Source organism: Dromiciops gliroides, chromosome 6 (assembly GCF_019393635.1).
Source record: "Dromiciops gliroides isolate mDroGli1 chromosome 6, mDroGli1.pri, whole genome shotgun sequence".
Taxonomy (NCBI): Eukaryota; Metazoa; Chordata; class Mammalia; order Microbiotheria; family Microbiotheriidae; genus Dromiciops; species Dromiciops gliroides.
In genome coordinates, this window is record NC_057866.1 from 55,003,550 (window position 1) to 56,156,982 (window position 1,153,433).

The 1,153,433-nt window shown below is 40.8% G+C and overlaps 8 protein-coding genes, 1 non-coding gene and 2 pseudogenes across 20 annotated transcripts in view; 2 read left to right on the plus strand and 9 right to left on the minus strand.

Moving 5' to 3' along the window:
• Positions 1-88,562: 88,562 nt before the first annotated feature.
• Positions 88,563-91,292, minus strand: ADM (adrenomedullin). The gene is made up of 4 exons (XM_043971414.1): positions 91,168-91,292; positions 90,415-90,533; positions 90,070-90,219; positions 88,563-89,814 (listed from the first exon to the last, which is right to left on the minus strand). The coding sequence occupies exons 2-4, from the start codon at positions 90,510-90,512 to the stop codon at positions 89,520-89,522; spliced, it is 543 nt and encodes a 180-aa protein (XP_043827349.1). The 5' UTR covers positions 90,513-90,533; positions 91,168-91,292; the 3' UTR covers positions 88,563-89,519.
• An 8,297-nt stretch (positions 91,293-99,589) lies between these two features.
• Positions 99,590-596,027, plus strand: SBF2 (SET binding factor 2). Of its 4 annotated transcripts, XM_043970029.1 has the most exons (42): positions 99,590-99,825; positions 169,691-169,776; positions 297,690-297,827; positions 320,827-320,949; positions 322,344-322,454; positions 326,830-326,935; positions 357,726-357,858; positions 358,123-358,231; positions 358,763-358,876; positions 361,542-361,619; positions 362,561-362,674; positions 365,133-365,261; positions 368,246-368,344; positions 395,538-395,742; positions 409,059-409,168; positions 412,548-412,697; positions 467,563-467,631; positions 497,684-497,854; positions 501,188-501,450; positions 504,263-504,435; positions 505,158-505,231; positions 506,295-506,490; positions 509,404-509,531; positions 513,712-513,887; positions 515,010-515,155; positions 518,195-518,393; positions 525,052-525,248; positions 534,928-535,068; positions 535,960-536,055; positions 538,037-538,111; positions 540,240-540,424; positions 544,595-544,771; positions 549,251-549,352; positions 551,570-551,755; positions 566,835-566,961; positions 579,476-579,603; positions 580,940-581,173; positions 582,312-582,416; positions 589,143-589,336; positions 591,799-591,886; positions 593,852-593,983; positions 595,270-596,027. In XM_043970029.1, exons 1-42 carry the CDS (start codon positions 99,771-99,773, stop codon positions 595,366-595,368), a joined length of 5,721 nt encoding a protein of 1,906 aa, XP_043825964.1. In that variant the 5' UTR covers positions 99,590-99,770; the 3' UTR covers positions 595,369-596,027. The 4 variants fall into 4 exon arrangements, with proteins under 4 accessions (XP_043825964.1, XP_043825965.1, XP_043825966.1 ...); XM_043970030.1 differs by lacking the exon at positions 538,037-538,111; XM_043970031.1 differs by lacking the exon at positions 535,960-536,055.
• On the minus strand, positions 246,978-247,911 carry LOC122730731 (annotated as a pseudogene).
• Positions 596,028-688,489: 92,462 nt separating the features above from the next.
• Positions 688,490-762,793, minus strand: SWAP70 (switching B cell complex subunit SWAP70). Its single transcript, XM_043971973.1, is given in 13 exon segments — positions 688,490-692,148; positions 692,671-692,767; positions 695,752-695,950; positions 700,834-701,000; positions 702,489-702,596; positions 708,785-708,966; positions 712,523-712,631; positions 714,177-714,323; positions 716,392-716,410; positions 716,412-716,617; positions 727,524-727,697; positions 741,617-741,757; positions 762,679-762,793. Coding segments are annotated over 13 exon segments (1,755 nt in total). The 5' UTR covers positions 762,778-762,793; the 3' UTR covers positions 688,490-692,041.
• A 43,997-nt stretch (positions 762,794-806,790) lies between these two features.
• Positions 806,791-825,100, minus strand: WEE1 (WEE1 G2 checkpoint kinase). 2 transcript variants are annotated; one of them, XM_043973284.1, is made up of 11 exons: positions 824,410-825,100; positions 822,546-822,751; positions 821,182-821,248; positions 820,925-821,097; positions 819,175-819,296; positions 814,593-814,739; positions 811,986-812,078; positions 811,808-811,893; positions 810,276-810,446; positions 810,007-810,152; positions 806,791-808,006 (listed from the first exon to the last, which is right to left on the minus strand). In XM_043973284.1, the coding sequence occupies exons 1-11, from the start codon at positions 824,992-824,994 to the stop codon at positions 807,853-807,855; spliced, it is 1,950 nt and encodes a 649-aa protein (XP_043829219.1). In that variant the 5' UTR covers positions 824,995-825,100; the 3' UTR covers positions 806,791-807,852. The 2 variants fall into 2 exon arrangements, with proteins under 2 accessions (XP_043829219.1, XP_043829220.1); XM_043973285.1 differs by lacking the exon at positions 824,410-825,100 and adding an exon at positions 824,041-824,057.
• Positions 825,101-860,466: 35,366 nt separating this feature from the next.
• Positions 860,467-908,329, minus strand: ZNF143 (zinc finger protein 143). 4 transcript variants are annotated; one of them, XM_043970759.1, is made up of 16 exons: positions 908,246-908,329; positions 887,690-887,808; positions 886,474-886,566; positions 884,542-884,625; positions 883,937-884,020; positions 881,966-882,162; positions 880,070-880,144; positions 878,683-878,802; positions 877,332-877,407; positions 876,635-876,760; positions 872,349-872,528; positions 870,506-870,733; positions 868,072-868,220; positions 865,626-865,787; positions 863,370-863,516; positions 860,467-861,500 (listed from the first exon to the last, which is right to left on the minus strand). In XM_043970759.1, exons 2-16 carry the CDS (start codon positions 887,799-887,801, stop codon positions 861,417-861,419), a joined length of 1,917 nt encoding a protein of 638 aa, XP_043826694.1. In that variant the 5' UTR covers positions 887,802-887,808; positions 908,246-908,329; the 3' UTR covers positions 860,467-861,416. The 4 variants fall into 4 exon arrangements, with proteins under 4 accessions (XP_043826694.1, XP_043826693.1, XP_043826696.1 ...); XM_043970758.1 differs by lacking the exon at positions 908,246-908,329 and adding an exon at positions 906,824-908,105; XM_043970761.1 differs by lacking the exon at positions 908,246-908,329 and adding an exon at positions 893,275-895,660.
• A 15,422-nt stretch (positions 908,330-923,751) lies between these two features.
• On the minus strand, positions 923,752-977,889 carry IPO7 (importin 7). Of its 2 annotated transcripts, none has more exons than XM_043970094.1 (25): positions 977,661-977,889; positions 950,555-950,636; positions 948,738-948,891; positions 947,395-947,553; positions 944,367-944,523; positions 943,808-943,897; positions 941,549-941,643; positions 941,357-941,441; positions 939,834-939,968; positions 939,350-939,449; positions 937,909-937,985; positions 937,577-937,693; positions 936,621-936,710; positions 936,047-936,212; positions 935,020-935,180; positions 933,550-933,678; positions 932,789-932,855; positions 932,561-932,686; positions 932,022-932,119; positions 930,844-930,939; positions 930,545-930,765; positions 930,255-930,460; positions 928,063-928,266; positions 927,185-927,301; positions 923,752-924,935 (listed from the first exon to the last, which is right to left on the minus strand). In XM_043970094.1, the coding sequence occupies exons 1-25, from the start codon at positions 977,742-977,744 to the stop codon at positions 924,838-924,840; spliced, it is 3,114 nt and encodes a 1,037-aa protein (XP_043826029.1). In that variant the 5' UTR covers positions 977,745-977,889; the 3' UTR covers positions 923,752-924,837. The 2 variants fall into 2 exon arrangements, with proteins under 2 accessions (XP_043826029.1, XP_043826028.1); XM_043970093.1 differs by having other exon boundaries at positions 928,063-928,269; positions 977,661-977,888.
• On the minus strand, positions 936,352-936,534 carry LOC122733149. Its single transcript, XR_006353742.1, has one exon. It is a non-coding gene; the product is annotated as a small nucleolar RNA SNORA23 (small nucleolar RNA).
• Positions 977,890-1,023,834: 45,945 nt separating the features above from the next.
• Positions 1,023,835-1,056,567, plus strand: TMEM41B (transmembrane protein 41B). The gene is made up of 7 exons (XM_043970577.1): positions 1,023,835-1,024,113; positions 1,038,003-1,038,120; positions 1,041,349-1,041,477; positions 1,048,681-1,048,774; positions 1,049,576-1,049,680; positions 1,052,676-1,052,814; positions 1,054,156-1,056,567. The coding sequence occupies exons 1-7, from the start codon at positions 1,024,014-1,024,016 to the stop codon at positions 1,054,323-1,054,325; spliced, it is 855 nt and encodes a 284-aa protein (XP_043826512.1). The 5' UTR covers positions 1,023,835-1,024,013; the 3' UTR covers positions 1,054,326-1,056,567.
• A 30,624-nt stretch (positions 1,056,568-1,087,191) lies between these two features.
• The window catches only part of C6H4orf19 (chromosome 6 C4orf19 homolog), a 99,922-nt gene continuing 33,680 nt past the window's right edge, over positions 1,087,192-1,153,433 (minus strand). The window contains exons 1-5 of one of the 4 annotated variants that reach the window (XM_043971376.1): positions 1,127,100-1,127,219; positions 1,116,793-1,116,984; positions 1,104,586-1,104,635; positions 1,090,116-1,090,169; positions 1,087,192-1,089,325 (exon numbers count right to left, since the gene is read on the minus strand). In XM_043971376.1, the coding sequence (XP_043827311.1) occupies positions 1,088,425-1,089,325; positions 1,090,116-1,090,147 (933 nt within the window). In that variant the 5' untranslated portion in view covers positions 1,090,148-1,090,169; positions 1,104,586-1,104,635; positions 1,116,793-1,116,984; positions 1,127,100-1,127,219 and the 3' untranslated portion in view covers positions 1,087,192-1,088,424. Of the gene's footprint in view, positions 1,089,326-1,090,115; positions 1,090,170-1,095,486; positions 1,095,554-1,104,585; positions 1,104,636-1,116,792; positions 1,116,985-1,127,099; positions 1,127,220-1,153,433 lie in introns of those variants that run through there. The other 3 variants (XM_043971375.1, XM_043971377.1, XR_006353588.1) reach the window with 3 other exon arrangements.
• Positions 1,111,015-1,112,294, minus strand: LOC122731342 (annotated as a pseudogene).

Below are 1,153,433 nucleotides of genomic sequence, written 5' to 3' on the forward strand. Positions count from 1 at the left end.
CTCTCTCTCTCTCTCTCTCTCTCTCTCTCTCTCTCTCCCAGAGAAAGTAACTGAGGCCACCTTCAAGTAGGAAACACAAGGGATGGGTTGTATCTTCCATGTTTGTGGCAGTCCTAGCTTATATAGCACTTGGTTTTGTAAGGGCCTAAAATTCTAGCTATGATGTCTAAAATCTAATGAGTGGTTGCCTTAAATGAGAAGCTTTAGCAAGAGTTTAGACTTTTAAGTATTTATCAAAGTGCATCAGAAGTTAGTGAAGAAAGAGAGAGAGAGAGAGGTAAAAAGCAAACTTCATTTAACTAAGAGAACCCAGTAATTGTCCTCCCGCCAAGCCGAGGTCCCAAAACAAAAAAGCTTTGCTCTTCCCAGAAGCCTCCTGTGACACAGGAAACAGGGCTGTCACAGCTCCAAGCTAATTGGTTGGTAGCACTGATTGACAGGACCCACGGGTGGCAAACATCACTTCCTGACACCAATCTGACCTTCGAAACCCCAGAAAAGGTCACTTCCAGATGCTAACTCACATGTGGATGCCAAGGCACATGCTTTCTCCTCATGGCAGGGCTTCCCTGCGATATTTTTCTCAATAGGTTGGTAGCACTCCAATTCTCACAGTTTGGTTGTTCACCAAACCAGTGAGTGAATCCAGAATGTCTATTGTTTAAAGCCCAGGGTAGTCTGCATATGGGGAAGGGGTGTGTGTGTGTATCTGTGTGAGAGAGAAAGAGACCCACCTTGTGTCTAGGGTCCCACATTTGTTATCATTGATTTCCCCATAGCCTTTAAAAAATTTTTTTGTGCAGGGTAATGAGGGTTTAAGTGACTTGCCCAGGGTCACACAGCTAGTAAATGTCAAGTGTCTGAGGCTGGATTTGAACTCAGGTCCTCTTGAATCCAGGGCTGGTGCTTTATCCACTGTGTGACCTAGCTGCCCCCACCCCCCCATAGCCTTTCTTAAAACTAGTTAGCACAGTAGATAGAACACTAGACTTGGAGTCAGGAAGGCCTGAGTTTGAATCTTGCCTCATTCACTTACTAGCTGTATGACTCTGGGCAAGTCATTTGATCTCTGTCATCCTTGGTTTCCTCATCTGTAAAATGGGGATAATGATGGCACCTATTTCACAGGGTTATATGTAAGAATCAAATGAAATAACATATGTAAAGTGCTTTGCAAACCTTAATATACCATATAAATGCTATCTATTATCTGCTCTCATGCACATCTTAATGCTTGTGAGGGTGTGGGGGGGAGGCAGGTGGACATGGCTCCATCTCTGTAGGTAGTATTCCTAGATCACCAAGGCTGGCATTTGTTGAGGTACTAGTATATTGTCAGGTACATGGGATCATAGATATAGAGCAAGAAGGAAAGGTGGAATTTCCCTTCTTCATTGAGAACAAACCCCAAACTTAAGAAAGGTTTTTAGAAAGAACTTTATGAAGTCATTTGATAAAGGAAAGAGCTAGAAAAAGGTGTGGTTCCTTCTCAAGTCTCTGTGAGTTTTACATTCTATAGAGTTCAAACAAGGGTATAAACTGAGTAGCTGGCTTGAGATATAAGTGATCAGGTAAATATAAACATTCAATAAAACTTAAATAAAGTCAAAACAAAAGTGTTTTGGGTGGACCCAAGATATGGGTGAGTTTTTTTGTTTTGTTTTGTTTTGTTTGCAGGACAATGAAAGTTAAATGACTTGCTCAGTTAGTAAGTGTGAAGTATCTGAGGCTGGATTTGAACTCAGGTCCTCCTGAATCCAGGGCTGGTGCTTTATCCACTGGGCCACCTAGCTGCCCTTTGGGTAGGGTTTAAACATTCCTTGCAGAGACCTCCCTTGAAAGGTCATTGAGATCAATACAGTCCACTCCTCACATTCTGGGTTAAACCATACCCAGTTAAGTAAAGCTAGGTTTAAACAATATTAATAAATAATGAAATATTCTGTCCACCACCAATCCTCAAAGGGATAACTATTTATTTATTCATTTGTTCATTCATTCATCCATTTATTTATTTATTCATCTATTTATTTATTTGTTCATACATTCATTCATTCATTTAAAGTTTTGAGTTCCAAAGTCTATCCCTCTTTCATTCCCTTCCTCCCTACCCTCCCCCCTTCCTGAGGTGATAAGCAATCAGATATAGGTTATACATGTGCAATTATGCAAAACATTACCATATTAGTAATTTTATATAAAAAGACTCAATTTACAAAAAAAAGCACAAAATAGCATGCTTCAGTCTGTGTTCAATCAATATCAGTCCTTTCTCAGGAGTTGGATAGTATGCTTCATCATTAGTCCTTTGGGATTGTCTTGGATCATTTTATTGTTGAGAGTAGTTAAGTCATTCACAATTGCTCATAGAACAATAATGCTGTCATTGTGCACAATGTTCTCCTGGTTCTGCTCACTTCACTAAATATCAGTTGATAAGAATCTTTCCAGGTTTTTCTGAAATCATCCTGCTTGTCATTTCTTATAGCACAGTAATATTCCATTACAATCATATACCACATCTTATTTAGTCTTTCCCCAATTAATGGGTATTCCTTTGATTTCTAATTCTTAGCCACTGGGGGCAGCTAGGTGGTGCAGTGGATAAAGCACTGACTTTGGATTCAGGAGGACCTGAATTCAAATCCAGCCTCAGACACTTGACTAGCTATGTGACCCTAGACAAGTCACTTAACCCTCATTGTCCTGCAAAAAAACCAAAAACAATTCTTAGCCACCACAGAGTTGCTATAAATTTTTTTACATTTTTTTCCTTTTCTCTTTTTCACAGTTACTATTGTTAACTGTTTCCCTCCATCCTATTCCCTTCCCCATGACATTTACTCTATTATCTATCTTCTTTCACATTATCCCTCCGCAACAGGGATTTGCTTCTGACTGCCCCCTCCTCTAATCTGCCCTCCCCTCTTTCACCCCTCCCTCCTTATCCCCTTCCCCTCCTACTTTCCTGCAGGGTTAGATAGATTACTCTCCCCAATTGAGTATGTATGTTATCCCCTCCTTGAGCCAACTCTGTTGAAATTAAGGTCTTTGAGTCAATTCTGATGAGTGTAAGGCTCATTCACTGCCCTGTTCCTTCCCCGTCTCTTCCCCCACTCCATAAGCCCTTTCCTGTTTCTTTCATGTGGGATTTTACCCCATTCTACCTCTCCCCTCTCCCCTTCCACCTCTCCCAGTACAATACTCTCACCCATCAATTTTACCCTAAAGATGTCATCATGGGGCAGCTAGGTGATACAGTGGGCAAAGCACTCACCCTGGACCCAGGAGGACACAAGCCCAAATATGGCCCCAGTCACAAGATACTCACCCACTGCTTGACCCCAGGCATGTCACCCAACTTTGACTACCCCACCAAAAAAAAGATAAGCAGAGGCAGCTAGGTGCTGCGGTGGATGGAGCACCAGCCCTGGATTCAGGAGGACCTAGTTCAAATCTGGCCTCAGACACTTGACATTACCAGCTGTATGACACTGGGCAAGTCGCTTAATCCCAATTGCCTCACCAAAAAAAAAAAAGATAAACAAAAAATAAATAAATGCTTTATAGATATCATCCCTTCATAATCAATTCCCACTTGTGTTCTCTGTCTAAATTTATTTCTATCATCTGCCCTAATACTGAGGAATTTCTTATGAGTTATACTTATCATCTTCCCATGCAGGAATGTAAGCAGTTTAACCTTTTAACATCCCTCTTAAGTTCTTTTTCCTGTTTACCTTTATGATAAATCAAGACACAATAAAGCAAATCCAAATGAATAAAAAAAATAGAGGGCAATGTAAAATATCTCCTTGGAAAAACAGCTGACATGGAAAATAGATCCAGGAGAGATAATTTAAAAATTATTGGACTACCTGAAAACCATGATCCAGGAAAGAGCTTAGACATCCTCTTCCAGGAAATTGCTAGGGAAAATTGCCCTGATATTCTAGAAGCAGAAGGTAAAATAGAAATTAAAAGAATTCACTGATCACCTCCTGAAAGAAATTCCAAAATGAAAAATCCCAGGAATATTACAGCCAAATTCCAGAGCTCCCAGGTCAAGGAGAAAATATTGCAAGCAGCCAGAAAGAAACAATTCAAGTACTGTGGAGCCACAATAAGGATAGCACAAGACCTAGCAGCTTCTACATTAAAGGATAAGAGGGAATGGAATATGATATTCCAGAGGGCAAAGGAATTGGCATTACAACCAAAAATCACCTACCCATCAAAACTGAGTATAATCTTTCTGGGGGAAAAATGGGACTTTAATGAAAAAGAGGACTTTCAGGTATTCTTTTTTTTCTTTTTTTTTTCCTTTTGCAGGCAATGAGGGTTAAGTGACTTGCCCAGGGTCACACAGCTAGTGTCAAGTGTCTGAGGCCGGATTTGAACTCAGGTCCTCTGGAATCCAGGGCTGGTGCTTTATCCACTGCGCCACCTAGCTGCCCCCATCAGGTATTCTTGATGAAAAGACCTGAACTGAATAGAAAATTTGACTTTCAAATACAAGACCCCAGAGAAGCATTAAAAGGTACACAAAAATAACTAGAATTATCTGTTCCCATGTGGGTAGAATTGAGAGATTAGTATGAAGTATGGAAGATTCCAGATTGCCAAGAGAAGAGGGTGAAATTTCAATAATAAAAGTTCTCCCCACTCTTTTCCTGACGTCCTCCAGTACCCTAAACCTCTCATTCTGCTCCTCTGAAGCAAACCTTCCCAGCTGCCTTCAGTCCCTTACCCCAAAGTTAAAAGAGATGAACAAAATTACTTCATCAGGGCCTTCCATTTAAACTCCACCTGTTCCTATTTTTTACAACTTCCTCATTAGTCCCAGTTGCTTTTAAAATATCTAGTAGGCCTCCACCAGTCGCAGACGACCGTGGATCAGCGCCTTGAAGAGCCACAGGCCACAGTGTGGCTGTGCAGTCCGATGTGGGAGCCACAGCTCCTGAGTGACTTGTAACCAGTAACTGCCACATCCCATGTTGTATGTACCCCATGAGGAGTAGCTGGAGTGTCCTCTCCAGGGCGCTGGCCTGGGCGGATCAATATGGAAAACAAGCTGTTGCCCATGCAGCAGGTTTTCTCTCTCCGTGACACTGGTGGATCCAAAGGAAAGGAAGAGCCAATACAGTTTGGCACCAGTGCCACCACAGGAGTTGCCAGAGGGATGTGATGTCCAACGTCCAACTGCCTAAGGTACTCCAACTCCTGATTTTTCCTCAGGTTTAACTCCCGAAGCCTTTCCCATATATGGGTATAGCTGCAAGGCAGCAGAGGTTTAAAATCAGGGTTTCCTTCCCCTAGGCGGGTTGCCTGCCAAGGCTAATGAGCCCCACCTGCCCAGCAGTTTATAGGGGCTATCTAAAATGGGAGCAGGACATTTCCCTCCTCATTCTCCTTATTTTCTGGGACCATGATAATGATACCTGGCCTAGACACTGCATGTTTCTCCTAAAGAGTTCAAAATTGATTTACAGAGATTTCCTCCATCTTTTTAACAGTCACAGAGGCAAAGAAGTATGGGGTTTTGTCTCTCTGTTTTACAGATGGAAAAAAAGGACACCCCACCCCCATCCCCAATGAAGTGATTTGTATGTCAGCCATGGTATGGATTCCAAGATCATATGGAGTAATTTTGTACAAATGAGTCTTCAGAAATGAAGATAGGAGCCATACAAATGTGACTGAGTGGGCAAAGACAACATGGTATGGTAGAAATACCCCTAGATTATTCAGGAAATCTAGTTTCCAGTTCCAGCTTTGCTACTAACTTGGACAAACAGCCCTTTCACTTCTCTGAAAAATAAGGGGAGTAGACAGCTGAAATCTAAGATTCCTGCTTACTCTAATGTTCTGTGTTTTAAATAACCAGGGCCAATGGGGGAGGGGAGAAGACTGGAGAGAGAGGAAGAAAATATAGAGACTTTGGCTGGGTAAATTCCCTAGTGAGATCACAGCCCTGTTCGCCTCACAACCCAATGCCTTTTGTCAAAGACTAGAATGAAAGCCCAGTTCTGTTCAAGTCAGGAATGTAGGGATCATAACATAACAGACTCAGAGCTGGAAGAGACCTTTAAGACCATCTTGTTCAACCCCCTCGTTTTACAGAAAAGGGAACTGAGGCCAAGGAAGTGAAGCGATTTGTCAAAGATCACACAGTGGTAAATCTCGGGCAGAATTGAATCATGGCGCTCACTGCAAAAACTGGGCTCTTTCCTTGGTACCATTTTGGATGAAAGCAAGAGATCGTCACAAGCTGACGGGTTAGTAAAGAGCTCATGTAGACAAGGAATTAGGTTTTATGGCACAGGAACCAGGCTTAAGAACTGGCCAGAGAAATCAGCAGGTAGATCTTGTTGATAGTAACTACCAGATGTGGAAGTTTTGCCCGCAAGTCATTAAGAACTCCTGGCTGGGAGACTCTTCAAGAAGGCTCTTAGAGTTTATCTGACTAAACCCTGCTGAGATGACTCATTGTGTCTCTCTGATAAGCATGCTGAGGGAGGTGATATCGTGAAATATTCAGGGCTTCCCCTTGTGAATGTCTCACACTCTCTATAGGTCAGGCAATACTCATAGCAACTACCACATATTTCCTATATGATCTTGGTTAAGCTATTCAGCCTCTCTGGTCCTCAGTTTCCTGATACGTAGAACAAAGGGGTTGGATTAATTGGCCTCTGTGGTCCCTTCTCTTTCTCTTTTTTTTTTTAGTGAGGCAATGGGGGTTAAGTGACTTGCCCAGGGTCACACAGCTAGTAAGTGTCAAGTGTCTGAGGCCAGATTTGAACTCAGGTACTCCTGACTCCAGAGCCAGTGCTCTATCCACTGCACCACCTAGCTGCCCCTGTGGTCCCTTCTCAATCCAGATCTATGACCCTATAACCTTCAGATGCTTATGGTTTCTTTGTTCTAATTCATCATTCCCACTGGAGCCAGCTGATCTCCCCAAACTTTCCATTCATATCAGTAAGTCAACAAGTATTTATTAAGTACTGTTAACCTGGAAATTAAGGAAACAATCAGGATAGGAGAAAATAAGGTCTTTAATCAAGGCAGAGGAACTATAGCTCATGGTATCACAAAGCAAAAAGCTAAGAATACCCAAAGATGGGAACCGGAGACAGGGTTTTTATGGGGTAACAGAACAAAGGGAACTAAAAGTCTGCTCCAAATCATGTGAAGAAACATGACTTAACTACTTAATGCAGATGAACCTTTAACAAAAGGAATTATAGGACTGCTCCTGAGTTAAGTATAGAAGCTACTTAACTCTAAATAGAAACTACTTAATGTAGGTGGACCCTTTTACATAATAACATAAAGTCCAGGGAATAAGGTGGGGAATCATTTGGAGGGGATATTTTGTTTGGGGGAGATCCATAAGTTAATCAAGAGTTTGGAATTAGGAGCAGCTAGGTGGTGCAGTGGATAAAGTACCGGCCCTGAATTCAGAGGACCTGAGTTCAAATCCAGTCTCAGACACATGATACTTACTAGCTGTGTGATCCTGGGCAAGTTACTTAACCCCCATTGCCTTGCCAAAAGAAAAGAAAAAAAAAAGAAAAAAGAAAAGAAAGAAGAGCCTGGAATTGACCAGGATTGGTTAGCCCCAGGCAATTCATTGGCCTCGGTAGGGGGACTGGGTGAGGATCAGTCAGTTCTCAGTAAATTTGTAGTTTGGCTTTCCAGAAAGGCTTCATTTCCAGAGCCTGGACTAGAAGAGAGTAAAACTAGCAACTTCCCAGAACACATCACAAAGAGAGGAGCCAATAAAGAATGATATGGGGTTTAGGACATAGCTAGGAATTAAGCCTATTAAAGTTTAACTCAGCCAACTAGATATCAGGACAGATACACCTAAGAAGTCAGGGGAGATAAAATTTTGTAGCAGGAAAGTCAATCAGGCACGGCTACTACCTAAGGCACTGCCAGGGGACAGAGATAACTGCGAAAGTCAGGACCACCACTCCTCATTCAAGCTTTCCCCACCCCACCCCCAAAAGGAAATTTCTATTGTCAGGTGGTCACCCCATCTATCCTCTATAAAAGCTCTGGTCTTTCTTCTGTTCTCAGAGAATGTTTCTAAACCATCTCCTTCCCTTGAGGTGAAGTCTTCTGACTTTCCTCTTGGTCATTTTCTCTGATGCCCAAATAAAAGACCATTTTCTTCTTCTTCTTCCTCCTCCTTCTTCCTCCTTCTTCCTCCTTCGCAATGAGGGTCAAGTAACTTGCCCAGGGTCACACAACTAGTAAGTGTCAAGTGTCTGAGGCCACATTTGAACTCAAGTCCTCCTGAATCCAGGGCCAGTGCTTTATCCACTGTGCTACCTAGCTGCCCAAGACCATTTTATTCTAATTGGAGTGTGTGTGTGAGTTATAATTCTTTTTTTTTTTTTTTAGAGAGGCAATTGGGATTAAGTGACTTGCCCAGGGTCACACAGCTAGTAAGTGTTAAGTGTCTGAGGCTGGATTTGAACTCAGGTACTCCCGACTCCAAGGCCAGTGCTCTATCCACTGCGCCACCTAGCTGCCCCTTATAATTCTTTACAGAAGAACTAAGATCCCCACCACCCATTTTCCCCATGACAAAAAACATTTTACAATATAACTTTTTGGAACATTGAATCAAGCCAATGGTGGAGGACCCTGCTCTCCTGGCTTCCCTGTGGGGGGAAAGAATTGCCTTTGTGAATGGTCAAGTCACATGTGTTACATTAAAGGTGCAGAGCATCCCAGGAGAGTAACAGCCATTAACTGTCAGGACTTTTTTCCTTTTATCAAACATAAATCTACTTCTATGCAATCCCCACCCATAGCTCCAAATCTAATCTCTCTTCTATTCCATTACCCTTCGAATATTTAAGACAGCTACTATGCTCCTTCACCCAGTCTTTACTCTAGGTTAATCATCTTCAATATTTTCAATCAATTCCTTTGTTTCTTTTCTTTCTTTCTTTTCCTTTTTTTTTTTTGTTTGTTTCAATTGGGGTTAAGTAACTTGCCCAGGATAGCACAGCTAGCAAGTGATTGAGTTTAAATTTGAACTTAGGTCCTCCTTACTCCACTAGCTTCCCCTCAATCAATTTTTTTCCCCAGGGTAATGAGGGTTAAGTGACTTGCCCAGGGACAAAAGCTAGTAAGTGTCAAGTGTCTGAGATTGGATTTGAACTCAGGTCCTCCTGAATCCAGGGACAGTGCTTTATCCACTTTGCCACCTAGCTTCCCCTCAATCAACTCTTTTTTTTTTGAAGTTGTCCAGATTCCTTTATTAAATAGTTAATATTTTTTTAATTAATAAAGTATTTTATTTTTTTTCCATTACATGTAAAGATAGTTCTCAACCTTTGTTTATACAAGCTTTACAATTTCAGATTTTTCTCCCTCCCTCCCCTCCCTCCCCTCTCCCCTAGACAGCAGGTAATCTGATATAGGTTTTATATATATATATATATATATATATATATATATATATATATATATATATATATATATATATATATATATATATACACACATAATAACATTAATCCTATTTCTGCATTAGTCATGTTATAAGAGAAAAAAAATCAGAGCAATGATGGAAAACCTCAAAATAGAAAAAAAACAACAGCATCAAAAACAAAAGAAATAGTATGGTTCATTTAGCATCTATACTCCGCAGTTCTTTTTTTTTTTTTCCTGGATTTGGCGATCCTCTTCCACCACGAGTTCCCTGGAACTCTTCTGTACCATTGCATTGGTGAGAAGACTATAGTCCATCACAGTAGATCAACACTCAATGTTGATGTTACTGTGTACAATGTTCTTCTAGTTCTGCTCATCTCACTCATCATCAGCCCACGCAAGACCCTCCAGGTTTCTCTGAACTCCTCCTGCTCATCGTTTCTTATAGCACAATAGTATTCCATTGTATTCATATACCACAACTTGTCCAGCCATTCCCCAATTGATGGGCACCCCCTCAACTTCCAATTCTTTGCCACCACATAAAGAGCAGCTATAAATATTTTTGTACATGTGGGTCCCTTTCCCCCTTCCATGATCTCTTTGGGAAAAAGATCCAAAAGTGGTATTGTTGGGTCAAAGGGTATGCACAGCTTTATCGCCCTTTGGGCATAATTCCAAATTGCTCTCCAGAATGGTTGGATCAGTTCACAGCTCCACCAACAATGGATTAGTGTTCCAATTTTCCCACAGCTTCTCCAACATTTATTATTTTCCTTTTTTGTCATTTTAGCCAATCTGATAGGTGTCAGGTGGTACCTCAGAGTTGTTTTTATTTGCATCTCTCTAATCATTAGAGATTTAGAGCATTTTTTCATATGGGAATAGATAGCTTTGGTTTCTTCATCAGAAAACTGCCTGTTCATATCCTTTGACCATTTCTCAATTGGGGAATGACTTGGGTTCTTATAAATTTGATTTAGTTCCCTATATATTTTAGAGATGAGGCCTTTATCAGAAGTACTGGCCTCAAAAATTGTTTCCCAGCTTTCTGCCTCCCTTCTAATTTTGGATGCATTGCTTCTGTTTGTACAAAAATTTTTTAATTTAATGTAATCGAAATCATCCACTTTGCATTTTATAATATACTCTATCTCTTGTTTGGTCAAAAACTGTTTTCCTTTCCAAAGATCTGATAGGTAGACTATTCCTTTCTCTCCTAATTTACCTATGGTATCACCTCTTATGTCTAAATCATGTATCCATTTTGACCTTATTTTAGTATAAGGTGTAAGATGTTGGTCTATGCCTAATTTCTGCCATACTATCTTCCAGTTTTCCCAGCAGTTTTTGTCAAATACTGAGTTCCTATTCCAGAAGCTGGAGTCTTTGGGTTTATCAAACACTACATTACTAGTGTCATTTACTACTGCATTTCCTGAGCCTAGCCTATTCCATTGATCTACCACTCTATTTTTTAGCCAGTTTTGATGACTGCCGTTTTATAGTAGAGCTCCAGGTTTGGTACCGCTAACCCACCTTCCTGTGAATTTTTTTTCATTATTTCCCTGGATATTCTTGATTTTTTGTTTTTCCAGATGAATTTTGTTATTATTCTTCCTAGCTCTATAAAATAATTTTTAGGTAGTCTGATTGGTATGGCACTGAATAAGTAAATTAATTTAGGCAGTATTGTAATTTTTACTATATTAGCTCTGGCTATCCATGAGCAATTGATATCTTTCCAATTATTTAGATCTGATTTGATTTGTGTGAAGAGTGTTTGGTAGTTGTGTTCATAGAGTTCCTGGGTTTGTCTTGGCAAGTAGACTCCCAAGTATTTTATATTATCTACTGTTACTTTAAATGGAATTTTTCTTTCTATTTCTTGCTGCTGGACTTTGTTGGTCAAGTATAGAAATGCTGATGATTTATGTGGATTTATTTTATATCCTGCTACTTTGCTAAAGTTGTTAATTGTTTCAAGTAATTTTTGACTTGATTCTCGAGGATTCCTTAAGTATACCATCATATCATCTGCAAAGAGTGATAGTTTTGTTTCCTCCTTGCCTATTCTAATTCCTTTAATTCCTTTCTCTTCTCTGATTGCTAAAGCTAACATTTCTAGGACAATATTAAATAATAGGGGTGATAATGGACATCCCTGTTTCACCCCTGATCTTATTGGGAAGGCCTCTAATTTATCTCCATTGCATATAATACTTGCTGATGGCTTTAGGTAGATACTGTTTATTATTTCAGTCAACTCTTAAATGAAATTTCACCCCACCCTTTCTTCAGTAGAGACCCTGAGACATACAAGTAATTTGCCTAAGGACCAGAAACCAGAATCACCAATTTTAAGAGCTGGAACATAGCTAAGAACATTATCTGGATACACTTATTTCACAGACCAGGAAGAAGCAAAACTAAGGTGGGAGTAGAGACTTATCCAGAGGCACATAAGCAATGGAAGGGGAGTGAGCTAAGGCTCTACACCAGATTTCATTCATTCTTGTCTGTGCTTGTTTGTTTGACCAGTAGCAAGCAACAAGGCTGATGTCTTGACTTGCTTGTGAATTGAATTCAGGTGAGGCAGAGTTGCACTGAGTCATTCTCCCCCCACAGCAAGTTGTGGGGCAGGGGCGGGGAGGGGGTGTCATCTTTGTCCCTCTCCTTCAACCCACTTAGCAAGATAGGATTCAGAGGACCTGCTGCAAAGTAGACTTGAGGTTTCTCTTGTCTTTTGGGGCTCTGGACACCCTCACTTTTTGTCACATATGGCGGGGGGGGGGGGAGGTCTTTTTGGTTTCTAGGAGTTATCTCAGCTCTGATTTTCGAGCTTTGAAGGTGTCTTCTGGCTTTAACCCTATGGACATCTGCTGATAACAAGGCCATGTGAGATTTGGAGTGCTACCAACCTGTTGAGAAAGATACTGCAGGGAAGCTCCGCCACAAAAAAGAAACCATGTGACTTTGGCATCTAGAAGTTGTGTCTGCCAGTCTGAGTCCTGAGTTCTACAAACCAATTAGCATAGAGCTATGTGTGAGGATGGCCCGGCTTCCTGTGTCAGAGGGGGATTCTGGGAGAAGCCCCTAAGGAAGGGCCCTTTCACTTTGGGGACTGCAGCTTGGCAAGAACACAGATTCTGGGCTCTCTTAGATAGTTAGATGAAGTTTGCTTTTTTACCTCTTTCTCTCCTCACTAACTTCTGATGCACTTTAATAAATACTTAAAAGTCTAAACTCTTGCTAAAGCTTCTCATTTAAGGCAACCACTCATTAGATTTTACACATCATAGCTAGAATTTTAGGCCCTTACAGCCGGATGGTCCATGCAGCAGCCCTGGCAAAAGGCATAAGTGATTACAGAGTTGGTAGGTCTAGGAGCGGTAGAGGGGACAAATTGAGTAGCTGATTATCCCGTGAAAATTTCCAAGGGAATTCATTCCTCTTAATGGGTTTCAGTTTCTCTCTCTGTAAAATGGGGGAAGGCCATTTAAAATGATGTCTAAGGGCCCTTCCAAGTGTGAGGTTCTGTAAATGGACCAAGTCCCAGCCCATTTGGGAGAAGGTAAGGAAGAAGAAGCAATAAATCCATGCAGAGCTTCCTAGGTTGGGCAAAGTTAGCTTCTCAAAGGATGCAAATATGCACATGCCTCACCCTCTTCCATACAAGCCATCATCCTCTCCTCCCTAGCTGGAATGTGTTCCCCGCTCCTAAATCCACCCATTCTTCAAGGCTCAAGTCTCCCCCATCTCCCAAACACTAGCCCTGAATTCCAAAGAGTAAAGACAACTCACTACCATGTAAGGGAAGGGGTCTGGGATGGGGATCCACAGGGTAGCAGTGAAGTTCAAATCAGATGCATAGGGTATTTTACAAACTTTAAAGCACTTTTTATTTTTATTTTATTTTTTATTTTTTTGTGGGGCAATGGGGGTTAAGTGACTTGCCCAGGGTCACACAGCTAGTAAGTGTCAAGTGTCTGAGGCTGGATTTGAACTCAGGTCCTCCTGCCTCCAGGGCTGGTGCTCTATCCACTGCGCCACCTAGCTGCTCCCTTAAAGCACTTTTTAAATGCTTATTGTTATTAGGCAGTACCCAACACAGTGCCTGGCACATAGTAGGTTATTTATAGCACAAATACTTGCTTTTAAACGATTATGATTTTTATTATTATCATCTATTAGCTCTATGACTCCAGACAAATGCCTTCCCCTCTAAGGATCAGTGTCCTTATCTAAAAAATGGGTACAACACTACTTTCCCTACCCTGTCCTCACTTTAACTATAGTGGAATGTTCTGCTGCCTCCCTGTGGCCAGCCAGGAGCTCCAAAAAGCTGCTCTCCTTCCAGAATGGACAAGGCTTTTTTTTTTTTTTAACTATCTGTGTAAATTGACTTTCTTCCTTCTTTCCTTCCTTCCTTCATCTACCCTCCCTCCCCCCACCCTTCCTTCCTTTCTTCCTTTCTCAAACCTAAAACCAGAACTATCTGGGAGAGGCCTATGGGAGGTGAACTGGCTGAGAGTATATACAGAGGCCCTACTAAATGGGAAGTTGCCATTTCCCAAACTAGTAACCCTGGTTCAGAGGGTGAGTGTTTCTTAACCACAGAACCTTTGGCTTGGGTGTGGCATGAGAGCCATGGTGGTCAGATCTTGGGCTCACTTTCCAACCTCTCTCTATTCTCCAGAGGTAGGGCCATATTTCCATGCTGGGTAGCTCCAGGCCAGTCATCTCAAAGACACTGGGGAGCATTTGGGTTTTGTGTCCCCACACTCAGCCTTGTTTGCGTGGACCACCCATGCTGAGTCATACTCCACTCTCCCAGCCATACTGGCTTGCTTCGGTTTCATGGAAAGTTACAGAGAAATTCTCCCTATAAAGTTGCATGGAAAGTTACAGAATTTCACTGTGGGAAAACTACAACCCTCAGGAGCACATTGCTTGGCAACATCACTACCCAGGGTAGTGCCTGCTTGATACTTGCCAGTCCTAAATTGCCATACACCCAGGTAAGCCAGCTCTTGAAGCACCCTGGGTGAATTGGAGAGTTCTCTTCCCATTTTAGAGAAGAGAAAAGTGAGGCACCCTACAAAGTTGACTTGGGAATTGTCCACTTTGCAGTGAGATCTGACCATTTTTCCTATTAAGCTAAACTGCTCTTGGAAAACTTTATTGAGTGATTCTTATCTTAGTGGTTTCTAATAGAATGCAAGGTTACATATAATCCTTTATTAATAGTCATGTGAATACAGAGAGGCAGCTGGTATAATGCATTAAAGTCCTATTTCCATTGCTTCCTGGCTGTGTGCTTCTGGGCAAATCACCTAAGCTCTCAGTGTCCTGGGTAATTATTTAAGACTGTAAAATGGAGAGTGTGTGTTCATCTTCTTGCATTACTAGGGAGAGGTTGTGTTTTTTTAATTGAGAGCTCCCTATGTCAATGAAATCACAGGTCTGGGAAAAAGAAAGAAAGGAAGGAAGAAAGAAAGGAAGGAAGAAAGGAAGGAAGAAAGGAAGGAAGAAAGGAAGGAAGGAAGAAAGAAAGAAAGGAAGGAAGGAAGGAAGGAAGGGAGGAAGGGAGGGAAGAAGGAGGGAAGAGAAAGAAAAGAAGAAAGAGAAGGAAGGAAAAAAGAGAGGAAGAGAGAAAGAAAAAGAAAGAGAGGAAGAGGGAGGGAGGAAGAGAGAGAAAGAAAGAAAAGAAGGAAAAAAGAAAAGAGAGAGAGGGAGGGAATGAGGAAGGATGGAGTAAGGAAAAGGAAGAAAGAGGAAAGAAAGGAAGAAAGAAGGAAGTGGAAAGAAGGCAGAAAGATAGAAACAAGCAAAACGGAAAGCTCTGTGCTCTACATCTTATAGTGTCCTTTCAACCACATTGATTCAATTGGTCTTCATAATGATTCTGTGAGGTAGATAATGAAGCTATTATTATTTCCATTTCACAGATGAAGATAGCGAGGCTCAGACTTGCCCAGGATGATTTGTCACCATCACACAGCTTGTCAATGGCAGAGCCAAATTTGAACACAAGTCTTCAGACTCTAGGTCCAGTGATCTTTCTACTCCTGCCAAAGCATGATCATTGAAATCAAACAAAACACTATAAAACCCCCGGGGGCCACATGGTGGCAGTAGAAGAGCTTAGCAGGGATAGAAAGGATGCAATAACCAGAGGAGGGATGGGACTAGATGTTCTTTGAAGTTCCACCAGCATTCTATGATTTTGAAACAATAAGTCTCAAAATTCTACCATGTTTGTTTCTATGGTGGAATCCATGGATTCACTGTAATCCTTGGGAGCATCAGCCTGCTTTCCATTCCACCCAAGTTGGAGACGAAAGGTGATAATTATCTAAACCTTGGTGTGTGAATCTAAACTTGGCATCTTTAGACATTGCTTAGCACTGACCGCAGGTCCTCTGGCTCAGTCTCAGGAAGAGGGGAGGGCGTGAGACAGTCGATATGAGCCTAAGCTATAATTTCCTTGGAAATTTATGGACCAAAAGTTTCCAAACAGCCTCTAAATTATGGACTGGGGTCCCTCACACAATTTTTCTTTTTTAAAATTAAATTTCTTTTCAATGAACAAAAAATCTAATGTCTTCTTTTCACCTTACCTCGTCCTCATTGGGAAAAGAAAAAGAAAAGCTTGTAACAAAACCACTGAGTCAAATCAAATTCTTCCATTGGCCATATGTCTTGTTCTGCACCCTGTGGCCATCACTTCTCTGTCAGGAGATAGGTAGCATGTTTCACTATACAGTTGTTGGAACGATCATTGGTCATTGCCTTGATCAGAGTTCTCATGTCTTCCAAAGTTGTTCATCTTTACAATGTTGTTGTTATTTAAATTGTTCTGGTTCTGCTCACTTCGCCCTGCATCAGTTCATATAAATCTTCCCAGGTTTCTCTGAAATCATCCATTTTGTCATTTCTTACTGGACAGTCATTCCTAAATAGATGGGCACCCCCTTAGTTTCCAGGGTTTTTGCTATTATAAAAGAGTTTCTATAAATATTTTTGTACGTATGGGTGATTTTCCTCTTTCTCTGATTTCTGGGGTATAGGTCAGGTAGTTTTATTCATAATTTAGTAACTTTGGGGGCATACTTCTCATCCCCCCTATATTTTTTAGATAGGCTTCTGAGTCCCAACCCTAGGCACAGAGAAAAGCTGGAAGCTCAGACCTAGCACTCCAGCCTCCCCCTTGGGTACAAATGTGTCTTTGCTCATTGGATGCTCCCACACAGTCCTTTCCACAGACATCTCTTTACTTAAGATTCTATTTTTCCTTTTTTGTTGTTTGTTGTTGAGTCATTTCAGTTGTGTTTGACTCATGACCCCATCTGGGGTTTTCTGGGCAAAGATACTGGAGTGGTTTGCTATTTCCTTCTCCAGATCATTTTATAGATGAGGAAACTGAGGCAAACGGGGTTAAGTGACTCACCCAGGGTCACAAACTAGTAAGTGTCTGAGTTCAGCCCTGACTGTGCCACCTAACAGCCCTGTTCCTTTATTTCAATCCTTCAAAGGAATTCTTGGTGTTGAAGACCTGAAGGAGACCTCAGACTTTTTAGCTATGGGCTATACCAAGCTGAAGAGTGAGTTGTGCCAGGCTTATGAATTTGAGTGTCTGAACATGAAAGAGCATCTTTTAAAATTATATTTGTTGCTAGGGGGCCTCCATTAAATCCACATCTCCTCATTCCTACTTGGACATTATCCACAAAAACCTCTGGTTCTGGTGGGGTTTCCTTTTATCTATTCTGTTTCAATGTCGCACCTCCCTAGTATTGTTAAGATAGTTGAGATGCCCTGGGTACAGAGGAAGGCGCTAAGACAAAGTCATGATTCCAAAGAAGTAGCCTATTCTTGGGGCAATTCTGACTTGGTCATTTGAATGGGAAGTGTGATGAGGAGGCCAGAGAGCCTTTAACTCTCAGTAAAGGAGGCTTATCAGCAAACCAGGGGGCCAACCCCGGATAAGCAAGCAGCACCTTAACTGGAGGTTATATTCTGCCCTTTGATTAAAAAAAAGAGAGAGAGAGAGAGAATGGGGACCCGCTTTTTAAACATTTAAAAATCAAGAAATATTTAATATAGTCAAAACAATCCCTCTGAGGAATGGATCCTCTGTTAGGACAGAAGTTTCCATGTTGGAAGGGCAGTGGAGGGAGTACAAAGAGTAACACACTTGAAATCAAGAAACCTGCTTTCATCTCCGAGCTCTGGCATGTTAGCCACGTAACCTGGTCAATCAATGCCTCCATTTTCCTCTTCTGTAAAATGGGAATCACAATCCTTTCATTATTTAAGTCATAGGGCTGTTGGAAGGAGAGCACCTCTCATCAAGAGGGAGTAAACCCTGGTAAGTCCTGCTAAGCCAAAAATATGAACTGAATCTGCTGTCCAAGGACCAGCTCAGGTAAAATAGTAAAGGTTCAACTCCAGAAAGATAATGGTGGTGGTAGTAGTAATAGCAGGAAGAGGAGGAGGAGTAGAATTTGGCTAGAATTTATTTAAATGTAAATCATTTAAATTTAAAATTTATTTAAATGTAAATCACTTAAATTTAAAATTTATTAAAATGTAAATCATTTAAATTTAAATCACTTGAATTTATTGTTTAAAATTTAAAATTAAATTTAAACCATTTAAATTTATTATTGGAAGTTTGCAAAGCTCTTTACAAATATCTCATTTCATTCTCATGACAAATCGGGGATATAGGGGGCATTATCCCATTTTGCAGATGAGAAGATATACAGAGGTTAAATGGATTGACCAGGATCACATAGCTAAGTAAGCATATGAAATTAGATTTGAACTCTGACTTTCCTGACTCCATGTCCAGAGTTTTATCTGCTGTGCTACCTGCCTCAAGATAGCCACAAAGGGATCAACATCTGGATCTAGTGAGATTTATATTTATGTATTTTTTTTTAATATTTTTTTTTTTTGCAGGGCAATGAGGGTTAAGTGATTTGTCCAGGGTCACACAGCTAGTAAGTATCAAGTGTCTGAGGCCAGATTTGAACTCAGGTCCTTCTGAATCCAGGGCCGGTGCTTTTATATATTTATGTATTAAAGCATTTTTATAAACCTTGAATCATTGTATAAATTTCACTATTAATAAGCCCCTTAACTTTCTCAGCCTCAGTTTCCTTACCTGTAAAATGTGGATACTAATAGCACCTACCTCATAGAGTAGGTCCAGTGGATGGAGAGCACTGGCCCTGAAGTCAAGAGTATCTGAGTTCAAATCTAGCCCTAGATACTTACTAGATGTGTGATCCTGGCCAAGCCACTTAATCTTGTTGGCCTCAGTTCCCTCATCTGTAAAATGAGCTGGAGAAGGTAATGGCATCATTGGCAAGAAAACCCCAAATGGGGTCACAAAGGGTTGGACAAAAGCCAAACAATTCAACAACAGAGTTCCTCTGAGGGTCTAATGAGATGACATATGTAAAGGTGTTACAAGTGCTATATAAATTTGAGCTGTTATTATTCGGTCCTTTCCAGTTCAGACCTCCTGTGACCTCCCAGGCATCCAGTGGTCATCCAGACTGGCAGGTTGGAGGGCTGGGAGAAGCAGACCGGGGACGTTCAAGATCTGGCTCTGCCTGATGCCTCAGAAGTCAGGATGATGATGATCATCAGCTGGGGGTGCCTGGAAGTTGGTGTCTGCTGGCTCCCTTAAGCCACCAAACACAGGGAGAGGCAAGGCAAGCTTTCCTTTCCCCGGGAGAGGCAAACTTTCAGCCCTGCCTTTCCCACAACAATTATCACGGTCTAGCCCCCAGTGGCGGAAATCTGGGAGTTGTCAGAGTCCCTCCTGAGAGAGCTCCAGAGATGGAGGGGTGCTTGGTCTCTAAAGCTCCCTAACTAGGTCCCTGGGGTTATGGAAAAAAGCCATCTGAAAGAGCCCGTGGCAATTTTCTTCCTGAGAAAAGCAGAGCTGTCTCCTCCTCAGAGGCTGGGAGGAAATGAGCCAGCCCCTCCTGCCTGGCATCCCATCCATCATAGGGTCTCTTTGGCCCTAGGAATCAGGAACTTCTGGAACGGCACCCCACCAAGGGTTGTTGTTGTTGTTGGAGAGTGCTAATCTTTCAGAGCTTGCTGTGAGGAATAGAGTGAGGGGAAGCTGGACTTGTGACATTACTGGAGTAGGAAAGAAGAAAGGAAGGAAGAAGGAAGGAAAAGGAAAGAAGGAAGGAAAGGAGGAGGGAAAGAAGGAAGGAAGGAAAGAAAGGAGGAAATGAAGGAAGGAAAGGAGGAAGGAAAGAAAGAAGAAAGGAAGGAAGGAAAGAAGGAAGGAAGGAAAGGAAGAAAGAAGGAAGGAAAAGGAAAGAAGGAAGGAAGGAAAGGAGGAAGGAAAGAAGGAAGGAAAGGAGGAAAGAAGGAAGGAAGGAAGGAAGGAAGGAAAGGAGGAAAGGAGGAAAGGAAAGAAGGAAAGGAGGAAGGAAAGAAGGAAGAAAGGAAGGAGAGAAGGAAGAAAGGAAGAAAGGAAGGAAGGAAAGGAGGAAGGAAAGAAGGAAGAAAGGAAGGAGAGAAGGAAGAAAGGAAGGAAGGAAAGAAGGAGATAAGCATTTATATAGCACCTACTATGTTCCAGGTACAACGTTAAGTGCTGTACAAATATTGTCTCATTTGATCCTCACAACAACCCTGTGATATAGGTGCTATTGTTACCCCCATTTCACAGTCAAAGAAACTGATGCAGCTAGAAGTTAAATGACTTTCTCAAGGTCACACAGCTAGTATCTGAGGCTGGATTTGAACCCATCTTTCTGATTCCAAGTTCTATCCACTGCACCATCCTGCTACTTTTCTTTAGTCGTTTTCTATCTCTTTTTACACATAAAAAGAGAGAATTGTGGAGTCTAGTGATCAGTGTCCAACCACAAAATCAGGAAGCCCTGGTTCCAGATCCTGCCTCTGACATGGGCCATCTGGTTGACTGACCATTGAGAGATTGACCACAAGCTCCGTGACCCTGGGCAAGTCACAACCCCTCGGGGCCCCAAGCAATTCCCTTAGGCTTTAGGTTACAGGTCCAGTTGCCAGTTATGCATGGCTGGGGAGTTTTCACACCAATAAAATCACAGGTACAGAACACTCCCTAACCCTCCCTCCCTCCCCATTAAAAAAAAAAAAAGAGGTCCCAGGATGCAACCAGCAAACCCATCCAGATGCTGCAGTTCTCTGGGAGCCAAGTCCTAGTTCAACCTCCTGAAGATGAGCTGCCCCAAGCAAGTCCACCTTTCTCACCCCCCTAGAGGTCTATGGTGGACTCTGGTGGCCAGGCTCTGTGAGGTGTCAGGATAGACTTTAATGATGTGTGGTGGCTTTCTGTCCCCTTCCCACATTGGGATAGAGGGAGGAGAAATATCTGGGGATTTCAGTCATTGTATGGGCAGAACAACCAAAAAGACTCCTGCCATCAGAGGCTCTAAGACAAGGAACCTTCTTATTCTACAGATGAGAAAACAGGTCCAGAAAGGCTAAATTACTTGTCTAGGGTCACACAGTTAGTAATGGTCAGAGGCAAGATTTGAACTGAGGTTTTTCAAGTCCAGTAGAGCAGCTTGGTGATGCAGTAGATAGAGCACTAGGCTTAGAATCAAGAAGACTCATCTTCCTGAGTTCAAATTTGGCCTCAGACACTTACTAGATGTGTGACTCTAGGCAAATCACTTTATGCTGTTAGCCTCAGTTTCCTCATCTGTAAAATGAGCTAGAGAAGGAAATAGCAAACTACTCCTTTACCTTGGCCCAGAAAACCCCAAATGGAGTCACCAAGAGTCAGACACGACTGAAATGACTGAACAACTTTCAAGTCTAATGCCCTATCTATTCAGCCACACTGTCTGATTGAGAGTGATCTTGGGGGGGCAGCTAGGTGGCGCAGTGGATAGAGCACTGGCCCTGGAGTCAGGAGGACCTGAGTTCAAATCCAGTCTCAGACACTTAACACTTACTAGCTGTGTGACCCTGGGCAAGTCACTTAACCCCAATTGCCTCACTGAAAAAAAAAAAAAAAAGAGAGTGATCTTGGGGACTAAAGAAGGAAACAAACGTTTATTAAGTACCTCCCAGGCTAAAGGCTTTACAGTTATTATCTCATTTGATGCTTACAACAGTTCATTTTATGGTTGAGGCAACTGAGGCAGACAGAAGTTAAGTGACTTGCCCAAGGCTACACAGCTAGTAAGTGTGTAAGGTTGGATTTGAACTCAGGTCTTCCTGACTCGAGGCCCCACATTCCACTGTATGGGCTAGCTGCCTAAAGTTAAGGAGAATGGGTTAAGGGACTTAATCCAGCTTTCCCACATAGACTAATTCCTTGAATCAGTTTGGGATTGTTTTAGGGCCAAAGATGTCACTTTCTCTTGGTCTAGAGAGAATGAGGATCATTGAAATGTAGATTTAAAGTTGCAATGCACGTGCCTCAGGGGTCTTCTAGTCCAGCCCCTTTGTTAAAATATATTTTATTAATGTTTTTGACATCACCTTCATTTCCAAATATAGTCTTTCCTTGCTCCTACCCATCAAGCCACCCCCTGCTACAACGAGTAAAAAAGAAAGAGGGAAAGAAAGCAGTTTAGCAAAACCAACCATTATATCATTTTTCTGCTGATATTGGCAACATTCCATAGTTCCTCGCCACCCCTTGCAGAAAAGGGAGAGATTCATTTTCTCAACTTTCCTGGGGGTAAATCTTTAACTCCATCATCCCAGGGGGACATTCTAGGTGGACAGAGTGCAGGATTTGGAGTCAGGAAGACCTGAATTAAAATCTAGCCTCAAACATGTATTAGTTTGAGGCGGCTAGGTGGCACAGTGGATAAAGCACCAACCCTGGTTTTAGGAGGACCCAAGTTCAAATCCGGCCTCAGACACTTACTTGACACTTACTGGCTGTGTGACTCTGGGCAAGTCACTTAACCCTCATTGCCGTGCAAAAAACCCCAAAAAACTAAAAAACAAAACAAAAAACCAAAAAACATGTATTAGCTGTCTGACCGTGGGCAAGTCATTTATCTTTCCTGCCTTAGTTTCCTCATCTGTAAAATGGAGTCAATATAATAGCCCCCCCCCCACCTTACAAGTTTGTCAAGTGGCTCAGATGAGGTAACATATGTAGAGTTGTGAACCTTAAAATACCATCTAAATACTGATAATTACATCCTCCTTGCTAGACCATGAAAGCAAAAAAAATCTTCTTTACCATCTCCCCAGCAAGTATTCTACACATAAAAGGAATATGATAATTGTTGAATTAATAATGACAATAAAATAATTAAAGGTCACATGGTATAGAGGGCAGAGAGCTACCTTAGGAGTCAGAAAGACCTGGGTTCAAGTCTTGCCTTTAACACATAATGGCCGTGGCTTTCAATAAATCATAAAATGTCAGTGCTCCTGGCAACCTTCTCAGACTATAAGTAGAAGAGAAGGTTTGAATTTGCATTGGCAAAGGGACTCCTATCATCCAGATGTTTCCTTTATCAATGAAGTCATAGGCTCAGTCCCTATAACAACAATAACAACAACAACCTTTTGTATAGCACTTGATGGCTTACAAAACATTTTCTTTATAACAACCTTGAATGGTAGATAGCATAAGCAGCATTGACATTTATTTTTAAGTGAGGCAATTGGGGTTAAGTGACTTGCCCAGGGTCACACAGCTAGTAAGTGTTAAGTGTCTGAGGCTGGATTTGAACTCAGGTCCTCCTGACTCCAGGGCTGGCGCTCTATCCACTGCACCACCTAGCTGCCCCAGCATTGACATTTTACAGGTTAAAAAAACCTGAGACTCAAAGAAATTAAGTGCTTTGTTCAAGATTGTGAAGCTAGGGATACAAGTCTAGTTCTCGGATGGATAGATGGATAGATAGATACTGCTATTAAAAACGATGTCAGAAGAGGGCAATGTTTACAGCAGCAGGACCTAGGGGACCTGTGAGATAGATCCTGGAGCCTACAGAACCTGGGATCATAGAATTACAGTAAGTCTAAATGGCTTCTTTTTACAGGTGAGGACCTGAGACCAAGAGAGGCTGCCCACCCAGTGACTTGCTTAGGCATGCACAGCTGAAATGATGCATTCTTTAGTGATGGGGTGGTTGGAGATGGTCTCCTGTGACCACAGGAAGGATAAGATACCCTTACCAGAGGGGAGTCAGATATTTTGTTTTGGAAGGGCAGAGGGAATCGGCATGGTCTGAGTTCCTAACACCTTCCCAGTATTTTGGGGTGAGCTTTTAAAAATATTAGATATATGTCTTCAATGAACAAAAATCCACCTTATTTTCCCCAGCCCTCCCCCCCCCCCGTCCCTGCTCCAACTGAAAAAAATAAAGGAAAAAAAAACCCTTTGTAATAAATATGCATGTTGTTCGGTTATTTCAGTCAGTCAGACTCTTTGTGACCCTATTTGGGGTTTTCTTGCCATTTCCTTCTCCAGCTAATTTTACAGATGAGGAAACAGAGGCAAGCAAGGTTAAATGACTTGCCCAGGGTCATACAGCTAGTAAGTGTCTGAAACCAAATTTGAATTCATGAAGATGAGTGTCCAGCATTCTATCTACTGTACCACCTAGCTGCCCATAAATATGCATAGTCAAGCAAAATTATTTCTCACATTGCCCAAAAATATATGTCTCAGTTTGCACCTGGAACCCATCACCTCTTTTTTAGGAAGTGGGTAGCATGTTTTATTTTGAATCCCTTGTAATTGTGGTTGGTTATTGCATTGGTCAGAGTTCTTTCTTTCTTTTTTTTTTTTTGGTGAGGCAATTGAGGTTAAGTGACTTGCCCAGGGTCACACAGCTAGTAAGTGTTAAGTGTCTGAGGCCAGATTTGAACTCAGGCCCTCCTGATTCCAGGGCCAGTGCTCTATCCACTGGGCCACCTAGCTGCCCCTGTCAGAGTTCTTTCAAAGTTGTTTGTCAAAGTCTTTCAAAGTTGTTTATCTTTACAGTGTTGTTATTGCATAAATTCTTCTTCTGGTTCTCACTTCATTCTGAATCAGTTCATGTAAGTCTTCCCTTTTTACTTTTGTCATTTCTTCCATCGCAATAGTATTCCATTACATCCATATTTAGCCATATGCTCAGCCATCCCCCAATTGATGGGCACCTTCATAGAATCCAGTTCTTTGTCACCACAAAAAGAGCTGTCATAAATACTTTTGTACATATGGATCTTCTTCCTCTTTTATTTCTCTGGGGTATAGACATAATATTTTTTGTTATTTCTGGGTCAAAGTGGGTCACAGTTTAATAAATTTGGGTGCATAATTTCAAATTGCCTTTGAGAATGGCTGAACCAGTTCACATCTCCATCAACAGTGCATTCATATGCCTATTTTTGCCCTGCCCCTTTAGCATTTGTTAATATTTTATCGATTATGCCAATCTGATGGGTGTAAGGTAGAACATCAGTGTTGCTTTAATTTTCATTTCTCTAATTATTGGCATTTGAAGAGATTTTTTCATATACTTATTTATAAGTATGAATTTCTTCCTCTGAAAACTGCCTGATTATATCCTTTAATCATTTATCAATTGGGGAATGGTTATTATTCTTATAAATTCAAATTAGTCCCCTATATCTCTTGGAAATGAGACCTTTATCAGAGAAATTTGCTCCAAAATGTTTTCCCAGTTACCTTCTTTCCTTCTGATTTTAGCTATTTTGGTTTTGTTTGTACAAAAAACTTCTAAATTTCACATATTCAAAATTGTTCATTTAATCTTCTGTAATCCTCTCTATCCTTGATGAACTCTTTCTCCATCAACAGATCCAAAAGGTATTTTTTTCTTGATCCTTTATTTATGATAACATCATTCATGTCAAAGTCATATAGCCACTTAGAGCTTATATTGCATGAAATGCTGGACTATACCTAGTTATTGCCAGACAGTTTTTCTGTTTTCCCAATAGTTTTAATCAAATGGTATGTTCTTACCACCCCTGACCCCCAATTAGCTGGCATCTTTGAATTTATCAAACACTAAGGTACTATGCTAATTTTTTTCTAAATAATGAATACCTAATGTGTTCTACCAATCAACCTCTCGATTTCTTTGCCAGTACCAAATTATTTTGATGATTACTACTCTATAGTAGGGGACAGCTAGGTGGCTCAGTGGATAGAGTGTGGAGCCTGGATTCAGGAAGACTCATCTTCCTGATTTCAAATCTGGCCTCAGACATTTACTAGCTATGTGAGCCAGGGAAAGTCATCTAACCCTGTTTGCCTCAATTTCCTCATCTATAAAATGAGCTGGAGAAGGAAATGGTAAACCGCTCCAGTATTTTTGCCAAGAAAACCCAAATGGGGTCACAGAGAGTCAGACAGGACTAAAAAACAACTGAATAACAACAACAAGAGTTTATAGTATAGTTTGAGATCTGCCCCCTTCCTTCCAACTTTTTCCACTATTTCCCTTTGAGATTCTTGACTCTTCGTTTCTTCTCAGGTTGGGAACTGACTTTGCTACCCTGCTTCAATAGCCTTCTTAATCTGGAAGATCCTGATGCCTCTGGAACCCCCTTCCTTTGATTGATCATTTCTTTTTACAACCTCTTTACTCTTGATCTTATTGTAAAGACCTCTATTTTATCCCCATTACATATAATGCTGGCCCCTGGTTTTAGATAAACATTACTTATATTAAAGAAATACTCATTTATTTCTATGTTTTCTAGTAGAGTGTTTTTAAATGGAAATGGGTGTTGTATATTGTCAAAAGCTTTTTCTGTATCTGTTGATATAATCATATTTTTCATTGTTCTTGTTATTAATATGGTATATTATGTTTATAGTTTTCCTAATATGGAACCAGATCTCCATTCATGGTATAAATCCTGCTTGGTCATAGTGTATAAACTGTGATACTGTGGTGTGATTCCCTTGCTAATATTTTGTTAAATTTTTATATTCATTAGGGATATTGGTTCTATAGATTTTTTTTTCTCTGTTTTGACTCTTCCTGATTTAGGCAGCAAGATCATAGTTGTATCGTAGAGGGAATTTGATAGGACCCTTTCCTATTTTTTTCCCAAAAAGCTTATATAATATTGGAATTAATTTTCTTTAATTATTTGATAGAATTTCCTTTCCAAACCATCTGGTTCCAGGGTGTTTTTCTTTCATAGTTCATTTATGGATTGTTCAGTTTCTTTTTCTTTCTTTCTTTCTTTCTTTCTTTCTTTCTTTCTTTCTTTCTTTCTTTCTTTCTTTCTTTCTTTCTCTCTCTCTCTCTCTCTCTCTCTCTCTCTCTCTCTCTCTCTCTCTCTCTCTCTCTCTCTTTCTTTTTTGTAGGGCAATGAGGGTTAAGTGACTTGCCCAGGGTCACACAGCTAATAAGTGTCAAGTGTCTGAAATCGGATTTGAACTCAGGTCCTCCTGAATCCAGGGCCGGTGCTTTATCCACTGCACCACCTAGCTGCCCCCTTCAGTTTCTTTTTCTGAGACTGGGTTATTTAACTTTTTTATTTCTTGCATTTATATGTTTATAATTGTGCATTTCATTTAGAGTATTAGTTTTATTGATATATAAGTAAGCACAATATTATCTAAAAATTTCTTTTATTCCTTCTTTGTTATACATTCCCCTTTTTCATTTTTTATGTTGATATTTTGATTTACTTCTTTCTTAAAATCAAATTAGCTGGGGCAGTGGATAAAGCACTAGCCCTGGATTCAGGAGGACCTGAGTTCAAATATGGCCTCAGACACTTGACACTTACTAGCTGTGTGATCCTGGGCAAGTCACTTAACCCCCATTGCCCTGCCCCACCCCCAAATCAAATTAGCTAATGGTTTATTTATTTCCAAAATAATCAGCTCCTTGTTTTATTTATTAATTTGATGGGGGGTTTTACCTTCAATTTTGTTCATCTCTTCATTGATTTTCAGAATTTCTATGTTGGGGGGATTTTAATTGGGGAGGGTATAACTTTTTGGTTTTCTAGGTTTTTTGGTTGCGTGCTAATTCATTAGTCTGTTCTTTCTCTCTTTTATTGATGAAAATGTTTAGAGAGATAAATTTTCCCCTAACGACTGCTTTGGCTGCATCCCAAGATTTTTAGTATTTTATCTCATTGTCATTATTATCTTTAATGAAATTATAAATTATTTCCATGATTTGTTCTTAGACCCACCCTTTCTTTAGGATTAAGCTACTTAATCTCTGGTTCATTTTCAATCCATTCTTCAGGGGTCTCTTTGTTGGATATACTTTTATTTTACTGTGGTCCATAAAAGATGTGTTTAATATATTTGTGTGACCTTTTCAGGGAAGTCTGGCTGACCCTGCATCATTGGTCAAAAACAACAGCAACAACGACAACAGGTCCTTGGACCATTCCAGTGTTTCAGGGAGACAGAAAAGTTTCCTGATAATAACTTTACAGCTAGAAGAGTCCCTAGGGATCATCCAGTCCAAGCTCTCTGTGGAGATGAGGAAACTGAGACCACACAGAGAGATAGGAAGGGGCATAAGCAGAGCTCCATTCAGGTCCCCGACTCCAAATGCAGAGCTCATTCCGCTGTACTAGGTGTCCCCAGAACAACAGCTTACAACCATACGGTACCTTCCTTGCACCAACCCATAAGTTGGATAGTACAAGTATTATTACTATCATTTTACAGCTGAGGAAACTGAGGCCCAGAGGGGTCAAATGACTTGGCCAAAGTCACGCAGTCAACAAGTATCAGAGGTGGGCTAGAAAGCCAAGGAATCTTGTTTGTCCAGCAGGTAGTGGCTCCTCTCCCAGAGCGGGGAGCTGATCCAGGGCTCCTCCTCACTTGGGCCAAGAACAAGAAGTCCAACCTCTGCACACTGTGCTCATAACACAAACTAATCATCAATGAGGACTGAAATTTGGGAAAGAGGGACTTCCTGCTCAGCTTCTTGGGGGTAGGACAAGGTGACCTCCAGGCTCCTCTCCAACACCAAGATTCTGGAACTCTGTGGAAGCTTAGAAACACCCCCTGGATCTGAAACGAGGGTGAAACAAGTGAAAGTTTTGGGCTTCTCTGATGATAATTATGAGGCTTTTGTGCTAAACAAGTGAGAAGCTAAGACAAAGTTCTTACCATTCCTGAGGTCTTTGAGGACCATCCACTCCCTTTCAAAATGCCCTCCCCACTGTGATCCCTGCTTTTTGGAAATCTACCCCTTCTATCAAGGCTCAGTTCACAGGGTGCCCCTCTCTTCTCCTCCCCTCCCCTCCCCTCCCCTCCCCTCCCCTCCCCTCCCCTCTCCTCTCCTCTCCTCTCCTCTCCTCTCCTCTCCTCTCCTCTCCTCTCCTCTCCTCTCCTCTCCTCTCCTCTCCTCTCCTCTCCTCTCCTCTCCTCTCCTCTCCTCTCCTCTCCTCTCCTCTCCTCTCCTCTCCTCTCCTCTCCTCTCCTCTCCTCTCCTCTCCTCTCCTCTCCTCTTTTCTCTGTTCTCCTCTCTTCTCTGTTCTCCTCTCTTCTCTTTCTCTCTCTCTCTCTCTTTCTCTCTTCTTTCTTTCCTTTCTTTTCCTCTCTCCCTGCTCCCTGTCTCTCTGTCTCTGTCTGTCTCCCTCTCTGTGTCTCTGTCTCTGTCTGTCTGTCTGTCTCTGTCTCTGTCTCTGTCTCTCTCTGTTCCCCAGCACCAATTCCTATAGAAGCTATCCAGTCATTCAAATCCAGTCTTTTCTGGGCTTGGGCTCATTTGCCTCTGGCCCCACAGATTCTATTATCCCTTCTCTGTCTACTTCTTAGCTTCCATTCCTGATCCAGGCTGACCATTTCTCTCATTTCTCAGGAAGAAATAATTTCCCTAAGCCCCTCTTTCTTCCCAGACTCATGCCCCCTGCCCCAGCTCTACTGACTTCCTGGATAGCAAGCATATTCTGGTATCTGGCTTCTTCTGCACTTCTCTCCTGCTTTTCCTTTCCTCCCCTCTGCCTCCCACCTAGGGGCCCAGGGGCTGGTTTTCCTCTGCTATCTGAACAGATATCAGGACATTTAGTTCTCTGAAAAAGCTCTTGTCTTCTAATTACCAATCACTAATTGCTTTGCAGGCTTCCCCCTTTGAAGCTTTATCTTTAGAGCAGAAGTAGTTTAACACAAGCAGGTGGCATCATAGGTGAAAAGCTGACATTGGGTGAGTGTGCTGGGGGCCCAGATGTCACCTGAGTATTCTGGGGAAAAGAAGTGTGCGTGCTCTCTCTCTCTCTCTCTCTCTCTCTCTCTCTCTCTCTCTCTCTCTCTCTCTCTCTCTCTCTCTCTCTCTCTCTCTCTGATGTGTATGAATGAGGCTTAGGGGAGCTGAACAACCAGTGGCACTCAGGATCCTAAATACGAATCAGTGAGGAGCCAGGAACAGTGGTAAATCCTGGAATCTCTGTGCTGGGGGAGGCTGAAGCTGATGGATTTCTTGAGTTCCGAGCTACAGCAGGACTAAAGTTGATCAGGTCTGAACTTCATCTGGAACCACTAGGGTGAGTACGCGGGGATGCCACCAGGATGCCTAAGAAACTGATCCAAGTTGGAAAAACCAACCATGTTAAAGTTCTGTGTTGATCTCTGTGTTGGGATCAGGCCCAGGAATGGCCAACATGCTTCCAGCTCAGGTAAAATAGGAAGACCCAATCTCAAAAACAAACAAACAGGGACAGCTAGGTGGTGCAGTGGATAATGCACGGGTCCTGGAGTCAGGAGTACCTGAGTTCAAATCCGGCCTCAGACACTTGACACTTACTAGCTGTGTGACCCTGGGCAAGTCACTTAACCCCAATTGCCCCACAAATAAATAAATAAACAAACAAACAAGAAAAATCAGAGAATTGGGAGTGGGGGACAGTATCCTATGATAAATGAAAAGAATAGATGGGAAGGCCACTGTGGGTTTTTTCTTCCTCTTTCCCACTCTGAATCAGTGTACCACTTCCATGTCTGTGTTCCTTGGCACCCCTATTTCCTCCAACCAGAACTTAACTGAAATATGTAAGACCCCTAAAGACCCCTCCCTGATTTTTAAAAATAAATTTTATTGGTAATTTTTATATCACCTTCATTTCTTTCTTTTTTTTTTTTTTTAGTGAGGCAATTGGGGTTAAGTGACTTGCTCAGGGTCACACAGCTAGTAAGTGTTAAGTGTCTGAGGCCAGATTTGAACTCAGGTACTCCAGACTCCAGGGCCAGTGCTCTATCCACCACGCCACCTAGCTGCCCCCATTTCTTTTTTTAATAAAGTATTTTATTTTTTTCCTGTTACATGTAAAGATAGTTCTCAACTTTTGTTTATACAAGCTTTCCAATTTCAGATGTTTTCTCTCTCCCTCCCCTCCCTCCCCCCCTCCCCTAGACAGCAGGTAATCTGATATAGGTTTTATATATATATATATATATACACACACATACATACATATATATATATACACATACATACATACATACATACATATATATATATATATACACACACACACACACACATAATAACATTAAACACATTTCTGCACCTTCGTTTCTGACAATATCTTTCCCCCATCCCTTGCCTGGCATGCCATCCCTTGGTACAAAGAATGAAAAAGAAAGAGGAAAAATCAGTTCAGCAAAATCAACCAAAACATTAGCAGAGTCTGACCGTATATGCAATATCCCACACCTGTTGTCTCTAACTGTTGAAAAGAAGGGTCCCTTCTTTTTTTTCTTTTGAAATAGTATTTTATTTTTTCCAATTACATGTAAAGACAATTATAAATATTTATTTAAAAAAATTTCGAGTTCTATATTTTCTCCCTCCCTTACCTCCCCTGCCCCTAAGGCAGTAAGCAATTTGATATAGGTTATTTATGTGCAATCATGTACAACATATTTCCCTATTAGCCATATCGTGAAAGAAGAAATGGACCAAAAGAAAAAAAAACATGAAAATAATTAAGTGGAAAATAGTCTGCTTCAATCTGCCTTCAGACTCCATAGTTCTTTCTCTGGATGCAGAGAGCATTTTCCATCATGAGTCTTTTGGAATTGTCTTGGATAGTTGTATTGCTGAGATGAAGCTAAGTTAATCGCAGTTGATCATCCCACGGTTTTGCTATTACTATGTACAATGTTCTCCTGGTTCTGCTCACTTAACTCAGCATCAGTTCATGCACATTTTTCCAGGTTTCCCTGAAATCTGCCTGCTCATCATTTCTTATAGCACAATAGTATTGCATTACATTTATATATCACAACTTCTTCAGCTATTCCCCAATTGATGGGCATCTCCTCAATTTCCAATTCTCTGCCACCACAAAAAAATGGCTATAAATATTTTTTGTACAGGTGGGTCCTTTTCCCTTTTTTATGATTTCTTTGGAATACAGGCCTATAAGTATAATGTTGGATCAAAGGGTATGTGCAATATTGTGGCCTTTTGAGCATAGTTCCAAATTGCTTTCCAGAATGGTTGGATCAGTTCACAACTCTACCAAAAGTGCATTATGTCCCAATTTTCCCACATGTTCTCAACACTTGTCTTTTTCAGAAGAGTCCCTTTGCGATTCACCAACATACATCCCCTACTTGTTTACTTGTAATTATTTTTGTTGCTCTCAAAAAGGAAGATAAAGAAAGATTTGTCTTTGGGACAGAAGCTCTAGAGACATGTTAATTCCATTTAACAATAATTTATTGAATGCCTAGTAGGCATCAGGCACTATTAGGTGCTGGAGATACAAGATAAGAAAAACACTATTCCTTCTCTCTTAGAGCTCATATTCTCTTGGGGGATTTGGGGAAAGGGGAATGACAAAATGCATGCAGATCATTCAATACAAATATATAGAAAATAAGTACCAAGTAATTTGAGGCAATAGGGAGAACACTAATAATTAAGGTAATCAGGAAGGCTTCTTATAGAGGAGATGCTTCAGGTGAGTCTTGAAGGGAGCTAAGGACTCCAAGAGGTGAGGAGGAAGAGCATTTCAAGCAGGGGAACAGCAAGTAAAGTTCTTTGACTGAAACAGACTAAACGAGAGAGAATAGAAGGAAAGAGAAGTTGGAGTCAGATTGTGAAAGGATCTAAATATTAAATATAACAATTCATACTTGTCACATCCACCAGGTTTCACTCCATCCTTCGAGATCCAGCTCCTTTTGTGATCTTCCCAGATGTCGGTCAACAAATATTTACTAAGCACTTACTATGTATCAGGCACTGTGCTAAGTATTGGAGATTTAAAAAAGGCCCAAAATGTCTCTGCTCTCCAAGATCTCACAGTCTAATGAGAGAGACATGTAAACAAATATGTACAAACAAGACATATACAGGATTAGTTGGAGATAATCTATAGAGGGAGGCATGAAGATTAAGGACTGTGAATAGCTTCTTGTAGATGGGGAGATTTTATTTATTTATTTTTTAAATTTTTGGTAGGGCAATGAGAGTTAAGTGACTTGCCCAGGGTCACACAGCTAGTAAGTATCAAGTGTCTGAGGCCAGATTTGAACTCAGGTCCTTCTGAATCCAGGGCTGGTGCTTTATCCACTGTGTCACCTAGCTGCCCCCAATGGGGGGGGGATTTTAGCTAGGGTTTGAAGGAATTTGAGGAAGACTGAGATGAGGTGGGAGAGAATTCTTGGTGGGGACTAAGTCAGTGAAAATTCACAAAATCAAGAGATGAATTATCTTGTGTGAGAAAGAGGCCAGTGTCAACTATATAACAGAAGATGTTGGGTGGGTGGGATGCAGGCAGTAAAGTTTAAGAAGAGAAAGTGGGGCAGCTAGGTGGCGCAGTGGGTAGAGCACTGGCCCTGGAGTCAGGAGGACTTGAGTTTTCAAATGAAGCCTCAGACACTTGACACTAGCTGTGTGACCCTGGGCAAGTCACTTAACTCCAATTGCCTCATCAAAAAAAAAAGAAGAAGAATAGAAAGTTAGAAAGAGGCCAGATTATGAAGGACTTTAAAAGCCAAGTAGAAAGTTTTTTCTTTGTTCCTAGAGTTAATAGGGAGCCACTGGAGTTTCTTAAATAGGGGCATGACAAGGTTAGACAAGCTCTTCCCTTTTGCTTTAGGAAGATCAATTTGACAGCTGAATGGAGCATGGACTAGAGACTGGAGAGCCTTGAAGTAGGCAGACCAACCAAGAGGATATTATAATAATCTAGGTGTAAGGGTACAAGAGTCTGTATCAGGATGTTAACAGCATCAGAGGAAAAAGGAGTACACACATGAGAGATATTTGGTAGAATTGACAGGACTTCACAAGAGGATGACATCTAGGCTGTGAGCCTGAGTTGACTGGGAAGATGGTGGTACCTTCTACTATAATAGGGAAATACAGAAAGGAGGAGAGTTTATTTAGTTGGGGCTTGTTGAATTTAAGATGTCCATGAGATACCCAGTTCAAGATATTCAATAGGCTGGAAATTGAGGGGGTGACCATCAATTGGGGAATGGCTAAAAAAGTTGTGGTATACGAATGTAATGGAATGCTATTGTGCTGTAAGAAACGATGAGCAGGCAGATTTCAGAAAAATCTGGAAAGACTTAAGTGGACTGATGCTGAGTAAAGTGGGCAGAACCAGGAGGACATTGTACACAGTATCAATAACATTGTGTGATGATCAACTGTGATTGACTTGGCTCTTTTCAGCAATGCACTAAGACAATTCCAAAAGTTTCATGATGGAAAATGCTATCCACATCCAGATTGAAGCATACTACTTTTACTTTATTTGTGTTTTTTTCATTTTTTTCCTTCTGTTCTTTCTTCTTTCCCAACATGACTAATGTGGAAATATGTTTTACATAATTGCACATGTATAATCTATATCAGATTGCTTGCTGTCTTGGGGAGAGAGGAAGGGAAGGAGGAAAATGTAGAACTCAAAATCTTATAAAAATGAATGTTGAGGGGCATCTAGGTGGCGCAGTGGATAAAGCACCAGCCCTGGATTCAGGAGGACCTGAGTTCAAATCTGGCCTCAGACACTTGACACTAGCTGTGTGACCCTGGGCAAGTCACTTAACCCTCATTGCCCCACAAGAAAAATAAAATTTAAAAATAAAAGAATGTTGAAAATTGTCTTTTACATGTAATTAGAAAAAATAAATTATTACATTTTAAAAAGATATCCAATAAGCAGCTGGAAAGCAAGACTGGAGGTCAGGAGAGAGGTTAGGGCTGCATAAATGTGAGAATCATCTGCATAGAGACAACAATTGAATCCATGGGAACTGATGAGATCACCAAGTGAAATAACATAGAGGAGGAAGAGGTCTAAAACACAGCTTTGGGAGCATTTGGTTAAAAAAAATTGGTGTTATCTTTTGCCTTTATCTCACCTTTTCTGAATATAACTATTTCAAGATGTCCTATTTGCAGTTGGAGATGTGAGTCTGAAAGCCAGGAGAGAAGTTAAGCCTGGATAGTCAGATCTATGAATCATCATATCTCTCCCTTTCTCTGAATTTCAACAGCAGTTTCTTGGTACCATTGCCAGCCATTCCAGTCTAACCTTTTATGGACTCTGGACCATCTGTCCCCCTGTCTATATCCCATATTCTTTTCTGAGTATAGTTTCACACTCACCTGAATACTCTGAAAGAGCTTCAGCTGTGGACAGCTCCTGCCCTCAATAGCTGTTAGTGTTTCTCACATACAAAGCAGTTGTGTTTGGGTAGTAGCACATGCCCTGACTCTAGCTTGGGTGGCCTCGGCATCTGGCCCCAGTGTCATATAATCACAGTGCAGACCCAGGTCCCTGGGTCCCACTCACAGTGACCCATTCAGTCCTTCCATTTTCTTCTAGCCCAATTTCAGCAGCATTTTCCCACGAGCATCAAATAAACTTCTTTGTTTTGGCTTTCCCCCCTCCCTGATCTAAACCCCATAAGTATTTAAATCACCACTAAAATGATGTGGAACAACTGATTTGTTTAAGGGCCATGAAGTCAAATGAAGCATCCAGTGGAAGGTGAGTCATCTAAGCCACACACATTGTTCCCAGCACTTTGGGGGGGGGCAGGAATCCCCCTGGGGATCACCTCTGCACCACAACAGCTGGGAAGCCCAATAAATACTCTTTCTGCCTTAGCCATATCCAGTCCCAAGATGGTACACTGGTGATTTATCACTTCCTAAAGAAGAAGGCATTCCTATCAAATACAATCACTTCTGGTCCAAAGTAACCTCAACTATAAATGGGGATAATAACAACACCTACCCCATGAAGCTATTGTGAAGATCAAGTGAGATAAAGCACTTACCACATCGTACAAGTACACTGTACTTGTATATAGTATATAGTGGGTGCCATATATGTGCTTATTCCCCATTACTTTCCATATTTCAACATAGTCTCTGAATCCATTTCTCTTTCTACTATACCATAGGGCCAAGGGCCAAAATTCCTGGGAAGTAGTCCTGGCTAGGCCACTCACTGTGCTACCTTAGGAAAATCATTTTGATCTTTCTGTGCCTCAGTTTCTTCCTCTGAAAAATGAAGATAATTTGATGCACTACCTACCTCGCAAAGTTGTGAGGATCAAATGGAGAGTGTAGCATTTTATAAACATTTTCTTCTGGTGGAGACATTATTTCATTGATACATGGAACTCCTGGGAGGGAAATTACCTCTATCAATGCAGATTTGCAATTGTTTTGCAGTAATCAGAATTCCCTGGGGGGGGGGGGCGCGGCCTAGGTCAAATGACTTGTCCAGAGTCACTTGGCCAGTATGTGTCAGAAGCAGAAATTGAACTCAGGTCTCTCTGACTCAAAGGCTAGTGCTTTAATCCACTACTCCATGCTATCTTCATTTTTTGTAAACATAAAGTGTTCTGTAAGTGCATACTGTTGCTAGTCTTATTGGCTATAACAATCACACTAGGGACAGCTATCTATAGAAAGCCATGCAATGAATTAACTTAGAATGAGAGCAAAGGCCTGGTCAAGTTTTTTCTCATCACACAGAAGCATTTTGGAGTCCCCTTTTCCAGAGTTTTAAAATATAATGTAAAAAAAATTAAGGTTTAAAGCTATCACATTGCTTTAGGCATGACTCAACCGGACAACTGGAGGATGGATCCGATGACCTCTCAAGGGCTGTTTTGCTTCCAAGAGTTCATGACCCAATGTGAGCCATGGACTTGATCTGTGATGTAGAATGACCAAGGCTTCCCAAGCTTTATTTCCATTAACCCAACTGGAAACCTGGATGATGCTCAGGATTTTGCTGAAAACCAGATGCTGTAACTGGTCTCAGGTTTCCTAGATAAACAAATTGCATAAATAACCACCTACCCATGAAATGTTCTCCACAGCAGTGTAAAAATCAACTTTCCAGAAGAGACACAGTGTAATAGCTGTTTCCTCTGTGGCTGCCCACATGCTTCCTACCCCAGAAACCCTCTCCTAGGATTACAATAGTGCTTTACTTTCCACCTCTCTCTCTCTCTCTCTCTCTCTCTCTCTCTCTCTCTCTCTCTCTCTCTCTCTCTCTCTCTCTCTCTCCTCCAAGCTGTAGTTTCCTCATCTGTAAGGGTATGATTATTGTATTTGCCACTATATTGTAAAAGCGTTCCCTAAGATTGTCCAGTACATACAGCATAAATTTCAGCATGCTTTAACAAAATGGGAAGATATTAAGTGTAGAATTCCATGACAGAATGAATCTTTGATACCCAAGGAAATTTTTTGGCCATAATAATTCTTAACACTTTAGTTAGAATAACTGTCCACTACATTACAAAGGCATAGCAATGTCCAGGACTGTGATGAGTACCTAACTTATGAAATTATAAATTCCTGAATTATTGAAGTAAAAACAAAAACAAATTTGATTAGCTTTCTTTTTTTAATATTTCTTTCTTTCTTTCTTTTTTGCGGGGCAATTGGGGTTAAGTGACTTGCCCAGGGTCACACAGCTAGTAAGTGTTAAGTGTCTGAGGTTGGATTTGAACTCAGGTCCTCCTGAATCCAGGGCTGGTGCTCTATCCACTGAGCCACCTAGCTGCCCTGATTAGCTTTCTAACATAATTCATGAGAGATTCTGAATAGAAGAATATATAAGAAAAAGACACCCTTAGGGAGATGATGTGTACTTTGTCTAACATGAGTTAGATGAACAAAAGACAAAAACTCCTATTTTTCTAACTAATGACATACTTATGTTTCTGCTACTCTGGGCCTACCACAGGCCATTTTCACAGCTTATGTTTGTTTTTGCTTATACTCAGTTAGTATTCAGGTTATAAGTGATAACTGTCTCCTCTTCAAACATAAAAATTCTAGCTGGGAAGGGCCTCCCAGATGATGTAATCCAGCAGTTCTCAAAGTGTGGTCTCAGAGACCCTGTTGAGTCTCTGAGACTATTTCAGAGAACCTGTGAGGTCAAAATTATTTTCATAATAATACTAAGATGTTATTTGCCTATTAATATACTCTTTCCTTTTCCAGTTACATATCTGTGTGAGGCCAAATTTTCTTCATATATTTTAACCAAAACAACATATCACAATGAATTGAATGCAGAGGCAGATATGAGGATCCAGCTGTCTTCTATTAAGCTAGACATTAAAGAGATTAGCAAAATATGTAAAACAATGGCACTTTTCTCAATTTGTTTTGGAAAATATAGTTATTTTTTCATAAAATATGTTATTTGTTTTAACATAGTGGGTTTATTATTATTATTTTAAATGAATTGTTTTTTAAATTATCTGTTTTAATTTCCAACGCAGTAAATATTGAAAAATCCCAAATAAACAAAAACTCTTGGAGGCCCTCAATAATTTTTTAAGACTTAAAAGGGTCTTGAGACCAGAAAGTTTAGTACCACTGATCTAACCTTTTGAAAAAATAATAATTTATTTTTCCCAATTACGTGTAAAGACATTTTTTTTTGCTTTTTTTGTTTTGTTTTGTTTTGTTTTTTGGTGAGGCAATTGGGGTTAAGTGACTTGCCCAGGGTCACACAGCTAATAAGTGTTAAGTGTCTGAGGCTGTATTTGAACTCAGGTCCTCCTGAATCCAGGGCCAGTGCTCTATCCACTGCGCCACCTAGCTGCCCCATAAAGACATTTTTAACATTAAACTTTTTTTTTAATTTTCAGTTCCAAAATTTCTCCTTCCTTCCTTCACTTTATCCCTCCCTAATATGCCCAAAGGACTATGGGACTGTGCATACCTTTGACCCAGTAATACCACTACTAGGTCTGTATCCCAAAGAGATCATAGAAAAAGGAAAAGGACCTACATGTAGAAAAAAAATTAATAGCAGCTCTCTTTGTGGTGGCAAAGAATTGGAAATTAAGGGAATGCCCATCAATTGGGGAATGGCTGAAAAAGTTATGGTATATGAATGTAATGGAATACAACAATAGTAATTGTAACAATAGTAATTGTGTTATAAGAAATGACGAGCAGGCAGATTTCAGAAAAACCTGGAAAGACATAAGTGGACTGATGCTGAGTGAAGTGAGCAGAACCAGGAGAACATTGTATACAGTAACAGTAACATTGTGTGATGATCAACTGCGATAGACTTGGCTCTTCTCAGCAGTGCAATGACCCAAGACAATTCCAAAGAACTCATTATAGAAAATGTTCTCCACATGCAAAAAAAAAAAAAGAATTGTGGATTCTGAATGCAGATTGAACCATACTGTTTCTACTTTTTGATTGTTGTTTTTTCTTTTTTGAGGTTTTTCCCTTGTGTTCTGACTCTTCTTTCCCAATATGACTCATGCAGAAATATGTTTCATGTGATTGCGCATGTATAACCTATATCGGGTTGCTTTCTGTCCTGGGGGGGGGGAGGGCAGGGAACTAAAAATCTTATGAAAAGAAATGTTGAAAACTATCTTTACATGGAACTGGAAAATAATAAAATACTTTTATGATCAGAAACAAACCAAAAGTTAAAGGGGTCCTGAGACTAAAAAGTTTAGTACCACCGATCTAACCTTTTGAAAAAAAGAATTATTTTTTTTTCCCAATGATATGTAAAGACATTTTTTAACATTAATTCTTTTTTTTTTTAGTGAGGCAATTGGGGTTAAGTGACTTGCCCAGGGTCACACAGCTAGTAAGTGTTAAGTGTCTGAGGCCAGATTTGAACTCAGGTACTCCTGACTCCAGGGCCGGTGCTCTATCCACTGTGCCACCTAGCTGCCCCTAACATTAAATTTTTAAAAAATTTGAGTTCCAAAATTTCTCCTTCCATCCTTCACTTCATCCCTCCCTAATGTGGTAATCAATTTGATATAGGTTCCATATGAGCAATCATGTAAAACATATTTCCATATTAGTCATATTGTGAAAGAAGACACAGACCAAAAGAAAAAAATTTAAATTAAAAAGTAAAAATAGTATGCTTCAATATCCATTCAGACTCTATCATCTCTTTCTCTTGATATACATAGTGTTGTGTTTTTTTTTTTAATAGGGCAATGGGGTTAAGTGACTTGCTGATGGTCACACAGCTAGTAAGTGTCAAGTGTCTGAGGCCGGATTTGAACTCAGGAACTCCTGAATCCAGGGCCGGTGCTTTATCCACTGCGCCACCTAGCTGCCCCATACATAGTGTTTTTCATCATGAGTCCTTTAGGATTGTCTTGGACATTGATTTAATGTAATGCCCTTACTTATTATAGATCATCATGGCATAAAAGTCTCAGGCAGATCAAATTCAAAGAATCACAACATTTCCAATTTGGAAGGGACCCCCAGGGCCAACTAGTTCATGCCCTACCCGAACCCTTCTATCCAGCAGAGGCTGAAGGACTAGTTGTTGGGGATGTTGTGGAGATATTTGAGTTTAGATATACGTTAAATGTTCTCCAGTTTCTTTTGACTCTAAGATTCTATGATTCTTTGATAAGTGGTCCTTAAAGTCTTCTGCTCTGACCTTGTGTGATTCTCTCTTCCTTCTCATGTCTTTCCATAGACTTCTTAGGATCTAGCCTGGAAGGGAAGTCAGAGATCATCCAGTGCGAGCTCCTCATTTTCCCTCTGCTAAGTTTATTCTCCATCAAGGACACCGTTGTGGTGTGTTGCCCATAGCCTTGGTTAGAACTCAATCAGGAAAATGAATCTGCTGTAGAGAATAACATTACAAGATGGACTGCAGAGCAAACACTGATCCTGCCAGGAGTCATTTATATTTCTATTGGAAAGGGAAGGAGGAGGATCTGTGTGTGTGTGTGTGTGTGTGTGTGTGTGTGTGTGTGTGTGTGTGTACGAAGAGTTCAGATGGCCATGGACACCAGAAAGTTCAATTCTCTGGCTACATTCCCTGTAAAATATTTCTCCTTGGGGTTAAAAGGAGGGTCATTGTGTTGGAATGGAGGGGTGGGGAGACTTTTAAAGGTATTGAACTTGAAACATAAACATACAAGAGATAAATGAGCTTTCATTTGCTGCTCTACACCACCTACTGCTGTCTTCTTTGGCCCTGAAGATTTCTGGCCTGGGATGGCAATCCTTTCCAGGGACAGCCACAGCTGCTTCAGACCTTGGATAGAGCACAGGGAAGCTGCCCCCTGAGCTGACAGACAGGAAGAGTCCCATAATAAAATTAGTGCTAAGGAATGTCATCTTTGGGAATGCAAAGGAAAGATGGGAGATAGTATGGCCTGTTAGCAAGAACACAGGACTTAGAGTTTGAAGACTTGGGTTCTAGTCCTTGTTCTTACAGGCTCACGGTATATCCTTGGGAAAATCACTTCATTTCTCTGGGCTTTAATTCTTTATCTTTAAAATAGTCCCAGTGATTAAAAAAAAAAATTCCTCCTCAGACACTCCATGCCCCTCTAGCCTATAGGGTAGGACTTGCAATATAGGCAAGGGCATGGCCACAGAGAATTATTCAGGTGAAACCTTGTTGGGGGGGCAGGGAGAAGGAGAGAGACTAAATGAGCAAGACCAGAAAGCAAAAGAACAAAGTAGCCAAGTTTTTGATAAACCCCAAAACAAAACTACTTGGCAAATAATGTTAGAAAAACTCGAAAGTAATTTGGTAGAAAATAGGTCTAAAAATCTACCACAACTCATTTAGCTCCAAATGGATGCCATCTAATTATAAAATGTCTTATCATTAAAAAAAAAGTTAGAGAAGAATAGAAAGACATAGATGCCATTATGGTTAAGGGAAGAATTCATAACCAGACAAGATAAATACAAAAGGCAAAACAGACAATATAAATTATTTAAAGACTGTTGCACAAGCAAAACCAATGCAACTAGCTTAAGAGATACTATAATACTGGGGGTGGGGAGGAAATCTTTGCTACCAACATCTTTGACATCTAAGTTTTATAAGGAAATTGGCACAAGATCAAGTCATTCTCCAATAAATAAGTAGTCAAAGGAGATAAACAATTTTCAAAAACAGATGTAATTGGCAACTTTATGAAAAAAATCCTAAATCACCAATAATTAGAGAAATTCAAATGAAAAGAATTGTTGAGGTATCCACTGACTCTTATCAAATTGGCAAAAATGACAGAAATAGTAGATGTTGTAAGGTCTGTGGGAAGACAAGCATGCTTATTCACTGTCGTTGGAGTAGTAAAATAGTCCAACCATTATGGAAATCAATTTGGAAATTGACAAGAAACATTACTAAAATATTACTGAATGATCCCACTAGTGAATATTTATATCCCAACAAGGTCAATGATAGGAAGAAATGTCTCATATGAGTTCAAAATATTCATTGCATCTGATAAAACTAGAAACAAAGTATGTGCTCATTCATTGAGGACTGACTGAACAAACTGATATGGGAATGTCATAGAATCTTAAGAAATTATGAATGGGAAGACATATTAACTGGTTCAGAAGAAAATAAACAGGATCAGCTGAAACATATACACAGAAACTAAAATTAGGTAATTGAAAACATTAGACGACAACAGAAATCAGATCAAACATCATGATCAATCTTCTGTAAGAATCAGATACTGAGGACACAGAGTCTAGGAATCAGGAAAGATACCAACATTAGGTTGCAGGGTCTCAGCCTAGACTGAGCTATCTCTTGCAGCCACCCTAAGTTATTGCAGAAGTAGGGTCCTTTCCTGCCTGGACTGTGGGTCTATGCCTCTTGGCTTTAGGTCAAAATTGCTCCCCCAGGAAGCACTTGTCCCTTTGAATCAGCAGCTTTCCCCTGGGTTCTGACCCAAGTTTCTTCTGATGAACCTTCTGTTAGCCCCTAAGCTAAACCTGCCTCCATCTTGATGGTTATTCATGGACACATACTCAAAAGTCCTGGGCTAGAGTCACTGCTCCATAGACCCATGGTCTCCCAGCAGGGCTGTCCCTCTAATGTCAGCATTAGCATCACATTGGCCTAAGCAATTTTATTCATAAGCATTTATTTATTCATTCATTCATTCAACAAATATTTATTAAGTCCCTTCTAAGTTCCAGGCATCATACTACTTGGGGAACACAAAGACAAAACCAGAGGGCTTTCATTCTATTCAGGTCCCTCCTTTCCAACCACTCTGTACCCCAGACCTCCACAGTTCTCTCTGGATAAATTGGATGTTGTAAATACTCCTCACAACCCGGTTCTCAATGCCCTATCAAGCACCCTATTGAGTGCTTAGTAGGCATTCCATCTCACTACATCTCAATCCTTTCTTCCCTCCCCACCACTCATTCATGCTCACCCAGGGCCAAGAGGGAAGTACTCCTTGTACTTTGGGGGATGGGGTCACTTTCAAAGGCTTTTCCTCTGAGAGCTGGACTGAAGTCTCACTCCCTATAATAGTTGGGCGTCTCCCCACTTCACATCCTTGAGACTCAGTTTCTTCATTGTACATTGAGTTTCTTTTTGGGAGACTTAGTCAAGAGCTAAAACTAAGGTCTAAGTACCTATTTCCTAGGCGCACCAAGGTGGGGATTCATGAGCCAAAGAGTCAGAGGAAAGGGAGCCCAATCCTTCCTATTAGATGCAAGGCAGTCCCCCAAAACTAAATCCATTCAGACAGTGTATGGGTCCAGAGCACGAGGGAGAAGGTGCACTGTGCCAGCCCCTTGGGCTCAGCAGTAGGTTTGTTTGTTTTTTTGCAGGGCGGTGAGGATTAAGTGACTTGCCCAGGGTCACACAGCTAGTTAGTGTCAAGTGTCTGAGGCTGGATTTGAACTCAGGTCCTCCTGAATCCAGGGCCAGTGCTTTATCCACATTTTTGTTTTTGTTTTTGTTTTTTAAGTGAAGCAATTGGGGTTAAGTGACTTGCCCAGGGTCACACAGCTAGTAAGTGTTAAGTGTCTGAGGCTGGATTTGAACTCAGGTACTCCTGACTCCAGGGCCGGTGCTCTATCCACTGTGCCACCTAGCCGCCCCTGTTTTTGTTTTTTGAACAGATAATTTATTTTCTTTTTTTTTTAAATGATAGTAGTTTCTTAATGTCATCATGCACATGAGTACCAGTTGTCCCTCCCATTGGAATGACAACCCCCTTGAGGACTGGAGCAGCTTTCACTTTTTCTTCATATGCTTAGCACAGAGTCTGAAATATAGTAGTTACTAAATGCTACATTTAAGAACTTCTCTAATTCTCCAAGATTTCTTATAGCTCTAAATCCCACGATCCAGAAGTCAGAAGCCTTCTGCCCTTTTCAGGCCTTGGATGGAACAGAGTTTAGTGAAAGATGCTGGTGACCACCTGTCTTCCCTCCAGGCAAAGCTGCATTCCCAGGAGTGGTTGGAATAGTCCTGTCCCTGGAACCTGCCTGCAATTCTCCCACATGAACACAGAGGGGAGCCAAAGCACACAATTTCTGAATCCAACAATTCCCGGGTTAAGTAATTCTTATGTAAATCATATTTAGTATCATACATTTTGATTTCATCATCTCCATCATGCTCAAGGTCATCCTTGAATCCACCACCACCACTCTTTATGGGAAGGGAAGGTTCTGGCCATTCCCGAGGATTCCAAAATCAAAGATTGTCTACTTCTCAGTGGGGGACCTTTCTCAGAACATATTCTGCCCATGGGATTATAGATTTAGAGCGGGAAGGTATCTTAGAAGTCACTTAGGGGGCAGCTAGGTGGCGCAGTGGATAAAGCACCGGCCCTGGATTCAGGAGGACCTGAGTTCAAATCCAGCCTCAGACACTTGACACTTACTAGCTGTGTGACCCTGGGCAAGTCACTTAACCCCCACTGCCCTGCAAAAAAAAAAAAAAAAAAGAAGTCATTTAGTCTAACCCTCTCATCTTACAAGTAAGAAAACTGAAGCCCAGAGAGCTAAATACGTTCGAGGTTACCAACTAGCAACTCAGGGCCAAAATTTGAACTCAAGTTCTCTCACTTCAAATCCAAGGCTTTCTTTCCACTTTGCTACATTGAGTTATTGCCCGATAATTATGTAACAAAGTAGTTTTGTGTGGCTGGGTTCAGACACCAATATCTGATCATTTATTTTTTCATTCGTTCATTGGTCTTAAAAAAATAACTTTGGAAGATCTACTCTGGGTGGGACCCTATACTATACACTGAAGGAGATAGAGATGAATGCAGCATTGTCCTTAATTCTTTGGTTTTTTGTTTTTGTTTTGGTGAGGCAATTGGGGTTAAGAGACTTGCCCAGGGTCACACAGCTAGTAAGTGTTAAGTGTCTGAGGTCAAATTTGAACTCAGGTTCTCCTGACTCCAGGACTGGTGCTCTATCCACTGCGCCACCTAGCTGTTAAAGTCTTGATTGTCAGTTCTAATTTGCAGTCTAGTTGGAAGGCTGACATTCAAATAACTCTGATAGAAGGTGGAATGTGATCCAAAGGGCAGTCTCTCAGTCTTCATAGAAAGGAGATAACACTTCTGCTTGGGAAACAGGGAAGGTTTCCTAGACAGGGCAGCATCGGAGCTGAGCCTTGAAGGATGAGGTTTTAGTAGAAAGAGATAGTGGAAGGGGGAACATTCCAGGAAAAGCCTAAACAAATGGATAGAAATGGGAAGTCATTGGGCGTGTTCAAAAAAAAAGAGAGTTGTCCAACTTGGCTGGTATAGACTATGAAAAGCAGGAATAAGACAGGAAAGGCAGATTAGGACCACATCTCAAAAATGCCTTGAATGTCAGGCAAAGGAGTTGCCTTGATTTTAAAAAGGGATTAAGAAGAGAAGGGTGGATGGATCGAGCCCAAGATCTTGGATGATGGCAGCAGAAGAGGCATTGAGAGTACCTAGACTAAGTCCAGCAATTAGATGCATAACCCATTCAACCCAGGTATTTGGGTTTTGTCAAAGCAGCACAACAAACCCCAGAACCGGCCATGGAAACAGCTCCTGGGAGCTGAGGCCAGGAAGCTGGCAGACCCAACAGGCAGATGTGAGCTATTAGGCCTCCATGATGGACTTTATTTGAATTGGATGTCATTCTGTTCCTGTCCAGATCATGACTTGGCCAATAAACCCAGGGCAGGTTTATCCAGACTGAATGCTTGACCCTGGTTTCTGGGCCCCCTCTGCCCAGCTGGCCAGTCCAGCAGTGATCAGCAGCTGGGGAATAGCCAATACAACTTTACCATTGGCAGAGAAGAGGGACCTCCTGGGCAAAGACACAAGTTCTCCCGGGCTCTGACCTGTAGAACTAAGCTACATTCCCCAGAAATGAACTGGGCTGTGCTTCCATTCATTCTGCAGAGGGGCCAGAGCTTAAATCACTTCCATTCGGTGGTTAAAGGAAAGTCAGTTTGCTACACCCCCCAAGTACTGACTCTCCTGGAATGATGCTCAGCTCATTTTGGCACCCCTGAGTAGTGTTTCCAAGAAGCAGAAGGACAGCAAAGAAGATCAAGAAGAATCCTTGGGCTGAAAGAAATTTAAGCAATTGCCTGGTTCAGATTCCTCATTTACAGAAAAAGAATCTGAACCCCAGAGAGATGAGCTGACTAAGAATTAGTGGCAGAACCTGGAGAGGAACCCAGGTCCCCTGACTCCCAGGCCACGGCTCTTCCACTAGAAGCAAATGCCAAAGTTGAGCTCACAATGAATGGAACATCCACGTGGAAATGTTTCACAGGCATTTGGAATTTCAGAATTTCCACTTAGCTGAAAGGGCAGGACTAGAGGAGATATGGTGGCAAAGGACAGGAACGATGCACTTCGAGTTTAAGGACTTAGATTTTAATCCTGTCTCTGCCGAGAGAGAGACAGAGAGACAGAGAGACAGAGAGACAGAGACAGACAGAGACAGACACAGAGAGAGACAGAGACAGACACAGAGAGAGACAGAGAGAGACAGAGAGACAGACAGAGACAGACACAGAGAGAGACAGAGACAGACACAGAGAGAGACAGAGAGAGATAGAGATGGAGAAGGGGGAGAGGGGAAAAAGAGGGAGAGGAAGAGGGGAAAGGGGGGAGAGAGAGAGAGAGTGCTAGATCTCATCAAGCTCCCCAAGGTTTCTAGTGTAGGAAGATGAGGGTAGGGACATGATGGAGACTGCCAGCTCTTTTCAGGTTGGCTTCTTCTCGAAGCTTTTTCCTTTAGCAACTGGAAGTGAGGTTGGCACACCCACTTTCTCTCTTGAAACTTATATTCAGGGGCAGCTAGGTGGCACAGTGGATAGAGCACCAGCCCTGGAGTCAGGAGGGCCTGAGTTCAAATCTGACCTCATACACTTGACACTTACTAGCTGTGTGACTTTGGGCAAGTCACTTAACCCCAATCGCCCAGCAAAAAAAAAGAAAGAAAGAAAGAAAGAAACCGGAAGCCAGAAACACCTGAAGCAACTGCAAAACACAAAGAGACTTGGGTCCAAAGAAAACTGAAGAGCTTTCTTTATTTCTTTCCCTCCCTCCTTCCCTCCCTCCTTTCCTTCCTTCCTTCCTTCCTTCCTTCCTTCCTTCCTTCCTTCCTTCCTTCCTTCCTTCCTTCCTTCCTTCCTTCCTTCCTTCCTTCCTTCCCTCCCTCCCTCCCTCCCTCCCTCCCTCCCTCCCTCCCTCCTTCCTTCCTTCCTTCCTTCCTTCCTTCCTTCCTTCCTTCCTTCCTTCCTTCCTTCCTTCCTTCCTTCCTTCCTTCCTTCCTTCCTTCCTTCTTTCCTTCCTTCCTCTCTCTTCCTTTCCTTCTTTTTTCTTTCCTCTCTTCCTTCCTCTCTCTGTCTCTCCTGTCTCTGAATGTCTGTCTCTCATCTGTCTGTCTCCCTCCCCCTTTCCCTCCTCTCTCTATCCCCCCAACTCCTTTATTCTGCTCTTCCCAGACCCTTCATGCAGACATGGGGCATTAATCTCCACCAATAAGGAAAGAGTGGGCTTTGACACTGGTGTTATTCTGACCCTGAAGAAGTCCCCTGAGCCCTCTGAGCCTCAGTTCTCTTACCTGTAAAATGAGGGGGCTGGATCAGATGACGTCATAGGTCCTTTCTTGCTCTAGCTCTCAGATCCTATATGCCCAAAGTCTGACTCCAGGTATCTCCATGAAGTTTTCAGAGAAATGGGACTGTTCTCCCCTCCACTGGGAGAAAGTACCCTGACTGGGCACAGAGAAGGCTCTTTCCCCTCCATACCCAAGAGCCACTCATTTTTCTAGCACAAGAGACCATTGAAATAATGGTGACTGTCATAAAAGTTGAGTTTTGGGGTTTTTTGTTTTTTGCAGGGCAGTGAGGGTTAAGTGACTTGCCCAGGGTCACACAGCTAGTAAGTGTCAAGTGTCTGAGGCCAGATTTAAACTCAGGTCCTCCTGAATCCAGGGCCAGTACTTTATAGACTATGGCACCTAACTGCCCCGAGTTTCTAGTTCTTCATCCCTAGTGAATCCATCTTCTCCCAGCCCCCTTCTCTCTTAGCTCTGAAAAGGGGATATTTAATTATTCTATTATTCCCAAATATCTTTCTATTGCCTTGTCCTTCCAGTTTAAAACATTATCCTAATTAAGGGCTGACTTTCTGGAAAAAGGAGAGGGACACAGTGACTTTTAGCCCATTATAAAAATGAAAGATTGCAATAAACATTTACTTTAAAAAACATTGCCCTGTCTCGTTTGCAATGCCAGCTTTTCCCTTTAGCCCAACTCCCATAGGATACTTTCACACTGAGCTCTAGGCCCTCAGAGACAGAATGGCATAATAGAGAAAGAGCAAGCCTTCAAGTCACTTGAGGATCTGGGTTCAGGTCCTGCCTCGACACATTGATTGTGTGACTCTGAGCCAGTTATATAACCTCTCAGTGCTGCCACCACCCCCACCCAAAACTTCCCCAATGCCCTAAGACTAAAAATAACAAAGGTATCACTGCCATGTCAGTGGAAGAAGCTTCCACACCGATGAAATCACTGCTCTGAACCTCTTCCCTAACCCCAACCCCCATATGGGTATACACACATCCACATTTGTACAAAAAGTACTTGTACTGATATCAGTGACCTGGAAGGGACTTTGGAGATTTTCCAAACCTCATTTAATAGAGGAAGAAGTTAAGGCCCAGAAAAGGGAAAGGACTGGCTCAAGGTCACCCTGCAAGTTAGCAGTAAGCCTGACCCAGGCTTTTCTGACTCTCTGGCCCTTGTTCTTTCTGATACACGATTCTCTCTCTCTCTCTCTCTCTCTCTCTCTCTCTCTCTCTCTCTCTCTCTCTCTCTTTCTCTTTCTCTTTCTCTTTCTCTCCCCTCTCCTCTCCTAGGAGATCTTTCCCTGGTGGAACAGCCCCTATCAGACAAATAGCTTCATAAATAATTGCCCTGTTCAAGAAATTGGTTATGAAATCGCAAATGTACCATGTGATCCTGCAACATGCCCTTGGGAGAGCTGCCTGCTGCTCCCCATCCCGACTTGACAGTGTTGGAACTGGCCATGTGGCTGGGTAGCTGCACCAGAACTGGCCTGGTTGTCTATTCCTGCACTCTGCCTGGAGCTAATGGTGTTCCCCAAGTGGCCCTCTGACCCCAGAGCTCCTCTCACCAAGCAGAGAAGGGATGGGATGGAGGCCCTGATGATGAAGCTGAGTTGCCCAGAAGATTTCACACCAGGGGGCTGACAGCCAGCTGAATTCCATCCCCATAAAAATGTACTTTTATAGCCAGAGCAGATTCAGCCCTCTGGATGGAGCCCATGGAAAAACAGGCCCAAGCAGCCAACACTCACTCCTGCTCTGGGGCTCCCGCTGGGGCAGCAGGGGAGAGAGCACCCCAGAAACAATTTGGCGCTTTCATATAGTTCTGAGACTGCCTCCCTCACCCTCCCAGAAACAGTCATTCCCCCAGCATTGGGCAGTCAGTTCTGGGGCACTGGTGGACCCTGGGGTGTTTCTTCTGGGCTGCATTCTCCCCCTCAAGAGCTCCACTCTGAGCTCTCAGCTCTCTTCCCCCTTGTCATGTTTGTGGTCAAGCTTCTGGGGCATAATTGGGGGTCCGTGGTAGTGTGAACGGTAAATCTCTCCTCTCCTCTCCCCCAATTCCCATCCTCAAACCCATCATGTTTGGCCAAGTTCAGCTGCACAACTTCAAAGCTAGCAAATTCCTCAAGATGCTTTTTGTAGCATTTGGAGAAAACAAATGACATCAGAACAAACTCTTAAGCCTCCCAAACAGGCTAAAGGGTGGCTTTCTGATAATGAATTTGTGTACAGTGGGCAAATCTCCTGTTGAATTTGGCATGAAGAAACCTTGCTTAGAGTGGAGTGGAGCAAAAGTCTCAGGCTTTTTTAACTCCAGGAAAACTGGGCGGCCATGGGGCACTTGCCCCAGACAGAGTCTGGTACTGAAGCAGGGCCAGGGTGGTGATGACGGTCTAGGGATGGGGGTTGGAAGGAGAGTCAGGCAATATGCATTTAATAAGTACCAACTATGGGCTTGGCAGGGACAGGGGTGTCAGGAGAATGACGAAGGGCAAGAGGGGGAAGACCAAAGGACCCAACAGAAGAGATGTCATTGTGTGGGCAACGCCCCTGGTGGGTGCCCAGTAGGTACACGACAAATGTGTGCAGCTGTACACTGCTAGAGGTGCTGCTTATTTCTTGGGGATCGCTCTAGGGCCTATAGGATCATAGATTTAGGGATAGAAGGAACCTCAAAAGTTATCTAATCCAACCTCCACATTTTGGAGGCAACGAATGAAAGTGGAGTCTAGGGAGATTTTGTTACTTGGCCAAAGTTACATGGGTTACAGTAGGTGAGAGAGCAGATTCGAACCCACACCCTCTGATTCTGAATCCAGCTGTTTCCTCCATACTACTTTGGCTCCCAAATTCAGTACTCTTGGTACTCTCTGGCTGGGCCCATGTCATTTTTTTTTAAAAAGTAAATTCAGTGAAAAAACCCAGTCATTTTGATGGAAAAATAACCACTGCTTGAAGATTTGTGTGGAAAGATGTGGGTTTGTTTGTGTGTTGTTTTTTTTTAGTGGACTGCACAGTTGATACGAGCCAACTATGTGACACGGCATCCAGGAAAGATGTGTAGGGCCAGACTGCATTGACAGTCATGGTAACCAGACCAAGGGAGGGTAGAGTCCTGCTGCATCCTGTCCAGGTCAGGCCATATCTGGAGCAGTTTTCAGTTCGGGGTGCCATATTTTAGAAAGGAGACTGAAAAATAGTACTTCATCCAGAGTCAGGCAACCAGGATGATAAGAGAACTGGCTGATCCCAGATGGGCATCAGCTGAAGGAACTGCTAAGTTTAGCCTGGAGAAAAAAAAAGACAGGGGCAGGGGGAGGACATAATAACTCTCTTCAAGCATTGAAAGGGTTGTCATGTGGTTGAGGGATTAACTTTGTTCTACTTGGCCCCAGAGGGCAGAGCGATGAGTGGAAGATACAGAAAAAATAGAGTTTTGTCTTACTGTACAGAAAAACTTCCTGACAATTACAGCTGCCCACAAGTGGAATGGACTAACTTGGGAGGTGATGGGCTTCTCCTCACTGGAGTTTTCAGGCATACATTAGACAAACATTTCTTTTAGAAGGTATTTCTGTTCAGCTCCAGGTTGCACTAGATGGTTTCCGAGGTCCCTTCCAACTCTGAGATTTTGCAACACATCTGTGACACAATATACTTCTGTGATAACAATAACAATGTAATGTAATACTCGTAATGTAATGTAACTTACATTTTCATAGCACTTTAAGGTTAACAAAACACATTCCTCACAGCAGCCATGTGAGCTGTGTAGTACAAGTATTCTCCACTCTATTTTCTAGATGGAGAAACTGAGGTTCTGAAAGATGAAGTGACTTGTCCAAGTCGAGCTGGGATTCAGACCCCAGTCTTCATTTGTCAAGTCCACCATGATTCTCTTTCCATCATGCTCTATACTTTATACTTTCCAAAGTGCTTTCACATATGTTATCTCATCGGATCCTTCAACTAGTAACAGTGCTAGCAACAAGGAACCAAAACCAAACAGCTTGTAGGTAATAGGGTCAGGGTAGAAAGCAGGCAGAAACTGGAGAAAGAGGGACAAAGTCAAGATTCAGAAGTCCAGACCATGGAAAAATGTTGAAATCCAAGGGGCAAAACCAGCAAGAATGATCTACAGGCAGTAAAAATCCAGGAAACCAGGTGTCCAAACAGATTCAAGGTCACAGAAGAGGGTTATTTTCCACTCTAATTCTCTCATTGTGGTAAACCTGAAGCTCTTGTACCCTAGTGTTTGGGGTTAAACCCAATTCTTTGATCTTATGAAGAGTTTCGGCTGTGAACAATCCCCCACTCTCTCCCCATCACTCATTAGTCTTTCCCACCTTGGAAAACCACTCTATCCTCATGAGGGGTGGCCACCATTTTTCTCTTCAAGGATTGATTGACTCAGACCCTCATGGTTTGGCTTGATCAGTTCCATGCCCAAAAGGAATCCCCACTATAACAAAATGGAAAAGAAGCCCTCTATCCTTAGTTTAAAAACTCCAATAAGAAGGGATCCACTAATGGAAGAAGTCCATTACACTTTGAGATAGCAATGAATGTTGGAAATTTTTTTCTTATACTAGTCCTAAACTGACCTCTTTGTAACTTCCATCCATTATTTCTGGTGCTGTTCTCTGTGACTAAACAGAAAATGCATTATCCTTCTTCCATGGGATAACCCTTCAGATACTTGGAGACAGCTGTCATGGCAGCTCCTCCCCCCACTCCTGCCCCACACTTTGCCAAATCTTCTCTACTCTAATCATCTCCAATTCCTTCAGCCTCTTGGCTGGTCCTCAAATAAGATACTCCATTTTCTAACTCTGCGCTGTCTCCCATTTGAGGGATTCTCTGCTTCCTCATCTCTGCCTTCTGGCCTCTCTGGCTTGCTGCAAGTCTCAGCTAAAATCTTACTTTCTGCAAAAACCTTTTCTTGGTTCTTCTTAATCTTGGTGCCTTCCCTCTGAGAGTATTTCCAATTTATCCTGTTTGTATGTTGTTTGGAGATAGTCGTTTGCTTGTCCTCTCTCCCAATAGACAGTGAATTTCTTGAGATCAGAGACTGGGCTTGGGGTGGGGTTTGTTTGTTTGTTTTGCCTTTCCATGACTTAACAAGCAGAGAATGAATGAAAAAATGAATTTTTTTTCTTTTTGGGGAAAAATGAATTTTCTGAAAGGATTTATATGAATATCTAAAAGAAATGAAGAAAAAGGTTAAAAAAGGAAAGAAAAGTTCTTGAGGAAAGGATTGGAAGGAGAATAAATAGTTTTGGAGAGAAAGTGATAATCCCTGCCTAAGTAATTGACTCCTTTAAAAATAGAACAGACAAAACAAAAATCAACAATTTTCTGAGACAGAGAGAAATATTAGAATGAAACCAAAAGACTGAAAAAAGTGGAAGAAAATGTATGAAGGCTGATCTAAAAAACAATTCACTTGGGAAACAGTTCAAATAATTTAAGAATCCTTGGACTCAATGAAAACTACAATTAAAAAATAAAGCACACCTTGGACACCATATTTAAATAAATCATAACTGAAAATTTCACAGATTTATTAGAACCAGAGGGCACAGTAAAAATAGAAAGAATATATCAAATTATATCCTGAAAAGAACTCCAAAAAGTTTCTGGAATATCATCGTCAAAATCCAGAGTTCTTTTGTCAAAGAAAACATACTACAACCATCTAGAAAGAAATTCAGGTACCAGTCAGGATCACACAAGACCTGACAGCTTCAACTATAAATGAGAGGAGATCTCAGAATACAGTATTCCAAAAGGCAAGAGAAATAGGTGAACAACCAAGAATAACTCTGCCAAATAGAGGGACCTTTAAAAAATACAATAGTTTTCAAGCTTTTTTTAAAAATTAAAATGCCAAAGCTGAGTGGGAACTTTGAAATACAAACATAAGAAGTCAAAGACATTTATATTTGAACAATTGAAAGGAGCTATGATGATGTAGTGTTAATATTATCTGGGTGGGGTGGGAGGGGACAAGGATACCTTTAGAATTCTAATATCTTCAAAGAATATCAGGAGAGTCAATGAGAAAAAAACAGGTCTTGGGAGAAGATTGGTTATATTCTGAGGGTTTTAAAGGTGGAAAGAAAAGGAAAATAACAGAAAAAGGAAAGAGAAAAATAATTAGAATCTAAGGAACTTTAGATGCCTCTCAGACAATTGAGGAATGGCTAAACAAGTTGCAATAGATGAATGTAAAGGAATGTCATTGCACTGTGTGAAAATATATACAAAAGAGATTTGGGGGGGGGGAGGTGGCAATCAGGGTTAAGTGAATTGCCCAGGCTCACACAATTAGGAAGTGTCTGAGATTGGATTTGAACTTAGGTCCTTTTGACTCCAGGGTTGGTGCTCTATCCACTGCACACTTAGCTGCCCCAAAAGAGATGATTTTAGAGAATCCTAGGTAGTATGAATTGATGCAGAATGAAATGAGCAGTACTAAAAGAATAATTTATATGGCAAAAAACAAGTCTGAAAGACTTAGGAACTCTAATCAATGCAGTGATCAACCATATCTTCAGAAGAAATTTGATGGACCATGTTAACTACCTCCTGACAAAGAGGTGATGGACTCAATTTGCAGAGAGAGAGAGAGAGAGAGAATGGCAGAGACAGAGAGATAGAGAGACAGAGATAGAGACAAAGACAGATTGATTTCAGGGCTTGCCTGTGATGTGGATCCATTTTGCCTGGTTATGCATATTTCTTTCAAGGTTGTTTTTTGCCCCTTTCTCTTGGTATTTAATGGGAGGGGGGAAGATTGGTTGAGAAGTGCAAGGAAATAAGCAATCCTGATGGCAAAAAATAGGGGCACTGAAACAATTTTTTCAATGCATAGAAGGGAAGAGAAAGAAGTTCAGAAGGAAGCACAAACATAGGACAGTTTTGAAAGTAACACATGGAATTTATTATACCCTCTTTTAAAAAGCAAGCAATCTGGTGTTCATTGATGTTTTCATATACAGTTGTTCTTTCTTGTGTTCTATGCATATTAAAATGCTTTTTTGGTGTTTAAGTTCAGAATAAAAAACTAAAAACAAAACAAACTAGAAAGAAAAAGCAGTTGATTAGTGACTGTCTTTCCACAACCCCTCCAATATTGACTATTCATATCTTTTGTCATTTTTCACCACTTTTCTTCCTTGGTAATCAAAGACAAAAACTATGAAGATTCTTGAATGCTTAAATACATTTGGAAAAGGTGCCCCTGATATGTAAAAATGAATCCTTATTGGTGAACAATTAATAATAGGGTGGACCTATTAATGAGGAGGTGAGATAAACGTCTTCAGCTCCCCCTGCTGAGACAGTGACTTGATCAAGAGACTCAGCCATCCCTAGCAAAGGAATCCATCTCTAAACAGACCACTATGGTTAGTTTTCTCCTTCATAAGCTGGGTCATCCTAATTACTTCTTTTTTTGTGGGGCAATGAGGGTTAAGTGACTTGCCCAGGGTCACACAGCTAGTGACCCTGAATCCAGGGCCAGTGCTTTATCCACTATGCCACCTAGCTGCTCCACCCTAACTTCTTTTTTTTTTTTTTTAGTGAGTCAATTGGGGTTAAGTGACTTGCCCAGGGTCACACAGCTAGTAAGTGTTAAGTGTCTGAGGCCAGATTTGAACTCAGGTACTCCTGACTCCAGGGCCAATGCTCTATCCACTGGCCATCTAGCTGCCCCTCCACCCTAACTACTAATGAAAGGTTCCAAGGACAAGGGATTATTTCCTAAGGACAAGAACAAGGTGTGAGGTGAAACCTTAGAGTTGTGTTGATTTGCACTTTTCTTATTATTAATAGGATTCTTTCATCTTGTTTTTAATCCCTTGAAGTTCTTTTTTGAGAGCTGTTTGTTTATATCCTTTGTCCATGTGTCTATTAAAACAAAACTTTTGGTCCCAATAAAACACTGAAAAAAATATGGGGTGGAAGAAGAGATCTGACTTGGAAATAATTCATGTAAAAAAATCTGATCATTCTAGTGGACCACAAGTTTTTGTGTTTAGATTTGTTCTGTGTGATTTTGTTAGTCTGGACTTGAAATTTTACCAGTGTGGGCAACTCCATGCATGGAAGCAGATCAACAACTCATTTGTAACTTAGCACTCTGGAAGGCTGCCTTAGCAAGGCCAGCCCTTTCTTTACTACGATATACTAACTCCCCAGTGTTGAGATATGAATATTTATTCCAAAGGGGACACAGTGCCCTGCACTCCTGAAGGCCTTCAGAGGCATACTTGGGGGTTGGCGAATGTTCTAAGTCACGCTGGACTGATCTCAAATAACTTATTGAAACTACATTTGCTCCTGTTTCCCTGGAGGCTTCCCGGGAAGTTCAAGAAGGGAAGGGGGGAGGAGTTGAAGAGAGAGGATAAATGAATCCTTGCTTAAGGTCCTTTTTGTGTCTTGTAGGGTGGTCAGTACAAAATGCCTAAGTTTGCTTTTTCGGCAGCTGATGTTTTTCCTTCGGGTTAGGGTCTTAATACAGAGCATCAAAAGATCCAAGTGCCATGATGAAGAGGGGCCAGGCTCTCCTGGAGGATTTCTGGGATGTGCATTTAAGTAACTTTATTGGTCATGGTCTTGGCAAATGGGATCGTTTTCTGACAATATTTAGACTCTGATGTAAGTGTGAACCAGCAAATGACCTTTAAAGTAACAGCAAGAGCAAGATGTGTTTAAAAGCATCCAATTCTCCCTTGGAGCATCTGCAGACTTTTACCCTTTTCATCACTGGCTAAATGAGACTCCCCAAGAGGACTGCCCACTCATGGAACTTAACACCAGACTCTCCCATCTGGAAGGGACCTCAGGAGTCATTAAGTCCAACCTGTGCCTAGAAAAGAATGCCCTCTACTCTGGACCGAACAAGTGATCATCTCACCTTTACTTGAAGATGACCAGTGAGGCAGAAGCCACTACTCTCAACCATGTCAACTTCCCAGCTTGATGAGTTTCTGTAATTCCCAGTTACTTTCAGAAGCAAATAAAAACTCCTCAGTTCGATATTTAAAGACCTTCACAGGGGCAGCTAGGTGGTGCAGTGGATAGAGCACCAGCCCTAGATTCAGGAGGACCTGAGTTCAAATCCAGCCGCAGACACATGACACTTACTAGCTGTGTGACCCTAGGCAAGTCACTTAACCCTCATTGCCCTGCAAAAAAAATCAAAACAAAAAAAAACCCTTCACAAACTGACCCCTTCCTACCTATGCAGTATTCTTGTGCGTTAGACCCCTCCACATACTTTGCTGTTTCTCCAAAGTTATGCTTGCCATGTCCTCTGCACTGGCTGTCTTCTATGCCTGGATTGCTCTGTCCTCTCACCTTCTTTGGGCTTCCTTCAAAACTCAACTCAAATGACACCTTTTGCAGGAGGTCTTTCCCAGTCTTCTCAGGTGCTAATGACTTCCCCTTACAGATTATCTTACATACATACATATGCATATATACACACATGCACACACATGTATATGTGTGTGTATTGTGACAAACGAAAGGTCTGACGGTTTCTGTGTAATTCATAATCAATTTATTAATTAGGCAAGCAAATAATCAATAAATTGATGGTCAATGATCTCTTGTGGTAACCAAAGACAGAGACCATGGAGATCCCTGAATGCTTAAATACCTTTGGAAAAGGAGGTGCCCCTGATAGGTAAAAACGAATACTTATTGGTGAACAATTAATAAGGGGATGGCCATATTGATGAGGAGGTGGGCTAAAAGACCTCAGTTCCCTCTGCTGAGACAGTGACTTGATCTGGAGACTCAGCTGCTCTAGCAATTTGGACAAAGGAATCCATCTCTACCTAGACCACTCTGTTCAGTTTTCTCCTTCATAAGCTGGGTCACCCTAACTTGTGGAAGGTTCCAAAGATGGAGGCTTATTTCATAAGGGCAAGAACTCACCTAGGCTGGATTCTGTTTGTAAGGTGTTCTAGTTGGGTGGGGTCTCCCCACCCAAGATAGAGAAGCATATACTCAGAGGATTTGGGCAGTCTTGTCTATCAGCAACGTCCTTCAGAGACTGGTCCCTGAATGAGGAAATAGAAAGGAAAACCTAAATCCTAATTTAAAATTAGTTATTGATATGAGAAAAGCAATAATCTCTCTATACATGCATACTGTGAGATTCAAAATTGGATATATGGAACATTAAACTCCTCCTTTTAACTTTTCCCACATATATATATATCCCAGACCACTAAGAAAAAGAAGCCTCTGAGCTTTAATCTGTGAGGGATTACTTGTGTCAGAAAATATTTGCGGATTTCTGGCAGTGAATTATAAATAAATGTGTTGAGAACAATATAGGAATCCCTTATATCTATTGGATCCAATCTGGTATATTGCCTGGTGGTCTCACAAAGCCTATTGTAAAATCTGTTTGGTCTTTCGTTAGCCTCCTGAAGTATGCTTAAAAATTTCTTCTAGTTTATTGCTTGGGAATTAATTAGACAACAAAAGATGATACCAATTAGGGAAATAGGGAAGTAGAAATACAGATGAATGACCTTAGATCTAAACTTAGTCTATTTTCCTTTATAAAACTCACCAAATCCCAAACTGCCCGCCAGGCTGAGAACCAGCACACCCAAAGCTAAACACCAACCACATGTTTCTGAAATCCTCTCGCCTGCTCGCACTACCATGGCTAAATTTAACAGCCAAAGAATGCCAACTTCAGTGCCTGCCCTCACTTTTAAGTCTGCATACTGGAAGTTCCTCGCTTTCTCCTCTCCAAAAAAGGAGGTCCTTCAAAAGCTACTTCGGTAGCATGCACAATCTCTCAAATGATTCAGCTAAAACTTCTAATAAGCTGGATTCTCTATATCTTTACCACAAATAATTCTTACCACAATACATATACACATACATATATATTTATACATATGTACATACATCTGTACATCCATACACACATACACCTTGTATGTATCTAGCTATTTACATATTGTTTCTTCCACCCCATTAGAATATAATCTCCTTGAGGGCAGGAACTATTTTTTGCCTTCCTTTGTATCTCGAACCCTTTGCACAATGTCCAACACATAATAAGCATTGTTAACTATGAATGAATAAGTGAACTCCCTAGGTCATCCATGCCACTTGTGAATGACTCTAATTATTAGGAAGTTTTCCTATATCAAACCTAAATCTAATTCATTGTAACTCCCACTCAATGCTTCTAGTTCTCCTATCTAAGGGTAAGCAAGAAAAAGAAAATCTAATCCCTCTTCCTTGTGACAGCCTTTCAAATACTTGAAGACTGATGTGTTTCCCCAAATCTTCTCTTCACCTTGCTAAATATTCCCCAACTAGTTCCTTCAATGTGTGTAAATATAGTATGAAGGTCCCTTCATACTCATTGTTGCCTTCTAGATGTTATTTATATAATGTATATTTCTATACTTATTGGTATTGCCTTTCTTCTTCTTCTTCTTCTTCTTCTTCTTCTTCTTCTTCTTCTTCTTCTTCTTCTTCTTCTTCTTCTTCTTCTTCTTCTTCTTCTTCTTCGGCAATGAGGATTAAGTGACTTGCCCAGGGTCACACAACCAGTAAGTGTCTGAGACCAGATTTGAACTCAGGTCCTCCTGAATCCAGGGCCAGTGCTTTATCCACTGTGCTACCTGGCTGCCCCCCTAGATGTTATTTAGACTTACAAAACAATAGAGCTGAAAAGGACATCAGACATCCCCCAGTCCCATCCCTTTTTCTTACAGAGGTCAAAACCAAAACTCAATAAGGGGAAGTGGTTTGCACCAGGACTTGACCCCAGGCTGTAGATGCAGAGATAGCTAGGACCTTCCAGGTCATCTAGTTCTCTCCTACTCAGAAGTTCCCTTCTATCCAAGGCTATATCCTGAGTTCACAAATGACCATGATTTCATGGGATTGAAAGGGACCTTAGAGGCCATCTTGTCTTACCCCCATCATTTTACAGATGAGGAAATGGAAGGCCAGAGAGATGAAGTGACTTTTTTTTTTAAAGGTTGTTTTGGTGAGGCAATTGGGGTTAATTGACTTGTCCAGGGTCACATAGCTAGTACGTGTTAAGTGTCTGAGGTCGAATTTTAACCCAGGTCCTCTGACTGCAGATCCATCATTCTTTCCAATGCAATAATGTGTCTCTCCTAATCTGCAGTGAATATGCTTTCCACTACCATATACTGCCTGTGATAGAGGCAGCTAGGTGGCACAACCCTGCGTCACTTAAATCCAATTCACTGCATTGTCTTCCAGAATGAAGGACAAACAACTACTGCCTGTGACAGCTCCTTAAAGCCTCTTAGAACAGGCATCTCAAATACTAGAGTACAGTCCCAACCAGAGTAAAATGGAATTGGGAAATATTTAAGAAAAAAAATAAAATCCAGTAGAACATAGATAATGTTAATGTGTGGTTTTCTAAGTCCATAGTCTGCCCACAGGGATTCTTTTTTTTTTTTTTTTTTGGTGAGGCAATTGGGGTTAAATGACTTGCCCAGGGTCACACAGAGGGATTCTTATATAGGGCTCAGTGCCCCTTCCTTTGCTATTTGAGTTTGACACCACCGTCTTAGAATACTTGTGGTAGGGATTTAGGCCAATGGAATTCTTTTTCTTAGAGGCACAAATGGTGAGAATCAGGGAAAATATCTTTGAGCCAATATAAACAAGTCGACAGCCACTTGCTGCAAGGCAATAAATACAAAATTACTTAGTCTACGTGCCCAAACCAACTAAAACAGAAATCTTCTGTAGCTACTAGAAAGTGGTCTTCAGATTTTGCTAACATTTCAGATCTCTTATACTACCAACTGTCCTGTTGACTGCAGCCTAGATACTTCATTCTCTGCCTATCTGAGCCTCAGTTTCTTCATCTGTATAGGTAGAGATGGGACTAGGTGATTGCTAGGGTCCCTTACACCTCTGTACCCTATAAGTCATTCCTGCCCCTATTTCACATACTGAACTTAAAACCCTGTGGAAATATCATTCAAGGTGTTCACTGGTCTTTACCTCTGGAGCTCCTTTGGGTAAAAGAGACAAAGGAAAGGACAAGAACAGCTTCATATGACCAATAGTTGTCCTCCGAGACTGAGAAGATGATGTGGTATTTAAAATTGAAATGTGTGGTTGCCTTAAATTAGAAGCTTTAGCACCAGTCTTTGGGCATTAAGGATTTATTAAAGCATAACAGGTATTCATGTGGAGTTCAGAAAATTAGGAAAAGGCCTATCTAGCCTAGAGTTCCAGCCTGGTCGGGTTCTTCCTCAAGTCCTCTGCCACGAACCTGCTTCAACCATGAACGCCTCTCAAACTGAGTGTGGAAGCTTTTTATAGGTCTGGAACAGAGGCGGTCCTTACTGCTTCAAGCTGATTGGTATGTGTCATCCAAATTCATTGGTTCACTGGACTTGAAGGTGGTCTCATGTTTAGTTCAGAGACCTTAGCTTCTGAGAACAATACCTTCTTAAGGGCTAGCCAGGTGTGGTTACAATCTAATTAACTTGAAGTAGGCTAATCAGCAAAGTCAATCACTCTCACTTAATTCAATCAGTTTAGATTAATCTCCAGGTGAGCCTTTGAGTATCTGCCAAATCTCATTGTTTTCTCACAATGACAATCCCCATTTTTATTTGGGAGAAGCTGCAACTTATTTCAAAAGGGCTGGGCTTGGGGCAGCTAGGTGGTGCAGTAGATAGAGCACCTGTCCTGGATTCAGGAGGACCTGAGTTCAATTCCGACCTCAGACACTTGATACTTACTAGCTGTGTGACCCTGGGTAAATCACTCAACCCTCATTGCCCTGCAAACAAACAAAAAACAAAAACAAAACAAAACAGCTGGGCATGGTCTCATCCAGGGAGGCTGGGCAGGCAGATTGCTTGAGTTGGGGAGTTCTGAGCTATGAGTGGGCTAAAAGGGTGTTCACAATAAGTCTGACACCAATATAGTGAGCTCCGGAGCAAAGGGACACTGGGCAACCTAAGGAGGGCTGGGCTGGCCCAGCTTGGGAAAATGGAGCAAGTTAAGGCTTCTGTACAGATTAGTATTGGGATCAGGTCCAACATTTGTTTGTTTGTTTGTTTGTTTGCAGGGCAATGAGAGTTAAGTGACTTGCCCAGGGTCAAGTGTCTGAGGCCAGATTTGAACTCAGGTCCTCCTGAATCCAGGACTGGTGCTCTATTTACTGTGCCACCTAGCTGCCCTTCAGGTCCAACATTTGTGGCCAGCATGCTTCTAGCTTGGGCAAGATAGCACCCACTCTCAGAAAACAAACCAACCAACTTTCAAAAGGGACATGACTTCATCAGTCCTCTCTCCACCAATATAAATAAAAACCTCCTCCAGACCTTAGTAAATGGTACATCAAGAGTTGCAGTCTTTGAGGATGAGAGACAGCAAAGAGAAATCTTCATAAGAAAGAAGGAGCACTTGGATAGAAAGCTAGGATTAGACACTCCTTCTATCCTTCACAAGGAGAATAAAATGAATGAGAATCCCCCCCCCCCAAATACTGATTAAGCAGTTATTAGGTGCAAAGCATCAAGCTAAATGCTGGGGGCACAGGTGGGAAAGCAAGACTGTACTTACTCTCATTCTCAAAGGTATAAACAACCTGCAGTCTTCAACTATGTCAACTGGAAAGGTCTCATTGGTCTGCAGGGGGCAGTAGACTACTATCTACTAATGCATCTTCTTTTGCATCATTTCCACTGACAAAAACATACATTTATGGTGCTGAGCCATTTGACAGTGTCTGCCCTCAATCAGCTTATTGTCATTACTTTCCTTAGAGCGATTTTTGGGGGGGGTGGGGCAATGAGGGTTAAGTGACTTGCCCAGGGTCACACAGCTAGTGTTAAGTGTCTGAGGCAGTATTTGAACTCAGGTCATGCTGAATCCGAGGCCAGTGCTTTATCTACTGTGCCACCTAGATGTCCACTCCCCCCCCCCCACACACACACACCTTAGAGCAATTTCAAGTATTATCATTCCCGTTTTATGGAAGAGAGAAGTGAGGCTTAGGTGAATTCATGACCACATGGCTAGTGAGCTTGGGTTTGAACTCAGGTCTTCTGACTTTTTCCATTAGAGGAGATTTCCTAAATGAACAAATCAATAATCTTGTACAGATAAGGATAAATCCAGTGTTATAGGGGACAAAGTGATTTTTAGAGTATAGGAAATTTCCAATTGAGGGAAACTCACTTTCCCAATGCAAGTCAATATCTTCTCTTTGGCTTTAAGTCTTTAGAGAGTTGTCTAGACTTGTAACAACAAACTCAAACAAGAAACAGATCCCTGTGCACCACTTATTGACTTGGAAAGCCACAAATTAACATTATCTATCTTGTATTGTATTGGGGTGGGGGAGTTAGGTGTGTCAGTGGATAAAATGCTAGACCTGAAGTCATGAAGACTCATCTTCCTGATTTCAAATCTGCCTCAGACATTTACTGACTGTGTGACCCTAGGGAAGTCACTTAACCCTATTTACCTCAATTTCTTCATCTGTAAAATGAGCTGGAGAAGGAAATGGCAAACCACTACATTATCTTTGCCAAGAAAACCCCAAATGGGGTATTAAGAGTTGGACACAACTGAACAACAACAAAATTGTTGTACTGTATTTTTATTTGTTTTGTTAAGCATTTTCCAATTACATTTTAATCTGTTTCAGCTGTGCTGGGGAGTTTTACAGGCCCTGCTGCAAGTTTGACACCTCTGGAGAAGCCTGAGAAGCAAAGTAACTAGCCTAGGGTCAAATGGTCAGTATGTTAATAAGCATTTACTAAACACATATGTTTGCCATGAACTGAACCAAGTGCTGGAGATACAAAGGAATGGGGAAAAAAAAATAGTCCCTGACCTCAAGGAACTTACTGTCTAATGAGGAAGACAAAAAATATACATATAAGATAATATACTGTGAAAAGGGGGAGGTGAGCATTGGGAGACTAGGGAAAGTCTTGTACAGAAGGTGAGTTTTAAGCTGAGATTTGGAGGAAATTGTGACAGCTAGCTGGGGAAGTAAATAGAGTGTAGGGCCTGGAGTCAGGAAGACCTCAGGTCAAATCCAGCCTCAGACGCTAGTTGTGTGACCCTGGGCAAGCCACTTAAGCCTGTTTGCCCTCAGTTCCTCATCTATAAAATAAGCAGGAGAAGGAAATGGCAAACCACTCCAGTATCTTTGCCAAGAAAACCACATGAAGAGTCTGACATGACTGAAATGATTAAACAACTTATTGTGTATGGTCAAACTTTTACTTTAGGAAAATCAAAGATAAGACTTGGTCCGCAGGTTCTTCCTGTATGCAGTGGCTTAAGCTCAAGGAAAGAATGACAGTAATGAGTGTGACAAAAAATAAATTATAAAGGCAATAAAGATTTGACAAAAGATTAGTTTTCTAAAAAGGGAAGAAAATTTGAAGAATCAAAGGAGAGATAAAATAAAATTGGAAGAGGACCATTATACTGACAATTCAAAACTTTTATTTAAATAACTGACAAAAATCAGCTAACTTCATTTTTTTACAAATAGAAAAACTGAATGACCCAGATAAAAATTACAGAATTCACATGAACTGAAGAGAAAATTCAGAAAATAATTAGAAACTTACGGACCCAGTTGTATACCAAATTATAAAACAAAAAGGATGAATGTCTACAAAAATATTATATTCCCAAGATAATAAAACAGAAAATAGAGAATCTAAATAAGTGGATCTCATAAGGAGAGAATGAACAAACTATAAATTAACTCCCAAAGGAAAAAAAAAAACCACAACCAAAACCAAACTCCTGGTCCAAACAGATTTACAAGTCAATTCTGTGAAACATTTATATAGCATATAAGCCTAAAGCTACATAAACTATTCTCAAAAATAGAAAAAAGAAGGTACCCCATCAAATTCCTACTATGGTATAAACATGGCCTTATATGAAATGAATCATAGGATCATAGATTTAGAACTGGAAAAGAACCTTAGAGATTGTCTAGTTGAACCAACTCATTTTAAATAAGAGTAAATTGAGTTCCAGAAAGTTAAATCATTTGCCTAGAATCATAATGTAGCAGGTGGCAAAGCCCATATTCAAATCCACTTCTTCTGATTGTAGAAGCTAATGCTCCTTTTACTATATCAGGTTTCTCCCATTCTGACCTTAAACATTCTATAAGCTATGACTTAGGTCAAAGAGTCCTGTGCTTGGAATTAGCAGAGGGCTTCAGTAGGAAGGAACCCTTTTCGAAGAGTTCTGGGAGAGTGACCAGTAAATAGCCCCAAGGTCAAAGTAAAAAAATCCATGAACAGATCCAAGGGGCTCCAGAAGAGAACAGAATTGTGGTCTGGGTCCAGGAGCAACAAGTCCAAAGCCAGGGCAGTGAGAGTCCAGGAGACGGTGTGTATGAGGAAGGGAATTCACATTGAACTAGGTCAAGAAAACACCAATAGATGAGAGAGGTGATAGAGTGGGGATTTAGAACCGAAAGGGACCTTTAGAAGTCATTGAATCCAACTCATTTGGGTTTTATACTGGAGAAAACAGAAGAAAAGGAATGCTAAGGGACCTGCCCAGGATCATACAGTTAACAACCACCTCAGGTATGATTGGAACTCAGGTCTTTCTCACTATATGTCTACTGATTTGTACCATTCAAAGAATCAGTCTAAGGTCTTTTATAAGTCAGGTAGGGGGGCAGCTAGGTGGCACAGTGGATAGAGCACTGGTCCTGGATTCCGGAGTACCTGAGTTCAAATCCAGCCTCAGACACTTAACACTTACTAGCTGTGTGACCTTGGGCAAGTCACTTAACCCCAATTGCCTCACCAAAAAAAAAAAGGTCAGGTAGGTAGTACAATCCCCATTTTATAGGAAAGGGAACTGAGGCTCAGAAATTTGTCCACATTGGCATAGGCAATATGCATTTGTCAAAAACAGATAACCATCCCCCACAAAACCAGAAACAGAATGAAGTACTGGGATAAAGACAAGCACCCATGATTTTTTGTTTGTTTTGTTTTTGCAGGGCAATGAGGGTTAAGTGACTTGCCCAGGATCACACAGCTAGTAAGTGTCAAGTGTCTGAGGCCAGATTTGAATTCAGGTCCTCCTGAATCCAGGGCCAGTGCTTTATCCACTATGTCACCTAGGTGCCCCCAAGCACCCATGTTTTATTTTGATCAGCAACCAAATTACACGCATTGCAAGGGAAACCTCTCAAGAGGTTCCACCCAGAATTGGGGAAGGAGAGTATTTAAGCAGTTGAGCCACATAATTGTTAGAGAGGGCTCTGCAGTCCCTGGACAACTAAATTTTATGTCTTTATTATCAGTCAGGTACAGATTGATTGACTCCCTTGTAACTGATTAAGTCCAGCACTCTATTTATTATACCACATACCATCTCAGGGAGAGGGAAGAAGAGGGAGGAAGAGAGAGAAGGTTGGAATTTGGTACTCAAAACATAAATCATCTTGTTGAGGTTTTTTTTTGGCAACAGGATGCCCATAATTCTATTTGCATAATGCAAATCAGCCTGAGATATAGGACGTATAGCAGGAAGTCTCTGGGAATCTTTGCAGAGAATGGTGTCTCTGGAAGAACCATAAATTCCCAAATGTCTCAGGAGAAGTGTGCTTGGCTTGTGCTTTTATTGTCCTCAGGAATGTCTGACTGTTTGCATCAGCCAGGTTCAATCTCTGTTATCATACTTATGATTCATTAGTCCAGGCTTTCATACAGTTCCTCTTGAAAATAAGGGAATTCTACACATTATAAAGGGAATTTAAAAACAGATCTTCCTGAGGTTAAGTCCAACATTCTATCCACTATACCACACAGCTTCTTTGAAGCCAAAACAGACAATATATATATATAACATTGAGTATTTCTAAGAAAATGTATACCTCCTCTAGGAGTTGATACTTTCCTCATCTTCCAAGAACTTCCTAGGGTCATAGATTTAGAGATGGAAGAGACCTTAAAGGCTATCGAATCTTTTTTTTTTTTTTAGTTTTCAACATTCATTTTCATAAAATTTAGAGTTCCAAATTTTTCTCCCTCCCTCCCTCCCTCCCTCCCTTTCTTCCCCCCTCCACAAGATCGCAATCAGGTTATAAATGTACAATCCACAAGTGTTCTGTTTATCAGTTCTTTCTATAGCAGTGCATACTATGCTTCCTCATTAGTTCCTTGGGATTGTCCTGGATCATTGTACTGCTGAGAGTAGCTAAGTCATTCACAATTACTCATTGAACAATACTGCTGTCACTATGCACAATGTCCTCTCAGCTCTGTTCACTTCACCATACATTGATGTTCATTAGTCTTTCAAGGTTTTGGGGGGATCATCCTGTTTGTCATTTCCTATAGCACAAGACCATTCCACTACAATCATAACACAGCTTCTTCCATCATTCCTCAATTGATGGACATTCCCTTGATTCTCAATTCTTAGCCTCCACCAAGAGTTGCTATAAATATTTTTTGTACAATTTTTCCCCCTTTTATCTTTTTCATGATTACTAATGTTAACTGTTTCCCTTCCATCCAATTCCCTTCCCCATGATATTTATTCTATTATCCATCTTCTTTCAATCCTATCACTCTTCAAAAGGGATTTGCTTCTGTCTGTCCCCTCCCCCACTCTGCCCTTCCTTCTTTTGCCCCCCTCTCTTTATCCCCTTCCCCTCCTATTTTCCTGAAGGGTTATAGAGATTACTCTACCCAATTGAGTGTGTATATTAGTCCCTCCTTGAGCCAATTCTAATGAGATTGAGGTCTTTGAGCCAATTTTAATGAGTGTTAGGCTCATTTACTGCCCAGATTAAATAGATTACTCCATCCAGTTGGGTGTGTCTATTAGTCCCTCCTTGAGGCAGCTCTGATGAGTTTAAGATCTTTGAGCCTTTTCTGATGAGTGTAAAATTCATTTACTGCCCTGCTTCTCTCCCATCTCTTCCCCCACTCCATAAGTCTTTTCCTGTTACTTTCATGTAGGATTTTGCTTCTGCTCTTCCCCCTCCCCCAATGAATTCCCTTCACTCCTCAATTTAACTCTAAAGATGTTATCAGCTAGCTAAGTGACACAGTGGACAAATCACCACCCCTGGACCCAGGGGGATCCCAGCCAAAACCTGGCCTCAGACACAAGACAGTCACCCACTGTACAACCCCAGGTATGTCCCCCAGCTCCAATTTTTTTTTTTATGGTTCTCTAGAGTTTTGTATTTGAAAGTCAAATTTGCCATTCAGTTCAGGTCTTTTGATCACAAATATCTGAAAGTCTTCTTTTTCATTAAAGTCCCATTTTTTCCGCTGAAAGATAATGCTGAGTTTTGCTGGGTAGGTGATTCTTGGTTGTAATCCCATTTCCTTTGCCCTTTGGAATATCATATTCCATGCCCTCCGGTCCTTTAATGTAGAAGCTGCTAGATCTTGTGCTATCCTGACTGGGGCTCCACAGTACTTGAATTCTTTCTTTTTGGCAGCTTGCAATATTTTCTCCTTGACCTGAGAGCTCTGGAATTTGGCTATAATATTCCTAGGAGTTTTCTTTTTGGGCTCTCTTTCTGGAGGTGATCAGTGGATTCTTTCAATTTCTATTTTAGCTTCTTCTTCTAGAATGTCAGGGCAATTTTCCCTGAGAATATCTTGGAAGATGATGTCTAAGCTCTTTCCTTGATCATGGTTTTCAGGTAGACCAATAATTTTCAAATGATCTCTCCTGGACCTATTTTCCAGGTTGGCAGTTTTTCCCAGAAGATATTTCACATTGCCCTCTATTTTTTATTCATTTGGATTTGCTTTATTGTGTCTTGGTTTCTCATAAAGTCACTGGCTTCCATTTGTTCAATCCTCATTCTTAGGCAATTATTTTCATCAGAGAGCTTTTGTACCTCCTTTTCCATTTCTCTTTCCATTTTTTCCTCTACCTCTCTAACTTTATCTTCAAAGTCCTTTTTGAGTGACTCTATGGCCTGAGACCAATTCGTATTTTTCTTGGAAGCTTTAGATATAGGGGCCCTGATGTTGACATCTTCCTCTGAGGGTGCCCCTTGGTCTTCCTTGTTACTGAAGAAACTTTCTATGGTCCTCACCTTTCTCTGTCGGCTCATCTTGCCTTTCTTTTACTAGACTTTTAGCTCCTTAAAGTGGGGCACTGTTTCCAGGCTGCAGTATCCCAATTTTAAGAAGTCCCAGGTGGTATGATTTAAGGAGAATCAGGTTCTTCCCTCACCCGGCCTGTTTCCTGGTCCTAGATGACCCCAGACCGACTTGCCAATCAACCAGCTTTGTGTGTTGTGGTTGTTAGCTCTGAGGAGCCTGTGCCCCTCCCCAACCTGGGCCACTTCTACTCGAGCCTACCACCTGGTTCTCAGTAGGCATGTAAAATCTAAGTTCTGCCTTAGCACCAGCATAGACCCCTGTAGTCTCTCCCCTGCCCAGGGCTCAGTCCACTCACCAGACTGTGAGCTTAGTTCCAGATGACACTGGTGCTTCAGCTGATTCAGAGGCTCTAGGGGTCTCCTTCTCTGGTGAGGACTTCCTGAGACTGGATCTGTGTCAGGGTGACTGTGGGGTTGGGCCTGACTCCTGTATCAGCACAGCAGCTCCCTCCTTCTGACCTTCCAAGCCGTTCTTCAAGGCTATCAAATCTAACCCCCTAATTTTACAGATGAGGAACCTGAAACTCAGAGAAGTTAAAATGACTTGCTTAGGGGCACACAGCCAGTAATGCCTGAAGCAAAATTCTAACTCTTTTTGATTTCAAGTCCAGTGCTGCATCCATTACAACACACTACCTCTCTGTCACCCCCCCCCCACACACTCTTTAATTTTTTTTTTTGCAGGGCAATGGGGGTTAAGTGACTTGCCCAGGGTCATACAGCTAGTAAGTGTTATGTGTCTGAGGCCAGATTTGAACTCAGGTACTCCTGACTCCTGGGCCAGTGCTCTATCCACTTCACCACCTAGCTGCCCTGACTTAGCTATTCTTAGTAATACAATGATCTAAGAAAATCCCAAAGGATTCATGATGAAACATATTATCTGTCTCCAGAGAAAGAACTAATATTGTTTAAATATAGACTGAAGCATACTATTTTCTTTCTCTTTCTTTCTTTCTTTCTTTCTTTCTTTCTTTCTTTCTTTCTTTCTTTTCTTTCTTTCTTTCTTTCTTTCTTTCTTTCTTTCTTTCTTTCTTTCTTCTTCCTTCCTTCCTTCCTTCCTTCCTTCTTCCTTCCTTCCTTCTTCCTTCCTTCCTTCCTTCCTTCCTTCCTTCCTTCCTTCCTTCCTTCCTTCCTTCCTTCCTTCCTTCCTTCCTTCCTTCCTTCCTACCTTCCTACCTTCCTTCCTTTCTCTCTCCCTTCCTTTTTGTTTTTTCTAAACAAAATGAGTAATATAGAAATGTTTTACATGATTACATAAGTATAACCTCTAACAGACTGCATACCATCTCAGGGAGAGGGAAGGAAAGGAAGAGAGAGAAGGTTAGGATTGGGAACTCAAAACTGTAAAAAATGTTTTAAATTATTTTTAACATGTAATTGGGGAAAATAAAATATTGTTTAAAAATTTTTTAAAAGCAAATTAAGGTAAACTAAGAGACAAAACAGAAGGCAACAAGGTGGTATAGTGGATAGAATGCTGGGCCTGGAGTCAGGAAGACTCATATTCCTGAGTTCAAATCTAGCTTCAGGGGCAGCTAGGTGGCGCAGTGGATAGAGCACTGGCCTTGGAGTCGGGAGTACCTGAGTTCAAATCCAGCCTCAGACACTTAACACTTACTAGCTGTGTGACCCTGGGCAAGTCACTTAACACTGTTAGTTTCTCATCTTTATAATGGGTTGGAGAAGGAAATGACAAACCACTCCAGTATCTCTGTTAAGAAAACCCTAAATGGGGGCAGCTAGGTGGTGCAGTAGATAGAGCACCGGCCCTGGAGTCAGGAGGACCTGAGTTCAAATCCGGCCTCAGACACTTGACACTTACTAGCTGTGTGACCCTGGGCAAGTCACTTAACCCCAATTGCCTCACTAAAAAAAAAAAAAAAAGAAAGAAAACCCTAAATGGAGTCATGAAGAGTCAGACATGACTGAAATGACCAGACAAGACTAGCAGTAATCAATAAATTAGGTCTATGGTCTATCAATAAGTGACAGGATCTTTTATAACAATTAGCAAGATGACAGAAAGAAATATCAGGCAACATAGGTGTCTTTTTCTAACTAGGTATTGATGACATAGAATTCAGTTTATTATCATTTGGACCTCATCTTCTAAAACTCCTTTAGACACAGCAAAGAGGTGATTGGAGTCACAAGACTCAGGTGATGGGATTTGCTCTTAAATTGATGACCTTTTAGGTCTGGAAAGTGGGTGATAGGTTAGGTTACAAAGATGGAGGCAATTTTGACTTTTAGGTAAGTTTCTATTTTTTTTCAGGGCAATGAGGGTTAAGTGACTTGCCCAGGGTCCACAGCTAATTAAGTGTCAAGTGTCTGAGGCCAGATTTGAAACTCAGGTCCTCCTGACTCCAGGGCTGGTGTTCTATCCACTCCAGAATGTGAGTGGTGGGTGAATTTGTACTAGGAGAAGGAACCCTAAAAGGGAATATTAACTCTATCTTAAGTCTTAGCAAAATAGAATTAAAAATCAATTTTCAACTATACACCTGAATGTAAACCTTTTGATTGGGAGGGTTCTTCAAGCCTAGCTTAAGCTTATCCTCAGACACTTCCCTCAAGCCTTTTCACCTTGATTGAATCCCACATCCTTATCACACTCTTCCAGTGCTCTTCCACCTCAGGAATCGGCTGCTCCCAGAGTAGGGAGCAGGAAATAGGAGTTGGAGGGGGGAGGATATTCACTGGGCAGCTGGTGGTGAAGTAGAGTCAGCTATTCTCATCTGCCTGGATTCAAATCCAGGTACTTCCTAGCTGTGAGACCCTGGATGAGTCACTTGATTCTGTTGGCTTCCATTTCCTCATCTGTAAAATGAACTAGAGATAACACTCTAGTATCTTTGCCAAGAAAATCCCAAATGGGGTTATGAAGAGTCAGACAAAACTAAAGAAGAACAAGGGCTATGCTAGCCCCTCTTTAAGTATTTTCCAAGTGGGAAGGAATCCATAAAATCTGAGTTTGAAGGAACCTTATAGATCATCCAACCCAGCCGATACCTGAGCAGAAATCCCTTTAACAATATCCCCATGGGGCAGCTAGGTGGCGCAGTGGATAGAGCACCGGCCCTGGATTCAGGAGGACCTGAGTTCAAATCCAACCTCAGACACTTAACACTTACTAGCCGTGTGACCTTGGGCAAGTCACTTAACCCCAATTGCCTCACTAAAAAAACAAAAACAAAAAACAATATCCCAACAATATCCATCCAGCAGTGGAGTTAGGAGGGAAAATGCTGGATATGGAGCCAGAAGACCTTAGTTCAAATCCTAGCCCCAGCACCTACTACTTATGTGAAGATAGGTAAGTCAATTAGCCTCCTTGGGCCTCAGTTCCCTCATCTGTAAAATGCGGGAGTTGGTTTGGCTATATCTAGCTTTGGATATTAAACTATATAACTTTTTATATTAACTATATGTTCTACATATTATATATAACATCAAACTAGATATCTAACTTGAGATATTAAACTATATATCTATTTTAAATTTAGAATTATAATTTAATCTAATTTAGATATTTTGGGATATTTTAAATCTTAAATTTAGGTATTAAACTATATATCTAGATGTTCCAACTCCAAAGTTTTGACCCTATGACTTCTTGAAGACTACTGGTGTTTAGGGAACTCCCTCCTGAAATAGCTCATCCTACTTTTGCTTAGTTCTAATTATTAGAAAGATTTCCCCCTTAACTGAGTCAAAATCTACTTCTTTACACCTTTCTTTCATTGATCTCAGTTATGCCTCTTGGGCCAAGCAGAACAAATCTAACCCCACTCCCATACAACATTCCTCCAAATATGAGAAAACAGTTATGTCCTTTCTAAGGCTAGTCTTCTAGCCCCAGTTCCTTGAACTATCAATAGATTGGCTTTAAGTTCCTCCTTCTTGTTTGCCCCTAAGGATGCACTGACCACTTGTTTCCAAAATGTGATGACCAGATTTGAACACAATATTCCAGATGTGGTCTGGCCAAAGCTGGCTCCATCAGGCTTATACATCCCACATTCTATGCAATGTGCCACTTTGAAAGAAACCTAAGAATTTTATGAGACAGCTGGATAAAATAGTATTGACCTACAGTCAGGAATACTGGAGTTTGAATTCTGCCTCAGATACTTAGTAGCTGTGTGACACAGGGAAAGTCACTTAACCTCTCTTAGACTCTTAGAGGATAATAATGACCCTTAACCCATAGTTTTTGTTTGGTTTGGTTTTGGGGTTTTTTTGGGTGGGGCAATGAGGGTTAGGTGACTTGCCCAGGGTCACACAGCTAGTAAGTGTCAAGTGTCTGAGGCGGGATTTGAACTCGGGTCCTTCTGACTCCAGGGCCAGTGCTTTATCCACTGTGCCACTTAGCTGCCCCTCCATAGGGATTTTTGAGGATCAAATGAGATAATAATAAAGCATCTTGCAAATCTTAAAGCGCTATGTCAATGTTAGCCACTATTATTTGGCAATCATGCCATAATGTTGATTTATTTTAAGATTTCAGTCTACTAAAACCCATGGCTATTTTCTTTCTTTCTTTTTTTTTTTTTGCAGGGCAATGAGGGTCAGGTGACTTGCCCAGCGTCATGCAGCTAGGAAGTGTCATGTGTCTGAGGCTGGATTTGAACTCAGGTACTCCTGACTCCAGGGCTGGTGCTCTATCCACTGTGCCACCTACCTGCCCCTTGCTCTAACTTTCTTAGCAAGCAGTATCAGTTTCTTCTACTTTTCATCCCATCACAGAAGAACAAATATCCCAATTCCTCTCCAAGTCTTCCCTCCTCTTCACTTGGGATTCAGGACCTTTGTCAGATGAGACAAAAATCCCTCTCTCCTACTATTGATCTCTGTTTTCTCATCCCTGTTCAGCTCAGTCCTATGTCACCGTAATCCATAAGCTCGGCTTCCTTCCTTTTCTATTCAGCCCTCTGCATCCCTGCTTTATTGATTTTATTTTAATTTTTTCCCCTGCTTTATTGATAATGAACTTTCCTCCATCCTAAATCTCATCTAATGCTCTTTCCATTTTCTTGTGCTCTTGGAACCTTGACTTTGTCCAGAAGGCGAGACTGCATTGCTTGTCACCCTCTCTAGTATTGAGATCTGTTCTGATGCTGTCTCTTTCATGAACCAGAAGAATAAGTAAAGAAAATCCTTGCTCCCTGTGGTCATTTCCAAACTCTGCCTCTCCCGCCATCACTCAGCAATCCTGCCTCCTTGGAGGCTGACCCCATGTGTCTTTATTACCAGGTCCAGATTCTTGTTGCAGCCCATTACTGGCTACGAGATCATCCTCTCTCCTTTCTCAAAGAGTTCAGGACATGGCTCATAGGCTTATTCTTCCTGAAGCCAGACATCCTCTCAAATGGACTGTATTCCCAGTTCATCACCCTCCTCAACTTTCATAGTTTATATCTTCATTTCATCTGAGCAGCCCCCAGGGATGGATACACCATAGAGTTCACCATCACCCATATCAGTGTTGCTGTTGTAACACTGAACTCTGAAATCCTTCTCTGCTCATCATCTCCTGTTGTACCAACTCTTCTCTTGCATCACTCTTGCTCCATTTATTTTCCTCCTACATTATGATTTGTCATCCCTGAATTATACCCTGTACTCCCATCACTCTTGCTGTGGCTTCATTTTCATCCTTTCACAGTCTCAATTCTATTGTTGATCAATTATAGCACACCCTCAAAGCTCACCCTTTAGGGCCCATTCACACTGTCAGGTAGCGTCCCCATAAGGTTGCTGCAAACTACTCTCAGGGTCTGGTGGTAGCCTTGAGGGGGTTGTGTGTTTTCTAATACCATCACTCATGAACCCTCATCTGGTGTGCTCTCCAATACCAATCAATGCACTCATATCAAATAGCTTTTGTAAATTTTTTTTTGCTGAAAAGATATAGCAAGGATAAGAGCTACCAAAACATTCCCCCTTACTAGGAAGCACATTGTCTACTTACACACACACACACACAAGGTGCCTGAGGAGAGTGGGATCAAACTTAAAATATAAAGGTAGTGGGATCCATGGAGGAGCAAAGCAGTTCCTCTTAACTCTTGGCTCTGGGCATCTCCACCAAGTTCACTTTGGAGCATTGTGTTAATAGTAGATGAATTGCTCCCATACTTATCTAGGATGGTTCCTGCAGGATGCAAGAGTGCCTTGGCTAATGATGAGTCAAATCTGCCACTGGGCTGGCTCAAGCAGGTCACTCAGCTGCTATACTGACTACTGTGGCGGTTATTATCATATAACCCTAACTCTGACTAATCATGACTGAAACTGGCTTTCCAAAATTCCACCTGTTGAATCTGCAGCAGGCAGAAAAATCTTCTGTAGGTTCTTATATAAGTTTAATGATGTTTGCCCTAGAGGACCAAGGATATCAGGGGGGTGTTTTGACTTTTAAGTGAAGTGGATTTAAGTGAGGCAGGGCTGTGCAGTCATCATCTTGTATAAGTGAACCACCAGGAAAGTCAAATCTGAACATAATCCAAAAACTGAGCTCTCATTGTCCAGTCTCCCTTTAACATAGATATATACAGTATATATTATACTTTGGGGGAGCAATGCTCAGGGTCACACAGTAAATGTATGAAGCAGATTTGAACTCAGGTCCTTCTGAGTTCAGAGCCAATGCTCTATCCACTGTGCCAACTAGCTGCATGTCTATGAGTCTATATGTGTACGTATATGTGTATATATGTATGTGTATGTATATACATATGTGTATATACCCTTGAATCTCTTGTCCCTTTGTCCTATCAACCCTCACACCTTCCAAAATCTCAACCATCTACTTTCTCTGACCCTATTTCCTAGACACCACTGGAGGAAATAATTTATTCATGCTGATGTATCCACTACAAATTATGATATCTAATTGCAACTGGGCCATCACTGCAACATGGAAATCCTGTTATTTTCCCCTGATTAACTCCTAGGGTTTTGTCCTAGATTTGTTCCTCTTTTCTTTTTTCTTCCCTTTCTCAATGATCTTGACAATTAATTAATATTTAGAATTTTATTTTCCCAAATTACATGTAAAATACAAATTTTGACATCAATTTTTGTTTTTTTTTGTTTTTTTTGGTGGGGCAATGAGGGTTAAATGACATGCCCAGGATCACACAGCTAGTAAGTGTCAAGTGTCTGAGGCTGGATTTGAACTCAGGTCCTCCTGAATCCAGGGCCAGTGCCTTATCCATTCTGCCACCTAGCTGCCCCTTCATCTTTATATTTTTGTCCGCAGAGCCTAGACCAGGGCTTTATAGTAGAAGGCATTCAATAAAAAATGTATTCAATTGGATTGAAACTACGATTCTTTCGTTTAGCCTAACCAAGAAAACCCAAGAAGACAGCAGGGGGCAGCAATGCTTTAAAAACAAACCCACTTGGGTTCCATGCATGTTATGAAAACATGCATGTTATGGAATAATATTCTCATCTCAGAGGCTGCCAGCTGGTCCTAGTAGAGAGATTGCAAGTCCCTGGCTAATGGGCCAAGTTCATTAGTTGGGAGAGTTCATCACTAGAAGAATCTCCAGTGACCTAAAAATGACTAGAGATGGAAGGAATTTCATCTCTACCCTTCCTAGCACCTCCACCGCTCTCTATACGACTGGGTCACAAAGTCTTAGAGTCCTGGGATCATGGGTCTGGAACTCAGAGGCACCTCAAAGGTCATTGGGTCCAATCCCCTCATTTTACAGTTGAGGAAACTGAGGCCTAGAAACTTGCCAAGAATCACATAATTAATAAGTGTACAAAGCAGAATTCAAACCTAGGTCTTCCTGACTCTAAATTCAGTACTCTACTGAAATGCCTTCACTAGTGTAGTTATTTTAGGACACTGAGGTGGTTTTTATTTATTTAATTAATTTTTTTTTTTTGCAGGGCAATGAGGGTTGTGACTTGCCCAGGGTCATACAGTAGGACACAGAGAATAACCTGTTCATTAGCAAAACAAAGAAACAAACAAAAAACCCCAACAACAATCCACAGTTGGCATATCCTTCCCTTCTTTATAGAGATGGTGGAGTATGGGTGTGGGGCATTGTATATTCTGTCAGGTTTGATTGATGTATTGGTTCCTTTTGTTGAATGTTTTTCCCAATTTTATTCTTTGGTACAAGGGATGGCTCAGTGAGTAGGAGTGGGGAGGGATATATTAAAAATTAAGGTGATGTTAAAAACCACCAAAAGATACCAATGAATAATTTTAATTAAAAATTAACTGGAGGGGCGGCTAGGTGGCGCAGTGGATAGAGCACCGGCCCTGGAGTCAGGAGTAACTGAGTTCAAATCCAGCCTCAGACACTTAACACTTACTAGCTGTGTGACCCTGGGCAAGTCACTTAACCCCAATTGCCTCACTAAAAAAAAAAAAAAAATTAACTGGAGCCCTAGTGTTTAAGATGGTGTTCTTTGAGGGATAGAGGAAGAAGAAGGTAACAGTTCTATCTTTGACACAGGGGCACTCAAGTCATTAAGAGCTGCAGAGGTAGATTATTACCCTGTCAATAAAATGGGGTTTGAGGATCATGTTAAAAAACAAAACACAACTAAGCCTATATATAATCTCTCCAAAAAGTTGTGGCGCATTATGCCTAATATCACAGCCCAACAGGAAAAGAAACCCAAAATGTTAGAAGGCAGATGTCTCAGAGATCATCTGGCATCCAACCTGTTCATTTAAAAAAAGTATTTAAATTTTTTTTCCAATTACATGTAAAGATATTTTTTGAGTTCTGAATTTTTCTCTCCTCCTTCCTCCCTTCCCCCCAAAGCCAGATATAGGTTATTCATTACAATCATGTTAAACATATTTCCACTTTAGTCATGTAAGAGAAGAATCAGAACAAAAGGGAAAAAACACAAGAAAGAATAAACAACAACAGCAACAACAAACGTGAAAAGAGCATGCTTCAATATGCACTCAGACTTCATAGTGTTGTTGTTTTTTAATGTGGAGAGCATTTTCCATCATGAGCCTTTTGGGTTAAGTGACTTGCCCAGGGTCACACAGCTAGTAAGTGTTAAGTGTCTGAGACCAGATTTGAATTCAGGCACTCCTGACTCCAGGGCCGGTGCTCTATCCACTGCACCACCTAGCTGCCCCCTGCCTATCATTTCTTACAGCACAATAGTAGTATTCCATTACATTCATATACCACAACTTGTTTAGCCATTCCCCAATTGATGGACATCCCCTCAATTTCCAATTCTTTGCCACCACAAGAGCAACTATAAATATTTTTGTACATGTGTATCCTTTTTCCTTTTTTATGATCTCTTTGTGATATAGAATTAGTAGTGGTATTGTTGGGTCAAAGTGTATACACAGTCTTATAGCCTTTGTGGCACAGTTCCAAATTACTCTCCAAAATGGTTGGATCAGTTCACAACTCCACCAACAATCAACCCCTTCATTTTAAGGGATGAGGAAACAGTCCCGAGAAGGGGATCTTTCTTGGCCAAGGTTATACAATGGTTGAAGTAAGACTGGAACCTAAGTTTCATGTGTGGAGCATCATTACACCATAAGAAGTAGTTCATGGTTGACCTGGCCTCGGTTACCTCTTTTCCAGTGGATAGTCTGTCTCTCTGATGGGCCCAAACTCCTATGCTTGTTTAAACATTCACTTTACTCACTCAACAAGCATTGAAGTGCCTACTATGTGCCAGGCATTGAGGATATAAATTCAAAGAACAAAGCAATCCCTACTCTCAAAGAGCTTGCATTCTTGTTTTTTTGTTTTTGTTTTTTTGTTGCTGGGCAATGAGAGTTAAAAGAGCTTGTATTCTAATAGAAGAGACAATAACTTCTTGTGGAAGTTTATACAGAATACACATACATCGGACATACTGATTTTCCTCCTTTTTAAAAAAATGTATAAACTGGATCCAAAAATCAGTTACCAAAATGTGCTTAATTTTTCAAATCAAAGATTCTCTTCTTCATCAGTTATCAAGCAATAGCCTTGCAGTGATGTTAATAAGACACAACTTCAATGAGGTTACTTGATCTCCCACTTGGAGGAAAAGCCGATATGTGTTAGAAGGATTGGTTAGATAAGAACAATGTATTGGTTCAGGGGTAATTTTCTCTATTTTTCTCCAAGACGCTTGGAGAGTGAAAGGGTGTAACACAATTGTATTTGCTCCAGGACCCAAAATAACCCTCCTTTGAGGTAAACAAAGGCTAGTTCTGTAACTGGAGATTACTCAGAGCCAGAGACATGCTCCTTCTCCTTCTTAGAGCAAGTGCCAAGGACCAAGGTCTCACATGCCCAGAACTCTTTGAGCTGAAAGCGCCCTTTAAAAATATTTTGTGAGGAAAACATTCTAGAATTCCTCGGCATGTGATAAACAACATCTATTTGGGCAATTAGGAGCTGATGTTCCAGAGCTCTTATCAACATTTTATGTCCCCCACGACTCAAAAAATGATGTGAAATCAGTCAGAGTAGAAAATTGACAGCACCAGGAAACTATTTGGAGAACTAACTGTTTGGATTTACCATTATTGGCTTTAATTATGACCTAGTGGCTCTTGGGTCCTGAAGCAGCCAGAATAGGGACTGTTCCATGCCAAAGTATTCATCAGTATCCCCTTTTTGGTCATCTGTTTCTGAAGAAAAAGTTTCACTCTGGCCCCTCCTGACATTTTTTTCTAGGGAGTCTTATCAATGTCCCCAGATTTTTTTAGACATCTATCAGAAATTGTGATTGTGTGCAAAGTGTCTGTTTTCAATGAAAGAACATGTTTTGGGGAGGGAGAAGTCAGATTGCCCTTGTCTCTCATTCCCTAACAATGGAAGAAGAGAAGTTTATTTTTTTTTCCAGTTTTTAGGTTAGGTAGGTAACAAGCACTTTTTCAACATTTTCTATGTCAGGGACTGTGCTAAAAAAAAGGTTAAAAGTTTATGTTATTCACTACCATATGAAACAGGATCAAATACAGCTTACCCCTTTGCCAGTCTCTAACCTGAGTCAGCTAGGTGGTGCAGTGAATAGAGCACTGGCCCTGAAGTTGGAAGGACCTGAGTTCAAATCTGACCTCAGACACTTACTAGCTGTGTGACTCTGGGCAAGTCACTTAACCCCTAATTACCTTAGATATTCGGGGCCATCTCTAGTCCTGTTATTTATCTTGCCATGGGATCTGGATGGCTCTGGTGGAAAGAGTGAGGTTAATGACTTTTCACACTTCTTCCTCACTTAAATCCAATTCACTGCAAGTCATGACATCACCCCAACATTGTGGTCCTCTTCAAGAGTGAAGGACAGGGGGCAGCTAGGTGGTGCAGTGGATAAAGCACCGCCCCTGGATTCAGGAGTACCTGAGTTCAAATCCAGCCTCAGACACTTGACACTAGCTGTGTGACCCTGGGCAAGTCACTTAACCCCCATTGCCCTGAAAAAAAAAAAGAGTGAAGGACAAACAACAACAACAATCTCTAACCTCACTAGGTTAGATCAGAAATCTTGGTGGGGCATCTTGGCTTTTTGAGAGTATAGATCAGGGAAAGAGGTATGGACATTTGATTATCCCCAACTCTCTCTTGTCTCTAAACATAACAAAGCAACATGGGTCAGTACTGTCTTCTGGAATGAAATATGAATTAAAAGTAACTGCAAAAAAAATTTTTTTTAAAAAAGTAACTACAGACTTTTTGGAAGTTGCTCATAGTCAATTAAGAATTGTGCCTTTCCCCCAGCACATTGGGTGGACCCTGTGTGGTGAACTGATGAGACATGCATCACTGGAAGGAATGTCCACAGCTCTGAGATCACAGATCCATTGGATTCTTTTTCTATTTGGTATTTACTTGTATGTGTTGGTGTTGTTTCCTCTTAACAGAATGTACAGGCTTTGTATTGCCAATTTCTGGCACAATGACTGGTTTACAGGAAATGCTTAATAAATGTCTGATGAAGGAAAAACAACAATAAAACACAGAAAAGATGAATTGTGCTTTATTGTTATGGGGCCATAAGATATGACCAATATGAGGAATTCAGAGAAGTATGGGAATATATAGTATGGAATTCTTATGAAGTATAGATTGGATTAAATGACACCAACATATTCATTGGAGGCTAAAGGGCTGTTCAGGTGGTTCAGCAGGGGTCCAAGGGCATAGAATTGGTAGAAAGTGAAGTAAGTAGAAGCAATAAGATGGTATACAAGATGAATATAACAACATATGTAAGTGGAAAAAACAGAATAATGAAACTCAAGGCTATGTAATTAACAATGAGCAAACATGGCCCCAGAGAAGAGCTGAGAAAATGTATCTCTTCTTATTTGGACAAAAGGAGAGGGGCGTGGTATGTAAAAGGCATGGTTGGCACTGCTAGACTTATATCCCAAAGACATTCCCCAAAAGAGAAAAAAACCTATTTGTACAAAAATATTTATAGTAGCTTTTTTTGTAGTAGTTAAGAATTGGAAATCCATGGAATGCCCATCAATTGGGGAATGGCTAAACAAACTGTGCTATATGATAGTGATAGAATATTATTGTGCTATAAGAAATGACAAGCAGGATGATTTCAGAAAGGCCTGGAAAGACCTGTATGAACTGATGTGAGTAGATGAAGTGAGTAGAACCAAGAGAACATTGTGCACAGTGACAACAATATTGTTTGATGAAGAATTGTGAATGACTTAACTATTCTCAGCAATGCAATGATCCAAGACAATCCCAAAGGACTAATGATGAAGCATACTATCTGACTCTGAAGAAAGAACTGATATTAATTGAACATAGACTGAAACATGCTATTTTTTCACTTTCTTTCATTTTTTTCTTTTATTACAGTTTTCGTGTACAAAATGACTAATATGGCAATGTTTTACATAACTGCACATGTATAACCTATATCTACTTACTACCTCGGGGAGGGGGGAGAGAAGGGAGGGAAGGAGAGATAAAATTTGGAACTCAAAACCTTAAATAAAGGAGTATTGACTGGGGGAAAAAATAAAAGGCATGGTTGGTGGGTTGGTTGGTTTTTCTGCTCTACTTTTCCCCCCTTTTCTTTTTTATTTATTTATTTTGGGGGGGAGGGTGAGGCAATTGGGATTTAGTGACTTGCCTAGGGTCACACAGCTAGTAAGTGTCAGGTGTCTGAGGCCAGATTTGAACTCAGGTCCTCCTGACTCTAGGACCAGTGCTCTATCCACTGCACCACCTAGCTGCCCCTTTTCTTTTTTATTAATTGTTACATGGCACGCTAGCTAGGCAGAGGATTATATATAGGTGGGAATATATTTGGAAATGAAGTTGATACTGTTAAGGGCTAAAATTCTAGCTAGTCTGTCTAAAATATCCAATGAGTGGTAGCCAATAAATTATAAGCTTTAGCAAGAGTTAGATTTTTAAGCATTTATTAAAGAGAATAAGAATTTGGTAAAGAGAGAAAGAAAGGCCTAGATTCCTATCTATTAAAGGGAGAGCACATTTCTAGCTCCGCTCTCCACCAGAGTCCAAAGGAAAAAGCGAGAGCGAGTGCCGGTCTCTTCCTTCCTCCTCCCACTAGCCCACATCACTTCCTCACGCCAAAGAAAAGACTCCTGGTCCTGCCCTCAAAGACCTTCGCTTCATGGGCGGAACTCTTCTACAGTAAGTCTCCAGCAGGTGGCGTCATTCCAATTGTTACAATACCAAAACAAAAGAACTTAATTCTTTAGTTGTGCCCTTGCCTTGTGGGTGGATCCATCTAGATAATGGGTATGTAGGGCAATAGTGGATAATGGAGCTACATCCTTCAAAGTTAAATGTAGCCTGGTGAATGGCCCCTACATGGTGGAGTTCTCTCTCCAAATTTAACACTGAGCACTTTCAAAATAGTCTTTCTTTTCTTCCTTTGTTTTAAAATTGGGAAGATGATGGCAGAGAACTGGGGCAAAATGCTTTCTTTGGCAGCCTAATTATTTCTATTCCCCCCCCCCCCCAAAGGAGCAGAAGATATAAAGAACAGAAGAAGCAAGAGCTAGTAAGTTCACCTGGCAGCTGCCCATAGTGGCTCAGATTGTGGGCGGCTCCATGGGGATCCTGAGGATGACAATCAGAATTCCTTCCTGATTTTCAGGTAATGGGATGCAGTTTAGATAAAATGAGAAAACCATGAGTTTTAATTCTGTACAACATCATATATCAAATGCAAAAATAAAACCTATGTGGACTTGTGTGTATAAAATGTAGAAATGCCAAGCCTATTAATCTGGGCTCTAGAGGGAAAAAAATGTGTAAATTGTTCATCTGAATAGGAGACAAATAGACTGCTCAAATGGCTCACAACCTACCTCTGTGTGGCTTCACCTCTTTGGGCCTCACTTTCTAGATCTGTGAAGGAGGTTGGATTACATGACCTCTGGGGTCCCTTCTAAATCTGAATGTATGATCCTACAGACACTTCCCCAATAAGAGTGTCTCTCACACTAAGCCCTGACTAGGAATTTTTGTACCCATGGCAAGAAGTATAAAACCTGAATTTGTATCCTAAATTTGCATTCATGCAAATGGCACAAATCAAGCCTTTCTTTCTTTCTTTCTTTCTTTCTTTCTTTCTTTCTTTCTTTCTTTCTTTCTTTCTTTCTTTCTTTCTTTCTTTCTTTCTTCTTTTCTTCCTTTCTTCCTTTCTTCCTTTCTTTCTTCTTGGTGAGGCAATTGGGGTTAAGTGACTTGCCCAGGGTCACACAGCTAGTAAGTGTTAAGTGTCTGAGGTCAGATTTGAACTCAGGTCCTCCTGAATCCAGGGCCGGTGCTCTATCTACTGCTCCACCTAGCTGCCCCCCAAGCCCTTATTTGTAAGGGGGAGAGGACAAAATAGCAGCTTTTCGAGGGGTGGGGGACACCAGTGCAAGGTCATTGCTTGGGAGGCTGTCACAGAAGCAGGTGGAGAGCAAAGCATGATGCATGTGTAACTCACCCCAGTTTACAACAAGCATTTTCCTAATTTAAAGAATTAATTCTTACTAGGTACTAAGCTCTGTTATTTGTAGCTGCTAAAGGACTGCATGTGCTGTCAGTGTTTTCCAAATTTAGTGCCCTGAGGCAAAACGCTGGTTACCCAACCATAGATAGGGCTCTGCCCCTACACCCTTTGCCTCTGTCAGCTGAATAACCAACAATATGCTTCTAAAAGACCAGCAGGTGGAGACCAATTCCAGCTTAAACCACTGAAGAATTTTCTAAACAACCAAAGTTGCCCCGGAATGGAATAGATTTACCTTGTAATGAGCACCCTGTCTTTGCATATGTTCAGGTAGAGCCTAGGTAAACACCTGTTGGGGTGTACCTGCAGTTCAATGTGGCACCTGATAATTTCTTTGATCCCTTTTAATCCTCAGAATCTATTAATCTACTTCTGTATGAGACACGAGGCTCTTCTTCCCCATCCTCCATCCCCAAATGAGTTTCCCTTGGGGTAGTTCAGAATTTAGTGACCTTGGACAAGTCACTTAATGTCCCTAAGCCTCAGTTTCCTCATCAGGAAAAGGAGTTAGACAAAATGGCCTCTGAGGTCCCTTCTAGCCCTAAATCAATGAGCCTATGAGGGAGAGAGAATAACTTCTCTAAAGTGAGATTAAATGGGAGCCAGCCACCTAAGCACAACAAGAGATGGTGGAACCAGGGTCTGCTCTTTTCAGCCAACTCGTTTCATTTCTCTGGGCCTCAGTTTCCTCATGTTGAAAATGAGGTTTGCTAGTTTATACATCATGTTAATAACTATGTTTGTCCCCATATCAAGCTTCCTTCCATCTCTAAATCTATGAAAACAAAAGGCTTTGCCCCAAGGCCAGGTGCTCTTGTGTCTAGACTTTGTAGGTCTAGGATATTCTCTGGGGCCAACACTAGCAGCAGCAGCAGAGAACTGTAGCTTAGACAAGGATCACTCTGTGTGAGAGAGGCTTTCACTCCCTCCCACGCCAACCCTTAAAGTCTTTAGTGTATGTGCTAACTATATTTGGTCATCCACACCAAAGTAAAAGCCCAGTCAGGGTGCTCCACTGAGGGAAAATAAAATGACTTGATTTATGATGCCTGCTTCAAACAAGGACCAACTGGCTGCCTTTGGTTTGTTTAATCGTGCTGTGTAAAAGGTGAACAGCATAATGCCTTGAGCTCATGGGCAATCAATACTCGTTAGGTAAACCAAGAGATGAAAGAACAGTTTTAAGGAGACTTTCTCTCCTTCCCATAGGAAATCATAAAACATTTTCCAGAATCCTACCCAGGTGGCCTTGACATTCCCAGGATCCTTTGGGTTTTTTTGTTTGTTTCTTTTGTTTTGTTTCGTTTTTTTACTCTGAGGCTCCTTTTAGCCACTTGCAGATGAACTGGATGAAAATAATGACTCCCCTCCCCTCATTATCATTTGGAGTTTAGTTAGGCTCCTTATTTCTTTAGAAATCACTCAGCTACCTGCTTTAGAATTAAAGTCTAAAAGGGAGGGTGCAAAATGAACTAACCTTACACTATAACCTCATTGTTAGGATCAAAAAAGATCAAAGAATTTGAGAAAGAAAGAGATCTTAGGCATCACCTAGTCTAAACATATCATTTTAAAGATGAAAAAAGAATGACACAAGCATTGGTAGTGACTTGTCCAAGGTCACACAGGTAATAAATAAGTGACAGGACCAGAATACTAATCTAAGTTTGTTTATAAATTCAGTGCTATTTCCCCTCTGTCATAATATTATATACTGTCTTCCCACAAGTGCTTTATAAACATAAAATGATAAGTAAAATATGTTATTATTAATAATCAGCAGTATGTTTTAGTCTGCAAGTCCATCCAGAAGCCCCACCTCATATTAGCCATCCATTATTAGGACTTAAATATGAGCTGAGCTAGTTAATTCTGAAAGCAACAAGGGATTTATTTGGAGCATTTTCCTCCATTGAAAGAAAGATACTTAAGATGTCTAGGGGTGGGACATGAATTGAAAACTGGGACAACAGGAGGACACTGGCAAGGAAGGAGTACAGCTAGATGTCCTGCCATACCAAAGTCTTCAGGTCAAAGCAGGAAAGAGTTCAGGAAGGTTGAGAGGATGCCCTCAGGCCTTGTTTTTGTTGTTTAGTTGTGTTTGACTCTAGAGGACCCCATTTGGGGTTTTCTTGGCAAAGATATCGGAGTGGTTTGGACTTCCTTCTCCAGTTGATTTTACAGATGAGGGAACTGAGGCAAACAGGGTGAAGTGACTTGCCCAGGATCACACAGGTAGTGAGTGTCTGAGGTCAAATTTGAACTCAGAAGAGGAGCCTTCTAGACTCCAGAATCGCACTCAATCCAGTACACCATGATGGCAAACCACTGGAAGGGTGGGACACGACAGGAAAACAACTAAACAACCACCCCCCACCCCAGGCTACTTGTTATCCAAAGCTCTCTGAATCCAGGTCCTGTTTCACGGAATACCTGTTTTAGACCCAGACTTTTACCACACCCTACCATGGAAGTAGTGATCTTCAAGTCAATTGGTCTACAAATAGCTAATAAATCAACCTGATTAAGAGGGGAAAAAAAGACAAGTCTATTTTCCTCCATTGTGACAAGAACATAGTTTCAGAGCTGGAAGGGGATCTTAAACGCCAATATAGTCATTTTACAGATGAGGTTAACTGAGTCTTAAAGAGGTTAATTGACGTTCCCAAAGGTCAGCGGGGATTTGAATCCAGATAGTCAGATTCCAAATGCATAGCCGGTTCCCTGGTATCTCGTGCCTTCCAGGTACACGGCTCTGCTTCCTACCTCCCATCCTGGGAATCCCCACCCCCGCCCCAACCCCTTCCCCCCCATTATCATCTCGAGCGAGAGGGGTTAGAAAGAGACCGGGAGAGAGAGAGAGACCGAGAAAAGGGGGTGGGACCTTGGCAGGAGCCCCTGAAGTAACCAGACCGTAAGATCCCGCGGATAGAGCAGCCGCCCGAGGGAGGCGTTTCTATTTTTGGAGCTCACCTTCCTTTAATCCCCTATTACCTAAAGGGTATTTTTCTTTTCTTTTCTTGCCCATAGGTTATTTTTCTTTTCTTTACCAACCTGAGGATCTTTTAAGACGAATTCAGTTTGGGACCACAACTGAAAGGCGGGGAAATTTCTGAAGGTCGGTGAGATAGCTCTGGGTAGGAGTGGGGCAGGGTCCTCAGGGTGAAGGTGACCTTATTAAGGGAGTAAGTAGAGAAGCTGAGTACAGGCCGGGGACCTGGGACCCCCACCTCCCAGTGTGGGGTCATTGGTTCCCCTTACCCATCCACTCGCTTCATCATGGGCAGGGGTAGGTGCCGGAACTTGGCGACTTTCCCTTCCAAACCTTCTTCAGTGTTCCCTCGGTTTCCCCATCCCCGGTCACACAATAGAGAACGGAAGCCACGCTCCATCCTGGAAGCTCAGGCAGCACTTTGAAGTTAAAATCCCGAAGGAAAATGAAAAGACGAAAAAAGGAACAGGGCGAGAAGAAAGGGGGAAGGCGGTGGAGGAGACAAAGAGACAGAGGAGTAAAGGAGGAGGAGGGGAGATGGTGAAGGAGGCCGGCGACAGCCAGGTGTTTCTGGGGGACCCGGCGCTGTTCCTGGGCACGTCCCGTCCTGTCCCGTCCCCTCCCGCCCCTGGCTGGACGGAGCAGCTGCTCAGCACAGCGTGAGGCCGCTGAGTCACTGTCCCAGCGTCGGGAGCTACCGCGCAGAGCTTGGGGGAACCGGCCTCGGTTGGCATCCGAGAACTTTTTTTTTTCTCTTTTCTTTTCCTGGTTAAAGTTGTGTGCCGACTCCCACGTACGAAGCTGGATCAAACCGCACGTACCTCATGACGGCTCGAGCTGAGGTGTGCCCCTCGCGGCTACCCACAGGTGGCGCTGCAGCCCCGTCCAAGCCAAGCCTCCGCCGGACTTGGCTCCGGCCGAGTTAGTGGGGGATGTTCTGTCTTTTCCAGCTGTGCTTTCCCGGAGGTGCGCGGGCAGGGCGCACAGATCCGGTGCCTTCTAACTTTTCCTGTGACCCTCGGCCCGGGAAAACCCCTCACTTAGAGACCCTTGAAAACCACCGACCCTTCTCTTTAGGTCACTTCTCTTGGCCTTGGGAGGGCTACATCCCTAAATCCCGGGCTCTGTTGCGCAACGCTGAGTCGACTTCGCGTCTGGTCTCGCACCCACCAGAGCTGTCCAAGTTGTGACAAAGGGCCGTGAGCTTGGGCGCGGGCGCCCGGACCCAAACCACGGAAGGAGCACGTGCCGGGGAGAGGAGAGGGCGCCCCGGATTGATCCTTGACCTTGTGATCCTCTAAGCCATTATGATTCTGGGTTGGGAAGAATGAGGCTTGTGGGGGCAGCGTGTCACTTGACCCTCGCACCAGCTAAGGGTCCAAACCGGAGAAAGCCAAGGAGTGTACGAGGGAAAAGATTTCTACCCAGTCAAGAGAAGGGGGAGTCGGGAAGGGGATCTCCACTTGCACCCCTCCACTACCACCCATTAGAGTCCAGTTCTCTCCAAAGACAACTGAGTCAAGAACCACGTACATCAGTATTGTAACTTTATTAGTTCTGCGATTCGCCATATCACCACCCCTTTTAAGAAAATATAGTATACAGAGACGTGGAATTTTCTTTTCCTACCAGGACGGAATGTCACACACTCACACTTTCTCAACACACTCACTCATTTCACACACACCCGCAACATGGCTGTGAGAGGGTTAGACCAGGCTGAGACCAATTTTGTGACATTCTCATATTAAAATTAACACGAGGGGAGGAGATATACACTACTTTAAAATGCCCTTATACAATATATAACGTACAAAAATAACTCTGAATTTACAAAAAACAAAAACCTGACGGTAAGATAAATATCAGATAGTTACCTCTCTATGAAAACACATTTTAAAAAGCCACCATTGCACTTTTCCTCTGTTATGAAAAGATCTAGTAGTTCGAGACTCCCGCCCGACAGGGGGGAGAAGAAGCCGGCAGACTCTCAGTTTGGGCCCCTTCAGAAAGTCCAAGTTCCCTAGATCTTCCGTTCTTCACACGGCGCAAATCCCGGGCATCTTTCTCCCAAGCCCTGGCCTTCTCTGAATGATTCCTCAGGGGACCCTGGGCCCGGCCTGGGTCCCCACAACTTGGATGCTGGTTGGGGTCTCGGTGAAGCAAAGGGCGTGGGAGCAAAATGTGACCGCGGACGGTTCCCACTTGGAGAGGACGCACTCCTCTCCAAGGAGAGGGATGAGGGAGACTGCAGGAGCTCCTCTTGTAGACCTTACATCTGTTGCGCCCAAGTTCTCCATCCCGCAGGACTGGCCCTTTCCCCACACGTACGGAGGCCGGCCGGCCGGCGCCCATTGGGTGCAGTGCTGTGGTTTTGCCGCGGCTACCGCCCCCCCTACGTCCAGAGGAAGACGGCCCCTAGAAGTGGCGCCGGGCGCAATCGGCTCGCAACGCAGGCTGGCTCGCTGAGCGACCAGAGGCGCGGCTGCCGCTACTGCCGCTGTGGCCGTCTTGACATGGAAGAGGAGGAAAAGAAGGGGAATGTCCGGCCAGGAGAGTCCTTGGCAAGCGAGCGCCTACGCCGGCGCCCGTAGCCCTGGGGGCTGATTTTGTTGGGGGGCGCCGAGCCGTCCTTATCTTTGTCCGTGAGCTGGTAGATCTGGTGCGCCAGGTTCTGCAGAGTGCACGTCCCAAAACGGCAGCCGATGCGCAGGCTCTGGAAGTGCGGGAAACTGTTCATGCTCTGGCGGTAGCGCTTGACGCGTATGCGGGCTGCCTCCGGGCTGCTGTGGGATAGGAGGGACGGAGAAAAGTTAGATAACTCGAAGAGCTTCCAGGAGCCGGCTACCGGCCTGCGCCGAGTTACACCGGAGTCTCAGCCCATCCCCTGGACGGGGATTAGGGAAGTTGCTCCGTCGAGGAACCTTTCTTAGCTCCATCCCTTCCCCAGCTCTGGACCTGAGTTGGGGCGGGGCGGGTGGGGGTGGGAGCAGCAGCTTTGGAGAGGAAAGGGATTCCCCAGGAAGGACCCACAAAGTTACCTGGGCTGTGGACTGCGGGAAGCGCCCTTCACGTCCTGGGTCCGGATAAATGTCTGGATAGGACCAGCCTTCACTTCGGCTAGGCTAGCGAGGGGATTGCTCGGCACCCGCAATTCCCTCTTTCCCCGGCTCAGAGCCCATTTGTTCCATCTGGAAAGTAACCAACAGCGACGCCATTAGCACCCCATGGGACGAATCCCAGCACCCTCTCTCCTTGGTGAGTGGTAGCGTCAACACTGTGCCCTTTTCTCCAGTGCCCTGAGCTAACGGAGGATTCCCTCCCTCCAGAGAGTCTTTTAGCCCCTGAACCCAACTATTTGGGTAGAGAATATTGTCGGGACTCACTTTTTTCTGAACTCCGAAGCCAAATCGAGCCGCGCAGAGTCTGCCCCCAGGAAGGCGAAGGAGCCCAGGTAAATTAGGGCGACTGGCATCAGCTGCATTCCGGCGGCGATCCGGTCACCCTGGATGAAAGAGAGAATCGAAAAAGTCAGTCTGGCTCTAGTCCTGGCTTCGGCTCTAGCCCCTTCCCTGACCCCGCAGCAGCTCTAGTCCAGCCCCCAGCTGGCTGAGCGCCGCAGACCAGTGGCCCCAGAAGTGTCCTAAGCAAGTCCCTGCTCTTGTTTGCTCAATCGCTTATCGCGCCAGGGCAGATAAAGGCGCCTGCAGGCTTTGCATCAGTCAGCCAGCTGAACTGACAGGCTGAGCTGGGAGGGGGAAGGATCCCCTACCCCGCCAGGCAACACTCCCGAAATTCTGAGGTTGAGACTCACTTTGAAACTTTTCTAGGAGCTTACTATCTTCTGGGATAGAAGAGGGAAACTTTCCCTTGGGAGGGATCCAGAGCTCAGAGTAGCCCCAGAGCTCATTCGCAAGGCATGGGCTCACTTCAATATTTTCTTCCCCCCTCCCCCCCTCCTTTCTCCCCCCGTCCAGCTCTCAGTTCCAGCAGTTTCAGCAGGGTTGTCTGCAAGAGGCACAGGGAAAGTCGGTGCAGGACCTGAAATTTCTGATCAGCTACTTCAGAGATAACTAAAGCCCATTCCCCTCTACCCGACCTCCACTGCTGCCCCTTCAAGCCCGAAGGTCCACCCTTACCTGCCACTGAAGGTAATCCAATGAGAGAGTCAAAGAGCCCCACCACCAGTAGAAGTGCTATTAAGAGCCCGACGTAGGAGTCGAAGAGAAGGCGCAGGAGCAGCAGGAAGTCTTTAGGTCTCCAGTTAAACCTCTGAAGTGTCCTGCGCTTGCCTCCTATTTTTATAGGAGCGCTCAGCGGGGGCGGGGCTTGCTGGGGGTTCCACTGCGGCCGTCGCTGGCGCTGCTGCTGTTAGTGCAATCTCTTCCTCTTGCTCCGTGCGTCGAGGGCGCCAACACTCGTACATTTCCTGCCTCAGCCCCCCCCCCCGCCCCAACACCCAGTGTAAGGCGAAGAGCTATCCTTTGGGTTAGGGTAGGGTGGACAGCAGTGCTTCCACAGCACCCAGGCTGCAGGAATTATCATTCATGGGCCGGGGGGCCTGCGCGTGCCCACTCTCTCCCCGCCAGATCATCTCCTGGCTAGCCCCTGACTACATTGATGCCCAGGCGAGTTTCTAGCTCCCGCCCAAAGCGACTGGGCTAGTCCTCAGGAGCCGAGGGTTCAAGGTCATTGGGACTCTTTTGGGGTCTCCCTCTCCTCCCACCTTGCTGTCTTGAGAAGCACTTGAACTCGGCCTCAGGCATGGTAATGAGGGGAGGGGATGGGAGTGAGGGAGGTTTGCTAGACATCACCTAACAAATGTCTGAGACGCCGGAGTTCTGGAAAATACTAGATGGGTTTGTCAATGGGCACGAGATCAGGAAAGCTTGGGCAGGGGCTTTTTCTGTGGGGAGAGCTTGTTGAAATTTCAGATGTTTTACTCGGGTGTGTAAATCTAAGACCGAGAGAGCAAGAACCCTGCCTTCGGATGTTAAATTTGTGGTGTTATTGTGGTGTTGTTCTGTGTTTTGAACGTTTAGGAAGGAACTGGTTGGCTTCTTGCCAAGAAGCTTCCGACTACTGTTGGAACCCTAATGCCTTCCCTCGAGGTGAGGGCGAGATGGGCACCAATGCGAAGACCCCGTTGACTGGGCTAGGACCTCTCCCTGGGGTTAGGGGTCGGGGCTGGGTGTTTGTGGGGACACGAAGATTGTAGCCGCGGAGTTGAGTAGTTTTGCAGGCCACTGTAAATCTTTATAAAATCTTTAAAGGCTGCAGCGTGATGTAATGGAAAGGAAGACCGGACTCCAGTACTTCCCAGCCCTGTGACCTTAGGCAAGTCATTCGTCTCTGAGTCCCTACTTTCCCCTTCTAGAAAATGGTCGCGATATTAATACTGACATACCCCTCTTGTCTGTGAACTCTATTTATATCCTGGTAACTCAGTTGACTTTACTTCTATCTTCTCTTCTGCAGGTGCTTTAGGTCCGAGTCCCGGACTCCTCACCTCCTGTGTCTGGTTGGCGGCCAATCAGGACTTCCTAGCCCTCTGGTTGAACAGGTGCCTTTGTGGTCCAGAGCTCTGGGAGCCTGGGCCACTCCCGACCCCTCTAGGAGACCCGTGTGGCAGCCGCTTTTCATCCCTCCTTTCATGTCCCTCGCTTCTAAGGTGTGAGTGGAAAGACCAGCTGGATCGAGGTCGCATCAGAGGGGGATCACCTTGGAGTGAGTCACTTGAGCACGGAGGAAGATTTGTAGTGGCTGTGGGAAGGTTGGGGATGTCCCCCGAACCCCCGCCCTCCCGAGCTAGGCTCAGCAGCAACCTCTGGATTCCCGCCGCAGCTATGGGAGAGTGGCTTCCCCGGTGCGCTCGTGGCGAGGGTTCTCTGGGCTGTCGACTCATTAACTTGGACCCGGCTTAGAAACGCCTAGCTATGCAGGTAGGGCAGGGACAACACTCACTGTTCAAATATTTATTGACTGCCTGTATATGTGTTAGGCGGGTTCATCCCTTTAGCTTCTGTCATTTTGCTCATCTTCCTCCCTTTTAAAAATATCTCACTTCCTCTCTCTGTATCCTGCTCTCTCTGTGTCTCTGTGTCTCTGCCTCTGTTTCTCTCCCTTCCTTTCTCCCTCCCTTTTCTTCCTCTTCCTTCTCCTCCTCCTCCTTTTCCTCGTCCTCCTCCCAGAATCCAACGCTTAGCAATAGACTTTTCATAAATGTTTATTCAACTGAATTATAGAATGTTAGAGCTAGAAAAGACCATAGAAATCATGTAGTCCACCCCTCCCCCCACCTATTTTACGGAGGAGGAAACTGAAGGTCTAGGAAGTCAAGGTGCTGAGCCAAGAATCGAGTTTAAGAATAGCGATTGACTCCCAATCTCTTTCAGTTCCCTATTTGTTTTTACTGCTTTCATCTCTGTCTGGTTGCTCCAGAACAGGTTACTTTCATTTGTCCCCTTCCGTCGTCCGTGCTCTGTCGTCATCCTTGGGAAAGGAAACTTTTCCTTTGGGGAACTGAGTGCCTGGACGCTACCTGAGTGTGCCGGACAGAGGGGTGGTTTTATGCCCACCTTCCATGGAGGTTGCTCCTTGGAGTAGCTAGTAAGGAGTCTGTAACGCGTCATGCTGAGCTGTCAAAAGCCAGTCTGCTCACCCCAATCCCCAGTCCGCGGTCCAGAACTCTTTGCTCCCTTCCAACCCCGCCACTCAAAGACAGTGGATTAGAGCAGCTAGCTCTCCTGGAGTTAGAGCGAGTGCCACAGAGAAGGTTCGTGGCCAGAGGTGGTGTGAAGTCTCTCGGAGTCTGAAGAGTCTCAGTTCTGAAACGAGCTGGGCGATCCTGGGCTACATCTCTTCAGGTATCAGTTTCCTCATCCATAAAATGGGGATAACAATGCTTGACCGGGTTGAGAGAAAGCGCTTTCTAATCAGAAGGGTATAAGGATGTAAGCCATTAATCTGCTCCCAGCCCCCAAGAGGGGAAAGGGGAGGGGGGCGGCGGCGGCGGGCGAGACCTTTTAGGACAAATGATGCTTTCAAGTGAGGGCTTCCCCTCCCATTCCCGCCAGGAGAGACCCATGTTCTGGCTGAGGCTCAGGGCAAGCACTTTCTTCCCGCCCCGATCCCTAGCAGGGGGTCGGCCGTCCGGGAATGCCAAACAGCAAAGCTGAAACTTGGCACGCCTCTTATCAGCCCAGGTGCACTTGGCTGCTCCTGGGACGTTAGATCTGAGTCTAGGAAAACACTTCCCCGGCCCGCCCGGCCCCGTCCTGCCCCCGGTCCCCTAATTCAGATGCTTTCCTGCTCTAAAGAGCGAACCAGCTCTGCCTGCTTTGTTTGCGGGAGCTCCCGCTGCCTTCTGGAGTGAGCTCGTGTTTTCCAAAACGCCCTGGAATTTACCTTGGCAGAACAGGCACACCATGTGGGATTTATTCCTCTGTGGACATTCAACGAGTTTAACCACTTCATATCTCTCCTGTTCTAGGAAATCTATGATGTACAATTTTTTTTTCTGGTCACATGCCAACTGAAATATTCCTTGGTAGAATTCAGATGTTTCTTTTTCATGTATACCCGCTTTCCATCCATTTAGGTCTCTGTGGGTTTGAATTCAGACTGAGCAGAAAGTCTCCCCCTGAGACTGCCCAGGTCTTGGGAAATGAAAAGAAGGAGGAAAGAGGTAAGATGGAAGGAAAAGTTGGAACCCAAATAATGTTTTTCAGATTCATGTAAAGAACCATATGCTAGTTTATACATATCAGAGCATCAAGAAAATTAAAGAAGAAATCCCAAGTAGATTCCCACCCCCTCCATGTGTGGGGTGGGGGATGGAAAAATATTTCAATTTAAATTATAAGTTCTAAGGGGGCAGACCCCTGAATTTTATCTAAATATTATTTTTATCTCCTTTAGTGCCCATTGAAGAACTTCTCATTGGCAATAAAAAAATGCTTGTTGAGTTGACTTAACGCTAATCAGCCAAGAAAAGAGCTTTGGAGTGTAAGACTCCAGAGGCTCAACAGTTTAGATGACAAATCAGTGGGGACAAGTTGCAACGAGTATGTGTATTTAACCCTCTCTCCCCTACCTAAGGGAGCTACAAGTAAGTATTTGGTCTACACCTGTTATTTTGATCATTTCAGAAACACTCGGTATGGAAAAGCCCTACCTTAAGGGCAGATCAGAAATTCCTTGGGTCTGTAACCCTTAGAATTAGAGTTACTCTGGGGCATTAAGAGGTGAAGGCCCTTTATTCCCCGGCCAGTGTGAATCAGCAATATCATTTGAACCCAGGTATATATGAGAGGCAGGATTTCTACCACTATACCAAGCTGCCATATCTATATCTCTATCTATCCATATCTATACCTACCTCTCTTTATATGAATGTACACACAGATTTATATACACATATGTATATGTATGTGTATACATATACTACTTGTGAAACTTTTACAGGTGTCCACAGTGCTTAAACTACCCTAACTATCCCTTTTCTCTGTCTTCAGTTAGACACACAGCAAAATAATGTTTAAAACATCTGGCCAGGGGGCAGCTAGGTGGCACAGTGGATAGAGCACCAGTCCTGGAGTCAGGAGGACCTGAGTTCAAATCTGACCTCAGACACTTAACACTTACTAGCTGTGTGACACTGGGCAAGTCACTTAACCCCAATTGCCTCACTAAAAAAAAAAAAAAAAATCTGGCCAGCACCTTCCTCTCTGTCTTCCCGTTGAATGGAGAGGAGGTGAAGACTGAACATCGCCTACACTTGTGACATCGCCTACACTTTCTCTAAACTCCGGATTAGAAAAATATTCTCGGTCACTTCCTTAAACTGTTTTCCAATTGAATTTTGAGAACAGACCCTGCAGAAAATATTAGGCTGAATAATGTAATGCTTAAACTATGTGTATGAAAAGAATAGAATGTTTGCTTCTTTGAAAAAGAAGCATTTGATGTTGATTGGTTTCCCTTTTAATTTGACATACAAGGTTTATACTAACTTTTAGGAGGCTGTTTGAAGGGAAGTGTATTCAAGGTGTTATATATAAAGCTCTAACAGAAATTTTCAAACTGAGAATAGGGTCAAGGATAGGATAGTAGATGGAGAGGCGATCTGTGATTTCACTGGTAAAGTGAATTCTCCCCTCTACCAAAACAAGGCAGCAATCCTCAGCAATTTAGGGCACTGAGAATTTAAGTGACTTCCCCTGGGGCCTGCTAGTAGAAGTGTCAGAAGCAGGAACTGAATCCAGTTTTCTCTAGTTTGGATCTGTAAGACATAATTATTCACACACCGGAGCCTCGGGGTGAAGAAAAAGATTCCACTTTATACCCTCTTAGTTACAACCCCCTTCCTCAAAACCCATTGAGAAATTTGCTTCCAAAGTCTGATTCACCCCATCAGTTTAGTGGAATAGGGTGATTCTCTGAAAGTCCTGCCTAAAACAAATGGAGATCTTAAGTCTCTTAATCCAGGTATATTTTGTCTTATTTTCCTCTGATATATAGGATTATGGAAACTTGTTCATAATTAAACTAGATAAGGAGCCACCCTCAAAGCTTAAAGGAGACGCTGTAGTGGGGTTTTTTGTTTTTGTTTTTTAGGACACGTACAAGCATGGTCATTCTTGACATAGCAAGCAGTCAACATGAACATGTGAAACTCCTTATGTCAAGAAATGGAACAATCAGGGTAAACAAAATGCAGATGGGGTTATAGGAAATAAGTGGATCAGTGGACAATATGGCCGAAAGAGTTTATTGAAAGGAGGGAATGCAATTAGGATGTGCATCTCCCCCTCTAAGGATGAGGTTAGGGAGAGCAGCTTCCACCAGGCCACTAGATTCCACCAAATGGGCTATTAGGGATATCATACTGGGCTGAATGAGCTATTGATTTGATCCAGTGCAACTTTTCTTATGTGCTTGTGTCTTGAATGTTATATATATATATATATATATATATATATATATATATATATATATACACATATATATATATATACACACACACACACACACACATGTATATATAGGTATATATTTAGGTAAATGTATATGTATGTATACAGCAGCTAGGTGGTACAGCAGATAGAACTTCAGGCCTGGAATTTGGAAGGCCTGAGTTCATATCTAGCCTCAGATACTCTCAGTTTCCTCTTCTGTCAGATGGGGATAATAATAGCACCTTCATTCTAGACTTATTGTGAGGATCAAATGAAGTAATATTTGTAAAGCTTTTAGTACCTACTTCCTAGGGTTGTTGTGAAGATCAAATGAGGTAATAATTGCAAAGTATTTAGCACAGTGCCTGGCACATAGTAAGCCCTATATAAATATTAGCTATTATTGTTATTACTATTATTACTCCTATTACATAAGTCTGATAAATTAGAGGTGAGGCTAACCAAGGCAGGATTGCAGTGACTTTGCAAAGGGCAGGTCTCAGCCTAGTACTCTCTGCCAGTGTAAACCTCAGCTCACGAATTTGTTCAGCAGACACAAACCACAGGAAGTACTTTGAATGATTTTTAGAGAACTAGCCACTTTACCCACAAAAGGCAGCAGCTCTGCAGCAGTGGGAAATTGGCACGCCTCCCTCCTTTCTTTATCTCTTTGCCATTTCCGCCCTGAGATGAGGAAGGAGATGCTTTGGGTCTTGGACACTGTTGCCGCTTTCATCCTTTGCTTGGCCCTGGAGTTTGTTCGCCAGGCTTTGGGGGAAACAAATCTGCGTTTGTTCAGGAGCTAGTGAAAGGTAGTGGTGTTTTTGTTGATCTCAGGGGATTTTCTGGCCTTTGGCCAATTCGACTAATCAGGCTATGTTGTCAGAGTCTTATCAGCCTCAGCTTCCAGGCAGCTGTTGGCTGGGGAGCAAAGGCCAAAGCTACTTTATTTGTACATGAAATACTTGTATGTACACGGAATGGATCCTCCTATTAGGTACATGTGTGTGTGTGTTACACAGCTATGCCACACGATGAAACCAGATTCTGCAAATTGCTATGTAGGACCTTGACTGGGTTATTAAAAACAAGTTATTTTAAAATGATACTTTTGAATTCAAAAGCACCGGACTTAGAAATAATTGGGTTAAACGAAATATTCTTAACAATGTCTTTTACAAAGCAATTACATCTTAGGAGAGCCTTAGGAAGGACACCACCAAATCTTAAGAGTTGGAAGACACCAGAGGTCATCTAATCCAACCCACACATTAAACAAAAAACCGTCTACAAAAACACACCCAGCAAGTAAGTGACTACGTAGCTTTTTGCTTGGAGAACTCGATTCAGAGGGATCCGGCTCTCTCCTAACGCAATCATCCCACTTCTGGATAGCTTTAACTGTCGGGAAATTTTACTTAAAAAGCCTAAATCTGCAGCTTTCACCTTTTACTCCTAGTTCAGAGAATATCACTTTCTTGAAATATTTGTTATGTGGAAAACGAAGCAGACACGGTTTGTAAAGCATCAAAAAACCGAAGCAGAAGCTGTGGGTGGAACTTGGGGGGTGGGGGAAGGGGACTGGGGTTGGAAGAGTTCAATTCAATTTGTGGAATGAGGAAGAGAACGGTTGTGAGCTGTCGCAGGAACAAGTACACCAGTTTGGGCTAGATGATCTTTATTTAAAGCCCCTTTCAAGTCCAAGAGAAAGGCTTTAAAGAAAGGCTTTCACTGATTTGGGAATAAATTAAATCAAGTCGCACCCTGCACTGAGTCAGCCCCAGTCTGACAATTGCGAATTCTGCAAATGACATGGTTTGGTGTAAATATCCGAGCAGCATCATGCTTGTCGAACTCAAATTGTGGTTTGGTGATAATGAAGAAGGGCAAAGTCCCAGACCTTAGTTTGTCCCAGAGTTTTAAATCCGAGATCCGACTAAACCGGACTCCAAAGATTCTGACGACCCCTGCCCCTTTTCTCCTGGGCCTCTGGGATCTGATGGAAGTGCCCAGGCCAGTAAAATGGCCCGAAAGCAGAGGCCACAGACGGATGCCGGAGGGCTCAGTGGAGGGCTAACTGGGCGGTGGGAAGTCTGTGCTGTCCGTCACGCGTGGCCCTCAATCGCTCCTCGGGGAGCAGACGGGCACACAAGTGCAGTCCGGCGCCCTGGCACGGCCGGCGGCTGCTGCAGCCCGCGGGGCCTCCCCTTGCAGCCGGGTCCGGGACGGCGCAACTCCCCTCCCCGCTCGGAGGTCCCTGAAAGCTTAACCGCGCAACATAAACAGGAAACGAACTGCAAAAGTCCTGGCAGGGCAGATTCCAGGCCTCTGGCCGCGGACCTTTCGTGAGCCGTCCGCCCGCGTCTTGCTCTACAAGTGGGCTGGGGGAAGGAAAGGCCCGTGCTAGCCGCAGCTGCTCGCAGCCCGGGCGGGGGAGGGGAGGGGAGGGGAGGGGAAGAGGGTGAGGGCGGGGGAGGAGCGCAGACGGCGGCGGGAGGGGAAGCCGCCGAGGCCGAGGCCGCGTAGCTCCAGGGAAGCTCTGGGAAGCGGAGAGGAGGGAGGAGCCGGGAGGAGGAGCGAGTCTCGCGCGGCGCGGCGCCGCACGCAGGCGCAGAGCGCGCCTCGGTTGTCAAACATGGCTGAAGTGCCGCCGCTGCCGCCGCTGCTGCTACCGCCGGTAGAGGGAAAATGCTGAGCGCGCTCGGGCCGGGCGGGCGGCGGCGGCGGCGAGGGCGGCGACGGGGACTGGGTCCCGCTTCCCGGGCGCGGGGGCGGCGGCGGCGATGGCGCGGCTGGCGGACTACTTCATCGTGGTGGGCTATGACCACGAGAAGACAGGTAAGGGCGTGGGGCCGGCGCGGGGCGGGCGGGTGCCGCCCCCGGCCCCTCCCCGCCTCCTCCCCTCGGCCGCCGCCCCCGCCCCCGCCCCCGCTCGGGGCAGAGTCCCGGGAGCCCGCGCGGGGCCCAACGGCCCGTCGGGGTGCCGGCCCGCCTCCTGCCGGGCCCGGGAGGGCCGGGGGCTCCACCTCGCCGGCCCCGCATTTGGCCCTTCTCGAACGGGCCGGGGGCCGGGCCGGGCCGGGGCGCGGGGCTGGCCGGCTGGGCCCGGGGCTGCGCTGACCAGCCGGGGAGGGGAAGGGAGAGGAGGGCACAGCCTGCCCCGCCCTGCCGGGAGGGATGGAAGGAAGGAAGGATGGAAAACGGGGGTTAGGCCAGGCCGGGTCCCGGCCCCGCACGGGGCTGGGGGGGGGGGGCCGTATTTCCCCTGCTCCTGCGAGGGAACTGGGAGGCTGCGGTGGGACGGGGGCCGGCCGGGAGGGAGGTGGCCTCTCCTGGAAAAAACCCATGTCCCGAGTCCCGAGTGAGTGATGATGAATGATGCCGGAGGGGGTGGCCTTTGCTCCCTGGAAGTTCCGATGGATCCTTGTTGCAGCCTCACCCTTCCTTCTTGGTGGCCTTGTACTTGTGGGGACCAGAGGATGGGAAGCGGTTTAGGGATAAGGGCTGGTGGGTGGGGTTACCTAGTCTCCCTAATGAGCATCCCTGAGAAATGGCCCTGTCCAACTCTTTCAAGATCGGGGCGAGAGGTTTCCAAAGTGAAAACAATTGAATGTCACTTAACTAGGGATAGTAAGCTGGACACTCGAACTTTTAAACGTGTTTTCTTTGTTCTTCTATGGGAAAGTATGATTTTTTTTTTGGTAAAGAATACCTTCCTAAACATAAAGCCGAGTGATTTTTAAATTCGTTTTTCTCATATTTACACAATTTAGAAATTTTGTGACATTCTCTCGTTTATGTTTGTGCTTTTATGTCTATAGAAATATAGCAGTAACAAGAGGAAACACAGAAAGCTCTTTTATTTTAGCGTAATGTTAGAAAGGGATCTTAAGGATGATTTAGTCTAACTCCCTCCTTTCTCATTCCCCCCAGGTTAGAACAGACGGCTTTCTCCAGCTGTTACTTTTCCCATTAAGATGTTTGTCCCTTAGTGTAATTTCCTTGTTGGAGCTTTCCTATGACTTCCTTGGTGGCTTTGTGGCTAGAGGGTTAGATTTGGAGGCTGCAAGACACAAGTTCAAATCCTACCTTAGGTACTTCCAGCCGTGTAACCTAGGTTAAGTCATCTAATTTCTCTCTCAGTTTTCTTCATTTGTAAAATGAGGATAATAATAGCACCTATCTCACAGAGTTGTTGTAAGGACCAAATGAAATACTACGAGTTTTAAGCACTTTGCAAAAACCTTAAGAGTGCCATAGCAATGTTAGCTATTATTAACAGTAATAGTCTTTCATCACTCCTTGTTATCCAGATCTTTATAAGAATGTTCTCTCCTCTCTAAAAAGAAGGGTTAACCTAGTTTGCAGCTGGTGAGAGGGGGGAAAGGAATAAGCATTTATTAAGCAACTACTGTGTGCCAGTCACTGTCACCTTGATACAGTGCAAGTATGGAAGTTCTGCAGTGGTAAGAGAGCATAAAGTGGCATCAATTTCTTTTTCTTCCATGTTTAGTTTTTAGCCACATTGTGTCATCTTTCAGCAACTTAAATTCAAGCCTATATTTAATTGTCTAATACAGAATCTTGACAGTGAACAAAATATTTTTCTAGATTGTTGGTCAACTAGTTGTCTATATTTGATATTAATACTTTCAGTAATATATTTTAGAAATTTTAAAGAATAGATTTTATTGCAATGAAAATCCAGCCCCATTGGTTAAATTATTAGAAAATTATTAATCTTTTAATGAATAAACCTTAATTTTCTAGGCCTTCACCCCTTCCCCAAGACTTTATTGCCTAAATGCTTCTAATTGCTAAACACAATTTAAAGGCTTCTATTACTGATTATATATCGAGACCTTGATACAGATTCATCTGTGTCATTGATCACTTAGATTTTCCTAGTATTGTAAACTACAAATCCACTGTATCTTTTTCTCTAAAGTTACTTAGTAGTTAAATATACTTCTATCCTGATTTTAAAAAATGTTATAACTTGATAAAACTTGAGTAAGATATAGCCCCCTTTCTTTAAATGAAACTCAGGTTCCTCATTTCAGTGTTCAGATAGGCCCTTTTAAAAAACTTCTGTACCTTAGAGAATAGAGCATTGCAGTACTTTTATGCAGGTTGGCTGTGTTTCCTTTGTGGCTGTAAAACATACCCCCTCCACTCCCCCAAACAGGGGAGTGAGCATCTCTCCCAGATAGCAGATATTGTCTTCTTGTTGAATTGTTTTATTAATTAGAATACACCTTTAGTATTAATTTATTTCATGTAATTTAAGGGTTACATTTATTATTTCCTTTGTCATAATTTTGAGTGTAAAAGCCAGTATAGTCTTTATTAAAGTTTTGCATTGTACTTTTGACAATATTTTGAATGTTGATTGCTTGAAAAGTTTTGTCATACTCTACTAATGTATTTATTCAATTTAATATAAAGAAGTCCATATCTTATAGAGGGAGAAAGCATCAAAATTAAAATTTATGACTGTGAATGGAATACTTCATCCTTGATTTTTTGTTCTCAAAAGATATTTCATTCAACTATTTGAATGACAGTTAAGACATGAATTTCTGTCATTTCTAATGATAAGCTACACTTTGGGGAGGATATAGTTTCTAAATGTTCATTTACACCGGTACATTATATTTACTCAATTTTTACTGTAACAGTAATTTTCTCATCATTTCCTTGAATTACATGCAGAGCAGATGGTGCCTGACTTAGTTTATTAGTGGATTATTACCCATTAAAGAGCATTCATAGGATTTTAAGTTTTAGAATTTAGTTTGGGTCAATGTTGCTCCTTCCATGAAAATCCTATTCTGGCTCATGGTAATCTTGAATTCAAAGGCTGTGGAATATCCTCTCAACCTGGGAAGAATTCAAGGCTATTCCTGTAGTTTCAGGACCAAACCTAACTCAATGCAGGAAGGTTATTACCACGAGGTTGGCCCCAGCAAATGATGACACTATCTACTAAGTGATGAAGGAATTTTGGTCTTCATTGGTGGAACATGTGAAAATCACAGATCTTTTGAAGTGTCAAGGTTTAAGAAGATGAAATGCTAAAGGGAGAAGAATGAGCAACTGCCATATACGTTTATAGTTTGGCAATAGTGTTTGGATTTAAAACAAACAAAAAAATCTACCCTTAGTTTTCTTTTGGATTGACAGCTGAAAAGTAATTCTAAGTATAATGCTTATAATTGCTGTGTATCACAATTTTCTGTGTATTTTTCAAATCTCTGATCAGTTGCTATTACCTCATCAAATGGGCATAATAGTACCTCACGGGAGTATTGTGAGACTCAAATGAGACAGTAGAGATGAAATCTTTCAAAAACTATAAAGTGCTCTTGTAAATTGTTGTTATTCTTAATAAAGTCTATACAGTGAAATATGAGGTTCCAGTCTGCTTTTTATCTCAAAGTACTTGGGACTTCTTCCATTATTGTTCATTTGTCAACTATTGAAGAGTAATATGTGGTTTATTTGTGATGTTATCACTCATTTTAGAACATAGGATAATGACATTTTTAAAATACGAAAGCCAAGTTGATGTTGATGAGTAATTACATACAAAGCATGATAGAGGTGATGACAGAGTCCAGTGGTATCAAACTCAAATAGAAATGGATTCCTGCGGGCAGTATACTGACTTAGAATACCACAAATAAACATTGTTTATGTTTGTTTTATTTTTATTTTCTTTAAAATTTCTCAATTACATTTTAATCAGGTTCCTTGGAATGCCAGCTACTTGATCACTTGTAACCTGTTGGGCCTCTGACTTAGACAAATGGAGGTGCCACCGAAGTTGGGAATGGGGACCTATTTGGTGGTGGGGGTCAGGGTTTGAGGTTTGCTGTGAGAACTCAGTTCTGCACATGTTGATTTTGAGGTGAATGGAGTCCTTTTGGTGGAAACTTCCTTTAGGATGCTGAGTAAGGACAGGTTAGAATTGGAAATAGAGGTTTTCGAACCATTTCAGCAATTAAAATATTAAGCACTTACTGAATCAAGGCACTATTTCTAGGCTCTGGGAAAGGTAAACTGTTTGGGTAATCGAACTTTCATAGAGTTTAGACTAGGATATAAAAATTACACGGGCAGTTGGAATGTATATTGTTAGTATATATATATATATGTATATATATATATACATACATACACATACACACACACACACATATATATATAGCACATATTCAGAAGAATATCTAAATATGTGGGTGATCAGGCATAAAGAATGCAGAGGAAGAAAATTGAAAAGGCCATGGAATTGGCATGTTGCAGTAGAAAGAATTTTGGGTTTAGAGTAAAAGGTCCTAGGTCCTTAGCTGGAAGAATTCTTACAAATGTGGAAACCAAGACCCAGAGAAGTTAACTACTGCACAAGGGCATATAGTTAGTAAGTAGAAGCGCCATAATTCAGATCCTGGTCTTTTGAGTCTAAATATAGTGTTCTTTTCAGTACTCATATAAATCCAGTGTAATGAACATTTATTAAGCTCCTGCATGTACTGCATCACTGTGTGAGGTTGGGGTGGTGAGAAGAATGCTAATGATCAGGGAAGACTTTGTGGAAGAGGTGGTATTTGAGTTGAGTTTTAGGTCTGGGTAGAGATTCAGCACTCAAAGAGGGGAAAAGAGATCATTTCACAACCAGTGTGAACGACGGTGCCAGAAAGAGGTCCAAAAGTGCATTTGTCTAGTTTGACCAAAGTGGAGAGTACTTGGAAGAAATAGCTGTGAAATAAGGGTAGAGAGGTAAGATGTTACTAGCTCATGAATGACCTAAAGTGCCAGGCTAAGCTTTCTACATGTTTAGCTATCCTCTTCTTTGGCTCCATTTCCTGAGAAAACTTTACTTGCTCTGTACTTGTGTCCTTATTCCCATAGCCTCCTGTCCCCCCTGGGAGCTTACTCCTTGAAATTTTCTTCCCTTTCTCATTTAGTTACTGGTTTCCTCCTTATTGCTTAACAATATGCCCAATAGCTCTCTTATCCTTAAAAAACATAATTGCACATGTATAACCTATATTTGATTGCTTACCATCTCAGGAAGCGGGGGAGGGCAGGGAGGGATGGGTAGAATTTGGAACTCAAAACTTTATATAAAAATGTTAAAAATTTGGGGAAAAAACATTCATTGACTGCCATTTTCTTAAAATGTTGCAGCAGGAGTCTCCCCCTTCTTTACCCCCAAACTTCCACAAAGCTTGATCTATGGCAGAGATGTCAGACATGGTGCCCAACATTCTCAAGTGCAGCTGGAACCAGATTAAAATGTAATTGGGATGTATTTAATAAAATAAATGGAAAAAACACTAAAGCATAAATAACATTGCCATTTCCAACTAAATCAGTATGTAGCCACAGGGATCCTTATGTCCAGATCAGTGGTTTTCATTTCTACTTGAGTTTGACATCATTCACTGATCTACATTTGCTGACTCACTTCCTTTACTTCTTCACTGTGAACTCACTCTGATGGGACTTCTTTTTTGTTGTTGTTATTTGTTGTTTGATTTGTTTTGTTTTTGTTGAGGCAATTGGGGTTAAGTGACTTGCCCAGGGTCACACAGCTAGTAAGTGCCAAGTGTCTGAGGCTGGATTTGAACTCGGGTACTCCTGATTCCAGGGCCGGTGCTGTATCCACTGCGCCACCTAGCTGCCCCTCTGATGGGACTTCTAACCCCATTACTTTATTGAAATGGCTTTTTCTAAGGTTATCAATGATTTCATAATGAATAAACCACAGGATAATAGATTTAGGTGAGAAAAAAGCTTTAGATAATTTAGTATTCCTGACTCCCCACCTCCTCCCATCGCTTTTTTTTTTTTTAAACAAATGAGGAAACAGGCAAAAGTTTAGAGATTAGGAGATTTGTTTAGGGTCATACAAATAGGTTTTAAGGGAGGATTTGAACCAAGGTTCTTTTACTCTAAACCCAAAATTCTTTCTAGTGCAACATGCCAATTCCATGACCTTTTCAATTTTCTTCCTTTGCATTTTTTGATGCTTGTTCACCCACATATTTAGATGCTTCTGAAAATGTGCTCCTTTCTTAGCTTACATGATGATGCTCTTCTGGGTCCCTTTCTACCTGATTATTAGTTTCCCTTGATGGATTGTCTTTCTCTGCTTCCAAGTTTGGACTTAACTTCAAAGTGTCTGTCCTTCCTCCAGCTTGCCACCAAATTTGTCCTAGTTCTCTTCTTTGTCTTGTGAGATTTAAAATTGGATATTAGATCATAAATCTCCCCTACTTAACCCTTCCCTTAATTCATCTCCCAGACTAGTAAATGGAAGAAGCTTCTGGTTTTCTAGATAGAGCCTTTATTGTATATAAGGTGTTGTTGATTAGAAGGATAGGAAAACAGAAATACAGTACAAATCGTCTTAAATCTAGGCTGTCTATATTCCTTATAAAAACTCACCAAACCGATTTAGGCCACCTTTGGAGTGAGTCAGATCGTCTGTGCCGCGCCGCCCGGAGTCCCGCCAAGCCGGCAAAAAAGGCTACTCCCGTTCTCTCCACCCCGGAAGTCAAAAAAACCCGGCAGGCAGTCTGACATGCGCAGCAGGCGCACTGTACCTGGCAGGCAGTCTGACATGCGCAGCAGGCGGACTGTACCCGGCAGGCAGTCTGACATGCGCAGCAGGCAGACTGTTCATCTCCTCCCCAAAAGGGTGGTCCTTGAAAAACTGGCGTCTTTCACTTATCCTAACCGACTGTTAAAAACTTTCATATTTTACCACATTTCCCCCCTTTGCTTCCTCAAGAAACGGAATGTTTCCTTGATGGAACAGTAAAAAGAATATAATAACTTTTGCTGACTAATAATATGCGAACAACAATACAGAAAAGGAAGAGAGGAAAGTTTTGTCCAGAGGGGCGATTTTTTTTTTTTTCCTCATGAACCGACGCTTTGACATTAGTCTTGCAAAGGGAGAGCCTCTGCAGAGAGTACATGTTACAGATAGTATATAACAGAAAGGAGATAGTAAAAGCTAATAAAGCAAAACAGTTCATATAAAGTCTCTGAGTTCTCTTGTCTTCTTGAAGTGGTAAGATGTCATCAGGAGGAAACTGGATTCTGGGCTGGAAAACTGGATTCTGGACTCTGGTCTGGAAAGCTGGATTATCTTCTTTAACTGTTTGAATTGCTGTATTTTTAAAACCTTAGCATAGCATTGTCAATGATCAAATTAATAAATTCCATTACATTCCCTCCTTTATATGGTTAGACTTGTAATAGAGGGTTGAGGTAGTTATGCAATGTGTAACACTTTTTACCACCATGTGTCTGGATCAAAGCCAAATTTAGTATGTGTTCATGACACCTGAAAATGTTATGGAAAGGTTATCATACCATATCTCATGGTTCTGAGACAGCCAGTGATTGTGCTAGGCCACAGGTGAATTCAACTGAGTGAGATAAAAAGATAAATAAGTTCAGTTAAATTAGGTTAAATTAGGAGGGAGAGAGGATGAATACTGGACTGTGCCTAGTAATTGTGCTCTACATAGTCACCATCATAAGCAAACCATGGACTTACGTATACCTGTCTCTCCTTTTGTTGCACATATATTCTCTCCAGGGCCTGCGTCAGAGTTCACAGCAAGTTAGTCTCTGAAATGATAAGTTTCCATATTTCTGAAATCTCATTAATTTCACCAAAGACAATATGATGGTAAAAATGTGTGCTATGCTGCATAACTGAGAATATATTAGTGATATATACAATAATTCCAAACCATACCCAGAGTATAATGACATATAAATAATAAACGAATGTAAATAGCTGATTATATTAGACATTGTTACATAATCTTCTTTTAGACATTATTACATAATCTTCTTTTAGCAAGTAGACCACATCATCTTATACATGAATTCTCTGGTATAACAGTAGCAGATACTTAAAGTGGTGATTAATTCATCAAAAAGAAATAAGACTTCAATTAGCAAGATTCAATATTCAATGTTTTCAGTGAGGTATCAGGCAATTTCTGGTACTTTTTAGTTAAACAGAACAACATACAAGAGAAAGGAGAAAAATAAATAAATAAAACAAAACTCATTAGAACTCATGGTTCTCTCAAAAAGAAAGAGTAAATAAAAAAAAAGAAGAATTCTGGTAGCTTCTGAGGCCCGATAGCCTCACCCACAGCATATACTTAAAATGTCTTTGAATAATCACTTAGTTTACAAAATTTAGTTTTAAAGAAAAGCAAAAGAAACAAAAGTAAAAAAAAAAACCAAAGCAAAACCAAAAATAAAAAATAAAAAGCAAAAGATTCGCTAAGCACCCTTTTGTGCTCTTAAAGAACTTAAAGGTGCAGTCAATTCCAGGTCTTTTCAGTGCCTTTCAAAAGTCAAAACAAAAACAAAAAAAACCCAAAAATTAATAAAAAAAAAAAAATAGTTGAGGTAGGCCAGAAAACTAGGCCATGTACTTCAGTGCTTTTGCCTGTAGAAGGAAATGCTTGTTAAATTATAAGGTATTTAAGCTGCTAGAGTTTGGGTTATGCCACATTGTTTTAACTGGTTCCCCAATTCTCTGCATGCCAAAGTGGCAGGGGTTTCTGAATTGTCATTGATCTTTCTAATGCTGTCATAATGTTCTTTATGGTAGAAAATGTGGAGTTCTGTAGCATCAGTTTTGTCTGTGCCACTGATTTTCAATAAAGGCTGATTTAATTGATGAACCACAACATTCAGCTGATGCTGCTTAGCAAATGCTACAATTGTATCATTTCCTCCCCACTTTCCAAATTTCTTTAATTCATCAACATATTCTTCAAAAGGGGAGTCATTTACTATAAAAGACTCAAACTCTTGTCTATGGTTAATCATATAAGAAGCAGCTTCTTGTCTGTGTCTGAGATGATTTCTACAGTGACCTTCTAGCTGGTCTGCTAAAGCCCTAAAAAGGCAATTTCCGTCTCCTGATACTTTACGAAGACTGAGTCCCAAAGCATTTAACTGATCAGTGGGATTCTTAAATGGGAACTTCCTGTTTCCTCTGAACTTTCTTTGCTCTTTAACAGTTGCTATCGTTAGGGTTTTTACCTCTTTAGCGTCTACCTCAGGTCTATCTGAAATCTCTTCACCTATGAATGGTGCAGGCTTTATATGAGAGCAATGAATCCATGAGTCTTTTTCACCAATTTTAATGGCGGTAGGAGTTGTCAATAATACCTGAAAAGGTCCTTCCCAGGCAGGTTGAGTTCCACTGGTTCTCTGAAAATTCTTCACATATATTTTATCTCCTGGGTTGAAGTTATGCAATGAAAAGTCTAATGGTCCTGCCTGGACCACAGCTCCTGCCTCATGGAGTTCACGTAGCCTGGTCTGTAATTCCTGTATATAGGAAGCAACAGAAGTATCACCTCCCACCAGTGATGTATAAACTGGGGAAAAAGTTTTAGCTTGGATAGGAGGGTGACCAAAAAGCATTTCATAAGGAGATATATGAAGTTCTCCTCTTGGTCTACTTCGTAGATAGAATAATGCCAATGGTAGAACATCAGGCCATTTCAAATGGGTTTCAGTACATAATTTGCCAATCATACTCTTAAGCTCTTTATTCATACGTTCGACTTGGCCTGAACTTTGTGGATGGTAGGGCGTGTGGAATTTTGGAGTCACTCCCAAGAAAGAGTAGATTTGGGATAAAATCGAATCAGTGAAATGTGTGCCTTTGTCAGAATCGATGCGGGCTGGTGGGCCAAAACGAGGTACTATCTCTTTAAGAAGAATTTTGGCAACAAAGGCAGCTGTGGCTCGGGGGCTGGGAAAGGCCTCCACCCACCGAGTGAGCTGATCAACTATAACAAGGCAAAATTTATAATGTCCTGCTTTTGGCATAGTAATATAATCAATTTGTAAGTGCTCAAAAGGTGTATATGCTAGAGGACGCCCTCCATAAGCTTTGACCTTAAAAGCATACTGATTATAAGACTGACATGTGGAGCAGCCCGAGCAGATTCGAGATGCTGTATTAGTCACACCTGGTGCTATCCAGGTTCTCTTAATAGAGTCTACAATGCCTTGTGTACCAAAATGGCCTTTTCTGTGAACAGAGAGGCATACCTGGTGGTAGAATTTCCGGGGAAGAAATGGCTTACCTTCCGGAGACACCCAGATGCCATTGATCTGTTTCGCCTTAAATTTCTTTTTCCACTTTTCTACTTCAGAATCGTCATAGGTTAGGTTGGAAGGAATATCCTCAGAAGGTGAAAGGTTAAATACATGTTCAGGAGCTTCTAATGCAGCAAGCTTGGCTGCAGAATCGGCTCGTGCATTTCCCTTTGAAACAGGATCACTATTCCCTGTGTGGGCAGGGCAATGTACAACGGCTAGGGAAGAAGGCAGTTTTAGGGCATCTAAGAGGTCCTTGATAAGGTCCCCATTGGCAATAGCCTTGCCCGAGGATGTTAGAAAGCCTCGTTGACGCCAAATCATACCAATAAAGTGGCATATGCCAAAGCCATATTTCGAGTCAGTAAAAATGGTGGCACTCTTATCTTTAGCTATATTACAGGCCTGTGTAAGAGCCACAAGTTCAGCAGCCTGTGCACTAAAATGGGAAGGCAGAGAAGCTGCCCAGAGGGTGTCATAATCAGAAACTACAGCAGCTCCAGTAAAACGGGTTCCCTCTCTCATAAATGAGGAACCATCTGTATAGAGGACAAGATCAGGATTTTCTAAAGGTGTATCAAAAAGATCATCACGGGGTTTTTCAGCCATATCAACTAAAGAAGCACAGTCATGCAACGGTTCCCCCGAGAATGGTAAGTTAGGGAGTAGTGTTGCTGGATTAAGAACTGTGCAGCGTTTTAAAGTGATATTCTCATTACCTAACAGGGTTATTTCATACTTAGCCAGCCTTTGATCTGAAAAGGCTTGTGTCCTGTGACGTAGTAAGAGAGCCTCCACTTCGTGAGGGCATTGCACAGTTAGAGGGTTACCTAGGACCAAATCAGAGGCTTTTTCTACCAAAAGCGCTGTGGCCGCCACTGCTCTAAGGCAAGGTGGCGCTCCAGCCGCTACAGGGTCCAGCTGAATTGAATAGTAGGCTATAGGACGTTGGTTAGGCCCCAGTGACTGAGTCAGGACTCCAGAAGCCACCCCCCTTTGTTCATGCACAAAGAGAGTGAAAGGCTTACTATAATCTGGCAGTCCTAGGGCAGGTGCTGATAACAAGGCCCGTTTTAATTCTTTTATGGCTGAGAGATGCTGGGGATCCAACTGTAAACTGTCTGGAACAGAACTTTTTGTAAGAGCTATGAGGGGTTTAGTAATTTCACCAAAAGAGGGTATCCATTGTCTACAGTACCCAGCTGCTCCCAGAATGGCTCTCAACTGCCTCTTAGTAGTGGGGGCAGAGAGTTGTTGAATGGCCTGGACTCTCTTAGAAGAGACAGAGCGAGTTCCAGCAGCCAAAATAAATCCTAAATATTCTACCTGGGGCAAACACCATTGTACCTTTGTCTTGGAAACCTTGTGTCCTCTCTTGTGCAGCTCCAGCAGTAAGTGACGGCTATCTTCCTGACAAATTTCAGCATTAGGAGAGGCCAAAAGTAAGTCATCTACATATTGTACTAGTGTGGAGCCCTTAAAGGTAATAGAGGCCAGATCCTGCTGTAAAATTTGGGAAAATAATGTGGGACTGTCTACAAATCCCTGTGGGAGTCTAGTCCAGGTCCACTGTCTATTTTTCCAGGTAAAAGCAAATAAATATTGGAAGTCCTCATGTACTGGTATGGAGAAAAAGGCAGAGCAAAGGTCTACCACTGTGAAACATGTAGATTCATAGGGAATTGAGGAAATTATCATAGCCGGATTTGCGACTATAGAATGTCTAGGAATAACATAATTATTAATCGCTCTAAGATCTTGCACAAAGCGATAAACAGGTTTACCATCTGGCCCAGGCTTGGGTTTTTTAACTGGCAAAATGGGAGTATTGCATGGAGAGTGATGACATGGAATAATAATACCCTGGCTTTTCAAAGCCTCAATTATAGGGGTGATCCCTTCTATTGCTTCCCTAGACAATGGATACTGTGGAATGGAGGGGGGTGGTCCCCCCTTAACTTTAAAGGTAACAGGCATGGCAGACTTAAGGAGCCCCACCTCATTAGGGGATGAGGCCCATAAAGACTCAGGAATGTCAGAGGGGATTTTGGATACCTCCCCTGCTGTTCCTTGAGCTTCTGTAAGTAAAATTGGTAATAAATGAACAGTATCCTCTGGCAATTGTAAGGAGACAGCCCCATCTGGAGCACAAGATATGGTTGCTCTAAGCTTGCAAAGGAGATCACGACCTAATAAATTTACAGGGGCATCAGGCATGAGTAAAAATGAATGTTCCACTGTTAAGGGCCCCATAGATACCATGCGAGGATTCAATTTTGCCACTCTCTGGCTCTTTCCTGAGACTCCCACTACATTCAAAAATCCTACAGGTCTACACCCAGCATCTGGTTTGCTTACTAATACTGATTTAGAGGCTCCTGTGTCTAGCAGACAATCATAATAAGTCTCCCCCACTTTTAAGGTGACATGTGGTTCATTACTCTGGGGAGGTGAATGGACTGGCACAAGTGCATTCAAAAAATCTGGATCTGGGAATATATGGCTTTCATTATCTATGTTCCATTCCTCCCCAAGACACCATCATTCCTGTGTCCTCTTCTGAGGGGGGTCTTGGTTACCATTATTCTGGTACTGCCTTTCTGTATTCCTCCAAAAAGATCTATTTCTATTTTGATTTCGCCTGTAATTAGAATTAGAATTTCTTCTCCAAGTCCTACATTCTCTCAATTCATGCCCCTCCTTACGACAGTAACAACACACCTTAGTGTCCTTGTTCCGGTGTCCACATGGCTGACTAGGAATCGCTGGTGCCAGAATGCTCTGTTTAGGGTGATCTGGATCTTCCTCACGTGAGTCAAAGACATAATTTGCAAGTTCCTTAATTCTATCTACTGAGAGATTTCTCCAGTCTGGACATTGTTTCAGAAAGTATCTGCGTATTTCTGGCAGTGAATTATAAACAAATGTGTTGAGAATGATACAGGAATCTCTTAAATCTACTGGATCCAATCTGGTGTACTGTCTAGCGGCCTCACAAAGTCTATCATAAAATCTGTTTGGTCTTTCATTAGCCTCCTGAGGTAGGCTTAAAAATTTCTGCCAGTTTTCCGGTTTTCTAGAGCAAGATTCCATTCCCTTCAGAAGTGTTTCTCTAGCATCTTTTAATCTTTGGAAATCCCTATCATCATTATAATTCCACTCTGGATCCTTTAGAGGCCATTCCACATCGGCCTTACCTTTCGCAACAAGGGCATTTCCTGCTGAGATAATATCTGTAATCTCAGTTGGGGACAGTAAAGTTTCCAAAAGGCAAGTAACATCAGCCCAACTGGGTTGATATGCATTAAATATAGTCCTTAACTGTGAAATTACAGTGTTTGGATTTTTCTCAAAACTAGGGATGATTGATTTCCATGCGCTCAAGTCACTTGGTCTAAAGGGGCTATATTTTCTGACTTGAATTGGCACTCCCTTCTTACTATGTTCTATAGCTTCCTGCAGAGGGAGTAGTTTCTGCTGATCTGATTCTGAACTTGGATCATCTCTAGTAGAAACAGCCATTTTGAGGTCTCTCTCCATATGTGAGAGTTTCCCCCACATCATAACAATGATAATAACAAAAACAATGATAATAACAAAAACAAAAAAAAAACAACAAAAAAAAATAAAATCCTTAGTCGTATGAACTATGGATGTGGTATTAAAAGGTATTTCAATTGCAGGCATAAAATTTCTACTTATATTAAACGTATTTTCCCAAAGATTCTCACGTATACTATTATACAAAAAACTTTTTGCTGCCTGAATGAGGAAAAAACCAATAATGTTATGAAGGACCATTGAATAAACTATTCCTCTAAGTCGGGATGTTATGCTGTCCCAATACATTCCGATGAGAAAAATCAAAGGGATGGTAGAATATTCGAGCATCTTGCCCTTTAAACTGGGCTGGCTTTTCTGTTTAAAGCAAGACTTTTAGAGGCTTAAAGTCTTTAAGGGAGATTAGACAAAGGGAAAGTCCGCGGGGGGGGGGGGGGGGGTATTTGGAAAATCCACCGAATTAGCCGGCTTATGGCCAAACTAGGGAGGGTGGGAGGGTCCTTAAGGTCCCTTCGGGGTCGCCAAACTGTGAGATTTAAAATTGGATATTAGATCATAAATCTCCCCTACTTAACCCTTCCCTTAATTCATCTCCCAGACTAGTAAATGGAAGAAGCTTCTGGTTTTCTAGATAGAGCCTTTATTGTATATAAGGTGTTGTTGATTAGAAGGATAGGAAAACAGAAATACAGTACAAATCGTCTTAAATCTAGGCTGTCTATATTCCTTATAAAAACTCACCAAACCGATTTAGGCCACCTTTGGAGTGAGTCAGACCGTCTGTGCCGCGCCGCCCGGAGTCCCGCCAAGCCGGCAAAAAAGGCTACTCCCGTTCTCTCCACCCCGGAAGTCAAAAAAACCCGGCAGGCAGTCTGACATGCGCAGCAGGCGCACTGTACCTGGCAGGCAGTCTGACATGCGCAGCAGGCGGACTGTACCCGGCAGGCAGTCTGACATGCGCAGCAGGCAGACTGTTCATCTCCTCCCCAAAAGGGTGGTCCTTGAAAAACTGGCGTCTTTCACTTATCCTAACCGACTGTTAAAAACTTTCATATTTTACCACAGTCTAAAGTCAGAATCTCTATGTATCCAGTCCTGAATCAGCTGCATGATGTAACCTCTACCTATATGGCCTATCAGCACTTTGAACTCCATATGTCCAATGCTAAACCCATATTTACTGCCAAAATCTTCCCTTCCCACCAACATCCCTACTTTTGTTGAATGCACCAACCTTCTAGTCATCCAGATTTAAAAGCTCCCAGTTAGCTTTGACTCTTCTGACTCTCTTCCAGTTAGTTGCCACATGCTATCAATTCTATCTCTGTAATATCTCTTGCATCCCTACCCTTTTCTGTACTCAAATGGCCATTAGCCTAGTTTAGGGCCTCATTATGTCTCACTTAGACTATTATAATAGCTTCCTAATTGCTCTCCCAGCCTTCCATCTCTCCCTGCTAACATCCTACTTTCTATAGGAAGCCTTTCACAATTTCTCTGAATTCTACTCCCTCCCCCTGTTGATTATTTCCAGATTTTCCTGTATGTAGCTTGTTTGTACATAATTGTCTGCATATTGTCTCTCCTTTTAGATTGTAAGCTCCTTTCTGGCAGGGACTGTTTTTTTCCTTTCTTTGGATTCTCAGTGCCTTTGTATTGTTCTTATCCTGAAATAAACACTTAATGTTTAAGTGCTTGACATATTCCAGTCTATATCCCTAACATAGCTTGCCACATTACCTTTCTGTGGCACAGATTTCACCATGTCACCTTTCTGCTCAAAAATCTCCCTATTGCCTCAAGGATAAAGTACAGCCTAATGAAGGCCCTCCATAATTTGGCTCCAGTTCACCTCCAGTTTTATTCTCATTACTCCTCTTCATGCACATGGCTGATGCGTGTACAATGATACAGGCTGCCCTCAGAGCTTATTATGTACACCATTTCTTCCTCATCTCCACCTTTTAGAGTCCTTCTCTTCAAGACACACTTCAAGCCTTACCTTTTTTATGAAATGTTTCCTTATTCACCCTGTTAGTGCCCTTCCTCTCAAACTACTTTGTACTTAACTGCTTCATAAGTATTTGTATTTATTTTCTTTATATTTATTCTGCATGGATATATACACATATATTCTTATCTAGCCACCCACCCATCCATCCATCCATCCATCCATCCATCCATCCAATCTCCTTGTAGTCTCTATTTAGAATGTAAGTTCTTTGTGAAGGAATTCACTATATTTGTATTTTCAACCCCTAGCACAACTCCAACTTAGTAGGTGTTTTAATAAATTTTTTTTTATTGACTCAGTGATTTCCTTTTTTTTTTTTTTTGTGGGCAATAAGGGTTAAGTGACTTGCCCAGGGTCACACAGCTAGTAAGTGTCAAGTGTCTGAGGTTGGATTTGAACTCAGGTCCTCCTGAATCCAAGGCCAGTGCTTTATCCACTGCGCCACCTAGCTGCCCCAACTCAGTGATTTATTTTCCTTCAAGGAATAATTCAATTGCTTCCTCCTCCTTGAAGCTTTCCCTGACCCCTCCAGTTTTTATTGTTTTCTTTCTCTCCTTACATTTTTCTTTCTTTTTTTTTTTTGGTGAGGCAATTAAGGTTAAGTGACTTGCCCAGGGTCACACAGCCAGTAAGTGTCAAGGGTCTGAGGCTGGATTTTAACTCAGGTACTCCTCAATCTAGGGCTGGTGCTTTATCCACTGTGCCACCTAGCTGCCCCCTCAGTTTTGTTTTAGTGTTCTTTTCACATGGAGTTTTGTAGTCTCTGTGCATATTGTTACCTTGGTTTTGCTCACTTCACTTGCCCTCTTTCACAGAAATCTAAGGGAAAATATTCTCACAGCAGTGTGAAGAATGGAGTTGTGGGGAGATAGTGGAGGTGGGTTAATAGAAAGAGAACCAGATCTGGAGACAGAAACCCTGGTATGGAATGTCAGCTCTGCTGCTTATTGCAGTGGAATGCTGAGCAAGGCTCTTTATCCTTCTTTATTTTCCTCTGAGTTGAACATGATGATTTTTTAGGCCCCTTCCACCATCCTTTCTTCTGAAGATATTGTGGTAGTCCAGAAGGTGGTCATGGAAGACCTGTATTAGGGGAATGGCAGTGGTAATAGAAGGCAATCTCAGGACAGAGATTTTGGGATCAAAAAAGACTGGTAGGGGACAGCCAGGTGGCTCAGTGTATAAAGCACCAGCCCTTGATTCAGGACGACCCAAGTTCAAATCTGGCCTCAGACACTTGACACCAGCTGTGTGACCCTAGGCAAGTCACTTAACCTTCATTGCCCCCCCCCCCCGGAAAAAAAAAAAGATTGGTAACTAAGTGCATATGAGAAGTAAAGGAGAAAGAAGAATGAAAAAAGAAACAGGGAGATTGGGTAGTGCCAGGGCTGTAGACAAAGACAAATAGTGAAGTTGGAAGAGGAGCAGGTTGAGAAGGAAAGATATATTCATTTTGGATATGTTAAGTTTGAGGTGCTGGTGAGCATCTAGATAGAGCTATATTGTAGATATTTGGAGAGGCAGACCTGGAGATCAGAAAGGTGAGGATGTGTATGCTTGTGTGTGCACACACATTGGAGAGCATGCACTGCCTGCCTGAATTAACTAGATGCAGGTGGTAGTTGAAGCACTGAGTATGCATTACGATTTTTTCTTAGCAAATCCACTACAAGAATAGGAGAGTCAAGGACTGAACCTTAGGAGATATCCCTTAAGGAAGAAGTGGAAACACAAGAAAGGGGGGTCTGAGGAGAGAACCAGAGAAAATAATGTCACAGGAACTAAGGGAGAAAATAGTTGCAAGGAGGAGGGAGTAATTTTCAGTGTCAAATGAAAGTTTTACTATCCCAAAGAGAAAACATTTCACAGATGAGGAACCTGGTACTCAGATGAAGTGATTTGCTGAGTTGCTCCTATCAGCTAGTTACTAGGAGAAATTAGACCAGAACCAAATTTCCTTGCTTTTAGTCCATATTCTTCTTCTTTTTTTTTTTTGTGAGGCAGTTGGAGTTAAGTGACTTGCCTAGGGTCACACAGCTAGTAAGTGTCAAGTGTCTGAGGTTGGATTTGAACTCAGGTCCTCCTGACTCCAGGGCCGGTGCTCTATCCACTGTGCCACCTAGCTGCCCCTAGTCCATGTTCTTTAGAAGGCACTTGTCCCTCCATTCTGAGAGTCCAGGAGATTGTTGATTGTCTTAAAGCAGCTTTGTTGGAATGATACCTAGACCAGTGGCCTTCTAACTTTTAAAATTTCATACTCCGATCAGTAAAGTTTTTTGAGTGTGTGCCCCCACTGTGTCTATTTATTTATAAATGACGTCATATGTTGTTGTACTAATTAGTTATGTCGTTGTTTGTCCTTTGTTTTTTAAGAGGACCAATAAAATAATGAATGATGTCTTGACTTACACATGGATTGGGTTTAAGTGAGGCAGAGTTGTGCAAAGTCGGCAGGAAAAAAGTCAAGACGACTGGCTATGGCCCAGGATACGGTGGTAGATCTTGGCATCTTTGATGCCTAACCGAGCTCCACAGCACTTGCTTCAACTACCTTCATGGCTGTTGGAACAAATTGTTCTCATCTGCCCATTCCACCAGAAAGTCTTTACATGCTTGGGCTAGACATCTCCCTACCTCACACCCAGATTTGCTGCCTGTCAGTTACCCTCAACCTGATCTAGCCTGTCTGCTGAGACAGTTTACCAAGATCTAGCCACTGTACAGCTTCTTGGAGCCACAGGTGAAAAGTTGGTTGAATCAGGGAGACACCAAAGGTGGATGAGCACCCATGAAAATGGCTCAGCAAGCCCTCACACCAGAGATGCTGAACACCCTATATGCATTATAATAAGTTATGTACATTATGATGAGGTGGAGGCAGAGCACTGTTTTTAGAGGTCAGGGTGAAGCCTCATTTTCTTAGGGAAGAGAAGAGCCCAAATAGATATCAAAGGCTCTCTTCCCCATTAAGTACACTTTTCCCCCACCCCACTTTGGACCCAAGTTGTGGAAGACATATACCATCCATCCTTCCATAAGGGTGAGACTCTGGAATAGTCCTTGCTCCTAGGGAAGTCAGATTTACCTGCTTGCCCCTACTGTAGCCTGTGTCTCTGTCCACTGGAGTATGTGTAAGAGAGATGTTTTAGTAAAGGGAGACGTCCAAGAAGCACTTATCCCATCCATTTTCCCCCAAGCTGATGTCTTAGAAGGGTTCCTGCTCCCCAAGAAAGCAGTGTCTGTCTGTCCCCATTGCAGGCTGAGCTTTCTGAAGGCCTAAGTGTACCCTCAGTGCTTACTTTCTGAAGGCTGGAGCTAGGTGTGTGGGAGGCACATGCCATCCATTCCTTTTCCTCCTCCTTCCTCCACCCTCATCCCTCACCATGATGCCCAGGTCTTAGGGAAGACATGTTTTGTGTCCAGCACAATATTGTATGGGTGAGCCAGGAGCAAATAGGGGCTTGTTTTGTTTTGTTTTGTTTTGTTTTGGGTAACTTTCACAGCATCATAGATTCACTAATATGATTTTTCAATACTTGGGAGAGTAATGTGATATATACTTTTAAAAGTCCTTTAAGAAAAATTTACACATCAGAAGATGTAGATTAGTTCTATTTCAATTTACCAATATTATAGCTCCTTTATTAAAAAAAAACCCACAAAACTACTTCTGATAGTAGACCTCCCAAATTGTTAGAGTAAGAGAACACATACATTTTAGTGTACTTTAACCAATAAACATTTCTTTGTTTGCATCCTAATGGTTTAAATATTTATTTTAATGAATATTTGTTTTGCATGCAGAGTGCCTCAAAATGAAACTTCATTTGGGCTAAACAGTCATTTATTTGGGAGCAATGAGAGAGAGAGAAGGGATGGGGGGTTTGCAAGTGTTTTTGAAAGTCAGTTGTTTTTCAGTATGCCTTTTCTAATCTCTTCTTGACCTCAAGCTGCTTTTCTGTTTAATTGGAATTCCAGTGGTAATTCAGTAGCTAATAGTGGAAACATCCGTAAATACCTACATAGAGTCTTGGTGGTTCAAAAATGATACTGTTAGCGGGGGTTGTGGTTTTTTTTTTTGGGGGGGTGGAAGATAGGTGGCATGCTAAGCTGTTAATGGAACTGTGTATAGCTAGAGGTATTCAACTTAAGTGTGTGATGTATCCTTGAAGAATTCTTTCCTTTTTCCTAAAAGAAGGTTCTTTTGCAGAAAATTAGCATTAAAGAATCAACAGAAAAAAAAGTTTTGCTATGTTTGGAGTTCCATGTTATTGGAATTATATCTATGACCAGAACTTGTATAGGAGCTGGAAAATTCTAAATCTTGCAAAAACTTGGAGAGATAGTAAAGCAATGCTATTTCAAGTGCCTAAAAAACCGTTGCAGGGCAGTTAGGTGGTGCAGTGGATAGAGCACCAGCCCTGGAGTCAGGAAGACTCATCTTGATGAGTCCAAATCTGGCCTCAGACACTTCCTAGCTGTGTTACTCGGAAAAAGTCATGTCACCCTGTTTGCCTCAGTTTCCTCATCTGTAAAATGACCTGGAGAAGGAAATGGCAAAACAGTATCTTTGTCAAGAAACCCCAAATTAGTCAAGAAGAGTCAGACACAACTGAAACAACTGAATAACAACAACAAAACTGTTGCAAAAGTAGGTCTTTGAATGTAAACATTTTGGATGTTCACATGTATAAAGCTGCTATAGTATGTGTATACGGCCTGTACCACTTCATTTTATATTCAAAACATATTTTGAAACAACAAATCATTAAAATATTACGAGTTCTATGAGCAGCTTTTGTTTGAACCCATTCTGGTATACTATTTCTGGGTTTTTAAAAAGGTGATACTGTCTAAATCAAGGTACTTCCACGGAAAAAAGTCAAAAGCCATATTAATAAAAATTTAATTTAGTTTTTTAAAAGTTTTTAAAATTAGAAATATAAAATGTTCTGTTTACCTTTTAAATTAATTTTAAAATTATAATTTACCTTTTAAATCAAGTACAGAAAACAGAAGGCTTTATTCAATAAATATAGCACATATAATAATTAAATAGATCTGTGATCTTATCATTGTTGGTGTTCCCTTATAATGGTACAGATTGCAATCAATCCATGACCCCTTATCCTATATAGTTCTTGTCAGTGTCTTACCAGGAAGTCTATCTAACATGTTGGATCATTCCTTAGATCTTTTAGGAAGATGACTGGCCTGTTTTTGGTGACACATTTCTTTGATAATCTCTTTTATTCTACTTCTTACATGCACCTGTTGATGCCTCTTCTATGTCTCTCTGTTGCCTTTTGAGTGACCTGAAATTTTTATTCTTTGTACATGGTGGTGTTCCATTATTCCAACCATATAACACATAACATAACCAGAAAAATGATTATGTTATTGTGTTGGTGTAATGGTGATGGTTTTTTGTTTGTTTCGGTGAGAAAAGTTAATATTGTTGAAAGTATGGTTCACTTTTTAAAATGCTATCCAATCTTCTATTTCTGGGCCCCACTTCTTTGCCCATGTACAATGATTCCTGCCTTCAAGGAGTTCGCGTTCTAATGGGAAGACAAAATCATGTATAAATCAGACGTACAAAATAAACAGATTGGATGGAATGTAACCTTAGCAGGGATGGTACTCGAAACAGAAGGGAACTTCTTAAAAGGACTTCTGGAGGAAATTTCTTTTGATCTGAATCTTAAAAGAATCCAGGGACTCTAATAGTTAAGAGGGAGAACATTCCAGGCATAGAGAACAGTACAAAGAAATCCCAAGGGATGTGTAAGAAACAGCCAAGTAGGCCAGGATGGTTAGGTCAGTGAGTGTATGGGGAAGAGTAATGTTTGTTTTTGTGTGCTTATACCTCAGCCCAGGCTTTAATCTGGTTTTCTGAGCCTGTCATCTTATCTGGATTTTGCTGCTTGTCTGCCTTATTGTTTGTTCTTGTCCTGGTGTTTCCATACTTGACCAAGAACCAAAGATGGATAACTACCCTTACCTGTTTTGCTTTGTTCCGACTCATAGCTTGTTCCAATCTTCATGTTTCCACGGCCCCTTTCTTTGACTGATTTGTGTGTTATTGACACCTGGTCTGCTTCTTCCTTCTGGCAGTCCTGTCCCTGCACACTTTGCCAAACTTTTTGTCCCCACCTTTCCATCTTTTTTTTCTGTCACCTTTCCATCTTGCACTTATAGTTTTGCTGACCAGAATCCTGGAGATAATGTCCCAACCCTATGATATCATCTAGAAATGTGCTTATAATAGGTTTAGTTGAAATTCAGGGCACTAATAAAACAAATATCACATTTTTCCTTCTGTGATATCGAAAAGAATAGAAATGCTCTGAAATCTTGAATTCATTTGTGGTAAGAATTAAGACTTTAAACAATATCTCTTCTTACTTGAAAATCATCTGAGTAAATTATAATACCAGTTCTGTTAATAAATTTATGAAATCAATTAAAATAAGTGTTTTGAAAAGGATTGGTTTGGGATTCTGCTATATTTATGCTGATTCAACTTAATTTGTATATATTGCTTGTTTTGAATTTTAAAAATATATTTTGCTTTGATACAACAGGTACTTTTCAAGCAATACCCAAACAACCCCCCTTATAAATTACATTCCTTAAAAATACCTTTTCAATAAACAAATAAAAACAGTCTTTTCAATTGTTAACAGAAAATAAGGATGTGACTTTTAGTGTTAGATAATTTGTTCAGTAGGTGTATAGGTAAAATATGCTTAAGAGTTTAGACAAATTCATTGGTGATAGAGCCATAATAGTTGAAGGGACATGAAGCATATATTTAGAGAGAACATCTCCTGCCTTAAAAAAAAATTTATTCTGAATGTAAACACCAAAAAAATTATTTTCACAGATGTAGCAGAATACATTTTAAAAAATCTGCATTTTATATAATTTGATTTTTAAAAAATATATAATAGGGGCATGTAGGTGGCATAGTGGATAGAGCACCAGCCCTGGAGTCAGGAGTACCTGAGTTCAAATCTGGCCTCAGACACTTAATACTTACTAGCTGTGTGACCCTGGGCAAGTCGCTTAACCCCAATTGCCTCAATAAAAACAACAACAACAACAACAACAACGACAAATATATATATATATATATATATATATATATATATATATATAAATAAATATAAAATACAGATATTATTTTTAAAACTTGCCTGTTTAGCTTTGCTTCCATTTGAATTTCCTTCTTTCACCTCCAGTGCATATTTAATAGTGTTTATGGTGACCCTCCTGTTTTTTTGGCACTATGATTGCTAACTTTCACAGTCCCCCATATCTGTCCTCCATTAACCAAGAGAAAGGAAAAACAGAAAGAAAATCCCTTATAATGAAATAAGCACAATTAAGTTAAGTGAATATCAGTACAATAGCCAAAAATCTATGTCTTTGCACCTCATGTCCATCATCTCTCTGTCAAGTGGTGGGTAACATGCTTCATCACAGGTCCTCCAGAAATATGGTTGGTCATTGTTTTGATCAGAGTTCTTAAGTCTTTCAAAACTGTTTGATTGTCTTTTCATAAAATCATCTTTTATAATTTTGGGGGGGGTATATTATTATTCCCTTATACTTACATACTGCAATTTGTTAAGCTTTTCTCCAGTTGTCCAAGAGGTTCAGTGGATAGAGTGCTGGTCCTGGAGTCCAGAAGACCTGAGTTACTACCTGTGTAACCTTGGTTGGGCAAGTCACTTAACCTCCAACTGGCCCAGTTTCCTCAAGTGTAAAGTGGAGATCATGATAGCACCTTTCTCAGTTGTCCTGAGTATTTGTCAAGAACTTAGCCCAGTGCCCTGGCATATAGTAGATACTTGTTCCCTTCTCCTCTACCTTTTAAAACAATCCTTCGTGATAAGAAGTTTGTTTTGCTTGTAACTATTCCCTCTGCAGTAGTATTATCTTCCCTCTTAACCTAGTGTTGCCCAACCCTATCTTGCTTGTTTCCTTTTTGAGTTAGATGTACTTCTATGCTAAATGTGTGTTCAACCCCCTTTATCCATCTCTGATAAGAGTGAGGTTAATCTGGTGGCCACTCCCTTCACCCCTTTAGCTCCATGTTTATATAGTCTTCTATCTTCCCAATTATGAGAAATACCAAGTTCCATCATCTTTTCCTCTTTTTTGTATTATTGTTTTCCTCTTCTTACCTTCTCTTCTCTCTTCCCTCTTAATACCCTCAGAACAATACCAGCCTACTTCCAGAATATGTTTTTTGTTATTTAACTCCTTCAGTATACTTTGAAGACATTAAGGTTTTTAAGGGACACTTGTTTCTTCTCCCCCTATTAGAATGTTAGCACATTCTTCCAATTAACTTACCCTTCAGAATTTTTCTGGACTGTTTTCTTTTTGTATTTCAGTATCCCTTGCCTTTTCAAGAATACATATTTGAAGTCCATTACCAAAGCTTCCAATCAAATGTCCCATGGTGCCAGTCAAAACACTGCTTCAGCTAGATTATTGATTTCATACAGAAAGTTATCCCTTCTGTTTTTTTTATATTGATTGATGGATTTCATTTCTGGTAGAAAATAGCTCAATTTCATAGCTACATAGATGTTGGGAAATGCTATATAGTAGTATTATCATTATTATACAAAATCAGAAACAAAAAAAAATACACCTCAGTTTTGAAAGAAACTCTGTATCCCATCCATTCTTGCCCCCCCCAAACCCCCCCTCCATTCTTTTCCTTATTGGCAATCCCTTCTGTAATTTCTTTAAAATGTTGTTGATCATCCAGATGCTGCTTGAAGACCTCAAGTGAGAAGGAACCCACTATTTCCCAAGGCAGACATTCTACTTTTTGATAGCTTTAATTGATAGGAAACTTTTCCTTTCCTAAAGCCCATCTGCAGTTTCTACCCATTGCTCCTTCTGGTTTTTGGAGTCAAGCAGAACTACTCGAAAGTCTCTGCCATATGATAGCCCTTCATATATTTGAAGGTAGCTCTCTTGTCACCACTGAGCATTTTCTTCTTTAGGCTAAACATCTGTAGTTCCTTCAGCCTTCCTATATGAGTCACAACATAATCACAAAGCCCTTGCCATCTCTCTGGTAAAATAATAGTCGCTCAGATTACGTAGTGCTTTCAGGGTTGCAGAGTACTTTACATGTTATAATATTTGGACTAATTGTATCAACCGCATTTCTCCATCTGATTCACATGACTGTGACCTCATCATCAACGTGTATTGTCTATGCAATGATGCTGATCATAAATCATCCATGGCTGTCTATCCTATATGATTCTTTTTTTTTTTTTTTAGTGAGGCAATTGGGGTTAAGTGACTTGCCCAGGGTCACACAGCTAGTAAGTGTTAAGTGTCTGAGGCCGGATTTGAACTCAGGAACTCCTGACTCCAGGGCCGGTGCTCTATCCACTGCGCCATCTAGCTGCCCCTATCCTATATGATTCTTGTCCTTGATCATATATTATTCTTTATTAATTTTTTTTTAAATTGAGAAGTAGAAGGATATATTGTATTCAGGTATTTATTATTAATAATCAGTTGTCTGTCTTGCATCTCATTTCACTCAGGAACACAGGATTTGCTGTAATTTTAAACTTGAAGTTTAGGTATGTTCTAAGGCTTGTGAGGCTGCATCTTCTTTCCTGGGTGTAGTTCCTGGAAAGTAGAGAAAGTGAGCCATACTGTTAAATAATCCAAGTCCTTTCTGTTAACAGGCACAGACTATCAGGGTCTCTATATAAGTATCTGTCTTTCCCAAGAACACAAAAATAAGGACACATTTGCATTGTGTTAATCACTAATGACTGAACCTGTAGGAAGATGTACAACTGACTAGAATTGACCCAAACTGGTCAGATTTCTGAGCTCCTAATGAGAACTATACATAGACTAGAATAATTAAACTTGTAGGTTAAAACTTAGAAGGATGAGGGGCAGCTAGGTGGCACAGTGGATAGAGCCCTGGCCCTGGATTCAGGAGGACCTGAGTTCAAATGTGGCCTCAGACACTTGATACTTACTAGCTGTGTGACCCTGGGCAAGTCACTCATTGCCTCGCAAAAAACCAAACCAAAACAAAAAACTTAGAAGGACAACCGGACTGTCTTATGGTATATCTTTTGGTGCCACTATTAGTAATAGCACATTCAGATCAGTGGTTCCATCTTATCCAGGATAACAAAAATGTATTCCCAAATCTAGTTGGGGGATCCCCAAACACTGGTAGGGAGTTCCTTGGTTTGCACAGTCCTGTGTAGGAGTCTTACCTGTAAGACTGCACAGAATCCTAGTTTTTCCATGGTCTATCTCTTTGAAACTGAGTTGGGCAGGTAATTCAGATCTCCAGCATCCGTAGCAAACTGCTGCTAATGATGACTAACTACAGCTAATGGCCTCCCTTGGGAGTGGCAGATGATAAGAGCACTTCCCTTTTGGCTGCCTAAGGGCTTACTCTCCTGCTGCACTAGTTTTTTCCTTGTCTGTTCTCAGCCTTTCTGTTTGACAGTTGACTCTGTAGGTCATCATTGTACTGATTCTAAAACTTTTTTTTAAAAAAATCCCTTACTATTTCCTTTCAGTTCTACCATTCAGTTCAACAGATCTTTCTTAAGTACTTTCCTTGTACAGTATGCTGGGCTGGGTTTCAGGCCTGCACAAACCAAGGAGCTTATGCTGTACGATGCGCTGACATGGATAAGGAAGTGCTTGATACGTAGAGGAGGGTAAGAGGATTTATCTTAATAGGTAATGGTAATTTCATCTTCCAAGCAGTGAAGTAATTGGGGAGTGGAACTTCTATTATGGATTTGCTTCTACTCTGCTAGGAGGACTATGGGAACATTGGCTAGAGGTGATCGACACATCCTAGACTTTGTGAGAAAGGGCAGGAATGTGGGCACGCATCCTAGATTTAAGATCCCACGGACTAAAATCCTCTAAGAGAAGTAGACTCGAGCAGAATTGGGGGTGGGGAGGAGGAAGCATGTGCTCAGGATGGAACCTCTAAAGACTCAAACAGTTTTGAGGAGGAGGAGGAGGAAAAGGGAAAGTTGTTTGAAAAGGTTGATGGAGATGTATCAGCCAGCCTATAGTTTACACATACTTGTAGGGAAGATGGAATGGAGGGTGTAGTGGGGGAGTACAAAAGCATGGATGGTCTAATCCTGTAAGACAGCATCAGGAATGTTCAAATTCAGAATAAGCTGAAACTAGAAAAATTAGGCTATGTAATAATGATGATGATGATGAAAATGAGAGTTTATACAATATCTACTTTGTGCCACTTCAAGAAAATACCACTTTAAGAAAAATTAAGGATAAAAGATATCTATAAAACCGTATTAAAGAAAATGGAATCAAAATGACAGGATTTCTGCTTGAGGTCAATGGGACAGTGACAACAAAGAGAAGACATTGCTGCTCAAGCAAAATGAGTCAAGCAAAATAACTGGAAAATGGGAACTGAAAATGGCTAATTGAAACTTGCTATTTAGGATAAGAAAAGATAAATGTTGGAGTACCTAGCTGCCCTTGTCACCAGGCGCAGGCAAACTGTATCTCAGGGTATGGAAAGAACTGGGGAGATAGCCTGGGGTCATGGAAAGTGGGCTGGATTTCAAGGTAGGAGACCTAAGTTCATATCATGGTCTGCCAGTTACTACTGGTATGACCTTGGGTAAGTCACTTGACTTCACTGGCCCTCAGTTCTTTCTCTCTCTGCAGGGCAATGAGGGTTAAGTGACTTGCCCAGGGTCACACAGCTAATAAGTGTCAAGTGTCTGAGGTCAGATTTAAACTCAGGTCCTCCTGAATCCAGGGCTGGTGCTTTATCCACTGCACCACCTAGCGGCCCCTCCTTTTTTTTTTTTTTTGGCCCTCAGTTTTCTCACTGTAAAATGAGGTTTTGGGACTAGTCGATCTTAAAAGATCTCTTTAAATTCTAAAATTTATTGTCCTGTGATCTGTGATCCTATATCTACTACTAGTGACCTTTGACAGATGGAGCAGGGGAGGTAATGCAGAACTAGAAAAAGACAATTGTTGTTCAGCTTTTCAAGAGGGAGGAGAATGAGGCTGGCAAATTCCAAAGGTCAGTACTCTGGACTTTGATTCCTGGCAAATTTTAGAAGCTACTATTAAGGGAATACTTAGTGTACATCTAGAAAATAACGTGGTCACATCCAGAGTCAAAAGGAACAGGTCATGCCAAACCAACCAAATTTCCTTTTTTGACATGGAAATGCAGATAAGGGGAATGTTATTGATAAAATATATGGAGCAAAGCATTTTTGACCAAGTCTCTCGTGCAGTATATTCTTTTTTTTTTTTTTAGTGAGGCAGTTTGGGTTAAGTGACTTGCCCAGGGTCACACAGCTAGTAAGTGTTAAGTGTCTGAGGCCGAATTTGAACTCAGGTCCTCCTGAATCCAGGGCCGGTGCTCTATCCACCATGCCACCTAGCTGCCCTTCTTGCAGTATATTCTTGAACAAGATGGAAAGACGTGAACTAGATAGCAGTATTGTTAGGTGGATTTTGAACTTGGTGAATTACCTTTGTGGCAGTTGGTCAGTGGTTGGCATTGGGTTGTGAGAGATGGTGAGTCCCCTTCCCTACAAGGATTGCTTCTCTCAATGATGGCTGCAGGAACCAATGTTGAAGCCGGGATGATGGTATAATGATTAATGCTTTTCCTAGAGCTTTTGGATCCTGAGCTATCTCCACTGGAGTCTGAGGGGAGGGAGGGGTATTTTGACTTGCTTTGCAGATGCTGTCTGCTGTCTCTTCTTCTGGAGGGTCTACTCAGTGGGTGGCAGTTGGACTGCAGTTGCTAAGAGATGGCTGGTCTCCTCTCCACAGGAGTTGCTTCCCAGGATGATGGTTGTGGGAGCTGGGCTGGAAGCAAACTGAGGAGCATTACTACTCCCAGGACTTTCAAGCTTAGCTGCCAGCAGTGACAGTTGGTCAGAGATTAGTGTGGGTGGAGATAAGGAAGGTGGGACCCTTCTCTATAGGGCTATGGTTGTAGGAAACATAATGTCTGGGACATTGTGGTGATAATTCTCTTACTGTACTCTGCACTCATCAGACTACATTTTGTAGTACTGAGCTCCACATTTTAGTAAGAGCATTGATAAGGTAGAGAGTGTCCAGAGGGGCTTGACCAGGGTGGTGAAGGGCCCTATAATTATGCCATATGAGATTCACTTGAGGGAATTGGGATGTTTTATCTGGAGAAGATATGATTGAGGAGGGATGAATTCACTGCCTTTCAGTAGTTGAAGGGCTCTCTAGAGGAACAATTATTGGACTTAGTCCATTTGGCCCCAGAAGGCAGAGCCAGGAGCAATGGCAGAGGGACAGATTTCAGCTTGATTTCAGGATGAGCTTGCTAACGAGGAGCACTGTCCCAAAAGGCCTTCAGCTAGGCAAGATGATCACTCATTGGGTATATTATGGATTCCTTTTGTGTATGGATTAAGTTAGATGACAACTGAGGCCTTTATGCCTCTCAAATTCTTCTGTGATTCTTCTGTGTTGATGGATAGGAGAACTAGGAATCATGAGCAGAAGGAGCAAAGAGACTTATTTAGATTTAATATAAAAAGAAACCTTCCTAATGGAACTATTATAAATAGCCTCTAGAGGTAGTAGGTTTTCTTACCTTGAAGGTCTTCAGGCAGAGACTGGGTTGGACATGTTGTAGAGGAGAAACTTGATGTGTAGACTGGCTAGATGAGTTTTCAGCTTCTTTATAATTCTGAGATTCTTTGATTGTGTAATTCAGAATAAAGGACCTTTCAGAGAAAGGGACATTCAACAAATGGCAGCATTGTCCCTTGGTCTAGCTTTCTTTCTTTTCTTTCCTTCTTTCTTTCTTTTTCTCCCTTCCCTTCCCTTCCCTTCCCTTCCCTTCCCTTCCCTTCCCTTCCCTTCCCTTCCCTTCCCTTCCCTTCCCTTCCCTTCCCTTCCCTTCCCTTCCCTTCCCTTCCCTTCCCTTCCCTTCCCTTCCCTTCCCTTCCCTTCCCTTCCCTTCCCTTCCCTTCCCTTCCCTTCCCTTCCCTTCCCTTCCCTTCCCTTCCCTTCCCTTCCCTTCCCTTCCCTTCCCCTTCCCTTCCCCTTCCCTTCCCTTCCCTTCCCTTCCCTTCCCCTTCCCTTCCCCTTCCCTTCCCCTTCCCTTCCCCTTCCCCTTCCCCTTCCTTCCTTCCTTCCTTCCTTCCTTCCTTCCTTCCTTCCTTCCTTCCTTCCTTCCTTCCTTCCTTCCTTCCTTCCTTCCTTCCTTTCTTTCTTTCTTTCTTTCTTTCTTTCTGTGAGGCAATTGGGGTTAAGTGACTTGCCCAGGGTCACACAGCTAGTAAGGTCACTGCGCCACCACAGTGGATAAAGTACAGGCCTTGAATTCAGGAGGACCTGAGTTCAAATTCAGCCTCAGACACTTGACACTTACTAGCTGTGTGACCCTGGGCAAGTCACTTAACCCTCATTGCCCTGCAAAACAAACAAAAAAAACCAAACCAAAAAAAAGTGAAAAAACAAAAATAGAAAAATTAAGGTAAAATGTGGGTCAGATGTTGGTTATATTAATACAGTAAAGAAAAATAGTTGCAGACTGTTCTGGAACTTTCAAGCCTCAGATTACTTCTTGTTTTACATAAATATACTCCAAATAAAACTCATTAAAATATAAGATGGAAAAACATTGGAAATTCAGATCTTGTATTTAAATAAAACTGAATTTTTCAATAGTAAGCTTAATGCAAAATAAATATTTTAGGATTTAGTAGCACCCGTTAATGTATGCAAATGGACCTTTCATTTTTCTTAGCTTAATAAAGATCTAGTATCATTTAAGAAAAAGCATCAAGTATCCAAACAAATGTAGAAAAAGAAGATAGTATGAAAATTAATTTGCGATGGAAAATTTGGAAATGCATTTGGGAGCAGAGTGAGTTGTACTAATACTTGACATAATTGTCCCACACAAGCCTGGGGAATTTGAAAAGAATGCTGGCTGTTTTCTTTTGAGACAGATGCCATGCCAAATAATTATGTCCTTGCTTTCATACACAAAACTAAAATGTATACAGAATTAATTGTAGCAAAGGAAGCTGATGAAATAGAAAAGGGCCAAAATGAGGAAGAAAGAAATATACATGTAGAGCTCTGAAAGTTTCTGCTTGTCTTTTTTCCTTCAAATAACAAGGGTTACAGAAAAACAAAAACAACATTTTTAATGATGTTATAGAGATTATTTGAAGGCTCAGTCTGGGCAGGCACATATCTAAAGATTTTTGGAGGTAAAAGTAACTTTAGAGTGTAAAAAATTTAATTATTAATAAGTATATCTAATCTGGAAATTTTATATAATTTTGCTTATGTAAAATTATAAGTATATGAAAAATTATAAGTTTAGAGAAATTATAATTGGGCCATAAGTCCCATCTGGGTCGCCATTAAAATGTAAGAATATTTTTTATTACTAGGGCTAATTTTGGGGTTAATCTGACTGGAGGACTAATCTGGGGACTTTTGACTGTTTGGCTATCTGACTGTTATTAATTTAACATGGGCCATTTATAAAGTTCCACCACACTGCTCCACTCCCAAAATGATAAACAAAATATTAAGAAGCCTCTTAACTAAATAATCAAAGCAGAGTTTATTTATGAGATACTATTTAAAATTAGGAATACAGGGAAATAAAATGTACAACCTGACTGCTTTCCTGTTTTTCCTTTCACCTGCTGAGCCTGGAACCTTTTTAATACAATAAGGGCTTTAGCCACCTCTCGCCTCAGGGCACGCTACACTGCTCAGCTACTTTCTTCTAACTCCTCTTAATCTTCACTTTCTCCACCCTGTACCCTGTGCTGACCCTTCTGTGCTCTCCGCTGCTTCCTGGTCCAGTCTGTCTGTCTGCTCCGTCAGTCTGCCCTCTGCCGCCTTTGCCGCCCCTCTAATCTTGTCCGCCTCTCTTAATCTTGTCTGCCAGCCTTTCCTCCTTGCTCCTAGTCCTGCGTTATTGTTCCTCTGGTCACCCCCTAATCTAACTCCCACGTCTATATATACCTTTTCTTCTCTCCACTCAAATCTCGGGGCTTCTTGAGCCCCCACAGACCAAGCTAATCCACCAGCCAGGGCTGTGGCTGGGGGGAACCTCAAGCATCATGTGCCTCAGCACAGGCCAGAGCCGGGCCGATAGCTCTGCTCTGGTCGGAGGGAGCTGGGGGCTTTTTTTCCCCCAGCTGTCTGACCTGGCATCTTGTACAGCCCACGGGGCTTTTTGGCTGGGACACTGCAAATTTAAATGACTTGCCCCTGCCCATACGTCTGGAGTGTGCCCGAGGTAGGTTCACCTGATACCAGTATTGGCCACCAGTATGCTTTAGATGTAATAACACTAGTAATAATAATGGTACAATTCAGTATGTCATACTTGTAGTTGGCATCTTCCACAGTAGCTGGATGGTAGGTTTTTTTTATTTTATTTTAACCTTTAGCTTAAAGGCCCCAGAGACCATTGAGTTTGTCTTTTGGATTCTTGGAGAACGCCCAAAGCTGAGGGTTCCCTCTCATCTGTCAGAGGTTAAAGTAAAGGGATTGTAATGAAACAGAGGCCATTTTAATTTTAGATACATTTATAGTGTATCCTGTCAATTTCGTAATGGGAGTTGTGTGACATCCATGCTTTGAACAGTGTGTTAGCTGGAGATGGGTAATGGTGGTGCTGGTGGGGGGTGGATAATCATGGGTTGAGCCTTGCGAAGGGATCAGGAGTGATAGATGGGAAAATGAGATTGGAGCGGGGCTAGTAGACTAAGAGGGGTGGAGTATCACAAGGAAGATGCAGAATAAGTTTGGGTTTTTTTTGTTGTTTTGTTGTTGTTTTGTTTTTTGCAGGGCAATGAGGGTTAAGTGACTTGCCCAGGTTCACACAGCTAGTAAGTGTCAAGTGTCTGAGGCCAGATTTGAACTCAGGTCCTCCTGAATCCAGGGCCGGTGCTCTATCCACTGCGCCACCTGGCTGCCCCCCAAAATAAGTTTAAGAGGAGTGAGGCAAATGGAAGGCCATCTGAGAGAGGAATTTCATAATTCTAGGTCATGAGGACATAGAGACTGAGATGATGACCATGCTCTTGCCTGGGTTTAGCTGAGATAGAGCCAAGTTGAAGCTCATGGGAATTTAGGAGTCTGATGAATTAGTTAGCCAGGATGTTTGAGGAGACAGGAGCATGCCCTTCAAGTATGAGGGCAGCATGGTGTCGTGAGGGGGTAAAGAACCAGTCTTGGAGTCAGCAAGATCTCTATTCATGCCCTATTTTTCCAATTCATTTTTCAGGCGTCTGTCAAAGTGCTATGTCTAAAGCACAGAGATGACCATTCCTCTCTCCTACTCGATAAACTCCAATGACTCCCTGTCACCTCTAGGATCAAATACAAACTCCCGGCTTTGGCATTTAAAGTCCTGAGCCTTTCACACAACCTGGATCCAACTTACCTTTTCAGCCTTATATGTATGTGAATATGCATTTTTGGCCTGATAGAATGTGTATTTCTTGAGGGCAGAGACAGTTTCATTTTTGTATTTATATTTCCATCACCCAGCATAGTGCCTTATACATAGTAGGCAGTTAATAAGGATGTATTGATTGACATATCCTGGCACTGTGACCCAGAAAAAATAATTGAACCTCTTAGGGCCCCTGGAAATTCTGTAAAACTGTAAGTTATAGAACCATTGCTGATCATCATTGGTAAAGGGTGTTTCCTCACTGCGGAGGCCCTATTCCAGTGAAATTAGAGGCCCGTGAGCTTGTGATTACAACCACACACATATACACACAAGTTGAAGAGAGAGATTGTGAGTCAGATACTTAACTCCTTGGGAATGGAGAGACAGTGTTCTAGGGGCTAGTAAAGTTAAGATACATGAGAGCAGCCATGATCTGGATATGGTGATATTTAAGGATGTAGTGAATCTAAAAGGAAGTGAGGTTATTGAGATACAGTAACACGGGGAAGTAGTGGTTAGGCTTACTGTTCCTCCTGGTCAAGTGTGTTAGGGGGTGGTTCCTCTAGAGAGAAGGTGAGTCTAGTGTTAGAGAATGTGACCAGGGGTGTAAGAAGTATAAGGTTAAGTAAGAAGATGGGAGGGAGCTAACAGGTCTGCTACAAAGGGTAATTTGTGAACTATAAGAGGAGGACATACTAGAAGAGAGGAGGGTAAGAAAAAAGTATCTAATGCTCTGTCTATGATGCCAGTGATCCCAGATGTGTGTAAGAGTATATAGGACAGGGCAGCTAGGTGGTGCAGTGGATAGAGCACCTGCCCTGGATTCAGGAGGACCTGAGTTCAAATCCAGCCTCAGACACTTAACACTTACTAGCTATATGACCCTGGGCAAGTCACTTAACCCCAATTGCCCCACCAAAAAAAAGAAAGAAAGGAGTATATAGGACAACAGCTGTTACAATTCGGACAGACTTACAGCTTTTGCTATTAGGAATTAATTTGATGGAACTCAAATATTATTAAACATTTCCAGAAAAACCTCAATTTAGTGGGATTACGTTTATTTGTGTAAAGGTCCCATTTAAGAGGTAATTTTTAGAAAAGGTTATACTTTTGGTTTTAATTAGTCTATTTGTTGGATATATATATCTTTTATTCTAGAAAAAATGTATACATATATACACACATACCCCATTGTTAAAACGCAGTTTTCTAACTAAAATTTAATTTTTTGGATGTTTTAGCTTCTTTAAAAACCTGATATTTTAGTTAAGAGATAGCTCATTTTGATATAGTATTTTTAGAAGTGTTGTATAAAATAATTTTATTAAGTTTAAAAATATTATTGCAGTGTTATTCATTCTTCAGGAAGTACAAAAGGTGAGAAATTCTGTAGTGACTATCAGGCCATCAGCTGTGATGTACCTCTGCGTGTTTTTAGAAATTTTACCAGCTGTTTAAATCCAGAAATAACAAAGGGAAATTTTGTTCTCTGTTGATTATGTCCTGAGGCAAATGTTTTCTTTTTATGTTGTGTGAAGGGAAATTAGGGAATATTATTTTATCTTCAGTGAAATGGTCTGTGATCATTTGTATTCAGTCTGGCACAATTGAAATACTTATTTAGGTGAAATTCATTCAAAGGAAAACTTAGGTAATTGAATTATGTGCTAGTCTTCCTAGTACTATGTAGGCTCCTTGAGGGCAGGGACTATTTCATGTTTTGTTTTTCTTTCTCTGAGCACCCAGCACAGTGCCTGAAACATTGTAGCCACCTATTAAATGCTTGTTGAATGAAACTGAACAGCTTAAGGTGTAGATTTTCTGTTGGAGGATTGGTTAGTACCCCAACAAAATATTATAGGTGAATCTACTTTCGAGCCATTGTTATCGTCATCTAATTTAGCACCAAATCAAAAATGCTTTTATATACTTCTTAGATTTAGAATAAGGGAGCAAATAGCCTGTATTCCTATGACAGGAAAATATGTGACCTTGTCTTCAGTAGTGCTACCTAGCCTAGTCCTTGGGCCTTTTTTCAAGTCTCCTTTGATCTTTAAGTGTGTTTCTTCTCTTATTAGGAAAAAAAAAGATCATTGAGCATTTACTGCTGCAAGATTTTTTTTTTAATTTAAATTTTTTTTTAAATTTAATTTTTAACTTTAATTTTTTAATTTTTAACTTTAATTTTTTCTTTCAATGACAGTAACTAATTGTTCTGTATTGGGTAATTGGTAATTTTTTAATCATTTAATGTTAGCTTATTTTGGATGTTGTTTCAGAAGGGTTGTTGTAGCGTTTTACATCACCATTTTAGGATCTGTTTATGCTAACCATAAATGAATCTTTAAATGCTTATTGAGTAAGTGAAATAATATTGTACTTAGATGACCTGTAATGTTCCTTGTAAATTTTTTTTTTTTTTGGTGGGGCAGTGAGGGTTAAGTGACTTGCCCTGGGTCACAAAGCTAGTAAGTGCCAAATGTCTGAGGCTGGATTTGAACTCAGGTCCTCCTGAATCCAGGGCCAGTGCTCTATCCACTGCGCCACCTAGCTGCCCCAACCTTGTAAATTTTAAGACTGATTTTACATTGCACATGGCTTTTCGTTAGGTATTTAACTGTGGCATCAGCTTTGGCTTCATTGGTATTCAGAAGAAAAAAGAAAACCCACAACAAATCCTGTAATCAACTGATCATCATGCTGCTATTACTTTGATCATATAAAATTTAATAAATGTTTAAAAATAAAGTAACATACAAAAGAAGTTTATTTCCTTTGGAAAATGGAAAACTCGATGTTTTTATGTCAGTTGTACTAATGAAATTTATAAGCTTAATACTTTCAGATGGTAATTATGTTGTACTTTCTTCTTGGTGCTATAAATTAAATTTGAATTTTGGAGGCTTAATGCTATAGTTATGGCTTTTTTTCAATCCTTTTTCCAGTAGTTTTTTCTCTAGGGTCGTTAAGGTAAAATTTCTTGATATTACATTCATAGAATGCTAGTGATGAGAGATCGAACTTTAGAGGTTTTCAGATTCATTCAATCAATCAATCAATCAATCAATTTATTTATTCATTCATTCATTCATTTTGGTGGGGCAGTGAGGGTTAAGTGACTTGCCCTGGGTCACACAGCTAGTAAGTGTCAAGTGTCTGAAGTCGGATTTGAACTCAGGTCCTCCTGAATCCAGGGCTGGTGCTCTATCCACTGCACCACCTCGCTACCCCTCCCTTTATTTATAGAGGTGGAAATTGAGAGGGGAAGTTCATTGAAGTTCCCAAGTTCATGGAGATGTGATTTGGACCCAAACTCTCTGAGTCCAAATCCAGGGTTCTTGCTACTATTTTATGTTGCTACCATTGTGTAATTCCTTCAGTTTATAGATAAAGGATCTTAGGGCAGAGAGGGGAAGTTACTTGCTCAATTAATCATTTCCACCCCCATTCCCACTCCACCTCCAAAAGCATTTCTTAGCTGCCTTTGTGACATTTAGTATAAGAATAAAAATAAGATATGATTTATTTCCCAAATGGCATTGTATGCCATGTATGGTGTGACTGTAGTTATGGAAAAAACACTGGATTAGGAGGGGGGAAGTTTGGGTTTTATATCTATTCATGATATAATTCTGGGTAGCTAACTACTGTCTAATTTGCTGTACTTTAGTCTGAAAATTTTATCAGTTGAAGGCTTAGTGTTATGTAAAATTAGTTAACCTTTATTCTACCTTAATTTTTTACACTGGAAAAAATGGGTGGGTGGAGAATTGCAGTTGTTTAGAATATGATATTCAATTGGAGGGACAACCCCAGAGAATTGGTTCTTAAGTGCATAATTGGCTAGAGATGATCAATATCTTGGACTGATATTGTGTGTGGACAGTAATCTGGTACAGGGATTGTAAGGAAGGAGAGTGGACAGGATTCCCTTTGAGAAATTGCTCAGGTATTTTAATGACCTCAAGCTTTTACTTGAAACAGGCCTCTTTTTAGCATTAGTATTTTTCTTGATGGTGCACTATGACTTTGAATCATGGAATGTTACAGTCTCCAAGAATTAAAAGTTGAAGGTCATCAAAAAAGCAATAGAGAAGTGCATAGTTGGCATGAATAGGCTGAACTGTTTTACTAAATAAGAATTGTACTGGAGTTGTGTTTTTAAAAAATGCCATTAAAGAGCTGTATATATAGAAGAGAAAGGAGTACTCGTGCAGAGAGTGAGGGGTAACTGGTAATAAATGGGTTTCTTGCTCTGTTGATGTATACCTACTGTCAAAAGCTCCAGAGCATGGGTTCTTGACCTGTACTCTAAGAACCTTTTTTTAAAAAAAATTGATAACTGTACTTCAATATGATTGATTTCCTTTTATAATCCCATGTTTTTTAGTTTAGGCATTTAAGAACATTGTTTTGAGAAGGGGGGTCTGTCAGTTTCAGCCTAAGCTTTCTGTGACACAAAAACAGTTAAGGAGCTCTGTACTACTAGAGGAAATTCTCCAGTACATTAAGAGTAAACACTCCCCCATCCTGAGGGATTTACAGGAGGACAAGGACAAATCTAATAGAATGAGAAGCATGGATGAGTTGTGATCGTCATTGTCTGTATTAATGACATCACAGACCTATTGAAGTATCCTTAATGCAGTAATACAATTTGAAATTCTGACTAGTAAAGTATCTTAAAATAAGGGATTATTTGTGTTAAAATACATGGATGTTTAGAAAATGTAGGAAAAGTGTATAGGAATTGCCTTTAAAATGCAAATATATATTGCAAATCTATCTTAAGGAGATATTGTAAAGGCATATGATATGTGCATTTTAGGGGGGAGGAATAGTAAATTATCACTGCCTAGTGTAGACCAGTGTGCACAGCCCCACAAAAAAGAACTTGAAAAAGGAGAAAAGGAGAGAGGAGTAAAAAGCTTGGCCAAGCGTCAAGGGAAGAAGTCCAGAGGGGATCATATAGGACCATAAATTTAGTGTTGAAAGGGATGTTTTATTGATGATGAAACGGAGGCCCATAGATTTGAAGTCAACTCAATTGCATAAAGATTTTCAAGTGCTTACTTTGTCCAAAGCACTGTGACTTGCTGGAAGTAGCAGAGGGAAGTGATGTGAAGTGTGGAAATTAGAAATGCGGTCTTTTGAGTTCCAAATCTAGTGTTCCTTCTACTACATCATTTCTATCCATTCGCCCTAGTTCTTATCATTGTAGACAATTCAGAATAATGCTTTTCCCTATTCCAAATGTGCTTCTTCTTTTGTTCAACTACCATTTATTGAATTCTTCTTAAGTGGTACAGTTGTGGTCACTGTGAGAGGAGACAGAAAAACAGAATCATAGAATTTAGAGCTGGAAGGTTCCTTTTATAGATTATGTAACTCAACCCCTCATTTTACAGATAAAGAAATTTAGATCTAGAGAGTTGAGAGAGTCCCTTGATTTCTCGTTAGGTACTTTTCCCTCTATGCCAGCATTTTTGAGGATGAGCATCCCTTTTTTTAATATAAACAATTTCATGGGCCCTCATGTAATAATATTTGTACAATGAATGTCTGTTGATTGACAAAGTGCATGATGACAAAAGTTACTATGACTTCAGTAATATTTTAAAATTTATTTGCATTTTAATCACTATAGCATTTATATAGATCTTATTCATTTCCCATGACCCCTTAGGTAACATCAGAGATGGTGATACTCCTGATGTAGCCATCACCCCCATAATTGCACCATCTCCATATTTGTGAACTCTTAAGTTCCCTTTTCTGATTACAAACTATCATTCTGCTTCTCTCTTTGCTTTGCAACCCCAAGCCCTCTGTAACCTCTTCACTTCACTCTTTGTCCTCGCTGTAACTTTAAATTTCTCAGAAGGTAGACTTTAGCTGAGATGTGAAGTAAACAAAGGAAGCTAGGAAGTAGAGATGAAGAGGAAGAGAGTTCTAGGCATGGAGTCAGCCAAAGCATTTGGAGGCTGCAGATGTGGTGGTGGTGGTGGTGGTGGTGGTGGTGGTGGTGGTGTTTGAGGAACAGCAAGACCAGTGTCACTAGATAGCAGAGTGGAAGGAGACAGTGGAAGGTGTATAAAGATTGAAACAGTCAGAAGGGACCAGGGTTTTTTTTTGTTTTTTGTGGGGCAATGAGGGTTAAGTGACTTGCCCAGAGTCACACAGCTAGTAAGTGTCAAGTGTCTGTACTTAATTCTTTTTTAACCAGTTCCAACCAGAATTGCTTGTGCTTTATCCAGAGGGCTGGGGATCTACTGAAGCTTCACCAAGGGAGTAAAATGGTTAGACTTGCATTTTTGGAATATCATTTTGACAGCTTTGTGGAAATTGGATTGAAGAGGGGAGATGAATTAAGAGTCAATTAGTCAATTGCAATAGTCCAGAGGAGAGGTGATGAGGTTCTGGATTCAAGTTAAGGTGTAGGTAAAGTGAAGGAAATGTATACAAGAGGTATTGAGGAGGTAGAATTAACAAGACATGGGGAGGGAGGGAGGGAAGGAAGGAGGGAGAGAGAGAGAGAGAGAGAGAGAGAGAGAGAGAGAGAGAGACAGATAGACAGACAGACAGACAGACAAAGATTATTATTGCATTGAAAACTTAGATACCCAGAAAGAACAGCAATACCCTCAATAGAAATAAGGAATTTAAGAGAAGAGGGCCTATAAAATACCTTCCATTTCTAAATCTAAGATCCTAAATTCTCTAAAATGGAGATTATATCTGCACTGCTTCTTGTTACAGGATCACTATGAAGAGCAGGTTAGAAAATGTATATGGAAGCACTTTGAGAGCAGTTGTTCATTCTTCATTAGCAAAGGGGACACTGATAATATGGAGTGATGTCTTGGCTTGCCTGTGAATTCGATTTAAGTGAGGCAGAGTTGCACAAAGTTGTCACCCTCACTCTCTCTTCCAGAGTCATCAAGGTCCAGTGGCCAGACCAAAGTTGGCGACTGGCTCTGGCCTGAGATGTAGTGGATGACCTTGGAGTATCTGATGTCTGACCAAGCTCTAAGTGTTCCACAGTGCTTGCTCCAGCCACCTTCATGACCTTTGGAACAATTTGTTCTCATCTGCTTATTTTGCCGGGGAATTTGAGAACATTAAAGTCTTATGCAATGTGATGGAGACAGGGTGCTAAATTGTATGTGCCAAGTGGCATGCTTAGAATCAGGAAAACTGTAATGAACTCTCAGACACTTATTGGCTATGTGACCATGGAAAAGTCACTTAACATCTCTCAGCTTCAGTTTTCTCATCTGGAAAAGAGGAATAATGAGTGATAGCATTTACTTCATAGGGTTGTGGTGAGAATCAACTGAGGTAATATGTGTAAAATTATTTTCAAACCTTAAAGTGACATTTAAATGTTTGTTATTATTAATTAGTAATAATAAGGTAGCATCATTTCTTTTACCAGTCACTTAAAATCATTGTGTTTTTGTTTGTTTGTTTTTTTAATTCTAGTCAATTTGTGTATTTCTTATATGTGGTTTATTTAGGATCACTGCCATAGGTTTTTTCCCTCTAGTGGTAAAATAGGGGCATTTCATCTTTTGGCTGATAATTGATAGTTGTTCACTGACTTGGTTGGTATGGGGTGTGTGCTGTTAGATTGGTTCATTTACTGGGTTTGTGTAATATTTGCTTTCCCACTTAATTACTGTTACCATTTCTTGTAGTGAGAAAATCTGAGAAAAAATATGTAGTTTTACTTAAGCCTGACAGAAAGAGAAGATAAGAGAAGTGTTGGCTTCTTTTTAGCAAATCATCTTGGGCATCTAGGTGGCACAGTGGATAGAGCACTGGCCCAGAAAGTTGGGAGGACCAGAGTTCAAATTTCATCTCAGATACTTACTAGCTGTGTGATCCTGGGCAAGTCACTTAACCCCAATTGCCTTAAACATCTCGGGCCATCTCCACTTACTTGTCTTGATATATATCTTGCCAATGAACCCAGATTCCTCTGGAAGAGAGAGAGAGAAGTTGGTGACCTTGCATAACCTTCCCTCTAGTTTACTGAAAGTCATGACATCACCTCCTGATGTCATGGTCCTCTTCAAGAATGAAGGACCACCACCACCTCCACCACCAGCAGTCGCAGCCGCAGCCGCAGCAGTAAATCATCGTAGCTAAAATCATAGAAACAGCTATTACTTGAAGGATTTTACCTTCTGTATTATAAAATAATTTTCTGCCTCGAATTCACAGGACATTCTTTTTATCTCCTTATTTCTTGATACTTTTAACCCCTGAAATTATTAATAGTATGTTCTCTGCCCCCCCCCCCCCCCCATTGCTAGTTAGGGTTTGCTGATCTGGTTTTCTTTTGTATTACTTTGCATTCTCATTTGGAGGAATTCAAGGTCTGACCTATCAAATACATAACTACTTTTCATAGATGTCTAACTATAGGCAACTGTGTATCCCATATGCAGTTATTTAAACCAGTGTAGTTTTTCAGTAATAACTTTAATATGTTTTAACCATGGTAACTTAATTTGACTGAATGACCATTTTGTTGTTCATTTGTTCAATCTGTCCAACTCTTTGTGACTATAGACCATAGCACACTAGGCCCTTCTATCCTCCACTACCTCCCAAAGTCTGCCCAAGCTTATGTTCATTGCTTCTATGATAGTATCCATTTCATCCTCTGCCACCCCCTTCTCTTTTTGCCTTCAATCTTTCCCAACATCAGGGTCTTTTTCAATGAGTCCTGTCTTCCCATTATGTGGTCAATGTATTTAAGCTTCAGCTTCAATATTTATCTTTCCAATGAGTATTCTAAATTAATTTCTTTAAGTATTGACTGATTTGATCTCCTTGAGAGTCCAAGAGAAGTCTTCTCCAATGCCACAATTCAAAAGCATCAATTTTGCAATGCTCAGCTTTCCTTATACTCCAACTCTCACAGCTATACATTATTACTGGAAAAAAATAGCTTTGACTAATATGGAACTTTATTGGCAATGCAATATCTCTTCTTTTTAGTAGCTGTCCAGATTTGCCATAGCTTTCCTTCCAAGGAACAAATATCTTTTAATTTCATGATTGCAGTCACCATCTGTAGTGAGTGATCTTTGAGCCCAAGAATATGAAATCTGACACTGCTCCTATTTCTTCTCCCTCTATATGCCAGGAAGTGATGCCACAAACTTAGTTTTTTTAATATTAAGCTTCAAGCCAGGTTTTACACTCTCCTCTTTCACTCTCATCAAGAGGCATCTTAATTCTTCTTCACTTTCCGTTATTAGAGTGGTATTGTCTATATATCTTCTGGCTTAATTATGGATTTTGTTTCTACCAGCCTGGCATTCTGCATGATGTACTCTGCATCTAAGTTAAATAAAGTTAAAACATATAGCCTTTTTTGTACTCCTTCTCCAATCAGTTGTTCCATGTTTGATTATAACTTTTGTTTCTTGACCTGAATACAGGTTCCTCAGGAGACAATTAAGATGCTCTGGCGATCCCATTTCTTTGAGGACATGCCGCATTTTGTTGTGATCCATACAGTCAAAGACTTTAGTGTAGTGAATGAAGCAGAAATATGTTTTTTGGAACTCCCTTGTTTTCTTCACATTCCCTTGAATGTTGGCAATTTGGTTTCCAATTCCTCTGCCTCTTCAAAAACTAGCCTGTACTTCTGGTAATTCTCTGCTCACGTTCCTGAAGTCTTGCTTGCCGACTATTACACATAACCTTGCTGGTGTGTGAAATGAGAGCAATTGTTTGGTGATTTGAACATGCTTTGGCATTGCCCTTCTTTAGGATTGGGATGTAAACTGATCTTTTCCAATCCAGTAGCCACTTTGTGTGTTCCAAATTTGCTGGCATGTTGAGTACAGCACTTTAACAGCATCATCGTTTTTGGTTATTTTAAATAAAAGACAGCAATTTTTTGGGTGGTGTAATGGAATACCTTTTTTTTTTGGTTTGGGGTTTTTTAACATCATAAAAGTATTTTATTATTTTCTAGTTACATGTAGAGATAGTTTTCAATATTTGTTTTTATAAGATTTATAGTTACAAAATTTTCTCCCTCCCTCCCTTCCTTCCCCCATCCCCAAGCCAGCAAGCAATCTGATATAGGTTATATATGTACAATCACATTAAACATATATTTCTGCATTAGTCATATTGTGAAAGAAGAATCAGAACAAAAGAAAAAAAAACTCAAAAGAGAAAAAAAAATAGAAACAGTATAATTCAATCTGCATCCAAATTCCACAGTTCATTTCTCTGGATGTGGAGAGCATTTTCCATCATGAGTCCTTTGGAATTATTTTGGATCATTTTGCTGAGAAGAGTTAAGTCTATGACAGTTGATCATCACAAAATGTTGTTACTACTGTGTACAATATTCTCCTGATTCTGATCATTTCACTCGGTATCAGTTCATGTAAGTCTTTCCAGGTTTTTCTGAAATCAGCCTGCTTATCGTTTCTTACAGCACAATAATATTCCATTACATTTATATAGCACAACTTGTTTAGCCATTCCCCAATTGATGGGCATCCCTGCAATTCCCATTTTATTGTTTTCTGTTTCTTTGCATTGCTCATTTAAAAAAACCTTATCTCTCCTTTCTATTCTCTGGAATTCTACATTCAGTTGAGTGTATCTTTCCCTTTCTCTTTTTCCTTTGGCTTTCCTCATAAGAGAAAAGCCTCATGAGATAGCCATTTTGGTTTTGTGCTTTTCTTTTTCTTTGGGATTTTTTGTTGCTTTGTCCTGTCCAGTACTGTGTTGTTGGGTTTTTTTTTTTTTGGTGAGGCAATTGGGGTTAAGTGACTTGCCCAGGGTCACACAGCCAGTAAGTGTTAAGTGTCTGAGGTCAGATTTGAACTCAGGTATTCCTGACTCCAGGGCCGGTGCTCTATCCACTGCGCCACCTAGCTGCCCCCTGTCCAGTACTGTGAACCTCTGTCCGTAGTACTCAGGCACTCTTTTTTACCAGATCTAATCCCTTAAATCTATTCATTACTTTCACTTCATATTCATAAAGGATGTTATTTAGGTCATACCCATATGGTCTGATGGTATTCTCCACTTTCTTCAATTTAAGTCTGAATTTTGCAATAAGAAGCTTATGATCTGACCCACAGTTAGCTCTAGGTCTTGTTTTAACTGTCTATATAGATCTTCTCCACTTTGGGCAGCAAAGGATATAATCAATCTGATTTTGATATTGTGCATCTGTAGAGTTGCCTTTTGAGTTGTTGAAAAAGGGTGTTTGCTATGACCAGCAAATTATTTAGATTAAACTCTGTTCTGCTTAATTTTGTACTCCAAGGCCAAACTTGCCTGTTTTTTAAAGTTATCTTTTGATTTCCTACTTTTAGCATTCCAATCCCCAATGATGAATGTGACCTTTCTTTTGGTGCTATTTTTAGAAGATCTTGTAGGTCTTCATAGAACTGAGCAACTTTGGCCTCAGCATCAGTGGTTGGAGCATAGACTTGTGATGTCAAATGGTTTGCCTTGGATTTGAACAGATATAATTTTGCCATTTTCAAGATATTACAGTATTTTTTCCCTCACCTTTTTATTTATTATGAAGGCTACTCCATTTCTTCCAAAGCATTCTTGCTCACAGTAGTCTATGTAATGATCACCTGAATTCATCCATTCCTGTCTATTTATGTTCGCTGATACCCAAAATGTCAATGGGTAAACTTTCCATCTCCTCTTTGCCCACATCTAGCTTACCTTGACTCACAGGTCTTACATTCCTGGTTCCTTTACAATATCGAGCTTCAGACTTTTCTTTTGTCACCAGACACACCCATAGCTGAGCATACTTTTGGCTTTGGTCTAACAGCTTTATTCTTTCTGGAGCTACTTGTAGTTGTCCTCTACTCTTCCCCCATAATGTGTTAAACACCTTCTGACCTGGGAGGCTCATCTTCTGGTGTCACATCTTTTATTATTTTAATATTGTTGATTGGCTGTTTTTTTTTTATTTTTGGCAGGGCAATGAGGGTTAAGTGACTTGCCCAGGGTCACATAGTAAGTGTCAAGTGTCTGAGGCCAGATTTGAACTCAGGTCCTCTTGAATTCAGGGCTGGTGCTTTATCTACTGCACCACCTAGCTGCCCCCATCCATTGGCTTTTCTTGGCAAAGATACTGGAGTGATTTGCCAAATGCTTCTCTAGTGGATAACTTTGTCAGAACTCTCCACTATGACCTGTCTGACTTGGGTAACCCTGCATGGCATTGCTCATAGTTTCATTGAGGTACGTAAACCTCTTCTCCACAACAAGGCAGTGATCCATGAGGGGGTGACCATTTATATTAATTATAATATTGTTGCTCCTTTTACCTAACATCCTCTTTTCTTCCTAACCAATATACTCTCTATTGCATCTAAATCTTTGGGGGGGGGGGGACACAGGGCAATGAGGGTTAAGTGACTTGCACAAGGTCACACAGCCTAACATCTTCTTTTTATAGGATCAATAAATATGTCAGGGCATTCCTATAATCATCACATCTGTTTATGGCCTCCTTCTCACTTCATCCCTTTGTCTGTGATTATTCAGTCCACTACGAAGCTATACCTTCCCTGATTGCCCTTCCCACTCCCCCATCCCTGACGTTTGCCTCAAAATCTCCTCCCTGAGTCCACACTCTTCCACTTCCTCAGGTGCCAGTTTCCTTGAAGAGTTTCAACTTCCCCCTTCCAATGTAGGACCAGTAGACTTTTCAAGTACCAACTTCCCCAGGCCACACTCAGTGTAAGGTTCCCATCTCCCTTTGTATACTATCTTTCTTCACCCATTAGAGCATTCATCATAGAGCATTCAGTGGACCTTCATGCTACCACCAAAGTAAGGCCTCCTTCCTTTCATTCCTGTTTCAGTTCTTCCTCCCTCCTCTTCCCAGTTCCCTGTAGGCTTTTCTCTGTTTGAGACAAGAGAGATCAACTCTCTCATTGCAAACCCTCGATTTGATGTTGGCACATCATACACTTCTCTCTATCCCGTTTCCCTCTCTACCCGCCTTCACATACCCCACCGTATTGTAATGTAGTCTCACACACACACGTACAAACCCCCAAACAACTCCCCAAACATTGATTCACCTTTAAGCAGGGCCTCTTTTCATAATGTCTCCTGTCCAACTCGTCACTGTTACCCCTACCAGATTTTTACCTTTACCTCTGTCTCCTTGTGTACTTTTAGAAAGAAGTCTCTTACTGGTCTTTCTCTTTTTGCTCTGTTGCTGTCTTTGCCTTTTGCAATTATTCATTCCTCCTATATTTCTATTGTTTGTAGTGTTGAAGAAGGAAAAAATTTCTTCAGTTGTGGTTTTCTTTCTAAAAAATGTTTCAAATGCTTCTTTCTTATTGAACATCCATCTTTTTCATGAATCATTTAGCTCAGATTTGCAGAGTAGGTTACCCTGGACTGCATCCTGAGCTCAATTGCTCTTTAGAACACATTATTCCATTCCCTTATATGTTTTCTAGTGGGTTCAGAGTAATAGTCTTACATTATTTGAATTTCTTTTCCTTTCTGTTTGAAGGTCTTTCTCCTGACTGCTTGCAGAACTTGTTTCTGAATTGAATTGTTAAGTTTAAATACTGTATGTCTTGGAGTTTGCCTCCTTGAGGTTTTTTTTGGAGGTGATCTGTGAATTCTTTCAATTAGTATTTCATTTTCTATATTCAGAAGTTCTGGACAGTTATATTATTTCCTGTATTATAGAATTAACATTATTTTTCTTTTGGGAGATCCATAATCCTTAGGCTGTCTCTGCTTATCCTGTCTTTGAGATCAATATGTTTGTTTGTTTTGTTTTGTTTTGTTTTTTTTGCAAGGGGCAGTGGGGGTTAAGTGACTTGCCCAGGTTCACACAGCTAGTTAAGTGTCAAGTGTCTGAGGCCAGATTTGAACTCAGGTCCTCCTGACTCCAGGGCCAGTGCTCTAGCCACTGCGCCACCTAGCTGCCCCTGAGATCAATATGTTTTTTATGCATAGTAAGCATATTTTATTTTGATGTTATTGGTTTTTGCTTCACTTCTGTGTATTTGCATTTTCAATTTATTGTTCTTTTGTTTCTTTGGTGAGGCTTGCCATTACATATTTTGTTGTTCTGTTCTGTTCATTATTTTTGCTATAGAGGCCATAAATTCTGCTCTCATAATTCTAATTTCTCTTTTGAACCAACCAAGGAACAAAATGTTCTCTTCATATTCTATAAGGACCTTTGTGTTATCAAGTGGTGGATCATTTTCCTTTGTTTTGCAGTTTGTATTAATAAATGCCTGAACTTTTTTTTACTAGATCTCAAGGACATATTTCCTCTTGTTATTATTTTTCTTGTTGATTTATCTTCCTGTGTTTTAGGTCTGTTGAGTTTCCTTCTTCTAGAAATCTTTGGTCATTTCAACCTTTCCTCCGCATATTTTCCTGTATCACTCATTTTCTGATTTCCTCCCCTCTGGTTCTGGTTTCCTCAGGAGCTGGATCTCAAAGTGTCTCAGCCTTTTCCCAAAATAGGCAATTGATAACCTTGTTCTCTTCCCCAAGTGACTTTTGGGTAGTCAGAACTGGTCCCAGCTGGATGCTGGGCTCTTTCCCTCAGCCTTAGTGGAGTGTTGCACTCCCCTGTCCCCCAATATTCCTACTTGTACAATATCCTGTCCTGGTGTCCGGTTCTGCTCCCTCTGTTCCTTAGTTCTTTGTCCTGGCACTGTAGCATTTCTGCTACAGGGTTGTGGCCCCTGGCAGAGGGGTCTGAAGGTCTGAAGGCACCCTGACTGTTTGTTGAGGCCAAGACAAATTTCTGTAGCCTGAAACTAGGGTCTCCAAAGTATTGGAAAGAAGGAGGGGGAACTGGGTTGCGAGAGTGGATTTTGTAGTATGTCTGTGGTATGTCTTTGGGTCTGCTACTGCAGCCTTGATTCTGGTAACATGGGAATTAGGGGAGGTGCACTGAGTTAGCTCAGGATTGGTGAGCAACAGTTCATAGGTTTTTGGATGTTATGGTTTTTTTAAAACCTTTTTTTTGGATTCTGATTGTCCTAGACTATGGAAACAGCCAAAGTTGCTTTATCTTTTGTGCATAATTTCTGTTTTGGAAAGATTTGAGAGGTTGTGGGGATCAGAGAAAATGTCTAATCCTCCATATTGTTGCTCGTGTGACCCAGAAGTTCTTTTTTTTTTTTTTTTTAAAGTGAGGCAATTGGGGTTAAGTGACTTTCCCAGGGTCACACAGCTAGTGTTAAGTGTCTGAGGCCGGATTTGAATCCAGGTACTCCTGACTCCAGAGCCGGTGCTCTATCCGCTGTGCCACCTAGCTGCCCCACCCGAAGTTCTTTATGAAGGATTTAAAAAACTAAACAGAAAATTTTATATTTGCTTCTAGAAATAGTAGGGAGGCAGTGGGCATGATTGAGTAGGAGAGTGATATGGTCCAAGGTGTAAAATCCTTCAGAGGCTCCCTATAATTTCTAGATATTTGGTATTTAAGGTCATTCACAGTGTTTCTTCTACCTATCCATTTTTCTAGCTCTTCTCTATTATATATCCTACTTTCTAGCCAAATTGAACTCCCAGCTATGGGATAGTGGCTTGAGGAGAGGGTAAGGTCAAGTAAAAGTTTTTAAGATTGGGAGATATTTGAAGATGTAGGAAAGGAACAGGGAAGAAGCTTGTTCAGGGAAGATTGAGACTGAGATGGCTTTAGAGGCAAGCTCTCCAAAACTAAAGGAAGAGATACTACTAAGGGCAAATATTAGAGCCTTGGTGAAAAGGACCGCCTCTTCATCAGATCCTAGAGGAAAGGACAAGAGTTTGAAGATGATGTCAAAGGAGTTTTCAGTGTAGACCAGGAGAGAAGAGGAAACTGATAGCAAAAAGCCTCTTTGGAGGACAAGACTTCTGCTTAGACCGAAGCAGATATAATGGTATGCAAGGCAGTGAGTTGAAGCAGAGACTAGATCAACCAATCAAGCATTTATTAAGCCTACTATGAGTCAAGCACTGCTAGGCCCTGGGTACACAAATACAAAGACTGAAACACGCTACTCTGAAGGAGCTTATACTCTTGGGGGTTAGAGAGAGAAAACTTGTACAGATATAGGGTGTCTTTAAAAAATTAACACAATTTTAATCTATTAAACCTGTTAAAGATGAAAACTTTACTAAGACTTTTTGGGACACCCTGCATAAATATATACAGATATATAAATATATAAATGTAATATGGATAGAGTAGGCATACCAGTAGGGGGAATCAGGAAAGGCTTTACATATACAGTAGCAGAGCATTGCTAGAGCCTCATCTTTGAAGTAGAAGTGAGGAAGGAATGCCTTCCAGGTATGAGGGATGATGAGGACAAGGTATGGAGATGAAAGATGGAGTGCTATGTGGGGAAAAGAGAGGAGGACATTTTGCATGGATCATAGAGTAAATGATAAAGGTAATCCAGGATTGGGGTTTGGCAAGTGGCACTAAGACAAGGGGACAAGGGATTTACATATAAAGGAGTGTATAGTTGAACTGGTCATGCCATTAAGATAGAGAAGAGAGGCAAATGTAGGCCGTGCAGGGGTGTTAATATACAGGCATTGCATCAATGAATTATATAAATATAAAATATGTGCAGCATAAATATAAAAGTAGTAACCATAAATATATGCAAAGTAGTTAAATACAGGTTAGTTAGAGAGGAAAGGCACTCACACAGTTGGACCACCCTTCAGAAAAGGCTTCATGTAGAAGAAGGTGGTGCCTGAGTTGTATTTTTGGGCTGAAAGATTGAAGTGACCTCCTCAGAGCCACATGCAGGGAAGTAGGAAGACAGGCGTGACTGGAACAAAAGCTATAATCATGGGGCCTGTTGGCAGTAGGGGGCTTGAGAGTTTTAAAAGTAGCAGGCAAGATCAATGGAGCTCAGTTTAGCAATTGTGGAGTGTTAACTCATTTGTCTATAGGACTTTAGTGATACAGTCTTTTGTGACAGTAGCCTCTAATATCGTTGATGACTAATTAGAAAATAAAAAGAAATAGATGTCAGTGGTAAGAGTTAGGAGGAGTGGCATGTTTTCCATAGTTTTCCTGGTTGTAATACTGTTGCGTTTGAGGTGTAGACAACACACACACACACACACACACACACACACACACACACACAATTGTTGTGAACACTAAAACTCATTACTCATGATATATAATTTCATAGCTGAAGATATTTAATGAGGCAGTCCACTATAGTATATGAAGTTCTTCATATTCGACAAGCATTTACTGACTTCCTTTGTGTAAGACCTGTAGCTAGCTACTGAGGAAATTTTTTTGATTCATTAAAGATTTATTAAACTCCTACTATGTGTAAGTCATTGTGCTACATGAGGGGAACAAGGAATATCCTATTTTGCATGTGATTCTAACCCACCTATAGGCATTTTAAAGCACTTAACCATGTGCCAGACACTGTACAAAAAAGATAATCCCTTCCCTAAAAGAGTTTACATTCTAATGGGAGAAGGTAACACAGAACTGAAAGGGGGCTAGGGTAGGTACCTGAATGGAGTGTCTGGAGGCCAAGTCTAGAGAATGAAGTATGGCTGATCTGGGTCCTTTCTCAAAATGGAGGTTCCAGGAGGAACTTACTAATTGGAGAATGTAGCTAAGGCCCTTGGTTTTAGGAGAGTAGATTTCAGAGCGTTTAGGGGGAGTTTATGTAGAATTCCTTGGAATGAAATTATTCATTAAAAGCCAGTCCAGGAAATTATTATTCTGTTCATCAAAAGAAAGGATAGTTTTTCTTTATGAGGTAATAGAAAATCATAGTGTCTTCTGAAGACCTCTGAAATCTACTTTGGATAACAGATAGGTTGGGTTTCTTTTAAACCTGTAAGCATATAAACCATAAATTTTTACTAGGTTATAAAAATCTTAACAGTCCTTATCTGGTGCAAAGTTGCATTTAATCATCCAATAAACATTTATTAAGCACTGTGCTTAAAGACAGGCCAGTGTGACTTGATGTCCCTGGAAGAAATCAGTAGTAATGCTATGGACCAGCTATCAATTCAATTGTTACTTAAATTCTTAGTTTCTATCAATCTTGTTTCTTTTAATTCGGTTATTAATTTTGTCTCCCAGATGAAGGAACATGTATTGCCGAACTTTTGCAGTTCTATATAATAGCTGTTTTCTTATTCTAGTGGACAAATCACAGTTTCCTTGGTCTTCTCTGCAATTTTAAAGTAAATTACTTTGCAGTTTATCTCCAAGGTCCTTTCCTAAATATAATCATGAAAAAAATGTTCACAATCCCCAAATAAACCTTTGGAAAAATATGAGATTATACTGGAAAATGGGAGAGCCCTTGGACTCCTACAGCAATTTTTAAACAAAAATTCATTTCCATAGAAATGAACAGACTTCTTTCATTATTTTGCTAAATGGACGAAATATGAAAGCCTTTTGTAAAATGATTTCCTACACTTTGTTTTAGTGAATGAATAGTTTTTATTTTCCTCATCCTCTAAAGTTGCCTTCTATTGGCCTCATTACAGATGCTTATTTGGTAAAGTTCTAATTGAGTAGTAAATTGTCTGAACTTTGTAGTACCTGTCTTCTCAAAGAAAAAAATGGAAACAAAATGTTTTAAATTCTTTTTTGCTAAAAATGTTTTATCCATATTAATAGGAATATTATATATTGGTAGGAATCCTTTATGGGCAGCTAAGTGGCACAGTGGATAAAGTGCCCAGTCTGCAGTCAGGAAGACTCATCTTCCTGAGTTTAAATCTGGCCTTAGATACTTACTAGTTATGTGACTCTGGGCAAGTCACTTTACCCTGTTTGCCTCAGTTTTCTCATCTGTAAAATGGGTTGGAGAAGGAAATGGTAAACTACTCCAGTATCTTTGCCAAGAAAACCCCAAATGTGGTCATGAAGAGTTGGGCATGACTGAAAAAATGACTGAACAGAACAAGTTTACACAAAACAGGGTGCTATAACCCATAGTTTGGATGAAAAAAATAGGGATTAAAAATGACACTGAGTTTGAAGTATGATGGTCTGAACTAAATTTAATAGGGATGAATATAAAGTTCTTCTCAGGGATTAAACACACACACATCATGCAACAAGGAAGACATAGCCTAGTTGAATTAATTTCAACAACTGTTTATTAACATCAGTTCACATGAAAAACACGTGGGAGTTTTAGTTGATTGAAAGCTTGTTGTAAACCAAAAGTGTGATATAGCTGCTAAGAATACTACTGGGTTATTAGGTTGCATTAATAGAGTGGTATCCAGAACAAGGGACTTTCCCTGTTCCTACTCCTCTGCCTTGGGCTCAGTTGTGGTGCCTGAATTTTAAAAGGTCCTTGTACAAACTAGGGTGGGTTTGTGGAAGGCGTCCCACATGGTGAAGGGGCTGGTGGTCATGACGAGCATTTTCAAAGAAAGTATTTGAAAGTAATGTATTTTTTTTAATGGTAGTATGCATTTTCTGTGGCTCCTGTGAACAAAATTAGAATTAATGGGCAGAAGTTGTAGGAAAGGCAGACTTCAAAATAAGGAAGAATTTTCTGACAATTACAAGAGGTTTCCTTTTTTTATTTTGACATTGTACAGTTGTTTTTAAATTTAACTTAATTTTATTCTCAGTTCTATGTTCTGTCTTTCCCTCTTCCCCTTCCCTAACCCATTGAAAAGGCAAGAAAAATAAAACCCAGTATAAATCTGCATAGTCAGACAAAACAAATTCCTGGATTTGCCATATCTGGAAAAAATAGGTTTCATTTTGCACTCTGAATCCATCAGTTCTCTGTCTGGAGGTGCATAGCATATTTCATCATGAGTCCGTTGGGATTTTCATCATGAGTCTTTTGGAATCAGGTTTACTTTTAAGGTAGTAAGTTCCCTGTCACTGGAAGTGTTTAGGCAGGGAATGTGTGGCCCCCATTAGTGATACTGAATAGAGGATCTGTGGTTTGGGTAAGAGTTTAAACTAGTTGCTTTTCCAAGGTCCCTACGAATCTGAGATTTTATGAATGTAATAATACTTGAAAGGTGTTGCTACTGATTGGTACCATCCTTTGATATGAATGGGGCTAATGAGACTTCTGTGTATTTATATAACTGGTTACTTTTCTGACCTCTAAATTACACTAGAAGCCAAATGGGTTGTTTTTAGGTTTTAATGTCAGCCTGCTATTTGGGTTGTAGTCTCAAAAATGTGGCAGGTGGCCAGCAAATGCATAATTAAATTCCTTGTATTATTCAGTAAATTTCTTGGCAGTATTAAATGTCAGCATTAAGTTTGCCAGATGTGTAAAACATTTAAAAAAGACAGCTACTCTGAGAAGAGTTTATCATACATTTTTGGTTAACTTCTGTGATTTGGGTCTAATGCCAAGAAAGAATTTCTGTGTTTTCTGATTTTTTAAAATGATGAATTGTTTATATAATGTAGTTCTAGAAAATCTGGACGTCCTATGAAGACCTAATACTTCTATAGTTTAGCTATTTATCTCCTAAATAGTCAATGTTCAGTTGGAATTTATTAAAAACCTATTTGTGAAAAACTGTTTGGCAAGGAATACAGATTATATGTGTGTGTGTATTTTTTTTTAAATTTGGGGCAGGGCAGTGAGGGTTAAGTGACTTGCCCAGGGTCACACAGCTAGTAAATGTCAAGTGTCTGAGGCTAGATTTGAATTCAGGTCCTCCTGAATCCAGGGCCGATGCTTTATCCACTGCGCCACCTAGCTGCCCCCCTGAGATGAAATATTTTTTATGTAGTCACTGCTTTCAAGAAACTTGTTTAGTGTACACAGATAGTGGTAATACAGTTTACATTATATTAAGAGCATAGGAGATTTCAAACAGATTGGTATATTTGTGGACAGAAGATCACTTTTAGCTGAAGATATCAATAAAGACTTCATGGAGGTCTTAAAGGAAAAAAAAAAGATTTCAACAGATGTTTGGGAGACCATTACAGGTTTTTGCAAAAGCTTGGGGAAAGGATTGAGCAAGATGAGATCAGGGAGTGATGAGTAGCCCAGTCTGGCTGGAAATATTGTGAGATATGGGCAAAAGGCTAAGTTGGAGTCTGATTGGAGACCTTGAATGTCAAGCTAAGGAATCTGTCCTTGATTCAGTGGACAGCAAGGAACTGTTGGGAGTTTTTGAGCAGAGGATGATCAGACAAGCACATCAGGATGATTATTCTAAAAGTAGCATGAGATAATCATTGTTTCTTAATTTCCCCATGTATGTCAGTGACTTTGTTCCTTTTGTCTCATAGCTTAGAGGAAAGGCAGGATAGAGAAATGTCAGTATGTTGGACTTAGGGTCTGAAAAGCCAGGTTTGAATCCAGCTTTTCTTATGCCTGTCATTCAGCCTCTCTCTGCTGAAGGGAAACTTCTTTCCCCTGTATTCTCATTCCTATTCACTTCAGCTCCTGCTTCATAGTCCACAACTACCTCAACTCTCCTATCACATCATGTTGTCTGGAATTCCCACTCAACTGTTAACAAACTCCCCCTCATCAGACATTTCTTCACTGTATGTTTTCCCCAAACCTGATTCTCACTGGAAGACACTGTAACCTTGACTATTTTCTCCCTAATTAGATGTCCCTCCTTTAATGCCTCTATATACACTGGACCAAAAGAAGAAATGGGCATACTTTTTGCACCTCAGTAATTCTAGATTATTCCCTTGCTAAAATTATTCAGCAGACTATTGTCCTTTGAGTTTTACCACTTGTATCTATATTAGCAGGACAGACCCTTACTTCAATTACTTACTGGCCTCCAAATCCTTGTTTCTCCTTTTCTTTTCTTTCCTTTTTTTTTTTTTTTTTTTTTTTTTTGCAGGGAAATGAGGGTTAAGTGACTTGCCCAGGGTCACGCAGCTAGTAAGTGTCTGATGTCTGAGGCTGGATTTGAATTTAGGTCCTCCTGAATCCAGGGCTGGTGCTTTATCCACCGTGCCACCTAGCTGCCCCTGTTTCTCCTTTTCTAAAGGAAATTTCTTGTCTGTCTCATAGTTTTCTCCACCTGAATATTTACATTACTACTTTAGAATTTCAACCTACAGCTTGATATACCTTCAAACACTTGACCTCCCAGTTCATCAATCCCATTTACCTCCATGACCTATATTTTTATTCTCCATCAGCTACCCACAGGAATGGTCACAACATTATAACTCATCCTTACACATAACTATGCTTCCTCCATGACCTTCAACTCTAAAATTCTTCCCTCTGATCATAATCACCTATCCTGCTGTTTCTCTCTGTAATTTATCAAGCGGCAAGGTGGATAGAGCACTAGGCCTGGAATCAAGAAGACCTGAGTTCAAATTTGGCTCCAGGGGGTGGCTAGGTGGCGCAGTGGATAAAGCACTGGCCCTGGATTCAGGAGTTCCTGAGTTCAAATCCGGCCTCAGACACTTGACACTTACTGGCTGTGTGACCCTGGGCAAGTCACTTAACCCCATTGCCCCATTAAAAAAAAAAGAAAAAAAAAAGAAAAAAAAATCTGGCTCCAGATACTCAGTAGCTTTGTGACCCTGGGCAAGTCACTTAATAACTGTTTGCTTCAGTTTCCTCAACTGTAAAAAGGGGGAAATAACAGCATCTCCCAGGGTTGTTGTAAGAATCAAATGAGATAAAAAAAATGAGATGTAAAGTGTTTAGTACAGTGTCACATACATAGTAAGCATGTAATAAATGTTTGTTTTCTTTTTTCCTAAAGACAGAACATTCAGAGTTCTAGTCTTGTATATTCTATTTTGAAAGACAGCTGGGTGGTGCAGTGGATAGAGTACTGGGTCTGGAGTTAGGAAAACATGAGTTTAAATCTGGCCTCAGATATTCACTAGCGGTGTGACCCTGGACACATCATTTATCCTCTCTCTGCCTCAGTTATTTTCAACTATAAAATAGGTATAATAATGGTACCTGCCTCACAGAGTTGTAAGAATCAAATGAGATACCATTTGTAAAGCTCTTCCAAATTCTGTTCACATAGTAGGTGCCTAATAAATGCCTGTTCCTTTACCCCCTCCCCCCTTCTCTTTAAACAGTTGCTCTGGGGCAGCTAGGTGGCGCAGTGGACAGAGCGCCAGCCCTGGATTCAGGAGTACCTGAGTTCAAATCCGGCCTCAGACACTTAATACTTACTAGCTGTGTGACCCTGGGCAAGTCACTTAACCCCAATTGCCTCACTAAAAAACCAAAAAAACCAAAATAAACAAAAAATAAACAATTGCTCTTCCTTCTCATCCCATTCTCTACTCTTACCCTCCTGGATGATCACTTCAGCCTCATTTTCCTGCCTTTTCAGTCTTAAGCCTATGATTACTCAATTTAACTCCACTAAATCACTTGCCCTCTTGGATCTGCTACTGTGTGTACGCATTTCCAACTCCCCAACCTTGACTTAAGCTCCTTGTTTGCCTACTTTCACTGCCAAATACTGCTGGAGAAAAGTTGCTCATGTCTCCTCCTGTCTGGCCCTTTCAGTTGTAAAGTCCTGGAATGAATACCTTCATAACATGGTGCCTGTATTCCCCCTTCCCTCTTCCAACACTCCTATGATGTAGGCTCTCATCACCTCATGCCTGGCCTATCCCACCCTGCTGCTTGGTCTCTCTGCCTCAAGGTTCTCCACTTTCTGGCCAAGCACAATTCTAACCATGTCACTGTCCCATTCAGTAAATTGTAGTACCTCCCACTTAGCCGAGTTTTAAAGCCCTTCATAGTCAGACTCCTTCCGCTTTTTTCAGTGTTTTTTTTTCCTCCTTTTTTGAGGCAATTGGGGTTAAGCTCAGGGTCACATAGCTAGTAAGTGTCTGAGGCTGTATTTGAACTCAGCTCCTCCTGACTCCTAGGCTGTTCTATCCACTGTGCCACCCAGCTGACCCCCTTTTCAGTCTTTTATACTTTAATCCTTTCACCCCCATCTACTCTGATCCAGGAACATGGTCTCCTTCTGATTTCTTGCAAAAGACACTCCCATCTACTGATGTACTTTTCATTAGCTGTCCCCTATTCCAGGAACACTGCCCCTCTTCATCTCTGCCTCCTAGTTTCCTAGGCTTCCTTGAAATCTCAGCTAAAGTTCTACCTTCTGCAAGAATTCTTTCTTGGTTTTCCTTAATCTTAGCACTTCTCAGGGGCAGCTAGGTGGTGCAGTGGATAAAGCACCGGCCCTGGATTCAGGAGGACCTGAGTTCAAATTTGACCTCAGACACTTGACACTTACTAGCTGTGTGACCCTGGGCAAGTCACTTAACCCTCATTGCCCTGCAAAACAAACAAAACAAAACAAAACAAAAATCATAGTACTTCTCCTCTGAGACTACCTTCCATTGATACTATATAGAACTTTTTGTACATAATTGTTTGCATAATTTCTTTCCCGTTAGTCTGTGAGCTCTTCGAGGGCAGAGACTAGGCTTGTTTTGTTTTGTTTTGTTTTTGTTTGTATGGCTTTCTTTGGTTTTTTCAGTGCTTAGCATAGTTCCTGGCACATAGTAGGCACTTAATAAATGCTTGTTGACTGACTCTTGCTGAATCATCAATGTATCTCTGTAAAACATTTAACATATAAACATTAACATTTAATGTCTACAGGCAGATGTTCTCCAAGACTCTTTTCCCCCTATACTATATGTATACTCCCATGAGTATAATTGAGCCTATCTAGGCAGAGGAGTCCTAGATCTGTATATTAAATTCAAACAACCATTCTGGTCCTTCATCACAGACTGCTTGTTGGGAACTTTTAACTGGATAGTACATTGATGTCTCAAACTCAGAAACCTCATTTCTTCTCGTAAGTGTCTTAATTTGCTCCCCTAATTGCTTCTAGAATGGTTTTCCAAAATGTGGAATATGTTTCCCATGGGGAGAGGAGGAAAGGGAGATCAGAGAAGCAATGACTGAAATTATGGGATATTTTTTAGAACAACTGCATGAATTATATTCACCTTTTCCAATGAAAACAAAATTTACAGTAAAGCCAACATTTCAACTAGCAGTGATGCCTGCAGTGCAATAATTATTTCATATGTTATATCTAAACCAGATCAAACTTAAGTTTGGACAGATAGATTTTAAGTTCTTTGAAGCCAGAAACCTGGGCTTGTTCATCTTTGTATGCCCAACAGAACTTAGGATAGTGGATAACATGTAGTCAATAAATACTACTTTGTTGATTGATCAGAAATTATATTTCATCTTTCTCAAAAATATTCAGGAAATGAGATTTACAAGAAGTGTTTTTCAAACACTGAATAAAGAATTGCTTTAATTGTTAAAATTTGCAAGATTATTTTCTGACTTGAAATCTTTATTGCTTGAGAATTTATAGGTTTCTATTGTAGAGGTTAGTTTAAGGTTTTAGAAAAATGCTTTTTAATAAAGCAAGTAGTGGAAACATGACAAGCTTGCATTTAAAGAGGAAAAACAAAGAGTTAACATAGCTCAGACACAGTGTTATCAATAGTTTGCAAGTAAAGAAACAGTTTATCATATTTCTCATTAATTTGGAATGCAAAATGCATTAACAGTTCACTTCTGGAATTTAAAGGGCATGAATAGAGATGGCATTTTGACCCAAAATGGGACAAAGATTTACGCAAGAAAGTTGATGAAGGGACTGGGGTTTAGGAACTGATCTTTTTGTAAACAGTGCTTAAAGGGGAAGAGTGATTTCTGTAGTGGGATTGCCAAGGAAAAATGATGGATTTCTTACATGCTCTTATTTAAAGGGAATTATTCTTTTGTGTTGTGAGAGCTAGCAGGGCATAGTGAATAGAGAGCCAGCCTGGAAGCCCTAAAGACTTGTTTTTAAGTCCTGCTTCTGACACATACTTTGGAACCCATGACAAGTCATTTATTCTCTCAGTGCCTGAGGTGGCTCTTTAGGCTATAAGTTGTAGAGAAGGTAGAGGGAGTTAGTTCCCTATACTAATGAAATCACAGATCCTGTCCCTATCCTTATCTGTTGATAAAATTCTTCAGTCAGTTCATTTAACATGTGTTGCATCACCTCTTTATTATCTGCATGTTCATTAGTCATTTAAAAATTCTTAAATCTTTTTGCAGTTCTTCCTAACATTTACACTTGCAGGAATTGCCTTTCCTCATGGTTAAGTGGTGTTTGTTGAAAGAATGAAAATTAACTTTAAATTTACTATTAAATATTTATAAAGTGAATCACATGATCTAGAAAGAACAATTGTGGCATTGCCGGACTTGGAGCCTGCAAAACCTGGGTTCAAAATCTGCCTTTTCTGCTTTGGCTCTATCACCATGTGCATCATGGAGCTTTCCCTGAGGCTCAGACGTCTGTAAGGCTTCATTCCCTACGTGGTGGAATGGCTGTGATCTCAATCTGTGTAGACAGTTCTCACACCACTGAAATCATATGGCAAAACAGGGTATGGTTGTTCTCGGTATGTCCCCTTTTTGTTACCCCGTTCCAGGACAGAAAGAGGGAGGCATCCTTAGCTACATCACTTGATCCTTGGCTTTCCCCACTGCCATGTTGCCTTTTCTCTGTCAGTGCCCAGTTACTCTCAACTTTCACCCTTTTCATTGTATTCCATCTCACCAGGTTATTTTAAATGTACAATTCTATGTTGCAGCCTGCTACGTTATGTATATATATTAACAGGTACACGTTATAGAGGAATCCTTATTGGGAGAAATGCTATAGGGATATCAATCAAGAATAAATGTATGGGGGGCAGCTAGGTGGTACAGTGGATAAAGCACCGGCCTTGGATTCAGGAGGACCTGAGTTCAAATCTGGCCTCAGACACTTACTAGTTGTGTGACCCTGGGCAAATCACTTAACCCTCATTGCCCTGCCAAAAAAAGAATAAATGTATGCCTGGGAAAAAATGATGAGATGCTTGGTAACTTGGTCAGATCTCTAGGGGTAATTTACAGACAGCCCAAGTGCTCCATTAGTATCTATGTAATGTCAAAAGAACAAGAGGAAACTCCCTAATATGTAGAGTGGGCCCTCTGTGGCAGATTTTTGAGGTGATATGGACAAGAGTCCAACAGAACAGGCAGGCAGGCAGGCATGGGATATGATCTGCATTGCTGAAGGAAGTCCTCATATTGATAAGGTCACAGATAGATTGGAGTTTGGGGCTTTATGTGTGTTTGTGAGCACATTTGTGTGTGCGTTTGTTTCTTTGCATGCACATGTGTTTATCCCACAGTAGGATATAAACTCTTAGGAGCAGTGTCTATCATTTTAAAAATCCTTCCATGTCTACTGTGTAGCACAGTAAGGCACTTAATAAGTATTTGTTGAATTAAACTGAATTAAAAGACTCACAACACACATGCATGTTAAATGAAACTCTCATTGGTTTTCATTAAGCATTTAAAATACTAAAGCTCAGCATTTTAACGTCATGGTTGTGGACCCCTGCCACTCCTTATTCTCTTTTTGGAAGGGCCCATTCATTTGGCCTAAACATAATAATGCAGGTGAATACTCAACAAAGTATTTCTCTTGTATGTCCAGGAAAGCTGGCCTACAGTCACCCTGCTGGCCAACATTTCAGTTCCACGCTTTTGTACAAGCTTCTTCTCCGTGCTTGAGATGAGCGCCCTCCTACCTTCTGCCTTTTAAATGGTGTAGTGCTTAGCACTCCCATCGTTGGCACTCATTGCTAGGTACGGATTGATTTCCTAATTTTTGAGGTTCCACTTGGGTGCCATTCTGATCCCCCAGTTGCTAGTACTCTCTCCCCCTCATATTCTTTTGTATTTTCAGAGATGCAGTCAATCTGCAAACATTTATGGGACATAATACTAGCATACTAGGCATCGGTGTTACAAATACAGATAGTCCCTGCTCTCAAGGAGCTTATGTTCCAATAGGGGGATATAGGGAAGTTTTTGCTAGTAAAGGAAATTTTTGTCTAGGTAATCACTGAGTTTATGAGTGAAGCATTGGGGCAGTTGATTATGACACCTTTGCTAGGAGTAGTGATAACATAGATTTCATTAGTATTCCCAGAACAAGACTGGGGCTGGAAAGATAGTGAGTTGAGACAAATTTTCACACACTTAGCAACTGGTACAGCATCAGCATCCCAAAGTTCTCCCAAGGTAGGAATCTATTCCTGCTGGGGAAAATAGGGTCGGCAGCAGGCCACATGGTAAAATATCCCTGCTATCCTGGGGATAACTGTGTGGGACTTGGAATGAGCCATAAGGCCTGTTGAAGATATCCCTTCCTCACCCCATTTCCTCTCCCTACCCCTCAGCCCCTTGCCTTTGTATCCTCAGTGCTTTACACAGTGTCGTCTTGATAGCAGTAGGTGCTAAATGAGATAATACTTGTGAAGTTTGGGCCCATTGTAGGAACTCAAAAGCTCATTCCCCCCCTCCCTTTGCTTTATAAATGCTCAATTGAATTGACATTAAACTTGTATTAATGCAGCCTAAAAATCACATTGACTTTTTTTTAGCAGACACATCACAGAGCTGACTTGTGTTTAGGTTGTAGCCAATTGCCCTCCTCCCCTTTTCATATAGACTGAATCTAATCTGTGTCCGGCTTATCCTGTATTAGTGCACTTGTGCTTTGGGATTTGGGGGAAGCCAAGTGTAGCAAATATACTTTTATCACTTTTAAATTTCATCTTCTTGGATTCAGTTTCTGTTGTATGAGCTGTCCCTCTCAGCTTTGTATTCTCTGCAGATGTGATTAAACATGACATTTTCATTTTTACAGTATACAAATCACTGATAAAGACAGGGCTGAAAACAGAGCCCTGATGCATCCCACCAGAGACCCCCCTCCAGACTGATAGGGCTCTATTAATCAACTTTATTTGGATTCAAGAAGCTATGACTTAAACTAATTATATAACCTACAGTTTTACCACCAACATTCTGTGAAAAACTTTGTCTTCATGACACTGAGCATTCTTCCCTTTTTCTTTCCTTGGAACGCTCTCCATTTCCCTCTATACAGTGTCAAGCACAGTGCCTTGCATAAAGGGAAGGAAGCTCATTTGCTGTTTGTCCTTTGTTCTTGAAGAGGACCATGACATCGGGGCATGACTTGCAAGTGAACTGGATTTAAGTTAGGGAAGGCTGTGCAGAGTCACCAGCCCAGAACAACTGGTGATGGCCCTGGATGCAGTAGGAGACATTGGACTTTTTAAGTTAAGGTTTTTCCCAGATTTTAGTTTGACTGAAGCAACACCCATTCAGTGATTAGAAATTGAAGTTGAGCCATACAAACAGATTATATTAATATGTATTCATTAGCTCCCTTTTCATTCAGGAAACATGCTTACTCTGTGCAAGCTATGGGGACAAATGACAAGAAGAGAACAGTCTCTGACTCCGAGGAATTTATATTTTCTTGAGGCAGGAGTGGGGTATGTGACAAATACATAAATCTAATAGACATAATTGTGACACAGAATGTTGCGTGATGGGGGAGTGCAGTGAGGCAAAGAAGAGAGAGAGCCAGACTGAGTACTCTAAGAATACTTGAGGGAGAGAATGCTGTGAGCTAGAGGTATTTGGAAGGTTTATGTGGGGAAAAATAACAATTGAGCTGAGCCTCCGAAGAATATCAGAATTTTTCAAGGTGATGAGGAGGGGGTACATTGCAAGTTTGGACTGCATAGAGGCAGGAGATGGGAATTAGCAGGACATCTAGTGTGGCCAGAACATGGAAGTACATGAAGAAGAAGAAGAAGAAGAAGAATGTGAAATAAGGCTGGAAAGGTGGGATAGAGCCGAAATGGGGATGGCTCGATGCCAGATGGAGTTTGTATTTTATCCTAGAGACAGTGAATGAATCAGTCACTGAAGGGGAGTGATGTGGCCAGACCTGTGTCAAAAGATTATGTTATCAGTTATGTAAGAAGTGAATTGAATAGAAGGAAGGTCTAGAGACAAAGAACCCAGTCAAAAAGCTATTCCAATAATTCAGATGGTGAGTAATGTGCAGCTGATCAAGGATCGTGACCATGTGAGTACAGATATGTTGTGGAGGTAGAATATCTAGAAAACTTGGGAACTGTCTCCATAAGGGGGAGAAGGAAGGGTCAAAAAACTCATTGATTTGGATCGATATGAGTACTGGCAGGCTCAATTACCAATAGATTCATTCCTTTAAATGGTTTTTGCAATTCTGAATTTAAACACAAAAAAGTAACATGCCCGTATACACAAACACAAAAAGAAAATTCTGCATGAAAATATGAATCTTAATTTCATATTACTTGTTTTTTAAAAAACATATAATAAACATGTTATTTTCAAAATTATTCTGCTTTATGCTTCTTTCAAATGGCCTTTTTGTCTCTTCTGTGCATTTTTTGAAATGTTTCAATAGATCTATCTTTTTTTGGCTATTACTATTACTACTATTGCTAACTCTCTCTTCCTCATATTTCCCCATCCCCTGCCAGTTAAAAGAAAGGGATGGGGTCCTTTGTAATCAGTAAATGTTGACAAGCAAAATGAATCCATGTAGTAGCCACATCAAAAAATCACTTTGTGCATCTTATGCCTATCATCTCTCTGTTAGGAGGTAAGTAGCAGGCTTCATCATAGCTTCATCCTGGAGACAGTTATTATTAGCATTCTTAAGTGTTTCAAGTTTTTTATTTATGTTATCTTTGTATAAATTGTTCTTCTGGTTTCACTTCACTCTGCATTAATTCAAAGCATTTAAGATAACTTGAAACAGTCTTGTTCCTATTTTATTTTCTTATAGAACAAATATATTCCATTGTATTTATATACCACAGTTTATTCATCCATCCATTCCCAAATTGTCTAAGAGGCAATCTAAGGCACTCCTTTAGATTCTAGGTCTTTTCTTTTCTCCCTCCTCCTTTTAAATATTTCTTCTTCAGAATCAGGAATTTTGTTTTGCTTGTGAGTTTTCCATCCCTGGTATTATCCTCCCCCTTAACCCCACCTCTCCATCACTGCTTCTTTCTGTTGTGAATTTGATGTATTTCTGTCCCAAATCATGTGTATGTATGTGTTCAACCTTAACTTGGTCTGTTTCAGGTAGGAGTGACATTTATCTGATGCCATTCTTCCTACCCCTTTCTAAATTTTTTTCTCTTCCTTTTAGTGTTTTGCCAGCAGTTGTTATGGAGTTATTCTCTTCCATTGGGGGGAGGGCAATCTCTGGATCCAAAATTATTTTTAATAGTAGTTGGTACCTTCTTTAGTTTATTCATCTCTCCAACTTTTAGTTCCTGAATTGTGACTTTGTGCCTGAGCCAGGCTCTAACCCCTGCTTTGCTTTTGTTTGGGATATTCAATTCTGCTTGATCTCACCCTGTGCCAACTGGGTTTCTCTGTACCTCTGACCTCTATCTCCCAGGATTAGGTCCTCCTGGATCTTGGAAATTTAGAATGTTGCATCTTCATATTCCTCTGTGGTGTCTCAGGACAGAGTGCTAGGTACCTTGGAGCACTGGGGCCCATGCTGTCCTGGTCTGAGTGCTACCATGCCTTTTTTGCTGCTGCTTCCTGCAAGGACAGCACCCTGGGACATTGTGATGGCCTTGGGCTTTCTCTGCTCTTACTGAATCTGGACACAGAGCCTTGAAGGCTGTAGTTGTCTCTGGCTTATCACTACTTTGATCTGTTGATGATCAAGCTGGCATGCCTCTGGCTTGTTTGCCTGTGCTGTTCCTGGCTTTGCTGCTGGTCTCCTGTCCTATGAACTGTAAGGTTCTGGCTGACTTTTTGTGAAGATTTGGGCGGAAAATAGTCACTTACTCTAGTTTCTTATTGAATTTCTTCCTCATTATTTGGTCAAAATAATGGGTTTTCACTAGAATAGGTATGTAGGAACTGTGTGCTCTGCCTCCCAGTCGGGCAGCCATTTTGGCCAGCAGTCCCAATAGATTCATTCTGCATACTTAGGTTTTGCAATATAATCAAACCTTTTTCAAAATACTGACTGATATAAATTTGTGTTTATCTCAAATTTAGTCAGTGAGTGCTGTTGAATTATAACAATAATGAGCTGGTTATCAGATGAACTTGAAAAATTGCTCAAAATAGTTTGCAGAAGTTCAGACTAAAATTGTCAGAAATATGAAATATCGGCCAGAAAATTTTTATGGTTTATTTTTGCTTCTTTGTGTGGTTAGGTTGTTGAATATTTAAAAGTGAAGCAGTTTTCTAAAGGTATTTACACATTTCTTCCATTTAGGATGGCCTGCTATTTAAGAACAACTCTTTTTTTTTTTTTTTTTTGCTTTACCACTCTTGTGTTTCTATTTATACCTTATAAAACTTTAGAATTGGATCACCAAGTTTATTCCTTCATTTAGTCACATAATAAATTAGTGTCACAACTGGGACTAGAACTTTGGTATCCTACATCAAGTCTGTTCTTTCCACTGTGAAGCTTCCTATCTCAACAGTAACTAAAGAGTTACTATTCTATTGCACAGGGAGTTTTATTAAAATTAGTATCTAGTGTATTTGAAGTCAAGTCAACAAGCATTTATTAAGCACCTACTATGTGCCAGAGACTGTCCTAAGCACTGGAGACACAAGGAGGAAACTAAAGCTTAATTACTTACCTGTGTCAATTTCTAACATTAAAAATATTTTAATCAAAAATAGTTATTGGACTTCTGTTACATGTTTTTTAGAGTGTTAGACAGGTACCATATGAAAGGCAGAAGAATAAGCAAATTTCTACCGTTAAGGAATTTACAATCTTAAAAGAATGCAGGGCCAAGTCAAGTCAACAAGAATGGAAGGAAAGTGAACAAAGATTCATTAAGGACATATTCTGTGTCAGACATTATGTTAAACACTGAAAATACAAATACAAGCAAAAAGAAAGAGAGCCCTTGCCTTTAAGGAGCTTATATTCTTTTTTTTTTTTTTTTTTTTGTGGGGTTAAGTGACTCACACAGCTAATAAGTGTCAAGTGTCTGAGACCAGATTTGAACTCAGGTCCTCCTGAATCCAGGGCCAGTGATTTATCCACTGTGACACCTAGCTGCCCTCAAGGAGTTTATATTCTAATGGGGGAAAGCCAGCACACAAAAAGGAGTGGAAAATCAGAGACTGAAGAGTGGTGATGAGCGGAGGGAGAAGGGGAACCATAGGGGAAGAAGGTGCTTGGCATGGCTGCGTAGTTTTGAAGTACATGAGAAAGAAGCTGGTCTGCCTGGGACCCCTTCTTAAAATGAAGGCCCCAGGAGGAACTCACCAATGGGAGATGAGGGCAGACCTCATGGAGGGATATTCCAGTGTGAGAATACCGTAGAAGTGTCTGGATGGTCCCACATGAGGAGGCTTCAAGTACTGAGGGAAATATTTTATTCTTTTTTAGAGATCATCCCGTCTCATTCAACTCACACCCATGCCCTCTGTCTATGTATACTCTAACTACCCTAATAATGAACAAGTTCTTAGGAGTTATATGTATCATCTTCCCATACAGGAATGTAAACAGTTTAATTGTCCCTTAGGATTACTTTTTCATGTTACCTTTTTATGGTTCTTTTGACTCTTATGCTTAAATGTCATATTTTCTATTCTATTCTGGTCTTTTTATTAGAAATGCTTGAAAATCTTCTCTTTCATTGAATATCCATTTTTTCCCCCTGAAGGGAACCAATTTAGCTGAGTAGGTGATTTCGTGCTTGTGATCCTAATTCCTTTTCCCTCCTGAATATCATATTCTAAGCACTCCATTCTTTTAATGTGTAAGCCGCTAAATTTTGTCTGATCCTGACTGTGACTCCATGGTATTTGAATTGTTTCGTTGTTGTTTGCAGTATTTTCTCCTTGACCTGGGAGCTCTGGGATTTGGATATGATATTTCTGGGAGCTTTCATTTGGGGATCTGTTTCAGGAGCTGATTGGTAGATTCAATTTCTATTTTACTCTCTGGTTCTAGAATATCATGGCAGTTTTCTGTCATAATTTTTTGAAATATATGCTGTCTGGGTCCTTTTTTGATCATGGATTTCAGGTAGTACAATAACTGTTAAAAAATTTATTTAGTTTTTGTTGTATACAAACACAATTCTTTTTCTCCCCCCCCCCCCCCCGCAACTTTGAGATAGCTACCATTAGACATAAATCTGTGTGTGTGTGTGTGTGTGTGTGTGTGTGTGTGTGTGTGTGTGTATGTGTGTTCTTTTTTCTGTATTTGAGCAGCTTCTTCTTTCATAGAATCTTTGTGGTAAATTTGAGTATTTATAATAGAGTAACCCGATTGCTCAAAGTTGTTCTTAAAACAATACTGATGTTACTGTATAGAATGTTTTCACTCTTCATTACTTCATGGAGGTCTCTCTATGGTCTTCTAAAATCATTGAGCTCATTCTTTTCTTTTCTTTTCTTTTCTTTTTTTGGTGGGGCAGTGGGGTTAAGTGACTTGCCCAGGGTCACACAGCTAGTAAGTGTCAAGTGTCTGAGGCCGGATTTGAACTCAGGTACTCCTGAATCCAAGGCCAGCACTTTAACCACTGCGCCATCTAGCTGCCCCTGAGCTCATTATTTCTTATAGCAGAGTAATATTCCATCATGAATGTGTATCACAATTTTTTCAGCCATTCCCCAATTGATTGGCATCCCCATGATTTCCAGTTCTTTGCCACCATAGAGTGGCTACAAGTATTTTAGAGCATGTAGGTTCTTTTCCCTTTTCCCTAATCATCTTGGGAAACAATACTAAGAACGACATTGCTGGGTCAAAGGGTATAGGCAGCTTAATAACTCTTTAGGCATAATTTCATATCTTTCTCCAAAATGGTTGGATCAGCTCACAGATCCACCAACAATTAATTAAGGTCTAAATTTTTCCACATCCCCTCTAACATTTGTCACTTCCCCCTTCTATCATTTCAGCCAATCTGATAGCTGTAAAATGATGTCTCATTCTAATCAGTAATGATTTAGAGCATTTTTTTCATATGGCTATCAATGTTTTTGATTTCATCAGTAAACTACCTCTTCATATCCTTTGACCATTTATCCATTGGGGAATGACTCACATTCTTATAGATTTGACATAGTTCTTTATATATTTGAGATCTAAGACCTTTATCTGAGGAACTGTCTATAAAATCCCCCGACTTCCCCAATTTTCTGCTTTCCTTCTGATCTTGGCTACATTTGTTTTATTTGTACAAAACCTTTTAAATTTAATGTAATCAAAATTATCTATTCATATCTCACAATGTTCCCTATCTCTTGCTTGTTCATAAATTGTTCACCAATCCATAAGTAATATGTTCCATGTTCTTCAGATTTTCTTATAATACCATCCTTTATATCTAGGCCATATATCCATTTTGACCTTATCTTGGTGAATGGTGTAAGATATTGGTCTATACCCCAATAATTCTTAAAATATCTCTTCTTGATCTGTTTTCTAGGTTAGTTATTTTTCCAATGAGATATTTCACATTTTCTTCTATTTTTTCATTCTTTGGACTTTGTTTTATTGTTTCTTGATGTCTCATGGAGTCATTAGCTTCCACTTGCCCAATTCTAAGTTTTGAGGAATTATTTCTCAGTGAACTTTTGTACCTCCCTCCTCTCCCCATTTGACTAATTCTACTTTTTAAGGAGTTATTTTCTTCAGTGGATTTTCATACCTGTTTTTTCATTTGGTTAGTTCTGCTTTTTAAGGAGTTCTTTTCTTCAATGGATTTTTGTGTCTCTTTTACCATTTAGCCTATTCTGTTTTTTAAGGTGTTATTTTCATCATTATTTTTTTGTGCTTTCTTTATGAAACTATTGACTTTTTTTCCTCATGATTTTCTTGTATTACTCTCATTTGTTTCCCCCATTTCTTTCCTCCTCTACCTCTCTTATTTGATTTTTTTAATCCTTTTTGAGCTCTCTCACAAATTCTTTTTGGGCCTGAGACCAATTCACATTTTTAGACTAATTCACATTTTTTCTTTGAGGCTTTGGATATAATAGTTTTGACTGTTGACTTCTTGTGATCTTTTCTGCTTTTCCAAGTATTCACCAACCATTTATTTAATGGTTTATTTTAGAGTTTTGTTGAGAATTAATGTCAAGGTCATTAATCTATAATTTTTGAAACCAATTTTTAATAATTTTTGAGAAATTGAGATATTTACAAAATATATTTTCTTAAGTCAAAGATTGCCTGGAATTATAAAACTAATTATATAATTAACCTCTTTTTTTAATATCCTATAAATAGTCATAGGAACCTGTATAAGTGAGTTGTGTATAAGCATGGTTAATAAATATTTGCTGAATTGTTTGTTGAAAGTTAGTCATAAGTGGTTTGTTGAATTGTTTTAAAAATAGTTATTTTTCTAGTTGGTATTTTACATTATAATTACAAATTCACCTTGAATTTCTTTACAGGGTCTGCAGAAGGAATGGGAAAAATAATCCAGAGGTTTCCACAGAAGGATTGGGATGATACACCTTTTCCACAAGGAATCGAATTGGTAAGGTGTTGCTTTATCACTTTTTTTTCTTTACTGTAATGTAAATTATTAAAAACATGTTATCACATCTAATGTTAATTAATTTGATCTTTTAATTGTAGCAAACTCCATATTACTATAATACTTCAAAAATATAGTTTTATCTGTATGTCTATCCTTTATATAGATAAAGATTGCAGCATCTTGATAACGTGGGAGATAGTTTTCATGAGTAGTTGTTTCCACATTTTACCACCTAGTGGTGAACTTTCTGTTGAAGAGACTTTCCTAACTTCAGGAGTTTGTTAGGGCAGTAACTCCTGGGTTCCTATTTGTAGCTTTTCCAAGCTGTTTTCAAACTTTGTGCTACTTTAGAACAGTCTTTGAGAACCCTGGGTTATTTTTATGTCAGAGGAAAAATTGGAGATTTGTTGGCAGCTACTCCTAGTAATAATGCTCAAAAAAAAAAAAAGGCAAATGATTTGATTCAGTCTTCTTTTGCTGCCTTGTTCTCATTATTAGTTTTCTTGTAACAAATCATGAGCATTAGGAATTGTTCCTGGTCCTTCTTTTTTTTTTTGAAACAGACTCTGTATTTGCCTGCCATCTCCTCAACTGTAACAGGTTTACAGAAATACCAAATCTCTGAATTAGAAGGGAACATAGAGGTTATCCAATCCAACCCGTACCTGAACAACATTCCTCTGTCCAGTGGACTTGATAAGTGGGCATTCAGTTTCCAAATGAATTCTCCTCAGAGAAAAGAAGCAGATTGTCCTTCTATACTATTCTGTACTGTCTCTGGAGTATTATATTGTGTTCGCTTCTATGTAACATGTTTTGGGAATGACTTTAATAACCTTGAGAATGTCTAGAGAAAGATAACGAGAATTGTGAGGACCTTCTAGAACTTGCTATATGAGGAGCCATTACTTGAAGGCCCTGGGACTCTAGTCCTGAGAAGAGAAGTTTTAGGGGGGACATGATAGCTGTCTTAAGATGTTTGAAGGGCTTGTATATATGGTAGGAGAGGGATGATAAAGACTTGTCCTTGACTCCAGAGGCCAGAACTAGGAGCAGTGTGCAGAAATGGAAAAGAGGCTGATTGAAGCTTCATGTAAAGAAAAAATTCCTAATGCATAGAATTATTCAGAAGTGGAATGGTTTTTGTTGTTGTTGTTGTTTTTCTTTTTGTTTTTTTGTTTTTTGTTTTTAGGAGGGTAGAGGGTTTTCCTTCATTGAAATCTTAAGGGAGGGGTTGTGGTGTAGATGACCAAATTTGGGTTCTCAGAGTTGAAAGGGCCTTTAATGGCTCTCTCAGTTCTCTGGTCTAGTATTATTTATTTATTTATTTATTTTTTGGTGGGGCAATGAAGGTTAAGTGACTTGCCCAGGGTCACACAGCTAGTAAGTGTGAAGTGTCCGAGGCCAGATTTGAACTCAGGTCCTCCTGAATCCAGGGTCGGTGCTTTATCCACTGTGCCACCTAGCTGCCCTCTCTCAGTTCTTAAAAACAATTCTCTCTACGCCATATCCCAAAACTGGGGATCTACACCCCTGAGACTCTATTGAGTCTAAGGAAGTGACTAAGATGTCAGTATTCTTTTTTGTTTTGTTTTGTTTTGTTTTACGGGGCAGTGGGGGTTAAGTGACTTGCCCAGGGTCAGACAGCTAGTAAGTGTCAAGTGTCTGAGGCTGGATTTGAACTCAGGTACTCCTGACTCCAGGGCCAGTGCTTTACCACTGTGCCACCTAGCTGCCCCCAGATGTCAGTATTCTTTAACCCCCAAGTTCCAGTGCTAAGTACATACTTCAGAGAGTTTGTTGATAGCCACAAAGTTCCTTATATACCAAAATAATCATAGTAGCACTTTTTGGGATAGCAAAGAATTAGAAACAATGTAGATGCCTGTTGATTAAGGAACGACTAAAGAAATTATAGCACATGAATGTAACAATACTACTGGAGAATAAGACATGACTAATAAGATAAATTCTGAGAATTATGGAAAAATATATGTGAACTGATTCAATGTGAGACAAACAACTGGGAAAAGAATCTATGTAACAACAATGAGTGTAAATAGAAAGAACAAAAAAAGTGAAACTGGATACTGGGTAATTTTAATGACAAATAGTGGCCCTCAATGAGGGGTAAGAAAATGTACCTCTGTCTCTTCTTTGTAGAGGGGGGGACCTAAGGGTGTAGAGAATATTGTACATATTTTCAGACTCAGTTGATCTGTTGTTTGGTTCTCCTGAACATCTTTTCCCTTTTTTTAAACCTTTTTTTTTTTTTGGTGGAAGAGGGAGAAGTTATTTGGGTGGAAATGAAGGTGAGGTGAAATGAAAACTGTCAATAAAATAAAATTTTTAAAAAAGAAAATGGTAGAGTATGTATGTTAGAATAATTTTTGATTTGCACTCTTCCGATTGATTTCCTTTTTCCTTTTTGTTCCCACCTTCTTAACTCTTCTACCATGGTGAAACACACAAGCAATTAGCACAGTTTAATAGTCCGCCATTTCATATCGCCTAACTTTCCCTTCCTTACCTTTGAATGTGACTCCCTCCTAGCCTGTGGCTTTCTGCTGAGCCTTGTGGGAGTATAGAGAATGTGTATTGCTATGCTAAATATTTGAAACCTGACCAAAATCTATGACTGTACTCTCAGTGTCCCAAAGGGTCACCTTCAATTCTTGCTGCAGTGGTATGGAACCCTTGCTAAGTGATATACCACATAATGAAATAATCAGTGTTCTTTTTCTTTAGAAACTGCTGTGCTAATGTATTAGAAGCTTTCCTTTCAGCTACTTAGGCTGTCAAGAGCAGGGATATTTGCTGCTGGGAGCAGGGCAGTGAAGGACGACACTGAAACTGGCCCTATAGTTAGATAAAACCCTTCCACAATCATTAATTTTTACTTCTGCAAAACTGCCTGAAGACTGAGCTCTGCAAATACTAGTTAATTGCTATCATATTGATAGGAGGCCAGGAGTCCTGGGTTCTAGTTTTGGCTGGTCCACCAACTAACTGTATGACCCAGGAGATGCATCAGAGGCTCATAGGATTTAAAGCTGCAAGGCACTTTTTGGTTCATATATAGTTCAGGGGTTTGTAATCTATTTTGGTCACGGACCACTTTGGCAGTATGGTGAAGTTTATAGATCTATCTCAGAATAATATTTCTTTTTTTTTTCAGTGAGGCAATTGGGGTTAAGTGACTTGCCCAGGGTCACACAACTAGTAAGTGTTAAGTGTCTGAGGTTGGATTTGAACTGGTGCTCTATCCACTGCACCACCTAGCTGCCCCCAGAATAATATTTCAAAATGCATAAAACAAAAGTACATAGGATTACAAAGGAAATCAGTTACTTTGAATAGTTATCAACATATTACAAAAACATTCATGGATGCCAGGTTAAGAATCTCTGACCTAGGGGCAGCTAGGTGGCGCAGTGGATAGAGCACCGGCCCTGGAGTCAGGAGTACCTGAGTTCAAATCCAGCCTCAGACACTTGACACTTACTAGCTGTGTGACCCTGGGCAAGTCACTTAACCCCAATTGCCTCACCAAAAAAAAAAAAAAAAGAATCTCTGACCTAGTCCATTCTTCTTTTTTTTTTTTTTAATTTTTTTTTTTTTTAATTTTTAGTTCGGCATTTGGGGTTAAGTGACTTGCCCAGGGTCACACAGCTAGTAAGTGTCAAGTGTCTGAGGCCGGATTTGAACTCAGGTACTCCTGAATCCAGGGCCAGTGCTCCATCCACTGCGCCACCTAGCTGCCCCTAGTCCATTCTTAACATTTTATAGATGAAGAAACGGAGGCCCAGAAAACTCAATTTTCTCTGGGGAAGATTTTCCCTCTCTGGGTCTCAGTTTTCTCATCTATAATCTGAGGGATTTTGATTAAATGATCCATAAAGTCCATTCTATATCCAGCACTCTGTGATTATAAAATATTTTATTTATTTTTTCAAAATTTGGTCTGTCTGATGTTTATTTTTTTATAATTTATCTACCAATCTAAATTATCTGAATCTGTTGTCAAAAATGTAATTTTTAATCACTAAAGTTATTAAAGCCACAATTTCTTGGCTAAATGAGTTATTTATTGCTAAATGTTGTGGTCCTGCTTGACTACAAATACGATTCTGTGTAAGGCCTCTATTAATACAAAGGTTGCTTCTTTTCTGAATATACTGTGAAGTAATAGACATATCTATAGAATGCTATGCAATCTTTTGTTTCTTTCATAAACCCTCTAAGTTCCCTTGAGGGCTGAGACTATTTCATTTGGGTCTTTGTATCCTTAGCATATAGCATAGTACCCTTAAAAGCTTATTCATTGATTTTCTTTTTTTGTTTGAATCTAGATCTAGAATTGGAAAAGAACACAAAAAGTACTAGTACAGTTCCTACCCACATCTGTATTGACAGCAAGTAGTGCTGCAGTGTGTGTGTGAGGACTTGCAGGAAGAGGGATCTCGTTGCTTCCAGCAGCCTCCCATTCCATTTGGAATGACTCTAACAGGGAGCTTTTCCAGACATTGAACTGAAACATATTTCCTTATAACTTTTGCTTTTGGTTCAGTTCTGACCCCCTTCTGTCAAGCTAAACAGCTTCAGTTCCTTCAAAACATCCTTATAATTAAATTCAGTCTCTCTTAAGCCCGGGCTTTGGAGTCAGAGGCATTGAGTTCGTATACTGACTTTGCTTCTTGCTACCCCTCTGACCTTAGGCAAGACATTTAACTTCTTTGGATTTTCATTGCCACAAGCATTGATTAAACACCTATGATGTGCCTGGGACTGTGCTAGTTGCTGGGGATACAAAGACAAAAAATGAAACAGGTCCATGCATCTCTTCAAGAAGCTTCAATTCCGTAGGGGGGAGAAAGCGAGTGTAACCTGGACACATCAGGATAGACAAGAAATTCACAAAGAGTATTGGAGGAGGCACTGGAGACTGGAGCTGGGAATCAGGAAAGGCTTCATGTGGGAGGTGGCACTTGAGCTGAGTCTTGAAGGAAGGTAGGGTTTGTAGAAGGTGGAAGGGAGAAAGAAATCCCTCTTGGCTCTGGGTGGCAGCCCATGCCATGGCAAGGAGGTAGGAGCTGGAATGGGTGTCAGGAACAGAGTGGGGAAAGACAAAATGTAGAATAAAATTGGAAAGGCTGACTAAAGCCAAACTGTGAAGGGCGTTTAGTGCAAAAAAGAAGAGTTTATATTTATGTATGTTTTAAATATTTATTTATCCATGTATGATATCTATATCTGTATTCCTATATCTGTATCTGCCTGTCTATCGATGAAGAGTTTCTATTAGTGATAATAAGCATACATTGGTATTATTTGGTCAGTCTAGTGACATGGTCAGAGGTACTTTAGGAATATCACTATCAGCTGAGTGGAGGATATATTGGGGAGGTGAGAGACTTGAAGTTGGGGAAGCAATTAGGGGATTTTTATAATAGATTAGGCAAGAGATAATGGGGGTCTTAACTGAGGTGGGCCCATATGGTGAAAAGAAAGGGTTGGATGTGAAAGATGTTTGTGGGGGTAGAACTGACAACTGATTTGGCAACAGATTGGATATGGGGGGGTGGAGATGTTGTTGTTGTGTAGTCATTCAGTTTTGTCTGACTCTTGATGACCCACGGACCAACTGTCCATGGGGTTTTCTAGGGAGAGTTAAAAGTAGAAAATGATATTTATGTTGTAAATTTGAGTGATTGGAAAGTGGTGATGTGCTCAGCAGTAATAAGGACATTCAAAAGAGAAGTGGGTTTAGGAGAAAAGATAATGAGTTTGATTTTGGATATCTTGAGTTTGAGAAGCCCATCATTTTTCTTGTTTGAAGTGTCCAGCAGGCACAGGGCTAGAGTTCAGTGTGGTATTTAAAGTCTTTAAACTCTGAATCCATGATCAATAGACCCATCATATTTTTGATATCTAGTGCTGTCCTCAGATTCCAGAAATAGAGTGTGTTATTTGAAGAATGGGATGGCAGTAGTACAGCCTACTTAACTTTGGGCAGTGTATTTCTAGGACCTTACTGGCAGTTGCCAAATAATAGGTGCTTAGGCTATATCTGTTGAATTGAAGTGAAGCCTTCTCTTTCCTAGTCTTTTTTTTTTTTTTTTTTGGTGAGGCAATTGGGGTTAAGTGACTTGCCCAGGGTCACACAGCTAGTAAGTGTTAAGTGTCTGAGGCCGGATTTGAACTCAGGTCCTCCTGAATCCAGGGCCAGTGCTCTATCCACTGCACCACCTAGCTGCCCCTCTTTCCTAGTCTTTAACCCATTTGCTTATTCAAAGAGGACCTAGACTAGGAACTTAAATCTCCACACCCCAAAAGAAATTCTCTCTCATTCACTAGCTAAGGAAATTCTATCCTTTAAAATCAGAATTTTTTTGTTGTTACTAAAAATAGATAATTTCCGTGGAGAAATAATACTTTGTTATTATTAATTGCTTATACCTTTGTAGGAATGAAGGGTCTGGAAACAACTGTTGTTAAGGGGGAAGAAGAACTTGTGTGAACTTTCTACCTAAAGGGGAAGGCTGAGTTACTTTTTTTTTTTTTGGTGGGGCAATTGGGGTTAAGTGACTTGCCCAGGGTCACATAGCTAGTAAGTGTCAAGTGTTTGAGGCTGGATTTGAACTCAGGTCCTCCTGACTCCAGGGCCAGTGCTCCATCCACTGTGCCACCTAGCTGCCCTGGCTGGGTTACATTTTAACAGTTTTCCCTAAAGACAGCCCTTGCATTCAAATAATTTGAGTATATTGACATTATTTTTAAATGACGCTGTCCCTGTCCATGCAGAATATACCCAGTGTTTAAAAAAATCTATATTATATGTAAATTATGTCAGTTCTCTGTGGTTAAAGTGTAAGATCCAATATGAAATAGGCATGGTGAGACAGCATTTTATCATATCACCTACCTTCTAGGGATAGAGACTGTATCTGTCCCCAAGGAGCTAATGAGGGGAGATAATGAATATAAAGGGAATAGTGGCTAAGAGAAGGTATTTTGGCGTATGGGAAGTCACAAAGACAGGCATGGAGCCACTGCCAATAGAACTAGCTATTGATCATCAGCCTTTTGGGGAAAGTTGGCTTGTAGTTGTTTGTAGTGTTGATTTGATTACTGCTGAATAATTGCTGCTCTGTGTTGGTAGATAGAAGGGGTTTTCCTTATGAGAGTTCCCTATACCAGTGAAATCACAGGTCTTGACCAAAAACATATCTTGGAATATGAAGGTGATGAGTGGGTAATCTTGGTCAGGCTACATCTGGAATACTGTGTTCTATTCTCAACATCACATGTTAGAGAGGTTCTTGATAATCCAGAGAGGATCCATTGGAGGGCAATCAGAATTCAAATTCATGTCAGATGAAGAGTGGTTGAAGGAACTAAGAATAGTTAGCTCAGAAAACAAAAGGCCTGATGGGGGGCAGTATTTGGAGAGTGATGGAGAATAGCTGTCAAGTACTTGAAAAGCTCTGGTTTGATTATATGGCCCTAAGATTCCTTCCAACTCTGAAATTCTGTTTTTCTGAAGAGGAATGATTTTTAGACTTTCATATTCTAAATTTAACTTTTTAATTTGCCATTTTCCCCCATAGTAATTACCTTATGCTTTTGCTTTAGTTGTCCCTCACCAAGAAATGGTGAACTTTAATTTGGTTGTATTTTTAAAATAAAAATATGAAAATAAGCTTAACCTTACATAATGACTGCTCTTCCAATTGGAAGTTATTTATTTTTTTTTTGTATATTTTAGTCATACAAGGAAACCACAGACAGCCATACAAATAAATCTGAGTTAATTTTAGGGTCCACATTCAAAGAACAGTAGAATAATGGTATTGCAGAGTCATTCTATGGCTTGTAGTTTATTTCTGGACCATGGGAACAAATGTTTGCTGGGGCCAAGTCTTGAAGCATCAGCAAATATAGTTGTTTTAGCCTCAGTTAGTGTTCAGATGTCTTGAGCTCTGAGACATTTTGTGAATGGAGCAGTTCTTCGTAGTGTATTGGGGGTTGGGGGCAGAGTAGGACATAATGAGTGGCAGGATAAATAGCAGGTCTCTCCTGGACCATTGTGACTAGCGTATACTCCATGGAGTGTTGAGCTGGCACCTTGGCCACTCAGTGTTCCATGTAGCCTGAGCTCCAGGGGATACCCTTGAGCCAGAACTGAATGAGCTAACACCATCACCCCTGTGACATTAGAATGGCACACATCAATTTTATGTATATGAAATTTTATAATCCATTTAATCAGAGACCCTGTGTCTCTTGTGTGCAGATCATTGTGTGAGGCCAAAGGGAGCCATGAAGTCTGGATCGGACAGAATTCTTGTCCTCATGGGCTTATGGGTTGGTGGAATGTGACACCAAATCACTTCTAGTGGGCTTCAGTGCTCATAAAGCTCTTTCTCTCTCACACTCTATGATATAGGGAGTGTAAAGTAGTATTATCCCCATTTTATGAATGCAGAAATGAAGGCTGTGGTCCTGCAAAGGGTGATCAGGAGGCAGTATCTTCAGAGGAGAGCCAGGTTTGTGAGACTGCAAAGATATTCAAGGAACATGAGAGGAGATTTAATAAAAAGGTCAGAACGAGGGTCTCACAAAGAACAATGGCAAAGGAGGATTGAGTTGGATTGAGTTGACATGAAAGTGCATAAGGAACTAGGTAGTGGTAATCAGGGATGGCAGCTTTGAATCACCGAGATTGCCATACTTTTTCCAGGAGCCATGGTAAGGTTGATTTGATTATTATTCCTTGAGCAAGATTTGGAATACCAGAGGTAGGGGTAGGGAAGAATGGGTAGCATTCTTTGCTGGCTAGACTCTGGTGTCCTGCATGGGATGAAGCTTAAATTGGAGCCAGCTAGGAGGGCTGAGGTGGTTTGACTTACTCTTCAATTAGACATATTTTTGGTTTGGTTTGGTTTGGTTTTTCAATTAGAAATTTAGACAGTAGTGACCCATTGCAAATATCAAAGTGTATTGGGTGTGGAGGGTAGAATCTCTTGAGGTCCTGAGAATTGTTGCTCCAGCTAGTGAGAGGTTGGCAGAGATAGGATAAATGGTAAGATGCCTGTACTGGTTATATCATGGTTGAATGGAATTTAGAAGCAGCTGAATGATTAGATTCAAGGTTGGTCATTAAAGAATCAGTATCATCTTGGTGAAAGGGTTCTATTCTTGGGTCTATGTAGCTTGGTATTTTTGTCAATGACTTGGATGAAAACCTAAAAGTATGCTTGTCAAATTTACAGATGAGACTTACTTATCTGTGTTTTGTGATCTCAGTGTCATTCTTGACTTTCCCCTCTCATCCCACATATCTAATCCGTTGCCAAATCTTGTTACATGTAACTTGAAAGCATCTCCTATCTCCTCTCTACTTACACACTTATCATGCCTTCATCCCCTCTCATGGACACTATAACCATCACTTTCAACTTGGTTTTCCTGTTTCAAACTCTTTCACTGCTTCAATCCATCCTTTGCCCAGATGCCAAAGTTGCCCTCCTCAGTATACTCTAGTAGCTTCCCATGCCCTCCAGGATCTAAATGTCTTTACAACCTGGGTCCTTCCTCTTGTTCCCATTCTCTTACACGTTACCCCTCTCCACACACTCCAGCTACACTGTCCTACTTGCTGTTCTTTGGTAATAACATTCTATCTCCCATCTCTGGGCCTTTGCACTCACTGGATCTCTTGCCTGAAATGCTCTCCTTCATCCCTCCACTCTGTAATTTTCCTGGTATCCTTTAAGTCTCAGCTCAAATATGACCTGTAAGAGGACTTTCCCTTCTGAAATAACTTGCCATCTAGTCTGTATGTCTTGTATGTACATAGTTATTTCCATGTTGTATCCCCTATTACAATGTAGTGCTTTTTAAGGGAGGAACCACTTTTGCCATTCTTTATATTTCCATGGCTTACCACAGTGTCTGGAACGAGTAATGGCTTAATAATTATTTTTTGACTGATTGGTTTACTCATTTGTAAAATGAGGAGTTTGGATGTGGTGATCTCTAATGTCCTTTCCAGTTCTCAATCTGTGATTCCATGTGGATAGGAGGTTGGGTTTCTCATTACCTGCTTCTGTGAGTAGAAGTAAGATTAATAAGTATTTGTGAATTGAATTTAATGATATTGGTGGTTACTGGGGGGCAGTTAGAGAGACATTTCATAGGATCACAGATTTAGAAGTGGAAAGAACCTTAGAGGCCATCCAGTCCAGTCCAGTCCAGTAAATCTGTGTTATAGTTGAAGAAACTGATCCTCAGAAAGGGTAAGTGACTGGCCCAGGGTCACACAGCCTAAGTCTTCCTTATTCTAGGTGCATTGCCATTGCTACTCTGCCGTGCTGCCTTTTATTTCAGGTCACTATAAGAAAGAGATTTCTAACAATTAGAGTTGTCCAAAAATGGGGTGAAGTGCTCTGAGAGTAGTAAACGTCCTATATTCCAAAGTGTTTCCGCAGAAGCTGGAAAGGACTTTCTCCCTGGGGTGTCACAGATCCAAGTTGTTATTTACAGACTGCGAACAAATGACTTTATCTTTCTAGCCCTGAATTTTCTCATTTGTAAAATGAGGTTGGACTAGGTGACTTCTAGAGTTTTTTCTATGGTCTGATGCAGGAATTACTGCACTGGCTGCAAGATTAGACTAGATGACCTTCAAGGTATCTTCCGATTCTTTTTTGTTCCTATAACTCTACTTGATGATTTTTTTAAAGTTCATTTATTGAGGGTGGATTTCCCTCAATTTGTGTGATAATTTTGAGCAGGTCCTTGTGTTTTCATTTAAGCACATTCCGAACTGTGAATAAAATTTTAGACTCTCTTAAATCATTACCATGATTTACAACCTCTGTGAAGAGTGAGATAGAAAGCAGGAAATTCCCTTTATGTTTGTAGTGTATTATGTTGCAATAAGATGTGAGTTACTAAGTAACACTGAAAATCAGATTTTGATTACCCTTTTAAAATAAAAAAAAAAGATTATGAATTACATGACTTAGCATTTTCAATTCCCAGATGAACATGTTTGGTATTCTATTCTGTCAAGCATGAGATTTGGGGCAGGAAATTCTTTGAATTACTTCTGAGACCCCAATCAATTATTGGTTCTTACATAAACTGACTAGTTGTTAGACATCAGATTTTGATAATTGTTTTTACAAATGAAATAACAGTAGATATCTAAAAGTCTTGGTATATTTCTTAATTGATACTTCATCTTAGAAACTAGTATTCTAACAACTATATTATATGATCGATACATGCAAAAGAATGAATTGTTTGGGGGGTGGCTAGGTGGTGCAGTGGATAAAGCACTAGCCCTGGATTCAGGATTGCCTGAGTTCAAATCCAGCCTCAGACACTTGACACTTACTAGCTGTGTGACCCTGGGCAAGTCACTTAACCCCCATTGCTCTGCAAAAAAAAAAAAAAAAGAATGAATTGTTTGCATTCTATTTTTGTGGAAGGCAATAATGATAAATCATACTTCCTTAGTGTATGACAGTTTACAAAATGCTTGTTTCACAGCAACCTTTTTGAGACAAGATAATGTTAAATTGTACCCTCCCCCCTTTTAATTGTAGTTGTTACCAGAGGCTTATGAAAGTTAAATAACTTGTCTACAATAGTAAATATATGGAGTGTCAGATCTGGGACCCAAGTCTTTTGGTTTAATTTTTGTATTCTCTTCCTCCCCCCTCCCCCCCCTTACAACCCCCCCCCCCCCAGCTCAATACATTATGTTGCCTCCCAGTACTAGATAGTCTTAGGGGAAAAATCTTTGAAAAGTCAAGTCACAGTAGCCCTCTGGTGCAGTGGACAGCACTGACCCTAGAAACTGAGGACTTGGGTTCAAACTTCATCTCTTACATTCACTATGTGTTTGACCTTGGAAGTCACCTCCCCTCCCTGGGCCTCAGACTAGTCACTTGTTGTAAGAATGAAGGTGCTGGGGTGGGGGGCAGCTAGGTGGTGCCGTGGATAGAGCACCAGTCCGGGATTCAGGAGGACTTGAATTCAAATCAGGCCTCAGACACTTAACACCTACTAACTGTGTGACCATGGGCAAGTCACTTAACTCCAATTTGCCTCACCCCCCCCAAAAAAAAAGAATAAACCTTTGGGGGCAGCTAGGTGGTGCAGTGGATAGAGCACCAGCCCTGGATTCAGGAGGACCTGAGTTCAAATCCAACCTCAGACACTTGACACTAGCTGTGTGACCCTGGGCAAGTCACTTAACCCTCATTGCCCCACCAAAAAAAAACACAAAAGCAAAACAAACAAACAAAAAATGAAGGGGCTGAATTAGATGGTCTCTTTGTTGTGTTATCCTGATTTTTATGGGTATCCTACAAGTAAGAAAAACTGTAGTAGAGTAGAAAAAGTGTAGTAGAGTTCTAAGGTGAAAGTTATTCTAAATTTACACATACACACACGTATATACACACATTTGACAAGATTTGGCTTGTTTGCTTTTTTTTTTTATCATGGACTCATTTCATTTTGTCAGCTTCTCTTATATGAGTCCCCAGATTCCTTTGAGTCTTGGCTATATTGGTTATATTTATTTCATGATATAAAGCTACAGTTAAACTACAGATAAATTTTCTTAATCATTGCTTAGGATATTTTCCATACTGAAAGTTGAATTATATGTAATTACACCTAAAACAGTAACTCTTCAATTGTATTGGCCTCTCAGTTGGTCTGTGCCAAAGTCTCATATATGATGGTATGTGTGTATAAAATTTTGCTTTCAAACTGAATTGGTCATTTATTTTTGATGCCTTTCGTTGATGTCTTGTTAAACACAATGACTTTCTTCTCATTTTTATTTTGAATAGTGCTGTGAGGGGTAGGTAGTTTTATTCCCTCAAAGTAATTTTCAGAGAGCAAAATTCATAGAGCCATTGATTGAAATCTTACTCTACTCTAGACATTTTCCTTGAGTAATGTTGTGATGTAGGGAATAATTTCTAGTCATATTAATATAAGAATTTTTGAGCAGGTGATTTTTTGGGGTAGTGTGATTTCATTTCTACAGAGAGCTCCTAGGGAGGGACTTCTTCTAACAATGTAGACTGGTTCCTGCTTTGTAGACAGTTGTTTGGGGGCACTCTGAGGTTAATTGTCTTGCCCTTGTCTCGACTTGTCTTGACAGTCACACAGTATGTCTCAGTGGCAGAACTTGACCCCAAGTCTTTCTAACAGCTCTTAATTCACCAAGATACACTCTTTTGACAGTTCTTTGAGTCAAACATGATCCTTAAGAAAAAAGATTTACCATTATTTCTAACAGTGATCTAATGATGACAACTTCCAAATTATAATGTTTCATCATTGTTATCAACAAATCATTGATAAAGAACCTGTATACATATGATATTGTGCTAGGTTCTGTATTGTCTCAGTTAAAAACATAAGCATCTATGAGTATAGGTATGACCATTCTGGAACAGATCTATAATCCAAGGGAACATGTGATCTAGGACAGGTTTATCCTTCTGGACATCAGCCTGAAAGGTTATATCCTTTGTACATCCTAATTTTTCTCTGTAGTCACTGAAACTTATCAAACTCTTCTCTCTTCAGCCACATTCTGGGCCTCATCGTATTTAAATGAAGTATCAGGTAGAAGAGAGATTAGCCTTGTTCCACTTCAAGTTAGTAAGCATTTATGAAATGCCTACTATGTGTAAATGCTCTATACTGAGAATACAAAGATTAAAAAAAAAGATATGGCCCATCCTTGTCATTACGGAAACTTAATATTGGTGGGGGTATGAGAATATGTGGGATGTATGCTGATATAGATGACAGAAAGTAGTGTGTGATAGGACCATAGGAGAAAACCAGATAAAGTTCTCCAAGAATCTTGGTGGAGGGGAAAAAACAAAACGTTTTCCATAATCATGGAGGAAATAGGTTCTAGGTTTGACCCCAAGCTCAGAAGTAGGGGTCGTGTATGGAAGTTGCAGGGGGACAGATTTAGATTTGTTATAGGGAGAAATTTCCTAACAGAGTTGTCCCCAAAGTGGAAAAAGGCTGTTTTAGGAGGTGATAAATGTCCTTTCACTGGAGATTTTCAAATAGCGGCTGGATAACTACTTATTGAGGTGTTGTTGAAGTAATGTAAATATGATAGAGCTATTATGGATTTAGAGCTCGGAGGATCTAAAAGTCAATCAATAAAGACATATTCTTAAGTACTTACTACTAAGTGCCAGGCACTGTACTAAGTGCTGGGGATCCAAAGACAAAGCAAAAATACTCCCTGCCGTCACAGAGCTTATTATTATGATGTGCCCATTCTAACGGGGGAGACAACATGTACACAAACAAGTGTATGTAAGATATACAATACAAGGAAACAGGACCAGAGGAGTTCAGTGACAGATGTGAGATGAAGACTGAGGTCTTTTAAATGCCTTTTCCATTGAACCAGATTCTTTCCTGTATGTGTTGAACTTAAATGAACTTTGAGGTTTCTTCCAACATTGAATTTCTGTGATCTCAACTTTCCGTATTCTTCCTTTCTGACCACCACCACATTGCTTCCATGATTTCTACCCACAAAGTCAACAGACACTTTGGAGACAATCAATTCCAAAGCATATCTGATTATGGATTCTTCCTACAACATCTCAAACTAGTCTCCTTATGTCTGCTTGTAAACCTCCAGTAGTCTGAACTCCCAGACCTCATGAAGCAGCAAGTTTGCCTTAGATGATACTTGTTAGGGGGCTTGTCCTTATGTCAAACTTCAATCTTCTTCTTTGCAGTTTTCATTCATTGCTCCTGGTTCTGTCTCCATGGGCCAAGTAGAACAAATCACATTCTATTCTCTTGCTAGCTCTTCAAAAACTTTGGAGATAGTTTCCTCTAAGTCTTCTCTTTTTCTGGCTCTAGTTTTTTTAAAGCATAGAATTCCTAACATAACATAATTCTGAGGCCTCAGTATCCTTTACAACCTGGTTCTGGTCACTTTCTAGCTTATCAGTGGCCTTCCTTAAACGTGGCACCCAGAAATTACTCTGAGCAAGGCAGAGGACAGTCGGACTCTCACCCTCTAGTCCTAGACACTGGGTCTCTCTTAATTCAGGCTAAGAGTTCACTAACTTTTTTTTGGCTGCCATATCACATTCTTGACTCATAGTGAACTCATAGTCCATTCCTCTCTGGTCCCCCCCCCCCCCAATCTTTTCCAAATGAACTGCTCTTTAACCATATCATCTCCATCTCATATTTGTAAAGCAGATTTATGGTATCCAGATCAAAGATTTTACTTTTATCCTTATTAAAAGCAATACAATTTACAACATTTATTAAGTGCCTGCTGTGTTCAAGGCACCTGAAATAAGGACAACAATTAATTAGTCCTTGTGTGTTCTGCTTAGGAGGGTGATAGACTGTGGAAACAGATGGGACCTAAGACAAGGCAGTTGAATGTGGGGCAGTGAACACTAATTAGCATCTGGGGAAATCAGGTGAGTCTTCATGGAAGCGCTGATAACTGAACTGAGACTTGAAGGAAGATAAAGATTCTGCAAGGTGGCTCTTAGGCAGGAAGTACATTCGAGGCAGAGGGAGATGGTTCATGCCAGTGCCCTGGGGGACATTCAGTGTGGAGCTCAGTTTGGATGGAATGGAGACTTTGTGAAAGGAAACAATCAAAGGTTATTGTCATAATCACCAAGCATTTAGCACTTACTTTGTGCCAGGCATTGTGTTAAGCACTGGGGCTGCAAAGAAAGGCAAAACAATCCCTGCCCACAAGGAACTCTCTTAGAAATGGGGGGGACGACATACAGACAACTACATACATATAGGATATGTACAGTGTAAATAGAGGAACTGGAAAAGGCCTCCTACAGAAGGTAGGATTTGAGCTGAGGTTTGAAGGAAGAGGCAGTAGGTAAAAGTGAGGGTGGAGAGCATTCCAGGTATGGGAGACAAAGCCAGCGAAAAGGGACAAAGAACAGCACCAGCGTCTTCCAGCAGTTAGCACAGTGCCAGGCCCTTGTTGGACTATATATGTACATTACTGTTAATGTGTTGTGTTCTACTGCTCAGATATAACCCCTTTTGGAAGGCAAGGGATGTGGATGTCATGTGGATATACTGCACTTGGATACTCATTAAATACTAAAAACAACTTTCTTCTGATGATTTAAAGTTATTTTCTTAAAGTGTGTTTAAGGTTAGAGAAACATCTGTGAAAATCACACTTCTGTTGCTTCATAACATGGTCTTTGTGGGCCTTCCAATTTTCATATACTTAGAAGATTAGCCAAAGTAAGCATTCCCAGCTACTGTCAGTGTGGAGTGAATTTAGCTGTGGAATAATATCATTTATAATATTTATATCTTCATAATCTTCTTATAATTTACATTCACATATTTTTTAGTGGTTTGTTAAAAAATACATGCAACATAGCTAAGAAAATAGTATAAAGAAAAAGTCTGTATTTTGTTTTTTTAAAAGTCAATCCAATTAAAATTTTATAGCTATATGTAAAACTGTGAGTGTCTGCTGGATTTGCTGTGGGGAAGAGCTCAGTTTAAGTGCTGCCGAAGACCCCTGCTAGCTGTGTACAACTAGCCATCTCCTCTGTCTCCGGACTCTGCCTTTTCATTGGCAGTCTCCCTGTTAGATGCTCTCCAGGTCTCTGTGCTCTCAGGCTTTCCTGCCTTCCTTCAAGAATGGGCTGAAATCTGATCTACTTAACTTTAAGAAACTTGTCCCTGTCTCTTCCAGTGCTCACGTCTTTCCTGAGTTACCTCCAATTTACCTCGTCTTTATATTGCATGAGCATAGTCGTTTTTGTGGTGTCTACCCTATTACAGAGTGAGCTCCTTGACAGCAGGGACTGTTTTTGCCTTTTTTTTTTTGTATCCCCATGGCCTAGGACAGTGCCTGGCACGTTGTAAGCACTTATTAAATACCAATAGTGTTGTTTACCCTGAGTAAGTAACTTAACCTTTCCTAGTCTCAGTTTCCTCATTTTTAAAAGTGTTAATAATAACACACAATTCATGAGGTTTGTTGTCAAAACCAAATGAGATGTTCTATGTAAAGTTGTATTTACAAACCTTAAAGTGCTATATAAATGTTAGCTATTATTAGTATTATGAAAATCACAACAGAGTATTTTTGTGCATTTAAAGGAAATTGATACAACTACCCTTTAAATTTTAGAGAATTCAACTTGGCAAACATTTATCCAGTACCCACTGGGCAGAGAGAACTGGGCTAGATGCTTGGAGCACTCCAGAGTATAAATACCGTATGTCTCTTGCTCTTTTTGAACTGATTGTCTAGGAGAAGGATAACATATGTGGTGTGAGGGCCAAAATTTGATATATGGAGCGTTATTTGGGTGACTCACCTTAATATTGGGGTCCCAGAAATATGAGGGACCTTTTAGGTTTAACCCTCCCCTCTGAACTTCCCTTTTTAGATATTTCTCCCAGGCCAGTAAGAAAGGAGCCTCTAAGCTTTAGTTCATAAAAGGATCAGATTTTATTACTTGGGAATTAAACAACAAAGGTGAAACTAATAAAAATCAAAGATAAGGAAATAGGAAAATAGAAATACATCGAAATGCTCTTAACTCTAAACTTAGCCTATTAGGGTTTTCTGTAATTAAACTCGCCAAACGCCTGAACAGCCCACCAGTCTAAGGTTGCTCACGCACCACCCGGGCCACAGTCGCCACACCAAGAGCATGAACACGCACCAGAACAGCGGTCGCCTGAGACAGCATGAACACGCGCCAGCTCAAGGGCCCAGAAGGAAAAAGATCGAGTTCCGGAAAATGCCTCACCTTCCGGAAGTAGCCTGCCTCCCTTCAGCAAGTGTTCAATCTCTCCTCCCCCAAAAGGAGAGGTCCTTCAAAAGCTGCCTTTCCGAGCTCAGTAGCATACATAACCTGGGGGTGGGCCAGATGTGGCCCCTCCCAAATGAGTTAGCTAAAAATGGGAATATTAATCTTTACACAAATAATTTTTTACCACAGTGGATAACTATAGTAATAATACATAAGTATATTTTGCTTATATTGGTAGTACAGCTCCATTGCTTCTTTTTTGTTTTGTTTTGTTTTGGGGTTAGGCAATTGGGATTAAGTGACTTGCCTAGGGTCACACAGCTAGTCACCCATCCCTTTGGAACGGTGCTCACTGATCTCTCAGGACTGACTGACCCATGTTCAACTGCTGTTTATCATCATGCTTAGGGGTCCATTGCTTCTTTAGGTAGATCTCAGAAGAGTATGCTAATTTGCTCACAAATTTACATTAGCGAATTGTTTTTCCTACAATGTGGCAAAAGCATATGAACTTTTATTTATGAGATGTTGACTTGGGAGATTCAGTGATAGGTAATTCTCAGGGAACTGAAACAGCACAGTTCAGAGAAGTTATAGGCATTTTGGTAAAGGCTGACAGAAGTAAATACAGAGTAAAGAATTAGCATTTTCCTTTTTAGATCCAGACCAGTAAATTCAGTAGAGCAGGGAACTTCCTGTATGGAAACTCCTCCCATTAATTCAGATCAGCTTTTCTATAGATTAGTCAGAGATAGTTGCATAAGACAGTGAGAAACTAAGTAAATAAATCAACTACAATGTTTAAAAGATATAGTAGGTGTAAATTATTGGGGATACAAAGATGAAAAGGATATGATCTTTACCATAATGGAGTCTATATTTTATTGTAAGAGACAGCATGTATACATATAAGTACATACAAATGAATACAAGTAGCTTAGGGAGGAGAGCACCAACAGTTGGGGAGGGGGGTTCAGAAAAGGCTTTGGATAGAAGGTGGTGGTGAGAAGGAAATGCATTGACTAGGGGATCAACCTGTTCAAAGTCTTGGAGATGGGTGATGAAGTGGTGTGTTTGAGGAACAGTAAGGTGGCCATTTATTGGATCATAAAGAGGAGTAACGTATGATCGATCTAAACCTGAAAAGGTAGGTTGGAGTTAGGTAGTAAAGGGCTTAAAATACTAAACAGAGGTGTTTGTATTAAAATATAGAGTTGATAGGGAACTACTGGAATTTGAGCAGGGATGTGATCTTGCTAGATTTCTGAGATGGACATGACACCACCTTGGACTGACATTTTGTCTACAGTATAGGAAATATTGGTATAGAACATTAGGGGATTATTACCAATAGTAATAACAATTTAAACTTATATAATGCTTTATGGTTTACAGAGCCATTTCATACAGTACTTATTTAATCATCATAACCATTCTGTAAGGTAAGTTGTAGAGATGCTATATATACAAACATACATTTATGCTCCTCATGAGCATAAATGACAGAGCTGTAAGCTAAAATTAGCCTTAGGCACCCCGAACCCCGGCCCCAGCACAACTGCTTTCCCCGAAACTGTCCCAGGCATGTAAGCCTTGAACCATGCCAAGCCCATGCCCAGCTCAGTGTGGATGCCCACGGGAGGCCTCAGGCATGCTGGAGCTTCCTCCACCCAGCCCCCAGCTCCGGGCTTGACCCAGCCTGTGGTTTGAGGGGAGAGAAGGGATATATAGCCTGGGGGGGGGATGCTAGGGGGTCAGTTGCTAGGAAAAGAGACACAGGGACACGCTATGGGTGTGGCTGATAGTGAAAGAGTGAAAGGAGATAGTGAAGAGGAGCATGGTTAGTAGTGAAAGCAGGTGCAGTAGGAGGAAGTGTGAAGGAGGATGCAACAGAGACAGATGGAGGAGCGGAGCAGTGAAAAGAGAGGGGAAGCTGCAGAGAAAGTTAAAACTCAGTCAGGTCGTATTTTACTTTTGTTATCCTTATCTTTAAGTTTATTCACCTCAATAAACTCTGGTATTTGATTAAATTGAAAAGAGGCTTCCTAATCTTTTTCTAATCAGGCTGGGAGAGGCAGTGGGGGAGGGGGAGCCTCCTACTTGGCTCTTCCCATATCGAATTAAACCCTTTACAGCTAAGTTTTCAGATAGAAAGTTTACAGATTAGTGATAGTTATGCTTTTTCAGAGCAAAGATATGAACCTAGGTCTGCTGACATAGTCTCCCCATTATAACATATCATAGTTGCCCCTGCCAGTAGGAAATTGAGAGGATTCTAGTTACATCTTGGTTTATGATAAAATTTTTCCAGTTATTGTATTTCTGTCTTTTCTGATTCTACCTTTTTCTTCTTAAAGTAGAATTTTGAGAGTTCTTATGGGTTTGAATTTGAGAGTTGGTGCTCTTTTAATTTTGCAGGGTTTTTTTGTTTTGTTTTGTTTTGGGTTTTTTTTGGCGAGGCAATTGGGGTTAAGTGACTTGCCCAGGGTCACACAGCTAGTAAGTGTCAGGTGTCTGAGGCCGGATTTGAACTCAGGTCCTCCTGACTCCAGGGCTGGTACTCTATCCATTGTGCCACCTAGCTGCCCCAATTTTGCAGTTTTATGTATAAATCTAGTTCCTACTCACTATAATTCTTAACAACAACAATAATAAATACATCGAAAAATGAGAAATCTTAAACCCTTTCTCCCAGAAATGTTTTTTCCTAATTTTTAGATATAAAGTAGCTGTGATTTCATAAATTTTTTTTCCAGCATGTTAACTATGGTTGTTCCAAAGTTAAGATGAATGTGAGTTAGTAGGCTGTAGTTCAAAGGTATAATTTTTTTTAATACATGGAAGTATTTTCTGAAAATGTGCTGTTTGTGGAGGGTCGGTTTTCCTGTTGCTAATTACAGAAGTAATTAAGGTTTCATAGAAATATTAGGTCATATAGCCTGCTCTCAGGGCAGTCCCTAAACAGTCTTTAATAGACCCTCATTCAATTCAGTTGTTGAACTAGGGTATCATAGTTACTACATGAATGTAATATATTCAAATCTTTGTGTTCCTAGGATAATAGCACTGTATTTTAAGAACTTTTATGGGACTTGAACCTTTAAGGAGTATAGTTGCTTCCTGCTTTTATATCCTGAAAATTAATTCATTTTTTAATGACCAAAAATTTATCAATATGTTTAATGAAGTATGGTGGCCTCTAGTGGTGCGTATGTTGATATAAGAATCACTAATATCATTACTAGGCACAACATTTTTGAATGAGAAATACATTGACAAAATTATTTTAGGAAAGTTATATGTAATGAAGGAAAAGTTTTATTTTTTGTGTAAGTTTAAATTTTATTCTGGAATTGGAAATTTTTCAGAGTATTATTGTGGTTGATTGTCAGTGCAGCTGAACTTTTTTCACATTGAATCACAGAATGTTATAGTTGGAAGGGACCTCAGGTGCTATTTAATCTGATCTCTGCCTGAGCTAGAATGCCTTCTACAACATACACAAAAAATGGTTACTTATCTTTGTTGGCTTGAAGACCTCCAATAAGAGGGAGCCCACCATGTTGCTAGGCAGCTGATTTCACTTTGGGATAGCTTCTTTAGGAAGATTGTATGTTTGTTTCATAAGGGGCTAAAATTCTAGCTAGTCTGTCTAAAATATCTAATGAGTGGTCACCAATAAATTATAAGCTTTAGCAAGAGTTAGACTTTTAAGCATTTATTAAGGAGAATAAGAATTTGATGAAGAGAAAGAGAAAGGCCTAGATTCATCTATCTATTAAAGGGAGAGCGTATTTCTAGCTCCCTTCTCCACTGGAGTCTTCAGGCAAGAGCACAAGTCAGAGTGCCAGCCTCCCCCTTCTTCCTCCCACAAGCAAATGTCACTTCCTGACGCCCTCAGAGACCTTCTTCTCATGGTGGAGCTTTTCTACGGTAAGTCTCCAGCAGGTGGCGTCATTCCAGTCGTTACAGTTTGCATCAAGCTTTAATTTTCAAATTCCATCTCTTTTTGCCAGTTCTTCCTTCTGAGACAAGCAGAACAAGTTTATTATGTCTTCCATATGAGAGCCCTTTAATTACTTTTAGTTAGTTTTCACATTTAGGTCCTTTGCCAGTCCATTCTTCGCTGAATACTCTTCAGCTTACCAATGTCTTTCTAAAAATTTTACACACAGAACTGATCCCAATCCAGATATATTCTGACTATGATAAATGAAACTGGGATAATCCCTTTATTCCTGGAAGCTGTGCCTTCTTGAATGGAGTCAAGCTTACATTTACTTTTTAGCTGCCACATCACATTTGATTCATATTGATCTTATAGTCTACTAAAAACCTCACAGGACCTGCTTCTGAGTAGCCACATCTGTTCCCACCTTGTACTTGTGAAGCTAATTTGTTTTATCTCAAGGCTAAGATTTAATATTTATCTTTGTTAAATTTCATCATCATAAATTTGGCTCCATGTTCTAATCTGTCAAGATCTTTTTGGATCCCAGCTGTCATCCAGTGTATTATTTCTCCTTCCCAGATATGTACCTGCTCATTTGATAAGCAGGCCACCTATATTTTTATACGTCATTGATAAAAATATCCTATGCCAGAAGAGCAAGCCTAGATCTCTGAGGCATTTCTCTGAAGACCTCATTCCAAGTTGACATAGAACCATGAATACCTGCTGTTTTGAGTCCAGCCATTCAACCTTTTCTGAATCCACCCCATTTTACTGCCATAGTCCAGCCCACATCTTTTTACATCTTACCACAGTCTTTTCCATAAGAATAGAATGAGAGACAGAGAAGAATCCTTTATGCTAAATTATAGTTTACAACGAAATTTTACTATGAAGTATCTATGAAGAGGGAGGGAAAGAATAATGGAGTCATTTTTAACATATTGCCTTGATACTTCTATTCATTTGTGATCTTAATGGTTTGAGTTTTCCCTCTACCAATGTAGGTTACAACCCATCCATACGCTTTCGACCTGTATAATTCTTGTCCCTGTCTTTTCTATCCATTCTACCAGTTAGAGATTGATTTAGGTTAATAATTCATCTTCTAAAAGACTGATGTCCCTTGGGTAAGTTAAACCTATATACTCATTTTTATTAATTACATTAATCAGATAATTAGATAAATAGCTGAAATCAGAGTTCTGATAATTTCATCTCTTAGAAGTAGAAGAAGAAAAGAAACAAAATACTCTATTGAGCTTGCTTATGACCAGTAAGGAAGAATTTATTGGCAGTGCAGAAGGGACAAGAAACCTGGGAGAAAACATCATCCATTTGTGTAGAACAGTAAGAGAAGTATTAGAAAGTGAAAAAAGGTAGAGATATATAGATCAGTAAGCATAACAATTTATCACTAGAGAAATATCAGCATGTATTAGGAAATAAGTTATTTTTCAGAATTTAGAATAAAGTACAGCATTTACTAAGGGTCACCATGGATTCAATAAAAAGTAATTCCAGATTCTTGACATTTTCTTTTTAAAAATTGAGTCATTAGGTTGATAGATTGGGGCAGTGTCGTAGATTTAGTATATATTTGATTTAGATAAACATTTGAATTTCCCGTTATATCCTTGTGAATAAAGGTTCCTGTATTAAGCTTATTGAACACTTTTACTGCAAGAATGGCATATAATCCCTGTGACAGCCTTCAGGGAAGGTCCAGTATTGGAATGCCACAGGGAACTAGCCATAACCCTGATTCCATCAACAGCTATTTAGCTTTTTAAATCAATGACTCTGACGAAGAAAGCATATTTATTAAATTGACAGATGACTCAAAATAAGAAGATATTGCTAATATAATAGGTGACAGTATCACAATTCAGTATCTTTTTGATAGGCTCAAATTCTGGAAGGATATCAGATGAGGTTTAACAGTATAAATTTGAGTTCCTTTATTTAGGCTAAAAGTTATCAATATTATAAATATGAGATTGGAGAAATCTGGTTCACATAAATGATTCTAGGGAATTTTAGGTGGCCAGAAGCTGAATGGAGTAATTGCTCACAATTATTTAGTGCTTTAAGGCTTAAAAAGTTCTTTCTTTATAACAAAGGCAATTTTGCCTTGGGCCCTGGCTATAATTTCTCTTACTGACAGTCTTTGCTGTGCTATGGATGGCCTGAGTTAAGATAGTCGACCTAGTTTGGAAAAAATAATCCTCAGCTTTTCTTGATTTAGCTCTATCTGAATTAGCCTTTGAATTTGGTCTAATGTATTTTCCTGTCTTCCTCATTTTCAACGCTATTACCCCTGGAATAATACAGTTATTATAGAATTCAGATCTGGAAGGGATCTTACATAGCATGTAGCCCATTTCTCTCATTTTATAAATTTTTTTCATTCAATCATTCATTCATTCAGTTATAATTTTCCCCAAGTTACATGTAAAAAACAAATTTTTTAACATTGATATTTTAAAACTTTGTGTTCCAAATTTTCTTCCTCCCTCTCTCCCTCCCCATCCCTCCCTAGAAATCAAACAATTCAATGAAAGTTATATATGTGCAGTCATGCGAAAGATCTCCACATTAGTCAGGTTGTGAAAGAAAACAGAAAAAATAACTTTAGAAAGAGGAACTAACAAAAAAATTATACCATCAGTTCTTACTCTATAGATGGATTGCATTTTTCATAAGTCCTTCTGATAGCATCCTGCTCATCATTTCTTTCACAGTTACTATTGCTAATGGTATCCTATCCCCTCCCCTTGATATTTACTCTATTTTCTGTTTGGTTGTTTGGTTGGTTTTTTTAGTGCGGCAATTGGGGTTAAGTGACTTGCCCAAGGTCACACAGCTAGTAAGTGTTAAGTGTCTGAGACCGGATTTGAACTCAGGTCATCCTGAATCCAGGGCCAGTGCTCTATGCACTGCAACACCTAGCTGCCCCAGACATAGGCCACCCCACCCTGCCTTCCCCACAGTAAAAAAGGATAAACAAAAAATAAATGCTTTACAGATATCATCCCTTTATATTCAATTCACACCTGTGCCCTCTAAGTATATTCTTTTCAGCTGCCCTAATACTGAGAAAGTTCTTATGAGTTAGAAGTATTATCTTCCCATGTAGGAATGTAAACAGTTTAACCTTTTAACATCCCTCATGATTTCTTTTTCCTGTTTATCTTTTTTATGCTTTTCTAGAGTCATATTTGAAAGTCAAATTTTCTATTCAGTTCAGGTCTTTTCATCATGAATGCCTGAAATTCCTCTTTTTCATTGAAGTACCATTTTTTCCTCCTGAAAGATTTTAATGAGTTTTGCTGGGTAGGTGATTCTTGGTTGTAATCCCAGTTCCTTTGCCCTCCAGAATATCATATTCCATGCCCTCTGGTCCTTTAATGTAAAAGCTACTAGATCTTGTGCTATTCTGACTATAGCTCCACAGTACTTGAATTGTTTCTTTCTAGCTGCTTGCAATCTTTTCTCCTTGACCTGGGAGCTCTGGAATTTGGCTATAATATTCCTGGAAGTTTTCATTTTGGGACCTCTTTCAGGAGGTGATTGGTGGATTCTTTCAATGTCTATTTTACCTTCTGCTTCTAGAATGTCAGGGCAATTTTCCCTGACAATTTCTTGTAAGATGATGTCTAAGCTCTTATTATTTTTTTTTTTCTAAGCTCTTATTTTGATCATGGTTTTCAGGTAGTCCAATGATTTTCAAATTATCTCTCCTGGATCTATTTTCCAGGTCAGCTGTTTTTCCAAGGAGATGTCTCATGTTGCCCTCTATTTTTTTATTCATTTGGAGTTGCTTTATTGTGTATTGATTTCTCATAAAGGCATTAGCTTCTATTTGCTCTATCCTAATTTTTAAGCAATGATTTTCTTCAGAGAGTTTATGTACTTCCTTTTCCATTTGGCCAATTTGGCTTTTCAAGCTGTTGACTTTTTTTTTTCATGACCCTCCTGCATCACTCTCATTTCTCTTTCCATTTTTCCCTCTACCTCTCTTACTTTATCTTCAAAGTCCTTTTTTGAGCTCTTCCATAGCCTGAGACCAATTCATATTTTTCTTGGAAGCGTTGGATGTAGGAGCTTTGACTTTGTTATCTTCTTCTGAGGGTGTATTCTGATCCGCCTTGCCACCAAATAAGCATTTGATGGTCTGCTGCTTTTTCTGCCTGCTCATCTTGTCTGCCTATTTCTTGGCTTTTAACTCCTTAAAGTGGAGCACTGCTTCCAGGACACACTGTCCCAAGTTTTAGGGGGTCCCAAGTTGTAAGATTTAAAGAGAGGCTCTTTCTCAGTCATCCTGGCCTGTAAGTAACCACGGCCCACTTGCTTTTTAATCTGGAAGCAGAAATACGATTGAAATCTGATTCTCTGTGGTCATGAGCTTGGCATGTCTGTGCCCCTCCCCCATTGGGCCACTTCCTTTCAAGTTCACTTCCTGTGCTGTGTGCTGAACTCCTCTCTTCTCTCACCCTGGTACAACAGACCTTCCCTGCTGCCCTTTTAAGCTATCTTTGTCTGGAAAATGATTTCACTCTGTTCTTTTGTGGGTTCTGGTGCTTCAAGAATTGTCTTATGGCATTTTTAAAAAATGTATGTGGATGGATCATGGTGGGAGCTCTGAAAGTTACAGCCTTTCCTCCACCATCTTGGCTCTGCCCCCCTCATTTTACAAATTTTTTTTTTTTAAAGTCAGTCAATAGCTCTTTATTTACATATCCAAAATTGAACTTACTATCTTTTCCCCTAAATGCTTTCTCCTTCCAAACTTCCCTATTACTGTTTCAGGTGCTATTATCTTCCCAGCCTTCCAGGTTCACAACCTAGATGTTGTCCTTGATTCCTCATTACCTCTCACGCCTCCTATATCCAGCCCATTGCCAAAGCCTGTAGATTTCACCTTTTCAACATCTTTCAGATATGCTTCTTTCCTATAATAACACCAGTGCTCTAGTATAAGTTCTCACCCCTCACACTTGGATTACTGCAACAACATTCTGCTTGGTCGGCTTGCCACAAGTCAATCTCCCCCGCCTCCAACCCCCAGTCCATTCTCTATTTATCCACCAGGGTGATTTTCCTAAAGTAAAAAAGTCCACCTATGCCACCTCACCCTTAACTAGTGGCTCCATGTTATATTTAAGATAAAAAACAGAATCAAGGCCCTTCACAACTTAGCACCTTTATTTACAGTTTTCTTACACCAATTCGTACCCCCTACCCCTTTTGACCCAATGATACTGGCCTTTTTTCTCTTCCTAGAACAAGATACTCTGTTTCTTGACTCTGACCATTTTCTCTGTTTGACCTCCATGCCTGGAATGTTCTCCTTATCTCTTCCTTCTTACTTCCTTTAAGTCCCAGCTAACATCCCACCTTCTACAGGAACCCTTTTGCAACCTTTTAATTCCAGTGCCTTCCCTCTGTTGTATATTTCCTATTTATCCTGTATATAGTTTATTCGTACATGTATTTGTATGTTGTCTTCTCCATTAGATCGTGAGCTTATCAAGGGCAGGGACTATCTTTTGCCTTTCTTTGTATCCCCAATTCTTAGCACAGTACCCAGCCTATACTAGGCTCTTAATTAATACTTATTAATGTAATAACTGACTTGTAAAGTAATAGGGTCTGAATTTGAACTCAGGTCTCCCAGTTACTAGTGCAGTATGCTGCCTCCTTAGTCCCTGAATGTTATAGTCATCAATAATGGGATTTGTAATAATTCATATTCTAATGTATTGGGTTAAATTGGGAAGAGTTTATATTCTGCATGATTATATTTATTTATATTTATATGCATATTTATTCTACTTATAATCATGGTTTGAATCCTGTTATTTGATATAAACTTTCAAAATATAAAATCAAAATAATGTTTTAAAGAGATAGTTTTGTTATTCCGGGGAAAATTTTGAAATAGGTGACTTTTAAATCCCCCCTCTGATATTTCCTGTGTGACCTCTGTATCTCTGGCCACTCTCTCTTTTTTTTTTTTTTTTTGGTGAGGCAGTTGGGGTTAAGTGACTTGCCTAGGGTCACACAGCTAGTAAGTATCAAGTGTCTGAGGCCGGATTTGAACTCAGCTCCTCCTGACTCCAGGGCCAGTGCTCTGTCCACTGTGCCACCTAGCTGCCTCTGGCCACTCTCTAGAACATCTTTGCTAAGTCACCATTTGATCAACTGCTGAATTGATGGAGGAAGTTTCTATGCTGCCAACTGTTTTTTTATTTTCAGTGACAGCTTACTTTTAGCTGTGATTATAGGAACTGTTATATAAATATATGGGTGTATATGAAATGACTACATGTAGATATAGCTTATATTTTCATTGAGTAATATGAACTTTATCAAATCTTTCTTTACCTTTTCTTTTTTTACTAAGAACATATTCATTCATTTTTTTTTTTTTACTAAGAACATATTCAACTCTTTTTCCTGGTATATAACATATCTGTAAAATACCTAGCCACAGTGAGAAATTAGCTATAATTTCTACAGTTCTTACCTGATCATTTGGCTTTTATTTATTTATTTTAATAAACATTTTTAAAGTTTTTAATTCCAAATTCCATCACTTCCTCCCTTCCTCTGTCCCCTACCCACTCCTTGAGGTGGCAAGCAATCAGATATAGGTTATATATGTGCCATTATGTAAAACATTTCTATGTCAGAAGACTCAAATAAAAGGAAAAAAATGAAAGAAAGGAAGTGAAAATAGCTTTCTTCAGTCTGTGTTCAAGCAATATCAGTTCTTTCTCTGGAGGTGGATAATATGCTGCATCATTAGTCCTTTGGATTTGCCTTGGATCATTTTTATTGCTAAAAATAGCTAAGTCATTTGCAGTTCTTCATTAAACAGTATTGCTATTATTGTGTACAATGTTCTCCTGGTTCTGTTCACTTCACTGTACATCAGTTCATGTAATTCTTTCCAGGTTTTTCTGAAACAATTCTGCTTGTCATTTCCTATAGCACAATAATATTCCATTATAATCATATACCACAGCTTGTTTCGCTATTCCCCAGTTGATGGGCATCACTTTAATTCCCAATTCTTAGCTACCATGAAAAGAGCTGCTGTAAATGTTTTTGCATAAATAAGTCCTTTTCTGGTGTTTTGGATGTCTTTGGGATGTAAACCTAGCAGTGGTATTGTTGGATTAAAGGGTATGCACAGTTTTATAGCCCTTTGGACAGAATTCCAAATTGCTTTCTAGAATGGTTGGATCAGTTCACAACTCCACCAACAGTGGATTAGCATCCCAGTTTACCCACATCCCCTCCAACATCCAACATTTTTATTGTATGAGGTGGTACCTCAGAGTTGTTTTAATTGTTATTTCTCTGAACAATGGTGATTTAGAGCATTTTTCATATGACTATAGATAGCTTTGATTTCTTTGTCTGAAAACTACCTGTTCATATTCTTTGACCATTTATCAATTGGAGAATGACTTGCATTTTTATAAATTTGACTCAGTTCTCTATATATTTGAGAAATGAGGCTTTTATCAGAGATACTTGTAAAAATTCTTTCCCAGTTTTCTGCTTTCCTTATAATTTTGGTTGCATTGGTTTTACTTGTGCAAAAGCCTTTTAATTTTATATAGTCAAAATTCTCCATTTTATATTTTGTAGAGCTTTCTATATCTTCTTTGGTCCTAAATTCTTCCCCTGTTCATAAATCTGACATTATTCCATGCTCTCTTAATTTGCTTAGGGTGTCACCCTTTATGCATAGATCATGTATCCATTTTGACATTATTTTAGTATATAGTATGAAACGTTGGTCTGTACCTAGTTTCTGACATACTGTTTTCCAGTTTTCCCATCAGTTTTTGTCAAATAAGTTTTTCTTCCAAAAGCTTGGATCTTTGGGTTTATAATTTTCTAAACAGTCATTACTGTAATAATTTACTATAGTGTAATTCATACCTATTCTATTCCATTGGTCCACCACTCTATTTTTTAGCCAGTATGTTTTGATAATTACTGCCATATAATAAAGTTTGAGATCTGGTATGGCTGGGCCACTTTCCTTTGCATTTTTTCCATTGATTTCCTTTATATCCTTGAGCTTTTGTTTTTCCAGATAAATTTTGTTATTATTTTTTCTAGATCTATAAATTTTTTTTGATAGTTTGGTATGGAATTAAATAAATAGATTAATTAAGGTAGGATTGTCATTTTTATTATATTATATTATATTTTATTATATTGGTTCAGCCTACTCATGAGCAATTAATATTTTTCCATTTGTTTAGATCTGATTTTATTTGTGTGAGTAGTGTTTTATAGTTTTGTTCATTATAGTTCCTGGGTTTGTCTTGGAAGATTTGGCAGTCTTGACAGACTTCCAAGAATTTTATATTGTCTATGGTTATTTTAAATGGAATTTCTCCTTCTATCTGTTGCTGCTGGACTTTGTTGATAATATAAAAATGCTGATGATTTATGTGGGTTTATTTTGTATTCTGCAACTTTGCTAAAGTTGTTAATAATCTCAAGTAGTCTTAACACTTACTAGCTGTGTGACCCTGGGCAAGTCACTTTACCCCAATTGCCTCACCAATCCCCCACCCTCCAAACAAAACAAAACAAAAACTTCAAGTAGTTTTAAAGTTGACTCTCTAGGATTTTCTAAATTTACCTGATTAGTTGTAGTTGATTAGCTTCTAAATAGGCAACACAACCAATTAACCTGTAGTTGCCTGTCAAACAGGTTTGTGTGTTGTTTTTGTTATTATTTTTTTTAATTTTATTTTTGGTAAGGCAATTGGGGTTAAGTGACTTGCCCAGGGTCACACAGCTAGTAAGTGTCAAGTGTCTGAGGCCAGCTTTGAACTCAGGTCCTCCTGAATCTAGGGCTGGTGCTTTAACCACTGTGCCATCTAGCTGCCCCTGTTTTTGTTATTTTTAAGGAAGACTATAAATGGTGGTTAGATTGGTTTTTTAAATCATTTTAAGATTTTTTTTTATTCTACTAAGCACACTGTAGCAGGAGACTCTGAACCCTTCCAAATACCATGTTGTAAGAACAATATATCTTTAATATAAGATAATGAAGGCATTCCTTTCTTTTTTTGTTTTGTTTTGTTTTGTTTTTTGCAGGCAATGGGGGTTAAGTGACTTGCCCAGGGTCACACAGCTAGTAAGTGTCAAGTGTCTGAGGCCGAATTTGAACTCAGGTGCTCCTGAATTCAGGGCCGGTGCTTTAACCAGTGCGCCATCTAGCTGCCCCAAGGCATTCCTTTCTTGACCTCAATCATTTCAAATTGCATGCAAAACCCATTATTTGTGACAATTTTGTATAACCCAGTTGGTCATCCACAGAGTAAGTGGAACAATTTGAATCTGAGGCAGTTTCTCACATCTTCACCTATACAATGCAAGGAAGAGCAAGAAAGGGTGGAGATATGTAGTCAGACATGTGCAATTTGCTCTTGAGTCAAGTGAGTACAAGTACAAAAATGTCATGCTATTTCTAAACTAATCCTCAACCTGAGTAATTATTTCCTTGATACTAGGTGCTCAACTTTGAGCTTATATGGAAAAGCATATTCTGTGTACCTTGTGACACCAAGGGCAATTTTGTTGATAATAAGAAAGTACTCAGGAGGATGAAAAGAGATTAGGAGTTATCCTTTTAATAGAATTTTTAGCCATAGGTACAGTTTTTAGATTAGGAAACTAATCAGCTTTTTAAAGGTAAAGACTGTCCAACTGACCAACAAACTTGATTTTTCCGTTAAGCATCTCTGCTATTGAGTAATGGCCCCCTTTATTGATTTGTATATATATGTTTATTGGATCTGTTTCACAAGAACCAGTGTTCCAAAGTCAACAGGCAAATATAAGGCTCTGTCAAAGGTAACTAATAGGAATTGGTCTATAATCCCTTTATTAGGATGGATTTATAGATACATAGAACATAACCTTCTTGTCTGTTACAGTATCAATTACAGTCTTCAGCTTTGCAAAGTAAGTCAATGACACATATTCTCAACTTGCTAGCCCTGTATCCTCTATCCAAGAGGCTTTGTAGTTTTTCTTAACTTCTAGCAAGTTTAAAGTATGAAAGCATCTTCAAATTAGCTTTAGTAAGCTAAAGATTGTTATTGTTATGTGCCAAATTTCTAGAGCACATTGAATCTTAAGATCTTTGTTAGAAGATCCCTGAAGTGTCATTCCATGATCCAGATGGCTGACAAACTGGCTATCTAGATGCATTTTGAAGATTTATTTTGATTAGAAACATACTGCTGCATAAAGGCACTTAAGTCCTTGAAATCTGACTGCTCATTCCAGTGGCTTTTCATCGAAGTGAAACTAAAATTAATTGGTAGTTTGATCATAGTTACACAGACACTTATCAGAAAACTTGAAAAAACAATGAAAATCCTGAAGAATGGATGAAACATAACTCCCTTCTCATTTCAGAAAATAGGACCTACCAGATCAGAGTATTGTGTACATTGCCAGAATTTGGATTTGGGAATAAAATAATATTGAATTTAAATGAAAAAATTCAAACACTTTGCATACATTATCTTATTTGGTCAGCTTGCCCCATGTTATTTTGTTGTTTGGTACTTACAGTCCTATTCGATTCTTTATGACCCCATTTAGGTTTGTTTTCTTTCTCTCTTTCTCTCTTTCTCTCTTTCTTTCTCTCTCTCTCTCTCTCTCTCTCTCTCTCTTTCTTTCTTTCTTTCTTTCTTTCTCTCTCTCTCTCTCTCTCTCTCTCTCTCTCTCTCTCTCTCTCTCTCTCTCTCTCTCTCTCTCTTTCTTTCTTTCCTATCCACTCAGCCACCTAGTTGCCATGCCCTATTTTACCCAGTATGAGAGCTGGGAACACACACACACACACACACACACACACACACACACACACACTATATCTGTATATCTACAAACATATACAAATTCTATGAATTCTCAGATATTCCCAGAATTCTTCTGTACTGTGATAAAAAGATTGTTCAATATTTTTATTTCTAAGACTTCTATCTATTACTTTATTTCTATAATTATCCAAGTTCAGTTCAGCAAGAGAAATTGATCAAAATGGTCAGCTTTTTTTTTTCCAAAAAGATGTTTGATATTGTAATATGGATGCTCAGTTGTGATGTGGATGTGACCCCTATGCTCTTTTTTTTTTGCAGGGCAATGAGGGTTAAGTGACTTTTCCAGGGTCACACAGCTATAGTAATTGTCAAGTGTCTGAGGCCGGATTTGAACTCAGGTCCTTCTGAATCCAGGGCCAGTGCTTTATCCACTATGTCACCTACCTGCCTGCCCCCCCCTTGTATGGTTTGCTTCCAAAAGCTTGGATCTTTGGGTTTATCTTCTAGGATTTACCAAGCTGGCAAGCCTTTGTGTTTAGGCTTGGCAATGGACTGTGTAGCTATCATCTGAGAATCAACCTAGCTAAGTTTGGAAGTGTTCATCTCCACATTGGATGCAGGTGATTAATTACCCCCTTCTCCCCCCCCCCAAAAGACTAAATACTTAATTGTAGAGGAATCTGCACTGGTGGAGGGAGTATTCACATCAGTGAAACCATGGATCTTTGAAGTAGTGAAATTTCTTAAACACTGTAAAGGAAAGATCCAAAACTTTAGTGTGACTTTATAATTCATAAAAATATTATTCAAGAATATATTATGTAAGAAAATAAAATCTAGCAACCCCTGCCCCCCCAATGAGAACAGATTGTTCTTCAAAACTAAACACAAAAGTAAACATGAGGGCAGTTACACTTATTTCTTTAGCCCAGGACATCAAATTAAATTAAGACCATAAGTCAATTTTCCCTTGCTCTCAGAGAATGTAAGACTAAAGTATAATTTTAAAAGACAAATTTTTCACTATTAAAAAATTTATTCAGCTTGTGGAATGTTCTATAGAGATATTTGTGGCTTTAGTAAGTATGGAGCTTGTTACCTAATTTCTTTCTTTGATTTGAAAGGATGGAAAATGTAATCCCAACTAGTCATATTTTGGAAAATGGAACTTTTATTGGAGTAGGGAGTAATACTGTTGTTTTGTCTTCAAAGCTTTTAAAACCTAAAGTGAGGGGCAGCTAGGTGGCGCAGTGGATAGAGCACCGGCCCTGGATTCAGGAGAACCTGAGTTCAAATCTGGCCTTAGACACTTAACTAGTTGTGTGACCCCAGGCAAGTCACTTAACCCCAATTGCCTCACCAAAAAAAACCCCAAAAAACCAACCCCCCCCCCCAAAAGAAAAACCTAAAGTGAGCTTCTTCACTGATAGAGTAAAATTTTGTGATATTGTAAAATATTTACATTGTCGACTGAGTACTGAGAACCTACTCAATAGAGTAGGATACTTAATCAATGGAACTTTTTTGTTGTTGTTTTGTTTTTTTTGTGGGGCAATGAGGGTTAAGTGATTTGCCCAAGGTCACACAGCTAGTAAGTGTCAAGTGTCTGAGGCTGGATTTGAACTCAGGTCCTCCTGAATCCAGAGCCAGTGCTTTATTCCCGGCACCACCTAGCTGCCGTACGGAACATTTTTTTAAAGTCATTGCTCACATTTATACACTGCTTTAATTAAGCTTTTCTTTATAAAGTGCTTTCCTTCCAATAATTCTGCCATATTGTCAAAAGATAGGATCCTTGATTCATTGGCCTTCAAATTTTTGAAGACATCTTTCATGTCTATCATAAATCATAATAATATTAATAACAACAATTACCATTTGCAAAGCATTTTACGGTTTGCAAAGCACTTTCCAAATATAATCTTTGATCTTCACAACAACCCTTTTGAGGTAGATACTGTTATTGTCTCCATTTAACATATGAGGAAAATGACACAAAAACACTAAGTGACTTGCCTAAGATCTCTGGAGGATAAAAGATGAAATAATTGAGGAAAACAAGGTTGGAGCATATCCACTGATTAAGCTATGCATGGCAATTGCCCAACAAACAAGTACCACACCTCCTCAGTTTAGGCTTGTCCCCTGATTACAGGAGGAGACAGACTTTTATACATTAAAAACAACTGGGGGCAGCTAGGTGGCACAGTGGATGAAGATGAAGCACTGACCCTGGATTCAGGGGGACCTGAGTTCAAATCCAGCCTCAGACACTTGACACTTACTAGCTGTGTGACCCTGGTCAAGTCACTTAACCTTCATTGCCCTGCAAAAAGAAAACAAAACCAAAACCAAAAAAACAATCAGATAAGACCGATTAATTAAAAGGAAACAATACAACTTTAGGTAATTTGATTTCTAATTGGATGCCAGATTAGGGACCTTACCAAATTGGGAGGGGGAGATTGAACAGGTACAATTCCCTGAAATCAAAAAAAGAGGTGTCCTATTCCCCCATGTGAGAAAACTCCTTGTACCAGTCTTTGAATCCGACTCGATTTCTGGTCAGCATAACCTAGGTTCTTAGTTAAGCATCTCTAAACAGCAGGTGTAGTGGTCTAGCTTCCCAGCCATATGGGGCTGGATTCAAACAATGAAACAAGGTTTTCTCCCAATTCCCACAATTGAATATAGTTTTCTCACAAGACAGAAATTGGACTAGACCCATAATTGGGTAGAAAAGGAACTCAACTAATTTCAGAATTGAGTCAGTGTTGTTCACTCAGTTTCCACAGTTCACCACTTGCTGTTCTTATCCCTTCAATTCCCTCCATTTTCTCAGATCACACTGCTAAATGTGACAGTAAACGATAGTAAATTTTGAAAATCATTTTGAATTTTGGAGGTTCCGTTGAATCTTTTTGCGTTTTTAGTGTTTGGAAAATTCTTTGTTTAGCTCCAGAGTTAAAAGCCCCTTCTGTCTGAGATGGTGTCTACTGGATGTACTGAGCTAGTACTAGTTTGTCTACAGTGCAAACTTGCGCAGCTGGTGTGCAGGATTCAATTCGAATTCCCAGTTCAGCACCGTGTTATTTAGCTCATCTTCTCTTCTCCATTCTGAACATCCTCAGTCTCTTAATATTCATATGCCATCAGCCAGAGCTCCTTGTCTACTTTAATTGCCTTCCTTAAATATGTGGAACTCAGCAAAACTGGTGGCACCGTGGGTTGAATTCAGTCCTGAGTCTGAATTCAAATCCCATCTCAGACCCTGGACACTTAACTAGCTGTGTGACCCTCGGCAAGGAGCTGGACTTCTTCTATAAAACGAGGAAAACAGGAGCACCAGCCACCCTTCCAGGGATATTGTGAGGATAAAATGAGATGGCATGTGTATGGCACTTGGCAGACCTTAGCGGTGCTCTATAAACGCTATTCTTGTTGTTGTTATTAGTTATTATGTTTATGACTGCTGTTAGATGTGATCTGACCAGGAGAGAGTAGTGGGACTACCTACTAATTCCTGAAAGCCAAACATCCTTTTAAAAGACTAACTGACATATTTTATTGATATCTTTGTTTTTATATTACCTACCACTCAGTATATACCCCTTTCTTCCTCTCCTAGAGATCTATCCTATATGTCAAAGACTTTTAAAAGGGGGGAGATTTTAGGAAAACTAACTAACATTTTTTAAAAAATCTGACTTTATATGCAGTGTTCCTGATTTCTGCAAAGAAAGGTGGGAGAAATATTCCTCATATTCCCCACTGTCTTTTAGATCATGTAGCTATACAGTCTTGGGATCATGCTCTACTCATAGGATATTTGTGAGTAAAAGTAATATTGCCAGACTTTGTCATTTCTATCTCCAAACAGCTCTACCAACACAATTTTCTTTCTGTGATCTAGCCACACTCTTCATCTCTCTTCCTTACACATAATACTGTCTCCTCTGTTCATGCCCTAGGCATCCTCCAGGCATGGCATACCTCCTCACTTCTGCCTTGTAGATTACTTCTTCTCTGTCATCTGCTGTTCAAGAACCACTGGAAGCCTTTCCTGATCACCTGCCAGGGCCCTTTCTTCTAAACTTTCTTAGATTTAGACTCTTTGTATTCATGCTCTTTATAATTATTTTGTGTATACTTAGGTATGTACTTGTCTTCCTCATTAGAATGTTAGTTCATTTAAAGGATGGATTATTTCATTTTTCTGTTTGTATCCCCAGTGCCTAGTATAGTGCCTGGCACCACTAAGTACTGGATTGTGGATAATTAGTTGATTGATCACAGATGTCTGGCCTCCACCTTAATTTAGGCCCTCATCACCTTTGTCTAAATTAAGGTGGTGGCTGTTTGAGTCTGTCAGTAGATGTGTGTGGGGTGGGTATGTATGCAAGTATGTATATAGATGCACACACATATATAATATCATCTTGTCATATTTTTAGTCACCTTATTTGTAGAATTCTAAATTTCCTTCCAGAAGGATTAGATGAATTCACAGCAATAGTAGTATTACATTTCCCACATTTCCTTTAACCTTTACTATTCCTGTCTTATATATGTTTCTCTTAAAGCAGCTTAAGATTGCAGTGGCTTTTTTGGCTATCATACCTATCATATCATATCATATCATATCATATCATATCATATCATATCATATCATATCATATCATATCATATCATATCATATCATATCATATCATATCATATCCCCTCCCCTCCCCTCCCCTCCCCTCCCCTCCCCTCCCCTCTCCTCTCCTCCCCTCCCCTCTCCTCCCCTCCCCTCTCCTCTCCTTTCCTCTCCTCTCTTTGTTAACCTCTAATATATTTTAATAAATGTTTAATACCTAAACTGTTAAACTGTTGTCCTAGTTAGCTTTCCCCACACTGGGCACAGGTGACCACACATTTAGTTTTACCTATCACATATCACACTGTTAACTCATATTGAGTTTATAGTTCATTAAGGCCCCCAAATCTTTTTCAGATAAACTGTCAGTCTTCTCTTGCTCCATCTTAGACTCATGTACTTGAGAAGATTAAAGTTTGTAACCCAGGTGTAAAACTTTACATCCAGCCCTATTAAATCTTACCTTATTAGATTCAGCCCAATGCTCTAGTCTGTCAGGGTGACTTCTGATTGTCATCCAGTGATCCTTCCCATCTTTTGCTATATGCAGATTTGGTGAACATGTCCTCTATATCTTTATCCATATCCTCGATAAATTTTTAAAATAGCCCCAAGTACTTGGCACTGATCTCTGGGGCATTCCATTGGAGATCTTTCAAGTTGATCATGAACTATGGCTCTTGCCTTTCACTAGTTCTAAGTGTATTTTGTTGCATAATAATTTCCTTCATGTCTTCTCTGAACTTCCCAAGATTAGAGCTGTCTTAAAGTGGAGGGGGCTGGGTTAGGTAGGGTGTTGCCCCACTTGTAGATCTTTAGTGCCTGGAAAACCATTTGTAGGGTATATTCTAATGGATGTTCTTTTTGTGTATGAGTTGGACTAGAAAATCTACTGTGGGGCCCTTGAACACTCAAATTCTGTAAGTCCATGATGACTGTTTTTCCCCAAGAGGAACATGAGAAATTTTATGAAATTCTTTGCTAAAATCCAAGTAAACAGCAACTCCAACATTCCTCTTATCATCTAGTTTTAGTCATCTTGTCAAAAAAGGAAACAGACACTGGATTTGCAGCTGGAAGGGAGCTCAGAAGCCATTTAGTCCAGCTCTTCTCATGGAGAGATAGGAAACAGAGGGCTAGAGAGAGAATACTTACCCAAGGGCATGCAGGTAGTAAACTGCAGAGTTGAGCCTAGTTCCTCTGCCTCAGAGATAGCACTTTCTCCTGCACCAAATGCTGTGATGTGGCGTTGGAAGGGACCTTAGAGGTCTTCTGCTCTTATTCCCACTGTTTACAGATGAAGGAACTGAGGCCCACTAAGAGGAAGTGGCTTGGCTAAGGGTATCCAGCTAATGAGCAGCAGAGCCAGGATTTTAACAAGTCCCCTGACTAGATCCAGTGCTTTTCCCACTCTACTGAACCTTTTTTTTTGGGGGGGGGGCTGGGCAATAGGGGTTAAGTGACTTGCCCAGGGTCACACAGCTAGTAAGTGTCAAGTGTCTGAGGCCGGATTTGAACTCAGGTCCTCCTGAATCCAGGGCCGGTGCTTTATCCACTGCTCCATCTAGCTGCCCCCATGAACCATTCTTTTCATAAGACGTTCTAGAATTTTGTCAGGAATTAAAGTCAATCTTACCGATCTAGAATTTATTTGCAGATTCCATTCTCTTCCTTTCTTTGAAAATCAAAATATCACTTTCTCTTCCCTTATCTTGTGACATCTTTCTTGCCCTTCACATTTTTTTAGAGATCATGGACAATGCCTCAGGACCTTAGGATATAGTTTACCTGGATCAGATGATTTAAACTTGTCAGTGGAATTTGGGTACTGTAAAAAATAATTATTAATAAGTATATCGAATCTGGAAAATTTTATAATTTGGGACTTATGAAAAATTATGATTGTACGAAAACTGATAAGTTTAGAAAAATTATAATTGGGCTGTAAGTTCCTTCGTGGTCGCCATTCAAATGTAGAAATATTTTTAAATGACTGGGGCTAATTTGCGGGGCTAAAGCTGACTGGGGTACTAATTCTAGGACCGTTGACTGTTTGGCTATCTGACTGCTGTTAATTTAATGTGGGCCATTTATAAAGTTCCACCACACTACTCCACTCCCAAATTGATAAGTACAGGATTAAGAAGCCTCTTAACTAAATAATCAAAGCAGAGTTTATTTACGAAATACTATTAAAAATTAAGAATACAGGGAAATAAAATGTACAATCTGATTGCTTTCCTGCGGTCTCTTTCCCACCTGCTTGCTTAGAACTTCTTGAATACAATAAGGGCCTTAGCTGCCTCTCACCTCAGGGCACTCAGGTACTTTATTCTAACTCCTCTTAATCTTCACTTTCTCCAACCTATACCCTGTGCTGACTGGTTCTGTGCTCTCCCCTGCCTCCTGTTCAGTCTGTCTTCCACCTTTGCTCCTAGTCCTACATTGCTGTTCATCTCGTTGTCCCCCCCCCCCTTCTAATCTTGTCAGCCCCCTGTCTCCTTGTCTGAACTGAACTCTCTGTCCTTCTCATCCGTCCTTGTCTGACCAAACCCCCTGCTGTCTAACTCCCAAGTCTATATATACCTTTTCTTCTCTCTACCCAAATCTTGGGGCTTCCTGTGCCCCCACAGACCAAGCTAATTCGTCAGCCAGGGCTGCAGCTGGTGCTGGGGTGGGGGTGGGGGATGCTCCAGCATTAAGTGTTAAGGGTTAAGTGACTTGCAGCCTTATCAGAGCCCAGCCTGGATGAGCCTGGGGGCTTCCCCCCCTCCCCCCCAGCTGTCTGACTTGGCATCCTGTACAGCCCACGGGGCTTTTTGGCTCAGCTGAGGCTGAGAAGGAAGGAGAGAGACCCTGAGGGCCTAAGGCTTTCTAATCTCAGCCTAAAGGTAGGGTCCCCAAATCAAAATAAATTTCCACAGTACCATTTAGGTATTGTCAAGTCCTGTCCTGTCCAACAAGTCTCATGGACACTCCCTTCTCTGCTCTGATATTGCCACCAGCCTGGTGCATGCTGTCATCACCTCATACCTGGACTATTGCAATAGTTGATCCCACAGCTTCAAGTATCTCCCCAGCTACATGCTATTTTCTATTCAGCTATCAAAACTGACCTTCCTGGGGCAGCTAGTGGATAGAACACTGGCCCTGGATTCAGGAGGACCAGAGTTCAAATCCAGCCTCAGACACTTGACCCTTACTAGCTGTGTGACCCTGGGCAAGTCACTTCACCCCAACTGCCTCACTTAAAAAAAAACAAAAAACAAAACAAAACAAAAAACTGATCTTCCTAAAGTGTAAGTCTAGCTATGTCAGCCCTCAGCCCCACTCATTCAATTCCACTGGCTCCCTATTGCCTCCAGGATCAAATATAAAGTCCTCTATAACCTGACCCCTTCTTACCTTTTCAGCCTTCTTACTGCTTACTCCTATTTCCATTCTCTGCAATTCAGTGACACTGGCCTCTTTGTTCCTCTCAGAAGACCCTTCATCTACTTACTGGAGCCATTTTCTCTGGCTGTTTACCATGCCTGGGACTCTGTCCTTCTTCTTCTTAGTTTCATGGCTTCCTTGTCTTCCATTAAGATCCCCTAAAACCTTTCTTTTTGCAAGAAGCCTTTCCCAGTGCTCTGTAAGTTAATAAAATTAAAGCCTTTTCTCTGTTGATTATCTTCAATTTATGCTGTACGCAGCTTGTTTGTTTTCAAGTTGTCTCCTCCAATAGATTGTAAGCTCTGAAGGGAATGGCTATCTTCTGTCTTTTATCCCAAGTGCTTGGGATAGTGCCTGACACATAGTAAGCACTATATAAATGCTAGTTATTATTCTTATTTTTATCTCACAGTGGCTGTTAGAATTTGAACTCAGGTACATCTCACTCTAGATTGATCACTTTTTGCATTGTGCTATAGAAAGATGTTCTTTGACACATGGAATTTATTTCACCATGTTTCAAAAAGATTCACAGGAGAGGGCAGGGTATGTGGGGAAGAGTTCTACTGCCATAAGTTAATGACACAGTAAATCTGGGAGAGCCAAATGGGACTGTTCTTTGCCTAAGATATTAGTTCTTCAGTAAACATGTCATTAGTCAGTAAGTCTAGTGTGTCTCTATTGATGAAAGTAGGCCAATATGCCATGAACATATATTATTAGATTCTCTATGAAAATTAAGCATTGCATTCAGGCACATGCATATCAGAATGTTTCCTGTTGATGACTTGAAGTATAAGTAGCCTTCTCAAATTGGATGCTTGACAACTTTTTGCAAAGAAAACTGGGAGGAACCGCCAAATTCTCTATGAGTCTTCAGAATTCCTAGCTATTGAATTCTCCAAGATGATTTCACCCAGTTCCAAAAGGTTTGAATCATCAGTGATTGTGAATTAGAATACATAATCTTTCCAATTCTTCTATCCTTACTTGGTCTTCTGCCTTCCTATTACATGCCTGTGCTTGTTTTCAACTCATTGTTTGCAAATAATTGCTTTAAAATATTCAAAAGCCTCCATCTTTATATTTATTCATTATTAATATTTCTACCCTATTTAAAAGGTCAACATTTTATTTTCTTTTTCTGCTTTTTCCTTTTCTGCTACTGTACACAGTTAAAGAATATTTTTTCCTTTTAAATGTTTTTATGGATGCCTTTTACATCATCATAGTTTTCCCTAGTAACTCTTGCCACATCTTTCACAGAAAGCCATCCCATGTAGCAAGTAATATTTTTAAAGATTAAAAAAAGGAAAAAGTCGGGAGGACCTAAGTTCAAATGGGACCTCAGACACTTGACACTTACTAGCTGTGTGACCCTGGGCAGGTCACTTAACCCTCATTGCCCCACAAAAACAAAACAAAACAAAAAACCAAACAAATAAAAAAAGGAAAAAGTCAGCACAAATAATCTATACATTGAAGAAGTCAGAAAAGATCTGTGGACCTCACATCTCCATAAAAGGGGTAGTTTGAGGTATCTTCATATCTCTCCATTCAAGTCACACTTACTTGTTTGTTTGTTGTGGGGGTTTTTGCAGGGCAATGAGGGTTAAGTGACTTGCCCAGGATCACACAGCTAGTAAGTGTCAAATGTCTGAGGCTGGAATTCACATTTGATCTTTATAATAATTTTTTTATATTCACTTTTGATTTTTGCATGTAATGTTCATTCCATTTACATTGTTATAGAATCATGTGTTTTGTTTTTCAGGCTCTGCTTATTTCACACTGCATCATTTAATGTAGATCTTGATCTTTCTTTGCTTCTCTACATTCATCACTTTCATAGATTCTTACCACACAGTAATATTCCATTACCTTCATGTGTCATAGACTGTCAGTGTGTATCTGCTTTGTTTTTAGTTCTTTGTTATAACAAAAGTGCTGCTATAGATATATGACAACTTTCTTCTTATCAGTGGCTTTTCTGAAATATAATCCCAGTCAATAAATCGTTAAACATTTATTAAGTGCCTCCTATGTAAGGCACTTATGTTAAGGCACTGGGAAGTATGTTAAGCACTGGGAATACAAAAAGAGGTAAAAGATAGTTCCTGCCTTCAAGGAGCTCACAATCTAATAGGGGAGAAAACTTGCAAACAAATGTATACAAAGCAACCTATGTACATAGTAAATAGGAAATAATTAAAAAAGGGAAAGCACTGGAATTAAGAAAAGTTAGGGAAGGCTTCCTATAGAAGATGGCATTTTAATTAGGAGCTGAAGGAATCCAAAGAGATCAGTACCCAGTGATGGAATTTCTGGTTCAAGGGGTATAGACATTTAGTCATTTTATTTGCATAATTCCAAATTGCTTTCCAAAATTTTTATACCAACTTACATATTTACCAACAATGACATCCTGCCTGCCATCCTATAATGCCTTCAACATTGACTATTGTCATTTTTAGGGTTATATTTTCAGGGGGCAAGGTAAAACCTCAGGGTTGTTTTGATTTGCATTTCTCTTATTAATTGTTTGTAACATTCACGTGGTTGTGAATACTTTGCTTTTCTCCTTTTGAAAACTTTTTGTTCATATCCATTGATCACTTATCTATTGAGGAATGGCTATTAGTCATATTAATATATATATTTGTTAATTGTTTATATATCTTACATACCAAACACTTAAAAGAATTTTTTCTATATCCTATTCATAGGTACTATAACCTCACTAGCTACCAGTTTAATTATGAGGGTAATTCAGTACATTTACTTAAAATAGTGATTTTGATTCAGGCTAAAACTAGATATAGATAGTTGTGAAATCACTGGAAGGTGAAACATTTCCAGTGAATATTTGAGAAATACCTTTGCCTCCCTATTAGGAGAACAGTCAAGATTAACAAGTCTTGTAAATGCCAAAGTGAGGAATTTGTATTTTATCCTAAAGGCTAAAATAGGGAGCCACTGAATTATGTGGAAGTAGAGTGGCATAGTAAGAGCTTTTCTTAAATAAAATTATTTTGACAATTCTGTGAAGGATTTATTAGTATTGAAAAAGGCTGGAAGCAGTGAGACAGAAGAGGTTTTTGAAATGGTTGAGAGGAATGATGATGTTAACCTGAACAAGAATGATAGCTGTGTTATTGGAAAGAATAAATTGGAAGCGAGACAGTAGAAGTAGAGTTGATGTGATTTAGCAATTACCTGAATAGAAGTGAAGAGCAGCAAGATGAATTTAAGGTTATGTATGATATAGGGTGACTAGTAAAGTGATGATATCCTCAGCAGAAGTAAAGAAGTTTGGAGGAGAGATAAGTTAAGGATGAGGAGAAGGAAGATAATGGGTTCTATTTTGAACACATTTAGACAAATATGTCACAGTTTTGTAGAGAATTGGACTCTTACCCTTTTGATTTACATCCTTAACTAAGAGATAAAGATTAATGGCCGACACAATTCATAAAAAAATTAGGATCTGTCTCATCATGTAATCTGATGAAATGCCTCATTTAAACTGGTTGGAAAGATGTTTGATGAGATTGGCTTATTACTTATTTCTTTCAAGTGATGTCATAATAATTGTTTTCAAATTTAGCATTTACAAGCGATTGCCTAGATTTTTATCAATTTCAGAACCTTGAAACACAAATAATGAACATTTAAGTGATTGTTTCTGCTCTACTTTTCCATAATTGACCTATCTTTACAGTAGTACTTAGTTATCGACTTCTAAAAATTTCTCAAAGAGCTCCAAATGCTTTACTAACACTGAGTTTCTGTGAACAGAAGTCTTTAGGAGTTTGCACTGTGTGTGAAAGGAAGATTGAAATATTAAAATAAGTGTCATCCTTTATCCATACCACTTCTAGAAGAAGAAAAGGAAATTCGGTCCCATTTTGTGCACTCTCCTCCTTTCCCCATCTTGATCCCTTGATGTACCAGTTTAACTCTACACTGTCCTCTTCTCTTGAGTCCCTTGCCATCTTATTATATTGCCAGTCTTCCATTGCTGGCTTCTTCCTTGTATCACCCCCTTGTATCACCTTTTTTCCTATGGAAGTGCTGCTTGACAAAGATTGAGAAAATCACAAAACCATGACAAATTAATTCACTACAAGTTTATATTTCATAATTTCAACTGGATCCTTATTGATGTTGGGCAGTCCTTCTACACTTTACTTATTGACTCTCTATCCCACTCTAAAAAGTGGCTCTTTCAAAAGTTTTTGTCCTTTTTCTCAAACTACCTAAGGCTCTTTCAACCTTCTCAGCTAAGAACCTTGCCTCATTTTGCAGAAAAAAGTTGTGGCCATTCACTGTGAACTCCCTCTTCTTCCCTATTCCTCATCTCACATCACTCATATTGCTTTAACTACTATCTCCTCCACCCCTGTTGCACATGAAGAATTGACCTTTTTACCAAGGCCCAGCATTCCACATGTACAAAGAATCCCATTCTATTCCATCTCCTCCCAACAGATTTCCCCCTCTGTCATCCCCACTGTATCACTTGTCTTCAGTTTCTTCTTGTCTCCTTTCATACTGTCTACAAAACATGACCATGTCTTCCCCATCTTCAAAAAATCCTCACTTGATTGGTCAATTCCTGGAAGCTATCATCTTATATTTCTCAGGCTTTCTGTGGTTAATCTCCTTGAAAGGACTTCCTCTAATGGGTACCTACACTTGCTTTTCTCTCAATCTCTTCTTAATTTTCTACAGTCTGGCTTCTGACTTCATCAATCACAATTTCAATTTAAACTGTTCTTTCCAAAGTTATTCATGATCTTTAAATTAACAAATCTAATGGCCTTTTCTCATTCTTTATTCATCTTCATTTCTTTGCAGTTTTTGCATTTTTCCCCCTGGGGCAATGGGGGTTAAGTGACTTGCCCAGGGTCACACAGCTAGTAAGTGTCAAGTGTCTGAGGCCAGACTTGAACTCAGGTCCTCCTGAATCCAGGGCCAGTGCTTTAATCACTTTGCCACCTAGCTGCCCCTTTCTTTGCAGTTTTTGACACTTGATCAGCCTTTTCTTCTTGACACTCTTTTCTTTCTAGGTGTTTGAGACACTACTTCTCATGATTCCCCTCATACCTATCTGGCTCCTCCTTCTTAGTCTTTCTTCTATCTTCATCTAGATCATGATCACTGACCTTGAATATACCTCAAAACTAGGTCCTTTGACTTCTTCTCTACTCACTCTATATCATTTTACTTGGTGAACTCATCAGTTTTATCCTGTTGATTCTCAAAATCTAATTATCTAGCCCTAACCTCTCTGCTGACCTCTAGCCTCATATCTCTAAATCCCTGCGTTGGACATTATTGAACTGGACATTCAATAGACATCTTAAACTCAGCATGTCCAAAACTGAACTCATTACCTTGTCTTCTATTCCCTCCTCACTTTCATATTTCCCTGTTACTATCAAGGGTACCACCATACTGCCAGTTACCTTAGATCCTAAGGAAGGTGTTATCTTCTATTCCTCACTCTTACCCCCTATATCAATCTGCTGTCAAGGCTTGTCACTTTTACCTTTGTAATACCCCTTTCCTATGACGTCTTCTCTCTTCTGATACTGCCACCAGCATGGACTAGGTCCTTATCACCTCACATTTGGACTGTTGCAATATCATGCTTCTTCTGCCTGTCACAAATCTCTCCCCACTCCAGTCCATCCTCCACTCAGCTGTCAAAGTGATCTTTCTAAAGTGTAGGTATGACTATGTCACCCCTCTACTCCATAATCTTTAATGACTCCCTATTGCCTCCAGAATCAAATATAAAATCCTCTTTTGGCATTCAAAGATCTTCATCCCTATCCTCCACCCCACCTCCCTTCCAGTCTTATGATACTCCCCTTGCCCCCCACCTCCCCACCCTTTACCCTTGAGTTAAGTAACCCTGATCTCCTTGCTGTTCCTCTCATAAAACACTTATCTCCTGGGGCCATTTTCATGGCTGTCCCTCATGTCTGGAATGTTTTCCCTCTTCATCTCAGCCTCATGGCCTTCTTGGCTTTCTTCAAGTGCCAGCTAAAGTCTCATATTCTACAGGAAGCTTTTCTCAATCCCCCTTAATTCTAGTGCCTTCCCTCTCTTAATGAACTCCAGTTTATCATGTATATAGCTTGTGTGTACATAGTCATTTTCATATTTTCTCCATTAGACCATGAAGCAGGGACTGTCTTTTGTTATTCTTTTTTTTTAAAATCTATAGCACTTAGCACAGTTCCTGGCACATAGTTGGAACTTAATAAATGTTTATTGACTCAGTGACTGGAGATAGTCAAGGAAGGTTTAAGGGATAAATCGAAGAAATTAGAGGAAAAGGGCATATGTTTATATCCCCCAACAATATTTGCCTCCAACAATATTTGAAGAAAAGACTGTGGCATACATGTCTCTGTGTTGTCTATAGCACTCAAGTGGGTGCCTTATTCCCAAATATTTGCCCAGTGAGTGTCTGAATGACTATCCTGTCCTTATTTGTGGTCTAGACTGTTAACACCCCCTCCCCCCCCAGTTCTGATGAGGGCAGAAGAGCCTTGTGTTGGAATGTGTAGATTTTATGAATCATGTATAGTTGAAATGCGTAACAGAAACCACCTGCTCCACAGAGAATAGCAGGAATTGAGCATGTGAATCTCTGCTAACCCGTAGGCAAATATTTGATTGGGAAAGTCATTCATGCTTTTGTTTGCAGAGAAAACCCAGATCTCATCATTAGATTACATTTTTCTGTTGTTGATGAAGCTACTTTTTAAACAGTATAAATTTGACTTATTAAGCCTCTTATTTATAATTGTCTTTTTAGGTTATAATTAGATAACTAATGATTAATAGACAAACATTACTTTTAATTGCCTATTTTATGTTAGGTATTTGAGATTATATTATATAAATTGCAGAGGATTAAATGCTAGACTGGAGTAATAAAGACCTGAGTACAATTCTTGCCTCAGACATTTGATAACTTTATTACCCTGAATAAATCACATTATAGCTCTTTTCCCTCAGTTTCTTCATCTCTCAAATGTAATTAATAGTAATACCTATTGCACGGGGCTATTGTGAGGATCAGATGAAATAACATATAAGGTGCTTTGCATGCCTTAAAGTGCTACATAAATATAGACAATTTTTATTATAAAGATAGATAAATGGAAACTAGGACCGCTTTATACATTTTATACTATTTTTAAAAAGATTTGCCGCCTGTTAGAACCCTAAAAAATGACTAAAATATAGCTATTTACAAATTCCTTGCTTTTGAATTTTGATATTGTCATTATTATCATAACTAGCAATTTAATCAGTAATCAGATGTAGAAAAACAGGTCTATCTAAAGATTTGTATTGTGCAGATTAAATTACAGGCAAATACCAGAAATCAAGCTTTGGATCTATCTCCAGAGAATCAGAATTTAAATCCAAACTTTGCTACTTACTGCTAGTATTACTTTGAGCAAGTCACTCAACCTGTCTGGGCCTTAATTTCACCATCTGTAAAATTAGGGAGGTGGATTAGATTAATTATGAAATCCCTGCCAGCCTTATTTCTATGATCTATGATTCAATTTCATGCAACATCTCCCAGTTGTTGAGCCTGTAGAAAACCATGGTATCCTAGTTCCTGGAGGGAAAAGGATGGCTGATTTTTCTCAAAGCATTCCAAGTTCTATTATATATAAAAAGGAAATGCACTTTCTGTTTGAGAAGTTTAAAAGGTAACTAACTGTATCAAACCTTTTATCATTTATTAAAAAAAGATAATTTATTAACCTTTTACAATGTGTTAAATTAAGCACATAAAGTGTTTTAAATACTGGGGATACAGATGCAAGAAAGCAAGACAGTTTGTGCCAATGAGCTTGCATTTTAAAGAGGAAGCCAGCACATAAAGAGGAGCTTGAAAGGAGGGGAGCTATTTCAGTTGTATGTTGCAGGGATCCTTAGGAAGATGGCAGAATGATTAATTTGAAAGAGTATATTGGTTCATAAAAGTTAAGATTTGGGGTAGATGTCCTTCAGTGGATCTGTGGCCTCATCTTTATGGGTATTTCTATCCTCACCATTACTTTTGTAGCACTTTTGCTAGCAGTTTGTAAATCATTTCACATACGTTTTCACATGTGATACCAAAAAGTCTTCTTATCTTCAGTTTTATCCATGAGAAATCTCAGGTTTATCATACAATTCAGAAATGTCAGTAGTAGGATTTCAATTCAAGTCTTCTTGACTTTGAGTTTCCTTCTCTACACATGGTACCATTCTGAAATTTCCTTATTCTGGTCTCTCTCCTGAGCTCTAGCCCTGTATCACCCATTACTTACTGGGGAATGACATGGGAGTGCCCAGAAGCTTCTCACATTCTACATGATCAAAGCAGAACTCATAATCTTTCCTCTCTCCCAGCCCCACCCCTATTTGCCCTTAGTCTTAACTTCCTTATTTGGAGGGGGGGAGGACTTGAGCAGGGAGCTAGGTGACGTAGTAGATAAAGCACTGACCCTGAAGTTTGGAAGACCTGAGTTCAAATCTCACCTTAGACACTTACTACCTGTGTGACCCTGGGCAAGTCACTTAACCCTAATTGCCTTAAACATCTGAGCTCATCTCCAGTCATCCTGATATATATCATGCCACTGGACCCAGATGGTCCAGCTAAAGGAGAGAGTGAGGCTGGTGATTTTACACAGCCCTCTCTCACTTAAATCCAATTCAGTGCAAGTTATGAAAGCACTTCCCAATGTCATGGTCCTCTTTGAAAATGAAGGACAAAGTGAAGCAGCAGCTGCTGCTGCTCTTGCTCCTGCTGCTGCCACCACCACCACCACCACCACCACCACCATCATCACCACTACTTCTGTCAAGGGCACCACTATTCTTCCTCATCCAATTTCACAACCTTGGATTTATCCTCAACTCTTTCTTCCCTTGCCCTTGTGCCCAATATCAATTCATTTGCCAAATCTTCTCAATTCTATCTCCACAGCATTTTCACTCCACATCCAGCATCTTAATATAGTAATTATATCAATATCACTAAGAAACACACAATCCAAAAAAAAAAAAAAAGAAGAATAAAAAAAAAAAGAAACACACCATCCCCTATTCGGCTGATATCTTTATTACCTTTTACTGGAATGTGTGAAATACTGTCCTAATTGGTTTCTCTGCCTCCAGTCCCTCCTCGCTAGTCTGTCCTTTGTATAGCTGCCAAATTGGTATTTTTGTAGCACAGACCTAACCCTATCATTACCCTGGTCAGTAAGCTCCTGTGGCACCCCCCCCCCCTTTAGGGTCATATACAAAATCTTTTGTTTTCCATATAATGGTCCTCACAATCTGTTTCCAGCCTACTTCTTCATATAATTTTCAATCAAACCAAATTAGTTTGCTTGCTGTATATTCCGCATACACAACATCTATCCCTTTGCACAGGTCATCCTTGTGGCCTGGAATTCTCTCCTTTCTAAACTCTGCCTAGTTTAAGTGCTACCTTCTACATTCCGCCTTTCCAGATCCTCTCACTTTCTCTTGCTCTGCCCTCCAAGAATTACTATGCACTTAGTTTGCATATAATTTGTCTTTACCTCTTCATAGACATGTTGTTTCTTCAGATAACATATAAGCTCCTTGACAAGAACAAGAATTTCACAGTTTTTCAAGTATGGCCCCAGTGACATATTTAACATATCCCTATCATCCAAAGATTTGTCCATGTAGGTTCGGATAGGCTCTTCCCCAGGTTTGCCATAGGGTGATACCACTTCTCAGAGGCTAGGAAATAAGTTATGGTGGGTGGGGAGAGTCCTCATACAGATAAAATCATAGGTCCTTGAAGTAGCACTGTGTTTTCTTTTTTTGCCTAGTTTTGGTGTGTTTTGTTGTTGTTTTGGGTTTGTTTGTCTTTTTTTTGTCTTAGCATGAAATAGCAAATTCAATTTACAGGCTACTGATAAAAAAGTTCTGACTAATTTGCATAACTCAAGTAGGTTAGAATGAGGTTAAGTCATTCAGAGAATTAAGATCTTTGTTAGTTTATTGTTTATTACTTTTGCTTTAAAAAGTTATACACACTATACTTTTTAAACTTTTCATTTATTTATTTGATATTAAACATTTTTATTTAAAGTTCTCCTCATTCCCTCCTTCCTTCACCCCTCCCTGAGGGAGTAAACAATCAGAAATAAGTTATACATGTGCAATTATGTAAAATATGACCATATTAGTCATTTTGTTCAATGTAGAAAACTCGAATAAAAGAAAAAAATGAAAGAAATAAAGTGAAAAATAACATGCTTCAGTCTGTGTTCAATCAGTATTAGTTCTTTTTCTAGAGGTGGATAGTATACTTCATCAATAGTCCTTTAGGATTGTCTTGGATCATTGTATTGCTGGGAATAGCTAAGTCATTAACAGTTCTTCATCAAACAATATTGTTGTCACTGTGGACAATATTCTCTTGGTTCTGCTCACTTCACTATACATCAGTTCATATAAGTTTTTCCAGGTCTTTCTGAAATAATTCTTCTTGTCATTTCTTATAGCACAATAATATTGCATTACAATTATATACCACAGCTTGTTCAGCCATTCCCTAATTGGTGAACATTCCTTTGATTTCTAATTCTTAGCAACCACAAAAAGAGCTGCTATAAATATTTTTATACAAATAGGTATTTTTCTCTTTTTTGGGGATGTCTTTGGGATATAAACCTTACGCACTATACTTTTTAAGTGAGTTATAAATCATTGCTAAATGTACTGTCAATAGCATTTTTTAAAAAAAGGTTTCTTTGGTATTTTCATCAAATCCTATTTTGTGTAGAAACTGAGACTGACGTGTTTGTTTGACTTGATTTCATTTGTCACTTTCTCCTTTCACTCACTGCCAAATTTGGTTTCTAAAGACTCTGGGGACAGTTTTTCCTTTACTAAGAATGCTATTTCATTATTGAAGATATTTGGTCTCTGGAAATAATTATTTTAAAGAATAAGTGATAGAAAGCCAAATGCCATTATAAAGAAATGTAATTTCAGTGACATTTTTAATTCTTTTACTCAGCTTGCAAAAAAAAAAAGTGAAATCATGAAACTTTAGCTACTTATTGGTCATCTTTAGGGGGTAAAGAAGGTCAGAACCATACTTTAGGAACATATTGTCTGATGTGCAATTTAGTTACAGAGTCGCAAATATTTTTCAGTTCTGGGCCAGAGTTCTCTTTCTTTCTTTGTATACAGGCAATAAACTGAAATTAATATAGCAATATAAGAATGTTTGGAGTTTGTTATATTGCCTTTTAATTTGAATGGCCTGAAAGATACTTAGTTGTTTCTTGATATCTCATAAATTCATTTAGTAAACTTGATTTCCCCAAACGTAAATCCCTTCAACATTCTAGTTGCCCTCCTTTGAACACTTTCCAGCTTATCAGTGTCTTTATTAAATTGTAGTGCCCAGAAATTAACACTTTACTCCAGGTGAGCTGTCATGAAAGGAGAGAGATGGTCCTCTTCCTTCCCCAATTGATAGGTGGTCAAATGATATGAATGGGTAGTTTTCAGAAGAAGAAATCAAAGCTATCAATAGTCACAAGAAAAAATGCTCTAAATCAGTACTGATTAGGGAAATGCAAATTAAAACAACTCTGAGGTACCACCTCACACCTACTAGATTGACTAACATGATAAATGCTGGAGTGGATATGGAAAATTAGAGACACTAATGCACAGTTAGGGCAGCTGGTAGCACAGTGGATAGAGTTCTGGGCTTGGAATGAGGAAGACTTATCTTCCTGAGTTCAAATCTGGCTTCAGACACTTACTAGCTGTGTGACTCTGGGCAAGTCACTTCATCTGTCTGGGTCCATTTCCTCATCCGTAAAATGAACTGGAAAAGGAAATGACAAACCACTCTAGTATCTTTGTCAAGAAAACCCCAAAGAGGGGGGGAAAGGGGAGGTCACAAAGAGTCAGACACAACTGAAAATGATTGAACAACAACAATGACAAACATGCTGTTGGTGGAGTTGTTAATTGAGTCTGATTGGGTTCAGTTGTTCTAAAGAACAATTTAAAACTATGTTCAAAGGGGTATCAAACTATGTATACCCTTTTATCCAGCAATACCACTATTAGGTCTGTATCTTCAAAGAGATCAAAGAAAAGGGGAAAGGACCTATATGTACAAAAATATTTATAGCAGCTTTTTTGTAGTGACAATGAATTTGGATATTGAGGGGATGCCCATCAATTGAGGAATGACTGAACAGGTTGTATAATTGTGGAATACAAGAAAAGACAAGTGTCATGTGTTCAGAAAAACCTGGGAAGATACATATGACTGATGAAAAGTAAAGTGATCAGAACTAGGAAACAGTACAAAGTAACAGCAACATTGTAATGATGATTAACTATGAAAGACTTAGCTACTCTGATCAATACAGTGATCCATGACAGTTCCAAAGGACCCATAATGAAAAATGCTGTCCACTGAGAGAGAGAAAGAGAGACAGTGATTGACCTAATGAAATCTGAGTGCAAATAGTAGGCTTAAAAATGTTTAATTGAATTGAATTGAATTGATTAGCCTAGGAAAGACTCCTCCGACTAGTAATTAGGGTGATGATGGACAAGGGTGATTGACTCCCTTTTAACAGATTAGGATAATTATCTGAAGGAACTACTAATTTCTTTGAGTACTTCAGTTCATGGAAATATCTGGAAGAGAGAATCCTAAAAGGGAATAATCCTATTCAAAGCAGGATTGAATGGTTTTGACCCTCCATGGGTTTGCTAAAAGTTGTTCTATTTGATCAAGCAAACTGCTAACTGAATTTCTACCTTAGCCTGAGTTCTGTTCCTATGTCATAACATATTGTGAAGTTCTCTTTGTTTAGAAATACTATAAATTATAATCTTGAAAATGGCTAGTCTAAGAAAGACTTTGAGGTATGAGATGGCTTTATTTTCTTTGACTTTTTCTCTAAGCAGAAGTGCTTAAGTTAGAATAATTAAAATGAATTTAAATTGTTTTTAGAAGGCTTGTTCCTAAAACAAAGATTATAGAATTTTCTTCCACAGTGATTTGCTCAGGATTCATAACTAATAAGTGTTTGAGGCGTGTTTGAGGCGTGTTTGAGGCAGAATTTCAACTCATTTTCTGATTCTTAAGTCCAGGGCTATCTACCATATGACCTAACTTCCTGTAAGTAGGTGGTAGTGACTCTGGTATGCCCTCATCTAAATGTGGTTCTGTTGTCACATTTCAGGAAGGACATTGATAAGCTGGAGAACATCTATTTTAGAGAAAGGCAACCAGTATATGTCTTTTCACGCACACATGTATATAAGAATACATAAATGTATATATACACATATATACATATGCATGTGCATATATACACATATACACACATATGATTTTTATTTATCCTACTGTTACTTCCAAAATATTTTCCCTATACAGAATCTGTTCTTTTAATTATGTTAATTTGCTTAAAACATTTGAATAAGCCAAAACATTACATCAACCATTTCTGAGAACATATGCAATGTTCTCTAACTGTAGTCTACCACCTTTCTGTTGAGTATCAGGAAGTGTGTTTCATGTGTGATCCTCTAGTTCTAAGACTGGTCATTACATTCAATTTAAATTGTGATTTCTTTTACTGTTGTTTTCATTTACATTATTGTAGACATTATATGTATTGATCTCTTTGTTTTGCTTTCATTTTTCATCAGCTCATACAAATTTTTATATGCTTCTCTGAAGTTTTTCTGCCCATTTCTTCTAGCACAGCAATAATACACATTCATATATCACACTTTGTTTAGCCACTCACTAATTGAGAGATACTTTGATTCCCATTTTTTTGTGACCAGCAAAATGTGCTGCTAGAAGTGTCTTAGTATATATGAGGCCTTCTGTTCTGTATTTTACTTCCATGGTGTGTGTGTGTGTGTGTGTGTGTGTGTGTGTGTGTGTGTGTGTGTGTGTGTGTGTGTGTGTGTGTGTGTGTGTATATATTTATTCTTGTAAATTCCAAATTGTTTTCTAGAATGGTTAGATCACTTCATAGCTTCATCAATAGAATATTTGTTTATCTCCAGCATTGTATAATTACATCTTTTATAAAGCCCTTTGCAAACTTGATGGATATGAGGTAAAACCTCAGAAAAATTTTCATTTGAAATTCTTTTTTGATTAGTGATTTGGACTATTTTTTCCATATGGATATTGATAGTTTGCATTTCTTCTTTTGAAAACTGTATAATTTAACAGTCATCTCTTTGTTTCTTAGTTTTATATATAAGAATTTTTATATATATTTTATATATAAGAATTATTTTTTTAAACTTTAATGAATTTAGCTAGATTTGGAGATAGGGAGAATAGTTTTTTGATTCTTTTACCTTTTTTTTTTTTTTCCAGGGCAATGAGAATTAAGTGACTTGCCCAGGGTCATACAGCTAGTAAGTGTCAAGTGTCTGAGGCTGAATTTGAACTCAGTTCCTTCTGAATCCAGGGCTGGTGCTTTATCCACTGGGCTACCTAGCTGCCCCTGATTCTTCTACTTTTATAGTATTTTTAGAGAAATGCTATTAAAATTCTTTCCAAATAAATATAATACTACCAATGGGGCTAGAACCTGCAGAGCAAGGTTATTTCCTTAGAGAATCTTATAAATGTTTTAATAAGTAGGTAAGGACCTTGTTTAACTAGCATACTCATCAGGCATGAAGCTCTTACTAAAGTGGCTTTTATGAGAGCTCATAAAGAGCTTCATTGTCCTAGGGAGTAAATATTCCCTCTGTTAACACTATTCTGTAGTTTGCTTAATAAGCTCTTTTTTATCTATACATAGTACCCCCCCAAAACAGCAAAACTTTGCTCAGCAGCTTAAAATGAGCACAAATTCCAAATTGATTTGCTAAACATTTATCAAACTAGCATAAATACAAATGATTCACCTACATTGAAATCTTTTTGAAAGGAAAAAAACGTAACCACACATTTAAAAACAACTATTCATGAATGTAAGGGAATATTACTGTTATAAAAATGACAAATATGTGGAATGCAGAGAAGTATGGAAAGAACTGATACCCAATGAATACAGCAATGAAAATGGAAAGAGCAACAACTACAAAACAATTAGAAATGAATGTTGCAGAGTTATAAAAAATAAGCTTGATCCCAAAAAAGAAATATGAGAAGATACCTCTATTCTCTCCTTTGTAGAGGTAGGAGATATGTTGGGAGAGGGAGAGTTAAACATTGCATATATTTTCAAACTTTTTGTTGTATTGATTGGGTTTGCTGGTTTTTTTTTTTCTCAAAATTTTTAACTATATAGGAAAGAAAAGGGATAGGGGTTCTGGGAGAAATTTAGGCAATGTAATATCATATGATATCAGTAAAATTTATTTTAAAGTAACATTATGTATAAGTAAAAGGAGAAAAATAAAACTATACATATTTATATTAAGATGTTCATTAGAGGAGGAATAGGGAGAAGTCCATATGAGGACTCTAGGGTTTGTTGGAAACAAAAAGGTCAGAAAGGAAACTTGCTGGTACCAGATTAAGGAGTTTGGTCTTTATTCTGTACAAATGGGAGAACCATAGATCTCTCTCAGCAAGGAAGAGTGTTATGTAAGTAGTACAATGCACTAAGAAGATCATTTTACCAGGGATGCTAATCATAATTTTGGAAGAGAGAGAATGGAGACAAAATCAATTGGGAGATATTTATGACAATGAGAAGAGTACCAAGTTTACTCTACAAGCCTTTTACCTATTTTTCAAATAAAGTTGGTTAGAATCTTTAAGTCAAAATTTGTTTTTATATTTGTATATTTTATATGAGTGCTTTATACCAACTAGAAAATTGATTTAAAATTTTATATTTGTTGTGTATGTATAAGAGCAGTTACAGAGTATTTTCAATCATAGTTATATATTATAATATGTAGTTATTTTAATAGTTATTATTATATGTGTGTGATAAACCTAAATAAACAAAAATTTTGTTGTTATGTCTCTTATTGACCAAACTGAGCCATGGCCATCTTTAAGTTATATAGGATCAGGGAAGAGAATTGACAGGGGCGGGTTTCATGAGTAGAGATGTCAGATTTCTTTAATGAATTCAACCAGTTCATCAACTGCTTTGCCATTAGAGTGCATTTGACTCTACTATTACTTGATTTGCAATGTTAAGGGTGTATTTTATTTCCTTTGTATATTAAACTGCATAATTGTTTTCTTAAGACAGTGTACTTGGTCCAAAGCAGTGGTTAAGTAACAACACTGGATAGACTTGAGGGAAAATTATCAGTAAAACACTTTTTTAAATGTACAGAAAAAAGTACAAATTTGGACATAAATAAAGTAGTTTTGTTACCAGTTTGTTAGACTATACATGTCTTTTTTTTCTTTAAAAGACAACTGTATATAACAGAAGTTTAATTTTTTTTACGATCCTCTTCCCTCTTCTTTGTACCTTGAAATATTTGTGCATGTTGATGATTTAAGTTCATATTAAAAATTAATTAAAACAGTGCGGCGTTGGCAGGATATTCCCTTGGAACAGATGGCTAAGTTTTTTATAGCAACCTTCCCTCTCTTCCCCTCTGACCCTCAGATGTAGCTAGAGAAGAGGAAGATTCTGGGTTTTTGTTTGTTTTTGCTGTAGCAGGTAATGCGATGGAAATAAAGAAAGAAGCCATCTGCTAAATGAGCTATTGTTAACTGTAGGCACGAGGGCGTTCCCATGAACTCCAGTGTTTCAAGTTGTTGTCATCCCTTCAAGTAAAAGAAGTAAAACTGTCTCTAACACTTTCTCTGTGCTGAAACTCACCTGGGACAAACCATTTAGGAATTAAGCTTTCTGTTATTAAAAACAGTTCTCCTTAATCTTCTTTGCTGTATCTTCATCCAGGCCACACCCACTAACCATGAGTGTCTCCCAAGGTTCTGCCTTTGGCTTTCTTTTACTCTCCTTCTATATTATTTAATTCAATGATCTTAGCAATTCCCATGGATTCAATTATCATCTCTATGTTGATATTTCTCAGATTTATTTATCCAGCCCTAACCTCCAGTCTCCTAGCTCCAACAACCTATTGGACATCTCAAACTGGATATCCCAAAGACATCTTAAACTCATCATGTCCAAAACTAAACTCATTCCTCCCATGCCTCTTCCTCCTTCATAACTTTCCTATTATTATTATTTTTTTTTTTAGTGGGGCAATGAGGGTTAAGTGACTTGCCCAGGGTCACACAGCTAGTAAGTGTCAAGTGTCTGAGGCTGAATTTGAACTCAGGTACTCCTGAATCCAGGGCCGGTGCTTTATCCACTACATGACCTAGCTGCCCACTTTCCTATTATTTTTGAGAGCACCACCCTCCTTTTAGTTACACAGACTTGCAACTTATATTCTCAGCTCTTCACTCTCTCCCACCACCACCCTTTCCCCTTCACCCCCATCCAATTTTGTTCCCAAGGACTGTTGATTCTCCCTTCTTAACATCTCTCATATATGCCCACTTCTCTTCTCTGACACTACCACTAACCTAGTATTTGCCCTTATCACCTCATATCTTGATGACTGCAGTAGCCTTTAGGTTGGTCTCCCTGTCTTGTCTCTTCCCATTCCATTCTGTCAAATTGATTTTCCTAAGGTGCAGTTCTGATCGTGTGACCTGTTCTTTACAATAAATGCCAGTGGCTCTCTGTTGCCACCAGGATGAAATATAAAATCCTCTGTTTGGCTTTTAAAACCTTTTGTAATCTGGCCCCATTATTCCTTTCTAGTCTTCTTACACCTTACTAGGACTCTACTATCCAGCAACATTGGCCTCTTTGCTATTCCTGGAACAAGACACTCGAACTCTGAGCATTTTCACTGGCTGTATCCTCATGCCTAAAATTCTTTCTTTCTTCATTTCCATCTCCCGACTTCCCCTGGCTTCCTTCATTTTCTAGCCAAAACCCTGAATTCTGCCAGAAGTCTTTTCCAATCCCCTTAATACTAAGTGCTTCCCTTTGTTAACTATCTCCAGTTTATACTGTATTGTCCTTTGTACACAGTTTGATTGTTGGCTCTCCCATTAGATTGTGAACTCTTTGAGAGTAGAGACTGGTTTTGGGGTTTTTTTCAGTGGGTGTTTGGACTTCTTTGTATTTCTAGCATTTAGCATAGTACACGGCACATCATAGGTACTTAATTAACTTATTAACATGACTTGTTGCTTGTTATCTTGAAATTTAGCTTTTTCTGTGGCTAGAGTTTTGGCACAGTGTTTGCCATAATTTTAACAAATATTTATTGAGCTGTCTGCCTAATCTAAGGCAATTATATATTGATTTTACCTTCCAAACTGAAGGGAAATATGAATATTATATTTCATCTTCCATGGCAAAATATATCTGGTGTATTCTAGAGTCAAGATATAGGCATTATTAAATTGTCGTCTTTGATTTTGTTTTATACAATTTGATTGCAAAAATAAATATAGCAATAAAAGCTTTCATTTATATAACAAACTTTATGATTTATGATGTGTTTTTCCTACAAAAATCCTGAGGAAAGTAATCCAAGTATATTACTTTTACAAATTAAGAAAGTGGACCTGTGAATTTATCAGGATAAGGAACTCTCATTCCCATTGTGATTCCTTCTACTTCCTCTGAGATTTATAGTCTTAATGAGTTGTCTAGATCATTGGCATTAAACTCAGATAGAAAAAGGGCCCTGCAGGTTATACATTCACTTAACATTATCTATGTTCTGTTATATTTTATTTTGTTAAACAATTCCCAATTACATTTTAATCTGGTTTGGGAATACTAAAACCCAGTGGACACCTTTGGTACAAAGGCCAGGGTCACACAGCTAGTGGTGTGAAAATGGGACCTGAATCTTAGTCTTCCTGGTTTCAAGGCCAGTTTTTTATGTCCTATGCAAGACTGTCTCTCAAGTCATCTCACTTTGATTTTTTGTTCTCTCCAGCACACCATATTGCCTAATGACATTCAATGTGATTTTCTACATGTGTGTGTACAGATACTATTATCACCTGTTCTAATCCACTCATTTTTAGATATTAACAAGAAAGTTACTTAATTGAACCATTGAATTGAATTGTGCTGTGGTTCCCTTAAACCATCCTTATGACATTCTTGAATAGCTTTATACATTTTTTCAAGTGTATTTTTCTTCCGTTTCTTTCTTATTTAGTGGAAAATTTGATCTGAAAAATAAAGGCAAGGATTTTTTGGAAAGGTGGATGAGAAACAGTTCTCCAATAGGTCCTCCAATGACCCATATATTTTTCTGGCCACTTATTTGGCAAGCAAGGTCGGACTCAACTCCTCTTGGACATAAATTTTCTAATAATGTTTTAAAATGACAAATAATAAAAACAGGATGGTTTCATTTTAGTTTGTATGTGTGTTTATGTGTATATACATACATACATACATACATACATACATACATACATACATACACACACACTCAGACACAAGAATTTATATCTTTTTCTTTTAAAGGAGGAAGTGGAGAATGGAAATTTGACCTATAATCACCTATGGATATATGCTTAAAACCATTAGGATATCTAACTGCTTGACTTTTTACATTTTTGTCTTTGTTTTACTCTGGTCCCTGTTGTAATCTGGAATGCAGCGTGAACTTCCGGGAAGAACAAAAGTGTTACTAAATAGGAATAGAGTCATCAGTCAGTGACTAAGGAAAGCTGAATTCACTGTAGCAAGTTGTTGAAGGTTTCTAATGTCCTGTCCTACAGTGACACAAGCCTTTGGCAGTCAGCTTTGGGGATTGTGGGAGAGGTGAAAGGAAAGGTGAATTCTAATAATGAATCCAGGCAGGAACTGAAGGAGGCTTTGTTTGTTTCTCTTACTTGTTTTGTAATGAGATCAGTTGTTTCAATGAATAAGTAAGCTGGAGTGACATGAAGAATTGCACGTTGCTATTGAAATGCTAAATGATATGAAAAAATGCCAACATTCTTTTCATTTATCATGAATTCCAGAATGAGAAGAGTTGACCAGAAGTGTCACATTCTTTTCAACATGTAATGTTATTTTTTAAGAGAACATAAAATCCTAGCTTTTCTGAAATCCTGCTACTGCTATGTAGTTGTAATCAGAAAAGTAGCTTGCACAAAGAAAAGTGGTTTTTTAAACCTCTTCAATTCAATAATCATTTATTGAGCACCTACTCTGTGCTAGAGTGATATAATGATACGGGAGGGATAACATATGCAAAAATAAATATAGTGTAGCCAAAATCAGGAGGAAGAGAACACTAACCATTTGAGAAATGAGGAAAGGCTTCTAGGAGAAGGTGCCATCTGAGCTAAGTCTCAAAAGGAGCTAAGTAGAGATGAGAAGTACATTCTCAGCATGAAAGACATCCTGTGCACAGGCAGGGAGATAATGGATAGAATCTCAAGTTTGGGCACAGCTGGTCGGCCAGTTTGGTTAGAACATGGAGTAGTACACAAGTAGGAGAAATATTAAATTTGGAAAGATAGGTTAGAAATATATAGTAAAGGCTGAGGAGTTTGTATTTTATCCTAGAGCCATTGGGAACTATTGAAGATTTTTGAGCAGGGGAATGATATGGTCAGACTTGTGTTTTAAGAATATTATTTTGACAGCTGCATAGAAGATAGATTGGAGCAGAGGTATATTGGAAGAGGATATCTAGATGGCATAGTAAATAGAATGCCAGGCCTAGAATCAGGAAGACTCAGTTTCTTGAGTTCAAATCAGACATCAGACACTAGCAGTGTGACCCAAAGCAAGTTATTTAACCCTGTTTACCTCAGTTTCCTCATTTGTAAAATGAGCTGGAGAAGGAAATAGCAAACCAGTCTAGTATCTTTGCCAAGAAAAGCACAAATGGGATCATGGAGAATTGGACATGACTGAAATGACTGAACAACATCATTCTAGGAAAGAGACTGAACACCAATTAGGAGGCTATGGCAGTAGCTTAAGAGAGATAATGAGGGCCTTTATTAGGGGAATGGTTGCATGAGTGTAAAGGAAAGGAATGAGAAATGATGCAGAGACAGATTTGATGACTAAGCAGCTAACTGGATATGTGAGGTGAGGGAGTGAAGAGACAAGGATGACTCCAGGTTTTCAAACCCAAGTGACTAGAAGGACAGTGATTTCCCCAACACGATTTCAGAATTTCAAGGGAAATAAAATGAGTTCTCTTGAGTTTGTTACCAGTACTGCATATTTAGGATATTTCACCAGCAGGTAGTTGGTGATAAGTGTCTGGATTTTAGGAGAGAGATTAGGGCTTGATATAGAAATTTGGAATATATAAACACATATAACATAGCATATTATAATAATATATATTATATAATTAATATAATTCGTATATAAATAATATATAGTATATAATTAATAATATATAGTATATAATTTAGTTATCACAATCTGCACAGAAGTGATAATTTAACCCATTGGATTTGATGATATCACAGAATGGGGAGAGAAATAGAGGCAAAGACATATGAAGAGACACAGGTAGGAGAATTAAGAGAAAGCTAGAGAAGGAAATGGCAAACCACTTCAATATCTTTGCCAAGAAACCCTCAAATGAGGTCATGAAGAGTTGGACATGACTGAAATAACTGAACAACAGTGCCATAGAACCTTTTTTTTTTTTAAAGTGAGGCAACTGGGGTTAAGTGACTTGCCCAGGGTCACACAGCTAGTAAGTGTTAAGTGTCTGAGGCCAGATTTGAACTCAGGTCCTCCTGACTCCAGGGCCGGTGCTCTATCCACTGCGACACCTAGCTGCCCCCGTTCCATAGAACCTAAGGGAGGAAAGCATCTAAGATAAAGACCTAATGAGATTAAGAAAACAACATAAGATTTACTAGTTCAAATTTTAAATAAAGTTGTGATTGTGTGATTGTGTTAGAAGCAAAATTATAAGGAATTGGGAAGTGGGAGGTGAGGTGAAAGTGATGAGCAGGTACAGGTTTTTCTGGGAGTTTGACTGTAGAAAGGAGAATAGATATAAGATAATAGTTTAAAGAGGCTGCAGGGTCAAGTGAAGATTTTTTTAAGGATCAGGGAGCCCTTAGGCATGTTTACTGGCAGCTAGGAAGGAGCCAGTGGATGAAGAGAGGTTGTAGATGATGTAGCTGATAAAGGCATACAGGAAGGGATGGGTTCAAGAGTTCATCTAGAGGAACTGGCCTTGGCAAAGAGAAAAACTAGATAAAGAAGGAAGAATGAAGTACTTTTTAGTGGAACTTTGAGGTAGAGAGTAGGGGTTAAGAAGGAGCTCATGGTAGAAAATATGTTTCCTTAGTAAGGCAGTTTCTTGCATTTCAATGGAGAATGATACTTAAAACAACCTCAGGAACAGGGCCAATGATGTGTCCGGGCCTTATTTCAGAGAAGAGGAGAATTCACTCCACCCTAGAAGAGAAAACACTACAACAGGCAATTGCTCATATAACATTTAGGAGTTGTTTGTTTGTTGTTTTTTTCTCCCAGGATATTACATTAAGCTTTGGCAGAAAGACATCTACATAATTTAGTTACAAAAGGGGTTTGTGCATTGGCCTTCTCTTAATTCAGCCAATGATTGAATTAGCTTTTGGGATTGTCATATCAAACTGTATACAGATACTGAGCTTGCAGTCTTGCTCCTGAGACCTCCAGATCTTTTTCAAATGAGTTACTGTCTAGTCATCCCTTCTCTAGTTTTTATTGGTGAAGCCAAACATACACTATTTCTTTTGGTCCTTCTTACTGTGGGAGCAAAAATTTAGCATATTTGGAAATTTTTAAACAAGCTTTTCAAACAATTGAGCTCATATTTTTATGTTGCTTTTGTTAAAGAATTTCCTATCTCTTTTATTATTTTCTTTTGTAATTCGTTTATTCTAAACACCAGGTTTAGAGTGACTTTGCCTCTTACAATGAGGATCTTTTTGTGTATTCTTTCATCAATGTTGCTAGATCTTTTTGGAATTTTGCTCTCAAAAGATTTGGTAATCTATTTTAATGAAGATTGAAATTATAATTACATAGTGGTATCTGTCAGATTCTCTGTTTTATTTTCCATTTCCCCCCCCTAAGTTTGAAGAGGGAAAGCCCAGATGTATTTTAGTAAGAAAAAGTTCAATCTTGTCATGCATGGAATGTGACATTTTACTTCATGGCTAGTTTCACTCATACTCTGTTTCTTGAAATTTGACACTTAAATTTGTGGTGACTCAAAAATCAACATTTATGGCATACAAATTCAAAATTGAATTGAAATGAAAATTCTAACTTGTTTCTTTTTTGAAGAATGGTAGGTTTTGCCCTTTTTAACAATAAAAGAAAAACATCTGTGACAGTGTGGAGTAATTTTTGTGTTTTGTTTATTTATATTTAAAATCTGACCACAGTTATTTGCCCTACTGCCTGAGAAGAAACTTTAAGAGAAAGTTGAAGAGTTGTTGGCATAACATCAGACTTGAGTGTTTAAGCATGTGTGGGTAAAAAAATTAATGCATTTTATAGTACAAGAAAGAAACAACCTAATTATTTTAGTTTAGTGGCCTGTACAGTGAACACAACCTGCATCAAATGTTCTAATTTACTGTTTAGTTCACATTCTTTTAATTACTCCTGAAGAATGAAACACAATCTTCATTTCTTTCATAGTAACAAAAGTGGTGATTATAAAATGTGTTACACATGAATTACAGCTCTGGACACATTCTCCCAACTTTCATTTACACTAATGAGTTTGGTTACCAGAAAGTAACTGACTGTTGCTTCCATCAGGGTTCTAGGGTTAACCCCTGGAAACTGGGGATTCTTATACTATCATTCATGAGCCCCCGTCTGGTGTGCTCTTTAGTATTGATTAATTAGTTGACATCAATTAGCTTTTATGAAAGGATTTTACTAAGAAGGTTGATTGATGATGTTTGTCCCTCCTTCCTGAAGAGGCCCATGACATCAGGAGGTGATGTCATGACTTGTAGTGAATTGGATTTAAGTGAGGCAGGGCTGTGCAAAGTCACCAGCCTCACCCTTTCCTTCAGAGCCATCTGGAGTCCAGTGGCAAGATGTACATCAGGACAACTGGAGACAGCCCTGGATGCAGAGACCTTGGCCTTTTAAGCTAAGGCCTTTCACAGGACTCAGTTTGTCTGACGCAGTGCCCACTCAGTGATTAAGGCTAGGTAAGAAATGAGGCAAAGAGTAGACTGGATATACATCAGGATGACTGGAGATGGCCCCGGATGTTTTAAGGCAATTGGGGTTAAGTGAGTTTCCCAGGATCCCACAGCTAGTAAGTGTCTGAGGGGAGATTTGAACTCAGTTCCTCCCAGCTTCAGGCCCAGTGCTTTATCCACAGCATCACAGTGCCAAAGGATTAATTGCTTCTTTGCTTAGCTAGGCTAACTCCTTGCTGCGCTCCATGTCCTGGCTGTCAGATCAGTCCACTGCTTCTCATTGCTGCTCCTCACCTCACTATCCCACTGGCTCTGGTATCTGAGAACATCTCTGGTGACTTTTGCAATTTTTCAAATCTCACAAAATGGTTACTTTTGTCTTTGGATACTCGTTCACTTAAGATCAGGAAAGAATAAACCCAGCTGACAGAGGCATCATGTACATAGAGACACCTGGTGGCTGGGTGGGGAGATGAGGCAGCCTTAGCAGTCGACTGACCGGGACTGACCGGGTAGTTGAAAGCCAGAGATCTTTGGCAAGAACCTTTTGTATGAACACTCATCTCTGGCTCAACCAGTTAAAAGATTTTTCCATTACTACATGGTATGCTCACAGGATACTTGCTCCTTCCGTGCAAAGGGGAAAGGGTCATTACACATGCCTGGAAGCAAAGCTCACCAAAGTCTCATTTGTTGGATTGTCAGCAGGCGGAGAGTTTTGCATGGGCTCTGGATACCTCATCAGGAAGAGTAAATCTCTGCGTGCTCTAAGGACTAAGCCCCCATTGATTAATTTCTCATTGTACAGAGCTTAACAGTAAAGTTTTATACTTATAAAATATATTTGTAGATATATGTATCATATATGAATTCATATTTATATACTTGATATGCTCAACATTTACTAAGTTAAAATGAAAGCCCTGTTTTATCTTTTATATTAATGTGTATAAATATGCAATGCAAAAAATATTTTTAGAGTTCTTGTTAAGGCTGTTATTAAATATATATAAGGAGCTAGGCAAACATGGAGTTGCTTTAGCTTGTGCGTATTTTCAATTTATGCAACAGTAATGACCCAACTAGAATATACAGGAAGACTTTCCTAATTTCCCAGCCACTGGTGTCTTTTCCCCTAAAATTACCTCATGTTTGTTCTATATGTTTGTTTTATGTAAATCTTTCTATATAGAATGTGATCTTCTTGAATGGGGGACTCTCCAGTGATAAAGATTAAAGCCCATCAATGTGTCCTCGTCCTGGGGGATGACATCATGTCCTCCTATAAGTCCTCCACAGGAGGTCCACCCAGTGGTATATGGGGGCCTTCTTCTAAATTTCCTGACCTTTCCTAGGTATTCTAGGAATATGTGAACTGACCACAAGTTATCCTTTGTTCTCACCATATGGCTTACTCTTCCTCTCTGATCATGTATCCGTCTTGTGACATCCCTCACATCACTTCTCTGAGCAGTTCTTAGAAGCATGTTGCCTTCTTACTATGCAAAGTGGTGGCCTCAGGGTGACCTGGAATTTTAATTTTTCTGAAAGTTTGGTATCCTATGATTGGCAGCCATATAACATTACCAAAAGAATGCTGTTATTAAAAGGATAGGCCTTAATGGGCTATAAAAATATGTATACCCTTTGACCCAGCAGTACCACTACTGGGTCTGTATCCCAAAGAGATCAAAAGAAAGGAAAAGGGCCATACACACACACACACACACACACACACACACACACACACACACACACACACACAAAACTATTTATAGCAGCTCTTTTTTGTGGTAGGAAAGAATTGGAAATTGAGAGAATGTCCATCAATTGGGGAATGGCTGAACAAGTTGTAGCATATGATCGTGATGGAATACTATTGTGCTATAAAAAATGACAAGCAGGATCATTTCAGAAAAACCTGGGAAGATTTATATGAATTGATGCAAATTGAAGTGAGCAGAACTAGAAGGACATTGTCATAGCAATAGCAATATTATAACTATGATCAACTGTAAAAGACTTAGTTACTCTGATCAGTACAATGACCTAAGACATTTCCAAAGGACCCATGATGAAAATGGCTATCCCCTTCCTAAGGAAGAACTGATAAACTCTGAGCACAGATTGAAGCATACTTTTTTCACTTATTTTATGTTTATTTCTTTTTATTGTTGTTATTGTTTGTAACCTGTCTAATATGGAAATATGTTTTGCATGACTTTATATCTATAACTGACACATTGCTTGCCTTCTCAATGGGTAGATGAGGAGAGGGAGAAAATTTGGAACGCAAAATGAAAATAAAGAAATGTTAAAAATAAATTTAAAAAATTTTAAATAGATGGTCATTTGTCTTCAGGGAGAAAAGAGGGTGGGGCGTGGGGGAGGTTGTGTTGTTAAAGGCACTTTGCTTTTCTCCCAGAAGTCAGTCCATACCACTTTTCCTCCTATTTCAATTTTGGGATTAGCTTTTTGTCCAAAATAGCTGTCCAAAGGATCCTACACCATGGTTGGTCTGAGGGCAGCAGGCTTAGGTTCATTTTGAAGTCAGAAGACCTGGGTTCAAATTCCAGCTCCATTTAACTTAGACAAGTTACTTAACCTCTCTAAGACTCTTCCTTCATTTGTAAAATGAGAAGGTTGGACTTGACCTTTAAGATCCCCTCCATCTCTTAGTTCATGAACTGTATATCATACTCTGAATAATAGGCATCTTTGATTTTCTTGAGTTTTACCAGGTGGACAGTTTAGTCACATTCATCTTAGAGATCACTGACACCATTAGAGAGTGGCTACCATCAGTGTTCTTGAGGTTGATGGGATCAGAGTAATGTTATTTCCCAAGAGGACCCTCACATTGAGTAGGCATATATGTGGAATGTATAGACTTAAAACATTGTGTAAATATGAATAGTAGTTGTTACATGTAGTATTTGATCTTCCTACCTTATGAATAAGATTGCATCAATAACTTAACCTCTTTTGTGCAGATAAGAAAGATGAGTTACAATGTTTACATGGTTAGTAAATGGTAAAGATGGGGCTTAGTTCAGCTAGTCAGGGTTTTTTCCCCGTGTGTACCATATGCTTTCTTTAAGTTGCTAATTAAATTAAAGTTTGTCATGACTCATTTATCTATCTATAATGATTCTATCTGTAAGATTTGACATAGCTCAAAGTCACAAGGTATACTAATTAAAATTTGCATTAAAAAGTGTTCCATAAAAATGTCAAAACAAGCTTTTAATTGGGGACTGCAATCAATATGATTGAGCATATGGAAGAGGATAAAAAATGAATTCTGAATTCTTAAACTGATTAAATCAGGACACTAAATTACCCTTGCTTTAAAGCAAATTCATAATATATTTGCATTTTTCTAATAATTCAATAAATATTTGCAGTGTCATGCTAGTTTTTGAATAATTGAAGAAAAAATTGCCAGATTTCCTCCTTGCAGTTTTAATCTTGGCATGTTTGTGAGTGACTAGGATGAATGAGGAGGGAAATGTTGTTTTATTTTTTCCTACATCTGGAAGAGTGAATTCACATCTGGTTCACGGATTTCCTCCATGGAGATAATCCAAATTCAGTGTCAAGATTAGAGCAAACATTTATGGGTGTTCAGAATTTTGTGTGGAATTTGAAATATTTTGTTTAGAAGCAATGGGCAAAACAATTGACTCAGATGTTTGTGTTCATATGTTCTAATTTTAGATATATTTCTCCATATTTAAAAGTAAAAAGTTTTGTACTTCATATCATACCAAGGGAATTATAAACACTTGCTGAACAAATCCTTTTAGGTGCTCCTACCCCTAAAATATCCTATGAAAGAAGCTATAAATTTACTTTATTTCCTTTCACTCTTCAAGTCTTTATCATTGTAAAAGTTCCCAAACTGTTCTTTTAAAAAATATACCATGTCAAAGTATTCTTCTAGTACATAGTTTCTGGCAAGATGAATTGTTGTTTCAATGTAATTATTAACTCTCTTCATAAGCTACATTAATCATTTTAAAATTTATTGTAATCTAAACCTATGTAAAATGATATTCACAAGTTTTGTATTTTAGAATGTGTCATTCATTATTCTGCATCTTTCCCATCACTATAATGGCTAACAAATGTATTTGTGTCTGAAAGGGGTCCCTTAAGCAATTAAAGTAAAAACATGTGTGTACCCAATCCCAGGAGTGTGCAAACTAAAAATAGCATTATTAAACTTTTCTGAATTACTAGTTTTATAGGGTTAGGTTGCCAAACCAAATTTCTGGTCATGTGAAGTAATCATGACATGGTGAGGTAAATGGGTGTGGATTTATAAATGTCCCACATTAGAGAAAATGCCAAACTTTTTCAAACATTATTATATTTTGGTTTCATTCTTAACATTTCACCATTATGTTCTTGTTGTCATATCACATTTTGTTTTATGTGTAAGAGCAGTCCTAGATATTTTTAGTGATCTCTAATTTTCTTGGTGTGGGCACTCCCTTCATTTGATTCATACCTTTTCATTGTACATAATTCTTATCTGTGTTTTTCCACAAGTTCTCTACATTGAATCCATTTATTGGATACTAGGGAACTTCTGTAGTTCTTTTAAGTTCTTTATCTTATCAATATAAGATTTGAATTTCCTATCTTTTATTTCATTCTTGTCATTTGCCTAGCCAAACTCCTTTTGTCATTGTACATATTATGGTTGATATATTTCATTCCACTTCTTGCTTGCAAATAATCTTTGTAACATTGGTCATCTTTGGTAATAATAGCTACTATACCAGATATTGAACTTTTCATTGCTGTTTGAGCTGTTTGTAGTTTTAATTCTTATGAATTTTCCCCATATTATGCAATCAGCATAGAATGAACTTTGGACCTGTGCAAAACAATACAATCAAATGAATTATCTGTATCTGGAAAGCACATTGAAGATCATCTAATCCACACTCCTCTGAAGGGGGCCAAGAGAGGGTAAATGGCTTCTCCAAGGTTACCCAGTGCTAAGTAGCTGAGCCAGATTGACACTCAAGTGTTGTACATCTAAGCCAGTAAGTGCTCTTTATACTCTGCCATGTGGCCTTTTATTACACCCAACTAGCTCACATGGGTTGCAGCAACTTGACATTTGAAGCATAAATTTAGCTTTAGACTTTCTATGGAGTCCTTCACAATTGTAGAAAAAAGCATTTTAGATGTAAAGTATAAGGGTTCTATCAGCTATTATTTGTATTTCAGCCAATTAATTTTTCAAAATGCTTCCACCATTTAGGTAATTTGGCAGTCCTTATAAAAATGCCATCCTTTAAGGTAGCTGACTGTTATTGTGTCTAATAACAATCAGATAAACGCTTCTTAACTAATGGATACCTTATGATGAAATAACCATTCCCTTAACTGTGGTAGAAATTGTTATCCTATTATTTTGATATTATGACATTTTAAAGTTGCAAATGGTTGGGAAGTGACTTGGGGCAGGTGCAGAATGTTTAATTAGACCCGGGTGGTATCCAAGCTTGCAAGTGGACTGAATTTGGTAGGAAATGATAGAAAGGCTATGGCTTTCAAAATGGAGCAGGGGAGTTGAGTCAGTAGGGAAAGCCATATAGTAAAGAGGCATGGTGATCAACGGTAAGGCAAAACTTAGGTAATGACCAATTAGCCCCAGAAGCTAACAGATTCAGCTGCCCACTCACAGATAAATCACAGCTGTGTTCTATAATATTCTAAAATAGCTCAACACTGGACTCTGTAAGGTCTATTTCATTTTCATGCTTCTGTTATAGTTCTGTCTCAGGTAGCTAGTGTGAGAAACTATTTGATAGAATATCCTTTCTTACTACCTCTTTTCTTTGCCCTAGGTGGATCTTGCCATGCCATGTATGCTTTCTCCTTTTCCTTTGTCTTTCATTACTAGTTAATTCTTCCTCTCCCTTCCCTTCCCTCCTCAAATATTAGCTCTAATATAAAACTGTCTCTAATAACTTCATCTTCTGATGATCTCTTCTCTCTGGGAGAAGGTACTTATATTAGTGATAATAAAGCCCTCCAGAGAGGCCTTACCTTCCTCAGTGCTTTGTGCCTTTAAAACTTTAGATGGTTGTTATGATGCACGCTGCTAGAATAACAAGTAAATGTCAAAGCAACAGTCCACTTCAGTTCCATGCTGACACCTCTTGATCGTGTGCATCAGGCTGCTTTATAGGTAAACATGTAATGACTATGACCTTTTGAATGGAGTCTTCCTTACACTGAATTCTGTTCCTCAGTGAATAATTTTTAGTAGTGTATCCTGTATGAAAAAGTCCTAAAAACCACTGTGACCCTTTGAGAACACCATTTAACAATTTTTTTAAAAGTTGGATTAGATGCATGATTAGGTCCTTACCAGTTCCAAATCTATTATCCTAGTTCAAATGTTCATATTATGGTTGAGAAAATTGAAATCCAGATAGGGGAAGTGAGTTGTCCAGGAACCCTCAACAGCCACACATCATTATTTGAGTTGTGGAGAATAGTGTTTGTGTGGTGCTTCATTTGAATTTTCTCTTTGTTATTGTTTTTTTCTTATCCTTTTTCTTATCTATTTATTTTATTTCCTTAAAGGAAGGAAAGGAGTTTGCTAAGACATATCATTTGGCTTCCTTTTTCACAGGAAGAAGTGTCTATCTATCAGTGTACCTTCAAGTCAATATAGCCAGAACTAAGTCAGGATGTTAGCTGCCTTTCTATTAATACAGGATGAAGGCATTTCTACCAGCCAGAGTAGTCACATAGTACAAACAGTTGTTTATGGATCACTTAAAGACTAAACTAAGCACCAGAAGTAACTGTTTTTAAAATTCTCAAATGTCTGAGTCATATCCTGTGATATATACATTTATGTTGACTACCCACTATGAATATGTGAAAATCATATAACTTTTATGAGCTTATGAGTGTAACCTTAGAGATAAACGTGATCTACTGAATATTAAAATCAAGTATGTATAAACCAGGAAGACATGTGCTCACTAAACGTATCCTTCACTGTCACAGAGAGTAACCTATCCAAAGTCCAAGTAAAAGAGGTATTGTGTGTTGTCAGTGAGGTTATTCAAATGTTCATATTCCTAAGTGGCATCTTGCTCATTTTATTTAGCTACAGAATATAATTAAGTCATCTTCAATTACAGTTATAGTAATTTTCACATGATAGGCTTAACTACCCATAGTAGTTAAACTAAGTGGATAAAGAATATAGTTTAATTTGCATATTGCAGTTTAGTGGGCAGCCCATGAGTCAGGAAGCACACATCTTAGATGAGAGTTCAGACACTCTTAGGGAAGCATTGACTCTGGAGTTTGCAGGTAAGCTGAGGTAGAAATGAGAACTATGGTATCTACATGAGCAAGAATAAAGGGAACAAATGGGAGGGACATTTGGAAGCCAAATTTATTTGACAGTTTGATTCTATGGGGGATAAAGTAGAGGGAAGAGTCAAGAATGACATTGAGATTGTTAACTTCAGTTATTGGAAAATGGTGGTGCCTTTGATAGAAACAAGAAAGTTGGGAAGAGGGATGAGTATTGGGGAAATAGAATTACTTCTGCTTTGGTCATACTGAGTTTCCGATGCCAATGAGACTGCAAGCAGAGACGTTCAACAGGCAATAGGTAATATGTGACTAGCCTTTGGAAAGAGATTAAGACAGGGTATATGTATTTGGGAGTCATCTGCATAAAAATTATAATCAAACTCATTCGAGCAGATAAGATTATCAAGAAAAAGAGCATGGATGAGAGAAAGAACAAGACAGGGGAGGTTTCATGCAAATTTAGGGTAGAGTTTGGGATACAATGATATTAGGATGAATTAGAATATTATATTGATATAGCCAAAAACAGCACAGAAAGGTATACCAATTCAGTCAGGGATAGCATTGTATGTGGCCTTCCTTGCCCTCACTGTCCATTGGAGCAGTATAGTATGGGTAATGGCCTATCCAGATGTGCAGTAGGATATACCTTTTGGTTAAAGGCAGTCACTGGGGGCCTGAGTTTACATAAGATTTTCAGATAAGGCCTTGGCAGCTGTCACATTGTCAGTGGGATGATAGGATGAGAGAATAAGTGCTAGTGTCAAAAGGAGGTTTCTGAAAATGAACCAGAAAGGCCTAATTCAGACTGAAGAAGGTAGTCTTAAAACTATTTTTCATTAGCAAGCTTCCTGGAGATTTTCAGCTGTCATTTCTAACTAGAATTGGGTACAGTGAAAGTCTTAGGTGTGCCAGAGTTATATAACAGGAAACAGACCTAGGAATGTAGGGTTATAGCTTCCTCACCTCCTGGCCTGACTCATCGTAAGCTTCACCTCCACCAATTGTACATCAGTTGGCTGAGGAAGTGTCTGTGGGATACATTTTAGGACATATCAGGCAGGCATTAATACTATGACAATATGAGGATTAGGACAGCGGATTGTAGAAGGCCATTGAGTCATCTTTCCTAAGATCCTAGGCTGGACCAGGAGAACAAATCCCATGGTTCTGCTTAACCTTGGAGAGCCAGGTGGCCTGGATCTCTAATCTTCTCTAGGGAATGTACATCTTCACTGCTGTTTATACAAAGGCAGGTGTTGGTTAAGGCATAGATACCTCCTTTACTATCTGGCAGATATTCTAGAACAATGTGGTCACATAAAAAAATTGCCCCAAATTACCAAGCAGGTAAATGCAGACCTTTGGTTTTATCCATTTCATTAACTATAAGACTTATGGTGGCTAAAAGTGGCATTTTTCTTCATATGTCCCTATTCATGGTAGAAAGATCCTTACAATTTAGTGGCTCATTATTGCATTTATTATAAAATACAAACTCCTTGACATGGCATTTAAAGCCTTCCAATCTGTCACCAAACTTACCTTTTCAGGTTTATTGTGTATTATGCTCCTTTATGTTTCAGCTAGATTGACTTCATCATCACTGTCATCATCGTTGTTGTTGTTCAGTCATGTCTGACTCTTCTGACCCCATTTGGGGTTTTCTTAGCAAAGATACTGGAGTGGTCTGCCATTTCCTTCTCTCATTCATTTTACAAATTAGGAAACTGAGGCAAAAAAAGCATTAAGTGACTTGCCCAGGGTAACATAGCCAACAGGTGCCTGAGGCCAGATTTGAACTCATGAAGATGAGTCTTCCTGATTCTAAGCCTCTCATTGTCTCAGATTGGCTTCATAGAGGGGTTCAATCTCCTGCCTCTGCCTGCCTTTTCCTAGTCCATTCCCTGTGTAGAAAATGCTCCGTCTCCTCACACCTGCCTTTTGGAAGTCCTAACCACTCAAGGCTCTGCTCAAATACTTCCTCCTAAAGGAGGAGGCCCTCAGGTTTTAGAACTTCCCCCCACATACTTTGTCTCTGTTTTATATGGATGTGTATGTACAGATTGTTTTTCCTCAATAGAGTGTAACCTCTTTGAGAGAAGAGACTGTTTTCATTTTTGTACCTGGAGAGGCAGCATCACAAGGTAATAGAGAAGTAGCTGGTCTCAGAGACAAGAAAACCTGAATTCAAAGCCTACCCCCAACACATATTGGCTGTGTGACTTGGGCAATGCCTTGCATATAATAGAAACCGAATAAGTGCTTATTGAATAAAACTGATTGTCCTCTAGCTTGTAGTTGATATTTATGACACTCAGTGCTGACTATAACAGCCTAGAAGTCATCCTATCATCAAGTAGTTTGAGATTATTCCTTGGTGGGAAGGCCATTCTGCTAAGGCATTAATTAGCTTTTCTTGGCAGCCATGATGCTGACAGGTGCTGAGCAGTGTAACGATTGGAATGACGCCACCTGCTGGAGACTTACTGTAGAAGAGTTCCGCCCATGAAGTGAATGTCTTTGAGGGCAAGACCAGGAGTCTTTTCTTTGGCATCAGGAAGTGACGTTAGGTAGTGGGAGGAAGAAGGAAGAGACCAGCTCTCTGTCTCCCTCTTTCCTTTGGACTCTGGTGGAGAGCGGAGCTAGAAATGTGCTCTCCCTTTAATAGATAGGAATCTGGGCCTTTCTCTCTTTACCAAATTCTTATTCTCCTTAATAAACACTTAAAAGTCTAACTCTTGCTAAAGCTTATAATTTATTGGCGACTGCTCATTAGATATTTTAGACAGACTAGCTAGAATTTTAGCCCTTAACAGCAGACAGTTAACTACTAAACAACAACAAATGACACTTATTGAAAGCCTCCTTTTACTGAACACTGTTAGGTATGGGAAGAAACAAGTTCAGCTCAAACATGATTCCTGCCCTGTCCCTGTCCCTACCTCCACCCCCAGCTTAAAGGTAGCAACACTTGCTATAAGAGAAAATATTATAAAAGAAATTCATAAAGACTTTGCAAAATAAAATGCTCTATGAGACCTAAGGGGGAAGATGGTTATCAACTAGAAGTTTCAGAGAAGACTATTTGGGAAGGTTTGTTTTCAGTTGGACTTGGATGGGTAGGAATTCAAAAGAGGAAAGAGATAGAGAAATCACTCTAGAATCTAAGGAGCAGTATGAGCAAGAGAGGTCGTGTATTGTATCAGAAAGAGCAGTGGATCTGAAATCCTTCACGTGTGAAGTTTGTGGTTTTGGTAGCCTGTCCTTTTTCTAGAATATTCTCTATCCAACTTTGTGTGCTAGAAACTTCCCTTCCCGAGGCTAATTCATTAATTGATGATATCAGAGATCACAAACCAACCAGATGCACCTGAGGGAGACCTTACCCCTCTAATAAAACTTCTGATCCTCTCATTGATGAGCTACCCTGTTGTGTGGCCAGTTTATCTTTTCAGTGGAAAGCTCCAAACTAAAGCTGAAATATCATATTCTATATTATCTTATTGTTCTGAGATATCTTTTATTTAGCTAATCATTTGTCAGGCTTGGCATTTCCACAGTATCTCTTTATTTCCATCCATTCTTTTTTGCCCCATTCACACGGGTACCATCCTAGTTGAAGCTATTATCACTTTTCATTTATGCTATATTTCAGTAGCCTCCTAATTTCTAAGAAATTTCTTGATTGTTTCTAATCTTACTTTATAATCCACCCCTCATATAGCTGCCAAAATAATATTTTCTTTTTTAAAAATTTAGGATATTATATTGTGTAGCAACCTAAAATATCCCAGACACAAATTCAATATTTTAACTTATTAGATAGACAGATAAGCATTTCAAAATTGCAATGAAATCCAATTATATAATACATAATATAGTGATAAAGGCCTACCTTATGTGGGCTGCTTTTCTCAACACAGCTCTTTTGCATGCCAACCATGCATAATTATAGTATTAAGTGCAGAATAGCTCTGTGGTACCTTCAACTGTTTTGAAAAATGAGACATTTGAAGTACAATAAACCTTTTACATGTCATCTCCTAGTTATTCTAATAATTTTCTTATATTGGTTGTTTTACATTTGTTTCCATCAAATAATCTAATGTGGAGGATGCATGTGATTTGCCAGAAAAAAATAAAACCCAAAACCCGGCACGATCTCAGATTGAATACATTTAAACATGTTATTCTCTTAGGAAGTGCTATCAGCATAGTCTTTGCAACTAGCCAAAAGCATATATTTAAGGAATTTTTAAAAAGCATTTGTATGTTGATATGTTTAATTTTTATGCCAACTAGTTTTCTGATGAAGACAGCATTGTGCATTATGCAACAATAGAAACTTCAAACAATCACTAGGAAGTTACTAAGACTTAACAGAGGGGCAGCTAGGTGGTGCAGTGGATAAAGCACTAGCCCTGGATTCAGGAGGACCTGAGTTCAAATCCAGCCTCAGACACTTGACACTTACTAGCTGTGTGACCCTGGGCAAGTCACTTAATCCTCATTTCCCTGGGGAAAAAAAAAAGACTTAATGGAGAATAAACTAGGATGGTCCACAGAGATAAGTTGAAATCCACGAGAGCCAGACTAGGAAACAAGCCCAAACCACCATCAGAAGAAGGAAATGGTTCAAGATGTATGCTTAATGTTTTGATTCAGCCCATAACCCTTAGTGTGAAAATTGGTCTTCAGTTCAGTCCAGCCAGCAGAAATAAACTGTGCAATTTTCCATTGTGTTTAGTGGACAGATTATGTGTATTCTAGGGTTCCTTTAGTGCTACATTGTTGTACTTCTTATCCCAGCAATTTGAGGGCTTGCAAATTCCAGTGTCATCAATAAGAACTGGCCATGCTCCATCAGAATTAGATATATTATCTGCTATCATTATCCTGAAGTCTAAGAGAAGATTCCAGGTATCTTTAGGTATTGATTGGGTATGTTTTCCAACAAAAATGTGTTCCACAAGACTAGAAATTTAAATTTCCCATTAAGTGCTAAATTCCAGGAGGCAGTGGCCATTTCTATATCTCGTCCTTTTTGTCCTGGCTTCTTTCCGAAATTGAAAGTAAACTGGCAAAAATCCTTAAATCATCCTGGCTCTTTCAATTCTTGTTCTATTTTGGGTATTTGGGCCTTCAGCATTTCTGTGCTATCACATCCTAATTCTGTCATGAACACCTGCTTTGAGAATTCACTATGTTGCTGCTCTGAACTTCCAAGCAGTGATTAGTACTCTAATCCTGACTTGGTCAAGTGCCAGGTCATCACAAAATTGCTGTATGCCATCCATACCAATTTTATTTTCATCTTGAGCATCTTTAAACAGGAATATGTATGACCTCTTTGTATTGATTGTATAATTTCTTTTTTTTTTTTGGTGAAGCAATTGGGGTTAAGTGACTTGCCGAGGGTCACACAGCTAGTGTCAAGTGTCTGAGGCCGGATTTGAACTCAGGTACTCCTGAACCCAGGGCCGGTGCTCTATCCACTGCGCCACCTAGCTGCCCTGATTGTATAATTTCTAGCTATTTTCTGTCTAGTGATCCTTTAGCCCTTTCTTGTATAATATAAATTACAGGATTTTGAAAAGAAAAATTTCTGTTGCAACATTTTCCAAGATAGACAACTCACAACTGTTTTTTTCACTAGATGGTGTGAAGACCATAAGCTGACAAGCCTTATCCTTCTGCAATGATTTCAACTTGTTCATGTTGGCATCCTCTAGGTCTCTGCTCTCCTTTACCTCCTCCCCGCTGCTTCTGCCGCCTCCTGGCTCTTCAGCAAATGGACAGCTGTGGTCACAACTTATAGTCACTCTCACAGCACATATCACTGTGGAAAGGAAAAAGAGGAGGTGCCCCAAATACTTTTTCTTAAACTTTTCTCTATTAACATTTTATTTTCTCTTCCCCCTATGACCCACCCTAGCCATTGGAAGAAAAAGGAGAAGAGAAAGTCTTGTAACAAATGTGTATAGCAAAGCAAAATTAATTCCCTCAGTCACCATATCCAAAAATGCATTTTTCATTCTTCGCTCACCTGAGTCCATCATTTCTCTGTCAGGAGGTGACAGTATTCTTCATCATTAGTCTTCTGGAACCACGGTTCTGCTAAAATTATCTTCATGAAGCACACACTGATGTCCCATTCAAGAAACTTAGACTTTCTTTTGTTGCCTCTTGAATAAAATACAGATTCCTCAGCCTGGCATTTAAAGTCCTTCATGCCTGGCCCAAGCCTACCTTTCCATGACTTTGCCCAAGTTTTCCCCCCATGCCTGAAATGCACTCTCTTCACCTCTACCTCTTAGAGTCCTTAGTTTCCTTCATGGCTCAATTTAGGTGCTTTTCCAGATCTTCTCAGTTACTTACTCCTCTGTGTAAAATATCACACTGTCAGAGTAGTTAACTCTTTTAGGGCAAGGGCTTTTTAAAAATTTTGTCTTTGTTTACCAGGTACCTTACATAATGCCTTCCACCTAATATGTATTTGTTGAATGAATGAATTTGTTACTATATAAGTGTCATTTTATTCTATTTAGCTCATAATCATAAACTGTCAAGATTATATGATCCTTATCGCATCCAGTATATTTGCTCTTCCATCCAGTTCTGTGTTATTTGCAAATTTTAGACATATGCCATTTTTGTCTTTATCCAAATCATTGACTCATATCCTTGAAGTATTTCTGTGGTTTTCTCCTTCCAAGTCAATAGCAAACTATTCTGAGAAATAATTATTAATAACTGATATCTCGGGTGGTATTCAGTGCTTTCCCATTTTTTTGTAGCCCTTTCTTCCTTCCCACTCAAAGATCCAGTTCTCCTTAAAAGTAATATTACATGTGGAAATATGTTTAACGTGATAGTAACGTATAACCTATATCAAATTGCTTGCTGGCCTCAGGAAGGGGGAGTGAAGGGAAGGTGGAAGAAAAATTTGGAGCTCAAAGATATCTTTACATGTAATTGAGAAAAATTTTAAAATTAAATGAAAAAAGTAACATTACATTGAATCTCTTCATCTTGGTCAGGCTCAACCTAAGCTTATAAGGAATCTTGGGTAGAAACAGATCTGGTTATCTAGATAACCAAAGGCTTCTCAGTCTAGGGTAGAAGTTACTAGAAGGGCCCCTTTTGAAGAGGAGGACATTCTTTGAATTGATAGCCCAAGACTGGAGATAATCTCTCTGTGCAGGGTTCAATTAGCGGCCCATTGACTACCTTCTGTTCCAAAGGTATAAAAACCCTGTGCACCACCACCATGTGATCTCTGGTCTGAGAGAGATGTCCATTGACCACCCTTTTATTGATAACCTGTTGGCCTTATTAAATAAAATGATTAAATTATCCAGGAACTGTTTCTCTCCTTTTTAATCATCACACCATTAAGTCTAGTCATTTTGAGTTCTGCCAATCAATCAGTCCTGAATCTACCTATGGTTTAGAAACATCCCTGCATCTTGTCCACAATAACAACATAACTTTGTCAGACACTTTGTTTAAATTTACATAAGCTACATCCTCAGCATTGGCCTTAGGCTAGTTGTCCTTGCAAAAAAAAAAAAAAAGAAGAAAGGAATTTAGCCTGTTATGCCCTCTTTTGATGAAACCTTACTGGTTGTTTGGAATTTCTACTGTGAGTTCTAAGACTAATCATCCCTTTAATACAGAACTTTCAAAATTCATAGTAATAATAGTTTGCATTTCTGTAGTGCTTTAAGCTTTGCAAATTTCTTTATTCTGAACAACCATGTAAGTTGGGTAGTGTAAATATTATCACCATTTTCATTCAGATGAAGAAACAGATTCCAAAAATATAAATAAATTTATCCATAATCAAACAGCTAATAAATGTCAGAGCCAAGATATATTTATTTACTAAGTTATATTTAGTAACAAATGAGCAAACTTATATGTTTATCTTTTTAATTATAATTCATATAGAGAAAGATATAAATGCATTACAGATTATGGTCTTTCAGGAAGATTATTTAATATTTCACATATATATATAAATATATATACACATACATATATGTATATATGTATATATATGTCTTGTTTCATTAACTACTGTAGGTAAACTCCTGAAGAAGAAAGACTATGTCTTTTTTGGGGGGGAGGAGGGGACAATGAGGGTTAAGTGACTTGCTCAGGGTCACACAGCTAGTACGTGTCAAGGGTCTGAGGCCAGATTTGAACTCAGGTCCTCCTGAATCCAGGGCCAGTGCTTTATCCACTGTGCCACCTAGCTGTCCCTAAGACTGTGTCTTATAGTTGGCTCTTCCAATTCTTCTGCCCCCCAGAACTGCACCTTTACATATAGTAGATTCTCAATAAGTACTTACTGAATAAATGAAAACTTCAGTAGGAAGTTGAATAGAAAAAAGGGAATCATTATAGCTTCAAGAAGAAGCGTCATCATTTTGGAAAATGCCTTTTCCCCAAGTAATGCATTTACATATACATTTTATATTAAAACATTTGGGACAGACACAAGGGGAAACACTTGAAATGATGATGAAGTAAGGGGTTGGAGACAAAACCCTTTAATCTTCTATATGGCAGCAATTGCAAGGGAATTGCCCATACTTGCCAAACTGTGTGTGTGTGTGTACACATGTGTGCACACATACATACACGCACACACACATACATACACACACACATATGCACACATACATACATGGGTGTGTGGATGCGACTTTTTTTGTTTGGTTGGGTTTTTGCGGGGCAATGGGGGTTAAGTGACTTGCCCAGGGTCACAGAGCTAGTAAGTGTCAAGTGTCTGAGGCTGGATTTGAACTCAGGTCCTCCTGAATCTAGGGCCAGTAATTTTATCCACTGCGCCACCTAGCTGCCCCCTTGGATGTGACTTTTAAGCTTAACATCCCAGAAAAAAAACCTTGGCAAAGAGTATAGGAAGATCCTGACCCTTGCCCTCTCTATCAAATCAGATGAGCTTCATTTTGTTCCTGTTCTCTTTGACAGAGTCCATGATTATAGATGTATGAGTTAAACATTTATCAGGATACTCAGTAAAACTATGAAGACATGCTTCCATAAATGTTGCTTATTTTTAGGAAGATTATTTATGAAATCAGTCATTGTTGATGACAAAATATGAATTATTTTTATTATTTCTTCATGCATTATGAACCCTTACAGTAGTCGTATTTTTCTTGCCAATTTCCCTTAGTCACAGGATTAGTTTACATGACTGCAAAAGTCATGAGTTGCCCTGGAAGTTCAAAGAAATGCGATTTTATACAAAAGCTACCTTGAAATGTTGTCTTGCTGTCAACTTATATCCATGAAAACCATAAGAATGTTTTCTAATGTAACTAAACTTTGAACAAGACTTTAAGATTCTTCTCTTCATTCTTATTTCTAGTGTATTGTCATGGCTTTAAAACTAGTGTTTAAATATATTTCTCAAGTACCACTTAAACCTGTGCAAGTCACTGAAAGCTATTTGCCTTAGTTTCTTCATCTGTAAAATGAGCTGGAGAAGGGAATGGCAAGCCATTCGGTATCTTTCCCAAGAAAACCCCAAATGGGGTCATGAAGAGTCAGACATGACTAAAATGAATGAACACCACAAACAACAAAAATTAAAAAGTTTTTACACAAAACCAATTCAGCCAACATTAGAAGGAAAGCAGGAAACTGAGGGAAAAGATTTTACAGCAAGTTTCTCTGATAAAGACCTTGTTTCTCAAATATATAGGAAAGTGAGCTACCCTTTCCAGTAGGACAGAATACAAATTCTTTTTTTTTTTTTTTTTTTTTTTTTTTTTGGTGAGGCAATTGGGGTTAAGTGACTTGCCTAGGGTCACACAGCTAGTAATTGTTAAGTGTCTGAGTCTGGATTTGAACTCTGGTCCTCCTGAATCCAGGGCGGGTGTTCTATCTGCTGCGCCACCTAGCTGCCCCCAGAATACAAATTCTTTAGCCTGCTATTTAAGGCCTTTCACCCTCTGTTTCCTACCTTATTTCATGACATTCCCTTTCAGAAATTCTGCATTCTGACCAAATTGAATTACCCATTGTTCCTGGAACTCAACACTCCTCTTCTCTTTCCATGTATTTACAAAACATGTCACCATATTCACTTGAAGTGCCTTCCTTCCTCCTCTTGCCTCTAAGAATTCCTTGTCTTCCTTTATGGTTTAGCTCAGGAAACAATTTGTTGTTGTTGTTGTTGTTGGTGGTGGTGGTGGTGGTGGTGGTGTGTGTGTGTGTGTGTGTGTGTGTGTGTGTGTGTGTGTGTGTGTGTGTGAATCCTTCCCTGATCCTCCATTTTTTTTGGTACTATTTTAATTTGTGTGTGTATATATATATAATCTCTCTCTGCCCTGACCTGATAGAATGGAAGCTGCTTCAAGGCAGAGACTATTTAATTTCACATCAGGCATATAGTGGATACTTAATAAATGTTGAATTGAACTTTAAAATGTCTCTTTTTATAAAAAATGAATGTGTCTTGATCCTTCTCTTTTCCCAATCCCCTCACAGAGAAAGTAGATTTATTTGTATTCAACACTGTATTACACTAAGTTGTAGAACAATGATAGGGACATAGATTTAGAGCTAGAAGGGACCTCAGGAGTCATCTAGTCCAGCAATCCACACCCGGAAGGATGAAGTGATGTGCCCAAGGCCACCCAGGTAATAAATGACAGAGCAGGATTTGAACCTAGATCTTCTACTTCAGTATTTCACACTGCCTCTCCAGACAGTATATAGACAAGAGTGAAGGAAAAGACTCTGGTCTGTTTGGGACAGAAAACAAGCACTGATAAGGGATGCTCAGTACAATGTGGAAGGTTTACATTCTGTTGGTAAAATGATACATTTTTCCATATGAAAAATGGATGCACAATATGAGACTTAATCTTTTGTTACTGACCACATCCCTCCATTCAGAAAAACAAGGCATTTCATAACAGATGTTGTGTAGCTGGGTGTCCAAGACAGTGGTCTCAGCCACAAGTGTTGGCCAAATATTGTTCTTGGAAGAGGGACCCTTCCCTTCCCTTCCCTTCCCTTCCCTTCCCTTCCCTTCCCTTCCCTTCCCTTCCCTTCCCTTCCCTTCCCTTCCCTTCCCTTCCCTTCCCTTCCCTTCCCTTCCCTTCCCTTCCCTTCCCTTCCCTTCCCTTCCCTTCCCTTCCCTTCCCTTCCCTTCCCTTCCCTTCCCTTCCCTTCCCTTCCCTTCCCTTCCCTTCCCTTCCCTTCCCTTCCCTTCCCTTCCCTTCCCTTCCCTTCCCTTCCCTTCCCTTCCCTTCCCTTCCCTTCCCTTCCCTTCCCTTCCCTTTTTTTTTAGGGTAACATGGCTTCCTACTGAGTACCTCATCCACAGATAGTGAGAGAATAGTTACACAGATTTTATTCTCATCATAATTTTATTTTATTTGAATGAACCCTAAGTTGTCATAAATAACTTGGTATTTCCCTTGTTTTTAAATGTCTGCTGTTCTTTTTGAAGGTCTTTAGTGTGTTTTTATGATGCCAGATGCTAGTTGAATGGGTTTTCACTATAGTATTTGTTTTAGAAGCAAAGTCATGTAAAAGAATGCTATAGACCATCTTCAAATCAAGTGACTTTTAAAAAAGTAAACATTTGCACTAATAGTGCTATCATTTATAGCCATGCTGCTAGGTATGGCCATTATGGTAAAAAGTCAGATTGAGTCAGCAATCATGTATTAAGCATCTACTCAGTACCAGCCGCTGTGCTAAGTGTTGGGGAGGCAAAAAAAGGCAACAACAACAAAACCAGTCCCTGCTCTCAGGGAGCTCGAAATTTCATCTTGGAGACGAGAAGGCATTAAGATTAAGGAAGACTAAGAAACTTTTTCTTGTAGAAAGTGGGATTTTACCTGAGGCTTGAAGGCAGCCAGGGAGGCTGAGAAGTAGACAAGAGGAGGAAAACCATTTCTGAGCATGAAGAAGAGCCAGCCAGAGAAAATGCATGGAGTCAGAAGATGAAGTATATTGCAAGAGGAACATGAAGTAAGCCAGTGACGCTGGATTTTAGAGGAGGCCACAGAGGGGACTAGGTGCGAGAAAACTGGGAAGATGGGAAGGAGGCAGGTTATCAAAGGCTTTGAAAGCTAGACGGTTTTGTATTTGATCATAGAGATAACAGGGGGCCACTGGATGTGATTGAATGGAAGTAACATGGTTACAGTGTTAGGAAGATTGATATTAAAGCCGAGTAGAAAATGGACTGGAGTGGGGAGAGACTTGAGACAAGGGAGACCAACCAGAAGGTTACTGCAGTAGTCTCAACATGAGGTGATGAGGAAATATTATGAAGTATTAGCTGGCAGACAATTTTAAGGATATAGATAACAACTTTAAACACAACAGAAAGATCACACCTATGCTTACTACAAGGAAACTGACAAGAAGGGCAGCCAAATAGACCCTCCTGGATCAGTTTCCCAGAAAGCCATCCTGTAGTGTTTCAGAATCCATTAACAGGGTGCCTGTCCATATCTCTACAAAGATGCCCTTTTGAATTTGATGACCCTGATTTAGTTCAATTCAGCAAGCATTTGATAACCATCTACTGTTTGAGTATTCTGTGTTGGACTTTACATAAGGGATAGTACCGTCCCTGATGACATACCTGCAACAGGTAACTGCTTATTGAAGATGTTCCTTCACCTTCTGGTTTGTGGTAGTAAAAATGTCAGAATTATGAAGATGTGCAATAAGAACTTTGTACTCTGATATTGCATCCCATGGCACTGCAAAGCAAATGATGATGATAATTATCATTTATATAGCACTTTAAGGCTTCCAAAGCACTTTTCTTATGTTACCTCATTTGATCTTCTCAATTGAACCTACCCGTGAAGTAGGTGCCATTATTATCCCCATTTTACAGTGAGGAAACGGAGGCTGAAAGAGGTTAAGTGACTTGCCCAGGGACACACAGATATTAAATGTCTGGAGCAAAATTTGCACTTAAGTCTGACTGATCTTAATTCTAACATTCCATCCCCTGGGCCACATAGCTGCCTCAGAATTAAAGTTTTCTCAGGGATTGAAAACAGACTCTAGACAACTGCAAAGTAAATAACCCACATGTAGATCATTGAGAGTATTTTGTTTGTTGATTTGTGTCCCTTTAGGATGATCCCTTTTAAGAGACTTTCCTACTAGGGGAAAAATATCAATGTTTGGAGAGAAGTCTGATAAAATTTAATTTGAGTAATTTATTGTGTATCCTCTACCACTTAATCAGCATTTCTTTGTGACTTCCAGCTGATCTGTGCACTAGGAAGAGATACAGAGAAGTATCTTTTTTTTTTTTCCTCGGGTGGGACAGTGAGGGTTAAGTGACTTGCCCAGGGTCATACAGCTAGTAAGTGTCAGGTGTCTGAGGCCAGATTTGAACTCAGGTCCTCCTGAATCTAGGGCCGGTGCTTTATCCACTGCACCACCTAGCTGCCCCCTACAGAGAAGTATGCTAATAAATCATTGCCGTTCAGGATCTTGGAACCATGATACCTATGTACATGAAGCAGTTGAGGGGCAATATAATGATCTAATGATCTAATTTCAAAATGTCTGGTGCATGTAATTGTTTCTGTGAATGGCCAGGAAGGGAAGAGAACATAAAAGAATGGATTGCTTCCTCTGTTCCACCATATCTTCTTACTGAGGGAGATAATGATATGAAGCTGCCTTGTAAAGTATAAAGCACTTCACCAATAGACAGTGGTTGTGGGATTCCCAAGACCTTCCCCTTCTTCTTTACCCCTAAGAAGCATACTCTTAACTCTTGCCTCCCAAGTGAACAAAGCCTTTATCCAGACTGTGATAAATACTTTTGTAATGAAGCCTGTATTTTTGTCATTGACTGTACAGGTGTATGTTACTTAAGTTCTCTTCTTGAAATGTACGTAAATCAATTAAACCAGCAATTATTAGACATGCATAATGTACTAGACATGGACATACAAAGACAAAAACGTCCTTGCTTTCAAGATGCTTGAGAGAGAGAGAGAGAGAGAGAGAGAGACAGAGAGAGAGAGAGAGAGAGAGTGTGTGTGTGTGTGTGTAGTACAAGGAAAATTGGAGAAGGAGAGCACTGGTAGCTAGGGATGCCACAGAAGGCTCCCTGGAGGGGATGGCTCCTGAAGTGAGCCTGGAAGGGGAAGACAAGGATTCTGAGAGGTGGAGATGAGGAAAGAGTATATTCTAGACATGAAGGGATAGCCTATGTGAATGCATGGAGTTAGAAGGTGCAGTGTCGAATTCATAGAATGGCTAGTAGTGGTACAGTTCTAGAACTAGTACTGAAGGGGAGTAATAGGAAACAAGGCCAAAAGGATAGCCAGATTTTAAGTCCTTAAATGTCACTTCAAGAAATTTGTATTTTGGGCAGCAAGTTGGTACAGTGGATAAAGCACCAGCCTTGGATTCAGGAGGACCTGAGTTCAAATCTGTCTTCAGACACTTGACACATACTAGCTGTGTGACCCTGGGCAAGTCACTTAACCCTCATTGCCCTGCAAAAAAAAAAAAAAAAGTATTTTGTCCTTGAGGCAATAAGGAGCTAATAAAGGTTATATCAAAGCAAATATTAAAATGCTATCCTTTGTCACTTCATCATATTAAGCATAATTTTCCCAGTGAGGCATAGAGCTGTGTCTCCCATTATAAGTTCATTGACTCTAGGTCAATCAAAAATGGTTTTTGCAAGACCTAGATCAATTCTTAGCTTAAAACAACCTCTTCATGAATGACTTGGTAACAATAACGACCAGAGAGATCACTTCCTTTTTTCTCTTTTGTCCATTGCTTCCAGTGCCCACTTCACCTCCTTTATGCTTCTTTCTAGGCAGCACAGTGTGGTCCAGTACAAAGAATGCTGCATTTAGATTCAGAAGATCCAGGTTCAAGACCTGTCACATACTAGTTCTGATTTTAAACAGGTCACTTAGCCTTCCTCAGATTCCCTTTCTGAGCCTGGAAAGTAGGGGAAAATGCCTGTATGCCTTACCCCAAAAGTCAGTATGAGGCTTAAATGAGGTGACGTGCAAGAAGCCACCGTCAGGCATTCAAATTAAACAAGTATTTATGAAGTTCCATTTGGGGGCCTAATCTCTGCTAAACTCAGAGGATTAAGAAGCCATAGTCATACATCAGGCTTCATATATGCAACCCACCAAATTGGAAGATTTTCTTGGTTTGTTTGACATTACCCCCTTATCACTGGCCAATGCTTTTTCTGGGTGTTCCATTCTCTACTGTGCTGGCAGGGACACTTTGTGACCCTGCATAGGGGATCCTCCTTTGAGTCAGAAGAATTTGACCTTCAGGCCTAGCTCTGCCACTGATTCAATGAGTGACTTTAAATGTGACCACCTTCTCTGTGCTTCATTTTTCTTGTTGGTAAAATTGGAAGCATGCCTAGGTGACCCCTGAAGCCCCTTCTCATTCTGACATTCCCAGATTCTGAATCTACAGGAATTTACTCTGGAATTACAATGGATCATCCTACTTCTGCCATTTACTCAACAGCATAGAGCCTTTCATCGAGGCAGAAACTCAGAGGGTCATAATGGCCAAATGTTGAATTTTCCCTCCCCCTTCACCTTACTGGACTGTACAGTTCATCCTAAGGGGAGGCACTATTCTCCAGGCCCTCCCTTTGGAATATAATCCAGTTTGACAGACTTTTAAATTAAGTGCCTGCTAAATGCCTGTATTCCCAGTATACTCCTGTTTCCACATACAAGCTTTTCTTCTCAGGTCATCCTTTCTCTCTGCCTACGAAGGTTTAAAAACAAACTTCAGAGTCCAAGTTTAGTGAGAAACAAATTGGTTTGCTTTACGAAATAATTTATCTCTGAACATAAGAACTATGGAAAAAACAGTGTTAGTGTATGAAAATACTCAGATCTTTCTTAGGCTCTCAACATCAAAGCAGTATTTTTTAAAGAAATTATTAAATAATTATTAAGACGATTAAAGAACAGCTGATTTATCTGTGAGATTTATCTTATAATAACTAAGAATTTAAGGAGGGACCTTAAAGATCATTTAGTTAAACCCCTTTCATATTATAGACAAGTAAACTGAGGTCCAGAGAGGAGAGAGGGATTTGTCCAAGGTCATCCAAGTTGTTAAAGTAAGAGCTGGAAATAGGACCCAGGTCTCCTCACGGCTGCCTAGTCTAATAACCTTATACCATCTCACCTCCAGGCTCTAAGCAATTTCATTATGTTGTATTTACATAGTGACCTTCATCCAAGCATCATAAAGCTCTTTACAAATGTGGCCATAATTTTCTTTTCAAATGGCACATAAAGTAGAGGGCAAGTATTTTAGATTTGAATAACTGATTGCCTGTGACATTCTCAAGGTTACTGTGGTAGCACAGCCAGGAATGTAATAAGGCCCTTTCAGTTCAACTCAGTTGTGTTGTCTACAGATATTTGAATTTTAAAATAAAACTGATTAATTTTAAGTGGTTTGAAAATGAGTGTTTATAGAAAAATTACAAGTTTTCACTTATCCTAACCATAATGTAATAAAAAGAATGATAATCTGCCTTAAACTTAATTTAATTCAAGGATAGAGAGTAATTTTTATTTCAAACCTTTGATTACTGAACATATTTTAAAATACAATAATGTTATGTAGAATATTGTAATTTTTAAGTATTTCTGATTTTTAAAAGTTTTTGATTCACATATATCTCCACCTTGGAAAAATCAGGGAGTCACTATATTTAAATATTTTTAAAATATTGAATATTGTTAGTGTCTTTTAGTGTGTTACAATCAAGTTTAACTTATTTGGAATAATTGGATGTTGGGAGAAATTCTATGATGGTTATCTAGTGTAATATAGAAATGACTTACTACTGCAAAATAACCTAAAGACTGACTGGAGGCAACTTGAAATAAAGATAAAGTTAACTTGTTCAAGTATCTGGCTCTGATCATAGTAAGAGATATTTTTCCTCTCCAATTTTACATGACCATTTTGGTTGGGACATTTTGTTCAACTGTGTAATAGTGCTACTTAAATCCAGTATCAGATAACAGTAATTTCTCCCCTCTTCCCCTCCCCCCCCCCTTCAATCTTTGTGGTCTTTGCTTTGTTCCAAGTTGCAGAAACTTACATCCTCTTCTGACCTTATTCAACTGCATCAAAGTGGAGATGTGTTGCATTTTTTTACTTCATCTTAAGAATTTGCCAACATGGAACATAATTCCTACAACATGTACTGTATGTTTTACCTATGAAGTTCATATATGATGGTGGAACTTTTAATGTTTATTAATCTTGAATTAGTTTTGAACTTAATTTTTGTAATGAAATTATTTTAACATTAATTATAACCTTGAAAGGTTTTCAGAAGCACTTTATTTGCAATATTTATAGCAGTTCTTTCTGTGATAGCAAAGAATTGGAAATTGAGGGGATGTCTATCAGTCGGGTAATGGCTAAATAAGTTGTGGTAATATTAATGTAATGGAATATTATTGTGCTATAAGAATTAATGAGTAGGCAGATTTCAGAAAAACCTGGAAAGACATGAACTGATGCAAAGTGAAGTGAGCAGAACCAGGAGAACATTATACACACTAATAGCACTATTGTACAATGATCAACTGTGAATGACTTAGCTGTTCTCAGCAATACAGTGATCGAAGAGAGTTCCAAAGAACTTATAATGAAAAAAGCTGTCTACCTCCAGAGAAAGAACTGATGGAGTCTGAATGCTGATCAAAGCATAATATTTTTCACTTCATTTTTTCCCTTTTCTTTCCTTTTGGTCTGTTCTTTCACAATGTGACTAATATGGAAATGTGTTATAAATTATTTCACCTCTATAACCTATATAAAATCGTTTACCCTCTTGGGTGAGGAAGAAAATTTGGAACTCAAAAAAATTTTAAAACAATGAAGGTTAAAAAATTGTCTTTACATGTAATTGGCCGGGGCAGGGGGATAAATACTATTTTTTAAAGTACATTATTTGCAAAACCACCTGCCCTTGTGACACAGTTTCTGCTATAGTATCAGCCATTTTCTGACCTCACCTCTGTCTTGATTCGTTGCAATCTTTGTTTTATAAAGGCTACTCTGCCGTCGCCTTGGATTGTATCCCATTGTTACCCTAAGGGATCTCTTTCTCTTTCCTCATATTTTTCATAGCCCTTTGCCTGGGCCTGCCATTTTACATTTCACTTACTGTCCTTTATATCATAGTTATTATTTTGCATATCACATTTGTCTTTGCAGTCCACAGTACTTAGAACAGTACACTTTCCACAGTACCAGGGGGCTCCAGATATATAGTAGGCACTAAGTAAATGTTTAGTGAATTAAAATAAATTCTCTACCTGTCTCTCCCTTTGGATATTTTAGTATCACTTGATTGCCAAGAGACTGGCTGCATTCCAGAACTGCTTTATTCAACACCCTGTCTTGCCATTTAGAGATAAATGTGGCATTAAAGTGATGTTGATGCAACTGATTAAAAAGCTGGATATCATTGCTATGCAGGCACACTCCTCATAGTCTTTATGAAACCTAACTACAAAGTGCTGGGAAATCGTGGCAGACAGATAACCCTGGCACAGGGCAATCTGGAATAGGCTGAGTCCCTGAGGAAAGGCGTGGGACAGTCTGAGAGGAAGAGTTGTAAATGACCCTACATTTCAAAAAATAGCTACTGTAGTCACAAGATAAATAGAAGCTTTATGTGTGTGTACTTTGGAAATGTCTGTTGGTCTTCACAAACACATATGTACCCAACTAATGCTGTCACTTATCAGTAAGCCATATCAATAATTTCATATCTTTAATCATGTTTTTTTAAAAATAATGTATGAGTATTTGAAGAACCATTTCAGAGACTTGAAATGTAAAAGAAAACCATTTTTCCCCCCCAGAATATTTCAGTGTGATATAAAAAAGAGCACTTGTCCAAGAGTCTGGAGACCTGGATTCTGGGTTCTGCTGCTTTGTCTCTGACAGAGAACAGGTCCCTTTTCTTCTCAAAGCTTGTTTCTTGAAGCTAAAAGGAAAAAGATTAGACTAGATTGCTTAGGAATCCTCCAGCTCTAGGAATCTGTGGTCTATAATTCCTTCTTTGGATGCTTTTTATGTCTCATAATTTTTATTTATTTATTCATTTATTCATTCATTCATTCAGTGAGGCAATTGGGGTTAAGTGACTTGCCAAGGGTCACACAGCTAGTAAGTGTTAAGTGTCTGAGGTTGGATTTGAACTCAGGTCCTTCTGAATCCAGGGCCGGCATTCTCTCCACTGCACCACCTAGCTGCCCCTTTGTCTCATAATTTTGACATTAGGTGAGATGATCAAGACTGCCTAAGCTGACAGATATTGTGGTATCATAGAACTTGAGTCACTGGACAGTTTTTGGTGAACTTACAGCAACATGGCACACATGATTCATAGGCAGAAGCCCCTCCTGCCTTCAGAAGCAGCTCTGCCACTTGCTAGGTGTGTGGCCATGGAAGGCTCACTCCCCTAACCTCTCCTAACCTGTTTCTTTGGTATGTAAAGACAATAATATGTGTGTCACTTATCTCACAGGCTTATTGTGAGGACAAATCAGCATAGTTTAAGTAAAAGCACTTGATAGACCTTAAAGTATTATAGAAATATAAACTGCTGTTATTATATTATTATGTTAGAGGTCTGTCATTGCATCATTGTGCTAACTCCCTCCATCAAGGTATATCATGACCTATCTTTAATTTTGTCGATAAGACTTAAGCATTGTCTTAGGCTCAGAGAGGTTGTGACTTGCCCTTGGTTGCACATTTGTGTCAGAGACGGTTTCTGCATCCAGGTCTTTCTGATTTTAAGTTCAGCACACACTCCATTATGCAACTGAGCTGTTGTTGATTCTACTGCTATCTTGTTCTGATCATTTCAGTAGAATTCACATACAGATAGTCCTGGAACAAATCACTATCATGCTATTACTCTTTTATAGTTGATGTTCTATGATCATCAACACACAAGAGGATAAAATGACTGCTTTTTTAATTAAATAAAAGTATTGGAATATAGACTGTAGAAACAGCAAAAGCATCTATGGAACAACTTCCATGATTATTATGAATATTGTTAGTCATATAATTTGATTATTGTCTATAAAAGAATGTGGAGACGAATCTTGCAAGATGATAAAGTGGGGACACCAATGGAGGGGAAGTACTCATGTAGATGAGATAACAGCTTTATTGAAAGAATGTGTGGTGTGGTTTGTTGTTGTTGTTATTAGGGTTTGTGTGACCTTGGACATAGACTGTCACTTCTCTGGGCCTCAGTTTCCTCATCTGTAAAACAAGTAGGTTGGACTAGATGATTTTAGTAGCTCGTTTATAAAGTACTTTATAGTTTAGAAGCGCTTTCTCATCTGTGAGGCCCTTTTCAGTACTAAGGTTCTGTTCTGCCCCCTTTTTATTAATGTAGAACCTTGGGACACATCTCCCTCTGATGGCCACAGATGGAAGTAGGATGCTTCAGACCGATTATGTTAGCTTCTTACCAACATCTTTGGCGAAAGAGCACCTAAACCCTACACTTGTTACTTGCAGAATTCTACTATAGTGGTGATAGGCTGTCTGGTCTGGAGGGAGGAGGAAAAGGTGTTCGATGGCTACTCTTCAAGAGAGGATAGAGGGCCATTTAGTAATGTCCATGGTTGAACAGTGATGACTTTTGGATCTGATGTTGCTCTTCTAGTGCTAGAAGACCCATAGCTCTCCCAGGGAACTGCATAGGTACTTCTGATGTGTAGCCCTTTCTAGTTATACAAGAGGCCATTTACTTCATTGGAGACAGATTTTAAGACCATTAGTATAATTATAATGTTAGTTTTTAAACACTTAACAAGTGGTTTAAGATCATCATAATTTTCAGGGCAAATATATTAAGCTGAGTATGTATACTTAGCTACACAGAATTAGAAGACCCTTCTTATGGCTTTCCTCCAGGGATTAGGAGAGAAGCAAAACTCCCTAAAACCCTAGTGAAGTTGACAGCTTTCTCTGGTCCAAATTCTTTTTTGCTCCATTAATTGTATCACCTTCTTTTTACAAACCACAAAAATGTATCCTGTATCATCTGTCAAGTATGGAAATTCCCTGAAATGAAAATACTAAGTTATTCCTTCATTCAACAAGTATCTATTAAGTGCCTCTTTATTGGCTTTAAGGACAGACCTAGGTACTCTTGGGGATACAGTGTTTATGACTCTGTTCCTATAATCTAGAACATAAAATAAGATAATCAAATGTCACTGATAGAAGGTTATTATAGATGAGGAAACTTGGGTTTAGAGAGGTAACCTGCTGATTACAATATTCTTTAAGTAAACCTTCTTTCCATTACAGTATCACTGTGTAGTACTGCCCTCTAAGAGCTGGAAGATAAATAGGTTTACTTCAAAGATTATTATTTATTTTTTTTAATTTTTGCAGGGCAATGGGGGTAAAGTGACTTGCCCAGGGTCACACAGCTAGTAAGTGTCTGAGGCCGGATTTGAACTCAGGTACTCCTGAATCCAGGGCCGGTGCTTTATCCACTGCGCCACCTAGCTGCCCCTACTTCAAAGATTAAAAAATAACACTAGACAGTTGCATTAAAACATGGAAGGGCAGAGCTTCTGAGTATCTAAAATCATCTGGAAATAGTAGTACTTCAAGAAACAATGTTGTCATCCTTGTGAGTTCTCTTTATGCCGATGAAGCTCATGATCTTCCCATGCCTAAGTTAAAGGGTCTTCATTAATGTGGCTGTCACCAAAAAGAAAGTCATCACTTGATGGCCAGCATTCATAACATAGCTAATCTGGTCTTCAGACAATACACATATTGCTAATCTACCACAGAGCTTATGTTCTGCTGGCATAGCCAGAGAAAATTCAAGATGACCTCCATCAGAGGAACACTTTAATGGAGGCATTTGGAATTCAATTTCAAGTCAGCAAATATTTATTAAGTACCTACCATGTTCAAAGTCCTTTCGTCAAGTCTGGGGAAGACAGAAACAAAGACAAAAATGAGAGTCCTTGCCTTCTAAAAGTTTATATTTTACTAAAGGAATGAAACACATACATAAAGAAGTGTGATACACTGGAAAGGGCACTGGTTTATAGTCACAAATCTTGGTGCTGCTGCTTATTACTTCTAGAATCTTGGGAAAATAACTTAAGCCCCTTTGGACCTTAATTTCCTCATCTGTGACATGAGCCAGTTGGATTAGATGACCTACATGATTCCTTCGAACTCTAGATCTATGACTCTAGGTATAATATAAGAAACTGGCAAGTTGAGAGATCAGCTAATTGTCCAGTTTATCTGGAATGTAGTATTTACTTACTTGCTACACATCAATCCAAAAGATATGATATTATAGTTAAGTGGAAGGATGACTCACAGGTTCACTTCCTAGAGGAAAATAAAGGAGTTGGTGGAATTGGTTTCATCATGTACCCTAAGACAATAAAGAACATACTTTCATGAAACAATTGGTTATCTCTGCTTTCAGTATTCATGATGAGCGTAAGAGATCACTGCGAATTTGAATGCAACTTATGAGCCAGCATCTTTTGTTGAAGATTATTAGAAGGTAAAGAAATTCTATGAGAAACTCCACAAAATCTTCCAAACTAAATCAACACATTGATTCTTGGTGACTTTAATTCAAAGGTAGGCATAAGGGAGTATGGTTAAAAAATTCTGGGAAAATATAGTTAAGGATTAATAAACAAAAGAGTATAAAAAATTTTAGACTATTTAGAAATGTATGCCTCTGTATTGAAATAGTATATTACAGTTCAATAGTGTATACAAATTAGGTATTTATTGAGCCAACTACAGTGTTCAAGACCTTGTTAACCTTAGCTTTCTAGGAACTAACAATTTAGTTGGGGCATCAAGAAATAACTAATGAACAGTATAAGGCAATATATGAAAATAATGTTAGAGATAAGTCCTCTTTTGGGCTGGAATAATCAGAGAAGGCTTCTTAGAGAAAGTGGGGATTAATCTAGGTTCAAAAAAAGACTTAAAATTCAAGACATTGAGAAATGAATGAATAAATATTTGATAAATTCTTACTGTTTGCCACACACTGCATTAAGCTCTGGGGATATAAATACAAAACCAAAGATAGTCCTTGCCCTCAAGGAGCTTATATTTTAATGGGAAAGACAACACATATAGGAGAGCTGCACTTTGCTCTTCCCAGTTATAGGAATGGTAAGAGAAGCCATTAGGGAGAAACAATTGCAAATTTGATTTGATCATGATTCATGGTTCTAGAACTAGAGGGCAAGAAAGGAGGACTGGGTAGCAAGGCAGTTAGAAAGTCTGTTATATAGAGGCCAGAAAATAGGGAATGAACTGAAGCATCATGGCCTACTCTATCCTGAAATTGTGATCTGGGAGTATGATAAAATAATGGGAACTAGGGCGGCTCCGCCCTGAGGAGAAAGCATGTGACTTAGCTATAGAACCGCCTGTAGTTGTGTCAATCAAAGCTAACAGCCAATTAGCTTGGAGCTGTGTGTGTGGATGGCCCTGCTTCCTCTTTCACAGAGAGCTTCTGGGAGAAGCTGCTGAGGAGCTCTTTTTTTTCGTCTGGAACTGGTGTGGTGGTAGCAGAGGGAGAAGGGGGGTGGGGGTGGGCTTTTAGTCATTCGGACACAGGCTTGGTGGTGAGATATTTCACGTGGGCTGTTAGGAAAGGAAATTGCTTTCTTTCTCTCTGGTTATACCGAATTAGATCTGAGCTAGGATTTCCATGCTATAAGGAATCTGTTCTCAATCCCTCTCTATTCATTAACTTAATTAATTAATCGTTAAATGCCTAAACTCTTGTTGAATTCATCAGTGATTTTAGCCAGCTTCTCCCCAAGACTGGGGTGGGGCAGATTAGAACCCACAATTTAGATTTTAAACAACACAAGGAGGTAGTTATACTCTCCAGAACCTGCTTTAGATTTATTTCCCATCTAAATTGTAAGCTGCATGAGGGCAAGAACTGGGTTTAATTCTCTTTGTATATCCAGAACCTGGCACATAGTAAATGCTTAATAAATTTTTGTTGTTAATTCATTCTTAGAGAGGTTAAAGGACTTGTTCCTAAGGCTACACAGTTTGTAATTATCAGAATTGGAATTGAAATCAGATCTTCCTATTTCCAAAGCTGTCAATCAAACCCCTGCTCCATTCTGCCTTTTAAGAACAAGAATAAGCAATATGTAAAGTTAGTTTGACCACGCTTTTAGTAGGTATGCTCAGTAAGTAATAATACTTATTTGAAGCTATTAAGTTATTGTTTTATTTGTTAGAGAGAATGAAACATAAACTAGAAATAATCCCCCTTTTCTATTTTTTGTTGTTCACATTTTTGAAGTCATTTGAAAATACATGCATGTGAGGCATCTATAAATCCAGGAAGAGATGTTGATTATCAAGTACAATCCAGTGATATACTTACTAATTTAGTTAATAATAAAGGTTATAGAATGAGTTTTAAAGTTTACTTTTTATAACAAATTTCTTTCCCTGTTCCCCTTCTCCTTTGAGACATGATATTTTGTTTTTGTTGTTGTTAATTAGTTTCAGTTACTCTGTGGGAGCATTTCTGAATCATTCATCACATAAGTGCTGCAAATGATAGCACTTTATTATGGAAGGAACTGAAAAGTGATTGGAATGTGTTTAAAGGTACTGCAAGATTGTATGGAGCCAAAAGAGAAAGAAAATGACTGAGAGTAGTCCTTTTGTAAGTGAAAGAATGAGCAATCACAAGTTTGGCAGAGAGACACTATAGCAGCTCAAGCTGCTGTATAATACTATACTGCTGGGGATCTCTCTCTCTCTCTCTCTCTCTCTCTCTCTCTCTCTCTCTCTCTGCCAAAAGGATAGATAGATAGACAGACAGACAGATAATTTATTAAGCACTTACTATCTGCTAGGCGCTATGCTATGTGATGGGGGTATAAAAAACAAGAAAACAAGAGAGTCCCTGCTCCTAAGAAGCTTATATTCCAATTGGGGAGTGTGAAATGTAAAAGGAAGCTGAAGAATGGTTGTGTGTGTGTGTGTGCTCGCATGCATGTGTGTGAGGGTGAAGACAAGGCAGCCAATGAGGAAGGAGGTGGAACAGATTGCAGAGTGAGCTAGAAGTGAAGTGAACAACATGGCTAGGCTTCCTCATGATATAGCAGTTCCAGGCAGTGGAATCAGTGTCATCCACTAAGTAGGACTGGGAAGGGGGAGGAATGTATGAGGTAAGAAAGGGAAAAGTCAACTGAAGTGGAACAGAGTGGAGAATGAGCTAGAAGTGAAGAGCAACTAATAATTTAGTTTTAATTGCATCCCTTAAAAGATGAAGGAACCAAAAAGGGTAAATTCTGTTCTGGAATGATTCTCACTAATAGAAAGGAACTGGTGAAGGCGGTAGAAATGATGGAAGTCCTGTGAGGGGAGAGTGAGCATTTCATCTTAAGAGTATATGGGGGGGTGGCTAGGTGGCACAGTGGATAAAGCACCAGCCCTGGATTCAGGAGTACCTGAGTTCAAATCCGGCCTCAGACACGACATTTACTAGCTGTGTGACCCTGGCCAAATCCCTTAACCCCAATTGCTCCGCAAAAAAAAAAAAAAAAAGAGTATATGGTAGCAGGGGGCCGAGGTGGGGGGGCTGGAGAGAGACAAGTAGGTAGCGCAGTGGATAAAAGCACTGGTCCTGGATTCAGGAGGACCTGAATTCAAATTTGGCCTTAGACACTTGACACTTACTAGCTGTGTGACCCTGGGCAAGTCACTTAACCCTCATTGCCCTGCCTGCCCCCCCCCAAAAGTATATGGTAGCGAAGAAGAAATCTGAACATAGTCTAACTTGAACCCTAGATTTTTAGAAATCAAAAACCACAGGATTAACGTCAAAGATAAAATGGTTTAGGGGAAGTCAGCTCAGAAGAAATGGGAGATACTAAAAAATGAAATTCTGAAGACTCAAAGGGAAACAATTCCATTGAAGATGAAAATCAAATTTGTCAGAAAAAACTGAAGTGAATGCTTGGGGTGGTCACCAACCAACCTAGATTTCAAAAAGAAATGTGCCTAAAATGAAACCAAGACTAAGGTAACAGAGGATCAATATAAGAACATGGCATCACCCTATAAAAATAATGTCTGATGAGGGAAGTGAATGGCAGCAAAAATGTTTTGTTTTTTTAAAGCAATATTCAAGGAGAAAGCAGAACTTCTCAATTCTTATTTTAGTTCTGTTTTTTTTCTGTAAAGGAGAATGACCTTTACACTGCAAATGACAAAACAAAAATGACTAACAGGGAATGGATACGCAGGTAAGAGGATACCTTTTTATCTTTGATGAAGTGAAGTCACGTACTGAAAGAACTAGCATATATGAGTGTTGACTCTCTATAGTGGTGTGTGAAACAGCTACCACAAGATTAGAAAAGAAAAGAGAGGTTGCAAAGTAGAGGTCAGTGAGTTTACATAATTTCCTGGGATTATTTCTAGAATGCATCATTAAAGGGATGGTTATTGAGCATCTAGAAAGAGAAACAGTGATTACAAACAGCTAATATGGCTTTGAGAGGAACGGTTATTTCCTTATTTGACAGGATTATTAAACTAGAAGACGAAAGGAAAGTTGTGGAGATAGTTTACCTAGATTTTAGCAAAACTTTTGATTAAGTATTTAATACTTTTCTATTAGAAAAGATGGAAAGATGTGGATTGGATGATAATATGATCTAACAGGATTCAGAAGTCAGGAAGCTCACTATGTTCCAGTCACTCTTCTAAGCACAGAGAATACAAATAAATGCAAAAGAAAGACAAATCCCTAACTGGGAAGGCAACTCATAAACGATAGCCAAAAGCAGGGAGGGGGGAAAAGTTTCTGTACAAAGGCACGATGGTGAAGTCCAGAGAGTCCGAAACAGAGCTGGGACGAGTGAAGGCTGGTTGTCCTGGTCTTTTCCTCAAAATAGAGGTTCTCGGAAGAACTCACTAATGGGAGGAGGGATCACAGGGGTGCAAGGATGTTCCAGCATGAGAAGGCAGCTGAGGCATCATGGTCAAGACCAGAGAGTCAGATATGTAGCGGGGAGAGAAGTAAAGACCTGGTTGGAGGGCTGGTCTCCAGGAGTGAGAGTGTGGTGAACTCAAGGAGTTAATAAAGGTTATTCACAATTCAATGTCACTGTGACCAAAAACCCTTGTATCGGTAAATGTTTTTATCAGCGATTTGGATAAAGGCATAGATAGTGTGCTCAACACATCAGCAGATGACATCAAACTGGGAGGATTAGCTAATGTACTGGATGAGGGAGTCAGGACCAAAAAGGATCTTGGCATGCTAGAGCTTTGGGTCAGAGTTAAGAAGACAAAATTCAAGAGGTATAAATATAAAGCCTTGTACCTGGATACAAAAAAAACTACATTCATAATTAAAAGATGATGGCAATAGAGTTAGAAAGCAGTTCTGAAAAATATTTGAGGGTTTTAGGAGACTGTCAGTTCTCTATGGGGTTTATGTATATATACATATGTCATATATGTAAATATGTATATATGAGAACAAATATGTCAGAAACAACAATCACACACATTTACTAGTGCTTTCTCCATCAATATAGACACACATACGTACTCATATATATACACACACACACTCAAAGCAGACATAAAGTAAGCTTGATTGGGGTTATTTACATATATACGTGTGTGTGAGAGAGAGACATATAACAAAGCAGATATGAGGTAATCTTGAGGGAGAAAGCATGAGCAGTTGGGAGGACCATGAAGAGCTTGCCAAAGAAGGGGTTCTTTTCCTGAATTTTGAAGGAAACTACAGATTCTAAGAGGTGAAAGTGAAGAGAGCAGACATGAAGGACAGTTATTCCAGAGATGGGAGATAGAACATCATTTGTCAGAAACAGTGAGCTGCTAGCACGACAGTACCAGAGAGAACACACAAAGGAGGAAAATGTTAGAAGACTGGAAAGATGGGAAGGCTCCACATTGTAAAGAGCTTTAATTGCCAAAAAGAAGAGTTTTTATTTTGTTCTAGAAATCATTTGGAGTTCCTAGAGATGAGGTGACATAGTCAGACCTGAACTTTCGGAAAATCACTTTAGGAGCATGTGGAGGATGAATCAGAGCAGGGAGTGTCATGGAGACCAAATATTAAGGGTGTTGCAGCAGACCAAGCAAGAAGTGATGTTGGCCCAAACTATGGTGGTGACAACATGAGCAGAGAAGGGGACAAAATGTGAGAAATATTGTAGACATACAAAATACAAGAGTTTACATTTGAGTGGCTTTGTAGAGTCAGGTGTCAGGAATGACACTGATGATGTGAACCTGGGTGACTAGAATTGGTAGTTTGCCCAATCAGTAGAGTAGGGACATCCAGAAGTGAGGAGAAATGAGTTCTGTTTTGGATATGTTATTGAATTAGGGTAGTTAGATTTCATTTCATTCCTACTATCAGTAAACCTTATATCTCATCAAAACTAGTCATGATGTGGATAAATAACAATCCAGGTCTATGTAGAGTCCGATTATTTGCTTGTCTTTTTTCTATTAAGTATCATTAATCTGAAGGAGGTGGGGATTACCTGGAGGCCAGATGTAAGCAAAGAAAAATAATCAATTTGAATTAACTTTATGTAGTGTATATGTATACATACATATTATACACATGCGTTCCATCAAAGTATTAGAATGAAGAGAAAGAGGGAGAAACAAAAAGAGGACTAATTTTTTCTTTTCATTGCTACAGTTGGTGAATAAAGAAGAGTCTGTCATGCCTGTCTGACGATTCTTTTTTTTTTTTTTTAACCTCCTGGAATCTGGTTTTACCCCCTCCCTCTAGGAACTGACCTCTTAAAATAATCATTGATGTCCTAATTGCGGAATCTTGTAATAGCCATATTTCAGCTTTCTTCCTTAATGAAATCTCTATAGCATTTAACACTGTTGACTGCACTTTAAAAAACAGTTCTACTGGTTTCTCTGCTACAATTACTGGGGGTGAGGTGGGAGAGTGGATGGGGATTGGGATAGGGGAGTTTTAATGATATTATATTATAAAATATTACATTTAATAATATTAAAACAGTAATATAAAATGAAATATCCTTTATTATAAAAATGAGATATTATTTCATTTATTTCAATGGATCTCATTAGTGAGGGTATTGCATATATTTTCGCAGATCACAAACTATGTCTTTTTGTAAACCCATCATAGAGGATCTATCCAATGTGCTGGAAGTCTACCTTTTGAATCTTTTCTTTTAAAAAATTGTCATAAACCAAAGAGATGCCACAGAACTCTTTTTCTGCATGAGAAAGGGACTGCAAAATTCTGGAAAGTGAGGAGAGCTTTATCTCCCTTCAACATTTTTACATTCTTACAAGGACTTTGCTGTGATATAAATGGGCCAGTAAAATAGCATAGCAAAATGGATCTGGATGTGCAGAGACTACATAAAAAAGACCCCACTCTATATGGAATACCACATGAAATACTATATGGAACAACTTTGACATAGAAATCACTTGAAAATTGAACTATTATGGTGTTTATTGATATCGTTTAATATTTAGTACCTGTTAAATGAATTGCTGTGTCTTTTGGTCCTTTGATAAAACTATATAAACTCCAGTGTAAATGGTCTTATGCTTCTAAAAATTTATGTTCATAACTTGTAAGACTGGCATATATATATACCATACACATACCACAAGTGTGTGCATAATAAAACACAAAGAAGAGGCATCTTTTCCATTTTTTTGAAAGTTAAAAACTTTTATTTTCAGTTTCAAATCCTTTCCTCCACTCCTTCCCCTAACCACTGAGAAAGACATGCAATATCCACTATACATATCAAGTGATACAAAACAGATTTCCACATTAGCGATGTTGGGGTGGGGTGGGGTGGGGGGGGTGGGGAGGAAAAAAGTATGCTTCAGTCTGGACACAGAGTTCATCAGTTCTCTATCTGGAGGTGGAGAGTATTTTTCATCATGAGTAATAGGCATCATTTTCAAAGGCAGGGATAAGAATCATAAAATGGAAAAAAACCCTAATATTTTATTTTTCCATTTTGACGAGAAATGATCTCGTCAAACCCCTTCATTTGACAGATGAGCAAATGACACTTGGAGAGGTTGTGATTCGCCTAATAAGTTTCAGAGGTGGACCACATATTCCTTTAACAAGTTAATTCCTGGGGGTGGGGGGGGGGCATTGACCAAAAAAATTATCTATAAAAGTTCTTGAAGGTTAAAAAGGAACTTTTATCCAGGTTCTGAGTTCTAGTAGGTCTAAGAAAAGGGCCTGAGTAAAAAAGCTGGTATTTCATATGTACCCCTCCTATCTGGCTATAGAGGCAAAATTCAGTGCCAGGATAGTAAAGTCAACATATTGCCGAAAACTGTTAGAGCTATGTAATGTGTGATAATGTCCATATGGAACCCAGTATCTTGTGATAATTTCTGCCCCCTCCCCCCATGGAGGAAACTATGCCACTATGTGTGTGCTGGAGTTTGTACTACCCAAGTGCTTCATTTCTAAGTTAACCTGATGGCACAAACCACTTCAGGTCCTTTCCTTTTTGTTTGATATATAGATTGCAATTTGACTGTAAGGGAGATTTAATGCCCAAGTGGTTGAAAGCTGGTCTCTTCACTCTTCCCATCCATTTGCTCTTTCTTCAACTTGCTTCTCGTTCAGCTTGTCCTTGGTCTGAAAGATGTATGTTAACGTTTGTGCTCACAAGAGAGAAATACTTTTAAAATCGATCAAACTGGGGGGAAGAGGAGAAACAGTTGAGTAAAATTAAATAAATTTCTGCATCTTACCTGAAGTAAGGGACAAAATTCCCTAGAACCTTAATAAGGTAGGAATGTGGGAAGACTTCTCCATCTAATCAAATCAATTAAAGCTGTAATTCTGTGTAAGTGTGAAAAATCCTTGTGTACATTGATTGTTCTCCAAATTTCATGTAAACTCCTTGAGGGCAAGGTCTGTATAATTTTTGTCTTAGTATCCCCAGTTCCTAGAACAGTGTTTGCCATGTAGTAGGCACTTAATGAGTGCTTTGTCAAGTGACTAATTGAATACTATAAAGCAGATTCCACCTCTTGATCCCTTCCCCTATATGTCTTTTTCCCCTGCTCCCCACACACATAGCACACTCGTTTTTCAAAGGCAACTCTACTGTAGAAATTCCTGAGAAGCTACAATTGATGCCATCACACAGTAATGTCCAACTGAGCATTGTTTTGCAATTAGAACATGTTGTTCTGTTTGCAATTGCTTTTTCGAGCAATAGTGAGAAACAACTTAAGCAGATAGCAATCTCTTGTTACTGCCTCTAACAATAATATTTAGCAGCCAGTGGATATTCTGCAAGTGTATTTCTCAGAAAAGCTGTGTTAAGTAAACAAACACTAAATACTCTGAATGACTGATAAATGATAGAATGAAAAGACAGTAAGCTGCCCATATCAGAGTAAAACATTGTTTATACATCATGGTAAATAATACTCCTCTTGTTTAGACAGGTCTTATCAAAGACAGTGTTAACATTTCATACCAAACATTTTTATAAAGCTCACGAGAACTAAAACTAACAAATTTTGAACAAGGCCGCCTCTAATCATATTTCATCAGTTTGTATTCGTTGTATATTTTGATTTATTTCCAGATTAGAAGTTATAATACTGTTTCAAAGGAGGGAAGATCATAACTTAGGCAGTATTTGAACCAGCCAACATTTACAATAATAACTGTATTTGGGGAACCCAGACTAGGTTCGTTTTGCCATTCTCGACAACAGGGAATGCCTTCACTTCACTTCATACAAATGTTTCTATCTTTTTTAGTCATTTTGCCTTATAGAAAAGAATTCAAAACAATGGGTATTTCTCTTTGTAGAGTGTGAATGTACATACCCATACTGGAAGGTGAAGCCTGACTTAGTTGGGGTTGAAGAATCACTAAATATTTTTGAATCGATGTAGACTAGGCATAGTCCTGTTAAATGATCACTTGGAAAAAGGCCTTCTTCACTTCACTTCTGCACAACTTTGTGCTCTGGTATTATGAGGGTTTCAAAGATGAATAAGGCACAGTCCGTGCCCTCAGAGAGCTTACCCTGTGTTAGGCAAGCTCCTTGTGAAGTACAAAGAGGCCAGTACTTGTCCCTGCCCTTAGAGTAGTTCAGAAAATAAAACTAATCTAGGGGAGACAGCATGGTGTAGTGGAAAGAGTACTGAACTAGGACGCAGGAGACGGGGATTTGAGTTCCAACTTAGCCACTATCACTGTGGACTTGGACAAATCAGTAAAATGAAGGGGGTAGATGAGATGATCTTGAAAGTGTTTTTGGCTCTAAACTGCTAATGAGAACATATATTTAACTATTTATTCACTTTTTTCATTTATCAGATATCTATTAATAGCCTATATGCAAAGGCTTGGAGGGACAATACCGTACAACGTACCAGGCTTTGGCTCACCGAGAGCTTACGAGAAAATAGGAAAGAGAAGACATGGGCAAATAGTGACACTCCATTGGCTGTGAAAGCCTGTTTTATTCTTGCATAACCAATCAGCTTAGATAGGAAGCGCAGTGTCCTGAATACTGATGAATGAATTTAGGTTATATGCTTTCATTGCTTTTAATGTGGTTATTTCATTTAGGGGACATTTTCTCTTACGAAGGCAAATAATATGATTCAAACCTACTCATAACATACTTCCGTTTGAGAAGTTGTTCCTTGTCTTGTGGGTATTTAGAAAGCTTTCCTTTAGGAACTATATATCCTGTAAATGATGCTCTCCTTACTGCAGAGATACATCACTATTGGTATATAGAAGATCCTCAACTTCTCTGTTTTTGTAGTGGCCACCAGCCAGTTCTCAAGTCAGTAAATACGTTTCCAAAGATAAGAGTTCAGTAGTTGAATTATTGTCATTCCTGGCACAATTATTTAATTATTTATCATGCTATTCCTTGTGTATGATGAGCTAGATGTAAGAGCAACATAAAAATAGGAGAACTGTGGCTTTTTTGGCATGTGTAAAAATTATAATGGAGTGGCATGGGAATTAAAAATGGAAAAGCCCCAAATTAAAGAATTCCAAATTGTCCTTGTCCAGGAAGTTAGTAAAATTCCTGTGTTTACAATTTACCAGAAAGAAAGGTCACACAAGGTCTTGAAAGGAGATCCACCTTACTTCCCATGTAAAAATATTGGTTTTGAACATACTTTTTAGAAAAGGGAATTTTTATGACTAACAGGAAATTTCTCTCTTTTTAGTATTCTTTATAACTGCTTCCTGAAGTTATTATGCAGGTATGTTTTCCTGAAATACACTGAGTTTTTAGAAGTGAGCAGGTTTGGGACACGTAGAAGAATTAAAAATGCCATTATACATGAAATATACAAAGCTTCTATTATGTATTTCCCTCTTGACTTAGAAATTGTTCATTTCATTTTGTATATTAGAATTATTTTTAATTAAGAATGTCGGGGCAGCTAGGTGGCGCAGTGGATAGAGCACCAGCCCTGGAGTCAGGAGTACCTGGGTTCAAATCCGGCCTCAGACACTTAACACTTATTAGCTGTGTGACCCTGGGCAAGTCACTTAACCCCAATTGCCTCACTAAAAAAACCAAAAAAATTAAAAATTAAAAAAAAAAAGAATGTCTACCTAATAAATTCAAACTTTGATATAAAATGATTCGGCATGCAGAGAGTCATGTAATGACGCGGGAGTTCTTACCATGCATTTATTTCTACCTTAGTTGTAGGTTGGTTTTAAAAGAAGCTCTGAAGAAAGTCTGTTGTACACTTATAAATGTGGCTATAATATAATTTGTAACAAAGCCACTGTATATTGCCAGGTAACTTCAAAAAAGAACTAATCATAGGCTAAGGCTTTCTTGTCAAAACTGAAAATAAACCTTTGACTAAAATGCTATTATTTTTCAGGAAAATACTGGCTTTAAATTTTCAGTTGAAGGTTATTTTACTGTGAGATATAGGAAATTAGAGAACCAAGTGGACAGCTAAACCAGGATATACTGAATGTCTTTCTTACTTCAAGAGGTTATCTGGCTTAGGGCTCATAGTATTTAGTTGTTAAAGAGATACATTTACCCTGACACTTGCTTTGTAGGATTTAGAGCTGAAAGGAACTTTAGAAATCATGTGACCCACAGTATCGACAACATTGTGTGTCGATCAACTGGGATAGACTTGATTCTTCTCAGCGATACAATGATCCAAGATAGTTCCAAAGGACTCATGATGGAAAATTCTCTCCAAATCCAGAAAAAAAAAAAAAGAGTTGAATCTGGATGCAGATCAAACCATACTATTTCTATTGTTTTTTTTTTCTTTTTTGAGGTTTTTCCTTTTAGCTCTGATTCTTCTCTCATAACATGTCTAATGCAGAAATATGTTTATTGTGATTGTACATATATAACCTATATCAGATTACTTGCTGTCTTGGGGAGGGGAGAGGGAGAAAAATTTGAAACTAGAAATATAATAAAAACAAATGTTGAAACTATCCCTAAATGTAACTCAAAAATAATAAAATATTTATAGGAGAAAAAAATCACGTGACCCAGTTCTCTCATTTTATAGATAAGGAAACTGAGGCTCAGACAGACAGAGAAGTTGTAAGTAGCAGAGCTGAGATTCTCTCAATCCAAATTCAGTACTCTTTCAAGTACACCCTGATTGCTGACTTTTGAAAGTTACTTTTCAATTATTTGAAAATATATTTTTACCTTTACCTCACTGCTATTTCACCTTCCCCCACACATATCCTCCAAATATAAGCCATCTAGCCAGGTAATTAATTCATAAAAATGTCTAGGTTAAGCAGGTTGTAAGGAATTGTGTTTTTGACAACATTCTAAACGTAAATTACTTTTATGCTAATTATTTTGTATTATCTGTACTTGTCTCCTTTCTTTGGAACAGGTGAGAAAAGTTTAACTAAATAGAAAAACAACTTTCTTTCAGATGCTAGTGCTGAGATTTTGTTTATAGAAAAAGCATTTTTTTCCATTTAATACTATTTCTTAGTATTGCAGCTATGACCTTTGCATTGGAGATTCTGTTGGTAATAATAATAAGAATAAGAATATCTCCTGTTAAAGGTGATTTAAGAGCAACAGTTGACCCAAGATGAGAATGGAGATTAATAGGTTCAGAATGTAAGTGCCATTCTCTCTGCTAGTTCATATGGACTGATAATGCCTGGATAGGAGTAAGAAGATCTTTTTGAAAAGAACATTGGGAGAAACACAAACCAGGATGAGCTGGTCCAGAGTGGGCAGGGCTAGGAGAATACTTTAGTGGAAATCCCAAAGGAAGGTGAATTCTTTGTGGCAGATAGCAGTAGGTAAGTAATTATTAGTTTTGTTTGTTTGTTTTTAGTGAGGCAATTGGGGTTAAGTGACTTGCCCAGGGCCACACAGCTAGTAAGTGTTAAGTGTCTGAGGCTGGATTTGAACTCAGATACTCCTGACTCCAGGGCTGGTGCTCTATCCATTGCGCCATCTAGCTGCCCCCAGTAATTATTAGTTTTAATCGAAAGCCAAAGGGAATAGACATGGAGAAAAGGTTTTACGTCTTCAGAGATCACCACAAAGCACTAAAAGAAGTAGTTTGATCTTCTAGACTAGAGGGTAGAAATGGGAGACAGATCTCTCTGTTTGGCATTTAAAGATTTTTATACTCTGGCTCCAACATATCTTTCCAGACTTGTTTCATATTACCTCTTCTTTCCAGCCAAACTGGCTTACTTGCCATTCCTTGTACATGGCAAGCACACACTCTCCCATCTCTTTGCCTTTATATAGGCTGTTTCCCATGCCTGGAATGCTCTCCCTCTTTCCTTCTCAGCCTTCGAATCCCATTTCCTCTCAAGGCTCGCTTCAAGTGCTGCCTCCTTCATGAAGTCATTCTAGATGCCCATGATCCTCTCCTACTACCTTGTTTATATTTAGCATTGATTTGCCTGTGTACCTGTTGTTTTCTCCCAGGAGAAAATAAACTCCTTGAGGCTAGGGACTGCTTTCATTTTTGTCTTTATAGCCCCACCTCCTGGTGGTGCCTGGCATACAGTAGATGTTTTATAAATACTGGTTTAGGGGGCAGCTAGGTGGCACAGTAGATAAAGCACCAGCCCTGGATTCAGGAGGATCTGAGTTCAAATCCTGCCTCAGACACTTGACACTTACTAGCTGTGTGACCCTGGGCAAGTCACTTAACCTTCATTGCCCAGCAAATAAAATAATAAATAAACAAACAAATAAATAAATAGATAAATGAATGAATGAATGAATACTGGTTTAACTGAATTAAATTGATGTACTAGCAAGCTAAAAATTTAAACAAGAATACAGGACTACAGAAGAAAAGAAAAGTGAAAACAGGCTAAGGAGCCTGAAGGTATAGTCCTAGTGCTGCCCACAATGGGTGGAACTTTCAGGTGCTTCAGGGAAATTCTCATGGTAATAAAAGGTCAATATACTTGAGCAAAAAGAACAAAGTACATTTTTATAGCTTTGAATAAAATTGGAACTCCAAATCCTGCATTCCATGGTGGCTTGACACTTGGCAATTGTTCAGCCCCGTGTTAATGAGTATATTTTCCTAAGTACAAGTACTCACACTGCATTAGAGAGGAGTGAGTCATTGCATTAGTAATCACCCAATCTCAATTAGAAGAGTAAAATATAACAGATTTTTTCCAGCTAATAAATGTCTTGAATGTCTATGTGCTTGTACTACCAAATAAGATATTGTATTAGCTTTTTGAAAAATATTAAATTTTAAATTATTAAAATGTAATTATTCTCATTTAAAAATTAGTCATTTACATAAAGCTTAACCTTGTAGTTATATAAAACCTATCTAGTATCTGGGCACACGAATACTAGATAAATAAACTTGTTTTCATAGGGCATTTTATGGTGCAACAACAATTTAAAAATACATTAATAAACCACAAAAGGAAGTGCAGACCTCCGTTTATAAACATATTTCTTATAAAATCTGCAAATATGAATGTATATCATTAACTAAAGAAAAAGAATGCCCACCAGTAAACTACTGTCCTACATTTATGGCTACCACAGCCTCTCAGTTTTATAGCCACAGTATATTGCTAATTTTGCCTCTTTACCCCAGGGGGTTGCACAAAGTCTTTGCTTTAAAATATTCTGCTAACTCTTTTATTAGATTCTTTGATATGACATTTTCTGTACCCATCAGTTTTGCCACACTGTTTGAAGTTATTCTTCAGAGTCTTTATCTTCAGTAATATCTACTTTATAGCATCAGCCCTTGCTGTATCATGGTCCATTCATTGTGCAGATGTGTGCCATTAATCACAAGAGAGTTGACTGTTGATGGATTAAGCCCAAATTCATCCCTTTGCTTAGAAAAACAACTCAGAGCTCATGCTGTACTTTTGGTGCATGATAGGTTCATAGAATGTTAAATCTAGAAGCATCTTGGGAAATATCTGACCCAGTTTGCTCACTTCACAGATGAGGAAATCAAAGAAAGAAGAAGTAACTTATCCCAAATGATTGGGCTTGAAAATAGCAGAACCATGACAAGACATTGGTCTTCTTGGCTAAATAGTTCAGTATTCTTTCTTTCTTTTTTAGTAAATTTAAAAATATATTTTAAACATATACAAAATAGGGGCAGCTAGGTGGCACAGTGGATAGAGCACCAGCCCTGGAGTCAGGAGGACCTGAGTTCAAATGTGGCCTCAGACACTTAACACTTACCAGCTGTGTGACCCTGGGCAAGTCATTTAACCCCAATTGCCTCACTAAATACACACACACACACACAAAATGGAAAAGGGGAAAAAACTTTGCCATGTACACAGCAGAACATAAAAGAAGATTCAATATAAAACAATAAATTTTCATTTCAAGAAAATTACTACACTTTGTTTTCAAAGCTGTCCAGTTTTTCTTTGCTTCCTTATTGATTTCCTTTGTTCTCTGCTGTGTACTTTTTACTTAATTTCCCCCTCCCCCAAGAAGGCTAAAATTAAGCATGGATATATGTACATGTACATAGATATCCATAAACATATACTCATATAGTCATACACACATTGCTAAATCTGCTTCATTTACATCTTTTCCCATGGTTTCTTTGAAGTCCCTGACCTTTTTTCTTCCAAATAAATTTTATTATTTTTTATAATTCAGTGAAATAAATTTTTTAGCAATTTGATTTAGATGACTTTGAATAAATAAATTAAGTAAAATTGTCATTTTTTATTATATTGACTTTATCTACCCATGCACAATAAATATTACTTCAGTTATTTAGATCTGACTTTGTATAAGAAGTGTTTTAGTTCCTGTGCCTATTTTGACTGGTATATTCTCAGGTACTTTATACTGTCTAGTTATTTTTAAGTGGTCTAAAACAATATTAATACTATTACTAACAGTGTAGTTTCTCTATTTTTCTCTTTTGATAAAATCTATTTGAACTTCAATTTTGAGATCATGATTACTATCCCTGCTTTTTTTTGCATAATAAATTTTACTCCTGCCCTTTATTTTATCTGTATTTCTCAATATTGTAATGTTTTCTGAAAGCAACATATTGTTGAATTGCAATTTTTAATCTACTGTTTCTGTTTAATGGGTAAATTCATCCCATTCACATTCTAAGCTACACTTACTTGTGTATTTTCTCCTTCCTTTTCCCCCTCACTATCCTTCTCATCCTATTTACCCTATCCCTCACTCCTCTGCTTTACTTCTACTCAGTACCTTGCCCTCCTCCTATTCCTTAACCTACCCAGTCCCTCCCTTAATCCTCTCCTTTTATCCTATCCTCTTGCCCTCTTATTTCTTTCTGAATTTAGAAGACTTTTATACCCTTCTAGATATATGTATTGTTCCCTCTTTGACCCATTCCCCATGAGTAACATTCCAGCACTACCTGCCTCCCTCCACTAGTTTCTTCTGTATCCTTTTATGTCTCATTTGTATGAGATAATTACTCCTTTTTCTCTCCCTATGGTTTTATTTATTTTTTTAGAATCATGCTATGATACTCAGCTCAGCCCAAGCCTTTCTTTCAAGCTACCCAAATAATGATGACAGTCATAAGAGCAGTACTAATATTTTCACATATAAGAAGTAAATGCTTTGTTCTTATAGTCTCTTATTTGTCTTTAATGTTTGTTATATTTCTCTTGGCTGTTATGTGTTGAATTTTCCCCTAAATTCTGGGTTTTTTGTCACAAAAACCTTAAAGTCTTTCATTTTGTTAAATGCAGCCTCCCTTTTTTTTTTTTTCCATTCAGGATTATACTTAACTTTGCTAAGATACCCTTGGTCATTACCCCAGCTCTTTCGCTCTATAAATATTGTATAAAATACTGTATTTCAACATAGTAGCGTCTAAGTCTTGTGTCATCCTTACTGTAGCTCCATGATATTTAATTTGTTTTTTTCTTATTGCTTCCAATATTTTCTCTTTAACTAGGAGATTTGAAACTTGGCCATGCTATTCCTTCAAGAACTCTTTTTGTGCTTGGAACCATTTGATGATTCTCCTTGAAAAGGGAGTGGCTTTTAAAGCTCCATTATTGTCCTCTGAATATGAACCCGGATCTTCTCTACCTCCATAGTAACTACCTATGGTTGGGTTCTTTCTCCTTTGCTTACTTATCTTTATTTGTTCATTTATTTGTTTTATTTTGCTTTTAGCAGCTATTTTTCTGAGGTCTATTTTGGGGCCCAATGTTGGGCTCTCCACTCCACTCCTAAGCCACAGCAAGGACCCCCAGCCATACTGTTCTACAATTGATCTTGATCCCTGTGGTTTCTCCAGGGTTTGCAAACTACAGCTGTCCTCTCTGCTCTCCTGCAAGTGCCCACAGCCAACAGGGTCCCCAGCCCTCTGCCGCTGCACTCACCAAGTGTATGCTAGCTGCTTCTCCCCTCAGCCACAACCTGGAATGTGTGGTCAGCACAGCTGTGCTTGGAGTCCCCTGACTTTCAGTCTTCTCCTACTCAGCCATCAGATTCCCACACTGTCTGCAAGATGAAAGTTTCTAAGGCTGAGGCTGCCTCTCATCCCAGCTGCTCCCCAGGGCTTGGTTGTTAATTCTGCAGCCAACCTGGAGGTGTTTGCACCTCATTCAGGCTGAACTACTTCGCCCCTGGAGGTTCGTTTTTTCCTGGTGTCTTCTCAGATTGTTCTAGGAGGACAACTGCTTTACCTGAGTTTATCTCTGTTGCTTTGGGCTGTGTTCTATCTTTTTGGTGGAGGAAATGTGGAGAAGTCAAAAGTTTTATGACCTACTTTGCCGTTTTCCCAGAATCCTCCTCCCAGTGTTCTTTCTGTTATGCCCTACTCTGGTAGTTTCATCTTAAGTTATAAAGGATGAGAGGGTTTTGGTGTGGCATTAGCAGGGTGCTTGGCGTGTAATAGATGAAATCACTCAGGAATGTCCATCTTTACATCATTGAGTCTTTGCCCTGTAGGAAGTTGAATGCTATTGTTTACATGTTCTACAGATCTTTCACTTTAGTGATTCCTTGGCACAGAATTCATAATATTCTGTAGCATATGCTGACAGTGACATCACAAAATCCTAGAATCCCAAAGACAGAAGGAAACTCAGTGACCCAACAAGTCCATTCAATAAGTAATCATCCAGCCTTCTCTTAAAGACTTCAAAATAGAGATAACTCACCACTTCCATAGGCAGCCCGTTTTACTTTGGGATTGCTCTGGTTATTAGCAAGTTTTTCCCTACAATAAGCTTATATTTGCTTCTTTGCAATTTCTACCAGCTGCTCCTAGATTTTCCTCTGAACCGAAGTAGAACAAATCTAATCCATTTTCCAAATGACATCATCTCAAGTAGTAGAAAATAGCTATGTCCCAGTGTCCTACCTATGGCTTCTTTTCTCCAACGTGCCCAATTACTTCAACTGGTCTTTATATGGTAAAACTTGGGGTTCTTGGTCATCCTAGTTTCTATTCACTGGATGGGAGGGGGAAAGAGAAGGGAATAAGTATCTATATACAGAATACTATGTGTCAGGCATGGTGCTTAACACTTTATAAATTTTATTTCATTCGATCTCATTTGCTTTTCAGTTTATTGTCCTTCCTAAAATTTGGCAATGAGAACTGTACATAGTTCAGATATTGCCTGACCAGTGCAGAGTACAATAAGACTATCATTCCCTTATTCCTGGAAAATATGCCTCTCACAGTAGCCTAAGATTATATTAACTTTCTTGGCTATACTGTCACACTATTAATTTTCTTTTTTTTCTTTTTTTTTCTTTTTTAGTGAGGCAATTGGGGTTAAGTGACTTGCCCAGGGTCACACAGCTAGTAAGTGTTAAGTGTCTGAGGCCAGATTTGAACTCAGGTACTCCTGATTCCAGGGCCGGTGCTCTATCCACTGTGCCATCTAGCTGCCCTGATTTTCTTTTGATAATAAACATTTTTATTTAAAGTTTTAAGCTCCAAATTCTGTCCCTCCTTCCCTCCCTCCCCTACCCCTCCCTGAGGCAATTATCAATCAGATATAGATTATACATGTGCAATTATGTAAAATCTTACCATATTAGTCATTTTGTAAAAGAAAACTCAAATAAAAGAAAAAAATGAAAGTAAAAAATATCATGTTTCAGTCTGTGTTAAATCGATATCAATTCTTTCTTTGGAGGTGGATGGTATGCTTCATCATTAGTCCTTTGGGATTGTCTTGGATCATTTTATTGTTGACAATAGTTAAGTTCATTCACAATTCTTAAACAATAGTGCTGAAACCGTGTGCAATGTTCTCTTTGGTTCTGCTCACTTCACTATATATCAGTTCATATAAGTCTTTCCAGGCCTTTCTGAAGTCATTGTGTTTGTCATTTCTTATAGCACAATAATATTCCATTACAATCATATGCCATAATTCATTTAACCATTCCTCAATTGATGGACATTCCTTTGATTTCTAATTCTTAGCCACCACAAAAAGAACTGCTGTAAATATGTTTGTACAAATAGGTCTTTTTCTCTTTTTTGGGATGTCTTTGGGATATAAACCTAGCCATATTATTGATTTAAATTGAACTCTCAGTCTATTTAAATAACCAGATCTTTTTCAGATGAACTACTGAGGAGCCATGCCTTTTTTATCTGGGAAGGGCACTCCATTAGACAAGAATCCTAGTTAAATTAAATTATTAATGACTATTCTTTGTGTCATAACCATTCATGGATTTATTTCTGATTCCATACAATCATACTATCAAGTTACCCACATTTCTCCATCCTTTTCACAAGAGTAACATGAGAATTTTTATCTTATATTTTACTAAAATTGAGGTAAGCTATATGTATGACATTCTTTGATCTACCTGTTTAATAACCTTTTTCAGCCCACCTTCCTCACCCCACCAAAAAAATGAAATGAAGTTAGTCTGGCATGACCTGTTATTGAAAAAGCTATGTTGACTCTTTGTACTTAGCTGTTTCCTTTTGTAGATGTTCAGTAATTATCCCTTTAATAATACATTATAAAAATTATGTTTAACCAACATCTTACCCTATTTAATACATTAAGTTTAAAATGGATATGTGGCCTGAATAGAAAGATCACACCATAAAAAAAAAAATAGAAAAGAACAAGATCAGGTACCTTTCAGAGCTATGATTGGGGAAGTCTTTAACTAAGCAAGAGATAGAGGTGATTCCAAAAGATAAAACAGGTAATTTAGATGAAATGAAATTTAAAAGCTTTTGCATAAACAAAATAAATGTAGCTCAGATAAGAAGAAAAATCTTTGTTTGCGTAAAAAAATTTGCATCATATATTTCTAATAAAGGTCTGATAGCCAAGTTTTATAGAGAATTAACATAATTACATAAGATGAGGGACTACTCAACAAGACAAAGTAGTCAAAGAACATGAATAAATGATTCTCAAAAGAATTCCAAACTATTAACAGCCCTTTGTAAAAGATTGTTCCAAATCAGTAATAAAAAAGAAGTGCAAATCAAAGCCAACAAATTTAAGAAGGATGGCATAAATGAAAATCATATTGGAAGGGTTGTGGGATGCCTAGAAAGGCACATCAGTATGACATTGGATCTGTAATTTTTCCAACCATTCTGGAAAACAATTTGGAATTTTGCTAAAAATGTGCCTATATTATCTTTATCCTTTGACACAGAGATGCCACTGCTCGGTATAGAGCCCAAGGATGTCAAAGGCAAAACCAAATGGTCACATATACACAAATATTCATAATAGCAATTTGTGTCTGTGTGTGTCTGTGTGTGTCTCAACGTAGACTGTCAATAAAATAGTTGTTCACTGATGGGAGAAGGGCTAAACAAATTATGGCACATGGATGTAATAGACTATTTTACTGCACTATAAAAATGATGAATGTGAGAACTTCAGAGAAGAATAGGAAGATTTGTATGAACTGATCCAGAGATGTTGTCAGAACCAAGAAAAAAAAATATATTATCATTACCACAATGTAATGGAAAAAACAAAAGAGAGGAAAGGAGAGAGACAGAGACACAAAAACACACACACACACACAGATGGAGTCAAAGAGAATGCTTTGTGATTAGAATGACTAAGAAGCTTGATCCTAAATATGGGATAAGAAAAAAAAAACCCTTCCTTCCCTTCATTGGAGAAGTAAGGATCTATGGGTATAGAACATTACAAATACTGTCAGACTTATTTGAAATATTAGTTGTTTTTGTAGAACTTTATTTTCCCTCTTTTACTCTTTGTTGTAAGGAATGGTCTTTAGGGAGCCTGGAGGGAGGAAGGATATATATTTACAAATGAAGAAGGCATAAAACCAAAAGATATCAGTACAAATTAAAAAAAAATAAAGCATTTTAGAATTTGAGCAGCATGTGAAGTCAAACTCACTGGCCTTTAGTTTGCAGACTTAGGATCATGGGACCATCATTCTAAGGCTGGAAGTGGTCACTAAGAGGCCACTGAGTATAGACCTCTCTCTCTCTCTCTCTCTCTCTCTCTCTCTCTCTCTCTCTCTCTCTCTCTCTCTCTCTCTCTCTCTCTTTTTTTTGCGGGGCAGTGGGGGGTCAAGTGACTTGCCCAGGGTCACACAGCTAGTAAGTGTCAAGTGTCTGAGGTCAGATTTGAACTCAAGTACTCCTGAATCCAGGGCCGGTGCTTTATCCACTGCACCACCTAGCCACCCCCAGACCTCTCTTTTTTATAGATGAAGAAACAGGCCCAGGGAGGTTAATTGATTTGTCCAAGGTAACCCAGGTAGCAAGTGTCAGGGTAAGAATTTTTTTTGGGGGGAGTGTTAATCTTTCTCCCCCCCCCCCACTTAATAGTATTTTCTTTTTTCTAATTACATGTAAAGGTAGTTTTCAAAATTCCTTTTTATAAGATTTTGAGTTCCAGATTTTTCTACCTCACTCTCTCCCCTCCCCCTTCCCAAGACACCAAGGAATCTGATATGGGTTATACTTTAACAGTCATATTAAACATATTTCTACATTAGTCATGTTGTGAAATCACGAGAAAGAAAAAATAAAAACAAAAGTGAAAATAGTGTGCTTTAATCTGCATTCAGACTCCATAGTTCTTTATGCGGATAGAATTTTCCATCATGAGTCTTTTGGAATTGTCTCAGACCATTGTATTGCTGAAAAGAGCCAAGTCAATCATAGTTGATCCATTGTCCTCCCGATTCTGCTCACTTCACTCAGCATCAGTTTATGTAAGTCTTTCCAGAGTTTTCTGAAATCTGCTTGATGATATCATTTCTTATAGCACAATAGTATTCCATCACATTCACATGCCACAATTTGTTCAGCCATTCCCTAATCAATGGGCATCCCCTCAATTTCCAATTCTTTGCCACCACAAAAAGAGCTGCTATAAATCTTTTTGCACATGTGAGTCCTTACCCCTTTTTATGATCTCTTTGGGATACAGATGTAGTAGTGATATTGCTGGATCAAGGGATGTGCATAGTTTTACAGCCCTTTGGGCATAGTTCCAGATTGCTCTCCAGAATGTTTAGATCAATTCACAACTCCACCAACAATCCATTAGTGTTCCAATTTCCCCACATCTTCTCCAATATTAATCATTTTCCAGAGTAAGATTTTAAATCTAGGGGCTCTGACTCCAGAACCAGTGCTCTTTCTACTACTACTACTTTCTGCCACACTGTATCTCATTCTCTTTTCTTTTTTTGAGATAGAAGTAATTTTTAAAACATTTGCCCTTTTGTAGTTCTTTGTTTCTCTTTCCTATTTTCCGTGGGTTTTTTTCCCCCAAAATATAACTGACAGTTCAGTAGGGTGGGCCAGGTGGCTAGAACTCATCTCTGTCTTACTTATTGTGGGTATCAATTCCCTATTATCCATTTTTTATTCTGTCTTTTTCAGCCCAAAACCTTGAGGGCAAGGACTAAATTATTTTTCTCTTTGTATCCTTATAACTTGGCATAGGGTTTTGTACATAGTAAGTCCTTAAGAAATGGTTTGTTTTTTTTCATTCATACATTGCTCATGAAGAAAGTTTTCAAGATATACAGATATGAGACTTTGAAACTGTGATAAGCTTTTCACTTGTTTCATTTCTTAAGTTGAAACATATTTTCCAGCTTTTTTTTTTTGCGATATTTTGTCATGCCTTCTTTCTTATGGGAATAACTGAATTTCAAGTCATAGAATTACTTAGGATACTCTTCTTAGAATTTTTTTATAATTTCTCTTCTTCATTCCTTATAAGTTTTGATGCTAAGATGTAGGCTTTCTTTCTTTCTTTTTTTTTTTTTTGCAGGGCAATGGGGGTTAAGTGACTTGCCCAGGGTCACACAGCTAGTACGTGTCAAGTGTCTGAGGCCGGATTTGAACTCAGGTACTCCTGAATCCAGGGCCGGTGCTTTATCCACTGCACCACCTAGCCGCCCCAGATGTAGGCTTTCTTAATGGTACTCTCTTTACTTATGCTTATCATGAACACTGAAAGATGAGATGAACAGTTTTCCTAAGGAATGATGTTTCTTTTTGCCTTTGGTTCATGATGGGGAGCTTTTGAGACACCTTTCCATTTAGATACAGCTTTCATGGTTTCTGGTTTCACTCATAGAGAAAATGTTACTTTAAGTGTTACTTTGTTACGAGTTCAGTTGTTTTAGTCATGTCTAACTCTTTGTGACCTCATTTGGGGTCATTTTGGCAAAGACACCGGGGTGGTTTGCCATTTCATTCTCCAGTTCATTTTACAGCTGAGGAAAGTGAGGGTTAAGTGACTTGCCCTGTGTTACACAGGTAGTAAGTGACTGAGGTCAGATTTGAACTTAGAAAGAAGAGTCTTCCTGACTCCAGGCCCATTCTGTATTCATTGCTCCACCTGGCAGCCATATTTAATTACTATAGAAGTATATAAACATTTTGGCCATTGGACAAAGATTTCACCTTAAGCATCAACATTCAAAGTCATCTTTATAGTTGGTATAAAAGCTCTTTGTGAGTTAGGTACTGTCTCTCACTCACTGCTCATCTTTACTGAGGAAGCACAGAAGGGCAATACAGACAATGTTACCTATTTCATAGTTTTCTAGAGCAAAAGAGTTTATCGACTATCGGCCACGCTGCTGATTATGACCCTCTTTGTTCTTAGGTGGGCTGATCCCTAGACAGCAGATAACCTATTGCTGGCACCTTATCAAAGCTTTTCAAACTTGGAAAGCTTGAGCTTTGCTTTCATAGCTTTCAGTCAACTAACAAGTATTTACTACATATTTACTATGTGACTGGCATCAGTGAGACAAAGACAAAAATGAAACAGTTCTTACCCTTCAGGATCTTACATCCCAGTGTCACTGTTATCATATTCCTGCCCTCCCCCACCCCGCCCACTTTGCTCAAAGAAATTGTATTTGTCTTTGCACAATCATGTGTCAGGCATTGCAGTTCTCAACCATTAGGATGACTAACAAATTTGAGTTTTTCACTATCATATGAAAACATTGAAATACAAAAATCTTACATTAATTAACTAGATGCACAAAATTTACAATTATGTAAGCAATAATTTTTTTTCAGCTTAAGATTTAGTGACTTACACCCATGACATTGAAGGAAAATAGTAGGTTGAGGAAAAACAAAACACAAAAACACTGGCCCCTATGGCTTAGACTTTAAAATATCTCTATGACAAATTGTCAATTCATGTATGAGTTCTTATTGGTCTCAGTAGAGAAATTCTGAAATAGCTGGCTCTTTTCTATTCTGAAAATCTGACCTTTTGATTCTTTGTACAAACCTGATGCTCTGCATAATTAAATTGTACAGCTGACAAGTGTCAACCAGTCAGAAAACCATGTTATACTACCAGGTCCATTCTTTACAAACAAATTAATCTTAGATTATTTGCCACTTGAAGTGTCTTGTATCAGGATTTAGATCAAAGATATGTATAAGATATGCTAAAATGTACGCCAAGGGAACGTTTAATTTGAATATGAGACCAAATCATTATTGGTTCAAAAATCTAAGAAGTGTTGATATTTGTTTAATATGAAATTCAAACTTCACTGAAAAAAGGGTTTTGTTTTTGTTTTTCCTCAAAGAATTCCAGTTCTATGAAGCCTAATATGAGGTTTATAGTTGCCATGGCAAATTTATTATTTTGAATAATCATGCAAATGCTACACATCTGCTGGAAGTCCATTTAGGATTATTTGCAAGCAGACATTTTCATAGAAAAAAAAGTATACTATGTTATGTATGAAAACAATCTTATTTTGTAACATGTGTCGTATTTTTTGATAATGAGGCACCCCATCAAAATATTGCTGTTCTTAATGACAATAAAGGGTGTAAGATTTGTGAGATAGTTTTGAATATCTAGTTTTCACCATTTTTAAGTCCTGCACCTGTGATAGCATATTTCTTCCTGTTTGCCAATAAAGTCATTAGGGGGGGAAAATCATGTTTTTATCCTGTTTGCTCAATCCTTATCATTCTATTCACAATCTTTCAGTGACCCTTCTCTTTACCAGCTGTGCAAACATTCTTTCATATCCCTAGCAAGATCTTATGTACAAATTCAAGAATTGTAGTGTTGAAATATCATACCCTTCATACATCTTTTAGGGAAAAAGAATAGATCTTATTGCTGAAATTCCTAGGTTGTTTAATATTTATGGTATTTAAAGATGAGTCCTATGATGAGTGGTGGTTTGGGGGTTTTGGGGGGTGGTTTGTTTTGTTCTGGTTTTTGTAATGATGAGTTGGATCTTCTGTATCTAAAGAAATTATTTTTGTCACTCAACAGCCTTGCATAAAAGGGCCTTAAGAGAGAGAATGGTATAATAACTAAAGATATGGGATGTCAAATCTGTGGCTGTAGTGAAAAAAAAAAATTTTTGGAGAAGGACTTCATAGAGAGGTATACAATGGAATACAGGAGGGTATAAACTGAAACTTACATTCAAAGGAAATTGAGGAAGCTGTAATATTTAATTGTCTTCCACCATCATTGACCTTTCTAAACTGTTTTAGATGAGTTAACAAATTTGAAAAGGAAATAAAGGTTAAATCAATTACTTTATGTCCTTCTAAAATTATTTGTTAAAGAAAGCTCTGCTGCATAATGGAAAAATCTTTATTCTACTGAACAAGTGAACTTAGCATCTTTAAATATGTTACTTGTATAGACATGATTAGTTTTGCCTCCATATACAGCAAACCACAAACGTGTAGACTGTAAGGCTCTTACAGAAGTCCTAGCAGCAAAAATCCAGAACCAGCCTCCCAACTTACATAACTTCTACCCTGTTATAATATGGAAAGTTTGAATTTTTTTCTTGGAAAAACTCTGAATTATGTCACCACAGTTGTCCCTGAAATTTTCCTTGACTCATTTTCTCTTCCTTCTTTCCTTCCTTCCTTCCTTCCTTCCTTCCTTCCTTCCTTCCTTCCTTCCTTCCTTCCTTCCTTCCTTCCTTCCTTCCTTCCTTCCTTCCTTCCTTCCTTCCTTCCTTCCTTCCTTCCTTCCTTCCTTCCTTCCTTTAGGGGCAATGAGGGTTAAGTGACTTGCCCAGGGTCACACAACTAGTAAGTGTCAAGTGTCTGAGGTTGGATTTTAACTCAGTTCCTCCTGAATCCAGGGCCAATGCTTTATCCACCATGCCACCTAGCTGCCCCTCCCCCCTTGACTCATTCTTGCTGAAAATCTTATGAGCTTCCCCTTTTGTACTGTAGACAAGACCAAAATATATCCATTGAGGTGAGGAGTCGTGGTTTAATTAGTCTGGTATTGGATGCAGGGTGTTCATTTTTATCATTAAAAGAAGGAATTGGGGCACAAACTTTCTTTTCAAATTTTCAAATTTGCTCATTTTTATTTTAAAACTTGTGAAATTCAGATTTTAAAAATTGGCAATTTGAAAAACTATTTTTTGGACTATAAATATGAGGAATGGGTGAAGTTCTTGGGAAATTGAATGTGGATATGATATCCAAAGAAAATTTGGAATGAAACAACTTTGTCATTAACTTAGAAGGCTATTTGTCTTTCTCTAATTTATAGCATAGGAAACATATTTCATGCTCTTTCAGTTTTATTTCTATGAAGCAATATTGATGCAGATAAATAGTGCTGAAACACTGGTTCTATCTTCTTATATGAAGTTATTTTGTGGTATCTATTATATGAACCTTCAATAGAATAAAATCATTTACAGCTGTACAAATTGATTTAGCTCTCTTTAAAAGTCAACAGTTTCTGTAATTTGAACAGTTTTACAATATATCTTATATGAACCTCATCGAAAACTTGAGAATTCATTGAAAGTGTGTGTGTGCGGGGGGGGGGGGAGGGGGGAAGGAGTTGGCAAACATGTCCATCATGGTTCAGGGGGTATCTTTGAGCTCCGGGAGTCTGTTAGGTCAGTGGTCAACTTACCTAAGGGGCCATTAAGCCTCTGAAACAGCTTGTACTATCCAAGCTCAAATAAAACCGGATTGATATCAAGTAATTATTTGCTTTACAGTGAAGGATATGAGTGTGTCATGTCTTCTGTGTAGACTCTTTTTTCCTTGTATCTAGGTCTCCTGGAAAAATGATGAATAATTAGAAGTTTAATGAACACAGAACAAAGCAAAGGGAATAAGATGGTGTTAAAAGCTACCCTGACGACCTCTTCCCATTAACCGCAGTCTAATATACTAGAATTCCTCAAACTGGTCCAAACATATGCTGTGCTATAAAATGAGAACTCTTTGGAAGGGGGGGAATACATATAGTACATATAATGTTTCTATACCACACATGTACACACGGGGGGGGGGGGGGTTGTTGGCTTCATTCAGGCTTAATCTAAACTAGATTTGTGAAAGTGGGAGGGGAGGAAGGAACATGTTCTTTCTATTCATTCTTCTTTTTCTTCCTCTCCTCCCCCTCTCTTTCCTTTTTCTTCCCTTCCCCTATTCTTTCCTTTCTGTCCCTTCCCTTCCTGGTTCCTTACATTTATGATGGACCTTTAGGATTCTGTCACCATACACCTGGAATCAGGAAGACTAATTTTTCTGAGTTTAAATCTAACATGAGACACTTACTAGCTGTGTGACCCTGGGCAAGTCACTTAACCCTGTTTGTCTCAGTTCCTCACCTGTAAAATGAACTGGAGAAAGAAATGGCAAACCACTCTATTATCTCTGCCAAGAAACCCCCAAATGGGGTAACAGAGAGTCAGAACTAGACTGGGCAACAGGGAGCTTCTGGTAAGGAGCATCTTCTCTACTGATACAGACCAGCCCCAGTTCTTCCCTCTTAGCGTCTTAGAGAGATGCTGAGGCACTGAGCAGTTATTTGACTTTCCTTAGGACTTGAACCCAGATCTTCTTGCTTTGAATCCATGTCTCTAGGTAACTAGGTGGTACAGCAGATTGAGCACTAAGTCTGGAGTTAGGAAAACCTGAGTTCAAATCCATCCTCAGATACCATCTGTGTGATCCTGAGCAAGTCATTTAAGCTCCCTCTGTTTCTGCTTTATCAACTGTAAAATGGGGATCTTAATAGCACCTACCTCAGAGTTGTTGGAAAGATCAAATGAGTTAATATTTGTAAAGCACTCAGCACAGTGCCAGGCACATAGTAGGTACTTAAGAAATATTTTTTCCCTTCTCATATTCTCCCATCCACTGTACTATTCTGTCTCACTCCTGTATTTAAACTAATCTAGTGATTTGGCCATGGAACACATTTGGACTTGAAATATATTGATGGAATCTATATATGTTACTGAAGGAAAGGAAGTCTGAGAAATGGAATCACATAAAGATAAAGGGGTTTGGGGGGCTAGAGGAACTGTCAGTGACATAGAAGAAATTCTCTTTTTATGCTAAAAACCATCAAGTGAAGGGGTAGGTAGGTGACCCAGTGAATAAATCACTGGATCTAGAGTCAGGAAAACTTGAGTTCAAATCGAGTTTCATTTACTAGCTGTGTGACCACTTAACCTCTGCCTCAATTTCCTCATTGGTAAAATGGGCATAATGATAGCATCTTCCTCCTTGGGTTGTGAAGATTAAATGAGGTGATATTTGTAAGGCACTTAACAAACTGCCTGGCACAGGGTATGTGCTGTATAAATACTAGCTACTGTTAGCATTATTACCTTTCGTGGAATGAATATTGTATCTCAAGTCAGAAGACCTGGATCCAAACTTGACTCTGTTATTGACTACAGATTTCTCTTCAGACAAGTTAGCCTTTCAGAGCCTGAGTTCCCTCATTTATAAAATGAAAAGACTGTATTAGAGAGTATCTAAAATTCCTTCTCACTCTAACCTATTTTGATCCTAATTTTTATAAAAGCCAAGATAACCTTGTGACTCAAAATCACAGCCCTCTGGGCCCGTGTGCTTTCTGATGTACTAATACTGACTCAGCTCACATCATGCCAGGACTTTGGCCAGCTCTTGAACTGGGAAATTCACTACTTATGAGGCAGACCTTTTCTAATAGCTCTTGATTTTTAACAAGTTTTCCATATACCAGGGCTAAATTTAGCCCCATCCACTTCTAACAATCTTTCTCATCTCTTCCTCCTGGGCCAAGTAGAACAGTGAAAGAAGCTCCGAATTTAGAATAAAAGAATCTGGGTTCTATAGCTTCATATCTCTGTGTGATCTTGGGAAGATCACTTTGCTTCTCAAGGTATCTTTTGTAAAACATTTGTAAAATAAGGGGCTGGGATGAGATGACCTCTAAAGTCCATCTCATCTCTAAATCTAGGATCCTATAGACTTGACTTTTACATGAGGACTTTGTAAATACTTGAAAGCAGTTATCCTTGCCTCCCTTTCCCCAATTCTTTTCTCCAAGTTGAACATCCCAGTTTTGTTTTGTTTTTGTTTTTAAACTGAGCCGAATTGGCATGAAAGCAGGTCCTCTTACCAACCCGATTTCCCTTTCTTTGGATGTTATCTGATCAATCAAAATCCAACCCACAGAACTGAACACAATCTTCTCCTTGTTTTCTGAGTAGATCAGAGTACAGTTAATTATGATAGCCCTTTCAGCATTGGGGGGGGCAGTAGTCACATCTCCCCTTAATTGTCTGTTCTCTATTCTGAATATTCTCTGAGTGCTCCAGCTATTTGTTTCCATTTCCCTTTTTTCTTTGGGTTATCTTCCTTTTGATGACTTCTGATATGGTACAACTCCTTTTAAAATGTAGTATCCAGAGCAGCTTGGTGGTGCAGTGGATAAAGCACCTGCCCTGGATTCAGAAGGACCGGAGTTCAAATCCAGCCTCAGACACTTGACACTTACTAGCTATGTGACCCTGGGCAAGTCGCTTAACCCTTATTGCCCCACAAAAAAATAATAATAATAAAAAATAAAATAAAATGTAGTATCCAGATTCAATATGATTTAAACAGAGTAAGGAATGATGATTACTTCCTATGATCTATAAAATAAAATTTAAAAATTCTTCTGCAGCCTAAGATTGTTTCAATTTTTTTCTGGAAACTGTATCATTATTTCATAAAAGCCTGTTGTCACCTGAATTGCTCATTTATTTTTCATGTGAGTTGCTCACAAACCATTTCCCCCCATCTTCTACTACCCTAACTGTTTTTGAACCTAAATGCAGGGACTTTGCATTTATTGTTATTTAGATTTGTCAAGCTGGGTGCTATTTGGGGACTTCCTTTCTTCATCATTTTGGATTGTTTATGTCACGTTGTCTAACACACATAAAAACCTCTATAAACATTGCATTGAGTTGTTTTTTTTTGTTTTGTTTTGTTTTGTTTTGCAGGGCAATGGGGGTTAAGTGACTTGCCCAGGGTCACACAGCTATGTAAGTGGTTTAGGTGTCTGAGACCGATTTGAACTCAGGGTAGCTCCTGAATCCAGGGCCGGTGCTTTAAACCACTGCACCATCTAGCTGCCCCCCATTGCAGTGATTTGAATAAAGCTGTTGTTGATATGCTATGGACAACATTTTGACAAGTGTTGAATTTGAGCTCTGCAGTGGGCAGATGTTTCCAAGGATTCTCTTTTTTTCTGTTTGGGGATAGTGGGAGGATTTCTGAGCTATCAGGCAGAAAGAGGCTCAAAGGAAACTTAGAATTCCTCCTGTCACAGGGCCTCCAGAATAGGAGTCTTCTATATTTGAAGAGCATATAAAAATGCTTTCAGAAGGGGTTTTTTTGTGTATGTGTGTTTGGACAGTACTCATCTTATTTTAAAAAATACAGAGCTTTATTTAAACAGGAGATAATTATAGCTGTTGATTCCTACTTTAAAATTAAGAAATTTAGGGAAGATGATTAGTGCTGTAGTTTAATAGGTAACTAATTCATTGAGCTACTTACAAAAGTGCTATATTAGGTGGTTACAATTTTTTTAATTTCATAAACATAGCACATTGTTAATTCTCCAAAGAAAAACTTGACAGGATTTTTATTTGTAAAGAAGTGGTTATTGCCAGTAGCAGCTTATACTAATTTTAGAAATAAGCTCTCAACTTTGTTCTTTTCTGTGTGCATTAATGCTAGGTAAAAGTGGCGAGACCTGCTAATGGGAAAGAGTATGTGATCAGGGAAACCAGTAAAGAGAAGTAGACAGAGCAAAAGGTATTGCTGAGTTGTGATGAAAGTGGCTTTGTAAACTTCAAAGCACTTTATAAATGTGAGTTGTTATTAGTGGGGAATAGAAAGTTACTTGTGTTAGAGGATGGTTGTGCTAGTGAGGTCAGAGAATGAGACAGTACTCCAAAATAACTCCCAGTTCTATTTTCTGTCACATATTTTGAGAAATATTGCTGGATTATTCTTTTATTTATGCTGAGCTGAAAATTAAGTATGTCAGCCTTTGAGTGAACTTTAGACAATCTTCTTTTTTTCAACTTGATACCCTTTGCTATTTTTATTGCAATTCCTCATGAATGGCCTTTATCCCCAAAACCACCCAATTCTGCCTTTTTTTCTCATTGTTAAAAAACAAAAACTTTCTCTTTATTTTTGCCTTCCTCTTTGTCCTAATTCAGTACCCTCAGAATGGTATCTGTGGAAAATTCAGACTTTCCTTATAAAGCAATATACATGTTAATGGAAATTCCAGATGTTATGAGTTTCTAAGTGAAATTTGACTTATTTCATGATGTAAGAAATAAATATAGGTCAAGTGGATAGTAAAGCCTAGACCATTAACTGTTTAAAGTTAAAGAGAATTTTGCACAAAAGTTTTTCACTACAAAATTTCACGAGAAATATAAGGAGGAATAGACTTATGTGTATGTGTATATCTATATATCTTCATATGTATGGATATATAGATACATGCATGTATACATATATGTTTATATATAATATATGTGTATATCTATAAATTTATATAATTATATATAATATTATATATAAATAATAATATATAATATATACTTTATAATATATTGTAAATATATATATAATTATATATAATATATACCTGTGTGTGTATATATATATAAAATTTGGGGGGAGAAGGCAATTGGGGTTAAGTGACTTGCCCAGGGTCACACAGCTAGTAAGTATTAAGTGTCTGAGGCTGGATTTGAACTCAGACTCCAGGGCCAGTGCTCTATCAACTGCGCCACCTAGCTGCCCCTTATATCTCTATATAGATAAATGTACATATGACTATGTGTGTATTAAACTGTTAAGCTTAAAAGTACACTAAGAGTTTTGAGATATGTGTATATCTCTTTAGTAATTACATAGTATTAATTTTTCATTATTCTTTCAAAATCAAATTATAAACTGCCTTTTTTTTCTCTTCCCCAATTAGTTTTGCCAGCCTGGAGGATGGCAACTGTCCAGAGAGAGAAAACAACCAACATTCTTCGTGGTTGTCCTGACCGATATTGACTCAGATCGGCATTATTGCTCATGTCTAACTTTCTATGAGGCAGACATTAACCTTCAGGTAAAGTACCTTAATAACAAAAATTCAAGCTCAATTTAATTAAATTAAAACAAAAATTTATTAAATGCCTGCTATGTAAAAGGCATTTTTAACACAAGATGAAAACGACAGTATCTGCTTCCCAGGAACTTACAGTATAGTATGGGTGATAAGTTACATACATAAGCAAATATAATGCAAATTAGACTATGACGAATAAACTGTTTTTGTTGTTGTTCAATTGTTCATCTGTGTCCAACCCTGTGTAACAACGTGAACTTTGTTGATGGGGTTTTTCTTCACAAAGATCCTGGAATGGTTTGCTATTTCCTTCTTCAGTGCATCCCCTTTTTTACAGATGAGGATCTGAGGCAAACTATTATGAAGATACCCCAACAAGGTTTAGGGACAGAATGTTCCCATATATACACCAAAATATATTTTAACAAACACTTTTGGGAGCAGCAAAGAACTAGAAACAACTAGATGTCCATCAATTAAAGGATGTCTGAATTAATTATGGTACATGTATCTAATGAAATATTACTATGCTACCAAAGGATGAATATGAGAAAGTCAGAGAAGCACAAGAGAACATATAAATTGGTGTAAACCTAGTCTGTTGTGAAGTTTGGAAAAGTCTGACTTGGCAGATCACTTGTCCTAGGTAACTTCTGCCTGGAAGAATACTGAAAACAATTGCAACTGAAAAAGCCATGTGTGTTGTTAGCTACAGTGTGGCCCCGGGGGACTGAAAGTCAAGAGCTTTGGGGTTCCCAACTTTGGCCAATAACTCCTGTAGAGAGGTGGAAAGGCAAAGCTGGGAACAAGGAAAATTCAATTTGTCAGCATTTACTTCCTGAATAATGCAAAGAAGTTGATGCTTCAAAGTGTCTCCAGGAAATGCCCATTGTTAAAGCACAAGTACAGTAGCCATATATAATTCTTCTTCTTCTTTTTTTTTTTTTGGCAGGGCAATGAGGGTTAAGTGACTTATTCCAGGGTCACACTGCTAGTAAGTTGTGTCAAATGTCTGAGGTCAGATTTGAACTCAGGTCCTCCTGAATCCAGGACAGGTGATTTATCCACTGTGCCACCTAGCTGCTGCCCCAGCCATATATAATTCTTAACCCAAAGTCATTTTAAAGCTATTTTTTTGTGTGTGAGGCAGTTGACGTTAAGTGACTTGCCCAGGGTCCACACAGCTAGTAAGTGTCAAGTGTCTGAGGCCGGATATTGGACTCAGGGACTCCTGAATCCAGGGCCAGTGCTCTTTTCACTTCACCACCTAGCTGCCCCCAAAGTCATTTTAAATCTCAGTTTTGTGCACTGACATACTGTTTGGTTAAATTTTATAAATATTTCCTTGCCTCATCATCTGATTACAATTGTAAATATTGATCTCCAGAAATTCCTATTGCAGTCTGAGATGCCTCTCAGAACACTTGGCAAATCTTTGGGAATAATTCTCACATACAGACCTTTGAGGCTAAATTTACCTACCTTATTTCATAAATAGTAAACAGAGGATAAGTGGATTTTCTTGGGTATCTGTGAAAACAGAACTTAAGAAAATGCTTGAAGGGGGGCAGCTAGGTGGCACAGTGGATAATAGCACCAGCCCTAGAGTTCAGGAGGAGCTGAGTTCAAATTTGGTCTCAGACACTTGACACTTACGAGCTATGTGACCCTGGGCAAGTCACTTAACCCTCATTGTCCTGCAAAAAAAAAAAAGAAAGAAAGAAAAAAAAACAAGCTTGAATTGAGTAGTAGCCTGTATTTGGGGGGATGTTTTGTAATTACTGTCTTTGTGATACTTAGTAAATACAGCTTTCAACAAAGCTTTTAAAAGGAAGAAGTCATGTAAGAAAGCAACTCTTTTCTTGCTTTGGAGAGTTTGGAGATCATAGTTGTGGCACACTAAAGATAACATTAGACTTTCTCAGTATGTGCATTAGTTTTCCTAAACTGTTAGTTTTCTCTCTTTTCCTTTGTTATAATGGATGGCTCTCTTTGAGGTGAAATGTAAGTGATATTAAAACAATAGATTTCAAGTTAAAATTTAAGGGCAAACCATATAAGTTTAGTCTGCTTACATCTGATTGTTCTTCATATCCCAGTCATGTTGGAGTGTTATGTTGGTAGTTATAGGATCTCAATCTCTCTGTTAAGCATGGTCAGGCATCAGATCCTAGCCAGAATTTCCATGCAGTTAGATGACTGTCCGTCCCCCCCCTCCCAAAAGGCAAATGTCCAGGCACTTGGTCTAAAATATGGAACAAACTATTGAAAAGCTAATAATAAACATGATTTGGCCAAAATTGAACCAGATGACCTCTGTGGTCCTCACAGTTTCTGCTATATTTCTGCTTCTCCAATTCTGATTTAGAAATCAGAGCTATTCTCTCCAGAGATCATCTTGGTTTTAAGATGTCTGCTTTTCTGGGCATGAGCCATTTATCTGTGTCCTTAAAAATCTGTTTTTCTTTATTTTTGGATAATCAGATGAACTCAAAAATAGATACTTGAATTCTCATTTAGTGTGAATTACTTCATACCATGTATGCTATGACACACTAGTTGGAAGCCTAAAAGAGGGGACCACCTAGGGACAGATATAATCCAAAATGCAGTTGTGCAACTTTTAAGAAGATATATTGTCTTTTTGATATACAGTTATACTGTCAGCAATCCCAAGAGTATTTTTGGCATTAAATGTGTTAGTAACCTTTCCAGAATGATCTATCTAGGAAACGTGATCCCAAATTTTCTTTAGTAACTATTAAGAGATGAATTATTTGATACACAAAAAACATCATAGCTTATAAAAAAGGACTTCTTGGTGTTTTAATTACATTAAAATCTTGTTTTGAAGAAAATAATTTAATACTCATTACAAACCTTAACCCAATTGTGTAGTTGATATTTAAGATATGAGTCTAAAATGTAATAATATTTTTAAAATTTAGATAATATGTCAGCATGACTGTTTTCTGCTAAGAGTCAGATAGCAGATAGAACAATATATTTTTTTGGAAGAGCAATGAGGGTTAGGTGACTTGCCCAGGGTCACACAGCTAGTAAGTGTCAAGTGTCTGAGGCCGGATTTGAACTCAGGTCCTCCTGAATCCAGGGCCGGTGCTTTATCCACTGTGCCATCTAGCTGCCCCGATCAGTTCCTTTTTGACAGACTTACTAGATTGGTTTACATGTGTAGGCCTGTAGACACTTTAAGTATATTTATATTTCAGCAAAGCATTTAACTAATTCTCTCATGTTATTCTTGTGAAAAAGATGGAGACAGAGATGAAAAATAAATAATAGTATGGTTGGGAGGATCCTGAACTCATTAAATGTACAGACTCAAAGATTACTCATTAATGATGGTAAAGAGTTCTTTAATGGAGGACTCCAAAGATCTGTGCTTTTCTTTGTGTTGTTTAAAATTTCTGTCAGTGACTTGAATAATAGCATAAATGGTATGCATATAAAATTTAGAGTTGACAAAAATCTAGGAGAGTTAGCTAAGACATTGGATAAAAGGATAGAACAATAGACTAAATCTAATAAAATTAAATGTAATCAGAATAAATATAAAGTCAAGATATAAAGTTCAAAATGTCAACTTAATAAATACAAGATAGGTTGGTATGTCTAAATAACAGTTATCTTGAAAAAGACTTGAAGATTTTTGTGGACTAGAAGCTCAGTATGAGTCAACAAAAGATGTTGATAGCCCAATTGTAGCTGTATTAAGAATGGTATTGTGACAAGACTGTGGAAGCATTCCCATTCTGTTCTGCCCTGGCCAAAGCACGTCTGGACTATTGTATTTACAAAATCCTGAGTGCCACATTTTAGGAAGAACATTGATTAACTGGACTTGCTCCAGAGTTGGGCAGTTGACCAGTTTGCCTAGAGAGGTATTTTCATGTAAAGGAATAGTGGGAGAACACATTTGAGAGGAATAGAAGTCATGTTGTAGAGGATCTTAAATGGCAGCCATAGAACTTGATTCTGCAGGCAATTTTTGAGGATTGGAGACAATATGCTTTCTGGTTTTAGGAAATCTAAGTCTGTCAGTGGTGTATAAAGTAGATTACAGTGGAGAGTGAGGATTCTCCTGTAGTCTAGGAATATGGTAATGAATACATGGACTTCTTTATTGACTGGAAATAAGAGACAGATTCCAGAAATCTGGAAAGGAAGCATTGACTGGCCTTCCTTTGATTCTGTGACTCTCCAGCACATGAGAGGAGGGAAGAATGAGAATCCTCATATGCTTCCAAAGCTTTAATTCTTTGAGAATATAAGAGTCAGTCAGTTTGTCTGTCACCTAGCCTTTATTAAACATTTGTTTTATGCCAGGCAAATTTGCTAAGCCTTGAGATACAAAGAAGGCTAAAGACAGTATGTACTCTCAAGGAACTTATAGGCTAATGGGTCAGAAGACATACAAACATCTATATACAAAGTCTATACAGGATAAATTGGAGATGATCAACAGAATTGGGAAAGGCTTTTTGCAGAAGGTGGAATGTAAACTGAGGATTGAAACCAAGGAATCCAGGAGGCAGAAATGAGGAGAGGGTTCCAGGAGGAACAGCCAGTGAAAATCCTGGAAGTCAGAAGACAGCATGTCATAGGCAAAGTACAACCTGAAGGCTAGTGATACTACAATCTCAGTGTCCATAGGACAAGGGACCATGGAAGGTAAGTGTAAGTGTAAGACTGGAAAAGTTAAAAGTGAGCCATTAGAATTAATTGAATGGGGGCAGAGCCAAGATGACAGAAAGAAGCTAGGAACTTTCCTGAGCTTTCCCATATTTCCCTCAAAAACAACATTAAATCAAGCCTCTAAACAGATTCTCGATCTACAGAACCTACAAAAAGAGAGACAAAATCCTGCTACATGAGATAATTTAGAAGACTTCAGAAAAGGTCTGTCTCACCTGGGTGAAAGGGGAGGGCAGCTCAGCACTACTTGTCCCAGCTGGCAGCTCACTTCAGCAAAGCTCGGCTCAGTGGGCAGCTCAACACTGTTGCAACTTGACACAGCTGAGAGTGGGGCAGCTGAGAGCAGTAAGAAGCTTCCAACTGTGAACCCTGTGACACAGGAGCAAACTTCAACTTAATTAATTTAAAAATAGCCTAAAACATGAGCAAGAAACAAAAAAGGACCCTTACCATTGACAATTTATATGGTGAAAGGGAAGGTCAAAATGCCCACAAGTGAAGACTCAAGAGGGAAGATGATCTTGTCTCAAGACCAAAAAGCCTTCTTTGAAGAGCTCAAAAAGACCTTTAAAAACCAAATAAGAGAGGTAGAAGAAAAAATGGAAAAAGAAATAAGAGAAATGAGAGTTACATTGCAAAAAGAAGCACAAAAAATGACTGAGGAAAACAATTCCTTAAAAAATACAATTGGACAAATGAGAGAAAAAATTGGCCAAGCAGAAGAAGAAGTACAAAAGCTTACTGTGGAAAATAAGGCCTTAAAAATTAAAATTGAGCAGATGGAAGCTGATAACTCCATGAGACAACAAGAATATGACAAGCAGAATCAAAAGACTGAAAAAATAGAAGAAAATGTGAAATAACTCATTGGAAAAACAGCTGACCTGGAAAATAGGCCCAGGAGAGATAATCTGAGAATTATTGGACTACCTGAAAGCCATGATCAAGAAAAGAGTCTAGACACCATATTCCAGGAAATTATTAAGGAAAACTGCCCTGAAATTGTAGAATCAGAGGATAAAATCATCATTGAAAGAATCCACCAAACACCTCCTGAAAGAGACCCCAGAAGGAACACTTTAAGGAATATTGTAGCCAAACTCCAGAATTATCAGGTGAAGGAGAAACTACTCCAAGAAGCCAGAAAGAAACCATTTAAATACCATGGAGCCACGGTCAGGATTGCACAGGACCTGGCAGATTCAACATTAAAGGATCACAGGGCTTGAAATACAGGAAGGTAAAGGAGCTTGGATTACAATCCATCATCAACTACCCAGCAAAACTGATCATTCTGTTTCAGAGGAAAAGATGGACATTCAGTGAACCAGGGGACTTCCAAGGCTTCCTGAGAAAAAGACCAGAACTGAACAGAAAATTTGATCTCCAGATACAAGACTCTAGAGAAATATAAAGAGGTAAAGAAGGGGGAGAAAGGGTTGTTCAGTGATATTAAACTGCTTGAGTCCATATGAGGGAGGATAATACTTTTAACTCTTGAGATCTGTATCTCGGTAAAGGTATTGTTATTAAATCAACTTTGATGATATAAAGAAACTTAAGGGACAGAATAAAGAAGACTAGGGGAGGAGAGGAAGGGGTAGGTGGAATGGGGTTAATTATATCATATGAAGAGGCACAAAAAGAACCCATTACAATAGAGGGAAAGAAGGGAGGGGTTGGCATTGTTGCAACCTTACTCTCATCAGATTTGGTTCAGGGAGAGAATAAAATACACTCCCATTTGTATAAAGAAACTTAGCTTACTCTTTAAGGAAACAAAAGGGGAAGGGGGAAAAGGATGGTATTGATAGAAGGGAGGGCCCAAGTGGGGAAAAAGGGGCAAGAAAAAGAAGGGCAGCTGATAAAAGGGAGGGCAGGATAAGGGAGGCAGTGGTCAGAAGCAAAACATTGGTTAAGTGGAATGGGGGATTGAAGAGGAAAAAAGTATAAAGGGAAAAAGAAGATGGAGGGAAATAAACAGTTAATAATTTTAACTGTGAATGTAAATGGGATGAACTCTCCCATAAAACGGAAGCGAATTGCAGAGTGGATTAAAAACCAGAATCCTACAATATGCTGTTTACAAGAAACACATTTGAAGCACAGAGATACACACAGAGTAAAAGGTAAAAGGCTGGAGCAGAATATATTATGCTTCAGCTAAAGTAAAAAAAGCAGGGGTACCAATCTTTATCTCAGACAAAGCAAAGGCAAAAATAGTTCTAGTTAAAAGAGATAAGGAAGGAAACTACATCTTGGTAAAAAGTATTATAGATAATGAAATAATATCAATATTAAACATGTATGCGCCAAGTGGTATAGCATCCAAATTCTTAGAGAAGTTAAATGAGTTACAAGAGGAAATAGACAGTAATACTATACTAGTGGGGGATCTGAATCTTCCCCTCTCAGAATTAGATAAATCTAGCCACAAAATAAATGAGAAAGAAGTGAAAGAGGTGAATAGAATACTAGAAAAGTTAGACATGATAGATGTCTGGAGAAAATTGAATGGTGATAGAAAGGAATATACCTTTTTCTCAGCAGTACATGGCACATTTTCAAAAACTGACCATGTATTAGGGCACAAAAAACATCATAGTCAAATGTAGAAAGGCAGAAATAGTAAATGCATCTTTCTCAGATCATGATGCAACAAAAATTACATGTAATAAAGAGCCATGGAAAGGTAGACTGAAAATCAGTTGGAAACTAAACAATTTCATTCTAAAGAATGAGTGGGTCAAAAAACAAATCATAGAAACAATCAATAACTTTATCCAAGAGAATGGCAATAATGAGACAACATACCAAAATCTATGGGATGCAGCCAAAGCAGTGCTTAAGGGAAATTTTATAGCTCTAACTGCTTACATGAATAAAAAAGAGATAGAGGAGATCAATGAATTGGGCATGCAACTTAAAAAGCTAGAAAAAGAACAAATTAGAAATCCCCAATTAAATACTAAATTAGAAATCCTGAAAATTAAAGGAGAAATTAATAAAATTGAAAGCAATAAAACTATAGAATTAATCAATAAAACTAAGAGCTGGTTTTATGAAAAAAAAAACCAATAAAATAGATAAACCACTGGTTAATTTGATTAAAAAAAAGAAAGAAGAAAAACAAATTACCAGTATCAAAAATGAAAGGGGTGATCTTACCACCAATGAAGTGGAAATTAAAGCAATAATTAGGAACTATTTTGCCCAACTGTATGCCAGTAAATTTTACAATCTAAAGGAAATGGATAAATATTTACAAAAATACAAACTGCTCAGGGCTAACTGAAGAGGAAATAAAATCCTTAAATAAGCCCATATTAGAAAAAGAAATTGAACAGCCATTAATGAACTCCCTAAGAAAAAATCCCCAGGGCCAGATGGGTTTACAGGTGCATTCTACCAAACATTTAAAGAACAATTAATTCCAATATTATACCAATTATTTGGAAAAATAGGTGAAGAAGGAGTTCTACCAAATTCGTTTTATGACACAAATATGGTGGTGATACCAAAACCAGGCAGAGCAAAAACAGAGAAAGAAAATTATAGACTGATTTCCCTAATGAATATTGATGCTAAAATCTTAAATAAGATATTAACAAGGAGGTTACAGCAAGTGATCACCAGGATAATATATTATGACCAGGAGGGATTTATACCAGGAATGCAGGGCTGGTTCAACATTAGGAAAACTATTAACATAATCAACCACATCAATAAGAAAACTAACCAAAATCATATGATTATCTCAATAGATGCAGAGAAATCTTTTGACAAAATATAGCACCCATGCCTAATAAAAACACTAGAGAGCTTAGGAATAGGTGGAGTTTTCCTTAAAATAATAAGCAGTATCTACCTACAACCATCAGCAAGCATTATATGTAATGGGAGATAAGTTAGAGGCCTTCCCAGGGTGAAACAGGGATGTCCATTATCACCTCTATTATTTAATATTGTAGTAAAAATGTTAGCTTTAGCAATCAGAGAAGAAAAAGGAATTAAAGGAATTAGAATAGGCAAGGAAGAAACAAAATTATCACTCTTTGCAGATGATATGATGGTATACTTAGAGAATCCTAGAGAATCAACTCAAAAATTACTTGAAACAATTAACAACTTTAGCAAAATAACAGGTATAAAATAAATCCACATAAATCATTAGCATTTCTATTTATGACCAACAAAGTCCAGCAGCAAGAGATAGAAAGAGAAATTCCATTTAAAGTAACAGTAGATAATATAAAATACTTGGCAGTCTACTTGCCAAGACAAACCCAGGAACTCCAGGAACACAATTACAAAACACTTTTCACACAAATCAAATCAGATCTAAATAATTGGAAAAATATCAATTGCTCATGGATAGGCCAAGCTAATATAATAAAAATGACAATTCTACCTAAATTAATGTACTTATTCCATACCAATCAGATTACCTAAAAATTATTTTATAGAGCTAGAAAAAATAATAACAAAATTCATCAAAAAGTCAAGAATATCAATGGAAGTAATGAAAAAAAAATGCACAGGAAGGTGGGTTAGTCGTACCAAATCTGGAGCTCTACTATAAAGCGGCAGTCATCAAAACTATCTGGTACTGGCTAAGAAATAGAGTGGAGGACTAATGGAATAGGCTAGGCACAGGAGACACAGTGGTAAATGTACTGTTTGATAAACCCAAAGACCTTAGCTTCTGGGATAGGAATTTAGTATTTGACAAAAACTGCTGGGAAAACTGGAAGATAGTATGGCAGAAATTAGGCATAGACCAACATCTTACACCTTATACTAAAATAAAGTCAAAATGGGTACATGATTTAGACATAAGAGGTGATACCATAGGTAAATTAGGAGAAGAAGAAATAGTCTGCTTTTCAGATCTTTGGAAAGGAGAGCAGTTTATGACCAAACAAGAGATAGAGAATATTATGAAATGCAAAATGGATGATTTTGATTACATTAAATTAAAAAGGTTTTGTACAAACAGAAGCAATGCATCCAAAATTAAAAGGGATGCAGAAAGCTGGGAAATAATTTTTATGGTAAGTACTTCTGATAAAGGCCTCATTTCTAAAATATATAGGGAACTAAATCAAATTTATAAGAATCCAAGTCATTCTCCAATTGAGAAATGGTCATAGGATATGAACAGGCAGTTTTCTGATGAAGAAATCAAAGCTATCTATTTATTGCCATATGAAAAAATGCTGTAAATCACTATTGATGAGAGAGATGTAAATTAAAACAACTCTCAGGTACCACCTCATATCTGTCAGATTGGCTAATATGACAAAAAAAGGAAAATAATAAATGTTGGAGAAGCTGTGGGAAAATTGGAACACTAATTCATTGTTGGTGGAGCTGTGAACTGATCCAACCATTCTGGAGAGCAATTTGGAATTATGCCCAAAGCGCTATAAAGCAGTACATACCCTTTGACCCAGAAATACCACTTTTGGGTCTTTTCCCCAAAGAGATCATAAAAAAGGGAAAAAAGACCCACATGTACACAAATATTTATAGTGGCTCTTTTTGTGGTGGCAAGGAATTGGAAATTGAGGGGATGTCCATCAATTGGGGAATGGCTGAACAAGTTGTGGTATATGAATGTAGTGGAATTCTATTGTGCTGTAAGAAATGATGAGCAGGAGTTCAGAGAAACCTGGAAGGACTTGCATGAACTGATGATGAGTGAGATGAGCAGCACCAGAAGAACATTATACACAGTATCATCAACATTATGTGTTGATCTACTGTGATAGACTAGATTCTTCTCACCAATCCAATGGTACAAGAAAGTTCCAAAGGACTCATGATGGAAAAGACTCTCCAAATCCAGGGGGAAAAAAAAGAAGAAAGAAAAACAAAGGAACTGTGGAATATGGATGCTGATTCGACCATACTATTCCTTTTGTTTTTGGTGTTGTTGGTTTTCTGTTTTGAGGTTTTTCCTTTTTGCTCTGATTCTTCTCATATAACATGACTAATGCATAAATATGTTTAATGTTATTATGTATATATAACCTATACCAGATTACCTGTGGTCTTAGGGGAGGGGGGAGGGAGGGAGAAAAATTTGAAATTGGAAATCTTATATAAACAAATGTTGAAAACTACATGTAACTGGAAAATAATAAAATACTTTTATTTTATTTTATTTTATTTTTTTTGGTGAGGCAGTTGGGGTTAAGTGACTTGCCCAAGGTCACACAGCTAAGTAATATGTTAAGTGTCTGAGTCCGGATTTGAACTCAGGTACTCCTGATTCCAGGGCCAGTTGCTTTATCCACTGCACCATCTAGCTGGCCCCCGAATACTTTTATATTTTTAACAAAAAGAATTCAATGAATGGGGCAGTGTGACATGGCCAGGCCTATTCTTTAGAAAGATCAGTTAGAGACTCTTGCAGAAGTATACACTTGAGGGACAGATAGGTGGGCAAATTGTCAGAGAAAATATGTAAATGAAAGAAGTGAGAGAAGTTTGTGTTAGAGCAGATCTAGTTTTGGGGTAGGGTAAAGATATGAGCTCACAAAAGTGGGCTGAGCTTTTAGACTTTTTGTATTTAAGGTTACAGAGCAATAGATGGGACCTGTATCTATAGGCAGTTAGGCATTTAGAATTGATGTTCAGGAAAGAAGTCAGATTAGCAGGCCTACATATGGAAGTCACTTGTCAATCAAGTAGTAATAGTTAAAAGTTGAAACCATATTAGTAGATAAACTTATTAAAAGGAAGGTATAGAGCAAGCAAAGAAATATTTAAGCACTAAGCCTTTGGGTACTCTCACATTTAGGGGGGTGAGAAGAGTATGTGAACCAGTAAAGATGTCAGCATAGGACTAGACTTGTATTTTTTTTTTAATTTAAAATAAAAAACTAACTTTATTTCTCTGGAAGATGCAGATATGTGGAGGCAGGACAAGAGCAGCAGTTTTGGCAAACAAAGGTTGTTGAAGAAAAACACAACAGCATTGGGCTGGGCGGGGAGCACTGGTCCCCATGTTAGCTGCCAGTAATCTGTTTCCTTCTGCACATCCTTGGGGTTCCGTCCCCCACCCTGGAACTGGGTTTGGATCCTCCCTGCCCTCCACATCCTGAAATTCTTGACCTCAGGTGACACTACTCACCCGATCCCCCCAGTTACCCCAAACCAGGTACAAGATCAACTGAGGTCTGTATCCTGAGAGCCCTCTCTACCATAACAGTCAGTGCCTGTCTCATGACACCACATCTGCTGAGAAGCTAGCAGGCTCCACTGAGGTGAGCAGAGCCCTGGGGTCTCTCCTGTCCTCACTGCACCCCACTGACACATTCCTTCAGACTTGTATTTTTTTAAAAATAATTGTTGGTGGAAGTGTGAACTGATCAAACTGTTTTGGAAAATCAATCTGGAATTATGCCCAGGAGTTATTCCAACTACCTATACCCTTTTTATCCAGCAACTACCACTACTATGTCTATTTCCAAAGATTATTAGGGAAAAGGAAAAGAATCTCTATGTTCTAAAATGTTTATTTTTTATTATTTGGGGGGCGGGGGCAATGAGGATTAAGTGACTTGCTCAAGGGTTACACAGCTAGTAAGTGTCAAGTGTCTGAGGGCCAGATTTGAACTCTGGTCCTCCTAGATCCAGGGCCGGTGCTTTATCCACTGTGCCACCTACTAGCTGCCCTATGTTCTAAAATGTTTAAAGAAACTCTCTTTGGTGGTGGCAAAGACTTGGAAATTACAGGGGATGCCCTTTGAGAATGGCTGAATAAGTTGTGGTATATGATTATGATGGAATATTACTGTGGTATAAGAAAGATGAGCCCAATGATCTAGAAAAACATTGAAAAACTTGCATGAAAGGACGAAGTAAAATGAGCAAATTCAAGAGAATGTTTATACAGTAATAGCAATATTGTTTTAAGAATGACTTTGGAGGTAGCTAGGTGGCGCAGTAGATAAAACACCAGCCCTGGATTCAGGAGGACCTGAGTTCAAATCTGGCCTCAGACACTTGACACTTACCAGCTGTGTGACCTGGGCAAGTCACTTAACCCTCATTGCCCTGCAAAAAAAAAAAAAAGAAAAGAAAAGAAAAGAAAAGAAAAAAAAAGATGACTTTGAGTGAATCATCATTTTATCTATTATAATACCCAAATTAACTATAAAGGGACATATGAAGAAAGATGCTGTCTGCATCCAGAGAAAGAACTGATCAACAGAAGTATGTATAGAGTAATTTTACATATATATATATATATATATATATTATATATATATATATACACACATAATATATGTGTGTGTGTATATATTTTTGTATCTATTGGTAGCCATCTCTAGGGTAAGAGAGGGAGAGGGAGGGAGAAAAAAGGGGGAAAAGAAATTTACATGAAAATTTTGTTTGTATTTGAAAGGAATAGCAAGTTGTGTATAGTAGATTTTCAGTGTTGTGTGTAATCATCTTATGTATTGTATTGTGTTATGGAAATACTTGTTTTATTCCATAAATTAAAAAATAAAAAATTTTAAAAGAATCAGGATATCTTCCCTTCCCTTTCTTTTCTCTATAAAAGATCATCAAGATATAACAAAGCCATACCCAGGCCTTCTCTCTTATTAAGCTTCCTCTATGACCCCTGATGATTTTAGGACTTTGGGACATACTTATATCATCTTCCTCTATTGGCATGTAAATACTGTGAGCCAAGATGGCAGAGTAGCAGGAAGCAGTATAATGAACTCTGTTTCCCTCTCCCAAGTTCCTCCTATATCTAACTGAATCCTGTTGGGAAGTCTAAGAAAAGTCACAGTGAATAATTTTTTCCAGGGCCAAGTCAGACTAGGGAGCGAGACCTCTCTGAATAAGGGGATGGTATCTGGCCCAGAATGCCTGCCACATGGGGGCAGTGCCCTGTCAGCTCAGAGAGGGCTTTGTATCAGGGCAAGAGGAGATCACAGACCAGTATCAGAGAACCCATGACAGACTTGGCTGCCTTCTCACTTCCTCTAGAGTTTACAGCCAGGCCTCTTTTTTCATGCGGCCCATCCTGGAGCTTTCTGCAGCACTTAGGACCTTTTCATTCTGGAACAGCCTACCATCCCAGCCCACTCACCTTGAACTGTCTCTACAAAGCTAATTGCCCACCCCCCCCCTCAGATTGGTGAGTTCCTCCCGGATCCTGCATTTTGTGGAGGAGCCAAGATTGGTCCTTGGGCCTCCTACCTCAGGTTTCAGATCTCTGTTGTGAATGGATCCGTTAGTGCTTTGTTATCTTGAACCTGAGACCGAAGAGGAACAATAGCTGAGTCCAGAGTTGGACAAATCCTATCTTATTGTTGGTCTGCCTTCAACGTTTGGGGTTTTAGAATTTGTGCACTGAGAAAAGATATATCATGAATTGAGCTACATTTCAGAACTATTTTGCAATTTAGATCGATAGACTTTTTATAGAAGGCTTTTTCTTATCCTTAAGTTGGAGTTGGCTTACTCTGGAGGCTGAAGCTAGCAGTAGAATGATTAAGGGTTACAATATTGTTTTGGAAGTGCTGCCTATCACGTAGTTTGAGGTATTATGTACTATATTTATTATTGGAGTAGGAGTGAATACTACAGATCCCATAAATTTAGACTACAGCTTACTTGGCATTGACATACTGATTCTTATAAAGAGGAATGATACAATATACATAGAATTACTCCAGAAAATATAAATCATTACTCTATGTTTGAAAAACAGTTTACAAGTAAATTCTAATAAAGTGCCATTCAGTTTGGGGAAAACAACCAGCATGGTTTTAAAGGAACTTTTGGCACATGTTTTTATTCAGTGTGACTTGGTACATCTTTTGATTAAAATGTCATACATGGTTAAAAAGATTTATTAAATAAAAATGCTAGAATCTTATGAAGACAGTTTTATCACAAACATTCTAATTCATCTTATTTTTTTTTTAAAGATTTCTGTTCCTTATTAATTCAGATATCTATTGAAGAATGAGTAGTTCAACTACAACTAAAAGGTTTTCTCTGATGCCTCATAGTGGCAAGGAGGCAACTCTGGGGGTCTTCAAAATCAGTGATGTTCTAGCATGTTTTACCAAGTTGACAATGTTTTGAGTGTGGTACTTGTAGTAGCCTACATGTCTTGACCAAGGAGCAGTTTAAGTTGGAAAAGGTTCAGTACCAGAAGACTGCCTGAGAGGTGATAAATTCTTGGTCATAGCAACTCATAGAGGCCACCTAATAAGTCATACAAGGATTACAGTTGAAGTCAGTGGATGTCATAATTCAGCTTACTATATCATGGATTTCCAAAGTATTGAAGTCATACTAGCTTAAACCTGTGTCTTCATATTCATAAATCCATTAGTTAATCACTAATTGTTTCAATCTTATCTTACCTTAAAAAATATGAGGAACAATTAAACCAGTCAACCATAGTGACCTATTGATGAAGCAAATCTTTTCTACACTTAATCTGCCATAATATGCCATTTGTGGCATATTCTATTCCAGAAATTTATTCCTATAGGCACAATTTACCAACACATAAAAATATCTTAATAACTTCCTTGCAAGTTACCTTTTGGTGCAGAGTACAGCAGCTTACCAGCCTACTCTACCCTTGAATAAGAGCCTTGAAATATTGTAAAAGTTGCAGAAATATCATGGAATGTTTGGACTAAAAGAGGACCTTTAAGGTAGTCTAATCAACCCCATCATTTTACAAGAATTTAAGATATATTTTTAGGTTGCTTGTATTCTGAACTAGGTAAGTTCAGAGCATTGGAGTCTATCTTAATGCTGGCTAGCCCAAAATATACATTTGTCAGATATTCCACATATTTGTTTTTCTTAATAATTAATTAATTAATGTTTTGTTAAGTGAGATATTTGGTGTGAATAATAAATGTCTTGGGAAAGATAAGAAATACTAGGACACAGGGAGGAGGAGTGTGTGGATTTGCAACTGATTTTTTACATCTAGTGGTAATTTTTATTTCAGCTTTGGAAATTGTGATTTTTCAAATATTGTAGCATATATTTCATATGAGTATTGATAACTTGGATTTCTTCCTTTTAAAATTGCTTTGTTCATGTCTTTTGTCTATTTATTGATTAGAGAATGTCTTTTATTCTTTTTTAACTTTAATAGTATTTTTTTCTAATTACTTTAATGACAATTTTTAGCATTCATTATTTACTAAAATTCCAAATTTTCTCCCTCCCTTCCTTCCCTCCCCGCAAGATGATAAGCAGGTTTGATATAGGTTATATATGTGCATTCATGTAAAACATTTCCATTAGTCATGTTGTGAAAAGAAACAGAACAAAAGAAAAAACATGAAAAAAATAAAGTGAAAATAAGTATGCTTCAGTCTGATGGAGTCTGAATGCAGATTGAAGCATACTTATTTTCACTTTATTTTGGGATATAGTGTGAGGTAGTTTGTACCAGAAATTATTCTAGTTTTCTCAGCAGTTTTGTCAAATAATGAATTTTTACCCCAGTAGCTGAAGTTTTGGGGGTTTATCAAACACTAGATATTGGGCTCACTTGCTTCTATGGATTGTGCATCTAATCTGTTCTACTGATTGACCTCTATGAACCAGTATCAAATTACTTTAATGATTACTGTGTCATAGTACAGTTTGAGATCTGGTCCTAAAACCCCTACTTTCTCCCTTTTTTCCAATATTCCCTTATGTCCTACCATTACCACTTTGATCACTATCTCCCCTGAGACGTTAATGGAGACAGCTTAGGACCCTGAACCCATGAACCTTGGGTATAGCAGTGCTTCTAGTTCAGTGCCCACAGCTATCATCCTGGGAAGCAACCTCTATGGAGATGCAACTTCTCCAGGTGTAACAGCCAGAAACTACTGAAAACAAGGATAGGAAAGTTCTTGTCACTAAATTCTTTGCATTATCAGATGGTTTCACATAAAAAAAACATCACGAACAATTGTTACCATCTGCTTTGCCAAACACTCTACTGAACGTAGGATAAGCTGGATGTCCATATGTATTGTCTCCTGCCTAAAAATGTCTTATTTTTGGTTTGTATCCCCAACATGTAGAACAGTGCTTTTCATATAGTAAGGCTTAATAAACATTCATTCGTTCATTTGCTATTTTCCTTGGGATTCTGACTCTTTGTTTCTCCAGATGAGTTTTTGTTATTTTTTCTACCTCTATAAAGTAATCCTTCAGTAATTTGGGATAGTATTGTCATTTTATTACATTGGCTCAGCTTATCCATGAGCAAATAATATTTTCCCCAATTATTTAAGTCTATATTTCATAAGGTATTTTGAATATTTCTTCTGTACATGTTTTTATAAAAATCTGAATTTATGAGTTTTCAGTGTATTCTCATTAGTTCTCTAAACTAATGAGGGAATTGAGGGGTATTAGGACATCATGTAATTAATTATGGGAATTGAGTGAACCACATTGATTCCATCTTGTGATTCAAAATCTGGATCAAAATGCATCTTTTCTCTTTTCCTTGGACAGTTCCTGGGGACTGTGGCAATACCAGTCACAGTTCCTGTTTCAAATGGTTTGGCTTAAGTCTTTTTCTTTGCTACCAGGGAAGGCTCCCTAGTTGAATGGGTAATAGAGTATGTCTCAAAATGACAATAATGGGGAAAAACAAAAGTCATCAGTAAAGCTTTAACTAAAAGTAAAATAAAGGGATAGGATTCGATGATCTCACAAGTTCTATATAGCTCTAACACTGTTAATCTATGAAAACTAAAAGACTACTTCTTGAACTTAAACTTAAATAATTCACACTACCATGTAATCCTATGAAACTTTATATTTGCAGTGACCAACAAAAAAAATAACCTATAGGAATATGAAGAATATTTTCAATCACATACATGGCACATTTTCCAGTCAGTACTCTGAGTTTCCCTGACATGTTTTAGCTCTCCACAACATATGTAAAATAAGTTTTTAGGGGAATGTAGGCATCAGCAAACTCAACAGCACCATGTAATTCTTTCAAAGATAATTGTGATATTTCCAAAGAGGAAGAAGCTATTATGTCAGAAGGCTAAATCTAGCTCCCAGATCTCCCAAGTACTGTCTCAATTTTAAAATGTAATTGGGAAATATTTAACAAAATACACAAAGCTATAATAAAACTTGGATAATGTTAATATTTGGTTTTCCAAGTCAATTATTTGCCCATAGGTATCCTTATATATGTTTTAGTGGCCCCCATTTGTATTTGAGTTTGACATTATGCTTTACATGATCAATTGAGCATTCATAGAATTAATAAATTATTGCCAAAGTACCCTATTGCCTTCTCATGGACCAAGCCCATGTTACATCATAGGCTACAGTGTGTATTTTTGTCATAGAGTACATTCTGCTTGGAAACAGAGAATGGGAATTTATCTTTAAACTTGGAACATGTTATTCTCTTGGGGTGAATATTCTGAATTAAGAATAAAAACATCTCATGATTCACAGCAGGCCTACAAAATGAGAATCCAACATCTGTATATGAAAAGTGATAAAGATAAAAATGGAAAGGTTTTCTCCTTACTGGTTTATGGGAATGGGTATTTTTTATTTCCTGTTGCTGATTGCTCCATTGAGTGTGTAATTCATGGAATAGACTTCTAGAACATAATTTTAAGTGTTTTATTTTGCATTGTTTTTAAAGTAGGTTAATTGTCATTTATTTTAAATTGTTATCTGTTTTAGCTGACTTCTAATAGTACTCCTGGGTATTTTTCACAATGTGGATATCTTTATCTTTTCCAGGAATTTCCATCATTCTTTTGTCGTTTTGAATTCATTAATAATCATATAAAGCATACAATTCATTATTTGTAGACACCTATTGGTACATTAATGTTCTTCAAATTTTGTAATTTCCAGGGATTCTACAAGCCAGCTTATTTCAACATATGCTTTGTAATAAAGTTACATTCCTAGAAATAGTTATTTATAGTATGTTCATCCTGAAAATTAAATGTAAATTAATATTTTCCTTTTGGAAGTTTGTTCTTATTCATTCATCAAGAATTTCTTAGGATCATAGAATTTTAGAGCTGGAAGGGATCTCAGACATCTTTTCCAACCCTGTCACTTTACAGATGAGGAAACTGAGGCCCAGAAAGGTTAAGTGACCTGCTCAAGGTCACCCTGGTAGTAAGTAGCAGAACCTGCCTTTAGAGACTAAATCCAATGTTATTTGCACATTCTATTGATAGGACCACCTTCTTAATTCAAGTCCTCATCACCTCTTAACTAGACTACTGCATAGCCAAGCAAAATATAACATGTAACTTATAACATAACATCTTACTCATTCTGAATTTTAAGTTTGTCATCTTTCTGTCAAGAAGTGGGTAGTGCAGGGCAGCTAGGTGGCACAGTGGATAGAGTACCACCCCTCGAGTCAGGAGGACCTGAGTTCAAATCTGGCCTCAGACACTTAACACTTAATAGCTGTGTGACCCTGGGCAAGTCACTTAACCCCAATTGCCTCAAAAAAAAAAAAAAGAAGTGGGTAGTGTACTTCATCATCAATCCTTTGGAATTATGGTTGGTCAGTGTATTCATCAGAGTTCTTAAGTCTTTTGAAGTTGTTTGTCTTTACAGTATTTTGTTATTTTATAAATTGTTCCCTTGATTCTACTCATTTCACTCTTTATCAACACATACAGTTATTCTAAGGTTTCTCTGAATCTGTCCTTTTTGTTATGTTTGCAACACCATGGTATTTCATTACATTTATATACCCTGATTTATTCAGCTATTGCCCAGTTCTTGGGCATCCTATTAGCTTCCAATACGTTGCTACTATAAAAAGTGTTACTATAAATATTTTTGTATATTTTATTTGATCTCTTTGAAGCATTCCTGGATCAGAGTATCTGAACAGTTTAGTGCTTTGGACATAGTTCCATAGTTGCTTTCAAGAATAATTGGACCAGGGGCAGCTAGATGGCACAGTGGATGGCACACTGGCCCTGGAGTCAGGAGGACCTGAGTTCAAGTCCAGACTCAGACACTTAACACTTACTAGCTGTGTGACCCTGGGCAAGTCACTTAACCCCAATTGCCTCACACAAAAAAAAGAATAATTGGACCAGGGGGCAGCCAGGTGGCACAGGGAATAAAGCACTGGCCCTGGATTCAGGAGGACCTGAGTTAAAATCTTTTAATTTTCTGTGGGAATTAACTTTTTGGCAGTTTTCTTTCTTTTTTCTTTTGATTGTAGTCCTTTTACTTCATTTGACACTTTTTTTTATTTCAGGGCAATGAGGGTTAAGTGACTTGCTAGTAAGTGGCTGGATTTGAACTCAGGTCCTCCTGAATCCAGGGTGGGTGCTTTATCCACTGTACCACCTAGCTGCCCCTGACACATTATTTTTTATTTTAAGGTTTTTGAAGTAGAAGTATAGAGAACTGCGGTTGGCATGAACTTTTACTCCTTCTGATCCCAGAAGTTCATGGCGGTTGGCCATGAACTTTTACTCCTTCTGATCCCAGGAAACACAGTCCCTATTCATATATAATTATATATATATATATATAATTCATAGTAGGACCAAGTTTGAATCACTGTGCAGGTTATCTGTATGTTCTCTTAACTCTGTTCTGCTCATTAATAAGTCTGGGCCAGTACAGGCTGGATTTTTTTGGGGTGGGGGGCAGGACAATGAGGGTTAAGTTACTTGCCCAGGGTCCTACAGCTAATAAGTGTCACGTATCTGAGGTCAAATTTGAACTCAGGTCCTCCTGAATCCAGGGCCGGTGCTTTATCCACTGTGCCCCCTAGCTGCCCCACAGGCTTGCTTTCTTATCAGAGTAAAGAGCAGCTAGGTGGCACTTAGGGAGGGGAGGGAGGGAGACAAATTTGAAACTAGAAATCTTATAAAAACAAATGTTGAAAACTATTTCTACATGTAACTGGAAAATAATAAACTACTTTTATGGGGGGAAAAAAAGCTGAACTAGGAGTCAGGAAGACCTGAATTTAAATCCAGCCTCAGATTCTTATTAGCTGTGTGGCCTTGAGCAAGTCACTTAACCTCTCTCAGCCTCAGTTTTCTCATCTGTAAGATGGGGATAATTATAGCTCCTATCTCACAAGGTAGTTGTGAGAATCACCTGAGATAATATATGTGCAGTACTTTGCAGACCTAAAGGTGATATGTAACTGCTGGTTATCATCATCATGATGACCATCATTGTTTATTCTGTCCCCATTCAACAAATGGAGAGAAAAATGATCACTTTGCTCTGTATTCCAGGTTCTGCCCACTCCCTCCCAACAAAATCATTTGTAAAATGCGGGATCATAACCCTCCCTTTGCAACAAAATGAAGTGATGTATGTGAAAATCCTTCAAAAATAGTATAGTGACATAAATGGATTTGCTACTGGAAGCTCTTGATGAGCAAGTAGTGTCTAATATAGTGTCAGGGGACATTACGAACTCAACAAATATTTGTTGACTTTATAAATTATACATCTACTCTGTTGGTTTTATTTTTAAAAATCGGTTAAGTATCAGTGCTATTGGCGGATAGGAGTGAAGCTTAGAATTGGCAAAATCCAAAGAATATGTGTTGTCCTTATGTCACTTGGGATTCATCATTCACATTTTCCTTTGCTGGTACAGAATAAGTAGTAGCATAGATACCACTGGGAGCCAATCTAGCAGTTCTACCTGGAGCTTTCTGAGAGACATGAACATATTATACAGTCAGGTCTATGTAAAAGGTACATGCAGAAAGCCAGAGAAGTTAGCTTCTCATTCGTCCTGTTCTGTTTCTTAGAATTTTCAAGTAACAGTGTTCATTTTCATTGACTAGTCTCTAAGGTCCTATTCAACTCTGAATCCTCTGATCTCGTAAGAGTGACTATTTTGGAGGGAATAACATACACAATCAAGTGGGTATAGTCATATATTTTGCCCTGAGGGAAAGTGGGAGGGGATGGGGAAAAGGGGGGAAAGGGGTAGCAAAAAGCAAAACACTTTCAAGGAGGGATAGGGTGAAAGAAGATAGAAAATAGAGCAAATATCGAGGGGAGAAAATAGGATGGAGGGTAATACAGGTAGCAATAGTAACTTTGAAAGAAATGATACTATCAGAAGGACGTATGAAAAATGCAAACCATCAACAGAGGAAGAACTGATGGTATCTGAATACAGACTGAAGTATAATTTTATTTGTTAGTTCCTTTTTCTAAAGTTATTTTGTCTATTTTCTTTCACAACCTAATGTGAAGATATTTTGTATAACTGCAGATGTATGACATACTGAATTGCTTGATTGCAAAGGTAGGATTGAGGAGGGAGGGACAAAGAAAATTTAGAACACAAAGTTTTCAAAAATCAATGTGAAAAATTTTGTGTTTTTTTCTTTCCTTACATGTAACTTGGGGAAAATTATAAATAAAAATTAAAATAAATTTAAAAATTAAAAAATAAAAAAGAGTGACTATTTTGAATATACTATAAAACATAAGGTAAATCTTTTAATTCTAATAAAGTTTCTATTTAGATAATCATTATACTCTAGTAGAGGCTTTTTTTCAACTTTATGTCTGTTTAAATAGAATTTGAGGATTTTATGAACAGTGAATTAAATATCCCCTATTTTGATATTTTAAATAAGCTGTGATTTCACTTGTTCTGGTTTTCCATTATATCCTCTCTTCATGTGAGGAGATAACTGATAACCTTGATGAGCTGCTAGTGCTAGAAAACTTCATCAGATCACACAGTCATCCTTTGGGTAATGAGCTTCTCCACACTTAGCTTACGCTGATCTTTGCAGTCTGTTCCCTAAAGAGACTGCAGTGTTTCTGTCTTCATGTCTAAATTTGAGAACCCTGAGTCATCACCAAAACTCTAGAGGTTATAGATTTAGAGCCAGAAGAAACCCCAGAGGCCATATATAGGCTAACCCCCTTTAACCCCTTTGTTTCAAAGATGAAAAAATGAAGAAGTAGGGAGAATGAATGATTTGACCAAGGTAACAACACAAATATTAAGTGTCAGAGGTTCTATATTTCTGTTAATCTTTTTTTTTAAACTGTACCAGGTTGCCTTTCTTAAAGTAACCTTCCTACCTTCCACTTTAAAATTGCCTTTATCCATTTAAAAGAGCATATGAACTTTGCCATGCTTTCTTGATGTGGATTTAAGTCGTTTGATGATCTGTACTGTTAGGTCCAAACCAAGGACAATATTTCTTTCTGTTTGTTGATCGCTGTCTCTGTTTTCTAGGGAACAAAACAAGAAGACATTGAAGGTGAAGAGGAGGTCACTGGTTTAATTCAGCCTGCAGAAGTATTTGCTCCCAAAAGCTTGGTGATGGTGTCCAGATTAGATTATCCAGAAATTTTTAGGGTAAAGAACCTCACAGCTCTCAAATTTGGTCTGTGCTAGTTTGCAAATCTGTTTTTAATGAATCAACAATGATTGGATTTTAAATGGTCTTGATATAGGTTTAAGAATATTCCAATAACATGAAATTAACCCCAACTGAATAGAATCCTTGTCTGATGGATGGAATATCCGATAAGTTAATGTGGTTATTCTAAACTACTAAGGATCTAATTTCTAATCCTTGATATGCTCTAAGTATTTGACACATGATTTATATCATAAAGTAACGCTTACTTTTAAAATTATTCCAAATAAACTTGACATTTGGAAGAATGTAATGGGCATGAAAATGGGCTCTTAAGTACAAGTAAAACAAAGAGGCTGTTGGAGGTTTTGACATGTTCTACCAGCACCAAATGCAGCATGAGGTTTACACACTGGGGGTTTTCTTTCCTTGGACCCTGCATATTTTCACATCAGCAATTATTTTTGTTTGTAAATATTCAGGATTAAATAATGATGACATGATATATGATTTAGGGAAGTAATTCACATGCCACACAAATTAAATGGCAAGAAAGAACCAAGAAAGGTTGATTTGTCAGAATTGCAAAATTGTGATATAGGGGAAAATTAAAGCAAAGGAAGACAAAAAAAATCTATAAAAATTATTTTTTTAAAGTTGAAAAAAATTTCTTAAGTGTAACATTTCATCACTATTTCCACCTGTCACTGCAACTCTGTCCCAGCTCTTAGGTGAAAATCTTGTCTCATCTTAACTTGAAACACCCAGATGACTCTCTTCTTTTGCTTAGGAGGGGAAGATTGGGACTATGATTTCATTGATATAGGGAATTCCTAGTGATGAAACTCCCTTTCCAGAGTCAAATCAACAAATGTTCTTCAATTTACAGACTTAAAGAATTGCCTGAGACACTAAGAATGCCTTGTCTAAGGTCATATACTAATAGGTCAAAAGCAGGATTTGAATTCAGGTGTTGCTGATTCTGAAATTACCTCTCTGTATAAATGCTAATTTTCTGCCTGCCCTAAGTAATGATCAAAACAGATTAAATATTATTGTGGAACAAATATGTGGAATTTATAAAATTTAAAACTAAAGTTTTAAAATGTTTGCTTTTAAAAACTTGAGATTTTTGAGGTTTGTTAAAGAAACATAGCAATTCAGGTTTAATGGAAAAAGTGGAAATTGAACAGAAAAACCTATTTGACAAAAGTTTCTGTTACGGAGTGAGATTTCATTTAAAAAAAAAGACATTTCCTTCATGAAATATATTATATATTCATAGCAAAATAGCCTCATTAGGTTCAAAGAAAAACTTGATTTTTCACATGTGATAGAGAAGTAGCTTTTGCACCTCTGTGTTCATTATCTGCCCTCATTTTATTTGCAGGCTTGCCTGGGCCTGATCTATACTGTGCATGTGGACAGTCTGAATTTCTCCTTGGAAAGTCTCATTGCAAACCTTTGTGCATGCCTTGTCCCAGCGGCTGGGGGTTCTCAGGTAAACGCAAGAAAAGGGGAGCTGGAGAATGGAATTTTTGTCAGTTAATTCAATTTACGAAGAAAGTAAAAAATAAATTCTTGGAATATTTTTCTTTTAAAAAAAAAGGATCAAAGTTCAGTTAAGTACTGTCCCCATGGCCTGCCTTATAAAAAGAGCTATAATTCCATGCTTTACTAAGGTCATAAGGTTAATTTTGCTGGTGGATTTCCTTTACAACAAGGCATAATAACAAATTATTTGTATGTAACTCGAACTCTGCCTTAAACCTAATTTGAAATATGCACATGTACATAATTCTAGTAAAGCTATTTTTTTAAAAAACTGTATTCTCCAATTTTATTTGTCCATTTTACTTTTCCTAACTTCATCTTTAGCCTGTTGTTCTAATTGGACTTTTAATACTAATTTTTGTAAAAATAGGATATTACAATCACTATCTTTTATCACATTGTTACTTAATATTTTCAAAAATTCCCTCTCTTCTATGACTATCTTATTTATAGGTAAAGATGTGGAAGTAATAAAAGGAAAAATGTAAGGGGATAGGATGGAAGGAAATATATAATTAAGTCATAACTACAAATCATATGAACTCAGTCATAAAAAAGAAAAGGATAACTTATTAGAAAGCAGAATCCCATAGTATGTCATTTACAAACAATACCTTTGAAACACAAAGATTTACAGATAGCAAAATCCCTTTTGTTTCTGCTGAACTTACAAAAAGCAAGGATAGGGGGCAGCTAGGTGGCGCAGTGGATAGAGCACTGGCCCTGGATTCAGGAGGACCTGAGTTCAAATCCAACTTCAGACATTTGACACTTACTAGCTGTGTGACCCTGGGCAAGTCATTTAACCCCAATTGTCTCACCAAAAAAAAAAAAAAAAAAAAGCAAGGATAGCAATTATGGTATCAAATAATGCTGCAGTAAATGTGAAAAGATTAAAAAGAGATAACCAGGGAAATCAAACTAAATTATAGTACTAAAAACTACCAGAGGTTAAGACTCAATATCAACAATTAATATAGGGACACATAACATAGTATCTAAATACTTAAATGAAAAGTTAACTGAATTGGAGGGAAAATTTCTAAGTCACAGTGTTAGATGAAGAAAAAAAAAAAAAGAGTCTCCAAGCCAAAAGAAAATGGGTTTATTCAGAGACGGATCCTGTCTCACAGTAAAGCTGGTCGCAGGTCTGGAACCTGAAGACCCTGAGCCTCAGGATCCATGAATATTTATATACAATGACTCCTCCCACAATTTAACATAATTCAAGAGGTACAAATATATAGAATAGGAAGAAAGAGACCATCAGATATTAGCATAGTCACTTGCCATTCTCTGTACTCTATTTAAAATAGCCCTGTTACTAAGTAACAGCATAAGCCATCTATTGGAATGAGTCTTTGCCATCTTGGACAAAGCCTCTCTTCCCCCTCTCTCTTCCTCTGAGTTGTTTCCTAATATCAAGAATTTCCATCACGTTGGCTAAGCATGGTTTTCGAACTCCTCACCGGCTCTGATTGGTCTCTTATAACTTAGAAGTTACTATTTTAGGTATTTGACCTTTAAGCTGATTGGTAGCTATACCTAACCACAACTGGAAGTCAGGTAGTTGAATTTTAGGTAAGTTGTAGAGTAGAGAAGTTGACAATATAGTTTAGGTCCTTTCTCTCTCCCCCTCCCCCCCCCCTTGTGGTGCAGTGAGGGTTAAGTGACTTACCCAGGGTCACGCAGCTAGTAAGTGTCACATGTCTGAGGCCAGATTTGAACTCAGGTCCTCCTGAATACAGGGCCAGTGCTCTATCCATTGCACCACCTAGCTGCCCCCCATTAGCTCCTTTCAAAATCTATCTTACTTGCTTTATTATCATTTTCTTAATGTTTTGTGGTTGGGACATATCAAGAAATTTGGAATTAACAGTGTTTAAACTGGCCAGCCAAACTGAAGGATGAATACACCTTGAGAAGTAAGGGGGATAATCTTATTAGGTGTGGCTGCTGCCCGATTGGTGCCAGGGGACAGAGATAATTCAAAAGTCCTGACCACCACCTCTCACTCAAGCTATCCCCACCCCCAAATGGAACTTTCCATTGTCAGGTGGTGACCCCATCCACCATCTATAAAAACTTTTGCCTTTCTCCTGTTCTAGGAGATAGGTATCTCTGAGAATCATCTCTGAACCATCTCCCCTCGAGAGAAGTCCTTGGCTTCTCTCTTGGTCTCCTTTCTCTAGCACATAAATAAAAGATTATTTTATTCTATTTGGATTTGAATGTGAGGGGGTTTCATTCTTTAAAGAAAAATACCTAAGGACCCCTAGCACCAATTTCCCCCGTGACACTTAAGCTACTAAAGAATATCTAAATTATTAAAATCACAGTTTGTAGTCTATAAACTGATTAGTAATATTGTTAAATCACTTGTATCTAAGGGATAGGGGAAATCTCATTCAGAAAATTAGAATTATAATAGTGGGGGACCTTAATGTCTTCCTTTCAGGCCTTGACAATACTAACCAAAAGATAAGAAAGAAATTAAGGACCTAAATAGACTTCAAAAAATTTAGAGATGCTAGCTATTGGGTGATTGCCAAATGATGCTGAATGATCAGTTGAACCTACCACCTTTACAATTTACAATATTTATAATATTTACAATATATTGGGGCATAAAGAATTCACCAGTAAATGTAGAAAAGCAGAAATACTAAACATTATTTACTGATCTTACTACAATAAGAATTACATTTAATAAAATGTCCTTAAAGAAGTAATTTAAAAGTAATTGGAGACTAAAGAACATAATTCTAAAGAAATGATGGGTCAAAGGAAAAAAAATATAGAGCCAATAGAAAATTCCATCATGACCAAAATTAGTTCACATACCAAAACTTACAAGATGCAGCTAAAGTAGTTCTGAGAAGAAAATTTAAATTTCTAAATGCTTGTATCAACAAAAGTTAGAACAAATCAATGAAATGAGAACAAGACTTTAAAAAAAAAAAACAAACCTTAAACAAACCATAAGTTTCCAAACAAAGCAGAAGTTCTGGAAATTGAAGAGATTTATAAAATTAAAAACAAAAAGACAATTGAATTGGTAAATCAAACTGGGAGCTTATTTTAAAAACTAATAAAATAGATGGTTAACCTGATTTACAGAGAAAGGAAAAACCAGCCAATCAGCTAACATTTACTGTGTGCCTATAGTGTACCAGGCACTGTGCTAAGTGCTGAGGATACAAAGGCAACAAAAAGAAAAACCCAACCCTGAGCCCTTTCTGGGAAGGACCTGACAGTCTTGATGGGAGAGACAGAGTGCAGGCAGCCTGTGAAAGTGCTGATGGTCAGAGCAGCAGGGAGCCCAGTGCTGTGGGACTGCACTGGGAAGGCAGGAGGCTGCTGGCTTTGTAGGGCTTTAAGAAGGTGTGATATTTGCTTACGGAGACAATAGAGAGCCCTTAGAGTTTGTTTTTTAAGAGACAGTGTGAATTCTTTTTTCTGGATTGTTGTTGAAGGATTTTAAAGGATATTCCTTAAGGGAATAAGAGAGTGAGATACAGAGTTAATTTTTTAATATATTTTTTAAAAATTTTAAATAAAAGCATACATTCCTTTATTTGTCTCCTGGAGTACTGTAGGCATCAATTTGTCATTGTGCTCTGTCCCTCACGGCCTCCTTTTTCTCTTCTTTCTCCCATTTCCTACCCTCCTCATCCCATCATCTTACCTGACTCCTCCTTCCCAACAGAACACATGCTGGCAGAGCCTACAATCAGGCTTGGAGGGAACTTGACTGTTTTTATAGTTAGATGAGCTTTTTGGGAAACCTAAGTGCATCTTCTTATTTGCTTAAAATATATGGCTAAATGGAAATGAGAAATTTTAGCAGGAAATGACAGTAATTCAATTCTTGAAGTATTAAATGTGTTCATTTTCTCCTAACTTCTCCTTGCTCTCATTTGCTTTTGTGAATTGAATCTTAGTTACACAGTTGTGAACCCTGGGAGAGCAGGGATTGCTTCCTTTTTAGCATTCTGTCCTAAATTGCCAGCTTAGTGCTTCACACATGCAAAGCACTGGAAGAATGCTTACTGATCGATTGATGAATCCTGCCCCTGCTGCTTTAGTTTGAGCAGAGCAGCTCCAGGGCCATCCTATGCCACAGTCCTGTCTAGGGAATCACTTTGGTTTCTGCAAAACAGCTTGAACCCAAAGTCTAAGAATTGAAATTTCCATGTGTACGACAGTGAAACCATATTCTTAAAGTTGAAATGCGAACCCCTAAATAAGACAGACTATCTGTTTGCAGATAATTTTCTTCTGTTTACTCTAGATAAAAAGAGTAATTTTTTTTTCTACAGAAGCTATTTTCCTTGGGAGCAGGAGACAGACAGCTGATACAGACTCCTTTACATGATAGTCTTCCTGTCACAGGCACCAGTGTGGCTCTCCTATTTCAACAATTGGGTATGTCTCTTTTGGGTTCCATAAGGGTCTCTTAAGGAAGATGATGAGAAACTTTTCATTTTAGGCCAGATCACCTGTCATGAAGCCAAGAAAGCTTTTACTATATAGATTTTTTTCTTTTAAATATAATTTAGTCCTATTTTTATCTGCTTTCCTTTCAGACTTTTGTTGGGGCCTAATTATGTAGTATGTTGGGTCTGTCATTCAATCATAAAGCAAATTAAATTAAATGTATCCTAATTTTTATTGTGATGTATGTCTTTAAAAATGCACAAGAGGCAGCAAACTATTTTTACCTTCTCCAAGAAAGTAAGTCAGCAAGCTTCTGAAAGCTATTTACGCACCGTGACTTCTCCTATTTCCAAAAACTGGAGCTACCTAGCAGCCAGTTCTCCTACGCAACCTGCTTTGTCCCACAGCCTATCCCCATTCTGGGAAAGTTTCTTAGAATAGCCAGAACTTGATTTCTTACAAATAACACACAGTCTAGCCTACAGTCTTGGTACCTGAGTTTGTCCTTTAGTTTTGTACTGTACTTTTCCCCTCAAGTCTTTCTTTTCGAAACATCGTTTTGTAGGCATTCAAGGGAATGTTTAAGGCAGGGAGCTAGGATTCGGACAGATGAAGAACAGTCAGAGTAGTGTGAATGACCGTACTAACTTGAATGTTGGGAAGGAATGGTAAAGAGAGATCCTGGTGCCTCTCAGATAGAATGCATGCCCCTCTGTTTGGCATTAAAAACTCTTCACATCCTGACTCCAAGCTGCATCTCTAGCCTTCCCCACTCTCCCATACCACCAAACCTCCCCTTACTGTTCCTCACACATCGTATTCCCTTTCTTGTTGGTGTCCTCCCTCCTCCCTGCCACTTCTTGGAATCCGCAGCTCCCATCAAAGCTCAGGTCACATGCCACCTCCTCTGCAGAGTCACCTTGTATTTATCTTGGGTATACTTAGTGTCCCTCCCCACTCAGTTTGCTCATCTGTAAATGAGAAGGTTGGACGAGATGGTCTTTGAGTTCCTTTGCGGCTTCAGGTCTGTGATATAAGTCTCTGCATGGAATCTGCCATGAGTATAAGCAGCAAGGACCATTTCATCTTGGCCTTTGTATCCTTACCCAGGACATTGGCTGGGAAATAGCAGGGATGTAATACAAAAAGACTTTTTGATTGATTGATAAGGAAGGTGGCCATATTGTGGTAGGCCTTGAATGTCAGGGCAAAGCTGTTTAGATTTTATTCTCATAGATCTTTATTATTTTAAGAGATAAGAGATTGAACTTTATATTCTCTATTCAGTGGAAAGTCATTACAAGTTCTTGAGCAGTGTGAAATCATTGTTTTAGGGAGTCCAGAAATAAGAGATAGATTGGCATAAGGAGAGAGACCAGCTGGAAGATTTATGTTATAATCTAGATAAAAGGTGATGAGATCTTGGGCTTTTTCTGCCTATTCATTCCAACAGAATGGCTATGGTTTGTTGATTTCAACTTGTCAGTACTAACAGGGTAGAACTGAATAAAAATATGCTTCTTCTGGTTATAAAGAGATAGCATCTCTATCATTTTAAAACAGTGAAGAAAAGGACACATTGTGTTTTGGGTCTGAAAATGGAACTTGATGCATGTTTTAATTTTTCTATCATCACACTAACCTGCTCCTTTAACAGCCAGAAATTGTTTGTAGGAACTTTTGAAAATGCCTCCCAAATGGCAAAGGCACAAGTAGTACAATTTTAAATAAAGGACAGAAGTTAAAAATGTGTTGACCATAAGTCTTCCTCTTACTTCATTGAGTGAAAAAAGAAATTTAAAAAATCTATTTTTGAGCTTTTTGGAGATAAGTAGCATTGAGCATCATTTGCTGTCACACTAGGTCATATTTCTCCTTTGAAAGGCCTGATGTGATACTTTAGAATTCAGTATGCTATACTTGGAAGAAAGTGTTCAGATAAGATCTTGTCTTCAACAGTTTCACAAATGTCAAAGTAGGCTTTTTATGCATTCTTTTTTTTTATTAATTGGGAGAGTAGGCTTCTGGCTCACCAAAATACTAGTACTGCCAAGGAAATATGTGCCTCAATAAGACTGTAGGGCCAAAAGTTCTTGATTTGATAATGAAATCCATTGCTGAAAATGTAGTGTTGTATTCTATTTGTGTTTTCAAGGACATTTGAAGATATTATTTGTAATTACCAGTGGCAGTGAAATAGTAGTTCTCTCTCCAAACTTATATAGCGGCTCATATGCATTTACAAGTCGGAAAAAATCGTTTTTTCTTGTTTGTTTTTTGTGTTGTTTTTTTACTGAGGCATTTGGGGTTAAGTGACTTGCCCAGGGTCACACAGCTAGTAAGTGTTAAGTGTCTGAGGCCGGGTTTGAACTCAGGTACTCCTGACTCCAGGGCCAGTGCTCTATCCACTGTGCCACCTGGCTGCCCCAAAAATCGTTGTTTTAAATTGCACAAGAATCTGGTTGTTTTTTTAAAGAAAACTTGTCATCTAACCATATGGTTCATCTAACCATAAAGAAAATTAAGTGCTTTCAAAAATTAAATTTACTTCGACTAATATTGAATAAACAAAAGAATAAGAAATTGTCTTGATTTACTTAAGAACGTTATGAAAGAAAATAAATCAATTGCCTACAAATATTTTTGTTAATGATAGTAAGTTTTGAAAAAAATTATTGTGAATTACAATAACCTTGTCCGCAATGTTTGGTGTAAAGATTGTTTTTCCCACTTGATATTTTCTCTTTTCCCAGATGCATTGATTTTGTTCGTGAAAAGTTTTACATTTTAGATAATTAAAATAAAATAATTTAGTTAATTTCAAAAGAATTAAAATTGTTTTATTTGAAACTATTTTGAAATTAACTAAATTATTTTATTGACAAAATTTTTTCTTATATCATGCAGTTAAAAAATTAGAACATTAATGTATTTTTGCATGATATTTATTTCCCACTAAACACTCCTGTACTCACTACTGTCTCTTACCAACAAGCAAACAAAAACAATTAAGCAGAACCCATCAAATACAGTAACTAGTACTGACAGCATATGCAACATTCCGTATCTTTAGGGCAGTACCACCCAGTAGAGAGGAAGCAAAATTTCAGCATCGTACATCTGGAATGAACATTGTGAACATTCCGTCTGTTCAGACTTCTATTGTTATTTTCTGTTCCCTTTATTTACATTATTGTATTCATTGTGTATATGATTTTCCTCCATTTGATTTGTTCATTGTGTATCAGCTCAATTTCCTATGTTTCTTTGAATTCTTCATATTCTTCCCTGTGGGACAATAACATTCTCTTCTGCTTATGGACTAGTTTGTTCAATCATTTCTCAATTGATGGACATCTCCTTTGTTTGCAACTTTTAGCTTTCACAAAAAGTGTTACTATGAATTTTTTGGTTTACATAGAACTTTTCTTTCAGTCACTGTTTGAACAGTCTTTTACATTTTTATATATAATCATGAACTGTTAACTAGCATTTATATGGTAGCTACTATCTGCGGGCACTGTGCTAAGTGCTTTGCAATTATTATCTCATTTGATCATCACAACAGCCCTGTGAGGCAGGTGTTATTATTGTTGCCATTTTACAGTTTAGAAAACTGAAGCAGAGGTTAAGTCACTTGCCAGGATCACATAGTTAGTAAGCATCTGAATCCGAATTTGAATTTAGTTCTTCCTAACTCCAGGTCCAAAATTCTAATCTACTGTGTCATCTTGCACACTGATTCATAGCTCCAAAATGCATTAGTGCATTTTATCATCTTTGCCACTTTCATGTATTTGAGGAGATATCTCACTTGTTTTAATTTGCAATTCTCTTATTACTAATTTAAATCATTTTCATGCATTTCAAAATAATATTTTGCATTTTTCTTTTGATTCTTATTTGTTCCTATCCTTTTAACAATACATTAGAGAATGGCTCCTAGTCTTCGATATTTGAATCAATTCTTTATAGATTTTAGAAATCAGAATTTTGTCATCAATTTTTGATGTAAAGATTGTTTTTCCCACTTGATATTTTCTTTTCCCAGATGCATTGATTTTGTTTGTGCAAAGTTTTAAAATATAGATAATTAATTTTTTCTTATTTGCTTTTTTGCAATTTATTTAATCCCCTGTCTGATTATAAATAGTTGGTTCTCATCTCCCTAGTTGTAATGGATACAACCTTCTATTCTCCTCTTTTGTTTTGTGATATAATTTTTGTAATATGACTTGATAATACTCAGATGTATTTTCACTGAAAGTGTTTGCCACTGCCATGAAAAAGATCCAGTGCAAAATCCAAGTTGAAGATAATTCTTTATGGATGTTCTAACTTTATGGATGCTCTAACTTTTCCTGGTTTGAGGTGACTTTGTACTGGTTGCATCAAAGTCGGAGCTTTTGCAGAGCCTCCTGGATGAAGGTTGTATCTTCTCCTTGCCCGCTCTCAGAAGTCTTTGCTCTGTTCATCTACACAGGAAAGACAAAGGGGATGAAGAATATATTTGGCCCAAGTATGACATTCATTTGAAAGGACAACCTGTGGGGCTGGTCATTCAGTATGTATCTCTGAGCTTATACGAATGGACAAGTTAGACCCAGAACTAAACAATAAGGGAAGAATAGGCTGGATTGCCTAAAAGAAATTATAAAACTTTTAATGGCCCCACATTTTCTTAAAAATTAGCCCCAAAGGGGCCAAGATTTCTAAATGTGTGACCAGAAATATGAAGTACTAGGTACTTCGTTTGATCCTCTTAACCTCTTTTATCTTTTTAACATAGGAATCACATTTAAGAGTTAAAGGAGTTTCAATTATTTCTAAAATTTAAGACTCCAAGAATCCTAATGAAGCAAAAACTCAATAAACTAATAGCAAAAACCAAAAACTCTGAATCCCTAATGTATTTACTTAGCACTCCTTGCCCTACCAGCAACCACAGACTGGCAGGACTACACAAGTTGATCCATAGGCTTGCAGTAGAACTCAACCATAGCCCCTCATTCTCCTTGTACCTCAGAAAAGTCTGGAGGCAGAAGCTTTCTCTGGCTGGGATAGTAACATAATATCACTTTGTTGCTACACTCAGCCTGAGGATCAAGTAACAGAGAGAACTAGGACAGGATATTAACATGTGTGGGGCCCTTTATAGGCTATTAGGAAGAAGAACTGGTATCCAGATGTGGCTAGTTTGGTACCACCATAAATCACTTGAGACAGAGACCAAGGCCAGTAAAATGTGAATTTCCTAGAGTAGAAGGAGGCTGAGACAGTTTCAAGTCTTACTCCCAGAAAAAAATACCATTCAAAGGGGAGAGAGTCAGAAAGAGAGCAATAGGGGAATATAAGGGGAAAATATTGAAATGACCAAGGATCTCAAGAAAAAGAAAACTCAGTTAAAGAACTTATGCATAAACATATAAATCAACAGGAAAGATATATTTGTGTGTATAAAAAGCAACTCATCTTTATTTGGAAATAAAGCCCATTATAAGAGTACAGGCAGCAAATAAACAACATTTAAAGAAATCAGAAAACTCTTGAGAGTAATACATGAAGGTTGGCCAGGCAACTATAAGTCAGGAGGTTGGCATGCTGTGGCATGGGGGGCATGGTGCAGGGGAGTGGAGACTGGCAGAGCTGGAGAGGGAGGATTGGTAATAATGGAGTTTAACTGAGTATGTCTCTCCCTCCTTTTCTTTTCTCCAAAGGCACACTCTGAATATTTCCAAACAGATTTTTCTATTATTATGACTATAATTGTATTTTTTATATTAAAAAAAGACCAAATCAAAATATATTTAACAAAAAAATGAATTCAACATGGGCCATAATAAAAGACCTATGGCTTTTTGCATTCATGATATGTCTGTTTTTTGTTGAAACCTTTTCTAAGTTTCCTAACTATTAGTAAGGAGAGCTACTGTTGGAACCGTAAGATATTCCTTAATGTTGGGGTTCTTTACCTTTCTTTTGCATCTTGGATCCCTTTGCCATTTTAGTATAGCCTATGGACCTCTTCCTCAAAATAATGTTTTTAAATGCATAAAATACATAAGATTACAAATAAAACCAGTTATGTTGAAATACAGTTACAAAAGCTCTAAATCCAAATATTAAAAAGGTCCAAGGATTACTTGAAATTTATTCATGGTCCCCTTGCCTGGGAGGGTCTGTGGATCCCACGATCAGAAGGACTAATGCTCCTGTGGGTCTTGTCTCCACGGATAAGAAGCCCCAGTACGATGAAGCCCGATGATCTGTCTTCTACCACTTTAATGTTCTTCCTTACAAAGTTTTATCATGTCCATTGAGTCAGGCTTCTGTGTGTGCCAGGCCAGCAGGAGAGACTTCCCATGAGAGTGCATGACTTTCATCCCTGTGAAAGTTGAGACGCGTAGGGATTGGGCTTGCACCTGGTGATCTGGCACTTCTTTACCGGGTGCTCCTTGCCATGAGGAGTGTAGTGGGCTCAATCTCTGGAAGCTACTTCTCTGCTCTGAAGCTAAGAGCCTTCTGTAGGGAAGATATTAAAAACAGGAGGAAATATAACAACAACATCTAATAGGTACTAATAGAAAGGGAAATCTCATTCCAAGTAACTACGAAAGACCTGACTTGAGGATCAGTCTACCACAGCATAAAAATACATGTATGGATTTAATTATAAAGCATTACTTAAACCAAAGTTTCTTAAACTGTGGGTCAAGTAACTGAATATGGAGATTGCACAAAATTTGGCAACAGTAAAAGATTTCTGAATGTGCAACAGCTAGAATACACACAAATACACACACACACACACATATGCTCACATAAAAATTTCTTGGGCGAAAAGGGGTTGAGAGTTGAAAAAGTTTAAAAAGCCCTGCTTTAAACAAGTAAAGAACTTGAATACCTAGAGGAATAGTCAGTGCTCGTGGCTGGACCATAACTATATAATAAAAATAGCATTACTAATAAATCTGACTTGTACTATTAATGCCACATCAATCATATTATCAAAGGGATGATTTATAGAATTTGAAAAATATTGATAAAGTTAATTTATAAAAACAAGATATAGAATATCAAGGGAAATGATAAAAAATAAGTAGGGACATGGTACAAATAGCACTTCCAGATCTCAAGCTATAGTGTAAAGCAGCAGTCATCAAAACTAGTTAGTATTGATTAAAAAATAGTGATGTAGGTCAGTGGAACATATTAGTGAGAATGAGAAACAATGAAAGTCAATAATCCATTGCTTGATAGATCAAAAACTGATTTATTAATACTTAGGAAAGAACTCCCTGTTTGATTTTTTTAAACCGCTCAAAAAAATTGATAGCAGTGTGGCAAAAAATGGGCAAAGACCAATATCTTACATCATATTCCACAATATTTGAACACATTTTAAATGGATTTACAGCTAATATTGAAAATCATACTATTGGGAGGGGGTGGGGAATGAGGGTCACACAGCTAGCAAGTGTCAAATGTCAAGTGTCTGAGGCCAGACTTGAACTCAGGTCTTCCTGAATTCAGGGCCAGTGCTTTATACACTGCATCACCTAGCTGCCCCCGAAGATCATACTTTTTTTTAAAAATTAGAAACAGATCATAAAACTTTTACAGCTGTAGGTAAAAGATTTATTCCTAAACAAAGGAGAAAAGCAATTATGAAATTTAAAATAGATAACTTTGATTGCATGAAACTAAAAAGTTTCTGCACAAGCAAAATTAATACACTAAAGAGAAGAATTGAATGAAATGGGAAAATTTTGTATCAAGTTTCTCTGATAAAGATCCTAACATTCTTCATTTCCCATCCCCTGAAACCTGACTCAGCCAGTAGTAAGCAGGTTGTTATTGATTGTTGCACCCTGATTTTAACCCCTAGTCTGTCCTGGTGAAGATAAAACACACTTTAATTTATGCCAGAAAACATTCCCTAGAGGAAGAATTTTATTATTGCAAAAGGAAAGAGCCTTAGTGTTCTGAATAGTTTTGGATTAAAGGACTAAAATCAATTACTGTTCCTAAAACCCCTGTCTATATTCAACTTAAAGTATTATGAAGTAAGAATTAGTTGGATTTTGTCATAGGTGAGAGGTGATGGTCCTTAGTTATTCCTCAATAAAGAATTACGCTCTCACACACGGTCCAGTTAAAATTAAAGTGCTCTTTATTTGGTGCTAGGGAAAGTGACTGAGTAGAAAGTCAAAGACTTTACCCCTTGAGAAGGAGGGCTTAGAAACATTCTCCTCCTCAAACAGAGGGAAGGCAAAAGTGTTTATAGAGGATAGATGGGGGGTCCACTTGAAAACTGGAAAGTTCCCCTTTGGGGTGGGGTGGGAAATCTTGGATGCTTGTCATATTCCTGAGAGTCAGGGATTTTTTTGCAATGATGGTCTTGACCTCTGGGGTTATCTCTGTCTCCTAGCTCCAGTCAGGTAGTAGTCATGCCTAATTGACTTTCCTTCTATAGAGTTTTATCTCCCCATACCTCTTAGGTATGTCAGTCCTGTTATCTAGTTGGTCAATCTAAATTTTAATAGTCCCTTGATTCCTTGATATGTCTATCCTGTTATCTGGTCATCTTTGGTTTTGCTTCTCACAGGAGAAACTTCTGATTTATTCCAAGCCCATGTCATCTAACCCCCCACCCTTTTTATATATCTAAGGGAAAAGGGGGCAGAGATTCTTCTTCTGTAACTGCTTCAAGCTGAACAGGATAGCAGAAATCACAGGGGGAGGAGGGGTCTGGTCCAGAGGTTGAGGAGGTGTATGGGCAAGCTTGAGCCTAGGCAAAACAAACTTTAACAAGATGTTAAAAAGACAAGGGGCAAAAATCAAAAGGACAAGAACCAATATCACTATTGAGAGAAAAGGGGTCCACCAAGAGAAAATCTTGGACCCCCAAGATCCCACATTAGGAGTGAAGACCTGTTCACAAGTGCCTTTCATCATTAAAAAAAAAATTCCCACTGTGCATTGTCTATAGTGTTTGCAGGGGCTTTGGGGCACCTCTTCAGTTGATTTACTTCCCTGGTTCCAGATAACTTCATTTTGAAGTCCAAATCTAAATATCTCTTGATTTAAAGTAGTTGCAATTTAATTAAGTTATTTTTTCCCTAAAGCAGATTTAAGACATTTCTGATTCAATTTTAAAATGCATAACTAATAACAATCTGATGACAAAGCCAGATGTTTATACGCTTTAATTGTTTAGAATATAAAAAAGGAGTAGAATTTTTAGGTTAAATAATTTAAACCTTATACCTGCATCTTATAACTGCATTTGCAATACTAACCTAAAGGATGAAGATCCAATATTGTGTTCATGCTGACATGATAGGAATTTGCCGTAAAAGAAGAGGGACAAAGCTCTCAGGTAATAATGCTTCCCTAAACTCCACTTCCACTCCAGATAGAAGTTGTATAGATGGCCAACTGCAGTGGGCCAGGCATAAGATCAGCCAGGTGGGATAGTTTCCATTTCATGTGTCATATTAGGGAAATTAAGTCAGGAGAATCCTATCTTAGCCTTTGCCAAAAGTTGTTCTCCCAATCTTTCCTAGGACAATCCCACCACATGCAATCCATGTATGTGAAACCCCTTAGGGTTTCTGGCACCATGGCTCATTGGCTCAGTAGTATTTTTCGATGATCATACCTGGAGTCAGACTCAGAATAATAACAGTTAACAGTCCCATAATGTCTTTAAATACCAAGTTTCAATAATCAGTACTGCAAATAAATTCACTTCTCAAGGGTTATATATTCTGGATAGCAAGCATTAACTATACTTATGCAAATTCTGAGTAGTGCACAATGTAAAGACATCCTTCAGCAAGAGTCTGCCCTTCACCCACCTTCCCAGCATAGACAGAGGTGGGGAAGGCAAAGAAATCTTAGAATTAACTTTAGCAACTATAAGTAAAAACTTTCTGTTCAGAGAGACAAATATGGTACTTGATAATGTCAAATATTAAAATATAGTTTTTGTACCTGCCTGTCTCCTACAAACAGATCAGAGAAATAATGTTTAGTCTCTGCTACAAAATGAATAAACAGATAAGAGAAATTATAATATTTCATAATATTTCCTACTAACTAGATCAGAGAACATGATATCTATACCAGTCCTCCTACAAAACAGATCAGAGACAAACAGAAAAAACAAACAAACCCATAACATCAGTTTAATATTTTGTCCCAAGAAAAAAGATAACACAATATGGTCATGTGGAGACTTCCCTCCTAACAGAGAAGCTTGGGGGACTCCCCATTTCTGAGGGTATATATGATTTTAGTCTACTGATTACAGTGTGTTGTCAGTTTCAATAGTATAATTCAGAAATCAACCCAGAAGCAAAAAGCAGTTGAACAATTTCAGTTATAACAAGTATGGAGGGAATACAGAAGCATCATAATAAGACTACAGAATTCCAAAAAAAGGTTTGGCAAGGATGAGGATGCCCAGATGTCACCATAAGATAGGAACTTACTATCCTGAGGGAAAAGAAGTCACTAGGTAGGGTCTTTTATCTGCTAGCTATCTGGGTTCAGGTTTGGAGTTCAGTTTAAGGACATTTTGCTCCTATTAACCCAGGGTTTCATAAGAAATACTTTTGGATAATAAGGTACCTCCGTCAAATCCAGGTGATCCATATATTCATATTAACAATAGACACATAAATGCATATAAGACACACAAACCAAACAACAACTGTGAGATAGCCCTATCAACATTAAAGATTACTTCTTCTACTGCTTCATGACAACTGAAGGAATCTTGATAGGGGAGAAGCTCCTTTTTGCTTAACAATAGCTTCCAATAAGCTAGGAACATCCTAGATTGTTCCCTCAATTCTGAGTTCTGGTTTAAAGCCTTGAGGACTTTCCCCTTGCAGCAGTAGAATAAGTCCAATTGCAACCCCCCCCCCCCAAGTTTGTAAGGTCGAATTTAGCCCAGTTGTTCAAAATATACCCTAATGGGGGGTCCCTTGGAATATTCTCTCCCTGCCCCACAGGTGGAAGGCTATTTAAACCTTTACCCAGATATCATCCAATCTGAAGCTCTGAGCTGGGGTCAGAAGTCAGGTTGAGCTTTTTGCAAGGGAGATGTCCCTGCCCTTCATGTGGAAAATCTGACCCTTCCTCCATCTGTGATTTCTGCCACCCTGTTCAGCCTGAAGCAGTTACAGAAGAAGAATCTCTGCCCCCATTTCCCTTACATATAAAAGGGGGAGAGGGGTAGATGACATGGGTTTGGAATAAATCAGAAGTTTCTCCTGTGAGAAGCAAAACCAAAGATGACCCGATAACAAGATAGACATATCCAGGAATCAAGGGACTATTAAAATTTAGATTGACCAACTAGATAACAGGACTGACATACCTAAGAGGTATGGGGAGATAAAACTCTATAGAAGGAAAGTCAATTAGGCATGACTACTACCTGACTGGAGCTAGGAGACAGAGATAACCCCAGAGGTCAAGACCATCATTGCAAAAAAATCCCTGACTCTCAGGAATATGACAAGCATCCAAGATTTCCCACCCCACCCCAAAGGGGAACTTTCCAGTTTTCAAGTGGACCCCCCATCTATCCTCTATAAACACTTTTGCCTTCCCTCTGTTTGAGGAGGAGAATGTTTCTAAGCCCTTCTCAAGGGGTGAAGATTTTTACTTTCTACTCAGTCACTTTCCCTAGCACCAAATAAAGACCATCTTAATTCTAATTGGACTGTGTGGAAGAGTGTAATTCTTTATTGAGGAATAACTAAGGACCATCACCTCTCACCCATGACAATTCCTATTTAATTTCTAATGCTTACCCTCCATATATTGAAACTGCAATGGGAAAAGGCATAATGTGGAAGAGATAACTGTACTCTCATATAACATGGTAAAGACAGTTGATACAAAACCTTCTCTCTAAGAATCTGGTTCATTCCTTCCCACAAGTACACACAGCATCCATAGGAAGAGTAGGTTTAAATGTAGACCATAATAGTCGTGAGGCATACAGGTAAGAAATTTGTGCGACACTGTTTAGTTTGCATTGCCTGCTCTGGAAATTCTCTCTGTGTAAAGGCTTCATGCAGAATCCATGTTGTTCATCCTTTGTTCTTGAACAGGACCAATGACATCACGAGTGTGATGTCTTTACTTGCTCATGAATTGGATTTGAGTGAGGCAGAGCTGTGAAAACTTTTCAGTCCTCAGCCTTCAGTCTCACTCTCTCCTCCAGTCTTTGGAGTTCTGTGGCAAGACAAAGGTCAAAATGACTGGTGATGGCCCAAGATGTAGTGGGTGACTTTGGCCTTTCTAAATTAAGGTCTTTCCCTGATCTCAGTTTGCCTGAAGCCATGCCCATTCAGTGACTAAGGAGTAGGTAAGAATTGAGACAAAAGGTGGCCCAAGGGGACAGCTAGGTGGCGCAGTGGATAAAGCGCCAGCCCTGGATTCAGGAAGACCTGAGTTCAAATTTGACCTCATACACTTGACACTTACTAGCTGTGCAACCCTGGGCAAGTCACTTAACCCCTGTTGCCCTGGGGGAGGAGGGGGAAGATGGCCCAATTTACCATCCCAAAGATAGTCTGGGAGAGGAAAACCCTCTGAATTTCTGGCCAGAGGGTTTGTACTCATTTTAAGCCTAAACTATGGCCATAAATGCTTGGGCTTGGCCTATATTGGCCATTCAATGAAAGCCTGAATGATTTGGGTTTGAAGGCATAGTCAAGTAGCTCTATTGAAAATACAGTGAGCTTTTTAAAGCCTATTTTTCCATGCTTGACCTTTATCTTGCCCCTGGACTCCAGATGACTGGAGGAGAAGGGAGAAAGACCTTGAGCAGCTCTGCCTTACTCAAATCCATATCCCAGGCAAGTGAAGGCATCATACTTGAGATGTCATCAGGCCTCTTGAAGAATGAACAACTTGAGAGCAGGAACTGTCTTTCTTTTTCAGATTTGTATTTCTTGCATTTAGCAGCACAGTGTCTGGCACCTATTTGATGCTTACAATATAGTTATTGGCTAAGTTCTTGGACAGTTCATTAATTTTACTTTCACCCTTGTTATGGGGAAATTAAGTGGGGGTTGGAGGTAGGGGTTCTTAGGAATTCCTCTTGCACACAAATCCATTTAGAATAAAATAATAGTTTATTTAAGTGCTAGGGAAAGGAAACCAAGAGAGAAATCCTTGGACTTCTTCTGATGGGGAGAAGGCATGGCAAAGAGGCATGGCTCTCTGAGATACCAATCTCCTCGAGTAGAAGACAAGGAAATCCTTTTATAGAGGACTGATGGGGGTGATCAGCTGACTGTGGAAAGTTCCCTTATTGGGGGAGGACCATCCCCCACTGGTGGTGGCTGGGGGAAGTTGGGTGAAGGGCGGCTCTGGAACTCTCAGGCCATCTCTGTCCTCCTCATGGCACAAAGGCAGCAGCCACACCTAATCTTATCTCCCCAAGGGGTGGGGGAGACTTGAATGAAGGGTGATGGTCCTGGAGCTAGCTTAGCCCAGATCCAGTGCCACTTATCTCTTTAGGTGTGTCTGTGGTTTGGTTTAGTTTCTCAAGGAGAAGGTTCTTTGATTTGCCCCATAAAGATCCTTCTATACCTCTTTGATGGTAATTTCTGTAAATAAAAGTTAACTAGTCTATCAGATTAACTAAGATCAGCAGAAGCATTTTGTTTGAAAAGAGTTTAGACCACAACCTGTAAAATTAATTAAGCCCTTAAAAAACTGAAGTATTAAAAGTTTGAGCTATTTGAAAGAAGTTAGTTACTCAAAAGGATCTGTGATCTCATCACGTTGAGAGTTCCCTCCAGTGATTCCTTTTCCATCCATTCATGCCAGACTATACTGTATTCCTCTTGCTCGTGTCCTTCCAGAAGTTTTCCATACGAGATCTATCCAGTGTGAAGGAGGCCTTTCCTCCGACATTGCAAAAGTAACAGTAAAGAACTCTGGCTATATACCTGCCATCCCTTATTCTTGCCACATGGCCAGCCTATTTTCTATTCCTGTTACAATTCTTTACTTCCATTCTTTTTCCTTTTCAGAGTTCCCTAGAGGATTATATGTTAGATCCTGTTCATTCCTACCATTCACCTTTCTTTGTGTTCTCTGTGATACTCTAGAGAGGTGTATGAGGTGTTAAGGGAAGACCAGTGACTTTGGTGTAAGGGCTTGTTGAGCCCTTTTCAGGGCTGCTTATCCACCTTTCATGTCCAATCAACCACCCAGCTTTCACCTGTGGCTCCAAGAAGCTATAGTATGTGCACCAGCAATGCTCCAGTAAAACCATCTCAGCAGACAGGCTGAACCAAGTTGAGAGACCTATCAGTGAATTAGGGAGAGGTCTACCCCAAGCATGTGAAGATTTCCCCCTGGCAGAATGAGTGAATGAGAACAATTTGTTCTAATGGCCATGAAGACAGCTGAAGCAGGCCCTGGGGAGGGCATAGAGCTTGTTCAGACATTGATGATGCCAAGGTCTTTCACTCCATGCCAGGCCATCAACATTTTATCTTGCCATGACTTTGTGCAGCTCTGCCCCACTTAAGTCCAGTTCACGTGCAAGTCACGACGCTACTCCATAATGTCATTGATCCTTTTTAAAAATGAAAGACAAGCAACTGATACTCTAGCTCTTATAAAGCAATGGTGTTAGATATCTCACTGCTATGTGGTAACAATAATAAAATGTCACTATTAAAAAGGTGGACTTTTGCTTTATGGGATATATTAGATCAGTAAGAGCTTTGCAATTTTCCAATAGCTAGCTATCCCAGTCTTATCTCCCTGTTCAACTCTAGGCACAGCTCATTATCCACCTGGATTTTCTGTCCCAGATATACATGCTGCTGGACAAATTATAGAGTATCTTTGCAATTGCAAGTTGAATTCAGAGCAATAGATATCTTCATTCTCTGGGTCTTTGCTATTTTGATGGATGAACCAAGCTTTTTACAGTCAGCACATTAACACTGGCCAACAGGAGTATCTTGGGGAGCCTCACCATCTGCAGGTTCAACTGGACTTGTACGACCTCCATCAAGTGTCAGATACCTTCAGTGTATATACATCTTCCTGTTTTATGCCTGCCTGGTGTTTATTGTCAGAGGGTCATTGAATATGATTATTTATATTGTGAAGTACTCCAGGGAATCTTGAATATTCTTGATGTGTGGATGAAAGACATTATAAAAGAGCTTATGGGGGCGGCTAGGTGGCTCAGTGGATAAAGCACCAGCCCTGGATTCAGGAGTACCTGAGTTCAAATCTGGCCTCAAACACTTGACACTTACTAGCTGTGTGACCCTGGACAAGTCACTTAACCCTCACTGCCCTGCAAAAAAACAACAAAAAAAACCCCAAACAAGAAAAGATAGTTACTAGCTGTGTGACCCTGGACAAGTCACTTAACCCTCATTGCCCCTCCAAAATAAAAAAAAGAAGTGTTTCGATATATAAAGATGTTATGCATTGTTGAATGCCCCTTTGTGAGAGGCTGCTTATTCCCAACTAATACTCTCAGCAAGGATATCTATAATTTACATATAGATGGCTACCATAAAGATTTTGTATATATAGTTGGAAGGTTGGGAGTTATTTAAATGCTTTTGGTTAATTTATTCAATGTCAATAAGATCCAAGATGTTTTCCATACATTTGTTATTTCCCCCTCTTCAGATACCTAGCATGTTGATCAATCACTGTCTTTATAATTGTAGTGTGTAAGAGGGAAAGCCAAGACAGAAAAGTGGAGGAAGCTGTACAATTAGCTTCCCTCCAAACATATCTAGGAAAGGGACCAGAATGAATCCTAATGGGGAAATCCAAGGAAAAATCAAAGTGAGTCATTTGCTCAGCTCAGTTCAGGTCTGTAGTAGTCTACAGACACTAGGGTTGGGGTTGGACTTGGGGCACAATGCATGTAAGGCCTCCAGTACCCAGGGAGATTGTGTTTACTGGAACAAGAAGAGGTCTAGACCCATATCCAAGCACCGCCAGTCCGTACTATGGCTGTTGTTGGTGGTGGTGGTCCTTCATTCCTCAAGAGGACCATGGCATTGGGAATTGAATTTAAGTGAGGCAAGGCTATGCAAAGTCACCAACCTTCACTCTCCTCCAGAGCCATCTGGGTCCAGTGGCAAGATATATATCAGGGGGCTGCTGGGTGGCACAGTGGATGGAGCACCAGCCCTGGAGTCAGGAGTACCTGAGTTCAAATCTGGCTTCAGACACTTAACACTTACTAGCTGTGTGACCCTGGGCAAGTCACTTAACCCCAATTGCCTCACTAAAATTAAAAAAAAAAAGATATATATCAGAACGAGTGGAGATGGCCCCAGATATTAAAGGCAATTGGGTTTAAGTGACTTGCCCAGAGTCACACAGCCAGTAAATGTCTGAGGTGAGATTTAAACTCAGGTCCTCTTGACTCCAGAGCCAGTGCTCTATCCACTGTTCCACCTATCCGCCCCCATACCATGCCAGTGCAATCGGATTAGGTACAGGGTCCCATTTTCAACATTTAGCTCAGCCTACGAAAGAATAACCAAGGCAGAAATCTCAGGCCTAAGGGGAGCCTATAATTCTGCCAGCCTGAACAAATAGAGCTTTCCAGGTAACTATTAGGAGCTGAGTCCGATAGTAGTCTACTATTGTTCAGACAAAAACCTATGTTAGGAACTGAGAGCTCAGACTGGGGTGGGGGGGAGCGGCAATCAGACTCTGCCTTGAATCAGGCCACTATGAGAGCATTGAAAGTTTACAGGTCTCCAGACTTCCCTGAAATCCTAGAATGACACAGCACTCAGTACCCCAAGAAACCATCAACAGGACCAACTTAGACCTTTTGCCCCTAAGTGCCACAGAGCCCAGCCCTAACATCAAAGTTCAGAGTCAGGTAGGCTGGAAGAATGAACAAACAAAAATAAGACTCCTACCATAAAGAGCTAGTATGATGGCAGAGAAGTTCAGGACATAAACCCAGAAGAGAATGACTCCAAAACATATATAAGCAAAGCCTCAGAGGAAAAAAAAAAGGCAGTTCACATACAAACTCAGCTAGAATTCATAGAAGAAATGAAACCAAAAAAATTATTTTAAGTTAAAAATGTTTTTTCATAAATGTCAGGAGAAAGTTTGAGGAGAAAATTGGAAAAGAAATCAAGTGATGGAAGAAAGAGAATTAAAAGCTTTGGTGTAAGAAGCACAAAAACTCACCAACGCAGCAAACCTCCCTGAAAATTTGAGTGGATAAAGTAGAAACTAATGATTCCATGAGGCAACAAGAAATATTAAAACAAAGTCAAAAGACTTTTAAAAAGAATAGAAGGTATCTTATAGCAAAAATAACTGACCTGGACAGCAGATCAAAGGAAAAAACCTAAGACTCATTGGACTATCTGAATGCCATGACCAAAACATACACACAGCCTAGACAGCGTCTTATTACAAGAAATTTTAAACAAAAATTTTAAATTTTAAACAAAACACCAACTGCAGATTTCTTAGGACCAAAAGGCAAAATAGAAACAGAATCCACTGGTCCCCTCCTGAAAAAAAGTCCTAAATGAAAACTTTTTTGAATATCATAGCCAAAATCTAGAGTTTACAGGTCAAAGAAAAATAGTGCAAATGGCCAGAAAGAAAGAATTCAAGAATTTATGAACCAGTCAGAATTACATAGTTTAGCAGCCACCATTCTAAAAGAGTGTAGAACTCAATAATAACTTACTCAACTGATTATAATGCTCCAGAGGTAAAAATGGATGCTGCTGAAATAGAAAACAGGTATTCCTGATTTTATTTTTAAACAGAGATTTTTTTTTTTTTGAAGTTCAAACAAAGCACATTGAGAGTGTTAAGGTCTGAGTGTAGTGGTTCTATCACCTTTGATGGAGAATCCAGATTGGTTAAATATTTTTGTACTAGATTATTTATATTTTTATTCTTTTTTCTTCCTTCCCTTTTCATCCTTAATGCCCTTGGGATGACTTTTTTGCTGGGTTTTTGACAAGCTTTTAAAACATTGATTTTACCCTTTGCTGCTTCTCTCTAGTTTATGAAACAATACTGCTCACAATTGTAAGATTTTACAAATGGATTTATATTTAACCCAGTTTGGCATCCATTTTGCTTTGGACTGAAGTCAGACATTTGTTGAGGAATACATTTTGGAGTCTCTTTTGGCCTTTTTATTGAGACAATGTGTATAGCTTAAACTTCTAAATAAATTACTATAGTGTCCATGTTATTTTGGAGTCTTATTTCCCATTTTTAATACTGTTATTTGTTTAAATAGTTATGGGTTAAGTCATTTCAATTATACACCCAATTTTTCACCTTTTTTCATTTTTTGAATTGATTCTTTGTCTTTGTTGCGTTTCATTTTATTTCTTCAGGACAAAGAGCTAAAGTCAAAAAAAGGTGGAAAGACCTATTACTTTCTACACTAACCTTTCTTTTACATTTTGCTGTAACCTAGTTTGTAACTGTGAATTAGGTTTTTTTTTTAATTAATGAGATTTATCATTGCATTATAAAAGATAGGTTTGCCTTCCTATTTGCCACCTCCCCTGCCTCTAATTTATATTTTTCTTTTCTGCTTTTAGTATTCTCTCCCTTAATTGACACCGATCAATCTAAATTCTTTGAATTAGAACAAAATTTTTGAACAGTTCATGAATTAAGCCTTTCCAGATGGTACTATTTTAGGTTCTATTTGCTTTTTAATTACAAATTATAATTAAGTAATGCATTTTGCTTTCTTTCTTTTTTTTAGATTTTACATGAATTATGACTAGCACATTGTGAATCTTAACCAGATTGTATACATCTTTAATGTCAAATTGTTCAGGTTTCTAGTCAGTCCCCTACTTTAACTAGGGCTGTCTGTCTTCTTGTCAGGGAAAATGATCCATATTTTCATATACAAAAATTTCTTTTTGTTATTTCCCACAAGAAACATTAGACTTACCCTCAAAGAAACTTCTGGAAAACTGAAAATAATTATGTTTCCTTAAGCATGAATTTGACCTAGACTCTATCAGCCATTCTTTTCGTAGCTGTATTTCCTGTATATCTTAGTAACACAGCTGATGGAAAGGGGGAAAACATACCAACTCCCAAAGGGAGTGGATCCGGATAGCAATTGTTTGAAGTTGAGAAGACCTTGAATCCTGGAAAGTAGTGACCAATAACAGGAAACAAATAAACAAAATTGAGACATAATTGAGAGCCCTCCTGCCTTAGAGTCAGAAGGCTTAATACTTATATTTCAGCATTAATAGAAAAAGCAATACAAACAATAAAGAGTAGAATCCTGTGGTTCTTCATTTCTGCTTTTTTGGTAAATCTGTTATAGAAAAAAAATGACAGAACCTGACAAAAACCACCATAGTGTCATTATCAACTTGCATGCTTCTTAAGGTAGTAAGTAATGCCCATTATTTCAGTGAAGCAGCTTAGAAACCACATGCATTATCATTGACTTTTTGAGAGGTGACGAGGATTTTCATTTTTAGTTTTCCAGTAAGGCATTCCTTGTATAATATTGCCTTAACCACCTTTGTTTAGCAGTGGCATCATTATAACCCAACTTCACTGCAGCATTGCAAAACACTTTTGTAATGCTATTTAGCCATCTACCCATTTAGAACAAGGTTCCTAAGATAGTACATGGCAGCCCTTCAAATATTGGAATGTAGACATTCTCTCCTATAAATCTTCTCCAAGCTTAACTTCCCCAGTTTCTTTCATCAATACATATACATTATAGTTATAAAAGTATCTTATGTTATTCTGGGTATCTTCAGAGGGTGGAAATTAGGGTGAGGCAGATTTTGGTTTTTTATATAATTCAATGTGTTTCTCATTAGATTACCTTTCAGATATTTTATTCATTCTTGCAGATATATATTTTTTTAAGTAAGGCAATTGGGGTTAAGTGACTTGCCCAGGGTCACACAGCTAGTAAGTGTTAAGTGTCTGAGGCCGGATTTGAACTCAGGTATTCCTGAATACAGGGCCGGTGCTCTATCCACTGCGCCATCTAGCTGCCCTCTTGCAGATATTTTAACAATTTCTCTTTCTATGTATTTCTCTTAGATTTTGTTAGTAATATACAGAAATTCTCTTGATTTTATAGATTATATAATATATTCTTATTACCCTCTTTATTGATTTTACTAGGTTAATTTTTTTTAATTTCATAGGATTTCGGAGTTTGAAAAAACCATAAAAATTATCTAGTTTAATCCCTTTACTTTGCAGAGAAGGAAACAGAACTGAAGGGTTAATTGAATTGACCAAAGTTATACAGGTATAAAGTGACAGAGCTGGGATTCAGGCCCATAACTTCATATTCTAAGTCTTGTATTCAATTTCTTTACTCATGATGCTTCTAGCAGAATCTGATGTAGTGAAACAAATATCTGAGGATGAAAATTCAACTTCCACAGATTTCCAGCTTCCTTTATGACTTTATAACTAGAATAATTTTTTGTCTTTACCATTTCATATCATTATAAAATACATGAAATTACGGTTGGACTGGAAATAATGAGGATTTGTAGCCTTGATTAGGTTGTTTCTTATATTTATGTCTAACTAAAGTAAGTGTTTTAACATGTTTCTTAATAGAACACTGGACATGGAGTCCGGAAGACCTGAGTTCAAATCCAGCCTCAGAACCTTACTAACTATGTGACCCTGGGCAAGTCACTTACTGTCTTTTTCTTCACTTTCCTCAATTGTAAAATGGGGATAATAATAGCATCCACCTTCCAGGATTGTTGTATCGAATGAGATAATACTTGTAAAGCACTTAAAACAGTGCTGGGCACATGGTAAACCCTACACAAATGCTTGATATCATGATTATTATTTATAAATATTGTGAATATATGTAAATTGGTTGATTAATCCTAAATTCTGAAAATGAAAACTAAAACAGGAGATGGCAAGAATAGTAAGGCCTACATGATTGGGGTCTTTGCTCCATTTTCTCACTGTTTTTTGTTTCTTTGTTTGTTTTTTACTTACATAAAAAGATCTTTTGCACCAGAGGCTGTATACCTTTTGAAGAAAAGAAAACTAAATGCACCAAATACTCTGTCTTTCATATATTAGATTTTAAGAACATGATAGACATACCGTAGTAGGTTTGGGGCTAATCTGCTACTTTTTTTTTTTAATTGGCAAATAAAATCCTAAATTGTTTTGGAAGAGAGAATGCAACGGTTTGACTCTCACTTGTGGTAAACACATCAAGTCTTTCTTCACATGTTTTAATTTGACCCTTCTTGGGATGCAGGTTCTTAGACTAGTACTGGGCTGCTCATATGAAATAACATGATCATCAGCAGCTTGTTCTTTTGTTTGTTTGGTGATTTTTTTGTTTTGTTTTGTTTCAAGCCCTTATTACACTAGGTCGAGAGTTCAATACCTGGGGGGAAACTTTATGGCCCATAGACAGGAAGCAGATAAGGCTGCTGTGACTTTGCTATTCTTGATCAGTTTTCTTTCCTGTGTGTGGTATCAGGATAAAAGCATTATTCTAGCTCTTGGGTGTTTTCTTCTTTCTAAGGATTGCTGTGATAGTGAAGTGTTTTTCCATGTTTGAGCATTCTGCCTCTGTCAGTGGTCATTACAAGGCCTTCTCTGCCTGGTGATTTCCTGTTAATCTCCTTCACCTCTTGCTCTCTATCAAATTTTTTTTTAAACAAAAATCCTTATTATTTCCTCTGTGAATTTTAGTGGAATTACTTGGATTTTGAATGTAATACAAAGTAATTGTTTTCAGTATTTATAATATTTTCTTCATTTTAGGAACTGGAATTTATGTGACTTATAGTTATTGCAATGTATTTCATACCAAAGTATTATAGACTCTTACAAGTGGTTGGAAGCTTAGAGATCATTTAAGTTGCTCATTTTACCTAAGTACAGAGGGTTACCCTTGCTGTCCAAGATTACCCAGGGGCACAAAGACACCAGAAGCAGAACAAGCTACTCCCTTGTCACAGGTCACATCAAATTCAGGGTTGAATTTGGGTAGTTAGATGATTTTTTTTTAAATGGGGCCCTTTATTTTGCATTTCCCATTTCATGAAAAACTCTTCTGGTGCCATGTAACTAGCTATTCAAAATAAATTTTCATTTAAACATGTCAATTTTTAGTATGTTGTAAAGGAACCATTTCAGTCACATCCATCTTTATCTGCATTAGTCCTTCTTCCTGTTCCTACCAATTAAAATTATGTAATGACTTTTGAAGTGGGATTAGCTTTTACAGCAGAAATGAAAGGATTCTGTGTTCCTGAAAGTAAAGTTTGAAAATACACAGGAAGAAAGAACCAAGGGTTCTGACAATTGTTCTCCTAAGTAGCATCTTTAAAGAGAACATTCTGTTTTCTTGGATCAGAATAATTAGCAGCCTACAACGGTAGGTTTATGGCCATGCAAGAGTCCTGGGATTGGGAACCTCTCAAATTGCCTTTCTCTTGAGGAATGAATGCTTGTAGCTGTTTTTCATAAACTCAGAAAGTATTAGAATCTGATGCTTAAGGTCATAAATGTGTATGTTAATGCCCTTTCCCCATTCCCTATACTGTTGCTATCACTAATCTTTCATTTTCTAGGCAGCTGTAATAAAAAAGTAAAATAACCCTATTCTCTCTTGTAATCCATATAACACAGTTAGAGAACTTGGGTGCTGTAAGAAATCAGAATGTATTTTATGCCTCAGAAGAAGGAAGTAGGAAATTTAATTTTCTGTTACAACCATATTCATTATTATCTTCTTGATGGTTTCAAATCCCTTCCTTTTGGGACTGAAGCAAGCTTTAACCCATGGCATCAGTTTTTGCTGGAGCCCTCCATTCTGGAAACTAACTACTTAGAGGTCATGCTAAGACAGGGGATCTTCAGGGGATCCCAGTCCAATTCAATTTCTCTAAGGATACAATGGAGAGGAAATACTGCTGTAGAAGGTATGAGTTGAATCTTGAAGTAAGACAAAATTATGATAGGTAAAAGTAGAGAAGGAGACCATTCCAGGAATGGGAGACAGCAGCAGTTCACCGGTGGTACCACTTGTGCATTCCCCAACTCCATTGTTATCACCATTGCCTTTTTGGAAGATGACATTCCCATATTCCTTGCTGTAGACACTATCTCCATTGCTGCTACGGTTTGTTTAGTTCCATTAAGTTTTCAGTCACTGCCTTCAACTCAGGACATCATTCTTGCTCCTCCCTCCCCCCCCCCCCAATTCAACATTTGGGATCAAAGGATCGTAAATCTAGAACTGGAAGAGACTTCAAAGTACAACTCCTTCATTTTACTCATTTGGAAACAGATCCTAGGAGATTGAGAACCTGCCCAAGGTCCCACAGGTAATAAGCAACAGAAGGTGGAATTTGAATCCAGTTCCTCTGACACCAGCAATAGTGCACTTTCTGCTATACTATAGCACCTATTAAGTGCCTTCCAGTATAGGACACTGTATAAGTTTCTGGAGATAGAAATCTTCCTTACTGGCTTACAATAGGAAGGGAAGGCCAAGTATACAAATAACTTTGATAAAAGGAAAAGTGAAATTAGTGCAAAGTAATATAAGAAATTTGTGGTAGAGAGATTTTTGTCTGGGGGTGGCAGGGAATCCTTTATGAAGGAGAGAACATCTGAATTGGGCCTTCAGAGGAGAGAGAGACTTAGATGGTATGGAGGGAGACTATCCTAGGTGGAATGGAATGCATGCCAAAGACATGGATACTATATAATCAAAATAGGGGGCAGTGCTTGGTTGTTACAGTAAGGGTAGAATTAGTCTAATTTGAAGCCTGGTTGTAGAAGGAGTCATAAGTTAGTATCAGAAGACTGAGAAGAAGGAAAAATACTCTCTTACTTGACTTAACTCTCAAATCCCATTTTTTTGGGGGGGGAGATGAGGCAATTGGCTTTAAGTGACTTGCCTAGGGTCACACAGCTAGTAGGTGTTAAGTGTCTGAGGCCGGATTTGAACTCAGGTCCTCCTGATTCCAGGGCCAGTGCTCTATCTACTGTGCCACCTAGCTGCCCCTCAAATCCCATTGTAAAAATAAAACAAACTTTGTGTGTGTGTGTGTGTGTGTGAGAGAGAGAGAGAACCTCCCTCCCTCCCTCCCTCCCTCTAAGGATTCATTAACTGAGGTGTCATTAACTGAAATGTTAAATCAAAAGTTGAAATAATTTTGTAAACTGTTTTCTTGCTCTCCAAATTATCATAATTGCTTATCAATCTGCTTTGACATTTAAGAAGCATCCCAAATATGCTTTCATTTCAATATCAGTTAAATATCCTAGTCAGTTGCAAACAAGTTGCTATAAGAATCATTTTCTTTAATAATACCATCAAGAAACATCACTATCCAGTGAACTTGTAGAATGTGTCAGTGGGTTAGAGAACTGAAGAACAGAGGAAATGGGACAAAACACATGTAGGGAACTGTGCATCACTCCACTAAAGGGCCCAGAATCAAGCTGGGGCCAGTTCTGTCCTCCCAGAATTCACTCAAGACTGAGATCTTAAAGCTGGTGAACTGTAAGTTGTCCAGCAGGGTAGGAAGCTGAAATGGTTTGAGAGCCAACCATAAAGGAAGCTGCCTTCAAAGGGAGAGGTATCAGAAACTGAGCAATAGGGAAAAATAAAGGGGGGAAAGACTGAAATTACCAAATATTTCAAGAGAAAAAAACTCAGAAGCCTTGGATAACATCAGATAAACCAATAGGGAAGATATTAATAGCAGGAAAAAATATGGATTCTAGATCTAGTAAATGAACTTAGGCATATCTGAATAAATACTATAAAACAAATGAAAATTATTCAAAATCTGACAAGGCAGAGGACTCTGTGGATGTTGAGGAGATAATGGAACCACAGCAGAATGTTCCTGAATGGTTTAAAACAGAAAAAAAGCATTTTGTCATTATAATCTATGCCCTTCACAGAAATAATTATCAGAATAGAAAATTAGCATCCACAATGGTGTCTCACCAGAGAGGCTAAATAGAGAGAGGATAAATGATTATAAATGCAAATATACTGCAGTGAAGAACAGCCTCAAAGAAGAGAAATGAAAAGTAATAATTAGGGGACAGCTAGGAGGCACAGTAGATAGAGCACCGGCCCTGGATTCAGGAGGACCTGAGTTAAAATCTGGCCTCAGACACATGACACTTACTAGCTGTGTGACCCTGGGCAAGTCACTCAACCCTCATTACCCCACCCCCCTCCCCAAAGTAATAATTAAAAGAAAGTATGCTCTCTATGTGAACAAAACATAATGATCTCAAAGACAGAATACACAGAGACAAATTACGGGTTATTGGTCTCCCAGAACCCAAGTTAAAAAACCTGAACGCTATAATAGAAAAAATAAGACAAGAAAACTTCCCAGTAATTCTAAACATGGGAAAACAATGTGTCAATCAAAAAAATCATAGATCTCCTCAGGAAAAAAAAATCTTGACTGCAAATTCTAAGACATATAGTAGTTAAATTTAATAATTCCATTCGGAAACAACAAATTCTGCAAGTGATCAGGAGGAAGACCTACAAATACAAAGAAGAAGAAAAAATAAAATCACAAAATTGTTCTGCCCCTACCATAAAATGTAGAGGGAGTGTTTTAAAGAACAATGGAGCTAAAGATACAGTCCACAGTGACCTACCCTACAAATCTGAGCCTAACTATAAATTAGAAATGATGGCTATTCAATAGTGAAAAGGCATTTGAAACATTTTTATAAGCAAACCAGTCCTAGAGAAACTATATGCTTCTCAGAAACTTTGGACAACAGAAATACAAGAAGCATCAAGAAATACAGTAACAAAGGGCAACAATAAAATATCAACAAGAGAGGTCATTAAGAGACTCCTTTCCAAATGCATTCTGGGAGACAAGGGTGAAAGCAGAAGTCAAATAAAAATTAAGGTGGAGAAACAGGCCTGAAATATTATGGACTAAACCTTACAATACTTCATCTAGAGGTAAATCAATGTTTGTTTTTTCTTGTGCTGTTGTTGTTGTTGTTGTTGTTGGATTAAGATATAAAATAGGAGAAGAAATAAAAACAGTAATTAGAATGCTTTATGCATAGTTATATGTTAACAAGACTGAGAAGACACATAAAAAATAGAAAATACTTCCAAAAGTATAAAATACCTAACCTGACAGAAAACCAAATAGATATCTTAATCTTGGAAATCTTGGAAAATCTTGGAAAAGGAAATAAATCTGGCTGTGAAAAAAACTATCAAAAAAAAAAAAAGAAAAGAAAAAAACTTAAAGTACCAATGAGTTCACAGGAGAATTAAACCAAACTTAAAAAAAAAATCAGTAGTCGTACTATACAAACATCCTCAAAAATAAAAATGGAAGTACCCTTTTAGAATCCATTTATAGGACAAATATAGTCCCAATACCGAAACCAGGGAAGGACAAAACACAAAAGGAAAACCATAGACAAATATCATTCATGAATAACAATTCAGAAATTTTAAACAAAATCCTGTCAAACAGACTACTTTACCCAAGAAATCATTCATCATGACTAAGTTGGAGTTATACCATGGATGCAAGAATGATTCAACATTAGGACAATAATCAACAAAATCATTAAAAAAATATCCATGGGGTGGCTAGGTGGCACAGTGGATAAAGCACCGGCCCTGGATTCAATAGTACCTGAGTTCAAATTCAGCCTCAGACCCTTGACACTTACTAGCTGTGTGACCCTGGGCAAGTCACTTAACCCCATTGCCCGCAAAAAAAAAAAAAAATCCATACCCACATGCTTATCTCAATAGATATAAAAAAAGAAAAGTCTTTGATGAAGTTCAACACTCATTTGTGCTTTAAAAAAAACCAACTACAAAATATTGGTAGAGAGGAACCTTTTTTTTTTTTTTTTTTTTTGTGGGGCAATGGAGGTTAAGTGACTTGCCCAGGGTCACACAGCTAGTAAGTGTCAAGTGTCTGAGGCCCGATTTGAACTCAGGTACTCCTGAATCCAGGGCCAGTGCTTTATCCACTGCGCCACCTAGCCGCCCCCTGAGGAACCTTTTTTAATATCACAAAAAGTATTTAATACCCAAAACAAGTATCATATGCAGTGAGAATGCATTCTCTCCCCACTCTTATTCAATATAGTTATGGAAATACTAGCAATAGCAATGTCAGAAGAAAGAAATTAAAGGCATGAATGTAGATAAAGAGGAGATAAGACTATTTCTGTTTACTACTGATATGATGGTATACTTGGAAAATTCAAATGAATCAATAAAGACACTAATCAAAACAATAAGTAGTTTCAAGGTTGCAGGCAACAAAATAAATCCTTAAAAGTCAGCTACATTTTTATATAATAATAATAAAATCTAAAGAGCAGTAATAGAAAAGCAAATCCCATTCCAAATAACTACAGAATGAATAATGTATCTGGAGCTCAATCTACCAAAGCACACAAATGACTCATATAAATTCGATTACAAAGGGTTCCTTAAATAAAGAACAATTTAAATAGCTAGAGCAATACTGAATGTTTTGCTGGGTTGTGCCAGTATAATGAAAATGACAATATTACCAAAATGAATTTACAGGTTTAATTCTATACCAATATGATTATCAATAGAATATTTTACAAAATTTGATTAATAACAAAATTCATTTAGAATAACAAAGGATCTAGGATATCAAGGAGAATGATGAAAAGAGGTAGGGATGAAGGGAGAATAGCACTTCCAGTCATCAAGCTATGTTTTAAAGTAGCAATCATCACAACCATCTGGTTGTTTAATGGAACAAGGGGGAATCAAAAACAATGGAACTCAACTTAGCAGAAAATCAAAATTATTTAGGTTTACTATTTCTGCTTTCTGCATTTGGCTGTGAGGTTTTTATGTCTTAATACATGGTCAGTTTTTATGTAGGTGCCATGTACTGCTGAGAAGAAGGTATATTCCTTTCTTTTCCCATTCAATTTTTTTTTTTTAAGTGAGGCAATTGGGGTTAAGTGACTTGCCCAGGGTCACACAGCTAGTAAGTGTTAAGTGTCTGAGGTCGGATTTGAACTCAGGTACTCCTGACTCCAGGGCCGGTGCTCTATCCACTGTGCCACCCAGCTGCCCCTATTCCCATTCATTTCCTTAAACTTCTTTCTTGTTTATTTTTTGGTTAGATTCATCAAGTTCTGATAGGGAAAGGTTAAGGTCCCCCACTAGTATAGTTTTATTATCTATTTCCTCCTATAACTCATTTAACTTCTCCTTCAAAAACTTAGATGATATACCATTTGATGCATATATATTAAGTATTGATATGATTTCTTTGTCTATGGTACCATTCAGCAAGATAGTTTCCTTCTTTATCTCTTCTAATTAGATCTATTTTTGCTTTTGCTTTGTCTGAAATTATGATTGCTATCCCCTGCTTTCTTTGCTTCAGCTGAAGCATAATAGATTGAGTTCCAGCCCCTAGGTTTGCCCTGTGTATATCTCTCTGCTTCAAATGTGTTTCTTGGTAAACAACATTTTATAGGGTTTTGTTTTTTAATCCATTATGCTATCTACTTCTTTTTAATGGGTGACTTTATCTTGTTCACATTCATAGTTATGATGACTGTTTATTTCCCTCCATGTTATTTTTCATGTTTATCACCCCCACTCTTGCCCCCTACCCTTTCCCTCCTCACAAGTATTTTATTTATGATCACTGCCTTCTCTAATATCCCCTTCCTTTTATCAGTCTCCCTTCCCCTTGTATTATCGCTGTTCCTTTTTTACTTCCTTATAGAGTAAGATACATTCTATATCCAACTGAGTGTGTATGTTATTCCCTTTTTGAGCCAACTTTGATGAAAGTAAGGTTTAATCTTTGCTTGCCATCACCCCTCCATTGTAATAGTTCTTTCCTGCCTCTTTTTTTTGGGGAAAATTTACCCCATTCAATTTCCTCCTCATTTTTCTTCCATGCAGTTTCTTACCTCATTATTTAGGTTTTTGAGGGGTGTCATCCCATCAATGTTACCTTATAACCACACCCTCTGTCTACATATACTCCTTCTAATTACTCCCAATAAAATTAAGACTTACAAATAATTATCATCCCATCAAGGCAGGAATGAAGGAAAGTCCAGGCATGTCCAAATTTGGTTGGAGCATTCAAGAATGGAAAGGAAAACAATAGTAGATGAGGCTGGGGATGTAGGGACCAAAATGTATAAAGCCTTGACTAGTTTTCATTTTGTCTGTTTTTGTTTTGTTTTGTTTTACTCAGAACAAATAGTGCTGTAGAGAAGCACCAGGCACAGTCAGGAAGACTTAAGTTCAGATACATCCTCAGATGCTCATAAATGATGAAACCCTAGTCACTTAAGCTCTGTCTGCTTCAGTTTCCTCAACTGTAAAATGGGGATCTTGATAGCATTTACCTTTCAAGGTCCTTATGAGAATCAAAGGAGACAATATTTGTAAAGCCTTGTACAGAGTAGACACTTAATAAATGTTTCCTTCCTTCTTCCCTCCCTCCTTTCCTTCCTTCCTTCCATATCCTTACACTGTTCTCCTTCAACGAAGAGTATTTACTATACAAATCATTCCAAAGGCTGCTCCTCTCTGAGGTTCATATCAGCTCGGCAGCTACTTTCTGGGTTTGTAATCTTTTTTTTTTCAAGACTTGTTAAAATTATTTATTGGTTAGTTGGCTGGTTCATTTTTTTATGGTTTATACTTCCAACTAGTTACAAAAGCACTTTATTGATTGATTGGTTGGTATATGATTTACAATCCCAACTTGTTGTTGTTGTTGCTGTTGTTGTTGAGTCATTCAGCTATCTCTGTCTCTTTGACCCAGTGAAACATAGAATATTGTCCATGGGGTTTTCTTGAAAAGGGTTTGCCATTTCCTTCTCCAGTGGATCACCTTTTGTCAGAACTCACCACTGTGACTTATTTGTTGTGGGTGACCCTGCATGGCATAGCTCATGGTTTCATTGAGATATGTAGGTTCCCCCACCACAACGAGGCAATGATCCAGGAGAGAGCCCAACTTGTTATGTACAACAGCACTAGTCACATTGTTTGGTTTTTGGAGATATCTCAGTTAGAAGGCTCCAAGAAAGAGAAACTAAGGCCTTTAATGCACCTGGTCATTGTGGGAAAGGGAAAACATTTCTATCAGTAAATGCTTTTTAATGCGAGTGGTTCGATTTTTCAGGGCTAATTGGCATTTGTCCTTATTAAGACCATTTCTGAGTCTCTTCTCGTTAGTGACTGCTACTACTGCACACTTTTCAAAAAAAAAAACCAAAAACCTCTCTTATCTTCTGTCTCATTTATTCTGCTAATAGCCCATGCCTGTAAAGAAGCATCATTATTTCCATGTACTTTTTAAAATAACATTGGTTATCACTATTCAAAAACATAGCCTGGATTGTAGAAATTAAGTTCAAGGAAACATAATAGAGCATATCCAGACTATAATAAAATAATGAGTTTTAAACTGATTGGAAGGATATAGACAAACCAGACCGGCCATTTGAAAAAACAGCAAATTCATTGGCTTCCTGCCCCTTAGAGCTGCACCACCTGTTTTCCTGTGGTGATTCCAAGAACACTGATTTCTCCTTCTTGTCATTTTCATCTCTTTGCTCTCTGTTGGCAGTGTGTTTGAGGTATGTACGTGCATGTGGTAAAACTATGTTCTTGTCTTTTCAGGAATCCAGAATGTCCTCAGCCTCTTTTGTGCCGTACTCACAGAAAACAAGGTTCTCTTTCATTCCACCAGTTTCCAGAGACTTAGTGATGCTTGCCGAGCACTGGAGTCTTTAATGTTTCCTCTTAAATATAGGTGAGTTTTTATTAATTGGCCCCAAGATTTATCCTCAATTGAAATACTCTTACTCACTGTAAAGTCCATGAAGACTAAATAGTAGAGTTAAGTTTGAACCACTTACATGTGTCTCACAAAAGGGTTTGCAAAAAAAGACTCATAATTTTGACCACCGTCTCTGATAAAATTCTAGACCACATTGAGGAAATTATAAAGAAAAAAGTGTATACAAAATGAAAAAGAGAAAATATATTTAATATGATTTTTTAAAATTACTTCTAGTTATCCTTATATCCCTATTCTTCCGGCTCAATTATTGGAAGTTCTAAGTTCACCAACACCTTTCATTATTGGAGTTCATTCTGTCTTTCGTACTGAAGTTCATGAACTTGTAAGTATTCACGTTTATAATTACTGTCATTATTAAAAAATTATAGCATATCTTTTTGTTACCAGTTATACCTTTAATCTAGTGTTAGGATGTTGCTGTTAGTTTCAGTTCTCAATAAAAAGAGGTGATAATAAGAAAGGACAATAGGATCCACTGGAACTTAACTGTCTATATGGCATTAGACCATCTGGAATCAGTGCTACTGGAAATGTGTATCCCATGCTACAGTGAAACTCCAGATTAAGACTTTTGTGGAGAATTTTTACACAAGGTTATCAAAATACCAGTTGGATTAATGTCAAGCTAAAATACTTGACAATTCTGTTTTCTTAATTAGGTAAATGGATTCCTTTTCTATGTCATTTATCCTGCCCCATGCGCTGCTAATGCAGAATATCCAGGACCTCAGTCAGTTTGATTAACAAGTTTGACCAATGATGTCTACTTGAATCAATTTTACAATACATGCGTTTATATTTTTACATTAACATAGAATCAGTTTCAGCTTTGGTTTATTTTTGTTTCCTCCAGTTAGATGTAATCATTGCTGATTTGGATGGAGGCACTATTAAAATCCCTGAATGTATTCACCTCTCACCACTCCCGGAACCTCTGTTACATCAGACGCAAACAGCCCTCTCACTGGTAGGTCATATTCTGAAGGGTGATTTTGTTTGCATAATCAGTGTAACAATCAAATGGTTGAGAATGTAAGGACATTAGACACCTATTTATTTGAACACCATGATTTCCAGATTCTGAAGAACATTAGTAGGTGAATAATTGTTCATGATAGAGTTCATGCCCTATGTGACACCACATGCCAGTGTGGATGGAGCAAAAATTGTTGTCTGGGAGACCTGGGTACAAATCCATTCTCAGACCCTTATTGTGATCCCAGGCAAGCCACTTCACCTTGCTGAGCCTCAGTTTCTCCATCTGTCCATGAGGATAATAATCGCAACTACCTCCTAGGGTTACCACGAGGATCAAATAATATCCTATATGTCAACACTCCTCATCCAACACAGACAGGAGGTTGCCAAGTCTTGCCATTTCGGCCTCCACAACTTTTCTCATAGCTGGCGGTTTTCTCTACTCACACAGCCGGCGCCCTTGTTCCAGGCCTTGGCACTTCTCCCCTGGATTCTCACAGGAGCTGTTTACAAGTCTCTCCCTTCTGCAGGTGCCTCTCCATACAGCCAGCTGTCTGGATCACAAGTCCCACCAGGTCTTTTCTCTACTCTATAAGCTCTAGTGGTTCCAGGGTCCAGTGCAAGCTCACTGGGGCATTTAAGGCTCCTCACAACCTAGCTCCAACTTTGCCTTCCTCACCTTGTTATACACACCTGCCCCTTCTGTAGTGCAGCCACACTGGCCTTCTTGCTGTCCCTCTCCCATGCCAGTCCATCTGCTACCTCTGTGCCTTTGAAACGTGCCAGGGCATATGAAAGTTGTGTTTTTACTGTAATACAGTCTATTAAGTGTGCAATAGTGTTATGTCTAAAAAGTTATACGTGCCTTATTGCCAAAAAAAATGCTAACCATAATCTGACCCTTCAGTGAGTCACAGTCTTTTTGCTGGTGGAGAGTCTTGCCTTGATATTGATGGCTGCTGACTGATCACAGTGGTGGGTGCCGAAGGTTATAATGGCTATAGTAATTTCTTAAAATAAGACAACAATGATGTTTGCCACATCAATTTACTCTTCCTTTCACTTAGAGGCCACTGTAGGGTTATTAATTGGCCTAATTTCAAAATGGTTGTGTCTCAGGTAATAGGGAGGCCCGAGGAGAGGGAGAGACACGGGAATGACCAGTTGGTGAAGCAGTCAGAACACATACAGAATTTATCAATTAAGTCTGCCACCTTCATAGACTCAGTTTGTGGTGCCCAAAATCATTTAGAGTAGTAACATCAAAGATTACTGATCGTAGATCACCAGAACTCATATCATAATAATGAAAAAGTTTGAAATATTGTGAGAATTACCAAAATGTGACACAGAGACACAATGTGAGCACGTACTGTTGAAGAAATGGTGCCAATAGACTTGCTCAATGCAGGGTTGCTACAGACCTTCAATTTGTAAAACATGCAGTATCTGTGAAGCACAATAAAATGAGGTATGCCTATAGTCATATAAGCATAGGTAACATTTGAGCTGTAAGTGTGATGTTTATTTAAATACGAGTTGCTTTTTAACTAGTTGCTAATAAGGAAAAACTAAATGAGAACATCTTTTTAAAATTTTATTTTTAATTTATGGAACAAAACAAATGTTTCTATAACAGTACAATAAAAAGATGATTATACATGAAACTGCAAATTTACTATGCACAACTTGCTATTCCTTTCAAATATACAACAAAATTATCATATACATTTCTTTTTTTTTTTCTTTTTCTTCTCTCTCCTCACCCCTCCACCCCCACTGTAGTGGGTGTGTGGGTATGTATAAACACACATATATGTATATACATACATAAATATATATATATATACATATATGTGTGTATATAAAATTATTCTATACCAATTTTTATTTATCAGTTCTTTCTCTGGATGCAGATAGCATATTTCTTCATATGTCCTTTATAGTTAATTTGGGTATTTATAATAGACAAAATAGCTTCCTCAAAGTCATTTTTAAAACAATATTGTGGTTACTGTATACAGCTTTCTCTTGGTTCTACTGATTTCACTATTCATCATTTCATGTAAGTCTTTCCATATTCTTCTAAAATCATTGAGCTCATCTTTTTTTATAGCACAGTAGTATTACATCACAATCATATACCACAACTTGTTCAGCCATTTCCCAATTTATGGGCTTCCCTGTAATATCCATTTATTTGCCACTACAGAGAGACCTTCTATAAACATTTTAGAGCACATAAGTTCTTTTCCTTTTTCCCTAATCATCTTTGGAAATAGACCAAGTAGTGGTATTGCTGGGTCAAAGAATATAGGTAGTTTAATAACTCTTTGAGCATAATTCCAAAATGATTGAGGACATCTTAATAGAGCTTAGGAAGCTTGAATATTCATTTATCATGCCTGTCAAGTTGTTATCACCCTTTATCATCTCTGCTAATTACTTCAGTTTCTGAGAAAAGTAATGATTGCCCAAAAGGGCCACAGATTTTGTGAGTCATCTAATAGAGTGACTCAGCTATTGTTAAATTGTGAAGACTTCTCAGCTAGCAAGATGGTGCCTATTGATGGAATTTTATCATTTTCTCTGTGTACAGGAAGGCATTTCCACAGTATTAGGACAATTTGTTTATTAAAATATATTTATTTTAGATTTTGCACCCAGATCTGGAAGTAGCAGATTATGCATTCCCCCCTCCACGGACAGCTCTATCGCACTCAAAAATGCTAGTAAGTTTATAATTTAATTTTGATTTTTTGTAACAATTTTTCTAAAGATATACTTTTTCTTACAAATATTTAAGGCATTGAGATCTCAGCTCTCTTAATTTCAACCAGATGGTCATCACAATGTCTGCTCACAAGGCAGCTAGAAGAAAAAGCACTAGCCTAGGAGTCAGAAGTCCTGACCGCTGGTTATAATAGGAACAAGGCTGTGACTTTGGGCATGTTATTTTTAAGTCTCAGTTGCTTTATCTAGATGAATGTCTAAGGTCTCTGCTGGTTCTAAAATCCCCATGATTATTTCACATATATAATTGTGTCAAATTGTTTGCTTTCTCAAGAAGGGGGGAGGTGAGGAAGGGAGGGATCGAGTTTGGATCTTAAATCTTTTTTAAAAGTTAATGTTAAAGTTGTTTTATATGTAATAGGGGGAAATAAAGTATTATTTTGAAAATTCCATGATTATGAAAGTGTAATTTACCAAAAAGAAGTCCTGGTCATCGGCCCGTTAATATAGGAAAAGTGGGACTTTGTTAGCATCTCCAGTTTCTAGATCAAATATTTCTTTGGAATTCTATAATTACTTTAGGGTTGGAAGTTTGTAGGGTTGTCATTGGATATAAGTTGAAGAAATAGGGATTATTCTTTTAGCCCACAGACAAGGGAAAGCATTCTGGAGCTTCCGTTTTATTGGAGAGCAAAGGTATAATCAGTGGGTAGAAGGTGCAGGGGACCCGAATGGAAGGAGGGGCCGCCCCTCTGGATTGTGAGTCGCCTTCTTGTAAGTGCTCAACAGAGACTAAATCGGCTTTCAGAGCTGCGACATGGGAATCTCTGCTTGGGTAGCAGGGGAGACAAAATGGTTCCCAGGTCCCTTCCCTGATTCTGTGGTTTTGTTGTTGTTGTTATTCCCATAAAGTGTAACGTTTCTCCCTTCCTGTTTTCAGGATAAAGAAGTGCGAGCAGTTTTCCTTAGGCTATTTGCACAGCTTTTCCAAGGCTATAGGTCTTGCCTACAGCTTATCAGAATCCATGCAGAGCCAGTCATACACTTTCATAAGGTAACTAAGAACATTAACAAACTTTTCAGCCTGTGAAAATAAAGTGAATTGCTCCCCAATTAGAGGCAATACCAGGGGATAGTTAAATGTGAGATAATAGAAGAAACAGGCAGTGCAATGGAGTGAGAAGCATATTTGGCCATAAATCAAGTAGTTCTGCCATTGGCTGACTGTGATCTTGGCTGAGTCTCTCCCTCTGGACCTCAATTTCCTCTTCTGTAGGACAAGGGAACTGGTCAATGATGTGTGTGAAATGATTCATTTGGACCCCTATTCCATTCCAATCAGTATTAATCAGTTCAGTGTGAATCCATATGGGGTAATGATTATTAGCAATTATTGGTGATATATTCATCTACTAATATACATTTGGTCAGTCATCTAATAATCAATACAAGATTAAACATGTACTAATACATATTTTATATAAATCATATAGGGATAATTAGATAAGATAGATTCTCAAAGTAGGCCTTTATATTAGTTCTCAGACTTTAATCCAACATTCACCACTTGTTTACCAGTTTTGAAGTTCACTTAGGTAACCACAAGAATGTTGACAGAGGGGGCAACTAGGTGGAGCAGTGGATAGAGCACCAGCCCTGGAGTCAGGAGGACCTGAGTTCAAATTTGGCCTCAGACGCTTGACATTTACTAGCTGTGTGTCCCTGGGCAAGTCACTTAACCCCAATTGCCTCATGAAAAAAAAAAACAACAAAAGAATGTTGACAGAGATATCCCACTTTGTTCAATTCCATGTCCAAGGATAGTGTAGGTAGTATGATATGGAAGATTCTCTCTCCCCCCGCCCCAAGTTGTTTTTCTACATACAGACCGTCTTTTCTTGTCCAACATGAGCAGGTGACCATTTTATGACCACTTAATAAGTGGAGATGACCCTTGCCTTTCCCATCTTGTGACTACCCATGCTGATGCATCATTTCTGACCCTCCTACAGGGTCAAAAGGCTTCCCAACCAGTGAGATTCTGTAATTTTACTATGCCTCTTTTGCATATTTGTGAATCAAAGCCTGGGGAAAGAGGAGGCATCTCAGATTATAAGGAAGATCCGAAGTCCACTTCAACAGGGGGAGCCATGGACCCTTCAATAAAGTGCTGTTAACGTAGAACTCTGCCTCAGTGGTTTTTCTTGCAGATTGGACACTTTTGGACCCCCTCCCCTAGATGTGACTAACAGAAATATTCATTGGCATTCATATAGCTATTATCATTTACAAAGCATTTATATACTTTATCCCATCAGATGCTTTCAGCAGCCTTTTGTTACAGGTGGTGTCACAATTATCCTCATCTCCATGTTAGTGGTGATCCCCACAGCCCCTGTCAGCTGGGACATGTCAGTCTGTGTTTTAGTGTTCTCAAAAGTTGAAATACCTCGAAAATGGACAGGACTTACTTTTTTATGGCTATTATAAGCTCCAATTTTTAATAAGCCTGTTTCCATCTTTAATTATATGAGGGTTTTTTTTTATTTGACATTTTTTTCAAGTAACCACAGCTCACATTTCTGTAGCATTTTAGCATCACTAAGGTGTTTTCCTCTTAAGAAAACCGTATCCTTGAGCAAAGCTGCAAAAGCCATCATGCTTTTTATCTTGTTGGATCCTTACAACAAACCTGCCAGAAAATGGCTCCGATGGCGTGATCCCCATTTTGCAGGATGACTGAATGAAGCATTTATTAAGGATTTACTGTGTGGAAAGTACTGTGCTAAGTGCTGGGGCTACAGATGAAAAGGCAAGACGGCCCCTGCTCTCAAGGGGCTTATATTCTAAAGGAGGAGACATTTATGAAGGTTTCAGGGATGGAAAGAGCCTGTGGACCTTAGGGTCAAGCAGCAAAGCAGATGGTAATGCCTCTTCTCTCATGACATTTCTAATAAGTCATATCAGTTTTTGAACCATTGGGCAGTGCAAAGGATGTTGGTGGTGAGAATCTTCTTCACAGGGTCTTCAGTAGCTGTGACTGTAGCCCCTTCAGAAGCAGTGGCCAGGCTGCATCTCACAGGGCTGCTGCTCAAGGTGCTGGGCTGGAAGCCTTGCTGTTCTCTCCCCATGCTGTGTCCATCAGGGAGTGAAGGGAGATGGTAGTCAAGGTGGTGGGGGCTTGGTTCTCTTGGCACCTCAGGGGACATGGCTACTCCAGCTGGTCTGGCCGGTCTACCTGGTGGGTAGCAATTGATGAAAATGTGTCTTAGAAAAGGACTTGCCTTTAATCACCTAGCTAGTAAATGGCCATGTCAGGCTCTTCTAACTCTGAATCCCTGAATTCTTCCACAGTGCCACACTGCCTCCGAAATAGCATAACACCCTATCAAACGTGCTTCCTCCTTAATTGAAGAACACTGACAGGCTTGTGCTTCATATTTACATTTTGTCCATGTGTACCATAAGAAGTTATCCACTGGTCTCTCACTTTCATGTTTTCTGTTCTGCAGACAGCTTTCTTGGGACAGCGTGGTTTGGTTGAAAACGATTTCCTCATTAAGGTGCTTAATGGAATGGCATTTGCAGGCTTTGTGTCAGACAGAGGGCCTCCATACCGATCCTGTGATCTCTTCGATGAGGTACAAATTATCTAGGGCAGGGGCTCTTAACCTGAGGTCTACAGATTTCCCAAGGGGTCTATGAATAGATTTTAGGGAGTACATGAACTTAGATGGAAAAACACATCTTTCTTTTTACCAACCTTTAGCTGAAATCTATTATTTCCTTCAGTTAGCATTTTAAAAAACCCAAACCAAACCATTGTTCTGAGAAGGGGTTCATAGGCTTCACCAGACTTCCAAAGGGGTCCATGATACAAAAAAGATTAAGAGCCCTGATCTAAGAAGTCATATTTTGTGCAGAATGAGTATAACAGGTGAAAGTGAAGGGTTTTTCCCCTAAAATCTTCAATCTAATAAAAAATAATTTCTGTAAGTACATTTAAAAAACTATTAGATATCTTGGGAAAGCATTATATGGCACAATGAATATAAAGCTGCCCCAGTCAAGAAACCCTGAGTTTAAACTCCAACTTGACACCTCCTGGTTGTGTGGCTGAGTCGCCTCACCTCTCTTCAGACTGTAGGTTGCAGAGCAGCTGCCATTCTCCATTGGTGGAGGTCATTTTCTACACCAATGAAATGAAAGATCTGGACAAAATAAAATTATAGACCCTGAATGTTTTTTAGTATATCTCTTGAGCATAATTTAATTTATTATCCATTTTAATTTCTTGGGCAGTTTATATTAATATTTAGTAAATAAAGTCTATATTAGAAGCAGTAAACACAAATTATTGGGACTAATGATTTTTTAAAAATACGTTAATTTTAAAAATTATTTGATATGATTTTGCCTTATATTTTAGAGTAATTTTAATATGTGAACAGCACTTTTGATTTAGAAAGACATACTAAAGAGGTAAACTTGCCAACTCTATTGGAGTGAAATTATATATTGGTATATAACCAATGAACTTCAAGGCGGAGTTTCCTAAGTGGATAGGGCTGGAAGAGCTCAGGCTCATCTATGAGGTCCCCTTATTTGTTATTCAACAATAGCCATGAGGTATTGAGCTCTTTTTTATCAAGTTCACTCCTGTAAGAGCTACAACTGGGGAGCCCCAAATGAAAGGACAAATCCTCTCTCAGGCTCCAAGTTCACCTCTTAAAGGGTAACATGTGACAGACCCAGTATTATCATTATAGCCCTGTTTGACATCAGGATCCCCACTATATTAGGAGATCCAGAGAGAAGTTTCAGGTACATTGGATGGATTCCTTGGATGGCTTTTTGGAAAGATGTGGATGAGAATCCCAAGTTTAGGGTTGGAGGAAGGCTCAGCAGCCTATCCATCCTTGGAAGAGAATCTCAGCCAGCAGGCATGTGACAAGCACTCATCCCATGTGCCCTTGGAGGGCCCACAAGAGATGTCCTCTGCTTCCTGAGGTAGCCCCCTCCTCTTTGTGGAAATTCTTGTGGTTCACTAGTGATGCTTATTTATCTCCCCATGACTTCTACCCATCACGGTCCACAGGAAAGTTGCAAGCCAGGCTCAGATATCTCCTCTGACCCTTGCTGCTAGTGTAGCCATCCCTGGGCTTTAGCTTCCTCCCTGATAAAGCAATGGGGTCAGACAAGGACCTTGTGAGGACCTTCCCAGCTCTGGAGCCACAATCCAAAGTCTAACCTCAGTTCCACAGCTGCTCTGGCTCTCCCCAAATCTTCTCTACCCTAATTATCCTCAGTTTCTTCAGTCACTCTTCACATGATATAGACTCAAGGACCATGTCATACCCAGTTTCATTGTACTGGGTATTCTCTTGCTTATCAGTGGACTCATATGGAATAAGAAAATATGGTGGCGGGGTTGGCCTTCATCAGCAGAAGGAGAGGAGCAGCTCCCTCCATAAGAGGACTTTATGTAGCCCATTTGAGATGGGCAGACGCTCCAAGGCCAACACTGCACTGATGATTTCTTTTGTATCTCCCCACTGTGTCTAGCTCCTTTAACCTATAAAACCAGTCAGGCCCAAATCAAAATGATAAAGTATTCTACCCTTCTGCTGATTTTATTTGATTGTCATGAAAATGTTTATTTGTGAGATGATTGCTGTCTAGGCTGCTGGCAAGACCATCGAGTTCTCTTCATTTGAAGCAGGGATTGGCAGCTCACAACATATCTGCTTTAGGTAGCATGCTAGATGAACTGAAATCCTTGCACACCAATGTTTATGTGCTTCTGACCCCTGTGTGGGGGCGAGAAAGGGAGAAAGAGAAACACTGTTGTTTCTGGACCTGCCTGGTCTCCTCAGCATGATGATAAACTACTGAAGGGCAAGGATATTATTTTAGATATCTTTATAATTCAGTACAATCCATATCTATTGCATACCTGTTATGTACAGGCTTTGCACTAGGCAATGAATGGCAGAACAAAAGTAGAAAATATTCTTCCTTTAAAGAGGAGGAAATAAATGTGTATGCAAATAAATATGATATATTAATATAATATGAAGTAGATGGCAAAATTGCACAAGTGCTAAAGTTTTATGAAAGCTCATAGGAGATAAGAATTATTTCTTGTTAAGGAGATCTAATGCATGCTTCTCACCACAGTTTCTAAAATAAGTAGAGATTAATTTTGAATTGAATGTTCATTGTTTATGAGAAAAGAGGCTAGAATTACAAGATGTTATACTTTTTTCTGGAAGATTTTTTAGGGTTAATGAACATCTTCACACATTGGGAAAATGTTTAGACCTCCTAAATTCTAAGTGTTACCAGTTTTATCAGTTTGGGAATTGGCAGGACTCCTTTGGGCCCCAGAAATATCTTTAATGGGAAGCAATACCCACCATCAATAGAGAATGACCATGGCACTTCTATGCCGTGGAACCTAAAGCCTCAGCTGTAGCCACAATCCCAAGTGGCCTAGGTTTTGAGCATCATAGTTTTATGCTTGCATTTCAATTTGTAAATAATATGAGATTCATGTACATTTTAATATATAGCGAGTAGATGTTGTGTGGTGACCTTAGCCCACTGGCTTTTGTTTCCCCAGTTGGTAGCCTTTGAAGTGGAGCGAATTAAAGTTGAAGAAAGTAACCCTCTGAAAATGATAAAGCACATCAGAGAACTTGCAGAGCAGCTCTTCAGAAATGTAAGTTTTTTTACATCGATTTCGTCAAGTCAGGAATGTTAACAGAACCAAATGAGGTGATTTATTGATGACAAAATGGAAAAGCAGCCTCCTTCTGGTGATAATCTTTTTGCTCTGGTTTAAACCTTTGGGACTATAAATTACATGGTTTTACAGATGGTACTCTGCAACCTACACTGAAATAGCTCACATTTTTTAGACTCATTTCCCTGTCAATCACAGATTATGAAAACTCCTAGTTAAAACCCTTAGTTTGGCCTTTGTCTTTATTGTACTTTAGTGGATTTGATCTTTGTTTTCAGTTTTCCTAAGAGAGTATTGAGTATGAACATCACATACATATCGAACTCATTCATTTTGGGGCCAGAACCACATGAACATAGACTTAGGTTTTTTTCTTTTGTCGCTATTTTGGGTACTTATTCCATCACCCTGTCTACCAGCAAAAGCCTCCTTCCATGCCTTCACTCCAGCATACTTCTAGCTCCTTTAAAGTTGGACAGCCCTCCTCATTGCCCTGCCAAAAACAAACCAACAACAACAACAAAAAAAAAACCCAAAATAAAGTTGGACAGCCCTGTGTCTACTATAAGAATTCCTAGGCGGGTTAAAACTACTATATAGGTAGTAGATTTTTAAACACACTAATGATCACCATTTTGTGAGTAAATGTTGTCCATTTTATACACTATTAAAATCTTGAATTTAGCTATTATGGTCCTTTGGATATGCTAGTTTTAGTGCAACTACTTGATTTGGGGAGATACCATGCAAAATATAGGAGTTTCAGGGTAACGGATTTATTCAGACAACTTGATCTAAAGTGTCTCAGCATTTGAATTCCAAAGATAGATATAATATAAAGAGATATTTAACATGATGAAAATTATATTCTTAGAAGTTGGGGATCAACATGGTGAAAATCAGTGAGTACATTTCTGTTTAGGGTTCCAATATAGGTCTGTGCCAGAAGGATATAGTAGAAAATATAAATAAGAGAAGAAAGATGAGTAGGAGAGTTTCTTGATCTCCCCTAGGCTACTGTATGGAATCGGGGATCTAGGCAGGGCTGGTCATAGGCTAGAGTTAAATGAAAGGAATCATGGTTATCAGCAAGGCTTAAGTTACAAATAATTGATATAGGTGTTAGAAGAGCCTATTTAATCTTCTTAATTTAATTTTTTAAAATGTGGTACATTTTAAAACTTTATTGATGTCTTATTTTATTTCACCTACATTTCCCTATATATACCTCCCTATTTCTCCCCCCAGTGATGTGAGAAGGGAAAAAAAGTTGAAACTAAACAGATGAGGAGGGTGGAGCCAAGATAGTGGATTAGGGGCAGCCAACCAGCTGAATTCTCCCAACATTCCCCTCTAAACAACTTAAAAATAAGACCTCAAATCAAATGTTGGGGTGGCAGAGCCAATAAAAGGTTGGAGTGAGACATTTTTATGGCCCCAAAACTTAAGAGGTTAGCAGGAGCAAGGTGGAGCCAAGATGGCAAAGTAAAGGCAGAGACTCAACTGAGCTCTCCTAAATCCCATCTCCACCCCCCCCCCCCCCCGCCAACAACATTAAAATGACAACTCCAGATGAATTCTGGAGGGGGGAGACAATCAAAAGGACAAGGGAAAACAATTTTCCAGCCCAAGACAACTTAGAAGGTCAGCAAGAAGGGTTCATCTCACTGGGGTGAGAGTAGAATTTAATCCAGTGCAGGCAGCACTCTGGCAAAGCAGCAGCAATCCTTGGGGGTGATGGAATTAGCTGTGGTATCTGCCAGAGCTCTCAGCCCACAGATGGTAAAGGGGTTCAGAAACATGGTCAGAAGGAGATTAGATGAGACCCTTTACTGGTGCTGGGCAGTACTCTATTGTATTGCCTATATGTGGTTCTGTGTTACAGTCCCAGGGTGAGGAAGAAGACTAGCAAGAGCAGGGACCCTGGTCATACTTCCAGGGTAGAAAAGAATACTTGCAGTTGCTGACAGGCCAGGAGAGTATTGATTACACTTCTTAGATCATACTGCCTTGGAAGAAATGAAACTTATAGATGCCCATGGCTAGCTCTGAACACACCAGCTTGAAAAACCTGAAGCTTGGAATAGTGCCCTCTCAACCCCAGGAGCAGAGTTTAACTTTAACAAAGTTAAATGTCAAGATAAAAAGCAGGGAAAATGAACAAACATTAACACTTATATGATCTGATATATAGTTAAGTAAGCAGAATCAAGAGAACATTGTGCACAGAGACAGCAATATTTTTTGATGAAGAACTGTGAAAGACTTGACTATTCTCAACACTACAATGATCTAAGACAATTCCAAAGGATTATCAATGAAACATACTATCAGCCTCCAAAGAAAGAAATGATATTGATGGAACACAGACTGAGGCATGCTCGTTTTTACTTTCATTCTTTTCTTTTGTTCAGGTTTTCTTGTGCAGATGACTAGTGTGGTTTTACATGGTCATGCACATGTAACCCATATCTGATTGCTTGCCACCTCAGGGATGGGAAAGGGGAGGGAGGGAAGGAAGGAGGGATAGAAGTTGGAACTCAAAATTATGAATGAAAGTGTTTATTACTTTAAAAGATAAAGAACCTTACCATAGAAAATTGCCATGGTGACTGGGAAAAGACAATGAAACAAAAGTACCTACATGCAAAGCCTTAAATAAAAGTTGTGAATCAGTCTCAGGCCCCAGAAGAGCTCAAAAAAGATTTTAAAAATCAAATAATCAAGTAAAATCCAATAAAAATCAGAGGAAAATGGAGAAAATAAATGAGAGTAATACAAGAAAGAGTCAACAGCTTGGCAAAGGAAGCACAAAAAATACTGAAGAAAATAACATCTTAGAAAACAGAATACCCCAAATGGTAAAAGAGTCATAAAAATTCACTGAAGAGAAGAATTCCTTTCAGAAAATTGGCCAAACGGAAAAGGAAATTCAAAAACTCACTGAAGAAAATTCTTAAAAATTAGAATTGGGAAAATAGAAGTTAATGACTCCATGAGATATCAAGAAACAATAAAACAAAAAATCCAAAGAATGAAAAAATAGAAGAAAATGTAAAATATCTCATGGGAAAAAAACTGACCTAGAAAATCAATAAAGAAGAAATAATTTGAGAATTATTGATCTGCCTTAAAACCATGATCAAAAAAGAGCCAGAAATCGTTTTTCAGGAAATTACCAAGGAAAACTGCCCTGATATCCTAGATCCAGTAAGTAAAACAGAAATCAAAAAAATCCACTGATCATCTCCTGAGATTCCAAAATGGAAACTCTCAGGAATATTATAGCCAAATTGCAGAGCTCCCAGGTCAAGAAGAAAATAATGTAAGCAACCAGGAAAGGAAAAAAAAAAAAGAAAGAAACTTTAAATGTCATGGATCCACAGTCAGAATAACATGAGATTTAGCAGCTTCTTTATTAAAGGAGCAGAGGATTTGGAATATGATATTCTGGAGGGAAAAGGAGCTAGGATTACAACCAAGAATAATCTACCCAGCAAAACCAAATATAATCATTCAGGGGGAAGTGGACGTTCCATGAAAAAGAGGACTTTCAAGCATTTCTGATGAAAAAGCCAGAGCTGAATTAGAAAATTTGACATCCAAACACAAGAGTCAAGAGAACCATGGAAAGGTAAGCATGAAAGTAATAATAAAGGACCCAGTCAAGTTAATCTGTTTACATTCCTCTTTGGGAAAATGATACATGTAACTCCTAAGAACTTTATCATTATTAGTGCATTTAAAAGGATTTTACGGAGAGGGCATAGGTATGAATCAATAATGTTGGAATGATCTACAAAAAAAAATTAAGGGATAAGAATGAGAGATACCCTGGGAGAAAGGAAGGGAGAGGTAGAATGGGGAGAATTTTCTCACATAAAAGAGGCATACAAGAGGGGCTTTTACAATGGAAAGAAAAATGGGAGGAGTGGCAGACAATGCTTCAACCTCACTCTCAATGGAATGGGTTGATAGAGGGATGAATATACATATATGTTTACTTATATGTACATATGTAACTTATCCAATAGGGAAATAGGTGGGGAAGGTGGTCAAAGAAAGGGGTGGGAGGATAAAAGGGAGGGTGCATTAATGGAAATAGTGGTTAGAAGAAAAATAGACTTTTAAGAAGTGTCAGGATAAAAAGAGAGAAGAAGAAATAGAAGAAATGGGATAGAGGAAAACACACTAATCATAACTGAATGTGAATGGGATGAGCTCACCCATAAAATGGAAGCAAATAACAGAATTGATTAGAAACTGGAATCCAACAAATTGTTCTTTACAAGAGACATACTTGAAACAGAAAGACACATTCAGAATTAAAATACAAGACTGGAGCAGAATCTAATATTCTTTAGCTGAAATTAAAATAAGGTGAGGGTAGCAATCAGTATCAGATAAAGCAGAAACAAAATACAGTCTAATTAAAAGATATAATCAAGGAAACTACATTATGCTAAAAGGTACTATAAACAATGAATTAACATACAACATTTTACAGCAAGTTTCTCTGAAAAAATCCTCATTTCTCAAATATATCCTGAGTATACAACTGAGTCAAACATAAAAATAAGAGCCATTCCCCAATTGATCAATGATCAAAGAATATAAAGTGTTTTTTTGTTTTGTTTTGTTTTTTGGGGCAATGAGAGTTAAGTGATTTATTTGCCCAGGGTCACACAGCTAGTATCAAAGTGTCTAAGCCAGGATTTGAACTCGGGTCCTCCTGAATCTAGGGCCAGTGCTTTATTCACTGGACCACCTAGCTGCCCCCTTAAAGTTTTGTTTTTGTTTTTGTGGGGCAATGAGGGTTAAGTGGCTTGCCCAAGGTCACACAGCTAGTAAGTGTCAAGTGTCTGAGGCTGGATTTAAATTCAGATCCTCCTGAATCCAGGGCTGCTGCTTTATCCACTGTGCCACCTAGCTGTCCCCTCTCCCCTTTAAAGTTTTAAGAAAAAGAAATCAAAGCTATCTATAGTCATGTGAAAAAATACCCTAAATCACTATTGATTAGAGAAATGCAAATCAAAACAACTCTGAGGTACTGCCTCACACCCTATCTAAAATGACAGATGCTGGAAGGATTGAAGGGAAAATAGGTATACTAATAAATTGTTGGTGGAGTAGTGAACTGGTCCAACCATTCTGGAGAACAGTTTGGAACTATGCTGAAAGGACTATAAAACTGAATACACTTTGACATAGCAGTACCACTAATAGGTCTATATCCCAGATCAAAGGAAAAGGAAAAGGAAAAGCACCTATACATACAGAGATATTTTATATCAACTCTTTTTGGTGTCAAAGAGTTGGAAATTGAGAGGATGCTCATCACTTGGAGAATGGCTGAAAAAGTTGTGGCATATAATTGTGATGGAATTCTATTGTGCTATAAGAAATGACAAGGGGGTGAGATGATTTCAGAAAAACATGACAAGACCTATATTAAGTGAAGTTAGAAGAACCAGGAGATCATTGTGCATTGTAACAGCAACATTGTAACAATTATTATCTGTGAAAGACTTGGCTACTCTGATCAATACAGTGACTAAAGACAGTTTCAACGTACTCATGATTAAAAATATGCTTTCCACCTCCCACAAAAGCACTGATGAACTCTGAGTGCAAATTGAAGTATAATTTTCTCACTTTTTTCTTCCTTTTAAAAAAAAATATGGGGGCAGCTAGGTGGTGCAGTGGATAGAACACTGGCCCTGGATTCAGGAGGACCTGAGTTCAAATCCAGCCTCAGACACTTGACACTTACTAGCTGTGTGATCCTGGGCAAGTCACTTAACCCCAATTGCCTCACCAAAAAAAAAAAAATTATATATATATGGATAATACATAAATGTTTTCCATGATTTCACATGTATACTTGGCAATATATTGTTTGCCTTCTCAGTGGGTGGTGGAGGTTGTGGGAGGGACAGAGAAAATTTGGAATTCAAAATTTAAAAAGAAAAGACTTTTTAAAAACCAAACAAGTTAAAATGTAAAAACAAAAAACAAAGATGATGAACAAGGTCCTACTTTATGTGCAGTTTTACACCATACTGTTAACTCCCTTCTCCTTCACCTCTCAACTTGTCAAATTTTCTTTTCATGTTTGTATTTCTTTGTAGGAGTGTTTTGAATGTCCCTTTTTTTTATTGAATTTTCATCTTTTCCCTTTAATAACTAACCTCAGAGGCAACTAGGTGGCGCAGTGGATAAAGCACTGGCCTTGGATTCAGGAGTACCAAGTTCAAATCCGGCCTCAGACACTTGACACTTACTAGCTGTGTGACCCTGAGCAAGTCACTTAACCCAAATCACCCAGCCAAAAATAAATAAATAAACTCAGCTTTACAGAATATATCACCTTGGTTTGAATCCTGAGCTCCTTTGGTCTTTCAATTCATTCCCTCCTATGGTTTCTAGTGAATTCAGAATAGTCTAGTATTATTCAAATTAATTTCCTTTCTTTTATAATTAGAGGTTTTTCTTTTGGTTGCTTGTAGAATTTGTTGTTTATCATTGAAATTGTTAAATTTAACCACTATGTATCTTAGAGCTTGCCAGCATAGCTTTGTTGTTGCTGTTGTTGTTTCTTCCCTGTAGGCAATCTGTAAATTGTTTCATTTGGAGCTTTATTTTCTATATTCAGAAATTCTAAATTATAACTTATATTGTGGTATTCAGGTTTTTTAATTTTCCCTATTCTTCTAGGTGACCTATAATCCTTAAATTATCTCTACAGGTCTTATGTTCTAGATCAATATGCTTTGCTTGCATAGAGATCATATTTTCTTTTAACATGATTGCTTTTTAATTTTTTTTCTTCCAGATTGCCTTTTATATCTCTGTATCTGTATTTCCAATCACTTGTTCTTTTTTATGTTTCATTGGTGAAGTTTGACCCTATGAATTCAGGTTTTTCTGTTTTACCAAGTATTTCTCATGTGCAGACCATCATTCCTGTTCCATAATTCTTATTGATTTTTAAAACCATTCAGGATTATCCTGCTGTGGCTCCATGCTCTCTTGGGAATCCACAGGGGCCTCTGTGTCATCATATGTGGATTCATTTTCCCGTGTCCTGCAACATTTAGTCATAAATATCTGGAATTGTTTTAATGGTCAAGAGGCCATGTTTCCTTCTTGGCTTATCTGTTTGTGCTCAAGGTCTATAACTGAGTTCTCTTCTTCCATAGGTCTTTGCTAATTTCAATCTTTTTTTCCTCATATTTCCCTATTGCTCATTTTCTGACTCCTCTCCCTTTGATGATGGTTTCCCTGGGGTCTAAACATGAAAAACTGTCTTATCCTGCTCCCATTCTGGGGGATGTATCTTTCACAGGACTCAGCCTTGCCTAACTTCTGGTGAGACAAAACTGTCCCTGGCTAGATGCCATTCCACCTTTTTTCTCAAGCCAGTTGGATACACACAATCACTGTACCCCAGTTTTCTGGCTGACAAAAAGAAACTGAGAAGCCTCTCTGGGCAAAGAAACCAAACTTTATAAAGAGAAACAAAAGTGGGGTCTACAGTCCACCCAGTACTGTCTGAGGCCCCCAAGATACAAAATTCACAGTTATGGTGCAACAAAGCCTTCTAGAAGCTGATTTTTGTAAGACTGCATTTTACAGATCCATATGTCCTAAGTTTATGACATCCTAACTTTGTTTTTTCGAGGATGTCTCAATTACCCCTTTACAGAACTTTCTTACTTTATCATTTTAATATAAAGATTAATATATAGGTATGATTATTATGGTCACATCCTTAAGATAATACACTTTATAATGATTTAGTTACATTTCTAAAGTTAACTAGCACAGGAATTTCCTTGGGATTACACCATAGTTGGTTGCACACACGTGTTGGGGTTTTTGTTGTTGTTGCTTTTTACCCAGGATTATGTTTTTAATATAAATCATGCAGTTATTTCTTATCCTACTCATTATAGCTGACAAAAGATTAGCAAGGCAATACAGAGTAAAACACTCAAGGCATTGATTATTGACCATTTTCCTTTCATGGCTGAGCACTATTGTACCCCAGAGGATTGTCACACTACAATCCCAGGCAGAGCAAGCTTTTAGTTCTTGGAGTGGGGCCATGAGGGGGAGAAGAGAAGGAGGAGTTTTCTGCTGCGAGCCAATGGGCCACCTTGTGTAGCCCTTCCAGAATGAGCTAGCACTGGGAAGAAATACCAAGTAAGACCATTAGGGGTTAGCCTTCTCTGTTTTTATTTCATTGGGTTGTTACCTCATTCGATTTCTTGGTGTCTGAGACCATGGAGAGAGCTGATACTGCTCTATCTCTTGTACCTAATTCTTGTTTTGGAGAGGTCTCAGAGGTCATGATGATCAGGTAAAGTGTCTCCATCTCGTTGGTCAGATGACCAAGCCTGTTTCATCTTAAAATTCAAAATCTTGCTATATCCTGTCTGATTCTCCAGCATAAGAAATGGACTCGTCTTTCATCTAGGATCTCTTGTTATCATGTTTCAGGTTAATAACCTTAGAGTTAAGATTGAAAGTAGTGGAGCAGCTACGTGGTGCAGTAGATAGAGCACCGGCCTTAGATTCAGGAGGACCTAAGTTCAAATCCAGCCTCAGACACTTGACACTTCCTAGCTATGTGACCCTGGGCAAGTCACTTAACCCCAATTACCTCACCAAAAAAAAAAAAAGTAGCAAGCTGAGATACTTTAATTGGAAATGATTGTTGTTTTTTTCTATGAGAATATGAGAAAAACATCTAGGTTTTAATGATATAGTGAAGAATGAAACATCAGGTTTTCACAAATGTTCAGATGTCAGCACCAGTAAAGAAAGCAAAGCCAGAAATGACTATAAGAATGTAACATCATAATAGCGCCAAAAGATAGAAAATAAAGAAAAGTGTAAACTGTTTGCCTTTGGACAGTGAGCCTAAGCCCTCTTGAGCCTTATCTGCCTGACTGTTTGATGAAGACTTGCTTGGCCTGCTGCTTTCTGTCAGAGGGACTGTCAGAGCACTAATCCTTCTGACCAATAACAGGAAAGCAAAGCTAAAAGAAATGGTCTTTCAAGGGAAATTTAAGTCTGGAGGTATAGAATGTATCTCTTCTATAATGGATAACATAAATTGATTTTGGTGCAATGCACAGCTCTTACGGGTGCATTTATGAAGTTGTTTTTTTGAATATGAAGGTGATTATGTGACTAAACTTTTTTTAGTCTAAAAACTTTGTTTTTAACGAACTTTTCAAAGTCTAGAAAGATGAGCATTTCCATATACAAAAAAGTTTAAAATAAATACTGCATATAAATTCCATAATTTATATTATATGCTGCTTGTTTAAGTTTATATTATATTAACATATAATACCAACACTGCCCTTTTCATATGTAGTATTGTCTTCTGTGTGTATTTTTTTCAACATTTTACTGATCCTCTTTTCTTTTTTGCATTATCATCACTCCTCATACACCCCCCCCCCCCATGCACAGCTCGGTATATCATTGCTTTCTGGAGACAGAAACTCTTACCAGAGACATTGCCGTATTGGTTTGAAATCTTGTAGTTAAGCTCATTTTGGGCGAAATCATTAATACTAAGATACGTAGGTTTTTAGCTTTATTGAACTATGTCTCGTGTTAAAAAACCTGAGAAAAAGTCTTTCAAAGAGGAAAAAGTAAAAGTGCTTTTAGTTTCTTAAAAGAACAAATAAATCTTTTACAAATTATACTTATGCAGAGTCTGTCCAGTCATGACAATTCATGAATCCTATAATTTTATCAGTTGTCAGTTCATCATACAGATATCATGAGAATGTGTAGAAGGTTAACCTTAGCATTCTTGTGTTCCATAGAAGATGAATTTCATTTCTTTTTTGACTATACTTGGCTCAGAGGGACTCCTAGTTGTCTACTATCTGCATAATATTAGTTCTTTCAACTAAGAAGCAATATTTTCTTGTCCCTAAGGATTAATATTTTTAAAATGTCAATTATATTGAATTAGTAATATTTTGAATATATGGTTTTCATAAATTACCTGCCTCTTCATAAAAGGATATACTCTTTTATTGACCACATTCTAGTTATTTTATTATTTTTCTTCCTAACTGATTCCCTAACTTCCAAAAATAACCAACAATAAAAAGATAAACTTATGATTTTTCTCTTTACCATAAATTATTTTTAAATCCCATTAGAAAATTTGCAGGTTCCAAGTTGCCAAGTGCCAGTTATGCTTACGTAATAGAGCTGGCATTCAGTATAGGCTGACGTTCATTGAATTGTTGCAACTTATAATTTTTTCATTTCCAGTTTCAAAACCAGTAGAAAAGCTATCATAGGGAGAAGATGTGCCGTTTAAAAATAACCTTTTAAGAGATTTAGTTGGAGTTGTTTGGGTTTTACTTTTTGGTAAATGTTGATTTTTTTAATTTTGAAAGATGACCGTCTCAAATTTGAGGATTGAGGAGTAAGTGGTGGGAATTAAAGTAAGTGTCTAGCCAAAGGGATGTGAGCTTTGGGAATGGTGCTGATTGTCTCTCCTGCAAAATTGTGGTACAGCATGTTCAGGTTGATAAAAGTCTTCCACTGAGACTCTTAAGAGATTTTTCTAACTTTAAGGCCCTGATATGCCAAGGGTTCCCTTCTTCCTCTGGACCTAGCCTGGCCTGATTTGGGTCTTCTTGGACAACTCCAGGTCTTGACTGCTTGGGTCCAAAGCATTGCCAAATAAGTATATTTCTAATAAGGACTGGACAAGGACTAACAGCTTTTAAAAAGATTTATTAAACATTTTCCATTTGCAAGATACTATGCTGGGTGTTGAAAGAAACACAGAATTTAGATGGGACACAATTCTGTCTTTATGGACCTTAGTTTAATAGAGCACTTTCCTCAAATAACTCTGTGAGAAAGGTGGTGTGCCTGATGTTGTCTCCATTTTGCAGAGGAGGAGCCTCAAGCTCAGAAGGTTAAATGACTTCCTGAGACATAGACAACCAGTGAATGTTGGAGCCAGGACTTAAACACAGGTCCAGTGTTCCTTCCTTTCTGCTCTGCTGTCTCTCCTTTTAGGTCAGGCTGAGGATGGCAGAGCAGAACACACTGAGGTAAGCTTCACTTTTTGGTCCTGCCTGAGGTTCTCGTCTCCTCCAAACAGCCTTGAGCTTTCTAATCTTCCAAGCCAAGTTGAGACAGGCCCCAGAGGCAGTGGAAGAGTGACCATCAGGCTTCTGTTGCCTTTATGGATCTAATCTTTGGTAAAGCTTTAGTCTCTAACCCACAGAGTCTTGAGCAGTGATTCCCAATTGTGATCTTGTGTTCCTTAAAGACATTTCCAAAAAGACCACCCTCAACTAGTTATAGTCCATGATAATCTTCTACATTTGGATACCCTACAGCAGAGCTCTGATGAGACAAAAGATAAGGGGGACGCTAAGGAAGAAGTTGGGAGGATCTGTGAAGGAGGGGACTTGGAGGGGGGGCAGGAATTGTCCAGAACACTTTTTTTGGGCTCAGAAGAAATAAATTTAAGCCCTCAGAAAAATTGGAATGCCATTCTACCTCCTATCCCACTTCATTCTTTGCCTTTGAGGAAATGTTAAAGGAGGGATTTTTAACTTGGGATCTATTGACTTTTTATGACTATATCAATATCATTCTTTTTCTTTATAATACAATAGATTGTATTTCATTCATTTAAAAACATTTCTCTTAGGAGACATACATAGTTTCATCAGACCACCAAGGGGTCCATGACACACAAAAAGTTAAGAACCCCTGGGCTAAAGGAAATTAGAGTGAGTTATAACAGAAGGACCAGATTATTAATTATCTTCTACAGAGAGCCTGGCCATTGTCCCTCTCCATAAAGGGAGCATACAGAAAATATTAACTTAAGTTGCAGGAAAGGAAACAGAGGTTTGACATATGGAAGAGCCTTCTGCTTTTCCAAGAGGGTATTAAAGAGTGGAGCAGAGGCTTTGGAGTCACAGAACATTAGAGCTGGAAGCCAGTCCAATCCCCCTCTCCCCCAACACACACTTTACAGAGGAGGACACTGCAGCCTAGAGAAGAATATAAAACGGAAGTCTGGGCTTCTGGGACTTTTGGCTCAGTTCACCACTCGTTGCACTAAGCTCCTCCTCCATTTTGTACCCTCCAGTCATAGGTGTCCCTCAGAGTTCAGTTCTGGGCTCTCTTCTTTTTCTATACTACTTCACTTGATAATCTCATGAGCTCCCATGGATTTAAGGATCATTGCTATCTGATGATTTTCAAATCTACCTTTCCTGCCCCATCATCTCTGCTGACCTCCAGTCTCCCATCTCCAGCTGCCTTTCAGACATCTCAAACTGTATGTCCAGTGAACATCTTAAACTCATTATGTCCAAAACAGAATTTGTTATCTGTCCCCTTAAGCCCTTTGTAGGTATTTAATAAATGTTCATTAACTTGCTCACTGATTAAACTGTGTTTCATTTTGGAAACTCTGACCATGGTAATATAGAGAAATGCATCTCTTAAAAAAAGGTGACAGAACTAAATGACCATTTGGAGTTCATTCAATTCAGTTCATTATTTATCGAGCCCTTGCTATGTGAAAAGTCCTTCTAGCTATAAGAATCTAGGATCAGCGATGCTCCAAGCATCTCTGAATTAGACACTGTACTTCTTAGATGGAAAGTCCAAAAGATGATGATAACAGGACTTACATTGGATCACACACTAAATTAGCAGCAGTACAAGGAAAAGACCCCAGATGGTTCTGTTTTTGACTGGTCAGTTATTCAATTGCATTTTTAAAATTCCTTTTTGGTAAGTAAAGAACTAGCCATGTAATTTGAATGAGCATTTCCCAATTATTGTAGTATAATTGTGAACCAGTGATTCCATTCAGATGTTTATAAATAGCTTAAAGCCTGGCATGTTCATCCTCACCCTCCCTTCCCTCCCTATGCTTTTTAAATTTCTCAAAAATAAATCTTCTTGTAGACTTTTCCCTCTCTCCTCAGAGCTCCTTTCTAGGGCTTTTTTTTTTTTTGAGGTAGATCTAATAGGAATTTTTGAATGGTAGTTCATTCTGGGGGGTATATAGGTAGTTCATGGTTGGGGATATATGTTTCTATCACCTAAGCTTGGTAATGACAGATACAAGTAGGCAAGCGTGGGCAGTTGCAGAGTGAGGTTTTGGTTTTTTTTGTTTGTTTTTTTTTGGTAAGGCAATTGGGGTTAAGTGACTTGCCTAGGGTCACACAGCTAGTAAGTGTGTCTGAGGTCAGATCCGAACTCAGGTCCTCCTGAATCCAGGGCCAATGCTCTATCCACTGTACCGCCTAGCTGCTCCGCAGAGTGAGTTTTATAGGAATGGAGACCATTTGCTGGCTGGACATATGGCTACTGTAGCCGTTACCAGTGTGTAACAACCTGACTGCTTTGACTTTTGAGCTTCTGATATCAGCATTTGGTCACATTTAAGGCTTCTGGACCACAGCTTTAGGATGACTGATCTACTCAACAAAAAGGAGCACTTATTGTACAGAAACCTGCGTAAAGGATTTGAATAAACTATAGCTCAGAGTATGCAGGTAATCAGCTTTGTTTTGGGAAAACTGTAAGGTTTCTTCTTAATTCCATTCACTTTAGAGTTCCCTCTTAATTTGTTTCACATCTGGAACTGAGTATTCTCATTCTCTAGTTTATATAATTTAAATCTGTTTTCTTAAAATGTAAAGGAGGGAAAATGACAGAACTTGAGCTGTCTTATGTAAATAACATGTGATCTTTAGCCTTATTTCATTCTGCAACCAAAAAAAAAAATTCCAAGTAAATGTTTAATACATAAGGTAGGACTGTTAATATATTAGGTGGAAAATGCTATTCCTATTACATTTTTCAGAGAATTTAACTTAACTGCCAGACAAATTGAATTTACATCACTGACATTTATTCCTTAGATTTCTATTATTAAGTAAATGGAAAATGCTGCTTTCAGTCTGCTTTCTTTTTTCCTTTAAAAATGAAATGTGGGGGCGGCTAGGTGGCGCAGTGGATAGAGCACTGGCCCTGGAGTCAGGAGGACCTGAGTTCAAATCCGGCCTCAGACACTTAACACTTACTAGCTGTGTGACCCTGGGCAAGTCACTTAACCCCAATTGCCTCACTAAAAAAAACCCAAAAAAACAAAAACAACAACAACAACAAAAAAAAATGAAATGTGGAGGCAGCTAGGTGACGCAGTAGATAGAGCACTGGCCCTGGAGTCAGGAGGACTTGAGTTCAAATGTTACTTCAGACACTTGACACTAGCTATGTGACCCTGGGCAAGTCACTTAACTCTCATTGTCCCTCAAAAAACCAAAAACAAACAAACAAACAAAAATGAAATGTGTTTTTAGAACCTTAGTATTCAGTTCCATTCCAAAAGCTTTGTTTAAGAGTTAGGCACGGTGGTAGGCACTGGGAATACAAAGAAAACAATTCTGTTCCCAAGGAGCTTAAACATCAATACCAGCCACTAACATGCTTAGCAAATATCTACACATAAGTTAGTTAATTTCAATGTATAAAGTATCATTTCATTTTTTCAGTCCTAAATTCCCATAATCTAACACTCAGTAAGGACCTAATTCCTAAAGAGGTGAGGCTTGGGATAGGGACTAGGGATCAGAAGCTGATCATTTGATTTGAATTCAGATCTTCCTGATTCCAGGTCTAGTGCTCTATCCACTATGCCATCTAGCTGTCTATATGTGTGTGCGTATCTATGTCTAGATAGATAGACAAAATTAAGTGAAATGTATAAATTATATGATGACAGGTAATTGACAATTAATTGTCAAGAAACCTGATGAGAATTTAGGACTGAAAAAATGTGATGATACTATTATCCCCATTTTATAAATGATAAAACTGAGGCAGATGAGGGTAAGTGACTTGTCCAACCAGGATCATATAGTAAGTATCTCAGTAAGATTTTAATTTAGTTTTATGATAGTAAAGCTATGTACAGTGGGCAATAAATGTCAGAACATTATCAGATCTGGAGCATGATTGATTTAAGGAAGATTCATGTTGCTTCTATGTTAAAGATGAGTGATATGGGGAGACACTTGAGGTAATTACAGTCATCCAGGTATTAAGCAGTGAAATGGGATAACATTAAAATCAAGAAAGAGGATTTGGAGTTAAGGAATTCAGTGGAGGTCCAGTTTCAAGCTACTGTTGCTCCAAAAGTCACTAAGGTTTTGGGGACACTCTGTATACAGTGTACATGGTAGGGTTATTAAATAATAAAACTAATTTTTAACAAGCATAACTGGACATCTTAATGGTTGTGATCTTCCTTACAAAAAAAGTCCCTACATGAGAACATTTATTTATTTCATCCTGGCTTCTCTTATTCAGGCCACTGTTGGGACCGCTTCTGGGGGAATGGCTTTTAGAGCCAGTTTTCTAGATACACAAGAGAGAGTCTCATTGCTTTGTAGTAATGCCACATTTTGAAAAACAAATTCAACTTCATTATCCACCATTTTTGTCACATATGGTTCCAAGTAACATTTCTTGTTTCTAAAAATCAAATCTACCTTCAAAGGATGGGACTTTGTCACCATTGAAATGTTTATTTTGTTTTATTTAAGATTCTCAAGACACTTCCAAAGAGAAATTCCCAAATGCTTTGAGCAAAAGCAGTTCTTTGGAATGTTTGAGTTCTGGCATATTTGTTATAAGGCTAGTCTTTATTTTTCAATTAAAAACCTTTTCCCTTTCAAAAAAAAAAGGCTAATCTTGTTATTTTATGAACATCTTTTACTTAAAGGCCATATTTAAACTGGGGAAGAAAAGAACACCAAGTAACAGCGTGTGTGTCTGTGTGTCTGTGTGTGTCTGTGTGTGTCTGTGTGTCTGTGTGTGTCTGTGTGTGTGAAATAGGTTTTCAGTCAGAGGATCATAGATCAGAGAATCATAGTATAGATTTTGAACTGGAAGAGGCCTTAAAAATTTACATTTTGCGGGGCAGCTAGGTGGCGCAGTGGATAGAGCACCGGCCCTGGAGTCAGGAGGACCTGAGTTCAAATCCAGCCTCAGACACTTAACTTACTAGCTGTCTGACCTCATATTTAGGAACGCTTAATAAGTGTTTGTTGAATTTAATTGAATATCTGTCCCCCTCATTTTATGGATGCCCAAGGACCCCCAGGTAATACGTATCAGAGGCAGAGTGTGAGTTCAAGGGTCCTGACCAGGACCTTTTTCTTTGTATCCTGCCATAGCTCAGGATTAGAGGGCCTGGGTTCAAGTTGGACATTGAAGTTTAACAAATATTCATTAAGTGCCCGTCATGTACAAGGCGCTGTGCCGGGTGCTAGGGGTACAAAGACAATGCCAAACCCATCCCTGCCTTCAAGGAGATTACGCTTTATTGAGGAGGCACAGAAGCAAGAGACGGGACGTCATTTAAGGGGGAGTCATCTTAGCCAGAACAGTGCCCAAAGTGTCGCCCTGTCAAATCAGATGAGAAAGGCGAATGGGAGGCAGGGAGAGACAGGGGAAGGCAGGACGTTAAAAGCCGAGCTGTATAGTTGCTCTTTACGTGGTAGCAAGGAATTGGAAGTTGAGGGGGTGCCCATCAATTGGGGAATGGCTGGACAAGTTGTGGTATATGAATACAATGGAATACTATTGTGCTGTAAGAAATGATGAGCAGGAAGAGTTCAGAGAAACCTGGAGGGTCTTACGTGAGCTGATGATGAGTGAGATGAGCAGAACCAGAAGAACATTGTACACAGTATCATCAACATTGAGTGTTGACCTACCGTGATGGACTAGATTCTTCTCACCAATGCAATGGTACAGAAGAGTTCCAGGGAACTCATGATAGAAGAGGATCTCCAAATCCAAGGAAAAAAAAGAAAGAAAGAACTGTGGAGTATAGATGCTGATTGAACCATATTATTTCTTTTGTTTTGGGTGCTGTTGGTTTTTTTTTTCTTTCTATTTTGAGGTTTTGCATCACTGCTCTGATTCTTTCTCTTGTAACAGGATTAATGCAGAAATAGGATTAATGTTATTATGTGTATATATATGTGTGTGTGTATATATATATATCTATATGTATATGTATAGAGATATATAGATATAACCTATATCAGATTGCCTGCTGTCTAGGGGAGGGGGGAGGGGGGGAGAAAAATCTGAAATTGTAAAGCTTGTATAAACAAAAGTTGAGAACTATCTTTACATGTAACGGAAAAAATAAAATACCTCATACATTTAAAAAAAAAAAAAAAGCCGAGCTGTACCAGAGGGAGGGAACCAGTGACACATGTTTTGAGTAGGGTGATGAGATCTAGATAGCCCATTTAGCTGCTGTAAGGGAAGATCCTGGAGACAGGGTGGCCAGTTACGGGGTTATTTCTGCAGAAATAACAGAGGAGAGCTAGTGAGGGCCTGAACGAGGCTAGAGATTATGTTAGTAGAGAGAAGGGGAGAGAGGTGGAATATGGAGATGCAGAATCAAAAGGGTTTGGCAGCTGGTTGGATATGAAGATTGAGGGAGCATTGTGAGTCAAAGATGATTCCAAGATTGCAAATTTGGTTCCTGAAAGTATGATGGAGACTTCAAAAGAAATATGGAAATTTAGAGGAGATAAGGTTTGAGGAAAATAAGTTCTGTTTTGGATATGGTGAGTTTGAACAAAAGACGCATTTATGTTCTTACCTGTGGGGTTATACCAAGTTTCTTTAGTATCTAAGGTGCGGTCAGTCTCCTCCCCAGAAAATCTTTTTTTTTTTTTTGAGGCAATTGGGGTTAAGTGACTTGCCCAGGGTCACACAGCTAGTAAATGTTAAGTGTCTGAGGCCGAATTTGAACTCAGGTCCTCCTGACTCCAGTCCCACAAAGTCTTAACCTGATTGCTACTGGTGCTTTGTATTAAGGGTGTCTCACCCTGGTGCTGAGAAGTAGAGCAGTTGCTCCCAGGGGCTTTGGGGAAGAGGGGAGGCCTCCAGGCCTGGCTGCTTGTTTTGGATCAGGGTTTATTACCAGAGTGGGGAGAGGAAAGCATCAGGAATTCCTTGCTCTTCTCCATGAACCTGTTCCCTGTTGCAATTTCAAGGATGATGTCATTTTAGCTCCATTGCTATACGTCTCTTCCACCAACACAAAACTGGTTCAGCTTTAGAATTGTGGTGACTGGACAAGAAGTGATGAGACGTGACAGCAGGGATGGTGCACATCTGTACATCTGTATCTGAGTATAGGTTTAAAGTTCTTATCATGGGGCCTCTACTCATTGTATTACTACAGGGGTCCTCTACGGGGACCATGGCATTTGCCAGTAAACCTGGAGCCTTGCCTAGTAGGTAGGGAACCAGTGACAGGTTTTTTGAGTAGGGTGATGATATATATATAGTCCATTTAGATGCTGTACAGAAAAGGAAGTGTAAGGGAAGATCCTGGAGACAGGGTGGCCAGTTAAGAGGTTATTTCTGTGGTCCAGAGGAGAGATGGTGAGAACTCTACTCCCAGTGGAGTTCAACATCAGCAAGTGCACCCACACTTATGCACATGTAGCTAGGTAATATAGTGGATTGGACTTGAAGTCAGAAGGCCTCAGGCAAGTGACTCAATCTTTCTCAGCCTCAGTTTCCTCCATCTTTTTTTTTTTTTTAAATGGAGATAGTAACACCAGGTTGGTTCGAGGATCAAAGAAGATCAATTATGTAAAGAATTTTGTAAACCTTAAATCTGTTGTTGTTGTTATGACAAGGCTTCGGGAAATGGAGAAAATATATCTCTTTACAAGTACGGTATTACTTTATTTCATATGGAGATATAGGCAGTTTGCCATGAGGCCAGTGTTAACCATACATAGGTGAGACTATCAAATAGCAGCTCATGGGACCTGAGAATCATAGAAGCTTCCAGGGCTGGCCCCTGTCAGAGATAGGGGCCTTTTCTCAGCTTTTGACCTCCTGAACCCCTGCAGCCTTTGATATTTTGGTTTGTTTTTGTTTTTGCTAGACAGTGAGGGTTAAGTGACTTGCCCAGGGTCACACGGCTAGTGTCAAGTGTCTGAGGCTGGATTTGAACTCAGGTCCTCCTGAATCCAGGACTGGTGCTTTATCCACTGTGCCACCTAGCTGCCCTACCCTGCAGCCTTTGACATGGAGCACTACACTCTGCCTCTAGGTCCTCCCTTCTTCCTTCCTTGGCTTTATCACCTTGAACAAGATGCTCATGGCTTTGACTTTCTTCTGCTTCTTTTTCCTCTTCCCAGCCCCTGAAGGAAATCCAGCCCCTCCTCAGTACTTCCCTCTCCTTCCCTTCTCATGAACATCTCCTTCAGTTCCCCCTTTACCTTTAATTACTTCCTTTGCCAGGTGATCCTCAGATCTATTTTGCTGGCCCTGACCTTTTGTCCACGCTCTAGTTTCTAGCTCCCTTGCAGCCCTTTCACTTGGATGACCCGTATTTTAAACTGGTGTATACAAAAAGCTCATTAGTTTCCTTTCTAAATCAGTGCCTCCCCTCTTGATTTCTACTTATAGTAATCTCCTTTTATTTGTCTCCAAACTTTGAAGTTGTCTTTGACTCTTCCCTTGCTATCAGCTACTGCATCTGATAATGGACAGTCTTCTCTTTGCCAGAGCTCACAGTACCTTCTTTTATATTTTATTTGCTGTGCCTCTCTACTCTCTCCAGCTACACAGTTGAGGAGCATGCTCTTGCCACATTAATTTTTGTAATGTACTGCTTACATTATGCCACTCAGAATCCTTCCATGGCTCCATACTACCCAAGGATGAAGTGAAACTCCTTAGTTTGGGATTCAAGGATCTGTGCAGATTTACCTTTTTAGCTGTTTTTTCAACTCTTTCTCTATATCATCATCAGCATCCTCATGGGTAACATTAATATGACACCTTGAAGTTTACAAAGAACTTTACATATATTATCTCATTTGATCCTTACATCAATACTGGGAGGCAGGTTCTATTGTTATTACTGTTTACCAAATGGGGAAACCAAGGCAAAGAGAGGTTAAATAACTTGCCCAGAATTATACAGCCGGTAAGTATCTAAAGCAATATTTGAACTTTGGTCTTCCTGTCTCTACTATGCCACCTCTATATGAACCACCTCCATTGCTCCCAAAGCAGTCTACTCACCCTCCCCTGAAAAAGCTTCATATTATCTTACCCTCTCCACTTCTGCCTTCACTCGTAGCTGCCGAGAATGTCTTTCTCTTTCTCAATCCTCTCAGTCTTCCTACTCCTCAGATCCCATGTTCATGCTCTGTTGGCTTTTCTGTTGCCCAAGTATAACATGGTGGAAATGTAGGGAGAAACAAGTTCTTGTTTAGGGAAGGTTTTAATGGGCTTTGAGGTCAATGTGAATGAATCATCAGTGTGAAGCATCAGCTAAAAACAAAGCTAACACAATGTGACTACATACTTGCTCCAAGGATGTGAGATTTCATCAAAGTGGATTTTCCTCACCAATGTAGATCTCGGTCCCTTGCTTCTTGCCAGATGGCCCTCATAGGTTTCTATGGTTGAAAAAAAGGAATCGGTTTATGACAAACCTTCTACAGAAATCTCTCTGAACTTAGATAACTTCATCCTTGTGTGGCAGACATATAATCCATGGTCAGGCCCATCATTGAAGAGTTACAGCTTTGGACTATCTGCTGGTCATTGCAGGCCACTGGCATGACCTCTCAGAAGTCAGGTTTGCATTCACACAATGACAAAGCAATAGAGTAGTAGAACTTGGAAGTGGAATGAAGGAACTAGAAGTAGAAGTATGGTGCCTAGAACAAGGAAGGTAATAAGGGAAGTCTGGTGTCTTAGAAAGAACTCTATATTAAGAGACAGGTAATTTCTAAGGTTCCTTACAACTCTCAATATTTATGATGCTGTAATACAGCTTTGGCTTTTTCTGATAAGGTACTAATGATTGGCTACCTCACAAAACTGTGGCCAAAAAACTGTAAAGCAATCTATAAATTATAATATTATCAAGGTCCTATCATACTCTTTATTTGTGCAATTCTACCTAGAATATTGTGTTTCATTCTGGTTACCATAGTTTAAGGGACATATTAACAAACTGAGAAACAAAGGTGAACAGGATGATGAAGAGACTTAAAATCCTGTCTTCTTATTGTTGTTATTATTATCTTTATTAATAACTAGCATGTATATAGCACCTACTATGTGCCAAGCACTGTGTTGAACACTGTACAAATAATATCTTATTTAATCTTCACAATGACTTTGTGAGGCAGGTGCTATATTATCCCCATTTTACAGTTGAAGAAACTGAGGCAAACAGTTAAAAAGATTTGCTTAGAGTCATACCACTAGTCAGTACCTGAGGGTAGGTTTGAACTCAGGTCTTCCTGACTCCAGGCCCAGCACTTTACCCACCACACCACCTAGCTCCAAGCAAAGGCATTTATTAAGACTGTGTAGTAAGAAGAATAGGGACAGAACACTTGCCTCATAAACCTAGGACACAGTGTCCCACAAATATACAAAATGCTAGTGGAAAGAGTTGTAAAAACTCAGAGCACACTGGTTGTGAGGCACACGTGTAGAAAACATATGGCCAAATGTCTGAGGGAGAGACAAGGGTCAGGATGGTATGTGCCAGGTAAGTCAAACCACCACCGTTACCTCTACCACCACCTTCTTTCCTTTCCCCAATTCAGGGGCCTCTGAACCCCTGAGCCATCATCCATGGAAGCTGGAATCTCCATCTCCCCAACCTGATTCCTAAAGAGGTTCCAGTCAGACACCACAGTGCTAGTAGGCACTGTGCTTATCACTGGAGATAAAAAGTAAAACAAAAGAAGTCAGTCTCTGCTGCTAGAAGCTCACAGTCTAATGGTGAAGACACCCTGCAAACAATTATGTACAACCAAGGTATAATCTCAGAGAGAAGGTACTACTTTTGAGAAAGACTAGGAAAGGCTTCTTGAAGAATATGGGACTTTACCTGAGACTTGAAGAAAGCCAGGGAAGCCAGGAAGCAGAATCCTGTGCATAAAGGACAGCCAGTGAAAATACCCCAAGTTCAGAAGTGGCACATCATGTTTGAGGAGCCTCAGGGAGGCCGGGATAACTGGATCTCCGAGTAGTAGGTGGAGCCTTATCTGGATTCTCCCCAAAGCAGTGAACTCTCCATAATGCATCGATTCTGTTCCATTCCCATGGCATTTACCACCTACTTCCTTATATAGTTGCCATTTGTGTGCATGTGCTGTCAGTTGAGAGAGCAGACTGTCGTCTACATCTTTGTATGTGTACACACAGCACCTAGCTCAAGGTCTTCAGAGTATTCAGTAAATAGTAAGTGAACAAAAGCCATGTCCTTGGCTACTGGTTCGGTGCTGTGTGCTTGGTGTTGAACTGCTATCAAAATGGTCCCCATGGACCTATATTAGCATTGTGCAAATCTCCTCTTGTCCTGCCTATGCCTGTGCTGTTCAATCACTTCTACCCAAGCTGGTCCCTCTTGGGTCAGCAGTGAGTGACATTACACTGATGTGAAAGATAATGTGAATCCTGAGTCACTCAGAGGCCAGACAGTAGTCTTCCTGAAAGCAGATCAGGCTCCTTTGGACTCTAGTGCCTAGCATAGCTTTTCTTATATCCTGGAGGGAATTGTGCACTCATCCCTCTTCTCACTGAGGGGTGAGACACAGAGGTACTTTGGTGAAGAAGGAAGGAAGTTGGCCAAGTTGTACCCAGGAGGTAAAACCCCCATATTCTTTGTAGGAGAGGGGACTGTCACCCTCACCATTAGGCCTTGGAGCTATCTAGGAGTTCAGCTGCATTAGGTCTCTTCTAATTTATTGTTACTTTTAAAATATTCTTCTCTAAGGAGCATGGTAGCTCCTAGCTAATGCACACCATATTGTGCTGCCCCTCACTCAGGGCGAGGATCCGCATCTGGGCACAGTGACCGCACTGGGTCTTGATGTGGCAGCTATTCATGTGTTTGCCTCTTGTGAATTTCCAGTTGGGTTTTTTGGTTGAAGTTTTTTGTATTTTCCTTATTTTCAGTTTTATTTTCCAAAGGCCTGTAGACATATTTTCATTTAGTCCACCTCTCAAAATCCATGTTTCCATACTTAAGAATGTATGTCTTTCATGACTGGGGAATGATCAGCTGGGGGAAGGCCCTCTCTCTCCCTATCACTGCCTTGTCCTCAGAACCACTAGACATTCCTCCTGGAGGATACACACAGCAGTTTTGTAAGCCCTTGTGACAAGTCAGGATTATGACTAAAAGAAGAATGCTATTGGGACAGCAGTTTTTTTCAGGCAATTCAGCCTGGTCCTTTTGGAGGAATCTTTGCCAAATTCTCTCAAGCTGTCTAAACTTTTTATCTTTTCTTTGTATTTGAATTCCTTACTGAATCAAGGGAGAAGTTAATTTCCCTTCTCTTCAGTGGAAGAAAATATTTTTCTTTAATGAAAAATAAAAATTAGCTTGTATGTTTAGGCTGATGATAATACCACCATTATATATCTATGTAGGCTTTCCAGTTTAGAAGGCTTTTCACATTTATTATCTCATTTAATGTTTGTAATTTGTAAAAACAACTTGGTTTAGTCAGTCCAGAAGCATCTATTAAGCATGTAACTATATGCCATGCATTGTGCTAAGTGCTGGGAATACCACTACAAGCAAAATGAAATACTCTACCTACCTGTAGGGAGCTCACATTCTAATGAGAGAAGATACCACATAAAAGGAGGCTGGAGAGGTATGGGAGAGAGCAGAGCCAAGAGATGAATAAAAGATGGCTCCGTTTTGGGGAGGGCCATGGAAGAAGAGGCTACCTGGGAGAGAGAGAGAGAGAGCGATGAAGTCATCTGATTCATGGAGGTGCAGAGTCAGAAGAGTCGGAGGAGGAAAGATTGTGAGGCAAAGGACCTAAGTTTGAGTCCTGGCCCCAGAACTTACTAGTGCTGTGATGTTGAACATGTCACATAACCTCTCTAGGTCTCACTTTCCTCATTTGTAAAATGAGATCATTAGGCGAATTACGTCTGCATCTCTGCTCCTCGTAATATAGTCAGTTAAAATTCCTGTTAGTTATATGAAGCCAGAAGCCCAAGGCCAATCAGAGACTTTCACTGTTCCAAGGGATGACTGTATCATAATTTCTGAAGCTCCTTTGTAAACCAATGTCATTTGTTCTATGAATCCGTGCCGCCAATATGAATGGGGTCCTCTAATCCAGCCACACCAAGTTGTCATTTGTTCTTCTGCCCAGTAGAGGGCAGCAGCACAAGGGCTATGACATCACAAGAGCATCATTTTGGAAGAGTCTTATTTTAATTTCCTAACTGCAGATGAATGAATGAATCATGACCAAGCAGGAGTCATCTCTAGACTGTATTCTAATGAAGCCTGCCTGTACACCTGCAAATTCAGCTCTATTCTTAGAGAATACAGTCTCTAGAGTCAGAGGGCCTGGGTTCAAGTCCTACCTCCCACACTCACTTGTGTGCCTTTGGGCAAGTCATTGAACTTCCCTAAAGGGCCACAGTTCCTCATCTATGTAACGAGGAAGTTGCACTAAATAGCCTGAGGTTCCTCCAGATCTCTGGATCTCTGATTCTGCGACCCCGTGACTGTGTTTTACCTTGACCAGAATGCACCTTGACCCTGGCCATTTAGGGTTGTGTGGGGCCTTGCGGCCTTGCAGGAGGAGCACGGGCTGGCTGGGGAGTCAGAGCACTGGGTCTTTTTAGGCTCTTTTGTGGCTGAACAGGGGAGTAGGTAAGAACTGTATTCAGCTTTGCATTATCTTTTCAACTTGGAATGCTTGTGGGTGACTCCGGACCTAGACAGCCAGCTTGTACTTCTCAGAATCCCATTCTTCAACTTGTCAAATTACCCCTCCAACCCTGTACAATCCACCCCTCCTCCACACTTTTCCCATTTCTCATTGTTCTCCTGGTATTCCAGGCCCCCAGGTCAGCTGTCCTTGACTCACCCTTCCCTCTCACCTTCCAGTTATGAAAGCCCTAGAATATAGTCTTACTTTCTTGTCAGTGGTAGCCATTTTTATTTGTTGCATGGGCCCCAATTTAATCTGTTGCCACGTCATCTTAAATCTTCCTGTACAAAATCTCTAGCATCTCCTCATTCCTTTCCATTCTCACTGCTGACACTCTGGTTCAGGTTCTCATTATCTCTCACCTGGATCATTATTATTGCTCTTATCAGGGCCTCCTCTCCTGCAATTTCTATCAGAGTAACTCTCCTAAAGCACAGCTTTGATCACATTGTTCCCCAGCTCAAAAGCCTTTACTGGCTCCCTATTGCCTGTGGGATAAAATACAAACCTGGTACTGATGGTCCCTCCACAGCCTAATCTGAGCCCACCTTTCCAGCCTCTTCATGTGCTCATGTATTTTGTGTTCCCTCATCTCACTGCAGTTTTTTCTTACTCCTTGGCTTTCCATATGTACCTTTCTGACGTACCTGCTCTGTGCAAGGCACTGGGCTAGGTACTGGTGATACAAAACCAAAAATAATCCCAGCCCTCAAGGAGTTTCTATTCTACAGGGAAGATAGACTATGTGCACATCTAGTCAGCCAGCCAGCCAGCCAGCATTTATTAAGTGCCTGCCACATACCAGGCACTGTGATAAATAGCAGTGATACCAAGAAAGTCAAAAAACATTCCCTCTTCCCAAGAAGCTCAGTCTAACAGATAATAAGAGCCAGCATTTTTATAGGGCCCCTCACAACTCCTGTGATGTAGATGATACTATTATTTACTCCATTTTACTGAGGCAAACAGAGGTTAAGTGACTTGCCCAGGGGCATACACCTGTTAAGTGTCTAAGGCAGGATGTGAGCCCAGGTCTTCCTGACTCAAGGTCTGCATAAGGAAATACAAGGTAACACAAAGTAATGTTAAGAAGGAAGGAGCGCTAACAGCTGAGTGGATGAGAAAAGGCCTTGTTGAGGAGGTAGCGCAGGAGCTGCCCTTTGAGGAAAAGAAGGGAGACTAGGACAGAGAAATGATGACAGGCACAGGATCACTTGTACAGAGGCAGAAGACGGCACAGCATCGAGAGGGGCACTTTGCCTGGAATGAGTGCAGGAAGGAAGTTGGCAGCCACACTGTAGAGCGGGGCCAAGTTCTCTGGGCCTTGTCATTTGGGTAAGAGGAAGATCATTAAGACTGTTAGTAGGGTAATGATATGGCCAGTTCTCTGACTTGGCGATGTTAGTTTGACAGTTGTTAAGAAAATGAGTTGGAAAGGGAGGAGACCCTAGGCTATTGCTGTGGTTTGGGGGATAGTTCCTAAGGACCTGAACTTGAATAAAGGTCATGGAGATAGCGAGAAGGGGCAGGTTCGAGATGGGCCGCAGTGGGAGAGTCAAGACGATTCCAAGATTGTGACCCTGACTGTCTAGAACAATGATGGGACGACCCTCTGAGGCATTAGGGGAAATTCAAAGGGGGTGATGGGTTTGGGCAAAAATATACTGAATTCCACTGGAGTCATGTCAAGTTTAAGATGCTCATGGTTCATCTGTCAGCAAGCATTTGTTAAGCGCTGCACTCAAAGAGCTCCTGTTCTAACAGGAGAGACAACACGCAGACAACAGTGTGGGAGGAGAGCCCTAGCATTGCATTTGAACTGAGTCTTGAAGGAGGCCGGGGAAGCTGGGAGTCAGAATGGGGACAGCCCGTGGAAAGGCAGAGGCAGAAGATGGAGTGAGTGTTGCTGACTCGGTCATACCCAATTTCACTTTGCGCTTGTGCAGTACTGTGAATGGGGGTCACTCTTGTGAAATGCTAGATTGGAGTCGGCAGTTGAGTAGACAGCATTGATCTGTCTTATTATTCACTGTGTGCAGAAGACAGGCATGAGGCACAGGAAAGTGCTCAGAGGATAAAGACACAGGCCCTACCTTGAGGGGGCTTCAGAATTCATATTTGTACCATGAAAGATCGCCCCAGAAGAAACTGCTGGCCGTGGAGTTCCCAGGATAACCTTTTTTTCCCCAGTTTTTTCCCTCCTTCCTGCTTTTCATTTTCTCCTTCAAATTGTTCCCTAAATTGTGGTTACATTCAATGAACTGTTGATGTAATTTTCCTTAAATTTTACTCTTTTTCAGGAAAATCCAAATCCTCACATGGCATTCCAGAAAGTTCCACGGCCAACAGAAGGTTCTCACTTGCGAGTTCACATTCTTCCTTTCCCGAAGATAAATGAGGCCAGGGTTCAGGAGCTGATACAGGAAGGTCTTGCAAAGAACCAGCTTGCGCCTCCTACTTCTCGAGTGGAGAAGAAATGTGTTGTGCCCGCAGGCCCACCTGTTGGTATGTGTGTTAGGCTCCTTTTGACTATTGCTTATGTTGTCATGTTCATTGACTAGGTCTCTTTATAAGAATTCAAAGCTCTAATTCACTACTATGTATACTTTTGAGGCTTAAAAAAGGCCAATTTTGGAATTTTTAGTTGATTACATTTTTAATGGATTTGTTGTGTAATTGTGGTTGGTTTGATTCTTTTTTTATAACTGCCTTGGGACAGGTAGAAAGGAAATTTATTCCTAGTAGAATTTGGTTGGACAGTAGGCTTTCTTGATTTCCTTTTTTGTAATCTCCTTCTCTTCGGAATCCTCATTTGCTTCATCAGCATAATTTAGGCCAAATTCTTTCCTCAGATTCACGTGGTAGGTCCCACCGGACTCAGTGGGAGCCGCACGTGTGCATCCAAGAATCTAGCCCCGGCAGCCCTTCCTGTAAGGCAAAAACAAAAGTTGGCAAAGCCTGCATCCTACTTGCTATTCCATTACACATAAAAAATTGAAAATGCTTCATTATGCACAGTTGGTATTTCTTAGACTTGCAGAATTGGCCTGTACTACCTGAAGCAGATTTTAATCTTTAAAGATTTAGAGGCTAATTAGTTTTAATCTGCTCACTCAGAGTTTCAAAGGAAAAAAGAAACCCAAAGAATGAAGATGAATGAAACTGAAATCCTGGTATAGTGGAAGAACCTGGGTTAGGGATTCAGAAGAAACAGATGTAGTCCTTGACTCATCACTATGGCACAAAGAGAAGGCTACTTCCTGGTAACACTGGCATGACCTGTTCTTCATGAAGCACTCCTCTTTCTAAGCGCTCCCAAACTATCCCTTTAATCATCTGTTCTGGAATTTTCATCAGGAATTGCAGAGAAGCTCACTAGGCCATGCGTACCTCATTTTAAAAACTACAATATTTGTTCATTTCTAATACTCCAGCACCTCTTCCAAGCTCCATAATTTTTCAAAGTTCATTGACAACATCCCAGCGATTATATCAACAGCTTATTTTTGGTAACTTGGGATGTATTTTCTGTAAACTCATTTCCTCATCTATCTGCGGTTTCAAATCCTTGTTTACTATTTCTTTTTTATATGTACTGCCAGTCTAAAGATCTTTTCCCTTAGGAAAAAAAAAAAAACGACAGCAAAATGGGCATTGAATAATTCTGCCTCCTTGCACTTCAAGTATTAGTCTTTTCCTATGTTTTTGTTGTCTCTCTTCACCCCAACGTGGTTTTTGTTCCCCAATAAAAATGTCCTTTTTGATGTTCTTATCAAAACAGGTTTCATCTTGTTCTAGGCTTTAAAACAGCTCATGACATTCTTCCAGGGTCATGCCCCTCCTTTGTATTCAACTTCAGTTGCTTGCTTATCCTTGTTTCCATCTTCTGCACATCTTTTAAAAATCCAAGTTGATCAATAAATTTCCTATTTATTCACACTCATTCTTTTGTCATCTTCCCCTTTTCTGTCACCTCAGAATCAGTTGTTTACCCTCATACTTTTGTTCTTGACAACATTCCATCCCTCTTTAAGTGACATTCTTGATAGAATTTCAGGCCATGAGATCCTTTCTAGCCATTCTCTAAACTATTAAATTCCCTCACCAAAAACTTCATATACAAGACAGACATTATATAGCTGTCCCTTCTTTTCTTTTGTGATTCAGAGTGAGATGGCCATGTCCTCCTGAAGTTTTGACCATTTCTATTTCATTTGAATTCAATTCACTTAACATTTATTAAGGACCAGTGCAGCTACAAATACAAACCAAACTGTTCATGTTCTAAAGGAGTTTATATTTGATGGGGCAGGTAGGACACATATATAGAAAAGTAAATAAAAAATAATTTGAGGAGAGATATTTGTAATATTAGGAAAGACTTCCCAGCACCTAAACTGAATTTTAAAGGAAATCATGTACTCCAAGAGCTGGAGATTGGAATTTGGGGAACAGTTCCAGTTTGGCTAGAATGTCCATAAGAGAGAATTAAATAGATTAACTCTAGAAAGGCAAGTTGGGGCCAAAATGAGGAGGCTTTAAATACTGGAGGAAGAGCTTGCATTTTATCCTAGAGGCAAAAGGAAGCTTAGAAGATTTGGGGGCAGGGAAGTGACATGGTTAGACCTTTGTTCTTAGATTATTCTGGCCTCTTGTGGAAGAGTAGGTTGGATTGGGGAAAACCTGGAAAGAGGAGGACCAGTTAAGAGGTTACTGTAAAATGAAGAGGAGCCCTGAACTATAACTATGGCCATTTGAGTAAGAGAAAGGGCTCAGTATGGAAGAGGACCCCTCGGTAGAATCAGCCAGACTTGGTAATTGATTGGATCCCGAGAGTGAGAGAGAGGGCAGAGTCTAGGAGGACTCTGAAGTTTTGAAAGCCAGTAGAACTCTAAAGAAAAAGAGGAAAGTTTGGAAGAAGGATCACTTTAGGGAGAAGATGCTCATCTTTTGGAGAGGGGTTCAATACGCCTCTCCTGGAGCACATCCAGAGATTGTGAGCACACTACTTGGTAGCCCATGCCATTTGTTACAGCTTTAATTCAGTTCTTCACGTTAAACCAAAATCTGCCTTGTTTAACTTCTATCTGCTGATTCTAGTTCTGGTCTCTGGAGATAAATAGTAATCCATCTCTCATATGACAGTCCTTCAAATATATAGAGACAGTGATATCCCTGTGATAGGAAATAGAATGTCAAATCCACTAAGTGCTTGGAATTCAATTATTTAACAAGCATTTATTAAGCAGTTATTATATTACAGGTACTGTACTAGACACTGCACATGGAAAGAAAAAAAACAAAACAGTCCCTGTCCTCAGGGAGTTTACACTCTAACATGGAGGGCAGCGTACACATAAATGAGTAAATACGACATACCGTACAAAAGAGATAAAAGGGATCAAGTCCAGTAGGACAAATCCCCTTACTGATCCCCTCAAGTCTTTTCAACTATTGAAGTTATTATCAAGGAAAATTATCAACTGTTCTACTTTTGCAAAGAATTCTGACAGATACCCCAGTAATCATCATCCCCTATGTATGGCTATTATATTGTGTCTCTGTACTATTATGTTGCAGGAGCTTATCAACCAATCTCCCCTCATAGCTAGTTGAGGTTAATATATTAGTATCACAATATTCCTTTTGTTCCTCCCTCCATTGATCCTCATCCAATTCCTTTCCATTTTGTATCCATTACCCCATTCATATGTTTCTCCACAAAGAATTTATCTTCTTCACATTTAGTATTATGCTACAGCCCTTTCATTTAATCTGTTTCTTTTAAATAAACATGCTTCTATTATTGTATTCAAGTCATGAATCACATCCCCACTAAATGATAAATATGAAGTTGGACTGTCTCTTTTTATTAAACTCATTTGGTTCACTTAGTTTATTACCTATAATCTCTGTATACACATCTGGAGCTATGACTATTATTAGTTCTTTCTTGAGTCATTAACTTAATAAACATATACTACACATATATACAGAACTCTCTATTAGTGTCTGAAAGCAATAATATTTTAGATAAAAGATAATCCCTTTGTGGAGTCTAGTAGTAGGGATAAGACACAGACACAGATTTCTTTAATTCACAGTTTTAAGTAATAAAGGCATTAGGTAGTTGAGAAACAAAATTGTGTGTGAAATGTGATTACGAAAGCTTATCATCAACCAGTAGGATCAGGGAAGACTACATGAAGGAAGTGGCATTTGAGTTGGTCTTTAAAGAGGGATGACATTCCAGATATAAGAAACAACCAGGACCTCATGTAAGATTATTCTGACAACAGTATGAATAATGGATTAGAATGAGAAGAGTAGAGGTCAGACAACCCAGTAGGAGGTTGCTCTAATCCAGGTAATGCTAAAGTTAAACTGCCCTGGGGTAGCAGGAATGGAATAGGGGAAAGAACAAGTGTGAGAGGTATTTGAGAGGTGAAAAAGAAAGAACTTGCTAACTCGTTGGATATCGAGGGAGAGAGGGATGCACTTAGAAACATAACTGGGTAGCTCAGAAGAGAGATTAGGACAAGAAATGGAGCTTTAGTAGTCATCTGCATTCCTTTTTATTGTCCTCTGTGAATTGACATCTTCACTGCTTTTTTTCCTACAGCTTTATGCCATTCTCTAATGTATTTGGTTTAACAGATGTACACAGGCAAGTTGCTCCCTTATTAGGCTAAAACCTCACCTGAGATTTTTCAGACAATCCTTTTCCCTCAGTTAATTAGATCAGGGCTACTTAAACTTTTTCCACTCTCAACCCCTTTTCACCTGAGAAATAGGTATATAATGTAGTGTGAGATTAAAATTGGATATTAGATCATAAATCTCCCCTACTTAACCTTTCCCTTAATTTATCTCCCAGACTAGTAAATGGAAGAAGCTTCTGGTTTTCTAGTTAGAGCTTTTATTGTATGGTAGTCACAAGGTGATGTTGATTAGAAGGATAGGAAAGTAGAAATACAATACAAATCGTCTTAAGTCTAGGCTTAGTCTATATTCCGTATAAAACTCACCAAAACCCAAGGCCACCTTTGGGGAGAGAGACTGAGTCAAGCGCGTGCTGTTAACCGAGAGCCGGGCCGAGTCAAACTCCAGTCAGTGTCTGTCTGTGCAGCGCAGCCAGGAGACCAGTGGAACAGGAAAAAAGGCCCCACTTCTATTCTCTCCTTGCCTTTTAAGCTTGCACCCTGGAAGTCGAGTGCTCAGCAGGCAATCTGGCGTGTGTTGCAGGCAGACTGGTGTGCGTAGCTCATGCTGTTGGTCTCCTCCCCAAAAGGGTGGTCCTAAAAAAACCTGGCGTCTCTCCATTATCTAACCGACTGTTAAAACTTTTTACCACATTCCCCCCTTTTGTTCCTCAAGAAACAAAATATTTCCTTGATGGAACAGTAAAAATAATATAATAACTATTGCTAACTAATAATATGTGAACAACAATATAGAAAAGGAAGAGAGGAAAGTTTTGTCCAGAGGGGCGATTTTTTTTTTTGTCCTCATGAACCGACGCTTTGACATTAGTCTTGCAAAGGGAGAGCCTCTGCAGAGAGTACATGTTACAGATAGTGTATATTATAACAGAAAGGAGATAGTAAAAACTAACAAAACATATAACGTCTCTGAGTTCTCTTGTCTTCTTGAAGTGGTAAGATGTCATCAGGAGGAAACTGGATTCTGGTCTGGAAAACTGGATTCTGGACTCTGGTCTGGAAAGCTGGATTCTCTTCTTTAACTGTTTGAATTGCTGTATTTTTACTAAACCTTAGCATAGCATTTATATCCTTAGACTTCTAATAGAGGGTTGAGGTAGTTATGCAATCTGTAACACTTTTTCCCACCATGTGTCTGGATCAAAGCCAAATTTAGTATGTGTTCATGACACCTGAAAATGTTATGGAAAGGTTATCATACCATATCTCATGGTTCCGAGACAGCCAGTGATTGTGCTAGGCTACAGGTGAGTTCAACTGAGTGAGATAAAAAGATAAATAAGTTCAGTTAAATTAGGTTAAATTAGGAGGGAGAGAGGATGAATACTGGACTGTGCCTAGTAATTGTGCTCTACATAGTCACCATCATAAGCAAACTATGGACTTACGTATACCTGTCTCTCCTTTTGTTGCACATATATTCTCTCCAGGGCCTGCATCAGAGTTCACAGCAAGTTAGTCTCTGAAATGATAAGTTTCCATACTTCCAAAATCTCATATTAATTTCACCAAAGACAGTATGATGGTAAAAATGCATGCTATGCTGCATAACTGAGAACATATTAGTGATATATACAATAATTCGAAACCATACCCAGAGTATAATGACATATAAATAATAAATGAATGTAAATAGCTGATTATATTAGACATTATTACAAAATCTTCTTTTAGCAAGTAAACCACATCATCTTATACATGACTTCTCTAGTATAACAGTAGGAGATACTTAAAGTGATAATTAATTCATCAAAAAGAAATAAGACTTCAATTAGTAAGATTCAATATTCAGTGTTTTCAGTGAGGTATCAAGCAATAGGGTTCAATAACCCTTTCTGGTCTTTTTTAGTTAAACAGAACACAATAAAAGAGAAAAGAGAAAGAAAAAAAATAAAACTCATTAGAACTCATGGTTCTCTCAAAAAGAAAGAGTAAAAAAAAGAATAATTCTGGTAGCTTCTGAGGCTGGATGGTCTCACCCACAGCATATACTTAATATGCCTTTGAAAAGTCACTTAGTTTACAAAATCGGGTTTTTAAAGAAAAGCAAAAGAAGCAAAAGTCAAAACAAAGCAAAACCAAAAACCAAAAATAAAAAGCAAAAGATTTGCTAAGCACCCTTTTGTGCTCTTAAAGAACTTAAAGGTGTGGTGAATTCCAGGTCTTTTCAGTGCCTTTCAAAAGTCAAAACAAAACAAAAACGAAACCAAAAAGGATTAAAAAAAATAGGTATAGGGTAGGGAAAGGGTGGGAGAAATTGAGGTGGGCCAGAAAACTAGGCCATGTGCTTCAGTGCTTTTACCTGTAGAAGGAAATGCTTGTTAAATTTTAAGGTGTTTAAGCTGCTAGAGTTTGGGGTATGCCACATTGTTTTAACTGGTTCCCCAATTCTCTGCATGCCAAAGTGGCAGGGGTTTCTGAATTGTTATTGATCTTTCTAATGCTGTCATAATGTTCTTTATGGTAGAAAATGTGGAGTTCTCTAGCATCAGTTTTGTCTGTGCCACTGATTTTCAATAAAGGTTGATTTAACTGATGAACTACCACATTCAGCTGAAGCTGCTTAGCAAATGCTACAATTGTATCATTTCTTCCCCACTTTCCAAATTTCTTTAATCCGTCAACATATTCCTCAAAAGGGGAGTCATTTACTCTAAAAGACTCAAACTCTTGTCTATGGTTAATCATATAAGAAGCAGCTTCTTCTCTCTGTCTGAGATGATTCCTACAGTGACCTTCTAGCTGGTCTGCTAAGGCCCTAAAAAGGCAATTTCCGTCTCCTGATACTTTACGAAGACGGAGTCCCAAAGCATTTAACTGATCAGTGGGATTATCAAATGGGAACTGCCTATTTCCTCTGGACTCTCTTTGCTCTTCAACAGTTGCTATCGTTAGGGTTTTTAGCTCTTTAGCGTCTACCTCAGGTCTATCTGAAATCTCTTCACCTATGAATGGTGCAGGCTTTACATGAGAGCAATGAATCCATGAGTCTTTTTCACCAATTTTAATGGCAGTAGGAGTTGTCAATAATACCTGAAAAGGTCCTTCCCAGGCAGGTTGGGTTCCACTGGTTCTCTGAAAATTCTTTACATATATTTTATCTCCTGGGTTGAGGCTGTGCAATGAAAAGTCTAATGGGCCTGCCTGGACCACAGCTCCTGCCTCATGGAGTTCACGTAGATTTGGGATAAAATCAAATCAGTGAAATGTGTGCCTTTGTCAGAATCAATGTGGGCTGGTGGGCCAAAACGAGGTACTATCTCTTTAAGAAGAATTTTGGCAACAAAGGCAGCTGTGGCTCGGGGGGCTGGGAAAGGCCTCCACCCACCGAGTGAGCTGATCAACTATAACAAGGCAAAATTTATAATGTCCTGCTTTTGGCATAGTAATATAATCAATTTGTAAGTGCTCAAAAGGTGTATATGCTAGGGGACGCCCTCCATAAGCTTTGGCTTTAAAAGCATATTGATTATGAGATTGACATGTGGAGCAGCCCAAACAGATTCGAGATGCTGTGTTAGTCACACCTGGTGCTATCCAGGTTCTCTTAATAGAGTCTACGATGCCTTGTGTACCAAAATGGCCTTTTCTGTGAACAGAGAGGCATACCTGGTGGTAGAATTTCCGGGGAAGAAATGGCTTACCTTCCGGAGACACCCAGATGCCATTGATCTGTTTCGCCTTAAATTTCTTTTTCCACTTTTCTACTTCAGAATCGTCATAGGTTAGGTTGGAAGGAATATCCTCAGAAGGTGAAAGGTTAAATACATGTTCAGGAGCTTCTAATGCAGCAAGCTTGGCTGCAGAATCGGCTCGTGCATTTCCCTTTGAAACAGGATCACTATTCCCTGTGTGGGCAGGGCAATGTACAACGGCTAGGGAAGAAGGCAGTTTCAGGGCATCTAAGAGGTCCTTGATAAGGTCCCCATTGGCAATAGCCTTGCCTGAGGATGTTAGGAAGCCTCGTTGACACCAAATCATACCAATAAAGTGGCATATGCCAAAGCCATATTTCGAGTCAGTAAAAATAGTGGCACTCTTACCTTTGGCTATATTACAGGCCTGTGTAAGAGCCACAAGTTCAGCAACCTGTGCACTAAAATGGGAAGGCAGAGAAGCTGCCCAGAGGGTATCATAATCAGAAACTACAGCAGCTCCAGTAAAACGGGTTCCCTCTCTCATAAATGAGGAACCATCTGTATAGAGGACAAGATCAGGATTTTCTAAAGGTGTATCAAAAAGATCATCATGGGGTTTTTCAGCCATATCAACTAAAGAAGCACAGTCGTGCAATGGTTCCCCCGAGAATGGTAAGTTAGGGAGTAGCGTTGCTGGATTGAGAACTGTGCAGTGTTTTAAAGTGATATTCTCATTACCTAACAGGGTTATTTCATACTTAGCCAGCCTTTGATCTGAAAAGGCTTGTGTCCTGTGACATAGTAAGAGAGCCCCTACTTCGTGAGGGCATTGCACCATTAGAGGGTTACCTAGGACCAAATCAGAGGCTTTTTCTACCAAAAGGGCTGTGGCCACCACTGCCCTAAGGCAAGGTGGCGCTCCAGCCGCTACAGGGTCCAGCTGAGTTGAATAGTAGGCTATAGGGCGTTGGTTAGGCCCCAGTGATTGAGTCAGAACTCCAGAAGCCACCCCTCTTTGTTCATGCACAAAGAGAGTGAAAGGCTTACTATAATCTGGTAGTCCTAGGGCAGGTGCTGATAACAAGGCCCGTTTTAATTCTTTTATGGCTGAGAAATGCTGGGGATCCAACTGTAAAATGTCTGGGACAGAACTTTTTGTTAGAGCTATGAGAGGTTTAGTAATTTCACCAAAAGAGGGTATCCATTGTCTACAGTACCTGGCTGCTCCCAGAATGGCTCTCAACTGCCTCTTAGTAGTGGGGGCAGAGAGTTGTTGAATGGCCTGGACTCGCTTAGAAGAGACAGAGCAAGTTCCAGCAGCCAAAATAAATCCTAAATATTCTACCTGCGGCAAACACCATTGTACCTTTGTCTTGGAAACCTTGTGTCCTCTCTTGTGGAGCTCCAGCAGTAAGTGACGGCTATCTTCCTGACAAATTTCAGCATTAGGAGAAGCCAAAAGTAAGTCATCAACATATTGTACTAGTATGGAGCCCTTAAAGGTAATAGAGGCCAGATCCTGCTGTAAAATTTGGGAAAATAATGTGGGACTGTCTACAAATCCCTGTGGGAGTCTAGTCCAGGTCCACTGTCTATTTTTCCAGGTAAAAGCAAATAAATATTGGAAGTCCTCATGTACTGGTATGGAGAAAAAGGCAGAGCAGAGGTCTACCACTGTGAAACATGTAGATTCATAGGGAATGGATGAAATTATCATAGCCAGGTTTGGAATTATAACATAATTATTAATCGCTCTAAGATCTTGCACAAAACGATAAACAGGTTTACCATCTGGCCCAGGCTTGGGTTTTTTAACTGGCAAAATGGGAGTATTGCATGGAGAGTGATGACATGGAATAATAATACCCTGACTTTTCAAAGCCTCAATTATAGGTATGATCCCTTCTATTGCTTCCCTAGACAATGGATACTGTGGAATGGAGGGGGTGGTCCCCCCTTAACTTTAAAGGTAACAGGCATGGCAGACTTAAGGAGCCCCACCTCATTAGGGGATGAGGCCCATAAAGACTCAGGAATGTCAGAGGGGATTTTGGATACCTCCCCTGCTGTTCCTTGAGCTTCTGTAAGTAAAATTGGTAATAAATGAACAGTATCCTCTGGCAATTGTAGGGAGACAGCCCCATCTGGAGCACAAGATATGGTTGCTCTAAGCTTGCAAAGGAGATCACAACCTAATAAATTTACAGGGGCATCAGGCATGAGTAAAAATGAATGTTCTAATGTTAAGGGCCCCATAGATACCATGCGAGGATTCAATTTTGCCACTCTCTGGCTCTTTTCTGAGACTCCCACTACATTCAAAAATTCTACAGGTCTACACCCAGCATCTGGTTTGCTTACTAATACTGATTTAGAGGCTCCTGTGTCTAGCAGACAATTGTAATAAGTCTCCCCCACTTTTAGGGTGACATGTGGTTCATTACTCTGGGGAGGTGAATGGATTGGCACAAGTGTATTCAAAAAATCCGGATCTGGGAATATATGGCTTTCATTATCTATGTTCCATTCCTCCCCAAGACCCCATCATTCCTGTGCCCTCCTCTGAGAGGGACCTTGGTTACCATTATTCTGGTACTGCCTTTCTGTATTCCTCCGAAAAGATCTATTTCTATTTTGATTTCGCCTATAATTAGAATTAGAATTTCTTCTCCAAGTCCTACATTCTCTCAATTCATGCCCCTCCTTACAACAGTAACAACACACCTTAGTGTCCTCGTTCCGGTGTTCACATGGCTGACTAGGAATCGCCGGTGCCAGAATGCTCTGTTTAGGGTGATCTGGACCTTCCTCACATGAGTCAAAGACATAATTTGTAAATTCCTTAATCCTATCTACTGTGAGAGTTCTCCAGTCTGGACATTGTGTCAGAAAGTATCTGCGTATTTCTGGCAGTGAATTATAAACAAATGTGTTGAGAATGATATGGGAATCTCTTAAATCTACTGGATCCAATCTGGTGTACTGTCTAGCGGCCTCACAAAGTCTACCATAAAATCTGTTTGGTCTTTCATTAGCCTCCTGAGGTAGGCTTAAAAATTTCTGCCAGTTTTCCGGTTTTCTAGAGCAAGATTCCATTCCCTTCAGAAGTGTTTCTCTAGCATCTTTTAATCTTTGGAAATCCCTATCATTATTATAATTCCACTCTGGATCCTTTAGAGGCCATTCCACATCAGCCTTACCCTTCACAACAAGGGCATTTCCTGCTGAGATAATATCTGTAATCTCAGTTGGGGACAGCAAAGTTTCCATAAGGCAAATAACATCAGCCCAAGTGGGTTGATACATATATTAAATATAGTCCTTAACTGTGAAATTACAGTGTTTGGATTTTTCTCAAAACTAGGGATGATTGATTTCCATGCGCTCAAGTTACTTGGTTTTGTTAAGGGCTAAAATTCTAGCTAAACTGTCTAAAATTTCTAATGAGTGGTCACCAATAAATTATAAGCTTTAGCAAGAGTTAGACTTTTAAGCATTTATTAAGGAGAATAAGAATTTGGTAAAGAGAGAAAGAAAGGCCTAGATTCCTATCTGTTAAAGGGAGAGCGCATTTCTAGCTCCGCTCTCCACCAGAGTCCAAAGGAAAAAAAAAGTGAGCCTGAGCGCCAGTCTCTTCCTTCCTCCTCCCACTAGCCCGCGTCACTTCCTGATGCCAAAGAAAAGACTCCTGGTCTTGCCCTCAAAGACCTTTGCTTCATGGGCGGAACTCTTCTACAGTAAGTCTCCAGCAGGTGGTGTTATTCCAATCGTTACAGTTTAAAGGGGCTATATTTTCTGTCTTGAATCGGTGCCCCTTTTTTGGTATGTTCTATAGTTTCCTGCAGGGGGAGCAGTTTCTGCTGATCTGATTCTAAACTTGGATCATCTCTAGTAGAAAGAGCCATCTTGTCGGCTCTCTCCATATGTGACAATTTCCCCCATATTATAACAATGATAATAGCAAAAATAAAATCCTTAGTCATATGAACTATGGATGTGGTATTAAAAGGTATTTCAATTGCAGGCATAAAATTTCTACTTATATTAAACGTATTTTCCCAAAGATTCACACTTAGACTATTATACAAAAAACTTTTTGCTGCCTGAATGAAGAAAAAACCAATAATGTTATGAAGGACCATTGAGTAAACTATTCCTCTAAGTTGGGACGTTATGCTGTCCCAATACATTCGGATGAGAAAAATCAAAGGGATAGTAGAATATTCGAGCATCTTGCCCTTTAAACTGGGCTGGCTTTTCTGTTTAAAGCAAAGCTTTTAGAGGTTTAAAGCAAGGGAGATTAGGCAAATGAGGCAAAGTCAGTGGGGGTATTTAAGAGAAAGTCCACTAAATTAGGTGGCTCGTGGCCAAACTAGGGAGGATGGGAGGGTCCTTAAGATCCCTTCAGGGGTCACCAAACTGTGAGATTAAAATTGGATATTAGATCATAAATCTCCCCTACTTAACCTTTCCCTTAATTTATCTCCCAGACTAGTAAATGGAAGAAGCTTCTGGTTTTCTAGTTAGAGCTTTTATTGTATGGTAGTCACAAGGTGATGTTGATTAGAAGGATAGGAAAGTAGAAATACAATACAAATCGTCTTAAGTCTAGGCTTAGTCTATATTCCGTATAAAACTCACCAAAACCCAAGGCCACCTTTGGGGAGAGAGACTGAGTCAAGCGCGTGCTGTTAACCGAGAGCCGGGCTGAGTCAAACTCCAGTCAGTGTCTGTCTGTGCAGCGCAGCCAGGAGACCAGTGGAGCAGGAAAAAAGGCCCCACTTCCGGACTGGTGTGCGTAGCTCATGCTGTTGGTCTCCTCCCCAAAAGGGTGGTCCTAAAAAAAAAACTGGCGTCTCTCCATTATCTAACCGACTGTTAAAACTTTTCACCACAGTAGGTATACAAATCAAACATTTACTGCCAAATTTTTCATGACCACTACATTCAGTTACATGACCCCACATGGAGTTGTGAGCCACAGTTTAAGAAACTTTGAATTAGATGGCCCTAAGTTGGTAGATTTTATTATCTGAAGTTTTAAAATAGTAACAAAATGTAAAGATTTTCCTAGAAGCATACTTATTTAGAAAATTTAGAAGTACTTAATTTATTTTATGGATTATTACATGATTTCTCTTCTTATAAAATTGGAAAGCAAATGATATGAGATCTATTTTTCCTAAGGCTTTTCAATTTACATCAGATTTGTAAAAGTCTATTTATCATTGCCTAATGTTATTGCCTTGCCTAAGAGCCAAATAGCCTCTAGAGATCTAGTGTGTGAAATGTATGGCACCAATCCTGGGCCACCCTGACACTTGTGCAGTGGCTGCACAACTGAAAGAGTAACCAAGAGTAGTGCAATGGGAAATGACAGTGGACTAGAATCTCAGAAGGCTTCAAGCAATGTTCTCTTTGTCTTTGTCCAAAGTAACTGATATTTGTGTTTTTCCTCCAGTTTCAATTATGGATAAGGTGACCACCGTCTTCAACAGTGCTCAAAGATTAGAAGTTGTTAGAAACTGCATCTCCTTCATATTTGAAAATAAAGTTTTAGAAACTGAAAAGGTAATTTATTAAAAGTTTATTTTCCTGTTTTACATAATTGCCCATGTATAACCTATATCTGACTGCTCACTACCTCAGGGAAGGAAGAGGAGAGAGGGGAGAGGGGAGGGAGGGATAGAATTTCAAAATCAAAACTTTAAATAAAAATGTTTATCAAAGGTTTGTTTTTTTAAGTTTATTTACAAAGTATGTGTTTGCTTGTTTCTGTGTTAAATTTACTCATGTTAAATTACCAATGAGCCTTTTCACAAATCCTGTCCATTTTTCTTTTGCCATATTCATGACCTGTTTTGGTCATTTGAAATTAATATGATTATGTGTCCAAATAAAAACTACAGAAAATGGTATTGCTGCCAATTAAGTTCCAAGCATAAAGTTTTCATTTTATTTAACCAAGCAATGAAATATTATTCTCCATGGACTTTTCAGAAAATTTTTTTCAAAGATTTGGCATAATCATCCCTGTTGTGAAGGATCTTAGCTGTTCCACAGAAGTGATTTTTACAGATACCTAAAACTTCTTTAAATATCAAAACCTATTTTCTTTCTTTTTTTTTAGTGAGGCAATTGGGGTTAAGTGACTTGCCCAGGGTCACACAGCTAGTAAGTGTTAAGTGTCTGAGGCCGGATTTGAACTCAGGTACTCCTGACTCCAGGGCCGGTGCTCTATCCACTGTGCCACCTACCTGCCCCAACCTATTTTCTTTTAACCATTTAGCACAGAATATTTATTAAAGCATACTAAATTCTTTTCTGCTTCATTAAACCGAGGATGTGGAACATATTTTTTTTTACCTTTAATTTTGTCTAGGTGATTCAAGATCATTATAAGTATCAAGTGTATCGCACATTGAGCCATTTCTAGCCTGTTGAAGTTTGTTGGGATAGATGCCTCTCTCTCTATTGGGTGGCCCCAAGCTGCTGTGTTTGTGGAGTTCTTTGGTTGCTTTAGTAGTTTTCTGATTTCCCTCTATTACTACTATCAGATCTTCCCTTCTTGCTGCTGTCCCTATTCCTCTCTCTTTTGGTCCTCTCCTAGTTCTCTCTAATTTGCTGCTTTTAAATATAATTCAAGGAGATATAGGTGGTACAATAGATAGCGTGCCAGGCCTCGAGTCAGCAAGACTCATCTTCCTAAATTTAAATCTGGCCTCAGACTGCTAGCTGTGTGACAATGGACAAGTCACTAAATCCTGTTTGCCTCAGTTTCCTCATTTGTAAAATAAGCTGGAGAAGAAAATGGCAAATTATTTCAGGATCTTTGCCAAGAAAACCTTAAGTTGTGGTCATGAAGGGTCAGACAGAACTGAAATGACTGAAAAACAAAATATAATTTGAACTGAGGGCCAGATAATTAAACTTTTTAGAATTATGCATAAAGTAAAAGGAAATGGTCTCTGAATGAAAAGTTTGAAAGCTTCCTTAAGCTTTATGACAGATATTTTGGCTTCTTGGGGTCCTTTTTTGCCCATAACTTGGGTATTTCTATTATAAATAGTTGAAGTTTTTAGGTGAGATATTAATACGCTCTTTTCCCCAGTAGGTTCACATCAATTCTTTTCAGATTTGAAAATAATTTTTCTACAAATCAGGAATTTAACTGTAGCTAAATATCTTGTCAGGTCACTTTGATACTTTGAAAGATCCATCATTTCATTGGTATAGGTATTCCTTACCCTAAAACTAATAACAGCCTTTCCATATTCCATGGGTGCTGAGCTAGGATCTCAGCACCAAGTTTCCAACCATCTATTGAGGAGATTCTCTTTAGTTGAGCTGGTCTTTGGGTAACATGGTCCATCCCTGGGCCCATCTTAACAAGGCCTCAGCTGAGGAGTTTAAGCTTAAGCTCTGCTGACATAATTTGTGAGAACCCAAAATTGCTTTTTTTTTTTTTTTTTTTGCGGGGTAATGGGGGTTAAGTGACTTGCCCAGGGTCACACAGCTGGTAAGTGTCAAGTGTCTGAGGTCGGATTTGAACTCAGGTCCTCCTGAATCCAGGGCTGGTGCTTTATCCACTGCGCCACCTAGACGTCCCCCCCCCCCAAAAAATTGCTTTTTAACAAGGCATTAGAAGGAGACTCTAGCAGAGGCTGACCAATTCCAACTGGTAAAAGCCATTGTTTTTCAGAGTTTTCAATCAGAAAACTTATCTTGGTTATGGAGTAGCAATCAAATTTATATAAAAGTCTGACCTTTGATCTTGTAACAACAGTGAATTATATGACAAATTTTTTCATAAAAGTGCTACCCAATACTGAAAAAAGTTGATCCTGAGTGATTTCAACAGATATTGGTAATTCTACTCCTAAAAGTGAATGTGAAATTTTTACTTTATTTACTTCCCTATAACTTAAAATCAAGTGACAGTCCTTCTGTTTAATGCCTCCTTTCCCAGCCTTTATCCCCTTTCCATGCCCCGCCCCAAGCTGTGATTTCAATCATATGGGAAAATCCATTCACTTTGTAGAATATGGCCTGCAGCTCTCAGCAGTTAAATGACTTGCCCAGGACACACAGTCAGTATGGTTCAGAGGCAGGGCTTGAGCCCCAGATCCTCCTGAGGCCTCCCCTCCACCCACTGTCAGGATGCCTTTCTTGGGATTCTTCGTTTGAAAGCAATTTTTTTTTTTGAGATTTTTGAAATTCAGTATATCTCTAGCCATGATCTCTCTCCTGCTGGTTGCTTTTCTTTCATATCCCCACAAAACACTGGGTCATTCCTTACTCACCATCATCACTCTTGGCTCCTCCTTCTTCCACTATTAGTCAGCAACCTCTTACCCTCTGTGGTTCACTCCATCTCTTTCTCTAGATCACTCACAATGACCAGACCCAAAACTTGGACTGCATTACCCCATCTTCTCTGTTTTTGCATGGCTTCTTTTATAGCCCAGCTCATGTGCTGCCTCCTACCCAAAGTCATTACTGTATTCTCCTTCAAACTTCCTTTTTATGTTCATTTGTATACATATCCTATCTATGCATGCACACATACCAGCACACCCCTAGTCAACTATAAGGTCCTTGATTGTCCTCAAGACATGGTTTGGGGTTATTTATTTCTAGTAACTAACAGTGCTTTTTGTATGGTGGATATTTAATAAATATTTGTTATTTAATGGATTTTGGGGGGGCGGGGCAATGAGGGTTAAGTGACTTGCCCAGGGTCACACAGCTAGTAAGTGTCAAATGTCTGAGGCCGAATTTGAACTCAGGTCCTCCTGAATCCAGGGCCAGTGCTTTAATGCACCGCCACCTAGCTGCCCCCTGGAATTATTATTTCAAAATGGTGTCCAGTGGGCTATGATTCAGATATTTATTTCAGTAGAATTAGGTTTTTGGTCATATGAATAAAGTGAAGTTTTCTTGTTCTCAGACCCTTCCTGCTGCTTTGAGAGCCCTCAAAGGAAAGGCAGCGCGGCAGTGTCTTACCTATGAGTTGGGTTTGCATGTACAACAGAATCGGGCCATACTAGACCATCAGCAGTTTGACTACATTGTAAGGATGATGAACTGTACTCTGCAGGTAATTTGTATGTTTTCTTTCAGACCTCTTCCCACCCCCACCCCTTTTTTGAAATAATATTTATTATCTGAGATTTAATTTAAAAAAACCTATCTGTTAAGTCCTTAGACTTTCCAGGGCCAAAAGACTAAAGAGCCAATATCCACACCATTTCTGCCAAATATACTTATTCAGGGTTTGGCATGAACATAAAGTTTCCTTTCCATCCATGCTGGATAGTGGATTATTCTATTAATTCTCCAAACAATGTCTTTGGAAATGAAAAGTTGTCTTATAAATATTATAGTGCATATTACTTTATCGTATTGCTTATTCACTCAGAGACAATTCTATTGCCATCATGTTTTTAAATCTTGGGATTTATAAAGAGTTGATGACAGAATAGAAGGTCAAGAGATAGCAAGAATATAAGGATAAATGTATTTTCTGGTACCTATTAGCTCAAGCACTAGGTACTTAGAGATATGCCATGTTACCATAGTTAGAGCCAGCCAGAAATAGTCTTATTCCCCAGAGTTTACAATCTTGTAACATTACATTATTAACAAACATTATTTCAGCTGTTCTTACTAGTCAGATAATCATTTGTCCCTATTTATTAAGAAACCGAGGGAATGAAGAGGATATGTATAACCTCCTCTGTGTTTTTAATCTTTCCAACATTCCAAAGCCAGGAGTAAATCTGGGATGAGTACATAGATTAATGATAAAATGCATTTAGATCAGAAGGTGGTGGTATATTAAGGCTGTAGGAGCCAAGATTCTCAACATCCTCTACACCCCTGTAACACTGAAGAAGAATCACCTGTAGAATCCTCTACCCATTCCAGGGACAGACAAGACTGCCAGGATTCTGCAGAGAATCCTGCCCAAAGTAGCCCCAGCACAACTGAAGATGGGCTCTTTGGAATCAAGGCTGCCCACAGCCCAGCAATACCCAGCAGTGAATCAGAGGAGGGCAGGAGGAGAATAGCCCCAGGAAGACCCCAAAAGCCTCATAGCAGCAGCCCAGCAGTAGGGGAGAAGGGCCTTATCCAGAGCAACCTTGAAGCCCTGTGACAAGAGGGAGTCCCTAGGCAGAGCCTAGCATCAGAGTAGCTCCGAAAGCCCTGGCCAGGTGAGCCCAGGCTTGGCCAGACTCAGAACTAGGCAGGACTTCCCCACACCACTTAGGAATGCTGGAGCTGAGCTTCACCTAAGCATCCCCACCTTCTTCTCCCTACCTCCTTGCCTCCAGCCTAGAACCTGGGGCTTCTAGATGCACAAACAAAAGAAAATACCAAATACCATGACCAGATACCTTGGATTTAGAGATACCTTGGGAATAAACCTGGAGGATAAAAGCCTTCCCACAGCAATTCTGTATAAAGCCTCAGAGAAAAAAAATGTACTGGTCACAAAGTTTACCTGTGTTAAGGGCTAAAATTCTAGCTAAACTGTCTAAAATATCTAATGAGTGGTCGCCAATAAATTATAAGCTTTAGCAAGAGTTAGACTTTTAAGCATTTATTAAGGAGAATAAGAATTTGGTAAAGAGAAAGAAAGGCCTAGATTCCTATCTATTAAAGGGAGAGCACATTTCTAGCTCCACTCTCCACCAGAGTCCTCAGGAAAGAGAGTCCGAGACAGAGCGCCAGTCTCTTCCTTCTTCCTCCCACTACCCAACGTCACTTCCTGATGCCAAAGAAAAGACTCCTGGTCTTGCCCTCAAAGACCTTCGCTTCATGGGTGGAACTCTTCTACAGTAAGTCTCCAGCAGGTGGCGTCATTCCAATCGTTACACCTGGAAGAAATGAAACAAGAAATACAAAACAGAAAAGCAAGGAAGGACATGATGGCAAGGAGAATTTTAAAAATATTAATAAAAAACTGACCTGAGAAATAGGTCAAGGAGAAATGCCTTAAGGATTACCACACTATCTAAAACATGATTTTTAAAAATATCCTGAATACCATATTTCAAGAAATGAAAACCACCAAAATTCTTATAATCCAATTTCAAAGTGGAAATAGAAAGAATAAACCAGTTACCTACTAAGAAATATTCCAAAATGAAAACTCTAAGAAATGTCATAAAACAAATCCAGAGATTTCAAGTCATAGAAAAAAATGCTACAAATTGCCAAAAAGAAAAAGTTCAAGTTACAAGAGCCACAGCATGTATCACATATTACTTTGCAATGACTACTTTGAAGAAGAGTAAAGCTTGGAATGTGGTATTGCAAAAGATGAAGGCTTACAACCAAGAATAATGTATCTAGAAAAATTAAATATAATTCTACAGGGGAAATGGACCTTTAATGAAATAGATTTCCAAACATTCCCAAAGAAAAGGCCAAGACTGAATAAATATTCTGGAATGAAAATTCAAGGGCCAAAAACAACACTGAAAGGTACATACATGTGTTTAATTCATTGGAAATATATGGAGCTGAATTCTTTACATGCCAATAAGGGGGAAATACATTTCTTTCAAGAACCCTAATATCTTCAAGGGTCATAGAGAAAAGTTAGTAAGGCAGAGGGCCACTGGTTGTTTGGACAATTGCAAATGAGAAGGGGGAGGGGAGGAACTGTATTGTAGAGCATCAACAAATGAGAGAAAGAACAAATCAATGAATTGAGCACACAACTAAAAAGAAAAAAAAAAACAAAAATTTGGACTGTAAATTAACCACCCCACACTAAACACCAAAGAAGACATATTGAAAATTTAAAAGATTAATAAAATTGAAAGCCAAAGAAGAGTAAAAACAAAAAATTAAATTTATAAATAAAACAAGGGACTGATTTTGTAAAGAAATTAATAAAATAGATTAAAAAGTTAGCTAACCTGATTGTAAAAAGAGAGGAAAATAATTGTTCATATTAAAGATGAGTAATGGCAGTTCACAAAAACAAAGAATGAAAATATATTAAATGATTTTGTTCAGTTATACACTAGTAATAAATTAAATGACATATACTAATACTTACAAAAATACAAAATATCTAAATTAACAAAAAAAGAAATAGAATATTCAAATAACACAATGTCAGGGGGGAACTAAGCCATTAGTGAACTCTCAAATTAAACTTCAACAAAAAATTGATTTGCAAGTAAATTCTATCAAACATTCAAAGAACAGTTCCAATATTGCATAAACTGTGCACAACAAAAAGATAAGACTAGACCCTTCTGGTCTCTTTTTATGATGCATACATTGTCTTGATATCTAAACCTGGGAGAAACATAGCAAGGAAAAAACTGGATCATTTTTCCTAATAAACACTGAGGCAAAATAAACAAATAAAATATTAGCAAATAGGTCATATCACATATTAGAAAAATTACACACTATGACCAGCTTATATTTATACTAGGAATGCAGGGTTCATTTAACATAAGTAAAGCTGTATAACAAATCATATTAATAATATAAAAATAAAAGCTGTGTGATTATGTAAATAAATGCTGAAAAGACTTGTGATAAAATCCATTAATAGTATGGTAAAAGCTCTAGAAAACTTAAGAATAAATAGATCTTTCCTTAATATAGTAAATAACATCTACCAAGAGCAGATGTTATATACAATAGGGAAAAGATAGCAGCTTTACCAATTGGATGATGGGGAAAGTAAAGACTCCTTTTATCACTAGTACTATTTAAAATGATTCCAGAGGGGCAGCTAGATGGCGCAGTGGATAGAGCACTGGCCCTGGAGTCAGGAGTACCTGAGTTCAAATCCAGCCTCAGACACTTAACACTTACTAGCTGTGTGACCCTGGGCAAGTCACTTAACCCCAATTGCCTCACTTAAAAAAAAAAAATGATTCCAGAAAAGGAAATGAAAGCAATAAGACAAGGAAGAAAATTTGAGGGAATAAGCATAGGTAAATTATCACCTTTTCTTTTTGTTCTTTTTTCTTTGGTTTTTGGGGTTTTTTGTTTGTTTTTTGTGGGACAATGAGGGTTAAGTGACTTGCCCAGGGTCACACCGCTGGTGTCAAGTGTTTGAAGCTGTATTTGAACTCAGGTCCTCCCGAATCAGGAAGAGCTAGACAGAAATTCCATTCAAAATGACTACAGAAAGTATAAAATATTTGGAAGTATATCACCAAAGGTAAAAAATATTTGGAAATGTATCAACCAAGATACATCTAAGAACTATGAGTCAAACTATAAAATACTCTGCAGAAATAAGGACAGATCTTGATAATTAGCAAAATATCCATTACTTATTAAGTATTAATAATAATTACTTGGGTTGAGCCAACAAGATAAAAATGACAGTATTTCCAAAATTAACTCACTTATTCAGTGCTGTACCAAACTACCAAAGGATTACTTTGTAAAATTAGAAGAAGTAATATAAAAACTTATTTGGGAGAAAACACAGTCAAAAAGCTCAAAGAAAATAATGAGGAGAAGGGGTGGGGAGGGGGGGAGAGGACAACAGAGTCTATCAGCACCAGATCTCAAATTATTCTACAGAGTAGTAATAATTAAAATTCTTTGGTATTGGCTAAAAATCATATTAATCAGTAGAACAGATTAGGTTGGTTGGTTGTTGTCCTTTGTACTCAAAGAGAACCAAAATGGCATCACTATGTCAGGGTCAATGGAGAGTATGTCCAGCTGTGGCTGATGAGACCAATACAAGCTGGGAAGACTGTACTTGGTCAGGCACAAGTAGCTGTATGAACACTTGGGATGAAAATGTCTCCAAATTTGTTGACACAAAGCACAAATTTGTCACATAAAACACATGGAGTCGACCTTTGTGGAGGATTTACATGAGGATATGGGCAAGATACTTTCAGGATGGAGGATAAGGGAGAATAAACATTTATATAGCACCTGCCATGTGCCAGGCACTGGGTTAAGGGATTTACAAGTTTTGTCTCATTTGATCCCCACAACAACCCTGCCAGATAGAGGGTAAGTCACACAGCTAATGTGACTCAAACTAGGAGTCATCCTGGACTCCTCACTATCTCTCACTTGCCTTATGTAGTCTGCTGCCAAGGACTGTCTGTTTCACTTTCATGACGTGTCTCTGACACTGCCACCACTCTAGTGCCTGCCTCATCACCTCATGCCTGGACTACTATAGTAGCCTACTACTGGGTCTGCCTACCTTAAGTCTCTCCCCACACCAATCCATCCATTGGTATAATACTATATAATAATAATTTTTATTCAGTTACTAAAGTGATTTTCCTAAAACGTAGGTTTGATCATGTCACCTCCCAACTCAATAATCTTCAGTGGTTCCCTGTCACATCCAGGATTAAATACAAAATGCTCTGTTTGGCTTTCAAAGTCCTTCATAACCTATCCCCCTTCTTCCTTTACAGTCTTCTTATACCTTACTCCCTACCACAGACTGTTCCACTCCATTTCTGGGCTTCAGGCATTTTCGCTGGCTGTCTTATTTGCTTGGAATGTTCTCCCTCCTCAAATATGTCTGCTGACCTCCCTGGCTTCCTTTAAGTTCCAACTAAAATCTCATCTTTTACTGGAAGCTTTTCCCAAACCCTCTTAATAATAGTGTCCTTCCTTTGTTAATTATTTCCTATTTATCCTATATATAGCTTTCCTTGTATATATTTGTTTGCTTATTGTCTCTCCCATTGGACTGTGAGCTCCTTTGTGGCAAGGACTGTCTTTTGTTTCTTAGGACTTAACAGAGTGTCTGGAACATAGTAGGTACTTAATAAATGTTTATTGATTAAGTTTCTGAGACCAGATTTGAACTCATCTTCCTGACTTCAGGCCGATGTGTTCTAACCACTGTATCACCAACCGCATAGATGAGTTGCATAGATGCATAGATGCATCATTGGAAGGAGTACCCTGATGCATGGAATTATTGAATGAATAATGATCTCAAAATTATTTTTGAATAAAATGTTCAAAAACTTGATTCAAGAGGTATTAGGAAGCTGTTCTTTTTTGTCTTTCTTTTTCACCATCTTTAAGTTAATACCAAAATTCCTTTACAATTATTTCCTATGGCAAAGAAGGTAGTTAAATATTAGTGTTTCAAAAAGTATCCCCAAGGCTATATACAAAGTGTTGATATTTGCTGACATACCAACAAAATAAGTAATTAAGTAGAATACATTGTAGATATTAGTAAAATAGAAAATAAGACTTGCCATGGATAACAAAATCTTTCCATTTTCCTCAAATGCCTTTCACCAATATCTATTCATTGTCACCTCGTTTTGTTTCATTTTATTTTTTTAAACTGACTTTATAATTCTAATGATCAAACTAATATCACAGATTTTAGCATACTCTCTGCTCAGTTACAAAGAGGCCTAGAAACTGACCATCTAGCTTTGAGCCATATGTTTATAAGTTAAATGATAAAAGATGGGGAAGGAGTTACCTCATAATAAATATTATTTTGCTTATAAGTTTAAACAACTAGCTATGTGGTCCCTGGGTAAATCACTTACCTTCTTACCTGAGTGAACTAGACTAAGGCCCCTTCTAACTCTAACATTTTGTGATCTAAGGGCATATGTCTGCCCTTGGACTGGCCCTGGCCAACATTTTTATAAATTACAAGAGTCTTATCAGGCATACCTGACAGTTTTACAGATGACATAAAACTGAAAATCATTGTGGATGACAGAATTGGATTCCAAAATATTTTGTGAACAGTTGAAGACAAAAGCTAAATCTAATAAGATGAACTTTCATAAAGATAAATGTAAAGTCATTGGCCTAGATTTTAAAACTCAACTGCCCCCTAAAGATAAGGGAGACATTTCTTGAAAGGAAAGAATTCACCTAGCTAAAAACAAACAACCTCAGGTCTTCATTGACTGCCAACTTCAGATGGGTCAACAGAATGTTGGGGCTGCCAAAGAAGTGCTCAAGAGGGCTTGTGCTGCATTCAAAAAAACAGAATTAGAGAAGTGCTCTGCTCTTTGGGAACCATATTTCAGAATATTGCATTCAGTGCTAGGTGACACATTATAAGAAAACTATTGACAAACTGGAGCCTTTGCAGAGGGGGGAAGCAAGATCATGAGCGAATACAAAAACGTGTCATGGGAGGAGAGGTGAAAGAACATAGGATGTTTCACCTGAAGAAAAGACTAAGAGATGGAACACAGTATCTGGAAGAGTAACTAGATTGATTCACTTAGTTCCTCTGAGTAGAATTTCCAGTGCAGCCAATCTTGGCTCATTCTGAGCAAAAACTTCCTAACCACTAGAGCTGAACACAAGAATATGCTCCCTGAAGGAAGGAAGGCAATTGCTTGACACTGCAAGTATTGAAGCAGACACCTGATGAGTAAGTACTAAGTATATCACAGAAGGGCTTTGGACATGGGACAGCAAATTGGACTACATCAGGGGTGTTTAACTTTCTTGTGTCATGGACCCCTTTGATACACGAAGACTTCTTTTCACAATAATATCCTTTGTAAAAAATTCGTAGTTGAAGGAAAGGCCTTCAGTTAGAAGTTAGTGCAAAGACCCCTGAAATCTGTACACAAGACCTTTGGGTGTCCATGGATCCCAGGTTAAAAACCCCTTGACTTTGTTTTCTTCAGGATCTGGTCCAATTCAGAAATTTAATGGTTTTATAAGTGGTGGTTAATATGAATTGTCCTGTTTCTGGTACAGTTTCTATATTACCTAAAAACTAAGATAACACACAAATACTCCAGAAGATAATTTTAGAGTAAGCTTTGTCTAATTGCAAAGCCATCTAGGCTCTAAGTTTTTGTTATTTACTTCATTTAAAAAAGTCTTTTTTGGTTGCTTTCAAATGTGTCTCAGTTGAGAGGTTTATACAGTCAGAGTACTGAATTATTCCTGTAAATATAAATAAACTACACTCTAGTCTTTGTCTAGCATTTAGGATTATACAGAGGTCTTCTTCAATTACAGTGGGCCCAGAGGTGATATTCCAGGGTTTAATGTGTTATTTATTGGTACCTTGGGATTTTTTAATATTTATGTTCTTGTTACAACAATGTACTTTGTAGGGTTTGACTTGACATTCTGAACATTTTTTTACAAAAGCATACAGTTTCATGGCAGTAAGGCCAAACATCTGCAGTGGTGTTTTAGAAGAGAAACATGAGTCACATGAACTAGTTTTTAGGTAGTGCTTCAAAAACTTCAGTGATTTTTGCTTTCCATGACCTAGAAATATTCTGCTTTTCCTGCCCTCTGGGGAAAACGAATATCGGATATGATTACCGCAAAAGGGCTATTTCATTTATCAGGATCATTTTATGACAAGTTAATAAAAAGAAATGGTTCACGGAGAATATGAGTTTTTCAAACACATCCTTGTTATTCAAAAGAACCAATTCCATTTTGGGGAACCTGTGAACCTCTGTCATGTGTGTGACATTTTTTTAAATTCTCATATGTTTTTGAACCTAGAGTAATGAAAAACTATCTTATAAAATAAAATAGTTGGGCAGTAACCCTCTTTCCATTTTAACAGGTATAAGGTGGAGCCTTTATATTGTCAAGATTCTGAGTTATTTTGACTAGAGTATAATTTAAAGGCCTAATAAATAATAAAATGTTGGTATCGGGACTCACAGACCCTTAACTAGCTGCCAAAGTGTTGCACTCAGTATGTGACTTAGAATTGTTTTAATGCTATATTAGAGTTCTTTTCTTTTTTGGAAATATCACTGTCACTTTGCATGGATCCTCCAGCAGCCACCTCCCCTTCTTCACTCCTTGTAAGAAGAGGCAGAGTCAAACAAAACAAGCCAACGTTTGCAATTTCTCAAACATGCGCATCATTCCACATAGATGTTCCACTTCTTGGCCAAGGTGCTTTAAAGTCACTCTTCTGAAGCTATAATTAATCCCTCCATTCACCAGAGATGTGCAGTCTTTCAGTGCTGTTTTCCTTGGCATTATCTTCTGATTTGAGTCACTTTGCTCTCCATTGGTTTTTACAAATCTTCCTTAGCTTTTTCCCCCTGAATTCTTCATATTCGTTACTTTTTAATTGCACAATAATATTCTGTTGTATTCTATTCCCCAGTTTGTTCAGCCATTCCCAGTCAACAGGTGGCTCTCATTTCATTTCCAGTTCTTTGCTATTACAAAACTTGCAGTTGTAAATATGTTTGTATACAGACTTTTCCCTCTGGTTTTGTATCCTTTAGCTATACTCTTAATAAGATTACTACTGGGCCAAAAGATGTGTACGGCATCATAATCCTTGCTGCCATTGCAAACTGTTTTCTAGAATAGTCAGAGTAGGTCATGGCTCTGCCGTCTCTGTGTAGTGTGCCTCTCTTCCCATAGCCCCTGCAGTATTTATGGGGGGAGGGGGTTCCCCATCTTTACCAGTCTCGTGTGTGGGATATGAAGCCTCAGTTGTTTGAATTTGCAGTTTTATTTTTATTAGTGTTTTGGAGCATTTAAAATCGACCTCTTATTTTGGAAGATTATTAGATAGGATGGGTTCTGCATACTTCTTATGCTTTTACAGTAGAGGGTCATTTGTTATTGTTTGCTCCAAACATATAGAGTATTTTAAATTTAAGTGACAGTTATCTCTACATGGGCATCAGTTTAGGATGTTCCACAAAGGATTCCCATGTCGAGGGGGAGAATGGATCTCAAAGGTGCTTGGTGACGCTTCACATTCTCAGATTCTATGATCTACTCATTTTATTTCCATTTTCACATCACCACTTTCATTGTTGCTTCATTTTTTTAAATCTTCTTTAATTCTTTATAGACGTCATTTGACTTTTTATCACCAAAATGAGGGTGCAACAATCAACAAGCATTTATTAAATTCCTCCTATGTGGTAGGCACTGCACTAGTCACTGGGGGCACAAATGTAATCCCTATTCTCCAGAAATTTATATTCTAACATAGGAGACAGCAAGTACAGATAGAAGTACAGAATAACACAAAGGGAATAAATACAAATTAGTTAAATAAAATATATTTTAGAAGGGAGGGCATTTGCATTGGGGGGGGTGTGAGGAAAGGCTTCATATAGAAGGTGATGCTTGAACCACATCTGAAGAAAGGAGAGGGGTTCTTAGAGGCAGAAATAAAGGAGTGCATTCCTCATACAGGGACAGCCAGTGCAAAGGCATGGAAATGGAAAAGTGAGTACCATGCGTTACAAAGAGAAGATGAGTTTGACTGTTTTGCAAAGTGCAGGATGAGGAGTATCATATAATGAGCCCAGAAAGAAAAGTTGAGCAAGGGCTTTTGAAGCTGAATAGAGGAATTTATATTTTATACAAAGAGCAGAAGAGAGCCACTGGAGTTTATTAATAGAAAAGTCGCATGCATGAAATAACTAATATAAAAATAGTTCTTCCCCTTACAAAATGTAGTATAACATACTTTCTTATATTGTCAATGGCTAAGGAACTAGCAAGAACCTGACCAGAAGAAGGGACACGGTATAAATACCAGACATTGCGTTTGTCTAACTAGCCTGGTGACCATGGTCATCATTTACCCTCTGTTTTGCCTCAGTTTGCTAAACGGTAAAAGGTGGACGATAATAGTACCTGTCTCAAAGAGCTGCTGTGAGCATCAGCTGAGATATTTGTAAAGCGCTAAGCACAATAAAGCACATAAAAAGTGCCAAGTAATTTGTTTTATTCTCTCTCCTTCCCCCTTTCCTGATTCACAAGCGGTGGTTGGGACTTACCTAGGTAGTCATATGAAAGGATATGAACAAAGAACAAGTTAGCTTTGGCAGAAAGGAGGCACCTGCTGGGGAGGGGAGAGAACATTCAGATGGCATAGAGCTTGAAAGGCACATAGATAGGGAGGCGGAATTTGCTAGAACAAAACTTTTCCTCTGTGATCGGTTACAATGAAGTTAGGAGAATGTGGTAGGAAGAGCCCAGGAGACCTTGAGCAATTGACTTCCCCTCTGTGAGCCCCCGTTTCAGGTCTGTGCTGGAGCCAGTTGAACTCTTGGAGCCAGCTATTACATTTGCACTATGAGTATTTAGAACTCAAAATCAGCAAACACTACAAATCAGGGCTTGATTTATTGTTCTGTTGATTGTTTAGACCAGGAATAGGTAAACTATAGCCCATGGGCCAGATCAGGTCTGCCTGTTTTTGTATGGCCTACAAGCTAAGACTTGTTTTCACATTTTTAAATAAAGTGTGATTGTATTGAGAAATATAAAAACTACTCTTAGATTTGGCCCCAGTGCAGATTTTAAAATAGTGGAGAAAATGCTTTCAAGCTGCCACTTGTTAAATATTTACCAACATATCCCTACTACAAATTTCATCAATGGAATTATGATAATAATATTTACACTCTTTGTAACCCATTGTGCTATAAATGGTTGTGAGTATTAAATGAGCATCACAGGCCAATATAAACTATTAGGTTTCATTTGGTGTCAGCATGGAATATCAATTGTATTACATGAGGTAGGATTGAGGACTGTCATGATGGAAGTTTTTATGCATATGCCCAGATTACTTTCTTGATATTTTTCTCATCTTGCTTCTTAGCACATTTTCTTGCTAATAACTAATCCTTGGTACCAGAAGCATTCCTTAAATCTGACTTTGTTTTTCTAATTATTTTATTTAATCTCTAATGTCCCTCCTACACCTTGGTCTTATGATCCTATCTATCTAGGAATAGATTTAGCCCTGAGTTGTCCAATGGTGTACTTATACTCCTACTGAAAACTGCATTATTATCTGTGTATATATCATATCCATGATTTATCTCCATTTTCATTCTCCAAGCTCTTTGAGAACAAACTCCTGTTTTATTCTTCTTTGTATACTCTCAGAGTCCAGCATGATGTTCTTAATAAATGCAATTGTTTGTTGCATTTAATTAAATTATTAAATGGTATGAAAAAGCCCATCTTATTTTTCCTTATACCTCTCTACCACACCTTTTTTTTGGGGGGGGGGAGGCAGGGCAATGAGGGTTAAGTGACTTGCCCAAGGTCACACAGCTAGTAAGTGGAGACCAGATTTGAACTCAGTCCTCCTAAATCCAGGGCTGGTGCTTTATCTACTGTGCCAACTAGCTGTCCCACCCCCTTAAAAAATTTTTTTTATACCTTAGGTCAATCAAAAATATGGTTGAATAATTTTAGGACTACTTTGGGAGCTCAGGTCAGATTACTGCATTTTAGAGCTCCAAAGCAGCCTCGAAGCCTACAGTGACTATGTGGTAGACTTGGCCAGATTTCTTCCTCTGGCAGCAGTTGGGCTCATTGTCAAAGAGAACCCAGCAGATGTCCACTTCTAAGGTTTTCACGATGCAGGTGGTTGGAGAGCACTCCTTTCAGAAGTGTCAGGAGCATGGAAAAGAATAACTTCATTGTTCCATTAGTTCTGTCATTACCAAAGAGCCAACACAGCTCAGAGTGACTAAGGACTATGCCCTCTTAGAGTTAGGAGAGCAGCAATATAAGACTGTGTGTTGGCCAAAACATAAAATAAAAATTCAGCAGTGATGTTTCTTAAAAAAATAAAAGCAACTTGTTAAAGGTTGGATATATTCAAAAGTTTTGACTTCCAGAAGTATAGAGGCTCTGAGTAAAACTGGAGAATAGATTAGGAGAGAGGGAAAAGCAGTACTTAAGATCAGAACATCCTGAAACCCTCCACAAATGTGCCCTCCACAATAAAGTCATATCACAACCAAGAGGAGATTTAAAAGTATTCCAGGAATGCTGATTTAACCAATTTGCAGGCAGACAGCTCTAGCTGTGGGCATTGCCGGGAACTTAGCTATCAGCAGAATGTACACAACAATATAATAATAGTTCATGTTTTTCTTGTATTTTAAAGGTTACCAAGTATTTTCCTCACCACAGCCTTGCCAGGGGTGTAGAACACATATTATTCTCCCCGATTTTTCAGATGAGGAAACTGACTAATAAAGAAGATAAGTGACTTGCTTTTGGTCACACCCTTAAGAAGTATTGGAGCTGAGGGGCAGCTAGGTGGTGCAGTGGATAGAGCACTGGCCCTGAGTCAGGAGGACCTGAGTTCAAATCCAGCCTCAGACACTTAACACTTACTAGCTGTGTGACCCTGGGCAAGTTACTTAACCCCAATTGCCTCACTAAAAAAAAAAAAAAGAAGAAGAAGAAGAAGTATTGGAGCTGGGCTAGCTAGGTGGTGCAGTGGATAGAGCGCCAGCCCTGGAGTCAGGAGGACCTGAGTTCAAATCCAGCCTCAGACACTTAACACTTACTAGCTGTGTGACCCTGGCCAAATCCCTTAACCCCAATTGCCTCACCAAAAAAAAAAAAAAGAAGAAGAAAAAGAAGAAGTATTGGAGTTAGAGTTTCAGGAGTTTGAGGTCAGGCCTTTTGAATCTGAAACCCTTTCATCTAAACCAGGGCTTTTAAACTTTTTTCTACTCATGATCCCTTTATACTTGAGAAATTTTTACACAACACTGAGTATATGGCTTTATAAGATAGGTATACATTACCTTTTACTGTTTGTTCTTTGTGGGGCAATGAGGGTTAAGTGACTTGCCCAGGGTCACACAGCTAGTAAGTGTCAAGTGTCTGAGGTCGGATTTGAACTCAGGTCCTCCTGATTCCAGGGCCAGTGCTTTATCTACTGCGCCACCTAGCTGCCCCTGTAACCTTTTACTGTTGCCAAATTTTTTGTGATGCCCCCCCCCACATTTGGGGTCATGACCCGTAGTTTATGAAGCTTCAATCTAAACAATACATGACTTTTATTAGACTCTAAAGTTTCTTTAGGACTTGTACCTGCTGTTTCATCTCATTCACTTATTCAGCAAACATGTGAGTACCATTTCCTATGTAGAAGTTACCATGCTAGGCATTGCCCATATCCTCAGTGTACTCAGCCCCCATCCTCTGAGATGGAGACTGTAGCATACAAAATGCCATTGGGATGGCGGTGCGAAAGAAGCCACTTCCAGAGAGGGGGATCAGCAAAGGCAGCAAGGAGACAGCATTGGCCACGGGCCTTAACAGGGAAAGGCTCTTCCAAGTTCATGACAACAGACTTGGTTCCAGGTCTTTATGACACATAGGCGGTTTGGAACTGGGTTTTCTGTCTGTTGAAAGAGTTTTTCATACTGGCTTTTAAGCAGTCTTTATATATCCATTATCTTGATCAAACAGCCCTCCTCTTCAAATGAACATCTTCTTCCTTATTCATTTATGTGATTCAATTAAAACAGTGTCCTAAGACACCTTAGCAGCACAAAAATTTGCACACTCTAAAGAGTATTTCTGATTACCATTATCTAAACATACTTTACTTCAATTTCTAAAATGGGAAGGAATATCATCTACCTCCAGAGACTTTGAACTCAGAATTATTTTGAAGTGTAGCTTGTGGCATCTAGTCTCCTACCTAAGACCCACTAGTACAGAGCCTACCAGATCTTGTAGAAGAAACATCCATTGATCGATCCATCATGTATGTGTCAGTGATGAAATACAGACCACTTCTTAAATTTCAGAAGTGGAAAATAGATTGTAAATTCAATTTTATTCCTTCTGTAAACACTGTTCTTATGTTTTAGCATTCTGCAGTCTCAACAAAGGTTTTGGAACTAGATCCCAGAATTTCACAGTTGCAAGGGACCTCAGAGGCCACCCAACCCAAGCAATCCTTGAATAAGAATTCTCTCTGCATAACTGACTTGATGACCATGGTAGTTAATTCTGATACAATGAAGCCAAAATGGGAGGGACTAAAGATTAGTCATTCAACCTTTGCTTGAAGAATTCTAGTGAGGGGGAAACCCACTGCTTTCCAGAGCATCCCATTTATACCTTTGGATATCTATAATTATAAAGAAGTTTTTTATTACATCAAACCTCAGTCTGCTTCTCTGAAATTTCTACTTATTCCTTCTAATTCTGCCTTCTGGGGCCAAGTGGAACTAGTCTAATACCACTATCACATTTCTGTTTCCTGAGGTACTAATAATGGTTCAGATCAAATCCGTACTTATATGAAGAAAATCTCTCAAGGCTTGGCTCTTTCTGGTATTAACAATCCCTCAATTTCCCAAATTTAATTCTCCCACAAAATTAGAAAAACAAACTGAAGGTACTTTCCACATTGTATCCTTCTACATAGGCACAGAGCCAATTCAGGAAAACACCAGCTGGAAGCCCCAGATAGTAAATAGTTCAGTAATTTCAGTTAGTTCAAAACAGAGAAACAGTTGGATAAAGATCAAACTTCGCTTCTCACATTATGCTTCTAGAAAAGGGACCTCCAGAGTTGTTTGGGTATACGAGCCCACAAGATGTCCTTGAAGAAATACCTGTGCTAGTGGAAATCCTTTTAGAATGCAGTCTGCTTCATATAAAAGCGGTAGTGTGGGCACAGCATTTCTATAAACGTACTATTACAATTTAGGGTCAAAGGTTCAGTCTTTTCGGTTAGAATCTAGAATGCATCTAGAAAGAGAAGAGTTTGAGATCAGCAAAGTGAGAGAATATGCAGATAAGGACAGAATATTTTTCCTAATGATATCCAACAATTGGGGTTGAGAGTGAGCCCGTTGAGGACCCTGTCTGTAAAAACAAAAAGCAATTTATTTTTTCTTAAAGAAATAATTTTTTCTTAAAGAAATTTTCTTAAAGAAAATTTTTTTTAAATTAAAATAAAAGAAAAAGAAATACAAACTACTGTATTGCATTTTAAATTGAGAACAGAACATAAAATAGCATCCATCCAAACAAATAATCACAGTGGATAAAGCACTGGCCCTGGGTTCAGGAGGACCTAAGTTCAAATCCGGCTTCAGATGCTTGACACTTAACCAGCTGTGTGAACCTGGGGAAGTCACTTAACCCTCATTGCCCCACAAAATAATAATAATAAAAAATATATAAATACTGATTCCATGTTATGGACGGTTATCTTTTATGCCACCCCACACCTCAAGCACTATTCCAATAAACATTTACAAAAGAACTCAGTCCTGTCTAGGAACCAATATAGGGTCACTAAACTAATGTCATATTGATAGGTTACTAATTTGGTAGATCAAGAGAATGCTACAGACAGTCATTCCTTTAGACTTCAGAAACATGATATGCTTGTGGCATTTAATATGAAATTTGAATTATCAGGTGGATTTGGAAATGGTTGAATAACCACACCATTAGAATATTTTAAATGTCTTGCTATCAATCTAGATGGCAATCTCCAGTGTGGTGCTACAGGGTTCTTTATAATCAGCCCCATAAGGCAGCAGGAAAGATTGAGTCGGGAGGGGACTGACTGAAACCTAATAAAAGCCACATGAGGTTTGGTTTTTGTAGTTTACACTAGCTTTCCTCCCAACCTAGGCCTTTCCTCTTCAACTGCCCTTCCCTTGTCCACCGAATCTCTGGAATCCGCTGCATGCTGAAAGGTGGGACCTAACAGCTTTGTCCTTCACCCTGTCTTTTTTGTCATTTTTATCAAATACAGATAGAAATACAAGAAGATGTACTTGCCTGATTTTCAGGTGATCAAAAACTGAATGGTGTAATACCATTAATGATGTAATATAATGGATGACAAGAATGCTGAGTAAAAACAAACAAAATTCACTTCAGTGGACATAAAATTTTTCTTTGTGGCTCAAAGATCAATTATAGAAAATGTAAAGAATTAATTGTTATTTGAGGTTTTTATGCCTTGGCACACACTGGCCTGGGGCTCCGCAAAACGCATGGTGCTCCACCCACTGGTTGTAGCCGTTGCCAGGGCTCTGGCACCTCATGTCATCACCACTCTCCGATGCCTACATGGACCTGGCAAAATTATAATGATTGGAAGCCTAGTGAGGACAGTTATGTGACTGTCAGAGCGGCCATCCCATTGGCCAGGACTGTGTGGGGTGTTTCTAGGTTTGGGGGAAGAGAATTGGGCATTCTAGGTGGAAGCTGGAAAGTGACAGGCATTCTGCTGCGTATTTTCAGCTGATTCCTGGGCGGTGGTATTTTTTCAGGTATTATAATTTCCCTTTCCCCATTTTATTTCCTTTCCCTTGTTTGTGTGTGTTTTTTTTTAAGTTCATTCTTGTTAAAATAAATCTTATTTTGTTTTGAGGGAGGCTGCTGGTCTCCTTCCTTGCCCCAATATTGCGGCGAGCCGCTTAGCTAGCATTCCCCAATTTAAAACTGGTCCCCACAAAATATAGAAGGGGAGAAAATAGTCTTGGTAACAGGTCATGGAAAAAATACCTAAAGAGTTTATTCAACCATGGACTAGATATTTGCCAACCATTTAACACAACTGTTTTAAAGAAAAAAACAAAATACTAACAATTTTGGACCATACCAACAAGATTTAATGTCCAGATTTATAGGTGCATTTGTTTTCTATTCTTGAAGCTGATCAGATATCATCTAAAGAACTCTGTCAAGTGCTATGTACTATCTGTTCGTTTTAGTCCGTTTTATTGGGATTTTTTTTGGCACCAGAAACATTTTCTAATATATCAGTGTGTTAAAAGCATATACAATACACTAGTTCTCCTTCCTTTTCGGGCAGGTGGGGCTCATTAGCCTTGGCAGGCAACCTGCCTAGGGGAAGGAAACCCTGATTTTAAACCTCCGCTGCCTTGCGGCTATACCTGTCTATGGGAAAGGCTTCCCAATCAGGAGCCAGAGTCCCTTAGGCAGTTGGACATTGGACATCACATCCCTCTGGCAACTCCTGGGGCAGCACTGGTGCCAAACTGTATTGGCTCTGCCTTTCCTTTGGATCCACCAGTGTCTTGGAGAGGGAAAACCTGCTGCATGGGCAACAGCTTGTTTTCCATATTGATCCGCCCAGGCCAGCGCCCTGGAGAGGACACTCCAGCTACTCCTCATGGGGTAGATACAACACAGGATGCATCAGTTCCCGGTCATAAGTCACTCAGGAGCTGCGGCTCCAGTATCTGACTGCACAGACTCACTGTGGCCGGTGGCTCTTCAAGGCGCTGATCCACGGTCGTCTGTGACTGGTGGAGGCCTACTAGTTCTCCTTCCTCCCCAACCCCTACCTTTTTGCCAAAGAGGGGAAATAGGTTTTATCATCTTTTGTTTAGGAACAAGATTGTAGTCATTGTGTGTAGCATTTTCTGTGTTGTGCACTCTTCACTTCGTATCAGTTGGTACAGATATTACCATGTTTTTCTGAATTCCTCATATTTGCAGCTTTTTACAGTGCAGTAGTATTTTGTTACATTCACTTATTATGATTTGTCCAACTATTCCCTAATTGATAGGCATTCATTTTGTTTCTAGGTTTTTGCTACCATGAAAGGTACAGGGGTTAATATTTTGCAACCAGAATACTCAGGGGACTTGAAACCATGTCATTACTGGAATGTTCAAGGAGCTAGGAATGTTTAACCTGATAAAAAGATAACTAAGGGGAGGCACATGCCTTTCTTTAAATATTTAAATGGAGAGCATATTTTCTGTTTCTTACTAAGAAAAGAGAACTAAAATCAATGGAAAGGAGGAAAATTTTTATTGTAGAAGAGTGTTCCAGCAATGGAATGGATCATTCTAGGAAGTAATGAACTCAAGCTATTACACCAGAGTCTGCATGGTCACCTGGCAGAGACATTGTAGAAAGGATCTCTCAGACCTTGACAGCTATCTTCAGACTAACAATTAACTATTACTATCTCAAGATTCCATCTCAAGATACATCGAAAATATGCTTAGTATCTGTGGGAGGAGCTGTTGAATTTCTCGGGTGTGTGTGTGTGTGTGTGTGTGTGTGTGTGTGTGTGTGTGTGTGTGTGTGTGTGTGTGTGTGTGTGTAAACAGAGAGAGCACAAGTTACTGTCTTCTGTTTTCTAATCTTTTCTAAAGCATTCTTCTTTTTATGGGTAAATTTATCCATTAGCATTCAAGGTTATAATTAAGTTTCCCTTTTTCCCCCCAACTATCAAATCTTGTTTCATTTCTTTAAAAGTTAAAAAAAAAAGGGTATCACCTATCACTCATTTTGCCTGAAATAAATATGCTGATCCCAGTCTCCTCCCTCAAAGCTCCCCCCCCCAACCAGATCCAGATCTTAGATTCTGCTTTTGCTAATATAATATCTTCTACACTTTCTTTGCTTCACTCATGGTTATAAATATGGGTGACCAGGAGAGTGGTGATGCTACAGGAAAATAAATTTTAAAATCTCTATTTTAAATGGGTTGAGTTTGAATTTCCACATCCAGGCAGAAATGTCCCGTATATAACTGGAGAAATGTATCTGAAGTTAAAAAAATAGCTAAAACAACAACAACAACAAAAAGGAGCAGCTAGGTGGCACAGTGGATGGAGCCCTGGAGTCAGGAGGACCTGAGTTCAAATCCAGCCTCAGACACTTAACACTTACTAGCTGTGTGACCCTGGGCAAATGACAACCCCAATTGCCTCACTAAAAATAAATAAATAAAATAGGCCAGGCCTCAAGAGAAATATTTGGAAGTCACCTGTGTATAGGTGGTAATTGAAATCAAATGTGAAGAGAGAGGGCCAAAAAGAAACCTTTGAGGAATACCCATATTTTTCACTGAAAACTTGGTTCATAGTCTTCCTTTCCACCCATCGTTGGCCATTATCTTCAGTGATTTTATTATTGATATGACAGTCTTTCTAATAACTTGATCATGCAATTCTCTACTCTCCTCATGACCACTTACCTCCTTCTCCATTAAGTTCAACTACATTCAAATATGATCATACCTATCACTTCACCGTATCTCAGAATTGCATTGCCTCCAAGATTCTGAATTTTGAAATCCCATTCTCCCAACTAAAACTTTTTATACTTTGACCTTTCTTACTCTCTCATGGACATGAAACTTACTCTCTCTCCCTCTTTCTTTCTTTTTTTTTTTTTTTTTGGCTTTGGGGTTTTTTTTCCATCTTAATTTTTAAAAAAATTTTTACAGTTACATGTAAATATCGTTTTTTTCAACATTCATTTTTGTAAGATTTTTTAGTTCCAAGAAACCTACTCTTTATAATGAATAGTTTTGGAAGTATACTGCTATAGTTTCTTTGCTATGGTTTTACTTAAAATTTTTATGCGAATATTTATTAGTGAAATTGAACAATAGTTCCTCCTTTGCTTTATCCTTCCATGGTTTGAATATCAGAGCTTTAAGTTATCTCTTAAAAGCTTCCTAAAACCTGCTCTGGCCCTGTTCTTCACAGGGTCTAACTTTTCACTGATTGGGGAAGAGAATAAGTATTTTTATATGGTACCTACTATGTGTCAGGCACTATGCTAAGTGCATTATGAATATTTTCTTATTTGATACTAGTAACAACTTAGAAGGTTTTCACAGCTGGAAACACTGTAGCAAACAGATTAAGAGACTTGCCCTGGGTCACAGAGCTACTAAGTATCTGAGATCACACTTGAACTCAGGTCTTCCTAACTCCCCTACTCTATCCACTGAACCACCTAGTATAACTAAATGCCTAAAGTACACCTACATGCCTAAAGAACAATACTTCCTAGAACACACCTGGAGGAATTTCATTCCCATGTGCCACCCAAAGCCTTTTCTGTAACACAAGTGTTTTAAATCTTTGTTGCCATGAGTGAAAGAAGCTTTATTTCTTTGTGATAATGGACTCTTTCTTTGAACACTTTCTGATTTTACCTTATCTGCCAGGAATTTCAAGTACTTGTTCTTGTGACTCTTCTGGATTTCTGTGTGGAAAAGCAGGACAACAAAATTGCTAACTTATTAGTTCACTTTCCCCCTACACTACATGTGGCAAAGACGCCTGGACTGGGAGGCAGGGACCCTGTATTCTTATCCAGGCTCTGCCACTGACTAGATGTGTGACCCTTTGTTAAGTTACTTCTCTTTGGCCTCAGTTTCCTCATCCGTAAAATGAAGAAATTAGGTCTGCTAATTTCTGAGGCCCCTTCCAGCTCTTAAGATTTTAGATCTCATTTGTTTAAGCCCATCTTGAGCCCATTTATTCTTTTAGACATCCCATTCATCATGTACGGCTTCTTGTTTAGTGTGACCATTGAGACAAATATCTCCACAGATACTTTGGCTGTGGTTATAAATTCCAGAAGGTATTTGTATGTAGTTTACAGAACACAGTGCTAGGCTCAATGCGAGCATTGGGAAAGAGTATCCTCAAAATAGCATTACTTCATTTCTAAAAAAGATATGTCCCTGTAGACCATGGCAGTAATCAGACTCTTGGCTGAACATTTTCTGATGCATTATTGATACAAAAGTCATTTTTTAAAATGCAAAACCTGATCTGAAACAGACATTCACTAAAATCACAACTGATAAGACTAGAGCTGCATTCCACCACTGGAGAATCTTTAAATGATTTAAATCCAGTGGAAGAATTTTTGGCAGTTCTGAGGTAGACTTTAAGGGGAGATGGGACTGTGAAAAAACACGGCTGGAATATTTATAATCTGAAATTTAATTCTTAGAGCATAGGAGCATGTTGGAAGCTGTTTACTGTTGTGAAATTTGGATCTGTTGAGAGTTGTTTTGACCATGTAACCGTCAAGAATGAAGAGTTATATAAAGGGGGACGATCTTTTTGGCTTTAACAAGGAGAAAGATACAGGTTGCAGAGACCTTCAGGGTTTCCTCGCCAGACTCCACTTACTATGAGCTCCTCCCAGTATGTTGGTGTCAGACTTCGAGCTGCCAAAGTTGGGACTTAAGTGGTCTTCTTTGCTAATGCACCCCCACCTTGGCAAAGGGCCCCTCAAGTTAACTGATTTTCCCTCCTCTCTGAAAAATTCCATCTTAATATCTGGCATAAAACTCCTAACTGATGTGCAACCAAAATAAGGCAAAGCTAGGTCAAACCGTAGGGTAAACATAGTATCTGAATCACCCAAAGAGTTACCCACGTGGACTGGATTGTGGTTTATTTCAGCCATAAAGGCCTTCCTTCCTTCCATTTTTCCTTCTTTTCTCCCATCCATGCTCCCATGCTTGCTTGCTTGCTTCCTTCCTTCCTTCCTTTCTTCTTTCCACTTCTCCTTTCCTTCTTCCCTTCCTTTCTCCCACCCATCCCTCCTTTTCTCCCCTCCATGCTTCTGTCCTTTCTTCCATCCATCCATCCATCATCCTTTCTTTTTCCTTCTTTCTTTTTCTGTCCTTCTTTCCTTCCTTCCTTCTACTTTTTAAGGGCCTTAATTTTTTTTCCACAAGAAACTGTCAAGTCTCTTGTGTTCCTTCAATTCTCTAGCTTCAGCGACACTGATAAGAGGAAAACGAAAGGTGTAATCTAAACTAAACAATGAAGATTTTTGCCTTGGATTAAGTAGAAGAGACTACAGCCCATCAACTAGAGGAATGGCTGTTTGTTGTCTCCCATATACTGACATGTCCTTAGGATCCCCCACCTGGGAACTTTTCTCTCTCTTGAATCACAGAAGGTGGGACCTTAGAGGGCATCCAGTCCAGCCCTTACCCAATAGAATGATCTCCTCTCAGCATCCCCACAAGTAGAAAGACCTTTGATAAGCTAGAGAAGGGCAGTGAAAGATGGTGAAAGACCTTCAGGTATATGATATTAGCAAGTCTAACCATGCTACTTCCCTACTCAGTAAACTCCAGCAGTTCCGTATCACTTCTGGGATCAAGTCTAAACTCTCCTTGGAATTTAAAGCTCTTCATAATCTGGTCCTAATCTATCTTTTCATTTGTGCACGAATACATGTGTGTGCACACACAGGTATGTTATTATGGGAAGAATGCTGGACTGCGCTTGCATGTCAAAAGAACTCGGTTCTTCTCCTAACTTCATCACTTTCTCTTAACCATTAGAATGCAAGCTTTTGGGAAGGAGGTACTGTTTTAGTTGTTGTCATTATATGTGCAACACCAAGCACTCTGCTCCATGGTAGCTTTCTTACTGATTGATTACATCTGGACACCCTTCCTGCCTCTGGGCTTCCATTTTCTTTGATTAAAAGCTTTCTGAGAGTCTTTTCAGAGATGACATTTTCCTTCTAGTTATATGACAGTGTTTGTTACTTATGAGGCAGCATTGTATGGGGTGGGGGGGAGTTGCAGGGGAAGTGCTAAGCTTAGGGTCAGGAAACCTTGGGTTCAACTCCTGCCCCTGCCCCTGCCCCTGCCCCTGCCCCTGCCCCTGGCTTCTTAAGCTCAGAGCTCCAAGAGCCTTTGGAATCACCAAGGATGACTCCTTCCTTTTACATGAGGAAACTGAGCACAAGGGAGTTGCCTAAGGTCACACTGTGTCAGACTTCACCTCTCAGAGGGTCAGTTCTTTATATAAGATACCTGTGGTACCCACCTCACAGGATGATTGTGAGAATCCAGTGAGATCGTGTGTATAAAATTCTGTGTAAATTTTAAATGACTTTCGTAGCTACCCTTGCTCCTGCAACTGCAACAGACAGATGTTGTTTAAACAGGAGGCACGAAAGGGTGCCAGGCTCCTTATAACTCCACAGGAAACATCTCTCCCCTCAGGATCAAAACCCCAGAAAGCTGTTTGAAAACAGGTAATGGAGTACAAGGCACTTTTCACAACAAGTGAGAGATAAAAGAGAAGAAGAGTTAGCCTGCACTTCAAAGGTGCTGCAGGCAGCCAGAGTCAGAAGAGATGTACATCTTCTACCCTCTGGCCTGGTTATTAAGCTACACTGAGTGCTTTGCAAGCTATCTCTAATCTGGCCTCAGCTCGATTTTTTTTCCATAATGCAGTTTTTTCCCCTTGCTTCCCCCCTTTGTGAGCTTTTCTGATCATTCTGTTGAATGGCATGGGCTGATTTGGGCTCTCCTGTTTCTCTGTTAAAGATACATGTATTACTCCTGAGTACCATTAAAAAGTTAAGTTTAACAAAATAATCATACAAACATCAAGTTCAGTATTTTTACATCAGGAGACGTTTATACTTAACCCCCAAGTTGTCCTGTACTGGGGTGGGGTTCCCATGAAATTTAGTTGAGATGGCTCAAAATAGAACAGGCTTCCTTGAGAAGTAGGAGATCTTCCATTGAAGAAAAGTTAGGGATGTGGCTGAGTTATGGGTTATACTAACCTGACTACTGAGATTCTGAAAGTCTGTGAATTCCTGGAATCTTCTTCCGAATGTCCCAAAGCCTCTAACTTCCCCTTTAGGACAGCTGTGCCAAAGTGAATTTCATTAAACACAACTTTGTCCAGGTCACTACCCTACTCAGCAAACTCTAATAGCTCCCTGTTACCTCAGGGACAAAATATACAATCCTCCATTAAGCTTTTAAATCCCTTCACAATTTGACCCCAACATGTCTTTCTAAACTCATTTATACATTACTCTCCTTCCTATACTCTGTGATGTAGCCTGGAGATAATCAACAGAGGAAAATCCCTCCAGTTAAGGGGGAATGGGAAAAGCCTTCCTGTAGACTCTACAGAGGTATCAGACTCAGGCAGCAAAACTCCCAAGTGTGGTAGAGCCAGATCAAAATGTAATTGGGAAATGTTTAAGAAAATAAATTAAAATGCAGTACAACATAGATAATGTTAATTTGTGGTTTTCTAAGTCAATATGTTGCCTGCAAGTATCTGTTTCTATTTGAGTTTGTCACCACTGCTGTAGAAGATGGGATTTTAGTTGGGACTTGAAGGAAGCCAGAGCCAAGAGGTGGCGATGAAGAGGGAGGGCATGGGGCCAGCCAGTTCTCAGGAGTGTTGGATAGAGTATACGACTTGAAATCAGGAAGACCAAAGTTCAAATCCTTCCTCAGACACGTTGGTTTGTGTGACCCCTGGATAAGATACTTATCTTCTCCTAGCCTCAATTTCCTTATCTATAAAATGGGACTAATAGGCAATAACCTAACTTACAGGGTTGTTGTGAGGACCAAGTGAGATAGGAGATGCAAAGTGCTTGGCCAACCCTTATGTGGTATAGCTGGGCCATTGTCAGCTCTTGTCTTGGCACTGGACAAGAGAGTAGGACTGATGACTTTGTTCAACTCTGCCTCACTTGAATCCAGTTCACTGGAAAAGTCAAGATCTCTCTCTCTCTCTCTCTCTCTCTCTCTCTCTCTCTCTCTCTCTCTCTCTCTCTCACACACACACACACACACACACACACACACACACCATCCAATGATGTCATCGGTCATCTATTCCTCATACCTGACACTCTATCCTCCTACCTTTGCATTGGCTTTCTGCAAGCTGGGAATATATTATCACATTCACCTCATAGAATCCTTCTCTTCCTTCATGATTCGGCTCAAGCATGTCTTTCTACATAAAGCTCTTCCTAATCTTCCCAGTTTTTAATGCTTCCCCTTCATTTGCATACAGATGATTTGCCAAAATGTATAAAATCAATGTGTTCTCTTCTTACTGTTAACCACAGCACAGAAACTATATTTATCCTATTGCGTTATGTACACAGTCTACTGTTACAGATAAATTGGAGGTAAACTTTAACCCAGATTGGTCAGTCAATAAGCATTTATTAAATACCTACTATGTGCCAAGCAATGTGTTGTGCACTGGGGATACTAAAAAGAGGCAAAAGACAATTCCTGCCCTCAAGAAACAGGAACAGATCTGTACGAACAAACTCTATATAGGATAAATTGGAAATAGTTAATAGAGGGAAGGCACTAGAATTAAGAGGAGTTGTGAAAGGCTTCCTATAGGAGGTGAGATTTTAGTTGGGACTTATAAAAAGTTAGAGAAGTCAATAGGTGATGATAAATAGGAATAGCATTCCAGATATGGAGCATAGCCAGAGAAAATGCCCAGAGCTGAGAGACGGAGGGTCTTCATCATGGAATAGCCAGTGTCACTGGATCAAAGAGTATGTGTTGGGGAGTAAGGTGTAAGAAGTTTTTAATATATCGAGTTTAAGATTTTTATTGGACATCCAGTTTGGGATGTCTGAAAGGTAGTGAAAATGCGAGATTGGAGGCTGCAGAGAGTTTGGAGCAGAATCATTAAATTTGAGGTTCTTCAGCACAGAGATGGTAATTCAATCCATGGGAACTGATGAGATCACCAAATGAAGTAGTATAAAGGGAGAAGAGAAGGCCCAAGACAGAACCCTGTGGGATAGCTATGGTCAGACAGCATGATCTGGAGGAAGATCCAGAAAAGGAGGCTGAGAACAAGTAGTAAGTGGAAAACCAGGAGAGAATGATACCCCCAAAGCCTAGAAAGAAGAGAATATCTAGGAGAAGAGGGTGGTCAACTATGTCAAAAGCTGCAGAAATGTTGAAGAGAATGAAGATGGAGAAAAGGCCATTAAATATGATAGTTGGAATAAAAAGATAAGGTCAGAAGCTAGTTTATAAGAAGTTGAAAAGAGAGTGAGGGGAGAGAAAAGGGAGGCACCTATTGTAGGCAGCCTTTTCAAATAGTTTAGTCACATAGGACAGAAGAAATAGAGAATGATAATTAGCAGGGATGGAGGGATCAAGTGGGAGGTTTTTTTCAGGACTAGGGAAACAAGGGCATGTTTGTAGGTAATGGGAAATTAACCCATAGACCGAGAGTGACTGAAAATAAGTCATAGTCAGTAACAGCAGCGTTGTATGATAATCAACTGTGAATGACTTGACTATTCTCAACAATACAATGATGCAGAACAATTCTGAAGGACTTATTATGAAAAAATGTTCTCCACCTCCAGAGAAAGAACTGGTGCAGTGGATAAAGCACCAGCCCTAGATTCAGGAGGACCCGAGTTCAAATTCAGCCTCAGACTCTTGACACTTAATAGCTGTGTGACCTTGGGCAAGTCATTTAACCCTCATTGCCCCGCAAAAGAAAAAAAGAAAGCAGAAAGAACTGGTGCAGTCTGAATGCAGATTAGAGCATGCTTTTTTTAAACTTTAAAAAATTATTCTTGGATTTTTAGTATGCATTTTCTTTTGCAGTATGACTGTGGCTGCACATGTATAATCTATATCAAATTACTTGCCTTCTCAATTAGGAAGGAGGGAAGGAGAGAATTTGGAACTCAAAATATTTTTTTAAATGAACGTTAAAAAAGTTTGTTTACATGTAATTGAACAGGTAGAGGTGTTAACCTTGTTAAGGAGTAAGGCCACCTCATCATGTGAGAAAGGGGTGAAGGAGGAGAGTGGCAAAAAGTATATGAGTGATAGGAGATGAGGAGGAGGGGAGAAGAGGGAGCTCACAGTGAATGGCCTTAATTTGTCCTATATGAGGTAATGGGGGCAGCTAGGTGGTGCAGTGGATAGAGCGCTGGCCCGGGATTCAGGAGGACCTGAGTTCAAATCCAGCCTCAGACATCAGACACTTAATAGCTGTGCGACCCTGGGCAAGTCACTTAACCCCCATTGCCTCACCCAAACAAACAAAAAAGTAACATTCTCAGTTGAGAGGATGGAGGAGGAAGAGCCATGAGAGGTTTGAGGAAGGATGAAAAGATTTGGAAGAACCACTGTGAAGAGTAGGATAATGAGTTGATAAGGCAGATATATTAGGATGACCTAGCAGCAGTGAGGGCCATGTTGAGATTGTATAACATAAATTTGTAGTGGACCTAGTCAGAACAGTTGTATAATTTTCTCCACCTACATTCAGAAGCATATATATAGGAGCAAAGGTGGTGAATGGTGAGAGAGATGCAAGGCTGAGGCTTAGCATGATGCAACCAGTGAAATGATAAAAGAGGCTAGGAACTCAAAAGAAGAGGGCAAAGTAGAGTTGGATCAATTCACCAAGGGGTCAAGATGGGGGAAAAAAAGAAGAGTAGGGGCAGCTAGGTGGTGCAGTGGATAAAGCACTGGCCTTGGATTCAGGAGGACCTGAGTTCAAATCCAGCCTCAGACACTTGACACTTACTAGCTGTGTGATCATGGGCAAGTCACTTAACCCCCATTGCCCCACAAAAAAAAAAAAAGGAGAGTAGCTAGTACAGAGTGATGGCCTGGGAGAGAACTGAGGGGTCAACGGATCAGAGGGCATAGTGCAAACAGAGTAAGGGAAGGCACAGGAAGAGATAAAATGTTGGAAGATTGTGGTCGGATAAGAAAATCTCAGAATCCTTGATCATGAAGGTGTAGCAAGATCAAATGTAAGACCATCCTTGTGGATAGCTGAAGTGGGATGATGGAATACATCATAGGGAGTAAATAGGTTGAGGAACTAAGTGTTCGGCGGATAGTCAATGTGTACATTGAAGTCCCCTAGTAGTATGATGGCAAAAGTTGGGGAGAAGTGAAAACTTGTGAGTCATGTACCAAACTCATTGAGGAAGGAAGGGGAGTGATGTAGGGGGGTTATACACAACAGCTACCAGGCTTTTGTTTGAGTGGTAAATATGAATAGCAAGGACTCAAAGGAGGAGAGGTTACTGAAGATGGAGGTAGGGGGATTATCTGACAGTGTCAATGGTGAGAAAGGAACATTCCAACTCCCCTGCCTGGACCGGTGAACTGAGGGAAATGAGTGAAGGTGCAGCCAGGACTGGAAAGGGTGGCCAGGTCTCAATAATAGCTAGTAGATGGAAGGAGTGAGAAAGGCATGGGAGGGTTTAGCTAAAATCAATTCCTAGCGCCCCATTTCTTAGAGTTTAAAGGGAAAGAAGGAGTGGCCAGGAATGATTGGAGCTAGTAGAGTGACCACAACCAGAGAGGCTGTCTGAAAGTCCTAATGAAACAGGCCCCAGGCCGTCCTCAAACCAAAAGACTTCCACATGGGGAGCTTATATTTGCCCTCATCCAAGGGGAGAGGTTCTTCTCTTCCAAAGACTGCTCTCTTGGGCCTTCCCCTGTGGTATGTATGATTCCCCATATAGAGAATAAAAATGACTTTATCACCATATATAGATAGCTTGGAAGAGGAATTGTATACAGGTTAATGATTTCAAGTATATTACTCACTTCAACTTGGTTAAAATGATACTGGGGTTAATGCAGTCCCCAGGCTTTTTCAGGCTCTTACTCAAGGTTTCCCCTCCTGGCTAGCTGTCTGGCAAACCTTCGATTACTCATTTTCTTCCTTTCTACTCAGTATTACTTTTTTTTCCTTCAGTTAATAAGCATTCTTTCTCTCTCCCACCATCTCTCCAGTAAAAACAAAAAGAAAACAAAACATTTATAATACATGTGTATATTCAATCAAAACAAATTCCTATCTTGACTATGTCTGAAAGATTTGGGATTACTTCTTATCCTTTGTCCAAGCCAATAACTACGTCTCTTTGCTCCCTTGGACACTAAGGAAGCAAGTTTGGTGTGTGTTGGTATTTTGTTTTGTTGCATTGTGTTTTAACAAATTTAAGGGCCATCTATGAGCTGCTGTTTGTGAGCTTGTCTGGAATCCCCTGAATCCTCACGTGGGTAGCTTCCTTGGAATCCTCCCCATCCATAGAAATCTTGCTACACTAAATGCTATCTGTCCTTGGGGCAACTCTCCAAACAACTCCCATCAACTTGTACTTCTTTCCCTGTTGAGTTTCTCATGTTCAGGTTTCTTGTACCATTTAGTAATTTGTATCAATTGATATAAGCCTAAGGGGCTCTCTCTGCTGACATCCTGTGGGTATTAGACTAGTATTTCACTGTGTCAGTTTAACTGTCATGTTACCAACAACCAACCAATTTTCTTAATATTTTTGATATCTTTTATTTTTATATCACCAACATTTCCCATTTATTCCCTATAACAAAGACTGGAAAAGAGAGGGGAAAGTTTAGCAAAGCTGCCTACATATCAAGTAAATATGGCATTATAAGCAATATTCCACACTAGTGTCCTATGTCTACAAGGGAAGTAAGAAATTACATCCTTATATTTCTCTCCTGGGGTCAAACTTGGTCATGACAAATTTACAGAATTCAGTTTCAGTTGTTCTGTGTTTGTTCTTTCCTTTTGCGTTGTTGTAGTCATCATATGTAAGATTTAGCATTGAAAGAAATTGTGAACTCCTTCCTCACAACAGATGAGGAAATTGAGTCACAGAAAAGTGAATTAACTTCCCATGGTCACATGGCTGGTAAGTAGTAGAGCCAGGGAAAAGCCAGGAAAAACTGAGATAAGTATTGGTCGCTTTCATTTGAGATTACCTGCTATCCTTCTTGGATGAGGTCTTTTTATGAGCGGGACTTGAAGGGATGGACGTCAGCCAACAGAGACTAGGCAGGAGTAGAGAGGAATGGAGAATCTATTCCAAGCATGGTTAAAGGAATGAAGATGGAAGTCAGGGCAAGAATGGGGCTAGAGGGTAAGTATGAAAGTAGAACTCAAGTTAGGAAAATCAGTTAAGGGGTTAGTACAGTAGTCTGGGCAAGAAAAGTTGAGAGACTGAACAAGCATGGTTGGAATGTGAATAAAAAGGAGGTAACCAGATGGGAGGGATTGTGGAGGGAAATTCATAGAACTTGGCAGCTCATTGGTTGTGAAGTAAGGTAGAGGGAAAAGCCAGAGATGACTCCACAGTTATGAGTCTGAGGGACTGGGAAAAGGGTGGTGCCATTGACAACAAATAAGATTATTTTCTTTAAAGGCCTTTAAATTATTTTCTTTCTGTTCATGTTCCTTATCCCATAGCCTAATATAAGTTTCTCCAGTTTTCTGTTCAATCTTCCTGTCTCTGACCTCCTTTGACTTTGCTTTAAACACTCCCATAATTCTGCTTCATTCCATATGTGGTTCCTACCTCCAGCCTTCTGACCACACTGTAACCCTCCCAGGAAGACTTATTCAACCCAAGCATAAGTCTCTGACCTTCCTGTTTCTTCTACAAATATCAGCAGACAATAAAATTCACAGTTACAACATGGAAATGTATCTATAGTAGAAGAATACCTTGGACTTTTCCTCCAAAAATATTCAAGGAAGAAGGAGTCTTTGGGTCAAATTTTACTCTTTTTGGCCAGAGGCCATTTCAGAACTTAGAAAGCAGTATGATCTTCCTGATAAGTTACACAGCATTAATTTTCCTGCACAAGAATATTTAATACCTTGGAGCTTGGTGGTGTAGTGGATAGAGCACTGGCCTCAAGTGAGGAAGACTTGAATTCAAATCCAGCCCCAAACACTTATTGGCTGTGTGACAATGGACAAGTCACATGATTTGTTTGCCTCAGTTTTTTCATCTGTAAAATGATAACAGCACCTATCCCCGCTGGGGTTGTTGTGAGGATCAAATGAGATAATAATTATAGAGCACATAGCACAGTGCTTAACGTATAGTAAGTGCCATATGTGACGGGTAAAACTAAATATGTGTGGTGGTCATCTTACCTGTCCCCAGTGGTGGGGAAGCTAGCTAGGATTTACTTATAAATTAGAAGCTTCAGCAACAGTTTAGGCATTAAGCATTTATTAAAGTATATTAGAGGTTAACAAAGAGAGAACACGTGTCTCTGAAAGAATAGGAAAGCCTAGCTAAGGGAGAGAGAGAAAAAAAGCTGCCTCCACCTAGCAGATCATGCTACTGAGAGAGATCCTGAGTCTCCTTGAGCAGAAGCTCCCTGCAGGACAGGAAGAGGGCTGGTCCTCACACACAGCTCCAAGTTAATTGGCTGGTAGCATTCAAATCCATTGATTGACATGACTTGAAGGTGGTCCATGAATTGTGAGGTAACTTCCAGATGCTGGCTTGACCTTAGAAAGGTCAGCCCATTCTTTCTCAGCAGGAGGGGCCCTGGTAATAATATTCTCATGCATATAAATGTTAGATATTATCATTATAATTATTAGAAGGTATCAAATCAGACACCTTATTTTCCCTATCTATAAAATAAAGAATTTGAAATACAGAGCTCTCTAGGGTGCTCCCTGCACTGACATCCTGTAAGTAGTAGACTAGTATTTCACTGTGTCAGTTTAACTGTCATGTTACCAATGACTACCAATTTCCTTAATGTTATTGGAATCTTTTATTTTTATATCACCAACATTTCCCATTTGTTCCCTATAATGAAGATCAAAAAGGGGTGGGGGAAGTTTAGCGAAGCTGCCTACATATCAACCAAATGCAGCATTATATGCAGTATTCCACACCAGTGTCCTCCTCCATCTGTGAGGGAAGCAGGGAATTACATCCGTATATTTCTTTCCTGGGGCCAAGTTTAGTCATGATAAATTTACAGAATTCAGTTTCAGTTGTTTTGTGGTGGTTCTTCCCATTTCCATTGTTGTAGTCATTATATGTATTGTTTTCCTGGCTTTACTGATTTTATTTTGTATCAGTTGATATAAGCCTGCCCTAACTTTTCTGTGTTAGGGTGAGGTCAAAACTACCCTGTCATTTAGCTTTGATAACTTCATTAGGTGAGAATGCTTCTCAATCAATTGATTAATCAAAAGCCCTTAGACTAAGTGTGAAAAGCCTTTGAAAGCCATTGGTCGAAATGAAATGAGCAAGACAGGAAGTCTCTTCTAATAGGCTGAAGAAATTTGGTAATACCCAGAGGTCAGGGATCAGCTATAATTTATCATCATGTGAATTGAGAAGGGATAGAATTCTAAAAACTGGAGCATGTGGCTCTCCAGTACATGCCTAAGGAGGAACAAGAGGGAGGTGGGGAGAGGGAGGCCTTGGCTTCAACCTTAGGCTCAGCCTTGGCCAGTCTCTTCCTTACTTGGAAGAAACTCTTCCAGCTTCATAGGGTCTAGAGGATGTTGGATTTCCCATCAATGTCCTAAATGCCATTCCCTGATCAGCTGACAACAGTGTCTATATCAGTTGCCAAAGACAAACTCACAACAGATTCACCATGCATAAGGGAAACTTCTCAAGCACCCCATTAATGGCATAAAAGAACTTCAAGAAACCAGGAGCTATAAGTGACCCTTTAGCACAAGGGCTTCAGAAGTTTAAGGCTACTCTCTCCTGGACTCTGTGTGTACTTGTAGGACATTGCATCACAGATATTTGGGAGAATGTTTTGTACCAACCACCTTTGCAAATATTCCTTTCTTTAAAAACAAAACAAAACAAACAAAAAACCCTACTTGAAACTGCCTAAGTGATTCTGAACTAATCATCTTGTAGGGAAGCACATAGTAGGGGCTAGAGCCGATGTATTATAGAATTACCCCCAAAACCCTGAGGAGGGAAAGTAACCAAGCTGTGGCGACCCAATGTGTCCATGAGAGCAGCAATTGCAATAAGGATCCCCAGAGCAGACATGAGTTACATCTATCTTCTTCATATTTATTTTTTATTATATCACAGTAATATTCTATCATACTTCAACTTGTTTAGGACTTCCCCAAAAGAAAATAACAGCTGATTTTTGAAAAAAAAAATTATAAAATAGAGAAAAATTTACGGGTCTGTCAGAAAATAAGTAATTTGCTGTTAAATTCATCTTGAATAAATGCTAATTAAAAGTACCCTCTCTCCCACTCTCCTCCACTCAGGGCTCACCAAGGAATTTCTGACATGGAACAAGACACAGGAAAGGATAAAAGGGGCAGAGAATAGCCTCTGACTTAGGCACTCCAATGATGCACTGGTGCGTCTAGAAGAGACAACTGGCATCTACAGCAAAGCTCTGGGCATATTCTAGAGCTGTTGTTCTAAAGGGTTGTCTTAATTTAGGGATGATAAAGTTGACCAGGTAGAATGATCTGCTGTGACTACTTTAAATTTTCATTAGCCAGTCAGTACTTTGGCCAAGACTTTTTCTTTTTGTTTGTTTGTTTGTTTTTGCAGGGCAATGAGGGTTAAGTGACTTGCCCAGGGTCACACAGCTAGTTAAGTGTCAAGTGTTGAATCTGGATTTGAACTCAGGTCCTCCTGAATCCAAGGCCAGTGCTTTATCCACTGCGCCACCTAGTTTCCCCCTTGACCAAGACTATAATTGAGAGACATTATAAGTATATCACTCATTACTTAGTTATACCATCTGCAAAATGACATTTGTCAAAATTTAACTTTGTCTGTAGAATTCAAGTTTATAGTGTATTATTTGTAGTCAATATAAATTACTTAATAGGGTGAAATAAATCTACACCCGTTTTATATGCACCCCCCCCAAAAAAAAAGAACTCTAAAAATTTAGTCCTGTCTGTCACCTTACTGTCACTTCATGTAAGTCACTGCCCTGCTCTGGGCCTTGGTGTTTTCATTTGTTAAAGGAATAGAGGGGAGCAGGTAGCTTTTACAGGTCATCCTAGCTCTACTATGCTATGATTCCATGAAGGACTTCAAGAATGGAAAAAGTGTCAGTGATACATTGTGTTGTTTAAGAGTTTAGGACATGGGGCAGCTAGGTGGCACAGTGGATAAAGCAGCAGCATTGGATTCAGGAGTACCTGAGTTCAAATCCGGCCTCAGACACTTGACACTTACTAGCTGTGTGACCCTGGGCAAGTCACTTAACCCCCATTACCCAGCAAAAAAAGAGAGAGAGAGAGAGAGAGAGAGAGAGAGAGAGAGAGAGAGAGAGAGAGTGAGTGAGTTTAGGACATGAGGAAACAAAATGAAAACCCTTATATTGAGAAAGATTACAATTATTCAGTGACCTGAATAAACATGAATGAAAAGATGTAAGTGATCCTCCTTGAAGATGTAAAAATAGAATGGAAATCATTTCTACACTTAAATTAGACGTGAACAGATTCCTGCTGTAAGCGACTTGAATATCAATCGATTCCCTCCAGTACAACCAATGTGAACAGTTGCGATAGGATGCCAGTGAATATTAGTATCAGAATACATGTGGACCTGAGCTTCATCAATACATTGCCGAGATGCCATTTTGGACACATAGTTTGGACAGATTCTTTATGTGTGTTTTCCCCAATCTGTTTGGATGGTTTCCTTGAACATTTTCTTGAAACTTAGCAGGAATTAATGATAAGGCAGTTTCATTTAAATGGCCCAAATGGCCCATTTTGGGGTCATTCCTGAGATATGAGTTTATGCTGGGATCACAAGCTGAGATCATAATTTGGAATACAGCTAGTATAAAACACAACATAGTTGTATTTATTCCCAAAATGTTTTTGGCAGATACAATAAATTGTAGTTAAAGTGTAGTGAATTGTTAAATACTTTAAATTGTATTATCCCTCCCTCTCCCTCCCTCATGTCCCCACAACTTCAACACACACAATGAACTTCAATTTTGAATTTTAGGTGTTTGGGTTTTTTGTTTGGTTTTTTTACCTTGAGGTAGTATCTCCCTCCTCTGAAATTCTCCCACATATTAAGTGAAAATCTTATTCATTTGAGTCTGGACTAGGTAACATGCCTAAATTGTATAAAGGTGGTTAAACACAAAGTTTATTGACTGTGCCCTCAGAGTTTTAGTTCAACTCCCTCTTGATAGAGGAATTCATTTTACAACATCCCCAAAACGTTATCATACAGTCTCAGCTTTAATGATCAATGATTCAGGGAACCCACTACTTCCTCAGCAGCCCGTGGCTGAACAGCTTTACTTGTTAGGAAGTTCTTTATTATACGAAGCAGAAATCTACTCCTGATGCTAATCCTTTTTTCAGTATAACAGTCTTCCAGGTATTGAAAGACAATGATCTGGTCCCATTCTGTCCCCCACTTAAATATGTTCTTTTCTAGGCTAAACTTGATAAGCTCTCCCTACCCTATTTGGGGGGGGGGGGAGGGGGGCAGGGCAATGAGGGTTAAGTGACTTGCCCAGGGTCACACAGCTAGTAAGTGTCTGAGACCGGATTTGAACTCAGGTATTCCTGAATCCAGGGCCAGTGCTGTATCCACTGCGCCACCTAGCTGCCCCTTCTCTACCCTATTTAAATGATTTAGTGATGGATCTATCCCCTCACCATCCTGGAGTTTGCCAGTTCTAGGGATACTAATATTATAGCAGGAGACTTTTTGATCCTAAAATATTTCTAAAAGCCTTCTGAAAATTGCTAGTTTCCTTGTGAATTTGTACATAAAAATTCATAAAATACAAAGGTATTAGACAAATACAGTGAGGCTTATTGTAGGCATTTAGTTATAAGCCCTTGACATGCACTTTCAGAGACCTATTCTGAGCTAGGAATCCTTTTTGAGGAGACACCAAAGTCTCTGCTCCCATCTTGAAAATGTAGGATGTAGACAAGAGTGTATGTAGTGTGGAAGAGAATAAGGAAAGCAAAGTAAAGGACTGTTAAAGAATAAGTCAAATGAGATGGGTGGAGTTGATGGCATGTTAACTTCAAGACACCAAAACCTTGTTTTGCGTCTATAGAAAAAACTTGTTGACACTATTGTATGTAAATATATAGTTGTAGTCAGTGTGTTCATCATTCTTTGAGTACTGCTTTCTTCACTCTGTATCACTTGAAGTCAGTCTTGCCATATTTACTTAAATTGTTTTTATTCATCAGAACTTATATTACAATAATAATCCATTCCATTCATATACCATAATTTGTTTAGCCATTCCCCAATCAGTGGAGACAATTTGTTTCCAATTTCTTGCTATTACACTGCTGCTAGGAATTTTTTTATGTAGATAGAGGTCTTTTTTTCCTGTTAATAACTTACTTAGTTATGATCCCATTAGTGGAACCACTGGATCAAAGGGTACAGACATTTTTAATAGTAATTAAATATTGCTTTCCAAAAAGATTGAACCAATTGATAACTCCACCAGCAGAGTAATAATATGCCTGTTTGTCCACAGCTGAACCAACATTTAATTTTCTCATCTTTTATTATCACATTATTATCATCTTTTATCTTTGCCAGTTTGATGGTTGTCAGGTGCTAGTTGTTTTAATTTGCATATTGCTATTTATTAGAGAATTTGACGTTTTTTATGGTTGTTGATAATTTATATTTCTTTTGAGAACTTCGTGTTCATATTCTTTGGCCACTTACCCATTGTCAAATGATGTGGCAATTTCTGAGCACAGGAGTGACATGATGAAAGAGGTTTAGAAAACACTGTTCTAATAGAGAAGGTGTCATTAACTTAGACTTCCCAAACAAAAGGAAATTTCTCTCCCCCCAGCCACCCACCCAATTTTTATATAATGGAAAGTCTACTCTCCAAATAATTTTTTTCAGTATTAGATACTATTTTGAAACAATGGAAATTTTGTGTTAGTAAAAATATGAAACAACTTATTTGAAAAATCCTGTGAATTTTTTTAAATTGTTGATGTTTGTGGCATTTTCTTGGGGAGAGTTATGGGAAAGAAAAACATTAGAAGTGGCTTCTCTAAGATATTTGGGTTCATAAGATGAAGTAATTGTGGACAGTTGAAAATTAAGATTACTAGACTCTTCAAAAATAGAAAAATTAACGACAAGCTTCATGGCAAAGTTCAAGACAAAACATATATACATGAGTTTTCAAGCCTTTGAAAGTTTGTCAGTTACCTGGTATGTTTGTGGCAACAATGCTATTATGAAGCAAAAGGACATGGAAATTGAAAATGTATATTTAAGGACTGATTCTCCAATAGATAACTGGATAGGAATGTGATAACTAGTTTAATAGTCCTGACATTATTTTTTAGGCTTTTTCCATTGTTTCTTAACTTAATTAACCAGAATCTTGGTAATGTGGTTTACAAAGTATTTTGTATTTATATTTTGCAATCAGTGTCTGACCGGAGGACAGGTTTTAGACATGCACTACAATGTGTAAACACTAAAAAAGAATAAATAAATCCTGCTTGCCTAAATGCTTTATAATGCCCAGTCCCTTGCTAACTAGTCACGTATTTAAATCTCTTCTTGTTTAATTTTTTAAATTTGTGAAATATTTTTGGAAATCATTGTGTGAGGCTTTGCATCACAGCTGGTGTCATTTAAGACTTGGACAGAGTCACTGCGAATGAAGCCCCACTGTGAAATGAAAGTCTGGAGGCATCTTGGCATCCTAACCATTTCCTTGGGAGAAGATTACAGCCTGAATATGTTGAACTTTATTGCCATGGGCCTCATGACAGTCTTCAGAAACATGCATGGCATTCCTGTTAAAGAATCTCAGATGTTCGGAAACAAAGGGGATTGTCTTTGTGTATATAGCAGTGTCCCAAGTAGGAAAGAAGGAAGACAAAGTCGGGGAGTTGGGGGGGGGGTGGAATTGGAATCATGTTTGCTTACTATGGGTCATTAGACATGGGGGTAAATGGAAAGATGTGTAACTTTGGTGCAAGAATTAAGTACTGTGACTTCCTAAATGACTTGGATACCTTTAAATGGAAAAACAAAGTAACAAAGTGACCTCTAGACTATGGTTATACTTCCTGTTTGTTCCTTGCTAAGTATTCCTTCAGTATCACAGCAATTTCAGGTTTCTGTTTTGAGATTATAATATATGAAGCTAGCAAATAAAGGAATTATACTCTTACTGATTGTTTTGACAGTATGTGCTAAAATATAGGAATTGTCCCATTGCTTGTACCCATGTTTCAGTTTGCCCTATATAGATTTCAAGGTTCTTGAGGGCAGGAAGCAAATAGCTCCAAATTCCACAGTTCTATGTCCAGACCTATGATTTAATCAGTGTATAGAAAGATCCTTCCTAATGACAGATAGTTCATCTGTAACAGTCCTAGATATTTACCTGGGACACTGAAAGGACAGGACCAGGACCACATATGTAGTACATGTCAGAGTCAGTTCTTAAGTGGAGGTCTTCCTCTCTTCAAAGCTTTCCCTCATCTGTTGAACAACAGCTTAATGTCACAAAGGAAGTCCTCAATAAATATTTATTCAATTGAATTGAATAATCAGTCTCTGATAGAGACTTCTCAAAAGATAGGAGGACATGACAAAGACACTAGAAATACCCTCCATGAGGGGTCATTGAAGAGACAGGGCCAAAATGGCAGAGTTAAAGGAAGCAGTACAAGTGTGCTCTGCTCCACCAACTTTTTCTAACAGATCTGGAAAATATACTAGACTAAATCCTGACAGAGAAATCCAAAAAAAGCCACAGCGAATCATTTCTCCAGCTCAACCTGGAATAGGGAAACAGAAGTCTGCAGATGCTAAGGATTAGGGCCAGTCCTAGGGCATAGCATACTGTGAGTGCTCTAGTGCGCAGTGCCCAGGGCAAAGGGAGATCCCTCACCCAGACCAGGGTGTCGCAAGACGCATCCTGGGATGCCACCATGGAGACAGGTTTAACAGCTTTCTCTCCCCCTCCCAGATCACAAGGATCCAGGGCAGACTGAGAAGGGGACTAGTACAGGGGAGTAGTGTCTCAAGTAGAAAGGTCCTGGGCTTTCTGTGAAAAAAGGAGGAACTTGAGAAGACAGAAGCAGCATCAGTAGTGTTATGCCTCAAACTCTAGGCACAGAGCACAATTTAACTTAAAGTATATAGCCCAGGGTTTCTATCCCAAAGACATCCCCCCAAAAAGAAAAAGACCGATTTGTATAAAATATATTTATAGCAGCGCTTTTTGGGGTGTGTGAGAGATGGAAATCAAAGGAATGCCCATCAATTGAGGAATGGCTAAACAAGCTGTTGTATATGATGGTGATGGCATATTCTTGTGCTATGAGAAACGACAAGCAGGATGGCTTCAGAAAGGCTGGAAAGACTTGTATGAATTGATGTATAGTGAAGAGAGCAGAGCCAAGAGGACATTGTGCACAGAGACAGTGATATTGTATGATGAAGAACTGTGAAAGACTTAACCATTTTCAACAATACAGTGATCCAAGACAATCCCAAAGGACTATTTTTGTTTGTTTGTTTGTTTGGCCGGGCAATTGGAGTTAAGTGACTTGCCCAGGGTCACACAGCTAGTAAGTGTTAAGTGTCTGAAGCCAGATTTGAACTTAGGTCCTCCTGAATCCAGGGCCGGTGCTCCATCCACTGCACCACCTAGCCGCCCCCCAAAGGACTATTGATGAAACATACTGTACACCTCCAAAGAAAGAGCTGATAGATAGAACAGACCGAAGCATGCTATTTTTCACTTTCTTTTTTTTCTTTTAATCAAGTTTCCTTGCACAAAAGGACAAATATAGTAATGTTTTATATAATCATACGTGTATATCCCATATCTGATTGTTTGCCACCTCAGGAAGGGGGGAGGGGAGGGGAGGGAGGAAAAGAGAGATAAAAATTGGAACCCAAAACTAAAACTAAAAATGTTTATTACCCCAAAAAAGTATATAGGCAAGCCTGCAAACAAATAACCAAAATAGGAATCCCAGACCAAAGGGGAGCCTACAATTCTGCCACTTTAAACCAACAGAGCTTTCCAGCTGGGTGATAGTGATGCTAAAGACACAAACACAGAAGAGAATGACTTCAAAAACATCTATAAGCATTGTCTCAGAGAAAAATACAGCTTGGGCTCAAACTCAAATAGAATTTCTGGAAGAGATAAAACATGAGTTTTTAAAAGTTTAAAAATATTTTCATAAATGAAATTAGTACTTGGGGGTGGTAAAGAAATGAAAACAATGGAAAAAATAATTGAAAAGAGAATTAACAGCTAGGTGCAAGAAGTACAAAACCTTGCCTAAGCAACAAACTCCCTGAAAATTAGAATGCCCCAAGTAGAAGCCAGTTACTCCTTGATGCAACAAGAAATATTAAAGCAAAGTCGAAAGACAAAAGTCAAAAATAGAAGAAAATCTAAGGTATCTCATGGCAGATACAGCTGACATGAAAAAGAGATAGAGAAACAATTTGAGAATCACTGGACTCTCTGAATGCCATGCTCCCCCCCCCCCAAAAAAAAGTGCCTAGATGTACTATTATACAAAATCTTAAAAGAAAACTACCCAAATGTCTTAGAACCAGAAGGCAAAGTGGAAGTAGAAAGAATATACTGGTTACCTCATGAAAGAAATCCCAAAATGAAAACTATCAGGAATATCATAGCCAAAATCCAAAGTTTTCAGGTCAAAGAAAAAGTACTATAAGCAACCAGAAAGAAAGAATTCAGGTATTGCTAGAGCACAATCAGGATCACACACAATTTAGCACCTGCCATGCTAAAGGAGCAGAAAACTTGGCATATAATATGGCAGAAGGCAAAGGATATGAATTTACAGACAAGTTTAATGTACTCATCAAAACTGAGTATAGGGGCAGCTAGGTGGCACAGTGGATAGAACATAGGCCCTGGATTCAGGAGGACCTGAGTTCAAATCCGACCTCAGACACTTAACACGTACTAGCTGTGTGACCCTGGGCAAGTCACTTAACCCCAGTTGCCTCACTTAAAAAAAAAAAAAAAACTGAGTATAAGGCTCCAGAGGGAAGAAAGGCTCTTTAATGAGAGGACTTCCAAATATTGCTGATGAAAAGTCCAGAGCTTCAGAGAAACTTTAAAGTTCAAACATAAGAATGAAGAAAAGCACAAGGAGACAGACATGAACAAAAAATGCTAAAGCACTAAATGAGGATTAACTGCTTACCTTAAAATAAAGGGAGGTGATACATGTGTCCTCTCTGAACCCTATCCTCATCAGGGCCCATAAAGGGAATCTAATTAGACAAGGCCTGCAAATAGTTCTGTTATGTCTTGATGATCTTAAGAGAAAAATGGGTGGGGGGAAAGAGAGAGAAGAATGGGAAAGCAAGAAGAGGTGCACAATTGGGGGGGGGGGGTTAGGGGAAAATTATCTCACATAATCAGAAATCTATACCAACAAGGAGGAGAGAGGGTGAGAAGCAGCTGATATTTGAACCCCACCCTCATCTGAACTGGTCAAAAGTAGGAAGAACACACACACACACACACACACACACACACACACACATATACATGTACAAAGAGCTGGTTACAGAAATACTTTTCATTCAAAGGAGAAGTGGAAGAGGAAAGGGCAGAAGACAGGAGGGGTGATTAGAGGGAGGATATTAGTCCTAGAAAAACAAAATCTGAGGATGTACTAAAATATTTATTATTCTTTTTGAGGTAGCAAAAAATGGGAATCTAAGGGAGTATTCATAAATTGGGGAATGGACGAATAAACTATGGCATGTGAATGTGATGGAATACTTTTGTGCTGAACTCTTATCAAAGGAATGAACAACTTGGATTCCAGAGGACTAATGATGACACATGTTATCCCTCTCCTGAGAGAGTAGTGAAGGACTCGGAATGCAGAATGAAACCATTTTTTGAAAAAATATGGCCAATGTGAAAATTTGTTTTAATTGACTATATGTATTTGTAATCAGTCTTGCTTTTCTTATGTTCTCTATTTGGTGGGGAGGGCGGAATTGGGGAGAAGGGGGAGAAGGCAGATCTTGGCTGTTTTTGTGCTTTTTTTTAAAGAAAATATGATCCATTTTTGCAGCCTCTCCCTTTGATTGAATGGCTTCTCCCAGAATCTTCATTTAAGGAAAGTGCTCTGGCCAGCTATGTCTCATTCCTTTCCAGGTCGCACTGTGCACTTCCTTTGTCATGACCCAGAGTTCTACTCTCACACACACACACACACACACACACACACACACACACACACACACACACACTGTCTTCCTCCATCAGAATGTAAGTCACTTGAGGGCAGGGACTGGCTTTCTGTTTGTATTTATATTCTCTCAGCACAATGCCTGGCACATAGTAAGCATTTCATAAATGTTTGTTGACTGATTATTGACATGAATTGTCCATGATAGGATTCTCAAATTTTAGGTTCAACATCCATAAATTTATTTAAACCTTTAACAACTCCAGGGGGCAGCTAGGTGGATAAACCACCAGCCCTGGATTCAGGAGGACCTGAGTTCAAATCTGAATTCAGACACTTGACACTTACTAGCTGTGTGACCCTGGGCAAGTTACTTAACTCTCATTGCCCTGCGCTAAAAAACAAAACAAAACAAAACAAACCTTTAACAACTCCAGGAGTAAAAACAAAATCTTTAAGTTGGCTCCTCTTGTGGGAAATATTAATTCCTCTTCCTAGTCTTGAACTTCTCTATAATCCCTAAAGGTGCTTCTTAATTCTGGCAATTTGAAATTTTATAACAAGTCTATCTTCATCCTTTCTAAACCATTTATCTTTTTTTTCACATTAATCATCTTCACTGTGACCATTCTTTCCAAACTGGAGTCCTCATTTTTAAACTTCTTTATACAATACAGCCACTTGCCCTAAACTACAACCCCTTTGATTGTTTTAGTTAGATTGTTTCTAGTTCCCTTATATCCTTTTGGAGATAAGACTATGAGAATATTTTTTAAGCTTCCAAGGGTGGATAGCCCATGACTTTTTATAGGTTGTGAGATAGTTTTCTAATGCTTTTCTGCTACCTTTCTTGATGATGCCACAAGATAGTATAATTGACTTTTTTTGTTCCCAGACGATGTCTTCAGGGAATGATCCCCAAACAGGCACTTATTAAGCACTTAGCCAGTCTCTGTGCTAGGGGTACCAGAAGAAGAATCAAATAGTCCTAACCTTCAAAGGAAGTGCGTTGGATCTGGGGACACAGCCTGTACTCATTAGTGTAGATGAAGCAAACACAAGGTCATTTCAAGGGGAAGGCCCACACAGCTGTGAATCGTCTGCACTGGCTGCTCCATTTCTTTCCTGGGTCAACACTGTTACCTCAGAGTTTATAGTCCATTCAGCAGAGTTTGGATCATTGCTCCTAAATCTCAGCCACGTGGAAATGCATCTGCTTTTCTCTTTCCATTCATATGGCCTCACAAAATCTTTTTGTGGTTTATTTTCTTCAGCTTGGCTTCTCACTACCTTGAAGAGCTCAAGTGCCATTTGCAAAGTCAAAGATTGTATTGTTTGTTGTTCTCTCTTCAAGGTCATATAAAAATATCCCTAAGCTATTTGGGATCAGAAAATGAGTTCTCCCTGCCCCCATGCTATGTAGTAACTCCTTTTTTAAAATAATATTTGGCATGGAACTTTGCTAGATGCTTTTTGAACATCTACTTAGATTGTGCTCATGGCACTCACATAAATATTTGCTCTTAAGAGTTCTTTTTTTTTTTTTTGCAGGGCAATGAGGGTTAAGTGATTTGCCCAGGATCACACAACTAGCATCAAGTGTCTGAGGCTGGATTTGAACTCAGGTCCTCCTGAATCTAGGGCCTGTGCTTTATCCACTGTGCCACCTAGCTGCCCTCCCTTAAGAGATCTCAAACCTAAACTGTTTTCCCTATACAGAAGTCTCAGTATGTACTCATTGTTTGAGTGGTCAGTGATCCTGTCCATTATTACAGATCTCATCAACTTGCCCACTGCCATAGTGAACCACACGGTCCTCTAATCTCCTCTAGATTAAGAGTGGGGAACCACATTAATCTATTTTGGCCTAGATTTACTACTGGAGAGAGGCCATCTAATCCAATCTGTTAACCTTACAGATGAAGAAACTGAGGGCCAGGAAGGATAAATAACTTGCAAAAGGTCACAGAGAGTAAATAGAAGAGCCAGGATTTAAAGCCAGGCATTCCCAATTTTGAATCCAATTCTCTTTCTAATAGCTATAGCTAACTAACATATGTATAGTACTTTAAGGTTGCAAAGTTCTGTACATTTATTATCTCATCTAGATCCTTACAGAACCCCTATGAGGTAGATACACAGTATTAGGATCCCCATTTCACACATGAGAAAACCAAGACCAAAAAAGGTTACATTATTTGCTCGGAGTCACGCAGCTCGTAAGATCTGGGGCAGGATTCTAACTCAGGTCCACCTTATGCCAAGTCCAACCTGCTGTTCCCTGTGACACCTAGCTGTCTCTACAGCTTCAGCTAAACCGTTTTAGTCATTTATGATGATCGTGTCATAGATGTTAGCCAATATCTTTAGGGGGGAGCAGGGCAATAAGGGTAAAGTGACTTGCCCAGGGTCACACAGTTAGTGTCAAGTGTTTGAGTTTAGATTTGAACTCAGGTCCTCCTGAATCCAGGACTGGTACTTTATCCACTGTGCCACCTAACTGCCCTAGCCAATATTTTATAAAATAAATGCTATGCTTCTTCAGAACTCTCAAATACCATCCAGATCTGGGGAAGTGCCATTCTTTTGGTTAGACATTGACCATCCTATGCATTTACTGTTATTTGAAATGATGCCTGCAGTTATCAAAGGATTTGCTCCAACATCTTCAATAAGGACACTGAAAGCTGGAAAATCCATTCAGTCTCTTTCCTGTCTTCTCCTCTCCTGGATCCAGTCCTTCTGTATTATCTGCAGTCATCAGGAGGTGCCATCTACTCTTTAACTGGCTTCATCCTTTTGATGTAGTTAAATGAACATATTTAAAGAACATCCAATCAAACTCCACAATTTCCTTTCCTTTTCCATTATTATCAGACCAAAAGATCGCTCAAGTTTAGTTCAGATGTAACAACCATATCTTGTTTAAAATGCCCGGTTTAACCCTTAAATTCATCAGTCAAGTTAGCCGCTTGGATATTTTTTAAAATTTGTTTCCTCCCCAAAACATTGATCTTTCATTTTTTAGAATAAGAAACTGAGGTTGAAAGAGGAAAAGTAATTACCCGATGATAGCTCGATCCAAGACTCAGGTTCCCTGACTCCCAATCCAATGTTCTTATCCATTACACCATGCTCTACAACTTCTGTTGAACTCCCTTACAAAGGTACTTTTCAAATGAATATTTTTAGCAAAGTATGGAATCTCTTCAGATAAATTATAGAGATCTTGAAATTATTTTGAAGTGATCAAATTCAACAACAGTCAGCTCCGTATTAAGTTTATTCTTTGGAAATATGCCAGTAAATGGAGCTATTTGATAGAGTACACTTCTATAAAAATGACTGCTATTTACTAATACAGCATTTGCTGCAAAATGACCACTTATAACTTTAAACCTATTTTTTCTGACTTTTGTCTAACGTTTCCTAAAACCTGACAAAGTAAATAAGTTGGGCCATCTTTGAGAGCTCCCTTTTTTCTCTTCTTCCTCATCTCCAATGACTTGGATGTGTTCCCCAAATATCTCCTCCTTCATCCTTGTCACACAGAGGTGGCCCTTCTCCTTACCTTCTCCAAGCACAAGTTATCATCATCTCCAACAGATTGCTGCTTCTGTCAGGCCCACTTTCTCACTAATCTTCCATTTCTCCCTATCTACTGCATGTTTCCCTGTGGTTTATAAACATACATCTTCCCATCCTTAAAAAAAACTCACTTTATCCAACTATTTCCTACCAGCTATCTTCCTATATCTCCTTCTTTTCCTGGCTAAACTCTTTTGGAAAGTCATCTACAATCTCCCCCTCTAACTTTCCCTCCTTTCACTCTTTGCTAAACCCTCTGTATTCTTACTTCTGACCCTATATTTCAACTGAAACTGCTGGCTTCAAAGTTACCAATGATATCTTAATTGCCAGATCTAATGGCCTTTCCTCAACCCTCTGTCTTGACCTCTCTGCAGCCTTTGTCAATGTTGATCACACTTTCCCCCTTAACTCTCTCTTTTCTCTAGGTTTTTGTGACATTCCTTTCTCATAATTTTCCTCCTACCTATATAAAGGACACTTTGGTCTCCTTTGCTGAACCTTTATCCAGGTCACATCCACTAACCATAGGTGTCTCGCAAGGGTCTGTCTTTGACCCTCCTTTCTTCCCTCTTTAGCAGAAGTCATCAAACTTTTTATGTAAAAGTTCAGGTAATAAATATTTTAGTCTTTGCAGGCCAAGAAGTAAAATCAAGGATAGGTACTTATTCTAACAAAAGAAAATAAATTTTCATGAATTTTCTATTGATAGAATTCAAAATATAATTATGATGGGTCCAAGTTTTTGTAATACAGGTCTACTAGTGAGAAGAATGGAATTCTTTTTTGGGGGGGGAGGATAACATTTCTCTTAATTGGGGTTCAAAGTTAGTGTTCCCTATCATCAAAATCAATTGCAAGTGTTCATCTGTTAATGCTGATATGTAATGAGATTTTGCATATTTTGTCTTTGAAAATGGCTTTTCACACAGATAGATCCTGCCAGATGCTGACATCATTCTATAAACATGATTTTAATTGAATACATTCATCACTTAGGAGACATTTTATAAGAATTCTATTAGATTTGTCTTGATATTTGCCTTTTAGCACGTCATTACATTTCAGATTAATCACTTCCATTTGAAGGTTAGGTGGAAGTTCCTCAATTGCAGAGCTAAGTGGATTTTGAAATATGAAAATTTCTTTTGCACTTGAATCAAGGTCTGAAAAATGCTGTTAGAACTTGGAAAAAGATACCTGCTGCGAATCTGTGTGGGAATCTTGCTTCTTGTTTTAACATTTGACAGCACAGGAAGTATATAAATAAACCTGATGTTTGTGTCATCAGATGGACTCTCCTGCAGTATAAGTTTTGCATGTAGGCAGAATTTTGCCTCATCATTTTAGATAGAATTCATTAAGGATCGTTATTGAGAATGCAGCAAAAGCAGTCAAAACTATTCAGTGTCCAATGATAGACGTTCTCCTAGCGTTTCTTTGGACTGGTCTCCCTGCCTCATCTCTCACCTCTCCAGTCCATTCTCCAAAGCAATCAGCTCCCAAGGCTGCCTTCCTAACTCTCAGGTCACTTCCCTATTCACAAAACTAGAAGCTATGTGTGCCTCCAGGAACAAGCATAAAAATCTGTATTTGGTTTTTAAATCCCTCTACAAATTGCTCCCTTCCTCCCTTCCCAGTCTTTTTATGCTTTATCCCCTTCATGTACTTTACCATCTGGAAACACTGGCCTATTGGTGTTCTTCACACAGGACACTCCATTTCTCACCTCCTTTCCTTTTCATTGACCTCTGCCTGCAATTATCTTCCACCTCATCTCCACCTCCAATGTACTTCAAGAATCAGCTCAAATTCCACTTTCTTCAAGAGGGTTTCATACCTGGTACACACCTCCTGCCCTCCTCTCCTTTCTACCACCACCACCCTGTCCCCCCCACACGCACACACATCTAACGCCTTCCCTCTGTAATTACCTACTAGTTCCGTTGCATGTATGTTGTGTTTACATGATCGTGTTGTTTATTGATTATTTGTTGGTTATCAATTGACTTTTTATTTGATTATTTGTTAATTATCGATTATTTATTGATTTTATTGTTCTTTCTCTCATTAGAATGTAATTTCCTTGAGAATAGGCACTGATTCTGCCTTTCTTTGTATTCCCAACAGAGTACAGTGCCTGACCCATAGTAAATACTTGATAAATGGTGGGGTTTTTTTGTTTTTGTGTGTGTGAGGCAATTGGGGTTAAGTGACTTGCCTAGGGTCACACACAGCTAGTAAGTGTTAAGTGCCTGAGGTCGGATTTGAACTCAGGTCCTCCTGACTCCAGGGCCAGTGCTCTATTCACTGCGCCACCTAGCTGCCCCTTGATAAATGTTTTTGATGATGATAATAAAGGTGGTTTCTGCTAAAATTTTCTCTCATATATGGTTAAAACAAAACAAAAAGCTTTCCTAGGAGATCTGAATTCAAAACTTTATGCAAATTAAATGTTTGATGGTCAGATGAATTTGACATGTTTATAATTAAAATGAAAAATATTATAAGCCCTTTATGCAAGCTTTCTCCTTTGAGTTGTGAGGTGACTTGAGCTACCCTTTGTACCACTAGACAACTTTCTATATGACCTTGGATAATTCATTTGAATTCTGTGGTCTTCAGTTGCCTCATCTTTTGGACTAGAATATCTCTAAAATCCCATCCAGCTCTGCCACCCTAGGGGTCCAAAGGGATGAGGTGCCTTTACTGGCTTATTCACTATCAGATTAGTGATTCTCTAATCTTGTTTACTAATTCTTTCCCTGAAATCAAAATAGTTCCCTTGGCTTTTATCTTTGGTATTTGTGAAAACTTCACTAGTCTTAGCTGGAAATAATGTTAAGACAAAACAATAGAATTCACAATGGATCAATCATTTATTTCTGTCAAATAATGTGGGAAAACATAATATGCATAGTCCCTAAAACACCAAGAGAAATCTCAGTCTGAGGTCTCTGTGAAACCTTTTGCATTTCTTTTTAAATCCCCTCAGACATTTTTGAGTATGTTTGTAAATCAGTTTCCAATCTAACATGATATTATTACCTCCCCCTATTATACTAAAAGCAACTAAAGGAAATCCCCTTGGCTCTAGTCTTTGGCTGATTAGCAAACAAAGATTCTACTCTTCAAGGAATTAAGTTGTGTTCAGCATCCTTAAATGCCTTTTGATTTTGATACTTCCCTTTAACAACCAGATTCCTAGGGGAGAAAGGTATTTACACTAGCTACCTCCACTTCCTTCCACTTTTCATTCCTTTCCAGTCTGGTTTACAACCTTACCACTCAACTGAAATGAGTCTTTCCAAGGTTACCAGTGATATCTTAATTGATAATCACTAAGTCCTTTGCTTAGTCCTTATCCTTCTTGAACCCTTTGCAGCATTTGACATTGGTGATCACCCCTTCCTTACCTATAGACACAAAGTAATGACCCCCCCCCTTCTTTGCAGAATCATCATTCAAGTACTGCCCTTGACCATGGGGATCCCACAAGGCTTTATGCTGGGCCCTGTTCTCTCTCTTCACCCTCTCTCTTAGAATTACATCATCTCCAGTGAGTTCAATGATCTCTATGCATATAATTCCCAGATTTATATATTCATCCCTAATCTCTCTCTTAGAAGCCAATCACATCACCAACTGCTTATATACCTTCTATGTGTATCTCAAATTCAGTCTATCCAAAAGATAACGCATCCTTTTCTCCACCACTACCAAAAACTCAAATCACCTCAAACTACCCTTTTTTTCTTGAGGGCAAATTATCCAACCAGTCAACTAGATTTACAACTTTAAAAAGTCATCTTTGACTCTTCACTTTCCCTCAGCTCTCATCTCAAACTGATTTCTGTGTCTTGTTGGTTCTTACTTCACATCTATTGCTTTTCTACTCTGATGGCTACAGGCCATCATCACTTATCTAGACTACTGTGACAATCTCCTTATCAAACCATGCTTCCACTTTCTTCCCTCTCCAATTCAAATTCCGCACAATTACCAAAATAATCATCCAAAAGCACAAGTCTCATTGTATAAATCCCTGCTTGGGGGCCTTCACAATTAACCTATTGTCTCTAAGATCAGATATTAACATCTTGGCATGAAATTTAAAGCCCTACACAGTCTGGCACCAATAGACCTTTCCAACTTTGTATTGTACGTTATTCTCTTTCACACATAAGGTTCTACCCAAACTGGCCAACTTGCCATTCCCCAAATTCAAAATCCATCTCCCATATACCTTTGCACAGGCTGTACCCCACGCCTAAAATGCACTTCCTACTTACCTCTGACTTAGAATCTTTTTTTTTTTTAGTAGAGTCTTTTATGAAAAAATGTTTGAAACTCTTTTCCCTTTGTCATCTTTTGTCCTCCTTCCAGTTTCATCTTTAAATGTCCTCTGATGATTTTCCTTAGTTATATCTCTCTCACCAAGTGTTCCTTAAATTTACTTATTCTCTACACTATATCTTATTGTTTTACGTGATTTTAATTATAATCATCATGCTTCTCCGTAAGATTTTATGTTTTAGTTTGTATTCTAACCTAGTTCAGCCCTCAGCTGCTATGCTTTTTTCACTTGGCAGAGAACAGATATTTGTTAGCTTTGTCAGTTCCTAGGCAGTTTTTATCTTCTGTTTTTTGGTGAGTTGTTTACATCTACGAATATTCTTTAGGAAATACTTATAATCTGTGTCTGTATCTGTTTCATCAGTTTCCCCCTTTTTGGTATCAACAATTTGTTTTAAAGTTAGGTTAGAATTATTTTAATTGCATACAATATCTTTTTCTCATTTTTATACTTCCAATTTTGTATTTATTTTATCTTTGCACTAACAAGTCAGGGGCTGACCACACACAAACAACTACCTTATTTGGGGGAAAGGAGTTGTTCCTTACATATTAAAATATAACTAGTTTCATTTTTTATTATATATGGTGCTTTCCATGTATAGTGACTCCAGGTTCTTTTCTTGAAGAAAGAATTTATGATATATAAACAAAAAGCTTTTTCACCCACAATCCTTTGGCTTGTTTTGTACTTATATACCACATTTTCTACTCTATCTGTAGCTTTTTCCTCTATGCTCAAAACCACTGGTTATCAAAGTATATGTTGATTTAATTTGGAAGGTTTTATCCAATTCCTTAGAGAATTTCTTTGCCTCCCTATTCTCTTCAACAGACATTAGGACGTGAGCTGCAGTTATTTTCATGGTTGGTCTTTTTATAAATGCTTATCATGAGCAAATGCTTATCAGTACAAGATTACCAGATATTAAACCAACTCTGCCAACTCCTTTATTTGTTTCCTCAAAGGACAGCATCTTGGACATTCTTCCATTTAACTGCTTTTTGTCTTTTTGTCTTCGTTTAAGGACTACCTGAATACCTTAAATTTCAGCGTGAATGATCAAGTTCCTAACATAACCTTTTCCAAAGGTGTTTGTATCCTATACTCATTTTTATTCTTCCATGGCTTTTTTCTAGATGAACATTCTAAAAGATGTTGTTGTTTTTTATCAAAAACATTTTAAGGTACATAGTGATTAAAAGCCACAGTACTCCAAAATCATCATATGAGCCAGAGAGTTAAATGTCAGCTTGATATAAACTTCATTTTTCTTGTGTAAACAACCATAAGAAATGTATAAATATAATTCCTTAGAACTTTTTGAGAACTTTTAAATGTTGTATACATTAAGAGACTTTCATAGTTATGTTGAACTTAGTAACGAAAAAGTAAGATTTAAACAATTTTGCTTATGGCATTAAGCCACTGAAACTTTCACAGAGTAAAGCTAGAGTTCTCATAGTTCTGACTTCACTTTTACTCTCACTAGGGCAAATTCACATTTTCAACTCTAAGTCAGGACAGACATTTTCTCTCATCGCTTTAGCCTCTAACCTAAACTAAGAGCAGCCACCACTAAGTTGTAGACTGGTAAAAGATGTACCATAGAGGGGAAGAGATACATACCAGGACATGTGGTTATCCTTTTCTACCTCTATGAAAACATTGCCCTTATTTACTATACTGAAAGAGATTTTGTAAAATATAGGGGCATGAGGCCCTAATTTCTATAACCCACAATCACTTGGCAAGATGAACTGCTAACTATGTCTTTTTGTTTTGTTTTGTTCTAACGTGTGTGTCCATGTTTGCCTTAACTTTGCATTATTTGGAAAAACTGGAAAATCCAGTGTTTTATAATATAAAGGCAAAGTGAATTCCGCATAAAAGCCTAGCGATTATAATTCAGCTTTTGCAAATAATCCATTATGCCCATGAAAAGACATTATGTTCTCCAAACTACTTGCAAATAATATATTTCCTTTTACCAGTATGAAGGCAGTCTGTGTCCTTATGAATTGTATGAATTATACATATCAGTTGAAATTTTTTTCTGAGGGTAGCACTGTTCTAGCCAACTAGCTAATGTAAGCTAATTGAAGACCTTGTGATATACTAAAAAAGAGCCCTGGATATGGAGTCAGGAGAGACCCGAGTTTGACTCCTATGCCTAATACAAGTTGTGTGGCATTGATATAATATGGCTTATTGATAGCAGGTAGCCTACCTTTGAACCCAGGACCTGTGTCTGGCTCCAATTCAAGCACTGTCTCCACTAGATCACACTGCTTAATAAAACTTTAATAAGACCTTGCAGGGCTGTTTTGTGAATCAAATAAGAGATCAAAGGAGAGATAAAACACTTTGCAAACCTTAAAAATACTGAGTAAAATGTAAGTGGTTACCTAAGAAACATTGGTGAAAACTAGCTTTTCACAGGTGAGATGTGTTAAAGGAAGAAGTTTGGGGATTTAGTATAAATTTATAACTACCTTTCTGAAGAGCTAAGCAAGACTTTGGAATTTAGAAAAGGAATGAAGAATTGGAAAAGGAATTGGAATTTAGACAAGGAATGAGAACCTATACAGGTTCATGAGTGAATATTGTTCCATCTGATATGCAGGGGTGTCATCTGCCATGCAAATCCTCTGCACTTATCTGATGTACACCCCACCATGACCTGAAGTAGGAAGCCTTTTTACGATATTCCTAACAAGTATTACTCCAACCTCCACGCCCATCCTTATGGACAGAGAAACTCACCATTGAAGCTGCTCCTTCTATCACTGGACACCTTTAACTGATGTCCTTTATATTGGTCTAAAATGAGGCTCTTGATAACGTCCTCTCACTATCCCTGACTGTCCCCTCAGAAGCCATACCAAGTAAGTTGAATCCCTCTTCCACATTACAGCCCTCCATATACTGGGAGAGACAGATGTCATAGCATCGCAGCACATAAAGCTGCAGAGGTCTTCTAGTCTAACCCCTCCCTTTGAAAGGACTTTCCCAAATAGTATGGGGCATGACTGGACTTCAGTGCAGGTCTTCTTATTTCAGATCGGGGTGGAGGGTCCTACTATGCCATAAGCCTCATCTCTAGATTCTTATAACCAGTTCTCATGTGGCGTGGTCTACCATGCCCTTACTTTTCCCCAGCAAGTCAAACCCCTGATAAGTTCCTTGGCAAAGCAAACTCCCTCCATCCTCCCAAAGCATCAGAAATAACTGACCCAGTAGAAAGGGAAGGAATAGCCCCAGGTGCCCAATCTCAGTGGCACACATTCTACCCCATGCCCAGGAGCACTTCTTTTAGGCTTCAGGTAGCTCTTTGTCCCAACTCCAGAATCTGTAGAGGGTACCCACTTCAGAGCTCCTCTGAGACAGAAAAAATCCAGCACATAGGGCAGCTAGGTGGTGCAGTAGATAGAGCACTGGCCCTGGATTCAGGAGGACCTGAGTTCAAATCTGGCCTCAGACACTTAACACTTACTAGCTGTGTGACCCTGGGCAAGTCACTTAACCCTAATTGCCTCACCAAAGAAAAAAAATCCAGCACATATTACTAGCTCTCTTCAAAAGCCTGTGTGAAATAAAATATTTATATAGTTTAAATAAAAATGAAAACCGTTTCATTTATAGGTTTGATTTATTTCCATTTACCTTTTAAATTTCCATAAAATGTTTGAAGAATTGCACCTTGTGAATATCTTAGCTATAACACATAAAATTGCTTTTTTTCTGTGTGCTTCCAATTACTGTTAACTGAGGGTTCTTTTTTGTTTGTTTGTTTTGCTATTATAGCTTACCTTTTCCTTTGCTATTAAACTGATCCACCTTTTATGAACAACTTCCCATCAAAGCTTTTCTAAAATGTAATTTGCCATTGAAGAAACTGCAACCTGGAATGTACTGTTTCATTTACATTTTTTTTTAATCCCCAGCACCTGCTCTATCACTGCTGCCTAATAAACATTTGTTGAAGGAGGTGAGGGAGGTGGGGGAAGAAGGAAAGAGACTTATGCTGCTCGTCACCAAGAAAAGGGGTCTGGGAAGTAAAGAGAGTTAACTAAAGGGGCCTGAGAGCAGAATGTCATTCCTAGGAGAGCCTTTTTAGGGCTGGGTGTGATACTAATATCCCTGTCACCCCAGATCTCTGACCCTGGATGACGCCATATTGGGCACTGGCTACATCTGTCACAGAAGCCTGCAGGTTGGACATTTCTCCCCAATTCCTTCAGCTGGTCCTTTGTATCTCCCCTCTTTCAAACTTGCATCCTCTATGTCCATAGGAAAGAAGTTTAGGGAACCTAGGATTCAGTTCAGCCAACGTTTCCTAAGCACCTGCAACTGTACATACAAGGCACTTATTACTAAGTACTTGGAAGACAAAGTAAAAATAATAATAATAACGCTTTTGTCCTCAAGCTGAAGTGGACAGAGACAGAATGGGTAATAAATGGACAGGTGCCAAAATAAGTTCCTTAGAAGTCACCCTAAGATTAAGGCAGCAGAGGAGGGATGCCGCAATTGACTTTTCTCAGAGTTGGTCTTTCAATGGCTGTGTCTGTAATAACACTTCTGTTTCTTTGTTTTGTTTAAGGACTGTTCAACCTTAGAAGAATATAACATTGCAGCAGCGTTACTACCTTTGACAAGTGCTTTCTACAGGGTAAGTTTGAATGAGATTAAAATAAGTTGGTTCTGATTTGCTTAAACATATTGCTTTCCACTTAATTTAAATTCAATTTAATAAACATTTATCAAACCCTTACAAAGCCCTCTGCCAGAAAGGGAATTCAAAGATTTAAAAAAAAAAAGTTCTATACCATCAAGGATCCTCCTATTCAAATAGATTGATTTACAATTGTCTCCTAAGTCAAAATGGAGGGAGTAATCAGAATATATTTTTTAAAATTTCATGAATACATCTTACTATTTTTTTCCTCTTTAAACTGAGGAAAAGAAGAAAAATATGCCAACTCAGCTTATCTGGGAACTAATTGCTTGCTCTTTCTTCACAAAGCTTTTAACCACTCACTTTATATATCTAATGTTAAATAAACCTCTCTGTGTGCTTGTTAATTTTTTCAAAAGGCCAATTATTTAATTTTTTTCTTATCTTAAATCCATAATGAATATCACATGGAAATTTTGACAAGATGTAGTCATATTCATAAAAATACAAGATGAAAATATAATTTCTCTTTGATATCAGACTTAATGCCCATCAGTTTGTTTCAGTTTTTCTTCATCATCATCATTTATTGGAATCACATTGAAACTGGACAACTTTCAGGTCTTTACCTTTTTGGAATTTGTTTCTAGAACATAATCTAAATGTCAACTCAGACAAATTCCCCCCACATAAAAATCAGAAATCTCTACAAAATACTGAGGATTGCTTTTCCCTGCCTTATCACCAAGGGGAGAGAAACCAGCTTGCTAGCAATCCTGCCAACAGCTGACTCTGTGTGACAGTGCCAATGACATGGAAACTCCCAAAACTTTGTCAAGATCTCTAGCTCTTTTAGAGAAAATGTGGCTACTTTATACATTTGTTCACTTCTTCATGGAAGACTTTAAATAGTTGAAGTTCTTGTTAAACCTGAGGATATCATTTCCCTACATCTAATCTTTACCTATTAAAGCTTGACCTCAGATGTAAATATGCAGGAGTTTCTACTTGTGACACTATCTACCTAGTCTTTTCTTTGCTCAGATCTTGGGAATATGTTTAATTCACTTCATTGAATTATTGGTTTTCTCAACTGAAACTTTGCTGTTGGACTTGCTTTTTTCCACTTTTAGTTTCATTTTTACATTCCTGCTTATGTGTCTTTAGCTGCAAAGTCTCACCGACAAATAGAATCTCAGGTCTGGCATGCTTTTGATAATAGAGAAATTTTGAAAAAAAATTTCTAGACTACCAGCATCAGATTCTTTCAAAGCCATTAGCCCTTAATAATCAATGTGTTGCAACATGTGGTACTACTCTTTGTATGCTTTTGACCTTTTTTAGTGAACAATGATATTTGACAAAGTCTTTCATGCTGTATCTGCTAGACTTTCCTAAAGTTAGATACTGATAATGTTGCCAAAAGAAGAAAAAATAGCCATTCAGATATTTCTGTAAATGTGTGGAAGAAAATAGAAGGAAGCTCAAAAAAGCTAGACAGTTTTGAAAGTTACATGTCAATTTATTATATACAGTTTTTTGTTTTTGGGGTTGGGTTTTTTTGTTTGTTTTTGGGTTTTTTTGGTAAGACAATTGGGGTTAAGTGACTTGCCCTGGGTCACACAGCTAGTAAGTGTTAAGTGTCTGAGACCGGATTTGAACTCAGATATTCCTGAATCCAGGGCCAGTGCTCTATCCACTGTGCCACCTAGCTACCCCTATATACAGTTTTTAAAGAGCAAACTTTGCATACCAGGAAGGTGTTTCTCCATATAATTCTCTTTTTTCTGGTCTTCTTTGTATATGGAAATGGGTTGGTTTTTTTTGGCGTAGGGATAACAGAGGGAGCAATTTGTTGGAGGAAATAGGATGGAATGGGATCACTTGTGTAGGTTTGAAGGAGTAAGGCCACCTCTCTGTGTGAGACAAGGGTGAAAGAGGAGATGGTGGCAAAAGGCATCTGAGTGATATGAGATGAGGAAGAGGAGAGAAGAGAATGATCTCAACTCTTTCTGATAAATGAAACAAGGTTCTCAAGTGAGAAGGTAAGCAGAAAGGGAGCCTTGGAAGGCTTGAGGAGAGATAAAATGGTCTGGAAGAGCCACTCTGTGGAGAGTGGGATAGAGAGTTGATGCCTAGGAATAGTGAGGGCCCAGTTACAGTTGGGTAATAAATTTATAGTAGACATAGAACAGTTGTGTGATTTTTCTCCAACCACATTCAATAGCATGTGTGTAGGAGTAAAGGTGGCAGAGAGTGGGAGTTACCCAAAGCTGAGGCCTGGCAGGTACGATCTAAGGTATGATAAGAGGACAATATAGAGTTGAACTGGTTCAACAAGTGGTCAAAATGGGGAAAAGAGGAGAGAGTATCTAGTGCAGGGGACATGACCTGGTACAGAATTCAGGGAGCAACTGATTGGAGGTTGCACTGTGGACAAAGGGTCAGTAGCACTAGCTAAGGAAAGGCAGAGAAAGAAGTGGAAAACCTGTAGATTGTGGGCAATTGAAGGAACTCTGGAATTCTTGAACATGGAGGTGGTACGTTTGTGAGTGACGACAAGAGCAAATGACCATCTTTGTGTAACTGACGTGGGGCGTAGGAACAGGTGATAGGAAGTGAGTAGGTTGAGGAACTGAGTCTTAAGGGCATTCAAGAGAGAGTCATTATGTTTGTTTGAAGTCTCCTAGTATGAGGGGAGAAACTGGGGAGCAGAGGAGAATTGTAAGCCAGTACCAAACTCATTGAGGAAGGATGAGGAGTAACCTGCAAGTCTGTAGACAACGTCTATCAGGATTTGGATTGGATGGTAAATATGAATAGCATGGACCTCAAAAGAGGAGAGATTATTGAGTGATGGAGGTAGAGAGAGACCTGGAAGTAGCCATAGGAAGCAAGGAGTCATATAGCTCCCACACTTCAGCCAGGGAGCCAAGGGAATGAGTGAAGGTGAAGCCAGGACTGGAAAGGATGGTCATCAAGGGGAAGTGAGGTTTTGAGGATTGCTAGAAGATGGAAGGAGTGGGAGAGGAAAGGATTTAGTATGAATGGAACAGGCATTCCAGAGGGCACAGTGGAAGGAGTTGGAGGGGGTGGATTTGGTTGGGACTTTGGGATGGGGGGATTGAGGGAGATGGAGATGGAAATATAGAATTGGGAGGTGGAAGATGGGGAATGGAGTTTGAGTGATAACCTGTAGGGGTTCAGAATCACTAGAATATGTAGGATATGATAAGGTGTGAGACTATTCTTCATTGAGTAAATGGCACTCTCCTCTTCTCAGAAGAGGTTGGAGATCAGGCAGGAGACAAGCACAGGATGAGATGCGATGAAAAGCACATGGTCCCATGGTCAGATGAGAGGTTCTTCTTCACTCGTTTTCCCCTTGAAGGCTGGAGATTAGACAGTAGAAGTGCAGCAGATGGAAGTCAAACCTGTGCAGCAAGAGCTGGCTGTCCTGCTCTCTACCTGCTTTCTTCTTCCTTTTCCCTCAAGGGACAAAAACAGCAGGAGATGGGAGGGTTGGAGTCAAAGGGAGGGTTTCTCTCCTCTTTGCAGGCAGGAGATTAGGACGGCAATAGAAACGCAACTGTCTTGCCCTGGTGCAAATAGAAGCCATGCCACAGGGACACATGCCCAAGAGGTGGAGATCAGGAAAGGCCAGAGGTATGAGGTGATGAGAGCCTGCACTAGGGTAGGAGCAGGTCCAACAAAGAGGAAGGGGCATATGTGAGAGACATCACAAAGGTCAAATCAATAGACTTTGGCATCAGATTGGACGTGGGCAGTGAGAGCAAGAGAAGAGGTGAAGGGGCAGCTAGGTGGCACAGTGAATAGAGCACCGACCCTGGAGTCAGGAGTACCTGAGTTCAAATCCGGCCTCAGACACTTAACACACACTTACTAGCTGTGTGACCCTGGGCAAGTCACTTAACCCCAATTACCTCACTAAAAAAAAGAGAGAGAGAGAGAGAGAGAGAGAAGAGGTGAAGAGGACCCTAGGTTGGGAGGCTGGAGAATTAACAGCATGGAGGTGCCCTAGACAGTAATAGGGAAGGGAGGAAAAGAGAAGGGTTGGGGGAAAGGGAGGAGACTTGTTCTCACCAGAGTACAGAATTAATAACAACTGATGCAAATTCCAAAGAGGCCTGACTTAAGGAAAGTGAATGCACTGTCTCAGCTCAAGAGCTACTGTAGACGTATACACCTATTCCAGAGGTATTTCAGCTGGATGACCATTGGTCAGGTGTGGTATAGAGGGTATTCTCATTCAAGTACTAGACTCATTCAGAACTAAATTAGGTAGTTTCTGAGGTCCTTTCCAGTTCTGAGACTCTCTGATTTATTCACTCATTTCTTGATACTACTAGTTGTGCTACCTTGGGCTTTTAATAGAAGAAGATCATGCTTATTTAAATTGTAGACTCAAAACATTTGAATGTGTTTTAGGTTGAGAAGTCAACATGAATAATCTGATTTATTCACATTGTAGACTAGGAACATTCATTTTACAGTGTGTAGCTGAGAACACTTGAAGTATGTTGTATGTCATTCAGGAGATAGTGTTTTGTGAAATTAGTTGTGATTTATTAGAATGTTAAGTAAAGATCTATGATAAGAGAGAATTCCTCACTCACTTTAAAGCAGGAATTCTTAACCTTTTTATGTTATTGACCCATATTGCAGTCTGATGAAACCTACAGATGCCTCCTCAGAATACTGTGTTATTGCCCGCATTCATGATTGAAGGAAATGCTGACTTTTAGTTAGTGGTCACCTGGAGGTGGTTATGTGGACCAGGAGTTAGACTTGTTCTCACCAGAGTACAGATTTAATAACAATAGACACAAATTCCAAAGAGGCCTGACTTAAAGAAAAAGAGCTATCCTCAAGTGAATGCACAGTCTCAGCTCAAGAGCTACTGTAGACGTATACACCTATTCCAGAGGCAAACTAGCAGAATGACCATTAGTGAAAATAAAGTCATCTTTTTCCCATCCAAATTCACAAACTCTGCCCCCTAAAATCTGTCCACGAGACTCCATTAGAGGCCCATGGACCCCGAATTAAGATTTTATGGTCAAGAAACATAAATTTTAAGTCTCTTTAAGAAAGTTCCTACTTTATAATTTCAGAACTTTGACTTCATACAATCATAACAAATACCCAGTTGGCAATTGCCTTCTCTTCCCAGTGAAATTCCACGCTTGACTCTCCCTTCTAATTTAAAAAGCAAAAAGCCCAAAGGAAACAAACTTAGGGTTTCTTAATGGAAAATCAGTTGAACCAACACCTGAGAAAATAATTTGTGTAAGTGTAGTTTGCCAAATATATGCCAACTCAAGAGAAAATCAAAACTGGCCTATAAATTCATATTGCTCTGTTTCTCTAGCTGCCATTATTTTAAAAGAATGCTTTCCTCAGCCCTGAGTCTGGCCTTCCCTTTAAATATTAAATTAGCAGCATCCATATCTACTGACTCTCCCATTCATCTCAAATTCTCATATTTAGTGTTCAGGCAAGGCATCTAAGATTCCTTTGAACTCGTATTATCTAGGAATAAATGGCTGACAAAAGCTATGGCAAGCCAGAGAGTGGGTAGATATGGCAAAACAATTGGGGGGCTATCTTATTCTTTATGACTGAAGCCACTACTGTTGTATCTCTCGCTTTCCTCCATTGCTTTTACATGCAGAAAACACACTTTAACAAATTCTCTTCTAGTTGAATCACTGTTAAAAATCACATTCTGGTTAATCAACTATTATTCAGACAAAAATGTCTCACAAGCCCGTTTGTTCTCATACATAAATGGGTAGGATAGGATGTGGTGTGGAAGGGCAGCATAAAGATCTGGGAAAACACCCTGTATTTGGAGTCGGAAAACTGGGGTTTAAGTCCCACCTGTCCTATTTTTCCTACCTTTGTGACCTTAGACGAGTCATTCTTGCACTGAGCCTCTATTTCCTCATCCATATAATTAGGGTGTTGAAGATAATTTCTAAGGTCCCTCCCAACTTCAAAACCTATCAGCATGGCCTCTGACCTTATGGAGCTGACAGTCTGATAACACATTCCCAAATAACTATTACAGATGCCTAAGAGAAGTACAGAGTGTTTTGTTGGGTCTGAGAAAGGAAAAGTTGTCTTGTGCTGGGGCCATAAGGCAAAATTCTAATCCAGTCCAGCAAGAATATGCTAATAGCCCAGTATGTGAAAGGCCCTGGGAGGACAAGGATAAAACATGTTCCCTTCTGTGAAGTGGCTGACACTTTACTGGGAAAAGACACAACCCATGTGATGAGGAAGGTAGGAAAAGAGGCATAGCTAGTCCGAGAGAGGAGAAAAGAAATGGTCGTGGAGGCTGTGAGTAGGCCCATTTGACTGGAGCGTAGATCATAAATATAAAACTGACAAGGACTTTAGAGACCACTGAGTCCATTTCCTTCACTATAGAGTTGAAGAAACTGAGGCTCGGGGAGGTTAAGTGACTTGCCCACAGCCACACGGCATCAAAGATGGGATTTGAACTCAGGTCCTCCAAGCCTTTTTACCCTAGAACCAATGGCCTTTCAACTGTGCTGCCTCCCTGAAAATAGTGTGAAATAAGTGTGGAAAGGGAGCATGACCCAGGCTTATGGAGGCCCTTAAATGTCAGACTAGCTTAGGATCATTATAATAATATCATTGCTATATTACCTATCTTCAGAGGTTTAGCATACAAATAAAACATTCTTGTTCCTAAATTGTTAACCATTGTACTTCAGCCTTTGATGATTTGGGCATCACTTCAATATTAATGTCACAGAAATTAAAGTTATAGACTTACCCAGGGTCACACAGCTAATAAGTATATGAGGTCAGATTTTCATTCAGATTTCCTGACTATAGGTCCAGAGCTCTATCCAATGTGCCACAAAGGTTCTAGATAAGCCATCTTTTACTACAAAAACATAATGATAGTATTTCACATAGTGTTTTATAAAGGTGCTTTAGTTAAGTGGGCAATGCAGGTGTTGTTATTTCACTCTCCAGATAGTAAACTAAGGCTCCAAGAGGGTGAATGGACTCTTAGTATTCCATGGCTAAGAAGTGGCAGTGGAGCTGAGTCTTGAACTCGGGTCATCTATCTCCAGGCCCAGTGCTTTCTCCACTGCGTTGTACAGGGTTGGTCCTGGCAGGAGAGTATTGCACAAATATAAAAATAAGTGGGACACTAAAAAGTTTTCCCTTTGGTTTGTAAAATGTAAAAGAAAAGAAAATGTTCTTTAAAATAGACAAGGAATTTTGTTTTTTCCAGAGCTAGTACTCTGGATAAATTACGTTTCCTGTGACAGGTCCCAAAGGATAAACATTTCTGGCAAAAAGACCGAAGCCTCTTTATTTATTATCATCCCCAGAATTCAGCATCACTCTTCTAAATAAGTTGTCTGGTCTGGTCAGCAGAGGTACTTTTCTGCTGCTGGGTCGCCTCAAACTCTGGGCTCAGAGACTTGTTAAATGTTTATTATGGCAGACCCTTCCATCAAAGCCTGATCTTGGGGATGGCTCCAAAATTAGTGTCCTCTTCACATGCTTTTCTCATCTTTCTTCTTTTATTTCCTTTTTTCCCCATTCCTGTCTCCTCAGAGTCCTCTGCATCATCTTCTTTTATGTTGGGAATATTCATACAGGAACCCCTCACAAATTGCTGTATACTTAGATTTCCTTCTCTGGGAACCTCTCTGTTTCTATGGGAGATCACATCCCCTTAAAATCTTGGAATTATCCATAGTAGATACGGAATCAGAGGATGCTACATCTCAGAGTGACCTTAGAAACCATCTAGTCCAATATTCTCATTTTTCAAAGGAGGAAACTAAGGCCCCTGAAGAGGAAGACACTTTTTAAGTCATACAACTGATTTTTATATTTTATTAAGAAGAGTTTCCATTCACCATTTAAGCCAGTGTTTCAGCCTGACCTTTGGAGATATGCATTCAGACAGGAGTGGAACCAACAGTTCTTTTTTGTACATTTTTTTCAGTCAACACTTATTTGTACAGTATCATATCTTCCTCAGGCCAAACATAGCCCCATATTAAAATTAATTATTGGGGGTGTCAGTGCACCTCTTCCATGCCTGGATAAATCTAACAGAAATATAAAGAAAAAGTAATTGAGGATTTGAATAATTTTTTAAATCACCTATGGTGATTTCCAAAACAGAATCATAAAAAATATACATAGTTCTAGCTTTACATATTACCTTTATAAAAAATAGTGCATGTGCTAAGACAAAAATTTTTAAATGCAGAGAAGCATAATATTTAAGACATCCTTTATTGACTTCAATGCAATAAATATGTGTACATACATACATATTATATAAATTATACTTATATATCTCTCTATATAAACATATTCTAATAAAGGAAATTTAAGAAAAATTTCAGTCTTTCATGGAATCTAAAATATGGTGCTTGAAACTGAATTCAGTTGTCTAGCTGTGACCCGACCAAGACAGAAGACAGAAGGACTAATACCTTCCTTCTTCTGGATGTTATGCTTCTGTCACATATTTGACCCATAATTGAGTTTGTAATCCACAAAAATGTCAAGGTATTTTTCACGTGAATTGCTGCTGAGCCATCCTTGCCTGTTCTGCTGTTGATTTTTTTTTAACTGAAATGTGGATATTAGATTTGATCTTGGTAGATTTGAGCTAGTTTTTCCAAACAATGAAGATCTTTTTCAATCCCTAGTCTCTCCTATAATATGTTGACTATTTCTCCTAAGATCTATATTCCTTGTTTATATCATCTTTAGAATTACTCAGGTCATTTGTCTGCCAGCTTATAGAACCCACTTAAACCTTTCTAGTAGCCTTAGGCACTTGGCTTCTGGTTTTTTCTCTCCTCTCCATCCCTGTGCAATTTCATTATCTTTGCTGATAACCCACCAGACACTCAGTTCCTCAGTCTCCTTAGCTCTTCTTCCTTAACTCTTTTCACCACTCTCTATGAGGCACCAATCTATCCATACCATGGATCTCATAATAAATCATGCTCTGCCATCAATATCTCAAACTTAGTGGTCTCTATCTGAGGATAGTCACCTTACCATTGCTTCTCTCTCTCTTACATGCCTACTGAACCTACTCCAAATTTTTACAAGGACCTCTAATAATCAGTGTCTCCCATTTGACTCAGCCCCCTCCTAGCTATATTTCTTTCAGTGACATACCTAGTTTAGAAATGAGCCACCAGGGGGCAGCTAGGTGGCGCAGTGGATAAAGCACTGGCCCTGGATTCAGGAGGACCTGAGTTCAAATCCGGCCTCAGACACTTGACACTGACTAGCTGTGTGACCCTGGGCAAGTCACTTAACCCCCATTGCTCCGCAAAAAAAAAAAAAAGAAATGAGCCACCAGTGTTCAATAAGTTCCTCATTACTGCTGTATATACCAGACAAAGTATAAAAGTAATAATAAATAATACTAATATCCTCTTACATTTGTAGTGAAGGCTCTGGACACATGCTTCCAGATCCCACTTTGACCACAGGTCAGGTCCCCAGCGGGTAACTACTATTTCTCTCCTTGAAATTTTAGGGGAAACTCTGAGAGTCTATGAGGTTTTTCTAATACTGTCATTCATAAGTCCCCCTGGAGTGCTCTCCCTTGATTAATAGCTAACCAGATTTAATTAGCTTTGGGAAATAGAATAAGTAGAGATGGCACAAAACAAGCCCCTAGACTTATAGCCAAACTTTTCCCACAAGTACATACAAAGTCCAGGAGAAAGTAGGCCCAAGTTTAGATGAAACATAGGCCATGGGGCAAAGGGGTAACACAGCTCTCAGGTGCTAAAAGTTCTTTTTTCACTTTGTGGAGTCCTTCTGAAGTTCTCCTTTGGTAAAAAATCTGCTGGATCCCCTGTAGATTCCTGAAGTTGCTTTTTCCTCAGCATGTCTAATTTGTCTTTGGCTCTGGATTCAAGTGCTGCTGTCAGCCAGGGCTATGTCAGGAGCACTGGCAGGGTGACAGGGTGAGATCTGTATCTTCTAACCTTTTGAAGTTCCCAAGATCCTTAACCCTTGAGTAAAGGTAGGGTGGGGAGAGCATCAAGATTCCTCTCCCCACCCTCACCTGCACCCCCAAGCGCTTCCCTGGCCAGGGCTTTGCTGGAACCACTACTAGGGAGTGTGTTGCTACCTTTTTTTAACCTATGCCCCTGGGGGGGCGGGGGAGGGGGAAGGAAAGCTGACTCTTCTCTGTAAAAACACAATGATGTCATCCCTAGGTTCCAAAGTACTTCTCTGCTCCTTGGAGTGATTGTTCACAGCTAAGTTAGGCCTTTGGTTGTTTGATTCCATAGAGATATCCAGGCCTTGCTCACTTAGATCACACTTCTTACTGTTTCAACCAAGAGGTCTCCTTTAATTATTGAAATAGGGGTAAAGTGGCAGCAGTCTGGCCTACTGCTGCAGCCTTCAGACTTTTTTAATGTGCACAACTCCTTTTCTGATAAATGGCTTCAAATTCCAGTTGCCTGTTTGACCTTATATTATAACTTTATCTTGTTCTCAAAGATATCTTAGTCTCAAGGAGCACATCATATGCCTTATGAATCTTTATCCTTCTCCAAGTTTAAGATACCTGCAACAGAATATTTGGAATATAATTTTTTAAAATAACAATCACTTTCATCTCAAAGAACAAGATACAATGGCTTAGTAAAGACTAAAATATTTTACAGGCAAGTACATTAAATTATTAATTATTATTCCATGATCAGTTGATTTGGCCTAGGATTCACTTCCCCCCCTTCTACCCCCACCCAGGATATTTTGAATGGTTTGTTTGTTTGTTTTTGTCATAAAAGTATTTTACTATTTTCCACTTACATGTAAAGATAGTTTTCAACATTTGTTTCCATAAGATTTTTAGTTCCAAATTTTTCTCCCTTCCCTCCCCCTCCCCCAGACAGAAAGCAATCTGATATAGGTTATATATGTACAGTCACATTAAACATATTTCTGTGTTAGTCATGTTGTGAAAAAAGAATCAGAACATAAGGGGAAAACCTCAATAAGGAAAAAAAAACACCAAAAAGTAGAAACAGTATGGTTCAATCTACATTCAGAATCCACAGTTCTTTTTTCTGGATGTAAAGAACATTTTCTATCATGGAATTGTCTTGGATCATTGCACTGCTGAGAAGAGCCAAGTCTGTCACAGCTGATCATCACACAGTATTGCTGTTACTGTGTACAAGGTTCTCCTTGTTCTACTCACTTCACTCAGCATCAGTCCACTTAAGTCTTTCCAGGTTTTTCTGAAATCTGCCTGCTCATCATTTCTTACAGCACAATTAATCCATTACATTTATATACCACAATTTGTTCAGCCATTCCCCTCGATTTCCAATTCTTTGCCACCACAAAGAGAGCTGCTATAAATATTTTTGTACATGTGGTTCCTTTTCCCTTTTCTGTGATTCCTTTGGGATACAGACCTAGTAGTGGTATTACTGAGCCAAAGGGTATGCACAGTTCCATAGCACTTTGGGCATAGTTCCAAATTGATCTCTAGAATGGGTGGATCAGCTCACAACTCCACTAACAATGCATTAGTGTTCCAATTTTTTCACAACTTCTCCAACATTTATCATTTTCCTTTTTTGTCATATTATCCAATCTGATAGGTATAAGGTGGTACCTCAGAGTTGTTTTAATTTGAATTTCTCTAATCAATAATAGAGCATTTTTTTCATATGGCAATAGATAGCTTTGATTTCTTCATCTGAAAACTGCCTATTCATATAGGATTCACTTTTATATTTTCTGTGACTAATAAATTTGCTGCTTTATAAATCAGTCATGTGGGGGCAGCTAGATGGCACAGTAGATAAAGCACTGGCCCTGGATTCAGGAGGACCTGAGTTCAAATCTGGCCTCAGACACTTGACACTTACTAGCTGTGTGACCCTGGGCAAGTCACTTAACCCTCATTGCCCTGCAAAAAAAAAAATTTTTTTTAATATATAAATCAGTCATGTAAGTAAGATGGTGGTAGAACAAATTTAACCTACACTAAAGAAAGTCAACTGCTACTCAATACTTGATCAGATTGTTGCATACAGTGTATTTTGATTACAAATTTGCCTATCTATTCGTTAAGGCAGACTTAACATGACTTGAACTTTGTAGTGCTTTGTTATTGATTGGTGCCAGTGGTATACATTTTAAGATAATAAGTTCTTAGTTGGAAGGAATGTCAGAGGTCATCCAAGCCAAACCTCCAGTTTCAGAGGTGAAGAAACTGAGGCCTAGAAAGGTTAAGTAATTTACCCAAGATAACAAGAGTTCAAGAGGCATCTAGAGAATAATTGCCAAAAGTGACCCCAGGATAAAGGTCAAAGAGCTGATGATAAAACAAAAATCATAGATTTGGAGCAGGAATGAACCTTAGACATCATTTGGATATTCAAATTGAGCATAAATTCATGTGGATTCTACAAATTGATGTGCACTAAGTAGGAATAAGTTTTTGTTACCTCCTGAACCCCATTAGCATATTCTAACTTTGACTCAGATCCTAATGCCAGGACTATAGTGTATCCTGATACCCACCAACCCAATGGTTTGGCTTTTGGTGTTAGTTATATAGTAATGAAAAGGAGTGAAAATAATATGTAGGAGCCACTAATACTGGCCCCTTCCCTCTCTACAGACCCCATTGTGTCTCAGGAACAAAGGTAAAAACTCCTGCTCCACCTTACAATTAATGGCCCCAGCTCCTGAGACGATATAGGCATCAAGAAGGCCTGAACAACATGACACCTGCACGTGCGTTGACCATGTATTAGGGCATAAAAACCTCACAAACAAGTGTAGAAAAGAAGAAATAGTAAATGCATCTTTTAATAAACATAATGCAATAAAAGTATATTCAATAAAAAGCCTTTGAAGGAAAGATTAAAATTTATTTGGAGATTAAGTAATATAATCCTAATAATGAGTTTATCAAAGAACAAATAATAGAAACAATAATCTCAGCAAAGATAATGACAGCAATGAGACAACAGATCAAAATTTTGGGGATGCAACCAAAGGAATACTTAGGAAAAAATTTATATCTTTACATGCGTTTATCAGTAAGAAAGAGAAAGAGCAGATCAATGAACTGAGCATACAACTGAAAAAACTAGAAAACCAAAAGATGTTAAAACCCCAATTAAATACCAAAAGATAAATTCTGAAAATCAAAAGAGAAATTAACAAGTTAGAACAGCAAGAAGGAAATTACCTGTCAGTTCTGTGAATGGGGAAGATTTTGTGACCAAACAGGTGTTAGAGAGGTTCACAAGAAGTAAAGTGGACAATTTTGATTACGGAAATTAAAGAAGTTTTTGCACAAGCAAAATCAATTCAGCTAAAATTAGAAGAGAATCGGATAAATGAGGGGAAATTATTTCAGCAAGTTTCTCTGATAAAGATCTCATTTATAATATATATAAGAAACTGATTCAAAATTATAAGGGCCATTCTCTAATTAATAAATGGCCAAAGGATATGAATAGGCAATTTGCAGGGGAAGAAATCCAAACTATCAATAGCCGTATAAAAAACAAAATGCTCTAAATCACTAATAATTAGAGAAATGCAGATTAAAACAACTCTGAGGTACCTTATAGCCATCAGATTGGCCAATATGACAGAAAAGGAAAATTACAAATACTGGAAAGGGTGAGGGAAATCAGGCATATTAATGTACTGTTGGTGGGATTGTGATCATTCCCCCAAAGCTATTAAACTGTGTATACCTTTTGACCCAGCAATACCACTACTAGATCTATACCCCCAAAGAAATTATTGCAGCTTTTTTCATGTTAACAAAGAATCAAAAACTCATGAGGTGCACATCAGTTGGAAAATAGCTGAACAAGGTGGCAGCTAGGTGGTGCAGTGGATAAAGCACCGGCCCTGGACTCAGGAGGACCTGAGTTCAAACCTGGCCTCAGACACTTGACACTTACTAGCTGTGTGACCCTGGGCAAGTCACTTAACCCCCATTGCCCCGGAAAAAAAAAAAAGGAAAGGAAAGATTCCTGGAAGAAATAGAACTTGTACTGGGGCACTAAGAAAGTCCATAATTTGGTTTAATGAAGAGGAAGATCATAGCTCATAGATTCAGAGAAGAAAGGTTCCTTGGGGTCATCTCATTAAAGGCTTCATTTTACAACTGAAGAACCTGAGATCCAGAGACACGAGGCTGCTTGCCTAATTAGGATCACACGGCCAATAAGTAGCAGAGTCTGGTTTTCAAACCAAATCCCCTGACTCCAAATTTATTGTTCTATCTGTGTTAAATTATACGGTGCCTAGGAAAACCTTTGGCTAAAACAAAGGTACTGTGACAAAAAGAAGCATGTTGTGTGTGATGTCTTGACTCTCCATTAAAGAATTTCTTGGGAAGGTGAGATTTTGGCAAGCTTGAAGGGCCAAACAGGATTTAGAAATTAATCTGTCAGATTACAAAGAGCCATGTCAGATGCTTCAACTAGGAATTAATTTGATGAAAGCAGTGCCTTATAATCCAGCTACAGTATGTAGAATGGGTTGAAGGCAAGAGAGATTAGAAGCAGATTGGCTAATTAAGAAGACAGTGTGGTGCATGCAAGGGTAGCTCAAACTCATTGTTAAATATTCAATGTAAACATTCACACCTCAGAAATCAGCAGTCACAGATCAAGGCTTGATTTATTCTGCTGATTGTCAAAACTTAAAGTGGTGGAAAAAATGATTAATAGTACTCATGAAATTTAAAAGTATGTCCCATATACATTTTTTTCAGAGAGCTGGTTACCATGTAGAGATGTATAAAAATAAAATACCATTTATGGAAATATTCTTCAAAGTTTTCATTCTAGATTACTTTCCATGTTACTGATTATACCCAAGTTATGCAATTATGCGGTTTGTATAAGCAAAGATATTGTATTGTCTTAACTTGCCTTTCCTAAAACAACTCAGAGTTAACTTTCTGTGGCCTCATCCCACTGCTTGTAAACTTTGTATGCAACCAAGGTTTTTCTATTAAAATAATTATGACGGTGTTGATTCCCAAATCTTGGGTTAAAATGTGCCAATTTTATTCAGTTTTCAACTCCAGCAAGGTTAGTAAATCATGACAAAAGCCTGCTTCTCTTAGGCAAACATGTAGCTCTGAACTCTAAGTGCCCTAGTTCCAGTTTTTGCTTTCTCATTAGTTCTGATTATTAAGGAGACACTAGTGTGGAAACCAAAGCTTTGTCTTCTTCCTGAGTCACTAATTTCACAATTGCATGTTTGATGACACAAGCCAGGCTCGAGTAAAGTGTTTTGTGTTCCAAGCAGAGCTGTGTAAAAGCAGTGGGTTTACTTGATCATTTTCCATTAAAAAACAAACCTATTATAGTTTAGAAAAAAAGTGGAGTTTGGTCCAAAGACACAATCTGTTATCTTTTCCATCAAGGAAGCTAATTGAAGCTGACACAACTTCTGGGAAATGCATTGCAGCTGACATCTGGGCATGATGCGCGCCAAAGTGTTGTCATAAGAAATCGGGTTATCCAGAAATGGAATTTGAAGCCTTTAGGAAGACCAAGAGGGAAAGACCGTCTGTACTACATCAGCCCATTTAAGATGAATATTCCCTTCAAGCTTTACATACTGACATTATTTACATACTGTGTATCCTCATTGAAAGACCTAATTGCCTGAATATTTTTATCCTTTAAAGTCTGCTCCTCCCTTTTCAAAATATTCCTATGGTGGCCAAGGACAGAGTAGTATTCAGTCGTATCTGACTCTCTGTGATCCCGTTTGGAGTTTTCTTAGCAAAGATATTAGAGTGGTTTGCCATTTCCTTCTCCAGTTCATTTTACAGATGAGAAACTGAGGCAAACAGGGTTAAATGACTTGCCCGGAGTGCCCCGAGTCCCACAGCTAGGAAGTGTCTGAGGTCTATCCACTGTGCCACCTAACTGCCCAGAGAACAGAAAGACTAATTCCGATTCTCTATTCCATCTTTCTTCCTCTCACTTTTTTCTTCCCTATCTCTCTCCACTGCCTGCCTCAGATTCTCTGATTTTGTCATGGTTGTGACTTTCGTCTCCTCAATCACACCATAAACCCCTCAAATTCACAAGTCATGTCTTAAACACTTTTACTCCCTGTCATTTACTTTGTCAAGGATACTTGTTCTGCAACTTAGAACTAACCTCCTTCCCAAGATTTGCAAATCTCTTCCACAACGATCCATTACATTGAACACCTTCAAGTACCGTGGACCCTACTGCTTAACGCATCCCTTCTTTGAACAAATGTAATAGAAAGTTCTTCCTTGAATTGAGCTGAAATCTGCTCACCTGTAATTTGTTCATTTGAACTATGCTTCTCGATTACTTTGGTCCTAGAACCCTGAAGAACAATCTAATCCTACTTCCTTGTACTTTGACAGCTAATGTGTCCCAATCTTACTCTAAATCCCTCACCCACCGTCTTTCTCTTTTCAAGGTTAAACGCATCTAATTCCTTCAACCAATCCTTATATAGTATGGTCTCCACAATCTTCTCCATCTCAGTCACCCCACCCTCTGAATGTGCTCCAGCTTGTCAGTGTTTCTCCTAAGATGTGTCATGCAGAACGAACACAACACTCCAGATGTGCACTAGCATTTTTGGCTATTAGGTCACAGTTGATTCATATGGAACTCACAGACAAGAAATGCTTATTAAGTTGATGCAGCAATGACTGAACTTATCCACAGCTAGCACTGCTGTGCACATAACTTTTCACCATGGCTGTCTACCTGTCTCTGATCTATCACGCTGTACCTCAACTGAGAATCTGCCACAGTATGCATTTGGCCTATTTATCTCCTTTCTCTTTGAAACCTTTAAGTTTTTCTTTGTTCATATAAAAGAAAGAATCTGCCCCCAAAGTATTTTGAGAGCAGTTTAAAGTCCAATATAAAACAAAAAGTATCATTATTGTTGTTGCTGTTATTATTATGAGTTTAATCATTTCATTGAACATTTACTGGACACCGACTAGGTACAATGCCTTGTGTTTAGGTTCTATAGGGAGTGGGGGGTCGAAAAAGAGTAAGACCCAATCCTGCCTTCAAATAATTCATTGTCTAGTAGGGGTTATGAGATTTGCAGTCTAATAACTCTAATATAGAGTAGAACATAGTAAGTGCCTAAGTGTTTAAAAGTGCTTTAGGGATGGGAAAGCCCCATCCAGATGGGCTACAATCGAGGAGAACTTCATAAAAGAGGTAGCATTTAGGCTCCCCTGGAGAGCTGAGTAGGATTTCTATAGATAAAATGAAGCAGAGGGAATTCAGGTATAGGGAACAGCAAGAATGAACAAAGCCACAGAGGCACGAGAGCAGGGGCCATCTAGAGAACGTTGGATTGTCTCCATTAGCTAAAACGTCATGTAATCATGGGAGGTTAAGGGGACCTAAAACTAGAATGGGAGGTCACAGGGGCCCAAAAGCCAGGGTTTTCCAGAGGAGCCATTAGAGGTTGAGCAGAGAAGTGATTAGATTTGTAGATTATCTTGGAGAAGGACCCAGGGTGGATCAGAAACCGAGAGAGCAGAGGTGGGGAGATGGGTTAGGAAACCATATAAGCCTGGAGAAGTTTAACATCCTATTTTAGTGTCACCTCAGGCTGTGCATCTCATTTACAATTCCTGTTTTTGATCCCACAAGTGAGCAAATCAAGGACTCTTTCCACCGGGGGCACTTAGAGGCAGAGAGTCATTCCATTAAAGTGCTACCTTTAAAAAAAAAAAGTGCTACCTAAAAGTTGGCATCCTAATTTCTGTTGGCTCAGACTAGACCTTACCTTTTCCTCCTGCTCTTTCTCTGCTGTTGTTTAAAAAACAAACAAGAATTCAAGAGGAATATGTTTCCCAACCACCCTCTGCGGGTTTCCTTGTTCCTTTTATTGTGTTGATCACAAACACAAATAATGTGAATCGAAGCTTTTACAAAATGTGTTGGCATTTCGTGTTGTTTGGAAGGGTCCTTAATATTTTTTTCGCTTTCCATTGGGGCTCACAGTTACCCAGGCCTGCCTGTCTTAAACCTAGAAATTGGAAAGAGTTTGTACGGTGTGGTGACAATGAATGCTTAGTTCAGGGCCAGGCTTAAAGTAGGCACTCACATAATTGCTGGAACCTAGAAAGAAGGACAACTGCAAAAAGTCTGTGGCTATTTTTAAGGCAACAGGAAGATCAGCCAAAGAAAGAAAGGGAGGATCTGATTAACCACTTCCCTGAAGAAAAAAAAAAAATCTGTGGACGCAGCATCCCCCAGCAGCCAGCATCCTCACCCTGACTCAGCATTATTGGAATTTTTGAGGAATCACTGGATGCATGCAGGGGACTCATAGAGGGGTAACTAAGCTAAGGAAAAACTTATTAGAGCAGAAAGTCAGCGAGGCTGTACTATAAATAATGCCTTCGGTGACTCAGCACATTCATTTGAATGTCAGAATACAAACATGCTGTCCCTGACCCCTCAAATTTTTGCACTCCCAACTCCCTGTGAAGTTTTTGCAGCTTTATAGCTACCCCTAATGACCAGCCTGGAGGTTTTACATACCAGCAGAGGAGTTGCCTTGGAGGAACAAGTGGGAAGGAGGGTCTGCCCCAAGAAAGGAATAGAGGAGATTGCAAAAGATAAGAGAAGTCATTTTGATTATGTGAAATTGAAAAGCTAGAATAAGAAGGAAAACTGGAGTGTAGGGGAAAATCTTTGTACCTGATATATCTGACGACAGTCTGGCATTTTGTGTGTGTCTGTGTCTCTGTGTGTACACATACACATGTATATAAACCTATACACATGTACACATACATACATATATACACATATAAATATGAAAGTAATACAAATCTATTAACTTTAGCCATTCCCCTAATGGCTAAATAAGTGGTGAAAGATGTGAACAAACAGCTCTCAAAAGAAGAGTTTTGAACCATTAACAGCTAAAGATTGCTCCAAATACCACATTTGAGTAGCCTCAAATCACATTGAAAGAAATGTGAATTAAACAACTCTAAGGACTCTCATATATTTGGCAAAATGGCAAAGTGACAAAAGATGGAGTCACTCGGTGTTGGAGGAGCTATGAAATAACACAACTATTCTGAAGAAGTTTGAAATTTTGCTTTAAAAAAAGTAAAATTTCCATACTCTTTGGCCCATAGATTCCACTACTAGACATATACACCATTCCTAGCAGGGTTGAGGGCAGATAAAACCCAAGATGGAATTTAAGTTAAAATCAATTCAAATTAGAAAAATGAAAATTGAAAAATGTGGTTCCCAAATGACTGTTTTTCTTAAGAATCATCTGTGTTTATAGAAAATGTCTACCAAGCTTCCCTGCCTCAGACACAATTCTAATGGTATTTTTTTTTCAGTTTTAGTTTAGTGTTGAGGGGGAAATGAGTAGATGGAAACTAAAAAAGAAAGTCATATTCAAAAATATAATAGTACTGTGTCTTCTTCCTACATTCCTTACTAAGTCGGGGTTTTTTCATATCATCTAGCTGCTAAATTCCATTAAAATCATGGATAATTATGTCAGTCATATTTGTATCTTTTTTATTCTCTTTATCTCATGTGAATTTCCAAGGTCAATTGAGACATTTTCCAAATTTGACCAGTTCCTTTCGTAGGGTCCTTCCATTCCTTCTAGCTTTGTGATAGGCCCAGTGGTCTACCTTCTAAAACCCGCCCACACCGTGAGTGGCAGGAATGGCCCACCCTTATCAGGCCATGAAACAGCCTCTTGGGATTTAGCCCCATCCCTCTTATAGTGTGAAAAGATTTAGAGCCTGAAGCAGTGAGCTGGACCAAAAAGAACAAAAAAATAAAGTCTTCCTTCCTTTCGGATGTTTCATCTTTTGAGTCTGATGAAGAAAACTTTGGCTATCTCTTTGTTACCTTATCTTAGCTGGGAGTCAAGACAATTAAAGAATTGAAAATTGTCACAGGTGTTACAATTCACCAGAAGCTTCTAAGCCTTTTAGAAGTAATTACCTCAGTGTCCAAGAGAGGAAATCTTTTTCTTAAAAAAAAAAAGTTTTAATATATGTAGTAGGTAACCACCTACCTTGCTTACCCCTTAGTTCCAGTTAATTCCCCCTTCCCCAATTTAAAAAAAAAAAAATTTGTTTAGAAATTATATGTAGGGCTGACCTCAGGCAGAAGTGGTCACTCCAAGATAAGCTGCTTCTTAAAAACCACAAAACTGCCCCTTGTGTGACCACTTCCCTATCTAGTCAGCCAATTTGCCTTCCATATTTCAACACCTCGTTTTAGTGCCCTGTGGACTGGTCACAGCTTCCATTATGCCTACAATACATAAGTGCTAGGGGACACAGGCCTTTGGCCTCTCCTAGGCCAGACTGCCCTGAAAAACTTTTCTATTTGAAATAATAACACTTTTATGCTAAACAGTTTGCTTTTCTCACTTTCCTCTGAGGTAGGGGATAAAAATATTATTCTCATTTTTACAGATGGAGAAAACAAGGCTCACCCAGAGAAGAAGTGACTCAGCCAAGGTTACCTAGCTATTGAGTGGTCAAGCCAAGATTCTACTGTGTTTGTATCAGTTGGGTATAGTGGCAGGAGGCCCTAAATCTGTGATCCATGGTCCTGGACTTAAGACTTGGATCTGACACTGACCAGGCAACCTTGACTGAGCCATTTCATTTCTATGACCCTCAGTTTTATTCTCTGTAAAATGGGGTTAATCATTATCCACCTTACATAATCATTGTAAGGAAAATGCTTCCTAAACTTTAAAGTGCTATTTAAACTGGAAAACTCTTCAGGCTAGTCTAGTCCCGATGCAGCTGATCGTCATACAAATATGTATTGGCCCCCTTCCTTTCCTTAATAAATATAGAATGATCATATTTTTATCTCCTTTTGATTAGTGAGGATCCCGTAGGTCTTCAGTCATGATTATTCTTGTTGCCGGGCTTGAAGATAGAAAATATATAGCACACTGGTGAATTTGGTCACTTGTCACCAGACCCATAATTTACTCTGGAAATTTTTTTTAACCAAATCTCTGAGTCTCCCTTATAATGAGCACCAGAAAATGGATGTAGACGTTATAAGGCCCAGTCAAGGACCTGCTTATTTTGTTAGAACAAAACTCCTGTACAACAAAAGAATTTGAATGACTCCCACCCCACCCCAGCTCATTTTAATGAAATTTGACCTATAACACTAATTCATTGCTAACCTTTGACAGCTCTCATTTCCTACTTTACTTTTTCATTTGTAAAGTGAGAATTCTAAAGGAAAAAACTTCCCTTGTGTGGCAGAGAATGAGTAGTTGTAGAACACTGCAGAAAAGAATCTAAATCAATCCTGGCTGATGCCTTCCTTCTCTAACTTTTTTTGCACTTACTATCTCCATGTTAGCACTTTATTGCATACAAACAGTTGAAAAAAGCCCATTTATAAGTGGTTTTTGGAACTTGGATTGGTTTTTCCCATGGAACAACATAACAAATGGTGGTTAGATTCCCCAACCAACCCACAAAAACATAAATAGCTAGTTGAAATATAAGAGTATTTCAAATATATCTAACTACCATTTATATTGGAAAATGTATGCCACGTGCCAACTTGGGATGCCTTACAAGTAGGGACTCCCTGTGTGGGTTCCCACAGGCATGTGGGGAATTACAAAGGGCCTGTTTGGGGAAGTTGGGGGAAAGCAAGATGAAGTAACTTGTTGAGTTTTAACATTTGCACAAAGAGACAGTCTCTAGGTCAGTCATTTTCTAGTTGTTCTCAGGAGGGAGAACAAAGGGTAACTTAGGGGTGGGAAGGAGAGTTTTAGAGGCAAACTGTGGCCTATTTGTGTGCACCAGAGTGTGTTCTAGGCGAGATGGTCATTATGGCCTGTTGTCTAAATGTCTCTGTCCGCACAATTTAGACTTTTAACTGTGTTATGTGTATATGTGTGTTTGTATAAATAATGCTTGTTATATGTTATGCTGTCTTCATCACGTGTGTGTGTGTATATGAGAGAGAGAGAGAGAGAAAGAGAAAGAGAGATCTTCCCAGCCAGACTGTACAGTCCTTGTGGGTAGGAAGGAACATATCTTAAGTTTCTTTAGTATCCATAATGCTTCTTATACTGTTAGGGACATGATGAAATCTCAAGTAGCAGTAGGCTAATTTTTTTTAAATTACCACTGAAATTTTAATATTAGGATTAAAATAGTAGTTTATGCAGAATGTCTGCATTATAATTTCTAGTTACTGTATGCTGTTTTAGAGATAATTCTAAATAATTATTATTTAAAGGTACAGGTTGGGGCAGCTAGGTGGCACAGTGGATAGAGCACCGGCCCTGGAGTTAGGAGTACCTGAGTTCAAATCTGGCCTCAGACACTTAACACTTACTAGCTGTGTGACCCTGGGCAAGTCATTTAACCCCAATTGCCTCACTAGAAAGAAAGAAAGAAAGAAAGAAAGAAAGAAAGAAAGAAAGAAAGAAAGAAAGAAAGAAAGAAAGAAAGAAAGAAAGAAAGAAAGAAAGAAAGGAAGAAAGAAAGAAAGAAAGGTACAGGTTCTCCTCCCTTCCCCTCTGTGCCTTAGATATCTATGTGGTTCAAAAAAAAATTCCATTGGAACTTGTTGGTGGAGTTGTGAACTGATCCAACCATTCTAGAGAGCAATTTGGAACTATGCCCAAAGGGCTATGGGATTGTGCATACCCTTTGACCCAGTAATACCACTACTAAGTCTGTATCCCAAAGAGATCATAAAAAAGAGAAAAGGAACCACATGTATAAAAATATTTATAGCAGCTCTCTTTGTGGTGGCAAAGAAATAGAAATCGAGGGAATGCCCATCAGTTGGGGAATGACTGAACAAGTTGTGGTATACGAATGGAATGAAATACTATTGTGCTATAAGACATAAGCAGGCAGATTTCAGAAAGACCTGGAAAGACCTAAGTGGACTGATGCTGAGTGAAGTGAGCAGAACCAGGAGAACATTGTACACAGTAACAGCAACATTGTATGATGATCAACTGTGATAGACTTGGCTCTTCTCAGCAGTGCAATGATCCAAGACAATTCCAAAGGACTCATGATGGAAAATGGTCTCCACATACAGAAAAATAACTGTGGAATATGAATACAGATAGAACCATACTTTTTTTACTTTGGGTTTTTTTTTTCTTTTTTGAGGTTTCCCCTTTTGTTCTGATTCTTCTTTCACAACATGACTAATGTGGATATATGTTTAATATATAACTTATATCAGATTGCTTTCTGTCTTGGGAAGGAGGGAGGAAAAGAAGGAAGGGGAAAAAATTTGGAACTCAAAATCTTAAAAAAAAAAAAAAAAGGAATGTTGAAAGCTATCTTTACATGTAACTGGAAAAAATACTTTTAAGATTGAAAAGAAAAAAAGAAAAAAATTCCTCACTCAGTGTGTAACCCTCTAGGGCTGATCCTCTGTACACTTAGTCAAACTGTTCTTCAGAAAGGAGACTGAAGTCTAGCTCTGGGCCTGAATAGAAAGCTTTTCTGGCTTGGTGTAGGCCCTGCCTCAGTTTGTGTCTCTCTGGAACAACTTTTAACAACCCAAGGTTAGTCCTCCGAGTGCATCAAAAGAGAACACCAGTAAAATGTAGGAATAACTAACATATAATAATTCTAAACAGATGACAGTGCAGACAACTAAGGAACTTACTGAAAGCAGTGATAGGAAGTTAATTTCTAGGGCGGTAAAATTAGGGGAAAGGTCTTTCGGAATTGCACTTGGCCCAACCCAGCCCTGGGCCTACCACTTCCAGAAATAATGCACACCTTATTTCCTCTAAATATTTGCAAAGGCTATTTAGGAAATACTGAGAATTCGTGATGTCCTCAGAACTACAAATACTGTCTACCTCCGGAGGAGGAAATAGAGAGTTTTATAGCCATATAAAAAGGGGCTAAAAAGGGCTTCGGTTTAAAAAAAAAAAAAAAAGGGCTTCAGTTGTCCTCTGATCCAACCCCTTCATCTTAGAGAAAAGGAAACCAAAGCCTAGAAAGAAATGGCTTAGAGCACCCCAGAGCTCCCTTCCAACTCTCAGGCTCTGTTATTCTCTTAGGAAAAAGTCAGTAACTAAACATTCCTTCATCTCTTAAGGACAAGGACAAGAGAAGTGACTGCAAAAAAATGAGCAAGTCCAGGTGGGCCTGGACCATCCCAGAGGCCTCTCCCAGGTGTGACATGCCAGGATGCCACAGTGCTGTTTCATGACACAACTGCCATCTCCTGCTGCCTAACCTTCGGGTGGCCTGTAGAGCTCAAGTATTTCCAAAAGGAAGACTGAAAAAACTTCCAAATGACTAATATTTGAATGACTAGAAATGAAAGTAAAATCAGATGATGTGCAAAGTCAGAAACTCCAGAAAAGCAAATAAAGGGGGTTTTTTTGGTTGTTGTTGTTGTTGTGGAAATGCTGATCATCTGCAGGCTTTGATAACTGTTACATTCGGAAGGTTCATGGCTCCAGAGAAAGACCTCAGCATATAGTCAGTCTTTGGATCCGTGAGCCCTAGGCCTTTCTTAAGAGTAACTGATTGCAGCCAGCACCTCCAACTTTGTGTGCTAAAGTTTTGTTTCCTCAGAGAGGACAGCTTTCTTAGATAAGCAAGCCCCGTGTGCCTAGAGCATGCTTGCCTGCAAGCCTATAGGAAGGCCACCTTTATTTGAATGGCTGCCTCCCACTGACCTTCCTCAGCCTCCGCTTGTGCCACCTTGTCTTTCTGAAGTTTTTATGCCCAATTGTATTTGTTTAACCAGCCCCTGAACATTAGACCCAGTAGTGATGATGTGTCAAAAAGACCATTCTATATTCTCTTCAAAAGCCCTAGAGGGAAAGGAAGAGGCACTACGTAATATTGAACCTTGAGGAGCTCATAAATCACATGCAGACTTACTCAGGGTTGGGAAGAGGGTTTACATTCAATAGTTATTCTTTCAGTATTCAGTAATTAGCTGTATTAGAAAACTCCATGTAAAAATATTACCTGCTTCTATAGTATACACATTTCTACTTACTTACAAACATACATGCATACACCTCAATTGTGAAACACATAGAAAATGTTCAGTCTCCAAATAGAAAGAAAACTACATTTGGTTATTATTTACCCTGGGAAGATACTCAGAGCTTATAGAGTTAGAAAAGACCTTAAAGATAATTTAGGCCATCACCCTAAGTTAGAAACTGGAACGGAAAGGTTAATTTGCCCAGGAATACACAGGTAGTAAGTTATAGGTCACCTGGCTCCAAGTCCTCTTTTCACTCTGTTATCTTGTTATCTTGTGTCAGAGTAATAGAAGGACATCAAGGCAAGGTTTGAGCATTCAAGAAATTTTGTTTCTCAAACTAGCAATGCTTTGGGGCTCCAATGAGAGCCTTATTCATTATTAATTGAAATTACTGAACCTGTGAAAGGAAGACCTTGCATTTTGAGGTCTGAAAATTCCACTAATAATGAGAAAATATACTCTTTATGTGAAACTTTTGTTGTTTTCTGAAGAAATTATTTTTAAAGTGTGTTTTGTAAAAGGACTTAATTTTATACTTTGAAGAAAGGTAATCCTGTGGTGATAGAAAATTGGATTGTAGCCAATCGTTGTCGCCCTCTGCTGGTAGGGAGAATGGGTAGAGCAGAGCTCACCTGTCCTTACATAGTACATCAAAGCAGTGCAGTGAGAGAGGAGTCATGGGAGGAGTGCATGCATAGAGAGAGAATAAACTTTGTGGGTGTCTTCAGGAAGTTATTTAAGTGACGTATGTTTGTGATTCACTTTATTACCTGTAAGCATGCTGTGTATAACTGTACACTCACATCAGATGAACTTCTGGCTTTATCCATTTATGGAAAGTAATACTTTTGAGGTTATCACTCACAGAACTGAATAACCGCAACCACAGGGGCTGTGAGTCCCATAAATCTCCACTTTGTTACTCTGGACCACTTCCTGCCAGTCCCAAATATTGCCCATAAAAAGTATTGGATCAGGAGACAAAGAACCAGTGTTCAAATCCCTTCTCTGCTTTCTAATATCTGTGTGACTGTAGACAAGTCACAGAATCAGACAAGAACTCAGAGATAACCCCTCCCTGAAGAAGAATCCCCTCTGCAACATCCTTGATAACTCGGTCATCCAACCTGGACTAGACCCAGTAAAAAGCAACCCATGGGGAGAAGCTAGGTGGCTCAGTGGATAGAGCACTGGCCCTGGATTCAGGAGGACCTGAGTTCAAATTTGACCTCAGATACTTGACACTTACTAGCTGTGTGACCCTGAGCACGTCACTTAACCCCAACCGCCTCATTTCAAAAAGAAAAAATTTATAAAAACAAAACAAAAAAATGATCATAGTGACCATTTTCTTCAGAAGCAGCATGATGTAGTGCAGAAAAGGGCTGGACTTGGAGTCAACAAAGAACTTTGTTCAAATCCCGCCTGTGGGAAAGTTACAGCCTTTCTGGGCCTCAGTTTCTTCATCTGTAACAAAGGGATAATAAATACATGTACCTAACTTACAAGGTGGTTGTAAGGCTCAAATGGAATAATACGTGTAAAGAATTTTGCAAACTCTAAAGCACTATTATATAAATGTCAGTTTCTGTTATTTATATTAGTTAAAAAATAGCAAACATTTATTAAACACTTACTAAAGTACCAAGCACTGTGCTAAGCACTGGAGATAGAAATAAGAAAAAGAAAGACAATTCCTGTCCTCAAAGAGCTTACAATATGTTAGAGGAAGACGACCTACTGAAAAGTAAGGGATGGTAAGAAGGGAGGAGGAATGGTAGGGAAGTCAAAGAAACCCAGAATTAGTGAGTGAGGCTGGGTGGGAAATGAGCTGTCTGAGGATCTCTCTCTCTCTCTCTTTTTTTTTTAATGAAGCAATTGGGGTTAAGTGACTTGTAAGTGTCAAGTGTCTGAGGCTGGATTTGAACTCAGGTCCTCCTGAATCCAGGGCAGGTGCTCTATCCACTGCACCACCTAGCTGTCCCAAAGGAACAATTTTTTTTTTTGGTGGGGCAGTGGGGGTTAAGTGACTTGCCCAGGGTCACACAGCTAGTAAGTGTCAAGTGTCTGAGACTGGATTTGAACTCAGGTACTCCTGAATCCAGGGCTGGTGCTTTATCCACTGCGCCACCTAGCTGCCCTCGAGGATCTCTCTTAATAGCATTATTAGTACTACTATGCTTATGTTCGTACAGCCTCAGAATCCCAGTTCAAAAGTATCTGGAATCATCGAGGCAATACTAGAAAGTACTTCCAAGCTCCTGTAGCCAAACTCCCACATTTCACAGAAGAGTTGACTCAACCACAATCCCATGGGTAGAAAGGAGTCAAGCTGATTGTTGGACCTGGGTGCTCTGACTCTAAAACCAGAGCTCCTTCCAGCTCTCTCCAGTGGTCTTTAATCTACTCCAACAGCCTCATTTATGGATGAGAAAACTAAGACTCAAAGTTGGCCAAGGATCTTCCCCAGACTCAAATGAGCTCGAGTATATTAAGCACTTAGCAAATTTCAGAGTGTCTGTTCTTGTCAATAATAATGTCTTCACCATCCTTGTTATTGATTATGAATAGTAGTTATCACTTGAGTATCAGACCTGACTTCTCCTGAGCATCAGTGGACTTCCTGTGCCACACCTCATTTAGTTCCTCTTTGTACTTGAAAAGTGTTTCCAGGGCCCTCAGCTGCCCTCTACGCCAATGTGGAAGACTCATAGGAGGGATGTTCTTGATACAAATGGACCAGTTCAGTAGGCCCTGCTTTCTTTCTAATTGAGAAAGACAGCACAAAAAAGGAGCACTTGGTTTCATGTCTGTTGGAAAGACCAAGTGGCAATCAGCCTCAATCTGGCAGTGGAGTCTAGGATCAAATGTAAGATTCTACCCTGACCTCTTCCTACCTGTCCACTCTACTTACATTTTATACCCCACACATTTAGACTTCTAGTCAGTCACACCCTACCCCGTCTTCCAACTCCATCTCTTTTTGCTTGCTGTCCCTCACACATGGAATGTTCTCCCTCCTCAGTTCCACATGCTGGCTTCTCTTGCTGCCTTCAAAACTCATCAAAAATCCTACCTTCTGCAAGAAGCCTTTCTTGCCCTGTACTCCCCTTAATGCTGATGCCTTCCCTTTGAGATTACTTAGAGTTTAGCCTACAAATGTCTTGTTTGTTTTAATTATTAACACGTTTTCCCCCTCATTAGACAGTAAGCTCATTGAGGGCAGGGACCATGTTTTCACCTTTCTTGGAATTCCCAGGAATTAGCCCTAGTGCCTGGCACATATTAAGTGCTTAATGAATATTTGTTGATTTATTGACTGCCCAGGGAAATTAATGACTTACACAGGGTCAAACAATTAGTAATTATCTAAGGTGGGATCTGAGCCAAAACACTTTGACTCCAGAACCATTATTCCTTCCCCTTCCCCAACTAAATAAGTAAATTCACATAAACCGAGGTTATCTTTTTAAGCTCGACTCTTAAAACAAAGCTGTCCTTTTTTTTTTTTTTTTTTTTTTTTTTTTTTAGTGAGGCAGTTGGGGTTAAGTCACTTGCCCAGGGTCACACAGCTAGTAAGTGTTAAGTGTCTGAAACCGGATTTGAACTCAGGTACTCCTGAATCCAGGGCCGGTGCTTTATCCACTGCACCACCTAGCCTCCTCCAAAGCTATCCTTTTAAGACATACAACATTCTGCATTTTTTCAATTTATAAAACATCTGCCTACAACTACATTGCCCTCATTTTTCATGAGAAATTGGCCAAATTTAACATTCAAATTGCTTTTTGTTTGTTTGTTTGTTTTGGTGAGGCAATTGGGGTTAAGTGACTTGCCCAGGGCCACACAGCTAGTAAGTGTTAAGTGTCTGAGGCCAGATTTGAACTCAGGTCCTCTTGACTCCAGGGCCAATGCTCTATCTACTGCGCCATCTCGCTGCCCCTCAAATTGCTTTTAAGCTCCAGCCCATCATAAGGTAAATCAGCAACACAAGGGTCATCTTTGAAAGATCTGGTCATTCATAAATAAGTCAGAGAGAGTCAGCCTCAGAAGTTTAAATCTAACTTCAAATTTAGGAAAGAAAATTCTAAGAGATGAAAAAACAGTTCAACATGTAACTGTAGTGCAGCAGGATCCATGAGAGGAAAGGGAGAGGGAGGGAGCAAGGGGGTGATATGGGGAGGCCAGAGAGGGAAAGTAAGGGAAGTGGGGGAAGGATGAGATTCCCTCCCCATATCTGGGCTCCAGGCTCTAGGAAGTATCTTTAAACCAAAGCATTTGAGAATCTTCTTCATAGAGAAGGTATGAGCTGAGGGAACAGGATGAGAACACTGGACAGCTTTCTGACTTGGTGTGACATCAACATTTTGTTTTAAATACTTTCTTACAGAGTAATGACATATAGAATGGCATAGTGGATCTACAGGCAGCCTCAGAATCATGAAGACTTGGATTTAGGTCCCTCTTCTGGCACCAACTATGTGACCCTGGGCAAACTTCTTAACGCTGGGGCCAGAGGAAGTCTCCTCACCGAGCATTTTCTAAACCAGTGAAATTGCAGAACTGGATCAAAAAATCCCACCAAATCCAAATAGCACACTCAGATAACCTCTCCTAGAACACACACACACACACACACACACACACACACACACACAACACACACCACTTTAAAACTTGTAATGAGCAATTTTTTCATTTTCTGCTAGTTTAGTTCTGTCTTTAGCTCAGGTAATCTGATGCCTAGCATAGTGCTTTCTACACTTCAGGCAATTAATGTGGATTGAATTGAATAGTTGGGCTGGTTATATGCAAAAATAGTACTGTGTACTGTTGTGAAACATTCTTTGGGTGACCTCAATTGTCTCATTTCTCCACTGATGGCTGTTTTTTGTGTGTTCTCACAGAAACTCGCCCCTGGAGTTAGTCAGTTTGCTTATACCTGTGTACAGGACCACCCCATATGGACTAATCAACAGTTTTGGGAGACAACATTTTACAATAATGTACAAAATCAAGTTCGCTCCCTGTACCTCTCAGCCAAGGAAGACAATCATTCAACACACTTGAAACAAAAGGTAAGAAAACAGGAAACGTCTTTGGGAACTAGAATTCATCCTGCAAGTAGAAGAGAATTTTGAAAAGTGTGGTTATAATTTCCAAAAAAACTCAGTTGCTTTGGGTCTTTGGCTTGTTGTTTATTAGGTTAATTTTCGATATGATATTTATTTGTCTTAGCATCTTTGAGTAGTCTATAAGCACTGAATTTTAACAAATGAGAAGAACCCATTGTGCCTTTTGGGAAAAAGGTATTGGAAAACAGAGGTAAGGGGCATCCTGGAAGTCTCTCCCTTTATGTTTATACTTCTGTGAAGTTCACTTTTTATAAACACCCTCTTAAAATCACCAGCAGACTCTTGCCAAGGCACTGCCGGCCTGCTGGCATAATGCTAGTGGCACTGTGAAATGGTCCTACCTTTGGGGAGCTCGGTCTGGCAGCATGTAGCAAGAGCTACAAAACTGTGTGCCCTTTGACTTGGAAATTCCACTTTGGAACAGCTATCCCAAGGATATAAATCCCAAGTGGAAAAAAGTAATTTGTACAAAGATGGTTTCTAGAAGTGCTATTTATAATCATGAAAAACTGGAAGGGGAAACATCGGAACAAACCAAGGTGTTGGAAGAGGGAAAAACCCTTGGGAGCCCAGGACTCAATTACATGGGCTCCGTCCATTCCTCAGAAGGTCTGTCTGCCTGAAATAATGTTTAGGGACAAGAGAAGGCATGGATTACAGCCATGCAAAAACTCATCCCTGTAAAGCTCATTTAACAGAAACAGGGAGGAAAGGGGGATGGGACTCAGAGCCGCCACAGTCAGGTTTGGGGAACCAGCTCTTCCCCAGCTGTGCTCTGTGAATAAGTTACCCAAAAAGTCCTTTCTGTCCATGGGGCGCCTCTCAGGAGTTTTCTATGGCACTGTATACTTTTTGAAAGAATCTCTTCAAGTCTGTAGCTCAGCCAGCAATTTAAATGGAAATCATTTAAAATTCTATGAATTGATATCTTCCCTGGCAGAACATATTGGACCGCCCATCATCTCCCAAACATATTGTCTTCTTTCTTTCTTTCATGGCTTCCTTATTCCTCATTTCACTGCCTGGAATCCTTCCTCCCATCCCCACCCCAGTTACCATCCGTTAAAATCCAACTCATCATTCTTGCCCCAGCTCAGATATCATTTCCTTTATAAAACTTTAATTCCCCAGCCATAAGTTCTGTTTCCCTCATCTGTACTACAATTGTACTATATTTGTACCTTTGTTATGCACCTATCACATAATACCCTGTACGACAATTATTCATGTAGATGTTCTGTCCCCTGCTCCATAAAATATGAGCTTCTTGAAAGGCGGGGGGTTTTCCTTGACTGTCTTTGTGTCCCCAGTACCTACCATAGTGCCTGACACAAAGCTGGAGACGTTATAATTAAATCCTATGTTGCAGATTTCTTGCCACCACCACTGTAGCTCAGAGAATTTCCCGATAGGCTTATGAAGTCAGAGATTATGCCTTTTCTTTTTTTTACCAAGTCAACAAATATTTATTAAGTATTCACTCTATGCCAGGCACCGTGCTAAGTGCCACAGCCAAGCATATAATCATAATACTCTAGGTGACCAGGGTAAGTTTATGGTGATACAGTTTATTTAACTTGCATTCTTTAACTGACATTTTAATGCAGTCCTATTTGTATGACTATAGGAGATCATTTTAAAGAGGCAGCTAATTGGCACTGCATTTAATTAAAAGACTTATTGCACTTCTATATTGCAGATTGCTGGATGGAACAACTTGGGCAAATATTACAGTTATGGGGCTTAAATACTGCTTTTTTATAAAATAATGTGTATTGCAGTTATTCTTCCATCATCAGAGTCCACTAGACGCATGATTGTGACAGTAAGCCTTTACAAGTTTAGTCACTGGAAATTCCCAATTTGGCCACATAGATGTGGAATCTTAACCGAACCAACATTATCATAGTAGTGGCCGTATTTGAACATTGTAATTATGTGCCTTCTCATTCAACCAGCTCACAAAAGCTTAATTATTATAATCATCTCTCTCATGTCTCATAACAAATGATTATTGTGTGATAAGTGAAGCATGTTTTGCTTCATTTGTTTCGAAAGGTATGATTTGGTTAAGAATTGACTTTCAGTAGGTATACAGCGTTCTCCATAGACCACTGAATATGTGTCTGTGTCATTGCTTTGGTTTTTTTTTTTTTAGTGAGGCAATTGGGGTTAAGTGACTTGCCCAGGGTCACACAGCTAGTAAGTGTTAAGTGTCTAAGGCCAGATTTGAACTCAGGTACTCCTGACTCCAGGGCTGGTGCTACCTAGCTGCCCTGTGTCATTGCTTTTGAAGTCAAATTAGACTATTGTGTGCCATCAGCAGTCTTTCTAAGCTTGTAGTAACATTTAAATTGAACTTTTTTCAAAGTCATTTATGGATCAGACATTAAAGTTTGTCTTTGTGTCCTCCCTATTTGTTTAAAATGGCTAAAGCACTGGCCCTGAATTCAGGAGTACCTGAGTTCAAATCTGGCCTCAAACATTTGACTCTTACTAACTGTGTGACCCTAGGCAAGTCACTTAACCCTCACTGCCCGCCAAAAATAAATAAATAAATAAATAAATAAATGAATGAATGAATGAAATGCCTAAACCCAAATCAACACTTACCCATATACCACTGCACAAAAAATACATTCCATATCATTTAATTCTAATAAGACCTACATGTTCAATTATGTGGGGCACTCCTCTTTTTAAAAAATCACTTTAGCATTATGTTCAACTATGCTACCCTCACTTCCAGGAAAACATATTTTCCATCCCTTCCATCCATAATAACACAAAATATGTCAGCACTTTAATGTTGTTTCAAGTAGCAATAGACCAATTATTTATGATAATTAATATATTGGAAGTGATACCCTTTACAGACTAGGTAAGTAAGGTGGGAACCATCCAGTCTATTAATTGACCTGGTTTCACTAAAGTACTGGGAATTAAGAAGATGATTAACTCTCTATTTTGATTTATTTTTTACACAACAGGTTATAGTTATCCAGTTCTTAAACTATTGAAGCATATTCTTCATTTTGGGGGGGGGGGGAGGTGGGGCAGTGAGGGTTAAGTGACTTGCCCAGGGTCACATAGCTAGTAAGTGTCAAGTGTCTGAGGCCAGATTTGAACTCAGGTCCTCCTGAATCCAGGGCCGGTGCTTTACCACTGTGTCACCTAGCTGCCCTATTCTTCATTTTTTAACGACCTCTGTCACACCCTCTGGACAATGTAAAATGATTAATATTTTCTCTTGAATCTGATTACTTTATTTCTTAGGAGAAAATTCCCAAAAGCACAGACCAGGAGAAGACTGCAATGGACCTGGCCGCAGAGCAGCTGAGGTTGTGGCCCACACTGAGCAAGGAGATGCAGCAAGAGCTGGTGCAGAAGGAGGAAAGCACAGTGTTCAGTCAGGCAATCCACTTTGCAAACCTCATGGTCAACCTGCTGGTACCCCTGGACACAAGTAAAAACAAACTTCTGCGTACATCAGCCACTGGAGACTGGGAGAGTGGGAGCAACAGCATCGTCACAAACAGGTATGGGAACAAGAGAGGGGATGTAGGCTCTATTTTATGATCTTAGGTCAATATCATTTTATTAAAGAAAATGTCTGAAATTGGAGACAGTCTTCCTACAAAATGTCAGGTCTTGACCTCTTGGTGTCACTTCATAATCCTCATTTGCCGAGCTTAAAAAGCTTTACTTGATCCTATTACTCCTTATAAATAACAGTCCAGTGTCTCATTTCCCTGCCAAATATCATGATATATATCTCTGTTGTGTCTGCTTCTAATCCATCCTTCCCACCGATCTGTCTTCCTTCCACTTGTCCCTGTGGTGAATTTGCTCCCTCCCAAGATCACCAGTGGCCTCCTTCTCATCAAATGCAATGGCTTTATTTCAGGTCTCCTTCTTTGACCTCTGTGCAACATTTGATACCTCTCTGTATTCTCTGTCTTGAATCAATAGCCAATAAACATTCATTAAGTGCTTGATGTGTGCCTGGAGCTGTGCTAAGTGCTGAAGATACAAATATGAAAAAAGAACAATAGTCTGCCCTCAAGGGGCAGACAGCACAGAAAATAAAGCTGACAAGGGGGTAAGGAGGTAGAAATGTACTCAACATGGGAACATGATAGAGAAGTCAGTCAGAGAAGTCCCAAAATAGAATGGCGAGGTGAGAAATGAGATGTCCGAGCTGGGCTCTCCTTAAATGGAAGTTTGGAATTCATGGTCCCACTGTCCAATCTTCGAGGTAGAGGAGAGTGACAAGGTGGAGTACGAAGGCCAGTGAAATCATGCAGGCTGATAAGGTTATCCCAATAATGAGCCTCCTGGGGCATGATGGAGAAATCAGAAAAGTCCCAAAGTAGTGCAGCCAGGTAAGAAATGAGGAGGCACTCTCTCCTCCTTTGGAGTCTGTGACACTCTTTGTCCTTGTGCTTCTCCTGCCTTTTCAATTTTGCCTCTGCCAACTTTTTTGTCTAGCTTGTTTTTCTCCTCTCTCATGTGGATGTCTCCCCATATTCTTTCTTTCTAACATTCATCTTATTCTGATTACACAAAGCACATCTCTAGCTTTTACTTTTCTAAAATCCTTTCCTGTACTATTGGCAACCATAATCATTCTGCTATCGTTTTGGGCTGGAAACCTTGGGATCATCCTCTTCTCTTCTCTGTCCTCTCCGGGATAGGTGATCATTACATCCTTGTAATTTTTTCATTCAAAAGGTTTCCCAAATTGTTGCCACCTTCCTCATTCCAGTTACTACCAGTCTTGTATTGCTGTATTACTGTAATGGATCATTTCCTCACTGATATCCTTAATTCAAGTCTTTTCCCCTCTATTCAGTTTTTTTGTGTTTTGCTGAGGGTTTTTTATTTTGTTTTTGGTTTTTTGTGTGACTTACCTAGGGTCGCACAGCTACTAGGTGTCAAGGATTTTTTGAGGCTGAATTTGAACTTGGGTCCTCCTGAATCCAGGGCCAGTGCTTTATCCACTGTGCCACCTTGCTGCCCCGTGTTCAGTTCTATGTAGAACAATCAGAATGCTTCTTCTAATGCTTCAAGTGACTCTATATTACCTATCTCATCAAATCTGAATTCTGCTGTATGTTCAAGGCCCTACATAATGAGGTCCCACCCTAAATATCTTTCCTTATTTCCTACTACCCTGTTATGCTAATGTTCTCTTTGTCCCTACAAATTTAGTGCTTTGTTTGTGGTGTGTTCTCTCATGGGCTTTCCCTTTGGCCTCTATCTGTCCATATTCTACCCAGTCATTCAAAGGTTTCTCCACTATTTTCAGCGCAGGTGATCTCTTCCTTTTCCAAGTACAAATTACCCTCTACATTAGTACCACAGTCTTGAGCATTTAGTTATTCTCTAATTGTTTCCTGTAGTGATAGCCACAGCAGGCAGTTGATCAGATGGAAAGGAGCTCCAACTCCCACTTCCCAGGATGCTTTTCCAGCCTACCTTCTTCGTTTGATCTCATTGCCACCTACCCTTCCTTGGCTCTTGGTATCCATAGGCAGTTTTCCAGAAGAAGGGGAAAGAATTCCCCAATTTCATCCCTTTCCTGTAGATCAAGGGTTCTTAATCTTAGATCCATGGATAGATTTCAGGGAGTCCTTGAACTTGGATGGGGGGAAAATTATATCTTTATCTTCATTAACCTCTAACTGAAATTTAGCATTTCTTTGAATTATTTAAAAAACCTTATTTGTAAGAGGATCCATAGATTTTAGTAGACTGCCAGGAGGGTCTAGGACACAAAATAATAAAAGAACCCCTACTGTCAGTACTGAGATCTATAGATAAATATTCCTTAGATTTTTTTTGGTGGATTTTTCTGCTAGTAATTATAGAGAAACAGTATTTTAAAATAAATGAGGAAAACTATAAGTCTCCAAAACATAGAAGACTCAATAGTTCAGTGTCCATACAAGTGGAGCTGGGTCTTGATCCTTGTAAGCATCCCTATTCATTGCTCCCATCCTTTTCTACTAGATAGGTACACAGATATTAATTAAACAGATGCCAGCTATATGTAGGCATGTAAAAAAATAAAGAGAATTGCAGCTATGAAGAAGCCATGTGCCTACAGATGTGAAGAGAGCTTTTAAATTGTACATGATTTTGTTAATGTTAGGCACCAGCAATGCAGCAGATGTTACATAGGGCAGATGAGAAGAAAGAACCCTACTCTTAGGAAACAGATGTTAATATTTGACAAGTGGCCCCATCAAATCTATCTGGGTTACTCAGCTGGGTAAATAAACCAATAGAGTGGCTCCTCTATATTGATGAAGTGTTAACAACCATTTCTGTCTCTGGCTTCCTCAGTATTGCAGGAAGTGTTGCTGAGAGCTATGACACAGAGAGTGGCTTTGAGGACTCGGAGAACAGTGACATTGCCAATTCGGTTGTGCGCTTTATAACCCGGTTTATTGATAAAGTTTGCACTGAGAGCGGAGTTACTCAGGATCACATCAAGAGCCTTCACTGCATGATACCAGGTAACGGCAATGCAGAGCTTTCAAATCTTTGTTTTTTTGTAGCTGCTTTGGTTCAACCCAAGACTTAGGAGTCATATATCTAGAAATAGAAGGGGCCGCAGGCCACTCTGAGCTGACCCCATGATTTGTAGGTGAGGAATCTGGTTGGTTGTTTGTCCTTCGTTCTTGACGAGGACCATGACAGATGTCATGCAGCCCTAAAGATTGACTGACTTGCCTAAGGTCACACAGGTAGGTAGGTGAGCAGCCAAGCTAGGAGCCAGCCTCAGTCCTGTGACTCCAGGGTCACAATTCTTAGCTGCTTTGATCAATCTCCAAATGATCCACCAATGAGATATTGATTTTTGCCTCGTTCTGTGCCAAGGACTGTGCTAGGAACTGTGGTACAAAGACAGAAAAAAACCACAGTTCTTGCCCCTCAAGGAGCCTCGGTTCTGTTGTGGTGAACAAGAAGTGTGGATAAATTGGTACAAAATATATACCTAGTCAATACTAGGTGACTTGGGATGGGGTAGAGCAAAGGAGAGGAAAGGAGATCCAAACAGGGGAACATATCAGGAGAGACCCCATCTAAGACAGGGCTTTTGGACTAAGCTTTGAAGAAAGTGGTAGATTCTAATCTGTACTGTCTGTTTCCCTTTTAAATACAGGATTTCAGAACTCTTTTGTGCATTTCTACTTCTTTTGTGCCATTTTACCCTAAATACTCTGAATCCTTGTAGGAATTGTAGCAATGCACATCGAAACCCTGGAGGCTGTCCATCGAGAAAGTAGAAGGCTCCCCCCGATACAGAAGGTAATGTTGCAAAAGGTGTGCTCTCTCCATTTGAAAGATTCGTTTGTATTTTGCATCATTTTTCTTTTCAAAGAGCAGCAGGAGATGATTGAGCCCAGGAGGGGGTCATTCAGCTCCATTCCTGGGAGTGACTTGCTTTAGTTCTTTGGCTCACATGCCATGCTAGCTTAGGAGAACTGACCCAACCACTAGCCCAAACCAAAAACTTAAACTAGACTGTTTATAATCAAGGCAAGGAATCTTATTTCAGGAGCTGGCCTAGGCAAACTGAGACATTCTTCTCCACCTGACATGATCTGGACATCCACAAAGCAAATGGTCATTTTGAAAGTCTTGAGCCCTTCGTTTCTACCAGAATTTAAGGACAGTGGTCATACATGCCCAGCTTCTTACAGTTGGGTCAGTGCATTGGCCAAATTAAGTTCACTGAGGTCTAGATGACCACTCAGAACTGTTACCCACACTCTACCCATTCCTAGTGTCCCTGATCCTGAGTAACAGATGTACCATCTTACATCTTGGGCCAAAATCAAACATTAAAATAGAGCCTTGTGTACTTACCTATTTCAGTGCCTTCTTCATAACACTGTAGTGTGTACTGGGGATCTTCAAGCCTGACTCCCTGACACCTTCCCCCAACCTGGCCAGTCCAGTTCCTTATTTTGATACCCTTTTTCTGTTCCTTGATTCTAAACCAACTGCCTTATCATTTGAGGTCTCTTAGCAAGTGGTGTAGTGGATAGAGTGTTGAGCCTGGAGTCAGGAAGACCTATCTATCTTCGTGAGTTTAAATCCAGCCTAAGACACTTAGTAACTAGCTATGTGACCCTAGGAAAGTCACTTCAACCTGTTTGCCTCAATTCTTCACCTGTAAAATGAGCTGAAGAAGAAAAAGGCAAACCACTCCAGTATCTTTGCCAAGAAAATTCCAGATGGGCTCACAAAGAGTCAGACACCACTGAAATGACTGAACAACAAGAACAGCAATTCTAAAACTTGTTTTGTTTCTTGAGTATTCAGACACCCAGAGTCTGGTTGGTAATACTATTTTTTTTCTCATTAGCCTAAGATTCTAAGACCTGCCCTGCTTCCAGGAGAAAAAATAGTTTGTGAAGGCCTCCGTGTGCTTCTGGATCCCGATGGACGAGAGGAGGCTACAGGAGGACTTCTGGGAGGGCCCCACATCCTCCCCGCAGAAGGAGCGCTGTTCCTTACCACCTACAGAATTCTGTTTAAAGGGACCCCTCACGATCAGCTAGGTATGGCTCACGAGATCCAGAACGTGCTGAGGCAGCCCTTCCAGGAGGGCTCAGCAGCAGTGCAGTGGGCAAGGCCCAAGGCCAGAGAGGTCTGGAGGACACAGGGGCAGACAGATGGAACATCACCAAGCCCAAATGAACCACACTGGTGGCTCCTGAAGCACCGACCAAGGTGCTTGTTAAACCGCTTTCACTGACCTTTGAAAGACTGTGCTACAGTAGAGAGAGCACTAGATTTGGAGTTAAGAAAACCTCAGTAAAAACTGTGCCTCAGACATTTGCTGCTGCATAACCCAGAACACATCACAACCTCTCTTAGCCTCGGTCTTCTGATCTGTCAAATGGGAATAATAACAGCACCTCCCTCACAGGGTTATTGCGCAGATCAAAGGAGATAACCCATGTCAAGTCAGTCAGTAAGCATTTATTAAGCACCTACTATGTGCCAGGCACTGTGCTAAGTGCTGGGGATACAAGAAAGGCAACAGACCCTCCCTGGTGGCAAGGAGATCGTAGTCCAGTGGGAGAGAGCGTAAAAGCGATGATGTTTCTATGATGCAGTTGTTCTATAGATCAGTTGGAGGTCATAAGCAGAAGGAAAGCACCAACATTAAGGGGGTGAGGAAAGAATTCTTGTAGAAAGTGGGATTTTAGGGGGACTTGAAAGAGGTCAGAGGAGCCAGGAAGCAGTGAGGAAGAGGGAGGGCACGGCCGGCCTGAGGGGCAGCCAGGGCGAAGGCCCTGAGTCAGCAGATGGAGCATGAGGAACAGCAGGGGTCCAGTGTCACTGGATCATGGAGGACACGGGGGTGAGGGGGCCTGGAGGTGACGGGGAGCCGCTTGAGAAGGGAAGTAGCACAGAGAGGTCTTCACCGTGACAGAGGAGTGAAAAATGGGTGAGGGCCCTTCCTGGCTGCAGTGCCACAAGAGACATGGCACAATGAAGGTAAAATCCACAGGCCTCCATAACTGATTGTAAAAGGCTGGGGGTGGGGGGAGAAAGTGAGGATTCAAGGATGAAGTCTAGCTTTCGAGCCTGGGTGACTGAGAGGATGGGGAAACCTTCAGCAGTAATGTGGAGGTGAAGAAGAGAGGGTTTGGGGGAGAAGGTAAAGAGTGCCGTTTTGTCCTTGTTTTTTAAGACATCCAGTTTGAGACGTCCAATAGGCAATCAGAGATACCAAATAAAGCGCATTGTTTTGAATCCTTGGCCCCTGATCTGCCTCACCACAGCAGTCAGGCGATTGGCATTGACTTCTATTTTGGTCTAGTGTTTCTTGATGGCATAAAAGGCAAGTTATTAGGAACCTGTGTCTAGCCCAGTGAATCCAGCTAAATGTCTGCCCTTCCACATTTTGCAGGACCTCACTCCTACACATTTGTGAGTCTCAAATGAGATGATCTGTGTTAAAGTGCTCTACTACTGCTGTGCCCCACTTACAAATGTAAGCTAGAAAGGATCCTTGCCCCACCCCCCCGCCCCATATTCATCTGTGAGCCTCCTAATGGAGAGATTGTCCCCTCCCACCTCTGTCCTCTCTGGTGCCCTACATTTAGTACATCCCTTGACCTCATTTAACTTTACGATTTAAACTCCTAGAAACCCAAGACCTGAAACCAGATCTCGGCAGAGGAGCACATATGCCCTTTGTGAGGCTTGGCAGTGGGACCTCCCTGTCTTGGACTCTCTCAGGGCATGGGGAGTTACTTTGGTGTAACACACAGGATTTTTCATGAAATAAATACCTCTGTACCTCAGAGGACAGGATTATTGGGCATCAATAGCATCTCTATTTATGAAAATTCAGATTAGAAAGTGTCCCTCATCATATCCCCTACATATTTGCCCTACACCTGCCTACCCCTCATCCTGACTTGGTCTGAAACTAAGCTTTCCATTCCTACCCCAGCAGATATTTTTTTTTGGGGGGGGGGGTTGTTTGTTTGTTTTTGCAGGGCAATGAGGGTTAAGTGACTTGCCCCAGGTCACACAGCTAGTAAGTGTCAAGTGTCTGAATCCAGATTTGAACTCAGGTCCTCCTGAATCCAGGGCTGGTGTTTTATCCACTGCACCACCCAGCTGCCCCAGATATTTTTATTATTGAATTCTTTGTCCTATGTGATTAAGCTCTTAAAACACAAGCCCCTCTTTGCTTTGCTCCAGGAGGTCTTGACCTTTTTTGTGGCATGGCCCCCATGAGCAGTCTGATGAAGCCTATGGGCCCCTTTTCAGAATAATGTTTTAAGTGAAGGAAATGCTAAATTTAAGTTAGAAGTTAGTTTTTTAAAAAAGAGATCAAATTTTTTTCCCATCTTAGTTCAGTCCCCCTACAATCCATCCATGAACTCTCCCCTATTATACACAAACATTAAACTTCTGAGGCCTTATTTAATTATTTGGCAAAGCACTAATTTGACCCTACCACACCCCTATGAGATGTGTAGTACAAATAATATTATCCTCATTTTAGCACAGTTCCTAGTACATAGTAGGTACTTAATTGTTTATTGACTTCCTGACTGACCAACAGATGAAGAAGTTGAAGCCCAGAGAAGGGTAGAGATTCCTCCAGAGTCACCCAGGAAGTGACCAAGTGAGGTCTCCTAACTCTCTCCATTCCATAGGGCTGTGTTCGGTCCGTGATTGCCTCCAAGGTTCTCTTCTCTCAGCCCGGCATTAACTGGGTTGGGATTGGAGGAGAATGTTGTGACACTCCCAAGGTAAGATGGGAGAGCCAGTCTTCAAATAGCAGATGAGAAGCATTTGCTCTTCCTTTAGGCCATTGTCACTGAGTAAGAGATTCTCTTGTTGAGGTTTTGCCCCAGCCGTCTCCATCTCTCATTCTCCTGGGAAGTATCAGAAAGCCCATCTTGTCCCTGGTGAAGTAACCCAGAGTCTGTGTTCTGTCTTAGTTGGCGAGCAGACAGTTGTGCGAAGCTTTCCCATCGCATCCATCACCAAGGAGAAGAAGATCACCATCCCCAACCAGCTGCAGCAGAACATGCAGGAGGGGATGCAGATCACATCGGCCTCCTTCCAGGTACCAGGGAGGGGATGACGCAGTGGGCTTTAAAAGTGATCTGCCCGTCAGACTGGGCCAGCTTCAATTCAGTAGACATCTGATAAGGACCTTCCATGTCCAACACTGCGGGATACAGAGGTTAGAAAATGACCCAATCCTTCCCCTCCTGCTCCCCTAATGTGGCATCTAGTCAAATCAGGCAGAGATGACACAGACACAAATAAGTATGATGTGTGGGTAGAGGAGGACTGGGGCAAAAGAGAGACCCATAGTGGTCTAAGAAACTGGAGGATGGAGAAAACACGGGTCGTTCTAGTCCGGTTTGGAGAGGGCCTGCTCAGGGAAATCACTCCTGAGCTGGAGCTAAATCATAAGCTGGTATTTACATGGAGCGTTAAGATTAGCAAAGTGCTTTATGAATATTATTTTATTTTATCCTTATAACAACCTTGGGAGGGAGGTGTTTTTATTCCCATTTTACAGATGAGAGGTAGAGAGCTTAAGGGGCTTTCCCAGGGTCACATAGCTAATAAGCATCTGAGGCTAGATTCCCACTCTGATCTTCCTGGCTTCCTCAGAGACCTAGAAGGAAAATAGAAGTTTCAATAGGCAGAGATAGTTGAGAGTACATCCCAGGCAGTCAACCAGTCTGCAGCAATGTATGGAGTCAGGAGATGATGGGGTGCGGTTGGAGAACGATGAGGAATCTATTCTGATTTGAATACAGAGCTTATGAGGAAAAGTGTGAGATGCGGCTGTGGATCAGATCCAGATGGTAACAAGCCTTGAATCCTTTGGGCAATGGGGAACCATCGAAGGTCTGAGAATATTACTCCAGAAGCTATATAAAAGTAATATTGGAGAGGTGGGAGACTGGGGCAAGGACACCAGGTAAGAGGCTATTTCAGGAGTCCAAGAGAAGATGGAGAATCAAATTGTTGATGGTGCGGAGGGTAAGAGAGTAATCAAAAGCTTCAGGAATAGTCCAGGCATATTGAGAGCCAAGCCTAATGGAAGGTAACCTTGGAGACACTGCAACAAACTCCACTGCCCCATGGCCACGCTCCATATGGGGATAATCATCTTGCTCGTAGTAAAAGGCTGTGGTTTCAATTAGGGAAACTATGCAGGGAACTGTGGAGACAAGCTTTGGTTTGCTCAGAAGAGGACCCTGTTAACAAACAAAGAGTGTGCTGCAAAAGAACCCATTTCCCCTGCTATTTCCTTTGGGGTAGCTTTTAAGTGTCTGTGATCTCAGAATCCTCAGGATAATAGAGTTTGATTAGTATTAGTCAGAGGAAGTTAAAGTGGAAATGAGACCTTAGGAACAATCTACTCCCAGAGGCCTTGACTCGGTCCTCACTCTTCATGGACACTCGATGGCACGTGACACTGTAGCTGATGCTTCTGCCTTGGGCTTTCCCAGTTCTCATCCTGAGTGTCTGACTGCTCTTTCTTGGTCTTCTCTGATGGATCATCATCCAAGTCCCATCCTCCTGGTTGTGTCCTAGGCTTTTCTCCTGGGCTCTCATTCCCACACTCTCTCTTGGTGACCTCTTCACTTCCCCGTGGCATCGCTTGTCACCTCTTCTTCAGCTCCCATCGCTCCTAAACTCTAGTCCAACATCACTAGCTAGATACCGGCTTCGCATCTCTACTTGCTCTGTCCATCAGTGTCTCTAATTCAGCATGTCAAAAATGGGACTCAAGGTTTTTCCTTTAAACTCAAACTTCTCCCTAACTTCCCTGCTTCTGTCAATGACTTTACCGTCCTTCCCATGACTCTGGTTTTTTCATACCCTCTCATTCCATATATCCAACCACAATACAAGACTCGCAATTCTAACTCCAGAACATTTCTTGCATCCTTCATCTTTTTACCACTCCCATAGCCTATCTGAGGCCACTATCACCTCTTACCTCCTACAATTCTTTCCTAATTGGTGTCGCTACTTCTAGTCTTCCATCTCCAGTACATGTTACATAGCTGACAAAGTGATATTCCAAAAGCTTTTCCAAGAGGAATCTGTGAGTCATCCATTAATTTAGCTTCAATTTCCTTTTGTCTTCTGGTTTTATTTATAGGAAGAATGTCAAGAATGATATGGTTTATTTCTTCCATGAATATGTCTACTCACTGGTCACTGAGCGAGGTTCTCACGTTCAGAGCACTGAGAGCTAAATTAATGTTCATGGAGACAGTCTAAAGACCATTATTCTTCACCCTCTCTTCCCCATATACCATCGCTCTTGTTGTCTTGGTAGAACCAGAATGGATCCATGCAGGACTGAAAACCATTTTGCATTTTTCCTTTTTTTCATGGGTTACCTTGACCAAGGAATTAATCATCCAATAGCACCCTTCTGGTGGTGTCTTACTTAGATCTTAATCGTAGACTTAGGGTCTAGGAGACCCTTGGTTCTGACTTACGTTGGTCCTTAGAAATAGGTTTAGGCCTTGATTGGGACTATGTTGTAAAGCTCTGTAGCCTTTTTGGCCCCTTCAGAGCTGGTGCTCCCATGGCATGGCTTTTAAGAAGCCAAGATCACCTCCAAGCCAAGGTGGTGCCCTCAAGTTGGAATTCATGGTGAATTGGGAGACAGGACTGCAATTAACAGGATCTAGATTCATTTAAAAGTGTTATTGGATCCATAGGAACTTTCTGTCATGTCTTTTACTAACCATTTACTGGGCCATGTAAATGCTAAAGAATTTTTCACCCTTAAAAGCAATAAGGGGGAGCAGCTAGGTGGCACAGTGGACAAATCACTGGTCCTGGATTCAGGAGGACCTGAGTTCAAATCCAACCTCATACACTTGACACTTACTAGCTGTATGACCCAGGGCAAGTCAGTCACTTAACCCTCATTGCCCCACAAAAAAAAAGTTTAAAAGCAATCATGATGTTCAAAAAAAAAAAAAGCTGGAAGCTCCTGGACTGAGGTGATCTCTAAAATCCAGCTCTCAGTGCTATGCTATGCTGAGATTCCAAGAGGGATGCCGACCTGTCCCAGCTAGTTAGTGACAAGGCCAAACTGTCACCCAGGTCTCCTGACTCCCTGTCTAGAGAACATGCTTTAGGCACATCATAGCATGCTTTCATGTTCCCATCACTCTGGCCAAGGACCCGTGGTCCCCAAGGCAGACCCCTCTGAAGAAGGGGCAGGTGAAGTCACTGTTCAGTAAGACTTGGTTTTCCCATTTCCCGAGGGCTGAGAATCTGCTCTCCCCATACACTTTTGGATGTCTCAGGACTCTGAAGTGCACTGGTCACAAAGATATTTTCATGCTGCCAGGGACAACTACCATTTCGCTTCTTCTGCTAGTCAGACTGTCAGCTGTTCCACAGTGAACATCTTATGGGCCATCCATGTGACTGCGAGCTTTGGCCAGGAGCTCTCTGGCCCATGTGAGGAGACCTGTTGGGCCATGTGCCCAGGTGGAAATAGTCAGTGGATAAGAGCACACTAGTGGCATAGCATGACATCCATTTCCTCAAGCCTCGCCTGGCTGCTGGGTGGCATAGTAGACAGAACACTGGCCTGGAGTCGAGAAGGACTGGACAAGGCACTTAACCATGAGTTTCCTGATCTGTAAAATAGAGATAATAATGGCCAAGGCATCTATCTTCGATCAAATGTCTATAAAACATGCTGCAAACCTTTATGTGCTATGTACATGTCACTTAGTATTACTAGTTTATAAACGCCCTTACCTAGCACAGCAGGCACTCAGTAAATGTGAATATAATTGAATTATAAACTGACAATGGTGTGTTAATGACCTCACCCAATAAACTAATAATAACAATAACTAATTGCATATCATTTTGTAAGATTTGCAAAATGCTTTACACAAGATATCTTGTTGAATCCTCAGAACAGCCCCCCACAGTAGATACTAACTAGTAGTATTCCCACTTTACATATGAAAGAAACCTTTAAAGGCTTGAAAGGTTAAGCAGCCTGCATCTGGGAGCACAGTGTTGGATGTGAGACTGCAGTCCTGTCTCCCAAGTCTGCCTCTCTCTCCTCACACCCTTCGTTTTCCTCAATATAGACATGGCATTCGGGAGATGAGTTATTTAAGTGATGACAAAAGGATAAGACCAAGCCTTCTCCCTGACCCTTCAGCTGGCAGGCATGTCTGGAATGCTTGGTAACCGCATCTAATGTGTTTGATCTCTCTGGTCTGCAGTTGATCCAAGTGGCCTTTGATGAAGAAGTGAGTCCTGAGGCGATAGAGATCTTTAAGAAGCAACTGATGAAGGCCCGCTATCCCCCGTCCATTTTCAGCACCTTTGCCTTTGCTGCTGGCCAGACTGCCCCACCAGTCATCTTACCCAAGCAGAAAGAGAAGAATACTTCTTTCCGGTAAGAAGGAAGGGGAGTGAGTGCATACCTCTCTACTCTGCTAGGCTTGACTGTGGCATTATTGCTGGGCCTTAAGTCACTTTGATTTTTAAATTAGGTAAGATCATAATAAATTGTGACTGCCGGATTTCTGATTCTAAATAGTTAAATGATCAGAGTCATCAAAAGTATATTGGTCAGGGGCAGCTAAGTGGAGCAGTGGATAGAGCACTGGCCCTGGAGTCAGGAGGACCTGAGTTCAGATCCAGCCTCAGACACTTAACACTTACTGGCTGTATGACCCTGGGCAAGTCACTTAACCCCCATTGCCCCGCCAAAAAAAAGTATACTGGACTTTGTAACTTAGCGGTATAAGATGTTTGTAGTGGCCATTAAGACAAGCCATTGATAATATACAGCTAGCCACCTGAAAAGACTCAGCCATTTTGGGGTTCTACCTGTTAGAGACCATGAATATCAGACATCATGGGAAGAAGTACAAGTATTTTCGGTGATTATAAGCATAACATTACAGAATATCTGTGCTAAAAGGAACCTGAGTTCATCTAGTTCAGTGCCCTCATTTTTATGGATGAGGAAACTGAGGCTCATTAGAAAGGACCAAAGATACACAGCTAGCTCATCAGTGGCTGACACGGGGCTAGAACCCACAACTCCTGATTCCCAGGCCTGTGTTCCCATCATTCTGCCAGACAGGCCCTAGTGTCACTTTATTCTCCAGGATGCTGAGATCTTACGCAGTTCTGCTGGAAAGCAGTGGGAAAGGAGGGGAAAAAGAACAGGGCTTGATTGTGGAGAGTCCTGGAAGCAAGGTGGGGAAGTTTCAACTTGATGAAGTAAGCAATAAGAGGGTGATTATATGTTCTAGATGAAGAATAAACCTTATATGATGAAAGTGATGCATGGATAAGACCTAATCTAGCTACCATGTGCACAATGGTTTAAAGGCTATGAAGCTAGATCAAAGCAACCAATGAAGAAGGCCTCACAAGTGATGAGGCCTGGGTCAGGCTCCTGGTAATGGGATAAAGGAGGGGATAAGTCTGTGAAATGTTTGTGACGATTAGAATTCAAATATTTTTTAAATTTTAATGAGCATTTTGTTTGATTTGTGATCTGTAGCACTTTTTCAAAAACAATAGTGAAAGGGGCCAAACGAGCAGGGAAAATGACCATTGGCCGTCAGTATTTATTGAAGAGGAGAACAGGAACAATTATGGAAGAGCGGGTAAACCGTCCTGGTTGGAATGAAGATGATGACATCTCTGGTATACACAAATTCTGTTTCATAATTAAATTCTACTTTTATTCTGTCTAGGAGGATCATGGAGTCTAGACTCTGGAAAAGGCCCTACAGGTCACCTAGTTTAGTCATTCCATTGAGATCTAAGAAAAACGAGGTGCAATGAGATTAAATTATTTGCTCAAGATAGCAGACAATTGTTAGTGATGCCAAGACTCACTCTCTGGCTTCTCGAGACCCAGATTTCCTAGAGAAAATGTTGGTTATTGACCAGAATCCCAGAATTAGACTTTGACGATTCTCTATTGATCAGATTGAACTCAGTGTCTCACATTTCCAGAGCTGCCTTTCTGTGTCTCCCCACATCAAGCTTCAGGGTTCACAGTCAGCATTAGCAGCCTACAGTGGTGAGAACCCAGAGGAAATCAGGTGGTTTTCTGGTGTAATGTTGGGGCGGGCGCCAAAGGGGCAGATCATGTGCTGCAGTGTGCCCGTCTTGCTGGGTTAGAGCATGCTTCAAGGACCAGGCCCCCCGGGGATGAAGGAGGGCCACTCTCCCGAGTTCACTAAAAAGAGAGATGTCTGACCCAGCCTGCACACCATGGCAGACAGGGCAGATGGGGCCTCAAGGTTCTTGTAGGCGCTGCCGGCACAAGCCGAGGTCTGGCCAGTCTCCCTGCTTGAAGTTTCTCCCAACTTCAGTCCATTCTCCACTCATCCCACAACGGGTCTGTCCTCAGTGGCTCCCTATCACCTCGAGGATCAAAGAGAAGGTTTTCCTTCTGGTTTTTCAGGGCTGCTCTGACTTTACAGCCTTCTTACGCTTCCACCTCTTTCATGCACTCTGTGATCCAGCGACGTTGGCCTCCCTGCTGTTCCTTGTCCCTTCTTGTCTCCTGGCTTCCTTGAAGCTTCAGCTAAAATCTCCCCTTTGGCAAGAAGTCTTTCCTGGTACTTCTCAATGCCAGCTAGTGCCTTCTCTCTGAGATGATCTATATCTTCCCACTGAAAATCTCTTATTTGTACATAGTTGTTTGAACGTTGTCTCCCCCATTCGATTGTGAGCTTCTCGATTGCAGGGATTGTTTTTGCCTTTCTTTGAATCCCCAGTGTTTAGCACAGTAAAGACACATAGTAGGCACTTAATTAATGCTTGTCGATTCACTAGCCTTCAAGGTACTACACAGCCAGAATATCGACCTAGTATTGGATCTTTTTCCTATTGGCCAAAGACCAGTTTAGTCAAGTATAGAGGTTCCTCACTAGAAGACGGCCCATTAAGACATCTGTTTTTTATTGGCCATAGGAACTTATCATGCATTCTAATGAACATCCCCTAATCTGTGTCAGTGTGGGGTGTGCACACACCGGGGACATCATAGATCCTTGAAGTATTATTGTTAGAAGAACAGATGGGCCATTTCACCAACACATGCAGATATCAGATGAAAGAAATCTTAGAAGAGCAGGATAGAAAGCGGTGACGTCTTTTAGACAAAGTCTATCTGGAAACAGTAGGCAAGGGAAACGGGCAAGGAGCTATAACCAAAAATCCAGCTGGTACCTTCTTCCTCTGCCTCCTCCTGCTTCCAGAATCAGTGAAAGCACAGAGATAGATATTGCTTCTGGACCCCACCAGTGGAGGGAGCCCTTCCAGATAGGCAGGTGACGAGCATTCAGCTGGCAAAAGTAGACCAGGATTGAAGGGTGGAGAAGGTAGAAACCATCTTTAGTGACTTTATTGGACAGATGAGGAGACTAAGACTCTCCAGTTTCATTATTAATTCAAGCAAAACACAGGAGGAAAAACCCCACCTAATCTCCAAGGTTTCCATGGACTGAGATGGTAGTAGATAGATATAAACAATAAATAATTATACACAGTCTTTTTTGTTTTTTATATATTGAGTGAAATGACTAGAATTATTTAGAACCTTACCGTAATTTAAAACATATTAGAGCCCTAAGCATCAGGAAATTAGGGTTCCGGACCCATGTAGGCTAACTTGCTGTGTGACCCTGAGCAACTGCCTTCCCCTGTCTGAGCCTCCATCTTACCAGCTCTTAAATGAAGGATAAGATGGGTTCTAAGGGCCCTTCCAGCTCTGATAGTTTGAATCTATACTTAGCTATACTCTCTTTAAATCATCTGGTTCAGGAGCTACTTGCTTTCAAGGAATACAGTCCTTGACAGCACCTGAAAAAAAAAAAAAGGATTATCCTACCACAGAAAGCGTACAGGCATAGAATATTCTGTACTCCCAAATGAAAGTAGATGCAGCTTCCTTTATAAATATCCTGCTAGTCTCTTCCTGGGAAGATTCTGAAATAAAATTAATAGCAAAATGGGTAAACAGCAATAATAATAACTTGGATGTGTAACCCCTGGCCCAGAACCTCAGCTCCAGGTTTACATGAACCAAGTTCATTCTTGGGCACTAGTCATGTAATCACACTCTTTGGCTCAAGGTTTCCCTTAGAAACAGAAAGTGGTTTGTGAGCACTGGGTTTGGAATCAAAGGACCAAAGTTTATATCCTTGAATAGGAGTGAAATCAATTTCATATCCATAGAATGTCAGGACTGAGTTTGTACAGTGATTTTACTGGAGTCGAAGGTCACTAGTGTGAGACTCTGACATATTATTTGGATTTTTTTGCCTCTTAACCTCAGCCTCTGGCCTTCATAAACCAGCCTAACTAAAATCGGAGAGCTTAGATATGAAGCCAAATTGCAACTACCTTTAAATACAAAGAATAGGTTTAATGGCACTGAGAATATGGGTAAAATGGTAATAAAATTAGTTATTTTCCCAAATATCCCCCATCATTCCTGAAAGAAAATGCTTTTTGTAGATATGTCTGAATATGATGGTTTTCTATAAACAGTTACATCAATAAGAAAAAAATTCGACCTGGACATTTTTTTATGATGATCTCACAATCTTTAACTCCCATTTGAATTAAGCCCCTCTATAATAAATGAAAGTGCCTCCCAGAAGATTTTAGGCTCTATTTGGTGGGGGGGCTTTCTCCTTTCTAAGAAATGTATTTTTATTATCAAAGTTTCAGATGACAATGAACTACCCACAAGTACAACCTTGAAGGCTTCTGAAAAGTCAACAATGGAACAGTTAGTGGAACGAGCCTGTTTCCGAGACTATCAGCGTTTAGGTCTGGGGACCATAAGTGGCAACTCTTCCCGCTCCAAAACTGAGTATTTTAGGATTACTGCTTCCAACCGGATGTATTCTCTCTGCCGCAGGTGAGTGTGGTTGTGCCTTTTCGTTTCCCCTTCCCTCAGCCTTCTCATTGTGTTTGTGTGCACACAGGGACAGATGTTCACTCAGAAAGGCACCATGAGAAAAGCTTATTAGCGATCTGCAGGAGCTGGGTCCTGTCCTTCCTTCTAGGAGGCTTTTCTTGCAGCATCATTTTCACATCAGGGCAAATGGTCTTGTTTCTCCCTCATTTTGCTTTTGGCCAAACATCTCCTTCACAATTTGTTTCTTTCCAGGATTTTAGTTTGGGAGGAATAGAGGGAGACCTGTGTGGTCTCAAGGTCAGGGCAAGGTCCGCAGAAGAACCCAAGACACACTGCATTAGATGAGGAAGAACAGCACAGGCAGGCGGGATATGGGGGACATTTCTGCATGGTGTAGAGTACATTTCGTATATAATTGATTTCTGCATTGTTCCTCTACATTTTAGATCTTTTTTTTTTCTTCCCCTCCCCTCCCAGGCCATGAAGCCATTTTAGATCTTTTAAAAACATTTGTGAAAGGTGCATTTTATTGAAATTAAATGTGTATGTATAAATATAGAGACATATATACAAACATATAGAGCTATTTTCCAAAAACTTTCTCACCAGAGATGTTTTTCTTTACTCTTCATGAATTCACACTCCTAAATTAATGTGAGTTATTCCCTTCTGTTCATATATTTCTTTTTACATAATAGTTCAATTTCACAAAAATAATGATGTAACTTGGAAACAATTAGCTAGTGTTCTTTGAGGTCTTGATATAAGTGTGATAGTTTGCCTTAATTTCTACAAAGCATGTGACAAAATTGTCATGCTATTCTTTTCTTTTTTTTTTCAGGGCAACGAGGGTTAAGTGACTTGCCCAGGGTCACACAGCTAGTAAGTGTTAAGTGTCTGAGGCCATATTTGAACTCAGGTCCTCCTGAATCCAGGGCCGGTGCTTTATCCACTGCGCCACCTAGCTGACCCATGTCATGCTATGCTTGTAGACAAGATGGAGAAATAGGGGCTAAACAATAGTATGTGTAGTTGGGTTCAGGAATAGTTGAGTAAATCTCCAGACTGAAAGCGTAGTCTTTAATGGCATGTCATGTCAAATTGGAGACAGGTTTATGGTGAAATGGCCCCAGCATCTGGCCTTGGCCCAATATAGTTTAACATTTTTATCAATGACATTTTTATTGATATAGGTATCAATGGTGTGTTTCTCAAATGTTTGGATAATACAAAGCTGAGTGGGATAACTAACGACATTTTGGATAACAGAGCTTTCAATAGGCTATAATGTGGACTAGATCTAAAAATATGACATTTACTAAAGATAAACTTTAAGTATTACATTTTTTCCCAAAAAAATCAATTTTATAAATGAGTAAGACATACCTTACAAAACAGAAACAATATTAGTTTTTTTTTTTTGTTTGTTTGTTTTTTGTTTTTTTTTTTGTTTTGCAGGGCAATGGGGGTTAAGTGACTTGCCCAGGGTCACACAGCTAGTAAAGTGTCAAGTGTCTGAGGCTGGATTTGAACTCAGGAACTCCTGAATCCAGGGCTGGTGCTTTATCCACTGCGCCACCTAGCTGCCCCCAATATTAGTTTTTAATGAATAGCAAGCTCAGTGAATTGACATTACAAATGTACATCAAAAAAAGCTAATGAAATCTTGAATTTAGAGAGGCAATTGGGGTGGGGAGCAGCTGGGTGGCTTAGTGGATAAAGCACTGGCCCTGGATTCAGGAGGACCTGAGTTCAAATCTGGCCTCAGACACTTGACACTTGCTGTGTGACCTTGGGCAAGTCACTTAACCCTCATGCCCCCCACCCCCAAAAAAAGAAGAGAGTGGCAATTGATGGAGATGAAGGAGAGACAGAAAGGGAGAGGGAAAGAAAGAGAGAGAGAGAGAAATGGACAGAGAGGGAGGAAGAGAGACAGAATCAATAAGGGATAAGTAGAGTGGATTTAGTCTGACTACATGCCCAGACACTAGGCTAAGCCTATCTCACTGTACTATAAACTTGTCAGATAAGATTGTTCTCTTCAGTTCAGGGAACCACATTTTAGGAACAGCATTAATAAGGTACACAACAGCTGGAAGAGGGGGAACAGGACAAGAAGGAGCCTTGGGTCCATATCATGTAAAGACTAGATGAAGAGAACTCCAGATATTTAACCTGAAGAAAGGAAGACTTGAGGGACATTTTTCAAGTATCTGAAGAACTGGTATGCAGAGCTCTTCCTTGGCCCCAGAGGGCAAAATGAGGAGCAGTGGATAGAAGCAGCCAAGAGGCAAATTTAGGTTTGACGTTAGGAAAAACTTTCTAGCTCTTAGAGCTATCAGTTTGTGTACACAAAAGGATCAGATGGAATAGTAATGTATAAATTAATAAGGCTTTTATTAGAGTACATTTACTCTCCTATGGAGGGTGGTTTGGGGCCTCAAACAAAGCAGAGAGAGCCATATCTTGATGTTGCTATCACCCCCAAGTGTCCATGACCTCTGGAATTCATTATCTGTGCCTTAAAACCTCAGACCCTGTTCTTCATTTTCAACATGTCCTCCAGTCCCTGCCCTGCCTACATTCTCCTTCTTTCCTCATCTTGACCCATTAGTGAATTACTGTCTTCTTGAGTCCTATGCCCTCTTCTCACATGGGCCTGCCAAGCCCCACACTTGGATTATACCCACTATGTGTTACCTTTTCTCCTCTTCTCATGATGCTGAATGAAGTTGAAGACAGTCATGAAGCTAGTAATTGAGTCCACTAAAATTTATATTAGATAACTTTACCTGTGCCCTCACTGCTACAAGGCAATCCTTTTACACCTCCCTTTAGGCTCACCATCCCACTCACCACAGTGACTTTTCCAAACCTTTTCATCATTCTTCAAACCTCCCCATGGCTTAGCATCAATATTCATTAGCAAGATTGGTCTATAATTTTCTTTCTCTGTTTCGGCTCTTCCTGGTTTGGGTATCAGCACCATATTTGTCTCAAAAGGAATTTGGGCACTCCTTCTTCACTTATTTTCTCAAATAATTTATATAGTATCTAATTGGGATTTATGCCATAGTGAAGGGCATAATGCACCATATCAATAACAAGACCAAGAAAAATCATATGATTATCTCAATAGATGCAGAAAAAACTTTTGACGAAATCTCACACCATTTACCATGATATAGTCAAAATGGGTACATGATTTCAACATAAAGAGTGGTACTGTAGTCAGATTAGGAGGACACGAATTAGTTTACCTGTTAGGTCGATGAATAAGGAAAGAACTTTTTTACCAAACAAGGTGCAGAGAGTATTACAGAATGTATAATCGATGGTTTTGATTACATTAAATTGAGCCATTTTTGCACAAACAAAATCAATGCAAGGATTAGAAGGAAAGTAGAAAACTTTTATAGCAAAGTTCTCATTTCTAAAATATATAGACAACTTAGTCACATTTACAACAGTACAAGTCATTCCCCAGTTGAGAAGTGGTCAAAGGATATGAACAGGCAATTTTCAGAAGAAATAAAAGTTCTAAATAAAATGCTCTAAATCCCTATTGATTAAAAAATGCAAATCAAAACAACTTTGAGGTACTACCTCACACCTATCAGATTGGCTAATATTACAGAAAAAGAAAAAGACAAATGTTGTGGGAAAATTGGGACACTACTACACTGTTGATGGAATTGTGAATCGATCCAATCATTCAGAAGAGCAATTTGAAACTGTGTCCATAGGACTACAAAATTGTGTATACCCTTTGACCCCAGCAATATCACCACTATGGCCGGTTTTCCAAAGAGACTTTTTAAAAAAACCAAGAAAAGGTCCTTTGTGTACAAAAAGACTTATAATAGCTCTTTTTTGTGGTGGCAAAGAATTGGAATTTGAGGGATGCCCATCAGTTGGGGAATGGCTAAAAAAGTTGTGGTCTATGACTATGATGTAATACTATTGCACTATAGGAATTGATGAGCAGTATGCTTTCAGAAAAACCTGGAAAGAATTATGTGAACTGATGCAAAGTGAAGTAACAGAACCAGGAGAGCATTGTACACAGTAACAGAAATATTGTACAGTGATCAACTGGGAATGAATTAGCTATTCTCAGCATCACAGAGATCCAAGACAATTCTGAAGAACTTATGTCAGAATGCCATCCACTTCCAGGCAGCTAGGTGGCGCAGTGGATAAAGCACTGGCCTTGGATTCAGGAGGACCTGAGTTCAAATGCAGCCTCAGACACTTGACACTAACTGTGTGACCCTGGGCAAGTCACTTAACCCTCATTGCCCCACAAAACCAAAAAAAAAAAAAAATGCCATCCACTTCCAGAGAAAGAACTGATGGAGTCTGAATGCAGACCAAAGCATACTATCTTTTTGCTTTTTCTTTAATGTTTTTTTTTTCCTTTGGGCTGTGTTTTCTTTCACAACATGACTAATATAGAAATATCTTTTGTATGACTGCACATTTATAACCTATATCAAATTGCTTACCTTCTTAATGAGGGAGGAAAGGAGGAAGGTAGAGAATTTGGAAAACAGAAATTTTAAAAGCATATTAAAATTATTTTTACATGTAATTAGAAAAAATAAAATGTATAAAAGAAAAATTTGCCTGCTTGATGGGGGAGGGTAGAAGATAGGATGGTCTACTTGGAATCAGAAGCCCTATGGGAGGCATAGAGTGAGATGGAAGCAAGATGCATTGAAATTTCTTAATGGCACCAATTGGCTGTGGCCCCATGTCTGCACAGCTGCCAGAATCTGAACTTAGCCAGGCTTCCTAACCAGCATTTGAAGCCGCTCTCCTCACTTCCTTCTACTCTACTCAAGGGCTGTTCAGGTAGGATTTTGTTGGTGGGGAGTTCGATATTCCAGACCTGCAATTTAATTGGCTGGGGCACTTCAAGAATGGAAGCTTCCTCTGTCAATGCATATTGGGAGCTCTCTTTTACAGTCTGGAGGACTTGCATAGGACACTGAGTGGCTTGACCAGAGTCATGGCCAGTGTAAAGACACAAAGATAAATAAGAGATGGTCTTAACCCTCGTGGAAATATAATTAAGTGAATAAGACAGAAATACAAATGACTATAAAATGCAATAGATCACGATAACTAAGTAGAACAAAAATCCAAGGGAGGAAAAAAAGCATTCCTTCCTGGGAAGAAAATCCTTCATATAGGAGATGGTATTTGACCCAGATTTTAAGGAATAGGATGTTTACAGGGTGGTATAGTAGAAAGAGTCCTAGATATGTAGTCAGAGAACCTGGATTCGAATTCTGGCTCTGTTACTGTCTGCTTATATGACCTTGAGCAAGTCAAACTTTGTGGTTCACTTTCATATCTGCAAAATGAGAGAAGTCATGTTTGTATGGCCCTTCTAGCTCTAAAGTCATGATCTTTTGGTTTATGTGTAATATAAGATTATATTGTTAATTTGGGCTTTTTTTAACAGTTTGAAAATGGATTCTCCCACAATTTAATCTGAATAAGTAGATTTTACTACGTATTAGAAATCCAGAATAAGGCTACTTATTATGTACCAAACCTTCAAAATGCTTCAGGAACATGAACTCATAAGCTTGGGAAATGGTTTTTGCATCTTCCCTTGTTGAAGGAGGTAACCAGTGTATCCATATAGGGGCCTCATCAACATTAGAACTAAGCCACCCCCAGACTAGAGGAAGGAGGGCAGTGGTGGGTGTGAAATCTCCTTGGGGTTGATTTCTAAATGGTTTCACAGGGGGAAGTTCATTAAATTACTTGAAACATTCCCCTTTTTACACTCACTGAACTATGAAATTAGATGCTCATCTGTTTTTCTATTCTTGCATTGTGTCCTGCCATTTTCAGCTCATTTGTTTTTAAAGTAACTATCAGTATGCAGTATTAATAAAATATTTAAACACACTTTGACATTTGAACATATTGTCCTAGTACCAGCAATGATTTGTTTTTCATTTTTAATCCTTTAGCCATCTCAGGCAATCATATATTCTGGTGCTAAAGCCCTTGTTTTGTTTTCAGTGATCAGTGAGCTGTTGGCACTGTGACATGTCATTCTCATAAGCCGGACGCCAAACATTAATCTTTACAATCTTTATTTCAACTTGAGGAAAAGCAGAGCTAAATTAAGAACACAGTACAAGGGGAAAAAACAGGTTCAAACGACAGACTTTTCACCAGTCAGCTTTGCTTTCAGAGTCCTCCAAAAACAGAACTTGTGCCACTGAGGGATGCGATTGTCATTGAAAGTGTCCTGTTTAAAAAAAAAAAAGTGTCCCATTTCAAAATTCATCATAGAAATAAATAAAGGAAACAAATGCTTGACACAAACCAGTCTAGTACTCCCCCAAGGGATTGCACATGTTAGCATTTAAATTGTGGTCCTCCCCTAAAAATAAGATTTTCTGAAGCTTTGAACAACTCTTTTAATATGTTTTTCTTTCTTTTTCCTTTTTCCTCTCCCTCCCCTCCCTCCCTCTCTCTCCCTTTCTCTTCTTCTCCCTCCCTCTCTTCTTTCCCTCTTGCTCCTCCTTCTTTCCTTCCCTCTCCTCTCCCACTCTTACTCCCTCTTCCCTTCCCTCTTACCCTACTCTCCTCTCCCTCCCTCCTTTCTTCCATCACTATGGAACTGAAGCTACCCAGGGCTTTTAGTGGTACCTCAAGCTGTCCAGGACAGTAGCTTACCAAGAGTGGCTCGCTGCTATCGGCAAAATCGCCTGCCTGTTGTCTGTTGGAAAAATACCAAAACCAGTACCCTGCTGCTTCGAGCTGGTGGATTCCATGGGAAAGGAGTTGTTGGGCTTTTCAAATCCCCAAACCCCCATTCTACAGGTAAGCATTCAGTATATCCAATACAGGCTGAACATGTTCATTTTCCTCACCAGGAGAGTCTATGGTTAGGGCTCACTGGAAAGAGCCCAGTCCAGCACCATTTTAGTCCAAACTCTTCCATTCATTTTCTGTCTGGACATGACCAAGTCATTTTCTCTCTTCAGATCTATTTTTTCTTCTCTAAAAGAAGGGAGTTTAGATTGGATGATCCATAAGAGTCCTCACATTTCCAGCCCTAATTCTAACCCATGCCTAAGTTTTCCTTCTTTTCTCTCATATTCTCAAGAATAAATACCATTTACCTCCATCACTTCTTCTTTCTATGTCATACTACCATTTAGGTGATTAAAGCCTTTTCCAACTTTACCATATTTGTTAAGCATAATATGAGCCAAAACTATGCTAATCTTAACTACTGGGAGTCCGTTTTTATTCCAATCCCTTGTTTAAAAATTCTAGTCACTACTTGGATCTTAATAAAAGTATTTCTCACAAAGTAGTCTTGAAAAAGTAACTGACAGATAAGGGCAGCTATGTGGCATGTGGATAAAGCACTAGCCCTGAATTCAGGAGGACCTGAGTTCAAATCCGGTCTCAGACACTTGACACTTACTAGCTATGTGACCCTGGACAAGTCACTTAACCCTCATTGCCTCACCCCCCTTACCACCTTACACCTATCCAACTGGCTGATTGATATGACAAAAAAGGAAAATAATAAATGTTGGAGAAGTTGTGGAAAAATTGGAACACTAATGCACTGTTGGTGGAGCTATGAACTGATCCAACCATTCTGGAGAACTACTTGGAACCATGCCCAAAAGGCTATAAAACTGTGCATACCCTTTGACCCACCAATACCACTACTAGGTCTATATCCCAAAGAGATCATAAAAAAGGGAAAAGGACCCACATGTACAAAAATATTTATAGTAGCTCTCTTTGTGGTGGCAAAGAATTGGAAATCGAAGGAATGCCCATCCATTGGGGAATGGCTAAACAAGTTGTGATATATGAATGTAATGGAACACTGTGTTGTAAGAAATGATAAGCAGGAGGATTTCAGAAAAACCTGGAAAGACTACATGAACTGATGCTGAGTGAAATGAGCAGAACCAAGAGAACACTGTATACAGTATCAACAACACTGTGTGATGATCAACTGTGATAAACTTAACTCTTCTCAGCAATACAATGATATGAGACAATGCCAAAAGACTCATGATGGAAAATACTCTCCACATTCAGAAAAAGAACTATGGAGTCTGAATGCAGATTAAAGCAAACTATTTTCCAAAAAAAAAAAAAGTAACTGACAGAGCAGAAGTATCAGAGCCCAGTAGCAGAAAGAACTGCTGAATCCCCCCCAAATAGCTCCTCCACAAAGACCTAGAAAATGCACATACCAAGTTGTAATTGGGAATGCAAAGAAAAATAACTGACAGATTTTAGTCTGAGGAGATAATCAGACAGGTCTTATGGATCCTATGGACCCTAGAGAGGGAAGTCTGGCCAAAAGCATGCTATACAGAACATTCCAGAAGACTGAGGGCAATTAGAGGTCCCAGACCCTGGCAGGAGGACGCCCGACTTTCTGCAGGATGCAGGAACAGGGGTCTGTTGGCAGTTCTGTCATTTACAGCCCATTTTCAGGTCACAGATCTAGAACAATCTACCCCTAGGGGAAGGACTCTGGGATGAGGAGCAGGTGTGGCCTGAGTCTGTGCTGAGTGAGTGAAGTGCAAGTTCTGAAGCAGCGTCTCATTTCCAGCCTCTAGCCCGATCTGAAGGCTTGAGGGAATAAACAGGGTAGGAAAGCCAGAGCAAAGCAGAGCCTACATTTCTGTACCTCTGAACCTGCAGAGCTTTCCAAGTATGAAAGTGGCTGAGCATAGCAGCAGTCTGACTGGGACCTCCAACCAGAGGCAAGCCCACTGGGGTGTGGTGCACTCCCCAACTCAGGTCAGGAATTTGTAGAGCTCAGAACACAAAGGCGATTTGCCCTAAATCATGTTGCATGAGTTTTCTTTAGCTTCATTGGCTAACTACTGCCAATAAGCCAGCATAAGACACATAGGAGAAATGGCAATTTATTAATTCAGAGTGAAAAACACTGTACCAGCAGTTGATGGACATGTGAGAATCTTATAATTCAGCTAGTAATCCATCTGATCATTCTTTACCCAAAGGAAACAGGAGACATGCTTGTTACAAAGTAGATTGGTTATGTAGAAAGGAAAGGTCTACTTGCTACAACAAAAAAGGATGCTTATCACTAGTTACAAAAGAAGGATGTCTTTGTTAGCATAGCCATTCAAATTAGATCAATGAGAATCACTTGTCCTTTGTGAGACAAGATAAAGGAAAGGAACAGACTTTCCTTGGTCTATGAAAGTCTTCTTTTCTAATGATAAAAACTTTTTTTGGGTAGCAATTAGAGGTATAAAGGTGATAGTAAGGAAATTGACTTGTTGCAAACTGGTCCTGCAGTATGTGCTGAGGCAGTACATAGGAATATGGTAAATACAGAACAAAATGGAGTTATGTCAACTCCTAACAGACTACATCTAGCTATTAAAAATCCACTTTTAACCATCACAAGGCTTTGGAAGTATCAAAAGTTTGGAGATCCAAAGTCTGACCTGTCTGTGATATTCTAGAATAACACAACATTCAGTACCTCAAGAAAGCAGCAAAAGGACCCAGGATCACAAAAAAAAGGACCCAGGAGGAGATAAGCTCAGCCCAGATGTTCCCTCCACCAGTGCAAAGAACAAATTTCTAACAAAAAGTCCAAAGTTTTGAAGTAGGCAATGACCAAAAAAAAAAGAGTCTAGACACAAAATTTCAAGAAATCAGAAAAAGAAAACTCCCTAGATCTCTTAGAACCAGAGGGCAAATAGAAATAGAAAATACCAGACTTCCTTGGGTCACTCCTAGTCACCTCCAAAAAGAAACCACAAATAGAAAACTCCCAGGAATATTATAGCCAAAATACAGAATACTTTCCAAGTAAAAGAAAATTATATTACAAGGAGCCAGAAAAAAGGAATTCAAATACCATAGTCAGGATCACACAAGATTTAGCAGCCATCATATAAAGGAGCAAAGAGCTTGGAATATGGAATTCCAGAAGGCAAAAGCTATAGGCTTAAACCAAGAATAACTTGCCCAGAAAACTGAGTATAATTCTACAGGAATAAAATTGATCTTTAATGAAATAGAGGACTTCTAAGCACTCCTAATGAAAAGACCAGAGTTGTAGAAACTTCAAAATAAAACTCGAGTCAAGAGAAACAAAAAGGTAAATGTGAGAGAAAAATCATAAAAAACTAAAATAACGATTATTTATTTATATTATTTTATGAGATGAATTAGTTTTTAGCAAAATAAGTTCTAAGAAGGGTTAATTTCAAGGAGGAACTTAAAAGAAAGGATGAGACTCTATTACTGCACTCTGGGAAAGGGAAAGAGATAAGGGGTAGGTGAGCAGAAATAGATTACACCAAACCCAGAGCAAACCTTGGCATAAAAACCTCATAAACAAATGTAGAAAAGCAAAAATAGCAAACACATATTTTATGGACCACAATGCAATAAAAAATTGTATTCAATAAAGGGCCACTGAAAAAATTATTTTAAAATAATTGGAGACTAATTGTAAAGAATGAATTGGCCAAAGAGCAAATAAGATTTTTTAAAAATCAATAATTTCATTAAAGATAGTGACAACAATGAGACAACATGCCAAAATGGGGGGGGGGGGGCAAGGATTCAACCAAAACATCCTTTGGGAAAGATTTATATTCCTAAATATTCTCATCAATAAAAGAAAGAATAGATCAACATATTGATCATGCAGCTAAGGAAAAAAACCCCAGGAAATTAAAAACTCCAGTTAAACACCAAAATAGAACTCCTGAAAATAAAAAAAGATTAAATTTGAAATTTAAAAAAAAAACAGTAAATCACCAAACAAAACTAGAAACCTTGAAAATCAAGAAAGGGATTAAAAATGAAAGCAAAAGCCCACTGAATTAAAAAATAATTATTATTCAAGTATCAAAATACATAAAGCATTAGCTTATTTGTTTAAAAAGAAAGGAGAAAAAAAGAAGAAAACCAAATTACAAGTATCAAAAAGGAAAAGGTAAATTCACAACCAATGAAGAAGAAATAAAAGAAATTATTAGGAACTATTTCACCTAGTTATATGCCAATAATAGACAATCTAAATTAAATGGATGAATATTTATAAAAATATTAATTGCCCAGATTAACAGAGTAAGAAGTAAAGGATTTACTAATATTAGAGAAATTGGAAAATGTACAAATGAAATTCCAAAGAAAAATACCCCTAGGACCAAATGGATTTAAAAGCAAATTCCATCAAATATTTCAAGACAATTACAATAATATTATAGAAACTATTTGAACAAATAGGAAAGGAAGAGACATTACCAAATTCTGTTACATAGGGGCAGCTAGGTTGCTCAGTGGATAGAACACCAGCCCTGGATTCAGGAGGACCTGAGTTCAAATCTGGCATGAGACACTTAATACTTACTAGCTGTGTGACCCTGGGCGAGTCACTTAACCCCAATTGCCTCACACACACAAAAAAAATTCTGTTACATAAATATGGTCTTGATATCTAAACTAGGGAAAGATAAACCAGAAAAAGAAAACAATATAGAAATATCCCAAATGAATATTGATCAAAAATTTTTAAATATCAGCAAGGAACCTATAGCAACATATCACAGATCATATATACTGTGACCCAGTTGGGTTTATACCAGGTTCAATATCAAGAAAACTATAAATATAACTGACTATTAATAACAAGAACAGATAGATACAGGAAAAGATTTTGAGAAGATACAACACCTATTCCTGTTTTTAAAAAAACACTAGAAAACGTAGGAATAAGTGGAACTTTCATTAATTAATGTGATAAGTAATATTTATATAAAAGCAAGAGCCAGCATCATCTGTAAAGGGGGTAGACTAGAAGCCTTTCCAATCAGATCATTGGTAAAATAAGAATGTCCATGATCATTATTGATCTTCAAAATATTGCTAGAAATGCTAGCTATAAGGCAAGAAAAAGAAATTTCAGGAATAAGCATAGTCAAAAAAGAAACAGAATTTTTGCAGAAAATATGATGGTTTACTTGGAGAACCCTAAAGCAACAACCAAAAAAGCCCTAATCAAAATAATTAACAATTTTAGCAAAGTTGCAATATACAACATAAATCCTCATAATTTTTTTGACCAAGCAATGAGGGTTAAGTGACTTGCCCAAGGTCACACAGCTAATAAGTGTCAAGTGTCTGAGGTTGGATTTAAACTCAGGTCCTCCTGAATCCAGGGCCAGTGCTTTATTCACTGTGCCACTTAGCTGCCCCCCTTATAAATTATTAACATGTCATATATTACCAACAAAATCCAGTAGGGAAAAAAATTCCATTTAAAATAACTACAGACAGCATAAAATCCTTGAGATTCCACCTGCCAAGACACATGCAAAAACTATATGTACAAAACATTCTTTACACAAATGAAAAGAGATTTAAATAATTGGAGAAATATCAATTGCTCCTCTGTAGGCCAAGCCAATATAACAAAAATAACAGTATGTCCTAAATTAATGTATTTAGTGCCCTACTAATCAAACTGCTCTACTTTATGTAGAGCTTGAAAAATTAAGAACAAATTTCATCTAGAGGAAAGAAAAGGTTAAAATATCAAGGAAATAGTGGATAAAAATGGGAAGGAAGTGGGAAGGCAGCATCAGATCTCAAACTATACTGCAAAGCAGTTTTAAAACAAATTGATGTTAGTTAACAAATAGAGTGATCATTAGAACAGGTTAGGTACACAGTATACAGAAACAAACAAGCACAGTAGCATAGTGTTTGATAAATTGAAAAACCCCAGCTACTTAAGCAAGAGCTCACTATTTAACAAAAACTTGGGAAAACTGGAAAGCAGTCTGGCGGAAGATATTGACCGACATTTCACACCATAAACCAAGGTAAGTTACAAATAGGTATATCTCTTAGATGTAAAAAGTGATACGAGAAACAAATTAGAGGAACAAGAAAGAAATGACCTTTCTTATCTATGGATGGGGGAGAAATGATGATGGGGATTTCAGAGAAACATGTGCAGACTTATATGAACTGATTTAGAGAGAAATGAGCAGAACCAAGACAACAATTTAAACAATAACAATAGTATTGTAAAGGCAAACAACTCTGAAAGACTTGGGAACTCTTACCAAAAAAGGACTAAAGCACAATTATAGCAGACTCGTGATGGAATTCATCTCCTGAACTCAGTTACAGATTTGAGACCTTTTCTTTTTTTTTTTACATGGCAAGCACAGGAATTTATTTTACTTGATTGCACAAGTTTGCATCAGGAACTTTGTTTTTCTTGCTTTCTCAAGTGGTGGTAGGGATCAGGAGAGAGCACAGGCTAATCTTTGTTTTAAAAAAATCCATCTTAAAAAAAGAATCTGAGTAGCAGACACATCACCAGTCTCCATCTGGCTGAATAAATGAAGCCTTGTTTACACTGGCCTAGGAATCAGGAAAATTGGCCTCAGGTTCCCGCTCTACCATCAAACAACTGTGAGACCTTAAACAAGTCCCTTCCTGTCCGTGAGCCTCCATTTCCTCCTTTGTCAAATACACGTCGGTCTAGATGATGTCTAAGGCGCCCTCCATCTCTGACCTCAATCGCTCCGTGATTCTAATTAGGTGATAGGCAACATAGAAGGAGAGGGACATTCCGTAAGGATCCTGCTCCTTTCTTCCTGGGAAATGTGCACACATACCTTAGGGCTTCTGAATGGGACAGTGTTCTGGCCCATGTCAGGATAATGTGCCTGCTCTCTCCCCACCAGGACAATCTCTAGGAGCAAGATGGTGAATTGAAAGGTTTTGAGGAAATCTAAAGCTTAGGCGCCCTTGGGGACCTTGAGGTCTCTGGCTTCAAGTAGGGACGTGGATACTGAGATCCTTGATTTGCATTTATCATAAATCTGGAGCTAGAAAGGACCTTGAAAGTCATCTAACTCCATGTCCTCATTGTGTACATTGTAAATTGAGGCCTATGGAGATGAAGCGGCTTATACTAACAAGTCACACAACTGGCAATTAGCAGAGCCAAGTTTTTACCTCAGACCCTGTGAGTCTGCATCCATTGCTCTTTATCTCATTGGCATGATGCTGCTGCCTCTTTCACTGGTCAGGGGACAGCCTCCTTTGACAGGGATCCCAGTCCCCCTGTGTCTTAAGAGATGGTTTGTGAGTTTCTATGGCCTGAAATCTTCATCCCGGGAAGCTAGATGGTACAGTGGATAAAGCATTGGCCCTGGATTCAGGAGGACCTGAGTTCAAATCCAGCCTCAGACACTTGACTAGCTGTGTGACCCTGGGCAAGTCACTTAACCCTCATTGCCCCACAAAAAAAGAAAGAAATCTTCATCTCCTGTCAGCTTCTCTCCTGGCTATGCATCTCTCTGTGCTCACCTAGGCCAGCCCTTCAGCAGCAGTCTGGCAGACCACATGGGAAGCCTTTCCAGCTTTGTAACTGACCTGGATACAGTCTTTGGTGGTTTACAGAATGACGTACATGCCTTATCTCATTTGATCCTCAGAACAACTCTATGAGGCAGATGTCAGCCTTATTTTACAGATGAGGAAACTGAGGCTCAGAGAAGGGACTTGGGCAAGTTCACACACAAGAATCCTGCAGAGGTGGGATTCAGACCCAGGTTTCCCTGACACCAAGTCCAGTGCTCTTCTCCCTGCTCCATACTGCTTCTCACTGGTGAGGGCTTTCCAGAGTTTACCTTTTACTAAGGAGGCCCCAAGGTCACCTCAACACCAGCATGAAAAGGTTACACAGATAAAAAGGCTCCAGTGAAGATGAGATCCCTTCTCTATGTCAGGGGTTCTTAACCTGGCATGCATGAATTTGTGTTTTAAAATAGTTTGGGGGGCAGCTAGGTGGCGCAGTGGATAGAGTACCAGCCCTGGAGTCAAGAGTACCTGAGTTCAAATCCGGCCTCAGACACTTAACACTTACTAGCTATGTGACCCTAGACAAGTCACTTAACCTCAATTGCCTCACTAAAAAAAAAAAAATTTGGTAACTATTTCAGTATCGATGGTTTCCTTTGTAATTCTACACGTGTTCTGTTGTGCATTTGAAAAAATTAATCTGAGAAGGGATCCATGGGCTTTACCAGAGGGGTCCCTGAAAAGACAAGGTGAGAAGCCCCACTCCAACTTATCCCCCCAGAAAAAGAATGAAACCAGGTGTGGGGGGAAAGCGGGCCCAGCACCTCCCTTATCAGCTAAACTACCTTTAGTTCTTCTACCATCCTTCTGTGTTCTTTTGACTTTTCTAGTGTCAGCTGCCTCCCATCTCCTTTGGCTCAGTGAAAGCAAAGGCATCCTCTGTTCCTGGTAGAGAACATTTTAAGACCATGTGTATTGAAGTCTGAACATTTTTGTAATTTTAGGTAATTGACTTCACTGAATTGCTGGCCCTATGGAATTCTCACAAGCTGTATTGTAGTTATAATAGTTATAATAGCGGATAAGTATGTCCAAGTTACATAACTGCCCTGAGTCATTCCAGGACTCCTGATGATACTTTCCTTCAGCTTCTGCTGTTAGCATTTTTCACATAAGCTTTTAAATGGTGTGCTACCACTTCCTTTTCACTTTTAAATGGGGGAGGGGAGGAGGGATCTAAAATTTTTGTTTTCCTTTTTTCTAGTTTTTGAAAAAAAAGCAGGTGCAAATTATAGACAGAGGCTGGGTTTGTGGTACATAGATAAAGGAAACGCATCAACGCTTCAAGCCATATAAAACAAAACGGTTCCATGGGGTTGGGCTCCGTTCTCCCCTCTGCCATTCTAGAGAGATGAGTAATACTTGCTAATGTTTGTAGAGGGCAGAAACTCTTCTCCACAGAGCCCAGGGAAGGCATGAGGGATTTTAAAGGAGCATCTTTTTTCTCAGCTCAGAAGGACGTTGGATGTTAGACACTGGAAAATTCAACCACCTTCTGTTACAAACAGGGAAACTGAAGTCTGGCCTGGAGAAGTCATTCACCCAGTTGAACACAACTAGCAAGTGGCAGAAACAAACTCTGTACTCACTGCAACTATGTTGCTTTCAGATATGACACCAGCAACGCTAGTGTCTTGTGTTCTTCTAGCCACTGTAAGAGCAACTGCTCCAGGATTAGGAAATTCACCAGTTAGGTTTGTGAACTCGCAGGCTTCCATGGTGAAATTGGATTGGAGCACAATAGCCTGCATGGGATGGAGAGCCATTTTCCCCAGTATGACTGATTCTGGCATTCACAGCCAGATCTGACCAAGAATCCTCATTCAGCTAAATTTATGAGGAATGACAAAACTGAAGAGATTTTCATTATAAATATGTTGCATATTGCTTGAAATGGGGCTGTTTCAAGTAGTTTGGCGTGTGTGTGTGTTTAAACTGGTAACATGAAGCTTAGTTTAACATGAACACAAATAAGAGCATGAATAAGCAAATGGACAAATACTTTGGGCCCAAATTGTATTGGTACAGTCACTGCTTCTCCCCCCTTGACTTTTTATTCCATCTCCCTCCCTCTCTCTAGCTCCCACCTCCTCTTTGGAAACTTCAAGTAGCATAGAACAGGAGAAATACCTGCAAGCCTTACTGAATGCGATTTCAGTTCATCAGAAACTCAGCGGCAGTAACACGCTCACTGTCAGGCCAGCACTTGCTCTGTCTCCAGGTAAGGTCTTATTAGAATGGGCTCTTCCTCAGGAAGGAGCATGATAGAACTGCTGAGTCGTTTGCTTATTAGTTTTTCTAGCAATTTATACTGCTCCAGTCATCAGGGTGTCACTGGGAGATTGCTGGGCTCTGACTACTAAGAAATGAGGTCTGTAATCTATTCTGACCAGGAATGACCAGATTTAAATGTTTTAAAGTCAGAATGAGGAGTGGAAGAGTAGCAAAGTGGGAGAATTTTCATTTTGTTTTAAGTGAGAATCTAGGCTTCAGCTGAAATTTTATGAAGTGGTTCCAAGTCCTAAATTGTTAATGATGCCATAGAAATTATAGGGGGATATGTATCCTCGTTCTTCTATCTATAGCTTTAAATCCCCCAAATTACTGCACTGTCTTATTGCAGTTCAGTGTGTTTTGGCTAGATCTGGATGAAGCCATTGAGACTTAAATTCATATTCTGTTTCAGTTATCATGTGATGAAACTCGATAGGGTTCATGTCAAGGTAACCCTGATGTGTTAGACACAGGCGCATGGGACTTGAAAAGTTGGTCTGCTTGGCATAACCCCTGTTTGAATCAGCCCAGCAGACGCAGAAGATGGCTTTTCTTGTAAAGTCACACCAGCTAGAAAGCATGCTCGCTTTGCTACATTCATCATGGAATTCCTGGATTGCATTAGCCAGACCTAACCCTCCATAATCTTGCAAGTGTGTATGTCATCTCTGAAAGAATAATCATGTCTACTTATTGTCTCTAATACAGCTTTGGGTGCTTGAAAAGTACAATATTTGGCAGCAATTGGACATGTTCTACGTGAAGAAAACAATGTCACTTGAGTCATGTTAACTTGAACAACGTGATAGTTTTTATTCTTCCTTTTGGCTGACTTTAGGCTCTGAGCGAAAGACTTCAAGAGTGTCCACTGTGCTCAAGCAGGTAGTGCCAGGACATTTGGATGTAAACCCATCCAATAGCTTTACCCGAGGAGGTTAGTAAGATTCATTGTATAACAGAGCACTGATAGAATTGAAAACAGAGTGCCCCATAGAAAGTGAAAGTAGAAATCATAAGCTCACAGTTAAGTGTTTAATTCTCCATGGAGCACCTTATAGGCATTAATTTTTCATAATCACCTTTTCTTGTAAATTATTGCTTAATTAATTAACAAAATGTTAAGCGACAACCTTAAATGTATAATCAAGTGGTACCATAGTAATCTGAGGCTTAGAATTTTTTTTTTACTTGAGGACATTCAGAAAATCTATGAGGGGAGAAGGGGATCACCTTGGAAAAGGTGTAAATAACCCAACTTGAAGAATGACTCAACTTGGCAAGAGCTCCATAGTGGTCCCAATTTTTTTAGTCACTGGAACAGCCAGGCCCAGACCTGTAGCTAAGCAGAGACAACAGACATTGGACCCTGGGAACTCGTGCTTATTGGGGATGACCCTGAGCTTTCGATTTGGAGGGTTAGGTATCATTATAAAAGTCAAGTCTGCATGCTGGATTATTTGCTGAATGCCTCCTTCCTCATAAAGAGCCGCTGACGTTAGGAGGAAGGGAGAGAACAGGTTAGAAAAGATCACATGAGCCCCAGGAGTCCCAAAGGGCACCACCTTGTGTGCTTCCCTAAGAGAGGCAGGGAGGAGAGCTCCGGTCCTTCTCTGGGTAAATCAGGGAAGCAGTTCCTCTTCCAAACCGCTCCCTTCTCCCCTCCGCTGGCTGCCACACACGCAGCTCCTTTGAGTCCATGATTGTTTCCCATTTTCCTCTTCTCCCTTCTTCCCTTAGTTCAGATCATGGAGAAGTGACTGAAGTAGGCTTCCACATACCACTGAGTATACACCTGTTGCCCAAGACTATGGCTGAATTTAATTGTTGGGTTGTTTGATAATCCTGTCGAAACCTTCCAGCCCCTCATATTACGTGTAGTGCTACAAAAGTCAAAACCAAAGTCATAAAACAACGTTAGGAAGCAAATGGCTTCCAGGGTAAAAGATTGACCAAGCCACTTGGCAACGCTACCTCCAGGAATGCCTCTGCCTGGCAGCCAGGCACCGGCCCTGGCTCAGTGCCTCAGAAGCACTTTTTCCATTCTTCTACTGCCATGGCTAATGGCTTTTGTGCTTCATAGAGACCCCCAAGGCCTAACGCCCACATTCAGTTGTGGCAACCTTAGTTATAAAAAAGGTTTTTACTTTTTTCTATCAGAAAGAGCCTAATTTATATCACTCAAAATATAAAAGGACTATCTCTAATTCTGCCTCTCACTTTGATGCAAATAGATACTTGAAGGAAAATGTCAAATATGGGGCCTCACCAGAACACTTCTAGAACACTTCACAGGATTATGAGTTCATGCTGCTTACACAAATGCCTATGTATTTGTGGAAGAGAGATGCAGCTTATGAGTAAAGGCATTTATTTTTAAAAACAGGAGCTTTTGTCGTTGTTGTTGTTGTTGTGCTTCTTAATGAAATGTCTTTGGTTATACCAAATGGTTCCTGGATCTTCCATGATTTCATCATCCCAATTTACCACTGCCCACGTCTGATTAATACTGTCATCCGACATTTCCATATCAGTCCAGGAAGCTCTAAAAAGATGTTTTTTTATTGAGGAAGTGCATTTCTGACTGAATGGCACTTCCAAGAATCTGGGTCCTTTTGGTATAATTCAACAATGACGTCTCTCAGTTGCACTGCCCATTTCAAGTTTCATGGAATATTGATGAAATTTGGTACCTTTGAAAAAACTGGTACTGAAATTTCATTGCACAGGAGTGTGCTTCATCTTTTGGTGCGGGCTGAGTTGAATCTTGTACTTTTTTTACTGTGGTTTCACAACGTTTTCTCTTCAATGTTAAATTCCCGGGAAAATTAGTAACCATTTCTTCTTTCTCACTCTGCTGTGACTTTTGCTTCACTCCCTATCCCCTGCCTTCTCCTGCCTTTAATTCCACCTACCAGTGTCTGGGCACAGAGATAAATGTTTCATTCAGACAAATCCCAAATCAACAGCTAAGGAAAGAGTACATAATCCAGGTACAGTTCTCTGTGTTCTGAAACATCCATCATTCTCCACCATGTCCATAACTTGGCATGTTTTCTTGTGTTCATAGGGATGCTTATGTTTTTATTTCACAATTTAATTCACTGCATTGAATTACATCCCTTTTGTCTCATACATGTAATGGCAGCATGACATAGTGGATAGAAAGCCAGCAAATGGGTCAGAAAGACCTGGGTTCAAACCCCACCCTGGGCATCTGCTGGCTGTGAGTCCCCAGGTGCCTCTCCAAGATCACACAGTGCAAAGCAGGTGCCAGTGTTCACTGGAAGAGCACATTTTCTCACCACAAGATCCCTACTCCAGTGAAATTATAGATCAGGTCCGAAAAATTCCATCCTTGTTCTAAACCATTCTGTTTCCCTAAACTTAAAAATATCCATTAGCGTGGCACCTAAAACAAAACTCAGTGCACCATGTTTGAGGATACCTTTTTTAGCGGGGCAGATGTTAACTAGAAAGTGTTTTCCTGAGACGTGGGGATACTTCTCATATCACAAAAATGCTCACAGACAGAGAAGCATACAAGGGGTTATCATGGTGGCTCCTAACCGTGTAGAAACTCAACCCTATGTGATGCCTGTCAGAGAGGACCCTTCCAAGAAGAATGCAAGCTCTTCTTTGCAAGGGTACTGAAAGTTTCCCAGAATCACTGTCACCCCATCACCAGTAGAAACATTTCTGTCTGTGTGTGCCCTAGCAGATATTTCTGTTGCTTTGGATGTGCTGCAGTAGGAATTCTGTGATTATATGTGAAATAAATCAACCCTATCCCCATTGCCCTATGAGGCAAGATGTGATGCAACATGATTCAAACTCCCATCACACCTCCTGGAGTTTGTCGGTTTGTAGAAGCCAAGCAAATATCAGAATTTCATTAAGTATGTAATATCCTTGCCTATAAAGAAAGAAATTCCTAATAATAATTGATACAGTGAAGACAAAATTGAAACCTACATGATCTTCAAGCATCGAGAATGGGCACTCTTGTAGAACATATCTGCATCTAACCTTCCTTTTAGATTTGTCTTCTTCAGAGAAATGCAGAATTCCAAGCCATCAGTTCTTACTAGGTTTTAGGAAATTGCATATTAAAAGAAAATAAGGGGGAAATTCCATCATTCTCAGAATCTTCAGGCTCTCAGATTGTCTACGGCCTCTGTATGGTTGATTCAAGGATATTGAGTTCCAATTTAGCATCAGGTTTTTTGTAACTTTTTTTTATCATAGATAAAGAATGTTAGTGACATCAGTCCTAAAGTCTTCAGAAAGTGTAGGAGACAAGGTTCCCAGAGAACATGACCTTTCTTCTACCTCCACTTTGCCCCAGTCTCCAGCCCGAATACTCTTCCCAATGTTAAGTACTGGTGATGCATGGCTGGCCTTTCTTACAGCAAGCTTTTTAGCAGCCTCCCAGTCCGTCAGACACTTGTATATTTCTGTAACACTAGCCGACCCTTTGCTCCTTCTGTTCCCCTGACAAGTCATCTGCTCTTTGAGTTCCGGGGAAGCTTACTGTTCCTTAGCTTTCAGAAGGAGTTAATAGGACTCTCAGCTAAAAAACTTCCCCAGCAAGAGGCCTGACATTCTCTACAGGAGAATGACAGAAATAGCGCTGCAGAGTGATGCACTAATTGTGTGCATCAAAGGAACCTACTCAGAAGCTCTTCTGTTGTTGTTAATGATAATAACTCATATCTGAAGTACGCTGAGGTTTACAAGCCCTCTGACACAACAAGCCTGTGGGCTGGCAATTCAAGTATTAGTATCGCCTTTTTATAAATAAAGAAACTGAGGCTCAAAGAGGGGACCTAACTAGTGATTATTAGACTAGGAATTCAGCTAGCAAAATGACTTTCATCTATTTTCTCCAAGTACTCTAGTTCATTTTGGAAAACTTTGGTCTTAAGGATAATTAATATAATGAATATATTAATTAAATTGGGATTCTATAGTACCATTAAGCTAGATGAAATTGATGTTGGTCTCCTCTTCAGAAATATGTACAAAGTGCATGCTTTTGGTTCCATAGTCAACATGATTTCCAGGTAAGATAATTGCTTTCATCCAACCTGTTTTGTAATGTTTGTGCCTCTTACAAAGGTGTCTGGGCAAGCCTTCGCTCCAGCAATCGCTTTATCAACTCTCCAGCGTCCTTCATCGATGTTGGCGCCCGACTTGCAGGCAAAGATCACCCAACATCCTTCAGTAACAATGCCTACTTACAGAATCAGCTCCTGAAGCGCCAAGCTGCCTTGTACATATTTGGCGAAAAATCACAGCTAAGGGTAACATTTTTCTTTATCTCAGGAAAATGAGGATAACTCTTTGGGCTGCTTCTGACTCCGATGCCATTCTTTGTGAGCTGTTTCTCTAGCCCAGCTTCCCTGGGTGCCCCCAACAGCTGGCCCCCTCCTCAGATAACGGGCACTACAGGGCATGGGTTTCCTCAGCAGTAACAGTGGCTGCCCTTGTCTAAAGTCCTTCACAATGATGTCTGTGAGACAGGTGTTGTTACCCCCGTTTTACAGATGAGAAAACCAAGGTTCAGAAAGGTCAAGTGAAAGACCCCAAAGACACATACACAGGTGGTCTTCTGACTGTAAATCCAGGGCCCTTTGGGGACACGGGAAAGCCGGGTTTGTCAAAAGGTGGCTGAGCTAGAATGACGTAATGTGAAAGTTTGGAATCAAGACTATTCTAATCATGCTTTGTTAGAGAACATGCCTTCCCTTGAAGCCCCCAGTCTAGGGAAGCAGGTTTCTGGTAATAAGCTTCTCCCTGCCTTCTCCGGAGCAGTGACTGCGCTAGAAACAGGACTGGGTCCCTGTGTTGGGGAAGCAGCCTTCCCGAATGGGCACGCTCAAAGAATTTGGGTCTGCTTGTGGCACCTTCACTTATCCAGTGTGTGTTTACTGAAGGGGTGGCCCCTGTCCATTCAGTAGTAGGAACAAAAACAAGGAATCCATGGTGCACCACCCACTCCCCTGTAGTTGTTTGGGGCCTTTGTCTCCCTGGGCATGTCATGGCTGATGCCCGAATGCATGTGCATGAACTCACCTACACACCCAGACTCAGGGGGCTATGAAGTGGAAACACTTCAGGTATTGAAGTATGTTTGTACACAGGTGTATATTGATATATCTGTTCACCAGGGAAATAAGCATGTGCCACGATCAGAAGGATTCAAGATAGATTTAAAGAAAATCAGGCCAGGAAGCCAAAATGAAATCACTAGTCTAAAATACTTTTTAACTGCGTTTGGTTTGGTTTCTGTGAGAATCTGTGTTTGTAAGGAGACATTCAGCAGAAATTTGAGTCCTCAGACCCTTGAGACAAAGGGAAGAGGAGGAAAGATGTTTTTTGGTGGGGTTTTTTCCCTGAACAAGGAAGCTTTTTGAAAACCCTTTGCAAGGTTAATGTGTGTTATGTATTCAGGCAGATGCTTATATTCTGCTCCTTCATTCAGGGCTAGTAGCCAGGGGGTTGGGGCTCAGAGCCAGTCCTCATTTTGTTGTGCTGTGAATCCGTGGCAGTCCCCAGACTCCTCCCTAAAAGAGAAATACCCTACAGCAGCAGTTGGTGCCATCCCTGAGTGAAGCTCCCACTCACTGACGCTGTTTTCATTGAGTTGTTTTTTAATTAAGAAGCTCCCAAGCAGCTAGGTAGCACAGTGGATAGAGCACTGGCCCTGGAGTCAGGAGGACCTGAGTTCAAATCTGGCCTCAGACACTTAACACATACTAGCTGTGTGACCCTGGGCAAGTCACTTAACCCCAATTGTCTCACCAAAAAAAAAAAAACAAAAACAAAAAAACTCCCAAGAAGCTTTTGTTCTGAGGTCACGTAGAAAGCCACCCCCAGTGGCCATCTATTAGTCCAGACAAGCCACACCAGCTGTAGCACAGAGCAGAGGCGGTGCCCTTTCCTTGCCTCCCTGTGGCCCTTTTGCCTCATGGGATCATTATCTATGTGACAGGTGAGGAGCAAGGCAGGCCAGTGTGACGCCAACATCAGTCCAGTCTCATCAGTGGGACACTAGCCAGCAACATCACTGTCAGATAGAGGGAACAACAATAGGTTTTCCCTTTACCCATTGAAGCCCAACCCTGACATGTATAAGAAAGAGCATAACTTCATCAGTATGATCATCCTGTTGCCATGGACTACACAGTTTGTCATTTGTTCCCTTAGAGAGCAGCCCCACTCCTTAGCGCGCCGGCAGTGGCAGCTGGTGAGTCCCTGCTGCCCAATCTCAGTCTCGCCATTTATCCCAGACAGTCACACTTCAGCACGTGAAGCCCTCTCCATCGGCAGCACTCTCAGGAGAGACGCAGCATTCCATGTGAACATGCCCTGCTGCCCTTCCACGTGTGCCCAGCACCAGGCTGACACTGGTACACAACTTAACAAGCAGAATGTTTAACTTAAATCTGAAGGGTTGTTAGTTGGTTTTTTAACTCTAAAGGGACCAGAATAAAATATTATTCCTAGAAAACTACACATGAATTTATCAGCAATTTTCCTCTTACAGGAGTGAGGATGAGTCCTTGTAAAGTGATGTCAGAGGAGCTTTAAAATTAAAGTATCCCCTGGCAGATGAGATTGGGAGGCTTTTAAGTCATCTTAAGGGCAAAGTAGTCAGTTGAAACTAATTTCCAGTTGGGAAATAACATTCTAAATAGGACATCCATCAGTTCAGAATTCCTCCATAATAAAATATTCTACTGAATGGTGATTGCAACTGTGTGGGATCACAGATCAAGAATTGTAAGGGGTCATCTAGATGAGGAAAGACTGAGTGCAGACAGAGGAGCTGACTTATCAACGGTGTCATGCAGTGTCCTAAGTGGGATTTTATTTCATCTAGATCTGACTCCAGAGCTAAAGGTAGCTAAAAGGTGCTGAGACATGGAGCAGCTAAGTGGAGTAGTGGATAAAACACCTGCCCTGGATTTAGGAGTACCTGAGTTCAAATCCAGCCTCAGACACTTGACACTTAACTAGCTGTGTGACCCTGGGCAAGTCACTTAACACTCATTGCCCTCCAAAAAAAAAAACAAAAAACAAAAAGGTGCTGAGACACCTTATGAGCTCAGTTGAGGTTCACTAAGTACCTTAATGCCAGAGGAAATCCAGAGTGTTAGAAACCCTTAGAGCATCGTGAGATAAACTATTTCAGCTGGAATGGCCATCTCACAGAGGCCATCTCCTCTGTTCTGTGGTTTATAACCTACAGTGGGGGACCCAGGACTGAAAGGTAGATTCTTCAGTAGCCATACCCCAAACATTAACTAACCTTTAGCTGCCACATGGGGTGACAGAACAAGCCAGGACTCAAGGCCAGAAGATCAAGGTTCCCATGGCCAGGGACAGCAGGTAGGTGACTTTACTCCAGTGGCCTTGGCTTCCTCCTTTGTAAAAGAAGGATAATAAGTGCACATCTAGCTGTGGAAAGATGAGCTAGCATCATTGCTATTATTTTCCACTTCCTGGTTTTCAGAAATTTTGTACCACAGGAGGAATGGAATTTGTCTTTTGAAATACTGTATGATATGACAGTCTCCCCAGTTTGAAGAGATACAATATCCTTTCCTCCCTTAGGGTTAACCGAAGGGTGCTTAGACACACTGGACTGGCACTACTGGATTTTTAGTATAGCAGAACCATATAAGGGATTCCTTCTTATTTACTTGCATAACCAGCTCCCTCTAATTGACCCATTTGAAACTTCTAAGAAGTTAAACCTAACCAGTTGAAAATAGGCTTAAAGAATAGGTAGTTATGGGGCACCCACTAGCTGCACACTAGGGTGCCTCCTTCTCATGAGAAGATAATAAAGCCTTTGTCACCTCAAAAAAAAAAAAAAAGAATAGGTAGTTATAAATTCAGCCTATATCCCTATCACTTTAGGGCAGCTAAGCAGCACAGTGAATTGAATGCTGGGCCTGGAGTCAGCAAGACCTGAGTTCAAATACAGCTCAGACACTTACAGGGCAGGATCCTGGCATATCACTTCACCCTGTTTGCCTCAGTTTCCTCATCTGTAAAATGAGCTGGAGAAGGAAATGGCAAACCACTCCAGTGTCTTTGCCAAGAAAACCCTAAATGGGGTCATGCAGACTCAGACACAACTGAAGAACAACCCTCTGTTTAGCCACTCAAAATGATAGTGATTTTCTCTATTTAAGTGATACAGGAGAAGACACAGGGGAAGACAGAGTCACCTGACCCTGCACAAGCCTTGGAACACCCCCATTTTACTTGAACAACAGTCCCTATAAAGTAGATAGCGTTTGCCATCCAGGTCCCCATTTCCTATGAGGCTCTTCTGCATGCTCAGGGATGATTTTGAAACAATAGGCTAATAGTATTTCTTGGTCTCATCAGTTACAGACAGCGTTGCTAGGCAATTTGCAGTGTCTCTTCTGAATAACCTTTGACACCTTTATCCACAGGGTTTCAAATTAGAATTTGCTTTAAACTGTGAATTTGTTCCTGTTGAATTCAATGACATCCGGCAAGTGAAAGCCAGCTTTAAAAAGCTGATGAGGGCTTGTGTCCCCAGTTCTATTCCTACTGATTCTGAAGTGACATTCCTCAAGGCACTAGGAGACTCCGAATGGTTCCCACAGGTAATTAATTGATGTAATAGGTTCCTTGATTGTAAGAAAACTCTAGTCTTTGACATTCTTTACAAGCACTACCTTCATCTCCTGACCTTAATAGAAACCTGGCCTTGCCCTGATGACACTGCCATCCTTAAAATTCTCTCCAGTAGGGGTAGCTAGGTGGCGCAGTGGATAAAGCACCGGCTCTGGATTCAGGAGGACCTGAGTTCAAATCCAGTCTCGGACACTTGACACTTACTAGTTGTGTGACCCTGGGCAAGCCACTTAACCCTCATTGCCCTGCAAAAAAAAACAAAGAAAAAAAAATTCTCTCCAGTGGAGTTAGCACCCACTCCTGCTCTCCTAATTCACAGGGAGGAGAAGGGGGTCCTCATGCTCCTTGCTCTCCACTGGCAATTCTAGAGCAGTGCTCTTGCACATCACTCAATATCCAACTTATTAGACCTTCCCTTAACATATATGTCTTTCTTTCTACCTATATCATTCTCTCATTCTTACTGAACATTTATTATGACCTCTACTTCCTTAATCATTGAGTTATTCTCCAAGTCTTTAGACCTCTTCTAGTTTACTTGCCTTCTTCCTCAACTAAGACTCCTTGGTCTTTTCAGTGATGTTCCCACTAAGCACTCTAGAATCCCTCATGTCCTTCATCTTTAAACACACCTGCTTTGAAAATCCCAAATTCTGTCTTGGCACTACCATAATCCACTTTCTTGTCTTATACTCCTAAACAGGCAAATATAGCTAAAGAAAGTAATAAAACTATGTTGATTGACTTCCTAAAAATTCATGATTCTTAATCATAGTTTGGGACAGCTAGGTGGTACAGTGGATAGAGTGCCAGGCCTGAGTTTAAATTTGGCCTTAGACCCTTAGTAGCTGTGTGAACTTAGGCAAGTCACTTAACCCTATTTGCCTCAGTTTCCTCATCTATAAAATGAGTTAGAGAAGGAAATGGCAAACCACTCCAGTATCTTTGCCAAGAAAACCCCGAATGGAGTCACAAAGTATGGGACATGACTGAAAACAACTCAACAACAACTGCAAATCATAGCTTAGGTCCTCACCATTAACTCTTTACTCTTTATCAGATTTCCCATCTTAATTCTTCTACCATTTCTCAGCAGATGATCTTAACTTCTTTTGCACTGAGAAACTTTCTCAACTCCCTCCCAGTACACCTCCACATTTTTCCATGTCTTCCCCTACCTGTTTCTCCTTTCTTCCTCCATCTGAACCAGAGGCAGCTCTCCTATTCATCAAGGCCTACTCTTCCAATGACACCCCAGTTCTCTTCCCTCTTCTCAGCCTTCACTGGATTTGTCATCATAGTTATCTCCCATCTCCCCCTCCCTATACACACACATTCATCTTCCCACTTTCCCCTACACCTGAAAATACGTGTATTCCTCCCCTGTCTTAAAACACTTCCGCTAACACTGTTCCCCATTTGTCCCACTGTCTCTTCATTCTTTTTTGAAAGACTTCTTTTCTCTGCCATCATTTCTTCGCTACCCATCCATTCTCAGCCCTTGGAAACCTATAATCCAGTCTGATCACTCTACTAAAACTCTTCTCTTCCCCATCAACAAACCACTTAATGACCCAATTCAGCAGCCACATGACCAACCTCACTTGGCTTCTGTGCCACATTTGGCACTGTTGGCAGTCACTCCTTGAGGCTCTCTCCACTCTTGACTTTCTCCCTACCATTATGACTGCACCTTCTTTGCCTCTTCTTCCTTTTCCTCTTCTCTCTAGGCAGACAGTCCCCTGGGCTCCATTTTCTCCCATCTGTTACTCTCCCCCTCAACAGTCCTCACCTATTATTAGCCCTGTGCAGATCACTTTCAAATCTCTATCTCCAGCCCCAGTTTTTCTTCTGAGCCTCAGACATATATTTTCAGCTAATTCCAAGGCATCTCCAACTGGATATCCTGCCAGCAATCAAATTTAACACATCCAAAATTAAACTTAGCACATTTCCCAAATCAGTTTCTTAACATCCTTTTTTGTGTTCATGGTACTGTCATCCTCCAAGTCACCCAAGGCCAAAAACTTCCTGCACCCTTTGAGTCTTGGCATCGTTTACCACTCATTGCCAGTCAGTCACCCAGTCCTGTGAATTGAATCTCCATGGTGTCTTATATGTCTCTCAGTCTTTCCATTTCACAGATCACGGATCAGACTTTCATTTTCTCTGACCTGAACTGTTGCAATGATCTCCTAACTGGTTTCTTGTCTCTTTATTTTTCACCCCTTCAATCCATCCTACATTTTAAAAAAAGGCCTGATGCACAGCTCTGATCAGGTTACTTCCCATTGCGTGCCAAATTCCTTAGGCTGACATTCAAGGCCTTCCACAGAGCTTCACCTTACTTTTCCAACTTTATTTTGTGCTGCTGTCCATCATGTGCTAGGCAGTTTTAACAACTCACCATGCCACAGATATTTCTAGCATTTTTTACTCATCTGCCTTTACTCATGTTGTTGTCTAGGCTTTACCCATCCTCCCACCCATCTGTGTCCATTGAAGACCCACCTGTTACATCATGCAGGGCTCAGACCAATTTCTCTAAAAAGTTTTCATTGGGGCAGCTAGGTGGTTCAGTGGATAGAGCACCGGCCCTGGAGTCAGTAGTACCTGAGTTCAAATCTGAGCCTCAGACATTTGACACTTACTAGCTGTGTGACCCTGGGCAAGTCACTTAACCCCAATTGCCTCACACACACAAAAAAGAAGTTTTCATTGATCCTCCTGCTTAGACGGTGATCCACCTCACCTTTGGCCAACCCTAGTACTTTATTTATACTTCTTTTATAAATTTACTACATTCTTTATCTTTGGATGCACACACTCACTCAAGTGCAAACACACAGCAAAGTATAGTGCTTTGGTGCATTTGGACACATAGGTACTCAATCAGTGTTTGGTGAGTAAATGAATGAATGACTGAATGTATAATAAATGACAAATTTCTTCAGGTAAGTCTCCTTGCTTATTTAAGTGAGAATACAAGTAGAAAAAAAGTTTGGAGAAGAGAGAAAATGACATGGACTTGATAAGTCAGGGGGTTTCATGGAGAGAATAAGACCTCAAAAGATGAGCACACTTGGGTAGCCATGGCTCTAACCTCCTTTGGTTCTCTTCCTACCTAGCTGATGGCCGCTTCTCAGTCTCCTTTGCTATATCAGTTACCCATATCATATTACCCTAAGTTTGGAAATGCCCCTCAGCACCGTAATGCTAGTTTAGGGAGAAAGATGAGTTTCCTTTTAAGCATGATGAATTTGTGATGATGATGACACATATAAGTGGAAATAGCTTGTAAGTTGTTGTAAATATAGGACTGAAATTCAGGAACATCAGGTCAGGCATATAAAATTGGATTATCACCAGCATAAAAATATAGTTGGAAGTGTGAAAACAGATAAATTCTCTGAATACAAGAGCATAGAGTGAAAAGGAAGACTGAAAAGAAAGCCTTAGAGAACATCAACATTTGGGGCAGGAGGAGGAAAGGACAGGAATAACAAAGATGATAGAGAAGGAATGATCAGAGAGCTCAGAGGAAAACTAGGAGAGAACAATGTAATGGAGGCTCAAAAAATCTAGAACTTCCAGAAAGAGGGCAGAGGAGGAATTCAGTAGCATCAAAAGCTGACAGGGACCAAGGATGAAAATGGAAAAAAAGCCTTTGGATATGGCAGTAAGGTTGTCTTTAGTGGGGTCAGATTCTAGGAGTTAGGGGGGAAATGGGGGGGAGGGGCTATGGAAGCAACAGGCACAGTCTACTCACCAAGAGAAAAGAGAATAGAGAAGGAAGGAAAGAGGATGGCAATTCATGACTTCGAGGAAAGCTCGTGTGACCCTGGGCAAGTCACTTAACCCCCATTGCCCCACAAAAAAAAAAAAAAAAGAATTAAAAAAAACAAAAAAAAACCTACCTACTGAGCTCAAGTCACGAGTTTATTCTGAGGGCTTTCGGTCAGTTGAGTCACTGAGAACAAATGAAAGCTTTCTTCCCCCTTTGATTACATAATAATTATCATAATCAACTTGAAATATTTTCAACAGTACTCAACTGAAATGATGGGAAACGTTTTAAAAAGCACAGTCATTTAGCATGTACAAGATAGTCTTCTTAAGAGCAAAGATCATCTGAGGCCAGACTACCTTGCTTTGAAATTCTAGCTTTACTACTTACCAAGGAGTTCTACAAGGTCAGATTCCCACATGACATTATTACTTGGAACCTTTTAAAAGCAGACACTAAAACAATGTGCTAGGCATTTTATCTTGAGTTTACTGAAACTCTACAAAGTTTACAGACCTTCCTGGGGTTGCACTATCCAAATGACTCAGCCATGGTCATAGCACAGTAACATGTTATATCCCAAGTTAACACAAAGTCCCCGTGTACACAGTTGCCAACAGTGTTCTATTTAATCATGGTCTCATTTCTGTCCATCACTCAGCTCCACAGGTTACTGCTGCTGGCTGTAGTTGTAGCTGAAGTGCTGGAGAGCGGCTCCTCCGTCCTGGTCTGTTTGGAAGATGGCTGGGATATCACCACACAAGTAAATTGCTTGCATGAATTCTGTCATGTTTTCCACTTTGTATTTACATGTCAATTTAGTTTGATGCAAAGTTCAGCAAATTGATCTTATTATCAGATGAACATTGTCTTCATCAAGTAAAGAAATCCTCTTGAATGTGCTCTTCCATCCAAATACTCTGACTGTGGAATTTAGCACATAGTAGGCATTTTCTCAGCACCATTTGGCAGAATACCAGCACTTGCAGCTATGTTGGGTTGACAGAGGAGTGAATACCAACCTTTGTTTGGGCTTATCCTGAATTAGGCAGAGATTTGGGTCATTTCTCTCCATTTCTTGGCGATGGGAATCCTTTTTTTTCCTGAAATAGTTAAGGACAGAGAGAGAGGAAGCCATCATTATTGGTGAAACAAGGAGAATATGAGTGAGTTGTATATGAGCTCTTTACAGATTGATTGATTGATTGATTGATTAATAGAATAGAAAAAGCACTAGAATTAAAGGAAGAAACTCTGGGTTCTCTTCTTGGTTCTGCCACATGATAATAAGCAGGTAACAGTCTATCTGAGCCTCAGTTTCCTCATCTGTAAAAACTGGGATAATCATCATTCTCTCACTACTTCCCTTGTAGTACAAACTCACTAGTACAGGATCAAGAAGATATTGTTAGACAGTAAATCACCAAAAAGAGCTGGAGGTTTTATTGAACTATGAGCTCAATATGTCATTGCCAAAAAAGCTAATGTGGTCTTAGGCATCATCAAGAGGGACATGGAGGACCAGACCCAACTGTCCCTGCCCATAAGGAGCTTACCTTGTGCTGGGCAAGAGGGAGGGAATATAACGTGTACATAAGGATAGTGGAAGAAAGATTGAGCAAGAGAAAGCAGTAGCACCTGGGAACATCAGGAAAGGCTTCACATGCCATGGGAGGTGAAAGAAGACCAGGATTCCAGGAGGCAAAGGGGAAGGCATCCATTCCAAGCATGGGGGGATGACCTCTGCACAGAGTCCCTAAGGAATAACCTGTGCACAGAGACAGGAGCTGGAGGAAGTCTGGCTTAGCATGAGAAAAAACTGGAAAGATAGGTTGGAGCCAGGTTACAGAGGGCCTCATTGCCTAGCTGGGGTATTTGTATTTGGGAAGCCCGTGATGGTTTTGAGCAAGAGAGTGACCTATTGAGGCCTATGCCTTAAGGAGACCTCTTGGGCAGCTGAGCAGAGGGTGGGCTGGAGGGGAAGAGACTAGAAGCAGGGACACCAAATAGGAGGCCATTCCAACAGTGTCAGAAGAGGCGATAAGAGCCTGGACTGGCGTGATGGCTGTACAAGTGATGAAAAGGGAATGGGGAAACAGAGTCCACAAGGCTTAGCAGCAAATAGAACACAGGACATAAGGGAGAAAGGAGCATCAATGAGGATTTTTGAGGCCATGACACTAGGTGACCAGGAAGATGTTGGCGCCCTCAACAGAAACAGTAGTCATAAATTCCTCCTTTAAACACATTTGGGGCAGAAAGAGGAGACAAGGGTGGAGATTACAAAGAGGCTGAACACTCTCTAACAATTAGAGCTGTCCCAAAGGAAATGGGATGCTTGAGGAAATAACGGGGTCCCTTTACTTGAGGTCTTCAAATAACTGCTAGAGAACAGTGGGGATATTATCAAGAGAATTCTTGGTCTGGTGCAGGTTGGACTAGATGGTTTCTGAGGTCTCTTCCAACTCGGAGAGTCTCTGATGCTCTGGGTGGTTATGAGATAAGCACTTTGTAAGCCATAAAGTGCTCTCTGTAGATGCATGAGCAACAGCATCTCGAGGACAAAGAGAAGGCCCCCAAACCCAGAGATCTGGCTCAAGGATGACTTCCTCACTGGGTGACCCGACTTGGCAGAGGACGTGTACTCATCTTGGAGTCCCTTCTGCCAGTGAAGTCACAGGGACAAGCCCCATCCCTGTCCTCTGCTGACACGGATTAGTATACCATAAGCAGCTTTATCCAACCCCGGTTCAGATTTTATGTTCCCCAAAAGAGAACACTCTAGGCAAATTTGACAACTTACTAGAAAAATCCATGAATGAATTTATTGCAGCCAACTTGATCTGCAGGCGGCCGTGATTTCACAGCCTGTTTGCTTTACTTTGTTAACTGCCCTCCTGTCACATGGGGTTCATCGTGGAGCGCAGGAGCCTTTTTCAGAATTGCTGCTAATGCCCCGTCCTCCCTCTCTGTGTCCTAGGTGGCATCCCTCGCCCAGCTGCTCAGTGATCCGTTTTATAGGACTCTGGGAGGCTTCCGGATGCTGGTGGAGAAAGAGTGGCTCTCCTTTGGCCATAAATTCAGTCAGAGGAGCAACCTGACCTTCAACTGTCAGGGCAGTGGCTTTGCTCCCGTCTTCTTGCAGTTCTTGGACTGTGTGCACCAGGTAACCCTAGAAGAGCTGAATTTCTCTCTCTCTCTCTCTCTCTCTCTCTCTCTCTCTCTCTCTCATATATATATATATAATTCCCAATTCTGGCTTTATCCACTACACCAAGTAACTGCCTTAGTTCATCAACTTATTGAAATTGCCAGACTTCTTGAAGAAATTGATAAACTGATTCTGGCTAGTTGTAATTATTATTAAGAAGAACAAGCCTCGCTGACATGCATTAATCTTTGATGTCTCCATCAGTAAGAAAAATAAAAATGTTTTCATACCACAGAACAGGAACTTGGTCTTTAGAACAAGGCTGATTGGCATAAAACTATTTGACCAGACTTTCCCAGTGTTCTGCAAATAGCTTCTTTTTTTTTTTTAACCGACAAATCAAGATCAAACATTCTTTTTGCCAAAGCATCCTTGCTGGGCCCACAGGAAAACAATGAACATCTTATTTCCCATTCAGATAATAGCGTCTTATAGTGGAAGGGGCCCTGGACTAGAATTCCAGGGACCTGGGTTCAAATATAGGCCTGGGAACTAGCTGACTGTGTGAACTTGAGTAAGTCATTTCCCCTCTTCTTTTTCATTTTTCCTCTTATGTAAAACAAGTGTTGGGCTAGTTTATAGACTCAAAGAGATTAGAACTGAAAGGGATTTTGGAGATCATTTAGACCAACTATCACATTTACATATGAGGAAACTGAGGAGAGATGTTCCTAGCCCAAAGTCATAGAGGGAATATATGACAGAGCTGGGATCCAGACCTATGTCTTCTTATTCCAAAGCTAGTGCTCTTTCCACTATACTCCTGAGAGATCTGTCTCTTAGGACTGAATTCAGATACTACTCCACAAATAAAGAAAAGATCTGTCTTAAGACTACAAAATTCTGTAGAGCTAAACAATGGAAAATGGCCCAGATTCCAAGCCTGACTCAATAAAATATGTGAGGCTGTGATACGAAGTAATTGTCATCACAGATTCCAGCTTATTTGTCTTCCAAGCCCATTAGTCATTTTTCAGAACCTTGGATGCCCTTTTTAAATGCAGTTATCAAAAGGGGGGGGAGGAGGGCGTTTAAAGGTAATCTGCATCCCAAGCACACCCAGGGCTAGTTTAAACAAGGTGATCAGATATATATTAGAATGAACTAATCATTGCACAGTACAGTACATAATAGCTTTTGGAATCCTGGAGCTGTGGGAGGCAGCTGGTGTTGGGATTTCAGCTTTGGAGATGGATCTGGCCCAACCCCCTTATAATACAGAAGCCTCTGAGAAGGAAGGTGACTCCTCCCCCCCCCCCCCAGTCATACAGATAGTGTGGAGCAGACACTCAGTCTAGGGCTCTGGCTTCTATATACAATGTGCTGCTCTCTTGATGTGCTTAGTCTTTGTTATTTCAGTACTTCAGCATAAGTACACTAATTGATGGAAGTGTTCCCTTTAACCATGTAACCCATAACTCCTCCACACCGTGTCATCTTGTCTTTTTCTTATCCATATTCTCTCACACATCATTGACACAAGGTCCACCTAGTTTGCTGATGGTCTTGTAGGGCTCTTTACCATCATGTGAGTACCAGTGTCCTTTTCTTTCTAATCACTTGTCTTGTTCTAGAGTTAGAGCATACCCTTTTTTGGCCAGAGATCTCTTTGTTGAGTTCTTTTATGCCACTTCTTACATATAATTTGCCATTTTTAATTTGCTACAGATCATTTCTATCCACCACACACCTCTCCATGTGGAGGACTTAAAATTTTGATTTGTTGGAAATGGTGATTTTTCCCTCGTTCCCAGCTATGTAGCATTACCAGAAGAACATTGGGGTTGAAAAGGAAGGTCTTTCACAGAAAAGCTCAACCCAGTCTGTTCTCTTCTTGCTTTTTAATTCTGGAAACATCATTTGCAATACCTATCTAAAATTTGTGTCATGATAGACAAGTACAGTGGGCTCTCCATTCAACTTGCAAACCATACTCTGGATAAGAGGTATTATTCATCTGCTTGATTTTGCTTGTATGTATCGTTACCATTTTTGTGAGTGTTTGTTAATTTAATTTTTAGTAATTTATCATAGACTTAAATATTAAGTCAGCAAGCATTTATTAAGCTATGGTTTTGTACCAAGCACTATTGCTAAGTGCTAGGAATACAAAGAAAGGCAAAAAGAAAACCAGCGATACACAAAGGGCTGACATTCCAACAGGGTAACAGAATACTTCAAAGGAAGCTGAAAGTTGGAGGGGCAAGAGGTGGAATGGTGAAGTCCAGAGAGTTAGGAGAAGAGCTTGAGAATCATGAAGTGATGAGTGTGGCTGACCTGGTCACTTTCCTTAAAGTGAAGCTTCTTGGAGGAATCAATCAATCAGAGGAAGGGGCTACAAGTGTCTTCCAAGGTAAGAAGGCAGTTGTGACATGGTGGAGAAGGTCTAGAGATTCAGGAGAGGAATGAAGGAAGGAACATTAAATATGAAACATCAGTAGGATCAATTTAACTTGTTACACTTAAATTCATTTCCTTGTTCTAACTCCTTTGATGCTATAACCTGGTCCAACACTTGTTTCACAGAAGAAGAAACAGATGAGCAGGGAATTCACACAGCCAGCAAGAGTCAGGGTCTTCATTCGCCCAAAAGTCCACTGCTCTTTCCACTTTCATAGAATGCCATAGCTTTTCAGGTTCTCCCACTAACTCTCCATCGGAGTTCTTTCCACTTACATAGTATGTACCCTTTTGGGTCTACTTTTTTCATTTTGCAATATTTCTTAAAGAGCTTTCCTGTGTTCATTATCTTCAATTGCATTATATTATTCCCCCAGTTTATTTAGTTCCTCTTTAATTACACATTCAGTTTGCTGTAGTTACATAGAATACTATAAAAATATGTGAACATATAGCTTTAAGTTCTGTGATCCCTCAGTATATATTCCCAAAAATAGCATTATTGGATCAAATGTAACTTTTACTGCATACTACCAGACTACTTTCCAAAAAGATCCTGTTAATTTGCAATTCTACTGGCAATGAAGGAACTACCTCTACACACACAAACATACTAACCACCACAGCCTTGAGCAACCTAGACAGAGGATCTACCTCCACCCAAATTAGCTGGAGTGGAACACAGTGAACAGGAATTCATTTTAGATTAGAAATCTGATCTAGTTGGGTGGAGCAGCAGTACTCAGAATGAGGAGAATGTTAATCCTATCTTCCATCAACACTGTCTTTGAGAGAGTGGACTTCAGACAAGGAAATAGGACCAGGGGAAAAATCTTGGATCTCCCTGTTTTAATAATTGGCTTCAAGATAAAATAATGAGTTCTATTTTAAGCATATTGAGTTTGAGATACCAATGGTAATCCAGTTTAAAATGTCCAATAAGAAGTTTGTTATGCATAACTGGAGCTCAGGAGCAAGACTGGTACTGGATATAAAGATCTGTGAATCATTAGCATTGAGATAATTAAAGCCATATGAGCAGATGAAGTCATCAAGAGAGAAATTTAGTTAGAATGCACATATAAACTGTAAAACTAGAATGACTGAAATAAAGGAAGACCTAAATAATTAGAGGAACATTCTGTGTTTATGAATAAGTTGGTTTACTATAGTAAAAATGACAGTACTCACTAAATTAATGTATGTGTTTAATGTAAGACCAATAAAAATGCCAAAAGTTTTCTTCATAAAGCCAAATAAAATCAATATGAAAGTTATATGGAAAAGCAAATGGACAAGAATTGCAAAGGACTTGTCAAAGTGGTCTACCTCTCCCAGACTTCAAATATATTACAAAATGTTCACGAATCTTATTTAGGAGGTTCTGTGGTATTCTGGGCCTTGATGCAATCAGTATAATGTATCATCGACACACAGGAGCATGGAGAACCTGACTCTTTGTATTGACTCCATCTTCTCTGTGGACGTGATGCTAAATATTCTCCATGACAGAGGCAAATACCTCTGACCATTCCTATCAAGGAAGGCATAAACCAGAGCTGTTTGATCACCAAAGATGTTTCCCACTTCTGCTTCTGGGAAGTTAAGATAACACATCATAGCTACTGAGTACTTTAAATTCGTTCATTCATTTGTGTCTCGTGGCAAGGAGGCTCACTTTTTATTATTTCGTTTTTCTCACTTTTCAAAAGAGGAAAATGAGACCCAGAGAGGCCAGGTGACTTGCTCTGAAGCCTGTAACTAAGATATGGCAGGTTTGCCCTTTATCTACTAGACCAGGCTTATTGGGACTCAGTTATTATATTGATACAGAAAATTCCATTTTAAAAAAGTATTTTTTGTGAATTTGCTTGACTCTGGGATGAAGGACAAGTTGTCTTTCATGTGTTGCATATTAATGGCTCACCAAACACAGTGAAAGAATAGATGTAGCTGCCTTTTCATGGGGTGTAAAGGCTTTTCAGCATAATTTCAAGTCTCATCACACCCTCTTTTGAATTACTAACTCCTATAACCATAACTTCAGCCAAAGCAAGTAGTGGCAAAGTGGGCAGGCCTCCTTCATCAGAGCATTCAGAATGTACTTTTGTTATTTGCCGACTATGCCAGAACATTCTGTGGCTTTCAGAGAGCAGCTTGTTTTCTGTTAGAGTGGGGCCATTTTTCCCTTGAGCAGGGGTGCCATTGGTAACAAGCACCCTTCTCTGTTCTGGCTGACTTAACTCTAAGGAGGCGTTTCATCATCTCCAGCAGGCTGGTCTGAGAAGGAGAATAAGTGCCTTGTTGAGTTCTCTTTCAAATGGACTTCGGGTAGAAGTCAGAGTCACAGGCATGCTCCAATTGGCCTGTTTGCTGCCAGAAGTTAAGCCAACACAGCAAAGGTTCCTACCAAAATAATTTCTGAAAGAAACAATAACATCCCCCTTTGACTGTTTTCTCCAGCAGTTAACTCTTTCCAATTCACATACCTCAGAGCCATCAAGTGAAGCACTACTTGAGCTTGTCCATGAATTCAAATCGAGTTACAAAGAAAACACATGAGGTTCTGCCTCTTAAATTAGAACTGCCTCATGGCATAAAAAGCCATTGTTGATGCCAATAGCTCCAGGTGTCAGCTGAACTACAAATGCTAAATCACTGTTTCATAATAGCAACATCTGGCGAGTTTCTCCTCTAAATGACAGTTTGGCTGAAGTGATGTCATTACCGGAAGCTTCATTTGCTTTCAACAATGGAACTCAAGTCAAAGGACAGTCCCCACAGTGCCAAGAGCCAACCATTACAGTAGGCTGCTTTTCCCAATATGTGCCAGCAGAAAGGCCTACCTCGTCAAAGAATCTATTTTCTCTGAGCAGATCACACTTCTCCACTGGAATTCTGTTGGATGCTTCCAGGACAGATTTGGAAAAAGAAATAACTACTATATGTTTCTGCATTTTCAACTTTGATGCAACTGACGCACACTAGCATGTCTATAGACACAGTTACAAAATGCCAGCTATCTAATTACAGCTATTCAAAAACATGAGGAGGTAATCTACTTCAGTCAAGATTTGGATCCTCTGGGAGATGTTGGCTACACTGTAAAATGGGAGTATGGATCTGGGCTCGTCTGGGGCAGTGCCAGATGGGATGTCACTGGTGGAAGGGAGCAAACGCTGACCCTCTGTCTCAGTTTTCAGCTGTCCGCTTACACAAGCATGGCTGCTGCAGACTGAGCCTCATAACAGAGCACAATATGGAGCAGAGTATCAAGGGCCTATCTAGCACAACTCCCTGAATGTGCAGAAAAGGAGACCAAGGCCCATATCTGGGAAGAGATGTGCCCAACAACATGTAACTGCTAAGTATTAGAGCTGGGATTCAGAGCCAGAACCCCTGACTCCAAGTCTGTTGCTCTCTCTGCTGGGCCACGTGAATCCTCTACACTGGCTTTTCAATGGGCTAGACTCTGTTCTAAAATTGTCTGTAGCTTGCAGTCTGTGCTGGCAATAGCACTGGAGATCCTCATTGGGAGAATTCCATTTTAACTTGATGGGCTTCATTAGTGGCCCATAGAGCCGTCATCTTGGCCTCTCACTTTAAGGAAGTATTTAATGGTACACAGTCATATCCTTTCCTTTTATTAAAGAACTGAGGTATTCAGTTTTCCTTCCGTATTAGGAGGCATCATTGAAATGCTTCAGTCTTTCAGACTCCAGTTCTGACAATTTTCTTTGAAACCACATAGAACCATCTTTGAACTTAATGAAACCTTATACTTGTAAGGGCATGTAAGATTTAGAACAAATGGAGAAATTTTATTTTGCTTCTAATAAGAATTTCAAGACCTATTGGCTTCTTCATGCCAATGAAGTGTATAACATTGATGTATCCAATAGTGGGAATCTATGGGAAGCCCACCAGGCTAAGTTGGGGTAGTGGCTTCTTTCCTAAATGCAGGTAAATTTGCTCTGAGTGCAGTGACCTTGCTAACCAATCACCTTGGAATCCGGTCTTCTCAATTTTCATAGTTTGTTGCTCCTCAGGCATGTTCATAGTATCGCAATCTGGTCTAATCTAGAGATCATTTTGTACAAAACCTTCATTTAACAGAAAGAGAAAATAAGGCCCAGAAAGCTCAAGTGATTTGCTTAGAGCAACTTTGTGGCAAAGCTGGGACCAGAATCTAGATCTTCTAACTCCCAAATTGAGGGCTTTTTTTCCATCAGTTCTGCTAACAACTGAGTAACAGGGAGTTAAGGCCTTGTTTATTGAGGGGAGTTTTCCTGTCCATGCAAATGGGACATCTGGGACAGCTAGCAAAAGGGATGGCTGACTGTCTGGAGGAGTTCCAGATGTGCAGTTGATCTGGGGCCTTTTAGATTAGGGGCCTAACTGCCCTCATTGCCTCTTCCTGAATCCCGTTGTTTTGTTATGTTTTTTCTAGATAAATTATAAGCATTTTAACAGTGATCCAGTTAAGAAACAGGCTAAGAACATGTTGAATGAGCCTTTCTTCACTGTAGGAAATTAAGGTTCAACTATGTAAACTATAGCAAACAACATGCAGGATAGTATACATGACTTTGAATTCCTGTTTCCTTTTGGAGTAATTAATATACTATAAAGCTCCAAGTTTACCTTGGCTTGGAAAATACAACTGAATATCTTTTATGCAAGATGCATTTTGGAGATGATCAACTTAAAGAACAAAGTTGACTTTTACAAACGTTTTTGAAAATTCTGACTGTGGTGCTAATTTGAAACAGCTTTTTAATAGAGTAAAATTATGATCGGAACTTTATTCATCCAGCCAAAGATGTCCTACTTCCAACAAAAATATTTTTTGGCTTAGGCAGAATGAAGCTGAAGTTGTACTCTTTTCTCTCTCTTTCTCTCCTCCCTCCCTCTCTACCTCCCCTCTCCCTTTCCTTCTCCCTCTCCCCAACTCTACTCTCTCCCCCCTAACCCTCCAGTCCCCCACTCCCACCCCTTGCACTCTTAGTCCTGGAAGGATTGGAGAATATACTAGAAACTAAATCCATCTTCTGCCAATGCCAGATTGCCTTCTAAAGTATGTCTTCAAATATTTAATCTATGCAAATCCCAGAATCCTTAGCAAAGTCCCTTCATTAACTATTCTATAATTTCTCCACCTTTCTCCAGCCTCCAGTGCCACTCCCACCTCCTCAATCTTAGCAAATAGCCTTGTCTTCTCTTTTACAGGAAAAAAAAAAATTAAGGCCAGCTGTGATTTGTTTCACCTTCTCCCCTCTCCACCTCATCTGTCTCTTCCTTTATCTGTTTCTTCCTTCCCTCCTCTTTTCCAAGACAAGCCCTTTTCCCATTGCCTTTGACCCTCTCCCCTCCCATATCCTCTGATTCTCTAGGACTTTGTTCCTCTGATTCTCCCTTTACTTTTTTTTATCTTCAATCTACTCTTCTTTGGCTTCTTCCTCTGTATATCCACTCACGCATGGGTCTCCGCATCTTGAAAAAACCTGCATTGACCTTGTCACACTGCCCTCAGACTACCCTCAGAAAGCTCACCCTTTTAAAAGACATTCCTTCCACTGTTTGACAAACTACATTCCTGAAACTCTTATCCCTTGGCCCAGATTCAGCCCTCACAGGCAACACAGAACACACCTGGTCTCCAGGAAGGTGGAATTTGTGAAAGAAAAGAGCGTTGAATTTGGAAGTTAGGAGCTCTAGTTTCAAATCCTATTTTGGCCACTAACTAGCCATGTGACCTTGAGCAAGTCAGTTCTCTCAGAGCCTCAATTTTTTCCTTTGTAAAACCAAGGGGTTGAAATTATTTCTAATTTCCTTTCCAGCTTTAATATTCTAGGAGTCTGATAATGCATGATAGCCCTTTAGATATTAGAAGAAAAGTATCCTGTCTCCCCTTGGTGGGCCAGATCCCTTAAAACCCTGTACTCTGTAGGACAGATGTGGCTGTTTACAGTCCTTGGATAAGCCAGGAGTCACCAACTAAAATTCTCTTGCTAAGGTAAGGGACTACCAGGCCTTGCCAGTTTCCCTTCTGCTGTCCCCTCCAGACCCCTGGGTACTGCCTAGGACACCCTAGGTCTTTACATCACTTCACTAATGCACATTTAGGACTCAGAGGCTTTTCTATCTATCCTGCAAATGATCTCCCAACTTTATTGTCTCCATCAAGAGTATGCAGCCCTGGGGCAGCTAGATGGCGCAGTGCATAGAGCACCGACCCTAGAGTCAGGAGTACCTGAGTTCAAATCCAGCCTAAGACACTTAACACTCACTAGCTGTGTGACCCTGGGCAAGTCACTTAACCCCAATTGCCTCACTAAAAAAAAAAAAAAAGAGTATGCAGCCCTCTGTGATCAGTGACTGTCTCACTGTTCTGTTTGTATCTACCATGCTTGGCATATTCTAAGTGCTTAATAAATGTCTTTTCATTCAATAATTCATTCCAAGATAAATATTCCTGGTTTCCTGACCCCTAACCATGGTTGTCATCCTCTGTTCAATTCAATAGTTGGGTATAGAAATCTATCTTACTGTAAGGGCTAAAATTCTAGCTAGTCTGTCTAAAATATCTAATGAGTGAGTGGTTGCCAATAAATTATAAGCTTTAGCAAAAATTTAGACTTTTAAGCATTTATTAAGGAGAATAAGAATTTGGTGAAGAGAGAGAGAGAAAGGCCTAGATTCATCTATCTATCAAAGGGAGAGCGTGTTTTAGCTCTACTCTCCACGAGAGTCCTCAGGAAAGAGAGCCATACCTCCTTCCATCCCACAAGCCTTCTGTGAAACTGGCAATATCCCATCCACATGCACACACATCTCCAAGCTAATTGGCTGGTAGCCTTGATAGACAGCACCCACGAGCAAATGTCACTTCCTGATGCCAAGGACCTGACCACATAGCTTGCCCTCAGACACCTTCTCCTCATGGTGGAGCTTTCCTACAGAAGCTCTCCAGAAGATGGCGTCATTCCAATCGTTACATTACCACATAGGAAAATAGGAAGGGAGGGCAGTAAGAGAAGGTGTATGGGAGTGAGAGAAGGGAGGGCAGATTGGGGGAGGCAGTGGTCAGAATCAAAACACTTTTGAAGAGGGAAAAAGTGAAAGGAGACAGAGAAACAGAGATAGAGACAGAGAGAAGGAAGGATAAATGGAGGGAGAAATAGGATGGAGAGAAATAACACTGTTAATCATAACTGAATGTGAATGGGATGAAATCACCCATAAATCAGAAGCAAATAGCAGAGTGGATTAAAAAACAGAATCCTACAATACATTCTTTTTTTTTTTTTTTAGTGAGGCAATTGGGGTTAAGGTCACACAGCTAGTAAGTGTTAAGTGTCTGAGGCCGGATTTGAACTCAGGTACTCTTGACTCCAGGGCTGGTGCTCTATCCACTGAGCCACCTAGCTGCCCCCAATACATTCTTTACAAGAAACATACTTGAAGCAAGGAGACACACATGGAGTAAAGGTAAGGGGCTAAAGCAGAATCTATTATGCTTCAGCTGAAGTTAAAAAGCAATCATGATCTCAGACAATGCAAAAGCAAAAATAGATCTAATTAAAAGAGATAAGTAGGGGGCAGCTAGGTGGCACAGTGAATAAAGCGTCAGCCCTGGATTCAGGAGGACCTGAGTTCAAATCCAACCTCAGACACTTGACACTTACTAGCTGTGTGACCCTGGGCAAATCACTTAATCCCAAATGCCTCATCAAAAAAAACAAAAGCAAAAACATGGTTTCAAGAGATAAGAAAGGAAACTACATCTTGCTAAAAGGTATCATAGACAATGAAGTAATGTCAATACTAAACATATATGCATTAAATGGTATAGCATCAATATTTTTAAAAGAGAAGTTAAACTAGTTACCGGAAGAAATGGTAAAACTATACTAGTGGGGGACCTCAACTTTCTCCTCTCAGAACTAGATAAATCTAATCATAAAATAAACAATAAAGAGGTTAAGAAGGTGAATAGAATTTTAGAAAAGTTATATATGATGACCCTCCGAAGAAAATTGAATGACAGAGAAAGGAATATACCTTTTTCCCAGGAGTAAATGGCACCTACCCCAAAAGTGAACATGTATTAGGACAGAACAATTAATAATTTCATTAAAGAGGATGACCAGCCTGGAATTCCTGGTATAAATCCCACCTGGTCATAGTATATGATTCATATATTGCTGTAATCTCCTTGCTAGTATTTTATTGAAAATTGTTGCATCAATATTCATTAGGGAAATTGGTCTGTAGTTTTCTTTCTCTGTTTTCACTATTTTATTGATATAAGCATTTAGAAATACAACTTTTCTCCTATAGATTTTGCTGTGTTGTCTCATTGTTATAATTTTCTTTAATGAAATTATTGATTGCTTCTGTGATTTGTCCTTTGACTCACTCATTCTTTAAGATTAGATTATTTAGGGTCAGCTAGATGGTGCAGTGGATAGAGCACCGGCCCTGGAGTCAGGAGTACCTGAGTTCAAATCCAACCTCAGACACTTAACACTTACTAGCTGTGTGACCTTGGGCAAGTCACTTAACCCCAACTACCTCACTAAAAAAAAAAAAAAAGATTAGATTATTTAGGGGCGGCTAGGTGGCACAGTGGATAAAGCACTGGCCCTGGATTCAGGAGTACCTGAGTTCAAATCCAGCCTCAGACACTTGACACCTACTAGCTGTGTGACCCTGGGCAAGTCACTTAACCCCCATTGCCCTGAAAAAAAAAGAAAGATTAGATTATTTAGTTTTAAATAATTGCACATGTATAACCTATATCTGATTTGCTTACTATTTCAGGGACAGGGGAAGGGGGGGGAGAAATAGAATTTGGAACTTAAAATTATTTTTAAAAGATTATATTGCATTATGATCTAAAAAGAATGCATTTAATATTTCTGCTTTTCTGCATTTGATTATTAAGTTTTATGCCCTAATACATGGTTAATTTTTTGTGGGTATGCTTAGTCTTAATACTACTTCATTATCTATTATACCTTTCAGCAAGATGTAGTTTCCCTGCTTATCTTTTTAAATTAGATCTATTTTTGCTTTTTCTTTGTCTGAGATCATGATTGCTATCCCTGCCACACTCAGTTGCCCTCCTATCAGCACACTACCCCTTCTCTTATCTTCCTCCCCTTCTACTTTCCTGTAGGGTTACATAAATTTCTATACCAAACTGAGTGTGGATGTTATTCCCTTTGAGTCAATTCTAATGAGAGTAAGGTTCAAGCATTGCCCAACCTCCCCACCTCCATATCCCTCTACACTGGAAAAGCTCTTTCTTGTCTCTTTTATATGAGATAATTTACCCCATTCTACCTCTTCCTTCCTGCTTCTCCCAGTGCATCCCTCATTCTCACCTCTTAATTATATTTTTGGATATCATTCCATCATAGTCAATACACCTGTGCCCTCTATGTGTACTCCTTCTAACTGCCTGGATAACAATAAAGTTCTTAGGAGTTACAAGTATCCTATGTAGGAATATAAACAGTTTAACCACATCAAGTCCTTTATGATTTCTCTTTCATGTTTGCCTTTTTTTTTTTTGCAGGGCAATGAGGCTTAAGTGACTTGCCCAGGGTCACACAGCTAGTGTCAAGTGTCTGAGGCTGGATTTGAACTCAGGTCCACCCTGAATCCAGGGCCTGTGCTCTATCCACTGTGTCACCTAGCTACCCCCTCATGTTTGCCTTTTTTATGCTTTTCTTGAGTCTTGTATTTGAAAATTAAATTTCCTAATAAGCTCTGGTCCATTTTTTCCCCTGAAGGATTTATACTCATTCTTGTTTATAATACTAGCTCTTTTGTCCTCTAGAATATCATATTCCAAGCCCTCTGCTCCTTTAACATGGTAGCTGCTAAATCTTATATGATCTGATTGTGGCTCCACAATAATTACATTTCTCCTTTCTGCACGCTTGTAAGATTTTCACCTTGACCTGTAAGCTCTGGAATTTGGCTATAATATTCCTGGGAGTTTTCATTTTGGGGTCTTTTTTGTTTAGGGGATGATAGGTGGATTGTTTTGATTTCTATTTTATTCTCTCTTTCTAGGATATCAGGGCAGTTTTCCCTGATAGTTTCTTGAAAGGTGATGTCGGGCGGCCTAATAATTCTTAATTATCTTTCCTTTATCTGTTTTTTAGGCCGGTTGTTTTTCTGATAGTATATTTCACATTTTCTTCTGTTTTTTCATTCTTTGTATTTTGTTTTATTGTTTCTTGATGTTTCAAAGAGTCATTCACTAACACTTGCCCAATTCTAATTTTTAAGTAATTATTTTGTTCATTGAACTTTTGTACCCTTTTCCATTCAGCCAGTTCTACTTTTTAAGGAGTTCTTTTCTTCAGTGAATTTTGGTACATCTTTTTCCATTTAGCCAATTCTGCTTAAGGAGTTCTCTTCAGTGGATTTTTGTGCCACTTTTGCCATTTGGTGTATTCCAGGGGGGGTTTTTTGTTTGTTTTTTGTATTCAGTTTTTAGGGTGTTATTTTCTTCATTGTATGGGGGGCCTTTATCAAGTCATTGACTCTTTTTTCATTATTTTCTTGCATCACTCTTATTTCTTTTCCCAGTTTTTCCTCTGTCTCTTTTATTTAATTTTTAAAATACTTTTTGAGTTTTTCTAAGACCTGAGACCAACTGACATTTTTCTTTGATGCTTTGGTTTGATTTCACCATCTTCTTTTGAGTTTGTGTTTTGCTCTTTGCTGTCACCATAGTGACTGTCTATAGTCTAGTTATTTTTCTGTTATCTGCTCATTTCCAAGTTATTTCTTGACTTTTAAAGTTAAAGTTGGGCTCTGCTCTAGGGGTTGAGGGGATACTTTTCTAAGCTTCTGTTTTCAAAGCAAGCCCTGGGGGTCTGCAAGCTCTCAGTTCTTCCAAGCTGGCATGATCTAAGGAAAGGTATGGTCACTGCTCTCATGGTCTGTGCTTGACCTAGGATTGCACCCCAGAACTACATATGGGCATATGGGCAATGCTATACTCCATTCTCACCACAGTGAGACAGACCTTTCCTGCCAACCTTGGGGTAAAAGATTGTTTCACCCTGTCCTTTTGGTGGTCCTGCCATTCCAGAATTTGTTTTGAGGCATTATTTTAATATTGTTCAGAGGGGAATTTGAGAGAACTCAGGCAAATCCCTACCTTCATTTCACCCTCTTGGCTTTGCTTCCCTCCACTTATTTTAAAGCCCCTCTCAAATCTTTCTATCTTCCATGAAGTCTTCCATGAATACCCTACCTATCTCCCAGAGTTGTGAGTATCAAAAGTAATAATGTCATTGGGGGGCAGCTAGGTGGCACAGTAGATAAAGCACCAGCCCAGAATCAGGAGTACCTGAGTTCAAATCCGGCCTCAGACACTTAACACTTACTAGCTGTGTGAGCCTGGACAAGTCACTTAACCCCAATTGCCTTACCAAAAAATAATAATAATAATAATATCATTGGAAAACACTTCTTTTCCATTCATAAAGCCTTATAGAAATGTAAGATTCTATTATCAGCTTTGTTTTTTAAATTATTGGTGGCTAAGATGGGTTTTTCTAAATTATTATTACTACATATATATATATGTCTATTTCTATAATAATGGCCATTGCACCCATTTAGGCAGTAAGTATTTATTATTAATTAATACTGAATATCAGTAAAGTACTGGCCACTTGACATTTAACACAAGCAGAAAAGCCCCAGTGCCATATTGTATCTAAGAGAACACATGGCCTACCAGGCTACCCTGTCCTAAAACTGACAGTAACTCCAGAAAGCTGAGAAGGCCACGATAGAAGCAGGTCAAGCTAATTGGTTAGCATACACTGGTCAAGCTAATTGGTTAGCATTATTCAATTCCACTGGTTGACATGACTTGAGGGTGGTCCATATTAAAATGATCTCTACAAGAGGAAAATATTCAAAAGACTACCCCCTAAATTGCTCAAGGCAAAGTCCATGATCTAGGTGTGGTATAATCCCATTTGTTCACTGAACTAGACAAAAGAATCAGTCTCTTTTCCTTAGGCTCGCCCTAAACAAGATTAAAACTTCCTCCTAAGAACTGACCTTTCCGAAGTGAGGGGGAGAAAAAGCCAGCTGAAACTGAGTCCCTGGATCCCCCCAAGACATCCATTATTAATCATTATTTTCTCGCACCGCAGAGTCCACTGTGATTTCCCCTAGGCTAAACTTAGAAGTACAGGGAACTTTAGAAGTTTTGGAATCCAACCCCGTCATTCTTTAGATCATCACACAACTTGTTATCTGTGTGCATCTATAGGTATATGCCAGTCATATGACACCTGTCACATTCCACTTCATATTCTAGTTATTTGTTATGTATCTTATTTCCTGTATTAGCTCCTGAAGCACAAACCCATTCCAGTGCTCTGTACATAGGAGATGCTCAGTAAATGTTGACTTAAAGAATAAATGAATTTAGATGAACAAGCCCATTTAGGGACATACTTGTGTGGAAGTGGTGTGAGCATACCCAAGACAGTGATATCTCAGGTTCTCCTTTGAGATCTTCCATAAAGTGAGGTGATCACTTTGTTTTTATCACATGGATCACTCTTCTCTTTGTTTGTTCTAGGTTCACAACCAGTATCCAACAGAGTTTGAATTCAATCAGTATTATCTAAAATTCCTGGCTTTCCACTACGTCTCCAATCGTTTTAAAACCTTTCTTCTGAACTCGGACCATGAGCGATTAGAGCATGGTATGTATCTGCAGACAGTCCTTGCACCTCTGTTCATAGGTTTGTGTATTGTTCTTGTAACAAGGCCTGGGGACTTGTGTATTGGAGTAATTTGCCTTAAACTAGCCATGTGGGATGTGGGATTTGAGCTCTAGATAGTTCTTCAGGGCAAATATTTCATTGGGGGGGGGGGGGGGAATTGGGGTTAAGTGACTTGCCCAGGGTCACACAGCTTAGTAAGTGTCAAGGGTCTGAGGCCAGATTTGAACTCAGGTTCTCCTGAATCCAGGGCCGGTGCTTTATCCACTGCACCACCTAGCTGCCCCCAAATATTTCATTCTTGAAAATGCAATAGAACTATTTAAAACTAACAAATACAAAACAAGACTACTTTTTTCATGACATCAACTAATTTCATGTAACTGTTCATCACTGTACCTCACATAAAGTGATATGTGATAAGAATATCCCTATGGTCCTTTACCTTGGGGAAGGAGGAGAAGAAACTGTCACAGAATGATTTTTTAAATCTTATTTTAAGAAAAGTTCTCTGTAATTCACGTTATAATTCTTTTCAATTGTATTATACTTAATGGGCTTCTTGTGGCTGCTGTTAATCTGTATCTAATTATTCTGAAGAATGTATTTTCTATATATTAGCATGTGCCCAAATGTTCCTACCTAGGGGGCTTTTGTAGGAAGAGATAAGAAGACACTTATTGATGGTGTTGATTTAAGTTGGTCCGCTTCCCTTTCCTGCCTTCCTTCAAGACTCAGCTGAAATCCCACCTTCTATGAGAAGCCTTTCCTGGTCCCCCCTTCTCTCTAAGATTACCTCTGAGCTGGGTCCTATCCAGCACTGGTTAGAGCTCTTTTTATGCCTTTAGAAGTAATTCCATGAATAGCTGTGACCAAAAATAATCACCCTTGCCTGGTGGCCCATATTTGGGGGCAAGGTGGGGGGGGGGGGGAGCCTCTCCACTTCAGATGACAGCAAAATGGTCTCTTGCTGGGCTCTCAACAGAGCCTTCGAGGTCATCGACATGTCACATGTCGCACCAGGAGAGGACATTAGTAGAAGAACCAATAGTATAAATTGAGAGTACTTGTTGAATGTGTTGATGAGTGCCATCTCTTTTTAATAATATTGTATTTTTTCCAAATTACATGTAAAAATGATTTCTAACACTCATTCTGAGTTCTAAGTTCTCTCCTTCCTCCCCTCGCTGAGACAGTAAGCAATCTGATATTGGTTATACATGTGCAATCATGCAAAATGTTGTGAAAGAAGAAACAGACCCAGAAAAAAGGCTCTGTCTCAGCAGAAGTTGAGTGGTCCATCACAAAGTTCCCACCCCATGTGCCCATGGTAAATAATGGTCATCATGAACATAGTCAGAAAGCCTTATTTAGCATTCCCAAGTATAGCCATTGTGGAGCCTGAATAAAACTGGTTACTCATCTTTCCCAGAGGAATCTGAGTGTTGGCTTAAACTAAACTGGCTATTTTTTTGACACCCTTTCCACTTGTCTTTCCTTCACAACCCTTGGACCAATTAGACCCCATCAGGACTGCTAGTGAAGAAAAGCAGCATGACTGTTTATACTGTGTGGATTGGATAGAAGCCAATGACTCAAGTCCTCTTGATGAGATGGAGGCCTACCAGGTCATGTGTCTTGCCCTGTACCTGCATCCTAAGATCTTCTGGGTCCTACCATCTACCCTCCCTTTGCAGCCTCCAGACCCCCAAGGACTTTCATTTGACCTACTAATTCCCCCCCAGGATTCCTGGGCCTTGCCACCCTCCCTGTGGCAGAACCCTTTGGACTTGTGGGCCTTTCTCTCAGTTAGAATGGGAACCACTTGAGCCTAGACTATCTCAGTTTTTCTGTTGATATCTCCAGAGCTTAGCACAGAGTGTGACATAGAGCTAGTGCTTAATAAATGTTTTTTCATTCATTCTCTCATCATGAAGACATGGCACAGTACATTTATTTGTTCACAGAAAGCAGTACATAAAGCAAAGCTATTTGTGAAAACTTATCATTACCATTTAAGAATATAAAAATATTTGTCACTTAAGACCATTTCACTGTTTGTTCTCTTAGAATCATAGAGCCGTAGGATATCACACCTGAAAGGAACCTTAACACAAGCTGGGGAAACAGCCCCAGAGAGTAGGGCTAACTTGCCCAAGGAACACAAAGGGATAGTAACAGAACTGAGACCAGAACCTATGTTTCTTTTTTTAAAAATATTTCTCCTTTTTCTTTTTTTCCTATCTCTGTTAACTTCCCACTGTCTCATCCTACACCCAAACAAAGGAGTCCTCCCTGTAAGAAACAAAAATTGTCAAGTAAAATAAGTCATCACATTGGCCATGTCTGAAAACTGTGCCTCACTTCATGCTCCTAGTCTACCATCTCTCTGTAAAGATTTCAGGCTTCTGAAATCTTGATCTATTGTAGAGTCAGAGTTCTGAAGTCTCGAAATTTTTCCTTTATATGATTAAGGTCATCATGTACGTTGTTCTGGAGGTTCTATGTTTTTCACTCCTCTTCTTAGGATTTCTTAACTCTCAGTGCATTGTTCTTTCCCTGGACTGATGAGTTTAAAGGATAACCATGTTTTAGGAATACCTATAATGAATCACTCACAATCTGTTTGAGGAATAGCTTTGGCTTTCTTGTTCCTGACCATTGTCAAGAATGCAAGAGCAGAACATGGAAATATGTTTTACAGGATTGCACATATATGTCCTAAATCAAATTGATTACTGTCTCATGGAGGAAAGAAGGGGAAAAGGAAGGAAGAAAAATTTGGAACTCAAAATCTTACAAAAAGTGAATGTTAAAAATTGTCTTTACATTTAATTGGAAAAAATAAACTACTATTTTAAAAAGAGAATGCAAGAGTCAAGGACTCCATCCACATAATTATGTAATAGAATATTAAAGACTTGATCATGCACTAACAGATGTCAAATGTGTGTCTTGGAAGATTTGACTCTACATACCCTTAAACACTTTAAGTATTACTAAAGGTGTTGGTAATGTAAGAGCATGTGTGATCCAGCTGTGTTGTGTTGTGGGGTTTTTTTAAGTTTCCCAGCTGGCCTTTTTTCATCTCACTCACCAACAGTTACCAGCAAATATCATGTTCTGAAGGGGAGGAGCTTACATTAGGGTATGAGAGTCAGGACATTGTATCTTCAAATTCAGTTCCAATCCCTTCTCCCAAAAGGTGACTTGAGCTGATTTGGACTAATGTTATCCCATGTTGTAGCATGACTTAGTGGGCAAGAACATTCCTTGCTTCTCTACTGGCATTAAGGCTAAATGAATGAATAAGTTCATTCATTATGGCTAAATGAGGTCCTGTCAATCATGGTGTATTTGGTGTAGCTTTCTGGTAATCGAGCAGAGGAGGAATTTTAAAGCAAACTTCAGCCACTCCTTTCTAATAAATGAATAAATTGTTTGTTGACATGAGTCATTTGAACCATAGCAAGAAGTCACTCCTGGATGAGGCACCACTCTTAATTGTCAAGGAACCAGTGTATCTGAAGAGACTCCTGGCTTTTGGTCCCATGTCTCCAGTCTAGTATATCCCAGCCTGCCCAATCTACTTATAGAATTATTCTAGGTGAAATGTGATAAGGGTTTACAACTGATTTTAATTCATCAGGAAATATAAAAGAGCTACGTGGAGCATGCTGAATTGGTCTTCCAAATATGTCTTTGATTATTACCTTTTTTAAGTTTGGTGCTTCAGGATTGGAACCACACCTATTCTCTATCATCTGAAATCACCATGGTCATTATTTAAGGCAGATATAAATGGCTAAACAATTAAGAAAACTCCTTAAAATGGTTTCATGGCTGACAAGTACAGACTAGAGAAAAAATTCTAATTATGAAGTGGGGTGCAGCATATAATTGTATATTGTTCTGATTTTCAACAAAGGGAAAAGAGTAGGGTTTGCATATTATAGGCCAGTGAGCTGCTTCAATTCCCAGCAGACATTTAGAATATAGTATTGGAAGAGTGGTGAACATCTAGAAAAGGAAAGCAGGGGTCCCGGAGTCAACATGGCTCTCTAAATCACAGATTATGCCGCACTAACCTCATTTCCTTTTTTTGTACAAGGTTACCACACTGAGAGATCAGGGAACTACCAATAGATATGGTTTAATTTGCCTAGCTTTTATCAAAGCACTTGACAAAGATTCTCATGCTAGTGAACAAGATGGAATAAAGTAGAACTAGACAATAATCTCATTTAGTAGATATGGAACTGGGCCAATGGCTAGACTCAAAGAGCAGTAATTAAGGCTCTGATTATCAGCTTGGAAAGAGGTCACTCATAAAGTACTTCAGGAGTGTAGGCTCAGCCCAGATCAATGTCATGAACAGAAGCAGAGATAGCATGCTTATCAAATTTGGGAATGACCCAAAGTGAAGAAGGATAACTAAATACTGGATGATACGACTTTTGTGAGCAAAAATATGGGCCCGAATCAAATGAGGTGAAATGTAATGAGTGAACAAATAATTTAATGAAAAATCATTTATAAAAACCATATGGAGGGGCGGCTAGGTGGCTCAGTGGATAAAGCACTGGCCCTGGATTCAGGAGGACCTGAGTTCAAATCCGGCCTCAGACACTTGACACTTACTAGCTGTGTGACCCTGGGCAAGTCACTTAACCCCCAATGCCCCGCAAAAAAACCAAAACAAAACAAAAAAAACATATGGAGGTAGAGTAAAAGTCAGCATTTTTGCCCAGCTCACCTAATGATATGCATGTTTTACAACAACCTAGAAAACACACCAGACTGAATTCTGATCAGGAAAGCCAAGGAAGAGTCAGAATATGTCATTTTTCCAACCTGTGGCATTTTGGAAAGCTAAAGAGGTCTGCAGACAGTGGGGCAGGGCCTGCTAGGAACATGGTGCCATGGCAGCAGTAGGGGATATTCTATACTCAAGGAGAATGGTAAGGGGGCCAACTGAACACCTGGGTGAAAAGCATGTGGACAGAAAGAGACCCCAGAAGACCCATGACCCAGCACTGGGAGCAGGAATGAGTGCTATCTGGCAGCCCTGGGACCCATTACTCAGTTCTAGGTGACAGTTCCAGGGTGAAGAGGTGCAGTCACAAGAAAGAGAGGCCTTGTCTGTGTACAGAGCATGAAACAAGTTCCAAAAACTTAGCAGCGTGGCTCTGTACCCAAGAACAGAGAGGGGACTCAGTTTTAACATCTAGCCCCATACCTGCTATGGAATAACTACGCCAGGAAACAAAGACCAAAGGGGAATCAAGCAGTTCCATCTCTCTGACCCAAAAAGTCTCTCAGCGGGTTAACAGTGGAGTCTAGGAGCAATCTACTGAAATACAACTACACATAAGCCAACAGACCCAAACCTGAGACAGGAACTCACAGAGCTCAGACCAAGAAAGCAATGAATAAACCTCTCCTAACATCACACCACCTTGGAAGCTCCAAAAACCTCCAGGTCCCCAGACTTAGCTGTGAAAGCAGCAGAAGTACTTAAAAACACAAGCTTAGGCCAGATATCACCCATAGCAGTTAGCAGAGCCTAACACTTAACACAAAGCCCAAAGTCAAGAAGCAGGCTGGAAGAATGAGCAAACCAAAAAAGAACAGACCATAAAGAGCTACTATAGTGTTCTATTGTTTATCCTTCATTTTAGAAGAGGAGGAATGACATCACAATATAATGGGTGATGTGTTGACTTACACATGAATTAGATTGAAGTGAGGCATTCTTTAGCCTCACTCGGTCTTCCAGAGTCATCAAGGTCCAGTGGCAGAACAAAAGTCAAGATGACTGGCAAGGACCCAGGTTGCAGCTTTCTATACTACACCTACCACAAAAACACAGCCACTATTGGCCACCACAATTCCTTACCAGTGAAGGCAAAACTGTCCCCTAGGCAGAGTTAGGAGAATCATTAGGTAAATCCCACAAAGATTCAGCAAAAGGAAGTTAGTGGAAAAGTGCCTGACCTCAGTCAGGTGCCTAGCTTTGCTAACAGCTCTGCTAAAAGAGACCCCAGCTTTAAAGAAGAAAAGGGCCTTAGAGTCAGTTAAGTCAAGTCACAAGCATTTGTTAAGAACATACTATGTGGCAGGCAGCTAAGTGGTGCAGTGGATAAAGCACCAGCCCTGGATTCTGGAGGACCTGAGTTCAAATCCAACCTCAGACACTTGACGCTTACTAGCTGTGTAACCCTGGGCTTAACTTAACCCCCATTGCCCCACCAAAAATACAAAAACAAAACAAAACAACCCCCCCCCCCCAAAAAATGTACTTTGTGCTAGGCACTGGACTAAGTATTAGGCACACAAAGAATGGCCAAAAGGCAGACCCTGCCCTCAAAGAGCTTCCAATCCAATGGGAGTGACAGTATGAGAAGGGATAAACTGGGGTGGTCTCAGAGGGATCAAGAAGGACTGGGAAGGGCTTCTTGCAGAAGGTGGGACTTTAGCTAAGACTTGAAGGAAGCCAGGGAAGCCAAGAGCAAGAGATGAAGGAGAGAATTCCAGGCATGAAGGACCCAGAGAAGGTCCCCAGATCTGAGAGACTGAGTCTTCTGTTCAAAGAACAGCAAGAAGGCCAGTGTCACTGAACCAGAATGTATAGAGATGAGATAATGAGTGATTCTCCCATAGCACAGTATTCTTGGCCAGTTCACTTGAAATTTCAGCTGGGAACACTACAAACAAGTGGGAAACTCAGGTATGCAGTTTCTCTTCAATAAAGGCAACCATTTTTATGGCATCCTTTGTAGTTCAAAGTCTGCTATATTTTGAAGTTCCTCACATGTAATGAGCAAGCTTTGTTGATTTTGCTAAGACTGTGTTTATCTTACTATGTGTGCAAAGTAAAATTTATATTAAATAAATTTATATATTTTCTTTTATCTTCAATTCAAATCAAATCAACAAGCATTAATTATCTCTTCCTATGGCACCAGACACAGTGCTAAACACTAGGGATACAAAGGCAAAAACAGTAATCCCAGCCTTCAAGGAAGTTACATTATAATGTACTTTATAAGTACTTTTTACCTAGCAGTTTTTATACTATAGTAACAAGGAAGCTCAAGACACAAACACAGAATAAAACAATGACCTGAAAACATCTATAAACCAAGCCTCAAAGAAAAATGCAGAATGGATAGAGGCCCAACAAGAATTCTTAGAATAGTTAAAATAAGTTATTTTTTAAAGCAAAAAATGACTTAAAAAAAAACTAAGAACAGTAGAGAACAAATGGGGAAAGAAATGAGAGCTATGCAAAATACTTTTGAAAAGAGATTAGGAGCTTTATAAAAAATAGATTCAGAACATTACTGAAAAAAATAATTCCTTAAAAATTAGAATTGGACAAATGAAAGCTAATGATTCCATGAAATATCAAAAAAATAATAAATCAAAGTCCAAATAACTAGAAAAAAAGAAGAAAATGTAAAATTACAACAAAAATAGCTTGATTGTTTCAATAGATAGAAAAAAAAGGCTTTTGAGTAAAAACAATACCGACTCCTATTAAAAACACTAGAAATCACAGGAACAAATAGAACTTTCATTAAAATGATAAATAGTATCTATCTAAAAAATGAAAAAGCATTTTCTATAATGGAGATAAACTAGAATCTTTTCCAGTAAGATCAGGGGCAAAGCAAGGATGTCCGTTACCACTATTACTATTCAGTATTGTACCAGATCTGCTAGAAGAGAGTGGAAAAAATGAAGGAACAAGCATGTGAAAAGAGGAAACAAAATGATCACTTTTTGCAGATAATATGATGGTTTACTTAGACAATACCAGAAAGTCAACTAAAAAAAACTAATTTAAACAATAACTTGGGGGGCAGCTAGATGGCGCAGTGGATAGAGCACCAGCCCTGGAGTCAGGAGTACCTGAGTTCAAATCCAGCCTCAGACACTTAACACTTACTAGCTGTGTGACCCTGGGCAAGTCACTTAACCCCAATTGCCTCACTAAAAAAACAAAAAAACAATAACTTGATCAAAATTTCAGAATATAAAACAAACCCAAATCATTAGCATTTCTGTATATACCAGGAAAATCCAGAAGGAAAAGATAGAATGAAAAATTCCATCTAGAATAACTACAGACAATATAAAATATTTGAGAGTCTACCTGCCAAGACATACACAGGAACTATATGAACACAATTACAAAACACATTTCACACAAATAAAGATAGCTTTAAATAATTGGTTAAATATTAATTGCTTATGAGTAGGTTGAGCCAATATGATAAAAAGATAATACTAGTTAAATTTAATCATTCAATGCCATATTAATGAAATTACCAAAGAATTGTTTTATACACCTAGAAAAGATAATAACATTCACCTAAAGGAAAAAAAGTCAAGAATATCAAGTGAATCAATGAAAAAAATTGGAAGGAAGGGGCATAGCATTACCAGATCTTAAGCTATACTGCAAAGCTATAATCATAAGTAAAAAATAAAGTGGTTGATCAGTAGAATAAGTTAGCGACACAGTATATAAAAGCAAATGAACACAGTAACCCAGTCTTGTTAAACCACAGATCTCAGCTATTGGGACAATAACTTGCTCTTTGACAAAAATGATTCAGAAACATGGAGAGTAGCCTGGCCAAATTAGACATAAGCCAATATCTCACACTGTAGAAAAAGATAAGCTCAAAATAGGCTTATAATTTAGACATAAAAGGTGCTATCATAAGCAAATTAGTGACGCACAGAAGAAATTATCTCTCAGATCTATGGATCAGGGAAGATTTCATGACCAAACAAGAGAGAGGTTCACAGGCAGTAAAATGGATAATTTTCATTACACAAAATTAAAAAGATTTTTCACAAACCAAACCAATGCAACTAAAATTAGAAGAAATATAGGAAACTGGAGGAAATCTTTGCAGTAAGTTTCTCTGATAAAGGTCTCATTTCTAAGATATATAGAGAACAGACTCAAATTTATAAGAATAAGAGCCATTCCCCAATTAATAAATAGTCAAGAGATTTGAATAAGCAGTTTTCAGAGGAAGAAATCAAAGTTATCAATAGCAGTAGAAAAAAACATGCTTTAAATCAGTAATAACTAGAAAAATGTAAATTAAAACAATTCTGAGGTATTGCCTCACATCCATCATATTAGTGAAGATGACAAAAAAGGAAAAGGACAAATGCTGGAGAGGATGTGGGGAAATAGTCACTGCTGATGGAGTTGTGAACTGGTAAACCATTCTGGAAAGCACTTTGAAACTGCGCCCAAAAGGCTATTAAATTTTGCATACCCTTTGATCCAGCAATACTGCTACTAGGTCTATACTTGAACAAAATCAAAGAAAGAGGGAAAGGACTTGTGTATGCAAAAATATTTATAGCAGCTCTTTTTTGTGGTAGCAAAGAATTGGAAGTTGAGGGGATACCCATCAATTGAAAAATGGTTTAACAAGTTATGGTGTATGAATGTGGTATAATACTATTGTGGTATAAGAAATGTTAAGTATGGTGGTTTCAGAAAAACCTGGGAAGTGATATGAACTGATGCAAGGTGAAGTGAGCAGAGACCAATATGCACAGTAACAACATTAGTAACAGTGATCAACTGTGAAAGACTTAGCTACTCTGATCAGCACAATGACCCACCACAACTCCAAAGCACCCATGATGTAACATTCTGTCCACTTCCAGGGAAAGAACTTGCAGACTCTGAATACAGACTGAAGCATATTTACCTTTCTTTCTTCACTTTTTTTTTCTTTCTAAAAACATTGCTGGGGGCAGCTAGGTGGCACAGTGGATAAAGCACCAGCCCTGGATTCAGGAGGACCTGAGTTTAAATCTAGCCTCAGACACTTGACACTAGCTGTGTGACCTTGGGCAAGTCACTTAACCCTCACTGCCCTGCCCAGGAAAACAAAAACAAAACAAAACATGGCTAATGCAAAAATTTGTTTTATAGGACAATACATATTTATAATATCTATACAAATTTATAACTTATTTTTCTTGCCTTCTCATGGGGGCAGGAGGAGGGAAAGAATTTGGAACTGAAAACAAAAAGCATATGCCAGTAATTGTGTCAGATGCTGGGAATACAAATACAAATGAGCAACACATTCCTTTGGGGGAAGACAATACATGGTGGGGCTGGGGTGGTTAAAGATATGATGAAGTGGCCTTATGGCCTAGTTCTAGTCAAATTAAGGTGGGAACTCATCTATAAGAGCCCAAGGTCCAAGGGCACAGGCTTAAGTTTGAGCAGGCAGGGGATGAGGAAGATGGCTAAAGTGTAGGCATCAGAATATGGAAATGGCCAGGAAATTTAATATGAATAAATGTAAAGTCTTACCCTCGTCCTCATAAAGCCAACTTTACAAGTTCTAAATGAGGCATAGCTAGATAGCAATTTACCTGAACATAATCTGGATTTATTAGTGGCCTACAAAATCATTATGAGTCAACAGAGTGATGTAGCAGCCGTAAAAGCTCCTGAGATCATAGTCTAAATTCAGAGAGGCAGAGAGAGGGTCCAGGCCGAAGTGACTCTAATCAAAGAGCACCAGTCGTAGTAGTTCAGCTCTGGGCCCCACATTTTAAGAAGGGCATTGATAGGTTGAAGAGTGTCTAGAAGAGGGTCACCAACAGGATGAAGGGCCTCAATGTAATGTCATAGTCAGATTAGTTGAAGGAATTGAGGCTGTTTAACCTGGAGAAGAAAAGATTGAAAGACATGATAATTATCTTCAAATATTGGAAAGGATACCATGCAGAAGCCAAATGAGACTCCTGCCCAGAGGTCAGAACCAGAGACACTAGGTAAAAAGTGAAAGGAACAATATGCTTTTAAGCTTCATTTTAAGGAAAAACTTCCTCATCAGAACTATCTCCAAATGGAATGGACTGTTTGAGAGAGGTGGGAACTTCCCACTCCAAACAAAGGTTAGGTGGCCAATTATTGGAAATAGCGTAGAGGGAATTCTTATTCACGAGTGGATTGGACTAGGAAACCTTTGAGGACCCTTCCAGCTCTGAGGCTTTTGAGTTTCTGTAAATGAATGAATGAATGAATGAATGAATGAATGAATGAATGAATGAATAAAAGAGCATTTATTTAGAGTTTTCTATGTGCCAAGCACAGTGCTAAGTGCTAGGGATACAAAGGCAAAAGCAGTCACAATGCCTGCCTTAAAGGAGTTTATGTTCTGATGGGAAAGAGACCACACATGGGGGAATGGTGACCAATGGGACTTTGGTATGGAAAGTTACAGGGATGATGAGTAAGGCCATAGATGAGTAAATTGACATACCTCATCTGGGATCAGAGTTGATTTGATCATGGTTCCAGAATTGGGGTTTTAGGGATGTGGGTGATAGGTATATGCACATAGGGGTATAGGACAAGCAGATTGGAGAAAGATTGGGAAGCTGACCAGAGAGGGAGGAGTGCAGTGAAGCTTGCCTGGGGCTTTCCTAAAGGAGTAGGCAGTCCCTAGTCAGAACAGTGGGGCCCAGTGCTAAGGTTCGGGCAGGCTGTGGTCCAGAGCCAGCGCATTGTAGATTGAGAACAGTAAGATCACTGAGTCCAACCACCCTTTTAAAAAAAATTCACTTAATCTCTCTCCATTTCCCACCACCACCAATGGAAGATACAAAGAAAAACAAAACCCTCTGATAAAAAGATACAGTCAAGCAAAACAAATTCCCAAACTGTGTTCAAAAAATATCTATCTCAGTCTGTACCCTAAGTCCATCACCTCTTTGTCAAGAGGTGGGCACCTTGTTTCATCAGCAGTCCTCTAGAATCATAATTGGCCATTTTGTTGACTAGCATTCTTAAGTCTTTCTTTCTTTCTTTTTTTTGGGGGGGAGGGGGATGGGTTGTGGGGCAGTGAGGGTTAAGTGGCTTGCCCAGAGTCACATAGTTAGTAAGTGTCAAGTGTCAAGTGTTCGAGGCCGGATTTGAACTCCTGAATCCAGGGCCGGTTGGTGCTTTATCCACTGCGCCACCTAGCTGCCCCTCGTTCTTAAGTCTTTCAAAGCTGTTTGTCTTTGCAATCAATCCCCCTCATTTTACAGATGAGGAAACTAAGGCCCAAGAAGTTAAACAGCTTACCCAGGTCAGTTAGGTAGGAAATGAGAGGCTAGTCAGATCCTATTTCTCCAAATTCAGTGTTCTTTCCATCACACCCCATATTTTTTTCTCATTCCCATTGATCTGTGAAAGCTGTCATTTTCATTTCTCTAAAATTCCCTTGGTTTTAAGACCTGTGTGCATTTGCTATGGTTTCTTTAAGTTCCTTTTGCCCAGAACTTAGCATAGTGGCTGGCACATAGTAGGCGTTTAATAAATGTTTATTGACTGATTGCCTAGTTTAAATCAAATGTTCCTCCCTTTTCTGTTGAAATTTCTTTCTTACCTCACATTTTTATTCTAAACTTCATTTTATCTAACTTTTATTGTTGCGTTGCTTTTAAGGAACACTGTTTGAAGATAAAGGAGACAAGCATGCCAAAAAAGGAATTTGCATTTGGGAATGTATTGAGAGGATGCACAAGAGGAGCCCCATCTTTTTTAATTACTTATATGCACCAGTGGAAACAGAGGTACTCAGAGAAATCATTCTTGTTTGATTATTTTAATATTGCCTGCAGTTCATGTTTTGCTTTATTTAAAAGAGCACAAACTGAATAGAATCTGCTTAGACTTTCGGAAAAGTTATACACCAAAGGCACCTTGGGATGGTTTGGGGTAGGGGATGAGGGAGCTGTTTTGTCAGGGAAAGAACTTTCCTGATTTAGAAACAGGAAACAAAAAGTGGTTCCCCAAGGAATCGTGCCAGATCTGGTCTTACTGGGCTCTTCAATAAATCATCTGAAAGAAGACATGCTCAATGAAATCCTCCAAGTTTGTGAAATGTTAGTAAGTATTTCTAGGGCATGAGAAGTCAGATAGCTAAGCTTGGGGAGGATCTTGAGAAGATACATGTGTGAGATAAAAAGGGGCAGCTGTGCTTCGGTGTTTCTAAATGCAAAAGAAAGCAGTAAGGGGAAAGGAAACCAAACACTTCCAATCTAAGCCAATTGATGAGCTCTCCAAAGAGACCTAAACAGCCTCTCAGACAAGGCTCTGAGGTATTCCAACTGCAAAGGCCAGCCAGATGTTGGGCTTTCATCAAGCAGAGTAATGAGTGCAGAGTCGTGGTAGGTCTGTGTATGGAGTACTAAGGGTAGTGCTGGTAGCCTCCCCTCCCAAAAGAACATGAAACTAGAAATTCAGAGGAGGAATTCTAGAAGGATTAGGATTGTAGGGTGGAAAAAGGTGAATACCCTGGATGAGTTGGATTTGGGCTGGCTCACTCAGTCCCAGAACACTGTCACTGGAAGAGAATGAAGCTTGGAAAGGGCAAGGTTAGGATGTATAAAAGGAAGAAAAGGACGTTTGCATGGCTGGAAGTAAAGTGGACAAATTCATTAGCCGTAGTACAGGATGAAAGTCTAAATACATTCCAAACAAGTGTCAGGGAAGTCATATACTAGCAGGGCTTATTAAGGGAAGAGAAGATGTTTGGAGCAGATGCCTAGCACGTGAGGCCATTGGGGAAGACTACAGCCTTAGGCTTTTGCAGCACATGCCCCTGGTGCCTCTTGCAAAGACAGAGCTCAAGGTGGTAGATGTCACGCACAGAAATGATTTGTGAAGGAAAAAAACACTCTTTACCTTTAGGAAGACTCCTTTTGGCTCACCTTATGGGCAGCTCTGAATGTTTGCTTTTAAGTAGATTGCTTAGGAAAGTCAGGTCACCAGTACTGGTATTGAGAGCATTTCTGCCCCAGGTGATGGTCAAAATGTTCTGTATTGATATGGATATGAAGAGGACACATTCCCATTGTATTCAAAAATGTTCAGCCTTCAGTAAATTGCACTGTTCCTTTCAAACAGGTACTAAAGCCCAATATAAATGTCTCCAGCCTCAAGAAATGGGATTATTACATGGAAGAAACACTGGCCTCAGGGCCTTCTTATGACTGGACAATGCTAACTGCCAAGTCTACATCTTATGAAGAAGCCGACCAAGCAGAGGGCAACAGGCCAGAGAGTAAGAGGAGAATAGTGTGGCCGTGTTATGATGATGTCAGTAAGGTTCAGCCAGATGCTATCACCAGCCTCTTCAATGTAAGTCCACACACTCAAAAAGTACCATTTCTTAAGTTGCCTTAAGACCCAAGTGCCCATTTCTTCCTCCAGCTAGAACGCTAGAGATTGGACTCGCCTAGAGCATTAAGCTTATAAGGTTGGTTTTGGGGGGTTTTTTTCTATGACCTTAGGAAGTCAGTGTTATCGACCTTGGACCCGAGTTCCTGTTGTTTTCATTAACAGATGTACACATTGCTCTTGTTACTCAATGACAGTACTGTAGGAAGTCCTCAAAGTATGCACAGGAAAACCAGTTTTGCTTATAAACATTGTCATGGGAAAAAGTGGAGCTGGCAAAGTTTGGTATCCTGATGTCACTGCCACAGTGATAACTGGTCCCTATTGAAATGAGCAAAATGGCCACATGGCTGGAATGCAGCAAGGCCAGATTTGCCGCCTGATCATGTGAAATGTGGAAGGGTGATTGTTAATACCCTGAACAAGAACCTCCCTTCCTTTGTAAGAAAAAAGGGCTGCAGTGTGCACAATGGCCTGCCTTCAGGGGAAAAATATGCCCAGATCAATTCCATCTCTCCCAAGGAACACTGGGAAATCAACTCCAGTTATGTGATTGCCTGACTCCTTGAGCTGCTGCTGTTGGCCTGAGGCTGGGGATTACTGAGTGAAATCTGGACCAGAATGGCCAGATCGCACTGACGCTCGGCCGGCCGTCTCTCAGTCCATCGTTTCCACTCTAGGCCTTGTTCCTGTGGGATTCTTTTTACTGACTGTAGCAGGGGTGCACCACGAGAGTCAGATCCATGGTGGTTTGGGAGGAGCATTTCGTCTTTTTATTATCTAAGTCCTTTCACCCACCAAAAGGCGTGCTTTGGAACTCTTGAAACATCACTTTACAGATGTAAGCCACCACCTAGACCAAGGGACCCTGGCTTTGGGGGCCAAGCAAAGGCCCCATTTGATTTCTCTCCCTGGCAGCTATTTAGAAACAGTACAGACATTGGGGTCTACTGCCAGAGCCCCAAACCAGCTGCTCTCCTGGCCTGTTCATGCCCACTTCCTGCTGTCCTCACAGACTTAGCTGTAAAAATGATACTCCCAGTGACTCAGTTAGCCTGAAATCCTGATCTTCCCCCAACCCCTTTTTTCTTGACTACAGGAAATTGAGAGGTTAGAACACAAGTTGAGCCAAACCCCCGAAAGATGGCAGCAGCTATGGGAAAGAGTGAGTGTGAATCTTAAGGAAGACACAAGACAAGACCAAGTAAGTGGGTCCAAGCAAGCACCTTCATGTGTCTACCTGGCTTACACATCTTCTGGACCATCCTTTTCCAGGACATGAGGCTTTTGAAAGCAAGGCAGCCTGAGCTCTGGAGTCCATCACAGAGATATTCTAACTAGCCATCCCTGGCTTCCTCCCAGAGAGGACCCAAGAAGCACAACTGCATGTCTGTCTCACATTACTGAGTATCCTACAAGTAGATCAGGCCTGTTTCACTCATCTGTTCCTGTCTTCACCAGTCATAGATTACATGCTATTATGTGCAAGGCAGTGCACCAAAAGTAGGGTGGTTAGGTAGTGCAGTGGATGGAGCACTGCGTTAGACACTTACTAGCTGTGTGACCTCAGGTAGGTCACTTAACCCCAATTGCATCCACATATAAAAAAAATCAAATAAAAAATAAAGGTAGGGGCAGCTAGGTGGCGCAGTGGATAGAGCACCTGCCCTGGAGTCAGGAGGACCTGAGTACAAATCCAGCCTCAGACACTTAACATTTACAAGTTGTGTGGCCCTGGGCAAGTCACTTAACCCCAATTGCCCAGCAAAAACAAACTAAATAAAGGTAATGGGGGAGATACAGGTGTAACTACCAGGAAATGGGGTCATTACCCTCCAGGAATCTGAAGTCTAGCAGGAGATGACTAAACTAGACATGCATGGGTGCATGTCCTAATAGATGATGAGTCTATATAGAATACAACATGCTAGAAGATGAGAGGAGAAGCAATCCCTTCCAGCGGGAGGGTACCAGGGAAGGCCTTGCCTGATGAAGGAGCCGCCATTTGGGCTGAGCCTTGAAAGATGGGTCAAATTTGTACCTGTAAGAAGGAAGGAACCTTAGAGATTATGTCATCCAGCCCTCATTCTGCAGGGTTTTACTCAGTTGTAGTAATGCAGTCAGCATAGGAGATAACTAAAGCAGAGGCCGGGCACTGGGAACAATTGGAGCAAAAGTCAGGGGACCCATTTCAGAAACCAATAGATGTGGTAAATGTACCAGTGCTCAATATATCTTTACCATGATGTTGGTTTGGGGGGCAGGGTCAGTGTTGAGGGACAGAAGGCAGAGGAGAGCCAGGGCTAGGGAGAAGGCTGTGTCGTCTCAGTTATGGTGAATGGAAAAAATAATGACAAGGAATCAGAATATCTTCTAACCCATCCACACCCCCTATCTCTGTCACATTCTAATTCTCTCTCTCTCTCTCTCTCTCTCTCTCTCTCTCTCTCTCTCTCTCTCTCTCTCACTCACTCACTCACTCACACACACACTACTTGCCCAACTTAAATGATAAGTTTGATAGCAGGCCCCACAGAATCAACCGACTTCACTCTTGTGGAATGAAGAAAAAAGAATTATTCAGCTAGAAATTGAACCTCAACCTAATTCCATGCAGTGGGAATTTATTGAATTCCTTTTATATGCTTAGCCCTATGGTGAACACAAAGATGAGTGAGATACAGCCATTGCCATCACGGAGCTCACATTATTGGATAAATGAGACCTGTTTACATTCAGCAGTGAGAGAACCTTCAAGTCCAATGTTGCTATAGATGGAAGCTGTGGGAGGTGAGGATGAAAGAAGCATAGGTTGGAGCACTGCCTCTTGAGTGATGGTCGGGTATGGATTGGGGAGATGGGTGAGAGGACTTTATCATATAGGAATGAACAGCCTGGAAAACAGGATCGAGGCAGAAAAGTGAGAAGGCTAATCCACCGGGAACAGAAGAGAGGTGTATTGGGAGTAGTGGGAAGAAGTTTGGAGAGGAGCCTTAAGTGACTGGGTTGGGAATATGGACTTTATCAGGTATGCATTGAGGCAAAGGTTTTTGAGCAACCCAGTGGCATGACCAAAGCAAAGTCTGATTCAGATTACTCTGTTAGTATTTGCAGAATGGATTTGGAGTAGGAAAAATTAGAAGCAGAAAGACCCAGCGAGGAAGCTGTTGGAGTAATCCTGGCGTGAGGTGATAAGGGCCCATACTATGGGTATGGTGGTAGAATAGTAAAAAACAAAGAATTAATTAGATAGAAGGAATATCATAAGAGAAGAGATGACAAGACCCAATGAGACATTAGCTATTAAGGAATTAAGTTTAGACATTGTGTAATTTAAATTTCTAAATGTAGGTTCTAATCTGCCCCCCCCCCAGTTTTGGGGGGAAACTGACTAAAATCACTGATAAACAAGTTTAGGTTTTTAAGGGTTTATTGAAAGATAGTAAAATAAAAGAGAAAGATTGAGAACAGAATTCCTACAACCTGGCAACCCTAACTTTCCTAATCTCCTCCTTTTGAAGTCTTGTCTCCACCACAGTGATGTCTCACAGCCAAAGAGATCATGAGCTCCCTGCGCAGTCTCTGCTCCTTCCTTCCTGTCCCCTCCCAGAAATGGGAGGTTCTTCAAGCTGATTGGTTGACTGGGCCAGAAGGTGGTCAAAGTTCAAAGTTGTTAGTTTCTGAGAACCATGCTTTCTTTTTTTTTCTTTTTTTGGTGAGGCAATTGGGGTTAAGTGACTTGCCCAGGGTCACATAGCTAGTAAGTGTTAAGTGTCTGAGGCCAGATTTGAACTCAGGTACTCCTGAATCCAGGGCCGGTGCTCTATTCACTGCGCCACCTAGCTGCCCAGAACCATGCTTTCTTAAGTACCAGCCAGATGTGCTTAGAATCTACTTAACTAGAAGTCAGCCAGTAATCCAGTCAGCAGTCAGTCACCTTATCCAATTCAATCAGTTTAAATTAATCTCCAGGTGGGCTCCTGAGTATCTGCTAAATCTCATCTATCACTTTCCATTATCTTGACACAACATCTAGATCCCTGACTTCTCACCCACCTCTAGAGTGATTGCATCACCTTCAGTTGCCAGCTAGGAAACTGGAATTTGAGGCCCTCTACCATCTGTCTTCAACTGATCTTTTGGTCCTATTTCCCATCATTCAACTATATAAACCTTATGCTATAGCCAAACTGTATTATTCACTATTTCCCCCAAATGTCTCATCCTTTCCTGAGCATCAGTATATCAGTAGTGTGTGACCAGTAAAATTAAATCACTTTACCTGCCCCCCAGTTCAGGGGGAAACTAGCTAGGATTTACTTATAATTAGAAGCTTCAACAGTTTAGGCATTGAGCATTTATTAAAGTATATTAGAAGTTAGTAAAGAGAGAACACATGTCTCTGAAAGAATGGAAAAACCTAGCTCAGATCTATGAGAGAGAGAGAGAGAGAGAGAGCAAGCTCCCTTTACCTAGCCTGTCATGCTATCAAAGAGAGAAAGCCCCAGTCAGTTCGAGCAGAAGCTCCCTGTGGGACCAGAAGAGGGGTGGTCCCCAGACACAGCTCCAAGCTAATTGGCTAGTAGCATTCAAGTCCATTGATTGACATGACTTAAAGGCAGTCCACGAATTGTGAAGCAACTTCCAGGACCCCAGTTTGACTTTAGATACCTCAGAAAGGTCACCTCGAGCTTTCTCAGCAGAGGGTCCTGGAGAGTAATATTCTCACCAGTGTGATTCTTTGATCATACTTTTCCTTGCACCAGGTATACTCTCTCCCATTATCTTTTATCAGAACCCTAACCGTCCTTGCCCTCCGAGATAAGTGACCCACCTTCCAAGGCCACCTCCTCTGTGAAGCCTCCCTCATTCTTCTCATTCTTTCTCCCTCAGAATCCTCCCCTCTTCCTGACTTCCTTTTCCTATTGAAGGAGCCACCATCCTCCCAATCTCCGAAGTCCACAGCCTTCTCGTGCCCCATATATCCCATTGCCAAACCTTCACAAATCTGTCTCCATACTGTCTCTCACCTCCTAGCCTTTTTCTCTCCTAAGGCATCCATCATTCCAGGCCATCCCACTCGCCACTGCCTAGGGCGTCTTCCTTAGGCACAACCTCACCACATCATCACTCCCCACTCAGCTAACCCCAGTGGCCCCCTGTTGTCTGCAATCCCATGTGAACTCTCTGTTGGGAAATGATTCCCATCCGATGCTACACGTCCTTTCCTCGCACTCTTACCTCTCTGCAGTCAGGTTTCCAGCCTCCTCATTCCCCTGAAATTGCTTTCTCTCAACTTACTAACAATCCCTTCATTGACAAATCTAATGGCCTTCTCTCAATTTTCATTCTTCTTGACCTCACTCTGCCTGTGACATTGTCGATCACTCTCTTTCCATGGATGTTCTCTTCTCTTTAGGTTTTCACTGCCCTCTCCTGATTCTCCTCCTACATGTCTGTCCATTTCTCAGCCTCCTTACTGCAGGGTGGGCCAAAAGTCATGAAGGGGGTTCAATATTTAATAACTCCTTTATTTTTTGTTTTTAATTTACAATACCATACCATCATATACAGTATATATAGGAAATAAATATGTCTATATGGAACATTTTTTTAAAATAATTTTTGAAAAGTTGTTAAAACATCAGACTTCTTTGTGATTTTTGGCCCACCCATAGATCGTCACATGCCCATTAACTGTAGGTGTCCCCAGTGTTCTGCCCTAAGCCTTCTCTTCTTCTTCTTCTTCTTCTTTTTTTTTTTTTTTTTTTTTTGGTGAGGCAATTGAGGTTAAGTGGCACAGCTATTAAGTGTCAAGTGTCTGAGGCTGGATTTGAACTCAGATCCTCCTGACTCCAGGGCCGGTGTTCTATCCACTGCACCACCTAGCTGCCCCCTCTAAGTCTTCTCTTCTACTCCTATACTATTTCACTTGGTGATTTCCTCAGCTCCCATGGACTTGACTATTATTAATATGCAGATGATTCTCAGATGTATTTATCCAGCTCTGACCTCTCTACTCATCTCCAGTCTCCAATCTCCAACTGCTTCTTAGATATCTCATTCCGGTTGTCCCATAGACATCTTTTTTTTTTTTTTTGGCAGGGCAATGGAGGTTAAGTGACTTGCCCAGGGTCACACGGCTAGTAAGTGTCAAGTGTCTGAGGCCGGATTTGAACTCAGGTACTCCTGAATCCAGGGCCGGTGCTTTATCCACTGCGCCACCTAGCTGCCCCCCCCCCATAGACATCTTTAATTCAGCACGTCCAAAACTGAGCTCATTATCTTTCTTCCCAAAACCTCCCAACTTTCCTATTGCTGTCAAGAGTCCCAAGATCCTCCCGGGCACCCAGGCTCCCCAACCTAGATGTCATCCTCACCTCCTCATTTATACCCCCCATCGTCAGTCAGTGGCCATGCCCTGTCATTTCTACCTTGATAATATCCTTCACATACATCCCCTTTTCTCCTCTGACACGACCACTGCCCAGCCCAGGCCCTCGTCATCTCGTGTCTGGCCTATCACAGTGGCTGCTGGATGGCCTCCCTTCCCCAAGGCCGGTGGTTCCCTTTTCCTTTCAGGATCAAATCTGAAATCCTCTGTCTAGCTTATAAAGCCCTCTATCTTTCCCATCTTTTGACACCTCACACCCAGCTATACCCTCTGTGAGCCTGGGCCGCTGGCCTCCCTGCTGTTCCCACCACATGACGCTGCATCTTCCAACTTCAGGAGTTTTCATTGGCTGTCCACCATGTCTGGACCACTCTCCTGTCCCGTCTCCATGACCTACTCGCCCTGGCTCCCTTCAGGTTGAAGCTCAAGTCTTAGCTTCTTCAAGAAGGTCTTCCTAGTCCTGTGTAATGCCATTGCCTCTCCTCTGGTGTCTTCTCAAATTCATCCTGTCTATAAATTGTTTGTACAGAGTGTTTGCATGTTGTCTCCCCATTATACTGTGAGCTCCTTGAGAACAGGAACTGTCTTTTGGCTTCTTTTATATCCCTAACCCTTAGTGCAGTGCCTGGCACATAGTAGGTGCTTAATAAATGTTTCTTAACTGACCAACTCTTAAGCTTTTAAAGACCTTCTCTACCTGTTTCCAATCAACTTTTCTAATCTCAGTGTCCATTGCTTCCCCATTTGCACTCTGCAGTCTAGCCACCCTAGCCTTACAGTCGGGAAAAGCCATGTTCAGATCCTGCAATGTGACATTTACTGGCTGTGTGACTGTGGTCAAATCACTTCATCTCTGTGAGCCTCGGTTTCCATATCTGTAAAATAGGAACAATGGTATCTACTTCCCTACATGGGACTGTGGTGAAGCCACAGTGAGATGATGTACAAACATTAAAGTACTTTCAGTGTCAGTCATTGTTATTATCCTCTGGCAGGCACTCGGTAAATAGTCATAAAAGCAAAAAAGGTTGCAGATGGGGGAATGTGAAATCACGTCGAGTGTTGCCGTGAATACTGACTCCACAATCTGAAGATCTGGATTAAAAATCTTGCCTCTGATACTTAGAAATTGTGTGACCTTTGGCAAGTCACTTAACCTTCTGAGTCCGAGTTTCCTCATTTGTAAAATGCAGGAGATAGACTAGACAGTCCTTGTGGTCATGTCTAGGTCTAAACCTACAGTCTCTAAAAACCCACCAGGAGACCATTGGATCTTATAACTTGAAGTCATTGGTGGTGATCTCATTGCTTTGCATGTAGTAGGTATTTAATATGTATTTGTTGAAATTAATTGAATTTGCTCCATTTGGGAAGCAAAAACTACTCATAGGAGTGGGTAGGCTGCCCGGCGGATGTACCCTAGGAACAGGATGCACGTCTGCAGCCTCGGGTTTTCTAGCAAGCTGCTGAGTTTTAGAAATACTTTTTCCAGTTTTTCATCCAAGCTAGGCTAAGAAATGTGTTTTGTGTTGTCAGCCCCGGAGACACCCTTCTAGCTCCTCAGGAATTGTAACTACCAACTTACACTCCTATCAGAAGAGATCTCTGCTTCATCTGCCTGACAGCGGCCTGGGGGAGGAACAAAATGCCAGCATCTCCCCATCCAATGGAGTGGACCGGAGAGCAGCCACACTCTACAGCCAGTTTGCTTCCAAGAACGATGAGAACAGGTGACACACAGGGCCATTTCCAGCCCTTTCCCTGCCACCCAGAGTGTGTGTCCTTGTGGTCCCCAGCATAGGCAAGAAGAGTCATTGGCCTCTATGGCTAACTTGATTTGTCTTTCTTGGTGGGATTGTCTGCTACTTGCCAAGCAGCAAGACCCAGGATATGTTTCTCTTTTACTGAATGTTTGATGAACTTTTGCACAGGTAAAGTTTTAATATACTTGTGTGGATCTGTGATCTCATTGGCATGGGTACTCCCTCTAATGGGGTAGGTCACCATCCACCCACACCTTCTCCTACTCTCCTGCTCTTTTCAGTGTTCTCTATAACTCCTCCCCAGGGGCCAGCTCAGCATCTGGGGTCCTTCCTATTGGTCTCAGTATTCAAAGAGTACCAGTGCAGCACTAAGACCATCCCTCTGTTATCCCTTACTTGTGCTACAGGACTGGTCAAAATCTTTTAAAGGACATCTCTCAGGCCACTGTGCCCCATATGTATTGTCTCCTATTGAACAAGAGGTCTTGTGTAATTAGTGCTTATTTATGAGACTCTTCAGGGTTCTGGGCTTGGTACAATCTGCACAATGTCATCTGCAAACAAGAGCATCTAAAGAATATCAATCTCTTTTCCATTTGCATTCTGCTCTGGACATTCTCCAGGACAGTGAAAAATCCCTTTGGTACCATCTATTGACCAGTCTTATACTTCACTGAACATAGTAAGGAGTGAGTTGTCAAAGTTGCCTCTCCTGATAGGTCTATTAGGGAATCTCATATCATGTTTGCATAGGAAACATCTTTTGGAGGAGAGCCTTTAAAACTACATTCTTCCTCTACCAAACCAAATCCTATTAAAAAAAAAAAAGTATTCACTGTAGACTCTCACATTTTCCTATCTTTTCAGTCAATTGGGTAAAGGTGTGCTTTGCTCTAGATTTCATTTGCAAAAGATTGCATGTTCCTTTCTCCTGTTTTTATCAGAGATGTCCTTGTTCTTTGTGTAGATAATTCTGATGACAGTTTTACAAAAATGAAAAAAGTAGGCATATGGGTTAGTAATTGTTCATGACTTCTTTCTATCAACTTTTTTCTATAGTTAATTTTTTTCCAATCATTTAGTATATTCCCTTCCTTTAAATATCTGGAGACTCAATTTCTCGGTGTCATCAAAACTATGTTCCTTGTATCATGGTTCTCTTTATATTACACTTGGTCTAATTCAACTTGTTTTCTTTAGGGCTACTTCTATATAGAGCACACTAGGATTAGAAGAGATTGTCACAGTCTCAGGGTGGTGGTTCCACTGTCACTGATGGAGGAAATTGCTTATTGACGTGTCTTTTCCATTTTTGTCTCTTTATTGTCTTCCTTCCAATTTCATCTTTAAATAGCATTAGGATGATCTGCCTTAATTAGGCCTCAGGCCAACCATTCTGAAAATTTATTTTATCTAAAGTTACTTTTCACTCTTTTATGAAATTATTTTTGCTCATAATATTCCACAATCCTCATACTCAGATTTGAAATTTGGCAAATGAACATATATTCTTAGCCTGTGTTGCCCTTGGTTACCACACTTCTCTACCTGGCAGAGATCAGATGTTCTGCCCGAGGCTGTTCCTAGGTTTTTCTGGCTTCCTTTTGATGATTGTTTTACAGTGGTTCAATTTCCACGGGCAATGGTGGTTGTCTGCATAGATGTCTGTTCCTTTATCTATTTCCCTTATTAAAAATAAATAGATGGATAGATTGTTTTTAATTGTAGGCCATATTTTTTCATCTTATCCTTTTTGTTTGGTCTTTCGATCTCTTCTTTAACAAGTTCATGGCCTTTCTGATGTATACACAGATAGCTGATTTGGAGATTATTCCCACACTGTTATACACTCAGTTCTTGACTGTTAAGATGCAATCAGTTTCATTTTTTTATGATGTTATTCAGCATTTAGCATGTCGGGCTCTTATCCAAAAGAGAATATTCTTGACACACAGTTGTGAGGCCTCTGTGTTGTCTACAAGCTTTGGCATTTTTTTTTCTTTTTCCTGACCTATATTTCCCAACATTTTTTTCTCCATCCTGCTCTATTTCTACCTCTACATTGAAGCCACTGAGTATCAAGTAAATGTTGATTTAATTTGAGGTACTTATCCAATTCATCTTAAAATCTGGAGTCAGGAGACCTGCCAGGTTCCTATCCCAACATGGTCACTGACCAGCTGTGGAGCCTGGCAGAGGTCACTCTTTGAACCTCACTCAGTTTCCTCATCTCTGTAAAATCATGAGGTTGGGCAGACCAGGGGTGACTAGGCTGTACCCACGATCAAAAGCAGCCAAACAACACGGAAGGCCAGAGCAGAGAATGTCAGCACTGGTGCCTTGGGTTTCTGGGCAGGGGGGAGACCCAGACGTAGCCCAGGTGAGTGTTGGGGGCTTTCTGCTCATCTCCCCAACTTCTGTCCTGCCAGGTCTTTTGAGGGGACACTCTACAAACGAGGAGCTCTGTTGAAAGGCTGGAAGCCCCGCTGGTTTGTGCTGGATGTGACAAAGCATCAGGTAATACTTGGGAGGGAGAAGGAGGGCGCTTCTTTTGGGTCCCCTTCAGTGACCGTTTATTAGGCTCTGAGCGGCCCCTGGACATTTATTGTAGTGACCAGATGATGTGTCTGCCTGCTGCAGGACACCCTCGCACGCACCCAAACCCACACAAGACTTCTCTTTGTTCCTCTGCCCGTGTCGGTTCTCATGGGTTTCATTAGGGCGCTGAGTCCGGTCAGCATCCTTAAAGGGAAGGTCAGTGAGGAGCTCCTGCTCTCCTAGAAATAGCAGCCCCATTTCTGCAGGGTTTTAGAGGGCACCCAGCGCTGCCCTCACCACCCTTGGCATAAACTGTGATTAACCCTCGTGGGCCTAGGACTGCTCACAGAGAAGAGGTAGGAGAGGGGTCCGGGTTCACTCGTGTGGCTCCAACCCCTGCCTTCTGATGCTTCTGTGATCTTCCCGGCCGGGTTCTGCTCTGTGCTTTGTCCTGAGATTATGTGCCACCCCCCATGACAAGGCAGGGGAAACCTTTGAGGGGTACAGAGGGCATGGGTGGCCCAAATGGGAGAGAGTGGGCTTCCATGGGGAACCAGGAACAAGGGGACTGCAGTGAGGCAGCCTGCGGCTGAAGAGCAGGGACTTGTGCTGCCCCGGCTGGGCTCCAGCTGCTGGTGTCCAGCTGTCCTGGGTGACAGGATGGGCAGTGGAAGGTCCTGGGTGGTGGGGTCGCAGAGCCAGGTTCACGTGCCACGTCAGCCTCCTTCTCATTGTGTCCTTCGCCAATCCCTCTGCTCTTCTGGCCTCAGTTTCCTTGTCTTTAGAGGAGGAGCTTGGATCAGGCGATAGCTCCACAGCGTATTGTGAAGGACAGGCATTCTGCCCCTCCCCAAGGCTTCCTGTCCTCAAGTGTAAAACTGAAGCATTGTTTAGTCCGGTGCCCACAATGCCACATCTCCATGTTATGTGAATGGGCCCAACACACACCAAAGATTCACAGCGTTTTACATGGTGAAGCATTCCCACCTGCCAGGCACCCTGGGGCCCTCTGCTAGGGCCCCATTGAGACGGCTCCTCCCTGGGCTCCACGATTTTGGCCAAGAGCCTGCTCTTGGCAGAGGAATGTGGAGAATGTGTTTTCGGATATGTAGATGGTAGCCCTTTGAATGGACTTTGATATCCCCATGTCATGGAAATCCTAGTGTCTGCAGAACAGAAGAAAGTATAATCTAACCACTAACCATGGGAGGAGACTGTCTTGTTGTAACCATAATTAACAACTACGTGACATCATACTCACACTCACACTTTTTGCTGATCAGTTTAAGTTCTTGAAAACCCAAGAACACGGGCTTTGCATAAACCCCACTGAGGGCAGGCCAGGAAGGCAGCCTCAGGGACATAAAAGAAATTCTGGGCCCAGCAAGAAAAGACGACAATGGAACTACATGTTAAAGAAACCAAGGCAGAGGGCCCCGTGTCAACCACAGAACCATCCATCGCTCATCTGAGCTAGGAGGGTCCTGAGCGGCCATCCAGGCCGGCCCATCCTTGAAAAGAATCCCCGTGCGACACCCCAGACCAGGGCTGGACCAAGCCCCAACCCTGCCAAACCTTTCAACAAAAGAGAAAATGTTGGGATCCCAAGGGGGCAGGTGGGTGGATCACCACAGAGCTGATGTGAGTCCCTGTGCCTCTCCATGTTAGCTTTAGTGGACACCAGCAGGCCTTCTCCCATGCTGACAGTGTCCTAGCACCACGGAGGACATCTCACCCCGCCTTCTCATCTTCCAGACCCAGAGAGCCTAGCTGCTGAGCCCGAGGGCAGCACTGGGAGGCTCTGAACCCAGGTCATCTTGCTTCTTCCACTTCCCACACTGCATCTCACGGCTTCTTTGCAGAGTCCCATCCATTTGGAGTAAATGATGCTCCAGTGTTCTTCTCATGTATTTAATTCCTTCCCTTTGTCTCCACATGTTCTAGCTAAGGTACTATGACTCTGGTGAGGACACAAGCTGCAAAGGACACATTGACTTAGCTGAGGTTGAAACCATCATTCCTGCAACCCCAACGATGGGCGCCCCGAAGCACGCCAATGACAAAGCCTTCTTCGACGTAAGTGATCCCTGCCCTCAGCAGCTCCTTCCACGGGCATCTCCATGCTGGGCCTAGGTGCCTACATGAGCCAAAAGGCCCCAAGGGGCAGCCCAGCCCACCCCAAATATTTAGCAAACAGAAGCTTTCACTAACAAACATTGGTGGGCCCAGTGGCGGTAAGGCCAAATCACCTACTCTTGATACCAGTTGTTACCGGGTGTCATGGGAACAGGCTTGGATTTAATTCTGTTAAAGTGAAATGTTGGTGATTCTATAACTAAACCCATGTAAGCCAAGCACAGGATTTCTGATCTCCTGGACTACTGTGACAAGTAGAGCAGCTGCTGCTTGTGCCCAGGAGAGCTGTCTCAGCCGTCACTGCCTCCGCCCCTGTACCTCTCCTCTAGCATGTGATTAAGGGACAAGGGAGATAGATACACATGGCTGTGAACCAGCCAACACCCGGCTAACGTGCCCTGACTTCCTGAGGCATTTTTCTTTTGTGAAGATCCGTTTTTCCTGATACACACAGACAGCATCTTCACCATAGACTTTGTTTTTCCATTGGGTTTATGTCCCATTTTTCTTTTACTCCATTGATTTAAACAAGAGCTCTTTGACCATGATGATCCCACCGTCCTTGGACAAAAATGACATCTACAGATGTCTCTGAAATCACTCACTGTCTTATTAGTTTGTCCCACTGGGTGATTTTCCTTTGTCTTGTGTCCATGCTTAGTTGCCTCTACTTAGTAGCTCTACTAGTAGGAAAATGGCCTCCTGCTTGTGCCAGGCTTCCCTAAAGACCAGGTGGGCTCCAGGCCTGTTCTTCCCTAAGGCCCAGTAGCTCTCCTAGCAGAACCCGGTCCCCAAAGCTGGAGCAGAGGGTGTCACTGCCGTGATTTCTGCCAAGACCCTGGTCAGTGCCGTTCTGCTCCTCAGTCTTCCTTCCCCTTCATCCCTGGCCCTTCCTGCTCTGACCAGGTAGGCTTTTTCCAAGGGCACAGGAGAATCCAAAGTTCTGGCTCCCTGGGAGCTGCCTGGTGTCCATCCCTCCTGCCCGCCTGACAGTATTTCTTCCTTCAGAGCTCTGCAAAGAAAGCCACATCAGGGATGTTGAGGGTAAGAAAGTGATCGTGCCAGGTAAGAGCCACAGGAAGTGCAGGAGCCAGCAGTGTAGAAGTGGCCTGTGGGGGAGACGCTGTGACGGCCTGTAAGAGGAAGCAGGGTCTGACTCCCGCCCTGGCAGAAAAGCCTCCCCCAGAGCCTTCCTCTTCATCTCGTGTTTCTGTTTCATTGTGCAGCTGAAGACCAGCAAGCGCGTGTACAACTTCTGTGCCCAGGATGCACAGAGTGCCCAGCAGTGGATGGATCGGATCCAGAGTTGTATCTCTGATGCCTGAACAGAGCCCCTCCAGGACCCAGGAGCCGTAGGGAGCCCTTGGCTGCACTGATAGGAAAAGGCACAGGAGAGAGTCGGGAGACAGCTCTCTCCTCCCTCGAGCCAGCCCCTCACTGTGCAGCTCTCTAGTCTAACTCGCTTCCCCAGGAACGTTTGGTTTGCAGTCGTAGGATGCTTCCCCCAGTTATCACATGGAGCCTCCGCATAAAGGCGGCTGCACTGACGGGGCAGTGTGACTCCTCATGGAACAGGCTTCACCAGGACGGCAGCACGGGACCAGCCCACTGGGGAACTGACAGCCGGGGTGGGGGTGGGGGTCACCATTCTGAAATCCCTTTGCCTGGGTCGGTATTTCCTTGGCCGAGCCAATGGTTTTACAAGCGAAAATCAAAAACCTCTAGTGTCGTCCATTCACAATTGGAGCAGTAATTGCCATCAGACCTGACGCAGACACTCCATGGGCTACATCTGACGGCCTGCCGCTAACTCGGCCAGGTGTGGGCTGTTCTCAATATATGCTGAGATCTCCAGCCTTGGTGGGACTGAAGGAAAAAACAAGCCATGGGACCCTGTCAAGGGATTTGACAATTGGGGAAATGGGAGAAAAATTAGTCTTCAAATGTATAGACTCTAAAAGAAATTGCTTTTCCAAGGCTAAAAGAAAGAATGCTCATTGCGTGCTCTTCTGCTCACTATCAATTTGTATTTACAAAGTAACACAATGATAAACGCACTAAACAATAACACAGGCACGGGCACTGAAATCCTCCCAGTGCGTGCCATGTGGACAGGCAGGAGCGAGCCACCCTGTCCCGCCGTGGGCCCCCAAACCAAGCCTGGCTGAAGGAATGGGACAGGAACGAGAGGCAAAGGCCCAGGAGGGTCATCACAGGCTGGGCGGTGGGATTGGATACCCAAGGCCACATTTTTTGCACATAAATTGTAAGAACAGTTTTAGATTTTTACATTTAAAAACATTGTGTTTATTAAACTAAAAGCTACAGAGCAGACACCCTTTCCCTTCATCAGCAGGGAGCTAGAACATCGTGTCTTGTTTGGAAATGTTAATATGTGAAATATCAGACTAATATTTCAAAGAATATGTATATATGATTTAGTACACTCTGATTTTTCAGACATCCTGCTTATAATTTAATATAAAACTAACCAAACTGATTCACTTATAAGATTTGGGTTATTCAGTGGGTCCTTTTTCTAAGAAAAACCACTCTCTTTGGGGACTGAAGAATAAGAGTAAAATGTCTCATTTCAAACTGTATACATACTAGGACAAAAGAGTTGTCTTAATATATCAGGAAGTGGGGGGCGGGGGAGGGAGACAATAGGAATGAAGGACTTTTCTAGCATTTTCAGTTGATACACTTCCACCTGTGAAAATGGCCTCTGCACATAATTTGTATTTTTCTTTGTATATGAAGTACTTTTTTATGTACTTTGTAAGCGATGGACCCATCATTTCATAGGTTGGCACTGTCCACCACACTCTTTGGTAATGACGTTCTTTTAACAATTTTATGTAGGAGTGACATGACTTATAGACAATAACCATCTTGTAATAAACAGACTTCTTAAAAAAGCACAATCCTCCTTTCCTGGGGAGCCCAAGCTGGCCCGGGCACTGTCTGTGTTTTACAAGTGTAGAGTCAACGGGCTTAGTAGCTTTAGGATTCAGGTGTGGGCTAGCTTTGGGAGGAGCCTCCTGACCGATGGGGCAGTCTTTCCAGCAGCCCAGTCAGTCCCCTGACTCCCCAGACATCTCCAGAGGGCAGATCCCCCAGCATGTCCAATCCTGCTGCCTTTCCACAGCTGCCCTGCTTCTGTTGGTGTTACCACATCCTTCCAGTCACCCTGACTCAGAACCTCACAGCCATCTGTAACTTCTTTCACCTGTCGCCCCTTTCTCTTCCTGAAGCTCCCTACACCCTAGTCCAGATTTTCATCATTCCTTCCCTAGATCACTAATTCAATTAACCACCATTAAATGCCTGCTATGTACGAAGCATGATGCTTGACAACGGGGAAGCCATTGGATGTGCTGAGCTCTAGGGAAGCAGGGGTTGGCAGCAGGTGGAGGTGACTATAGACACAAATAAACGTTCAGTAACTCATGCATAATAAAACGTGCCCATAACCTGAGCAGAAGAGAATGACAAAGCACTGTGAGCGACTGGAGGAAGGAAAGAGAGAGGAAAGATTAGGAAAGGTCTCCTGGAGATCCTTAGGCTTTAGATCTGGATGGGACCTTAGAGATGATCTAAGCAACTCCCCCGCTTGTCTTCAGTATGAGCAAGCCAACGTGATGACTTGTCCAAGACCACACAGTCAGGCAGTAGCAACGCTAAGCTCCAAGCCACATCCTGTGACTTGAAATCCATTGCTCTCTCTACTGTACTATACCCCACTGCCTCTGTTGAGCTTGGTCTTCAATAACGGACAGAATTTCAAGAAGCAGAGATGAAGAAAGAGCCTTCCAGTAATAAGCAAAGACCCTGAGAAAGGACAACACTGGATGTACACATGGGGCCATTACAGCGACTGCCCAGGGGCTCTGTCCCTTCCCATTCCATCCTGTACACCCCGACAGAAGACTCTCCCTGGTTCTAATAAAAGAAGCCTTAAAACCCTTCAGCAGCTTGTCAATGCAAGGATGAAATCCGCATTCCTGAGCCCGGCATCCAGAGCCCTCTATGACACTTCCAACCTAGCTGTCCAGCCTTATCACAGACAGTTAATGTAATCACTGAGTTGCAAGGGGCTCCAGGGTCATCCAGTCCACCCTCTACCCTACCCAGGAATCCCCTTTCCAGCACAGCCAAGAGTGGTGAGCCTTTGTACAAACTGCTGCTGAAGGAGATTCTGCCACCTCTGGAGACAACCTCTTCCGCTTTACAATAGTCCAGCGTGGGCAAGTGTTTCCTTATGTCAAGCCCATCCAATACTTGAACAGAACAATCATGCCTTCACCTTAAGTCTTCTCTTTTCCAGGTCAAACATTCCCAGGCCCTTCCATCGTGGGATCATGGGATAGGATCTCCCCTCTGGCTCTCAGCCAATCAGAAGGAACTGGTAGCTGGAGCAAAAATGATGGGAATCTTGGGGCGAAAGGACTCCAGTGCCTTAGAGTTTGCATTAGAGAAAGGCCAAGAATAGTCCAACACGCTCCTAAGGTCTTGGGAAATGAAATTACAAAGAACTCCAAGAAAAGATAGGTAGCGATCCAATCCATGAACTAAAATTCCACAAGAAATTCTCAAAAATGTAATTCTGAAAACACAAAAACCATTCCAATAAGGGGGGAGGGGAGAGAGAGAGAATGAATGCAGAGGCGTGAGCATCCCAAGCATTAAATACCTACAAGCCCTGTGCTGTCAACCCTGTGCATACAAATACAGTCTGAGCAATCAAGCTAACCCCTGCCTTTAAAGAACTTACATTCTAATAGAAAATGACAACATAAAAAAAGGAGCTGGAAATCTGGGAAGGTCTAAAAGGAACAATGTAAATACAAAGGGAACTCACTTCCTGATCAATTTAGATTTTTTAGAGACCTGTATAAAATATGGAAACAAGATTAATTAAGAGAGGATAAATACAAAAGAGTGACTCCCACCCTTAAAAGTGTCAGGAATGCTAAAGCAAAGAATGGGGGAAGACTGGTAAGGAAAGCTAAAGAAAACAAAAGGCAGGAAAGTTGTGATGTAGAAAATCAGTAGACAACAGAAGGGATAAGTCCATTGCTCAGGGTGGATGGGATAGTAAAAATTCAAGTTACTTTACCCAGGTGAACTACATTTTGAGGTGTTAAAAGAAAATGAAGACTAGGAAGAGATACCAGAGAACTAATTGGCAATATCCCTACTTTTAAGGAAAGGAAGAGAATAGAATGTGCAAACTCTAAAATGATGAGCTTGACTTTTATTCCAAACAAAATTCTAGAACATATTAAGGAGATGGTTAGTGAACATTTAGAAACAGAAGCAGTGATCACAAAAGACCAGCATGGCTTCACCAAGAATGGGTCGTGCCAAACTCATTGTTTTTTTCTTTTCTTTGGCAAAATTACTAAACTAAATAACTAAACTAAGAATGCTGTCAATCTTTACCTAGATTTTAGCAAAGAATTTGGTGAAGTCACTCATTCTGTTCTTGCAAAAAAAAAAAAATGGAGAAATGTAAATTAGATAATTAGGGAGATGGCCGAGCTAATTGAATTGCTGGACTCCAGAGTATTTCATTGGAAAATAGCAGTGTACGTAATAGAGTGCCGGGTTTGGGCTGCGGAAGACCTGAATTCAAATTCCCCATCTGACACGAGGTGGGTGACCCTGGAGTATTTGCTCAAACCTCTCTTTGCTTCAGGCAACTCCATAAAACTTGTCTACAAACTTGTAGATGGGTTTCAATTTGAGTTCCCTACACATTGAGTTACCCACATCAATTAAATCACAGATCCTTCTAATTTTTTTCCACCAACTTGGAAGGACTCCACTAGTGAAGTGAACAGGGATATGTGACTGGCCCTGTACTAGTAGGCTGCTAGGTGACACAGTAGATAAAAATATTGGATTTGGTGTCAGGAAGACCTGGATTCAAATCTTACCCCAGCCGTTTATTAGCTGTGTGATCCTAAGTGAGTCATTTAACGTTGCTCAGCCTGTTTCCTCATCTGTATGATGGGATAATAATAGTGCCCACCTTCCAGGGGTATTGTGAGAATAAAATGAGTTAACATGTACAATACTCGGTAAACCTTACAATGCTATATAAACACTAGCGATTATTGATTATTGCCATTCCTGTTGTTATTACTGATGCAGATAAAGACATAGATGCAACACTGATGAAATTAGCAGATGATACAAATCTGGGAATGAAAGTTACATACTAGGTAACATTTCAATAGTCTGGAACAATGGACCTAACTGAACAGCATGTAATCTAGTAGGAATGAATGCAGAGTCTTATATGGGTTCAGAAAAGCTTTTTCCCAGGTAGAAGATGTGGGAGGTGTGATTGCAAGCTCAGTATGAGTCAACATTGTGGTACTGTACCCTAGGAAGCTAAAGTAACCTTAGGCTACATTAAGAGGGAGAGTGTCCAAGAATAGAGAGGTCATCGTCCCACTGTGCTCTGCCCTGGTCAAAATAGGTTCAGCTCTAGAGAGGGGAGAGGCTGCGGAAGAGCTCGTTTCAAGGAAGATGTTGAGAGAGACCCAAGAACATCCAGATGAAGGCAATCAGAAAAACAGTCTCGAGGTCTTGGTGGAAGGAAGTGGGAATGTTTAGTTTGGAGAATTAAGTGAAGACTTAGGAAAGATATGATAACTTTCTTGAGGTGTTGAAAGGTCCATCCCATGGAAGAAGAATGAGGCTTGTTCTTGGCCCTGGAGGACTGACTAGAAGCAAGGAGGGAGTAGAGGAAAGTGTCAGGAAAAACTTTGCAGTGATCAGAGCTACCCAGAAGAATGGGTTTTCTCTGGAGGTAATGGGGTCCCCCTTCTTGAAGCTCATTAACCAAAAGAGCACCCCCTTTCAGGTATGCTGTAGCAGGCTTGGGAGTCTGGGACTGCCACCCCTTTGTTCTGCAGAGACCACTGGCCAGAAGCTCAGCCACTGGAGCCCCGCTCATTCTCTCAGAGTTGCTTATGCGAGAGTAGCCAATAGCCTCCCACCTTGTCATGGTACTCTCTGGGGCTAGCCTACCAGGGGGGACCATTAGACTATATTATTCCAGCACTGTTGTGGCCTCACGTGGAATTTCACTGGGAAATTCCAGCTGGTTGGGCTTTCGACCCTTTGTTCTGCTTGGAACTGTCAGATTTTTACCTCTCAGTGACCTTTGGCCAGTGTAGCTGAAGTTTCTCCGTTCATTTTCAGAGTGAACAAAAGCAGAGGGGCAGCTAGTTCAAATCTGGCCTCAGACCCTTGACACTTACTAGCTGTGTGACCCTGGGCAAGTCCCTTAACCCCAAATGCCTCACCAAAAAAAGCCAAACAAACAAAAAACCCCCACAAAAACAAAAGCAGAGCAAAACTCAGGTAATGAGGCAAATGTAGAGAACATCCATGGGCCAAAAAGAAAAGGGAGCCCCTTGTCCTGCCCATATACATATATGCCCAGGCAGCAACACAGACTCTAGGGTCCTGCCCAGCGTCCTGAAGCACGTCTGCTACTCCATTTTCTCGCCGATTTACCCCCAGAGGCCCATTGCAGGGTCGCCTCCCAGCTTCTCCTGGGCCCTGGGGAGCTGGATGGCAGAGACCTTCTCTGGTCACAGAATCAGAGAGGGTTAAGATCTGAAGGGTCCCTCAAGATCATCCAGCCTAACCCCCTCATTCCACAGAAAAAGAAGCTAAGCCCTGGGGAGGACAAGGGACTTGCCCAAGGTCACATGGAATGAGATCTTCCAGTGTGGGACTTTGTCCTAGTCTGACCTTTCTCAAACTAGAACTGAGCCACAAAGTGCTTGGAAGTTTGAAAGATACTAAGAGAAAGCATAAATGCTTTTTAAGGAATATTCATTCACCAAGTACTCATTAAGTGCCTTTTGGGTACCAGACTTGATGCTAGGCATCGAGCATACAAAGACAAAAACAGTCCCTGCCCTCAAGGGGCTTACACTCTACTCCAGCTTATATTATCAATGAAATAAACTTCCCCCCAATAAAAGGAGAGTTTGGAAGATTAGGGATCAAAATTTTTTAAAAAACACTAAAATTCTCTGCACATTAAAAGAGCTTAGAATCCATCGTTCCCTCTCTTGGAAGGACATCCCTGCATCAATATTGTTTCTTGGCAGCCTTGACTCACCGTGCATGGTTTGGGAAATGTCACTGTGGACCTTCCTTTTGCCTCTTCTTGGCTGTGCCCTTTGGTTTGGATCTGAGCTTGGCCAAGATGGCATTATTTGCCTGCCCAGAGGAAAGTCCCATTGCTGGTCACTGCACTAGCCCTGTCCTCCCAGCACAGGTGAATGAGCCAAGCAGGGCAGAGCATAACTAGCCTGATGATCTTATCCAAAGCCCTCATGGGGAGAAGACAGGGATCTACTGGCATGCGGGAGATAGTTGGCAATTATTTAAGTCTAGTGTCTAAACATTGCACTCACCTCTGTCTTAGCCAAGTGTGGTGAAAATTGCATCTGGCAACCCAGCTGGTGGGAGAAAACCAAGGGAGACCTTTTCTGGTTCAGTTCCAGGCCCACAGCCATGCAGATGAACTTGGCTCTCATACAAGGTGAGCCATTGGACTTTTCCCTTTTGCCTGTGTAGGATGCAGGACCCAGGAAAACGTGTCAGTTAGACCCGCTGAATTGGTCATCTCTCCCTGCTCCTTGGTGTTCCTTCCACACCTGCCCTGCCCTATTCAGTTCACTTGAGAGTCGAAGCTCTAAATGGTAGATTGCTCCAGCATCACTGACCAGAACTGCCTCCATTCAATTCAATACAAGCATTTACTTAGCAGCTACTATGAGCAAAGCCCTTTTCTCGGTGCTGGGAATACAGAGCTGAAACAACACACAAGCCCTGTCTTCAGGGAGCTTCCAGCCTTGCAGGGGACAAGAGAGGAATAGAGAGTAGATGGATGAATGGATAGATGGATGGATGGATGGATAGATAGATAGATGATAGGGAGATAGATAGGTGATAGATAATGGACAGATGGGTGAATAGATAGACATGATAGATGATGGACGGATGGATAAATGGATGAATAGATGGATGGATGGATGGATGGATAGATAATTAAAATAGATCATTGAAATGTCAGTCTTTTGGTCCAGACTATGATTTTACTGTTGTGAAGGAGCTCTCAGTGTGAAAGCTCCCTCTACATGTGCAGTCTGGCAGCTTGTCTGCAAGCTAAATATGACAAACATAGAAGGCAGACCAGCAGAGATGGACAAGAGATTTGCATGGGCGGGGCCACTTCTAATCAAAGGAATCAGGAAAGACCGGAGAAAGTGGCTGCTTGTCGTCAGGCAGGGGTGTGGAGGGAGGGCCTTCCAGGCATGGGGGGACAGAGGGGATGAAGACTGTTATTGTATAATATCAGGGAGGGCCAAAAGATTTTATGTGGGTTTTCCCGATGGGGGTGGCGCTGTGCCCCAACCCCCAAATTCTGTTAATCAGCTTTGAAAGGATATGAGGCTCATAAAAAGTTTACAAAATATACTAAATAGAGAAAAAATGCTCCATGGCCACTGCAACCAGAGCTATTTTTTTTTTGCAGGGCAATGAGGGTTAAGTGACTTGCCCAGGGTCACACAGTCAGTAAGTGTGAAGTGTCTGAGGCAAGATCTAAACTCAGGTCCTCCTGAATCTAGGGCCGGTACCCCATCCACTGTGCCACCTAGCTGCCCCAAGCAGGGCTATTCATTAAAGACATAAGTCATGACTGAAGCAAACATCTTTTGAATGATCAGAGACAGCTAGAAGAGCGAGCCCCAGACCATGCGGAGGTCTGGGTTCTAGTCCCCACAGTTACCATCAAGTCATGTGACCTCCTGCCATTTAATTTCTCTGGGCCTTGTTTCCTTCACAAAAAGAAGGGATATGTATATTTTACTGTCTAGAGAAGGGATTCTTTAACCTAGGGTTCATATATATATATATATATTTTTTTTTTTTTGGTGGGGCAATAAGGATTAAGTGACTTGCCCAGGGTCACACAGCTAATCAGTAAATGTTAAGTGTATGAGGCCGGATTTGAACTCAGGTCCTCCTGAATCCAGGACCAGTGCTTTATGCACTGTGCCACCTAACTGCCCCCGTGGGTCCATATTTTTTATATTTGGTTATGCATCTCAGTATGATTTCCTTTGGTACCTTATGTATTGTATTTTATGCATTTAAGAATCCTATTCTGAGAAGGGTTTCATTGACCTTACCAGACTTCCAAGAGAGTATCTAACAGGAAAAAGATGAAGAACCCCCCATCTAGAGTGAAAAGTTACTAAATAGGAGTAAAGATGACTCATTGTGAATAAACAGTATGATTGAAAACTCAGAGGAACTAACAAGATCTTTAATTGCATCGATGCAAGCCTGTTCTCCAGAGTGAAGGGGTGATAGGCCCTGGTCAGGTCATATTGGAGAGTATCAGGTTCAGTTTGGGGGCATCATATTTTAGGAGGAAAGTTATCAGGTGGAGTATGTCCAGTAGAGCACAACTGGGGTGGGAAAGAGACCGTGCCATACTGTGGGCATCAGCTAAAGAAACGAGGGAGGAAACACAGGACTGGGGCAGGGCGGGGTGTGGGGGGGTGCTGTCTTGGACTTCTGAAGAGCTGCTGTGAAGAAGAGAGATGCAGGAAGTGCCCATGCTCACTCTTGAGAATGACTGTCAGGGTTTCAGAAACTGGAAAACCCCACAATCGGAGCTCGATTTCCTCTTTTGTTGACTGTTTAAACTTGAGTGATAGAAAAAAAATGTTAATCATGTTCATTAAACTGAAAGGTATGGCAAGTGAACATTTTCCCCGGTTGTTTGTTAAACTTTTACCAGCACACCCCTGAAGATGCAGTCTGCATGGCCCCAGTGGTCCAAATGAAGATCAGTCATTGAAAATCAGTTGCTCCCTATTGCCTCGCATTTGAAACTCTCCAGAATCCAGTATAATCCTACTACTCCATTAGCTACTTTCTTCTTTTTCTTTTCTTTTCTTTTCTGTGGGGCAATGAGGGTTAAGAGACTTGCCCAGGGTCACACAGCTAGTAAGTGTCAAGTGTCTGAAGCCAGATTTGAACTCAGGTCCTCCTGAATCCAGGGCTGGTGCTTTACCAACTGCACCACCTAGCTGCCCCTACTTAGCTGCTTTCTTCCATGACCATAAATTCTGGCCAAACTGGCTAGCTCTCTACCTCCCACCCAACCACATCAGGTGCTCTCCTGCCTCCATACTCAATGTCTAGAAAGTGTCCCTCTCCCTCTCCATGCTGGATGAATTGCTGCACATCTTATAAACAAAGCCCACTTCAAATTCTTCCTCCTCTAGGAAGCCTTCCCTTATTCCCCTTATCAATAAGTACTTTTCCCTCCCCCAACCTGATCTCTGAGTCAGTCAACAAGCATTAATTAAGCGCCTACTATGTGCCAGGCACTATGCTAAGTATGGGAGATATGAAGAAAAGAAAAAAGAAAAAAAGAAGGAAAAAAAAAAAAACATGGTCCCTGCTCCCAAGGAATTCATATTCTAATGAGAGCAGGAACCATGTCTAATCTAACCTTGGCTTTTCCCACAGTGTCTAGCACAGAGTAGGTACTTAATCAGTGATGAATCGAGGCATAAAGATTATAGAGAGGCAAATTTCAGTTTATTATAAGGAGGAACTTTCTAACAGGCAGTCATGAAATTGCCTATCTTGTGAAGAAGTGAGCTTCCTGTCACTGGAAGTGATTAATGATCTTATTTTTTTGTTGTTTTTGGTTTTGGTTTTGCAGGGCAATGAGGGTTAAGTGACTTGTCCAGGATCACACAGCTAGTAAGTGTCAAGTGTCTGAGGCCGGATTTGAACTCAGGTCATCCTGAATCCAGGGCCGGTACTTTATCCACTGTGCCACCTAGCTGCCCCCAATCAGTGATCTTATAAAGAAGATTCCAACACTGGGCAGGATAGGAGGTTGGGCTAGGTGACCGGCCTCTAAGGGATCTTCCAAAACTCACAGGTTCTCTTAAGTCTAAGGTAGAAAGGAAATGTAAGTGAATGGCCCTAGAGGTAAGAATCAATGAAGAAAGGCCTCCAGAGGGGCAGCTAGGTGGCACAGTGGATAGAGCAGTGGCCCTGGATTCTGGAGGACCTGAGTTCAAATCTGACCTCAGACACTTAACATCTACTAGCTGTGTGGCCCTGGGCAAGTCACTTAACCCCCATTGCCTTGCAAAAACAAAAACAAAAAAAGCAGAAGCATGGTCTGAACCCAGCACAGGCAGCTTTTAGAAGAACAATAAAGGGGGCAGCTAGATGGCACAGTGGAAAAAGCACCGGTCCTGGATTCAGGAGTACACTTAATACTTACTGGCTGTGTGACCCTGGGCAAGTCACTTAACCCCAGTTGCCTCACCAAAAAAGAAGAAGAAGAAGAAGAACAATAAAGGAGTGTGATGGGCAACCCAAGAGGGTGAGCCAGGGGCTTCCCTCAGCATCTGCAGGGGCATGTGGAATGCAGTGGCTGAGAGAAGAATATGGGTCTGAAGAAAACGGTGGTGAGGGGAGAGCATGGGAGATGGGAAGGGCTGCTGCCAAGGAAAACCCCCAAAACATCAGCCCTCCATCAGTGCCAAGACCCACCTTGACTTCAGAGGCCTGATGGACGATGGTGAAACAAACCTACCTCCTCTCAGAAGAGTGAGATGAACCACATTCTACTGGACAAGTCCAGTGCATGGGTGGGGGTTGGGTTTGGGTTTTTTTAATGATACTTCATTGTTACCAGAAGGGGCTCTATTGACATTGGGGAGTTATGGGGGAAATAAAAGTAATACAATTTAAGCCCCTTTCTAAGAAAAGAAAATAAGAGAATGGGAAAGACTGGGGAAATGATAGCCAATGTTATTCATTGCCCAGGAAAAGGAACTTACCTCTAGAGAGGCAGCAGGTACAATAGAAAGAACCAAGACACGGAGTGAAACAATCTAGGCTGCTCTCCCTACTCCCCCATTTATTAGTCCTGTGACATTGACAAGTCACTGAGCCTCCCTAAGCCTCAGTTTCTTCATCTGTAAAATAGGCATAATAATACTTGCACAACCTCCCTGGTAGAGTCGTTAGATAGAGAGCACTTTGTAAACTGTTTAATGTTATCGTCATCAGGCTCCTCCCCACCAAATCCTCCTCCTCTGATGCTTCATCATGACATGGAAGTGACTCTGAGTTTTTAAAGGCCATGCTAGTAGAGCCTGAGTTCCGGGAAGTCCTACCAGGCTTCAGGTATGGATTTGGCTATGGACCATCTGTTGGTTATCCAATGACCAGCCTCACCAACCATAGAGAGGCTCATCACTAGATTGTCTACAGAGAGATGAAGGTTTTGGCCACAGTCATTCCCAAAGGCCATCCAGCTAAACATTGAGAAGTCACAATCTACAAAGGTGTAGGAAGCACCCATACCAGGAAAACTGCAAGTCTTTGAAATATTAAAGTTTTAATACTTTAAGCACATCTAGGGTCATATCAGTGACTTCAGAGGTAGAGATGACGTCTCTATCAACATAGGTCACCGACCCCTCCATTATTGGATGAGAAAATAGATTAATGGAATCAAATAGAGAAGCCAGAAAGAAAAACAAATTTAAATGAGAGACTGGCATTTCATAAGTCCAGGATTATAAAATGTTTGAGAAAGAAATTAGCATTAAAATTGTAAAAGCATTAGGCCAGTTGTATAGCAAGATAGTGGTAAGAGTTTGTATAACAATTACTACCAATAAGAATAATCAGAGTCCTAGCTATCGCCTATGTCATGGGGGAGTGGAGAGGACAGTGACAGAGTCAAAGAACGTTGGCCAAGGCAGTGTAAAGGCCTCTGGGTTCCCAAAGACCCCTCTAGCTAGCTGGGAAGGCCTAACAGGAACCCAAAACACGGGCTAATTGGTGTCCAACAATACCAATAACTGGGTCAACATTCCAGCCAGCATGATGCATCTTCTCTTATGAATCTAAGCATCATGTCCCACATCCCACTTAGTGTTCTCTAGCGGTCTCTAGAGTCACCTAGACACAGCATGCAGGAATGCCCCCGGCTTGGCTTGAAACTTGGGTAACCTCAGACATACATGAAGCCTCCTTAAGAGCATCGAGACCATCAGCTTGACACCAAGGCCAGCAGAGCCAGCCTCCCTCCTTTGTGGTCCAGCACCTCCAGAAGGCCAGAGAGATCTACGAGCACAAATCAGAAACAGCCCTCCTGCCCTTGCTGGGGAGAACTTGGGGGCAGATGTCGCTGACCACAAAAACAGAGAAACCACAAATATGCGGGAGATGGATGTGAGATAAAAACGCTTTTATGGTGTGCCAGTATGACAATATAATGAAATTGGAAACAGATTTTGCCAGCTGTAGTCAAGGATTCCATCCTGGTTTTTGATGACAGTATCCTCCATTCCAAGTTATGCAACCACAGATTACAGATCAATACAAGGCAATGGTAAGATTGGAGGAAATCAGCGCAGAAATTGAGCTGTTACTTAAATCTAAAGAGGGAAAAGGTAAAGAACCTAATACCAAACTCCTCTCTCCCAAAAGGGGCTACCTATTCCTGAATCAGAAGACAAAAGGAATTCCAATGGCACAAATGATTTTGGAAAGGAGATGGACGGAAGGGATGGCTCATAGAGTCATAGACAGATCTGGAAAGAACCTGAGAAGTCATCTATTCCCTTAGTTTACAGAAAAAGAAACTGAGGCCCAGAGAGGTGAAATCACTTGGCCAAGATCACAGCTGTGATTCAGGACAGAAGCAGGATTTGAACCCAGGGTCTCTGGCTCCAAAACCAACACTATTTACCCTCTATCACAAGGCCTTCCAGAGCCCAGCCAGGCCTCTCTGTTCCCAGCTCTTCCCTCTCTCCCAAGCCCCACTCTGCTCATAGCCAGAGGGAGCCAAGCCACAGTCTCCTGGGGCTCCAGCCACCCACCTGGGGAGGTCAAGAAGCCACAGACTCTGCCTAGCATCCTTCTCCTTCCCCAGTCCCCTCATCCCATGTGGGTGTGGGAACAGAACAGTACTTCCGCTCCCCAACAAGCCAAAATGAATCCAGCTGGTCCTCTTCCTTCCCTGTGGGCGGCAGCTGTCCCTTGGGACTGGTGGTCAGAGTGACAGAATTTGCTTCAGGGTCTCTGTGACTGGCGCCCTGCCAGGGAGACAAAGGACCACTGCATCTTCCTTCCATATCTCTCCCTGCACCCTGAGAGCCACTGGCTGGGCAAGGGAGGAGGAGCCTACAAGGCCTTTGCAGAGACACTGTGACAGGACCAGTGCATTTCCACGTGGGAGTGGGAGGGAATCCGGTCCCACAGAATCCTGGAATCTCGGGATAAGATGGGACCTCATGATCACCTTTTCCAACCCAAACCCGACAAAGATAAAAACTCATGCAACTTATGCGTAAAGCCCTGCCCTGAGAGGCGGCCGCTGTGCCCACTCTGGACAACTGATCATTTGGAAGCTGCTTCTGAGACCAAGCCGCAATTTGCACTTTTGTACCTCCCTGTGCCTCTGGTTTTGCCTGCCCGGCCAAAGAGAGCCCATCTACTTCCCCTGCTTGCAGAGCATCATGTGCTCTCACACCTTCCCCTCCCTCTCCTCTGTATTCTCTTCTCTTGGCTAAACACCCGCAGGTCTGGTTTCACACTGAGGTTGGCCTAAATACAGGAAAGTAAAAACCAGTCCATTGCAGCACCTCCTCTGGGTGCCAGCTGATGCCTGTAATTCTGCCATTAAAGTTTCTAAAATTTTGAACTTGGAGTTAGAAAGATCTGAGTTCAAATTCTGCCTCAGGAATTTGTTAGCTGCATGACCCTCGGCAAGTCACTTAATATCTCTCAGCCTCAGTTTCCTTATCTGTAAAATGGGGATAGTTAAAAATGGCATCTACTTCATAGGGTTGTCATAAGGATCAAATGAGAGAACATGTATAAAACTCTTTGAAAATCTTAAAATGTCATGTAAATGTTAGTTAATATAATCATTTTTGGTTGTTTTTTGTTTTGTTTTGTAGGGCAATGGGGGTTAAGTGACTTGCCCAGGGTCACACAGCTAGTAAGTGTCAAGTGTCTGAGGCCAGATTTGAACTCAGATCCTCCTGAATCCAGGGCCGGTGCTTTATCAGTGGATAGCTAGGCGCTACCCAGCTGCCCCACTTTAGCCACTGTTTATCCCAGGGAAGTTCATTCTGTACCTTCCAGAGTCACTGACACAGGGTGAGTGACTGAAGCAGATCTGGACAGAGAGGCAGGGACTTAGAGCTTTGGGTGCAGAGGTTGGGGTGAGGAAGACTATTCCCACTGAAGGAGAGACAGCATGAGGTCAGAGACGCCAGACCAGCCCTGCTGTCCTGGAGCTCTAGCTGCTGCTCGCCAGTCACCCCAGTTTCAGCTAAAACCCAGTGCTCACAGACCTCATGGAGCTCAAGGCTATGAAGCGAATCAAATGAGCATAAAAGGAGGAGAATTGGGCAATCAGGGCGATGAAAGGGCAATCAGGATGATAGACAAGGGGAGAGATCAGTTCGGGCTGGGAGCGGCATGGAAAGTTTCATGAAGGGGTTAGCATTTTAGCTGGTTCTTAAAGGATTACCTCCACCGTGGGTGGGGTGAACTCAGCTGTTTCCAAGGCAAGAAAAATTAGAAGGGGCCAGGAGCTGTCCACAGCTGAACTTCACGCAGAAGATCAGGGAGAGGGAAGGAGAGCCCCAAATATTGGGCTCAAAGGGCAAAAAGATAATTCATTGTTGGGAAATTTGGAAAGCAAGTCTGACAGAAATTGGGCATGGGGGCAGCTAGGTGGTATAGTGGATAAAGCAGCGGCCCTGGGTTCAGGAAGACCTGAGTTCAAATCCGGCCTCAGCCACCTGGTAGTTACTATTTGTGTGACCCTGGGCAAGTCACTTAACCCTCATTGCCAAGAAAGAAACAAAGAAGAGAAGGAAACAAAGAAATTGGACATATACCAATATCTTACCCCATTTACCAAAATAAAGTCAAAATGGATACATGACCTAGATATAAAGAGAGAGAATACAAGAAAATTTGAAGAAGATGGAATATATTACCTATCAGAATTATGGACAGGAGAACAATTTATGGATGAACATTTTTTTAAAAGGGCAAAGGTATAGTCAAATTGGGAAATACACCCTGTGTATTTCCTATGAACCCTATGTGTTAGGTGCCATTTTTACCTCCCATTTTTGAGCTCGAGTCGATTTGGAAAGCAGGTTTCTTGGTTGCCTGGATGAGCCTGGACTGCCTTCTCTATCGCAAACTTCCTTCAGTCATTCACTTGGAATGTCAGTGGTTCCACGTTGACATTGAATAATTAATGACTATTCTTTGAGTCAACTGGCTCTGAATCTAATTATGTTGACATCCTTGTCACAAGGTCAGCATGAAACATTTTATCAAGTGCTTTGCTAAAAATGAGGTCCCCATGTATGTGTGTATATGTAGATGTATTACATATATAATATATACACATGGGTATTTATATATACATATATATGTGTCAACATACATCTATGGACATTAACACATATAGAGAGATGAGTACTGGGCCTGTGATTCCATTGATCTGGGAAACTCCCGGATTATGAAATTCCTTCTTCCAATGCCCAGCAATTTACAGCCTTAGGGAGGTGTCTAGAGAAACGGTCAAGCCAAATAGCAATAGGGACCATAATCCCTACATGAGGATCCCTGTGGGCTGCATATTGACTTAGTTTTAAAATGTAATACTATCTGGGGCAGTGAGGTGGCACAGTGGATAAAGTGCCAGCCCTGGATTCAGGAGGACCTGAGTTCAAATCCAACCTCAGACACTTAGCACTAGCTGTGTGACCTTGGGCAAATCACTTAACCCCCGTTGCCCCGCCCCCCCAAAAAAGTAATACAACCTGTTGAATGGTATTTTTATTTATTTTGTTAAATATTTCCCAGTTTTAATCTGGTTTGGGCCCAGTCTGGACTGCATGTGGCCTAAGAAATTAAGTGAGTGACTTACCCAGGGTCACTGAGTCCCAGGATGTTTCACAGAAGGGATGTGAACACAAATCTTTCTGGTTCCAAGACCAGCTCTCTATTCAGTATGCCACAGTAAACACACACATACATAATGCATATATGTGTGCATATATATGTTTTTACATTACATTCATTTCTAAATATATTTCTACACACATCTAGAAAGCTATTTTTATAACAAATATTTCAAAAGAAATTTTAAAAATCAGATCAGAACTAATATTGACCTGGCCTGATATTTGCAGCATTCTAAATTCACAGTTCACTATCTCTGTAATAAAGGGAAGAAAGTGCTTTTCTTTTCTTTTTTTTTTGTTCGCTTGCCGAGCTCTTATTTTCTCTCCCTTCCACCTCACTCCCATCTAAAAAAGAGAAAGAAAATCTCTGTAACAAACTTGCAAAGTCAAGCAAAACACATTCTCGTATTGGCTATGTCCAAAAAATATATATGTCTCAATTCTGTGCCTTGAGTTCATCACCTCTGTGTCAGAGGGTAAGTAGCAGGTGTCATCATCCCCTAAAATAGTGATTGGTTATCACATTGATCAACGTTCTTAAATCTTTCAAAGTAGTTTGTCTTTACAAAGTTATCATTACCATATAAATTGCCCTCTTGATTCTGCTTGCCTCATTCTGAATGAGGTCATGTAAGAGTTCCCAAATTTCTTTGAAATTGTTCCTTTTGTCATTTCTTATGGCACAATAGTATTCCTTTACATTCATATATCATAATTTATTTAGCCATGGGTCAATCGATAGATATCCCTTTAGTCATTCGCCACTACACAAAAAGTTGCTAAATTTATTTGGGGGGGGATGTATGGGTCCTTTTCCTCTTTCTTTTATCTTTTTGGGGTATAGACATGGTCATGGTATGCACTACTAGGTTGTATGGGTTAAAGGGAATGTACAATGCAGGCAGAGTTTGGGATCCTAGTTCCAAATTGCTTTCCAAGAGTGGCTGTGCCTAGTCATAGTTCCAACAACTGGGCATTTATGCACCTATTTTGCCTCAGTCCCTCCAACATTGATCATTTTCCTTTCTTCGTCAGCTTCACTCATGTGATGGATATGAGGCAGAAAGAAAATACATTTTCTCAACTCTTCTTCAGGGTAACACTAGGTCATCACAATTCCACAAAAATTCAATGTCGGGGGCGGGGGGTTTGTCCTTTCCATTTATATTACTATAGTCAGTATGTATGTTGTTTTCCTGGTTCTATTTATTTCACTCTGTGTCAATTCCTATAAGTCTCAGTGGGATTCCACAAATTCTTCACTTGCATCACTTATCACAAAATAATCTCCTATTGCATCCTTTAACCACAAATTTGTTTCAGTTGTTACTGGATAGATGGATACCTACTTAGCTTTTTAGCATCATTCCAGATTGCTTTCCAGGATGGTGGACCAGTTTACAACTCTACCAACAGCATATTAACTCCTCTTCCTTCCCTTAACATGTCTAATATTAACTATTTCCTTTTTTGCCACCTTTGCGAATTTGGTAGATGTGATAAAACTTCAGTGTGATTTTGTTGTGCATGCCAATAGTGATCATAGTCTTCCATATGATTGTTAATAGTTTGCAAGTCTTCTTTTGAGGACTGTTTGCTCATATCCTTTGACCTCTTATCCACTGGGAGAAATGACTCTTGGGTATAACCTCTTCTTGATGAAGGCATGCTGACTCTATAATCACCATTTCCTTTTCTAGTTATTCACTAACAATCTTTAGTAATGACTCCTAGATTTTTTGCCAGGAAGTCAAGCTCACTGCCTATAATTTGTGGGCTAATACTATTCTCTTCCTTTTTGAAAATCGCAACATTGCTTGACCTTCTTCACTCCTGTCAAAGGCACTTCTCCTATTTTTCATAATATTTACTCTCACAGTAATGTGGCAATCATATTGATCAGGGGTTCAGGTGATTTTAGCTCAACAAAGAGCAGCCAAGTATTCCCAAGCTAGTTTCTGATTTAGATCAAGTATCCACTCTCTATTAGCTATTTTTGTTCTGTTCTTTCTAGTCCAAAGGTCATTCTCATTGGCAGAGAAAACAAAAACAAAATAAAAACTGAGAAAACAAAATTAAAATTTCTCTACATATCTTTTTGACATCTAAATTGGTTAGTAACTTCTCTGTAAACCCATATCAGACATAGATATAGATAGATGGATAGATAGAGAGATAAGTGTCATGTTTCTTCTTTATCATAAGAGTTCCTCTGGATGCCTTAGATTTTTATTGTCAGGAGTCACCTATCCCCACTAGGTTTACTTCCCCTTGTCCATGGGATACTAGCTGTTCTTCCTCTGGACCATTTGAAGCCTGTTCCCCCCCACCCCAGATCTAAGCTATCCAAAGGAGAACTAGCATAGTTATGGCCATAGGCTCATTCTGTATAAGTATGGGTTGAAGGAATTGGGAATATTTACCCCAGAGAAGAAAATATTCTTGAGGACCTGAGAGCTCCCTTCAAGTGTTTGAAAGGCTGTCGTGTAGAAGAAGGAATTGAATTCTGTTTGACACCAGGAGGCCTGAACTGGGTTTATTGGATTGTAGGTATTATTGTTTGTCCTGCATTCTTGAAGAGGACCATGACATCAGGGTGATGTCATGACTTGCAGTGAATTAGATTTAAGTGAGGCACCAACCTCACTCTCTCCTCCAGAGCCATCTGGGTCCAATGGCAAGATATATATCTGGACAACTGGAGATGGCCCCAGATATTTTTAAGGCAATTGGGGTTATACTAGTAAGTGTCAGAGGTTAGATTTGAACTCAGGTCCTCCCAACTTCAGGGCTAGTGCTCTACCCACTGCAACACCTAGGTATCCCCATATTATAGATATATAGAGAGATGGAACACTTGCTCCTGCAACCACCCACTATATCTACCATATTCTTGTTTTCTTCTTCATATTTTTTGGGGGTGAGGCAATTGTGGTTAAGTGACTTGCCCAGGGTCACACAGCTAGTAAGTGTTAAACATCTGAGGTTGGATTTGAACTCAGGTCCTCCTGAATCCAGGGCCGGTACTCTATCCACTGCGCCACCTAGCTGCCCCCTGCATATTCTTTCAATGACAAAGAAAAATGGAAAGTTGGGTGGTGGAGGTTTAGGGCTCTATCCCCAAAAAATCCTGGAGATTCATTTGAGGGGAAAGGGGCATCACAGGATTAGAGATAAGCAAATCTCAAACTCCAATTAAAAAAAAGAAAAGGACAAGAATAAAGTCTGCAAACTATAGGCCAGTGAGCTTGACTTAGATTCCTGGGGAAAATCTAGAATGGATCATTAAAGAGATGGTTAATAAATTAGTCAAGAAACATTTCTTAATTTTTTTTATTTTATTAACAAAAATCCATCTCCCCTCCCTCCGAGCTCCCCCTTCCCAAAACAAACATTTGTTTATGCATCTACTGTCCACAAGGGACTGTGCTAGAAGCTAGAGCTACAATGACAAGAATGAAGTAGGTCCTGCCATAAATGAACTTACATTCTGTAAGGGGAGATACCATGTGCATAGAGAACAGATCCAAACTACCTACCAAAACGATACAAGGTACTTTGGAAGGTAGTAGTAGGCAGGGAAGCAACCTCAGCTTCATGAAGAAGGTGGCCCTTGAGCTGAGCTTTAAAGCAAGCTTGTCATGCAAAGAGGCAGAGGCGGACCAACTATGCAGAATAAGATCCACATTTTTGGATACAGCCCATATGGGAATTGCTTTTCTTGACTATGTATATTTGTTGCAAAGGTTTTGTTTTCCTTCTTTTCCTACATGGTGGGGGGAGGTGGAGTGAAAGGGGGAAATGCTGTCCTAATTGACAAAATAAAATTTAATTTAAAAAAAAAAAGAGGCCAAGATGAGGAGGAAGTACATTCCAGCCACGGGGAACAGCCTGTGCAAAGTCTCAGGGGTGAAAGATGGAGCATCATGTTGAGAAATAGTAAGAAGGGGGCAGCTAGGTGCTACAGAGGATAAAGCACTGGCCCTGGATTCAGGAGGACCTGAATTCAAATCCAGCCTCAGACACTTAACACTTACTAGCTGTGTGACCCTGGGCAAGTCACTTAACCCCCATTGCCCCGCAAAAAACAAACAAACAAAAACAAAATTTTAAAAAAGAGAAATAGTAAGAAGACCAGTTTGGCTGGGTTAGAGAATGCATTAGGGGGTGTAATGTAATATGAGATTGGAAAGGTCGGGGCCACATCGTGAAGGGTTTTAGATGGAAGAAAGTATTTGCATTTGCCCCTAGAAGTAAGAGAGAGCCACTGGAGTTAAATGAACAGGAAGTGATATGGGCAGACTTGAGTTTTAGGAACATCACTTTTGCAGGATGTATAAAGATTGGATCAGAAATGGGACCAATTAAGAGGTTATTGCAATAATCTAGGGATGAGGTGATAAGGTCCTGAATTGGGGTAGGGGCAGAGAAAGGGATGAATGGAAGAGATACCATGGAGGAAGAACCCCAAAATCCGTCAACTTATTAGATATGTGGGAGTGAGAGAGAGTGAGGAGTGGAGAATAACTCAAGATGAGAACATGGGTACCCAGGGCAGAAATGGGAAGATCAGAAGAGAAGTGCTTTGGAAAAAGCTAATGATTTTACTTTGAACCTCTTAAGGCTGGAATGTCTATTGAATATCCAGTTTGTAAATATTCAATAGGCAACTGATGATACAGGACTGCTCAGGAGAGAGACTAGGGCCAAATGGGAGTCATCTGCATAGAGATGACAATTGAACTGCTGAGACATGATGGGGTCACTGAGAGAGTATAGAGAGAGGAGGGAAAAGGCACCATGACAAACCCTTCAAGTTCATCCAGATATGGGGTATGATATAAGTGGTCTCTGAGAAGGAGCCATCAAGTAGGTGCAAGTACAACCAAGGGAAATGGGCATCACAAGAACCCAGAGAGAGGAAAAGTTAAACTGGAGAGGATGTTGATCAACACTGTTCAATGCTGCAAAGAGGTCAAGAAGGATGAGGGATAAGAAAGGTCATTAGATCACAGGTAACTTTGGTGAGACCATTTGGGTTTTGGTCGCTAAGAGGGCTTTGGCTTCATGAAAGGAGAGCATCAGAAGTCATGCTGTTGAGCCCAGTGGAGTTTTTATAATGGACACATGCAGTGATTTTTAAAGGTTTTGTTTGTTTGCTCTCATGGGTCTTGATCTGCTAGTGTCTATTCTTTGGCCATTCATCCTTGATGACTGGGGCTCCCAGGAGGGCAGCTACTGAAGTCTCCAATAGCCTGCCAAGGCACCAATCAGAACAGCTTGATCAGCTTGGCCCATTCAACAGAAGGGTCAGAACTGAATTCAGTTTCTATGAAAGCAGTGAGCAGGAGGGTAGTGAGATGATTGTTGAAAGCAACTGAAAGTGTCAATGTTAAGTTAAGATGGTATACCCCAAAGATGGTATGGTCTGATAGCAGGGGATCTGGATTTGAGCCCCAGATATTTCAATTTCTACTTCTGTGACCTTAGATAAGGGTATCTAGGTGGTTCAGTAGGTAGAGCGCCAGTCTTGGAGTCAGGAAAACTTGAGTTCAAATCTAGCCTTAAACACTTTGACATTACTTAGGAAGAAGTTTGGGTCTATCACTCTCCTTTCCTCTCAGAGCAATGAGGCATGAGGTAAAAAAAGGAAGGAGGTTACCAGAAGTGGACAGGGCTGTGTCCCACTGCTTGAATATTCATGCTTTACAGTTTTCTGCATAAAACTTAAATTCTTCTCTACATAGAAGGTGCTGACCAGCATTGGTAGAGAGAAGTCTCTTGAGTTCAGTATCAATGAAATCACAAGTCCAGTCCCTATCTCCATCTCTATCAATGGAGTAAATGCAATTTAACTTCTATGCCAATCGAGTGAATTCTTTCGAAATGCACTAAGGAAAGAAAACAAGATTGGGGAACTGAGTGGGAATGGGGGCTAGAATTATATGAGAGATAATGGTCTTGAAGGAATTAATTCATGCCACTAGATTAGAATTTGAATCCAAAAGCTCTTAGAGAAGCCATGGTCTCAGCATGCTCATTTGGTGGTAAACTAGTAGCTAGTGGCTGGAGAAATAACTGATTACATTAGGGTATGCGCAGTTGAGTGGACTGATACAACTGGGTCTTAGATTGCCGCCTGGTGGCATGCAAAAGCATAGCTCCCTGAGAAGCATCTGCAGCTACCTTTCCAGTAAAAACACCATCCCCCCAAGCAGTGACAAGTACTTCAGGCAATACAGACCTTATTTAAGAGATATAGAACTCCCCAAGAGTGCAATGGACTGACTATGAAGGCCAAATATTTTCCCTCACCAAAGGTTTTCAAGGAAAGGTTGACTATTTGCCAAGTAGTTGTAGAGATTTTCGTTCAGGCATCAGACTAGATTTACAGGTATTGGCACACTAAATCTGGCCTGCCACGCAGCTTTGTACAGCCCTCAGCTGTACGTCTTAAAATACAGTTTTATTATATTTGAAGATGTAAAAACCACTCAGCTCAAAGGCAATACAAAAAAAGGCAGCAGTGGTCAGGGGGATTCACCTCCCTGCTCACAGCCAGTGGTTTATAGACCCCTGGACTCCAAGGTACCTGATGTTCATTCCAATGCTAAGAATCTGTACCCATTTTAGAGATAAGGAAAATAGTGACTTGCCCGAGACTGCACAACTAGTTAATGTTAGATCTCAAGCCTAATGCCACATGGCTGCTGACCCTAAATCCAGGTCTCTTCTTCAGAAAGGAAGGCTTTTTGGTTTTTTGGGGTTTTTTTGAAGGCCAATGAGGGTTAAGTGACTTGCCCAGGGTCACACAGCTAGTAACTGTCAAGTGTCTGAGGCTGGATTTGAACTCATGTACTCCTGAATCCAAAGCCAGTGCTTTATCCACTGTGCCACCTAGCTGCCCCCCAGAAAGGAAGGCTTTTTAGGAGAGCCCTGGGGGACTTTTTAGGAAAGACATGGTAGGTGACACAGTGCATAAAGCACTGGGCCTGGAGTCAGAAAGACCTGAATTCAAATCTGGCCTCCGACACTTACTAGCTGTGTGACCCTGGGCAAGTCACTTCACCCTGTTTGTCTGTTTCCTTAACTGTAAACTGGGGATGATAATAGAACCTCCCTGACAGAGTTGTTGTGAGGATCAACTGAGATTATATTTGTAAATAACTTAACAAAGTGCCTAGCTTGTAGTTATCATTGTTGTTATTGAGTTGTTCTCAGTCATGTCCAACTCTTCGTGACCCCATTGGGGGTGATCGTGGCAAAGATACTGAAGTGGTTTGTCATTTCCTTCTCCAGCTCATTTTACACATGAGAAAACTGAAGCAAACAGGGTTAAGTGACTTGCTCAGGGTCACACAGCTAGTAAGTGTCTGAGGCCAGATTTGAACTCAAGTCTTCCTGACCCCAGACCCAGCATTCAGTGCACTAAGGTGCCACCCAGCACACTTCCTTGTGCCCTGTGGCCAACACTGTTCTGGGACTCAGGAGACCAGGGTTCAAATCCCAGTAGAAAGATTACTAGCTACTTCTCATAAAGGCCTCATCTCTAAAATATATAGGGAACTAAATCAAATTTATAAGAATCCAAGTCATTCCCCAATTGAGAAATGGTCAAAGGATATGAACAGGCAGTTTTCTGATGAAGAAACCAAAGCTATCTATTCCCATATGAAAAAAATGCTCTAAATCTCTAATGATTAGAGAGATGCAAATTAAAACAACTCTGAGGTACCACCTGACACCTATCAGATTGGCTAAAATGACAAAAAAGGAAAATAATAAATGTTGGAGAAGCTGTGGGAAAATTGGAACACTAATTCATTGTTGGTGGAGCTGTGAACTGATCCAACCATTCTGGAGAGCAATTTGGAATTATGCCCAAAGGGCGATAAAGCTGTGCATACCCTTTGACCCAGCAATTCCACTTTTAGGTCTTTTTCCCAAAGAAATCATGGAAAGGGGAAAGGGACCCACATGTACAAAAATATTTATAGTTGCTCTTTACGTGGTAGCAAGAAATTGGAAGTTGAGGGGGTGCCCATCAACTGGGGAATGGCTAGACAAGTTGTGGTATATGAATACAATGGAATACTATTGTGCTGTAAGAAACGATGAGCAGGAGGAGTTCAGAGAAACCTGGAGGGTCTTACGTGAGCTGATGATGAGTGAGATGAGCAGAACCAGAAGAACATTGTACACAGTATCATCAACATTGAGTGTTGACCTACTGTGATGGACTATATTCTTCTCACCAATGCAATGGTACAGAAGAGTTCCAGGGAACTCATGATAGAAGAGGATCTCCAAATCCAAGAAAAAAAAAAAAAGAACTGTGGAGTATAGATGCTGAATGAACCATACTATTTCTTTTGTTTTGGGTGCTGTTGTTTTTTTTTTTCTATTTTAAGGTTTTGCATCATTGCTCTGATTTTTTCTCTTATAACAGGACTAATGCAGAAATAGGATTAATGTTATTATGTATATATATATATGTGTGTGTGTATAGATATATATATCTATATATGTATATGTATATAGATATATAGATATAACCTATATAAGATTACCTGCTGTCTAGGGGAGGGGGAAGGGAGGGAAGGGAGGGAGAAAAATCTGAAATTGTAAAGCTTGTATAAACAAAAGTTGAGAACTAAAAAAAAAAGAATATTATAGAGGAGGAGCATGGTAACTTACAAATTGTAAAAAAAAAAAAAAAAGATTACTGGCTCTAGAGTCTCAGAATATTGGGTTTAAATGCCACCTCTAAATCTTACTACCTGCATGACCTTGGACAAGTCACTTCTCCCCCTTTGTTTCCTTGATGACCTCTAAGGTTCCTCTCGGCCATTTTACATTCCATGGTCTAAGCAGCAAGGTGAGATGCAGGCTGGGTGAGGACAATGTCACAAGTGCCCCAAAGTGTAAAACTGTGTTTAAGGTGATTGAAATTGGGCTCTAACCTTGTCCTAGCCCAGGTCAAGAAAGATTTGTTGCAGGCCTTGGAGAAGCTGGAAAGGTCACAGAGTCATTTGCAGGCCTTGTGTTGAGAGAAGAGCACAAATAGCCTGACCGCCTGGTGTCCAGCTGCACTGGCTGCCCCCATCCCTTTTCTGGACCGTCCAAGGGGGAAGGGCAGGAAAATGAGAGGAAAGAGGGAAAAGAGCAGGCAGAAAAGGGAGGTGATTGATTGAAAGGTAGCAGGGCCCCCAAGCCCCATGGGCCACTCCTGGATCAGGGGCCAACGGACCCCGAGACAGTTGAACTAATAATTCACTACCCCCCTGCAGAGATAGGTGTCTGGGGAGGAGGCTTTTGTGAACCTTGGAAATGAAGTGGGTCAGAGGTGAAGATCTGGTTTGAGGGGCTGATGGGAAAACCTGTAATGGATAAGAAACCGCCTCGCCCCTCACCTTGGAAAAGGTTTTTCCAAGCAAAATTTTATATCCCTGCAAAATTTTTATTACCAAAGATCCATACATCTTAAAACCAATCCCTTAAAAGCCCAACTCTCTCAGTTCTTCTTTCTCCCTGAATTCTACTCCTCTCATCCCTGGATCCCTGTCAGCAAGAGTCTATATACTGAGGTTGCAAAGAACAGCCTGTACCCTGTGGAGAATTTAGAATCTCGCCTTTCTCCAAATAGCCCTCAGAAAACTGCACATAAATTCAAGGAACTCATCAAGTCCTCAACCCTTTAAAAACCATAGTCCATGAGCCCCCATCCTCTGCTTCCCTTATACCAGGCCAACCATCCAGCAAGCAAAATCTATAACTAATATTACTTATTATGTTTATTATATTATGTATTATAAATACATGATGTTTATTATTATTTGTTGTTCAGTTGTTTCAGTCACGTAGGACTCTCTGTGGCCTCTTTTGAGGTTTTCTCAGCAAAGATACTGGAATGGTTTTCCATTTCCCTCTCCAGCTCATTTTATAGATGAGGAAACTGAGGCAAACAGGGTGAAGTGACTTGCCCAGGGTCACACAGCTAGTAAGTATCTGAGGACAAATTTGAACTCAGGTCTTCCCGATTCCAGTCCTGACACTCTATCCATCTTACCACCTAGCTGCCCCAGAATATTCTATATGATGATATATTATTATTATTATTATTCTATTGTTTCATTAAAATAAACAGAATCGCTAGGTACATAAGAAGGAAAAATCCTCTCCCCTCCATGGTAAACAAAGGGACACGTTTCCAAGAGAGCCCACTTAGACCCCACCTATCGTGAAGGAAACATGAGAAGCCTGATAACTCGTGTCAATAGGGTTGTATCCCCACTAGAACCCTCTGTGTCTATCAAGCTGCTACTTTCTGCTTCCTGGAAGAGGTGCTGACGTTATCTGCGGGCTCATGGATGTCCTGGACTATCTCTTGTCCTTTTTATTTAAATAGGTCCTGACAATACACGTATTAGGGGCAGAGAAAATTAAAAAGAGTTCCTGGCAGTGGGAGTAGCAGACATCAATTTGGAGCACGAGTGCCACCGGCTAGTCGGGTGACCTCATCTGTGAAATGAGGGTGTGGCGGAGGGAGAGAAAGGAGTGTGAGGGGGGTCGAGGACCCTTCCCCCACGAAATTACAGGATCCTCTGGTGCCGGAGAGACTAGATGTAGTGGTGCTTTGTCCCAGAGGATACAGATGCCCAGATGGCTCTGAGACAAAAAGGGTCAGGAGCCGCCCCCCCCAAACTCTAGTCATGGCTAGGGATTGGCAAGGTTTAGATTACAAAGCAGAGGAAGCCTGGGACAAGGTCAGGGTTCTCCTGACTGGGCTCTGCCAAGGATCCAGTTCCCCAGGGAAGCTCAAGTCCCATGCTGGCCAATCCCTTCCACCTCCCTCTAGCCCCCACCCAAAGGACCAGCTGTCCCATGCCTGGGTTTTCAGGGATTTGGGGACAGTATGTGAACTTGGCTAGAGGCCCTCTTCCCACCCCTGGGGCTCTGAGCCGGCAGGTGTCTGGGGACTGGAGCCAGGGCTGGGTGCTTCCAGGAACTGTTGCAGTGCAAGCAGGATGCAGATCCATCAGGGGACCAGGGCCAGGTGCTGCCTGTCCAGAGCAGATCCAAGGTCCAGCTGAACTCCCTGGGTGATACAAAGGCAGCAAAAGAATTAAAAGCAAAACCGCGATAACAATGTAAAGCCTGAGAAGAAACACTATGGAAGTGGGCCAGGAAAGCTTCCTAGAAATGAGAATTTGGGGCTCTTTTCATTTAGGTTTTGGCATCCTGGTTCCTTCGATTGCGGTCTTAGCCACCACACGCACCCCCCTCCCCAGGGCCCTTTCCCTCACTCTGATTGGTAGATGTGTCTGTGATGAGTTGGCTTTGCAGAAAAACAAACACTATAAGCCCCTAGGGTGTGGCAGCCAGCCCAGCCAGCCAGGAATGGGGGCTGAGCCCATCTTAGGAAAACCTTCACAATTTCTCCTGTCCTTCAGAGCTCACAGGGGCAGAGGTATGAGTCAAGAGCCCACCAGACCGGCAAGAGGAGGAAGCTGTGCCTCAGGAGACCCAGGAAAAAGCAAAGACTTCCCTGGGCTCCAAAATGTTGATCTGCAGGCCCTCCCATCCCCCAAGCCCCAGGGCTCCGCTCAGCCTCTCCTGATGACTGGAAAGCCGCTGGCAAGCCTCCCACTCCTTCCTGTGGTTGGCATTCATGTGCCCCTCCTGTCCCAGACGTGCATTAGTTCCTCAGTCTTCTGATTGCTGGGAAAATAGAAAGAACCCTGGACATGGGAGTTTGGGTCCCAGTTCTTGGAAACTGATGTGACCTTGGGTACAAATGACCTTGAGGTCACTTTTGACTCCTTAAGAGCCTCAATCCTTCATCTGAATAATGAAAATTACATTTGTCCTTCTTACTTCACAGGGCCGTTCTGAAGAAAACCCTTTGAAAACCTTAAAGCTGAGGTTCTTATCCTAGAGTCCTTGGGGTCTGTGGAGAGATTTCAGGGGACCCATGAACTTGGATGGGGTAAAAATTACTTCTTCATTTAAATATCATTGTTTCCTTTGTAAGCTTCTGAATTTTCCTTCATGCATTAAAAAATATAATTTTGAGGAGTCCATGGATTTCACCCAATTGCCTAAATGGTCCATGACCAAAAAAAAAAAGTTGAGATCCTCTTCCCTAAAGAGCTAGAAAAACATATGAGGTAACATGGCATGGGGCTAGAGCACTAGACTTGGGTTCTAATCCTGCCTCTGACACTAAACCTGGATGATCAAGCCTCAGTTTGCTAATGTGTAAAATGGTAACTGTCTTGTTACCTCACTAGATTGTTGTGAGGCTCTGATGAGATAAAGTCCTGTGGAAAGGTGCATTATGATGAGTTATCCTCATCCTCCAGCAGCCTCAGCCCTGAGACCACCTACAAATCCCCCCCACCATCAGATGTCAAGCAAAGTCTCAAACCAAAGGTGTATACCATTGTCCTGAAGAATATGCATAGTTCAAAGGGAAGGATTGCCAATAGATGGGGGCTCCTATTTGCAGATGATATTGTGCTAAGTACAATGAGCCTTGGAAAACTGCAGGACCACGTCAAGGAAATTCAAGGATGTTAAAAAAGAACAATATAGAGGGGGGAAACAGGCAACAATGTATGTTAATTGGATGATGGCATGCAGTTGGGTGGGTAATCTAATGAGTTAGCCCATCGATCCATTTATTTTGGTTAGTGACAACCCATTGACATTTCACTTGGTGTTCTCACCAGCTCCCGTGGATTTAATTACCAGCTCTATGCAGGTCATTCTCAAATCTACCCATACTGCTCCAATTTCTCTGCTGACCTCCAGTCTCCCATCCCCAATTGCCTTTCAGACATCTCAAACTGGATGTCCAGTGGACATCAAACTCAACATGTTCAAAACTGAACTTATCTCTCCCCCTAAATGCTCCCCCCCCAACTTCCCTATTACTGTAGTCCCTTGGACTTGAGACCCATATGTCATCCTGCACTCCTCCCTATCTCTCACCTTCCATGTTTATCCTGTTGCTAAAGTTTGTTGACTCTACCTTTGCAATATCTCTCATATATGTCCCCTTTTCTCCTCTGACACTGCCCATCACTCTAGTGCAGGTCCTCATCACCTTATACCTGGATTACTACAATAAGCTTTTCATGGGTTTGCCTGCCTCAAGTCTCTCCCTACTCCGATCCATCCTCCATTCAACCACCAGAACGATTTTCCTAAAGTGAGGGTCCAACATATCACCCTCTTCAACCCTCAGTGAACTCCAGTGGCTTTCTATGGCTTCCATATCAAATATAAAATGCTCTGTTTGGCATTCAAAGCCCCCTTCATAAGCTAGCCCCTCTGCCCTTTCAAGTCTGCTTACATCCAGAATCCAATGTCAGCTCTGAGAAAGACGCCTTGGAAAGAGAACAACACCCCCACATTAGCAGAGGGCTTTTTATACTCTCCAATCCAGTGACATTGTCTCCTGGCTGTTCCACAATCAATACACTTCATCTCTCCACTCTGGGCAGTCTCTGGCTGTCCCCCATGTCAGCAATGCACTCCCTCCTTCACTGTGACTCCTGACCTCCCTGACTTCATTAAAGTCCCAGCTAAAATCCTGCCTTCTATGAGAATCTTTCCCAAGCCCTCTTAATTCTAGTACTTTCCCTCTGTTCATTACTGTCTATTTATCCTGTCTTTAGCTTCTTTGTACAGATTTGTTTGCTTGTTGTTTCCCCCATTAGACCATCAGCTCATTGAGGGCAGTGACTGATTTTTGTCTCTCTGTATCCCCAGCACTTAGCACAATGCCTGGCACAGAGAAGACACTAATAAATGCTGTTTGACCAACTGACTGACAATGAGGGTGGTTCCTGGGTGCCCTCAAAATGAAGTTCAAACTCCTTTCCTCCGTTAAAAGCCTGGCATCCAGCCTCAGACACTTAACACTTACTAGCTGTGTGACCTTGGGCAAGTCACTTAACCCTAATTGCCTCACTAAGAAAGAAAGAAAGAAAGAAAGAAAGAAAGAAAGAAAGAAAGAAAGAAAGAAAGAAAGAAAGAAAGAAAGCCTGGCATCACCCCACCTTCCCTGCTTTATGTCACACTGCTCCCCTCTACACATTGTACACCAAGAAAACTGAGTACTTCACTGTCCAAAACACACACACACACACACACACACACACACACACACAGAGTATAAGAAAATAATGGGCTTTGCAAACTCCCAAAGGCTCCAGATTAATTCGATTGATTGGATTGACTGAGATTGTACTTTGCTGATTAATGTACTTAAAGTTAATTCACTTAAAGTTAATTCAATTGAAACCACACCTGCCTGACTCTAAAGAGGGAGTGTTCTCAGAGACTGTGAACTCTGACCTCAATACGGGACCACCCTCAAGTCCAGTCAACCAATGGATTTGGGTGAAGCTGGCCAATTAGCTTGAAGCAGTGTGTAAGGACCACCTCTCCTGGGGACTGAGAAGAAGCTGGGACTGGCAGTTCAGTGCTTGAACAAGCTCATGGTGGAGGACTTGGGAGAAGAAGCCGGCCAGGCTGAACTCTCATCTCTCCTCTCAGGTAGATAGACTTTTTCTTAGCTTTCTGACCCAGGTGTTCTCTTTTTACCAATAAATGATTAATGCCCAAAACTGGTGCTAAAGCTTCTAATTTATAAGTAAACCCTAGATAGTTTTCCCTATAGTTGGAACAGAACTAGGTGACCACACATTAAATTTTAAATGTCACAACACACACACACACACACACACACACACACACACACACAAAACACCATCTCCCACCTCCATGTTCTTGCTCATTCTGCCCTTTCTCCACTCACCTTTACCAGGAAAACTCCAGATTCACAATTTCAGAACTGGAAGGGACTTTAAAGACCATGTCATTCAACCCATCCCTACACAGGAATCCATCCTCCTCTGAAATATCTTGAGTGATAAGGAACTCACTACCTCCCAAGGCACCCAAAGGGATTTTTAATGAGAAAATATGGGTCATAAACATTTTCTGAAGCTGACAAAAAAAATGAATAAAGCCATTATCAGTTAATGGCATCTTAATAAATTTAGCAGGTCAATATCCAATAATATATGTACACACTTACGTGATTCAGCTTGACATAGTGGATAAAATCACAGGATTGGAGATCTAAAGCTAAAAGGGGTCTTAAAGGATCTCTGGTCCAACCCCTCTTTCTACAAAAGAGGAAACTGAGGCTGATAGAAGTTAAGTGACTTATCCAGGAACTGTGTGATCCTAGTAAGTATCTGAGGCAGAATTTGAATGCAGATCTTCCTGACTCCATGTCCAGCACACTATCTGTTACACCACCTATTTACCACTAGGTAAGTAGAGATCTAGGTTTTAGACCCACTGGATTCAGGCCACTTAAACTCTATGTAATTCAGTAGATTCAAAAGAATTATCTATTAAGTCCTAGGGGGACTATGATTGAGGGAGAGAATTCCTTGCATCAATTCTTCTTTATTTGTTCTTTTCTGGTAAGGAAATCTAGAACTACTCTCCTCCCACCTCCTACCTCCCCCCGACTGCTCCCATCTGTGTATTCAGTCTTCTAAAAAACCAAAAGTGGTTGTTGTTTTTTAAATCAATTTTATTTTCTCCACATCCAAACTTTCTTTTGGTCCACAATTTTATTGCCAAGATATTATCTATGAAGAAAGCTAAGAATGGTTTTGTTTTTCTTGCTTTCTCTATGGGTAGGGGAAGGGGAGGTGGGAGGAAGAGAATTCAGACCTGAAAATACCATAACATTGAATTTTAAGGGGGGGGAGGGAGGGAGGGAGGGAGAGAGAGAGAGAGAGAGAGAGAGAGAGAGAGAGAGAGAGAGAGAGAGGGAGGGAATTAACAAGTACAGGGGGAAATAAGAGAATTAATAAATATTTCAGGGTGACTACTGCTAACATATCTCAGAGATCATTGTCTAGACTACCTCCAGAAGTGTTAAAATAAGCTAAGAGTTGTCAGATATTTTCTTTCAGTCACCGAATGCAATTTTGCTGCTGGCAAAGATGGATCTGTTTGCAAGAGTAATAAAAAGGCCCCCAAAAATACAAAAAAGGAAATAGCAACAAGAAATAATAAAAGCATTCTAAGAAAAAAAAACCTTTTGCATCTTAAGATTCAACACAGGAACATTCCTATGTAGAAATGTTGTTTACTTTTGAATTTTCTGCTCACAGTGACAGCTGCGGAGGCAGTGTGGAGCAGGGGATGGAGCAGGGGCGGAGATCAGGGAGATCTGGGTTCAAGTCTGCTTTCTGGCAGATAGTAGATAGAGCACTTGGCTTTAAACTCTCAGTGCCCCCAAGTAAGTCTCTAAAGACCACAAATCACAGGAGTTACTTGACCTTAGTCCATATCTGGCACCTAGTAGACACTTAATAAATGCTTTTTGACTTGTTGACTTGACATGATCTGTATCAGGGGAGGGAGTTTCTCCACAGGGAATTCTACACGCCGATGAAATCGCAGGTCAGGACCAAAAAAATTATTACAGATGACATTTATTGATCTCCTGAAGTTTTTCAAATGCTTTGCATACGTGAGGCCATTTGATCCTCACAGCAACCCTGTGAAGTAGGTACTTAGACAAGTATCATTATTCCCATGTTACAGACGAGGAAACAGGCCCAGCAAAGTTGAATTAACTTGTCACACAGGATCACTCAGTCAGTAGGGGTCAGATAGAGACAGACGCAGGTCTGCATGACTTCTCTTTATCAGGTGGTTGGATGGTTTTGGGGGGATACTACTCCACCTCTCCCATCTCTGCCACACCTGCCACATCAGGGATGGAGCCCTGCCTTCTGCAGTCATTGCTGCCAACAGAAGCTGCTCCTGCTGTCGCTGCCCTGAGCATCCCTTCCCTGCCACCCCCATCCAGCTTTGGGGAACCCCCTGAAACCATGGGATGCCCAAGGTATCCCCCTCCCCTGTTCTGGCCTGAACATTTGCCCTTCTCTTACTTTATTCCACCTGCCTCATCTCAATCAGTCAATCAACAAGCAATTTATTGAACACAGAAAATGAGCCTGAGCTGTGCTAAAAGGTAGGGCTACAAAGAAAGACACAAACACCATCCCTGCCCGCAGGGAGCTCACAGTCTAAGGGGGCAAGACAGCCAGGCAACAGTGATGACCGTGGAAGATGGAGATAGAGTAGAAGGAAGATGACCTGGGAGGAAAAACGCCAGCAGTGGAAGGGGAGAGGCAGGGGAAGTGGGTCCGGGAAAGGTCTCCTATGGAAGGTGGGAGGGAGCCAGGGGAGCCAGGAGGCAGAGGAAACATTCTGGGCCCGGGGGGGGGAGGGGGGGGAGACAGTCACTGAAAGTCATGGAGGGAAGAGATTGAATGTGCAGAGGAAAGATAACAAGGACAGTGTTGCAAAGGGAAGTAAAGGGTTAAGAAGTGTGGGGGCTGGGGCAGCTAGGTGGCGCTGTAAATACAGCACTGACCCTGGAGTCAGGGAGACCTGAGTTCAAATCCAACCTTAGACACTTAACACTTACTAGCTGTGTGGCCTTGGGCAAGTCACTTAACCCCAATTGCCTCACCAAAAACAAAAAAAGAAAGGAAAAAAAAGTGTGGGGGCCAGATTGTGAGGGGCTTTAGTAGCCAAAAATAGGATTTTATATTTGATCCTGGAAGTGATAGGGAGCTGTTGTTGATCACCTGAGTCCAACTCTTCATGACCCCATTTGGGGTTTTCTTGGCAGAGATACTGGAGTGGTTGGCCATTTCCTTCTGCAGCTCATTTTACAGATGAAAAAATTGAGGCAAACAAGGTTAAGTGATTTGCCCAGGGTCACTGAGCTAGTGATTGTTTGAGGTAGGATTTGAACTCAGGAAGAGGAGTCTTCCTGACTCCAGACCCCCCCCCTGCACTATGGCGCCATCTATCTATCAGATAGAGAGCTACCGGAGTTTATTGAGTAAGGAGTGACATGTTTAGAAAATTCACTTTGACAGCTCAGTGAAGGATGGATTGGAGTCGGGAGAGTCTTGAGGCAGGGAGACCAAGTAATGAGGCAATAAGGATCTACACTAGGGCGGTGGCAGCGTCAGAGGAGAGAGGGGACACCTTTTACCTGGTGAGGGTAGAAACTAGACTTGGTGACACATTGCATCTGTGGTGAGAGTGCAAGAGAGGAATGGAAGGGGGTAGCTAGGTGGCACAGTGGATAGAACACCGGCCCTGGATTCAGGAGTACCTGAATTCAAATCCGGCCTCAGACACTTGGCACTTACTAGCTGTGTGACTCTGGGCAAGTCACTTAACCCTTATTGCCCTGCCCCCAAAAAAGAGAGAGTGGGGGGGAAAGGAGGACAAGGGAGGGTCCCTTGCCACAGGAGCCCCCTCTTACCCTAACTGTCCTTTGGAGGCCCCCCAGGAGAGCCCAGCTTACCCAGTTTAGGGGGAGGAGCCCACATCTCAGGGCTTAGGGGTGAGGGGGGGTCTCATCACTGAGGATGCAGCAAGGGGAGCTGTGTTCTTGGAGGCCCCAGTCAGCACATGAGAGGGGTTTTCCTGCAGAAACACAACACAGTGATACCGGTTCTAGAGCAGGGGGTACCAACCTTTCTCAGTCCATAAAATCCCTTGGCTTTCAGTGAACTTCCCCTCTTCAATCTGAAAGGAAATCCAGTTTAGAAGTTACCATTGACACCACGCTCAGCATGGAAAGGCTTTCCCTTGATAAGTTACAAATTCCTGGAGGGCAAGGATTTGGGGGAAATGAGTTACTCAGGAGAGCCGAGTTTCCCAAGAGCTGAGGGTCAACCCTTTTAAGTAAAATGTCTTGTTGTTGGGGGTTTTTAGCCATTCAGCATGCAAATGTAAGGAGAGTAGCCAAGAAGCCCAGATGCCCGGGTCACCTTAGAAGCACAGCTCCCAGAAGGCTGTGCTAATCCTAGGAAGGAGCAGCAGCCCGAGTTCAGGCATGGCTAGTGGTGGATAGGAAGCCTTTGCTGTGACCCTTAGGAGCTCTGAGCTTCCAGGAGTGTGAACCCTGAAGCATCCCTCCATCCCCATGGCCCCCTTTCCCATTGGTGAGCTTCTCTGGGAAGCTTCCTTATGAAGAAGAGCCCAGGACAACCATCCTTTCCTTTCCCATCTCTGCTGATGACTCTCTGAACTTCACCATCATGCCTCAGCTTCCTTCTCATCCTGGAAGTGCCCTTAGAGTCTGTTTTTACCCCAAAATGCTCACTGACTCACTTTCTGAACCAAAGCCTAGGGACATCTTCTTGGGCAGCTAGGTGGCACAGTGAATAGAACACTGGGCCTGGATTCAGGAGGACCTGAGTTCAAATCTGATCTCAGACACTTGACACTTACTAGCTGTGTGACCTTGGGCAAGTCACTTAACCCCCATTGCCCCGCAAAAACAAAAATAAACAAACAAAAAGAACAGGCTAGAGAGAATGCTCGGCTTCTTGGGTCAAGGATGGGATGATCCCAGAAACTCTAGCCCTGAATTTTGTTATCATCGAGATCTAGATGGGACCCTAGACTCAATGGTCATTTTCTTCTCATCTCTCCTTGGGCTTCTCCCGCCATGCCTCATTGTGCTTTATCAAACCTCCCACAGCCTTGGAGACTTAGAGACAAAATATCATTCTGAAGTGAATATGGAATCCATGCTATGAGGACTTGCCCCTATACATGAGTCTCTCTGAAAAGGATCCCAAGCATTCCTACCTTCTTAGAAAGCCTCTATTATTATGAGGGGCTCTGACCCAAGAATACCCTCAGGCTTGTCCTACTGAGATGGGCTGTTGACTCTAACATGGAACTGGCCCAGTTTGCAGTATAAATTGGGGGGGGGCGGGGTGAGGGTTAAGTGACTTGCCCAAGGTCACACAACTAGTAAATGTCAAGTGTCTGAGGCCAAATTTGAGCTCAGGTCCTCCTGAATCCAGGGCTGGTGCTTTATCCCCTGTGCTACCTAGCTGCCCCTTAATTTGTTTTTTAAATAGTTCTTTGGTCTCCTTACTAATCAGGGGCTACTAACAGTCACACCCACATTTACTTTCTTTCTAATTGGACTTGATTTAAATTTTTTCAAAATATGTCTTAAGAGCCCACCGTGTACAAAAACCTAAATCACTGAGATGATCAAAGTTATGAGTAAAATAAGGGTAAGTGAACCTCCCTTCTACAAGGAAAATACTTTAGGGCACTCACTTAAAAGCCCCCCTTTTGATTGCTCAGAAACGTTTTTTGGTCTCCTCCCTGGGTCTCCACTATACCCTGATAACAAGATAGGACTGTTCTCTGGACCCTGCTAGATTCCCAATATATTTTATGTCCTCACCACTCAGCACAGACCAACTGAATCAGTGAGTAATTCATGGAAGGCGCCTGTATCAGCCACTTTTCTCTGTTCTAGCCTTGGAAGTGAGCAATGCTTCCTACCCCCAGGTTCCCCTGAGGGCCCCCTCCATACCCCCCTCAACAATCCCAGGAACTGCGAGTGGCCGAGGGGGGCTCAGAGGCTGAAAGGAATGTCAGCCATCTCTGGAATCCAGCTTTCCAACAGGCCTGCGCTCCCAAAGAGCCCCACATCTTGGCTGCCTGGCCCCTTGGGTCTGTACTCTGACAGGAAATGAATTGGAAGGGTTCAGAGGCGGGTCACGGCCCGCTCCCCCACTGCCAGCTGCTCTGCTGACCCTCACAGTGTGTTTTCAGAAACTTGATCCCCTTGCTTATTATGAAACCCTCTTTTCTGGGTCCTCTGAGAAGTCCCTGGCAGAGCTTGGCCCCGCCCCACCAGGAGCCCCTCCTCGGCCTGCAACCCCCGCCCCCCTTGCTCCACATTCCTCAGAGCTGACCTCAGAAAAAAGACACATGGACATCAGGACTGGGAGGGATGAATGAGGCCAGGCCTGGGGGCCTACCTGGCTCCTGTCTGGGGGAGTCCGCCTCCTAGGACTCAGATACTCTCAGTGTATGCCGTGGGCCCAGCTGAGATTTAGCTCCAAGAGCCCCAAACCTCACTGGTGCTAGGTCGGTCCCCAGACTCCCAGAGGGGGGTTCCGTGAGACCTCCAGCACCCCCGCCTCTTCCTGTCCTGAATCCTCTACAGCCCCAGGGCTCCGGCCAGCTGAGCATCGGATCGGCTGGCCTCCCATGGCCCCGAGTACTGATGGGATGGGGGGCCAGTTTGGAACCTCTTCTTAGAATGAAGGGATGGACAAAGGACAGATTTGCGAGCCAGAGGGCCTGGGCCTGGGTCCTGTTCCTCTAATCCCTAATTGCTGTGACCGTGGGACTCAGTTTCCTTCATCTATAAGAGGGAGGGGAGAGCTGGAGGAAATGGTCCGAGATGAGCTCTAAATTACACAATCCCCTCCTCTCTCCCAGCTGGAAGGGCCTTCGGGGTCAATTGAAGCTGGAAAAGACTCCCCTTTACAATTTGCTGGGTAAGTGGTAAGATTCCACGACCCCTGTGTCAGGCCAGAGCTAACCTGGGGGCCAGGATGGGGGCTGAGCCCCGAAGCCTCACCCTGCTCCCCTCCTCCTCAGAAGCCACCTGGGGCCAAAGTTGAAGCCCCTTGGAGTCACAGGGCCATCCTAGGATTCCCCCGGCTCCAGGCCCATAAAACAGACCCCCAAAGAGCCAGAGCCTCACTGAGTCAGAGCCCTGGGCATTAGGACCAACCTGTAAAAGGAGGGTTGGGAAATGGAGAACAGAGAAGACATCCTGGATTTAATTATTCTCCTATTCTGGTTTTGTTAATCAAATAAGAAACCAGCTGGCCCCTGTTATCAACCTGCAGGGACAGCAGACATGCCCATCCAGGGGCCCCTCAAGGGTTGTAGAGCCATCTTAGCCACCTCTGCCCAGGAAGAGCCAAGCAGCCGGAGCAGCAGATCCTATCCACCCCTCCCCCTGGGCCGTGTCCTCTGTTGCCCCCCACCCCCACCCTCAGGACCAGCAACCTCCTCATTAGACCTGGGCCTTTGCAGGTCAGAATCCAGGCCCCCAGGCCCAGGGAAGCTAATCCCCCTCATCTCTGGAGCTCTTGTCCTAGGATACCAATGTCAGCTGATGGGAGCTTGGCCCACTCTTTCCATTAGCTGGCCCCAGATCCCCAAGCCCAGGCCATGCTCCAGCTTCCTGTGCCATGCAGTCATTCCCCCTGGGCCACTTTGTCATCTGTCTGACACTCTGCACGTATCCCATGTAGGCCACCCTCACCCTGCTTTTCCACCTCTTGTTTTGGGCACAGTAATCAAATCCATACCACCATTGCTTCTGGAAAGGACATGATTCACCATCCCTACAGATCCCCTTTCTTGACCACCACTGCCCCAGAAGTACTGCCTCCCCCTAATATAGGGGTTCTTAAGAAAGGTCCACGAACTTTTTTTTAATATATATTTTGATAAATGCATTTCAACATAATTGGTTTGCTTCGTGATCTTTGTTTTTTAGGTGGGGTGAGGCAATTGGGGTTAAGTGACTTGCTTAGGGTCACACAGCTAGTAAGTGTTAAGTGTCTGAGGACACATTTGAACTCAGGTCCTCCTGACTTCAGGGCCTGTGCTCTATCCACTGCACCACCTAGCTGCCCCTTGCTTTGTGATCTTAATCTAATTTTTTTTTGGGGGGGGGGGTTGGGCAATGAGGGTTAAGTGACTTGCCCAGGGTCACATAGCTAGTAAGTACCAAGTGTCTGAGGCTGAATTTGAACTCAGGTCCTCCTGAATCCAGAACCTGTGTTTTATCCACTGTGCCACCTAGCTGCCCCCTCTTGATCTAATTTAAAAACATTATCCTGAGGAGTTCATGGGCTTCCCCAAACCCCACCAAGGGGTCCATGGGCTTCCCAGATGCCCCCAAGGGGTCTATGGGCTTCTCAAGACCACCCAAAGGGTCCATGGGCACCCAAAGATTCATGACACAAATAAGTTGAAGAGCCTCTGCCCTGTTAGAATTTAAATTCCTTGAGGCCAAAGACTATCTTACATTTGTATCTCCAAATCAAAAAGGCTGTGCTGGGTGTCCCCCCCCCCCCCCCCCCCCCCCCGCCACGCACATAGTAATTGCCTAATAAATGCTTTTTCATTCATTCAAGGAGCACAAGAGGCTCTTAGGTTTTCACCTTGTGATTAATTTAACCCTTCCCTGCTCCCTGGGGCCCTCATACCCTGGTTTCAGACAACTGCTTATTTTGTGCCTTTGATGTAAGCATGGATGGGCGCGTGTGTGTGTGTGTGTGTGTGTGTGTGTGTGTGTGTGTGTGTGTGTGTGTGTGTGTGTGTGTGTGTGTAGGCACTAATTTTCTTGGGACTCAGAGAAGGGTGGATTGGAAACAGGCTCAAAAGAAGGAATATGACCAGGCCCTAAATGGATCATGGGCAAAAATAGTCGTGAGAGCTTAGGGCTAAATGAGGAGACACGAATCAAACTTCCATCGCTTTTGCCAAGTGCACAACAGTTGATAGAGATGGTAAGAAGAGATTCTCTGCATCTCTACATCTACACTCCATCGGTGGCTGTGGAGCAAAGAAGGAATGACCTTGGGCAAGTCACTTAACCCTCATTTCCCCTGCCAGAAGAAGAAGAAGAAGAAGAAGGAATGACTGTCCCTGGGAACTGATCCCAGGCAGTAACTTAGAAAGGGTCTTGCTAAAAGGGTCTGATCTTGCAGACAGCAAGCTTGGGTGTCAAATTCACTGCAGAAACACAATCATTTTAATGAGGAGGAGGACAAGGGGAGAAGGGCACAGGTGGAGCCTGGCCAATGGGACCTCTCGTTTTTCAGGGGGTGGGGTGCATAGAAACAAAGAAATAAGCTCATATCCTTGGGGTCTTCAAGTTCTAATCTGATGTTTGCCACTGGCCAATGATGAATGGACCCCTCCCCAACTGTAATTGTACCCTTGGGTTCCATGGACCAATTTTTTGGGTCTTCTGCGAGTTTCAGAGCCTGGACTAAGAGGCCACCGGCTAACCAAGGGATGAGACTGATTTCGGCTGAAAAATCCCAGCTCAAGCCACACCAAGGAGACTTCACAGATACCCACAGCTTCCGTGAGCTTCAATACCAGCTCCTGCTCTGAAATACCATAGTAAAATCAGTGTCTCACTTGGAATAGCTCACAGAACGTGTGGATAATCAGATACAGAAAGGTAAGAGTCTAACTGAGGGGCAGATAGGTGGTGCAGTGGATAGAGCACCAGCCCTGGAGTCAGGAGTACCTGAGTTCAAATCCAGCCTCGGACACTTAACACTTACTAGCTGTGTGACCCTGGGCAAGTCACTTAACCCCAATTGCCTCACTAAAAAAAAAAAAAGAGTCTAACTGAAAAGAGCAGGATGTGCTTGTGCTTCCAGTGGTGGAATCTCAGGGGGAATCCCCACCCTGACCCCACTCTCCAGTGGGTAGAGCACTGGACCTGGAATCAGGAAGACCTGAGTTCAAAACTGACCTCAGACACTTACTGGCTGTGTGACCCTGGGCAAGTCACTTAACCTCTGCCTCAGTTTCCTCAACCATAAAACAGATTTGACCACCGGGGTGGCGGTGAGGATCAGATGAGATATTTGTAAATAGTAGGTGCCTAATAAATGCTTGTTCCTGTTCATCTTTCCTATTCCATTATAAAGAAATGGCAGAAGCAGTCAACAGGGGACTTGGGAAGCCCCTGGGTTGAGGGTCCCCTGATCGGTTTTATCCCTGGTACCCTTGAGCTCTGAAACTCTCCACCAAAGCAATGGGTTGTGGGTCTAAGGGGAGGAAGTGCCCCCACCCAGAGCTGGTTGTGAAACATTTGACAATCACACAAGACCAGACCGACTGCCTTCCTTGTTTACCATGGAAGTCACTCAAGGCAAACACCAGGCGGAAGAGACCTGTTTCTCTGAACAGAACGAGAGAGAAGAGCCACAGCCTATTCCCAGCACCGCTGACTTGCCTGAAGAGATAAATGGGTGACCTCTGGGAGCAGCAGAGAGAACATGTGACCTGGCCCTTGCCGCCCAAGCAGAGGACTCAGGGAGTTGAGGCCTCCAAGAGCCAGCACTAAAGTAGAAGCAGTGGGGAGGGGAATGCTACTGAAGGAAGGAGGCCAGACAGGAAGTCATCCTATCCCTGAGCCCAGCAGGCCTTCCCAGGATGGGGACCACAAAGCCCCTGTGGTGCTTTTCCTCAATAATGCCTCCTCCTTAAGCAGCCCGGGGGGCTTCTGACTTCCTGCCCTAGGCCCTTCCACTCCCCAACATCCTAGAAGGATCATTCTTGCTGCCTCCACTTCCTATCCCCTCCCTCATTTTCATGTTCTGCATAGTCTGGCTTCCAGGCTCTTGGCTCAACTGAAACTGTCTGAGTAAGCGTCCTCATCTCCGCCTCGTTGACCACACCCTTGGATGCTCTCTCTTCTCTGAGTTTGCATGACACAGCTCTGTTCTGGTCCTCAGATTGCTCCTTTGTCCCCTTGGCTGGACTGCGGACATCCCCCAAGGCTGTGTCTGGCGCCCTCTTCTTTCTTTCTCTCCACAGGAGGAATGGAGAAGAGGAGACCAAAAATGACTGAAATTTCCAGCCTAGTTGACTAGAAGCCATGAGGACCATTGTTGGAAAAAGGATCGGGTTCAAAGGGAAGGATGATGAAGTGTGTTGAGTTTGGGTTTCCCCATGTAAATGCTGAATGGACAGTTGGTGCTGCCAGCCTGAAACTAGGAAGAGATCAGGGATGGAGACATTGATAAATTTGAGTCAGATGACAATTGAAGTCAGGAGTTCATGAGATCACGGAAGGTGATAGAGCAGAGACCAAAGGTCAAGGACAAAGCATTGGGGTCATTCAAACCTAGAAGAAGCAGTAAAGGAGACAGAGGAGGCCCAGAAGCCTTAGAACTTGGTGAAGGCCACGGAATTCCCAGCCTTAAATGGAGAAAGAAAACGGAATTTGGCTTGGGGAGGCCAGCAGAAACAGCTGCATTCTCAGAGTCTTGGATTTAGCAGAACCTCAGAGGCCACAGAGTCCAACCTGTAGCTGACCAAGAATCCCTTCTACAAGATCTCTGAGCAGTCTTCATCCAGCCTCTGCTCAAAGGCCTCCAGGCCTTTGGGTCAGTTCTAGCTATCGGAAAAGCTTCTCTGGAGTGGAGCCTAGATCTGCCTCTCAGAGCCTTCCATTCATTGCTCCCAGTTCTGTCTTCTGGGCCAAGCAAAGGAGCCTGATCCTTCTTCCATATGACCTCTTCAGATACTTGAAGGCAGCTAATTTGTCTCCCCTAAGCTTTCTCTTCTCCAGGACAAAAACACCTCAGCTCCTCCTTTGTGCTCTGATCTTTCTGGTAACTAGGATCTGGACACACCCCAGCTCATCAATGTCCTTTCTCAAAGGGCACAATATCCCTGACCAGGGAGGGGCTGTTCTCTCCCTTGTGCTGGATCCTCTGTCTCTCTGAACATAACCCAATTCCTGGTTGTGGTTTTGTGACCATCAAGGTGTGCTCTTGACTCATAATGAGCCTACCACACATCCAGATATTTTCCTAAAATCTCTGCCTTTTCTTACATCTCCTCCACTTAGACAGGTGAGTTTTGGGGACCTAGGTCTTCAAAAGGTGGATGAGGCTGTCGGCAAATACTAAGAACAACAAAAGGCACTGTTTCTGGCTATTTTGGGTACAGGAGAGGAAGATCAAAGAAGGGAAGAATGGAAAGGCTAGGCTGGGGCAGGGCATGACAAGACAGGACTGGATTGCTACTCTGGTGAATGGAGCATGTCCTAAGTGGAATTCATCATTTTCTTCCCAAAGCCCACCCCACCCTCCAAACTTCTGTTTCTATTGAGGCCACGACCATCCTACCATTCAGCCAGGTCTGTAACCTTGAGGTTATCCTCAACTCTCCCTTCTCCTCACTCCTTCCATTACCAAGTCTTTTAAATCCTCCTTCCCCATGTCTCATGGGCACCCCCTTCCCTTCACTCACAAGTCACTACCCTAGTTTAGGTGTCTCACCTGGACTCTTATAATGACTTCCTAATTGGTGTCTCTGCCTCTATACTCTCCCTTCTCTGATCCACTCATCATTATTGATGCTATTGTTCATTCAACAAACAATTTACTAGCAATAATGTGGTGTGGTAAAGATAGATGCTGTATTGGAGGGTAAGAAGGAAGAACATTCCAGGCCTTGGGGACAGCCAGTGCAGGGGGACAGTCAGGAGAATGAGTGTCACGTACAAGGAATAGCAAGTAACCCAGTATTGAGACTAGCAAAGGAGAGAGCAGAGAGAGAAGACAGCCTGGGGAAGCAAAGCCAGGTGCAGTTGGAACAGTGCTGATTCTGGACCCAAAGGGCCTGGGTTCAAATCCCAGTCTGCCACTTACTAATGTTGAGTCTTTAATCTCTGCAGGTCAGTTATTTCATTTGCAAAATAAAGGATACTTATTCAGTGCCATACCAATCCAACTACCAAAGGATTGCTTTATAGAGCTAGAAAAAATAACAACAGTCATCTGGAGGAATAAAAAATATCAAGGAAATTGGTGGGAAAAAAATTGGGAAGGAAAGGAGTATAGCAGCACCAGATCTCAAGCTACACTACAAAAATGGAGCTGTCAAAACAATTCTGGTTCTGGGCAAGAAATAGAGTTGTTGATCAGTGGAACAGATTAGGTACACGATATGCAGAAGCAAAGGAACACAGTCACATGGTCTTTGATCAAGTCAAAGATCCCGGCTATTGAAGCAAGAACTCACTATTCGAAAAAAGCTGCTGGGAAAACTGGAAAGCAGGCTGGCAGAAACTACATATACACCAATATCTCACACCACATATGAAGATAAGCTCAAAATGGCTACATCATTTAGATAGAGAGGGTGACATCATAAGCAAATTAGTGGATCAAGGAAGAAATATCCTGTCTTATCTATGGATAGGAAAACAAGTCATGACCAACTGGCCTTAGACACTTGACACTTACTAGCTGTGTGACCCTGGGCAAGTCACTTAACCCTCATTGCCCTGCAAAAAAAAAAAAAAAAGTCATGACCAAACAAGAGACAGAGAGGTTCACATCAGATAAAATGGATCGTTTTGATGATTTACAATTTTAAAATTTTTGTGTAAACAAAACCAATGTAGCTAAAATTAAAAGAAAAGCAGGAAACTGGTAGGGGGATCTTTGCAGCAAATTTCTCTGATAAAGTTCTTGTTTCTAAGATATTTAGGGAACTGAATCCAATTTAGAATGAAAAGATCCTTTTCCCCATCTACTAAATAGTTAAAGGGCATGAAAAGGCAGTTTTCAGAGGAAGAAATCTAATCTATCAATAGCCATATAAAAATGCTCTGAATTGCTAATAATTAGAGAAATGCAAATTTTAATAAACTCTGAATTACCACCTCATGCCCACCAGATTGGCTAAGATGACAAAGAAAGAAAAATGACAGCTGGAGGGGCTGTGAGAAAATAAGTATGAAGTAGAGATATGAACTAGTCCAACCATTCTAGAAAGCAATTTGGAACTATGCCCAAAAAGCTATTAAACTGTGCATGCTCCTTAACCCAGCAACACTGCTACTAAATCTTATTACCCAAAGAGATCAAAGAAAGAGGAACTCATATATAGAAAAATATTTATAGCATCTCCTTTTGTGCTGACAATCAGAAACTTAGGAGATTCTCTTCTATTAGGGAATAACTGAAAAAATTACGATATTTGAGTGTGATGGAATTATACTATAAGAAATGGTGCATAGTATAGTTTCAGAAAAACCTGGAAAGACTTGTATGAACCAATGCAAAGTGAAGTGAGTAGAACTGGGAGCATAATTTATACAATAAGGATAATATTGTAGAGATAATCATCTTTGAAAGGCTTAGTAATTGTAATCAATATAATGACCCACAACAATTCCAAAGGACTCATGAAGAAACATGCTCTCCACTTCCAGATAGAGAGCTGATGGGCGGAGGGGGGGGGGGCAGCTAGGTGGCGCAGTAGATAGAGCAACAGCCCTGGAGTCAGGAGGACCTGAGTTCAAATCCAGCTTCAGACACTTGACACTTACTAGCTATATGACCTTGGGCAAGTCACTTAACCCTCATTGCCCAACCCAAAAATATTTTTATAAAGAAAAGAAAAAGGGCTTTGGATGTCAAACAAAGAGCTGATGGACTCAGAATGGGAATTGAAGAATATTTTCTTTTCTTTCTTTTTATTTTTTTTGACTCAGCCAATTTAGGAATTCACTTCTCATGACTATACATATTTGGTTTGTTTGGTTTTGGGGGGTTTTTTTGACTATACATATTTGTAATGGGTTTTATTTTTCTTGCCTTCCTAATGGGTGGGATAGACAGAGAGGGCAAGTAGAGAATTTGGAACTGAAAATAAAATAAAATTTAATTTAAAATAAAGAAACTGGACTAGATGGCCTCTAAATTTATGAACTTACGACCCACTTTAAAAAGTCAGAAAGAGGCCAACAGGGGCAGCTAGGTGGCACAGTGGATAGAGCACTGGCCCTGGAGTCAGGAGGACCTAAGTTCAAATCCGGCCTTAGACACTTGACACTTACTAGCTGTGTGACCCTGGGTAAGTCACTTAACTCCCACTGCCCTGCCCCCCCCCCAAAAAAAAGAAAGAAAGAAAGGAAAAAAAGAAAAGAAAAGAAAAAGAGGCCAACAAAAGAGTTCTTCAGAGAAAGGGAAGTGGAGCCACCCAATTAACTCTCCCCATATTAAATTTTTTGTTTGTTTGGTTGGTTTTTTTATGTTTTTTGCAGGGCAATGAGGGTTAAGTGACTTGCCCAGGGTCACACAGCTAGTGTCAAGTGTCTGAATCTGGATTTGAACTCAGGTCCTCCTGAATCCAAGGCCAGTGCTTTATCCACTGCACCACCTAGCTGCCCTCCCCATATTAAATTTGGCCCCTACACTTTGCAAACCTCATTAATGCTACTTTCTTCCTTCTTTGATTCTCTCTGATTTATCCTGTTTACAGCTTGTTTGTGCATAGTTGTTTTCATGTTATTCCCAATAAACTGTGAGCTTCTTGAGAGCAGTGACTGTCTTTTGCCTTTCTTTGGATCCCGGTGCTTAGTACAGCACCTGACACATAGTAGGCACTTAATAAATGTATAAATTTGACTACTTGCCCACATGCTCTCACTTTGGAGCACCAGGACTGGACCCAGAGCCATAAATGCGTTCCCTATGGAAAGTAAAGAGCCCTTACCCCAATCCAAGCACTTCTCTCTTTCCTAGGGACATTCTGCCCATGACTTGAAATGTATCTTAGCATTCCTGGAGACCATGACAAGCAAGGTCCCAGATGCCACATCCCAGGATTCCCATGCCACATGACCCAAAACTACCACCACCCACCCCCTGCTCCACACCCTAGAAATTATAAATGGCAATTTCATGACTCATTAATTGTATTTCTACTTTAAGTTACATACAACTGAAATTCCTTAATTCTACTTAGTAAAAAACAAATGTTAATAGTAGAAATATCTTTCTCCCATCTAATCTCTAAAAGTATTTTGAGTTTCATTTAATGGTACTATTTTAGTCAAGTAGAACATACTTCAAATGCATCTGATAGTCACTTTTAAACATCAAAGTACACTTCAGTAACTTGGACAGAGCTTCATTCCTTTCTTGTAAGGAAAAATTGCAAAATGGAAAGATGAAGAGGGTATTTTTTACTGGAAAGAACCTTGGATTAAAAGATCCTGAGGTTTAGAATCTGGATTCTAATACCAATTCTGCAATTTATGAGCTATGTAGCCTTGGGCAAGTTCTTTCTCTTCTCTGAGCCTCAGTTTCCTCCCTTGTAAAAGAAGAATATTTACCCTTTGACCCAGCAATGCCACTAATAGGCATGTACAATAAAGAGATCAAAGAAAGAGTAAAAGCGCTCATCTATACAAAAAAATAATTACAGCAGTACTTTTTGTGATGACAAAGAACTTCAACTAATAGAGTAACCATCAGCTGGGGAATGACCGAACAAATTAATTATGTTAGGTTAATGTAACCAAATACTATTGGTGCCATGCTGTAAAAAGTGATAAAAATGGACAGTTTAAGAGAAATATGAAAAGACTTGTATGAACTGATACATTGAAGTGAGCAGAATGAGAAGAAAAATGCATAGAAAAAGCCAGAACAGGGGGCAGCTAGGTGGCACAGTGGATAAAGCACCGGCCCTGGTTTCAGGAGGACCTGAGTTCAAATCCTGTCTTAGACACTTGACACTTACTAACTGTGTGACCCTGGGCAAGTCACTTTGCCCTACAAAATTTTTTTAAAGCATACTATAATAAGACAGAACAATAAACAATAACATTGTAAGGAAATGTTTGCATTTGACTGGGGTGGAATGTATTTTTGCTGATATATATAGATATAGATATAGATATAGATATAGATATAGATATAGATATAATTTTAAAGTAATAATAATAAAAATAATAAAAAGTGACATTTTCCTGTCCTGTTCATTTCCACTAGAGCCCTGGAGGCCATTCTCCAACCCAAAGGTAAGGCTCAGTGTCATCCTCAAGTTTGACCAAGCCCTGACTGGGAAGGGTGAGTGTAGAGGCAGCCTTGGTCCCATCCTCAAGAGAAGCAGGTTGAAAGAAGATAGAAGGTGGGGCAGCTAGGTGGTGCAGTGGATAAAGCACTGGGCCTGGATTCAGGAGGACCTGAGTTCAAAGCCAGCCTCAGACACTTGACACTTACTAGCTGTGTGACCCTGGGCAAGTCACTTGACCCTCATTGCCTCCCCCCACAAAAAAAAAAAAAAAACCTAGAAAGAACACTGCACTTGTGGTCACAGAATCACAGAATCTCGGAGCTAGAAGGGATTTCAGTGGCCTTCTAGGTCAACCATTACCCAAAGAAGAATGCCCTCTACAATATAACTTACTAAAGATTATTTAGATTTTGTCTGAACTCCAGTGAGTCAAGTCACTAAGTATTTATTGAGCATCAACTACGTGCCAGGAACTATTCATCACTAGGAATATCAGGAAAGGCAAAAAGACAGTCCCTGACCTCAAGGAGCTTGAAGTCTAATGGGGAGGGGGCAGCTAGGTGGCGCAGTGGATAAAGCACTGGCCCTGGAGTCAGGAGTACCTGAGTTCAAATACGGCCTCAGACACTTAACACTTACCAGCTGTGTGACCCTGGGCAAGTCACTTAACCCCAATTGCCTCACCAAAAAAAAAAAAGAATTTAAAGGGTCATTGCACTGAAAAAGTAATTAACTTGCATTAATTGGCCCTTGGTAAGGAGCCTCCCCAATCTTACATTTGTGAAATTGATTTTTGACCCAAAAGTAGGACTTTACATTTATCCCTACTTAATTTCATGGGGTTTTTTTGTTTTTGGTTTGTTTGGATTTTTTTGCTGGGCAATGAGGGTTAAGTGGCTTGCCCAGGGTCACACAGCTAGTAAGTGTCAAGTGTCTGAGACTGGATTTGAACTCAGGTCCTCCTGAATCCAGGGCCGGTGCTTTATCCACTGCGCCACCCAGCTGCCCCCTTAATTTCATGTTAATGTATCAGCTCCAATATCCATGCTTCCAAGATCTTTTTTGGATTGTGACCCTGTCAGCCAACATATTCGTACCAACTACACCTTTCCAAAGTCATTGATAAAAATGTTAAACACAACAAGCAAACAAGCTAGGTGGCATAGTCGATAGAACCCGGGGCATGGAGTCAAGAAGACCCGAGTTTATATCTGGCCTTAGGATGCTTTTTAACTGTGTGACCATGGGCAAGTCACTTAATTGTTATCTGCCTCAGTTTCCTTGACTGTAAAATGGAAATAGTACCTACCTCCCAGAGCTGTGAAGATTAAATGAGATAATGTTTGTAAAGTGCTTAGCTCAGGGCCTGGCACATAGTAGGTGCTTAATAAATGATTGGTTGTTGAAGAAGAAGAAGAAGAAGAAGAAGAAGAAGAAGAAGAAGAAGAAGAAGAAGAAGAAGAAGAAGAAGAAGAAGAAGAAGACCAAGCACAGGCCCCTGGAGACTTCCATCCAAGCTGATATCAAAACCTGAATGGCTACTCTTTGGATCTGGACATTCAACAGGTACATATCTTCATCTTTTCCACAAGTATAACACAAGACACTGTTAAGTGCTTTGCCAAACTCTTGGTAAACATTCTCCTCACCTCCTAGGTCAGTAACCTTGTCAAAAAAGGAAACAAGGTTGGTCTGGCATAACCGGTTCTTAATGAAGCTATGCTGACTCTTTGTGATCACTTCTTCTTCTAGACCTTCACTAGACATTCATTCCTGTAATGATATATTCTCCAGTGTTCCAGGAATAGAAATCAAGTTCACTGGCCTGTAATTAACAGAGATCATTCTCTTTCCTTTGTCTGGAAATCGGGACATTTGCCCTTTTTCGCTTCTGCAGTATTTCTCCCATTTTTCATGAGCTTTCAAAGATCACTGGCAGGAAATCAGCAATAACATCTCCCAGCTCATTCAGTATCCTAGGACAGAATTCAGCTGAGCCTTTTGACTCTACAAGCCCATCATCACCTGGCCCCTTCCAGTCTTCTTAGACTTTTCACCACCCACAGACTCTTTGATCCAGTGACTTGGGCGTCTCCTGGCTGTTCCTCAAACAAGATACTACATTTCCTAGCTGGGGTCATTTTCACTGACTGTCCCCCATGCGGGGCACTCTCTCCCTCCTTGGATTGACCTCCTAGCTTCTCTGGCCGCCTTCAAGTCACAGCTAACAAGTCACACCTTCTGCTTTGCCTGGTTCTCTTTAACCTTAAAGTCTTTCTTCTGAAATTTATCCTGTATCTATCTTCTTTGTACATGGTTGTTTATATACTCTTTCTCCCCCATTAAACTGTGAGCTCATTTAGAGCAGAGACTTTACTCTGGGGGAGGGAATGATTCTGAGGTGCCCACTCCAGGCCCCTCCACCACCCCCCAACCCCATAGAAACGTCGTCTCTGGTCATAGGTTTGCCTCAAGCTCACTAAACTTCCAGCCCAGTCCAGCCAAGCTCTCCCACCGTGCCTTTTCTGATTCACATGAGGCTGAATCTGGTATTGGATCATGAGCTGCCCTGCACCCTGGTTCACTCCCTAAACTATGTGATGCCCTCCCCTCTCTCTGTGCCCTTGTCATTGCTCACCCTGGAGAGCACGAGATGCCCTGATCCCCTCCCTTTAGTGCCAGGCTAAGGAGTTTGAATTCTGTTTAGGCAGTAATAGAAAGCTACCACAGACACCTGTGAGCTTTGGATGCCAGAGGTGTGGAAGGCAGTGATGACAGACAGACGTTTTATTGTGAAACTTTACAAGCCTCACTCCCAGTATGCCCCAGAAGGAGTCAGCTACTCTTCTACAGGGAGGGAAGGGGAGGCGAGGGTTGCCTGCAGGCAAGGCTGACACTTCCTTCGAAGAGAGTTTTGCAACCGCTCCAGTGCTTGGATGAGTGCTCAAGAGTTCTTCATCAACCTCTCCTCCCCCCAAAAAATGCCTTTTGCATAGATGGAGATCCACCTCTGCAGAATATTGTATATGCCCTTTGTTTTTTAAATATATCAATTGGTTTTGCTTAATTTTTTTCTCTTTTTCTTCTTTGAAAACGCTATTGGTTATAAGATGTTTCTCAGGGAGGGGAGGAATACAGGAGAACTGCAGAGGATATAAAAAAATTTAATCAATAAAAGTCTATTCTACACATATGTAACATATTAAATTGCTTGAGTTCTTAAGCAGGGCGGGGAGGGAGGAAGATAATCTGGAATGCAAAAGTTTTAAAAATCGATGTTAAAATTTGTTTTTACATGTAACTTGGGGAAAAAATAAAATTTGATAATTTTTAAAAAGTGCAATAAAAGTCTATTTTTTAAAGTAATCACAATAGCCCTAGTTGCAAACTGATACAAAGTGAAGTGGGCAGATATGGAAAACAACATTTACAATGACTATAACAATGTATATAGAAAGAACAAAAAATGACAATTGTGGGCAGAGTGTAATTAGAATATCTGGCTTTGTGCTAAAGAAGGGAGAGGGAGACAGGCAGGGGCTATGGGTGTGTGACATTGGGTATGTTGTTAGCCTCAGATGATGTGTTAATTAGTTTTGTGGATGGCTTCCCCCCCCCCCCCCGCCTAAATTTTGGTACAGAGAAAGGAGGCTTTGGTAATCATGGACATGAAAAAAAAATGAGGAGCAAATCACCAGGTACGGTAGAAAAAGCATCGGGCCTTGGAGTGCAAGATCAAATGCTTACTACCTGTTGTTTAACCTCAGTCTTGACATTTAAACTCCTTGAGCCTCAGTTTCCCTATTTAAAAACTGAGGGGGTTGGACTAGGTAACCTCTATGATGAAATTAAAATTTGAAAAGACAGGGAAGCGAAATAGAATATTCCAGGTGGAAGAGCCAGCCCTGACCGTCCCTCTGTGTGTGACCTGAGGAGGATCACCTAGATTCTCTGATATTCGGTGGCTTCCTCCGAGGAGAGCTCACATTTCTAGGCAGCAGCTCCTTTGAACTTTGGAGGGATGATCCCAGGCTGAGACATTAAGGTCAGGTGTCAATAGAAAACAGCTTTGACGTGGCCCCCATGGAATGTCTGAGTGTGAGCAAGGCTGTAACTGATGGGCCGGGGCCTGCCTGGATGAGTCAGCTGCAAAATGTGGCCCCAAGGGGGTGGCTCAACCAACCCAAGTAGCAGGTTATTTAATACTGCCCAATTCCAAAGTGGAGAACGTGCTCCCGCCCCAGCCCAGCAGGGAGGCAGGTGGCTGCCACAGAAGTAGTTCTGAGAGAAGCCAAAGAGAGGTGGGACCCTGGGCCAAGGCAGGCAAGAAGCTTGATTCTGCAGAGACCACCAGGGAAGAAAGGAAATGCTCGGCCTTGTCCCGGAGCGAGGAAGGGGGTGGAATCAGCAGGGGGACTGGGGCCCTGGGGGGTGCTGCCTGCTGAGGAGTCTAGGAAGTGAGTGGGAGCCAGGGAAGCCTACAGGAGGCTGCTCCCATCTGTGACCAGAGGCCAGTCGGCTTCCTCCGGACCTCGGTACAACGAGAAACTCAGAGTGGTTGACCTTGAAATACCTTCCAGTTCTGCTATGAGATCTGTGAAGGCCCCTTCGAGCTCTGCCCCTCTATGTGGTGTGCCTAAGGGGCCTTCCTGCTCCGGTGGCCCACGCTCTCAGATCCCTACCACCTCTAGCACTTTACACATCTTCCTGAAAGCAGGCACGTGTGGCTTACCTCAACCGTTTGGGGACCCAAGTTTCCTCACTTTGTGGTGTTGGCCAGTTGTGACTTAGTGTGCTGGTCCGTAGGGGCCAGGATAAGGTCGTGATTGGGGTGGGCAACTGGACCCCCCAGGGGGCTAAGACATAGAAGATGCTAACAGAACTTGTGCTCCTTCAGCAGACAGAAGCAACTGGGTTCAGCACCTAGCACAAGAAAAAGGAGTTAAAATAGGAAGAGACCGGATAGCATTGATCCTTCCCTACCCACTTACCCCAGGGTGAGCTCTTCTCCAACCCGGGTCTACTCACTTCCTCTCCCACAGTCATCTCACAGTGTCCACAGACACTCCCCCCATCCAGGGTTTGGCTCAGCATCCCTCTTTCCATGATGCTTTGTGTCCACATTCTCCAGGGTTTCCTCCCTTCATCCAAACCCAAAACCCAAGACCAAAACCAGATTTGGTCTTTAAAATGTATTTTCAGGGGACAGCTAGGTGGCGCAGTGGATAAAACACCGGCCCTGGATTCAGGAGGACCTGAGTTCAACTCTGACCTCAGACACTTGACACTTAATAGCTGTGTGACCCTGGGCAAGTCACTTAACCCTCCTTTTTTGCCCCGCAAAAAAAAAAAAACTGTATTTGCAAATGCCTGTTTGCCTTGTTACATTTGTGGTACTTGGCCTGGACATCAGAACTGTTAATTATCTTTCTGAAGAAGGTGAGGAGGGGAATGGTTGGGGGCGGGGGAAGAGATAAAGCAAGGATACCCCATCCATCAAGGTGGATACACCCACCACTCTAAATTCTACAAACATACTCCATACCTTGCTGCCTTTCCATATTCATACACTCTCTTTTCTATGACTATTCCACCCTCCCATTTCCCATATCAATTTACTTGTTAACATCCTTCCAATCCTTCAAGACCCAACTCAAGTTCTTCTTCCCTGAAGCCTTCTATCATCTCCTGAGCTGAAAATGATGTCTCCTTCCTCTGGTCTCGTATCACTGGGTGGTCCTTCTGGGCTCTCATCTCATTCTAATTTGTATGATGCTTATTTATGACTTATCTTTTCCTTTCTCTTTATTCCCCTCTCCTGGACTATGAGCTCTACAAGGGAAGTGCCTTGTTTATTTGGAACACTGTACATTGATGGATGGATGGATGGATGGATGGATGGATGGATGGATGGATGGATGGATGGATGGATGGATGGATGAATGAACGAATGAATGAACGAATGAATGAATGAATCTGGGAACCTAGATCATTATTACTTTGTCCCCTTGGCAGGTGGCAATGTAAAGTTAATTTGAGGTCCAAGGGAAGAACCTTTGAGCCTGTCGGTTCTAAGAGCTCAGGTAGAGCATCCGGTCTTGTTACAGTGAATGCCTCCCACTCCAGAGGGTCATCCCCAGCAATGACCAAACTCCCTGGAGTTAAGCCAGGAAGCACAGCTTGAATGTCAAGCTTAACTCTAACCCAGTGCCTGATGGAAACCACAGCCTCCTGACTTTTTTCCAACCTCAACAATTTGGGAGGATTCCTCCCTCCTCCAATTGAGGAGAGGTGGAGGCAAAGGCAGCAGAGACAGAGATGTCCAAATGGACTCCACTTGGCACGAGCAGGCAAAGGGAGTTGAGACGAGGTTTCGGAATGATCTCCCTGGCACTTCATCCCTTCTGCTGGACACTGGGACCAACCCCCCACCTGGGAACACAGGCAGCCCAAGCTCAGCCTTGTCAGTCTTGTTGTTGGTCCTCCCTCGCACCCCAATATCTCAGCCCCCTCAGGAACTCCTGCCACATCTCTCCTTTTGCCCAAGGGTCTGCCCAGTCCCCTAATTGCCCATCAGAATGAAACTCCCGCCTCTAAGCCCCAGCAGGCACTCGGCAGAATACCTGATACCTCCTAATGGAGTTACCTGAAAGTGACTTCTTACCTACCTGGCCCTCTGCCAATCACCTGCCCCACCCCTTCTCCGATGGACCCCCTGGAGCTGGGGAGGAGTCGGTAAGTGGAAAAATCACTGAAGTTGGTAGAATCTCAGCTCTGATACTAACTCAGTACATCTTGGGCCAGTCAGCATCTGAGCCTCAGTTTCCTGCTCTGTATAATGCAGAGAATAGCATTGATACTCCCTTACTCAAGGGTTTGTTATGGAAAATAGCACTTTATTAAGCTTAGAGAAAAATGTGTTATTATTACCCTGAACTCGCACCTCTCTCCTCTCTTCTTCCAAAAGAAGAATAAAACATAGGACATCAGAATGAAGCCAAAGGGGGCAGCTAGGTGGAGCAGTGGATAAAGCACCAGCCCTGGATTCAGGAGGACCTGAGTTCAAATCCAGCCTCAAACACTTGACACTTATTAGCTGTGTGACCCTGGGAAAGTCACTTAACCTTCATTGCCCTGCAAAAAAAAAAAAAGAAAGAAAGAAAGAAAAGAATGAAGCCAAAGGCATCAGCTTAAAGAGGATCTAAAGTAACCAACATGAAGTCTAAACAAGCAGCAAGTCCCCTCACCACCCATTTCCCAAACTACCACTTGCTAAGCCTCTAGAGATTAAAGTGAGTCTGGTCTAGACGCTTCTTCACAAGAGAAGAGGAACCCAGGAAGTTTCAGGCACAACATGAGTGTGAAAGAGCAGCATTTAAGGCAATCTCTCAGTTGAGGACATGTCTTTACCACCTTGCCACAGTGCTGAACGATCGTACTCCTTGGTACAGCAATCAAACTGAGGGCCAGCCTGAGGACACGACTTTTCAGCCTCAAAACTGGACAAACAAGACGTCAAGGTCGGTTACCAGCCACCATTTATTCCCCTTCTTTCTCCAGATCACCTGAATTTCTATAACCCCATGTCTTCATAAGATGCCCATCCTTCATTCAAGCTGGGAATGCTAACCTCTGCTGAGCTCACCTGCAGGCTTTCCAAAGATGTAGTTCAGAGACTCCTGTGCCTACAAGTCTATCCCTCAAATAGCTAATGCACCAGTGGGTGTCCAAGGAGGACCAGAACCTCTGGTGTGAGGGCTTGGCAAGCCGTTTTCAGGGCTGCTCATCCACATTTGGTGTCCACCTATTACCCAAGTCTCTCATCTATGGCTCCAAGAAGCTGCAGCATGTGCAGCGGCCACACCTGGTAAAACTGTCTTAGCAGATGGACTAAACCAGATTGAGGATAACCAATGGGCTTCAAACCCATTGATGGAATTAGGAAGATTTCTACCCCAAGCATGTGAGGACTTCCCCTGGCAATGGGCGGATGAGAACAATTTGTTCCAGTGGCCACGAAGAAGGCTAAAGCAGACACTGTGGAGTGCTTAGAGCTTGGTCAGACATCAAAGGCACCAAGGTCACCTACCACATCCTGGGCCATCACCAGTCTTCTTGACTTCTGTCTTTTTTTTGTGGGGCAATGAGGGTTAAGTGACTTGCCCAGGGTCACACAGCTAGTAAATGTCAAGTGTCTGAGGACGGATTTGAACTCAGGTCATCCTGAATCCAAGGCCAGTGCTTTATCCACTGCGCCACCTAGCTGCCCCTTGACTTTTGTCTTGCTACTAGCTTTTGATGACTCTGGAATAGAGAGTGAAGCTGATGACTCTATGCAACTCTGCCTCACTTAACTCCCATTCACTTGCAAGTCAAGACATCACCCCATGATGTCATTGGTCCTCTTTGAAAATGAAGGACAAACATCAATACCCCGCTACTCCTCCTGTGCATTTATAGCAGTTTGCAGTTTCCAAGGTGCTTTCATAAATATTTTTTTATTTAGTCTCTAGCTTCACGACAATGTTCCAACACCCCACCTTCTTCCTACCTGACAGTTCTGGCTCATCCAGATCTGGCTCATGCCTTGGCCAGCTGGTCCTGGAACCTCCCACAGGTGTTCATCCCCCTTCTCAAAGCAACTTTTAGAAGAGAGCCACTGACCCTGGAAGATATTAGACAGAAATGCTTCTCGAAAAGTACAGTTCTTGGGGCAGCTAGCTGGCGCAGTGGATAAAGCACTGGCCTTGGATTCAGGAGGACCTGAGTTCAAATCCAGCCTCAGACACTTGACACTTAACTAGCTGTGTGACCCTGGGCAAGTCACTTAACCCTCAGTGCCCTGCCAAAAAAAAGAAAAAAGAAAAGTACAGTTCTGACATTGGGATTTCTAGTGTAATATCTGGTAATTTTGCTGACTAAAAGGGAGTAGAAAACAAATGAGAGACTCACATATATGAAATCCATTGAGGAAACAGCTGGAAGAAACGCTGATCTTAGCCAGAGCAAAGATTGGCATCAGTGCCTTATTTCCCAATTGTTTATTTGCATTAGCTCACAAAGAAAGCTTTGAAATTAATAAGTGGGAAACCCTGAAATCCAGAACTGTTTTGTGATTATTGTCAATGTCCATTGTCTGGTTATGGCTTAGCCAGGAAATGATGATTTGATAATACATTGATTTCTCACTGAGAAGACTCTCCCCTGAACCAAAATGGGTTGGTCCAAGAAAAAGATCTTGAAGCATTGTGGAAGAAAGGCAATACCTCTCTAAACTGCCCCCTAAAAGAGTGAATTAGTGATCTCTCATTTGATCTTCACAACAATACGAGGAGGTAGGTACTAATTATTATCCCCATTTTACAGTTGGGGAAACTGAGGAAAGAAAGGTTAAGTGACTTACCAAGGCTCACACACCTAGGAAGTATCTGAACCCAGGTTTTTCTAACCCCATGCCCAGCATTCTATCCACTGCAGCCACCAGCTGCCTCTGAGAAGAAGGGTGTGCCTCAGAAGGAATGATCCCCAAACAGAATTCACTGTGACAGGACCCACCAATCTACCTTTTATGACCCTTGCTAAGATTATGGACAAGCCAGAAGAAGAAGGTGGTTGGTTATTTTTTTTTCCTTTTTTATCTCATTTAAAAAAATCTTCTCAGTGGCCCTGTGCAGTAGGTCCAGAAAGGACCATAGGATCATAGATTGAGAACTAGAAGGTACCTTAGAAACCTTCCAAATGAAGTCCTTCATTTTTTTTTTTGGTGAGGCAGTTGGGGTTAAGTGACTTGCCCAGGGTCACACAGCTAGTAAGTGTTAAGTGTCTGAAGCCAGATTTGAACTCAGGTCCTCCTGAATCCAGGGCCAATGCTCTATCTACTGTGCCACCTAGCTGTCCCTGAACTCTTTCATTTTATAGATGGAGAAACAGTCTTGGAAAGGTAAAGTGCTTAGTACAGTGGCCAGCACATAGTAAGTAGGTGCTTCATAAATGTGTGTGACTGATCGAAGTGACTGCTGAGAAGTTATACAGTGATAGACAAGATTTGAACCAAGTGCTCAGTTTCTAAATCCAGCGCCTGCTCCTCAGCATCTCATGCTGCCTCCTTGGGGTAGCTCTTAACCCAACTCACAGACAGTTTATAAACTCTGATTTTCAAGGTGCAAATCTGGAGATAGAAGTAGCTGCTTTCCATCCACACACACACACACACACACACACACACACACACACACACACACACACACACACCATCACAAAGACACCTTAAAGGTCCAGTGTCACACTAGTCACCATCAAAACAGAAATAAACTACTTGGGCTTGACTATAATCGGGCTCCTTGAGGGGAGGGACTATTTGGGTTTATAGCATCAGCCCCTGGTCCAGCCCCTGGCCTTAGCAGGGGGTTACATGTATCTGTACAATCACATTGGGGAAGCAGAGTGATATGGTGGGAAGGATGCTAGTTTGGGAGACGGAGGCCCTGGGTATGGAGCCCAGCACGACTCCCCAGGTGACGTCAGGCAAGTCCCTTCAAAAGCCCTGGGCATCCATTTTTTCTCCCATAAAATGAAGTACCAGACTGCCTCTCAGCTCTAAATCTATGCATCTGTGAATGAATGAGATCCCTCCCTCCCTAGGACCCGGAGAAGCAGAAATAATTTTTTTTTTCCTGCAGATAGAAAAGACAACTTCTGGTCTTGCATGTCAGTGAAGGGTTGGCAGGGAGACCACTGGAGGGTTCTAGTTTTGTGTAGCTAAAGGCGATCCTTGGAAGTTCTGGGGAATTGTTTCTTGGTTAGGTACAGGCTGGGCTCCTGTCCAGCCCTGAGAGTCTGTGAGTCTGGGGATTAAGCACAGAGGCAGCTGAGTGTGAGGAGGCTCAGGGCTGGACGCAGGACTCAGGTTGCCTCCCTCCCAGCTCCATAAATGCCGAGGAATTTCCCAGGGGGCTTAGAGATGAAGTGTCCAGTCCAAGCTGTGCCTGTTGGATGCTCCCCACCCTCTGGCCCAGACTCCCGCAGTCAGAACCTGAAGCCAAGGGCCCAGCTCGGGAGCTATTTATATCCCTGATAAAAACCCAGGGAAGAGGTCAGGGGTGGAGGAATGCAAGAGCTCACAAGGACCTTCTAGTGAACATAATCTCACCCCTTAACTCCCACTTGGGGCTCTTCTTTCATCCTGAGCCCATCCTATATGTGCACCGAGACCGCCTCGCTCTGCCCCTACCCACAGCAGAGGCCTCACCTGCCCAGTCTGAGGCTCCAGCTCTTCCCTGGCACCAATGATCTTTAGGGTGAGTAAAGTAAGCTGAGGCAAAGAGAGGAAGTCATCCTATCCCAGAAATGCAGAGCTGATTCCCCTCAACACCATCCAGCCCCGCCTGAATACAGCTAGTGAGGGGAGCCTGTGCCCTCCCCAGGCAGTCTGTTGTCCTGTGAGATAGATCTAATGGTGGAAAAGTCTTCCCTTACATGGATGCCAAAACGCTAAAAGCCACTGGTCCTTGTTTTGTCTCCTGGGGCCAAGCAGAGAAAGTCTTTCATCTGAAAGCCCTTGGAATTCTGGAAGGAGACACCAAGTGTGTCCCATCTTCTCTTCTTCATGCTGATCGTCCTCAGTGCCTTCGCCTCATCCTTGTTGGTCCTTGGTCTCATCCTTGACATACTGCCTGTCTTCCCCCCACCCCCACCCATGACTCTCTCCCTTATGTCGGTGCCTCCCTGAGTCTGAACGCTGTTAATACCTTGACACACCTAAGAGGGCATTGCATTGGGTAGGGAGGAGAGGTCTATAGCCATATCATACATCAGACTCACTGAACATGCAGCCCACTAACACTCCCCAAACCTCCTTTGTATATACTGAGCATCTCTGGGAAAGGGGCTGCCTTTACTCCAAGTGAACCAGCTGGGCCCAATCTCCCTTGCCACAGCCCCATGCCACCAAGCAGAAGATCTTAGACACCAGATCTCTATGAACTTCCAAGCGTGCTGGCAAATGTTTAACAATCAGCTTTCCAAGGGGAGGGGAAAATGTACACAGGACTTCAGTTTAATCTGTATTTTTGGCATTTTCTTCATCACTTTCTTAAGTGTAGACAAGCAACAAAATAATAAATCAAACCCTGATTGGGAGAGCTTGCCAATTTCCAAGGTGTAAATGCTCATACTGAAAATTTCACAACCACTTCTCCCCACCCCTTCCAAGTTGGCTCCAGCACTGCCTTGAGCCCTTGGAGTTGTTCTGGGCTGGACTTCAGTGGCCTTCAGTGCCCATGCCCCTTGGCAGACAGAGAAGGAAAGCCCTTCCCCAGGAATCAACAGAGCCTTCACCAGGAAACAGTGGACTTCATGAGCAAAGACCTGTCCCGGGCAGTGGGGCATCAAAGGCAGAAGGGGAAGTGAGTCCCATGAACCCCACCTGAAAGGAAAAGAAAGAGAGGAGCTTCCCAGAAAACTTTGTTCAGTTATCAAAACTGGAGCCTGCACTCTCTGCAGGGGTCACCGCGGGATGGTTGGTTTCTAGAGAGCGAACAAAGGCCCAGCTTGGCTTCCTGGCTCGCCAGCTGTGAGGGAGTATTCAAATCATCAGAATACAATTTGTCCGAGAAGGAATGTTCCAAGTCCTAATCAATTTAGATGAAAACTTCCTGGCCCCTGGTCAAGCCAGTCTGTTCCTGCGGGCCCCAGGGCCCAGGCTCCTGCCTCTGCGGGCACCCAGCCCACACTCAGAGCCTCCCAAGGAGTCACAGTGTCAGAACGCAGTGACACACTTAGGAGAGAGGGCCTCTCCCACCCCTGCCCCCTCCTCTCTTCTCCTTCACTGTCTCATCTTTAAAGCAGAAATAAATGGAGCCTGGGCAGGTTTCAAGGGCCCTTTAAGGACAGGCCTGGGTATCCAGACTGGGCACAAGCCCCACTTTGACCTGCCACTGTCCAGAACTATTTTTGAAGTCTTCATAATTCTGCGCCAGAGAGATAAAGAGAGGACCAGTCCGTGTGCCCAGAACACCCCAATTTAGGGCCTGTATTTTTCCACACTGAGCTGAGCTCGGAAGAAAAGAGCCCGTTTCTTATACACTCTATGCCCCAGGGTAAGGATAGGTCCTCTTGGCCCTGGGTGGGGTTCCTGAAAGAGGAACCAAGCTTCAGGTGGAGATTTCTGGGCCCTGGCAGGGGTGGGTCATCCCAGCTGGTGGCAGGAAGACAGCAAGCCTTGCTTATCCCCATCCCTTGACATCCCCTCCAGCTCCCTGGGCCCCCTGACCTTGTCTTCTAGCTCTGAATTCTTGGGATTTCCCCCTTCCTTCTTCCTTCTTCCTTCTCGTAGACCCCTCTTAAGTTTCCACCCCTTGGACCCACGAATCCTGTAGCTTGAATGAAAGCCCCTCTGTCTTCCCCCACCTAAGTCTGTGAGCCCGTCTCCTTGGGATGGGGGCTTGTGAGTTCCTGGCTCCAGGTGGAAATGCCTGCTCCATCCTTCATTCTTCCAAGACTTAGATCCCCAGAATTATAGACTGTCAGAACTGGAAGTCCTCTCAGACAACATCAAGCCCAATTCCCACCTTAAAAGAGCCCCAGAGAAAGAAACTTGTCCAAGGTCACACAGCAGTCAGGTGGGAGAACAGGACCAGGACTCAATGGAGGGGGACAGCTTGCCATGCTCTATTTGAAGCCTGCCTCAGACATGGACTGGCTGTGTGACCCTGGGTAAGTCGATGAGCTTTGCTTTATCCATCTGCAAAAGGCCTACCTCACAGGGTTGCTGTGAACATTAAATAGAAAGATGCATAGGAAGTGCTTCCAAAGTGCTGTATAAATGCTAGCCAATATTATTATTATCCAAGTGCTACATAAATACTAGCTAGCGTTATTATTAATGTCTCCCGTCTCCCAGGCCAAAGCTTTTTCCACCATCCCATCTATCTCCCTCATTCCACTATCCAGCCTCCTTCAAGCTGTATTTGCAACTCGTGCCTTGGTATTCTATTATTTTCCCTTCTAAAAACTTGCAGAGCAATTAAATATACCTCTGGTTTTCAAGGTCACTCCAGGACACCCCTCCTGCCCCCTCCCAGAATCCTCCCTGTTCTTCCTGACAGAGCCCTTAGAACGTTTCAGGCAGACAGCTATAAACAGCTGATTAAGAAGAACTACCCCTTCTTGGGAAAAACAAACTCTAACCCATCTCCCTCCCCAGGGGCCTCCCCAGAGGAAACCAGGCCTCAGGCCTGCCAGGAGGAGGCGGCAAGGAGCCATAGCTTGTCCAGGGTGGCCAACCTGCGGGTCAGCTGAATGTTCTTTCTCCCTTCTTTCCCTGTGTGTGGGGGGGTGGGGTCGGGAAGGGGGTCTTCAAACAGCTACTACTGAATTACACTCTTTCTTCCCTTTTAACAGGGAGGGCCCACTAAGAGCACAAGGGTCACACAGGACAACAAATCATAGAGTTAGAAGGGACCTTAGAAGCCATCAAGTTTGACTCCCTTGGTTTACAGACAGGGAAACTGAGGCACGGGGAAGTTAGATGACTTGCTCAAGGTGACAGACACAGAAATTAAGTGGCAGAGCCAGAATGTTAACACAGATCATCCGACTCCAAACACAGGACTCTTTCCACTCCAGCCCCTCCAAAAAAGATGGGAGGTCATCACAATAGCTAACATTTAGATAGCACTCGAAGGTTTGCAAAGCGTAACCCTGCGAAGTAGACTCAAGTTTTGATCCTGCCTCTGGCACTTACAAGCTGTGTGTCCCTGAAGAAGTCGCTTCACCCTGTTTGCCTCAGTTTCCTCATCTGTAAAAAGAGCTGGAGAAGGAAATGGCAAACCCCTCCAGTATCTTTGCCAAAAAAACAAACGCGATGGAAGTAGCCCGACAACAACAAAGCATTCGCTATTATTAGTAGTATTAACAAGGTTGCTTCGGGGCCGCAGGTCGGCCAGTTGAGGAGAAAGACATGGGTCTCAAGTCCCCATGCCAGACCGACAGACGGCCTGTGAAAAAAGTGAGTCAGATGCTGTAGGCAGGACATTCTGTTCATTCCGTCGGAATAAACACACGTGTCTGTGTGTGAAACCCGCCCGCCCGGCGCTAACTCTGAGGCTCATTAGCACACTATCTACTCCACAAACCACCAGCTGAGTGAAGACAAGCTGGGGGTGGGGGGAGGGAAGGGGGAGCCTGACTCGGGCTTGGCCTCCCTCTGGCCTCAGCATCCCAGCATGTCCCGAAGCACGTCCCGCCGGGGAGCAGGCCTGTCAGGCCAGCCAGCATGATGCGTTCAGGCGCCAGCTTCTACCACCCATCTGTTTAAAAGCTAACATTCTCCAGACTTGTCACTATCAGCTGCCGGGCCCTGGATCGAAGGCCGGGGGAATGTCGCACATAAACACAGGCCAGATTGCCAGGAACAGACCTCGAAAAGTCCGACAAAGAGGTGTTTGGAGGGCCCTCCCCTTCTCAGAACCGGACCTTGTTTGACAAGCAGAGCCCACCAAAGGGCTTCATCCTCCAGAGACCCTACCGGGGAGCATCATCATCCGGGAGCCAGGATTCCTGGCTTCTGGTCCCGGCTCTGTGCTGTCGGACCCTTGGGAAGCACCAGGGCATAGTAGACGGAGCTCTGGATTTAGAACCAGAATACTTGTAGCTGAATCTGGGCTCTACTTCACCCTAGCTTTATCTATGACCTTGGACATGTAAGTTGCACCCCTAGAGGCCTCCTCTTATCAGTTCTTTAATGAGGGACCTGAAGGTCTCTACAATCCCTTCTTGATGTGAATCTTGTAATCTCACAACTCCAAACTACTCCAAGAAGCATTTATTCAACAATGATTTTATGCCAGTTACTGTGCTAGATACAAGGAAATGAAAGCAATCCATAAGCATTTATTAAGCACTTATGGTATACCTTACAGTACCTCGTACTGTTGTAAAAGCTAGATACAGGGGGTGCAAACAATCACCAAACATTTATTACGCACTTACTTTTTTAAAAAATTTATTTATTTATTTATTTATTTTGGTTTTCAACATTTGTTTAGATAAGATTTCAAATTTCAAATTTTTCTCCCTCCCTCTCCTCCTTTCCCCCCTCCCCTAGACAGCAGGTAATCTGATATAGGTTATTTATATATATAATAACATTAAACATATTTCTGCCTTAGTCATGTTATAAGAAAAGAATCAGAGCAAAAAGGAAAAACCTCAAAAAAGAAAAACAACAGCACCAAAAACAAAAGAAATAGTATGGTCCAATCAGCATCTATATTCCACAGTTCCTTTTTTTTTTTCTTTCTGGATTTGGAGAGCCTTTTCCATCACGAGTCCTTTGGAACTTTCTTGTACCATTGGATTGGTGAGAAGAATCTAGTCAATCACAGTTGATCAACACACAATGTTGATGATACTGTGTTTAATGTTCTTCTGATTCTGCTCATCTCACTCATCATCAGCCCATGCAAGTCCCTCCAGGTTTCTCTGAACTCCTCCTGCTCATAGTTTCTTACAGCACAATAGTATTCCATTACATTCATATACTACAACTTGTTCAGCCATTCCCCAATTGATGGGCATCCCCTCAACTTCCAATTCCTTAAGCACTTACTCTTATAAGAGCTAGATACAGGAGATGAAACCAATCAGTGGGTATTTATTAAGCTCTTACCGTGTACTTTGTAAGAGCTGGGGAGATACAAAGAAAGGCAAAAACAATTCCTGCCTTCAAGGAGTTTACAGTCTAATGGGGAAGACATGTACATTACTAAACACAAAGAAGATACATACAGATTAGATGGAAGGTAATCTTAGAAAGGAAAACTCTAGTAGCAGGAGAGGCCTAAGGCAGAAGGTCACCCTTGAGCCTTGAGACATGAAGGAAACCAGAGATTCTAAGAAGTAGGATCAGACATTCCAGGCATGGGGAATGGCCAGGGCAAAGGTGTGGAGATGGGAAATGGGGTCTCATGCTTAAGGGACCAGCAAGTAGACTCAAATAGTGGACCATTGAACTCATGGAGGGGAATAAGAAGAAGAAAAACAAAGGTACCGAGTTGTGAAGAGTTTTAAATGCCAGAGCAAAATGAAAACTAGGACTTATTAATGATTCCACAGACACTGTCCTCCCATTAGGTTTTCCTCATTAGATTGTAAGTTCCTTGAGGGCAGGGACTATCTTTCTTTTTATTAATTGTATCCCTGGCACTTAGCATAGTGCCCAGTACATAGTAGGTGCTTAATAAATCTTTATTGGATTTATTACTAGTCTCTGACTTTCAGAATCCTCTTCCTTGAAGACTCCCCATTTAGGTAACACTTCTTCCATAAAGACTTCCCTGACCAGGGGCAGCTAGATAGTGGAGTGGATAGAGCACAGGCCCTGGAGTCAGGAGGACCTGAGTTCAAATCTGGCCTCAGACATTTGACACTTACTAACTGTGTGATCTTGGGCAAGTCACTTAAATCTCATTGCCCAACCAAAAAAAAAAAAAAAAAGACTTCCCTGACCAACCCAATGCAAGTATTTTCTCCCTCCATGAACTTTCCCAGAGCACTTTGCTCAATTTTTTTTCCTGCCTTTTCCCTCCTTTCTATATATTTCTATATATTATCTGTATATGCATAATATAATTTACCTAGATTTTAGAAGAACATTTGACAAAGTGCTTCCTGCCATCCCTTGTCATAAAACAGAGAGATATGGGCTAGAAATAATATATGGAGTAAATATTTGTAAGTAGGAAAATTTGGACCTAGTTAAATGACTAAACCTAAAGAATTAATTAATGAGAGAATGGGTTGATGTCAGCTTGGAAAGAGGTCTTAGTGGAGAGATCTAGGGAATTGTGCTGTTGAACATTTTTATCAATAACCTGAGTGAAAGGATAGATAGCTCATCACATTTAAGCATGATACATAACTGGAAGAGACAGCTAACATGTTGGACGACAGAGGTAGGATCCAAAAATATTTCTACACACTAGAACGTTGGGCTAGATCCAATGAGATTAAATTTAATGAGGACAAATGTAAGGTTGTGTACTCTGGTCCAAAAAATGAACTTTCTGAATAGGAGATGAAGAGGTGTGTCCAGATGGCCAAATGGACTCTAGATTATGCCACATGAGGTTCAACAGAAGCAACTACAAGGAGAGATGGCCAAGCTCTCTTGAAGGGCCTGAAGGGCTGCCATGTGGAAGAGAGATTAGGTTTGTTCTCCTTGACCCTAGGAGGTAGCTCTAGGAGCAGTACACATAAATAACAGGAAAGCAAATTTCAGCTGGATTAAAGGAAAAACACTCTAATAATTAGAGCCAAAGAGGAGGAGGGAGAGAAAAGGGAATAAGCATTTGGATAGTACCTACAATGTGCAAGGCATTGTACTCAGCACTTTATAAATATTATCTCCTTCGGTGCTCACAACAACCCTGTGAGGTCAGCACTGTTATTATCCCCATAACAGATGGAGAAACTGAGGAAAACAGAGGTTAAGTGACTTGCCCAGGGCCACACTGCAAGTGAGTTCTGTGGTTGGATTTGAACTCAGGTCCTCCTGAGTTCCTGGTTCCAGCAATATGGCTAAGAGTCATGCCTAAGATGAATTCCTCTTCTTCATCTCAAAATAATTAAGACTAGCATCAATGCCTTATTTCCCAACTGTTTATTTGCATTTGCTCACAAAGAATGCTTTGAAATTAATAAGTGGGAAACCCTGAAACCCAGAACTGTTTTGTGACTATTGTCAATGTCCATTGTCTGGTTATGGCTTAGCCAGGAAATGATGATTTGATAATACACTGATTTATCACTGAGAGGACTCACCCCTGAACCAAAATGGGTTGGTCCAAGAAAAAGATCTTAAAGCATTGTGGAAGAAAGGCAATACTTCTCTAAACTGCCCCCTAAAAGAGTGAATTAGTGATCTCTCATTTGATCTTCACAACAATACGAGGAGGTAGGTACTAATTATTATCCCCATTTTACAGTTGGGGAAACTGAGGAAAGAAAGGTTAAGTGACTTACCAAGGCTCACACACCTAGGAAGTATCTGAACCCAGGTTTTTCTAACCCCATGCCCAGCATTCTATCCAGTGCAGCCACCAGCTGCCTCTGAGAAGAAGGGTGTGCCTCAGAAGGAATGATCCCCAAACAGAATTCACTGTGACAGGACCCACCAATCTACCTTTTATGACCCTTGCTAAGATCATGGACAAGCCAGAAGAAGAAGGTGGTTGGTTATTTTTTTTTTCCTTTTTTATCTCATTTAAAAAAATCTTCTCAGTGGCCCTGTGCAGTAGGTCCAGAAAGGACCATAGGATCATAGATTGAGAACTAGAAGGTACCTTAGAAACCTTCCAAATGAAGTCCTTCATTTTTTTTTTTTTGGTGAGGCAGTTGGGGTTAAGTGACTTGCCCAGGGTCACACAGCTAGTAAGTGTTAAGTGTCTGAAGCCAGATTTGAACTCAGGTCCTCCTGAATCCAGGGTCAGTGTTCTATCCACTGTGCCACCTAGCTGTCCCCGGGAGTTCATATTCTAATAGTTAAGACTAGACTAGTAACTAGATTTACTCAAGAAAAATAACTGAATTGTTCATATCCTTCAACCCAGCAATTAAGAGTGCTAAGTTTGGGTTTAAATCCTAAAGCTTCCACTTACTACTTGCATGTCCTTGTGCAAGTCACTTTCCCTCTGTATCTTAGTTTCCTCAAATGTAAAGTGGGAGAAGATTGGACTAGATGCATTCTAAGTTTCCTTCTTCTAAATGTATGGCCCTGTGATCCCACTAGCAGGCACATATCGCAAGAAAGTCAAAGACAGAAAGAAATGTCTCATATATGCCCCAAGAATTCATAGCAGCACTTTTGTGTTAGAGAATAACGAGACAAAGTGAGTGGCCACTGTTAGGGGAAGGACTGAACAAAATCATGTATGTGAGTGTAAAGGAACATTATTGTATTATAAAAAAATTTAGTAAGAACATGAGAGGGCTATGGTTTGACGCAGAATGAAGAAAGCAAAACCAAAAATATATATATACAATAATTACAATCACATAAACAAAAAGAACACTAAGTGGAAACCAAATTCTAAGTAATCATCATGACCAATGTTATTCCTAGAAAACAGATGATGAAACACATCTCCCTCCTCATGATAGACAGATGGAGGCAGGGGAGAGTCACTGGTAGGAATGAAGTATGCAGTTAGATGAGGTCAATGGTATAAGCCAGTTTTGCTCAATCTTTTTTCTTTGTTTCAGAGGAATTGCTCGGTGTGTGAGGAAGATCAGAGGGAATGATGGGGATATATCTATGAATGATTGTGATATAAAAACAAAAGAGATTAATTAACTATTAAAGTAAAGCAAGAAATGTGCCCAATAAAGTAAAGGAGAAATCACAAAAAAGGAGATGAAAGGGAAGAAATCCCTATAAGGAAAACCTCTAAGAAAAATTAAGAGAGGCAAAAGGAGGAGGAAGAGGAGGAGGAGGAAAAGAAGAAGAAGAAGAAGAAGAAGAAGAAGAAGAAGAAGAAGAAGAATGAATGAATGAATGAATGAATGAATAGTATGGAGTAAAAGAAAGTCAAAAGAAACCTTTGGGGAAAAGAATTATACTATGATAATAACTAGACTCCCTCTCCCTAAATGAGGATGAAACTACTGCAAAAACCCCTGGGGTAGGGACAGTTAGGTGGCACAGTGGATAGAGCATTGGCCCTGGATTCAGGAGGACCTGAGTTCAAATCCAGCCTCAGACACTTGACACTTACTAGCTGTGTGATCCTGGGCAAGTCACTTAACCCCAATTGCCTCACCAAAAAAAAAAAAAAAAGTGAACAGGAGAACTAATGATATAAAATAAATGGTGGGAAAGTTAATAAAACCAGAATACTCTGAGAAAGTATCAAAGTTAGAGGACTGAGATCTTTACAAACCAAAGCAATAGAGAAAGACCATTTGGGAATCATTATTCTCTCATAAAAAAAAAATTAAAATAAGGGGTCTGAATACTATATTTTTAAAGAAAATTGCTTTAAAGTATTGAAAGAGAGCAAAATGTATATTGGTGAATCCACAAGACACTCAGAAAAGAACTCAAATGTAACTCAACTAGTATATAAAATCATAGATTTAGAGCCGGAAAGGACCCCACATATCAACAATTGTTCTCATTTTACATGTAAGGGAACTAAAGCTCAGAGAAATTAAGAATCAAAGCCTGGATTTGAACCGGGTCCTTTGACTCCATACCTACCAGTCTCTCCATTCCACCATGTTATTCCCTAGAGCTTTGCTGTCAAATAAAGATTCTTACAAGTTTCCAGGAAGAGGTAATCAAGAGATTTGCCCAAGTTTACATGAGTAATGAGCATTAGAAATTGGATTTGAATTCAGGTCCTCTAGACCAAAGCTTCTTAAACTGTGGGTCACAACCCAATGTGGGGGTCACAAAAATTTGACATCAGTAAAAGGTTATGTAGACCTATTTCATATCTCTATATACCTAGGGCTGTGTAAAAACCTCTCAGGCAAAAAGGGGTCACGAATGGAAAAAGTTTAAAGAAGCCCTGCTCTAGACTCCAGAGTTACTGCTCTTTCTCCTGTACTATGATAAAAAGCAAAGGAAAAGAGTCCCGTACCACAAGATTGCATATTCTAAAACTGTGAAAATATTCCAACATAAAAAAAAATGGGCCTTCAACAAGACAGCACATTTCTAATCGTTCCTTCACCAGCAAAAAGAGATAAGCAGATTCTTTAAAAAGCAAATGTAGTCTTACTAGCTGTGTGACCCTGGGCAAGTCACTTAACCCCAATTGCCTCACTAAAAAAAAAAAAGCAAATGTATTCAACAAAAGAAACTATTAAAGGTAAATAAGTAATGACTAAATATTAATGTGCTGAAAGAAGGAAACAAGGGGCAGCTAGGTGGCACAGTAGATAAAGCACTGGCCTTGGATTCAGGAGGACCTGAATTCAAATCTGACCTCAGACACTTGATACTTACTAGCTGTGTGACTCTGGGCAAGTCACTTAACCTCAACTGCCTCACCAAAAAAAAAAAAACAAAAAACGAAAGGAGGAAACAAGATAAACTCTTTAATCCAACTTTCAAGACTGGAGTCTTGAAAGAAAAGAAGGAAGGAAGGAAGGAGAGGGAAAAAATAAGTGAATTGTTATTTTTTTGAAATCAGGATGTTACAGGTGAAGATCATTGAAAAAAAAAAAAGAGCTAGAGGGATGAAAAGAGAAGATGGGGGCTCCTGAACAACATTTTTATCTGAACTGGACAATAGTTAAATGAGAAAATTATATCAGTAAAAGTAGAACCAATGGATCCAATGTATGGCTGGACTAAGCAAGGAAAGGGTGGTAACTGTGAGTTAATGTGGAGACTGGGATCAGATTACTTCAAGCAAAATGAGCTACAGTAACATTCTTATTTTTTAAAAAATTTTAAAGGTAATATAGGGGCAGCTAGGTGGTGCAGTGGATAGAGCACCAGCCCTGGAGTCAGGAGGACCTGAGTTCAAATCCAGCCTCAGACACTTGACACTTACTAGCTGTGTGACCTTGAGCAAGTCACTTAACCCTCATTGTCCAGCAAGAAGAAAAAAAAGGGTAATATAAAAAGTTCAGATGGAGGGGGAAACAAACAATGATCCCAAATTTGAATGTTAATAGACTAAATTTATCCTTTCAAAAAGAGAAGAGAATTGAAGAATGGATTAAAAACCAATATAACGGGGGCAGCTAGGTGGCGCAGTGAATAGAGCACCAGCCCTGGATTTAGGAAGACTTGAGTTCAAATTTGACCTCAGACACTTGACACTTGCTAGCTGTGTGACCCTGGGCAAGTCACTTAACCCTCATTGCCCCACAAAAACAAAAATAAAACAAAACAAAATAAAAATTTTAAAAGGTACCTACAGAATCAGGGGCAGGGTGGGAGGAGGGACTGGAATAAAACATACAGTGTGTCCCAAAAGTACTGATGAAGTTTTAAACTTGTTAAAGCTTGTATTGTGCTGAATTCAAACAACTTGTATTATGCTGGATTTTTTTTTTTAATCAGGAGCCAAAATCATGATTTTAGATAAGGCAATAGTGGAAATAGATAATATCAAAAGAAACAAGAAAACTGTACTATGCATAAAATCACTATAGATAATGAAACACTATCAATACAAAATATGATACCAAGGAAGCAACATGATTCAGTGGAAAGAATGCTTAATATAAGTTAGGGAACATTGGGTCTGAATCCTGACTCTTCCACTTATTACCACTGAATAAGTGGCTTAAGCTCTCTAGCTTCATATTCTTAATCTGTAAAATGAGGGTTGGAATAGACGACCTCAAAGATCCCTTCCAACTGTAAGTCTAATAAAATAATATAATACTAGATTTAGAGTGGAAAGAACCTTCTATGACCCACTGGTACTATAAATGTCATATCATCTAAGTATTCAAAGGAAAAGCTAAAAAGAATTAAATAATAAGATATAATAGTAAGTTACTTCAATATGCCTCTTTCAGACTTTGAAAAAATCTAAAGACAAACAAGAAGGAAATTATGAAACTGAACAAGATATTGAAAAAAACTGGATCTCGGGGGCAACTAGGTGCCTCAATGGATAAAGCACTTGCCCTGGATTCAGGAGAACCTGAGTTCAAATCCAGCCTCAGACATTTAACATTTACTAGCTGTGTGACCCTGGGCAAGTCACTTAATCCTAACTGCCTCACCCAAAAAAACAAAAACAAAACCTAGATCTGGGAGATATAAGGTGATTACTAAATGGGAATTTTTTAAAATGTGCATGCTTTCAGCATTACATGATACTTTTACCAAAAAATGATCTTGTGCTGGGGTATAAAGAGCTCATAACTATGTAAATATAGAAACATTTAACACATTCTTTTTTTGGGGGGGGGGCAATGAGGGTTAAGTGACTTGCCCAGGGTCACACAGCTTGTAAGTGTCAAGTGTCTGAAGCCATATTTGAACTCAGGTCCTCCTGAATCCAGGGCCAGCGTTTTATCCACTGCACCACCTAGCTGCCCTAGCACATTCTTTAGACACTACACTCATTACATTATTTCCTTAAAAACTAGTAGTCATGGAAACATGAAAAAGATTCTAAATGATTCCTGAGTCAAATGAAAAAAAAAATTTTATTAAAGAGACAATATACTAAAATTTATGGTATGTTGCTAAAGCATTCTTTAAAGGGAAGTTTATATGTCTGAATACTTATATTAACAAGAGAGAGATAGAGCACCGGCCCTGGAGTCAGGAGTACCTGAGTTCAAATCTGGCCTCAGACACTTAACACTTACTAGCTGTGTGACCCTGGACAAGTCACTTAACCCCAATTGCCTCACTAAAAAAACAAACAAACAAACAAAAAACAAAAACAAAAACAAGAGAGAAAAGGATAGGGCTAATTGACTGTGTGATGTTTAAAACCAAAATAACACAAATTAATCATCCTAACAATTGGAGCTATCCAAAACTGCCTCTTGAGGTACTAGGTGCTTCCTCGATTGAAGTCTTCAAGAAAAGACTGGATGGTCATTTGTTGGACACGTTGAAGAGGAAGTCCTATACCTTTCTGTGTACAAAGTGTGGGGTTTAAGAACAAAGAAGGACTCTGACAGGAAGGACAAAGGAAGAACCAGAATCCGGTAGCATGTAAGGATCTAGAAAAGGAGGAAGAAAAAAAAAGAAAAGGAGAAAGAAGGAGTCAGAGAATGTCCAGAGGCTCCAAGCTTGAAGGTCTGGTACTGTCCTCCTTAGAAATAGAACTATTACCCCAATGAAAGCCAAAGATACTATGCTGAGATATTAAGGGCAAGCCCCACTTCCAAGGGCATCAGACTCCAAGCATTTGAAGTTCACATGCAGATATGCATGTAAAGTCAGGACAACTAGAGGAAGACCATGAGTATAGTGGGTAAAGACTAAATATGATGCATGGGAGAACATGGACAAATCACAGAGGATAAGATGGTGCAGATAGGAAGGCATCATGGTACAGTGAAAGGCGCCCTGCTTCTGGAGTCCAAGGTCCCAGATTTAAGTCATTTAATTTCTTCAGAGCTTGGTTTCCTTGTCTGTGAAATAAAGGGTTTGGACTAAAGTTCTCTGAGGTTCCTTCCTGCTTTAGATCTAGAACCCTACAATTGTGACCCAACCCCCACCCCCATGGAAGACCTACATGAATGAAATCACAAATCCCTCCATGGGGCTTAAACTTCCTTAAGCTTGTTGAAGTTGTCAAGAGGTAAGGAAGGGCTGAGGGTAGGTGAGGAAAGGCAGAGGCACATGAGAAAGAGATTATAGTGCAGAGTGAAGTGATCAGAGCCAGGAGGACAATGTGCCCAGTGACAGCAATGTTGTACAATGGCCAACCTTGAGTGACTTGGCTCTGCTCGGCAATACAGGGGTCCAAAACAATTCCAAAGGACTCATGATGAAGAATCCCCTCCTCCTAGAGAAAGAACTTATGGAGTCTGAATGCAGATTGAAGCACACTTTTCTTACTTTATTTTTTGGAGGTTTTGGATTTTTTTTTTTGGGGGGGAGTTGTTGTTTGTTGGTTTTTGGTCTGTGTTTTGTTTTGTAACGTGCCTAATATGGAAATAGGGGCAGCTAGGTGGCACAGTGGATAGAGCAATGGACCTGAGGTTCAAATCTAGCCTGAAACACTTGACACTTACTAGCTGTGTGACCCTGGGCAAGTCACTTGACCCCAATTGCCTCAAACATCCAGGGCTATCTTCAGTCATCCCGATGTATATCTTGTCCCTGGACCCAGATGGCTCTGGAGGAGAGAATGAAGCTGGTGACTTTACACAGCTTCCCTCACTTAAATCCAATTCACTGCAAGTCATGACTTCACTTCCCAATGTCATGGTCCTCTGAGAACAAAGGGCAAACAACAACAATATGAAAATAAATTTTCTGTGACTGAAAGTGTATAATCCATATCAACTTGCCTGCCTTCTCAAGGAAGGAGGCAGAGAATTTGGAACCCAAACTTTAAAAAAAAATTAATCTTAAGAATTGTTTCACATGTAACTGAGAAAAATAGGAAGGGAAGAAGAAAGAGAAAGGAGGGAGGGAGGAGGGAGGGAGGGAAGGAAGGAAAGAAAGAAGGAAGGAGGGGAGAAAAAAAGGAAGGGAGGGAGGAAGAAAAAGAAAGAAAGGAAGGAAGGAATAGAGGAATGGAGAAATAGAGGAAAGAAGAGAGAAAGAAAGAAAGAAAGAAAGAAAGAAAGAAAGAAAGAAAGAAAGAAAGAAAGAAAGAAAGAAAGAAAGAAAGAAAGAAAGAAAGAAAGAAAGAAAGAAAGAAAGAAAGAAAGAAAGAAAGAAAGGAAGAAAGAAAGAAAGAAAGGGAGGGAGGGAGGGAGGAAGGAAGGAAGGAAGGAAGAAAGGAAGGAAGGGAAAAGAAAGAAAGGAAGGAAGGAAGGAAGGAAGAGAGAGAAAGAGAAAGAAACAGACAGTCGTCTATCCAGGAAGTCAGGGTACACTCAGCCCAGGTGCAATGGAGGACAGGGAGAGGCCTTGGGTGGGCATCTCCTCTCCCAGACCCTTACCCTGGTCCAGTGGTATGGTGGTGACTTGTGCCACCCATCCTCCAAGCCTTGGACAGCTATGGTCCCCCAGCAGAGCCAACCTTGAAGGCCCAGCTCTGACCCCTAGTTCTGCCCACCAGCCCCTGAGCAGGGATGATTCCAGAAGGCCTGGTCATGACCCCTTCCATTAAACCTAGCTCCGGTCAGCTGCTGAGAAGTTTCCCCACAGGGTTGGTTCCTGGTTCACTTCCCTAGATTCTGCTGCCTGAGTGATGTCACAGCCTGGGGACTGGACCTGGCCACCATCCCAACAGCAGAGGCTATATTTGGAGCTGGGCGAATCCCAGCCCATACACTCAGGACATGAGGCTGGAAGACCCTGAGTGTGCGCGTGCGTGTGAGTGTGTGTGTGTGTGTGTGTGTGTGTGTGTGTGTATGTGTGTGTTTGCTTGCACGCCTGCCTGCTGCCTTCTGGGGATGTGACTCAGATGCACATGGTGTCTCCGTAAGCACCCTGGGCTGGCAGCGAGGTTATAGTCCGGGCTTCCTGCCAAGACAAATAGGGATTGTTATGAGTCCATCTTACATTTCTCTAGCATGAATAAGTACCCCCTGCAGCCAGTGAGAGAAAGACACTCCAGGAGCTGAGCCACAAACCTAAGCTGCCCCCTCCACACAGACAGGCTGCAACAAGAACCCCGTTACAACGGGCCTGGCGATGCCCGCCAGCGAATTCCAGGCAGGTCCCAACAGGGTCATGTGAAGCCAGGCACAAGGGCCTCACTTGCCACAAGAACAGCTTGGTTCACTAGATATGGTGAGGACCCAGATTTTCCAGGTCCTCCTAACACACACACACACACACACACACACACACACACACACACACACACACACCCCCCTACCTAAAAAAGCCAGGGCGTTAGTAGGAACACATGGGTGGACAGCACTTCATAGTATCTACCACCTTGGTATGTATGAGACCCTCTCCACAGTCCTAAGAGGGAGCCAGGACAAGGACCAAGAGCCTCATTTTACAGATAAGGAAAAAGTGTGATGGAGCAGAGAGAGAAGCTGGCCCAAAGACAGAAGACGTGGTTTCTAAGGCCAGGTCAGCCTCCTACTAGCTGTGCATGAGCAGGGCAGGTCTCCTGCAATCTCCTTCACCCGTAACACAGGGGTAACCCCACCTGTACATTCTGCCTTACAGGGGCATTGTGGGGTGAAGGAATCAATGCCCAGAGATAGCTCTGCCGATCTTAGAATGAGCCATGCCAGCCAGCTGGAGTGGCAATACGTGGCAGAACCAGGACCAGAAGCCCGGCTTTCAAATTCCTGGTCCATTTCTCTACCATGCTGCCCAGAGAGGAGGAGTCTGCATTCTCGGCACATCCTTCCCCGTCTTCTGGCCTCCAGAGATCTTGCCGGGAGGCTTACAGGGCTGAAGCAATACTGGAAAGGTCCCTGAAATGCCCAGTGAAAGGCCGGGAATGTCACCAGAAGTTTCCCTGTTGACCCTGGCGAACTTCTCCACACGCCCTGAGCCTGCTCTCTTCCCAGTTCTCCCCCTACCTGGCAGGTTGTTCTTACTCAGCTTCCTTTGCCGCATCAGTACCCGGAGCATGTCTCCCAACCGTGGGGGTCCCCCAAATCTATTCTGGGCTCCCTTCTGCTTTCTCTAATTCTCCTTTAGTCGCCTCGTTAGTTCCTGTGGGTCCAATTATCACTTCTACACCGATGAATCCTGGACCTCTCCTAAGCTCCAGTCCCACACCCATCCCCAACTGTATACTGGACGTGCCGAACCAAACTCAATACCCTCCCCCTCCAAACCGTGACCCTTATTACTGAGGGCACCCAGTCTTGCCACCTGATCATCCTTGGCTCCTCCTTCCTCCTCACCACCCCCCATATCCATTCAGATCTTATCATGTCTATCTTTACAGCTCTCCTGTCCCTCCCTTCCTCTCAGTTTACCTGGCCACCACCCCAGACTAATCACCTGGACTCTTATCAATAACCATCTGATCTGTCCCCTTGCCAACCCATCATCCATAGCTGGGTGGCACAGTGGATGGACTTGGCAGCCAGGAAGATGAGTTCAAATCTGGCTTGTAACCCTGATCAAATCATTTCACTTCTCTGCCTCATTTTCCTCAACTCTAAAATAGAGATTAAAATAATAACGCTTACCTCCTAAGGTTCTTGTGAAAATCAAATGAGATATTAATTGTAAAATATAGTAAATGCTTAATAAATTCTCTCTGTCTCTGTCTCATCTCGTCTATCCCTGTCTCTGTCTCTGTCTCTGTCTCATCTTGTCTATCTTTGTCTCTATCTCTGTCTCTCAGATTGCCACCTGGATATTAAATTGCCCTAGGTTCCCTCAAGAGACATCTTCCCAAAAAAGTGTTCATGTCCTAACTGCTTCTCCTAGCATTCAATGCTTTCCATAATCTAGCTGCTTACTTCAATGGACTCTTACATTCTGGCCAAACTTGGCCATTCTTTGTTTTTGCATTTTTCCCTTTCTCATCTCCATGGTTTTGTGCAGGTGACTGCCCCTTATGCCCGGAACACACCCCTTCTGTACCTATCTCATTGGCGAGGGGCATTATTGACACCCTATATTGCCCACACTGAAGGTGTAGAGCCTGCTCACAGACCCAACCCCATTCCTGATTGGCGTGGAAGCTGTGACCTGCTGTTTCTAACCTGGACCGGATCATATTTCCTTAAGCAGGTTCACCATATTGGTTTCAGACTTTGTACAGATACCTGATGGGCTTTAACCCTGCCAAAGCTCAAAAATCCTGAGTTCAAGTGATCCACCCACCACAGCCCCTCCCAGTCAGCATCAGGGGCACAGAGTATAGGCATGTGCCACCACTCCCTGCATATCCCTACCTTCTCTATGAAGGCAATGGAATATTGCTGTATCAGAAGGGACAACGAATAGGAAGAATTCAAAAAACACAAGAAGACTTGCATGAACTGATTCAGAAGGAAGAAAGAATTGGGGGGATAATATATGCAGACTGCAACAATAGAAATGAAGATAATGCTACAAGACAAAGGAATTCACATCAAACCCTTTGACCAATATTGGTTCCAGATGTCTGATGTTAAAATATGGTGCCTTTCCCTTCCGCAAAGGAAGAGTAAATGGTGTGAGCAGCCAGTTATAGAGCAGGGCCTGCCAGTCTCAGTTCTTACATTTGCCTGTTTTGTTTAACTCTATTTTTATGAGAAGGCACTTTGGCAGGGGAGTTTATTGGGAAGTGTTTCCAAACAAAAGTAGGATAGGTTGGGCTGTCTTGAGAGTGAGGTGGCTCAGTGGATAGAGTGCTGGACTTAGAGTCAGGAAGACCTGAGTTTGAATTCAGCCTCAGGCATTTAATAGCCCTGTGACCCTAGGCTAGTCACTTAACCACTGTCTGCCTTAGTTTCTTCATCTGTAAAATGGCTATAATGATAGCACCTACCTCCCAACATTGGTGTGAGGATGACAGGAGATAACATGGGGAATCACTTTATAAACCTTAACACTCCATATAAATGTGAGCAATTGTTGTTTGTTCTTCTCTCTGAAGGATTTCAAGCAGGAGCTGAATGATCACTTACTGGGTCATGGAGAATTCCCTCCTAGTCGACCTTGGACTAGATTAAGAGTTCTTCTTTGGGGGGCAACTATGTGGTACAGTGGATAAAACACCAGCCCTGGATTCAGGAAGACCTGAGTTCAAATCCAGCCCCAGACACTTGACACTTACTAGCTGTGTGACCCTGGGCAAATCACTTAACCCTCATTGCCCTATAAACAAAAATTTTTTTTTTAATTGAAAAAAAAATTTTAAGAGTTCTTCTTTGTGTCACTAACCCTTTTTTGGCAAAAGTGAAACTGGTTTGTAACGGAAAAAATAAAATACTTCATTAATTTTTTTAAAAAAAGAATCAGTGAACATATTTATTGTGCAGAGCCAATAAAGTCATACTCCTGTCAAAAACTAGGGAAAAAAAAGTGGAACTGGTGGATCTGTTCTCAGAATAATTTTTTTTAATTCATAATTGAAGGAATTGCTTTTAAAAAACAGCTAAAGGTTATTGATTTGCTCCCATCTGAGTTGACCGACCCCCTGAAATCCATCACAGACCCCTAGATCAAGAAGCCCTGGACTAGATGACCACTGGGGTCCCTCTCCAATCCTGTGAGAATGAATCAATAAAGACATCTTTAAAATAAAAGGTTTTGAATCTTGGATCAGGCTCCTCTCCCAGACAGACTCGGGGTCCCTTCCCGGTGCCTCTTTCTATTGTCCACCCCAGGCCTGTCCTTGCTTCTCTCAATCAATGCCTGTGGGTCAGGTCTACACCTGCCCCTACCTGTATTCCTTGTCCTCATCCCTGCCCCCACCCCCATTATGTGCTGCTGCCTCTCTTCGAGGCTAACACAGTCCCCGACCTGTTCCCCCATCCCTCATCCCTTGGTGCTGGAGCCGGGACAGTTGGGAGGTTCCTACAAATCCCGGGGATGAGTGAGCCTGATGGGAAGAGGGAGTCTGGGCTTACAGACTTCACAGGGCTTTATCAGCACCACTTCGGCCCCTTCCCAGCATCCCTCCCCAAGCCGCAGGCTGGAATGCCACTCCTAGATAACATTGCTCAAGACGCGTCTGGCCCCTGGAGATAAACGGAGATCCTCCAACCCGCCCTGGGCCAGCGAGCCATCGGCCCACCCGGGCTCCGGCTCCTCCTCCCAGTGGCTCTGCCCCTCTAGCACACGACTTACAGGACAGGAAGCCAGGAAGGCTTTTGAGTCACAGCAGGCCCGTCCTTGAAGGTCCTTCCAGGGCTCGTTGGGGGCAGGAAACACCTGAAGCTTCGTTGGACTTCTCCTCCCCGCCCCAGCTGGAGGAAGGGGGCTGCTGACCTCGAGCCAACTGAGCTTCCTGCGGGGGAGGGGGGCTGACCCCATCATTCCCCTGGATCCCTTTTGCCTGAAAGCTAACACAGACTCTGCCACTGACCTTCCAGCCTCAGAACTGCCTCTCCAGCCTCAGTTCACCCTGTTTGCACTGGCCAAATTGCCCCATTCTCATCCCGTCTTCTCCTGCCTCCTCACTTGGTGAAATCTTTCAAGGCCCAGGCAGCTCAGGCACCACCTTCTCCATGAAGCCCCCTGGGATTCTCACTCCACCCCACACGGCCACCACCCCCAGCACATCCTACCCTTATTTGTAGAGGTGTCTTATCCTCTCTATTAAATGGAAAACAACTCTGGTTTCCCCTCTTGTGTTCCAGAGCCATCCTGGTGTAGTGGAAAGAGCACTAAACTTGGAGTCACATATCCTGAGTTCGAATCCCAGCCCTGCCACTCACTACCTGTGAGGAAGCGCTCTTCCAGCAGTGGATTATGGTAGAAGGAATGCTGGATTTGGAATTAAGGGACCCCCTGTTAGATCCCAGACCCTCTTTCTATTACTTGTGTGACCCTGAACTAGCCACATCACTTCTGCAGGCCTCAGTGATCTGCAAAACAGGTGCAAAAAAACCTGAACTACCTTTGTTAAGGGGGCTGCTGTTTGGAACGTGCTTCAAGTGTTATAGAGCTGAGAGATGTTACTATGTTACTATGGTTACTAATAATAGCTAACAGGGCAGCTATGTGGCGCAGTGGATAAAGCACCAGCCCTGAATTCAGGAGGACCTGAGTTCAAACCCTGCCTCAGACACTTGACACTCACTAGCTGTGTGACCCTGGGCAAGTCACTTAACCCTCATTGCCCCACAGAGAGCAAGAGGGGGGGGCGGAGGGAGAGAGGGAGAGAGAGAGAGAGAGAGAGAGAGAGAGAGAGAGAGAGAGAGAGAGAGAGAGAGAGAGAGAGAGAGAGAGAGAGAGAATAATAGCTAACATTTACATAGTAATTTAAGGTTTGCAAAGCACTTTACAAATATTAGCTCATTTTATCCTCACAACAACCCTGGGAGGTAGATGCTGTTATCATCCTCATTTGACAGATGAGGAGACTGAGGCAGACAAAGGTTAAGTGGCTTGTCCAAGGTCACACCTCTGGTCAATGTCTGAAGCTAGATTTGAACTCAGGTTTTCCTGACAACCAGGTCCAGCACCTGCCCGTTGTGCTGCTTGGCTGCCATGCTAAGTTCCTTAAGATCAGGAAATGAGTTCATTTTTTTCTGTTGATATGTTTCTTTTTTTTACAATATGACTAATATGAAAATATTTTACATCATTGCACACATTTAAACAGTATCAAAGTGTTTACCATCTTAGGGAGGGGAGAAGAGAGGGAGGCAGGGAGTAAGAAAATTTGGAATTCAAAATTAAAAAAAAGTTTAAAATTGTCTCCACATGAAATTGGGGGGGGGGGATTAAATACTATTAAAAATAAAGGGAGGAGGGGCAGCTAGGTGTCGCAGTGGATAGAGCACCAGCCCTGGAGTCAGGAGTACCTGAGTTCAAATCCGGCCTCAGACACTTAACACTTACTAGCTGTGTGACCCTGGGCAAGTCACTTAACCCCAATTGCCTCACTAAAAAAATTAAAAATAAAAATAAAGGGGGGAAATAAACGTCTAAAATAAAAAGAAAGAGGAAAAGAACCCACAGGTACAAAAAATATTTTGAGCTGCTCTTTCTGTGGTGCCAAAGAATTGGAAACTGAGGGGAAACCTTCAGAAATTTGGTATATGGATGTAAGAAAGGCTGGTGTTACAACAAGGGCATGGCAGGCCTTGGCAATGGGAGATTTATCGGGGATAGGACTGCATCTGCCTCAGGTCTTCTGCACCTGCTGGGGAAGCCCGACACCTCTTCCATCAGAACATCAGCTCCCTGGGCTCAGGGGATGCCTTTTGTCTTTCTCGTCTATTCCTAGTACTTAGTGCAGTGCCTGGCATGTAGTAGACAGTTAATAATTATTTATTAACTGACTGGCTGACTCTTCCTGAATTACTCCCCAGCCCCAACAAGGGCTGGGGACAAAGAAGGGTGGCTCAATTCCCAGGACATGGCCTAACCTCTCAGGCCCCTCTCCCTAGCAGTGCTCAGCCCCGGGGCCTCCCCGCCTCCTTTTGCCCCTCTGTTTGAGGTTGGCATCGATGCCTAGTTTTTTTCCTGCCCTGAAGGATAATAGGACTCATAGTCACGGAACATTCGCAGCTGGAAGGCACCTTAGGACATCATCTCTTCCCACCCTCCCATTTTGCTCAGGAGGAAACAGGAGCCCAATATGACGAAGGGATGTGCCCCAGGTCCCCTGCTCCCAGCCCAGCAGTCATCATTAACTAAAACCACATGATGCTCTACCAGGAGGCTCCATACATCCTGGCACTTGCCAGCCCTGCTGCTCAGAGCCCAGCTTGCTGGGCCAAAGAATATTGGTATCTGACCACAGAATCAGGATCGGTGATAAGAGGGAGAGGGAGGGAGAGAGGGGGAAAGGGAAAGAGAGAGACAGAGACAGACAGAGAGACAGACAGAGATGGGGGGAGAGAGACAGAGAGACTGAAGCAGAGATTTACAATTTGCCAACTTGCCTGAAGCCTCAGGGCTAGGCAGGGTCCAAGGCCACCAGACGGTCTAAGCCTGACACCCAGTGGCCAAAGGTTGGAGGGACATTCTCCCTGATGCTTAAGCCACGGACCCCGCTCACAGCCCTGGGGTACGCTGCCGGGCGACCTCCACCTGCACTTTGCCCACCACCCCTGCACCCCATGCCCTGCCGTCCTATCTTGCAGTGGAACGAGCCTTCCCTGGGCTAGGAGTCTGGAGAACCGGTTTCTAATCTGCCACTAATAGACAATGACATCTCCTTTCTGAGCCCCAATTTACTCTGGAGCAAAGGAGAGAGGGTCTTCAAAATGTAACACCCCTCTTTGCACTTGTATTAACAGATAGGAGACCTAGCGCGGGGAGGGCTCTAGCCCGACGACCTTGTTTTACTGATGAAGAATCCGATGTGCCGGGAAGCGCCCCGACTTGCCCAGCAAGATCACACAGGGGTTAGATGGCAGAGCCAAAAAGCCCAGCACTCTTTCCCCCTTCTCAGTTCCTCCTTCTACACAGAGTGTGTCTAAGCCCTCTTTCTTGGGACTGTGATTCTAATGCCTGAACACGGTATTATTCCCTCACTTCCCCCGTCTTCTCTCCTCCAAGGCTTTTTCAGCTCTAGCATTTATCTAATATTCTAAGTCTCTTTGATCCTCAAGGAGGTAGCAAACAGTCCTCCACCCCAAAAACCCCAGTAGAGCCAAGAGAAGCCTAAGAATCCGGCCTGAAAACAGAGAAGGAAATGTAAAGAATGTATTTTAGCTTCAGAACAATCTGAGGATTCAAAGAGATTGCCTTCCAGAGGAATTCATCAACCTGGAGTAGAATGGAGGTGCTCAAAAGTGGGGATGCTCGGGGGCAGCTAGGTGGCACAATGGATAAAGCACTAGCCCTGGATTCAGGAGGACCTGAGTTCAAATCTGACAAGGCATTTGACACTAGCTGTGTGACCCTGGGCAAGTCACTTAACCCTCATTGCCCTGCAAAACAAAACAAAACAAACAAACAAAAAAGTGGAGAGGCTGGGGAAACAAGGACCAGGCCTGCCAAGAGTTCCCAAGAAGGTGGGAATGAGAAGAGATTAGAGTTAGGAGAGAAGAAGATGCGCTGTGAAGTCTGAACTAGGGCAGCCAGGTCAAGATAAAAGGATGCCAGTCAGATCGGTCTTAGCCATTCTCTGCATCTCTCCCATGCTTGCGTAACCCAAGTGCTTCAGGAAGAAAGGGAAATGAATGATGAGAACTGAGGTCCCACATCTTGGAATGGAGCCTCTGAGGTGATGATTGTGAGATGGGGGATGGAGAGAACAACCACTATGAGAAGCCCGGTAGGAGGGTGAAGCTTTCAGTGGGCAGCCCCTGGGAGTGATGACCATTTCCATAGACAAGAGTTCAGGTTTGTAGACACAGTAGGTGTAGCAACTATCACCCAATGGCTGCCTTGGGCATTTTGCAATGTGAGGTCAGAGACAAATTTGAGCTTCGTTGGACTGCACTAGTCAAGCCTCTAGGTTCTAGATAGAATTCTGATGGGGTTGTACATAATGGCAGTAGTTCTTTGAGATTAACTATAGAACAGCAGAGGATTAACTCCCTCCCTGATACCTGTTGTTCGCTACTTCCAAAAAAGTTAGTTCCATCTCCTGATTTTTTTTTGTCTCCTACAAAATATGATAAATATATAAATACATTTCTATATAAATAAATATTTGTTAAATATTTAATAATGAATAAATATATAAGAATAAATATCACTTATCAGTCAAGTGACTACATATGCTAATTAATCACATGTGAAGGGGGTGGTAACAGGGAGAAGTCCAATGGAGGGTATCAGTGCCTACCTTGCTATACACAGAACTAAAATGGGTCAGAGGGTTAAACCTCTGTCCAGAATTCTAGGGTCTCTCTAGCTGGAGACTGAGCTGATTGTGAGAGAACTTTGTAGCTTTGATGTTATTAGTAACCTTTATAAGCTCTTGAATAGTAGAGATAGGTGAACCACATGACTCAGGTCTGAGGTATTCCCTAGCAGAACTGAGTCATTGCTGAACCAGGTTCAGGTGGCTTAGAGCACAGGTGTTTCACAGAAGCTCTGACGTCGGAAACAAGGGTGAGGAGTAGAGATGTGAACCCTGTGCCTCTCGGGCCACCCAGTGGAAGGAAAAGGGTGTGGTCTGTAAAGAACCTGTCCTGCTTACATCCCCAAGGTAGCACTGAGCTAGAAGATATAATAACTCTTTGATCTCTTTCACACACTACCCTAAATCTTCATGCCTTGCCAGAGAGTGACACCTGCTGGTTATACTTGTTACCTCCAATCCGCATAGCTGTCCTTTGCAGAAAAACAGAATCATAGAATATTCAGCTTTGACAGACCAGGGTTCACCTCCAGCATCCTGTAGTGGCGTAGAAAAAACTGTGAGCTTAGCATCAAAAGACTTGCACTCGCTCCTCCTCTCTGTGGTACAATGGAGAAGCCACTGAAGCTGTCTGAGCCTCATTTCCCTCCACTGTCCAGCAACTCAGGAGGTCGCCAGTGGTGGTACACTTGGTCCTAAGCAGCTTGATATTGTTATCGATGACATGGGTAGAGGCATGGAGGGCATGCTCATCAACTTGGCAGGTGACACGGAGCTGGGAGGGGTAACTAAATACACTGGATTTGATTCAATTCACTTCAAATGGCATTTCTACTAAGTCCTTACAGTGTAAAAGGCACTTTGCCAAATACTAGAGATTCAAAGGCAAACATACACACACACAACTACTGCCTTCAAAAACATCATTGGGGTAAAACAACATGGATGCTGATAAATCACTACAGAAACCTGTTCTGGCAACTCATAATGGGATCAAGGTGAGCCTGAGCTCTTGACAACTATTTCAGCAGAGTCCAAATATTGGCAGATCCTACAAGGCTGGGAGGATACTAGATACAGGTTCAGTGATGTGTTTATTGTTGGAGGACCAGCCCTGCTAGGTGTGGAGACTTAGCAGCAGAGGGATGGCCACCAGGTCTTGTTTGGGGTTGTCAGGGTTTTTTAAGTGGCAACTCCCCAAACCATCTATTGAGTCATGGAGGTGTGGGATGTGCCTCAAGTCAAAGCAACTAGCATTTACTAAGCATTTACTATGCTCCAGGTACAGTGCTAAGCACTAAGAATACAAGTACAAGTAAAAAGAAAGACAACCCCTGTCCTCAGGAGCTTACATTTTAATGAGGGAAGAGAACACATAAAAGGAAGCTAAGGGGGGTAGAGGGAGAACTAATTTTTTTTTGCCCACCCTCCCTTCCCTCACCCCTCCCAAGGCCAGAAAGCAATCTGATATAGTTTATACATTACAATCATGTTAAACATATTTCCACATTAGTCATGCTGTAAGAGAAGGATCAGAACAAAAAAATGCAAGAAAGAATAAACAAGAGCAATACTGAAAAAGCAACAACAAAAGTGAAAAGAGCATGCTTCAATCTGCATTCGGAGCCTGGTCTGATTCTTGACCAATCCCTGAATTGTTACAGTCTGAAATATCCCTACACACTGGACCCAGGCTCAAGTCCCAGTGCCTCAGACCCTGAAGGATCTAGGTTGACTTATGGTTTAGGGTTAGAGCAAGAACTTGAGTTAAATGGTATAAAATCCCAGACCAATGTGGATTTCCAAAGTCCACCCTGGAATGGGACTGAATCTCTAGGTCTGGAACAGAACTGAATCAAGAACCAAATCAACTGAATCCATCCCTGGCTCCCAGGGGTGGAGGCAAGAGAGGACAAAAGATTATTGACCTGGCTTTGTTCTTAATACAAAGCCATCCTGGCCTAACTTACAGAATGAGCTGGGGAGAATGCTTACCTGAGACCCACACGGCAGTGGTAGCTTTCAAGGAGAATGATCCAAAGGGGAGTTTCAAAGATGGAGCTCACAGCCCAGTAATTAAATGCTCAACTTAAGAGGCAAGCTAGGGGCAGCTAGGTGGCGCAGTGGGTAAAGCACTGGCCCTGGATTCAGGAGGACCTGAGTTCAGATCTGGCCTCAGACACTTGACACTTACTAGCTGTGTGACCCTGGGCAAGTCACTTAACCCCAATTGCCTCACTGGGGAAAAAAAAAAAAAAGAGGCAAGCTAGACAGCAGCAGTCACTCACTCTTTATACCCTCCTCTAGTCTCATCACTTTAACTCGGGGTCAGCAAACTATGGTCCAAGGGCCAAATCCAGCCTACCTCCTAATTTTTATGGCTACACGAGCTTCAAGAAATCGTTCTCATGGGTTGTACAAAAACGGGCAGTTCTCTGGATTTGGTCCTCAGGGTATGGTTTACCAAGCCCTGCTAGGTTATGGTAGCTCATGTAGTACAATTCCTTCCTTTTACAGAAGGATCTTATACACCTATGTATCTTGACATGTCTATTCTTGTGGAGAAATTGAAAGATATGAACTAGATGATAAAATGGATATGTTCAGAATTGATGGGTGGCTGGATCCAGTTGTTAATGTCATGTCAACATGACAAAAGGTCTTCAGTGGGATATCCCATGGATCTGTGCTTGTCCCTGTTCAGTTTGACGTTTCTCAAACCACAACCAACAACTTGACTGCCATCTTCCCTCAAACCTGGATGGAGATAGCCCAGAACCCTGAGCCCAAGAGCCTTGGGAGTAGCAATGTCCCCCAAATCACTGGACCTAGACTTCCAGTCCAGCCCCTGCACTATCAGTAAGGGGAGAATCCTTATGAAGAAGGGGGCCAACCTCCTCATCGCCAACAACAACTGCTGACCAGCTGACACTGTCAGATAAGCACCAGAGGCCACCAGGAAATGGCAGCACCCTCCAATACAGTCCAGGACCCTGAGCCCAAAAGCGCTGGGAATAACAATGCTTCCAGTTCAGTGCCCACAACCATAATCTTTATGGAGATGCCACTGGCACCTGCTCCAGCAGGGACTACAGCCAACAGCTATTGAAGACCCTGAAAGTAGAGTTCTTGCCACCAAAGTCGTTGGCACTGTCGGATGATTCTACATCAGAAACTGATGATTTCATCACTGGAAATAACATGAAAGAAGAGACATGACAATCAGCCTGGCTGCTGCACCCTAAAGACCACAGGACCTTTCCAAATGACTTGCTGCTGAAACCGCAGGGATTGTCTTGCTTTTCTATTTGTGTCTCCAGCACTTGCACAGTGCTTCGCCCATACTAAGTGCTTAATAAATTCATTCATTCAGTGTGAAGTAGTGGATAGCCAGTCAGTAAGCCAGTAAGCGAGACCTGGGTTCAAGTTCCACCTGTCACATGCTGGGCACATCTTTTTTTTTTTTTTAAGTGAGGCAATTGGGGTTAAGTGACTTGCCCAAAGTCACACAGCTAGTAAGTGTTAAGTGTCTGAGGCCAGATTTGAACTCAGGTATTCCTGACTCCTGGGCACATCTTTTAACCTCAGTGATCCAGGCAAGGCTGAAACTAAGATGCACAGATGCCAACCTGCGTCTGTAGAGGCAGTCTCCTCATTTGGGAGTTATTGAAACCACAAGTCTAGTCTCTATCCCTATCAAAGACTTGGGACAAAGGCCTATGTGAAATGCCCATCAAATATGCAGGTGATATAAAACTGGAAGAGACAGCTAATATAGACTGGATAACAGTCAGGATCCAAAAAGACCTTCACAGGCTAGAGTTATTAAGCCGAATCTAACAAGATGGAAGGCTAAAGGAGGCAAATGTCAAGTGATCCTGGGGTCCAAAAAAATCAACTTCACAAATACGGGATGGGGGAGGCGTGATTGGGTAGATGTTTATCTGAAAAGGATGAGGATGTCAGTGGACTGCAAACTCACTGTGAGTCAGCAGCGTGATGGTGGTAGCCAGAAAAAAAGCTGATGTCATCTTGGGCTGCATCAAAAACCTCCAGCAATGGAGAGGTTAGTCCCTCTGTATTCTTGTCAGACAACATCTGGAGATTCATGTTGGTATGAGTACCAGAGATTAGGGATATGAAGTTGGAGAGCGCCCAGATGAGGGCAAGCAGGATGGTTGGTGATGGGCCAGGATGGTTCATGCCAGGGAAATCCAAGAAACTGGCAACATTTCGCCTGGAGAAGAGCTGAGAGGCTATGCCAGATGTCTCTGGGTATCTGCAGAGCTATTATGTGGAAGGGGGATTATACTTGCTTTCTTTGGCCCTACTGTCCAAGCTAGGAGCTCTGTTGGCAGAGATGGGGATGGGCCCTTTCCTCATTGGTTTATCCCTCTTCTTAACAGTCAGACACAATGAGTGGAAGTTGGAGAAGGGCAAATTTAGGTTTCCCCTTAGGAAAAACTTCTTGATTAAAGCTACCTTGACAGGTGGTCAGTTCCCCCTCATTTGAGGTCCTTCAAGCAGTCGGCACCACTGCTTTGGGGCTTTATTATGGTGGGGATTCCTTTCCTGTATGGGTTTGACCAAAGGGCTGCTGAGCCCCCTTCAACCCTCAATTTTTTGTGATCTGTGACAATCATCTATAGTACAAGCCACTGAGGGTCTGTCTGTATCCCACAGGTTGACAACAGATTAGACTGACTGGTTTCCGGTTAAAGAATGGACTAATCAGGGCAGCTAGGTGGTGCAGTGGAAAGAGCACTGGTCTTGGATTCAGGAGGACCCGAGTTCAAATCTGGCCTCAGACACTTAACACTAGGTGTGTGACCCTGGGCAAGTCACTTAACCCCAATTGCCCCCCACACACACACACAAAGTATATTTTCTCAACAATGGTCTAATCAACCCATGGGGGGGAGAGATAAGAAATAGAATTTCCCCAGACATTAGGACTCTCTCCCTCAGATATTCCTAGAGCCGCCTGATCCCTTCTTCACTCCCTCACCTCCTGGTCTCAATCGCATTTATCTGTATTCCTGTCTTATCGCTGTCTCCATTGAGCTCACTGACTCCACTTACCTGGAATGTTCTTATCTCCACTCCCGAGAATTCTGGCTTCCTTTAAGGTAGCTGAGGCACCTGGTATGCCCCTCTCCCCTCACCGATCAGTGCCCCCCTCAGGTTCTCCTACCTCTGAGCGAGGTGCGTCTTTTCTTGTCTTCTTCCCCAGTTTCCAAGTTCCCTTTCAACTACTAATCTCTCTTATGGGTACTGGCAGCTCTCCATCTATTCTGTTTGTATCTTCTATGTATTGACTTACAGATAACGTCATCTTCCCCATTCTGAGGGTAGGGGCTGGTTTTGCTGTTTTGTTGTACCTCCAGCCTTTAGTAAGCACTTAACAAATGCTTTTTGATTGACTTATCCACTCAAAATAATATAACTGAAGACAGGGACTTTGGGGGAGGAAGGACCTTTAAGTCTCCAAGTTATTGTAGAATTCCTTGTCTCCAGCAGGTATTTGAAAATATCTGAATTGTTGCCGAAATGAAAAGAGAAGTCTGTAGGACATGGACATGAGAGTGAATCTATGGCTTATAACACCAGGAACCCTTCACAACACAACTCATAACACAAGGCATAACATAGAACATAACATAACCCATATAACACAAGGTACCTTCTGCCTGGGCCAGGGCTGACAAATACATCCACTGCTCTCAGTTTGAAGAAGTTGGGAAACACTCTCACTTGGACCAGGTTGGAATCTACATATACTGACTTCTTGGCTAACCGGGCCCCAAGGATAGACCGGACCTGGGTAGTTGGATGGACATTCAAAATGGCGGGGTCTCTACTTCTGACTGACTTATTTCCTGTGAAAGCCAGAGCAGGCTTTAACTGCTTAGCTGTATGAGGCCTATGCTCTTAGAAAGTCTCAAGCCAGGGGCAGCTAGGTGGCGTAGTGGATAGAGCACCGGCCCTGGAGTCAGGAGGACCTGGGTTCAAATCCGGCCTCAGACACTTAACACTTACTAGCTGTGTGACCCTGGGCAAGTCACTTAACCCCAATTTCCTCACCAAAAAAAAAAAAAGCCTCAAGTAAAACATGTTTTGCTCTACCCTGGATAACCAGCCTGAGTGCCTATTGCAACTTATGACTAAGATGAGGGATGAGCCAGAGGAAAAGGCCCATCCCCACTTCTGCCAAAACTGGGCAGTTTCAGCAGAAGCAAGAAAGAAAGATAGCCTGGGGTCAGACTCAAAGTTAATGTCCCCAACTCATTCACCACCTTGCCCCTTCCCACCTCACACTGAGGCCCACTCATCCTGGCCTACTCACTGTTCTTCACACCATAGTCCATCAACCATGAGTGGGCTTGCCTTTGTACTTGGCTGTCCCCCATGTACTCCCTTCTGGTCTCCGCCTCTTGGAAACCTTCATTTCCTTCATTATTTAGCCTGAACGACACTTAGATGAAGGTTTCACTGGTGCCCTGAAGTGCCTGAAATACAGTATGATTGATTTGGGATCAGGACTGAGGAAAAAAAAAATGTTTTTAAATTCCATAGGTGATAAAATGGGACATAAAAAAATAAACAGAACTATAAAAGGAGACTGGGCAGCTAGGTGGCACAATGGATAAAGCACCAGCCCGGGATTCAGGAAGACCCGAGTTCAAATCCGGTCTCAGACACTGGACACTTACTAGCTGTGTGATCTTGGAAAAGTCACTTAACCCTCATTGAACCGAGGGAGAGACAGACAGAGACAGAGACACTGGGCTCTCACCTCCATGGAGAAAATCTAGTGTGAAACCAGAAGACAGGGCCCTCATCTCTGTATGTGCACGTGCACAGCAGAGAAAGCTTTTGACAAAATACAGCATCTATTCCTAATAAAAACACTAGAGAGCTTAGGAATAGGTGGAGCTTTCCTTAAAATAATCAGCAGTATCTACCTAAAACCATCAGCAAGCATTATATGAAATGGAGATAAATTAGAGGCCTTCCCAATAAGATCAAGGGTGAAACAGGGATGTCCATTATCACCTCTATTATTTAATATTGCACTAGAAATGTTAGCTTTAGCAATCAGAGAAGAAAAAGGAATGAAAGGAATTAGAAAAGGCAAGGAGGAAACAAAACCATCACTCTTTGCATATGATGGTATACTTAGAGAATCCTAGAGAAATCAACTCAAAAATTACTTGAAATAATGTGTGCGCGCACACATACATGAACGTGTATTGGGAAGGAAGGGAGGGGGCTAAAAGAAAAAGAAAATCCGGGGCAGCTGGGTGGCATAGTGGATAGAGTGCCGGCCCTGGAGTCAGGAGTGCCTGAGTTCAAATTCGGCCTCAGACACTTAACACTTACTAGCTGTGTGACCCTGGGCAAGTCACTTAACCCCAATTGCCTCACTATAAAAAAAAAAAAGAAGAAGAAAAAAAATCTTATCATTGCAAGTGAATTTAATATTGAAAATACTGAACCTGTTGATGTGCTGGTTGGGTTTGATAAACAGCTTTTTTTTTCCATTCTTTCCGACAAGGGATTGCTCTTTGGTAGGGGAGGAAGAGGGATACATTTGGGAATGAAGCTGATTTTAAAAGAGGCAGAAGTAGGAAAAAACTAAAGAAAGCAAGTAAATTCAAAATACATAGGAAGAAAAGTCTAATAAATGAATTTTTTTCAGATCCTAAAGGATCACATAAAGAAGGGGGAAAAAGGGATGATGGAGAAAAGGCAGGGGAGGAATGGACATTCCCAGAAGCACAGCAGTGGCTCCCAACTTTTTTTTTTTTTTAAGTGAGGCAATTGGGGTTAAGTGACTTGCCCAGGATCATACAGCTAGTAAGTATTAAGTGTCTGAGGCTGGATTTGAACTCAGGTACTCCTGACTCCAGGACTGGTGCTCTATCCACTGCGCCACCTAGCTGCCCTGGCTCCCAACCTTTTAACCAGTAGGAGCACAATGGATAGAGCATCCAGCCTGGAGTCAGGAAGATCTGAGTTCAAATTCAGCATCAGACACTTACTAGCTGTGTGACCCTAAGCAAGTCACCTAACCCTGTTTGCCTCAGTTTCCTTACCTGTAAAATGAGCTGGAGAAGGAAATGGTAAACCGCTCCAGTCTCTTTGCCAAGAAAACCCCAAATGGGGTTATGAAGAGCTGGACATGACTGAAAAATGTCTATAAGAAAAATCAGTGGACCCCCTCCAACTCCATAAGATTTGGGGTCACAGTGCCTATTTTGTAGGGGGTAGATAAAAGATCAAAATAATGTAAAAGCGTATATGCATTCTTGATGCACCAAATTTAATCGTCTGATTTTAGATGCAGATCCCCAGCCCCCAGTTGCCTTCCTGCCAAGGGTCCGAGCAGTCAGAAACAGAGCTGGACATCTTGATGAGAAGCGGAAGGAGGTGAAACCAGCTGGGCTCTGGGTCTCCTCTGACTCTCCCAAGAAAACCCCCACAGTGTTTAGTCTGAAGATCAAAAAACCCCAATATCCCGGCAGGGGGAGCCCAGCATATAAAGATACAAGAAGCATGAAGGAGAAATGTCTTTTCAGTTTGTGTGTGTGACCTGATACAACAATGGTGACAAGCCTATCAGCTATTACTGTCCCCATATTAATTAATTAATGGCTCAGAAACCAAATGTAAAAAACCTCTCTTCCTGCCAACTGCTAGTTTTGATCAGTTAACCACACAGTGGGGGTTTGGGGGGGGGTGGGGGAAGGGAGTGGCCTCCACAAAACTGAGCACATACATATATTTCTTTATTAAGAAACACACAATACTTTCCCCCACTGTTTTATTCATGTGGACAGTTCTAAACTCATGCCATTCATGTATTTTTTTTTCCTGTTCTCATTTGGTCTGTTTTCCTAAAAAATAATACAAAACACTCCACAAATATTTTAGGAAAATTAGCAAAAAGTTAAGCAAGTTGAACCTGCCCGATATTACAGTTTAGACAATGAGATTGTTGTAAAGTACGAGATGCTGCTCCACTGAATCTTCAGGCCTAACAGAACACAAAGCCTGTGAACCTTTTCTGCACCTGTGTTTTCTGACCTCTTTCTCCGTTAAACAATCACATGGCTAATCATTTAGGAAGCCAACGGCACACGTAAAGTGGAATCCAGGGACCGCCAGTAACTTCATCGTGTGATCTGTGGGCATCCGACCGTGTAGAACGGTTTATTTCAGACATCAGGAAGAACAGTGATGAGGTCGGTGAATGGCACTGAGCTCATGAGGCCTTGGCTGGAGGACCTAGAGATTCTGAATGTTGAGAGAAGTCCTGTGGGGGAGGGACAGGCCATGGCAGCTCTCATCAAGCGGCTGAAGGGCTGTCAGTGGAAGACAGATTAGAGCAGTGGGTGCAAGTTGCAAAGAAGCAAATTAAAACTTGATATCAAGAAAAATGCCGATGGTTGGCTCACCATCCCTAAAGGCATGTCAGCAATATAGCAGAGGCATCTATCCAGGTGACCATGGGGGAGTCGCCAGACTCTGAACATTATGAGTATTCCAATTATGAACTGAATTGACTCATTTCCATGTTGTCCATAATCCACAAAAATCCACTGGAATTAAGTGGTTTTTCACATGCTGCTGCTTTTTCTTCTATGGTAACTAGGTATTTGGAACACTATACACTGCGAATGTGACAAGTGTCCACTGATATTTAACTGAAAATTACTTAGGCACTTGGTCAGGGTTGAAATGAAGTTAAAAATACTGCTTGGGGGAGCCAAGTGAGGCAGAAGTGGCCGGCAAAAGGGCGGATTTTCAAGAGCCCAAAACAATGGAGCTGAGCCTGTGAGATCGTGGGTGTGTTTGCTTCAGAAGAGCTTCGGCATTTCGTCAGGGAGTGAGGGGCTTCACTATCCCTTCCTTTAAGAGCAAAAAACAATGTGTTTTCCTTGAAGATAAGCATTTTTTCATCCAGAGCTTTATACTTCTTTGGAAAGTCAACGTTCCTTATTAGTTATTTGTTATGTTGGAGTCCTATGTTGGATCCTTAACCAAACTAAGAGAAAATTATCCATCCTCTTCTACATGTACAGATCTTATTGGAAGAGTTTAAGATGACTCCAAAAAGCTGACACTAGGCCTCATTCCATACCTGTAAAATACATCACTGAATAAACAAAGTAATAATACTGATAAACATCTGGAGAGAAGCAGAAACCCAAACCATATCTGTAAATGTTCAAGAACCCTAATGAGAAGTAACTTTTAAAAATAAAAATAAGAAAATAAAGTTTACAAAGGCAGGAAGATGTGAATATTAAATAAAACCTATGCTTCAATTAATTTCCAAAGGCAACATGATTAAAAATTCATAAGGGCACCTCACTGGTTAATGTCTTTAACTCAGATAAGAGGCAGTAACTTATAAGATTATGTCCCTTTCAATTGTATCTACATTTGTCTAAAATAATATAAATCTGCATGCATGACATTTCAGAATAGTTTAATATTAATTATATTCCTCTTTTACTGACACACTCCTCTAATACCTTGGGATGGTGTGAAAACGAGCCTGGGTTATTGAAGGCTCTGACAGTGAAACATGTGCTCTGGCGTGTCCTATGATGTCAAGAAGGTTTCAAGTCTGGAACCAGCCTAGCTGAGGGTGGAGTCTCAGTCCCTGAAAACTGGCCACAAAGCGATGGGCTTTTTGGAGTGCTCACAAGGAAAAGTGATTTGGTTGTTTCCATGGAAACCATGTGTACTGAAGCAGGGGCAGAAGTGGGAGTGCCCAAACCACTGAAATCACATCTCATTTCAAACACTGCTGTGATGTCTGTGCGTGAGGGTGTTAAATGTCTGACCACGACCCTTTATCCATTTAATGTTAATAGAAATGAGTGAATTCTCTCCTTATGGCACAATGAGTTTCAGAAGCTGATTCCCATGAATTATCCCTGGATGACTGAACCACTTTAAGAATCAGGTATCATCCCCACAATGGGATTACCTTTGCCTTTAAATTATAAGCAGATTCCAAAGGCTTTGTTCTACTGTTTTCTCACTATCTGAACCCAAAACAAGCCACACGGCCTCTTTCACCTTGTTCTTAGGGACAGGAACTAGGCCTGTGATTTCAGTGGCACAGGGGACTGGCGTGTGAGTTCCTCTACCAACACAGGTTAGCACCTTCTATGGCAAATTATAGTCTGAGAAGGCAAAGAGAGACACAGCCAGACTATCAGCATGTGAACATTTCTGGTTCCGAGGCTTGTGTTCTACCCATGACACCACACTGCCTCTCATCTCTTGTTCTTCTCTGATGTCATCTTCAGCACCGCCCAACACGCGGTGCATCCTAGGAAGTCAGTAGAGCAATGACAGGCCATCATCTGTAACCGATGAGTTAGCTACCAGATTGATACAGACCATTGTTTTCTTTGTTTTTTTTGTTTTTTGCAGGGCAGTGGGGGTTAAGTGACTTGCCCAGGGTCACACAGCTAGTAAGTGTCAAGTGTCTGAGGTCGGATTTGAACTCAGGTCCTTCTGAATCCGGGTCTGGTGCTCTATCCACTGTGCCACCTAGCTGCCCCAATAGACCATTCTTTATCACCTCCTTGCAGAGAGTCTGGATCACCCATCACCCATTTTAAATTCCAAATTAGCTTGCTCCCAAGGTCATATTCTCTGCAGCCTAGCTGGATTCTTAGGAACACAAAGCAACCATGGTGACCTTACAGTAGAGAATGTCCACTAACAATGGCCACCCTACAGCTGGCTGGGAATTTAGGGAAGGTGAATATTAGACTTGAGAGGAAGAATGCACAAGTGAAAGTGTACCCATTTCTTGGGCAAGAAAGGAAGAAGTCCTAAACAATTCAGGGAAAACCCTACGTGGCCAATGACATTCTGGAGGGGCAAGCAGGAAGTCCCAATTCCTGATCACCCCACGAGAGCATCAATTGCCAGTGGTCAGTATACACGGTAAGTGCTTGGCCAGAGGAGGTTCCTACATTGCCAAGGGTCAGGAGGATGCATTACAAAGACAAAGGTGTATCTGGAGACTGTACACTGCTGTCTATCATCCAAAGCATGGCTCCCCTCCACTTGGGGGGGAAAATGAGAGATGTCTGGTAAAGGGTGGGAAGCAAGGACTGACAACCAAACCGGGTGGACATCTGTGATACTGCTTCAGAGACGGCCCCTGTGCAGAGAGGTGCATGAAAAGGCAGGTGACTGTAGCAGGGCCGTACACTGCATGGTCTTTGGCACAAAGCTCCCCTGCTCCACCAGACCTCTGGCTCCAGGGGCCGGGGCGTCTGCCCTGGGAGTCACTCCGTGGTCTTTTTCCCCTTCCAGCTCTTCTCTCGTTCTTCAAGTTCTGCCTGAGTGAAGGCTGCTGGTCCCCAGTTTGTAATTAAGTGAGGATTTTTTGAACCTGAAAAACAAACATGTTTATACGCTAGCTTTTATATTCAGTGGTATACTGCACACATACAAGTTACAGGCCTCACATCCCATTACAGTCATGCCTGGAAACAAAATGAAAACTTGCTTTGTCCCCTCCCTGAATTGCCACTCCTGGACTGCAGAAGGTCATATCTCTGATCAGCAGAGCATTTCCCCAATTGAGAGGCTGAGGCTCCCAGGAAAAGTCAAAATGAAACTACCATAAAGAGCCTTGGTTTCTACTATATCTGGCCAAAAGGACCCTCTAGAACAGGGACTAAGCTGGGCTCCTTGAACTTGGTTTTTTCCCATTTTTCTAAGTGTCTTTCGGTACAGCATTCCCTTGGTAACCATACGTACTTTATCCCATGCATCTGGAGACACTATTCTGAGAAGCATCCACAGGCTTCCCCGGACTGACAACGGACTTGACACAGAACAGGTAAGGAGCCCTGCTCCACAATCACACACAGCCCCACTGAGGTTGGCGCCGACTTCAGAGAGCCCTCACCTGGTTCTATCAATCGAATGAGCCCCTCGTGCTGGGCCACCTTGTCCTTCCAGCTCCTGGTCTTGCTGGCTGCCATCTCTAGCTTCTTTTTCACTCCCTGAAACAAAGAGAATTGGGACTTTGATTAGGCAGATGAGTTTTCCAGATCTGCACATGCATTCTCCTCACTCTGACAAAAAGGCCGTCAGAAAAAGCAGTTGGCAATCGGAAAACTGAGTGACTTTCCTCGGTCAGAGCAACGGCAGCTGAGATGCAAAGAAGCCCTCCTCAAACACCGCTCTTCCCCAGTCCCTTAGAGACTCAAAGGTCACCTCGTCCAACAGCCTTCCTCCAGACTCCCAACTTTACTCTGAATCAGCCCCCTCCAGTTTCCCAAGGAAGACATTCACCCTTGCCCTTTCCATACCCAAAACACTCAAAGCAGCTAAAAATCGGTCCACGGGACTTCAAGCTCAGTGAATCAACAGGAGCCTGCTGAAAAGCCATGATAGCTCTGCATTCACCCCAAGAAAAAGGAGCAGGAGCAGCTGCTGTGTGTGCATGGCGCTTCAAGATTGTGCACTCCACCATTACGTAGACTGTACACATTCTCTACACCTTCTTCCCATCTCTCCCACTGTGAGCCTTGGATCCCTAGCACAATGCACACAGGAGACACTTATGAAATGCTTGTTGATAGATTTCTAGGAACCTAAATGTAAAAGGGAAGAGGGGTCTGGGAAGATAGAAAGGTTAAAGGAATGATGGGTCTGAGTAAAGGCTTTTTTTTTTTTTTAAAGTGAGGCAATTGGGGGTAAGTGACTTGCCCAGGGTCACACAGCTAGTAAGTGTTAAGTGTCTGAGGCCAGATTTGAACTCAGGTATTCCTGACTCCAGGGCCGGTGCTTTATCTACTGCGCCACCTAGCCGCCCCTGAGTAAAGGCTTTTAAGAAAAAGGAGCATCTATCATTATTAGCCATGTGCCCCCCCACCAAAAGATCAACGAACAAAGAAAAAAGTCCATATACACAAAAAGTACTTACAACAGCTCTTTTTGTTATAGCAAAGAACTGGAAACTAAAGGGGTGTTTATCAATTGAGGAATAGCTGAAAAAATTATAAGAATGTCATTATTGTACCATAAGAAATGATGAAAGGGATGGTAGAAACCTGTGAAGATTCATATAAATGGATGCAGTGGGAAGTGAGTAGAGCAAGAAGAACAATGTATAGCATAACAAAAACATCATTAAAGAAAAAATTCTTGGAAAGACTTAAGAACTCTGATTAACGCAAAGACTCATCACAACTCCAGAGGTCCAGTGATGGAGATGTTTCCCATCTCCTGGCAGAAGGGTGAAGGGCCAAATGGACAGAGTGAGACATATATTTTTGGACTTGGGCAATGTGTGAATTTGTTTTGCTCAGCTATGTTTATATTGTGTTTTTCCCTTCTGATGGGGGTGGGGGGATTATTTTAGGGGGAGGCAAGTGCTATCCTGGCCAAAAAATAAATAAAAGAGGATCACTAAAGCATCTTGAAAATTCATAGAAGGAAAGAACCAATTTTTAAAAAGAATGCTGCACAATTATAAAGGAGAAGCACAGCTCAACTTCTTTACAGAAATGAAGGTCCCCAAGGTGTGTCCATCACACATATTTTCAGGCTTTCCCAAGATAGTGATCAGTTCTGCTGATTTTCCCCCTCTTCTTTCTTTCTTTTTTGTCTTTAAAAATGCAAGCTCTGCACACCCTTTGATCCAGCAATACTACTACTAGGCCTGTATTCCAAAGAGATTTAAAAGAAAAAAAGGAAAAGGACTATTTGTACAAAAATATCTACAGCAGCTCTTTCTGTGGTGGCAAGGAATTATAAATTGAGGTGATGTCCATCAAATGGGGAATGTCTGAACAAGTTGTGGCATTATGATTGTAATAGAATACTACTGTGCTGTAAGAAATGATGAGCAGGCTGATATCAGAAAACCTGAAAAGACTTACATGAACTGGTGAAAAGTGAAGTGAGAAGCAGAACACTATACACAATAGCAGCGATACTGTACAATGATCAACTGTGAATGATTTCGCTATTCTCCACAATACAATGATCCAAGACAACTCCAAAGGACCATGATGGAAAATACTGTCCACCTCCAGAGAAAGAACTGATGGAGTCTGAATACAGACTGAAGTATACTATTTTTCATTTTTTTCTTTTGATATGTTTCTTTTTTTACAACATGACTAATATGAAAATATTTTACATCATTGCACGCATTTAAACTATATCAAAGTGTTTACCATCTTAGGGAGGGGACAGGGGAGGGAGGCAGGGAGTAAGAAAATTTGGAACTCAAATTTTTTTTTAAATGTTTAAAATTGTCTCCACATGAAATTGGGGGAAAAATTAAATACTATTAAAAATAAAAGGGGGCAGCTAGGTGGTGCAGTGGATAAAGAACCAGCCCTGGATTCAGGAGGACCTGAGTTCAAATCTGACCTCAGACACTACTTGACATTTACTAGCTGTGTGACCCTGGGCAAGTCACTTAACCCTCATTGCCCTGAAATAAATAAATAAATGAATGAATGAATGAATGAATAAATAAATAAATAAATGAATGAATAAATAAATAAATGGATAGATGGATGGATGAATGGATGGATTGATGGATGGATGGATGGATGGATGGATGGATGGATGGATGGATGGATGGATGGATGGATGGATGGATGGATGGATGGATGGATGGATGGATGGATGGATGGAAAGATAGATAGACAGATAGATAGACAGACAGACAGACAGACAGACAGACAGACAGACAGACAGACAGACAGATAGATAGATAGATAGATAGATAGATGGAAATGTTCTCTTTTTTGATGTTCATTAAACTCAGAAAAACATTTTTTTCCCAAAATAAGAAGGAAGCCTTAAATGTTTGCAGGACTGACTGTTCACTAGACTGAAGGACTAAAACTCAATCTAAGTGTTATTTTTGCTTTTGTCTATGTCCTCTCCCCCAGTTTTCAGGCTCTTATTTAAAACCGAGTCCCATCCTGAGCAGCTTGGGAGCCCAGGGGAGGCAGGCGCTCACCTCATACTGCTCCAGCGCCTGCTTCCTCTCCAGCTCCAGCTGCTCCAGCTGCTCCATCGCCTCCTGGAGGGCGCGTTCCTTGAGGATGCGCTGGTTTTCCAGCTCCTGCTTCTCGGCCTCGGTGGTCTGGATGGCCTGCTGCTGCTCCAAGTGCCACTTCTCCAGCTCGGCTCTCTTGGAAGACTCTTCTTCCAGCAGCCTGCAGAGGGGAGAAGTGGGGATGAAGCCGGGAAAGAGCCACCCGTCCCATCACATCTCCTGCCAGGCCTGCCACGGCCTGATAAAACACAGTCAAGGACTTTGTGGGAGGAGGGTGACAGAAGGGGGAAGGAGGAAGGGGACGGTCTTCTAGGCACTCAGGCAAAGCTCCCCGTCCCTGTGGGATTCAAGACCAAATGAGCATGCACTGCGGGGAACACGGTGAGCCATCAGGCAGCATCGGAGGGTGAATGCACCAGGACCATTAGGGACAGGAAACCACATGCACACACACACACAGAGGAGAGAACCTGATATGGAGAGGCAGGAATCACCACTTGATAGGTCAGATACAAAATCTGTAATTCCCCTAAAATAAACAGAAAGGAAATCGACAGGAAATTACAGGATCTCTGAGTCAGGCAGGATCAGGGGCTGCTGTAACCTAACTTCCCGTCCCGTGCGGTCATCCGTGCGGTCATCCGCTCTATTATACACGTCCCCGGCAGGGAGGAGAGCAGGTAGGAAGCCGTCTTGCCAGTGCCAGCCCAGTATCTGACACACAGTAGGGGCTTCATAAATACATGTTAATTTCACGTGACTCGCCAGGCAATCATGCTACTTCTGAACAACAGCTGTTAGAAAGTCTGCCCTCGTGCTAAGCCAAAGGCCAGCCTCCTAATCCCTTCCACCCTGGGCCAAGCTCTCCGTCTGCGCCGAGCAGCGTAAATCCATCCCTTCCTGCATTGGGCACCTGGGTCACAGGGTAACTGGGCACAACATAAATGTGGAGCCCTGCCGCAATCTTCCTCTAGAGGCCTTCAGGCAGCCCCACTGTCCTCACTCCCTAGTGGCTTCAGTTCCTTCATCGGCTCCTCACAGTCCGTGGCTCTAAGCCTCTTTCTGGATGCCCTCCCACTCTCCAGTGTCCTCTCAGGAGTGTGGTGGTCAGAAGCACAGTCCAGGAGAGCTCGGTCTAGGATAGAGGATACGACACCCCCCCACACACACACACACACACACTCTCTCTGACTCTGTATTTCAAGATCACATTAACTTGTCTGGCAGCCACATTGTTACTGGCACACACTGAGCTTGCAGTCCAATAAAACTCCAAGGTCTTTTTTCACATGAATTACTGCTAAGCTACCTTTTACCCATCCTGCAGTTATCTTATTTGGCAGCCTTGCAAGCAGAGACTTAACCACTCAACATGGGCAATTAGGATAAAAATAAGCCTGGCTACAAGAAAAAAAAAAAAAAGCTTATTTCCTTGATGTTTATCATCCTCACCATCACCAAATGGCATTAATTGCATTCAGCACACGGCCTTTGTTTCATGAGCTGAAACCAAGCAGATAACAAGTGCTTATCATCTGTCCTCTGATATGCACAGGTAGGGACAAAGCTCATTCAGCTGCTTCCCTAGTCCATGCACCTTACACGGGCACTGCAGCTGAACAATGAACCATGCCCAAAACTGAAAAGGAGGAAGGGAGCGACCTGGATTGAATGTGGGAACAGTGAAGCTTCTCCCACAAACAAAAACTCAACTGTTTAAGACCAATATTCTTAGGTTGTTGCTCTGTGGCTTCCAATTACATCAGCCTGCACTGGACCACGCTCCACTCTCACCTTTGCTGCCGACCTTCTAACTACTGTTGGGCTGAAAAACTGTTTTACCCCATCCTTTTGTGGGTGCTGCTGCTCCAGAATCTGTTTTGAGGCATTATTTAAAGTATTTTGGAGGGATCTGGGGGAGAACTCAGGCAAATCTCTGCCTTCTCTCCGCCATCCTATGACTGCAATGAGAAGCCATCTATCTATTAGGACACTGTGGTACTGACTAACCTAAGCCTTCCCTCTCTAATTTGTAAGCTATACGCTGTGAACACATCTGCCTTTCAATAATGTGTCTTTTACCCACGTGGTTAGCTCCTTTTACAAGATGCAGTAAAGTCAGAAAGATTTTGTTTACTTTTTAACTTTCCTTCCAACTTTATGTCTTTTTTTTTTTGCAAGTGCAACCTGTAATACACAAATATAATGTAGTTTAAACCCCCAAAAAAGTTTTAAAATAAATTACAAGCTTGGCCTTGCAAATTATGATTAACTTATTAAATTAGAAAATAATCAGCTTAAAGACCTGCACAAGCCACCTGATCCAGGCCTCTGCTTTCAGGAAGGACCTCCCCCAACAGCATGGCACCTCAGGACACTCGAGGTCTGGCCCTGGCTCCCCTGTTCACTCAATATTCCCCTCTAGGAACTCAGTTTTTTCCACATGTTAAGATAAAAGAAGGGCAGCTAGGTGGTACAGTGGATAAAGCACTAGCCCTGGATTCAGGAAGACCTGAGTTCAAATCCGGCCTCAGACACTTGACACTTTACTAGCTGTGTGACCCTGGGCAAGTCACTTAACCCTCATTGCCCTGCAATAATAATAATAATAATAAAAGATGAAAGGTTCAGACCAGATGACCTAGAGAATAATTCCCAGCTCTATGACTCTGCTTTTTTAAAAGAATTCCCTAAAGGGATTCCCTCAATCACCTTTCTCAAGGTTTAGCAACCTTAACTACCAAGCAACCTTTTCTTGTACATGAGCTAAATTCTTCATGTTAAAGCTTAGCCCTATTTTCCCTTCACCTCCATGTATTTTTTAAAAGAGATATGACTATCACACATTCCAAATAGGTTCCTGCCTCAAAAAAAAAAAAAAAAAAAGGCAGTCAAACAGCTCAGGATAAAGGGTCTCTATGCAGTAGACTGCTCGCCAAGTCGCTGTGCACAGAAGGCACAGTTTGAAGCAGCTGCTCTGCTGGGTCCGGCTCCAGGAACACCAGCCTGAAATCTCATCCTGCTGCAGAAGGAATCAGCTTTGCTGCTCAACACCCCTAAGCCCCCTCAGCCGCCTCCCCTCCAGCACAAGGCTCAGACTCCTCCAGCTAACTTCATTTTCCCTCAGCCACTCTGTGTGCTGCCTTCAACACCGTGAACATCATGCTCCCCCCTGCTGGGTAACCTCTGGCACTGACACACCCCCTTCAGCTTCCTTTTGTATGCTTTCCCCCATTAGATTGTAAGCCCCTTGAGGGCAGAGACTGTCTTCCTTTTTATTTGTATCTTTCATTGCTTAGCATAGAGCCTGGTACACAGCAGGTACTTAATATATGTCTACTGACTAGATGCCTTATTATATTAGTCCAAAAGATGTGTCTGTGCCCAGTTCCATCATGAATTACTTCGGGAGTTTCATCCGTAAAGTTCTAATTCTAAAAGTTGAAGACATCCCTTTCAGCCTCAGTGGGACTTGCATATGATTGTGGTCTTCCTTCAAATTTAACCCTAATAAAGGTTGTTGTCAGTAGCTAATAGGTCTCTTCTACAACCAAACTCCTATTTAACAAGAAAAAATAAAGGAGAAGATGGATCTGATCCGTGGCTGGACAAGAAGAATCAGACACACATCCCTGCAGGCTGCATATTAACTTAGAAAACCACAAATTGACATTATCTATGTCATGCTGTATTTTTTTAAACTTTTGTTAAACATTTGCTAAGCCCCACTTTGGGTCCTGCCTCACCCTGCCCTCCTCTGACGGAAAGAAATCACCTTGTACCTTGACAGTGGTGATTTTCTTACTACTGACCACAGCTTTTTCTAGGAGTTTGACTCCAAGAAAGGGAAGGGAAAAATAAGGTGACAGTTTAAGAGAGTAGAAGATTCAAGTGAAGGTTTTGAAAGCATTCTTAACCTTTCTAGGTCCTTCGATCTGTCCTTAAAATGGCTTTCAATCCCATTGCCGTCTTGCTAACCTTGGCCCCAGAACTGGACCCACACTCTACACCAAGCCTTAAGTCTCCTGCCCAAGAAACATCGTCGTCGCCTTCTCCTTCCCAAGCACCGTCTGCTCTCAGACTGACCAGCACGGTCACCGTTCTCCTCAAGGCCACTGTCTAGAGGGAGCCTTTGCCCAGAGTTCAGCTGGAGCCTGCCCGGCCTCCCAGGGAACAGAGCTCAATGTCAGACATCTCCCAGCAGTTATAGATTTGGGATCTGGGAACCTGAAGCACAGAACATGAGCCAGTAAGTCATTTAAAGAGAGGAAACACAGGGGCAGCTAGGTGGCGCAGTGGATAGAGCACCGGCCCTAGAGTCAGGAGTACCCGAGTTCAAATCCGGCCTCAGACATGTAACACTTACTAGCTGTGTGACCCTGGGCAAGTCACTTAACCCCAATTGCCTCACTAAAAAACAAAAAAAAAAAAAACCCAAACAAAGAGAGGAAACACACATCCTAGGCACAGTCACACTCTGGCGGAGGGCTGCTGGGATCCTTCAGAACCTTCCTGGTTTCTTCCACACTCCCAGATCAAAGCCCTGACACCCCTCTGAAAGGGGCTTCGTGCCCCCCTGTATTCAGGTAGGGGTGGTCTCAGATAACAGACACTTCCCACCACCTATATACAGGAGCCCAGAGACCGCTGGCAGATGCTTTAAGAAGACCCCAAGACCCAGGGAGGCATCAGAGGAAGACCCAGTGCCTAAAAGCAGAGATGGGTTGTGGGGGATGTGTGATCTGAATCTATCATTTCATTAGTACAGGAAACTCCCTCAGCTGAAAGTTCCCTGATGCAAAGAAGCAACCGAATAGTCATTTATCGTCTCTGAGACCTGCTTCAGAAAAGCAAAAGCACACACGTGCATTCACCTGAATGGACAGGGACTGGAGGGAGATTCCATAGAAATAGTGGGTGAGCTGTTGGTGCTGCTACCATGTCAGAATTGTGTCTTACTTAAACCAGTTTTGAGTCTGTGTCCCCTTTTTCTGTGGGGCTGATGAGAACATTTATCACGGACTTTAGTCGAATGAGCCACACCTGGCCTGAAGCTTCCTGACCGTCTCTTCATCCTGCCGCGCTTGCCTCTCATCTTCTAGGGCCTCCTGCAGCCTCAGGTACATGTCTTCCAGCTCCCGGACCCTCTGCAAATACTGCTCCAGTTCTGATGACTTCTGGGCAACCTGCTCTTCCATCTGCTGCCGGATCTAATGGGATGAGATGAGAAGAGTTTAAACGACAATCAGGGGCAGCTAGGTGGCGCAGTGGAGCACCGGCCCTGGAGTCAGGAGGACCTGAGTTCAAATCCGGCCTCAGACACTTAACACTTACTAGCTGTGTGACCCTGGGCAAGTCACTTAACCCCCATTGCCTCACTAAAAGCAAACAAACAAACAAAAAAAGACAATCAGTCCCACCCTAGAAGATGGGCAGGCCTCCATGACAAGACTCATCCCCCAGAACCCCGCTCAGAACAGAACCGCCATGGGTCAGCCTTTCAAAACAGGGTCTCCCCTTCTAATCTAACCATGACTTAGAATTCAGAATCAAATCTAATGTAAATACTGCCATTTGCCCGTCCCTCTAAAAACTTCCCTTCCTATAATCAGGAATGGAATCTCCCATTGAAAAGCAACTACTAGTTACCAGTAAAGGGTTAAGTGGAAGGCTAGACAGAAGGTTAAAGAGGAAGGCCCAGCCAACCGGCCACTACGTATTTTAGGAGGGAAGGAGGCACATCCTCCTCCCTGCTTTCTCAGTGCCTGCCCGCTGCCTCTCTCTCTTTCGTCCCTTCTGGCTCTCCTAGACTGGGGGCATCAGACTATCATTCCCCATCTCGGTACACTTCCATCCCTAAGGGACAGAGTCTAGCAGGGAACTGGGCAGGGAGCATCTGAATGGTCTGGATTTCAATGAAAATCAAAGATGCTCAGCCAGAAGCCTGAAACTTGAAGGAAAAGAGAATCCTAAAGATGCCAGCCTCTCAGCTATCTGTGAACCATCCCTCTCTGTCTTCTTTTTTCTTTCTTCCCCTCCCCCACGGGGCAATGAGGGTTAAGTGACTTGCCCAGGGTCACACAGCTAGAAAGTGTCAAGTGTCTGAGGCCACATTTGAACTCAGGTCCTCCTGAATCCAAGGGCCAGTGCTTTATCCACTGCGCCACCTAGAGGCCCCTTGTCTTCTTTTTTCTTACATACATCTGCAGTCACAGCCTCTTTAATGCCACACAATGAGAAACTGCTTTAGGGAAGAAGAAATATGAGGAGGCCTAGATTTCTGAGTAATTCTGGTTGAGTCAATGTTCCTTAGTAAGAGTGAGATTTTCTAATGAGAATGAAGGCAGCCAGGCTCACGGAAGGCAGGGGCCCAGATGTTCATATGACTCTACTAACCCACACCCAATTTTCATTTGAAAAAGAAAATATTGGGGAAAGGAAGGAGGAAGAGGAGGGAAAGGAAGGGGTGATAGTCATTGAGTTTTAGTGTTAAAAAGGATCTTGGAAAACATTTTAAATTTTAAATTTAAAAAAAAAAATTTTTTTAAGGATCTTAGAAATGATCTAATCAAGCCCCCTCATTGAAACCAGAATAAGGTCACTTGTCAGAACACACACACAGGCAGGGCTTGTCCCCTTTCCATGGTACCATACTGGTGGGTGGAAGAAAAAATGCTTTTGCTTTATATGATGCTTACTAGTTTCTCTCTTTCCAGCTCCAGGCTAAACCTGTCCTGCAGTTCCACTTGGGTCTGAAGGCGTTTCTTCTCCTCTTCGGCAGCACGGGATGCTGCTTCTTCCAGTTTCTGTGTAGTTTAGTAAAAAATAACACATAATTTTTAAAATGAGTTGACCAATTACATACCAATTTGGAGAACAGGAATACCACTAATGGACCACGTAAATACACTGCAGAACATTTAAGCAACCTCATGAATCACAGGGCTTGAAGAATGTAGAAAATCATCCTCTTTGAACTTCTATTTCAGAACTGAGTTGAATGCACATACTTTCTTTCTATTCTAATAAACAGATTTGCTGAACCAGTCCTCGTGGGGTAGATGTCTTCCCAAGTGAACATAAGCACTCCCCCAGGGCTCTGAGCAGGGCACAGCACAGTGAAATCTTTCACCTGCCTAAGTCTGTCCGTTATGTTTCTCTCAATAAGTCCCAAGTTTGCATTTGCCTTTTTAGTGATTCATATTAAGCTTATCATCCACTGAAGAACACAAATCTTTTTAGATGTACTTCAGCCTAATGAGTGAAACTCATTACTCTGGGACGCACAGGATCTACTTCCCTTTTCTAAGCTAGTTATCATCGAGTTGAGAGACAAAATCCTGCCAATGGCTTCCTGGCAAAATCCATTTTTAAAATGTGCCTACTCTTACAGAGATATTTGTCCTTTATGGGTGATACATGTATTTTAAAACATTATTTCTACTGAAAAAAAAAATCCCCTTGAGGTCTATGATAAAAATAAAGGCTCCATAGCCACCAAAATATCTACACTAGCACCTTTTATAGTAGCAAATATATGGAAAATAAAGTAGATTCCCAATGAGAGGGAAATGGATAAACAAACTGTGATTTGGAAGGGAATGGAAAAGCATTTAAGAATCGATTACCTACAAAGCACTGTGGACATAAAAACAAAATGGAGACAGATCTTGTTCTCGAGGGGTTTGCGAACGTCAGCTCTCGTTACCATTCACCAGGCCTTGCTCTGTGTGTGCGCGTGTCTGCTGTTGAGTCATTTCAGTCACATCTGACTCTTCGTGACCCCATTTAGGGGGGGTTTCTTGGCAAAGAGACTGGGGTGGTTTGCCATCTCCTCTAGCTCACTTTACAGAGGAAGAAACTGACGTGACTTGCCCAGGGTCTCAAGGCTAGTAAGTGTCTGATGCCAGATTTGAACTCGGGAAGATGAGTCTTCTTGACTCCAGGCCCTGCACTCTATCCACTGCACCACCTAGTTGCATGTATGTACTTATTTTTATTTCCTTATGCCAACCACAAGAAATCTTGGGTGCACCATTAACCACTGAAGCCACCAAATAAATGAACCAAGAAGCTAATTCTGGGGAAAAAATTGGACTACATTAAGGTCCCTTCCAGCCTCAAAAGGTTAAAATTAGATGAGCCCAAAGTTTCAGTGATTGTCGTTCTATTAACACAGACTCAGAGACAAGGTTACCTTAAGCTATTTTTCTATTTTGTTTTGCTTTTCTTTTTTTTTTGTGGGGCAATGGGGGTTAAGTGACTTGCCCAGGGTCACACAGTTAGTAAGTGTCAAATGCCTGGGCCAGATTTGAGCTCAGGTCCTCCTGAATCCAGAGCTGGTGCTCTATCCACTGCACCATCTAGCTGCCTCCTGTTTTGCTTTTTTTCAAGTCCCACAAGTTACAGGAAAGTCCCAAGCACAATTCTTCCACAAAACTTTGCCAGTAAGTAAGAAGCAACATGAGTGACAAGGTAAGCACACAGGTTTTAAACCACAGAAACAGGGTTTTTCCCCCCATGTCTACAAATAATGAAATAATGATTTACGTCAACTAACCAAAAGCATGTGAACAAAAACCAAGAGTAAGGCCTATTTTTAAAGTACTCTCTGATGTTACTACTTAAATATCACCAACCATGTAAACCATAAAAATTTTGCCCAAAGATGTTTAAATATAGAAAGTGATATCATGACACCTGGAAGCCTTTTTTTTTTTTTTGCAGGTCAATGAGGGTTAAGTGACTTGCCCAGAATCATACAGTTAGTGTCGAGTGTCTGAGGTCACATTTGAACTCAGGTCCTCTTGAATCCAGGGCTGGAGCTTAATCTACTGTGCCACCTAGCTGCCCTGCCCTGGAAGCCTTTTAAGAGGACTGAGCAGAATATAAAATAATATAACAAACATTTCTTCCCTCACTCAATCAAATAATTCAGGAAATAAAGTTCCGTGATTTCCTTCTTTCATTTTCATAGTGAAGTAGAAAATGACAGCTACGGCAAATTACAAACTGCCGCCATTCTTCTCACCCTCCATCCTCTCCTGCACTGTCCCTCCACGGGTCTCTTTTCTAGCAAAAATGAAACAAGCAAAAAAGCAACGTTGTCACTAATGTTAATTCACTTTCTCGTGGCAGAAAGAAATGCTTGCTTTCTAAGACTATTTTCTTTTGTCTTTGGCTTTATTCTAAGGACAAGTACCCCCAGCCAGCTTGTCCTGCAGAAGACTTATTCAAATTCAGTTATTGGTTGGACTAACAGCCATGGAGATCCCTTCAAACTCTCAAATTCTTTGAAGCCCAACTACCCTTTGCAAGCTAACACTGCATTTGCCATTTATTTTCCCACACACATAAAAATGCCAAGGTGTCATTAGGTTTAACTCAAGAAATACCCATTAAGGGGCAGCTGGGTGGTACAGTGGATAAAGCACCCACCCTGGATTCAGGAGGACCTGAGTTCAAATCCAGCCCCAGACACTTGACACTAGCTGTGTGACCATGGGCAAGTCACTTAACCCTCACTGCCCTACAAAAAAAAAAAAAAGGCAAAAACAAAACAAATTTTAAAAACCCATGAAGAGTCTTCTGTGTGTGTGCAAAGCCATGAGCTGAGCAGTGGAGAAACAATAGGGGACTTCCCCTCAGAGAAATGCCAAGGGGAGATGAGGGAGAGGGAAGAGGGAGAGACAGCACGCATACAAAATCAGCATGATATAAGGTAACAGGAAATTATAAGGACAAAGGAGAGGCCCAGATGTAGTGTTCTGGGAAAACTCAAGGAGGAAAACTGCATTCCTGAAAATGATTTTCAAAGGAGGAAGTGGGAGCTGACCCCAGCCTTAAAGAGAATCTTTCTTTCATCAGGCAGAGACAGTGAAGAGATCACGTATTCCAGGCTTGGAAGGTCCTCTGCACAAATGTAGGGAAGGAAGAGGCCAAGATGAGAGTGGGCATTTCACTGAAATGTAGAGGGCACAATGGGAACAAGTGAAATAAGGCCGGACAGGTCAACTGGAAGCAGCTGGCAGAGGGCCAAGTGTCGGGCAGAGAAGTCTGGCTTTTATCTCCAGGCAACGCAGGGCCACGGAAGGCTTTGGAGCACAACTGAAAGTGCCCCTGAAAGCAAATGCAGCTACTGGTTGTGTCGTGACTGCCCTGGAGGGGAAGTGGGGCTCAGAAACCACTTCTGCTGTTCACTGATGGCAGGGCCATGAAGTACAAACTTCTATTAGAACAAGCAAGCCCGTTCCAGACAGAGAGAAGCCTCCTCCCCCTCTTCTTCTTCTTCTTTTTTTGCGTGGGCCAATGAGGGTTAAGTGACTTGCCCAGGGTCACGCAGTTAGTAAGTGTCAAGTGTCTGAGGCTGGATTTGAACTCAGGTCCTCCTGAATCTCGGGCCATTGCTTTATCTACTGTGCCACCTAGCTGCCCCGCCCCCACCTCATTATATGCCTTTTTTAAGAAGTCTTCTCTTCTGTGGTCACTGGCTGGGCAATGACACAAAGATCATGAAACGGTCTCCATCCACAAAGTCACTTCTCCACCTAGAAGATATGGAATCTGCGGGAGGCGGGAGGGGCTCCTGGGGGTCATCCTGGGAGCTCGCGAGTTCACCAAACTGTTTTGGGTTCTGGTTCTCCTACGTGTGGGTTCCCCATGACAGGATAGGAGGGGCCGTGGCCGGGGAGCAGTCTGAAAAAGACTGAAGGACAGCCCACGAATATAGGGTGACAATCCCCTCGTACTCATCAGTGATGCAAGCGTCCCGTTCTTAGTAAACATCAGTTTGATGAGGGCACTGAAAAGTGAGGCAGCACCCGGAGGACGAGGAAGACCTCGGATCCACGTCACAACGACTGATTCCAGCTGGAATGAGAGCTATTTGGGGGTATTTGAAGGAAATCAGAATACGAGAAGAGACGCATGGGGAAAGGAATGCAAGCTCTTGGAATGTCGGGGGCTGCTGCTTCTTTCCATCGCCAGTGCTGAGCACAGTTCCAGGTAGAGATGGTTAGGAGATATCTGATTTATTGGCCCCAGCAGATGGAACCTGCAGTCGGGGCTTTAAGGGCAACCTAATAAGCTCTGTTTGGGGCATGGACAACCAATTTAAAACATCCAGTCGTCAGGGATGCAGGCCTAGAGATAACAGAGGTGGCGAAGAGGGGACGGAGCCAAGATGGTGGAGTAAAGGCAGGGACTCACCCGAGCTCTCTCAAATCCCTTCCAAACAACTTTAAAATAATGCGTCAGAATGAATTCTGGAGTGGCAGAACCAACAAAAGGACACGGGAAGGCAATTTTCCAGCCCAAGACAACGGAGAAGGTCAGAAGAGGTCTGTCTCACTGGGGAGAGAGCACAGTCCAGCACAAACCCCTGCAAGCCAGCAACAGGCCCTGGGGGCGACTAAATCCACAGCAGTGGCTTCCAGAGCTCTCAGCTCCCAAGCGTGTCTGACTCTCCGTGACCCCATTTGGGGATTTCTTGGCAAAGATACTGGAGGGGTTTGCTTCATCCTTCTCCAGCTCATCTTACGGATGAGGAAACTGAGGCAAACAGGGTGAACTGACTTGCCCAGGGTCACACAGCTAGGAAGTGTCAGAGGCCAGATTTGAACTCATGAAGATGAGTCTTCCTGATTCCAAGCCCAGTGCTCTATCCACTGTACCACCTAGCTGAACGATAATCACTTAGGATTCTCCAAAAGCACCCATTTTAGCAGTCTGATTCTTCGGGATTTCTTCTTATTCCTTCAACGAAGCTATTAAGTGCTCAGTCAAATTTTGTAAAATTAAAATAAGTATGATCTCAGGGTATTTATCTAGCTTTCAGAACTGCTTTCGTGGAGCCCTAGAGGGTTGTTGGTTTGTGTTCTTTTAAACCAAAACTTTAAGATTGTTATAAAATTGATGCCAATTTCCTAATACTTCTCCCTACTGGCCTAAAGCTGCCACTTTGACATTGGGCAAGTCGCCTAATCCCTTAATGTTGTCACCTGGAAAACTACAGTGTCCCAAAAATCTCCTTCGACTCTAACAATCCAATGATCCTAAAGACAGGGAGATGCTGAGCAAGGGCCACAGCTCCTCATGCCTTTCTTCCCAAAATTTCTCTTACATTTATTTTGTGTGTACTCTGTGTTTCCTGATTTATGTGTGTTCTCTCCCCTAATGGAATTGAAGCTCTCTGAGGGCAGGGGATGTTCCTATTAAGGGCCCAGGGAGAGAAAAGGTTAACTGGAAAATTAGAGACAAGAACAGAGAAAAACAGGGTAGTGTCTGCAAGGCCAACGGGGTGAAGTCCGGAGAATCTCCTCAGCCAGGAGATTTCTAAAGAAAATGAAAGAAAAAAGCCCTCTCTGTAGTGGAGGTGAGGAGTGGGCAGCTGAGAGAAGGAAGGCAGATGTGACACGAACAGGCACCAGGGTCTGGGCCCAGCTCATCAGCGCGCACTTCGATTCTTAGTCAGCTACTGAAAACCAGAGCTGTGTTAACTCATGCCACAGGTCCCTTTTTTCTAAATGGCACATCTGGCACAAGGCCTGCCTCTTCTGGACAGCCTTTCCCAGTCGCCCCAGCTGCTGCTGAAGCCCTACCCATCCATCCCCTCCATCTATCTTATACGGACCTAGTTTATTCAATAAAAGGCAAGCTCCCTAAGAGCAGGGATTTTGTTTTGTCTTTCTTTGGATCTCCAACACTTGGCCCGGTACCCAGCTCGGAGTACAGGTTAATTGAGGTCAACAATATAGTCTGTCAGTGCAGACCTCCTCAACTTAGGGGATGCGGCACAGGGGCCTGCCTGCGTTTGCCATGGACGAGGCTGACCGGCAAAGCCTCCCAACACCCCTCCTGACCCTCCGTGGAAGCCCGAGGCTCAGGGGAGGGGAATGAATGGGCATGACAGAGCCAGGTCTGGGCCCCGGCCGGAGCCAAGGGCAGGAGCCCACGGATCAGACTCGGCCGATGGCAGAGGGCACGACACACCCACCTTTCTCACTTGCTCCAGCTCCTGCTGCTTATTCTCATTGGCAGCCTGGAGCTCCTTCATCTGCCTCTCCAGCTCCTCCTGTTCTGCCAGCATCTTCTTCCTCAACTCCTTCCGTCTCTGGCGGGCTTCTTTGTGAGGGGGTGGGCTGCCCAACTTCAGCAAGTGGAGAGTAGAATGAATGGCTGTAAAATGTTTTCCATAAGGAAGGAAAATGAGAAGGGGAATAATCATGACTTTGCTACACTGACACTGTGTGCAGTGATATCTCTTATTCATTACTGCCCCTGCCCCAGTTATTCCAAGAGTTCTAAGAATCTAAGGCATTTCTTTGTTCCCTTAACCCTCAGAAAGTAGGCCAACAGAAGCCCTGCTCCCAGCATGGGCAGCCACAAGAGTTCTCTGATCTCTCATTGGCTCTCCCATCTAACATTTTCTTCAGTCTGTGCTAGAGGGAGACACCTCCCTCCATATCCTGACGCCTTCAAGGATGCACAACAGAACAGCTGCTTCAATCCTGACTCCATGAGGAAAATGTTCACATTCCCTTATACTGCCTGCCATCAATCCTATGCCTAAGTCTCTGTTTCCTCTCCTATAAAGAAATATTCTCTTGTGAAAAAAGGAAAGAGGGGAATTATAAACTAAAACCAAGTCAAGCTGACTTCCACTCTTGCCTAGACTAGAGAAAGTCCAACCAGAAGACGCTGACTAGAATGATAATGAAACTGGCGAGCTGGCCCGACAAATGCCACCTGAGGGAGCCCAGAAGCCTCACTCAGGAGGGAACATGGCACCTCTCCAAAGTATCCGATGGGCAGAAGAGGGAACAGCTTTGTTCTTCTGGGCCCCAGAAGGGAATGATGGGTGGAAGGTGCAGAGGCAGACTTAAATTAGCTCAGGAGATAGTGCCTTACCTCATTAAGGGCTTTTAAATGGAAGCTGGATGGTCACTTGTCAGCAATGCTGAGGAAGAAATTCTTGTTTTTGTTTTAGGGGGGTGACTTTAGGTTAAGTGACTTGCCCAGAGTCACACAGCTAGTAAGTGTCTGAAGCCAGATTTGAACTCAGGTGCTCCTGACTTCTGGGCTGGTCTTCTATCCACTGTGCCACCTAGCTGCCCATGAGGAAGATTCGTTTTCATATAAATGTTTTATTATTTTCAAGTTACATTTAGAGATAGTTTTCAACATTTGTTTTTTAATAAGATTTCTAGTTTCAAATTTTTCTCTCTCCCTCCCCCCCCACCAACACAGCAATTAATCTGATATAGATCAGGAGGAAGATTCTTTTTTTTTTTTTTTTTTAGTTTTTTTAGTGAGGCAATTGGGGTTAAGTGACTTGCCCAGGGTCACACAGCTAGTAAGTGTTAAGTGTCTGAGACTGGATTTGAACTCTGGTACTCCTGACTCCAGGGCCGGTGCTCTATCCACTGCGCCACCTAGCTGCCCTGGAGGAAGATTCTTAATCAGCTCCCTTTTGAGTGGGAAAGCTGCTTCGGTCCCTTCCAACTCTGAAATTATGGGATTCTATGTCAGAATTAACCACAGAGTCCCTCCCCTTAAAAAAAATTACATGCTTCTTTTTCTAGGATATGCATAGGTTCCTAGAAGAAGATACTGGTAGAAACAATGGGACTCATAAGAGGCTGGGGAAAAAAATCAGGGGAGCTTCCTAACTTCCCCTCCCCAAGGTGGTATTCCACACAAATGTTTAAAAGGATCCACTAAGAACTGCTGCCAGCTTTTACTGAAGCCTTCCTCACTCTCCCACAAACCCAGGGTTTTGTAACTGAAATAGGAGACCAAGGAAGAAAAAAGCCAGGATCTTCCTCTCCCCCCAAGTCTCCAGAGGAACAGGGTCCAAACCAGAAAGCCTTCAATAGTGTAACATTTGAAGACATTCCCTATGTGCCTATTTGTATTCTTGAAGAATTCATTTCACATTTTAGAAGACCCAAAAAGTAGCCAAAAGCACCCCAAATCTGAAGCGGCCTTGCCTCTTTTTGCTCTACTTATTGCTGGGAACTCAGAACAGGTGCCTTCCTTCTGCTCAGGTAACCAAGGAGCAGGAAGCCACATCCTTAGTTGTCAAAGAAATCTCTGGCTGAATTCCTTCCTCCTAGCAATTTCCCCAAATATATTACGTAAAAGAGACTGGACAAGATAAGCCCACACTGTGCTTCCCGTCATACGATTCTCGTCCACTTCACCCCACGTGAAGCTCAGACCTTGGGACGAGGTCGAGGCTCTCCCTCTGCACTGTTCTCCTGGCCCCGCTCCCGCCTACGTCTGTGTCTCCTCTGCATCTCCCTCATGCCAGGCACCACCGCGTTCTACTTCATGAATGTTCGTTGAATGAATCCCCGACCTAGGCTCTCCTCTGAGCTCCAGACCAGTCTCTCCAACTGCCTAGTGGACACCTCCCCGCAGACGTCTCATGGACAGTTCAGAAATGAGTATGTCCAAAACATCTGTCCCCAAAAGCTCGTCCCTCCTCTCGACTCTGCCACTTCTGCCAAAGCCAATTCTCCCGACACCCCGGCTCAATCGTGGCATCATCTCGGACACCTTCCTCTCCCTCTCTGCACATCCCTGCCCCCCAGGGCAGTGTCGCCTCTACAGACATCTCTAGCATCTCACTCCTTTCACCCCAATTCACCCAAAGAATTTAAAGCTCAGAGGGGCCCTAGAGACCGTCTGATCCACCCCCCCCTTTTTTACAGGAAGCAGAGGAGTTAAGTGAGCTGGCTAGAGTGGCACAACTCAGACCCCAGGACTCCAATCCAGTGCCCTCTCCCCTCCCCATCCTCCTCCCAGGACGGGCACCACACAGGGGGCTCTCGGCTGGTTTCCCTGCCTTTCTACAGTCCGTTCCTCACCCAGCTCCCCAAGTCATTTCCTAACACACGAGTGGGACCATCTCATGTCTCTGATCCAAGAGTGGTTTCTCATCTCCTGCATCCAAACACCCTCCTCCCTGCCCTCACTACCCTGTTCTAACTGAAGGAAGGAAGACTGATCCCTGATGCCCTCTTTGCCAGATGACATTCTTCTTCCTCCAGGAGCACCACCCCCTCCCGGTCAGACCACTGATGTAACGGCTCCTCCCCCCACCCTCCTCCCTCTGTTTCACCATCCCTCAAGGCGTCTTTTACCCCAACAGTTAGTGCCCGCCCCTGGCTCTTCTGGGTATCGCATGTGACTTGGTGCTACCCCCAACAGAGCGTAAGGTTCTTGAGGCTGGTCACTACCTCGCTCTTCTAGCGCATCCCCAGCATCTGGCACACGGCGGGTGCTTAATAAACGCTTACCGACAGATCCTGGTCTAATTCACGTTCTAACTGTTTCTGTAGATAGCCCGACCCCCAGTGAAACTGTGCGGTTCTTGACGGCCACTGCCGTCCCAGACTCTAACAGGGCCTCAGGGGCCACAAGTCCCACCACCAGACTCTCCACAACAGCATACAACAGGAGCCACTCGGCTTTGGCTTTGGGGCTGCCAGATGAGGGAAGCCAGGGCCCAAACAGTGAGGGAGGATTTCCCGACACCAAGCCCAAGGCTCCCTCTTTGTGATTTCTGCCCCCTTTGCTGCTATACGGGCACTGCTCTGTGGGGCCAATCAGAAGGAGGCTCATCACTTCTCTGCATGACCACGTGACAAATACAAAGAGCAAGCGCCCCAATACTAGTCACATCCTGCACAAGGGAGAACTCTCCCAGTGCAAGCCTTGACCTTACCTTGAATCCACTCCTGCTTCTTCTTCTTGTCTGAGGCACTGATTTCAAACGTCTTCTCTAAACATTTTATTAGGAAAAGACATTTCTTGCCATCTTTGTCGGGTAAGGACTAGAAGGGAAAACAAACAATGATTAGTTCTTTTCAAACCCATTCTGGTGCATTTATGGCATGACTCATAAAGTCTGGCCTGAAATTCTGAGGCAAAATGAAAACAATGTCAGTGAACAACCTGGCTTCCTCAAAGGACATCACTGAACAATATTTCAGCACCTAAGTAGCACGGTAGATGATAGAACGCCAGCAATTAGGAAGACTGTGTGACCCTGGGAAAGTCACCTAACCCTGTCTGTTTCAGTTTCCTCATCTGTGAAATGAGCTGGAGAAGGAAATGGCAAACCATTGCAAGTATCTTTGCCAAGAAACCCCCAAATGGGATCACAGAAAGGTGGACACGATGGAAATGAATGAACAACAACATGGAACATTTCAGATATCAAATCTGATTCAGGTTAAGTATCTCATAGGACACAATGATTTTTAAGAGTGCGGAGGAATGTTAGCAAGTATCTAGTCTGACCCCATCATTATTGTTGCTATTGCTGTCTGGTCATTTACATCATGTCCAACTCTCTATGACCCCATTTGGGGTTCTATTAGCAAAGACACTGGAGTGGTCTGCCATTTCCTACTCCAGCTCATTTTTTTCTTTCTTTTTTCTTTTTTTTTTTTTGTGAGGCAATTAGAGGCAATTAGGTTAAGTGACTTGCCCAGGGTCACATAGCTACTATGTGTCAAGTGTCTAAGACCAGATTTGAACTCAGATCCTCCTGACTCCAGGGTCAGTGCTCTATCCACTGCGCCACCTAGATGCCCCTACTACTCCAGCTCATTTTACAGATGAAGAGGGTAGCTAGTTGGTGTAGTGGATAGAGCACTGGTCCTGGAGTCAGAAGGACCTGAGTTCAAATCTAACCCCAGACACTTGACACTTACTAGCTGTGACCTTGAACAAGTCACTTAACCCATTGCCTCAAACATCTACGGCCATTTCCAATCATCCCAGGAAAATATAGACCTCACCACTGGACCCAGATGGTCCTGGAGGACATAGTGAGGCTGGCAACTCTGCACAGCCCTCCCTAATTCAAATCCAATTCACCGCAAGTCATGGCATCACCTCCAATGTCATGTCCTCTTTGAGAACAAAGGACAAACAACAACAACAGATGAAGAAGTGAGGCCAACAGGGTTAAGTGACTCACCCAGGGTCACACAGCCAGCAAATGTCTGAGGCCAGAGTCAGGTGCAGGGTCTTTCATGACTCCAGGCCCAGTGCTCCTATCCCCTGCACCACCCAGCTACCACCCTATCATTATACACAAGGTCCAGAGAGGGGACAGTGACTTGTTTAAAGTCACCCATCACATGGGTGGAGCTGGGATTAGGACCAAGTCAGGAAAGGGGTTTCTTGACTCAAGTCCAGATCCTTCCATTGCACAACTACATTTCTGAATAGAGAAAAGTCTCATTTTCCCATGTCCCATTTTCAAGAGGCAAATACAGACCCAGAATAAGGATGACTTCAGCACCAGGGCAGCACCTAGATAGTAAATCATCCCCACAGAAACTTAATCAAAGAAAAGGGAACTTTACCTCAACGCAGCAGCTGCCGTCCAGCATTATGTCTCCTTTCTTATCCTTGAGATCTTCACTCACATAATAAGAAATGATGTTGGGCTTGAGCACAAACCAACGTTCGGTCCAGTTTTTCCTTTTATGCCCTTTTTTCATCATGTAACCCTAAAAGAGATTAGAGCAGATGTAAGTGACCCTGGAGAGTCTGTGGCTCCTCTCTGGTTATTCAATCACCTGCTATGATCACACTGACAGAACAGCACTTTTCAGGGTCAATTAACCCCCTTACTAACCTGAAAGGGGGCTTTGGGCACAGGCTGGAGTCCAAGCGACTAAGCCTGGCTCTCAAGGCCCTCCACAAAATAACCGCTGGCACAAGCCTCTTGTTCCAGTGAAGTCGGTGTGTCTAACCGGCCACCCGATATGCCATAGGCATGCTTGACTCCGTATTGCTGCTTCCATCACGCCTCGGCCTAGAGAGCCCTCCCCTCCTGGCAGAATCCTGCCCAACCCTCAATCCCCAGATGAGCAGCCACTTGGTATGGCCCTAACGTAGCGCACCAGGCAGACGGTAAATGTTCGCAGAGTTTGAATCCTACAACAGCCAATACATGGCTACATCATTCCTCTGACCATAAATTACCTTGGCATGTATGTGTGTCCCATCTCTTCAATTAGTGTGTTATCAATCTATTGATTGATTAACGTTTAATAAGCATTTACTATGTGCCAAACGCATGGCCAGGCCCCAGAGGAGCTCACCTTCCAGCGGGGAGATGCTATGTACATATAGAAGTCCCTGGCCATGAGGAGGGGGGGAGGAGGCATGAATGTGGGTGGAAAACTGAAAGAAATGAGGGCAGCTCAGATGCGGAAGGGGGGAGGGAGAGCCTTCCAGGCACTCAGGCTCGCCTCTGCAAGGACACGGGGACAAGAGCTGATTTGTCACACGTGGCTAAAGCCAGTAAAGCAGTTTGGCTGGATCCTGGAATGAGGCGTAATGAGGGAAATCAGAGCCAGAGTGTGAAGGGCTTCACTCACACACACAAACACACAGAATCTGCATTTGGGCTCAGGGGAGGGAACGCAGCAGCAGCAGCCACACTAGCCAGGCCTGTGCTTCTGGAACGTCCCATAGGCAGCTGTGGGGAGGACAGCCGGGAGACAGGGAGGTCAGCGAGGAGCCTTCTGTAACCCGGCAAGAGACGGATGATAGAGACCCATGGGAGGGCAGTGCCGTGTGAGTGCAGAGAAGCGAATGTGTATGAAAACTGGGTGGAAAGGCTAAGTAAGGTGAACAAGTGGTCGAGGACGGTGGTGTATCATCTGCAAAAAAAGAAATTTAGAAGACAAGTGAGTTCTGGAGGGAAAGATGATGAGTTTGCTTAGAAAATGCCTGATTTGGGAGGCTCATCTGCTATCCAGTCTGACGTAAAACAGGAGCTCAGGAGAGATTGGAGCTGGTTTACACAGTCAGGGGAGCCATCTGCAGAGCTGATCATGGAATCATGAGAAACAGTGGCTGAGAAAAAGGGCAGAGAGATGAAGAGAAGGTCTGGGATGATCCTTGGTGGAAATCCAGTTGGGGACCCTATAAAGCCCTAGAGAACAGGCAGGGACCATTTTTTTTATAACTTTGCAAACCTAACTTTTAAAACAACATCCAAAATGCCTAAATTTTTTTTTAATGATAATGACTTGGGTTTTTTTTGTTTTGTGGGACAATGAGGGTTAAGTGACTTGCCCAGGGTCACACAGCTAGTGTCAAGTGTCTTAGGCTGGATTTGAACTCAGGTCCTCCGGAATCCAAGGCCAGTGCTTTATCCACTGTGCACCTAGCTGCCCCCAACTTAAGTTTAAAAAAAAAAAAAAAAGATTCATTAGGGAAAAAAAAAAATTCATTAGGCAAGAAAAAGTACAAATTTCAGAAAATCCCGATTTGGGATAACATTAATATAGGAAATTTAATGGGTCCAAGAAAAGCAGTACAAATTATATGAAACAATAATGTAAATGTGAGGTTCCACTAGATGGGGATGCTTTACAGATGTCCTTGAAAAGGCAGAATTCACATTTCTCTTCAAAACAGCAAATCTTCAATACACATAGCTTAAAACTGTATTTAACTCCTCCAACATGAAAACCTACCATGATACTAGAGGAAAAACTTTAAGCTTGTGAAAAATCAACTTAACAATTGCAAGGTAGAAGAGGAAACTCAAATCACTTTTACCTGTTTCAGCACATCTATATAAGTTCATTAAAAACTCATTAATCGCCATAGACACTGTCTGCCGATCCATGCCTTTGCTAAATTGTCCACTTCCAATAAGTTCAATTAATTCCCATGCAGAAAGGCCGTCTCGATTAACATCAAAGTTGATCTTGTAATGTTCAAATTCTTCCTGCTGCCAAACTCCCCCCATTGCTTCAGTAAGTTTCTTAAGCAGGTATTCAATCTGTACAGAAAATAAAAAATATATCATTTAAGAGAAACGTACCATATTTAAAACAAACGTTGACCGTGTTGTTTGGGGGAAATGTCATTTAACCTCTTGGTGCAGTAGGCAAACTCTCTGATCCAGAAGTTCCAGCCTGCATCGGTAGGGGTGCGTTTCCTCATTTGGAGTCCTCTATATTCCTATTCTGTTGCGTCAACTGTCATGGTAGGTTTAAGGAATATACATTAACGATGTCCAAAAGGCACAAAATTAGGTATTTTAAACATTTTAACTAAAAGTAAGTAGACATAAATACCTAATGTTTGTCACATCAAAAAAAAAAAAGTCAGCAGTGACAACTGTGCAAATTTGGGATAAGAACTACATGAAACTGATGGCCCTCGATAAGTATATCAATATTTAGCACTAAGCCAAATGCAGAAAAACATACAAATTTGATCTTGTATTTTTCAAAGATGTCAAAACCTATGAAAATACATTAGTAAGGGTCCAAATGAGTTAACCTCATTTAATTAACTCACAGATGCTAAGTTAGATTCGGGGTCTCAAATAGACAGGAAGTCGCCAAGTTACAAAAGTAATGTGATCCCCAATATCCAAAAGTTATTTGTAAATTTGGTGTTTGAAATTCAAGAGTTCTTCCTCTGGAAACATTATTACAAATGAGAGGTTAAGGTTTCAGGCCAACCATGGGGTTTTTCTAGTTAATCTGTAATGTGGCTATCCACTCAAAAGAAAATGTGGAAAATAATCCTTTTGGATGCTTAGTAATAAAAGTGCAGGAAAACCACTGAATAAGAGCTTCTGTTTCTATTGCACGTTGCTGATTTAAGCATAGGACATGGGTCCTTTCCAGAAGGTTCCCTCCAGGAATGTCACTCGCTCAAGAGAGGAATGCAGGGGAATCCTTTGTAGACTGCACTTCACTGTAAACACGGGGTGTCTTTTCTCTTTGATGCAGTCCTACACTGACTCCATGAATATACCTGGGACATTTTAAGCTGTGGTCTGTCAGTCAGTCAAACAAGCACTACTAATGCCACTTACAATGCGGCAGGGACCCGAGCTCAATTTGGGGGAGGGGGAGTGGGTGTTACAAAGAAAGGAAACCTTAAGCAGCTTACATTCTAACAGGGAGACACAGCCTGGTAAACAACTAGATGCGTACAAAACATAGACGCCAGAAGCTGGGTTGGAGTGGGGAAGTGCCAAGAGAGGCGTCTGAAAGAGAACACAAGACCAGAGCGAGCCCAGTCGCGCCAGAGGAGCTCGTGGTGGGGCGGAGTATCCCAGGCCTAGGGGGACAGAATGAAGCATTCTGTTTGAAGTACAGCAAGGAGGTTGGTGCAGCTGGGCTGTGGTTCGTGGAAGGCAGCCAAATAGAAGACAGTTAGGAAGAGGTCAGGTCACAGAGTCTTAAAGGCCAAGCATGCTTGATTTCACAGGTAGCCACTGGAGCGCAGCCTTAGCTGCTGAATAGAGAATGAGAGAGAGCCTTGGGGCAGGAGACCATGGAGGGGGCCATCAGCATGGTCCAAGTAAGAGGGGATGAAGGCCTGAATTAGCGTGGTGCCCATAGGAGGAGACAGAAGGGGGTGGAGAGAAGACTTGGGGTGCAGGGAAAAAGGGAAAGACTGGGCAGTGAATTGGAAATGGAGGGTGACTAGGCGTAAGGAGTGGAGGAGGACGCCACAAGCTGGCCTCCTAGGAGGTGGCTGAACTGGGGAATCAGGAGAGGAAAGGGTCGAGGGAAAACTGAAGCTGTGGAGCTAATGACAAAGCCTTGGGAGACACCCATCGATAGGGGGCATGACACATGAAGAACCAACAAAGGAGACTGGGAAAGTCTGATTAGACAAGTAAGAGGAGAATCCAAAGAAAAGACTGTAACAGAAACCTTGAGGAGTGTCCAGAAAGAGGCGGCCACCGCAGCAAATGCTGCAGAGATAGCAAGAAGGATGAGCCAGACTCGGCTCCGCACCATCTCTGATTGTGACCTCTGTGCCCACGCTGTCCCATGTCTAACAGGCACCCCTGCTTCACACAGACATCTGGAATCCCCAGTCTCTGTCCAAGCTCTGCACAAGCACCACCTCCTCTACCTTTCAGGGTGCACACCCCCCACAAATCTGGCCCTTCCACTCAGATGGCTTTGGAATTATATGTACCCGGCATCTCCAAACAGAAGGTAGGCTCCCAGAAAGCAGGGCCTACTTCATTGTTGTCTCTGCAGTCTCAGCACCGAGGCACTTAATGAAGGCTTGTGGATTGATTGCTCCCTCCCTCACTTTCACCTCTTAAACACCTTCCCTTCTTTCAGGTGCCCCTGGGGGCCCCTAGCTGGCTCGTGCTCTCTAATGCCTCAATTTCCAGGGTATTTTTATAACCCCACCCCTTCCCAAAAGTGTAAGCTCCTTGAGGACTGGGAAGAGTTGTAGACAATTCTTGTATCCCTCAACCTTGTGTACAATAAGTATGAAACAAACAGTTATTAAATCGCACTGGGAAAAAAGAGAGAGAGAGAGAGAAAATGGGGGCAGCTAGGTGGCACAGTGGATAGAGCACCGGCCCTGGATTCAAGAGGACCTAAGTTCAAATCCGGCCTCAGACACTTGACATTTACTTAACCCTCATTGCCCCACCATAAAAAGGGGGCGGGGGAGGAAAAAAAAAAGAAAAATAAGAAAAAATTACATTGGCCATGATTCAGGTTGGGGAAGGTGGGGTACTTTAAAAAATGGTACAAATCTGGGAAGTAAGGCAGCAGGAAGAGAGGAAGGAGAAAGGGAAGAGGAGAGGAAAGGTGAGAAAATTCTGGAAGGTAACTAATTGGGCAGCAGTCAAAAGAGAGAGGGCAGGGGGCGTTTAAGCGTGAGAAGGAAGATAAGATCTGGCCTGCTGCCTTGCCAGGTCACACAGGGGAGTGAGTGGATCCCAGACCCTCCTCTAGGATGCTTTCCCTTACACAGTGCTTGCTCTCTCTACATCTGCCTCTACGGGAGGAGAGAAAGGATGATATAAGGAAGAAAAACTCCAGCTGCTCCTGGGACACAAGGACAACACAAATGCTGGGGGAAAGAGGGGAGGCAGATGGCGGAAAAGCCTCGGGGGGACATGAAGGGGAGCAATGGCCCCTAATTACAAACTGGGCTAGTGCCCTGCCGTAGAATAAAGAGCTCTGGAGAAGAATCAAGAGACCTGGGCTCTGGGCCCAGCCCTGCCACTAACTAGCTTTGTGACCACAGGCTTCCTCTCTTTGAGGATATCAATTTCCTCGGCTGCTAAATGAAAACACTGGACTAGATTCTCTCCGAGGTCCCTTCCGGCTCCATGGCCTCCATCCTAAATTGTATCAGTGACACTCGGTATTTTACCCAAGTCCAAAAATCACTAACTTCAGGATCTCTTGATGCATGAAAATGTTACCACTTGTCATTACTAAGTAATCCCAAGAAACCGCCTCCATGGAACTCCCTGCTAAAAACCATCGTTCTAAGAGCTCATTCCGTTTCAGGAAGCAGCTTACTTCCTATTTCCATTCAAGTTTCACCCAAAATAACAAAGAATAAAACTTCCAGTTGCATGGGATCTTAGATAGCGGGAGCTTTATCTTATCGCCAGGCTTCAGCTTAAAAATGAATTAGATTTTGTTTCAGGGTTTTTCAAATTATATCGGTTTAATCGGAACAACATCTCCGACTCAATTCTTCTGAATGTCTTCTGAATTCTTCTCAACAAATCTTCTGACCATCTGCAATCTTCTCAACACATGTCCTGCTTTCTTCCTGACTCAGTGAGTAACTGGCACCAGATACATAGGGGTAATGGCAGGAACCAGAGAAACTGAATTCAAATCCTACTTCTTACCCATATGAGCTCTGTGACCTTGAACAAGTTACTTAAGCTCCAGGGGGCCTCAGGTTTCTCTTATGTAAAAGGAGGAGGGGGTGACTGGTGGCCTCTGATGTCCCTTCCAATCCTGTCTCCAAGACTCATGGCAATCTCTACTCTCTGTGGCAAACACAGATTTCCAAGAGTGTCCCCAAAGGATGGGTCAATGGGCTGGAATTTGGAAATCAATCAAGCATCTACTCAAACAAAGAATGACCCTGGCTAATTCACTCTGCCTCTTCAATACTGGGGTAATGCTTGTACCACCTATCCCTTATCATTTGTTGTAAGAATCAAATAACAGAACGCACACTAAAATGTTTCTTAAGTGTGTTATAGTCATATATCACTGTATTATAATAAGACAAGTTGTCTGATGCAAGAAGTGGAACTCCCTTAACCTTTACTTAACATCCACAAAAAACTAAACACTTTTTATTATAATTAGATATTCTATAATTTTATCTATGGAAATTATCTCACATAATCAGGGTGGACAAGCAAAGTCTACACAAAACAAGGAGGAAGGGGTGGGGGAGCAGACAACAATTGAACCGTCACTCATTTAAACTGGTCAAAAGAGGGGATGAATGCACTCACAGAATTGGGTACGGAAATGCATTTTACTCAAGAAACACGACTGAAGGGGGAGAAAAGAGAGAGAAGATAAGAGGAAGGGCAGATTAAAGGATTAACAAATTCTAAGAATGTACAGAAATATTTATAAATATTTTTGTAGTGGCAAAAATCTGGAAATTGATGGGAGGGGTACTCATCAATTGGGGAATGCCTGAACACGTTATGGTACTATGAATTCGATGGAGTACTACTGTACTGTAAAAAATGATAAAGGGACCCAGTGGTACCACTGCTAGGTCTGTATCCCAAAGAGATCATAGAAGAGGGAAAAGGACCCACATGTACAAAAATATTTATAGAAGCTCTCTTTGTGGTGGCAAAGCATTGGAAACTGAGGGAATGCCCATCAATTGAGGAATGGCTAAACAAGTTGTGGTATATGAATGTAATGGAATACTATTGTGCTGTAAGAAATGATGAGCAGGAGGATTTCAGAGAAACCTGGAAAGACTTACATGAACTGATGCTGACTAAGAGGAGCAGAACAAGGAGAACATTGTACACAGTAACAGCAACATTGTATGATGAACAACAGTGATAGACTTGGCTCTTCTCAGCAGTGCGATGATCCAAAACAATTTCAAAGAACTCATGATAGAAATGTTCACAACATCCAGAAAAAAGAACTGTGGATTATGAATGCAGATTGAACCATACTGTTTCTACTTTTCAGCTGGTTTTTTTCCTTCCTTTTTGAGGTTTTTCCCTTGTGCTCTGATTCTTCTTTCACAATATGACTAATGCAGAAATATGTTTAATGTTATTTTATATATAACCTATATCAGATTACCTGCTATCTAGGGGAGGGGGGGAGGGGAGGGGGAGGGAGAGAGAAAAATTGAAATTGGAAATCTTATCTAAACAAATGTTGAAAACTGAAAGAAAGAAAGGAAGGAAGGAAGGGAGGAAGGGAGGAAGGGAGGAAGGGAGGAAGGAAGGAAGGAAGGAAGGAAGGAAGGAAGGAAGGAAGGAAGGAAGGAAGGAAGGAAGGAAGGAAGGAAGGAAGGAAGGAAGGAAGGAAGGAAGAAAGAAAGAAAGAAAGAAAGAAAGAAAGAAAGAAAGAAAGAAAGAAAGAAAGAAAGAAAGAAAGAAAGAGAAAAAAGAAAATATCATTGAATCAATATCATAGCTAGGAGAAAATATCAATCATTCTTCACATCTACTTAGAAGGGATAATAGCATTTTGAAGAGAGGTACCACCAATTAAATCCTCTTTATTTTTCACCTGGCTTAACTTTTATCTACCTCTACATGGCTGATATAGGTGGCTAGGTAGGGCAATGGATAATAGACCACCAAGGCTGGAATCAGTCTTCCTGAGTTTAAATCTGGCCTCAGACACTTGCTAGCAGTGTGACCCTGGGCAAGTCACTTAACCCTGTTGGCCTCAGTCTCCTCATTTGTCAAATGAGCTAGAGAATGAAATGCCAAGAAAACCCCAAATGGGGTCACAGAGAGTCAGACACAACTGAATGGACTCAACAACATATAGCTGACTCCCAAGTCCATTTTATCGAGATCTGTTCTTTCTCCAGAGGCCCAGTCCCACAGCTACAAGGCCTCGTTAGACCTCTCCATTTGAGTGTTCCATTATCATCTCAAATTCAATGTATCTAAAATGAAATGTCTTCCCTTCCCCACAAATGGAAGACTGCTTTCTGATCCCGAGCCTGACTTCCCTATTTCATCCAATGAGGTCATCATTCCTTCAGTCAACCAAGAGTAAAAAAAAAAAAAAAGTCCATTGAATTTCTTAAAAGGAAAGCGGTTGCTTTTCATATATAAAACCCCATTATGGAGCTGTTAACATGACAATGTAGCCCTTAGTCTAGAGATGTAGAGCGGGCAGGGAATTTCCAATGGACCAAATCCCCCACAAGATTAAGCCTCAAGGAGGTATTACTTATCAATAATTTACAGCTAGCTCTGTGTACTTTCTTCCCAAGGTTGTTCTCCCTGTGGCCCACTTCTCATTTTCTTTAGAATGCTCATGCTCATTCTTTTTAAATTAACATAGAGTGGCATATTCTAAGATAACAAATTAAAAATGACCAAACAGCACCTGTGCCTAGGCAGGGCAGGCGGGCTCGGGTGACCCAGGAGAGCAGGGACAAGTGGATCACAAGATGAGAAACAGAAGCCGTAGTTCTAGGGGCCTTCCCGAGTCCTCCCTCTCCTGTGCTCCCATCTGCAGAGACCTCCAGGGCTCAAGCAAAGTGCCTGAAAAGCATTGAGATGGGGCACGCTCAATCCAGGCCCCAAAAAGGGAGAGGGCTGCTGTCCACAGCTGTTTGCATCTTGTCTCCCCCATTAGACTGTGAGCTCCTTGCACATGGGGACTCTGTTTTTTTCCCTCCTTTTCATGCCAGCACTAGCACAATGCCTGGCACACAGTCGGTGCCTAATAAACACTAGCTTACTCACTCTGGATCAGTAAGCACCGTCATCATAGAATTCCAGCATCAGAATTGATCCACAAATCCCACCACCTACATAGGCCGGGAAGCCAGGCCTAGCCTCAAACTATGGCTCTGCTACCTACCACTGGCAGTACCCTAGGCACATCACTTTGCATTATAAAGATGGAAGGCTACCTCCCTCACAGAGCTGTGTGAGGATCAAATAAAAAGCCCTTTGTTACAAAGCTTCAACCTCTGTAGCCCATTTTTATCATCTGAAGCATACATCTTGTTTCTTAACCCTCATGCCTTTTCATATTACATAAAAGGCATGATTTCACCCTAGTTTTATACAGACAAGCCCAAGGCTCAGGGAATGCTAAAAGTTTATCTAGGGGGCAGCTAGGTGGCGCAGTGGATAAAGCACCAGCCCTGGATTCAGGAGGACCTGAGTTCAAATCCAGCCTCAGACACTTGACACTTACTAGCTGTGTCACCCTGGGCAAGTCACTTGACCCTCATTGCCCCCGCCAAAAAAAAATAAAAAAAGTTTATCTAATATATTTCTAAGGGCAGCTAGGTGGCACCATAGTGCACAGAGCACTGGAGCATGGAATCAGGGAGACGTATATTCCTGAGTTCAAATCTTCCCTTACTTACTAGCTGGGTGACCCGGGGCAAGTTATTTAAACCTAATTTATCTCAGTTTCCTCATTTGCAAAAGGGAAAGGGAAAGGCAAACTACTCCAGTATCTCTGCCCAGAAAACTCTAAATGGTGTCACAAAGAGTCGGACACAAGTCAAAAACAACTGACAATAATCTATTTTAATCTGTATTCTGGCAGGACACAAATATAATCTTGTTTATTCCACAGAAGATTCAGATTGTTTTTGAGACAATACAACTAATAACAATTTTTGTTCCATGCTATACTCTCTGGTAGCAAATTTTTGTTCCATGCTATACTACCTTCTGGTAGCAAATTTAACTCTAATTCTAATCCAGGAAAGATTCTCGATGATTTAAGGCCAATAGTCTAGAGGAAAATCTTCACCTTCCCCCAAAAAACAAAAATAAAAAACCTAAGGAATACTGACAGGGTATGATTCGTGGCTTGCTTAGAGTGAGAGATATGCCTCCCTTTCTCCCCTCTTGTAAAGGATGAGCTTCTCTCTCTCTCTCTCTCTCTCTCTCTCTCTCTCTCTCTCTCTCTCTCTCTCTCTCTCTCTCTCTGGTGGGGCAATGAGGGCTAAGTGAACACAGCTAGTAAGTGTCAAGTGTCTGAGGCCGGGTTTGAACTCAGGACCTCCTGAATCCAGGGCCAGTGCTCTATCCACTGCACCACCTAGAGGCCCCCAGATGAGCTTCTCTTGAAACAGCAACAAGATGTCCCTGTGTGCCCAGAGTGACTCCCTCCACTACTTGTAGACTCTGGGCAACCCCTGGTTCAGATGCACATCCAGGCAGTGGAATGAGGAGGCTACTGCTGGCACCCAAGCAGGCCCTCTGCACTACCTGGCCCGTGCAGGTCTCTAGTATTTCAGGTAAAGCAAGATGACTAACAAGACAAGAGCACATCTCCAGAAACATCCTGCCTCTGGTAACCAAAGTCTTCCTGCCCAGGGACGGGCCCCACAGATAAAAATATCATGAATGGGGGCAGCTAGGTGGCACAGTGGATAGAGCACCGACCCTGGATTCAGGAGGACCTGAGTTCAAATCCGACCTCAGACACTTAACAATTACCAGCTGTGTGACCCTGGGCAAGTCACTTAACCCCAACTGCCTCACCAAAAAAAAAAAAAAAAGAAATATCATGAATGAAGAACCAATCCTTACAGGCCAGAAATTCCCTTTAAGAGAAACACGGAGGCACAAGGGAGGAGGGAGTGCACCTCAGATAGCCAGAGCAAAGGCCCCAAGACCAGAGAGGGAATAATGTGAGTGAAGATCAGAGAGAAGGCCAGTTTGACTGCAGACCATGGAATGGGAAGTTATGTCCAAGAAAGGCGGAAAGACAGGTGATAAAGGGGTTTGAAAGATAAACAGAGGAGTTTCTGATTTATTCTGGAGGCAAGAGGAAAGCACCGGAGTTTACTGACAAGGGTAGTGACAGTTAGATCTGTGCTTAGGACAACCCACTTTGGCAGCAGGACAGAGGATGGATTCAAATGTGGAGGAGATGAGGAAAGCAGATCATTTAGAGACCTCTACAAGAAAGTGTTCTAGGCCAAAGGTGATACAGGCCTGACCTAAGGTGACAGCTGTGTGAGCAGAGACAGTAAGATACAAGAGATATTGTAGAGGTAGAAACAAGCACATCTGGCAAATGACTGGCTATGTGGGTTGATGGAGAATGCAAAGTTGGAAATTACACTAAGGTTGGCAACCTGGGAGGCCAGAAGATGTGTGGGCCCTCCAAAAGAAAGAGGGAAGTTTAAATGAGGAACAGCCATTTTATGACACAAAATAGAAGAGGGGGTGGGGACATGTTCTATTTTGGACGTGGTGAATTAGAAATATTGCTGGGACATCTAGTTTGAAATGTAAAATCGGGGCAGCTAAGTGGCACAATGGATAGAGCACCAGCCCTGGATTCAGGAGGGAGGACCTGAGTTCAAATCCAGACTCAGACACTTGACACTTACTAGCTGTGTGACCCTGGGCAAGTCACTTAACCCCAATTGCTTCACACACACAAAAAAGCAAAATCGACAATTGGTGATACAAGACTGAAGCTCAAGGAGAGATGTGGGCTAGATATATAGAGATGGGAGTAATCTGCTCAGAAAGGATCACTTTGTGTGGTGCACAACACGCCCATGTGCCCCAAATCAGATTCAAATATAACTGGGAAATACTTAAACTAAATAGGAACACAATAAAACATAGGTGATGCTAATGCGAAGTTTTCTAAGTCAATACGTGGCCACAAAGATCCTTAGACAAGGTTTAATGGCCACCATTTCTATTTGGATTTGACACCATAGGCTTAGAGCAGCACTGATAGGTTAAGTGACTTGCCCAAGGTCACATAATCTATTACTGTCTAAGGTAGGACCTGAACCCAGGGCTTTATGAATCCAATGCCAGCTTCTTTTCCACTCAGCAATACTGCTTCTCTTTGTGATACATATTTCAGCAAAATAGTATCCTGGAACTTAAAACTCTACATAATAGGGGCAGCTAGGTGGCGCAGGGGATAGAGCACCGGCCCTGGATTCAGGAGGACCTTAGTTCAAATCCGTCCTCAGACACTTGACACTTACTAGCTATGTGACCCTGGGCAAGTCACTTAACCCCGATTGCCTCACCAAAAAAACAAACAAACAAACAAAAATTCTACATAATAGACCCATACTCAATAGATGAAGACAGCCCTGAAAGAAATAATCCTCACCGACTTTTGTACAACACAGTCAACATGCAAGTAGGCAGAGAGCTATGTCTGCTAAATATGCCTCGTCTTGCAGAAAGACATTTTGGGCATCAGAAATGGATTTTTCTATAATTACAGCAATTTAGAAGAGAAAGAAAAAGAGTCCCACCCTGCTTGCCAACCTCCGGAAGAATTTAGCTTTCCCACAGCATTCCATTTTGGCCTTCCCCAGTGAAAGGCTCTCTGCAATTATATAAGGCAGATGCCTGCCTAAATAGTGCATTTCTTACCAATAAACTTTAGGCCAGAGGCTTCCCTCGCCCCCATATCCTTTAAACCACATGTCTAATTTGTGTCTTACCAAAATACCCCATACTTACGTTTGTTTTGTTTTTTTAAAAGGTCTGGCCTGACTCAAGAGATGGGGAGTTCTGCCACTAAACTTGTGAGGTGATGTGAAGCAAACTAAGTGATTAGACCTCTCTGAAAACTCAGTCTGCTTCTCTGAAGTGGTACCCATTCGGGCTGGGACATTCTCATACTCTACCAGATAAGAACGTTCATTTAAACATGTCCTTCAAAATCACCCCTTACCTCTTCAGGCACAATAATTAGTGGATATTTGTCCTCGGATAAAAAGTTGAAAATAACCCACACTTTAAATGAATCTTCTTCACTGATGAGCAAGGGACTTTTGGTGAGATTTTTTTTGACACAGAGCGTCCAACACATCCTATTAAACTCAATCTTGTCAAAGTTTCCTTGAACCTAAAAAGGAAGGAAAAGTACAAAATGTTTAAAACCACCACAAGGACAGCCAATAATCAGCAGAGGTATGTATCCCAGCACCAGTGATTTGACCAAGATAGGAATTCCCAACTCATTAAGAAATATAGAAACCTGGGGCAGCTAGGGGGCGCAGTGGATAGAGCACGGCCCTGGAGTCAGGAGGACCTGAGTTCAAATCCGGCCTCAGGACACTTGACACTAGCTGTGTGACCCTGGGCAAGTCACTTAACCCCAATTGCCTCAACAAAAAAAAAAAAAAAAGAAAAGAAAAGAAAATAGAATCCAAGTTAAAAAAAAAAAAAAAGACCACCACCCTCCTTGGTACTTTCTACTGCTACAACAGCAAAAGGAGCTTATTGCTCTGTTTATTTCCACGTCTACCTTTCTTTTTTTTTTTTTTTGGTGAGGCAATTGGGGTTAAGTGACTTGCCCAGGGTCACACAGCCAGTCCCGTCTACCTTTTCTCTTTGGCATAAACTGGAATATAAGAAGGTGCTGCTTTCAATACTATCAATTTGAACCTCTCTGATATTTTCAGCAATTTACATAATCTCTAGAACTTTTCTTACTAAACCAACAAACATTTTAGAGCCCACGCTGGGGTCCCCTGCTCATACAAAACTACCTTAGTTGTGGGGAGGGGGGAGCCTAAATACATGAAAAGTTTAAATAGCCATACAGGTATTACATAAGATAAAACAATCCCAAAACTGTCACAAAGCACTCCACAATTAACTACCAAATGAGAACATGAACCCGATGAGGGCTGATAAGCATCACTGCGGCTTTGTGGCTAAACCCTGCAAGGTGGTACAGACAGGAAGCACACTGTGGGGGCGGCCTAGGTGGCTCAGTGGATAGAGCACTGGCCCTGGAGTCAGGAGGACCTGAGTTCAAATCCGGCCTCAGACACTTGACACTTACTAGCTGTGTGACCCTGGGCAAGTCACTTAACCCCAATTGTCCTGCAAAAAAAAAAAAAAAAAGGAAAGCACACTGGACTTGGGGGGTCAGAGACTCTGGATCCAAATCCCAGGCTGGCTCCTTACCACCTGTACAAGAGTGGGCAAGTTTCTTAACCTCTCTGGGCCTCAATCTCCTCTTCCGTAAAATGAAAAGCCTGGACTACAGATGCCCTCAAAGGTCCCTCCCACTCCATAATTGTCTAACGGAGAAAAGGTATCTACAGCCTAGGAATGTGCGGTGCACCGCAATCATAGGGGTAGAGCGCTGGGGGCGTCAGAGAAAGCCAAAACTGCTTCTAGCCAAGAGGAGCAGGGAAAGCTGTCAGAGGAGGCAACATCAGAGGTAGGTAACATTTCAATGAGTACAGATGGAGGAGTGGAAAGGCATGACAGGCCAGAGAGTATGGAACAGCATGACAAAGGTGCAAAACAGAAAAGCAAAAAGAGGTTCAAAAAATGGCCCAAATTGGCTAAAAATTTCTGGGGAAAATAGAAATCAGTTCAGCAGAAATTAGATTTTAACCATATACCACAATAACCTCCAACTGAATACTAGACCAAAATATGAAATGTTCCTATCATTAAAAAAATATATATGTTTCATATTGATGGCTATAGGGAAAATTTTTCAACCAAATGAGAAAGAGAAAATTGTAAAAGATAACAGACAATCTGAATTACCTAAAATTTTAAAGCTTTTGCATAAACAAATTAATGCAGCTAAAATAAGAAGATAAACTCTCAAGTAGGAAGAAACATTTGCATCAAAAGGTTTTTTTAATCTGATATCCAAATAACATTAGGGAATTGACACAAATATAAGCCCATTTCTCAATGGCCAAAAGATATGAACAAGTTTTCAAAAGAAGAATTTTAAGTGACCAACAACCACGTGAATGCCTATTCTAATCATTAATAAAAGAAATGTTTTATCTCCCACCCCTCCAAAATGGGCATTGATAAAAGGCAGAAATGATCAGTGTTGGAGAAACTACAGGGAACACAGGGATATTAACCACATTTTTGGTAGCATTGTGAATTGGCCCATAGTTCTGGAAAACAAATGTAGTGACTTTCTTGCATTATTCCAAACTGTTTATACCCTTTGACCAAGCAATCTCACTACCAGCATATACCTCCCAAGGAAGCCAAGACAAAAAGAAAGGTCCTCATAATAACAAAATACTCTTGGTAATAATGGCAACAAAATGGGGTGACCATCGATAGGGGAACGGCTGAACAATGTGTGGTATATAGATGTGCAAAATACAGCTGTGGCTGCCACAGAGCAGGGTGGTAGTACTTGCAGAAGCAAGTGCTCCCCTGGGATGGTGACTGGGGGGGGGGGGGTTCTTGCTGGAAGCATCATCCCAGAGGAGCAACACAGATGTTGCTCCTGGCATTATGGTTATGGGGCAGGGATAGAAAGGGGTTGCTACCATTCCCAGCTCTCTTGGATAGAAATGCCTTTGAGTGGCCATTGTTCATCTCTTGGTGAGAGCGGGGGATGAAGAAGGCAGACCCCATCTCCACAGTGATTGTTCCTCTCAGGATGGCTCTGGGGCAGCAAGCAGGGCTGATAGACAGTCTGGGGAACACTCCCATTCCCAAGTCAGCTTGGGTTCAGTGTCCTGGGCTAAGCTCCATTAGAGTCTGAGAGAAGGTGGCAGGTGAGAACATAGACTACCTGGCACATGCTGTCTCCCACGTCTGTCTGTCTGTCTGTCTGTCTGTCTGTCTCTCTCTCTCTCTCTGCCTTAATACTTCAAAGTACAATTCCGAAGTCAGTTTTCAACACCAAATAATACTGTACAGTAATCAGCACATGGCACTGTGCTATCACTGAACGAGAAATGGCAAATGTAGTACTACCAATAAGGTGTGTGATACATACAGATGTGAGTATGTGTGCATGTGTATATGTGTGTACATGTGTGTATGTATGTATATATGTATATCTAAATAGAAAATGGGATCAGTAAAGCACCAAAGCTGGCAAAGCATTTTTAAATCAATTGTTTTATTGATTTTAAAATTTCTTACAGCACTGCTGCTTCCAATGACACCCCTAGACCAGTACAGAACTGCATTACAGATAAAAAAGAAAAGTCATGCACATTCCTTCAAAGATTTTGCCCATTATATAAAACTAAATTACTACCAAATAAAAATCCCAAGATATATATATATATATATATATATATATATATATAGTATATATATATATATATATATATATATATATATATATATATATATATATAAAAAACTCCACAAGAATGTGATAAATCAGCGAGATGAAACTGTAGGGGGCAGCTAGGTGATGCAGTGGATAGAACACCAGCCCTGGATTCAGGAGGACCTGAGTTCAAATCCGGCCTCAGACACTTGACACTTACTAGCTGTGTGACCCTGGGCAAGTCACTTAACCTCCATTGCCTGCAAAAAACAAAAAACAAAACAAAAACAAAAGCCTTCACAAAAGCCCCAAAGACGTCCCCTTCCCCAATGTTCTCTCTCAATAACTTCATGAGCTCCCAGGGGTTAAAACACTCATCTCTGTGTAGATGACTCCCAGTCTGAGTCCTTCTCTTCACTCACACAGTGAGTTAGTTCAGGCCTTCATGACCTCTCACCCAGAACCCTGCAACAACCTCCATCCCTAACTACTCTGGTCCATTCACACAGAACCTCCCCCAAGTAATCGTCCTCAAGTGAAGTTCTGACCATGCCATTCCCCTACTCAATTGGGGGCTTTCTACTGCCCTAGAATCAAACATAAATTTCTCTTTAACTGTTAAAGTTCTACAGAACCTGGTCCCAGCCTCCACTGGCCATTTCTCATTGTCTCATTCTGGGACACGGCCACACTGACTCTCTATTCCTCAAACACAGAAGTCCACCTACAGTCATCATGCCTTTGCAACATGCCTTCCCCCACTGCTGGAAATGTTCTCCCTCTCGGCCCCCTGCAGTCTAGATCAAGCCTCGTCACAATACGGGAATTGCTCTCTCCACTGTTACTGGTAATTCTTTAATCGTCAAATCTGACAGTCTTGTCTCAATGCTCATCTTTCCTAACATCTCTGCAGTATGACAGTGTTATCAACTTCTTCTCCTGAATACTCCACTCTAGAGCAAAGCTTCTTAAACGTGGGTTGTTACCACATAAGGGGCGAGTAACTGGATGTGGAGTCATAAAAAACTTGGCATCAGTAAAAGGTTATGTACACCTATATACCCAGGGCTACATCAAAATTTCTCTGGTGAAAAGGGGCCGAGAGTGGAAAAAGTTTAAGAAACCCTGCTCTAGAGGTTATTACCTCCATCCAAAGAGGTCACACACACACAGACACATCTCTTTCTTGATCTCCACTTCCAGTTGCCTCCTGAATATCTCCACCTGAAGTTCCATGGGCACCCCAAATTTAGCAAGCCCAAAATAGAACTTATCTTTCCTCAAACCCACCCCTCTTCTTTATTGTCCTATTTATGTCAAGGGTACCGCTATGCTTCAAACTCAGCTCAGCAACCTCCTCAGGTCCACAACCTTGGAGTCGTCCTGCCTCCGACGGCTCGGTCCCCCTCATCTCTCATGTCGAATCAGTCTCCACATCTTATTGATTCTACTTCCACATCTCTCCCATCCCCCTCATCACTCAAATGGTCACACCATGATGGCCCATTTTGTGTCTCTGGTCTATATGTGTATATTTTCAGGCAGTGACCCCAGCCTCTTCCCAACAGTGTGGACGACAATCCCTGATTGCTGGTTGAGCTCTTTCATAATAGGAAAAACAAACCAATCATTCTGAGAGAGGCTAATTAGAAGTCCCAGTTTTAACAAGGATGTAAAGGCTTAATTCTTATTCCTTATTTTCTTTGGGTAATTGACAACACCATTAAACTTTACAAGCACCATTTCCAGTCACTAGCAGAGACTTTTTTTCCATCTAATTCTCAAACCTAAGCACTCATTTTGCTCAATCTAAATCCATGCCATGGAAACCTTGGCTGCTTTTCTGTGGCTGGAAGAGCTGGCACAACTCCACTCCAGGTGGCTAAGCAATAACAAACAAGCTCTCACTGTTTTATCACATCCCGGCCCCTTTCGTGAATAGCTTTCCTCTAAACTTAGTGATATACTACGGGCTTATTTTGGAAACGTTGAAGCAGTGCTGCATTTACTCTTTCACTACAATCAGGGCTTTTATTTAGTGAAACTGAACTGAAACAAGGAACATTCTAGGATTTGCCCCTAATGATATCAACACGATATTGGTGTTACCAGGGAAACACATGGGGTATACCGAGGAAGAGAGGTGACTCTTCTTCTCAAGGAATTTATCGCTTCCAAAAGGCTGTTATTGGGGAGAAAATAAAGGAGAAGGTTAGGGACAGTATCCGTTTAAGAGAAAACTCAGGGAGGCTATGATCAAGGGCTGACATCCTAACAACTTTAGCACGCAGTGCTCTCCTCACAGCCCAGCTAGAGAGGTGATGCAAGTTGTTATTATCCTCATGTCACAGGTGAGGAAAACAAAGCTCTACAAGGTGGAATGACCTGCTCACAGGCACACAGAAAAGCAAAGGTGTTTCTTTTTAATCAAATGAATGACCTATTTTATGTTTAAAAAAAAAACCCACACAAACATCACACTCCTCGTTTATTTATTAATTTTTTTTACTTTTCAATTTGTTAACCTCCTCTGTGTCTACTTTGATATTTAATAGCGGGGTTTAACTTGCTGATTTGTTGCCTGGTTAAGATTTTTATACCACTTATTTCTTACTGTTAATTTTCGGTCCAAATTGTTCTTTCCAAAGCTCCCCTTTCTTTTCTCATTTTTCTCTAGTGTTCATTTAATTTTTAAAATAATTTTTTGTCATTTTTTTAAACTCTTGCTTCATTTCTTCAAGGAATTCTAGCTGAACTTTTGCCCAAGCCATATTTTACTTCGAAGTTTTGTTTTTAGCTGTTTTGCAATCATTCGCTTTTCTGCCTTTGTGTCTTGGGTGTTCCTGTCACCATAATAGCTCTTTCCTTTTTTGTCTGTTCATTCTTCCAGCCTACTTCTTGACTCTGGATTTAGGTTAGGGCCATGCCCTGGGAGCTTCTGGATGGAGTATCTGCGCTGATCTGGTCTCCTCTTTGATCCTTCTGCTGCTGTACCGGGGGTACTGAGTGTTTTGTTATTCCAGGCCTCCAGGGATAGGCTCGGGGTGTGAACCTACATGCTCTGAGTGGTCTGATCCAGGGAAAAATCTGATCACTGCCCTCTTGGCCTGAAGCTTTTCAAGTTCCTGGCCTGGGCTTGGATCCACACAACACCCCTGTGGGCTATCAGCCAGCTATAAGCTCTGCTAGCTCAGTGATAAAACTGCAGGCTCTCTTTTGACCTGGGATTCCTGTCCTGGTTACTCACCTGCAGGCTTCAAACTGGAGTAGAAGTTGGTACTGAGACCTACCCTCATCTTCTGGATCAAAGCCACAGAACTGCTGTTTATTTCTTGACTTGCTCCTGGCTACCAACACAGCCTAAGGTCCTTACCCTGGAACATGATGTTCAGGTGCAAGTCCCATCCTCAGTCTGCCCTTGACCTAGGTGTAACCCACAACTTGGATGTTGAACCCCAGAGCTACCCATTGGTACCTTTCTTTTGCCTCTTTCCTGTATCTCCAGCTCTAGCACAGTGTCTGACATATATCAGATGCTTATAAATATTAATAATATTAATTAATTAATAATATTACTAAATGGTTACTGACTGATATAAATGGTAAAGCTAGCATCGTCAATTCTTTTTTAAATGAAAGTAGAAGGAAGTTCATAAGAGGACAGACAAGCAGAGGAGTACTGGAATTTACCACATTAAATTTTAACTATCCTGTCTCCAAAAAAATGTATGTAGCAAGGAAAAAACCTGGAAAACAAGTTCAGTTTCATAGGCAATTCCCCTTTTTTATTATTCTTTACATATGGAAATATTTTGGGGGTTTATGTTTATTAAATTCATAGACTAAAAAATGTTATTTTTAAGAACCGAGAATAAATATGTAGGTGTAGAGCCAAATAATTTGCTCCAAAGGTTGTCATGCCGGGGTGGGGTGAGATAAGCTCCCACTCTCTATAAAATGCTCCAATGTGTAGGCGCCTCAAATAGCCTCTGACAACCGAAGTCCGACTCTTGGCCTTCTTGTGGCGGAACTGTTTCCACTAACAGGAGAAGGGACGAAGGCGAGTCACTGGCGCCTTAAAACCAGTCGCTTCGGGCAAGTGGGGCTCATTAGCCTTGGCAGGCAACCCACCTAGGGGAAGGAAACCCTGATTTAAATCTCTGCTACCTTGTGCTATACCTATATATGGGAAAGGCTTCGGGAGTTAACCCGAGGAAAAATCAGGAGTCGGAATCCCTTAGGCAGTTGGATGTTGGACATCACATCCCTCTGGCAACTCCTGCGGGGCACTGGTGCCAAACTGTATTGGCTCTGCCTCTCCTTTGGATCCACCAATGTCGCGGAGAGGGAAAACCTGCTGCATGGGCAACAGCTTGTTTTCCAATTGATCCGCCCAGGCCAGCGCCCTGGAGAGGACACTCCAGCTACTCCTCAAGGGGTAGATACAACATGGGATGGGGCAGTTACCGGTTATAAGTCACTCAGGAGCTGCGGCTCCCGTATCGGACTGCACAGCCACACTGTGGCCGGCGGCTCTTCAAGGCATGGATCCATGGTCGTCTGTGACTGGGTGGAGGTCTATGTAGAGCCAAATAATTATGTGTGTGTGTGTGTGTGTGTGTGTGTGTGTATACACACACACACACACATATATATATATATATATATGGGGGGGGGGTATTTGGAGAGAGAGTTCCAAAGAAGACCACCTGACCAAAAATTGATGTTTGACATAATCTAAGGAAATTTCCATAAATTTACCATGGTAATAACCATGAAATGAAATGACAGAACTGTGCCCAAAGGGCTATGGGACTATGCACACCCTTTGACCCAGTAATACCACTATTAGGTCTATATCCCAAAGAGATCATTAAAAAGGGAAAAGGACCCACATGTACAAAAATTATTATAGCGGCTCTCTTTGTGGTGGCAAAGCATTAGAAATTGAGGGAATGCCCATCAACTGGGGAATGGTTGAACAAGTTTGTGGTATATGAATTGTAATGGAATACTATTATGCTATAAGAAATGGTGAGAAGGCAGATTTCAGAAAAAGCTGGAAAAGACTAAGTGGACTGATGCTGAGTGAAGTGAGCAGAGAACCAGGAGAACATTGTACATAGTAACAGCAACACTGTGTGATGATCAACTGTGATAGACTTAGCTCTTCTCAGCAATAAAATGATCCAAGACAATTCCAAAGACTCATGATGGAAAATGTTCTCCACATCCAGAAAAAATAACTGTGGATTCTGAATGCAGATTGAACCATACTGTTTCTATTTTTTTTTCCTTTGGGCTTTTCTTTTTTGAGGTTTTTCCCTTTTGTTCTGATTCTTCTTTCACAATATGACTAATGCATAAATATGTTTAAAGTGATTGTACATTTATAACCTATATCAGATTGCTTGCTATCTTGGGAAGGAGGGAAGAAAGAGAGGGAGGAAGAAAAATTTGGAACAAAAAATCTTATGAAAACAAAAAAAAATGAAGATGACGCATTCAAAAAGAGCAACTTTACTGTCAGAAATTTTGGTGCCAAAGATAAAAAACATAAATAAATAACTAGTACAAGGACCACTTATGTTAACATCACCTTCTAACTCTGCCTTTTAGGTCACCTTATCAGACAGTGCCACCAAATTCTACTGCCACTTTTTGCCTCTTCCTTCATTCATTCATTGTTTACTGAATGTAGGCAAATATTAAACCTCAGAGATGAATCCTCTGCCCTCATAAAGCTTATAAATCTTAAAGAAAGATAAACCAAAGATAACCATAACATACAAAAATACTGGGGAGTATTCAAGATTAGAAAAGCACTATGAGCCCAAAGAAGTAAGGTAATGAAGGAGCGGGCATGAAGAAAGACGGTCTGGGCTGGCCTTAAAGGGTGTTTTAGGCAACTCAGCAAGGTGAAGACAGGGAGGTGAGCATTCCAGACACAGGGAGGACCCTGTACAGAGGCCCAGAGAAAGGGACCAGCAGCTTGGCTGGAGCGCCAAGTGTGAAAGGTGGCCCATGAAAGAAGGGGGCAGCACCAGAATGGAGAAGGGAGTCACATAGAGAAGCTTTGCCATTTACTACAGGGGCAATGTGGAACCAACTGCTGACTCTCAGCAGAGCAGTGGCGTGATGGTCTGAGTAGAGGAGAGACTGTTCTGGCAACAGTACAGAGAAAGGAAGGCCTGTTAGAGTCCTAGCCTCTGTTCCCATCAGTCTCCTCGGCCTCCAATGCTGCTGCCACTTTTCTGGGCCCCAGGTGCTTCCTCTTCTGCCACTACAGCAGCCAGCCTCCTCATCTGCCTTTACCACTGTGACCCAACCAACACCCACACACACATCACCTGCCCACCCTAAATTTCTATGTTAATGCGTGGGAGCCAGGACCACTTCAGTGTAGAACTCCACCAGGCTCCCCTCCGATGTTCCTTCAAAGGATGGAGGTTACCCAGGCTTCCTGAATGTTCTATCCACAGAATACAAGTTCCAAAAGCTTCTATCACACTAGAAAGAATTCACGTACTGTCTCAGCAACAGGTTCTGTCTGCTTTCTTTGGACTAGCCCAGCTAAGGACAGATAGGCTCATCACCAAAAGCCTGGTTACTGGGGGATGAATTCTCGGACCTTGTCAACCCATAAAACAAAACAAAACAAAACAAAACAAAAAAACTACAATTGGGGCAGCTAGGTGGTATAGTGGATAGAGCACCAGCCCTGGATTCAGGAGTACCTGAGTTCAAATCCGACTTCAGACACTTGATATTTACTAGCTGTGTGACCCTGGGCAAGTCACTTAACGCCAATTACCACGCAAAACAAAACAAAACAAAAAATTACAATCACCTTCAAAATTAAACAGATGAATTCTGCAGTAATGGTGGCAGAGTGGGAATAAAGGTAGGAGAAAATGAAAAGCATCCCAGTTTTTAGACCACCTATAAGCATTAACTTGGCTGTTGGTCCTCTAAATGTGAGCTTCCTGTCCAGTGGCCAAGGATACAAGCTATTGAAGGAAATAAATCATATCCATCTTGCTGTTATTACTAAAAATCAAAGCATAAGACAAAAGGAAGTTGCAGCTAAATGGTGCTCACAGGTTCTCCTTGAAGAAGTTAAAAAGGGTGGAGTGTGTTTTATCCTGCTTAGAGGCAAAAGAAATATTTTATGAGAAACTTCGCCATGTCATATTATCGCTCTCATGACCAGCAACTGCAAAAAGGCCACCATGAAAATAACTGCAGCTCATGTTCCAAGATCTGTTGCAGAGAATGAGGTGATGAAGAAATTCTATGTAGAACTCAATAAAATGCTCCAATTTAAATCAACATGCATTTTAATAATGGATGACTTCCCAGCCTCAGACACTTGACACTTACTAGCTGTGTGACCCTGGGCAAGTCACTTAACCCTCATTGCCCCACAAAAATAAAATAAAATAAATAATAGAATAATGGATGACTTCAATGCAAAGGTGGGCCTAGGGGAGGGCAGCAAAAATGTTGGAAAATAAAGTTCAGAAATAAGAAACAAGAGAAGCAAAAGGTTTTTAGTCATACATAGAAGCCTCATACCTATATATTCATGTATACATACATCTGTATATCAACATTTCCTTCAAGAAGAGAGGAAGCACTAGACACAGAAAATGCTAAATAACATCACAAAAACAAATGACGTATTTTAACAAATAGAAAAAGAAATCGTCTCCAAATAATAGCCTGTGTACAATCAACTTTTTATTGCAAATATCAAATATCAAATTATATGGCAGGCAATTGAGGCAACTCCAGCGTGAGCTATTTTTAAAAGCTACTGATGCCAAAAAAAAAAAAGGTAACTTAAAAGAGCATCAAAATTAACTATAAGCATTTCATAGGAACGCTTAACTAATGTAAATCAATCACTACAAGGAGACCAAGAGAGTATATAAACCGCATCAAACGGCAAATATTTGTTCCCCTTGAGCAGTCAACAGCAACACTGACTTAGATAATAAATGTATTTGTAAAGTCTCACAGAGGAATATGGACGATTTCATAAAACATGAAATGGAAAAAAAAAAGTTTGCCTAAAGTTTAGAGAGAGACACATAAGTCAGATCACCACAGGGCCATTTAAGGGTGAAACTGGTAGAAGGATAAACAAAACAATGGAAAAGGTGACAATGTTTCCATTTTTCTCCATAAATGATGACAGAAACATGATATTTTAACGCTGAAAATTACTGTCCCCAATGGGAGTAAGTGGACCCAGAAAAAGTCAATACAAGAAAACAATTTGGGGATTAATCCTCAAAATACCAGAAAAGGGGAGCTTGGACTTGGAAAAAATCACCCTCTCATGACCTCCTCTTCCACATCTCCAACAACTGAGAAAACACCAATATATTACCAACTCACATGCCTAATTTTCCATCTCTACAAAATTTTTATGAAATTAACTTACATATGCATAGCCTGTACCCTTTAAGAAGGTATGGGAATGGGGCAGCTAGGTGGTGCAGTGGATAAAAGCACCGGCCCTGGATTCAGGAGGACCTGAGTTCAAATCTGGCCTCGGACACTTGACACTTACTAGCTGTGTGACCCTGGGCAAGTCACTTAACTCCAAATGCCTCACCAAAAAAAAAAAAACAAAAACAGAAACAAAAGAAAATCTTTACAGTCATCCAATGAAAGGTGTAGAAATGATCTTGTCTTACAACTATTTTTCTTTTTCTTTTTCTTTTTTTTTGGTGAGGCAATTGGGGTTAAGTGACTTGCCCAGGGTCACACGGCTAGTAAGTGTCAAGTGTCCGAGGCCAGATTTGAACTCAGGTCCTCCTGAATCCAGGGCCAGTGCTCTATCCACTGCGCCACCTAGCTGCCCCTTAGAACTATTTTTGTTTGTTTGTTTGTTTTGTTTTTGGTTTTTTTTTTTTTTTTAGGCAATGGGGGTTAAGTGACTTGCCCACGGTCACACAGCTAGTGTCAAGTGTCTGAGGCCGGATTTGAACTCAGGTACTCCTGAATCCAGGGCCGGTGCTTTAACCACTGCGCCATCTAGCTGCCCCCCTTAGAACTATTTTTAAAAGTTGATTAAGTAAATTAAATTTGTGCCTCTCTTCATACAATGCAGAAAACAACAAGGCTTACAGCAAAAGGACTCGGAATTCCTTTAAGGATGAAACAGAGACAGCTCTGTTCAGCGATGCTCTGGCTTGTACGTAAGGCTTAACCAATGGTGTTTGCCAAGTCAGAATGGGAGCCAGATCCTCTTCAGGTAGTGAGCCCCTCCATAGGCTCCTGTGTGCAGATGACACTGTGCCTCCTGCAGCTAGTCCTTCATGCTTTGGCATCGCCCACTCCATAGAAAAGGGTGATTTATCTGATAAGAACCTGCCACTTCTCCTAGGTCCCGGGATGGCCTTCTCCCTCTGCCTCATCTCAGATTCTTCTCATTCAGGTCTGCCAGGGACTGCCGCTTGAAGCACACAGACACCAAACCACAGCAGAGAAGTCTGGCCTAGGAATCTTGTTTTCTTGACCATGCTTTCAAATAGGGAAAGCTTCTTACATCCAGGCTCCCAGATTTCAACATCCAAAGCCTTGTTACAGAATAATTTGTTCATTCATTTGCCCATTATCTATACTCAGAAACTGTTCACGTTTTAAAGAGAAGCCTAAGTTTATATTCTTGGTAAAATTTCAAGACCTCAAATGACAAAATAAATATTGAAGCAAAAGGATTCTTTCATACTCTCTTCCCCTCAGGATGGTACATAGAGCTATGCTTTCCAGTTTTCCTCATGAAGATATAACTGGAAAATAACAATTATGACACTGTCCCTGGGGTAGCTAGGTGGTGCAATGGATAAAGCACCAGCCCTGGATTCAAGAGGACCTGAGTTCAAATCCGGCCTCAGACACTTGACACTAGCTATGTGACCCTGGACGAGTCACTTAACCCTCATTGCCCTGCCAAAAAAAAATGATATATAGACACTGTCCCAATTAACTTCAACGGTGAAATCCAAACACAAAGATATTCCTCAAATAACTACCAAATGAGGGCCACAATTCATTTCAACAAAGTATAATATAACTAAAAGGCATCAGGGTATAGTCAATAAAAAGCCAGCCTTGCAATAAGAACAACATGGGTCCAAGCATCACCTCTAGCACATAAAGGCCGTGTGATCATGGGCACATGCCCTATAGAACACTCTTCAGTGTTCTAGGCTCCACTCTGAGAGTGCCACTAGCACAGAAGAGCTAAGAGCTCCCACCAGCATGAAATGAATGCACTGACACCGTACATGAGATCACTTTATGTAGCTATGATAGAGTGGATGGTGATCAAAGGCCCGTGAATGCTCCATCAGGGGCACAAATACGACTCTGGTCACTAGTCAGTAAGCTCTTCTAAAAGGTGCCATCCTTTTTTCCTGAAGGCACAGACCTCTGAGGGCCCCCTCTTTGACAGTCCCCGAGGAGGGAGCCCTGCCTCCCCCTGGAGCTGCTTCACCCCAGCCCATACACTGAGCAGTCCTGATGGAATCACCAGGAGTGGGGTCGGTCCCTCCGTTGTAGGGTGTGAGCCTACTTGTCTCTCCTGGATCCGGACACTCCTCTCACTCCTCCTTGAAGTGAACAGAGACCAAGTGTCTCTCTTGCCAACACTGCCTCAAAGGCACCATTGAAAACAGCGGCTTAACGGAAGAACTGTAAGCAAGGGCAGGCCACAAGGTGAGAAATCTGCCTCCTACCTTTTCCAGAATGAACTTGTTTAAATACGGCATGTAGCCCTGATTGGAGACAGGCCCTTCGTCGTCATCCCGAAAGTGCTCTTCCAGGGCCACGGGGTCATGGGGAACCTTCAGCACCGTGCAGAGATTGTGAGACAGGACCTAAAAGGACAAAGGTCTTTGAGACAGCCAACCACAACACTCCTTTCCAACGGTACCCTCCCCCCCCCCCAAGAGCTCCTTTCCCTGGGACACCCAGTAAAACAGAAGAGGGGCCACTGGCGGCCCTTGGCGCCTGCTCTTTCATCAACGGGCCTGCCCTGGGAAGGAGAAAGGCAGAGAATGTGTTCTGAGGCCAAGGGGAAAGCTCTGGAGTCTACTCTCAGCTTTGTCAGGAACCATTTCATCCCTTAAGAGATTGTGTTCTTCACCTGCAAAATGGGTCTCTGCCAGCTCCAAAATCCTAGCTCGTCATTAGTGCGACTCAACTTAATTCGACAAACAGGGATGCCGATGATATGCAAGCCCCCCTCTGTACTATGGCTACAACTCAGAGTCTACACAAGCCTAAAGGAAATAACTTGTGTCCACAAATAACTGGATAAGGAAAGAAAAGGGTGAAAGGCCGAGGGTGAGGCTGAGCAGAAGCATGAAAAGTGACGCACATTGAGCTAAGAGAGAGTAAAAAAATAATCCACAAGAGTTCATTTCTGCTGTCACTAAAAACATCCACTCTGTGTAAAACAATTTCTAGGAAATGCCTCGTAGAGAGCTCTGAACCCCTAAGAAGAGTGAACAGTCATGGGACTGTCAGCAAGCATGCTGGGGCATCAAGCTGGGTGCACTTAGCTCAGACACTCATTGGTTTTGTGACCCTGAACAGGTCACTTGACCTCTCCCTCATCTGTAAAATGAAGAAGGTTGAAGCGCTAAATCTATGATCCTGTGCCTCAAAACAAGGGAGCCTTTAAATCACATCGAGTTCCCACTCTGCACTTGTGTTTTTCTTACAATGTACAAAATGGGACCACACTGAGAGCTTTTCCTACCCACTCAAGCGGTTTTAAGGAAGTAGGCAAAGTAAAGGAAGTAAAGACAAAAGAAATTTGAAACGCAGTAATGAAAACTTATCAGAACCAGGCAAAGCACTGTGCTTCTTAAGTAATCCTACTGGCCCATAATGGCAATGTTTAAAACAAGGAGACATTTCTGAGGCCCGCCAGGTGGAAGGAAAATCTCCAGCTTAAAGCCTGGGCCCTGCCCTGGGGCCCCCCCTCTCCTCCCCAACCCCAGCAAAAGCAGCCTCAAGTCCCCTCCCCACAACGCTATTTAATATAAAAATGAAGAACTCTACTGAGGCCAAGCTCTGACTCCCAGATCATTCTAAGTCTCACCATTCAGAAATGTTTGGGACTTTACCCAACACGCTGCATTTACCTGGTAAAAAGAACTGTGTGTATAGAAGTTTTCCTATGCTTTTTCAAGTCAGGAAAAATGAGTAGCAGAAAATGCATAAATACGGAAAGACAGGAAGAAATGTGTTAATAGAAGGGGAAAACAAAGACACATCCTATACCTTGGAAGTCTTTATATTCATCATAACATTAAAAAAGCAGGGGGTGTATCTAAAAGGGTTTGATTCCCATTAAGAATTACAATGAAAAAAAATAAAGAATTACAATGGGGGCAGCGAGGTGGCGCAGTGGATAGAGCACCGGCCCCAGATTCAGGAGGACCTGAGTTCAAAATCTAGCCACAGATACTTAACACTTACTAGCCTTGTGACCCTGGGCAAGTCACTAACCCCAATTGCCACAACCAAAAAAAAAAACAAAAAAACCAGAATTACAATGACATTCTGGGCACCAGACTATAAGCACTCTAAACAAAAAATACTTTCAATACATTATAAATCTGAATCCTTACAAGGTAAGATCCTTCCTGGTGGGGGGAGGCAGAGATTATTACTGACATTTCACACAGAAATCAGCTCCCATAGGACCAGAACCTCCATCCATCCATCCATCCATCCATACCTCCAAACCCTGATTGCTTCTCACTCCAGCGGGATGTCCAAGCTGAACCCATCCTGCCAAGCATTGCTGTGTGGTCCCCATGACTCCCATCAATTACATTCTGCTCCACTCACAACTACTAATGGATTCTTTTGTACCTAGAATGATGTACATCCCTTCCTATCAAAAGATGACAGTGACAGCCTCTTCGCAGTAATGGTGATGGAGCTGCATCAATTTCTCCACACTTTCTCTCTTATTTCATCACATTTAATCAATAGCATGATAATGCACCCAGTCTGTGCCCATTAACAGAGCCAGGCTGCCTGGTTTACCAGATACTGATGCTGTAAGCTTTGGGGACCATGATACTCTAAACAACAGAAATGCCCAGTAGCTGCTTGACTTAAAGTCACAAGCCTCAGAGGAAAACTACTGCTGAGCTTAGCAGCAGTGACCCTACTTTACAGATGGGGAAGTAACGGCCAAAGACCACAAATTCTTAATTTAAAAAAAAGAAAAAAGGGGACTCTATCTTTAATCAGGGTATTTGAGAGTTCTCTTTAAAAAAAAAAAAAAAGCTGAATCTCTGTAAGAAACTTGCCTTCCACAAAATGTGTTCTTTAAGTGTCCATACAACTGTGGAGCACTTTTTCTGCTTTCTCATTATCAAATACTGAATTATCGCTACCACATTAAAAGCTGTATTGCTTTGAAAGAAATCCATCTCTCCAGGTCATCTGTAGCTTTCTGCTATGGCTTCTGATTAATAACATAAGTCCCCACTCACATCTTCTTAGCCTCTGACTCTTCTGGGGTTTGCTTTTCATCCTTTAAGCACTTCAAATAACATCTATGAAGACTTCTCGATAGGTTAAATGAACAGGCAATTCTCAAAGAAAGACAGCTAAGCTAAAATCCCTGTTGGGGGAGTTATGAGAAGACATAATGCATATAATTGGTCTAAACACCATAGAAATTAGGAATTATTTAAAGAAAGTGACTAAAATACGCCTTTGATCTAAATTCCCACTACTAGGTATATCAGCCCAAGGTCAATAATAAAAAAACCAAAACATTAATAGCAGTATTTTTTATAGTAGTAAAGAACCGAAAACAAAAGAGATGCCTATTGATTGGGGAATGGTTAAACTGGGTACAAGAAAGTAATGGAATATTACCATATTATAAAAAATGAACATAATGAACACAATGAATAATGAGAAGACTTACATCAACTAATGTAAAGTAAAGTAAGCAGAACCAGGAAAACAATATAACAATGATGACACCAACTCAGACACTTCACACTTACTAGCTGTGTGACCCTGAGCAAGTCACTTAACCTCTGTGGGGCTCAAAGTCCTCGTCTGTAAATGGGGGAGTTTGACTAGCTAGCCTTTAGGGTCCCTTCCAGCTCCGAATCTATGATCCTATGATCAAGTATAAAAGGAAACAACAACAAAATAGGACAAAATTAAATGTTGTAAAAATAATCTAACTTTCCCCTCCCCCCAAAAAAAGGAAATATGGAAAAATGCCACCTTCTCTTTCTTCTAGAAGTTTGGGAGAGAGGAGAGCTAGACCAGGACACTATGGGCCTGTATATAATGTCAGTTTGGGTTTGGTGGGTTTTTTTTCAATATGTTGGCTAGTTTTACTGAACTGTTTCTTTTCCTCTTTATTCTTTGTTACAGGGATGGCTCTCCAGAAGAGGTGGGTGGGAAATGTAGGTGATATCAATACAATTTTGTTTAATGGACAAGAGGGGAAAAAAGTTGATGAAGATGAACTTGCATATCCAGATTTTAAAACATTATGAAATGATTATCATCAAAACTGTCTACTCCTGAGAAAAAGCAGGAAAGTAAATAAATGGACTAGAACAGAGATCTCAGACATCGAACCAAATAAATGTAAAGGATGAGTGTTTGACAAACTTATAGAAAATAAAACTGGGAATAGAATCATCATTTAATAAACTCAATTAGAAAACTGGTTAGCCATGTAGTAGGAACACATTCATATCTCATACCATATACCAAAATGTATTCCAGCTAGATCATAAGCATTTTAACTAATTATAAAAATATGAAAGAAAAGAGAATCTTTAATTCAACTGCATATTTAAAAATATATTCATTATACAAAATGAGGAAAATGTTGGAAGCAAAATGTGTCTAATAAAATAAAAATAAACTTAGATACAATAAATATACATTCAAAAAGAAAATGAAACTAGAAAATATGAAGAGTTAATACGACAGATTAAAACCTTGACACTTACAATTTATAAAGAACTATTAAAAAAAATATTCAAAGGCAACGCCCAGTCCCCAGTGGGCAGACAGTCAAGTAATATGAACAATTTTCCAAAGATTGTACATATGCAGTAAAAATCTCTTGAAAAAAATGTTCAACTTTGCTAGTATCCAAAGAATTAAAGATTTTGAGTTAATAGGCAATCAATCAGTCAACAAGAATTATGGGCCTATTATATGTTAGGCCTTATGCTAAGCCCTGGAAAGGTAAAAGACGGTCCCAGCTCTCAAGGAGACAGACTAATGAGGAAGACAACATGAAAACAACTTTGTACAGAAAAATATATACAGGATAAAATGGGGATAATGAACTAAGCTAAGACGTTCAGGGGGATCAGGAAAGGCTTCTTGTTGAAGGCAGTATTTTAGCTGGGACTTGAGATGAGGAAGAGAATTCCAAGAACAGAAGACAGGCAGTAGTGACAATGCCAGGAGAGTCTTCAATGAGCAACAGCCAGAAGTACAAAGGACAAGGGTGTGAGCAAGGTATGAGAAGACTGGAAAGGAAGGAGGGAGCCAAGTTATCAGGGTTTTGAATGCCAAACGGAGGTGATGGGGAAGCACTGGAGTTTATTGAAGAGGAGAGCTGACATGGTCAGACTTGCCCTTAGGAAGATTAATTTGACAGTTGAATAAAAGATAGACTGAAGTGGGGAGAGACTTGAGGCAGCGAAAGCCAGGAGCAGGCTAATGCAATAGTCCAATCTGAGATGACAAGGGGTGACAGGCAACATCAAAGGCTATAGAGAGGTCAAGAAGGATGAGATTTGAGAAAGTTCATTAAATTTGGCAATCAAGAGATCACTGGTAACTCCGAAGAGAAGAGTTTCATTTGAATAAGGAGGTCAGAAGCCAGACTTTCAAGAGTTAGGAATAAAACAAGAGGAAATTAAGTTGATGGCTTCTATTGTAGACAGCCTTCTCATACCAATCAAACTGGAAAAATAATTGAAAGCAATAAACAATGCTCACAGGATCGTGGAGAAACAAATATGAGAATATCATGAAAAAACAATTTTAACTGGTGCAATCTTCTTGGAAAGTGATTTGGCTGATAGAAAATGATTATAAAATTACAAAAATAATAACCTATTACAAATTCCTGAGAAAGGAGGAGGGAGGGAATAGATGGAGTACTTATCTAGAAATGACTATGACATAAAAACAAAGTGCATCAATAAAACTAATTACAACAAAAGTGTTTTAATAAATAAACCTATGCTTTGCCACAATAATTCTGTCACTGGAAATATATATGGAAAAGTGTAACACACAACACACAGAAGGATCCACTCAAGGATATTTACGGTGTCCTGATTTATTACTGGGGGAAAAAAAACTAATATGTTCAGCAACACAGGAATGGTTAAATAAGTTTTTGAACATTCACTTGTGGAAGATTGATAAACATACAGAAAAAAAAAGCCAGAAAGACTGTTATAAAGTCACACAGTTTAAATACCGAGCCAGAAGATCTCTCAAAGGGCTCACACTCTCAGAAACAGAAGGGAACAGAAATTAAGGCACAAACCAAGCTGATAGAGACAAAGGAAGTAGCTCACAAGTTGTAACGAATTTTTTATGTGTCAGGATAGCGTGCCAGTCTCAAAGCAAAGAAAATCGGGGGTCTCAGTGGCAGTGGTGGTGTGACCCTACTTAGCCTCTCAGGATTTTAGGCACTTCTCCCTCACCTGGGAGTTCCCTAAGCCAATGAAATCACAGGTCCTAGACTTACTTTACCATCAAAAAGCAAAGTAAAACAAAACAAAACAAACAAAAGACCTGTGCACTGAAAAGCAGTATTTCAACACAACGAAGGGCTTGAGTTTCTGATGTTAAATCCTCCCAGAAAGTGTTTCAAAATAATGAAGTCAAAGGGCAGCTAGGTGGCGAAGTGGATAGAGCACTGGCTCTGGATTCAGGAGTACCTGCGTTCAAATCCAGCCTCACACACTTGACACTTAACTAGCTGTGTGACCCTGGGCAAGTCACTTAACCCTCATTGCCCTGCAAAAAAAAAAAAAAAAAGAAAGAAAGAATGACTGGAGTTCAAATTTGGCCTCAGACACTTGACACTCACTAGCTGTGTGACCCTGGGCAAATCATTTAACCCTCATTGCCCCACCAAAAAAAAAAAATGAAGTCCAACAATTCACCCTTCTAAAAATGTTAATATTCCATGGACTTTGCAACTGGTCCAATGAACAAATTACATGTTTTTCTTTACACCAGATAACCAGGTTTCACCAATGCAAAAAATGAGGGGTTAATTCCAGTTGACTGGCACACTCCTTGACTTGAGAACAAGTCTTTTTTTTAGGTATAAGTTTTAGAAAACATCAAACTTAACAGCCAATCATTGGAAAATTCCTCCTAACAATGAACTTCTCTGTGACCAATTTCCTACCATCATTACACACAGGCAGGAGTATTGTCTCACTGGGAGTCCTGCCCCATTCCACAAGGAGTCACTTTTCCCTTTCCTGACAATATCCTTACTTCTTACTCTCCATCTCTGCCGTCTTTCCTTTTATGTTCACACTATGTGACAGACTATTCTATTCCAGCTCAGTGACTCAGTGATCTCAGAACACCGACGACCCCTCCCTCTCTCTGAAATGACAAACCCAAGTCTTGTTCACTCATCCTTTTCAAGTTCCTCCCCCAACCTCAAATCTTTTCCACTTCCACCATCTACACGGCATTCAAATGGTGATGTATACTTGAGAAACACTGAACCTAAACTATCTCCTTTCAGTCTTACAACAATCCTTACAGCATAAGGATTTTTTTTTTTTTTGCAGGGCAATGGGGGTTAAGTGACTTCCCCAGGGTCACACAGCTAGTAAGTGTCAAGTATCTGAGGCTGGATTTGAACTCAGAAACTCCTGAATCCAGGCTTTATCCACTGTGCCACCTAGCTGCCCCCAAAGCATAAGGATTTTACAGATAAGGAATTTAGGAAATTACTTGATCAAAGTCACAGGGCTAGTCAGTTGCAGGGTCCCTGGCGTCCTGGATCCCCTTGCACTTCCTCGTTGTCCCTTCCCAACCCCATTCCCCAAGTGCCAGGTCTCAGAGACGACCTTCCACTTCCACTTTCTACATCTTCTGTGTCCTAGTTACTTATTACATGCTGTCTCCAACTACTTTTGCCTTTCTTAGTACAGTAACTCAAACTCACAACTATACGCCAATGGACCAAATCCACTGCTCTTTCTTGTATGAGAGCAACTTCTCAGGCCCTTGTTATTTTATTCCTGTACTAGAGGCTCCTAATTTGTCTTTTGGCCTCAGCCTTTCCTCTATCAAATTCATCCTCCTATGATAATTCTACAACCAAGCTCCTCTTTAAAGCTGGAAGGAATCTTAGAAACCCTCTATCCTGCCCCCTAGTTTTGTTTTGTTTTGTTTTGTTTGTTTTTTTGCAGGGCAATGGGGGTTAAGTGACTTGCCCAGGGTCACACAGCTAGTAAGTGTTAAGTGTCTGAGGCTGGATTTGAACTCGGGTACTCCTGAATCCAGGGCCAGCGCTTTAACCACTTCGCCATCTAGCTGCCCCCCTGCCCCCTAGTTTTAAAGCCCAGAGAGACGGTCACAGGGCTACTAAGTGTCCAAGGAGGGATTTGAACACAGGACCTCTGACTCCACAGGAGCCACACCTCCCTCTCTTCTTAAAGCGCTATTTCAAATGTTACTCCTTTGTTTAAAGGCACTTAAGGCATTCCTAAATGCGGCATGGTGGATGATGCGATCACTCATTTCTCTCCATCTCTGCCTTCATAAAGCCCACCCATCCTTCCAGACCCAGCCTGAATACTAACTTCTCCTTAAGCCTTCCCCAGTTAAAGGTGGCATCTCCTTTCTAAGAACTCCTATATATGCTGGACCACTGGCATGCAACTTAATAATAATGTCTCTGTTTAGTTGTTCAGTCGTTTTTCAGTCTTGAAAGACTCTTCATGACCCCATTTGGGATTTTCTTGGCAAAGACACTGGAATGGTTGGCCATTCCTTCTCCAGTCCATTTTACACATGAGGAAACTGAGGTACAAACTTGCCCAGTGTCACAGCTGGTATCTGAGGTCACAAACTGACCTCTACCCACGCTGCCACCCAGCTGCCCCAGTAATGCCTTGTGTTGTGAGTAGAAAAAGTTTAAGGAGCCCTGGTCTAAACCAGGGATGGTTTGTCTCCATGACAGAATTCCAGGAGCAACAACCTTTATGCCCCCAAGGCAGTCCCTCATCTCCCCCTCCCCCCCCAGCACCACCACCTAGCTGCCTAGCTGAACACAAAGCAGAGGCACAGTAACCAATTCAGCTGATCCAGCCAGTCAGTGAAGCCTGGCTAGAACGCTGTCACTGACACATGGATGTGCCACCTACTGCCTCGAGGGAGGAGTCTGTCTCCTAAGCAGTGGCCTTGGGAGCTTCCGTAACGAAACTCTCCTGGATGAGGTTCTAGAGAAATTCCCTTTATCCTGAAATCCCCTCTTAGACTGACAATTACAGTGAAGAGAACTTCCTCTTTATCTGTACCCTTCCACTTGGACCTCTCCTTTACTTTTAAATCTAGTTTAAAGGTGTCAGATTATATCACAACATCTGCTGGGAAAGAACACATGTAGACACCCAAAGGGAGAAAACATTTCACTGTCGTCCTAGAAAGAGGAAATTGAAAATTTCCTTCTTGAAAAGTCACTCCAATTCATTTTGCAGAGTTGTCAAAAGCCATTGTAGGGGCGGCTACTTGGCGCAGTGGATAAAACACCAGCCCTGGATTCAGGAGTTCCTGAGTTCAAATCGGGCCTCAGAGCCTTGACACTTACTAGCTGTGTGATCTTGGGCAAGTCACTTAACCCCCGTTGCCCCACCCAAAAAATAAATAAATAAAGCCATTGTAGCTATTCCATTCTTCCTTAAAAACCGCAAATAGTTCTGCATTACACAGTCAATTAATCCAATCTAACATTCATAGGCTTCCCCTATTTATGAAACCTCTGGAAATCAAGATTCAACTTTTCCAGGAAATCTTTCCCAAGTAATCACTCCCTTTGTTTTCATTCCTTCAATAGTTAAGAATACATTTTGTGGGGCAGCTAGGTGGCACAGTGGATAGAGCACCAACCCTGGAGTCAGGAGCACCTGAGTCCAAATCTGGCCTCAGACATTTAACACTTACTAGCTGTGTGACCCTGGGCAAGTCACTTAACCCCAATTGCCTCACTAAAAAAAAAAAACAAAGAATACATTTTGTACTCTACCATATATTCATATGTTGATTTTTTCTTTAAAACCTTTGCATAATGGGGCAGCTAGGTGGCGCAGTGGATAAAGCACTGGCCTTGGATTCAGGAGGACCTGAGTTCAAATCCAGCCTCAAACACTTGACAATTACTAGCTGTGTGACCCTGGGCAAGTCACTTAACCCCAAATGCCTCCCTTAAAAAAAAACACTTTTGCATATATTATTCAATACTTATTTAAATTGCATATGTATAACCTATATCTGGTTGTTTGTGGCCTCAAGGAGGGGGGAGGATAGGAAGGGAGGGAATGAGAGAGGGACAGAATTTGGAACTCAAAACTATGAATGAAAGAATGAATGGATGGATGAATGAACAAATGAATGAACAAATGGATGGATGGATGAATGAATGAATGGGTAGATGGATGAATAGATAGATAGATAGATGAAGGCTTAGATATTTTTTATTTTTCTTTTTTAAATTACATATATATTTGAAAAGATTACTGAACTTGGAATTAAAGACCTTATTTTAAGTCACTCCCAGAAGTGCCATTTTTTAATTACTTTTACTTTGGGCAGATCATTATCCCTTCTCTGGACCTCAGGAAAATGAAAGTGTTCGCCTAGATAATCCTTAAGGTCCTTGGCAGCTCTAATTTAACATTCTATGATTCTAATTGTTTTTTTCTCTCTCTTTCAACTACACTGGATGCTTAGGGACAAGACAGAGGCTGTTTTCTAGTTCCTTGGTGCATGTACCTAAGTGCTTTGCAAAAGGCTTCCCTTATTGGATTTACACCACTCAACTTCCAAGGAATTACAAGAACAAGGATGACCAACTTCTCTTGGACAGGAGGACCACTTGTAATGTCTACATCTACTGTCCCTATCTCCATACAACCCACTTAATCAGCCAGGAATCTGTTTTTTTTTCAATAGAATCTTTGGTTGCTAGGGATTCTCATTCATTACAATTAAGTACTGCTCCCATCAATGCAAACTGCAAACCTTCTGACACTCAGGAACTTGGTAAAGTGTCTTTGAGAAAGAATTGCTGTAGTCAGAAATGTCATCCCCCTGCAGACAACCTGTCGAGAAGGCTCTCGGAATTTAGTTAAGCTGGTCCTCTTACAAACGTTCAGTCAACTCACTGCCAGGCTCATCCCTGCAGCCTTTCTAAGTGGTCAAACCGACCAGAATTTGTAATCCCACAGTATGACCTTCAGGAAGTCAGAGTCCTGGGCATACAATAAGGCACTGCCCTGAAATTGTTCTCTGAATGTCCCTTCTTGGCTAGCTCCTTAGGTCTTTTCTTTGTCTTCATTTCCCTTGACTTCTCTTCAGGATTCTTCTGAACAACTCAGCCTTTTAAATGATTTTTTTCCTCGGCCTTTACAGACACATTCCAGGAGCAATTTCCATCTGTAAGACTCATGATGTTACATCTTATCCCCACTTAATAAAGGAGCTTCAGGGGCAGCTAGATGGTGCAGTGGATAGAGCACCAGCCCTGGAGTCAGGAGTACCTGAGTTCAAATGTGGCCTCAGACACTTAACACTTACTAGCTGTGTGACCTTGGGCAAGTCACTTAACCCCAACTGCCTCACTAAAAAAAAAAAAATTTCTTAAAAAAAAATAATAGCAGATCTTGGTGTTAACAGTCCAAATAAATAAATATTCCCAGTGGAAAAATAATAATAATAAAGGAGCTTTGAATGCAAAGAGGAAAGTGGCTTTAACCAAGCCCATGGTTAACAGCAAACTCAAAACAAGTCTGGTTTTACTAACTCAAAATCAAGCGATCTTACCCTTGACCTGACCAAGGCTCCTTCTATGTTTCTTGAACTATAGTTAAACATTTTCCAAGGCAGCCACAGGGACCTGAGTTCAACCTCCTTCAAGGAGCCAAGACTCTTGCTTCTGCCTGTGACAAAATGGCCAACACTGCAGTTCTTTTCCTTGCCATTCTCGTCTTTTGGGGGTGCCCTTCTGTCAATACCCCATTTCCCACGTCTGCCTTTGCAGAAGCTCTTATCCCTCAAATCTGCAGTGAGATCCCTTCCTCGTCTCCACATCTCAGGATCCCTCTTTTCTCTAAGCTTGGCTCAGCGTCACCTTCTCGCTGCCTGATGCCAACAGCCCTCAACACTACCCCGAATTTTCGTATTTATCTTGTATGTTTCTTAAATATTGTGATGAAATAATGGGATTTAGCAGATACTCAAAGACCCACCTGGAGATTAATCTAGACTGATTGAATCAAGTGAGAGTGATTGACTGCTGATTAAGCCTACTTCAAGTTAATTGGATTGTAATCACACCTGGCTAGCCCTTAAGGTATTGTTCTCAGAAACTAGACTGTGAACTCAATTTGAGAACACCTTCAAAGCCAATGGATTTGGATGACACCAACCAATCACCTTGAAGCAGTGTGTAAGGACCGCCTCTGTTCCAGATCTATAAAAAGCTTCCACAAACAGCTTGCTAGAGTGTTCCTGATTAAAGCAGGCTCATGGAGGAGGACTTCAGGAAGAACCCAACCAGGCTGGAACTCTAGGCTAGACTGGAGCTGAAGCTTCTGATTTAAGGCAACCACAATTTAGATTTTAAACATCACGATATGATTATATACGTGCATGTTGTCTCAATAATAGGAAGTTCTTCAGAGGTAGGAACCATTTCATTTGTGTCTGTGTATCCCTAAAACTAGCACCAAGCCTGGGGTACAGGAGCCATTTAATACATGCTCACCGACTGACTGGATCACCTTCCCAAGCAAATCTCCCTCTCCCTGGGCAAAGAGAGATCTCAAGTGCAAGGCAGATCATTATGAAAGGGACTGAAATCCAGAAAGGGCAGAGTGCTCACAGATCTGGAAAGGAAAGTCCAGGGGTAGCAATGTGAGCAGAGGGATGGTCACCGTGGGAAGTTCCAGGTGTGGGAATTCCCTCCACCTACACAGAGCAGAGAGCATCCTGCCTATACCAGAGAACTAGGGCCCAGAGAGGTTTACGTGACAAGGAGGGACAGCGAACCCAGCCCTTCTGACTTAAGACCAGAAAGCCATCCGTTACACCAAGCTATCTCCATGGAAGGGCTGGCACCTAAGTCAAAGAAGGAAGAAAATCCGAAATCAGATTTCTTCCCCTGGGGCCTTGATGTGATGTCACATCCTTTAAACAGGAAGATCACACCTCTCAGAACATCACAGCTCTGCAGCCCTGTTCCCAGCCGTGGTGACAAATCCCATTTTGGCTACTCACCACTTACTCCCCCTTGGGAGTCACTCTCCCGGATCCTCAGTGTCTTCATCTGCACTAGCGGGTAAATAAGATGCTCTCCGGCTCTAAACCTGTGACCCTAGGAGCTCAGGCCAAAGTAATTAACACATGAAATCGTAGGGTAACTGGCCCACAAAGTGACTGAAAACAAAACCTGGGCTCTGCTAACCCCGCAGGTGTCATTTAATTGAATTTACACCATATCGAGAAAGAAATGAGTAATTAGATGTTTGGTTCGAGCCCTCAGAAGGATGATGCGGACTTCTACTTTTAAAATAACAGAATAAAAGTAAATTGCACGCTTCTAAAAATAACAACATGTCAGGAAAAAGAGGTAACTAGTTTGATTCAAATGCAATTCATACTAAAACCGTAACTGCAAGCAGCAAAGTTCTAACTGTGGTCCCAAAAGTACCATTTGATTTAGTTTTATTTAACCAAAATGAGAGGCATCACGATACGGTAACTCCAACCTTGGAGTCAGGAGGGATTGGGTTCAAATTCTGCCTCTGACACTCACTCACCAGCTGTGTATCCAAGTGGGAGTAAAGGAACTTCTCACTGGGCCATCCATTCTCTAAGGCTTAAAATTACTAATGAGGAGAGTCTTTCCCAAAAAAGAGTTCTCCACATGGATGAAATCATAGTTCCAGACCAAAAACAAACAAAACAAAATCCTGAAATAGCACTTCCTAAGCATTGTGGCTTGAGATATACTAAATGTTTTATCAGTTTTAGAACTTTCTGGGACATGCAACCTTTGAAACCACAGGTAAAGCAACAGACACATAAATGGTTACATAATTTAAACCTAAATGTATTTGCTAGCAAAGGCATTCTTAGTCAATAAACATTAATTAAGCACCTACTATGGGCTGGCAATGTACAAAGCAAGGAGGATACAAAGAAAGATAAAATTCAGTCCTTGCTCCAAGCAGCTTTGAGCCCAATGGAGGAAGCAACACGTAAACAAGCATGTACAAACAAGGATATTTATCCTACGGAGTAAATTGGAAATAATCAACAGAGGAAAGGCTTCCTGTAGAAGGTAGGATTTTAGCTGGAGTTCGAAGGAGGCCTGGAGGGGGAGATGAGGAGCAGACAGGCAGGGACACAGACAGTGAATGGCAGGGCCCAGGAGCTGGGGAGTGTCTGGCTGTCAGGGAGGCTAATATCACTGGACTGCAAAGAGTTGGGGGGGGGTGGAGAGTGAGGTAAGATGCAGGAATGGTGGGAGAGGGGGCAGGTCATGCAGGACTTTGAACACCAAACTGAGGATTTTACATGTGATTCCAGAAGGGATAAGGAGCCATTGGAATTGACCAAATGGGAGGGACAAGGTGACACAGTCAGACCTTCCCTTTGGGAAGACCACTCCAGAAAGATGAGGGGAGGCTGAATTGGAGGGGGTGACACTTGTAGCAGAGAGACCCACCAGCAGGCGATTACAACAATCCAAGTATGAGGTGATGAGGGTCTGCACCAGGGCAGAGGCAGTGACGGAAAAAAGGTGATGTATGCAAGAAAATGTTACGGAGGTAAAATGGACAAGCCTTCACAAAAGATTGGATTGGGAGAGAGGAAGGAATTGAGAATGACATCTAGGTTATAAGCCTGAATGACTGGGAGGATCATCAACAGTTAATAGGGAAGTTTCAAAAGGGGGAAATTGGGGGAGGGGGGGAATGAGAATAATGAGTTCAGTTTTGGACATATTGAGTTTGAGATGTCAATGGGACACCAAGTTCGAGATGACAGACGGGCAGCTGGAGGTCAGCAGAGAAAACCAGCATTTATTAATAAATGGTACCAGCCACCATGCTAAGCACTTTTCAAACATCATCTCATTCGATCCTCACAACAACAGTAGGAAGTAGGTGTTCTCATTATGCTGAAGCAGACAGAGGCTGAAGCGGCTTGCCCAGGGCCATCCAGCTATTGTCTCAGGTTGTATTTGGAAGACCTAACTCCGGCCTGGTGCTCCATCCATCCTACTACCCAGCTGCCTCTGATGACAAAGAGTACAGAAGCAGGAGAGCAGAAGAGGCAAGACAGAGCCCTGGGGGACATCCACAATTAGTGAGTGTGACCTGGATAGAAAAACCCTATGAAGAAGACTGAGAGGATGGAGACTCAGAAGAGAGCTAGAGACAAGAGAGGATTAAAGACAAAGGGGCATCAAAGGCCGGAGAGAGGTCCATGGAAAGTGAGAACAGGCTGTAAGAGTCGGCAGGGCAGAGATCAGGAGTCAATCTGAAGCGAGTGGTTCAGTTGAAGAATGAGGCTGGGAAGCAGACAGTGGAGAGTTAAGAAGAGTGAGAGGAAAGGAAGCGGAGGCGCTTCTTGTAGACCGACCTCTCACGCCACAAAATGGAAGAGAGATATGGGCAGCAGCTATCAGGGGACCACGTGAAGGGTTTTTGGAAATAGGGGAGATATGGGCATGCTTGTAGGCAGCAGAGAAGCAGTCATGAGACAAAGAGAGTGAAGATAAGAGAGAGGGGAGGACTGGCAGCAGCAGCAGATGGGAGGGAAGGGGATCACTGGTGCAGGTGGATGGGTTTGCCTTGGCAAGGAGAAGGGGATACCTCATGATATGAGATGGGTAATAGAGGAAATAGTGGCAGAAAGCATCTAGGTGATGTGAAGATGAGGTTCTAGGCTGGGAAGATGGCAGGGAGGCAAGTGAAGAGAGGGGCAGCTAGGTGGGGCAGTGGATAGAGCACCAGCCCTGCATCCGGCCTCAGACACTTGATACTTGCTAGCTGTGTGACCCTGGGCAAGTCACTTGACCCCAACTGCCTCACCAAAAAAAAGAAAGAAAAAGAAGAAAAAAGAAAAGGGATGAAGACGTTCAAGGAGGTTATAAAAGGATTGCCTTGCAGCACTGAGGGCCCAGTTGAGATTATGTTCATAAATCGGCAGTGGACCCCATCTTTTTCCGTGTGAGGAAGAAAAAGCAGCAGGTGGGTGCTTTGGGGCACTATCCTCTTCATTTATTTCTTTTTTTTTTGTGGGGCAGTGGGGGTTAAGTGACTTTCCCAGGGTCACACAGCTAGTAAGTGTCAAGTATCTGAGGCCGGATTTGAACTCAGGTACTCCTGAATCCAAGGCCAATGCTTTATCCACTGTGCCACCTAGCTGCCCCTATCTATTTCCATTAGCAGACCATACATAGTCCAGAAGCTACAGTGCTTTTTAAAGAGGCAGTTTTAATGCTGTTTCATACAGATACATAAAGGAGGCATACCTTGCTTTAGGAAAACGAAATTTACATAAAGGCAACCACAATAAGGCAAAGGGGACACAATGAAATTTTAGGGGAAAGTGAGTGAATGGGAAAATTTGTACCGAGTCCAATTACTCAAACATTTATTAAGTTCCTGCTAAATGCTCGGAGTGGTCAGTGATCAAAAGGGTAAAACTGTTCCTGGCAAGTTGAAAACACAGGTGAAGTAAACAGGAGGTAATTTGAGGAGGGAGAGGACACTAGCAACTGGAAGGGTGGGGGTGTTTCTGGGAAAACTGCACAATGGGAGGCACCTGAGAAAAATCTACCAGGAAGATAAGGTTTCTGAAAAGTGACAAAAGGGAACACCTTCAGGCATGGGATACAGTGTGTGGGCGGGCATACACACTGGAGATGGAATTCCAAATCTAGGGACCATCTAGTAGTCCTGTTTGACTGGAATGTTGTTGTTTGTCCTTTGTTTTTTCCAAGAGGACCATGACATCCAGAGGTGATGTCATGACTTGCACTGAATCAGACTTAAATGAGGACTGTGCAAGGTCACCAACCTCAGTCTCTGGGTCCAGTGACAAGATATATTCGGGACAACCAGAGATGCCCCTGATGTTTAAGGCAATTGGGATTAAGTGACTTGTCCAGAATCACACAGCTAATAAGTGTCTGAGGTGACATTTGAACTCAGGTCCTTCTGACTTCATGGCCAGTGCTTTATCTGCTGCAGCTGCCCTCTTGTTTGACTGGAATAGACCATATGGGAATATAAAATACATGGCTTAAAAGGCAAGTTGGAACCAGATTATATATGACCCTAAAAACCAGCCACTTAATATTTTATTCTGGCAGAAATAGGGAGCCCTGAGACGTTGAAAAAGTAGATGACACAACCAGACCGAGCCATTAGGAAGTATTTTGTCAGGGATGTAGAAGACAGTCTAGGGTCAGGAAGACCATATGTATGGAAGGCTAGTCAAGTGATCCAGACAAGTAAGAAGATCCTGAACTTGTGAGTGGAGAAAAGGGTATGTACGAGATGCCACGGAGGTGGAATCTCCTGGGACATGGCAACCAACTGGACGCAGAGAATGGAAAGGAAAGAGCCTGGTGGTAGGAGAGGGTGATAATGGCACCCACAGAACAAACAAGCTTGGAAAGGATGGGTTTGGAGGAAAGACTACGGGTTCCACTTTGCCCATGTGGAAGCTGACACCCCAAAACGTGAAGCGGGAAATAAATAGCCCACAAGCAGCTGGCCATCCAAGACTAAAAGTCTGGAGACATTAGGGTTAGATACACAGTGGAAATCTGGAAGGCACAGAAGCTCAGAGCTGAGAGGGACTTCTGAGGTCTCCCAAGCAGCATGCTGGGGCAACCTACTGCACATTTCAATGACCAGGAAGTTTTTCCTTACACCAAGCCCAAATCTGACTGCAAAGCACACCTATTGTTCCATATTCTACCCTCTGACTGGGAGCAAAACAAATCTAATCCCTCACTGTATCTTAACCCTTCAGATACAAGAAGAGAGCTAGCTTGTCCCCCTCTGGGTCATCTCTTCTCCAAACTAAACAAGCCCAGTTCTTTCTAATGGCCTTCACCCCTGCGGCATCGAGTCCCTTGGAAAATGTGGCTCTCAGAAGTAAATGGGATATTCCAGGTGTGGTCTGTGGGGGGCCAAGAAGCAGCAGGACCATTTCTTGTCTCCTGACTGACTGCTAGATGTTATTCCTCTCACTGCACCAGCAGACTGGCCTGGCTTTTCCAGCTGCCGTGTAACTGACTGCTTTCTGAGTCTGCTTCACATAACAGTGACATCCCTAATGACGCTAAATACTCACTCTTTGCGAGGAGATTTACCTATTGTAGACAGCAAAAAAAAAAAAAAATCACATGATGTGACTAAAAAAAGAGACTGATTTTAATTTTAAAGATATGTATATGGGGGCACCTAGGTGGCACAGTGGATAAAGCACCAGCCCTGGATTTAGGAGGACCTGAATTCAAATCTGGCCTCAGACACTTGACACTTACTAGCTGTGTGACCTTGGGCAAGTCACTTAACCCTCATTGCACATGCATGCTCGAGCGCGCTCGCATACACACACATACAAATATGTATTTTTTTATTTCTAAAGATATGTATATGTTATTTGTAAAACAATTATTTAAGGATTTGAAATACTAAGTTATATGTATTAGAATATATCTAGGTCTATCCAAATGTAATAATGTAGAAAATTTACATTATATATGTCACATGTGTATGTGTATATTATATCTATGTTTGATAATATGTATAAAATGTAATTATATATCACAAATAAAATAAAAAATTTTTAGAAAATATATCAGAGGGGCAGCTAGGTGGGGCAGTGGATAAAGCACCGGCCCTGGATTCAGGAGTACCTGAGTTCAAATCCGGCCTCAGACACTTGACACTTACTAGCTGTGTGACCCTGGGCAACCCTCATTGCCCCGCAAAAAAAAAAAATTTAAATATATATATATAAATATATATATATATATATCAGAACTACCATATCAAAGTGCTAAGCCCCCTCACATCTCAGCCCCAAAAGTACTCACTCTGGGAAGCTATCTGCTCCTTCCAGCAATGCTGTCATTACTTTAACTATGCTTAGAATATATACCTCTTTGGGAATCACCTTCAAAAACACTCAAAGCAGCCCCATTACCTTCCAGTCAAATAGCCTTATTATTAGCCTTTATAATTAGCACAATTTTGTATCAACTAACTTTTTAGTTATTTACAAAAATCAGATCTTACTTTAAGGATGAAGATTTACCATCATTAGGGACCATCAAAATAACATGAAGCAGATGTCCAGGGGCAACTAGGTGGCACAGTGGATAAGGCACCGGCCCTGGATTCAGGAGGACCTGAGTTCAAATCCAGCTTCAACCGATTGACACTTACTAGCAGTGTGACCCTGGGCAAGTCGATTAACCCTCAATGCCCCACCCAAAAAAAAAAAGTCAATGCCCAAAAAAAGGATTTCCAAAGATGTTTTAAGCAATGGTGGCATCACTGGACTAAATGCATTCTTCTGGGACAACATTCATTTGGTATCTCTAAAGTTCTGGTGCAACTGTGAAAAAAAATCACTACTCCCCTCTTCACCTAGTAGAATTTAAGCTCCTTGAGGATCATACTTATTTTCTCCACACATCCCCAATGCCTAGCATAGTGCATTGTAGACAGAAGCAATTAAATAAATGTCTCCTCAATTCCACCGGTAAAAGTAACTGACGGTAACTGAGAATTTTATTTATTACCAGGAGTATGACAAACTAAAGTAGGGTCTTTAAACTTGTTCAAGTCTAGAATTAATGACAAAATGAATATAATTAAAACCACCAACACACAGAGTTACAAATTGAGATCACCCGAATCAGAACTGCACTCACTGACAACTATAGTTTCTTTTAAGTCAGAGGTAAAAGAAATTTAGGGGACCTTGGCAAAAGACACAGAACAAATTCATTTGTCTTGTTTTTTCCACGTTTGGTTTTACTTTGCTAAAAGGGTTTTATTTTCTTCCTCATTTTTGTATGCTTGTTTATCTGTCTTCACAGATGTAAGTTTATAAAAAAATAATTTTAAGGATTCGCTTTAGGGAAAGTCTTTAGAAATGTGCCCGTCCTGAAAATTCATGTGGAAGGTTCCTCTTCTTCCCTCCTAGCTTAGAAATATCTGCCTGTCCAATCCTCCAGGCTGAGTTTTCCCTCTTGCTCACTTCACTTAATCAATACACAGGCATGTACGGGGCATGAAAAAAGCTTTTGGCGAAGCTAAAAGCTTCAGTCACACAGTAGTGGGAAGGGGGAGAAAGATCTGGGCTGCTAAAGGTAGTAAATACTTTCCAAGTTTCCAAATGTCCACTAGTTTCAGCTTTAACAGAGAAGTAGCTATGTCGTGCAAATCAGGCGAGAGGGTGAGTGAGAAGTCGGAAAGGGGGTAAAAGCGAACTTCCAAAAATAGGTGTCGCCAACCAAGCGAATCCCCACCCCCGTAGAGGTTATTCAAAACCTGCTATTAACTCCTTCATTTCTGGGGTGGACTGATAACTAACACCTGGGAGCCCGAGGCAGCCAGGGGTGGCCGACAGAGAACCAACTAACCTACTAGCCTTGCAACCTCGGCCAGCAAGCGCACGACACCAGAACCAGTGCAGGCTGAAATGCGTGCACACGCGCGCACACATTCTCCATGCTGAAACGTGAACACACAACCAGAAGTTGTGCACACTGAAACACGCAGGCACACCCCTCCCCAGATTGAAAAGCACACACAGACCAGAACCTGTGCACACACACAACCCAGACTGAAAAACACACACAAAACGAGCTGTGCAGACTGAAACACACACATATCAGACTGAAACACACACACACAGCCAGAACCTGTGCAGACTGAAATGCACACACACAAAATACTAGAAGCTACAGAAATTGAAACACACACCCCAAACTGAAACACACATACAAACCAGAACTAGTGCAGAATCTCTCTCTCTCTCTCTCACACACACACACACACACACACATATCCCTCGCCTCCATCCTACTCTCAGCCCCCCCCAGCCTCAGTTTACCCACTTGTCCTATGAGGGGTCTGGCCCAGACCCTCTAATGTACTGAGGGGTTCAGGGGCTCAGCCCCCCATTCCACAACACCGCCCGGGGCGCAGTCTGGAGACTGCGGCTGGGGCTGGGTGACCTCGCTGGGCCTCAGTTTCCTCTTCTGTAAAATGAGGAGGGGGTCTCGGACTAGACGGCCTTGGGACCACGGGGCTAAGACGCCGCCAAAGTTCAAAGGTCGGGCAAGCCGAGGCGAAGTCCAAGCCGGCCTCCCCCTCTTCCACCCCCGCCGGCCGGCCGGTCAGACGGACGGACAGCTTGGCCCGCCAGCCCCGAAGGGGTGGGGGGGGTCCGAGGAGCCCACCTTGAGCTGAGACTTGGAGACTTTGCCGCTGCGGTCCAGATCGAGCGCAGTGAAGGCGTGCCAGATGGCCTTGAGCAGCTCCTCCTTCAGGCCCCCCATGGCGCGGCCTTGAACCCCCGACCCCCACCCGAGCAAGACCACCCCAGCCGCCTCCTCCTCCGCCTCCGCCGCCGGGGCCCCGGGCTGCTCAGCCGCCGCCACCGCCCGCCAGCTCGCTCGCTCCCCCGCCCGCCGGGTCACCTGACCTTAGCCCCGCCCCGCCCTGCCCTCCCCCTCCGAGCTGGGAGGGGCGGGGGCTGCGGAGGCGCCGGGGGCGGAGTCTGAGTCCAGTTGCCGCGGCCGGAGCTCGGCGCTGCCCGGGGCTCCCCGGAGCGAAACTCCCGGCTCCCCGAGGCCCCGCCCCCTCCCCCCTCCGGGACCCCACTTCGCAAACCGTCGGAGCATCCCAGCCCAAGCACCCTTTCCACCCAGGGAAGCTTCGGGCCCCCTCGGCAGTGTGGGGAAACCGGCAAAACTGGAGTGGGTGGCTAGCCTCGGACTCTAGCTGCCTGGCCCTGGGCAAGTCGGCCTCACTTTCTTCCCCTGGAAAATAGGGGCATCATAATCGCCCCTACCTCCCAGGGAGGCTGTGAGGATCCCATGAGACGTACTTGGCAAGCACGCCTGGCGTATATAGGAGGTGCTTAATAAATGTTTGCTTCCTTCCTTTAAATTGGTATAATAAAACACATAGGGTTACAAAGGAAACTCATAATATTGAAATGCAGTTATCAAAATATTTTTGAAAGTTCACGAACCCCAGGTTAAGAACTCCTGCTTTGCACAAAGATCCCTCTCCCTCCCCCACCCCACCCCTGCCCAGTAATGGAAACCCACCACCTCGAGGGGTTTGGGTTTTTTTAAGCACAGTTTGGATTTGGGGGTTTTCCGGGGGTTTTCCCCTGACATGGAGCCCTAAATCTGCCTGTCTGCAACGTCGTCTTCCCCCCCCCCAATTTTTCCCTCTGGTGCCAAGAAGAAAAAGTATAATCTCATTCCCCCATAGAAGTCAAGAGTCATGGGATCATCGATTTAAAGTTTAGAAGCTGTCCAAAGAATTGGAAATTGAGGGGATGCCCATCAATTGGGAAATGGCTGAACAAGTTGTGGTATATGAGTGTAGTGGACCGCCCCCCCCCCCAAAAAAAAAAAAGAATTAGAAATTGGGGCAGCTAGGTGTCGCAGTGGATAGAGCACCGGCCCTGGAGTCAGGAGGACCTGAGTTCAATCCGGCCTCAGACACTTGACACTTACTAGCTGTGTGACCCTGGGCAAGTCACTTAACCCTCATTGCCTCACCAAAAAAAAAAAAAATGTTGAAAACTATCCTTACGTGTAACTGGGGGAAAAATACTATTAAGGGAAAAAAGTTTAGAAGTCATCTAGTCAATGAACCCCCTTCTTTTTACAAATGAGGAAACTGAGGCCCCCAGAGCTTGTGGGTCTTATCTAAATTCTGCATCTCCCCAGTCCCCTAGCACACAGGACAGGGTTAAAACTGCCAAAGAGATCCCGAGCTTTCCCAGACAGCCTCTAGGGTTCCATAGGGTGCAATAAATTAACATTTGTTGAAGTTGAAATAAAAGATTGCTTTTGGAGAAATCTTTACTCTTCTCCCTCCCCCCGCCCCTCCCCGCCCCATATAGATTCTGTAGATGTTCGGTGCTTCCCTGGGGATGATTTCACCAAACTCACTGGTAGTTTCCCCCCTCCTCCCACTAGTTAACTTGTTACCATATTTAGTCTCATTATCATTCACAAGTTCTACAAGTCCTAGAAGCATTGGGTTCCAGTCCTAAGTCTGACATTCATTAGTTAGTATAACTTTAACCTTAGGTCTCAGCTCAACTCAAAGCTTTCTATAAATGTCAAGTCCTGTTTTGTTCTGTTATACCGTAAACTCCCCTAGCAGTCATTGATGCTGTGCAAAGACAAGATGGAGATGCTTCCAAGAGGTGGGGGGTGGGGGGGGGGGAGGGAGGGTCTTGACTGGGGTGTCAAGGGAGGCTGTGTGGCTACTGTGGGGATATTAAAGAAAGGATCTCTTGCAGGAGATGCCATCTAAAAGCCCTTCCCGCTGTTTTGAACCTCATACAAGAACATATCTTGAGTCCCCTTTTACCCAGTGATCCCTTTGCCTTACCTACGTCCCAAGGTCAAGGGACCGAAAGGTCCACTACCCACCTCCATATTCACAACAAAGTGAACAGCCATCAAAAGGGGAATGACCAAACAAAAGTATGGTATATGACTGTAGATGAATACTGTTGAGGAGGAATTCAGAGAAATATAAGGGGAGACATGAAATTAGGCAGAAAGAAGGATGCAAAACCACGGAAGGCAATATGCACAATGACTACAATAATATAAAGTGAAAAGAAAAGAAAAAAGAAAATGAAGCTGAAAACTGTGCAATTATAATGACCAATATTAACCCTGGAGAAGAGTTGAGGAGGTTACCCTTCCTCCTTTCATTGGAGAGGTGGGGGGACTATGGTGCAAAATGTTGCATACCATGAGTGAGTTGGTTTTGCTTAACTTTTTTCTCTTTACAAAGGAGAGGGAGGGGCAGCTAGGGTGGCGAAGTTGGATAAAGCACCAATCCTGGATTCAGGAGTACCTGACGTTCAAAATCCGGCCCTCAGACACTTGACACTTACTAGCTGTGTGACCCTGGGCGAGTCACTTTAACCCCCATTGCCCTGCAAAAAACAAAAAACAAAACAAAGAAGTGGGGATGGGGGAAAAGGGAAGATGTGATGGAAAAGATAAAGGGCATCAGTATAGTTTAAAGAAAAAAGCCATAAAGGAATGCTGATAAATATAGCTATGCCCAGTTGGGGAGTTATGTGGAGAGAGGATATGGGCAAACTTACAAATTTGGGCAGACAAGAGGAAGATTTCATAAGGGAGGTAGTTTTCAGGGTTTTGAAGAAACTGTCATTTATGACCACAACTTTTGAAGTCCTTTTCTTTCATAACTGCTATAATGAGAAGGATGTGACGCTCACAGCCCCGGGACAATTACATATGTCTTCGCTCAAGTGTCATTCTCTTGTGCTTCTGCAAAATGAAGATGTAGGGAGAGCCAGAGCCTTGGAAGTATTAAACCTGGAAAGAGGTCATCTAGCCCAATCCCAATATTCTATGGAGAGAGAAACTGGTGGAGAGAAGAGAAGGAACTTACCCAAGGTCACACAGGAAATGGTGAGGCTGGGCTATGTCTTCTGACTCGGAGCCTAGGGTTTTGGGCACTATGTCATAGTTCCTTTCATAAAACCAGCAATTGATGGTGCTAGAAATGACTTGAGAGTCCAACTGAAAGAGTCCAAAGCATTCATTCTCTAGCCTCAGACACTTCCTAGCTGTGTGACCCTGGGCAAGTCCCTTCATGCTGTTTGCCCAGTTTCCTCATCTGTCAGATGAGCTGGAGAAGGAAATGGCAAACTACTCCAGTATCTCTACCCAAAAAAAAAAAACCAAAATGGGGTTAGATATGACTGAATAACAATAAGGGATAACAATGATGACAATGACAGTTGTCGTCATTGTACAAAGAATCAGAAGGACCAATGTTCAGGATTTCATATGACTGGTTCTGTATCCTTGAGCCTCAGTTTCCTTATCTGAAAAAAATCTCTGCACTGCCATGTGCACAGGATGCTGAGGATCAAAGGAAATAATCCTTGGAATCTGGAAAAAACATATGTATATGGAGCAGGGAAACAGAAAATCTGGGCACTGGTAATTCCCCCCTCCTCCCATTAGTTAACTTGTTACCATATTTAGTCTCATTATCATTCACAAATTCTACAAGTCCTAGAGTAATCCAGGGCTGTGTTTGGATATTTCTTCATAAATTGCTAAAATCTAAACATCTCTCGCTCTCAGTTAAGGTCAGAGCCCTCATCCCAGTTCACCAGATATTATTTATTTAATAAATACCTCTACCACTGCTGGTCAGTACCTTCTCTTCAAGTTCCAGTCTTAGAAAGTTGCCTGGAGGGGGCGACTAGGTGACGCAGTGGATAGAGCACCAGCCCTGGAGTCAGGAGTACCTGAGTTCAAATCCGGCCTCAAACACTTACTAGCTGTGTGACCCTGGGCAAGTCACTTAACCCCCCATTGCCCTGCAAAAAAACCCCAAACAAACAAACAAAAAAAAGTTGCCTGGAGTATTGAGATGTTAAATAATTTGCCCAGGATCATGAAGCAAATATAGGGGAGAGATAGAACTTCAGTCCATGTCATTTGGACTTTCTATCCACCATACTATAAGTCCTCTCTAGGTCCAGGCAACTTGACCTAGTCAAGACATGAAAAAGATTGACACATTTATTTAATAAACTGGAAGAATTCTTTCCCCATAAGCAGTGGGCTTTCAAGACTGTAGCAATAGAGAAGAGACAACCCCAAACTTCTTACGGTACCCTACAACCCTGAGTGGCAGATATGTTTCTAACATGGCTTTGGGAAGGTAAGCTTGAATGTACTCTCTACACATATATAAAGTAAAACTAACCCAATGAAGTAAAATTACTGTTTTCTCCAAACTGAGCCCAGAAAATCTGAATTCATGGGACAAAAAGTAGCCACCATCACTGATTTCCAAGGAAGTAATGTTTTTTGTTCTTTGGGGATTGTTTATTAAAAGCAATGGCTGGGGCAGCTAGGTGGCACAGTGGAAAAAGCACCAGCCCTGGAGTCAGGAGGACCTGAGTTCAAATCTAGCCTCAGACACTTGACACTTACTAGATGTGTGACCCTGGGCAAGGCACTTAACCCTCATTGCCCCACAAAAAAAAAGACATAAGGAAAAGAGGTATTAAAAAGGAAAGGAAGAGTGGCAAAGAGAGAAGAGGGTACCCTCAAAAGGCAAGAACAAGAGGAGGGAGGAAAGGGAAAAAGAAGAAAAGGGTGATATGAAAGTGAGAGAGAAATATTTTGTTTTCATTACATGGCCCAGGGGGCAGCTAGATGGTGCAGTGGATAGAGCACCGACCCTGGAGTCAGGAGTACCTGAGTTCAAATCCGGCCTCAGACACTTAACACTTACTAGCTGTGTGACCCTGGGCAAGTCACTTAACCCCAATTGCCTCACTAAAAGAAAAAAAAAAAAACATGGCCCAGAAGACTATAACCAATCTGTCACCATCTCTACTAAGTTTGGGGGGTTTTTTGGTTTTTGTTTTGGGGTTAAGTGAATTGCCCAGGGTCACACAGCTAGTAAGTGTCAAGTGTCTGAGGCCGGATTTGAACTCAGGTCCTCCTGATTCCAGGGCTGGTGCTTTATCTACTTCGCCACCAGCTGCCTCTACCAAGTTTTAACATTTCCTTTACCATCAGAAGAGTGATCCTTCGCTCCCCAAATCCCCCATCCCTCTGGGCTTGCCCTCACCTATGAACTTACCTCATTATGTATACATCAATATATCAAACACATAATAACTTACAAAAATTATTTGCATATATGTCTTACCCCTCTCCTGCTAGATTCTAAGCTCCTTGAGGGTAGGGACTGTGTATATTCTCATCTTTGTCTCCCCAGTGCCTTACGCACAGTAGGAGTTTTAATAAGTATCTGTTTTATTGAATGGAATTCAATGCCCATTCTTCTACATCAGCTCCTTCACAAGTCAGCAAGTTAGACATAACAAAAATGTTTAAACTCTGACTCTTGCTTGCCAAAGTCAAAGAATCTTGTTCCTGGGCACAATTACTAGCAAATTCCAGTCTGCAGAATAGGGTGGGAGGAATGGAGGGAGCTGGGAGACAGTGGCAAAGACCCTAAATTGGGGATCAAAAGACCCAAAGCTCTCATTCCCACTAGTTGTTACCTTAGACTGATCAGTTATTGATCATCTCAGAGTGTTTCTCTTCATCTGAACCCACATTATTCCTCCTGCTGGGTGCTATGTGAATCAAATTAAGTCACTTATGTAAAACGTTGTACAAATATCAAGTACTTGGAGCAGCTAGGTGGCACATTGGTTAAAGCACCAGCCCTGGATTTAGGAGGACCTGAGTTCAAATCTGGCCTCAGACACTTGACACTTACTAGCTGTGTGACCCTGGGCAAGTCACTTAACCCCAACTGCCTCACCCCCCCCCAAAAAATATATATACATATATGTATATATACACACACACATATATCAGCTACTTTTCTTATTGCCAGCCTAGATTGATGGCTCAACTCCTTTCTGGTTCTAACCACCAGATGACACTCCTTCCCCTTTTCTCTGTCTCTGGAGGCTCTAAGGAGGCACTTCAAACCCTGTTCTCCCAAGACCAGGGGAAATGACCAGAGTATCCAGAACCACCTCTGGCTCACCACTTTCATGATCCTCATAGACGAGCAACCGAGACAAGTTAGGCCTGCCAAACATGTCAGTTAACTCTTGAGTCTTTCTCTTCCTAAAAGGTCATTGCTGTCCCTAATCACTGCCTGTGATCTGACAACAGGAAGCAAGGTCTACTGGCGGGCTACCTAACTGTTTTGGCAAAGATCCCAACACCCTCCTCCCTCACCCTACTCACCCCATCATCTTCTTTTGTTAACAATACAGGGGAAAAGATTTGTGGACAAAGTTCTGAGGAGGGAGAGAAAAGGTGGATGCCTGCCTCCATCACCTGAATTCAGTTAATTTTAATTTAACAAACTTTTACTGAAGAATGAATCCCCAACTTTGACCTGACCGGGTAAGGTGAATGAGATGGCTTTTCTGAATCACGGGGACAACAGCCTCTATGGAAAACCGCTTAGAAAGTCAAGTCCACGAGCATTTCTTAAGTTTTTTTTAGTTTCCAGGCTAAATACAGGTTAGATACAAAATGGGCAAAAAAGGGGCAAAAGTCACTCATCTAAAGGAACTCACATCCTACTGGGAGAGATGACATGCAAACTATGTAAAAACAAGATCTATGCAGGATGGATCAGAAATAATCTCAAGAGAAGACTTGGAAAGACTTTTTTTTTTTTTTGGTAAGGCACTTGGGGGTTAAGTGACTCACTCAGGATCACACAGCTAATAAATTTCAAGTATCTGAGGCTGGATTTGAACTCAGGTTCTCCTAACTCCAGAGCCAGTGCTCTATCCACTGTGCCACCTCGCTGTCCTGAAAGATTTCTACACAAAGTGGGATTTGTAATTGAGACAGGAAAGAAATGAGGGAAGGAGGAAAGTGAAGGTGAAGAAGGGGACAGTTCTAGGCATCTTAGTCAGTGAAAATGGCCTGAGTAAGGGGGCAGCTAGGTGGTACAGTGGATAAAGCACAGGCCCTGGATTCAGGAGGAACTGAGTTCAAGTCCTGCCTCAGACACTTAACACTTACTAGCTGTGTGACCTTGGGCAAGTCATTTAACCCTCATTGCCCTACCATGAAGGAATGAATAAATAAATGAATAAGTAAGTAAGTGAATAAATAAATTTTGGGGGCAGCTAGGTAGTGCAGTGGATAAAGCACTGGCCCTGGATTCAGGAGGATCTGAGTTCAAATCCGGCCTCAGACACTTGAGACTAGCTGTGTGACCCTGGGCAAGTCACTTAATCCTCATTGCCCTGCAAAGAAAGGAAGAAAGGAAGAAAGGAAGAAAGGAAGAAAGGAAGGAAGAAAATGTCCTGAGTCAGGAGATAGTGTCTTTAGTGAGGAACAGCTCAGAAGCCAGAGTTACTGGAAGAGAGTAAATTGTAAGGAAACTAGAAAAGTAGGAAGAATCAAGATTAAAAAGGAATTTAAAATCCGAGGATTTTATATTTGATCCTAGAGGTTTAATAGGAAGCTGCTGAAGTTTATTGACTGGTGAGGGTGACATGGTCTGACCAGCACCTTAGGAAGGTCCTAAACTTTTTCTCTCCTTTGACCCAGTAATGCCACTAAATGGACCAGACATCTATCCCACAGAGGTCAAGGGTAGAAAAAGAAGCTCCTATATGTACTAAAGTATTCATAGAAGCTCATTTTGTGGCAGCAAAAACTAGAAACAATGTTCCCATCAACTATGGAATAGCAAAACCAATTGTGGAATGTGAGTATTATAGAATATTATTATACTGGAAAAAACAACTATGAGGGCATTGTGATTGCCTAATTATTAATAATTAGAGAAGCATGGAAAGACTGTAGCAACAGATGCAAGGTGCAGAAGCAGAAATGGAGAGGATTAGGCACAGTACAAATGAAGACAACACTAAAGGGACATCAGATTCATTGTTGTTCAGTCATGTCTGACTCCGTTACTCCATTTGGGGTTTTCTTAGCAAAAATACTCAAGTGGTTTGCTATTTCCTTCTCTCGTTTTATAGATGAGGAACTGAAACAAACAGAGTTGTGATTTGCCTAGGGTCATACAGCTCATAAACATCTGAGATGAGATTTGAACTCAGGAAGAGTTTTCCTAACTCCAAGTCCAGCATTCTATCTACTTCACCACCTAGCTGCTCTAAAGAACATCACAGCCCAGATTAAATGCAATTACTAGCCTTGATTGCAGAGGACTGATGATGAAACAGATTTTCTTCCTCTTGGAAGAGAGATTATGAACTACAGGTGTAGAATGTCACATAAGCCATCAGATATACTAATTATCTTGATTGGTTTTGCACAACTTGTTTGTTTTTCTTTACTTATAAATAAGGGAGGATTTGAAAGGGGTGGGGTGTAAGGTGGGGTGAGGTGATAATGAGAAATGAATATGGTGTAAAAAACAAGAATCATCAAGATGTTAAATAAATATAGAGGACAATTAAAATAAGTGGCATAAATAAGTCACATATCTATAACACTTTTAAGGTATACAAACAGTTTAAGTTTGTATAGCATAGAGGGCAGCTAGATGGCGCAGTGGATAGAGCATCAGCCTTGGAGTCAGGAGGACCTGAGTTCAAATCCAGAAACTTGACACTTACTAGCTGTGTGACCTCGGGCAAGTCACTTAACCCCAATTGCCTCACCAACAAAAAAAATTTTTTTAAGTTTGTATAGTGTACAAAGAATGGTATAAATACTATTATCCCTCTTTGCAAAAGATGTTTGCTCCTTGGAAGGAAAGCTGTGGAAAATATGGACGGCATACTAAAACTCAGAGACATCACATTGCTGACAAATGTCTGCATAGTCAAAGCTATGGTTTTTTCCGTTAGTAACATATGGCTGGGAGAGTTGAACTATTAGGAAAGCTGAGGACAATCTATGCTTTTGCAAGTCATTCCCCCAATTGAGAAATGGTCAAAGTATATGAGTTTTCAGATGAAGAAATTAAAGCTATCCATTGTCATATGAAAAAATGCTCTCAATCATTATTGAATAGAGAAATAAAAATTAAAACTACTCTGAGATACCACCTCACACCTATCCAATTGGCTAATAAAACAAAAAAGGAAAGGGATAAATGTTGGAGAAGATGTGGGAAAATTGGAACACTAATGCATTGTTGGTGGAGTTGTGAACTGATCTGACCATTCTGGAAAGTAATTTGGAACTATGTCTAAAGGGCTATAAAACCCTTTGACCCAGAAATACCACTATTAGGTCTATGTCCAAAGAGATCATAAAAAAGGGGAAAAGACTCACGAGTACAAAAATATTTATAGCAGTTTTTTTGTGTGTGTTGGCAAAGAATTGAAACCGAGGGGATGCGCATCAATTGGGGAATGGCTGAAACAAGTTGTGTTATATGAATGTAATGGAATACTATTGCGCTGTAAGAAATGATAAGCAGGCAGATTTCAGAAAAACCTGAAAAGACTTGCGTGAACCAGTGCTGAGTGAAGTGAGCAGAACCAGGAGAACATTGCACAGAGTAACAGTAACAACTGTGCACTGATCAACTATGATTGACTTAGCTCTTCTCAGCAATACAGTGATCCAAGACAATTTCAAAAGACTCATGTTGGAAAAGGTTCTTCACATCCACAAAAAGAACTATGGAGTCTGAATGCAGATCGAAACATATTATTTTCACTTAATTGTTGGGGTTTTTTGTTTTTTCTTTCTTGTGGTTTTTCCCTTTTGTTCTGATTTTTCTCTCACAACATGACTAATGTGGAAAGATGTTTAACATGATTGTAGTGTATAACCTATATCAGATCGCTTGCTGTCTTTAGCACGGGGAGGGAAGGGAAGGAGGGGGAAAAATTTGAACTCAAAAACCTTACACAAATGAATGTTGAAAACTACCTTTACATGTCATTGGGAAAAATAAAATAAAATATTATTTTTAAAAGATTCAATACTCTTGAACTGTGGGGCTAGAGAAGACTTTTGAGAGACCCTTAGACAGCAAGGAGATCAAATCAGTCAACACTTGAAGAAATGTATTCAGATTGTTCATTGGAAGGTCAAATACTGAAGTTGAATCTTAAATACTTTGGGCACATAATGAGAAGATGGGATTGATTGGAAAAAGACCCTGATTTGGGGAAAGATTGAGGGCAAAAGGAGAAAGGGATGGCAGAAGATGAGATGGTTAGATAGTGTTATGGAAACAACACGAACCTTGACAGACCAAGAAATGGTGGAAGATCAAAGGGCCTGGCATGCTATGGTCCATGGGGTCATGAAGAGTCAGACACAACTGAACAAATGAATTACATCAGCAGATGACATCATTGCTCAATAATTACTGAATTAATAATAATATTATCCCTAGAACCTTTCGGCACATTTACTCTTTAGCAAAGATATTCGTTTCGGGGCAGCTAGGTGGCACTGGCCCTGGATTCAGGAGGACCTGAGTTCAAATCCAGCCTCAGAAACTTAACACTTATTAGCTGTGTGACCTTGGGCAAATCACTTAACCCTCATTGCCCCGCAAAAAAAAAAAAAAAAAGATATTCGTTTCTTGTGTTGATAGATTTTTGGGGGGAAATACAATGTCAATGCTTGCATCAAGTATATAAACATATTCAAAGAGGTCCTTGGTGTTCTCATTCTTTGGAAATAGACATGTGATGCCTTCAATTAAGAAAGTTGCAATCATGCTTCCTTCTGAGAGGAAGCTGGTGAAATACGTTGCTAATAATCTACATACCACCGTAAAATTTGAGCCAATAATCATTGGACTGGCCACTGTCCAGTTTTGCAGAAAGACTAGAGTTCCAGTAAACTTTCCTTAACATAACTGTTTGGTTGTTTATTAACACCAATGATATGCAAGTTTCCTGTTTCTCATTTGACCCAACTTTTATTTTCATCCTATGGGACTTCTTGTGACCAGATATAGACCACCCTTCTTCTGACCACAAATATTCCATATCTACCTTCTTCGGTAGTTCTTTTGTTTATCATTATCATTATTAATTATTATTACATGTACATTTGGATGGTTGTTGATGTTGCCTGAAATCAGGAGACCTGATGGATTCTTAGTTCTGAAACTTATTAACAGTATGACCTTGGGATAATCTTGTGCCTAGTGACCAATGATTGGCTGAGTTCTAGACTACCATTTGTAGGAATGGTACTACCTCTGGGGAAGCAAGCAGAATGACCATGAATGAACATAATGAGGGTCCAGTGATTGATGGCACTCTCTACATAATTGTCCTGTATTGACACATGACTGAGATTAGAGTAGACAGGGAACATGGGAATTCAGTGGAAAGAGCAGGACTGACCAAGGGGACTGACCAAGGAATCTCCAAATACATACCAGCTTTGTCACTTATTGCCTGGGCGAGCTCTCTGGCCCTAAGGTTTGTCCATCAGTTAAAACAGGGGATGATAATGTCCACCCCAGAATAAGGCTGTTTGTTGTGAGGCTTAAATGAAATGGTCTTTGTTAATTGCTATACAGAAGTAAGGGAGTATGATGGTCATTAAGGGAGGCTCCCCAAACTTGAAAGAGAATTAAAATATAGGGTTCTGAGTCCCAGAGTCAGGGGTGGAGAGTTTCTACTTTATCTTTCCCATCCAATTCATACCTGCTTAAGAATCCCCTCTAAGAAATCCCCAACAAGTGCTCATCCAGCTTTCTCTCGAGGACCCCTAATTAGAGTGGGGCTTCCTAGCCTCTCAGGAGTCATGGACCCCCCTTGTCAGCCTGATGGGGCCTATGGGCATTTTCTCAAAACAATGTGTTGCATACATTCATCATTAAAGGAAATGTTTTGATCAGAAGTTAGTGAAAATCAGGGGACAGCTAGGTGGCTCAGTGGATAAAACACCAGTCCTTAATTCAGGAGGACCTGAATTCAAATCCAGTCACAGACACTTGACATTTACTAGCTGTGTGACCCTGGGCAAGTCACTTAATCCTCATTGCCCTGCAAAAACAAAAACAAGTGCCCCAATACAAATATACTTTTTAAAAAAGAAGTTAGAAAAAATCAAAACCCACCCAAATTCATGAACCTGCTGAAATTTATCTCCAGGCCCCCAGGTTAAGAACCCTGGAACCAGGGGGTGCTGATTACCTCAAAACGGTTCCCTACACTTTGGAATTGCCTTCATTGTTATGAAGTTTAATAAATTAATTACGTTTTTGTTTCTCTCTCACCCACTCTTCTTCTTGTGTGTAACAAGAGATTAAATCTGAGTCGTCACCTCTCTGCCCCATCCTATGAGATCACAGGACAGAGATCGTCATCCGAAAAGGGAGCCTCTCTCAAAGCCAGGCCTGTGCTGTAACCCCAGTAAGGCAGTTTTAGTGATCTCATGAAACTGCTTCATAATGGTGAGTGATTGAAGCTCAGCAGCATAGAGTCTTGTCAAAAGGAAGGGCCTGAGGGGCAGCTAGGTGGCACAGTGGATAAAGCACAGGCCCTGGATTCAGGAGGACCTGAGTTCAAATCCGGCCTCAGACACTTGACACTTACTAGCTGTGTGACCCTGGGCAAGTCACTTACCCCTCATTGCCCCACCAAAAAAAAAAAAATGCAAAAGGAAGGGACCTCTTTCCATGCAGCTGAGAAGAATGAGGCTCTCCCATCCTTCAACCCATCTACCTTGGGTGACTTTTCTAGACTTTTCCCCCAGTGAACCATGTAAGCCCCAAACCTATCTGTTTTGGGGGCCTAGGATTCATGTGTATGGGTCCTAGCTTCTTAGCTGTTCAGTGCTTTCCGAGGGCAGGGACCATGTTGTCTGTTTTACCTTCAGTATTTAGGGTCTACCATATTCAGAATGCAATGCTGGAGACTAGGATTAATACAGACTTCAGATAAGAGCCAATGTCTGCCTTCGTGGAGTGTATAGTCTTTATTTTTCTTACTTTCTACTCATCTTTATTGGGGGAAAGGTGGAAAAATAAAAGCCTGACCAAAAGTGAGAGTTTCCTGTGTCTTACACGATTTCTTTCTTTCTTTCTTTCTTTACATGTTTTAAATTTTAAGTTTCAAATTCCCTCCTTCTAGCCTCTCCCCATCCATTCAGAAGGCAAGCAATAATACCTATTATGTATGTGAAATCATGCATATTAGCCATGTTGCAAAAAAAAAAGAAAGAAAAATAAAATGGAAAAAATAGAGTATATGGTCTTATAAGGAAAACATGTACACTACTACTTTTTTTGTTTTGTTTTATTTGTTTTGGGGTTTTTTTTTGGACAGGGCAATGAGTGTTAAGTGACTTGCCCAGGGTCACACGGCTAGTAAGTGTCATGTCTGAGGCTGGATTTGAACTCAGGTCCTCCTGAATCCAGAGTCAGTGCTTTATCCCTGGCGCCACCCAGCTGCCCCCACACTACTACTTTTTTATGACAGACCCCTAGGGCTCAGGATGGTCCCAGCATCAGAGAGCAATGGATGGAGCCCTGGCTGAGAGGAGATAAGGAGTTGAACAGGGGGGATCTTGGGAAAGGAGAACAATAGACATATCAAGACCTGGGGGACAGACGGTCCCCTGTAAATCTCTCTTGCCTGAATGTCCTTAGTTCCTCCCACCTATCCTTGTATGGTGTGATCTTAAGGTCCTTTGTGATCCTCCTCTCTGTCACAGACTCCAAGATGGAGTCACTCCAAGATGATCCCTCCCCACCACCCAAGAACCCCAAAATTCCTCCTGTCCAAGTTCCTCCTCTTGGATAGTCCTCCTTGTGGTATTAACAGCTCTCCCTCATTGCTTCCTCCACCTTCTGAAGAACAAAATTGTCACTAAGGCAAAAGCCAGTTCTTAGTTGCTCTGTTTTTTGGTAGAGAGTTTGGTCCAGGGGGTGTCTTTCACATTATGACTTGCCCTGCAAAGTGGCAGTTAGGTAGTGCAGTGGAAGAGGCACTGGCCCTGGATTCAGGAGGACCTGAGTTCAAATTCGGCTTCAGACACTTGACACTTAGAAGCTGTGTGACCCTGGGCAAGTCATTTAACCCTCATTGCCCCACCCAAAACAAACAAACAAAAGAAATGACTTGCCCTGCTTTAAGTGTCTCCCAGCTCCAATCTATCCATCACGCAATCGGCAAAGTGGTTTCCTAAAGCATAGCTCTGACCATGTCACTCCCCTCCCTTCCCAGTAAACTCCAGTGGCCCTTTATTCCCTAGAGGATAAATTAATTCCTCTATGATATTAAAAGCCCTTCACAACCTGGCCCCAGCTTGCCTTTCCAGAAAAACTATACATTTCTCCCTTCATGTACTCTATGATCTAGCCAAGTTGGCTTCTAGCTATTCTTCACATCTCTAGTGTCTTTGCACTGGCTGACATGCCCTGGATGGTATCCCTACTCCTCTCTGCCTTTTAGAATTCCTACTCAAATGAGGATGAAGTCTTTTACCGATGCCACCAGCCATGAAGTGCTAATGCCTTCCTATATGTATATGTGTATATATATATATATATATATATATATATATATATATATATATATATATATATATATATATATATATATACATACATACCCATATTTGTGTCTAATGATAGCCATCTCTAGGGTGGAGTAAGAGGAAGGAAGAGGAAAAAAAGAAATTTACATGATAACTTTATTATATGTTTAAAAGGAATAGCAAGTTGTACATAATAGATTTGCAGTTTCATGTGTAATCATCTTTTTTATTATACTATGTTGTGGAGATGCTCATTTTATTCCATAAATTATAAATTAAATAAATTTTTGTTTTTAAGGTTTTTACTGATACTCAGCCACAGGGTGTTAATGCCTCCCCTTTACCCCCTCCTAATAAATTTGTGTTTATTTTGTATATTATTTTATTTTATTTTTTTGTGGGGCAATGAGGGTTAAGTGACTTGCCCAGGGTCACACAACTAATAAGTGTCAAGTGTCTGAGGTCACATTTGAACTCAGGTCCTCCTGAATACAGGGCTGGTGCTTTATCTACTGTGCCACCTAGCTGTACCATATATATATATTTTTTTTAATATATCCATACACATACTGTAGAATGCAAACTCCTTGAGGGTAGGGATTTCTTCACTTTCGCTTTTGTATCCCTAACATCTATCCTAGTACATGATGCACAGCAGGCTCTGAGAAATGCTTGCTGATTGACTTTGTTCTGGATTTGTGATCTACTTGCCAATCTCTTCATCTCTTTACTCTTTCTGTCCAGGTGATTTACAATACGCTGCGTTGAGAATATTGCTTCTCTATCACTGTGTTGATCTTCATCCAAAGGTTCTCCATTTCTGTTCCCCCTCTGCCAGACTTCCTCACATGATTATATCTTATTGATGTCATTATAATATCCCATTAATATAACATACTATTATCATCACCCTATGCATTTTGCTCCTTTTTTTTTTTTTTTTTGGTGAGGCAATTGGGGTTAAGTGACTTGCCCAGGGTCACACAGCTAGTAAGGGTTAAGTGTCTGAGGCCAGATTTGAACTCAGGTCTTCCTGAATCCAGGGCCTGTGCTTTATCCACTGAGCCACCTAGCTGCCCCTATTTTTCTCCTTTTGAATGTTATACCCTTATAATCCCATATTCCAGTGATGGGTCTCATCATCCCACCAAGTCTAAGTGATACTTGTGAGGTTGGATTTGCCTCCTTGAATTAGGACCGATAGGTCATCTTACTCATTACCCATCTTTGGTGTGTGTGTGTGTGTGTGTGTGTGTGTGTGTGTGTGTGTGTACAGGCCTTCGTATCTGTGCCTTTGAGATCAGGATTTGGCTTTCTAATTCCCTTGTCAGATTTTTGGTTTCTGTGAATCACTGGGTGTCTCTATTACCATTCTTCCCAGGTTGCAGCTACCCTCTCTGGTATCTAGTAACCCTCTCTCGGTTGTTGTTGTTGTTGAGTCATTCAATCGTGAACAACTTTTTGTGACCCCATGGGTCATAGCACATCAATACTGTCCATGGGGGTTTCCTTCTCCAAGTGGATTAAGGCAAATAAAGATTAAATGACTTGCTAGTAAGTGTCTGAGGTTGGATTTAAACTCAGGTCCCAACCCAGCATTCTATCCACTGAGCCACCTAGCTGCCTATCTGGGTAGATGTATGTAAAGGTTTTTCCCTCTCCCTTTTCAATTAAGATCCCTTTGATTCAATTTGTAAAACTCCAGGTAAATATATTTTCTTTCTTGCTCTTTCTTATTTTTCTTTGTTTGTTTCTTTCTTTCTTTCTTTTTGCGGGGCAATGAGGGTTAAGTGACTTGCCCAGGGTCACACAGCTAGTGTCAAGTGTCCAAGGTTAGATTTGAACTCAGGTCCTCCTGAATCCATGTCTGGTGCTTTATCCATTGCACCACCCAGCTGTCCCCCATGGAAATATTTTCATTGGCACTTGTTAGATACAGTACATCACTGGTTAAGTGCCCCTTATTCCAATATGTAGCCTCTAGATACTCTCCCAAATATATAGTACCTCCCAAAGTTACTCTGGATTGTAGTCCTGTGTGGTATAGCCAATACTCAGAAAACTCGCTCCACTTATGCATTTACTTTTGGGGGGGGTGAGGCAATTGGGGTTAAGTGACTTGCCCAGGGTCACACAGCTAGTATGTGTTAATCGTCTGAGATAGGATTTTAACTCAGGTCCTCCTGAATCCAGGGCCGGTGCTCTATCCACTCATACATTTACTTTTTTTGTTTTGTTTTGTTTTGTTTGTTTTTTGATTTGGTTGGGCAATGAGGGTTAAGTGACTTGCCCAAGGTCACATAGCTATTAAGTGTCAAGTGTCTGAGTCTGGATTTGAACTCAAGTCTTCCTGAATTCAGGGCCAGTGCTTTATCCACCACGCCATCTAGCTGGCCCCATACATTTACTTTTAAATAAGATCCACTAATGCATTTACTTTTACCACCCAAAAGACATATTAGTTCAATTATTTATACATATCTATTTAATCAGACAGGATGGTAAATAAAGGAACAAGAAAATATTCCCCATTCATAATAGCACGCTCTACCAAATGTGACCATATCACCAGAGGAGAAAGGTAGACATCTAGAGACCATGTGTGGCCAGGGAACATTCGTGGAAGGTATACATACAAGGAACACTCATGAACAGGGAACATCTATGAAAGGACACATGACAGGCGCCTGTGTTGTTAGAGTATAAACCTGAAGGGCACATACATGTAGTCTGGGTGCACGTGTAGCCAGGGTAGTTTGTACCTCTGATTGTGCAGAGGTACAAATGTCTTCTGGTGACGCCATCACGCTGTCCTCTACTGGTTGACACATCACGTCCCCTGGGAGTCTGTTGTTCTTTATTTCCATCTGCAGGGCATTGACTCTTCAGTGTCATCTTCTACGCTCTGCCCCCATTGACTAAGGTACAGTGACTAGAAAGTCTCTCTCTGACAAGAGCAGGCTGACTGGTTATCTTTTTAGTGCCCTTAAGGTCTTCAGTCTCTTGCCTAGGACTTCATCATGTTCATCAATAATATAGATTCCTCCTAGCAATATTGTTTGTCTCTGCACGAATCACCCAAAGGAGGAAGAAGTAATCAGGTTGAACAAGTTCGAGAAGCTTTCCCTGTCACATGTCAGACAAAAACACGTTGCCATGTTGACAAATAGCCTCAAAACATCTTTACAGGGGGAGCGGCTAGGTGGCGCAGTGGATAAAGCACCGGCCCTGGATTCAGGAGGACCTGAGTTCAAATCTGGCCTCAGACACTTGACACTTACTAGCTGTGTGACCCTGGGCAAGTCACTTACCCCTCATTGCCCCACCAAAAAAAAAAAAAAAAGAAAGAAAAAGAAAATGACCTGAGCCCCAAACTGAATAGGAACATCAGACTGAAGAAGGAAAAGAAAGGGGGAGAATGGGGTGAGGGAAGAAAGAAAAGCAGAGTGCAAGAGACAGAGAGAATAAGGAAGCAAGGAGTGGAGCTTAGTGAGGTATGAATGTGGACCTATCAGGAAGAAGAGAAAACATAGGCTCGGAATTGTCAGAAATTCAGTGTCAGAAAACTTCCAGACCCTAGAGTCTGTGAGATTTTGGGAACAGATCACTAATGAGAATGTGGGACTATCTAGAAAGACTTTTTCAGTATAGAGTAGTTAAAGGTGAACTCTTTGGGCATTTGGCTGACCCTGCATTTCTTCAAAAGGCCAAGACTGTGGCTAGAAAGACATAGAAAATCACCTTGCCCTTTGCGCTTAACTTGGTTTCTGAGTTTTCCCCGCTCCTGCCTATGTGCATGGGAAAGTAAAAAGAACTTAGAGTGTATAAAATAGGGATTCCTAGAACCCTAGAATGCTTTGGGAGATACTGAGTAAATAGCCCTTAAATCGATGATAACTAGGTGTTACCTAGCCTTCAGAGGTTAAAAGTGAAATTCATAGGCAATGTTTGTCATAAGCTAGAGTGAGGTCTGCCACAAAGATTCAAGCCCAGGCACCAAGAAGTTCTATGCAAACAAAAGATTTATCCTGAGGGCATTAACTAGCTTGGACCCTAACTGCTCTGTATCCTAATGAGCTCGGTGCCGGGGCCAAAGAATGTCCTGAAGGAACTAGGAAAGCCTTTTAGACAAAACTGAACATCAAAAGACTGGTCATTCCACAAAGGAAAAAAGCCAGAAGGACTCCCCCCAATCCCGACTAAGGAGGGACCATTGCTAATCATATGGAGGGGGCAAAGGTTGCTACTTTTCTAAAGGAACAAAATAATGATAATAATAAATAATAATAATAATAATAATTCCTTCAAGGTCTAAAGCGTCCATTCTCCTCTGAAGGTAGAGATTGCACTATCTTCTCCACAGCTCAATGACATCATTAGAAGTCAGCAGCAGGGGGCAGCTAGGTGGCGAAGTGGTTAAAGCACCGGCCCTGGATTCAGGAGGACCTGAGTTCAAATCCGGCCTCAGACACTTGACACTTACTAGCTGTGTGACCCTGGGCAAGTCACTTAACCCCAATTGCCCCGCAAAAAAAAAATAAAAAAAGAAGTCAGCAGCAGCCCTACCGATTCAAAGGATAAGTTTCTGTGCCCTCTGGCAAGTGTTTCCTAGGTGTGCACATCTCTTTTCATGTTCTTTATATACTTCTATGGGGGCAGCATCAGGCATGGAGTCAGGAAGTCTCACCTTCCTGAGTTCAACTTTGGCCTCAGATGCTTACTAACAGTGTGACCCCGAGCAAGTCACTTCACCCTGTTTTCCTCAGTTTTCTCATCTATAAAACAAGTTGGAGAAGAAAATGCCAATTACTCCAGTATCTTTGCCAAAAAAAAAAAAAACCCAAATGGGGTCCCAAAGAGATAACTGAAACAACCAAACAACATGTGTCCATTCTTACCTGGGGTAGTCTCCTCTGAAGGAACTAACCTGTGAGTAGGGTGTAGGGAAGCAGGATGGCCCCAAATGTTACAAATCTACAATGCTCTTGCCTGGAAACACGTGAATGAGATGGTTCATCAGTCCTTATCAGCCTAAGATTTTAGGAGACAGCAATAAGCAACACTGATTCGGTCTAGTATTTTTCGCTTAATTGTTCATGTCCCTCTTGTGCAGCTCCATGATTTGGGGCCATGGTGAGCCATTCAACCAAAAAGCATGTATTCAGTACTTACTATATGCCAAGTGCCAGTGCACATTCCATGGAGGAGAATAGATTCTACCAGGCTCTTTTAGTTCAAAGCCTGAGGATACAGACAAAAGTATAACAATGCTTACCCTCAAAAAGCTTACATTCCATGGGAGAGACAACATGTACATAAAATATAGGTAAACACAAAACAGATACAAGGTAATCTGGGGAAGGTGGGTACTAGAAGCTGAGGAGATCAGAAAAATTCTCATATAGAAGATGACACTTGAGTTGAGACCCACAGGAGACTAGGGTTCCTAAGCTGTGGAAGTAAGAAGGGAGTGCCTTTCAGGCATGTAGTAGGAAGAGTAAGAAAGCCATTTTGACTAAACCACAGGGTACAACAGGAAGGGGATTAGTATGGAATAAGTCTGGAAAGGTAGGTTGAGGACAGATTGGAAAAGGTTTTAAATACCAAACAGAGAAGTTTATATTTGATTCTAGAGATAATAAATGGAAGTCACAGGAGTTTCTGGAGTAGAGACGTGACAGGTGGCAGCTGTGTGGAGGATGGATTGGAATGGGGAGAGACTTGGCCAGTTAGGTTATAGTTATATATCAGGTGATGAGAGTCTAAACTAGGGGGTCAAATAGAGAGGAGGAGAGAGCTACAAGGGTTGTCTCGGAGGTAGAAACAATGCTCGACAATGGATTGGATATGTGGGATGCTGAAGGAGGGTTGATGAGAGTCAAGGATGACATTAAAATAACAAACCTGAGGGCAGCTAGGTGGCGCAGTGGATAGAGCACCGGCCCTGGAGTCAGGAGTACCTGAGTTCAAATCTGGCCTCAGACACTTAACACTTACTAGCTGTGTGACCCTGGGCAAGTCACTTAACCCCAATTGCCTCACTAGAAAAAAAAAATAACAAACCTTTGTGACTGAAAGGATGGTAAAGCCTTTGACAAAAATTAGAAAGTTTGAAAGAAGGGTGGGCTTGGGGGGGACAGATAGAGTTCTCTTGGGAACATGGTGAAGTTAAGATGTCTCTATGACATCTAGTTTGGAACGTGTAATAAATCGTGATAGGGGATGGGAGCTCAGGAGAAAGACCAATGATGGGACCTTCTCCTTAGAGATCTTCATTAAATCCATGGGACCTGCTAGGTGGGCCAATGGACTGGAAGTGTATGCCATTACACTGGCTGCTTTCTCCTAGAAGGAAATCAGATGAGATGTCCTTGTAAGGGAAAACAACCTGTTAATTCATTTCCACTCCCCCTTTCTCCACTGGTACTTTGTTCTCCTGGCTTGTTGTTTGTCCTTCATTCATCGAGGTATGTCTTGACTTGCACTGAATTGGATTTAAGTGAGGGAGGGCTGTGCAAGGTCACAAGCCTCACTGTCTCCTCCAGAGCCAGTGGCAAGATATATATCAGGACGACTGGAGATAGCCCCAGATGTTTAAGGCAATTGGGGTTAAGTGACTTTCCCAGGGTCACACAGCAAGTCAGTGTCTCAGGTGAGATTTGAATTCAGGCCTTCTTGACTCCAGGGCCAGTGCTCCATCTACTGCAGCACCTCGTTGCCCCTTCTCTTGGGTTACAAGGTCAGGGAACAAAGGCACAAAACTTACTTTCTCCTTCTTTATCTCTCCTGTCCTCAGGTTTCACTTCTCCAAAATGAGGCCCTTTCAAGATGTAAAGACTAGAACCCTTAGGTCTCACTCTTTCCTCCTATTTTATAAGATCTTTGGTGGGGTGGGTAGGTTAAGGAACAAAAGGAAGTGGTTTCCCCAAAGCAGGAAATTCTGCCCGAAGGTCATCCACGTCCTCTGAGATTCTGGCCCACGGAAGAGTCAGAAAAACTCTTGGGAATTCCAAATGTGTTGACCCCTTGCCCATTTTCGTTTTCACTAAAGTCCCTTTTGTTCTTTTGTTTGTTTTTAATTATGCAAACAACAAAACCAAAAAACCCTCTAGCCCAAGTTCCAGTGGTTCTGAACCTACAGAGTCAAGTTCAAAGCTTGAGGCATTTTCAATAGCATCTTATTTCTCTTGTTCATTTTTACTCCCACTCAATTTAAAAGACTGACTTCACTTGGGCATAAATATTCCATTTCATGTATAATTCCTTGTATTGTTTGCCTTCTCAATAGGTAGAGGAAGGACTGGAGGGAGGGACAGAATTTGGAACTGAAAATAAAAATGAAAAAACAAACAAAACAAAACAAAAATCATTCAGTTGCTGAAATGGCTAACAGACCCTGGCAAGGAACAACACCAAAATACTGAAGAATTTCACAAGGACTAATATGAATAATAAAACATAACAATAGGGGGGCAGCTAGATGGCACAGTGGATAAAGCACCAGCCCTGGATTCAGGAGGACCTGAGTTCAAATCCAGCCTCAGACACTTAACACTTACTAGCTGTGTGATCCTGGGCAAGTCACTTAACCCTCATTGTCCTGCACCAAAAACAAAAACATAACAATAGCCCACCCTCCCACCATCCCCAAAAAGGGGATGAGTACAATCTCATCCCCTTTTCCCCCAAAGTAGTTTGGGAAATGAACTCTTCCACCACCCCAGTGCAGAACGCATATGCAAGATTTCTCTCTATAACTGGAATCAAAATCTTCAGTCCTGGCAGGCAGCCTAGGCCTCCTTGCCTGAAAACTATTCCTGATAGTAAGTGTTGCCTGCTGCTTGTTGGTCTCCACAAAGTTTCTGGCTCTGTCCTGCATGGCCCTGATCTGGTACTGAAGAGTGCATCTAGGATAGGCTATGCTGGTAAATGTTTCTTTTTTTTTTTTCTTTTAGTGAGGCAATTGGGGTTAAGTGACTTGCCCAGGGTCACACAGCTAGTAAGTGTTAAGTGTCTGAGGTCGGATTTGAACTCAGGTACTCCTGACGCCAAGGCCAGTGCTCTATCCACTGCGCCATCTAGCTGCCCCTACTGGTAAATGTTTAACAGCTCTCGGAAATACAAAATACATTTGACCCATTTTTTAAAGTTTAACTTTAACTTAATTTAAGTTTAAGTTTAATTTGGCATTAATAACATTTTCTCCATCACTTTCTTAAGTCTAGATGATTAAAATAAGAATAATAAATAAATCAAGCCCTGATTTTCTCACACTGAAAATTTAACAATCTACTCCAAGCCGACAAATACCCTACAATCCAGCCAAATGAGACTATTTATTGGCTGTCACCTGATCTCAACTCATAGTCTTCTGCCTCCACGCATTCATACCAACCTAACCAGAAGCCTATAATAATAACAGTAATAGTACAGGCTGATATTTATATAGCACTTTGTTCTTTAGAAAGGGTTTTTCATACACTGTCTCTTTCAATACTCACAACTCTGCATTATTCCTTCATCAATCCCTTCCTGATACTCAAAGTCTTCCCTCTCCCCTTCATTGGATTCTATTTCTTCTCCCTACCACTTAGGATCTCCCAATATTCTTCACGTTTCTATAGTACTTTCCAGCTGACAATGTTATAGGGAGGCAGCCTATTTCTTTTCTTTTTTCTTTCTTTTTTTTTGGGGGGGGGGGGGTGAGGCAACTGGGGTTAAGTGACTTGCCCAGGGTCACACAGCTAGTAAGTGTTAAGTGTCTGAGGCCGGATTTGAACTCAGGTCCTCCTGACTCCAGGGCCAGTGCTCTATCCACTGTGCCACCTAGCTGCCCCGAGGCAGCCTATTTCTAAAATTCTCCACAAAACCTGTGGTATCAATGTACGCACGATGATCCCCGAGTACGCAGAGAAGGAAACTGAGGCTCAAAGAAATTAAGGCATGTGGTCACACGGCTAGCATGGGTCAGGGTCAGGATTCAGATCAGATCTCCTGGCTCTCGGTCTAGCGCCCCTACCCTACAAGACTTCTTTTTTTGGTGAGGCAATTGGGGTTAAGTGACTTGCCCAACGTCACACAGCTAGTAAGTGTCAAGTGTCTGAGGTCACATTTGAACTCAGGCCGTCCTGAATCCAGGGCCCGTGCTTTATCCACTGCGCCACCTAGCTGCCCCACCTACAAGACTTTTAATCCTATTTTAGGCAGCAGTGTGGCCCAGTGGATAGAATACTTGAGATTGGAGAGTCATTGTTGCTGCTACTACTCTTCAGTCCTGTCTGACTCTTCCTGACCATGTAGACATAAAACACCAAAGCTCTCCATGGAGCTTTCTTGGCCAAGGTACTAGAGTGGTTTGACATTTCCTTCTCTAGTCGATAAAGGTTAATAGAGGTTATGTGTTTTATCTAGGGTCAGACAGCTAGTAAGCATCTGATGTCAAATTCGAACTCAGATCTTCTTGATCCTAGGCCTGGCACTCTATCCACTATACCACCTAGTTGCCCCCTTCTCCTACCTCTACCTTCTAGAATCTCTAGTGTCCTTCAAGCCTCTATTCAGGGGTGATCTTTTTTTTTTTTTTAGGGCAGTGAGGGTTAAGTGACTTGCCCAACGTCACACTGCTAGTAAGAGTCAAGTGTCTGAGGCCGAATTTGAACTCAGGTGTTCCTGAATCCAGGGCCAGTGCTTTACCCACTGTGCCACCTAGCTGCCCCTAGGTATGATCTTTTGTCAGAAGCCTTTTCTAATTCCCCAGCTGCTGTTGCCTCCCTCCGATAAAATTACCTTCTCTGTCTCCTGTCTCTCTGTCTTTCCCTTTCTCTCCCTCTCTTCTCTTCTCCACCCCTGTCTCTCTGATTCTATCTCTATCTCTGTCTTTGTCTCTGTCTCTGTCTCTCTCTGTCTTTGTCTCTCTCTCTGTTTTTGTCTCTCTCTTTCTCTATGTATTTGTCTGTCTCTCTCTTTGTCCCTGTCTTTATCTCTGTCTCTCTCTCCCCCTCTCCCTCTCCCCTCCCTCTCAGTTGATGACCCATTCATTTCCTCAGCACGCCCTGGGACTAACAGCATGACAGAAAGAAGGAGCAGAAAGAGGAAGAGTGCAAAGTCTGTAAAAACCACAGAGAGGGTGGATGAAACTTCATGGGTTTCTCAGTAAGTTTCATTCATTCCAAATCTAACAGTAGCTTTTCATCCTGGACAGATGCATCCCTTTTCTTCTGATCCAGGTTAATAATCTTCTGCATTCCTCACAAGTGACACTCCATTTCCCATCTCCGTGCATTTGCTCTGATGGGCATGCACGCCTGGAATGCCCTCCTTTCCTCCCTCTGTTCCTATAAGAGGCAGCTTCTTTAAGCACCGTCTTCTTAATGGAGTCGTTTCTGGTCCCTCTGACTGCTGCCTCCCAAACTTCCTTGATGACTTTGTCTACATTTATATTCATCCAATAGATATTTCATACGTTCTTGTTGGTCTCTCCCCAACAGAACACAAGCTTGTTGCAGGTAGGAATTTGTTCATTCTCTGTGCTGATACTCCAGTATCAGGCCCACAAAAGGTGCTTGGTAAATATGTGCTGATTGATGATCTTTCTCATTTGACTTGTCCTGGCCTTGGGCATGTGGAACTTGATCCATTGTGAACAAGTTCTGCAGTCACAGGAGCTCAAATTTCACCTCTGAAGCTTACTCCCTATGTGACTCTGTATAAGCTCGTGGGCCTCCTCGGTTTCTTCATCTGTAATATGAAGGGTGTAACGATTGGAATGACGCCACCTGCTGGAGACTTACTGTAGAAGAGTTCCACCCATGAAGTGAAGGTCTTTGAGGGCAAGACCAGGAGTCTTTTCTTTGGCATCAGGAAGTGACGTTGGGTAGTGGGAGGAAGAAGGAAGAGACTGGCGCTCTGTCTGGGGCGCGCTTGCCTTTGGACTCTGGTGGAGAGCGGAGCTAGAAATGTGCTCTCGCTTTAATAGATAGGAATCTAGGCCTTTTTCTCTCCCTTTACCAAATTCTTATTCTCCTTAATAAATGCTTAAAAGTCTAACTCTTGATAAAGCTTATAATTTATTGGCGACCACTCATTAGATATTTTAGACAGTTTAGCTGGAATTTTAGCCCTAAACAAGGGGTTGTACTAAATGACCTCTGAGGCCTCTTCTAGCTCAACATCCATGATTCCAAGGTCTCCCCCCATTGTGTTCTGAGCATCCCGAGCATTCCCATGAGTCATTTAAGTTAAGCTGTTGAACCAGGGCAGCTAGGTGGCACAGTGGATAGAGCACCGGCCCTGGAGTCAGGAGGACCTGAGTTCAAATCCAACCTCAGACACTTGACACTTACTAGCTGTGTGACCCTGGGCAAGTCACTTAACCCTCATACCCCTCCCCCAAAAAAGAGCATCAATAAAATATTTTAAATCTTTTAAAACAAAAATAAACAGAGCACATCACAGGCCCTCCACAGAGCCCAGCATTGAAGTCTCCAAAAGTCTGAGGCTGCAGAGGAAACTCCAAGACAACAGAAATAGACCTTTCCAGAGCTACCCATAAAGGCAGTGGTCTTTGCTGGGGGGGGGGGGGAGCCTTTTTTGCACCTCCCTGAAGGTGCAGATGTGCAAGCCCAGAAGGAAGCCTGGAGGGGATCGAGGCATGAAGCATTTGCATGGGTAACATGAAAAAAAAAAAAAAAGAGTCATCTCGGCTGAGGGCCATGAAATGAAGAAGTGGTCCTGCTTACACTGAGACAAACTTCACAAGAAAATGTGCTTGTGCTGTTGGTTTTCTGGAGGATGAGAAAGCAGAGGGACTACGGAGAATCTCTCCCAGGGTCTCAGGGCTGGGCACACTGCAGGAGCTCTCCCACACAGACACGAGTAATAATAGTAATATCTAACCAAAGTGACTACTATGTGCTATTACATTTAATCCTCACAACAATCTTGGGAGGGAGGTGCCAGTTATTATTATTCCCATTTTACCGATGAGGAAACTGAGGCAGATAACAGTTAAGGGACTTGCCCAGGGTCACACAATTTGAATTCAGGGCTTCCTGACTCCAGTCCCAGAGCTCTATACACTGCCCCACCCAGCTGCCCAGCAGGGGGTGGGCTCAGGCCACAACCTTCTAAAGTTCTTCTACACCCACCCACGCCCCTTCCTCTCTAGAGGGCAGGAGAAAAAAATAGCCCTAAGGCCTCAGGCACAAGCCCCAGTTTGGAGGTAATGGGATTAGCTGGGGGATGGGGGGGGGGGGTTGCAAATTGGTCACAGTTCCACTTGGCTTACTTTCTCTACAAAGCTAAAAAAAAAAAAAACCCTTTAAAATGCAAATTGAGAATAGAATTCTTCAGATATTTTGAGCTCCCCAGCAATTTGTTGATTGCCAAGCCTAGTTGTCTACCTCCCAAGATGCTGAATTTAGCAAAATCAAATATCCAGAGGTTTCCTTCCCAGCCACACTTCCTAAGGCAAAACACAAAGTCAGGTTGCCACTAATTGTCTTATCTTCATTGAAGTGAACAACTAGTGGGCAAAATCTTTAAATATCAAAGCAACCCATAGTGGTTAATAACCCTTGTCACCTACTGCTTCCAGCCAAAAAACACAAAAAAAGAGAAACTGAGAGCAAAGGAGATTCACCAGAATTCAGGCATTCTCTGATGGACTGATTGTCTTATTGAGCCAAGGTGTGTGTGTGGGGGCGGGGGGGGGGGGGCAGAGAGGTTTCTAAGAAGAGTTTTCTATGCATCTATGCACTGTGTCCCCTCTTAGTACTGTGTCTAGAACATAGTAGACGCTTAATAAATGTTTATTGATTGGCATTGCCACAATCTATTCTAGTTCTTCTCTCTGTCTCCAGAAAGCTTTTAAACTCCCTCTGTCCAGTCCCGATTCCTCAGTGAGGGTCCTCTCTTCTCCTGCTTGGAAGAAATACAGCTCCCAAGGTCTTTAGCATCATGTGTCACCTCGGAGGCTATTTGTCCAGCCTTGCCAGGGAAGCTTTGACACATACATGAGCAGCACCAAGAAAAATCACAGTGTTGGATTAATGAACAGACCCAATGGAAGTCAGCCAATAAGAACCCTTCAGATGCTCCTGAACCCCCACCCCCATCTGACAATCTGACAGCTGGACCTGAATATGCATTCCTAGACATGGCTAATATTGGAATTTGTTTTGCCTGCCTATGTATACTTGTTGCAAGGGCTTGTTGTTTTGTTTCCAATTTGGCAGAAGGGGCAGGAAAAGAGAAAAAAAAGCTGATTATTAGAAAAACCAAGTTTTTTTTTTTTTAAATAAAAGGATATGGGGTAGCTAGGTGGAGCAGTGGATAGAGCACTGGCCCTGGAGTCAGGAGGACCTGAGTTCAAATTCGGCCTCAGACACTTAACACTTACTAGCTGTGTGACCTTGGGCAAGTCACTTAACCCCAATTGCCTCTCTCACACACACACACACACACACACACAAAAGATGAGCCTTTGTTTCATGAAGTTTGGGACCACTAAAAGCCCCAAGAGACTTCTTTACTCCAACATTTCCTATATAATGTAGTGGAAAGGGCACTAGCCTCCAAGTCAGGAAACGAGTTTCATTCCTGACTCTGACAGTCGTGTGACCTCTGTGATCTGTGTGAGCAAGTCACTCAATTTCTCCACCCCTCAGTTTCTCCCTAAAATGAAGATAAGAATATCTGCACTATCCAGTGAGGAAATCACTATTAGTGATATCACGGGTCTAAAGTAAAATCAGAAGCACTTCATCCCCTGAGCCAAGGAAAGTAGAGCATCAAATAATGTCAAACCCTTTAAGAAGTTATAGGGGACGGGAAGCATTTAACTAGGAGACAGAAAATAAAGCCACAACGCGAGGCGTTACTGGCCGTGCCCCAGGTTCAGAGCCGTTCCTTTCATCTCTTTGGAGCTGTTTCTTCATCTGCAAAATGAGGGGATTTTGATTTAATAAACCCGCCAGCGCGGGCATTTTATGATCCCGATATCTCCATCGGAATCAATGTCACACAACAAACAGACTTTTAGCCGTCGTCGTTGATGGACTAGAATGGGGTCTACCTTTCTGAGATTCGAAGCCCCTAAGTCGATGTGGGTCCTTCCCCGTTTTGGAAGCGTAGAGCAAAGAGAGGTCCGTCTTCACTCAGTCACTGGACCCTCCACCTCCCATCCATCCCTTCCTCTCTTCCCTTGCTGCTCCGAGCCCAGTTCAAGCGTCTATCACTTTGACCTCATCCAGACTATTAGAAAAGCTTCCTGACTGTCCTCCCTGCCTCTGGCCTCTCCTGTCTCCATCATAGCCAGGACCCTGTGGTCACGCTAATCTTCCTAAAATCCTGTTTCCATCGGCTTCATCTGGGCAGCCTCTACTCAGAAAATAGTTCCTCCCTTTGATACTTGTGAATGAGCTGTGATTTTCCTGACGAGGCACCTTTCTCCTCACCTACCCCTTAACACCCGCCCCCCCCCCATCCCCTTTCAGCAACTGTTTGTGGGGTTGCCTTCTCCCGTTAGAATGTAAGCTCATTGTGGATGGGGACCATGTTTCTTTTTGCTTCTGTTGTGGGGAAAATAGGGTTAGAAGGTTTGGGGTAGGAGTAGGGGTTTGGGGTAAGGATTCTTAGGAATTCCTCGTTAAAGAATTACACCCTCCTGCACACAAATCCAATAGAATAAGATAATAGTTTATTTAAAGGCTGGGGAAGGGAAACCAAGAGAGAAATCCCTGAACTTCTTCTCATGGGGAGAAGGCATGCCACAGAGTGTGACTCTGAAATACCAATCTCCTCCAGGACTGATGGGGGTGATCATCTGACTGTGGAAAGTTCCCTTAGTGAAGGAGGACCATCCCCCACTGGTGGTGGCTGGAGGAGTTGGGTGAGGGGTGGCTGCGGATCTCTCAAGCCATCTCTCTGCTCCTCAGACCACAAAGGCAGCAGCCACACCTAATCTTATCTCCCCAGGGGTAAGGGAGACTGGAATGAAGGGTGGTGGTCTCGGAGCTAGCTCAGTCTCGATCCAGTTCCACTTATCTCTTTAGGTGTGTCTGTCCTTTGGTTTAGTTTCTCAAGAAGATTCTTTGATGTACCCCAGAGAACTTTCAGGGGTGCTAGGCCCTATAACACTTCTATTTGTATCTCGCATTTAGCACAGTTCTTGGCACATAATATGCACTTGATAAATGTTTTTCCCCCTTTATTTCCTTCCTTCCTTCATGGAAATGGACCAAATACTGGACTTGGAGTTGGGGAGACCTGAATTCAAATCCTGCCTCTGACATTTATTAGCTGTGTGATCCTGGGCAAATCATTTAAATCCCAATTGCCTTAAACAACCAGGGCCATCTCCAGTCGTCCTGTTATATATCTTGCCACTGGACCCACAAGGCCCTGTCTCATTTAAATCCCAATTCACTGAAAGTCATGACATCACCTCCCGATGACATGGTCCTCTTCTAGAATGAGGAGCAAACAACAACAGCTGTGTGACCCTGTACAATTCACTTAACATCTGTTTACTTTAATTTCCTCATCTGCAAAATAGGGATAATATTAGGACCTACTTTCCAAGGTTGTGAGGATCAAATGAGATAATATATGTAAAGCCTTTTGCAAACTTTAAGGTACTAGAGAAATATTAATATTATTATTATTACTTAGTCATGTCCTGCTCTTATTACATGCACAACCTGCCTTTTCCCCCTAGTTATTCAGACATTTCTTTGTTGATGTCCTTTACCCTGTGCTATGGCTGGGCCAGACTGGTTGCTTTTTAGTTCAGGTTCAATATTGGCAAACAATGAGACGCTGGGAGATCGTTTGACAGTTAACAAAACGTTTCCTTAGCTATGGCACAGAAAGGATATTCTACAAGAATATCAGAGCATTGGGATTGGTCGAACGGGACTCTTCTCACCTCAATAAAATAGGGTGTGAGGACTCACAGAATTGAGGCTGTAACAATTCTAAGACATTATAGAATAAATTAACCAACGGATGAGCATTTATTAAGTGCCTATTTTGTACCAGGCTCCCCCAGGATACAAAGACAGAAAAGAGACTTTGGTCTTCTTTGGTGGGATGCTTTCCAGGTTTAAGGGGCCCTAACTTCGTGTGGGTGAGCCTTTTAGATGACTAAGAATCCACATCATATGACCAGAGGCTACCAGGAAACTGCATCAAGAGAAATTTGAGATTTAGCCCTTGGGGTTATGAATTCCCTGGCTCTGATTTGTCACCTTTCTGGAGAAAAGTAACCTAACACACGTGGAAGAGGGGAGGAGAACTCTGGTAGAGAGTGGTCCTATCAGAGAGAGAGAGAGAGAGAGAGAGAGAGAGAATCTCCTCCAGATTTATTTATTGCTCACCTATACAAAGATCATTGAGCAACGGCAACAATTCAATTCCAGCCACTAGGGAGTGCTGTGGACAGAGTTCTGCTCCTGGATTCAGGAGACAGTTTGAGTTCAAATTCAATCTCAGACTTACTAGCTGTGTGATCCTGAACAAGTCACTTAACCTTTGCCTGCCTCAGTATCCACAACTGTAAAATGATAATTGTGGCACCTACCTCCTAGGGCTGTTGTGAGGATCAAATGAGAAAATAATTGCAAAGCATTTAACACAGTACCTGGCACAGAGTAGGTGATATATTATTGTTGTTGTTATCATCATTATCATTACTAGCTGTGTGACCTAGGGGCAAGTCACCTAACCTGAATCAGCCTCGGTTTCCTCATCTGTAAAATGGAGATTCTATAGCATCTACTAACAAATAAGATAACATTTCTAAAGTGCCTTGCCAGTTGTAAAGCTTTATATAAATACTGGCTATTTTTTTCTTTTATATTAGCACAATAATACTCCATCACCATGATAAACCACAGCTTGTTTAGCCATTCCCCAATTGATGGGCATTCCTTTGGTTTCCAATTCTTAGCCACCACAAAAATAGCTGCTACAAATATTTTTGTACAAATAGGTCTTTTTCTCTTTTTGGGGATGTCTTTGGGATATGAACCTAGCAGTGAATACTAGTTATTATTATTATTTTTTAAAACACCTAGGCCAGGGACAGCTAGGTGGCGCAGTGGATAGAGCACCAGCCCTGGATTCAGGAGAACCTGAGTTCAAATCTGGCCTCAGACACAACACTTACTAGCTGTGTGACCCTGGGCAAGTCATTTAACCCCAATTGCCTCACTAAAAAAAACCCAAAAAAACCCTACCTAGGCCTATTCCAGGCACTATACTAGAAGCTAAAACTGATCACAAAAACAAAATAGGGGACAGCTAGGTGGGGCAGTGGATAGAGCACCAGCCCTGGATTCAGGAGGACCTGAGTTCAAATCCAGCCTCAGACACTTGACACTTACTAGTTGTGTGACCCCGGGCAAGTCATTTAATCCTCAATACCCCGCAAAAAAAAAAAAGAAGAAGAAGAAGAAAACAGTCCATATCCTCACGGAACTTACATTCTGCAGGGAAAAGCACGATCCTATGTATACAAATAAGTTAATACAAGATGTACAAATATTGATCTCCAAATTCTAACAACTGAGTGGCAAAGGGAAGAGTTGGAATAAAACAGTCCTCTTGGATCTGTCTCATCTCTTTGTGGGAGTGGGGGTGGGGGTGACCCAGGACCGGAGGGATGAATTAGCTCTGGGCTGGGTTCCCAGATCCCCTCATCAAGCCCCAGTGAGCCAACCACATTCATTATGCATTTGCTTTGTCCCAGTTCTGTAGTCTGGACCTCCTCCTCTCCTTAGGCCTCACTAGGAGACCCTTCTCAGCCTGCAGAAGTGTATTTTTTTGGACATGGCCAATGCAGGAAATTATTTTGCTTCATGATGCATAATTTTTACACAGGGCTTTTTTTTTTTAAGTTTTGTGTGTGTGTGTGTGTGTGTGTGTGTGAGAGAGAGAGAGCAGGGAGGCAGAAGGGACAGAAAATTGATTTTTGTTCATTAAAAAAAGGGGGCTTTGTTTTTTTAAAGTTCAGCTTTTGTTTCAAGAGGAAACATGGGGTCATTAAAACCCCTCAACAATTTCCCAAAGGTAATTCAGCCGTTTTCTTTATGTTCAGTCTGGGTTCTGCTTCTATCTCCTTGCAGAATCTGTTTAAGATATGTGATTATAATAATAGTTAATAATAATAACCGGCATATATATATCCCTTTGAGGTTTGAAAACACTTTACTACACATATCTTTTCTCATTTAGTCCTCCTAACGACTCTATCCCTAAGAGCCTCACTCAGTGCTGGTCCTTCTGCCTGAGCCTCAGTCTTGCTCTAGAATTTCCACCCACAAATTTCCGCACTGCCCATGACCCTAAGGAGGGGTGGGACTTGTGGGAAGAATACGTTCAGTATTTGTGGTGAGTCTTGGCATCTCTGAATGAGAGGAACTACAAAAGTACAGAGCATGATTTCTCACCTTTGTTGAAAGGGAAATGCCGTCAGGAGGCCGCTCACCCGAGCGTTTATGTCAAATGTTATTTACGGCTGGTCCTTGAGGTTACCGCTCGCTGGATTTTCCGAAAGTACATTTACTGTTCCCCCACTACCACCACCACCAGGTCCCTGGGGATTAATCGGGATGCTCTGACCTGCTCTGACCGCAGCAACGTTGGCTGCCCGCGAGAGCTGGGGGAAATCTATCATGGGCTCTGGGAGCTAGCTGAATTGGACCAAGAGGAAGAGGGCAGGAATCTGCAAAGGCCATGAGTTCGTATGGGGTGTGGGCAGAGAGCCGCAAGCCATCTCCCCACGGACGGACAGACAGGCAGACAGACAGACAGACAGACAGACAGACACACACACACACACACACACACACACACACACACACACACACACACACACACATTGCTCCATCTACACTAGGATTCTTTTGGCCACCAGGTGTTGCTACAAGCTGCAAACCAAAACCCAAGTTGGTTTTGTTTTTTTTTTTTGGTTTCCAGGGAGCAAGTTTCTTGGTGTGTTTTGTAGACTTGGTAACTCAAGGACCCAAACAAACGAGATCGGGAGAGAGAGCCCGGATGCCTCAGCTCGTGGTGGGGAGGGGAAGAGACCCCAGAATCTCAGAGGCGCTGCCAGGGGACCCCCAAATTCCAGCGGCTCTTACCCATCTATCCAGCCAGGGTGCCGGGGCTTCCAGGAATGAGGACCTGGAAACGGTCTGCCCTCCGAGAACTGGGCTGAAATTCGTCACCGGAGACTTGATCACCTGGGGATGAATTTGTTTCAGGGGTTTTTGGTTTTTTTGTTTGTTTCTTATTTTGTTTTTATGGACACGGCAACTTATAACGATTGTCTGCTAAGGCATTAAGGGGCAGTGATTTTCAGGGGGAAAGAGGGAAACTCCCTCCCCTATCCCCACCTCCCCACCTCATGAAACCCAGGATCCTTCAAACCTTGAAGTAAGTGTTTGGAATATCACTCGTGGAATTTTGCTAGGGGGCCTGCGAGTGGAAGGGAGAATTTCTCTTCTTGACTCTTATGTGCGTGAGGGAATTCCAGAAGAATTGGTTAATAGCTTACTAAGTGTTCATGGTCCCAAGCAAGGTTGTCCAGTTACAGGTGCCAGGAAATTAAAACTGTTAGGAATCAATTGCAATTTAAGATGGCTCGTTTTTGCTCACTTAGCATTAGTCCGGGGGTTCAAAGGATCCCACGTTAAAGCGGGTTGGGTGTCATTTTATAGGGGAGGAAAGTAAGGCCCACAGAAGACACTTGTCCAAGAATGCAAAAAAAAAAAAAAAAGGAAAATGTGCTCCCCAGGAAAGGGGAACATGTTTGTTGCTTCTCAGCAAATGTTCTGGGGTGGGCGGAGAATGATAGGGAAAGCAAAGCTGGGATTAGAGACAGCAGGGCCTAATAGGTCATCTGTCCACCTCCCTCATTTTGCAGATGATTAAACTGAAGCTCAGAGAGGTTGACTTACCCAAGGTCACACAGAGATCAAAACTCAGCGCTGTCACTTGCTATCTTTGTGGCCTTGAACAAATCCAGTTACCTTTTTGGTCCCAGGTCTGTACTAAGCTGACCTCTAAGATCCTTGTAAGAGCTGATTTAAATTTCCAGTGTGAGTATTTACGACTCAGAAATCACCAAGAAAAATGCTACAAATCAGGGCTTGATTTATTTTGGGGGGGAACAAGGGGAAAGGAATAAGCATTTATTAAGCACCAGGAACTGTGCAAAGCACCTTAAAATATCCTCTCATTTGATCTTCCCAGCAGTCCTGATGCCATTATTCTCTCCATTTTATAGCTGAATGGAATGAGGCACCCCTCACACAGCTAGTAAGTGTCTGAGGTCAAATTTGAACTCAGGTCTTCCTAATTTCTGGGTTAGCACTTTATCCGCTGCAGCACCTAGCTGCCCAGCCAATCCTATTACTGTGGATTTATCTAGAGATCACATAATTATTAGCACACAGAGAACCGTGCCAGGCCCTACGGAGGATGCACTTTTGTCTTTCTGCCTGAAGAAACAACCTAATAATGTGTGAGGCACCTTCCTGCTCCAGTTTGATGATGGGTGTGTTCTAGCTTGGGGATAATGGATAGGTTCATGGTTAGTGATCTGTGGCAGGGACTTGCCTTTCTTCCTGACCTAGAAGAGAAGGGGTTCTCTAGGGTAACAGCAACCAATACCTGGTATTTCCATAACTCTTCTATAACTTTGTAGAGTCTTTGACCAGTGTGAGTTTGTGTCTCAGCCCATCCATGAGGTAAGCACAGCTGCTAGGACCTTCACCACTAAGATCGATTTCCAATCACCTTCATGTGTGTGTGTGTGTGTGTGTGTTTTGTCTCCCCCATTAGAACATAAACTCTTGGAAGGAGGGGATTATTTTTGGTTTTACTTAGTATCTCCAGCCCTCACATAATAAGCACTTAGTAAGTAGTTTTTGATTGATTGACCAGTTGGTTACCCTAAGTATTATTAGCCTCAGGAAGACTTGAATTCAGCCTCACACACTTACTAGCTGTGAGACCCTCGGCAAATCATTTCTCCTATGTTTGCCTCAGTTTCTTCATCTATAAAGTGGGGATAATAACAGCACCTACTTCATGGGGTTGTTGTGAGGATTAAGTGAGATAATAAATGTAAATTATTGTAAGCTCATTGTGCCACCCACCTGATTATTGCTTAGCTTAGTGATTTTAAATGTCTTGTCCATGGACATGCAGTTAATGTCAGATGTGAGACTCAAGCCTATGTCTTCCCGATTCCAAGTTCAGTCCTCTATATAGAAGAAAGAATATCATAAGGAAGAGAGAGAAAAGATACCAAAGAGGTGGAGAGAACTCAGCTTCCCCAGGAGGTGGGTAAAGGAAAAAAAAAAAAACCACGACAGAGTTGGGAAGGAGAGGGGAAAAACATCCTAGCTAGGGAATCCAGGAAAACCTGGATTCACATCCTGTTCCTGACACTTACTAGGTGTATGATACTAAAATCTTTGAACCTCAACTTGTACATCTATTAAATGGGGATGATCATAATATGCCTAGTGCATACAATGGTTCTTAACTTTTATGTGTGTGTGTGTGTGAGAGAGAGAGAGAGAGAGAGAGCTTAGTCTGGCAAAATCTCTGGACCCCTTCTCAGAATGTTTTAAATAATTGAAGGAAATGCTGGATTTCAGTTGGAGGTTAGTGAAAATAAATGTGTAATTTCCCCCAATGTTATACATTACAATTTAAGGGTGTTTTTTTTTTTAGTCTAATTTTACTAGGGTGAAATTAGAACTAGGAAAATAAAAAAAATTGCTGTATTCTTGTTTGGATTTCAATTTGGGGCTCTTGCAGATGTGTGGAATTTTTAAAATTTTTTTTCCTTCTAATTTTTTTCTTTGGGGCTTCCCCAAGTAAGTACTTTCTGAGCCTCAGTCTGAGGAACTGCTCTACCTAAGGCCGTGCAAAGATCTTTTTGTTGCATCTTTTATTTAGATGCCCAAGGTACTGGCCACTGTTTCTACTTGTGCCAGGTAATACGTCCCAAAGAATATTTTCTCCAGGCACCTGGTCTTGGTTTTCTTTTCTTGACCTGTCTGAGAAAGTCTCATAGTATCTTCTCTTTCCTGAACAACTTTAGTTAAAGTATCCATAGATTCTGACTCATTTTCCAGTTGCTCCAGACTTGGCATTGGCAATGCTGCCATTTTTTTAGATATCTTTTTAAAATCTAAGTTGGTAAGTTCTCTATGCACTCACATGGGTCTCTCTGCACTAGTGGTGTCAGACTTTATAGAAAAGGGGGCCGCTAACCCCTGTGTAAGTATCCTTGTGGGCAATGTGTTGGCTTAGTTTTAAAATGCCGCATTTTCTAAATTTCATATTTGTATTCATTGTGTCAGCTATTTCCCAATGACAGTTTAATCTGGTTGGGCCATGTTTGAGATCTCTGCTCCAGACCACTTCTCCTTTTTCTCTTAGAATTATTCCTTAGCTTCATTCCCAAGAACTTCCCATCCCTCCTGGGTTAGCTTCCTCTTGTTAAAATCTTTAGGTCATGGTTTCCTACATTTTTTCTGAATCCTTTGGCAACAATTCTCCCCGAATCTAGGAAGTCTATCAGGCTATGCCCAGACTTCCTTTCCTTCTCTATCACAAATTCTAAGATGAATTGATTGCTTCTTTCCCCATCCCCCACCCCCACCCCACCTCAGGCAAGCAAGTACAAAATGAGGGAGGAATGATGAGACAACAGAATCACAGAATTTCAGACTTTGAAAGGGACCTCAGACATAATCTTTATTTATTTATTTTTAGTTTATTTTTTTGGTGCAGGGCAATGAGGGTCAAGTGACCCAGGGTCACACAGCTAGTAATTGTTAAGTGTCTGAGGCTGGATTTGAACTCAGGTCCTCCTGAATGCAGGGCCAGTGCTCTATCCACTGCACCACCTAGATGCCCCAGACCTAATCTTTAAATGAAAAAAAAAATCCTTTCTACAATGTGCCTGGCAAGTGGTCCTTCAATCTGATTAAAAACCACAAATGAGTTCTCTTCCTATGGTAGTTCATCTGAAAACGACCTGAGGGTCTGAGTGGACCTAGGTCTCAATAGGCATCATCAGAGTGATATGATAATGAAGAAAGCTAATTCCATCTTTACCGGCAATGAGAATTCAGGAGAATTCAGAATTAAGTTGATAGTGTTGCTACACTCCTGCTACACTCATTGGAGCACAGAGTAGTGCATCCGTCTCTAAGTGCCCCATTTTAGGAAGCACATTGGTAAGAGGAGAATGAAGAGCCTGAAGATCATGCTATGTGGGAAGGAAGAAACTGGAGATGTTCTCCTGGAGAAGACTGGAGATGTGCCAAGCCATCATCAAGTATTTGAAGTATTTTCAAATCAATTAGACTTTTTCAGTTCTGCCTGGCTACTGAGGGCAAAACAAGGAGGAATGGGTGGACCTTGGAAAAAAACTTCCTGCCAAGTAGAGCTGGCCAAAGGTGAAATTGGCTGCCTCTGGAAACAGTAGGTCCCTCCTCCCTGAAGGTCTTTAAGCCAAGACAGAATGATGCCAGGTATGTGGTAGTAAGGAATCTGATTTAGGTTTGGGTTGGATTAAGAGGATTCTTAGCTCCCTTCTTTTTTTTTTTTTTTTTGGTAAGGCAATTGGGGTTAAATGACTTGCCTGGGGTCACACAGCTAGCAAGTGTCAAGTGTCCAAGGCTGAATTTGAACTCAGGTCCTCCTGAATCCAGGGCTGGTGCTCTAACCACTGCACCACCTGGCTGCCTCCCTGAGCTCCCTTCTAATTCTGAAAATCTGTGATTCTGTGATTATTATTATTTTTTGGCATGCACAGCAACTTGATATCTATTGTAGAAACAAGCACCATGATTGATTGTTTATATAATGAAGAGAGGACTGGAATCACATCTGTGCAGGAAGTAGAGACTTTCTCTGTCAGTCCCCAAGTTGCCTGTAAACTACTTTCACTGATTTGCTTAGCAGTGCCAGGACTCAGATATGAATGGATTTGGGCAGTGGTCCGTCCACAGGACTGCTGACTCTTGATAAAATCTTTCTGGGATTTACATGGAGAATCTTTTTTTTTTTTCTCATTAAAAAAAAAAAGGGTTTATTGATGCTTTGTTTTGTTTTATACTGCATACTTCCCCATCCCCCCAATAAAAGAATCCTTTGCTTGCAACAAAGAACAGTCTAACAAATTGGCATCCTTGTCTGAAACATGCCTCTCATTCTGAGCCCGTATTTTTGGCTTGTTTCCTCATCAGTGCTCTGAAGTCATGATTGGTCACCAAATTGGACAGTTCTTTCAGTGCTGTTTTCTTTTGCATGATTGAGGTCACTGTGTAAAGCTGTTATTTTGCTCAGGCTTCATTTTTACACAGCTCCCCCAATTCTTCATATTTGCCATGTCTTATGACACGACAATATTCCATTATACTCACATGCCAGTTTGTTCATCCATTCCCGCTTGAGCATCATCTAGGATTCATGTAATTTTGTGCATGCTTAGTCATCGGGTTCCAATTTATTTCACAACAAATACTTAATCTCCTTGCATAGCATGTGAAAGCATGGAAGGTTCCCCCAAACGGGGAAGAGCTGTTTTGAAAGAACATAAGGAAGGCCTGGAGTGCACTGGAGTAAATAAGATTTGGTGCTAGAAAGGCCTTCAAGGTCATTCTGTCTAATGGCCTCGTTTTGCAGGCCAGGACATGTGGAACCCAAAGTCATACAGATTAAGTAACAAGGAGTCAAATCAAAGTCTTCCATCTCCAAACCTGGCTACATCTCCATTGACACATTGGCACAGCAAATCATGGGTGGGTTGCAAAGTACATGGAGAAGTGCCAGATGCAGTAGAAAGATCCCCAGCTTTGGAATCATTAGACTTGGGCTAAAATCCTGGTTCTGCTATTTGCTACCTGTGTGACCTTGGGCTTCATAAAATCATGGCGGCAGCTAGGTGGTGTAGTGAACAGAGCCCTGGGCCCGGAGCCAGGAAGACATGAATTCTCATCTGGCCCGACTAACTAGCCGTATGACTCCAAGCAAGTCACTTAATTTTAGTTTACCTCAATTTCCTCAATTATAAGATGGGATATTAGTATTTGTAAAGTGCTTAGCACATAGTCAACGTTTAAGAAATGCTTATTTTCTTCCTTTCTCCCTCTCTGTAAAATGACGGGGTTAACTAGATTGCTGCTTAAAATTCCTTTTCAGCTCTGAATGTATGATCCTTTTACTTAAAAGTTGTAAGATCAATGACCCGGGTTTCAAAATAGTTTAAAAATGTCCATTAAAAAAATTGGAGGGGGGGGGGCAGGCAGCTAGGTGGCACAGTGGATAAAGCACCAGCCCTGGATTCAGGAGTACCTGAGTTCAAATCTGGCCTCAGACACTTGACACTTACTAGCTGTGTGACCCTGGGCAAGTCACTTAACTCCCATTGCCCCACAAAACAAAAACAAAAACATTTTTTTTAATGTCTATTAAAGACTATTCCAACTCAATAGATGAGTGGTCCCTTAAAAAAAAAAACAACAAAACAGTGGTGCAGTGGATAGAGCACTGGCCCTGGATTCAGGAGGACCTGAGTTCAAATCTGGCCTCAGATACTTGACACTAGCTGTGTGATCCTGGGCAAGTCACTTAACCCTCATTGCCCCACAAAAAAAACCCAAAACAAAACAAAAAAACCACATACCTTTGGGGGGGCTCGGTTGATGATGGTTTATGATTCAAGCAGGGTTTAACATAGTACCCGGAACTCAATATTTAAGAAATACTTAAATACTGACTGGCTGGTTGGTTGAAAGTCTTCCTGCTTGCTTCTTATGTTTTCATCAGACAGCCTTGACACATATGTAGATTATCTTCAGATTTTGATAAATAAGGTAGACCTATGTGGTCATAGGGCAGTAAGGTGTGCAGTGGATGGAACAATGAGCCCGGAGTAAGGAAGATCCATCTACCCAAGTTCAAATCTGGCCTCAGACACTTACTAGTTGTGTGACCCCGGGCAAGTCACCTAACCCTGTTTGCCACAGTTTCCTCATCTGTAAAATGAGCTGGAGAAGGAAATGGTAAACCACTCCAGTATCTTCACCAAGAAACCCCCAAACGAGGTCATCAAAGTCTGAAATGGACTGATTGATATTCTACCATTTGACACGATCAGACCTATTTATTTTGGAAGCCTTGTGGAAGGTAAGACTGGAAGAGACTAGAAGCAAGAAAAGCAATGGGAAAGCAATTGTATTAGTTGAGGCTAGAGGCTGTGGATGCAAAACCAGGATGAATGGAGAGGGGATAGAATTGAGAACCGTCATGAAGGCAGCACTGCCAGGATGTGGCAATTTACTGGATGTTGGGAGAAGGAGATGGGAACTGAGGGAGGAGCATGACAGATGATTCATAAGTTATTGACCTGACACAACTGGCAGGATGGTGGTGGTACAACAAGAATAACAAAGTCGGTAGCAAAGATCTGGAACCGGAGGGGATGCCCATCAACTGGGGAATGGCTCGACAAGTTGTGGTACCTAATTGCGATGGAATACTATTGTGCTGTAAGAAGTGAAAAGCTGGTTAATTTTGTTGTTCTTTGTCCTTCATTCCTGAAGAGGACCATGACATTGGGGTGATGTCATGACTTGCACTGAACTGCATATGAGTGAAGTAGGGCTGGGCAAGGTCACCAGCCTCACTCTCTCCTCCAGAGCCATTTGGGTCCAGTGGCAAGATATACATCAGGATGACTAGGGCTGCCCCACTTTTTATTTTATGCAAGTCTTTCTATGTTTTTCTAAAATCAACTGGGGCAGCTAGGTGGCCCAGTGGATAAAGCACCGGCCCTGGATTCAGGAGGACCTGAGTTCAAATCCGGCCTCATACACTTGGCACTTAGTAGCTGTGTGACCCTGGGCAAGTCACTTAACCCTCACTGCCCTGCAAAAAGACAAAAAAAAAACAAAAAAAACCCCAACCCAATAAAATGAAAAGTGAAATGAGCGGAACCAAGAGAACAGTGACAGGACATATACAGTGACAGGAATATCGGTCAAAGAATAATTGTGAACTAAGTTATTCCAAGTATTATAAATATACAAATCAACTACAAAGGACCTATGAAGGAAGATGTTATCCACCTCCTGAGAAAGAACTGAAAATAGATGTATAACATGGTTTTACATATATTTATAAACGTGTCAAATGGTGGCATCTGGTGCAGAGTGAGGAGGCAGAGAGGGAGGCAACTTGGGACTTAAAATGTGACAAAATAAATTGATTTTTTAAAGGAATAATAAAGTTGGGAGGGAAAAGGTTAATGGAGAAGCAGATTAAGTCTAGTTTCAGATGTACTGAGTCTGAGGTGAGAGGATTTGGGGATAATGTCCAACAGGAAACTAAAGACGTGGACCTGGAATTAAAAAAAAAGTTAGGGCTGGAAGTACAGATTTAAGTGTCATCTTTGCAGAGGTCATAACTAAGTCCAGGGAAGGGGATTAGATCACCAAGGCATATACTTAAAGAGACTGCCCAGAGACCGTGGAGAACCTGCATCTAAAGGGAAGTTACCAACAGTACCAAAAGCTACAGAACTATCCAACATGTGGACTGAGAAAAGGCCACTTAGTCATTAAATCTACCCAGCAACCTTTGATGAAAATTTCAATAGAGTGCTATCTCTTTGCAAAGGTTTGAGGTTCAGTTGATCAGACCCAAGCCAAATGTATTTGAACCCTAACTGAAAAAGCAGCTGGGTATATAAGAGAGATCCTAGGACTGGAAAGAGGCTCAGAAGTCAAGCCTCAGTTATGATACATCACAAACTCCCAGAGACTCAATTTCTTCAACTCTAAAGTAAGGCTGAATTAGATTCTCTTTTGACTTATCCAGCTCCAAGTCTCTTATTCTATGGATGAGATAACTTCAAGAGAAAACCAATGTAACTCAAACATTTCCTTTAAGTATTTGAGGATCAGATTCTTTATCTTGTTTTAAATACTCTCTCCCTGACTGTAGGGAATTTCTTCCCACCTGTCTCACTTTTGATCAGCATTTCAATTTGTACATCCAGATTCTGAAATCAGTAAGTCTGATATCAAGTCCACTCTTTTTCCAACTTAAAAATCTTTTTCTAATGATTCACATTCAATGAGAAAGCCAAAAATGGTAACTAGAAGGTTCCCAAACTGAAGCTATAGAAAAGAATTGCTATCTCTTCAGTTTGCAGAACGTCAAGTATGTAGTATATCAATCAAAGGCCACATAAAAAGCCACCTATGCTTCAAACATTTAGAATTCTGATTAGGGCAGCTAGGTGGCGCAGTGGATAAAGCACTGGCCCTGAATTCAGGAAGACCTGAGTTCAAATCTGACCTCAGACACTTGACACTTACTGTGTGACCCTGGGCAAGTCACTTAACCCTCATTGCCCTGCCTGAAAAACAAAAAAATATATAGAATTCTGATTTAAAATCCTCTTGGCTAGGGGCAGCTAGGTGGCGCAGTGGATAAAGCACCAGTCCTGGATTCAGGAGGACCTGAGTTCAAATCCGGCCTCAGACACTTAACACTTACTAGCTGTGTGACCCTGGGCAAGTCACTTAACCCCAATTGCCTCACAAAACAAACAAACAAAAAACAAAACAAAAAAAACCTCTTGGCTCTCAAGAATCCTGGGAACCTGAGATTTCTAGAATTTCCAAATTAACGACCATAATCCAGGTGATTGCAGTTATTATGGTCAACAAAAATTTGTCTAGGGCTAGGGAAAATCACGTAAGCACTGAGCATCGCACCATTTAATGAACTGATGAATTACCCAGTGAACTAGAAATACTCATCATCATCTCTGTCCCCATCAATATTTCTGGTGTAGCACTGGTCTTCGGACTTCTCGTGGTATAGCAGAGATCATTAATTATAGCACCTAACAATTTACAAGTGCTTGTCACCCAAAATCTCTGTGAGGAGGATAAAGCAAGTGTCATCCCTAGGATGACAGTTAGGAATAATGTGGTTAATTACAAACAGATTTTATATATTTACAGGGTTAAGTGATCTGCCCTGGGCTACAGAGCGATTAAATGAAGGTTGTAGGACACAAATCCAGACCCCTCCTTCTGGTATACTGTTCCTTCAGGTGATGATGCCATATACTTTGGCTATATGAAACGCAAAACCCAACTCAAGAGAGCATAAAGGCATTTAGTATGCTCATCAACACTAATAAAAAATCCAGACACATGTAAACATGCTTAAAACCAAAATGAATGACAAACAAACCAATAATAGTCAATTCTATTTGGGGCAAGATCCACTAAATCCACTAACAGTCTGTATTATTAGTTCAAAAGGCTAATTTACAGTCATGTTTCATGAAGAACTTGGAATAGTGAGAAGTCATTCAGGTATTTCAAATTGTAGGTCTGTACAGTATCAGCAAAATCAATTTATATACATGAATATCAAAGAAAACCCAAGCAAAACATTTAAAAACAGACTAACAGTACAGCCCAGTCCAAAGACTTGGGAGTAGGGAAATGGAAAAGGGGGAGACATTTTAAAAATTGGAAAGGATGGGGCAGGAAGGCCGTTATTGGGAAGAATTACAAAACCAGGAATAATTCTACTACATTAATACAGAGTTCCACAAAGAGACAAAGGTGCATCTTTCTAATGCACTAGCTTCCAAGAAAAAAAGGGGGGGGGGGGCAGGGGAGAGCTGCTTTTTCCTGAGCAGCCTATATGTGTCACATAATTGTTTCAACAGAAAGCCTATTAACAATGATTGTTTTAATGCTACAATTTTACAGCCAAGACAAAACTAAGATAGCAGCAAATTCACAAGGCAAATACTCCCATGGGACCACCCTCCCATGGTTCATGTAATGCCTACAAAGTGCTCCCAGTTGGATATACAAGTAAAATTCACAATTAAACAAAACAAAGTTTGACACCAGGTACGTTAAGGGTGGTTGGTACTGAATCACCTCAGCACTTACTTTCCTTTTGCAAAAGGCGGTGAGGCCCTACAGTCCTCCTGATTGCTCTAAAGAGATCAATGCCTTCTATTACACAATGCGATAGCAATCTCAAAGCAGCACACCACAATAGTGGTTAACCCTGGGACAGCTGGTGAAACATGGAGCAGGAACATAACTGGGGTTGGGGGTCTCCGTAAACAGACCGTGAGACCAGGTACCAAGTCCAAGATAAATACCAATGGTCAAAATACAGCTTCCAACTGTAATTCACCAGTAAAACCCGTAAGAGGGATTTCCGTAAAACTTATAGACATGGAAGATGGGAAGTGTGAGGGCAAAGAGAGGCGACCTCTGCAGGTTCAGTTCAATAGATGGTAAGGCTAACGGAGCGGTTCATTTTCTTCCCTATGAGTCGTGCTGTCCTGTTGCTCTGCGTGCTGGACCGAGTGGCCATTCTGTCTGTAAACAGAGCTCTCTCCTCAGCAGCTGCTTTGGCCATCTGTGCTTTCTTTAGCTCTCTAAGAGGAGAAAGAAAGAATGAGGAAGCAGGAACTCAACAGCTATGCACACTTAGCAAACTCATCCAGTGATGACAACATGCTGAGGAGCAAATGGCAAAAATAGTCGGGTCTCCATTTACCACTCTTATCCGTAGATGAAAACATGAAGATATACAAAAAAACCATAACATTTCAGCCTCTAGGCAGGCTTCACGTTTCTTAGCTGTTGGTTTCACACTTAGAAATTCAAGTAGTTCTTGACAGAGCTCTGGAATTTCAGAGTTGGGAATGCATTTTGGTAGTCAAATAATCTAAACCCCTGCCCAATTTTTAGGGCATCCTTTTAAGGCACCTCCAACAAGCATTTGCCTGCATCAGCTTTTTGGATAAATCCTTAAAATGCCTGCAGCAATTCTGGTCTCAACCAAGAAAGACAGGCACAACACCCTGTCCTCTGAGTGATTCACAGCCTGACATCTGTCATCATAGCTTTCACATTTATCCCACCACTTACTAACCTGACAGTGAATGTCAACTGGGCTCCTGCCCTGTATGTCTCAAGTGAGCTAATGAGGGACAAATCAAGAACACAGACACCAAATCCAGTTTCTCAAATATAACTGGAGAGCTGTTAAGGCAATATTGCTGAATGTTTTTCATTCCTACTTCTCTCATGGAAAGTATGTCTTCCTAGCTCTCTTGGTTTTGACAAAATACCTCCTTTTTAAATGCCTTGCTATGGCATAGGGGTGACCCCAAGTCCCCAAACACTGAGCCGGTGGAGCCACAGAGGGTGTCCCAACTTTGAACGTGGCTCCTGTGGCCAGCTATGCGAGAGGCAGCTTAGCTAAGGTGGGAGAGTTCATTAGGAAAGTTAACTTCCATGGGATCTTTTCAGCCAGAGACCCACAAAACTGATACAAACACAGATGGTCCTCAGCCAGGGCTACAGCCTCCTTCTACTTCTGTTGTCAAGGAGGCAAAGCAAGGAAAGGAGGCGTTAAAGGGCATTCAGTCATTACTGAAAAGAGGGAAGGGGACCCTAGAAATAGGAGAGAGAGAGATAGCAGGTAGACAACCTAAGTGTTACATGCTAGTCCCTTCATAGAGTTCAGGGCCCTAGAGTCCAGATCAGACGAATATAGTGCAGAGCTCAGACCACCGGTGCTGTTTTTGGTCTTAATATAGGCTGCATAGGGGCAGTTAGATGGCGCAGTGGATAGAACACTGGCCCTGGAGTCAAGAGGACCTGAGTTCAAATCCGGCCTCAGACACATAACACTTACTAGCTGTGTGACCCTGGGCATGTCACTTAACCCCAATTGCCTCACTTAAAAAAAAAAAAACACAAGCTGCATTTTCCCCTCCAACTTAGCTCTTCTTATACAATCTACCCACCAGTGTCTTCCAGCATCTACTCTTTGTGTGGTTTCTTCCCAATGAGAACATTGGAGGCATGGGGCCTATATTTGGACCAAGGGAGTTTATTCTACTTCTTTAAAAGCTGCCCTGTAACACAGTATTATATAGGGATATAAAAAAAAGGTTTCATATACACCAAAATTTTCATAGCAGCCAATAACTATAAATGAAGCAGTGCTCATTTGAGGGGGAATGGATAAATTAATTATGGTCTCGAATGTAACAGAACACTATTGCACTGTAAAAAAAAAAACAACCCAACCATTACTATGAACAATTCAGAAAAGTCAAATGAAAGTAAGCAGAGCTAGTACAACAATCATAGCCATCTAAGTGGGAGACCAAAAAGGAGCTGTACAACTTTAAGGGCCAAGGTTGGCCCCAAAGAAGAGATGAGAATGGGACTATGGCCTTAGAACACTGGACACACTGCCAGACTCCAGAGACAGTTTGGCTGGTTTTGTCCTCCTTTAAAATCTGTTACAAGGGATGGCAAGGGATCCGTTCAAAAAGTAGAGTGACACACAACATGTCTACCAATTCATCCCCAAGGATGGGAGAGGCTCCCAATGCTGTGACAACAGGCAAGGACTTACTTCTGCAGGAGGGAGTTCTTGAATTTCTCTGCATTCAGCTCAATGCGTAACTGCTCTGCACTCTTCCTGGAGGCAGAGAGTAACACTGAGTGCTTGACCAGCGCGACTGCTGACGGTCTCCTCTCGGGATCAGGGTGAATCATGACCTTTTTGAAAGAAAAGGAAGAGATGCCCAACTGAATGAACCTCAGGAAACGGAAAGCCCCTTAGTGATCACCCTGGTGCCCAGAACAGGACAAGGCAGAGCCTGGAGAACATTCAACACTCACTTTCAACAAATCTGTCAGCTCTTGTGAAAGGACTTGTGGTATCCGGGGCAGCTTTCCTTGCCGTATTTCATGCCACTGGTCTCCGTTTGTGGGGAGCGGTTCAGCGCCAGCAGCACATACCACGGTGAGGGCCAGAGCAAAAATGTCTGCCTTTGGCAAGTGAGTATAGTTCTAAAAGGCAAAGAAGGATATCGTCTCAGAAGGGAATGGTCTCCACTCAAATCAATACCAGTCTTGTTTACATATGGGACACAATAAAAATGCTGCTAGGGGCCATGGGTTAGGAGTGCTAGGATAGGGATTCAGGCTTCAGACTTGGACTGGACAAGCCTCAAAACATGATCACCTAGCCACAGAGGTCAAAGAAAGAAGATATGTACAAAAATATTTTTAGCAACTCTTTTCATAGTAGCAGGGAAAAAAGAAGAAAAGAAAAAGAAACTAAAGGGGTACCCACCTAGGAGGCTAAAAAAATTATGGTATATGATCATAATGAAATATTACTATGCTATAAGAAGTTATTAAATGGACAGTTTCAGAGGAAACTGTGAAGATTGCTATGAGCAGATGCAGAGTGAAGTGAGAACTAGGAGAATAATTTATATACAACTGCAATAGCATTATAAGGGGATACAACTCTTATGTATGTTTTGTTGAACTATGCATATCTGCTCTCATAGCTTTTTTGTGTGTGTGGTGAGGCAATTGGGGTTAAGTGACTTGCCCAGGGTCACACAACTAGTTAAGTGTCAAGTGTCGGAGACTGGATTTGAATTCAGGTCCTCCTGAATCCAGGGCCAGCACTCTATCCACTGTGCCACCTAGCTGCCCCTCTGATAGCTTTTTTAAAAAGTATTATTAGCACTATTATTATTTATGGCAATGGGAAGAGATAATCAATATATTCCTGAAATACATTTATTATAAAAATATCAAAATGGGAAAGGAAGTGCTCAACAGTCCTTTCATTGCCCCTTGAATACCAATTTCTCAGAAGTTTTTCCTTACATAGTTACTGAGCCACTGCTGGGACCAAGCCAACAAGTCTAACCTGTTCTTCCTTCTGAAAACCCTCCCCAGTCTGACAAGCAATAAGATCACTTCCTAAATCTTCTTAATCTCCAGGCATTTTAATTTAGACATACCTAACTTAATCTTACTCATCAGCATTAGGTAAAACATCAGAGGGGGCAGTTTGTTCCCTCAAGGCTCTACAGTGTTACTCTATGGTTTGGTTATAACGTCATCAGTGATAGTACTACAAGGCTGACAGGGCTGGGGCAACGTTTTTTCTAAGTCACAATGCCTTTCACATAGTTGGCACAGATTAGTTTGTTGAATTTGTTAAAGAAACATTATTAAGCCCCTATTACATGCACGGGAAGAACAAAGACTTAAAAAAGCAAAACAGTATCTACTACCCTCAAGGATCATTTTTATTTTACCAGGAGATGCCCTGTAGGAAAGCTCAAAGGCCCATGATTATTACTGGCTGCAACTTAGTCTGATTCAGCACTGGCAGCTCAAGTTACCTCTTGTAAAACTTCATTGGCAAGGAAACGGCTATCACCTTCTTCTACCTGAGGACTAGATATCCTGGTTACATGTCCGAGGTCACCTAGAGAAAACAAAAGTTAAGTCAAATAAAATAGAAGCTTCTTCTATTCTACTAATATTAATAATAATTTTCTAATCATCTGGATTTCTTACCTATTTTAAAAATAACTTTATTGGCTGTCCAATCATCTTCATCCCCTTCCTCAGTTGAACCTGGGATTGACATCCTAGATATAAAAATATTACCTGCCAAAGGAGGGGAAAAAACTGTGAGCAGAAGTAAAAATTCCATCCCCCCAAAATAACACAAGTTTCAAAGTCTAGTCAAACTCCATTAATTTCAGACTACTTGGAATACAAATGCTAGATTCAAATTAATGACAGCCTACATCAGCCCATGCTTTATTCACTTATTTGACACCCTCAACTGTGTTAAGTACTTTGTTAAAACATTACCATCCCATTTTGCAGATGAGGGACCTGAGCAAGGGTCAGGGGTTCAGTGACTTCTTCAAGGTCCCAAAGCCCTAAGGGGCAGAGCCTTGCCCCTAGATCTCCTGGGCCTTAAGTATAGTACTCTTCCTACTGGAAGCTAGTCCACTATTACTAGTGGAAGCAAAAGGTAAATAATTCAAATGAGAAGTCTAAACTAAGCCAGTTTGTTATAAATGTCCCCTTAAGGATATTAATATTATTTCTAGGAATGCAAGACTGACAGGCACAATTTCCAGACCTTGCCAAAGACACAGAAATGCCCACCCTTGCTCTTTGACCACAGCTCCCTAAGAGCTTGAGTCTCTAAAGTTGAATTCCCTACTTGTGTGCCACGGTGGATAAAGCACTGGAGTCAGGAAGAACTGAGACATTTATTAGCTGTGTGACCCTGGGTGAGTCACTTAACCTTTATTTGTCTCAGTTCCCCATATGTAAAATGGGGAAGGAATTGGCAAACCACTACAGTATCTTTGCCAAGAAAAGCCCATGGAGATAGTCCGTGGGGTCACATAAGAGTCACATAATACAAATGAATAACAACAATAAACAACAATAATGTCACAAGGTGAAGCATGGGCTGAGAATGATCTAATCAGTACAGCAACTGCTCAGATCAATCAAGGAAGCCAAGAATACAAGTCTGTTGGCCCATACAACCTGGTGTCATGTCAAGAGCAATCAATAAACTTGTAAAGCATAAGACTGGGCCAGAATCCTTTGGGTCCCAGCTCTGCCTTCACCTGTGTGCCCCTTTTCAGGACTTGTTTCCATGTTTTTAAAATGAAATTACTGTCTTAAAGCAGGGCTTCCTAAAGTTTTTCCACTCATGATCCCCTTTCCACCCAAGAAATTTTTATGTGGCCTAACAGGCCAAATTTTTCACAACTCCCACATTCAGTTACCCACATTTTCAGAAGCTAGAGCCTAGATGATCTTTTAAGGTCCCTTTCAGCTGCAATTCTATAACAATTTATACTGTTCTAAAAAGGAATGGAGATCTGACCCCTCCTAATCTCCTCTTGAGAAGGAAGCACCAAATAGTATTTCTAGTCATAGCAGTGAAACTAAAACTACCTCCTAAGCCTTTAAAGCAGTATCTTAAATGGCCACTTAACTACATCACCAAGTTTCTCCATGAATATTCATTTCTTTCCATATCTCAGCCACCAAAAGGACTGTTACATATTTATTTTAAGTTGCCACTGATGTCTGTATATATAAGTTTATTATACAGTTATTTTAAAAACATTCAATAAAATATTCATAAGAAATTCAAGTAGGTTTTATAAAAATGAGCACAGGCTATCCTAAAACTAGGAGCTCCCCAATATTATCATTTCTAAAATAACCTATTATTCTGAGTCAAGAACTGTATTTATAATTCCCCAGAACTGTTCCAGTTTTAAGAGAATAAGTTATTCAAACTTTTTAATAAATGATGATAGTTATAAAAGCACTTTGCAAAACCTTAAAGTGCTACATAAACGTTAGCTATTGGGGGCAGCTTAGGTGGCACAGTAGATAAAGCACCAGCCCTGGATTCAGGAGGACCTGAGTTCAAATCTGAATTCAGAGAAATTGACACTTACTAGCTGTGTGACCCTGGGCAAGTCACTTAACCCTCATTGCCCGCCCCCCCCCCCCCAGGGATTTTAAAGAATCAGTGAAATCACTGGTGTGCACCTGTGATTTCACTAGTGTGGGCAGTGCCTCTCATGCCAATTTGGATATTATGCCCTCTACTCCTTAATAGACATCTTTAGGAGCTGCCATAGGTGAAAAAATTCATCACCTGGTGGCCAAACTTCTGGTATTGAGTCCATCTTCCTTTAGTCAAATGCGAGATCTATCCTTGAAATCTTCCTAGTTTGTTAGGACCCGCTAGCATAGATTTTGAGAATACAGGGTTGGGGGGAAGCTAGGTGGTGCAGTGGATAAAGCACCAGTCCTGGATTCAGGAGGATCCAAGTTCAAATCCGGTCTCAGACACTTGACACCTACTAGCTGTGTGACCCCAGGCAAGTCACTTAACCCTCATTGCCTTGCAAAAAAAAAAAAAAAAATTCTAGTACTCCGATTAGCAGGGTATGTTAAAAGAGAATACAGGGTCACCTCTACACCACGACAATGCTTTAGAGGCATCACCCATCAGAAATGAGACACCCAAATATTACAAAAGAACATTTACTAGGAAGTTACATAGTCCTTTCATCTAAGATAAGTAATATGACCTCTAACAGAGCAAAACTTTTATATTGTACTTACTAGGCTTAATATCCATGTGTACCAATGACATTGAGTGAATATATTTCAAGCCACGAGCAACTTGTACGAGGAGATCTTTAAGTTCTGTTTCGGAAAAATAATTCATGCTTCTGTAGTTTTCACTTATGGCATCCCCTAAGCTTCCACCTGACAAAGACAAGACAAATTAGCTTTTCCTTTCTGAATTATTTTCAATCAAGTCCCTTGATTTTAGAGGGAAGATATGTTTATTTAATTAACCCCAAGAGGTTCTCTCCGGGAACAAGCACAAAGTATGTATTCAGAACTTATTTCTTGTAATAAACTCTGATGGAATCATTCAAGTCAGACAAAAGAGAAATAGGATAATATTACAGCCTTTTCATGTTCTCTATGGCTGGGACACACACCAGCTCTCCCATCAGAATCCTCAGTTCCTCATACCTATCTATCCCCTCCCTTTTACTATCTGACCAGTTCCTTCTGTTCCAGGGACACGGTACAAGTGCCTGCACTCAGTGTTTCTTGGCCTGCTTAAGTCTAGCCATTCACAGATATTTACACCAAAGTTCTGTCAATTCTTTACACAGGCCAGACAACATCTTTCCCCAGCATCTTCAGTCACCAGTGCTACAAAATTCAGCAAGCACTTCCCCTCTTCTACTTTATACCATGGCTTGGCTGCTGTTCACACTTCAAGAGGCCAAGAATCCTACCTTACCCTGCAGATTCAGCATTTAATAACTGTTGGTTGGATTCATATTAAGTGGCACCTGCTAAGTGCTGGGGACACAGTCCCTGCCCTTAAGAGCCCCTTACTTTCTAGAGAGGAAACAACATGCAAACGACTAGCTACACATGCAGTATAAGCGAGAGGTCACACTGGAGGGGAGACACTGACCTCAGGGGAGAAGCAGGATGGGACTTTTGCAGAAGGTGGGATTTAAGGTGAATGCTGAAGGAAGCCAGAAGGCTGAGGTGAAAAGGGAGAGCATTCCAGCCTGTGAAATGGCACAGATCTGGGAGCTGGAAGGTCTTGTTCAATGAAGAGCAGGGAGGCCAGTGTCAACAGGTCAGAGAGTACATGAAGTAGGAGAAAACTGGAAAGGCAGGAAGGGAGCAGAGTGTGAAGGACTGTAAAAGACAAACAGAGAAGTTTATCTTTGATCTTAAAGGGAACAAGACACTACTTCGGCTTATCGCCTAGGGTGGTGACATGGTCAGACCCAGGTTTGGGGATAGCAGCTCAATGCGGAATGGACTGGAGAGGGGAGAGACTTGAGGCACGGAGCCCTGCCAGAAGGTTATTACCATAGCTCAAGCACGAGGTGACAAGGGCCCATGTTTGCTGTGGCTGAGATGCCTACAGGCATCCAGTGTGTGGTGTCTGACAGGCAGCTGGGATGTAAGACTGCAGTTCAGGGCAAGATTAAGGCTGGATAAACAGATGAGACTCATCTTCTTAGAAATAACTGAAATCACAGGAACCCATAAGATAACAAAGTAAGATAATGGTGAGGGGGAAGGAAAAATGTCTTTGGGTGACACCCACTTTGCCAGGCATGACCTGGAGGAGGATCCAGCAAATGAGATCAGAAGGAGCAGTCACACAGGTAGAAGGAGAACCTGGAGAGAAAAGTGTCATGAAGTCCTAGAGAAGAAAGTACCACGTTGCCAAGTGGTTAAGAAGGATGAGGGTCAAGAATATCCCATGAAATTCAGGCATCAGAAGTCAGCGGTAACTCTGGAAAGAGCAGTTCCAAGCAGAATGAGGCCAGAAGCCAGACAGCATAAGGCTTATGGAAGAATAAGAGTAGAGGAAGTGGAGGGACCAATTATAGATGGCTTCAGAGGAGTTAAGCCATGAAAGGGAGGCAAGACAAGTGAATTCCCATCTTCTAAAGCCTAACTAGAAAGGGAAGCCTTATCAAATGCATCAAGAAAAACTCTTGGCTCACACAGCTTGATCCCAAGGTCAACTTAATTCAATACACTTTTAAGTTCTCGTATGTTCAAGGTCTTATCTAAGTGCTGGGGATACCCGCACAGACTAAAAAACAGGCCCTCTCCTGAAGGAACTTATGTTCTACTTGAAGGGTGCTACACTTACCACAAGTAATGAGAGAGAATTGGAGGAGGGAGAGCACTCCCACCTAGAGAGGTCAGGAAAGGCTTCCTCTAACATAGCTAGGCAAGTACCTAAAAACTGCCCTATGGAGAAGTGAAGAGGGAGTACCCAAGGCACAGGGTCTGGTTTATACAAAGGAATGAAGGCTGGAAATGAGAAGTCTGGGGAACAAGTCAATCAGTTTGGTTGAAACATAGCATGTGGAGAGGCTGGATGGAGCCAGATTGCAAAGGGCTTTAAATGCCAAGTATTTTGTCCTACTGGCAATATGGAGCCACTGAACATTCACAGGCAAGGGAAAGACAGGGTCTGAGAAAGAAAAGTCAGAGGAGAGCGGTCCTGGGAGCATGGAGACCAACTAGGAAAGTATGATGATAGTTCATAGGAAGATGTGATCAAGTACTCGAGTGGTGGCCATATGAGTGGAGAGAAAAGACAATTGCAGATGTTGTGAAGGTAAAATATATAACCCTGGGCAACTGACCAGCTACAGGGAAGATGGGGTGAGGGAAGGAAGGGTCAAAAACTTGGCTAACTGGGAAGATTGTCATGGTCTTAACAGAAGTAGTGAAGTTTGAGAGGAGGTGAGGTGGGGGTTAGGGGGAAAGATGAATTCTACTTTGAACATGCTGAGTCTGAGATGCCTACGGGACATCCTGGAAGAGATGACTAGTAGGCAGCTGACAATACAGGAACAGAGCTCAAAAAAGATTAGTTTTGGATACATAAATCTGTGAGTCATCTGGCAAAGCCGCAGGAGCCAAAGAGTTCACCAAGGAGCTGTCAAGAAGAAAGGCCCCAGGAAAAAGTCTTAGGGGATGTCCAATTAAGGAGTGGGGTGGGACAGAGGATAATAATTCATCAACGGAGATGGAACAGGAAAGATCAGATAGGTAGGATGAGAAACACAGAAAGTAATGTAAGAAAAGTCGAGGAAAGGGAGTCCAACTAGGAGGGAATGGTCAACAGAGGGTCAAGAAGGAAGAGGACCAAGACCTGACCATCAGCTTTAGTAATTATGTGAGCTTTAATAACCTTGGAAAGAGCCATTTCAGGTCAGTGGTATTAGAAGCCAGATTACATGAGTTTGAGATGCTAGTCACCAGTGAGGAACTGTAACAAATATATATAAACAGTTTTCTCTAGTAATAAAATGCTTTTCTTTCAGGGAGATTTCTGTTTTTTTCCCTACCTAAAAAAACAAAAACCAAAAACATTGCTGTTGCTTGCTCCCTATGTTACACAGCCCCAAAAGAAAGATGTACGGTTTGTTTGTATTGAAAAGGTGACTATGATGCCTGTCGTTTTTCCTCCTTTTTAATGAATTTACAGCCAAATTAGAAAATTGCTAGGGTGCTTTCTACTTAATGAGGCAGCCTGACAATGAAGAGAGTATAAGGAGGCACTGCTCTGCACCTACAGCTCACAGGTTACATTAACTTGAAGGGCAGGTGTAGAAATATATTCAACTTATTATAAAAAAAACTTGGTGTGGTGTGGGGCAGCCAGGGGCACAGTGTATAGAGCACCAGCCCTGAAGGCAGGAGGGCCCAGGTTCAATAAAGCTTCAGACACTCACTAGCTGTGTGACTCTGGGCAAGTCACTTAACCCTGATTGCCTCCAAAATATATAAATACATAAATAAAGTTTTTTAAAAACCCTTTGGTATATAGTGTTTTAGCTGGAAGAAAAATGGATTCTTTCTAGCCTTATTAGTTTCTCTTTAAACAGGCAACTGATATGGGGCAGCTAGGTGGCAGTGGATAGAGCACCAGCCCTGGATTCAGGAGGACCTGAGTTCAAATCCGACCTCAGACACTTACTAGCTGTGTGACCCTGGGCAAGTCACAACCCCAATTGCCTGGCCAAAAAAAAAACAAAAAAAAAAATTCCAACAAAAAAACAGGCAACTGATGAAAACACTTGTTAAACTCAATTGATACAGAAAAGACATCAACAAAGTTAGACTTGAAGTGACATTAGGAATAATTACTTTCATATTCACTTTGTTTATACCAGGATCAAAAATAGCTGACATTTTCAGTGCTTTACAGTTTACGACAAATTAACTTCATAGTCATTATCTCTAATTCTAAAAAGAACCACGAGAGATAAGTAGCACAAAGAGGATTCTCCTCACTTTATAGAAACTGAGACACCTAAAGTGACTCCATCAACAGCAGTGAGGAGTAGAATCCTGAGGTTTTAAACTCTAAAGTATTTTTCTGCTTCACTCATGCTTCCTCATCTGGGAAGAAATGGGAAAACAAAAGGTTTTAAACAATCCAAAAAAAGTGTCTGGCTTGGGGCAGCTAGGTAGCACAGTGGATAAAGCACTGGCCCTGAATTCAGAAGGACCTGAGTTCAAATCCAGCCTCAGACAGTTGACACTTACTAGCTGTGTGACCCTGGGCAAGTCACTTAACCTTCATTGCCCTGCAAAAACAAACAAACAAAAAAAGTGTCTGGCTTACCATTACAATACTCATTCTGTATTAGCATGTGATCATCTTCTGCCCATGCAGAGAAATATCGAACCACGTGAGAATGCTGTCCAAGTACTGCGTGGGCATAGACTTCTCTTAAAGCATTCTGTCTGTTTATAAGAAGTTTGAGATCAGTAACAACATAAAGCAGGCAGCCTCATCCTACAATAGGTCATCTGATAAACTCTTACCAGTTTTTAACTCTTCAGAGAGTTTTTATAGAGAACAGAGTTTTGGTTAAGGGGCAATCTTGGTTCAGGACAATGGACCTGTTTACCCACTTCTAGTCCTGTGGTGCAGAAGAGCTTAATCTCTATTAAATTGTGAACTTGATTAAGAGGTAAGGGCATAAATACCTCTGAGAAGGTATATATAAGACAAAGATAACTAATAAAAACATATAAGACCAAGAAAGTTCAAGTGTTGCTAACTATTAATAACCATATGAAAGCATTTCTAAATCACTCTAAGTAACAAGAGAAATGCAATTCCAAGCAACCCTGAGGATTCCACCTGATCCTCGGTAAACTGGTAAAGATGATAAAAGATGGGAATAATTAATGCTAAAGGGGTTGGGCAAAGATAGGCACACTAACGGCCTAGTTAGCAGAGCAGTGCACTCAGGCAACAATTCTGGAAAGCAATCTGGAGTTATGTAAATACCACTGCTAAAATAAACTGGCCATACCATCTGACCCAGAACACACACACACACACACACACACACACTCTCTCTCTCTCTCTCCCCCCCCCCCAAGGAGACTAATGACAAAAAGTTCCACATACAATAAAGTATTCATAACAGCAAAGAATGAGAAACAAAGTAGATGCCTATGAGGAGTTGGGGAAAGGCTAAACAAACTGTGGCATAGGAATGTAATGGAATATTTCTGTGCTTTAAGAAATGACTTAGTAGGGGCAGCTAGGTAGTGCAGTGGATAGAGCACTGGCCCTGGATTCAGAAGGACCTGAGTTCAAATGTGGGTTCAGACACTTGACACTTACTAGCTGTGTGACCCTGGGCAAGTCACTTAACCCTCATTGCCCCCCCCCAAAAAAGAAAAGAAAAAGAAAAAGAAATGACATAGTAATGAATGCAGAGATACATGGGAAGATCCATATGAACTGATGCAGAATAAAGTAAGCAGATCCCGGAAAACAAGCTATACAATGACTACAATGCAAATGGAAAGACCCACCACCATAAAATGAAAATGTTGCAAAATTACAAAGAACAAGCATGGCCTCAAAAAAAGAGGCACACCCCCAATTCCTTTGCAGAGATGGGAGGTCCACAGTTTGAAACACTGCATTCAAGGTTAGATTTGTGTGTGATTTGTTTTGATGAGTTTTTTTCTCATCTTGTTTTAAACTTTTTGTTGTTGTTGTTAAAAGCGATGGCCCTTTGGGAGGGGAAGGAGAAGGGCCAAAGGAAATATGGGCTGTGTAAAAACAGAAGATATCCATAGAAAGCTATTTTTTTTTAAAGCTAAGGGCAGTACAGTTATATCCTAAATTAAGATATAACTTATTCAAATATTCCCAGGTCCAAAAAAGAAAGTTATTTAGAAAGAAAGCAAAACTGACCAGACAACATTTTTCAACTTAGAAGAACCATTCCAATTTCAATAACCTTGTAAGTCTGGAATTTGAATGCAACTAGAACTCAAAGAGTTTAACAAACTACCTGTGGCAAAGGAGCATAGAAACAAAAACTAGGGTTACAAAAAATACTCACTCATCAACAGAACCGGCTAATGGCTTCTTTGATCGCTTTATGGCGTAGATACACCCATCCAGCCTCTTTACACACTTAAATACTGAACCAAATTCTCCTGACCCAATCTTCTCCAGTTCATGAAATTCACTTTCATACCTTGATTTCATGTTACTCTCTGTAATTGTAATTCTCTGTAACAACAAAAAATTTGACTGTATCCAAAGTATAAAAGACAAGTCTACAGATGGCAAAAAAGGAAGGAGGAAACAACCTACCTTGGCAGGCCTAGTAGTCTCATCTTCAAGCTCCCCGTCACTCGCTTCCATGTCTTCATCACAGGAGCTGAAATTAGAATTGATGCTCTCCTCATCAAACATACTTGGAAGGCATATTCCAACCCATGCTTAGAACTTTATCTGGGAAAATGTTCTCCAAATCCAGAAAAAAAAAAAGAACTGTGGAATCTAGATGCAGATCGAACCATACTATTTCTATTGTGTTTTTTTGTTGTTTTTCTTTTTGGGGGGGGTTTCCTTTCTGCTCTGATTCTTCTTTCAAAACATGACTAATGCAGAAATATGTTTAATGTGATTGTACATATGTAACCTATATCAGATTACTTGCTGTCTTGTGGAGGGGGGAGGGAGGGAGAAAAATTTGAAACTAGAAATCTTATAAAAACAAATGTTGATAACTATCTCTAAATGTAACTGGAAAATCATCAAATATTTATAGGGGGGAACTTTATCTGGCAAGTATATACAGATTACTAGAGGAATTTTAATAGGAAGAAGAGGTAAAGATATAGCTTTGGAGAAATTAACCAAGTATCACTCCCTCAAAATATTTTTAAGTAAGATTACTAATCAGCTTGGCTTAAGATGAAAACTTTTACCCCACGGTTTGTTCTCTGGATTCAATGACTATCAAATAAAACATGCTATTTGTCCCAGTCCAATGACCTGGACAATAATTCCCTAACCCTACTACAACTATCTCCCAAAGTCCTTCCAAGTTAACTCTCCCAACCTAGAATTTAGTAAAAGAACCTGGGAGTTCAAAGACACCCTCCTCATCTAACAGCTACAACCCTTTCACTTGATAAAAACATTTCTTCAAAAGTGTCTCAACTCTGCTTGAATGACAAGGGACTCAGCATGACATGAAGCAGTCTGTATCAGCTATGGCACTCCATCTCTCTAACTTTCCCTTCTCTTAGTATACAGTACCATCTCCTATTTCCAAGCTCTGAATGCCTTCCTCCAAGATATGCAGGCAGTCTTTTATTTCTTCCAGCTCTGCAAAGGTCTTTTTTCTTTTTTGCAGGACAATGAGAGTTAAGTGACTTGCCCAGGGTCACACAGCTAGTAAGTGTCAAGTGCTTGAGGCCAAATTTGAACTCGGGTTCTCCTGAATCCAGGGCCGGTACTTTATGCACTGCGCCACCTAGTTCCCCCCAAAGGTTTTTTCAACAGGAAACAGCACCCTCATAATTTACAGCAAAACATTCTTCTATCTCCCAAGAACCTCTAGAACACAACAAAGTCTAGAAACTAACCGTAAATAGGACCAATAACCACAAATTTGTTTCAATCAAATGTATAAAAGCAAGCCTTGAAAACAATATCAAATAGCATACTCGTTCCAGTGTGTTCTCTTCCTTCGACGACACTGTCCAGAAGAGTGAAGCAACATTGAATCCGGAGTGAAGGGATTAATATTCACTTGAGGGGTCTGTCTCACATCAAATCCTTGTTTATCTGATCTTCCTGAGCTCATGAACAGAGAACCACCTCGGAGCTTAACAGAGCTGGAATCTATTCCTCGAGCTTTGGATAGTAAACTCTAGATTGTAACAAGGAAAATTTGTCAGTATCTGAAGAAGATCAACAGCGTCCTCCCCCACTCACACTTGGCCAATTTCGTCTGCCACCTTGAAGACTAAGAAGTCAAATGACTTTAGATTGCTAAATCTGCTGACAGCAACAATAAAAAAACCTCACAAGCCTTTTGTCTAGTTCCTTGAGGAACAAGGCTGTATACCTGTTTCAGGATGATTTCTCAAGTTTGGTCTACTTTTAAAAAAAGTAACCTAGTTAAAACACACAGTTCCCCAGAAGTAATGCAAACATTGAAATTGAAATGAGCCCTTCATTTTTCAATAAAAACTGAGATCCAAAGGAATCCAATTGGCTGGAGTAAAAGGTAGCGAGCTCCTAAACAAACCCTTTCAATGCCTAGACCAATCGATAGGAGGGGCAGGCAGCCAAAAACCCTCCTCCTCCTCCCCGTGGCGGCCTCCCTTCCCCAGCCCTCTCAAACAGACTCCAGGGGATGGGGGACGGGCCAAACTAGCCAATAACAAGGCCATCTTGGAGACGCCTACTACAACCACCACCATTTTTATGGCGGCATAATAAACAAGGAAACATAGTTTTTATAAAGTATTTCTGCTAACTTCTTTCTGGAATCATTTAAAATTTCGAAAGACTAACTTTCACACTGGCTTGACAGGCATTCATGCATGCATTCATTTATTCATTCATTCATTCATTCATTCAACAAATGTTTACTAAAAGCCCATTATAGGTATTCCGCCGCCTCCACTGGGTGAAGAAGAAATACTGGGGTGCTAAAATAAAGCTTTTGAAGTCCGAAGACACCATTATGTAGAATGAAGTTTGTAAGTTCTGACATTCTGTGTATACGTACAAATGTGTGTATCTTCTACCATATATCATATATACGCATACAGATCTATCTTTTACTCAAACATAAATGATGTCATCTCCACTGTCTTAAAAAGTAAACATCAAACAAGTTTGGTTCCACAGGCCTGAAAAAATTCCGACAACTCAAAACGTGTAAAAGTTTTTGCCCCAAAGGGTTGGTTTTTCTTTTGTCACAAGGCAGGGTCCAATGGGAGATTGGGGGGGGGGGGTTGAAATGACCGACGTTTAGACAAAACGCATTGAACACCACCACCAAAATCTGGACACCGCTACACAGTGCCCGTCTCTACCTAAAACTCACAGCTGCAGCATCTCGTACCACCTGTGAGATCAAACCCCAAACACAAAAAGGCAAACCCTGGGATTTAAAACTCAAACGTCTCCGGTATTCCAACTGACAACCTCGGGGGCCGCGTCTGCTCCCGGGACCCACGGCTGTACCTTGGGGGGTGACCACCGAAACCAGGCCGCCCCGCATCCCACCCCTCCGAACCCTTCCCAAGGCCAACTTTAAAGCCCCCGACTCCAAGGCTCCGGCCTTCCCAAGGCCGGGAGGCCGCGATGGCGGCCGCGGGTCGGCTCCGACTCATTGTTCAGTTACATAATCGTAACGGACACTGGCGAGGGCAGGGCCCCCGGTGCCAGGTGCCAAGCCTGCGCCGCCCGGCCGGGCGCTGCAGTTGGAGGTTATGTAACCGGACCGCGGGCTGCCCCCCCCGCCCCCGCCCCCGCCCGGGGGTCCTGGCCCCGCGCCCGGGGCCGCGGCCTCACCTTCGGGGTGTGCGGCGTGTCGAAGAGCCGCAGCTTGCGGAAGGTCTTGTGCGGCGGCGTGCCCGGGTAGTCGGGCACCGGCGAGCAGGAGCCGTCCCTGCGCTGGCGGCCGCGGGGGGAGCGGTCCCCGCGCACCGGCGACAAGGGGCTGCTCAGGTAGTAGGAGGCGGCGGCGGGGGGCGACTTGACCGGGGACGAGGAGCCGAAGCCCTCCTCCTCCCACGAGTCGCCCTCGGCGCCGCCCGCGTCCCCGGCGCCTTCGCCGTCGGCCGGCGGCATCTCCTCCTCCAGCAGGGCAGGGGCCGGGGGCCGGCCCGGGGCGCGGCGGCGGCCGCCGGACTCGGACTCGGCGGTCGGCCTCGGGTCTGCGGGGCTGCGGGCGGGCGGCAGCGGCGAGTCTGGCTCCTGGAAAGCCGAGTCCTCCCCGGTGCTGTGGCCGCTGCCCTCGTCCTCCTCCTCCTCCTCTTCCTCCTCCTCCTCCTCGCAGTCGCTGCCCGGGGAGAAGATGAGCTTCTGCCGCAGCGCGCAGGAGCCGCCTGGCCGGCCGCGGGGCGGCGGCGCCTGGAGCCGGCTCTGGAAGCTCATGGGGACCGGGGCCCGGAGCTGGCGCCGAGGGGGCGGGACCGCCACGTGCGGCCCGGGGAGCTCCGCAGGGGCGGCGGGGGCGGCCGAAGCGGCTCCGACTCCCGCGCCTCGACGGGCCGTCACTGCGAGCACCGGCGCCGACCGGGGCCGCGGGCGAGTACCGGGGTCGCGGCTCAGACGGAGCGGCGGCGGCGGCGGCGGCAAAATACTAGCCGCTAAGGGTCCGGGCGGATCTGCCTGCTAGATTCGGGCTCCGCGGCTTCCCGCGACCGTTAATCACGTGAACGTCCAACCCACCAATCCCCGCCCAGTTTAGGGTTTGAAAAAAAAGGAGGGCGCTACGTTGCCCTCGGGGGGAGGGTACGTGCTACGCGATTTTGGCGCGAAATTTGTGACTCCGCCCTTCTCCCCCCCTTCACCCCTCCTCTCCATACGCGTAGTTCAAGACACACAAACACATACACATCCGCCCAGGAGGAGAGGAGCGGGGAAGAAAGGGGGCGTGGGTAGAGATGCTGGCCTATGGGAAAGGAGAGACCAGAAGAGGGTGGGGTTTGTTGAGGATGACTCCCAGGAAAGGGGAGGGGAGAGGGAAAAGAGAAAGAACAGGGAGGAGGAGGAAAGTAGGAGGGGGAGGAGGGGAAAAGTGAGAAGGAGGAGGGTCTGAGTGGGAAGGGGGAGGAGGGGGCAAGAATAGGGAGGGGAGGACGAGGGGCAGAGAAGAAGGAGAAAGCGTGGAGGGAGCACTAGAAGGGGAAGTGGGGGCGAGGCGCAGACCAGAAGTATTAGGGTCTGCGAAGAAGGGTTTTCCCCTCCGGTACTTTCCCTGAGCAGGGGAAGAAGCCAGGCCCGCTGGGGGCTGGGCGCCCAGGGTTTCCCAGCTGCCGCTGCTGTGCAGGGCACTGCCCGGGACCCCGCACCGTCTTCCCGGGGGCTGGGTCTGCGGAAGCGTGGGGGCGGGGGAGGCCCGCAGCCCCTCCGGGAGGGCAGCCACCCCAGGGCCCCTAGCTGCAGACGGGCTGCAGAAACTCCGGCTTGCAGCTGAGTAAACAGCCGTGTCCAAAGTCCACATCCAGCCAGGACTTGCTGGGGGTGGGCGGCCGGCCGTGAATCCAGCGGAGAACGTGTCTGCTTGGCCCCAAATGGGGATGAGTGGGGTCACCTCCGCGGTGAGGTCAGGTCCCTGACCCTGACCTCGGGCAAAGCCCAGTCCAGTCCCGTTGGGGGTCTAGCGGGCGCCCCAGGCCGGTGGATAGCAGTGGGGGCGCAGGCAGAGTGGTCCCAAATGCTAAGGTCCCAGAGCTGACACTTGGGCAGAGCCGTGTCCTTGGACGGCTTAGAACTAGAGCCCGGACTGCCAGCCCCTCCGGGGGGCGTCCGCAATTCAGAGGACCCCAAACGAATGCATCCCTTTGGCCACTTTCCAAAGGGGACACCATCAAAGGAGGTTTCCAGTTTGAGAGTTGTCATCCCCCGGGAGCAGCTCTCACCTCCCGAATACAATCCCATTTTTAAGCCGCAGAATGGGGAGGGGTTAACCGAATGAAAGATTAACCTACTAATCATTGCCTTGTTTTGCTTATCTACGACCCTTTGTTGTCCGTTTAGTAATCTTTCCCTTTCCACTCCCACTGTTTCAGTTATCACCTCTCTGCAGAAGTCTCCCAAATTTATCCCCAGCTCTGACCTCCCTTTCTGCCTGAGCTCCAGTCCCTCATCCAGCTGACTTCAAGACATATCCACATAGTAGTCTGTTTCCCTACCTTAAATCTCACTGTCCTAGAAAGAAATCTACTTCCCACCCCTGAACACAAACAACAAAAAACACCTGGCTTTCCTTCCAACTTCCTATTTGTTTAAATTTTTAAAAATTTTAATTGTCAATTCCAAATTCTCTTCCCCTACCACCACCCCACCCACTGAGAAGGCATGAACTGCAACCCTTAATATATATGAAGTCATGTAATTTCCTATTTCTGTTATACCTATGTATGACCATCCTCAGTAACAAAATCCAAACCTTTGGATTGTCTTGAACCTTTTCCCCCTTCCTCATCTCCACCTTTATAGAATCCCATTTCCCTCACCTTTCTTTCTTTTTTTTTTACTCCCACCTGCACCTCTCTGGTTGGGGGTTTCATCATCTCTTTCCAAGTAGTAACCTCTCCAATGGTTACAGGTGGCTTCTCTTTTCAAACCATCCATCACACAATGTTAAAATAATCTTCCCTAATTCTCAGGTTAGACCATGTCACTCCCATACCCAGAAACTTTCAGTGACTTCCTAAAGGATAAAACCCATAGGTTCCTTCCTGTAGGGAAGGGAGGGAACCCAGAAGCCATCTAGTCCAACTTCTTCATTTTACTCAGGAGGAGACAGGCTGTGACTTGGCCAGGGTCACACACAAGTGCACAGTTCCTCTAGCCCTACCACCACCATTCTTTCTTTGCCAGCCTATGCTCTTGGTATGGAAGACCCTTCACAATGTGGCTCCAACCAATCTGCAGCCCTTGATCCCTTCTGCATTCCAACCAAAGTGGACTACTAGCTGTTTCCTAATTGTGTTCTGTCCCCTCTAGTTTTCCTGCATTCACCCAGGCTGTGCCCACTGGAATGCAGTTATTCCTCAGGTGTCACTTCTCTGAAGCCTTCTCTCATTTCCCCAGCCCCCACCCCTAAGCAGTGACATCAGACTCAAACAGAAATGGGGCCACTGATTCATACATAAGAAACCCTGCAGACAGAATATTGACCTACTTGTAAAATGTTATCTATATTTTATTGTGTTTTTATTGATTTTGTTAAATATATCCCAATTACGTCGTAATCTGATTGTCCTCTGCTCCAGGGTCAAAGTGACCTCTCTTTCCTTCCTTAAATTGCTCCTAACCTGCGGATTTCACCTTTCCTTCCTATGGCATTAAGCTTTGTAGCATCTTCATTTATGTTCATCTAATCCCCCATATTAATAGTCAGCTCCTTGGCAACAGGGATGGTGCTGTTTTTCATTCTTGTATCTCTCTCAGGCACAAAGCCCCGCACATCACATCGGGAGTACTCAGTAAATCAACTAGTAAATTGAATTGTGTGTCTTGTCTTCCCAACTAGACAGTAAGGTCCAGCAGGACCGGCATTCTCTTATACCTAGTGCCTTCCAAATCGGGAGCTGCTCAAAAAATTGCTGATAGGTAGTTAGCAACAATTCATACTTTACATCTCACTTGAGCCTCACCACAATCCTAAGAGGCAGATTTTGGAGAAGTGTTGCCGTTATTGTTCAGTCATGTCTGACTCTGTGACCCCATTTGGAATTTTCTTGGCACAGATACTAGAATGGTTTGGCATTTCCTTCTCTAGCTCATTTTTTTCCCTTTTTTTTTTTCTTTTTGCGGGGCAATGAGGGTTAAGTGACTTGCCCAGAGCCACACAGCTAGGAAGTGTTAAGTGTCTGAGCCCGGACTTGAACTCAGGTCCTCCTGAATCCAGGGCCGGTATTTATCCACTTCGCCACCTAGCTGCCCTCCCGCTCATTTTACAGATAAGGAAACTGTGGTAAAAGGGATTAAATGACTTGCCCAGGATCACACAGCTAGTAAGTATCCGAGGCCAGATTTTTTCCCCCCCAGGCCAGATTTGAATTCACGTAGGTCCTCCAAACTCCAGCCCCTTTGCTTTATGCACTGTGTCACCTAGTTGTAGAGGAGTGTAAATAAATTCAAATGCATCGTCAGATGCTAGTGGACCTACTGAACTGCCTCAGTTTCTTCATCAATAAAATTGGGATAATAATGACACCTTCCTCCCAGAGGTAATGAGGTAATATTTGTTGAGCACTTTGCAAATCTTAGTAAGCTCTATAAATGCTAGCAACTAACAATTATAATGATTGAGTATTACCAGGCAAATGAATGGGATAGGGGTACCCACCACACCCACTTCAGTCTGCCTTCCACCTGGAGCCCACGGGGTGATCCCACAGAGTATATTCTACTAGGCAAGGACCCTCCCCTCTCTCAGGTTAGAACCGGACTGTCAGTGCCCCACCCCTAACTCTTTTTTACCCTAGGTGAAAATATGCTTAGCTGAAACTGGTAGATAGTATTATCCCTATTCTAGGGATGATGAAACTAAAAGCTCAAGAAAAAAAAAGACGGTTTATCCAGGGTCCCACAATTCATAATGATGGCTAAAATCTGATCTTCTGAATAGCCAAATCTATTGAGTCTCTTTTCCATTCAGTCCCCGGGAAAGCATATCTAGTATGTGAGGTCTGCCCTTTGTCTGCCTTGAGACTTTTACAATGAAGTTGCCTTTTTCCCCCTAAGTAAAAGTGCTCAGATAAGGAGAAACTGTCCCCAAGAACCCAGCACATCCTGTGTGCTGACTGGGACGACAGGAGGGTATTGTCGCTTAATAGGCAGCAGACTACAGTTAACCTTTTAAATGGCCATTCCCGGCTTCCTCTGAGGCCTTTGGCTGTTTAAAGGGAACAACAGGGCGTCTCACACAGCCTCCCTGAGACGGAGAGAAGAGTTCACACCCACCAGCCCCAGGGCCTGGAAAACGTAGGAGCTCCTAGTTCCCTTCCCCACCCACTGATGTTGCTCAATGTGATGTTGCTAGGCGATTTTTGCCGAATCCACACACTTTTGATAATGTTGCAATAACCGAAAAGAGGGCAAGTTTCTTGCTGCTAGCACTTGGGAAAGCAAACTTAACCAGTTTGTCTCCTTTAAGAAAGAGAACTGAAAGAGTGAAAAGGCCTTTTGTGGGGGCCAGAAATTCCTCTGTTCCCAACAGAGGTGGAGCCTTGCCTGGAACATTTAACAGTCTCAGATTCATAAACTAAGTCAACTTTGAAGTTTTTTGTTTTACAGTGGTGTTTTGTTGTTTGTTTTTTAACAGATCGTGAGTTTCTCTTCTCATCTTTATCTATGTTCACTTTGAGAGTGGAGGCACCTCTAGGGATGGCCTCTTCTTTTCCCAGTGTTTTATTTTTATTATCATTTTATTCTGAACCTGTGATTTCACCCTTCTGAGGAAGCTCTCTCCACCAGTGAAGATGGGCAACCCCTCTACAAGTTAGAGGGCCTGCCCAAAGTCTTAAAGAGTTGTTTGGGGCAATGAGAAGTTAAATGATTCGGCCAGGGTAATATAGTCAGCATGCATCAGACAGGACTTGGACCCAGGTTATCCTGATTCAGAGATCGACTCCCTATGCTCTCCCTCAAAGCTGCCTTAGTGCTCAGAGTCATAGAATCACAGAATTCTGGAGCTGGAAAATGCTTTAAAGATCTTCTCGTCTTTCATTCAATGCCCTTACTTTCTTGAGGATGAAATGTGTAACAAGAAAAGCTACTAGATTCTTACCTCAAGGACTCTTTTAGCTGTGCTTTTAATTCTGGGAAGCTTGTTAGATATAGGAGCAAGAGCTGGCTCTCCAGCAGTTTGGAGCTATGCCCTTAGGGCAATCAAACTCTTTGATCCAGCAATACTACTACCAGGTCTGTATCCCAAAGAGATTTTTTTTAAAGGGAAAAGGACCTATTTGTACAAAAACATATATAGCGGCTCCTTTTGTGGTGGCAGAAAATTGGAAATTGAAGGGATGTTCATCAGTTGGGGAATAGCTAAACAAGTCGTGGTATGTGATTGTAATGGAATACTATTGTGCAGTAAGAAATGATGAGCAGGTGGATTTCGTGGTATGTGATTGTAATGGAATACTATTGTGCAGTAAGAAATGATGAGCAGGTGGATTTCAGAAAAACCGAGGAAGTCTTACACAAACTGACGCAAAGTGAAATGAGCAGGACCAGGAGAACACTATACATAGTAACGGTAACACTGTGCAATGATCAACTATGATTGACTTAGTTCTTCTCAGCAATACAATGATCCAAGACAATTCCAAAGGACTCATGATGGAAAAGGTTCTTCACGTCCACAAAAAGAACTATGGAGTCTGAATGCAGATCGAAACATATTATTTTCACTTTATTTTGTGTGTGTTTTCTTTTGGTCTGTTTCTTTCACAAAATTACTAATATGGAAACATGTTTTACAGCATAATTGCACAAATATAACCTATATCAAATTGCCTACCGCTCTAGGGAGGAGGAGGGAAGAGGAGGGAGAAAAATTTAGAACTCAAAATTTAAAAAAATTAATATTAAAATTGTCTTTACATATGATTGGGGGGCAGCTAGGTGGCGCAATGGATAGAGCACTGGCCCTGGATTCAGGAGTACCTGAGTTCAAATCCGGCCTCAGACACTTAACACTTACTAGCTGTGTGACCCTGGGCAAGTCACTTAACCCCAATTGCCTCACTAAAAAAAAACAAAAAACAAAAAACATATGATTGGAAAAATACTATTTATTATTTTAAAAGGAGGAGGAGGAAGAAGTTGGTCTCCCTATCTTGCCTGGGATAGAAGTGCTGTATTCACTCCCAGGCATGGACGTTTTAACCTGCTCCATTTTCCCTGTCTGAGCTTATTGGCCCCTCCTTAGGCAGGCTTGGGAGCTCTCTGTTCCTAGGGGCTCACTGTATTGGTGCCAGACATAATGTATGACAACTGATCAGCTTTAGCCCTACTGTAGCTCCTGAATTCGAGCGATCCACCAGCTTCAGCCTCCCCAGCAGTAGGGACCACAAGCGTCCCCACACCGGGCTGAAGTAGTTTTTCCTATGTCTGTTGATAGCTTGGATTTCTTCCTCTGAAAATCTGCTGTTCATATCCATTGACCACTTATGAATTGGGGAATACGAGATAATTTGAGGAGAGAAAGAAAGCACTACCTATTGTGGTGATTAGATAGGCTCCCCATGCAAACTCAGCTTGCCCAAGGCCATAGCAGGTAGCTGGAGCCTGCCCCTGACTGTTGGCCCTACTATCACATGCAGTTTGGATTTCTGTCTAGTTCTGGTTTTCCCACCAGATGAATCCTCCAGTTCCTCACCACTGCCAATCCTTTAGGCACGAGCCACCCGACAGCTGGTGCCCTGGGTTTCACACCCCTCCTTTGTGATGTCACTGGCAGTTCAGCCTGCTCTTCCGCTCTCTTTGCCCAGTTTCTCAGACTCTCTGATCCATGGTTTTCTCCCTGCATCACCCACATCTGTCATCCTAGTGATATTCTGCATGATAATAAGCACTATCATTTTATGCTGGGCTTTAAGGCTTGCAAAATGCTTTGCACAGGGGCAGTTGGGTGGCGCAGTGTGTAGAGCACTGGCCCTGGAGTCAGGAGGACCTGAGTTCAAATCCGGCCTCAGACACTTAACACTTACTAGCTGTGTGACCCTGGGCAAGTCACTTAACCCCAATTGCCTCACTAAAAAAAAAAGAAAAAAAATGCTTTGCACATATTAACTTATCTATTTCTCCCCATGATCTTGAGAGGTAGATGCCATTATGTTACCTATTTTACAAATTAGGAAACTGAGGGTAAAAAAGGTAAGTGACTTGCTCCAAGCCACACCACTGCTAAGGTAGGATTTGAACTTAAGTCTTCCTGACTCCTGTCACTCGATCCATGTAGGTTGTAGGAAATCTGACTTCCGGGGGCAGCTAGGTGGTGCAGTGGATAAAGCACTGGCCCTGGGTTTTGGAGGACCTGAGTTCAAATCCAGCTTTAGACACTTGTCATTTAACTAGCTGTGTGACCCTGGGCAAGTCACTTAACCCCCCATTGTCCCTCGAAAAACAAACAAACAAGTTAAATAGAAACAGGGCCACTGACACTGTTCATAAGCATTCCTGCTGGTCAGTATATTGACTTAGAAAACCACATATTAACACCTATGTTCTATTGTATTTTTATTTATTTTGTTAAATATTTCCCAATTATATGCACTCTAACACCTCAGATCTAGATTAATGCGAGGGATACTGAATCCAGTCCTTCTTATGCCTCCAAAGTCTCAAAAACAATTTACCTTTTACACAGCACCAGTCTCAAGACCAGCTGATCCAGCTCCCCAAATGCTACTTCCTTCCATGACTAAACCTTCCAGGAGAGACACACAGTCCCTCAACCAGTGAAGATCCAACCCTTCTCTCCCAGGTTAATTTTGACCCTGGTATTCCCTTGAAGATTCTTCAGTGGTTGCTACTTGCCCGATTCTAATTTTTAAGGAATTATTTTCTACAGTGGGCTTGTGTACCTACTTTTCCATTTGACCCATTCTACTTTTTGAGGAGTTACTTTCTTCAGTGAAATTTTTACACATTTTCTCCATTTGTTGTGCTTCTTTAACAAACTGTTGACTCTTTTTTTGTGATTTTCTTGCATCATTCTCATTTCTTTTCCCAATTTTTCCTCTCCCTCTCTTATTTGATTATTTTTTTGAGGCAATCAGGGTTAAGTGACTTGCCCAGGGTCACATAGCTAGTAAGTATCTGAGACCATATTTGAAGTCTTGTCCTCAGGATTATAGGGAGGATGCTCTATCCACTCCACCAACTAGCTGCTCCTTATTTGATTTTAAAAATCCTTTTTGAGCTCTTCCAGGAATTATTTTTCTTGGCCTGAGACCAATTCACATTTTTTTAGGCTTTGCCTACATCCATTTTGTCATTGTTGTCCTCTCTTGAGTTTGTGTTTTGATCTTCCCAGTCACCATAGCAACTTTCTATGGTCAGATTATTTTTTTCATGTTGTTGTTGTTTTTTGCTCATTTTTCCCAGCCGTTTTGTGACTTTTAACTTTTTGTTAAAGTTGTGCCATCTGCTCCTGGGGTAGAGGGGCACTGTCCCAAGCTTCAGGGTTTTTGTGCAGCTGTTTTAAGAATTAGCTTTGGATGTTCTGTAAGTTTTTTGTTCTTCCAAGATGGTATGATCTATTATTTTTTTTTTTTAGTGAGGCAATTGGGGTTGTGACTTGCCCAGGGTCACACAGCTAGTAAGTGTTAAGTGTCTGAGGCTGGATTTGAACTCAGGTACTCCTGACTCCAGGGCCGGGTGCTCTATCCACTGTGCCACCCAGCTGCCCCAAGATGGTATGATCTAAAGAGAGGTATGTTCATCTCTCCTGGCCTGTGCTCTGGTCTGTAAGCAATCACAAGCATTCTTTTCCACCCTGGAATTGTGACCAGAGTCCCTGGTCTCTCTCCTGTAGCCACAAGCTCTAGTGTGCCAGTGCTTCTCCTCACCCTGGGACTGCAATCCAGGCCTATGACCTGGATCTCCTGAACCCAGTGCCAGCAAAGCATCCCCTGTAATCTCCTGACCAGTTGTCCAGCTCCCTTACTGTCTGTGGGCTAAGAACTCCAAAAGCCACTGCTGCTGTTTCAGTGGCCCTCAGAGCCTGCATTGGTTTGCTGCTGGTTTGTCCAGGTGCCACCTGCGCTGGACTTCCCTCCACTCACTGCAGTGAGACAGGCCTTTCCTGTTAACCTTCTATATTGTCTTGGACTGGAAAATTATTTCACCCTTACCTTTTGTTGGTTCTACCACTCCAGAATTCATTTTGAAGCCTCATTTAAAGTTGTTTAGAGGGGAATTTGGGAGAGCTCAGGTGAGTTCCTGCCTTACTGTGCCATCTTGGCTCTCCCTCTACCCCAGGGGTTTCCTGTTGTCTTAAAATACAGACACTTCTGTTTGTCCTTTGAGGCAGTTCACAGTCTGTCTCCAGCCAACCGTTCCAGGATGACTACACATTAGTCTACCTGATGCACTGTGCTTAAGCCAAATGCATTCCCCATAGAAAACATCTTACCTCCTTTATCTGTGTCTTTGCACAAACTATCCCATGTGCGTGGAATGCTCTTTCTCCTTACCTCTTCATCTTAGGACCCCTAACTCCCTTCAAGGCTTACCTCAAGTGCCTCGTCCTCTGACAAGGAAGCCTTTATTTGGCATATATTTTGTATGTATTTATGTGTACATGTTGTTTTCCCCAAGTATAATATAAATGCCTCGAAGGCAAAGACTTTCATTTTTGTCTTTGTATTCCCAGCACCTAGTGGAGAAACCTAAGGGATAGAAAAACAAGATATCAGTAAAAATTGACTTTAAAAGAATTTCTATTCTGCCCAAGTGCATTCTCACCACAACATGGTTACCAGGTAGTACAGGTGTTTTACCCAGTCTAAGACTCAGAGAGATTTGCCCAAAGTCACCTAGTGGCATCACTGGGCTCAAACCCAGGTCTTCTGAGCCCGATCCAGAGCCCTTCCCATGGTACTGCTGTGCTCAAAGAACTGGCTAAAGCAGGAAGTGACTCAGAGGCCCCTCTGAGGGTTAGTGGCTGGTAGGAACGAGGGGGGGGGCCCTCTGGGTGACTCTGGAATGGGGGAAGGGAAACCAGCTTCTGTGGTCACAACCCTGATTCCTGCCAGAGGAAGGATGCAAGACCAGTCAGCCGCTGCAGGTACACCATTGGTGTTTGTGGGATTAAAGGGAATTCCTTTTAAGGAATAGAAAAGCAAAGTCCATGTGGGATGTTATAAGACAACTCACACTCTGTGATTACAGAGCCTTTCACTTATCAAGGCTTCTTGACAGTCATCTCAGGCGAAGTCCCAGATAGGGACAGAGAGAAGTTTGATTAGCCTGCCCTCTGGCTATCTTCCTATATTTCTTCTTCCCTTTCCTGGCTATTTGTGTGACCCTGGACAAGTCACTTACCCCTCGGGACCTCAGTTCCCTTGTCGGTAAAATGAAAGGACCATGGTTGGATAGCCTGTCGGGTCCCTTCCAGTTCTATATTTATATGTTCTCATCGGACTTGTCCCCAGTCACAGTCAATGGTAAACGGATGACCTGGGATTTAAATCAGGTTTCTAACACTAACAGTTGCCACAACAAAGTCGTTCTCTTTCTGTTTTGGCCCAGAACAAGCAGCTGTGAGACACACCCTTGGGGAATGTTTAAAAGTTGTCATGGATGTGGACAAAACAGGTCCGTATGAGGTCACAGGTGCTCAAAGGAGGCCTCAGATTTGTTTCTCAGCTGTCTGCGCTGCAGAGGGGATTACATAGGTCCCTTATCCAAAGCACCTTGTTGGTCTCATCTTTGCAATAGCTCAGGCGATGGGCTATAATCCCGAATCTAAGATTTGTCTTTTCTTTTCTTTCTTTTTTGGAGGGGCAATGAGGGTTGAGTGACTTGCCCAGGGTCACACAGTTTGTAATAGGACTTTTCCCAAGAGAAAATTTTGACCCTATCATACTTCAATAAGCATGTGAGAACTGGTCAGACAGATTGCAAACTCCAGGTTTCTGAAAAGAAGTAGCCAGGAAGATCTGTATCCAGACAGCATTTCATTCATTCATGTTTAAAGTGTTAGTGACGCCTTTTGTCTTTTATCTTACAATCATATTTTTTGATACCTCTCCACTTCTACACTGGGGCAGCTAGGCAATGGATAGAGCACTGGCCCTGAAGTTGGGAGGACCTGAGTTCAAATCTCACCTCAGACACTTACTAGCTATACTACCCTGGGCATGTCACTTGACCCCAATTGCCTTAAATATCCATGGTCATCTCCAGTCTTCCTGATATATATCTTGCTGTTGGACCCAGATGACTCTGGAGGAGAGAGTGAGGTTGGTGACTTTGCACAGCCCTCCCTCACTGAAGTCCAATCTACCAAAAGTCATGACATCAAATGGATGTCAAGGCCCTCCTCAAGAATGAAGGACCACCACTACCAACTTCTACATTGAACCTTCCACTGTAATAAAGAAAAACAGTTAACAAAATGACTCAGTGTGATAGCAAATGGGCCTTAAATGTTAGGCTAAAAGACTGTATTTTCCCCAGAAACAATAGGGAACCTTGGATGGAGAATAACATGGGGCAATTAGGTGGTACAATGGATAGAGCACTGGACCAGGACTCAGGAAGACCCGAGTTCAAATCCTTCCTTAGACACCCTTACTAGCTATGTGACCCTGGATAAGTCATTTGCCCTCTTTCAGCCTTGGTTTCCTTTTTTTTTTTTTTTAACCATTTATTTTATTTCTTTTTGTTGCATTTTGAGTTCTGAGATGTCTCCCTCCTTTCCTCCCAAACCCCGCCCCCCACTAGAGAAGGCCAACATTTCATAAAATACATGCTTCCATATATCAGTTCTTTCTCTGGAGGAGGATAGCACCTTCCTTCCTAGGTCCCTTGTGGTTGATTTTAATGTTCATATTTCTCAGAATAGCTTCGTCATTCACAATTACTCTTTGAACAATATTGCCTGGAGTTCAGGTAGGGGTTAGGGCTGGCTAATATAGATTTGTAAATCACCTGAATGGAGTTGAAAATTGAACCCAATGGAAGCAAATGAGATCACCAAAAGGAGAGAGTGGGGACCCAGACTTAGGAGGCAAGAAGGGGATATTGAATTATCGAGGGAGACTGAGAAACAGGCAGAACAGAGAACCAGGAAAATGCAATATAAAATTTAAAGAAGGAAGGAAGCTTTGAGATCCAGTGCAATCCCCTCGTTTTATGTCAATAAACTGTAGACCCGAAAGGTTAAGTGCTTTGCTCGGAGGCACACTGGTAATGATTCCATGAGTCCCAGAGCCAGGATATGAACTGGCTCCTTTACTTCTGAATCTAGGTCTGAACTGGCTCCTAGGAATACTATACTTTAGAATCTGATTGGAGGATAGAGTTCAGTTTGGATAAGGGTAGGGAAAGTCCAGAGCATTCACTTGAGAATTATAGAAAGTGAAGTGTTAGAAGGGTCTTTGCAAATCAGAATTCATCTATCGTTTTATTTTATTTTATTTTCCATCTGCCGTTTTAAAGATCACCGGCCATGCCTAGGACATTATTTGGAGAACAGGGTAATTTCCTACTTAAAACCCTCACTGTAATAAGTAGTTGTCTATTTAAATCAGGTTTTTTTCAGTTTATCTTAGCACAAAAAGTCCTGAGGACTCCTGTTGGATGAGTCAAAATGCTGTTAAAGGCCCCAGGAGAGGAGAGGGGGTATGGGGGAAGGGGTGAGTCAGACATCCATCTCAAGCTGGCCTTTTGTGTTCAAACTGGGCTAAGTTTTGATGACTCAGGCTAAGCCAGTTTAAAAGTACTGTAAACAGCAGCCTTGTTTAGAGGTGATCTCATCCTGGAGCAGGCTGGGGGAGGGGAGAATGCCTGGTGTCTGGGATGTAGAACAGAGCTGTCTGTCTGTACCTCTATCCTTGGGAAGAGTAAGAGACGAGAGACAGAGCCGAGATAGAAACAGAAAGGAACACACAGAAACCGAGACAGATACAGGAAGAAAGAGACACAGAGACACAGAGATGGGGAGAAACGGACAGAAGCAGAGACAAACAGAAACAGAGATAGAGACAGGGAGAAACAGACCTTAGGGAGATAGAGACAGGAGAAACAACAGAAACAGAGAGACAGAGACAGAAAAACAGAGACGGGGCAGAAGCAGAGTCAGGGAGAACCAGAAACAGAGACAGGGAGAAACAGAGACAGAGAGACAGAGACTGAGTTAGCGGGCAGATTCAGTAGCATATCTTAAAGAAGTTCAGATTTGTGAGTATGAAGGGGGAAGGGGGTTGGGACAGTCAGACACCAACTGGCTATAAGGACACATGAGCCTTTTAGGTTTTCAAAGCACACTTCTCTATAAAATCTATTTTAAGAAAGGAGGGGAGGGGTGGGAAAGGGGCCTCTTTAGAACTAACCTGGGTCCAAATACTAGTTCTGCCACTTGCTGTGTAACATTAAGCAAATCGCTTCCTTGCCTACACTATTTTTTCACTTCTCTCCTTTTTAAAAATCTTAATTATAGGGAGAAGGTCCTTTGGTTAGGAGAGGTGGGAGGGAAATATTTGGGTGGAAAGCAATGTAAAAACAAAGTATTGATAAAAATTAAAGTAAGATTTTTCTTTTTCTTTCTTTTTTTAACAAAACTTTTTTTTTAAAGAGAAGAGTAATAGCTCAAAGCTGCACAATCCCCCAAACTGAACTTTGGAAGGGAGATCTTACTAGCACAGAATTATTTGACCCTCCCCAACTCTTTCCTCCTTCCCCTTTTCTTAGGAGAGACCCAAGCTGAGGTGTGCACATGCAACGCTTTACATTTAAGAAAGTGCTTTCCCATCCCTTATCTCTCTAGATCCTCAGGAGGAGAGAAGGGGCAAGATTATTGACTCCATTTTACAGAGGAGTAAACTGTCGCCAGAGAGGGGAAGCAAAAGGAAACACTGGGAGGATTAGCAGTGACTCCGGGAGGTAGCCATATGGTGGGTGGGGATGGGGGAAGGTGAGAGGAGAAGGAATCACACAAAAGTCATTCAATCCAACTTGTCTGTACCTGATTCAGGATGCAGTACCAACGACTGGTCATCCAGCTCACCCTTGAATAACTCTAGTAAAGGGAAGCTCTTCCTAGCCAATGCTCTGGAAGTGTTTTCCTAAAAGGGGGGGTGGCTAAAACTGTCCCTCTGGAACTTGCACTCCCCCCCACCAACCCCCCCCCACTAGTAGTTCCTTTCTCTGGGACCAAACAGCACAAATCTAATCTCTCTTCCACAGGACAACTCTTCAAATACTTGACGAGAGCGTCCATGTCCATCCAACTGGGGAATTTTACAGAATCACAGAATTTGAGAGTTGGGAAAAATCTAATAGCAACTATAAAAATTCAACCCAGCCACAAAAGAAATCCCCCCTACAAAATAGTAGACCAGGCTACAACATCTTGTCTTCAGGCTAGGTATCCCTTCTTCCAATGCGTGCTATTTTGGCGCGATCTCATAGCCCCTCACTATTGGGGTACCCTCCTCTGCTCTCTCTCCAGTTTGTCAAGGTCCTGTTTTACAATGTGGCTCAGAGCTATGTCTAAAAATATACGTCAAATTCTGAATTCAGAGATCAGCACCTCTTGGGCAAGAGGTGGGTAGCATGCTCTGGAATCATGGTCCAGCCTTGGGCTAATCAGAGTTCTTACATTTTTCAAAATTGAACTTGCATTCTCCCTAAGCTCCTAGATCATCTCCTTCTTCTCCTCCTTCTCCTTCTCCTTCTTCTTGAAAACTTTAAAATGTTTTATTTTTATGTCAAACTGAGCAATGAAAATTTGAAATTGACTCTGGATCAGCCCAACTCAGCCTATTCCATTATTATTATTATTATTATTATTATTATTATTATTATTATTATGTGGGGCAATTGGGGTTAAGTGACTTGCCCAGGGTCACACAGCTAGTACGTGTTAAGTGTCTGAGGCCGGATTTGAACTCAGGTACTCCTGAATCCAGGGCCGGTGCTCTATCCACTGTGCCATCTAGCTGCCCCCATTATTATTTTTAATAAACATTTTAATTCAAAGTTTTGAGTTCCAAAATCTATCCCTCTCTCACTCCCTCCCCTCCCCTATTCCTGAAGTGGTAATCAATCAGATATAAGTTATACATGTACAATTATGTAAAACATTTCCATATTAGTCATTTTGTATAAAAAGACTTGAATAAAAGAAAAAAAAGAAAGTGAAAATAGCATGCTTCGGTCTGTATTCAATCAATATCAGTTCTTTCTCTGGAAGTGGATAGTATGCTTCATCATTAGTCCTTTAGGATTGTTTTGGGTCATTACATTGCTGAGAATATCTAAGTCATTCGCAGTTCTTTATTGAACAATATTTTGTGGGGGGGACAGTGAGGGTTAAGTGACTTGCCCAGGGAAACACAGCTAGTAAGTGTCAAGTGTCTGAGGCCGGATTTGAACTCAGGTCCTCCTGAATCCAGGACTGGTGCTTTCTCCACTGTGTCACCTAGCTGCCCCCTTATTGAACAACATTGCTGTCACTGTGCACAATATTCTCCTAGTTCTGCTCACTTCACAATACATCAGTTCATACAAGTCTTTCCAGGCCTTTCTGAAATCATACTGCTTGTTATTTCTAATTTTTAATTTTTTTTAATTTTTTAAATTAAAAAAAAAATTTTTTAAGTGAGGCAATTGGGGTTAAGTGACTTGCCCAGGGTCGCACAGCTAGTAAGTGTTAAGTGTCTGAGGCCGGATTTGAACCCAGGTACTCCTGACTTCAGGGCCAGTGCTCTATCCATTGCGCCACCTAGCTGCCCCTTGTTATTTCTTAAAGCACAATAATATTCCATTACAATCATATATCACGGTTTGTTTAGCCATTCTCCGATTGATGGGCATCCCTTTGATTTCTAATTCTTAGCCACCACAGAAAGCTGCTATAAATATTTTTGTACAAATAGGTCCTTTACCCCTTTTTTGGATGTCTTTGGGATGTAGATCTAGCAGTGCTATTGCTGGATCAAAGAGTATGCACAATTGCTCCCGCATCTTCTGATGCTCCAGTTCGGTTATAGGGATGATCTTTTAAGAATGGAATGTTCACTCTAATACCTCCTCTCCCACTACCCCCAGATAACTTTTGCCCTCATTCCAAACTTCCTGAGAAGGAACTAGGAAGAGTTCAGGAAGAGAACTGGAGAAAAGGCTTAGGGCTGATAGGAAAAAGCTGCGTTCAAGTTCTCACAGGGCTCATGTCGAGAGTTAACTCTGGCAGGTCCCACCAAGATAAGAAAGACCTCAAAGTCAGACGTAGCCATGGACAGTTCAAAGATCAGCCTCCTTAGATTTGGAAAGGTTCTCCAGATTGACTACATACTTGATGTTGACTATTTCAACTGCAGAAACTACTTAATCATAGAAAGGCTGCAAACTGCCTCTGGGAAGGTTATAGTCACACCAGTGAAACCACAAGTCCTTAAAGCATTGGGAGGGGTGGAGAGGTTAAGTAAAAATGTAGGAATACTTCAGCTCTCCAAGGAATCCAAGCATGAATCAGGAGGTTCAGATAACAATAAGAAAAATGATCTCTGGAATTTTCATATCTATCAACTTGCTTGATCCTTACAAAAGCCCTGTGAGGGAGGCAGAACAAGAATGGTTACACTCATTTTTTTGGAAGGGGAAATTGGAGTCCATCCAGATGAAACGACTTGCCTAATCTATCACCCAGCTAAAATGCAAGGGGAGCTAGGGTTGGCCTCTTGACTTTTAGACAAGTGAACTTTCCACCACAGCAGAATTGTTTGGCCAAAGATAAACTCAACTAGTAAATTCACACCTTCCTCTGTTAATGGCAAAGGAGAAAAACCTGTAATCCTAAATATAAATTAGTTCTCAGTAAACAGCAATCAAATAATTCTGTATTGGACTCTGACAATTTTGGGCACGTCTCTTCCCTATTCAGGGACTCTTTTCTTTTCTTTCTTTCTTTCTTTCTTTCTTTCTTTCTTTCTTTCTTTCTTTCTTTCTTTCTTTCTTTCTTTCTTTCTTTCTTTCTTTCTTTTTGGTGAGGCAATTGGGGTTAAGTGACTTGCCCAGGGTCACACAGCTAGTAAGTGTCAAGTGTCTGAGGTCAAATTTGAACTCAGGTCCTCCTGAATTCAGGGCTGGTGCTCTATCCACTGCCACCTAGCTGCCCCCAGGGACTGTTTTCTTATCTGTGAAACAATGGTGGAATGAGACTGGAGGATCCTTCCAGTTCAGTTCCACTATTCAACAGGTCTGCAATTTGGACTTGATTTGTAATCTGTCCAACCAGGTTAATGCTATCCAGATAAGTAATTTTCTGCTGAAATTACATTAATGGCTCCCATTAATTGACAAACATCTACTACAAGGATTATTGTTTCCATTTCACTGAGGAAAGTGGTCTTTGGGTAGCTCTTCTATGCTCCCCTCTCTCTCTCTCTCTCTCTCTCTCTCTCTCTCTCTCTCTCTCTCTCTCTCTCTCTCTCTCTCTCTCTCGGGTGGGGCAATGAGGGTTAAGGGACTTGCCCAGGGTCACACAGCTAGTAAATGTCAAGTACCTGAGGTCAGATCTGAACTCAGGTCCTCCTGAATCCAGGGCCGGTGTTTTATCCACTGTGCCACCTAGCTGCCCCCTATGCTCCCCTCTCTTGCAGAGTTGTTGGGACAGTTGAGTTGTGAATAAAGACGCATAAAAGAATGTTAGTACTGGGTCAGATGTTTCACTCATGCTCCTCCTTGCTTCTTCTTCTTCTTTTTTTTTTTTTTAGTGAGGCAATTGGGGTTAAGTGACTTGCCTAGGGTCACACAGCTAGTAAGTGTTAAGTGTCTGAGGCCAGATTTGAACTCAGGTCCTCCTGACTGCAGGGCCGGTGCTCTATCCACTGCACCACCTAGCTGCCCTCTTCCTTGCTTCTTTTAAATCAAATGTTCTTATTTTTCTTTTAATTCTTACAAGCACTTACTTTATATTTACTCCCAGCCTCAAAAAAAAAAAGACCTTTAAAAAAAAGGAAACCTGGATAACAAATATGCACAGTTCAGCCAAACAGATTCCTGTCTTGACCATGTCCAGAACTGTCTGTTTCATTTTTTATCTTGAGCCCATTACGTCTCTGGCAGGATGCTTCATCTTTGGTGCTCTGAAATCTTGGTTGGCCACTGTGTGGATAACAGTTCTTTCTTTCTTTTTTTTAATTTTAAGCGAGGCAATTAGGGTTAAGTGACTTGCCCATGGCCACACAGCTATTAAATGTTAAGTGTCTGAGGTCAGATTTGAACTCAGGCACTCCTGAGTCCAGGGCCAGTGCTCGATCCACTGCGCCACCTAGCTGCCCCTGATAACAGTTCTTAAGTTTTTCAGTTGTTTGTTTTCACAGTGTTGTTTGAATAAATTAATAATGATTTTAATAAATTGTTCTCCTGGTTCTGTTCCTGTTCCACTAAATCACTTCTTACAAGTTTAGAATGCCAGAGTGTTGAAAGGACCTTCAGTTATGACTTTAGTGTAATTATGGAGAAGAAAGCCGCCCAGGACTGCAATAAATGTCTCAAATTTGGGGTAAATGTCCCTAATCTCTAAAGAAGGAAAAGGAAAATTCTGCAGACTATAGAGCAATGTTCTTGTAGACCAATGAGCTCCCTTACTAGAAAAAAATCTAGAACAGATTTGGTTGGTAAGCACTTAAAATGGGAAGCTGTAATCATTAAGATCCAGCATGGAATCAGTGAGAATGAGTCATGCCTGAGGATAGACCTTGTATATGTTGTGATTCAGTGGTATCAGTTGTTTCCACCTCTTTGTGACCCCCTTTGGGGTTTTCTGGGCAAAGATACTGGAGTGGTTTGCCATTTCCTTCAGCTCATTTTACAGAAGAGGAAAACAAGACAAATAGAATAAAGTGACTTGTCCAGGGTCACTCAGCTAGGAAGTGTTTGAGGCTAGATTTGAATTCATGAAGATGAGTCTTGCCGATGCCAAGCCTGGTGCTCTATCCATTGTGCTACTTTTCTGCCCCACCTAGGAAGCCTTTAATAAATATTTGTTGAATTGTGCTAAGTAATCTCATTTTTCCCCCTAGATAGTGCCCACTCCAGGCCAGGTGAAAAAAATCCTCTCCCTAAGCTTTGGCGTGTAAGGGTGGAAGTCTATCTCATTCCAATAAACACAGCAGGCCCGGACTTCTCCCAGAATCAATCAAATAAAGGTGTGAAAAAGGCTCAGACCTCTATCCCGTCATCAAAGGTGTAAGCCAGGTGTGAACAAAGGAAATGTATCGGGATTGTTTGAAGAGAGTCAACCATGCCCTGTGGGCTTTAGATAAAAACAGCCACCTGGTCGGGAATACTGCTTTCTAGTGGTGGATCAACATAGTGTTGGCTCAGCTTTCCTGAGGTCCCTGAGAAGAAGACATCACTGAAGCAGCAGGATAGAGGAAAGAGAGACTCATTCATTGATCAGAACAATGATTCTCAACATTTGTCATCTCGGGACCCCTTTACACTTTTGTTTGTTTGTTTTTGGCAGGGCAATGAGGGTTGTGACTTGGCCAGGGTCACACAGCTAGTAAATGTCAAGTGTCGGAGGCTGGATTTGAACTCAGGTCCTCCTGAATGCAGAGCCAGTGCTTTATCCATTACGCTACCTAGCTGCCCCCTCCCCTTTACACTTTTAAAAATTATTGAGGACACCAAAGACTTTTGTTTATGTGGGTTCTATCTGTTAATATTCCCCATATTGGAAATTAAAACATCCTCAGTATTCTTTTGAAAATAGTTTTGACCTCATGGACCCCATGAAAGGGTCCTTGGGATCCTCAAGAGTCCCCTAGACTACACTTTGAGAAGCCTTGGACCAGAGGAAGATTCGGAACTCCTCACTTTGACACTGACCGAGAGAGCCACCTTTTGGGGAAAGGTGGTACAAAATAGAATGTAAATTCCAATCTACTCGAGTCAATTACACCCAGTGGTAGGCTTTGACCTTTATTTAGACATTTCCAATGGATCTGTGACCTCATCAAGGTGGGTATTCCCTCCAATAATCCTGCCCACACCATACCAACGGGCAACTGAGTGTCAGGTCCTACACTCAGGCGAACATTTCGATTTGACTAGTATTTGATGGAGAAAACTTAATGAAAGAAATAACAAAGAACTTTAAAAGGTTGTGTATGCAGATACACTTGTGAGCTCGGTTCTTTCTGTGGCCTTGCCTCTCTTCCGTGAGAAGAGACACTCTTCCTGACTGGTCCCCAGCTTAGTGCCTTCAGTGTTCTTTCTTTCTTTCTTCCTTTCTTTTTTTGCAGGGCAATGAGGGTTAAGTGACTTCCCAGGGTCACACAGCTAGTAAGTGTCAAGTGTCTGAGGCTGGATTCGAACTCAGGTCCTCCTGAATCCAAGGCCGGTGCTTTATCCACTGTGCCACCTAGCTGTCCCACAGTGTTCATTCTTGACCTATCAAAATCTTCAGGAAAACTTTAGAATAGGGCTTCTCAACCTTCCTTTAGGCTTCAGCCCCTTTGGCCAACTGGTAAAGCCTTGCTGCTGCTGTTGCTGCTGCTGCTGGTCCTTCATTCTTGAAAAGGATCAATTGATTCCCTCTTAGAATCACGTTTTTAAGTGCATAAAATAAAATACAAGGTATCCCAAAAGTTCTAGTTGAAGTTTTAAGTCTTAATAGCTCGGGGGAGGGGGGCAGCTAGGTGGTGCAGTGGATAAAGTAATGGCCCTGGATTCAGGAGGACCTGAGTTCAAATCTGGCTTCAGATATTTGACACTTACTAGCTGTGTGACCCTGGGCAAGTCCTCATTGCCCTGCAAAAAAAAAAGAAAAGAAAGAAAGAAAAGTCTTAATAGCTTAAAACGCTGCAAATAGAGCTGCTATAATTATATATTATATATATGCCTATGTATATGTATACACAGATAATTTCATTCCTTTTCCTATTTCTCTGATCTCTTTGGGGAAACAGACTTAGTAGTGGTATCACGGGGTCAAAAAGCATGAACCGTTTAGTGACTTGGGGGCAATAGTTCCAAACTGCTTTCCAGAGGGGCTGGACCCAACTTTACACAGTTCCTTCTTCCTGGGCATTCACACATAGAGCTGTCTCTCTTTCCTACAGGGTACGTTTCTTCTTCTTCCTCCCTCTTCCCCTACTCTCCCTGTCTTTCTGTCAAGTTGTCTGATACAAATTCTCTATTTGTCTCTCTTTCCTTGTGTGCATATGTGAGAGAGAGACTGTCTCTCTCTCTCTCTCTCTCTCTCTGTCTTCTCTCCAGTCTCATCTCTCTCTTTCACACACACACACACACACACACACACACACACACACACACACACACACACACACACACACACACACACACACACACTTTCTCTCTCTCCAGTCTCATCTCTCTCTCTGTCTCTCTCTCCAGCTGCATCTCCGTCTCTCTCACATTCTCACTCTTTTTCTGTCTCCTTCCTTCCCTCTGTCTCTGTTTCTGACTATGTCTCTTGTTACACCACTCCCCGTGAGAGAGACTCAGGGAGCAGAGAAGAGACAGGTGGTCCTTTACTTGTAAGGAGCATGTCACTAAAGTGACATCTTTCCTTTGTTTGGCCCATCAAAGAGAAAGCTTCACCGGAAGCAAGTGTTGTTTGGGAATGAGGTGGCAGACAGTCTGGTTGGTGGGGGAGGAAGAAAGAAAAGAAGAACAGAGGATTGCTGACTCTGGATAGGATCATAAATTCAGAGCTGGCAGGGAGGGGAGTGGTATGATCAATTGATCAATAAACATGTATCTATCTACCATGTGCCGGGCACTAAGCACTAGGGATTACAAAAAGCGGCTAAAGACAGTCCCTGACTTTTAGGAGTGGATTAGAGTCAGGAAGCCTTCAATTCACATTCTGTCTCCTATTTACTAGGTATGTGACTCTGGACAAGTCATTTAACCTGTTTCCCCATCAGTAGAATAAAGGGATTATGGCAACTAGGTGGGCACAGTAGATAGAGTGTGAGCCTGGAGTCAAGAAAACCTGAGTTCAAATTCAGCCTCAGACACTTACTAACTGTGTGATCCTGGGCAAGTCACTTCACCCTCTTTACCTCAGTTTAGGAAAAGGCAAACCACTACAGAATCTCTGCCAAGAAAACCCCAAATGGGGTCAGGAAGTTGGGCACGACTGAAACAACTGAACAGCAAGGGCCCTTCCAACTCTGTGATCCTCATCCACAAGGCTAGAACTTTCCATTTATCCCCATTAAACCTCATCTTAGGGGCAGCTAGGTGGCATAGTGGATAAAGCACCGGCCCTGGATTCAGGAGGACCGGAGTTCAAATCTGACCTCAGACACTTGACACTTACTAGCTGTGTGACCCTGGGCAAGTCACTTAACCCCAATTGCCTCAAAAAAAAAAAAAAAGAAATTAAAAAAAAAAAGAAATTAACAACAAAGAGCAGCTACTGCCCTTTGACCTCAAGAATAAAATACACTTAGCTTAGGGTCTAAAGAAGAGCCCCTCGACCAACCTTTCTAAAGATTTCATATTTCTCCTCTTCATTCACCCTATGTTTCAGCCACACTGTACAGTTCCCCAAACTTGATGTTCCATGGACAGGACTGTCTGGTGTCTTTCTTTGTATACCCAACACTATCGATTAAAATAATCAAACTCAGCCTTCCAGAAGGCTGATGTCTGGGGCCCTTCCATCTCCATGGGCTATGACTGTTCTGAGGAAGAAGACAGTTTCTATTAATCTGATACTTTCTCTGTCTCTGTCTTTTTCTATCTTCTCTCTCTCTCTCTCTCTCTCTCTCCTCTCATCTCTTTGTATTTGATCAGCTTAGATTCCCCCAGTTCCACCATCCTCTGCCTCTTAAGCCAACAATTTAGAAAGCGGCAACATGTAAAAGAAATAGATTCCCCTGAGAATCAAAAACACTTGGGCCCTCATCCTGGATCTGCCAATTTAAAGTCAATAACAGGGGCAGCTAGGTGGTGCAGTAGATAGCGCACCAGCCCTGGAGTCAGGAGTACCTGAGTTCAAATCCGGCCTCAGACACTTAACACTTACTAGCTGTGTGACCCTGGGCAAGTCACTTAACCCCAATTGCCTCACAAAAAAAAGTTAATAACGGTTAATTTTAAAATGTATTGATATTTGTTCCCCTGGCCACCCCAGGGCAATGAGGGTTAAATGACTTGCCCAGGGTCACACAGCTAGTAAGTTTCAAGTGTCTGAGATCAGATTTGAACTCAGGTCCATCCTGAATCTAGGGCCGTGCTTTATCCACTGCACCACCTACCTGCCCCTGTGTTTTGTTTTGTTTTGTTTTTCTATTACCCACCTTTAAGACTATAAACTGTGGAGAAGTTGCTTTGATAGAGGGAGCTTCCTCATTGGGGCGTGCTCCAAAATCAGTCCCTATCCCTTTTTACTTTCATTTCCCAGTATTCCAATAGAATGCAAGTTCCTTAGCACAGGGACTTTTGTTTTCATTTATTTGCCTTTTTTTTTTGTCTATCACTATGCCATGTACTAATATGTCTGGCACATAGTAGGCGTTTAATAAATGCTTGTTAATTGATTGACTGATTTGACTCTGAGCTAACCTGTGCAACCTCTCATCAGCTTCTAGCCTTTGGCCACCTCCAAACTTCAATCCAGTCCCTCCAAATGGTGGAAAATATCCCCTCATTCCTTAGCACAGACTTTAAGCAGCACACAGTTCTGATTTTTTTTTTCTCATGCACAATTCTACCTCTGATGTCCCCTTTGCTAATACTGCCCTAGCTCCAGTCCTTATCTGCCCACTTTGATCTTGGAGGATTATGACCTCGGAGGGACAGCTGCAAGAAACTTGATAGCAAATTGTGGCTCATTGTAAAACTTAGTTTGTCCAGCTGCCTAGTTGGACACCCTTCAAAATGCTATACGGTCTTTAGCTTCCATAGCTAATCCCATACCCCTCCTCCCCAAATTCTTCTTCTTCTTCTTCTTTTTTGGTGGAGCAATGAGGGTTAAGTGACTTGCCCAGGGTCACACAGCTAGTAAGTGTCAAGTGTCTGAAGCCGGATTTGAACTCAGGTCCTCCTGAATCTAGGGCCGGTGCTTTATCCACTTCACCACCTAGCTGCCCCCTCCTCCCCAAATTCTTATTCACAGCATGTTTTACCATCTACACAGTAAACACAAGTTACTCCTCACTTAATTTCAGTCTGGGAGTTTTCAGGATTATGGAAGATAAATAGAAAGAAACTAGTCAAGTCACCCCTATTTATCTAGCCCTTAGGACTGACCTCCAGGCTCAGAAATGGACCTTGTTCAAATTGTGTAATTGTGCAATAACTGGATATCAGAACGACAGACACCTAAAAGGACAAGGTCTCATGGCCGGTGAGGGGGGACAATTTGTATTACTAAAGCACCTCTTGAAATGAAAGCAGGATGGTCAATTTTTGGTTCTCATTTGCTAGACTGACTAAAGGTTAAGTCTGGAGATAATGAAGACAAAAGTCGACTGTAACAGGTGGGAAATGAAAACTCAATTCAAAATTGGAACAGAGTTTGGAAAGCATCTGTTTGTGGGCAGAGTTCCCAAAGTCCAGAGCAAGTTTGCCCTGTGAGTGCTTTGATATAAAAACTTCAGTTTTAATTTAGGTTCGTTTTAGGTGATATGGAATCATCCACAAAGTCCTAGTATGGGTTTTTTTTTATAATTTTTTTTTTCTGGTAAGGCAATTGGGGTTAAGTGACTTGCCCAGGGTCACAGCTAGTAAGTATCAAGTGTCTGAGTCTGGATTTGAACTCAGGTTCTCCTGAATCCAGGGCCAATGCTTTATCCAGTCCACCACCTAGTATGATTTTGGGGGGTTTCTTGTTTTGTGTTTTTTTGCGGGGCAATGGGGGTTAAGTGACTTGCCCAGGGTTACACAGCTAGTAAGTGTCAAGTGTCTGAAGCTGGATTTGAACTCAGGTCCTCCTGAATCCAGGGCCGGTGCTTTATCCACTGCGCCACCTAGCTGCCCCCTCCCTAGTATAATTTTTAAGCTACTAAAGTTTTAATAACAAAGCTGTACCTAGACTTTTGGGACGGCCATGTATGTTATTCTAAGCTCACCCTTTCCAAGTTTAGAGTGGCCTTCTCATGGTTCCTCATCCGTGGCATTCTGTCTCCCATCTCCACGGCAAAGGCATGTTCCTTGAACCTAGGTAACACCCCACATGCACTCCCTCCTCTTCTCCACCTCAAAGAAGTCAGCTGGTGCCCCACCTCCTACACAAAACCTTTCCTTATCCCCTCATCCCTACTCCTACCTGCTAGTGTTCTCTCTCCCTGTTACCTTTGTATTTATTTAACATAGAATTTATATACATATGCACATGTCATCTCCCCATATAGTATATAAATTCCTTAAAGGCAGGGACTGTTTTATGGGGGGAGGGGTTGTTCTTATATTCCCAGTGTCCAGGAGGACAGTGTGGGCACACACATAATAGACAATAATAGACACTTGACAAATGTTTATTGATTGATTAATTTTTCCCTTAAAATTTTTTTTTTGTTGGGCGGGGCAATGAGGGTTAAATGACTTGCCCAGGGTCACGCAGCTAGTAAGTGTCAAGTGTCTGAGGCTGGATTTGAACTCAGGTCCTCCTGAATCCAGGGCCAGTGCTTTATCTACTGTGCCACCTAGCTGCCCCCTTTTAAATTTAAAAAAATTTTAATAAACATTTTTATTTAAAGTTCTGAGTTACAAATTCTCTCCCTCTTTCCCTCCTTCCCCTCCTCTCTCCCTGAGTCAGTAAGCAATCAGATATAGGTTATACATGTGCAAGTTATGTAAAACATTACCAGATTAGTCATTCTGTGTAGGAAAATTCGAATAAAAGGGGGAAAAAATGAAAGAAACAGTGAAAAATAGCATGCTTCAGTCTGTGTTCAGTCAGTATCAGTTCTTTCTTTGGAGGTGGATAGTATGCTTCATTGTTAGTCCTTTGGGATTGTCTTGGATCATTGTATTGCTGAGAACAGTCAAGTCATTCACAGTTCTTCATCAAACATTATTCCTGTCTCTGTGCACAATGTTCTCCTGGTTCTGCTCACTTCAGTATACATCAGTTCATATAAATCTTTCCAGAGCTTTCTGAAATCATCCTGCTTGTCATTTCTTATAGCACACATATATTCCATTTCAGTCAGATGCCACAGTTTGTTTAGTCATTCCCCAATTGATGGGCCTTCCTTTGATTTCCAATTCTTACCCACCACAAAAAGAACTGATATAAATATTCTTGTACAAATAAGTCTTTTTCTCTTTTGGGGGGATGTCTTTGGGATATAGATCTAGCAGTGGTATTACTAGGTTAAAAGGTATGCACAGGGGCAGCTAGGTGGCACAGTGGATAGAGCACTGGCCCTGGAGTCAGGAGGACCTGAGTTCAAATTTGGCCTCAGACACTTAACACTTACTAGCTGTGTGACCCTGGGCAAGTCACTTAACCCCAATTGCCTCACTAAAAAAAAAAAAAAAAAAGGTATGCTCAGTTCCATAACCCTTTGGGCATAGTTCCAAATTGCTCTCCAGAATGGTTGGATCAGTTCACAACCCCACCAACAGTGGAATAGTTGTCCCAGCTTTCCCACATGATTGATTAATCATTTAATTTTTAAATTTTAATTTTTTGCGAGGCAATGACTTGCCCAGGGTCACATAGCTAGTGTCAAGTATCTGAGGTTGAATTTGAACTCAGGTCCTCCTGAATCCAGGGCTGGTACTTTATCTACTGTGCCACCTAGCTGCCTCCTATTTAAAATTTTTTTTAAAATTTTTATTTATGATTGATTAATTATTGATTGTAAGGCAAGGAAAAGCTGATCTGGAGCAGTGGAGGCAATGGACAGAACACACAGACTACAGATCCTTGATGATTAAGCATTCTTTACCTAATTCCTATTTACTGAAGCCTGTGTGTTAAGCTTTGGATTTTGGTTATTGGCTCTGAAAATCATGTGTTCATCCAATAGGCAACATGGAGCATTTGAATGTTATTAGCAAGGATCAGACCTGTGCCCCAGGAAGATTATTTTTGAAGGACAGCCTGGAGAAAGGAGATATCAGGGTCAGGGAGACAAGCAAAGAGATATTACGATAGTGTAAGCAAAAGGTGATGAGAATCCACACTAGGGTGGTGGTCTGGTCACTGAAGAGAAGGGCCTGAAGGGACGCATTTAGGAGTTCAAGGAATGAGGTAGAGAGGATGATAGCTTTAGGGGATGGCCAGGTCAAGGGAAGGACTCTTGAGGATGGGGTAGACATAAACATGTTTTTATGCAGTAGAAAGGAGTCAGTAGATAGGGAGAGATTGTATCTGTCCTTAATGAATAGGAAAAGATCTGTAAAAGAGATCAGAGCTCTATAAAAGAGAATTGGATCAAGGGCACAAATAGAGGGGTTGCTTTTGGCCAAAAGGAAAGAAAGACAGAAAGGAAAGAAGGAAGGAAGAAAAGAGGAAGAGAGGGAGGGAGGAAGAGAAGGAATAAAAGGAAAGGAGTGAGGGAGAAAAGGAGGAAGGGAGGGAAGGAGAAAGGGAAGAAGTAAGGAAAGCAAGAAGAAAGGGGAGGGAGAAATGGAAGGAAGAAGGGAGGAAAAACAAAAGAATAAAGGAAGGGAAGGAGGGAAGGAGGAAGGGAGGAAGGAAGAAAGGAATAGGAAGAGAAAAGATTGTTTTCAGGTGTTTTTAAAATTGAATGCAGAATGGAAGCAAAGAGTTCCAGGGGACTCATGATGGAAGAGGATCTCCAAATCCAGGGAAAAAAAAAAAAAGAACTGTGGAGTATAGAGGCTGATTGAACCATACTATTTCTTTTGGTTTTGGTGCTGTTGTTTTTCTGATTTTTCTCTTATAACATGACTAATGCAGAAATATGTTTAATGTTGTTTTATATATATATATAACCTATATTGGATTGCCTGCTGTCTAGGGGAGGGGGGGAGGGAGGGGAGGGAGGGGAGGGAGGGAGAAAAATATATAACCTATATTGGATTGCCTGCTGTCTAGGGGAGGGGGGGAGGGAGGGGAGGGAGGGGAGGGAGGGAGAAAAACCTGAAATTGGAAAGCTTATATAAACAAAAGTTGAGAACTATCTTTACATGTAACTGGAAAAAAATAAAATATTTTTATCAGAAAAAAAAAATTAAATGCAGAGAAGGGCAGCTAGGTGGCACAATGGATAGAGTGCGAGCCCTGGAGTCAGGAGGAACTGAGTTCAAGCCTGGCCTCAAACACTTACTAGCTATGTGACCCTGGGCAAGTCACTTAACTCAATTGCCTCTAAATTTTTTTTTTTTAATTCAGAAAGAGTACAGAAGGAAAGGCAGAAAGCACACATAAGCAAGACAGCTTTGAAAGCTATAGGTTGAATTTACCATATGCTTAAAAAGGAAAAACAAGTTGTACCTCAGAGAGATCGAAGCTTTGTTAAAAACTCATCACAAGTTAACAGATATCTGTTTCATTTGGTGTTTAGAATAAAATAAAAATAAAACAGAAAGAGTTTTTGCGAGGAATATGTAGAGACAGTGTGATAATATGGAAAGAGCATGACTTTTTAGTCAGAGAAACTGGGTTCAAATGTCATCTCTGATGCTAGGGAGATACCCCTGGGCCTCAGTTTCCTCATATTTAAAATGAAAGCGGGGCAGCTGGGTGGCGCAGTGGATAAAAGCACCGCCCTGGATTCAGGAGGACCTGAGTTCAAATCTGGCATCAGACATTTGACACTTACTAGCTGTGTGACCCTGGGCAAGTCACTTAACCCCAGTTGACTCACTTAAAAAAAAAAATGAAGGAGCTGGATTAAAAGAACCTTGAGAACCCTTAAGGCTCTAGGCTTATGATCCTCTGATGGGGAGTTGATTAGAAATTAATAAAAGGATTACTGTGCAATGGTGAGGGCCCAGTTGAGGCTGAGTAATATGAATGTGTATGTATTTAATATAAAGGCTTTCATGATTTCCTCCAGCAGCTATGGAATATACATCAGAGAAGACAGACGGTAAGGGTATTCCAGGATAGAAGATCATCAGGATTAAGGACAGTGGAGAGAGCCAAGGCAAGGGGTCTAAGGGTGGAGGACAGTGCCTTGCTGAATTGGTTAACCACTGGGTTAAGACTGGGAAGGGGAGGGCAGCTAGGTGGCGCAGTGGATAGAGCACTGGCCCTGGAGTCAGGAGTACCTGACTTCAAATCTGGCCTCAGACACTTAACACTTACTAGCTGTGTGACCCTGGGCAAGTCACTTAACCCCAATTGCCTCACTTAAAAAAAAAAAAGACTGGGAAGGGAGGAAAGTGAAGCCTTGTTAGGGAGGGATAAGAGGTCAGGGTGAGAATAAAGAGCTGGTTTAGGAGCAAGAGATGTAGAAGAATTGATCATGACCAGAGGTTGAAATCTGTGAGGTTGGATTACAATCTTTGTCCTATTCAGGGATGCGTTTAACCCAGTTGAAGAGTTGCCCAGGCAGGATGGGCTTGGAGCAAATGTGACCTTTAAAAATAATGATGCAATTAGTACTCATAGGCAGATATTGGCTCTACATTAGGAAGTACTTCCCAACAAATAGAGCTGTCTAAGAATTGAATATTTTCTAAGGTAGTGTCATTGGAGGAATTTACAGTTTTCGAGGCACTTTGCATTTATTTGACAAAACTGTGAGTCAGGCACTATAGATATTATTTTCTCTACTTAACAGATGAGAAATGGAGGCCCAGAGAGGTTAAGTCATAGAGGTAGGATTTGAATGCAGCTCTTCCTGCCTCCAAGTCCAGGACTCAACCTACCATTCCTGTAAGCAAAAGCTCAACAGTCATTTTATAGGGATTTATGCACTGACCAAGAAGTTGGTTTAAATCAAAGCTTCTTAAATCGTAGGTCATGATCCCATAAGGGGTCACAAAACTGAATGTGGGGGTCGCGAAAAATTTAGCAACAGTAAAAACTTATGTATATCTATTTTATATACCTATATGCCCAGGGGTCATGTAAAAAATTCTCAGGAGAAAGGGGGTTGTGAGTGGGAAAAGTTTGAATGCCCTGGTTTAAATGATCTTTAATAACCCTCTCTCACCTCTTTTGTCATTTTATCATCCTCATTGGGCTCTGAGGTACCGGAGGATCATTATCTTATCTAAATTTTGTATCTTCCCCTCCCCTCAAACGGTGTTCTGCAGTTAGTAGGTACCAAAAAGAAAGGAGAGAAACAGAGAGCGAGACAGAGAGAGAGAGAGAGAGAGAGAGAGAGAGAGAGAAACAAAGACAGAGAGAAAGAGAAAGAGAAAGAAAGAAAGAAAGAAAGAAAGAAAGAAAGAAAGAAAGAAAGAAAGAAAGAAAGAAAGAAAGAAAGAAAGAAAGGAAGGAAGGAAGAAAGAAAGAAAAAGAAAGGAAGAAAAGAAGGAAGGAAGGAAGGAAGGAAGAAAGAAAGAAAGAAAGAAAGAAAGAAAGAAAGAAAGAAAGAAAGAAAGAAAGAAAGAAAGAAAGGAAGGAAGGAAGGAAGAAAGGAAGAAAGAAAGAAAGAAAAAGAAAGGAAGAAAAGAAGGAAGGAAGGAAGGAAGGAAGAAAGAAAGAAAGAAAGAAAGAAAGAAAGAAAGAAAGAAAGAAAGAAAGAAAGAAAGAAAGAAAGAAAGGAAGGAAGGAAGGAAGGAAGGAAGGAAGGAAGGAAGAAAGAAAGAAAGGAAGAAAGAAAGAAACTCTATGTATTGAACGAAAGACTGAACAAATAAATGATCTATCTTCCTATGGTATCTCTCTACCAACTTCTGACCATGAATAGTTTTTAAATGTCGGAAATTTGCCCCCTCACATTTTCCTTGGTTGAGAAAAGCCCGGCTCTGATGAACAACAATCCGGGTCTCCAGAGGACCTCCAGTGAAGCATATGAACCCACCTCCTGGCAGAGATGAACAAGGTGCAGGAGACATACATTTTTGGCCACGGCCGCTATGCAGATTTGTTTTGTCTGAGTACCAATTTGTTACACTTTTCTTTTGAATAGTTCATGGTTATGGGAGGGGTGGGGAAGTCAGAGGAGAGCAGGAGTTAGTTAATAGTGGTGCCAAAAATAAAGAGGACCATTGAAACATTTTTTTTTAAATGTGTGTAACAGAACAGGAGGAAGAGGTCCGGAAGGAAACACAGGCAAGCAGAAAAGTTTTCAAAGTGACATTTAGAATTTATTACATACTTAAAAAAAAAAAGTAAGATATGTTAAAAAAAAAATAGGAGCAGCTAGGTGGTGCAGTGGGTAGAGCACCAGTCCTGGAGTCAGGAAGACCTGAGTTCAAATCCGGCCTCAGACACTTAACACTTACTAGCTGTGTGACCCTAGGCAAGTCACTTAACCCCAATTGCCTCACCAAAAAAAAAAAAGCAAGCCATGTGAAAGTCATGGTTTCATACAGAATCCCCTTTTTGTGTTCTTTCTGTGTGGAAACAGGGCAGCTAGGTGGTGTGGTGGATAGAGCCCCAGGCCTGGAGTCAGGAAGACATCTTCCTGAGTTCAAACCTAGCTTCAGATAGTTATACTAGCTGTGTGACCCTGAGCAAGTCACTTAACCCTGTTTGCTTCAGTTTCCTCATGTGTAAGATGAGCTGGAGAAGGAAATGGCCAACCACTCCAGTGTCTGTCTGCCAAAAAATAAACAAAACAACAAAAAAACCCCCAACAAATGAGGTGTTGAAGAGTCTGAAATGAACGAACAGCGACAAAAGTTTGTGGAAATGCTTTTGGGGGGGTGGAGTTTTGAGTTGTGAATTAAAAAAATGAAAAAAAAGCCCAACTTTCTATTATAATATTGGTGCCTCGGAGAAAAGATGATTTGATTTCTAGAACAAGGAGAAGAGCTATATGGGCAGTCTTTTAAACAGGATGCCCCGATTCTGAGAGGCTCCTGAATATTACAGAAAGTGCTTATATAATGCACCAGATGTCAGAATCCTGATCCATGCTGGTGCCGATAAAGATAAAGACGTTGAGGTCCAGCGGTGAAGCTTGCCTCCACCTCTGGGAAAAAGAATGTCAATGAAACACCACCTCCAAAGCCCCCCTTTCAAAACACAAAAATATACTAAAACCCTAAGGCCGAAGTCAAAGGGGTCAGTGTTCACGTCTGAACTTGGCTACTTCCTACCTGTGTGACCATAGGCAAATCACTTCCCTTCTCTGGGGCTCAGTTTCTTTCTCTGTAATATAAGGGTGTTGGAGTCAATGAATTCTAAGAGCCTCCTTCCAGATCTGAATCTACAAAATGAAGATTGAGTGCCTAAGTAGGAAAATTTCCAATGTTTGGATACCCCGCTGAGTCTTTGATTTGCAGATGGAACAGACCACATTGCCAGATTAGCATGTGAATTCCCACAGTGTTTATCCAGGTTTTGCAAGAGACTTCAGTCCTGCTCCCCGGCATCCAGCTTTATGGGGGAGAAAATGTTGGCCCCACAGCGCACCCGAGACACAATGCTCAGTCAATCAATCAATCAGCATGCATTTATTAAATCAATTACTATGTGTCCGGCACTGGGGATAGAAAGAAAAAACAAAAACAGCCCCTGCCCTCAGGGAGCTTAAATTCTAATTCAAGGTACCACATTTTTGTAAATAGGCACAAGAAAGATTCAGTAGGTGGTCTTAGAGGGGAAGGGTGGGAGGGAGGGGGGAACTGGGAAAGGCCTGCTGTAGAAAATGGGATTTGAGCCGAGTCTTGAAGGAAGCCAAGGATTTTAAGAGGCAAGGTTGAGGAGGTGTGGCATTCTGGGCACCGGTGATAGCTGACATAAAGGCATGGGGATGGGTGATGTCACTGTGGGATTACACAGGGTTTCCCAAAAGCCCAACTGCACTGAGACTTGTGGGACACTTTGTATGGGGGAGTTTGGGGGGGGTTGTGATGGGGACTAAATGAGGTCATGGAGATAAAGCTTTATAGAGAGCACTTGGCTGACAGGCCAGTTTACAGCCATATGGCTGGACATTTTCCACAACTATTTCTTCGTGATAAACCTGTGAGGGAGGGAATGAAAATGTTATTAGCCCCCTTGGCAGTTAGGTGAAACCCAGTACTGGGTTTGGAATCAGGAAGACCCTCACGGACTTACTAGGCTGTGTGACCCTGGACAAGTCATTTAACCTCTGCCTCAGTCTCAACTGTAAAATGCAGTAATAATAGCACCTAACTCTCAGGGTTATTGTGAGGATCAAGGACGATCTTTGTAAAGCACTTAGCCCAGTGCCTGGCACATAGTAGGTGTTATATGAATGTGTATTTCCTTCCTCCCACATGGGTAAAATGAGGAAACAGGTGCAGAGAGGTTAGATGAGTCATCACATAGCTAGAGTCCTCAGGATTTAGAGCAGAAAGGAAGGCCCTCATTTGAGAGATGAGAAAACCCTGAGGGGATTCCTCAGGTGCCTGCTGCCTCTAAATCCCCGCTCCTATGAGGCCCAGGGAGGAAGGGGTGTCCAAGGTCACCCAGTGGCCCTGGAGCAGAAATTCTGAACCCTAGGGCTGCTGGGTTCTTTCTCCAGCCAAGCTTGTTGACTAGAGTTGTTGTCATCAGTTCACTGATGCCTGCTCTGTATACAGTGAGATAGGTTCAAGCTGTGTGACAGGACCTTTGAACTGCTGGCAGTGCATGGCAGCCATGACGCCCCCCACCGGAGGGTTAAGGTGAAGAAACCAGGACCCAGGGACAGCTCCTAGGAGTTCCCTGTGGGGCCTGGGGGCAGTAATGTGTAGGGGGAAGGATGGAAAAGTAGAGAAGAAAGACAAAAGGAAACAGATCATGGAGGCATGAAAGAGTAGAAGTAGTGCCAATTTTTCTTGGCATTAAAGGGTTTTTCCTGACAAAAGCTAGTGGGTAAGTTTTGAGTCTGGCTTGACTTTTATTTTTTTAAGCAGGGCAATGAGGGTTAAGTGACTTGCCCCGGGTCACACAGCTAGTAAGTGTCAAGTGTCTGAGGATGAATTTGAACTCAGGTCCCCCTGACTCCAGGGTCGGCGCTCTAACCACTGCGCCACCTAGCTGCCTTGTCTGGCTTTACTCTTGAGCAGAACCTATCACATCAGGTCTCCCAACAGATCAGCCAAATTCCATCTTCCTCCTGAAAAGGAGCTGGGAACTCACTGCTTTAACCATTCCCAGGGAAGTTGGACCAGTATCGGCAAGTCATAAGCCCAAAGACAAGGGGAAAGGAAAGCACCTCAGGGGGCCTGAATACCTTATAGGGGACTCAGGGTTTGCAGGTAGAGCCCTTAAAAATCACTGCAAATGATTTCTTCTTGGAATGCTGACAAAAAGGCCCTCCTGGGGTTCACCAGGCCCCTACAGGAAAGCATGGAGAAACATCAGCTGTGAAAAATGTGCCCATGTGTCAAAAGGCAACAAACTGCAGATCTGGTGACACAGTCACCTTGGGTCTGGAGGAAGAGTGAATCCCAAGTGATCCCCGAGGGCAGCCCCTGTGGCCTCCCTCCCCCTGCACTCAATCTAAGGGCAAGACCTTCCAGAAGCCATTTGGGGTGACCCTTTGGGTGGGCAGGCCCACAAGCTTGAGCTGGTACAGCCACAAAAGCTTCCTCGAAAAGGAAGTTGGGTATGGGAGGGAGGTCTCCTGGGACCCAGCACCCTTCTTTTCTCCCTGGAGAGTCCATCCCTGAGACCCAGTTTGCAGTAAAGAAAAAGGGGTTTGATAATTCTGGGCCCTCTTGTTAGAGCATCCCACTCGAGAAATGGCGTTCCTGGTTTTGGTGGGAATTCGGCTACCCAGGCCTAAAATAGTATTTGATCTTAAATGTTTCCTTTCAGTAGAGACTTCAAAGAAAAACAGATAAGAGACAGCATTTATATTCAATAATAATAAAAAAAAACAAAACAGGAAAGTTTTCTTTTTAACTGTACAAATTGAAATGAAACATTCCCACAACTGGGTTTCTTAACTGTACAAAGAACAGTATGATGCTGGAATAAGGGGGTGAGGAGGAAATGCCCTTTGGGCCTGAATTTCTACTGAAGCAGATTCTAAACCATTGATCTGTAAAAAAATCTTCTCAGGGCTGAGCTTCCTTCTGTGGCAAGGGGCATCCAAAGAGTCCTGGTGGCCATCTCCATTGTGTTTCTGAGCTGTTCTTCCTCAGCAATTGATTCACCCAATTTAATAAAAGTAAATGATCATTTATTGAACTACTAGATTCAATTAAAAATGAGCTACAGGATAAATAAACTTTGGAACAAGGATATAACACATGTTAAACAAAAATAAATAGGTTACACTGAACTCATTCCCAGAGTCAATTCACTTCAGATCATGGCCCTGCCTTCTTCCCTGGACAACGTGGTCACATTTTTCTTGATCATAATTGGAATTATTAAAGACCAAACCAAACCAAAATCAAACTCAGAAGGTAAAACCTTTAAGGAAACCAAAGTATTGTATTTAACCTTTTAATTCTGAACAACCAAAGCTTTTCGGTTTTTACATAATCTAATGTGAAGCTAATGGAATTAGCTGAATAGGCTGTATCTAACAGGGACAGGGGAGACAACAGTCATCCAGCTACCTGGGACAGAAATCAAAATGGAGAAAGGTAGAGCCCAAATTGCAGGGTCCCTACTAATTGAGGAACATATTTAAAGGCTTTGCATCCTTTTGTTATTTGAAATGGCTTCTGGAATTATGATTGTAAGGACCTTTCAGACATCAGAAAGTGTCTGAACAGCCTTGATCATGGACTTCAAGTTAAAATTCATCCTGGGGCTGAACTCTACAGCTGCACGGGCCCTGCAGGCAGACTTCAGCCGTCTGAGAGTTGGTAAGAGTAACAACAGGAAAAGCTACCACCTAGTCCTAATTTTCTATTTCTGCACACACATGGGGTCAGGCTGGAAACCGAGAGCTGCCGATCTGCAGAGCTGGAAGCGACCTTAGTGGTCACCCAGTCCAACCCATCTGTTTCAAGTGTCCCTTGCAAGACGTCGTCCACTTATGCATAAAACTGTGTGCAGAGCATCAGGGAATGGGCAACCTCCGAGCGTTCTCGGAGTCTGGCCGCAGGGTCTCTGTCGTCTGAAAATGAACCGCTCTCCTGCTGAGGGTCCCAAGGCCCAGTCAATCATCCAAGCCAGGTGTCTCTCCTTGTTGGATTCTGGATGCTATTCTGATGGCTTCTTCCAGAGACTGCTGTTCTCCAAGCTGCAACATGAATAAGAGAGAAAGAGTTTTACCCAACAAAGTTTTCAACAAATAAATATCATGGTCCAGGAGTCAAATCTTTTCCACTCTCACTTGGGAAACTTGGCTTGCTGGAATCTAATATGCTCTCCTTCTCACACTGCTTTATATATATATATGTTTTAGTTAATTTGTTTGAAATATACCTATTATTTATTATATCATTCATTTTTTAAAAATTCAAGTTCCACTTGAAATTTTAAAAACGAATGTGAAAAATTGTCCTTACATTTAATGGGGGGTGGGAGGGAGAGAATAAAAGCCTAAATAAATAAGAATATTTTTAAAAAGTAAAAAAAGATTGAGTTCCAGACTCTTTCCCTCCCTCTGGTAAGCAATAGCATATCAGTTTGTATATATTTTTAATTGATCAATTTGCACCCTCTTATTTGTATCACCCAGGAAGAATGCAGGCTCCTGGGGGGCAGCAACTTTTATTTTTATGCCTGTGTGCCCCCAGCTCCTAGAACATATTAGGTACTTAATAAATGTTCTTTGTATTTGACTTTGAATGAATGGGCACAGCCAGAGATATCCATCTAAGTGATGTAAGGGAAAAGGAAGGTGGGAAAAGATGAAGACTAGTCTCTCCCTCCTGAGTCTCCTAAGGAGTTTTCCACACCAAGACACAGCTTTCATTTTCTTGAACTATAGTCTAATGATCATTTCAAGTTAAGAGCCTAACAAAGCATTTTTAAGAGGCATCTTTGCTTCACATCTCTCCCAGATGGGGTACGCTGCCAAGCCCTCACACCAGAGGCCCTGGGCTCTCTTCTACACCTCCATGATTCCTAGTAAGCCAAAGAGTTTCCCAGCATTCCCAACTGTAGGAGAAGAGGTCGATGCCTCTCTTGGGGGCAGCGATCACATTCTGCCTCATGGTATAGTTCTACTGTGTATCTGTCTTACCTTCCCCATTAAAACACTTATTCCTTCTGCCTTGTCTTAACCCCAATTTCTGTATCCACCACAGGAACTTCTGCAAAAACACTAGGCTTCAATAAAACATTTGCTGAATTGACTGGGATTGTGGAGCGAGTCTCTGAGGTCCTTGTTGAAAGGGCACCTCTCTTCCAAGAGGCGGGTCTCGCTATCAGTAACCTGGAGTGAGACAATTCTCCTTTCTAAGCCTCAGCTGCTTCATCCAGAAAACGAGAACAATAACACCTGCATTATCCCCCTCAGAGGCCTATCTCGAGGACACAATGAGATAGGTTCAAGGTGCTCTGTGACCATAAAATGATCTATCAATGTAAAATGGGATTTTGTTACAAAATGGCAGCGTTCTTAAGCTTTTGTTTTGCACGTGGTGCTGACCAGCTGAGGGGGCACAGTGGCATGGGTGTCTGTGAAACTGCTTAGCAATGGTGAATGGTAAATGGCAAATCAAAGGGCTTATGGGAAGGAGAAAAGGGAAGGTTGTGGGACCCTCTCGCTTCTTTAGAAACGAATTTTCCTGAATTTCCCATTTCCCTCTTCTTTTGCAGGAATGCACCTCCATAGCCCTGATCTTTACTGTCGATGGGCTGGTTCTATTTTTTAAATGAAAAGCTGTTTCCTGTCCATTCTGTGGCAAGAAGAGAATGCCTGCTTGGGAGGTAAGTGCCCAGAGTCCTGGGTTGTTAAACAGATGAAGAAAACCACAGACATGAGATCGATTTAATGTCCAGAGGAAGGCTGGAGAAGCACCACTTCATGACCCAAAAAACTGGTGTCCACAGTGAGATGCCACAGAAACTCCTCAGGAGGACGTGGCATGGCCATCATTGGTCAAAGCAGACGTCTCCCCCCACCAGCCATTCCTTTACACTCACAAGAAGTCAGGCTTACCTGCACTGCGATTTGTGTTCCACTGGACGTGGCCACTAACGTCAGCGGCCGGGCTTCTGTAGTCACCAGATGGTGCCCGTGGGGCTGATGCGTCATGTCTGAAGAGGCCGTGTGGAATGCCGCCAAGTCCTGAGCCACTATTGCAACCTGCAACACAGAAGCCCGAGATGCTCAGTGTGAGGTTTGCCCTCAGACCTCAGACAGGGCTGTGGCTCATTTGCCCAACCTTAGAAGAGCCTGGATTCAGCCACTGGCAAGTCTTCTCCGCCCCTAAATTCTGCTGCCCCCAAGTGGCTAGTTTGGAGGCGGTCAGGTTGGCCGACAAGAACAGAGAGTCAACATCTATTCTTAAACATCTATTTATTCCTGGGTCTGGGTAAGTGCTGGGCAACATCTTTTCTTCTATTCAAACCCACAATTATCTAAAATTACATTTTTGTGTAACTAGGATACCTTTACTGGACCAGTATGTTATTATTATTTTTTTTTAGTGAGGCAATTGGGGTTAAGTGACTTGCCCAGGGTCACACAGCTAGTAAGTGTTAAGTGTCTGAGGCCGGATTTGAACTCAGGTCCTCCTGACTCCAGGGCCGGTGCTCTATCCCCGGCGCCACCTGGCTGCTCCTGGACCGGTATGTTATAATGTGACAGTTAATATAATGCTCATGTGTAGATACCACACATCCACTTCAAGGAGAGGTTACTGAATATGCTTCTCAGGCATCACAAGACTGACTTTCCTACAGAGGCAGACAAAAAGCACTGGCCCTTTGTACTGCAGCAGCCCAAGGAGAGGCCGAATCAGAAAGAACACATTCAGTCAACCGCAGAGGAATAACAGAGCTCAGATGCCGCTGCTTGGGACCCTGAGGTTCATTCGATTAACAAGCCCACTAGAAAATTCAAGATGGGGGAGAGACAGGTTCTATTCCATGAAGGAGAATGAAAACCAGTGGAGGGCTGCTAGGTGGCTGTATTTTCCCAAGGCTACTTTCTAAAAGGTAGAATTGGGGAGGACCCAGATGACCCTCTCCTCTGGGCCCCACGGTGACAGGTGTTCCAGCAAGGCTTCGGTCCAGATAAGATCAGAGCACTCCAGGGGAGATTTCAACATTTCCCCAGTGGATATTTGTGTCTGTGCTTAAGATTCTGTCAGGTTTACTGAACTGCTAATGATAGGGTCAATCCAGGGTCCCTGAATTTTTTAATTTGGACGTGAATATGCGGTAGTGGTGGGGAAGAGGAAGAGGAAAGGAGCCACCAAACCTTAAATGACATTTCCAGAGACATCACTGACCCCTGACACTTTTTCTTCCAGATGCTCTAACTAAGAAAGCATACTGGGTTTGGAGTTAGGAGACATGGGGTTAAATCTAGGCTCTGCCACTGACTAGCCCTGTGACCATGGGTAAATTATATCTTCTCTGGGTCTCAGTTTCCTTATCTATAAAACAAGGAGACTGGACTCAATGGCTGAAGGTCCCTATAACTCCAAAGTCGGGATTCTCTGGGCCAATGCTTCTTCTTCTTCTTCTTCTTCTTCTTCTTTTTTTTTTTTTGGCAGGGCTATGGGGGTTAAGTGACTTGCCCAGGGTCACACAGCTAGTAAGTGTCAAACGTCTGAGGCCGGATTTGAACTCAGGTCCTCCTGAATTCAGGGCTGGTGCTTTATCCACTGTGCCACCTAGCTGCCCCTGGGCCAGTGCTTCTTGAAACAAGATTTTAGATAGTGTCTATTGCGGGCTATCAGTTGCTGGTCACAAGACCTGTTGGAATTCCTGCACCTCTGCCTACCACAAGGTGCCCATGGGAAAAGCATCCCCAGACCGTGGGAAAGATGAGAGATAGGCCAGTTGGGGCCACTCTACAGCCAGCCAGAGGGAAGAGATGACCCCATCATTAAGCCAGCTGAATTACAATAAGCTACAGCACACACTTTCTTGGTGAGTTCAGAGGGGCACAGCCAAGACTGCTATTGCCAGATGACCACCAGATGAACAACCTTGGAGAGCAATGCTGCATGGCATCGGTGCCTTGGGAATTGGCAGCTTAGCCCACAGAAAGTCAGGGCTACGAAGGGCCTTGGAAGCACCAGATGGGGAAACTGAGCCCCAGAGAGGGGAAGTGACTAGCCTAAAGTTGGAACCTGCATCATCTGACTCCCGATGCATTGTTTTTCGCACGGCGCTCTACTTTTTCCCAAGCTGGCTCTGGACATCTTCCCAACGTCCTATGCATGCACACAAAGGCATTTACCTGCTGTCCTTCTGTCCCCTCGGCAGTAACCATGGCTACAGAGTGTGTTCCTGCTGAAGAGATAACCGCATCATGAGCGGGAACCGTGATTGGGGTGCCATCTTGCGTCACCATTGTGATGGTATTGCCAATGGCTTGCATGTCTGCCTGAGATATGTTGACCTGAAAGGAAACATTTTTTTTTTAAATGAGAATTGCTTCAAGCACATTTGTTTGAGCCCAACCCTTCAGTGAATAAATTGACAATGAATTAATTGAATCTTCTTCTGGAGACTAAGAAATGCTTTTAGGCCACCAGGAAACCCAACCTAAACAACAGCCTCTGGCCATCGAGTTTGAACACATTTTGCAAGGACTTCGAACTTGGCTCACAGGGTAGTTTGTTTACCTATCAAATCTGGTCCAGAAAACTGTCATAAATATTTTAGGTTCATGAAAGACCCTCCCTGGTACTTGCTGCGAGCACTTGCTGCTAAGGTAAATGTGAGCTATCGCCAGGGGACAGTGACAGCATGCTTCTCCCCAACAAAATCACGATGGGCGGGTGGAGCTCCCAACCAGTTGTAGGTAAATACTCATTTGAGCCACTGACTTGGAGCTGTAAGGGACCTCAGAAATCATGGAGTCTGGCCTCCTATCAAAGAAGGAAAGTGACTTGCTGGAAGGTCACGTCACAGAGCCAGAGTCAAAACCCTTCCTTTTGGGGACTGCCCCAACCCGCTTCTTCTTTATCCTGGTGCCCTGCTTCTTATCTACACCAAGGGAGAGGACAGAATACGTACTCTACAAGTCAAGCCAAACTGGTTTCCTTCCTGTTCCTCACACATGATACTCCATCACCTGTCTCCATACCTTTGCACTGGCTGTGCCATCCCTACTTCAGTATCTTTAGCTTCTTTAAAGCCTAGCTCATGTGCTACCTTCTCTCTATAGAAACCTCTTCTGTACCCCTCACAGCCAGTCCCTCCCTTCTGCCAGATCATTTTCTTCATTGACTTTTTTCTTTTTTTTTTTTTTGGTGAGGCAACTGGGGTTAAGTGACTTGCCCAGGGTCACACAGCTAGTAAGTGTCAAGTGTCTGCGGCTGGATTTGAACTCAGGTCCTCCTGAATCCAGGGCCAGTGCTTTATCCACTTTGTCACCCAGCTGCCCCCCGCCCATAACCTTTTTATAAAATTCATTCTAAATTTGAAGAAGGCAAGCACAATGATTATTTAATGTAGTAAGAAGATTAGTTTTATATCAAATTCATGATACAATGGTTTGTTAATGCAGAGGCAGCTAGGCAGGATAGTGGATGGAGCACTGAGGCTAGAATCAGGAATATGAGTTCAAATATAGCCCCAGACTCCTCGTTGTGAGGATCAAATAAGATAACCTGTGTGGATAGATAACTTGAAAACCTTAAAGTGCTACATAAATGTGAGCTATTATTATTACTTATATTCTGTATTACACTTTTTAGCACACTTAGTACTATTTGTACCACCACCAAGGTACATTTATGTGGATTTTGAAGAAGCTGCAACACAACTTTACTATTTTAAATCTTTATAACTATTAAATGTTTGGCATCGATGTCTATGATTTTGTATCTGATGCTAAGACTCTTAAGAGTCATGGAGAGGGGCAGCTAGGTGGTGCAGTGGATAGAGCACCGGCCCTGGAGTCAGGAGTACCTGAGTTCAAATCCGGCCTCAGACACTTAACACTTACTAGCTGTGTGACCCTGGGCAAGTCACTTAACCCCAATTGCCTCACCAAAAAAAAAAAAAAAAAGAGTCATGGAGAATCTAATTATTACACTATTCCTATGGGAAAACAATCTGCTTTATGAGGATTCGCTTGACAGTCACCCTCCAGAAGCACAAACAAAAAGCAGGAGCTGTCCCTTTGTCTGAAATCTAGGGAGACAAGAAGCAAATAGGAGTTCAGAATGTTTTGGAGGGAGATGTGAGCAGGCAGCAACATTTATAGGCTCCCTGTACTCACATTCCTAATTCTGCATGTGGCTCAGAACTCTGGAATCATCTTTGACTTCTCCTTCTCTTCAACATCTGTTCCCCACCTTTCCTGTTTTCAAATGCCTTTGACCCTTTGTACTATCTCTCACCTTCGTCCTCCCTTCCTACTTCATCACCACCCTAGTTCAGGTCCTAATTATCCTGTATTTGTATTACAGTGGTAGCTTCCTAAAAGTCTCTCCACTTTGTGGATCACTTCCATATTAATGTTTCTAAAGCTTTGTTTTAATCTTGTCACTCAGCAGTTCAAAAATGTTCAGAGGTCCCCTGCTGCCTACAGGACAAATTTCAAATGTCCTTAGCCTGACAATCAGGGGCTTCCAGTCTGGCCCAAACCTAGAATTCCAGCCCCATCTCCCACCATTTCCTGACAGGAACATTCTCCAGGATTTTCAGTTGAACTTTAAGCAGAGGAAACTTACATGTTGGGTCCCATCCTGGGATATGAGTGTTACTTGCTGGCTCAATCCAGATTGAGTTACTGTAGCTACTTGTGCAGACACAACATCTTCCCCTTCTACACCTGTAACATAAGTTATCTGTGGACCTTTGAGGACATCCTCACCTTGACCTATTAAAAAATATATACAAATTAAAATTAAGGGGGAAGATAAAAGATCGTTGTGTTATTTACTAAATTACTAACCATAAAAAGCCCTTCTTAGTGATTCTTTACAATATCCCTTCCCCAGCCCCCAAATTTAAACACCATCAAATCCAATAAATTGTTCCAATTTCTTGGGTCTATTTTCTCCTCTTTGTTGAAGTGTGTGCTTTGGGGGAGGTGAAGAAGACCTATGTAAATAAAGCTTCCAAAAGTAACCAAAAGTAAATATGAATTTAGTTATATACTCACTTTATTTGGTCTACTGGCTTAGAAAAGAATAATGCCTAGAGATAATGATTCACCATGTTACAATACTAACCAGCAAACCTGAAAGGTTGGCAAATACAATAAAGAGGTACTAAGAAGCATTCATTAACACAAGTGACCTCCAGCCCTCAGGAAAGGATGGCTACCATTGTGTAAAGGCATACTATCTGAACTCAAGTTAATCATTTAATAAGACAGAGAGGCTCTTATCCTATTTCTTTCTTTTTTTTTTTTTTTGCTGGGCAATTGGGGTTAAGTGACTTGCCCAGGGTCACACAGCTAGTAAGTGTTAAGTGTCTGAGGCCGGATTTGAACTCAGGTACTCCTGAATCCAGGGCCGTTGCTCTATCCACTGTGCCACCTAGCTGCCCCTCTTATTCTATTTCTTAAATAACCATAGTGCACTCCAGTACCCCTGCTGCAATTATACCAGTCAGCAGGACCCAAATTTGGAGATCATACCAGATCCTCTTTTCCTATCCTCCATTTTCTATCTCCCACAAAAGGCAGAGATAGGGAAAGTAAGATCTTTATTCCAATTTTAAAAGGAAATTGAAGATAACCCACAATGTTATAAGCTGTTGCCTGAAGTCTGGAGGGTGAGCACTCGGCTAAGAAGGCCCAGGGTCATCTATTTCATCTCTAGGGGGCACCATTGACCTTTCTCTTTTCTATTCTATTCTAATTCTAATTTCTATTCTATTCTAATTCTCTTTTCTATTCTATTCTAATATTCTCTATTCTAATATTAACTATGCTTACATCATCTTCCTTCCACAGCTAAGATAAATACACCATTCTATTCACATTCTTCTTTTTAAAAGTTTGTTGTTTTTTTTTTAAACCCTTGCATCTACCATCTAGCTGGAAATCAGAGGAATACAGTGGCAGATTTGGGGGGGGGGTAGGGATGAGGGGTTCCTACCACATTTTTCCATGTGTAACCTCTGACGAATCTGATATGTCCAAAAAACAAAAATCTGAATAGCTGTTATCCCATTAACCCACTGCTTGTCTTATCTCCCTAACTCCACCTCTTTTCATCTTGACCCAGAGGTGGTTTGTAAACTCCAATAGTAATTGCTCCCATTTACACAAACTCAAAGGTTACAAGGTACTTTTAACAACCCTGTGATGTAGGAAATACAAGTATTCTTCTTCCCATCTGACAAACGAGGGCAATGAGCCTGGAGGGGCTGAGTGACTAACCCGAGGTGACCCAACAAGGAAGAGAGCCGAAATTTGAACCCTGGTCTGCTGAGTCCACTTTCCACTCTACAGTGCTGCCCTTCTCCTTCCCCTTCCCTAAGCTGTGTTGTAATCCAGTGCTTTCTCCCTACACTATCCACATTGCTTCCCTATTAAAGGGGATCAGAGAATGAATATCCTTTTCAGAAGGTTAACAAAGTCACCGGCAAGAGCACTCGACTCAAGAGAAATAAGAGACACACATGGGTCCCAATCTTGGCTCTGACTCTCAGGAGTCACCACTGGGGAGGTCAGAGCCCCTTTGAATTTCAGTCTCCTCATCTGTACAATGGGAATAACGGTACGGAATTGCTGCATGAAGATGGAAGTGCTTTGTAACCCTTGAATACTCTACGTGTGCAGTAGTAGTAGTAGTAGTAGTAGTAGTAGCAGTAGTCAATAGTCTCATATTTCTCCAAGAATAATTCCCACAGAATGCCCACTCTCTGAGTCTCTCAGTGGCAGAGATGTCCAACAAAAGGCCCAGGTGCAGTCAGAAAGGAAAATCAATACCAAGGAAGCTTCAGATCAGAGCACCTCCAAGCGAGAATGACAGAAGGTTCCCAAATTGGCTCAGGTGGGTCAGGTACAAAACCAGACTGTCGGGAAGGCATCCAAGATGACTCAGAACAAAAGCGTGAAAGGAAACCCGACCCTTAGGAGATTTACCCATAATTATGATGTGTGACAAAGGTCCCCCTGCTGCCCAGCACCGCCCTGGCACAACCACTCACCTGGTGGGGGCTCGAAGAAGGCCTCTTGCTCCTCCTCGACTGGCTCTGTGTCATTGTGAGCTGTTCGCTTGTGCATTGCTAAGGTGGAGATCTGCTTATACGTTTTCCCACAGTGATTGCAGATGTATGGTTTGGAGTGAGTGTGAACAACATGGTGTTTGTACAAACTGGAATATTCTGTGAATCGCTTATCACACCCGGGGACTGTACAGACATATGGCTTCTCCCCTAAGGAAAAGACAACAACAACAACAACAATGACACACACACACACACATCACAAATTAGGTTATAAAAGTTAAAAGGTCTCTAATAGTTTTTTGCCTTTTCCAGGAAAGGATGGGTTTGGTTTGAACTGCAATAACCTTCCCATCAAGGACAACAAGGGAAAAGTCCACATATTCCTATTCCAGATGGTTCTTTTTTTTTTTTTTGGTGAGGCAATTGGGGCTAAGTGACTTGCCCAGGGTCACACAGCTAGTAAGTGTCAATGTTCTGAGGCTGGATTTGAACTCAGGTCCTCCTGACTCCAGGGCCGGTGCTTTATCCACTGCGCCACCTAGCAGCCCCCAGATGGTTCTTTTGAGCTAGGATTCTACCTCCCTTGGCACCTTCCCACATCTCCAAAGAAAATGACCATTTAACTTTCTTTTTAATTAGATTCTGACAAACTTAAGTCTTAGCTTTGGTGAAGTTCTAATTTACTGTTTTTTGGTAACAAGACAAGCTATTAAGATACTGAACACTATTGACTATTATAAAAGAAATAGCCGTCATCATATTAATAATACCCCACCTAGGTAGAATAGCTTAGTGGTCAGGAAGTTGACCTTAGAGTCTAAAAAAATTGGGTTGAGTGCCACACCTAACACGTACTGTTTGTACGAGGTCAAGCAAGAGTCTGAATTTTCTCAGGGCCCTGCACAACTCTCTGGGCTATGAATCACAACAGCTGTATATCTTCACCAAGGAAGGGAATTCCCTATATCAGAGGTGTCAAACACTCAGCCTGAACTAGATTAAAATGCAATCTGGGGGCAGCTAGGTGGAGAAGTGGATAAAGCACCAGCCCTGGATTCAGGAGTACCAGAGTTAAAATCCAGCCTCAGACACTTGACATTTATTAGCTGTGTGACCCTGGGCAAGTCACTTAACCCCCATTGCCCCCCCCCCAAAAGCAATCTGGAAATATCTAACAAAATAAATAAAAATCCAATAAAACATGATGTTAATTTGTGGTTTTCTTTTAAAAAATTTTTTAATTTAATTTTTTCTCATTAACACATAAATAGAAATTTCCAACATTCTTTTTTTCTTTGTTTAAATTTTGGGTTCCATATTCTCTCTCTCCTTCTCTTCCCCCTTCCTTGACAGGGCAAGCAATTTGAAATAGATTATATGTGAAGTCAATGTGGTCTGCAAGGATCCTTATGTACAGTTTAGAGCCCCCCATTTCTATCCGAGTCTGATACCACTGCCCTATTCAGATGAATCACAGGTCTGGACTACACCCCTCCCCCCCCCCCAAATCAGCTTGCTAAAATGAATAATAAAAAACTCTTTAATATAGCAATACAGCTGGCCACTTCAGGGTAAGGGACCAAGCAAAGATGTCTTTTAGTGACCTCACCTGACCTTTTGTGACCAATCAAAACCTTCGAGCATATACTGCATACCCAGAACTGTACGGGACACAAAACAAGGCTTACACATTGCCTGTCCCCTCTTGTTGGGAGGTAAGGCTTATACCCATGAAGCCATGGGCAATACGGGGCGAGGGATGAGGTGGGTGAGGGGGCTTCCTGGGGAAAGAAGCAGATGAACCAAGCCAGAGACCGATTACCTGTGTGTATCCGCACATGATTCTTGTAATTCGTTGCGCTGGCGAACGCCCTCCCGCATCCTGGCTCTGTGCAGTAATAGGGTCTTTCTCCTGTATGTGTCCTAATGTGAACTTTCCTAATGTTTGATGTAGTAAAGGACCTGCCACATCCTTCAAAGGGACACTTAAAGGGCCGTTCACCTGAAAACACAGAGAGCAAATTAAACAGTGAGGAAGGGGCATCAGCATGTACTGTGTCTGTGGGGTTTTTCCTTTGCTCCAAGGGAAGGTTCATTGGGTGGGAGAGAGGGAAGTAAAGCTGGAAATGATTAATATAAAACAAAAGGCATCAATAAGACAGGTGGTTTGTTTTTTTTTTGGGGGGGGGCAATGAGGGTTAAGTGACTTGCCCAGGGTCACACAGCTAGTAAGTGTCAAGTGTCTGAAGCCAGATCTGAATTCAGGTCCTCCTGAATCCAGTGCCAGTGCTTTATCCACTGTGCCACCTAGCTGCCCCCCCAGTAAAACAGTTTTAAAATACAAAACAATTAAAATCAATGATTTGCAGTTTTGCTATTTGGATTTTTCTCTGAGCAAAACTTTCTCTGTAAAGTTTATTTTTCTGTCCAAGTTTAAAAGGACACAGGAAGGGGCAGCTAGGTGACGCAGTGGATAGAGCACTGGCCCTGGATTCAAGAGGATCTGAGTTCAAATCTGGCCTCAGACACTTAACACTTAGAAACTGTGTGACCCTGGGCAAGTCACTTAACCCTCACTGCCCTGCAAAAACAAAACAAAACAAAACCACACAAAAAAAAGGACACAGGAAAAGTTCTGAACTAAGAATTCACATCATGGACTGGATGAGTCTCAGAAGGAATTATGAAGCAAGTTGTTTTAGTGAGAGATTGAAAAGGAGGGATAATTGCATAAGACAGATTTGAGAATGAGAAGGCCCTAAGTCAGCAGTTTCTTGGGACTACCTTTTATCAATCATGGAAGCTTTGGCTGATTGGTAAAATGAGTTTCTTTCGCTTTTACGATAATATCATATAGAAAAAAGAACAATCCTTTCTTCCTCAGGCTGACCTTAACTACGAGAAAAATTGCCTAGTCAGCTCAGTCTCTAAATATTCCCCAGTATCAAGGATAAGCAAAAGGAACATTTAATTATCTTTCAAAAATGAAAAGAAAACTAGGCTTCCCTTTTAGTTTTCCAGTGTCTGTAGATGCAGTTCCAGAAAAGAGGAGAGATCAGTTCAAGCATCACAAGAAATTTTAGGGTTAAAAAAAAAAAAGATCCTGGAATATAGCTCAAAAGATCCAATTATCAGTGGTTATTTTCCCTTGTGCTAAAGGCAAAAACTTGACAAACTATGGAAAACCACGAGAATATTTCTGAGGTCTGCCCTTTTGACCAAAGTACCTTATTCTGATGTGTGTTTAAAAACAAACAAAAAACAAAACCCCTTCCCTTCTAGGGTTTGACTACAGGAACCTGGTTTCTTTATAAATACTTATTACCTTGACTGCATCTGTAATAATATTCACACAGCACTTTCAGTTTACAAAGCACAGCCCCATGAGGTCGGCAGGACTAAATCATTATCCTCATTTTAGAGATGAGCACACTCAGAGAAGATGTGATTTGACCCAAATCACCCAGAAGGCAGTTGGCAAGGCCAGGACTCCAATCCAGGGCTTCTGGCTCTAAGCTCAGGCCCTTCCTCCATTGTAAGATATGGCTTCTCTATTTACAATAAATTTTGGAAAGCATCCTGGAGAACAGGAATCGAGGTCCTATTGTGACACTGAAAACAGCTTTGTGTAAATGAAAATGTTTTACAATTTTAAATTTTCATGTGAACACACTGAATTTTAGGAAAAAGTGGGAGGTATAGCTATCTTGGGTCATAGATTTAAGGTTAGGGATTGCGAATGTATGCCAATGGTCACCAGCACTCCCAAGGGAGAGAGTATGGATAATAGTAATGATGCTTACCCTATCTCCCTTCCACAACTCAGATAAATACATCATTCTATTCATTTCCTTCTTTTTAAAGCTTTTTTTGTTTTTAATTTATTAAGGAACAATGCGCGACCTTAACAAATGCACAGCAGTCACTCTTACTGAGGGAGTCTTGAAGGATACGGGTTTGCCCTAACAAGTCAAATCCTTTTTCTGTAATTGGCAAAAAATAAATCCAGTAGGGTTTTGTATTCTTTACACCTTTTGGTGAATTATGTGAATGCAAAGAAAACTGTTTGCAAAAGCCTGCCTATCTCCTTTTTTTTTTTTTTGGCCTGTTTTTGCCAAGGATACCCTCGACATGAATGTAGTTCATTCTCATACAAATTTTAGGCAGATGAGAAAGCAAGAATTGAGTCAATAGTTGCTGACTTCCCCCTCAAGTATTATTTATTTTTGGTATGTCAGTCTCCATAATTTCTTTATTATTATTATTATTGTTATTTTTAGTGAGGCAATTGGGGTGAAGTGACTTGCCCAGGGTCACACAGCTAGTAAGTGTTGTGTCTGAGGCCAAATTTGAACTCAGGTCCCCCTGACTCCAGGGCCGGTGCTCTATCCACTGCGCCACCTAGCTGCCCCCATGATTTCTTTTACTTAAAGTTTATTATCTTCCCCTCTTTCCAAATATCTTGAGAATTGATCCTCAGTGTTTGAAAAACGTCACCAGTTAACCCAGAATTCTTCTCTAAAAACTCAGTTTACTCCAACTATTTTTCCTGACTTTAGTCTTCAACTGGCAAATTCATCTGGCTACCAAATTGTTAAGAGTCTAAAAATGGGTTGGTTTTATTATTACCAGTGACGAAAATTGATCACAGATAGGCTGGAAAATCTGTTCTCTTTGTTGCTATTTGTTGTCCTTCCTGTTTCATCTACAGGATAGGTGCTCTTGGGATAATCCAGCTTGGTAGGGTCTCAACAAGGATTTGGCAGACTTGTTTGATCTCTACAACACTATTCACTATTATGTGAAGAGATACTATTCATAATCTTCCATCCTCGACCATGGTAGATTGTAAATGAATTTATATTCTAAACCAGTATTGGTTTTGTTGGCTAATGAGGTTTTTGGGCTGTTTGGGGGCTCCTTGTTGTGTGATTGCTTTATATCAACTCATCTTCTTTAGGAAATGGTGATAATAAATATCAATCCATTTCCCTCTATTTTTATAGCATCAACAGCTTCTTTGAAAAGGTTAAGTTGAGGGCAGCTAGGTGGCCCAGTGGATAAAGCACCAGCCCTGGATTCAGGAGGATCTGAGTTCAAATGTGACCTCAGACACTTGACACTTACTAGCTGTGTGACCCTGGGCAAGTCACTTAACCCTCATTGCCCCGGAAAAAAAAAGAAAAAAAAAGTTAAGTTGTAGTTGATGTGATACACACTATATCTCCTCTTCTTTATCTTTTCACATAATTTGGTATTGATTTTGACTTTTGTTTGAAGTAGTCTGTGGTCTTACTGGTTATGACTACTCAAGAGATTTTAACCTGGGGTTAGTGAACTTGGGTTTTTATAAAAATATTTTAATAGCTGTATTTCAATATAACTGGTTTCCTTTGTAATACTACACATTTTATTTTATGCATTTAAAAGGGATCCATTGGCTTCCCCAGCCTGCCATTAGGGTCCACGATCCAAAAAAAGGTTAAGAACCCTTGGCTCTAAATGAAACTAGAAGACATACACAAATTACAGTTAAGTGGTAGGATGGTTCACACATTCCCCTTAAAAATCCTGGGATTATCATGGGGCTAGATTATTCCATTTAATGGTCAGGGGAAAAATGGCCAATAAATCCTCTATTCAGCTATTCTAGAAAATCCATTAAAGGCAACAGAAATCTCAATGCCTGTGGGTAAAACTGACACATGGCTGACACACATGGTATAAATGAAAACAGAGCTCATACTGTGTGACTGAGGCAACAGCTCATAACACCAGTTATCAGCAACTTCTGAAATTATTGGAGTTGAGGACCAGTGTAAATAGCTATCTTCTGACTTTGAGTTCAACAGAGTTGATGTGGGCTGAACCAAGAGTGAGGAGGATAAGCGGGGGTAAGGCACAGGCACCTGTGGGCAAGGTGAAGGAAGGGAAGGCCCAGGTAACCAAGGGGCACTGCAGAAGTCACAACAGGCTTGGGATCTGAGGTGACTCAGGTTGCTATTCGCCCCCAGCACCAGAGCTGCCTGACCTGAGTCAGATGAAGGGGTTAGACTCAATGATCCCCGGAGAGCAAATATTCTGTGAGCCTCTGCACAATGCCAATACCTGTGTGAGTGCGAATGTGTTTCTGTAGGTCGCCTGATGTTTTAAAAGACTTCGTACAATTATCTTCTGAACACCGATATGGCTTTTCTCCTGTGTGGGTTCTGACGTGACTTTTTAATCCATAACCTAAAAAAAAAAAAATTTAAACACAAACCCTCAGGATTCAATTACTGAATAAAACAGATGAAAAGCCATTTAATTTTTATTAGATTGTGAAGAGTTCAGTAGACTAGCGAAATGCACATCCGACTGAGAGAGGGTCACTGGAATAACCTTCTCATAGGAAACTTTAAAGTTTTAAAATGAGCATTCCTAATGCATTAGATGCTATTCATGACAGTACAAGGTGACCTTTCCCATTCAAAGAGCTTATATCACAGACAAGAAAGACATTTATGCATGCGTACAGGAAGAGGAGTTAGGTACAACATTTTTTCCCAAGTTTTCAATTTCTCTCTTCTTGTTTAAAAGAAGGCAGGCAGAGCAATGGGGGAATGAAGGAAGAGTAGAAAACGGAACAGAGGGAAGGGGCTTAAAGAGAAGAAAGGACAGAGAAGAGGGGTCAACAAGCCACTTAAGAAGATGATTTTCACCCCTCTTTCATGTATGAGAAATTAAAAGCACAACTGCTTGCTGCCCCCGGGGTCTGCCTCTGCTCACACAAGTGGGCAGATGACAGAGAATGTTGTGTTTTCACCTGTGGCAAAGGCCTTCCCACAGCCAGGATGCTCACACTGGTACGGCCGGTCCCCTGTGTGTGACCTTTCATGGACCTGTTAAAATAGGGCTGTCAGTCTGTTTCCCCTTGGACATTCTCGCTATGAAAACAGTAGCCCACCCAATTGGCCCACTTCCCCTTGCTTCAGATTTGGGGTCTTTAAAAAATAGAAACCACACTCTACCCTTTCCCTCACACACCTCTCCATATCCACCTCATAGTTCATCTAGTAAGAAACACTCACATCTTAGATTCCCAGTACTGGGAGCTTTTACCCTGTGATTGCCCTGTGTGTTTTACAAGGTTCAAAAGCACTATGGTGGGTGGTCGGGGTCCAAAGATGCAAACAGACAACTAGAATGACCCAATTTGAAAGAATAAGAAAGGCAAGGAAATCAATGGGAGTTCAGGAGGGAAGAGACTGACTCTTTCATTTAAGCCTTTAAGTAGCTCTTTGAGCATTTGGGGGTGGGGGTGGAGGAGGTGCAGAGAAGCTGCAGCCCTGGTATTCACAAACTTAGGGAAGAGAAGGCATAATCACAACTAATACAGTGAGAACATGGCAGGTGAACATAGTGGGCAGAGCTCGCTGTTGCCTGGGGAATCTCAAGGCCGTAGACCCTGGCCCTCAAAGACAGGTGGCATTTCAACAGGCAGAGAACTAGGGGAGAGGAAGGGAGGCCTGGGGGCATGCCAGGCACAGAGAATGGCGTCAAGTCTGGGTGGTGGGAAAGGGTATGACAGATCCAGGAATAGTGAAGAATCTGGTCTGGCTGGAGCATTCAAGGACTGGGGCAGGACTTTGGGTTCGGTCTTTATTGGGTCGGTGAGAGGGAGCAAATGAAGGTTTCTGAGTAGGAACATAACCCAAATCATCAAATTAATGATGATGATAGTTGACATTTATATAGTGCCTACTATGTGCCGGGCACTGTGCTAAGCCGATCCTCACAACAACCCCGAGGGTCTGACATCTGCAGCAATGTTTTTCTGTGGGAGTCGAGAACTGGGCACAGAGAATGTGCCTGTCGGTTATGGAGAGGCTGGATATAATAATGGGAGGCAGCGCATCACACAGAAAGATTCTGGGGAACTAGACAAGAGCCCTGTGAACTGGGAACCTGGACAGCCGCTTGGGCCATGACCCCGAAATGGGAGAACATCCCCGAAAGGTGCCAGGCTGCCTGTGGTGGAAGTGCCTCGGTCAAGAGGTGGCCCCCTATGAAGGGTGCGGCGAGGGGAGCGGGGTCACACTGGCCTAAACACGGTTACAAGGGGAGGGCTCCATGGGGAGTGACACTGAAGCTAAGGATTTCAGAGTAAGAGTCACCTTCAGATGGTGAGCGGTCGTGTAGAGTTTTCCACACCCATCATAGTCACACCGAAAGGCCTTCTCTCCGCTTTGTTGGGACTTGGCTGTGACTCTCGTCCCATGTCCGTGTAACACAATCTGGGAGAAAAGACGTCATAGGAATGATCAAAGCCACAATTTTTGAAGTGAAAAAAGAAAAGCAGCCTCAGAATCTGACTCAGTCTCATAAGAAATAAAGTGAATGCTAACATTTTGAGGGATGCCTAAACGTCTGATTTTATCAGGTTAGGGAATGGTGTCCCCTGTGTACACGCTGGAAGAATGAAACAATTCCAGGCCCAGTGGGGCACAGCATAGTCAAAACATCTTAGCTGGAAGGGATGGAGGCCCCCACATTTCTGGACAAGCACCTCCCCCACATCACCCGCTGCAGCAGACCTTGAGAGGGAGGAAGCCCAATTCACTCTGCAACAGCTCTAGCTGCTGCTAAGACTTTTGCCTTCCATGAAGCCTAAGTTTGCTTCTCTGCAGCTTCTCCTGGTTATTCCTGGTTCTGCTTTCTGAGCCCTCAAGTTACCAGAAGACCGGGAATTGATTACACAGCCCAGTCCCTCTTTTCTTCTCTGGCCAAGTGTTCCCAGGTCCTCTGACTAGCCTTCATACAGTATGACTCTGAAGCCCTTCTAACTCAGGTTGCAGCATTCAGAACGGAGAATCGTATTCCAGATGTGTTCCGTTAGGGGAAAGGAAGCACCTCCTACCGTAGTCCTGGATGCCAAGCCTTTCTAATCAATGGCCATCTGAGGCTGCATATCTTAGAGTCCATAGCCCACAAAAACTCCCAGAATAAACTCCTCCAGCTAGGCTTCCCTCATCTAGTGAAGTTACTAGTGAAGGGGATTTTTTTAAACTCGAGCATTAAGAAGGTCCAAGAAATTAAGAGCTTCCTCAGTATAATTTTTGGGCCCAGCCACAGCCTGGCTCTTATAAGGTTTGCGGGCAGGCCAGAAGCTGATGATCAATCTAAACGTTACGGGTTCTGCTATTTAATCAGGGACATTTGCTGTGCACTCACAGGGCCCAATAATGCCTTGAAACAACAAAGAAACCACTTCTTTGTTAGAGGGGGTGGGGAGGCTGTCTGTTCCTGCCTCCTCACTCTAGAAAGATGGAGCTAAGGCCAGGAGGTCAAAGGAGGTACCCTGGGACACAGGAGATGTCAGAGGCAGGATTTGAATACAGGTCCAGCACTCATTCATGTCCCTGAATCAGAGTTTTACTAACTTAAAGACATTTCCTAGACTTTATAATGCTGAGCAGGGCACCCTTTACAAAGGGAAGAGCTGGACCTGTTGGCAAGAAGGGTCAAATGAGCTCACACCAAGATCACCACAAATTTCCATACCTGCATTTTCTTTTCCTGTTCATTTTCACTTATTATCCCAGCACCAGTTACACTGTCACTGCCATCAATAGACACCTAGAAATAAAGGAAAGAACACAGGTGACTTTTTAATTAAGAAAACAATGCAATTTCTAAGACGCACACTGTATGGGCCCTCCGAATAGACTGCTTTATGATCCAAAATGAGGTTCTAATCACATTATTTCAATTAAGCGAGGATTTATTGAGTTTCTATTCCATGCAGGGGCCTGTTCTGGGAGGTATGTGAAATCCTAAGATAAAATAATCCATGACCTTACAAAGCTTATGCTACATAAATGAACACAATATAAAGTATTAAAAGATAAATGCCCATGAGGAAGAAAGCCCCATGGAGGGAACAGAAGGGAGAGGCATCAAGGAAGGTCAAACTGGAGTTGGTAGCATAGGATGCCTCAAGATACTGAACTGGGCCTGGAAGGATTTTAAGTTTTCCCTCTCTGTGTATCACTATCTGCTGACCCTCCTTTTTTTTTTAATGTTTTAAAGTATTTTTATTTTGTTAAATATTTCCCAATTTTATTTTAATCTGGCTGCCAAGGGATCATTGCAGGCCAGCATACAGCCTTGACTCCTCTGGACTAGATTTTAAGTAGATAGTTTATTCAAGGGTTTTGTTTTGGACACCTGAAGGGGATGCTAGAGTAAAACCAATTTTAAAAAATTAATAAATTATTTTTAGCATTCCTTTTTTTTTTTTTTGGCAAGGCAATGGGGGTTAAGTGACTTGCCCAGGGTCACACAGCTAGTAAGTGTCAAGTGTCTGAGGCCAGATTTGAACTCAGGTACTCCTGACTCTAGGGCCAGTGCTCTATCCACTGTGCCACCTAGCTGCCCCTAACATTCATTTTTTCCCCTAGCATTCATTTTTTTTTTTAATTAATAAAGTATTTTACTTTGACCCTCCTTCTAATCCTCCTCAAACGTATTGATTTTATTTAGACCCTAGGAGTGATGTCCCTTGGACACGGATTCTACATTTAAATAGCTAGATACAATAACTACTTATTAAGCCTCGATTGTGTGCACTCTATGCTGAGGAGTTACAAGGCTGAGACCATACACAGTCACATGGTCATCAGGTCAGAGGTCCTAAGGTCACACAAGTATTAAACATCAGAGCTGGAATCTGAACCCAGATCCTTGGGGTTTAAATCCAGTGCCCTTTCATCCTTGGGACACTTACAGTCTAGTAGAGAGGAGAAAATACTGACAAAGTAATAGTGCCTAATTACAGTAAGTGAATGAGAGTTACAAAATGAAGGTGAACGGATGATACAGAAGATACAAAATGGAGGTGAGTGGATGATGGAGCAGTTACAAAATGGGGTGCTATTTGAAGTCCAAGGGGACATCAGAGAAATTTTTCTTTTCATAGTGTAGGATTTAGATTTTAAAGAATGAATAGAAATTCACTGGATAACAGTGGGAAAGGAGGGTTTTCCAGGCACATGGTACAGTGTGAATCCAGGCCCAGGACCACAGTTCTAAGAGCCCTGAGTTTGTTTGGAGACTTGTTTGGCTGACACAGAGAGATCAACAGACAGACAGACAGACAGACAAAGTGTGTGTGTGTTGGGGGGTTGAAATAAAGCTGGAAAGGGAGCAGGACACAGTTTGTGGAGGTAGGTTCTTATTTGGAAACAAAACAAAAAAAACCCTGAGAAGGGAAACACCAAGTTTTCTTAACATACTAGTCTTGGCAGAGATTACATCTTCCTCAAAATCTGGCTGCACTTTATAAATCTGTCTTATTTTTCAGTGTATGCTCTGATTTTTTTTTTCCTTTCAAGAAATCTCATTGAGGGGTGCAGGGACTCCTGAGAGGGGCTGATCCAGAGGAGCAGGTGCCCATACCTTTGCTGCATACTGTTCCAAAGCACTTATGGTATCAGGGTCGATGGTGGCGTCCCCTGTGTGTAGGCCTGCCACAGTGCCGTCTGACTGAATAGCTAAGATGGTGTCAGACTGGGGAACCTGTACAGTGTGGTGAATGTAGGCCGTGGTGCCATCTTCCAGCTGGACGGCTTGTAGTGCACTCTGGTCATAACTGTCTGAGATACAAGATGAAAGTGTTGTTAGAGAAGACGACAAGAATCTGCCAAACAATAAATAACAACTAGAACATCTCAGAGAGATCCAGATACACAGGACACGGATGGAATGTGACCACAGAGGCCACATCAACATGCAGAGGATCCAGTTTCTGCTACCGCGAGCACATGCGCGCACATACACACACACACACACACACAGAGTTAGACCTTCTTTCTACTTGTAATTAAGCAAATCTAACATTATTTAACTCTTCTAGCACAGAGGCATCAACAATTCCAGCTATTCTTTCAGGTTACACAATACCTCAGCAACATTCCAGAGTCATGTTTTATAACTGATTTCATTTCAAAAGAAGGGAGAACACTATAAAAGTGGCAAAGGTAAAGGGAGATAAATTATGAGAAAATGGAAGAATCAACAGTTATTTCTCAAGAGACAATTTCATCTTTAAAAAGGTATGTGGAAAAAAAAAAAAGAAAAAAAGAAAAAAAGGGGGCAGCTAGGTGGCGCAGTGGATAAAGCACCAGCCCTGGATTCAGGAGTACCTGAGTTCAAATGTGGCCTCAGACACTTGACACTTACTAGCTGTGTGACCCTGGGCAAGTCACTTAACCCTCACTGCCCTGCAAAAAAAAAAAAAAAGAAAAGAAAAGAAAAGAAAAAAGAAAAAGATATGTAGCTGGAACACAAAGTTTTTTAAAAATTAATGTCTAAATTTGTATTTTACATGTAATTTGGGAAAATAAAATTCTAAATATAAAATAAAAAGGTATGTGGTAACTTTAATTCTGAACCACTCATTAATTCATTCAATCAGCAAGAAGATAAGAGTCCCCGTGTACCTCTGACCCGGTCAGGCCATCTACAGCACATTGTACTTAGGACCTGGGGACCACACTTGAGGAAGGACACTGATAACCTGGAGAATGCACCATTACTGTAGCCTCCTCTAAATTAGACTCCCTGTTTCTTTCCACTGTCCCCCTTCTCCAATCTATTCTCCACACCAATGTCAAAATCACCCTGCCAGGGCATAGGCCCACCATCTTCTCCTGGGCTCAAGGGCCTCCTTCCAACCCCCCCATTATTTCTCTAGGATAAAGACTCTTTCACATTCTCCAGATGACCTTTCCTGCACTCTAAAGGCCAGCTATGCCGCAGACCACCAGCTTTTCTCTGAATTCAGTCATTGGTCTCCTCCCATCTCTCGCACCTTTGGGCAAGCCGTGCCCCATGCCGGGGATGCCCTTCCTTACCAATGTCCCTTGGAACTCTGAGCTTTCTTCACAACGTAACTCAGATGCCCCAAACTAGGAGAAGCATTCCTGAGCCCCTAGTTGTTCCTGCCCTCTGCTATTCACTACTATCTATGCCCCAGTGGAATATAACCCACTTGAGGGCAGGGGCCACTTTCTTGGTCAGAGATGAGAACCCCCACATCATATTACTTATAAAGATAAAACACAAACTCCTCACTCTGAGCAGCTAGCATCTCATCCCAACCTATCTTTCCACACTTATTTCTCATTCAGTCTCTGCTTGAACACTTCTAGGTACTGTGAGCTCATTCGCTCATTCCACTTTTGGAAAGCTTTGATTGTTAGGACAGTTCTTCCTGATGCTGAATGGAAACCTGCCCCTCTCTGAGGCCCATGATCTGCTGCTGCACACAGTGAGCCAGCTTCCTTCAGAGACAGCAATCCAAAGAACTCGCTCAAATATTGCCTATGCCAATCTCCTCTTCCCCTTCAACTGTATTCCACATGTTACCTTTGGAGGTATGATGAATAAAGGCTGTAGTTCCATCTTCCAACTGAACAGCCTGTCCATCTTCCAGACGCAAACTGTCCCCTGCTGCAGAAGGAATACTTAAAGTTAGATTTCAGCTTTCCCCTTCTGAGAGTCTTCTTGAGAAAAGAATTCGACTGGAGCATTAAAAAACTGACCCAATCACATACTCTTCTTGCAAGCCCTTTCACATTTAAATTATGTTGGTAAATGTCAGGGTGGATTAATGAAAGCCCAATGGCATCATGAACTAATGACAGAATAACCATCCTCCCCCTTGGTAGGGGATAAATTACGGGAACCCTCCAGAACAGACAAATCCCACAGCCTTTATTCTGGACATAATGTGTTTAGGACGGCTCTTCACTTTCCCTCCAGAGCCACGAAGCACCATCTCTTTTGTTCAAGCAGGAATGAAAGAGGATGAATCTGGAGTTGCTCAATGTGCAGGGTACTACCTCACGCCTACTCATTTTGTCAGCAACAAGGACAGAGTGACCTTGGCTCATGCATGTATAGCAGGAGAGAGCCTGGAAGAGCAATCTGACCATAAGGAGAGCCCCACTATTGTTTTTTTAAACACTTACTACTCTTAGGTATGGGAAGATGTTGGACATAGGCAGCAGAACCATCCTCTAGCTGAATGACCTGACCATCCATGAGTTTTCCATCTGAAACACAAGATTCGGGTACCAATAAATGAATGCATACTAAATGCATATGACCACATAATCATTTCTCTTCTCCCCAGAATTCTAAGGCAGGCCATCAAACATTTGGTGGGGGTGCATATCTATTTTGGGGGACACGGCCAACACAGTTATTTGCTTTGCTAGACTATGCAATTTGTTACAAGAGTTTTGTTTTTGTTTTTGTCCTGTGGGTGTGTGTATGTAGGGAGAGTGTGTGGGGAGGGAAAAAAGGATTTTTGTTCATTGAAATAAATGGAATTTTTAAAAAGAAATGATGTAGCCTGTGGAAAGGAGCAAACCTTTTCTCTGTTAACTCTCTTCTCTTATAATCTTTAGCTCCAACAGGCCTTCAAAGGCAGGAACTGCTACACTTGCGAGCAGCCCCTGGGCTGAAAAGAGCCAGCTCCCTGGGACCTGGCTTGGACTACAGGAACATTCGAGGCCTTCTATTTATTCCTTTATAACAGAGGGGAAGAACCTTCCCTCTGTGGATTTCTATAAATACTCACTTGGATCTAGAAGATTTAAGTGAGACTGGGCTCCCATTATCTGGGAGGCACAAAAAAGACATCACCTTTAGTCCCAAGTATCATAAAAACTAAACCTATTGGCAAATTAAATCTACTTTTATGCTCAGGTTTTCCTGTTGTTAAGGCTAAAATTCTAGCTAGTCTGTCTAAAATATCTAATGAGTGGTCGCCAATAAATTATAAGCTTTAGCAAGAGTTAGACTTTTAAGCATTTATTAAGGAGAATAAGAATTTGGTAAAGAGAGAGAGAAAGGCCTAGATTTCTATCTATTAAAGGGAGAGCACATTTTTAGCTCCCTTCTCCGCCAGCGTCCCCAGGAAAGAGAGCGCGCGAGACTGAGCGCCAGTCTCTTCCTTCCTCCTCCCACTAGCCTGCGTCACTTCCTGACTCCTGGTCTTGCCCTCAAAGACCTTCGCTTCATGGGCAGAACTCTTCTACAGTAAGTCTCCAGCAGGTGGCGTCATTCCAATCGTTACACTGTCATATTTTTAGGTATAATCTTTTTTCTTGGGGGGGGGGGGTGCGACAATGGGGGTTAAGTGACTTGCCCAGGGTCACACAGCTACTACGTGTCAAGTGTCTGAGGCCAGATTTGAACTCAGGTCCTTCTGAATCCAGGGCCAGTGCTTTAGCCACTGCACCACCTAGCTGCCCCCTAGGGATAACCTTCAAAAAAAAAAATCCTACAATCTAAGCTATGAGAGAAACACCCAGGGCCTTCAGAGTAGGAAGGGACCTTGGAGATCACCCTACCTTCCCTCTCATCTCATAAGCGTCTGGCTGGCAAAGAGTCCCTGAGCCCTGGTTCTGCATATCCCTGTATGTCTTCAAGTTGTAACGACATTTTTTAAACAAAATTTATTTTAATCCACTTCAGTTTAAAATACAAGCATATGTCATGCAGTACCTTTGGGGAGTAAGACGTGTATGAAAAGAATGAAAAGAATGAGAACAACATCATGACAATAATAACATGCTAACATTTCTGTGGTACTTCACATGTTATTTCACTGGATCTGCAAAAATCACCCTTTGAGGTAGGCGGCATTATTGTATACATTTTCTAGATGTGGAAACTGAGGCAGAGAGAAGTTAAGTGACTTGTCCAGGGTCACACTAGTGAGTATTTGGAGGTTTTCCTGACTCCAAGTCCAGCATGCTTGCTGCTGGGCTCTCTAGCTGCCTCTGAGAAATCAAACTCATATCAAAAAGGCAAGGAAACTATGCAACCACTAGCACTCCCTGAGGGAGGCCGACCAGCAACAGCAGCGACTCAGCCACAGAGGCTGCCCCTACCTTTGGAATTGTGTTGTATGTAAGCTGTGGAACCATCTGCAAGGGTCACTGCTTGCAAGCTGACAGCTTCCATGTTTTCCAGATTGTCACCATCTAGGAAAAACAACATCCATGTCAAGGTGTTTGCCTCCTTAAGAAGGGCTGAGGGAGAGAAGGTGGAACTCAAAAATTATAAAAAATGTTTTTACATGTAATTGAGGGAGAAAAAAAACATTCTTTAAAAAAAACCACCACCACACACCCCGACAACATCCAATCATTTCATTTTGGAGAACACCAGGGAGACTTGGTCTGCAGATCTCACCAAGGACAAAAAACCCAAATGGTTCAGGCTACAAGCTCTCCAGCTCAATTCAATGTCTGATTATAGTGGGCAAAGCTCTGGGAAGCTTTGTAGGACACTCCTACCCAGAATCCTGGGAAATCGCTCTAAAAAGACTTGCTTGCTCCCAAACTTGAGGATGAATTGAGTTGTACACCCCTGAATAAATAATGATAGCTTCCATTTAAGGACTGGCCAAAAATTATGACCCCCACCAATCACATTCTGCAATCTTCATCCACTTAGAGGAGCATCTCTCAACAGAGTCAGGGAGAGATCCCCTAAACAAGCTGTAATGACATGACTTAAAATACCCTAACAATAGGGGGACCTGATAGAGCCCAGTGCAACTTGGAGGTGCTGAGGACTAGGTAGAGATAACATTTTATTTTTTGTTTGTTTGTTTGTTTTTTGGCGGGGCAATGGGGGTTAAGTGACTTGCCAAGGGTCACACAGCTAGTAAGTGTCAAGTGTCTGAGGCCGGATTTGAACTCAGGTACTCCTGAATCCAGGGCCGGTGCTTTATCTACTGTGCTATCTAGCCACCCCCTAGAGATAACATTTTAAACAACTAATTCAGAATAAGTAGTATTTTCCCTCCCCCATATCTGGAGATGTGTTCAGGTTCCCATATTCTATTTTTTTTTTTTGGTGAGGCAATTGGGGTTAAGTGACTTGCCCAGGGTCACACAGCTAGTATCAAGTGTCTGTGGCTGGATTTGAACTCAGGTCCTCCTGAATCCAGGGCCAGTGCTCTATCCACTCAGGTCCCCATATTCTTAATTCTGCACTTGATGATCAAACTGCAAATTTCTTTGCTGCAGATCTCTGTTTCTGTTCAGTAGCGGCCTTGTTACTGAGATGCATTAGATGTTAAATAGAGAGAGTACTCACCTGCCACAGTCACTGCCTCTGTCAGGCAAAGTGTGACGTGCTGAGCCTCCATTCCCCCTCCAGGAAACTCAGTCATTCCCTGAGAATCTCGGTTTATCTGGGCTAATAACATGGTTCACCTTGAAATAAAAACAGTCACCTTAGAACCAAAAGGCAAGTACACAAGAGAAGAGTACATACAGTGACACATCTTTCCTCCAGATTTATAAAAACTCTCAAGGAAATTCTTATCTCACTCAGAGTTTGGCTTCATATGCAAAGCTAAGAACGTAACCCCCAAATTTCAGGTCATATGCTTTTGGAGAATTCAAACAAAACCCAGTGATCTTGTAAATCAAATTCTAAACACCAGAGATTTATAGAGATTTCCATCATCCCTTTCATACTCATTAGGTTAGCAAGGCTGGTCTAAGTCTTTGGAAGCCTCTTCTATAGTATGACTTAAAGAGATCCAAGAACTCCCTCACCCCCACCTCCTTCACCAGCCTGCTCCCATAGCTGAGAGTCACACTGGTAGAATCAGCTATTCCTTTGCACTTAAGAGAGTTAAAGCTCCCCCAAAAGCTTCCTTGGTCTTTGGTTAAACAGATGGTGCTCTCTTGGCTTGGAGATCTGGCATCTGGCTAACATAAGGTCTGAGAAAAGGTAGAGCTGCTGGCCCCAGCTCTCCATGAAGACAAGAGGGCTAGAGTTGGGCAGCCTTGGCCTTGTTTTCCACTGCTCCCTACAACTACTGCAGTTCCAGAAGCAGAGAAACTTGGAAGGAATAATATTAAATAAGAATTACAGTAACAATGATGATAATAAACACAATGGTCAAAAACTGACCTTCCCCTCTAAACTTCCAAATGTCCATTTTTTTTATTAAATTAAAAAAATAATAATAAACATTTTTATTTTAAGTTTTGGGTTGTAAATTTTATCCCTCCTTCCCCTCCCCCCTCCCTAAGGTGATAAGCAATCAGATACAGGTTATACATTTGCAATTATGTAAAACATTACCTTATTAGTCATGTTGTATAAGAAAACTTGAATTAAAAAAATGAAAGAAAGTGAAAAATAGCAGCTTCAGTAAGAGTTCAATCAATATCAGTTCTTTCTTTGGAGGTGGAGAGTATGCTTCATTCTCAGTCCTTTGGGATTGTCTTGGAACATTGTATTGCTGAGAATAGTTGTCTTTCACAGTTCTTCATCAAACAATATTGCTGTCACTGTGCACAATGTTCTCTTGGTTTTGCTCACTTCACTATATATCAGCTCATACAAGTCTTTCCAGGCCTTTCTGAAATCATCCTGCTTGTCAATTCTTATAGCACAATAATATTCCATCACTATCATATACTCCAGCTTGTTTAGCCATTCCCCAATTGCTGGGCATTCCTTTGATTTCCAGTTTTTAGCCATGACAAAAAAGAGCTGCTATAAATATTTTTGTACAAATAGGCCTTTTTCTCTTTTGGGGAATGTCTTTAGGATGTAAACCTAGCAGTGGTATTGCTGGATCAAAGGACATGCACAGGTCTACCGTCCTTTGGGCATAGTTTCAAATTGCTCTCCAGAATGGTTGGATCTTTTTCCAACTCTATCAACAGTGGATTAGCATCTCAGCTTTCCCACATCCCCTCCAACATCCAGTATTTTCCTTTTTTGTTATATTTACCACTCTGATAGATGAGGAGATAACTCAGAGTTGTTTTCATTTGCATTTCTCTGATCAACAGTGATCTACAGCAAATGTCCATATTTCCATGAATGGCACAAGCCCCCCAGGCTCATCTTTGACTCTTCCCTCCTTTGGCAGAACCTGTTGAGTCAATCTCCACATCACCTTTCCCAATCTTTCCTCCACTCACCACTCCACCATCCAAATGAGCTTCCTAATTGGTCTCCTTGCCTGTAGTCTTTCCCCTTTCTCACCTATCGTTTACAAAGGGGTCAAAATAATGACCCTAAGACATAGATCAGACCATCTTACTCCTCTATTGATAAACCTTCATGTTTACCATGTGGCATTCCTCAAATCTGTATTTATCTGATGAGGTCAGAGATGAAAATCCCCACAGCACATCACCTACGAAGATAAAATGCAAACTTCTCACCCTGTCCTGCCAACATCTGCTTTTAATCTTTCTGTCCTTATTTCACATCACTCCCATTCACACACTAAGTTCCTGCCAAACTGGAACTCAATAAGTTATCTCTGGCTTTCCTAGGTCCACTGTCATGCTTGGAATAGTATGATTCTCCCCTCATCTCTACCTTTCAGAATCCTCCTCTTCTTTGCAGGAAGCCCTTTTTTTGATCTTCCCAGATGTGAGAGTTATCCCTCTGTAGAGCAGCTGATTTTGTTTGACCTTTCCCTAGCCCCCTTGGATCCCAATCTCGTCTTCTACTTAACTGTGTGTATCTACATGTTATGCTCTATGAGGTAAGCTCCCTAAAGGCAGTTTTGTCTTTGTCTCACCAGCACTGAATACATTGCCCAACATAGAGAAACAGAATCTGAGAGCTGAAAGGGACTTCAGTACAATATATCTAATAAGGGCTCACTCAGCCTGTGCTTAGCTGTATGGAAGGGGAGCTCACTCCCTCTGGAAATAGCTCATCTCATTTCTGGGCAGCTCCAAAAGTTAGGAAGCTTTTCTTGACATCAAGTCTAAATTTGTATCTGCATTTGCTATTGGCCTTACCCTTTCTCCTGAGCTCCTAGCCTACATCACCTGACTATTTGTTAGACATTTCAGACTGGTTGTCCCAGAGGTACCTCAAACTCACTATGTCCAAAAAAGAATTCATTACCTTGCCCCTAAAATCTACTCCTCTGCTGAACTTCCCTATTTCTACCAAGGGCACTATCATCTGCCCATCCATTGGTAAATAGCTGAATAAACCATGGTATTTGAATGTAATGTACTACTCATGTGTAGTAAGAAATAATGCAGGGCTACAAGAAATGACAAGCAGGATGATTTCAGAAAAACCTGGAAAGACTCATTTGAATTGATGTATAGTGAAGTGAGCAGAACCAGGAGAACATTGTGCACGGTGACAGTATTATCGCTCTATGAGCAATTGTGAATGACAACTGCTGTCAGCAAAGCAATGATCCAAGAGCATCCCAAAGGACTAATGAAGAAGTATACTAGGGGCAGCTAGGTAGCGCAGTGGATAAAGCACTGGCCCTGGAGTCAGGAGGACCTGAGTTCAAATCTGGCCTCAGACACTTAACACTTACTAGCTGTGTGACCCTGGGCAAGTCACTTAATCCCAATTGCCTCACAAAAAAAAAAAAAAAAGTATACTATCCACCTCCAGAGAAAGAACTGATACTGACTGAACACAGACTGAAGCATGCTTTCTTTTTTTTACTTAAGTCTTTTTATGTAAAATGACTAATATGGTAATGTTTTACATAATTGCACATGTATAACCTATACTGATTGCTTGCAACCTTGGGGAGGGGGGAGAGTAGGGGTGGAGGGAATGAGAGAAGGATAGAATTTGGAACTCAAAACTTTAAATAAATCAGTATTTTTTTAAAAGAAAGAAAGAAAAGTAAAGGAATATTGTAGGGGATGGTTTCAGAGAAACCTGGAAAGACTGGTAGGAACTGATGCAGAGTAAGTGAGCAAAACCAGGAGAACAATTTATACAGTAACAACAATACTGTAAAAATAAACAAACCTGGGATACTTAAGAACCCTAAGCAATGTAGGGACCAACCATGATTCCAGAAACATATTATATACCTCCTCAAAGAGAAGTGAAAGACTCAGAGCACAGATTAAGATGTGGATTTTTTTTTTTGGGGGGGGAGAACAGAAGGGGAGATATGCCAGTGCAAGAATGAGTTTTGCTTGACTACATTTGTTATAAGGACTTTGTTTTTCTTTCCTTTCCATGAGGGTAGTTGTGGGAGAGAGAGAAACTGAATTTTGGTTAACTGAAAAAAAAATTAATTTAAAAGTAGGGGAGTACTACCATCCTTCCAGTCACTGAGCTTTGCAACCTGTGTCACCAATTCTTCACTCACTCCGCATTTCTAATTAGTTTCAAAATCTTGTCATTTCTACTTGCACAACTTCTCTCCCATCCATCACCTTTCACACCAACTGCTGTAGTAGCCTCCTAATTGATCTCCCTCTCTCATCAAGTCTTTTTCCAGTCCACCTACCACATAATATGCCATGATACTCCAGTGGCTTCTGTCACCTACAGGGTCAAATACAAACTCCTCTGTTTGACATTCCAAGCTCTTTATAAGCTGGCCCCAATTTACATACTTACAGTTATTATATATACTCCCTTTCATGAATTCTCCAGTCCTACCAAACTGGCACCCTTACTCTTCCTCACTGGTGACACTCCATCTCCCCCTTTTTCATCCTTGGAAGGCATTCCTCCTTCCCTCCCTCACCTCTGCCACTTAAAACCTGTGTTCTTCCAAGTTCACCTCAAGTTCCACCGTCTACATGAAGTCTTCCCTGATCCTCCCTCCCCTCCCCCCAACATACATCAGCTTGCATCTATTTTGTTCATACTTATTGTGCACATTGTCTTCATGAAGCAATAAAGGGCAGAGGTGGCTTCATCTCTGTTTCCCCATTCACAGCACCTAACAGTGCTCGGTATCCAACAGGCATCCGATAATGCTTGTTGACTGATTGTAGGAAATGACAATTATGAAGAACTTGAAAAACTGGGGAAGACCTATTTGTGAGGTGCTCTACACTGAGAAGCCTATATTCCTGTGAACTAATGCGGAGGGAAGTAAGCCAAAAAGATCATGTAGCGGTCCCAATAATATAAATGGCAAAAACCCTGAACTCTAAGTGATTGTGATGACTTCATTTGATCTAAAAGGACAGATAATGAGAAAGGAGGCGGGCTACAGATTCAGAACGCTGACTGCATTAGATGTGGTCATTGTGATGGTTGGTTTTGCTTAAACTGGTTTTTTTGTTAGAGAGTTCCATGCCAGGGGAGTGGGGACCTGTGTGTAGAAATGACTGATACCAAAAAAAAGTATCAATAAAACTTATTTTCAAAAAGAGCATAAATACAATAATATTTACCAAGTACAAGCTACTTAGCTTAATAAAATTGTTGTTACTGTTGTTCAGTTGTGTCCAACTCTTTGTGACTTCATTTGGGGTTTTCTAGGCAAAGAAACTGGAGTGGATTCCCATTTTCTTTTCCAGCTCATTTTACAGATGAAGAAACTGAGGCAAACAGGGTTAAATGACTTACCCAGGGGCACCTAGCAAGTACCTATGGCCAGATTTGTATTCAGGTCTTCCTGATTCCTAGCAATGTGCTCCATTGCCACCTAGCTGACCCTTTTAATAAAATTTAAAACTGCAAAACTTTTTTTTTTAAAGCAAAGAAAGGAAATATGGTTCCCACAACCAAAATGCCTTTCTCCCATCTCTATCTGTTCTGTATCTATCTAACTTTCAAGAATCATCTCAGATGCTTCTCCTTTAGGTGTCCTCTTTCACAAAATTAGAAATAAAACCTGGATCTCAGAGGTCATCTCTTTGACCTTGTCACAGACTAAGGCTTAGGCAAGTTAACTTACTCACCTGCCAGAGCTAGGCAAGAAATAGGGAGCAGAGCCAGGATTCGAAACCAGGTCATTCCATAGCACAGTACTATCCCTCAGTGAATGTTTGTTGAATGAATGAATGAAATGAAAACAAGTTAAAATGGAAATATTTTGCAACTTTTTGTATCAATGCCTTATCTCATAGGGAATCTCAAGGAGCATCTAAGTCTCTGATTTAAATTGTCCTCAAACAAACGGTGAGAAAGATAATGGGCAAGGAAGAGCCAGCCTGTGACTGCTGATAATTTTCCTCTTCATGAGGGACTGTGTTCAGTTTTGTAGGAAACATTTCAGAAGTGAAAGATAAAAATGGTCTGAGGGTATTCACTACCAGGTGCTTTTCTACTCAAACCTACATTTAATAGCAATTCTAGGCACTGAGTTGGTAGAAAATAAATTGCTCATTCATATGAAATGATTCATTACAATTTGTACTTTTAGAGATACATACCCCACAGAATTGTCTTTGGTATCATTTGGTGGTCAGGACAGCTGCTAGGGCTCAATTCAAAATGACTAGACTTTTAAGAATGTTGTTTGCAACACGACTTTTAAAATCAATTTCAAATTCATTTGCAGTTACTCTCTTCACATTATCCTAAAACAACTGGCCTACAATCATACCAATCAAGCATTTGATTTATAACCCTGGTAATTGAACCATAGCAAAAATGGTAACAGTTTTAACTTAATTTAGTAGATGAAATATCTATCTCCAACCACAGCCCAATATTAAGCTACATTGTTATCAAAGAACAGTCTGGATGGGCTTGAGGACGGATGAGAAAAGTCAGAGAACAATGACTCCTTCATTAAGTTAGTTTGATTTGTACCAGGCAATTTCAGGCTCAGGCCAAGAAGCCATTTCAAGTGGGCTAAAACAGAAGAACAGAAATTAAAATAGAAGGGTTTCTATTTTTAAACTTAATAAGAATATAAACTCATCACAGACACACATAACTGAGAATGAAGGGCATGGAGTCTGAGGATGGGATTATAGATGGACAGGCCCTGAAACAGAAATAAGATAAAAGAAGCCTCTCCCTCTCCCAACAATATGGCTGAATATGGAGAATGCATGCAAAGACAGACAAAAATCAAACAAGACAAGGACAAAAGTTTTGATCTGCACTATTGGAGGTGGGGCAAGCATGGATTTAAGTTATCTAAGTAATAAAAACATGACTGGAGAAAGTGACTGTTTTTCTTTGGTCTATGTTGGCTCATTAATTAAGAAAAACTTATTATAGCCTACACTGCCAGTGCAGAGTCATAGCAGAGTCCTACTCGTTGTGATTGTCTCCCTGGGATCATTTTGGAGTGTTATAAAACCTGGATCTCTCACTTCTCCCTGGGGATTCTCACACTCAAGTTCACTTGTCTGTGGAAAAGCTGTGCCTGGTTGGAGACCCCATTTAGGGCTGACCAGGTGAATCCCAGAACTCAAGTAACAAAGTCTCTAATTTAACCAAAAAGCAGGAAGGCAGTGACAAAATCTTCCTTAATCTCTCATAAACTAATGGAAAACTACTGACTCCTAGACTCAGACTACTGGAGGGAAAAGAATAACTTTCATAGTGAAGAGAGAATGGAGAGTGAGCTGCCTCATGTTGCTTTTGGGGTATTTCTCCAGGCATCTCCCATCTCCCCTCCCCAGGTGTCCACTAGCAGAGCTGCCCTGGGTCTGTCATCACTGCCAGGTTCTACCCCACCAGATCAGGCTCTAGGTGACCTCTGGGCTCCAGCCCGAGGGGTAGCATATGACTCTCTTAGGGATGCACTCCAATCTGTGGCCCTTTGCAAACAGACCCAAGAGAGCCTTACAGGCAGCTAGCTGACCTGAAGAACTTCACCCCTCTGCCAGGAGGAAGGGTCTCTAGCCCTTACTCCAATCTGAGTTAGGGTGAAGGGCTTTCACTACTCCCCTGCCTCCCTCTGAGAACTTATGCTGTGGTGTTCTGAGGCCTGGGATGAACACACATAACCCTCTTCATTGGTCTGCCACAAAAAAGCATCTTGAAGTTGTGCTAAGCCACACGAAGGTGCAAAAACAGTGCTGGCTGGGCAGGACCAACGAACCCTCTTTGGTATCCCTGCTGTTCCAGCAGAGCCTCTGCCCCTTACTTATTGTTACTGATATCAACATAACAACTCATTTCTCTAAAAGGACTGCCCTCTAACAAGGTGCTTTCCTCACAACATCCCGGTAACATTCATATCCTTTTTTTCAGATGGGGATCCAGAGTGATAATGCAAAGACCACTTATTTCATTAGCAGCAAAGTCAGAGTCTGAAGCAAGTTCTACCTCCACATGATGAGTCTGCCATCTCATCCCGGGCATCCTCTCAAACAGAGATCACAATCAGTCATCATCTCCTTACCCTGGGTCACTTTTTTTTTTGGGGGGGGGGCAATTGGGGTTAAGTGACTTGCTCAGGGTCACACAGCTAGTAAGTGTTAAGTATCTGAGTCTGGATTTGAACTCAGGTCCTCTTGAATCCAGGGCCAGTGCTCTATCCACTGCGCCACCTAGCTGCCCCAACCCTGGGTCACTCTTGTGCATATCCTCTCTTTCAAACTTCACAAGATTTGAAAAATAGAGAGCTGAGAGTGTGTGCACGAGTCTATGACACCAGGCAGGCTTCATAACTTTTTAAACCATTTTAAAAGTCTAACAATTATATTTTTTTCAATGAACAAAAATCTCTAACTCCCTCCTTGAAAAAAGAAGTCCCCAATACCCTTGTAACATATACACGCTGCCAAGTGAAACAAAGTCCTGCATCAGTCTCAGCCAAAAACCTCTATGTCTCATTCTGCAGCCTGAGTCCATCACCTCTTTGCTGGTCCACTCCACAGTCTAGCCAGGCTGCATCTCTCCACAATCCATTGGTTACTTACTCCCATATCTTATGGCTTTTACTACTGGCAAATGCTCTCTCATAGCTAACTTAATCATGATCATTTAATTGTGAGCATAGCACTGCAGATGTCTTTCTTTATAGAGGAACTAAGGAATCAGTTTCTTAGTATCGTGAAACAAAGACAGGAACATATTCATGCATTTGGGAGCAACTGTTGATCCCAAGACAATGTTAGGAAAAAGTTCTAAGTACATTTAAATAAATGCAGGTACTGAGTGGAAGTTCTTTCATCACCCTGATGAAATTTAATTCAGAGGAACAAGAGAAAATACATTAGCAGTAGTAGAAAGTTTCCATAGACTGTACTAGATTCCAGAGAATAAGTTGTGGGGAAAGAACCGTGCACCTAATTTTCAGGCAGACAGGAAGGCTGCAGGTTTATTTATTTATTTACACCAGGGCCCTTTAACTGGAGGATGAACTATTAGAACCAGAAGGTTGTGTAAGATTCTAGGACCCTTCAGAAATGGGATGCTCGAAATGGACTGGCAGTTAGAAATGGGAAGCTGGAACCTGCTGCCTGGGAAAGGTAGTTGAGATCTGTACAGGCAGCCTGTTAGGAGAAGTAGAGGAGGGGGTTAAAACCCTGAGAACAGCTCTTAACTCTCACCATTGGAATGACAACTTTATATCAAGGAGCTTAAAGAGAAATGCTGATGGGTGAGAAAAGGGATAGACTGGACAAGGCAAGAGAAGAAACCCAGGACTTTGAAGGGAAAATTCTATGAGCAGCTTGGTAAGCGTGTGTCAAGAACCAGAATTGGGGAAGATGAGGACAAGAGGGGAGACTGAAGTTAGTTAAGTAAGGTGTTCTGGCTTTCTTTCCTTGAGATGAGGAGGGGGATGATACCTCTGGAATGGCATCTGATGCCCTGTATCTCTGAAATTGCTTTGCGTTCACATCAATTTAAATCTTTCATGTCTTTATGAAAATTCAAAGCTTGGATGTTACTTTCTCCAAATGGCATTTCATGTGTTATATGCTAATTTTTTCTTTTTTCAAATCATCACGATAATCTCCAGCTACCCCAACCTCTAACCTTGCTGCACTTAACTGAAGATGAGCACTTCCACTGGGCTTCATGCTTTGGGGACATTGCTACTGTACTCTCACAGGGGCCAACTCTGAGCACACTGAGAATGGAAGAAGGGGCCTTTCCTCCAGTACCATACATAGCTCTTAGCCCCCAATGTTAAGATACTTCATTCTCCTCAAAGCAGTATTCAGACAAGACCTTAAACAGGGAGGTTCTGTGGAATGCTTGCAGTCTAAGATATTTTTAAAAGTTGGGTGTTGTGAAACATGCCTATAAAAATCCCTGCTACCTTAGGAGGTTGAAGGCTGGTGGATTTCTTGAGCTCTGGAGTTCTGAGCTCTGAGGATCAGGTTTCTGCACTAACCCCACCAAAATGGGTGGATGGGGAGTAAAGAAGGCTAGCTCTGGAGGAGCTAAAAGGGGCTGATAAAATGACTATCCCCCCAAAAGGAGGGAGGCTAAGAGGGAGAGTAGGAATTTCACAATGAAAGGTAGATAATGGGACTAACTACATACAAGATGGTAACTGGATTTTTTTTTTAAACATAAAATGTGTATTAATGACTCACATTTCCAAGGTGCTTTAATAATTACAATGTGCTTCCTCAGGACAACCCTGTGAGTTAGGTCATACACTTAAATGATTACTATTATCCCTATTTTGTAGATGAGGAAACCAGATCTTTCCCTTCCAGGCTCACTTCAAGTGCCATTGTCAAGATCCAGCTAAAACGCTGTCTTCTATGAGAAGCTTTTCCAAGCCCTCTTGGGGCCTTCTGCTGCTCCCCCTCTGGTAATTATCTCCTACTTATCCTGTATATAGCCCCCGTTGGATTGAGGGCAGAGATGACTTGTCTTTTGCCTCTCTTTGTGTCCCTAGTGCTTAGCACAGTGTGTAGCACACAGTAGGTACTTGATAAATGCTAGTGACTGGGTGACTATACTATACTTTCCCAACCACCCTACTAATCACTTTGTATGTGCTTATCTATGTAGAATGTAGGTTCCTTGAAGGCAGGGACTATGTCCTCTTTGTCTTTTTATCAGCATCTGGCACATAACACTATATTTGGTAGCTAATCTCACCTGAGCTCTGTGACAACTCACAACACTCCACAACTTTATAGTTAACCGATCAATCTGTAAGTACTTAGTAAACACAGATGAGCCAGGGATACAACATCCCTACTCAGGAAGAGTATATATCCTAAAGGAGATGACAAGTACATATGAAACATATAGTGAATAAATACAAATATATGCAAAGCAGTTAAATATAAGGTAGCTTGGGAGGCTAATCCATAATCGTTGGGAAATCCGGAGTCTTTATGCATAAGACAGTGCTTGAGGTGAAGGTGCGGAGGAAGTCCATTCCAGACATGGTGGTCGGCCAGGAGATGAAATGCTACAAGGGAGGGCCAGAAAGGTCGATTTGGCTGAATTGTAGAGGGGGGAGCGATGCCCAGTGAGGCTAGAACAGGTTGTATAGGGCTCTAAAAGCTGAAGGGAGTTTATTTTTGTTTTGTTTGTTTGTTTTTGTGAGGCAATTGGGGTTAAGTGACTTGCCCAGGGTCACACAGCTAGTAAGTGTCAAGTGTCTGAGGCCGGATTTGAACTCAGGTCCTCCTGACTCCAGGGCCGGTGCTCTATCCACTGTGCCACCTAGCTGCCCCAATCCTACTACTCTTAATTGATCCTCTATCCCATTCACCTCTGTAGATGTTTCAAACTTTTTCTTCTCTCCTCAAGACTCCCTTGCTTGCTCACTTTGCTGAAGACTTCATCACATCCTTCACAGGAAAGACTGAGGCTATTCCCCCAAAGCTCCATCTTCTCTCTACTGAATTCATCCTCTACTAGCTCTCCATTCCTGTTTCTGACAAGGTTTATCTTCTGCTTGCCAAAGCCAATCCCTAAACATGTACCCTTGATCTCATCCTCTCCTGACCTCTTTAGCAGATCACCCTCATCATCATTCTCTCTCTCTCTCTCTCTCTCTCTCTCTCTCTCAAATTCAGTTTTTTTTTTCTCTATCTACTGGCTCCTTTCCTGCTGCCTACAAATAACCTCTTGTAACCCCGTTCTTAATTATCTTTCTTGATCATATCACATCTAACCACTATTAGTCCTTTATTCACCTTCCCTTCTCAGCTAAACTCCTTGCTTTAAAAAGCTCCACTTTTCCAATCAGTGCCACCATTCCCTCTCCTCTCATTCTTTTTTTTTTTTTTGGGGGGGGGGGCAAGGCAGTGGGGATTAAGTGACTTGCCCAGGGTTACACAGTTAGTGTCAAGTGTCTGAGGCCAAATTTGAACTCAGGTCCTTCTGAATCCAGGTCCGGTGCTCTATCCACTATGCCACCCAGCTGCCCCGGATTTTCTTTTTTTTAGTGAGGCAATTGGGGTTAAGTGACTTGCCCAGGGTCACACAGCTAGTAAGTGTTAAGTGTCTGAGGCCGGATTTGAACTCAGGTACTCCTGACTCCAGGGCTGGTGCTCTATCCACTGCACCACCTAGCTGCCCGCCCCCTCATTCTCTTTTAAACCTGCTGCCATCTTGCTCCCAAACCTCATTTAACTGAAACAGCTCTATCCAAAGTTACCAACTCTCTTGCTTGCCAAATCTTACAGCCTCTTCTTGATCTTCATTCTTTTTGGCCTCTCTGCAGCATGTAACACTGCTGACCACCTTCTCTTTCTGGACATTCTCTCCTCTCTGGGTTTTCATGACTTTGCTCTTTCTACTTGTTAATGGTTCTTTGCCAGTCTGTTGCTAGATCTTTATCCATGTCACTCCCACCAACTGTTGGTGTCTCCAAAGCCTCTGCCCAGAACCTTCTTTTCTCCCTCTTCACTTGATAATCTCATCAGTTCCCGTGGGCTCAATGATCATCTCTAAGCAAATGATTGTCTGATATCTATAATCTAGCCCCAGTCTCTCTCCTGAGTGCCAGTCCCACATCATCAAATAACTTTTGGACATTTTGAAATGCATATGCCACAGGCATCTCAAACTCAAAAAGTCTAAAGCACATTCCCTCTTGCCCCCAAAACCCAACCCACTTTTGAATTACTCTATTGCTGGTGAGGGGGCCCCATTCTTTCAGTCACTGAGATTGGCAGCCTCAGTTATCCTCAATTACTCTTGCTCCCTCCACAAATCCAATTAGCTGATAAATCTTTCTCTACAACATCTCTCTCCTATATTCCCTTCTCTGTACTTGTACACAGAACCGCACCCTAGTTTAGGTCTCACTACCTCTCACCTGTGATGTTTAAAATCTAGATTGTGTGATCGCCTTAAATTAAAAGCTTCAGCACCTGTCTTTGGGCCTTAAAAATTTTATTAAAGCATACAGGTATTCACATGGAGTTTAGAAAGTTAAGAAAAAGCCTACCTAGCATAGAGTTCCAGCCTGGTCTGGTTCTTCCTCAAGTCCTCTGCCACAAGCCTGCTTCAATCACAAATTCTGCAGCAAACCGATTGTGGAAGCTTTTTATAGGTCTGGAACAGAGGCGGCCCTTACACACTGCTTCAAGCTGATTGGTTGGCATCCTGCAAATCCATTGGTTCTGAAGGTGTTCTCAAGTGGAGTTCACAGTCTAGCTTCTGAGAACAATACCTTATTAAGGGCTAGCCAGGTGTGATTATCATCTAGTTAACATGAAGTAGGCTAATCAGCAATTGTCTCAAGTCTCTCCTTTCTCCAATCCATCTTCCACTCCACTGCCAAAGCAAATGACTTAAAACCATCAAGTCATCCCTTCCTACCTCAATAAACATCTATGGCTCCTTACCACCTCCAGAAACAAATATAAAGTCCTGGGGGGGAGGGGGGACATTCAAAGGTTCTTTACCTTCTGTTCCCCTCCACGTATGCTACAATCCAGCTACATGGGTCTACTTGCCATTCTTGCACAGCACATTCCATCTCTGATATTCATGTCTTTGCATGGACTATTCCCTATGCCTAGAATGCTCACCCTCCCAACCTCTGATTTTTAGAACCTCTGCCTTCCTTGGAGGCTCAACTCACACGCCATCTGTTCCAGAGAGCCTTCCCTGGTCCTCCCAACAGCCAATGCCCCACCCCTCTAAGGTCACCTATGAATTTAACCTATGTAAAGTACTTTGCTATATAAATGCCTGCCAGTCTACTTATTCACTCTGTACTAATCCTGTACCTTCTGATGCATATATGTTGTCTTCTCCATTAAAATAGAAACTCCTGGAAGGCAGGAACCAAGCCTGTTTATTCTTTGTATCCCCAGTACTTCCGCATGGTGCCTGACAATAAATGCTTACTGACTGATTCAGATCAAAAGGAAAATGACAACCAAGGGTACCTGGGACAAGGAGTGAAGTGATTTGCTCAAGGCCATGTCAGAAGTATTGTCTCCCAATGTACAGACTGAAGGGAAATAATAAAACCAAAACAGAAGGTATGGCCTAGGACGACCAGTGAGGGGAGATGGCCCAAGTGAGGACAAAGGGCATTTTTAGAAGAGGGGAGATTTGGAAGGACAGGGGATTACAATCTGCAGGGGAATTTTAGAGTTCAGCATCACTGAAGGAACACAATGAAGGGTGATTTTATAAGGTAGAGGATCCCTGTCTGTGGGTGTCTGAGGTGGAATAGACAGGAATATGTAGGCTGTGGAAGATAGATGCCAACTAACTGGGCAGCCAGGTTGTTCAGGAGACCATCCAACTCAACTTGGGGGGGACGGGCATTGGAGGGGAGAGGAAGACTGGTCTGAATTCCTTAAGGGATCTCTCCTAAGATCAACTTCAGAACCAGAAGGAACCTGAGAAGTCATCTAGTCCAACCAATCTATGTCACAGACGAGGAAACCAAGTCCCAATAAGAGTATGGGGTCTGCTTGTTTACAAAGGCATTAACTTCCCAAAATGACCTCAGGAATGGTAATGAACTTCAAAAGGAGAGGATTTTGAGTGATAGCAGCAGAGGAAAGGGGGTGCAGTGGCACTAATAGTAAAAAAGTTCCTCCTCCCAATCCAGTGTGAAGGTACCAGTTACCAGAAGGTGACCCAGGAGTATAATATCACCCAGAGAGAGTCAAGTGAATGCAAGAAGGAGGAAGCATGAGAAGATCAGGTTTGTGTGAAAGGAAGTTTGTAACAGAATAGAAATCAAAATGGAAGGGGAAGATGGGGCCTAGGGAAGAATAGTCATTAAATGGAGAACGAGGACATGGTAGAAGAAGGGAATTTTTACCTTACAGCAAGAAAAAAACACCCAAAAGTTAAGAAGAGAACATGAGATGAATATACAGTCTGCTAGCTGTGGGATAAGAATGACCAATCAACTGCCTCCAGGGTCCGGGAGCAATGGCTGTTTTCTTTCAAATATCAGAGGAGGAGTGGTATCCGACGCCATTTTCTTTGGTAGTAGATGCCTGTCCTCTGGCAGGTTAGGGTCCAGCTCCAAATGAAGCAGCCTGCTGCCATCTATCAGGGCACTCAAGGGTAAGGAAGATGCTCCCTCCATAGATGGCAGCAGATTCCAAGGAAGGAGGTCTCCAAACCCAATCCCTAGAGGGCTGGAGGCTGAAGCGACATCAGTGCAAGAAAGGGAAAGAAGTACAGGAGCCTTGCAGTCCCCTTCTCTTGGGGCTCTGCAAGTTTACTAGGAGTCAGTAGTGTGACAGTCAAAAAAGCTAATGAGTCTGGGCTTCTCTAAGAGGCACAGTATCCTGAACTAGAGAGGTGAGAGTCTAGTTGTACATCTACATTTTTGTGCTTGATTATAGACATCCCACTTTAGGAAAGTCATTGACAAACCAGAGAGCATCAGGAGGACAGCTAAGATGATATGGGGGCCTCGATGAGTCATACAAAAGAGCAGTTAATGGACCTGGCGGTGTTCAGCCTGGAGGGAGGACATGACAGCTATCATCAATTATATGAAGAGTTGTCACAGGTAAAAGATATTCAATATTTCTGACTTACTCAGAGTTAAGACTAAGGGCAATAGTAAAAGTTGCAGAGAGACAGTTTTAGACTAAATGCAAAAACCCCCCAAAATTAAAAAATGTAAAAATGTGTAGCCATTTGAGCTATCAAAAGTGGAATGGGGGGCAGCTAGGTTGCGCAGTGGATAGAGCACCAGCCCTGGAGTCAGAAGGACCTGAGTTCAAATCTGGCCTCAGACACTTACTAGCTGTGTGACCCTGGGCAAGTCACTTAACTCCAATTGCCTCACCCCCCCCCCCAAAAAGTGGAATGGGCTTGTCTTAGGAGGGAGTTAGTACCCCCTTCACTTGAGGTCTTCAAGAGTAGGCCAAATGTCCCCTTTCCGGGGGATGCTGTAGAGGAAAAGCTCCATTCAGGTTATAATGGATGACTTCTCAAATCCCCTGGGACCCTGGGTCTATAAATTGGTCCCCAAGTTAGGGATTCCATTACAGACATTAAAAAAGGCTTTCTTTGGGGCAGCTAGGTGGCGCAGTGGATAGAGCACTGGCCCTGGATTCAGGAGTACCTGAGTTCAAATCCGGCCTCAGACCCTTGACACTTACTAGCTGTGTGACCCTGGGCAAGTCACTTAACCCCAATTGCCTCACCCAAAAAAAAAAAAAAAAGACTTCATTAAAATGATTTTCCTTTAGCCTTATTATTCCAACTGGAATTTTTAAAAATGAGCTAAGTAACACATTTCTCAGCACATTTCCTTGGGTCTTTCCAATCAACATGGAACATAAAGAAAATGTAATCCAACATCTTTTTGCAGGCAAGGAAACAGGAAAATAGAGAATGGATGTCCAAAGAGTCCCAGCAAGGTACAAGCAGAGCCTGGATAAGAGCCACGGGCTCCCTAACTCCTAAACACCTTCAAGAAAGAGTGTGGCCCTAGGTGGGCCTCAAGTCAAGTTTTGAGGTAATCTAGCATGCACTGCCCTTCAACTTGATCATAACTCAAGTCACAGATGTGTGGAGCTGAAAGGTCTGTTTCTGGTTATCTAGCCCAAACCCATCACTATCCAGAAGAAAAAAATGAAAGCCTTTATCTTCTTGCTTATAAAATCCATCAATTTAGTGTCCTCAATGGGGGCAGCAAGGTGGTGCAGTGGATAAAGCACCGGCCCTGGATTCAGGAGAACTCAAGTTCAAATCTGACCTCAGACACTTGACACTTACTATCTGTGTGACCCTGGGCAAGTCACTTAACCCTCAATGCCCCCCAAAAGAAAAAAAAATAGTGCCCTCAAAAATAGTTGGCCATCAGAATGCCTGTTCTGCTGACACAAAAACCTTTCTAAAGCTCACAAGTTCACATTAAATTTTGCTCAATTCTAGAAATGGTGGAAAGGTAGCCTGGATGAAGATGTTGGGAAGAGTTAGGTTCAAGTGTTGCCTCTTGACATAGATGGGCCGTGTGATCTTGGGCAAATGGTTTCACTTCGGTGCCCAGGCAGCTCTGTGCGACTAGAAGTTGTGAGGCAAATGCCGATTGTCATTGGTGATGGGAGTTTACTCATTGAAAGTCCTCTACATCAGTGAAATCACAGGTGTGGACCTTGACAGGTATGCCTCACTGGAGAAGCAGAATGGTATGGGTAGGCAAAACCAGCAGACCTGATTGAAAGTCCTGCTACGTGACCCTGGACAAGTCGATTGACTGTTCTGTGCTCTAAAACAGCAGAGTCCCACTTGCCCCCTGCAGGCACCAGGAAAACTAAGAAGGGTGCCCCAAAACCAGATTAAAATGTATCTGGGAAATGTTTAACAAAAATGCAGAACAGCATAAAGTTAATTTGTAGTTTTCTAAGTTAATATGTGGCCAGACAATTTCTATTTGCTCTATTACTCTAAAGCAGGGCTTCTTAAACTTTTCCCACTTTTGACCCCTTTTCACCTGAGAAATTTTTACACAACCCTGGGTATGGAGGTATACAAAGTAGGTATACATAACCTCTAACTGTTGCCAAATTTTTTGTGACACTGAGTTACATGACTCCCATATGAGGTCTCCACCCACAGTTTAGGAAGTGAGGCTCTAGACTTCTCTCTGTAAGTTACAGGAAAGGTAGAAATAGATTTCCTATACATTGAAGCCATGAATCCTATCGCTAGAACACAGACAGCACTGGGGGAAAAAAAAGAAAATTCCTGCCCTCAAAGAGCTTACGTTTTATTTGAAATTTTGCGATTCAGTGTACATAAAATTATAACAAATACGATAAAGAAATACCATTCGGACAGAGATGGAAGAGACACTGTGAGGTCGCCTTTCTAGGAAAAAGCCAAATCAGTGTATTTCATCAGGTAGCACCTGGCCCCGCCCCCTACATGGTTTTATATCCACAGCACTTTGGATGAATGGATTGGGAGTCCCAGATGTCACTAGCTATGTTGCCATTGGCAAGACACTACTTTTCTGGGCCTCAGGTTCTTGGGGGGGGGGGGAGGATAAGACAAGGTGATTACTAAAACTTTCTAATTTCAAAGTTTTCTTGATTCGCTGATGTCCCACGTGGTACCTTCAAGAATACAGAATTCTTTCATCTCTTTAGAATAAGAATAAGAAACTCCCTCTCCTGCTCAAGTCTTTCCTTCACTAAATAATGCATACTCCCAAAAGTGGCTAACGGTTGCCCACTGGTCTCCTAATTTGCTTCCCTGGTTCTAGTTCTCCACCCTTCAGTTCTTAGCAAAGATGAATGATACCTATTCTTTCCACACAGATGCTTATCTGCTTCTTTAACCGGCTCAAAAAGAGAAGAGTCTAGGAGATACCGAGGAAAAAAAACACACAACACTCCCCTCATTTACAAAACAACACAACAAACAGAAAACAATCCTACCCTCATTTACATTTTACTGATGGGCAGATAAATGTCATTGCAAAAAATGTACAGAATAAAAATAAAGAAATTGGGGATAACTGGGAAAATCTATAAAGGCCTTTTAGGAAACAGTACTTGAGCCAAGTCCAAAACTTTTAGTAGGCTTGCAATTAAAATACATCCGTCTGGCCCTTTACCTTGCTCTTCACTCTTATTTAAATCACGAGGCTAACCATCATATTTGATCTACCTGTGCTTCTCAACACATCCTACTTTCCCAACTTAGATAAATGTAAAGGAGAGGTTATTCTATGTCGTCATTTTTTCTTCAGAACCCAGCTCACCACCTAACCCCCTGATCAATGTTAACTCTTAAGCTATTTTCTACATGTCATCATTTTGCACTATCTTGTAAACTTATCTAGAGCCAGGTCCTACCTTTGAACCTCTCACCAACTAAACGTATACCAGGCACCCCAATATAAATATTTAACATTTAAAGTTTTATAGGAGACTGCTTTGGTGTGGTGGATTTGAAGGCGGAAGACGAGTCAAGTCCTACTTGATTAATTATTAGCTTCAACCTTGCGTCAATTTTATCCACTTGAGTCTATGCTCTTGTGTAAAGTTTGGATAGGCTTGGTACCACCGGTCTCACAGAGTTGTCGTAAGGATCAAAAGGTATAACGTAAAACATAAGGTGCTGTAGATTGATTATTGTATAAACTCCATCTATTTCTCATTTGACCCTCACCTCAACCACGAAGCGGGCACACAGGTATATTGGCCATTCCGCTGGATAAATAACTCACATCGTTTTCCCGGCAAACTCTGAGGTAAGTCGTCCAAATAATATCCTGCCCATCTTAAAGATCAAATGACTGAGAAAGTAGCAAAGGACCCACAACACTAGAGCTGGCCAAGCAGCCAGGGCAGACCCTGAACCGGAGCATTCTGACTTGAATTCCAGCCCTGTCACAGAGACTGATTCTCAAAAGGCTGATCCCAAGTCACACAGCGACCCGGTGCAGAGCCGGGAGAAAGAACTAGGTCTCCTGACTCCTAGCCCCACGTGTATCCATTTTTCAAAATGTTCTCGCTTCCACGATCTCCACTGTTACAATAGAGTTCATGTAATTCCTTGGGATCATCTCTCAGTGCTTTAAATTCGAATGCCGAGCACAGAAAAAGCTTATTTTAAAGTGTAAAGAATTATCCCAAGTTTCTAACAAAAACCTCGTTCCGAATGACATCTGCTGCAAGTTCGGGTTAATGGCCACTGTAGAGAGCAAACGACTCGGGAGAGTCAGTGGGGGGGGGGCAAACCCCTCCCTCCACATCTTCCCCCCAAATGTGGCTTTTGTTTAGAATAAAAGTGCGCCCCGCAGCCCCCGGCCCCTCTCCCCTCCGAGAACACAACTCTGGATGGCCGTTTACCACGGCGGCAGCAAAAAGTTTGGAAACGCTTTATTTCGAAAGGAGCCCCCGGGCGAGCCCGACCAGGGGCGGCCCGGGGCGATGAAGCCCCGCCACCCCGAGCACCCAGCTGGCGGCTAATGCCTCCAGGAGGCTCGCCCGGCCTCGCCGGCTCCTCCTAATTACGGTGATTATCAACAGCCCCACCGGGCGCGTGCCGGACGGCTCCGGAGAGCGTTCGAGCCCCCCATCCCCCGGCCGGGGAGCCCGATCCCAGCTCCCGGGGCGCCCGATCCCAGCTCCCGGGGCCGATAGGCCCGGGGTCACGGCCCGCATGGGCTGCCGCGGGCGGGGAGCGCCAAGGCCTCGGGGCGGCATTCGGGCTCCCGCGGCGGCGGCGGCTCCGGCTCCGGCTCGGGCTCGGGCTCCCCCCGGGGCTCGCTCCCGCCCGCTCGCCCGCTCGCTCTCGCGCCCTCCCCGGCGGGCGGGCAGCCGTCCCTCGGGGCCGGGGGGAGGGGCGGGAGGGAAGGCGCGAGAGCGGCCCGCGGACGAGGAGGGAGTCCCACGGAGCTGCACCCGCCGCCGCGAGTTATTAATAAACTCCGCTTCTGCCCCAGGCCGCCGCCCAGCGCCCGGCCCCCTGGGCCCAGCTCCGGAGCCGGGGGGCCGGGGCCGGAGCCCTAGCCGGCGCCGCTGCGCTGAGGGCGGCGGCCGGGTGGAGAATAATGCACACTGGGTAAAAACACATTTATATACGAACCTCCGAGAAAATTTTCCAACAATTCCTTCGTCCGACCACCATGCACCAGGACAGGAAACAGCCGCCCCGGCCCCAGGGCCCCGCAACACGCATAGAGCCCTCGAGGCCCGCCCCCAGACTCCATTGGGCCAGCGCCCCGTCATTCATAGAGCCACTCGTAATTTCCATTGGTCAAAACCCCCAGGACTGGGAAGAAGGCGGTCTCTTCTGGGCCCTTATCCTTGACGTAGACACTTCCAGGCTTGGGCGCTTGCCGCTGAGTGGCTGGCCATGGGTGCGGAACACAGACTCCACAGACTGATTGGCTGGGAGAGCCGTCTGTTCCCGTCGGACTACACCTCTCCGGCGTGTGAATTATGCCGGTTCTGGGGCCTCAGCGGGAGGCGCCATTTTGTAGCGAGGGAGAGAGGCTGGCACTTGAGATTAGCGGGTAAGGGAGAAGCCGCAGCGGGCGCCATTTTCCCCGTGGACTTGCCGGCAGCTGCTTCTCCGCCTCCGGGGGACCGAGCCCTCGGGGCCCGCGCTCTGGCGAAGATGGCGCCGGGCCGAGCGGAGCGCGGAGACGAGCGGGGAGCTGAGCCGATCGCTCCCCGTAGCTCCCAAGGGGCTCTGGCCTGAGGCGAGCCTGGCTGAGTGGAGGCCGCTCCCTGCTTGCCGGCCCGTCTCCACCTTTCTCGGAGCGCGAGCCCCGGCCCGGGACCGTCTGCCTCTGGAGACGAGCGGTGGGTGACCCTCGCGAGGCGACCCAGTGGGGGCAGCGGCCCGGAGGGATGGAGGTCCGGGCCCGAGGGTTCGCCTTCCCCGGGGGCCTGGCAGGTTGGGGGCAGCGGGTTGGGCTGTTGGCTGTGACAGAACCAGGTATCGACCCGAGAAGCGGGACTGTCCGTGAACATGCTGGGCCCGGGTGGGATGTGGAGTAATAAGGATAATGATAGTAGTGTAATACCCAGGATCTGTAAATTTCACGGCTTCCTCTGTGGGGTCGGCTGATGAATGAATGAATGAATGAATGAATGAATGAATGAATGAATGAATGAAGCATTTATTAAGCGCTTCCTAGGTGCAAAGCACTGCTAAGTATTTCGATACCCGTAGAATTCTCGTTCTAATGGAGGAGACCACACTTAATTGCAAGGTTTTAGCTTCATTTAATTGTTAAGGTCCCTGGTGGGAAGGCCTCGTCTTTAATGTCATTTCCACCGATAAAATCTTGTCAATTTCTGGTGTTATTGATGGTCTTATTCTCGTTCTATGGCAAAGAGCCTGAGGTCATGCTCTGGCTGAGGAGCTCCGTTGAGAGCCACTTCAATCCGAGCGGGGATGATTGACCTGCCTGCTTTACCGGGTGGTTGTTAGGAAAGTGCTTTGGGAACTTTTGTTTTGTTTTGGTGAGGCAGTTGGGGTTAAGTGACTTGCCCAGGGTCACACAGCTAGTAATTGTTAAGTGTCTGAGGTCGGGTTTGAACTCGGGTCCTCCTGAACGCAGGACCAGTGCTCTGTCCACTGCGCCACCTAGCTGCCCCGATTTGGGAACTTTTAAAAGGGTATAGGAAGAGGACTATTATGAGCACTTACAAGAGGAAGCAAAGATATTATGTTTTTGGAACTTTTAAGGATGTCTAGAAAGTGAATTTTTATGAGAATTTAGGGAGAGAGGCAAAGGTCTATGTCTTGAGTTTTTTGGGAACTTTTAAGGATGTCTAGAAAGTGGATTTTTTAAAATGAGAATTCACAAGAGAGTGATAACATTTCTATAGAATTTTAAGGTCTGCAAGCCCTTTCCTTACAACAACTCTGAGGTGCGTTGTATCTTGTTTGTTCTCATTTTACAAAGAAGGAAACAGTTGTTAAAGAGGCCTTTTTAATCACCTACGGTGACACAGGAAGAGAGGAGCGAAGCAATGTGATCAGTGAAAAGTAATGCCATTGTGGTTAAACGGGAAAGAATCTAAGTTCTGGGACTGGGAAAGTTTTGAGTAACAAGGACATTTAGGATTTCTCTATGCTGAGAGGTGCCTGAATATTTGGAGGAATGTTACTTTGCAGCAACTCCAAATAAGTCAAGTATTAACTGCTGACTGTTCCAGGAAAAAAAGTTAATTCAGTACATGTCCTAGTTTGTTAGCCTTCAGACTGCATTCCACAGTAGATAGAAGGCCATTTTCCTAAATGACAGGTTCACCTCGTCTCCAGTGAGACATAAAGCATTAAATTACCTGCACAAGGAGAAACTGGCTTTTGAAAGAACCCCAAAGATGGGGGAATAAAACCCACCTCTTAACCTGCTACACCAGAACTTCACTTTTTTAGGCAAGTCAGGCTTGATGTGTGTGTAATCTGCACTGTAAGTTCTGTGAAATGTGTGAGAAATCAGAGCTCACTAGACTGAGAATTTTTTACTAGAATGTCAGCTCGTAGAGGTGAGGTGCATCATGGCAGTTTAGGGGATAGGATGCCCAGGGCATGAATTCCTCAAAGAATTGAATACCTCAAACTATCAAGATAATAGAGGCTTAATAAATGTCTATTGAGAGCCCTTCACATTCTTCTAAGACCTAAGTATTCTAAGTATTCTCAGTCTCTTCGCAGATCTTTGTAAGTCATTCTGTGGTTGCACAGCTTCCCTGATCTTCCTGGAGACATACTCCAACTTGTTACTGCCTTTCCCAAAATGTTTCCCTGTGAACTAACACTACTACAGAAAAGACTTTAAGATTAGCACGTCCTGTATTTCTGTTAATGCAGGCTAGAGGACATTTATTTGAGTGTGTGTGTGTGTGTGTGTGTGTGTGTGTGTGTGTGTGTGTGTGTGTGTGTGTGTGTAAACAAATTTTTTAACAATGTTTTAAAAATAGGTTATTGATGGGACAGCTAGGTGGTGAAGTGGACAGAGCACCAGCCCTGGATTCAGGAAGACCTGAGTTAAAATCTGGCCTCAGACACCTGGCGCTTATTAGCTGTGTGACTGGGCAAGTCACTTAACCCTCATTGCCCTGCAAAAAAAAAAAAAGTAAATTATTATTTTTTTTTTAAAGGTTATTGTCTGTCAGTTGTATAAAGCCCTTTTTACTCAGTAAGTTATTACAATATTTTAATGAGAACGAGATGATTGCTTCAATATTTTTGAAATCTTGTTTTAATACTATGATACATTGATTCAGAGGTCTTATTCTGAGATTTTTCCTAGCTGATTCAAGATAAAAAATATGTTTATAGAACAAAGTGTAACTTAAATCATCTTTCCTACCTCTGATTTTCAACTTCTCCTTATAGGTTCCTTTCCCACCACTGCCTTCTAACGTTCCTTTCTCCTTCATCCTTAGAAAATTTCACTAGGCTCCACCATCTCTTTCAGCCATTGTCCTATATTTTTCTTCCCTTTGTCAGCCAAAATCCTAGAAAGTTATAAATACTTCCTGTCTTTTCCACCCTTTCCCAGTCTGGTTTAAGATTTTTAACTGAAAGATGATCTCTTAATTGCCAAATCTTATGGCCTTTTTTCATTCTTCATCCTTAGTCTGTCTGCTGTATTTGACAGTTTACTGTCTGTCTTCTCATGATTACTCACTGTTCTCCGGAGGACACTATCTTTTGGTTCTTTTCGTACCTGTCTCTTTCTTAGTGTCCATCATCCATATCTCATAATCTACAGCTCATCATACACATCTGGGATTTTCCCCAAGACTCTGAGCTGGGCCTTCTGTATTGATACCCTTGATGGCCCCATCTACTACCATGTTGGGGGTTAATTAGCGTCTTTATACAGGTAATTCATGGATTTATATATCCAGACTTCAGTAGTAGGCTCTTTCCCAAGTTTCACTTGCACATTATCAATTGGGGTTTGGACATTTCAAACTGGATATCCCAGAGACATGAAACATGTCTCTCAATGCCCACCATTCTTCCATAGTATCCTTGGCATTTTCCTGCATTCTTTACTTTCTCTCATCCCCACATATAATCTCTTCCTCTTTTTTTTACTTCTACATTCCATGTTCCTTCTCTCTATTCACAAAGTACTACCTTCATTCAGTCCTTTATCACCTTTAGCAAAGATTGCAGTAGTTTCCTAATTTTTCTGCCTTGTAGTCTTTCTTTTTTCTTTCTTTCTTTTCTTTCTTTTTTTTAAAAAATAGTATGCTTCAATCTGCATTCAGACTCCATAGTTCTTTTTCTGAATGTGGAGAGCATTTTCCATCAGGAGTCTTTTGGCATTGTCTTGGATCATTGTATTGCTGAGAAGAGTTAAGTATCACAGTTGATCATCACACAGTGTATACAATGTTCTCTTGGTTTTGCTCATTTCACTCAACATCAATTTATGTAAGTCCAGTTTTTTCTGAAATCCATCTGCTTATCATTTCTTTTTTTTTTTTTTAAGTGAGGCAATTGGGGTTAAGTGACTTGCCCAGGTTCACACAGCTTAGTAAGTGTTAAGTGTCTGAGGCCGGATTTGAACTCAGGTACTCCTGATTCCAGGGCCAGTGCTCTATCCACTGTGCCACCTAGCTGCCCCTGCTTATCATTTCTTACAGCACAATATTCCATTACATTCATATACCACAACTTGTTTAGCCAATCCCCAACTGATGGTCATCCCCTCAATTTCTAATTCTTTGCTACCACAGAAAGAGCAGCTGTAAATATTTTTGTACATGTGGATCCTTTCCCCTTTTTATGATCTCTTTGGTATATAGACTTAGTAATGGTATTGTTGGGTCAAAGGGTATGTACAGTTTTATAGCCTTTTGGGCATGGTTCCAAATTGCTCTCCAGAATGGTTGGATGAATTTACAGCTCTACCTTTCTTTACTTACCTCCCTTTAGCTCACCTGCCAAAGTGATTTTCCTTAAACACAGATTTGGCCAAGTCATTTATTTGCTCAGTAAATTCTAGTGGCATCTCATTGCTTCTAGAATCAAACAAAAACACTAGCTTTTAACACCCGTCATAGCTTGCCCCTGGCTGATCTTTCTGGCCTCACTGTACGTTATTGCTCCTTGAACACTCTGAAGTCCAGCTAAATTAGCTGCCCCTTTATCCTTTCCATGGCACATACATCTGTCTGCCTTTGTACTGGCCACCACCCCCCATTCCCAGAATGCACTGCTTCCTCCCCTCCATCTCTTAGACAAAGCTGCAGCACTACTGTGTGTGTATGCATGTATATATGTATGTATATATATACTTGTCTCCCCCTACTCCTAGTAGATTGTAAGCTGCTTGAAAATAGAAATTGTTTTAATATCCTTGGCACTCCGAACATTCGTTGTTTGGTAACTAGTAGGCCCTTTTTAAATGCTTCCTGACTGATGTATAGAAAAAGTTCATTATTGACTGTGCCTATGAATCCTGGTATTCATTTTTCAAATTCACTTATCAATATGTAAAGGGTTGGGGGGGGATTTAACTGAAATTTGGCTAATAAAGTTACATTTTACTTGGTATCATTCTTATTATAGACTTTTTGGGGGGGCAGGGCAATGAGGGTTAAGTGACTTGCTCAAGGTCACACAGCTAGTAAGTGTCAAGTGTCTGAGGCCGGACCTGAACTCAAATCCTTCCAAATCCAGGGCTGGTGCTTTATCCACTGTGCTACCTATTGCCCCTATTATAGACTTTATTGAAAATTATTGTGTTATATTTTGAACAAATGAGTTCAAAACCTGTTGAAGCTTCCTTTGAGGTGTTTTTAAACAAGCTAGAAAATTATTTTTAAAGTTAAAGTATGAAGATAGAGATTTTTATAGGTGACATTGTTTTTGGCAATAAAAGCTACACTGTTAAAGTGTCATATGAATGAAATTTTGCCTCATACTGTTAGCTACTATCACCTGTACACAAGGTACACTTAGAGTGAATTTTGTCATTAGCAATTGTGAATATAAATCTATATTAAGATAAGCTGCTTGATCATTTCAAATTTTTTTAGCCAACTTTTTGTCAGTTATTTTTACCAAAATGTGGTTGACAAAAAACTTAAAAACTTATCAGCTCTATCCTTTTCATTTTCACTTGTACTCACATTTATTAGTGTTTTCTTCAATTGGTGGTTTCTTTGCATGAATCTTTTTAAGCCACTTGTCCATTTTGTAATTGTTAGTTTACTTAAAACTTGATAATATAATCCATCCATCAGCTGAGCTACGTGTACACTATAATACTTCATGATACATTGAGAGCAAACAATAAGAGTACTGCTTTCAATCCCTCAGTGTTGTTGACTGATAATTACATCTCACATTTATATAGGGCCTTGTAAGTCTTATTTTGTAGGTGCTATTACTCCTATTTTACACAGGAGGCCAAAGCTGAAAAAGGTTAAGTAACTTCCCCAGGGTTACACAGGGTTACACAGCTAAGTGGTAATAAGTGTCAGAGGAAGGGGATCAAACTCAAGTTTTCTTGAGTCCAGGGCTCTATTCAATCCACTAGCCTGCCTGAGGGAATTCCTACTCCTTCTTCCCTTGGAGACTCTCACATACTGTAAATACATGATGTGACCAAACATGTGCCAGTGTCAATCTGTACATTAAGTATTGCTCAGTTTTTGTTTTGGATAGAAATAGAAATTAGAGTATTTTCTTCCAGGCCTCTCAGTGGAGGACTGTACACAAACCCTACTTTGGAAATGACTTTGGTCAAAAGCACACTTTCCCCTTGTATCATATGGGGTTCTTCCCACCACAGGTCTTTTTGGTTCACTCTTTTCTCCGTTGGTGATCTGGTCCTTTCCCATGGGCTCTAGTCCTGATTTCTCTCCTGAAGATTGTCAACAAAAACAAAAAGAAGATTGCATCTCAAACAAAAGAAAAACAAAAAGAATTTGAAGACCTCCAGTGGAGTTCACTGAATAAGGGGAGTGACATGGTCAGATCTGTGCTTAAAATAAGTTGATTTGGCAGATGTGTGTATTGGAGAAAGGACCAGAGCAGGGAGAGGTGAAAACAGACAAACTAATAAACCAGTTTAGGTAAGAAGTGGTGAGGTCCTAACTTTAGGGAGAAGGATGGATTGGAGAAATGAGATAAGGTTAGTTAGAAGGGGATTGCAGTAGAAATAAATACTGAGAACCAGCTCTAGAATGGTGTGAGGCAAACACTAAGAACTGTGGATCAGAGATTATGGGGCAACAAAAATGTCAGGAAGGAGGATGATGAGAAAAGTAAAAGGTAAGTTTTGACTCTGAGTGGTGGCACCACTAAGGGTAGAAATAGGTTAGTCAAAATGTTCACATATGGCTTTGGAAATGTAGAGTTTAAGTAATACCAGTGCATGAGTGTGAAGTTATCCAGTAAGCGATCCAACTCTGACCCCATTTGGGGTTTTCATGACAAAGAGACTGCAGTCATTTGCCATTTCCTTCTCTTGTTCATTTTACAGATGAGAAAACGGAGGCAAACAGAATTAAATGACTTGCCCAGGGTCATACTGCTAGTAAATGTCTGAGGCCATATTTGAACTCAGGAAGATGAGTCTTCCTAGTAAGCGAGTTGCAAGTATGAGTTTGAGGTTTAGAAGAGAGGTCAGGAGGGGGGCAGCTAGGTGGCGCAGTGAATAGAGCACCAGCCCTGGAGTCAGGAGTACCCTGAGTTCAAATCCGGCTTCAGACACTTGACACTTAACTAGCTGTGTGACCCTGGGCAAGTCACTTAACCTTCATTGCCCCCTGCCCCCCCAAAAAAAACAAAAAACGGGATTCACTCAGTGGAAGAGGATGAGCAAAAATCAGAAGTTTTAAAACAATCAACAAACCCAGGAACATAAATTTATTCTTCGAGAAAATAGATCTGACTATTTCCATCTTCTCACCCTGTTTGCTAAACTATAGTTGCTCTCTGTGACCTCCAGGATCAAAGAGACAATCCTGTTTGGCATTCAAAGCCTTCATACTCTGGTCCTCACCTACCTTTCCAGTCTTCTTAGGTTGCTTCCTACCCCAACTCCATCCTCTAGTGAGACTGCCCTCCTTGCTTTTCTTCACCCCTACTCCTGATTCTGTGCATTTTCATTGACCCTCCATGTCTGGAATCCTCTCTTCTCTTTATCTCCTGACTTCCTTCACATCTCAGCTGACTCCACTTTCTTTACCTTTCCCAATTCTCTCAATGGCAGTTCCTTACCTCCTCTGTTCATTATTTTCAATTTAATCTCCATCTATCTTGTTTCTATACAGTTGTTTGCAATGTTTTCTCTCCCCATTAGACTGTACTCATTGAGAGCAAGAAATTTTTTTGCCTTTTTTTGTATCCCCAGTTCTTAGAATGGTGCCTGCACATAGTAGGTGCCTAATAAGTGCTTTTGGACTGACTCCTAGGGGAAGGACTCCTTTCTGATAAGAACTACTAGAACACTGGAAGTCGTTTGGCAGAACTTTTAAAGTTCATGTTATTTTAAGATTGGCAGAAGGAACTGGCAAGGTTTAACTTGGAGAAGACTCAGAAGATCTTATGACCACCATCTTCATGAATTTGAAGGGCTGTTCTATAGAAGAATTAAAGAACAGGTGGAAATAGAGGAAAATTTAGATTTGATGTCAGGAAAACTTTCCTAACAATTCAAGTTTTTCAGGCATAGCAATGGACTATTTTTGAAGGGGCCAGGCTCTTGCCCCCAGTAATTTTCAGTCAGAGGCTGGTGGAATACTTGTACAAACTGTAGGGATTCCTTCCAGGTATCTCAAATTCAGTGATGAATACCAATTGTTATTCTTGCCAAAGGACACTTAACCTGAATAAAAAAGATTGGGTCATGAAAAATGGGTAGAATCTGAGGGATATACCTTCCACAAGGAGGAAAATTCTTGGCTAAAGAATTTCAGCCTATCTTAAGAGACAAAAAGCCAATTTCAACTACATGCCACTTTTTAAAAAAATGAAATAGAAACTAGGATATTTTTGCACCAACTTCTGATAAAAGTTAGGGGAATCAAAAGGTAAGTTTTACAAAGAACTGCAAACTCTAAAAATAACTTGGTGCTTTCATCTAAAACCCTACACATTGATAAGGGAGGAGCTGTAGGAAGAAAGGAACAATAATACACTTAGTGGATCTGAGTGACCAAACTGTTCATACTCTTTGATCCAACAAATCTATTATGAAGCATAATATCCTGAAGTTAAGGGGGGGGGGGGGGCGGGGAATGCAAAAAACCAAAATTTGTAGCAACACATTGTGGAAAGCCAGTGGTGTCCATCCATTGCCAGTTGGCTGAAGAACTATGGCATAATAGAATATTATTGTGCTATAAAAGACAAAACAGTAAGTTTCATAGAATCATGGGAAAACATGAACTGATAGTGATATAAACAAATCCCAAAAGAAAATACACTGACTAAACATATCAAAGAAAACACTACTCTGAGTATCTGAAAAAACCCAGTCCCAGTAAGTCTCAAAGAACATATTGAAAATTAGCTCTCTTCTCCTGCAGAGAAGATTCCCACTAAGGCAAAATGTCTCATGTGTTGCCAGATGTGGTCATTGTATCTAGTATTTTTCCCTCGATTGTTTTGCTTTATTCAATGGAGTTTGAGTTCCAGGGCATATTTCCAAAAATGACTATAAGCTCGTATGGTCATTGACCTTTGAGAGGCTAGTTTCTCAAAGTATTCAGGATTGGGAAGACTGCTCCTTCAAAGGAGAATTGATGGTAGCTTGGTGGGGTATTCGTTGAGGTTTAAGACAAAGTTAATTTTAGGGGGAGACAGGAAGTTAGGATATAAAGGGGGACTGAAAATTCAGGACAGAATACAGAGGAGAAAACTTACAGCAAAATCTCAGGAGAGGAAGGAGGGGAGAGGGTTGAGATAAAGGCAGAGTGATACTGAAATTCACTAATTTTCTGTTTCCATTGACAGTAACATCTTGCCAGTTAGGCAGGCTCAAAAGTTGTTTTCTTACACCATAGCCCATCCAAATCCTATACAGTAACCCTGAGCATTATCCTTGCTACTGCTCTGGTTCAGATACTAATCTAAAATGGCATCTAAACAGATCTCTCTCTCGCTCTATTATATATATTCCAGTCTTTCTCCAAAATTAAGTTGGAACAGTAAGCCTAATGTCCTGGGCGTTCTATAACCTAGTCCTATCTACCCTTCGCTTCTATTTCCCACATAAATCAATAGCTCAGGCTACATTGGCCTACTCATTACATTTTCTCAGCCTTTTCCAATGTGTTGAATCTTTCAGTAACCTAAAATACCTCCCAGAAACAATGTCAGTTTTACAGGAAAGGAGGGGCATACTCACATTAATACCTACCAAGTGGTGAGGCACTTTTCAAGTATTTCTCTCATTTGATCCTCACAAATAACCCTGCCAAGGTAGACAACTCATTGCCTCATTTCACAAATTCAAGGAAATGGGGGAAAGATTGACTTGCTCAGGGTCCCCCAAATTATTGTCTGAGGCTGGTGCTCTACCCACTGTACCACCCTTGCTGCCTCAAAAAAGCCAAAACCACAAACTATTGAGATGACTTCCTGGTTCAACAGAAATTGATTTGGTACCAAATCAAACTTTTTTTGACAACACACCACAGTAAGTTCCAACTTTAAAATGTCCCCTCAGAATAGAGATGCCTATATCAGCTATGGCTAAGGAGAGAAATCTGAGAGACAACTGATTACTTCAAACAATTACTGATTAAAGAAATGCAAATGAAAACATTGAGATATTTTACACCTATCATACTGGCTAAAATGATGGAAGCAGAAAGCAACAAATATTGGAAGGGATATGGAAAAACTGGAACCTTAATTCATTGTTGGTAGATCTGTGAGCTGATCAGAACATTTTGGAGAGCAATTTGAAATTATGCCCAAAGAATTATTAAACTGCCTATACCCTTTTGACCCAGCAATACCACTACTAGGTCTGTTTCCCAAGATAATTAGGGGAAAAGGAAAAGAACCTGTAAGTTCTAAACTGTTTATAGTAGCTCTCTTTGTGGTGGAAAAGAACTGGAAATTGTGGGGATGCTTCTCAAACAGGGAATGACTAAACAAGTAGTATGTGATGGAATACTACTCTGCTATAAAAGAAATGAGCTCAATGATTTTAGAAAAATATGGAAAGGAATGCACAAAGAACCAAGATAAGGTTGTATACAGTAACAATAATGTTTTAAGAACAACTTTTGAGTGACCAAATCATTCTATTGTAAATACCCAAATTCAAAGGTCTTCTGAAGGAAGAGGCTAACTGTATCTAGAGAAGAACTGATATACATACACTTATTTGCATCTAATGGTACCCATGGGGGGCGGGGGAGAGGAGTGGGTGTGTGTATGTATGTAGTTTTCTTGGGTATTTAAAAGGAACCTCAAGTTGTACATAATAGACCTGCAGTTCTAAGTACAACCCTCTTTTTTTTCCATTCCAAATTGTTACAGAAATGTTTATTTTTCAGAAAATAAAGAGAAAAAAAGACATCAAAGAGATAGTGGTCAAAGAATATGAACATACAATTTAAAAAAGTATACAAATAAAAGGCATATGAAAAGTTGTAGATAGCACCAAGATTTGATCTCATCTCCATCAAGACTGACATATGACAAGCAAAGCAAAGCATATATTTTAGAGGTTGCAGAACTAGTAGGCAAACTAATGCACTGCTGGTCCAGCTAGTTTTGTTTGTTTTGCAGGGCAATGAGGGTTAAGTGACTTGCCCAGGGTCACACAGCTAGTAAGTATCAAGTGTCTAAGGCCGGATTTGAACTCAGGTATTCCTGAATCCAAGGCTGGTGCTTTATCCACTGTGCCACCTAGCTGCCCCCGGTCCAGGTGTTTTAAAAACAATTTGGAATCTTATTGGAAGTCACTGTACACACCCTTGGAACCAGCCATTCAGTTAGGAGACATTTACTCAAATTAGGTCATATGCAGAGGGAAAGTTCTGAAGCAGCCAGAGCAGAACTTTTTGTGGTGGCAAACAACTGGAAAGATGGTTTGGGAAAAAGAAACTAGCACAGGAATGTAATTAACTGCAACATCAATAGATGTGCATGAACAGAGGCAGAGTGAAACAGAGCAGTTTACCCAGTGATAACTTGGAAAGAAAATTTGAAAACAAAAGAATTCTAGCTGACACAGTGATATCAGGTAACCAATGATCGTATAGGGCACCTCCTTCAACTCAACAGAAGGATGAGGGTCAGAAACACCATTGATGTGGAATGAAGCATATGTTCAGAAGTTGGCAATAAACATATTTTTAAATTGATTTTATTTTCAGTTCCAAGTTATCTCCCCCACCCATTGAGAAGGCAAGAAAAAAACTTACTAGTACGTATGGACAAGCAACACAAATAATCTTTTATTAGCCAAGTATGCTTCAATCTGCACTTTTGAGTCCAATTCGCTTTCTGGAGGTGTATAGCATGTTTCATCATGAGTCAATAAGTTTATTTTTTGTATGTATTTGTTGTGAGGGAGGGTAATGGGGGAGTTATGTAGTGCTTTAAAGTTTGCAAAGCACTACATATTGTCATTTGAACCTCAAAAGCCTGTGAGGTACCTATTAGCTGAGAGAGCAAACTATCACACAGCTAATAAGCATATGCCAGAGAATCTGACCTCAGGTCTTCCTGACTCTTTGTGCTGTGCCACTAGCCACCTCATTTATAAATAATTCTGAAACCCTTCTTGACTGAAATGGCACTCCACAGAAAAAAGAGACATCTTTTCCATTCAGTCACTGTCTATTATTACTTCACTTGGCTTAATCCAACAGCTTCCATTTTCCGAAGAGGGAAGTCGGGGCCACAGACGTTATGACAGGTCCAGACACCAAAGCCAGTGGTTTTTTCCTCTTGACTGTACCATACTGCCTCTAAAATGTTTTCTGGTCAATTTCTGGCATTCAAGATTATTTTTAAAATTTTGTTTTTAATTATTGGTGAATGGTTTTTACATTGTCAAATAATGTTTGGGTTAAACTGCAAAAGAGCCATTGATTCAATGACTTGTTAATAGACAATTCTATTCTACTCTGGCTCTGATCCTGGCTGGACTGGAACAATCTGATCTGAAGTCAGTCTTCCCTTTTGCTGGAATCTTTCAGAAATCAGGGATGCCTTCTACAATAGAATGAGGCACCAGGAATCCTTAGGCTTTATCCTGGTTTAAGTAAACTTTTAGAATAATTCACATCACACCTAACACTGTCTTGTTAGAAGAAACACAATATGGGCAAACACACAACATGCTTACATTTAAGGGGGACATTATAACAACCATACCTTGGTTTTATTTAAATTCCCCTCCAAGGATGATAGTGGAACTCAGTTTTAAGTGAGTCAGAGAGGGACAGTTTAACCTGGCACTCAAGACTCCTTTACCAACACAAGTGAAGCTCTATAGCAAGGGTAGGAGCCAAAATTCACCAGGTTTATCAACAAAGAGTCATAGGATTTTTTTTCTCCAAACTTTTAATAACTAATTAAATGAACAGACCAACAAATGTTTACATAATTCATTTTTCCGTATCTTCCTGAGAACATGATTATCTCTTTTACCCTCAATATTAAATACAATTGCCAATGCCTTTTCTTCATGCTTGCTCCAATGGATGGCCAGCACATGAAGCTCCAAAGAGCCATGCCTAGGCCTAAAGTTGGCCACCATTGTTCTAGGGTTCTGGTCTTCATGAGGTGAGCATAGAAGCCACCATCTTGGTAACTTGTGGAGATTAGCAGCCAACATTTTATATATAACCTGTAGAGAAACAAATTTATTTCTTTTATTTAGTACTAGGAATATACATTTCTACAAAATGGATGACTTTTGTTCCCAAGGATGTATGAGTATTTTTGCCTGAACATTTAATACCATCTAAGATAAAAATGTCAAGCCTCTACATTTTTAGAACATCCATTAAAAAACAAAATAAAACAAAAGGAAATAACAATAAAACTGTTATTCCACCTATTTGTAATTTAAGATTTTAAGAAACAAGGAACAAACTTTAAAAAACATGGCAACATGGATACAAGGTATATAAACTAGTGATAATTAGTTATACTGAAGAATGAAGTTTTCCTTGAAGTTAAGTATATCTAACTCACTCAGTAAGATACTAGAGGTCATCACTATTTTACAATAAGGTCTTAGAGTAAATTGCCAAATGATGTCTCTTTTTATTTATTTCCTAAACAATCCCTGGGAATAGGATTCCACTGTATTTTAAGTTCAGTTTGGTGTTGAAAACTACCCTGAATTTAATAAGCCTCAGTCTTTGCTTCCCAAATTCTCACATACCACCCATTAATTTCTTTTGAGTTAAAAGTACCTTATCAAAAGAGAACGTTAATACTATGACATGAAAATAATAAACCTTTATTAGAGATGGCCGTTTCCATGACAGATTAGTAACGTGAAAATTAAAATGATCAATTTATTTAATAATGAAGTCTAAAACAAGGAAGCCAAAAATAGAATATTTGGAATTGTGGGGAGGAGATTTGGAGGGATGGGAAGAAGAGGTGGCAATAGGTGGCTTTTCTATAACCCCATTCAAGTATTGTCCACTCCTATATATAACACCAAAAACATATAACTGTTTCAGGTTTTATTTAAACTATTATAGGTCCATGACAGATTCAAGCACCTGGATGATGCTATCAGATTCACATGAGAATGGCTAACTATACAAATTGATGAGAAATAAAGGTTGTGGCATAGTGACACACTTGATCTCAACATTAAGAGAAACACATAAATCAGTATCAACTATACTGATTTTTTAGATGGCCAGCTGAGTCTTGTACCCAGGGCACAGAATTAGAAGGTCAAATGCCCAAATCTAAGTAATGGGACTTAGGAATGCCTTCTGATAACCTATGTATGGGGATAATAAACATTTTAACTGCTTGCCCTTCAAGAAAACGACATATTCAAAAAAGAAGACTTACTTATTAACATACAAGAAATACACAAAGACAACCATTATTCTGAAGTTTTGCATTTTGAATATCAATATGTGCACGTTTCATTTTTACAGATGTAATCAATTCTCTAGCTTGAGACCCAACAGCATTTAAATTAAAATAGCTTAGAATCCAATAACACAACACTTTGATACATGTTAGTGTGTGTGTATGTATATATATATATATAATATATATAAAACAACCCAAATCAACAATGACTAACTAGACAAATATTTAAGTTCAATGATCAATGCAAGATAAGAAACTAAGGATTTCTTTTAGAGGTGTCAATAGGTTGAGGGATGGCAAACCAACCTCTATGCACCATCTAGCTGCTGGCTTGTTTTTGGGAGTGGTATCAATAGTGGTCCCAGAGAGAGCTGTGCCTACTGATTGAATTAAGAGATAGATACTGTGATAGGCACAGAGACACACATGTGGTTGTTTAAATGCAAAAACAGAAGGAAATCAAGCACTTAGCACTATTACCAGGTGCAGGGGGGAAACTACATCAATATAATAAAAGTTTTAAAAATTAGGAAAAAACCGCATCAAATCAAGCCATATCAGCCGAATTAAGTTCTTTTAATAGATTGCATATATAGATGTTCATCCACACACTTCAATCAACTCTTTAAGAGCAGAACTTAGGTCCAATTTACATGCTTCAGAGAAGATAACCTTTCTCATTTTTACATTAAGGTCTTATATCCAGATTTCCACTTGTACATTGAGAGCCTTAAGAAAAAACAAAAGACACAGAGGGTGTTGCCATTTTTTAGCAGCAATGAAGTATCACTAACCCCTTTTTACATACCGAATTCAAGTCACTGTCAGAGGTGAGTGCACCACAGTCACCAGGTACAAAACTGCTAGTTCATTTTTAAATTAATAACTTGAAATTACCCCAGCCCCCCTCCCTATCACATCCCTTCTTTTTATAAACAGCAAACATTTTGCTATTTTATACATAGGCTAGCAGGCTTGTTTCAATATGAAAGTGCTAATTCATTTACAGATTTGTATCAGTTATGTAGTGCTACAATAAGTGTCCAATAATCTATATAGGAACAATCTTTGATAAATGGAAATGATGAAGATTAGGTAAGGCTATCCAGATTACCTTATTTACATCAAAAGAATAAAGACCCGATGGGGAGGGGGATGGGGAAGGGAAGGAAACTGGGCAAAATATTCATAAGTGTAAAAATTACATCTACCTTTGAGCTTGTACTGTAAATGAGACATTTTAAATAGTCCTGCAGCCCATGCCTATTTTTTTCCTCAGAAAAAGAAAAGCTGCCTTTATGACATCCCCTCATTTGTTTGCAGATCTCCACAGTGTGTCATTTGAAGCTCCAAAGTCAGGTTCTTCTTTTCTTCCAAAAAAAAAAAATGAAAACAACCCTCCCACCCCCAAACAAAACAAAAACTACCCACCCCTCCCCCTACCCCAACGAATACCCCTCCGGTTTACTTTCCAGTGCCAGGTTGAATGATCAGGTCCCACACTTCCTGGGTTTTCTGTCCAATCTATTGATCAATTAGTTTAGAGTGAGCTGTAGAGAACACAAACCAGTTCTGGAACCACTACTGGGAGGAACACAAGCTCTTTACTACAATCACACGGTAGCAGGAAAGAAAGGGATAATTCAATTCATCCCAGGGGCTGGACCTCCAAAATTGAATGAACTTGGCACAACTGGAGCGTTGAATTTGTATCCTCCATGTTTTTCAATCATTTTGGATTCTGGAAAACAAAACATTTATGTTAGATTTTTGAAAGAAAGTATTCATTATTACATAAAGAGGCAAAATTGTCTGTTGGCAGTCAAATAAGAATATTCAGTTTGACAACAGACTTCTCAGGTTAAGAATCCTAACAACCCCATAGCTCATAACAGACTTTTGCTATTGTAAAAAAGTCCAGTTGTGTAACCAATAAAATGCTACAGACATGACTGGAAAATGCTTTCCAATTATATGCAAAAGTTCAACTCATTCGGTGTGGCCTGTACAGCTACCAGGGATTTTGTTGTTCAGTTATATCTGACTCTTCATGACCACATTTGGCATTTTCTTGGCAAAGGCACTAGAGTGGTTTGCCATTTCCTTCTCCAGCTCATTTTACAAATGAGAAAACTGAGGCAAACAGGGTGAAGTGACTTGCCCAGGATCACAAAACTAATAAGTGTCTGAGGCCACATTTGAACTCAGGTCTTCCTGACTCCAGGCCTAGTTCTCTGTGCATTATGGTGCCTTGCAGTGGGGATACAAAGACAAAATGTAACAGTAGCTAACCTCAAGAAGGAAGATGGTAACAAGTAAAATTAGGAGAAGTAATGTAAGAGTACCAGAGTGAGTGGGGTTATCAGGAGCATCTGAACTCAGTCTTGAAGGAAGATAAGACAGAAGATGGAATGCTGAGTTCAAGAAAGCCAATACTGCATATGGCTGGATCAAGAGGGATTACATGAAATGAGGCCAGAAAGGTAAATGAGAACACAACTGGAAAAGCTTTGTGTATTGGGATGAGCAGTTTTATCTGCTGAAAGTTTCTGTGCAAGAAATTCTGTGATGAGATCTGTACATCAGGAAAATTATCTGGGCAGCTGAATAGAAAAAAGGGTTAGTTGAAAAACAAAAAAAGCATGAATGATTTTTTTACAAGATAATAGATTGGAGAAAAAGTAGACTGAGCAAACGATGTTAAATCTAGGATGGCAGTAGTGTGAGGGGAAAGGCTACAGATGGAATGGTGTGGAGGCTGAAGCAGTAAATTCTAGGTATTTGGGGTGAAGGAGATATTAGATTCAAAGAGGACTCAAGATTAAAAAGCTTAGTGAATGGGAGGAAGGGCATGCCCTCAACAAAAACACACAAAATTAGGAGGGGCAGCAGTTTAGGGAAGAAGAAAATGATTCATGTTTTGTGGAGGAGTTCGATTTTCTTACGGGACACCAAAGAAAGGACAGGAGACAATGACTAGAATACAGGAGAGAATAAGGAAATGAATATAAATATAGAATTCATCACCACAGACACACTATTTCAATCTTAGGAAGCAAAAGAAATATTTAAAGGAAAAAAGTATAAAGAAGTCTCTGATAGAATTTTGGAGCACCATCCATACTGAGTGGGCAGGAGGTGGGGCAAGCAAATGTGACTTCAAAGGGAAGGTCAAACAGGTAGGAAGAGCACCAGGAGAGTCAAGAAAGCCAATGGAACAAGAATTAAGAAGAAAGATTGCAGGGAAAGGGCCTGATGTAACATCAGGAGATCACTGGAGTCCTGGGAAATGACCGACTGTCAAATGAGTTCGGGAGCCACATACAGAAGGGTTGAGAAAAGAGGATGTTGGGGTAAATATAGAGATTCTCTGAGTTAAGGAAAAGGTTTACTTGAAGGCTGTGGGGAAAAATTAGAGACTGAAGATGAAAGAGAATAAATAACCAATAACTGGGCCAAATTAAGGCGTTGAATCTGGCAAGAAGGGCATGCATGCCATGCGTTCTTCACAGATAGGAGGAAAGGAAAGGCCGGGTAAAGAGGCAAAGGAGTTTAGGTGAAGAGCAGGAGAAAAGGCTCCCATCAGAGGGGTTCTGTTGTTTCAGCAAAACAGGAAGCAAAAGCAATCTTGAGATTGAGGGAAGGGCACTGATAAAGATTCTGAATAGCATTATCTACCTTATAGGATTTCTGTGAACAAAATACTTTAAAAAACTATATCCCTATGACTGATAATTAGTAGCTTGCTACCATATGATAGCACTCGGCACTCTTTAAAGCTATGAATAGAAAGCAATTTGGTGACTGTGCACGCAGTAAATTCAAGATGTCTAATGAAATAATAAGGATAATTATCATTAAAATTCTATTAATAGTGATAAATCACATTAACCATGTGGTCTGTAAGAAACAACATAAATATACATTTGGAGCAGAAGGGTTTTAACCAAAAATATGGCACTCAAAAAAGAATAAAGCATATGGAAGTACCGTGGGCTGCTCGTCTCTGGTCTGCCAGAGTTGCTATGTCTTGTAACTGTTTTCTTTGTTCTTCATTAAGACCGTGAGTCAGAGCTTGGTACCACACAGGATTACGATTCTGAATAGCTTAAAAAAAAAAAAAAAGGTAAAGAGAAAGAAATGAAAAATTATCACCAATCACACTATATAAGGTTTCATTTTTGCGTGTAGCAGCCACTCTAAATATAGGTAGTTATCTGGAGGAAGCCTTCCAAATCATGAGTTCTGAGCTGTTCGAGAGAGCATTGTTGAAGAGCTCCATTTTGCCCACCCTATAGAACCTCTCTCATTCCTCCTCCAATTTACACTATACTTAACTATACTTAAAACTGAGACCTTCAGCACCCACAGGTCTATAGAATGGTCACCTCAAATTAATATATAAATTACCATTTCAGAGAAGAAAATTTAAAAAACAACACCTAAAAGTTACAGGACACTGGATTTTTGGCATATTTTTTCTAAGCCTTCGGCACAACTGGTATAAAACAAAGTGATTAATATTTCAGTGAAAGTTATGATTTAAGCTGCTTTTGTTCAACAGTAATGACTCAACCTGCTTGAACACAGTGATGATATATATCACACCTTATTGAAGTAGCCCATTACATTTTCATATAGCTATTAAATGTCTTTGTATTGAGCATAAATTTATCTGAGCATTAAGCACCTGCTGTACTCTGGATAGTTAAAAAAAATTAATTAAAATTTAAAACTAATTCACAAATATCCATTTAGATCAACATATTCTAAATTAGATACCTACCTATTTTTAGGATGATTAACTAGTATAGAAAGTGTGCACAGATCTAAGAAGTTATAATTTGAGTCATATTGGATTTACTTACTCTGAAATATAGCTTTAAATATCTGATACTCATCAACAGGGTTCTCTTCATCATCAATTATTGTGGAATAGCCTTCCAGGGCAGTTTCTTCTGCGTCATCTTCTTCCCATTCTTCATCATCTCCATCTTCTCCTGCCTGCTTAGCCAGAATCTCTAAATATTCTTGCCCGTCTTCATCAATATCATCTTCATCACTTCCAAGCTCTTCTGTCAAAGAACAGGAATGTTTTTTTAACTTAAGATCATTTTAAATTACAAATTATAATACATTCACAGGAATAAGTATACTGTTAGTTCTACAACTCAACAATTTCAGGACACCATTAATCATTTTGAAAACCCATTTTAGAAGCAGACTTATAAGCTATAAGCAAGTTATTAAAGAAAACGTCAAAAGAAAATTTAAATACAAATGCAGTTAAAAACCCCACATACAACTACTTTTGAGAGGGTTCAGAGGACATTAGAAACCATATATAACATAGCCCTTGTTGATTAATTTTATGTAAAAAATTTATTTAGAAAGGAAGGTCCCTCAAACACTAAGACAATATGATTAAGGTCCCTTAACTTCAAATTCAGCTCTTTTCAGTATGATGCTGTATATTTCCTAATACCTTCATGGTGTTAATACCTCAAAGCATTAATAGAAATTAAAAATAATGATCCAATTGACATTCAGATCATAACTACCATATGTTAGAGTGTTATATAGGATCTAGTCTAAAGTCATCTTTAAAGAAAATGAGGATTCAGAAATTAAGTGACAAACCCAAGGTCACACAAATATTAACAAGAGCTCAAGAAGCACTTTTCCCAAGAATATAGAAAGAAAGAGAATTAGCTTGCAGTAAATTTTTCACTAGACAAAAATTTTCCCTACCACAAAAGTCCTATCTTCTGAAAAAATTTAAATTTCAAAAGATGACTCCTTCTCCATGACCTATTCCTTCCTTCTCCAAATTACCACCCAACTCAAATTCAGAAATTCTTATAATGACACAAGGGATGGAGAGAACAAAAGCTAATATACTCATCACTAAGGCTGTGGCACATCCATTACATCAAATAAGGACTCCGTTTTTTTCTGATAAAGACTAGGCAAAAGTTTAGTTCATAAAAACATGGCTGGAAGGAAATCTCAGTACGGGTCAACCCCCTCATTTTCTTAAATTTGAACCAGGACCCTTACTAACCTTCCCCTATAGTGGCATTAAATAGTCTTTTATCATCAACCAGGTCCCTATTACCAGCACAATTGTGCATCTAATAGGTGAAAAGGAGTACCCAGGGTCCACTTGATTTACCTTTGCATGGCAGGTGTGCTGGAATGTTAGTATGCAAGAGGGCTGCTGAGAGAGGTTGTTACAACTAATCCAACCTGAAGAGAAATGCATTTAGTAAACACTCTGTTATCTGGCACTCGATGAATCAAAAATCTCAACTAGGGCTTCTGGCCTTGCTCAGGACAAGTACTATGAAGTTCATGACCATGGTGATCCTATGGCAATGGGTAACTTTCAAGCACCTCCTTAATGCCCAAGGAGATTCATTCCCATTCAGGAGCTCTCTCAGCTAACCAGATTATCTGATGAATGAGAAAACAACCAAACTCTAGTCTCCCCAACTATGCCAGATAAGAGAGAGTTTACTGTACATTTCATTTTTTAAAAACAGACTAGGTTACTTGTAACTAAATTTGTTTATTTAAATCCCCAAGTGCCTAATTTTCATGGCAAAAATATATTCTGAAACTAGCTCCAAGAAAATACTCGTCCAAATATAAACACAATATTTTCTCCAAAATCTAGAGCTATATAACCAAAAATATACTATACTCCCTAAAAATGTATTTATTAGAATATATAATAATTATTTATTATCAAGTCTAATTTTAACCACAAACCATTAAAGCTGGAAGTGATCTTTGAGAACATTTCAATCAGCAAGATGGTGTGGGTGTGTGTGTGTGTGGGGGGGGGGGGTTGGTGTCAGACAACAGACTTTGCCCAAAGGTTCTAAGTGAGTCAGGTTACTGACGTCTAATGGGCAGTGAGTGCCCTTTCCCTGATACACCACACTAGATCACACACAAATGTGACAGCCCCACCATGGAGCCTGGGTCTTCTAATCCCAACTTGTTCTCTGCTGTAAGGCGCAAGTTGGGGACTTCATCATTTCAATCCCCTTACCTGTTTCTTCATCATCATCGGCTTCATCATCTTCATCACTATCATTTTCATGCTCTGCATGACAAGCATATGCTCTTTTTAACCCATTAAATAAAAGGATAAAAGCTGGAAGAATTTGTCCCGAAACCTGATTTAAAACTTGTGGTATTTGTTCCAAGTCAATAAGAGCACACAAGCCAAGAACACACATCTTTCGATCATGAAGCCTAAAAACAAAAACAGACATTTAGTGGCAAAAAGGTCTTCACGAAGTTTAGCTGAGATGCAGTTCTCCTTATTAAGTCACTTACCCCAAGAAACAATCAACATCATTAAGCCACTGTGTGATGAAGTGATTTGTGACAGGCTCAACATTGTTGGGAAACCGAAGATTTTCTAAGGTGTTGAGGAGCAGATGAGGGTTGTAATAGAGAGCTGCAATGGCAACCTGAAGACACATTGTTCGGAGTTCACTCGTCTTGACTTCTCTGGTCAGTCTCTCCAATGCAGCTTCCACAAACAAAGGAATACACTGTAAAGCAATAAATATATGTCTGGTATTTCCTCCCTGATATGCTAAAAAAATCAACACAGCTGGTATGTTACTGACCTGATCAATGCCACGTCCTTTACACTGTAGAATGATCACTTCCAATAACTTGGCAGCATGACATTCTGCATCTTCTCCTGCTACTCCTGTCAAGACCTATCAAAGTACAAGATAAAATTAGCATGAAGCTTCTGAAAATGAGGTCAAAGTACATAGGGTGGAGGACTTCCTCCTGCCCGTTCTCTTGGTGAGGTGAACTATACACACTAGCCGCTGCTCTTTCCCTGAGTGAAGGTTTGGGGCAACCAAGGAAAGAAGCAATAGATCCATAGAAAAAGCTGGTACTATTTAGCTATGAGATACTATTTACAATATACAAAAGGTATTTGCTTCAGTTAAAAATGTTCCTTCCTGGGGCAGCTAGATGGCGCAGTGGATAGAGCACCGGCCCTGGAGTCAGGAGTACCTGAGTTCAAATCCGGCCTCAGACACTTAACACTTACTAGCTGTGTGACCCTGGGCAAGTCACTTAACCCCAATTGCCTCACTAAAAAAAAAAAAAATGTTCCTTCCTACACTGTAAGAAGGAAAATGCCTTAAAAGATTTTTGTACAGTGCCTATACCTGGTGCCAACAAATCACAAGATTTAGCAAATGTCACATAATCCCACCTGCTCATTTTACACAATGAAATTAAAGAGAGAATGTTAATTTACAGCCTAGCCCATGAATGTCTTGCAAATAAATGATGCACAGTATGCTTGGAATGCTTAAGATCTTCATTACACATTTATTTGTCTTTCCATGAAAGGGCAATGCCTCTCAAGAGTCATTATTAGGCTGATTTTGCAATATCCAATACCTTTAAAAATGTAAAGGCATTTTCCTCAACAATTCTGTTCTGGGGGGCATGAATATTATTATTATTCTTTTATGACTAAAGAACCTGGAGTTCACCATGACAAGTTGTCTCACTCAGCTCAGAGGCACCTAACAGTAAACCAAGTGCTTTCTTTCCAACCTACATCATACCATACCTATGATCCTAGTTCTTGTCCTATATGCCTTTTAGCTCCAAGGATTCAAAGGAATAGTAGACAGCTGGAAGCTGTGGCACAGGATCCCTGAGTGATGATGGAGAACACCAGCCCCATCACAGAGGGGGGTCAGATACCACCGGAGGACCAGAGCAGGAGCACTGTCACTGATTCTGACAATCACTAAGTTGGGATACCTACCTTTTTGCACATGCTGTATATCATTTCAAGATACTTGGTATCCGACAAAAGAGTATCTGTGTCCACAGTTACATAATTATGGAGAAGAGGCATCATATCTGTGTTAAATAAAAATCATCAATTATACATGTGATGTGTTTCACTGTAACAAAAGGTTTTTTTCAGCTCTGTTGGAACAAGAGGATGCTAGCTTAGAGGAATTCATTTTTTAATTAAAAATAAAAAGCAAAACTCCTCATGTTAATGGAACATTTCAGGAAAAAACCCCTGTGCAATATGTACTGCTTGAACCCAGGTTTACTAAATGAGTCCTTTTTAGTAAGTTACTCTGCTTATTAACTATTCTCTATTAGGCTAAATTTATTAGAATCAAAGGCTTGGATGGGCAAAAGAATTTTATTTTCCCTGTGTGCTGATTCTGAGTGAAAAAAAGAAGAAAAAAATTTTTTTCAATTTTCCTTGTCTAAGAAAATTTTACCTGGGGACCAAAACAATTGATATTACAAAGAAGCCAGAATATTTCAAAGTTGACTTCTTACCTGTAAAATAATCAAATCCATCCTGCTGAAAGACTTCAAATACAAGAGGCAAAAGCTGCCACATCTGTGGAGAGACTTGCTGACAGGTCAAACTATGAGCTAAGGAAAAGATTTCCTCATAGAACTCTGAAACAGAATGAATTGTGAAGGAGTTACTTTGTTCACATAAAATTGGAATTATCTGACATCAGACCCCTTATTCCATACAAAATACATATATAAATATACCTAAAACATGCTGTTGTAAAACTGTACCAATGACTTGCAAACAGATGCCCTCTAGCTGCTGTGTTATCTGAAAGAGAATAGAAAAGTGAAATTATCACATCAGAACCCACTCCATGACTAAGTTTCTGCCTCCAAAATATCTAAAGTATCACAATTTCAAAACAAACAGATTCACTCTTAATTCTCAAATTGTACCCAACAAGCAGATTTTTTGTGATTGGAGAATGAACACCACCAAAAAAATTTTTTAAGTACAGAATAAGCAGGAAATATTTAAAATACTAGAAAAGATCAACTAAAATTAAAACTTAACAGGCACTGAGAAGAAAATGTAAATGCTGATGTTTGAGAGATACCCAAGATCACTGTTTCACCAGGTATGACAATATCAAGGATTCCTAACTGCATCTACCAGGAGGAAAAAAGCACCTGACAATCCACATGGCCATAAGGTGCTGTTTCATGTTTAACTTATTAGGGATCCAGATGCCTACTGAATAATATATGGTTTATTTTCCTTCTAAAATTTTTGTAACACTAGTTCCTTACCTAAATGCTGGTAGAGACTTGCTGAAGATAAACATATAGGAAGATACTGCCCTTGATAAATTCAAGGAACCTGACCCAAATAAACTGAATCCCAGAAAAGGACAAATGGAGGAAAGTAAAAGACCAAAGACATCAAAAGAATTGCCCATATCCTTTTGCCATCAAACCATGAGAGATGTGCATGGTTAGCTTTGGAGCAATCATTTTCTTACCTCTTTATGATCTTCCACCACACTAAGAAGGGTATCTATTGTGTTTAAGATTCCCATAGCTGTTACTGCTTTATCATCACTTCCTTCTTCGTCTGGCCCAGTCTGGATTACCTGGTTAAATGTCATGGCCTGGAACAGCAGAATGTCTGATTAACTAAACCAACACAAAGCATTACCTTTCTGAAAGTTGCCCATAACGATTATGGAAAGCTAACAAAATAAAATACCAGAATCCAAGTCATTCCCCAATTGAGAAATGGTCAAAGGATATGAAGAGGCAGTTTTCTGATGAAAAAAACCCAAAGCTATCTATTGCCTTATGAAAAAATGCTCTAAATCTCTATTGATTAGAGAAATGCAAATTAAAACAACTCTGAAGTACCACCTCACACCTACCAGATTGGCTAATATGACAAAAAAGGAAAATGATAAATGTTGGAGAAGCTGTGGGAAAATTGGAACACTAATGCATTGTTGGTGGAGCTGTGATCTAATCATTCTGGAGAATGATTTGGAATTATGCCCAAAGGGCTATAAAGCTGTGCATACCCTTTGACCCAGCAATATCACTATTGGGTCGTTTTCCTAAAGAGATCATAAAAGGGGGCAGCCAGGTGGCGCAGTGGATTAAGCACCGGCCCTGGATTCAGAAGTGCCTGAGTTCAAATCCGGCCTCCTGACTCCAGGGCCTGTGCTCTATCCACTGCGCCACCTAGCTGCCCCCCTTTTTTTCTTTTTTTGCTGGGCAATGAGGGTTAAGTGACTTGCCCAGGGTCACACAGCTAGTAAACGGCAAGTGTCTGAGGCTGGATTTGAACTCAGGTCCTCCTGAATCCAGGGCCGGTACTTTATCCAATGCACTACCTAGCTGTCCCTGGTAAATTCATTTTCAAAGAAATGGCACTGAAAGTCAGTCATTAACTGAAATATTACAACTTGGAGAGATTCACGGTCACTTTCTATCTAGGAAAGGTAAGATTTCCCCTTCTAAAACCAAATAACAGCTACTAGAGCTAGAATATTTGAAGAACTGATGTTTCAAAACAATAGTAAGCAGTAAGATATTCAGTGGTAAATATCTAAATTCTCCCAAGCAAAAGCAAACCCCTCCATCCTTGCAAATATCAGGACCCCAATGCTCTTAGAAACACAAGTTCACAGTTAGCAACCTGAGGGAAAAGAGCCTTGGGTGTATTGGATTTTTTTGTTTTTGTTTTGAATTTATGGCTTTTATGAAGTATGGGACTTACTCAGGTTGTAAAAGCACAATTTCCTGCAAACATATGGCTGGGTAACCTATAGAAGATAACACGTAAGGAAACGGTCTAAATTGCCATGTAAATGCTCAAACTAGAACGGAACCACTATGTACAATGAAATCAGAGAAATTCACAAGTGGAAAGGTCCTTATGAATCACTCAGTTAAACCCATCTTCTACCAAAGCCAGCTTCCCAGCACACAACACTTACCAAGTGCTGTGTCATTTCAACAGCAATGGGAGTAACCTCTTCACTGTATTCACAAATCATTTTCTGAATCACATTGGTGAGATCATCATTTTCTGTTTCTCTTATGATATGAAGAAGAGCCTGCATTACAGGCCTAATGAATGGTGTGATATATTCTTTAGCTGCAAGACAAAAAAAAGTTCACATTACTTATATACTACTTTTCATTGCTATCACAATGGACTTTCAGAAAAGGCCTCAGGAACCTTGGCTTTAAAGATGGCACACTGAGAAAGGGCCACTCAGCCCAGAAGTGGGGACATCCAAAACCAAACCTTCCATCTTCTGGCTCAAAAGACTTCCCTTCCCACTACTACATGCTGCCTTCCATTGGCCTGAGAAGAGGAAGTGATACCTCCACCCATGGTGATGCCCCACTGCCCAGAGCTACAGCTTTGGAATGTCTAGGAGGGAGACACCAAAAGATTTCCATTTCAGCTAGTCTACCTCTGTGTATAATTTCCTATTCATACATATGCAGAAAATTTATGTAAGATTTATATGAACTGAACAAACTGATACAGAGTGAAGTAAAAAGAATGAGGAAATTATACACCAAGTGAGGTTTCAACAACAGAAATGGAAAGGACAACAAAATGCACCTTCCCTCCACTGGAGGGACAGTGAAAGTGGAACATTGCTGAGGCTGTCAGAAGTTAGTAAGTGTGCCAGTTAGTTTCACAGAATTAAAAAAATTTTTTTCCTCTTTGGTACTAGAAAGGGGAGAGGGAGGGATACAGATGGAAATGAAGGCGATATATAAACCAAACCAATAAATACACATTTAAAGTCATCAATAAAAATGATTTGGGGCAAGTGGTAGCACAGTGGATAAAGCACTGGCCCCGGATTCAAATGCAGCCTGAGACACTTGACACAGTAGCTGTGTGACCCTGGACAAGTCATTTAACCCCCATTGCCTCGCCACCCTCCCCCAAAAAAAGAAGGTAAAAAAATTTAATTTATAGAGATTTCAATATAGTCTTACCTTTTTCCTGATTGCTAATCAGAACTTGAAGGGCAATAGCAGCTTCTACTTTCACAGGCATCTCCCTGTCATCAATCAGACATCGTCTTGTCAGTTCCAAGGCCGTCTGCAGGTTCTGGTCACTCTTGAACTTCACTTCACAGAAATAATGAAGCACCCAGCAAGCCTTGAAAAGATGTGGTTAACAAGTAAAAATGCCTCATCTCATTTCAACCCTATAGAATGATGTTTTTTTTCCATAAATAAATAGGAACAGGGGCAAAAAGAAGCCACATCATAACCAAGAGTTATTAAACATCAAAGTTTCTTGTCTGGGAGTTCGGAGGCTGACCAGTGGTAGGTTTGTCCGCAAAGACGTCACTAGGCCAGTACTATGATCCCAAGTTTCTCTCTGGCTGCAGGATTGTGTGTGGGCAGCAGCATCTGAATGCAAAACACAAGCAGATAATGCTACCAGACACAGATGGGAACTATGCACACGGAAGCTGCAGCCATTTAGGAAACCAACAGCCCACACGTAATTAAGTACCAAAAGGGAAAAGAGGGAGAAAAGCAAGTTTTAAAATATGCTTACCCTTGCTCTCATGTAGCCTAGTTCGCTGCTGAAGAGAGGGAACACATGATTTTGCAACATGTACTCCATTTGATCTTTGTAGATCTTTTTCTGTTGATACATAAGGATGATAAATTTTTGCTGAACTTAATTCCCCTTTAACTATTTCTTTCAAAAAAGCCAATGTAAAGTTAAAACTAAAATTGTATATCACAACGACAGAAAAAAAAACCTTATACTAAATCTTCCTAGTCATCCATTGGGCTTGGTACTAAAATCTAATTTCTCAGGGTTAATATATCATTTAGAAGGCCTACAACACAATCCCAAATGCCTAACAACTCATCCCTCCAAACACAGCTTAAAACCCAAACAGACTTTACATGTACATTTGTGTGTGCACACATGCATACATACCCAAAATCAATCACCTGGGCTTATTAATACAAATCAAAGTTTAGAACTTATTAACTTGTAAATGTTTTTTGTCAAGCCCTTTGATTGCAAATGTAAAAAGAACTCTAGGTGTACAACTCCTTACACAGAACAAGGGGATCTGAAAGAACAGACTTCAAGCCAGCAGAGAGCAATGAGAGCCTCAGTGCCAACAAGCTTACAGCTATCATATGTCAAGAATAGGACCTGAGAACTCACACCTCTAGTTCCATGGCCTGCTTTTTATCCCTTTATCCCTCTCATTCCTTGTATAACAAAAATATAAAACGGGTCCCCCAAGTAAGAAGTCTACTAGGAAATGTGTTCCCCCAAATTAGGTTATAGTTTATGCCTCCTTTGAGAGCTCACAGCTGTTCCATGCTTGAACTAAAAGCAGGGCAGGAAGGTCACAAAGGTCTTATTTTCCTCAAATGTCAATGGCATGTACATGTGTCCACGATGCATCAATGAACCAAAACTGGTCCAGCCTGATCAGATTCACAAAAGAATGCTGCCATACCCCCACCCCCATGCCTCTATACCTTTAGCAGGATTTCAGCCAAAGAACCAATCATATGCAGAGCACCATCTTTTTTCCGAGGATCAGCATTTGGCTCTGTAAGAATCTGATAGCAAAATCCCATTGTTTTCTGCAAAACCTAGATTAAAGACAAAGGCCAACATGCTGAGTACTCAAAACTAAAAAATTTTAAAGGATTCATGATATTCACCAACACAACAGAGAGCAACAATATAAGGAAAGGCAGTTACAAATTAAAAGTAAATTTGTATAGCAGTTGTCTTTGTATTAGCATTTTAGAGCAATCAATCAATGGCTGTAAATGGGCATTTTGCCTTAAAAAAATTAACTTACCTCTTTTCTCTTACTACAAGCTGTAAATAAGAGTGTTTGGGCAGCAGTAGTGGGGGAAATGAAGTCTTCAAACACATCTATAAAACAAATTGTATAAGAACATCTTAAATTACAGTAATTCCCAGCAGCTATTATCAATGAAAAATGTCTTATAAAATATGATCTGAGGGGGCAGCTAGGTGGCACAGTGGATAAAGCACCGGCCTTGGATTCAGAAGGACTTGAGTTCAAATCTGACCTCAGACACTTGACACTTACTAGTTGTGTGACCCTGGGCAAGTCAATTAACCCTCATTGCCCCAGAACAACAACAACAGCAGCAAATAAATAAATAAACTAACCAAAAACAAACAAAAAACCCCCCCACCACAAGATTTGAGTTCAATTATTATTTATTCCACTCTGTGTCCATATAAAGTATAAAGATACAACATGGATGCTCCCTCAAACTTCAAAACCTCCCAATTCTTCAACCAATCCCATGAACTGCTTTACTGGACCCTGCTCCAGAGAGGGGTGGTCACAAACTTGAGCTCATCATCACCCACAAATGTTCCATTTCCCTAATTAGGAACTTGGTCATTCCCTTATCCGATCATGACCTCCTATCATTCCTCCTCCCTCCAGAAACTATTCTTCATTCTCAGTAAAACCCTCAGGAGATTCTCTGGCCATTTCCCCTGTTCTGACTTTACTTTCCAGCAGCCCAAGTGTTAAATTATATCAATGCTCCACTATCACTCACTCTCTAATTCTTTGCCCCCTTATTTTATTGCCCAACATCAGTCTTGGTGTTCACACTAACTGCCACCTTTACTCCTACCTAGAGCTGAAGAACAAAGGTGGAAGCAGTCTTGTTGACTGGCTACACTATGAATTCCTTTTATCAAATTTCATCTAGGCAGTCCTTTTATTTCCCTCTAACTGATTCTGTATTTCACTCCACAAAGAATCCACTCCAGATTTCCTCTTCCTTCCCCAACCTCTCAGTTAAGGACCTTGACACTTTCCTGAGAAAATCCAGGCCACTCAAAATGAGCTCTTTCTAGGTTATATCGCCATTGTGCCCTAGGACCTTTTAAATCTACTTTTAATATGATTCTATCACTGACCCAGAGGCCCAATTTCTAGACTTTCTTCTGAATTCTCACATTTTTAACTTGAGTGTCACTTCTGGAGTATCTTAAAATGAAGACAATGACCTTTCTGTTCAGCTCTACGGAAAGGAGCTAACGACTCATGCTATAACACTTGCCAGAAGAGCACTGGGTGAGGGTAGCAGGACTGGCCTCAGACACAATGCTAATTTTGCACTAGGAACATGGATATTCACTTAGCAATGCTTTATGACCAATGTTGTATTCATGCTTGTTCCAAATACAATATGCAATTAATACAGGTTCAACTGGGATGCAATTTTTTTAAATGCCCAATTCCTTACCAAACTTCATGCGTATATATTCATAAGGATCTTCTTGCCAGAGCTCTTCATCAGCATCTGTATAGCACATCAACGGAAAAATAACATCTTGGATAATGCCCTGTAATTTAAAAGTTAAAAGTGACCATTTTAGACTTCAAGGACTACTCTTCTTTAAACTCTAATATGTAAATCCTATTAAAAAGAATGCATTTGTCTCAAGTCATTAGTTATCTGCCCAATGAGTTATTTAACCTCATCCTTTCTTCAAATTATAAATATATGAGGGTAGCAGGCATATTCTGGATATTTTAAGAACTCAGTGGTACTTTACTATGTAATTAATTTTAGGCCAAACTCATCAAGTTTGAGAGTTCTACTATAAAAAAGTCACAGAAATAGTGGCCAATTACAACAGGAAACGAATCCATTTCCATGTCTTTTTCTATATGCATACACAAACATCATATTTCAGTAACTGCAAATCTTTAGAAAGAGACTCTACTTGTATATGAGGTTTCAAGTTCTTCCATGTGACGGCGTGTGACACTCCTTGATTGATGTAGTTCAGTGTCTGCTGTAGAACTCGAGGAGCCATATATTGTTTTTCTTTGTACTGATACAGCACCTTTAGCAATACCTATGGAGTGAAAATGTGACAGTTTAATATATGTGATAACATAAGACAGAGAGGAGTATTTAGCAATAAAAGCATAGCCCCCAAATCAGATACTAAAATACTAATGCTTATATCATAAATCATGACATGTAAGAGAAGGCACATATTTGGATATGGCCAAAAAAGGAATCTGACTTGACTATGCATATTTTCCAGAAGGGTTTTGTTTTTCTTTTTCTCAACCAAGAGTAGAAGGGGTAAGGAGAGAAAATAAATTCCTGTTAATTAAAAAAAAAAATGGAAAAAGAATTAAGTTAGGAGGAACGGTGTTTTTAGTAGATACTTAATAAATGCTTAAATTTTTAAAATTGTGTTATTTTTAAAGAAATTCATTAAAACATTTATTAGGAGTAAATTTATGGTGTGCAAAAAGTACACAGTAAATATTTAGTGATTATATAAATGAGAGAAACGTATGGTTAAAAACTTAGATTATCTGGGTAATTAAGCAAAGGAAATCAGAAAACTAAGAAGAGCATAATGTAAATAAATCTAAAAAAAATGCTGCATTTCTTACTGTAAAAAATTTCTATACTTCATTTCTATACTATGAATATTGCATCCACTGATGCAGCCCCTTCAAATCTTTAGTGGATGATTTCCACCAACTGCTGTGGCCAAAAGAATTCATGACCTACCTGGTCAGTCAAGTAGTAGTCATTAATTACCTACTCTGTGCCAGGCACTGTGCCAAGTTCCTGGGATACAAAGAAAGATAGTGCCTGCTCTCAAGGAGTTCACACTACGACAACATGCAAACAAGTATGTACAATCAAGCTACATATTGGGTAAATTGGGAAAATCAAAAGAGGAAGGCAATGGCAATGAGGGAGAATAGGGAAAGGCTTCTTTTTAAAGGTGGGATTTTAGCTAGGACATGAAGGAAGACAGGTGGCAGAAACGAGGAGAATGAGAGTTCACAGAATGAAGAGCTGGATGGTCTCATGTGAGGAACAGTCAGGAGGCCCATGTCACTAGAATGCAGAGTGCATGGCAGTAAGGTGGAAGAAAGACTAGAAAGGAAAGAGAAGACTGGGTTATGAAAGGTTCCAAATGCCAAAGTGCATTTTGTATTAGGATCCAAGGTGACAGGGAGGCCCTGAAGAGGACAAAGTAGAGGGCTGACATGGTCAGACCTGGTGGCCAGCCTTCTGGAATTGAGCCTCTCTATATTGATTACATAGATTAGTGGTCTGGTGATAGTCCAAACACAAGCCTTTCCAGCCTGCAAATTATCACAAGAGTTGAAACTTAGTTAGCAATGCAGTCAAATACAGGTTCACCATCATGCCATGATGAGGCATTAGGGTATTTTAACTCTGCTAATCTCTAAGATGAGGGCTTTTTACCTGCTGGACACCAACTGCAAATGCTTTTAGGAAGACTTCAGCAAATTCATTATACTCCTTGGAAACATTGCCAGGGCTCCCATACCTAAAACAAAGTAAGAATCTCCAATAATCTCTTGCTATGCTTTAAAATCCACCTTTGGGGATTTTGGTGGGGAACACTTTTAATTACTGGTCACAAGGAAAGCTTACCTTTCAAAAAGCCTTGCCAAGATATGTAAAGCCCACTTCTTGCATTTCCACCATGGTAATTCTGGCCGATCATCCTCTTCAACTTGAAGGGTTTCCTTTTTAGAAAAGATTTTGACTATGATGATTTTTTTTTTTTTTTGGTGAGGCAATTGGGGTTAAGTGACTTGCCTAGGGTCACACAGCTAGTAAGTGTTAAGTGTCTGATGCCGGATTTGAACTCAGGTCCTCGTGACTTCAGGGCCAGTGCTCTAACCCCTGTGCCACCTAGCTGCCCTATGATGATTTTTTAAAATTACATTAAGTAGAAGCCCCGTTATGCTACAACCATACCTATGGAAACCAAAATGATTTCCCAATGTAAAAATTTTTTCATTTAAATAAAGCAAGCTAGGAGTGATATAGTACCATTTATATGGGTAAACTTCAAGTAATTTCTGCAAATCATGGTGATTTGTATTATAAAACTTCCAGACAAGGCGGTGGCCACTTGAGGGAAAATTAGTCTTTAGGTAAATCTAAGAAGGAACACCATCCTTCCAACTATTACTAACAATAAGTTTAAAATCTGAAATCCTATAAGGAACTCTGATTCAACCAATAAATAATTTAAACAGTGCTTTCAAATCTTACTTCTTTTTTCGGGCAGGGTGGGGCAATGGGGATTAAGTGATTTGCCCAGGGTCACACAGCTAGTAAGTGTCAAGTGTCTGAGGCCATATTTGAACTCAGGTCCTTCTGAATCCAGGGCCGATTTATCCACTGTGCCACCTAGCTGTCCCCCTTACTTCATTTTGAAATAGACAAATTGTCATAGCATGCAAATATCAGAACCTAATGAGCAATAACTATAAAAATGTCACCTAAAAAAATGTTTGGGGCCCGTTCCTTGAGAAGGACAGGATGGCTAAACAGCTTGAGACACACACTAGCTAAATGACCAGAGAAAATCGCTGAACTTTTTTTTTGGGGGGGTTTGGTTTTTGTGGGGCAGTGGGGGTTAAGTGACTTGCCCAAGGTCACACAGCTAGTAAATGTCAAGTGTCTGAGGATGAATTTGAACTCAGGTTCTCCTGAATCCAGGGCCAGTGCTTTATCCACTGCGCCACCTAGCCGGCCCCCCCAATCGCTTAACTTCTTAGTGCCCTAGAGAAAAAATGGCAGAAAAGTTTTGTCAGTGAGACCCATGAGTTCTCTACACTGACGAAAATCAAAGGACTTTACAAATTCTTCTCTTAAAAAGACCTTTTCCTTATCCTAAGTAGATTAGACAGAGGTTCTCCAGATGCTAAACATAGAGGTGTTCCATAGAAACATTTGTCACCTTTCGTTTACTCATTTGCTATAGAGAACTGTGACTACAGCTCCTGTCTAATCTTCTAGACTGAGAAACAAGCACATGAAATACCCAGAAGTAAAGAGACAGCAAGAAAGAACCAGCAGCAAGGCTTCTTTGGGGTCACACCGGGACAAGGCCAGACCCGAGATGAGGATCCAGGTGCTCCCTCTCTTTAGCTTAAGTGGTGCCTGCATGTATTAAAGGTCTGCTGGCAGTAGGCTTTTTACTAAATCAACACGATAGTCTTCAAAAACTAATTCTGAGACTAAGGTCTATAGTCTGCACCAGGGGCTGAACACACCCATGGCTGAAACCAGACCTCAGGCAAGCAAGACTCTAATGATGCCCGACCACAACTAGAGCTAGAAAGCTGGAGAGGCTTTGGCTCCAACCTAACAGTGACAAAAGATCTGACTTGTGAATTCTCCCACTATGGAACACACCTCATGTTCTTCTAAGACAGTTTCTCTCACATGTCACTTTGTGGTTGGTGACAAATTGATGAAATGGAAGGATGGATAGCTACATGGGTGTGGTTAAAGACCACAAAAATATTCTTAATTCCTGATTCAGAACATTGAAATCTTTAATCAAGTTCAAACCACCAATACAAAATGATTATCCAAGCCCGTCCTCTCCAAATGATCTGAGCCAGAGCCCAACCAGCTTCCTTTCCTCTAACTGCCTTAAACTGCCTCAAGACCAACAAGGAAAGAAACTACTATCTCAGCCACAGTGTGGCAGGAAGACATCAACCATTCGGCCTGCACCCAGCTCCTACTCTGCCAGGGAGAATGGCCCTTCTCACACATATCAAAATGGAGACATTTTGGAAAAAGCTGATGAAATGTTCCGTGGAACATTTCAAAAATGCCTAAGCTGACCGCTCTCCACCCCATCTTCCCCAGAGGGCATATACTTACAGGAGGCACGTCCCTGTTTACAACTGTCTTTAGAATTTCTATCCACTCTGTCAAATTCGCTTGATTTATCAGCTCCAGTGGAAGAGTATACTGTAAAAGAAAAAAAATTATTTGAATCCATCAAATACACCAAAAATGTTCACTTACCCATCAAAAAAACTTTGTTTTTTTAAATTTTCTGCTTCCAACTAGTAAAAACATCCCTCATTACCAACTCCAATCTTTTCTTCTCATTAAAAATAACCAACCCTAAAAAAACCCTTTGTTCATGTTCCATTAGAAGATATCTTTACTAAATGATTTTATTTTATTTTAGATAACTGGTCCTATCAATATAACTTAACCTGGGAAAAGTGGATTCTCTAGTGACTGCAGATTATCTTTCTATAAATAAAAGTGTGAACAAGGTACTAAAAGGCCCCAAGGAAAGTATCTAAGGGAGGACAGATCCTTTATGGAAGACACTGAGACAGACAGACAGACACACACACACACACACACACACACACACACACACACAAAGACATCCACCCTCAATGAAAGTATGAGTCAAGAGTACCTGAACAAGGGCATAGAAGATCTTGAATATTTGTTTCTGAATGAGGACTGATTGATCAGATTGATCAGGAAGAAGCTGAATAAAACGATCCTTCAAAACTGGTAGGAAGTGCTGCATTGCTGCTACCAATGGACTCCGTTCTTCTGGCTTCTTGTACCTTTAGGTTCAAATACAAAAAGAAGCCATAATTTAAAATCACAATTATATGTAAAAACAACAACAACCACAAATACTTTGCACCCAATGAGACAGAAACACCATCCTTGAGAACACCTAAGGAAAACCAAACTTATTTCAAACACAAGGGCAGGGGCAGCTAGATGGCACAGTAGATAAAGCACCAGCTCTGGATTCAGGATATCCTGAATTCAAATCCAACCTCAGACACCTGACATTTACTAGCTGTGTGACCCTGGGCAAGTCACTTAACCCTCATTGCCCTGCCAAACAAACACAAGGGCAACTGCGGAGACACACCTATGCTGACAGGTAATATCAAAAGTAGCTGAGATGTGAAATTAGAAATTTATACTGTATTTTTATCCTTTAGATATTTCATTCAGTGTCATTTGGGTAAAGGTTACAAGTTCTCAATTAGAAGAGGAAAGCCTCAGACACAAAACTGGTATTATCAATTGTGTTGTCTAAATGAGACCACAGGCTCAGAAGTGTATGGGCCTGACCAAAGACATGTAACTAGTGATTTGGCAGAGTGAAGTCTCATACTTCAAATTCAGCCTCAGACACTTGACACTTACTAGCTGTGTGACCCTGGGCAAGTCACTTAACCCCAATTGCCTCAATCCCCCCCCCCCCAAAGCTGTGTCCTATGGATTGAGCAAAGTGAAACTAGACAAAAATAAAGCAACACTGGGCAGGCCCAAACACAGATGAAAATTAGAAAATTAGAATATAAGATTACCAAACCAGCACTCGAGAAAAGGTTATTTTTAATATCAAGGTGACTGGTAAAGAAGATTAATCAATAACACAGGGCTATGACCGACAACATGGAAGTTATTTTAAGTATGCAAACTGAATTAAGTAATATGTATACCTCATTACATTCAGTAAAGGTGATGCTTGAGACAACACAACTCAGAAAAATAACTTTGGCAAGTCAATTACAGTTTTTATATGTACACATGGCATTCTAAAAGTATGTAACAAAAAGTTCTATGTTATCAGTCTTTAAACTGGATAAAACTCTAACACAATTAAGGACTGAAATTTCCTTTAAGCAACATAATTTTCCGTCCTATAAAATGAAGTCATTTCAATTTCTGGGTGACAGTACTTTTTGTACTATATAAATGCAAATTCCGGCCATGGAGAAATCCTTAAACTGATTGTGAGTGAACTGAAGTTTATGATCTAGTCAATGAAGATGTATCCTATGCTAATAAGATGATCTGTGCACACTTATGTTACTTTAATAGTTACCCCCCTTCCACCTAGAAACTTTCCTCATCAAGGTTTTGATTGGGTCAGCATAAGAAATTAAATAGGAATTTTGGGAAAGCTGTAGCTAAAACACGAAGGCATGCAGACGACACAGAGCTTATGACCAAACACCCCATAAAAAAAAAAGAAAAAAAATCCAGACTTCCCTGGTATAAAGGTGGATTTTCCAGATGGCAGGGGCGAGGCAGCTAGGTGGTGCAGTGGATAAAGCACTGGCCCTGAATTCAGGAGGACCTGAGTTCAAATCTGACCTCAGACACTTGACACTTATTAGCTGTGTGACCCTGGGCAAGTCACTTAACTCTCATTGTCCCACCAAAAAAACAAAATCAAAGGAGTTAGATAATTTTACAAAACAAAACAGCTAGGTGGCGCAGTGGATAAAGCACTGGCCTTGGATTCAGAGTTCAAATCCAGCCTCAGACACTTGACACTAGCTGTGTGACCCTGGGCAAGTCACTTAACCCTCATTGCTCCACAAAACAAAACAAAAAAAACCCCAGATGGCAGGGGTGCCACACTGTACCCTTAACCCCACAATGTGTGATAACTAATGGTGTTCAAGATGCCACACTGTAATTGGATCATACATTTGGGTCTCTAAAACAGACTCTAACTCAGTCTTGTAAGTTTTCTAAATTTCTAAATTCGATGAGAGCTCACAAATTAATTTATGAACAAATTTAAACATGTTTAAACATGTTGACTCTTATGACCTAAGCTACACTCCAGGTAGTTTTTAAGAATTGTGAGCTTCTTCAGACTCCTAGTCCTCTTTCCATTTAAAGGACTCCATTATCTGAGCCCTGCTTCTCTGTTCATCACTAAACCCTTCTTTTCACTACCCTACAAACATAAAACGGTCATTCCTACTGTCACACAACTCCAATTTCTCCTGTCTGGCAGTGACTATTGGTCTTATTCATCTAAACATCAGATCCTATGCCTTTTTTAATGTATCAAGAATTTACTGAGCATCTCTCCTTGGAGTCCTTCATCCGACACTGACATCTGCCTTCTCTCAACTCGTATCACACTCAAGAGTTGAGTCCTATTACATGCTGGGCACTGAAGACACAAAAGCAAAAGTGAACAGTCTGTGGGGAGACATATGAATGAATGTAAGCCTTAGAAGCAAGTCTTAAAGTCTTCGAGGGGCGATGCTGAGGAGGCACTAGGGACAGGCAGGGCAAAGACAGGGGCACGAGAGAGTGTCACATGAGGAACAGTAAGGAGTCTGGTGGACTTAATGATATAGGAATAGGAGGAATAAATTACATCATAGTGTGAAAGGTGGAATAGAAGTAATGCCAACAACAAATGGTTGTAGGTTTAAGTTTAGTTACTAAGGAAGGGATAAGAATCACAAGCTATGAATCACAGGATTACAAATGGAAAATACCAAATCATGTCCAATACTTAATTCAATAATTCAAAAGTACTTGTCTTAATGTATTTAAGAAATGCTATTAAGGCTTAAATCTCTTCCCCCTTGCACTCCCTAATCTAGACACTCTGATTTTCTCCAAGTACATGACCCCACAGTTTAGGATGACATACGTACTCATAGTTTTTCACCAGCTGATATAAGCAAAGAAGGATTCCGAGCCAGCAAGCACTGTTATCAGACTGGAGATAAAAACCAATCTTGTCCACAACTGCAGTCCAACGGCTCGGGTAATCATGTTTGATTATGTGATGAATACACGTAGTAAGCTGTACCCTGAAAGTCAAATAAGACACACAAACAGGGGGAAAATGCTATGAAGAATGCATTATACAATTATTATACATTTTATCAATCTGATTTATATGTAATTTCAAATCATGATTTAGTCTTGAGGGATACAGACCTTGTAGGGAACTGAAAGAGTCACCCAAAGCTCCATTTCCTTTTATGGGTCAGTGGATAGAGCCAGGGCCAAAGATATCAACAATCTGGGACATCAAGGACTAGCTGACTTAAGTCACTTCTACTCTTGGAATCTCCTCACCCATAAAACTGTCCTATTTCATAATGTTGTTGTGATATGTGCAAGCACATGCGAGACCCTGAAATGGCTACCATCCCTCCCCTTCAAAGCTAGTACACTGAGGGGCAGAGATATGTAGAATATGATTAAATTGAAAGGAAAAGTAGGGAGCAGCATTAGGGTCCTCAAATGGAATGCACAAGGAAAAGTTAATCATTATAAAAATGTTAGGTGGTTTTATTATCTAACACGTGATATTAGGTCTCCTGGTTGTGTCTGAGGATCATACCACGATAGTACAGACTTGCTGTGTACTTTTACAATCAGGAAATTGCCACTAAACAATTAACTGACATCATGAGAATTTTTTTGGCTTGACACCCCCCCCCCAGCCATTTTACAAGGTTTTGCAGTTTTTTCTTTCCAATGGAGGCAGTGAAGAGAAACAGATATTTGTTAACTTCCTTAATAATTCCTTAGTATGATTCTCATTGCCTCCACCACCTCCCAACTCTAACTGCTTAACAGTATAGATTTTTTAAAAATCCAAGAACATACACAATATAAATCACACAGAATTTCTTAATAAGAATGATTTAACAGATAAAGCTGAATAGTAAAAGAACTTTCATTAAACTATACGTAATGGGGCAGCTAGGTGGCACAGAAGATAGAGCACTGGCCCTGGAGTCAGGAGGATCTGAGTTCAAATGCGGCCTCAGACACTTAACACTTACTAGCTGTGTGACCCTGGGCAAGTCACTTAACCCCAATTGTCTCACTTAAAAAAAACAACAATAACTATACAAACTATTACTGCACTGGTTTCCAGTGTCTATGCTACTTAAATGTCAAAATATGTGGTGTTTTTAAAGACCAAGACAAGACAGAACAAATGATATTACTGAACCAATAAATAACATTTTTTAAATACCTGATAAGTTCAGGGGAGTGAATAATGGCTTCTACAATGTTTTCACGGATACAATGTCGATCTTCCTCTGGAATTGTATATGGAGGTAACTCCCCTGGTGTGGTGTCCCTATCAGGCCAATACTGAGTTATCATATTTTTCAAATAGATAACGCCTGAAAGATATTAGGATAGTTGGAGAAAAGAATCATTATACGCCATGAAGAGCCCCCTTACATACTGTTGCTGTATCAATGAAGACAACCTCTCTGATTCTTTTAAGAACATAATTGGCCTCAGTATCATTATTTCAGAAGTAGACTAAGTACAATTCAGATACTGGCTTTTTGCTATACTGATGGTATAGCCTAAATAAAATGCTATGAATGCATAATTCTTTTAAGGAGACCAAGATTTCAAGGTATTAGATTAGAAAAAAAGAATTATTTCTCCTTGCCTAAGGCAAATGGCAATTTGCAAGACTGCTCTAAATTATAGGTAATGTTAAAGAAGATATTCTTCAATGCTTTAACACAGTACCAAATAACAAAATCACATAGCTTTGATAATCATGATTATTTAACTCAAAACATTAAGAAAGTATTTTATACCATAATGTCTTATAGCCCTAAGTGCAAGCTTCATTAATGTATCACTTAGAATACCAACAGATTCAAGGGTTACTTTTCACTATTCAGTAGATTACAGACCATGCCTTCTTGTCAGCAGTCAGAATGCTGAAATTGCCTGTCTGCTAGTTACCAAACTTAACTAAAAATGATGACACAGCAGACCATATAGATTTATTGTTGCTTTTTAGACATGCCAAAGACCTTAATTACAAATGCAAATGCAACTTATCAGAAATGAATCAGATACTGATTACTGAAAAGTATCAGTGCAATGGTTTGTAATTTATTAATGTGTTTATGCAGGGGCCTAACCTATGGATTCAAAAGCCAACCATTTTCTAGCTCTTCTAATGATAATACAACTGAGCTAAGTTATTGCCACTTTTCCTTCTATTTGCCATTTAAATACCATGCACATTTTAATAAACAATCACAAAGAACACACAAGATGTTCTTCACCAAAAACTAATTTTCTGACAAAGTAGACTCAATTTTGCTGCAAATCTCAAGTCTGAAATTTAGTGACATCTTCTAACAGGCAGGGAAATCCCTAACTTTCATCATAAATTGTGACCTGTTACACTCCACTGCTTAGGATTTGAAATGACCCTTATCAGTCATACAAAAGAATAAATAACGTGACAAAGTCCACAAGCAGCACCAAAAATCAGCTGAGAATGCTAAGCTTCAATCTTTTATGTTGCAGAATGTGAACCGAGTTCATACTTTTCCTACTCTAAACTGTTCTTATTGAGAATAAAAACTGGCAAAACAGCAAACTCAATAAAGTTCGTTCCACAAGTGAGTTTTTCAATAATAAGTAAGTAGTCCTTAAACTTTGGATCTTCAAATTAATCACCCATCACAAGATGCAATCAAGAACAAAAACAGATGAAGGAAAAGAATGCTTTGACACATATTTCTAACTTTATTAATAATATTGCAAGCTCACATTTACTGAGGAGAAATGGTTTCATTTTCTGGAATTATAGCACTGCCATTAGGCATAAACTGAGGCATTTAAGTTGAAGTGATGTTCTTCCCACTGGGGCCCTGGTAACACAGGCATTCATGACCCAGGATATTGGACTGTAGCCCAATAGGCAGAAAACCCCCTAAATGACATACCATTGGGTAAGTCAGTTCAATTGTGAACACTGAAAATAACATTTGCACATTCAAAGGAAAAAGGTCTCTACAAACTTGCCTGCCTGTCTCACTGGTAAATCCAGCTGCTCCGACATGGTGATTTGAAGCAGAGTTGAAACAAAGTTCACAGACTTGTGGGCCTACAAAACAAAGGAGATGATGACATTTAAAGTTTCTACAAGTGAGTTAAGACTTAAGCATACTTATAATGGTTAATTCAATGAAATACATTTTAAGGAACATCAATTAAGTACTTCTTAGCCTTTAAAAATCTGCACCCCCACGCCCCACATTTCCAGACCATTTGCCTGTATAGAAAGGATCGAATACACAGGTAACTAATTGTGTAACTAATAAACATGCTTAACACTTTTTTAGTGGCGAAAAACTGGAAACAAAGTAAATGCCCGTTAGTTAAGGAAGAACTAAACTATACTGTGAAACATGAGCGTGTCAGAACAACGGGATGCCTAGGAAGACATAAATTGATACAGAGCTAAGTAAACAGAAAGGAAAAGTATGTGACTAAATCAATATAAATATAAAGAACAAAAACCTAACACTGATGTGAAATTACACTAAGCTGGGCCCCAAGAGGTAAAAAGGCCCCTCCTTTCAGAGGTGATAAGAATGAAGTGAAATACAATCAAGTGGACTTGATCAATATGTTGGTTATTTTTTGTTTGTTTGTTTTGTTTTGTTTTTTGCAGGGCAATGAGGGTTAAGTGACTTGCCCAGGGTCACACAGCTAGTTAAGTGTCAAGTGTCTGAGGCTGGATTTGAACTCAGGTCCTCCTGAATCCAAGGGCAGTGCTTTATCCACTGTGCCATCTAGCTGCCCCGTTTATTTTTTTTTAACTACCTTTTCTTCATCCTTTGTCATAGGGATGGTTCTCTAGGAAGGAAAAGGGATTTGGAAATGAAAGTAATATAAAATACTACCAATAATAGCTAAAACTTAAATAGCTCTTACTATTTGCCAGTCACTGTGCTAAGTGCATTTACAAACGTTTTATGATGAGGGGAATAGTTTTGGGAAACCTGGGAAGACTTATATGAACTGATATAAGTAAACCGAATCAAGAGAATATTGTAAACATTAACAGCAAGATTGTAGAATGATCAACTATGAAAGACAGTTACTCTGACCAAGACAATGTTCCAAGATAATTCCAAATGACTCATGATGAAAAAAAACTATCTGTTTCCAGAGAACTAATGAACTGAGTGCAAAATTGAAGCATAATTTCCCCTTTTTTTGGCAACATGGCTAACACAGAAATGCTTTGTATGATCTCACACATGTGATTGATATCATACTGTTAGCCTTCTCTGAGGAGAGAGAAACTGGAGAGAATTTAACTCAAAAAAATTTATGTTAAAAATGATTAAAAACCCTTTGAGACCATTATTAGGAAATCTAAGCAATTGTATGAAGTCACTTGTTCAGGATCACAAAGCAAGGTAACAGCTGAAGCGAGCTTTAACTCAGATCTCCAAGACCAGCACTTTATCCACTACATCACCTATCTGCACCAAAAAATATACCAAGGACTCTTGGTATGAATTATGGTGCTGACTCCTGGACTTTTGTTGGTGGTAGTAAGGATAGGGATTGTGATCTCACGACTCCAGGTGAGTACACTTCTACCAAAGTCAGTCAGTAGTACACTCTCTGCAACTGTAAGCTTGACTTTTTCTCAGGGAAAACCAGTCAGATTTGGTCCATTCTCTATCCAACCACCAGGATGCCCCTTGTGTTTTGCTGGTAATTCTGTGCAATCTCCAAATACATGGAGGAACTCATAATGGAATAATCACCATAAATATGGACTGAAAGAGTTTGCAGCCCAAATATCAACAGGATCTTTACTGAACAGTGTGTCAGAGGGCTTTATGTACCTAAGTACGGTCCTTTTAGTTAATGAAATAGGTAAGGCAGTAGAGCACTGAGTTTCACCCCCAGTTCTTCCAAGGTTCCTCACCTTGAAACATGACCCTGGGGCAGCTAGGTAGTGCAGTGGATAGAGCACCAGCCCTGGATTCAGGAGTTCAAATCTAGCCTTAGAAACGTGACACTATCCGTATGACCCTGGGGAGGGGAGGGGAGGGGAGGGGAGGAGAGGAGAGGAGAGGAGAGGAGAGGAGAGGAGAGGAGAGGAGAGGAGAGGAGAGGAGAGGGAAACATGACCCCTGCCATATCAGGACTTTCCCTCCTGGTGAGATTCAGAGCCACCATGGGAGCCCAGGTGAGTCAGCTCACTCCCCTGTCTCAACTCTGCTTCTGTCTTTCCAGACAAAGGTCCCCATGAAGGTATGCTCCCACTCCACACTCCCCACCCTCTGCTTTTTGCCCTCATTAGAGTATAAGCCCCTTGAGGGGGGCAGCTAGGTGGCGAAGTGGATAGAGCACTGGCCCTGAATTCAGGAGGACCTAAGTTCAAATCCAGCCTCAGACACTTGACACTTACTAGCTGTGTGACCCTGGGCAAGTCACTTAACCCTCATTGCCCCACCAAAAAAAAGAAAAAGAAAAAAAGTCCCTTGAGGGAAGGAGTCTTCTTTCTTTTTTCTTATATTCTTTTATCCTCTCCCCACTTGAGTATGGTACCAGGCATACAGTAAATACTTCATCAATAAATAAAGCATTTATTAAGCATTTATTACATGCAAAGCACATATACAAATAGAAAACTAAGACAGTCCTTACTCTCAAGGACCTCACATTCTAATGGAGGAGACAACACATATAGGAAAGTTAACAGCTACAAGTCAGAAGGGATAAAGTTTCATGGTCCTTAGGGTATATCTGCAAAACAGATGGGAATGTCTCACAGATACAATTTATCAGTCTGACACCGAACCATTTGCCAATGGGTTAGAAGCACTGCCCTTCCAAATGTTCTTGAGTTTAGGGTCCAGCTCTGTCTTTTATCATCTTTTTTCCCCCCCAAATTTAACTGGTGCATGTTGCCTCCTGAATATCCCTTGGATTACCTTGGACTTACCCTATGTGTGGCAGCTGGTGGGGATGACTGTAAAGGCTGAGCAGGAAGCATAAATGCTTATTGCCTCCCCTTGCCTTCAGTCTCCTCATCTATAAAATTACGATTATCTCATTAGATGCAGAGAAGGCTTTTGACAAAATACAACACTCATTCCTATTAAAAACACTAGAGAGCATCAAAATAGGTGGAGCTTTCCTTAAAATAATAAGCAGTATCTACCTAAAACCATCAGCAAACATCATATAATGGCAATAAGTTACAGGCATTCCCAATAAGATCATGGGTGAAACAGGGATGTCCATTATCACCTCTATAATATTATACTAGAAATGTTAACTATAGCTAAAGGAATTAGAATAGGCAAGGAGGAAACAAAACTTTCACTCTTCACAGATGATATGATGGTATACTTAGAGAATCCTAAAGAATCAACTAAAAAACTGCTTGAAACAATTAACAACTTTAACAAAGTTGGAAGATATAAAATAAATGCACATAAAGAGGTAGAGAAATCCCATTTAAAGTGACGGTAGACAGTATCAAATACTTGGGTGTCTACCTGCCAAGACAAACCCAGGAACTCTATGAACACAATTACCAAACACTTTTCAAACAAAATCAGATCTATGTAATTGGAAAAATATCAATTGTTCATGGATAGGCCAAACTAATATATTAAAAATGACAATTCTACCTTAATTAATTTACTTATTCACTGCCATACCAATCAGACTACCTAAAAATTATTTTATAGAGTTAGAAAAAATAACAAAATTCATCTGGAAAAACAAAAAGTCAAGAATATCAAGGGAACTAATGAAAAAAATGCACAGGAAGGTGGTACCAAATCTGAAGCTATACTATGAAGCGGCAGTCATTAAAACTATTTGGTGCTGGCTAAGAAATAGAATGGTATAGATCAATGGAATAGGTAAGGCACAGGAGACATATTTGATAAATCCAAAGACTCCAGCTTCTGGGATAGGAACTCAGTATTTGACAAAAACTGCTGGGAAAACTGGAAGATAATATGGCAGAAATTAGGCATGGACCAACTAAGATGTTATACAAAAAGAAGGTCAAAATGGGTTCAAGATTTGGACATAAAGGGTGATACCATAGATAAATTAGGAAAGGAAGGAATGGTTTGCCTCTCAGATCTATGGAGAGGAAAACAATTTATGTCCAAACAAGAGATAGAGAATATTATGAAATGCAAGATGGAAGGCTTTGATTACATTAAATTAAAAACTTTTTATACAAACAGAAGCAATGCAGTCAAAATTAGAAGGCAGAAAACTGGGAAACAATTTTTACAGCCAGCATTTCTGATAAAGGCCTCATTTCTAAAATATATCGGGAACTAAATCAAATTTATAAGAAACCAAGTCATGGGGCAGCTAGGTGGCACAGTGGATAGAGCACCTGAGTTCAAATGTGGCTTCAGGCACTTAACACTTACTAGCTGTGTGACCCTGGGCAAGTCACTTAACTCCAACTGCCTCACTTAAAAAAAAAAAGAAAGAAAGAAAGAAAAAAGAAACCAAGTCATTCCCCAATTGAGAAATGGTCAAAGGATAGGAACAGGCAGTTTTCTGATGAAGAAATCAAAACTATCTATTGCCATATGAAGAAGTGCTCTAAATCACTACTGATCAGAGTTGTTTTAATTTGCATTTCTCTAATCAGTAGCAAATTAAAACAACTCTGAGGTACCACCTCACACCTACCAGATTGGACATGACAAAAAAGGAAAATAATAAATGGGGGGGGGGGCAGCTAGGTGGCGCAGTGGATAAAGCACCGGCCCTGGATTCAGGAGGACCTGAGTTCAAATCCGACCTCAGACACTTTACACTCACTAGCTGTGTGACCCTGGCAAGTCACTTAACCCTCATTGCCCTGCAAAAAAACAAAAACAAAACAAAAAATGTTGGAGAAGCTGTGAAAAATTAGAACACTAATGCATTGTTGATGGAGCTGTGACAATTATGCCCAAAGGACTATAAAACTATACATACCCTCTGACCCAGCAATACCACTATAAGGTCTTGTCCTCAAAGAGATCATAAAAAGGGGCAAAGGACCCACATGTATAAAAATATAGCTACTCTTTTTGTGGTAGCAAGAAATTGGAAATTGAGGGGCTGCCCATCAATTGGGGAATGGCTGAACAAGTAGTGATATATGAATGTAATGGAATACTACTGTGTTGTGAGAAACAACATGCAGGAGGATTTCAGAGAAATCTAGAAGGACTTACATGGGATGTTGATTGAGATGAGCAGAACTAGAACATTGTACGCAGTATCAACAACACTGTGTGTTGATCAACTGTGATAGACCTGATCCTTCTCAGCAAGACAATGGTCCAAGATAGTTCCAAAGGACCCATGATGGAAAATGCTCTCCAAATCCAGGAAAAAAAAAAAGAACTATGGAATCTAGGTGCAAATTGAACTATACTATTTCTATTGGTTTTTTTGGTTGTTTTTCTTTTTTGAGGTTTTTCCTTTTTGTTCTGATTCTTCTTTCACAGCATGACTAATGCAGAAATATGTTTAATGTGATTGTACATATATAACCTACATCAGATTGCTTGCTATCTTGGGGAAGGAGAAAAATTTGGAACTAGAAATCTTATAAGTATTGAGAATCAGAAGTTGCATCACTCAGTCAGATACTGATAAGTAAGAGCTGGACAGTAATGAATCCAAATTATCTGAGTTAGAAAAGTTGTTTTTTTCTCTTTAGGCAGAAAGGATTATTTTAAATACACCAAGATGAGAAAATATACTTGATCAATTAAGGGTAGGGTTAGGGTTGATCAGGAAGAATAAATATGATTAAATGATAAAAATCAAATAGAATTAGAAAAACTCGCGCATGAAAATATTTTACAAAATGCAATATTTGGAGCAGAGGGGTTTTCTTAGGTGTACATACTTTAAAATGGATCTTTTTAACACAAAAAAAAATAGAAAGAAGGCTTCAAATTTAAATGTTCTTGGTAAAGGTGAGGTTCCTAGGCAATCCACATGAAATGGAGAGATTCTTTCCTAAATAATGTTTTGATAAGCAAGAAGAAGGAAGTTCCTGACATTGAAGTAAATAAGAAACTGATATATATTGAGGGGGCAGCTAGGTGGCGAAGTGAATAAAGCACCGGCCTTTTCAGAAGGACCTGAGTTCAGACATTTGACACTTACAAGCTGTGTGACCCTGGGCAAGTCACTTAACCCTCATTGCTCTGCCCTGTCCCCCAAAAAGAGGCACATCATAAATCTGAATTGTCCTAATTGTTGATTCGAATGAGGTCTTGTGCCTAGCTGTATGTAGGATGCCATAAGCTTTAGATAATAAAATTACAAACACCACAGAACTAACGTTACAAGAGTTTCTACATACCTCTAACACCAGCTTACATACAGTTTTAAACAAAAGCATTTTCGTTAGCTGTTCTTTGATTCCTGTGGCTGGAGAGATACTCAAGGGAATTGGTATTTCAGAACAGCCACAGGAGCACCGGCCCTGGAGTCAGGAGTACCTGAGTTCAAATCTGGTCTCAGACACTTAACACTAGCTGTGTGACCCTGGGCAAGTCACTTAACCCCAAATGCCTCACTTAAAAAAAAAAAGAGAAAGAAACTACGAGCAGGAGTTCAGAGAAACCTGGAGGGTCTTGCATGGGATGAAGATGAGTGAGATGAGCAGAACCAGAAGAACATTGTACACAGTATCATCAACATTGTGTGTTGATCTACTGTGACGGACTAGATTCTTCTCACCAATGCAATGGTACAGAAGAGTTTCAAGGGACTCATGATAGAAGAGGGAAAAAACAAACTGTGGAGTATAGATGCTGATTGAACCATACTATTTCTTTTGTTTTTGGTGCTGTTGTTTTTCTATTTTGAGGTTTTTCCTCATTGCTCTGATTTTTCTCTTATAGCATGACTAATGCAAAAATATGTTTAATGTTATTATATATATACATAAAACCTGTATCATATTACCTGCTGTCTAGGGGAGGAGGAGGGAGGGGAGGGAGGGAGAAAAATCTGAAATTGGAAAGCTTGGATAAACAAATGTTGAGAACTATCTTTACATGTAACTGGAAAAAAATAAAACTTTTATCAGAAAAAAACAGAAACCCACTGGCAACCACCAGTCTCCCTTAAGGTTTGAGTCCCGTTTGGGGGATGCTTTTGTGTTAAAGTTGCCATACTGGCATAGCTCTTAGCTGGATGTGTCTGAACTGAATGCTATTTTTAGAAAAGCAGAGACAGGAAATTGTTGGTGTCTCTATAGTCTAGTGATAAATTTCAACCTATACATAAAGGCAGTTGAAGCTCCCATACATCCAAAGGGAACTGCCAATTTAAAACAAAAAACATTTCAAGAAACCTGTATGTTTATGAAAAATGCACATAAATGCAATCTTCAGATTTCTTGATGAAAGAAATGAAAATTGTTAATGACCCATCCCCTAAAGGTTCAGTAATAAGAGCATAATGTAAATAGGCAAACTTTTTAAACTTCCCTTGCTCCTGTTAAAATCTCATTCTATATGATCAATATCAGTATCCCTTTGTGGAAAATCTGAAGTGGAGTAAACACAACCTATCCTAGACATTCTGTCCAATGGGGGTACTGGTCTTGTGTCTTACTATCCAAATCATCAGTCATACCGAGTTAGCCTTAAGGTCACTATTTCATCTATGTATGGGGTACAAAAAAAAATTAAATAGCAAAACCTAGATTAATAAACTCTGCTTTCTTTATTAAGCACATTTTCAGACATGTTCTTTTAGGTAGGCACATTTCATATGGATATGGTCATTGTCCTCAAGAGGGGGAAGTCACTGGGAGCTGGACAGCATGGCAGCACTGAGTGAGGGAGGTCATAATGGCAGAACGCCATAGCAGCTGATCTAAGTCTAGATTCAGTATGTCCTACCAAATATGGCACTGACTTAGATGCCAAATCCCTGCTCCCACTTCAAACTGGCTCCCAAATACAGACCTATAGAGGAAAGCAAAGGTAATACATACTTGAGCAAGGTACTTCACAGAACATAGAATTTGAGAGTTGAGATCTTCCACTTGAACTCTTCATTTTCATTTTACAGACAAGATAAATGCGGTCCAGAATATCCTCTGGGATTTATAAATGGCAGCAACAGTGAGGTGTGGGGGGCAGCTAGGTGGTGCAGTGGATAAAGCACTGGCCCTGGATTCAGGAAGACCTGAGTTCAAATCCAGCCTCATACACTTGACACTACTAGCTGTGTGACCCTGGGCAAGTCACTTAACCCTCACTGCTCCACCAAGAAAACAAAACAAAAACAAACCCAACAAAGTGAGGTGTGAACTTCGGTCTTCAGACCAGCATTGCTTTAAAACAATAAGCCAGCTGCCCTCCCAATTAGCATGGAGTAAGGGGAAAAATCAAGGAAGAAATATGCATCTTGATGAAGTGTACCTTTTAGTTCCAGTCCCCTGCCACATTGGCCCCACAGTTAAATGCAAAGATTTTTGTCTTCCATTTACACAGGTTCTCATCATCATTCAGAACTGCTCTAGCTCTGTGATTACAGCCACCTTAGCCTCCACTTCTCCTATTCAGCAGACTACTTACAATGAAAACACATTCAATTTCTAGAGTCCCTGAGCTTTACCTGACTCACCTAATTCTATGTCAGTCATTCAAGGCTTTAGACCTTTGCCTCCACTAATCCCTGGGTCAGCTGTCATCTATTTTCACCAATTCTGCTCCAAGGTCTCTGAGAACTGCTGCAACATGTCAAAAATTTATACTAAATTTAAATGGCCAGTCACTGTTCTGTTCAAAGAAAAAAAAGTCATTCTGACTTCCTATGTCCCAGTGACTCTGTAAAGGCTGTTCCAAATCATTTCCACAATTAAGGTACCAGATGCTTCTCTATTCACCACTTAAGACACCTTAAACTCTTTTTAAGCACCTCTATATTTCTAACCTCCAAGGCTATGTGCTCAGGAACCGCCCCCCATTTTTGTATTTACTTAGCTTTCTTGTTTGCCTTCCTACAAAGACATTAAGATTTGGGGCAGCTAGGTGGCGCAGTGGATAGAGCACCGGCCCTGGAGTCAGGAGGACCTGAGTTCAAATCCGGCCTCAGACACTTAACACTTAACTAGCTGTGTGACCCTAGGCAAGTCACTTAACCCCAATTGCCTCACCACACACACAAAAAAAAGACATTAAGATTTATCCCACTAAGCTAGTCTAAAGTGACGAAAATGTTGATAGTTTCTGACCCAGAATTCCCAATACTAGGCATTTATTACTAGTAAAAAAAAAAATGACAAAAAGACCCTATCCACTCTTGTTTGTCCTTCATTCTCCCCCTCCCCCCCTTGCGGGGCAATGAGGGTTAAGTGACTTGCCCAGGGTCACACAGCTAGTAGTTTTATCCACTGTGCCACCTAGCTGCCCCATTTGTCCTTCATTCTTAAAGAGGACCATGATGTTGTAAGGTGATGTCAAGACTTGCAGTGAATTAGATTTAAATGAGGGAAGACTGTGCAAAGTCACCATCCTCACACACTCTCTTCTAGAGCCTTTTGGATCCAGTGTCAAGATATATTATCAGGAAGACTGGAGATAGCTCTCAATGTTTAAAGGCAATTGGGGTTAAGTGACTTGCCCAGGATCACACAACTAGTAAGTATCTGAGGTCACATTTGAACTCAGGTCCTCCCAATTTCAGGGCCAGTGTTCTATCCACCCAGCTGACCCTTAAATATTTACTGAAGCACTTTTTGCAAGCAAAGAATTGGAAACAAAGTAGATGCCTCCCAATTGGGGAATGGCTAAACAAGTTGTGGTACACAAATGTAACAAAATATTACAAATGATGACTGGTAAATATAGAGAAGCATGGGAAGACATAAATTGATGCAAAGAAATCAGAACCAGAAAAACAATATACACAATGAATATAGCAAATAAATAGAGATGGAATAAGAACTCTAAACTGAATGCTGGGAAATTATAACCAAACTTGGCCCCAAAGAGATATAAGAAAAATTAAGTTAAACTCCAGGTGTGGTCAATGGTTGAGTGCTAGTTAAGTCCCTTATTTCTTTCCAATATGTTGGTTAATTTTGCTTAACTCCCCCCCAGCCCTATATCTTTTGATATAAAAGATGGCTATGGGGTAGAATTGGGGAGAGGGGAAGTTGGGATACACTGGGAAATGTAGGTCATACTAAAAAACCACACACACAATGATATATCAATAAAAATTCATTTTAAATTGCTAGGTCTACTTCTTTAGACCTACTAAAAATGGAAAATATGCAGTCCCCCAAGGCTCATTCTTAGGTCTTTTGCTGTCTATACTATTCCCCCTATTCTCATAGCTTCAACTAATAGCTAAGGATAATTCCCTAATGACTGTTCTCAAGCTACCATATCTAACATTCAACTTGTCTCTCCAACCCCCAACAAGCTTCCCAACTGAATATCTGTTTCTGTCAATGATATTCTCCCAGGCATAAAACCATGGGATCATTTTTTCCCTCCCTCTCTACCCCTACATCCATCAACAGCAACAAACATATATTATCATCATCATTATTAATATTATTAATATCTAATATGCCACTTGACACTTACTAGCTGTGTGACCCTGGGCAAGTCACTTAACCCCAATTGCCTCACCAAAAAACCCCCCAAAAACCAAAAAACCCAAAGATAATAGGGAGCTAATGAAGTTTAGTGAGTAGAAGAGTTCTGAGTTCCCAGGCACTTAAGGAAAATCACTTTGGCAAACTAACAGAACCTTAAAAACTGTATTATTATTACTTCCAAGCTAGCCTGCGATATAAAAAGACCTCACATCTGAGTCCCCCCCCATTTTATTATTTTTTTTTCTGAAGGAGACCAATTTTATTGAAATGGTTATCTAAATTTTGTTTTAAGTCACAAAAGCAAAAATAAGAATCCCTGTGCTAGAATAACCTCATTTTGGGACAAATTTTACTATATTGGTTAATCAGGGGAATGGATTTGTTTGTTTGTTTGTTTGTTTGAAATAAGATTTAGAGTCCCAAATTTCTCCCCCTCCCTTTTCTTCCCCCCATCACCAGACAGCAACCGATCTGATATAGGTTATATGTACAATCCACAAGTACTTTTTTTTTTTAGTCTGTGTTCAATCAATATCAGTTCTTTCTCTGGAGGTGGATAGTATGTTTCATCATTATTCCTTTGGGGTTGTATTGGATCATTGCACTGCTGAGTAGTTAAGTCATTCACAACTGCTCATAGAGCGATAATGCTGTCACTGTCCATAATGTTCTCCTGGTTCTGCTCACTTCACTATACATCAGTTCATATAAGTCTTTCCAGGTTTTTCTGAAATCATCCTGCTTTTCATTTCTTATAGCACAATAATATTCCATTACAATGATATACCACAGCTTCTTAAGTCATTCCCCAATTGATGGACATTCCCCTCATTTCCAATTCTTAGCCACCACAAAGAGTTGCTATAAATATTTTTTGTAAAATTTCCCCCCTTTTCTCTTTTTCACAATTACTATTGTTAACTGATTCCCTCCATCCTATTCCCTTACCCATGATATTTACTCTATTATCTATCTTCTTTCATCCTATCCCTCCTGAAAAGGGATTTGCTTCTGACTGCCCCCTCCCACAATCTGCCCTCCCTGCTTTTCTCCTCCCCCTCCTATATTCCTGCAGGGTTAAATAGATTACTCCACTCAATTGAGTCTGTTATTCCCTCCTTGAGCCAAATCTGATGAGATTAAGGTCTTTGAACCAATTCTGTTGAGTGTAAGGCTCATTTACCACCCATCTTAAATAGATTGCTCCACCCAATTGGGTATGTATCATAACTGAGTTTTTAAAGAGGTGGGAGACTATGGCTAATGAAGAAAAACTGCATGAGTTTGGAGATGTGATTAGTTTTTGCTGGATTCTTCCTTTTTTTTTTCATTATACAGTTTAAAAAATCTAACATCCAATTTGAAATGTCTAATAGGCAGTGATATAGGAATAAACTGGAGAATGATCTGCATATTGATAACTATAAAAAATTAATTGTTATTTGAGGTTTTTAAGCCTCAGCTTGCACTGGCCTGGGGTTCCACAAACGGCATGGTGCTCCACCCACTGGTTGTAGCCTTTGCCAGGGCTCTGGCACCCCACGTCATCACCACCTGCCGACTCCTACATGGGCATGGCAAAATTATAATGATTGGAAGCCTAGTGAGGGCAGTCATATGACTGTCAGAGCAGTCATCCCATTGGCTGGCACTGTGTGGGGTGTTTCTAGGTTTGGGGAAAGAGAATTGGGCATTCTAGGTGGAAGCTGATTCCTGGGCGGTGGTATTTTTTCAGGTATTATAATTTCCCTTTCCCCACTTTATTTCCTTTCCCTTGATCCTACTGATCCTGTTTGTGTTTTTTTTTAAAGTTCTTTCTTGTTAAAATAAATAAATAAATAAAGTGAAATAAATAAAATAAATGAATCTTGTTCTGTTTTGAGGGAAGCTGCCGGTCTCCTTCCTTGCCCCAATATAATAAGCCACTTAGCTAGCACTCCTCAATTAAAAATTGATCCCCACATAACTAAACCAATGGGAACTGATTAGGTCACTAATCAGTGACTAATTAGAAGACAGCCCAACAAAGGAAACTAAAAAGGCACCAAAAAAAAAAAAAAAAGGCTAACTAAGAGAGACCAAGACAGACCTCAGAGCAGTACTCAGAGAGTACTCAGGAGTTTCATGAATCATGAAATGACATTTCTTAAGCACTTAATGATGGGGTTGGTACTATTAAAGTTTAAACTGGCCAGACACACCAAAGAAGTAAGGGTGATGTAGGAGGTGAAAAAAGGGTTAACAGAAAAACCTAAGATCCAAGCTTTAATTCAGATATTAGCTCTCGAAGGGAGTCAGACCCCAGTTAATGAATAACTTACAAGTCAGGATGCTAGGTTATCGTACCCACAGTGATCAGTACCCATAATGGGTCCATAAAGGGTCAGGTCATATAACAATAAGACACAAGACAGGGCAGCTAGGTAGCTCAATGGATAAAGCACTGGCCCTGGATTCAGGAGGACCTGAGTTTAAATCCAGCCTCAGACACTTGACACTTACTAGCTGTGTGACCCTGGGCAAGTCACTTAACCCCCACTGCCCCACAAAAAAACAAAAAAACCCACAAAAGACACAAAACAGGGTATAGAAATTCTAATGAAAAATGAAGATGTTTTGAAACTAACCATGGGAATCAGAAAGAGACATGAACAGAAAAGGCCAAATTTGTCCCCAGATTCACCTTATGACCCGTAAACCCCACACCTCCACAGAAAAAGGTACCTGCCTCAGGGGTTGTCTTAGGACCCCAGAAACTCCAAATTAGGATAAGCCCTCCCCTGTACCTCACTATGGTGGAGATTGTTATAATGAGATTGATAAATCAATTTATCTATACTATAAATATAGCTGTCTTTTCTTTGACTAATCGAGAGATACCTTTCCACTATTCTGGTTCTCTCCCTGTGGTCACTCAGAGTATTGCAATAAAACTTGGGAAACTGAGTCACTGAGTCCTGTAATTCTTTTGGGACTCACAATCAATTTGATCCCTAATTCCATCCCACATCAAGGGGAGATTAAATTCTATAGCAGGAAAGTCAGGTAGGCCTGGCTACTACCTGAGCTAGGAGATAGAGATAACCCCAGAGGTCAGGACTATCATTCCAAAAGAAAATTCTCCGGGACTCTCAGGCAGCTTTCCCCACCCCCAATGGGAACTTTCCATAGTCAGGTGGTCACCCCACACGTCCTCAATGAAAGCTTTTGCCTTTCTTCTGTGGGAAGAGCAAGATGTCTCTAAGATATCTCCTCCCCTAAAGGGAATTTTGGACTTCCCTCTTGTGGTCACTTTCTCTCTCAAATAAAAGAGTATTTTATTCTAATTGGATTGTGAGGGAAGAGGTGTAATTCTTTAAAGAGCAATACCTAAAGATCCACCACCAATCCCCCCCCCATAAGAGTGTAGTGGCAAAATAGATGGCACAGCATCTTCTTTAATACTATTTCTACTGTTAAAAATCCTGTCAGTTTCTGATGTTGAGCCATTTGACAGTGCCAAGAAGTTTATTCTCCTGGTCTTCAGAAGCTATGATTTCTGAGAAAGCAAGGGTTGCAGCAACACTAACAGAAGCAATTACCAGGCCACAATCTCCACAGGAATAGCTTACTAGGCTAATATGGCTGTGGGATCTGGGGCTAGAAGGACAAGTGTGGGGCAAGGATACTGCCTGCCACTCCTGGGGTGACTGGGCTTACTTGCCTAATAGGAGCAGCTGGTGCTGGCAGCTCCATAGTGATTACAGCCCTCAATGATGGCTTTGGAGCTCAAGCTGAAAGGGATGAATGAATGGGAATGAAAGAGCATTTATTAAGGGCTTACTCTATGTGCAGAGCACTGAGGTAAAGTGCTGAGAATACAAAGAGCAAAGTAAAAATCAGTAAGCCCTCAAGGATCTTATATTCTAAGGGGGGAGATAACTTGTACAAAAGGTTTTAGCTCCAAATCAGATGGAAAGGTCCCATGGGCAAAGCAGAGGGTAAAACATCTTTTTTTGTTTTTCTTATAAAAATATTTTATTATTTTCTAGTTACATCTAGAGATTGTTTTCAACATTTGTTTTTATAAGATTTCTAGTTCTTTAAATAAAGATGGATTTCTTCTAGGAAATCAGTTGCTCATATTCAATCATTTTACAACACCAAGGACTTTGGTGGCAAGAAATTTTTTTTCTGGGTCTTCAAACTCTTGGACTTCCCCGCCCATTGGTGTTAGCCGGTGAGCAGTTTGTTCAGGTTGCTAGAAGGGTTGGCTCCTCTACAGTAAAGCTAGCACTCTGGGCTCACCTACACGTGGATCTGAGGGAAGGTGGTGGTGAGTTTTGACTTGCCTGGTACAAGTCACCTCCTCTGGTCTCTCCCTGGGGGTGCCTTGCTACTTCAGCCATGCTGGCTCCCTGGCTGAATGGGTGGCAATGACCCTGTGGGTCAACAAGATCAAAGCTTTAGGTCAAAAAGGATGGGAATTGATAAAAGGTTTCAGTGATAGACTGTACTATTTACATGTGTTTTCTCCCATCAGAATGCAATCTCCTTAATCTGAGACTTTTCTGGCTTTTCCTTGCAGTCCCAGGCTCAGCCCCCTTCTGAGAACAAAGTTCATAATAGATGGCTGCAGACTGGTAGAAAGAGGAAATCAAGATAAGGCCATAAACTGTGGTTCTGACTGGATCTAATGAGAATTTATTCAGGATAGGAGAGACTGGGACCTTTTTGTAGTTATCATAGAAGAGGACTGATAAAATGATAGTAGGGGAAATCTGCCAGAAAAGTCAAGAAGAGCAGGGAATGGGATCAAAGATGCATAAATTGAATGCCTTGGCAATAAGGGCTACTTCATTATCTGAGACTCAGGGGATGAGCACAGGGGGTTAAAAAGTTTTTTAAAAGGGGGGGGAAGGGAGGATGGACACACACCTCACAGTAAATAGCCCATTTTCTTAGTAAAGAATGTGGTGAGGAACATGACTAATGTAGAATGTTTAATGTGATCATGCATATATATATAACCTATATCAGTTTGCTTGCTGTCTTGGGGGGAGAGAAAAATTTGGAACTAGAAATCTTATAAAAAACAAATGTTGAAAACTATCTGTACATGTAACTAGAAAATAATAAAATACTTTTATGATTAAAAAAAAAAGAATTTGGTGAGGTCTTTAGTTGGGGGTGGGTTAGGAAGTAATGTGGCGTGAGATATGTCAAGAGAAAGGTTTGGAACATCCACAGTGGGAACGAAACAGATAATCGGGGAGCAGGGAAAGGATGGTGTGCTTTGATAAATAATAAATCTGTAGTGGACACAGTCATCATTTCCAGTTTTGTTCAATACTACTTTAGATTTCTGCTAGAGAGAGAGAAGGTGGGAAGGCGGTAGATTTACTAAGGACACAAGGAACTTGTTCAACTGAACTGCATAGATGAGGATGAGTGTCGTAAGAGCTTGAGATAAGTGGCCCAGATGTAGCAGCATAGTGGATAGATAAGGGCATTGAATTTGGGAGTCAGGAAGGAGTGGGTTCAAATCCTCCCACAAACACTACCTTTGTGCCGCTGGGAAATCACTTCAGCAATCTAAGTCTGTTTCCCCATCACTAATATGGCAGAGCTGGGCTTGATGGCATCTAAGGTCTGACAGGGGGCTTAGCATAAATCAGAAGTTTCTCCTGTGAGAAACAAAACCAATGACCAGATAACAGGGACAAACATATGGTGGAATCAAGAAACCATTAAAATTTAGATTGACCAAATAGATATCTGGACACACCTAAGAAGTATGGGGAGATTAAATCCTATAGCAGGAAAGTCAGTTAGGCATGACTGCTACCTGACTGGAACTAGGAGACAGATAACCCCAAAAGTCAGGAACATCATTTAAAAAAAAAAATTTTAATCCCCCTCAACGCTCAGGAATATGACAAGTATCCAGGCTTTCCCCACCCCACCCCAAAAAGGAACTTTCCATTTTCGGGTGGACACCCCCATCTATCCTCTATAAAAGGATGTTTCTAAACCACCTTCTCCCCAGGCATGAAGTCATAGTCACTTTCTCTAGGACCAAATAAAAGACCATTTTAATTTTAATTTCACTGTGTGCCAGAGTATAATTCTTTACTGAGGAATACCTAAGGACCCCCCAAATTCTCCCCATAACATGTCTTTCCCTTCCAGCTCTAAGTCTATGATCCCAAGAAGCACTAGAGGGAGAAAAGAAACTAACTCAGCCATCTTGAAACAGGTTCTCAAAGATCATTATTTGTAATCTCAAGATTCCTCCCTCTTCAAAAGCAAAGAAAGAACGAAGAACTCCAAACACTCAACAGGCCATCTACTTTAGGGGAATGACAAAATCCTAGATATACAAAATGAACTAGAACTAGCATAAGCTGCTATGGACAATGTTTAACTTAATGTTTTACCAGAATTTCTTTGTTCTTTAACAAGTACAAGCCATTGAGAGTTTCTTGTCAATTATTTAGGCAGTAGTTTTTCATGCTAAAATTTAATTCAAAACTCTGAAAAAAATTAATGTCTTTCAGCCACCATAGCTGTCAAGGGAATCATAACTCATAATACTAGAAAGGGAGAACTGCAACTAATAATATTAGGATCTTACACTTTCTGTCAAAAGCCTTTCACATCTGCTCTCATTTTACTCTTCTAGTTAACACTCGATAGAGAGGGTAGGGTTATTCATGCTAGCCCTGAATTAACTACAAAGCTTGAGTTGAAACTATCTCAAAGAGCAGCTCCAAGACCATGAACTTTTCACCAAACCCTGCTGCCTTTCATTTAATCTGCTCTTCTTCCTCTTGTTCTCAAGTGTGAAGAAATAACTTCCCATTTAAGAATTGTCGATTTGGGTTCCTTCATATTGACTGAATAACACAACAGACACCACATGTTTATGAAATATTTAACAGCATTTATATCTCGATGGGGTGGGGGTGGGGAACATGGAGGAAGCTGGGAAGACCTCCTTTTCTAGAGCACATTAATCTGCTATTTGTGTAAAGCTTTCTCAGAGCCTTCTCCTAAACATGCTGTGTCACTGGTGACCTTTTTGTTTAACAGCCAAAGAATCCAAGGACTTTCCTTATCTATCAAGTTCAGTAGTACCCAGTATGCTATATTCCAACATTAGGAATGTTTTCTTCTAAGAATATAAACTATTGTAAGTTATAAAATATACTCTACCTTTGAAAATATTTTATTGTATGCATCGTATGCTCCCCTTACCCAACACTAGTCAAGCCTATATAGAACTAGCTTTTCTAATAAAAACAGGTCTATTTCAGAAGAAATCACACCACTTAGCAAATATTTAGCACCACAAAGTGAAACCATTGAAATGCTGCCCCAAGGGAGTAAGGGGGGGGGTGGGTAAAAAGTTTAATTCAAAACAAAGCTCTGCTAAAGCATTTGATGCAATTTTCATAAAAGGTCCTAATTACATCCGAGAATTTAAAAATAGCACTTTATCTCCTTTTATTCTCTTTGGTTTACTGGGGGGGGGGGGCATGCACATATTATTCTCTTTTAATACATTAACTTAGGAAAATGGAAGGAAGAGGGTGATTTGATATGGGTTCCTAGGTTTTTAATTACAACAGATTTCATCGTGTACTAACACTTCAGTTAAAGGTCCTTGGCACTCCAATTCTAGTTCTGCTACTAACTAGCTGTAGAATCTCATGCCAGTTCCTGCTCCTTTCTGGTACTCCTTTCCCAAGTTCCCTTTCTGTAAAATGTGGGAGAAGGAAAAGATGATCCAAGGGTTTTCACAAAATGCATTCTAGCTTTGTGCTAAAGGGATGGGTGATAAACTGAGCATAAACTAGACCACACCTCAAGTTTTAAGATAATGGAACCAATAAGCATTCAAATTAAATTAAGCACTTTGCAGACATTCGGTTAGCTTCACAGAAAACAGAACATGCCAAAACTAAACTTACTTACCTTTTGGACAATCTATCAGGGTAGGTTTTTCTGACCAGGGCTCAAATGCGATATTAAGACATCATCTACCTAAATTTGTGCCCCATTTGTTCCTTGCTCAGTGAGGTAGGTGCTATTATTATTAACTCCATTTTACATGAGGAAACTGAAGTCCACTACATAGCTTATAAGCATCTGAGACAAGATTAGAACATAGGTCTTCCAGATTCCCAAGTCCAGTGCTCTATCCACTCTGCTATCTAGCTGCTTCTAAGATGTAGAATAAATTACATGGATGTAGAACCAGATAAGTAGCTGAATGCCAAAAATCATCCTAAGATCATAAACTGAACTGTAAGGAAACTCAGAAGGCATACAGTAGAAGCCCCCTATTTTACAAATGAGAAAACCTGAGACCCAGAACATGTCCAAATAGCACAAGGTAGGTATTTTTGGAAGACCTGGGCTTCGAATTCAGGTCCCCTCACTACAAATCCAGCATTCTTTCCACTGGACCAAGCTGTCTAGATCTCAACTTGGACTACTCTTAATGCAATGCCCCCAAGGATCTTTGACATTTTTATCAATACTTAAAAGTATAGATGGCATGCTTAAAAATGTGCAGATAGGGGGCAGCTAGGTGGCACAGTGGATAAAGCACCGGCCCTGGATTTAGGAGTACCCGAGTTCAAATCAGGCCTCAGACACTTGACACTTACTAGCTGTGTGACCTTGGGCAAGTCGCTTAACTCCCATTGCCCCGCCCCAAAAAACCCAAAACAAAACAAAACAAAATGTGCAGATAACATAAAGCTGAAAGGAAAAATAGAATGGTCAGCACATAGGGATCACCAAGCTAGATGACTGGGCTGAGTTTAATAACAAACACTAAATTGATAGGGATAAGTGAAAAGTCTTACACACAGGTTTTTTAAAAACTGAATTCAGAAATGCAATAACAGTAGCAATAATAAAAACAACAACCAGAACAATGCAGAGCAGAGTTGCCTCATAAGGTAAGGAGTTTCCCTCTTAGTGAAGCTATTTAAGGAAAGGTGGCTAGGAAAATTTTCTTTACATATTTATTGGTAAAATAACAGTAGATTATTAAGATGGCAGGGTAAAAGCCTTGAATGTCACACTAAGTTACACGGTATCTACAAAAAATTTAACATGTGCCCCACCAAATCAGGAGGGCAGCCTGATAAAATGTTTGCATTCCTAAGCTTTCATATCAGGTGAGTCTCTAAGAGGTGGGCACCTTTACAAGTCTGTTCTTTAGAAGACACTTCAGAACTCCAAACCCTGCTTTTCCTTTTCTTAATGATAATATGCTCTCTTCCTAACTCACATAGGAACTGTCCACACTCTGACATTTGGAATTTTCCCAAGAATGATGTTGAGTTCTCACCTCCCCTCCTCCCCCTCAACACACACACATACCCTTGTCTAGCTCCCTTTGTGACCAACAGCACACTTGTGTGGTGTGAACGTAGTCTGTTACAATTTAGGTGTTCTGTGTTATGAGAAACCAGTCCCCCAAAGATCAAACTCCTAACTTTAACCTTGTTTAATATGAGCTACTATTAAACATGATAACTAAAAGGCTCTCAATCTAAACAAATATCTAAACAATTTTTTTGAAAACTAGGTTTACTGCATATACTGGGAAAAGTGATGTTAAAAAACAACAATGAAACTTTATTAAACTGCATTTAAACTGCACCCCAACTCCTGAGTGTTTATTTGCATAGGTGATAGGATACCATGGGTGTAGAAAACTGCACATATCAAACTTTTCCCATTAGTTTTGCTGAACTTTTCCCTTCCTTTATTATTATAAGAAATGTCTCTCTGAACGAGAGATTAACTACTGAGAAAAAGGCTTGCTAAACCAAATATTTATTGGTGAAAAGTGAATGGAACTATTTCTTCTTGGCAGATTCAATGATCTTGCCAAACTGACTCCTGAACTTTTCCTCTTATAAGCATCTGCTCAAGTCAGGCTGTGTCCTATACCTTGTATTCCCATCATCTCCACCTCAGCTAGCTAAAACCCTAACCATCATTCAAAGTCCAGCCCCAATACTATTTTCTCCAGGAAGCTTTCCTTTACCTTCCCAGAGAGGGTCTCTTATAGCACTCTGTTGCCCCTTGGGCACTTATATTCACTTTATCAATCTATCAATCAATCAATCAACAAGCAGTTCTTTAGTACAGGGGTAAAGACAAGAATACACACAAAAATCAATAGGTTCTGCTTATATCCATTTCTATAACATCTAAGGTCTCCTATTAGATTGTAAACATTTGCACAAAGGTTGGGGCAGTTAGGAATGGCTACAGGGCTGGACACGGAAGTCAAAAATACCTGGAGGAGATTCAAGTGCCACCTCTACTACTAGTTAGTTATGTGACTATGGGATTATTCACAATCTCTCTGAGCCTCAGTTTCCTCCTCTGTAAAGTGGAGATAGCACCAGTAGTACCCACCTTACAAGGTTGTTCTAAGGTTCAAATAAGATTAAATTTTTTAAATATCAGTAATTTTTTATACATGCCCTGAAGAAATGTTTCTTCTCCAACTCTATTAAAAAAGACAGTGTCTTGCCCTTATCAAGTATACTTAATAACAGTTCATATCTATAAAGCCCTACTTACCTAAGAGCCCTATAAAATAGGTATAATGCAATTACTGGCTCATTTAAAAAAATCTATTATTTCATCAGTCTGAGGAAGTTAAGGGAAGTGCAGAAGTGAAATGACTTTTGTAGTCCCAGAGTTGACAAATGCAGCCTAAGTAGGGCTTCCCTTCTGAGTCCAGTGTTTACTACAATATAACTGCATTTGTTTCTCATCATAATATTACCATTAAAGGAGGAAAAAAGCAAGGGACACTGGCCAGCAAGTCACTCTAAGCCAGCTTTTCAGTATTTCCAAATAAGAATCTGCAGAAATAAATTCCTGACATGCTCACCTACTTTCTAATCACAAGTTAAGTGCACTAGGGGTAACAATAAATTGCAAAATATTGTCACTTCAAAGATTAACCCTCCTTATTCTTCTAAGAGTAAATAATAGACCTGTCAGCTCTTCAAGGACAGAGAATATTTTCTTATTGTCTTTGTATCTCCTATGCCTGACTGAATTAAAAAGTTGACAAACCTTTTTCTCCTCCCATCCTTTTAATCACTTCTCCCTAAAGAAAGCTGTTCTTTGCCTAGTGTTTACTAATAGGGACATGTAAATATCAAGGTAGAAAGCTAGATGGCTCAGTGGATAGAGAGCTGGGCCTGGAGTCAGGAAGGCCTGAGTTCAAGTCTGGCCTCAGACACTCACTAGCTGTGTGACCCTAGGCAAGTCACTTAACTTGCCTGCCTTAATCCAGTGGTGAAGGAAATGGGAAACCACTCCAGTATCTGTGCCAAGAAAACTCCAAGGCCAGCATGGTCCACAGGGTCACAGAGTCAGATACAATTGAACAACCAAACAACAAAAAATATCAAGGTGTACATACAGAAACCATTGTATATTTACCATCTGATCCTTATAAAGAAAAACAATATGCACACTCATAGAGACATTAAGATGATGAACCAGTCAGCTATAAGTAAGCAGCCTTTCAAAGGATCAAAGGATTTAGAAAGAACTAAAAGGAATCTCAGATCAGTTGGTCCAGACCTCTTATTTTATACATAAGGAAACTGAAGCCCAGAGATTAAGTGACTTGCCCAAGGTCACAAATGTCCTAAGTATCAAAGCCAGAATTTACACTCAGTTCTTGGATGCCAATTCTAGCACTTCCTACTGGACCATACCAGCACAGTACAGCATATTCAACCATTAAGTGCCACTGTGATGTGTGGGGAGGAAATGTGCTAGGCACAGGGAATACAAAAATAGAAAAGTCCCTGCCCTTTAAGGAGCTTACAAAATCAGCTAGCTGTGCCGGTGGATAGTGTGGGGGGCCTGGAATCAGGAAGAACCCAGCTTCATAAGTTAAAATCTGGGCTCAGATAATTCCTAGCTGTGTGACCCTGGGCAAGTCACTTAACCCTGTTTGCTTCAGTTTCTTCATCTGTTAAATGAGCTGGAGAAGGCAAACCACTCCAGTATCTGCCAAGAAAACCCCAAATGGGGTCATGAAGAGTCAGAAACAACTGAAAACAACTAAACCACAATAAAATCTATTCTTTAAACTTAGCCTATGAAATGAAGATATTTTGTTTTTTGTTTTTGTTTTTTAGTGAGGCAATTGGGGTTAAGTGACTTGCCCAGGGTCACACGGCTAGTAAGTGTTAGATGTCTGAGGCGGGATTTGAATTCAGGTACTCCTGACTCCAGGGCCGGTGCTCTATCCACTGTGCCACCTAGCTGCCCCTAATGAAGATATTCTGAAATTTCTAGTAAATACTCCCTCCTGCCTCCCTTCCTTCTAGTTCCATAAAGGCAAGTAGTAACTCTGACCTTAAAAGAGGCCCAGTGCCTTCAAGAGAAGGCATTTAATCATTTGACATTTGTAGAACTGAACCTACAACTAATCTGAAAGAATGCAAGAGTTATTTCATCCTCTTGTAGACTCACAGACAGCAAACATTCATTAAGTACTACCATGTGGTCTTGCTATCCCTGCCCTCAAAAAACTTACCTTCTATCATACAATATCACACAATTTGAGGAGGGCTTAACTGAAGGGGGTGGATTAGGCAAAGTTCCATGTAATAGGCATCCCTTAAGCTGAATTTTGAAGGAAATAAGGGATTTTAAAATGGAGGGGTGAGGAGAAGAGTACATTACAAGGCAATGGAGAAAGCTAGTCAAAGATAGAGATGGACGATGAGATATCAGAAGATAGGCAGTTTGGGGGTCAGATTTTAAAGACTGTCAATTTAAAATTTCAATTAAAAAAAAAAGTATTAAGTGCTTACTGGCTGCAAGGCACCAGGCAGGGCTGAGATTAGAAACCTATGCATACCGGCTTCCTGTTCAGTGTTATTTCCACCAAACCACTACTGCCTTGCAGTCTATCACCAATACACAGATGACCATAAAAGTAGCTTTAAAAATATTTTTAGCATAGGTATGGACAATGACTAAGTATAGCTTTATCCTGAAGATATAGCAATTGCATTTTTTAAACAAAATTAATGAAAAAACACCACCAATGGAATGTAACACTATGCTACAGCTGACAGTTCCTAGCCTTCTTTCCTAAAACAGGATTTGTCCAAAACAAAATATCACTTCCTCATTCTTACTATATTCAAGCCTCTAATGAAGTGCTTCCTAAATCATCCTCTTTACAGTTGAATTAATTAACCAAAATCATGGGAAGCTGCCCAGAAAAGGTTAAAAAGTAGAGGGCTAGGATAGCAGTAGATAGGCTCTGACAGATAAGGGAACACATTCTACCACACTTTTCCAGGTGAAAAAAAAAAGAGTAAATTGGAATAAACTCTCAAAAAGATGCAAACCTTAAATGTCAACTAGGTCACAAAATCCAGGCAGGTTGCCAAAAATTCTTTGACAAAGATGAGGATTCAGCAGTGTTCAAAATATTCAAAAGCCACAGAGAGGCAGCATATTATAATGGAAAGCTTAAAAAAGGACCCGGGGGTCTATGATCCTAATCAAATCCTTTCCCTTCTCTGAGCCTCAGTTTTTCTCATTTTGTAGCTAATTTTAAACTTGCCTCCCTTTCCCCCCAGTTCACAGGATTATTTGAAGAAAGTCTTTATAAACTGCAAAGTATCATGTAAATGTCAATTGTCATCATTACTAGACTTAAGCACAGTTAGTAATCTTTGTTTGGCCAGCAGTTCCTAGGACTGAGATTTGTGCAAACTAAAAGTGAATGGAACTTACTGAATATTTATGAGTTCAACAGAATGTTAGCTCCAGAAGGAGCTTAAGAGACTTCCATTTGTGTCCCAGTATCCCCAGGCCCTTAGTAGGCACTTAATAAAAAAAAAGGTAGCCAGAATGACAACTGTAAAAAGCTTTCCCACAGTTCATTTGCCTCAAATCTTCCAAAGACAACTGGGCTGTTTAGTCTTCTACTCTGGACAATGAATTAGAGCTGGAAGAGATCAAGAGTCTTCTAGTTCACCCCTTTTATTGTACACATAAGAAAACTGAGGACAACCTAGGATCTGAAGCTGGTCACCTGGCTTCAAATCCAGCCCTCGGTCTGCTGTGCCATTTCATGCTGTGGCTACCTCACTGGCTGGCTCTAGCCCACCTTTCCAGCCCTCTTCACATTCTTTGAAATCCAGCCATACCTGCCTCCTTGCAGTTCTGCACAGAGGACAGTTCATTTGCTATCTCCATACATCTGCATACTAACTCCCAGGCCTGCAATGTTTTCCCTTCTCAGCTTTCTCTTCCAATCTCTGGTTTCCTCCAAAACTAGCTCAAGCACCACCTTCTACATGTTGCCTTTCCCTCTACTTCCCCAATTGCTATTCCCTTCCCCCACGAGGTTACTTTGTATCTACTTTTGTTTTATACATCTCTATAGGCTTGTCCTCTCCCCCAGCAGAATGTAAATTGAGAGGGTTGTCCTGTTGTGCCCAGCACTGGGCTCAGGGCCTGACACAGAGGGATCTTAATGTTTATTGGCTGATAAAGAACTTATTAAATAAATAGAATTTGACAGACCATATTAATTTCTAGTCTATCTTTTACCCCATCTTCTCATTAAGTTGGTAAATCCACAAAATAGGTTTTTAACCATTACAATATAACACTGAATCAAAGGCTTTTTTAAAGGACAAAACCCAGTTCTTTGTAGTACCTCAAAGTGATGCAGAAAAAGAAATAGATTAAACCCGGCATTTGTATATCACAAAATGAAGACCAATTAATAATGATATTCACAGTCGAAATTCTTTTGCTTGCCCAAGGTGACTTTGAGGTACTCAACATGAAGAAGCAATCCCGAGCCTTTGTAGGACAGCATTCAGTCTAATTCAAACTAACAGACATGCTGGAGTTAGACAAGGTTGGAAAATGAACATTAGAATTTATTAAGAGACACCACACCTCAGCACTGCAGACTAAATGCTTTGCTTGAAAGACGAATTTCTTGAATCTGATATTCTCTATGATATCTAGTATATCACAGATACAGTGAGTCTCAATCTCCTCTAGAGTTGGCAGGCGCACTACACCTCAAGAAAAGATGGGTTTGAAGGAAGGAAATGTGAAGTGCTGCTCTCTTCTTTAGTGTATAAGAGGCGATTCAAAGATGCTTTGACTCATGTTAACATTGACAAATACCAAAAATACTATTATTATGTGAGGATAATCCTTGTGCCACCTACCTCCTAGGTTTGTTGTCAACTGTCTATTGGACATGTACAACTTAATGTCCTATAGTCATCTCAAACTCAACATCCAGTACTCACTGATGAGTCAGTACAAATGATTCACCAAAGGCCGATCACTGAAATAAAGACTTCTACCTGACATAGTATTTCCTTTGAAATACAGTGAGCGAGGATAAAATGAAACTTTAGCATACAGTAAGCACGCATATTACACAGCCCCCATGTTTAAGGAATGCTGGTTTATGAACGTACAGAAGTTTAGTAATAGGGATACAATTTAAGAGCAGTTGCATCAAAATTCACATGAATTTGGCCCCGTTTAATAACACATAATGGTATTACTGAATATCACCAATGTGATTTCCACGTGCTGATTCGTTTAAGAAGAGAGAAATGTGAAAGTATGAAGCAAAAAGCCAACGCAATATCTTTCAAAGACCCTTGACCATAGCAACCCAGTGGATCAGGTAGAGCAGGAACCATCCCTATTCTACTGATGAGGGAAAAAGACAAAATCATTGCCCAAGGTCATGCAACCAATCAATGGTGGTGCTAACGACCAGAACCCAGGTGTCCCAAGGCCAGCATCTCGGGGTCATCTGGCGGTGAAGCTGGTGGGGGGAAGGCCGGTCAGAGGTCATCTGGTCCATCCAGAAGCAACAGAACGCACACCTGTGGAGTCTGCAGGCAGCTGCCCGCGCCTAGCCCTGCTTTCCATCCTTACCAAGCATCCTGGGCGGGGACGCAGCCCACTAGGATCCCCGGCGGCCCCAGCCACCTGGCAGGGGCAGGGCGAGGTGCGCCCCTGCTCAGCCCCGGCCCCTTCCTGGGAGACGATGCTGGACAAGTAGCCCAACGTGGCCCGTGACCGCGCGCGGGCAGGGGTCGGGGGCGGAGGGCGGCGAGGCCCGGCCCGGGCCGACCTCGGAGTGTCCGGGCCATGTGTCTGGGCGGCCAGGGCGGCCAGAGCGGCCCCGCCTCAGGGGGAGCCATCCCAGCGGCGGCCTCCGGTGAGGCCGCCTCCCCGCAGCCGCCGCCTCAGGCCCCAGGCCCCGGCTCGGGCCCAGGCGTCGCCTCTGCGGTCCGCGCCGACCTCGGCCAAGTCTGTGGCCGCCGTCGCGAGCCGGCGGCGCCCCCTCGGCCCGCCCCGGCGGGGCCTTGGCCGCAGCCCGCCTCCCCGCCAGGCCCCACGGGGCCGTCCGCTCCGTACCTCATTGAGCTGGCGCTCGGCGGCCTCCCGCAGGGCTGGGTCCATGGTGCCCCGCAGGGCCTCGATGATAGTGTTGGGATCCATGGCCGGCGAGCCGGGGGCAAGGGGAGCGCTCGGGGTCGTGCTGGGCCACGAGTAGCGCCGCTCGCTGCGCACATGGACCCGCCGCGCTCCGCAGCGGCAACCGGCGCGAAAGGAAAGAGAAGCGCCAAGGCCCCGGATAGAGCCTCTTCTCCGAGGCGGGGAGGCGGGAGGCTCGCGGGCCACTTCCGCTCGGCGCGCCCGCGCGGGGCGCCCTGGGAGTTGTAGTCCTTCAGCTCCCCCAAGCGACAACCCAAGTGGCTTAGATGCGCCCCTCTCCGCCCCCAGGTTAGGCAGACACACTGTGTTTGAGAAAGAAGGTTTGCATAGAGGATATTGAGGGAGGGCACTAGCTCTCCCACTTTTTCCTTCCGTTCAAAGATACCTTGATTCTCCTCTTGATTAAGTGACTAAGTGGAAAGAGTATTGGACCTAGACTTAGACTTGAGTTCAAATGTAGCCTCAGAGTGGAGCTGTGTCAGTGTGGGCAAGTCACTTAACCTTTACCTGCCTCAGTTTCCCCATCTGTAATTTGAAATAATGACAACACCCACCTCCCCAGGTTGTTGTAAGGATCAAATGAAATATTTGTAAAGTAGCTTGCAAATCTTAAACCATTCAATGCTATTATTATCTTTACATTGAATAATATAAATAATACTATTAATATGTGGAGACAATGTTTACCAACCAGCTTCTTTGGTTTGTTGTTCATCCCCTCCACCCAGATGGGTGAGATGTCCTAAAGACATCTCAAACTCAAGGCGTCCAAAATGGAGGGCATTTTTCCTTTTCTCTTCCCCTCTTCCTGTCCTTTTTAATTATAAAAGTGTTTTATTATTTTCCAGTTACATGTAGAGATAGTTTTCAACATTTGTTTTTATAAGATTTCTCCCTCCCCCCTTCTCCAAGGCAGCAAGTAGTCTGATATAAGTTATATATGTACAATAACATTAAACATATTTCTGCATTAGTCATGCTGTGAAAGAAGAATCAGAGCAAAAAGGAAAAACCTCAAAAAAGAAAAACAACAGCACCAAAAACAAAAGAAATAGTATGGTTCAATCTGCATCCATATTCCACAGTTCTTTTTTTTTTCTGGATTTGGAGCACCTTTTCCATCATGACTCCTTTGGAACTATCTTGTACCATTGTATTGGTGAGAAGAATCCAGTCTATCACAGTTGATCAACACATAATGTTGATGATACTGTGTATAATGTTCTTCTGGTTCTGCTCATCTCACTCATCATCAGTTCATGCAAAGCCTTCCAAGTTTCTCTGAATTCCTCCTGCTCATCATTTCTTACAGCACAATAGAATTCCATTACATTCATATACCACAACTTGTTCAGCCATTCCCCAGTTGATTGGCAGCCCCTCAATTTCCAATTCCTTGCCACCACAAAAAGAGCAGCTATAAACATTTTTGTACCTGTGGGTCCTTTTCCCTTCTTCCTATCTTTTTTGTTCTTCTGCAGGGCAACGAGGGTTAAGTGACTTGCCCAGGGTCCCACAGCTAGTAAGTGTGAAATGTCTGAGATTGGATTTGAACTCAAGTCCTCCTAAATCCAGGAGCAGTGCTTTATCCACTGCACCACCTAGCTACCATTTGGCTACCCCCTCTCTCTTCCTATCTTTATCTCTTTTGAGAACCAATACCTTTTTGGGGGTAGCTAGGTGGATAAAGCACTGGCCCTGGATTCAGGAGGACTCAAATCTGACCTCAGACTTGTGACACTTACTGTGTGACCCTGAGCAAGTAAGTCACTTAATCCTCTTTGACCTACCAAAAAAAAAAAAAAGAGAACCAATACATTTTTCAGTCACCCAGTCTCACAATTTCAGCCCTCCCCTTCCTTTTACCCCTCACATCCAATCAGGTTCCAAGTCTTTTCAGTTCTACTTCCTCCTATTCATTTTACAACCACCATCCTAGTTCAAGCCACAAATGTGGACCATACTATGAGAATTTTGCCATTATCTCACTATAGAATTTCCCGATTATCCATAGGGTTCTACTCTACACCAGAAGTAAATCTGACTTTTTTTTTTAAGTGAGGCAATTGGGGTTAAGTGACTTGCCCAGGGTCACACAGCTAGTAAGTGTTAAGTGTCTGGGGCCGGATTTGAACTCAGGTACTCCTGACTCCAGGGCCGGTGCTCTATCCACTGCGCCACCTAGCTGCCCCAACTTTTTTTTTTTAAAACAGGACACATAAGCCCTGGTATAGTTTGAAATTCCAAACAGCTAAGCAAAATTTTTAGAGATATTTAACTTTCATTCATATAGGAAAAAAAAAACACAAAACACAAAAATCCACCTCCAGGTAGAAGAAGAACAGCACTCACTGTTGCTGGGCTCCCTAAAATAACCTATTTTATTTATTTATTTATTGGGGGGGCGGGGTATTAAGCATTTATTAAAGCATACTAGGTATTCACATGGAGTTCAGAAAGTTAAGAAAAGGCCTATCTAGCCTAGAGTTCCAGCCTGGTCGGGTTCTTCCTCAAGTCCTCCACCAGGAGCCTGCTTCAATCACGAACTCTCTTCAAACTGAGTGTGTGGAAGCTTTTTATATAATAACCCATTTTAAAGAGCAGCTCAACAATAGTAAGGCCTTTAAGCAACTTGTGTGGATTTTCTGTGCGATTTGTTTGGGGAAAATATAGATGAAAATATTACAAAATGAAAAGGCAGGAAAAAGTTTCTTACTTGCTCAGGTGAAGGAAATAACTGTAAACAGGATCACATATGCATTAAGTGCCTTTTAACTTGACACTGAAATATCTGAATGAAATATCATGAGGATAACTTTCATCAACAACCATTTATTAAGCATTACTTCTGTGTCTCCCTTTGCTAGGAGTTAGGGATGAGGGCCTCAGCTAGAATTATGAATGTGTAAGTGGAAAAAAGGAGGGTGAGGGTGATGTGATGGGAATATAGAATTGACAAGTTAATGGACAAGCTGTGAGAAATGATGACTGCCAACTGATATCTCAGGGAGATTCAGATTCCCCCCTTTTTCCAAAGCTCTGACTTTCAGAGGACTAGTTTCAACTTCAAAATAAGATTGCATTGAATCTCTTCATTTTGGTCAGACCCATCCCAAGCTTGCAGGGAATCTAGCATGTTTTATTCAAGCTTGGGTGGAGACAGATCTATTTGTCTAGATAAGAAGGCTTCTTCTTCCAGGGAGAGGTCACTTGCCCTCTCCCTCCCATTGAAGAGGAGGACATTCTTTGAATTGATAACCCAAGGCTGGAGATAATCTCTCTGTGTGCAGGGGTCTATTCTGGGCCCCTTTGACCACCTACTGTTTCAACAGTATGTAAGCTGTGAGCCCAGCTACCATGATGGACTTTGGTCTGAGATGGCCAAATAACCATGTTTTTATTAATAACCTGGTGGCCCTATTAATAAAATTATTAAATTACTCAGAAACCAAGTCTCTCAAATTTTTAATTGTCACAAAGCCGTTTGGATGTGAAGAGTGAAGGAGAAGGGAAGGGGAAGAAGTCATGAACCTGGGTGACTGGGAGAAAATTGATGGTTCTCAGAAATAAGGAAGATAGAAAGAGGCAAGAGGAAATGGGAGTGTGTGCCACCTCAGATGCCTTGAGTTTGAGATGTCTCAATGAATACGATACCCAGTTGGACATGTCTTAGAAGCAGTTTCACAACAACAAACCTAGAAGCACAATTATTACTTTCTACATAATAATATGACCATTTCCAGAGAAGGAAACTGATACATGAAGAATAAAAATAATTTATCAGTAGTTAACATTACTAGTAAGTGTCCAACAAGTGACCAATTAATACAAATTATAGCAATTTTGTTATGCCATTTGCTGGATATATTTGTTTTAGGAAAAACTATTCTCTTTGGACTTGTCAAGTGGGAAAAACCTTAGAGATATTGTGAGAAATGGGTAGTTGTCTCCTCTCAATGTGGATATAACAGTCAGTCATATTCCCCCTGACCTGTTTGTAGGACAAAGGTCTCAGATCCCCTCCTCCCACTCTGGTTAGCAAGGTCACATGGTTCAAGGAACCCTGGTCTCAATTAGGTCCGCTCCAGAGTTGTGTCCATATAAGGAAGTATAAGGTCCACTCCTGAGTTATGCCCATACAAGGAAGAGGGGTGGGAATACTGCCTTCAGATTAGCTAGTTTTTGTACCTAGATTGTAACCCCAACCAGTGATGAAAAAGGGGAAGGTCCATTCGAGTTAGGGACTAGGGTATAAAACAGGGCCAGCGAGCCCCCTTTCTGGGCACCCACTAGCTGCACACTAGGGTGCCTCCTTCTCATGAGAAGAAAATAAAGCCTTTGTCAACTCGCTGCTGCTGCCAGAGTTCCTGAGAATTATTGAGAAGAGGATGAATTCTTCCCTCACAGATATGAAACTCCCTTAGGAAAAAATCATTGAAAATTGGGGGGCATCAAAAGGCTATAAAGCTGAGCATACCCTTTGACCCAGCAATACCACTTTTGGGTCTTTTTCCCAAAGAGATCATAAAAAAGAGAAAAGGACCCACATGTACAAAAATATTTATAGCTGCTCTTTTTGTGGTGGCAAGGAATTGAAAATTGAGGGGCTGCCCATCAACTGGGGAATAGCTGAACAAGTAGTAGTATATGAATGTAATGGAATTCTATTGTGCTGTAAGAAACGATGAGCAGAAGGAGTTCAGAGAAACCTGGAAGGATTTGCATGAACTGATGATGAGTGAGATGAGCAGAACCAGAAGAACATTGTACACAGCATCATAAACATTATGTGTTGATCAACTGTGATAGACTAGATTCTTCACCAATACAATGGTACAAGAAAGTTCCAAAGGACTCATGATGGAAAAGGCTCTCCAAATCCAGGGGAAAAAAAGAACTTTGGAATATGGATGCAGATTGAACCATACTATTTCTTTTGTTTTTGGTGCTGTTGTTTTTCTTTTTTTTTTTTAGTGAGGCAACTGGAGTTAAGTGACTTGCCCAGGGTCACACAGCTAGTAAGTGTTAAATGTCTGAGGCTGGATTTGAACTCAGGTCCTCCTGATTCCAGGGCTGGTGCTCTATCCACTGCGCCATCTAGCTGCCCGTTTTTCTTTTTTGAGGTTTTTCCTTTTTGCTCTGATTCTTCTCTTATAACATGACTAACACAGAAATATGTTATTATACATATATAACCTATATCAGATTACCTGCTGTCTTGGTGGGGAAGGAAGGAGAAAAATTAGAAAGTTGAAATCTTATAAAAACAAATGTTGAAAACTATCTCTAGGGGGCAGCTAGGTGGCACAGTGGATAGAGCACCAGCCCTGGAGTCAGAAGGGCCTGAGTTCAAATCCAGCCTCAGACATTTAAGACTTACTAGCTGTGTGACCCTGGGCAAGTCACTTAACCCCAGTTGCCCCACAAAAAAAGAAAGAAAGAAAGAAAATTATCTCTACATGTAACTGGAAAATAATAAAATACTTTTATTTTTAAAAATAAAGAAAAGGAAAAAAAGAAAAGAAAATTGAGGGGCATTTCTCTTCATTTTTTCTGGCTCTTTCTCCCTCCCTCCTTTCCTTCAAATTGCTTGTCTTTTCTGATTCCCCCCAGCAGCCCTCAAATTGCATCCCTTTAACACCCACTTTAAAACCCACTGGTGGGCACCTGGAGTCTGTAGAATATTTGCCCTCTCCTTCTAAAAGAACCCCCAGCTCTACACTCCTGGGGGAGCACCCAATTCAGTCCTGGGAGAGCCTGCCCCACAAAGGAAAGGGTAAAGTTCTTTTTTTCTCGAATTTTCTAGGTCTTTAAATTCCCACTCTGGGATCCCTGGGGAAAAATCACTTAAAGCTCAAGTTGGCCTCATGTCTCAGTTTTTCACAAAAAACAGACTAGAAAAAGTACTTGGTGTACAACGTCGATCAGGTATTTCAGAATAGCTATTTGTTTCTTCCATACAAAAGAAATGTTTAAAGCATAAAAGACAAGCACCTGTTCACAAAAGCTTAAATACGTAGCAGTAAGTTAGAACTTCTATTATCCTCTCCCAGGAGGTTGACACTTAAAATATTAAAACATGAAGCACTTAGTGGGGTTCTACCATAAGCATTTCTCCATGTCAGCATTTGCCCTGTCAGAACGATTCCCTCAAAGTCCACATGTTCTGGCAAACCAGGCCAGAGTCACACTGTGCTTATCCTCCAGTGATTCAGAAATAGACAAGGTGCTCCAGCTCGGCTCTGGCCCTGATGCAATCCAGCCTCTGCCCAAGACCTTTCATGTATGTTGTCTTCCCTCCATAGATTATAAGCTCCTTGAAAGCAGGGACTGTTTCAACTTCTTGTTTTTGTATCCCTAGGACCTGGAATAGTCCTGAGAACACATCAGGTGCATAATACATGCTTGTTGATTTATGGATTGATTGACGGGAAAGCATCTGTGCATTGTACCCAAGCGAGTAACTTAACCTCTCTGAGACTGTTTCCTCATCAGTTAAAGGAAATTGGACTAGATCAGGACTTGTTAAACTTTTTCCATTCCTGACCCCTTTTCACCAGATAAATTTTTATATAAACCAAGATATATAGTTATATGAAATAGGTATATATTATTTTTTTACTGTTGCCAGATTCTTCACAACCCCCACATTCAGTTATGTGTCCTCATATGGGGTCTCCACCCACAGTTTAAGAAGCTTGGGGGGGGCAGCTAGGTGGTGCTGTGGATAGAGCACTGGCCCTGGAGTCAGGAGGATCTGAGTTCAAATCCGGCCTCAGACACTTGACACTTACTGGCTGTGTGACCTTGGACAAGTCACTTGACCCCAGTTGCCTCACCAAAAAAAAGAAAAGAAGATAGGGGGAGGCAGGTAGGTGGCGCAGTGGATAGAACACCAGCCTTGGAGGCAGGAGGACCTGAGTTCAAATGCGCCCTCAGATACTTGACAACTCACTAGCTGTGTGACCTTGGATAAGTCACTTAACCCCAACTGCCTCATCAAAAAAGAAGAAGAAGATGGGGGGGTGGGATATGCTATCCAGGCCAAGATGGCAAAGAGAAGCCAGGAAGTTACCTGAGCTCTCCCAAATTTCCCTAGGAAACAACATTAAATTAAACCTCTAAACAGATTTTGGAGCTACAGAACCTACAAAAAGATGGAGTGAAACAATCTTCTGGCTTAAGATAAACTAGAAGAGGGGCAGCTAGGTGGCACAGTGGATAGAGCACCGGCCCTGGAATCAGGAATACCTGAGTTCAAAGCCAGCCTCAGACACTTGACACTTACTAGCTGTGTGACCCTGGGCAAGTCACTTAACCCTCATTGCCCTGAAAAAAAAAAAAAAGATAGGGACTATTAAAAAAAAAAAAAGATGACTTATGAGACTCACTCCTAGCTCAGTTCTATCTAGGTGGCATTGTGGAGTCAGGAAGTCCTGGGTCCAAATGTGGCCCACAGACACATAGGAGCTGTGTGACCCTGGACAAGTCATTTAACATCTGTTTGCCTCAGTTTCTTCATTTGTAAAGTGGGCATAATAATAGCAATTACTTCCCAGGAGTGTTATGAGGATCAAATAAGATAATGTTTGTAAAGTGCTTAGCACAGTGCCTGACACACAGTAGGTTCTATATAAATGCTAGGTATTATTAAAGCAGCCAGGTGGCTCAGCAGATAGAGTACTGGGCCTTGAGTAAAACCCAAGTTCAAATCTGGCCTCAGACACTAGCTCAGTGACCCTGGGCAAATCACTTAACCTTGTTTGACTCATTTTTCTCATCTGGAAAATGAGCTGGAGAAGAAAATGGCAAACCATCTCTAGTTTCTTTGCCAAGAAAACCAGAAAGAGGCCATGAAGTGTCAGACACAAGTGAAATGACTGAACAACCAAAAAATCCTATGGAAGTTATGTGTTTTGTATAAATGGTGGTACTTTTACCCTACCAAACCCAAAAGGTAACTCAAATGATTAGCCAGAACACTGTCCTGTAGGCAGTAACCAAATGTGAATTCAGTTGCTTATATTCATCAGAGCAGGTCTGTACTAGTTACTGGGAGGAATTTATAAAAGCAAGTGTAATATAGTTGCTTCCAGTGTGATTGTAAAAGGACTTCTGGCCAGGCCAGGGGTGTTCCAAAGTGAAGGTCAGGAAAGTATGGGGGAAACTTGCTCCTTCATTGCATCATCAGAAAGGCAATAGGATCGGGGAAGGGCTGTGTCCACTCTCATAGGATCCAAGAATCTCAAAGCCAGCAGGACCTCACAGATGAAATATTCTAATATCCCATGCAGTAAAGAAATCCCCCTCTGTAGTCTCTCTCACTGGTGGCTGTCCAGTCAAGCCTTCCTCCAGCCACATCCAAACCATACAAAAGAGTGGAATTAAGCTTAAACAAGGAATATCTTTGCCCTTCTGGAACCTGAACATCATTCAAATGCTGATGTTCAGTAGATGAAAAAGCCGTATCTATATGCATTGGTCAATTGCCCTGGTAAAGTCTTCAGGGTGAGTCTCTCTCCATCATTACCCTCTATCTAGATAAGTATGACTTGCTGCCCATAACAGAGTAACAAGCTCCATTGAAAAAGTTTAAGGTACTATATACAGGTTATGATGAACAGGAGACTATCAGAAAAACCTGGAAAGATCTACATGAACTGAAGCAGAGTGAAATGTACTGTATACAAAATAACAGCAATAGTGTAAGATGATCTGCTGGGAAGCATGTGGTTATTTTCAGCAAGGCAATGATCCAATATAACCCTGAAGGACTTATGAAAATGGCAACCCATCTACAGAGAAAGAACGGATAGTATCTGAAAACAGACAGATACACATTTTTTTCTCCTCTTTGACAATTCCTCAATCTGAAGTTTGGGGTTTTTTTGACTGTTTTCTATCACAACCTAGCTAATGTGGGAATATTTTCCATGACTAATCATGTATAACTTATTTTGAAATGCTTGAATTCTAGTGGGTGGGGGGTGAGAATAGAGGAGGAAGTTGGAACACAAAGTTTTTTTAAAATTGATGTTAAAATCTGTTTTTACATATATTTTGGAAAATAAAATTTTATTCAATATTAAAAAAAGAAAAGAAAAGAAAAGAAAAGTGGGTTCCCTATCTAGGCCTTCAGGGAGTGATGGGAAAAGACATTTCCATCAAGAAATGATTCATTTTCCAAATAGTCTTGCATGACTGTGATAGGCTCTAAAGTCAAATGGAATCGGTCTCCTCATACTTTTGAGCCCTTTCCCTCCTGTCTTGTCCAGGCCTTCCCCCATTAGTTGTCCCTTTCTTTTAAGGAATCTTCGATCTCTCCCTCCTCTCAGGCTCCTTAAACTCTGACTTCAAAGATATCCAGAGTTCCCTTATCCTAAAAGCAAACAAACAAACAAAATCCTTCTCTGGAACCCTCTCCTGCTCCCCCAAGCTACTAGCCCATCTCCCTCTTCCTCTTCACTACCAAAACCTTGAGAAAGTATTCTATGCTTGAGTCATCGACTTTTCATAACCAGCTGTTTTGCCAGTTTGCCCTCCCCTTAACTACTCTGACAAAACTACAGTCTCCAGGGTCATAAGTACCCTCCAAACAGGGCCCCTTTTTAACCTTCTGCATTATTTGACTCTGTTGATCTTAATAGTCTCCCTTCCTTTGGTTTCAGTCAATCAACAAACATTTATTAAGTTCCTGTTATATGCCAGGGACTCTTCTAAGTGCTGGGGATACAAAAAAAAAGAAGAAGAAGAGAAAAGAAAAAGAAAAAAAAATTCCTGCCCTTACTCACAGTCTAATGGAAGAGATAACAGGCGAAGGTATACAAACAAGATCTAGATGGGAGATAATCAACAGGGGGAAGGGAGCAGCCTTAAGGGGGAATGAAGAAGGGCTTCTTGAGGAAGGAGGGGTTCAGTTGGGACTTGAAGAAAACCAGAGGAGTCAAGAGACAGAGAAGAAGAGGGAGATTTATGGAGATGGGAGAGGGCCCATGGAAAGCACTGGAGTTGGGAGATAGAATGTATTATGTGAGGAACAGCAAAGAGGCCAGTGTCACTGGATGGATGTACAGCAGGTGTAAGAAGACTGGAGGGCTAAGGGGAGGCCAGATTATTAAGGGCTTTGAATGCCAAATAGGGGATTTTATATTTAATCTTGGAGGAGGCGATAGGAAGCAACTGGAGTTTATTGAATGGGGAAAGCAGGAAGGGACAAGGGTAGATGTGCTTTGGGAAGATGACTGGGTGGAAGATGGACTGGAGAAGGCTTCAGAAAACAACACTCTCTTAGTTATTCTTTTCTCTCTCCTCTGCCTTCTTTGGCAGCATGTGTTCCTCCTCTCACCCACAAAATGTAGGGATCCCCTAAAATTCTATCTTTGGCCTTCTTTTCTTTCTGTTCTCTCTCTCCCCTGGTAATCTCATTCATCCCTATAACTTTCACTAGGCATATAGATAATATGTTGTTGTTTGTCCTTCATTCTTTTTTTTTTTTTTTTTGGCGGGGCAATGGGGGTTAAGTGACTTGCCCAGGGTCACACAGCTAGTAAGTGTCAAGTGTCTGAGATCGGATTTGAATTCAGGAACTCCTGAATTCAGGACCGGTGCTTTATCCACTGCGCCACCTAGCTGCCCCTCCTTGTCCTTCATTCTTGAAGAGGACCAATGACATCACAAGGGTGATGTCTTGATTTGTGAGTGAATTGGGTTTAAGTGAGACAGAGTTGTGTGGTCATCAACCTTACTCTTTCCTCGAGAATCATCTGAGTCTAGTGGCAAGACAAAGTCAAGACAACTAGAGATGGCCCAGGATGCAGTGGGAGACCTTGGCCTTTTTAAACTAAGGTCTTTCCCAGGTCTCCAGTTTGTCTGCGTAGTGACTAATCAAGGGCAGGGGACTCCTGATTAATTTGCATAGGAGCAATATACCCAGTTTTTTCCATGCCTTCACCAGAATAGAGGGTAATGATCAGGCTAGAGAAAAGAAATCTGGTAACTGAACCAACAGAAGTATCTCTATTTCCTTTTCGAGCAGGCTAAAAGAGAATCCTCGAGAGTTGTCGTTAAAGAGTTATTGAATGGTTAGATTGATAGATAACATGATAGTTTATTAACCACTTACTTTGTGCTAAGCTCCGCGCTAAACACAAGGCAGTCTCCACTCTCCTAGAATTTATATTGTAATGAGGAGAGAGAGTTTACTAGGAAATTATAGAACAACTTTCCAGGTTCTAGGAAAGTTGACAATGGGTAGGAGTGATGGGATGGTCTGGGAGTCTGGTGAAGTGGTAGAGTCCATAGTGAGTCAAACCAGGAGTGGAGGGATCATAGTTAGGACCCTTCAATAGTGGTCCAGGCTAAGGGCTCACCCTCCAGTAGAGTGGGCCTCAAGGTAGAGATTTCTCCAGATGAGAAAGTAGCTAGTGAGAAAGAGAATTCCAATAGTAAGTCATCTTTTATTTTATTTTATTTTTTGCAGGGCAATGAGGGTTCAGTGACTTGCCCAGGGTCACATAGCTAGTAAGTGCCAAGTGTCTGAGGCTGGATTTGAACTCAGGTCCTCCTGAATCCAGGGCTGATGCTTTATCCACTGCACCACCTAGCTGCCCCCTAGTAAGTCATCTTTAACTTCTCTATCCCTCTTTCTCCACATCAAAATCAATTTTTAAAAATACCACTATTCACCAGGTCCTGTTGATTCTATAGCCCCAAAGCCTCTTACTCCTATGCCCTCCTTACAAACCTACTTCTTCAACTATAGTTCAAACCTTCATTGGTTCAAATCCTCCATCTGGACTCTAGGAAGCACCATCTGACCACGCTTTCCAACTTTCATCTTCCTTCTAAGCCATTATTTTAAAAACAATTTACACAGTATTTCATTTTCCCCCAATGAATATCAAAACAATATTTAACATTCCTTTTAAAAAATTCTGAGTTAAAAGTTTTCTCCTTCCTTTCTTGCCGTCTCCCCTTTCTTCCAATCCATTACGCCCATTACACATCTTATACACTTCACCAGATTGATCTTAATGCATAATTCTGATGGTGTTATTCTAGATGAAAACAAACAATATGACTAATATGGAAATATATTTTGCATGATTACAATGTATAACCTATATTAAATTGTTTGCCATCTCATGGAAGGGAAAGGAGAAGGAGGGAGATAATTTGGAACTCAATTTTTTTTAATGTTAAAATTTGTTTTTATATGTAATTGGCAAAAAATTATAAAAAAAGAAAGAAAGTAAACAATGTCTTCTTGTTGCCTGTAAGATAAAATCCAAATGTGTTAGTCTAACATTCAAAGACTAGGTGGCACAGTGGATAGAGTACCAGGCCTGGTGTCGGGAAGACCTGAGTTCAAATCTGACCTCATACATTTACTAGCTATGTGAACCTGAGCAAGTCACTTAACCCTGTTTGCCTCAGTTTCCTCATCTGTAAAATGAGCTGGAGAAGGAGATGGCAAACTTTTGCCAAGAAAACCCCAAAAAGGGTTGCAAAGAGTTGTACACAATTGAAAACAACAACATTCAAGGTTTTCCACAGTCAGGCTGCAGCCTAACTCTCTGATCTTATCTCATAAGACTCCCTCCCCCTCAAATATCTGAAGTCAAAGCCAAACCCATCCCCCACTTAAAATCATGCCTCCAACCATTTCATCTTGTCACTATCTTTCAGATTCTTACCTAGACTTCAAGGCCCAGCCAGGAGACCATTTCCTCTGTGGAGCTTCCCTTAATCCCCAGAGTAGAAAGTGATTCTTCCCTGCTCTGATTTCCAATAGTTGTTGTTCTTGTTGTTTTCTTCCTTCATTTTGGTAGAGGACCAGTGACATCACAGGGTGATGTCCTGACTTGCTCAGGAACTGGAGTTAAGTGAGGAAGAGTTGCACAAAGTTGTTAGCCTTACTTTCTTTCTCTTCCTGAATCATCAAGTCTGGTGGTGAGATAAAAGTCAGGACAAGTGGCCATCCCTGGGGATGCAGTGGATGAGCCCACGGCATCTTTGATGTCTGACCAACTCTAAGCACTCCACAGCGCCTGCCTCAGCCACCTTCATGGCTATTGGAACAAATTGTTCTGCCAGGGGGAGGTTTCACATGCTTGGGGTAGACATCCCCCTAACTCACTCACAGGTGGGAGGCCTGTTGTTTACTCTCAACCTGGTTTAGCCCGTCTGCTGAGATGGTTGTGCCAGGGTGTGGCCACTGTTCATGCTACAGCTTCTTGGAGCCACAGGTGAAAGGTGGACACCAAAGATTGATGAGCCTTAGCAAGCCCTCACACCAGAGGTGCTAGTCCTCCCTGAACACCCCATATACCCCATAATCACAACCTCTGTTTGCCTTAATCCACTGGAAAAGAAAATGGCAAAACACTCCAGCAACTTTGCCAAGAAAACGCTAAATGGGATCACGAAGAGTCAGACGCGGCTGGAGAACCATTGAACAACAAAACCAACCTCAAGGGGATGTTGAAAGAAAAGTGCTGTGGAGATAGATACAAGTCGTTGCTATTTGTCATCTTTGTATTCCTCCCAACCCTGGTTACACAAAGGAGTCTCTCAATAAATGTTGGATTAACACTTGGTCCCTTTCTGTATGGTAGTGATCCAAGAGAGTTAACTCTCAGCTTCCTCTGAGCACTTCAGAAGCCTTAGCTTCTGTGGCTCCAACTGGTATTATCTCTATGCAAAGAACTCTCAGATGTATTTGTCCAGCCCTAACCTCTCTTCTGACCTCCCGTCTTAAAGCACCAGATGTCTATTGGGCATTTCAAATATCCCCACCATGTCCCCAGTAAACTATCATTGACAAATCTCAACATCTTTCGACATCCAATCACCCTCTGCCTCTGATTAGGGGGCAGAGCCATTTAACTCTTCCATCGAAGGACTCCTATTGTTTGGCTTTCTTCCCCATTAGATTGTAAACTCCTTGAGGGAAGGGGCTGTCTTTCTTTTTCATGTTTCTATCCCCAATGCATAGTGCTTGGCACACGGCAAGAGCTTAATAAATGTTTATTGACCATTACTTACAGCAGCTACTCTGTGGTAGCAAAGAGGGAGAAACTAAGTGGGTGCCCATCAACCGAGGAATATTTAAAAAGCCTGTGAAAGTAGGCAGTTAGGTGGCACAGTGGGGAGAGAGTCAGGAAGACAGGATTTAAACTCCAGCTTCAGATGCTTACTAGCTGTGTAACCCTGGGCAAGTTCACTTAACTTCTCTCTGCCTCAGTTTCTTTAACTGTAAAATGTGGATAACAAAGTCCCTGTCTCTCAGGGCTGTTGAGAGGATGAAATGAGAAAATATTTGTCGAGTGCTTCACACAGTGTCTGGCACATATTGGGCATTTAATTAATGGCTTATTCCCTTCCCTTTCCCTTCTACACAGCCTGTGCTGGCCAGGCCACATCCAGACTGTTATGTTAACTTTTGGGGATCACATTTTAGGAAGGGCATTGACAAGCTGGGGCCTGTCCAGGTCAAGCAGAGAGAAGAGAGAAAATGCATTTCAGGCAGGAAGGAAGAGTGAGTGCAGGCACGTAGGCAGATGTGATGCTGAGTTTGCTGAGCTGAAGATAAGCATTCCTAAGGAGGGGACAAGGATATACACCTGGAGAAAGCAAAATGCAGCCAGACTTGGGAAGAGCTTTTGTTTCCTCAGTTGGATTCACTCTGATGAGCCTTTAAGTATGTTCTATGGAAGGCTTTCACTATGCCAGGAGTGGAGGGTACCAAAGTCAACAGAGAAGCCCGTCACGTGGGTGCCAGATACAGATACCTATTTGTCTAAGCTGAAAGAGGCGGGGTCAGGACGAGGTCACAGGTGTGGGTCTTATGGTGTGTGAACAGTAGGGGGAAAAGTAAAGTCCCAACCTCCTCACTGAACCTCAGTTTTCTCACCTGTAAAGTGGGGGAGGGGGGTGACGAGCAGAGGTTGGACTAAACCACCTCTAGGCCTGTTCCAACACCAGATGGGGGATATTATAAAAGGCCAAAAGAACAATACAGCTGCAGAGATGAGACAAGCCTGCATCGCACACAACAGGAGGCTGGAAAATGTTAGCCACAGACAACATAGCTATTGTCCAGAGGGTGCGGCTGGTCTGGGGGAAGGCTCCCTGGTCCCTTCCAGTGCTGAGATATAGACTTTGGGAGTTCTGCCCAAGGGTGATCTGTAGATCAAGCGGTGGGAGTGAGCAACATCGCTAAGGGAGAGATTATGGAGAGAGGAGAAGAGAGAACCTCACTCAAGGTTAAGATGATGGGGAAGGGCCCTGGAGTCAGGAGGACCTGAGTTCAAATCCAGCCTCAGACGCTTGACACTTACTAGCTGTGTGACCGTGGGCAAGTCACTTAACTCCAACTGCCTCACAAAAAAAAACAAAAACAAAAACAAAAACAAAAAGATGACAGGGAGAGAAACAAAGGAGGCAAAAAGGGAGCTAAGGGGAGTACAGCATCCCTGGGACCAAAAGAGGTTCTCTCCCTTACTCCTGGCTTTCTACAGCCTGGTCGAGGAGGGGTCAACTTACTACTTGTTTCCTACTTTTTCTAGAGCCTCCCTCTGCACCTTCGAACCATCCTGCACTGCAAGTGGTGGGCAAGCTCTTAAAGGAGCTGAACAGCTAAATAAGCACAGACATTAGAGTGAGAGGACCTGGGTCCAAATCTGATGTTCACTCAAGATGCCTGGATGCTCATCACCTTTTCCAACTTAGGGCAGTCCCTTTATCTCCCACAGCTTCAGTTTTTTGCTTTGCTACTGTGACCAGAACCCCTGCTCTCTTGAGATTGACCACCAGCACTCCTCTCCTCCCTGCAACGGTAACACTGTACTGTGTGTGGCCAATAGAGTTACCAGCTGACCAGTGCTAGCAAATGGTCCCCTGTAAACTCTTTCTCACCAGCTGTCTGACAGACACTCCCTCCACCCCCTGAAGCTGCTGCTGCTGCTGCTGCTGGATTCACCTTGTGTGTGTAAATGTGTCCTCCAGACAGGCCTCCACCCCTGTGCCACAGACTCTTCCTGTAGACCTCTTCAGTTTTCTTAGGCTGGAAAAATGTGTCTCCCCGACATTTTGTTGGCGCTGCCATTCCAAAATTGGACTGGAGGAGTTATTTTAAGATTGTTTGGGTGAGGGGCCATCTTGGTGCTGCTCTATTGTCTGATTTCTAGAGTGGTCTCTGAGGTGTTTCTAATGGATTTGTGGATTCCCCGTCTTAAATAAAATATTTGCATCGCACTGTTGGAGAGGGCCTGAACCTCTGATTTCCCTGGTCCAGAAAACCTTCTCTAGGGGTGCCAATCAGCACCTTCTTTGCCACTAGTAGCCTCAGAGAATGCCTCAGAGAACTCGGAGTACAAATTAAGGCCTTTGTTTTTGTTTTTGTGGAGAAGGGGTTGGACATTGCCAGGACAAAAGTTTGTTTTGCTTCTTGGTTCTTGTAACAGTTTTGTTATTTTCACTTTCTCAATGGATGGGGTAGATGGGGAAGGAAAGATGGGAGAGAGAGAATTTTTTTTTTGGTGGGGCAATGAGGGTTTAAGTGACTTGCCCAGGGTCACACAGTAAGTGTCAAGTGTTTGAGGTTGAATTTGAACTCAGGTCCTCCTGAATCCAGGGCCAGAGCTTTATCCACTTTGCCACCTAGTTGCCTCCCCTTTCCCCACCAGAGTGAGATTTTGGATCTGAAAATTAAATTAAATTTAAAAGGAGAGAGATGATACTTGCACAGGACCATGCAACCAGGATGGGTCAGAAGAAAGACTCAAATCCAGGTCTTCCTTGATCTGAGGATGGCTCTCTCTTTTCTATGACGTGCCACCTGGGGAGGATTTGAGTGAAACCAAATGGTGAACCAAGAACCAGGGTTAACCACGAACTAAACTGAACCCAAATACTCATTTCTGAGTGAACTAAGCAAACTTTCTCTAACCCCAGACTGACTAAACAGATCTACCCTCATTCTTTTCCTGTTTCCTTCTTACTCAGCCTGGAAAGCCCAGTTCATCCACCATCTTCTTCATGAAACCTTCTTTGATTTCTGCCATCTTAAACTGAAAGGGTCTTTCCTTCTGAAAATTCCAGTATGGTTAAGAAATTTGCCTAAGGTTACACAAGTGGCAGAGACAGGACTCAAACTCAGGTCCTCTGACTCTGAATCTACTATTTCTCCCCCCTCTATTGGGATTTCTCCAGTCTTGAAAAACTCTTTGTTTTTCTATCAAGCTCTCAGATTCTCTTTTGCATTGTAGTTATTTATTTCTATGCCACATCTTCCTACTATACTGTGAGCTCTAAGAGGACTTATTTATATGTGTATTTCCTTCAGTGCCTAGAACAGTGTTCTGTACACAGTACACATTTAATAAATGTTTGTCAGACTGAATCGGAGGCATTCGATAAATGTCTACTGAATTGAATTGACCTCTGTATCTGCAGGGTGCCATAGGAGATGAAGAGATGCCTCTGAAGACAAGAAAACAAGGATATTCAAGTCCCATCTCACATACATACTGGCTATGTGACCCTGGGCAGATAATTTAACTTCTAAATACCTTCCCCATACCATGCATACTGCCTTCTCAGGACCTTTTTTTTTTTTTATCTCACCTTTTTGTGTTGTCTTTCCTCATTAGAATGTAAGCTCCTTAGGGCAGGTAGGTGGCATAGTAAATAAAGCACTGGCCCTGGATTCAGGAGGACCTGAGTTCAAATCCGGCCTCAGACACTTGACATTTACTAGCTATATGACCCTGGACAAATCACTTGACCCCCATTGCCCTGAAAAAAAAAAAAAAAGTAAGCTCCTTGACAGCAAGGGACTATCTTGCTTCCTTATGTTTGTATCCTCAGCACTGAGCACAGTGCCTGGCACATAGTAGGTGCTTAACAAATGCTATCTTAACAAATCTATCTATCTAAAGAAAGTGATGACCCATATTGGTAGATGGATTTTCCTCACCAGGGAGTTATTCTTTATCAGTAAAATCACAGGCCCAGTCCCTATCCCCCTCTATTTCCCATTTTCTTTCAGAGAGAGGGAAGGAAGGAAGGAAGGAAGGAAGGAAGGAAGGAAGGAAGGAAGGAAGGAAGGAAGGAAGGAAGGAAGGAAGGAAACAAGCATTTGTTAAGCACCTACTATGTGACAGGCACTGTGCTAAGAACTTTCATATCTCATTTGATCCTCACAACAACCCTGGGAGGTAGGTACTATTATTTCACAGTTGAGAAAGCTAAAGCAAACAGAGGTCAAGAGACTTACCATAGGTCACACAGCTAGGAAGTGTCTGAAGTTAGATTTGAACTTAGGTCTTTCTTACTCTTGCACACTACCTGCTATACCATCTAGCTGCCAGTGTTAGTGCCTTCTGCCCCCTGACATTAGTTGTATGTTTTTAGAGGGACCAGGACTGTAATTTCATCTGTGTAGGGAACTCCCAGTTAATAAAGGCCCTCCACCAATGCTCTTCGATTTATAGTCTTAGAAAGTTGCTTGGGAGGCTTGTGAGACTCATACCACCAATACATGTCAGAGAAAAGATTTAGACCTAGGTCTACCTTTCTCTGAGGTCAGTTCTCTATCCACTAGACCAGACTCACTCTACTTTGTATTGAATCTGTATGTATTTTGTAGTTATTAAACTGTAGACATGTTGTTTCACCTCACTATAATGTAAGCTCCTTGAGGGTAGATGGACACTGTTTTATTCCTGTCTTCATATCTTTAGTGCCTAACCCAGTACCTGGTCAATAAAATAAAAATGACAATACTACCTGTATCAATTTGCTTATTCAGAATTGTGTCAATCAAACTACCAAAAGATTACTTTATTGTAACGATTGGAATGACGCCACCTGCTGGATACTTACTGTAGAAGAGTTCTGCCCATGAAGCAAAGGTCTTTGAGGGCAAGACCAGGCTTCAGGAAGTGACGCGGACTAGTGGGAGGAGGAAGGAAGAGACGGGCGCTCGGTCTCAGGCTCTTTCCTCTGGACTCTGGCGGAGAAGGGAGCTAGAAATGTGCTCTCCCTTTAATAGATAGGAATCTAGGCCTTTTTCTCTCTCTTTACCAAATTCTTATTCTCCTTAATAAATGCTTAAAAGTCTAACTCTTGCTAAAGCTTATAATTTATTGGCGACCACTCATTAGATATTTTAGACAGTTTAGCTAGAATTTTAGCCCTTAACATTATAAATGTAGAAAATCTCATTTGCAAAGGTGGGAAAATAATAATAAAATTCATCTGGAGGAATAAAAGGTCAAGAGTCTCAAGAGAAACAATGAAAAAAAGTGGGAAGAAACCTAGCAATACCAGATCTCAAACTATACAATGAAGCAGCAATCATTAAAATGATTTCTTCCTAGTTAAAACAAAGAGAAGGGGCATCAAGGTGCACAGTGGATAGAGTGCCGGGCCTGGAGTAAGGAAGACTCAGATCTGGCCTCAGATACTTACCAGCTGTGTGATTCTGTTTTCCTCAGTTTCTTCATCTGTAAAAGGAGCGAGAATGCCAAGAAAACCCCAAATAGGGTCGTGAAGAGTAGGACACAACAGAAGGATAACAACATGAAAACAAAGGGAGGGGGCAGCTAGGTGGCACAGTGGATAGAGCACCAGCCCTGGATTCAGGAGTACCTGAGTTCAAATCCGGCCTCAGACACTCAACACTTACTAGCTGTGTGACCCTGGGCAAGTCACTTAACCCCAATTGCCTTACCAAAAAAAAAAAAAAAAAAGAAAACAAAGGGAGGTCAATCAGTAGACTAGATTAGGTTCACAAGATAAAAAAGAAAAATAGTAGCATAGTAACTACTATAGGTTTGATAAACCCAAGACCCCAAACTATTAGGTTCAATATTCACTATTCAACAAAAATTGCTGGGAAAACTGGACTGAAGTCTGGCAGAAATGAGGTTGTAGACCAATATGTTCCTCATATCTTTTACCAAGATGAAGTCAAAATGGATACAACTTAGATATAAAAGTTGGCATCATCAACAAAATAGAGGAACACAGTGCCCAGTTCATAATAGGCACTTATATATGTTTGTTGTGTGAATAAATAGCAAGTTCTCAATGAATACTAGTCTTATGAATGCTTTTCTAAGCCAAATGAAGATTTTGGCCAAGGAGCTTAAAGCAAGCCAATAAATAGGATGTTACCCAGGGCACCAGTGTTGAAGCATGCCAGCCACCTCCTTATAGAGATGAGTGATGGACTCAAGGTGTAGAATGAGTCATACATTTTTGGACATACCTACATGATTTTTGTTTGTTTGTTTAGCAAAGTAATATTTTATTGTAAGGGATTTTCTTTTCTTTTTAATTGGATAAGTGGGGAAAAGAGGGGAGATAAGCATAGGGTTCTTTCCCAAAATGAGGAGAGAACAGAAAGAAAGCCAGAAGGAATCCCAGAGAAGCAGAAGATCTTTGAAAGTTATATATTGAATTTGTTGTATAATTTAAGAAAAAAAGCAAAATAACTGCAGACAAAAGAAAATATTTAGGAGTCTACCTATCAAGAGAAATAGAGGAATTATATGAAAACAATTACAAAACAATTTTTACACGAAGTCAAATCTGAATAATCGGAAAAATAATAATTGCTCATAGGCAGGCTGAGCCAGTATAAAAAGAATGGCAATTCTACCATAATTAATTTACTTCTTCAGTGCCATTCCAATGAAACTACCAAAAAATTATTTTATAGAGCTAGAAAACATAATAATAAAATTCATCTGGAAGAACAAAAGGTCAAGAATATAAAGGGGGGGGCAGCTAGGTGGTGCAGTGGATAAAGCACCGGCCCTGGATTCAGGAGTTCCTGAGTTCAAATCCAGCCTCAGACACTTGACACTTACTAGCTGTGTGACCTTGGGCAAGTCACTTAAGCCCCATTGCTCTGCAAAAAAAAACCAAAACCCCCAAAAAAAAAGAATATAAAGGGAATTTTTTTTAAGTGAAGGAAGGTAGCCAAGCAGTTTTAGACCTCAAACTTTATTTACAAAGTGGTAATCATCAAAACAATCTGTTGCTGGCCGAGAGTTGTGGATCAGTGAAATACGCTGGGTACACAATACACAGGAGGAGGAGGTAATAACCATACTAATCTAGTGTCTGATAAACCCAAAGATCTTAGTTTTGGGGACTAAAACTCACTATTTGACAAAAACTGCTAGGAAAACTGGAAAGCAGTTTGGCAGAGATTAGGTATAGTCCAACATCTCACACCGTATACCATCATAAAGTCAAAATGGGTACATGATTTAGACAAAAGGTGATACCACAAATTAGGAGAGCTTAAAAGAGAAAAGGCAAGCTCTTCGGAAGAGAGATTCACAGTTTCAGGCATAATCTTCTCTTCTCTTCTACTGTGTATGCTCATGTTATTTAGTATATGTTAAGTTTGAAATTGTAAAAAATTAAAATATTGATGATTATTTAAATATTTATGAATATGAATGCTAAAATAAAATATTTCAATGTTAAATTAAAAGAGCTATTTCCTCCCTTCATTCATTCATTCATTCGTTCGTTCGTTCGTTCGTTCGTTTGTTTGTTTATTTGTTTGCCAGGTAATCCGGCTTAAGTGATTTGCCTACTATTTTCCCCTTTAAAAAAAAAATCCCCTTTAAAAACAAAATCTGTGCACACTCAGCTTATAGCCCAGTGCCTGGCACATAGTCAGTGCTTATTGAATTGAATTGGATATGGACCCGCCTTGAAGCAAGGACCAGGCCAAACCACTTTGCCCCTGTGGGCTTTGGTTTCCTCAGTCATAAAAATGAGGCTGCTTGTGGGGAAGGCTTCCCTGCCTCAGCCTGCCACGCTATTAAATGGTTAATGCTCCCCAGCTGCTTTGAAGACACAAAGCCCCAGCATTATTAAAGCCTAAACGGGGAGCAGCCGGCATTCCAGGGGCCCTGGGTAAGCAAAGTCCAAAGCCGAAGACTGCGGTCGGGTCAGAGCCACCATTAAGCAGCGCAGCCGCCCCGACTCTTTCTTCAGAGGCAGATGAGGTCATGGCAGAAGGCAAAGGCAGCTTGGAAACGAGCTTTCTCTTGGGCTTCTCCAGAGCAGACACCAAAGACAGCTGGAATTGCAGACAGGAGGCCAGGCCCTGCAGGATGAGTCAGATCCTATCCAGGACAGGGACTGAGGAATGTGGATGATTTCATAGTGCCATTGTTCTTCCCCACAGCCTTGGGAGTAACGACTCCCTAGAAAGGAAATGGTTGCCCCTAATTGGATGGCTAAGCAGTGCTATTTAGCTTTTTCCTGATCCCAGACAGATACAGGGAATGAATCGGATGCCACACACCCAGGGAGTCCTAAAATATTTGTAGGCTCATTTTGCCAATAAATAAATTAAAGTGTCCCCTGTCAGGGGTTCTTAACCTTTTTTTAAATCATGGACCCCTCTGGCAGTTTGGGGAAGCCAGGGGGATCCGTTCTCAGAGTAATGATTTTAAATTAAAAAAATTTTTTTAAAATAGGATTCCAAAAGAAACCAATTATATTAAAATACAGTGACTGGAATATTTTTTAAAATTAGCATATGGCCTCACCTTAGGATACCTTGCTCTATGTGAAGAATTAGAAGAAGGAATGCTCTCAGAAATGAGATGAGACCTAGTAGATCAATGATTCTTCCCACTGGTATTCCCCCCCCCAATATTTGTCCTGTTCCATTCTCATAATACGCATAATTACTCCAAAGATTTTGACTTAACTCTCCACAAAGGAAAGTCCAAGTAGATGAAGAATATCTATTGGCCAGATTATGTAGTTATATGGACAGTTTACCCCACAGACCTGGTCCATCCTGAATAGATACAGCAGATGGATAATAGGAGGAAGGGAGCTGACTGGATTACCTTTGGGAAATTGCCAGATTCTTTTAATGGCCCCAAGAGTCTTCCTGAAATGTGGCCCCTGTCAATATTATTCTAGTGGTAATGTATGGCTACAGGCAATAGAATGCCACAGTCTCCAAGAATTAAGGTTGTGGCTCAACCAAAGGGTAGTGGAGTCTTGTGACACACAAGATCAGACTGTGACATGTTGCCAAAGGAAAACTGAAAGAGAAGCAACTTGCATCATCATTGAAAGGGATTATTAGAAAAGGAAGTAAGTCTATTATGGAGTAAGAGCAAGATATAACCTATGACCAGGCTACATGCTTTGTTTTTATTTATACTGTGTCAGGGGTTCTAGAGGAAGGCCTTGAGCGTTGAGTGAACCCCTATGGAACGCACATGATTAACATGGTAATGTTTCACATAATTGCATGTGTATAACCTATATCTGATTTCTTACCGATGCAGGGAGAGGAGGGAGGGATAGAATCTGGAACTCAAAACTTTAAATGAAGATGTTTATTAGAACATATATGGTAGGATATGGACAAATATAACACAAGATTAAAAGGTATGGATGGGCTGACTACTAGGTGTGTCACACTGGAAGACCACATTGTTGATGCCCCATCACTACTGAGAGATCCTAATGGCAATAATTGGGTCACTAGGTAGTACAGTGGATAGAGCACTGCCCCTAGAGTCACAAAAACCTGAGTTCAAATTCAGCCTCAGATGCTTACCAACTCTGTGACCCTGGGAAAATCATTTAACCCTGGTTGTCTCCGTTTTCTCATCTGTTAAATAAGCTGGAGAAAGAAATGGCAAACCATTCCAGTATCTTTGCCAAGAAAACCCCAGATGAGGTTATGAACAACAAAATGGTAATAACAATAAACGCTCACATTTCAATAGTAATTTAGGACTTATAAATATTTCTCTAAAATGCTCCTGTAAGACAGGTAGTACAAAAATAATTATTCCTACTTTTTAGATGAGGTAACCGAGGCTCACAGAAGGAAGGAAGGAAAATTCTATACTCTGTGTCTTAAGCACAAAGCTGCCAGTGACAGATTTGTGAATTAAATAACTTTAATTCTAAGCAGTTCTCCTTAGGAAGGAAGAAAACAGGACAGAAATCCATCCTGCCTTTGAAAATTCCTCTTAAGCCATTTCCACTCATAATTTAGAGTTCCTAATTAAAAAATAAAATTCTACAATCTCAGTCATATTTACAGAGCTCAAGTTAGCTTCATATTGGACATTGCCTTAAATTCAATCATCATGGGATATGGAGAAGATTGAGAAATAGCTTGGGCCTTAGGATGGAAAAAAAAAGGGAAGAATTAATGAATAAATTCAGCACTACAGCATATAAATTAAAATGCCATTCCTCAACCCAGGCAGGATTGTTGTGAGAATCAAATGAGATGATATCTATAAAGTACTTTCACAGTGCCTGGCACATATTTGGTAGGTACTTTATAAATGCTTGTTTCCTCCCTCCATCATCAGAAAGGAAGGAAAGTCTTTTTTTTATTCTTGGAATGTTTTGTCAATTTGGTGACAACACAAAGAGTCTCCGGAATTTATGGTTAAACTAATATTTGCAGATGTCCTGTGCTGAGATCTCCCACTGGTCACCAGGATGTCTGAGTCAGTCAGTGTCTTGAGTGATCTGGCAGATCAATACTAAAAACCATAGATCTGTAGCCACAACTTTCAAGGATTCTCCTTTCAACCTGGGAGAAAGGTGAACTCCAAAGATACTTCTGTTGATTGAGTTACCAGATTTCTTCCTTCTCGTAGACTGATCACTATTCTCTATTCTGGCCAGGATAGGGAGAAATTGGGGACTGCTCCTCCAAAAATTAATCAGGAAAACCCTGCTCCTGTCTAGTCAAGACCCTAATTGTATTTTCAGGGAGAACAAACTGAACTTTGGCTTAGTTTTTCTTTAGAAACCATTGAAGCCTTTGAAAAAGGTGTTAAAAGGACGTACAGACTAGGACATTGATTAAATACTTACAAGGTTGTCTATTAATGTGGGACCAAGGACTTCAAACTCCTACTCCTACTGGCTAAGAATTATGTAATACCTGCCATGTGCCAGATACCGTGCTAAGCCTTTTGGAAGCATTAGTTAGGTTAGCTAACGTTTTACCGCATTTACTATGTGCCAGGTACTATGCTAAGCACTTCACTATTTTTTTTTAGTGAGGCAATTGGGGTTAAGTGACTTGCCCAGGGTCACACAGCTAGTAAGTGCTAAGTGTCTGAGGCCGGATTTGAACTCAGGTCCTCCTGACTCCAGGGCCAGTGCTCTATCCACTGCGCCACCTAGCTGCCCAGCACTTCACTATTAAGATAAATAATGACGTGCCCAAGGTCACAAAACTGGTGAGGGTCTGAGAACAGACCGGAACTCAGACCTGGTGCTCTATCCACCGAGCCACCTAGCTGACTATAAGCACTATCTACATCATATTTTCTAATATGTAGCCTCAAAGGGAAACAATAGGGTGTAGGGAGGGATAGAGAGGAACCAATGTGCTCCTGCAGAAGCAAAATGTTTTTTCTAAGATTATACAGTTATTTATATTGGTAAAAACTAGTAAAAGACCCAACTTCTGCTCAAGGGCCTAGAATGGCTCCCTACTTCCTAAGTTCTTTCCTGCTTCTTAAGCCTCTCTACAATGGGGTCTTCCATGTACATCCACACTCACTCCCTTTGTTCCTCAACAGGAAACTACTGCTCTGGTCAGTCTGGTTTCTCTGACCGGTCGGTCTTCCCCAGTGGAACAGGCCCTAGGCTACTTCTCAAGACCTCCTCCTTGCTAAATGAAGACTTCACAGCAGCAAAAGGCTTTTACATGCATTATTTCATTTGACTTACATGGAAACCTTGTGAGAGAAGTAATTCAAGTGTTAATCCCTCCATTTTATAAATGAAACAGGCTCAGAGAGGGAAAGACATTTGCTCAAGACCGATCATATCAGTCAAATAAGAATATTTGTAAAGTGCTTAACCTCGTGCCTGGCATATAGTAGGAGCTTAATAAATGCTTGTTTTCTCCATCACCCTCTCAATCAATTTTTTAATTAAACATCTACTATATGCCTATAAGTATAAAGAATGAAACAATTCCTATGTGCAAAGAGTTTACATTCTCATAGAGACAAGTATACATACAAGTGTATATAGCATAATTATAAAGTAATAAACACAAATATATCCACAGAAGTTAAACACAAAGTCTTTTGGGAGGGAAAACAATACCAGTTGAGAATGGGGGTGGAAACCTCTACTGAGGTTTGCTGCCTACATTCTTAGTTTATTCTTTTTTTTTGCAGGGCAGTTGGGGTTAAGTGACTTGCCCAGGGTCACATAGCTAGTAAGTGTTAAGTGTCTGAGGCTGGATTTGAACTCAGGTACTCCTGACTCCAGGACTGGTGCTCTATCCACTGCACCACCTAGCTGCCGAAGCATTTGTTCTTAAATTTAGGTGAAAGAAGTTGGAGGCTATGTGTGACCTTGTGAGTTTTGAAAGGTCAAGAGAGTGAGCCACCCAATGTGTAGGAGTTGGGTCCATGCCAGTCCATTGCAGCCAGCTCAGAAATGATGCCCAAGGAGGGAGGAATGACCTGCTGGATCCTAGCCTGGCCATAGCTGGAACAAGGACTTAACAGGCAGAGATGCTGCATTTGGAGGAGTTAGACAGGAAGTGAACCAGGAGAGAGCACTGTCATGAAAATCCAATCAGGAGAGAATATTCAGGAGGAGAGGGTGGTCAACAGTGTCAGATGTAACAGGCTGAAAAGGAGGAAGTCTTAGAAAAGACCATCAGATTTGGGAAATATGAAATCCTTTGGGGCTACAATGATATAAATCGAAAGGTCAACCACTACAAAAAAATTGAAAAGGATTTTTGCAAAATTACAGATAATAAAGCTGTCCCAAAAGAAAAAAAGTGTGAAGATACTTCCCCTATACACGCTCCTTTGCAGAAGTGGGGTTCCACAGGTGTGGAACATTGCATATATTCACAGATCATTTTGATGTATTGATTAGTTTGGCTGTTTTTTCTCTTTCCTTTTTTAAAAAAAATTATTTGTTAGAAGGGATGACTTATGAGGGGGAGGGACACAGATTGGAATTTAGGGTATATAAAAACAAAAGATATTCATACTTTTTTTTTTTTTTTAGTGAGGCAATGGGGGCTAAGTGACTTGCCCAGGGTCACACAGCTAGTAAGTGTTAAGTGTCTGAGGCCGGATTTGAACTCAGGTCCTCCTGACTCCAGGGCCGGTGCTCTATCCACTGTGCCACCTAGCTGCCCCTTATTCTTACTTTTTAAAAAAAATTATTGGTAACTTCACAGAGAATAGTTTCAGTTGAATGATGAGGTCTATAGGCAGATTACAAATGGCTGAGGAGTTAGAATAGAGGAAGTGAAGGGGGCAAGGGTTTCTCTGAGAAAGGAGGGAGGATATAGGGCAATAGCTTAAGGAGGTGGCAAAAAAGTTTTTTGGGGAATGAGGAGATTTGGGCATGTTTGAACGTAGTGAGGAAAAAAGCAATTGCTAAGCTGAGGTTGAAGATTTGAGAGGCAGGATGATTGAGGATGTGATCTTCTGGAGTATGTGGGAGGAGATGGGATCAAGTAAAGATGAAGGTTTGCTTTTGACAAGGAGTCTCCTTGTTAGAGTCTGGGGGAAAGGAAGGGACAGAGGGAGAGGATGTCAAAGGGTTCCAAGATGAAGAAAATGGAAGAAGGGGTCTTCTTCCACTCTCTCTCTTCCTCTTTCACTTTGAAAGACCTCAATTTTCTCAGTAAAGAAAGAGACAAGATTTTCAATTGAGGGGGTGGTGGTGGGAGGTGTTGGGAGCTTGAGTGAGGAAAGGAAGGTCTGGAATAGCTTCTGTAGGGAGTGAGATAGGAAGTTGAATAGGGAGGTATTTTAAAAGGATTGCTTTGCTACAGTGATGGACTAGTGGAGGTTGGATAACATGAGTTCATAATGTACCCACTTAGCACAATGGTGAGATTTCCTTCAGCTTTATTAAATAGCTCATGAGTGAAGGAGGTGGGTGGTGGAAGTCATCCAGAGTTGAGGTTTGGCAAAAGAAGAGTAGTGATAGGGTAAGGAGTGGGGAGGTGAGGGGGGGGAAGGGGAAAGAGGCAGTCAGCTAGTGTTTATTAAGTGCCTATTATGTGCCAATCAGTCGATAAACAGTTATTAAATGCCCACAATGTGCCAGGCACTGTGCTAAGTGCTGGGATTTAAGGGCAGAAGACAGTGTAGAATTGTAATGGCTATTGGGTGGAGGTTGGAGAGTGAGAGAAGTGAAGTCAGAACAGGGTTAGTAGCCTGAGAAAGTCTTGAAGGGTAGATTGATTGAAAGTCCCAATGAAGATGAAGAATAGGGTGTTTTTGTTTTTTGCAGGGCAATGAGGGTTAAGTGACTTGTCCAGGGTCACACAGCTAGTAAGTGTCAAGTGTCTGAGGCCACATTTGAACTCGGGTCCTCCTGAATCCAGGGCCAGTGCTTTATTCACTGCGCCACTTAGCTGCCCCCAAAGAATAGGTTTTAGAGGGATGGGGCATAGGGAGAAGTGGAATAAAAGATTATGGTTAAGACAAGAAAATTTCCGATTTTCCAGTTAGGAATAGCTTCTGTAGGGAGTGAGATAGGAAGTTGAATAGGGAGGTATTTTAAAAGGATTGCTTTGCTACAGTGATGGACTAGTGGAGGTTGGATAACATGAGTTCATAATGTACCCACTTAGCACAATGGTGAGATTTCCTTCAGCTTTATTTGTAGGTAATGGTGAGACCTAGTGTGTGACTGTACCTATTTGTGGCTTAGAGTGAAGGATAATGTCATGGGACTTAAGGAAGTTGAGGAATTGGCAAATTAGAGAATTTGAGAGGGATGGGAACAAAAACCCTTTTAGACATGATCCAAGTTCTCATGTTCCCAAGGGAAATTATGGGGAGGGCATAGGCCATAGAGATAATTGAGGGGCAGCTAAGTGGCACAGTGGATAGAGCACCAGCCCTGGATTCAGGAGGACCTGAGTTCAAATCCAACCTCAGACCCTTGGCACTTACTAGCTGTGTGACCCTGGGCAAGTCACTTAACCCCAACTGCCTCACCAAAATAAAAAAAAAAGAGAGAGATAATTGAGAGAAGGGCCTTCGAGATTGAACCTATGAAAGTACACCCCCACAAAGCCACTAATCTGTATGTACCCTTTTATCTAGCAATAACACTACAAGGTATATGCACCAAAGAGATCAGAGGATAAGGACCCAGATGTACAAGAAGGTCTGTAGTAGTTCTTTTTGTTGTAGCAAAGAACTGAAAGCAAAATAGGTCCCCAGGTGGAAAAAAAATTTTTTTTTAATGTGTTTCCAACTGTTTTCAGATACTATCAGTTCTTTCTCTGTAGATGGGTTGCCATTTTCATAAGTCCTTCAGGGTTATATTGGATCATTGCCTTGCTGAGAATAACCACATGCTTCCCAGCAGATCATCTTAGACTATTGCTGTTATTTTGTATACAGTGCATTTCACTCTGTTCAGTTCATGTAGGTCTTTCCAGGTTTTTCTGATAGTATCCTGTTCATCATAACCTGTATATAGTGCCTTTAACTTGACAGAGAATTTTCTTCATAATAGCCCAGCAAGGTAGGTACCATACGTTTTTCCATTATAATCAATCATCATAACTATTTCCCTCCATCCTATTCCTTTCCCATGATATTTACTCTATTTTCTATCTTCTTTTAACCTATTCCTCCTCAAAAGTGATTTACTTCTGACTATCCCCTCCCCCGACTCTGCACTCCCTTTTTTTCACCCTTCCTTCCTTATCCTCTTCCCCTCCTACTTTCCTGTAGGTTAAATAGATTACTCCTCCCAACTGGGTGTGAATGCTATTCCCTCCATGAACCCATTCTGATGAGTTTAATGTCTTGGAGCTAATTCTGGGTTCTAAATTTTCTTCCTCCCTCCCTCCTCAACCCTCCCTATGAAATCAAGCAATTCAATGTCATACTTGTGCAGTTACGCAGAACATCTTCACCTTCCTTGAAAGTGTTTTGCTTTGGGGCAGCTAGGTGGTGCAGTGGATAGAGCACCACCCTAGAGTCAGGAGGACCTGAGTTCAAATCCGGCCTCAGACACTTAACACTTACTAGCTGTGTGACCCTGGGCAAGTCACTTAACCCCAATTGCCTCACCAAAAAAAAAAAGAAAGAAAGAAGGTGTTTTGCTTTTTACTGCTCTGTCCCCCAATCTGCCCTTCCCTCCTTCCCCTCTTCCTGTCCCCATCTCCCTCCCCTCCCTCGGGGCAAAAATATATTACTACACCTACTTGAGTATGTATGTTAGTCCTTCTTTGGGCCAATTCTGATGATATTAAGGTTCACTCACCCCCCAATTCCTTCCCCCTCTTCCCCTCCCCTCCATAAGCTTTTTTCTTGTTTCCTTCATGTGAACAATCTCTCCCCAGACCATCTCTACCCTTCCCCCTCCCCCAGTCTATTTCTCCTACACCTAAACCTTATTTTAAAGATGTCATCATGGGTTAGTTAGGTGACACAGTGGACAATGCACCAGCCCTGGACCCAGGAGACCCCAAGCCCAAATCTGGCCCCAGACATAAGACACCCCACCCTGTCTGCCCCACAAAGAACAAAACATAAATGCTTTACAGATATCATCCCTTCATATTCAGTTCAGACCTGTGTCCTCTGTGAATTCCTTACTGAGATAGTTCTTATGAGTTCGAAGTATTATCTTCCCATGTAGGAATATAAACAGTTTGATCTTTTTCCTGTTTACCTTTTTATGTTTCTCCAGGATCTTGTATTTGAAAATCAAATTTTCTATTCAGTTTGGGTCTTTTCATAGCAAATGCCTGAAAGTCCTCTTTCTCATTGAAATACCATTTTTCCTCTGAAAGATTATGCTTAGTTTTGCTGGGTACATGATTTCTGGCTGTAGTCCCAGTTCCTTTGCCCTCTGGAATATCATATTCCATGCCCTCTGGTCCTTTAATGTAGAAGCTGCTAAATCTTGCTTTATCCTTATTGGAGCTCCACAATATTTGAATTCCTTTTTTCTAGCTGCTTGCAATATTTTCTCCTTGACCTGTGAGTTCTGGAATTTGGCTATAATATTCCTGGAGATTTTCCTTTTCAGATCTCTTTCAGGAGGTGATCGGTGAATGCTTTCAATTTCTATTTTAGCTTCTGCTTCTAGAATATCAGGGCAATTTCCCCTCACAATCTCTTGGAGGATGATGTCTAAGATCTTGTTTTAGTCATGGTTTTCAGGTAGTCCAATGATTTTCAAATTATCTCTCCTAGATTTATTTTCCATATCAGCTGTTTTTCCAAGGAGCTATTTCACATTGCCCTCTATTTTTTCATTCAATTGGATTTGCTTTACTGTGTCTTGGTTTCTCATAATGTCACTAGCTTCCATTTGTTCAATTTGACAATTCCTCAGTCTGAAGTTTAGGGTTTTTTTGACTGTTTTCTCTCACAGCCTAGCTAATGTGAGAATGTTTTCCATGACTACGCATGTATAACTTATTTTGAAATGCTTGAGTTCTAGTGGGTGGGCGGTGGGAATGGAGGAGGAAGAGAAGTTGGAACACAAAGTTTTTTAATTTGTTTTTTTTTTAATTTTGCAGGGCAATGAGGGTTAAGTGACTTGCCCAGGGTCACACAGCTAGTAAGTGTCAAGTGTCTGAGTTCAGACTTGAACTCAGGTCCTCTTGAATCCAGGGCTAATGCATTATCCACTACGCTACCTAGCTGCCCCCAGAACACAAAGTTTTTAAAAATTGATGTTAAAATTTCTTTTTACATATACTTTGGAAAATAAAATTCTATTAAAAAAAATCAGGGGGCAGCTAGGTGGCACAGTGGAGAAAGCACTGGCCCTGGATTCAGGAGGACCTGAGTTCAAAGCCGCCCTCAGACACTTGACACTTACTAGCTGTGTGCGCCTGGGCAAGTCACTTGACCCTCATTGCCCCACCAAAAAAAAAAAATAAATCGTGAGAAATTATTTCTATATAATAAGCAACCTTATACATCCTCAGCAAAACCATTCATTGTAACAAGCTCTTTTCTGGCAAGTTTACAAATTAAAAGAAATCTAGAAGGTAAAATAAAAAATAGGTCCCCAGGGACAGCTGAACAACTTATGGAATGGAATATTATTACTCCATAAAACATGATGAAAGAGATGGATTCATGGGAACCTAAGAATAGTTTGTTTTTGCTTTTGTTTTTGGTGAGACAATTGGGGTTAAGTGACTTGCCCAGGGTCACACAGCTAGTAAGTAAGTGTCAAGTGTCTGAAGCTGGATTTGAACTCAGGTCCTCCTGAATCCAGGGCCAGTGCTCTATCCACTGTGCCACCTAGCTGCCCCAGAATAGTTGTATTAACTGATGCAGAGTGTAGTAATCAGAATTAGAAAAACAATTTCTACTACTATAACATTGTAAAGAGAAACAATTTAAAAAGATTCAAGAACTCTCATCAATGAAGTGTCCAGTCATGACTACAGAAGACACAGTGAAGCATGTTTCCTACTTCTGGGCAGAAAGATGATGGTAGAGAGTAGGTTTAGAATGAGATACACTTTCAGACATAGCCAATCTATGACTTTTTTCTTTTTTTTAACAACTATACTTATTTGTTTCAGTGGGAGGCTTTTATTTTTGGAAGGAGAATAGCGGGGATAGTGATAGGGAAACAAAAGAAAAAAAGAAAAGTGTCAACTTAACATTCACAAAAGAAAACAGAAGAAAATTCATCATGGGACAGAAGCAGGGCAGTGTTAATACTGTGGTGTTAAATTTAGTATTAACTAGAAAAGAATAATCAACACTGAATAATCAACATGTCGCTGTGACATATGTCACAATATGTCATTATTTCATATATGATCTTCTTTTATGTTCTTTATGTATGAAAATGCTCCTATTTATTGACATTTATAAAGTTCACAATATTATTTAAAAGAAGGAAAATTGAACCTGTGAGCCCAGAGCCTCAGGTTTGGAGCCACGGGTTACAGGGAAATGATACTGCCCTCTCCTGGTTCTCCTGCATCTTTGACTAATCCTTCTTTGTCTCCTGGCTGATTCCCATTTCCTATTCCTGCCTTCTATATACTGATGCTCACTAAGCTTCCATTCTCAATTCTCTAATCTTTTCTCTTTCTTCACTGGCTCCCTCAGAGACTTCATTTGATTCTGCTCTATGGCTTAAACTGTCATTTGTATCTTCAATCGTGCTATTTCTTCCAGACTTCAGGCTAAATTTCCAGCTGCCTGCTGAACATTTCCACATGAATGATGAACATTAATTCCAATTCATTGTCATCTAAGTTGAACTTTAAAGCAAGCAGTGTTACTACTTTGCATCATTAGGTGGCAGGTGGGGGGGGTGTCTTCTGTGATTCTTTGTTCTAGAAATTTGAATCCCTATGCAATATTCTTGTCTAGGAGCAAAAGATGCTGTTATTGGGTCGTCCAAGACATTGTGAAATACAGCAGTGAGGTAGAAAATAATTGTGACTGAGTAAATGAAAATGAAAAATCAGGGAAGATCCATGTCCTGTCCTACTTATCTGCTTCATTTTGTCTAAACTGAATCTCCATCACTTGTCTACCTCTGATCTTTCTGGTCTCCTGTTCCTGCCCGGACTCAAATTAAGCTCCCCTCTCCACTGAGCACCTCCGAAGAAATAAGCCTTAATTGTCTTCTGGTCTCCCGTTGCTTTTTCAAAACCTCAAAAGACCTTGAAATGTATCGATCTGGGTGCTTCCTCCACTAATACAGACCCTAACTTTTATGATAAGAACTCATATTTACATAATGTGTTATGGTTTACTTCATTTGGGAAATTGCTTCCAATCATCTTTTTTTTTTTTTTTTTTTAGTGAGGCAATTGGAGTTAAGTGACTTGCCCAGGGTCACACAGCTAGTAAGTGTTAAGTGTTTGAGGCCACATTTGAACTCAGGTCCTCCTGAATCTGAGGCCGGTGCTTTATCCATTGCGCCACCTAGCTGCCACTCCAATCATCTTAAATGGCTCTTTGGTGCAGAAACAGATCTTATCCAATGTTCTCTGGGTGATCCCATTAGGTTGAGAATCATGGAGTAGTCAGACAGTCAATAATCATTTATTAAGCACTTACTATGTGCCAAGAATGGTGCTAAGCACTGGAGATTTCAAAGAAAGACAAAAGACAGTCTCTGTCCTCAAACAGCTTACGAACTAAAGGGGAAGACAATATATAAAAGGGAGCTTAAAAGCAAGGAGGAGGGGGCATGTACTGTGGTACTGGGAGTATGATAGGGAAAATAAGAGGAGTGCACTCTGTTGGGAAAAGAAGAAATAGTCATCCTGTGTGCCCTCAGAGGTTCTAGGAGGAACTCTGTAATCTCCATCATCCAATCAAAGGGAGGGCAAAGCCCTAGGGGAAGAGGGTATGGAGGAATTGTGAGTTCCAGGGCTGAAGAGATCTTTTAAGATGAGGAGGGATGGCTAGCTTTAGGGTTAGGGAAGATGGGAAAAGTATATTTGGAAATGAATGTGTTATAATAATAAAATTCATCAGTAAAGATTGTTTAAAATGACCAGTTAGAGGCAATAAAACTTTTAGATAATTTTAAGAAAATTTAATTGTTGAAAATTGCAAATGATTATAATGATTCTAGAGTCATTTTAGTTTTTTTAAATTTGCAGGGTTTTTTTCTGGGGGAGGGGGTTTTAGGGGTTGGAAGTAAGCAGTTTATTATGTTCTACTAATCCAAATGAATGATGTTGAGAGATATAACACTTATTAACTTTCACACCAAGATTGACTTTGAGTTTTCTTATTTTTGGTTCGAGTGTATTAAGATGCTCTAGTTCATAACTCATCTCTGTCACCAACCCACAAAGCCAGCTGTTGGTGTGGGTGGTAGATCACTTTGGGGTCAAAATTCAACATGGACAGGGGCAGCTAGGTGGTGCAGTGGATAAAGCACTAGCCATGGATTCAAGAGGACCTGAGTTCAAATCTGGCCTCAGACACTTGACACTTACTAGCTGTGTGACCCTGGGCAAGTCACTTAACCCTCATTGCCTGTCCCCTCCACCCAAAAATATATGCTGCCCCATTCTCCAGTTGTATGTAACATAAATCACTTTACAGTATACAAAAAAAAAAAAAAAAACCAAAGGGGCAGCTAGGTGGCACAGTGGATAGAGCACCGGCCCTGGAGTCAGGAGTACCTGAGTTCAAATTCGGCCTCAGACACAACACTTACTAGCTATGTGATCCTGGGCAAGTCACTTAACCCCAATTGCCTCACTAAAAAAAAAAAAAAATTCAACATGGACAATTAGAAACTAAAGTAGTGCCCATTAATTGAGGGATGCCTAAACAAATAATGATATATGAAAGTAATAGAATAATATAAGAAATTTATAGGGGATGGTTTCAGAGAATCCTGGGAAGATTTGTGTGAACTGATAACCAAATTAAGTGAGCAGAACCAGGAGAACAATTTATATATAAAAAACAATATGGCAAAACCAAGCCCAATTCCAGAGGACCCATGATGAGACATGCTACACTTTTTCCTGACAGAGAGGTGATAGATTCAAAAGTACAAAATGAAATGTAATTTTTTGGATACACCAATGTGAAATTTTTTTTTGCTTGACTATGCATATCTGCTCAAAAGTATTGCTTTTCTCTTTCTTTTTTTAATGCAGAAGAGAATGAGGTGGAAAGGTGAGACAAGAGATCTTTGATAACTGAAGAAAAGTTAATATAATTTAAAAAATGATTCAACATGGAAAAACTCAAATTTGCACATGTTGCATTAAGTAAAAACTAAGCTTCTAACAAAAATGACAATACTGTCTAAATTAAAATTTACTCATTCATTGACATATCAATCAAATTATCAAATGATTACTTTTTAGAGCTAGAAAAAATAATAATGAAATTTATCTGGAAGAAATAATAATGAAATTCATCTGGAAGAATCTCAAGGGAAATAATAGGAAAAAGTAGGAAGGAAGGGTGCTCAGAGTTACCCCATCTTAAACTGTACTACAAAGCAGTAATCATCAAAACAATTTGATATTCATTAAGAAATAGAGGGCAGCTAGGTGGCACAGTGGATAAAGTGCCAGCCCTGGAGTTAGGAGGATCAGAGTTCAAATCCAGCCTCAGACACTTGACACTTACTAGCTGTGTGACCCTGGGAAAGTCACTTAACCCTCTCTGCCCCGCCAAAATATATGTAAATATATATATAAAAAATTAATTTAAAAAAAAAAAGAGGCAGCTAGGTGGCGCAGTGGATAGAGCACCGGCCCTGGAGTCAAGAGGACCTGAGTTCAAATCCGGCCTCAGATACTTAACACTTACTAGTTGTGTGACCCTAGGCAAGTCACTTAACCCCAATTGCCTCACCAAAAAAAAAAAAAAAGAAAGAAAGAAAGAAAGGAAGGAAGGAAGGAAGGAAGGAAGAAATAGCGAGGCTGATCAGTGGAACAGATTGGATCTTCAACATATAGAAGCAAAAGAATCTAGCAGCCTAATGCTTGATAAACCCAAAGATTCTAGCTACTGGGTTAAGAACTCATTATTTGACAAAAACTGTTAGGAAAACTGGATATCTGTCTGGCTGAAATTAGATTTAGAGTAAAATCTCATGCCATATATCAAGATAAACTCCAAATTACATTGACATTAAATGTCATACAAATAGAAAACATAATTAAATTAGAGAACCAGGAAAGAAATTACTGTTTACAGCCACGGATGAGTAAGAGTTCATGACCAAATATAGGATAAAGACCACCTAAGATAGAATGGAAAACGTTGATTATATTAATTTAAAAAGTTTTTCCATAAATTCAAGGCAGCCAAGATTGGAAGGAAATCTGTTAAGTGGAAAAATATCTTTGCAGCAAATTTCTCTGATAAAGGTCCCATATTTAAGAGATATATGTAAGAGATTCAAATTTATAAGAATAAGAGCCATTCTCTAAATGAAAAATGGCTAGAAGATTGGAACAGACAGTCCTCAAGGGAAGAGAATAGAGATGAAAAAAATGCTCCAAATTACAATTAGAGAAATATTAAAACAACTCTGAGGTTCACTTTATATTCATCAGATAGATGAAGCTGATGAAACTGAAGCTGATGATGCACTGTTGGCGGATCTATGAAATGTTCCAGCCATTCTGGAAAGCAATTTGGAACTTAGCTCCAAAGGTCACTAAACTGTTCATGTTCTTTGACCCAGAAATACCAATATGAGGTCTATAACTTTGTTGTTTTTTTTTTTTTTTTAGTGAGGCAATTGGGGTTAAGTGACTTGCCCAGGGTCACAAAGCTAGTAAGTGTTAATTGTCTGAGGCCGGATTTGAACTCAGGTACTCCTGACTCCAGGGCTGGTGCTCTATCCACTGCACCACCTAGCTGCCCCTATAACTTTGAAAGATCAATAAAAGAGCAAATCAACCCCTATGTAGAAAAATATTTATAGCAGCTCTTTCTATACTAGCAAAGAGCTGTAAATTAAGAGGGTGCCCATCAATTGGGGAATGGTTGAATAAATGTTGGTACATAAATGCAATGGAAAACTATTGTCCTGTAAAAAATGAAGAGATATTTTCAGAGAGATATAGGAAGACATGGGAATTGGTGCAGTGTAAAGTAAGAACTAAAAGGGCAATTTATACAATAACATCAATCATCAAGTGTTTGTTAAGTGCCTACTATGTGCCAGGCATTGTGCTAAGGCCGGAGGATACAGAGAAAAGCAAAAAACAGTCCCTGACCTCAAGGAATTCACACTCTAATGAGGGATTCAAACAACTGTGTACAACTAGATGTTGTAAAAATGAGCAATTCTGAAAGATTCAAGAACTCTGATCAAGTCATTGATCCACTATAATTCCCAAAGACTCATGATAAAGAATCCTATTCATCTCATGACAGAAAGGTGATGGACTAATATGCAGGATGAGTCCCACAGTTTGGGACATGGCCTATGTGGGAATTTGTTTTCCTTGCTTATGCTTATTGGTTACGGTTTTTTTCCCCTGCAGTGGGGAAGAGGTAGAGGTGGAAGGAGAAAAAAAAAAGAATGTTTGATCATTTAAAAAATTAAATTTAATTAAAAATAGAAAAAAAGAACAACTCAATCAATGGGAACAAATTTGCTAAGTTTGTCTTCCTTTTGTTTGACTGACTTAAATTTTCTTTTCATTGAAATAGGTAGCAATTTATTTGGGAATGTATTCAAAATATCCAATAATTTTGACCATTGCTTGGCTTCCATCTTCAGTTTTGGAAAACTCTGACTTTAAAAATGTTTGCTGGGGGGGGGGGGAGCTAGGTGGCGCAGTGGATAAAACACCGGCCCTGGATTCAGGAGTTCCTGAGTTCAAATCCGGCCTCAGACACTTGACACTTACTAGCTGTGTGACCCTGGGCAAGTCACTTAACCCCCATTGCCCTGAAAAAAAAAATGTTTGCTGGGGCAGCTAGGTGGCTCAGTGGATAGAGCACCAGCCCTGGAATTAGGAAGACTGGAGTTCCAATTTCAGGTCATATACTTGCTAGCTGTGTGATCTTGGACAAGTCACTTAGCCTTGATTAACTAAACAACACCACCACCACACAACACCTCCCCAAGCCCCGCAAATGTTTGTTGAAATGAAATATATGAATTAAATGAATTCAATTCTATAAAGGAAGGTTGATCACAAATCTTTTGAAATATTAAAGAGGACAATTATTTAAACACAGTCATTCTTTTTTTTTTTTTTTGTGAGGCAATTGGGGTTAAGTGACTTGCCCAGGGTCACACAGCTAGTAAGTGTGTTAAGTGTCTGAGGCCGGATTTGAACTCAGGTACTCCTGATTCCAGGGCCAGTGCTCTATCCCCTGGGCCACCCAGCTGCCCCTAAACACAGTCATTCTTGACTAGCTAAGCACCTATCTGGAAAGGTCAAGAGTCTGTTGAAGCACATGCCCCAAGGTGAGAGAATCTAAACCTGGGGTCTAGGGACTCCAAGGGATCAGGGAGTCCATGCCTTGGGTGAAGAAAAAAAAAATTACATCTTTATCTTCACTAACCTCTAACTGAAATTTAGCATTTCCTTCCATTAAAAATGTAGTCAGGGGGCGGCTAGGTGGCACAGTGGGTAGAGCACCAGCCCTGGATTCAGGAGGACCTGAGTTCAAATCTGGCCTCAGACACTTAACACACTTACTAGCTGTGTGACCCTGGGCAAGTCACTTAAACCCAATTGCCTCACCAAAATTAAAAAACAAAACAAAACAAAAAAACAAAAGAATGTAGGCAGTGGGCAGCTAGGTGGCATAGTGGATAAAGCACTGGCCCTGGATTCAGGAGGACCTAAGATCAAATCTAGCCTCAGACACTTGACACTTACTAGCTGCGTGACCTTGGGCAAGTCACTTAACCCTCATTGCCCTGCCAAAAAAAAAATTGGCATAAACTAAGAATGTAGGCAGCAAACCTCAGTAGGATGAATAGTATCTGTGACTGTCACCAATAGAAAATATCACAGATATTTTCATATCACCTTATAGTTGTTTCAGATATTTCAGAATATCTTCTACTAGTCACTACTTCAAGTTCCTGTAGTTATTAGACCCACTGTTAGATTGCTAACAGTCTTCTTGTCTATGGACTATCTACTTTTGTTTCCTCTGTAGTCATATGTCTTTTATTTATTGTGAGGGAAAAAATCCATCCTCTTCTCAATAATTCTCAGGAACTCAGCAGTGAAGTGACAAAGGCTTTATTTCACTCTCATGAGAAGGAGGCACCCTAGTGTGCAGCTAGTGGGTGCCCAGAAAGGGGGCTCGCAGGCCCTGTTTTATACCCTAGTCCCTAAGGCGAATGGACCTCCCCCCTTTTTCATCACTGGTGGGGCAATCTACATGCAAAAACTAGCTAATCGGAACGCAGTATTCCCACCCCTCTTCCTTGTACGGGCATGACTCAGGAGTGGACCTTATACTTCCTTATATGGACAGAACTCTGGAGAGGACCTAATTGAGACCAGGGCTCCTTGAACCATGTGACCTTGCTAACCGGAGGGGGAGGAGGGGATCTGAGACCTCTGTCCTACAAACAGGTCAGGAGGAGTATGACTGACTTGTTATATCCACATTGAGAGGAAACAACTACCCATTTCTCGCATTTATGCATTTAAAAACGCTACTGGGAAAAGGAGTCTATAGGCTTTCCCACACTACCAAGGGATCCATGACGGTGTTCTTTTGTTTCCATAGTAAAGACGACAAATGTTTACAATGTGTTTAATATGTGCTAGAGACTGTACAAATTGCTGGGGAGACAGACAGGCAAAATACAGCCAATACCCCCTAGTAGCTCCCAATCTAACGAAGGAGACGACAGGCAAACAGCTGTATACAAAGTGACTGAATACAGGGTAAATTGGAGGTGATCTCAAAGGAAGACAACCCTGAACCTCACCCTATAAAACACTGCCACAAGTTCTGAAACTAACCCTAGGTGATGGATTAGGTGAGGATGGAGAATTAAGTGAGAATCAGAAAATAATGGAGCAGGTGCCCGGGGGGAAGCAAGGGGAGATAGCTTCTCCCTCTGCTTGTGATAGGTAGGTTCCTATCCTGAGACAACAGAAGCTCTTATTTTTTCAATCTCTAGCTGGGAAGAAAGTGAAAGGGTAAGGTCCTTGACTGTAGCTGAACCTTTGGAGGGAAAGCATCATTTTACAGATGAGGAAACTCAGGCAAACAGGGTTAAGTGACTTGCCCAGGGTCACACAGCTAGTGTCTGAAGCCAGATTTGATTGCACCCTAATATAAATGAATATCTAAAATAAAGAAATAAATGAATAAATGAATATCTAATTGATGGTATTTGCTAAAATGTACGGGAGAGATTTGGGTGCAGGTATAAAACTGAAAATTGATTTTATTTTTATTATTAATTTTTGTGTGTGTGTGAGGCAATTGGGGTTAAGTGACTTGCCCAGGGTCACATAGCTAGTGTTAAGTGTCTGAGGCCGGATTTAAACTCAGGTCCTCCTGAATCCAGGGCTGGTGTTCTATCCACTGCGCCACCTAGCTGCCCCTTAATTTTATTTTTGAGATTTAGTCAAATTGGCATAGATTAGTATTCTCTCAAGCTGTGTGAGTCTAAAATCCTTTTCCTTGTAAGTTAGCCCTTCAACTACATTCTGGAGAAGCTTGATTAAAGGTCAAGCTTTTGCCCACCTTTTCCTCTGATAGCCTCTGGTTCTTTGAGTCTCAATTCTATTAATTTAGTTTGTATTTCTAACCTGATATTCAAATTGATTCAATCAAAGTTATAGACTACACCCAAATCTGCTGACTGTTCCCATGACCTGAGGATTAACTCATCTTCCCTATCAATGGGAACACATTTGCTAAGTTTGTCTCCTTTTTGGCGTTGACTTAAATATTGTTTTTATTGAAATAAGCAGACATATTTATTTGGGAGTTTATTAAAAAATATCCAATAATTTTGATCATTGCTTGACTCCCATCTTCACAGTTTTGGAAAATTCTGACTTTAAAAATGTTTGTGGAAATGAAATATATGAATTAAATTAATTTAGTTCTATTAAGGTCTATTAAGGAGAGGTTGATCACAATTTTTTTTTAATACTAAAGAGTACAATTATTTTAAACACAGATTGGTTAAGCACCTCTCTGGTGCTTATGTTTAAAAGTATATGTGGTCTGGAACGTTAATGCATTGTTGGTGGAGCTGTGAACTGATCCAACCATTCTGGAGAGCAATTTGGAATTATGCCCAAAGGGAGATAAAGCTGTGCATACCCTTTGACCCAGCAATACCACTTTTGGGTCTTTTTCCCAAAGAAATCATGGAAAGGGGAAAGGGACCCACATGTACAAAAATATTTATAGCTGCTCTTTATGTGGTGGCAAGGACAATCTTTGTCAATTCTAGACTCTTGATGGACTTATGGACCTTCCCCCAAGCAACTTATCCCCTCCCAATGTTTCCCCACCTTACTCCCTGGCCTTTATATTATTATGTAAAAAGGCTCCACCTACAGTAGTAGTTTCTATTTAGAGTTCTTTTGTCTATACTTAACTCCGGGGGAGTTCTATTGTTTCTTTTGTTAAAGGTTCATTTACATTAAATAGTTGTAAGTGACTCTGGGGAGAAATCTTTTGGTTCCCTCTGTTCTGTTACCCTATAAAAACCCTGTCCTCAGTTCCCATCTTTGGGTATTCCTAGCTTCCAAGCTTTGCCATACCATGGGCTATAGTTCCTTCCAGGGTCATGACACGGGCTATAGTTCCTCTGCCGGGATTAAAGACCTTATTTCTCCTATATGGACTGTTTCCTTAATTTCCAGGTTAACAAGTCTTAGCAAAATAGAATTAAAATTAATTTTCAATTTTACAAGTGATTAGAAATTTGAGGCTCAGCAAGAAGACATGAGTTTTCTAGTAAAGTGAGTATTTGGGTCTCACAATCCCAGAGACAGGTTTTCTACATGGTTCCCCTTGAGGGGTTGGGAAATATCTTTCTCTAGTCCTGTTGCTTTGAGCCCCCATTCTAATGTGGTTCCTCAACTGACTGTGATCAGACCTCAGTTCCACTTAATACCTATTTAATATAATTTTGTTTTTAAAAAGGGATGTTTATTTTGAAGATATAGCAAGAACAAAAGTGCAGACATTTCTCCCTAACATTTGAGATGCAGTCTTCCCTCTACCACCTCAGTCTTTTGGGAAAGTAAGCAAATTTAGCACAATTTCTACATAAACATCGGTCCTTCCAGGGTCATGTCCAAATGCACGGTTGAGTCATTGCTCAGTTATCCTTGGGTTTGGGTCCTGAAGGTTATTCCTCATTGCTGAGATGGTTAAAAGACTCATCATGGAATCTGCTTAGAAATCTAGGACTTCAGATGGTTCACTTTCCTGATCTTTTGAAATTCATAAGGTTGTAGCCTCCAATATATCTTTAGTATAAAAAAGCAATAACATATACTGAGGTAAAGAACTGGGACCCACGGGGTCACATTTTGATCCTGGAGGCAGTTTTTTCTCTTTACATCATTGACTCTCATTGAAAGCCATCAGCCAGAAAGAATTCACACTAAGAACCATACCAAGAGAAGAGACTGGAACTCTGGTGTCTTTTGAACACATCCCCAGCCAGTCCAAAAATCTCTTCCTAATCATGTGATAAGCAGGCTGGAATCAGTAATAGAATATCTTTGTGTGCTCCAAAGTCCCTCCAAGGAACATTTGTTATACATCCTCATGATTTTCTGGGAAGCAGGTTTCTTCCACGTGGAGAATTATATTAGCAGCACTCTGTGCTTACTTATGGGGCAGCTAGGTGGCAAACTGGATAGAGCACTGAAGCTGGGAGGACCAGAGTTCAAATCTCACCTCAGACACTTACTAGCCGTGTGACCCTGGGCAAGTCACTGAACCCCATTTGCCTTAAACATATGGGGCCATCTCCAGTCGTCCTGATAATATATCTTGGCACTGAATTCAGATGGCTCTGGAGGTGAGAGTGAGGCTGGTGACTTTGCACAGCCATTCCTCACTTAAATCCAATTCACAGCAAGTCATGACATCTATCATGGTCCTCTTTGAGAATAAAGGACAATATCTAGCTGCCCCAGGAAATAAATTTCATCTTTCATGATCTATTCCCGATGAAGTCATGCTTGTTCTTTCCCAGATGTTCAATAACTGTTCCTTTAATAATAAAGTATTCCAGAATTTTGTTGGAAGATTAAATCTACCCTGTACATTGAGAATGAAAGACAAACAACAACATACTCATAAGGACTGGACTTAGTGGCCAGTCCCCCAGATATACTCATATCATATAATATCAGAGACAAGATTTGAAGCCAGGACTGTCACCAAGCCCCACACTTTCTGTTATGCCACGTTGCTTTAAAGGGCATAAATCACGGAATGTCAAAGGTGGAAATGTACTTAACAGAGGCAAAAAAAATAAATCCTTTTGATCTTTGCCCCTGAATGGAAGTTGGCAACTCCTGATCTTTGCCCCTGGATGGAAGGTGGCAACTCCTGACCTGATCCCTGGATGAAGGGTGGCAATTCCTGTAATCTACAGGAGGGGAATGCCTCTCTTTAAATTGAGCTTTGCTTGCCTCCAAGGAGTCCAAGGACTCTAGCCCAGCTGCTGACTGGAGTTTGAGTCACATTCTGTTGGGGTCTTACTATAGGCCCTGGAGAAGCTAAAGGGCTTTTGTAGTTGCTGTAACCCAGGAAGTCCAACTCTTATTCCCTTAGCTCAGCCACTCGTGGTGGCTAGAATTACAAAAGGAATATACTCTATACCAGAGATTCTTAATCTTGTTTGTGTCATGTACTCCTTTGGTAAATGTAGTTGTTGTTTGGTTTGTGTCCAACTCTCTGTGACCCCATTTGGGATTTTCTTTGCAAAGAGTGGTTTACCATTTCCTTCTCCTGCTCATTTTACAGATGAGAAAACTGAGGCAAAGGGGGTTAAGTGACTTGCCCAGGGTCACATAGCTAGTAAGTATCTGAGTCAGAATTTGAACTCATGAGGATGTTGTCATTTTTCAGTCATATCTCACCCTCTGTGCCCTATTTGGGGTTTTCTTGGCAAAGATCCTGGAGTGGTTTGCCATTTCCTTCTCCAGCTCATTTCACAGATGAGAAACTGTGGCAAATAGGGTTATGTTAAGTGACTTGCTCAGGGTCACACAACCAAAAGTGTCTGAACTCAGGTCTTCCCAACTCTAGGCCCTAGTCTTTATGTACTTCACCACCTTGCTGCCACCTAGCTGCCTTAAATAGCTAGCATTTTTTTTAATGAGGCAATTGGGGTTAAGTGACTTGCCCAGGGTCACACAGCTAGTAAGTATTAAGTGTCTGAGGCCGGATTTGAACTCAGGTACTCCTGACTCCAGGGCTGGTGCTCTATCTACTGCGCCACCTAGCCACCCCAATAGCTAGCATTTCTTAAGGCAGCTTTAGGTTTTGCAATGTTTAACGATTTTTATCTCATTTTATCCTCATGACAAATTTGGGAGGTAGGTGCTATTATCTCCATTGTACAGATGAGGAAACTGAGGCAGACAGAGTTTAAGTGATTTGCCCAGGGTACATAGCTAGTAAGTGTCTGTGACAGGATTTGAACTCAGGCCTCTGTGTTCTGCATTATCACAAACTTCTAGAAGCAAGCTCACCAAACATCCACCTGTGCTTCCCCTGTTCATGCTCCTAGGACATGGTCTTCATTATAATAGCATAATAAATTTAACGTGTCACTTTCAAAGCTTTCCTGCTTGTCTGCTCTCTTGTGTGCATCAATATGTGTGTGTTTTTCAATTATTTTCTTTCTTTTTTAGGGGGGGGAGGCGACCTTATCTCTCTAGTGTCGTTCCTCACAATTCCTCCTTCAATGAAAAGACAAACTCTAATAAATATGAATAACCAACCAACAAAAAAAATCCTCACTCTAGTCTTACCTAAACATTTCTATTTCATACTGGAACTGGAGGGACCCCCTCCCCCCTCTGTCGAGAGGCGGGTAACCTGCTGTAGGTCCTCTGGGACTGTAGCTGGTTGGCAGCTGCTTTAATCGGCACCGCGTCTGGATCTCTGCCTAGCAGTGCCCGGCACAAAGCTGCCACCAGATAAATGCTTGTCATTTTGTTTCCCCGTTGGCAACGGGGGAAACAATGTAACCAGGGAGCTGCTCGGAGAAATTCCGTGTAAGGACTTTAAACTGTGGGAGTCCTCGGAGCCGCTTTGCGTAAAGGTCGTATCCGCCTTCTCACGCATTAATTAATACAAATGCTAGGACTTCCGACTCGCTCCATCCCAATCAGGAGAGTCCAGGTCACAGTCTTAGTGGCCACACCACGCAGCCTCCCGGCTAGCGCAGGCGTGTCCGCAAGTGCGCATGCGCCACAGCCAACGGAAGACGGCGGCAGAGGGGCGGGGCTTCAGAGCCGGCCTCTCCCGTGTAGCGGTGGCTTTTGTGGGCGGGTTCACGCGCGCTCGCGAGACTTGGGGGCGGAGCTGAGGGGCGGGGACTTGAGGAGGCGCTCTGAGGGGGGCCTGTCGGAGGAAGGGGTCGCTCGGGGTGAGGAGGAGGCAGCAGCGGCGGCGGCTAGGAGGCGGAAGTGAGCCCGGGCCGCCCCGGCAGAGGCTGTGCGTGCGTGGAGACGGCTCCGGCTTGGGCGTTGTGAGGGAGCCCGCGCCCTCCCCTGGTCCCCCTCCGGCGGCGGCCATGGCGAAAGGCAGGGTCGGGGAGCGGGCTGAGGAGGTGGCAGCGGCCCCGGCGGGGCCGCGGGACCCCCCCGACCAGGCCCAGAGAGACTCCCTGAAAGGTGAGGCGGCCGCCCGGCTCCCCGAGGTCCGAGCTGGAGGGGGGGTGGGACGGGGAGCGCCGAGCCGGCAGCCGGTCGGGAGGATCTGTCAGTCAGTTGACAAACATCCACGAAGCGCCTCCGGGGTGCCGGGCTGTGGGCTAAATGCCGCGGGTACAAAGGCGAAGCAGCGGGACGGGCTCGGCCCTGAGGGGGTCTGGGCCCTGCGGAGGGGGCGAGGCTGACCCTCACCCAGAGTCCTAAAGGACACGTAGGACCCTGCGGCGGTCTCTAGCCTGGTTACCCCTTTCACGGAGGGGGCGGGCAGCTGAGGCCCAGAGAGGGTCGACGGGACCACCCCAAGGTGCCTTGCGCCGACAGAGGCTGGATTCGATTCCAGGCCCTCTAGACTCCAAACTTCACGCTTATCACACTCGCCGCGGAGCCTGGTTTTGAGATCGGGCGGTTGATCCGCGGAGGCATTTATTAAGCGCTTCCTCCTTGCCGGGCACTCGGCCGAGCGCTGGAATACAAAGGAAGCCAAGGCAGTAGAGCCCCTGCCCCCGAGTTACTCCCGGGCAGGTGGGGAGACCTCATGCCATCGCCCGTGTGCAGACAAGATAGGAGGAGGTCCGAGAGTTAGTGCCGTTGTGCGCTTTAGTAGCTTTCTCCACAGAGAATGGGGGTAGGTCCGCGGGAAGGCACTGAGGGTAAGGAGGACTGGGAAAGCCTTCCAGGAACAGTTTTGGTTTTTGTCTTCGAAATCCCAGCCATCCAGCCCAGGGCATTACGCTTAGTCGGGGGGTTAGTCAGGTTAGTGGGCATATAATAAGGGCCTTCCATGTGCCAGGCCAAAGAAAGGCTAACCCCCCCCCCCCCCGCCCCCTCCTCAAAAAACGAAACAAAACAGTACCCTTGCTCCCTCCTTGCTTCTAGGGAGCTCACGTCTGTGCTTGTTGAACAAGTGAAAGATATTCACTTGTTTTAGACATGAGATTGGCTCTCTTAGTTATTACAATTTTTTTCCAGTCTCCGACAGCTTTTGTTCCCAACCAAAGCGTTTAATAAATCTGTATAAGAAACTCATTTTATTTTGCTTAATTGTCTTTTCTGTAACTTAAGCCTATTTAGGAATAATTGGTCTATACGTAAAACATCTCAAGTTCACGATGTTAAACTATTATTGTGCAGGAGCCAAGGTTTTTACATGCCTTAAATAATGACCCTAGATAATAAATGTTTTGAATCTAGCTTGGCATGTATTAGTCATTTCTTTCCATCAGCCACAAAAATGATTAGGTTCCTAAAAACTCTTAAAATGTATACACTTGAAGTGGTCCAGAGAAGTAGCGATTAAGCTTACTGGCCATTCAGGTAAATTTGGATGTTTCTGTGTTATCTCGCTACTCACTGATCAGTGAAGAGAAGGTTGGCCATGTTCAAGAACTATATTCCTCTTAGTCTTGTATTTATGAAGAAGAGATGGCAGTGTTAACGATATTAATCACTTATTTGTGGTGTTCTAGGGAACAGGAGGGCTTACAGTCTGGCTGAGGGAAAAGGCACAAATGCAAATAACTTACATAGTATTGCATATTGTAAGTCATTAGAGAGTTGTAAATCAAGTGTTCCATGAGTTCTGAGAGCCAACATTGATGGTGTCAGGGAAGGTTTCCTAGACTAGGCTATGGGTGCTTTGTGGGAAGCTTTGGAAAGGAGTCAACATTCACCTGAAGACCACGAGAGTGTTCTCGTGCCAGATGCAGATAGAAAACCAGTTTGACTGGAGTGTGGAGTGGTTTGAGGGACAGTAGTATCCATGCCACTTCCCACTAGGTCCTCAAATGACAACACTTCTCTTTGGTTGGAAACCACAGTTGATATTTGAATAAACTGTTTTTGGGAATGTGTTGTGACTTTTCAGTCTCTATGCCAAAATGAAATATTTTAGTGACACCTACTATGCTTCCACCAAAATTCTCCATTTCCTTTCATAGGTGACCCTGGGTTCTCACAGGTGACTGTCAACAGAGATCAAGTACTTCTGAGATACTTCCAAGCTGGAAGAGCCTTGAGTACTTGACTCAGCAATAGATCCAGCTAGGTTTGGAGAAGCTAATACTCAGAAGGCAGCCCACCAGTTGTTGAATATTGATTGGCCATGGTAGCTCATCTCAATATTGTCTGTCTACCCTGATGTAGAGAGGATGCAGTTTACATTGGTGAAGTGTGTATCAACATTAATGAAATACTGGATCCTTGGAATATCGTATTGAAGTAGGCATATATTAAGCACTGATATTCCTCTGAAGGAAGTTTACGGTTTCATTTAGGAGACATACATGAGATGTTTTTTGTCCTGACTTATTATTTCATTTGTGGAGGGAGCTCCTTGGGGAAAAGATGTCTTTTACCAATGTCGATCATCAGCATATTTTACCAATTTGTAGTCTTTGAGGCAATGAGAAGTTAGGAGTCTTGCTGACAGTCTTGTAGCCAGTATGTACCAGAGGAGATAGTTGAATCCACATCTTCTGATTTTGACACAGATTTTCTATCCATTAAATCATATTACCTCTTTTATGTGAGAGTAAAAATAAAAATGCAAGGCAGCATGATGAGTTTTCAAAATGAGTGTTGTCTGCATTCATTTCAGAGGAAGGTGAGAACATCAGTTGAGGCTAAGTAGAGGCTTAAGTAGCAGAAGGAATTTGAAGGAGGCATAGATTTTCTATAGAGGGGAGAGGAGATCATAGATTTAGAGCTAAAAGGGACCTTAAGAGATCCAACCCTCTTCCTGTTACAGAAGAGTAAGCTAAAGGTTAGAGACATCAGGCAACTTGCCCAGTGTCATGGACTAACTAGGTATAGAGCATTGGCCTGGAATCAGGGGGACTTTAGTTCAAATTTGATCTCAGATATGTTTGCCTAAGTTTTCTCATCTATAAAATGAGCAGAAGGAAATGGCAAACTACTCTAGTATCTATCTTTGCCAAGAATACACCAAAGAGTCAGACACGACTGAAACAAATCAACAACATATATCCATTAAGTATTTGATGCACATTTGAACCCAGGCAGGTCTTTTTAACTCCATCCATTGCTCATATTGGGGAGTCATTGAAGTTTTCTAAGTGTGGTAGGACTTAGTGGTGCGTGTAGAATAAATGGAGGAGGGATGATTTGTTTGAGGTAGGCAGAGAAATCAGTTAGGAGGTTATAAGAATCCAAGTTTGAGGTAATTAGGCAATGGACTAGAGTGGATTCCCATTCTTCATTGTTTGCCAGCCCGGTATGTTTCCTGGCACCCGAATGCAATCACATTCTGAGTTAGGGGAAGTGGTTGAAGGAGTGTAATTGTTTTGAGAAAACAATATTGTTGGGACTCTGAAAAATTTCCTTTTTTAGTCCATTCAGGGTTCTGTCTTATTAGTGGGAAAAGGCCCTGAATAATGAGAGTAAACTTCACAGTGAAACTGGATTCTTATGATTTGGAAGAGAGAATTGTTGTGAAATGATTATGTATTTAATCATATAGTAGCACATTATTTCATTTGGAAATAATCACTTTGTGATATAAGTTATTTTAGTCTGGCCTGCAAGTGATTTGAATGTGACTCCAAGAAGCAAAATCTTCAGTTTGTTGGTAGGGATAAAAAAGTATTTGGGCTGTTTTCTATTCATCTTCACTTATTGGAAGTCCAGAGTAATGATGAGTTTTACAAGGCCAGGACAATGTGGATTACATTGGTAAGTCTTTTGTGGCTAAATAATATTTCTTGCCAGATGTTCCTCTTGATTATTCTCCTATTGGTTTTATCTGAATCTCTTGGGCCAGATGGATTGCATCCATGTATGCAACTCTTTTTTTTTTTAAAGTGAGGCAATCGGGGTTACGTGACTTGCCCAGGGTCACACAGCTAGTAAGTGTAAAGTGTCTGAGGCCGGATTTGAACTCAGGTACTCCTGACTCCAGGGCCGGTGCTCTATCCACTGCACCACCTAGCTGCCTCGTATGCAACTTTCTTTATCAGTTTTTGGGATTGTAGGAATGTTTCACTTTTATTTTTGTATTCCTAGTGCCTAACACAGTGTCTGGCATTTAAGCTTAATAACTGCTTGTTGATTGATTGCTCCTTTAGGCTTGCTCTGCAGGAAATGCTGAGTTCACTCCCTGTTATAGTAATGAAGTCTGTAGCATTTCTCAGACATCATCAATCTGTGTTACTTGAATACTTACTTTGCCTAGGCTTTGCCTTCTAGGTAACAAAGTCAATCAGCAAATATTTATTAAGCACCTGCTAGGTGCCAGGCATTATGCTAGGCTCTGTGAATACAAAGACGAAAGTGAAAAAGTCCCTTAGTATTCATTCCTGATTAAAATTTGTTAAACAGTTTATATATTTGAGAACATTTCCTGAGATACTTGTTTGTTTCTTTTCCCATTAGTTTTGCTTCAGTTGCGCTGTAGTCTTTATTGTCATTGTGATGGTGTTCTTTGTTCATTTCAGTTTGGGCTAAGTTTTCATTTTCTTTCGACTTTTTACCTGCTTTTCTTTCCTTCCCCCCTCTACCATCCACCCTCAAATTCCCTTATAATCCATTACTCTTCCATACTGACATAAATTCCCCCCAGCCTAGCCTCAGGAGGGAGAGTTAACTGGGAACTGATATGATTTATGATGACTTCATAGACAAAGGACTTGGCACTAGGTTTGGGAAAATAGTTAGGATTTGGATTAAAGAGGGAAAAGCAAGAAACGATCAAAGATGTACAGGTAGGAAAATTTGGCCTATTCGTAGGTAATAAATAGACCTGTTCAGATCCAATCCAGATGACATGTATGTCAGGCACAGTTGCCCTTAAGGAGATTACAGCCTAATGGAAGGAGACAGCATATAACAGGAGGAAGGAAGGGGAAAAATACACCAAGGGGCATCTTGCATCTTGCTTGGTGGAGCTGAGATCAGGCAGAGCAGCAGATGAAATAGAGGGGATGGGGTAAGGGGGAGTAGTGGAAAATAAACAGGGTGATATTTTGGGGACCAGATTAAGATATTTAGGCTTTACTAACAGTAATCATTTTATTAAATTTTATCTTACTTTTCAGATCTGCATTTTTTCCCAGCAGTTGAGAAAGTAAGAAAAACAGAACTGTTACAAACATGTATAGTCAAGTAAAACAAATTAGTGTGCATTGGCCATGCCCCTCTCCTCCCCCCTTCCTCCGCCCCAGAAAGCTCAATCCATCCTCCCCTTCTCTGTCAAGAGATGGGGTAATACGTTTATATGTTTCCATTTTAAGCCTCCTGGAATTGTGGTTGGTCATTGTGTTAATCGGAATTCTAAGGCTTTCAAAGTTGTTTGTCTTTATAATATTGAACAGTAGTTATTAAATGTTTGCTCTTTGCAAACCATTGCACTAGACTCTGTAAAGGTATAAAGTTTAGATAACTCAGTCTGTGCCTTCCGGAAGTTATAATGTAGATAAGAAGCTGTCACAGTAGCCAAAACACACAGTATTATTTAATAAATGCATTAGAGAAAACAGTGCTATGTGAGTTCAGGGAAAGGTTATCTATCACCCACTATGGGTGAGTTTTCAGGAGAAGGTAATGTTTGACTTTGCGTGTTAAATGCCTTCCCATTCTTTACAACCACAGAGAGGAAGGGAAAAGCTTTTCAGGTGAAGGATGAGCTTGAAGAAAGGCCCGAGAGCACTACGTTTATGGAGGGAAGAGGGGAGAAGTATGTAAGGGCAGAGCACTGTCCTGTTGTCTGAAGCAGAGAGTGCATAAAGGACACGTGGTTCCTGGTTTTGGAAAGACCTGAATGCCAAGCACAATAGTTCAGACTTTACTCTGGAGGCAGTAGGGAACCCCAGCCGAGCTGGAGAGGAACATGACCAGATCTATGTATAGAATAGATTATTTTGTCACTGGCAAACCACTGAATGCTTTTGAGCAGAACAGTGACATGAGCAAAGTCGTGCTTTAGAAAAAATAGACCTGGCAGCTGGATGAGAAGTGGGTTAGAGGAGAGACTAGAGGCAGGAAGATCATTTAGATCTTAATATTTTTTGTGTCATAAATCTCTTGAGCAGCCTGGTGAAGCCTGTAGACTTCTCAGAGTAATGCTTTTAAATGAACAAAATGAGGTGCATAGGATTTATGAAGGAAATCAATTGTGTTGAAGTAAGTTAGGGGTAGTTGGGTGTTGTAGTGGATAGAGTGTCAGCCAGGAACACCTGAGTTTAAATTCAGCTTCAGACTTAGTAGCTATGTGACCCTGGGCAAGTCACTTATTATATCTGCCTCAGTCTGTAAAATGAGGATAACAATAGCACCTATTTCCCAGGGTTATTGTGAGGATCAAATGAAAGAACAGTTTGTAAAGCATTTAGCATAGTGTCTGGCACATATTAAATGCTATCTAAATGTTAGTTATTTTTATTATTATTAAATGAAGATGTAAATTTTTTTTTCTCATCCAAACACTTGAAACCCCTGAAATATATTCATATTTTCCAAGGGGATTCAGAGGCCCTAGTTTGAGAACTCTTCATTTAGGGGCTTTTGTATTAGCTTGGATAATAGCCTGAACAAGGATGGTGGCATTTTGAATAGACAGAAATGAGAAAATGTGGAAAAGGAACTGATAAGGCTTAGTGACTGAATGAATGTGAAAGAGAGAGTAGAGATTAGAGGTTTCAAGCATCTGAATAGCTAGGAAAGTGGTAGTTATAGAAATAAGGAAAATAAGAGAGGGTAGCTAATCTTGGGAAAGATAGTTTGTTTCATTTTTAGATCTCATTTTGGGGGGTAATTGGAAGTTCAGTCTACCCTGAAGATGTAGGACTGGATATGGATGAGAAGTCAAGGTTGGAGATAGAGATTGGGGAGTCACTTGCACAGACTATAGTTATTGTAGGGTGAGAGGGAAAAGCCAAAAAGACTGAACCTGAGTCAAAGTTCACATTTAGGGAGACAAGCAACTGGTGGCAGAAACAAACTGGTCACAGGTAGGAAGAGAATGAAGAAAGAGTCATTTGTAGAACTCAAAGTTAGAAGGTATTTCTGAGAGGGGAAAGATTAACTGTGAGAAAAAGCCATCTAATTTAGTAGGTGACCTTCAGGATACAGTGTTAATAGGTGGGGCAAAAGCCAGATGGTAGTGTTCTACAAAAGAGTTTGTGGCCAAGAAGTAGGAACACTTAAGAGAATTTTGGCCATGAAGAGAGGTAGAGAATAGAATAGTAGAGGAAACAACAGTCAAGCAAACGTGTTGTGTCCCTGTTTCACCTTCCTCCCCGACCTTTCCCCCCCATCCTGCAGATTTGGGAGACCTGTGCTTGTTTAAAGGCAGAGGGGAGGAAGCCAATAAAGCTGAACAATTTAAGGTATTGTGCAATAAGGAGGATAAGTGAGTGAGGAAAGGCAAAGGTGGGAGGATATAGGGGGAAAAGAAATTAAGAAGGAAGCATGCAGAAGGGGAAAAGATTGGGAATAGTTCTAGGAAATCAAGGAGAGGAGCAAAAGGATTACTAAGAGCATGAATTTGTAGTGGGTCAAGTTAACAGTGCCTTGCTTCATGGTGTGTATTTAATATTAGAATTAAATATGATTCTTGGATCATCTTTTGTAATGTTCTTTGATCTGACAGCAGGAGGAAAGAAATCTAATGGGAGAAGGTGGCTTAAGTTGAGGGTTGGCATTGTGGGAGATTAAGGAGATAAGTAATTCTAGAGTGTTAGGGAAACCTTTAAGTGTTAGATTGCTAAGCACAGATGGAGCAATGAGTTGTGTAGCTAGCCAGAAGAGGGCTACACTATGATGGCATGTGTGACATGTATGAAAAATCACTAAGTCTCTAGTGACTTTTCTTCAAAGAAAAATTAAAACTAGTCTCTATGCCCTGATTATTATTTGGACTTAGTTAGTAGTACTGGATGCACTTATGGAATAGGACAGATGCTGGAAATGCACTGAAGAACCGGTTTAGCTAGAAAAATATAATTACTTAAAAGTAGGAGTTAAAGAAAACATAGAAGTCTTAAACTAAACATATAAGTTGTTTTGATTCATATGTCTTAGTGTTTCATCATCCTGTATGAGAATAAGCAGGGAATAGAATAGAACTTGACTGTGTGTGTGTACTCTCATTCTCAAGACTGCAAATCAGCACTCATTGTTATGGTTTTCTTAATAGGAAAGCAGGATTAAGCACTGTCTGCTCTCTCTCCCCTTCCCTTATTATTTTTTAAAATTGTGAATTCAGTATCAATAGCAGTCTTAAACTTTTCAAGATATGGAAAAGGTTCACCAAAAACTGAACCATCACATACAGTGATTATTTTTTAACCTAGAAAAATAAAACCGTAAAAAAGTAATAACAAATGCCTTTATTTTTGATTTGCATTTCTCGTTAGTGACCTGTAATATTTTAATATGATTATTGATAATGTACATTTCCTCATTTGAGAGCTTCCTTTGGGGGCGGGCAGGGCAGTGGAGGTTAAGTGACTTGCCCAGGGTCACATAGCTAGTAAGTGTCAAGTGTCTGAAATCAAATTTGAACTCAGGTCCTCCTGAATCCAAGGCCGGTGCTTTATCCACTGTGCCACCTAGCTGCTCCAAGAGCTTCCTTTTGACCACTTACCCATTGGAAAATAGATTTTCCCCCTCCTCCCTTTAAAAAAATACTAGCGAACTGGTGAATTGGTAAGAATATACAGGAAAATGTTAATCTTTAAGTTTAAGAATCGACATACTTGGGGCAGCTAGGTGGCGCAGTGGATAAAGCACCAGCCTTGGATTCAGGAGGACCTGAGTTCAAATATGATCTCAGACACTTGACACTTACTAGCTATGTGACCCTGGGCAAGTCACTTAACCCCAATTTCCCCGTCAAAAAAAAAAAGAAAAGAATTGACATACTGAATTCTTTATTTAATCTTTTAGGCTTATAACTCAAAGGGGGGAAAAAGTTTTACCCGAATGGAACCTTTGGAAGCTTTTAATATAGTTCTTAATACAAGTTGAAAACCTAACTCAAACTCATCCTTTAAGCAGCTAAATTGCTGCTTTAAGAGGAGCTTCTGAAAATTTGGTATGATTTTAGGCATGATGTCCAAAATAAGGGAAATAATAGCCCCATTGAATCTTGCTCTGGTAAAACCTTATTTGGAGCACTGTGTTAAATTCTGAACAATACACTTTAAAAAATTATATTGCTCTTCTGTATTATGTCACTGCATTTCCCAGTATTCCTCTCCCCTGTCCACCTCAGAGAACCATGGCTTGTAACAGATTGAAATTTGGCGCTGGGGGGGGGGGGGGAATAGTTAAGCAAAACTAGACAAATCATTAATTAGGCTATTATATGTATACACTCATTTCTATCTCCAAAGAAAGAAGGGAAATATATTTATATTTTAAAAAATTATTCTTTCTTTTGAACTTCGCATACTGATTAGGATTGGCATTTGTATATAAATAGTAGAATAGAAAAGTAGGGAAGCTTATGAAACTGCAGGTTCCATACAGCTTGCTTTTCTTCATTTGGATTTGCTTTACTGTGTCTTGGTTTCTCATAAAGTCACTAGCTTCCATTCAATCCTAATTTTTAGGCAATTATTTTCTTCTGAGAGCTTTTGTATCTCCTTTTCCATTTGGCTTTTCAAGCTGTAGACTTTTTTTTCTCATGACTGCTGTATTGCTCTCATTTCTCTCTCCATTCTTTCCTCCACCTCTCTAAATCTTCCTTCTATCTCTCCTACTTTATCGCCAGAGTCCCTTTTGAGCGCTTCCATGGCCTGAGACCAATTAATATTTTTCTTGGAAGCTTTGGATGTAGGGGCCCTGAGGTTGCTATCCTCTTCTGAGGGTGCACCTCGATCTTCTTCGTTACTAAAGAAACTTTTGATAGTTCTCAACTTTCTTTGCTTGCTCATTTTGCCATCTTTTACTTGACTTTTAACTCCCTCTTACAGTGGGGCTCTACTTCCAAGCTACACTGTCTTAAGCTTCAGAGGGTTCCGGGTCTTTTGATTTGAGGAAGGGCAGGGTTTTTTCTTGCCTGGCATGTTCTTTGTCCGAAGATAACCTCAAGTCAACTTGTTAATTAATCAGCCAGAAAATCTTTGTGTGCTGTGGTTCTTAGCTTTGAAGAGCCTGCACCCCTCCCCCACCTGGGCCTCCTGCCACTCAAACTTTCTTCCTGGTGCCCCTCTGGGATGGGATAGCAGAATTTCTCCTTAGGTCCCAAAGACACCCCTGTTTTTTCCTACCCCCCCAACCCCCTGTCCCCCACCCAGCCATCCAGCCTTCTCACCGACTGTAAGCTTAGTTTCAGAAGACACTGGTGCTGCAGCTGATTCCTAGGCTTGGGAGTAAGTTTCTCTGGCACAGCCTGCCTGGGGAATGTTTTGGCATGATCTCGGGGTTGGACTGTGCTCCCAGCCCAGCATGGCCCCCTCTAAGCTGTTTTTGGCTGGAAAATTATCTCAGCCTGTCTTTTTGTGGGTTTTGCTGCTCCAGGGGTTGTTTTGTGGCTGTTTTGGGGGTAATTCAGCTTGCTTCTCTTTTTAAGTATGAGATAAACTGGACAGTTTTGATAACATGAAATTTAAGAATTTGCCCAAACAAATCTAATGTAGTTAAAATTAAAAAGGAAACAAGTAATTAAAAGAAAAATCTTTGCAGAAAATTTCTGTGATAAGTCTCATTTGCAAGATTTGTTAGGAACTGATTCAGACTTATGAAGCTTCAGGGTCATTCCCCAGGAGATAAAATAGTCAAAAGATATGAGCATGTAGTTTTTGTGAAATCCAAGCTATCAGTAACTATATTTAAATACTATAAATCATTAGTAATTAAAGAAGTGCAAATTAAGGTAACTTTTAGATTCTTACTTCATACCCATCAGACTGGCAAAGATTTCAAAAGAGGAGAATGTTAAACATTGGAGAGGCTATAGGAAAATGGGGACATTAATGCACTGTTAGTGGAGCTGTGAACTAGTCCAGCCTTTCTGGAGAACAATGTGTAACTATGTCCCAAAGGTCACTAAACAGGGCATACTCTGTGACTCAGCAGTGATGCTGCTAGGCCTATACTCCAAAGAGATCAAAGAAACAGGAGAAGGATTTATATGTACAGATATTTATAGCAACTCTTTCATAGTGGACAAAAATTGGAGATTAATGGAGTATGCTCCTCTTGGGGAATGGTTAAATAAGTTATAGTCTGTGACTGTAATAGAATGTTATTATGCCTTATGAGATGATGAAAAGGATCATTTTGGAGGAGACCTCTGTGAATTGATGAAGAGTGAAGTGACTAGAACAACAACAAAATTGTAGGGAAAGACAACTTTGAAAAACTTTAGAATGTGTTTGATGAAGTGATAAATTGAGAATCTAGATGACTTAATTTGAAGGACATCCCTTTCCTCCTGCCAGAGAGGTAAGCTCCTTAAAGGGACTGTCTTTTGACTCTCTTTGTATCCCCAGCAGTTAGCACTGTGCTGGAACATATTAGGAGCTTAATAAATGTTTATTGACTGAGGAACCTAAATACAAAGAGAGACATTTTTGGGTATAGCCAATGTGGGAATTCATTTTGCTAGATTATACTAATTTATGGTGAGGCGTTTTTTTGGTGATTGTTGGGGGTGGGACTCAGTGAGGATAGATTATAAATGCATATAAAACAAATATTCTTTTTTTTTCCAATCTTAATAGTATTTTTCCAGTTACATGTAAAGATATTTTTCAACATTCATTTTTATAGGATTTTGAGTTCCAAATTTTTCTTCCTACTTCCTTTCCCTCTGCCCTCCCCAAGATGGCAATCTGGTATATGTTATATATGTGCAATCGCATTAAACATATTTAGAATGTGAACATATTTCTACATTAGCCATTAAAACAAATTTTATTTATTTATTTATTTATTTTGCAGGGCATTAAGGGTTAAGTGACTTGCCCAGGGTCACACAGCTAGTAAATGTCAAGTGTCTGATACTGGATTTAAACTCAGGTCCTCCTGAATCCAGAGCCAGTGCTCTATCCACTGCACCACCTAGCTGCCCTCTAAAACAAATATTCTTATACAAAAAGAAGAAAAAAGACTACTATAAAATTAAATAATATCCTACAGCTTTCAAAGCTGTTCTGTTTGTTTGGCCTTTCTGGCTTTCCTTCTATTCTTTTTTTTTTTCCTTGGTGGGGCAGTGAGGGTTAAGTGACTTGCCCAGGGTCACATAGCTAGTAAGTGTCAAGTGTCTGAGTCCAGATTTGAATTCAGGTCCACCTGAATCCAGGGCTGGTGCTTTATCCACTGTGCCACTTAGCTGCCCCAAGATGAGTTAAGTTCTAAGGGGAAGGAGCTTCTACACTAGGAATTACCTACATTGATGAAAGCACAAATCTTAATTTATTTCTGTCCCCCAATAATTCCCCATATCTGGAATGAATTCTCTCCTCATTTCTAATTCTTAGAAACCTTAGATTCTTTTTTTTTTTTTTGGTCTTTGTATTCTTGCTCTGATTTCCTTTGAGATATAAGCAGGCCTAGTAGTGGTATCAGTGGTTCAAAGGGTATGCACAGTTTATTAGCTTTTTGAACATAGTTCTAGGTTCTTTTTTTTTTTAATAAAAGTACTTTATTATTTTCCAGTTACATGTAGGATAGTTTTCAACATCTGTGGGTTTTTTTGGTTGGTTTGTTTGTTTTGTTTTGGTTTTTTTGGCAGGACAGTGGGGGTTAAGTGACTTGCCCAAGGTCACACAGCTAGTAAGTGTCAAGTGTCTGAGGTCGGATTTGAACTCAGGAACTCCTGAATCCAGGGCCGGGTGCTTTATCCACTGCGCCACCTAGCCGTCCCTCAACATTTGTTTTCATAGGATTTTTAGTTCCAAATTTTTCTCTCACTCTCACTCTCCCTTCCCTCCCTCCTCCCCAGGACAGAAAGCAATCTGATATAGGTTATATATGTACAATCATATTAAACATATTTCTGCATTAGTCATATTGTGAAAGAAGAATTGGAGCAAAAGGGAAAAACCTCCAAAAAAGAAGGCAAAAAAAAACCCATCCCAAAAGTGGAAGCAATATGGTTCAATCTACAGTCATAATCCACAGTCCTTTTTTTCTGGATGTTGAGTCTAGTTTCTTTTAACTCTAGAGTTTGAGCTCTTTCACAATGTACTGCTTCAGTGGCTCTGTCTGATCCCACAGATCATGATTGTTTCTGTACCTGTCAGCAGACTTACTTCTTTAGCAATGATTAGTAATTCCATTTTCCTTCTCTTGCTTATCCTCAAATACTCAAATGTATTTGTGAACTCATTGATTTGGGAGTCTCCTCCAAACCATGGATGCTTGACCATCCTGCGAAACTCTCATCTGTGTTCTCAAAAGTTCAACACTGTATCCACCTGATGTTCTGGATGCCTTCATTATTTTTCCCCAATACTTTATGGAAACCAGTGGAACACTGTTCATCTGTCATCCCTCTCTTTTTTGTTATCAGCACATCATCTCTTTTTCATACAATCTTTGGTGATATCTTTTATTCCTGTTTCTTTGGTGTTCCTTGTTGGTTTATGTTGTCTGCTCCTACCATGCTTATTCACTAACTCTTATTACCCAGTGCAAATTATGTTACTCTTTCTTTCCGGTCTGTTACTTCCTAAATTGGTTATTTGCCAAAAGACGATATAAAACTGGTAATCTTCATAAGGTATAGTATTTTAAAATAGTATATTTCACTGAAAATGTTACAGAAAAGAAATTTGAATGGTTTCTAGTAGGAGTTTAGAGAAATGCTTTCTTGACTGAAAATAACTTTGCTGCTATAAACTTTTGTCCTTTATTTCTTAGTTTTAATTGTATTTTTCTTTCAGTAAAAGCTAATGCAGAAGCTGGATCAGCAAGGATGTCTCTTCTTATCCTGGTGTCCATTTTCCTGTCTGCTGCTTCTGTTATGTTTTTGGTATATAAGAATTTTCCTCAACTTAGTGAGTAAGTATCCAAAAAAGGAACTGATTTTTTCCATCAGAAATTGAGGCATATAAATATAGAAAAATATCAAAATGAGATTAAGGATTAAAAGAATTAAGTGACAGTACTGTGACAGAAATCATATTTCTGGTTCTACAATTTGCTACTTTCTTCCAGCATCTACCCTCGCCAGAAAAGTTAGGTTTCCTATTCACCTGTGCCCCTCAGCCAGAGAAGGAAGCTGTGTTATAATAGAAAGAGTAATAGATTTGGTGTCAGCTCTACTGCTACTAGAGATCAAAGAGATACGAAAAGGACCCATATGTACACAACTATTTAGAGCAGTTCTTTTCATGGTGGCAAAGAATGAGAAACTGGCCCATCAGTTGGGAAATGGCCAAACAAGCTATAGTGTATGGATATGATGGAATAACCCTAACCCTAATATTGCATTTTTTTATCATAAAAGTATTTTATTATTTTTCAGTTACATGTAAAGATAGTTTTCAACATTTGTTTTCATAAGATTTTTAGTTCCAAATTTTTCTCTCTCCCTTCCCTCCCCCCCTCCCCAAGACAGCAAGCAATCTGAATAGGTTATATATGTACAGTCACATCAGATGTATTTCTGCACTAGTCATGTTGTGAAAGAAGAATCAGAACAAAAGGGGGAAAACCTCAAAAAAACAAAACAAAAGTAGAAATAGTATGGTTTAATCTGCATTCATATCCACAGTTCTGTTTTCTGGATGTGGAGAACATTTTCCATCATGAGTTCTCTGGAATTGTTTTGGATCATTGCACTGCTGACAAGAACCAAGTGATTATCACATAATATTGCTGTTACTATGTAGAATGGTCTCCTGGTTCTGCTCACTTTTCTCAGCATCAGTCCACTTAAGTCTTTCCAGGTGTTTCTGAAATCTGCCTGCTCATCATTTCTTATAGCACAATAGTATTCCATTACATTCATATACCACAATTTGTTTAGCCATTCCCAATGGATGGGCATTCCCTTGATTTCCTATTCTTTGCCACCACAGAGAGAGCTGCTGTAAGTATTTTTTTACATGTGGGTCCTTTTCCCTTTTTATATGATCTCTTTGGGATACAGACCTGGCAGTGGTATTACAGGGTCAAAGGGTATGTACAGGCCCATAGCCCTTTGGGCATATTTCCAAATTGCTCTCCAGAATGGTTGGATCAGTTCACACCTCTACCAACAATGCACCTAATATTGTATTATAAGAAATGAAGCAAAGTATGGTTTCAGAAAGACCTGGGAAGACTTATATGAACTAATGCAAAGTGAAGTGAGCAGAACCAGGAGAATAATTCATACAATAACAATGATAACAGACACAAGCCACATGGTACCCACCTCCAAATAAAGGTGATGGATTCAGAGTGCAAGTTGAGGCTGAGTTTTGGTTTTTGTTCTTTTGTTTTTTTGTACTTGGCTGATGCAGGGATTTGTTTTACTTGACTGTACGGGTCTGTAAAAGGTTTTGTTTAGCTTGCTTTCTCAGTAGGGAATGGGTGGATGGAAAAGGAGGTAAGACAGAATTCAGACATGTAAATAAATTAAAATTTAAAAAAGATATGGGTTACTATTGTTTTCCTTAGAACTTAATAGTTCAATAATATTGTGTCTTTCTGTCTGAAAAGGACCATTTTTGGCTCTTAGTCTTTACCTTTATGGAATTTAGATTAACCTTTTGTACTTTTTGCATAGCGACAGTTAAGTATCAAAGCATTTCCCAAATGGATCATCACATATTACAAATGTAAAAGATTTAGCTAATAATACTTTAGGCATTCTTTCTTTGTTTTTGTTTTTGTTTTTTTTTTTTTTTTGCTGGGCTGTGAGGGTTAAGTGACTTGCCCAGGGTCACACAGCTAGTAAGTGTCAAGTGTCTGAGGCCAGATTTGAACTCAGGTCCTCCTGAATCCAGGGCCAGTGCTTATCCACTTAGGCTTTCTTTCTTAATGAAGAAGTTGTCTTGAATCCAGTTGTGTTCAAAACAAGGTGATTAAATTGATTTTTTTTAAAAAAAGAGATTAAATTGATTTTTAAAAAGTGAAATGATTGAGAAATTTATTCAAACTTATTTTTAGTTTTCAGCCAAGATATTTGTCAACTTGGATGTTGAACTATGATTATTTAAAATTCCATTTTTATAAATTAAAAATAGTCCAGTGCCTTATTTTTAAGATGATGAAGGTTTTTCAAAGTGTTGTATGTTTTATGTGCAGTTACATTATTACTAGTATGTCCCTACTTTTATGTAACTTAAATTTTCTCTACTGGCTTTTCAGTGTTTTAACCAGTTATTTTGGAATCCTCCCAATATTGTTCAATAAGCACAGTTCCTTTAGGGCTTTATGAAATTCATTAACTTAAGAAGAACTCTGTGGAATTTTGAACATTGGTGGTTGAGCATTTGAATTTGGTATTTGGCTAAATGAACACACTTAGGCCAGCAGCATTATGCTTTTGCCTTCCCTCTATGGAATGAATGTAAGCTCCTTGAGGGCAGGGACTGTTTCATGTCTTTCTTTGTGGTCACAGTGCCTGGTTCCTTGGAGGGATTTAGTAAATGCTTGTGGATGTGCTTCCATGGACAAGCAACTCTGCTATACGAAGGGATACAGAGATGAAAAGCAATATATAGTATAGTCTCTGACCTCAAGGAGTTTGTAATTGAAAATACATACATACATATATATATTATATATTTGATCCAAGGTAGAATAAGATTAAGACAAAAAGGAGCTAGCCAGACTAAGAAAAGATAAGTAGATAAAGTCTTTATTCAGCACTTAAGTGTTGTACCAGGAACAGTGCTAAGCACTAGGGATACAGGACACAAGCAAGCAAAATGGACCTTGACTCAAGGAAGTTCTGTTCTAATGGGGGGAAGACAACCCATAGAGGAGAACTAGAAGGAACTGTGATGTGCTTTCATTGAACTGGTGAGGAGATGGCATGGGAGTGGCATGGGGGCCTGGTTTTGGGCAAGGGAAGGCACAGCTCATCTCAGAGTTGATAACCCTGGGGCAGCAGAGTCCAGAGTTGTGCTGGGAGAAAACATGAGGCTAATGGCCAGAGTGCAAGAGAGCATCAAATAATTTTGGAGAATACTTCATGTTTACCACTTTATTTTTAACATCATTAAAAAAAACATAATTTAGTCATTTTTTTCTGAACTAATTTAAAAAAAAAACTATTTGTTTTATTTCTTTTAGGGAAGAAAGAGCAAACATGAAGGTTCCCCGAGATATGGACGACGCCAAGGCACTTGGAAAAGTTTTATCCAAATACAAGGACACCTTTTATGTACAAGTACTTGTAGCTTATTTTGCTACATATATTTTGTATCCTTTTATATGAAAAACATTTTCTACCTGTATGTGGGGTAACAAAAAAATAGTTTAGTGTTCTGTTTAACAAGGGCAGTTTTTGTTAATTGTGAAAATGACATTTGTAATTACATTTCTTATCTCATCATTTGCCATCTACCCAATTTCCAAATTAACTTGAAGTTTTTACTTTAAATTCTGTGTCCTTTTTTCTAACTTAATCTTTCCTTATTCATCTTGATAAATGAAAGATTAATTTAATATTAAAGGTAAAGATAATTATTTCATCATTTGTTCATAATTTATAAATGTTATTCAGTGTAATGCTTTTGATACTTCTACCTTGTTCCATCAGTCACGTCCAACATTTTATAGACTCTTGGGCTGTTATTCCCCCTTTTGTTTCTTCTACAAATCACCAGCATTTTTATTGTTGTTGTATATATTGTGTATTTCAGATTATTCAGTTACAACAGCCTTTCATAGACACCTGGTTATGGTATAAAGGTGACTGGGTTGTAGGTAGGTGCTACCAAACTGAACAGGCTTTGAGTGTCAGCTCAGTGACAGATGGTGTGCCATCTGAGGACCAAGTGAGCTATATGTAGAAATGTTTCACTGCCAGGCCAGTGGCAGGGTTTATGAATGTTCTTGCCATTGTAGTTCATAAAAACTGTCCCTTCAGGTGTGCAAAGATTGCATTGTGGAAAGGTTGGGTCTCTCAGCAAAATATATGTTGCTTGTTTGAGGACTGGCATAACTTGGTTTGGAGAGGTTTCAACCACATCAACTGCTAAAGAAGGCAATATCCTAAGGTGCTAGGGGGACTGTGATCTGAATCAGTGGAGGACTATACACTGATATCATGGAATTATCTATGACATCATTGAAGTCAAGACTCACTGAAGTAATAAGCATATATGTGCATACATACATATGCCTCTTTCCCTCTCCCTCTCTGTCTGTCTGTCTCTTTCAATTTACTTCTGTCTTTGTCTCTATGTAGATATGGATTCGGACCTGGACCTGTCATTTCACTGATTTAGGGAGCTCCTAGTATGGAACTTCCTTAAGTGATGCAAATTGACTTCTCCCAAATTTCCTGGGACACCGAAAAGTTAAATGACTTGTCTATAGTCACACAGCCAGTTTGTGTTAGAAACAAGACTTTCTCTCATTCACCAGGCTGTGTCATAGATGCATCAGTGTTGGAGTTTCCTCCAAGCAGTGAAGATTGTAACCAACCCATTCATCTCTGCCCATCAGATCTACCCACTATGCCTGGGGTAGGGGGAGGGAGTGTGTTTGACAGCCTGTGGCTAGCACATGACCAGCTTATCTTCTCTTTTGCTCAAATGTTTCTTTGATGGCATCCTTTACTCAGCTTATCCGTCTTAGTTCCTTGTTCATAGTATGTTGCAGCTAGCTCAGCCCTACTATATGCTTTTCTGTTGCCCTTGGATGATCATTTCATTTCTTCAGAGAGTCTTACTCTTATACACCACCACAAGAATCATATTTTTAGTGGTTTTTAAAAAAAGATCTTTGTGTCAGGGAGAATTTGGGCTAATTGAAAGAACTTTTATTTTCCAAAGGTGATACTGTCTGCTCCTAACTCATTGACATTTGGTACTGTCTTTCCAAGGGCTATACACATATACACACATGCGCATTTAAACATGTGCATGGACAAATACCACACATTGTACATTCAAGTTTATACCATGAAAAATTATGAATCTCATTTAGGACCTGGCTCCACAGTGTTCCAGGTCATCTTCAAAGATCAAGCATTTATTATTATTTATTAAACACTTACTATGTGCCAGACATTGTATTAAGTTCTGAAAATACAGAATAGAAGCAAAAAATAAGACAGTTCTTTCCCTCATAGAGCTTACATTTCTACTGGGGAAAGATAACTCATAAAAGGAAGCATAGAGAGCCAAAATGAAGCATGAGTGACCTGGGTATATCCCCATTAAGGAGACCTTCCCAGAAGGAACTCAGCAATGGGCGAAGGGGGTCAACCAGGTGGAGCATCTATCTGAATGCCCTCACAACTTACTAAGTGCCCCACTTTACTTAGACTATGTACTCCATGAGAGGGGCAGGCACCTTTGATGAGCCAATGTCACTGTTTTATGTTTCGCCTAATATTACTTATTAGAAGGTTCTTGAATAAGGTTCTCTTTTTTTATGGCTTTCAAGGAATTTTGTATAGTTTTAACATATTAGTGGGAGACATTGATGGAGGAAAAACTTTTAAGGGAGTGTTTTGCTCTACTGCATGAAGTGCTTTTTAAAAAAAATTCAGCAAACAATAAGCACGGCTGGATCCAGGAATTCTATCTTTTAGTCAGTTGTGTGATGATAGATTTGATTTGTTCTTGAATATTGCTTTCCATCTTTTCATGGTCTTCTAATATTCTCATCAAGGATGACTTTAGTTTTTATGTAGCTTGTTCCTATCAAACATTTTTATAGATGGGAAAATAGCCATAGAGAGCTGTAGTGACTGATGGTAAGTGTCTCTTTTTTGTGGTAATAAGGGTTTAGTTTTTTCCCCCCTCATATATTTTGGTTATCTTTAGAAACCTTGTTTCTGTCACCTCTTCCTGAATTCTTTGTAAAATTTCTTTACTTCCTCATTGTCTACAACAGATGTTGGTAGTAATAATGATTGACTTATATAGAGAGCTTTCTCTCTCTCTGTTTTCTTTTTTTTGGTGAGTCAGTTAGGGTTAAATGACTTTCCCAGGGTCACACAGCTAGTAAGTGTTAAGTGTTTGAGGCCGGATTTGAACTCAGGTTCTCCTGACTCCAGGGCCGGTGCTCTATCCACTGTGCCACCTAGCTGACCCTATATAGTGCTTTTAAGGTTTGCAAAGCACTTGTTGTTTTTGGATACATGATAAAATCGACTTCTTTTTTGGCTTCATTTATAGCAAGAATTGGTATGATTCAGTTTCTCCAATAGTATGTCCATTATCTAGTTGTGGAACAAAAGAACTTTTTTTTTCCTCTGGGACAATGAGGGTTAAGTGACTTGCCCTGGGTCACACAGCTAGTAAGTGTCACGTGTTTGAGGTCAGATTTAAACTCAGGTCCTCCTGAATCCAGGGCCAGTACTGTGCTGCCTAGCTGCTCCTGACAAAAGATCTTACATTTAAAGCAGCAGTAGCCAAATTAATGCTTATTTTCTAAAAATTATGTGATTCTTAGCATCTTCTCTGTTCTCTTCTTCAACTTTGTCATCATCACTTTAGAAATGGAAGGGGGAGCAGGGGAATTGAATAGGACCGAGGGACATTTATTTACCTTTTGTCTCATGCATTGCTCTCAAGGAATTCATTACCAAGTGGCCAGACTCCTTTCTGTCTTTGCTAATCCAGGCCTCAGAAAATAAGCCTCTTCTTTTGTGAAGACTGTATTCGAAGCTTTTCAAGACTCTGTTAGAGCTTGTTCTTCATTGGCATATCCTTCAGGAATCCAGTGTCACCTCCATGCATGGCTCATCTTAGGACTGTGCAGGAGTGCAGAGAGCACTGAGTTCATTAAATTCAAACCCCTCATTTTTTCTATGAAGAAATAGATTCTGGGCTGTGAGGTGACTTGTCCACTGTGGTCACTCACGTAGCTAGTTAGTGGCTGAACTGGGATGAGGACAATAATATACTGACTCAGAGCTGTGCTGGGTTTTTTTTGTTTTTTTTTGTGGGGCAATGGGGGTTAAGTGACTTGCCCAGATCACACAGCTAGTAAGTGTCAAGTGTCTGAGGCCGGATTTGAACTCAGGTACTCCTGAATCCAGGGCCAGTGCTTTATCCACTGCGCCACCTAGCTGTCCCCTCTGCTGTGCTGTTTCTAATAAACCTTGTTGCTTCTTAATAAATACCTTGTTTCTGTTTCTCTTAAATTAGCAGTATCAATGAAAATTCCCCTAATTGAAAATCTCAACAATATCTAATATTTATACAGAGGGACCAACTTATTCCTTTTTATAAAATATGTAATAGTGTATATTTATATGCCCTAGTTTCATCTTCTTACCTTTTTACTCAATCTAATTAAATTAGCCGTATAAATTAAGACATCACTCTAATGTACAACTTGATAGAGAAATAAGGACACTGAACACTGAAATCTCTGTACCAAGCAGTGTCCTCCCATTTCTCAGGTTTTCATAGAACTTCTGTTGGCTGAAAATTAGGCTTTTCCTTAATTGTGTAGAGCTCAGTGAAGCAGATAGCTTAAGAACTGGTGATTGATGGTTAGCATTGCTAAACGTGGATGGAAGTATGAACAGGGCTTGGGTGATGGTAGGTTTTCCTTTTTTCTTCAGCCTAATTATAAGTCTGACAAGCCAGCTATATGCACTACATAAGATTGGGCTCTTGTTCTTTGGGACCCTTTGGACTAATTAGTTCACAGTTAGGTTTAGTATTTACTGGGAGCAGGAGAGAGACTTTTATACTTTTATTAAGGTGACAGCATGCTCTTTGGAACATCTTCAATAATCTTAATTAATAAGTGTAATTGATGTATTGATGTACCTCTCTTCTAATATCTTTTGCTTGAGACATAAATTGTAACATCATTCCTGTGAAATTAATTGTCCTTCATAAAGTTTAATACCTTAACTTTTGAGTTATATTTGTAACCTATTTAAGGAATCTATTTGAGTTTGTTTCCCTGTCTATAGGGAAGGTGTAGGTATTTACAGATCCATCAAACACTCCCTTCCTACAATATTTTACTTTGTACTTAAAGGATCTGTAATTTCCTTTATATTGCAACCTTATTGGACAGAGTGCTGGGCTTGAACTCAGGAACACCTAGGCCAAAAATTTGCTTTCGACACTTTACTATGTGACTTGGCTAAGTCACTTAAGCTCTTTTGGCTTCTGTTTGCTCATCTGTAAAATGAGAGGGTTGAATTAAATGGCTTCTGAGGTTTTTCCAGTTCTAGACACATGATCCTATGAGACTTAGTTTCCCTGTCTGTAAAATGGGACTAAGACCTGTAGTACTTACCTCATAGAATTGTTGTAGGGCTCAAATGTGATAATGTTTATAAAATCCTTTGGCTCTTAAGATACTATATGACTGTAAGTTATTAATAACTTAGTACATGTTTCAGAGTTGCTGTGGTCATAAACTTCTTATCTATCTATCTATCTATCTATCTATCTATCTATCTATCTATCTATCTATCTATCTATCTATCTATTTAAGTTTTCAACTTTTGTTTAGATAAGTTTTCCAATTTCAAATTTTTTCTCCCTCCCTCCCCTCCCTGCCCCCCTCCCCTAGACAGCAGGCAATCTCATATATAACATTAAACATATTTCTGCATTAGTTATGCTATACAAGAAGAATCAGAGCAAGAAGGAAAAACCTCAAAAAAGAAAAACAATAGCACCAAAAACAAGAGATAGTATGGTCCAATCAGCGTCCATATTGCAGTTTCTTTCTTTCTTTTTCTTTCTGGATTTGGAGAGCCTTTTCCATCATGAGTCCTTTGGAACTTTCTTGTACCATTGGATTGGTGAGAAGAATCTAGTCTGTCACAGTTGATCAACACACAATGTCGATACTGTGCACAATGTACTCCTGGTTCTGCTCATCTCACTCATCATCAGCCCGTGCAGGACCCTCCAGGTTTTTCTGAACTCCTCCTGCTCATCGTTTTTTACAGCACAATAGTATTCCATTACATTCATATACCACAACTTGTCTGGCCATTTCTCAATTGATGGGCATCCCCTCAATTTCCAATTCCTTGCCACCACGAAAAGAGCAGCTATAAATATTTTTGTACATGTGGGTCCTTTTCCCTTTTCCATGATCTCTTTGGGAAAAAGACCCAAAAGTAGTATTGCTGGGTCAAAGGGTAGGTCATAAACTCTTAGCTTTGCTAGGTATAGTCCATTAATAGACCATACATAAAGTCTTTGGTGGGAAGTGCTTGAAATATACTACCATATCGTCTTCAGGAGCCCAAAGTCACCTCACTGCCATAATGTACTATATGGGGAGAATAAAATAGCCCTTTGTGGAAATAGAGAATTTTCTGTTGGAAGAAAAAAGACAATGAATAAAAGCATTGTAAGTTTAGGATTAAAATGATTATTTTGGTTTAGTTGTTTTGTCTACAGCCTTTGTTGCTGTTTTTTGTACCCAATTCTTTTATTAGTTTTAATACCATTTGTTTGCTTAAGTTAGTTATATTACTAATAATTATTCTCAAATTAATTTAGATTTCCAGATTATGTATTTTTATATAATTTAATTTATATATAATTCTGTATTTTTATTATAGAACTATTAACCATTTTTTATAAGCATTTTAGTTTTCTTTCTTTTTTTGGGGGGGTAAGGCAATTGGGGTTAAGTGACTTGCCCAGGGTCACACAGCTAGTAAGTATCAAGTGTCTGAGGCCAGATTTGTACTCAGGTCCGCCTGAATCCAGGGCTGGTGCTCTATCCACTGCGCCACCTATCTGCCCCCACATTTTACATTTTAGACCAAAACAGTTTTAATTGAATAAGTCTTATTGAAAAGGTTCTTTTAAACTTAATAGACAAAAGTAAAGAATTTTTTATGTTAAAGGAGATTGTCAAGATTTCCTTGTTTTTATTAATGCCATCACAAATTATAATACACTATAAAATATTATAATGCAAATGTTTTTTAACCATGTAAATAATTTAAAAATTTAATTGGCGATTGAGATTAACTTTATTTTCTACTTCCAGGATACTATAATTCTGTTTTAAATTTTTTTTTAAGTCTTCATGTTTTATTGTCTAATGTATAACCCCTATTTTTTTTTATTAGTAAAAAGTTTGTATTTTGTGGTTAAGAAATTCCTTTGCTTAAATTTGAAATGGTCTGTCAGTAAAGTAAGTTATTGGATATCAGCGTTTTATGGTTTTTAAGTTTGGGATATTAATAAACCAAATTTTCTTTTAAAAGGGCATTTTATTAGTATAATTATACTGTTATTAATCCCATGGATAGCAACCTTATAGTTAAGGCATTCTATTAATATAAAAAAGTAAATTATGATAGTTTGTAGATTGCCCATTAAGTGTTACTTATGTTAATGTGGGTTATCTTGTAAATTATACTGTACACATTATTCTAAGAAGTGTTGAATTTATTTTGAAGGCTTTTACTTACATTTTAATCCTTAACCATTAAGTTTACAGCTTGCAAACATTTGCTATTCCAGGGTCTATATTTCTCAGTATTCTCTCAGGGTTTCTTTATCCCTTTCCATTAGCCTTATTCCTTGTTTGTTTGGTAAGTGTGTGTGTGTGTGTGTGTGTGTGTGTGTGTGTGTGTGTGTGTGTGTGTGTACACACATATACATACATATATCTTAGTAAGGAGCAGGGGGGAAATTATTTTAAAGTGGGATATGGTGACATCCTAGTGACTGTCTGTGAGATGAGGTTTAGGAGGAGCTGAATGGCTATGTAGCTGATAAAAATTCCTCCAGGAAAAGTTGTCCCATTTGGTGGGCCAGTACAGAGCATCTGTGTTAGCCGTCACCTTCCCTGTCTGTCCTGGAGCATACGCATCTCTGGGGAGTCATATTATTGCTGCAAAGGAGGTGGGGCTTTTGATTGGGGGAATTGTAAAGACTCCTCAGGAACAGTAGTTTGGAATAAAGCAAGTCAGTGCCTTGATTAGTGTTTGAATTTTACCTTGAAATAATGCTTTTCTCAGCTAACATTAGCTGTTTTTATAAACCTGCCTGTATCAAATCCTGAATGTGAGTCCTGTAATAGAGCTCCATTATAAGGGTGGCCTTGGGTACAGAGAAGGTCCAGATAAATGGTATCTGATTTCCACACAACAAGGTTTGATTACATTCTGACTCTGTTACTTAGCACCTGCTGTGTGATCATGGGCGAGTCACCTAGCTTCTTTGGGTTTCAGTCTCCCTATTTCCAAAACAAGAAGGTTGGACTAAATAACTTCTGAGGGCCCTTCTACTTCTAAATTGATGACCTTAAGGACCACATGGAATTTAGGCTAGGTGAGTCCCAGGAAGGTAAGGAAGTATAATTGTGCTCATGGGTTTTTCTTCCTTTCTAGTGCTCTGGACTTGGCGCTTCCTTCTGTTACATGCTTTCCTATTTGGTTGGGAGACCAGTAGTATACAAGTATTTAACAGAAAAGGCAGTAAAGTGGTCACAGCAGGTAAAAACTTTATTGTATGCATTTGTACTATTTCATATGCTCCTTCTTCTTTTTGGGGGTGGGTGGGTGAGGCAATTGGGATTAAGTGACTTGCCCAGGCTCATACAGCTAGTAAGTGTCAAGTGTCTGAGGCTGGATTTGAACTCAGATCCTCCTGAATCCAAGGCTAGTGCTTTATCCACTGTGCCACCTAGCCGCCCCCTGAACTGATTCTTGAAGTGAGCTTGAGGTTCCAAGAGGCTGCACAGGATGAGGATGCACAGGGGCAGGCTTGTCATACACAGGAAGTAGCAAGGAGAACAGTTTGGCTGGAATGTAACTTACCACAAACAGAGTGGAGGATAAGAAATTAGTTTGGAAAGATAGGTTGGAACCACATTTTGAAAGACTAGAAGTATGTGTACATGGGGTGAAGGACTTTAAATGACAGAGAAGAGTTTATATTTTGTTCTGTAGACAGACAAGGCAGGAAGGCCAATGAAAAGAAACTGTTATGATGGTCCAGACAAGGAGTGATGAATGCCCAAACTAGCATGGTGGCTTTGTGGATTGAAGGGAAGAAATAGAAGTTACAATAGTGTTGATTGATTGTGTGAAGAGTCAGGAAGAGCAAAGAATTAAGGATAATTCTGAAGTTATGAACTTAGGTGGTTGGAAGTCTGGCTCCCCGACAGAACTAAATAGAGTTAGGTTTCAGTAAAAACAGGAGGAGTTCTGTTAGGGACATATTGAGCAGACCTATTCCTTTCTGATTGATTCACTATCCCACTCTCTATAGCTGCTATTCCAGAAATTTTCATTTCTCAAACATCTCACTCCATTTCACCCTCCAGAGGACTTTGCTTCATACTTTGCTGAAAAACTTGACTATTTTCCAAAAGTTCCCCCCTTTTCCCTCTTGTCTCAGCTTACATATTCAAACATCCTCCCCCACTATCTCCTTCTTCACTCTAGTCTCCTTTTTCTTGCCAAGGCCAACTCCTACATTTGTTCTTGTTCCTATACCCTTCCATTTTCTCCAGCAAATTGTCCCCATTTGTCCCCCCTACTTTCTTATCTAGGATATCCCAGATGTCTTTGTGCAGTTTTAAGTTAGTAAAACTCCTTCCCTGCTGCCCACAAACATGCCCTTGTTTCTTCTCCTACCCTATAACTTTTCTCTCTGCATGGTTAAACTCCTTGAGAAAGTGGTCTTTGCTCAAGGCTTCCATTTCTCTCTCTCTCTCTCTCTCTCTCTCTCTCTCTCTCTCTCTCTCTCTCTCTCTCTCTCTCTGTCTCTCTCTCTCTCTCTCTTTGGCGGGGCAATGAGGGTTAAGTGATTTGCCCAGGGTCATACTGCTAGTAAGTGTCAAGTGTCTGAAGCCAGATTTGAACTCAGGCTCTCCTGAATCCAGGGCCAGTGCTTTACCCACTGTGCTACCTCGATGTCCCCTACTTCTCACTCTCTTCTAATCCTTTTGGAGTCTGGTTTCTGATCTCATCATTCAACTGTGAAATGACTCCTTATGACTTTTTTTCTCTAAATTAAATTTTTTATTTTCAGTTTCAGATTCCTCCCCTCTCCCCAATGAGAACACAAGAAATAGGGTGCCCATTATACATATGAAAACGTCACTGGGATTGTTGAGGATACTGCCACCCTTTTAGTCTTTCAGGCTCACAATTTTCATTGTCCTCCTTGACATTCCTCCCTCTCATGCACGTGTGACATTTAAGCTTCTTCCTAGTTTGACTCATTGCTCTTTTTCCAGACTTCTCACACTTGGCTCTTCTTCTTCCCCTGCTCCACATTCCAGCAGCACCGGTCTCCTCACAGTTCTCTGAACGTGTGCTGCATTCCTATGTGTGTGCCTCAGCACTGACTCTTCTCTGTGCCTGTGAAGCTCTGTCTCTTCACTTTCAGCCTGTTTAGTTTCCAGGCTTCTTCTAGATGTCACTAACATGCTACGGGAAGCCTTTCTTTACCCCACTCCCCATCCCCAAGCGTCTGGTATATATTTTGTATTTCTTTACCTTATTATTTCCCCCATTTGAATCTAAGTTCCTTGAGGACAGAGATGATCTTTGCCTTCCTTTGCATCTCAGTGTTTAGCACAGTGCTTGGAACATGTTTTGATAAATGATTGTGGATTTGGTCAGCAATGTAAAATACTATCAAAAGGGTGAGAAAAGGATTATTATGCATAGTGAACAGTTTAGGGTTGAACTTACAGATAAGGCAGAGATAAGGAGAAAACAGTGACTTATAGAAAAGGTATCATTTTCCTGTTCTCTGTCAGCCTCCTTCAGCTTACCTTTGCACAAAGAAAACGAAGATCTCTGTTATAAGAGGATTAAAAAAAGGACCAAGTACCTAAGATGGAGCTCTTTGCCCTCCATATTTGCTGCTCTTTCCTTACTATGTATGCTGAAATGCTTATTATAACTGGAAATAACGTGATAGAGTTTTTAGTTCAATTCTTCCACTTTACAAATGAGGAAATGGAGCTCTAAAGGGTTAAAGGCACTTATCCTTGTTTACACAGTGAATTTCGGTGGATTCAGGATGAGCTGATGAACTCCTTACCTCCCATTCTGCTGCTTTTTCTACTGTACTATCCTGAATGCTTGTGCAGAGAATTTGTAGATAAATGTATGTTTCTTGTCCTAAAAAGCTAATGGCCCATTTTTACTCTTCAAAAAAAAAAGAACCCTCCAGTGATAAAATGGTGGTAGAAATTGTAAGCACGTATCCTAAAAGAAAACTCAGTTCTATTACTTGTTAAAAAATCAGAATTTATTTTAACATTCAGTATTTTATGCAGATTTGTGCTGGAACAGTTCCTTCATTGCCACCACTGAATATTGTAATTTTTTTCCACTCATTTTCTTTTTTGTTCATTTCATCTGGATAAGATCAAAGCGATTAGCAGGTGTATACATTGCAAGCTATTTTAAAAAAGTTGGAATCCTAGATGAAATGCTTGAATTCTAATTAATTTCTCTTTTATGACAGGTTGAACGACATCGAGACCATCTTATAAACTACATAATATTTTTGAGAATAACACCTTTTCTGCCTAACTGGTTTATTAATATAACATCTCCTGTTATAAATGTACCATTAAAAGTATTTTTTATTGGTACTTTTCTAGGTAAGACTTCAGTTGTACATGTTTTACAGAATATCACCCTCTACTGGATACTGACTTAGGGGACAGGATTACATAAGAATTTAAAACTTTTGTTGTATGAGAAGAGAGTGGTTTAAGAAGAAGCCTAGGTCTCTTTTTCTTACAATTTCCCTTTTGATTTTTATCTGGCATTATAACTGACATAAATATTAATCAGTCAATTAAGGAAGTTAGTTGAATTTCATTCTTTGAAGAAAATGTAGCCCATTTGGAAATTTATCTGTGGACAGTCTGCTTAGAGGGAGAATAAATATTAGATGAACTTGAATTCTTTCTGGTCAAATCTATTTTTCAGATTCCCATTAAAATACTGAGATAAAATGAACAGTGATTTCTCAAATTTTTGACTCTTGCCAAATTGGGGTTAATGTTTTCATATCCTCTGCTACTTAGTAGACTGTCTTTGAGATTTGCTGTGACCTCCCCCCCCCCGAAAAAAAAAAAAAAAAGAAAAGAAAAGAAGAAAGAAAATGACCTGGGCGAAGACCTTGATGATAAACCTGGTCCTAAAGTGAAAGATAGCCACCCTTTGTCCTGTCCCTTCTCTACAGTGGTCTTTTCTTTCTTAATTTGTGTTGAGCTACTAAAACCTTTACAAACCAGGGATCACCTCCCTACCAAGTGAGGCATCAGAGGAAGTCCTTCGTAGTAGTCTTAGGTTGCTCAAATGGTTTTAATTTCTAATAGAGAAATTGATGAAGAAAAGAAGACTCTTCCATTTTATTGACAAATATGAAAATAAAAACTGTCCCATAGTCTTATCTTTGTTTACAGCTTTCGACTAAAATTCTAAAAAGGGAATTGGTACACATAGCATATGGTGGTAGTAAGTGTTGTAAGTTTTCTTGGAGTCATGACATTTTATTTTTATTTTTATTTATTTATTTACTTTGGGTGAGGCAGTTGGGGTTAAGTGACTTGCCCAGGGTCACACAGCTAGTGTTAAGTGTCTGAGGCCAGATTTGAACTCAGGTCCTCCTGAATCCAGGGCCGGTGCTCTATCTACTGTGCCACCTAGCTGCCCCGAGTCATGACATTTTAAAGGGGCATCTTAGAAATCATTTAGTCTAACCTCCTCATCTGAGGCCCATAGAGGGGAAGTACAACTATCAGTACCACTTCACCCAGCTCTTGTTAATGCTTTGACCCGTCAGTTTAAGATGATTCACTTTTTAGCAAACCTTAAAGTGGGAGTTTTGCCCTGTGTCTTTTATGAATTATTTTTCAAAACTGAGAGGCACCATATTGTTCCTAAGACTGAAATAACCTGTCTTGATGCTTTCATTTTGTGTTTTGTTCCAGGTGTTGCACCTCCATCTTTCGTAGCAATCAAAGCAGGAACAACACTCTACCAGCTTACAACAGCAGGAGAAGCTGTTTCCTGGAACTCAGTATTTGTCCTGATGATTTTAGCAGTGCTCTCTATTCTTCCAGCTATCTTCCAGAAAAAACTGAAACAGAAGTTCGAGTAACTAAGCACTTTGGTTTTAGTTTCCCTGTATTTTCATCTCAGGATCTGCAATTCCATATTTTTCTGTTTTGAAATCATCTCTTCACCAATGGAAAAAGAGAACATTTTCCTATCAAACAGCTGAAGGAAGGCATTCTAGGTGGCAAGGAAGAAGAGGAAGTAAAATGGGAATTGGAAAAGGACATTGATTTGCTTGCTGTTGGTGGGTAGGGAAACATTAACTTCCAAATGAACACCTAGCCAGTAACTACAGACAAGTATTAATGTCAGGTTACAGAGAACTCTTCATCCAAATCTGTAGAGCTAATCCAGCTGTTGTAATCCTAGGACCTGGATACAGATATTCCTGACTTGATAATTGGGGCTGTTGATTTTCCCTTCTCCCTTCCCTCTCTCAAGTGATAACCTGATTGATATGCAACAGTACCTGCTGGAAAACAAAAGTGTTAATATTCCTACTGAGATCAGCCCTTTTTACAGAGCATCAGCTGGGAAAATGAGACTGACATACTGTGGTTCTTACATTTTCCCTCTTAGTTTTGTGCTGATAGATTTATTTAAATATAGGCCCTTGGAAGATTGAGGAATTCAGTTTGGATATCAGGCTTTTCTACTTTTGTGGGGTTTGATTTTTGTTGTTTTGTTTTGAATTTTTATCATGAAGAATTTATCTCAATATTAAAATTCTGACCTCAACTTGTTTTGTTCTCTTTAAACTAGATTTGCCAATATTTCAGTTGTGCCTGTATACTAGGGTGATCAAAATTAATGGCAATAATTTCTATCCAAATAATATTTCAGAATAGACTATTCCTCTTTGAAAATTCAAAAGAGGTTTTCCAAAGCATCACTCCAAATACAGTGTGAAGGGGGTAGAAAAATTGCACTGTTTTGATTTTTAGGGACGAAAACTTCATGCCGGTACACATCTGCACTGGTAAATAAAATGAATTGGTTAGACAAATAGTTATGGAATTTTCATTCTTAATTTATTAGTCTGGTACTTAAAGTATGTTATATAATTACACTTTTTAATGCATGTTATACTTACAAGGCTATGTTTTTTGTACCCAATTTGGTAGCTTTTTGTTTGTGGCTGCTTTAGATCAGTGCAGTTTTCAAATCAAGTGCTTTATTTTGTCTTAAGCCACCGAAAAAAAAAAAGAACACTTTCTCTCGAATGGTAACAAGTCTAATTGGGTAGCACTGAAAAAACTACTCACTACTTGCTGCTTGGTTTTGCAATGCCTCTGACTTTGGGCTTTGCCGTTCTGAAAGGTTTCATCAGCTTTGTTTTCCCAGAAGTTTGTCATTACATTAGAAACAAAAGAAACCCTGTATTATAATTTTTTTTTTAATTTAGAAAGATGTCATCTTTAAAACCTCATTTCTATGATGTAATGTGGATCAATCAGTTACTTTTTCTGTCACAGTATTAACAAATGAATTTATTGTAAATACACAGAAAATATATTAACATGTACATGTCTCATTGCTTTATGTGATCCGATTTAATTTTGTTCATAGAAAAAGCTTCCTTTCTGCTCTTAGACTGCATAACAAAGGTTTGAGTATTTTTACATAAAAGGATCTAAAACATACTTTATGGACAAAGTAATAATTTTTAAAATATGACAGTAAATTTTTACTTCAAAATATGAACTTGTTATAATTTATGAGCCTGGACTCAGCATAGCAGTGAAGCTTCACACTCCTGAGTTTGTCCTCTGAAGGCCTCATACCGGTTGCCTTTTCAGAGTGATTATTAACTGTTTAGTTGCTTCCCTCTACTGTTCACCTTTGATGAATATGACTGCTGTTTTCAGTTCAGTGTTTTTTATTTTTCTAAAATGTCATTGACTTCAAGGCAGTAGTTGTAGATTCCTTTTCAGTGGCTGCTAGGAAGGAATTCTTGAACATGTTTTACTGGGGGAAAATATAGCCAGTGGCATGCAAAAGCCCCTTCACAAAAGTGGTATTCCTAGAAGATTTGTTCTCATGCCCCAAATTAATAAGGTCCAGTTGGCACAAGTTTGAGTCCTTTGGATGGAGAGAGCTGCCATGAAACAAATGGTAAGGTAATCAAAACTGTAGGAAGGTAAGACACTGACTTACCATGTGAGATTGCATTCACTTGGAAAAGGAGATTGTCTTTGGAATTGTATTATGTTTTGTGTACGATATTTTTAAGATACTCAGTGTAAGCTAAACTGTGATGGGAATAAAACACTTGAGAAACATTGCCTTTGTTGTGCATGGATTTTATTTCACAGAATGTTTCTATTATAACTGACTTTGAATTTATGAACTCATTGAGGATGACCTCATAAAGGTGTGAAGAGTGCTTAGATGCTCCATAAGTGTGAGTTATTCCCTAAAAATGTTTATTTCTGCACATTGTTATTACCTCAACTGAACAGTCTCTACAAGAATAAGGGAGGGTTATATCTTATCTAGACCTTGTATTTCATTCCTTTACAGAACTCTGGGCCACAAAATTCCCTCTACCAATGCAGATTAGGAATTACTTTGTACATAAAGGGTTAGAGAGTACTAAGAGGCTAAATGATTTGCCCAGAACATACAACTAGTATGGGTTAGTGGTGGGACTTGAATCCAGGTCTTAAAAAAATTTAAAAAAAATTTTTATTTTCAGTTCTAAATGCTCTCCCTCTCCAATCCTTGCCCTGCTCTTTGAGAAGGGAAGAAGTATGATACCCATTATAAATATGAAGTCATGCGAAATATATTTCCACATTAGCTACATTATGGGAAAAGAAAAAGTATGCTTCAGTCTGTACTCATAGTTCTCTCTTTAGAAGTGGATAGTATTTTTCATTAATACAGTGATCAGAGCAGCTAAGTCTTTCACAGTTGATTACCATTATAATAATGCTGTTAGTGTGTGTTATGTTCTCCTAGTTCTGTTTACTTCAACTTTGCATTAATTCATATGTCTTACCAGGTTTTCTGAACCCTTTCCCCTTGTCATTTTTTATAGCACAATCATATGTTTAGCTACTCTCCAATTGGGGGACATCCTTTCACTTTCCAATTCTTTTCCTCTACCAAAAGAGATGCTATAAATAAACAAATACATACACATACACACACACACACACACATATTTTACATATAGATCTTTTCCCTTTTCCTTTCATCTCTTTGGGATACAAATCTAGTAGTGCTATTGCCGGGTCAAAGAGTGTGCATAATTTTGTAGCATCAGATTGTTCTAGAATGGTTGAACCAGTTCACAACTCCACCAACTGCATTCATGTCCCTATTTTTCCACATCCCCTCTAGCACTTGTCATTTTCCTATTCTGACATGTTAGCTAATCCTACAGCTTTTCCTCCAAGTCAAGTCAAGGCTCCTCCCTCCACTATGCCATGATGCCCCTTGCTTTGCACATACATAGGTGTTTTAAGAAATGAAGAATGAATTCCTTAACAAATTTGCCCATATGATAGGATCAAATTCTCTTAGGGTTTAGATCTGAAAGAGACTCGTTGGATCACTTATTGTTAGGAGATTCTTATATGTAACCAAAATCTAACTTCCCTATAACTTCCATATAGTGTTGTGTTCTCTGGATGTAAAAATAATCATTCCTTTTCTTCCTTACACAATTCCATTTGTCTGGAGTTTCTTTGATAATCGCTCATGTGATGTGGCTTCTGCAGGACTATAGCCACACTGTTGAAGACCCAGAAAAGAAAGTTCTTGTCACCAAAGTCCTTAGTTCTGTCAGATGGTTCAGCATCAGAAACATGTATCATCAGTTGAAATGACACAAAAGAAGAGGCATTCCCATCTGCTTTTCTGCTTTACCCTAAAAAACCATGCAACTTTTCCATTTGACTTGCCCTTGAAGCCTTCCGTCAATGTTTCTTCCCCATTACAATGTGACCACCTTGAGAGCAGGGACTGTGTTTTCTGTTTTTATCCCCACACTTAAAACAATGTTTTCTTTCCATCTACTAAATCCTTAATACATTATTCATTCATCCCTTTGTGGTTTCCAGACCCTGCACCTTTTGGTGAGGCAATTGGGGTTAAGTGACTTGCCCAGGGTCACACAGCTAGTAAGTGTCAAGTGTCTGAGGCTGGATTTGAACTCAGGTACTCCTGAACCCAGGGCTGGTGCTCTTTCCACTGCGCCACCTAGCCACCCCTATCCTAGATATATGTATTTTAAATAGGATCCCCACAACTGGGTACAGTGCTCTAGAAGGCGACACGATATAGCAGAAAGAGTGCTACATTAGGGGTCAGATGGCCTGGGTTCAGATTCCTCCTCTGCCACTTCCTTTCTGACCTAGACATGTCACTTAACTGGACTTCAACCTGAGATTTCAAAGCCTTTTTGTCAATGGTTACATTGTGGTTCATTAAACATACGGTCCACCAGAACTCCTAATTCTACTCATTTGACAAGTATCACATATCTATTGTGTTCAAGGCATAGTCATAGGAAACAACAGGTACATGAATAACAAACTATTCTAGCCTTCCACAATTCCATCTCCATAGGATTTGCCTTACATTTCCACTCCAGGCTGAACTCTGAGAGATGTTGATAACCTACCTGAACCCTTTCATCAATAACTGTGCTCTTCCCCATCCCAATCATTCCCAGCCCTACCGCTGTTATTGTTCAAATATTCTCATACCCTCAAGTAAACCTCCCCCCCCCACCCTGCTTCTAACTTCCATTGTAAAGCTACCCATCCCTTCCACTGCTCGTTGGAATGTTTTCTTTATAAATAACACTATTACTTTCATCTTAAACCTTTTCTTTTTTCCTTCCATCTTTGGCACTAAGACCCAGCACCCTTTCCAGTACTGGTTGCACTTTCAGACCCTCCCCCTACTCACTGGTTGTAGTGGGGGAATTGGTATACTCCTTGTTCTTTTGATAATTAAAAAGTTCTGAGAGACATAGTTTTGGGGTAATTTAATCATTTGATTAATAAGGGCAGGAGGTTATTTTTTATTTTTTATTTTTTTGTGGGGCAATGAGGGTTAAGTGAGTTGCTCAGAGTCACACAGCTAGTAAGTGTCAAGTGTCTTATGGCTGAATTTGGACTCAGGTCCTCCTGAATCCAGGACCAGTGTTTTATCCACTCCAGCAGGTTATTAATAAATGAAGAGTCATTTGGCTGTCTTTCTTAGATCAAAGACAATCAAGGGGGGCAGCTAGATGGCGCAGTGGATAGAGCACTGGCCCTGGATTCAGGAGTACCTGAGTTCAAATCCAGCCTCAGACACTTTACACTTACTAGCTGTGTGACCCTGGGCAAGTCACTTAACCCCAATTGCCTTACTAAAAAAAACAAACAAAAGGAAAAAATGAAAACAAAAGGCATTGGGGGGGCGGCTCACAGTTTATATTCTCTTAGAAGAGTAGGTGTTCAGTAAGGGGCCACAGTTAACTCTTTGTTAATTTTTTCTTCTTTTCTTTCTTTTTTTTTTTTTTTGCGGGGCAATGAGGATTAAATTACTTGCCCAGGGTCACGCAGCTAGTGTTAAGTGTCTGAGGCCAGCTTTGAACTCAGGTCCTCCTGAATCCAGGGCTAGTGCTTTATGCACTGCGCCACCTAGCTTCCCTCTCTTTGTTAATTAAAAAAAATTTTTTTTTAATTTTAAATTAAAATTTTTTTTCTTCACAATTAACTCTTAATTGAACAACACAAATGAAAGGGTGAGAGTGACCTGTCACTCTCGGACAGAAAAACTCCCATGGTACTACACTTGAAAGTTTTTCTCAGTAGCTCTGTTAAGTAGTTTCTTAATCTAAAGTCAGACCAAGTATGTACTACTGAAGTATTATACCCTTTAATAATGGTGTGGTAGTTAAAAGTTTACTGTTGGGGCGGCTAGGTGGCGCAGTGGATAAAGGACTGGCCCTGGATTCAGGAGTACCTGAGTTCAAATGCGGCCTCAGACACTTGATACTTACTAGCTGTGTGACCCTGGGCAAGTCACTTAACCCCCCATTGCCCCCCCCCACACAAAAAAGTTTACTGTTGTCTTTTTTTGTAAGCTTCACGGTTATTAAAATTTTTCATATCCCTAGCATTTGAATATTATGATGCCTTTGTACCTTTTCATTGATAGGTGCTTGAGTCTTGTTTCATAATAGTTTTATTTCATAATAGGACATTCAACTGGAATTGGTTTTGTTACTATCTGGTGTTTTTGTTAAAGCACATTTATGCCATTTTAACCTTTTCCCTTCCCTATTTTATTTCATTGCCAGGATGACAAACTTCCATTGCATTCATCTACTTCTTAAATGTTGTCCTGACTGTTACTATGATGATATTTCTAGGTAAACTGCATTTTCATACCAAGTATAACTTATATCAGAGCCTACCTTAATGAGATATCTTCTGTCGTTATTTTTTTCCATCCAGAAATATATGATTACCGTTATGATTATTTTATTTTATTTTTTTAGTGAGGCAGTTGGGGTTAAGTGACTTGCCCAAGGTCACACAGCTAGTAAGTGTCAAGTGTCTGAGGCCGGATTTGAACCCAGGTACTCCTGACTCCAGGGCCGGTGTTCTGTCCACTGCACCACCTAGCTGCCCCATATGGTTAATTTCTAATGAAAATATAAAGAGAAGGGACTAAAAGCAAATTGTATTTTTAAATCAAGATGGCTAACGAGATTAATGTTCACTGCTTTATACACCAATGACAAATTATTTTAAAAGGCCATAACATAGAGGCAGCTAGGTGGCGCAGTGGATAGAGTACCGGCCCTGGAGTCAGGAGTACCTGAGTTCAAATCTGGCCTCAGACACTTAACACTTACTAGCTGTGTGACCCTGGGCAAGTCACTTAACCCCGATTGCCTCACTTAAAAAAAAAAAAAAGGCGGCCATAATGTATCTTGTTACCAAGTTAAGTTTTTAGGACATCTATTATTAGCCAATAGTCTCCATCTTGCAGGATCTCTACTGTCCAAACCTGATGGCATAATCTCCAGGTGTAGAGCTCTTAACCCAGCCACTTTCCTCCCTGACAAAGAGGATGGAAACCCTGACTATGCTCAGGGTTTTAATCTCCCGAGATCTCCAAGAAACTGAGAAAGAACCAGATTATTCCTAGTGCACAGATGGTTCCTGCCCCAAAATGATCCCAGTAAACTGTCAGGTATGCTATCACCACTACTGAGGAAGTGATTGAGTCAGAACCCCTTCCTTTAGCTTCTTCAGTACAACAGATCAAACTTGAAACCCTGACTCCAGCTTACAAATGAGTAAACATTTACAGGGATAGCATGTGTGCTTTAGGGGTGGCAGAGGTTTGGGATATTATAAAGATATCAAGGGTTTCTAACTTCCTCTGTCACTCCCATCAAGAATGGGGCACAAGGGGCAGCTAGATGGCACAGTGGATAGAGCACCGGCCCTGGAGTCAGGAATACCTGAGTTCAAATCCGGCCTCAGACACTTAACACTTACTAGCTGTGTGACCCTGGGCAAGTCACTTAACCCCAATTGCCTCACTAAAAAAAAAAAAAAAAAGAATGGGGCACAAAGTCTAGAGACTATTTGACTCCCTTTGCTAGCAGCAGGAGTGGCTGTTATTAAAGTTCCAGGACACTCCCGTGGAGATTCTTCCCATGCCTGATGAAACGCCCTTGCTGACCTGTATGCCAAGCAACCTGCTTGGAATCCCCTAATCCTTGTTGGTCTGTCTGCCTTTACATCTGCTGGGCCCACTCTAAAATTAGCATTGACCCTAGCAGAGCTTTCTGCTGTCCAAGAGACCATGTCCTGTCCATTCCAAGACAGGTTAAGACAGGAAGGGTACAAAAAGGATGAAAGCTCTGGGCTCTGGTATGGGCCAAATGGCTGCTTAGTGCTCCCTGACTCATTATGTCAGCCTATGATGTACTCTCTAAAAAAGTTACTGGAGCCCTGACAAGCTGTTTAGTTTGGGTCCCAAATAGTGGTGGGGAAAAGTGAGACAAGTTGCACATGATGTTTATCTGCAATGTGAAATTTGTCCCAAATATGTTAGCAAGCCCCTAAGACCTCCCCCTGGGAAATTCCCTCTCCCTGAGGGCCCCTTTCAAGTCTGGCAGATTGATTTTATTCATCTCCCACCCTCTCTAGTTATAAGTTTGTATCAGTTTATGGTTTTCATGTTTTCCTGTTGGGTAGAGACTTTTTCTTGCAGGCAAGCCACAGCAACAGTCCTAGCTAAATGGTTATTAGAAAGGATTTTCCCAAACTGGGGAATTCCTAAGGAAATTCACAGTGACGGGGGCATTCACTTTACTGGTTACATTGTCTCCCAACTGTTAGTGCTTCAACACTTAACATTGTACTCATCACCCCCAATCCTCTGGTTTGGTAGAAAGTATCAGTGAAATAATATAAGGTTCAGCTTGTCAGATTTATGGATTATTTGGGTCTGCCCTGGCCAAAAGCCCTTCTGAACTTTACCTTTGGTAAATATTCTTTCACACTTTGAAATCATCACTGGGTATCCTATGCCCCTACATCTCTCCCTTCTTCCTTCTCTCCTTCCCTTCTTCCTTTCCGCACTCTTTCCCTCTAAAAATGATTTAGAGCATACCCCTGCCATATAATTGTTGATAGCTTGTATCTCTTCCTTTGAAAACTGCCTTTTCATAACCTTTGACTGTATCTTTTGGGGAATGTTTTGTTTTAGAAATTTGAATCAGTTTCTTACATCTTTTGATTATGAGACTTTAATCAGAGAAATTTGTTGCAAAGACTTTTTTCCTCAGTTACCTGTTTCGATTTGTTTGTACAAAAACCTTAAAATTTTATATTACCAAAACTGCCTATTTTAGTGGATTTTTCCCCCTTTTTAAAAGTATTTTTGCTTTTCTGCTTTTGTTTATGAGGTTTTCATGACTTATCACATGGTCAATATTTGTAAAATTGTTATCTACATGTGAGAAATATATGTATTTCAATTTCCATTCAGTAATTGAGATAAATTATAACCAAGTTTTCTAAAATTCTATTCAGTTCCTTAATTTATTTTTTCTAGTTCTAGAATGAATACATGGAGGTAACTATTATATATAGTTTTGGAGTCTTTTTCTCCTGGTAATTTGATGAACTTTCCTATTAAGTACTTAGATGTGTGTGTATACCTATATATCTAAAATAGTATTACTTCATATATAGGATTGACATTTTTTTATTTAGCTCTGGGCTCCATTCCAGACCCTCTGGACTTTCTATCCTAAGCCACAGCAACCTCCTTATCCTGGAAGTTCACTTTGCCCCTGTGATGAAATAATGAGATTTAGCAGATACTCAAGGACCCACCTGGAGATTAATCTAGACTGATTGAATCAAGTGAGAGTGATTAACTGCTGATTAGCCTACTTCAAGTTAACTGGATTGTAATCACACCTTGAGAACATCTTCAGAACCAATGGATTTGCAGGATGCCAACCAATCAGCTTTAAGCAGTGTGTAAGGACCGCCTCTGTTCCAGAACTATAAAAAGCTTCCACAGTCAGCTTGCTGGACAGTTCCTGATTAAAGTAGGCTCCTGGAGGAGGACTTGAGGAAGAACCCAACCAGGCTGGAACTCTATGCGAGATAGGCTTTTTCTTAACTTTCTGAACTCCTTGTGAACACCTGTATGCTTTAATAAATGTTTAATGCCCAAAGACTGGTGCTGAAGCTTCTAATTTAAGACGATCACAATTTAGATTTTAAACATCACACCCCCTGCATGTCTTAGACTGGAAATACCAGAGTGGCTTTGTAGTCTTTTCCTTTGACTGGTTGGTTCTTCCCAGAACCCCCATTTTAAGGAAAATGTACATGCCAGTTATTTCTTCATTCCTCTCAGGGCTTCCTTCTGACTCTCTGGACTTTGCTACCCTACACTTATGGCCTTACCTTCTTTCCCACTTCCTTTTCAGCTTCTTTCTGTGTTGTGTTATTATTCTCCATTAGAATGTAAGTTCTTTGAGAGCAGGGATTATCTTTCTCCTTATATTTGTATTCCCAGTGCTTAGCATTGTGATGATCAAATAGTAGGTACTAAATAAATGCTTGTTGACTTGATAGCTTGTCTATGGTGTCTTTAAGAATCCCTCCCTTCCAGGGGGCGGCTAGGTGGTGCAGTGGATAAGCACCGGCCCTGAATTCAGGAGCACCTGAGTTCAAATCCGGCCTCAGACTCAGACACTTGACAATTACTAGCTGTGTGACCCTGGGCAAGTCACTTAATCCCCATTGCCCCGCCCAAAAAAAAAAAAAAAAGAATCCTTCCCTTCTGGGGGCAGCTAGGTGGAGCAGTGGATAAAGCACTGTCCCTGGATTCAGGAGGACCTGAGTTCAAATCTGACCTCAGACACTTGACACTTACTAGCTGTGTTACCCTGGGCAAGTCACTTAACCCTCATTGCCCCGCAAAAAATCCCCAAAACCAAACCAAAAGGAATCCTTCCCTTTCTCTCCTTCCTTTTCCCCCATTTTTGATACTAGTAATTTGGTTTTCTTCTTTCCTTTTTTTGATCAAAAATTTTTTTGTGGGGATGGGGCAGTGAGGGTCACACAGCTAGTAAGTAGTGTCTGAGGCTGAATTTGAACTCAGGTCTTCCTGAATCCAGGGCCGGTGCTTTATCCACTGCGTTACCTAGTTGCCCCCCTTTTTTGATCAAATTAACCAATGGTTTATCTATTTTATTTTTTTCATAAAACCAGCTTCTAGTTTTATTTATTAATTCAATGTTTTTCTTACTTTCAATTTTATTAATCTCCTTTGATTTTTAGGATTTTCAATTTGGTGTTTAATTGGGGATTTTAAATTTGTTCATTTTCTAGTTTTTTTAGTTGCATGGGCTCTGGTATGGGCCAAAGCATTGATATGCTTTTTCTTTATTTTATTGGTGTAAGTAGTTAAGGATATAAATTTCCCCCTACGTACTGCTTTGGTTGCATCCCATAAATATTATATGTCATCTCGTCATTGTTATTTTCTTTAATGAACTCATTGATTGTTCCTATGATTTGTTTTTTGACCCACTTGCTTATTTATTTTCCAATTGATTTTTAGTCTATCAGTTGTCCATTATGGAATGTAATTTTTATTGCATTATGATTTGGAAAGGATGTGTTTACCATTTCTTTTCTGCATCTAGTTGTGAGATTTTTATTCCCTAATACATGGTCAATTTTTGTGTAGGTCCCATGTACTGCTGAGAAGAAGGTATATTCCTTTCTATTCCCATTCAATTTTCTTCTGAGATCTACATTTCTAACTTTTCTTTAACCCCTTTCACTTTATAAATTCATTTGATTAATTTCTTTCTTGTTAATTTTTTGGTTAGATTTACCCAGTTCTGAGAGGAGAAGGTTAAGGTCCTCCACTAATAGTTTTATTGTCTATTTCCTTCTGTAACTTATTCAACTTATTCAAAAATTTAGATGCTATAGCATTTGGTGCATATATTTTAAGTATTGATATAGCTTCATTGTCTATGGTACCTTTCAGCAAGATATAGTTTCCTTCATCTCTTTTAATTAGATCTCTTTTTGCTTTTGCTTTGTCTGAAATCATGATACTACCCCTGCATTCTTGCTTAAGCTAAAGCATAATAGATTCTCTTCCAGCCCCTTACATTTATCCTGTGTGTATCTCTGCTTCAAATGTGTTTCTTGTAAACAACATATTGTAAGATTTTGCTTTTTAATCCATTCTGCTGATTCCATCTAATAGGTGAGTTCATCCCATTCACATGTATAGCTATGATAACTGTTTATTTCCTATCTGCTATTTTTTTGCCTGTTTATTCCCCCCCCCACTCTTACCCTTTACCTTTCTCTCCTTACAAGTGTTTTACTTCTGATCACCACCTTCCCCAATATTCCCTCCCTTGTATAAGTTCCCCCTCCCCCTTCTATTATCCCTGTCCCTTTTTTACTTCCTTATAGTGTAAGCCAGATTTCTATATCCAACTGAGTGTGTATGTTATTCTCTCTTTGAGCCAACTTTGATGAGAACAAAGTTTATTCTTTGCTTGCCACCCCCCCCATCCTCCCCTCCATTATAACAATTCTTTCATGCCTCTTCTTTTGTGGGACAGTTTACCCTGTTCAATTTCCCCCCTTATTCCATGCATTTTCTTTCTCCTTTATTTCATTTTTGGGGATGTCATCCCATCAATGTCACCTTGCAATCACACCTTCTATCTACATATACTCCTAATTACTCTTTAAAATTTTTTTTGTTTTTTTTCTAACTACTCATAATAAAATTGTTAAGACTTACAAATATCTTGTCATATAGAAATATAAACCGTTTAACCTTATTGACTTTCTTAAATTTTTTTTCTTTCTTGTTTCTTTTTTATCTTTTTATGTTTCCCTAGAGTCTTGTATTTGGAAATCAACTTTTTTATTCAACTCTGACCTTTTAATCAGAAATGCTTGAAAGCCCTCTATTTCATAAGTGTCCATTTTTTCACCTGAAAGATTATATTAAATTTTGCTAGGTAGGTGATTCTTGGTTGTAAACCTAACTCCTTTGGGTTTTGGTATATCATATTCCAAGCCCTGTGGTTCTTTAATACGGAAGCTGCCAAATCCTGTGTAATTCTAACTGTAGCTCCATGATATTTGAATTGTTTATTTTTGGCTGCTTGCAATACTTTTTCCTTGAACTGTGAGCTTTGAAATTGTTAAGGGCTAAAATTCTAGCTAGTCTGTCTAAAATATCTAATGAGTGGTCGCCAATAAATTATAAGCTTTAGCAAGAGTTAGACTTTCAGGCATTTATTAAGGAGAATAAGAAATTGGTAAAGAGAGAGAAAGGCCTACATTCATCTATCTATTAAAGGGAGAGCAGGTTTCTAGCTCCCTTCTCTGCCAGAGTCCCTAGGAAAAAAAAAGAGCAAGACCGAGCGCCAGTCTCTTCTTTCTTCCTCCCACAAGCCAATGTCACTTCCTGATGCCCAAGAAAAGACTCCTGGTCTTGCCCTCAAAGACCTTCGCTTCATGGGCGGAGCTCTTCTACAGTAAGTCTCCAACAGGTGGCGTCATTCCAGTCATTACAAAATTTAGCTATAATGGAGTTTTCATTTTGGGATGTCTTTCACGGGGTGATCAGTGGATTCTTTCAATTTCTATTGTGCCCTCTGGTTCTAATATAAGGACAGTTTTCTTTGATAATTTCTTGAAACATATTGTCCAGGCTTTGCTTTTTTTTTTTTTAAACATGGCTTTCAGGCAGTCCAATAATTCTTATATTATCTTTCCTGGATCTATTTCTCATTTCTCTATTTCCAATGAGAAATTTCACATTTTCTTCTTTTTTTTAAAACTTTTGTTTTATTGTATCAATGTCTCATAGAGTCATTAGTTTACATTTGTTTAATTCTTTTTTTTTTATTTTGGTGGGGCACTGGGGGTTAAGTGACTTGCCAGAAGTCACACAGCTAGTGTCAAGTGTCTGAGGCTGGATTTGAATTCAGGTCCTCCTGAATCCAGGGCCTGTGCTTTATCCACTGTGCCACCTATCTGCCCCTGTTTAATTCTGATTTTTAAAGAATTATTTTCTTTCATGACCTTTTGCATTTCCTTTCCCATTTGGCTAATTCTATTTTTTAGGAGTTATTTTCCTCAGTAAATCTTTGTATATCTTTTCCCATGCTATTGACTCTTTTTTCATGGTTTGCTTGTATTCTTTTTTTTTCTCAGTTTTTCTTCTACTTCTCTAATTTTTTTTTTAGCAACAAACATTTATTTTATTTTTTCCAGTTACATGTAAGGGTAGTTTTCAACATTCATTTTCATAAGATTTAGAGTTCCAAATTTTTCTCCCTCCCTCCCTTTCCTCCCCCCTCCACAAGATTGCAACCAGGTTATGTATATACAATCCACAAGTGTTCTTTTTGTCAGTTCTTTCTATGGGGGTGCATAGTAACTTCCTCATTAGTTCCTTGGGATTGTCTTGGATCATTGCATTGCTGAGAGTAGTTAAGTCATTCACAATTGTTCATTGAACAATACTGCTGTCATTATGCACAATGTCCTCCCAGCTCTGCTCACTTCACTATACACTGATGTTCATTTGTCTTTCCGGGTTTTTCAGGGATCATCCTGTTTGTCATTTCCTGCAGCACAAGACCATTCCACTACAATCATATAGCACAGCTTTTTCCATCATTCCTCAATTGATGGACATTCCCTTGATTCTCTTTTTTGGTTGTGTGTGTGTGTGTGTGTGTGTGGTGGGGGGAAATTGGGGTTAAGTGACTTGCCCAGGGTCACACAGTTAGTAAGTGTTAAGTGTCTGAGGCTGGATTTGAACTCAGGTACTCCTGCCTCCAGGGCTGGTGCTCTATCCACTGTGCCACCTAGCTTCCCCTATTCCCTTGATTCTCAATTCTTAGCCTCCACCAAGAGTTGCTATAAATATTTTTTGTACAATTTCCCCCCCTTTCTCTTTTTCATGATTACTATTGTTAACTGTTTCCCTTCTACCCTATTCCCTTCCCCATGATATTTATTCTATTATCCATCTTCTTTCATCCTAGCACTCTTCAAAAGGAATTTGCTTCTGTCTATCGCCTCCCCCACTCTGCCCTTCCTTCTTTTGCCTCTCTCTCTTTATCCCCTTCCCCATCTATTTTCCTGCAGGGTTAGAGAGATTACTCCACCCAATTGAGTGTGTACATTATTCCCTCCTTGAGCCAATTCTAATGAGATTGAGGTCTTTGAGCCAATTCTGATGAGTGTCAGGCTCATTTACTTCCCAGATTAAACAGATTACTCCACCCAGTTGGATGTGTCTGTTAGTCCCTCCTTGAGGCAGCTCTGATGAGTTTAAGGTCTTGAGCCTTTTCTGATGAGTGTAAAATTCATTTACTGCCCTGTTCCTCTCCCATCTCTTCCCCCACTCCATAAGCCTTTTCCTGTTACTTTCATGTAGGATTTCACTTCTGCCCTTCCCCTTCCCCCAGTGAATTCCCTTCACCCCTCAATTTAACCCTAAAGATGTCATCATCTAGCTAAGTGACACAGTGGACAAATCATCACCCCTGGACCCAGGGGGATCCCAGCCAAAACCCGGCCTCAGACACAAGACAGTCACCCACTGTATGACCCCAGGTATGTCCCCCAGCTCCAATTTTTTATGGTTCTGTAGGGTCTTGTATTTGAAAGTCAAATTTGCCATTCAGTTCAGGTCTTTTCATCACAAATATCTGAAAGTCTTTTTCATTAAAGTCCCATTTTTTCTGCTGAAAGATAATGATGAGTTTTGCTGGGTAGGTGATTCTTGGTTGTAATTCCATTTCCTTTGCCCTTTGGAATATCATATTCCATGCCCTCCGGTCCTGTAATGTAGAAGCTGCTAGATCTTGTGCTATCTTGACTGGGGCTCCACAGTACTTGAATTCTTTCTTTTTGGCAGCTTGCAATATTTTCTCCTTGACCTGAGAGCTCTGGAATTTGGCTATAATATTCCAAGGAGTTTTCCTTTGGGGATCTCTTTCTGGAGATGATCAGTGGATTCTTTCAATTTCTATTTTAGCTTCTTCTTCTAGAATTTCAGGGCAATTTTCCCTGAGAATATCTTGGAAGATGGTGTCTAAGCTCTTTCCTTGACCAATAATTTTCAAATGATCTCTTCTGGACCTATTTTCCAGGTCAGCAGTTTTTCCCAGAAGATATTTCACATTGTCCTCTATTTTTTTTATTCATTTGGATTTGCTTTATTGTGTCTTGGTTTTTCATAAAGTCACTGGCTTCCATTTGTCCAATCCTCATTCTTAGGCAATTATTTTCATCAGAGAGCTTTTGTACCTCCTTTTCCATTTGGCCAATTTGACTTTTCAAGCTGTTGACTTTTTCTCATGTCTTTCCTGCATCACACTCATTTCTCTTTCCATTTTTTCATCTACCTCACTAACTTTATCTTCGAAGTCCTTTTTGAGCACCTCTGTGGCCTGAGATCAATTCGTATTTTTCTTGGAAGCTTTAGATATAGGGGCCCTGATGTTGAGATCTTCCTCTGAGGGTGCCCCTTGGTCTTCCTTGTTACTGAAGAAACTTTCTATGGTCCTAACCTTTCTCTGTCTACTCATCTTGCCTTTCTTTTACTTGACTTTTAGCTCCTTAAAGTGGGGCACTGTTTCCAGGCTGCAGGTTCTTCACTTGCCTAGCCTGTTTGTTCCCTGGTCCTTAGATGATCCCAGACCAACTTGCTAATCAACCAGCTTTGTGTGTTGTGGTTGTTAGCTCTTGATGAGCCTGTGCCCCTCCCCCATCTGGGCCCCTGCACTCAAACCTACCTCCTGGTTCTCAGCAGGGGTGAAAAATCCAGGGCTGGTGCTTTATCCACTTCGCCACCTAGCTGCCCCTGTTTAATTCTGATTTTTAAAGAATTATTTTCTTTCATGACCTTTTGCATTTCCTTTTCCATTTGGCTAATTTTGTTTTTTAGGAGTTATTTTCCTCAGTAAATTTTTGTATATCTTTTCCCATGCTATTGACTCTTTTTTCATGGTTTGCTTGCACTACTCATTTCTTTTCTCAGTTTTTCTTCTACTTCTCTAAGTTGTTTTTAAAAATCCTTTTAAAGCTCTTCCAGGAATTCTTTTGGGCCTGAGACCAATTTACATTTTTCTTTGAGGCTTTACCTGTAGTCATTTTGTTACTATTGTCCTCTAAGTTTATGCCTTGATTTTCCCTATCATCATACAAACTTCCTATAGTCAAGCTTTTTTGTTTGTTTTGTTTTTGTTCATTTTTTGCCTTTTTGTGATTGATGTTTTTATGAGAGAGTTGGGCTCTGTTCCTGCACTGTCCCAAGTTTTTGTGCTGAGGCTCTGGGTCTTACTGGTAGCTTTCCTTTGGCTGTAGGGCTTAGCTGCTTGCTTTCTCTGTACAGCAAAGCTACCCTTCTGACTGGTAATTGGAATGGGGAAAGAGGGGGATTGGTTCTCCCTTTTAGCCTTCCCTGGGTGTGGGCTGGTCTTCTCCAGCTGGGTTGCTCTGTTAACAGGACTTCTCTGTTAGCAGGCCCTGGAGGAGTAATTTTGTTGCAAATTTGCCCAAGTTTTGGGGGCCCTGCTATGGAAAAAGAGTCTCTGCTGGTAGGCCCCAGGAGCAGAACCTCGCTATTGGCCAGCCTCTGGTTAGCAGTGATTTGTGCTGGGGGTGGGGTGGCCGGTGAGGGTCTCTGCTATGCTGCCCAGACTGCCTACTTGCCTAGGGCCGAGGCCCCTTTCACCCAGCCTCAGTGGCCTCTCCCCTTAGAACATTATCTGTAACCTGTAACGATTGGAATAACGCCACCTGCTGGATACTTACTGTAGAGGAGTTCTGCCCATGAAGGGAACGTCTTTGAGGGCAAGACCAGGAGTCAGGAAGTGACGCGGACTAGTGGGAGGAGGAAGGAAGAGACTGGCGCTCAGTCTCGCTCTTTTTCCTCTGGACTCTGGTGGAGAAGGGAGCTAGAAATGTGCTCTCCCTTTAATAGATAGAAATCTAGGCCTTTTTCTCTCTCTTTACCAAATTCTTATTCTCCTTAATAAATGCTTAAAAGTCTAACTCTTGCTAAAGCTTATAATTTATTGGCGACCACTCATTAGATATTTTAGACAGTTTAGCTAGAATTTTAGCGCTTAACAGATGGCTGACCACGAAGAGGAAAGCTAAACTTCAGTCTTCTGATCTTCTGGTTGGGTAAGAAATTTCCCCTCCCTCTCCCTTTAACTGCTAAGTACTGGTGTACTGGCTGTGTTTTCCTTTAAATTTTTTCGAATGGACCTTTTAAACTCCCTAATTACCCTATTTTTGATTTTAGTCTGTTTAACCAGACAAATGGGGGATAAGATCATGTTAATGCTTTGTTTTTGTGGATTTTCTATTTTTCTTTTTATTTTTGTTAAAAGAGCCAGCAACTTACTCACACAAGGAAATATCTCTCCCTCTCCCAACCATGCTTTTTCAGAGAAACCGGAAGAGATTCCTGCTGCTTTTCCCAGTTCCAACACTAATTGTTGCTCTAATTTTGCATGCCTGGAGGCAATGACCCACCCTCTAGAAGCTTTTAATCCCCTAGCACCTGGAGGCAAAGTGGGGGAAGAGGAATCCAGGCCTGAGTTCAAAATCAAGTCTGATTCAAATTGTGCTGGTCCCTCCCCTCCTCTCCAGACCCCACCCTCTACTCCCCCCATGGCCAAGCCCTTTGCTTCCCCTGCCCGGGAAGTCCAAAGATCTAATGCGCATGCTCAACTTTCTCTAACTACATTTGCAGCTTCAGGCTCAGCCCTTCCCCAGCCTGGCTGTGCTTCTGAGACAACCTTAGAAAACCCTTTAAATTCCAGATATGCTCGTTTTGTTCATAATTTTGCTAACCTGCTTTTGTCTTTAATTAGTAATCTTATAAAGCATTTGTATGGTGAAAAGACTGACAGACAATATAGAGGGGTTAAAGAAGAAAAACTTAAGCTGAATAAGAATGACAATCATCACCATAGTTCAAGACTCCGCTTCTTTTGCCATGGAAGTATATATATTTTACAGAAATGTAGAAGTAAGAAGCAAGGTATTGATATGAGTATTGGGGATTTTAGATATCGGAATCAAAAGTGTTCTAAATTCACTCAGATTATTAATAGTATCAGTTCAGAGGTTACATAGGATTTCTATACTATTACATATACATTTTGAAATTAATGGTATGGGTTTATTTTCATAGAGATTTTAATGCTTTTGAGATTGTGTCTTATACTTAGTTTCTAAAACAAGGAGAATATTTGTAAAAGCTTTTTATAGTCATGTGATCAAGTTTATATTTTATAATACTCTTATTGATATTAAGTTCATATTCATTTAGATTTCCTTAGTTTGAATTTCACTGTATTTTATTGTTCCATGTGTATTTTCTTCTATTCATTTGTCTATCTAATTTTGAAACATTGCAAGATGGTTTTGATTTTATTATACAATGTTAATTCTAGGAGTATTGTGCTCCCATATTCTGAGTTATTTGTTTTTGTTATTTTTTCTCAACTGATTATTTGATCAAACTCTTTAAAGCATTTCCTTGGCAAATTGGTTGCCATGGCAAGTGTAAATTGATTCTAGAAGTATTATTTTTGATAAGCATATTCCCAAAAAAAAAAAAAAAAGAGGGGAACATTTGTAAAAGTTTTCTTTTTTCAAAAAAAAAAAGTTCTTTGAGATTGTGTTGTGCTTTAACTTGTATTCAAATATGTTCTGATTTTTCACAAAAGTAATTGTATACTAAGTAAAAAAAAAGGGGTATCATTTGAAATTGTTGCATAATTATATATTGTGTTCTGAGTCAAGATGTATTCACATTTTTTGCAATCATTTATTATCCTCAATTTTTAAATCCATATGAGACTTGGATTATGGGAACTTATCATTTAAGACATTAATTGCCTTTATTCTGAGTTATCAGATGCCAGTTGGCCAAGATGCCATCCAATCACAAGAGGAATACATGCAAGAGCAGACACTGAACTGTCACATGAGGGGAGACATGCATGAAGTCAAGGTATGGCCGAGGGAACGGCTTTTGACAAATGTTGAGGTTGGATTCTCTTGGTTTAATATTTTATTCTCTTTTTCCCCACAATATTGTACAGATGGCTGGAAGTATTCATCCCACCCATCTCACTTCTACACCTGGCTTCTATGCTCCCTCCTATATGCCTGATGCCATGGACATCTCAATCCCATGCATCTGATTAAGTCTGACTCAGTTTCTTCCAATATGTTCGGTGGCATGGACATATATTCCATCTACCTATTTTAAGCCTGGCATACTGTATGGGCAGAACATATTGCTCAAGTGTGGGAATGCTCATATCCCATCATTTCTCTGTTCTTTTATGGTAACCCCCATAATTATCTCAGGTGTCATGATAAATACAGTGTTGAATTTGGCCTTGACACCTGTTACCAATTATATTAGATTTTTTAATTTCTCATAATGGCATGAGGATAATTAGGCAGATGATGCAAAAAGTGATGAAACAAAGATAAAAAATTATTTTTAATAATTAATATCGCAGCAATTGTCTTCTCAATTACCCTCCATAAGGGGGGGACTATAGTAATATTATAATTTTAAAGAATGGTTCAATTTTTGTTTTATTATATGTTTCATGTGTAACAACTAAGATTCTGAATTCCCTTAGACATGTTTTTGAGAACTTTCATTGTTTGATTTGATTATTGACAAAGCTATTTTAAAGTTCTGTTAAGCTCAATTTTGTAGGAAATTTTCCTGGCTGATTACCAGCATCCACACATCAACCCCTGAAAAGACTTCCATTCCACGACTACACCTAGAGGACATCTGAGAAAAGACTTTCAGAGACTTTAAATGAACAGTTTTGATTTGTTCTTTTTGTTGGTTTTTTTCTCTTTCTGTTATAATATGCACCATCTGTAACATGTATTCTCTGCAGAGGCCCTCCCTTTGCAAGACTAATGTCAAAGCGTCGGTTCATGAGGACAAAAAAAATCGCCCCTCTGGACAAAACTTTCCTCTCTTCCTTTTCTATATTGTTGTTCACATATTATTAGTTAGCAATAGTTATCATATTGTTTTTACTGTTCCGTCAAGGAAACATTTTGTTTCTTGAGGAACAACAGGGGGGACTGTAACGATTGGAATAACGCCACCTGCTGGATACTTACTGTAGAGGAGTTCTGCCCATGAAGGGAACGTCTTTGAGGGCAAGACCAGGAGTCAGGAAGTGACGCGGACTAGTGGGAGGAGGAAGGAAGAGACTGGCGCTCAGTCTCGCTCTTTTTCCTCTGGACTCTGGTGGAGAAGGGAGCTAGAAATGTGCTCTCCCTTTAATAGATAGAAATCTAGGCCTTTTTCTCTCTCTTTACCAAATTCTTATTCTCCTTAATAAATGCTTAAAAGTCTAACTCTTGCTAAAGCTTATAATTTATTGGCGACCACTCATTAGATATTTTAGACAGTTTAGCTAGAATTTTAGCGCTTAACAAACCAGACCATGAGAGTCCAAGCAAGAAGAGATCATTTGGAAGGTCTGAAGCAAGAGACAGAACAGGCCTTTTATCTTTCAGTCTACCCACTGACATAAGAATTGTCTAACTTAGAAGGTTTTCAGGACAGGCAGGGGAAAGAGCTCTGTTCTTGGGAGAAGAATAAACTTGCCTCTAGTCCTGGCCTTGCTGCTAACTCATTGAATGGTCTTGAGCAAGTAGCTCCCTCCTCCTTGGAACTCAGCACATAGGCAAACTATATATATTGAAACTTATACCATTTAGAGCATCCTTGAAGTTCTATTATTCTGGGATTCTTATTTAATCTAGTTCAGGATTTCATCATAGACCTAGCCAGTAAGGAAAAAAAAAAAGCAATTTAAAAAAAGCAATTCTAAGAGTGTCCACTAGATGGCTCCCTATCATTTCTTGAGAAAATGACAGTCTATTCCCCAAAATTTCCAGTACATTTTCTACTTTGTAAATAACACCTTCAAGTATTTTACAATTTACAAAAGGAAAGTACCCACAAACTCAACCTAGAAAACTAAAGCCCAGGGAGCAGCCAGGTAGCACAGTGGTTAAAGCACCAGCCCCTAGATTCAGGAGGACCTGAGTTCAAATCTGGCCTCAGACACTTGACACTTAACTAGCTGTGTGAGCCTGGGCAAGTCACTTAACCCACATTGCCCCGGGGGTGGGGTGGGGTGGGGTGGGGTGGGGTGTGTGTGGTGGAAACCAAAGCTCAAACCCAAAATGTGGAGACAGAGAGACATTCACTTTAATTTAATAGGCATTTATTAAATGTTTACTCAGTGCAAACCTGGAAATGGCTCTTCACCTGACAACTGGCTGAATGTACTAGGGATGCTTAATCTGAAAAGAGAAGACTTGAGGGGTATGCGATAGTTCCCTACGAATTGCGGAAAGGCTGTTAGGTGGGAGTAATTAAACTTTGTCTTCTGGACCCCCAGAGTTGAGGTAGAAGCAATGGACGGAAGGCACCGAGTAACATTTTGATTCCATGGAAGAAAACCCTATAGAATATGGAGATCTGTCCAAGAGCATAAGGACTGAGCTCCTCATCCCTGGATGTTTTCGAGTAGAGGCGGAGCAATCATTTGTAAGAGGGAGGTGCTATTGTGGGAAACTTGGTCAGATCGAGCTCAGTCTCTAAATGATCCCGAGGTCCCTTCCAATTTAGAGATTCTGTGATTCTGCAATACTGAGAGTAGTTAACATTTATGTAGCACCTACTATATGCCAGGTCCTATGTTACGTGTATAACCATTATCTTGTTTGATCCCACAACACTGGGAGGGAAGTGCTCTTATCATCCCCATGTTACAGTTGAGGAAACTAAGGCAAGCAGCTCTTAAGTAGTTTGCCCAGGGTCCCATAGCTAGTAGGTATCTAAGGGCAGAATTGAACCCACCTATAACACCATCCTCAATTCTTCCCCGACTCCCACCCCACTCCACTCATAGAATAATATGTTCTGAGCTGAAAGGACCTTAGAGGTAGGCCATGTCATCCAACATACCTTCGAAAGATTTAGGACTAGAACAAATTTCATCAATAGAATTTTTATATTTATAGTGGCTTATACAAAGGAACATGACACCAGAGCAGATGCAAAATGAATTCTTTACCTCCCCCCCCCGTGGCTATTGTGTAATTGAAACTTGTCACCCTTGAGAAGACACTAATAAACTAAAAATTATAATAAACTAATCCAATCAAGATTAAATTTCGGGCAGCTAGATGGCGCAGTGGTTAAGCACCGGCCCTGGATGCAGGAGGACCTGAGTTCAAATCCAGCCTCAGACACTTGACACTGACTAGCTGTGTGACCCTGGGCAAGTCACTTAACCCCCATGGCCCCGCAAAAAAAAGAAAGAAAGATTAAATTTCATTTTGATGAATGCTGTGATGGGCATCCAAAAGAATATTAGAATTCACAAAGAATGGCTTTGAGAGGCACGTTGGTGAGGTGGAAATAGCCCTGAATTTGGTTTTAGTTCTAGTCGTTCCAGCTATGTGACTGTTTGCAAGGATGTTGAGGTGGAAAGAACCCTGAATTTGTAGTCACTGGGCCTGGGTTGGAATTATGCCTCTGCCTCTGGGACCTTGGGTAAATCAACTATCTTTTCTAGACCTCGGATCTCCCTTTATAAAATTTTGAGGTCAGCTTGGACATTCTCTCTTTTAAAAAAAATTATTTTGAACTTAAATAAAACAGGTATTTTCATCATAGCAGAATAGGAAAAAAAGATAGTACATGAAACTAGAAATCTATTTTGAACAACTTGCTATTCCTTTTAAATATATAATAAAGTTATCTTGTCACTTTTTCCCCTTTTTTTTCTTCCCTCCCCACCTCTGCCTTGGAGATGGCTACCATTAGCCATAAATATGTACATATGTGTAAACATATATATTTTTATCAATTCTTCCTCTGGATGTGGTTAGTGTCTTCCTTCATATGTCCTTTATAGTTAATTTGGGTATTTATAAATAGTCAAAATGACTTAGTCACTTCTCCATTATCCTTTCCAGCTCTTGATCCCAAGTAGTTTTTTTTTTTCTTTGTAAATTTGGAACAATACTTTCATTATTTCTTTGAGATTTTTTGGGGGTGGGGTGGGGCAATGAGGGTTAAGTGACTTGCCCAGGGTCACACAGCTAGTAAGTGTCAAGTGTCTGAGGCCGGATTTGAACTCAGATCCTCCTGAATCCAGGGCTGGTGTTTTATCCTCTTTGAGATATTTTAAGGAAAGTGTTTTGTAAACATTAAAGTTGGGCCAATGCAAAGAAGGTATAACTGGACATAGAGTGGTTCAAGGTATTTTCAGTACTCCATCTTCCAAAGGGTTCTCCATGAGCTTCACTGAATGATATTACCCAGGGTGATACTTTGATTGGATAAGTGTGCTTTTAGGATACACATCTTTTTTTGTTTGTTTGTTTGTTTTTTTTGCAGGGCAATGGGGGTTAAGTGACTTGCCCAGGGTCACACAGCTAGTAAGTGTCAAGTGTCTGAGGCTGGATTTGAACTCAGGTGCTTTATCCACTGTGCCACCTAGCTGCCCCTAGGATACACATCTTAAAGAGAAGACAGGTTTTCAGGAAGGAAGTGGGTAAGACATATGGGGTTAGCATTAGCTAGAAGAAGATAAGAAAGAATAGCAGAGGTAAATATAGCGCCAGCATCTACAGGTAGGCAGGAGCAAAGACAGGAATGCAGACATGGGATGACTGAGACATGGGATTGGACAAACCAGGTGGGAAGGGTAAGCTGGCCTTGAAACTCAGGTTGCTGTGATATGGGCACAGACAGAGTTGTGGAAGTCACCTGATATCCCAAAGCACCACTTCTCAGGAAGACAATACTCATTAGCTGTGGCACTAAGATGGAGACTAGTGACCCAGCAAAGACGGTGGCGTGCGGACAATAATACTCTCTAAAATCTTGCATGAATATGCAGTGTTGTGGTGTAGTGGCTAGAAAGCTGCAACTGAAGTTAGGAAGACCTGAGTACAAACTTCCGGGCTATATTACCTGGGGTAAGTCACTTAATCTTTATCTGCCTTAATTTCCTCAACTATAAAATGGGAGTAATATTAGCATCTGCCCTCCAGGGTTGTTATGAGGATAAATGAGATAATGTTTTTCAAGTGCAATATAAATGCTATTCTCCTCCTTATCATCATTTAAAATGATTGTTCCGGCTCATATTCCTCTCTCACTGTGCTGGGATGAGGGCAGGATTGAATGAGAAGCTACTCAGCCTCTAGTCCTTAGAGTTGTGGGAGGTGATATTCTTAGGAAATGGGTGGTCAGATTGCCGTATGATTTAATTTCTTGTTCTTTACTTTGCACTCTGTAGTAAAGCAGCTTTTACTTTGCTGTGATGCTTTGCTTGGTTGGGGTCATTCAGTGCAAGTGGGTACACACCTGAATGTGGATTGGGCAAGCTAATTACCTTTTTAGTGCCGAGGACCTGGGAGGAGGGGGTAATGTTAAGCACATGAAATGTTAGACATGGGGGGGGGGGGGAGAGGAGAGATCGACAGAGCGGTTAGTCCTGGGGTTAGGGGAACCTGAGTTCAAACAGCCTCAGACACTTAGTAGCTGTGTGGCCCTGGGCAAGTCACTTAATCCTGATTACCTCCCCCCACCCAACATCTCAGCAAGACTTTTTTTTTTAATTGAGGCAATTGGGGTTAAGTGACTTGCCCAGGGTCACACAGCTAGTGTTAAGTGTCTGAGGCTGGATTTGAACTCAGGTACTCCTGACTCCAGGGCTGGTGCTCTATCCACTGCACCACCTAGCTGCCCTCAGCATGACTTTTTATTGCTCAGTAATGCTCCTAGTAGAGTGGAAAGACTCCTGGACTGGAAGCCAGAAGCCTTGTGTTCAAATCCAGCTCTTACTGCCTTAAGGAGTTAACTTGTACAAGTCACGAAACAAGTTCAAGTCTCAGATATCTGTGAAACAGGGATGATGATACTTTTGGTACATATCTCATGAATATGTTTTCTGAATTCTAGGAGATAATATAAATGAAAGAGTTTTGTCAAATATAAAATATTGTGCCATCTGTAAGCTGTTCTTAAATAAGGCTTGTCAGGTGTGTACAGGAGTTTTAACCAATGTGTTGTGATTGCTTAGGCATGGTAATGACCACTAGGGGGTGCTACATGCCAACTTTGCTTTCTGAATCAGTGCCAAGCATTTCATTTGCATGGATTGGGAGAGGAGGAATAGGAAAGGACTTTGAAAACAAGGCATTTTATACCATTTCAATGCATACTATTATGTTTATGTTTCCCCAGGAAAAATTGTAAAATAAAAAACATCTGTAAAAATCAAGGAATTGACTACTCACGTTTATAACCCAAATCAGCTGTTTCAGTTCAGTTCGCTGAATCTTAGAGGATTTCTGGGCACCTTAAGGGGTTTGTTGACATGCTCAGAGTCACCCATTTTTGAGTGCCAGGGCTCAAGTCCCGGCCTCTTGATTTCATGGCCAGTGCTTTTCCTACCATACTGTAGCTGCTTCTGAGAATGCAGCATGGTGTGGTGTCTAGAGCCTTGGGCTTGACATAAAGGAGATCTAGTACCAAATCCTGCTTCTAACATTGACTAGCTGTGTGATCCTGGGTCTCTGAGCCTCAGTTTCCTTATCTGTAAAATGGGGATCAGTATTAACTCTATCTCACAGGGTTGCTGTGAGAGAATGTGTATAAAGGTCAGCTATCATTATTACCAGCCACCCCCCCCCCCCAAACATAGCCTAAGCTTTCTTGCCCAAGCATTTCCTTCACTTTTTTTTTTTTTTTTGGTGAGGCAATTGCGGTTAAGTGACTTGTTAATTTTGTAAATGACCCTGAATGCATACAACTCACTTAAACCTCCATGCTGTGTTATTTAAAAATCAAAGATTCTTAGAGTTGGAAAGTCCTTCAGAAGCCAGTGAGTACAACCTGTGTGTAATGGGTGTAAGAGGGGCACTTCTCCATCCCTTCAGCTCTGGTCAGAGAACACCACAAGAAAAATTCATTGAGTTAAATCCCCTTCAGCACCACATGTATTGTCCTTGAAGCTGGGTACCAACTGGTGACACATTTGCTCAATTTTTCCCAGTGAGCTATAGGTACTGGCTCAGAGCAGAAAGATTTGTGGATTTCATATGACACAGAAATCCTTTGGTGCTTAAGATGACAGTGAGTGAGGGGTTTGACTTCAAAACAGACTACTTAGAACTCAAAAGGGGATAATTATGATTTCTGTTTCTGTCTCTTTGTCTTTCTCTCTCTCTCTGTCTTTGTCTCTGTCTCTGTCTCACCCCTCCTCCCCAACCAATGAAGTATGATAAGGATTTGCCTCTTTTTACCTCCAGCAGTTATAGAAGCTTTGAATACCTGTGATACCTAGGTGAGCCTGAACCTGGGACTGGGTCTTTGTGCTCTTTCTTCCTTCTCCTTTATTTTCCCAACAAAGAAAAGGTGATTAAATAGTAATCCTGGTCCTTTTAGAAGTGGCTACTTTAGGAGCTCCTTGGTCCTTCAGCTTGCACATCAGGAGGTCCCTCCTGCAGGTACTCCAGTGCTTCTTGGAGAAGGTGACTACCAAATCTTAGCCCAAATCTTAGCCCAGATCATTAGCATATGTGGATTAAGACTGGATAGTGATGAAATGAATATGAAATGTTGATAAAAGAATCTTACAAAATATCTCATGCTTTGAAGTTTTAACTATCAGAAAGTATAATAAGACTGAGGAATTATAACTTCAGGTTTGAGCATTTTTTAATGGATGCTTAGAAATCTTTTATGTTTTAAGTATTTATTTTGTATAGAAGAAATAAATAGCTTCCCTATACCTGATACACATTGTACATTGAGTTCCTTTCTAGTCTTTTGTTGGAGACACTTTAGACATGGGCCAAACCTAAACTTTTTAAGTGATTCTCCCCAAGTGCTCCAGGGTTGGAGTGGAAAGAGCTATAGAGTTAGGAAAAAAGGCTGACCCTTCCCTTTAGGGGTCAGGCTGGACTGAATCTACTCAGCACATGTTAGTCTACATCTAGGAAGCCATACAGCCAAAGAAAGTGAATGCTCTCTTCCAGCATATGGGCATATAGTGGTTCTATATTCTTACATGTACTTGAATAAGAATTTCCTCTACATTATATTAGACAAATAGTCATTCGGATTATGGTCAACTCCTCCCTCTTCCCCCCTCCCCCCTCCCCCCCCAGCAGAAGACAGCTATTTCAATTTTGAAAAGCTAGAAGTAGATTTGTTTTTTGAAATTTTTACCCATTGTAACTCCTTCTGTCCTAAGGGCACACAAAACAACACTAAAGCCTTTTTTTTGCAATAGCCCTACAAGTATTTGAAGACAGTTAAGCTATACTACCTCCACCCTATGTCTTCTCAGACTAGTAATTTCTCTTCCTTCAGAGGTAAGGTTTGAAGCCAGGCTGTCCTGATTCCAAGGCTGCTTCTTCTGTTCCCTATGTAGCATTGCTTTCCTGAGCTGAAAGCTAAATTAGTTTTATAGACATTTTTAAAAAGCAGGGAATCTATAGAAAGAAGAACCTTATTGTTTAACTTTAAAGGTTACAAGGTACAAATTGGGCAAAACATTCTTATCGTTATAGATCTGTCTCTCTAATGCAAGCTTGGGATGAATAATTTAATAACTTGGACAAAAACTCAGTTGCTGCATGCTGGTTGCTAGGTCAGGTTTTAACTTAAATTATTCCAAAATGTAGGCTCCTGAGAAAATGCCATGAGCACCCTAAAAGCACACTTGAATTGGCAGCACGGGTGTGTAAACAACGGTAGACTAAGGAGTGTCAGGATGGATATTTTGATTTGTTCTTTTTTAGTCATTGATGTTATTGGAATTAAAACTGATTCACAGTAACAGAGGTGAAAGCATTTTGTTCATTGGCTTTGGGAAAAGATCCCAACAAAGACTCAGTTTCTATTTTTATCAGCATGGCCATCATTGATCTCTAGAAACCAAAGATCAGGCTACTTTTATATCTCTTGTTCAGGATATTTTATGCCATGCTATTCTAAGCAAGACACCCTCTAACTCCCATTGCCTGGCTTCAACCTTAGGAAAGTTCTGTTAGCATGGTGCTGAAAAGTTTCAACAAAGATGCTGAATGTAGTTTCTATTTATTTATTTATTTTAATTTTTGGTGGGGCAATGAGGGTTAAGCGACTTGCCCAGGGTCACACAGCTAGTGTCAAGTGTCTGAGTCCAGATTTGAACTCAGGTCCTCCTGAATCCAAGGTTGGTGCTTTATCCACTGTGCCACCTAGCTGCCCATATGCTGAATGTAGTTTCACAATGTCCAGCATTTTCCAGACTGTATGAACAGGAAGTGATGAGGCAGGCGTCAAGAAATATTGTCCAGTGTTTTTTGTTTTCACCAGCGGGAGCCGGGAAAATAAAATAAAATTAAGTATTTTATAATAATTTTTTAAATGGGGTTCTTGAGTTCAGGGTTATTAAAAAAAAACAAGAGTCAAGTTCAAGTCAACAAACATTTATTAAGTGCCAACTATCTGTAAGGCACGAGAGATACAAAGATGAAAAAGGGACTTGGTACAAAGATGAAAAATGAGGTATCCTGGTAATCAAGGAGCTTAAATGGCATAGCTTCATAAACAGGTCTTTAAACGTTGGTTTCCCTGATAACTTAGTCAGTGTCTTTTGTTCTCGAATCTGGGTTATCAGTTTATAGATGGTCTCATTTTATAGACACAATTGCCATTAGGTTCCTCAATTCTCTCAGTTCTCCTTTCTGCATGGTTCTACATGGGTAGAGTAAAATCTCCCTTTTCAGACCAAGTGGGAAGAAGGTCAGTTTGTTTGTCAAAATTATGAATTTTGGTGTGTTTTTAAAGCAAGGCCACGAAATGATTTTCCAGTAAATACAGAAGCTTAAGCTATGTAAACAGTGTTGCTTACTGGAAACCTTCAGGGGACCTATTTTAATGAATTGATAAGAATAAATCGTGTATAGTTTTCATATATGAAAATATTTCAAAAGTTTGTTCTGAAATAGAATCACAGAATCAACATCATCATTATTCTAATAACCCCTTCATTTTACAGATAAGGAAACTGAGGGTCAGTGAAGTGAGTTGACTTGTCCAGTCAAAGAACTAATGAATGCATCTAATTTAAAAGTGTGTTGCAGGTCTTGCTCGCATAAGTAAATAATTATTTACAAAGCAAAGGTAAATTCTATTTTGGTCATTACATATATCAAGTGATGGGGTAGCCGAAAAAGTAGAAAAGGAGTTTCCACATTTTTGTCTTGTCAAGTCATTACTATACAAATAGGAATCACTGTTTATTAAGAATAAAACTGGGGCAAAGGCTGGAAGAAGGATCCAGTCTGTACAAGAGATAGGTCATGGGATCATAGATACAGAGCAGAAGAGGCCCTAGAAGCCATCAAGTTCAAGCTCTTTCTTTTACTGATGAGAAAACTGAGGCTCAGAGGAATTGGGTGACTTGCCTAGAGTCTATAACTAGTAAGTGTGTGAAGCAGGATTGAAAGATGGGTCATCCTGACCCCCAATCCTATCTGTTACATCATGTGTCTGGAATGTGGAAATCAGACTATGGCAGGAAGGGAGTGAGTACATGTTTCACCCTTTCAACAATTATCTGATGAACAAATAACTAGTGAGAAAAAGCCCTTCCTCGTGGAATCAATTTGGATGATACATTTTTTTTTGATGCCTTATTACTCTGTGGTTTTTTTTTTTTTTTTTTTTTTTTGGTGAGGCAATTGGGGTTAAGTGATTTGCCTAGGGTCACAACAGCTAGCAAGTGTTAAGTGTCTGAGGTCGGATTTGAACTCAGGTCCTCCTAACTCCAGGACCGGTACTCTATCCACTGCGCCACCTAGCTGCCCCCTCATTACTCTGTTAATGACTGAAGAATGTAATAATATGCCTTGTTCCATGATTCTTTTTAGGGAGGGAGAAACGGTGGTGGGCAAGGGAGGAGCAAAAAATAAAAGATTTATCCCAAACATTTATTCACCATCAGCACTATTATGTGCTCCATTAAAAACACAACAGTAACTTGGATTGTGGCTACCTCAGAGTACTTGTTTTACCCATCATGGCTTGCTCAGAAGCTTTTCCTGGGTGCTTCTGCTAGCAATAAACACTTTGTCTAAGTGGTAAATAAATATGTGTTTTTATATTCGCCTGAAATTCATTCCTTTATAAAAAGAAAAATACAAACGCCTAGCCCAGTTTGCTTATGTACAATGCACAGACAAGTGTTATACCCCAAATTGAATGTGAAGATAATTATACTTGGACAAGGACATTCAAATGATGTGATTCACATCTCTAGTAATGTTACTTCATCTGACATCTCACCAAATCTTTACTTGAAGTATCGAGATGATACCCAAAGACCTGCAAACATTTGGAAATGTCTATACACTCAGGTATCAGTTGATCTAGTAGGCACATGCACCCAAGCTGCTGCAAAACCCTGCATGGCAAGAATGCAAATGAGAGTTTCTTTTCATTTTAAGGGCACCAACCTCTTTGCTGTCCTATGTCATGAAACAGATAATAGGGCAAAGCCTGATAGAGGGCAGAGTATCCTGAAATCACTATCTTGAATTCTTAGCCTTCTTAGTCTTTCTTTAGTAGTAATTGATATAAAAATCTATAACATGCCACCAAGCTACTCTTATGTCGAATTCAGAATTCCTTTCTCTTCCCCTGCAGCATTCCAGAGACATGGAAAGGACAGCCACACTATTACTGTGTTTTTCTTTGTATTCTTTCCCCTCATCGCACACTGAGGAGATAAATTCGGAGGAATCTATTTATTTATTTTTGGTGGCTTCAAATCTTCCTTCCCCATCCCTCCCCCTACTATCTGCAGAGAGGAGGCTTCTCAAAGGCACTACGGACAAAGGATTACATTAATGGAGCCTGGCCACTGGCCACCATCTGGGCTGGGAAGAGTTAGTCAGCATGATTTCTCATCTCTCTCTGTCTCTTCTTTGGATCTTTCTTTTACCTTCCTTGGCTGGGAGTGTGTAGGAGTATTAGACCCTCCAGAGACTGCTAGCCCTGAGGGAATGTTTAACAGAGCGGGGTCTGCAGTGGCTCTCTGGACCTCCTTTCCATTAAGCTCAAACTAGAAATGCTAAAGGAAATTGTGAATGTAAATGGAATCTTCTAAGCCCTTGTATATCATCTCACACTTTTCTCTCCAAAACACAAACAACCAAGCAGTGAGGAATTTGTCCAGGAATTACTTTGGGTGTAGTGTAAATTTATTAATAGGTACTCAAATGTTAAGCAATTGGTGTTTTGGGTGTCTTTCAAACATATCAAAGGATGTGATTTGTGACACTGATCCATCTAGAAGATTGTAAGCTTCTCAAAAGCAAGACCTGGGTCATTTTTCATCTTATATAGCCAGCACACAGTTTTGCACCTAGTAGGTACTTAATAAATGTTGAATCCATGAATTTCTTTCTTTCTTTTTTTTTTTTTGCAGGGCAATAAGGGTTAAGTGACTTGCCCAGGGTCACGCAGCTAGTAAGTGTTAAGTGTCTGAGGCTGGATTTGAACTCAGGTCCTCCTGAATCCAGGGCCAGTGCTTTATCCACTGTACCACCTAGCTGCCCCGAATCCATGAATTTCTAAACAAGGACTCAATGTACTTTTTACACATAGAACTATTCTGAGCAATATACCACAAGACAATTGAATAGTTAAATATATGCATTAAACATTTCAAGGGGTACACTGCTTGGGAAATTAACATTACAGCTTGTCCTGAAATACTCAGCTGTCTACATGAGAGTGACTGAGATGCACTTGTGAACCCAATCTTCTCAATAGTAGGAATTTGGGTGGTTTATTTTTAAGGTTTAAACATTTTATTGAACACTGGCATTTTGCAAAATATGTTTACAATTATAAATGCTTTACCACAAATTTGTGAGGTATATCACTGGATGTTTATAAAGTAGGATGTTCACACATATATAGGTTTTTTTAAGTACTGAAGAGTAGGAGGAAGGGGCCACACAACGTGTCAGTGGCAAAGGAAGGAAGCAAACTCAAAAAAGGGATCCCTTCCCAGGACTGGGATGATCAAATTCACTTATTCCCGCCTTCCATTTGGTGGTATTCCTAGAGCAACTTTTCTATAATTAAGTTATCTAGGTACACATACTACTTAATACTTTTCAATAATATCAAGGAGCTTTGATACTTAGATAGCTGGGGGGAAATTAGCCCTGGCCCCCTCCCTCCCTACACACACTCACACCCACCCGCACATAATCCCAGATTGAGAAGGACTATCTGGTTCAATCTGCACGTTAACAACGATCCCCTCTATTAACAAGTGGTTGGTCATTTAGCCTTTGCTTAAAGACCTCCAGCAATGGGACCCCATTCCCTCCCAAAGAATCCCCTTCCAATTTTAAATATACTTCTTTTCAGAGACTTTTCCTTACATCCAGCCTTTTGTTACTTTGCAACTCCACTCACCCTTCCTAGTTCTGCCCTCTGGGGCCGATGAACAAGTTTAAACAAAATCTGAGGGGTTAACTGCATACAGTGCTGCTATTTTGAATCCCCCCCCCTCCTTAAATGAGATAGGTATAGTAATGTGAAAAAAGTAAAGGTCAAGGTGTCTGAAATATCCCAATTGAGGGCTAATCAATTATTCATGGATTAATTCTGCTTTATGTTCAAGACTGTTCAATTTAATTAGTTCAAAAAATAGTAAATGATTTACCAATGGGCCTGATTCCTACCTGAAAGTAAGCCACGCTCTGGATATATATTAGATCCTTCCAAGGAATGCATTAACTCTTTTAGACCATGAGGATGTGATTTAAAAGATGCTGGCCCAGCGATGGCCCAATAAAGACCAGATTAGTATTTGGTAATTGATGACACTCTGTTTTTGTTGGAGGGAGAGAAGATGCTGAGATTTCATAGTTTTTTTTTTTTTCCTTTGGTGAGGCAATTGGGGTTAAGTGACTTGCCCAGGGTCACTCAGCTAGTAAATGTCAAGTGTCTGAGGCCGGATTTGAACTCAGGTCCTCCTGAATCCAGGGCCGGTACTCTATCCACTGTGCCACCTAGCTGCCCCAGAGATTTCATAGAGTTTTAAAAAGAGCATGTTTATCACTTTTCACTTTACTGGAAATGTGCCTAAATTGGGGTTTGGGGATTGGTCAGTCAGTTAACTAGTATTTATTGAGCACCTACTCTGGGCTAAGTGCTTAGGTAAGTGTTGACTCTCTCCTTCTGCACTTGATATCCCCATAAGCTTTAAGCTGGCCCAGTTTGATTTAATGCATTATCATTTTAATGACCTGAATGACAAGACTCTTTGTCCAAAAGAACTAATGTACATCCCATATTTCAGCTCACATCCAGGCAGTAGCTTACTTACCTGTAGGATCTGGCCCAATAGGTAAAGAGGAGAAACAAGTCTAGTAACTGATGTACGAGGTAACCATTTCCTTCTAGTACCCCTCTTCACCATCCTCTCCTGCGGTGGCAGCTTCGAGGGCAGCAAGGGCTTCTGCCACAGCAGCATCCTCCTGTTCAGGGCTCCAGTCACTGTCATGTTCAGACCCATCCTTACTAAAGTTAATAGTTAAGGCCTCACTTTTAATGGCTTCATTTAATGAATCCCAGCTTCTCCTTTTAGAAAAAGCCAGGTCTGAGATGTGCTCTCCATCTGCATAATCCACTCTGTCCATTAGCTCAGGCTGGAGGTGATTACTCGGAAAATAATAATTTTCATCGACAATCTGGTTTGTCACTTGCACCTCAACTTGAGGATAGTCAGGAACTGGTAGCTGTATGATGTGGTTTTGGACTCCCAACATGTGGTTACTTTCTGGGCAGGAAGCATTTTCTCCTGAAGCTTGCAAATCTCCATTTAGGATGCCTTGAGTCTCTTCTGTAGCTTGATGCATGTGATCTTTTTTCCCTGGGTCACTTTCTTTAACAAAGTGTTCAACAGGACTACCATCACTTGCAGCACTAGCCAAAGACCCACTGCCACTCTCATGGGGAGTGGTTTCTTTTCCTTGACTAAGATTGGGATTTACATTGGGTGACACAGCAGTACTGGATCCAAACCCATTGAGATTGGTGTCAGTCTTTGTCACAGAGCCACCTCCGTGATCCTCCTGGATGGGAGGTCCTCGATGATGCCAAAAAGGCTCCTGTGTGCTATTTAGTCTGTTTTTGGTCTCAGTCCTTTGTAGCTCCTCATTCTGAAGGTCATTTTTATGTGCTAGTATTTCACTGTTCTCTTTGCCCTTGAATTTGATGCCATCTTCTTCCTCCAGCTTGTAACTGTTTACTTCATTGATGTAACCAGCAGGTGGCGCATGAACTGGATCAAAGAGATAGCTGGGGGAAAAAAGTTGGGAAAAACCACAGTGGCTTAGATTCTTGATACTATTTACATTTGTTAAAAAAAAAAGCTTTATTGATGTGCTTTGTTTTTACATTACAAACATTTGTTATCACTCCTACTTTGTGAGAAGTCTCTTGTAACAAATTAAAACAACTGAGTAAAACTAATAATACAGTGATATTATCTGATACTACATGCAATGTTAATAACTTTCTCAATGCTTCATTTTTCATTAATACTAATCTAACCTTCTACCATTAGTAAGTCTTTCAATCCAGTCCAAGCTTCTCTTTGACTCAAACATACATGTCTGGATAAATTCATTTTTAGTTTGAATCAATCCATTTTGGACTAATGAAACTTAATGTGCAGATATCAGCTATGGAAAGCCTAGTTTTTTGTTTTTTGTTTTTCCTAAATTGTGTAGAAGCTACTTGGGAAATGCCGAGTTTAGTTCAAATCGTGTTCTGCCTCAATAGAATGATATTCTTAACCCATTCTGGCCAGGTAATTGAAAGGATGATTAGTTCCCCCTTCCCCCCCTACCCCCCAGCCAATTAAAGCACCACTTATAATGCTGATCAACATAATACTTTAAAAAAATAGACTGAACCTTTTTAACTGATATCACATCTATGGAAACTCCCTAGTTTATCTTCAATACACAGGTTCCTTCAGAACCTGAAAAGTAAGTGTTTCTAAATGGTACACTAAATTAAGAAACATAGCTTTCTTATGACCCCAAATTGCTCTTTTCAGATAGAAATCTTTGTTCTACTTTACCTTTGAATCATTTTACAGCACCTGCACCCCATCTGGATGATTTTTTGTTACCATCTGGAAATGAAAATGTAAAGGAGAGGGAAAACAATGAATGACATCTCAATATGAACTGAAGGGCTCTGAGGTGGTGATTATGTTGTATCTTTTCCCCAAAGACCCAAAGTTGAAGAGTCAAAAATTTATGTCTAAAATATGAGACACTCAGTATCATAAGGATTTCTTTCACTATTTATAGGTCTATAGGCAAGGATGCACTGGTAAATATTTAACAACTGGCTCTCTGAAATGTATGCTGGATACACTTTTAACTTTAATCTCTATTATTAATATTTTCTCCACTTTTTTTTTTTGGTGGGGCAGTGGGGGTTAAGTGACTTGTTCAGGGTCACATAGCTAGTAAGTGTCAAGTGTCTGAGACTGGATTTGAACTCAGGTACTCCTGAATCCAGGGCCAGTGCTTTATCTACTGCACCACCTCGCTGCCCCCTTCCATCACTTTCTTAAGTTTAGACAATCAATCAAGCTTTAATTTGTAACATTTGCTGAATTCTGTGGTATAAATGCTCAACCTACAGATGGAACAGTTGACTCTTGAGAGGTACGAACCAACTCCAGCACACTATTGTCTGTCTATTGGGACATAGATTTAGAGCTTGGAAAGACCTCATATTATCCAAACCTAGTTTTTTCAATTGTTCAAGGCCATGTGTAGAGTAAGTAGCACAACTGGGTTCAAATTCATGTCCTCTAATTCCAAATTTGGTGTTCCTCTACTATTCCACACTTCCCAGTCAAGGCATAGGAAACTCAAAAGCAGTGGTCATCATTTGGTTAAAGGTAGGTTTATCAATGCAGTTTAGCTGCAGGACCAAAAAGGACCTTGTTATTAGGCAGCTCATTATAGGGAGATCTCATGACATGGGCCTTAAGACTATACAGATCTTCAAGGGTTTACTGCTAATTTCTGTAAGTAATCCCAACAGTTAGGTGGCTATAAGTTTTCGGTTACATCATTCCCATTTCTTCCATGGAGGTGATGTTGGGTTTCCCAAGGCTTTGGTAGTTAAGTGCAAGACCTTCTGGGTCCTATTTAATTGGAAAGGATGAAGGCTCAGTGACAGACTAAATGTGTTTATCCTCTGAAGACCAGCCTAGCTAAAATTCAAGAGGATCATTACAAGATGACGATCTACCAAGAGGTGAAAGCTTTCAGCTACAGCACCTGGAAGATCTACTTTGCTACTGATGGACAGATATATATATATATTTTTTTGCTTTAAAGAAGATTGTGGGGCAGCTAGGTGGCACAGTGGATAAAGCACTACTGGCCTTGGATTGAGGAGGACCTGAGTTCAAATCCAGCCTCAGACATTTGACACTAGCTGTGTGACTCTGGGCAAGTCACTTAACCCTCATTGCCCTGGGAAAAAAAAAAAAAGATTGTGAAGCCAGATTTAGATCCATCACACCCTTTCCCCCAAGTCACTCCCCCCCCCCATTTTTCCTACACCTATTTTCCCTCTAGATCAAATACTATTCCTAACATGTACCTGAATTTTATGCTTGTGTTATTAGTAAAAGGAATTTTCAGGAATGAGGTAAATCTTAAAATTAACTTGGTACATTTTTTTGAACCAGTCTCAAATAATTCAAACATTTTGCTTTATCACTGTGAAACTTTCATACAAATTAGGTTTGTCCTTTTTTTTTTTTTTTTTTGTGGGTCTATGGGGGTTAAGTGACTTGCCCAGGGTCACACAGCTAGTAAGTGTCAAGTGTCTGAGGCCAGATTTGAACTCAGGTCCTCCTGAATCCAGGGCTGGAGCTTTATCCACTGTGCCACCTAGCCGCCCCTCATACAAACTATGTTAATTAGTGTGAGGAATTCCTGAGCTATAAACTATATACCAATGCAATTCAAGAAACATTTGTTAAGTCTACTATGTGTGTGACGCTGTCCTTGGTTCTGGTAGTTTCTGGCTACATAGTTTTCTAATTGTTTTCAGTTGCTCTTCCTATTTTAGCCTTCTAATTATCACCCCAAAGTCAATGCCATCTCATTCAGTACTCCGTCCAGAGAGGTTGGCCCCAAAGTCATCTCCAGTTCCAAGTCCAAACTTTTGGCCTCAAAGCATCTCTAACTGAGTAGCTTTCCTGGATCTACTCATAGAATTTAGCTTTCTATTTCCTGGGCACACATTTTCTCGGTCAACTTTCTTTGAGCTGCCCTTATTTAAACATTGTTCCTATTTTTAGTTCTATGTGGCATAGAGAAAAGAGCATTAAGTTTAGATTCAGAGCACCTAGGTTTGAATTGTAGCTTTGATACTTTCTACCTATGTGACCTTGAACAAATCATTTGTGTTCTCTGGGTTTTGGTTTCCTCATCTATAAAACGAGGGAGTTGGGTCTTAAGGTCCCTTCTAGCTAGAAATCTATGATCCTTAGTGCTAACTGCACTATTTTCAGACTCTTCTTTGCCCTCTCCCAATGTCAGTCAAAGGCATATTTCCCAGAATGTTCTGCCACTCTATCCATAAAGAAAGGGACTGGATACTTTAAAAAGAAACAAACAACCTCCCCCCCTTCTCCCTCATGCTGTTTATGCTTACAAGGGAAAGGGATCTCATGAATAAATAAAGTCCAGGGATAATCCCTAAACCACTTATTAGTCATTAATTTAAACCCCTTCAGGTAGAGAAATGTACTGGTTTTGTGTCCTCTCTTTGCCCCTAACTCATTCCCTGGCAGAGTGAAAATGGTCCAAATTTGGGAAACGAAAGAAAGAGAATCCAGTAGTTTGGCTAATCCATATTCAATGATCATGTGTTAAGAATTATAATTCCATATAATAAGTCTATTAATCAATTACTTCATCAATATGTTTTTATAAAGTTCAACCTGCATAAGGCTCTGGGCTAGCTATGGTGATGGTGGAGGGAAGTGTTCGAGATGGGGAAGGTGGCAAAGTATAAAATGAAGCCCATGCCTTTAATTGTGTCTCCCAAGAAGTGGGACACATGGTTGCTCAGATGCTTGTGCACATTCACACACATGTAACTAATAATACAAAGTCACAATTTATGAAACAGACAATAAGTATGAGAGGAGCTGAGGGCAGGGGACATTACGGGGTTGGAACAGGCATCTAGACATGGAACTTTATATTTGCTTAAAGCACTTTCACATACATTACCTCATTTCCAAATCAATTTCCTTCTAGCCCCTGCTTCCCACCTTTTGGCCATCTGCTCCTACTTATTCACAGATCAGTTGCTGGATAGTTAGGGTTGAGATGAAATACTGTGGAAAATCCCTTCTTGGTGCCAGTCCTGCCCCTTTCCATATCTGCCTTGTCCTTCTTTTGTCCTAGCTTTATCTGTGGGGTAAGTAGAATCCCTCCTTTAAAAGCACGGTGACTAGGGGGCAGCTAGGTAGTGCAGTACATAAAGCACCGGCCCTGGATTCAGGAGGACCTGAGTTCAAATCTGCCCTCAGACACTTGACACTAGCTGTGTGACCCTGGGCAAATCACTTAACCCTCATTGCCCCGACAAAAGAAACAAACAAAAAACAAACAAAAAAAAACTACGGTGACTACAAGAAGTGGGGTAGCTTTACTAGTTTGATGGGAGATAGGTTTCTTTGTAAAAGAAAAAGCTTGGCATCCTTCTTTGAAGGATAGCTTATCTTCCAAGGGTGTCAAAGAAAAGGAGGGCAAGAGTGGCCTTGGGAACAAACTCCCTGTTGGCTCTGGGAGTAGGTGTAAACTCACAACCTTCTCTGATCACAAGTCATGACCAAAGGTCAGGATCTGCATGGGAATGAAAGAGCTACTGGCTACCTACCTCTGAGCTGAGCCATCCCACCCAGGAAACTCCTAGAATTCTTTCTTGCGGTTGAATTGACATGTCTTCCTCTTCTCTTTTTGGGGAGACAGCCTCAGAGGAAGGGGACAAGAATTATGGTTTTCCCCCAAAGCAATGCCCTCTGCGTTACTGTTCTGGCATGATTTTATTTTTCCTGAGTTAGTTTCCTTAAAGATTTAGCTCCCTACCTGATGGGGATGTTGCAGGAGCCCTCCAGACTCCTGGGAGTAGAAGCTCTGTTCTGGCTTTCAGCTTACCTGCTTTTTTTTCGCCCCCAAACCTCCTTCCCCTCTCCCCCCCTTCTCCAGTCTACATTCCATCTCTCAATAGAAGTGGCTCTAATGTCCAAGGTTGTGTGACTTGTTCCTGAACAGGTAATGACTCATGTATTTATATTTAGCCCCCCTGCAGGGCTAGTATCTGCATTAATTCCTGCTTAGTAACCCTTCCTGAGATACTTTTATCTTTATGCCATACAAATTCAAACCTACCTCTGCTCTATTTCCAATCCACTTTTTTTTCCCCCACCAGGTAGTGTCTTCATTTCTAAATCCAAAGAGAAAAGGCTATATTTGGCAATGGGGAGTTGCATACAGGGACGACTTTTACATGGCCTATGCTAAAGTCTCGTTGTGGCAGTACACTGTACATAGTAGGCACTAAATATATTTGAGCCAAATGAACACTATTTAGACCCAGCATGTCACCTGAAAAAAAAAAAGACCACGCCTGATTGTTTTTGAACTTGGGAGAATAAAATGAACTTGGAGAGAGTAAAATGCATAGTTTCTGATTTCTTTTCATAGCTAGCTGAAAGGTGACAGTCTGTATTTAGGCACCCTGAATTTCCTTTCCCTTTGGATTATAAAGAGCAACAAGGAGTGAGGCAAAGAGCAAATCCCTCTCAATCATCACCTGGTTTGCACAAGAGAAAAGCAAATACCATCAGAATGAATGCGTTCTTTTATTTCTGGCTCTCTCTGCTTTATTCCTGTTTTTGATGGATGAAGTCTGCTCTGGGTTGTGTGGAGGCTAAATGGTAGTGAGTTTTAAGATAACAATGCTTATGCATTGTCAATTACTCATAGATGGAAGAAAAACCTGTTTTGTGGCACTGAAGATGACTGTGGGAACCTTTGGGTGCAAGCACACAGGGAAGGCACTTAGTAGGGATTTAAATGTTTTTTTGTTGTTGTTGAATCCAGTTTAACTTCGAATGGCTGAACACACACTGAGAAGACACAATGGAAGGCATGAAGGATGGCAACTTATCCAGGAGCCGATCTGCCTCTTTCTTTCTTTCTTTCCTTCTTTCTTTCTTTCTTTCTTTCTTTCTTTCTTTCTTTCTTTCTTTCTTTCTTTCTTTCTTTCTTTCTTTCTTTCTTTCTTTCTTTCTTTCCTTCCTTCCTTCCTTCCTTCCTTCCTTCCTTCCTTCCTTCCTTCTTTCTTTCTTTCTTTCTTTCTTTCTTTCTTTCTTTCTTTCTTTCTTTCTTTCTTTCTTTCTTTCAGGGCAATGAGGGTTAAGTGACTTGCCCAGCGTCACACAGCTAGCGGCTGCTTCTGAGTTTTCTGTATATGTCAGAGACATGAAAGGGGAAGAAGGGACGGAAAAAATTCATTTAAAGTCCTAACTTAAACCTAGACTTAATCTTGTCCTTGGTCAAATCTCATCTACATTGGTCAGTAGCAAGAAAAAGAAGTTGCACTCAAGAACAGAAATGTGGCTAGAGAGAGAGAGGGAGGAGAGGGAAGAGGGAGAAAAAGAGGGAGGGAGGGAGAGACAGATAGAGACAGGGACAGAGAGACAGAGAGAGAGAGAGACAGAGAGAGAGAGAGACAGAGACAGAGAGAGAGAGAGACAGAGACAGACAGAGAGAGAGAGAGAGACAGAGAGAGAGAAGGTGCTTTCAAGCTTTTGAAATAGGTCTAATTTTCAATTGTATAATTCCACGAGTCACCACGACCATTGTTCTTTTAGGAAGAATTTTGGAAATGCTATTGGGAACTTGTTTGTATTTGTAGGACACATTTTTCAGACAATGGAATTCCATATCTTTGTTTTAAGGAAACCAACCTGCTAATGTCTGAAAGACACAGGCAGGGTGGTATTTAATACTAAATCAGAGAGTAAGTCAAACAGTGGACAAGCATTCAGTGAACACCTTTTGTGTACTAAGCCCAGAGATTCCCTGGAATTAACTAATAAAATTCAATTAATTAAAAATAATGAAAATGCCTCCTTAGTACTCAAATATCTTTATGGTTAAGATTTTCCATCTCCACAGGGAAACCAATGGTTCTTAAGTCTTATGATCCTATAAAGAGGAGAGAAGAGAAGAGAGTTCCCATGCATACTTCATAGCAGAGGCAGGGCTGGAAGAAAGGATGGCTCATAACTCTAGAGCTTGAAGGAGACTTGAGGCTATTATTCAATCCATTTATTTTACATTGACCACACAGGTGGTCAGTGGCAAAGGTGGGATTTGAACATAGGAACTTTGATTTGACAACCAGTGCTCTGTTCTCTACAGATTTGTGTGTGTGTGTGTGTGTGGGGGGCAATGAGGGTTAAGTGACTTGCCCAGGGTCACACAACTAGCGTCAAGTGTCTGAGGCTGGATTTGAACTCAGGTACTCCTGAATCCAAGGCCAGTGCTTTATCTACTACACCACCTAGTTGCCCCTCTACAGATTTTTATTAGGGGTGGTGGGGAGGCAATGAGGATTAAGTGACTTGCCCAGGGTCACACAGCTAGCAAGTGTCAAGTGTCTGAGGCTGGATTTGAACTCAGGTCCTCCTGAATACAGGGCCGGCGCTTTATCCACTGTGCCAGCTAGCTGCCCCCATGACAACACTGTTATTGGCTACAAATCATCTTTGGAGTATTTTTTCTCAGTGCTTCTGATACTAAACTCCTTAGGTTCACTTTAATATCTGAGGTCAAAGAAGTGGGACAACCTAATGGTTGGGTCACGTCCCCTCTTCTGTTATCATCATGAACTCCATTTTTGCTATCAACAAATAATGTATATTAAGGACTTTCATAATATGGGCCCATGAGTTGAACAAGAGGAGGAGATAGCGCTTGATTGATTTGGGAAAACTATGCAGTATTTTTAATGATTCCCCTAAAGCTTCTCCCTGAAACAAAGGCCCATTTTCTTTAATAACAGTATTCTTTCTGGGACTTTGTACGGCTGAGAGTCACGAAATACCACGATCTTGCAAGGGTCACCCAAAGGGCAATGGAGAGGTGCGTGGTGGGTGTGTGCAGGCTGCTGCAACCCATCACAAATGAGGAATTGTGCAAGAGAAGTGGTAGAAAAGATATAATCAGAGAGATGTGTGATGGAGGAAAAAAAAAGATGGGCTGGTCATGTGAAAGAAAACTGATGGGATGGCCTTTGTGCTCCAATGGTATCCAGGCACTGTTTCAAGATCTTGGGAGACATTCCCAGCAAGTTGGGCAGAGACCCTATGGGCATGATAAGTCAGGAGTCACGCTAGGTTAGCAGGTATGGCTCCCCAGAAGGGAGAATACACTGAGGAGAGCCCAGGTCCATTGAAATAAGTCTGCTATCTGCCATATCTGGTTATTTAGAAAGAGAGTTCTTGCCTGGAAAGTTATTTCACTATATAATCTCTATGAAGACAAAAAAGTGTCATGATGAGGTAAAATGTGAAGTAGGAGATATTGGCTTTGGTCTTCTCTCACTTCCCCATTTCTCTTATCATCATGGATGCCATTCTTTGTCCCTGTTCCTCAGTGCCTGGTTTTCCTTTGGCTTTGACAACACATAGGTTCAAAGGATCATAGATTTCGAGCTAGAAGGGACCTTAGTGATCGTCTAATTTACAAAAGAGGAAAATGAGACCCAAAGAGATGAAGTGACTTGTCCAAGGTAGCATCATGAGTATAAGAGGCAGAGCCCCAATTTGAACCTGTTTTTTTTAAACTCCAAAGCCATCCCTGTACTATACTGCTTCCCAATATTTTAATAATAAGAACTGACATTTATATACTTATCTGGCATTTTAAGGTTTGTAAAGTACTTTAAGTATATTACTCTGTGTGTGTGTGTGTGTGTGTGTGTGTGTGTGTGTGTGCATGCATGTGTAAGAAGAGCTATTTTCCATTCCCCTGAAATGTGGGGGCATGGGATGGGGGTGGCGATATTGCTGACAGTAAAGTCTTTGAGGCTTGGTAAGTGGCTGATCTTTTGCAGGGAGTCCTTTTGTGGATATGGGGATTCCTTTCATGGAATAGATACTGAGGTCCATCTTCCTGCTATGAATCCTAGCAAACCTCACCAAGATGGTGGAGTGGAGCTGTGGTAGAAACCAGCCCAGGTGGACCTGTACTCCAAAAGATCAAAGACAGAGGAAGAGGACCCATTTGTATAAAATTATGTATAGCATGTCTCTTTGAAATGGTAAAGGGCAGTAAACTCATTTGGGGAAGAGCTGAACAACGACATATGGGTATAAACAGAACACTCTTGTGCCGTAAGAAATGATGAGAGTAATGGGTTCAGAGAAACCTGGAAAGACTTGAAAGAACTGATACATTGTAAAGTGAGAAGAATGAGGAAAGCAATTTGTGCAATAACAACAACATTGTAAAGAAAACAACTTTAAAAGACTTATTATAGGGACAGCTAGGTGGCTCAGGGGATAGAGCACCAGCCCTGGAGTCAGGAGGACCTGAATTCAAATCCGGCCTCAGACACTTGACACTTACTAGTTGTGTGACCCTGGGCAAGCCACTTAACCCCAACTGCCTCACAAAAAAAAAAGAAAGAAAGAAAGAAAAGAAAAGAAAAGAAAAGATTTATTATGTTAAAACAATGCAATGATGCACTGTGATTCCAGGGGACACATGATGAGCTATGCTATTTACATCCTGACAGAAATAATGGATTGGAGATGCAGAATGACACATTTTTGGGCATGGCCATTGTGGTAAATTGTTTTGTTTGATTATGCATATTTGTTATAAGAGATTTGTTTTGATTTTTCTTTCTTTTTTCTTTCCTTTCTTCCTTTCTTCCTTCCTTTCTTCCTTCCTTCCTTCCTTCCTTCCTTCCTTCCTTCCTTCCTTCCTTCCTTCCTTCCTTCCTTCCTTCCTTCCTTCCTTCCTTTCTTTCTTTCTTTCTTTCTTTCTTTCTTTCTTTCTTTCTTTCTTTCTTTTTTTTTGTGGGGCAATGAGGGTTAGGTGACTTGCCCAGGGTCACAAAGTTAGTAAGTGCCAAATGTTTGAGGCCAAATTTGAACTCAGATCCTCCTGAATCCAGGGTCGGTACTTTATCCACTGCGCCACCTAGCTGCTCCCTTGATTTTTTCTTTTAAATGGAGGTGATAAAGAAGAGAAAGAAAATAAATGCTTATTAATTGAAAAAAATGTTTTAAAAATCTACCAAATGAGGCTTCAGGATGTACTAGTTGGAAATCTCCTGCCTATGGTACAACCCCTCCTAATGACATTTTCATTTTAATGAAAGATCTTGAAGATGAAAAGCCTTAAAGAGCTAGAAGAACCAATCTTTTTATTTATTTTTAAATTTTTATTTATTTTATTTTTTTGTGGGGCAATGAGGATTAAGTGACTTGCCCAGGGTCACACAGCCAGAAAGTGTCAAGTGCCTGAGGCTGGATTTGAACTCAGGTCCTCCTGAATCCAGGGCTGGTGCTTTATCCACTGCACCACCTAGCTGCCCCAGAACAAATCTTTAACATGACAGAGTTGATTTGGGGAGAGAGGCAGGGAGGAATGGATAGTGAGGTCCATAACCGTCCAACCACATTATACATAGGTGGTCACTTGCTTTTTTGCTCATAAAGTTGTCCTCAACATTTGGGCCAATACTTTGTTTCAGTTTCATGAGGCCTCTACTGCTTGTCTACTTCATCAAAATTATGGAAGTACAGCATGATGGTCCTAATCAATACTTAATCTGTGTGGATCCTCTTTCTAGTGATGAAGACCATCAACACTGGATACCTTAGGATCAACCATAGATGGAAAGGTCCTCCCAGGTCACCTAGTCACTGAATCATGGGTATAGAACTAGAAGGGACCCCAAAAGCCATGTAGTCCAATCCTTTAAATTTACATATAAGAAAACTGAGCCCTAGAGAAGTGAAGCTTTCTAGATTTGAAATCAGGTCCTCTGACCCCAAATCTAGTATACTTTTCACCATGCCGAGATTAAGAGAAATCTATTATGTTCCAGTAGCTTTGGGAAATGATAAAAAAGAAGTCATCCTGATTCGGTAGGTAGGTAGATGCCATCAGCAGACTGTATTTTCCCACCTATCACAAAAAAGAAGCCTGGTGGACAAAACTCATCAACAGAATATTTGGCATGCAGTGAGCTCTTAAATATTTGTTGAGTTGAACTGACAGACTTTCTTCAATAAATATTTCATTCATGTAACCAGACAGTAGGACTTTCGGTCCTATGGAAGACAAGGATAAATAGCATGGTACAGTGAAAGGAGTGCTGGTATTTGGAGTCTGGGGGAACTGGATTCAAATCTTGGCTCTGCCACTTAGGGTCTCTGTGATTTTGAGCAAATTATTTCTTTTTTTCTTTTTTCTTTTTTGGTGAGGCAATTGGGGTTAAGTGACTTGCCCAGGGTCACACAGCTAGCAAGTATTAACTGTCTGAGGCCAGATTTAAACTCAGGTCCTCCTGAATCCAGGGCCAGTGCTCTATCCGCTGCACCACCTAGCTGCCCACAAATTACTTCTTTCCTAGGTTTCAGTTTACTCATCTGTATATTGATGGTGTTAGACTAGATAATCTCTAAAGTCTTCTCTAGTTCTAAATCTTATGAACTTATGAAACTTGCTTGGGGAGTTCACCTGAGGACCCTAGAAAGGAAGCCTTTCTTTTTTTTTTTTTTTTTTTTAGTGAGGCAATTGGGGTTAAGTGACTTGCCCGGGGTCACACAGCTAGTAAGTTAAGTGTCTGAGGCCGGATTTGAACTCAGGTACTCATGACTCCAGGGCCAGTGCTCTATCCACTGCGCCATCTAGCTGCCCCAGAAGCCTTTCTTAAAATAAAGGTTCTTCATATCATCTAAGTGCAAAATTCACTAGTGTAAAATTAGTCTTTTGGGCAGCTGCTTTCTCTGGACAGCTTTCCGTCTCTGTCCACCAGATGGCAGCACAGTTAATTGCTTTGTAAAGGCCTTGGGAGAAAACCCATCATAAATCGAATCAATAGTAGGACATAACAGAGAATATATTTTCTATACAGCCAAAAGGGAAAAAGGGGAGGTGACTGGACATCTCTACCAGAAAGCTCTTGCCATTCCTAAGTTTCCTAGTCTCTTTGGCCTATACTTACACCCCCATATTTTCCCTTCCCAGGCTCCCTCTCCCTTTCATCCCAATGATGGGTTGTGACCCTTGAGGGAATAATTCGATTTTCGGGATGGAAGATCTTGGATGCTGGACCTTGAGATAGATGGCCTGCTTTGAGGGGACACATCAGGACACTGCTGGTTGTAGAGAGAGACAAGACCCTAGGGAACCAAGGGTGGGATTCCACAAGGCAGGTGGGAGTGGAGGTTGGGGACAACAGAGTGGGGAGCAGGGTGAGGCTGGGTTTGGAAGGAGCTCATCAGCATGGAAGCCCATCCAGTAGATTCCTAATGATTTGTGTTACACCTGTGCTGAGTTCCAGCCTTTATTTCTACCTTTTGAGTCCTCTCAATTTCAGCAGCTCTGATTCTGCCCAACTTTTGTCTTTTCCCCTTTTTAGTCCTGGTGAGCGGCCCAGGAGGGATTACTGCCAGGCCATGATAAGACTCCCACAGGCCACCATTTTCTTTATCGCTGTTTCCATCTTTCCAAAGGTAGAGCCTAGGTCACTAAAGGTCCAGACGGGGAAGGGGTAGGGGGAAGAAGAGGCAGGTTGTTCTCTTCATTCTTCCCTAAGGTAAAATTTGGGGCAGTTTGCCTGTTGGTTTTGTCATCTGCAAGGCACCCTAAGATAGGAGGTAGCACGTGCCTGTCAAACTAAACCACCACCAGCATGACTCTCACTTCCCTTCAGATGCTGATGGAGATAGTCCAGAAGCCTGATCCCAAGAGCCCTGGGAGTGGCATCATTCAGCCAAACCTCTCTCCCTAAAATTACCAATGGTTTTTTAAATGCCAAATATAATGGCCTTTTAAATTTTTATTTATTTATTTATTTTGCAGGGCAATGAGGGTTAAATGACTTGCCTAGGGTCACACAGCTAATAAATGTCAAGTGTCTGAGGCCAGATTTGAACTCACGTCCTCTTGAATCCAGGCCCGGTGCTTTATCCACTGTACCACCTAGCTGCCCCCCATAATAGACTTTTAACCATCCTTATCCTTACCTCCATAGAATGTGAGATCTTTGAGGGCAAGGACTGCATTATAGTCTTTCTTTATATTCCCAGAGTTTTGCATAGTGCCTGGTGCATAGAAAGTGCCTAATAATACTTATTCTATTGAATGACCAATTGACTGACCATCCTATTAGATAATCCAGTAGGAAACTGGCCAGACTTTAGAATCCATCCCCCTGTACACTTTTTTTGGGGGGGGTGCAGGGCAGTGAGGATTAAGTGACTTGCCCAGGGTCACACAGCTAGTAAGTGTTGAGTGTCTGAGGCTGGATTTGAACTCAGGTCCTCCTGAATCCAGGGCCGGTGCTTTATCCACTGAGCCACCTAGCTGCCCCGCTGCTGTACATTTTTAAGAATAGAATAGTTATGCAGGATCTGTCATTCAATCTCTTGGGGCCACTATAAAATGTGGAGGGTGGATTAGATGACAAAAAAAAAAAAACAACCCTTCCAGTTCTCAAGCTGTGATCTTAGGTGGTAATGAAGATTTTTTAGAGTAGGCAAAATTCAAGGAAGCCAACTTGGAAGCCCAGAAAAGGGAGAGCTTAATTCAGGGTTATATGGTGGGCAGAACCACTACTAAATAAGAGCATCTCTGAAGAGAAATGATTGCTCTGGAATTGGAAGGTGGGCTTTGGGCCTAGAAAAAGATGGCTTCTGCTCCTGTTCTCTCTGCCTGCACTTAGCTCATACTGTAATTTAGAAGGGTGAACTGGGAAGTGAAACTGGAAATAGCTTGTAAAAGGATATAATAATAAAGAGTGAGTCCCTAGTTCAAAGCTTTGCAGAGAGGAAAATGTTATCTCCTTGAAGGAAAGAAAGATCTCTCTCTCTCTCTCTCTCTCTCTCTCTCTCTTTTTGGTCTTTGTAGCCACAATGCCTAGCATAGACTTTGAACTTAGTTGTCATTTAATAAATGAGGCTGGCCTCTTTGCTGTTCTTCACACATAACACTCTTATCTCCCAACACCAAGCATTTTCTTTTTTTAATTAAAAAAAATTTTTTTTGTGAGGCAATTGGGGTTAAGTGACTTGCCCAGGGTCACACAACTAGTAAGTGTTTAGTGTCTGAGGCCGGATTTGAACTCAGGTACTCCTGACTCCAGGACCGGTGCTCTATCCACTGTGCCACCTAGCTGCCCCAACACCAAGCATTTTCACTGGCTGTCCTCCATGTCTGGAACTCTCTTCCTCTTCATCTCTGCCTTTTAGTTTTCTTGGCTTGCTTTAAATCTCAGGTAAAGTCTCACCCCCTACAAAAAACCTTTCCTAGTCCCCTTTAATTTTAGTTTCTTTCCCTCTGAAACCACCTCCATTTTATCCTGTACATATCTTGCACATACATAGTTGTTGTCTCCCCCATTAGGCTGTGAGCTTCTTGAGAGCAGGGGCTATTTTTTGCCCTTCTTTGTAATCCCTGGGCTTAGCACAATGCCTGGGAGATAGTTGGTGCTTCATAAATGTTAGCTGACTTGACTTGTTGAATTATAGCTTACTTGAACAGCAGACACTTAATATATTTGTCGAATTAGGTGACTTGGATTGTTTATAACCCATGACTTCTTCCACTTTAAATGGCTCTGATCGAGTGTGTTTCAGCATCATGCAGAAATGTTTAATGAATTCCTACCCTGCGTAAGGCACTGTGTTGGATACTATGGAGGGTGTAAAGAAGTATGAAACATGAACGATTGTATATAACAATTTTGTACTTGTGAGTTCAGAAATAAGGGCAATGTGGAAGTGTAAATAGTAAGGAAAGGAGAAGGGGAGTGCCCAGTTGGCATCTGGGCACTTGTCCTAACTGGGGCAATGTTGCCAAATGCCTCAGTGATTCTGCCTCTGAGAACTTGATCTCTGCCCTTAATGGACTTACAATTTGATTGAAACTATGTGGAATGGATGGCTCAAGAAAAATGCAATATGTGATCATGCAGTCATGCAAAGAAAAGCTCCTAATCCCCTGGGTATTGCCAAGGAAGAAGTACTCAAGTGATGATGAAACTTTGGCTGGGATGTCTTTTGTCATATCTGTTTGAGAAGGTTTTGACAAAATCACAGCAAGTACAGGAGAATAATAAGGTTATACCCAAGGGACAGCTAGGTGGCACAGTGCACAGAGCATTAGGCCTGGAGTCTATAATTTAGTGGCAAATCAAAAGTGGGGCTTCTCTTTCAAAACATACAAAGGGAAAATGAAACAGCTTACCTGTCGGGGGGATTGTCCATTAGTTTTCTTGTAAAGTTTAATTTCCCTTCCTGTTTAAAAAAAAACAAAAAAGGTTAGATAGCATGTTTTGTGAGTTGCTGCCTTTCTATGCTTACAGTATATGCCATATTTTTTTCTAAAATTAATTAATTAATTATTTTCTGGGGGGGCGGGGCAATGAGGGTTAAGTGACTTGCTCAGGGTCACACAGCTAGTAAGTGTCAAGTGTCTGACGTTGGATTTGAACTCAGGTCTTCCTGAATCCAGGGCCGGTGCTTTACCCACTGCTCCACCTAGCGGCCCCAGAATATGCCTTACAACAAGAAAAATAGAAGACCCAGGGAAGGAGAGAGTTTGTCTTTCACAGGCCTGCTCTTATTGAAATTCTGCAAGGTCCAGAGAGGGCCATGGGAAGAAAGCACATGATGATGGGTAATAAGTATTCAAAACAACCACAAAACTCTTTTACTGTCTGAGAATGACTTCCTTAGAGGTCACATTCTGCAGTCTCAATCATCTGGAACACATCCCCAAAACAGCTTCTCCAATCCTAGCAAGGATGGTCCTTGGATGACACAGTTTGGTGCTTCTGTGCTTGGTGTCTCTTTATGGCCTGACAGAACTTACAATGTGGTCTATAGGATGCATTAAAGTGGGGAGAAAGAATGTGCACGGTAGGTAGGTGGGTATGGAAATGAAAGTGGATTAGGGCAAGAAAAGGACAGATATAGGCCTGAGGGATCAAGAAAAGCTTAAATTGGGTTCAGAGACAGCATGGGTTTTTTTCTGGACAGAGACCTAGGCTGGGAGCCACAAAAACTTGGGTTTAAGTCTGTCTCTCTGACACATATTAACTGCACTAACCTTAGTCAAGTCCCTTAACCTCCCAGGGCTCTAGGCTAAAGCTTCTTTTTTTTTTTTTTAAGTGAGGCAATTGGGGTTAAGTGATTTGCCCAGGGTCACACAGCTAGTAAGTGTTAAGTATCTGAGGCCGGATTTGAACTCAGGTACTCCTGACTCCAGGGCTGGTGCTCTATCCACTGCACCACCTAGCTGCCCCCTAGGCTAAAGCTTCTTAAACTGTGGGCCACAAGCCCATATGGGGGTAACTAAATGTGGGGGTCATGAAATTTGGCAACATTAAAAGGTTATTTATACCTATTTTACATACCTATATAGCCGGGGTTGTATAAAAATTTTTTGGGTAAAAAAGGGTCGTGAGTGGCAGAAGTTTAAGAAACCCTGCTGCTCTAGGCCATTCTCTAAGAATAAGAACAGAGATCTCTGTGGGGTATAGATCTGCACTGGTAGAAGTAATTCCTTAAAGGGAGTCAATGTGACATCAAGTGATAAGGTGGTTGTCAAGTGAAAGACTGTTTGATTTGGAGAACTCAGTTCAAAGGTTTACTGCATGTGCAAACTTGGCCCAAGTCACTTTATCACTCTGGGCTTCATTTCCTTCATTCGTAAAATAAAGGGTAGTCTTTAAGGTTGCTTTTACCTCTAAATCCTCTGAAATGAAGTCCTGTTCTCATTAGCCACTTCCATAATTTAGGAATCCATGATTTCACTGATCCAACCTTATCACTGACATCATTTGCAAACCCTCTGCCATTTAGGAGATGGTGTTCAAGGGCTGATGTGGCTAAAACGCTCATCATCCTGAAGCCAATCTGAGGATGAACCTCTTCAGGCTTAACCAGTCGGATCCTTGGAAATCAGGTATACAGCCCATCAAAGCCACATATGAAACAACCAGAAAGTTACTCAGATAACAGAGGGCATTTTAACAAAATATGTAATGGATATAGTTTACATTTCAGCAGTTCAATGGTTCCGTGAGCTTGCTGAAACAAATACTTATTCCCTCTACTATTACAACTCATTCCTACTTTCTCATCCTATGTAAGGTTTTTTTTTGTTTGTTTTTTTGGTGAGGCAATTGGGGTTAAGTGACTTGCCCAGGGTCACACAGCTAGTAAGTGTCAAATGTCTGAGGCCGGATTTGAACTCAGGTATTCCTGACTCCAGGGCTAGTGCTCTATCCACCGTGCCATCTAGCTGCCCCCTATGTAAGTTTTAATTCAAGTTCTTCCAGAGATTGTTCTCCCACAGAGTATCCAATGTGCTAGAGATATTTTGCCAGTTCTTTTTTATATGTCATGGGTAGCAGAGTACTCCTTGGGCTGTCCATCTGTTATCCTTTACTCATCCTCATGCTACAAGATCAGTTCACCTCTTTTTTCCAATCATATTTTCCTGCATAAGACATACATGTACATTTAGGAAATGGACATATTTAAGAAAATGATAAATTAATGATAAATAATGATGTTAGTTATAGTATATAGCTTAAGGAAATAGATGTTCAAAGTATTCACCACTTGTTTCTATTTTTTTTTAAAGGGTGATGTAAGAGAAGTAAATTCATTTCTATCACTCTGTACTCTTCTCATCTTCTGGTCAAATAAGCATCCAGATTTATCAGGCAATCAAAATGGCTAAATCTATTTTTGGCTCAGTTTTAAATTTCTCTTTAAAATCCATTCATTTAGGCATTTTTTTTTTTTTGCTTCTAATAACCCTTTAAATAGGTTTCCATTACTTGAAAGTAAGATGCAACTTTACCTTTTTGTCTTTCTCGGAAATTAATGTAAAGGACAAAACATTGAGCCAGATAGGGTTATTATCTTAAAATACTTATCTTCTGATTAAATGAGCATCCAGATTTATCAGGGAACCTTAAAATGGTTAAATATGCTTTGGCTCAGTTTTAAATTTCTCTCTAAAATACATGCACTTAGGCATTATTTTTTGCTTCTAATAACCCTTTTAAATTTATTTATTTTTTATTTAAATTTTTTTGGTGTGTGAGGCAATTGGGGGTTAAGTGACTTGCCCAGGGTCACACAGCTAGTAAGTGTCAAGTGTCTGAGGCCGGATTTGAACTCAGGTCCTCCTGAATGCAGGGCCGGTGCTTTATCCACTGCACCACCTAGCTGCCCCTTCTAATAACCCTTTAAGTATGTTTCCATTACTTGAAAATAAGATGCAATTTTACCTTTTTTACTTCTTGAATTAATATAGTCAGAGGACAAAACATGAAGTCAGGTAGTGTTATTATCTTAAAATATTTTAAACCAAAGGATCACATTCTAATCTCCTTTTCTATAGTCTCATCAGCATTCAAAGTATGTGCTTATGTTTGCAACAAAGGTCATATTAAGAAGAACATTTGTATAAACGTAAGAAGTAGCATGGTCTATTATGGCTAGGGAGCTAGCCTTTAAGCCAGGAAGACCTAGGTTTGAGTCCCACTTCTGATTAATACTATTTATATGGCCCTGGGCTTGCAAGTCATGACTTTTTAGAGCTCTAAGCAACTCTTAAAGACTTCAAGTTATGGAGAGGCTGACCTAAATTGGTATAGGGCATTTCCTTATCTGGGAATTCTCTATACTAATGAAATCACAGGTCTAGTTTCTATTCTTTTTGTTTTGTTTTGTTTCATTTATTTTATTTTTTGTTTGTTTTTTGCAGGGCAATGAGGGTCACATGATTTGCCCAAAGTCACACAGCTAGTGTCAAGTGTTTGAGGCCACATTTGAACTCAGGTCCTCTTGAATCCAGGGCTGTTGCTTTATCTACTGTTCCACCTAGCTGCCCCCATTTATTTTATTTTAAAAAAATAATTAACATTTTTATTTATAGTTTTGAGTTCCAAATTTTATACCTCCTTCCTTCTCTCCCCTTCACCCTCCCTGAGGCGGCAAGCATGGGCAATTATGTAAAACATTACTGTATTAGTCATTTTGTACAAGAAAACTTGAATAAAAGAAAAAAATGAAAGAAAGTGAAAAATAGCATACTTCAATCTGTCAATCAATATCAGTTCTTTCTTTGGAGGTGGATAGTACGTATCTGAGAATAGTTGTCATTCACAGTTCTTCATCAAACAATATTGCTGTCTCTGTGCACAACGTTCTCTTGGTTCTGCTCACTTCACTATACATCAATTCATACAAGTTTTTCCAGGCCTTTCTGAAATGATCCTGCTTGTCATTTCTTCTAGCACAATAATATTCCATCACCATCATATACCACAGCTTGTTTTAGCCATTCCCCCATTTATGGATATTTCTTTGATTTCCAATTCTTAGCTACTACTAGTCTCTATTCCTATAGGTAGAAAGAAGGCATATGGGGAATAGCATGAGAAAAGACAATAAAATGAGAATATATATATGAATGTATATATGTGTATATGTAAATGTATAAAGGACAGTGAGGAATTCCACCTGACTGCAGAAGAAGAAGGAGGGAAGTTTAGAGGATCTGAACTTGATTTAGCAGGCAGAATAGAACAAATTGTTCTTTTAGCAGGAGAACTGATACAATGAAAGTGATACTTAAAAAGATTAATTTGGCAGTGGTGTGTGGGCTGAATTAGAAGCGAAGCAGAGAGACTATGTGTAAGTTTGTTGCAGGTCTCTGGATGTGGGGTGATGATTATGTGGACCAGTATAATGGCAGTGGGAATAGTGTTATTATGGATGAATTCAAGAGTATTTTTTTTTAAGTGAGGCAATTGGGGTTGTGACTTGCCCAGGGTCACACAGCTAGTAAGTATTAAGTGTCTGAGGCCGGATTTGAACTCAGGTACTCCTGACTCCAGGGCTGGTGCTCTATCCACTGCGCCACCTAGCTGCCCCAATTCAAGAGTATTTTAACAACAACAAAAAGTGACAAGGTAAAAGATTGGAATTGATGGGATTAAATATAGGTGAAGGTCAAAGATGATTCCAATATTTGGTTTAGAAGTTTAGAAAAATGGTGATGCAATTGACAAAATGAGAATAATGTGGGGTGGGGGGACAAGAGAATATGAGAATGAATTTGCTTTTGGACATGTTGAGTTTGAGGTGGTGGAGTAGCATGCTATTAGAGATGTTCCATGGTCACTTGGAAATATGGGATTTAAATATGGGTAAGAGATGAGGGTTAGAGGGAGATAGAGAAAACACAGAAGGCAGATTTCTATCTATCAGTAGTATTTCTGCCCTTGGAAAAAAGTTGCCAAGAAACCAAAAAAGATGGTGGAGTAGGAGGAAACAGCCCAGTTCTCTTTCACAACGACTCCAACAAATATCTAAGTCAAATACTAGATGGTGCAGTAACTGGGAAAGCTAAGGAGAAAGTTCAGTAAGTCATTCTTCTAGCTCAAGATTATAATGCCAGCTCATAACCAAGTGGCCAGGGAAGGCTCTCTAGAACAGGGGTAGGCCTGAAAATCCGTTGTTCACAGATGCAAATCAGGGATCACAGATGGACCAGGTGCAAGACAAGGGGTATGCCTGAGGCTTGGTTGATCTGACAGAGAAGGGGCATTGTTGATTCAACCCAAGGGCACATACCAGAATTGGGCCTATAATTCTATCTTTCTGATCACAGAACATGGAAAGCTCAGACCATTCAGGCAGTGACCTGTGTACTATAACAGTCTGCTTAAGCCCCACTGAAAATTTGCATTTCTCTGGACTGAGCTGCCTCTCAGTTCCTTGAAGAATGAAAAATTCCATGCCTGGAGATTGCAATGACAGGACTTCAGATAATATAAGCCAGGACCATATGAGGCCCCAACATTTTCTTCTAGAAGTACATAGAGCGCAGCCCTAACACAAAGTCAAAATTTAGGAAATAAAGCTGCAAGAATTAGGAAACACAAACAGAAACAAACAATAAAGGGTTATTATGGAGAAAGACACTCCCAAGACATAAACCCAGAAGAAGAGCCTAAATCCCAAACACCTACAAGCAAAACATCAAAGAAAAATATAGGCTGTTCACAATTTGGGAGTGGTTTTTATGATGCTTTGATGATCTTAAAGGCAAAATAAAAAGGGAGAGGAAACAAAGGGGAAGGAAAAGTGAGGAACTCACAACATAATCAGGGTGAACGAGTAAAAACCTTTCCAATTAATGAGACAGAGGCTGATTAAGCAGGCATCATTTTTTTTTTCTTTTCTCTCTCTTGCTCTTCCTTCCTTCCTTCCTTCCTTCCTTCCTTCCTTCCTTCCTTCCTTCCTTCCTTCCTTCCTTCCTTCCTTCCTTCCTTCCTTCCTTCCTTCCTTCCCTCCTTCCTTCCTTCCCTCCCTCCCTCCCTCCTTCCTTCCCTCCTTCCTTCCTTCCCTCCCTCCCTCCCTCCTTCCTTCCTTCCTTCCTTCCTTCCTTCCTTCCTTCCTTCCTTCCTTCCTTCCTTCCTTCCTTCCTTCCTTCCTTCCTTCCTTCCTTCCTTCCTTCCTTCCTTCCTTCCTTCCTTCCTTCCTTCCTTCCTCCTCCTCCTCCTCCTTCTTCTCTCTCTCTCTCTTCTTTTAAAAAAATAATTTCAATTTATTGAGAATCCATCAGCTCCAGGTTGGCTTGGAAACACTAGGCAGCTTCTTCTTTAACAACATGGTCCTTTTTCAGTGGTCCCATGAAAGTTTTCTTCTTCGAAGTCTGGGACCAGCCATGGAAAAATTTGGAGGTGGTGATGAGTTTCAAGTTAATATTTTCCAGGGCCTGACATTTAGTCTGTACCAGAAGATTTTCGAAGGGTGAAGACATGCTTTTTGGTCCCAATATCATAGCCTTTCAGCATGATAAAGTAATTTGTCATCTTACCATAGTGCACAAATCCTCCCAAGAGAGTTTCTTGTCAGACAGGTTTTAATTAGTGGATTATATATATATATATATATATAATTAAAAAATTTTTTTTTGCTGGGCAATGAGGGTTAATAAGTGTCAAGCGTCTGATGCTGGATTTGAACTCATGTCTTCCTGAATCCAGGGCCAGTGTTTTATCCAATACACCACCTAGCTGCCCCCGGATACATTGTTTTTGATCAGTTTCCCATCTTTGATCTGGTGGACCTAGCTTATAGACCATTTTGTTGATCTCAGTGCATTGAGGGTAGCCCTTCTGACCAGCCTGAGCCACAGAGAATGCCATGAAGGCAGGAGCCAACCTTCAATACAGGCCATCTTGTGCAGGTTTCAGTGATTTTTTTTTCAGGGCAGTTTTTGTGTGGCAGTACCTGGTGACATCTTTGTAACAGTGCTCTTGGTCATTCCAATGATATTAACCAACTCATTCTTGCAAGCCCAGGCTAGTTCCTCAGCCATGCTCCCTCCATTCACCTGGCTCTCCATCAGGTGAGACTTCTACCTCAGAGGGAGCAGGTGCATCTGAGTGTGAGTAATGATTTGAATCACCTGGCAGAATTTTTCATGCTGTTAAAGTCTTTCTCCAACTGTTTCTTCCCATCATCATCTAGCCATTTTTTGCAATACTTGGTGAAAGTCTTCTTCTTGGACTTGTGCCAGTTCTTATAGAATTGCCTCTTATACTCATCACTGATGTGCTCAGCAAAGATTGTTTTGAAGGTCAAGAGGGGTTTGCATGTAGCCAGTGACTATGGGTGGTGTCTCCACAATGGTAAACAACTTGACCACTTCCTTCTTGTTCACCTTTTATCCAGCTTTGTTCACTTCCTGAATGAGGTGAATAATGTCTGCCTTATAGTCCATAAAGGCTTTGAGGTGATAGATTTGGTGGAGTCATCTTTGGGGAAGATCTTCACCTTCGCCTAGCTTCTGCTGCTTTGCCTTCAAGGCAGGAAGCCCAGAGAGCTATGCCTGGGAGCAAAGAATTTCCAGTGGGACATAACTGCCACTGATGTGAGCTGAAAGCGCTGTGCATTACTTTATTTTTTTTTTGGGGGGGCAATGGGGGTTAAGTGACTTGCCCAGGGTCACAGAGCTAGTAAGTGTCAAATGTCTGAGGCTGGATTTGAATTCAGGTCCTCCTGAATCCAGGGCTGGTACTTTATCTGCTGTGCCACCTAGCTGCCCCCTGTGCATTACTTTCAATTGCACTACTCGAAGGAGGATAGAATACACACACACACACACACACACATTCACACACACACACACACTCACACATGCTCAAAGAGTTTGATATAGAAAAACATTTAACTGAATGGGGAAACTGGAAGGAATAGGGAGGGTTAGAGGGTAGAATAAAGAAGGCAGAATCAGGGAAGGATTAATCATAAGCAAAATAAAGCTAACTTTAGAAGGTATATTGAATAGAGGGGCATAAAAGGAAAGAAAGAAAGGTAGATTGGAGACTGGTAGACTGGTAGACCTGTGACTGGAGTTTGGGAGGGCAAGAGAAGGAGAACAGAAACAGGTTGTATCATACTATCACACATAAAGCACTGGAGTTGATCACATTTCTCTCTTGCCACCCTTTTCTTTCTTCTTTTTTTTTTTTTTAGATTTAAGAACACTTTTTTTGGGTGGAGGGCAGGGCAATGAGGGTTAAGTGACTTGCCCAGGGTCACACAGCCAGTAAGTGTCAAGTGTCTGAGACCAGATTTGAACTCAGATCCTCCTGAATCCAGGGCCCATGTTTTATCCACTATAACACTTAGCTGCCCCCACCTTTTTCTTATTTGTAAATAGGGGGCAGACTAGGCATAAACCAATATCTTATACTGTACAAAAGTCAAAATGAGTACATGAGCTGGATATAAAGGGTGATACCACAGACAAATTAGAAAAGGAAGGAATAGTTTACTTGTCAGATCTATGGAGAGGGGAAGAATTTTTGACTAAAGATGAGATAGAGAACATTATGAAATGCAGAGTGGATCATTTTGATTATATTAAATTAAAAAGGTTTTGCACAAATAAAACCAATACAACCAAAATTAGAAGGAAAGCAGAAAGCTGGGAAACAATTTTTTTAGCCACTGTTTCTGATAAAGGCCTCATTTCTCAAATATATAGAAAACTGAATCAAATATATAAGAATACAAGTCATTCCCCAATTGAGAAATGGTCAAAGGATATGAAAGGGCAGTTTTCAGATGAAGAAATTAAAGCTATCTATAGCCATATGAAAAAATGTTCTCAATCACTAATGATTAGAGAAATACAAATTAAAACTACTCTGAGGTACCACCTCATACTTATCCAATTGGCTAACATGACAAAAACGGAAAATGATAAATGTTGGAGATGGGGGAAAATTGGAACACTAATGCATTGTTGGTGAAATTGTGAACTGATCCAAACAATTTGGAAACCATGCAATTTGGAACCATGCCCAAAAGGCTATAAAACTGTGGATACCCTTTGACTCAGCAATACCACTACTAGGTATATATCCCAAAGAGATCATAAGAAAGGGAAAAGGACCCACATGGACAAAAATATTTATAGCTGCTTTTTTGTGGTAGCAAAAAATTAGAAATTGAGGGGATGGAATACTATTGTGCTGTAAGAAATGATAAGCAGGCAGATTTCAGAAAAACCTGGAAAGACTTACATGAAATGATGCTGAATGAAATGAGCAGAACCATGAGAACATTGTACACAGTAGCAACAACATTGTGTGATGATCGACTATGATATACTTAGCTCTTCTCAGCAATACACTGATCCAAGACAATGCCAAAAGACTCATGATAGAAAATCCTCTCCACATCCAGAAAAGGAATTGTAGAATCTGAATGCAGATTGAAGCAGACTATTTTCACTTTTGTTGTTCTTGTTGTTTCTTCTTTCTTGTTTTTTTTTCCTATTGTTCTTCTCTCCTGACATGACTAATGTGGAAATATATTTAACATGATTATAATGTATAACCTATATCAGATCGCTTGCTGTCTTGGGGAAGGGGGAAGGAGGGGAGAGAGGGAGAAAAATTTGGAACTCAAAATCTTACAAAAATGAATATTGAAAACTATCTTTACATGTAATTGGAAAAATGAAATAAAATACTATTAAAAAATGAAATGTATTTAGGAGAGAAGTGACATGATATGTACATTAGGAAGATTAAACTGGAAAGTATGAAGGTTGGAATGTTGAGGCAAGGACCTGGAGATGGGAGCACAAGTTAGGAGGCAGTTCTTATAATCTATGAAGATGGTAATGAGAGCCTGAAGTGAAATGGAAGCTTATGGAAGAAAGGAGAAGGAAATCGCAGATTTGAGAAATATTTTGGAGTTGATAACCGACTTGATGTAGGAGAGAAAAGAAGGGAGAAGAATTAGTTGCTTATCACCAAGGTTTCATGTGTGCTTCTCCTTCTCCAACACGTGGTTTGACCACCTCTGTTTGTGCTATTTTCAAGGCTATATTACTTTCAGAACTCAAATTAAAATAAAATTAGCAAGGAGATGCATAGCTCAAGTACACTGCTAACCTTCATGACACATTGAGAGATTTACAAGAAGGCCACTCTGTGCTCTGGGTAAATCCTGTATAAAGGATTGTGAAATAACAAGGATAAAAATTGTGGAAGGTCCCTGAGGGAGGGGACTCTTTTCTTTCTGTCCTTGTTTGTATTCCTAATGCCTCTCACAAGTGCCTTGCACGTATCAGGTTCTTAATGAATTGATCAGAAGTTCAAATCTTGTCTCTGCTACTTACTTATGAACTAGGGCAAATCACTTAGTTTCTTTGGGCTTCAGTGTCCTCAACTGTAAAAACAGGGTTTGACTAGATAGATGACTTCTAAGATTCCTTCCAGCTCTAGCTCTATGATCTTATGATTTAAAAGAAAGAAATAAAAATACCAACATCACAAAAATGTGAGACATACAACACCCTTTTAAACTTAGGTTTCCCCTCATTTGAAGGAGTATTGTACGACTTGAACTTCCTTCTACTCCACCTTTATTTCTCAGAAGCAAAATATTTCCTTATACTTTCATTTACCTTTCATCTGGACTATGGCCAATAAATTGGTTTCATTCAAAAATCAGCATCTATTCTGATGCTGACTACAGTGAAATTTCTTATTTGGGTGTTTTTGCTATAAATAGTAATACTACAGGCTAGACTTGTGCCTGCTTTAACAGTGTTAAGATTTTATATTTATTTGTTTGCTCATTTATTTATCTGTTCATTTCTCTTTCTTTATCTCTTCCTTCCTTTCTTTCTTATGTTAATTGCTTTCATGACATTTTTGCCAGGCTTTGCTATCCACAATGTGTCTCAATAAGCTGTCAATGTTATTTTTATTAGGACTGAATTTCAATCAATAGAAACTACAAGCAGAAACATCACAGGGACAGAGAGATGAAGCTGTTTTTTGACTCTTTGGATACAGTCTTGTAAGGTGAACTTTTACCTGTTACTGTATTCAAGATTTATAGGATTTTATAGCTGGCAGGGGGCCCTTGGAAATCCTCTAGTCTCATGTACAATTAGTTTTTGTTAATCAAACAGAAAGAAAAAAGAAAGTAATTACCCTAAGTTTAATCATCAACCTTTAACAGAACATTTTCTTTTAAAACCTGGACCTAAACTCCAGAGGTAATACAAGTGGGGCACGGAAAACATTTTCAACTCCTAAAACAAATTCCAGACAGTATTTGTCTGTTTGCTAAGCCACAGAATTCTTTAGTTTTAGTTCCTATCTTGCCTCTTGACTTGTATGACCTTGGGCAAATTATTTTAACTCTCTGGTTCCCAGTTTCCTGATTTGTAAAAGAGTGACTTGGAACAAATGAGCTCTAAGAACATTGACAGCAACAAGATTTCATGTCATGTTAACTTGAAAGAGAAATGTGGAGAATTCTGAAATCTAAACCAAGTACAAGAGCATAAGAAGGCAAAAGTATTGTTAATACAGTAAAAATGGACACTGACATATCACTTGAAAGTTTAAGCTTCAAAGCAAGGCTATGTGGGAGAAACTCCAGATTGTATTATACCCATTTCACGAATGAGAAAATTGAAGCTCAGGGGAAGTAAAGTTTGTGCCTAGAGCTAGTAAATGTCAGAAGTATGATTCAAACTCAGATCTTCCTGACTCCTTATTAATTATACTACATTGTCTCTAATTACTTGATAATTTCTAAAGTCTTTTTCACATCTTAACAATGTGTAATAGGGTGTTGAGAATTTACCAGTATCTTGAGATTGCCCAAGGGGAATGCTTGTCCCTCTGAACTATAGATCCCAGGATGACAGTCAGTTCTCAATCTCTTTTACAAATGTACATGTTAAGTACAACATGTTTAGAGAATAAAGAAGGAAAGGTGTAGATCATTAGAACTGGAAGAGACCTAGGAGTACAACTGAACAAACCCTGTTATTTTTATAGATGATGAAATGGAGGCACCAAAAGTTAAAATGCCTTACCCACAGTCACACAGTTCACAAGTAGGAGTCACGATTCAAATCCTCGATTTCTGGATCTTAGAACAAGGATCCAACAGTCTGCCACGTGGTCCTTCCCTAAAGCCAACACTCTTGTAAATTCCTTGAAATGCAGAATCGATCTTCTATTGTTTTGCATTTTCCCCTTCCCTGTACTAGAAGCTCAATAAATTCCTGTTTGATTGAAAATAGAAAAAATAGGGAACTGTAAATAATTGATAAGAAAAACTGAGCTATAAATAATCAACAAGAAGGAATGGGAATAGTGAATTTAAATCCATCTGGTATGGATTAAGAAAAAACAGATCTGTGAATAAAAGGCCCTGGGTTCAAATACCAGCTCTGCTGCTCACTATCTGCATGACCTTTGGCAAATCCATTAATCTCTTAGAGTCCTAGCTTCCTCATCTATAAAATGAGAAGCTGGATTAAATTACCTCTGAAGTCCTTTTCAGTTCTGCATATATGATCCTAGGGTTTGGGGTCTGGCTCTGTGATTTTACTGGTATTGGGAAATCAGGGTAAGGAAACTCCTACCAGTGGGCATGTCCTGAAATTCCTACTTTTATTGAATTGGGGGGTGGGGTTGGAGTTGGGGGGAAGCTGAAGTACTGAGAAGTTCATAATTTTCCCCAAATCACACAACTAGTTAATATGCCAGAAGCTGGACCTAAACCAAGGTCTTCCTGAATCTGAGGCTGGCTCTCTATCCACCAAGTCAACCTGCCTTTCGTAATCCCATGAGATAATCAAGAATTAGAACCAAAGGCAGTTGATAAATTTAAGTTTAAAAAACACTGGGAAAGGGGCAGCTAGGTGGCACAGTGGATAGGGCACCGGTCCTGGATTCAGGAGGATCTGAGTTCAAATCCAGCCTCAGACCCTTGACACTTACTAGCTGTGTGACTCTGGGCAAGTCACTTAACCTCAACTGCCTCACCACCCCCCCCCCAAAAAAAAAACTGGGAAAGAGAATCATTATTCATTAAAAACTTAAGAAAACTGCATAGCCATGGTGAAAATGGCATTAGGATGATATCTTATGCCATATACCAATAAATTCCAGTTACATCAATAAAGCAAATATTGATTTGGATTCAAGAAGATCTGAGTTCAATACTGCCCCAGATAGTACTAGCTACATGATGGTTGGCTAGTCACTTAGTTTCTCTCAGCCTCAGTTTCCTTATTTGTAAAATGGAAATAATAGTATTTATCTTGCAGGGTTGTTGTGAGGATGAAATGAGCTAATAAAATGTAAAGTGTTTTGCAATCTTAAAGTGCTATATAAATGTTAACTATAATAAAAGAAATTGTGCAGGAAAGTCTTATTATTCAACCAATAAAAGAAATTGAGGTAAAGAAAAAGTTTGATTTGAATATATATGTAAATGCTTTTTACATAACCAAAAAATATACTGACAAAAAATGAAAATAACCGGATTAAGAACAAATATTTTGGCACGAATATTTCCGACTAAAATCTGATAGTCTAAATAAAGCTATCATAAGTTGACCCAAATTTCCAGTAGATAACGATTTTGATCCAATCCAATCCAATCTATTCCAACCCAAAAAAATAGAGAAGGAATTTATTAGATACTTGCTCAATATGAGGCTTTGTGTTTGGCACTTGAAATAAAACAAAAACCAGTTCCTGCTCATAATTGGATTCAGGATTATACTGCTTCAATGGGTAAAGAGAGTTAAAAACAATAAAGTCTAATGACAAAGCAGTAGTGGAGAAACAGGCACATTATTACCAGGCTGGTGGCACTATGAATTGGCACAATCTTTTTGGAAAAGAATGTAATATTATATAATAAGAGCTATAAAACTGTACATGCCTTTGACTTGGTTATCACACTAGAACTATACATTTAATGGTGTTTTTGACAGGGCAAAAAAGACCAACCTATACAAAATTATTCATAGCATCATTATTCACAATAGCAACAGACTAGAAACAAGCCAAGTGTCAAGACATTGGGGAGTGGCTGACAAACTGTGATAGGTAAATTATTTTTCTACCATAAGCAATGAGAAATATAAAGACTACCATATAAGATAGATGAGAAAGATTGTCAACCCCCCAGTCCTTTTCCTGCTGCTTTCTAATACTTTCAGCGTAGGCATAATGGTATTTTGGTTTCTTTGAATGGAAGATAGAACATTAGCTTGTAAATGTATTTAGGATTCCTGTGTGCTGTGGAATGAATGGATCATTCTAGAAAGACAGTACAGTTTTTGAATGGAAAGTATATGATTCATTTTTAAAAGTCTAGGTCATTTTATAATAAGAATTTAGATCTAATCTCAGCTTGACTCTATACCTAAGACAGGGAAGAAGCAGTGACCTTCTATAGTGGGAAGAATGTTAGACTGGCTTTAGGAGGCCAGGTTTGAATCTCTTCCCATGACTCTAGACATGTCATGTCACTTGACCTCAAGGAGCTAGTTTCCACATTTGCAAAATGTTTATGCTCAGAACCTCAGAGGGTTGCAGTGCAGTGCTTGGTCAACTTTAGTTATATAGTAATGTGAATTATTATTGTTTTTTTCTGAGTGTTTGCCTATGATTATTCTCAGGCAGTTGCATTTCTCATGGGTGTAGCTAGTGGAAAGAAACTGGTCTTGGTGTCAGAAGAAAGACAACTCTGACACTTTCTAAGTGAGTGGCTATGAAGAAATAATTTCCTCTCTTTAAGCCTCAGTTTCCTCACCTGTAGAATGAGGATTACAGTCCCATTTCCTACCTCACAGGGTCTTTGTGAAGAAAATGTTTTGTAAACCTTAAAGTGCTATGGAACGGTGAGCCATTATTATTATTATTAATTTGGGAGAGAATGCTTTCCAAGACACATGATTAAAGTCTAAAGAAACTATGTTAAGCCTCCTTTGGCAGAAACACTCCAAGCTTCCCTGGGCAGCCCTTGAATGAACCTTTGCATCATCATTTGCAGTTGTGTTTATGTTTGCCCTGTTTGATTTTGCTCTGTGGTTTTGTCCTCTGCAAGTTGGGTCCACAGCTGAATTCCAAGTGTCTGTTTACACTGGTTTCTTTTCCTGACCAAGCTTTGTGGGCTCAAGTCCACCTTTCATGGGAGAGACCTCAGCCTTCCCTTCAGTCCTGTGGAATCTCTTGTACCTTCCAAGGCTGCCTTGGACCTAAAAGTTCCAGGAAGTTAATCAGTACTTTTCTCAAGAAAATGGCTGCTTCCTGTGTGAAGCACCTAAATGGCTAAAGTGTCAGGATTGATGCTGAAATGGAGCAAAGCTGGGAGGTACTTCAAGATTTAATGAAAACTAAAAATTCCAGTTAAATTAGAAAAGTATGTGCCTATAGGGTTTTATCCAGTGATGGAGTTTTTATATTTTGATCCTTAGTTTGAGTATAAGTGAAATATATTTTTTTCTTTTTTTTCAGGGCAATGAGGGTTAAGTGACTTGCCCAGGGATACACAGCTAATATGTGCCAAGTGTCTGAGGTAGGACTTGAACTCAGGTCCTCCTGAATCCAGGGCCAGTGCTTTATCCACTGTGCCACCTAGCTGCTCCTTTTTTTCCTCTTTAAATGAAAGTGTGAGTTCCTTCCTTTTCTCTCTGCTCTGCAAACCTTATTGTACTGTATAAGGGCTATTATATGTGTGTGTGTGTGTGTGTGTGTGTGTGTGTGTGTGTATATATATATATATATATATATATATATATATATATATATATATATATAAATGTATAACAACTAAAAATAAAAATGTTAACCTAAATGTTTTTAGGGTTGCAACACCTTATTTTTTTCCTTCCTTCCTATGATCCAATCTTTAATCAATCAACAAACAAGTATATATTTATTACGCTTCTACAATATGCCAGGCACTGTATTAAGCACTAGGGATACAAAGACGAAAGTGAAACAGTTCCTGCCTTCAGGGAGCTTACCTTCTAATAGGAGAGAGAACATGAACATATATAGTAAACTATATATTTTACATACACAGAATATAGACAAAATATGACATGGGAATTTGATATTTCCTGGCAACTTAAAACTAGTACCCGGGTCAAGAAATGCTTTGTGCCAAAAGAAAACATTGCTGTTTTAAATCACAATGGGGGCTGTGGTGTGGGTTGGAGTGGGGAGAGGAATGGCATTCTAAAATTTTAAAGCAATGAGCGTATTACATGCAGAAACAACCCTCTGAGACTCTCAGCTTGAAGATGAAGCCTCAGACACTGGTCACTAGGACATGTCACTCTGAAGTAGTGAGTTTAGGGCTGTTCCCATGCATTTGTGAAGGCTCATTAGTTCTTTTTTTAAAAAAAATAATAAAGTATTTTATTTTTTTCCCGTTACATGTAAAGATAGTTCTCAACTTTTGTTTATACAAGCTTTCCAATTTCAGATTTTTCTCCCTCCCTCCCCTCCCTCCCCCCTCCCCTAGACAGCAGGTAATCTGATATAGGTTTAGGTTTTATACACACACACACACACACAATAACATTAAACATATTTCTGCATTAGTCATATTATAAGAGAAAAATCAGAGCAATGTCAAAAAACCTCAAAATAGAAAAACAACAGCACCAAAAACAAAAGAAATAGTATGGTTCATTCAGCATCTATACTCCACAGTTCTTTTTTTTTTTCCCCTGGATTTGGAGATCCTCTTCTATCATGAGTTGCCTGGAACTCTTCTGTACCATTGCATTGGTGAGAAGAATATAGTCCATCACAGTAGGTCAACACTCAATGTTGATGATACTGTGTACAATGTTCTTCTGGTTCTGCTCATCTCACTCATCATCAGCCCACGCGAGACCCTCCAGGTTTCTCTGAACTCCTCCTGCTCATCGTTTCTTACAGCACAATAGTATTCCATTGTATTCATATACCACAACTTGTCCAGCCATTCCCCAATTGATGGGCATCCCCTCAACTTCCAATTCCTTGCCACCACATAAAGAGCAGCTATAAATATTTTTGTACATGTGGGTCCCTTTCCCCTTTCCATGATTTCTTTGGGAAAAAGACACAAAAGTGGTATTGCTGGGTCAAAGGGTAGGCTCATTAGTTTTCTTTATTTGTCCCCAGGACATCCTCATTCCCCCCTCTCCCTCCACACACTTTGGGTTCAATTTTCTCCATCAAGGTGTGGCCATAAAGACATCTAAAGTTTTCAAAAAGTCCAAAGATATGTTAGTTTATCTAAACCTGAGGACAGGCCAGGGAGGAACATTGTGTGGCAATGTGAGGAACAGATGAAACAAGTGATTCAGGTTTTAGCCCAGTCAGCATCACTACTTACTGGAAGGTGACACTCACCTGACTCGCTATCTGACATGTGCTGTATGCTATCAGTGGGAGTAAGGGTAAAGCCCTGACTACATTTGGTGGTGTAAGTTTTCCAACTCTCACCCCGTTTCAGTCAGCCCCCCAAATCTATACTTGGGTATTTTGGAGTCCATTTCTGGAGTTCTCCACCATTTCCCAAACAATTCTCATATATGGCTATGAATCAGTCTCCCACTTCTACTCTTTCCTGCTGATGAAGGGAATTCTCAATTACAACTGAGTGACTTTTGCTCTTATTACCTCACTATTATCTTGCTCCTGGCTAAGGAAATTCAGCCAATATTTCAGTGTTTAAGTTTCTTCGACCATACATCGAGACTTATAAAGTGCTTCGGGATCCTGGGATGAGATGAGTTAATTCCAATGAATATGTATATGTGTATTCACACACATATGTCCTTATCACTCTTTACTGAATTTATTATTTTTTTTTTTGCAGGGCAATGAGGGTTAAGTGACTTGCCCAGGGTCACATAGCTAGTGTCAAGTGTCTGAGGCCAGATTTGAACTCAGGTACTCCTGACTCCAGGGCTGGTACTCTATCCACTGTGCCACCTAGCTGCCCCTGGTGAGTTTAATTTTTAAGAAAAAAGTATTGGTCAACATGGTATAAAGAAACCTTATCTATCTATGCCTTTCTTTTTTTGGGTGAGGCAGTTGGGGTTAAGTGACTTGCCCACGGTCACACAGCTAGTAAGTGTTAAGTGTCTGAGGCCGGATTTGAACTCAGGTCCTCCTGACTCCAGGGCCGGTGCTCTATCCACTGCGCCACCTAGCTGCCCCTCACCCTTGCTTTTTTAAAAAAGGCATAGATAGGGGCAGCTAGGTGGCGCAGTGGATAGAGTACCGGCCCTGGAGTCAGGAATACCTGAGTTCAAATCCGGCCTCAGACACTTAACACTTACTAGCTGTGTGACCCTGGGCAGGTCACTTAACCCCAATTGCCTCACTTAAAAAAAAAAAAAGCAAGGGTGTTGTAAAAAGTTTGCTGCCTGCTTATGACTGATTTCATCTTTTTGGAGTATTGAAATGGATTTTTAAAAGTTGATACTATCTATATCATTATACTTAAAATTTTTCCCTCTGGTTGCTTGATTCAGGGCTTCTTAAACTTTTTCCACTCACGACCCCTTTTCGCCTGAGAAATGTTTACACGACCCTGGGTATATGAGTAAATGAAATAGGTATACGTAACCTTTTACTGGCGCCAAATTTTTTGTGCCCCCCACATTCAGTTATCTGACCCGATATGGGGTCATGACCCACAATTTAAGAAGCTTTGGCTTAAATGACACGCCATGGAAATGATATTGTCCTTTGCTCATTGTGAAGTGGAATGGAGTTTCTCCCAGAAAGAACAAGGTCATCCTTATCTTCTCTGCTCCCTGAGAGATTCCTTGGCAGAACAGATGTACGCTCTTATGTCCTGTTGCTAGGTACCGGGCCTGTCATGTTCGCTGAGAGCATGGCATAGGAGAGAGCAATGGAGAAGGCAGATGATCTGGGCTGTACAGTACCAACTCTGATACGCTGAACAGTTCTTATCATCAGTTTTCTCTTTTGTACAATGGGGATAAAAATATCTGTGGGCAATTATAAAATATGAATCAGAAAGTCTCTCATTATTGTTCAAAGAAATTCACGGTTGGAAGGGACCTCAGGCCAGACAGTCTAATCCACACCTGAACAAGAGCGCCCTCTATTACGTAACAGGCAAGCCAAGGGCTTAGGTAGCCTTCACTTAAAGACCTCCAGGGAAGGGTAACCCAACCCCCCTTTCCCCTTAGGCAGCCCATTTGACATTTGGACAGCCCTAATCATTAAGAACCCTTTCCTCTGCATCAAGCCTAAATCTGCCTTGCAGTTATTTCCACTCAGAATCGGTTCTGCCTTCTGGGGACAAGAAGAAAAATGTCCAATTCATCTTCTAGATGGTAGCTCTTTAAATACCTGAAGATAATTGTCATATATACTTTAAACCTTTTCTTTTCCTGGCTAGACACCTTTAGTTCCTTTATCTCATTTGCATATGGAATGAGATGAAGGCTTCAATTGCTTGAATACCCAGATGATTTAGCTCTGTACTCCAGAACTATCACTTCCTTCATTTTGAATGCTAAAGCAGCATACAATCACAGTATTTAAAAAAAAACAAAACTCCATCACATTGTTGATTCTCAGGGATCTTGCAGTCCACCAAAACACCTAGCAATTCACTTGAATTGTGGTCTAGCCATGCCTCCTCCATCCAGTACTTGTGTCATTGATTCCTGGAACCTAAGGGTAGGATTTTACATTTATCAGTATTAAATTTCATCTTATGAAATCTGGCTTATTGTTCTGGTCTGTAAGCCTCTTTTTTTGGATCCAGATGCTGTTGTGCAATGTGTTATCCACCCACCCAACTTTATGTCCTCTGTAAATCTGAGAGGTGTGTCATCTACACCTTTATAGAAGATAAAAACACTGAATAATATGAGGCAAATTCCTACACTAACATCTATACCTCTGTGTGGCACTGAAGTGACCATGGATTTTCTCCAAGACTAGCTCACATAGCACAATCTTTGACAGGCCCTACCAAGTTGGAAAGGTTGTAGTTACATGAATATATTACTACTGTATGCTTCAAAGTGATCAGTGTGAAAAATTTAGAGAAGTATGGGAAGACATCTGGACTGATGCACAGTTAATTTAGCAAAACCAGGAAAATAATATACATAATAACTACAACAATTAAATGGAAAGAATAACACAGGGAACTAATTGATCTGCAATAATAGTGACCAAATTTGGTATTAGAGAAGACTTGAGAAAATATACCTGCCTTCCCTCATTGAAGAGGTAAGAAGAAAATATATGTGTGAAATATTGTATCCACTTTCAGACATAATTGATACTTTGGATTTCCTGAACTGATTCTTTTTCAATCTTTGTTACAGAAGAAAGTTTCTTGGATAGAAGAGAGGGGTAGATAAGAGGAGAGATATCCGGAAATGAATGTGATTTTTTTAAAAAAAGAGCAAGGCTCATTTGAGAGCATTATCTAGGGTTTTTTTTTAACCCCGACCAGCTGGGGAGGGTAATTTTCATTTTCCAGCAGCATGTGAGATAACAGTTTGATAGTGTCAGGAAGCCTTATAGTTAGGAAGACCTGTCCTTCTTAAGCCTTGACTCTGACATGGGCTAGCTCAGTGACCCTGGGCAAGTTGCTTAGCTTCTAAGTGTCCTCATGCAACTCTCTAGGACTATAAATTATAGTTGCCGATCAGAATTCATGGAAGAAGATTCTAAACCTGGAGTTTCCAACACTGATGAAACCATACATCTGGATAAACAAGAAGAGAGTCAGTATTGGAATTGGCTTCCAAACAGCTGAGTCACCATCTCAGTATCTGGGAAGAAGCCTACTTTAGACTTGGAAGGGACCCCAGGTCATCATTTTTATAGATGAAAAATATGAAGCCCAGACAGAGTGATTTGCCCAAGTTACCAATACACCTAATGAGTTGCAGAACAAAGTCTTCTAACTCCTAATCCAGTGTTTTTCATACGTCAGACTGAGGTAATGGGTGTCCGGATGATTTCAGTGCTTTTTTGCTCATCTCTGTATTCACTGAGAATGGTAATAATATTGGGCCAAAAACATTCATACATATATACGTATGTACATATACATAATGTACATATACCTAGCAGTTACTTCTTGCATAGCAGAACATTATAAATGACATGTGTACCCGTTGATTGGGGAATGACTAGACAAATTGTGGTATGCATAAGCATGTAGGAGTAGGGTTTGGAAGTGGACCTGCGATTTCCTTAGTAAAGGGAACTCAGGTGAGAAAATCCCTCCACCAATGCAGTATTGATCATCTTCTCTGCAGCTAGGTGGCATAGTGGATAGAGAGCTGAGTCATGAAGATTCATCTTTGTGAGTTCAAATCCAGGCTCAGGCACTTACTGGCTATGTGACCTGGGCAAGTCACATAATATCTGCCTGCCTTAGTTTCCTCATATGTAAAATGGAAGGGGGGAAAGAGTAAGAATTTACATAGTGCCTACCATGTGCCAGGCACTGTATTAATGTGCTTTACAAATATTATTTTATTTGATCTTCACAACAACCCTGTGCGGTAGGTAGGTTCTGTTATTACCCCCATTTATTATTATCCTCATATGTAAAATATGAATGATAATAGCACCTACTTCCCATAGTTGTTTTGGGGATAAAAATCAGATAATATTTGTAAAGTGCTTTGCAAACTTTAATGTGCTAAATGTTAGCTATTTAATTTTTCTCTGTTACAAGAGGAAGCTCATGGGGTGGTAGGGGTTATATATGGAAACTGATGAGATATTAAAAGAAAAGGCGATAATACAACTTAAAATTACAATGAAAAAATTAAAGGATCTAAAAAATCTTATCAGATTTGACAAGCAAAAGACAAACAAACTATTCTGGATGGCTACATCCTTTTCCGAAGGAAAATAAACAGGAATCTATGTGACTGCATAACTGCTGAAGCGGAGTTGGCTTTTCTTTTGATTTGAATAAGAGAATGAATAGAATTAACTCTTGGACTCACTTTATAAAAAAACAGTAAAACCCTCTCTCCCTATGACTTCTCATTTCCCCCAGATGTTATAAACACACAAATGTTATTGTGTATGTACCCTTTAAAGCTTGCCAAAATCAACGTGTTGGATGGAGCTGAATGCTCCAAAGCAGGTGGCAAGCCAGCCACTGTGACCAATCTCTTGTTCTCTGAAATCAAGCGAAGCACAGCCAGGGGGAGCAGAGAGCTTTGTGCAAGAAATGTCACTTAGAATTAGAGAACGTCAGAGTTGGAAGGGAGTTCAGACATCGTCTAGTTCAAATCCCTTCCTTTTTTGACACGAGAAAACCAAAGTGTAGAGAAGGGAAATGACTTACTAGCTGGTGATAGGGCTCAGATCTTCTGATGTCTTCTGATCTCTCACATCTTGGATTCTGAGCTTCCTGCTTCGGCTGCTATGTAAATTGCACAAAGAACCTCCCAAATGTTTGCAAGGGAATCTCATACACCAGCACGAGAGCGAGCGAGTGAGTGAGTGAGAGAGAGAGAGAGACACAGAGAGAGAGAGAGAGAGAGAGAGAGAGAGAGAGAGAGAGAGAGAGAGAGAAACAGAGAGAGAGAAAGAGAGAGAGAGAGAGAGAAAGAGAGAGAGAGAGAGAGAGAGAGAGAGAGAGAGAGAGAGAGAGAGAAATGGCCAAAGGCTTAAGGATTTTGAGTTCAAAGGAACTTAGGGGTCCAAGCTCTGTACTTTATGGATGAGGGAACTTGGGCCCAGAGAGATTGTGACCTCTTCAAAGTCAAGCATATAGTAAGTGGTAGAATTAGAATCTGAATCCAGGTTTTCTGACTCCAAATCCAGTGCTCTTTCCATTGCACCAAACTGCCCCTGGTCAGTCAGTCTTTGCAAAAATGCTATTAGGCTTCTTTGCTGGCTCACTGATCTTTGAACAACTTACACATGTGTGCTGTTGTCCTATCCCTTTACCCTAGCTTGTGTCCTTATATGTGGATTAAGTCACAGGCTCACAAAGGAGTCTGCCATCTCTCGCTGGACTGGAGGAGAAACTGGAATGGATAAGTGGCAAGAGGCTTCAGAGGAGGCTTAAAGGAGAGTGTTGGGGGGAGGCAGGAGGTGAGTGAGAGGGAAAACCTGAGAAATGAGAGGAGACTGCCCTTCAAGTCATCTCTTACACCCTGAGTGGTTTATCCCCTTAGGATTAAAGGCAAAATAACAGTAACTGACAATTTACACACTGCTTTAAGGTTTGCCAATTGAACTTGGATGGTTCATTTTTGTCTTTAAATTCCTAGCACCTAGCCCGGTGCTGGGGGGGGGGGGCGGGGAGAGGTGTGCTGATAAAGGATTATTGGTGTTTCTTTGTGTTTTCTTGAATTCTAGCTTTGAGTTTGTATAGTATTTTTTAAAAAATCTTTTATTGATGTTTTTAGTGTGCTTTTCTAATGTGTAGTTGTTCACAGGATAATTATGATTATTAGGACAAATTAACTCATTCTGTTTCATCCCAAGTCTGTGAAAAATGATTAATGAGTGGATAATTATTACTTGTCTTTGCAAAAAGCCCACAACAAAATGAAACTGTTTTCCTCTATGAGATTGTAGAGGGAATGGCATTATAATTTTAGATAGTGCAGTCATTAAGAAATCACTCTGAACACTTAACACAAGCATCTCCACCTCACCTATCTTAAAGAAAAATCTTTCTGGAAGGCTTATTTCTCAGTTTTCCATGTGCAGAAGTTATAACTAGCTGGCAGTTGGGGGAGGGGGAGACATGAAGCAATGCCCAGACAGAGTCCAGAGCCCAGAGGCACAGAGGAATGAGTGTTGGACTTACTCTCAGTTGTGGGATGTTGAGCAAGTTACTTTGTTTCCCTGTACCTGTTTCCTCAACAGTAAAACTAGGATGATAATACTAAGGATACATCTTTCAATACTTCAAGAATCCATCATATTCAACAGTCAGAATACTCCTTTCAATGATATAGACTGTGAGGCATCTGTGCCATGGTATTTGGTCTTCGTGAGTTGCAGTGGCCAAATGAATTCATTACCTAGTGACCAAAACTCTGGAATGAATCTCTGTACACATAGTTTGGGAGTCTTTGGAGGGTGGACATACAATCCATCTGTTGGTTAGGACTTGATTGCAACCTTTCTACTTTAGTAGGACCTACCAAGAAGGAAGCTGTGTTGCACAATGGATAGAGTGCTTGCTCTGGAAACAGGAAGACTCATCTCTCTGAGTTCAGATCTGGCTTCAGACACTAGCTGGGTGAAGTCATTTAACACTGTCTGCCTCAGTTTTCTTATATGTAAAATGAACTATAGAAGGAAATGTCAAACCACTCCAGTATCTTTGCCAAGAAAACCCCAACTGTGGTTACAATCAGACATGACTGAAACTACTAAACAACAAAAAGGATCTACCAAGAGCCTGAATTCAATGGCACTGGAAGCTTCTGAGAAACTAGAGTCCCCTCACTGTCACAAAGAGTAGAACTTTAGTCTCACTAAGGTTATTGCAACAGTCTCATAATTAATTTCCTGCCTCAAGTCTCTCCACAGTAGTCCTTCCTATATCTTGCTGTCAATGTGATTTTCCTTAAGTGTACCTAGTGATGTGCTGGTAAATATTTAACAACTGGCTCTCCCAAAAAAAATGGCATTAATAACAGTTTCTCCAACACTTTCTTAAGCTTAGATTATCAACAAAACAAGAAATCAAGCCCTGATTTGAAGGATTTGCTGATTTCTGAAGTATAAGAGCTCATACTAAAACCAGCAATTTGCTTACTGGTACAAACTATCTCCAGAACACAATTGTATATATTTGAACATGTCACTCCCCTACTCAATAAACTCTAGTGGCTCCCTACTACTTTTAGGATAAAATATAAACTCCTCTGTTTGGCTTTAAAAGCCATTCAAAACCTTGCTCCAAACCATCTTTTTGGGATCATTTGACATTATTTCCCTTCTTGAGCTCTGTGATCCAACCAAACTGCTGGCCATTCTGCACTTCACATGCGATGTGCCATCTTTTTTTTTTTTTTCCTCTGTGCTTTGGTACCAGCTGTTCTAGCTGGAATGGATTGTTTCCTTACTTTACTTCTTAGAATCTCTCTCTTCATCAAGAAGGAACTCAAGCAGGGTCTTCTACATAGTTATTATAGTTCTCTCCCTCCCAAAGATGTTGTAGCTAGCTACTTTGTATTTATCAATCAAAAATCATCGATTAAGCACTTACTATGTTTCAGGTCCTGTAGCACAAGACATATAATGAAGAAAGTAAACAACATAGTGCCTGCCCTCAAGGAGCTCACAATCTAATGAGGAAGACAACATGCAAAGTACTATGTATATGCGAGACATATAGAGTGTAAATAGGAGGTAATTCCAGAGGGAAGGCACTGTCAGAAGGGAGACCAGGAAAGGCTTCTTACACAAAGTAGGATTTGTATCATGTTATATATGTGTATGCTCATGTATATGTATTATACATATAGATATCTGTATAATTATATCTGTATAATCTATATAATTTGATATTTCAAAAATACATTATTATATCAGTGTGGATATTTAGCAAGTTCTCCTCTCTAATCTTTCACTGTATTTCAGAGGAGCCTTATTGTTATCATTTGGCTCCATCATTCAAAGTCTGAATCCTTATTGAATTTCTTGCTCTTGAGGGTGCTGAATTCCCTCTTTCTCTTTCACTCCATCAAAAACAGTTTTTCTTTTACTATACCAATGTTCTCCAAAACTTTTTTGATTACTCACCTTTTATGAGTAAAAATTGTTTGAGCACACCCCCTCATTATATGTATATTTATTTATAAATCATATAAATGAACTACTGAACATATTATATACCTTAACATACATGCAATAGAAATTAGAAGAATCTTTATTACAATAAAGATGAAATAAATTATATTAATTTTTATTTATTTATTTTAGAGGTATAAAATAGCTCCCTTATATTATTGTTAATACAAAAATTAATAATGTTTGAGCAAGAACAATGTATTTGAATCTGCTCCATTCATTTTATTTTATTTTTTATTTTTGCGGGACAATGAGCGTTAAATGACTTGCCCAGGGTCACACAATTAAGTGTCAAGTGTTTGAAGCCAGATTTGAATTCAGGTCCTCCTGAATCCAGGGCTGGTGTTTTATCCACTGAACCACCTAGCTGCCCCTCCATTCATTTAAAAAAATAATGGTTTAACACTTTGTGATATAGTGATTTGAAAGTCTGAATCTAAGTTTAGATCACTTTGAAGGTTAATTTTAATGACTATCATAACCTAAAAAATGACAGTTCACAAAAATATATAACTCCAACTGGAATAGGTGTCTCATAGGCTGCATTACTGGCTACCATTTTCTTTGTTTGCCTGTCCTTACATTATTAGTATCATCTTCAAACTATGGTTTCTTTGTAGGAATATTTTTAAAGCTACTTGTATTCTAAGAGAAGAGTGGAAATCTACAATCCCTTAGAATATCTCATATATGGCATATTACATGCAATGATCTGACATATAGACGGAGTGTAGGTGTCAGGATCTAGTCATATATTAGGAATTAGCAAATATTAATTTCTTTATTTTTTTTTTAGATCTTAAGATAATAGATTTGGAGTTGAAAGGGGCTTTAGAGGTCATTGAGTCCAACCCTCTTATTATACTCAGATGAGGAAATTGAGGCTGAGAGAAATTAAATGACTTAATCACACATCTAGTAAGAAACCTAGGCAAGATATGAATTCTGGGCTTCTGGGCTCTGAGCCTAACATCCTAAACAAAATAACAATAAGAACAGGTTATAATAGTCTTTCCACACCCTGATTTTACCTAGTGAAATCATCAAGGTTTCATTGATTTGAACATACCACATATTTATCTTAAAATTTTTTTTCTTTTGGTCAAAAGATCAAAGTGCTTTATGTTCTGTACTTTTGGGGGCTGCCAAGTTATCAGTGCCTAACCAGTAGTTAGTCAGATCAGCTTAAAGCTCTACTTTAAGAATGTGATTCCCAGTAAGAATAAGGTAGAGAGGTGGCCACCTTTCGCATTTTTTGCATGTTAAGGGAAGTTTGCCTATTTATTAGCTAAAATCAACAGAACCGCCACACCTTTATTTCCTGGAATGTAATGAGGAAATATGTTTTGCAAAAACGCCAGACTAAATTGAAATAGATTTGAGTAACAGAGCAGCTGAAAATGTTTCTGACAAACTTTACATTCTATTGTTCATGGAAAGAGGCAAGGTGAGGAAGTTATTCTTGGGGAATAGAGGGAAATAAGTTCAGAAAATGAAGCTCTTTGCTTAGTCAAGTGAACTAAAATTAGCTAAGTGTGAAGTAGGGTCACATTCTTACTCAGCTTGAAATGCTAATGATTTAAAATGTAAAGTGTGCTAATCATGCGGATCTTTAGAAAATCCCCCTTGGTCAGGCCATTGCAGGCCAAGTGGAAAGCCTAACAGGCTTCTCCAGCTAACTCCTTAGCAATTTAACTATTGAGAGTCCCAGAAATGGAACTTACTCACCCATGAACCATGGGAGGTCATATTGGCACACTGCACCAGAATGGGTATGACAGTTCTTTTAGCTTTGACCTCCTGCTATTGTTGTAGGTGGAGATGTGAAAATTTCCTGGTTCTCTTTGATTACAAACAGTGCATTAGGATCATAGTTTTAGAGGTGCAAGGAAACTTAGAAGTCAATTATTCCAACCCCCTAGTTTTACAGGTGAGAAAACTAAGGTTCAGAGAGCCTTGAATGATGTGTCCAAAGTTACACAGGGAGAAAGCAGCAGTGTGGGACTCCAACCTGTTCTCCGATCTTCGTGTCCTTATCTTTCACCATTAAAACTGAAAACTATTCCTGAGAAGCATTTATGAGGCTTTTAACTTCCAGACTTCCTTTTTTTTCTTTTAATGTTAAGGCTAACACTCAATAAACATTTGGTGGTTGAATTGGCAGAATAACATGTAAACATTCATCTATGTTAAAAATACAAATTGTTGATCCTCACATTTATAGACTTCTGGAGTCTTGATGGGAATTAGTTTTGTTGTTGCTGTTAGCATTCTTGAGGATGTTGTAGACTGTTTTTAACAATAACCCCCAGGTACGTCAGTAAAGGCTAGCCACGTGGTGATCCTAGGGAATGGCAAGCCCCTTTCTCTCATTCTCCCCAAGGCTCTGGGTTATTGAATCACCAGAAGATTTAGGAAAGAGTTCCCAGGTTAAGAATGCTAACCTATGTGGCAGCTAGGTGGCACAGTGGATAGAGCACCAGCCCTGGAGTCAGGAGGACCTGAGTTCAAATGTGACCTCAGACACTTGACACTAACTAGCTGTGTGACCCTGGGCAAGTCACTTAGCCCCAATTGCCTCCCCCCCCCAAAAAAAAGAATGCTAACCTATTCACACCCTGATGATCAAAGGAGGGTCAGTGGGTTGCTCACCTACACTGAATAGAGAAAACATTTTCAAAGTCACTGACTGAACATTTCTGAGCAGTCCAGACTTTAAGTATATGGAAGGTTTCTAAAAGATATTGGGAGAATGAATTATTTCTCATATCTCAAAGGAAAGGAGAAAATAACCAAAATAAGTTAGGTGTAGTGGGATAGACTCATATATTAATCAAAAAGCAACTACTTCCCAACATGAAATAGAGTCAACTTCAGATCTCTAGCAATAGAAAGGCAGGTTGGCACTTTCTACTTTGGTCTCTTTTCCTGTCTTTCAGGTTTTTTTCATTTAAAATGAAAGGACAAGTCATAATAGTAGTGAGATATGTTGGAGGGAGGGCTGACAGAAATTAAAAAAAAAAACAACCTTGGTTAAGGATTTAAAAAAAAAAATCTCTGCAAGGATAGGTACTAAGGAGAGCAAACATTTTCTTTTGCATTTGTGTTATTTCCATCAAGGACTTCAGGATAACATAATGAAACACTCAACCCCCTTCCCTCCAAACTTGCAAAAACAAAAAAAAATTTTTTTTGGCGGCTGTTGAATTTAATGTTATCCTTCTTTTCCAATTAATTTCAGCTTTACTTGGGGGGAGGAGGGCGGAAACAATGTTATAATATTTCTTCCAGAGAGGCTGTAGAGGAATGGGCTAATTCATTCCAGTCTTCTCAGTGGTGAAAATTAGGAGGCTGAAATTACTCAATTCTACCACCTCTTTGGAATCACAGAATCTTGGAGCTGTTTAAAGTATCTTCTACAAAGAATGAACCTTTACTATCTCAAGGTGTTCACAAGTAGTAGATACTGAGGAATTATTGCTCTGAATTTACTGGATATTTTATACAAGACACAGTTTTGACTAATCTTTCACTGGTCCCAAAGTGGGCTGCATAAACAGCAGTAGATCAATAGCACAAAGGGAGAGCTAAAAGCAAAATGAGGAGTAATTAAACTTGTGGGCAGTAGGTGGCACAGTGGATAGAGTGCTGGGCCTGGAGTCAAGAAGATTCATCTTCCTAAATTCAAATCTGGCATCAGACACTAACTAACTGTGTGACCCTGGGCAAGTCACTTAACCCTGTTTGCCTGTTTCCTCACCTGTAAAATGAGCTAGAGAAGGAAATGGCAAACTACTCCAGTATCTTTGCCAAGAAAACTCCAAATGGGGTCACAAAGAGCCAGATGCAACTGAACAACAATTACATTTATAGCATCAGCAATGCAGAACCTCACTCTTGAGAAAAATTATAATATTAAAGGGTGAAAGAAGAATACATTGTGAGCCTACAGACTAATAATAATGATAGATAATTTTATAGTGCTTTAAGGTTTACGAAGCACTTTATGTTATCTTATTTGATCCTCAGAACAGCCTAGGAAAGCAGGTGCTATTATTATCCTCACTTTGCAAAAGGAAACTGAAACAGGGAGAAGTTATGTGATTTGACCAAGGTTACATGGGAAGTAAATGCCTGAGGCAAGATTTGAACTCAGATCTTCCTTATTCCAGCAGCCGGTAACAGAATGGTTCAATTTATTGCATTAATGTTTAAATATGTCACAAGCTTTTTGAGCCTATTTCTTCATCTATAAAATGAAGGAGTTACATTGGATTCCCTCTAAAATACCTTCTTGTTTTAAATCCTAGATCTTATAATTCTATACATTTAAAGAACCATGATTTGGAATGTAAAAAACCCACATCTTTTAGACTATTTAAAGGTAACAATATAATTTTTGTAAGCACACACTTTATGGAACATGGAGGAGTATGTAGAGCAATTTTTCAATATCATTATGTCAATTTTATTTTCATTATATCAATTCTTAAACCCTTTAAAGTAAAAATAACTTCGTTCGATAACAGTGATTCCGATCCAGATTTGACATCTGGCTACTATATCATCACACTGGACTCAAATTCAAGCAATTTGGATCGAAAGCAACTACATGTAGTAAAAGAAATTTACTTCTCGACAGCTCCTTTTGCAAACCTATCAAATGCTAATTTCCTTTCAAAATGACCAAGAAGCGCCAAGAGATCAAAATTTCCTAGTGTTTCAAAAGGCAGGGTGAGATTGTTTCATTTCCAAGATCCCTCTCGGTGTCTCTATTTGCCTAAGGTGCTCTTCTGTACTTTTCACATTTCATTTGGAAAGTTCAAAAACTAGCTCTGCAGCACAGAATTATTATGATGTCTTCCTGTTCAGAAAACAGAAACTTTAAAACATGTTTAAATTTTTTTCTTTTAAAATGGTATATAAATATTCTAATGACCCGAAAAGATGTTTCTGCAGTAGGGATAGAATATTCAGTTTTGAAATACTGAAATTTTAAATTCTTATCAGAGACAATGCAAAATAAGCCTTTGAGTCCTTACCCCATTACTCTCCCCAACAGGTCATTAAGTTTGACTGGCTTACATATTTATCTCTATTTAAAATTTTTTGATTTAGGTCAGGTTTTCTGTGAGAGGGCTTACCTCCTCAGTGGGACTCCAACAGGGGTTGTGCCTGGCCTCCCTTCCTGGGAGAGTCTGGGGCAGGGGGCCCCCTTGCATTTCAGATAGAAAGAAGCTCCCAAGGTGCTCCAAACTACCCACATGTGCAAGGGAGGAAACTGGTCTGTCTCTGGCCTCTCTTGGGTAGGGTCCTGCCTGTAGGATGTGTGACCAACTGCTGAGGCATGAACACACCTAGCCCTCAGTGAGCCAGACCTGCCCCAGAGGTGCCAAGATTATACAGTGAAACCCAGAAACAGAACACCTTCTTTTCTCCCAAGGGCAAGGAAATGTGTAAGAAGCTGAGAGATCCTTTCAGTTAGAGTCTTCCAGGGATTGGGCTGAGAATGACAAGGCTCAAATGAATGCTGAAGAGTTCTATGAAGTGAAGCTATGTTTTCTCAGGACTACGAGAGAGGCAACGAGCTCTTCCTGAAGTTGATGGAGAGAGCAAGTCAACTGGGGAAAAAGCCAAAGAGCAAGCTAGAAAAACCATCTGGAATCAAGTCAATGGCACAGTTCATATCTGTATTCTAGCTTTTCCAGTGTATGGCCAATCAGTTAATCGTTGTTGTTCAGTTGTGTCCCGCTCTCTGTGACCCCGTTTGGGGTTTTCTTGGCAAAGATGCTAGAATGGTTTGCCATTTCCTTCTCCAGCTTATTTTACAGACGGGGAAACTGAGGCAAACAGGATTAAGCGACTTGTCCAGGGTCACACAGCTAGTTAGCATCTGACGCCAGATTTGAACTCAGGAAGATGAGTCTTCCCCACTCCAGGCCCAGCACTCTATCCACTGTGCTACTTAAGTCTTGTTAATTCTGCCTCCTCATTTCTCTCATTTCTCTCCCAGCAGATTGCTGTACTTGGAGTCAGGAAGCCTTGGGTTTGAATCCTGCCTCAGATGCTTATGAGCTATGTGACCCCAGGGCAAGTCACTTTAGTTTCCTCATTTGTAAAATGGGGTGAATTATAGCATTCTTCCTATACAGGGTTGTTTTGTGGATCAGTCAATAAACATTTATTAAGCATGTACTATATGCCAGGCCCTGTGCTAAGTGCTAGGGATACAAAAAGAGGCAAAAGACAGTCCTTGCCCTCCAGGATCAAATGAGATAATGTATGTAAAGTGCTTTGTAAATCCTAACACAGAATAATTGGGACTTATTATTATCATTATTATTATCTTCATCTACCATAGTCACCACTTTTATTCAAGCCCTCATCACCTCCTAGCTGAACTCTCAATGATTTAATTATCATCTCTATTTGCAAATGATTCCCAGGTTTACATATCCAGCCCTAGTCTCCTTGCTGGTTCCAGTGCAACATCACCTACTGCCTGTTAGACAACTCAAATTGTATTTCCTTTCTTTTCTCTTAAACTTGCTCCTCTTCCGAATGTTACATTTTCTGTTGATGGTTCTGTTAAACCATCCTTCCAGTTATTCAGGTTCACAAACTCTATGTCATCCTTACTTCTCACTCTAAATCACCCCATTTATCCAATTAGTTTTCAAATCTTGTTTTGATCTTTCCCCCTTGTTTCACATCCATCCACCTCCCCACTACCAACAGCTATCAAAAGTTTAGAATTTCATCACCTGAATGATCATCTCACCTAGATTATTCTTTTTTTTTTTAATTTTTTTTTTTTAGTGAGGCAATTGGGGTTAAGTGACTTGCCCACGGTCACACAGCTAGTAGGTGTTAAGTGTCTGAGGCCCAATTTGAACTCAGGTACTCCTGAATCCAGGGCCGGTGCTTTAACCACTGCACCATCTAGCTGCCCTCAACATTTGTTTTTATAAGATTTCTAGTTCCAAATTTTTTTCCCTCCCTCCCCTCCCTCCTTGCTCCCCAAGACAGCAAGCAATCTGATATAGGTTATATATGTATAATCACATTAAACATATTTCTGCATTAGTCATGCTATGAAAGAAGAATCAGAACAAAAGGGAAAAACCTTAAAAAAGAAAAACAACAAAAAAAGGAGAAATAGTATGGTTCAATCTGCATCTAGATTCCATAGTTCTTTTTTCTGGATTTGGAGCATATCAGCTTTTTAAAAAATAAAGTCATTTCAGAGCTCTTTATTCTCTCTTCTTTCCTCTTCCCTTCCCTTCTTAACTCTGTCTCTGTCTCAGAAAGGAGATGTAAATACTGATCTAGTTGTGCATGCTATTAAATATCCATATATTAATGGAATTTGTATATATATATATATATATATATATATTGGTGAAGCAATTGGGGTTAAGTGACTTGCCCAGGGTCAGCACAGTGCCTAGAAAATAGCAGGTGCTTAATAACTGCTTGTTTCCTTCCTATGATCCTAAATCTTCTCACACATTTCTCTGAATTCTTCATATTTGTTATTTTTAATGGCATAATAAAATTCCATTCTATTTGTATACTGCAATTTGTTCAGTCCTTTCTCAATCAACGAGCCCCTCTTTTGTTTCCAGGTTTCTCTCATCACAGAAGGTGCCACTATGACTATTTGGTTAAAATTGGACTTATTCTGTCATCGATCTCTTAAATTTGTATGTCAAGGGTATGAGGATGGATTTGAACTCAGGTCCTCCTGAATCCAGGGCCGGTGCTCTATCCACTGTACCACCGAGATGCCCCATAGTTTGTATATCTTAATCCTTGTTAACAAAACCACAAGACAACATCTACTCCATATAGTCTACGTCAATCTCTAGTCTTCATGCAGTTTTTGGTTACAAATGCCCCTGGGAACACTTCAGCCCAGTAGTTGTGAAGAATTTTTAAGGAATAAAACTTTAATTACCCTGTAGACAATGTAATAAGTATTTGCTTTCCTTGAAAGAACATGATTTGTAATGCATTGAAGATCTGGAAACTGTTTTCCTAGATCATGGGAAACAAATGCTAACACTGATGTGCGTAGTATTCTCTGACATTTGTAAACATGCCTTTGACTCACTTGGCTGTGCACAATGCAATGACAAGGGACTTGGAAGAATAAGTGGTGGTGTGAACTCCTTAGTTTGTAGATTTAAAACTTTTATTACTGTCTTTTGTTTTTCCACCAGTAATTTTCCCTTACCACACCCCACCACTAACATTGATTTTATCCTTGAAAAAAAAATCCAATCAAACCAAACATTTAAGTAAAGCCAAATAACATAGTTACTACATCTAACAATGCATGCCACGTCCCACATTTGTTATTTTCCATCATGGAGGGAAAAGTGTTTCATTATCAGTTCTCCAGCACTGAGATTGTTTATTACAATTCATCAAGTTCTAACTTCTTTTTAGTATGATCATTTATGTGATTATAATTATTGCTGCTATTATGGCTATTGCATATATGTTGTTTGTTTTGCTTTCTTCTCTTTCTCTTGCTCCATCTCAATGACTTCTTTTTTTTTTTTTTTAAAGTGAGGCAATTGGGGTTAAGTGACTTGTCCAGGGTCACACAGCTAGTAAGTGTTAAGTGTCTGAGGCTGGATTTGAACTCAGGTACTCCTGACTCCAGGGCTGGTGCTCTATCCACTGCGCCACCTAGCTGCCCCTTAATGACTTCTAAGGTACTTTCTAGATCAACCTATAAGGCAGCTAGGGAGCATGGTGGATTGAGGTGGTCTAGGACTGCAGTCAGGAAGACAGGAATTTAAATCCAGCTTCCCATACTTCTTAGCTCTGTGACTTTGATAAGTGTCAGTCTCCTCAACTGTAAAAAGGGATAATAATACCACCCACTTCCTAGGGTTCTTCTGAGGGTCAAATGAAATGAATATTTGTAAAGCATCTAGCACAGTGCCTAGAAAATAGCAGGTGCTTAATAACTGCTTGTTTCCTTCCTATGATCCTAAATCTTCTCACACATTTCTCTGAATTCTTCATATTCGTTATTTTTAATGGCATAATAAAATTCCATTCTATTTGTATACTGCAATTTGTTCAGTCCTTTCTCAATCAACCAGCCCCTCTTTTGTTTCCAGGTTTCTCTCATCACAGAAGGTGCCACTATGACTATTTGGTTAAAATTGGACTTATTCTGTCATCGATGTCTTAAATTTGTAAAGTGCTTTGCAAACTTTGAAGCATTAAATAAATTCTAGCTATTATTTCTATCATCTTCATCATCATCATCATGGTGTATATTTCCAATAATGGGTTTGCCGAGCTAAAAGGTATAAACTGTTTAGTAACTTGTTTTACGCTCATAGATTGAATTAGAATCCCCTCATTTTATAGATAAGGGGAGATAAAATGAATTACATAATTCCCAAGTGATTTCCAGAATAGTAGAACAATATATAGTTTTACCTACACTGCATAAATGTTCCTGTTGTCCCACAGCTCCTCCAACACTTTCTTTTTTTTAATCATTTCTTCTACTTTGACAGATATATGGCAAAACTTCAGAGTTGTTTTAATTTGCACTTCTCTGATTTAAATTAATATTGAAGTTGCATCATGGTTTGGCAAACCAGTCAGGAGACAAAATGTCAGGAGCTTAAGTCCTGTTTGAGACTTTATTATTCGTGTAGTAGTTGATCTTAGCTTGGTTGTAAAATGAAGCTAGTAAGCCATTTGGACCACTGTTGTCTGGACTGGTTACTTATTTGAAAGAAATGGTGAGCAAATATTCTACTTTCCTCAGTCCTCCCCCCTTTAGTTTTTCTGTTGAAATTCAAAGGGCATTGCATTATTCTAAAGATTATTTATGAGTGGTGTGCGAATAATACCTTTATTATATAGATGGATTAGTTTAAAGCATCACCTAGGATCTAGCTAGGATTACAAGGAAAGAATATAGCAGAAATGTTCCCAAATCCACTTGCCTACTCAGCTCCTGGTTTAATGCTTGATGACTTCGAATGGTTAAGTTTGTGGCTGTGAATTAGATATATTGGTTGCTAGAGAGTTCTCATACATTATATATATATATATATATATACATATATATGTAAACTCGTATACACCCATATATACATATACACACATATATGTATGTGTATACACACAAACATATATGTTAGCAATTTTCAAAGATCTAAAATATACCTAAGGGAGATGCTTAAATTGAATAAAGTTTAATCTTTCTTTGATTATTCAAAAGGCACTTCTGTTTCTTACAGAATTTCAGGGTATACCTGCTTCCTCCATAATATGGCTTCATCAATTATCCCTTCTCTATCTTCTACCTTCAATCTTTTTCTTTTCTCTTGCAGTATATCTTTGTCTACACACTTGTTCAAGTCTCTCCAATTCAGTTATCAACTGAGAGGCATTTATGAGGCACATATGGGCATGGTGTGGTGCTAAGCACTAAAAACATTCCCTCAATCTAATTACCTCATCGAGTGCCGTCCTCTTTCCCTCTTTCCTTTAGCCACCAAAGTTTTCATAAGAGGGGTCTCCCTTCCTTAGCTCACCATTGTACTGAAATGGCTCCCTCAAAGGTCCCTAATAAATTCCTTTTTTTTTTTTTTGCAGGGCAATGAGGGTTAAGTGACTTGCCCAGGGTCACCCAGCTAGTAAGTGTCAAGTGTCTGAGGCTGGATTTAAACTCAGGTCCTCCTGAATCCAGTGCCGGTGCTTTACCACTGTGCCATCTAGCTGCCCCCTAATGAATTCCTAACTGCAAAATCGAATTTACTATACTCTGTATTTATTTTCCTTGATCTTAGTATTGATACTCTTCATCAATCATCTCCTCTTTTTTTGAATCTCCTGCCTTGGCTTCCATGATACTGTTCTAGTTAGTTTCTCTCCTAGTTTCATTATTTACTCTTCTTCCTCCTATTCATGACATTTTCCATTCTACATCTCATAATGCTCCTTATCTCTTGTTTGATCCTAAAATTTTCCCTTATCCATAGATTTGATAGGTAAACTATTCTGTGTTCCCCTAATGTACTTATGGTATCACTCTTTTTTTTTTTTTTTTGGTGAGGCACTTGGGGTTAAGTGACTTGCCCAGGGTCACACAGCGAGTAAGTATCAAGTGTCTGAGGTTGGATTTGAACTCAGGTACTCCTGAATCCGGGGCCAGTGCTTTATTCACTGCGCCGCCTAGCTGCCCGCTAGGGCTCTTTTTAAAAATTAATTTTTTGGTTTTTTTTTTTGAAGGGCAATGGGGGTTAAGTGACTTGCCCAGGGTCACACAGCTAGTAAGTGTCAAGTGTCTGAGGCCGGATTTGAACTCAGGTACTCCTGAATCCGAGGCCGGTGCTTTATTCACTGCGCCGCCTAGCTGCCCCCTAGGGCTCTTTTTAAAAATTAATTTTTAAAGTTCTGAATTTAGTAAATGTGCTCCTATGAATATTTTAATATACAAAGCAGGACAGAAACAATTTCCTTACAGTTTGCTTTTAAAAATATATAATAAATTTAATGTTACTTTCAAAGTTGTCCTGCTTATTTTCTGAACTGCTTTTTTGTTCTCTTCTATTAAAAAATGCTTCAATGACCTTTTTTTTCTTATGTTTTTGGTCCCTTCCACCTTCAATCCCCAACCTCACAAATAAGCATAATTAAGTAAAACAAATCCTTACATTTGCCATCTCTAAAAATGTATGTTTCATTCTTGGTTCCTTGGTTGGCAAGTTTTCCAGTTTTTTTTTTACATTGTACTATTGAGGGTACTGTGAGAAATAGTTCGTTTGGACCCCTCCTCTATTCCAATCAGCATTCATCAATTTTATATGGTTCCATAGGGGTAGTGATTTTATAACTTATGTTCTGTCTATTAGGCCCCAGAGCTGTGAACTGCAGGCTATAAATTCACGTGCTTAATAATAGGAAGCTAACTAGAGGCTCTCCACCCTTGTTTGGAGCCTTTCTAGTTTGCTTTGAACAGCCAGAGCTTGATAAGCTATCAGATGAGGTTGCTAGTGGAAGAAGTCATGTATTTAAAAATAAAACTAGGATGGACAGACGTTAGAAAAGAGCCCATTCAAAGTAACAGCTGTGTGAGTTTGCTTAAGTCACTTTATTTCTTTGGATTCATTTTTATTCAGCTGAAAAAGAAGGAAGTTGGATTACTTGATCTAAATTTTCTTAGATCTAGCTCTGAAACTCTTTTATTCTATTATAATAGCTTATTTCCATGCTAACATACTCATTCACCTTGATGTTATTAGTAGGGCTCAGCCACATAATATCTCCCTTAATTAACCTGCTCTACTATAAGTTTCCTCATATTATGCATGTACACAATATAAATAATACTCATCAGTGGTTAAGGGATCGAAGATATAAGCTGATAGTTTTTGAAAAAAGAAAAAGAAATGGTCCTTTATTTAAGAAATATGGAAAATGGGGGCAGCTAGATGGCATAGTGGATAAAGCACCGGCCCTGAATTCAGGAGGACCTGAGTTCAAATCCGGCCTCAGACACTTGACACTTACTAGCTGTGTGACCCTGGGCAAGTCACTTAACCCCCATTGCTCTGCAAAAAAAAAAAAGAAATATGGAAAAAAATCAGAGGATGCAGAGTGAAGTGTTACAAAAACTATGTAAATACTGAAAGCACTATAAATAACAAAAGCAACAGCAAAAAATATAGAAAAATTCAAGGACAAAAGGAATTCAGAAAAAGGATGTGGAAACTGACTGTTTTGTTATTATCTTATTAAAATCAACAAATACATTTTTCTTCAAGCAAAATGCATATAATGAAGCTTTGTGGTTTCATGCATGACCATTTATTATTCTGGTTTATGTATTTGAATGTTTTTGTTGATAGTTCCTAATTAGTTTGGAACAACCAAAAAATGCTCTCCCACTAATAGCAAAAACAAGATTAGATCCTGTATGAAATAGAATTTTAAAACAAAGCATTTGTCAGAAAGACATTAGAGTTTCAGTTTTTCTGCCCTCCCCCACTCGAGGTTGGATGGGATCTGGGCGGGGGATTAAAGTTCACCAAAGTTCCCATCTGTTTAGACTCTGGCCGGTGAAGTACAGCCTACTGAAAAGTTAATATTTATCTTATCTCAAAGAGTTCAACTCAGCTTGAAATCACAGTGAAAAGAAGAGGAAAATGCTGAGGAGTTCTCTGGGAAGGGAGAATTGTGGTAGGAGGGATGTTAAATGTGTTAGAACAGTAGTAGGGGAGGAAGGGGAGAAAACAGTCTTACTTTTATAGGATTTATAGCTTACAGCACTATTAGAGACCACCTCATCCAATCTCATCGTTTTACAGATAAAGAAACTGAGGCCCAGACTGAAGTGACTCACCTGACAGTAAACTATCATGTCAGGATTCAAACCCAGGTCTTCTGATTCCAAATACAGGTTTTTTTTTTCCCTAGCAAAATCCACCAGAATGAAAACTGAAGTGAGGTAGCTTTCCTTAAGTCTAGCATTACCATTTTTAATGTAATAAGCATTTTTATTTATAGTTTTGGGTTCCAATTTGTATCCCTCCTTCCCTCCCTCCTCTCCCTGTCCCTGGGGTGGCAAGCTATCAGATATGGGTTATATATGTATGATTATAGCATTACCCTTTTAAGTGAAAATAGAGTCAAGAAAATCTTGCAAAATAAGTTTCACAATCTGGTTTGTAACCTTGGGCTCATCCTCAACTCCTCACTCTCGTTTCCCCATGTATCCAATTAATTACCAAATTTTGTGTTCGGACTTATGCGACATTTTCTGCATCTAAACTAGTTTCAGGGACCCTCATCATCTCTGGCCAGGATGATTGCAATAGTCTTCTTTTTTTTTGGTGAGGCAATTGGGGTTAAGTGACTTGCCCAGGGTCACACAGCTAGTAAGTGTTAAATGTCTGAGGCCAGATTTGGACTCAGGTCCTCCTGGATCCAGGGCCGGTGCTTTATCCACTGCGCCACCTAGCTACCCCGATTGCAATAGTCTTCTAACTATTCCCCTCTGCTGTGAGAGTCTTCTCACTTCAATTCATTCTCCCCATAGCTGTTAAAGTGGTTTTATTAAAGTATAGATTTGAAATGCCTCCTAAGCCCCAGTGGTTCCCTATTCTAGGATCAAATGTCAACACCTTGTTTTGCATTTAAAACTTTTTACCTTTTGGCCCCAGCCTGCCTTTCCAGTGTCATTCATTGCTCCCATCCACACACTATATGGTCTAGCCAAACTGGCCTTATTTTGCCTCATAACTGATCCTTCATGTCCCACCTCTGTGTCTTTGCATTGGCTGACCCTTTTGCCTAGAGCACCCTCCCCCTTCATTTGTGCCTCTTATCCATCACTAGTTTCCTTCAAGACTCAGCTCCAGTGCCATCTCCTACATGAAGTATTTTCTGACCTCCCCAGCCCCTAGTGCCTCCTTCCATCTGTAATCCAACTCTAAATCTATGAAACTCTGATTCCACAAATGACTGTTTCTTGCTCGCATATATTTTGTGCTATGCCTATATATGTACATATTGTCTTCCCTCATAGAATTGAAGCTTTGTGAGTACAAGGGGCTATCTCACTTTTGTCTTTCCATTTCAAGCCCTACTAAGTAAGAGTAATTACAGTAAAGAACATAGAGAGTCATGACTCATGATATTATGTGCTTGGAACTCAGTTGGTGCTTAATAAATGCTGATTAGTTGATTGATTTTAAAAAAGTTCCAAGTTGATTAGAAAGGAGAGCAAAGTTTGGTCCATAGGAACCCAGGAGTCCACCTGGTCATAGGGATGGGAGAAATACATTCAGGAGGGAAGAATTTAGCCATGGCAACATTAGAATGACAAGCACATAATATCATGAGTCATGACTCTCTATGTTCTTTACTGTAATTACTCTTACTTAGTAGGGCTTGAAACTACTTTTAGCATATAGGAAACCATCATCTTCATGACCCCTTTATATGTTTGAAAATTATTGAAGACTGCTTCAAAGAGTTTTTATTATGTGAGTTATATCTAATAATATTTAACACATTAGAAATTGAAGCTGCTAAAATGTTAAAATAATAATAAATTAATTACATGTTAATAGAAATAACATGTTAATGAAACATAGCTATATTTTCTTTTCTTTTCTTTTTGGTGGGGCAATAAGGGTTAAGTGACTTGCCCAGGGTCACACAACTAAATGTCAAGTATCTGAAGCTGGATTTGAACTCAGGTTCTCCTGAATCCAGGACCAGTGCTTTATCCACTGCATCACCTAGCTGCCCCTATATTTTCTTTTAAACATTTTTATTTATAGTTTTCAGTTCCAAATTTTATCCCTCCTTCCCTCCTTCCCTTTTCACCTCCCTTTTCCCCTCCCTGAGGCTATAAGCAATCGGATATGGGTTAATGATAGCTTCTTGATTGACTGTATAGCCAGAACTTTTTTGGGGGGGGAGATGGGCCTTGGAGCTCTAGCCAACCACAGTCTTAACCATTCTCTTTGGCTAATATCTCTCTCTTTGAGGCAATGAGGGTTAAGCGACTTGCCCAGGGTCACACAGCTAGTAAGTGTCAAGTGTCTGAGACTGGATTTGAACTCAGGTCCTCCTGAATCCAGGGCTGGTGCTTTATCCCCTGCACCATCTAGCTGCTTCCCCTATACTTTCTAAAAAGAAAAAAATCAAAACAAAAAACTAATGAGAAGCGTGGCATTGCTTTACATATTTATGCAAATCTCTTTGTCTGGCTTATCAGAAAACAGCTGGGTTCTCATATTTGCTTCTTTTTTTTTTTTTTTTTTAGTGAGGCAATTGGGGTTAAGTGACTTGCCCAAGGTCACACAGCTAGTAAGTGTTAAGTGTCTGAGGTCGGATTTGAACTCAGGTACTCCTGACTCCAGGACCGGTGCTCTATCCACTGCGCCACCTAGCTGCCCCCTCATATTTGCTTCTGCATTCTGTTGTAATATATTGTTTTGGTTGAAGCAGATGAAGAAAATCTGGCCTCCCACAGATATTGAATTGGAAAAGGGAGGAGCATTTTAATAGATAAATAACGTTTTAGAATTATTATGAAGTTTTGATTCCTTAGACTCCCTGAAAGGGGCTTGGAAGACTCCCCCGGTTCTATGGAGGACATTTTGAGAAGTACTAGTCTAACACTAGTCTTATGCTAATTCCTTCCCCCTAAGGCTACCAAATGTCTTCTCTGTATTTATCATGTATCATGTATTCATGTTCGTATTGTTTCTCCTACTTGAAAGGTAAGTTCCCTGAGGCCAAGAATTATTATTGTTTTCCATTTGTATCCTGAGTACTTTATATAGTGCCTGATCGCACAGCAAGTGCTTAATAAATGCTTACTAATGGAGTCACTGATAGAGTCATAGACCATGATTGTAAGTCATGTGAATGAATTTATGATTTTCACCTTTAAGAAAAAGGAAGAAGACTTTAGAACAAATGTTAAAGTGTTAAGCTACTGGGAAGATGCAACATTGGACTGTGTGGATGGAGGCAATATTGTTATACCCAGGAATGTAGTGATCCACTTTGTAGTAATATCACTCATTTTTAATCTTTTTTCTTTTTTCCTTCTGTATGATATGATTATGGATTTGAGTCAGATTAAACTCTGAGAATGGGGTCTGGAAGGTACCCAGCCCTGCCCCAGTATAGTTCGTTTAGACGTTTATTGCTTGTCAAATTCTCACTGTCTCCTTTAAGTTTTATTGCCAATTAACAGTATTTTTACTTCTGCTCAGTCTCCCCACTTGTCAGCTACATATTAGTTTTGTCTGCAATCCATCATGTGTCAGAACCCCAGTCAGTGGGTCAGGGAGTTAGCCCACCAATTCAATACTCGGGACTCAAGAAGAAAGGACGGGGCTCGGCACAGGATGCAGCAATTGAGTTGAGACCAGATGTTAAGTGACATGTCTCTTTTTCTCAGAGTAGAATCCCCTTGGCCCTGGGATCCCCAACAATGGATTATTCTTTTCTTCCCAACATAGCTGAAGATAAATTTTAACCCTGTCATCCTTAACAATGCTGAAGCACCTGAGTGACTCTTCCTGTTATTCAGGTTGAATATCTTTAGAGACTGGGGCCGGGAGAGGGGAGTCAGTGGGAACTGTGAGATCTGAAACATCTGACTGTCACTCCCCTGTTTCCTCTTCCTTTGGTTTGACCTTGTTCCTCCTCCCCTTTTCCCCCTTGCTCCTGGAACACGTATGCATGTCTCCATACATTGATCACGAGCTGAACACGCACCCTGGGTGAGACAGGATTGGATGTTAGATTGTGAGCTCGACCTAGTGTGCGTGGGGACTTCCCCTCTGACCAACATTCCTATATAAGGTCAAGGCATGTATTAGCTGGTGTGGCTTGGGCATTGAGCTTGCCCATTCCTATGGGAATGTAATAAATCTGTCTCTGCTTGACTTGGTGGTCTCCTCGAGTTATTTGGGTAAACTGAGGCAGTTTGCTCCATACACTTCCTTCTTCCTTCCTTCCTTCCTTCCTCAATTTATTTGTTTATTTGTTACTCTTTCCATTTTCTTTTCAGTTTATTAAAAGATAAACTTCAAATGGAAGCCCTTACAATTAGCTGATAGACACTAGTAAGTCATTTAAACTCTATGACCTTCAGTTTCCTCATCTATAAAATGAGGAAACCTATCTCCCTACTTAATAAGGTATTGTAAGAAGAGTGTATTGTAAGCCTTAAAGTATGACATATTAGAAGAATGATTGTTATTAGTACATTATATGATTTTATTGGGGCAGTTAGGTGGCACCATAGTGCATAATGCTAGGCCCGAAGTCAGGAAGATTCATCTTTCTGTGTTCAAATCTGGCCTCAGACACTTACTAGTTATGTGACCCTGGACAAGTCACTTAACCTTGTTTTCCTCAGGTCTTCAAATGTCAAATAAGCTGGAGAAAGAAATGGCAAACCATTCCAGTATCTCTGCTAGGAAAATACCAAATGGAGTCATGAAGAGTCAGACATGACTGAAATGACTCAACAAGAAGAATGGTTTTATTACATTATATTCAATAGTTTAATTTATCTACTTATTAGAGAGCAGCTTAAAATCCATATAGAAAAAAACTAAATGGATGAAAGTTGTGTATTGTCTCAATTATGTCATGTAATTGGATGGTCTTTGAGTTAGACCTTCAATACATTCATTTTGGACAGGCACTGCAAATGGATCATGAATTGGGTCCAGAACTGAATAAGAGGTACAGAGTGTGATGGATTTCACTTGGGAAATTGCAAAGGCTTTCATTAATACCAACTGTTCAGGGACAAACCCCCATTTTCCCCCTTCTTAATACAAATGTTCTCCCTATGATGCTGTATGGCTACAAATCTTGGAACACCACAATGTCCAAGGTGAGAATGAGAAAGAGAGAGAGAGAGAGAGAGAGAGAGAGAGAGAGAGATGTAAAGAAAAGCCCTGGCAAAATTATTATGAGCAATTTGAACCTGGAGGGTACACTTTTATTTGGAGATTGTGAGTTAATAAATATTTCTTGAATACCTACTATGTGCTAGGCACTGCACTAAAGTGCTGGTGATACAAAGAAAGGCAACTTTCATTCAGTCCCTATCCTCAAAGAGCTCACAGTTTGATGGGGGAGACAACGTGCAAACAACTATATACAAATAAGTCATATACAGGATACAGTGGAGATGATCACCAGAGGGGAGGAACTCCAATTAAGGCAGATTGGGAAAGGCTTCCTGGAGAAGGGGGGATTTTAGTTGGACTTGAAAGAAGCCAGGGAAGGGGAGGTAGAGATGAGGGAGAGAATTCCAGGCATCATGCTAGTGACAATGCCTGGAATTAGGAGACAGAGTGTCTCCTGGGAGCAATAGCAAAGGAGGTCAGTTTTGCTGCTTCTCAGAAAATGGTAGATTTGGGAATATAATACGTGCAAAGACTGAAAGGGAAGAAGAGTGGGGAGAAGGAGCTTGGGAAAGGCTTCATGGAAGAGGGAAATCTAGAGATGGATTTTGGAAGTAGAGAGGAAGGGGACTTCAGCAGATGGAAATGCTTCAGGGTATAAGGAACAAGTAGAGGAATACTTTATAGTGGTGACACAGTAATGCTGAAAAAGTGACTTAGAGCCAGCCTGGAGGGCTTTGAATGCCAGGAATAGAATATATTGTAATATAAGATATATCTGAAGGCACCAAATAATATAATAAATATCCATTAAAAGCCTCTACTCATACCACTAAATGAGAAAGGATTTCTAGAATTGAACACTAGGGTCAATGGGCTGTCCTGAGAGAATCAGTCGGTAGGCTGTGGAGCCTTCTCTGACACATACACACACTGTTTCTTTTGGATAATGAGAAGTAGATATAAAGGATGGCTTTTTGTTTCCTTTCTAGAGACTTTTGCTTTGTGAGAAGAAATCACACAAAAACAAGTAATAACATGTAGCTCTCGGCATGCTTTGCTATCTCTTAGTGTATATGTACTCCTTCCATTCCAATTAAAGAAAACATATATATATATATATATATATATATATATATATATAAATGAAGTAATTATTTTTTAAAAAGATTAGCACTAAAGACATCCCTTCAAGTCTCATAATGATAAGAATCCATTAGAACTTTTTTTTTAGGTTAACATTAAATTTCATGTTATCCGGGTATTCAGGCAAAGATCATCTGAGAAAGGTTGCCAGCTCAGAGCTGTAATTAGAAATGCTTTTTACTGGAGACAAGTGGCACAAAACATGCCCAGGGAAAATGGCATAAAACATATATTCAAATGCTGAGACAGACTGGGAGGGTTGGGGGAGGGGTGGTGGCAAGGACAGATGGACTGGGGAGGGCTTCACCTGTGGGAAGCTGCTAGGAGTGGGAGGAGGAAGAAATGGAAACACCACCTGGTAGCTTCCTATTTTAAGTAATTATTCTTGCTAACTAGGCACAAAGCTGAGTTACTTGTAGACGGAGAAGGGCTTTTCTTTACATTTAGCACCTTGGGCAAAGCTCTGGTCATCTTGTACATACAGCTCTGAGACAATTTGATGGCTACCAACCCAATGCCAGGCTTTCTTTTCTCAAAAATACTGTGGAGGGGGCAGCTAGGTGGCGCAGTGGATAAAGCACTGGCCTTGGATTCAGAAGGACCTGAGTTCAAACTCAGCCTCAGACACTTGACACTTAACTAGCTGTGTGACCCTGGGCAAGTCCCTTAACTCTCAATGCCCTGCAAAAACAAAACAAAACAAAACACTGGAAATACTACAGTGGAAAGACAATAGGACCAAGGACCTGAAGAGCTAGGTTTGAAACCTAGCCCTGATGCTGCCTAGCGGCTGTGACTGTGGGTATGCTTACTTGTATTACTTACCTCAAGGTAAAATAACTGGCCCACAGTCCCACAGTTGGGCAGTGTCAGAATCAGGTTTCAGTAGACAAGACCACCAGGGCTTTGCCCGAGGGTGCTAGTTTCACACAAAACCTAACCAATTTCAGACATGTCATCAGCAGTCTTTATTTATTTATTTATTGATTGATTGATTGATTGATTTTTGGTGGGGGCAATAAGTCTTAAGTGACTTGCCCAGGGTCACATAGTTAGTGAGTATCAAGTGTCTGAGGCCAAATTTGAACTCAGGCCTTCCTGAATCCAGGGCCGGTGCTTTATCCACTGCGTCACCTAGCTGCCCCCATAAGACCTTTCTATACAGTGTTTTAGCGACACAAGCTATATAGTACCAAGCTTTGCCAGCCATAGGAAGTAAGTCTTGAGTGTGCATAGGCTATTTTAAAAATGTAACAAGCCAGACTTGAACAAAGAAATCTCAGTCTCTGATTCACATTATTCTATGCTATGAATGGAGCCCACAATTCAAGAGTGTTTCGTGAAAGAGGACCTATGGATACCAGTTAGGGAACAGAGACACATGCCACAAATTAGGTGGTGGATTAGTTTGTTCACCCTTATGTTGAACAAATTCAGTGAAGCCTTCTTTAATCACTACTTTATGAATTACCATGTTCATTTAGATGTGAGAGTCACTGGTATTGGACAGAGTCAAATAACTTTCCCAGGCAGGATTTTGATTTTGCTAACTGCAAGTTAACACCCATTTCATGTCATTCTGGAACAGTGTTGTGAACATACTTTGTAAAATATGAAGAATTAATAATATTCGAATTCCAAAATGCAAGAGAAGGTTTGAAGCTTAATAGATTTTTTTTTCCCAGTGGGGAAAAAAAAATCCTTAGGAATGACACAACAAATAAATAGCTTGCTTCCATTAGTTTGATTCATTTGCGACTCAAATAGACACTAATAAAGTTTAAACAGTGACATTTACAAGCTTGGCTAAAGCCAGAAAATATAGGATGCATGGGAAAATTTCCATTTGACTATGGGAAACTTAAATAATACAAAATGGCATTATAAAAAAAAAATCTTCCATTTAGGGAGGGAAGTGAACTCTTTAAAATCTGATCCGGCTCAACAAACATTTATTTATTTTTAATTTTTTGGCAGGGTAATGAGGGTCAAGTGACTTGCCCAGGGTCACACAGCTAATATCAAGTGTCTGAGGTCGGATTTGAACTCAGGTCCTTCTGAATCCAGGGTCAGTGCTTTATCCACCGCACCACCTAGCTGCCCCTTTCAACAAACATTTATTAAGTACTTTCTACATGTAACGCACCATTCTAAGTGCTATGGATACAAAGAGAAAATGAAAAGCAGATCCTACCATCGAGGAACTTACATTCCACTGGAAAGATGCAACATATAAATAGAGAAGAATGTACACTTGGTACATTGAGGGGCAGAGGATACAAGCAACATGCTTTTGATAGGAGTTGGGTGAAATGGCCTCTAAGCTTCCTTCCAGCTCCAAGTATAAGATCCCATAAGAATTTTTCCATTTCAGATTCTGTGATTCTACACAGAGCCATGGAACAAGCATCAACCTCTCTCTGGCTGTTGCCTTTATGCTTTGAGATTGCATGCCGGGCATAAAAGACAAAGCATTCTTGAGTAACTCAAGGGAGGACTTATGTAACCTGGCTACATACCTTTATGTATTCAACTACATAGCTCCTTACCTATCCCTGGCTGTCAGCAGGCTTCCTACCTAAAATGATTTTTGGAGGTGAAGGTACAGAGAAAATCTGAACAGGCTAAGAAATGTGGAATGAAAGTAGGCTTGAGAGAACTTGAGAAAAATTACCCTTCTGATCAAAGGTGAAATTCCCATGTTCCCCAGCTTGAAAGGAAAACTTGATTCCTTCCCGCTATCCCAGCATGGCTGTTGAGGATCTTAAAGGAAGACAATATGGCTTGTACAGCTAAAACACAGGATAGAAAGCTCGTATCCTTCCTTTCCTCCTCTCTGTCAGACTCAACACTTGTTGTTAGCCTACTAGTTCTACACAAAACCTAATTGATCTCAGACATTCTATCAAGAAGTCTTTAAAGCAATTTTTTTCCAAAAAGTTTTTTTTTTTTTTTTACTGAAACCAAGCTGTTCCTTGCATTTTCTTATCCTTGTTGGAATTTTATAGGATTACCAATAAGAAATCTGATTAAGTAACACGAAACTTGCGGTAGCTTGTCTTGGGTATTTGCCATGGTCAGTGCCTGGCCTTGGCCTGTTATGATCTTTTGGGACTCTCTAGGATGATTCATTACTTCATAGGACACCCTGATTTGCTAATGTGACAGGGGGAGGAATCCCAACCATTACCATCTTCCTGTGTGTCACAGATGGGAGGATCCCATCGCTCAAGGAATATTTAGATAACTAATGGAATTTTAGGTACATGTCT

Excerpts from the sequence above, each read along its gene's own strand:
- ADM (XM_043971414.1), bottom strand. The coding sequence starts at position 90,512 with ATGCAGCTGATGCCAGTCGCCCTAATTTACCTGGGCTCCTTCGCCTTC. Across the intron at positions 90,220-90,414 it reads GCTTCGGAGTTCAGAAAAAA|ATGGAACAAATGGGCTCTGA; the intron begins GTGAGTCCCGAC and ends GTTACTTTCCAG. Across the intron at positions 89,815-90,069 it reads TCCCGCAGTCCACAGCCCAG|CAGCCCGGAGGCAGCCCGCA; the intron begins GTAACTTTGTGG and ends CCTATCCCACAG.
- SBF2 (XM_043970029.1), top strand. The coding sequence starts at position 99,771 with ATGGCGCGGCTGGCGGACTACTTCATCGTGGTGGGCTATGACCACGAG. Across the intron at positions 395,743-409,058 it reads GCCCGCAGGCCCACCTGTTG|TTTCAATTATGGATAAGGTG; the intron begins GTATGTGTGTTA and ends TTTTTCCTCCAG. Across the intron at positions 589,337-591,798 it reads TCCAAGAACGATGAGAACAG|GTCTTTTGAGGGGACACTCT; the intron begins GTGACACACAGG and ends CTGTCCTGCCAG.
- WEE1 (XM_043973284.1), bottom strand. The coding sequence starts at position 824,994 with ATGAGCTTCCAGAGCCGGCTCCAGGCGCCGCCGCCCCGCGGCCGGCCA. Across the intron at positions 822,752-824,409 it reads ACACGCCGCACACCCCGAAG|AGTTTACTATCCAAAGCTCG; the intron begins GTGAGGCCGCGG and ends GTTACAATCTAG. Across the intron at positions 821,249-822,545 it reads AAGAGAACACACTGGAACGA|CTCCTGTGATGAAGACATGG; the intron begins GTATGCTATTTG and ends TTCTAATTTCAG.
- ZNF143 (XM_043970759.1), bottom strand. The coding sequence starts at position 887,801 with ATGTTATTAGCCCAGATAAACCGAGATTCTCAGGGAATGACTGAGTTT. Across the intron at positions 878,803-880,069 it reads AACAGGAAAAGAAAATGCAG|ATTGTGTTACACGGACATGG; the intron begins GTATGGAAATTT and ends CTTTTCTCCCAG. Across the intron at positions 863,517-865,625 it reads AGGGGACAGAAGGACAGCAG|GTTGCAATAGTGGCTCAGGA; the intron begins GTAAATGCCTTT and ends TCTGTGTTGCAG.
- IPO7 (XM_043970093.1), bottom strand. The coding sequence starts at position 977,744 with ATGGATCCCAACACTATCATCGAGGCCCTGCGGGGCACCATGGACCCA. Across the intron at positions 950,637-977,660 it reads CCGAGCGCCAGCTCAATGAG|GCCCACAAGTCTGTGAACTT; the intron begins GTACGGAGCGGA and ends TTTGTTTTGTAG. Across the intron at positions 930,461-930,544 it reads GATGTTGATTGTTTCTTGGG|GCTTCATGATCGAAAGATGT; the intron begins GTAAGTGACTTA and ends TTTTGTTTTTAG.
- TMEM41B (XM_043970577.1), top strand. The coding sequence starts at position 1,024,014 with ATGGCGAAAGGCAGGGTCGGGGAGCGGGCTGAGGAGGTGGCAGCGGCC. Across the intron at positions 1,049,681-1,052,675 it reads CAGTAAAGTGGTCACAGCAG|GTTGAACGACATCGAGACCA; the intron begins GTAAAAACTTTA and ends CTTTTATGACAG. Across the intron at positions 1,052,815-1,054,155 it reads TTTTATTGGTACTTTTCTAG|GTGTTGCACCTCCATCTTTC; the intron begins GTAAGACTTCAG and ends GTTTTGTTCCAG.